The 1124933-nt window shown below is 43.3% G+C and overlaps 20 protein-coding genes, 5 long non-coding RNA genes, 2 other non-coding genes and 2 pseudogenes across 76 annotated transcripts; 14 read left to right on the forward strand and 15 right to left on the reverse strand.

Moving 5' to 3' along the window:
* Positions 1-26519: 26519 nt before the first annotated feature.
* PLB1 (phospholipase B1) lies at positions 26520-139351 on the reverse strand. Its single transcript, XM_036903586.2, has 58 exons — positions 139034-139351; positions 121790-121851; positions 120472-120544; positions 120225-120283; positions 117007-117047; positions 116409-116452; positions 113458-113545; positions 113085-113136; positions 111271-111357; positions 106365-106427; positions 105483-105562; positions 104589-104664; positions 103582-103686; positions 102528-102584; positions 98269-98340; positions 97596-97670; positions 96194-96257; positions 88849-88907; positions 87711-87784; positions 86168-86211; positions 81634-81742; positions 78892-78943; positions 78465-78545; positions 75531-75596; positions 75082-75182; positions 73044-73125; positions 70382-70486; positions 70167-70262; positions 69875-69946; positions 68797-68835; positions 68180-68240; positions 67456-67514; positions 66431-66504; positions 62310-62353; positions 61719-61827; positions 60582-60633; positions 60118-60198; positions 59538-59603; positions 58627-58727; positions 57590-57671; positions 56824-56928; positions 55740-55835; positions 55131-55202; positions 49121-49186; positions 45928-45988; positions 45342-45400; positions 43652-43719; positions 43380-43423; positions 43065-43164; positions 40431-40482; positions 39358-39438; positions 37900-37965; positions 37269-37363; positions 35980-36058; positions 34935-35039; positions 34365-34460; positions 28426-28500; positions 26520-26987 (listed from the first exon to the last, which is right to left on the reverse strand). The coding sequence occupies exons 1-58, from the start codon at positions 139083-139085 to the stop codon at positions 26784-26786; spliced, it is 4383 nt and encodes a 1460-aa protein (XP_036759481.2). The 5' UTR covers positions 139086-139351; the 3' UTR covers positions 26520-26783.
* LOC118921638 (uncharacterized) lies at positions 32491-41215 on the forward strand. 4 transcript variants are annotated; one of them, XR_008995898.1, is made up of 5 exons: positions 32491-33637; positions 34349-34440; positions 34812-35003; positions 37065-37122; positions 40613-41215. It is a non-coding gene; the product is annotated as an uncharacterized LOC118921638 (long non-coding RNA). The 4 variants fall into 4 exon arrangements; XR_005028438.2 differs by lacking the exon at positions 34812-35003 and having other exon boundaries at positions 34214-34440; XR_008995896.1 differs by lacking the exon at positions 34812-35003.
* Positions 139352-190185: 50834 nt separating the features above from the next.
* Positions 190186-196560, forward strand: LOC130682616 (uncharacterized). The gene is made up of 3 exons (XR_008995899.1): positions 190186-190593; positions 191685-191775; positions 196126-196560. It is a non-coding gene; the product is annotated as an uncharacterized LOC130682616 (long non-coding RNA).
* A 9613-nt stretch (positions 196561-206173) lies between these two features.
* On the reverse strand, positions 206174-228717 carry FOSL2 (FOS like 2, AP-1 transcription factor subunit). Of its 3 annotated transcripts, none has more exons than XM_057497314.1 (4): positions 227945-228717; positions 218212-218463; positions 213265-213372; positions 206174-210864 (listed from the first exon to the last, which is right to left on the reverse strand). In XM_057497314.1, the coding sequence occupies exons 1-4, from the start codon at positions 228047-228049 to the stop codon at positions 210346-210348; spliced, it is 984 nt and encodes a 327-aa protein (XP_057353297.1). In that variant the 5' UTR covers positions 228050-228717; the 3' UTR covers positions 206174-210345. The 3 variants fall into 3 exon arrangements, with proteins under 3 accessions (XP_057353297.1, XP_057353299.1, XP_036759480.2); XM_057497316.1 differs by having other exon boundaries at positions 218212-218460; positions 227945-228715; XM_036903585.2 differs by lacking the exon at positions 227945-228717 and adding an exon at positions 226052-226533.
* A 24845-nt stretch (positions 228718-253562) lies between these two features.
* Positions 253563-268146, reverse strand: LOC130682617 (uncharacterized). 2 transcript variants are annotated; one of them, XR_008995901.1, is made up of 5 exons: positions 267878-268146; positions 259174-267546; positions 258267-258415; positions 256154-256331; positions 253563-255600 (listed from the first exon to the last, which is right to left on the reverse strand). It is a non-coding gene; the product is annotated as an uncharacterized LOC130682617 (long non-coding RNA). The 2 variants fall into 2 exon arrangements; XR_008995900.1 differs by lacking the exon at positions 267878-268146 and having other exon boundaries at positions 253563-253924; positions 259174-267699.
* Positions 268147-269451: 1305 nt separating this feature from the next.
* LOC130682618 (uncharacterized) lies at positions 269452-316274 on the forward strand. The gene is made up of 3 exons (XR_008995902.1): positions 269452-272836; positions 304220-304346; positions 313242-316274. It is a non-coding gene; the product is annotated as an uncharacterized LOC130682618 (long non-coding RNA).
* Positions 279679-685278, reverse strand: BABAM2 (BRISC and BRCA1 A complex member 2). Of its 4 annotated transcripts, XM_036903562.2 has the most exons (13): positions 685126-685272; positions 683254-683321; positions 681647-681798; positions 643396-643472; positions 597807-597901; positions 562369-562563; positions 535699-535773; positions 463107-463216; positions 361007-361106; positions 357928-357998; positions 355344-355426; positions 310701-310854; positions 279679-279988 (listed from the first exon to the last, which is right to left on the reverse strand). In XM_036903562.2, exons 3-13 carry the CDS (start codon positions 681772-681774, stop codon positions 279925-279927), a joined length of 1152 nt encoding a protein of 383 aa, XP_036759457.1. In that variant the 5' UTR covers positions 681775-681798; positions 683254-683321; positions 685126-685272; the 3' UTR covers positions 279679-279924. The 4 variants fall into 4 exon arrangements, with proteins under 4 accessions (XP_036759457.1, XP_036759458.1, XP_036759461.1 ...); XM_036903563.2 differs by lacking the exon at positions 683254-683321 and having other exon boundaries at positions 685126-685278; XM_036903566.2 differs by lacking the exon at positions 310701-310854 and having other exon boundaries at positions 685126-685273.
* On the forward strand, positions 334418-341682 carry LOC130682619 (uncharacterized). Its single transcript, XR_008995903.1, has 2 exons — positions 334418-338748; positions 340021-341682. It is a non-coding gene; the product is annotated as an uncharacterized LOC130682619 (long non-coding RNA).
* LOC118921630 (vesicle-associated membrane protein-associated protein A-like) lies at positions 338745-339871 on the forward strand. The gene has a single exon (XM_036903576.2). It carries the CDS (start codon positions 338975-338977, stop codon positions 339701-339703), a length of 729 nt encoding a protein of 242 aa, XP_036759471.2. The 5' UTR covers positions 338745-338974; the 3' UTR covers positions 339704-339871.
* LOC118921669 (U6 spliceosomal RNA) lies at positions 603742-603850 on the forward strand. Its single transcript, XR_005028458.1, has one exon. It is a non-coding gene; the product is annotated as a U6 spliceosomal RNA (small nuclear RNA).
* Positions 685279-685401: 123 nt separating the features above from the next.
* RBKS (ribokinase) lies at positions 685402-795482 on the forward strand. Of its 6 annotated transcripts, none has more exons than XM_036903568.2 (8): positions 685412-685722; positions 721384-721516; positions 733163-733226; positions 734153-734215; positions 736716-736880; positions 744849-744940; positions 750306-750494; positions 793142-793463. In XM_036903568.2, the coding sequence occupies exons 1-8, from the start codon at positions 685634-685636 to the stop codon at positions 793361-793363; spliced, it is 1017 nt and encodes a 338-aa protein (XP_036759463.2). In that variant the 5' UTR covers positions 685412-685633; the 3' UTR covers positions 793364-793463. The 6 variants fall into 6 exon arrangements, with proteins under 6 accessions (XP_036759466.2, XP_036759463.2, XP_036759467.1 ...); XM_036903572.2 differs by lacking the exon at positions 793142-793463 and adding an exon at positions 795414-795482 and having other exon boundaries at positions 685419-685722; XM_036903569.2 differs by lacking the exon at positions 793142-793463 and adding an exon at positions 785131-785387 and having other exon boundaries at positions 685427-685722.
* LOC118921668 (U2 spliceosomal RNA) lies at positions 758175-758365 on the reverse strand. Its single transcript, XR_005028457.2, has one exon. It is a non-coding gene; the product is annotated as a U2 spliceosomal RNA (small nuclear RNA).
* Positions 793371-883810, reverse strand: SLC4A1AP (solute carrier family 4 member 1 adaptor protein). 3 transcript variants are annotated; one of them, XM_036903560.2, is made up of 18 exons: positions 883004-883810; positions 882606-882801; positions 881072-881194; positions 880226-880286; positions 879782-879921; positions 873623-873783; positions 866481-866550; positions 865916-866102; positions 861464-861575; positions 858820-859054; positions 856946-857032; positions 856174-856235; positions 854703-854772; positions 850572-853333; positions 842868-842918; positions 798989-799087; positions 795074-795092; positions 793371-793477 (listed from the first exon to the last, which is right to left on the reverse strand). In XM_036903560.2, the coding sequence occupies exons 1-14, from the start codon at positions 883661-883663 to the stop codon at positions 853284-853286; spliced, it is 2214 nt and encodes a 737-aa protein (XP_036759455.2). In that variant the 5' UTR covers positions 883664-883810; the 3' UTR covers positions 793371-793477; positions 795074-795092; positions 798989-799087; positions 842868-842918; positions 850572-853283. The 3 variants fall into 3 exon arrangements, with proteins under 3 accessions (XP_036759455.2, XP_057353300.1, XP_057353301.1); XM_057497317.1 differs by having other exon boundaries at positions 846008-853333; XM_057497318.1 differs by having other exon boundaries at positions 798985-799087; positions 846008-853333.
* Positions 883811-883948: 138 nt separating this feature from the next.
* On the forward strand, positions 883949-897596 carry SUPT7L (SPT7 like, STAGA complex subunit gamma). The gene is made up of 6 exons (XM_036903561.2): positions 883949-884109; positions 884967-885065; positions 885665-886263; positions 894207-894531; positions 895487-895724; positions 896909-897596. Exons 3-6 carry the CDS (start codon positions 885851-885853, stop codon positions 897169-897171), a joined length of 1239 nt encoding a protein of 412 aa, XP_036759456.1. The 5' UTR covers positions 883949-884109; positions 884967-885065; positions 885665-885850; the 3' UTR covers positions 897172-897596.
* A 1265-nt stretch (positions 897597-898861) lies between these two features.
* Positions 898862-916635, reverse strand: GPN1 (GPN-loop GTPase 1). 5 transcript variants are annotated; one of them, XM_036903555.2, is made up of 14 exons: positions 916484-916634; positions 915703-915796; positions 913812-913851; positions 912934-913000; positions 912201-912238; positions 910161-910239; positions 909868-909962; positions 908767-908812; positions 907981-908127; positions 907195-907277; positions 905936-905975; positions 905196-905286; positions 901799-901906; positions 898862-900565 (listed from the first exon to the last, which is right to left on the reverse strand). In XM_036903555.2, exons 1-14 carry the CDS (start codon positions 916592-916594, stop codon positions 900480-900482), a joined length of 1125 nt encoding a protein of 374 aa, XP_036759450.1. In that variant the 5' UTR covers positions 916595-916634; the 3' UTR covers positions 898862-900479. The 5 variants fall into 5 exon arrangements, with proteins under 5 accessions (XP_036759450.1, XP_036759454.1, XP_036759452.1 ...); XM_036903559.2 differs by lacking the exon at positions 916484-916634 and adding an exon at positions 916260-916460; XM_057497320.1 differs by lacking the exon at positions 898862-900565 and having other exon boundaries at positions 901822-904839; positions 916484-916635.
* A 19949-nt stretch (positions 916636-936584) lies between these two features.
* On the forward strand, positions 936585-952874 carry CCDC121 (coiled-coil domain containing 121). 4 transcript variants are annotated; one of them, XM_036903548.2, is made up of 5 exons: positions 936585-936744; positions 939232-939458; positions 940743-941004; positions 942200-942402; positions 949987-952874. In XM_036903548.2, the coding sequence occupies exons 3-5, from the start codon at positions 940816-940818 to the stop codon at positions 950936-950938; spliced, it is 1344 nt and encodes a 447-aa protein (XP_036759443.2). In that variant the 5' UTR covers positions 936585-936744; positions 939232-939458; positions 940743-940815; the 3' UTR covers positions 950939-952874. The 4 variants fall into 4 exon arrangements, with proteins under 4 accessions (XP_036759443.2, XP_036759444.2, XP_036759448.2 ...); XM_036903549.2 differs by lacking the exon at positions 939232-939458; XM_036903553.2 differs by lacking the exons at positions 939232-939458; positions 940743-941004 and having other exon boundaries at positions 936587-936744.
* Positions 952875-954956: 2082 nt separating this feature from the next.
* Positions 954957-984663, reverse strand: ZNF512 (zinc finger protein 512). Of its 6 annotated transcripts, XM_036903541.2 has the most exons (14): positions 984516-984663; positions 983948-984006; positions 971295-971482; positions 970519-970614; positions 970133-970216; positions 969341-969465; positions 968725-968811; positions 968228-968326; positions 967469-967636; positions 964886-965080; positions 962532-962633; positions 961565-961627; positions 960324-960422; positions 954957-956936 (listed from the first exon to the last, which is right to left on the reverse strand). In XM_036903541.2, exons 1-14 carry the CDS (start codon positions 984543-984545, stop codon positions 956628-956630), a joined length of 1704 nt encoding a protein of 567 aa, XP_036759436.1. In that variant the 5' UTR covers positions 984546-984663; the 3' UTR covers positions 954957-956627. The 6 variants fall into 6 exon arrangements, with proteins under 6 accessions (XP_036759436.1, XP_036759437.1, XP_036759440.1 ...); XM_036903542.2 differs by lacking the exon at positions 961565-961627; XM_036903545.2 differs by lacking the exon at positions 983948-984006 and having other exon boundaries at positions 984516-984640.
* A 9014-nt stretch (positions 984664-993677) lies between these two features.
* Positions 993678-994402, reverse strand: LOC130682685 (uncharacterized; annotated as a pseudogene).
* Positions 994399-995324, reverse strand: LOC130682621 (uncharacterized; annotated as a pseudogene).
* On the reverse strand, positions 995129-999073 carry LOC130682620 (uncharacterized). The gene is given in 1 exon segment (XM_057497323.1): positions 995129-999073. A coding segment is annotated over 1 exon segment (1971 nt). The 5' UTR covers positions 999011-999073; the 3' UTR covers positions 995129-997039.
* Positions 999074-1002939: 3866 nt separating this feature from the next.
* Positions 1002940-1021478, reverse strand: GCKR (glucokinase regulator). The gene is given in 20 exon segments (XM_057497551.1): positions 1002940-1003167; positions 1005551-1005591; positions 1005594-1005673; positions 1012058-1012169; positions 1012254-1012343; positions 1012539-1012639; positions 1012994-1013066; positions 1013380-1013427; positions 1013430-1013469; positions 1013699-1013786; positions 1014391-1014509; positions 1015665-1015690; positions 1015693-1015725; positions 1015728-1015765; positions 1017981-1018054; positions 1019290-1019353; positions 1020019-1020062; positions 1020764-1020814; positions 1020991-1021145; positions 1021421-1021478. Coding segments are annotated over 20 exon segments (1563 nt in total).
* Positions 1021479-1023141: 1663 nt separating this feature from the next.
* FNDC4 (fibronectin type III domain containing 4) lies at positions 1023142-1026064 on the forward strand. 3 transcript variants are annotated; one of them, XM_036903536.2, is made up of 7 exons: positions 1023142-1023496; positions 1023678-1023819; positions 1023906-1024021; positions 1024267-1024471; positions 1024925-1025014; positions 1025330-1025454; positions 1025606-1026064. In XM_036903536.2, exons 2-7 carry the CDS (start codon positions 1023699-1023701, stop codon positions 1025639-1025641), a joined length of 693 nt encoding a protein of 230 aa, XP_036759431.2. In that variant the 5' UTR covers positions 1023142-1023496; positions 1023678-1023698; the 3' UTR covers positions 1025642-1026064. The 3 variants fall into 3 exon arrangements, with proteins under 3 accessions (XP_036759431.2, XP_036759430.2, XP_036759432.2); XM_036903535.2 differs by having other exon boundaries at positions 1023144-1023496; positions 1023675-1023819; XM_036903537.2 differs by having other exon boundaries at positions 1023266-1023405; positions 1023675-1023819.
* Positions 1026065-1027736: 1672 nt separating this feature from the next.
* IFT172 (intraflagellar transport 172) lies at positions 1027737-1058660 on the forward strand. 3 transcript variants are annotated; one of them, XR_008995904.1, is made up of 48 exons: positions 1027737-1028170; positions 1030749-1030892; positions 1031114-1031226; positions 1031638-1031677; positions 1031980-1032045; positions 1032250-1032329; positions 1032528-1032615; positions 1033417-1033631; positions 1035027-1035150; positions 1035553-1035648; positions 1036565-1036726; positions 1037074-1037127; positions 1037354-1037457; positions 1037621-1037706; positions 1040522-1040634; positions 1041428-1041595; positions 1044052-1044188; positions 1044421-1044528; positions 1045897-1045981; positions 1046260-1046352; positions 1046859-1046936; positions 1047166-1047414; positions 1047559-1047637; positions 1047856-1047976; positions 1048158-1048302; positions 1048778-1048867; positions 1049409-1049506; positions 1049683-1049818; positions 1049901-1050017; positions 1050339-1050481; positions 1051191-1051284; positions 1051445-1051509; positions 1051693-1051873; positions 1052115-1052224; positions 1052333-1052462; positions 1054259-1054357; positions 1054560-1054669; positions 1054798-1054861; positions 1054979-1055065; positions 1055360-1055476; positions 1056042-1056152; positions 1056346-1056465; positions 1056996-1057091; positions 1057307-1057366; positions 1057451-1057549; positions 1057847-1058025; positions 1058222-1058313; positions 1058514-1058660. XR_008995904.1 is itself a non-coding variant. In XM_036903525.2 (48 exons), exons 1-48 carry the CDS (start codon positions 1028132-1028134, stop codon positions 1058601-1058603), a joined length of 5202 nt encoding a protein of 1733 aa, XP_036759420.2. In that variant the 5' UTR covers positions 1027817-1028131; the 3' UTR covers positions 1058604-1058660. The 3 variants fall into 3 exon arrangements, 2 of the variants coding, with proteins under 2 accessions (XP_036759420.2, XP_036759419.2); XM_036903525.2 differs by having other exon boundaries at positions 1027817-1028170; positions 1047166-1047366; positions 1057872-1058025; XM_036903524.2 differs by having other exon boundaries at positions 1027819-1028170; positions 1057872-1058025.
* KRTCAP3 (keratinocyte associated protein 3) lies at positions 1051273-1060513 on the reverse strand. Of its 8 annotated transcripts, XR_005028416.2 has the most exons (11): positions 1060264-1060513; positions 1059940-1060124; positions 1059803-1059862; positions 1059429-1059635; positions 1059168-1059302; positions 1058949-1059061; positions 1056088-1056149; positions 1053290-1053349; positions 1052409-1052629; positions 1052051-1052180; positions 1051273-1051438 (listed from the first exon to the last, which is right to left on the reverse strand). XR_005028416.2 is itself a non-coding variant. In XM_036903533.2 (7 exons), the coding sequence occupies exons 1-6, from the start codon at positions 1060511-1060513 to the stop codon at positions 1058954-1058956; spliced, it is 945 nt and encodes a 314-aa protein (XP_036759428.2). In that variant the 3' UTR covers positions 1055972-1056149; positions 1058949-1058953. The 8 variants fall into 8 exon arrangements, 4 of the variants coding, with proteins under 4 accessions (XP_036759428.2, XP_036759429.2, XP_036759427.2 ...); XR_005028417.2 differs by lacking the exon at positions 1053290-1053349; XR_008995906.1 differs by lacking the exons at positions 1051273-1051438; positions 1052051-1052180; positions 1052409-1052629; positions 1053290-1053349 and adding an exon at positions 1054870-1055011.
* NRBP1 (nuclear receptor binding protein 1) lies at positions 1060429-1070945 on the reverse strand. Of its 3 annotated transcripts, XR_008995905.1 has the most exons (19): positions 1070807-1070945; positions 1067869-1068107; positions 1067565-1067687; positions 1067265-1067366; positions 1066780-1066869; positions 1066590-1066630; positions 1066127-1066221; positions 1064606-1064689; positions 1064363-1064421; positions 1064113-1064211; positions 1062833-1062965; positions 1062212-1062317; positions 1062024-1062074; positions 1061788-1061923; positions 1061533-1061586; positions 1061377-1061440; positions 1061060-1061115; positions 1060795-1060977; positions 1060429-1060662 (listed from the first exon to the last, which is right to left on the reverse strand). XR_008995905.1 is itself a non-coding variant. In XM_057497325.1 (18 exons), the coding sequence occupies exons 2-18, from the start codon at positions 1068076-1068078 to the stop codon at positions 1060873-1060875; spliced, it is 1608 nt and encodes a 535-aa protein (XP_057353308.1). In that variant the 5' UTR covers positions 1068079-1068107; positions 1070807-1070945; the 3' UTR covers positions 1060429-1060872. The 3 variants fall into 3 exon arrangements, 2 of the variants coding, with proteins under 2 accessions (XP_057353308.1, XP_057353309.1); XM_057497325.1 differs by having other exon boundaries at positions 1060429-1060977; XM_057497326.1 differs by having other exon boundaries at positions 1060429-1060977; positions 1067869-1068103; positions 1070807-1070934.
* Positions 1070946-1093298: 22353 nt separating this feature from the next.
* On the forward strand, positions 1093299-1109746 carry PPM1G (protein phosphatase, Mg2+/Mn2+ dependent 1G). Of its 2 annotated transcripts, XM_036903523.2 has the most exons (11): positions 1093473-1093612; positions 1096005-1096119; positions 1104501-1104570; positions 1105048-1105133; positions 1105461-1105593; positions 1106279-1106691; positions 1107259-1107396; positions 1107744-1107978; positions 1108290-1108419; positions 1108715-1108817; positions 1109139-1109746. In XM_036903523.2, the coding sequence occupies exons 2-11, from the start codon at positions 1096063-1096065 to the stop codon at positions 1109340-1109342; spliced, it is 1569 nt and encodes a 522-aa protein (XP_036759418.1). In that variant the 5' UTR covers positions 1093473-1093612; positions 1096005-1096062; the 3' UTR covers positions 1109343-1109746. The 2 variants fall into 2 exon arrangements, with proteins under 2 accessions (XP_036759417.1, XP_036759418.1); XM_036903522.2 differs by lacking the exon at positions 1096005-1096119 and having other exon boundaries at positions 1093299-1093612.
* A 641-nt stretch (positions 1109747-1110387) lies between these two features.
* ZNF513 (zinc finger protein 513) lies at positions 1110388-1113790 on the forward strand. Its single transcript, XM_057497329.1, has 4 exons — positions 1110388-1110574; positions 1110812-1110967; positions 1111934-1112521; positions 1112612-1113790. Exons 1-4 carry the CDS (start codon positions 1110520-1110522, stop codon positions 1113436-1113438), a joined length of 1626 nt encoding a protein of 541 aa, XP_057353312.1. The 5' UTR covers positions 1110388-1110519; the 3' UTR covers positions 1113439-1113790.
* A 103-nt stretch (positions 1113791-1113893) lies between these two features.
* On the reverse strand, positions 1113894-1119574 carry SNX17 (sorting nexin 17). Of its 3 annotated transcripts, none has more exons than XM_036903521.2 (15): positions 1119323-1119574; positions 1118810-1118884; positions 1117710-1117827; positions 1117127-1117191; positions 1116744-1116854; positions 1116542-1116632; positions 1116297-1116384; positions 1115981-1116050; positions 1115620-1115712; positions 1115324-1115527; positions 1115133-1115183; positions 1114827-1114904; positions 1114605-1114679; positions 1114474-1114515; positions 1113894-1114391 (listed from the first exon to the last, which is right to left on the reverse strand). In XM_036903521.2, the coding sequence occupies exons 1-15, from the start codon at positions 1119383-1119385 to the stop codon at positions 1114278-1114280; spliced, it is 1338 nt and encodes a 445-aa protein (XP_036759416.1). In that variant the 5' UTR covers positions 1119386-1119574; the 3' UTR covers positions 1113894-1114277. The 3 variants fall into 3 exon arrangements, with proteins under 3 accessions (XP_036759416.1, XP_036759415.1, XP_057353313.1); XM_036903520.2 differs by having other exon boundaries at positions 1115058-1115183; XM_057497330.1 differs by lacking the exon at positions 1116744-1116854 and having other exon boundaries at positions 1115058-1115183.
* A 132-nt stretch (positions 1119575-1119706) lies between these two features.
* Positions 1119707-1124161, forward strand: EIF2B4 (eukaryotic translation initiation factor 2B subunit delta). 6 transcript variants are annotated; one of them, XM_036903513.2, is made up of 13 exons: positions 1119707-1119807; positions 1120189-1120232; positions 1120550-1120685; positions 1120868-1121071; positions 1121348-1121430; positions 1121624-1121715; positions 1121955-1122069; positions 1122268-1122344; positions 1122509-1122611; positions 1122833-1122960; positions 1123089-1123266; positions 1123596-1123776; positions 1123901-1124161. In XM_036903513.2, the coding sequence occupies exons 1-13, from the start codon at positions 1119777-1119779 to the stop codon at positions 1124098-1124100; spliced, it is 1572 nt and encodes a 523-aa protein (XP_036759408.2). In that variant the 5' UTR covers positions 1119707-1119776; the 3' UTR covers positions 1124101-1124161. The 6 variants fall into 6 exon arrangements, with proteins under 6 accessions (XP_036759408.2, XP_036759407.2, XP_036759409.2 ...); XM_036903514.2 differs by having other exon boundaries at positions 1119749-1119986; XM_036903512.2 differs by having other exon boundaries at positions 1119747-1120232.
* Positions 1124162-1124933: the final 772 nt, after the last annotated feature.

Genomic DNA, 1124933 nt, shown 5'->3' on the forward strand with positions numbered 1-1124933 from the left:
TACCTGCCTCGGGCACACGGTGTTGCCATCCAGCAGAAACTCTGTCCAAGCCCTGGTAGATTTATGACCAGCAACTGTCATTCCGTATTACCAAAAAATGAACTCTTTAGAAAAACATCTGAAAATTAACAACAAAATGCACTGAGAGCTAAGTTGGCATCTAAGGGAGAACAGGACATGGAACACGCAGGGGAGGGCCAGGAATGAATGCTTCTAGGGGAAAAGGCGCGGGTCCTGGCAACCAGCAGGTCCAAAGTCACACCCAGAGATAGCGTGTGTGGGCAGCAGCAGGCAGAGGGGTGCCGCCCTGCAGGCCAGGCTCAGGTCTGGAAGAGCAGGGGGAGGGAGGCAGGTCAGGCCCAGTGTCTGCGATTTAAGAACCCAGGCCCAGAATTCTGGAGGAAGAATGCCAAGGACACATGTCTGGCACAAACAGAGTCTGGGCAGAAAAAAGTGCTTAGGCAAGAGACCAAGAATACCAAGAATGGAGCCTGACACTAACTAGGGTTGCATAAAGCAGAGGCTGTTTTTAGACTTCCTGTCCAAGATAGAATGAGGCGTAAGTGTTTAGGTTGGTCTGAATCCACAGGAGAAAGGAGAGCAGGCCAGCAGACTGAACGGGGAGAAGAGGGAAGTGAAGAGTGAGGAAGTCCCTGACAGTTTCTGTAGAGCTGTTTCAAGCTGACATTCTGCAGAACACTGTTCCATACAAGGCTTCTGAATGCGTCAAGAAGGCAGGGTCTGTGCTCAATAAAGATGGGAGACACTGGATCCAGTGAAGTTAACAGGTTACTTTGTTACAGGGTTCTCAGCACCTTTAATATGCAAATATTCAATGTGAATTTCCAGGTGAGAGCTACTGAGAGCGGGTTTTCTAAACCTTTTCACTACCCCTTCAGGCTCCCCTCACCCTTTTTTTCCTTTTTTTCGGCCTTGGCACAAATATTAAATCTGGAACACAGTCTGGGAAATAGTCTGGTCCTCCCTCAGCTGGGTCAACAGCCACACCTGCAACACTTTCTGCTTCCTACACGGAGGCCTTGGCCTTTTGCTTCCTTCAGAGTGTTCTGGAAGGGAGGGGTGGTTAGGATCAGAAACTTGGACAAAACAGCATTGTTAAAATTAGCCCACCATTTCATCTCTAATTGGGGTGTTTCCTTCTAGTCTCTTTTGCTGTGTCTTTTTAAAGCTTGGTTATCACCATCTCATACATTTTAAACTAGCATTTGGTGTCTTGCACAGTGGGGCTGGCAGCCCATTGCAACCAATGTGTGAAGCTACACTGAAATTTAGAATAAAAGATCAATGAAGCCCAGGGACCCCAGCTTTTCTCTGACCTCTGGGATATAAGCTGCCCACCTTCTTCACCCAGACTATCAGGAACCAGAGGGGCAGAGTGGAACTGGGGGCAGCCAGACCCTGTTGCCTTTTTGGGTCAGTTGTCATCCACAGCCATTGGGCTGGACCTGGCAACACTCCCTGATTTTTCTGTCTGGAATCTGCTCCCTCCTGTTTCTCCTGCTTGGGCCTCAGCCCCTCTGTACTGGGGATGTCCTTAATGGTCATTGGTTTACTATAGCGGTTTTCCCACTTGTATGTGCATCAGAATTAACCAGAGGGTTTTTAAAACACAGATTACTATGTCCCACCCCTAGTGTTTCTGGGTCTGTGATGGAGCCTGAGAACTGGCATTCCTATTAAGTTTTATGTGATGCTGATGGTCAGAGGACTACACTTTGAGAACTGGTGTGTAGGTCCCAAACCTCTGTGTACTAGAATCTGCTGAGAAGCTTGGTAATAGGGAAATTCTTGAAGCTCACCGCAGCCCTACTGAATCAGAATTCCCAGGGGTCAATGTCTTGTCTGCCTCTCCCTGGCTTGGCCTCTGATGGCCTATTCCCTCTCTCCTGTGCTGAATGACTAGGGCTGCTGGCCTCTCCTGCAGTGACCTTTCTTAATTGTTCATTGCCACAGAAGCCCATTACCTCCAACATGGCTGAGAAAGTTGAAAAGAAGGGCTTGTATTTGCCATTTGGTTAGTTTTAGGAAGGTTTCTGTCTGGGCATATATATATTTCCTCTCTACAGTGGAAGTAAAATTTGTATGGCATTTTCAGTTTGTCAAATGTTGTTCCTAAGAAATTGGCTAATGACTCCAAGTTCCTTAATTTCCCCATTATTCAGTGCTGGAGAGGAAGCTCTCAGTGGGTGTAAGCACCCTGATTTGGAGTGTAAGCCCCTTCCCTCTCTACCTAGAGATGGGGACACAGAACAAACGACACTCCCTGATCCTGGGCACCATGGTGGTGAGCCCATGTGCATCAGGCTGCATCTGACTGCAGGTAATTTTTATACAAGGATATCTTACTAGGCTGTTAAATTAGAACTTCAGACAGATTAGTCTTCAGAATTGAAACTAACCAAATGAATGTGAAGTGGACCTAATTAGGTATGCTAAACAATTAAATTGAGCACATAGCTTTTGTTTTCACTTGCTACATTAAACTCCATTGTATGAATATTATGATTCTCATTTTAAAAATGAGGAAACTGGATTCAGTAAGATCAGGTGATTTATCCAAGGTGATGGAGTTACAAGAAGCAGAACTAGAATTTGAAGTCTGTGTGACTTCAAAACCGGTACTCTTGAAATTAAAAAGAGTAATGTGTTGGTGAGGATGTGGACAAAATGAAACCCTCATACACTGCTGGTGGACATACAAAATGGCACAGCCACTTTGGAAAAACAGCTTGGCAGTTTCTCCTAAAGTTAAATGTACCCTTATCAAACCCTTGTCTAGGATTACACAGCCATCAAGCTACCCTTTTCTTGTTCTCAAGCTGTCCCTCTTGACCTTACTCATTTTGCTGGCTTCCTCTTCTTTTTGGGGATCAGTCCACTTCCTTTGCTCAGAGTTTGAGCCTGGGCTTACTGCTTCCCTCTGCAAGTAATTCAATGCCCTGTAAGGTTGGCATCACCTAAACTTTTATGCCACTGTTACATATCTTTAACCTCACTTTATTTTCTTTCTTTTCTCACCTCCACTATCTCTCTCCAATCTCCTAATCCTCCTGCTTGCTCTCCTTAAACCCTCTCTTGCTTTCTTCTATTTTTTTTTTTCACTCTGTTTATACCACATCTCACTGCTTGAGTGGGAGCTCTCCGTCAGGGTGTGATTCTCACACAGACATTTTCTTGGGTGAGGGAATTTTATTATCTGCCCCTCCTAAGGTTGACAGATTTGGGATAGCAGGATGCCCAGTTACAATTGAATTTCTGATAAGCAATAAATAATTTTTTAAAAGTATAAGTATGATATTATTCAGCCATAAGAAGAAAACAAATCCTACCATTTGCAACAACATGGTGGAGCTAGAGGGTATTATGCTCAGTGAAATAAGCCAAGCGGAGAAAGAGAAATACCAAATGATTTCACTCATCTGTGGAGTATAAGAACAAAGGAAAAACTGAAGGAACAAAACAGCAGAATCACAGAACCCAAGAATGGACTAACAGGTACCAAAGGGAAAGGGACTAGGGAGGATGGGTGGGTAGGGAGGGATAAGGGGGGGGAAGGAGAAAGGGGATATTATGATTAGCATGCATATGGGGGGGTGGGAGAAAGGGGAGGGCTGTACAATACACAGAAGACAAGTAGTGATTATACAACATTTTGCTATGCTGATGGACAGTGACTGTAAGGGGGTTTGTGGGGGGGACCTGGTATAGGGAGAGCCTAGTAAACATAATGTTCTTCATGTAATTGTAGATTAATGATAAAAAAAAAAGAAGAAAGAAAAGGGGGAGTACTCACTGATAGGATAAAACTAACTGCAAATCACCGATTAATGCATGCTTTAAATATCCTTAATTTTGATCATTTAAAGGGTTTCAGATGATCAGCTATGGAAATACATATTTCTGATAATATTCCTTTTTCTTAAAAAAAAAAGAAAAAATGGCAGTTCCTGTGTGGTGATCTCCAATAGGTTCTTCACAATGGTATAAAGGGCATATCAAAGTGTGGGCAAAGAGTTTGTTTGTGTTTATACAGAGGATCGAAGCCTAATTTGGCTACCCAGAAAACAAATTAAGATACGATATGAAGAAGAACTTCCAACATCAACATCCTCTGGAAGAGTCATTCCAGAAGATGATCACCAAAAAACTTCAACAAAGATCCTGGTGCTGTTGCAGTTGTAGCTGCATTCATCCCACCGGTTCCTGGACTTGCCATTGGAATGAAGAAGGAGATGTCTAAGCTGGCCTGTGCATATAGTAAAACAACAAATTTGACTGAATCTATACTGTCTGAACTCAACGAAGAATTAGGAGAAGTGCAAGTTGCAGCGCTCCAAAATCTTGCGACTATAGACTATCTACTGTTAAAAGAACATAAGAGATGTGAACAGTTCCCAGGAATGTGTTGTTTTAATTTGTCTGATTTTTCTCAAACTATTCAAATTCAGTTAGACAATATCCATCATATCATTGATAAGTTTTCACAAATGCCTAGGGTGCCTAACTGGTTTTCTTGGTTTCACTGGATATGGCTGGTAATTGTAGGTCTGCTTTGGTTATGTAGCTGTATTCCTATTATGTTAATGTGTGTGCGCAATTTAATTAGTAGTTTGTTAAAACCTATACATGCTTATGTTACTCTACAAGAAGATATGTCAAAGGAATAATCAACCTTCCCATGTTTTCTTCCATCTGCTACTTCTATAGCTTTTCTTCTTCCTTCCTAATTACAACCCTTTAGTAGAATTCGTGCCTCATATTGAAAATTACCGAGTATCATAATTCTTTCAAGTGGTAAAGATATCTCAAGACAAATGCTGGGCATAGAAGCCACTGGGCATAAATCTGCAAAGAAGTAAAAAGCTAACCTTTTCAAAGAATATTGCTTCTCTCTCACTTACCAACTTTACATTTCCCTGTTTGGCCCCGGAAGATGACTGGTTAGCCAGAGACGGGTAAGATTCCTCAAGGGAGGAACAACCTAAGGCACAGTCGCAGGGGGGCCATCAGGTGAGAAATTGGGGATCAACAAAGGTGAGGCTTAGAACCTCACCCCCCGTTTTGAGAGAAATCTTCTGCATCCGTGGATGTTTTGTTGCCCTTGTCTAGCTTGGATTAATACTTAGTCTATAGGCACACACCTGATCACCTACATTTGCCCCCTTATAGCACTAAACTATGTTTTCTACCTTTATCTTGCATCTACCTACCACATCAGCATTTTATTTAAAAAAAAAATAATAATAAAAAGGTAGAAATGTGGGATTCACATATAAATCAAATATAAAAATCAAACGAATAATCATAATTGACCTGATTGTTTATAGTTCATGATGCGTGATCAAAACCGAAAGTTTCTGTGATGACTGCCTTGCACTGTTCACCATGTAAGAACTTATTAACTATGTAAGAACTTGTTCACCATGTGAGAACTTGTTCATTATGCTTCAGAAGATTGGAGACTGTTGAGAATTAAGCTTGGGGTTAATTAATGATTATGCATTGAGTCCCCTATACAGAATTTTATTGTTGTTAACAGCCATATGATCAATAAATATGAGAGATGCCCTCTCAAAAAAAAAAAGTATAAATATGTCCCAAATATTGCAGAAAAAACTTATATTATAACATTATTTGTTGCTTATCAGAAATTCATATTCAACTGGGTGTCTTATGTTATCCTGCAACTATAGCCTCCCTGACATGCCATCATTTTGTTAAGAAGGAACAGAGTCTTGACAAAACCTCCAAGAAGATGGTCTCCCTGGGAAGCAAAATAAGACTGGCCCTTCAGTGTTTTTCTACCCATGTGTTTACTACTCATGTGTGTCTTGCTTAAGCTCCCATCCCCAAGTGACTCCTGCTGGTTCCCTTACTCTTGCCCTGTCCATCTTCTGACCTCTGCACACCTTGGCTGTCTCTGGCTTACCCACTCACTGTTCTTGTCATGTTGCTTGATCCAGCTTTTCCAGCCTTTCCCTCATTGTCTCTTCTCGACTCCAAATTGCCTTTGCTCTGGGTACATACTCTGCCCTGTCTGGTCAGGCCTGGGACTCTACAGGATCAAAGCTACAGGTCTGGACCCAACAACACTTCCTGGTTTTTTTTGTCTGGAATCTGCTACATTCAAGACATCAGTGCATTCCAAACCCCAACTAGGGTCACAGCTGAAACACTGCCTTGGGGTATTCACTCTTCATCCATCTCTACCTATTACATGTAAATTATATAAGTAGATTCAAATTCATTGCCAGGGTTGAAATTGGGCAAGTCCCTGATTCAGTAGGCTGTTTTCATGTGTTTACTGGATAAAATGGATTAGAAATATATCCTCAGTTGACAAACAGAGTGCCTACGTTTAGTTTATGTCAACAAAATTCTGGTGATTGTTCCAGGAAACAAACAATGGACATTTTATGTTAAGCTGCCTGGTGATTTATTTTGTAATTCTTTCTATTTCCTTTAAGATTTTGAGTGGTTTGTAGCTAAACCACGTGGTCTATAGAAAACCAAATGAGAAGCTATCTGTGGGAGTGGTTGGTTGGTTGATTTATAGCTAAAGCATTTTATTTATTCAGATTTATTGAGATGTAATTGATAAAATTGTGAAATATTGAAAATGTACAGTGGGATTTGTTATACATGTACATTGTGAAAGGATTCCCCTCATTAGTCAGTTAATATATTATTCATCACCTCACATATTTACTTTTTCTTTTTTTGTGAGAACCTTTTGAATTCTACTCTCCTAGCAAATTTCAGTTATATGCCGTGTTATCACTATAGTTATCATGCTATACATTAAACCCTTGGACCTTATTCATCTTATAGCTGAAAGTCTATCTTTTATCAACTTCTTCCTGTTCTCCCCACTCCCAGCCCCTGGTAACCACTTTTCTACTCTGTTTCTATGAGTCTGACCTTTAATACAAAAATTATTTTTAAATTTACATGTAAGTGAAACCATACAGTATTTGTCTTTCTTGTCTGGCTTATTTCACTTAGCACAGTGCCCTCCAGTTTCCTCCCTGGTGTTGCAAAGGACAGGATTTCCTTCCTTGTTAAGGCTGAATAATATTCCTGTGTGGGTGTGGGTGTGTAAATGTGTGTTTCATTTTCTGGATCCATTCATCCATCAATGGACACTCAGGTTGTTTCCATACCTTGGCTGTTGTGAATAATGCTTCACTGAGTGTGGGAATACAGATACCTTTTTTTTTTGAGAGGGCATCTCTCATATTTATTGATCAAATGGTTGTTAACAACAATAAAATTCTGTATAGGGGACTCAATGCACAATCATTAATCAACCCCAAGCCTAATTCTCAACAGTCTCCAATCTTCTGAAGCATAACGAACAAGTTCTTACATGGTGAACAAGTTCTTACATAGTGAGTAAGTTCTTACATGGCAAACAGTGCAAGGGCAGTCATATCACAGAAACTTTCAGTTTTGATCATGCATCATGAACTATAAACAATCAAGTCAGATATGATTATTCGCTTGATTTTTATACTTGATTTATATGTGAATCCCACATTTCTCCCTTATTATTGTTATTATTATTTTTAATAAAATGCTGATGTGGTAGGTAGATGCAAGATAAAGGTAGAAAACATAATTTAGTGCTGTAAGGGGGCAAATATAGATGATCAGGTGTGTGCCTATAGACTAAGTATTAATCCAAGCTAGACAAGGGCAACAAAACATCCACGGATGCAGAAGATTTCTCTCAAAATGGGGGGTGAGGTTCTAAGCCTCACCTTTGTTGATCCCCAATTTCTCACCTGATGGCCCCCCTGCGACTGTGCCTTAGGTTGTTCCTCCCTTGAGGAATCTTACCCGTCTCTGGCTAACCAGTCATCTTCCGGGGCCAAACAGGGAAATGTAAAGTTGGTAAGTGAGAGAGAAGCAATATTCTTTGAAAAGGTTAGCTTTTTACTTCTTTGCAGATTTATGCCCAGTGGCTTCTATGCCCAGCATTTGTCTTGAGATATCTTTACCACTTGAAAGAATTATGATACTCGGTAATTTTCAATATGAGGCACGAATTCTACTAAAGGGTTGTAATTAGGAAGGAAGAAGAAAAGCTATAGAAGTAGCAGATGGAAGAAAACATGGGAAGGTTGATTATTCCTTTGACATATCTTCTTGTAGAGTAACATAAGCATGTATAGGTTTTAACAAACTACTAATTAAATTGCGCACACACATTAACATAATAGGAATACAGCTACATAACCAAAGCAGACCTACAATTACCAGCCATATCCAGTGAAACCAAGAAAACCAGTTAGGCACCCTAGGCATTTGTGAAAACTTATCAATGATATGATGGATATTGTCTAACTGAATTTGAATAGTTTGAGAAAAATCAGACAAATTAAAACAACACATTCCTGGGAACTGTTCACATCTCTTATGTTCTTTTAACAGTAGATAGTCTATAGTCGCAAGATTTTGGAGCGCTGCAACTTGCACTTCTCCTAATTCTTCGTTGAGTTCAGACAGTATAGATTCAGTCAAATTTGTTGTTTTACTATATGCACAGGCCAGCTTAGACATCTCCTTCTTCATTCCAATGGCAAGTCCAGGAACCGGTGGGATGAATGCAGCTACAACTGCAACAGCACCAGGATCTTTGTTGAAGTTTTTTGGTGATCATCTTCTGGAATGACTCTTCCAGAGGATGTTGATGTTGGAAGTTCTTCTTCATATCGTATCTTAATTTGTTTTCTGGGTAGCCAAATTAGGCTTCGATCCTCTGTATAAACACAAACAAACTCTTTGCCCACACTTTGATATGCCCTTTATACCATTGTGAAGAACCTATTGGAGATCACCACACAGGAACTGCCATTTTTTCTTTTTTTTTTAAGAAAAAGGAATATTATCAGAAATATGTATTTCCATAGCTGATTATCTGACACCCTTTAAAAGATCAAAATTAAGGATATGTAAAGCATGCATTAATCGTTGATTTTCAGTTGGTTTTATCCTGTCAGGAAGTAATCCCCCTTTCACTTTATTTTTTGTTATCATTAATCTACAATTACATGAAGAATATTATGTTTACTAGGCTCTCCCCTACACCAAGTCCCCCCAACAAACCCCATTACAGTCACTGTCCATCAGCATAGCAAAATGTTCTAGAATCACTACTTGTCTTCTCTGTGTTGCATACAGATACCTTTTTGAGATAATAGTTTCATTTCCTTTGGATATATACCCAGGAGTGGGACTGCTGGATCATATGGTATTTCTGTTTTTAATTTTTGAGGACCTGCCATACTGTTCTCCACAGTGACTCTATAAGTTTACATTCCCACCAACAGTGTACAACAATTCCTTTTTCCTCCACTTCCTTGCCAGCATTTACTATCTCTCGTCTTTTTTATCATAGCCATTCTAACAGGTGTGAGGTGATATCTCATTGTGGTTTTGATTTGCATTTCCCTGATGGTTGAGAGCCTTTTCATGTACCTGTTGGCCATTTGTATGTCTTCTTTGGAAAAAATGTCTATTCAGGTCCTTTGCCCATTTTGTAACTGGTTTTGTTTTGTTTTGCTCTTGAGTTGTATGAGTTTCTTGTATATTTTGGATATAAACCCTTTATCAGCTATGTGATTTGCAAATATCTTCTCCCCTTCAGTAGGTGACCTTTTCATTTTGTTGTTTGTTTCCTCTGGGTGAAGGAACCTTTAGCTTAAGGTATCCCACATGTTTGTTTTTCCTTTTGTTGCCTTGGCTTGTGTTGTCAAATACAAAAACTCATCGCCAAGATCAATGTTAAGAAGTTTACCACATATGTTTTCTTCTAAGAGTTTTGTGGTTTCAGTCTTACTTTCAAGTCTTTAATCCATTTTGAATCAATTTTTGTGTATGATATAAGAGAGTGGTCCAGTATCATTCTTTTGTACAGAGCTGTCTAGTTTTTACAACACCATTTATTGAGATATTGTCCTTTCCCCACTGTACATTCTTGGCTCCTTTGTTGAAAATTAATTGGACATATATGCATAGTTTTATTTCTGGGCTCTCTATTCTGTTCCATTGATCGATGTGTCTGTGTTTATGTCAATACCATATATTTCGATGACTTTAGCTTTGTAATATGGTTTAAAATCAGGACACATGATGCCTCCAGCTCTGTTCTTCTTTCTTAAGATTGCTTTAGCTATTCAGGGTCTTTTGTGGTTCCATGCAAATTTTAGGATGGCATTTGCCATTTATGTGAAAAAAGCCATTGGAATTTTATTAGTTGCATTGAAGCTGTAGATCATTTTGCATAGTATAGACATTTTAGTAATAATTCTTTCAATCTTTGTGCATGGAACATCTTTCCATTTATTTATATCTTTAATTTCTTCCATCACTGTCTTATAGCTTTCAGTGTACAGATCTTTCGCCTCCTGGTTTAATTTATTCCTAAGTGTTTTATTCTTTTTGATGATGTTGTAAACGGGATTGTTTTATTAATTTCTCTGACAGTTGGTGAATACAAACAACTGATTTTTGAATATTGATTTTTGCTGAATTCATTTTTTAGTTCTTATGTTTTTTTGTGTGGAGTCTTTAGGGTTTTCTGTATATATAATCATATTATCTACAGATAGAGACCATTTTACTTTTTCCTTTCCAATTTGGATGTCTTTTATTTCTTTTTCTTGCCTGATTGCTCTGGCTATGGCCCCCAGTACTATGCTGAATAAAAATGGTGAGAGTTATCATCATTGTCTCATTCCTGGTCTTAGAAGAAAAGCTTTTAGCTTTTCTCTGTTGAGTATGATCTTAGCTGTGGGCTTGTCATACATGACCTTTATAATGTTGAAGTACATTTTCTCTATACCCCATTTAAGAGTTTTTGTCCTGAAAGGATGATCAATTTTGTCAAATTCTTTTTCTTCATCTATTGAGATGATCTTATGATTTTTATTTTTTATTTTGTTAATGTGGTGTATCACATTGATTTTCAGGTATTGAACCGCCCTTCCTTCCCTGGAGTAAATCCCATTTGATCATGGTGAGTGATCTTTTTCATGTCCTGTTGAATTCAGTTTGCTAATATTTGGTTGAGGATTTTAAAATCCATGTTCATCAGGGATGTTATCCTATAATATCTTTTCCCCCTTGTAGTGTCCTTCTCTAGCTTTGGTATTAGGGTGATACCAGCCACATAAAATGAGATCGGAAGTATTCCCTCTTCTAATTTTTGGAAAAGTTTAAAAAGTATGAATTCTTTAAATGTTTGGTAGAATTCACTAGTGAAGCCATCTGGTCCTGGTAGACTTTTCTTTGTTAGGAGGTTTTTGATTAATGAATCAATTTCCTTATTAGAAATTGGTCTGTTCAGATTTTCTGTTTCTTCATGATTCAATCTTGGTGGGTTGTACATATCTAGGAATTTATCCATTCCTTCTAGGTCATTCAATTTGTTGGCATAGGCAGGTATCCCCTGCTTTTTGAAAGTTTGCATTATAGCACCTCACTTTTATGAAAGACCTACATTAGTGCCTATTTTCACTAACTAAAAGAAATCTGAAGAGGATTTTTGCTTTTATGAGAAAAGACAAAAAGTGAAAATAGCATGTGCCATTTTGGTTTATGAAAAGTTTTGTGGGAACCTTCTATTTTCAGATAGTGTGGGAAACCTGTAATTGGTCACAGTCTCTTATGATCCTTTGTATTTCTGTGGTTTGGTTATAGATTTTAGAGGGGACAAAGCATGGGATTTATTTTGGGCATTGGTCCAGAGGTAAAGGTGGGCTCAGTCAGTCCACCAATATATGATATATATCAATCAGTCCACCATTGCTCTGTGAGAACAGCAGTAGAAAACTGTCCTCTTGGAGACATTAGGGAAGATACACAAAGCAGTTAGTGAATAAGGCAATATCATATGCAGTATAATTAAACTGTTCATGTGCAGTCAAAGTAATAAGTGAATTCAGAGTCTGGAAAGGAAGCAATGGCCCAGCAGAGAAAGAAGTTTCAGAAGAAGTACTGGAGATGGTGTTACCTGAAGTTGCGTCCGGATGGCTGATAAGCTATTGGTTTCCAGAGAATGGAGGGTATGCCCTCCTCCTTTCTTCCAGAGGCCCTTCCCAAGTCCAGGAATTGCTCAGATGCTTAGAAGGAGGTTGGGGGGGCAGGCGACAACTTTGCTATTTTTCCTGGCTTGGATTCTCACTGGAAGATTTCTTGGCAGGGCCTGGGGAAGGGCAAGGTAGCACATCTCATTAGAGATGGCTGTCCTACCAGCCCAGTGTGAAATTTCTGGGGCACCCTGCCTTTCAGTTTTTCAGCACAGATAACAAGGAAAGCAAAGACAGCCTCTGATGCATGAGGGCTCAGGCTAAATAAAGGAATCAAACTTGGGCCTGACCAAGTATGATTTCCGTGCAAGATTACCGAGGGTTCTGCAGCCTCCTGGGCCTCCATCATAGATGTCAAAACATATCACACCATTCACTTGGCCTGTGGGTGGAGTATGTAACTTGGAGTAAAGTTAGGGAAAGAGAGGCAGTGTGGGTTAGCGGAAAGAGCACACAGTAAGTTCCCTCCCTCATGCCCTTTTTCCCTCAATACCCCTGCCCAGCCCAGGGATCCACTTAACTGCTCTTTGTCACTATAGATCTGTTTTGCTTTTCCTATACTTTCATATAAATGGAACCACAGAGTGTGCACTCTTTGCTATTTGGTTTCTTAAATGTTTTTGAGATCCATCGATGTTGTTGTGAGGGTCAGTAGTTCATTCTGTGTCACTGCTGACCAGGATTCCATGTATGGATACCGTACAATTTGTTTATCCCATTCACCTGTTATTGGACAGTTTGGTCGTTTCCAGTGTTGGCTATTATGAACAAAACTGCTACCAACATTTTTGTACAACTCTGTATGTAGATGTGTATTCTGTTTCTTTTGGGCAAATGCAGGAAGCTATTACTGAGTCATATGATAAGGGTACACTTAATCTTATGAGAAACTGTCAAGCTGTTTTCCAAGGTAACTGTGCTGTTTTGCATGCCCATCAACAGTATGTGAGGGTTCCAGTTCTTCCACATCCTTGCCAACACTTGTTGTCATCAGTCTTTTTAATTTCAAGGGCACAGGTTTTGAAGTCAGATTTCAAATCCCAGTTCTGCTACTTGCTAACCCCATAACCTTGGATAAGTCATCTGATTTTACAGAGTACAGCTTCCAGTCTCCTTTTAAAAAGGAGAATAATAATACCTTTTTCATGAAGTAGTTGCAAGGATCAAAATGTTAAAAGGTGAAGCACCTGGCCTTGACCACATGATTTATGCAAAAGTTGGGAACCAGGTAAAGAAGAGGGGTAGAAGTCTGGGAGAGGAAGAACTAGACCCTTTAATAACAACAGGCTAAAAGTTGAAAAAGGAATGAACACAAAATTTCAAGTTTACACCTAAGAATCATTTTAAGTAACTACCAGAAATGCTAAGATAGAAACATTATAATTGGCTGACACATTCTTGGTCTTACAAACCAACTGGTCTTACAAACCAATGACACAGTTACTTCATAAAACCAGTAATGCCCTTGTTCTTAATTTTTAATGTGTGCTTACTCATTTGGAGTGGAGATAAGGCAGTGGGATGATAACACAGGAAATAAAATTAACTGGAGAGTTTGTTGAAATACAGTTGTCTGTATGCATCCCTGGAAATTCTGACTCTTAAGATCTGGGGTGATGCCCAGCAATTTTCATTTTTTATGAGCTCTCCAGGTGATTCTGATGTCTGTGGAATGTAGACTGGATCTGAGCATATTCTCAAGAATGCTGTGGAAGTATCTAATCATGCCATGCCTCTACTTAAAAAAATCCTTCCTGACTGCCTGTAAGATACTGCCAAATACATTCTGGATTAAGTTCAACTCCTTATCGTGGCTTCTAAGTTCCTTTACAATTCCCCAGACTCAAGGACTAAGGAGGATAACACTAGGAAATGCCATTTCTCACCAAGGGGGAAGAAATACCTCCCATTCTCTTTTAAGAAAATACTGCTCAATGTTAATGTGAGGAGGGCACATCTTGGTCCTTAACAGAACCCAGTTTTCTCCTCCTGCTCCTTCTGATCTGCTCTGGATAGCAACATGTTCCCCAAACAGTTCACCATGTGTCCCATAGCTCTGTGTTACGGCCGATGCTGTGACCTCTACCCCATGTTCTTTCTCCCTCCCAGTGAAAGGCCACCCTTCTTTCAAAGCTTGCTCGAAGGTCCCATGACCTCTAGTGGGAAGTCTTCCAGAATTTCTCTTTATTTGGTCTCATGCAGGTCCTTGTGTGCCCTTTTATGATGGCGATCTCTACATTTATTTGGTGTGTTTCTCTGTCTAGCTCTGTAGTTCTGCTTGTGCCCATTACCCAGACTATAGCACACCTACCTTTCCTCCAAGGGACACCCCACGGTCATGCTGCACTAAGCAGGAGCCAGAGACTGGCTTTGACTTAGGACCATTCTCTCTGCCTTTGGAAGCACATTGGGTGGCAAGAGTGCTGGAGTGATGGAGAGCAGTGACTGACTGTGGCACTTCGATAAATCGCTCCTGGGGACCCATTTCAGTTGAGGACCTGTCTCCAGAGTGAAGTATGTAGGATGATCCATTTGGATGTGGGAAGAAAATATTACATTTTCTATGTATATGCATTTTTAATCTAAAGGAAGATACTAGCTTTCCTAATATTTCTTTTGTGATCGACCCTGGTGTCCTCACTCAAGTGTCACATATTGTATGGGTGGTTTGCTGAGGGTGGCGGGGGGAGGCGGGTGTACCCAGCACTGAGGGGTTGAAAGCATCCTTTTCTCAATCCTTCCCTTCAATGTGCTGGAACAACTGTCTTCCCAGGTCATAGAGTTAGCAAGACATAGAACCAGAATTGAAGTCTATCTGAAAACCAGCTGCCAGGCAACTTAAAACAATGGCAGACCACAATGACTGACAGCCCCTGACGGTAAGGGCTTCTCATGGCCACACCATGAAAAGCCAACAACAGTGATCTAATCAGACCTGACGAAGGATGGAACACTGAAATTGTCAAGAAGCCTGTATTGAATATGGAAAACAGATGCTTGGAATAATTGTTATGTGTGATTCTGTGGTTGGCAATGATGACCTTCAGCTATAAAAACTCCCATATCCATGTACATTAAAAAAAAAAAACCTAGGAAGTAAACTTTTTAAGCCTGTTTTTAAAATTTCATAATGGAGCGCATCAGTGGAATTTGAACCCATTTGTAAAAAACGAGACACCAGCCAATTAGTTTGTTGAAAATTCTCTGTAGTGATAATAAGCCCTCCGTAAGGGCATAGGGACTGTATGTGGTGCCTCCAGATACAGGCTGGTGATACGACGCCATGTGGATTAGGAGGACACTGTAAAAAGAAGCCCTCCGCACATGTTGACAAGCCACCACACTCTTTAAAAGCAACATTTAAAATCATGGATTCTGAATTCAGCACCTCCCAAAATTCACTAAACTTAATGATAAATGTTTAGAGGTTTTGTTTTTCTTTTTTCAGTTTTCTTAAGAACAGAGGCAAAGAGCCACATGCCACAATGATTAACATAAAACAAGGGAAGCCACACAGCACAAAAATAATAGGTACTTGTCTGCATACATTGTTGGAGGATGCAGATGAAACACTGCCAAGTGTTACAACAAATTATGAAGCACTGGGCATCTGGATAAAATGTAGATAAAAAAACCCCAACATGTCTTAGCTGATGGTGTTTGTTGGACTTTGTCAATTATGAGATATACATATAGTTGCTGTGTGTGTGTATGCCATTAAAAAAAGAGACCAGTAAAGATATATTCTCAACAGAAAACTACTTCTTTAGCAAAACAATGCTTGCAAAACCCATGGAAATGTCCTCACTAGTAGTGTTCCTGCTTTGACTGGAATAAAAAGATTTCTGGGTAAGAATACACAGCACCTTCAGGGAAATTCTTTATTGGTGAGTTATTGCAGCAAAGCCAGGAGCTCACAAAATGAGAAGGGATATTGCCCTTGTGGTAATTGTTACAGAAACAAGACTTCTAAGGTTAAGAGAATCCTTACAATATTTTGTAATGAGATGAGGAATCACCATGAAAATATTTTGGCAGCGTGCTTGGACGAGCCATCATGCTTGAAGAAGACCTTTGCTATGATGAGAACTGATTGTCAGTAATATGTCACCTAGCAGGTATTTTAGAAAAAAAACCTCCCTTCACAGAAAAGGAGAGGAAGTAATTGCTTTTTGAAAAATAATTTCAAAGGAAGGTGTACAGAGTTGTTTTTTAAAAACAAGGGTGGGGATGGGAGTTGGTTTTGAAAACAGATGCTTGGAAATATTGCTACTGTTATGTGTGATTCTGTGGCTGACAATGATGACCTTCAGCTATAAAAACTCCCACATCCATGTACATTAAAGAAAAAAAAACCTAGGAAGTAAACTTTTTAAGCCTGTTTTTAAAATTTCAAAATGGAGCGCATCAGTGGGATTTAAACCCATTTGTAAAAAATGAGACACCTGCCAATTAGTTTGTTGAAAAATAAGAAGATTGACATCAGGGAGGGAAGGGTATTTTATTAGTGAGATTGCAACAAAAATCTTGGTATAGTTGAATGAGAATCATGATTTAGCACAATCAGCAAGATGCATATTCTGTGTGCATATTCTATCTTTGCTAGGAATCTCTTTTCATCCCTGACAACCTTTAAAAGCAAGTTTAGTAGTAAAATTAGCCCCAAAGTAGGCCTATGAATAGTCGTATTACAAAACTTCAAATCAAGATTTTAAGAAGTAGTGAAACATCTTCAATCAAAATTCTCTCCCCTGAAATACTACTATTATTTTAGCAAGAACAAGTAGTACCTAATAAAAAATAGTGTGGTAATCCCCACAGCAGACTATAAAACTGTCAGAGGCCACCTGTGTCTTCCTCACTGATGGTGACTCATGCCCTACACAGGACACATGATAATGAGGCTCAGTTCCATAGCGCACTGGCTGGCTGACAGACTGCATGAATGAAAACGCCTGTTGGTAAGTGTCATAGAAACAACATAAATATCGACACAAAGGGGAGAAAGACTGAATAAACAAATAAGCATTTGGCCGAGCAACAAAGGCAATCAAGTAAAACATGAAAAGGGAGGAGCCTGGTATGAATCACACTCACAATGGCTAAATTTTATTGTGCTCCTTCTGTGCTTTATATCCAGGACTTCCCCAGATTATCCCATGAACCTATGAGATACTGTGCCAGCTCAGGGGCTGGTTTCAAAGGTACCTGTATGGCCTCCAGAAGGAGGACAGCCCTGGGGACAATTCAGGAAACTGCTTACATTCCTGGATCTCCCCAGGGGATTTCAGAGCCAGAGAGATCCCAATCATGTCCTCTGCTGTGTAAAATGAGTTGCAAAAATAGAATCGGAAAAAAAGGTCGAAATTGAGCCTCCATATATAATGACGTTATCATTGATCTGTTAGTCACAGGAGAGATGCTCTGAGCTATTTTTCCAGTGAGTGGAAAAAAACCAAGCTTCCTGTTGGCCTCCCTGTGCACAGGGCACCCTCGGCTCTGCCCCACAGCCCGGAGTACGGTCCTCCCTAGATGACTGACACCTCTTAGCCTCCTCCTTCCCCACAGACAGAGCGACAAGCCCTCAGCCGCAGGTCTCTCTGGCTTTTAAGAACACAGCACTAAGTGGTCTAGGCAGGGCCTGCTCTGTGGGTGGCTGACCTGTGAGCCATAAGGGCCCCAGGCTTGGTTTAATGCTGTTATTGCTGTCTTAAAATTCTTAATAATTTTTCAACAAGGGGCCTCATTTTAATTTTGCACTGGGCCCTGCAAATTATGTAGCTGGTCCTGTGACTAGGGTGGGATGGGGTATTCCTGGGGAGGGCATGGGGGACTAGTTCCAGCTGCAGTGGACCCTAGGCTCATTGAAACCTTTAAAATAAAGTTTTAGAAATAAACCTAACCTAAAACCAGACTTTGTTACATTACAGGGTCCCCTGGCAGAAAGGGCAGAGAAAGCACCTGCCTCCCAGGTGATGTGGGGACAGGTGACGAAAGCCCGCCCTCCCTTCTGTCCTGGACCCTGAGATGTTCCCAAGGTTAGAGTCCACCCGAGATCATAGCACTTGAAAGGAGGCTGCACCCTCAGCCTCCTCCACGGGCTTTTTGGAATACTGGTAAAGATAAACAATTCAAAATGGAATTTAATAATGCTCAGAAAGGACCAGTCAGAGGCAAGTGCTGTGCTGCCCTGCTCAGCTGCTGCTGCTCACCAAGGGAGGGGCCTCTGTTCAGGTACCAACGTGAGGCTGAGCCTCTGCTGTGGGCCAGTGATTTTATTCTCAGTTTCGATGGAAAATGTATGGAGAACGAGGGTGGGCCATGCCCTGCAGAAGGTGGGGTTGGTAGGACTCGTGAACATACCTTCTGGCCTGGTTGTGCACAGGAGACGAGAGTAATTACAGCCCCACCGCCTGCACGTTATCAAGCACCTCGTCTGCCAGACCCTTTTCCTACATTTTCTCATTTGATCTGCCAACAGCCTTTTAAGGCAGACATCATCACTGTGGCATTCGAGCTGGAGAATCAGAGTCATTTGTAATAATTCAGGATTAGAATTCCTCTTTGCCCCTGTCTGATCCCCAGTGCCCCGATTCCCTGGGCAAGGTGGATTCTTTAGTCACTGGGTCTGAGTGTGATAGGAAAGAAATTCAAATGGCTGAAATGCTGCCTGCGTGGAATATGTGTTTCCTCGCCTCCTCTACCCTCCTTACTTTCTTTTCCATACCTGCTCACCCAGCGCTGTGTGGACATATCCTGACTGGAGCAGGCTTGTTGCAGGACCCTGCAGCCAGGGCCCAGCAGGCGTAGACTTCAGGCCTCCCCAAGACAGCGTGCATTCCCTTGGCCCCTGTTATTAGTGCAGTGCCAGCTGCCGGAACAGTGGGACAAGCTTATAGTGACAGGTTGCCTAGACATCGCACAGAGATACAGCAGTGCCCACGTGGGTGGCCTCCTTTTGCTGAAGCCGCGTGACCTCTTGCTGCTCCCCATGAGTGCCTTGTTGTTAAGGAGCTGCCCAGACCCTCCTGCTTCTGGGGCCAGGGGATCTGGGGCCTGCCCTGAAGTGGGGTCTTTACCTCTTTGCTCAGGGCAGCTTTGATTTATGTTTAGTTCAACCTGGTGACTTTGTAATGAATACTCACCAAAGTTCTGTGTATGGGCCTTGGGAACAGCTTTTCTTCCTTGGCAGGAAAGAGGAGGTTTTTCTGGGCATATCTTCAGTCTAAAAAGAGCCCCCTTCAACTGGTCATTAAATAAATAAGCCACTTAATTTAGCTTGGTTCTTATATAAAACATCTTCCTCCTTAATTCTTTTAATTAAAAAATTATGATGAGATATGCATACAGAAAAAGTCTGAAATATATATACATTCAATTTAAAGAATAGTTATCTGGCAAGATCTTATGAAACCACCACCCACATTAAAGAATAGTAATTCCAGTATATCTGAAGTCCTCTACACATCCTTCCTCAATCTCAATCCTCTCCTCTCACAACTTCACTGATTTTTATGATAATTATTACACTGATTTTCTCTACTTTGTTCACTGCCTACCTCCATATTTAAATGGAGTCATATGTATTCTCTGTAAAACTTTCTTTTCAACATTATATGTGATATTCACCCAAGTTAATGTATAAAGATGTAGTGATTCATTTTTCACTGAGGCATAAATGTTCCACTGTATGAAATCATAAATTATTTTTTCCAATCCACTATTGATGGACTTTGATCTCATGGCTTCCAATTTTTTTATTATTATGAACAACACTGCCTGAACATTCTTGCACACATCTCCCTAGAGAGACACATTTGCAGATGTTTCTTTGGGAATTATCCCCGAGGGATGGAATTACTGAATTGTTGGTCCCCACTTGTTCAGTGTTACTAGGTTTTTATAATAGATCCTTAGGTTTTATGCATTTTCTTAAAATTTTTAAAAATGTTTCTCCTCAGTTATTTAAAAAATCATCTTAATTTTTAAAGAGTTGAAGACATGATTCTCATACAAATATAGGAAGAACAGATGTCAGAGACTTGAACTCAGTAATCAATGGGGGTGTCACAAAGGTGGTTAAGTCTGGTTCAAGGGAGAATTTGAGGAATGGAAATTTACATTTCCATTATGTAATGTTAGTTGGAATGCTGAAATGGAATGCTGAGATGATGTTGCTAACAGGTACAAAACTGGTTAATGTCCTACAGGCTGATAACACTGTAACCTCGAGGTTATCTTTGTTTTACCAGTCAGCAAACCACTAGTCGACATAAGTTCATAGTGTCTGGGCTCTAATCAAATAGTAAATAGCAAAGTCAAACACAGGTGTATTCTAGATAACTAAATATTTCTTAGATGAGCTTGTTAAACAGTGACATTGACAGACAAGAGGTCACTCTCTTGCCTCCTTTCCAAGTTGGAATATTTTTTCTTAACAATACTATGCTTTGTTTTCAAACCTGTGGTGAGGATCAGATGAGAATGCATGCAAATGATTTGTAAGCTCCTTACAAGGAGCCAAGTGTATTTTCATTATGGTGGTGGTTTTACAAATCCCCTTGAATATCTATTGGAATTAATACTGTTGTGGGAAGGGAGTTAATTATTAAATATCTATTTTTAATCTATTTTTATTTTTTATATTTAGTTTAAAATGTTTTTAAACTGTTGAGGTTTTTTTAATCTCACCTAATTCTTATAAAAAGACTGAAAACATACAGAATCTGCTTCTGTTTTTCTGTGAGATCAGGTTAATAGTAATGCCTACCTCACTAAGCTGTTTGGGAATTAATGAATACTACAGACTTACTGCTAAAACCAGTGACTTGCACATAGTAAATGAACAAGATACGTTGGGTCACTAAGTGTTTGATCTGTTATTTGAACACATCTGTTGAAGTTTTTTTTTTAATACCAATATATTTGATTTTAGAAGTTCTGTTTGGTTCAGAGTTCTTTCATAAATTTGTCTTGAAAAAACTGCCTGATTCTTTTCTCATGTTCTAAATTCCTTTAGTCTTTATTTTTCTAAACATACTTACGAATAGTGTGTCTTCAGTACTACTGTTAGTGAAATGTGGGTCCAATCTTGCTCTTTGTTGTGTCTACTGATTCTCACAGGGATTGTTTGGCCATTTATTTTCCTAATTAAGAGATTTTCTAGCTTAAGCAACTCCATATATACTCCAGCAAAATAAATCTCTGTCCCTATAGTTATTTTTTAAAAATAGATGATTACCAGGAGATGGCTGAATTCTTCTGACCAATTGAGATTACAAAAAACTCATGGTGCCACCATTGCCTAGTAGAGATAATATCTCCCGTTCCTAGATTTTGTTTTTATACTACATTAATTTGTAGTTTGGCCCCATTCACTGCTGGAATCATGTGTTTTATATTTTTGGATTATTCTTCTACCCTGGACAATAGTATTCATTTTGATGTATGTCACTATGTAATGAAAATATAACCCTGGGCCAGTTACCTCTTCTGAGTCTTGGTTTTCTCCTCTGTAAAAAGGAGATGATAATAGGGATGTGCAAAATTTAATTGTCATACACTGCATGCCTGTCACAGTAAGTACTCTATCAAAAGTTATTTTCTAATACAGGGTTTTTTCCCAGCATCTTCAAAAATATGGAGGTACATGCAATAAAATGCACAAATCTTAATGTACTGCTTAATGAATTTTGACATGTGTATATGTCATGTAACCATCACCCAGATCAAGATATCCGACATTCTCACCAATTTTTATTTCCCTTCACCTATTTCATCCATCACCCCCTCCCCCACCATGCTAACCACTAGTCTGTTCTGTGTTTATGAGTGTATTTCAATTTTGTTTGTTCTGTTTTTTAGATTACACATAAATGAAATCATATGCTATTTTTCATTATTTCACTTAGCATAACATGCTCTAGGTCCATCCATATTGTTGCAAACAGCAAGATTTGATTCATTTTTTATGACTGAGTAATATTTCATTGTATAAATATACCACATTTTTTTCATCTGTTCTTCTATCAACGGACATTTCATCTGTTCTTCTATCAATGGACATTTCCATATTTTGGCTATTGTAAATAATGCTGCATTAAAGAACATAAGAGTGCATATATCTTTTCAGATTAGTGATTTTTGTTTTCTTCAGGTAAATTCCCAGAAGTGGATGTTGTATGATATTGTGTGATATTTCTATTATTAATTTCTCCTCTTCCACATTTTATGTATATGTCTCCTTTACCACCTTTTATTGAGTGATTACCTTCACTAATTTTTAGAAGGAGTTGACCTAACTACTACTTTTTAACCTTCATTCTAGCTTTTAAGCGACTGGTCTACCACCTTTGCTATCTGTTTGCTTTAACCAGTGAATTTTTTTCTTTTCATAATTTTTTGCTTCTAGTTGTAGATTTTCTTTTCATTTTGAAGGAAATATCCCCTTAACATTTCTTATAAGGCTGGTTTAGTGGTGGTGAACTCCTTTAACCTGTGTTTATCTGAGAAGCTCTTTATCTCCCCTTTAATTCTGAATGGTAACCTTCCTGGGTAGAGTATTCTTTGTGGTCTTTTTCTTTTAGCACTTTGAATATATCATGCCACTCCCTTCTGGCCTGCAAAGTTTCTGCTGAAAAACCACCAGATAGCCTTTGAGCTTTCCCTTGTAGGTAACTCATTTCTTTTCTCTCACTGCTTTTAGGAGTCTATCTTTGCTCTCTGAGATCTTAACTATTATGTACCTCTGTGTGGACCTCCTAGGGTCCATCTTGTTTGGGAATCTCCTGGACTTGGATGTCTATTTCCTTCCCCTGGTTAGGGAAGTTTTCAGCTATTATTTCTTTAAATGAGTTTTCTATCCCTTCTTCTCCCTTCTCCTGGGACTTCTAGAAAGCAAATATTAGGATGTTTGATGTTGTCCTGCAACTCCCTTAGCCTGTCCTCATTTGTATTTATTCTTTTTTCTTTCTGCTGTTCAGTTTGAGCGATCTCTATTACTCTGTCTTCCAAATCACTGACCTGTTCTTTTGCATCCCCTAATCTGCTGTTAATTTTCTCTTGTGTATTTTTCATTTCATTTATTGTACTCTTCATTCCTGATTGGTTTGTTCTTATATTTTCTATCTCTTTGTAGAGTTTCTCACTGAGTTCATACACTCTTCTCTCAAGTCTGGTGAGCATCTTTACAATCATTACTTTAAACTTGTATCAGATAGATTACTTAACTCTGTTTCATTTAGTTCTTTTTCTGAAGTTTTTGTCTATTCTTTTGTTTCAAGCATATTCCTGTGTCTCATTTTGTTTGACTTTCTGTGTTGGTTTCCATAGGTTAGGCGAAGGAGCTGCCTCTCCCAGTCTTGAAGGCATGGCCATGTGTGGGAATGTCCCCTTGGGAGATTACATGTGCCTGCTAGTTTTGGCTGGTTGGCTGGAGACTGGTTTGGCAGGTCCAGGAGTCTCCAAGGTGGGTGCCAGCTGGGGTTGATGGGGTGGCTGAGGGTGGATGGGTACAGTCTGGAGGTCTCCCAGGTTGGTACTCCACTGGGGCCATGCAAACAGGATGGCAGGGAATGGAAGTGGTGTGGGCAGGGTAAACCATGTGAGTGTTGTGACAGTACCACCTTGGTGGGACTGCTGGATTTGGGATGGGTGTATCTGGGTGTATGCAGGGGCTGGGAGGCTGCCCCTGTCATGTCTGGAGCTGCTTTGTTCACCCTGACTCTGTTCTTGCCTGTCTGCACTGTTAATGTGCATGGGTCGAATGTAAGCATTGTTGCTTGCTCTGCTCCTGTTTGCACTGGCAGTGTCCAGGGAGAATGCAAACAATGGTGTTGACTAAAACCCCTGGTCCTGGAGAGAGTTCTGGCAGTTCCTTTGCTGTTAGATGGTCATATTTAAACCCTCCAAGTTGTGGTCTTTTTTTGTGCCCCAGGGTAGGCAAGTCTGCACTTAGGTAGCTCAGTGATATCTCTCCCTACTTAGGGCCACACTAGGCATAGGCTCCTTCAGTTACTGTGTCTCCATCATTCTTGCAGTTTTACATGTGGTCTTTTTATTCCTCATTGTGCAGAAGGTGTTCACTCAGGCCTCCATTTTTCTTGGGATGAAATGCTTTATGTGTAGGTTTGGTGAGTACAAAGGAAGAGGTGGGCTCAGGCTCTTTCTACAGTGCCAACTTGAACCCACCCCTCTGTCAACTTTTTTTGGTATTTTACTTTGTATTAATTTTTCCTCCTTAACATTTATGTTCCCAGATCAAATGTGGCCAGATATACAACCATAAAAATATAATCACTATTAACTTCTCACCCATGCCATAGTCCCCTAGTCCAACTGTATCTAGTTCATCACCCTCATTTTCTCTGGCTTTTTCGTTGTCCCCTATACATGCCATGATCATCTATCTCTCCACCTAGATGTGATTTTCTAAGTCTCAACAACTCTGTTCTTTTTGGCCTCTAACCAAATCATCTCTCCATCCTCCAGGGCTCAATTAAAGTTCTATGTCCTTTATGAAAACTTTTGGCCAAGTTTAATCCACACTCATCTATTTTTTTTTAATTTTAAAAGCCATATTGAAGAGTACCAGACTACAGCTTTCTCAGGATTTGGTGTCTTTGTTCATGGTGTGGCTGTGGGTATCAACTAGACGGAAGGCCTTCCTACAGGGAAAAGGGCATGGCATGTACCCAATGTACGTACCACCACATTCAAGCAGATACTCTCATGTATTTTTTAAATTTAGCTTTTTAGTATGTATTGGTGGGAATTTGGGGACTGGCTTCTGCTTGTGTCCTTCCAGAGAGGATTTCTCTTTGTTTCTGACTAACATTGTTACCAGAGTAGGGCCACTTTTTGGGGGTTAATTTTTCAGACTGGGAGCTCCTGGGTCACTCAAGCAGTGTAGATTCCAACCCCTAACCCAAATGAGGGCAGACTTGGTGGTAATGAATTCCATGATTCTCTGAGCTGGGAAATGGAAATTTGGGGACTAAAAAGGAGGTTGAACTCTTGGATTTAAGGGCTTATCTTTATTGTTATCTTGTGTCAAGCCAGGAACACAAGGTGAGGTGTGGTAGTTCTTTAGGACACGTGTGATTCACCCACTGTGTTTTTCGGTCCATAGAAGATGTGGGGGGGATGGTATGCTCTTCCCATTAAACAGAAATTGGAGCCCAGAAGAACACTACGACTGGAGCTAGGTTTTCTGGGGACTGTTCTGTTTTGTCAAAGAGTGACAACATGCTGAATCCCGAGAAGAAGGCAGGCAGCCTTCATCCATTTATTGCTGCCCATCTCTGAAACCCATCTCTGGACCTCTCCATTTCCCTGACAGCCAGGATCCTATCTCAACTCTCCACAGGGAAAAGAGCCCATTTTCACTTTCATGCATGTAGTGTCTTAGATTACAGAGCATGGTTGGTTTGTCCGTGGTTTGTCATTTTCCAGCAGTGCTGGAGGCAGGTGAAAGGGATACGTTCCAGTTTTACAGACGAGGGCTCTGAGAAACAGGATCAGGCTAGTGATGGGATTTGCTCCTAAGGCCACATATTCAAATGTACATCAGGGGTTCTAATTCACTTTTTTTTTTTTGCCATTCCAAAGCTAGGGATGACAGAGAGTTACTCAGAGCATAGATGATAATGGATTGCTTTTTTGTTGAGGTGAAATTCACATGACATACAATCAGCATTTAAGTGAACCATTCAGTGGCAGCTGGTACATTCACAGTGTTGTGCAACCACCACTTCTACTTTCACAACTTCTCTCTCCCCTGCTCCTCCCCCGCCCGGATTATTTTGTGCAGCATGAAAGAGAGATCTGTGTAAGACATCCAGCTCAGGGCCTTGCCCCTGGTAAGGGCTACGTGAATCCAGCCTGTGTTATCAGGCTCTCTAGCTTTCTCTTAGACACTTGATAATGTAGAAGGATGAATTCTTTCCTAAATTTAGCGCCCTGAAAAAATCAGGTTGAGGATATGTGACGTATTCACATCCCAATCCTTTTTTACTCTTTTGACATTTCAAAGTTGCTCTCTTCCAGGTAACTTTCCCCAGGGAACTCTCCTATTCTTGAGAGCAATTAGACACATTTACCTACAAATGCCCCAGTACTGAATTGCACACTGTCATGGAGCTTCTTGTTTTACGAGGAAGTTTGTCCCCCTGGCCAGGCCAGGACATGCACAGCCTTGGAGTTACCCCACTGCTCTGCATTGTCCTGGGGACAGAACAGGTGTATAACAGGTATGGGATTGTTTTGAATGCTGGCCAGAGTTTGAAATAGTGGGTTTGGTGACTGAGCATATGCTCATCGGGTGCTGGCTGGAGCCTGACGGGCTGGTCTGGGCTCTGGTTGCCCGTCGTTTGAGTAGCTCTGGCTGAGACAGGTAATGAAAGACTCCAGCTCCCGTACCTGTGCTGCTTGATAGATGGAAGGTGAGCGCTTCAGGCAGGCTAACCCAAGAACAGAACGGCTTTGACCTTTATTTAAATTTGCCAATTCCAGGATCATAGGCCCCGGACTCCAGAAGTCACGACTGTCCTTGTGGCATCCTGTTTCACCAGGTGTTGAAGCAAGTGCTCTCGGTGGTGGCGGGGGTGGCCAAGGTAGAGGGTGGAGAGGAACGATGCTGGGAATTTAGGATGAGCTCCTGCGCATGGCCTAGAAGCTCATGGTGTTCAGGCTCATTGCAGGATGTTCTCTCTGGCGACCCCTCATGGCCCTCCATGCCATCACTGCACCAATGCCACATGCAAGGCCACCTCCCGCCGCCACTGGCACAGCCCAGGAGAGCACCCCGGGGCCTGCATCAGCCTGGTCTTGGAGTGGCTGACTGTTCCCCAGGGTGTGGAGATAAGGGCTCTCCTGTGGAGGGGGAAAGGGTCAGGAGTTAAGGGCCTCTGAAAACTGCCCACCTGCCCATCTTAAGCTTGCTTAGTCCCCGTCCCGGAGGTGGTACAATCACCTTGCACATTTCCACAGCTCATCCCTGTTTGTGAAGCTTCTTTGTCTATACTGTGCCAAACCTTCTGGATGAAGATGGGCATCCCAAGGGGTCACCACCCAGGTATACCCCCTTTTGGTTTCTCACCAGCATCTCCCTTGCTGTCAACCCGATTTTGAAAGATTAGGAACTGACAGGCAGGTCGTGGGGATCTGGCGGAGCCCCCCACACCCATTTTCTCCAGGCAATTGCTTGACGACTACCCTCACCCCCCCATCCCAGGGAAGGTCAGTGTGAAAGGATGGTTGGCTCTGTAGTAGATTAGAGAACCAAAACTGAGAAAGGCCAGGAGAGGAGGTGTTTGTGGCTGCCTCCCCGGATCCTTTCCTCACTGTCAGTGACCACTGGGTGCCGTGTTCACTGGGTCACATCACGAAGGTGCCTGGGTCAGTGTCTTCTGAGAGGTGTAAACAGAAAGGAGAGACTGACAGTGCGTATCTGGGGGCAGGAACACTGTGTGGGGCAGAGGGAGGTGAGAGAGGAGGAATAGTAGGTCCGAGGGGGCAGAGTCTGGCCTTGAAGGGTGTGAGGATTTTCCACTGGCAGAGATGGGGGCTGAGGCTGCAGGAGGAGCAGAGGGCACGAGTGAGCCCAGTCGTGGGGCTTGGCTGGGAAGCTGATCCATGTTCCAGGAACACAGAGAGCGTGTCTAGGCGAGACAGGAACGATGGCCTCCCACCCTCTGGCCTCTCTTGAGCAGTGGGGACCAGGGGAGGGTTTCAAGCAGCCTTGACAGGACTGGAGTTCCTTTTCAGTTAGGCTACCCTGAGTCCGGTGGCTACTGTAGGAGGGACGGAGAAGGGAGAGAGGGGAGCTGGGGAGCAAGTGAGGGGTCTTGCCGGTGGTCTGGGTGAGGGCAGCAGGGGCCTGGAAGGCGGCAGTGGTGGAGACAGTGGAGGAGGACCGCGGGCTCCCAGAACAGACACGGGGTCTCATTTCTCCTTTCCCCCCAACCCCCAGCTCTAGAGGTGTGCCTGGCACGGGCGAGCTCCTTGGTGTGTGCTGAGGACAGAGGGTGCCCCAACCCCTTGGGGTAGTGGTGCCCCAGGGTTCTGGCCAGGGCCCATTTGTGATCCCTGAGTGCCTCTCCCCACTTCACTCAGACCTGCTGCTTCCTCCTGCCCTGTGCCCATGGCTAAGGCGCTGAGAAGTTTCAGGGACAGTAAGGGGATTGAGGGGAGATTTGAGAATGGTGGCAGTGAAGGGAGGTGCACAGTGATAGTGTCCCGGGGGACTCTTTTGTGACTCCCCCCGCCCCCAAGGCGTCTGTCCCACAGGACATGCAGGACGTTCACTCACAGGAGAGGGGCACTTGAGTTTGGTTCGGCTGTGGGTGAAGTTGTTGGAGGTCGTCTTTTGGCCCACGGGTTCCAGCTGAGGAGAGGAAAAGACAACCTTGGTTCCCTCCGAAGCTGGGAGGAGAACTGAACACCAGATACCCTCCCTCTGCGAGGGTGGGTTTAAGCCAGCAACAGAGGCAGCTGTGCAGCAGACACCAGCAGCCCTGGCGCCGCTGCTGGGCCTGACTTGACATGGTGACAGGTCAGAGTCCGTGTCCCAGATTTCCTGAGGAGGAGGTCGAGGCCCAGGGAGACTGACCTGTCCAGGGGCCACAGTGAGTGTGTGGAGGGGCTGGGCCCAGGGCCTCCACCTCCTGCTCCCCTGTGGGTGGCTGTAACCTCAGACACTCTGCATTTTCAATTTTATGAAATGGTGATAATCATATTTACCAACTTTTGAAGTGCATGGGGCTAGTCAGTTTCAGGAAGACTTTGAGAACAGATTGTTTACCATGGCATCGTTACTACTTTTGGCTCGTCAGAAATTGGAATTTCTCGTTTGAGCTACTTGGTATGTTTTTCACATAGATGAAAGTTTACTTGAAACATCTCTGGGAGCAACTGTATCCAGAGAGGTTCTGAGTACTTCTGATTCTGGCTCCTCTGAGAATGAGCTGAGCTGGAAGCTGCCACCCCCTCCCACATGGCAGCACCAAGAAGGATGGCCCCCTGGCACGCTTGCCTATCCAGGCTGTCCTGAATGTCTAGCCTCCTCGCCTCTTGTATTTCTGCTTGCCTGTCTGGTCCTGACCCCCAGAAACTGCCTCTGAGGTGAGAGAAAGGATGCTGTGCCAGCCAGTGACCATGCCTGGCCCGTGGCCATGCTTTTCCTTGTCCTGAAGTGTTTTGCACCTGTTCCTTAATAATACAGAGGAGCGAGAGTGGCTCTGGTCCTGGGAGAGACCACCGTGACTGGACAGAGCACAGTGGGCACCTCAGCTGGGGTCCTGGCTCTGCTGGTATTGAGCCATGTGATGCCAGGCAGGCTCTGGACCTGCCCCAGGATTAGAGGGGGGGCATTAATCCCTGCCAGACATTCCATGTTAGGTTGTTGTGAGCATCCAGTGAGAGGAAGAAGTGAAAGCACGTGAGAGTCGGAGGTGACGGACACGTGTCAGGCAGCAGTATTTATGCTTTTTTAGAGCTGAGAAAGCACCAGCCTCTTATAACAGAAGCACCTAGTAATGGGATAGATGCTAACGGTCAGGCTGGCTGGGTCCCAGTAGTATTCCAGGAACCTACAAACTGCCTGGCCATCTGTGTACAATCTATCTCCCAGCCTTTAGCCGCCCTCCCCTGATCCCCCTGCCCCAGCTGCCTTCACCATTGCTCCTCATAACCCTGGGGAGACTTGTGTGCAGTCCCTGGTCATACCTCCCACCCTCTCCACTGCCCACTGCAGTCAGTCTTTATCACTTGACGGAAGCTGTGGTCAAGGTCATAATCACCTCCATATTGCTAGATCCATTGTCATTTTTTTGCCTTCGTTTTGCTTGAGTTTTCAGCAGCATTTGTCAGAGCTGATGCCTTCCTCTCAGAGCGCTTCTCTTGGCTCCTGGGACGTGGTACTCTTTACTCCTGATTCTCTCCTGTCTGTTGCTGGTGTTGGACGTTGGATGAATGCCCACGGGCCCGGTAGTTGGCCCAACACCCTTTTCTACTGTTCTTTCTCCAGGAGCTCTCATCAGTCCCATGGTCTTTAATGCCATCCCCATGGCCAATGACTCCCACATTTTTTCCTAATTTCCATCCTAATCTCACTAGATTTAGGTCTAGGCTCATATATTTAACAGCTTACCTGATACCTCCAGGTAGATTTCTGGAAGGCAGATCACACTTCTACCATGTCCAAAACAGAACTTTTGATTTTTTCCCTCCCAAGCCCTTTTTCCTCTTTTGCCTCAGCCCTCCACCCAGTTTCCTGGGCTCCAAGCTGCGGAGTGATCCTGTGTTCCTCTTCTACCTCATCCATCTGTTAGCCTCCCCAAGACATGGCCCAAACCCAACTGCTTCTCTCCTTCTCCACTGCCACCCTGGTCCTGCCACTTTCATGCTGCTCAGACACTTCAAGTTCATTCCTGACTCCGGGCCCACACAGGCCCTATTTCCTCTGTGTGGAACATTCTGGCCCTAGTCTTCTGCAAGCCTGGCAGTCCTCAGGTCACATGCCAGTCTTGGGTGAGGCCTCTTTCTTCTCCTCCATTTCTCTGTCATGGTGCCCTGCTTTATTTTTTAAGCTTAAAAAATATAGTCAGGAGTCACCTTATCTGTCTTTTCTCCACTAGACCATCTAAGTTCCATGAGCGCTTGCTTTCCCCAGCACCCGTAATAGTACCCACCGCATAGTGCCACTCAAGAGATAGTTGTTGAGTGAAGAGACTGATGAAGAGAGGCGCAGAGACCTGAGTGGAGAAGCTCAGGGGCTGGCCGTGGGAACTGGGGCTGCTGTTCCCAGAACCCACCTTTCCAAAGCCAGACACCATGGATACCAGTGATGTGGCAAATGGTAGGACTGGGACAGGGCAGGGTGCAATGGGGCTGGGGCCTCTAGCCTGCTCTGGGGATTAGGGAAGGCGTCCTGTTGGAGCCGGCACCTGAGTCATGTGTAGAGGTAGGTAAGAGTTCACCAGGAGAAGAGGGGTACAAGGTAGTCCAAGACAAGGGGAGGAGCAAGGCAGGAGATGGCAGGGGTGGGGCAGGGAGCTTCACTCCTTCCTAGGCTTCCAGGTGCGAATCCAAGGGTGCGGAAGGTGGCTGCTGGAGAGGTTAATCTGGGCCAGTCCCACAAGGCCCTGTGTAAGGCTAGGGGACATGGCCTTTCTCCTGTGGGGAAGGGTGGGCTCTGCAAGTTGGAAAGCAGAAGCCTGACTTGGTCAGATTTTCATTTATGCAGATTACTGAAGTTGGCCTGTGGCAAATAGATCTAAGGTAGTGGTTAGTAAACCCTGGGCAATATTATCACCTGGCTGGGGAGCTTTTCAAACATATTAACTCAAGTTCCAACCCCAACTAAGTCAGAATTTGTAGGGATGAGGCCTAGGTCCTGTTTTTTTTTTTTTTTTTTTTTTAAGTAACATACATGTAGAATCAAGGACAAATCCTAAGTGAGCAGCTGACAAATTGTAATAAATGAACATACCATGTAACTGATCATTCAGATGAAGGAACAGGTATTAATTACCAGCTCTCAGAAGCCTCCCCAGCACCTTCCTCCAGTGCTACCCACCCCCCAGTAAGATCATTTATTAATTGCTTATTGAACTTTATAAAGTTGCATATACAGTGGTTGAAGTTTGCTATAAGATCTTCCACTGTATGAATGTGCCACAGTTTGTGGCCCCACTCTACTGTCAGTGGACGGTAGAACTTGGGGAGTTTCCTGTTTGGGGCTTATGAAGAGTGCTCCTAGGAAATTTTTCATATGCATCTTGTGGTTAACTTGTGTGCACCTTTCTGTTGGGGATACATGTATGAATGGTTGTTGTGTCACAGGAAATACGTATAGTCAAGCTTTAATAGATATAACAGTTTTCCGAAGTGGTTGGATGTATTATTTTTAAAAGTCCCCAGATGATTCTAATATGCAGCCAGAGCTGAGAATTGCTGGTGTAGTGGCTGTAAGCCTGGAGACAGGCATGCAACTTAGGAGGCTGGCACTGTCCCCCGGGGCCTGGGGAGAAGCAAACGTGAGCTGAAAGATTTCCACAGAAGAGGAATAGGTGTCAGAAAAAAGGAGGAAAAGCTGAAAGCCCTTCCCTAGTGCTGCTGGTTTCTGGCTTTGCAAAAGTCTCTGGAGGAGGAGGCACAACCTGTTGAGAGGCGGGGCAGGAGGGGGCTGTGTTTAGGGTGTCTGTTGTCCTAATAAGGTGTCCTGAGCATCAGCGAAGGCTGCGGACACTATGTCATAGCACTAATTATAAGACGTGAATTCACCACCTACACGGGTGCTTACCAGGTTGGCAAGTGAGAGGCCAGAGTGGTGCTGAGGCCAGGACACTAGGGGGATCATGGCTTCATGTCTCTGTATTTCAGTTACAGAGAATTCTGGCTCTGAGAGCCTTTCTAGTTCTAATGGCCTACTCATTTTATGTCACTCTAGGATTGAAAGTTCAGTGAGAAAATGATCTAAAAGTTGGCATGATGTGAGAGCTTTATCTGAGATGGTTATGGATGAAAACGCTGAACTCTGTAATTATTTCCCCAAATTATACAGCACAGGATAAGATACTCTTAGATTATTTTAGTTTTGTTTTTGGTGCTTTTTAATTTGGGCTATGGCTGGGAAGCCACAGATAGTCTTGCAGTGTGACCAACATGGTTCCATGGCAGTTCACCTTTTGTTTTCATATGGAAACCTCTCTCACTTGCCTTATTTATAAAAGCCTCTCACCTAGGTGAATCCTGAGCTGCTTTAGAAGAGAAGGCCAGGACTGCATTGTTAATTCATGTAAAAAGAGACCAATGGGCCCTAATATGTTTGAGAAGTCAGTGTGGCCATTGAGCCCTGCGAGGCTCCTGGCATAAGCATGCTCAGAATGCCCCCAGGTAGGAGATCCATACCCTGATGAAAATGCTGGGAAGGAAAGGCTAAGGCTTAGCATATGTAGCCCTTCTTGGAATCTGTGGGTTCCCCTGAGATGTCAGGAGACTCCATGGGGCTGTGCACAGATACTCATTCTTGGAGGGGATTTTAAGAGGAATGAAGTCCTATGATTCAGCCACTGAAGGACAACTAGACTTCAAAAGCAAAAATCTACAAAAAAACACAACTGCTCCCAGGAATTATATTGTGTAAAACTTTGCTTTAAAAAATGACGGTGGAGGTTGGGTGGGAGGGGACTCAGATATTTTGATTGTTGTCATGCTCTGTCAGCCCAGGACTCTGAATTGCAGTTGTAGGAGTGGGTAGATATGACGTCAACATGAGGAAAACATCAGGGAAACAAAAGTACAGGAAGGCCAGGTCTGCAATTAACTAGGCCAAGGATAAAATCTGATTGCATGCTGTTCTGGGGAGAGGAGGAGGTGGTGTGGCTAGGCGGAAAGGCAGTACTCCGAGTCAGCCACGTAAGATCCTGAACATGTTGGATGAGGTGACAGGTGTGGGAATATTTGCACAGTGGTGGTTGCCAGACACAGCGGGCCTGAAGCTGCAACAGGAGGAGCAGGAGGTAGATTGTTGGTCACCATGGGGGAACATGCAGGTAGGGGTGGGGATTGGGTTACCCGCTACCCGCTGAGCCTAGAGCAAAAGGAGCCATTGGATTGGAAAGGCATCTCATCTGCTCTGTGCAACAGGATACTACTGGGGTTATGGGTCAAGCTCCTGCCTATGCAGCTGACTATCCAGTAGTGAGCGGTGGGGCACAGGCCAGGTGTCCCTGTGGCCCCCGGGCTCTATGCTCATTGCATAAGGTTTCCTTTTTCTCCATTAGAAAGGACAGGAAGAGGTGGCAGCCTGCAAAAACAGGCTGGGTGGCTCTTTTCTCTGTGAGGTTTAAAGAAATAATAGTTGGGAATGTGTTGAGAGAGGAGGAATGGGGGCCGGCATTTATTAAATGCTAATTATTGTACTGTGCACATATTATGTCAATTTTCTGAGCTCTGAGTCATTTGCATTACTTTTACAGATATTGATAGAGAGGGCCAGAGAGAGATCATTTGCCCAAGGTCACACAGTAAGGGGTTGAAGCTGATATGTTCAAACTGTTGATCTGTTCACAATGTTATTCCCCCTACCTCTCTAGGGCACTGCCAAAAGAATCAAATCTGTCGGGGCAAATGGGTGTGCCAACACTCTGAGCTTTGGGGAGAAAGGGGCTATGTCAGCCAATAGGCTATTCACTGTGAGAGTTAGCCAACATTCTTGGGCTGCCCCCTAGGCTCTGGGGCACTCACCATGTTGTTCCAGAGGGCAATGGCCATCTCGGCGTGACCGCGCTCTGAGAAGTGGAAGCAGTCGTCGGAGAAGAAGGTGAGGTCAGCGCCCCCTCTCTGTGACCAAGGCAAGGCAGTTACCTTCCTGGGGAAAGGACACCTTTACCTGCCCCCTACCATCCCCGCAGGGGCCCTGTGCATTTCTCCTTTCAAGGCTGTTGCTGCCAGGCTAGATATTGATGGAAGAACTCCTCAATTTTGGAATTAAAAAAAAAACACAAAACCAAACAGACATGGATTGTAGTTACCCATACTCCATTCCTTTTCCTTCAACACCCCTATACTAATACTCAAAAATAATAATTTTAAGAAGCTTTCATTCTATCCTAATCCAGCAAGTAGCAGGGCTATGCCCAGGGAGCTTAGTCACTATACTATGTTCCAATTATAACCCCCACCCCCAAAAAGGAAAAGAGGCCTTGGAAGCCTGCTTGGAGAGAGATGATTAAAAGAAAAACCTACGTAGGGAAGTAAGTGCATCACCTAAGAGCAGCCTCTCCCATGCACCGCCCAGAAGCACCCCTGGCTTACGCTGTTCAGGGGGATGAGAGTGTTTTGGAAGAATGGCTGCAGCACCACGGCGAAGTCCTCACGCTGAAGGTACTGTTGCTGGTAGGTCAGCCGGGAGATGCCACTCTGTGGATGGGGACAGAGACTGCTCAAACCTCTGGCGAGGCTGGCCGGACAGGTCCCGGTCCTGCTGCCCTGGGCTGGTTGTGACGGGGGCCAGCCTCAAAGGGGCTACTCTAAGCTGTGTGCATTTAGTCTGTACTGCTGCCTGAGCACTGCCCCCATCCATGCTGAGTCTCTGTAAGGCTGACTCTGAGCTGCTGACCCGACTGCTTAGGCCAAAGGCCTCCTGCTCGGATGGTAAGCATCTCAACACCTGTAAACTTGGGGGATGAGTGTCCATGGTCATTGGCTTTATTAAGTGCCAGAATGTGGACTGTAAAAGGGGTAGATTAGATGTGCTTCTCCTCAAGAAGCATATAATCATCTGAAAAAATGAGGCCGGATGTAGAAAACATGAGAAGCATATAAGGCTTCAGGGTCAGTGACATGCAGGCTGAAGTTGCTATAGAGAGAGAGTTGAGGGTGAAGCGGAGGCAAAGGAGCTTCTTCGAGGTGGTAAGAGGACACACCCTGTGCGTGAGATGGATACGTGCACAGATGCTCAAGAGAGGGGACAGCATGAGCAGAGGTGGACAGGAGGAGGAATGTGTTGGGGAAGCAGACACCAGAGGGTGAGAACGGTGGAGGGTGGGAGACAGCAAGGCCGTGACCACAGGCTCCTCTCCTCTGAGGGGGAGGTGGGCCCATCACATGGTACCTGAGCGCTTTCACCGGCTCAGGGCTGGCCCCCGGCTGGGGTTCTCCCAACCTCCCTCTGAGATTTCTCACTCCCCCTGCTTCCCACCCAGGCCTTGGTGTCCAATTTGCCTGGATAAATATTTCAGGGACTGGAAGCATGGAGGGATGGGTGAAATAGGTGAAGAGGATAAAAAGGTATTAACTTCCAATTATAAAATAAGAAAAAGCTCAGGGGCTGTGATTGGCCTTCAGGGCACAGGCTCACCTGGAAGTTCCAGTTCACTTTCTTCAGTTCCTGCATCTCCCGGGAGCTCTGGGTGCGTCCGAGGCAAGCGCAGCTGCTCCTGCGAGATAAGGAGTCCTGTGGGGAGGCTCCAGGGGTGGCCTGACCCTGTGCCCCGGGAAGCTGACCCCCATGGAGGCAGTTGCTGCCCTTGGGGGCCTGGCTCCTGTGCTGCCTTGAACAGGAGGGTGGCAAAACGCAGGTGTCCCCACACTCAGCCTTGGCTGACTCTGGGACGCAGGTCCCAGAACATGACGTAACTCAGGAGCCAGAGGTCTAGCAGGTGCTTGTATAGAGAAGGCGGGAGGATTGGCTCCTGTTGGCCAGGCCTCCTGGTGAACAGGCTACCCATTCCCTGTGGCTCCTGGGGCCCCATGAGGGGAGGGAGGGGGTGAGAAGGGGCTGGAATTGTGGGAAGACTACCATGATAGCCCTTCTTTCTTATTCATGTTCCTGAAGTTTTCCAGCTCTACCTCTGGCTGCTTAGGACTTACCCTCAGAGCTCTAGGCTGGGGAGTCTTTTGAGAAGCTAGGGAGGGTCAACCAGCTTGAGGCACACTGACTAGATGGGGTGCAAGACCTGCAGACTCCGGAAGGTGCAAGACCCTCCAGCTATTGGCCAGGCACCCTAGGGGCCAGGTTCCTAGCAAACACAGGAACCAGCTGGTCACCTTCCCAGCAAATTCACTTGACCCCAGACAGGACTGCTTAGCTCAAAGGCTGGATTTCAAGCATATTTTAAAGCTACTGTTTCCAAGAGCCTGCCCCACAGGGACCAGGCACATTACTTGCATTTCCTCTAGACCTCACATCTGTGAGGTCTTTGCAAGGAGATTTTACAGGCGAGGAGAAAGAAGCCCAGAGCATGTGGTTTGTGTGAGGTTCCACAGCTCCGACATAGGCAGAGCCAGATTTGAGGCCAGATCTGCTACCTTGAAAGCTCATTGCCTTGCACTGCCTCTCAAACACAGAGCAACTTGCTCAACTTGGAATTCGGAATCATACATGATGTTGGGGGCCTTAAGGATCATTGGCCGATTGGCGTCATTGTGCCTCTTCCTTTACAGAAAAGCAGTGGGGGTCCAAAGCAATGAAGTGACTTGCATACTTCAGGCAGTCAATAAGGTAGAGGCATTTCCAGATGGTTTTCCAAGTCCCGGGCTCATTGCTGATGTCTGCCCTCTTGACAGGACTATCTGGCTCCGCCTGTAGTGGTCTTACCCTGGGAGCCTTGCTCTCCCCAGGTGCCCTCTCCCTGAGACTGTACTTACTGAGCCGCCACTTGCATGTCACATTTCCCGCCTTGGCCCTGGTGTAGGCCAGCCAGCTCCATGATCTCCACCACGTTGATGAAAGCCCTCGGAAGCTGTGAGGAGCAGAGGGATGGGTTTCATTGGCCCCCAGGCAGTTGTGAGGCACACTGGTTACTGTTGGAATGAGCCCAGGGGATCATTTGCAATTGAACATCCCCCTCCCCAACTTTACCAACAGAGAAACTGAGGCCCAAAGAGGGGATGTGACTTGTATTATCTCACTGAGTCTTCTTTATTGGCCCCACTCAATAGCTTGGGAAGCTGAGACACAGAAGTCACTTGCCCAGAGTCACATTGCTAGTAAGCCACAGTCCTGAGCTGTAAACAAGGTCAACTGGCTGCAGAGGCGAGCTCTCTGCCACCCAGCAATACGATCTGATCCACTTGGAGTTTCCCTGCAGAGGAGCTTGGTCGCTCCCACCCGCCCAGCCCATCCAGGTGCTCACTCACGGAGGGGCTCCGCCAGCATGCACCTCACTGAATACAACTTGCCTAGCTGCACCCAGGCAGCAACTCCCCCGTAAGGGAGCAGACAGACAGGTTGCTGGGAGGAAAAAGGACCCAGGAGAATGCAGCGGCTCTTCCCTACCTCCTCATAGAGGATGTCCAGGGCCCGCTGGATGTGCTGAACATACTCCTCAGCTGGTAGGGCCTCCTGTGAAGAACGAAGGAGGTTCTCCTTAGCCCCTGGGCTCCACTCTGTGAGGAGGAGGGGGTCTGATGCCCAGCACAAGAGGGCCCTAGGGCTGTGGGATGGTGGCAGAGTGGGTACTGACAGGCTTCAATGGCACTGGATGGGCTGGGAAGCTCAGCCCTTGTTTTTGTTGGACACAGAGTCTATTGTAAAAAGTCACCCCTTGGCCCCCACTGGACACCATGAACAATCTGCACCCCATGGTATCTCAGACCCAAAAACAGACCCTGACAGTGCTAGGCCCTGCCACTTCTCCAGTCCCATCTGCCACCAGCCTCGGCCTTCTCCGACCACGATGGTGCCCCTGGTGATCACACTCTCTGTCCTCTGGGCTTTGGCCCATGGCTGGCTCCACTGCCACCCCCTGATTTTTATCCCTTGTGACTCAGCTTAAGGGTCTCCTCCTCTGACGCATCTCCCGACTGGAGGCTAACTTAGCTCCTTCCTAAAATATGCCTGAGTTAACCCTGGTGGTGGCCTTCAGCTGTCTTTCACAAAAAGATGCTCTCAGTAGTATACACCTGACTGTTTGCAGGAGGGACAGGTATCCATGTCCAGTAGAGGCATTTTCCTGTACTGAGTGTCCATAGGCAGGTCTGGGTCTGGGTAGTAAGGGAGAGGTCAGAGGCGGCGAGGCTTGGGAAAGTGAACCCCTGTGTGGGGGGAGTGTAATTCTTATCAGCCTTTGGTGGCTGGTCTTTCTGAGCCAGAGGAATGATAAATGCTTTCTCCCCATGCCTGTGGCTGTCAGACATTCTGTCACCAGCTCTGAGTTCTGGCAGCTGTTTTTTTTCTGGCCAAATAAAATACAGAATGTTCCCCAACTTAGAACAAGACATATTCTAAAAGTCACAATTTCCAATTGTAAGTCTGGAAACAACAGGAGGAACGAGCTAGGTGCCCAGGCCAGCTTGCAGAGGGTGGTCAACCTGCAACTGCAACGTCCCTCAAGGGCAGCAAGCCATCCTATCAGGATTGGTTCAGTTTTATCCAACCCCCATACGACGTTGTTTTTTCTCAAGGAGGATGGCCAAAGCAAACAGGCGCAGGGACCCCAAGCAGGTGTGGGTGGGGCTTGGTAGTTACCCACTGGAAGCAGAGCGCAGTATTCGTGCGCACGGGAGCCCACCTCCTCGGCAGTGCCTGAAGACTGGGTGCTCCCAGACACTTGCGGGCTCCTCAGCCTTGGGAAAGGCCAGCCTCACCTGGCGTGTGTGGGCCAGGGGCCTGCGTGAGGGACCTGGGAGAGCAGGCCAATGGGACTCCCACAAGGCAAGCCGGGGCCCTAGGCGTGGGCAATGACAGGCCACAGCTCCTGTCTCAGGTGTCTGACAGGGCTGGTCTGGGGCCTACCAGATTCTCGCAGTAATGACACAAGTCGTTGCTCCCAATGAAGAGTGTGATCAGCTTCCAGTCTGTTTCTAGGTTGATTTCCTGAGGATTCAGAAGACCCTGGGTTTAGACTTTGATAGTGGAGTGGGGGGCGGTCACATGCAGGTGGTGATCACCAGGCCAGACAGCCCCCCACCCCCCTGCCCTGCCTGCCTGTCCCTGCTTTGTATCACAATGGAAAGGAGATGCCAGTGGAGCCTCCCTCCACTTGGTTCCAGGCGATGAGCTCCAGGGAGGGAGGAAGGCAGGTGTGTGTGTGTGTGTGTGTGTGTGTGTGTGTGCGTGCTCATGCACGTGTCTGCGTGTGTGTCCACTCACACAGTGGAGGACACTGCTTTCCCTTTGAAGTCCTCTTTAGAAAGCTGCAGTTCCTGGTAGAGTGGAGTATTAACACATCCCTAAATACTCCATCTAATGCCCTTCAAAGGAACCAAGGCAAAAGATGCCATGAGAAGCAAAAGCCCAGACCTGCCTCTCGGGAGGCTTCTTCGGGCTTCGGGCTTTGGTGCAGGAAGAGGGCCTGGGAGGGAGGTGGAGGAGGAGCCTGCTCTCTGCTCAGCCATCACAGCAGGGGTACTGCCAGGGGCTGAACTGCAACTCAGAAACACAGAGCACTTAAAAAAGTGCCAGTGAGAAGTTTTAGAGGGTCCTGGTGTATGGGAAGGAGGAAGGATTGGAATGAGGAGCCTATTTTTAGAACAGTGTTTGCATAATAGGGCTCTGAGATGCCAACTCTTGGGCAAAGTGGGAAACTGCCAGAGGCCAAGGATGCCGTCCTGGCCAGCTCTCTTCTCCGTCTCCTGCTCCTGTGCTCGACTTAGGGCCAGGGGTACCCGAGCCAGGGTCGGGAGAGAGTAGCAAAGAGGGTGCTTTGATGGTAAGCCCTGCTTCTTGGGGCTCTTCTGGCCTGTCTTACAGACAAGCCAAGGGCAGGAGGGCCAGTGGTGAGGAGGGGCTCTCTGAGGGCCGCTGTACCTGCCCCAGACAGCCGGATACTGAGCGCCTTTCAGGGTGGCCCGGGGCCCTGTACTCACCGGGCTCTTCTTCATTCGCTCCACCAGGTCCCGGGCCTGGGCTGGCATGTCCCTAGGCAGCGGGGAGAGAAGGGGTGTTAGCACTGGCTGAGGAGCCAGAACTCAGGCTGTAGGATTGGGCTTGGCAGGAGTGGTGCCTCAGGAAGAAAAACGTTAATATTATGTAAATTATACTCCTTCAGGATGTGTCCAAGGGCTTTCGATTCTCAAGAAATTGCAACCTAGTAAAAATCAAAGATCTGCCATGGACCTCAGAGCCACATGGATCAGGACCCTGCCGGGGGCTAATCTGTGTCCAGCCACCTCCTCCCACAGGCCCGGGCCTCTGGCCACGGCAGGTGGGATCCGCGCAGATTTCCCATCAGGGATGTTCCCTTGTATTTCATCCAGCTCTTTCACTGCAGGCTGACCCTGTTCAATTCTTATCCAGCTGCCTGTTTTAAAAATAACCTTTTGTATATTTGAAAAAGTCATGGCCCTAAATTATCCCTCAGCTTTCTCCTTTCCTGGCTTCCTGACTCCTTAACCTTTGCTTCTAAGGCCCACTCTCGGGTCCTTTAATCCTTTTGTTTTACTTCTGTGTAGTTACTTTGGATTTCTACACCATTCCCCATCTCCTCACTTTTTTTCCTCCCAACAAGACAGGATGGGGGAGACAAATAGGATTAGTTCTTCCTCCAGCTCCCTGTTGTCTGCCACTAATAAGGAAATGAATGTTTTTGGATGAGAGATATGTATATCAATGGGACACTACTCGGCAATAAAGTGGAATGAAACTATCGACACGCAAGGACATGAATGCCTCTTAGTTTTTCTGGGAAAAAGATAAGAAAAGAGTGCATAGTGTATGATTCCATTTATATAAAATTCTAGAAAATTAAAACTCATCTGCAGCAACAGAAAGCAGGTCAGTGGTTACCTGGGAACCAGGGAGTGGGATAGAGGCAGGAGGAGAGACTGATTACAAAGGGGCACCAGGAATTTTGGGGTGTGAGCTGGGCACATGGCTGAGCATACATGGTACCATCCCTGCCCACATTTCTCCTTTATACATCTTTATACTTTGATTCTTTTGTATCTGTTAGTAATAATCTTGGGGTTCTGGCCTTCAGAGGTGTTCAATGAATTCTTGCTTATTGATTGATGGAAGGGAAGTTAGACATTGAATAAAATTTTACTAAATATCGTAACAATGGAAAATCTCTTTTGGGGGCATACATATTATCTATTGTACTAAAGATTTTCCATGGGGTATTGATCTCATTTAATCCTTGTGACAACCCTGAGAAGTAGTACTATTATTATCTCCATTTACAGATGAGGAAACTAAGACTCAGAGATGCTAAGTGACTTGCCCAAGGTCACACAGCTAGCAAGTCTGGGAGCTGGGAGCTGGACACCGAGGGTCTGAGCCCAGGTCTCATTATCCTATTCGCTCTGCTGTGGTATCTGTCTTTCTAAGTGGACTCATCCTTATCCACACCATAATAAATGGCAGAGTGCCAATAAAGGAGAATCTCAGAACAGTTTTCCAACCTTGCTTACCTAGGTCAAGGCTTACTCTCTTTCCCCTATCACAGGACAGCAGAGAGACTCACAGGAAGCTGCATGGCTTGGTCCCCTCCCTGCCACAGACTTGTCCTGGGGGAGGGCCTAGCAGCAGTGAAGCAGAAAAGCAGTAAGAGCAGTGAAGCGAGGAGGGCTTGGATGGCAATAGACTGAGAAATCGCCTCCTGGTTATTGGAGCCTGTGCTGTAGAATAATTATAATGGTAATAAGCCCTGTGAAGCTCAGCTTTTTGCAGAAAAATAGGTTCTTCCTGCTCATGACGTTGAGGAGCTGACATGGCTTCCTGTGGCTCTGGAGGCTCAGCCCGAGTGGGGCCCCCTTACCCCGCCTGGAAGGAGTGCTCCTGTGAGCAGAGTGAGTCACGCCCGTGTGGTTTCCCTGGTGATGTGCACAGCAGGCCCTTCTACAAAGCAAATACCCAGCCCACCCTGCTGAAAATCAATGAACCCTGTCAGGCATTTCAGCTTTAATTATCTCAGTTGTCAACAACAGAAATCCAAGTGAAAACAAACAACTGCTTTGCTGTTTTAGGGGGGTCCTAACATCTAACTCCCTAGTGTCAAGATACAGCTCTTACAGAGTCGGGACTCCAGGTTCCCAGGAGCACAGGGGAGAGTGAAGGGCGGCTGTCCACAGGGTCGCGTGCAGGTGCCCCACACATTTGAACTGAGCCTCTGTGGGGCAGGGAGGCCAAAGGAGGCAGCAGGACAGCGCCCGGCTCAGCTCCCTGTCCCGCTGCCCTCAGTGCTTCGGCCAGGGCCCCAGGGGGCCGTGACAGCACTGTGCACGGGGAAGCCTGCTCTGGGCTGGCTTCTCTAACTTGCTCTGATAACTTGGGGCCATTCAGGAAACGTCCTAGGCCTCTGTGTCCTCCCACTGTAACCCAGCTCTAAGGGCATGAGGCTCATGAGGCAGTCCTCGCCAGGGCCAGCTCAGACTTGCAGTAGTGCTGTTATTGCCCGTCAGGGGCCAGGCACCCGTAGCACCATTCTCTCCTCCTCCCGTTTTCCTCTCTGATGGCTCAGCCTTGTCCTCTACTCCCTGTCCAGGCCCCCATCTACTCACCGAGCCCTGGCACCTTTCACTGCTACATTCAGGCCTGCTGTGCCCTCCTGTGTGCCGGTAGAGAACCCAAGGACGGAAGGGTTGAACTTCCTCAGGATGTCTTTTAAGAGGGAGGAAGCAGACAGCACAGGTGAGAGGGGAGGGCCGGGCAGTGTCAGGGCACAGAGAGAGGCAGGAGGGTTCTGGGCCTCTCGGGGCTGGCTGACTTCCCTCCTTGCAGGTAACCCTCTCGTCCCGCGCTCGGGGGCAAGGCCCTGGCCTCGGGGAGATGCTGTCCTGGCCATAGTGATGGTGCTCCTCCATGTTGCCACTTACTGGGCAGTGTGGTGTGGGTCTCCAAGGTGCCGTCCCCTCCGATGCTGGGGAAGGAAAGCACATTTGTTAAAGCCCACCCCGCCTGCTGCTCCACACGCTGTCCTGTCTCTAAGTCAGAACCGTTGCGTACGAGTCCTGTTGCCCTCAGGACTAGCGTGAGCACCAGGGGTCTCCTTGTGTCCATGCTCTGGGTCGTGGGGACCTGGTCTTATCTCTGGAGGATAACAGGAAACACACCACTCATGGCTCTTTGGAGTGGAGAATATCCTCACCTCCAGGAGAGTCCCCTCCAGGATGTGGGTAGGTCACCGAACTTGCCTGGATGGGCTCCCAACGCCGTCTGTGAAAGGCAGGGAGAAGGCTCCAGACCTGTGCGGGGCCCGTGTGGGCTGGGGGTGTGGGAAAAGGCCCCCCTCGCTGGCGTAGCCATGGGGCCTGGAGTGACCTTTTCTGAGAACAAGTAGTACCAGCTTTTCTCTAGGCCACTTAATCTCTTGAGTCGTCCTGACTCTGAAATCCTCTACATGCAACTGATAACCACGTCCTGGAAGCACCAAGATCCTTCCTTCCCCACCTGGCCAGCTCCCGCCCCTCGGCCACATTCCTAGCTGGGATTCTCATCTCCTCAGCATGGACCACACTCTGGCCTCCTACCTGACCCACAGTCTCTGGTGTTCCTTCCCTTCTCGCCAGGCTGCCCACGTGCCCTTCTGGCACACCTCTTTCCACACCTCCCCTGATCTCTGATCTTTTAGTGGGTCTCCCTTACCCGCAGGGTCAAATCCAAATCCCTTCACCAACATTCTGAGTGCACATAGTCCGGTTTCTCCTTCCCTTCCTTGGTCACTCCCTCCTTTCCTGTCCATGCAGATCTAAGCAAATGGACCCGAACCATGAAGGCCTGGGACCAGCCTGCCCCATTGCCACCCACTCAGCCAATCCCTTCGGGAATGCTATCTTCCCCTAATCTCCAGTTCCTTCAATAAGACCTTTGTCAGCTCCTACCTCTTCTAGAAAGCTTTCTCTAAATGCCTATCTTACAAAAAAAGAGAAATTCCTCTTCAGAACTTAAAAAAGTAATATATGTTCACCATAACTAGTGAAATGATACAAAGATTTGGAAAAACTTAGTAATCTACCCATGCTTTGATCATCTTGCCCCCTGCCATAGGTTGTGCATCCTCTCCTTGCCCCTTGCCCACATTTACACACCACCAGGGTAATTACTGGTTAAGAGCAGGTGTATATCCTTCCACTGCTTTCTGTGTTCTTACCAAAATTAAAACACATTCACACATGTGGAGAATTTGTTTCTACAGAAATGAAATCTCTACTTTAAAAGTCCTACATGTCACCTATATGATTATGTATCTCCTTCTGTATAAGTTTCTTGTTTTCCCAGCTGGACAAGTTTCTTGCGGATCACAACTGCCTCTCAGAACTGTGAGAAGAGTGCCTAGTACACAGCAACAGCTAACAAGCGGACACGTACAATTCATTCAGTGAAAGTGTGCTCGGTGCAGGAACTGGGCTCCTTCTGCCCCCAGAATCACATCTTTAAATGGGGTGGGGCTCTGGGCAGTGTGTGGGAAGACCCAGCACTCTGTGAGTCTGGGTAGATGGAAAGGAGTTCCCCGATAAAGGCAGGCAGACTTGGACGGGTACTGCAGCACACAGATGAAATGCATGAGGATGGTGGGTGAGGGGGCATGGATGGCTTCTGCCTGGCATGGGGGGAGGGGAGGGGGTTGAAGGGGGCTGTGCAGGGCAGAGAGCAGGGCACTCTAGATTGCTGGGTGACATTTTTTGGCTGCCTGGCTGCATTTCAGTGCCCGGCACAGGGCGGTTCTCAGGCATGTCAGCTACATGCTGAAGGCAGAGCCAAGGTGGAGGAAGCATTGGTTCTGTACAGGGCTTGGCTGGGCTCTTAGGTACCCATGCCTGGCTTAGCTCAGTACTCACGGTCAACGAGTCACCCAGGGCGGCCACCACTTTAATGTCTGCTGGTCGGAGCTTATGGACTAGGGGAGACAGGAGAAAGATGGGTGGTCAGGAGGAGATCTTCCTTTTTAAGTATAAACTTGACCAGGAGACTGAGATTCTGCTCTGGACCCACAGGTCCCCATTACACTTATTTCCAGCCTAAGGCTCTAGCAATTTGCCTCTTCCAACTGTTCAGAGCAACCGAGGCACTGAAGGTAATGGGCCTGATGCCTACTGTCCAGCCTGCGAGGAGCCCAATTCATGCTGGAATGGTTTGGGAACTTCCCAGCTGCAGGGGTCATGGGCAGATAGGCCCCCAGTTCCTGACTGTACCTCCTTTACAGGGAAGGGAGGCCTGAGCAGCTGCCCCTGGGACTAAGTGGAGATGAGAAGTGTAATTTGTGGTTTCAGGCCAGCTTTTTGTGGGCTGCCCAGGATCTAGGTCTGTACTGTACGGGAATCAGCAAGGCCTGCTCAAGGCTCCTAGGGGTGCTCGTAGGGTCTCCCAGCAACCTGGCACTTAGCAAGGCCCTTAATGGAAGGGCGCAATGAGGTTTTCACTCACCTGAGGTGGGGACACTGCTGGACGGATTCCACTCCATACACAGGAAGTCACTGCCCCAGTTCTAAACCCACAGGAGAAAAGACACACTGTCCAACACTCATTGTGCAGGCAGGATAGCTTCAGCCCAGAAGAACTAGCCAAGGAATCTTTGCTGGAAGCTGGAACTATGATACTGTACGGGATTGTGTGAGGGTAAGAACTGTTAGCTGCAGATGGACTGAGAGGAAAATTAGAGAGGAGACAACGGGTGTCTGTCTACATCTGTGCACAGAACACAGAATGCGTGGGCACACACCTACACACACAGTCTTTCCCATCTCAACTTATCTACATTCGTAAATGGAGCCAGCAGTCATATCAAAGCAGGGAAAAAACGGAAATCATGCTACAAGTGGTCTCCCAAAGGAACAGACATTTGGATGCCTAATAGGAGATAACACATTGGTGTCGTTAACATTAAGCTAATGGACGCTATTACAAGGATAGGATTGAAACAATAGTTTGTTGGAATATTTTTAGAAAATAATATGAGGTTTTTACAGTTGCAAAGTTCCTGGTTTCTGCATATCTTTTATATACATGTATATAACTTTTTGCATATTTAACTTAATAGCCAACCAACTCCTTGTATGTGTACAAATTAATGCCTATAGCCTGGATATCTTTAGTTAGATGCTCTTGTCTCTGGAATACAGATGCATTTTCAGGTGCTGGAGGAAGGGATGGGGTGAGAAGGAGAGGCCACAGAAATGACAAGTATCAGCAAGCTGGGGGAGAAACAGAGTCTCTTCCCCAGAGTCCCAAACACTTGCATGTCCCCAGGAGGGCCTAAGGGACAAGCCTAAGGCTGAGCGTATAGTAGAGATCCACAAATAGGCATTGACTAGTTGACTGGTTCATGGGGAGTGTGATTGCCAGAAGCTTTGGAAGCTCATCTCTTCTATTTGGTTAGATAATGATGAAGACAAGCTTTGTTAAACCATTCTTCTCATGAGGGAGCAAAAATGAAACTTCTTTTAAATATTGTTTGCTTAATCTGTTGTACTTTAGTTTATCCCAAGGGATTGCTTATTTTATCACGCTGATGGATTCATTCTTCTGTGTGGAAGTTCTACTGAAATCAAGAACATGCTTATGTGCAGATGACAAATATCTGGGGAAAATGCAATTTAGAAAAAAGATCTATAGCTGTGTGCCCTTTAAAAAATATCTCAAATAGCTGATGAGCCAGAAACAAGCACCTTCCATGTAGATTAAGAGACACCAGTAGCATCTGAGCGTGCTCCTCTGCCACAGGGGAAGAACATGTACTGCACCCTACAGCAGAGCACCTAACCCCAAGGGAGTCTTGTCAAATCAGATTCTGATGCGGCAGGATGGGCGGTGCAATTCTAACAAGTTCCCAGGTTGATGTTGCCCGGCTGGGGCTACTTTAAACAACAAGGAGTTAAAAAGAAAACACCACCACCTTCTAGGCCTGGGTTTTTAACTCTTTCATCAGCAGATGCAAAGAAACATGAGACTCTAAGATCCAAGAGGGCAGGTCCAGACTTTGCTCACTATTTTATACCCAGCACTTTCTGCAGTGCCTGCCCCATTTAGGCATCCACTAAGTAAATAATAAACGACTGAATGAATGAATGCCCAATTAGCAAAACACAGCTGACATTTCAATTACAGTGGGTTTGGTCCATGGTTTGCCTGGAACAAGCCTCTGTTGGGCTAATGTGGGCCTGGGAGAACCCAGAGAGGCTGGACCATGGCATTACCCCAGCCACGCCCCTGTCATGGCTTGCACCCCAGAGCTTAGCATCTGACAGTTCTTCAATAATTTCACATAGGTTAATCTCAGTGCTTTAATTGGCTTATAAAAGGTCTTCCCTCAATCAGCCCTGTTGCTCCCCTTTTCCCACTAATGAGAGAGATCTTTTAAAAAAGTAAACCAGGTTACGTCACCCTCTCCTGGAACATCCAAATGGCTTCTACATATCTCCACCTGAAGTCCAACCTCCTTACTCAGGGATTCAGATTCTACATGATCTGGCCCTGATCACCCTCCTGATCTCATCACCCTACTCTCCACCTCATCCACATGCCCATAGCCACTCTGACCTCCTTTCTCTTCCTCAAATACACCCAACTCAGCCCCACTCCTGAGACTTTGTGCTCCCTGGTCCTGCTGGGGACTTGGCTCTGGTTCTCCAGATAGCTGGCATCTTTCCATCATGTGTGTCCCAGCTCACAACTCCCCTCGTCAGAGAGGCCTGGCCTGCACACTTGTCAGAACTTGCTCCCCTCCCCTGCCCCATCATGCAGTCTTGCCTCACCTTCCTCAGAGCAGTCATCACTATTTGAAATGACTGTGTTAGCTGCTCTAGTAGACTGTAAATTCCATAAAGGGTGGGACCCACCTGTCTGGCCTACTGCTCTATCTCCCTGGAACAGTGCCCAGCACTTAGTAGATACTCGGTGTGGAACGACCCCTAATTCCCTAAGGGCAGGACCATGTTTGACACTTCTCGGAATTCCCTCTGGTCCCTACCATGCCATCAGTGATATGAGAACAGATGTACTATAGGTGCTCAACTGAAATTGGCAGTGGAGCCCCCATCCTCTTGGCAACAGACCCGATCTGGATCAGGCCTGTCCTGCAAGGCCTGGTGTTGTCTAGGGTCCTCCAGGCCATGTTTGGAGTAGCAGTCCCTAAAGCCACAGACAGAATCCTTTGGGTTCCTCAGAGCTAGAATAATGGTCTTGAACCAAATAAGCCCTGCGGAACCCACTTGGATGTGCGTCAGCTTCCTGTTGGGCCAGGCCCTTGGAATGGAGGTTCTTTTCATGCAGCTTCCACCTTCCAGGAAGTGATGGTGCATCATACCCACTGCCTCCCCCTCATTCTGTCTTAAAAGGCTGAGCTGCTTAATCAGAAATGATGTCTGTGCAAAGGTCAAAGAAAACTGATCCACAAGCACTTCCTCTAGTTGGCTGCTGACGTCAGGTAAGCACTTGAGAACATGTTAGGGCCATCCTGGGACTTTGTGGTTCAGGAGCCTTTTTTTACCTTTGCAATTTCCAGTATGTCAGAAAGGTACATCTTGGCTTAAGCCAACACTGAATCCTGCACCACACCCCAAGTCATTGGCGGGTGGAAATGGCTTGTCCCTGAGGGAGGCAGACGTGCATAAGGGATTACCTCAATGGCTGGTTTGGTGGAGTAAGTGTAGTTACTGTTCCCGGGCGTTCTCAGGAAGGGCTCATTCTAAGAGAAAAGAAGCCACAGGGAGAGGTTAACTGACGGCATTGAAGACTACCTAGGAAAGATCAAAATGATCCTACCCTCTAGATTTATTAACATGATTTTTCCAGATTTAAATAGAACTGTATAAGCATAATTTAATTAATTCCCTACAAGCTTTTGTTAAACACAATGGAAAAGCTTAAAAAGACTTCTATCAGGTTTCTATGCTTTTGTTTTCACTCTAGCTATTGAACATATCCCTAATTCTCAGAATGATCTGTTTTCTTCCCTATGTAATTTCTCTGACAGGAGATTCACATCACAGCATTTTTTTTCTTTTCCAAAAAGTATTATGATTACCTCTCTCTCTCTCTCTCTCTCTCTCTCTCTCTCTCTCTCTCTCTCTCTCATCTATCTATCTATCTATCTATCTATCTATCTATCTATCTATCTATCTATCTATCTATCTATCTACCTACCTATCTATCATCTATTTGCCTCTCTTGAAATATAGATCTTAGCCCCTTCAGATCAACTTCATATATTTTAGTCATGTTTTTTCTTCTGAAACAGCATTTCATTCCCTACCTGCCTATCTGTTTCCCCATCAGTATTCACAAAGCCCAGCCAAGAAGCCAAGTCTTCTCATTACGGGTGCTGGTCAGCCAAGGAAGGAAGAAGGGAGTAGGCAAAGGAGAAATGGGAAAAGCAAGGTAATGAGAAAGTGTAAAAATGGCTGTGAGCTGAGAACAAGTTAACAAGGCAGAGAACAGGAAATAACCAATGGCCCAGGGCTGTCAACACCATCACCAGAATGCTCAGTAGAGTAGACAGGCCATGGCCTGAAATAACAAGGAAAGCCCAGAATGTGGAGAAGGGGTCACTGGAGGTCATTCCAGGGGTTGGACAGGGACCGTCCTTGGGCTGGACACACTCAGGAGACATTTGGTTTTGATCTGGTTTATTCTGGCCTGAATGGCGTTAGGAGGAGTGCGGGGAGGAAGCCTTAATGCTTCCACTGGGGTGCGCCCTCTCCCATTCTGTCCCTGTGCTTCCTTTTGTCTCAGACCCGATCCCATTCACACAGTTGTGTTCCTGCCTGGCATTACACTTGGGTTTGCAACCCCGAAAACCGGATTTTATAGATAAAGAGCAACTGAGGCCCAGGGACCCATTCCAGGTAAAGACCAGTAGTGCAGGACTGGGACCTGGTCTGACCTGACCTTCCTGGTTCCAGTTCTTACACTGGAACCAGACCAGTGAAAAACCTGTTGGTCAGATGGAGAGGAAGAGGCAGGGAGGTTCTCTGCAGTCCCCTTGGAGGACAAAGTCTACAAGTGCAAAACTCCCAGCCTGGGCACAGATCCTGGCTCCCTGGGACACTACACATGTTTCTTCTTCCTTCTGAGTCCTGGCATTCGAACTGAAACATGGGCCAGGGGAGCGCTCAGGCCTAGGGGAGGAAGTGTGCCCTGGGCGGTCTGCAGCAGCATGAGGCCAAAGAGGCCTCGCAATGGCATGTTGCCATGGCTATCTAGGCTTTTCTCTGGCTGATGTTATTTAGCATCCCCAGAGCATTCAGCTTCAGACAAGGGCAATCTGGGAGCATTCTATAAATAACTGGCCCATGTTTGTTGAGCGCCCATGTGTTCAGAGCACTGTTCTAGGGGCTTGAATGAGGGGAGGACACAAAGAGGTTTACAACCCAGTCAGGCAGAGAGCATTCAAGGACGGTGTGTCTGGTAAGCGCAGTGATGGGTGCAAGATCTGGGGGTGTGGTCCTTAAGGACTAGACTCAGTGGAGGGGGTGCTGCTAATATCATTCTCCCCCACTTCAAGGGAGCCCTGACTGGGCACAGGGGCTGGGGCCTGGAGCCAGTCCCAGAATGTCCAGGACAGGAAGAACTAAGGGGCAAAGACTTCCCCTGCCCTTCTAGGAGTGTCTATTTGGTCATATAATCCAAGGATTAGGGAAGGGGCCAAAGAGGGGAGACTGAATCAAAAGGGTTAGAGGTCAGGGAGACACTGGAATGTGGTGGGGAGTGAGGCCAGAGCAGGGATAATGAAAACAGGTCTAAGGCAGAGGCAGATAGGCGGCCTGGGGTGCCCGGGCTTGTTTTATTGACCATCGACTGCACAGAGCATGCATGAGTCAGAGCGTTTTAAAGGCCTTGAGTTGAGCAGATTACTTGGAAGAGGGATTCCATTTAGTCTGCTGGCTCTCTTGGCTGGGTTTGTAACACTGATAAGTAGAAAGTGAAGCCGATTGAATGCCAGCACAAGGAAATGTTCTACCAGTTATAGCTGCGCAAAGACGGTGTGGCCTGCCTGGGGGTCAGAGCCTGACAGCCACCGGGTGTATTAGCAACATGAGTCAGTGGCTCCAGGAAAATCTTGGCTGTGTTACTAGGCATAAAGTTCCATAGTGAAGAATTGGTGGTTTCCTGCTGCGTGGACAAACTGGAGTGTACAGTTGGACCTGGGCACCAACCTGAAGAGGGACATGTGTACCTACTGCGTGAGACAGGACTCCGAAGGCTCACCTGCAGTAAATGGTTGAGCGACCTGAGAAGACTCATGGGAGGGAGGTGGTGGTAGGAGGACATACCAGGACTACATGGAATGTCCACTGACATTCTCCGCCCCGTGCAACACAGGCTGGTTCATGACCGAAGAGGCTGACTTTACAACCTGTTAATGGGGAGCTACCTGGCGGTGCAAAAAGCATGGCCTTGAGAGTGTGGGAGTTTAAGTGGAGGCTGGGGGGATGCCTCGGCGGGGAAGTGGTAGTGATTCAGTTACATGAGAGATCACAGCAGAGAGACCCCACGGCCTTCCCTGCTGAGATCCCGAGATTATATAGTGTTTTATGATGGGTAGGTAGGACCAGATAACCTTTAACACACCAAATGATGGGATCTGAACGGGGATGGAGGAGCAATCAGAACAGAAAGGGCAGGCAGTCGGGAGGGACACCAGGAAGAGTCCCAGCAGATGGGGCACCTCAGGTGTCACGCCTGCAGAACTGTGAAACCACATAACTTTGACACAGGGAAATCCTCCAGCTCAGAGAGTTTGGGAAGACAAATATTTAGCTCCTTTTTGACATTCCTTACACAAAAATTATCTTTGAATGAATGTTGAGGTCGAGGTAATGTGAGATCAGGGTGGGATTAGGAAATTTGGAAGTCCAAAGCATTCAAATGAGAACAGCATCCACATGTGATTCCAAACGGAAAACCACTGAACAGTGAAGTATGAGGGACCGACAAACTGCTGCTTTTTCTCACAATAAACTACTGGATGGCACATCACTTGAAATCATTTCAGTTTTTTTCTCTCTCTCTCTCATTCCCCGGCTTTGTTGACACCCTGATTATCCAATTTAAGCAGCCCTGTGGGTGACCTTACATTACATAGGGCATCCCAGGCGGGATGCATCTCAGGAGGTGGACATAGAGGGCAGGAAAAGAGTTTATAGAAATACAGCATTTGTAAAGAACAAATGAACACCAGAGCGGGGAGCCCCTGGTACAGAAATCTAACAGGAAGCCCTGAAAATGGACAAATCTCAGAGCAAGGGGCTGTAGAGAGGGAGAAAGAGAATTGGGGCTGAGACAGGAAAGTTGGACAATGTCCACATTTTCAAGGCTGGGAGAAGAAAGGAGGGTCCTTAAAAGAGACAAGAAGGGGCAGCAACTAGAAAACACATCAAGCAAGGTGGTTTTACAGCTGGAGGCACAGGACGGGAGGCCTTCCATGGAGGAGGTAGTTAACTGGCAAATGCCCAGAAAGGGCAAGAAGACTAAGAGCTGGAAGGGATGGTGCTGGGCTTTCAGCTGGTTTCTTAAAAGCCTGAGGAGGAGCCATGGTCAGACGCCCTGGGTTAGGGAAGGAGTGGGCTCAGAGGCCACGAAGCCAGCCGGGCCAGCAGTTATGTCCAGAGAATGGCTAATCGGAAGTTGGCTGTAAAGTCTCTCGACCTGAAACCCTAACAGAAATCCATGGAGTGCTGTGAAGTGCCCACTCTGGCTGGGCAGAATGCACTTGCAGTTGACTGGGGTGGGGACAGAGACGGGAGGAAACTGAGAAGGTCCCCAGTGCTCACATCCATCTAGGCTCCTGCTCCCCACCGGGTCCTGCCTGCTGCATCTATGTTTAACATAACTAGGATGGAAACATGTGCTGCCTGGGCCCTGTCAGCTCACACTGAGGTGCTGGTGGGCTTATAGCTCCCAGGTACACAGGAGGGAGCAGATGGGACCTGAGGAATGCAGAATGCTACGTTGCCTGGCGCCGTGAGGCTGGGCTGGCCAACAGACGGATCCTTTGGAATGGGTTCTGGGGTTGCCTAGCAACCACTCTCCCAGGCTGGGCTTCTAGGATCAGCTCTCCTCTGCTCACCAGTGAGTGGCTCAGACTGGCTCTGTCCAGAAGGAGGAGCAGAGTGTACTGTGCCTTGGGATGCTGGGTGGAGTGGTGCTCTTCTCGGGCTCCGTGTCTGGTCTGGAGCAGAGGGCAGCACAGGTCGCCTTGAGGCCCATGGTGACAGGGCTCTCTCCCTGACCAGTGCCTAGGCTCCAACCTGGTACTTAAGTGGGAGGAGGAAGAGCAAATGGTGGTGTCCTGGAATGGGGTTGTTACTTTTACTCCTGAAGGAAGGGCAACTGGCAGATTGGGGAAAGTTTTCTGTTGCTGATGTTCAGTTTGGCCATGTGGGCTCTTAAAATATTGAAATTCTTACCTCCAGTATGATTTACATCCCCTGTTCTGAGTCCCCAAATGCCCCCACTACCCAGATCGCCTGGCCTCTCCCCTAGAAACCCCTGGACATGATCAAGATCTAGCAATTTAACAGTTGACGCACGGCACAGTCACCATCCTGGAAGCCCTCGCCCCTGTCCAGAAGCCTGCATCTGACCATTTGGCCTGGAGGCATCCATGTCGTACTGGGTGTTACGTCATTTGACTATTACCTTTGCTCCAAGCACTGGACCCAGCAACTGAGCCCTCCGCTGTCAGTGCCACACTTCCCTAGCCCTTCCACCACTCTTGCTCTCCTGCTGAGGCTGAGGGTGCATAAGGCTGAGCCTGTGCCCGAGACTGAGGCGGGGGAGGCGGCAGACAGGGAGCGTGGGTCTAGGCAGGGCGCCCGCTCCCTCTGGAGCCCTGGCAGACACATGGGGGAGCTTCAGGTCTATTCCAGCTCAGCCAGGGGGCTGGGAGAGGGTGATGCAGCCCAACCGGGGAAACCCAGCCTCCCAGATTGGGTCAGGTCCTTTCGCTTTTACTGCTCCTGAGGGACCTCTGGCCTCAGCCTTATTAGGTCAAAAAAACATTAGATAGGGCCTTGAAAAGGGAGCAGAAAGCATCAGGAGCGTGGACCTGCCCCCACCCTAGGCCTGAAATCAAGTTTAACAACCACTTACATTTTCCTCCTTAAAAGGAGCCCCAAGCTGAGTCCTCGCCCCAGTTACTGCAAGGCCAGTCCTACTGGTCCCTCCCCCGCACAGCTCCCAGGCTTGCTCCAGCACCACGCTCCTCTTTGACCCTATCCCTGCTGGAAATTCCAGTCCCGGCCCCAGGACCACTAAGCACAGCTTCTGAGCCTGGCTGGCTTCTCGCTAGGCCTCCAGCCTGCAGTCTGATTTTCCCATTCACTCCTAGTGCTGTGGCTAAAATAAGCCTTCCCACCCTCTTTCTGGCTTCTTGACTCCTCTTTTCAAGAACCCACCTCTCTCTCACCCTGGTCCTCTCCCCTTGCTTCTCCTACTCCCAAAGAGATAAGGGCTACTGAGCCCTCCATCCCCCTCTCCATTCTCCCTGATATCCTTCCAGCCTCCCAAATCCTTCCACTCCTGGGCGAGGGGCAGGATGGGCAGCAAGGAGTCTGTGGCAAAGCATGAGGGTGGAAGGTCTGAGCTCTGGCTTCTGGGGAGGAACAAAGCAGGCCCTCCCTTCTTACCGGAGTGGGGCAGGAGAGGGGGATATCTGCCCTCAGGTTCAGGGTATCCGTTTTCCTTCCTAGTGGTTCAAGCTGATTGGGGAAGAAAAGAGAGACAGAGGTGTCAGAATTTCCTTTGAAGTGAACAGCCCCAGGCAGCATCCCGCAGTGGGGAAGCTCAGAGCATGATTTCAGGGGGGTGGCTTCCACTCCCTGCTTCCCGCTCTGCCAGTTGCTGGCTGTGGGATATTGGGCAAGTCTCTTAGTTTCTCTAGGATTCAGCTTCCTCATGGACTCATAATGCTTCTCCTGCAGGGATGTTGGGAAGCTCAGACTGCCTAGCACATTCCATGCTGGCACATACAAATGCTGAGTAAATGTGAGGGTTCTGCCTTGCATTCATGCAGAGCTCCTCATCAGGGTTCAAAGCACATAGGAGAGAGTGTAGTTGATTCTGGAATCTTAAGGACTCCATAGTTTCAATTCTACAGACTTCTACAGTTGTGCCAGTCACTGTTCCTCTATACCTTGCTTGTAAAGTGAAGCCAAGAACAAGCTCCATTCTATAGGTACTGGGGCTTTGATGTAGACTAGAACCTCAGAGGACCAGGGGCATCCCAGTTATTTTACCATATTGGCCCAAAGGGCTCTGGAGAGCTGGGAGTGGGATTTCTGACTTGGGTGGATGCAGTCTGGGGCAAAGAAGGTCATATCCAGGTGCCCGTCCTGAAAGAGAAAAATATACTTCCTCCAGATCCTCTTAGTGCAGAGGGAGGAAAGGGAGCCACAGCTGATTGGCCTGACCCCTGGGAGATCAAAGCAATGCCACCAATCAATAGCCTTGGGTAACCCTAAGCCCTCCTTTCTGGCCCCACAATTCCCCTTATTTAACCAAAAAAGTGCCATATCTATTTTTAGGCCCAGTTGTGCAATGCCCTAGCCCATGCCATGGTTGAGGCAATGAGATCCTAGTCCCTGGGGAAGTCTTGGCCGGCCAGCTGGGAAAAGCCCTTGGCCAACTGGGCCCAGTGGTCTTGGTGACGAGAAAGGGGCCAAGGCCTGGGCAAAGCCAATAGCAGGCCAGTGTGCCATCTCCCCTCTCTTAAGGCACTGGGGGAGGGGTGTGCTCAAAGCCTTTCCCAGCTTCCCTCCAATTAAGTGAGGTGCTTAGGATGGAGGCCCAGGGAACAGAACCAAGTGGCCACCCTGGTCCACTCACAGTGTCCTTCTGCTCAGACAGAAGTGTCGGGGTGGAAACAGATACCCAGCACCCTCTCTTATTGCTGCAGTGTTGTGGGTGTGGCAGAAAGTGAATAATCTGGAGTTGGGCACGTTAAAATCTTGCCTCTCTGTCCCTTATTTCCTATATGATTTTAAGAAGGCAACTCTTATCTCTGAGCCACTGGTATATGGGGTGATAAAACACCTCAAAAGGCAGTGTGTGAAGATTTTATGTGTGGCAAGCACAATGCCTGACACACAGTAGGCCTAGTTCCATGAAAAGGAGCTGCTGGCAGTAGTACTGAGGACACTCCACACCAGGCAGCCTCTGGGAATGCAGCTCAGATGTTCAAGGAGGCCGCACCCACCACCTCGGCCCCGGGAGAGCTTCCTGCGTCTTTCCCATTTTATTCACACTCCCTGGGAGCACTTGGCATCTCTGTCTTGAATTTCGTCTCTCTTCTAGGGTCACCAGGGAGGGCAGGGAGCGTACCGGCAGGATGGGCAGCTGGACATTGTGGAAGAATGGCTGTAGCACCACCGAGAAGTCTTCCCGCGTGTCGTAGCGGCCCGACTCCACCAGCTCACGCATGATGCTCTGGGGACACACGCAGGGGCACCTTCAGCACGAGGCCCCGGGTGGCCTGAGAGCCCAGAGGGCGCAGGGTGCGGGTGGCAGGCAGCCTCCGCTCCCTCAGCTCTCTAGCCAAGAAGCCAGCTCAGTTCTTCCCTTGAGGACACAGAGGCACTTGACTGCAAATCTCTTTCCAGATAATGGGAAACAGGTTGAAGTCTACCTTTTTGTTTTGCTGTAAGTGAACTACAAGCTCTGAAGGGCCAGGGAGGAAGTCCCACAAGGAATAAAACCCTGGGAAGAGTCCCCAGAGGGCCCCCGAGGTCAGGACCTACAATCTCTGTACTTGTGGCCTGTGTTGAGGATGGGGGCAGCTGGCCTGCAGGGAGCAACGAGGGTGGGCATGGGGCACCCGGGGCTACTGCCTCTTCAGGCCAAGAGTTGGTGGTGAGCCAGCAGGCGCAGCTGGCCCATGAGGGTTTGCCACCTGGATTCCGTTGGGATGACTCTACCCGGGGTGCTGGAGGCACTTCAGAAGTGGGCAGAGGCAGGGGCCCAGGTGGTGGTGCCAGCCCTCTAACCCTGAACAGCTCCTCCTTCCTGTGTGCCTCCCTAGGGCACTCTGCACTGCTGTGTTGACTGAGTCGGGGGACAGAACATAGAAGGGTGCTTTTCCTGGTCTCACCTGGTAGGCTTGGGTGATGGCCTCCAACCTGGCCAGCTCTTGGGAGCTGTCCCGAGGGGTCAGGACACAGTTACACAGAGCGCTGTGCAGAGAGAAGTCGGCGTGAGGGCCGGAGCCAAGGCTCTGCTGCATAGGGTGGCCCTGGTTCCGGAGCACGTGACACGAGGCTCTGACACACATGGTGAGGGGCGGGTTGCAGGCCTGCCCAGGACTCAAGTCCCAAGCACACCCTTTCATGTTAACGGAGTACAAGCACTGGGCTGCCAGCGCTGGGCCTGCAGCACTTGTGATGAACAAATGAATGTAGGCAATGAAAATTCAATGTTTACATTTTAAAAATAAAATAAAAATGCAACCTCTGATATTGGAGCTGGTGTTTGGGGGCCTCTGATGCTCATGCCCCCACACACCTCACACTGGTATCCTACTGTCCCCTTCTATTATGAATTATTTCATGCCCATAAAATATACATAAAGATATAAAAGATGTCATCCCTAAAGCACTCAGAACAGTGCCGAGTGTAAAGTAAGTTTGTACAAGTGTTTGTTAAATAAATAAATGTATATATATATGGTATGAAGAATAATAAAACACATACCCGAGTAACTGTCATCTAGTGTTTGGTTAAGAAACAAAATACTCCCAATCTGAAGTTCCCTTGTGTCCCTCCCTAATTTGCTTCTTCCCATAAAGTGAACTGAATCATGTGGGTCACTTCATATTTTGTTTCAGTTTGGCCATGTATGTATACATCCCTACGTGTTGCCCCTTCTCACAGGCTGGGCTACACTGTCTCTCAAACCCCGGCCTTTGTCCCCACCCTGATCTCTCCCCCTAGGACTCTCCCATATCACAGAGGTCCCTGCTGGTGCCCTGGAGTTGGGTAAGGGAGGGCATGGCTCCAATTTCCCAGCAGGCGGTGATCCTGGCACACACCCCCTTTATAGATTTGTGACAAGAGACACAGGAGTCACAGCTGCGTGAGCCAGACCAGGGGTGAGTGCGCCTCCTGCTGGGGTAGCTGGCCCCTGCCTACCTGGCCTGCTGCACCGGGCACTTGTCTGGGTTCCCCAGGAACACCTGCCGCATTATGCTGGGGTTCATGAAGTCCACGAGATTGACCAGGGCTCTGGGGACCTGAAGGCAAGGCTGGAGATGAGAGACGGGCCCCAGAGGGCATCTCCCTCGAGCTGCCTGAGGGTCCTGAGAAGTGGGGATCAGCCGTAGGATCCCTGTGGAACTCCAGCTCAGCTGGCTCTGAGTGGAGATCTGGGGAGGCGCCTACACAGGGCTACCACCACAGGACCCTACGGGCCATGCTGCCCACGCGGTGCCTCCTGGAGTGGGACAGCATGGCAGGCCTGTGTCTACATGCTGGGTGTTCTGTTCCATTTAGCCTTTAGTTAGGGAGCTTTAGATCTGGTGAGATAGCTGCCCTACTTAGCAGGATGTTATCTCCCAATCATTTCCTTTAAGCCCAACCTGGACACCATGGGGCAGCCCTGGGGTCTCAGCCACCAGGGAGGCAACTGGTGACCAGAGAGCTCCCTTCCAGGCAGCCAGGGTGGCCCGCCCGTGCCAGGGCAGGGAGAGAACACATTGCTGGGCACAGGACCAGAGACGGTCGCTCTAGACACACCCTTTGGCTCAGAGTCAGTGCCCAGCCTGGGAGCACTCATCTGCCACCAGGGAGTGCCCCAGGTGGGGGTGGGGGGGCAATGAGTGCACACTGCCTTCTCTTCTTCAAGTCTGGGATCCTTCTGGGCAACCCAAAGGGAATGAGGCTTCCATGGGGGTAGGCCCCAAACTCGGGGAAGAGAAGGAGCCCATGCCCTCGGCTGTCCCCTTCAGGGGAGGGGGCACTTTACCTTCGTTCCCCCACCCACCGTTCCCCCCACCATGCTTGAGCTGTGTCCAGCTTGAGGGAGTGCCCCCACCCCCACCAACCTCTCTATGCAGGATGTCCAAGGCATTGCGGAGACGGTCAAAGAAGTTGGCAGCAGAATACAGATTCTGGGAAGAGACGGGAGGGGGACAAGGAGGTGGTTAGAGGGAGAGGGCAGTGGGGCAGTTGCAGGCCCCCACCCTGGCTCACCCCAAAGACTTGTTCTCCTCTCTGGCCTCCTGTGGGACCAGCTTATCCTGTCGGAATCTGAGTTGACAATTGACTACCCTGTTGTTAAAGACGGGCCAGTCAGAAGACTCGAACCTTTGAGTCCTTCTTCCAGCTGCTTGGGTTTAGTTTCTTTTTCTGGATTCTCAGGAATTGTAAGAGAGGGGAGTAGGGACAACATATACCTGCTCCCTCACACCTGGGACGTGGAGGTAGAGCCAGAAGCTTGAGGGCCGCAGGGTAAGAAGCACGTGTACACACACACACACACACACACACACACACACACACACACACACACACGAGGCATTGTTGGAAAATCCTAGGATTGGTTCTAGGGACTGTGCTCAGAGATCTCCAAGGCCTAAAGGTCAAAGCCGGGAACAGTGAGTAAGCCTGGCCCGCCCGCATTACCGAGTCCGTGCAGAAGTCACACAAATCACTGCCTCCGATCAGCACTGTGATGACCTTCCAGTCCTCGTGGAAACGCATGCTCTACACAGAGGGGGGCAAATGCCGGACGGTCCCCAACCAACAAAAAGGTGCCATAGCTCTGGGAAACCCATTCAACCCTCTAAGACTTCCTTGCCCACTTGAAATAATAGAATCTCAGAGCTGAAATAATTTAAGAGGTTTATTTGTAGACCGTAAAACCTTAGCTTCAGGAGGGACTTTTGAGGTCACTGTGATCAGTAGCAGCCCCGTCCCAGTAGCAGCCCCGTCCCACTGTCCCACTGACATAATCCCCTCCGGAGGCTCTCTGTTAGGGGCTGCCTTCCACTGACAGGGGGCTCAGTGTTTCATGGCAGACCATTCCATGTGGGGACTTTGGTGGGTTAGAAAATCAGTGTTTAAAAATAACCATAAATCTGACTCACGTGATCATCTTTCATCCTCTGTACCAGGGTCTGGACTTGGCTTGTGAGTTCCCTGGGAAGGAGAGGAAATCAGTGCTGGTGAGAGACAGTATCTGGAGTTTTCCTCCTAAGGGGCTGACCTGGGGTTTCCATGGCATTATCCCCATTGTATGAACTGGCAGAGACCCTGAGGCTCAGGGGGGCAAGGAGCTGCTTGCCTGCTCTGGAGAAGGATTACAACAACCTTTTGAAAAGCCAATTGTGTGTTTGTCCTAGAGCTGTAGTCAAGGGTACTGCCAGTTATATCTGTTACCCATGCTCTCCTCTCCAGGAGTCTACCTGCAAAGAGTCTTTTAGGATCCCGTGCTAGGAAAGCATTTGTCCCCCTTGAGGGACAGGTGCAGACCCTGCAATCAGACCTGTGAAAGTTTTAGCATGCTTCCTCTTTTTTTCCCTGGCTGCCAGGAAGCTATGAGTTTGATGCTCAGGCACAACCATAAACATGCTCCTATTGACACAGTTGCTTCTTCCTCCCCTGCTTCACCAGTGACTGTGATTTTTCTCTCTTATGTATGTGCTATTTTGTTGTACACTTAGCTACTAAATTCTTCTTTTAGAAAGAGATGGGGAATATACACTGTCCATCCTGAGAGGCTGAACAGTTCTGCTTCGGCCGCCTCTGGCTTCCCCCCAGCATCTCCTATTAGCTCTATGGTAGGCCTAGGGACAGGACACGACTTGTTACCCCAGAAGCCTCTACATCTAGAGATTCTGGCTTGCCCATCCATTTAGTTGGCATGCTTTTGGGGAATCACCACTTCTGAGGCTTTGGAGAGAGTGAATCTCTCTATTACCATTAGGCCGTGGGAAGCTTCAAACATTGGATATGGTCGGGCAGTTAGCTGCATGATTAGAACATGCTGCCCGGGGAAGCAAAGTCAGGAGTTCAGCCTCCTGGGTCGTGGCTCCTGTCCGAGCTCCAGCCTCTCCAGCCTCCCCGCGGGGGCCTTAGGCACAGGGCAGCCAGGGAGGAGGGTGGCTGAGAGCCTCTGAGAGTCATTGAGTGTCCTCTTTGCATGTGGAGGTCAGTATTCCAATCTTAAGGGGAACTATGCACCTCCCACACTCTCCCCACAGGACCCTCCCCAAATGCCATACTCAGCCTTTGCTCGAGGAACAGCCTGATTGAGAAACGCATTTGTCTCACTGGCATCACCCGTGCCCACCGCGTAGCCTTTGAGATTTCTATTAAATTTCCGAAGGATATCTGGAAGAGGACAGAGAGAGCTTGGGATGGAAGGCCAGGATGTCTTCTCTGGCCCAGGGTCCCCAAGGGAGGAGGCAGGGAGGGGGTGTGTGGGCCTGACAGGAGTCGGGGCCTCTGTGAGTTGGCCTGATGACAAGGCCAAAGCAGCAAGAGCCTCTCAGTTTTTGTTTTTTCACAATTCACAGTGCAGTGAATACTCCCTGTCTCATTTGTTTCCACACCCTCTGGGCCAGCTGAGGAAACCTGAGGCTCAGAATGCTTGGTGATTGGCCCTCAGTCACCTGGCAAGCACACCGAAGGGCCGGGGCTGGAATCCAGGTCTCCTGCTCCAAGTAAGCATTTAGTCTACCCTCTTCAGCGACCTGCCCACAGACCTCTCCTCCCATCCCAGTGGGACTCTGTAAGGAAGACACTGCTTCCTCCTTGCTTAGCTGAAAGCACTCTCAGGAAGCCTGCTGCTCAGATGGAACCTCTTTACTCACTCGGTAAAGTGGTCACAGTCTCCAGGGAGCCATCCCCTCCTGAACTGTAGGGAGTGAGCAAATCAGTGAGGTGGGATCAGTACAGACGCTTTACAAGAGAGCCCCCACCTTTCTTAGTGCCCATATCAGCAGCACCTGTAAAATGTGTCAGACCCTTCTCGTGGTGTTTGGGAGATTCTCAGAAAATCTAAAGCCCCTAGTTGCCCCCAAATCCAGTATTTGAAGGCAAAAGAGAGCTGTTCCTCTTTTCCACCAAATCAGGAGGGAGAGCGCTAAGCTGAGTATATCTTATGTGCCCAGCCAGGAACAAGTCTCTACATTAATTATCCCACATGTCCAAACAAGCTTCTGATGCAGATGGGCTGATCTCCATTTTATAAAGTAGGAGGCTGTGGTGCATAGGGATTAATTCGCTTTCTAGAAGAAACTAAAAACCATAAAGACAACTAAAAGTCAGCTTGAGCTAGAAACCTTTAGAAAATGGATTAGCTCTTCTCACTCACTGGAGAGGCAAATTCTCCTGGGAAGTTCAGGGGACGGCCTCCCACTGCTTTTTCCAATGGCCAATCTGATTTTACCTATTCAAATCTAGTTTTATGGCTCACAATCTAACCTCAGAACACACTAAAAATTTCCTTTCCTTCCATGCATTTAAATTGAATACATGTGGGAGGCAAGGAGAGAGGTATTTCTATTTTAACGAAGTCCAGGGTTCATATGCACTGTATTTACTGTTATTTTTCTTCTGTGCCTCCCTCCTCAATCTCAGTATATTATTTCAAGCCAATAGATTTGAGAACAGCATTAGCATCCATCCCAGTGGTACAGATTTCCAAAGGACAGGCCATGAATCAAAGTCATGACTTTTCAAGTCAAGGAAATGCTTGGAGTGGAGTGACTGTTTCATACTAGCATGGTCAAGGGCCCGGTTAAGTCAAAGGCTCGGCTGCCCCAAGGGGTAGAGAGACAGAAGCCGGTGAGCCCTTCCCTTCTACCACACTCAGCTGTGCCTCTTCCACCTCCCATCAGATGTCTGAACCTAACTTGGCCGGTGGTTGGATGTTTTGTTTGCACTTCCAATTCTTTTCCAACTCTGCATGAAGCTGCTGCTTTAACTGCCTCCTGGTCCTCCTTTCTTTGGACTAAATACACTTAATAAGAGTTCTTTACACTTGGAAGGAAATTATAACTCCATATACCTCCTCCAATCACTGTGTTCTAACTGCCTCCTTTTCTCCTTTAATAAACATGAACACAAACGTAGAGACATACATGAGCACATACACATCAAATACTTTCTATTGTAATTGCTTGCCTGAAAGTATCTTTGTTCTAAAACAAGTGCGGTGATGATCGAGACCACAGAGATCTCTGAGTCCATTTTAGAGTGAACATTTCCAGGAGAAAAGGGAATTAAACAAATAATTATGAAGGAGCAAAAATATTTACGCCCTCACTTTGGCTAGAACTATGTGAAACATGAAAGAATCTCAATCCATATGAATCAGCTAGTGCATATGAGACCCTTCAGAGCAACATGATTTATTTTACACCATGAGCTCCAAGGCTGGGTGCTGTTCGTCCATTCTCACCCACAGTGCACAGAGAAATACAGAGTAGACGCTCAACACCCTTTGTTGAAAGAGTCTCAGTAATATGAGATTGAATTCCTAATTAATAAGTCAAACAAATGCATTTTTTGGCAAGCAAAGTTTATTTTAGTCTTTTGAATGATGCCAAACAAGCAAATTTATTTCAACTGAAGAAAAAGCAATGCTCTAAAGACCTCTGGGTCTGCTGCACTGTTAAAGTAGCCAAAGCTTGAATCTCTCACTGCTGTCTGCTTCTCACAGGTCAAGGGGCCTGGGAAATTGTCACCACCAAACCTAACTTCTGCACTTCCTGTTCATAGCCACACACCTCCCCCAAATTCCAGGTCCTCTGCCCTGTCCAAGTTTATGAGGTCTGCGTTGTCCGCTTTCTGTTTCCTAGAAGAGGCTCACATTGCAAATTTACCTAAAATTATTAATTCCATAGCATTCTTAATCCAGAAGCTTTAGTGGCTTCAAAAAATTGCTTTCCTCAGATTAGCCTCCTACATGGACATTTCCCAAGGAATGCCAATAGGTATTATGAACAAAGAAAGGATTCTGGGATAAAGGGAAACACTGGTGAGAACAGATGCAATTTAAACAGATTTCTTCATTGTAGAGTTTCTCAGAACTCTTAATATGCATGTGAAGTTGCCAGAGGAAGTTTATAGTAGATAATGTTTCCCCAAAAATGCAAATAATTTTGCCCTCTCAAGGAACCCATAGGGAGCTAGTGTTCCATGGAACACATTGGGAAACACTAGTGTATCTATTCTACCAAGTGTCTGACTGTCCCTCAGACTCTGGCCCAGCATCCCCATCTTTAACACATGTGCATCTTCACACACAGCTGGGTACTTGAAATATTTAGAGCACATAAAGAGTTTTAAGGGATAGCAGTCATTGAATATATGAGGTCTTGGAATTAGAACTGGAAGGTGGAAATATTAGGCCTTCCTGGACCTCACTTGGAGGAAGAAACAACAATGGCGGAATTTTCCTATTCTCAGAGAAACGTGTAGCAGGAAGTTGCCTGTTTGTGTCTGAATCCCAGGAATCTGCCCAGCTGAACTGTTGATGGGCAGATCACCTTGCTTCCCCAGGCAGAGCTCACCTATCATCTGCTGGCTGGTTTGTCTGCTTTGTTTTCTATTTTCCCACACTGGGATGTGAGGCCATTGCCTTCTCTGGCTAAGACTAAGTGCAGCTGCCACCACCTCACGCTTTTCCTGAATCGTAATAAAAATCCGCTTTCTTTCTTTCCCTCTGGCTTTCCTTTTTCTTGCAGCCTCTGAAGCACTGGGGCAGAGCCATCAGGAGGCGAGGCTGTTGTTCTGTGGCTGCTGTTAGAGACCCCCTCCCTGGCTGAGGGTAGGTGGAATGCGGGAGGACCTGGGTGCTGGAGGCCTTTACTCCCCTCTCGGAGGGTGAGGTCCTCATGCTGACCTGCCCCCATCCTCTCTGAGGGTGAGTGAGGACGCCTCTCCCACCCAGGAAAACCTTTCTCTCTGGGACTGTCCTCCCAGTTGTCCCAGTCCTAATCATCCCCACACTGCTCCCTCTCACTGTCTTGGAAGAAACACTTCATTTGAATGCACTCCGAAGGAAAAGGAGGCGGCATGCGTGTTTTGGGGCCGCCCAGCTTCTCATTAGCACTCTGCCCTCTTGTGGCTGGTTTTGTTCTAGTTGTGAATTCTGAGCTAATCGCCAGCTACCATGAAGCATACATAAACACGAACTTTATTAGGAAAGAAACTTCAGAATACCCATATTCAACTGCTCGCGACCCACTAGGACCTTCTATACTTCTGTGTCTGGGATGCCTTTTCTCATCCATCTCATTGCTAATCTGTCAAGACATAACTGGGGTACCACCTTCTCTGCCTGCTGGCAGGGTGAGTTACTCCCTCTCCTATATTCTTGTAGCACTCAGGCATCTTGTATCTGCAAACAGTACTTGCCAATTGAGCAGGAGTGTTTGCTTCTGCTTCCTGTACATTCCTCTCGCCCACCCCCCCCCCCCCCCCGCCTCAATGCCTCATATTGTGCAGACACATGGCAGGGGACAGCACACCTGTGGTTGTGGTTTTGTCTTGATCATTCTTCCTGAAGTGTGTGTTGCATTTCTGAATTTTCTGTACAGATGTGCACATATACATAAAGGCAGAGGTGTGACTACGAATGACATGAATAAATACATACAGACGGTAAACAGAGACATAGGAGCATCTACACAAGCACATATACACACAAAAAGGCAGGTGAAGACTCAGAGATTTGGTGCTTTTTGGGTGCATTTCATGCTGGATTTGTTGACCCAGGAGTCTGATAAGAACCCTAGTTTTCTTTTTCTGAATAACCAAGAAAGAAAAAACATATTGACAGTAAATATCCTCTCTACTTTTCATATGATCACATTTTCCTTCTGAAAGCCCCTTCCAGACCTGGTCCTTGCTCTTATTCATTTATGAGAGACGATCTCCCACCCAATCTCTGGGGGTGAGCATAGGTGGAAAGGGGTAACATTACCTATATGACAGCCCCCGATACTGAGTGGTGACATCAAGAAGGTCATCTGGTTTGGAGCCAATTCCATTGCCAGCCTTTGAAAAACACCAAATCCACAAGAGAATCAGCAAGTCACAGAAAAGGGAGGCTGTGTATGTACAGGTCTTACACAGGCAGTTCCCAAGGCACTCACAGTGGCGTGAGCAGAGCACCAGGTGCGGAGTCAGCAGACCAGGCTTGGGGGTTCTGCCAGACTCCTTCCCAGCTGTGTACCTTCCCTGAATCTCAGCTGCCTCCTTACTGAACCAAGGACATGCTCTGCTTGTATCACAGGACTGTTTTGATGGCCAGACTGGATCATAGTTGTAAAAACAGTTTTGAAAATTCTAAAGTGCTTTGCAAATGTGAGACACTGGTGTATCATTACCACCTGCGTCATGCTCTTAGATTCTTTATAAGCATGAAGAAAGAATCTATAGGCTTAAGTGAACTGCAGTAGACAGATTTTTCAGAAACTTCACATTTCTCCCCTTTTCCCTCTGGCATTCTCATGGCCTTAGAAGTGCTGCCAGGAAGCACCACCATCTGGGATGGTGAAATACCCCTGTTTCTTGGAACTTAAGAGCAGAAGTTTAGCCTCCACTGTGGTCTTTGCTGCTTTCTGTGCAAATGCAAAGAGGAATCAGATGTGAGGCTTTGAGCTGTGTGTAAAGCATAATCCAAAGGGAAAAGAGTACCCAAAGGTAGGTTTAGATTTTTTAAGCCAAAATGACATATTTTTTCAATTGTTAAAAAGTGTTGTTAGATGTTCAAAACCTCCACTGAGACAATTCAGTTCACTCCTGAAAAAGACTTCCCCTTGCACACCTGATTGAGAAAGTGGCTGCAAAATCCAACCACTGTCATGCTCGTGGACTGACAGAGCCAGGACAGAGGAGGAGGGTAATGCAGAGATCAGGAGGACAGGGCCTGGACTCAGGGGAACTGGGACCTGGAACTGACGCAGCCACCCCACCCCGCCCCGACCAGGGCCCAAGAGTCCTTACGGTCAGAGAATCTCCCAGAGCAGCCACAACTTGGATATCTGCGGGTCTCAGGGCATGCACTGGAAAGACAAGTGCACTTGTGTTTGTGGGAAGGAAGCTGTAGTCAGAGTCCAGTGCTTCTTGCTCTAAGCAAGATGAGAACCATGACCTGTGAGTGTGTTTGGGCCGTGCAAGACTGAGTATCCTTGGGGTCATGGGGCAGAGGTCCTAGGAAGCCAGTTTCCCCATAAGAAACACAATAAACCAACCCTGGACCTATGGGGTGAGGGAGTGAGTGCTGAGACGGGGAGGGAAGGATGAGGGGTGGCAGAGAAGGCAGATGGGATCCCACCACTAAGGGTCAGGGGTCACGTGGGACACCAACTGTGGTCTGAGTGCGCGACCAGATGTGCCCTGGCTCCCCCATGGGACTCTCTGGGCACCCATCCCCACCTTTGAGCCTCAGTGAGGTCACACCACAGGGTGGGCCGCTGAGGGGGAGCTCATGGCCTCCCTTTAGTGGGCTGACTTGGGAGAGCAGCAACTGGTTCCTGGCCTGGCCGCTGTGGGCCCGACAGGGTGGAGGGGCATAAAGCAGGGCCTTGTCCCAGGTGACTATCCAGACAGGGAGCAAGTACCAGGCATGAGTGTCATGTAGTTAAATATGAAAGTCTCATCAGAGCGCTCAGTGGCCGCTGACTCCTTGCGGGTGAACCCTGGGTCCTGGTGTGTGACAGAAGCTTACCTGAGGTGGGCGGTGAGGCAGAAGGCATCCTGTCCTCGCACAGTAGCTGGCTCCCATGACCCTAAGGGCGTTGAATGAATCCCAGAATCACAGTGTGGAAAGGGACCAGCGAGAATGGCTGGGCATCAGACTCACCCAGAGAGCTCTAACGCACACAGACTCTTGGGCCCCCTGGGAAGGGGCCTGGAGGGGCATTTGAAGAAGAGGCCTCCGTAGGTGCTTTGGAGTCTCAGCCAAGCTGGGATCCGCTGACCTAGTTCACACCCCTCCCCCATCCAGCGCGTGAACCGGGGCATCAGCCAAACAATGCGACCCCATCACACCCCAGCCCTGCTTCTGCAGCCGCTTTCTGAGGACAGTTATCTTCACTTCCACCTTTCAAGAGGCTGTGATTTAACTGGCTGGCCCCCTTTCCGGGCTGTTATCAGTGGAGCTTACTCTGCCCTCCACCCTGTCTGAACAGGTGTAGGTGGGTGGATTTCATAAAATAGTATTAAAGCCCCTTGGCTGTCCATCAGGAGCCCTCACCCACATCCCCACCTGCCCAGCTGAGCTAGTCCTGGCTCTGGGGCTGCCCCCTGCATTGGCTGGTGAGCAGAAAGGCAACAAGGGGTTACCTGCACGCTGTTCCTGTAGGTGCTCAGGAAGGGCCAGGCCTGTAAGAAGGGGAGGGGGGAGCCGCTGCAGTGTGTTCAGCTCGCCTCCTGCGCTGCTGTCCACTGCCAGCCTTCAAGAAGTGCCACCTCAGGCACAAGCACTTCCCACACTCTCAGCCTACCCCGCTCCACATTCTCAAGCCCCTCCCTGCCAAGCTGACTGCTGTGGGCCCCCTCCCAGGGTGCACTGGGGCTTTCTCTGTAGCCCAAATGGCAGGAACAGTTATAATGAGCCCTTCAGTGGCCCCCAGGAGTGAGCCCCTCTGCTCTCTGCCTCCTACCCAGCTGGTTGTGGAGGCTGGTCACCTCTTTCTCGACCTTTCTCCCTCCTAACAGAGCACCACTTTCTGCTACTACAAACCTGTGTCCCCTACTCCCTAGGTTCCCGCCCACCCCCCACCCCATGCCACTCCCACCCTGCAGCAGCCTGGCATCCTTCCTGCCCAGGCAAGAAGAGTCAGGTGCTTTGAGGTCCAAGAATTGGACAATTTATGAGTGAATTAGGGGGTCTTGTTCTGCTTTGCCTTCCCAGTTATTGTCTCCTTTCCTAGCTCCAGCTTCCAACTCCCACCCTCTGCCACCCCAAGCTCTGTCCTAGCAGCTACTATTCCAGGTCTCAGTTCCCTGCTCTTTCCATCCTGCCGTGGAGGCAGTGGCTACATGGAGACAGGGTGCCCTTCTGTCCCATCCTGCCCCTGACAATCTCTCCCATCCCTAGTCTTCAAAATGAGAGCCAGATGGTGCTGCCATGATCCCCTTCCTGGCTGGAAAGAGCTGCATGCAGGGGCTCCCTGCCCATGGAGGGGTGGAGCAGCACCCTAGGGCCTCCAAGATGCTGGGGACTGTTGTCCCTCACAGTCTAAGAAGATGGGGCATTGGGAATGCTTAAGTGGAGTCTGCAGTGGGCAGATAGGTAAACAGAGCTAGGGCTGGGGTGAGAATCTGGGATGAAATGCATGAGAAACCTTAATCAGAGATTTTAGAAGACAAGAAAAGATGCTTCAGGTGAATCCACCACAAAGATGAGCTTCCACTCTACCTGGTTGGGACACGTGATATTGATCTTGTTTTCAAAATTATGCCGAGTCGTCTTCTGGCCGACAGGTTGCAGCTAAACCAAGAAGCAGGAGATAGGGAGTGAGGAAGAGGGAAGGAGATGGGAAAGGCCAGGACGCAGGTCAGGGCTGGAGAAGGGAGCGAGAGACAGGGGGAAAGGGCCTTGTCATCACCGTTGGGTGGGGAGTCATGCCGCCTCAGGGGTCCCCCGAAAGCTTGCCTGAGACTTTCTCTTCTCAGAGGAGGAATCACTTGTCCCACTTGAGCCATCTTACCATGTTGTTCCAGAGGGCGCTGGCTGCGTGGGCATGAGCCTTGCTACTGAAGTGGAAGCAGTCGGGAGCGAAGAAGGAGCTGTCAGGCAACCCCTCCTGGTCACAGGGCAGAAAAAGGGGCCATGTTATGGAGACGCCAGATAACACAGGGGATGCTCAGAAACAGCTGCCCACTTCTGTGGTTCCCGTTTATCCATGAGGCCTGCTTTCTTTACCGAGGTCTTTGGCATGTCCACTTTTTCAAAGAATGGCTGTACGACCACAGTAAAATCTTCCCTTGTGTCATATCGCCCACTCTCAACCAGGTGATGAGTCCCCTCCTGCAGGAGGAAAGGGTGACAGGGGTCAGGGCCCTGTGTGCATCTGCTCCGTCTTTGTGTGGCCTCTTTCTCTGCCACAGAATTTAACGGTCTGACCTTTGTGTGAAATTAATCTGCAGCAAAATCTCATTTGATCAGGAGCCAACCATTTACTTTTTAGATCAGCCTTTGTCTCAACCCCTGCTGCTAGTCTCTGCTGCAGTTGCATATATTTGACCCAGGTTGTGAAAAAGGGAAGGGAAGGAAAAACCTAAGTGGATCAGCTTGATTCCCCTTTAAGGCTCCTGATAAAAGGCTGGAGGATGGGTGGGGAGAAGTAGGGACCAGGTACGTCTTTCAATAATTGACCTTTTTGGCTAATCCTTACATTTATTTCTTTCCTGCATTTTGTTTTAGAAAATCAAAAGTGAATCACCACTTAACGCCTCTGTGTATTGCTTGTGCATGGTGTGTGTGTGTGAGCACACACGCTCCTGTACAGCACAGTTCTTGGAGACGCTCAGATCTGTCTGGGAGGGTAACAGAGCTGTTACTCTCACAGCTTCCACTTGGGCTTGGTTCCAGAACGACCAGTTACCCGGGTTCTGGCACCCACTTCTGCCAGACTCTGCCATGCTACCACTTGCGAGGTTCCACCATTTGGGGCCAGCACCCTGGCTGGAGAGGGAAGCCAGGCTTACACACCCAGGAACATTAGTGCCATCACTTAAAAAACACCATGCATTTCTTTTCCAGGGTCAGCCAGAAAGACAGAGTCTGTGCTGAGGGATGCCACACCTCTGGCTTCCTGGGAGAGTCTCCTCCAGTTTCAGGCAGAGCCCTGAGGAAGGCAGCAGGGGCCATTCCACTAACTAACTAGCTGTGTGACTTTGGCAGGACACTTTCCCTCTCTGTTCCTCTATTTCCCCACCTGTAAATGTAGGATGTTTAGCAAGTTCTTTCAGTACTCCTTGTTACTCCGTGGGTCAGCCACAGTGGCTTAGAGTGGAACCACCACTACTTGGGAAATGAAGGAAATAGTGTCTAGAATGCCTGGCACATGGTGGTTATTAATAGCAATGATGGGACCCATAGCTTTTGCAGGAAGTAGGGAGTGAGAGGATTCTGCAAGATGGCATGATAGCCTCACGTGGCTGAGCTGTAAGCTTCTCTGGGACACTAGATCAGGCTCTCAGTGGCAACCAAGATCAGGCCTGGAAACAAGGGTTAATCTAGAGGGTCAGTGAAGGCAAGTATGGTCTAAAGTTCTTCTTTTTGTTGCCCAGCATTTGAACCTGCTAACTATGTTTGAAAACCACTGCAGCAAGAGCAGCCTGCTTCCCTCTGCAGAAGGAGAGAAAGACAAATGCTGGCTTTCCTAATGTCCCTGAAAACTACGTGGGCACATGCCCTAGGGTCCCCCATGGATGCCCCTGCCTTAAACTTTGGGTTGGAAGCTGGTGATAGAAAGTTGGCCAGCACACAATCCATTCTGCTGAGGGGGCAGCCACAACTGTTTCCTAGAAGCATCGGGACAGTAGTGTCCATGGTGTCTCTGGACTAGTTCCTTGGTCTGATTTTGATTCTTATGGCTCAGCCCCTAGACTTTTGTGATTCTGTGATTTCTGGTGGCTTTGCCTCTGACTCTAGCTTTCTAGCTCTTCTATATTGATTAATATATTCTGCTTAAATAATCAATCTGCTTAAATTAGCCAGAGTTGCATCTAGTTTTTGTCCTTTGTGCCCATGCACCTGAGCTGGGACAGCTTTGCTCCGCAGACATCCTCACCAGAGACTCACTGTGCCTGCTTATGGCAGAAGTGCAGCTGGGGAGTCACCCCGAGGGCTGGGTAATGGGGTCAGGGGCTGATAGAGGTCCATTCCCCTGAGACCTGACACCCCTGACAGGTGTGGCTGCCCTTAAAGAGTCTGCAGGGGGGTGGATCTGCTCCACGGAGTTAATGAACATGAAGGATGGATCCACCCTGGAAGCTGTTTGCAGCCCCCTCGAGAGGAGCTGAAGGCTCCCACTCTTCTCTTGAGTGGCTGGATGGTTACTTGGGGGAAAATTCAAGACAGTCGAGGGAGTCATCTTCTCTGGCCAAAGATTTGATGGGGAAAGGCCTAATGAACAACCCATAAGATGTTTGGAGCTAATCTGCTGACTCTTTCTCCCTGTGCTCTTCAAAAGCACCTGTTCCCTGGGAGGGGAGGGCCGAGGGGATGTGTTACCTCACTGAACCCTCCAGGTTCTCTCGGGCAGAAAGGGTTTCCCACCTGGGGGTGAGAAGGTCCTACACATTCTTCATGGACAATTATAATATTTGTTTTCCTGTAAGGCCAGGAACTGAGATTTGGTGAAGCGTGTTTAGGGACTTGATGCTATAGTTTGAATAGAATAAACCGAACCATGGTCCCTGCTGCCTCAAAGCATGCCTTTATAGCTGTGAACTTTATATCAGTAGTAACTGCACACCCACTGGGGGTCAAAATATGTAAACATGTACTCATTTTCCAAGCACAGCAATCAAGGCGCACAGCAGCTCCCATGCAGCCCTGGAGCCTGTTTGCAGCTCACCTGGTACTTCTTATTCACTTCGATGAGGGAGGCCAGTTCTGCTGAGTCATCATCAAACTTCAGGACACAGGGACACAGAGACCTGAAGCCCAAGCAGAAGAGATGCCTCACCCCACAAGAATCACATTCTGCATGCATGATGCAGAAACATGGGCTTGAGATGTGGAACATATTTAACTCGCAGGTATCAGAAGGCTGTGCTGATAGCTGGCTGGCTAACCTGTCAACTGTACCAGATGAAGCTAAAAGGATTTCCCAGGCCTGGATTTGCTTGTGAGAATGAAATCATTATGTCTTTCAACATCTGCAGGAATGACTTTCATGGAGCTGAGTTCTGTTAGGACAGTCTGAGGACAGTGCAGTACAGATAGAGCGCGCTTCCTTTGAAATAATAGTGATAACAATACTAATGGCGAACACATATTGACTGTTTGCTGAGTCAGGAGCTTTATGGGTATGAACTTGTTTAAGCATCTTAGCTATGCAAGAAGTTGTATTCTCATCCCCATTTTATAGATAAGAAAATTGATTAAGGCTCAAGGTCACATGGATGCTGAGTGTGAGAGCCAGGACCTGAGTTCATCATCCCTAGTTAATCTGCTTCTGTCCAGTCTGTACCTCTGCCCTGGCTGGTCAATCTGCAGATCTGGGCTTTTGGTCCAGGGGGATGAGGCTACAATAGTGTGGATTCTGTACCACCAAGGAAAGCCCAACCACTGAGACAGAACACAGGAGAGGCAGGGAGTGCAGAGGAGAGACAGAGCAGCGAGAGGCAGCAGGACAAGACGTCCCTGACGCTGCCTGATCTGACAGTCAGTGACTTGACCATCTCTGACCTGAGAGCAGACCTGGCAAATGCCAGCTCTGAACCTTTAGCTTTAATAGTTGAAAAACTCTGCAGTGATGGGTAGTAAGAGTTTTGGGGGAGCTGCTTTGAAATGGAATGACAGACTGAAACCTGTGCGGCCCAGTGACTGGAGGAAGCGGGAGCCAGGGGAAGAGTCAGCGGCTGACACCAGCTGTGTCTGGAGGTGTGTCATCCAGCAGCCGTCCTCCCTCTGCCCACAGTGACCTCAGGCCTTCCCGAGCAGACCCGTGCAATCTGGGGCCCCAGGTGAGGTTTGGCATGGATCTTCAGGGGAGTAGCCAAGATACCCTTAATTTCCAAGAGCAAATCTGACCCTTGTGAATTATTCATTCAGTCATTCAGCAAACAGCCAGGGAGTCCCCAAGCTGTGCTAGCAGTGGGGCTGTGCTCAGGGCTGTGGGGGTGAGGCCCATGAGTAAGTACCACATGATGTGCTCGGGGCTAGGAGAGGGGCCATAGGGAGCTACAGAGCTGTGGGGAGGAGGGTTATCAGCACGGTGACCTGGTCTGATGGTCCAGAGGAGGCCTGGTAGGAATGGGCTAGGAGGAGGTCTTCCTCCTGAGGCTCGTGGAGATGCATAATAGCGGAGAGGGAGCCACGTCTGTCTGCCTCTGGAGACTGAGGATGCAGGAGGCCTCCCAGGGACCTCCCAGGACCGGGACTCTGTGTTCTTGGGGGAAAACTATCCTCTAGACTGATTCTGATTTGATCACCCTCTTGTCTAGCAAGTGGCATCAGCCCTGCATTTGTGAAAGCCCAGCCTGGAGCACCCACACCAAAGTGAGGCTCCCTCTGTCATGGAGATGGGCCTCTGGGTGGGGTGGGCAGGGCAGGAAGCTCAGGGCGCCCTGGGAAGTAGGCCCAGCAGCGGCCAGGGAGCCGGGTGGCTCCACCCCTCAGGCTTGTCTCTTCTCGCCTGGAGGACTGAAAGGTGTCTGAGCTGCCACCACAACGGAAGTGGGCTGGGTTGTAGGGCACGCCCCAAGGGTAGCTAAGGCCACATTGGGGTTGCAGAAGCCCTGGGACATCCCCTCCACTTAGGCCTTGTCAGGTTAGAAAATGGGGTGGTCGCAGCATGCCTCACACCGTTAGGTCTCCTAGTGCATTGGTCACTTTCTGCTAGGGGCCCTGTGGCCCTTTGGAGAACAGCAGGGAAGCTTCCATCCCACCTGAGGATTATCCTCGGGCAGCTGACTTCCTTCTCCAGGTAGAGCTGCCTCAGGTTGATGATCTCCAGCACCTTCACCAGGTTCACAAATGCCCGAGGAACCTGAACAAAGGCAAGGTCACTCCCCACGCAGGTCAAAGCTGGGCAGTTCCCGTCTCTCTCCGGGGCCCAGGGCCAGCTCCTTCTGCGGATGTCAGGTCTGTGGCCCCTCATCTCATCTGGCCCCAGCCACTTCCTTCGTCCCAGCCTCCTCCCTCCCCTCCGTGCCCCATCAACACCTACGTGTTCAGATGCTGGGACCGGGCCTGACAGCATGGTCAGGGCGGGTCTCCAGGGAAAGGGGGCTTGGCAGGGAGGTCTCAGCAGGCAGCCGAGCTGCCTCCAGGCTATCTGAGGCCCCAGAAGAAGGACTGTGTGAGCTGCTCAGAGCCACGTGGCCCAGGCATGTACCTCAGCGTGGAGGATGTCCAGAGCCTTCCCAATGTTGTCCACAAAGTTCTGGGGAGAATAATGGACCTGTGGGAAGAGGAAATGTCTGACACCATTCATCACCCAGCCTCTCTGCAGACCAGGGCTGCTTCCTCTCTTGGGCCTCCTCCTTCCTGTGTTTCAGGTAGACTGGGCAGCACTGAAACATAGGTTTGCCTCGGGGGCCCCAGCCTCCATACCAACTCCACCATCCCTGGGCTGTGACCCTCAGGGAAACACTCTTTTCTTCTGCACGGAGCTATGGAAAGCCCTGAATCCACTTCACAGCAACTAGATAAAGGGCTTCGGCTAAAGCACGTCACACCTCTGGACCCCTCTAAGGTGGGGTGGTGGAGCAGCTGACCTTTTTGTGGTCCTAGGCCCTGACCTCCTCTGCCTAGGGCCCCCTGCACCTGGGCGCCCACAGCCCAATCAGATCACCTGAGGAGGTGAGAGAGCCTAAGAGGAAGGGGCAATCCCGTCCCTGAAGCCCAAACACATTTTAATGGTTATTTCTGCTGATCTTGATACTCGTGGTTCCTAAACTTTTTTAAAGCAAAAGAATCATTTCTCTGAATGAGATCTAACCAAGAACGCTGCTCTACCAAACCGATCAAAGCTGCAGCGCTCAAGAAGTGGGGTGAGGCCCGAGGTCCCACTTCCCTTCAGCCCTGTCCGGGCAGCCTGAGGCCCCACTGCGGGACGTTCATATCACAGCTTGGAAACCCCTGGCCCGGTGACTCTGATGCCAGGAAAGCAGGCTGTGAAGGGCCTGGGGGCAGGGTCGCTTCTTGGGGCAGGGACTGCAGGGCCACAGCAAGACTGACCACTTCCTAAACTTTGTTCTGTTGGTCTTTTTGCCTGACAAATGTCCTCATCTTGAAGCCCCAGCTGGAAAATCTCCTGCTCTGTGTAAACCTCTGGCACCCCCCATCTCCATGCCAAATTCCATGGCAGTTCTGACTTCTATGAGCTTCACTAGAGCCACATGGGGGTGTTTTCCATACTTGGTCTGTTCCTTGAGGACAGAGCCTATGTTTCATTCATCTCTTAGCTCCTAGTATAGTGCCTGGCATATAAGACATGCCCAGCAAATGATACTGGAAACAGACAACGTCCTGTTTATCAGAAAACACTGTAAACAGAATTAAATGGAAAACAACAAATAGGCAACATATTTGACAAAGGGGGAGTATGCTTAATAGAAGGGGTTTTTCCAAATCAGTCAGAAAAAAATAAATACCTTAATGGAAAATGGCCAATAAGCATAGTAAAGAATTTGTCTAAAGGCGAAATTTGCATGAGCATTAAGCAAGGGAAATAAAAGTTTATTACTACCTGGTAATCAAATAAATGCACATATGCAAAACAAGCAAAGTTTTTTCATTTCAGATTAGCAGCTACTAAATAACATACATTGCTGGTACAGTGGGGAACAGGCATAACTGGTACAGCTATCTTGGGAGCAATTTGGCAATATGTACTCAAAGCCTTAAAAATGTGCAATCCCCAAAAAATTAGATGGATGGATATATGTTAAAATTGCAAAATGTTAGCTGTAAAATCTAGGTGGCGGGAGTATGGGCCTTTCCTACACTATACCCTAAATATCTCAGTATGTTTGGAAATTTTCATTATAAAACACTGGGGGAAATGTACATATTGTTTTGCTTAAAAATCTTACTACTTAGAATATATACCAGGAAACAATTATACCTGTACGTAAAGATGGATGTTTACACTGGTGTTATTTATAATAGGCATAAGCAGATGTAATGTAAGCTTAGTATCTAATAACTGGGAATAATTAAGTAAATTCTGGCCAATCTATAATTGTAGGTTATATAGCATCATTAAGAATTATTTTGTAGAATAAATATTGGCATGGGCATATCCTCCCAATGTATCACTATTGAAAAAAGAAGGTTACCAAACTATTTTCTAATTGACACTATTTTCTCAACAATGACAAAGCAATGTTTCCATATTCACAGAAAATGTTAGAGAGATGTTTATCAAAATGATGCTAACCATAGCCTTTCTGGATGTTGTAATCATGGAGAATATTTTTTTCTCTTTCCTTGGTGTGTTTCCTGTGTGTATTGCTCATAAAGTAAAAAAAAAAACAACCCCAAACTATTATTTTCAAAGTCAGCTAAATTGAACATAGAAGAGGTACAGGCTTGCCCAGCACAGGCAAATGAGGCAGAAGCTCCAAGGAGGCTGATCTGGGCTTCAGACAAAGAAATACTACAAGACAAAACTTTGCACCTGCTCGTAATACTGAGTAGGGCTACCTAGCAAATTAAAGAGCTGCCTGTGGCTAAGAATGTTCAACTGCCACTGGCTTCTAGGGAAGACATTTCTGCTACTGGTGGGACTGTTCAGTATGGCTGGAGGGGTTTCTTCCAGATCAGAGATTCTGGAGTTCCAGGAGGAAGCCCTCTACCCACAGGGCAGAAAGCCTGGCTTTTGGATTTCCCATCAGCCCAGGAGGACTTGGCTCCAACTTTACCTAAATGCCTGCATTAGGAAATCAACTTTCCTGGACAAGTGACAGTGTTAAGGTGGAGACAGTAAGGCAGTTCAATCCTGGAGAAAGGTGCTGACTGATAAAGACCTGTAAAGATAAACCAGGTTTTTCTAGATCATTGGAATGTTATCTTTGTTTCTAGAATGATATGATCAGGCTCCCTTGATTGGAAACCTCATCAGACTCAATCTCATAACCAGTTCTGCTTGTCCTGTTGAATCTTTACCCGGAGGTGAATGCCCTCTGGGTCTTAGGGTTCATCCTAGGCTGGATCCATGCCAGATCACAAGCCCCCAAGTCCCCACCCAGTCACACAGCTCCAGTGACCTTGGGTGGAAATCCTTCCCTGGGAGGAATCTTGAGTTAAGGGCCTGGTGACTTACTGGATCATCGCAGAAATCGCAGAGGTCGTTGCCTCCTATAAACAGGGTTATTATCTTCCAATCTTCCTGGAAATTTATCTTCTAAAATGAAAATAGGAAACGAACAAGTAAATGCCTTGTCCCAGAGGCAAGTCAAGGAAAATACAGAGTGCTGAGTGTTGGCAGCGGTGTGTCCCCACATGCTGGAAGGTTTAGTGGGTGTTAGTATTTTCTGCTTTTTGGTTTTGGGGTCCTAAGTTCATAAGTCACAGGTAGTAGATGCTAAATCTTTCTTTTTTCTTAAGGAAGACTCTCTGGTCTTCCACATGGCCCTGTCCTCCCCACAAAGATGAGACCTCTCTATCTCCGTGGATTTCTCCTGCCCACTCCCTGTTCTGGGGAGTTCTACCCATCAAGTTGTCCCAGGTGGCACCTCCCCCAGACTTGCCATGTCATTCTTCATCAGATCCACCAGCTTTCTGGCCTGAACAGGTAAATCCCTGCGGGCACACACAAGAAGTCATGTGAGGGGCAGGAACAGTGGAGCTGGGGCAGGGAGCGGATCTCGCGGAGAGAGCAGGAATCAAATGTGGGCAGCAAAGTGCTGGACTGAAGACCACGGTCCTGTCACAAAGCTCCTTTCCATTCAGTCTCCACTGGGGGTGGGCTGGGGGTGGCTGTGCTCTGGGAAGGCCAGAGCACTCTGCATAGGAGGGGGGACTGTCACTGCAATGTTTCCTGATTGGTGGAGTTGATTACATACTTCTCTTTCTCTTCCAAGCCAGGTTCATTTAGAGCAAAGAGGCTGCAGGTGAGGGTCTCATGCCATGCATGGCTCAGCATGAGCTCATTTCTGCAGGTGCCATGACTTCAGCCTCAAGGTGACACAGTTGAGTCAGACATATCAGAGTTTCACATTTAGTTGCCTCTAGCTACCTATGGAATGTGACTTTAAGTCCTCAGTTCAAAAAAGACTGCAAACATGGAGATAAACCCCATCATAGAGGGTCATCAGGACCAGTCAATTAGAGGAGCAAAGCAACCCCATGGAGTGATGAAGAGGCATTACTGGTGCCAGACCGCATGGGTTGGAATCCTAGTTCCACCACTGACCAGCGGTGAGACCTTGGCAAAGTGTACTGAACCTTGCAGACTGTCGTGTTTTTTTCCTCTGTAGGTTAGGGATGGTAAGCATACCTTCCTTACAGAGTTTCTGGGTAGCTTACATCAGGTGCCCATAAGGAAGAGCACATGGTAAGCATCGTTATTAGCAATAACCTGCTGACTGATTCCTGCCACCATCACCAGCACTGTCACCACCACCACCATCACCTGGACAGTGCCTAGCAGGAAACATTAGTGGTCATCTCTTCCACTCTTAACTGTTAGTCGATCCGATCTAGTCTGAGTCATAGTAGACTAAGTAGACTACCTAACAGAGTATCAGAAAACCTAGGTGGGAATTTTAGGGTAAACCACTCAATTTCTTTGAGTTTAAGTTTTCTCATCTGCAAGTCTGAAGTTAGGTGGGCAGCTGTTCTTCCTATGGACCAGGGTGTAGGGATGATCACTCAAGCTCTCTGGGCCTCCTATCACCACGGAGAAAATGTGGGCAGGTGACCCTCTGCTCTGTCCATCTCACAGCCACTGTCCAGAACACAAGGATGGAAAAACATGAAGGTACTTTGTGGTTGTACCTGCTGTATGCGTATGAGGGGCTATTATAGGACCTGGGGTCAAGCCTACAGGGCACAAGCACACATGTTCGACGCATTGCTCAGGCCCCCGATTGTGCTACAGTTTCTTCACCTGTAATATGGGAATCACGAACCCTAGCTTTTCCCCACAATGCGGGATGTGCTTGAACAAATGGATTACTTATACAAAGGAGCCCCAAGGCCTCGGGGAAAGCTGGGAAGAAATCCAGGGCCGGATGAATCACACTGTGTTTGGTTGCGCTCATGCGCTTGACTAAGGTTTCACTCTTGGATGCCTTCCTGACCTAATCATGCTTAGAACTGCCTCTGCTCATACACCACGAGCTGACAGATGCTTGGAAACCAGCAAAATTATGGTTAGACTAAAGCAAGCCAACAATTTTAAGTAGTACGTCCGTAGCCTTTCACCTCTCCTCCACCAAAAGGAAAATGAAACCACAGAATTCATTATGAAATCGATCAGGTTTTGTAGGATCTCTGCTTTGGATGATTGATCAGCTTTCCTGTTGTGACTGAATGGGTTACTTGGGCGGCTCACGGATTCCAGAAGGTGTTGAGAGCTAGGAGAATGATGTCCAGGGATCTAGGAACCAACACACATGAATCCCTGGGAGCGGGTGGTGAAGTGAGGTTTGTGATTATTCTGGAAGGAAAACAGGGTTAAGAAACAGAAAGGATCTTTCCATTTCTTTTTCCTAGATTGAGCAAGGTATTCACTTGTTCTCTGACCAGGTAGTAAACCCGAGGGAGCACTCAGGGCCCTGGGACTGTGGGGAGAAATGGAGCAGCAGGACCCAGGAAAGCCAATCCTGCTCTCGGGAGCCTGGCACTCAGGACGGGTGTGGCCTTGCTCACTACGTGTTCTCCAGGTGGGTCCTGCAGCCCTGCTACTGGCGCCGCTCTCCTGACCCAGTATGTGTGCACCAGCCTTTCACGTTCAGCGTGGCCTTGGCCCTCACAGCCACCCCTTAGGGCAGGTCCCCAGTCAGCCGCATCCCTTAGAGGCTAAGCTTAGGGAGACAAGCAGGAAAGCCAGCCTGGGACTCAGGGTCCCCCCTTAGGCCTGGAGCTCTTCCATGCCCCAGGAAGTCTGCCCCCAAAGCAAGTCTGAGGAAGGGAGGGAGAAGGCAACACAAAAGGGCATTCAGAATGGTAAGAACTGGGACTCCAAGTGGGATCTTCTCACGGCCCACTCTCTTGGGTGGACATGAGATTGGCAGAGGAGGCAGGGAAATGTGCTCACTGCATATACCTGGCATTGGAGTCAACTGTGACTAGTAGGGCAGACTAGTAGGTTTCTGTGTCCCCCAGCAATGGACACCCCCCAGACAGCCCCCCCAGCCCAGTATTTGATCCTCAGACCCCTCCCCTGGGCCAGCTCCCCAGCCTTCAGCACACTCTCCAGTCTAGGCCAAGCCCCTGAGCAGGTCCCCAGAGGACCAGTGCGGTTCTCCCAAGGCTCCCCTGCTCACTCAGCTCGGTCTCCTGCCACGGCCTGGTTCAGGAAGGCTCCAGGGCTGTTTTGTGTCCCGGTGCCAACAGAGAAGCCTTTCAGGGAAGGGCTGAATTCCCGGAGGATGTCTGGAAATACAAGGAAGAGATGCACTTAGTCACATTCCTTCGATTAGTCCCAATGGGTGTTGGGAACAAAGCAGAGCCCCCACCCCAAAGCCCTGATCTTCCTGTGCACTCAGCACAGAAGGAACGTGTCCAGCAGGCCGAGGCTTAGCCACCTGGGCAGCAGACCAGGAGCTTACAGAATTATGTCAAATGACCGTGAGTCTGAGTTAGGTGCTTCTCTCACGCAGTTTTCTTTTTTTCTGAGTATATAATAGCTTTATTGAGATGTAATCTACATATTATAAATTCACCTATTTCAAGTACAGTGCAGTAGATGTTATGTATTCATACAGTTGTGCAACTGTGCAACCACAGGCAAATTTAGAACATTTTCATCATCCCAAAAAGCAGCCCCATCATCCCCTGGCCGTCACTCCCTGTGCCCTCCAACCCTCTGGCGAGTACGAACCTTTCTCTCCATACGTGTGCTTATTCTGGACATGTCATATAAATGGAATCATTTATATGATAACACAACAGTGTCTTTTCTCCCTGGCTTCTTTCACTTAGTTTCAGTTCAGTGTTTTCAGTGTTCATCCATGTTGTGGAATGTATCAGCACTTCATTCCTTTTTATAGCCAACTAATATCCCACTGTATGGATATACCACATTTTATTTCTCCATTCATCAGCTGAGGGACATTTGGATTGTTCCCACTTTTTTGAATTATTATGAATAATGCTGCTATGAACACTTAGGTTCCTAGAGCGACACCTAGGAGTGGAATTACTGGGTCATATGGTAACTCTGCTTAACCTTCTCAAAACTTACAGCCTTTTCTCCAAAGCAGCTGTACCACTGCACATTCCCATCACACTAGTGTATGACGGTTTCAACTTCTGCACATTCACACTAATACTTGTTCTTTGTCTTTTTTATTATAACCACTCTAGAGGATGTGACATCATTATATCATTGTGGTTTGATTTACATTCATGGTTACTGATACTGAGCATCTTTTCATGTATTTCTTGGTTATTTGTATATATTTGGAGAAATGTCTAGTCAGATTCTTTGCCCATTTTAAATTTTTAATTGGGTTATTTGTCGTAATAGAGTTGTAATAGTTCTTTGTATTTTCTAGATACAAGTTTCTATCAGATATATGATTTGCAGATATTTTCTCCCACTCTTTCGGTTGTCTTTTTACTTTCTTGATGGTATCCTTTGAAGCTCAAAAGTGTTTAATTTTGTCCAATTTACCTATTTTTTCTTTTGTCGCTTGTCTTTTGTGTCTTATCTATGAAGTCTTTTTTTTTTAACCCAAGGGCATTAAGATTTGCTTCTACATTTTCCTCTAAGTGTGAGTTTTTGCTCTTATATTTAGGTCTATGATACAATTTGGGATTAATTTTTGTATATGGTATGAGGTAGGGGTACAACTCATTCTTTTACATGTAGCTATCCAGTTATCCCAGCACTGTTTATTGAAAAGACTATTATCTCCCCATTGAATGGTCTTGGCACCCATGTTGAAAATGAGTTAACCGTAAATATGAGAGTTTATTTCTGGACTCTATTCTATTGATCTATATGGCTATCCTTATGTCAGTACCACACTACCTTGATTATTGTTGCTGGACTTGGTCTACTAGTATTTTGTTGATGATTTCTGAATATATATTCAAAAGAGATTCTGCTCTGTAGTTTTCTTTCCTTGTGATGTCTTTGCCTTATTCTGGTATAAGGTAATACTGGTCTCACTGATTGAACTGGGAAGTATTCCCTCTTCCATTTTTGGAGGAGAAGTTTGTGAAGAACTGATATTAATTATTTGCTAAGTGTCTGAGAGGATTCACCAGTAAAACCAGAAAAGCCTGGGCTTTCTTTGATGGGAAGTCTAAAAATTACTAATTCAATCTCTTTGCTTGTTATAAATCGATTTGGATTTTCTATTTCTTTTTTAATTAATTTCAGTAATTTGTGTCTTCTAGGTATCTGTCCATTTGATTTAAGTTATCTAATTTATTGGCATGCAGTTGTTCAAAGCAGTCTCTTAAAATCCTTTCTATTTCTGTAGTAATGTCTCCTCTTTCACTCCTGATTTTGAGGCTCTCTTCCTCCACCCCACCCTGGCCAGCCTAGCTAAAGTCTTGTTAACTTTGTTCACCTTTTCAATCTCATGCATTTTAATGCCTTTGCCACACTGGACTGTACTTGACCTTTCACTTTTCCATCAACCCAACTTGGCTGAGAACTCCTGAGAGAGGGTCTATATATACTTCAAAGCTTCATGTATGCTCAATAAATGTTTATGGACTGAAGTACGAATAACCCAAAGTTCAGAAAGGCTAGGACAGTTATTAAAGTCATATAGTTAGTGAGAATAGAATTTCAGGCTAGAACCCTGGTCTCTCAGCTCCAACACAGGGAACTTTCTCCTCTCCCATGATCTACGATGATGTGGGAAAGGAACTGGTTGGGTATCAGCCAAGTCTTTTGGGCATCATGCCATCCAGCACTGTGCTTTCTAGAACCAAACATTGCTGCAGGGCCTACGCAACAAAGATGGATTGAACTCATTCCTTGTGGTTTTGGGGACATTGTATCAATGGATGGAAATTGCTCTGATTTCTACTCAATAGAAGGGAGAGAAGTGAAATCACTAGAGCTATTTGAGAATGGAATGGATTGTCCTAGGCTCCCCATCACTGGAGGAATCCAGCACAGGCTAGCTAGCTACTTCTCAGGAAAGCCACAGAAAGGCACTTACCATTGGAAAGGGCGAAAACTTGTTGGTGACTGCAGTTATCTCTATGAGGAAATTTCCATCCCCTTTCCTTACATGAGGAATTCTAGTTCTTTAAGCTCCTTTTCAGAAGGTAGGGTTAACAGACTTCTTACATATTTTCAGCTGAACTCATACATGGCGATACTTATTGGTACATGTGTCTGTCTTTAGGGAGACATGTCCCCAAAGAGACTGGTGATATCACCAGGGCAGGGACATTGGCTCATTCTCCTATTTCCCAAGCACTTGGCACTGGAGAATTGCTGGATTGAATTGAATATGGAGTTGAGCTGAGATTCTGTTCTGACCCTCTGTTCCTGTAAGTTTTAAAACATTTCTATGTAGTTATTTCCTGGTGGATTATCCATCCCCTACAATCAAACTATCTTCACAACTCTAGTAAGGAAGAGTCTGAATAGCAATGTAACATTGCTGGGCTAAGTGTATTGGGGAGTCCATCTGAGGGGTGACACAGTCTCAGTCCTTTGTAAGTCACTTCAGTGAAAGATCTTGAGCCAGATGACTCCAATCACCTTCCCCACACTAATGGCATGGGAATCAGAGAGCTCAGTGAGCTGTTGTATGTGCTGGGCCAGCTCACTGCCCATCAGTCACACTCACAAAAGCAACCCAAACGAGCTCCTAGCAAATAGACAAGCTTATTTACAGCTCTTATGGGTAAACCTAGAAATAAGACAGGGAGTAGTTGGGCCACAGAACTGCACCTACTTAAATTCAACAGGATTTGCAAATAGCAAAACCAGATAACATACATGAAATCCAATTAGCTCTGCCCAGGTGGACATTAGGCCATCTCTATCATCAAAGTCTTGGTGATTTAAAGCCCAAATAATTTCTTAGCTTCTAAAGATATATTATACAAAGGGATAATTACAAAACAAGTAAATAAGAATTAGGACCAATTAAATTCCTTTCAGGCAAAATTCTTAGCCAGAAGACTTTAAGGTAAAAGAATCCAATTGTAACACTCTTTGCATGTGTACTTTTAGAACAAGCATTGTGATGTGTACACACTAAGGAAAGCAAAAAGATTAAGGCAAGGCCATTCAGAGAAAGTAGTCAGGCTTAAAAAAACATTTCTAACACGTTTTTGGTGAAGTAATTCAGGAAAATGTTGGGCCCCAAATACGGCTGTGCTTGCACAGCCTGAACAAAGTAACTCCATCTCTTTCTGCTGCAGCAGCAGCATTTCTCAAAACGACACACAGAAACCCAATGTCCTTGTATGCAATGGAGCCTAAAGCGGTCCAAGCCTCCATCAATGCCTCCGGGAAAGGTGCTCTGCTCAGAATGGCAGGCACAGCAGAGATGAAGTCCCTTTCCTTTCTTGAATCATTTCTTAATTATGACTTGCACTAAGATTTGGCCTGAGCTCTCTTTTCTTCTCTTACTCTCTTCCTGCCTTGGCCAAATACAGTTTCTCTTAAAATAAAAAAGAAATCTCCAAGGCTAATTTAATCACTCTCCAGAAGCAGAGCAAATCCACCGCCTCGGGGAAGCAGCGCCCCCTGCCGAACGTGGCCGTCTCCTGCCGCCGGTTCCCTGCCAAGCCCGCCGCCGCCGCCAGGGGGAGCTGCAGAAACGCGCAGCGCGCAGCGCGCCCGCCGAAGCCCCCGAGGGAGGGCGTACTCACTCGCCAGGGTGGTGACGCTGCTGAGGTTGTGATCGCCGCCGCCGCTGTTGTGGGAACGAAAAAGAAAACGAATGTTGAAAATGCCTGCGACTCCGAAACGCTACCTTTCTCTTGAGAAACACCCTAGGATCTTGGAGCTTGCCTTTTCCTTAATTAGTTCAGTAGAAAAACTGAAAAAGGAGCCAGAATACAGAAAGTCCTCTCCTCTGCCTCCACAAATCGGAGCATCCAAATAAGAAACTGATTTAAATGGTCACGGCTGACGTTGATGTTTAACCTGGAGCACCGACACTGGGGCAGGGGAACCGAGTGGGCGCTCTTCACCCTGCCTTCCAAGGGAAGGCGACCCTTCTCTGGACGCCCAGCCGGGCTTTGCCCAGGCGAGCCACTGCAGCTGTGCACTGTTAAGCTGAAAAACAGTGAAAAAAGCCTTGCCCTCGCCGTTCTCTTCCTCTGTGGCTTGGGAAAACCTGTTTTTAAAGGGTATCTTCTGGAGAACGACCCATCTTCCAAGCCACTTTTGAAATTCCAAGGAAATCAAAGTTGGATGGGTTTCTAGGCGTGAAAATATGCAACATTCCAAACTTTATTGGATTTCCTGCTTTTTCTTATCCCCTCACTTTCTGCCAAGTCCATCTGGGATCATTTAAAAGGTTCTCCGAATGTTTGGGGTTTAACTCTGCAGCATCGTGAGGGAGGGTTCAGCACCCAGCTTCAAGCTGGTGCCAGAGCTGCCAGATTCCAGGCTGAGCAAACAGCAGAGCTGCCCTCCTGTGCTGAGCGCAGGCTGGGTGTTCAGAGTAGAGGTAGTGCTGGGGTCCAGCCTGCTGCAGCTTGTGGCAGCCTGGACTTGACCACAGCCAGGGCAGGAACGAGCCGGCACGGAGCAACACAGGAGGAAAAATGCACCAGATTAGGGGGTCAGAAGCCATCTGCTCTACTTCTTGCTCTTTTACCATCTAGCTGTGTGGTTTTAGAAAGGTTAGCTGTCCCTTGTGAGCCTTGCTTTCTCATCTGTAAAACGAAGGCCCTTTAATAATGATGCTAGCTACCATTTATGCACACAGTGTGTCAGGCACTGTGCTGAGTGCTTAAAGTCTCTCTAATCCTCATAGTGGTGCTCAGACAGTATTACCCCTGCGTTAAAGATAAGGAGAGAAGCTCAGAGAGCTTAAGTAACTTGCCCAAGGTCACACAGAACTGGGCAACTAGGGTTCAGACACAAGTCTGGTTCCAAAGGACACTGCCTGCCTCTGAGATTACTTTCCAGAGGGAGAAATGGAAGCTAGAGAAGCTTTTCCAACCCAAGTGTTTACGTAGTTTCTCCCCCAGACTCCTCTTGCTCAAGTCTCAGCTCTTGTTTGGGGAAATGTAGTGGTTTTGGGAAGATGATAAATACCTTCCTCAAACTGAACAGCTGTTTCTCATGGAAAAGCTCTAGGTGGCTCACCCTGTGCTAGAGGAATTACTTCCTGCGATGCCCACGGGTCTCCCCCTCCTTGCAGTGAAGTGGTCTTCAGGCCCTTGCCATGCCCTCACTCACCTCCAGGACAGGCCTCGATACTGAGTCAAGACGTCCAAGACGTTCCCAGGCTTGGACCCGGCCCCATTACCGGCCTGCGAGGGAACAACAAGGGGATGAGTTTCCCTGCCTGCTGGCCAGAGGGTCCCTGTCCTTGTCCTGGCTGGGGAGTCCTGGGCATGCTCTGGAATCTGGAGCCTAGACGGCACCCCATCTTGATGTACCTCCTGACTTTTCAGAGATGAGTGAGATCCCCCACTGGGAATCCTGGCCTGGCCTCACCCTACGAAGCCCTGCTGGGACCAGGATCAGGTGTTACTAAGCTAGCAAGAGTGCTCTGGAAATTAGACTGCTGTGTCCATTTTTCAAAAGGACACATTTCAGGTTCCTGTTTTCCTCATTTTTAAAAAAGTTGTGAAATATATCATAAAAGGAAGCATATTGTAATCCTTTTATATCAATATATCTCACGTAGGTACAGTTGCCTAAAGCATGTTATTTCTGGGTGGGGCCGTTCCAAAGGTCATGCCAGTGGCTGGTCTCCCAGGCAGGCTGGGGGAGGGTTGACCCCCACGAGAGGACCCCCTACCCCGCCCCCACCAGGGCAGGATCCCTGCTTTCTGATGACAGTTCCGTGCTACCCGCCAGGTACTTTGCACTGAAAGGGCTGCCCCAGGAAGTCCTGAGCAGCCATGCAGATCCTCGATGGCTCATCCCAGCGCATCTTCAAGGAGACCAGAGGCTTGGCGTTGAGGGGTATGGGGCCACGCCCAGCAGGAAGGGGCTGGGCTAAGCCAAGAACCAGCCTGCCTGTTTTTCCAGAGGGTTAGGAGCAGTAGGGCCTTTGGGATGAAGGGACCCCTCCAGGGTCACGCACACTGACAGGCTGTGTGATTTGGGTAGGTCGCTGCCATCACAGAGGCTTCCTCTGGGGTTCCCCACTTCCTGCTCACTCCAGTGTTGGGAGAGGAATGCTGAGTTAGCATGGACATGGGAAAACATGACGGGTAAGGTGTGCTGGGGTCCACGGTGGCAATGGGGAGGGGAGGGCCCAGAGATCGGGTGGGAGATGGCGACGTTTTGAGAGCCAGGAGTGAGGTTCTCATATTAATCCAGGCCCCCCCTGCTGGCCCTCCCGCGTGCAGTCAGGGCGGCTCACCGTGAGAGAGTCCCCCAGGGCTCCGAGCACCTTGATGTCAGCCAGCTTCAGCCTGTGAACTGAGAATGCAAGAGGCAGTGAGTGGAAGCTTGGGGTTCCCACTCCCCTCAAAATAAATGAAGATCTTCCAGGAAAACCGAAAGTCCGTTTTAGACAGCAATTCCTGTTGGACAAACATTAAAATGCTGCCCTTACCCAGCTCAGCAGTAGCAGCCTAGAGCCTGCTGGCCAGTCGCCACCCTGGGCACCTGGAAGGCGGAGAAGCTCAGAGGCGAGTCTGCAGGCGGCTGCTGATGCCACAAGGTGAGCAGTTCCCCTCAGGGCAGGAAATAGCCCCAGGCAATGGGATCAGGGGGTAAGGAAGGAATATTGGTGGAGATGCAGCCAATACTTAATCTACTCTAGGATCTGCTGATATCTGGGATAAAATATATCATCCTGTTTTTAAAATCAAGGTAAAATTCACGTAACATAAAATTAACCATTTTTAAAGTCAACACTTCAGTGGCATTTAGTATATTTGCAGTGCTGCACAGCCATGACCTCTGTCTAGCTCCAAAACATTCTCACTGCCCTCAGAGGAGACCCATACCCATTAAGCAGCCCCTCCCCACTCCCCCCAGCCCTGATAACCAGTAATCTGCTTTCTGTCTATAGGTTTACCTGTTCCGGATATTTCCTATATATGCAATCACACAACATGGGAACTTTTGTGTCTGGCTTCTTCCACTTTGCATGTTTTCAGGGTTCACCTATGTTGCGGCACTGGCCATATTTCATTCCTTTTTATGGCAGAATAATATTCTGTTGTATGGCCATACCGATTTTGTTTATCCATTCATCTGCTGATGGACGTTTGGATTATTTCCATCTTTTGCTATTGTGAGTAGCGCTATGAACATTCCTGTACAAGTATGTATTCAAATGCCTGTTTCCAGTTATTTTGTGTATGTGCTGACTGAGTAGAATTGGTGGGTCATATGATGGATAACCTTATGTTTAACTTTCTGAGGAACCATCAAAGTGTTTTCCCAGCCTGCCTCTGTTTGGTCATCTCTGTAGTTTAAGCACCTACTACATAGCTGTTTACTCATATGACAAACGTATTGGCCACTGAACAGTGGCTGCATGCTCTGAGGTCTACGCAGTGATCAGAGATGGTGAGTGCCCTCAAGAAGCTCACAGGCTAAGGAGGAAATGAGAAACACCCATAGGCATAAAAATTCAAGCAGATAAACACTATGAGGGGGAGAAGCCGATGGGAAGTTCTGGAGCTGGAGGATTTACCCCTGGGGTTGGGGGGCAGCATGGCCGGTGGTTCAGAGGAGTCTTCATGGAGAAGGTCGTCTGAACTCAGTATGTGGTGAAATAAGAATGGGGAAAACAAGCATGGTGACAGAGAGAAAAGCATAGGGCAGATGCAGTGGGGCGAAGTGGTGATGTCTGTGAAGACTACATACTTGTACAGTTTGGCTTAAGTGAAGGATAAAAGAGGGACAAATAAGAAATAATGTCAGAAAGGTAGGTTAGGGCCACAGGCCTGGCTGACAGTGTAGGACGGCAACATGAATATTGCTATACACAAACAACTGCTTGCATGCATACGTCTGTAGTCTATCCACCCCGTCACCTGGTACACACATGACATGGATCCAGGTGCATTTTTAGGACAACACCTAAAATTCCTTATGCCAAATGTAGCTCTGTCCCTTCAAAACACAGGCTTGCCTCCCAGCTCCCCAATATCTCCCACCCCCGCCAGAGCACCTTGCTCCCAGAGCCACCCCAACTTTGCCATAGTGTCGTCTTCCCTTCAGGTGTGCCTTCCACTGTTCTCAGTCGTGCCATGTGGCACTACATTGTCAAAAGCTTTCACGCCTTGGAAGAGGTCTAAGATAGCTTATGCCAGGGGGTGACCCACTACCCCAGGGGCAAAGAAGCCCACCATCTCAGTGGGCCATTGTTTATGTTGGATCAAGGGAAACTTGTCTGCAAGGACACTTTCTTGACAATCCTTCTCTGCCAAGTCACTCACTAAAACATGCAGTGAAACAGAAAGAACAAGATGCTTTCAACTCAGTTGGACTATAAATAGTCCACCTCACCCATCAACATCCGAGTCGTGGTCCCTCCTGTGTGGGGAGCCGTGTTACTCCACAGAGGGAGCAGCGCCCAGAGGGATCTCTAGGTCCTGGCTCCTTCCATGGAGACATCTTGTCTTGTCTACCTGACTTCCATGCTCTCTGCAGATGCGGAACCGCCATTCTCACTGAGGATTTGCTCTCATTGGAAAAGTAAAAGTCCCTGCCCCTTCTTATGATAGCATGCGAGCTAAGACATCCATAGTTGTGAATGTGTGCATGCAAAATACATAGATTAGTAGTCCTCCAATTTGGGCATGCATCAGAATCATCTGGAGAGCTTGATAAAACACAGATGGTTGGCCCCCACCCTCAGAGTTTCTGCTTTAGTAGGTCTGGGGTGGGCCCAAGGATATGTGGTTAGAACAATAGCAAATCACAAAGCCAGCTGCACACATTAGCACACATCCACAGGGCTGCGCCTGAGAACTTAAAAATGACCTCTTCTCCAAGAAATCAGGCTATGAGTAAAAAAAGCAACAAAACAGAAAATAAGACCTCCTCCCCTCAACTCTAGAGGGTTTATTTTAGCTCCTGGTGATGAGAGCCAATCACCACATTTTTGTTACCATAATGTGTAATACAGTGAGTTCTGTGAACACTTGCCTTGGTGCAAAGGGTAGAGAGAATCTTTGGGGCCAGTAAAAAGTGGATGAGATGGATAGATTTGCTTCAGAAGCACATTACAGTTTGTAAAGAGGCAGTTGAAACTGGCCGTTCCTGTCTCCCAAATTTGCAGCAGACAGAAAGGAAAACACAGATATACATGCATGCATGCATGTCCACATCAGTGTGTGTGTATGTATGCGATGGTAGATTGATTTGGGGTGGGGTTGAGGTTCCCTTATCGGTCGTCCTGAAGGATTCCCTGCAAGAGATAATAAACCAAGTGAGCCAAGCCTACATGGGAGGCGTTTGACTCATCTGGGATTGTATTAAAATAGAGCCCATTGGTTTAATATTGCGTAGACCTTGATTTGAGCTTTGTTAATATCAGCACATATGACAAAGACACAGCCTGGAAACACAGCAAAGCACTTCAGCAATTGCTCTCCTTGGAGAAAGAACTATTTAGAGATAAGATTAAATTTATGTGAGCTGATTAGCTAAACTTTATCTGGTACAAACTGTCCACTACTTTGAAAGAAGTTGATAAATACATCATTAACTCATTAAGATTTCTACAAAGAGGCCTCTTATTGGAAGGCCACCCAAACTATGGTGAAATATCACGAAAAGTAAGGAAATGTAGACTATTGAATGGGGAGCTGCCCATTGTGCATGAAAAGTAACACACAGGAAGCAGACTTGACATTTTAGAGCTTGTCTCAAGTAACTCAACGATGTAAACCACCTGTGGCCGTGATCTGAAAGGCCAACTTTCTCTCAGTTGCCTATTAGGGCTGCCCGCTCGGTTTGCTCTCTGATTTTAGGGACTTATGTAAAGACATTTGCAGTGGTGGTAAACTGCTGGCACAAGGTTGGAACCTGGTGTCTGCCTTTGAAGTGCTTCAGTGTGTTTATATGAAGAAATTCATGCCTTGCACATAGTAGGAACTCAAGAAATGTGTACGAGGCTCTATATCAGACACTTTACAGCTCTCAAGCTTTAAGAATGGAAACTTTGGGGAGGGAAGTTCTCATTTATCCAAGCGCCTTGGGGTGAGTTTGAACTTAGTAGGCTGGCTCTGCCTAGGGACAAGCAGGCTGTTACTCCTTGTAGGGTGTATTTCCTAGTCACAGGCTCATTAAGTCACAAGATGCAGAAGCAGGTGGTAACTATAGAAAGAGCATCAGGGTCTACACTGGACATGGCGCTGTCAGCTCACGCTGACATGAAACCCTGATAATCACCCAGTGCTATAATTTGGCCATTTTTTTATACTAGCTTTTGAGTAGCTCATTTTAGTTAAATGGGTAAAATAAATGACATCAGGGACTAAGAAAGGAATCGATGGTTTAAAATAAATGAATGAACTGCTCTGATTCATACTGTTGGTGACAGTGGCATATAATTAGCTTTGTGGACCCTTATTTTCAAATACTATCAATTTTTCCCTCTGCATAGAATTAGCAGCTGGACTTCAAGACAACCAGCTTCAGGAGACAGCCAACAGCCGTGTTCCCTCTGGCTCCTTATTGCTACTTTCTTGTTTGCAAAATGCTACTCCTTTCTTCACCGGGGAAACCTTAAGTCAGCTACCTGGCCCAACGTATTTTTCTTAGTTTTCCCATCTATGTTCAGGATAGGGCCAGGGAGTAATAATATAAAATGAGGCAAGTATTTATGAAGTTAGAAAGCCCATAGGAGATAGTACTCAGAAAACTTCACTTACGCACTCACTGACCAGGGAGAAAAAACTGGAAACTTTTCTTTATTTACCTGCCAAATGCTAACTGGTTATAAAAAGTTACTTCCATTGACTCTATATATCTAAGCCCAAAGCCCCGTAGACAAGTGTCAGAGGCACATCACCTGTGGGCTACAGATGGAATGGGAGTGACACAGGCTGCCAGGGGCCACGGTCTGTGGATGAAGGCAGGGCTACTGCAAACATCACTTTTGATTAGCGAGGTGTATCTGTGCATTGGCATGAGAGAAGCACTAGAAAAGGAGACTACCACGAAGGTTTTGAAAATAACTCTGAAGGCAAAGCAGTTCTTTTAGAAGATAGTCTTTGTGAAAAATTGTTTTAACAGAAGGCACATTGGTCTCGTTGATCTAGGTCTTTTTCAAGCCTGGGAATTGTTGATTTGCTGAATTGGAAATACTCCATAACTAAGATTAGTTCCACAGACACTTACTGGGCTCCTACCTTGTGTTATTCATTGGGGGTATAAAGATAAAATGACCTGTTATTATAAGTACTGTTAAAAACAAAACAAAACAAAACAAACCACAGGCCCAAAGATGGAATCACTCCTGTTCATGGCCCTACATCAGCAAAACAAGACTTAATACCTAACTGTAGTTTCAGTGTCCCCCAGCAAGTAACCTTTAACTGGTCAACATGGAATTCCCTGGTCAGCACTTGGAAATTTAGACCCCTTCCATTCCCCTTAGGAGAGCAACCTGGCCTAAAACAGTAGGTTCTCTTTAATAATTTCCTTTATTCCATTCCCTTTCTATCTTTAAAAACCTTTCTTTTTCTGCAGCTCAACAGAGCTCCCTTCTAACTTGCTAAGTGGAGTGCTGCCCAATTCCTATTATTGATTAACAGAGCCAATTAGATCTTTCAGATTTACTTGGTTGAATTTTTGTTATTTAACAGTATGCCTCAGATGCCTTCATCTCAATGGGAAATTGCAAACATGACCTCCGGAAGAGTGAAGGATCTCACGAGCAATATGACACTTATCAAGGGAAAATAGTAACACGGCCCTGTACTGAGTCCTGTTGCCTACCCCAGTAGTCACGAGTACAGTTAAGATGTCCAACTTAGATAATGCCCAGGAATGTTTTTCATGATCCAGTGAGCCGTGGCTATTTTCCTAAATGGCGCTTTTCAGGTGGGACTCAGGAGGGCAGGCCCAGCATTCATCTGTGCTGTCACCCCATTGGAGAGAGTGAGAGTGTGGTTCCATGGGTGCTACGCTAGGTCAAGGAGGCCTAATCTATCCATCTGCTTACTCAGACGGCTCCTATCAACAAGTGTGTCAGATGTCAGGGTCTTGAGATTTCCTTGTGCTTACATCTTCTCGTGCCAATACACACAATAATCCTCAGGGTCAGGGAGTAAAGAAGAGGTTCACATTTTATCTGGTTTTTAGATGCTGAGATATGCTCTAATGGATTGCTTGGTTATCATTGTCATGATAGGAACATAATCTAGAGAGATTGCAAAATGCCTTATAAATCATCTTTTCAGAATGATAAGATTAAAAAGGGAATGGAGATCATTTTACTGTAAAGAGTATGGCTATTAAAACTTTGAAATTCTCCCTCTCCCTTTCTATACATCCATACCTATGTGTATACATATACACATATATCTTTGAGTTTTTGCCATAGGAGTGCCTGTAAGTGAAGCTAGTAATTTGTTTCTGCTGCTAAATTTCTGCTAGGGAATCAACCAATAGAAACGAGTTGTCACCAAGTACTTAGTCTAAAGACTAAATGTGTATTTGCGGGTGTATGTGTGCACACGATGTGTGATATCTTTATCACCTATTCCATTATTCTTCACCTTAGAACAAGAACCAGTTGTATACCAAGGTTTTGGTAAGAGGATTTTTAACTTACTTGCTGGTCATTTGGCTTAATTTGAGTGTGTAAAACTAGGACATGCATGAAGGGCAGGTTGACACTTGTTCTACTAACACTCAACAACAGGAAACAACCCAAGTGCAAAGAGTTCCATCCTGAGAGATTCCTGCTAGGCACTGTGACATCCTCAAACTTAATTTTCTATTCTTGGAAGACACATAGGAGGCATTCAACAATCATCTAATAAACCAATGAATGAGTGAAAAAAAATCAATGAACAAATGAGTCACCCTCCAGGACCAGCCATGGGAACCTAGCGCACTGTTGCAGAAATGCTCCTGGGCTGTTTTAAGTTATGAGGGTCATCAGATGACCCTCCCATGGCCACATACACATAACCATCACCCCCAGGCTGGCTCATCTGGAGGAAAAGGTTCAGCTCTTAGGCAGCCCCTTTGGGGAAGGTCTCTGTCTCAAATATTCTACAAATCTCATTTTTATGGCCCAGCAACAGTCATTCTGGAAATACTGAGAAGCAGTAAAAATAACACGTTTATAAGAGTGCATGCTTTCCTCTTCTGTAGTGTCTGTGCGCATCCTGCATAAGGCTCTGACACAGAGCAGGGACTGGTTAATTTTGCATCCTGCTTAGAGGTAGTTTTCTTTTTGGACAACAAATTTACCTCAGCAAAGCCTAAAGGGAGGGACAATGACATCAGCTCCCTCAGCTAATACTGGGCGCTCTGCAGAATATGCCCTGGCACACAGCTAATGTTCAATAAATGCTTTCTGATAACGAATGGCGTTATCATATTTTTATTACAGAATAATCCAACACAGGCATGAATTTACAAATACACCTCTAGAGCTATTTCTATTTGAAAAACCTCCCAGGTGAATCTCAGGTTGTGGGAAAGCCCATGTGATCTTACCATTGCTCTTATTTTGATATTTCAAGCCTTCAAGGAGTTTAAAAATCACTTGTCAAGCCACGTACCTGAGGTGGGAACCGTGTCAGAGGGATCCTTGTCAGGGCACCTGACTTCCACTCCATCCCTCGCCTGAAATGAGACAGGGAAGTGAGGAGAAATGGATCTTGCAACAGAGGAAATTGGGTGAGACATGGGGCCTCTATTTTGATAGAATCCTAAGTATCTTTTACGATTTACCCCTCTCCTTCAACACTCATATCCAAGTGTCTGCAACATCCTTTCCAAATGCCTCCAATCTCATCCCGTCTACTCAGCCTCACCCAGGCCTCTGTTCCTCCTCGCCTGAAATACTGCAGGAGCCACAGCGTCGGTGCCTCGGGTCCTGTGGGCCTCCCCCACAGTGGGTACATAGCAGGAGTCAGTAAATGTATCCTCAGGAAAGTACTGCTCCCACTTATCAGATGACAGATAATAATAGCAACACTTACATGGAAATTGTGGCATGCTGGATACTAACGCACATGCTTTATATTTACTAATTTATTGCAATTTAATAACTGTGAGACAAGACTGTGATTATCACCATTTCCCAAATTTAAAAAAAAACACGGCACAGAGAGGGTAAGCACCTTGCCCACTGACACAAAGTCAGTGGGTGGAAGAGGCTGGATTTGAACTCAGAGCCAGCTCGCACCTTACGGGGCCATGCTGCTTCTCAGGTGTGCTCATTGCTGAGACATTCCTTAGAAAGTGTGGGACATGTTGGTGGAGCAAGAGCCTGTCACACCGCATCTCTTGGGTTTTGCGGCAGGGGCTGAGGCCATCCGCTCTGCCTCCACCACCTGGAGGAAATCTCACCCTCTCTTACGCAATAGGGAGGCAGGGATGGCGTGAGGACCAAGTTGGTCTCAACCCATATTGGTGCTCCAGTCCTCTGAGAACAAGGACATCAACTATTAAGTGCTCCTTGGTTCCTCAGAGGAATGCAGGGCGCTATCTAATCCTGATAGCAAGCATCAGAGAAATGATCCCGAGATGAGCATAGTGCGAGGTGTTCCCTGCAGGTGGGGGCCAACTTCTGAGGCCCCCAGTCTCCCTGCTGTCAGGTTTCTGACTTCACCACATTGCTCTGCCTGTCCTTAACTTTCTTTTCAGATTAAGGGCTCAGACGAGTTTAAAAGGACTTGTCAAAATTTGAGGAAGGCCTGAAGAATCTTGTCTTTCATAAAAAATATGGGGGGGCAGGCAGTGCTGAGAAGATCAAAGCACCCAGTGAAGCCACAGGATGCTGGTTGCCAAGACTAGAGGCAGAGGCCAAAGGGACAGCCACACACTTGATCCTTCACCCTTCCCAGGCCTGCCCGGGGTGCTCCAGGACATAAAGAACCACGTGGAAGATTCCAAAGACTCAGGAAGGGATCCACCCTGGGTTCATGCACCTGTTTATCAATACCTCTCCATGCATACCTCAAGCTTCTCATGGGGTTTTGGCAACCTGAGCAGGTAATTGCTGTTCCTGTAGGTGAACAGATAGGGTTTCTCCTGCAGAGAAAGGCAATGCATTATAACCATAACCCAGAAATCTGTGTCCTTTATCATCAGGGTTTATCATCCTGCAATGCCTTTGGCAAATTTGAAGCATCATACCATCCTTTAAATGATGCAAAATCATTCTCTGGCATTCCTTCTCCATATGCCCACTAGTTCCCTGAAGGAGCTCATTAGTACTTTGAAATTTCCCATTTGCACTAGTCAGCATCTTTTGCTCTCCACTCAAGCTTCATGCTAATAAAGTACATATATTTCCATGAAAAGAGAACTTAATTTTTTTAAAGCTACCTGGCAGCCAAGGCAAAGAGGGAAACTGGGTGAATTGTACCATTCTTACACCCTAGTGACAAAAGCTTACCAATTCACTAAGAAAGCCAAAAATCTGACTAGCATCAGATAATAAAAGGAATGTAAACCTTAGGTGTGCTAAGTATGCAAAGCTGGGCCAGGCTCAGAAGAACAGTATCAAAACTCAAATGGGGCTAATGTCTCAGCCAGGTAGGACTTCACAGCAAAGCCCACTTCTTTGGGACCCCATCTCTCTCTCAACTCAGCAAGAGATTCCCTCCCCTGCCCAGTCCTTGCCTACCTGAGAGGGACATTTCACCAGCCTGCTCTCTTTTGCACTAAATGGTTCACCTTTCTGTCCTGCTGGCTCCATCTAGAAAAGAAGGTGATCTTTAAGAAAGTCTTGCACAGGTAGAAGCATCCTGGGGTGCCACCAAGAAAGAGTCATTAGTCCAGCGTTTCTTGGAGTGGGATCCTAAGCCAGCAGCATCAGCGTCACCTGGGGACACATGAGAAATGCTCATTTCCAGGCCCCTCCTCCACCTACTGAGTCAGAAGCTGGGGAGTGGGGGCCAGCGCTCTGCATTTTAACAAGTTCTCCAGGGGATTCTGACGCATGCTCCAGATGAAGCCCACTGCATGAGAGGAAAATGAAGGCAGCTCAAGAATGAGATGGGGAAGGGATTTTTTAAAAGTTGATTTTTAAATGTTCACTTATACATATGTCAACACTTAAAAATTCAGTGGCTTTGAGAGATGGCAGGTTTCCTTTACATGTGCTGTTTTCTACTGTTTGGGGACCTCATGTTCACTGTCAGCCCTGCTGCCCACAGGTGCTGGGCTCCTGTGGTAACTTTGTCCTTCACCTCCCCTTCCAAGGACCTTGACAGGGGACACGAGCAGGAGGCTGCAGGATGGAGTGCCCTGTGCGGCTCAGGCATGGGCCCTGCCAGCCTCCGTGAGGATTTTAGATTCTTCAGCAGTATCTTATCCCGGCACGTGTGCCGAGCAGAAGCAGCGAGGAAAGAACTTTAACCCTTCTTAGGATCCGCTCTTCTCTCAAGTGGACAGACTCAGATAATAGGGTGCAATTAACCTTTTGGGGAGTGTCATCTTTTAGTTCAAAGGCTGGAGGAGCAACCGGGTCCCCACCTTCTTTCAGTTTTATTCTCACGTGGACACTCCTAGAAACGGGAGCTTGCACCCAGATTGTCCAGGGCTGTTCTGAAAGGGGGCATTCAGGGGGCCTGGGTCAGCAGCCCAGGGCCAGTCTGGCTGCCTTCTCTTCTCTGATCTTCCAAGAATGTCCTCAGTAATAAAGTCTGGAGAGAAACACTGAGAGACCCACACATCTTAATGATTCTGGTAGAATGGATATAGCAGAGCCTGCTTTTTAAAGGACCTCAAAAAAGGGAAATTCATAGGTTTTCTCAGTAAATTTCCATTAGGAACCGTGTCCTAAATGTCCCTATTAGTCAGCTACTTCCCTTGCACCTGGTCTGGCCCTCTACCCTGCTGTCCTCAGAGTGGGAGGAGAGCACACACGCCCTCCTCAAATGACCCCTCGTGGGCCCCTCCCCCTGCCACTCTGTGCTGCACGCAGGCGGCCCCGCAGGCCCCAGGCTGCTCTGTGTGCGTTTTCTCCACTTCCTGGTCCTTTGCTCGCATCTCCTCTGCACAGCCTCTGGCTGCCCTGAAATTGTGGGGGTCTGGCCGTAGGCTCTCTGAGGAGAATTCCCACTCACCCGTGACCGCTTGCTGAACAGTCCCACCTGCCTGCAGCCCCAGGACCTTATGTCAGGGCCTGGCATAAGGTGGGGGTCACCGACTGCTGGACCAGTCTGGGCATTGAGATCTCCAAAGGCAGGTCTCTCTTCAAAACTACTGTTGTGTAAGAATTGTCGGAAGTTATTGAGGAGGAGGCAGAGAGGGCCTGGGAAAGGAATTCTGCCCCAAACAGAGCCCTCCTCGGCTCTGCAGCAGGAGCTCAGCTTTGGGCAGGGGGCTTCTTCTGCTGGGATGGTTCTGGGTGTTTCTCAAGCAGGGTCGCTCACAACCGCTGTGGGCAGGCCAGGGTTTTCTTTCCGAGGCCCTCAGAGCTCACACATACCCCAGGGCTTGGTCAGGGGCAGCAGATGCTGCAGTGGCCCTGCAGAGCTCCCCACTATTGTGTACTGGGGTGTGGTGCAGGACGCAAGTGGTGTAACAGGCCCCTTCGGTCACAGTGATTCTCCTGGCCCCTCTTGGCTCCCCATGCATGACGGTGGCCCTCATTCAGGGCTCTGTGTATCTGTGAATCTGGGCATGGCTTTCACCTCTGCGGTCTCGGTTAAGCCCATCACAGCAGGGACTCAAGGAGGTGGCGGCAGAGAGACTCCTGGCCTTGCTGTGTCCCCAAGAGGCTGAACCCTTCCAATGCTTTCCCATGGCCCTCTGACCTTTCCTAAGGTCATCATGCCCCTTTGGCAAGCAGAGAAAATGGAGACCCAGAAAAGCCACGTAAGTCACCTCGAGAGACAACTAGAGTAACAGCTGGAAGCAGACCCTGTTCTTGGCTCCTTACCCAGTGCCCTTTGCCCTAACCTGTTATGTTCCTATTTTTCTCACGGACCAGCTGGTGCCTGCAGGAGCCATCCATGTGGCCCACTCTGGAAACCATGGGATGGCCTAGCACTTGCCCCGTGAGGGAGCCGGGACAGATGGCTGGGCCCCTCCCTCCTCGCAGCCCTGCTGCAGGAACCTCGAGGACCCTCGCTGGGAAATGACTGGTGGTTGTTGGGACAGGTCTGGAGAGAGTGGGGTAACTGCCCACTCAGAAAAGCTGCCCCTGCTCCTCTGAGCTCTCATGACCCCTCCTGTGTCCTGTCTGTCCCCTCCGTGCCCCTGATCCTCCCATCCTCACCTTCAAGGTGGCTGTAACACACTGCATGCTGCATGCCTGTCCACACAGCGTGACACTCCGGCTCAGCAAAGGCCGTCTCACTGCTGCCAGTGCCACGGTGATAATCGACAAGCAGCAGGATGGAGGAAGAGGGGCCTTTTCCCAGGATCTGCCATCTCCAGCCTCTGGCACGCAGGGTGCCTCCCCTGTTCTTGGGGTCTCCTTATCCCCTCACTTCCTCTCCTATCAGCCCAGCATCCACTGCCCCTTGCTAATGCATTCGGCTCCTCCTTTTCACCATGCCCTTTGCTCACTGAGGTCCTCTTGCCTGGGAATGCCACCCTCACCTACTCTGACACATCCCACCAAGCCAGTGCCAATTCCGTCCTGCTGGGGCTCTCCCAGTCCTTCCATCACTGGCAGCTGCGTGCAAGTTTCCCCCTGTTCCTTTGGGTTGCCTGACCCTTCCAGCTACACCCTGAGCTTGGTGAGGGAAAAGGCCATTTGGTGTCTCCTGTGTCTTCCTTAGACCCAGCATAGGGCAGGGCACATTGTAGGTAACGGTTTATTGCCTGGGAGAAAGGTGATGGAGGAGGAGGAGAGAGGTCTGGCTGAGCTGGGATAAGCAGTCCCTCTCCCCCAGAGAAAGGGCAGAGGGAGGGCGGTGCCTACAGGAAGGGTCAGATTCCCGGCCTCAGCCCTTCCCTGGAGATCAGCAGCAAAGTGGTTTTCAGGGGGAAATATCCCACCCCAGGGTCAGGGTCCTTGTTCAGAGAGGTCAAATATCTTCTCCAAAGGACAGCGATTCCATTGACATGGACCCCTCCCCTCTGTCTTACTGGCTGATGCGTGCTGAGTGCAGTTGCTCATGGTGCTCAGCATAGCACGTTAGTAGAGGAGGTGGAGATCAAATTTAGCAATCCAGGAAGAGGGCAACCACGTTTCTATCACTGAAATTCTAAAAATAGGACAGCCAGGATGGGGGAAAAAATGCATGGCAAAATCAGGTCTCTGGTGCCCTGGACAGGTTCCAAGCTTTGACACTACATTCCATCCTCTGACTCAGCCCACATAGCCCCGGGGGACCTCTGAGGGACGGGGAAAGCCTGTCGGTCACAGTAAGGCTGCTGAGTACTCACTGCAGGCCAGGAGTGAGCCTCACACCGGACACGGACTGGGTCAGGGTTTATGGTCTGGGGTTTGCAGCAAGGCAGCTGAGACACACAGCTTGTGGGAGGTGGAATTAGGATTTGATCCCAGATCTCCATCCCTCTGAAGTCCATGCTCGTCCCCAGGCACCACCCTGGGCCTCTGGAGCCCCCCATCCAAGGGCATATGAGTGTTCAGTGAAGGGAGGCACCGTGGGAGCCAAGCCCTAGTGGCTGCTCCAGGTGAAAACACGGATTCTGAGGAAACATCCCTGCCGCCGGGATGGTGGGGGTTGCAGAGAGCCCCCTCATGGGGGGACGAGGAGGTCAGACTCCCAGGTGGTCAGAGCAGGGCTGCCACTGAGTGTGGGCCGGATCCCTGGTGGCCCAGAATCATTATCCTGGGACCCTGCTGGCATCCTACAGCCCCTCTGTCTGAGGAGAGGGTGTGGTGGTGGAGGCCCTGTCCTCCCTTCTGCTGGCCAAATGTCCAGGCTGGCACAGCAGCCTCCCGGACCCTGGGCCACTCACCATGCTGTTCCAGAGGCTCAAGGCAAGGGTGGTGGGATCCTCGAGTGGCCGCTGCCCCTGGAAGAGAAGCAGATAAGAACCCCTGCGTGCCTCCAAGGAGGGGGAGGCTCTGCCGTGCACTTCGGTGCCCTCCCTGCAGACGGGGTGGGCCTGACCTCTCCAGGCTCTCTCCCAGCCACAGCCCCATCAGGAGCTCACTGTCTGGGGCCAGGGCTCAGAGGCGAGGGCCCACAGGAGCACGGTAAACATCTGGCTGCCCTCATTATCATGGGGGTGTCCATGCTGAGTGGATCAGCAGCAGGAGCAGGTGACAGGGAAGGGGTTCGTTGTGGTCTGAGTAGGAGGGGGCAAGGGAGGTACTATTCTCCTCCTCTTAGACCAGTAAAGGTCACTGAAGTCCTAAAGGGGCACAGTGATGCCAACAGACAGGAACCAGGGGCCCTGAGGGAGGGATGGTCCCAGACACAAGGGGCTGAAGTCTCAGAGGCGTCAGAGGGACCTTGCTGAGCACATGTGGACCCATCACAGTGCAGTGGTCTGGGTGGCCCTGCTGGGGCAAGGAGATTTGCCCAGTGGGTGGGGGGGCACTCAAACTACCCTCCCTTCCAGGGATAGGCGTAGAGAGCGTGCAAGGGCGAGAGTGTGGTGTGGCGCCCTGGAAATTCTATGCTGAGGGTTTCCCAAGCCCCAGTGCTGCTCCAAGTTCTTCACATGGTCCAGACAACAGCCCTGCAGGGGGAGGAATATGAATAATGACCCTGATTTCACAGATGAGGAACCGAGGAGCAAACAACTTGCCCAAGGTCACACAGCTGACCCACTGCAGAGTTTGAGTCCATGCTCTTTACCTCTGGGCTGCTCTGCCTCTAAGAACCTGCCTCACAGGCTATCCAACCCTGTGGGGAAATTGTCAGGAAAGGTGAAGAGAATATTCCAGCACTTGCCGCCTGTGACTGCACAGCCCGGACCCCACGAAGACCATCTGGGCTGGGGCAGCGGCGAGGGTGGGAGACGGGAGAGGAAGGTCCGGCTGCTCACAGCCACAGTCACTCACCAAGAATGGTGACAGGGCTGGCTCGTAGAAGAACGGCTGGAAAACCACTGTGAAGGACTCCTGCTTGCTGTACTTGCTGGAGGCCAGGAGATGTTCCCAGCTGTCCTGAAAGGGGCAGAGAGATGTGTACCCAGGGGCAGGGGCAAGGCACAGCCTGCCCTGTGCCCCCACTAGGGAGCTCTCAGCAGCCCCCAGGGAAGGATCACCCACTGTGTGCTGATCTCAGTTAAATGCTATTCAGAAGCCCCCTTTTGTCTCACAGTTTGGGGTCCTGATGAACTAAGTCAGCTGTTTTAGGTACTCTGAAGCTCCAGAATCAGGTGATATCAGAGATAGAGCTGAAATACATTCTCTGGGAGCTCAAGGAGTACACACCAGCCCCGCAATGTCCAGGGCCCCCAAGCCCTCTTCAAAGGCTAAGTTCTGTAGAGCAATATTAACCACTCAAAAAAATGTCATTTCCAGACAGAGAGAAATGCCATACAACTTCATGTACGACTTTCTTCTTAAATGGAATCAGGCTAACACATGTCAGTAGGACTGCTGTTTGCTGATAGGGTTGATGGCTTCCACGGAGCCAGGCACACTCCCTTGGGTCTCTGCTCCAAACTGGAGTGCACGTCTCCCAGAGCCCTTGGCCTGGAGTCTGGGGTCTGAGCCCAGCGAGCGCAAAACAAGCTCACCGGCCACAGATGCAGCAGTACCGCAGGGGTGGTGCCCAAAGGCAATTCAGAAAGAATCTGTGAAGTTCTCCATGATCCTTTGCCTTAGGGAGCACCGTGTCCCCACCTCCTCCCCCGCCAGTGTTACAGCGCCCGCTCTGGGTACAGAAACACCAAATCACCCCCGGGAAGAGAACTGACAGTAGCTCTTTTGTTCCTCTTTGCCCTGAGTTCAGCTGGAGAAGTCCGTATCACAAACTTGCTTCCTAATTGTTCCTACCATCTCTGATCTCCATGACTGCTTGGCCCTGTGAGCTGGTAGCCAGCCTCCCAGAGTGGGCTCACCTGATAGGACCACTGTGTCACAACCTGGGACAGCCTCGATGTCTCCTCGGAGAGCCTGCAGCGCTCGGCTGTGGGGCTGGAGGTGAAAGCAAGCTGGATGTGAGAGCGTGGCTGTGTAGGGGCCATTCGGGCTGCCCCCTGGGCGAAGACGGTGAGGGCCTGGGAGGTGCTGAGGGAGTGGGGCAGGAGAAGTGGGGCATCCTGGGGGGTGCAGGAGGGAAGCAGAGGCTGTCCCTTCCTCAGGGTGGGCAAAGGGTGCGAGGACACGCTCTCTCTCACTCCATCTGCTACGTGCCACCTGCCCTCGCCGCTCCCCACAGCAGGGCCCCACCTCCAGTCCTTCCTTCCCCGGCTCTGGGCTCCTTCACATCTTTCCTCTTCAGAAGCCTTTCCTCTCTGCCCTGCTTCTCCTTCAGGTGCCCCCAGCTCCAGCTCTCCCTGCCCTGACCTCTTTCACGTGAACTACTTTTCTGGATGCAAAGCCAGAAATCTAATGAATTTGGTTGAACGTTTAAATTTCATGAAACATTTCAGAAATATATGGGAATTAAGTTTTGTGAAGACAAAATCCATTCATGCTCAATTTTTTTCTTTCCAGTTTCCAGAGGTGACACTTCTTGGCTTACAGACATTTTTTGCCAAAGCTGTTTTTTCAACTCTCAAATCATCCTGGTGGGGTGAGGCATCTGGCACCACACTGACCAGACGGGTATTCCGTCCCATAACGCAGTCCCCAGAACAGCACTTGGCGAAGGGGTGACTGCCCCCGCTGGCTGTGGATCTCGCGCACGTCACTGACTCTCCCTCAGCCTCCGTCTGTGGGATGGTCCTCACGGAGCAGCCCTTGTGGCAGCTGCTCAGTAGGTGCTGGTCCCATCCCACTTCCCCTTGTACCTGAGCCGAGTCCTTGGATGCCAGCGAGAGACCCTCAGAACCTCAGAGAGATCCACCAGGTTCACAAATGCTTTGGGGACCTAGGAGGGTACAGGGGAGATGAGCATTTGCAAGGTCACCCTTGCTGCCCAGGGGCTTCTCTGCAACCCCTGGTTTGAGCCCAGTTTGGCGTCTGGGTGAACACGATGGGGCTGTCCTTGGTTAAACACGCAGGCCCCTTTGGGAGATGTTTGGCTGGGGTCGGTCCAAAGCCACCGGCCCTGCCAGCTGCGCCGTTCCAGAAACGTGTCCTTTACTGTCCCTCAGGGATGGCAGGCCACCTCACTACCACAGCGTAACACGGAAGCAGGACACCTTCCCAGCAGGACGGTGGACTCTCTGATAGGAAAGATGACCCTCCCCCTGGCCCCGCAGGAAGCGAAGGGGGAGCTGAGAGCCACGGAGCTCCCCTGGATTCTGAGCATGCAGGTCTCACCCTGGTCGCTCTGGAAAGAGAAGCCTCCACGGTTCTCAAGACCCCTCCGTGCTGCCCCAGACCCTGAGAGCCCCAGGGAAGAGCAGTGTCCCCAAGACCCCACTGAGGAACTGCATCCTGTGCTTTCGTCCTCCCCGGAGTCTCTCTCAAAAGCATTCTTTCCAAGAGTAAAGAGCTCCTGACTTGCGTTTTCATCAAAAGGTGAGAAGACCGGCCCCTCCCGACTTCCCCCCAGGGTCTGCTCTCCGTCCAGGGAGTCCGTTTTCCCCATCCTAGCAGAGGCCATCCGAGAGTGAACCAGAACTGCCCACCAGCCCTCTGAAGGGCAGCTCCCTCGTAGCTGCCAGAGGCGCCCACAGAGAGCTGTGGTGTGTGGTCCCCGGAGCCGGGGGAGCTGCAAGCCTTACCTCCTGGTGCAGGTAGTCCAGGATTCTAGTTAGCTTGTCCATGCCTCCTGTCACGTGCCTTTGCTGTAAGAGGAGAGATGTGCTGAGCACAGGGAGGGGGGATGGTGGTGTGGGGCTGAGGATGCCCAGGCTGATGCTGGCCTGTTCCTTTCACTCCCCAAACCCCTGTCCTTGGCTGAGATGATAGTGACAAAGGCCCTATCTGGACCCAGTGTCCCATAAGTAAGTGGGGAGTTCCCAGCTTCCTAGGTTGTTATCTCTTCTCCGAACTTCTCAAGCCATTACTACCAGGGAACACCAAACAATCCCCCAAGTGAGACGTTCCGTGCCGGGAAGGGCAGTCAAGGCCAGGGCAATGCTAAAGCTCACCTGGAGGGCTGGGACATGGGACTTACTCCCAAAAGCTGATGTGACCACTTTTATCTGAAGAAAATCAGGTCCCAAAGGGGAACACAATTACCCCTGGATTTAAGGACCCAGATAGGCCTCTCAGCTTCTGCAAGGCACTTTTACCAGACCTCTCTGTGCCCCATCTGTCTCAAGTAAGAAAAGGGTTCACAAAGTCTGAGCAGGCTCTTCTCACTGCACATTGAAAGACATCTCCTACCCACCCAGTTCCTTGCAGGAAATGAAATGAAAATAAATAAACAAATGAGAGCACCTCAAAAATCAACCCTGGTTTACCTTTTCAGCAAACCCACCAAACAAAAATAAACTTTACATATGACAAACTCCTAAGCTGCCTGCAAACTGGCTGTCCCCTGGGGCGACTTGGCTCAGACAGGAAGACAAGGCAGGCAGAGAAGCTATTGTTTCCTGGGGGAACATAGCGTGCCCCTGGAGATAGCTGCCAATATCTGGCTGGGACTGCACAGTCCCCTGCAGCAAAGCCTGCCATCTTATTTTCTTTAGCCTAAGTGAGTCTGAAAATAACACTAAGCATCACACCTTCTTTCTCAAGAGTCTTGGGGACTCTGTCTAGAAAGGTCCTTGCCACCCACCTGTACCACACTCAGGGTATCCCTCTTCCCTAGGGAAACTGGGGGTCCCTGCATGGTTTTCTCCCAACTGCAAACCTTGTTTTAGGAACCCCTTTCTTAAGGTTGCAGAGTGAATGGGGGCCTACCCAGTCATTCCAGGTACTGAATAGCTGTCACTTGGGGCACCAATGGTCCCTGTTCCTTAGTGGGAGAAATTATGCCCTTATAAAATGTCCCTTGTCTATATGGCCACACATAACAAACTCTCTCTTGAGCCCAAAGTCTGGAAAAAGCTTATTTCTTCAAATGAACTTGCACATTTCCATTTATATCTTTTGCTCCCAGATTCAGAAGAAGGATCTATTATCAAACATGTGCCTGTGACCAGACTTAACTTTTCTAATAAACTCATTTCTTGGGGGTTATCTCAAGGAGCAGGATTATTCAGTCAAAAGATATAAGCACTCTTAGGTCTCTTGCACCATACTGCCCGTATACGCTCCATAATGTTATGCCTGCTCTAGAGGCACCTGCAACAAAAGTGTGTGTATTTTCTTGTAGTGTCACTGGCTTTGGGGGTTTTTTCCCCTTCACTTTTCTCTCTTCTTCAAACTGAGTTTTGGTCTTACTCATTAATAAAACTAGGCTTTAACTAGAGAGCAGTAAATATGAATTCAGACCCTCACATCATCTCTGTCACCACCACGAGCCTGGTTACCAGTTATCACTGAGGCATCTGCCCTTGAGCAGCTGGTCCCACGGTAGGAGCCCCAAGGAAGCGCTGTCACTGCCCAATTGAGGCTCGTCACTTTCCTTACTTTGGACTTTGGTCTTAAGAAACCTCTCAAGAACAAATGCAGACACAGGCCCTTGTCTATTCCCCACAAAAGGATCTCAAAAGCCTCTTAGGGGAAGAAAATTCCAGATCCTCAGTGGGCAGGACAGGAGTTTGAGATTTCTGGGAACACCTTTTTCTCAGATGAACTCTTTTGTGGAGGCAGAGCAGCTCTGTGAAGCCAGGTGGAGGCCTGGAGTCTTACCCTGGTCCTCAGAGGCTCCCCAGGGGCCCTGGGACTTGCAGGACAACCCCTGAGAGAGAGACTGTGCCTAGGATGTGCTTCAGGAATGCAAAGATGCCATGTAGGAGCTTCCCTGATGGAGAAGGAGGGGTTCTGCCACAGGGTTAACTTACAGAAGGAGCTGTGGCCCACTAGGAAGATTAGGAGGTGCGTGTGGGTCTGGGCAGCCCAGGTGTGACTGGAGGAGTGAGGGGAGTGCCAGCAGGCCCAGGCACAGAGGCCAGGAGAGCCAGACTAGGAGCCGTGAGGGCCTTTGGGGGAAATGGAAGTGGGGGAGGGGTTTATTCTAGCTCCAAAGCCTTGGTGGCCTTTGTGCAAAAGGAAAACCAACATGGAAGGAAAAAAATGCAATGAAGAGGGAACTTGAGTACATGCTAATAACATTGCTACAAAAAGGAGCTAAATCTATGGTGCTCCAGTTGCAGGTTTGCAGCCATTGAGGAACTAGTAATAAGGCATGATTACTTTTGTCATATGTTTGCAACCAGTTAAAAAGGTGAGGTTCTTACTATGAATAAACTTAACCCATATGTATTTATGTGACTAGATCTTGAGGGAATTTCACATATTGACAAAAATCATTAAGCTTGATACTGGTGTTGGAAAGACTGTCGGGAATAGGCAATCTCAGACACTGGAGGAATGTAAATATGTTCAGTTGGAGAGCAGCTAGGCAGTCCCTGTTAAAAGTTAAAGTGTTAAAATGTATGTATCTGATGACTGGCAATTCAATGTTTTAAAAATTTCCTCTAGATGCTTTTCTTCAAATTATTTTGGCCAGTGTGAGATATGTTTCTCACTGCCATCCAGAGTACCTACCTATGAGGAGAAGGAAGCAACAATCCTCATGAACCAACACTTGCCTTATTATATGCAATGAACTCTAGCATTCTGAAGTTTATTCTATTTCTATTTTTTGCAATTTTGGTTTCAATCTTTTAAACTGATTTTTTGACCCACTAATATGCTTCAATCCATACATATATTTAGGCAAATGAAGAAGATTCTTTGCAATAATGAAACACTAAAAACACCAAAATGACCATCAATAGAGAATTACTACAAAATAAAATGTAATAAATGCATACAATGGAATACTACTTGGCAAGTAATAGGAATAAATTTAATCCATATATATCAACATGACGAAATCTCAAAAAACACTTGGTTAGTGAAAAAAATGCACAATAGTACAATCTAACACTATGTTAGATCTCTCACACACACATACTTACAAACACACACATACACACATATATACATATGTAGGCAAAATAATATTAGGATTCATATGTGTGTGAAAGGTTTGGAAATAAAAGGAGGGAGAGGATTAGGGGGTAATTTTAGCTTTAACCGTATTGTTTTAGTTTTTTAAAAGGAGAAAGCATTTGTGTATTGCTTATATAACTAAAAATTAATGCACAAATGAACACATGCACACAAGGAATGCATCATGTAGTCAAGAATTCTTGAAGGCATAATACATGAATGAATACAAGAACTTACATAGGAATGCTTGAATTCAAGGTAGAGTGAATGGAAGAAATGAATGAGTATAAGCATCATGAATGCATTCAAACATTTAAAAAATTTTAAAAATGCTAGCATGAACAAATTCATCATAAATGACAAAAGCATGTGCCTACATTTAAGGAGAGAATGAGCTTTTGCATGAATAGATAACTTCTAGGTGGGTGGATGAGTAGGAATATAGAGGAATGCAGCAATACCTAAATGCTTGTTTGAGCATGTCAATGAATGCATGTGTAAATTCATGAATAAATGTTGTTAAGCATAATGACCAATTGTGGGAGGGGGGCAGAGAATAAACAGGGCATGTAAATTTCACTTGGCATTGGAGAAAAACAGAGAGTGAAGTAGAAAAATAATGCTTTAAGATCTATATGTTACAAACCCAGGAGATCTTCGGGAATATCATTCCATGAAAGCTGGACAGGAAGACAAGCTTCCATCAGCACTCCCCTAGGGCCCACCATCACTGAAGGAAGGGGGGCTTTGATGGTAATCCATGGGGCATTTGGAGGAAGGTAGAGGATATGTTGTGGGATAAGGCTCAGAAAAGGGGACAGCACCTCAAGGAACTTCCCCTGTCTGTGTCTGTGCCACAGCCTGGCACAGGCCTGCAAGGGTAGCCAAGAGGACAGTGGGAAGGTAATTTGTCTGCCATTAGTGGCAGGGCCAGCTTGGTGGCACCCAGGCTTCAGACTCAAGAAGAAGAGTTTGTGTGCCATTTATGCCACCATAACCTAGTTATCTAAGCTCCCCCTCACACTTTCCACTGATCCTAACTGGATAATCTTCAATAAAGACTTAAATCATAGAAAGCCAACTACAAAAGTAGGAAATGGAGCCACAAGTTTTATGTCCTGTTCCCAGGAATGCCAATGAGCCTGAAAAATACAGCCTACCTACATAAATAGTAGGCTTCCCATTACAACTAGAGTTCACAGGCCAAGAGGTAATAACAAGGGGACCCCATCTTGCTTTATTCCCTAAATTCAGTACTTGAATGAAATCAGAATTAAGAGAGGCAAAATGATTTTTAACTAGGAAGCTGATTTTCCTCAGTTGCAGAATAGTCATTGACTCAATGTATCTACAGCTCAATTTCCTTTTCGTGACATGAAGGATGGTTAGTTAAAAACACCTGTCCCAATTCTTTGAGCCCTTAGCTAAGTACATCCATTTATTTATCTATCGGTCTATTTGCCCTGATTCTGAAAGAGTTGCCATCAGGCCCAGCCTGACACTGTAGATCACTAGGTTTAGTTCATTCACTCTGCTCCCCACCTCCACATCTGCAACCCCTCCCAGCCAGAGGTTTACCTGTTGGGTGGAGGGACAAAGGTGACTCTGGCTTGTGTTACTGAAGAACACATTGATAAGCTTCCAGTCCTTTTGAAAGTCAAGTTCCTGCAGAAAAGGGCAACAGCATCAAAGAAAGAGAGTGGTAAGACCTGGTACTAAAAGAACTTTGTTTTCACTTCTTTCAATTTCATAATCCACTGCCATGAAATCACATGCATGGGTCTTTTCAGAAGTAGGAGCATATGGTAAGACTCTAAAGTTGTGCAACCACTGTAGAAGGCAATTTAGCAAAATCCATCAGAAACTTTTTTTAAAGGGCAGAGCCTTTGATCCAACAATTCCATTTCCTAAAATGTATTTTAAGGAAGCATGGTTATATGAAAGATTTAGCTGTAATGATGAAGCCTTGTTCATACGAATGAAAAATTGGTAACATAAGTGCCTAAAATAGCAGACTGCTGCATAAACTGTGGAACACTCAGAAGATGAAACACTACGTAGCTATTAAAATGATGCCGGAAAATGTAATTATTGTCATGGGAAATATTATACTGAGAATAACAGGGTATAAAAAGTATCTACATCTAGTAATAGCCATTTTATAAAAAATATATGTAGATATATGTGCTTAGAAAAAATATGGAAGGGAAAGTAATTTTCTCTGGGTATCAGGTTGAAGGATGGTTTTAATATTCTTTTTGTTTATCTGTGTTTTATGATTTTTCTACAATGAACATGTGTTACTTGTGGAACAAACACCAACTTTGGTTTTGTCATTTTTAAGAGGCAAGCATGGTGCCCTTGAGAAACATTGGACTGTATGAATCAGGCTCGTTAGCCTTTGGTTCTAGCTAACTGTGTGAACTTGAACAGGTCACATGCCTCCGTGGGACTTCAGTGTCTTCAACTGTAAAATCACAAGTTTGGATTCAGGACCTCCCAGCTAGTTTCCAGAATGTTATGATTATTCCAAAATCCTGGGATTCTCCTGGGAGAGGAAAACCACTTCTGTACAGCATAGCTCCTATGCTTGTCCCTGCCCCTTTATAACCAGGAACCGCCTAGCTTTAATCCCCGAACTCTGTAATGAATGAATGACTGGCCTAGACAGCGTCTTCCCTTGGTTCCAGCAGTTCAGGCCCGGTGCCTGGTCAGATCCAGCTGGGCAGCAAAGCTTGCCGTGATTGGAGACTTGCCCATAAGGACAGCACAGAGGGTCAGAGGCTGCTGATTACAAACCCACATGAGTTACCAAGTAAGGAGTATCTGAGTGCTAGGAGGGTGGGTACCACAGCCCCAGCACGTATGTCCCAGAGGCCTCCATCTGAGAACTAAAACAAATACGGTAACTACCAATAATGGCAATCTCCATTTCAACATCGATGGCTACAGGCTTTCACTGAACATTGTCTCTGTGCCAGGAGCACCCAGCTCCTCATTTAATGTTCCCTAAGACCTGTGCTGCAGGCTCTTTTTATCCCAATTTCATAAATGGGGAAACTAAGGCTTAGAGAGGTTAAGTGCCTTACCTGACTGCACACAGTTAATAGGTGGAAAACTCAGGGTTTGTGCTCAAGTCCCTCTAGAACCCAAGCTCTCAACCATCTCCCTCAGTGAGATGTCAGTCCATCAGATGACTTTCGGCAGGACCACATTGTGAGCATAGGAGGTGGCTTCAGAGAATCGCCACAGGAAGGGTTCATTCGGAGTGCCCAGATCACACTGGTTGCTGAGCTCAGGGCATGGTCTGGGGCCACCCTGCCTGGCGTGTTTGGTCTGATCGCCTTGCAGCAGACATGGGCAGCCCCAGCTGGAGTCAGATGGGTGCTTACCTGGTTCTCTTTCATGCTCCTCACCAGTTCTTTTGCCTGAATCTGTAAGTCCCTGCATAGAGGGAGGGAGTGGAGAGAAAGTCAGTTAAATATCACTTTGTTGAGGGTTGAAAGCTTGCCCCTCTCCCCAATGCCAGTGTCTGAGCCCGAGGCTGCACTGCACCACTCCTGGCTTCAGGAGGGCAGATATTAACCTCATTTTTGAAATCGCCCCATCAGGCAGACTGAAATCAGCACAGGAGCCGCCTTTGACTGGCTTAAAGCACACCTCTATTTTTAAGCCACTTTGACCATGCCAGCATCTCCAGCCCCCCGTCCTGGATGTCTGAGACTGGCAGGAGCTCACGCCTGGAGAGCCAGAGAGGGGACTTACTCAGCGCTAGCACCAGGCCTCACTGTTTTCCCAGCGTACTCAGGCCTCAGAAGAGAGGGACTGAAATGTCTGATGATATCTGAAAGGACTGAAGAGACAGTGGATTTGAGGCTGTGGCCCTGACAGCAGAGGTCACTTATAAAGACTGGTGCCCCTTTATGGGAGGTGCCAGGGTTGCTGCCTGTATTCAAAGGCTCGGCTTCCACACCCTGCCATGGGCTGCCAGGGCAACCTCAGAGCAGGTCCCTGGAAGCAAAGGGGGCTAACAACTAGCATCTGCAAAGGACTAGGTCAGGCCCAGTGCCTTACTTGTATGAAGCAGAAACTGAGGTTGAGAGACGCTAAGCAAGCTACCCATGGGCTCAGAGCCAAGTGGAGCTGCTGGGATTTGAACCAGAGCCCTTGGAAACCAGAGCTCTCCACCGTCTTGTGCTATCCATTCATCAGGGAAAGCATGCTAGGACAGGGACCGGGCAGGCTGCCCCCTGGGCTCAGGCCCCCTCCCTCCTCCTGAGAGTGACAGCAGGGCGGGAAAGCTCTGGGGAACACACATCCCAGCGCTGACAGCAGAGGACCGCTAAAAATAGTGCTGTCAGGAGCAGTTAACTTGTGTCTTGCTCTCAAGAGAGGAGAGAGCAGAGTGGGGAGAGTGCCGTGGGAGGTGGATACCTCTGCCCCCATCCCAGTCCCCTTTCGTTGTGTCCCCATCCAGAAGTGCCCGGGGCTTTGTGGGAGCAGAACCCAGCTGACACTGTGCAGGCAGCAGATGGGGGGTGAGGATCAGTGGGCGGCAAGTCAGGAGACCAGGTCCTCAGCCTTGTCAGCCTGGGTAGCCACCTGAGGTGTGTGTGACTCGATTGTCTTCATCCTCAACCCAAATTAATGTGCTTCCTTTCCCAAGCCCTGTCCAGCTCACAGGAGCCCGTCCCCACTTGTGGTGAGAAGCTGAGGCCAGTTGAAGGCTAGGGACAGTGTGTGCGTGCATATGTGTGTGCATGTGTGTGGGTGGGTGTGGGTGGGTGTGGGCAGGGGGAGGGGGCGGGGGAGAACGCTTTCCCTCCCTCACTTCAGGAGAGTCTGAGGGCAAATGACTAAACCTAAATGCCTGGTGCGAGGTCTCTGAAGGAGGATTGCTTTCCAGAGTAAATGCCTTTGTATTGTGTTACTTCTTTGCAATCAAACAGGACCTTGGATCTTCCCGCAAAAATCTGCCTCTCATTTTATTTTAAGGCTGCTGTGGTCCTGGTCTGTTCTTGCTGCCTCTCTCTGGGTTCAGGGGGGTCAGCACAAAGGGCAGAGGCTGTGGGGCTGGCCCATGGGGGTTTACAGGCACCCCTCCACACACTGAGCATGTGACCTTGGGCAAGTCAGTGTACCACCCCCAGCCCCGCCTCCCCAACTCTGTTTACCTCTCTGCAGAATGGTTGTGGTGGGTGGGGGTATGGCTAGATTTGAAGAGTCTAAGGTTCTGGTATAGAAGGATAGGTGGGCTGAGCCAGGTGGGCTTTGTGTGACCCTGCCACCCAGCTGCACCGGCCTGCATGTCCCTGGGGCACTGTCTCCTTAGAAGCCCCTGCTCCTCGGCTGGTCTGGCCCCCACCCCCTTCCCCCTGCTGGATTCACAGCAGCTCCTGGAGTCCTGCCTTTGAGGAGATTCAGGTATGAGATCTGCCCTCGCTGCCCTGCCTCTGCTGTACCTCTGCCAGGTGGGACTCCTGCTCTCTCTGTGCTAAAAGGGGGGCAGTCAGGACTTGTCACCAGGTGAGAGAGGAAAAAAAATGGAGACAAATTGAGAAATCAGGCAAAGCAGCAGCTGTGTTTGTGGTTTCAGGGTCTAAACTACATCCCATCTTCCCAGATACCCCAAATACACCACTTCTTCTTTTTTTCCTATCATTTACAGGCAAACAGCCAAACCCAGGCAGAGCTGACATTTACCAAGTCAGTAAGGCCTCCTCTTTAGGAACCCTGTGACCCTTTGCAGGGCGACCTTCCCACCACTGTGGCCACCAGTATCCCCTCACCTGTCAATCAGATCCTGGAAGTCAGACACCAAGTCGCAACCTTCCCGCTGGAGGCAGGACCCGTATCTTATTCATCCCTGTCCTTTGTGGGGAGCCTACTCACTCCCAGGCCCCTGGTGAAATACCTCGGCTGGCCTGGCAGGGCAGTAGCCGTGTCACGGCACCACGCTCTCTGGAGCTTCAGCGTTCCAGTCTGTCTTGCTCAAATCAGTGACAGGGGGCTTCCTTGTTCTTGAGTTGTGGGCCATGGACAGGGAACTCTAGCATCCCACTATGTGAATTCAGCTGGTGCTAAGGGACTCAGGGGCTCTAGAATGACTTAACAGAGTCATCAGGAACCTCTGGTATTTAGCGAAAAAACCAGGTTACAGATCTCATATTCATAAGCACATTTGTATGAAAAAAGGCCAAAATGTTAACAATGGTTATCTCTGGATAGTGGGATTATAACTTTTATTTTCTTAACTTATTTTCTGGCCCCAATGGATATACTTATTTGATAAGCAAGGAAGTGATTACAAAATGAATTAGACTGAAAATGAGACCTGGGTCTTCTCTTCGGGGTGAGGACAGTGAGCGGTGGACAGTTTTCTGAAACAAAATGCTACAAATCCAGGCGCCAGGTCCTGGGGCAGAAGAAGCCTCAGGAATGTGGCCCAGCCACCGCCTGGCCTCCCCAGGCCCCCTAACCTGACCCAGTGCCCCCTGACTTCTCTTTGCTTGGAGACCTTTGGGCATTTCTCACACCTTCCTTTCAGGGTATGTGACCTTTCATGCCCTGACTCCTTATCTGTCCCCCAGGATGCCTCCCCTTCTCCTCAGGCTCTGTGATGAAGTGGCCAGTGAGGTACATCCTCCAGTCAAATGCTGCTGTGTTGGGAGGGATGGGGACAACCCGAAGCCTGGCCACGAAAACACAGAACTCACCTGTCACCACTCCCGTGCACACCTGCTGTGACCATTTTTCAGCCCTACAAGCAGAAGCAAACAAGCAAGCATCAGACTGCACGTGTCACCCTCCAGCCCTCTCCCTCCATGCTGTGGTCCATTTCACAGCAGGCTTTGGCCCAGCCATGCTCCTGTTCTGGGATTTACCCTTCCTGGAGTCCGAGACACACCTCCGATGGCAATGGAGTCACCGAAATGGGGTAAACAGCTCTTCCTCGACCCTCCTCCCCACCCCTCCAGTGGGAAGGGGAAGCAGACCCTGGTGCAGAATGAGACGGACTCTGGTCCAGCCCCGCACACTGCCCCTGAGCAGACAAGGAGACTGGTGGTGGGCAGCACGAAGCCTGTGTTCAGCCTTGGCCACTTTTGCCCCCTTATTCACCCAGAGGAGGTACTGGAAGCACTGGACAGGGAGGCAGGAGCCGAGTTCTGGTCCCCACTCTGCCACCTGCTCATAAGGAGCAGGCCACCTCCTCCCTGGCCCTCAGGTCTCCCCACCAGTGAAGCAAGGAGACTGCAGCAGATCATCTCTGTGACCCCTCTCAGCAGAAGTGCTCTGTGGCTCCAGGACAGTTACCATTTGTGCATCTCCACATCGACCGTCCCTGAGTCTGGATGCTGGAAAAGATACGAGGTGTGAACAATCCCGCCAGGGGAGGCAGCACAGCCTGTCTTCAGGAAACCCCAGCTGACTGTCAGCACCCCCTCCCACCAACAAAAGGGAACCCCGGATCCAGAGAAAGGCGAAATCTGCCCACAAATGTCAAGCTCCCTCCAAGGCGTATTGGTCAGATCTCAGAGCACCAGAAGGTATGAATGTTTCCTTCAGAAAAGAAAACAGTAGCAAGAGAGCTGAGATGAACATAGAAATAAAAGGGGTAGTTTACTGTGACCGCCCATAATCTGAGATTTATTTTGCCTATTGTCCGTCTCCTCTGACTATAGACTTGTAAGGGCCACAAGGGCAGAGATTTGTGTCTGTTTGTTGGTGACTATATTCCTTGAACATACAACAGTGCCTGACACATTAGAAGTATTTAATAAAGGTTTGATAATTTTTTGGAATGAACAAAACAAAGTTTCTGATTTTCCTCTTGGTAAAGTCCTGGACAACACAGGTTACTCTCCACTGGAAAGGTTCCCTGGTTGTAGGGTTGAGGTGAGACCACAGTAACCCACCCGGGAACTGTGGCCTTTGCCAGGTCCTAGGGATGCCTGGGATGGTGCCCAGTAGATACCAAGTGCTGAGTGTGTATTAGCTCTTGTCAGTAGTATTATTTTCACAGGTTCTGACACAAATTCTTCCCTTCAAAATTCCTGGAGGACAGTGTCTCCAGGTGTGATGGTGACAGGTGACAGTCATACCCACACTACCTACAGCCCGCCTGCTGCAGCTTCCCTGAAAGAGCCCGCCTGTCCTTAACCACCCAGCAGATCAACAACCAGTCTACAAAACTGGGTCACCCCTCAGCAGCCCTCGTGGGAGGGCGGGCTGACCAGGACCTTCCTCTAACTGGGATGGAGTCCTTCACTCCTCACTGGAGGCCATCTGAAAGGCAAAACTTCCAGAGAAAGGTAACCAGGGAAACCAAAACCACACTAAGATGCAAGTCAGAGATCATAAACCAACAGGCCAGACAGACGCAGTCAGGAGGGAAGCAGGCCCCAGGGGCTGAGGCCAAGGGGACGGCCTGTGCCCAACCACAGGGGCCCTCATGGGGGCAGACAGAGCTCTTCCTCAGAGGGGCTTGATGGGGGCAGGGAGGGGGCGGACGGGGGCAAGAGGAACGGGGTGCTGGCAAAGAGCCCCACGGGAAGTCCTAGAAAGGGAGAGCCCCAGGAGCCCAGCAAACTGCCAGTCTCCATTTTGCCTGCCGCCCGTTTTCTCCCCACACTGGTCACTGGCCCGAGGGACTGTGCCCTGGAGACAAGAAGCTAAGACACAAGCTCTGACATCAAGGAATTTGATACAGTGCTTTGTAGCCTCCCTGGCATGGAAAATGTCTATGACTCGTAGTTAAGCAGCAAAGCAAGTCACAGATAGTACGCTGCAGGGGGGCCCTCCTAGGTCATATGCTCCACAGGCTCTCTCGCTCTGCATGTTGGGGGGAAGGGGGGTGAGGCAGGAGTATAGATGTGAATGGCATCTCCCATTTTTTAGACTAGATCCATGTGTCTTACGTGATTTTTTTCCTTATATTGAACACATATCACAAGTGTTAGTTTGCAAATAATTTTTATGAGCATTTATAAACCTGGTCTTTAAAGTTTTATGAGGAAAAGGGAATCCAGAGTAAAGTGCCAGTTACAATCATTGGTGATTCTGCCTTGGTTACCCAGAGCTCCAGGAACTCAAAGCAAAACCATTCCATTATGGACTTTTTTTCTCTTTTTAAACTATCTGTCTCCCATTATTTTTACCTGGCCTGATGTTTTTTTAATAAACCAGGCTAAGTTCATGAATGCCATCTCTCAGGCAGCCCTTCAGGAACTGAGGTTTTATCCTGAAGATTGTGGCGCCCATCGGTGCAATGACAACGACTCTGGGGTGGGGAGACCCTGGTGAGCTGCAGCCTATCCCAGCGCCAGGGGCCTCCAGCTCACGGGAAGGGGGGAGGGTGAGCTGAGTGACAGGCTGAGCCGGGCTCTGCATAACTCACGAGGGAGAGCTCTTTCGGGGCTGGGACCAAGGGGGGCAAGTCCTTGATGGGTTTAAGTTTAGAAACCTGATTTGGGGTAGAGACTTCCCTGCAGTGGGTGTCCCTGCTCATGGTGGAAGAATAGGAGATGAAGAGAGTCCTCCAGCAAGGGTCACACCTCCCGGGCTCTGGGATGTAACCATCAGTGCACAGAGCCGCCAGGGCTCAGCGAAGCCAAAGTGCAACCCCTGACATGTGTATCCCACCTCCTTCGCACATCCTTTCTGCCAGCAAAACCCCACCGTCACCCTCATCGACACACAGCCACTGGGCTTCTTTACCACCTCCATCACAGGTAGAATAAAACCGGGCAGGAAGCCCTGCCTGCCCGACCTCACGGGGCTTGCTGTGGTCAGTTCTCTAGCGGCACTGTGCACAGGGCAGGGGGCGGGGGCTGCAGCAGGGACAGGGGAGGGACGCTGGAAGTACACGGGTGGGTGGAGATGGGAGGAAGACACTGGAAAGGAAAGGAGGGGAATGACCTGGGTCCAGTGTGGAGGTCCAGCCGAGCTCTGGGACCCTTCCTAACACCAGGCAGGTGGGACTGGGGGAAGCCAGCACGGACTGGGGAATCTCACGGGCCTTCCTCTCTGTTCTCCCATCCCCTTCTCTCCAGACACTCCTCTTTCTGCTCATCCCGCTCTCTCCCCTCCTTTTCCATCTTTCTCTTCTTATATAAGACTTCCTTCCCCCTTTTCCTGACCATATAAAATATACCACTCAAAATTTACTAGCAAAGATGAGTGTATTTTTTTAAATTTACCAGATAGAGACTTTTTTTCTCATAAATATTTATCTCACAATTCCAAAATTTAAGAGATTACTTTTAAATTCTGTGTGATTTTTGACTATTTATCAATAGGTTTAATTTATTAATGAGAAACTCTAAAAGTTTTCTCACCCTCATGTAAAGGGAAGCATTCATTTGATTAAAAAAAAAAGAAGGATTCAAAACCCCTTAGATTTTAGGATTTCTCCAACTCAGAGAATGTTCCTCTTTCCCCAAATGAAACTTTCGGCCTGGTTATCAGCAGCTTATTCAGGGGTCACCAGCCCTGAACCCTGCCTCCCATCTCCACCTTCTTGAAATACTCACAATTTCCACATTGCCAATGGCTGCCACAAATTTAATGTTGGATGGTCTCAGAGAGTGGACTGTAAAGACAAGAACCCATGTAGGGTCAGATTTACATTCCCCACAAATGGGCCAAGGATGCCAAATGGAAGGGGCCGACCCACATCCCCCAAAGGGTGCAGGAAGAGTCAGGTTGGGGCCTCTGCCGGACACATCAGAGAGAGGCCAGCCTTCCCAGCTCACGGTTTCACTGCTCTTGGTCACATACCTGACGTAGAAGGCTCGCTGGATCCCAGCCTCTTTTGGTTGCATTGGAATGGAAAATTCTTCAGTGTCTGCAACTGAAACCAAACATCAGAAACATGAACTGCCATGTATGAGAAAACTTTAGGTCCTGAAAGCTTGGTACAGAAATCACCAGGTATTTGTGCTATCTAGGCTCAAAATCCAGAGGCAACCGTTGTCTATCACCATATTGCTCCAACCCTGTACCCAGTTCTTCTAGTGAAAGGGAACATGTGTCCATTGACCATGATTTTAGCAGGTGGCAGGTAAGGATGCCTCAGAATAGTGGGGAGAGAAGATGATAAAAAAGAAAAAAATCAGTTCTTGGGATAATAAGAAAGTTATGAGAGGGACAGTAGTGAAGGTTACACAACAGTGTGAATGTGCTCGATGCCACTGAATTATCCACTCACAAATGGTTATAATGGTCAGTTTTATGATATTTTTACCACAATAAAAATGAAATCATTAAGAAGAGACCCAGTACATTTAGACTAGAAAGTTAAAAAATCCATTCTATGCTATTTTATTTTTTATATCATCCACTTTGCCTCTTTAAACTTGATTATTTATACAAAAGCACATATAGGAAGTACGTTTATTTGCTGCTGGAAACTGGGAGACTCTTGCGCCCACTGAGTCAGCATGACCTGAGTCCAGAGGGGCTGCTGAGGGCAAAGGCAGGACTGGGAGGCCAGCGCTTGGGTCCTCAGGACCGTCTGGGCTCCTCACATGCTCTCACAAGCCCAGAGCAGCCTCTGCTTCTCAGAATCACATGGAGGGGTTTGGGAAGGGAGATTATATGTTTTCTCCCCAGAACTGAGAGTGCAAGGGAAATACTCCAACGGCAGAGCATGCACAATAAATGAGGTGCTCGACCACATCTTGCTATCGCAAGACACAAGTTAATTTCTCGTGAATCACTGATTTCAGTAAGACATACAGCATTTACTCTCAACTCTTATCTTGTGGATGTTCTGGGAAGACCTCGCTCAGATGACTTCAAATAACTCAGAGCATCTGCTTCAAGGGCCACAGAGATAACAAGCCCATTTATAACTCTTTCTGGACACTTCTGGGAACACGGCTCAGTCTGCAGGGATGATGAGCCCCAAATTCCAGGAGATAGTTATGCCACCTCTGTTGTGCCAGGCAGGCTGACTATTCCTGGGGTAACAGCTCCTCCATCTCATTCTGTCAAGGCCTCAGGGAGGGACCTGCTAACCTGATTGAAGAGTTGGATTCACCCACTAGAAAGGACCACCCGCCCCTCCGCCCCACCATAAGGACAAAGCCCTCACCTCTGGCCATAGCTGCTCTTCCAATGCATTCCCTCCAGCAGAGGTATGGGCCTGGGTGGTCCCTAAGAGAAAGCAAAAATAGTTCAGGTTATTTGGTTGGAATTAAATCCACCCAGATTTGCAGCTTCCGGCCCTACCTATGTGTCCACCTCAGTGGTACCTCTTGTGTTAGGAAAGTCCAGATTCCATTCCTCCAGCTATCACCTCCATTGTTTGGGACACTGTGCTTCCATTAATGCAGCCTGCTGAGGCAGGCTCCCCAGGTGGAAACACGGAACTGTTATCTGGGAGGGGTGTGTAATAACTTTATATCATGCATGGGCACATTATCACCAATTCCTTTAGGGGTTCCTTAGTAAAGGGTAGAACTCTTGGGGAAGGTAATGTCAGACAAATAGCTGCTTTCATTTGGGGAAAGCAGGGAAGGCAAAGGACACTCCAGAACAGTCTGAAGGGTGATGTGAACTTAGAAGAGCTAACCTAGAAGTTCTTCGAATTCTAGAAGAAGAAGGATTCTCAGTGGCCCTGACTGTACATAATGGCTGGACAGGGACTGTCTCAAGGATATCTAAATCAAGATAAAAAATGTATATGGTAGCCAAATGTGAGGTGAAAGGGAAGAAAGGGCAGGTAGGGAGACCACAAAGACATTATCTTCATCCCAGTTTACTCTGGGCCCTTCTTTTAAAACATTTACTTTTCATTTTGACTTGTTTAAGTATAATTTATGTACAATAAAAGCTTCATTTTAAGTGTACAAGCCAATGAGCTTTCCCATAAAATGTTTAGTTTAACTGTTGAAATAGTAGTATAGTATAATTCACAGCCCTCTAAATAAAGGAAGCAAAGAAAGAAAAAAATCACCCACAATGTCACTCCCCCGGCAGCCAAAAGTGATCTCATTTGTTCACACTCTTGTGCCTTTGAAGCTTCAGGCTCCTGACCAGGCACGCTTTCCGTTCTGCTGTAATCAATGTGGATGCGTTTTGCATCCTGCAGGCTCCCTTTAATGTTGTATCATGAGCATTTTTCATGCTTACATAATCTTGATGTTACCAGCTTCACGATCCCTTTATGATACTGATACGTAATCAGAGAGCTGGGTCCCTTGCACCCTCGGACTTCTCCCCACACAGTTCTCTGCCCAGGGTGCACACGCCTTGAAAGGGTATACTGTGTGAGAACCCCCACCCAGTCCTGGACAATGCCACAGGAGGGCTGACTTGGGGAGAGGGGTTGATTTCTTTTCCACCCCAGCCTTATTCTGTAGTTTTACTTTTTGACCCCGAAAAGAACTTATCTGGAGCTTCACGAGGAGTGAGGGTATATTTCCATTTCATGCCCACTGTGAGATCAAGGTACTGATTTCCACATTGCAACTCGTAACAAAGGAATGATGGTTGTGACCTGCCCCCAGATCTCAGTGACCTTAAATTCCCAGAAGAAAGCTTTCTGGGAAGAAAGAACCACATGACGGGAAGGCACAGAGCTGTGGACAAACACAGAGTGCTGGAAAAGGCTTGAGCACAGGGTTTGTAACTAAAGGGCAGGGTAGGTAAGGCTGCACAGACAGGAGCCGCCGGACTGTGGAGCTTCAAATGTCAGGCTACTCCATGAGCGACAGCAAGCCACAACTGGTCCTTGAAGAGACAGGATAAGGTGTATTTTTAGATGATTATCACTGTGGGAGTAGTGGAATAGATAAATTAGCAGGGCAGAGATTTGAGACTATTCTGGTAATATTCTTTCTAAGCCAGGTTAAAAAATGTATATGGAAGCCAACACTTACATGCAGCTTCTATGTGCTAGGCAGGCACCATTCTAAGCACTTAAACGAAGTAACTCATTTAATCCTTAGAAATCTCTGAGATAAATGCCATTACCGCCATTTTACAGATAAGGAACAGGCCCAGAAAAGTTAAAGTGATGGTTTCAAGGTGATACAGCTAGCAAATGGTGGTGGCGGATTGGAAAACAGGCAGCCTGGTTACCTGGGCTGTCCTTATACCCCACAGGCTAAGTGTATGTCACAGCCTAAGACCTAGACCAGATGTCGGCAAAGTTTTCTTATTTGAAGGGTCAGATAGTCAGTGTTTTAGGTTCTGCAGACCATACGGGCTCTGTCTTAACTGCTCGGCTCTGCTGTCGTAGCGTGAAAGCAGCCATACACAGTAGGTAAACAAATCAACTTTACGGAGACTAAAATCTGAATTTAGTCTTCAGGTGTCATGAAATACTCTTTTTCTTATTTTTCCCAACCATCTAAAAATGTAAAAGCCTTCGTGGATGTGAACAAACTGATTTTCAAGTTCCTATGGAGAGAGACAAGATCCAGAATAGCCAACAGAATGTCAAAGGAGAAGAACAAAGTCAGAAGACTGACACTATCCAGCTTCAAGACTTACTGTAAAGTTACTGCGTGGCATTGGCAGAAGAACACACAAAAGAGATCCACGGAACAGAATAAAGAGCCCAGAAATAGACCCAGGTAAATAGAGTCAACTGACTTTTGACAGAAGAGCACAAGCACCACAATGGAGAAAAATAGGCTAGATCTAGACATCCGCAAGAGAAAGAAAAAAGAATATAAAAACATAAAACTATTCTTAGCCCACAGGTCATAACAAAAGGGGCAGAGGATGGATTTGGCCCATGGGTCATTGTTTGCCATCCAATACCTGATCAAGGCTGCTACTGGAAGGAGGTCATCAAGGTGAAATGGGAGGATGGCATGTCGGGTAATCAGCCCTTTGCCCCAAGGATCCCAGATGGGAGCCTGCGATTGATCCCCGATTCTAGAATGGCTGCTGTGGCTACAACTCCATGTGGGCTTTACCTGGACCTTCACAGGTAGAGGTACCCGGGTGCTGGAACTCTTCCATGGTGCTTGAGAAATGTCCCATTGGGCACATCTCCTAATACTCCAGGCTCTATGCCTGAGAGATAGAACTGCTCCTTAAACAAAGCCTTTGGTCCCCTGCTGTAGGCTTTCTTTAAGGAGCAGTTCTATCTCTCAGGCATAGAGCCTGCACGAAGTATATACAGAAACATGTTAATTTTGACAAAAGTGCTATTTTTTCATTATCAAAACAATCCAGAGAGAGAGAGAGAGAGAGATCATTGTTAGTATAATTTTATAGCAACTAAAATTAAAATTTTTCTTTAGAGAGGCAGGGCTGGGTTAAGAGCTCCTCTCTGTTGACTCTAGCTCTAAAAGGTATTAAAGAGGCTCAAAGGAAGCTGTTTTTGAAGATAAAATATGGATTCCTACATGTCTTCTTACAACCATTATCGAATCTTCTGGACCTCATTTCTTCCCTCTGCTGACATTCTACTATGTATTTCCACATTCTGTGTGTGTGCATGTGAGTCATAAAGGCAGCGAGAACTTGAGGGGTCAAGGGCCAGAGAGAGAGCCCAACATCTCAGTATTTTTTATCCTTGAAGCATTTGCCAAATCATGGGCAACAAAAATCAGCAGATCAGAGGCTCATAGGTTGTACAAGCTCAGGCAATTCCATGGAGCTGGGGGAAAACACTGGAATTTAGTCCCATCATAGAGGGGCCCTGGGAAATGTCCAGGCTTTCAGCTGGGAACTTTGAAGAGCTTGACCTTTAGAGTAGGGATAAACTTGAAAGAGACCAGCCTCCAAAAAGCCCATCATTGAATCAGTTTGGTTTCTAATTAGATTAAAGTGATCTGCCCCTGCCTGCCTACCTGTCTGCCAAAACTATGGAAACGAGAGCACCATTCAGAACATGAAATTATCTTTCTAATATTTCATATACAATGCCTGTCTTTCATTAAAAAAATAACCAGGAGGCAACACCAAATAAAGAGAAACCAAGAGAGAAAACAAAATAGACAACAGACAGAAACAGATGGTGGACTAATGTGGGAATTTACAGGTAATATTCACAGCGTTCTTAGGCTGGTGTTTTGTTCCCAAGTGTGGCGAGAGGTGAACCAAATACGATAGTTACTGGGGCAACCCAGGAAATGAGCAGGGCTGAAATCGCTCTTCACAGAGTCCTGGCTGGAAATCTGTGTATGTGCGGGAAGATCTGAAAGTGCCCCATGTAAAACCGAAGTGAGGAGAAACTTGAGGACTGATTGCAACCTTGTGTTTACTCCACAACCTACACACAGACCGATAAACAGTGCCTACAAACCCCAGAGGTTTGAGTGCAGCCTCTGTCCCATCCCATCACAAAATCACCCACCCATCACGAAACTGAGCAAAGATCAGTGACTGCACACCACGAGGGAGATAGATTCTCTAGTTTAGGTCTAGGCAAGTTACTAAAAAAGAAAATAAAACAGATTCCAGAATTGCTAAATTATATGAAACACGTCCAGTTTTCAACCCAAAGTTACAAGACGTGCCATGAAACTGAAAAAGTGACTCCCGTGCTCAGGAAGAAAACAATAAAAGGAAACTGGTTCTGAGTGGGCCCACATGTTGGATTTTGCAGTCTTCAAAACAGCTATTATATATTTTTTTCAAAGAATTAAAGAAAAACATGAAAACTGAAGACTCAATAAATAGAAGTTATTTAAAAAAGAGGAAATTCCGGAGTTGAAAAATATAATAACTGAAGATTTACTAGCTGGGCTCAGCAATAGACTTGAGATGCCGAAAAAAGAATGTGCAAACTTAAATACAGATCAATAGAATGTACATTTCTGAAAACTAAAGAGGAAAAAAGATTGAAGGGAAATAAACACAGCCTCAGAGCCCTGTGGATGCTGTCAGTCATACAAACCTAAAGGTAATGAGTCCCTGAAGAAGCAGAGAGACAGAGGCAAAAAAAGATTTGAAGAGACAATGGCTGAAAACTTGCCACGTTTGATGAAAAATATTGAGCCACAGATCAAAGAACCTGGGATTTAAAAAAAATTTATTTTTAAACCCTGGGTAGGAAGAACTCAAAGAGAGTTTTACTTGGACATATCAGCTATAATAACTGATGTGTCTAGGGGTTCAGTTGGCCCTTGAACATCAGGGGTTGGGGCTCTGATACCCCATATAGTTGAAAATCCATGTGTAACTTTTGACTCCCCCCCAAACTGCTCTAGTAGTCTGCTGTTGACTAGAGCCTTATTGATAACACAAACAGCCAATTAACACATATTTTGGATGTTGTATTATACATTATATTCTTACAATAAAGTAAAGTGGAGAAAAAATATGTTTGCAATTGTCACAAATCTCCAAAAGAATTTTCCAATATATTAATTGAAAAAAATTCTGTGTATAAGTGGACCCATGCAGTTCTAACTTGTGTTGTTCAAGGGTCAGCTGTAGTTCTAACACCTTCTGGCCTCCATTTTCTGGTAAGCAGGTCCTCACTCTAGGTCTCTGCTTCCCACAAGAGAAATGGAAAGAAAAATTATTTCCCAACCCCACAGCACACCAAGGCATGGTGTAAAAGATGGTCAAAGCACTTTCGGCAAGATGGAACCTCAGTCAGGGAATCCTAAGGGAATTGTGCCCTTTCGGAAGGTTGTTTTAGCCTTAGCTCATGGATCTAGGAAGGACTTAGAGCTCCCTGGAAAGCTCCCACTTCAATAAGGTCAATAAGGGAAAAAATCATGTGATTTTCCACCCTGATGGCAATGAAAGAGAAAGACATCTGTGCGCACTCTGGGAAACAGGCGTGGCTGAGATCGGTCATCTACGTTGGACACTACTGTGGCCACTGGGGTCCTGGAACCAACAAAGGGCCACTGGAGTTCAGACCTTGGCTCGGTGAAGGTCACACACGACTCCCCTTTAGGGAAGCCCCTTCGGAGATAGTATTTTTCACCCATCATGTGCTGCCTAGCCCCCCATTCCACCAAAATAGAGACTCTGCCTTGATTGGTCTGGGGTGGGGCCTGGGGATGCTGGGCACCAGCAGTTTTTAAAAGCCTGTAAGTGATATTCACACGCCTCTGAGGTTGTGAACCCCAACTCTTCAAGGAAACCCAAAGTGTGTCAGCTCAACAGCAGCCAGGGGTAGATAGGGTGGTTTCAAAAACAAAGTTAAAACAGCTCCTGCTCTCTTGATTCATAGATTTCCTTTACGGTTTTCTGTGTATACTGTACCACAGTGCAGTTTTCCAGCACCATCCCTGTCTTGAGGACCTTGTCAAGCATTAATTTTTTGTGACCTTGGTCAAGCATTACTCTCTCTGAACCTTGACTTCCTTATCTATAAAATGGGTCAAGACTGGCTTCCTTGCTTTCTTCATGAGGCCGTTGTGAGGCTCAAACAGGTAAGTGCTGTGTGAACAGGAGAGGGTATCCCCGTGCCCCCGGGATGAAAGGGAGGCACTTGCCCTGGGCAGTGGGGAGGAGCTTCAAGGCCAACACAGGTGGACTTAAGGCCACTCTTCTGTGCACATAAAATTCTTGGGTTCCTTGAAAGTGTAATTTCCTCACAGCAACCCTAAAGGGTAAGTAGAGGCAGGAATAAAAACACTTTAACATTGTATACACTCAGAGAGGCTAGGTGACTTCCACCAGCTCGCCCAGACCCTGCCGAGAAGGCCTCACACCAGCACTGAGCAGTGAGCCGTCCTGGTGGCTGACGGCTGAGGATCCAGGGCAGCAGGGGTTTGCTCCCTCTGCTCTCCTGGATTGAAAGCAGGTCTTCTGGGCTTGATCTGTCACCTCGTACAGCCCCTCCTTCTCAGGCCTGTGGGTGCTGAGTCAGAAACCACCAGTCATGCCTGGCTGCTGCTCTGACACCAGAACTCCTAGTGCTCTGAGCAGCACAGGATGTCATTTTCCTTCTGCCAGTGTGGGCCCGGGCAGTCACATGCCAGTCAGTGGAAGGTGACGCCTAGGTGCCTAATAGAAAAGAATAGAACTTCTAGAACAGCTGAGGTGGGCAGACCTCTGAGATCATTTCAGTTAATACCTCAGGAGCCTAAGACCCAGAGAGGTCGGCAATTTGCCAAAGACCACTCAGCAGGTTCTCAAAGAGCCACGTGTGGGCCTTGATTCTCCTTCACCTACTCTGGTATGATTTCCTTGGGACCAAAGTCTTTTCAATGAAAGGTTATAAAAAGTCTTACTATGTGGGTTCTTCTAAAACACATAGACCTGAGTTGGCAGCACATGGGAAGTTTATTCTTTTTGCTATGTCTACAAGACTGGTATTTTCAACTGCCCTTACTCATCGGTCCTAGATTTATTATCAGGATGCTGAAGAATGATAGAGGATTAATACTGTAGCCACCTTTGGTAGGCTCACCTTCTAATGTGATGAAATTACAAAAAAAACCTTAGAGACGACTTGGAAAGTCCTAAACCACCAATCCACCGTTCTCTAAATCCTGTGTCCTGTGCTGACAGCCACAGGGAGATAGCAGCACCCACTACAGATTCCATTCCAGACCCACGTGTCCTCATCTCCTGATGCCCAGCCAGGTTCCAACCCAGGAAGAGGGTCCCCTGGAGAAGTGGCGCCTCTGCAATGGCCACTACCCCCGCCGCTCTGACCCTGCCACTACTAACACCCTCCACAGTCACTTCCAGCTCCTGCTGGGCCTCAGCCGCCGTGAGCCAGAAACTCAAAGGGGACCGGGGAACCCCGAAACTGGATGGGGACAGTAGCAATGATTAGTGATCTCCAACTGCGGGGGGCCCACACTCTACCCTATCAGGAAGGTCTCTGCTTAGAGACACCTGGGAGTTTCTGGTGTGAAGAAGGGCGCAGGGTCTGCAAACCACCATTTCTCACTGAGATTGCGAGACTGTAGAGGAAATGGTTGCCTAAGTCAGGAGAAAAGCACTTGGCCTTCCCAGAGCCCAGCAAACCCCTGCTTGGCCCCTTTCCAGGAGCCAGGCACACTGATTCACCAGCGTGTGGACTCTTTGATCTCATGACCTTTTACGTCTGAGGTTGACAGACTCATCTTGCCCAGCATATCACTTTCATGAGGGCATTCCCCTGCTGAAGAACCTTTAAGAGCCTCACACTTCCTGCTACAGCAAATTCAAATTCAAGGCTTGTTACATGACCTTGGGCCAGTCACTCAACCTCTGGAGGGTTCACTTTTTGTAAATGTAAAATAAAATATTTGGATTAGATCATTTTAGAAGTCTCTTAAAGTCAAAAGGCACTACGATAATCTCCACTGTTCTTCTTGTTTTAGGATTTCAAAATTCCACTTTTACTTGTCACATACCCCAACATCAACCCTGCGCTCCAGTTTAGCAGGCCTGCCCCCTGTCCCTCAAACCCGTCAGGCTGAGCGCCCCTTAGCCCTGGGAGTGCTGCTCCCCCGCTTGCAGGCCCTCTGTGCTTACCTGGATCCTACTCATCCTTCAGTGCCCGAGTTCACCTGCCACGTGAAACTTGTCCAGCCCACATCTGTGTCTTAGTTCTCCGAAGCCTGGTACTGTTATCACAGCTACTTGCACCTGTTTGGGTACTTCATTCTTCTCCAGTGATTTTATACAGATCAGTTCCCTCTCCCCAGACGGTTCCTTACACTGGAAGCCTCTGCCAGCCAGGCTAAGCCCAACACAGGTTCTTGGAAGATTGCTCAGTTAACTGACAGTAGCAAAAATGCAACTTGATGAAAATGGTGATTGACAATGAAGTCCTACAAATCCACAAGGCACAGATGACATCCCAGGAAAGCAGGACTCCTAAGCCTCCAGAGAAAATCCCATACCTGTGCTTGCTGCTCAGACGAAGAATTTGGAGGCAAGTCTGAGTTGGATGGGGGGTGGAGGATGAGGCGTCTGATATAGAGGAGACTGACACCAGAGTTCGAGACATGGCTCTGCCACCAACTACAAATGTGACTCAAGCAAGTCTCTTCCTCTCTCATCAATAATTGGATGGACTTGGACCGCCAGAAGTTCTCCAAGGTTGCTTCCTGCTTTTACTTGGAAAGACAGTACTTCTAGAAGGCTGGGCTTGAAATCTCCAGGAAGGACTCCAGGCCCGTGTGGCCCCAGTGCTGACTAGCTTTCCTTGTCCGTGACAGAGGTGCTCCTTTCCTCACATGTGAGTTCGCCCAGCTCTCGCTCTGTCTCTGCTGTGATGGTCCTGGCAGGGGTGTACTACCAAGGCAACAAGTTCTCATTCACAAGCATGACCGACTCCTGGTCAACTTCTGGCCTATTCCAGGAAAATGAAATTCTAGCAGAAGTTGCATTTTATTAGATAAAGTGACTTCTTGCCAACTTGTTTTTGCTGATTACAGTTTTGAGATAATGATGTTTCAGTTTTATAAACACAAATTTTCAGAGCAGAAGTGTGTTTTCATGTGTGTGGTTTGTTGATCCCGATTTAAGGCTTAAATAAAAGCCCAACTGTGATTCTTTCCTCCCTTTGGTTCAACTGTAATGCAGGGCAGTGAGTGTCCCTTGTTCCGGACTCAGACTCAGGACAGGATTCTGGCTCCTGTACTTATTAGCTGGATGACCTTGGGCAAGTTATTTAATTTCTGAGTCTCAGCTTTCCCATCTGTAAAGTGGGGATAATAGGACATCCCTCTTAAAATGAAGCTGTTATGTATGTATAGTGCTTAGCATTGACCTTGGTTGTTCTAGAGAACCTCATACCACGAGTTTAGTTTGAATTGCTCCTCAAATAGTACTGTCCCCAGTACCTGACAGAAGACATTTATATAATCTCTGAAGACAGGCATCTTCATTATAAACCTCAAAGGATCTCAATTTTTCAAGGAGTGTGAGCAGCACACAATAAAAAAGTCCAACGCCAGAAAGAAATAAAGTATCCAGGAGCAAGAATTAGCAGAAAAAATGAGCAGAAATAGACATAGAAGCAGATTTTGGATGCTGAAATTATCAGACAAAAATTATAAAACTGCTATATATTTTTTAAAAAAGACAGACTTGAAGTTATGTATAGGAACACAAAATCATTTTAAAAAGCAACATTGCAAATTTGGTAAAGGACTAAAAGGAAATTTGGGGAAAAAAAGCAATTTTCAAAATCTTTAATGATCAGGTTTAACAGCAAATTAAACACAACTGCAAGAATGACTAAACTAGGACATGTGTCATAATAACTTACTTAGAATGTAGTATAGAAAGTCAAAAAGATGGTAGTTATAAGAGAGGCTAAGAGACATGGTGTATAAAGTGAGAAAACCAAATATTAGATGGGCACTCTGAAAGGAAAGACAGAAGTAATAGAGTAGAGCAGAATCTCAAAATAGGAAACAAACATACAGTTTAGGCGGTGGTGTATTTTTCCCAAAGGTGGCCATGGCATTTTTCCTACCCTGCGTGTCCTTTTGCAATGTGACTTTTGCCACTCCTCCCTTCAAGAGGTAAAGTCTATTTCCTTCCCTTTAAATCTAGGCTGGCCTAAGCATTAAAAGACTTTGTAACTTCTATTTTTGCTCTTTTGGGGCCCCAAGTCACCAAGTAATGAAGCCCAGGCTGTCTGTATAGACAGAAAGGCCATGTGGAAAAACACTGAGACACCCCAATACCAGATCCCCAGACATGTCATTTTAGATCCTCCATGTCAGTCCCACACAACACTATTGCTAAAGTCTTCCCAAACTTCAGGTCCATTGAACTGTGAATAAATAAAACAGTTGCTCTTGTCAATAAGATTTAGGGTAATTTGCTATGAGCAATAGATAACTATAACATAAAAGATCAATACAGCCAAAAATTAGTTCTTTGAAAAGACTAATAAGGTAGATCTATGGCAAGATGAATAAAAGAGAAAGGGAGAAGTCACAAATAGCCAGTACTGGAAACAAGAAGAGAGGCATGACTACAGACATCAAAGAGGTAATAACAGAAAATCACAAATTTACCCAAAAATCTGGAAAATTCTTGAACTAGACATACTACTAGAAAAATAAAGCATTCCAAAACTTACCTACAAGAAATAAAAAATATGAATAATTCTATAATCATTTTAAAAATTGAGTCAATAGTCAAAAATCTACCAAAAAATAATATTCCAGGCCCAGATGGCATTACTGGTGAGTTCTACTACAAATTAAAAGAAAGGATAATTCCATTCTTATTAAAAACTATTCTAGTAAACAAAAAAATAGAAACATTCCTAAATATACTTTACGAGGATACATAACACAACACAGACATCAAAATCCAAGGCAGTGGGAAAAAAGAAGATTGCCAGTTCAATAGCATTCATGAACATGTAAGAAAAAAATCCTAAGTAAATGTTAGCAAACTAAAGCCTGCAGTATATAAAAACAACACACATCATGATCAATTTGATTTTATCCTAACAATGCATGGATAGCTCAATAGTAGCAAATTTATTAGTATAATTCAATATAATAATAAATATAAAGGAGAAAATATTTTCCCTAGATGCTGAAAAGCCTTCAACAAACTTTAACATTCATTCCTGACAAAAGTAAAAATACTCAAGCAAATAGAAATTTGTGGATGCTTCTTTAATGTGAACACACTCACACACACATGTAGGTATGCGTGCATATGTGATTCCCAAAGGCCGTCATCTAACTCATTAGGGAAACACTGTTCCTATTAAGGTCAGGAACAAGGTGAGAATCTCCACGATCACATTTGCTATTTAACATTGTATTGTAGTATTAGCCAATGTAATCAGAAAAAAGAAATAAAGGCAGAAGAACTATGAAAGAAGGAAAAATGTCTCTGAATGATTTGAAAATATACTTGAAAAACTATAGAATGACAAAACTAATTCAAACAATAAAATAACTTGGCAACATAGAAAATATACAATTAATATACAAAAAGTAAAAGCCTTCCTATACATTACTCTATGGGCTGACCCAGTTAGGAATATAGTGGAAGAGAAACATTTATAATACTTTCAAAAGATAAAATAACTTCTGAATAAGCCTAGTTCCCTTTAATTTACTAATGTATGGCAATTCCGATAAAAATATTTATACCATTTTTTTCTAAAAATAGGTGAATTGACTCTAAAGTTCATATAGAAAAGTAACCAGACAAAAATAGCTATGAGAACAATGGAAAAAAGAGCAATGAAAGTAGATGAAGTAGATTTTAAAAGCGCCACAAATTCTTCATATCCTGAAATGCACGTCACTTCACAATGTAACTTTACTGCTCTTTCCCCCAAGAGCTGATGTCTATTTCTCTACCCCTTAAACCTGGGCTTGGCCATATGAATTACTTTGCCAATAGACATTATCAAACATGTTGCAAGCAGAGACTTGGAACGTCCTGGTGTATTGGGACTTACCCTTTTTCATTGCTTTTTGGAAACTGAGACCACATGGTCTTTTAAAATATAAAAAGACACTCAACTTCCTTTGTAATCAGAAAAATGAATATTAAAATACTATTTCTCACCTGTGACATTTGCCAGAATTCTAAATCTTGACTATACACTCTATTGGCAAGCTGTGGAGAAGTAGGCATCTTCATATATATGATTGATGGGGACGTAAAATGGCACCATCCTTACGGGGGAAAATTTGGTAATGTCTAACAAAACAATATGTGTATTTACCCTTTGACACAGTCTCGGAATTTGTGCTAAGCTATACCTCCAACAACATGAAAAAGACATATGCACATGATTGTTTATGACAGCATTACTTGTAATTAGCAAAATATTGGAAAGAAATTAATGCCCACATTGGAAGACTGGTTAAATGTATATATGGCACATAATGAAATACCGTACAAGTGGCAAAAAAAGAAAAAGATCTCTGAGTGGATATTGTGTTGTTTCAGGATATATTGTTAAAAGGAAAAAATCAAGATGCAAAAAAGAGAAGGGTATAGTAGGTTATCCTGTGCAAGAAGGAAGAAAAATAAGGATATGTATCTGCAAAAAGAAACATAGGAAGGATATGAAAATAATGAAGCTGGTTACCTATAGGGGCGAGTGGAAATGGGGTAGAAGGGCTAGAGGAGGCTGGAGACTTCTCAGAGTATATTTTTTTGTATAATTTTGACTTTTGAACCATGTTACTGAGTTTTATGTATTCAAAAACAAAGTAAAATCAACAATGGGAGAAACCCTGTAACTGAACATGGAGACAGACTTCACCACATGTCAAACAGATAACATGCCCACACAGACAGAACAAAAGAAAAAGAATCAATATTTTGAACAAAGTATTTTGATTATATACCCTGAGTGGGATATATTCTAAGAACAAAAGAACAGCAAAGAAATGTGAACTTCATTTGTTGGTAGTGGTGTTATCATTTGTCCAATATTATGTGATACATAATATGCAATTGCAATGTGATGCTTATGTGTTATAAGGTTTGGCAAATAAATAATACATTAATTGATGTTTCTTTAACCTTGGTTTGCACTGTGGGAGAAGGACAATACAATCTGTGATGAAGGAAAGAGATAAAAGCCTAATTCTACCTAAAACTAGAGATTGCTGCTTGAATTCATTTTTTTTTTTTAAAGGAAACTGTATATCTTAGCTCTGTCCACTGAGAGGGTTTAAACATAATTTAGACACTCTAGCAGCAATGAACACCCTTAGGACCCAGACCTTGGCTCCTAAATAAAATCTCTTACCAACAGAAACCTTGAAGAAACAGCTAATTGCATGGCTGAGATGGGAAAATATAAGATTAGCCCAGAATAACTAGTTCTGTAAAGTTAAAATATGCTTAGAAATTGATGGGGATTCAGGAGTCAGCTCTAAGGGGACTTCACTGGCCAAATCCATAATAACTGGGGCATCAAAATGAATAAGAAGAGGACTGGATTATAACACACTGATTAATAAAAGAATCCATAAGTCCATTTTATATTAAAAAGATAAAACATGAAAAAAGTGGGGAGGAGAAGAAAATCTCTTTTTTAATGGAGGAATGCCAACTAACAATATTAGAAGGAATGAGAGTCATTTTAAAATCACCATTTATACTCACCATGGTAATAATCAATCCAGGCAAGAGTCCATGGATACTAAACTACTGGGTATAAGAATAGTCACATGATATCACAGAATCTCCCTACAGATAACCTATAAATCATGGGGGAAAATATAAAGAATGGGGGAAGTTACTCCTTATCAGGAAGAAATCTGGCAATGCCACCTTAGCCAAATTATCAAATTTAAGTTCACTAATCAGGGTATTTACCAACACAAATATACCCCTTAAAGTGACACATCAGGGACACAACATAATTTATGTTCTATTTCTGCCCAAAGAATTTAATCTGATTCTAGCAATAAAGAAGCAATTTGGACAAATCCAAATTAAAGTGCACACAGAAAAAGCCAGCCTAAATTTTTCAATGACACAGAAGAAAGAAATTTTTCAATGCACAAAAACCCAAGAAAAAGGCTAAAGAGCTGCTCCAGATTAACAGAGATTGAAGGGGCAGGACAAGTAAATGCAATGTGTGGTCTTTTGTAAATCTAGTTCACAATGAATGAGAAAATGAACAAAATAATAAAATGGTGATTCATTTACCACATTAGCAGATTAAAGGAGTAAGTAAACCATACAATCATCTCAATAAGTACAGAGAAAGTATTAGATAAAATTCAACATCCGCTCATGAGTTTTAAAAAACCTCTTAGCAAATTAAGAATAAAAAAGAACTTAGTCTCATAAGGAGTATCTACAGAGAAGCCTGCAGCAAACACCAGGTTTACTGATGAAACATTAAACACTTTCCTTTTGAACCTGGGAATAAGATAAGAATGCCTCCAACCATCACTTCTATGACAAATTGTAATGGAGGCACCAGCCAGCAGAGTAAGGCAAGAGAAAGAAAAGGTACACAGATTGGAAAGAGAGCCACAGGCTGTCATCATTGGCAGGACTGTGTATAGAGAAAGTCCAAAAGAATATACAGACAATTTATTTGTTAAAACTTTTAAGAGTTTAATTGGGTTCCAAATCAATATAAAACCAAAATAAAACTAATTTCTTTATATCAATAACAAATCTTTTTAAAATAGAATTTAAGAAAAATGCATTGATCATACAACAAAAACATCATATACCTAAGAATAAATTTAACAAAACATATAGTTTTCTCTGTTGAGGTCTTGCATAACACTTTGAGAGGCATTAAGGAAGGTCTAAATACATGCTCCTGGTCCGGAAGACTCAATATTGTAAGGATGTCTGTTTTCTCCAGTTTGATTTATAGAAGTCAAAGCAATTTCTATCAAAATCCCCACAGGGTTTTTTTGGTAGAAATTGACAAACTGATAGTAAAATTTATATGGAAGTTCAAAGCCAAGTTACTTCTAAAGAAGAAAAAAACAAAAAGACTTGTTTTACCAAATAATCAAACTTACTATCAAGCTCTGCAATGAAGACGTTGTGTTATTGGCACAAGATAAACAAATAGACTGAGAGTTTTGAAACAGACGCCAGCATCTATGTATGAACAGAGGTAACTCTTCATAAGGAAGCAACTGACTTTTCAATAAATGGTGGTGAGACAGCTAAGTATCTGCAGATACTAGACAGCTAAGAAAAAATATATGTAATATTGGGTTCCTCTCTTTACACTAGTCACAAATATCAATCCCAGATGCATTAAATACTCAAATGAGGTAAGTGAATTTATGAAGTTTTTAGAAGAAAATATAATATCTTCATGACCTTAAGGCAGAAGAGGTCTTAAGCAAGACACAAAGAACACAAACCAAAAAGGAAAAGATTAAAACTTTAGAAAGAGAGAGACTGAATATAGGGACAATGGCCAGACCATAGAAGACAATAGTACTGTGACCCACATGTCTGCAGCAATCTAATCCAGGAAACCTGACCAGCAATCAGCCTAAAACAGTCAGGACTTGGTCCATGGCTGCAGCTTCCCTACTTTAAGTCTTTGCTTCCAAGTCAGGACCAACCAGAGAAAGGCAAATATATTCCCCAAACAGATCGCTGAAGATGCCTCACCTCCTGGTACCCAGCCCCAGTTACCCCAGGGCAACGACCTCCAATCAGAGCAGACCTGAAGCCTCCCCCACTCCCAACCTCTCCCTCTGCCTGCCTGCTTGTACTCTCTGCCCAGCACAAAGGATGGGGGTGACCCCCTTGCTCTATCAGCCTCGGGATAAATAGCCTCCACTTGTTCTCATTTCAGGGGCCTTCATTTATTTCCCCCAAATTAAGAATTTTGCTCATCTAAAATCTCCATAAAGAGAGAAAGACAAGCTCCAGAGTAGGAGAAGATGCTTGACGTATAGATAACCAATAGGGAGCAAATGCTCAGCATGTGTGAAAAGCTCCTAAAAAGTCAATGGGAAGGACCAAGCCATGGAAAATGGGAAACATACTTGAACAGGTACTTCATAAAAGAGGAATTCAAATGGCCAATAAACATGAAAAATGAATAAATAAACCTATCTTCAGCCTCATTAGTAATCAGAAAACACAATCACCCTGTGCAGTAAGCATAGTGGGCACTGTCATTCTCCCCCATCTCGGGTCCCACCCCTGCACACACACACACACCCCGACTCAGAGAAGGTGACTGACTTGTCCCCGATAAGCAGCAAGACTGGCACCTGGTCCCCAGCCAGGCCTGGGCTTCTGTCCCAAACCTCCTTCTTTCCCTCAGGGGGCTTGAGGGCAAGAACTTTCCCACTCTGGGCCCCATCCTCCCATTTAAAGGTAAAAATCATCTTTAAAGCCCTTATCAGTTTAAAAACCTCTGTCTTTCTAAACAAAAGGGAGGACGGAAGAGCCAGGGGTCAGGAGAAGAGGGGCAGAGAGGGACTGTGACAGGGGCACAATCTTCCCCCAAACATAGGCACCAGGAGAAACCCAGAGCCCTGGCAGTTGCCCACTTCCTTCAATCAGGGCCGTTGCACTGAAGAATGTGGGCAACCCTTTTAGAATTTGTCATCCTGAAATCTGCCTTCCTCTTTTTACCAAAATCCAAACAAAGCCCATAAATAGTGCTTATCATTAGTAGTAGTAGTATTTCCATTTTAAGGGTGAGAAAAACCAAGTCCGGGGTGGTAGAACTTGCCCAAGGCCACTCAACAAAGAGCTAGAATCCAGGCCTGTGTGAGTCCCTGTACCCATGTCTTTTGCCCCACCACAGAGCTGCTGCCCACCTGCACTAAAGACCTGCCCTTGCCCCACAGTTCTGGGCACTTACAGCTCAGCATTCCAGCCTGCTTGGGTCTGAGCTCCACAGTGCGCACTCATGAAAACGGACACGTTCCTCTCCCAAGCTCCATGCCTAAGCACCGCGGACCTGTGGGACTGACCCACCGGTTGTCCTCTGAGCAGACGGCAGACTTACCTTGCCCCAGAAGCAGCAGTCCTAGGAGGAAAAAGCGTGGCCACAGCCCCATGGCAGAATCCTCCAGGCGTCCCGGGCTTGAGCGAATTGTTCGCGTGGACAGACAGGCTGCCACTCTTCCTCCTTTATGTTCCTCCGTTATCAGATAATGTCCCTGTCATAAATTTTCCTGTGTTCACCTTTGAAAGAGGGCAATGGCCGGCTGTAAATGATAAATATTAACATTTAGGCCGAAGATTTCTCGAGCCAAATGGACAGCATGTTCTAGACAAAGGCACCAAAGACGGGGACCACGCAGCCCCCTTCAGGTGGCCATCCAGGATGGTTGATGCCCAGAAATTGCCAGTGTTGGGGCCCTGGTCTGCTGGGAGGAGCGTGGGACTGGAAATGCAGAGCTGGGATCACAAATCGGCCATAACTGTGAGAATTTGGGCGCGTCCCTGAGCCTCACTTCTCAGCTGTACACTATGGAACTACAAGCCATGAAAGGAGAGAAATCTGTGACAACCGTAAACCACAAGGCCACCTTCAAATGTGAGATCTCTTAGCAAAATGGGTCACACGGTGTCTGGGGAGTGCGGCTGGGTTCCCCAGTCTGTGTGATACACAGAGATTTGTTTCTGCACCTGCCCTGCCCCCCACCCCTGCAAAACCATGGGTGGCTGGGAGGGTTGGACTGAAGTGCACACCACACATTTATTGTCTGCATGTTGAATCGAGAGATGCAAGCCAGGGAGATGAGCCATGGAACTCATTTGGCAGAATCAGCAGTTACCTTTGCACAACTAAGTTGGAGTGCTGGGCTGGGTCTAAACTGAGCAGAGCTGGAATTTAAAGCCTGGTAACATACACCCTTGAGGGTGAATTTTAATTCTTTTTTCTACAAATGTCAACGAACAATTGCCTTTGGTTAATATGAACAAATGTATTTAAACCATCCTTGAATTTGGCCACCCCTTTAGCAGCAAAGATGAGAGCCAGACTTTTGAGATCTAGCTAGGAGTTTGGTTTCTATTACCCAACCTCAGATCTTGATTGGCTGACATTTTTTTTTCATATGTTTAAAATCACAGTTACAGCTTGGTTGCCTTAAGTATCAAGTGAAGTCTAAATGGGGGGCTCCCTGACATTAAGATGTTAACTTCCTTTCTTACCTGTTCAGAAAATGTGACCTGTGGGTCACCACTGATATAATCATGCCAAAGGCTCAGCCTCGGGGCTGCACAGAGGTCTCGGGTCACACCAGGGGCGTGTGGGCACTGATCCAGCCTAGCCCAGCTGGCCTTCAGCTGCGTCCAGAGCCTAGCAGAGATGGCACCCACAGAGGAGGAAGAAAATAGACCCGCCCTGGTCTGCAGTAGCCGTTTGGGCATAGATGCTTCTGGACATCTGATACTTATTATCTTCACTAAACTTCCCACAAGCTCAAAAAGATACCCAAAGCTACCCTTCCACTACTAAGGATGTCATGAGTTCGCCCAGTTCCATGCCACCAGCAGCTTTGAGGAGCATTCCGGAAACCTGCTTGGAATGAGTGAGCGTTCGTAGGTTCCCATTCAGGATTAGGCCAGTTGGAGGTGGGATGGGAAGCACGACAGGAAAAGGGCAGCTTGTCTCCACAATCCATGCATTTGCTTGCGTTTTTACTGCTTCTCTGAGTAACCACCACAGCCCACCCGGGCTGGCACACATCCCAACCTCTAGCCTCTCTACATTTGGAAAAATTGTGAAGTGACTCAAAAATATTTGAACCTTTGTGAGGCATTTTGGTATAGATCAGACTGAATTCCCTCTTAGACATAAGAAATCTTTGAGGCTTATCAATGCATCAAGGCTGTGAGGCACTTGGGGAATAACATACTTTGGGCACTCTTATCAGGCATTGTCATGTGCTTTTTACTTGTGTTAGCTTCATTAGCACCTCTTACGTCTGTGACCCATTAGCAGCAGTGAAAATAAGGGGAAATTACCCGTCAAAAGTCAGAGACAAGTTCCATCACTTGCTTAAAAACATTTGTTCTCTGACATTTGTTGCTAAGATGTCCTAAGAGGTCATGTCCCAGAGGAGGGAAGCTATTCCATTTCAAATTTTAGCAACAGTCAGCAGATATTCCTTTTGGGAAAGCCACGGGCCCACCAATTCAACTCTTTCAAGGATGGCAGTCAATGACTCGTTCTGAAGGCAACTTAGGGACCGAACAGTGTTCACTGTTGTCCAAGAATCCACAAGGGGGTGCTAGACCAAGCCTCTGCCACTGGACCCAAGTGGATTAAAACAAAACTAGACTTAATAGAGTATTTCTCAAAGAGAGTGGGGGGGTTACAGCCCATTATTATCCCATGAATTTAATTGGGTGGATGACCAGCCCATTAAAAAAAAAAAACATAGAATATAAAGCATCTGAGGTCACTGCATATAGTAAGGTTTAAGTAATGTTTTGGGAAACTTGTTTCAGTTACATGTGGTGATGCAATATGTCTTCCTTGATATGGGTCACAGTAACACACACACACACACAAGAAAAGAAAAGAAAAACACTACCTCAGACAGTAGATCAGATCCACAAAGAAATCACTAGACTTTAATAAAAAAAAAAAAAAAGGTTTGTTTTTCCCTCTGGTTAAAGATATAGTTATACCAAATTCCCTGTGCCTAGAGCTCAAACAAGGCCTGTGACTGGCTGTGGGTCTTGGGGAGAAAGTACAAATCAAATGTTTAATGGTTGTGAGCAGAGAGTAAGTGAAATTGTCCTTGTCTTTCAACAAGGAAAACCTAGTCCCTGGCTCATGAGACGCCTCCACCAATGTGAAGGAAGTGTGTGCCAGCGGCCTGTCACCTAGGACTGGCACCTACTGGTGCCTATTTTATGGAAGACCCCCAGCTGGAAGGGGAAGGGGGCACCAGAACTGTGGGAGAGGTGGAGGCGGAGTGCTGTCTACCTCAGAACAATCTGCACCGATGCCTGCGGTGCCCTGAGAATTTCAGCTTTTCTCAGGCATCTATTGGCCCTTGCCATGACGGCCTAGTATCACTTACTCCTTCTGCATGTAAATGATCCTGCTGTGTTCCTGGTGGGCTTCCTGAGGGAGAGGCCGCCCCTTTCTCTTCCTGCCATGGCACTCCAGAAACCATCCCCCACCAGAGCACACGGCTCAGTGTCCTGCACACACAAGGCCCCTGACAGATCTTCGTTCACTGGTTGAATATTCTCCAGGGACAATGAGACAAGTGGTTTAACCAAGCTGTGTTCTCCAAGTCCCTCCCCAGTCACAGAAGTAAAGGAAGGCATCGATTAGCAATCTCCAAACCTGAGTGTTGTCCAGATGCCTGTGTTCCCGTGTATCCACACCACAAGACTTGTGTGTACACACGCATGTGCAAGACACTGTCCAATGCAAGCAACTGAGCTCATTTAGCTTCCTGGAGCAGAGGCTTTGCTGATAATCAATATACTAAAGATAAGCAGAGTTTAATTAAGGAGTGAAAAAGTCAGAGACAAAATGAAGAAGGGACCAGCAATGTATGTCTAGAAAAACACAGCTTTCAAATATCACAGCCTTATTAATAAAAAGCAAAAGGACAGGGCAAATCCCAGGAGACCGTACACTCCATGAGGGCCAGCCTTCTTGCTCTTCCTGTGTCCCCAGCAGTTAGCACGGTGCCTGTCGTAGCAGGCATTCATTAAACATTGGATGAATAAATAAATGAAAGGCAGAATAAAAGGAAAGAGACCAAGATGACTATAAAAAGATCAGCTCAACAGAACAGAAAAGGCAAAAGGAATATAAATCATGTTTTAGGATAGCAAACTGAGGAAAAGAGAGAGGCACCTGGCCCCGGTACCACAAAGCACGATGGGAAAAACCACAGAGAAGCAACACTGAGGCTCACGGCTCACAGCTCGGCCCCCAGGTCAAGCAGTTACTTTCCCACGTGGTAGTTCTCAGTCCTGGCAGCAGATTGGAATCATGGAGGGAGATTTAAGAAAAATACTTGTGCCTGGCTGCACCCTCAGACATTCTGAATTAATTAGAAAAGGGTGGGACTGGACATCAGCCCTTCCTAAAGCTCGCTGATGGATTCTGATGTGCAGGCAGGGCTGAGGACCCTTCCTGCAGTGGGGCCAGGCCTGCCCCATGCCCAGCACGGAGGGATGAAGGGGGCTGTATCTCTGCTGCCTCGGACAGGTCAAAGGTCCACAGGACATGGCCTGGTGCCAGAACAGGCTATTGACAACTGACAGAGTCAAACTGACCTGGCTGCTTATCCAGAGAGGAAACCTATGAGAGCATACTGGGTAAGGTACTGGGACTTAAGTCCCAGAGATCAGGGAGTGGTTGGGGAAAGGGACAGATTCTGGTGCCTGGAGAGCAACAGGATGTGTGGGCCAAAGTTCCAGATCCACCTAATGCCTATTATTACCTGCACTCATTTCCCCTTGCTTGGCTTCCTGATCTGTGAGGCTAACAGCATGAATTCCATTCTCTGATGAGCAGTGTGAGGAACAGGACCATGGTGGCTGGGAAAGGGGTGAGATGAACTGTCTACTACAGGCATACAGGGGACACCCCTACCCACACACACTCACCAGCCAAAACTGCTGGAGGGTCAAGTCTCTGGCTGACCGCCATTTACAGATGGGGAGCAGGAGGCCCCCACAGCCTGAGCCCTGAGTCCTCCAAGTCCACAGCTACTCTGCCCCTTCTCCCTCCCATCATCTCCAGACTCTGAGCCCCCAGCCTTCCCATCCTTTAAGCCTCCCAGCCCAGGGAAGATGTACAGCACACAGCGTGAGCAGACAGGGAGATTTCCAGTGTGAGATGACCTGCTGGGAGTCTTTGACAGCCCTAAGCCTCCCCAGCCCCCCAGCCCCCCGGGCTCAGGGGACCAGCTTCTTTGCCTTTCTGTACCCCTTTGTGCACCTACACCCAAGGGAAAAAGCATTTTTAGTACCTACTAGGTGCCAGACATTTTGCTAATCAAACTCATAAATGTTCTCTCATTTAATACTAGCTACATTCTTCAGGGGGTTTAATGTGTTGACCAAGGTCACAACTGGTGACTTATGAGAAGGAGGTTCTGATCCAGTTCTCTACCTCTACATCCATTCGTTTCTCCCCACATGACTGAGAGATGTGCCTGGTGGAATGGCCTAAAAAGCCCTTCCAGAGGGAAGCCCTGGCCCTGGATTCTGTGTTGGTGAAGGGCATTCTCCTGCTCCTGCACCCAGTTTGGCAGGAGAGTCTGGCAATGTGACAGCTCCCTCCTGGGCGCTGAGTAGGAGCGGATCACCCAGCCTGACTGCATGCAGCCGGGCCCTGGGGTGCTCACCTGCAGAGGAGGCGCTGCTTCTCCTGGCAGAAGCACCAGAGGCATTGTCCTCCGTGACACCACTTCAGAGGGACCAGAGAACCAACAGGGGTGCTCTGCTCCATCCTGGCTGGTGGATGCTCAGCTGTGACCTCCTTTCCCCTCAGAGGATCCTCCCCACAGGCAGGAAAGCAACAGGGACTAGGTCAGAGGGCACCTGGACCTTAATGGCCACCTAGTCAGTCCCTTCCACCCCCATGGTACAAAGAAGAAACTGAGGCAAAGAGGCATAGCCAGGCTGTGACCAAGGGTCTGAGCTAGGTTTGGGATTCCTTGATTCAAGTCCGTGGTCTTTCCCACTCATTATGTAGGACTGAATCATCCTGACCACTTGTAGCAATGGAATTTTTAGTCCAGTCTTAAGATAAGAAACAAAAAACCCAGAGAGGATTAGTAACTTGCCCAAGATTGTTCAGCTACTGAGGGTAGAGCCCAGAGCATTTGCCCTCTCCACCACCACTCAGGAGTGGTCAAGGTCAAGCCAGAGAGATAGCAAAGACCCTATACTAGCAGATAGCAAACAACGCCCAGGGCTCACATCTCCATTCCAGGAAGGGCAGCCCATGGAGTCAGGCCTGCCAGCCCTGCGGCATGGCCCGCAGGGGCAGCTCTTCCCTGGCCCTCCTAGAGCTTCATGCCCATGTGGCAGGGCTGGTGGAGGGCTCTGCCTACCAGGGGGATCCCAAGGAACTCCTGGTCTATGGCTAATCTCTCCCTTCCCCTACTCCCCTTGCATCCTGTCTATGAGAGCTGTCATCTGTTCCCCAAATCCAAGGGAATAACCAGTCTCCCAGTCTTTCTCGGGAATCTCACATGCTTCAGACCATGCTGGGAGGCTCCTGGCTCCACAGCTCCAACCATCATGCGCTGACCCCACCTGCCTCCCTGACCCACATTCAGAGCAGACCCCCTACCTGGGAAGGCTTCTCCTGGGCTAGGGGTCCAGGGAAGGAAGAGAGCCCCTCTACCACCAGCCAGGACAGCTTACCAGCTGGGGACGTCCCTCCATTCACACTGCCACTCCAGAATGAGGCCTCTGGGTCCGTGGCTGTGGAGCAGCGGAATGCTGTGGCATGGTGTCAGCCCCCATGCCCATGCACACACTGTGTGGGGCGTCAGTGGCTGTAGCAATGGTGATGATGCAGTGTGTCTGCTTGGCCAGCACCTGAGCAGGTCCACTGTTTACCTTTGATGGTCTACCTGGAGAGTGGGCGGGGAGAGGGTGGGGCTGGCCTGCGGTCCCAGGGCCCAGATGGGCCGGTGGGGCTGGGCTCCAGCCATCAGGACAGCCCGGCTAGATGGGGACAGTGCTGGGGAGCTTTGTCCCCTCAGGTTCTGTTTCCTGGCTACTCCATCCTCAGGGGCATCTGTGCGCCTCTGCCTGCGGGCACTACTGGTGGAGGTGGCCAGCCTATTGGTCCTTCTGTCCCTCATGGGTTCAGGAAGAGCCTTGTTCATAGCTGGAGGGCGAGCTCCCAGAAGAGAAAACCTTAGGTACTTTCAAATTCCACATTTTCTCCATTCTTATCCATGTATAATTTCACACTATATATTTCTGAACACAGATTCTGCCTGACAATCCACAGAAATGTTTAGAAACTTGCCCCAGATCACACAGAGAGCAGGTGGTGACACCAGAGTTTTGATATGTCCAAAACCAGTTTTCTTAACTTAAGACACAGCGATCCCTGACCTTTGTTCACTTCAGCTGCTCCTTAACTGACCCTCAGAGGCCTCCTGGGGCAAGTGTGACCAGGAACGTTCAGGGAGGGGCCTTCGCTGCGGGCTCTCCGCAGAGCGGCTGGAGTCTGGGTGTGGTCTCTGTGGGGACCCGGATGGCTCCTGCTACCTCCCCCTCACCTCCTTCTTGGCTTCTGGGAGCCACCTGGAGCCAAGTTCCCAACTGTTCTTCTCTGTTGGGTTTGAGATCCGTGATTGCTTAACTGCAGTGAGGCTCCAAGCATCTGAACATCAGTGTCTCTTACCTGGAGTCCTGCGCCAGTCCCTGCAGGCTGGCCACCCCAGGCTCCGCCATCCCCGGGGGGACCTTCCTCTCTCTCTTCCCCAACCCCCTTCCAAGGGGTGTCTGCTTCCACCGCTCTACCAGAAATGCTGCCAGGCCAACAATGTCTGCAATCCAATGGATGGGAAGTGCCTCAGACCTCACCTTACTTGACATCCCAGCAGTATTTGACAGCTGACTACTACCGCAGTCTTGGGCACTCTTTCCTTGGCCTCCGTGCTTCTAGTTTCTTGGGTTTTGCCCTCCAGCTATTCCTTTTCAGCTGCCTTGCCAGCTACTCTGCTGCTGGAGCTCCTGTGGCCCGCCTGGACCCTCCTCCACCTATCTCTCGGGGTGATCTCACATACCCCCATGGCTTCGTTTGAAATCTGTGGGTCAACGATTCCTGCATTTTAATTTCCAACTAGCCCTTTCTTCTGAACTTCAAACCCCATAAATTCATTCACTGATTCAACTTCTCCAATTTGATGTTTATAAGTACCTTAAACTCAAGGACTTAAGAATTGAATGTGTAATTATCCCCCAGTCCTTGGCACCCCTACAGGAAATGGCAACAGTGGTTGTAGACAGACCCAGGAATGATCCTTGGAGACTCCCTGCCCTGAGCCCACACAGTCCCGAGTCCCATCAGTGCTATACCCTCACCCACCTCGTGGAGCCGCTCACCATCCTCCCTCTTCATGCCCTGACCCGGCCCAGGTTGCCACCTGTGCTCCCTGAATGGCTGCAGTAGATGCACCCATGCCCACTCTTGGTTGCTCCATCTATTTCTTTGGTTTTTTACACACAGCAGTCTGTATGATCTTTTCAAAGTGCAAACTCAATGTCATACCCTTCTATAAAACCCTCCACAGCATCCCACCACCCTTTGGCCAAAGTCTAGCCATTTTGGCATAGTTCCTAAGGCCCTGCCTGTGTTCCGCCTCTCCAGCCTCCAGCCCCACTATCCCCTTCTTCTCTGACCTGGGCTTGCCAGGCTCCTTTGACTTCTTTGTACACGACATCTTTTTGGCCACCTCAGCACTGTAAACACATGCTCTTCCCTCTGCCTGAAACTCTCAGTTCATGCCAATCCCCTTCCTACTTCTTGGCCTCACTAACTCTCCTTCCTGGCTCAGAGTATTTCTTCCCAAAACGCCTTCCTAGCCTCAACGTGAGGCCCTGACTCCTGCCCCCCTGGCCTTTTGTGCATCTCCTCCACTGCTCAGCATGCTTGTAATGGCTTGTTCAGAATCTATCTAGTCTGTCTGACCATAAGCTCCAGGAGGGCAAGGACCGGATGGTGCACTGCTCTGTCCCCAGCACTTAGCATCAGCAAGGGTTCCACAACTGCTACCTGGACGAAAACACCCAGCCTTGCTCCCGTCGCTCCTCCAGGATCCCTGGTGAGCAGGACCAAGTCCTACCTCACAGTAGCTCCATTACATCACTTACTTCATCTTGTCTGGTATTGAAAAATTGGCCACTTGGAGCTGTCTCTTTTGCTGGAAAGGGTACAGCCCATGCTTCATTCACCTTTGAAACTGCCTGCACAGTCCCAAACACAGTGGCTTTGCACGGAGTAGGAAACTGTGTCCAAGAATTGCATCCTTGGGAACCAAGTACAACACATGGTTGCACAAAGGAAAGGGGTCCTGCTTGACCTCTGGCCCCTCTCCCTGCCCAAGATAAGAAAGCTCTTAAAGTCATTCTCCTCAAGAAACAGGAAAACCTGAAAATTTCCCAGTCTTGTCAATTTATGGATAGTGAACCAGTCAAACATACTTGAAGGTCAGTTAGAATCTCCCTGTTTCCAAAAATCTCCCCCTAATATAATGCTTGCAGAGACTATATTTCCTCTTTTTTTCTCTATAAAACCTCCTCTCCTTTCAGTCACCTTTAAACCCCTGCTGAAATGAAAGTGACTGCAGATGGTTCTACCATGGCTGCAAGTTTATAAATAAACAGTCTTGGCTAATTTTATCTTGGGTTTTGTTTGATTGACTAAAAACTTGGTGCTGTGACACAGATCCAGCCTGACCTGCTTGTTGCTGTGGACCTTGGCTCTTGTCCAGGTGTGCTGCCCACCAAGGCCCCTCGGGCCTCACTGCCCGTGGAACTTCATACACCTCAATGGGCAGGTCTGCACTGGACCTCAACTCCACTCTCTCTGCGTTGAGTTTCGTGACTGTTTTATTTCACTTGTCAGATCCTGGGTATTTATATTTGGTTAATGTTCTCCCATGGGGCTGTGTCCTTGGTGATTTGCTTCTGCCTGTCCCTGTGTTTTGTCCTGCATCTGTAAGTGTCATTTTGTCACAAGGAGGAAGATCATGGAGTGGAACACAGGCTGTCTGCTAAGCCAGCCTACAGGTTGGAGAGCTGGTGGTCTCTCCTGATCAGCACCCTCTTAGGACAAACTTTGCTGTGCATCATCAGTATAACCAGATGAGATTACCTTCCCATCCTGGCTGTTTGTCCTGAGAGCTTAGTTTTGATACACAGAGAGAATTTTCTCTCTCTGATCTATTCCGTCTGCAAGGGACTAAATTGTTGGGTCTGTATTTGGAGGTTGTTGACCATAGGTCAGAGGCCTAAGACACAAGGTCTTATGACTGACTGTAACTTTCAACCCACAATAACCAAGTGTCTTCTCAATCTAACCCGCGTCCCCCTCTGGGAAACACTGCTTCCCAAAGGTGCCTGCATTACCACCGTAACTCCTATACTTCTCTAAATGCCAGAACTTCATCAAGGATGACCTGGACCTTCACTGACACTTTGGTGAACACTTAATTCAATTAGAACTGCTCATTTGAGAGAGGCCTTGGGACAAAAATGGAATAGAAGTCCTCAGGTCCAATGAGTAGCATTTTTTGATTGTCACCCTGATGCTTTTAAACAGAATTCCAAGTCTAAGGTTCCAATTCTGTAAGGATTTTGTTTGTCAAGACTAAATAGGGAACTTGATGACCTGAAGTGTAAAAATGCCTCCCTCATTAAACCCCTGTCCTTGAGTACCTCCTCCTCTTCACCGTGCCCTGTCTTCTACTTCCGTGTGGATCTGATCCCCTTTTCCTCTTTCTTCCCCTTACCTGGATCTCTTGCCTTTTCTTAACAAGCTCCTTGACATTCCAAAAATCAGTTTCCCTTGAAAATACATCTCATTTGAGAATCACATGTGCTGTTACCACAGAGTTTAAAGCCTGGTCCAAGCAGAACTAAGAGTTGTTGTCCAAGATTTCCCCAAAACCTGCCTAAAACAGATATTGCTTTACTGAAGAATTCAGAATCTCCCAAGGGCCTATAATCCATACTTGCCAAATCTTTGCCAAGTAATTCATATATTAGTAAGACAATCAAAGCTAAAGTGTCAATGAAAAAGTTGAATAGGTTGATCCAGGGTCAGACTTAAGGGATTGCGGTGTGCATGCTAACCCAGCAGGCCTCAAGAAAGCTCAGAAAACAGGTCAAAATTTACTAAAAGTGATTTCTGGAGCCTTCCCTGTAAAAACTGATTGGACACAAGAGAATGAGAAGACAAGCCACAGACAGGGAGAAAATATTTGCAAAAGATATGTCTGATACAGGACTGTTACCAAAACAGACAAACAACTCTTAAAACTCAATGACAGAACAACCTGATCTAAAAATAGGCAAAAGACCTGAACAGACACCTCACCAAAGATGATAAACAGATGGCAAATATGCATATGAAAAGAGGCTCAACATCATAATGTTATTAGAGGAATGCAAATTAAAACAACAATGAGGTTACCACCGCATACCTATGAGGATGACCAAATCCAAAACACTGACAACACCAAATGCTAGTGAGGATGTAGAGCAACAGGAACTCTCTTTCATAGCTGGTGGGAATGCAAAATGATGCAGCCACTTTGGAAGACAGTTTGGTGGTTGCTTACAAAATTACACATACTCTTACCATATGATCCAGTAATCACACTCTTTGGTATTTACCCAAAAGAGTTGAAAACCTCTATCCACACAAGAACCTGTACATGGATGTTTAAAGCAGATTTGCTCATAATCACCTAAACTTGGAAGCAGCCAAGATGTCCTTTCATAATTGGATAAGGAAATAAACGGTAGTATATCCATACAATGGGATATTATTCAGTGCTAAGAAGAAATAAGTGATCAAGCCATGAAAGATGTGAAAGAACCTTAAAGGAACATTACAAAGTGAAAGAAGCCAATCTGAAAAGGCTACCTACTGTATGATTCCAACTACATGACGTTCTGGAAGAAGCAAAACTATGGAGACAGTAAAAAGAGCCGTAGTTGCCAAGAACTGGGGGAGGGAGGGATGAATAGGCTGAGCACAGAGGGTTTCTAGGGCAGTGAAACTACTCTGTATGATACTATAATGGTGCATATTTGTCATTATACATTTGCCCAAACCCATAGGATGTACAACACCAAGAGTGAGCCGGGTACAAACTATGGCTTTGGATGATAAGGACGTGTCAGCAGAGGCTCACCAATTGTAACAGATGTAGCACTCGGGTGGGGGTTTGATAGTGACGAGGCTGCGCATGTGGGGTTCCATGGGGCATATGGGAAATCTCTGCACTTTCCTCTCGATTTTGCTGTGAATCTGAAACTGCTCTAAAAATAAAGCCCATTAAAAAAAAAGTAAATAACATAAAAAATCTAGTCCTGACTCAGTCTTGCAAACAGAAAACAATAAAAAGATTTTTAGGGACAGACTAGAAATTACCTTCCAACAAGATTCAGGAGTCAGTCTCAAAGCTGGTGGAACAGCAGCCCTCTCATCTCATGTAAACAGGTTAAACGTGGAATCAGAGACTAGTCTGTAAGCAACAAGTAGGCTGGGCGATAGATAGCCCCACTATCTAAGCTGTACCATCGAGCCGAATACTTTGAAAAGATGTTAGAACAGAAACAATATAAAACGCAAACTGGTGACTTTGCAGATAAAACATTTAGGTGTTCCTAATTCTAACTGACCACCTATTGATAAAGATGCTTGTAAATATCGTAAACAGATAGGACCCTGGAAAAAAAGGCCAGGTTTCCCCTGTCTTGTTAGGGGAAGACAGACCTTTCCTCGTATTTGATGCAGTTGCCTAGAGGCAGGCCTCCTCCTAGATGAGAGCTTCCTGACCTGAATCCTTGCAGCCAGGTACAGGCAGCTTGATTGGAACCTGCTGCCTTCTCTTGGAAGCCCTTGGGCCAACTGTTGCCTAAATTATGGCCAAGACAGGAGCATCTGCCCTGGAGCTGGACATCACAAGCCCTGCCAATCCTCGGCCTGCTGTCTTCTGGGCTTGAGACACCCACAGCTGGACCTCCTCTACCTGCCCTGCGTAGTGGTGGGAAACCATTCTGTTTTGCCCCCAAGTTCTCAGGCACGCTCTGCATACCAGCTAGAGCTGGTTGAAGGTCAGCATGGAAATAGGGTGGCCAAAAAAGGCATTAGTAACAAGAGAGAACTCAGAGGATCTAGTCTTTCATTCAATGTATGGTCTAAGACCAGCACCACTGGCATCATCTGGGAGCTTGTTAGGAAGGTGAAATCTCAGGCTCACCAAGACCTAAAGCAGGAAGTGCAGTTTAGGGAGGATGCTGGGTATTTTGTGTGCAGATTAGAGTTTGAGAAGCCCTGGCCAACAACCAGGGTTCTCAAACCTTCCTGCATATTGGAATTGCCTTCGGCACTTAACAAAATGACAGATGGAAGAGCCTGTCCAGACCAATGGGATCAGAAGTTCTAGGAGTGCGGCCCGGGCACTGGTTTTGTCGTTGTTTATTTTTCATCTGTTTCATTCTTTAGAGTTCCCCAGATGATCCAGATGAGTAACCAGGGTTGAGAACTACTGTCATTCCAACACTTGTGTTTTAGAGAAGCAGGAACAGAAGCCCAGAGAAGGGATGCGAGCTTGCCCGCTGAGAGTCAGCACGAGGGCGCTCAAACCCCGGGCTCCTGCCTGCTGCTGCAGGCTGCCCCACCACCCTGACTGTGCCCTTCCCCTTCCCACAGGAGACTCATCAGAGCCCCTTTTGAGTATGGAGACCTGCCCATAGAGATTCCTGTAGCATTCAGTTCTCTTAAACAAAGCCTCTGTTGTTTGACATGTTGGAAATTCTTTGATTGTCCGTCCTTAGGGGAGTGGTTGAGTAAGTGGTAGCATGGCCACGCTATAGAATACTATACAGTAACAAAAAAGAATGGGGTGATCAACAACTACCAACAAAGGCTTTCAGGGTATAATGTTGAGCAGAGAAACTAAGAAGCCAAAAAAGCGTGTATACAGTGAGAGAAAACAAACGAAAAAACCCCATAAAATACTATATTACTACAGCGTTATATAATATGTAATATTATATATTCCTAGTACAATATATCCTTTATTCCTATGAGAAACTACTAATGTATATATATATGGGAGTGCATGTTTGGGTGGAATATAGGGGAAAAGGCCTATAGGGATATTTTTAAAGTTAGTTATCACATCAGCACTCCTTGAGGAATGGTGGTCAAAGGGGTCTGTAGTTTTATCACTGAAGTTTTATTACCTTTTTAACAGGAATATGTATCCCAATATTACTTGTGTAACTAGAAATTATTTTTAAGGGGGAAAGAGAACAATTGGGACCTTCTAAGCGATATATGACTTCAATTGTCACCCAAGTTCTGCTACTTACACTATGAGTCATTTGCCTTTGGGAGTTGCAGCTTTCCCATCTCATCTCTAAAACAGGAATAATATCCTCCCTCAGGGGTGGTGAAGGGCTCAACGAAATGAAATGAGAGGTAACTACCAGGCTAGTGTCTTCTCTGGGGATCCCATCCAGGCCTCTTCCCTTCCCATCTTCCATTTGTACTTTTCACCCTCTGGACCCCCTCCCTGAACGTGCCTTCCAATCCTGCCCCAAATTCTTTATGCATCCTTGCCTTCCAAGGCCCAAAGCACTTCAGCAGGTAGTAAACATGCTGCATTCTAACATGGGGGCTTCACCAGCCCTGCCATCTGAGTAAGAGTCTGTGAAACCAGCTGTGCCACCACCTGCTCAGGCCCCCCGTCCACTTCCTTGGGAGACTGGGAAGGCACGTCACCAGGCTCCCTCTGAAGGGAAGTTTTCTGTGTGCTGGGTGTTGTCCGCACCCTCTAGCTGAGGGTAGGAGATCTTGAAGACTTTAATAGGTGTCCCTGGGAATTTGAGGAGCCCAAGAACTGGTATATGACCCCTGAAAAGTCTCTGCATGAGAGTAGGTGACATTTGGAAGAAGGGCTGCTGCCTGGAAGGGCCTGATCTCCTAAGGTATTAGAACACCTCACCTCCCCCGTGTGTCTCCTTTATTCTCACACCACCGTCACATGACACTTCTGACACCAGATGTGTGGGGGGTTCCTCCACACCAAGCAATTCTACCAGCTGGGTGTCCCACAACCCAACTCAATTAGAACACTGTCTATTTGGAGATAGCATCAAATCCCACAGGTTAAGGCCTCAGCCCTACCCCCGCCCCAACCACTACCACACTTGAGATGCCAATCACAAGTTCAGTGTGTCACCTGTGCTTCTGACTCAAACAGACTGGTGGCTACAAGGACCCCCTCCCTGCATTCTATTAATTTGCTGGAGCAGCTCACAGAACTCACAGGAACATTTGACATACTAGATTACCCGTTTACTATAAACAGATAAAACTCAGGAACAGCCAGACGGAGGAGAGCCATAGGACAAGGTATGTGGGAAGGTGTGTAGAGCTTCCATGCCCTCTCTGGGCACACCAGGGTCCCCAAATCTCCAGGTGTTCACCAACCTGGAAGCTCGCTGAGCTCTGTCAGGTTTTTATGGAGGCTTCATTACAGGAGCATGATTGATTAAATCATCAGCCATTGCTCGTCAAAGCCAATCTCCCTTTCTCCTCCCACGAGGTGGGGATGGGGGTAGTCCTGAGAGTTCCAACCTACTGATCAGGCACTGGTCCCCCTGGCAACCAGCTCCCCCCTCAGTCTTCTGACTTGGGAGCTTTCTGGAAGTCACCTTATTACCATAACAAAACATACTTTTATTGCTTTCTACACTTAGGGAATGCCAAGGTGCTTAGGACCCCTGGGCCAGGAATGGGGGCAAAGATCGAATATATATTTGTTGTCCTGTATCACGCAGGGTTTGGGAGAGCCAGGATGCGAGTGGGGGCCGGTATGGACCCTGAAGGAAAGGACCCAAGGGGACATGGTGAGGACTGCTGGAGCCAGAGGTTATGTACGGCAGTGAGGAGGTATGGCCTGTGTCTGAAATCAGAGGAAAGAACCCCAGTGATGGGAGAGGCCCCAAAGTGACCATGGACACCCCTCAAGAGAATCTACCTGGGCTGGAGGTGCTGGGGCGGCACACAGCTGGAAAATGGCAAGCAGTCCCCTCCCCACCCCACCCCCAGAGCCAGGAGCAGCCTAGCTCTTCCAGACGGGGGAAAGGAGGTGGAGAGAGAGGTAGACTATTTCCTTTGCCCCTGCAACTTCCCCAGCCTGACTGGGTGGCGGGAGACATTTTTCAATGAACGAAGGTTGGAGCAGAACTTGGAGCTTGATATTCCATGGGGCTAAATGTTTCATTACATGAGAGTGACCAGAAGACCAATAGGAGTTGCCTAGGGTTTCCCTTCAGGGGAGAGTGGATCCAAAGAAAGTTTTCCTGAGGCTGAAAAGAGAGTAATTGGGGCAAATTCTGAGATGTCCTAAAATTAAGTGACATAAGGGCCAGAGCATGGGGCAGAGAAAGGGAAGGTCACAATCAATAGCTGCAGGCTGTAACCAACCAGAGACTCCGTGTTCCTGGATGCAGACCTTTCAACAATCCTCGAGAAGGTCCCCAGAACCACCCCAACCCCCTTGCATGTGACCAGTGCCTGACTAGCGTCAACAACCAATCTCCAAGTCTTCTCTGTGGACTAACCAGCTGTCTCTTTCCCCACTTGCACTCAGCATACCTTCCTTTTCCATAGCCAATGTAAATTTAAAGAACCTTCTTTCCTTGAGGCCCCTTATAAATGACCCCTGTTTCTTAAATCTGGTGGACAAGCTGTTTCTGTGAACCGGCCTTGCTGCTGGTGAGGCAGAAACTTTCTGTCCCAGGACTCAGTCCTTTTTCTGGCTAGCATCTGTAAAGTCTCACAAACCCTTTTATCAGGGATCTCTCCCTCTCTAGAATTCTTGATTCGTCCAGACAATAAAGGTGCTTTCTCCTTGTGCCATGTGTCCGGCTTGTCGGCAAAGCAGTCACCCGGGTCTCCCTCTGCTTACTTGAGCTAGTGGCCGACTGTTGCACAGATAAAGGGAGCCTCCTCCCCGTGTCAAGCCGGGCTTCTCTTCATCTCTTTTGGTTTCATGCTGCAGCCTGTCTGATCTGAAAATGTTCTCCACCCCACTTGAAGATTTCAGAACTCAGGTGTCAAGAAAGCTCTTCACCAGCACCCCAGATCTTCCAGGTGCCAGACCCAGTGGGCCATGTGGGCCACCCTCAGGAGCGCAGCCAGCCCAAGGGTCTCTGGAATAGGCTCTTGGTGACGTTTCCCTTCCCTGTGGGGGCTCAGAGCCCCTGCCCGCCCTGTGCTAAGCACAGCTGTCTCTCCTTAGCTCCTCTTGGCTCCTTCTGCCAGAATAGGCCACCTGCGGAAAGGATCCAAGGCTCCCTGGAATGTCCTAGTCTGCAGGTGACTTGAAGATGTGACTGAGTCCCCAGTGAGTGGGGATCATCTACAGAGAATGCAGGGGCTGTCCCCCTTGTGATAAAGGCTCAGAGTGGACTCCCCTTCCTCCTTTCTCATACTGCCAGGAAATAAAACAATTCTTCCCCCAATTCAAGGCCAAGTCCCTTGGCTATTGTCTCTTTCCTTTCCCTGTGACTCTCACTTCTCTGGAGCCTCATCTGCGCTCCTGCTCTGGACCCCCGTCCACTGCCCCGATGCTATACCCAAAAGCTCGCACCTTGCCCGGCCCAGGAACAACAGGAATCTGCCCTGCATGAGGCTAGGTCACTGGGACCCAGGAGCTTCATGCCTGAGAGAGGCCTAAGTGTCAACACATGTTTCCTGAGCTGCTTCTAGGTGTCCGCTGAGGCCCCTGACTTCATGGAGCTTACAGTCTAGGCAGGTAGAGACAAAAACGTTAGTTTCACAGATGAATGTAAAATGGAAATGCATACTGGGTGGCTTCTCCCAGGCTCATTGTAAGGCTCTGGGATTAGTGGGACCTTGGGAAATTCCAGAAAGGGGAAGGCCAGGGTGTCTGTAATGCAGAGTGAAGGGAGGCTGAGGCAGGGGAGGCAGGCAGGGGCCACCCGAGGCCTCGGTAACATTTGGGCCTTCATCCTAAGAGAGACAAGAAGCCAACAGCGGGCCGCCAAGTGGGGGCGTGACAGGATCCGCTTATGCTTTAGAAGAGTGACTGGCGGCTCTGCGGAGAATGGACGGTGGGAGATAGGGAAGGAATCTGGGAGACGGTCAGGGGGCCTTTTCCCTCTGGGCAGGGGACAGAGGCATCTCAGAGCAGGCTGGTCATGGTGGAGGTGGAGAGAAGTGGGTAGAGATGTTCAGGAAGGGAAACTGGTGGACTGTATGTAAGAAGGGACGATTATATGTAAGAATCCTCCAGATTCATCTCACCCCTCCATTTCTGGCCTATGCATGAGCGTGGACTGCAATGCACACTCTGAGGAGGGATCCCCGGGCTGGGAGGAGTGTTTGGAAGAAGGGTGGCGGGAGACATGCATTCAGGTTTGGACGCGTAGAGCGTGAGGGGCCTTTAGCACACATACTTAAGAGATGCCAAAGAGGCAGGAAAATAGAGGGAGGGAAAACTCAGGAGAGAATTCCAAGTTACAGAATGTGGGAGTCAGGGTGGTCGTTCCAGCTGTGGTGGGAGGAGTCTGCCAGGAAGAGAGGAGAGAGTGGAAGAGAAAAAATCCAGTGCCTGCAACCTGAGGATCTCTGATATAGAATGGCTGGATAGAGAAGAAGGAACCGACAAAGGAGACAAAGAAAAACTGCCAGAAAAGTAGTTTTGTGCCGTAGAGAGAAGAGTGTTTCTAAAACGGGATGCCGCTGAGCCAAGAATCTGAGGCCTGGAAACCTGGGTTTTAGCAAAGAGGGTCATTGCTGATTAGTGGTGTCTCAGGGCCTTGGCTCAGCTCTGTGCCCCTAGGTACCTATACCCAACCTAGGACTTGCATTTGCCCCTCAGTGAAATAAGAGGGCTGGATCATCACCGAGGTCCCTCCCAGCTGAGCAGCATTCCAGAGAGCCGTCATGGTGCAGCTGTGCCTCGACTCTTCCCAGGCACCCCCCACTCCACCAACCTGCATCCCACCACAGCCTCTGGGCATGTGGGGTCACACTCCTCGAGCCACAGGACCTGTGTGTGGGTGGCAGGGAATTCCCACTCATGCAACATTCTGTAAGGGTTTGGCCTTTTGTGAGCCAAGTTTGGGTGTTATGTGGCAAACAGAAAAGATATAAGATGCAATCCCTATCCTCAAAGACTTTATCTCTTTGGGGAGATAAGATAAACATACATGAAAGGTAAAGTCTAGAGACTGTAAGTAAGAGGAAAGAACAGACATGTGTCCACAAAGGTGCCAAGTAAAGAGCGAGGAGTGGGCCCATGAGGGAAAGCTCAGGGTAGCTGACCTTTGAGCCCAGTCTGAAGTGATGTGTGCTGATGAGAGGCTTAGCAAAGTCCTGGAGGTCAGCCATGAGCTGACAGCTGAGGGTTTGCTGGGCAGGTCTGACAGGCAGGGTGGGGAGTCCCAGAGACGGGGTGCTGTGGGCATCGCTACTTCAGTTTGGGTCAGGCAGGGCACAGCCCCGGCTCAGTGCATAGGCAGCCCCGGGTCCGATGCCCCATGGGAGACATCCTGTAGGAACCTGCTTCCCCAAGGGTCGCTCTCCTCCCCAGAGTGGTCGCTGCTCCCAGACTCCTCCCGGAGGTCTGCCTGCTGTACCTTCAGCCCAGGATGAGCTTCCCTGCGTGGCTGTCCTCCCAGACACGGCTGCTCACGTCCCAGCATGCCCTCCTTCCTCCGCAGCCTTGGGTCCTTCCTTCCTTCTCCGTCATCACTTCCTCTCTCCATCATTGGGCCTCTTCCCTCCGCTGCTGATTCTTTTGGCCTCTGGAAGGTGCACAAGCCCCTGGCCAGGCCCTCAGGGCCTTCCACAATGAGCCCAGACCTTCCCTCTGGCCTTACTCTCAAAGCCTCCCTGGGAGCTAAACCATGCATTTCTGGGACCACCCTGCCTCCACACCTCTGCTCAGGCTGCAGCTTCCTCCTGCCTTCATCCAACCAGTTCCTCCCCATTCTCCAGATTCATCTCAAACCCCATCTGTCTCATGTGGCAGCCAAGCCAAATGCATAGAAGTGTGCACGTTGGAGTCAGAGACAGCTGACCTTAATCTCTGCTTGGTGGCTTTCCAGCTCTGAGCCCCTGGGCAAGTGGCTTCATGTCTGAGCCTGTTTCCCAACCTGTAAACAGCAGGGATGATGCATACCTTAAGGAGGTGAGGATAAAATGAAATTGGGCATAAGGAGTGCCCAGCATGGCATCTGGCTCCTGACAGGGACTCAGGAATGCTTGTTTCCAGTGTCTCCCCACCAGCTGTGATCTCACCCTCCTTTGAAGCCCTAGAACATTTTGGGTCTCTCTGTCAGCACTCAAATTGGCCATCTCTTGTAGGCAGCAATCTCCTCTAGAGCAGGAGTTCCTTCTGCACCCCTTTTGGGTCTTATACACAAGGTATTTATGGAATGGAAATGGAAATTATTGATGGACCTGTGATGACCTATCCTGGGAAGAACAACATTTCCCTGTGGCTAGAGATGCCCTAAAGCCAACAAAGGCCAGTACCTGGCTTCTGAGCCCAAGGCCAGTTCACCATCTCTCCCCTACCTCATTTCAGTGCCCTGGATCACTCTGGCCACTTTCTGGTTCCTCCTGTCCCTCCAACACAATGATAGGCCCGGCTGAGCAGAGACGACCCCTAACAATAGCCCAAGAAGCAGCTGTGCCCGGATGGATCCTACCTCACCACCTTGGCCACTCAACATGGCCTCATCTCTTTTCCTGCTCAAGTTGAATGTCACATTCAGGGAGTTTCCCTCCCAAGGCCCCAGTGTTCTCTCCCACCAGCTGACCTCAGTGCTGCCGATGGTCCCCAGTGAGCAAGAGGCAGGCTCCCAAGGCAGCTCAGGACCACTGAACAACTAGCCACTTCCTCCCAGTAATGTTCAAGCTTGCCTGCAAAGGAATACGTACGGAGGATGGGCCATGCTGTCCTGTCACACCCGTCCTCACCTCAGAGCAACAGGAGTCTACTTGCAGATGTCCATACCACGCAAAGTAAAGAGAACCTGCTCAGGTGGGCAAAACAGGGTCTGGCCTTATTCAGCCTCCTTATGAGAGACCAAAGTGATCAGGCTGATTGGGGGTGTCATCCACACACAGACACAAGGGTGAGCTCTTGTCCAAAGGGACTGAACCTTAGCAGAAAGTTGAGTGGGAATGAATTAATCAGCAGGGTAGCAGCCTTTCCAGTCTACAAGATTCCTTAGACCCCCAAGATAAATTTCGATCTTTGCCCCTGAAAAACCACCCTGCCATTCCTCCTACCCTCGTAGGTGCCCCTCCTCTGGCCGGGCCCTGTGGCGTCTCGTGTCTCCCCTTGTAACAGCGCTTATTCAGAATCTTTGGCCCATCACACGTCTGCCTCGACATGGACACTGAGCTCCTGGAGGGGTCTGCCCCTTGATAGCCCCAATTGCCAGTAGGTACTGTCTCCTAGTACCTGCTCAATAAAAATGTGTGGAAATGAATGAAGCCATGAATTAGAATATAGATTAAGAGCTAGGATTAAGAGCCATTGATTCAAGGAAGAAGAAGAAGGGTCCTTATTCTGACATCCCAAACTCTCATCTCCATTCTGTCTTCCAGGGATCGCACTCAAAGCCTTCCTCCATGCCGTATTCCAGGCTCAATTACTCTTTCCATCTGCCCAGGAAACACTAGGGTGACCCTCAGGCAAATTTCCTCTGGCTGCTCAGAGAACATAGCTGTTTTCCCGCACCGGGGCCCGGCTACCGCAGTGACTTGGGAACTCTTTGGAGAGACTGGAGTAAGAGGTAGGTGGGCCAGTTACCAGGCTCCCCACAGCCCCAGCCCCAGCTCCGCAGGCAGAGAACAGTGGTCCGACAGGAGAACCAAGGGTCGCAGTGGTTTGGCTTGGCCTAGACACTGATGCCTCATACAGTATTTTATAAAAATTTACATTAGTTGACATTTTAAAATGGGATGATTCTGTATTTAAAACTTCATAGTTCTGGCTTTTTTTGAACATGTGGATGCTCTCAAAACATGAGGGCCACCTTCCTGCATGATAGTAATGGCTGGAGCAGAGTAAATGCTTCCTCCTTTAGATGGAGCAGGTGCCAGCAGCCTCTTCAGAACCCCACCACTCTCTCTCATCTCCTTGTAGCTGTTTGAGTGTGACGTATCTGCTATAGTCACTGGTATTTGCTCTCCCTGGGTAGGCCATCCATACTTCTGTGGACCTGATCCCTTCCAGGATGCCAGCCTGTTAATTTCCCTCAAGGGATGTGCTCTCTGGAGGGAGAGAAAGCCAACCTCCCACTCCTCCATTATTTGTGTTTGCAAGCCTCTCCCTGCTCTGATATGAGTTATTAATAATCTCGGGCAGCTTATTAACTGCCAAGCACTCAGGTCACGGGAGGTGAGAGTTAGTTCTCTACCCTGGTGCCCCACGTGAGCAGTTCAGTGTCCAATTCTGAAGGCCGGTATGCTGAGAGGAGCATCAGCCTGTTAGAGACCTGCCTGCATCAGGACCGTGAGCTGGATTTGAAGGGTCAGGAAGCCACACTATGCCGGGAAGGATCAAGGGAACTGGGGATGTTCAGCAGAGAAAAGAGAAGACCCAGCAATGAGATTCCCTTCTGTGAACATAGGAAGGGCACTCATGTGAGAAAAGGGTGAGATCAGTTACTACTGTTAATAACACGAACACAAGGACTACCACTAATGATAGTGAGAAATCTTTATTTAGTACTTACTACGTGCCAGGCATTGTTTCAAGACTCCATGTTGACTCACCAATTCTGACACAGAAACTGAAAGAGAAGGCATAGGGAGATGAATTTTGGTTTAATCATTGTTGTCCCAAGATGGGAAGGGCTGCCTCAGCAAGTCTCTGGAGGAATGCAGGCAGAAACTGGAGACTGAGGTGCACTGAATGGGGTGGTTGTGTTAAATGATCCTTAAGGTCTCTTTTACCCCTGACATTCTTTGAGGCAAATATTTTAATTTCAGGGACCCCCCACAGGGACTGAGTGGGGAAAGGTGGCGTGTTGGATGAAATAAATCAGAGAACAAAGGAATGAATTGGTAAGCTCGGCACTGCGGCTCTCAGGATGCAGAAAGTAAGTCTGTATGAGGGCAGGTCAGGGAGAATAAAGAGTACATTTACACAGGTGTGCTCTGAAGTTTGCATATTCTATGGGAATGGATAGTTTCAGGTAATAAGCTGTGAATGAGACTTTCTGGGACCCTTGTGTGGCTCATCACCCTGTGAGAGTCAGACAGACCAGAGCTGATCAACTTACATGGTTAGATTGGTGTTTTCCAAACTACTGGTTAGCACCCATTAGTGGGTTATGAATTCAGTCTGGTTGGTTGTAACTAACGTTAAAAACAAAACCAGAGGAAAATAGAGCATATCACATGTAATTAGAACAAACTATTTCACTAAAGTTTTGTTTTAATAATAGGTGAGTATATATATCATGTATGTGTGCACCATATTGTGATGTAAAATTGGTAAAGAAAAGTTTGAAAGTGACAGGTTAGAGACAGAGTGGGAGCACCCGTGTCCTGTGGATGTAATCGTGCCTCAGAATAATTTTACCTGGTCAGGCTCACAGCAAGATGGCATTCAGGTGTAGTTGTAATTGGAGCAAGGTGACAGCCAGGCCTGGGCCAGCCTGTGATGGGCTCTGTTCCTGACTGAGGCAGCTATGGCAGAACACACAGGCAGGTCCCAGATGCCTCTGGGAGATGCTGTCAATCTTCTCTAATGACATCGTTCCTCTGAGTGTCATGCCACTGACAGACATACCTCTCCGTGACAGCCACTATCTTGCCGCTTTCTAGTGATCACGCTCCTCCCCTCACTCCAGGATTAAGCCAGAAGCTTCTGCACCCATTGTGCCTCTGGAGACTTCCCCGTGACCAGATCTGCCCCCTTGACCCCCCATCCCAGCCCCTTGACATCTTTCACCTGAGTTATGGCAAGGAATTAGCTGCATAGCCCATCCCGCTCCCTCCAGTTTCCTGCATTACTAGACCTGATGAATAAGCTTATTTACTCTCAGCTGAGAGAGGAACTGACCAGAAGAACAATGGTGTGGCCTTTCCGGAGCTGTGCACTGCGCTGTTCTCCCTGCAGTGACTGCCTGCCAAGCAGGTGCCCTCCGGGTCCCTCTGGGAGAGAGATGGGCCGTCAGTATTTGTAGTACCCTGTCGTCGCTCACCTAAGGGTTAGATCAGGCTGTTCAGATACCTTTTTATAGGGACTGCTGCCCAGCCAGAGTTTGACAATGACTTTTGCCTGTCATGTTGGAGCTTGTTCTGTCCAAAGCCCATTTCTACCCATTCTGATTTACGGAGAGTGCCCTGAATGGGCCTGAAAACCTAGAAGGCTGTATGGCTTATATAGGTTGACCCTTAGATGGGTTTGTCTTAAAGTTAAATGTCAATAACAAAGCAGCAAATGCGTCAAAAATCCTTAAAATTTTCTACAGCTTTTTGGAATAGGTAATATGGGAACAGGAGGAATAAACTAGGCCCTTCTCACTGCCAGTAAAAGGCAGGTCTCCCTCCCTCTCTTTGCCCACTCAGCTGATCTCTCCCGTGCACTCACCACTGAGATCACAGCCATCAGTTCCTTAGGTGTCCCTCCAGAGACACTCAGAGCGTCCTACATATAATCTCAAATTAGTTTTCTCAGTTAAGTGAAGCAAAAGCAGCAATGGCCACAGTAGACTAGATAGTGTGTCTAAAGCTTATATGATATTGGAGTGGGAGACTCAGACCTGCAGTGTGCTGTGGGAAAACCTGGGTCCACAGTACATAGAGACAGGGGGCTGCCCTTTGTGTAGCTAGAGTAGATTACATTCTGGACTATTCCTAATGAATAAACAAATGTATTTCAAGCACCAGCAATATGCTAAAAGTAACCATGGCTGACATTTATTGAACACTTTCTAAGCTCTTATATATACTAGCATACTTAACCCTAATGATAACTTCATAGGTGAGTGTGGACTGACTTTCTCAGTCCCCGTCAAGTGGCCCATCCACTGCAGAGGCCAGAAAGTGGCTTGCAGCTGAGGCTCTGGATATGAATTAGGTCCCACCAATTAGAGGCACTTGCTTGAAATTTGGAATAGAGAGGGGAGGCAGAAGCTGGTTCTCTGCTGCTTTCTGCACTCTCACTGATACAAAATCTATGAAGTAGGTACTATTAATCTCTCTGCTTTACAGAGAAATTGAGGCACAGAGCGGCTGAGTAACTTGCCTGAGGTCTGAACCTGAGCGAGATGATGATTTTACTACATGCTGCTCGGTCCTTTGTAAACATTTTCCCCTTCTAATCTTGTTGGGTAGAATATGAATCACTATTATTTAGAAACGAGGACACCGAGGCTCAAATGAGTTTCTCATCCAAGGTGACATGGCCAAAAAATGGAAGAGCCGAAACAGCCCATGTTTTCTGTCCCCAGGTCTAGTTCCCACTCCACACTTCCACACACTGCTGGAGTAATTTCTTCAATAGAAGAGAGAGTTTTCAGGGAAAACAGCAGTCCTGATGCCTCCTGGTGACTTTGTTTAGCTAAAGACGCAGCCTTGTTGAGAAAGCTAAGAGGAGATGCTTCTGTGCTCTCCCCCCGTCACCCACGCTGGAGTGCTTATGGTGTCTCCATAGAGTCTCTGAAATAAAGCCTCAAAGTAGAAAATTCAACTTTCTGCTCATCAGAAATGAAGTTTACTCTGACTGTTTTCCTTGGCATCAGCAGTTTGGTTTCTGCTGAAATGATTTCACGAGGTGGAACAGTCTGGTTGACCCAGAGGAACCCCAGACGTGACTTTTTACGCCAAAAGGACGAACACTGTTTTGTTTTCCATGCGCAGGCTCTGGGTGATGCCAGACTTTCTGTGGAACAGGTTTTGACCTCCAGAGGTATTTGCTAGATTCAACTCCAATTTGTTTTTGTCTATTTCCAACACCAAATCCACTAACAAAAGACCATGATTTCTTGTCTTTGGAGGCATCCAAAGCATGTAACTCAGATTTTAAAAGCAATTTACAACCAAACAGAGTCCCAAGATATTTTGAGGTATGTCAGTATTCTTTGGGAATTTCCTAGAACTAACTGAAAAAAAATGGCAAATACCCATTTGGACTGAGCTCTTCTGGTCTAGTACAATGAAGGTTCTTTACTTTGTAGTCACTTATTATAAATGATAGTGCTCTAGTCTATGGCTATTCACCTGTGAAAGAGCTGTAACAACTATATTTATCATTTTGGATGTTTTCAGTTCTAAGCAACACAAAGTCCAATAAACTGGCTTAAGAAAAAAAGGCGATTCTTTTTTGGTCTGCTTCCTCTTTTGACTCCGCCCCCAGGCTATGGCCTCTCATGACAGTCCGCCTCACGCGCATCGCATCCAACGGCTTCTCTGCGGGCCTCCAGCTGCTGTGCACGAGCTGCCCCTGATCCTAAGGCAACAGTCCCCTTCTGCACAGGATCATGTCTTGTCTGGCTCGCTCGACGCACCAGTTTTCCCCACTTACCTAGTCCCTATGTTAGTGTACCAGCCCCAAATAATTTTGTCCAATGTTAAAAATCAAAACAAAACTTCTCTTGACTTCATGTCCCCCTCCAAGTTCAATCCCATTTTTCTTCTCTCTTTGATGGTAAACTTCCACCACACTCCTGGACTCCAATTCTTCACTTCCTTTCAGTGAGGTCTGATTCTGCCATTTGAACAAAACAGTTACTTTACTCTCAGTTTTACTAATGACCTTTATGCTGCTAAATCCATAGTCAGTTCTCAATCTTCATCTTAATTAACAGCAGCATTCGATACCGCTGACCACTCTGCCTTTTTTGGAAATACTTTCTTACTTGGACTTCCAAACCACACTCTCCAGGTGTTCCTCCCCTCACTGACCACTCTTTCTTGATCTGTTTTGCTCTTCTTACTCATCATGCTGATCTTTAAACACTGGAGTATACCTGGGTTTCGTTCTGGGCCTGTTTCTCTTCAGCAGGTGTACTCTCACACCGTGGTTTACCCACTGCCATGACTTTATACACTACCTATATCCTGTCAGATGTTAAATGATTTCTATCCACAACTCCAAGTGCACATCCAACCGACCAGTGAACATTTCTACTTGCATGTCTAACAGACATCTCAAACTTAATGTGTCCAAATCAAAGCAGTTCTGTTGATAGGGCAACTTACGAAGCTCCTACTGGACAAACCCCTGCAGATAACAATGGTGACCTCTGAACAAAATATGAAAACAACTACCTGAAGGCCCTGGAGCATGAACAAAAGTAGGCGATTTCTAGAAAGGAGTCAACAGTTGGAAAAAGTGAATGCATGGGATGAGTTTCTATGGCTTTTAGCCTGAAGACAGGCCACAGTAGGGTCACACAGGGCAGATAGAATGCTAGAAAAACCTCTGTCCTTCTGGCCTGAAGAATCAAAGGATAGACTTGGAGACAACCACAGCCTTTGGAAAGTAAGGGGAGAAATCCAGAAAAAGGTAGAACCAGAAAGGAAGAATCACATATTTGTATATAAACTCTGTGCAGATCCCTGGCCAGTTGCTGAACCGTTCATGCATAAGGCAAGCTTAAGTGGCCAGATAAAAGAACTAAGCTGAGATTTGAGCTGTGGCCAAGAGATAGTTTATAGTTTGATCCAACCAAGTTCATTATCTACTCAAACAAACACAAAAATCACTTTGGAGAGCTATATAATAGAATCCAGACTTAACAATCACAATGTTGAGAATATCCGAAATGACTCAGTATACAAAGAAATGAAATTTGTGACATTCTCAAGAGAAGACAATCAACAGAGACTGACCCCAAGATGACCCACATGTTAGAATTAGATCATAATTTTAAAGTAGCTACTATAACTATGCTTCATGAGGTAAGGGTTGTAGGCTTGTAATAAATGAAGAGATAGGAACCCCTAGCAGAGAAGTAAACTCTATTTTTAAAACACTAAATGGAAATTCTAGAACTGCAAAGGACAATATTTGAAATAAAAAATTTGCTGGATAGACTTTAACAACAGAATGAAAATAACAGAGGAAAGAGTCAAAGACCCTGAAATCAGATCAGTAGAAAATATTTAATCTGAAAGAGAAAAAATATTGGGGAAAAAAATGAACAGAGACTCAGAGGCCTAAGAAACAATACCAAAATGTCTAACATGTATATAACTGGATTCCCAGAAGGATCAGACAGTAAAAAATGTTGAAGCAATAATAGCCCAAATTTGGTGACATTTGAATTTGGCAAAATGTAAGCATGCACTTACAGATTCAAGAATCCCGGTATACCCCAAACAGCATAAACAGAAAGAAAATTTCCCTTAGGCACATTGTAATCAAACTGATGAAAACCAAAGATAAAAATAAAATCTTGAAGGTAGACAGAAAAAAAAAAAAAAGATACATTACAAATGGGGGTGGGGGAGAACAGCTCAAATGACTCCCAAGTTCTCATCAGAAACCATGGAGCCAATATCCAATAAAGGGTTAATGTCCAAAATATACAAGGAACTCATACAACTCAGGGGCAAAGAAAAAAACAGCCCAAATAACCCAATTAAAAATTGTCAAAGGGCCTGAATAGACAATTTCCAAAGAAGACAAACAGCCAACAGGTACATGAAAACAACATCACTAATCATCAGGGAAAGGCAAATCAAAACCACAGTGAGGTATCACCTCACACTTGTTAGAATGGCCATTATTAGAAAGACAAGAGAAAGATGCTAGTGAGGATGTGGAGAAGGGGGAAGCTTGTACATGATCGGTAGAAATGTCAGCTGGTGCAGCCGCTAGAGAAAACAGTATGGAGGTTCCTCAAAAATTTTAAAATAGAAGTACCATATGATCCAGCAATCCCACTTCAGGGGGATATATCCAAAAGAAATGAACCTATTATCACAAAGAGATATCTGCATTCCCATGTTCACTGTAGCATTATTCACAATAGCCAAGGTATGGAAAAACCTAAGTGTCTACAAATGAATGGATAGAGAAAGTGTGACGTATATGTATTATTCAGCCTTAAAAAGGAAATCTTGTTATTTGCAACAGTATGGATGAAACTGGAGGACATTACGCTAAGTGAAATAAGCCAGACAGAGAAAGACAAATATTGCATGGTATTACTTACATATGGAATTTTAAAAAATGAGCTCAGAAACAAAGTAGAAAGTGATTGCCAGGGGGCTGGAAGGTGGGGGAAATAGGTTGGTAAAAGAGTACAAACTTCAGCTATAAGATGATTAAAGTCTGAGAAATTAATATACAGCATGGTGACTATATTGATAGCCCTGTATTATATAACTGAAATTTTTCAAGAGAGTAGAATTTATATCTTCTTACCTCCCCCACCAAATGGTAAATATGTGAGGTGTTGGATTTGTTAGTTAACTCAATGGGGGGAATAATTTCACAATATATACATATATCAAATCATCAAGTTGTACACTTAAAATATCATACAGTTTTGTCAACTAAAGCTGAAAAGGAGAGAACAAGGAAGGTCAGAAACCAGTGAACCAACATCTCTGAAGTACTAAAAATAAAAACTTTCAACCCATAATTCTATATCCAGCAAAACTATCCTTCAAAAAATTAAGGTAAAATAAAGATATTTCCAGATTAAAAAAAAAAAACTAAAAGAAAAATCACCATTAGCAGATCTTCATATAAAACATGCAAAAGTTCTCAGACTGAGGGAAAATAATATAAGGGGGAAGTCAGGTCATTAGAAACAAATGAAGAGTATGGGAAATGGTAACTAGGTAAATACAAAACCAAATCTCTGGTTCCCACTCTGCCCCACCCAAACCTACTTTTCCATAGATAGGCTTATTTCACTGGGAAACAATTTTCACAGTGCCTCAGGCAACAACTTTAGCATTAGCTCATTCTCTCACACCCCAGCAAGTACTCTCGGCTCTACCTTCAAATCAGTATGTATTCAGAATCTGACTATTCTTTCTACCTGTTTGCCTTCCTGATTCAAGCCTCTATTCTTCCTCACCAGGATCACTGCCACAGCCTCCTAATCAATCTCTGTGTTTCTACCCTTCTACCATAGTTAATAGCATATGACACAGCAGCCAAAAAGGGTCCTTTTAAAACCTATGTCAGTTCTTTCACTCCTCTGGTCAACACTCTCCACTGACTTTCCATATCACCAAGAAACAAAAAGAGTCCTTGTCACAGTCTACATGATGCGGCCCCTGCTACTCCTCTTCTCTTACTCTTTCCCCCTCTTGCTCACTCAGATCTGGACACCTTGACTTCTTTGATGTTCCTCCAGGACACCAACAGTTCCTGCCTCAGGGACTTTGCTCATGCCCCATGATTGTCTCTGATATCTACAGGGCTCACTCCCTCATTTCTCTGCCTAAAAAATCTTGCCTTATCAGTGACGTCTTTCCTAACCGTCCTACATAAGCCAGCAGTACACACACATTCTCTTCCTCTCTTACTTTGCTTTAGTTTTCTTCATTATATATATTGACTTCATATTCAAATAAACATTTGTTGAATGAATGAATTTCACAAATACCTATAATGCAAGGCTGAAAGCTCAGATAAAGGGCTGTAAGAGTTCAAAGGAAGGAATGTATTATTTATTGAGCATCATCCATGTTCTTGCACTGTTGGTTATATCACTTAATCTTCATTACCATCTTGTTAAAATAATTTGTTGCCATTAATTTACAGGGAGAAGTTGAGGCTCAAAGAGGTTAAATGTTGACAAGGTCACATGCGTGCTAAATGATGGTAGAACCTAGGTCTTCATAATTTCATTAATGTTTTCATTGCATCACACAGCTCCCCAAACCCCATCTGGCTCAGGTGAGGGAAGAGGGTGGAAGTCTCTGGAAAGTCTTTCTGGAGGAGATGGTACCATAATTCCTGTGTGATAATAGAAAATATTTATATTGGTCTCTGCCCCCAGTTCTAGCACAGAGCCCCTAAAACCCTTGTAATTTCCTAAAGTTATAAGAGCACAGGAAACATCTTTCATTCTAATATTTGGTTTTTGACCCTGGTTCCTAACACAGTTCCTAAATCCCTTGGAATTTCCTAAGCAGTAGCAGTGTCTTTTGTTCTAATGAGGTGACTCTTGGCGGGATCCTAGATGGGGCTGGTCATCAGGAACACCACACCATGATTAGAGGCTTGGAAAATTCAGCCCCGACATCCCCCATTCTCCAGAGAGGGGAGAGGGGCTGGAAATGGAGTTAATGATCACTCATAGCCTATGGCTTTTGCTATAGTTTGCCTGCCCTGAATTGCAATTCCTATTATTCACAAATAAACCCATTTGCAGGTAAAATAAGCTATTCGACTTTTAAGGTTGACAGAATGATAATGCTAATGATCCTGTATGTGCATAGAGGGCTTTAGAATTTACAAAGTACTTTCACAAATATCACTTCATTATCCTGTGACAGCTCTGTAACTAGGAGATGCAAGTATTATGTCCCGCATTTTAGACGTGAGGAAGCTGAGGCACCAACCCAAGTCTTTCCACAGGAGGGTCCATGCTCTTTCAAGGCAGCAAGACCTTCATGCTTGAAGAATTTGGTAGAAGCTGTGGGACCCCATGTCAGACTGGTGTGTGTCGGTGGGGGACGGTGGTGAATAACAGTGAAAGAATAAGATGGGCTCTGTGGACTATACAATCTTGGTCCAATCATTTTTACAAAAAAGAATTTTTTGGTAGTAAAATATATACAAACATTCTTCACCTTATGATGGTTTGACTTAGGACTTTTTTGACTTTGCAACGGTGCAAAAGTGGTATGCATTCAATAGAAACCATACTTTGAATTTTCAATTTGGATCTTTTCCCGGGCTAGCGATATATAGTCCAATCCTCTCTTGTGATGCTGGACTGGGCAGCGAGTCACAGCTCCCATCAGCCATACAGTCATGAGGGTAAACACCCAATACTTTTACAAGCATTTTATACCAGACAACCATTCTGGATTCACTTTTAGTACAGCATTCAATGCATTCCATGAGATATTCAACACTTTGTTATCAAATAGACTTTGTATTAGATGATTTTGCCCACATACAGGCTAAAGGAAGTGTTCTGAGCACATTTAAGTAGGCTAGGCTAACCTATGATGTTAGGTAGGTTAGGTGAGTTAAATGCATCTTTTTACTTACAGTATTTTCAACTTAAAATGGGTTTATTAGGACCTAAAAATAATCAAGAAAGATCTGTATAACATAAATTTTACTATTTTAACCATTTTTATGTGTATAGTTCAGTGGCATTAAATACATCCACAATGTTGTACAACCATCACTATTGTCCATCTCAGAAAGTTTTCATCATCCCAAACTGAAGCTCTGTGCCCATTAAACAATAATTCCCACTCCTCCTCTCCCAAGCCACTGAACACCATCATCCTACTTTGTCTCCATGAATTTAACTGGTCCGGGTATCTCTTATAAGTGGAATCATACAATATTTGTCTTTTTGTGTCTGGCTTATTGCACTTGACAAAATGTTTTCAAGGTTCATTCATATTGTAGCATTTGTCAGAATTTCACTTCTTTTTAAAGCTGAATGATATTCCATTGTATGTACAGACCACATTTTGTGCATCCATTCATTGGTGCCATGGTTCAGTCTTGCTGACAAAAGCCTCCTTCCCCAGAAATATTTTTCCCTTTAGGGTGCCAACCCCTAGAGGAAAATATGCCAGCATCCTCTCTCCTTACCCCAGGGAGGCTCTCCCCACCCTAGTGGGGCCACTTGCGCAGAGAACTACCTACTTGGGATTAGGTCCCCTTGTCAGGACCAGACGTCCTGGAAGTTTCTGGCCTTCTAGAAGACAGTATTGTGCAAAGGCCAGGCACCCAAACTTCTCTTTCCTTGAAGAACAAAAGTGGCAAAACAGTCCAAGTCCTTTCCTGGTCCCAAACCAAGAAATGTAGTTCAGCTCCATGGGGGGTGGGGCTGGGGCAGAGGGAGAGGCAGGCAGCTCACAGGGGTTGGGGGGGCAGCCACTGTTGCTAAATTGCTCTCTCCCACAACCTCCCGACAGGACCCGCGCGGTCTTTGCCTCTACAAGCCAGCGGGAACAGGGTGGTGTGGCCACCTGTTGGGCATTGGGGACAGTGCAGCCTTGGGCCCCAGGGAGGCTGCACCCTTCTGAGCTAGGCCAGCACAGGCTCCTCGCAACGGTTCCTTCTCCACCCCATTGCGGGCGGGGATATTGAAAGGGCTTCAGGCAGAAACAGCTGCACAAACAGGTAGGTAAAAGCCCAGACAAAACAAAACAAAATAAAACAAAAGCAGCTCCTACATCCAGATAATGGGATTTTATTCAGTGCTGAGAAGAAATGAGCTACAAGCCATGAAAAGACACGGAGGAAACTTACATGCATATTACTGGGTGAAAGAAGTCAGTCTGAAAAGACCACATGTTGTATGATTCCAACTATATGACATTCTGGAAAAGGTAAACTCAGGAGACAGTAAGAAGATGAGTGATTGCCAGGGGTTAGCAGGGAGGGATACAGGGGAGGATGAATAGGTGGGGCACCGGGCATTTTTAGAGCAGTGAAAAGACTCTGTATGATATTATAAGGATGGAAACATGTCATTGTGCATCTGTCAAAACCTATAGAATCTACAACACCAAGAATGATGCCCAATGAAAACTGTGGACTCTGGGTGATGCTGTGTGAGTGTAGGTCATGTAACAGACGTCCCACTCTGGTGGGGGATGTCGATGGTGGGGCAGGCTATGGGGGGTGGCAGGGGACAGGGGGTATATGTGGGAGCAGGGGCCTACAGGAACTCTGTGCCTTCTGCTCAATTTTTCTATGAACCTAAAACTGCTCTAAAAGATAAAGTCTATTAAAAAAACAAAAGCAGCCACAGATACGGAGTTCTGTGTACCAAGGAGGGCCACCTTGTACCTCACACCACTTCCTCAGCTCTAGGTTCAGAGGCCCTGAGAAGGGCCCCATTCTCCCCCTGGATGAGGTTACTCCCCATGGAGTAGGGATGGGGAGGCACTCCTTTGCCTTTTTAGTGAAGTGTCAGAGGGGCTCTCTGGAGTCCCTCAAGTCCTCTGTTCTCAGCTTAAATGTCCCCTCCTCACCAGCCTCCCTGACCACCCCAGTACACCGTCACTGCCCCTCCCATTACCCTGCCTGGTTTTCTGTCCTGCGCTCATCATGACCTGGAAATGCTTCCCTGATTACACATGTCTTTTCCCGTCACCCCTCCTAACAGAATGTAAGGCCCACCAATGTGGGGACTCATCCCTAGTGTGCATAATGGTGGGTGGCACAGAATAGGAACCCAATTAATGTTTGTTGACTGAATGAACAGTTGTTACCTACTGGCCGCATAACCTAGGGCAGGGCAGTTCAACTTTTCCGGACCTCAATTTCCTCATCTGTAAAATGGGTGATTAGACTTAACAATTAAAGCTGCCTTCTTGGGTGGTGCTCTGTGTTCTGGCAAGTGATGAAGTGACCTTGTTTTTCCACCCAAGGGCTTCTGTCAGGCCATCAGGTGACTGTGAGGTACTTAGGGAGAGAATCCTAGAGGCCTAATGTTGCCTGACCTTTCAGGGTAGGTCTGTAGAGGCAGGAAAGAGGTCAGGATGGGCACTGGTAGATGGGGCCTGAGCGAGGTCCTCCCCTAGAAGGTAGACTCCAAGGCAGCAGAGAGTTGGTGTTGTATTTATTGTATCCCATGTGCCTAGAACAGTGCCTGGCATACCGGAGGCTCGGTGGATACTGAGTAAAGGAGCAGCTCCAGGCAGCTGAGCAGCGCCCGGCACTTGTGTTGTGTTGGCTGAGTGTTTTGTTTGGGTCGCAGATGGTACGAGAACAGCAGTCATGGTCCCTTCCACTGGCAGAGCCCTTTGGGAAGTGTTGGCTCCTGCATCATCTCATCTGATCCTCACAACAACCCCATGAGATAAGTGCCATTAAGTATTATTATCCCTAATTTACAGATGAGCTAACTGAGGTTTAAAGAGTTAGACCTGCCCAAGGCCTCCTAGCTGGTAAATGGCACAGCCTGATCTCAAACCCAGGTTTTTTGTTCCAAACCCAGTGTTCACGTCGCTGGTCATGCAGAGCTCTGTGCGTGAACAGGAGAAGGAAGCCATACATTTGAGCCCAGCCCTGAGGAGAGAAAAGGAGGAACAGAGAGAAAAGCTGCCTGCACCTTGCACCCACATGGGGCTGAGCCCCCAGCCTGCTCCTCTGGGTGGTCACTGCCACTCCAGCCGCCAGCTGGGGCAGGGGACTAAGCGAGCAGGAGGACAGGGGACAGAGCCAGACTCCCTCCTCTTCAGCACTGGCCGGTGGCCCTGCGGCAGGGGCCCTGGAGAGGCTGCGAGCCTCACGTAGGCACTGCCACCACTCAGGCCCAGACATGCACGGCCCCAAACAGGTCCTTCACAGGGCACAGATGCCAAGGTGTGGGCAAACTGGTTCACGAACACAAAACCCAACTCGGAGCTTCCTTCCTTTTCCTGCACGAGGCACCAGACCTGGCCCAACACCCCTGGACCAAGGAGAATTCCATATGGTGTTTGCCGAGCTCTCCAATCTCCCTGACTTTGTCAAAGTCATTAATATGTCTCCCCTGCCCCCTCAAACACACCTATACACCACACACACACACACACACACACACACACACACACACACACAGTGGAACCCCAGATTCCTCCCCCTGGGGTTCCCCAAGCTGAGCCCCATCATGCCCTCAGCCCACCTCCACCTGAGGAAGTCCCTGTGCCCATCCTGCCAAAGCTGCTCTGCTTTCTGGTCTGGAGGCACCCCACTCCGCTGCACTCCAAGGCCTGCTTCAGCCCCTCTGCCCTGGCTCTGACCCCTGGGGCTTTCCACTGGGTTGATTTGTATGTGTGATTGCTTCCCCTGCAACTGCTGACTCCCCAAGGTAAAACTCAGGTCCCCAGGCTGGGCGTCACCTGATGTGGGGGTCACAGATGCTGGCCATCTCGCATCAGCCCATGTTGGGGAGCCCTGGGGAGTCAGCAGTCATTCGGCCTCCCTGGAGCCTTGCCGCCAGAAGCCACAGGCAGCGATGAGGAAGTGGAGGGGCAGGCGGGTAGCGGCCTGGAGGGTGGCAGCCCACACACTTGCCTGTGTTAGTCATCGAGGCTGCCGACAGAGCGGAGGTCATCTCTAAGGCTGGCTGGTGCAGAGGGGCCGGGGGCAGAGGGAAGGCCCAACTGCAGGACCAGCGGAAGAGGTGCTTTGTCAAACTGTCCTTCTCTTGCTGGAAGGGCGGGTCTCCTTCTGGATTCCCAGCTAGGCCCCGAGTAGCAGGAGGAGGGGTGTCCTGGTTAATCACAGGCTGTTGTTCTGGGTTTGCTCTATAAGCCAACAAACGCCAAGCCCTGCGCCCCACCCTCCTGCTAGACCAGATGGTCACTACCACCAAGTGTAGCTAATAGTTGTTTATAGATCAGTCCTCACTGATGGGCTACTCTCCCAGGCCTCGTGCTAAGGACCTCACACGTGTTCTTATTTACTTAATGCTGTGGCTCCCAGAGATGGTTCTAGTGGCTACTGTGGGGAGGGAGTGCTTCTGACCTGAGTGGGGTGACCAGATGCTCTGATTTGCCTGGGACAGTCCCATTTTATGTCTGTTGTCCCCACAACATTGTCAACAGAGCCCCTTCTCACCCTCAGAAGTGTCCTGGTTTGGAAGACAAATGATAGGCTTGGGGGACCGTCCAAGGGAGCTGGTGCAGGGAAGCTATGCATGGAGCACACCATCTCTGAGAGGGGCAAAAAACTAGGCCTTGAAGGGCAGACACTAGAGGGCACCAGTGAGCTGTGCTCAGCTGGCCAGGGCCCGGCACCATGCCGCCTGGTAGCTGGGGGCAGCACCTGTCTGAGGAGAGCGAGCAGGCAAGGCCGGCCTGCGGGGTGAGCTGGGAGAGGGCCCAGCGGAGCCTGGCGAAGCCCTCTCCTGGCCTAGGCCCAGCCTGGCCCACGCTCACTCCCCCCATCCACCCAGCAGAGCCCCCAGGCAGGTGGGGCGCTCTGACCCAGGGACCTGGGGATCCTATGAGGGTCCCAGTCCTGCTCCCCTGTCCTCCATTTCAGCCTGGCCAGGCTGCTGCCAGCCTCCCCCAGGCTCTCAGGTGCTGCCTGGTCCACTCTGGGCTGGAGACCTCGGACCACCAGGCCTGCTCTCCTGGTGGGCGGCTGGGACTGGGCCACAGATGGTGGTTCTGGAAAGGCCAGGCCAGGCAGCACAGAAAGTCCATGGCCCTCCCAGGGGGGTGGGGGTGGGGAGGGCAGGAGGCAGGAGGTGGATCACTGACAGTGAGTGTGGGAGGACTCAGCACGTGCCCTCACCAGCCTTGAAGATGCAGGCACAGCACTGGTGGCTCAGGGTCCTTGCCAGGACAGAGGTGGGGCTTGGAGCCCACCAAGGGCCTGGGTCTCACCCTCCTGGCTGGCCACTGTCCTGTCAGGGACTCACCCCGCAATCAGACACGGGGTTGGTTTCCAGGGAACAAACTGCTCCCATTCAGAGAGTGCCCTGGCCCCAGCACCCAGTGACTCCTCTCCAGCTCTGGGTTGGCATTACTGGGTCACCGAGCACCAAGCAGGGCCTGCTTCCTTAACCAGGGTGCCCCAGGCCTTTGTTCTGAGTCCTCTCCTTGAGAGAAGGTAGGAGAAAAGGCAGGGATGGGGTCTATTAGATGCACTTTGGTGTTCCATAGACTTGACATGGGTTGCAGCTCTGATTTTGGTAGCTGTTAGACACTGGGCATGTTATTTAACATCTCTACACCTCGGGCGACTCATCTGCAAAAGGTAATAAGAGTATCTGTTTTGCAAGGCCAGCGTGAGCATTAAATGCCATAAAAAACATGAAGTACATAGCTTAGTGCCTGGCACTAAGTGCATGGCACTTGCCAGGGAGGATGCTCTGAGCAGTGCCAGCGGGGCCCTTCTGTCCCTGCCCAGCTCTTCCTTCTGCAGTGGGGGTACCTGCCTGCAGAAGAATAAGACAGACTTTAAAACGAATATGCAATGGTACGCACAGATAAAAGTTCTATTTGACAATGACATCAGGGATCTTGGAAGCCATGGATGCCTCAGTGCCAAAAGCCTCAACCTCCTAAAGATTCATTCATTCATGTATTCATGTGTTCATTCATTCATTCATGTATTCATCCATTCATTCATTCATCCCAGGTTACAACTGTTGTCCTGACTTAGTTATTCATTATTCATAGCCTCCTTTCACTTTTGAAGTACCCCAGTTTGGACGATAAATTATATGATTACCCTACCTTCTGTGCCAGCTCCTGTGCTGGGCACCGGGGACTGAGAAGGTGATACACACAGCCCCTGCCCTCAAGGGCTCACCATCTCTGAGGAATCAGAGATGATGGAGTGCAGTTGGAGATGCTGTGGAGAGGCCAACAGCGGCCCTCTGCCCTTAGGACCTACCGAGAAACATCCTTTGATTTATCTACCTCTCTTGGGTTTATTTACTTTTATTTATTCACAAACCAACCTTTTGGGGTCAATTCATGCCATATATTTTCCACTGGGTACACAAAGTAGCCACCCTTTTATTCATTAAAATACTGCCTTACTCCAGCCTCAGAAGCTGCCTTCTAGTCAGATATTTGTGGGGATTTTTTTTTAAGAGTTACAATTATCCCATCTGTTCTCTCTATGAGCCTATAAACATCAATTTTCCAGAAGCAAGGTCCTAATTTATTTTTTCATGCTCACGGAAAAGTACACAAAAAGAAAATGGCAATGATCTGGAAGCACATTCTGAATGGGCAGCTCCTCATAACTTATTCCAGAAACACATCCACGACATTTAATGAAATGAGGGGAGTCACTGGGAAAAGCAAAGGAGGAATAAAAGGAGGGAACATGAGATGAAAGAGGCAGTGATGCCCCCTGGAGCTGGCTGGGGCTCACAGCTACAAAGGTCACCTCAGGGCTTTTGAGCGTCATCTGTGTTGGGCTGAGGAGGATGACTGCCTCACCTCCCAACCCCCCACTCCACCCCCCAAACTAGGGATGCCTTGGAATGAGGAGGCTTGGAGAGGCCAGAACCTCCTGCCAGGCCCCCCACAGCCCGGACCCCTTCCCACTGAAGGAGGCCCTCTCAGTGAAACACCTCCTCCTTCCCCTACCCCTTCCTCCCAGGTCCCTACTCAGCTCCAGACCAGAGTCCCACACGTGCAGCAGTCTCCGTGTCTGTCCAGCCACAGGTGGCCCACGGGACTCGCTCCCATCACACCTCCCATCCAGGGCTGCATTGGTCGGTTCTGGCTCACCTTTGCACAGGAGGCATGACAATGCAGTAGCCCCAGGGGAGCACTGCCTTATTTAGATGTGCTGCCCCAGAGGAGGAAGGAGAGGAAGGAGGGGGAGGGGGTGAGAAGCAGATAGGCACGCAGGAGAAGAAAGAAGGAGGCATGGGAGATTCTGAGAATTCAGGGTAACCAGGGACCTCGTCGTGGGGAGTGTTTCACCAGGCCAGTGGGTGGGCGCAAGGCACAGCGACTCAGTGACTCGGGCCCGTGACTCATGTATGAGACTGGCCCCCACAGCCAGAAGTCATTCATTCAGTAAGTCATTAATTCTTTCAACACACGTTTACTTGGAGCTGTTATTCTGTTCAGACACTGGCTTAGGCACAAGGCAGGGAGAGGGGATGACAGGACCCTGGGAGTCCCTGGCCTAGAAGGGAAAGACAGAGTGTAGGTGTGCAGGGGGAGTGGGAGGTAAGGTTGGAAGTCTGGGTGCATGCCTCTGCTCAGAGGCAGTGGCAGGAAAGCCCGGCCCCCAGGAGGGCAGGGGTGGGTCTGTCTGGGACAAGTCGTGTGGGAGGAGCAGGCAGGGGCCAGACAAGGGAGGGGAAGGGAGTTCCAGGCAGAGGAAGGAGCAACGTGCTTGCAGACAGGGAGGTGGGGAGGGAGGGGGTTTGGGGAACTGTAAGTAGTTCCTGAGACGGTGCAGGCAGGGGCTGAAGAGGTAAGGGAAGCCAGATCCTAAAGGGGATGAGATGCTATTTCCAGAAAGTGAGGCCTCCTGAACCCAGAATCGCTGGTCAGACCCCCTTTTGGGAGAGGGGACACGTCATGTGAAGCAACAAATGACCGACAGATCTATGACTGGCTGGCCCCGGAGAAAGGCCTGGGTTTGGTATGTGGCTCTTACAGGGCTCTGGCCTGTGCTGGAGGTTTTATCATACATCCCCCGATGCCACCCTTAAGCAACACCCGGCTATCAGTCCAGTGTCCCCCTAAGGATGAAAAAGCTGAGGTGCAGGAGGCCGTGGTGATTCCTAGGCCCCTCAGTCAACAGGTGGCAGAGCCAGGGTCAGAAGCCAGGGCTGCCTGCGCTCTTAGCAGCTTCCAAACCTGACCACCCTGGGGCCTCCGTAGAACACCTGCATGAACTCACTTTCTGCAGTTTTTGCAGCTTCTCCTCCACCACGGCCAGTTTCACAGGATGCCCTTAAATACAGCCACGTTCCCTGTGATATGTGGCCCACCCAGCCTTGGCCTCTCTGCATGTCCTGTCTGACCCAACTGCAGGACCAGGAGCCCTGCCCCCTGAGTCAGAAGTTAGGGAGCTCCTAGCTTGTGCTTTCTCCCTGTCTCACCTCCACGTCTCCAGGGAGGCCCCGGGGATTCCCCCCTCTTGGGGGAATTGGAGCCAGGTCCTCCTGTGGGTCTGTGGGCCACAACCCTCCAAGATGACGAGGAAGCCAGGAGGGCCCCTCACCCCCGGAATTCTCTTTCACAAATAGGCACCCAGGTGAGAACCATGAGGCTGGGCTCGTGGATACCGAGACCACTTCTGCGTGAGCACCCAGGGCAGCGGCCTCCCAGGCCCACAGTGGCTGCTGTCCACACAGGAAGGAAAGATCGTGTCCACCTGGCCAGGTGCCAGCATTGCCAAGATTTCCCTCTGGCAGAAAGCTCCCAATATATTTTTGCTTCTCCCTCTAATGTTTAACCCTGGATATATTTCAAGGGAAATGCCACTCTGCTTGCTGCTGATTCATACCCGCTGAGCTCATCAAAACCAGAATTATTTGGTAATAGCTGCTGGGTTTACTGGATGTCCTCTGGGATCTGTAAAAATCTCTGTTCCTTAGAAACAGGAAGTTTCAACAGAAGGACAGAGGCTGGTTGCAAAAATCAAAATCTGAATTCTCTCTGCCTGTTGGAGAGGCATGGTGTTCGTGGTGCTTTCTTATCTCAGCCAGTCCACAAACAGATTTGGTGCCTCCTGTGTGCAGGGGATGGAGGATTTTTAAAAGGGGCTATGAAATTACTTGCTAGGACTGCCGTAACAAAACACCATAGGCTGGATGGCTTAAACACAGAGATGTATTTTCTCACAGTCCTGGAGGCGAGGAGGCTGAGAACAAGGGCTTCTGCGGGGTTGGGTCCTTGTGAAACCTCTCTCCCTGGCCTGCACACAGCCACCTTCTCGCCGTGTCCTCACGGGGTCTTCCTTCTGTGTCTGTGTCCTAATCTCCTATTCTTATAAGGGCACTAATCACATTGGATTAGGGCCCACCCTGATGGTCTCATTTTAACTTAATTACCTCCTAAAGACTATCTCCAGATTCAAATCACATTAGGACTTTAACAGATGCATTTGGAGGGACAAAAGTGAGCTGATAAGAGGCTTTGATTTCAAGAAGTCATTCTCCCATGACAACGCCTTCATCTTTGCTGGTGACCTGAGGTTGGCACCTGAGAGGAGCTGGCTGGGAATACATGTCCTGCGCTACTGTAGACCTTCTAAGTCAGGGTGATTCCATGGAAGGAGCTCTGAGCTGTCAGATTCAGATTCAGATTTTGCCTCCTTTACTTACTAGTTGAGCAATGCAGCCCAAGTTACAAAACCACTGAAGCCTCAGTTTCCTCATCAGTATCACGAGGACAATACTACCTGCCTCACAGGGAAGTGGTTTTTTTGCAAAGATCTAAAAAAATTATATGTGGAAAACACAGCATATGTCCAGGGACATAGTAGGCATTCACGAAACGGGAGTTCCTTTGCCAGGCATGTTTCCTGCAGCGTTTCCTCTTCTGAGGAACTAAGGAGGCATTCCGACCATTCTCTGGGGGAGGGCGGTTCCCAGAAACGTAAGAAACTCAGGCACAAGGTTAGGATGCTAGGTTCCTCGGTCAGTCCAGGGCTGCAATGCTTGACACTGTACTCAACATCTCAGGCTCAGACCAGAAGAAGCCTGGGTCACCTTGCCCAGCAGTGTGGACAGGCTGGCTCACCAACTCTCCATCCTGCGCATGGTCTCCTGGCTCCTCCACCTGTCACTGCCTTGGGAAAGGTTGTACCCTGAAGACAGCCAAGCTCCAGGACAGGAGGAGGGCAAAATGACCTGGAATTGAACCTCCCCAGGGGCACCCAGAGCTGGCATCTCTGAGAGTGTGTAGTATAGGAAAGAGAGGTGGTGGGGAGGGTGACCGCAGGGTCCTGGCTGAGTCCAGCTGTGAAAGGCTGATCTGACAAAGAAAACAAATTGAAAGCCTGGCAAAGCCCCCCTGGTCAGAGGAGAGCCTCACAAGTCCAGAGGAATAGGTGCTGAACTAGTCAGAGGACCTGGGTTCCAATCCAGCTCACCGTTCCCTGGTGGTGGGACATTAGTAGCTCATGTGACCTCTCTGAGCTTCCGTTCCCCTGGAAGGGACAAATAGGATAACGTGTTACACAAAGGTGAGCTCATGTTTTTTTAATAAGTCCAAAAGGTACCCTGCTGGCCTCCCTTCTCTGGGCTTCCACATCATCTCAGCTGCTTAGGAACAAAGGCGGAAGTTCTTGCTCTGCTTCCGGTTTCCTTAAACTGCCAGCATTCTACACACACACACCTGTGTGTGTGCACACATGGACATGCGTGCACACACAGAAATACACACACATGCACGCACACATACACATGCACACATATGTGTGCACACACACACACCACTTTGTAGCAGATTAAGTATGCCTCTGTCAAAAAGAGTAGCATTTCCAGCTTTGGAGTGAGAGGGTGGGGTCTCAATCTGGGCCACGTCGCCTCCTCCGTTCAGTCCCACCCCCACCCCGGAGTCCTCCCCCCTACCCCACCCTCCCTGAATTACTCAGACGCCTGGAAACATGACTGATGACTTCAGGATGAGTAAGAGGCCCATGAGCGTCATGGCCCGCCTGGGAGGGTAAATGAGTTCAGTGGTTCCTTGAGCAGGGCCACTTAGGCATGTGCCAGGAATCTGGGCTTGGGGAGGAGGCCACAGGACCCTAGAGAGGAACTAGGCTTTTTTTAGCCTGAGCTAGAAGTCCTTTGACCCAGTGCTCCCTCCTCTACCCCTGAGAGATGCTGGCCTTCTCAGTTGGGGTGACAGCCCCGACACCTTACTGGGCTGCACAGGCAGTGGGTGCAGAGGTGGTCACTGAGCTCTAGGACACTGTGTTCCTCTGAGCCAAGCACCCCTGGCCTCACCCCGGCACAGCCAGGCCTCACTTGGCAGCCTAGCCCCAGCGGCTTTGAAAGGGCCCTAATCCAGGGCCCATCCTGTGGGGTGCATGCGTGCAGTGGGTGCCTGTGTTTACGCTCTCCTACAAGCCCTAATCCATAGTGGAAGTCAAGCATATATTTTTGGTCTGATTTCTGTTTTCCATGTGTCCCATTTCTGAACACTTGATGGAAATGGAATCATGGCAAAGAGATGTATTAATTCAATGCATTTGGAATATCTATTATCTATTTTACTTTCTTGGAGTTCAGGTGTAAGCTGAACATGCTAATATAAGCAAAACAAAATGCAAACTAGACCATCCTGGCCCTTAATAAATAGGGCTGAAGCATTGGTTTCCCCATACCTAAAATGGGTGTAGGCAGGACATGGATGGCATGAAAAATAATGCCAAGACTGTGAAGCATGACACAGCCCCACCTCAATGTTCTCTGCAACCAGGACAAGACAGTGTCCTCCCTCTGATCCTCAGCTCCGCAGACAGTCTGTTCCATGCGGGAAGTGGGGCTCCCCCCCAACCCCAAGCTTTGCTCCATAAGGATTTTGAGGTGTTGCTTGGTACCCACCGTGATGTCCTTTGACTTGCTCAAGACAAGAGTGATGTATTCGATGGAAGGACTTTATTAAAGAGAAAAGTTCAGAATGAAGGAAGTAGAACTCAGGAGAACAGATGCAGATGGCTCGTTTGCTGGCATTCTGAGATCCGCAGCACGAACGGACTGGCCAGGGAATCCCCTGAGTCCCCCCTGCCAGCCCCGCTCCCATCCGAAGGGAGGGTCCTTCCCCCATGATCACCCTTCATTAACATTGGGCTTAGCTGTTTAAATGTAGTTTGTCAGGAGCTCCATATAAAGCCAGGACAAACCTTGAGCAATCAGCTCAGGTGTTCAGGAGATATCACTTTCTTTCCTGTAGCTCAGCTGGCACATCTTGCCACCAGAGCGGCAGAACATTAATCACAGTCAATTCATGATCCCCCTCCGCCTTTTCTTAGTGTCAGGACCGATTTTCTAGAGGTTTACAGAGAGCCAAGGCCCTGGGTGACTTTCCTTAGAGCCACCTGTCCTTGCTTCTGCTGAGATGGCCATCGTTCCGACCCACGGCCCCTTCAGGGCACAGCTCTCCCCAGGCCTCCGTGAGGGTCCAGGATTCATTCTGCTGCTCCCCGGCCATCAGAGAAAGGGGGAGTCTCTGCTAGGCTGCCACCTGCCCCCCTGAGGTCTCAATAGCTCCTGAGAGCCTGACCTCAGACATAGGGGTGCACAGTTGCTCTAATTCCTGCTACCCAGCCTAGGGGATTTTTATCTACTCTTAGAAGTGTTCTATTGACTGGAAGTGGAGCAAGGAGCTGATCTTTGTCATGATATTTTCCCCAAAATTTATGTCTGTATTCTCCTAAGGACTTGGGCTTTCAAAACCAAACCAGGAAGGCCCCCCTATTTTTCTGCCCTGCATCTTGGGACTGTGCTCACTTTCTCTTGGCAATCAGCTCAGAACTGCTTCAGTGGTAAAAAGGGCAAAGGATAAACACTGAGGGGAATGGCTTGTTATTCCAAAAACTTGCTCCTCGATGGAGGATTTTCACTACCTTATTTAGTATTTGCTGTAAAGCTACAGTAATCAAAACAGCACCATATTGGCATAAGAATAAACAATGGGATCAAAGGAACAGAGTCCAGAAGTAGACCCACACACATGCAGCTGTGTTTAATGGGTGTAGAGCTTCAGTTTTGCAAGATGAAAAATTCTGGAGATCAGTTTTACAACAGTGAGAATATACTTAGCACTACCTGGTTTTATTAATTGCAAAGATCTAAAACATTAATCTGTACTCTTAAAAATCGTTAAGATGGTAAATTCTATGTGCATTTTACCACAATTAAAACAAACAAAATATGCCACCATGTACAAACTAACAAAACTTATTCATGAGGATTCAAACACAAACAACTCAATTTCTTAATATATGTCATTTCTTGAAATAGAAGAGGCAAGGGAAATCATATGTTACGTATATTTTACCACAATACAATGTAATATAAAATAAACATGCAAGTACTGCTGTGGTCCTGTTCTCAGGGCACCGGTGCCCTGGCTCTGACTATTGGCAGGTAGTGTCTCTTAGCAGGGTCCTGACCTTCCCTGTCATACCACCACGCATCTTGAAGGGGAGAAGTTCTCAAATGCTGACATGGCTTGTGCTACTGGGAGAAAATTTCCAGGATGACTTCCCAGTGAATTCCACCTTGAAGAGTCTGGTTTCTTGTGTCCCCATGTTGAGTCTTTCCACCCTGGCTTCCCCCGACTCCTTGGACCCAGACACCACCTTACACAGTCAGTGAATGCTGGTCAAGGTGGTGGGGCCCCTCCCACACACCCCCTCCCTGGGTCCTGAAGACCTGGCAGAGTGGAAGGGCTAGGCTGTGGGGACCCTGAGCCCTGAAGCCCTTTGGTCTGTGCTTGCCATGTGAGCCTCCCCAACAAGGCCGCTGGGCCTGGCCTGGCCTTATCCTGCATGTCCAGCTATCCTGCCCACCATCTTGCTTACTTTGTAGACATGTAGGAGAAAATGGATTTGGAGGAGGAGGTCTTGAATTTTCCAGAGATTGACCTCACTCTCTACTTCAGCTGTTGCCATGCCTGTGCACTCAGCCTGCATCTTCTCTGCCCACCCCAGCCCAGGGTCACAGTGGTGACTTGCTAGGCAGCGGGTGTGGGAGGTGGTGCTGATGGCAGTGAGCACCAATGTGGAGATGAAGGCCTCTCTCTAGGCTGCCTGCTCCAGGGTGAGGAATGTTGTAGACCCTTTAAACTGCAGTCTCTGCCCAGCTTGGCTCCCCAGAACACAGGGATGGAGATGGAAGTGCAGGGGACCTCTCAAATGAACCCATTTTCTGAGAGCCTGGCCCCACAGATCCAGTCCAGCCAGTTCCCTGGAAGTTTGCACATACAAGGAGAAGAAGGCTCTGTGCAGCAGAGAACGTGAGAGGGGTGTGAATCCCCGGCCCTGGGAGGCCTCTGCCCGCTAGCCTGGACTCTGCAGATAACACCTGTGTGGCCTTTATTGAGTCTGTTCAAAAAGTAGGTTGAGGGGCTAGCTCAGGGCTCTCTACACTGAGTTCCTCGGCACTGGCTGGGACTCGGCTCTGGCTCTGCGGGGCCAGGAACCAGACTGGGGCCGGGCTGGGGGCCTGGTGGGGGCCCCACCCTTCAGGCGGCTGACATCTGAGCCTGCTGCGTGCTGAGGGGTGATGTGGGCGGCGGAATGAGGGTGGCAGCAGCTGTCGGCCCAGGGGGGAGGATGGCAGACAGAAAGGGCATCGCTGAGAAGTGGCCAGTCATGAGTCACGCTGTTCATTAACTCAGGCTAATTAACAGACGAGCGTGATGACCACGGTGCTGGGCGATCTGTGACCGCCCTGGTTTTCACAGTCCCATCACCTCTGCTGCTTAGGCCCTTACCTCCTCATGGGTCCTAAAAGTGTCCTGAGCCTGCATGCTCTGGGGGCACTCACAGACCTTCCTGGCCCTGGAGGGGACTGTTGCCCTGTGGAAAAGGAAAAGAGAGCTGGCGTTTATTAAACATCCCCTATACATCAGGTCTGTGTTAAAGTTTTCATAATGGTTTTATCATCTGGTCCTTACAATACCCTGAGAGGTGGGAGGCATCCTTCCAGTTTTGTAGAGGGGAAAATCAAGGCTCAGAGTGGGGGTGGACTTGCCCAGGGTCTGTTAAATTAGGCACAGCCACTGCCCCTTACCTCACTGTCTTCATCACAGTCTAGCACTGTCGCACTTGTAAGACTGAAGATATGCCTAAGCTTTCTCCCCTGACCCCCCACTTATGGCTGTCATCTGTCCCAACAGTGAACCTCCTGGTCTTCCCAACAAACCACTTCCTTTGCCCCGAAATGGAAACCCCCTCCACCAAGACAGCTTTTAAGGGCTTGGCTGAAGAATGCTTCCCAGGAGAGGGTAGGTGGGATTTTAATTTTTCTGAAATAAATTTGAAAAATAGAGGTAAGAATAGCAATTACAGCATGTTGCAGAGGAAGATGGAAGAACGAGCTTAGCATGTCCTAGAGCCGTGCGCCTGGAGCGCAGAGACTGAGATGGGCTGGCAGGCAGGGAAGAGGTCTGCTGAGGCCAAGATGGTGAGTGGTGTCAGGTGGGTAGATCGACAGGGTCTGGGGCTCAGAAGGGAGATCTGGGCTAACAGATGGGAAGTCATGCTGATGAGAACTCTCCCAAGGATCACTTGCTCCTTCTGGATCCACAGCGAAGTGCAGAACCGTTCAGTGAAGGACATGGCTGAGTCAACTTCAGCCAACGGCCCACAGTGGCCTGGGCGCTTAAGATGCTGGAAAGAGACTCTACAGGAACAGCCTCTATCCCGGGCAGACTGGTGATTCCAGATTCTCAGTCTGTGGTGCAGCCCCAATGTACCCGCCTGAGGTTCGGGAACACACGCTTACCATGGCAGTTTTCTTCTCAGGACCCCCTGGCCTCCTTGTCTCCATGGCTTTCCCATCAAGGTCTTTGATTCCAGCTCAGTTTCCAACTGGAAACCTCCTAGCTGACAGCCAGACTGGATGCAAGGCCCCAGGTGCACGTGGAACACCAGCAATGGTCTCGGCGGAGCCCCGCCCACAAACCAGCCCGACTGACCCCTGCTGAAGGGCAGGAGACTGTCTTGGAGAAAATGGAGAATGGCCCCCCAAGACGCCTAGTGGTAAATGGAAAACACCTTGCGCCCACCTGGTCATTACTTGGAGGACTGATTTGGTCCCAGACTCCATGAGCTGCCTGACATCTTAGATCACAACCCTAAGTGTGAAAAACAGCAGGCCAGGACCCCACCCTCCAGTGACAGTGACAGGAAAGGACAGCAGGCTGAGCTGTTGGAGAGCAGAGAGCAGGAAGCTCACCCTGCCAGGCAAGGAGGGTGGCCAGGGTGTGGGGCCCACCTGCCCTTGGTTCCCCAGTGATTACAGAAGGCTCCTCCCTTTGAAAATCATGGGGAAGGGGTGAGCTGAAAGAGACAAGAACCCAGTTACAGTTTGGGCATTCTATCCTCTTTGTAACTGGTGCAAATCTTACAAATTTACATCAGCTTTCCTAATACAATAGATTTGGGGGTTGAAAAAGTGTTCGGATGATATCTTTTAAATATTCAGAAATATTCCTCACTCTTACCACTGACAGTGAGTACTTTTTTATTTAAATAAACACTTGGCAAGGATACGCCTCAGTGCAGGTGACTGTTGTGCAAGCCGCCCACCCACCGGCCTTGGGTGGGGACCTGCCCACAGCTGTCACTCTGCTCCTAACAACTCCTGGGGGCACACCCTGCTTATTAGGCCCCGCCACGCCCAGCCGCCCAGACTCCCGGTTGAACCAGAATGCCCAGAGTGGGCGGTGGCGCTCTGAACCCTGAACAATGGGCTGGGAGGAGTTAATCCAGGCCCCAGGCAACTGGGTGCTGGGCCTCAGGAGCCCCCTCAGCCATGCCTAGGACGGGCCTATGGGTCCTGAATACTGGCCTGCTCCCATGCCTCCCTGGCAGCTGGGGAGCAGGGGCCCCCAGATGGAGCCAGGCAGAGCTCTAGGCAGTAAAATCAGACGTGTGTTAAGAGGCTGCCTCCCTCAGTGGAGGGCTGAGCCTGCAGACATTATCTCACTCCTGCTCAATGTCCCCGGGCAGGTAAGGGATGGGACTTGTTCCTGCTTTATAGCTGGGGAGCCCAAGCAGAGAGGATGGGCAGGCAGAGAGAGGAGGCAGCAGGCACGGCTCAGCACCTGCCTGGCATCTGGCCACGGCTGGGCAAACTGCCCTGCCAGCCTTGCTGCTGCCCCCTGGGATGGGGGCGGCCACCTTGGGGTGAGAATGTGCCCCTGCTGAAACAGTTGCTTGGCCCCCAGCCCCACCTCAGCCTACACCCCGCTGGTGATCCAGACCTCACTTCCCTCCTGGGGTGCTTTGCAGCTCTGCCACCCTCAGGGCACCGAGTGGCATGAGGAAGGATGGGGCAGCTCAGCATAGCCCCACCTGGGCAGTCCATCTCACAGGTGCTTCTGCTAACTCAGGATAAACCGGATTGGGGTTAGGCAGGTGGTGACATGCTGCTATTTATGGAGGCTCCTGGCCATTCTGCTCCCGTGACACTGGGAGGAGGAGAGGGAGACGGCCATCTCTGCCCAGTCATGGGACTCCGGCCTCCAGAAAGCCACAGTGGAGTCATGCGCTGGAGGCTGGAGGCACAGAATCTGCAGAGAGCCAAGGAGCTGCCAGGAAAGAGCCCTGGCTTGGGACACAGGAGACTCCAGTAGGGCAAGCCCAGCCTAGCTCCCCCATGGGCTGTGGTGGCCTTCCTCCCCCAGGCCTCACCTGTGCAAGACGGGCATTTGGTTAGACAAGACCCTCTCACCTCATACTTCCTCCACTGTTGTAAGGCTGGATTCCCCAGCTCCCACCTCTTCTATAATAAAACCTGCTCTAACTGGGGGCTGGAGTCCACCTCTGTCTAAATGAAAGGCTGGGCGGGGAGTGATGGTGGGTGTGATGGCACAGGCTAAGCAGAGGTGGATCTGGGCGGGCAGCCCTGGGCTCTCCTGAGAAGAGCAAAGAACCAGCTCAAATCCAGGGGTCCTGCCTTGTACCTCACTGGCCCACACCCCCCAGAAACACCTGACCTCATGTGGCTTACCCACTCTCTCTGAGTCTCCAAAGCCACAGCTAAGGTATTTGGGCCCAAGTCTTCCCCTGGAGATGTGGGCACCGAGACCCTGTGGGGGTCATGCAGGATGGGGGGCTGTGAGCCCCACAGTGGGGAGCCTCTCAGGGCACCAAGAACCAGCCAAGTCCTCTTAAAACCAACTCTGCTCCAGACGTTCACCACCAGGAAGGCCCAGACCAAAGCAGCTCTGAGTCCTGTAAGCCCCCCTACTTACCACTTGAATTAATTATTTGTAGAGCATGTTTTGGTTAATAGAGCATTTTCCCATATGTGATGTCATTTGGTCCCCACAACAACACAATAAGAGATTTCCCCATTTTATAGAGGAGAAAACCAAAGCTCAGAGTTTTAGCAACTTGCTTAACAATCCCAGTCAGGAAGTGGTAAAGTTAGGACTAGGCGCCTCGTGGCCACATCCAAGGACAGTACTCTCTCTCTCTAGGACACTATGTCCCTCCCTCCAGGCCTTAGGGACCCAGAAACACTCGAGCAGGACTCAGACAGCGGGCTGAGACCCTCCCAGCCATACTGTTGCCCTGGTCCCATGCGCAGGCCCGTCCACAGAGAAGAATGGTGCAGTAGAACCACTTGGTAGCAGGCCTGAAAGTCAGGGCACCCCTTCCTTGAGGTTCAAAGGGCTGGATTTCCTTCTTCCTGCTAGACTCATGATGTTCTGTTAGAGGAACAGACTCATTAGCTGCCCTCAAATCTGTGAAAAGCCATGAGGCGCACTGAATGGCCATCTTCTGCGGGCACCGTGGATGGAAGGAGCAAGGGAAGCAGGTGCACACGGCGTAAGGAACGATGAACCCTCCAGCTGTGCCCGGACGTTACCGGCTGCTTGGCCATAAGCTCCCCACCTCAGGAGGAGCTCAAGCAAACACTGGGTCACCATTCCACCCTGGGAATGTCATACAGGAAATCCAACCCCTAGAATGCTGAGTGCGAAGAATGGACTGCGTGGTTTTCTCACTTCACAGCAAAAGCCTACGATGAAGTGGGAAATATTTCATCTCCTACTCCTGCCCCGGGACCGCCCTCCGTGAGCGCCTACCGGATCCATACTGAGTTGCTGCTGAGTGCCTCCTGCTGTCACAGACTGGGATGGAGTGGAGGGAAGGGGATCAAGAAGCAGGGATGGTGGGGGGGGTAGCCCCCCAACTGCAGCAAGCTGAGGGTCTGAGGCGGGAAGTTCCTTCTGCAGCCCCATGCTCTGAGGGCTGAGCGCTTTGAGACCGTCACTATTCGCCATCCCGGAGAGGTAACTGGAGCACTCCCATTGGTTTAGGCCACCAGCCAGAGACCTGCCCGGGCCTCCGGGGCAGCTGTCCCCTTTGCCACAGTGACTGGAGGAGCTGTTGGACCAGATCAAGGCAGGCCCCGCCGCAGCAGGGGGTGTGGACCAGCCACCTGCGTCCGGGAGATGGCCGAGTTCCTGGCCTTCCCTTTGTGGAAGCTGCCCTGGATTTTCCATATCAAGTAAGCGCTCTCTTGGGACACCTGAGTACCTGGAATCTGGAATTGCAGGGAAAGGATCTGACGCTAGCACCCCATTTGCACCATCCCTGGGACAAAATATCTGCCACAAGTCCCTGAGGGTCAGGAGAAACCAGACTATCCCCCTCCTCCAGAAAGTCCCTCAGGATTGTGCTCAGTTGGTGAATACAGGGTGGCACCTTCCCTCCCCACCCCCCCACCCCTCAAGGCCACCCACCTCCAGCTTGGGCTTTGGTTTTCCCTGGGGGGCACTCACTGCCAACCTGGGGAGGTGGGCACATGACCAGACTTCAGGCTGGGCCCAGCCCGGCCCATGTTCTCTTAGGCATCCTGGGGCCTGTACCACCCATTCCTTCAACCAGCTGGTGCTTACTGACCATCCATGCACCTGCAAACCAAAAAAAATGGACAGTTAACCTCTACAGTTAGTTACAGTTCTGTAGGTCCAAAACCTCATTGGGCTACCATCAAGGTCTGCAGGGCTGCATTCCTTCTGGAAGCTCCAGGAAGAGCCAGTTTCTCTGGCTTTCCCAGCTTCCAGGGACTAGCTGCATTCTTTGGCTGTGGCCCTTTCCTTCTTCTTTACAGCAACAGCATAGCATCTTCAAGTCTATCTTTCTCTGGCCCTCCTGCCTCCCTATTATAAAGACCGTTACAGTTCCATCAGCGCCACACGATGATTCAAGATGATCTTCTCATCTCATCTCAAGATCCTTAACTGAATCACGTCTGCAAAGTCCATTTTGCCAAACAAGGACACACATTCACAGATTTGGGGGATTAGGACATGTACATCTTTGGGAGAAGGGGCATTGTTCTGCTGACCACACACAACATCTATTATTAACAGAAAAAAGCAAGCCATGGAATGGTGCAGAAAAGTTCATCTCATTTACGTGAAAGGATACTAAACCAGCTTACAGAGAGAGAAAGAAATTCACAGAACTATTAACCACGGTATTTTTCTTGGGAGGGAGTTGGAGCTTATACTTTTTGAGTATAGTCTTAATTTTTTTTACAGTATGCTCATATTCATGAATTATTTCTGTAACTTAAAACAATTTTTTTTAAAGTAACGCAAGGAGAACAAGAACAGAAGTGGACCCATCCTTATGGAGCTTGGTCTAGCGACATCAAACAGATCAACAGCATTGAGGGCTCTTGGTAAGTGTTCCAGAAGTTTGAGCAGAGAGCCCTGTGGCAGCTGGGTGGGGGCCCCTCCCTGCCTGAGGTGGGCTTCTGCTGGCTTCCAAAGGATAAGGAGTTTCCCAGGTAGAGGGGAGGGAGGGGACTGTTACTTTATCTGGTAGAAACAGGCCTAAAGGGGCAGGACTCAGCCAGGCCAGGAGAGGTGATGAGGAAAGGCAAGAGAAGCCCACAGTGTTCGAGCACCTACCTGCCAGGCCCTGTGCTGAGTAGTGTTGTAGGCATTTCCTTATTAGATGTAAGTAAACTGAGGCAGTGTGTTTTGATGGAAAGAAAGATGGTCTGGACTAGATGAGAAAGGGCATGAGAGAAGGTGGCCTGGGGCTTGGGGCGGCATCTGCTATTGGAGCAGCTGATGCAGATGAGGAGGGGTGATGAGGGAGGCAGGTAGGGACAGAGCTGGAGGAAATACCTCCCCTCACCCCACCCCACTTCTGGGCCTCTCCCAGCCCCATGTATAGTATATGCTCAGCCCCAAGCATGTGCCAGTTGCAGGACTAGGCCTCACACAGCCTCACCTTGGGCTGAGGGAGCTTCCAGGCCTGACCTGGACCTGCTCCCACCAGGTCTCCACGTGGTACCAAAGGCAGCTGGCCACGGACCTGGCTCAGGTAGTGCCAGCAACAAGGTGACCACACTGAACCATTTCTCTTAGTCCACTGGGGCTTCTGTAGCAAAAGGCCACAGACTGGGTGGTTTTTAACCATAGAATTTATTTCTCACAGTTCTGGAGGCTGCAAGTTCAAGATCAGGGTACCAGAATGGCCAAGTGAGGGCCCTCTTTGGGTTGCAGACAGCTGACTTCTCGCTGTGTCTTCATCTGGTAGAAAGAGGGTGAAGGGTCTCTGTGAGGCCACTTTTATAAGGGCACTAGTTCCGTTCATGACTTAATCATCTCCCGAAGGCCTCACTTCCTAATACTATCCCCTTGGGTGTTAGGCTTCGGCATACGAGTCTGGGAGGACACCGTCAGATCATAGCGCCCTTGAAGGGTTCCCAAGCTGGAGCGAGGCTGGGCCTGTAGGCAGGGGTCTTCCACCTGTAGCCATCCACCCTGTGTGCTTGTCCTAACTTGCAGACAGAGCACAGCCCTGTCTTGAGGATGAAACTGCAGACATCACAGAAAGCACCTGTCAGTGACAAAGGGAGAGGTGGTGGGGTGAGTGGGACTAGATTGGGGGTGGCCAGCTCCAGTGTCCCAGTGGCACACTGGCCCAGATGATGAGCTAAATCTCCACTCTGCCAGTTTCAAGTTGTGTGGCATTGGACAAGTCACTTAACCTCTCTGGTTCTCAGTTTCCCCATCTCTAAAGTAGGGGTAATGATAGTATCTGTCTCATAGGTCACTGTCTGTTAAATGCTGGGAACAGCTGGAACAGAGGGGGCCTGCTTAAATACTAGTGGTCATTCCTGTGGACCCTCCATGGTTTTCCAGTTGGGTCTGGCAGGCGAGAGCCCCCTCAGAGTCTCCAAGCAACATATCCCTACTAGCCTCAAATAGCTACCTGCTCACCTGATCTGGGGCCCATGGGGAGACAACAAGGCCATAGCACAGGGAAGGGGGAGATGAGCTGGCTAGGGTGTGATGGCTGTGGGGTGGGGCTCTGAGGTAGCAGCAGCCACCGCCCCTGGGGCAGGAGAAGGGGACAAGAATTAGCAGGAGTTCCACAGGAGCAGAGACAGCAGCGAGATCTGCCCAGGTCACTACATGCCTGGCTTTGGGATGTCAGTAACAGCTTACTGGAGCCAGAGCTCAGCTCTGTCTCACAGTGCCGACGTGTCTGTCCTCACCTCCAGGGCTGCTGTGAAATTGTCCAAATAGAATTATTTTTAGTTCATTTTAATTGTACAAAAAGATCTGTTTGCCAGGCAGCACTTTTGAGAAGGAGGGGTGAGGTGTCACAAAATCATAGAAATATTGATGAGGCTGGCTGGTCCGCACAGGAGAGGTGGGGTTGGGGCATCCGGGTACCAATGCTGCTGCATTATGAGAACGCTAGGGGATTCGGAATGCCAATGAGGCTCCCGGAGCAGGAGAGGGGTGCAGATCCTCAGGCGCCAGCTATCTTCCTCATTTTCCATGAAGGGGGGCAGAGCACTTGTACAGAGAAGCTCAACAAAATCACTCCAGTTTGCAAATTAGTGGAAGAGCTGTGAAATAGTAGCAGCCTGTGGTTTTCTAATTCCATTGCAAATGGGGGTAGTGGGCAGCCGATTAAGGTGGGAAATGCAGGCTATCAATTCATCCGATGGGTTAAAGATTCTCAGCAAAGGCCTGAGCAATGTAGACATAGAAATGATTGCAGGGGAAGCTCAGGCCTGACACAAGATAGCTGTGTAGCCTTGAACGACTTGCTTCCATGCTCTGAGGTTCCACCTCCCTGGTGTTGTAATAAGAAAGGAAGGCTGCATCGAGGCACCATTCATCACTATGCAGGGCTGACTATGTCTGAGTCACCTTCATACATCATTTCACATAGCCCTGACAACTACCCTACGGAGCTGGTATTTGAAACTTTATTTTGCAGATAAGAAAATGGAAGTTCAGGGAAGTTAACTTGCCCAAGGTCACTCAGCTAATGAGTGACCCGTGGGGATTTAAAACCTTGAAAGGCTGCAAATCTCATGCTGGATCCCTCAGCTCGCACGCCATCCTCCGCAGGAGAGCTCAAGAGGAGCCACCCAGGTTCCCTTGTGTTCCAGGCCCTGCTCCTTTGGGCTGGACCCTGGGCTGGAGGTGCAGGGAATGGGCCGGGCTGGACTCGGCTGCCACCCACGCCCTGGAGCACGTGGAGAGCAGGTGGACCCCTGGCACCTCCACAACCCACACACCCTCTCCTGTTCTCACAGGCCTGAGAAAGGCGATTGTCCTGAGTTTACCAAACTCTCCTTTCCAAGAGCTGGTTGCACATGTCGTTTACACAGCAACTTCCTACTCTTCCACTTAAGAAAATAATGACCTTTATGAGAACCTCTGCAAAGGACCTTTGCACCCAGGACTCATTTCATCCTCTCAGCCACCCAGGCAGGGGATGTTATCATCATTGTTATTTTGATGGTCAACTGAGGCAGAAAGGTGGCCAAGAGCAGGTGCTGCAGAATCACTGGTAGCTCTTCAGGGACTGGCAGGGTGGCCTCGGACAAGTCACCCATCTGCTGGAGCCTGAGCTTCCTCATCCATAAGCTGGGGAGGGGTGGAAGGTCTAGCCGTGGAGGAGATGTGCAATGCTCTGTGCTCGGCTGGTGCAGAGTAAGTGCTCACCAAAGACAGCTTTTGTTCTTGCCGGTCCCATTTTTTTAGTAGACTTTAATTTTTAGAACAGTTTTAGGTTCACTGGAAAATTGAGCATTAAGTACAGAATTCTCACAGGCCCCATGGCCTCCAAATGTACCTCCTGCCCAGCCCCCGACAGTCTCCCGCACCATCGATGTCCCCCACCAGAGCGGGACATCTGTTCCATGAGCCGACACTGACACATTATCCAGAGTCCACAGTTTACATGGGGATCCGCTCTTGGTGGTGTACATCCTGTGGGTTTGGACAAAATGTCTGCCATGTTTCCACCATCATGATATCATACAGATGAGTCTCACTGCCCTAGAAGCCCTGTGGGCTCCACTACTCATCACCCCTCACCCCCAACCCTTGGCAGCCATTGAACTTTATGCTATGTCCATAGCTTTGCTTTTTCCATAATGTCATGTAGATGGAATCATACAGTATGTAGCATTTCCAGATGGGTTTCTTTTATTTAGTAACATGCAGATTCCTCCACGTTTTTCCATGGATTGATTACTTATTTATTCTTAGCAATGAACTATATTCCATTGTCTAGATGTGCCATGGTTTACTTCTCCATCCACCTCCCTGGTTGCTTTCAAGTTTTGGCAATTGTGAATAAAGCTGCTATGAACATCCATGTGTTAGAACATCTATGTGCCATAAACTTGTGTGGACATAAATTTTAAACTCTCGGGGGTAAATACCTAGGAGCCCCATCGTAGGTTCATAAGCAGTATGTTTAGTTTTGTAAGGAACCGTCCAACTGTCTTCCAAAGTGGCTGTACTGTTTTGCATCCCCAGGAGCAGTGACTAGATTTTATTTTTATTCAGAAATGAAAAGTGAGCTGCTTGGGATTACATAGGCATTAGCTGACAGAGCAGGGACCCTGGCTTCCACACTTTGGGTGGTTTCCCTTTGACCACACTGTCAGCTAGACAAACCAGCCTCGTGCCTTCACAAACACATTCACACTTACTCACCACTGCTTTTGAGATCTAACTCACTTCTGCTCTGCCCCATCCAGGAAAGCCCCCCATCTAGTCCCGGCCTCTGGGAAGAGTGCGATGCTCTTGCACAGTGCCTGGGGGGCACACAGGGGCCAGGCGCCAGGTGCTCCGAGCTGACCTGTACCTGAAGAAGAGGTGGCGCCGGAAGGCCCTTCCTCCTGTCGGAGCAGGACGCAGACAGCCCTGGAGGCCAAGGAACCACTGTGACTTCACCAGGGACTGGCACAGGGGGAGAAACGACCTCCACACCCGCCCCTCACTCAGCTCCCAGTCCTTCCTCCCCTCCCTCCTTCCCTTCCTTCTTTCCATGTTCCCTCCCTCCCTCCCTTCCTTCCTTTCTCTCTTATTGAGGTGAAATTCACCTAACAAAACTAAATATTTTTAAAATGTACAATTCCATGCATTCACAATGTTGTGCGACCAGTACCTCTACCCAGTTCTAAACATTTTCATCATCCCAAAAGAAAACCCCAACCCCAGTAAGCTATCACTCCCCCTTCCTCCCTCTTCCCAGGCCCAAGCAACCCCCGACCTGCCTTCTGTCTCTCTGGGTTTACCTATTGCGGTGATGGAGTGAATACAGTCACACCGTATGTGACCTTTGTGTCTGCCTCCAAGCACATTGCTCAGACCACACTTTCTGTCACTCACTGAGGGAGGAGGAGGAGCAGGGGGCTCTTCCTCTGCCTTTACCTCTGTCCCCTTCCCCTTGTCCATATTGCCCTGTACCCCCTGTTCGCAGCATCTGTGGCCTAGTTCACCCATTCTAAGCCATTTCCTGTTTTAACTACCCTGAGCAGGGGGCTCTGATGGTTCATAGATTCATTCAAGAAAGAGCTCATGGGCTAGCCAGGGGGACAGACAGTCATTCCAAGCATGTGATAAGGCAATGCTGCGGGTTTTTCAGAGAGCTGGGATAATCCAGAGAAGAGACCCCTAGGCCAGCCTCAGGGTGAGCGTGGCCGGGGAAGATCGCCTAGACACGGGGCTCTGTGTTGCTCACCCTGTTTCCTCAGCACTCAGCACAGTTTCTGGCACACAGAACAGGATGAATGAACAAGCCAATCAACCAATCAATGCGGCTCTCGGCTAAGAGCTGACGGATGAATGAGTTAGCTGTATCGGGACCAGGCAGAGCATATCTGAAAACTTGTAGGCAAAGGTTCAGCCCCTTTGACACAATGAAGGACATTTCAGCCTAGACGCATGTGGAAGGGAAGGAAGAAACAGGTGAGAGGCCAGGGGGCTAGACCGTGCTGGGCCTTGGAGGCTGCCTGAAGAGCTCGGCTGTCACATGAGAGAAAAGAGGAAGGGCTCAAGCCGATCTGCATTTTAGAAACTCATCTTTCTAATCTAGATTAAAGATGACAACGACCTAAGGATGTGCCAGGCAAACACAGCAGACATCATTCTTGCTCTCCCGCAGCTGATAGTCCAGTGCAGAACAGAGGTACTTACTACATCATTTAAAGTAATCAGTTACATAGTCCCAAGGGTGCAAGGTGCTCTGAGGCCTGCCGTGGGTCAGGGGAATACTCCCCAAGACAGTGACCTTTAAACTGAGACCTGAGAAATTAACAGGAGCAGGTCAATTAAAGAGAGAGGCAAAAAGCTTTCCAGACTGTACTAAAGTTCTTAAGGCCCCGAGCAAAATGTGTTGAAAGAACGTAGAAAAGTCCAGTGCGGTGGTTGTGAAAAGTGTGAGACCAGCATTTTAATCAGGTGAGGCTGCAGCATAGGCAGAGGTCAGACCCCAAGGAATCCTCTGACACATTTTGGACTTAACCTCAGCAAAATAGGAAGTCTAATGATGTGAAATGGATCCTATTTTGAAAAGTAGGAGAACTGGCATTTCCTTTCTGCATTTCTGTGCATATGGCCTTCTTCCTAGCCGGTGTGTTTACTTGCTTGCCTTGGAAGTAGATTACCAAAGGGAAAAATGTGGAGAAGGAGGTAGGGAACTTTTAGCTTCTGAATTCCAAAATAAGATTTTTCAGGCAGATAGTAGTCTTGAAAGACAGTCTTCATTAAGAAATAGGATACTTTGGCGGTTTTAACTTCCTCTTTAAATACCAAGAAGCAAGCCTGACAGAATTGATCATAGAGCTTTACCCAAAGGCTAGAACAGAGGGGAAAGCCCGATCTTTGGTCTGGAGGATACTGGGGAGGAGACGGGGGAAAGCAGGGGTGGAAGGGAGTCAGGTGTGCATCCTAACTGGCCATTTTCTAGTCGACGTCCCAGGGCAAGAAGGTGTGTTGGAGGAAGGAAGGAGATGTGGCTCTTCTAGGCTCTGGGAGATTTGTTTACCTATCCGCCTGGAGGTCTTCACATCAAGGTACACTTTGGTGTGGTTAGGCACCAGGAAGGTTTGAATTTAACCTTCTCAAGCCACGCTGGGTTCCCCTGCCGTGTTAAAATGATAGCTGACTAGATCTGTAGCTGTGGGTTTTGTATAAGAAACTGCCCAGAAGCAGATAGATTTGAGAGCCTGCTAGTTTTTGTTTTTTTTTAATGCATTGAACAGCAACAGAAAGTATTGACTATGGCCTGTCATTTAACAGTTAGTTCCTAATACAATCCCTGGGCCCCAGAACCAGCACTAACAAGAAGCAGACTGTGAACACCCTGAAGCTCCCATGGGAGCCTACTTGCCTGTGCCCATTTCAAGCATAACTGTGGGGCATAATGGACCAAGAAGAACCTTCCAGAAAGAAAAGGCAAAAGACACAAACAATGAACAAAGGAATTCTTCCCAGGGAGCAGGGCAGGGGCTGTGAAATGGGCTAATGAAGAATTTTACTCCACTGTGCAAGAGGGGGTCTTCACTCCAGCCTATTAGCATTTGATCATTGCTATGAACCAGAGCCTGACAGGTTCCCACGCTCCCCTTTTCTGAGCAGGAGTCTTTACTGAAGTCATCCTGTTTCTGTCCTACCAGGTAGAGTGCGTAGGGCGGTCTTTATAGTTTGTGTTCAGACCACATAGAGCTACACCTGGAGCCTGGAGAGGCCTGCTCATCGCCTGATGATCCTGGACCCTGATCTGCATGAGGCTTTGGGGTTGTTTGGATGGGAAGAGGGGGACTTTTAGGTGACCAAAGGGCAGACTATGGCAGAAACTGCTAGATGCTTACTCCAGACCCATCCTTCCCTTCTTTCCTAACAGCACAACCCCCAGTGTTATTATGAAAGCTATATGTTACTAATGCCGTATGTAAGGTGACATTTCTCAGACTCCCTTGCAGCTAGCTCTGGCCTTAGGAGTAAGTTCTAGCTAATGAAACATAAACAGAAGTGCCATAAAGTTTTTCAGGGAAGGAGTTGAAATAATAAGAGGTGTTGGGGAGCCCCTCTCCCATTCCTCCATACTGCTTCTTGGAAAACAAATAGGATGGCTAGAGTTGCTAAAACTTGGATCAAGGAAATTAAGGCCACACCTTGAGAATGGACAAGAGAGAGAAGCTGGAGGACCCTTCCCCCGACACCTTCATGAAACCACTAGACCAGCCCTCAACCTCTGGCTCCAGACTTTTATAGGAGAGAATAAAACCCTGTGTGGCCAAGGTTCTGTTGGCTTGGGTTTTCTGTCACAGGCAGCTGAAAGCAGTCCTAATTGATACACTTTAATGGTGGGCTTTGAGCAGGAGGGTTAATGAGTTTGGTGGTTCACAGAACCTGTGAACATGCAAAGTCAATTTGGTGTTTGGGCTGCAGAGTAGGGATTGGAGGCAGCTGTCCAGGTGAGGGATGTTGGGGATAGCAGTTGGGGGGCTGGATAGAACATTAAGATTTGAAACATACTTAGGAGGTGAGACAGGACTTGGAGGTGGACTGCGTTGATACCAGGAGAGATGGGAAGAGATGGGGAGGTGAATCTCAGGACAGGAAGAGGATAGCAAAGAAAATGGCAAGTCAAAGAAGGGGCAGTTGTTCAGTGGCCAAGGAGATGCAAGCTGAGGGCGTGTAGGATTTGGTCACCAGGAAGTAGTCTCAGGGCAGTGGGGGTGGAAGCCAAACTTCAGTGGGTTGAGAGAAGGGTGGGGGTGAGGAAGTGGCCCAGCAAGTAAAGATAAGTCCTTGGGCTCTCAGCCGGGAAGTGGAACCAGGAGATGAGGTCAAGGGAGGATTGTTGTCCTTTTTAGGTTGGATGAGACTTGACCTTGTTTAATGCTGATGGGAAGGGGCCCTCGGAGAGGAAATAAGAAGAAAACGACAGAATAAGAGGAGGAGACTGAGAACAGTGGGGTGGCTGGGTGCAGGAATGAGCCTTGGGGAGCAGGACGACCATGTTAGAGCAGGCAAAGGGGGACATTGGGGACAGGCTGACAGATTTGGTGATTTGGTGACATCAAGGTGAGGAGATCCTCTCCTGATGGCCTCTGTTTTCTGTGAAGTAGGAGGTGACATCTGTGACAGTGAGGGTTTCGGAGAAGGTTTGAGGGGAAAGGCAGCAGCCGAGCCCACTTCTGGGGAAGAGAGCCAACCGGCCGCCAAGGGCTGAGGCGCAGGCCAGGGCGGCAAGGTGAACTGATGGCGGCTCCAGCGTCCGAGCTAGTGCGATCTTCCCCAGACGGACATTCCTGACCGGGGTCTCGGGCCCCACCCGCACCCCAGGCCCCAGGCCTGCCTTTGCCCCGCAGCAGAAGGTGCCCACCCGCGGATCCTGCAGGCACCGCTCATCAGTATGCAGACGGCTGAAGTCAGGACACGGCCTCCGCAGCCCACCAGCAACTCCTCCTGCCCCCAGTTCCCAGGCCTAGAACCCAACATCTTGGGCTCCCCAGGAGCACCTTCTTGCCCTTCCGACTCCACCACCAGCTGGGGCTCTGTCCTGGGCGGTGGGAGAGCCTCCTTCTGGACCCCTGCCCTGGCCTCCTTCCTGTCCCGCCCCACCTGCCCTCACCTGCGCACCTGCTGTGTTAATCCTCCCAGAGTGTGACTGGGGCTGTGTCACCCCCACCCCACGGATAACCCCTCTGCAGCTTCCAACACCTCAAAATAAAGCTCTCATTTCCAGTTACTTTCGGGGTTCTGGCTTAAATGCCAGTAGTTCTGGAACCCACCACCAGCCCCTGCCCCAGCTTAGAGAAAGTCCTAGTGGTACATTACTCACCATGACACCTATACAATCTCTTTGAGACTGAACTTGTAACTACAGTAGACCCTTGAACAGCATGGGTTTGAACTGCGAGGGTCCCCTTATATCTAGATTTTTTTCAATAAATATATTGGAAAACTTTCTGGAGATTTGCAACAATTTGAAAAAACATTTTCTTTTATTTATTGTAAGAATACAGTATGGAATACACAGAACATATAAAATATGTATTCATCAACTGTTTATATTACCTGTAAGGCTTCCAGTCAATGGTAGGCTATTAGTAGTTAAGTTTTGGGGGAGTCGAAAGTTACATGCAGGTTTTTGACTACACAGGGTGGGGTGGCAGTGCCCTTAACCCTCACACTGTTCAAGGGTCAGCTCTACTTGATCCTCTCTCCATTGGTGTGTGGGGGGGTGCGTGTTTGTATGCACACACACTTCCATATCACCTCTATCTCCCAGCCCAGAGGACAGTGCCTGACACAAAAAGTTACTACAGTTAGATGACTGCCTGACTAATGAAAAGACTAAGCCTGTCACTGTAGCCCTCAAGATCTCAGGTTGAATTCCTATCATCTCCTATGTCAGCCCGTGCTCCAGATACTGGGGACTCCTTTCCAGTCCCCAGAGCTGCTTTACACTTCCCTTCCACACTAGGTCTTGGCTCAGACTATTTTCTTTGCTGGATGCGCTCTGTACTCTGTCTTGTGCAGGCGTCCACTCCCTTCCACACCAGGGCCCCTTCCACTGTGGAATCTTCTCTGAAACCCCCCACCTGCCCCAGGCCAAACCACATAATGCCTCTGCCATAAATGTCTGTCTTCCCTGTCCTTTCTCTCCAAGACTGTAACTCCTTGAGGGCATCTCCTCTTCAGTAGTTAATTGATATTTCCAACAAAAGCATTTGGGAAGCAAAGAGACTCCCTATATAACACTTTTGTATAGTGTCTCACACAACTGTGCCCCGGAGTGCCTTTCCTGGTGTCATGCACTTAGTGGGGACACAAAAATATTTTTGCAGGAATATTTTCTCCCTCGGACCTGTAAAAATATGATGGTGACAGTCCCCATCTACACATTAATTTATGAAATTAAATGCAGATCTCCTATGTTTACAACATGAAAAAGGTGTCTGTTTTCATCAATGAACAAAGTCTGTCTTTTTTCAGGATTATTCCACCTTTACTTGAGAAATAAATGCATGCCTTATGCAGCAGATCAAGGGAGTGACTGTATTTGCCAGTGTACCAGACATGCTGCTGCGTAAGGGAAAAGGAATTTCTCCTGGAGCTGATAATTTCCAACACGTTCAGCAACATTTGTCTCTTGAGCTTCTGAACAAGACCATGTATGTGAAGGCATACAAAACCTATGAAGCACTAAAATAAGGAGGAAATTATATCACTATTCCTAGCTATTAATTTTCCATGCTAATGTTTCATGATTATTTTTTAGTTCAGAAAATAGTCATTGGGGCTTTCACAAATACTACCTGAACATAAATCCATAGAGACAGAAAGCAAGAGTGGTGGTTGCCAGGGCCTGGGGAGGGCAGATGGGGGGGCGACCATGTGATGGGTCAGGGCTTCCTTTTGGGGTGCTGAAGATGTTTTGGAACTAGATGGAAGTAATGGTTGCACAGCACTGCAAAGGTACTAAGTGCCACTGAATTGTTCAGTCTAAAATGATTTCTTATATGTTATGTGAATATCACCTCAAAAAGACTACCTATCACTTAAATAATACTGAGTACTTTCTAAATGTCCCACAGGACAAGGCACTGCTATATTCTAGAACAGCCCCAGATCACAAGTCCCACAGCACTTGAATAAGGAATAGGGTCCACCATGTATAAGCAGGGCCATGTCCCAAAATGTCCTCAGAGACACTCAGCTGAGCACCACTGCAAGCCAGCCAACCGTTGCTAAGTATTTGTATTTCGGCTTGTGTCTCCTTTGGCTGATACAAGGACTGGTCAAGGTGTTGAGTTTGATGAAGGGCCTTCTAGTTCCAGAGTGGAGCTTGAAGCAACTTTTATTTCTTCCTTTAAATGAGTGGAATTTTCCAGAGACAACCACCCGCAGGGTAGCCCATATATTTCCCTGGGCCATCTGTCCACCAGGGCCCAGTGGAGGAGAAGGAGGAGGATCCCACCCAGAGGGCAGAGTCATGGCCCCAGCTTCTCTCCATTCCGGACGGGTTCTGCAAAAGCAAAGGCTGACTGTAGAGAAGGTTGGGTGGATTTGTCCTAGCAGCTCACAGCTTCTCAGGAAACAGTTCTTTTGTTGTCTTGTCAGGGGAGGAACAGACTCTCTGTCAGCGAGATGAAGGGCAGGTGCAAGAGCAGCCCCCAATCAGGCGTGCGGCCGACCCACTGGGGCCAGCAGCCCATCCATCCTGTAACACATAGGGCCCAAAGGGAAATCACACCCTTCCATTTCAGACATGGCCGTACTATAGTCAAATTGCATCCGCCAGCACTACAACCAAAGTCTACGGGTCTTTACCACTTAAATTTCCTCCTTATTTTAGTACTTAGTACATTTTCATATCCTTTGCATACATCAACTCATTCAGTAGCCCAAGAGACAAACATTGCTGAATGTCTTGGAAAATACCACCTCTAGGAGGAGTCCCTTTTCCCTTACACGGTGGTGGTTCAATGAACAAAGAAAACCTGGGGACAGAGTGGTGTTCACATGGGGTTCTCTACATCCAGCAAAAGGGGTAACCCCAGGAATCCCACACCGAGACATCTGTCACCAGGGGAGAGAATTCTGCTTAATTCTTGAAATTACAACTTTGTTGGAAACAGAATTGATAGAGTTTACCATCAACCCAGGTCATCTAACAGGTTTGGACCAAGACAACCTCATCTTAGCAGTGACTGCAAAATTCCCTGACAGACAATGCGTTAGGTTTGGGAAACCAACAGGAGTGGTGGCCCTTGACTGTTTTTCTCAAGAAAAGACTGGAAAGCTGGATGCTTAGAAGTCTGGATGCTTTTATGGCATTTGCAATTGCTCAAAGAAGCAGGATTACTTATGACTCCATCTAATAAGTGCCTGGCAATCCCTGACCTCTCTAACTGCTATGTGCGTGCAGAAGTAGACATTTAAACAAGCCAGGCAGATTTCGAAGTGTTGCTGGAAAATGGAGAATGTTATGGAAGTGCCCAGGCATGAAAGGCAGGCACAGACACATGAGCACACACTTCTCTCTGGATGGCACCATCCCCAAAGCCTACAGAAGTCCGTGTGAATGTTCTGAGCACGTGCCCCTTGACATACTGTAAGAAGACACATCAGTTGCTCAGGAAAATACAGGTTCCGTTGAGCCACCCGACTCTGTATCCTCCACTCAGGCAGAAGAGCTCCCTGGGAGTCCTGGGTCTGAGGCTTCTGAGGGCTATGCCCTGAGAGCCCCAAACCCTCTCAAGAGAAAGGAGATCCTGCAATCCTTCTGATGTGGGCACTCCTAGAAAACGATCATCACCCTCCCCCTTTACCAGTGAGGAAACTAAGGCTCCGAGGTTAAATGGCTTTCTCCAGACCTCAACAGCCGACGAGCACAGGGAGCAGGTCTGGGATCCAGGGCCCCTCTCTTCAGAGACCGGAGAATGAAGCCTGCACGCTGAGCTTGTCTGAAGCAGATTGGGGCGAGTGGTGTAATTTCAGGGGCTAATTCTCAGCCAGATGCCAACCACTAGAGCATTAATGACACATTTGCCTCCCTACCATTTACACTGCAAGAAAAGAGTGCCCCAGAACAGATGTTCCCAGCTACCCCAGGTTTCCTGGTCGACAGGATGGTGGGGTCTGGGCTCACACTTTTCAGTGTCCCACACCCGAGAGCGTGCGTCTTTTCATAAAGGCAACCTGGAGCTGTGATCATCTACTTACTTGAATGCCTCAGGTGTTTGCAGTGCCCTTTGCAGCCTGTGATCTCATTTGACCACCTGGATCATCTTAGCAATACATTTAATTAGTTCTTTGAAGATTCTTGGGTTTCCATAGTCAACCTGTTCAAACAAAATACCCCCACAAAGGGACAGTACCTTTTATTGGCTCACACCTTGGCAGTAGTTGGCAGCTAGCTGAGAATCAGGCCGAGAAGTGGGAAACAGCATTGGGAGGGGTTGGCAGAAGCCCAAGAAAGGAGGTTGGCAAGCTCTAAGCCCCTCCCAGCAGCCCACCTCCCACTTTTTCAGGAAGAGGCTCTATGGAAGCCACTCCCTGCTTCCCCTACCCACTAGAGACTGACTCGACCCACGAGGCCGAAGGCAGAAACTAGAAGAGATGCAACCGGAGAGATAGGGGAAAAAAACATGGAATAAACCAACCATCAGAGGCTCTTCAATCTTAATTCATTTTATTCTACAAAATGCTATTCAATTGAAAGTGGAAAAGCTAACCAAAAAAAAAAAAAAAAAAAACCACAAAGAAAAAGTTTTAATATGTTCTTTCTTCCATAGCAGCAAGCTTTTTCTAACAAGCTTTCTTTAGTGCAAATACTGTAGGCTTGTATTACAGTAAAATAACAAAACAACAACAACAAAACACCACCAGAGATGCTTCAGAGCAGAGCTACTCCTCAATTTTCAAAACTATACAAAGATTTTTAAGCTCACAGTCCTGCCTGGAAAGGCCTATGTAGAAGCCTTTCCAATGGGACCATTTCACCAATTAAAAAAAAACAAAAAACAAGAAAAGGTGCTCAGGAAGGTCATTACGTTGCCCACAGAGCTCTAGGAATCTCATACAACTTGTTTGCCCCCAAGATCTTCTAGCAGACTTAACGCCACATCATTGACATCTCAAATACAGATGCACAAAGCATATGATTTTCCACTATATACCGAAATACTATATATACATTTCTCACTGCAGAAAGGACACCCTGATACCTACTTTACACAAAGGCGAATATCTTCTTCCTTGACATCAAGTAACCACAAACTAAAATAAATGGAATAAACTTTTAATCATACAGAGAAAATAATTTTTGAGGAACGGGGCAGGATCTTCCGTTGTGTTCTCTTACAATGTAGACTTCTCGGTGGTCACTGTCCCCGGAGGAATGACAGTCCATCTTTCAAAACAGAACCTTTTTACACAGTTTATACAGCACACATCACAAATCATTTTAGAAAACCAAAAAGCATCATTAGCCTAATTTTTTTTTAAGATGAAGCAGAGACGGAGAGAGGAACTGGGTATTTTAATGCTGTTTCTAATGAGGCTTGATACAACACAAAGATGTAAACATTTAAAATAAATAATAAAACAAATGTCGATTTCATTTCCTCTTCCCCTTCCCAAACCCCGCTCGAAATTTGACCCAGACCCTCCTGAACGTGTCCACATTGGAACATTAAGACCTTTCATCGATGTATGGTCAAAACACTAGAAGCATGAGAAGGTATCGAATTAGTAGTGGGATGACTAGGTTTCCTTTTTAAAAGCTGGAGGACATGGGCACACCTGGAAATGGACACACACACGTACACACATACACACCAACCTGTCAATAAATAGTGAGATGCTGGCTTTTCAGATGAATGCCAAGGAGACTCAACAAGCAGAAAGTAGCAAGGCCCTTTTACTTAACTTTTTAAAAGAAAGTTACATACACCATATATCTTATTCGTCCACAAATTCTATAAGGACTCAGTTTACCCCTCTAACCATCTGAGGAGTGCAGAGCACCTCACATCACAGAGTAGAGGGAAAAGAGGTTTAGAGGTGGGAGGATATTGTAGGGGGCGGTCTTTGGGAACAAACCTCAGACTGAAGGCAATCTTGCCTCTATGAAGAAAGACCTTCTCACCTCCAAGTGTTTCTGCTTATCCATTATGTGGGGGGCCTTTAATAAGGGATGTCCTCATCCCTTAGTCTCCTCTAAAAGAGGAGATCTATCTATATATATGTATGTGTATCTGCGCCCAACAAAATGCCTGGCACATAGTAGGTGCGTATTCTTTACTTTCTTAAAGGGGCCACGCGCACATCTGGTCAGGGAAGGAGATCAACGGTTCTGTGGTGAGATTGCAGGGAACACAGTTGGTCCATCAAGGAGAGGGAAGAAAAGTCCTAATGTGTCTACGACTGAGCCCACCCTGAAACTCGGAGCCAAGTGGGAGTGAGAGGAGACGCCTCTCCCCAAGGCCTAAGAGAGGGAAGCAGGAGCCTCTGATGGCTCTTAGCTGTGTGTGATGGCCACAGGGGACACACCTGGCCTTTCTCACAGGCAGGACAATGATTTCTTTCTGAAAACTTCCCCAGTGAATTCTCTGTGTAGAGTTGGCTCCTGCAAATTCCTAGGCTTCATCTGGGATCTCCTCTCTTTCCTGTGTCAGCAGCTGTCCCCATCCACGCAGGCAGGAAGAGGACTCTTCCCAGAGAGGCCAGCTGGGTGGCCGAGAGGACTGTGTTTCACACTAGCCTGTCAAGGAGTGTCTGCCCTATGCTGCCCCAGAGCTGCCTGCAGCTCACCCGGACTCCACGCCAGCTGCCTCGTGGCTGGGGACACAGGGGAGGCACAGCAGGTCCCAGCCACACTCAGAGGCACCCCCACTGCAGCTGTTCCCTTAGCTGGGGCCACGGAGGAGGAAGCAACAGGCCGGTGTCTGGCGATTCTGGAGCAAGGGTATGTGTACATGAACTTGGAGAACAAGCCAGAAGGAAATAACTGAAATTATGCTCATGCGTTGTGTGAATATTCAGCCATCCCCAAACAACCTCTGGCTTTGGAAAAGCCAAACCACCACCTAGAACAAAGCCAGAGGGGTCCTGAATGGCCACACAGCCTGGAGGCGCCTAACATCCCGTGGGGTGGCTGGGGTTTTGCCTTCTGCTGGTCCCAAAGCCAACACAGCTTGAAATCTGAACTAAAGCCAAAGTCTGTCTGAGGAATGTCCAGTCTGGCCCCAAGTCAGATTGTGACCTGCAATGGCAGTGCCAAGTGGGGGCTTTTAGAAATAAAACACCAGAAAGCAGTGCCATTTAAGTAATGTATATATATGCAAAAGAAGCAAATAGCTCCAGATCGGCCACAAAACCAGGGGAGATGATTAAGCTTCAGAGCTGCCAGCCTGCTTTTCTTTACCCTGCTTGTGCCACTCCTGGCTCACTTCTGCTTCTTTGATTAATCTGAAGCCAGAAAGCCAACTGCCTGATCTTACTAAGAGCACCCTCACCCGCCAGGCCTGCCCTCCCAGAACCTCTGGGAAAATGTGAGGGCAGCATCCCAGCCAAGGAATGTGGGAAATAACATTTTTTTTTTAAGTATTTTTGGACAAAACTCCTTTCCTTTTAAGCTCCTCTGTCTGTGCAGCCTATCCTTGCACACATCACTTCCAGTCATAGCGGGCTGTGTATTTTCAGCACTGGCTGTTCCCTCCTGTATCTAGTGCATGGTAAGGGGGTAATGGACATTAAATAATGGCCAGCGCTCGAGGCCTGGCTGTGTGAAGGGATCAGAGGAGCCCATGTGTCAAGTTCTCTCCTTTCCTCCCAAGTCTACCTTTGAAATTGAGCTCCCATTGGTTCTGATTTAAATAATATCTATATAGTTTAAATTATCATACAATGATCTCTAGAGCTGCATCACAACAGCGGGTCTCCCTCAGAGCACAGCAACACTGAGGCCAATTCTGGAAGATCAGCAGGAGCTGTGCCCTTGGGAGGAAAAGGATGGGGTTAGGGGAGGGCAGGGATCATGCAGAGCTATGCTGGGCTGTGCTCTTGCGGGAGGCCAGAAGGACCCCCAGCTCACCCCCTCCCTCTGGGAAGGGGGCAGCTCTCCTGCAGTGGGAAGCAACCGTCTTATCTGATTTCAGCAGCCCCCAGGGATGATGCATAAGCTGCAAGTCATAGCAAGTTCTGAGCCAGCTGTGCACGGCTGGCCGACCACACCGGAGGACACAGTGGGGAAGGGGCAGGGGAGCAGGAAAGAGAAAGCACTTGATCCATCCATCAGGCAATAGAAGACCAGAGGGTAGAAGAGGCCTGGGAGGCGAGACACCAGGTGCTGGAGATGCTGTGAGCTGAATCCCTCTCCGCCTGTCTCTCTCCCTCCCTTTTGCCTTTCCAACCTCCGCAAAGGTGCCTTTGAGGCTTGGGGAGGGGCCCGGCCCACGCTTATTAAATCTGTGGGTGGCGTCACCCTGACAGCAGGGACTTGGAGTGACGTGGGGTTCCTCGGGAGGGATGCCTCCCTGATCTGGAGAGAAGGGTCCGGGGCAGAATGGCGAGGCAGCAATTAAAGGAGACGTCCTGCTCAAGACACTGGGTGAAGGGAAGCTGCCTAGGACACCCATGTGGCTTGTTGGCACTACTCCTGGCCTGGTAATTAGGCATTTGGCAAACCCAACCTGTGCTCCGGCTGTCTCACTCACACCCTGTCTTCTGGCCAAGCCGCTCCTCCAAAAGCCGTGTCAGAGGGTGGGAAGGAAGGGCTCTCCAAGCCTCCCAGTGATGGCGGCACCTCGAGAGCTCAGGGGGCCCTGCTGGTGGTTCTGGAGATGGCGGTGCACTGGGAGGTGTCATGGGAGGAAAGGGTCTGTATTGCACATTGACTGTCCCTTTCTGGACAAACATCAGCCCCAGAAGTCACCTGCTGCCCCATCTCCGGAAAGGAAGAGCTTTAATATTTAGACCACCCAGATGAAATGTCATGGCAAACTGGATAAAAACCAAGAGGAAGTGAAATTGACACTTGGGGGGAGGAAGGGGCAAAGAGAGGGAAGGTGACACCAAAAGGCACAGAGCATGCTTGGCGGGGCGGGAAAGACACCATCACTCCAGAGACCTATCGTAATAAAGGGACAGGAACCGGCCACACCAGCTTCAGGCTCTTCAGGAGCCAGAGAGATGCCCAAGTCTACCAAACCAAGTTCTCCAAGGCTTTTCAAGACACAGGATTTGCTTTGCAAGATGAATGAGGGAGGAGGTCCCATCATCACTTCCAAGACATCATCCGAGTCCTCCAGCACCTCTCCACCGAATCCCACCTGGGTCCCCCCCAGAGCCAGGAGGCTCTCTGTCAGGGTCCCCTCTTGCCCTCACTTCCCTGGAGTGCTTGAAGGTGCTGGTCCCTGGAAAGAGGCAGTGACGAGGACCCCCTGGGAGCCGGGTTACAGAGCCAGCAGAGTGGGGGAGTTCAAGGAGTCTGAAGACTGGTCCCCACTGCTACTGCTTCTGCGGTGAGCCTTGGAGCAGGACTCAGAGGGCGACGCAGGTGACTCCTGCTCTAGGACACTGGGGTAGGTGAAGACGAGGTTCGAGGTGCCTGGAGTGATGGCAGGCGTGGAGGTCACCACGATGGGAGTGTGCAGGGGCTCCTCCCCGTAGAAGCCCCCAGCAATGCTGATGGGCTTGATGACAGAGCGCTGGCCCTTGTCCAGCCCCGCCGATGACGACGAGGGGCTGTCTTCTTCCAGCGGCTCCTGTTTCACCACCACGGCACCCACTCCGCCACTCCCACTGCGCAGGGGCTGCAGCCCCGTGGCCGGCGGCGAGCGGCGCTCCTCCGGGCTGATCTTGCACACGGGCCCGTGGGCCACCAACATGAACTCCAGCTTCTCCTTCTCCTTCTGCAGCTCAGCAATTTCTTTCTGCAGGCCCGACTTCTCCTCCTCCAGCTCCTCTGTCTCCTGCAGGGGAAAGAGAGGTGTGTGAGGGACAGCAACCTGCTGGGGACCTGCCGCGGGGCTCCAGAGATGGTTCGAATCCAGGCGAGAAAAGGAAAACCAGCAATGTCCTCAGAGAAGCAGCCAGCTCACACACCCGGCCGCAGACCCTCCTGGTCTAAGCGACCTGGAGGCTCAAGATTCCTTTTATTTCTAAAACTCCAGATTGAGAAAGGAGAACACTGGCTTAGAGAAAGGGTGAAACAACAATTGTAGCTGCTATGAGTGGGCACTTATTTTGTGCCAGGCACCATGTTAAGCATCTCATAGGCATTATCCCATTCAATCCTCTAACAACTTTTTGAAACAGGTATTACCATCAGCCCCTTCTGCAGATAAGGAAACTGAAGTTCAGAGAGGTTTAGTAGTCTGTCCAGTGTCAGAATAAGCAGGTAGGGGAGCCCAGATTTGACCCCAAGGCATCAGACTCCAGAGTCCATACACTACTGCGCTCTACTGCCGTGGTGGCAGGAGCACCTCACCCTGAGGGGGCAACAGTGATGTCTGGAGGAGGAAGGGGCACAGCATGCCATTCTGCCTCCTCTCCGCCTGTGGCCTCAGCCCCATCCAGCCTGCCTGCAGACACAAAACCACCAAACTCCAAGCTCCATGATGGAGGAGACTTGCCTGCACACACAAGCCTAGGACAGTGCCTGGCTGGTAGGAAATGCTCCATTAATCCCAGCTGGCTCATCACATCCCCACTTCCCTTTCTCGCTCTGATTTCTGAAACAAGTGTTTCAGGACTCGCAGAAGCCTGGGAGAACATTCAGTTCAGCCCCAGTGCTTCAGCAGCTGAGGAACCTGACAGCCTGAGCGGGTATGTGAGGATGACAGGGCCCCACTGCAAGGACCTCAGCCCCTCCTTTTTTACACAAAGCCAGAGAAGCAGCAAATGCACGTGGAGGGAGTCATTATGAAGATGAAAAGGTATGTCACCAGCTCCTCCCCACTATTTCCTTAACACAGATTCCTGTTCAAGAATGGGCTGATATGGGCCAAAGCGTCACTAAGCAGAGAACAGCGTATTCCGGGGTGAAAAAAAGTTTCCATCTGTCTCAAGGGTCTGACGTCATGAGCTTATGAGAGGTTTCCTGCGGAGGATGTGGCTCAGGGGCCTGGGGGCGGGGCAGGGTGGGGGCTGGGGAGTAGGGTGTGAGGATTCTTGGGGAGAATAGAGGAAAGCAGAGGGACCCTGGAGGGTGGGGCTGGTGGTGAGGAGTGCCCAGCGTAGACCACAGGGCCTGGCTCCTGGCAGGGTTCGTGGTGAGGAGGGCTCTTCTGGGGGAGTCTCCCCACGGAGCGCTGGTCACTGACGGATCCACCCCACCTGGCGCCGAAGACCTCCACTCCGCCCCGACTCTTTCTAACACCCCCATGGGACATCACTACAGGCATCACAAGGTGTATGTTCAACACCCAAGGGTGAGGGCTCCAGGCGGACAAAGGGAAGTTCAAGCGGGTGGATGCAACCTGGGCGGATGAAATAAAGTGATGGCATGTGCTGGGTGATCTCCCGGGCCCCACCCTGGCCGGCCACTGCAAGGATCACCAACAGAGTCTCCCAGACCTCTTCACTTTGAAAACATCCAACCCAGGGGACTCAGCCCTGGCTCTGGGCTTCCTCCACATGGCACGTGGCCCATCCCACAGGGCTACACTCCGGCGGGACTTACGTGATGTGGGTCAGGTCAAGATTTCCAGAGGGCAAGGCAGGGCATGGGTCCCCAGGTGTGGGCGATCTGGCATCAGGACAGAGTGACTCACAAGGGCAGGACAAGGTACCAAGGCGATGGCCTAAGGCTCATAGCCAAGGAAGGGGAGCCTCCTGCCCATGAAGGATACGAGAAAAACCACAAACAGAACAACTCGGCTGGCACGTGGCCCACCTCCACGAGACCCAGAGAGCCCTGAAGAGATGAAGGAGCCCACACGGCAGGCGTCCCCCTGCCCAAACTACGTCCCTCGAGTTGGCTGCCGGCCTGGGGGCAGCTGGAACCTGGAGAAGGAGCCCTGGAGGGCTGCAGGTGTGGGCCTGCCCTGCTCCTGGGCTCCACGATGCCGGCACTCTCGGCCATCCTGCGCTCAGGAGCCCCGGCAGGTCTGAGAGCAGGGGACGTTCAGGCACTGAGTGAGGAAGGGAGCTGGGCCTGAGAGCCTGTCCAGTTCTCTCTTTCTGGGCCTCCGTCCCCCTCTTTTCTTAATCAGGGCAACGCTAACCCATGTGCTCAAAGGGAGAACGACTTGTCACCACGAACTCATCTGCAGGCCAGTGGTGGGCAAGGAGAGGGTGGGGGAGCCAGGAGCCTTGCGGCCCTTGTCCCAGCCCACCCAGAGACGCCCCCGCCAACGCGGGCTCCTCACCGCCTGCAGCTTCTCCGTCAGCTCCCGGCGTCGGTTTCGGCACTTGGCTGCAGCCAGCTTGTTCCTCTCTCTCCGGATTCGGCGCTTCTCCTCCTCCTCAGGGGAGAGCTAAGGGCCAAGGTGGAGGATCATGATTAGGTTCGGGTAAACGGTTCACCAGCTTTCTCTTTTAAACTGCATTTTAAGTAGGGCGAGAAACTCTCCTGGGACTGGGGGAGAGAGAGGAAGGCACGGGGTGTGCAGCCAGGGTCAGGGGTCCCAGGGCACGCAGCTCTCTGCTGTGTGGCCAGCCCGGCGGGCGCTTAGAGCCGACCGCCCTGTGGAAGGTGATGTCCCATGTTTGAGGGAGAGCACGGCAGCAGTGGTCAGGGGCTCAGCAGCCCAGGCGCAAGGGCAGCATTTGTCGTGTCAGCCCTGATTCGGTGCCAAGGCCAGAGAGAAGGAGCTGGGACTGCTTCCCCCAGGGTCCCCTTGTGCCAGTCGGGCCTGGCTCTCACCCACTTAAGCAGCTCTGCCAAACCCTGGCTGATCACTTCCCCATCACGCTGCCTGCTCGGCAAGCCTCGTTATCCCCATTTCGTTAAGAAGCTGGGTCCAGAGAAGAACCAGCCTGGGGGGAACGTTCTGCTGCCAAAGCGAAGGCCGAGGATGCCGACCCCACTCCCGACTTCCTCTGCAGCCCTGGAGTGCCAGATGTTCAGTTCACCCTGAGGACTCAGGTGTGCCAGGCACACTAGGCCAGGACGGGCCCGACAGGCAGAAGGGAAAGGGACCGTCAGGCACATTCAGTCCTGCTGCCCACCACATCGGTCCATTCAACAAATGAGTGTCTCCTATGTGCTAGGATCGGTTTGAGGGGTCTGAGATTTACCAGAGAACCAAACGGACAAAACTCCCCCCGCAGAGCTTCCAATCCGGGTCACTACAACCAGGCTGGCTGGGGGCCTGTGACTCCTGCCTCAGGGCATGAGCTGTGCTCCACTACAAGGGGCTGAGGTTCTGTTTACATAGAGCCCTTCCGGGGCTGTGACCCCAGTGTCCCCTGCAGGCAGAGGTGACACAAGGAGACGGCTGTGGGCCAAGGCAGAAAGCAATTTAAAAAGGAAAGGCCAGCCCATTCAGTTATCAGACGTGCATGGCACAGGTACTAAGGGCCAAGTGCAGTACCAGGGGTTAGAAGATCCTGAGGGTCCTACCCTCAAGAGAAACAGCCAAAGCCACTTTTCAAGGGAGCAAGAGAGGCTTCCCCCACTGAGGGATGCTGCCTCCACTGCCAGCCACCCCACAACAGCAGGAGCCACTCTCCCGGCTGGGCCCAGGTCCGAGTCCCCAGCACACTCCCTGCAGCCCTGCAGCTCTGCTGTTGGGATGTTCTGAACAGCAAAGCAGGACACAGCATCAGAGAGGAACCCCAGCCCTGTCTATACCGAGGTAACCCAAAGTGGCAGAGCCCCACACCTCGTTCTCCAAACGCTGGCATGAAACATGCCAGTGACTGCTCAGACCGGAAGTCTCTCTGGAGCATCAGGCATTTGAGCAGAGAAGTTCATCACAGCTTCTCAACTTCCGAATCCTCCCCCAACAGTCAATATGCAAGGCCCAGAGGGAGGCAGGAAGCCTGGCAGGCTGGAGAAACCTGGGGCCCCCTGGCGGCTCAGGGCCCCCCTCCCAGGGCCTCCCCTGCGTGTGCTCCTGCCCATCCGCGCCCGCCTCAGGGACCTCCTTCACTCCAGCAGGCCCCGGCCGTGCTCCTTCACCTCCTCCGCTGCCCCCACCCCACCGGGATGAAGACCCAGGCCCAGCTTCCCTCTCACCAGTGCCCCCCTCAGCTGTGTCTCTCGCCCGCTGCAGGCACACCGAGCCCGCCCGTTGGTCATCTCTCTGTTAGTCTTCAGGTCCCTTCCAAAGACCTGGTCTTGGAGTCTCACATTCAAGTCCTGGTTGACTTCCCTCCTCAAGCCCTGTCCACCGTCCCAGCCTCTAAAATCCTCCCCCTCCCCAGGACAGCCAGTCTCCCTCCACATTCTCTCTTCTGAGAGGTATCAGGCCAACTGGGGACAGAACATAGAAAGAGTATTTCTGTGTGGCCTCAGGCGAATCACTGAACTGGGCCTCAGATTTCCCTTTATAAAACGGGGTTAAAAGGACTGTCCTGCCTCCCAAAGAGTTTCTGTGGTTATCAAATGAGGTGCATTGTGAGAGCGCTCTCCAAACTAGAAAGTGCTAGAAAGAAGATGCAATTCAGAAGTCTCCTCTGATGCTTCATCTGAGTCCTCAAAGAGTCCACATCAACTGGAGGCCCAGAGCCACCCTGCTGTGTGTGGGGGTCAGCTGCCTGGCAGACGTTGTGAGGCCACTTGGCTGAGACCCCGAGTACTTGCTGTTCATAAACCTGTCTCAACCTGAGCTCGGTAGTCAGCAAGAGAGCCTGATGGCCCAGCTGCAGGCCTGGGTTCAGGGCTCCCCACTGAAAGGGTTGCCAGGGCTCCCGTTGAGAGCCAGCTCAGCACCCCCATCACTGACAAGGGGCAGTTCGACCTCTCTTCCCGCTGGGCTGCTTCTGGACAACTTCTGGCCTTCCCACTGGCCTAGAAGTTTCTCCCTATGGGAGCTGTCAGCATAGGAAGCGTCATAGTGACAGTGAATGGCTACAGCTTGCATGTGTCAGTACCACCATGTACCCATCCACAAGCCACACACACTCCCTCCCCTCAGTGCCTCCTCAGTCACTGCCTGTGGCCTCGGGAGCCTTCGGGGCAGGCTCTGGAGGCCCCGGTGGGGCCCCAGACTGGCTCCTGCTAACAGGCTCCTCCCCTGGGAAGGCAGAGGTAGCTTCAGAGGGAAGACCCTCAGGCTAGGGAGCCCCAGAGCCAACAGGGTTCCAGGATGCCCCTACCAGGCTCCCTCTAAGCTGCCGGGTGACTGTCTGAACTAACTGACATGGGATAAAACGTTCCTGGCTCTCTCCCTCCCTCTCAAAAAAGGAAGGAAATTCTCCAGACAGATTGTCTTAGGGCCCGCCTAGGTGAAGTGGTGGAAAACCACAGGGCTGAAGGTCAAAGAAGATAGGTTCCAGTCCTGGCTCTGCTGCTAGCTCACCGTGTGACCCTAGACAGGGCCTTTCTCCTTTCTGGGCCTCAGTTTCCTCCTCTGTAAAATGGGTACAGAGGGAACATTAGAAAAGCTGGTCTCCAAAGTCCTTTCCAGATATCAACTTCTAAAGTGGGTGTGAGCTGGGCCCAGAAAAGAATGAGAAGTGTCCAGCACAGCTTGTTTTGTTGTCCTGCTAGTCTAATAGAGTCCCTCAGAAAACAGGCTCTCACTCGGGGATCACTTAATAGAGGGGGAATCCGGCTTACCAGTGGCTATAAAGCTCGGCACCTTGGACTTTCTGAAGGAAGCAGATTAATAAAGGACATTATGACCACTGCTACTGCAATATTTACAACTAGTTATGGAAAGCACAGTGCAGACATTAGCCACTGCCCCAGCAGAAGCCCATCTGCAACCCCAAGCTGCAGCTCTTACAGTATCTATTACACACACCTCCCCATGCTGCCCTGCACTGGGCCTGCATTAACGAAACATGAGAGCATGCAGCAGACATAAGGCCCAGCTTTGTCCTTGGGAACAGGACTCCTGCAAAAGCTTCCAGTTCCTCTGAGCAGCAATTCTTGTGACTCTCTGTATCTTGGGGACCACTGGCACTGGATCTATGATTACCCAGTGGGGACCATTTTGGAAAGTCCCTGAATTGGAACACTGTAGACCTGGGGATCCCGGAGTAGAGGGGGACAATGGTTGAAACGGGGATGTGTTCTGATGCTGGAACTGAGGCCATTCTCTGGGAGAACATTCATTGCAAAAGGGATTCCACTGCTCAAGCATTTTCCCTTCCCTGGACTCATGGTGGCGTAGTGCCGCAGACAGCAGAGCTGCACAGGGAGCCCATGGAACCGGGCTCTGACCCAGACTTCCCGCTCACCTTCTGAGTGGCCCCAGGCTGCTATGTCTGGGCCTTGGCCATGTGATCTGTGAAGGGGGACTCTTTGAAGGCACCTTCCCTCCTTCCTGGAATCACGCATGATTCTGATTTTGCTTTGGGGAATCGGGGCCCATCACTGCCCTGGGTCGCTGTTGAGACACGTGATCAGGTGATGGGCCTTTTGACTATGTGCAGATGCTTCTGGACAGCAGAGCCCCCCTCCACCGACTCTCTGGCATCCCTGCCCACCAGGTGGACTCCTTCTCAAAGCTGAGCCCCTCGAGGGAAAAAATGCTGACATCTACCCTCCTTCCCTCACAGTCAGCTAAAGCAGCTGAAGAGACTCCAGAGACCCCAGATGCACTTCCGCAAGATGCATTCCAGGCTCTGGAAACGGGCTCCTGCTTTGAGTTGGAGGCCTGGGACACTGAGGAGGACGGAAAGTACTGTGGGCAGTACCGGCCTAGTGCATGACCTCTTAGATCTGCTGCAAGTCTCATCGGCACCAGGTAAGAGCTAATCCAAGAAAGCTCCCAGCCAGGGATCGTTGGCTGCTTGTCCTGTGATCCCTCTGCCAAGGGTCAGAGAAGGAAACCGCAGCAGGCAGGTCCTAACTGTCCTTCCCACCTGCTGACACCTTGCCACTCACAGCATGCTTTCCCACGAGTGATCTCATGTAGTGGCAACAAGGCCTGGCTGGCAGGCACCATTATCCCCATTTCGCACAGAGGAAACGGAGACTCAGATTCTCAGGGACGTGGGCAGGATGACAGAGCCAGGCCTGACTCAGGTCTCCGGCTCTGCCTCCAGTGAGGGTCATGTGCCCCTGGCCCCTGGCTCCCTCTTCTCCCCAGGGTGCCCAGAACATTGACCTTGCTCCCACCAGTCTGCAGAAGAACAGTCTTTGCTACGAGGCCCTGAAAGCCACCAAGTTGGCTCCTTTACGCTGATCCGAGCTATACCTGTTCATCTCTCCTCCTGCGGCCCACAGTAGTGCCAATGGTCTTGATCACGCCGGGTCTTGGGAGGGCCATGTGCCCAGGGACAGAGGCCAGGCTCGGCAAGGGGCTGTAGGGGTGCGAGCGGGGGTACGGGTTGGACATGGAGGTGATCACGGTGGGCTGCACCATCCACTGCAGGTCCTGGCTGGTTGTGATGGCGTTGATGGTGGGGATGAAGGCGCTGCCTGAGCCAGGCATATCTACCCGGAACTTCTGAAATGAGGAGAAAAATAGCATTGAGCCAATAACCACCGAGCAGAACAGGACAAGCCAAGCAGGAAGCAAAAACTAGCAGAAAGCAGAGTCAGTGCTTAGGGGGCCAAGGTCAAGATACCAAGTGGGCTTCCCCAGACAAGTCCGGCAGGTCCTGCACACCCAAGAACAGGGCAACCTTTATTCCTGGGGCCCCACGTCAGATCTGCTCCCTGACTGAGCTCCTAGGAACTCCATCCCGGAGTGGCTTAGCAAGGATGTGGTCATATCCCAAATGACTTCTAGGATATGACTGCTGCTCACGCTCAGCAGGCCCTCTCTGTAGCTCCCCAGGCTAGCTGTGCCCACAGCAGCAGCAGGACCGGCCTCCCACTTCGGCCTCCTGAGCTCCTGGGTCACCTGCCATTTATTCCCCAGGGTACCAGCTCAGGACCCCTCAAGGAGATGTGCATACCAACAGCTCTAGAGTAACACAGACCACCAGGAAGCTTATGGTGTCTGCTTTTGTTACTTTCCAGACAGGTTCAGGATGGGGCTGGGATCCCACCATGGGGAGATCAGGCCCATGAAACAGTGTCCTCCAACCCCAGAGACTGGAAGTGGCAGCATTTGCTGCCCAGCTTCCCTTAGCGTCCTTGTCCTCCTCCCTCACCCCATCTCACCCAGGACAGATGCACTGTGTCTCTTTACTTATGTACGTATCCACCTATCTGCTCACAGATGTGCCTGTGGGAAACTTTGGTGCTGCTAGCTCCGAGTTGTGTCCCTGTCTCTTCATCTATGCCCAGACCACTTTGCAGAGCTCGCTGGAACGTGCTGCAGGAAGGATTCTGTTTAAATATAAGATGATGACAGAGTGCAAAAGCTGAAACAGGCCATGCTCCTCAGCAGTTGAACCTGACCTTTCTTCCCCGAATGGAACCCTCATCCTCAAAGGATTCTTATTTCCACAAAAAGGTCTGCAAATCCTTTCTTCCCTAACCTGGTGGGTGAAATGAATAACGAACACTTACTGAGAACTCCCCCAACAACAGGTACCACGGTAGCTTTAACTTCAATTAGCTCATTAATTCTCCCTTTGAGGTAAGAACTACAATTAACTCAATTTTAGAAGCAGAAATTTAGGCATGGAGAGATTATGTAATCTCAGGCCACATAGCTAATAAGCAGTGGGGTCAGGAGTCAAACCTAGGTCAGCTTGACAGAGAGACCATAGCTCTCAAACATGGTGCTATACAAGCTTCTGTAGCATTGCTTTCTTCCAAAATCCAGCCCCAAGTGCCAGCATCCACCCTCACTGCCCTCAGAACATCAGGTCAGCCCTGCCAAGGGTCCCTGCAGGCCTTCTCTCTCACCCAGGAGGCCCCACAGGTCTGTCTGATCTCAGATGAAATCCTGCCATCAGTAGCATGGATGCTACAGCCTCCCCTCTAAACTGGCCCAGTTGGACCAACCAGAAGTATGAGCAGCAATGGCAGCTGCCACCACTGTCTTTGCCCCTGGTGACGTCTGGGGTCCTACTGTGTAAGTGACGCTTGGAGCACCTCATTATAGCTGAGGGAGTGGGGGGCCCTTCCTTGCTCACTGCCCTGCAGCAGCCTGACCCCAGTCTGGGTGGTAGAATGGGGCTGCCTCACCTCCCAGACTGTCGGCCAAAGGCATTCAGTGAGGAGGGCTGCCCGGCACAGTGGGGTCTGAGTCACCTCAGAAGGCAGGCTACTGGGCTTTTTATCAGGAGCTGATTGAAAAGAAGCAGGTAGGTATACACGGCGTGTGTGGAGGGAAGGTGCAGTGAACGAGGAAGAAGCCGAGTGAGAAATGATTTTTAAGGGCTACAAGTGGGACAAACAGGGCTGGGCCGTGAGGAGGCAGAGTGCTGAGAAGGTGTGAGTGTGGCGCAACGCACACAGGAGCCCTGAGGCCCACACGGCTGTTTCTCCTGGGCTGCTTGCTGGGTGGGAGGCTGGGGGGAGTCAGCACTGTCCGGACGGGGGGCACAGATTTGAGGCCTTAGCAAATCACTGAGAACTCAGTCCCTCTGTCTGTAAAGGGGAATATAACGAAACTCACTGCACTGTCTTGAGGATTAAGTAAGTAGCTCCTTGTTAATCACAGGCTATAAAAACATACCAGTGGCTCTCAACCCTGCCTGCACATTATTTCAAGGAGCTTTTTAAAATTACCAAGGAGGGAGCCAGTCTCACCATTAGGGTTCTAAAATAACTGGTTTAGGGTGGGGTTCTGATAAGGCATTTTTAAAAAATGCCTGAGGAGATTCCAGTGAGCAGCCAGGGTTGAGAAACGCTGCTCCCAACAAATGGAAGGTGACATCGTCACCACTACCACCACCACCATCACCACGGTAAGGGTCTGTGCACTGTGCACGGGGTGGCTCCAGGGAGAACTGCTAGCTTCCCGCTCCTGGGAAGCACCCAACATTTTTATTCCATTTCTCTCCCCAAGTCAGCGTCTGAGTTTGAAGAATACCCAGGGCATCCAGCAATGGTTTGATGTGACCCTCCACCTCTTGGGAGAACTGTCAGGAAAGCACCCAGGAAATTTCACGCCTCACTCCAACAAACGAGAAAAAGCTCCCATTTCAGGATAGGGGAAGCAACAAAAAAACCTGAAGCAGAGCTTGGGGACCAAGATCCCACAGGAACAAGTGGATGACTCTCAGCCCTTCCCAGGGCCCTCCAGTCCACTTGCTCTGTGATGCCAGATCTACAGAACGCGCTCCCGGCCATCAGCCAGATTCCTTGCAGCAATGACTTGGTCTAGACAAAACAAGACAGCAATAAAAACAAGGCAGCAGGTAATGACTGCCTCTGAATGCATGTACAACTGGTTTCAGAGGGAGGTAAAGCCATCTGGATAACACACTGGCTCTAAACTGCAAGGAAAACAATGTCCCATCCCCAGAGGGGACTGGGGCTCTGATAAAGAAGGCTTTTGTCTCCAGGAGAAGCCTCTCAAGACACACACGCAAGTTGAAATTAGATCTGGCAGAGGTATCTTGTCTCAACTATGATGGTTATTCAGAAAGTGGCACTGTGGTAGGAGAGAAGTGAGCTAGGAGTTTGCGGTCCCAGAAGTCAGGCTGGTGTTCAGTGCCAACAGACGCAGAATCAGTCAAACGTCATGTTGGAGATAAACCACTGTTCTCGGTGAACAGGTTAACCCTGCGCAGAAACCAAGATAGAGTTTGCCGGATGTGGGGATTCCAGAGGTTTGGTACCTGCTGCAGTGCCAGGTGTGAGCTGGAAGTAGGAGCAGAGACGAGGTAACCCTGGACCTCACTTGACTCCCCTGGGACTCTCCAACCACCCCCACCCCCAGCCCAGAAGCTCCTCCTCTAGGGACAGGATAGAAGATGCTGGAGGCTATGTGGCATTCCAGCCTGGCAAAGCCTCTAAATGCTTATTTAACTGTGTCATCCTGTTGACTTCTGGGTGGGCAAGAATGCCTATAAAAGGACAAACTGGCGCCCACCAACCTCCTAGAGCTGAGTCTGGCAAAGTTCTTCTGAAAAAGGCCAGATAGTAAATATTTTAGGCTTTGTTGGCCATACAGTCTCTTTTGCAACTACTCAACTCTGCCACTGTAGCGTGAAGCAGTCAGACAACATGTAAACAAATTGGCATGCCTGACTTCCATTAAACTTTCTTTACAAAAATACACGGGCCATAGTTTGCGGAGCTCTGTTCTAGAGGATCATTCTCATCTCCTATGCTCGTGATGGGGGGAAAAAAATAAAGAGAGGAGGAGCAAACAAAAACTCAGAACTATTCCTCTGATCCGAGGGGTCACAGGATGGACTCTCTCCCATCAGATTCAGTCTCCAGACCTGAGGCCGAAGCTCGAGCCTTACAAGCCTTGCTGTGGGTCCTTGGGCACCAGAACCTCCTTTATCGTGCAGCACCCTGCATTTAAGGGTGCTGTTGGGCTGCTCAGTAAGTATGCATGTCCTCCTCCCACTGCCTATGCAAAAGACAACTCAGAACACAGGAGTCCCAAATTCATCGGGTCAGAGAGGTCCCTGCACCCCAGCAGTTGCTGATCTGGGAAATGATCTTTATGAACTCTACAGCAGGGCCTTGGATTCAGAAATGAGGGTCACAACCACGGCCTTCTGTAGAAGGGCCCAAGAAGTAGGGTTTGGGTTCCCTTTTCTTGCAGACATGGATTGCACAGGCTTATCCCAGAAACTCCTGAGCTGGGCAGAAATGGCATTTGAGATGGAAGCCAGGGTTGGTGTTCTTGGTCCATCCCCTCAAACAGGCATTTCTCTATCAGACTGATTTCCAACCAGGCCACCAAGCATTCCAGCCATGTACCCCATGCCTGTGACCTGTCTCAGCAGGCAGGCATGACTACACATGTCTAGGAAGGGTCTGGGTTCTTACTCTTAAGGAACCCCCCCTCTTTTTTAGATTCCCAGCATGGGAAAGAAAAATTCCAATATCCCAGGAGACTGGCTCAGGGGAAAAGGGGTAAGGGCAAACCCTGCCTCATTTGCCCCAGACTATCAGTTAAAGTCCAGTTTGACTCAAGCACTCTATATTTGTACTGAACTGGGATGTTCTCCTCAGCCTCCTATATGGAATTCTACCAGTCTTCATAGATTCTGCACTGGACAGCCCTTTGACCTTTCATTCCTATCTGAGGAAAGCCACTTATATCACAGTAAAAACTGGTTGTAATAATTCACGATTTCCCAAATTTTCACAGTATACACACACTATCGCAGGTGACCTGTCATCTTCCTCTCTTTCCCAGGTCCACTTGAAAGAACCATGCTATCCCCTCCTTCTAAATGTCAGGGAAAGAAAAGGAAAAGAAGTAAGTGGCTGATAGGGAGTCAACCCCAGGTTCCCCACTTGCTTTCCTCCAGGTTTCTGGTCAGAAACCCTGCCCCAAAGCTTGGGGGGATTCTCTCTACTAATCTGTTTGTGCCTTTTGTACCCCTACCAACCCTCAGCTCCGCACTCAATGGGAAGGGTATGTCACTTCATCTTCCCTAGAGCCACAGCAGGGCAAGCATGGCCAAGTCACTGCCACACAATGGGAGAGAGACAGCGCCAGGCAAGAGGACACTTACATCGCCCCTCTCCGGTCCGGTGACTCCAAGAGGCATAGGGTTACCAAGCTAGGCCGGGAACAGATACATTTTCCTCAATCAGGGCAGCTGCTGTCATTATGAAATGCTGCGGTCATCAAAAAAGACCACATACTACATGGATGAGACATATCCACAAAGTAACAACACTATTTTCTTTCTTTCTTTCAACAAATAGACCAGAAAGTTGGCTTCCTCAATTCCCTGAACCAGTGCTTTTGTTCCTGTTCAAAAGAGGAAAAAAAACCCTGATGGTATAGAAGGCAAAGGTGCCTGCTTTCTTGTGCCTTGTCTTGGTGACTGCTCTGCCAGGCTAACTCCTGAAATGGAGCAGCTAACTAGACGCGGGGTCAGACTCTGCTTTGGCCCAGCTGGATCACCCAGACCTTATATGTCAGACTAGGCTCCTGACAGACCAGATCTTTTGATAGCTTCCAAATATCAAATTCACCCTCAAAAGGACACAGATTTGTTAGCAGGAAGTATTTTCAAAAGCATTTGCTAAAGGCAGTTCCAAATGAAGGGCATTATAATGGGGCACACAGAGGGCATATGCAGACTTTCTGTGTCTAATAGCCATGGCATTCAGACAAGTATTTAGTCACTAGTCACCTCAAGGAACAATTATGCAGGGACAACAGTGATTTGGATGTGTAAGTCCTGGTGTGTTTGTACTAAGAAAAGTTTTTTAAAAATGAGCTTCCTAGATTTACGCTCACCTTGAATAATGATGCAGGCAGAAATAAAGTAATGGAAGCACACTCACACAATACATGACAGCTGTTTCACCCCACTCACTTTGATGAAAAAGTGATGCTGACTTCCACCATCAAGAATCAGTGGAATTAATTCCTGGGGTAACATTGTGTTTGATCCTAATCTACAACATCTGTAAGATCCAGGCCCAAAAAGAACAATAAAGCACCAAACCCTTAATATCCACTTCCCACCTTCCCACCAATTCTGACCACCACCTCCTGAAACAATTCCCAGCGTCCTAATACAAACACAGCAAAAAAACTAGCCTCGGGGATTCATAGACTGTGTTTGCTCCCTAATAAACGGACTGACATCAAAACAGGGAAAGAAAAAAGCACTCCTTTTCAACCAGTTTTATTTAGAACAGAAAAAAAATTAGAAGTCAAGCAGTTCCTAGTTAACCACTGTTAAATATATCGCATTTATCTGTCCTGAATTAAAAAGAAAAAATTCTAAGAATTCTGAAAATTCACCAAGTTACCATTCTCTGGGGCTGGAAAAATACATTCCCTGGATAGTTCTTCTCAGAGCGTCCCATAGGGGGCGATAGAGAGGCATGGTTGGGGCTGACTTAGGAATCACAGTCATTTCTGGTAAAAGTTCTTTGATGTGAGGAATGTCCCAGCCTGGTACAGTTGGCAAAAGTTCACTCCGGGGAATTCTGTGTGTGTGTGCGCGCGTGCACGCATGTTTCTTGGGAAAGGGTGGCTGCCAAAGGAGAGCAATAGTCTGGTATTCCTTGATTCCAAGAAGGAACTGTCCCTCTTGATTTATTTTCACAAGTTATCTGAGGAACAGACAAATGACAACCTTGGAAAAGTTCTGGGTCTTGTTTTTGTTTTGTTTTTTCATGAAAAGGGGGCCTAGCTGATGAAAACAAGTTATGAAATGACCTATGTTTGTGTAACTGGCTGGGTTGCGTAATGCTCAGGCCCTGAAACCGTAATAGTCGTCGAGCAGCCAGGCAGGGCATATATCTGGGAGGTGTTTTCCTAGGAAAGTTAGGAGACAGAGAAAACAACAATAAAAAGAAAAAGCCAGGAGGGGGAGGCGTGTGCCACTATTACTGATAAAACGAAATCACCAATGACCAACCTTTGAGATTAAAACTATAACTGGAACAGGAAATATTTTTCATGCTTCAAGTTCCTGCCATATACAAGAACAGAGGTTTCAACAAAGAGTTATCTGCTCCCCCACTACCCCCAGCACCCAAGTCACTGGAACTCATGGCCGTGTATTAAGATCAATCTTTATGAAGCTAAGGAGGAAAGTTCTGGGTTGAGTAAACAGCAGCAAACTTACCAGGGATGTTAGACCCCACAAACAAAGACATCAGGCAAAAATAATATTCACTTTGCCCGAGGAAAAGCCAGAGAACTCTCTTTCACTGACTGGTCCACTGAGACACCACAAAGGAGGAAGGCCCATCACTAACTGCCAGGAAAAGTCTCCCCATAAAGGAAGCTGAGAGACAGAAAGTGATTACAGGTTTCATCTGGTATGTAATAAAGTTACCTTGAGCCTGAGAGCGGGTGGGGTCATAGCATAGACTTGTGAAATAAAAAAAAGCCTCTCAAATCAGTCCTAGGACCATAGAACAGCTTTGCTCAAAGTTGGAGAGATGATGGAAAAACCCTTCCCTCTCCTCTTACCATCTCCCTCCCCTCGGAGTGAACAGACTGAGGAACTCTTCTAAAATGTTATTACCTTGCCAATCCTTGCGGTTTGAAAGGCGCTTCAGTGAGGCTGTTGGGCCAAGCAGTCAGGCATATATGCGAAAACCCCGTGCAGTAGTTACCACTAATTGCAAAATCCTCATGTGTTACAGCATGCTAGGAATTAGCCAACAGCTGCTTTTTGCTTCGGTAATGAGGCCCCATTACACTGCTGGACTGAGTTCTCTTCCTTCTTCCTAGCACTGGTTTCCTGTCTGATTTTCTTCCAAAACAGGGAATTGCCTCCACTCACATCCTGGGCTCAAAGCCCTAGTGACACAGATTATTCAACTGGGGCAACTGATGTCCGGTCTGACTTCCCATCTAGGCCCCGGAGTCTGAGCAAAGCCAGGAGGCAAGACTGTATATTTCAACGATGACTGCCCACAGAAACACAGCAGAAGAAACAAGGAATTAAAAGCTCTTTTGCTGATTTGGGGAGGAGGAGAGGAATGTTTCGGAGGCTGTTGAGTTGGTGAGGAAATAGGTATAAATAACTCTAACCCATTGCCTAATGATATTTGGGCTCAGTATGAACCACTGAAAGGGCTGGAGAACAAACAGTATCAAACACTTTTAGGACAAGATTTGAAACTCATCACGATGGTGCTTAGTACTAAGGGTGCACTGACTGCACCCTCAGTGCATCAACTGGGCTCTCTCAAGTGGGTGCTTGAGGACAGCAGGGGAGGTAAGGGAAGAAAGAAAAGCCATTTGGGGGACTCACTGGGTTTGGGAAGATGCTTTGGAAAAGGTATCCTTCTTTGGATCCCAGAGAGCTGTGTTTCCATTTTATTCCCCAGCAGGCGCCACCCCTCCCTGGAAGCCCACCCCAGCCCCTCTTTACTGGTTGGCTTCTAGAGGCCAAGGCCACTGCCTTACCAGGAGCAACTCTTGCTGCAGCCAACTTAGCTAGAGATTCCACCGATCCTGAACAGAGGCGGGCTTCAGGTTGTAGTGGTTTTGTTAAGGCCAGCTCCCTCATAAGCCAGGGGGTGGGTGGGTGGCTGCTGCAGAGGGCAGGCTCCCCACCACCACCCCACCAGCAGCACCTTTCTAGTATTTATAGACACACAAATCTCGTGGACAATTCCTCCGGTGCAAACCAGTCCGGCTGCTTTAGAAACAAGTTGTTTTTCTGCCTCCCGAACCATCCAGGAGCCTAAGAGGTCTCTTTCTCTGACTTCTCCCTGCAGGCATCCTTGCCCCTGATGCCCCCAGACCGTCAAAGCACCCCTTCTGGTGCCAGTGCAGGCTCCTACTCTGACCCTAACAGAAGATGGGTGGGCGCAGGGCACACAGGCGCAGCCTGAGACTGTAGAGGCTGCCCTCCTCCTTCCTGACCTTCACACCTGATTCCCAGAGGGACAACCCTCGCCCTCATTCCGGATTACTTGTAGGAACCCAACCATGTTTCTGAGTCCCCAGCCTCTTCCAGAAATTAACTAAGACTGTTGGAGAGAGAGCAAAGAAGAGAGGGAGACGGCTTTCCTGCAGGAAAAGCGTCCCTGGATTAGGAAGGGCCAGCGGGTGCAGAATTTTTTGGTCCACCACGGAGAGGGAAGGCGGTGGAGGAGGGTGGGGTGGGGGGTCCTGGGAGAGGGTCACAGGCTCCCGGGAAGGGGGCCTGCAGTTCCAGCAACCTGTCTGGATGAGATGTAGGGAGAAGGAAAGGGTTTGTTGGTTATCAGAGCTCACTCCCAGCTCTAGTTTTTAAAAAGTGGTGGCGGAGGTTGGTGTGGGGCAGGACAATACGAAGTCCAGAAATTACAGTGGGGCCCATAGGAATTTTCTCCCCAAGCAGAGAAAGGTAAAAGAGCAAAAGCGGCAGGGGGAGGCAAGGGTCCGCCCGCTCCGCCAGGTGCACCCGCGGCCCCGCACCTACCTGCTGGCCGCCGCCGCCGCCGCTGGAATAGGACTCGGCGTGCGCAGGAGAGCCGCTGCTGCCCCGGGACGAGGTGTCAAAGTTCCCGGGATAATCCTGGTACATGATCCGCGGTGGGGGCCCGAGAGAAAACAGGGTGTCTTTCTTCCCCAGCGCTCGCCGCGGCCGCGCACCGGCTGCTGCGCGCTGCTTGCCTGCGCGGCCCGGGAGGCGGCGACTCTCCGGGAACAGTGCCTCCGGGGCGCCGAGCGAGGCACTTCGTCCCTGCCCTCCGCGCGCCGCGGGCCCAGGGGTCCACCCGGCTCCTCCCTCTGAAAGTCCGCGCGGCGCCCGGCCCCCTCCCCGCCGCGCGCAGCCGGAGCCCGGGCAAAAACTGGAGATTAAAAAAGAAGAGGAGCCAGGAGAGGTCACACTGGCCAGGTCTGGGAGCCCCCTATTTCAAAGAGGGAAGAAAAAAAAACAAAAAAAAAAGCGAAAAGAAAGGCTGCCGCTTGGAGAAACTTCTGTTTCTTCCTTTTAGAAAAGGGGCTGAGAATAAACTTCCTGTGGCCGCCTCGCCGCCGGAGTTTCGGGGCGGCTCGGACACTGGACTGGCTGCAGGCGGCCTGCGCCCGCTCCGCAGGGCTCAAGCAGAGCCGGCCTGAGGGGCACGCGGCCCGCTCCCGGCGCCGCGCGTCCCGCGCCGGACCTGCGCCCCTCGCCTCGCCCGCCCGCGCCTCTCTCCCTCTCAGTCCCGCGGGCGCCGCTCACTTGCTCGCTGCTTCTCTCGGAGCCCCTGCGCTCTGCCCGAGATGAGTCACTACAATGGCACGAGTTCAACTCCACACTCTTTATTCTCCAGCCCCTGTACCATGTGGATTCACTCACGTCAACACCAGACTCCACCTTGCAGGGAGGAGCGCGCGGGGAGGCGGGGGGAGGCGGCCCGGGGGGCGGAGGAGGAGGAGGAAGAGACGGGCGCTGGAGGAGGCGGCGCTGCGCTCCCCTCTCCGTCCGGGCTCCGGGCCGCACTGAAGCCGGCCGCACACCCTGCGCGCGGAAGACCGGCGGTGGCGGGGCTGCGAGCGGACCCCCGGCGCGGTTTAGGAGACCTGATGCGGCTCTGGCCCTGCCTCCCCGCCCCCCTCCCCACCACCACCCTCCCCACCGGCCCAGCGCCCTTGGTCTGTTCCATTGGCGCACGTTGCCAAAGATGGTCATCTGCGTTAGAGGACGCGAATGCGGGTTCCCTAGCTTTCGGGTGACGTGGAGGGAGAGGGATTCCCTCGCCGGCGCCCGCGCAAGTCTCGGGCTCCCCCAATTCCAACGCCCGGGGAAGGGGCGCGGGGCGGGGCCCCGAGAGTGGCCCCGCGGGCCTCGGCGCCGGGTTTCACAAAAATATCGCAGTCCTGAAGAGCGAGACGGACGGCTCAGTGAGACGCCCCCGCGAGGCCGGGAGCCGGGCGCGCAGAGCCGCTCTCAGGGAGGGCGCGGACGCGCACGGTCCGCGGCGCCGCGCGGGGCAGCAGGCGCCCTGGGCGCGCAGGGTACCCGCGCCGCCGTGCGGCCGGGCCTTGGCGAGGTGCGACGCCGCCGGGCGGAGCCGCCCTGTTTTTCCCTCCGTGGCTGACTGCCCACTGCTTCCCCCCACCTTTTTTTTTTCTCCCCTGGTCCTACAATTAATTTGTTAGGAGTAGCCTTGAAGAAGAAATTAACCAGTCAAGACATTCCTGCCACCCTCCATGCGGGCAATTAGGACGCATCTAAAAGGAGTAATCGGGCATTATAAGCAAATTCAACTGTTACGAAGTTTTAAAAGGCGGGGGACGGGGGGAGGGTAAGGAAGGAGGCCCGGGAGAGGGTGTGCTCCAACGTTGTCTTCAGCTGTTTTGGAGTGAAGTTCAGGGAGTAGATAGCCGGACTTGTACCTGGGGAGGGCGGGGCGAGGTACGGGTTAAAGAGCACAGGCCCTACGAACGGCCAGGCGGTGCTATTTATGAGATGTGGGACCTGGGGCGAGTCCCTTAACCTCTCTGTGCTTCAGTTTCTTCCTATAAAATTAAGGAGTTAGGACTGATGACCTTCTAAGGCCCTTGACAGCTCTGGAACGTCAGTCTTTCTGCAGAGATGATCCAGAGGAGCAGAGTACTACAAGTCGAAGGACCTGGGGTCTGGTCCAAGCCGTGCCTTAGCCTCGGTTTACCAAACTCATATATGGCGCCATCTGTGCAACAGAGTCCTTGGAGGACCCACTACGAAGATGTGTGGAGACTGTGAAGCGCTGGGCACTATAACACATCATAGATCCAGTCCTCAGTTTCCTTGTCTGTGAAGTGGGGGTGTTTTAGGAAAGAAAAACAGAGCCGGGAACTCAAAAGCTTTCCCGGGGCTCTCTATAAAGCGCTGGCGTTTCCGGGACGGCTGGCTGCATCTGGCCGTCCCAACGGCCCTAAATACGGTAATCCCAAACAATACTCGGGGTCATTGTTTACAGCTATAAAACACATTCTGGACAGAACTCCATCCCCAAGGACGCGGGCGGCAAGGCGAGGCCGGTAGACGCCTCGCGCCTCGTCCGCGGCCGGCGCGGCAGAGTCCTCAGCTCCGCCGCCCCGCGAGAGGTGTGGGGCAGGTGGGTGCGCCCTCTGGCCGCGAGGGCTGGCGGATTTGTTGTTGATGGTTTTTTTTTTTTTCCATCCCCGCGTCCTGCCTGCCAGGGTGTTTACGCGCCTCTCCCAGCAGGACTGAGTAAATGCAGTCCTTTGACGCAAAACCGATCAGCCCTTTCCCCAGCGGCTGCAGCGAAACCCAGAAAACTGGGGGTGGGGACGGGGTCGGGCCGGGGTCGGGGGGAGCTCAGGAGAAGAAATCGTGACACCTTCTCACTCGCTTCTGCTCCGCTCCCGCGCCACACGGCCCCCCGGCCGCCTTAGCGAGTGCTGGCGGGGCAGCAAAGGGAGGGCAGCCCGAGCGCCCAGTGCCCTCCCGGGAGCAGCCGCTTGTCGAAACGGCGCGAACACACGCACTTTTGGTTTTCCTTCGAGCAGCAGCGACTGCCCAGCCCACACCCACCCCGCGCTCAGAAATCCGGGTGCTTCTGGGTCTCTCCCACACAGTCCTTCCAGTAATCGGGGAGAGGAAAGGAGAAGGGGGAGAGGGAGAGGGAGCTTCCTCTGCTGCCTCCGCCGTCCCGGGCGCGCCCAGGCCCGGGCAGGCGCCACCGGGAGCGCGCGGGCAGGCGAGCGCGCCCTCGCGCCCTCGCCCGCCCCCGTCCCCGCCCTGCCTGCTGCCTGGCCCTTTCCTTTCTTGTGGGTTCCCGTAAAGCCCAGACCCGAGACGTCTGCAGAGCATCACGGAATCTGTGCTGATGCAAGTCGCTAACCTCCCTTTGGTGCGCCCTGGCCTGCCTCGGAGCGCTTTGATCCTCGCCTTGCCGTGCTCCAGAACTGGTGTTGGCTCCCTCTGCCAGCCGGGAGGCCTGCGTTCCTCAGCCAGCCCTCACCTTTCGGCCCTCCCCGGAGCACGGGACACACAGAGCTGTGCTCTGGTGCTGGCGGACTGACCCGCTGGTCCAATTGGCACCTCCGCTGAACTGTGAATGCCAAACCGACAATTCGGCCTCCAAGCCCAGTTTATTGTCCCCTTCCTGGGGAATCATTCCAGGATCAGCCAGTTAGAAAGGGTCCTCTGGCTCCACGGACTAAAATACTAAGAATAGAGGCCAATCTTTATTGAGTGCTTCCCAAGAATCAGGCACCAGGCTTAATACTTCACAGGGATTGTGTCATGCAATCCTCCCAAGAAACGACTGAGATGGGTATCATTTCCTGGTTGCAAATCAAGAAAGTGAGATTAAGTAGGTTGTCCAGGATAATTGGTTATTGGGTTAGTGACCCAGTTGGAAGTGCAGCTGGTCCTCTATGACACCAGGCTCTTCCTCTTACCAGGACACTGCATGTCCTGCCTGCCTCCTACTGGAATTTTGTTTCTCTCTTACGAGCCTCCAGAAACCATGGACTTCATCTGGTTCATGACTCTGCCCTACACTTAGAGGTGCTTCTTAGTTCTCCGCTGAATAAATAAATAACCTAGCATTTTCACTCAGCATAAGAAAGGTCACTTCAGGTGAGGGAAGGGGAGGAGGTCAGAGAAGGGTGGTTTGGGGCTGTCTGCTCATGGCGTCTCTGGGCTGCTGGGACCTCCCTGCCCTGCAGAAGCCGGTTTCCTCCCTTGTCCAGTCCAGTGTTTGGGCCCCCACTTGAGTCCCAGAATGGTTGCCTGCTCTGGGCTGCCCTGGCCTACGCTTCTGAGTGCTGGACAGTTCATGAAGCCCTTTCACATACACAGCCTCCCTGCCAGGGATGTGACAGCAGTCTGGGCAACCCTGGATTGCCACAGAGGCAGGGGAACACAGTGGCGAGGCAGCCCACTGAGGATTTCCCAGCCTTTGGGGGTCAGAGCTGAACTCAAAAGCACCTCACGTGACTTTCCACCTGCTGCTCTGCTGGGTTACCCATGCTCCCAGCCTTGAAAGGTCAGCAGCCAACTCCACGTCTTGATGATAAACAGTTCTTGATCCATCATGCATGAGTGAATCTGCCATGGTTCTGCTATAGTAAGCCACACGTTTGATGTTTTAACATTTCTAAAAGCTGGGTACATCTTATAATCAATGACTGTTTAATATGGTAGCATTTCTGTTTGTCCAAAGATCTCTGGATCAGTCAAGCATCCATCAGGAAACAGACTTCAACCCAGATGGTTCAAAGGAAAAGGCATTAATGGAGAATCTCTCTCTAGAGGTGTGGGCAGGGCTAAGAGAACAACAAGGAATCCTGTGTGCTCGGAGCCCAATAACAGCCGGAAACCATGACCACCCCTAGGGCTGGAAGGGGGAGGAAATGATGTTCTTAGAGCCTAGTAGGACGGAGAGAAGCAGCCACTGCCAGAGAGAGTGCTGAAGGCGCCCGGAAGGCACACCAGACCCATCTCTCCGGTCTTCTCCCGCCATCTCTGGCCGAAGGCAGTGTGCTGAGGTCAGCCTCTCAGGGCACAGAGAAGGGCAGAGAAGGGTGAACAGTGGATCTGGTAAAGGGAAAGTGCACTTAACAAATGGGGTCTTAGCCAGCAGAGATGCTATTAACCTAGCTGTCTCTTCTCATTGGTGACATTTCTGGATAAGGGAGAAACAATCAGTGAGTCTCACACCTCAACCCAAGTGGAGGCAGACGTCAGAGTGCACGGCTTTTTCAAACTGTACCCCCATCCTCTTTAAATGTCACTGATACACTGAGCCACTAATCCTAAGGGAGTGTGTGGCATCCCTCAGGTGTGGGGGTAGAAAAGAGGTTGGGAACCACCAACCAAGAGATCAGCATCTGGGGGAAAGAGGTAAATGAGAATAAGCCAACTTCCTCCTCTGTGGCCTTAAGTGACCTCCTTTAAATTTCAAGGAGGACCCTCACAGCTGGGTGTTCTGAGATGTGACAAATACTTTCATCCACCATGATTCCCATTTCACGTGTGGGATATACACCAATAAGAAGAAATTAAAACAAGGAAGTTAAAAGACTGTGGTTCTAGAGGCAATTGTAATTGTAATATATTAAAACTGAATGTTCTCCATCTGGCTGCTGATTACATGTAAAAACTCATCAAGATCTACCCTAAGATTAGGTCATTTTATTTAATTTTACTGCATGTTACTTTCGATTTAAAAACAAACAACAAAACCTTTTTGTTGCCTTAGACCACATTTAGCATTATATTAAAGTTTGTGCAAGACTTCTCAGAAAGCATGCAAATGAGGCCTTTCTGGCCACCCACTTGCAGCCCCTGGGAGACTGAGTAGTCCTGCCCTAGAAGGTCTCCAGCAGGAAGAGGGTACTTCCCCCAGCTGTTTTTTTTTTGTTAAGCCGGATACAGTGCAGAGATAACAAGACCAGTGCTTTTATTCAGAAATATCTTTCTGAGTTAGAACTGAAGTTACCCCTGGTAGGAATGTTTATTGCGTCTGGAAAGGAGGAACAGGACAACTTCCCTCTCTTCTGAGTCTAGGATGTACGTAAGGTGAGGTGGCTCAGGTTTGACCCTGGGAAACTGAGGTCCCAAAATGGTTCTGCTATGGCCGGCTGTGTGACCTGGGCAAAGTTCCTTGACATTTCCAGACCTCTGCTTATTCATCTGCTAAGAGGCTAGACCAACATAGGGACTGTCAAAGGGCAAGGGAAGTACAGAAGTCCTTAAAGGAGAAACTCTTTCTCCACTATTCCTCCATCCAGGATGAGTCTCCTGCCAGGCATCTTCAAGTCCCACTTGCAAAATCACCTTTTCCATCATCCTGTTCTGAGGAACCGGAAGTCCAGGGAAAGCTCCCGAGCAGACCTGGTTCCGGGTGAGCTCCAGGCAGGCTCCACTGACTTCTAATCTGGTCAGATCCCAGGACCCTGCCAGGCTCTCACAGCCATCCATCATCTGACTCCAGGATTTGCCAAGCACATACCAGGGAAGGGGGAGCATAAGAAAAGCCTGAAGCTCATATGGGCCCCACCCCCAGGCAGTTTACAATCTAGCTGAGAAGAATAAAGAATAACACACACAGGGGGCAGGAAGCAATAACAATGGTACCTATAAAGACCTTTCATAGGGGTTACCTTGCACCAAACGGTGTAACTGAGTCATATATATTAACACAGTTGATAGTCGCAACAACTCTAAGAGGTAGTTACAGTTTTTATCCCCAGTCAACAGATGAGGAAGACTGAAGTCAGGAAAGGGAAACTCACCCAAGTTTCCAGAGCAAAAGAGAAACAGCTGGGATTTGAACACACGCATTCAGACCCCAGACTCTTGGTATGGAAGGTGTTAAAGAATCTTCCCATGGTGTTGAGCCATTACAAACCATCCCTACACATACAGACATGTCACCTGATTCTGTTTCATCTGATCCTGTCAACAGCCTATGCAGCAGACAGGGTCCACATTTCTGGCCTTATTTTCCAGATAAAGAAACTGAGGTTCAGGTAAGGTAAGTCATGGGCTCACAGTCCCACCAACCTCGTGTGCAGAGATGGGGTGTACCCAGGTCTCTTGATTCTCACATGCCAGGCCTTCTGCTTTTCCCCTTCACTCCAGGGCCCACAGGGGACACAGAGGTGCCCAGAGGAAGCCCAGGGGCAGGAGACCTAGTTGCTTCTTTTGGGCTCCTTCCAGCTCTAGTGATCTCTGTCCGTCATCTGGCCCAGCACCCACTCCCCTTTCTTCTGGTGAGAGCACTCTCATATTCCTTTGGGGAACCTCCACTTCCCCATTGCATATGCCATGGGTAGACCCTACCCTTGAGCTCTAGGCCAAACGGAGCCCCTGCCTTCCCTGGCTGCGGTTGGTGATTGGTTCAGGATTGTGCAGATGACCCAAGTCTGACCTTCAAGGGTCAGACCTGAGGCTTTGGCTGAAGCCTTGAGAAAAAGCACCCACTCTTCAACTGGGAAACTATACTTTTTACTACTTGAGGAGAGGCTACAAGGAACACGGCCAACTCAGAGGGAAGGAGGGCTAAGCGATGGAGAACAACACGTTTCTGATGACATTGCTTGATCACCTGAACCCCATTGTGCCTAAAGTGATTGTACTGTTGGACTTTCCATTATAATGCAAGAAATTCCCTTTTCCATTTAAGCCAGTGGGGTTGGGTATTTGCCACTTTCAACTAAAAGAGTCCTAACTAGCATGCCAGGGAGCTCATTTAGAGCACCTACTGTTAGCAGTTACTCTCTGCTGGACATTTCCAGAAAAGCAAGGCAGGTAAGGAAGTGGCTCTCTTCAAAGGATCTGGAATCTGGTGAAAGATGAGGAAAATTCTCAAATAACTTTAAGACCCGTCAGAGCACAATAAATCCCACAAGGCACCTGTCAGGTTCTCTGGTTAATGCAGAGTGAGAATGTATCAGATGGAACACATCATAAAAGGCCTCATGAAAATGGTGTCATTTTGGCCTCAGGAATTTGATGGGATGTTGACAGGTGAAGGTGGGGAAAGCTGCAGAGCAGAGAGCATTAGGAAGGGTCCAGATTCAGGTGGCTATGTGTATGTGGGGGTAAGAATAAATTAATGGGATTGACTGAGACCAGAGGAAAGGCCTAAAATTTACGGTCTGGGGGTGGGGGGTGATGAGCAAACGGTCATGAGCTGTCTCCATATATCTGAAGGCATTCCCTGTGGAAAAAGAGCTAGACCTATTTAGTATGGTCCCAGAGGACAAGGCTGGGGCTAAGGGTGGATGCTGGCACTGGGGAGGCAGAGTTAACATCTGCTTAAGGAACAGTACTGCCTGAAAATATCACTGGAAGGTGGGGGAGATGTTCACAAAGAAGCTGAGTCTTGGTGGGTGTTGTAAAGGGGATTCAGAAACCAGAAGGCAGTGTGAATCAGCTGACCCTGACCATCTGTGAGTTCTGTGCCAGACTTGGGGATCTCCTATGCCTGACCTGGAGGAGTTTGGGCTTCTTTTCCCAAAGGCGATGCAAAACACACTGACGTGAGGAAGGAGGGAAGGAGGCAGGAGCACTGAGGGGGTCAGAGCTTCACCTGTATCTGTGAAGTTCTTCTCGAATTCACAATTTGGGAATTTTTATATGGACTAGATAGTAGATGATGCCTGAGAATTTTTTTGTTTAATTTTTCTAGGTAGGATAATGGCATTCCTTGTGCTTATACACACAATATCCATATTTTTAGATGCACACTGAAGGACGTTGGGACCAAATGATATAATGTTGGGTTTTGATTTAAAATATTTCAGCAAGAAAAGGGGAGGAATTATATATGCATTTTTTTACACAACATATACGTGTATATGAATGTAAGTACAACTGTATGCATATACATATACATAGTTAGCAAATATAATGCGGAACAAAAGAAGCCAGATGCAAAATGGTACTTACTGTATTGTTTGGTTATACACATTTCTTTAGAAGGCGAAATGAACTATGAAGTTAGAAGTTGAGATAGTGGTGGCCCTTCCAGGGTCGGGCAGCCTGTGGGGGCCTGAGGGCCTCTGGCGCTGGCTGAGCTGTTTCCCGGCTGGGTCCAGCTGATACAGGTGTGTTACTTTGTGAAAACTCAGTGAGTCCTGCACACAATTTGTGCACTTTGCTGGATGTATGTTTTATTTTATACTTCAACAAATGTACACCCCCTACACACACACACACACATACACACACACACGTATGAAAGGGAGAGCACATGTGACTCACCTCCGCTGATAATTTCTTGAAAAGAGGGAGTAGACCTGATCTTGGGCTATGTTTTAAGCCTGAGTTTTCCAAACAATTCTGAATGTTACACTCAGGGAGGAGATTTTTGTTTCTCATGACGAAAGGGACACACATCAATTAGCTTGAATTTGAAATATCTAACTTTAAGCTGGTCACCCTGGTGCAGGGCAAATGGTGGAAGGGCCCAGAGTGGAGACTGAGAGCAGACAGGTAGGGTGGCCCACAGCAGGCCAGAGGCTGCAAAGGCGGAGTCCAGGTTCACTGCTCCCACCTGCTGCCCGGGATCTGCTCAGATGGAGAGGGCAGCCCTGCACAGACCCAGCCAGACACACTAAATACAACATGCACAGAATGGGGCCAAGTGCAGCCTGAACCCCTGCTGAGCACCCTCTCTGTGTCAGCACACCCTACCCCAGCACCCCACAGATCAGCTGCTGTGGGTCACCGGGCACATGGGCTGCTTTGTGGGACCCAAGTCTGCCAAGACACACAGAGCGCGGAATGGTAGCTCTGTTATGGGCCCAAGTAATCATGTCATGTGATTCCTGGCGGGACGCGGGAACACTTGGAAGGGTAGGGGATGTTCCTGGGAAGAAGGGAGTGAGGGAGGAAGGAAGGGAGGGTTGGGCCCCACTGGTTTTTCTTTTGCAGCAGCTGTGATGTTTCCAGAAAGAGCCCTAGGTTTGTAGGTAAAAGATGAGGTTTGGTTCCTAGATCTGCTACTCAGAGCTGCAAAACCTTGACAAAGTCATTCATCTCTACACACCTAATTCACTCATTTGCGAAGTGGGGCAGCTGATCTGTGCACTGCTCAGCGTGACAGGAAGAGCCATGGGCTTTGATCACAGGCCTGGGTTTGAATCTTAGTCCCGCTGCCTGGGAGCCAAGAGACCCCAGGCAATTACTAAATCCATCTGAGACTCACTTCCTCCCTTGTGATGTGGTAATGATAGTAACACCGAGGTGTCAGGGCCACGGTGAGGACTATGCATGTACATATTTATCTAAATAACCACCCACCGTCTGTTTATACTTTACCTTATTCCCAGAAGGATTCTGGTAGCCACGGGGAAGAGCCCATGACAGCACAGGAAGGGCCTGGCACACGGTCAATGCTGAAAGCATCACGCTGTGTCCTCTGCCTATCTCACAGGGCTGTGGGGAAGCTCAGATGGGATAATATTTCTGAAAATGTCTCACAAACTGGGAAAGTCCATACACAGAAGAGCTAGACAAAGTGGGAAGGAAAAGAAGGGCTCCGGGAAGCTGAGATAGGAATGGATGTCCAGCCACCTCACAGAGGAAAAGATTGGGTTCTTGGAGCTCTGAGTGCTTGCAGGTAGGGACCCACATGCCTAGAGCATAAGCAACTCTGGGAGGAGCTGTGGTTATAGGTCCTGTAATGTCAGAGCTGGAAGGAACACAAGAGATCATTTGTGCAAACCACCTCCCCATTTTCCAGATGTGGAAACTGAGGCTTAAAGAGGGAAACAGGGGTGCCTCAGATCACCAAGGGCAGAGGCAGAGCTGGGGGCAGACATGTTTTCTGATGCCAGGTGCAGGGCACCATTTCCATCGTTAACATGAACCCTGGAGCCTGAACTCTGGTCTGGGGCACCCCAAGGCAGGTCTGCAAGAGCCTCACTTCCGAGGGTGAGTTCTGGGAGCTTAAGGCAGGAAGGCTTGCTCCCCTCCCCCGTAAGTGTGCCTGGGGCCCCACCCTGGATGACGCGCCCAGGGGCTCCTGAGCAGTGACTCTAGCCAATGAATATAACCCACAGCCAAAAGCAAACACAGAGCCTTATTGTTAGGGACACTGATTACTGCACTGGGTTGGGCATTTATTTATTATCACATCTATTTCTTTCATTAACAGAAGGCAAACATTCCCCACCCCACTACCTGTACCAGAGGCTGGGGGATGTCTCTGGGCTGGGAGCAGATCCAGCCTACTTACATGGTCCTTCCAGCAGATAATACTCAAGAGAGACTCAGGTTAGACCTAAAGGAGAACTGCCCACACCACCAGGATCCAGTTACTAAATCTCTGCGTTACTAAATAGCATCCAAAGCTGTGGAGTGGGATTGGGAGCCAGACAGAGCTGCTCTTATTCCTTGATCAGCCTCTTGACTTCGGGCAAAATACAAAACCTCCCTGAGCTTCGGTGTCTTCACCTGTAAAATGTTAGAGGTTGTGAGGAAGATAAGTACAAAAGCAGCTAGCATACTGCCTAACGCATGGATACTCAATAAGCAGCCCAGTGAGCCTGTACCTGCAGATGAGGCTGTCAGGTGACAGGCGCTGTGTGAGGCCGACCTGAGCTGGGTGGCCCCTTCTGGGGGTCTGACCGACAGGAGAGGATAGTAAGTGGCCCAGGGGCAGTCCCACTTGGGGGCAGGGGAATACACTCGGTGTCCTTCTCAGTCTGCTCTATTCTCCTTATTTAGCTTTCATGTCAACATTTCCGTCTTCTCTTCAGTGCAGGCGTCCTCAGGCCCTCTCTCCTTTCCCTTTGGGACACACCCTGCAGGCCCTTCTCTTCCCACCAGCAGTGTCTTTCCCTCAGGATGTCCAGGTATTTTTCTTGTTCTCAGTTCATAAGCTACAACTTTCCTGAGATTTTCTTCCCCAGCAAAGGTAGGAAGATTTTAATTGGGGCCTTCAGCAAAAACTTTCAGAGGAGCCAGGTTCAGAGGCAGCGCTACCTGGGCAAGGGAGGGTGGAGCAGGTGGCCTCTGAGATTGGGGTGAGGCCTGGAACCCAGGGGGCGCGGGTCCTGCAAAAGGAGCAGCAGAAATGTTCCTTCCTCCCCTGGCTTCCTTCCACAGGCCCAGGTCTCTGCGGAGCCAGGCAGTGGCTGGAAAGGCCAGGGGGCCCCTGGGAGAAGGCCATCACCCACAGCCTCAGTCTGGCTGTCTGTGGCTCGAGGGAGGGGCTTCTTGGGTTCCAGATTCTTGACTCTCATCCTGTATTCCTGCTCACTGTTACCTCTAGCAAAATGCTTGGCAACAACTCTGGGAAGGAGAACCAAACACAATGAACTTAAACTCAAAGTTTGGTTTGATCTCAACAGATTGTGAATGCTAGAAAAAATGGCCAGACATCACAGAGACTATTTCCCAAAGCAGTGTGGAAGTTGTGCAGGGGATGAGGGAGATAGAGGTCAATAAAGGACTCTACGTTCATCCATGTGGGGAATACTGACTTACACGGGTTTCTCTAAGCAGGACTTCTCAGAGCCTTCAGTATGCCAGTGTGAATTATGAAAATCTGCGCTGCATTTCCCAAAAGCATCCTATGGCAACAGTGATACAGCCAGACCTTTGTAGTGCGCTGACAAAACTGAAGTACAAGTTCCTAGAGATGGAGCTGCCAGGGAGCCAAAGGCTCCTGCCCCCGGGGTCTGTGCACTGTTCCTGACATTAAGAATGAGCTGGGATCCTTTTTCTGATTTTGTTTTTGTGTGGTAACTGGGTAGTGGGAATTGAGAGTTTATGTATTTAGATGTACTTTATGTGCTCTGAAGGCCAGAACTAGGGCCAGTGGGTAGAGGTTCCTGCTGAGTAAAATTTCAACTCCACCCAAGTAAGAACTTTAAAATAATTAGACTTGTCTGAACATGAACTGAGCCAGCTCATGAGGTAGTGAGCCTCCCACCACTGGAGGTATGCAAGCCACAGCTGATGGACCACTGGGTGGTGGAGTGGCTTGAATGGTGCCCCCCCACCCCCACACTCACAAGAAATGTCCACATTTCAATTCCCGGAACCTGGGATTGTGGTGTTACTGGGAAAATAAGGTCTTTGCAGATGTAATGAGGTTAAGGCTCTCACTATGAGGTCATCCTCCATCATCTGGGTGGACCCTGGATCCAATGACAAGTGTCCTTATAAGAGTGAGATCATGCACACACAGAGGAGAAGGTGAAGTGAAGACAGGCCCACACCTTGATTTGGGGCTCTGGGGCTCCAGAACTGTGGAAGAACACATTTCTGCTGTTCTAGGCCACCACCTTTATGCCCATTTGTTGCAGCAGCCACAGGGATGGATAGAGGAGGGAAGTCTCAGGGCTGATGAGAGTAGGTGGCAGGGGGTGCCTCACTGAATGATCTTTAGGGCCCCTTCTGGCCCTTTGCCCACCAGTCCTCACCTGTCCCTCCCACCTGTGATCCAGTATCGGGGAAGCTGGGCCAGGACATCCCATCTGTCCCAGGAAAGCGAAGCCATCACCATGTAAGACCCAAGTTAGGGAAACCAAATGGAGGTGGCTTAGTGGCCAAACCCTAGCTAGTGCTTCTGGTGGCAGCCAGCAAACACACCCACTTTGGCCTCTGTAGCAGAGTGTCCCTGAAAGTCAAAGAACAAGCAGTTTGCAGACCCCCAGCAAGGGTCAGACCATCTCCACTAAGTGATCGGATGACCTGTCAGGCAGGACCTTGAGAGCAGCAAGCACTCTGGGGGCACCCTCTGCCCTCAGGTCCCCTGCCTCAGAGACAGGATCGGCCCATTCCCTCCTTCCCTCCCCTCCACACAGGGAAGGAGGGAGAGGCATGCACCCCCACGAACAGCCTGTTCCCTCACTCTGCCACACGTGCGCACGTTTACATGCACCAGGGGATCTGTCGCAACTGCCTCTCTGCCCCAAGACAAGTGATAACATGTCTGTTTGCCTGTCCCTTCCTGCCTTTCGCCCTGGCAGAGGAGGACCAGACCCTGGCTGCACGGCGAAGGGGGTGGACTGCCAGGGAGAGGAGAGGCTGTGGCTTGACTGTCTCAGCAGCAATCAGGGGAGACCTGGGGACATGAAGCAGAGGGGCTGAAGCCAACAACCCCCTCAAAGCTACTGACTGCCCCAATGCCCACTGCTGTTACCTCGTCCCTACAGCCGTGACCCCAACCAGCAGGGCACATCAGGGCTGGCTGCTGCCTTCCTCCCTGGGGAGCAGAATGAGCTTTGCCCACCTGGGCAAGGCAAGCTGGATGCTGGGAAGGAGCCCCAACCTGGGCATACAACCGGCTCAGGGAGAGCCCAGCTGGCCCTCAGGGGCAGGGAGGTTCCCACCTGCCCAGCTTCATGGCAGGACCCCCATGAGGCCCCCAGACACGCTGGAGAGCCTCAGGGGAGGCCCTGGTTCCCTCTTACCACTTTCCAAATTCTCCATAGACCCCAGCACCCACCCCAGACCAGCGTGCAGGGGCAAGGGAACACCACACTCTCCTCTTTCTCGGTTAGACGCACCTTGTGCCTGAGCCCTTGGGCTCTGTAAAGTTTGTTTTTTTGCTGGGGTTGTTTTGCTCTGCCCGGCAGGGTTGGGCTGAAGCCCCCTGTCCTGAATTGCCTTCTCCCCCTCCCTCCAGCCCCCTAATTTCAGGCTCAACTGTACACATTTAGGGCTTAATTAAACTCTCGTCTTGCTTTCAGAAGAGACATTTTCTGCCCCAGGGAGTTGCTACTGCACTTGGTGAGGAGGGCAGGTCTGAGCAGGCTCACAGCTGAAGATCTGCGGGGAGGGAGAAGACATCACCTCCTGGAAGTTACCTAGCAGCGGCCAAAGGGGAACCAGCAGGCAGGAGGCACGGAGGCCCCCAGCCTCTGCGGCAGCCAGCAAGGCTGCACAGGTCCAGAGGAGCCTCCCCGCCACAGCTGCCATTGCGTGCGGCGCTCCATTATCGCAGGTCACACTGTCCAGGTCACACTGTTCCCAGTGCCTGCCCCGCCCAGCCCTGCCCAGCCAGCAACAGCCTCCAGCACCTCCCATCCACAGCTGGGCACACCCAGGCTCCCCACCTGAGATGCCTCCTGGGGGGCCAGGCCCCCACCCCAGGGGGCCTCAGGAGGAGGAAGAGGGTGCATCAGATGGGCTCTGCACCCAGGTCCTCAACCTCCGGGGGGGTCCTGCCGCACCCTGGTTCCAGGGGGATCTCTGTGGTATGCTTTCAAGAGAAGCGAGTCTAAGAGAAAGACCTGGGCTGGGGGGCTGGGTTTGCCCCTTCCTACCTATGTGTCCTTAAGCAGGTTATTTCTCCTTCCTGAGCCTCAGTTTCCTCATCTGAAAATTGGGAGTGCTATACTTCTCCCGCCGGTGTGGTGGGGGTTGAAAGAGATAATATAGGAGACAAAGCATTTTGCTAACATAGGTAAAAGAGAACACAGATATTAGACAATATTTCCATGAAGATTAAGCAGGCTGTGAGCAAAAGCAGGAATGAAACATTCAGCATTTTCCCCCAAAGATCACTCCACCCTCCCCTTCCCACCCGTCAGCCTGCACCTGGCCTGTCTATTCTGTGAGCACGGTGTTCTTGGCAAGCTGTGTCCCCTCACCAAGACAGCTGATCTTGCCATCCCCTGCGTTTCTTCCCTTGGGCTTCAAACCCCCTCTCAGGAGCTCCTCCGCTGGTGTCCCCCACTGCTGCTTTTACCAACAGGGACACAGAGGCAAGGAGCAGGCAGGCCTGCTGTCTAGACCACAGCATGTTTAGGGCCATGTTTCTCCTGAAACCCTGCTCAGTCCCAAAGGTCCTGCCTCTGTCCTGGGATGGTCTGCTTTCTAATGAATTCTTTGAGCTCATGCAGGGGCAATCATTAAAAAAGAGACAAGATTCTGGGGAGTGTGGCTCTGAGTCAGGGTGTCAGGGGCTGTTAGAGCTGGGAGGGCGCCAGAGGTTTCCAAGGTAACTCCCTTGGGGACCTGGGCCCAGGAGCAGGGCAGTAGCTGCTCAGTCACGCGTGCAGGCCTCAGATTCTCCCTGCCCTGGACCAGGGAAAGGTGCCTCACTCAGTCCTTCCCAGGAAGCATGGCCCTCCCCAGAGAGGCCCCAGGCACGGCAGGCTGCCCCAGAGGCCTGGAGGGAAGGCCACAGGGCCACTGTCCCCAGGCGACCCCTGGTCAACCTAGGTGACCCTGCTGCTTCCATTCTTCTGGGAACTTCTCTGTGAGGTGAGCCCAGGACAGGAGGCTTTTCGTCTTCTCCTGGGAGGAACGGAGCCTCGGTCTCTAAGCACTTCAAAGTCCTTCCTGACAGATCTCACTCAGCCTTCCTTTCCCTCAGGGATGGGAGGGAGTCGGGCCTGGGGCACTCTGAGGACTGGAGGGGGGTGGAGAAGGGAGAGGTTGTTAAAGAACATGACTTATCCAAGGTCATACCCTTGAGCAAGTCAGTTTTCTTCCGTGTATCTGTTTCCACCCCCCCATCCCCTGTGTATCTCAGTTTCCCCATGTCTAAAATGATGGCTAACAGTACCCAATGCTTCCTGAATGACTTTCAGCCTGTATTAATGACAATGAAGGCAGTGATGGTTTGGTTCAGGCAGGTGAGAGTAAAAGGTGGCTTCTTCAACAAGCCAGGTTCCTCACCTGTGAAATGGGAACAGTATGTCCTACCTCACAGGTGGGATAAGACCACATGACAACACTGCCTTGTTCAGGGTCTTGACACATCCTGGGTACCCTGTGTAAGTTCTGTCCCCAAGTTGCTGGGCCAAGCCAGCCAAGCCCATGCCTATGGGCCTCTTCTTACCTTCTCAAGTCTCCCCAGAGCTCAGTGGCCCAGACTCCCCTTGCAGCCACTCTGGGGTCCCTGCAGGCTCGGAGGCTGTACCGTTGCTCCATAAGCCTCCTCACTGGGCTGAGCAGAAGCGCATGTTGTCTGAGACCAGGGGCTGTGAGTTCCAAACCCTGACAGGGCTGCCAGCTTATTGTGTGGCCTCAAGCCGATCTCCTGGCTTCTCTCAGTTTCCCCCACGAGTAAATAAGGCTAATGACCATCAGCCTCCTGCACTGGGGTGTTGTGAGAATTAATTAAGGTTTGTAAAAGGCTTTGAGATCCATGGATGAAAGGCCCTAGAGAAGGACAGAGTGTTATTATCTATTATTAGTACTGTTATACTCCATCCAAAGATCTCAAAGTCTCTTACAGACAGTAATTAGTACCTTGCAGGGGTGTTTTGAGGGTGATTAGTCCCACTTCACGTATGGGAAAATCAAGAGAGAAGTTAAGTCAGAGGAAGGCAGAAGGGGTGAGGGCTGGCCCGGGATTTCTAGAGTTATTGCCAACCTGGCCCTTGTACTCCCAGACCCAAGGTGCACTGGGGCATCTCCCTTTGGATCAGCCAGAGTCCACAGGGGGCTGGTGAGGGGCTCAGAGTCGGAACCTCACCACCTGTTTCCCTGATTCCTCCCTCGCCATCACACTGTCCCCAGGGAGTATACTCAGGGCAGCCCATGTCCAGCCTGGCTGAGCAGCAGAAGCTGGCACCACAGGGCCTGGAAAGGGGCAGCAGGAGGTGAAAGCAGAGGGCATGAAGGGGCCCAGAGAGTCAAGGCTCAGAGCAGCCCATTGCTCTGGGGCACTGGGCACAGATGCTCCCTTTCGCCCTTAGCTCCCCAAACTACTCCTGTCCCCTGGGGGTGGGATCGTGCTTAGGCTCGGGTGGACCTAGGCCAGGTCAGCCTTCCAAGCTATTTCTCCAGTGGCATTTAAGTGGGGAAGAAGCAGGAAGCTCCGAGACTGAGGAGGTAGGTAGTGCCAGGCAGCCCCACTGGAGGCTCAGTGGACAAGAGTCCTCTGACCTTTTTTTGGAGGCCCACTCGCTTCCTGGAGACAATCAGGAGCTCCTGGTGCCCTGCTATGTGGATACTGTGATTACTAAAATAACACAAAAATAAAATTGTCCCAGAGCTAGTAATTTAAAGATGGGCTGCAATTATTTACATAACAAGCCATGATTCCAAGTACATAAGGTAAAATCAAAGCATTCATGCAGCAAGCTGCAGAGGTATTCAACAGTGAACCCAGCCTCAGAGCATGAATCTCCGTCAGGGCTGCCATATAGTACAACTCCAGGTTCTTGTCCTGGTCCTCGACCCTATTCCCTAGGCCTGGGAGCCCTGAATGAGGGCACTGATATTCAGCAGTGTGCTGGTAAATGTTTAGTAACAAGCTCTCCAAAAATAAAACCAAAAAAGCTTGACATGTAGATTTGGCAATTTCCGTGTTGTAAATACTCTTACCATGGCTTATGGCCCGCTACCCATGTGACATTAACCAGCTCAACAGTCTTGGAACTGACAGTTGGCTCTCGTAAGCTGGTTCAAGCCAGCTCCTACATGTTGCTGTCCCCTAAGACCTATTTTGCAAGGAAAGAGGGGTACCTGGTACCATAGGGCAGGCACTGGGAAGTCCCTCTCACCCAAAGTAGTTCCTTCACTGGGCTTTTCTCAGTCACCAGAAATTCCTATGAAACCCTTGTTTCCAATAGAGCCTTGATAGGTGGGGAGAAGGGCTGAGGTCCTTGCTCTCAGGATTGTAACTGGAGGGGGTCCTTCCCTGGATGTTTCCTTGAGAAGTGGCAGCAGGTTGCTAAAGAAAGAGGCATAAGCCGAGTAGGTTTTGAAGAAGGGAAGGGAATATAAGGGGTACAGAGAACTGTCAAAGTGAGAGGCCTCAGGACAGTGGCTGAACCTGCCCCTGCCTCTGACTAACGAGAGAAAAAAAGTCTATGAAGGGAGCACAAGAAAACTTTTCAAAATGGCCTACAACATTCAGAGAAATGAGAGAAGTGACTGTAAGCATTGAACAAGAACAGGATGATATCAAAAAGGTGCCACTGGAAAATTTAAAAAGAGCTCTTTGAAATGCATGTGATAGAAAAGCTTTAAAAAAAATTGAAGAATTGAAAGATAAAGTTGAGAAATTTTCCCAGAAAATTGAAAAAGGCAACAAATTACAAAAGAAGAAAAACTAAAAAATAAGACAATTAGAGAATGAATCTTAAGAGTTCCAACATCTGCCCATAAGTAATTCCAGAAAAAGACAGTGGAGAAATTGTAGAAGAGAAATAATCAAAGACATAATAAATAACATGAGGAAAAATTCCCAGGACTAATGACATGAGGGAGCAATACGAAAGGACCCAACGAGTGCCTCACATAATAAATAAAAAAGAAGAACTATGCCAAGGAATATCACTGTGAAATTTGCAAATGGAGATAAAGAACCTAAAAACTTCCAGAGTGGAAAGAAAACAAGTCACATGCAAAGGGTCAGGGATTAAAATGAAATCAGACTTCTCAACGGGAAGGTTGAGAGCAAGAAGATAATGGAGCTATGTTTTTTAAATTATGAAGGAAAATGAGCTTCAATCTATACTTAGGCAAGCTAATAACTAAGTGTGAAGGTAGAAAAATATATACAAAATCTCAGATATGCAAAATCTTCAGACAGGCAAAGTTTCAAAAAAGTTATTTTCACCTTCTTTGAATCCTTCCACTGGAAGCTGTTATTTGGTGTCCTTCCCCCTAGACAAGGGGAAAATGGGAAGATCTAGGAAACCAGAATCTAAGCAGGTGAGTGGGAAGGGAAGTCTCAGGGACAGCTGTGTCCAAGTCATGAAGGGCAATCTATTTGGAGCCAAAAGATGGAGGCCTCCGGAGGGGCGTACCCATGGCTGATAAAGTCACGGCCTGACCGGTGCGCTGTGGTGAGGGGAGCTTCTCCCTCTGTCACAGGTTGGATGGGCCGTACTGCAGTGGGCTGAGGACAGAGGCGAAGGATGGATGTAGCAACAAGTTATGGGAACTTGGAGAGACCCTTCCTGATGGCCTACGATTTCTCTGAAGAATAGGGGTAGGTGTTCTGACAAGAGGGGCCAGAGAGAGAGAGACAGCTGCAGGGGTGCTCACCAGCAAACTCGGCCTCAGAGCGTGAAGCCCCATCAGTGAGATGCTAAAAGTTTGGACATTCTATCTGAGGGATGAAAGGGGCTGTTTACCAGAAGTTAAAGAACTATTGGCCCCTGGGCACCACACATTTGCAGTGGCACCTGTTGGCAGAACCCTATGAAAGCCAGGGAACCCAGGTGTTGGTTTATTCACTCATAGTTTATTTAGAAATAACTTCAAACTTATAAAATATTTCAAGGATAGTACAAAGAACTTCCGTATCCCCTGCACTCAGATTCTCTGTTAACATCTCACCACGTCTGTGCCACCTCACTCTCTTTGCGTCTGTTTCTTTCTATACATATGTAGATAAATCCTTTTTTCCCTGAACCATGAGAACAAGTTGTAGACCTAGGACACCTCACGAGCCCTAGATACTCCAGTTTGTATTTCCCCAAAACAACATCCTCTCCTCCAAATTAGGAACAACATCATTCAACCCTCCAAATTAGGAAACCAGAATTAGTTTAATGCCATCATCCAGTCCACAGACCCCAACCCAATTTCTCCAACAGTCTCCCATTTGCCTTTGTGGTCTAAGATCCAAGTCAGGATTCTGAGCTGCATGTAGTCGTCATGCTTTGTTAGTTTCTTTCAGTTTGGAACAAGTCTTCGCCCTTTTCCTGGCTTTCATGACCTTGGCAGTCTTAAAGGGTGCAAGCCGTTCGTCCTGTAGGCTGTCCCCCCACCTGGGTCTCTCCAGTGCGTCCTCGTGTCCCCTTTCAGGCTGTGCACTCTCGGAAGGAACACTACGGGCAGGAGGCTGTGCTCTCCTCAGGGTGCCATCTGGGCTTGCACTGCGGGCCTGTCCCACCAGGGTGAGGTTCACCTTGATCACCAGGTCAGTTGGGTGCCTGCCGGGTTTCTCCACCATGAATTCACCCTCTTTTCCTTTGTCTTTGGTAAGTGTGCAGTGGGGAGATACTCAAGACTACCCCAATATCCTGTTCCTCTTCAATTCTCCACCCGCCAGCCTTATCACCCTTTGATGACTCCTCACTCAACCACAACTGTGACGGCTGCCAAGTGGTGAATATCTATTTCCATAACTCATTCTACATTTATTAGTTGGCATTGTATAGTAAAGAAGAGTTTTCCTTTCTGTCATCCATTCACTCGTTTATATTAATGTGGACTCATGGACTCCTATTTTAATCAAAGCCTTGCAATCTGTTACCATAATTGTTTATTTTGATGCTCAAAGTGTCCCAGATTCAGCCTTCAGGCTGACTCCTGTGTCATTTTGACATGTGCACATTATTTTTTGACTTTCTGGCACAGATGTTTCAATCTCATCTTCTGTTTCCCCTGTTCTAGCCCTAGGGCCAGCCGTTCTTCCAAGGAGCTCTGGATCTTTTTAGTGGAGAATGGTTCTGAGCTCTTGATGCCCTATTGCTCCTGGGGTATCACTGCCTCTAGGCATTTGCTGCTAGCCAATAACACTGACTGTCTGTTCTAGAAAATAAATAGTAGCGGCAAACCCTGGCACACTTTACTTGTGCTTGACTTTAATAGCAATGTCCCTGGTATTTTAGTATCACACGTGATTCTGTTTATTGGTTTAGCATAGATATTTTCAAACCACTTTAAAGAAGGAGCCCCCTATTTCAATTTTACTCTATTTTAAGAGTTTATTTTTATAAAGCAGGTATGGATATTGAATTTTATAAAATACATTTTTTGGTATCCATCTAAATAGCCAGGTTGTTTTTCCTCTTTTGATATATTAATATGAGTTATAGTATAAAATTTAACAGTATTAAACCATATCACTTTTCCTGAATGAAATTCTATTTGACCAGCATGTACTTTTCATAACATAATGCTTGATTCAACCTGCTAATATTTTATTTAGAAATTGTGTATTGATATTCCTAAGTGTGAAGAGCCTGGCGCTTCTTCTTTTTAATTGTCTTGGTCGGTGCTGGTGGTGCAGGTGGGGAGGAGACAGAATGCAAGTGAGTGGCAACAGAAGGGAGGGGTCCTAGGGCCGCAAGGGGATGAAGGAGGGGATGTGGGAGGAAAGGAGGGAGAGGGCACCATCAGGGAGAGCAGGACGCCCAGCAAGTTGCAGTCTGACAGGGCATTTTAAAGAAAGGAGCACCCCCAGGTGCAGTGAGGGCTCAGATTTTTGCCACGGGGTGGCTTGCTGGAGAAAGGCTGAAAGTCATGGGGTTGGAAAGGTCAAGACAGTGTGAGGCAAGGATCTGGATAGACTGCCCGAAATCTCCCCAAGTGGAGGCCAAGAATCTGGCCAAGAGTCCATGCCAAGGCCAGACGGGGTCATGACCTAGAGACTGGCAGGGATTGTGAAAGTGGAGATGGGAGGTCTTGGGTGGCCTGGCTGGCTGAGAAGATCCCAAGAGGGGGGAGGACTTCCCTCTCTTTTTAATGAGGGTGGAATAGCCCAGCCCATCGAGCAGGTAGGAGCTGGTGCAGTGCTGCCCTGTCCTCTCCTGGGCTCAGGGGAGGAGGTGACCGCCGGACAAACTGAAGGTCCGGCTCAGGGAGGCCAGGGGTTGAGACCTGCGGCCATTGGAAAGGCCAGAACTGCTGCTGAGGGAGGGGCGGCCCTTCTACTCTCAACCCTGGGACCAGTTCAAGTCACAAGTCATGAGCTGTGCCTGGCACAAAGTAAGCCCAGCGGAAGCATGACTGTTATTATTATTTGGACTAAGTAATTAAATGTCCTTCAAGGGATGCTAAAAAGTATTTGCAGACCCTGCCACAGAAATGATTGACACATTCTGCTTATGGGCTGAGCTGGGAATCTTTCCCCTTCCTTCCTTTCCCTTTCTCATTTCCAGATCCTTCAGGCAGCCTTTGGCGTCAGCCCGTCCCCAGGCTCAGAGCCCAGCAGCCCACTGACAGCTGCATGGACTTGGGCCTCATCTATAAAATGGTAGCCATGTCGCCTGGAGTTGGAAAAGGGCGACAGGGCCAGAACCATGGGCCATCTGAGTCCTGCCAGCACCCCGAGCCCAGGCACTGCTCAGAGCTGCAGGCGTGGTGGCTGCTCAGGCTGAGAAGATCCCCAGAAAGAAGCGGGAAGAGGGAGGAGGTTCCAGCCAGGGCCTGGATTCCTGCAGCCCCGAGGAGCAGGAGGAAAATGGGGCTAGAGAGCAGGGTTTTCAGTCCTTACAGGCACTAGGCCTAAGATCCAAGAACACGATGCAGACACTAGGAACAGAGGAGCCTGGAGAGGCTGTGGCCGGTGGTCAGGCGGGTGGTGCCTGCAGTTCCTCACAAGCTGAAAACGGAGCACCCACGTGCCACCACCGCATGCCTCCGTCCCGCCCATTCCTGGCCACGGTCCTCATCTCAAAGGCCCCTCCTGAGTCCGGTGTGGCCAGGCCTCTCCCAGGGTCCTGCCCAAGCTGCCTCTCCCCCGGGGAGCACCCTCTCTGCTCTGGGGACCCAGCGATAGGGCAAAGCCAGGAAGAACCTGAAGGCTTGTCCTGAAAGTGCCTGCTGACAGGTCCCCGGGGGGGATGGAGAGGAGGGCGGCGGGGTCACGGGTCCCCCAGCAGGACAAGCCTTTCCCGGGGAAGGGCTTCCATCTGGGGCTCTGGTGGGAGAGTAATAATAATAAAATTAATACTCGGTCAGCCTCTAATATGTGCCTGGATCAGATCCCCCATTTTACAGGTGAGCAACTGAAGCTCATGAGGGTTTGACTCACCTAAAGTAACAGAGTTGGTCAGCGTCAGAGCTGGATTTGAACTCAGACCTAGGGAGCACCCTGCCTGTGTTGCCGAATGCTGTGCACAAGGATTTAGTGAGCGCTGGCGTGAGCACCCAGCCAGGGGAGGAGTCAGGCAGAGGGTGGTGCAGCTGGGTGGTAAGAAGCTGGACTCTGGGGCCACAGACTGGACTGCAATCCCAGTCCGACCTTAAACTGCAGGGTCCTTGTTTGAGTGACTCAACCTCTCTGGGCCCCATGAGCCTCTAGTGGAAAATGGGGATAATAACAGTTCCCACAGAGAGATGTGGAAAAGAGCAAATCAGAAAAAATAGGTGATAAAATAAAACAGAGTTGATGGTTTTATGTAAACCCAGGGAGGGGAGACTTTAGGGAGAACAGGACAACCCCTGAGTTCTAGCCCATTGACACCTCACCCAACGTGTGGCTTGACTTTTCAATCACCTGTGGCAGGGGAAGTGGGCAGGACAAAGCGGCCTCAGAGGGCCCTTCTGGCTGTGCCTCTGCTTCCCGGAGAAGCCCTGGTGGGAGGGGGCGACTACACATGCTGCCTGGAAGCCCTGTCCTTGGGAGGCTGTGCCCGGGGCACCATGTGCATGAAGCAGCTGCAGGCAGAGGGCCTGGAGGAGGGTGCCTTGAGCTGCGGTTTGCACTGCACAGGACGAAGGCCGAGGAGGAAGAAGTGGGTCCCACTTCCGGGCACAGCCACTGACTGTTACTTTGAACAGCTAGCTTCCTCTCTCTGAGTCCTGGTTTATCATCCTATAAGAAGGAATGCCTGGCTTCTCAGGAAGAGCTGGGCCAGGGGCTAGGCCAGCCAGGGTCCAGGAAAGCACAGATGACTCACTAGGCCCTGGGTCTGGGAAACCTGTGCAGGAGGCCCGTACTTGGGGCTTGGACATCACCATAGTTGTAGAAGAGCTGCCTGAGGAGGCAGAAGAGACTCAAGAAAAGAACCTTTAAAGGCCTAGCCAGCCTTCAGACTCCCCCCTGCACACAAAGAAATCAACATAAGAAAGGAAGAGAAATTGTATAGCCCCCAAGAGCCCAAAGTTCTCAAGAGAAGCAATTGAAATGTTGGCCGCTGCACCGATCAGCCACCAGTTTGTTCAGCACTGACTTGGACCTACTCCGGGCTGGCACTGGGCATGGCCATACCACCAATCTCAGGCACATCCAACAGGTACATCCCCTCTGGCCCTGTGTGGTGTTTCCATTAACCTCTGATCCCACCTCCGATTACCAAGTCTTCTCCTCCTGAAGGACTCCATCAATGCTTAACCAGCAGGCCCCTGACTTGCCCCATGCACCTTGGGTTTTGAGTGAATGAATGAATGAATGTTTTCAACAGTGACAAGTTATTGAGTGCTGGGCTGTGAGTCATGCCCTGCGGGTGGCGGGCACTGCAGTGGCCAGCCCAGTCCTTGGAAGAAGGGCTTGCTGCCCCAGCCACTGGAGGTGCTAGTCAGCTGGCTGCCACAGGGAGGGGCTCCCCGGGATCTCACCCTGTCCCAGAGCAGTGCAGATGCAGTGATAGGGACCCAAGAGTAAAAAGGCTGAGAGCAGAATGGCTCTGGAGAGCGGTTCCAGTTCCCAGACTGCCACGGGACACTGAGGCTGCCGCCGGCCATCCTTCTCAGCTCCCCATCTCGCTTCCTTGCTCCCCTTGTCCACGGGACTTGATCCCAAGACCACTGCCCTACATGCTCTCTCAGAGTCTGCATCCAGGGATCCCAGCCTGTGCCACAGACAGAAGAGTGGCTCCTGCTCTGGGGGTGTTCAGTCTAGTTGGGAATAGAAACAGCTGGGGTGACAGTAACGGCACAGGGCTTCCCATCAGTCAGGCCCATGCTACACGTGCACGCTCACCATCTCTGTATAGTCAGGCCTCTCTCAGTTGAAAGAGACAGAAACTCAGCTGAAACGGCGTTAGTAAAATACAGAGTATATTGGCTGATGTGACTGAGAAGTCCGGTAGACCTCTTGGTTCAGCCACTGCTGGATCCAGGCGTTGTCATGGTGCCAGGAATCCGGGGAGTCAGCCCTGATTTCCACAGTGCTGGCCTCAGGCACTCTCTCCATCAGGTGGCTACAGACGTTTCCTGCAGCTGCCCTAACAAATCGCCACAGACTTGGGTGGCTGCACACAGAAGGCTATTTATTCTCTTATAGCTGCGGAGGCCAGCAGTCTGAAATCTCAGCCTCGACAGTGCTGCTCGCCTCCGGAGGCTCTGGGTCCCACGCCTCTCTCCTAGCTTCTGGCGGCTCCTGGCAATCCTGGGTTCCTTGTCCTGCAGACACATCACTCCCGTCTCTGCCTCTGTTGCCATATGGCCTTGCCCCGGTGTGTCTCCATGTCCTGTTTTCCTCTTTGTACAAGGATGCTAGTCACTGGATCAGGGTCCACCCTAATTCAGTGTGGCTTTCTCTTCACTTGACTACAACTCCAAAGACGGTATTTCCAAATGAGATTACATTCAACGGGAGTTAGAGCTTGAACATATCTTTTGGGGGAACACAGTACTCCCAGCCAATTAACTATGATGGAAAGAAAGTCTTAGTAACCCCAAGTCCCAAGTGTAATTCCCACTAGCCTGATTTGAGTCTCATATCCATCTCTGGGCACCTATGTCCGTGGCCAGGGCAAGGGAATGTTCTCAATGGCCAGGCCTGGGTCATACACTCACACTAGAAACAGAAAGTAAGGTCAGCCCTACCTGGTCTCCCATACCCACCAGCAAACCCAGATGATATCATCAAAAGAAAGAGGAATGGACACTGGGAAGGCCAAAATAACAGATGCTATTCAGCATCCTGTACTCTCAAGGGTCCCACAGGGCAGGCCTTGTCCCATTTATTGAGTGGAAGATGGAAGCTCAGAAAGGTTAAGTGACTTGCAACTAGTTAATGGGACTGGAGCTGAGCCGGAAATTTAACCCAGGCCTGTCTTGCTCCAAAACTGGGCTCTTTCCCCAATAAATGAATGCCAAGAGTGCAGAGGGCCTGGAGGAGGAGGGTGCCTTAGGCTGCGGTTTGCACTGCACACAAGGAAGGCTGAGCAGGAAGAAGAGGGTCCCGCTTCCGGACACAACCATTCTCCACTGTGATAGGGTAGTCAGGCCAAGCCTCCTGGAGAGGCGGGACTTGGGCTGTGCCTTGAGGGGGGGAAAGGAGGAGGATTCCAGGGGAAGGTGGGGCCCAGAGCCAGAGGAGCCCAGGGCCTTTGGTTGAGACAGGGGGTTCTCTTAGGGACTGGGGAGCAGGGTGACTGAGGCCACTGCGAGGCCTGGAGTCTTCAGTTCCCACAGGTAATAGGGAGCCGCTGAAGATTTAAGAGCCAGGGAGAGGTGACCCTTGATCAGCTCAAAGAGCACAGTCTAAGGGTCCTTCAGGAAGCAGTCCCGCAAAGGTCGGGGGATCAGTTAGAGGGCGAGGCTTGGGCAGGGAGGCCCCTGAGGAAGGGATTGGCAAGGTCCGGGTATGAGGCGATAAGCACTGAGTGGGGCTGGAGAAAAGGGCCTGGCAACTCCACCCACCGCCCACCTAACTAGCCCCAAGTCCAAATCCAAAGCCGGCCCAACCCAACCCCTTACTCCCCTCCTGTACCGCTCATGATGCCAGCTTTATATGATGGGTCCAAGGACCGGCTGGGACTTCCCTCACACTCACGTCTGCCATCAGCCCTCAAAAACCCCTCTGGGCAAACTGTTCTCGTGACCGATGTACGGGTACACCTCGATGTGGGCGAATCATCACGTCCTGGATGGTTACCTCCCGCCACCAAAGACGTGTCCACAGCCAGCAGGGAAGGCTGCCAGGCCGGCTGCCAGGCCACCTTCTCTGCTTCCTCCTGCTGACTCGGATGAACAGGGACGGAGTGCTCGGGGGCAGCTGCAGCCCCGGGCGCCAGTGCACGGTGGCCCCAGGAGGGACCGCGCACTCCGCCGTGGGCTCCTCTGCCTGCTCTCTGCAGTGAGGAGCGCAAGCGGGGGGAGTCCTCCTGGCGCAAGAGGGCCCGGCTGGGGACAAGCCGGCTGGCTGTGGGAAAGCACCCTGGGAGCTGGATTAGGAAGGAGACTAAGGGGGGCGCTCAGGTGGAACCCCGAGCTAAAAGGTGGATGAAGTTGGGGGCTCTTTTGCAAGTGAGGCAGAACCTCACAGAACAGGAAAAAGATTCCCATCTCCTTGTGGAGAGCGTTTGCACGGGCTGTGGTGGGGGAAGAGGAGGGAGAGACGGGAGAGTGGGAGGCGTAAGGCCCCATTTCCTGGTGGTAAAGTCTGTGGAGATGGTCCCTGGCCACACCTGGACCATGCCCGCCTTCAGGAGTCCTGGAGGAGATGGAATGAGGCCTTTTCCCACTGGGTTCCATAACCCTTCCAGTGACAGTACAGAGCGCCTTTCTCACCTTTCCCCTTGCCTGCCAGAGGAATCCTTCTGGCATTTGAGAGAAGGGGAAGTGTGTGGGCAGCTGTGGGATTCCTCAGTGACCACTCCCAGGCCCCCTCCCGGGGGGACTTACTTGGGCTGCTGGGAAGGAACCCCTGGGAGGGGGCTCACTCCACATCAGAGGGAAGGCCCTTCACGTCTCAGTAGCTTGGCTTTTCCCCAGGAGCCGCCAGCTCCAGCTCTGCGGGACCACTGAGGGCTTTGCTTTGGAGCAGCAGCTCTGGTTCCCGGTCCCCAGGCCTCCTCGGGTCCTAGAGGTGGGCAGCGGGATGGAGAAGGAGGCACCCCCAAGGTTCTCAGGGGCTCACTCAAACGGTGGGGGACAAGGGGGTTTCTCCTGGTTGCAGAGCTTAATGTCATTTATAAAGGTTGACTTAGCAAATTCTTCTATTCTCCTGAGAAGTGATATGCTTCCTCTTATCAAAAAAGGAGAGCTTGATACCAACAGCATCACCTTTTGGCCAAGAGTGTCCGGAACTTATGTCAGATAACAGCCCGCTCGGCCCAACCTTCTGGGACAGCTCTTGCCTCCTCAATCCCAGGCTTGTTGTTTAAAAAAACCTTACTTTAAAGGCCTATTGTATCTGTGTTTTCCACCATGAGTCATTTCAAATTTTGGAGGAAGGGAAGAAGGGAGGAAGGAAGGAGGGAGGGAGGGAGGGAAGGAAGGAGGGAAGGAAGGAGGGAGGAGGGAGGGAAGGAAGGAGGGAAGGAAGGAGGGAGGAGGGAGGGAGGGAAGGAAGGAGGGAAGGAAGGAGGGAGGAGGGAGGAGGGAAGGAAGGAGGGAGGGAGGGAGGAGAGAGGGAGGGAAGGAAGGAGGGAGGGAGGGAGGGAAGGAGGGAAGGAAGGAGGGAGGGAGGGAGGGAAGGAGGGAAGGAAGGAGGGAGGAGGGAGGGAGGGAAGGAAGGAGGGAGGGAGGGAGGGAGGAGGGAAGGAAGGAGGGAGGAGGGAGGGAGGGAAGGAAGGAGGGAGGGAGGGAGGGAAGGAAGGAGGGAAGGAAGGAGGGAGGAGGGAGGGAGGGAAGGAAGGAGGGAGGGAGGGAAGGAAGGAAGGAGGGAGGGAGGGAGGGAGGGAGGGAAGGAAGGAGGGAGGGAGGGAGGGAGGGAAGGAAGGAGGGAGGGAGGGAGGGAAGGAAGGAGGGAGGGAGGGAGGGAAGGAAGGAGGGAGGAGGGAGGGAGGGAGGGAGGTAGGGAAGGAAGGAGGGAAGAGGGAAGGAGGGAGGAGGGAAGGAGGGAGGAGGGAGGGAGGGAAGGAAGGAGGGAGGGAGGGAGGAGGGAAGGAAGGAGGGAAGGAAGGAGGGAGGAGGGAGGGAGGGAAGGAAGGAGGGAGGGAGGGAGGGAGGGAGGGAGGGAAGGAGGGAAGGAAGGAGGGAGGAGGGAGGGAGGGAAGGAAGGAAGGAGGGAGGGAGGGAGGGAGGGAGGGAAGGAAGGAGGGAGGGAGGGAGGGAGGGAAGGAAGGAGGGAGGAGGGAGGAGGGAAGGAAGGAGGGAGGAGGGAGGGAGGGAGGGAGGGAGGGAAGGAAGGAGGGAGGAGGGAGGGAAGGAAGGAAGGAGGGAGGGAGGGAGGGAAGGAAGGAGGGAGGGAAGGAAGGAGGAGGGAGGGAGGGAGGGAGGGAGGGAAGGAAGGAGGGAGGAGGGAGGGAAGGAAGGAAGGAGGGAGGGAGGGAGGGAAGGAAGGAGGGAGGAGGGAGGGAGGGAGGGAGGGAGGGAAGGAAGGAGGGAGGAGGGAGGGAAGGAAGGAAGGAGGGAGGGAGGAGGGAAGGAAGGAGAGAAGGAAGGAGGGAGGAGGGAGGGAGGGAGGGAGGGAGGGAAGGAAGGAGGGAGGAGGGAGGGAAGGAAGGAGGGAGGGAGGGAGGGAGGGAAGGAAGGAGGGAGGGAAGGAAGGAAAGCATTTACCGCGCACTCATTACGCGCCAGTACCTACGTACTGACTCCTCGCACCAAGCCTGCAGGAAGGTGTCACAGCGCCCCATCTTGCAGCCCGGGACGAAGGCCCAGTGGGAGCAAAGACTCACCCTAGGCCGCACAGGCGCTTGGCTGGCAGCCGCCTTCTTCCTGGGCTCTGCAGCCTCGGAGAAAGTGTGAGTGAAAAGGCCTGGGACAGAGGAGGAAGAGGGGTGACAGGTGACGGCACCAGGCAGTCGGAACTGCCAGGGTTTAGGTGGAGGTGGGGCTGAGCAGGCCTCACCTGGGGGCCTCCCAACAGGCTCCTCCGGGCCTGCTGATGAGGTGGGAGCTCCCTTCTCGTGGCCTCCCTCCGCTCATTTGGGACCCATCAGTGGGCTTGGCTGGGGATTTGGGAGGCCTTCCAGCTTAGACACGCTGTGGCCCTCCCTTCTGATAGAGCACAAAGCAGAAGGTGACTCCAAGGGCTGGGGAGCCAGGCCCGGAGAGACCTGTAGGGCACGAGAAGTCAGTGGAGCGGCTCCAAGCTCTAGCGGTTCTTGTGGCCTGGAGTGTGGTATGGCCCAGCCCGAACCACCCCGTCCTCCCTGAGAACAGCCAGGGCAGAACCCAGCTTCGAAGAAACTCAGAGACCATGTGGTCTGACCTTCCATTTTATGAACAAGGAAACTGACCCAGGGAAGAACTGACTCTGAGAACCTCCAGGGCATGTGCAGGGCTGGACCTCAGCGGCCTGCTTCTCAGCCCGCCCTGCCCCCTGCCCACTGCGCTCTTTACTCAAAGTGCCAGCCATTAGGCAAGAGACTTCCAGACAAGAGAGCCCCAGAGCAGCTGGAGGGGCCACGGGACCTCCAGCTGGTCCTTCAAAGCTTTGTGTCTTCCTGGGCCATGACTCAGAAAAGCATCACTGTGAACAACCCAGTGAACTACAACTTTTGGGGTCAAACAGTTGCTTATGACTAATCCTCCCACATAAGGTGCTGAGTTGGCACTGGAAAGTGGCAAAAGAGGCAACATCTCTTTAGGGCCTCCCCTGGCCCTGGCCCCGGCGGCCCTCCCACAGCTCTGCACCCACACAGCAGTGCTCCTCAACCTTCAGCTCACCCTCTTGGAAAGGATCTGGTAGGTAATTCATATTAGGATAACAGCAGCAACAGAGGAAGGAAAACCCCCCGCGTGCGAGAGGCTACCTGGGTTCCTGCTCCTGCATGTCCGTCAGCTAATATGTGACCGCGGGCAGATCTTGTCCCCAGTATGGTCTCAGTTTTCTCATCTTATAATGAGAGGCTTGTGCTGGAAGTCTATATCCACTTGCACTGACGCAAGGTGCTGCCTCTCCCACAGGGTACCTGCGTTATCAGGAAAAGAACTGATGAGGATGGGCCTCAGCCCAGGCAGCTGTGACTCCAGTGGAGGAACGCTGGGCATCAGGAGGCCCCTGAAGAGGAGCTGGGCCAACTCCCTGTGTGGCGTCCTCTTGTCGGTCCCCTGTCTGAGACAGCAGTCCCTATAGGCCCTCAGAGCATGTCAGAGCCAGAGCTATGGCCCGCCCTGAGGTGGAGGGCCTGGGGTCTGGGCAGCACGTGTGCATGGACCGTCTTGGCTGCAGGATCAGGGACACTACCTACCCTGGTGGGCATCACGCCTACCCTTACACTCTCACTCATACACACCCAGACATACAGGGAACTTCCCTTAGGCGCCTGCCACCCCCAACTCATGCAGCTCTGGTTTCCTGAGAAAGTGAGGCTTCTCTGGATCTCCCCACACAGCTCTCCGCATTCAAGCTGTCCACACGAAGGGCATCCCCCTCCAGCCCCTCCCACTAGCCCACCAGAACCAGTGCCCCAGCCTACTCTTTAGAGCCAATTTCCCCAGAAAAACCTGCTCAGAGCATAGACAAAGTAATGAAATGAGACTGAAGGATAGGGTTCATCTTAGGAAATCTCTTAGCTGCAAGGCAGGACACTGGGCAGAGGAAAAAACAGAGGCATGCAGAGGGTAAGGGGCTTCCTCCAGGTCACAGTTAGCAGCTGGGGGTTAGGGCTTAACTCCAGGCCTCAGGGCAGGCAGACACCCAGCCTGCTGGCAAGTCAGCTTTGTAGTTGCAAGGTTGAGAGCACAGAGCAGAGGTCCACCAGCCTCATCTCCCCTCTGTGTCCACAGGATCATGCCAACCTCTTGGGTTCTGATCTCAGGGGGTTGCTGTTGAGGAGCTAACTGGGTAATGTGCCCACATAAGTGGTACCTATCATCGATATTATTATCACCCATTACGCCTACCATGGTAAATACAATCATCAGAACCTCAGGTACCAAGCACCTCGTGAGTGGCCACAAAGTCCACTTGACTGTCCCACAGCACCCGGAAGCCACCCTGCCTGGCCTCTGACGTTCATCTTTTCTGGGGCCCTCTCTTTTCTTGTGGTTCTGTGTTTGAAAATCTCCCTCTGTCTTCCCAGCCACTCTCTGACCAGAAAGGCCCAGGCAATGTGTCCCTCTGTGCACGAGTGACTCGCTGAAAAGCGAATATCACCGGGGTACCCGGCCTCGTGGTTTCAGGCTGTGTGGTTTACCTCGTGACGTCATCTTCCTTCCTCCAGATAAACCAGAAGAGACTACTGCTCAAACATGCAGCTGGTCCTGGGGGAAATGGTGCCTGCACCGACTGTTCATTTGAAGGTTCACAGAGGGCAGCTGGGTGGTGGACTGGCCAGGGAAGGTATCCCCAGGCCTGGCCCAGGGCCAAGGTGATCTGGGGGCTGAAGGGGTTTTTCTAGTACCTCTAGCCAGTCTTTGGTCAGCATAGGCTTGGACAGGGCCTTCTAAATGTAGGAATCAGACACTGGTCAGGGGCTGGGCCTCTGAGGTGAGGGGGGAAGGGCAGGTCTCCCCCTCGTCCCCAGGGATGGACCTCCTGGGCCCCAGGTGACAAAGCACAGGACCAAGGTGACCTGAGCCACTGTCCACAAGGGCAGGAAGACAGCAGCCTGAGCTTGGAAGGACCTCCCCTTCCTCAGACCAGGGCATGGCTCTCCCCAGGATCCTTTGCTACCAACCAGTTGAGGACAGGGGCTGCCAGGGCTGGTGGGTGGGGATGGGGAAGCTCGTGTCTGCTGAAACTACCCTTCCCCCCATCCCAGGCTCTGTGTTTTATTATCTCATTTAATGTTCCAAAAACTCTTTGAAGCCAGGAATTTATAGAGTGCTTAGTTGACAGATGACAGACCCAAGACTCAGAAAGGTATGGGACTTGCCTCAGGCCCCAGTTAGCAATAGGCTTGGCATGCAGTTAGTGTCGAGGAATGTTTGTTGCATAGGAAGGAGCCAGGGTGCCACCTCTCAGAGAAGCAAAGTGTCCAGGACCCACAGGTCATGTCCATTTCCACCCTGAGGGCAGCAGCACTCCTGGCAGGCGGGGCCCTGACTGAGCCCAGGCTCTGCAGAGGGAGCTTGGCCATCAGGCTGCAGCTGGGGTTGCAGCTCAGAGCAACACAGAGCCACTGGGTTCTATCCACGCACTGCCGGGAAACGCCATGGCCCTCCTGCCTTCCCCAGGGGACCCCACTGCCTTCCACTTGATCCAGATTTGAACAGGCCTCCACTCTGCGCCAGTCACACTCACCCTGCAGGGTTGGGCAGGCAGGGAGGGAATACAGAGACAAAAAGCCAGGGTTCCTGTCCTCAGGGAACCGGCACTCTTTGCAGGGATAATGACAGGAGCAATGGCCACCACCACCACAATGTGGCCACAATCACTGTATTTACCAGCGTTACTGTGAACCAAGGCCCACACAAAACATGTCACACATGTCTCATTTAATCCCTGTTAAAAAAACAACCTGTGAAGTGGCCATGATTCCCATTTTATAGATGAAGCAACTAAGCTTCTGTCTCTTGACCAAGGTCACCCAGGTGGGAAGTGGCAGAGCTGGGATTTGAATCTGGAACAGTCAGACTGTAGGCCCGTGTCCTGACCAGACCACGCCAACAGTGCAGCCCCGAGGGAGAAGGACCCACATTCCAGAAAGATCTGCTGAGTGTGCAGAGGAGCGGCTGCAGGGGGGCTGGGCCACGTGAAGGGACTCCCATGTGGAGGCCAGCATGAGCCAAGGTTCATGGAACATGTGTGAGCAGCAGCAGACAGTTCCCCTGGGACCGAGCCCAGGACCTGGGAAGGGGGCGGTTTTGGAAAGAAATCAAGGGCAGAGCAAGTGCTAGGTGGCAGCCCCCACCCGAGTTCAGGCTGGGGCTCCTCTCAGAAAGTGGTGTCCTCAAGGTCAAAGGCTAGCCCGGCAGGAGCCTCTCAGCCCTGTGCCACCTTACTCTGCTCTACTTAACCTCCTGCGTCCCTCCCTGTGGTCCAGTGTCTTCTCAGGCCAGCTGTTGGGACGAGGCAGTTCCAGAAAAGACGGCCAGAGCAACTTGGAGATTGTTGGGTTTTGTGTGCACAGCCAGAGAGCCGGAGAACAATCTGCGCTGATAGAGCCCATGTGGGTGGTCTCCCAGAGCCTGGGAGGGAACCAGCAGGGCCGCTCTGCCCTTGACCTGGGCTCCTGGAGCTCATTTGGAGCAGGCGTGACTATTCTGCAGGCTGGCCCAGCTGCAGAGCCTCCAGACCCCCTGGAAACTCTCCCCAAAGGCAATGCTGGTCATCACGAGTCACTCCTAGGGGGTCACAGCTGCCTGCCTGCCCACTCGGCCTGGCACTCCCGGCGTGGGTGGGGAGAGCTTCCCTGCACTCCTGGAGTTCATTCCACAGCCGGAGCCCCTGGCAGTGCCTCTCTGCCCCTGGCCTCTCCCACTTCTCTCATCAGCCTGCCCTTTGCTACTCCATCGTCAGGAGTTGGGCCTCCGCTAAATGGCTCTTTGGGGCCCCAGAGTGGAGGCAGGCAGGACCCTGAGCTGGACTGCCAGGCCTGAGGGTGACTAGGAAGTGGGGACGATGGCAGGGAGCCCCAAGCACAGGCTCAGAGGAGGGCTTCCGAGCCCAGCTGCCCCTGGCTCACCCTCCTGGCAGGAGGCCCCGGCTCCAGGCGGCCTCCCAGGCTGACTCTGCGTGACTGTGGAGCAGCCCCCTGGGCCCTGCTCCGGTGGGAGGGGCCTGGGAAAGTCAAGCCGCTGGGGCTTCGTGGCCCTGGGGGGCCTGCCCAGGCTGTGTGTGGCAGCTCAGGAGGCTCGGAAAAGCTGTTTTCTTCATTAAGCCTCTGGGTGGAGATGGGAGAGATCAGCAGGAATCAGCAGGAATGCCGCCCCGATTACCCGGCCAGGGCTGGCTGCCGGGCCCCACGGGGTAGGTCTGCCGCCCTCAGGCCTGGAGACTCGCCTTGCTCTCCCTCCTGCCATGGTAATTAACCAGGGCTGCTGTTGGCAGTGGGTAGTATTTCTCCACATTGCCACGCTGTCCGGCTGCCCAGCGATAGCCCCTGGCTCTGAAAGCTGGGAGGAGCAAGGTGTGCAGGTTATCGCTGCCGTCCCCACAATGGGCCAAGTGAGGCGCACTCTGGGCCAGTTCACAGGCCAAGCCCGGGTGACACAGAGGGCAGAGATGTGCCTCAGTAGGCCCTCAGACAACCTGAGGCCTCTCCCAACAGCCAGACAGTGATGGCCGGCACCAGTGACCAGCCCGTGGACTGCTCTGGAAGCCATCAACCCAGGGCTCTGTATCCAGCCAGGACCACTGCTCAAGATCTGCTCTCAGAGAGCATGGCAACCACGGGGGCCCCATCACTGGACGCCACTCTCTGCTTCACTGTGGGCGCCGGGGCTGGGGCCTGGCCGCTCACCTCAGCAGCCTCCAAAGCACCAAGCCCACAGGCAGGCCGAGTGTCCTCTTATTGGCCTGACTAGGCTAATTGTCCCTTCCTGCCAAATGCAGGCCTGGGATGGGCCGGGGCGGAGCAGGCAGTGCAAGGACTGAGGGGGCAGGAGGGCCCTGTGTGTGTGTGCGTTAAAACAATCACAGACGTCATACGTCATATATCTTTTACGCATAAATACTTAAGTTTTTCTCTCCAATAGATTGAGTTTGTTGGTTTTATATAACCACAACACAGAGTCATACTTGTTGATAAAGTTAATAATAATTTCTTAATATCATATAAGATCTGAGCCCAGTTCAGGCTCAGATTTCCCTGAGGGTCTCATCTTTCTAGGAGCAGCTGACGGACTTTTAGGACAGGGGAGATTGTGGCAGCACCTAGGGCAGCTTGGCTCAGCCACCTCTTACCAAAGTGCTCGGCTCTGCGCCAGGGACCGGTCTACACAGGTGACAGGAGCAGGACCTGACCCAGAGAAGACTGATGTGGAAATTGCTCAGGTAACTTCCACGTGGCCCCTGGCAAGAGTGGAGTCTTCCCGGACCAGCCTGGATCCAGGAAGACATGAAATCCTCTCCTGCCCACCCAGCATCCTTAGGATCAGCTCAGTGGAGCCAGGAGGCCCTTTCACAGGGCACGTGCCCACCTCCACCTGCTTCCTCACCACGATCCCTCTCTGCACATCAGCCTGCTAGGGGAATGAGCCTGTCCCCGGCCCGGAAGGGCCCTTGGTCCTCCTCCCTCCTGCTCCTCCCCTCCCGGACCAGCCCAGGGTTGCTCCTGTGTCCCCAGTACAAACCCCCTGCCCTGCTGCAGTGCCTGTTCTGTGTGACTGCAGCTTTCCAAGAGCAGGATTGTGCCCTAGTGTTTCATGTGGCCAGCCTTCCTCATCAGGGAGGTTCTGTACGCCCGCTGTATGACCACGAAAGGACAAACAGAGGAGTGAAGTTGCGGTAGAACAGGTCAGTGTAAAAACAGAAACTACCGGAACATGCAGGCATGAGGGAATGCTCTGAGTCCTCTGTCCGTCTTCAGAAACTGGAGGACAGATGGAGCCAGTGAGTGTTGGAGACACTTCTCTCCCAGCAGAGAAGGGGGTCTCCCATTCCTTCCCGTCAGCTGGAGCCCATCCTGTCCCTTGTCCTGGTCACTGGCCTCTCTGAGTCCCCAAGGCAGTTTCCCTCCCTAGGGGTAGGCTGGGAACAGGCATGGGGACCTCAGCGCACAGCCCAGCCCCTCGCCTGCTGGGGAGTGGGGCTGTGTGCACAGGGTCAGCTGGTTTTAATTCAGTGAAATCTGAAAACTTTCCACGGGAACTTATCCTATTTTTAAACTCCTCCTGATGGGTTGGACAAACTCAGCCTGAGCTGAGAGCTCCTGGGCAGCTCCTGGGGGACTCCAGGACCCAGGCTCGGCTCCCTGCGGACTCACTGATGGACCCTGAGCTGCCTCCTTTCGCCTCTGGGCCTCAGTCTCCCCACCTATACAGTGTAGTGCTCACAGTATGATTCAAACCCTGGCCCCACCCCTTAGTCAACTATGCGACTTTGGCAAGGTTACTGAACCTCCCAGGCTTCCATTGCATCTATAAAATGGAAATACGTTGACTTGCTGGATGACACGAGTCAATACTTGTGAAGTGCTTAAGCACGGTGTCTGGGACATTACAAGGCCTATACTGAGTGCTGGTTACTACAGATCTAGAATTTCTTATCTGAAAACTTTGGCCATTTGTCTTTCAGAGTTTATATGACTCTGTGGTTTTAGAAAGGTAATACTATGCACATTCCCATATCATATACAACCCGGTGAGGTCTGGATCAAACACATTAATACTTCTCAATAATATGAATACTCACCCAAAGTGGGAAACCTGAAGACCATAGGCAGCCTGATGTTTGATCAGGCCAGGTGTGGTTGCCAAATACATTACAAAAAACACTTCGAGCTTTCAGAGCTTTTGGGAGTTAGGATATGTGGGCAAGGGATTGGGGAGCCAGTATGTTTTTCATTATAATGACCTGTTGGGGAGGAGATGTTGAAATGTTTTCCATTGCTCTGGGGTGGCTCTGGAGCCAGGGGCAGAGGGGGCAAGGTAGCCCACTGTGGAGAGGGGTGGCTGGGCATCTCCTGCCCAACTGGGCTGCCCGTCCGTGGCCTGCTCTGGAAAGGCCTGCACCTAAACTCCTTTGTGTGAATTAGGATAAAGCGCCCCTCCCCACAAGGCTCAGCACCCATGGGGGTAAGGCTTGGCAAGCAGACCCTTGTGCACAGAAAAGGCATCCCTTCCTCTGGGCAGGCAGCACCACACCAGCAGATTATCCAGCCTAGCAGGGCGGCCCTGCAGCCGCTGGGCACTGGCGGGGCTGACATCACCCTCGTCCCATGTGGACAAGCTCTGGAGGCTTGCCTGTGTCCTAGTGGTCATGAATGACATAGCTGCCTGTGGTGTGAGGCGGTGGAAGGAGCCCCTTTGGGTCAGGCGACCTATCCGGGGACAACTGAGGCTGATTTCTGACCCATATGCCCCCGGCCAAGTCCACCCCCCACTCTGGTCACTTGGGCCAAGGGGCTCAGGCTCAGAGCTGGGTCGGGAGGAGGGGATGCGCTCCTTTCATCTTAGAACCTGAGTGAGAATGCTGGGCCGATGCTCCCACGGGGTCATCTTGTCCAACCCCCATTCTAGGGGTAGGGAGACGGTGCAACACCCTAGACATTTGCACACAGCTTCGGTGTTTACAGATCACTTTCACGACCTCTGATTTTGTATTCATGAGAGTCTTATCATCCCCATCATATTTCTCAATAAAGTCAGGCTTGGAGGCAAAGTTACTGGCCCAAGGTCACACAGCCAGGTGGCAAAGCCCACATGGCCTGCTTCCTCGTTTATGTGCGGCAACCCCCACCCCCACCCTGCTGCCTCTGGGTCCACCACCTCCCAGCTCATAGTGGCCTCCCAGGGACACCTTCCCTGCTTACTGCAGTGGGTGCTGGGGGCAAAGACCTGGCCAAAGGCAGGCACAGGAGAAGAAGAGCTGGGCACTGGCCAGGGGTGGGACCTGGCTCCGGGGTCCCAGGCACGTAGGCATGGGAGTCGCGCTCTGCCCGCCCCACCTCTGGCTTGGGGAATGTCCCCTTGCTGGATGCCTGAGGGTTAGACACAACACCTCAGCTAATAGTAAAATACAAGGAACAAACAGGACAACGGCTGGGTGGATAAAGGAGGTTAATGCTTATAAAAGTGCTTTGAGCCCCTGAAAGAAAGGAGACACCAAACAGAAAGCTTCATTCCCTAGCCTTCGGTCAATTTCAGGTGGCCAAGGAGGATCTGAGCCTCATAATGGAGGAGGGGAAGGACAGGAGGGTAGAGGAGCAGGGGGTCTAGGCCTGGCACACAGAAGATGGTCAGTCACCTCTCTCAGCCGTAGCTCATGGCACCCTGAGAGGAAGGGGGTGGGCAGTGCTCCGGGGCTCAAGGGGATGGGCTTGGGGGGACGGCCCCAGGGCCTGAACCAGCCTCTGGAAACAGCAGCCCCGTCTTGGCTCCCAGGTCACGGAGGAGGAGGGAGAAAGGCAGCCCAGGGCCAGGCCAGTGCCCTGGGTGCCAGGGCCCTCTCCTGCCCTCCCCCGGCAGAGGGGCCCTCCGACAGTCGGAGCTGCGGCCACGGCCCTGCCTGGCCAGGGAGCCGCCTCAGAACTGTGCAGCAGACTCAAATCAGGGCTGCAGGGTTTTTCCAACAGGGTCTGTGGGCAAATTGGAAAGAGGTGCCCCCTCTGGGCAGCTGCAGTCCCAGGCAGGTTTGCTGAGTACATGGGGGGCTGGGGCTGTGCACTGCCCCTGCCCCTTTCCTCACTGTACAAGGTGGCCCTGGCCTGGAAGGTCCCCTGCAGATCCAAGCACCCCTGCCTTCCATGGAGACCTCTGAGGTCTTCCTTCCCCCCTTCCCCCACACTGCTCCTGTGTGATGGGGCCCATCCTGCTTGGTCCCTGCCTTTCAGAGGCACTGCTGGGAGTCAGATCAGGTTTTATCCTCATTCTGGGTCCCTGCTCCCCTCTGGGCCTCACTTTGCCCACCTGTGTTAGAACTGACCAGATGGTGTGGATGGTCCTTAGAAGCCTGGACACTGGGCGACCCAGTGATGAATCCCAGAGTAAAGGTTTCCAATTGCCCTGCGCAAGGCTCCCTGCCACCGGCCTTCCGCACAGAATGGCAGAGGCCCAGGGACCCAGCCAGGAGAGACGCAGAGGGGGCTGAGGGTTCCGGGAGCACGGGCAGGCAGGCTGCAGACCTTTCCCCACTGCCCGGGGGTCCTTCGTGTCAGGGAGCTGCGTCAGAGAGGCACGCGGGGGAGACACCACGGCCCTTCCCAGAGGGGCCGACAACCCTAGAGGGCTGGGATGGGGCCGAAGACCTCCCAGCTCAACTCCTTTCCTTCCGACTCACGCCCTCTCCCCACCACCAGCTCCCCCCTCCCCCCTCAGCTCCCCCCTCCCCCCTCAGCTCCCCCTCCCCCCTCAGCTCCCCCCTCCTCCCTCAGCTCCCCCCTCCCCCCTCAGCTCCCCCCTCCCCCCTCCCCTCCACTCCCCCCTCCCCTCCCCTCCCCCCTCAGCTCCTCCCCCCTCAGCCCCTCCCCTCCCCCCTCAGCTCCCCCCTCCCCCCTCAGCTCCCCCCTCCCCCCTCAGCTCCCCCCTCCCCCCTCAGCTCCTCCCCTCCCCCCTCAGCTCCTCCCCTCCCCCCTCAGCTCCTCCCCTCCCCCCTCAGCTCCCCCCTCCCCCCTCAGCTCCCCTCCCCCTCCCATCCCCTCCCCCCTCAGCTCCTCCCCTCCCCCTCAACAGCTCCCCTCCCCCCTCACCTCCCCCCTCACCTCCCCTCCCCCCTCAGCTCCTCCCCTCCCCTCCCCCCTCCCCCCTCAGCTCCTCCCCTCCCCCCTCAGCTCCTCACCTCCCCCTCTCCTCCCCTCCCCCCCTCAGCTCCTCTCCCCCCTCCCCTCCCCTCCCCCCTCAGCTCCTCACCTCCCCCTCCCCTCCCCTCCCCCCTCAGCTCCTCCCTCCCCCCTCAGCTCCTCCCCTCCCCCCTCCCCTCCCCCCTCAGCTCCCCTCCCCCCTCAGCTCCTCCCCTCCCCCCTCAGCTCCTCCCCTCTACACTCAGCCCCCATTCCCCTCACACTCCCAACCTGCAGCCTGTGAGAGGGAGCAGGAATCATAAGTTTGTGGGCTGCCAGACCTAAGTTCCAGCCCTACTAATGCCTGTTATGAGCCATGTGGTTGCTCTCTGGTGCCTCCATTTTTTTGTCTGTAAAAAGGAGGAACACACTATTACCTCTAAGGGTCACTGTGAGAGGATGAAATCATCTGGGTAGGTGTCTGCCCCGGGGCCGGCCTCGAGTAGAGTGCCCAGCAAACGGGGATGTCACCATCCCGGGCTGAGCTGCGCAGCAGTCCTGTGCCCGCACGTGCCTCCATTTGGGATGCTCTTCTGGCTCCTGCCAGGCAAACCCGTGGGACAGACAGGTGCCCCCCCTCCCAAGTCACACTTTCTGATCCCCAAGCTGGACACTATCTCAAGAGCCCTTTTCCCTCTGCCCTAGTGTCTCCCGTGGCCAGAACTTCCTTGGAATGTAGTTGCTTCTTTCTGGGGCAGCCCAGATTTGCTACTTCTTGGAGGTGATTTCTCCCAGCTGAGCCTGGCACCTAGCAGGCATTCTAGAAGAGAGGGTGGAATGCCCCAGCCCTGGGGCCGATGGCCAGGCCTTCACAGGGAAGCTCAGGGAAACTGCAGCAACGTGCTGGGCTTGGGGATGGTGTCTTGACCCTGAGTGAGTCTGGCCAGCCCTGAGCTGCCACACATCCCCCTGCAGCACCCCCAGGCTGGCCAGGTACAAGTGGGCTAAAGTTGGGGGTGGGCTGCAGGCCCCCTGTAACAGTAATAATAGTAATGCAGCTCCCATGCACTGTCTGCTTATTATATCCTATGCATGTTATGCCATTATCCCCCCAATCAGCACGACCAGCCTGTTAGCTGGGTGGTATTTCATCCCGTTTTATAGACAAAGAAACTGAGGTTCAGAGAGGTAAGGTCAGGTGGCTTTGCCAGGATTTCCATCTCTTTGGGTCTAACCCTGACTGTTTGCTGCCTTCCCTCCAGCCTGGGGGGATCTGGACTGTGTTCAGGCCAAGACCCCTGGGCCTCCCGTCTGAGGCTGGCAGAGGGTATCCCCACCATTCTCTGAGGCTCTGAGGCCTTTCTCAGAGCTCCCTCTACCTTCTCATCCACACATGTCTGTACAGACCCAGGTTTCAGGGTACCCCCCAGGGCCCACCCAGGCCTGCCCCATGCCAGCTCCCCAGGCTGCTTCCATTCCCGGGGCAGGAGGCCAGGTGGACTGCAGGCTCCCACTGCTCCTGCTGCTCCTGCAGGAGAGCTGCCTTGGCATCAGGCTTGGTGCCCACTGGTCTCAAAGCTTGAGGAACTGTCTTCAAATATTTTCTCATTTCTATCTCCTCCTGTTCACTCCTTTCCAGGACCTCCCCGGAGCCGGGGTCCGCTGCCCCCACCCCACCTCAAGGTGTGATTCCTTCAGAAGTTGCAAGCCTAGGTTCCCTCTGCCCTTTGCTGGCTGACATCCAGCCACCACACTGACGAACCTTCCTTAAATATCACTTGGATCCTGTCCTTCCCCCGCACACAAGCTTTCAGAGGCTCCCTATTTCCTCCTGCAGCAAATAGACACCTCAGCCTTCCTGGAAAGGCCTTCATAAGCCAACCCTTTCAACAACCGTCTCGCTTCTCCCTGCCACCCTCAGCCCAGCCTGGGGGTGTAGCACCCTTCTTAATGTCTCACAGAAGGCACCTATCTTAGTGTTTCCTCCACCACCCGGAATCTTCTAGCACATTCTCCCATTTTTCCCTGCTCTGAAGTTGTGGAGGCATGAACTGGCCTCCACCACACTCCTTTTTCCCCACTGTTTGCCAATCAACCACCCTGTGTTAGTCTTGCCCAAGTGCCTTTCCTATGGTAGGTTTAAGTGATTTTTCATGGAAATATTTATAATAGGGAAAATCAAGAAATAATTCAAATGGCCAAAAATCAGGGAAATGGTATATGAACTATGGAGAAACATGAGGTAGATATTCCAAAGATGGTTGTGAAGCCTGCAGTGAGATGGCAAACACCTATGAAATAATGTTAGATAAGAAGGAAAACAGGATACAAAGTGGCTTTCTATTGTTTTTAAACATGTTGAAAATGAATAGGAAGAAAGACTGGAAGGAAACTCCTTCATTCCTCAGACCAAAGCTGGGATATAATTTCCTGCCACTGAATGAGTAGAAGTATTTGTTGCACTCTGTTAAATACCCCCAAGCTAAATGGGTTTATGTTAGGAGGATGGGTTAGGGGGTGGTCTTTGTCCTCTGCTCCTTTCATAATGGGAAGACATCAATCCTAAGTTTTGACGGGCATGAAGGAGGGTGGGAAGCATGCTGCTGGCTGTGACAGCTGTCCAGGCGCCCACCTTCCAGCTTAAACCTACCTCAGGCCCACCTAGGACTCCCAGGACTGGAGAAGCAGAGCTTTCGGGCCCCCCGGGGACCCTGTTTGCCCATCTTGGGTCCTCTAGGCCAGCCGAGGGCACAGCTGCTCCCTGTTCTGCCCTGCACCTCATAGGCCAGTGCAGGGGCAGCTCCGGCGGGGCCGAGGGCTGGGGAGTGCAGGCGGGGGTCCCTCGTTTCACCACATCCTCAGGTTATTTTAGAGACCGGGACTCCAAGCTCAGAGGAGTGAACACTGGGTATGGCCAGCAGGGACTCGGCCCCCTCTTCTTGCTTCACTGCTGTGCCTGCCACTTCTGTGTGTTCTAGATTCAGGCAATGACTCTGCTGGGTGGGCTTCCAGGGGACCCAACAGGAGCTCCTGCTGGGACCTGGGAATGGACCAGGTCCTGGGAGTTGGGGGAGGGCCCTGCCTGGTCCCTTTCAGGCCTTGGTTCAAATGTCACCTTCTCAGGGGGGCCTTCCCTGGCCACTCTGGTTGGCTATATTCCACCCCTCCCTGCTTTCTTTTTCTTTTCCACTCGTAGCTTCTAACATACAACACAACATACTAGGTATCTGGTTCGTGCTCTCTCCCTAGTGGGAATGGAAACTCATGCTTTGTTCACTGCTGTTCTTTCCAGGGTCTAGAACACCTGGCACCAAGTAGATGCTCAATGAATAGCTGAATGCCTGTGAACTAGGGATCATGTGCTCCTCAGCCCAATTGGAAAACCCACCAGGAAGCCAAATCACCACAATGAAGAAAAGAGATCAAATATTTTGGGGCCAAGAGATTGAATCTGTGCCTAGTGGCTCTTCCTCCAGGAAGTCCGCCCTGATTTGCCTGGACTGAAAGCAGGCAGTGTGGATCTGTTGAGCAACCACAGTGCTTACCACTGCCTCTCCCATCAGTGTCGGGGGTGTGTACAAGCCTTACTTTCCTGGCTCCTTGGGGCAGGGCTCACCTTATCTGTATAGTCCCAGTGCCAGGAGCACAGGGGGTGCTCAACAGATGTCTGTTGAATGCATAAATGAGATTCAATTCCTGCTTCTCCCTGGAAGTAACTCCCACCTCCCAGCACACTGAAAAGCGCTCAATAAACCTGTGTGGAATGGACAGAGGCCTGCTTGATGTGACATGGATTTTCTGTTCTACTTTACCTGAGTTTAGTCTACCCCAACTTGTGTGAGCCCGGACTCGTGGGCTTGCCTGTGTCCTGCTCGTACTAGGCCCATCTCAGTCAAGGCCTTTTGGCTCCAGGACGGCCCTGCCGCCTCTGCAGGCCTGGCTGCCCCTCCATGGGTGTGGGACACTCCTCGAAGTTTCTGGATGACGCTACCCTCGCCAGCCCTGGAAGCCTGCTTCTCACTCTCTGGGCTGCCTGTCAAGCCCAGCGTGGTGCACATGTGCGCATGTGGAAGAGCGGCGTGTGGAGAGGCAGCTACTCATCTCCCCACGGCTGTGGGTGGTTACGCTCTGTGATCATCCTGCTTCCCAGGTAAATCATGAGCACTCCGTGCCCTCAGCCCAGGGGCTGGCCCAGGCACACCAGGCTTTCCAACCTGGGGCCTGAAAAGCACTTAAGAGGGGCCCCTGACTGACAGTCAAGATTTTAAAGAGCTAGTGTTTGTTCTATGTTTACCAGAGAGAAGGCACCCCTGGCTAATAAAGCGTTGTAGTTTTGACTGGAAACATGCCCACTCAGTGAGGTAATTTCCAGTCTCTAGCGCTCACTGGAATCCCTAGCAAGCAAGTATATAAATTACGGGTTAAGAGAGGGGAAATAAATGATTACTTAATACATGCAATTGAATAAACAAAACCTTTTGAAACGAGGGGTCCGAGGAGCTTTACAGAACCCAGACCCGGGGGCCCCAGATCAAGCTGCTCAGCATAGGCTTACTGAGGGACCCAGGAGGAGCGGAGGGGCCCGGGCACATGAACGGCCCCGGGGCAGCGGGCTGGTGGGGCTGGTGGAGCCGTGACAGCTGGCGGCAGGAGTGTCGCACACACTCCAGGAGGGAGTGGTGTCTACATGACTCTAAGGCAAAAAAGGATTTTTTTGTAGTCAGTGGAAGCTTAAGAACAGGGATATGAAAGGAGAGGAAGCAGCAGAGACAAGGCAGAACCGGTGAAAAATCTAAATGGTACTAACAGGAAAGAGAGCCTTTTCTGAGTACTTGCTACATGCCAGCGTTGGTCTAAGGGCCCAGACGCACTGGCCCTTCTGCTGGCCTCATGACTTAGGCAGGAGCCCTATTTTGCACAGGAGGAAACTGAGGTCAAGTGGCTTGCTCAAGCTCACGCTTCTAGAAAGTGGCGGAGGCAGGATTCCACCCAGGCAGGCTGGCTCCAGAGCCTACGGGCCTCATCTCCAACAAACCAATTAGCCAAGGGCTTGGCTTCACTGAAGCAAGGCTCTGGTCTGGCTGGTTCTGTACAGGGGTTCCTCCCCCCTGGCTGCTGGAAGCCGGAGTGGGCACGTTTGGCTCTGGGTGTTTGGAGTGACAGCCAGTGACACAGAGGAGGTGCCCCAGAGGGCAGCCTGAGCTGTTGCTGTGGGCAGAGAGCAGGAGAGACAGGCGGAGGAAGCTGCCTGGGTTGTGCAAACCTCCAGTCTATGCAGGCTGAGAGCCTGGTGTGGATAGCGTGAGGAGTACCCCCCTACCTGAGCCTAGGCTTCAGTCCTGGGAGTGGGCACTGAGGCAGGTAAAGGGGCATCAGTCATCCAAAGTCCCCATGTGCGGGCGCTCTGCAAAGGAATGAGCCCTTGAGGGCAAGCTGGCCATGTGAGGCTCACCCTTGCCCCATCCCCAGGCACGACACCAGCCCCCAGCTGGACTATGAAATGAGTCCAACATAAAATCCCTCCACAAATGCATTTGAACTTATGCATCCAAATAGTACTGACTCCTTCAAAGTTGCACCCCAGGGAGGTGGCACTTTTATTCTGTGGATACTGCCATACTCAGACGATGTTTGGCTTACTCAGGAATTGCCATCAGAGCCCTGATGCCTCCCTTTGGTTCTGCAGTGGGGCTTTGTCCTAGTTCTCCAAAAGGTAAAGGTAAGAAGTCCAGGCAATGGACCTAGAACAGGGCCTGGAGCATCACGCTTGGTGCTGGAGGGGGTGTCACTATTGACACCCACTCACTACCTTATTTCTAGAGGACACCTGGTAAATCCCTAGCTTCTACTCTGTTGGCACCTGCCCAAACAGCTGATGTTTCTTGGGAGCTGGGAAATTCCATTTTGCAGCAAAAGTGTGACCAGAAATTTGCAAAGGCTGGATTTTCTTGGGTGGCTACTGAAGTGGCTCAAAGGGCATGTTGCAAAGGGAATCTTCAGAATGAGGAGACTTCTGTACGAGGGACTCTGCTCCCTCCGGGCTTTGAAGAGGGTGGCGGGCTCTGTTTTGGAGGAATGAGTGTCTGTCACTCCCTCCACAGCATTCGGCTCATCCCAAGGTGGTGCAAAGGCAGCTGACCCAGAGCAGGGTGGGTCATGCTGGGCACTCCCGGGTTGCTGCGGGGCTACTTTTATTGCCATGATTAGTCATGATTTACCATGACCCCAAGCATGGCCTCTCAGGCTTGTAAAGTGTGGCTCTTCCCAAGGGATCAGAAAATGAAGAAGCAAATATGGGAAGCCTGAAGAAGGAAAACATGAGTTATGTTAGGAAACAATCCTTAGTTATTTCATATCTAACATGGAATAGTTTATGGATCCTGTTGTCTTTGTAAGACCTTGGTAATTTTCCTTAATAATTGCAACACCTATTTTCATCTTGTTTTCCCAAGATATTAGGCCATTATTTCAACCAAGTGTGTTTTGGACCTTGACCTAAGAACAAGGCATAAGCTTTGAAAGTCAGGTTTTTTTCCAACTGTGGGCTGGCCCTGGTTCAGCCATCTGAAAGTCAGTTGGTATTTATATATATATAATGTAGCCGTTTAGATAGGCCTATCTGCATATACAAAGAGTGCTTCAAACTGTCCTTTCGCTGGGTACACAGACAGGCAGAACCCACAGTGGTGAGGTGTGGCCTTGGGACCAGCAGCCCTGGGTCTGACTCCTGTTTCCATCTGATGTTGGCCAGCCTCAACCACTCCGAGCGCCTCTCCTCCTGGGGGAAATGGCAAAAACAAGTATATGAATGTCTCAGACAGGGGCCTGTACACAGTAGATGCTCGATAAATATCTCTTCCATTTGGGGAACCTGGATAAACAAAGTGGAAAAGACCAGGGAGACCTGGGTTCACCTCCTTCACGCAGTAGGGAAGAAGGATGGATTGGGAGGGGAGGGGGAAGGGAGAGAAGGAGAAAGCGAGGGGGCGAAAGCAGAACGGAGGGATGAGTAAGGGAACACACAGCTTCCTGTCCTCGGTGTTACTTAACCTCTTTGAGACTCAAATTTCTTTACCTACAAAATGGGGATAATAACACCTACCTCATTTAGTTGTTTTGTGGATTAAAAAAGACAATGTGTAAGAAGTAGCTAGCATGGACTGTCATTCAGTGAAGGCGGCTGTCCCCATCGGGAGCCTGTCCCCATCAGGAGCCCCCACACTAGCTCTACTTGGCATCCGGTCTGCTCCCCTAGCTTTGACTCTCCTGGCATTGAACACGAGCGTGATAGACGCACACACAAAGAGGTGACGTTTCATCTCGTTTTCATTTTAAAAGCACCAGTGAATTACGATGCCGTTCACAGAATTAGACGACACCTTACCATTAGATGCTGTCCTTACCACTCACGTTCTGGAGACCGGTCAGGTCCCGTGAACTGGGGCAGGTTCTGGGGCAGCTGCTATTTATAGGCCCATGCAAGAGGCCCATGTGGTCATTTCTCTGCCAAGGCTGTGCCTCCAAAACAAGAGCGTGTAGCCATCAGGAACCGAAACTCAGGAACCAAAGTGACCTGAGCGGCTCTGATTTTCCCGCCTGTGGGAAAGCAGGGGCCGGGGCAAATAAGCAGGTCACGGGCTCGTTTGTCCTCAAGGGCTGCCCAGAGCCTGAGAGTTAAAGCAAGACCTGGGGTGTGGGTGGGAGTGCAGGGGGGGGGGGGACTCCCACAGATTCTTCTCATCTTTCATTCGTTAAAATCAAGATGACTCAGCATTTTGTCTTCCTTGCAATCCAGACAGGGTCACTCTTTCCAAAGGCCATACTCATTGGCAGGACTTCCTAACAGGGGCATTCTGACTTTTACCAGAAGGCCAAAGGCAACGTCAGAAAATCCTTTTTTCTGGTCTGCAATAATAGCCAATATTTAGTCAACGCTTCTGGGTGCCAAGCACTACACTTAGTGCTTTATGTACTTATGAATTCTCACAACCCTTGGTGGCCGGTATTATTTATTCCCAATTTACACATGAGGAAAACAAAACGCAGACTTAGCCAAGACCCACTCTGGAGCCTGCCCACCCCAGTGGAGGCTCCCTCAGTGACCCTCCTGCTCTTCTAAGTCTGCGTCCAGTGACCTCACATCAACAGACTGAAATTGGCCATGTGGAGTATTTATACCATGGGAACTGGCACACAGTACACATGAGGGCCCCCTTCTTTTTGAAAAATACATAAGAACTACTTGTTAAATATTTACCAGCCACTAAGAGGACAGAGCCAGGTTTCAAACACAGGTCTTTCTCTTCCTCATGCAGCTGAGCAGCTAGGAGAAGGCTGAACACTGGCTACCCTGGACCTCCTCCCTGGGATCCCCAGGAGATGGCCAGATCCCATCCACACAGTATTAGTAAACGCATCTGAGCCCTTTTCCTGGTCTGTGCTGACCTAAAGATTCAACTGAAATTGCAAGGGAGGAGTAAGCTGGAGACAGGATTTACGAGGTAATAATAATGGGCTCTCATATATGGCTGTTTTCATCTTCAAAGCATTTTATAGCCATTTACTAATTAGTCCTGGGCTGCACTCTGTGTGCAGGTACAATGCTCGATGACGGGCTGAACAAGCCAGAAATGTTTACAAATATACAGGTGACCATCACCCATTTACAAGCACAACTTGCTTCTGTTGCTGTTGGGGATAGAGATAAGATCTCATGAACGCTGGTTTTGAATCCCTGGGACTGGAAAAATGAAGTGGCTGTTGTCACTTTCTGTTGTCTGGTTCCCCCTAAGAAAAGCCCAAACCTTTCTCCTAGGGTAAGGGGAGCTGGAAGTCTTTAAAAATCACATAAACTCCATGCTCACAAACCTAGACATAGTACATCATCCTTTACTGGGAAAGAAAAAATCAGTCTGCTTGCTAGAGCTGTGGACATGTGTGAGCAGCAGTGCTGGGTCTGGCACCGTCAGGCTGGTGGCTGACGGGAACTCACTTAACCTCTCTGATCTCCTTCCTCATTGCTGGCACAGCGGCGACCCTACTCACTTCCCTGCACTTCCACGTTAGTCGCTGCCTGCTCTGCAGATGTGCATGGTAGCGGGGAGGGGTCACTCGTGATCTGGCCAGCCTGAGCCCCTGTGGAGCCCTAGAAGTTGGAGGGACAGGAGGGCCATGCCCAGATCACACTGCCCACTATTGGTCACTGTCACTACTGACTGGCAGAAATGACAAGGGTCTAGACCATGTGATCTCACCCCATCCTGTAAGTGCCAACCATCCTCTGTAAGAACTGGAACCCCTCCTGGGTCTGCAGCAAACCCTGACTCAGTCAGTTCTCAGCTCTGTGGGCAGCCAAGCCCTTCCATGCCCCTCTACTGGGGGAGGGTGGCCAGAGCAATCCTTAGTGACAGCATCATGGAGCACAGGGTGGAGCCTGGCACACAGCTGCCTTCGGGTAGAGTGGACAGTCAGCTCGCCAGAGTCAGGAGAGACTCCAGAGTGGTCAGCTGGCTGAGGGGGCCATGACCACTTGCTTAAAAGAATCACCTGGGGAGTTTTATCAAAATCCAGAGGCACAAGCCCCAGCGAGTGAGCTCTGATTCAGAACTGCAATAGGGCCCAGAGCAGCTCTTGAAAAAGCTCCCTAGGTGGTTCTGATAAGCCAAGTCCTAGTATTACACAGAGAAGGGGCTTACTCAGGGTCACACAGTCAGCTAACGGCAGAGCTGTGGTGTGGACAACAGGGCATGGGACTGTTCTCCGTCATGGGAATTCCCAAGGTTTCAGAGCAGGGGGCAAAGTGCCCACAGGGTGCGAGAACGCAGTGCCAGGCAGTCCTCCCAGCTGGCAGCCAGCTGGGAGGGCTGTTCAGGCTGTTCTCTGGCTCCCGAGAAGATTCCGGGGGCTAGAGAACACTGGAAGGCCAGGTACCCCTTACCAGTCCCTGTAAGGGCCCTGAGCTGCTTCCCTTCCAGGCGCACATGTTAAAACTAGGCTCCAAGAGCCATGAGGGGACCCGAGGCAGGAGTGAGAGGCCCTCCACGTGAGGCCGGGGCATCGCCTTCAGCAGGGAAGGCAGCTGGGTTTCAGCAGAGGACAGGCAGCACAGGCTGGCTGCTTGTTTCTCTCACCCTGTGCCCAGGCCCTACGTCCCTGTGCTGAAAGCCTTCAGGGTGGAACAGTGCTAAATTAAACCATAAGACTTGTGAAGTGGTCAAATTGGCTGGAGTCAACTTGTGCACGAGTTAAGGGCAGTCATGTGGTGGCGTGGAGAGGTCTGGCTCCCGACGCCCAGGGTTGCTCCTAAGTCGCTGAGTTTCTGTAGCTCTTGGGGCTCCTTGCTCCTCTGTTTACTGAAGGAAGTAGCAGGGGACAAGGACTGGGGGTGGGGACCAGATGACTTCTGAGACCCTGTCTGGCTTTGGTAATCTATATATTTAGGAAAAAAGGGAGCTTGCTCAGGTTATCTTCCCCAGCTCTGCTCTGGAATGGCTGCAGAGCTGCCAGGCCTGGGCCCGGATGTCACATCCCACAAGACCTGACCTTCGTCTTTTAGGTATAATTTGTGCAGTGCTGCATAAGTCCAAATACCTCCCATCAGCCCGGGGAAGGGTGACAGGAGAGAGGGGAGGACAGATTCATTGGCGCAGTCAGTAACCTTTAATGACAGCCTGCTGGGTCAGGATGGCCTGTGCACACGGTGCACACCCAGGAAGCTGGACAGGGAGGGGTTGGTGTTGAGCGCCAGCTGGGCCTGGCTGGGCAGAAACTGCACGGGTTGGTCAGATTCATGCAGGCCAGATTCCAATGGAGGACCACCCCAAAAGGGAAATGTTGGGGAGTAAAACACACACACACGTGACATGAGTTTCAGGGGAAAGAAAGCAAAGGGGGGGTTTAGTCTTAAAACTTAGAAGAGGTCTCATAGACAAAGACTTGGAATAAGGCTGTGTGCATTAGTGACATCTTACTTTCCCTGGAAAAATACCATGCTATGATCTGTGATTTTATTTCTTCCAACTAAGAAATATACTGAAAGAAACAAAGTGAGAGCAACCAGAGGTAGGGAGACTCTAGGATCCAGGTTACCGCCAGCCAGCTCAAGTTTGGGTTCCAGTCGGGGTGTGCAAAGCTGCTGGGTGAGCAAAACGCTGCCATGAAGACATTCCAAGTGGCTTCCAGGAAGCCACGCATGTGGACAGAGCTGTCTGGCTGGCCACCACTCAAGGCTGGTGCTTCCTAGAGCTTTCCATTGGCAAAGGCTGCCTCCTGGAACTGAGGGACAAAGGTTTTGAAATAAGCCCTGGTGGGAAAGAGGGGGAGAAAAAAAACTGTGGTTAGCACAAACATCTTGAAAAAAAAAGTGCAACTCAGAGCTTTCAAACTAACTCAGAACAGTTGTTATTTATCGTTCCTGCATCTTGGGTTGGATTTTCCTTCCCTGCTGATGCAAAGCCCTCTGGATTTTTCCAAGGGAGGTACACACAGCTCACTACTGTGCTCTCTCACACGGGTATTTCAAGGGCTGTACGCAAATCTTCCTGGCTGCTAATTCCTCTTACCCATGAGTACCCAGGTCCCTCTGCCCTTTCCCAGGTCAAAGACAGGGGCCTGATCTCAGCTACAGAGCAGAGAGTGACATGTCAACAGCCCCGTCATTTTCATGATCTGAAATGTCAAGAAGGTTGTACTTTTCACTTAATTGGATCTTTGACTTCATATAGACAAAGAGGATCTAACACAAAGGATTTCTAAGTGCTCCATGGCTTCCATTTCTTTCCAAACATATGTGCAGTTTGGCCTACTGGAAAGAAAATCAGGCTGGGTATCAAAAGAACCTTCCCCAGTCAGTCACAGACTAGTGATGGGACGTGGGGCAGACCATTTGGTCTTCCTGGCGATGGATCAGAATCTGTGGAAGCAGGCTCCACATTCTACATCAGGAGAGGCGCAGGTGCTGGGCCCACTCTCTGCCAGGCATTGCGTGAAGAGCCAGGGGCTGTGAGATGACCCAGATGTGGCACCTGCCATGTAGGAGACTGACACAGAAATAACACTGGCTGAGGTGGTAAGCGCGCTTACGGAGGTTCCAGGAGGCATGGGTTTGAGGCAATCAGGGAAGGCAGAAGTGGAATAGGCATTGAGGGTGTTCTAGAAAAAAGACACAGCAGGAGCACAGGCCTGGGCACATGGGATGGCTTGTTGTGAGCTAGAGGCTCTGTGGGAAGATAAAGGATGAGGCAGAACGTGGAGGGAGAGGCAGCTGGACAGGCTGGGGTGGGCACCCCGTGTCCCTGGTCACCCAGGTTTGCCTCCTAGTTCTTCCTCCTCTGCCCCCGACTCCTCTGAGATCGGAGCAGTCACACCTTATTATCTAGAAGTGGTTCGCCCAGAACTGTGACATGAACAGGAAGGGCCACTAAGACCTGTTACACTGGTACCACAAAGGTCTCAAATGGGAATCCTACAGTGTGGGGGCGAGCACCCCCCCCAACTCAGCAGGCCCTAGGGCCACACACTCCAGTACTGACGACACCTGGCTCCCTCCCCACTGTCCTGACACCAAGTCAACTGGTACGTCTTTCAAAGCCCACACTTTGCTCTGGTTTTCCCGGCCCCAGCTCCCCCAGCCCCTCTGCAACATGTCCATGTCGGCTCCTCTCTGGAGGCTCCCTTTCCCTGTGCCATGACACATCGCAGGTCTCCCACCCATCTCCTCCCTGCCCCCCACCCCCACCCAGATGAGCCCTCTCCGTGGGTCCCTTCCTGTCTCGCACTCTGCCCCCACATGCACAGCATGGCGATCCTTAGGCTCATGTCACCTTCAGCAGAGGACCACCCAATCTGGGTCTCCAGCCCTCATTCTGCCACACATCCAGTCTCACATATTTAGCCACCTGTGGGACATTCTGACCTGGATGCCTCTGTAATTGAATCCAGTGTGCCCCAAATGAAGTGTCCATCAATGTCACGTGCTTGGAAGTGCTTCGGCCCACTTGGACGTCTTTAACAGAACTGTTTCCACTTCTCCTTAAACCCCCATGGTGAATTCATCCTGCAGGTTCTTCCTCTTCAATGTCCCGCTGTCCTTTGTGACACCCCCGGCTCCTGGTCTTGTTACCTCTCAACAGAACTGCTGCAGAAGCCTGATTCTCCCTTGGGCACAAGCCTTGCTCTGCTTTTCTGCTGCACCTAGATACATTTTCTTAGAGCCGGGTCTCCATCACTACTTGAGCCAAGATCCCTCACGTCCTCCAGACTTGCAGCCTGGCATTCAATGATTTTCATGCTCTCAAACATGTTAGAAAGAATTATTTTGCCCTTTTCCTATATTACATTTTTGGGATCACGCCCCTTTCCCAGCCCCACCCTGCCACCCTTTGACAAGCTAAGAAGGCCATGGATCCTCTCCCAGAAAAACTGCAGGTTAAGTCCTCCCACTGCAACTGGGGGAGGTCACAGACCCCCGGAAGCTCATGCGTGGTTCAGGATGCAGCCGTCCCCATCCCTAATCCAGCTACTTGCTTTCCTCACACATGCCGTTTTCTGCCTTTTGGCTTTATTCATGCTCAGGCCAAATGCCCTTGCTTCCATTGTCTTCTCTGGTCACGACAAGGTTCTCTCCCTGAATGCAGACATTCTCTGTGCTTCTTCCAGGGCATATGTCACATGTGCCCGTCTTACTAGGCTGCCCTGAGGGCACTGGAAAGCAGGGAGCATGTCCTCTTCTGGATGACCCTACAGCGTGCCCATGGAGAGCGCTCAGGGAGCTTTCTTTGGCTGTAATTAAGGTAACTACTGATGGCCTCTGGTTTGTAAGAGGCAGCTAAAGTTTGTCCATTACACACTGTTTGAGAAAGTGAGAGAGAGCAACCCAGAAAGCAGGCAAATGAACACTTGGCAACTGAAGAAGGAAATGTAGTCCTCTCTCAAACTTCAAACTATGGCAACAATTAGTGAGAAAGAAAGAAGAAACACCTCCTCCATCCCCATCCTGCTCAATATGGTCCTGGGCTGGCTGAACACCACCTTCTCTGACACTGGTGGCCTCAAAGCCTTTACTGCACCCACTGCACCATCCACCTCCATCCCCCTGGGCAAGGGGGACTGCGAGGCCTGGCGTGAGGCTGGCAGGGCAAGGGAAGCCCTGAGCTTTGCTTCCCCAAGGGGCGGAGGGCGGATGAGCCCACCCTGATGAGACGCTCGTGTGGGACGTTTGGGTAGGGTCCTTGCCAACTGTCTGCCACCACGCAGGCGTGAGCATTCATTCCTTACCCTTGTTTACCTGCCACTATTCCCCAGCAGAATGTGTTTGCTGAAAGAGAGCCTGAGATTGCCAGCTGCTGGCGAACCCCAGTGCATTTTCTTTATTGCTCAAAGGATACTATGGAGTATCCCCACTGGGCAGGGGGGTGCCCACCCTCCCCCAGCCCCCACCTGCCCAGCAAGTTACGGGTGAGGGACAATAAGGGGAGAGGCTGTTGGCCCCGAGACAGGCTCCTGATGAGTGAATGGGGCTGGCTGCTGTTGGAACTGGCCCTGGGCACTGGGGGCAGGCAGCTCTCTCCCTCTCTCCATCTCCTCAGGCCCAGTCACACCAGGTCCTGCAGCAAATCTAATCAGCTCAGTTTTTCCTTGCAAACTTCTGGGTAAGGGCTGCAACAGCACATGCTCCTTAGACCAAAGGTCTTGGCAAGAGGGAGCATGCTTTACAGCAAACTCTTTCCTTGTTCAGAAAGTTCTAAAGTTTCCTGTTCTGTCCTGGGCTTTCCCTGCCAAGGCAAACTGCGTGACACCAAGGGGAAGCAGTGTGGAGAAGGGCTATTTAAAGGCATGATGCTACCAACTGTTGTGAGGGCTTCTCAGCTCAGGTCCTCATGAAGTTGGTTAAGGGAGGGGCAGGGGGAAGAAGAGGAAAATGACAACTGGCTCCCACCCATTTACAGATTTTTTTTTAAGTGCTATTTTCATTTATTTTGCTTTTTATCAGAGAAAATGGGAATGCTGCCCAGAGCATAGGCTGCCATGGGCATCAGTTATCTGTTACCCTTTAAAAAGCTCTTTGATCCAAATTATAGAATTAAGCTTTAAAGTGTAAGTGCATTACAGGGTCGGAGAGGGGTCTGCTCACCTCCTAGTTAACTGGTGGAGAGGACCTGTGAGAAGAGAGGCCCTGAGTCAGCCAAGCTCCTTACTCTGCTCTTGCTGGGAGGGAATTTATTATTATACAAGATTTAGAGTGATGTATGCCTTAGGACAAAAGAAGGTTCTGACCCTCCTCAGTGAGCACAGTCCCTTTGCTCTGGGCTTTATAAAATCACAACTCAGCCCCATCCCAGAGTCTCAGGTTGGGAGCCCAGAACTTAGAGAACTGACTCCAAGCCCAGGCCGGGAAGGTTTTCCATGAATTCTAAGCAGGAGTGGCTCAGCTCACAGCCATGACACGGAGGTAGCACTGACAGATCCCTTAGATCAGGAGTCAGGAAACTGGGGTGCTCAGCAGCTCTACCTTTCTGGGCCTCCGTCCAGGGGTAAATCTCTCCCCTTCTCTGGGTGTCAGGTGCTGGGAGCGGAGCCGGCTCATCCCCAAGGCCTGGTAGGCTGTGCAGGACAGGCAGTGTGCTGAGGGCTCCGGAGCCTGCCACTCCTGGGCTGCAGGCCTGACCCGGCTCCTGACCCGCTGTATTGCTTGGGCAAGTGACTCACCTCTTTGGCTTTAATTTCTTCAACTAAAAAAGGGGAATAATGCTTGCCTTGAAGGATTAAATGAGATGGGTACCTGGCACTAGGAGATAACCAACAGGTTCAACTGTTACCCTGGGGACCAAGCTCAGTCCCAGGGAGAGGCTCTGAGTCTGGGAACAGCCAGCACATGTATGGCTGCAGAGGAGGGAACCCCTGTGTGCAGAGAGAGGTCCTAGGGTCCCTGCCCTCCACTCATCCTTTCCCTTGAGGCTTTTTGGATCACTTCTCACTTATCATATCGAGCTGGCAGTTGGAGGCACAAAGATGGCCAGTCTCTGGGTTGGACACCCAGCCAAAGTCGTCAGAACACTGTGAGCATCGGTTGAAATCCAGTCCAGAGATGCTAGAGGCAAACCTGGGGTACCTAAGGATGAGTGTTACGGTGAGAGGCGCCTGCATGCGTGCTGTCTCCTGCCAGCCCTGCTGGGTGTGCTGCTGCGTGGCTCTGGTCAAAGGCTTGGTCAGCGAGAGGTCGCAGCTGAGGACTGGAGGTGTGGTTAAGAATCAAGGGGCTCTGGCTGCCCACGGTGGAGGATCACAGTTGGCCGGTTCTCAAGAAGATTTTTTTCTGCCCAAGGCATCGTAAACGGGAGTTAGTGGAGCAGGTGGAAAGAGCACTGAACTAGGAGGCAGGAGACACGGACAGGTTCTAGTCCAGGCCCTGGCTCGTTTTGGCATCTGGAACCAGAACTCAGTTTCCTCACCTGTAATAGGAAGATTTATACTGTAGGGTTCTGAGATATTCATATGACCTTGAGCAAGAAACTTAACGTCTTTGTCTTGATTCTTCATTTGTTAAACTAGGGCGGTCACCAAGTGCAGGAACCGTGGTGTCTGAAGCAATGGTGGTGCAGCCCGGGGCAGTGGTAGTTGTCTGGGAGGCTTTACCACAAACAGGGCAGGGTTAGCGCTGCACCCCACAGGGCTCGGAGCAGAGGCTCAGGAGCACCACAGGTGGTTCCTGAGAGGGACTAATGGCCAGTTCGTCTCAGCCATCCCTCTGCCCTCTGCCGAGGCGATGGCCATAATAAGCTGTCAGGGAAACAATGCTGGAAAATTCAATAATCCGTGTGTTCTGGGGAAGGGGCTCTGGGGCACGCGAGTCACAATCCACAGGGAAATCCTCAGAGACCTGGGCGTGAAGGCAGCTCAGAATCTCATCCACAGGGTTTCCCCCTACTGCAACTGCAGTTCATATTCATCCAGCGGATCTTTTCAAGAGAATAAAAGTCCATGAAATCAACATCTGAATGCCTGAATCAATATTGCTTTAAGAAAATGCAAACAAAAACAGGAAATAAAGCCCAAAGCAGTTGGGGGCTCTGTGGAAAGGGAAGGAATCTCAGAAAAAAGGTTTAATATTGCATGGTTGGCGCTCAGCGCTGTCGAGTGTGGCAGAAGTCACACTCCCATTTTGCAGGCGAGAAAACAGGAGCTTGGCGGATTTCAACACCTGCCCAATGTCTCCCTGATCTCAGTGCCACTGGAGCACATCTTCCCACCAGTGCTTTAACCCATGGAGGAGTGGTCTTCCTGCCTTTAGTCTCATTTACTTTTTATTTTGCAAGAGCCTCAACAAATTGCCTTTTTCCCAAACAAGACTCTGTAGTCTCTGGATTTGAGTTCTGGAATTAAAAAATATTTTTCTTTGGGCAATCATAAGATGCGCCTTATGATGTTTGCTAGAGCCAGGCTCACATGCTGGTGGGGACGGGTGGTGGGAGAAGTGGTTCAGGGACACGACCCTCATTGTCAGGAAATCAAGGAAATACAAATCAAGTCAGAATTCACTTTTGCAAATAGAGGCAAGTTCCAAAACACCTAAGGCTTTCTTTTTCCAGTTTTCTTCTGCTGCTGGGACTTCCACTGGCTCATGCTTTTAATCAGTCATATGAAAACCAACTGTGGTCTGAAAATCAAAGCCGTCCTGTAAGTGGTGCAAGACAAGTCCCACTAGTCACTCCTCGTGGTCGTGCCTTGTCCTCACTGTCCTTTATGGCCACTGTAAATACTGAGTCATTTGGGGTTACTCTCCTCGTGTCAAAGGGGTCATCCTTATCATAGGATCTCTACAAAGAGATCCAGTTCTACTCCAATGCCGCTCACCCCAAACCCTCCAGAGGCCACTGTGAACACTGCTCACCCAACTCTGGGCACCTTGGTGAGCAAGCGGCTGGCATGGGGGCAGCTTCTTTCTGGCTGTGCCCCAGGCAATGTCAGCTCGGCTCTTGGTGTGGGCTTCGAGAATAAGCAAGTGGGTGTCACTGGTTCACATACAGTCTCCCTCAGTGCGCCAGCCCAGAGCAGGCCTGGTTCATCTTTAGGGGGTCTGCATTTGTAAAACAAGAAAATTAACACACTTGAGATAGCAAGCAAAGGCTTGTATCACACTGAGGACACAGGAGGAGCACATGCTCACAGCTTTGGGCAGCGGCCCTGCTCTCAGCTGGTATCAGTCTCCCCTCTGCTGGATTCCGTGGCACATGGGGTCTCCGGCTCAGGCCCAGCCGTGGTCTGCACTGGTGTCCAGACTCTCTGTTACACTCAGGCCCCTCACCCATGACACTGTTGAGACGGTAGCTGCAGTATGTATGTGTTGAAGTAAATCAAATGCTGTTGCAGGAGGACTTTACCAACCAGCCAGCTGGGGCCCACTGCTAGACACCGAAGTATCAGGATGGACTCCGGCTCCTTCTCAATCACAGGGTATTTTTAAATGCTTAATGATCAAAATTTCCTAGTGGTTCTCTCTCCTTCTGAGGCTCTCTGAGAAGGGCTCTGGGGCCTGGCCAATTCCTCTGGGCTAGAGCAGCTTGCAGCCAGCTTCTGCAACTGCAGGCCTGAGCCTTGCTCGCAGGGGCTGTAGGCATCTCTGCTCCCTTGGCATCCCTGGTGCAGGGTATGAGCATGGGAGGAGGACAGGAGAGGGCTAGCTGGCCAAGTGAGAGGGAGGGAGAGGTGGTCCTCAGGGGCAGCCGAGCCTCCCCAGCCACAGGGCTGCCTTCTCCTCTGGGCTCCATCCCGTGTGCACGCATCTGCCCCAGTCCAGCTGTTCCCTGGCACCCCATTCTACGCTCCTTGGCAAGACCCATGGGTCATCCCATGTTGAGTACAGTGCCCAATACACAGCAGCTCAATAAATATTTCTCCAATGAATGGAAACATTTGGCTTATTCAAAGATGCACTTTAGAATCATGAAATTTTGTACAGAAAGAAACATCAGACACCACAAAGTCCAATCATTACAGTGAAGGGAAAACTGAGGGCCCGAGAAGCTGACCGTCCCTCGGACGGGCACATGGTCAGTCTGGCTGTTAGCAGAGGTCCTCTCTGTACGCCCGTGAGGGCAGAATTAGGAGATGGTTCTCCCCTAGTGCTCCTGGTGCCCACCCTCCTGAAGGCCTCACAGCAGGCGAATGAGTGAACGAAACGCCCCGAGGGGCTGACCCGAGGCCCTGGTAGGCAATCTGTGCCAGTCCCCACCTCCTCCTCACTGTCAGGCTGATGCTGTTTCCCTCGCTGAAGGAGGCGGTGTCAGTGTGGCCACTCGGGAAGGCTGGGCCCTGTGGTGGGAGGTCGGCTGAGCTGACGGGCCGCAGCTGGCTGGGCCGAGGCTGAGGCCAGACAGTGGGTGTGGGCATAAGGAATGTGGTGTTGCTGGGGCCTGGGACCCCAGAGCAGAGCCGCAGCCCCGTGCTCATCTTGTGCGCCCATCTGCGCCTGCCTGGTGTGCCTCAGATGGCACGTGCCTCGGCAGTGGGCACCTCAGGTTCTCTGCTCGCTCAGCACCGGCTCCTGCTGACAGCCACTGGATGCGCCAGGAGGAGGGTCACTCCTGCTGCCTGTCTGATGTCAGTGAGTCACTGCCAGGGTCACAGATCACCTTCCCCTTCTTAGTCAGCAAAAGGGGAGAGAGGGAAAAACCAAAGGAGGGGCTCAAAGTGCCTAGGGCACCAGGCGAGCTAACCATGTACACTGCGGGGTCCAGGCCCCAAGTCACACCCCAGCGGGCCATGTGCCCCTGCAAGGCCTCCACTGGCATGGGCACTGCTGGGCATCCGCCTCCACAGGAAAGTGGAGGACCCACAAAGAGGGAGAGGACACTGAGGAGATCAGCTCTTTGGGGAAAAAACAATCCTTTCCTCCCTGGGGGGCCTCTTTGGGGCTTTTCAGTGTTGTTTGCCTGGCTGTCAATTTGGTTTCTCCCTCTAGACTCTCAGCATCCAGAGGCCGCCCAGCTCAGGTCTTCCCCAGCTGCTCGGATCTCTGCCTGCTGCCCTTTGGGTGCACTCTGGTCACTCCAGCATTCTGGGCACTCACCCTCTTAGCTGCGTGTAGATAGCTCCCCTAGAAGATCTGGGGGAGGGCAGCAAGGATGGCACGGTCCCTGTTCTTTTCACTCAAATCTCGGCCTGGAAGCTGAAACAATACCGCCAGCGGCCTGGTTCTCAGGCTTACAGATGGAAAATGAGCAGTCCTAAGAAGAAACACTCAACGGGAAAGGATGCCAGAGGCCTCCCCTCCTGCTGGAGTGCAGTGGCCATAGCAGGAACTTCAGGAGGGCTATTCTGGACTGGGGGCACAGTGGTTCCATGGCAGGCTGGGGTGGGGGCAGATGGAGGGCCTTCTAGGCCCTCTCAATGCACTGAGGTGCACTAGACTGGGGGGCAGGAGCCCAGAAGGGGGCCCACTGGCCCTACGGTCTGCAGGTTCCATCCATACTGCCCAAGCCCAGGGCCCTGCACATGTGGTCGACAGGTAGCCCTGTGGCCCTGCATGCCAGTTAGAGAGAGGGAGGGCAGGAAGGAACGACTGAACACAAAGGAGGGACATACATACAACGTGGGTAAACGATATCACACACGGTACCAAACAGGCTGGCTCAAACAATGAGTGTCATCCATCTGGGGGTTGTGAGATCCATGTACTGGGTCCCACCCAGCATTAAAATAAAATGAAATAAAATCAGCGTGTATCACATGTGGCAAGGAGAGATTTTTTTGTGAAACTTTTGCTTCAGTTCTATGTACTGGATGAGGATATAAAATGTCTTCCTGTGGATGGAGGTAAAAGAGTCCGCAAGCCAGGAGGATAAAGGAAGGGAGGTGCTGACGACATGCTAGGCATTATGCTACTTGTTTTTATCTGTATTACTTTACTCCTTTTAATGGGCCTACTGCCAAGTAGGTATTACTCTCTGTTTTTGCCAATGAGAAACCTGCGATTCAGAGATGCAAAGTCACCTTTCTAAGGTCACACAGCTAATAGGTGGCAATGTTATTTATGATCCCAGAGCTGCTGACTCCTAAGCACACATTCTTTCCACGCCGCCATGATTCCAGTGGAAAGAGCGCTGGTGATCAAGGCAGGGGGCGGGGGTGTCAGGGCTCTTCCTCTGGATCTGCGTGTGACCCTGAATCACCCTGCCGTTTCCTCATCTGCACAGCGAGGTTGTGAGATAGATGATTTCTCAATTGCTTCGATTTGGTGACCCTCCCCATCCCAAATATCATTCTGGCTATATTTTCGGCTCCTCCGCTAAAACGCGATCACCAATAGCTCAGTAGTGGACCTCAAGAGCTACTACTGCCAACTCCTATTATACTTACATGCGTTCTTCTGAACTCTGCTAAATAGCCCTCCCTCTAGTCGGTCTGTGTGTCCAGAGGTGTTGACTGGTGGTGTCAGCCCTCATCCAAGGACCTACACTGGCTGGCTTTTCGGTAGAATTGTGACTGTGATAACAAGGGACAAAAGGGATAAACTTAACTTGACCTCCCTCGTGCTTGCCCATCTGGTTCCCCGAAGTGCCAATACCCCCTAATGGAGAGTGAGGCCTACTCTGAGTGTCTGGGAGAAGGAAGAGAGAGTGCAAGAGGGTGTGTGCAATCTACCCAGGAGCACAAAGGAGGCACCACAAACGTTCTCTAAGTCCTGAGCCCCATAAAGGCAAAGGGTACCCAGGAAATCCTTTACCACTATGGTCATTCGGCATCTTAAAACTCTCCAGGGGTGGTTGAGAAATACTATGTCTATAAGGGGCTGTGAAATGGGAAGTATTATTATTCCAACATAATCAGCTACATACTAGGAATGGGGAAGCTTGGTTTGCATTCCAGCTCTGCTTCTCACCTGCTATGCAACCTTGGATGAGCTATTTCACCTCCTTGTGCCCCAGATGCCTTGTCTGTAAAGTGAAGGGATGGCTTCTGAGTTCACTTCCAGGTCTAATATACTATTATCCATTACTGTTGTTGTTATTATTATTATTATTATTGCTTTGGTAGCAATCCAACACTTAAGCCAGAGACAGTTTCTTAAGTGGAAGTAGTAACTCATAAGTGACCCCTGCCTGTGCTTCGCTAGAGGGGTTCCCTCAAGAGCCCGTGCACTGTGCCTGTCTGAGGTTTCTATATATCTTCCCTGGCTTCCAGATAGGCCCTAGGACCCAAGAATAGATGGCCAACATCCACCCTGGCCATCTTTCTTCCATTCTTCCGACCAGTAATCAAACATTCACTTATCCTCAGACAGCTCCTGCTCTAGTAATGGGCTGGTTCCTGCAGGGATCAAGGAATGCATGTGAGCAGGGCCCTGGCCCTCAGAAGACACGCAGACACTTGACTCCCAGAGCAGCACGCTGCATGCTAACCCTGGTCAGGAGATGGGGGGGCTTCACTTCCACAGTCATGGACCAAGCCCTCCTTGGCCCACTCCTTCTTCCCGCTCTCACTCTGGAACAGCCAAAGCAGACTCAGTCTGCTTTCTTTTATGCTCAGGGCTATATGCCAGGGCATTATCCAGAAAGCAGATATCTAGCAACTTTAATGGTAATAATAATAATCTATGTTTATAGGAGGCCTTTCATCGGGGAATCTTACAGAATATCACAAACAATAATTAATTTCCTTTTGCAACTCGGGGAGCCCTATTGCTTTGCAAGGAAGGGCCCTTCTCTGAACCTGCAGCACGTTGCAGGCCTCTCCACCTACCCAAATCTACCCACTCTCAAGGCCTGGTGCAAGCATCAGCCCTCCACAGAGCCTGCGGCCACCAACTCAGTTGCAGCCATTTGTCACGCCTCTGACACCCCACAGCATGAACTGTTGAGCCGCTCAGTTGGTGCTCATCAGAGACACCCACAGTGGATGAGATCTTAGGATCCTGTCCAAGGCAGGACTAGCCTGGAGAGCCCTTCTGAGGGGCAATCCTCCAGCGCCTGCCTGGATACCTTTTGCCAGCGAGAGCTCATTGCTTAAAGGCATTTCAAATAGTTATGTTCTTTATTCTACACTGACATCTGTCCCCTGGGAAGCCCCACCCATGGGTCCTACTTTTGTCTTCTGGAATAAAACAGCCTTTCTGAATCGTCCAGGGATGCTGGCTGATGACTCCTGTATACAGGTCTACCTCTGATCACCTTTGAGTGTGGCATGGTTGCTCATAGCCGGCTGAGGTTCAGAGCGGCCTTGGGAATGCAATGGCGGGGCAGCTGAGGTCTCCGCCACGTGCTCTGGGCCCTGAGGCCAGGCTGCCTTACTGAGTGCTGCGGGCAGCGTTCCCCTCAGTGTTGCTGTCTCTGGGGCCCTGGGTCTGCCCAGCTTTAAATGCAGCTCTTTAGACGCGCCTGCTCTGGTGCAGACACTGAAGGCTTGTATGTTCATTTTTGGGTTCTGCACCCCAGTGACACAGACAGAGTCCAATTTTCTGTTGAATGATTGACTGACAGTGTCCTTCCTTCCTTCCTTAACATCCACCTCTGGATCTGCGTGTGACCCTGAATCACTCCTCTGTTTCCTCATCTGCACAGTGAGAGAGTGAGATAGATGATTTCTCTGTTGTTTTGATTTGGTGACCCTCCCCATCCCAAATATCATTTTAGCTATGTTTTTGGCTCCTCTATTAAAACTGAAATTACCAATAGCCCAGTAATGAGCTTCAAGAGCTACTACTGCCAACTCCTATTATACCTCCATTCATTCTTCTGAACCCCACTGGCCGGTTTGGGTGTCTCCACCTATTGGGCAATAGATGTCAACTGCAGGCCTGGTTTTTGGAGACCAAGGCAGACAAGAACCTGTTTATTACTTCTTATTTTCCTTTCCTTTCTTTTCTAGCCCCCTTTTTTTTTTGTTTATCAGAATAAATACCTGGTGCTAAGCTTGGGAAAAGGATGCAACAACTGCTGAGCTGGGACCTGACACAAGGACAAGAAACCACAATCTTCCTCCTGTCCAAGGAGTTAAGGCTGGGGGGCCTTGGGATTAGGGTGAAGGGTGGAGAAGCAAACAAAATCTTTTGATAAGTTTATTTCAAAAAGCTAGATCTTCTGGGGACACAACTCCCGCGAGTGACTTTTGGGTCCTTGATGGTAGCTTTATGCCTGAAAAGACAGCTGCCCTCCCTCCGCCAAGATTACAGGGCTGGGGTGAGATCTTTCTCACAGGGCCTTACCACGGCAGGAATGTTGAGCATGCACCGAAGGCTGTTGTTTTCCTAAAACCTACACCCTTGTGACCCTGAAGTTTGGCCTGTGGTGAGAGAGCCTCATTCTGCTTTGACTTTATACTCGTCCTACTTTCTGGCTTGGATTTGGCCTGGGTTGTTGACGATTGGGGGTGATTTGGGAAAAGAAAATGGGTAATTGTACGGCAAGGAGAGCACCCTGCAGTCATCTCTACCTGATGTAGAGGAAAGAACATGGATTTTGGACTCAGAGCTGAATTCAAATACGAATCTGCCACTTAGTGCCTGTGTGTCTCTAGGGAAGTTATGTAGCCTCCCTCAGTTCCAGTGTATTTCTGTCTAGTGGACCTGCAGGACTCAAGTGGTTGTTGTGAGGCAGCAGGGGCACACAGTAAAACTTAAACCATGCTGGTTTCTTTTTCTGCCACCTTCCACTTCCATCACATGGCTACATGAACATACTCTGAGGAACTCCTCTTTCGCTTTAATTCAATAAACATTTATTTAGCCTTTCTATGGGAGGGCCTGGAATACCTGAGGCCACTGCTTAAATTCTGCCTACAACTAGAAGGCATTCAATATTTATTGAATAAGGAAATGAACTAACTTGATACTTGGTATTTTAGTTTATAATAAGCTCATTTTAATCCAAGCAACTGTCATGTGTATGAGATAGATACTATTACTCTATTCCCATTGGATACATGAAGAAGGCGGCTTGGAGACAGTCAGTACCTTGCTCAAGGTCAAGTGTGTGATAAAGGCAGAATGGGGTCTGGGTATGAGCCAGTGCCCTGTGACAGCAAACTGCCAACCCTGGAGGTTCTTCTGTGCCTCCTGTGGCCACAGGCTTGGAGCAGAAAGGGCATGGCGCTGGGGCACCCACGGTCCACTGGAAGGGCCTGCTGAGCACTGCACCCAGCCCCACGTCTGGATGTGGCATCTGCAGCTAAAAGCGAGGGGCACCATCAAGAGCCTGGTGATGTGGAGTAAAAAAGTTTTTAAAATCAGAAATATTTGCTACCTTGGAAACTTCTGTACCCATGGAGAGTTCATAAAGGCCTTCTCAAAACCACTCTAACAACACACCCTGCAGAGCTGGTGTCCCAATGGAATGTCATCACTGCACACACTGGACAATGGGTAACCCAGCGCCTCGGGAGCTAAGTTAGTCCTCACCACTATGAGCTCTTCTATTCTGGACCTTGTAACATATTTATTTGTGCTGTGAGCGTATTACCTCTGAGATATAATGGCATGGAAAATCATGTGCATTCCTTAAGCTGAACCAGTTTTAGGTCAGAAGTTGGCAAAGCAGAGCCAGGACATAGATTGTCCTAAATAAGCACCTAAACTAGATTTGAGCCTAGAGTGCCTGCCTGCTGGGAGAGGACCAAGCCTCTGTGCTCTCAGCCTTGGGGTACCATCTTCCAGCCCCAAGACGCCAAGCCACCCCAGCACTGCCGCACTGCTGATGGGGACAGGCATTAATGCGCATGCCAAGCACCAGCCTAGACTGCCGTGGTCTTGAACTGAGGCCGAGCACAATTAAACTGCTGTTGGCCAGCAAGGCCCCTGCAAGAAGACCCGCAGTGCTCTAAACTGCCAGGCATCGGGAGTGGCTGCTGCCTTTGGGAGCGGAGCTTCTGTCCTGCACAAAGGTGTCCAGGCAAGGAAGCAAGTAGGGGCTGAAATCTAACCCTTGCTGCATTTGCTAAGCTGTGCGCTCTCTCAGGGCTATATGCCTAGAGAAAGGGAGACAGGTTTTCTTATCCAGAGCTGTTAGTCTTTTTTTCTAGTTTGTACAGAAGTTCTTTATGGGCCAGGGTAGCCCTGATAAGAGATCATTCAATCTGTGCTTTGGATGCCCTGCTATTCATCTGTAACATTGGTAGCGGACTCTTGTCATTGGGATGCAAATTTTACAAATTAGGATCTTGTTTGGCTGGCACTGGGGGAAGATTAAATACATTAGTTTTTTTCTAGTCTCTGCATCTTTTTAAGGCATCTTCAGGACCTATTCCTGTTTTTCTCACCAGCCACCAACCCACCCCACCATTTTGAGCTACACCTGCTCTGTCCCCTGCTCAAACTCGGAGACAAGGCAAATACAGACAGACCAGGGGTGGGGTGGGTCTGGGTAGCCACACAAGTTCTTTTAGCATTTAACTCCCTTTCCTGCTATGGGTATCAGGAAGAAGAATCGTTCTCTTCCAGGTGGGTACAAATGGGTGTCCTACTCTGCCCCATGGCACTAAATGCAACCGTACCTACACAGCTGGGGTGTCTCTTTTCCAAGACTGGAGGACACCATGGATGCCACAGCCATTAGACCAATAAGCAAATACAGACATACAGCAAAATAAACTCTGTAAAAATACAGTAAAATAAGTCCCCACCCTTTGTATATTTCAACAATGTCAAAACATGCTTTGGATTAACTGCTATGGAAGAGAGAGGCTCCCTTCTAGTGAGCCTCTTACTACTTACTTCTGGAGCTCTTGCCATAAAAGAATTGCCACAAGTTCAAAAGCCACTGGAGGCAGCTTTGAAAATCCTGAAGAGCGCCTAGCTCGGGGATCAACGAACTTTTCTGTGAAGGGCCCAGTAGTAACCATTCTCAGCTTTGCAGGCCTCGTACTCTGGTCTCTACAATTCAACTCTGCCCTTGTAGTGACAGCAACCATGGGCAATACATCAATGAACAGACGTGGCTGTGGTCCAGTAAAACTTTACTTATAAAAATAGGCAGCTGGCTCAGGCTATGGTTTGCCAATTCCTTATCTAGTCCAACCCTTCTATTTGTAGGGGGGGTGCAAAACGACTCCTTTACAGTCACAGGCCCCACCCTAGACCATCCCAGACCAAGACCTGCACGACTTGGCAGGAAGAACAGAGATACCACTGCCGACCTTAGAGCCACCAGTGTGGAAAGCTGAACTAGCCACTGGGATAACTGGAGATTCTGATATGCCTTCACCAGACAAGACCAAAATGCAAATGGAAAACCACAGGTTAAAATCTAATAGGATTGGGAAAGACAACACACATATCAAGCTTGTTTTCAGAGATGTAACCAGAGGATATATCCTCCTAAGAATATGTTGCTAATGTTCATTCATCAGTTAGACTCAGGCACAGTCTTAAAATGCCTCTGGTGAAGGGCTGGAAAGAAGGGAAACAAGGACCTGTAAAGCTACTGGCTTTGTGAACAGTATGAGAGGAAAACAGCAAGTTCACTTTTTCCAGTCAGCAGCTAGTCAAACATCTAACAGTACATAAATGGTCAGAGAGGACAAACCCCCTTGTCCAGGGTTGAGAACAGGTTGTTTTGGCTGTCAAGCATTTTCAAAACAAGTTTTCTTGGTCTCGTGACAGGTTGTGGCAAGAACAGGAAAACAGAAAGAGTGGAAGATCCCGATTTCTGCTCCAAGCACCCCCGTGGGCTGGCTGTGCCCGCAGTCAGGGCTTGCTTTCAGAGTGTGAGCATAAAGCCGGTCTTAGGGCTGATACCACCTTGCCAGTGACACCATTTAATCGAGTGATCCCTCTAAGAACTCTCTGGCAGCCAGATAATCACTCTAGTCTGGGAGGAGTAGGTCAAAGTCACTCTTAAGCCCAAGGGAGCTGTTGTGCTCAAACCTACGCCCTGCTTTGTGTTAATTTTCACCTCATGTTACGTGGACAAATTATACCTCTGAAACTGAGGTTAAAAGCTATCTGCTTTGAGGTGGATTTTTCCATCCTGACCACAGAGCACTTGGTCAGGGTGGGGCAAAGAGATCAGCAAGGAGGCACTAATGGGGAGGGAAAGGATCAAGCCAGTCTTTCGAAAGTGCCATTAACTCCCTACCAGTTCTCGCTCTTGGGGGCTTAACAAACTCTGCCTGAAGGAGGGGATGAGTCAAGCATAGAGCTGAGTGTGGCCACACTGCAGGACACAGTCAGGCAGAGACCTGGGGACTGCTGATATCAAGGAGTCCAGAGAAAAAGTCTAGAAATTAACCAAGCCAAGTGTGCTGGGAATTTTCAGATCCTCAAAATTCTTACTGAAGAACCCAAGGTAGCACACCGGGGCTAAAATTCAGACGCAAAATCTGAACAGTTAGTTGTGTGATCTTGGGCAAAGCCCTTCCCTTCTCTGGGTCTTATTTGTTTCACTTCCAAAGGGAGGCAGGTAGCTTGTCCTCCCAGCTCTATAGCGTGATCCTCAGGCTCTCCAGGTAGGGAGCATCTGGTCAGTCACTGTCACAACTGCTGTGGCCATCTCGCGGCACCCACAGCACAAGGGACAGCTCAAGTTCCTGCTTTGACCAATGTTTCTGGAAGAAACTGTGGTAGAGGGTTTGCTCTTTCCATGAGACAAGTTATCAGACCACAAAGGCTGTCTTCATTCTGCCAGTTGTCTGCAAGAATGTTCTGAAGAGGGCCAAGGACATGTGAAGACTGGTACAAGACACCCTTCCCTGCTTCACCCCTACTCTCATCCCCAAACACACACAGTGGGACCCATCGCATTTAACATCTCTACCCAGGAAGTGGTTTGAAGGCCCTGCCTAAAGCCTCCTGTGCGGAGCCGTCCTTACAGAGAGAAGCAGCCCGGAGGCTGAGGCATCCCCTCCCCCAGGCACACGGTTGTTCTGACTGGTTCTTGGGCTGTCCTTCCATACAGGATGCCCACTTAAACTTCAGTTTCGGATAAACAACAAAAAACTTTTTTAGTGTAAGTATGTCCTAACTATTGCATGGGATATATTTATACTAAATGATTTGCTGTTTATCTGAAACTCAAATTTAACTGGGTATATTGTATATTTAATTGCTAGAACTCGCAACCCTAACTCTGGGGAATAAGAGTGGGTATTTGGAAGCCCTGGGCATTCAAGTGGCAAAAAGGGGCAAAAAGGCCCAAGACAAACATTCCTTTAGTGTTCTTCCACAGGTGTGACCATGGAACTTAGTTTTTACTGCTTTTCTTAATATCTCAAAGTCCAAGAAGAATCTATTATGATTTATATGTACACTAAGGCAGATCATTGTACCAATATGTAATTTATTAATTTAAGGCAATCTCATTGCCTACAGAAAAGAAGGCCAATGTCTTAGCATGGCAGTAAATAACAACAGGTACCACTCAATGAACACCAACAATATACCAGGCATTTTACATCATTTCCCCACTTAACACTCACAAGCCCCTGAGAGAGAGGACTGTTATCCTCAGGTACAGATGAGAAAACGAACATTTACAGAGCTAACAAAATACAACTAGGAAGTTGCAGAACCACAGTATGAATTCTGGTTGGTCTGATTCCAGAGCACATGTTCCCTCCCCCCTTCAGAACTCTACTACTTGCCTCTTCTCCTTCCTTCTCTCCCGCCTCCATCACTGTTATCCTCTTCAGTGTATACTGGCTCCCTCTGGCAGGAATGCCCTCCATCCATCTCTGCACATTGAATTCCTACCCTTTCTCCAACATCAGCTTCCTTGATCTTAGGAAACAGCCATCATCTCCTTTCCTACTGTGTTTCACTTGTGTATTGTACATGTTGCTGCCTTACATGAGAGCTATTTATGTAGAATTTCCATCCTGCCTCTAGTGCAGTAAAGGAAGGGATGGTGTCCCACGCATCACTTAACAGAGTGCCTGATACCTATTTTGAACTCAACAAACAAACATTTGCTGAGTGACTGAATGAATGAATGGGATAAGTGCCGGTAATCTGGGGAAAACCTAGTAGAAATGTCTGCCACTACAAATCCACACTGGGGCACACCACAGCGGAGTGTCGACCAAAGCAGAGAGCCTGGAGACTCAGGTTCCACACTGACCGCTCAGCTCAGATGCCTGGCGAATGTGGGATAACTTGGGCAACAAACACACTGAAGACAGGCAGGGCAGTCTGGGAACAGAATGCAACCAAAATGTTGGGAAGCCTGAGTTGTATTCTCAGGTCCTACACTAAGTTCCTCTGTCATCTTGGGCAAGTTATTTCCATTTGCAGGTCCTTGGCTTCACAATCTGTAAAATAGTGTATTGGCAGTACCTGTCTCACAGGGTTGTTATGACAATTACAGGTTTTAAGTATAAAGCATTTAGTGCTGTGCTGGCACACTGTAGGTACTCAGTACAAATTCATCATTATCATCTATGAGATGATCAGGAGGGACTAGATAATCTACTATCATTTATTTTGAGAAAAACAACATAATCACAGCCTTTACATATATGTTTCACTGTTTGGGACAATTGGAATGATGACAGTTTAAAGATGATCTGATCCCCAAAATTATCAAAAATGGAAAATTTCAGGTGTCTAAATTTTAATTTTGATTTTCAGAAGAGCTACAGGGCTTCCTGCTTTGCAGTTCTGATTCATGCTCAGTGTACTAAATAGTCAATGCCATGGATGGCTCTGTTGTCAGGAAGGAATCTCAGCCAGTCATGGACTGTTCCAAGAATCAATCAGCAGGCTTTCTAGTTAGGCTCTCTAAAAGGAGTGGGTGAGGTTTAGACCTGGAGAGTAGAAACCCTGTGTGTGTATGTGTGGTCCCCTCTGCACATACTCTGTATAAAGTGTAGGAGGCTCTAAAATGTTTGCTGAACAAATTATTAGCAATAGCCGAACTGCAGAAATATTGTTATACTTGATTCTTATCACCACGGCTGTTCTAAAGCCTGTTTAAGTAGCCATGGCATCTCCACCTGGCCTCTCAGCGCTGACTGTCTGGGGTACACAGGAGGCAAAGTCCTTGTTCTCCTCAGCAGTGGCTCTGCACTGAGGGCTACCCTAGATCAGCCTCACTTCTGCTTTCCTGGTTTTCTTTTCCATTAAGCATGAGTAAGTGCTAGAGGTGCTGTCTGTCTGGGAAGAGAGGAGTCACTGGGATTTTTTGTCCTCTTCTCCATGTGCAGTCACCCTGCTGATTTGGAGGCAACCGTCAAGCAGTGTCTTTCCTCCGCCTGCTCCATCACAATGCTCCCTTTCTTCTTTTGCTCACTGATTCTAGTAGTAAGTTCGGCCACAGGAATGTTTACCTTCCCTTAGAGGTACTCAGTGCCAGGTCTTTATGCTCTCAGAGGAGGTATTTCTGCTCAAGAAAACCCTGGGCTTCCCCGTGGCTACAACAGTCCTCAGCCTCTCAGGTGAGCCACTAGGAAGAAGGGTCCCTGGCAGGCTACTCCATGGGGAGGTGGGCGGTACGTGCACGCAGATATGCTAACCTCCAGCCCCTGGCCCCACTGTGCTGCTCCAGTGAGCAAGGGAGGAAGAAACAGGCAGAGTAAAGGTGAGAGGTCAGAGGCGGCTTGGGCTGGGCCCTTGACCAGTGAGCAGGGCCTAGGATTCTAATCTTAGTACCGTATAGCTTTGAACAAGATTTTCCAGGAAATGAAAATGATTAATTGAATGTCAAGTCTATGTCAAACACTGTACTAAGGGTTTTATACCAATTACTTCATTTAATTCCTACCACACTGGTTAATGCTTACCATACTTAATCCTGGCTGTTCTAGATGACTGCTAAGGTTCCTTCCATGTTCCATGTCCTGAGACTGGTCCCCACTGTCACACTTACCTTTTTTAGATTCATTCTTGCTTGGACACCCAACTTAGCTCTGCCAATGGCTGTGCAGTTTGCAGACCACTGGAGTAGTGGTAACTGTGTCAGTATTTGCTCCTATTTTCTGCTCATCTCTATAAAGCTTCTATTTTAACAGGTCAGGAATCTAGTTCATTTTCACAGGTGGCCCCTGCGCTGAATGATCTGACAACAGACAAGACAGAGTCCCATTTCTGCAGAAGCAAGGCCTCTGCTTGTCATTAATGATGTGTACAGAATGAAAGTCCTGATTGTTCTTTGATGCCTCCATTTTTTCTAGAATTCATGTCTTAATGAGGAGCAATAGAAACAAGCAGCTTAGCCCTCCTGCCTTGGCTAGACTCCACATCACACATGACAGCCCTGAGCAGCCCTCGCGGCACCTGTCAGAAACCAACATGCCCATCTGAACAGTCAAGCCTAATTCCCAAGAAGCTGTTTTAACTTGACATCTGAAAATGTATTACATCTAGAATTATTTTCCTGGGTGTGTGTTCAGGGCATATGTGTGCACGTTCCGCGACTGAAGTGTTCTATAAATATCAGATACGGGTTGTACAAAAAAGAATCACGTACATAGTGTACTTAATTCCATTTAGTAATGTTTTCAATTTGTGTCTGACCTCTGGCAAGAGAGATGGAATTTTCTCCACATGAATAAAAAGTATGCTAAACTACCTTAAACATAATTTTCACTTAAAATCCCAGAAAAATATTAGACTTGGTGATCATCAGCTTAACTAGCCCAGTATTTTTTAGATGAGGCCCAGAAAGGTGCAGTGTCTGTGCCAAGATCACACAGGAAATTAATTATGGTGCCCAGATGAGAACCAGGTCTCCTAATACCAGACCACTATACTTTGCATTTTTTTCCTTACTGTAACATTTCTTCTTCCAATAGTTCAAAGGCAACTCTGACTCCATTAATAAGTAGTTTCTACTTCGCTATTATTAATTATTCAAAACCAAGTCCTCTACCCTTTGCTTTCTGACTCTGTAAGACATCTATCCATTTTTCTAAGAAAGAAAATTCATGATCATCGCTCACGGACAAGGAAGTAGCCGTACTTGGTGACAATGAACATTTTCCCAATGCCTAGCAGAGGGTCAAACCCAAGCCTGAGCACACAGTAGCTTTCACAACAGTACAACTAGGTTAATCTCCCCCAAAAAGATGTATTGATCTGCTAATTATTCTTTTCATGTGTGGCTTCTTTTGGTCTGCGTGACTGAGACCAGAAAGGAAACCCTTATCTTTTTTTCTGCTGAGGAAGTGGGTGGACAGGGGAGTGGAGTCCTCAAAGGGCCCTCAGAGTGGCCAAAGAGTGCAAAGGAAGCCAGGGATGCAGGCCTAGGGGTAGCACGGGGGGGAGCCTGCAGGGAGGGAGTGCTGTCCCCCTCTGTGCCCAGGCAGCCTGCTCTGCACAGGCAGGAAGGCTGCTAAGCAGTGGACTCCAGGAGGAGGGCTGTATTAGCAGTAATTGATGGCCAGGCTTTTTAACGGAGCTTATCATTTCACAGCAACAGATGTCAGTTCTAATAAATAACATGTTCTCTCTGACCTATGCAATTTGGAGAGGATGCCTGGATTGCAGGGTGATCTGGACTCCTCCAACCTCTGTTGCTCTCTCTTTGGAAAGGAAAACAAACCAAATCCCTTGAAGCTACTTTTCAAAATGATTATCTTGGAGAGTTCAAGGATCCAATAATTCCATGTTATTCATTTGCTTCATTTTTCTCTTCACAGCTTCTGTGTTTCTAAACCTCAGGGACAGAGGGGTGAGCTTGCCCATGCAGGAACCCAGGCATGTGGATGAGCGGGAGGCTCTGGCCAACTCAGCCTTCCCCAGTTTCTCGGTGGGCTCACCATCACTGCTCCTTTCCTATCTTCTCAGGGTACTTAGATCACCCAAGCTATGCCTGCCTGGGACTGGAAAACTCCCTCTTCTCTCCAGAGGGGAGTTCAGGAAGAGGTTGGGATTTTTTGTAAAGGGACTATTCCTAGGAAACTCAAGGCAAAACAAAAGATAAGGGAAAACCGATGAATCACAGCAGGAGTTGGGCCTGTAGGTCCTGTCACTAAGGTCTGACCCCAGAGGGGCCCCTTACAGCAGCACTTCCTGGGAGCCCGGCCCTGGCTGCCTTAGTGCTCTCCCCTCTGCCGATTACTCTTCCTGCCTGGAGTGGCCTTGCAGGGGGGATGTGGGGTGAGCAATTGCAGCTGGCGATTGGTGAGCAATTCTTACCCATGGGCACCTGATGGGAGCTCCAGAAATACAGTTATAAAGGAGAGGGATGGGGGTCAGGGGAAGAGAAAGGGGAGTCGTGGTCCAGGGAGAGGGAAAGGGTTGCAAAGTTCCGGCCAGGGTTTCCCCTAACACGGTGTCTGGACACCTGGCCTCCACAGCTGGTTCAGTCAGGGCTCCCTGAGGCCAGCTTGCCAAGCACAGGGACTGCACAGAGTGGCCTGACCCTGCAACTAAATCTCAACAGAAATAAAGCGTAATTTGAGCTGCCTTAAGGAGCTACCAACAAGGGAGCAAACAAGGGAGTGATTAATTTCTAGAGAGACAAACACATGAAAACAGGTTCACATTATAACCACGTATGCTGCATAAACACCCCTCCTCCAGCCCTACCCTAAATCCCCAAAGAATTCTCAGGCCTTAGGGCTCCTGGGGCCATATTGTGAAATACCCTCTAGAACTGGGATTCGCACACTGTGCTCAGGGCATCCAGAGGGGCCTCAGAAGCCACAGTAAGGGGCAGGGATGGGGAGAAATCAGGTGGGGACATCTAATGCCTTCTCTTGAATCAAGGAGAGGAGACCTATTTTTATCTGTTTTATTTAGAGGACTAATGCATAAGACTAGATTACAGCATTTGGCAGCTAATGGGAAGTCTGAAGAAAATAGTATCTTTGGGAATGCTAAGGTATTAACAAGGAAGAATAATTCAAATAGTCCTGAATGTACAGTTTTTTTGATTCTTTAAAGACAAAGTTATTCTGCAAAGACAAGTGGATGACAAATAATAAAAGTATGCATGATGAAGAGCAACATAAGGGAAATTATGGACTGCTTCGGGAACATTTGGGTACGTTTCTAAATAAGAAAATAACATCTTTCTGACCTTGAGGCAAGAAGGGAAACAACAAATGGTTTTAAGAGGTTCATGATGAATTACTCCCACGTGTTGACTGAGAAGCTATTTTTTGAAATTATTTAAGTAATCCCATTTATAAAACGATTTAATGCAGTAGGTGGTTTTGGGGTTAAATTCTATTCTAAGAACCTACTCAGGCCTCTACTACCAACCTGATGCTTTATATAATGAAGATCATGGAAAATTCACTCTATTCATAGATTTATTAGACTACAAAAGGTTATAAAACTCATGATTCTATCATCAAGACAGATCTAAAGCTACATACAAGATACCGAGGTAGGTAACTAGTGGATTCAGTGTTTTTTTTAAAGTGATAGCTGGTTTTATATAGATTAAACAACTGAAGGATGGATTTTTCTTCCCCACTTTTCAAACCGGCTGTGCTGGCACCAAGAAGATATTATTACAGGTGATGGCAACTTTGGATGGGCAGCCTAGAGCTTAAAAATCTCTGGCCAAGCTCCTGAGGTTCGGGATTGTTCAGTGGGATGCAAGTGAAGTGCAATGCTGACTTGGCCATCTTTTAATTAAACATCTCTTTTTTCCTCCAGGGATGATGACACTGACAGTTAACCCTATGAATGCTCACATGCCAGACACCATGCTGGACTATTCGCCTGCATTACTTCAAGGAGTAGACAGAATTCTAAGATGGCCCTTCTGATTCCTCACTCCCAGGTGTGCCTCTCCTGTATAACCCCCAGGACTTTGAAAATGATGATTTCATTCCTGTAATTGGATTATATTATATGGAAAGAATGGCTTTAAGAAAGAGAGATTAACTCATAGGTTGATCTAATCAAATGAATCCTAAAAATCTGCACCTACAAGTCAGTGACATGGAAGTCAGAGATTGGAAACATGAAGATTTATCTGATGGACGACTGCTGGCTTGATGATGGAGGGTCCCCTGTGGCAGGGAGTGGCATCCAGCTGACATCCAACAAGGAAACAGGGACCTTAGTCCTATAACCCCAAGGAACTGTCTGCCAACGATCTGAATGTGCTTGGAAGAGGACCTAAGCCTCAGATGAGATAGTCCAGCCAGCACCTTGACTTCAGTTGTCTGGGAAACTGAACAACCCAGGAAGGTTGTATTCAACTCATATGCCATGCAAAAAAAAGAACCTAAGAAAGCTGGTGCAACCAGTTTAATATCAGACAACACAGACCTGAAGGAGTATTACCAGAAGCAGAGAGTCATTTCACAATGAGAGAAGGGTCCATTTATCAAGAAGACAACTCTGACTATGTATTTATGTAAATAACAATTTAAAAGTAAATTAACAATGTAAACAACAATTCTAAATACATATATACTTAAATAACAACACTTCAAAATACAAAAAGCAAAAATTGACAGAAATAGAAGGAGAAATAAATAGACAAATCTAAAATCAGAGGTGAAAATTTTACCACTTCTTTTCAGTAACTGATATACTAATAAGTAAAAAAACAACAGTAAGGATAGGGAAGAGTTAAATAACACTAATTTCAAGTAAAACCAATGACCGAGGCTTCCATTCTAAGAAGCTTAAAAAAAAAACAAATTAAAGTGAAAAATAAGTAGAAGGAAGGAAATAATAAATGAAAAGCATAAATTAATAAAATAGAAAACAAACCATGGATAAAATCAACAGTCAAAAGAATTCCTTCTTTGAGGAGATTGGTAAAATTGATAAACCCCTAGCTAGACAGTTTTAAAAGAAGGGGAGAGAAAAAATCAGAGTGCTGTTATTAAAAAAAACAAATTTTTAATACAAGGAATAAAAGAGGTTTTATCACTATAACTCCTACAGATATTAAAAGGAAAATGAAGGAATACAATAAAGGTTCTCATGCTACTCAATTCTTAACAACTTAGACATGATGGGTAAATTCCTTTAAAAACATAAATATGCAAGTTGCTAAAACTTAACACAAAAAGAAAAAAAAATCGGAATATTGCTGAATTTAGTAAAGACATTGAATTTCTTTCCACAAATAAAACTCACTCAAACATTTAGAAAAAAATAGTCCCAAACCTACATAAACTCTTTCAGGAAACAGAGGAGGAAGGAGAACTTGCCAATTCATCTTATGAAGCCACTATAGTGCTGTTACTAAAATGTGACATGGACGTGCTGTTATTAATATCTGACATAGACAACACAAGAAATTTCAGACCAATCTCACTCATGAACACAGATGTAAAAATCTTAATACAGTTTTAGCAAATGAAATCTAGTAATATAAAGAAGGATAAACTATCATGACTAAGAAGAGGTTATTTATCCTTAGAATGCAAGGTTGGTCCAATACTAAAAAGTTAATATAATAGACCACGGTAATAGAATAAAGCAAAATCATAATATTATGTCCAGAGATGCATAAAGAGCACTCCATAGAATTCAGCACCCATTCATAATAAAAACTCTTAGCAAAGTAGGAATATAAAGGAATTCCTTCAATCTGATAAAGACATCCATGTAAAACCTACTGCTAACAGCAACTTAAATGTGGGAATGAATATAAGGCCAGATACCTGCTCTCACCACGTGTGTACAATACGGTACTGGAGATCCCAGTCAGTGCAAGTAAGACAAAGAAATTACAAAACATAAAGATTACAAAGATTGCAAAGAAATAAGTAAAGCTGTTAACAGACTATATGGCTTTATGTTTAAAAAACTCTAAGAAATCTACAAAAAAGCTACTAGACCTTAGTGGTAATAGTGAATTTGGCAATGTCTCAGGACACTAAGTAACAGAGAAACATCATTTGTACTCCTACATACTAGCAATAACCAGGAAGTAAAATCTAGAAAACTATCATTTACAATAAAAGCAAAAACATTAAAACAGATGCAAGAGTTCTACATTGAAATCTCAAAACATTACTGAAAGAAATTAAAGGCCTATAAAAAACCATGTTAATTGATTGGAAGACTCAATATTGCTAAAATGTCAATTCTTCCCTTGTAGATCTTGGCAAACCAGAATTGGCAAACTGATTCTAAAATTTACATGGAAATGCAAAGGCCTAGAATAGCCAAAATACCTTTTAAAAAGAACAAAGTTGGAGAATTTACATTTCCTGATTTTAAGAAATGTTGGTATTGGCATACAAATAGAAAGACAGATAGATGATTCGAAATGAGTATCCAGAAATAGACCCAGTCATACACGGTCAATTTGTTTTGACAAAGGCATGAAGGCAATTCAACCAGGAAGGAACAGATTTTTAAACAAATGTCACTGGAATACGTGAATATATATAAAGAAAATTAACTCCAGCTTCTACTTCAAGCCATACAGAAAAATTACTTTGAGGTGGATCACAGACCTGAATGTCAAACCAAAGCCAAAGCTTAGTAGCTAGAGAAAAAACACAGGAGAATCTCTTCACAACCTTGTGGTAGGCAAATAATTATGAGGATACAAAAAGTTGGGGGTGAGGAGAATAACTGGAAAGGGTAGCAGGTAATTTTGTCAAAACTCCATCAAAAGATATACTTAAATCTGTTCACTTCATTTTATGTAAATTATACTGCAATAAATACCTTTAAAAAGACACATAAGCAAAGCCCTTGCCTTCAAAGAACTCACAATTCAATTACAGAAATGAGATATATACACAGATGTGAAATATCAAAGAATAATACAAAAGGGATTTCAAAGCAGTACACATAGTCCCCAACTTACAATGAATGGTTTGACTTACCATAAAGATTTTTCAACTTTATGGTGGTGCGAAAGTGATAAGAATTCAGTAGCAACCATACTTCTGATTTTGAATTTGGACCTTTTCCTGGGCTAGCCGTCTGTGAGGTACTCTCTCGTGGTGCTGGGCAGCGGCAGCGATAATGAGAGTAGACAACTGACACACCGACAACCATTCTGCACCCAGACAACCATTCTGTTTTTCACTTTCTGTACAGCATTCAACACATTAATGAGGTATTCAACACTTCATCATAAAATATCTTTGTGTGAGATGATTTTGCCCACCTGTAGGCTAACAGAAGTGTTTGGGGCAAGTTTATGGGCAGCGAGGCTAAGCTGTGATGTTGGGTACATTAGGTATGTTAAGTGTATTTCCAACTTACAGTATTTTCAACTTACAATGGGTTTATAGGGATGCAACCCCATTCCTTGTAAGTCAGGGCAGATCTGTATATGACCAACAGTCAACTGAGACTAGAAAGAGGGGAAAGAGAGCTGCCTTCAAGTTAACCTGGACCAGGGAGACCCTACAGAAGAACCCTGAAGGAAGAGTGGATTTGAAGGGGCAGAAAGGAGGGGAGGAGAGGGACAAGCAAAAGGCACTGTGTGGGGCACAGCTGAGGCTAAACCCAGGGTCTTGTCTACATCCGTTCATTGACTGACTTTTCATATCAAGCCCATCCAACAGGGAGGAGTTCAGTCTCGTTTCATAGGATGAAGCTCAGAAGGTTAATAGCCCTGCCCAAGGCCATGGTGCTTACAGCATTAGAACTTGTGATAGGAACTGGAACATGTATGACCTCAAAGACTGGCTCACTTTATCTGTGAGGACAGAATTTGCTGGACAGCCATGAGCAACAAGAACATGCCACAGGAAAAGCCTGTTTAGTGCCAGAAAGTGTCCTGAGTTCACATGGTTAGAATTTTGTTCTACACAGGGAATAAACAGCTGAATCCACTCAAAAGGCTCTACTGCTGTTCAGAAACCGTGAGAGTGTTTATGTCATGGGCAGAGCTCTCCAAGTGAATTATAGCCTTTTACACACTGTGTACATACAGTATTTCCACAGGACAAAGAAACAGGGTGTGTAAGGAATGCAGCCGCTGACCTTTCTCTTTCTGTCCTTTCTTTCTCTCCGCGATTTCAACTGCAGGACAGTTCTCTGGTTGGGTTCATCCATTACCTGGCCTTCTGACAGCCCAGAGAAGTTACTCAGTTCAATTTCAGAAGGCAAAAGCTAGTTCTTTTTCTTAGCATGAGCTGCTGGCTTTTTCTTTTATTACATTTAAAATGGATCCATCTTCACTAACAGTAGAAAGCAGATTTTTTTAATGTTACTTCAGATGTTTTCTTTAGACTGGTGTTAACATAAAGCAAATGTCTCTTGCAACTCTGAAACAATCTGTTAAGATAAACAGGCTTCACTTACGATATTCCTGTACTGAAATCATAGGCTTATGGTCTGCAACTCTTTAAAGACTCAATTCATACATGCTAAAATGTCTAGTTAAGACAGACAGACAGACAGACAGACAGACAGACACACACACACACACACACACATACACATACACACACACAGATAGCTTTGCCATGGAAACCACGAAGGCATATCTGGTTCAGACTCCACAGCACATACCATGAATAACAGCCCATCTTCTAAGGGCAGATTCTGTGTATACACAGGGAAAGCCCAGAACATTAAACAACTGTAATACCTCAAGCATAAAACTTACTTTATAATCCCCCATTTCGAGTCTGTTTCAAAACATGTAAGTCTTGATCATTGTTATTGGTTACATTTGCATGTTTGTTTTTTCCCTTAAATAGAATGTCAGACTTGGGCATCACAGATAAAAAGGAAAATATAGGGAAAGGGGGTACACTGAAGTTTCAGATAACAGCTCTGGATTCCAGATACGAATCTGGGTGGTCTGGATTTCTAGAGAAAGCCACTCTGTCATTATTTAAAAGAGCCCTGATCCTGCTATAAGTAAGTTCTTGTGTAATAGGAAGTATAGGAGATGCCAGGAGGCACCCTGGGAGGGAAAGCATTCTCAGGTAGGAGAGGCGACAAAAAGAAGTCCTATAAGGCAAAAGCATTCTAGGTCTGGGAGGCCAGGTTCTGTTAGTAGGTACTTTAAAACTGTCAGAATTTTGTAAGTTAAAAAGTTTGCTCTCTCCTGCTGGGCTATACATCCCATGAAGATGTGGAAAATTTCTAATTTGTTCATCATTGTGCCCCCAGCATGGAGTACATTGCCTGGACATGGTAGGTGCTCAGTAAATACCAGATGAGTGAAAGAAGGGAATGCTTAATCTATATTGTTCATTTGTGTGATTCTTTGGTCTGATCATCCTTCAGCTGGGATCATAGGTGTGTGCATATGGCTGTGCAGAGGGATAAAGTAATAACTACCTGCACTCTATGAATTATTCTTGGAAATTATGATTTTGATCTGCTGTTCCTTCAGTCTGTGAGGTTGCGGCTCATGATGATTGGTGTTCCAGATACTAAAGTCTTACCTATAAAACACTCTGCATGCACATTTTTATATTTACCTGGTCTAATATGGCTAGAGAAAGCTTTCCACAGAGAGGTTTTCAAAACTCCAAACTCTAGCTAATGTGAACTTCTGTCAAATACCCAACCTACTTCCAAAGGGAGTATTAATTTCATTTAATAATTATAAGCTATTTGTGTAGCCATTTATTCAATCAAGGAAGATGCAGGCCCTACTTTGGGATGCAATGAGCTCTATGATTCCGTCTATTCCTTCAAAGACATTGCAGTTCCACGTGAAAAACCAGGTACTGGATCCATGTATTAACTACTAAGCAAAAATTCTATTTTTTTTACTGTCAGCTGAAACATCACCACCACCCCAAAAAAGAAGTGAGCTGCCAACATTTTCATCATAGGTACCATTTATCCACAACTCCAATTCCTATCTAGCACTTTTTCTCTAATATAACTATGGAGGTAGATTTCAGATCAGTTTTGTAAGCCAATAAATAAAAAAGCAATCTATATGACAGGCTAGATAAGGGGTTGGCAAACTCCTTTCTGTAAAAGGCTAAAGAGCAAATATTTTTGGCTTTCCAGGCCATATGTGGTCGGCTGCAACTACCACTCTGCCATTGTAGCATGAAAGCAACCACAGAAAATAAGTAAAGAAGTGGACATGGCTGTGTTTCGATAAAACTTCATTTACAAAAACAGGCAAGAGCAGGATTTAGTCTGCGGGAAGTGGCTTGCCAACCCCTGGACTAGATTAAAAAAAAAAAAGAAGTTCCTGTTTGTAGGAAATAATGGATTCACTTACTTTGCTCTTTTGGCCATTTCATTTCCATCCCATCTGGGGCTGTATGGATAATTTTTTTGGGCTTGGGAATAAAGCTGTCCACTGTTGGTAAAGTGATAGACAGATTGGAATGTAAGAGTTGGCTGGTCTCGAGGGAAAAACAGGGGCAGGTCAACTGCAAAGACAGGAGAAAGGAAAAGAAAGTTAGAGCTTAAATGCATCTTAATACACTTTTTTTGGGCTAAATTTGAATGTTGGGGATAAGACTCAATTTGAACCATACCTACTGGTTGACGCTTAGGGAACAGGTATGGTGAGATGGACCACAAAATACAAGGTACCTTTCCTGCCTTCAAGGAGTTTACAATCTTCTTTACAAGTAGAGAAGCCAATCACACATACATGAAAATTTAACCAAGGTGAGGCATGGTGTATAGGTGCTGAAAGAATGCTATGAAATGGTTGCAGAAGCTGGGTACCCCCAGCCGCCTGAACTTCTGCTGCACTGACCTTGTCCAGTATTCCATGGAGGAGTTAGTTGTACACCTGTTTCAAGTCTCTGTTATATCATAGACTCTTCAAAGGTTGGGCAGTGTCTTCCTCATCTAGGATTTGATGGAGGCGGGATGGAGGCTGCCCTTTAAGAATGGCTTTGGAAAGGGGATCGAGAGGGCAAGTGATAATCTATTTTATAGGCTACAGCAACTGGACCACCAGAAAAAATAAGTTTATCACTTTTCCAGTTCCAGTCAAGCAATGAATTCTGATAATCCTCAGCTTTATGTTTTCCACATACATCTCCTAACCAGTCGGAAATCCTTAATGGAATGTAACTAATCTGAGTACTACAGATAATCTACTGTTACAGTGCAGACTGATTGTAATATTTGTTGTTAACAAGTATTATATGTTTTATCTGTTCATTTTGGGGTTTTGTAAAATTTTAACAAATAAAAACACTTCTTGTTGTTAGCTGAGGCAAACCATCATTAAAGACACAGACTGTTTCAGTAGCTGATTCCTCAACGTGTATAATAATGTATATTTGTGTGAATGTTATTCACTTCAAGGATGAAGAAGAGGTACATTAACTAAAAAGAATTAACAAGGAAAAATGTGTGTAGAATTTTCTAGCTGTACAGAGTACTTTTACATACTTTCTTTGATAACATGACTCTGAAGCAGACATTGTTTTTACAATGTGCATTTAACAGATAAACAAACTTAAGATTCTGAGAGGTTTATTAACTTGATCATGCCACAGCTAGGCAGAGGCAGAACCCCAAGTCCCATGATTTAAAACCTAAGCTCCTTCTCTGGGCCATGTTGCCTCCAGCTCTAAAGGACTGGTATAATCTGCTCACAACACATTCACTATGTCATAATTACAATCTAGGAAGCTAAAATCTCTATTGTGACTTTGGATGAATAAGGTTCACCTTTTTGAGTACATGTGGCAAATACATGGGGGAAAAAAAAGCTTACTAGATATATCATTCACCAGGCCAGTTTAGGGTGACATTTGACTTGTATGAGGCCTTTTAAGCACTCAAAATGATTTCTGGAAGGAAGAGTTAGGTTTGTAGCAAATAGTTGAAAAAAATCAAGAAATAAAAAATTGTCCATTCGGTGGGGCCTTTTCGACCTCTGAGTGTTTCTGACTCTGACTCAGTGCTGCAGGGGGTTTCTACCAGTGAATCACACTGCAGCCAGAAAAAGTGGCAAGAGTTTGAATGCCCGCTCTTCAGTCACATTTTCCAAGTGCCTCAATACAGTTTCAATACACGTCTATTTATGCCAAGGCAGAGATTAAGTAACATATAGGAACAATACAAAATATAATTAATTCAATTCAGAAAACCCTTTTGAATCCCTTCATAATACAAAGCATGAGCTGTAACATCTCCAGTCATTCTGAATAAATATTACTTTCTAAAATTAATTTTAATCTTTTCTGATTACTCATTTCATTTCCACTGATTAATTTTAGAAAAAAATGCCTGTTCACATATATTTTAATTTGACATTAATTATCTTTACATTATATACAAGCCTCCACATATTAAATGAGACTAGATTAACCCCCAAAGCAATCACCAATAGCATTGGTGAAAAGTATTTAATAGGAAGTGTTCCTTCAAAAATGCAGTAATTTTAAATAAAAGAATTCAGTGGTGATAATTTATAAATTTAAAGCAAGTACAGTCACCACTCAGTATCAAAGTAATACAGGTATCTCCTCAGGCTTCATGATTCTCAAGCTACTAGCTTCTTTGGTCTTTGAAATGCATTATATTTTTTGTTCTTATTATTTTGTTTCATAGAAAATGAATTGCTGGTATTTTGAAATGCTGAAAAATGACTTTTCCACATAAGTCTGAACTATCAGCTCTGATCACCCCCCCAGCATGCCCAATTAAGATCAGAAACCATTCAAATGTGAATGCAAATTTATTTACTTATGTGAGTTGTGATTTTTTTAAAAAGTACCAGACAGCTATACGCTGCTATGTATGTACCATGTCCCAAAAAAGCATTGATTACATGATTATTTCTCCACAGATTCATCTTAAAAAAGTATAGTTGAGCAATATTAAAATTTGAACACAGTGCCTGGATCATCAGGGGAGCAGGAATGGTCAGAGTACTTCAGAGACAGGATCAGTAATCCACAGGTGAGAAGATAAAATCAGAAAAATATAAATATCTTGTTCATTTAACTAAGTGGTACCCTGTCTGTACCAGTCAGCAGTCAATAAAAGGATGGCTTCTTTAAAAATGTTCTATGCATAAGAAGGAGTTAATAACTGAAATATTTATGAGAAACACCTGGCATTTTTCATGTAAGAATGATTTGAATGGTATAAACTAGTCAGAATTTTTAAAAAAACACGTTTTCCTTATTTCCAAATGTTTCTGTCACTTAATGTTTGCCTATAGGCTAACTCAGGATTTCTGGAGCACAGTGAAATGACTTCAGGCCTTCAAACAGATGGCTTGACCTGAAGGAACTCCCAGGGTTCTAAACAGCCTGGGCTCAGAGTTTTAGCAAAATCAAAACTGAACGTTTTAACCATTTGCTTCCTTAGAAGCCAACCTGCCGACTAGCTCCAGTTTGATCCCTGGAGTAGAAGCACTCCATTTGGTTCAGTTACTCACTGTCAGTGTTATTTTGACAACTGCTTCCTATTTCCTTCTTCCTGTATCCAGTGACTGAATTTTGGTCAGCTCTCCATCCACAGAAGGGATGGTCCTCCCTGGTTTAGTATCATTTTAACACCCATTTCTGAAGCTGACATTTTTCAAGAACTTGCTGAAACAAGTCACACCCAAACAATTCTAATGCTGAACACCCTGGGCATCTCACAGGGCTCACTCCCAGGGCCCTGACGCCCTGGCGGGAGTGAGGGGTTGGGGGGGAGGGGTGCAGGGACAACTACACTCTGCCTCAGCTTGCCTCATGTGGGACAGGCACTGCAGTGACAGTTCCACTGGTCACAGTCCCAGGGCCAGTGGTGCTCTCCAGGCAGCCGCCAGCCATGGCGCTTTGAGGGGAGGGGGTGGTGATCAGCTCTGCTGCCACTCTAAACCATGCTGTGGTTCAGAGGGCAGACGCAGGTTTGCCTTCTCTGGTCAGCAAACTTAAATGTTCATTCTTGCACCATAAGAAGACTTCATTACATTTCTATCTAGATTCCCAAGTCTCTAGAAACTCGTCACTTCTCTACAACCCTCAACCCTCAACAAAGGCGGAATGACCCTGAACAGTCAAAAGAAATGCCACACTACATATCATCCGCAGGACAGCTATCAGATACTCAGAACATTGCAGGCATAGTTCTAACAAGTTTGATTCTGTGATTTTTCCACAAAATATCCTAATTATGGCAAGATCAGGACTAGGTAGATCAACAGCAAGTTGTGATAACTAGCAGTCTGGCACAAAGGCAGGTGAGAAAATAATAAAAGCAGACCTAGGAAACAAACACAAAAACCTTGGTCTGGAGCCATTGAGTGTAGGAACAAAAAGCTCAAGCACCCCTCAAGCTCTTACTGCACACTAAGAAGTGTTCACTCCTGACCTTGGTAATACACAGCGGACCCTCTTGGTTCCCACCCAACCGCCATCCTCCAGCCTTCTTTTCTCTGGGCAGAACCCTCTTCCCACTCCAGAGTCCCCAAGTGCTGGGTATTCCCTCTCAGTCTCTTATAGAACCAAAGGTTGGAAATGTGACTCAGTCTTGCCTATGGGATGTGAGGGGAAGTCAGCTAGGGGTCTTCTGAGAAATATTTTCCTCTCTGATTAAAACACATGTAAGGAGAAGCCCTGTTTCATTCTTGCCTGGACCTTATCATGTGAGTTCTTGAGGCTTGGAGCTGTGCACCCATCTTGTGACCATGAGGGGAAAGTCAGCCTGACATCACTGGGCTGCTAAATTCATTCTTTCTAAAAGCTGGAACTGCCCAGCTCTGGGTTTCTTGTATGTGAGACAATTACAGGTCATAACTTTTTAAACCTCTTTCAATCAGGTCTTCTCAAACTTGCAATCGAAGGCATCTAAGGAAATGTTATTTTGTGCAGCTTCAGTTCAAGAAAGCTGGATAATTGTATAATCTATTTCAGAAATAGTTGCACCAAGCATGGTTAAAAACATTCAAGGCACATGAATAGGAAAGTTTTAGTTGTAAGGAAAACTCAGTTATGTGGGATGGTTCAACCCTTGAAAATGCCAAACAAATGAGGGGTTAACCATAATTCTTCCCTGGGAGTCACATCATCAAATACTTTCATCATTATTCACAAGTCAGCCATTATTTCATTTCTCCAAACCTTCCAAACTATATATTCCTGTGTTCTTGGGTTTGTAGGGAAGATACTCATGGATTCACTTTGTGGTGGTTACGGTTGTGCTCCCATTTCCAGTCTTTCCAGGCCTCTTCAGTTCCTAAAAGCCTTGTTAGGAGATAGTTTTAACCCCATGTGGACTTGCTGTAAACCCCCCTCCAACGATGACTCCCTCTGAGGTCAATTTTTCCTAAAAGCAGTTTATACACATCTCATTACTGCCACAGTGGACGCACAACCAGTTAGGGAAGCCTGTCACTTATTTACTGGCCACCTCCAATCTTACTAACTACCCACTAAGCCCTTGAGATGCGCAGATTCTGCCCACTGGAAAGTTAACACCACATGTCCAAAACACTTGCCTACAAGAAATATAGAAGTAAAGTGTTCTAATTCAGAAGTATCATTACAAATCAAGGTGTCTTATTTTACCATCCCTGTCTTACATTTCAATGACAAGGGACACCAAAAATCAACCAGACTTTGTTAAACTGGTTTCAAATTTTCACTATCTTTTGTGTGATTTGATTATGTTAATAGGTTACCTTTGGGGTTTTCATATACCAAACTAAAGTCTGAAGTTTTCTGAATTTCACTGTAAATTCTAAAAATCCTAATATGGGGGTGACATCATGGTATGGTGGGAAAAGGCACAGCCTCTGGAGTCAGATAAAAAATGGGTTCAGTTCATAGGCCCACCATTTCTTACTGGTGAGACATAGTCCAAATATTTCAGCTCTTTGAATCTTGATTTGCTCATCTATAAAATGAGGATAATAATTCTTGTCTCATAGTAGCTGTTGAAAGGATTGAACAAAAACTGAGCAGGTACTAAATAAATATTCATTCCTTAAAAAACATTTTTTCATCTGACTGAAAAAAATACACTGCTCTGTATCTGTGAAATTTCTAACTATAGCATGAACTTTCACAGTGCTTAAATTTTCCTATTTTGATGGTACTCTTTCCAACTTCATATACCACATCTCAATAAATAAAATACACTGAAAATAATTTAGCCTTTTCTTGATGACAGAAAACACATGAAAAAAATCATTACAGGTGATGGCCTCAAGTGTTAAGAAAGACTTAGCTGCTCGTTCCAAACGCCCTCTCCTGAAGAGCCAGCCCTCACGCCACCCCGCCACCGACTGTCCCCTGGTAAGAGCTGATGTGCCTTTGCTGTGCTACACTGAGGTCCCCAGGGCTACTGGAGTGTGACACCCTGTTTGCCCCCTGACTACAAACGTCCTCTTTGTTTCCTTTTCCAAGCCAGCTCCTTCTCCCTTTGTCACTTCTCGCCAAGGCCAAGTCTTTGTCTCAATGCCATCCCTCTTTCTTGCCTCTTCTCTTCTCCTGTGCCTGTTTCACCCCACATGTGTCTTGGCTGCTGACGGGTGAGGCATAGCTGAGTATCCGTGCCCAGACCCGAGCCCGGCATGGAGCAGGTGCCCACTAATGGAACTGAAGTCATGCGGGCGCTGGGCTGCTTTCCGCAGGCACCGTTCAGTGACCGTCTCCTCCTCCTCCCCCTTTGTTGCTGCTGTTTGTTTCCTTCTGGGTTCACAGCTGTCCCAGATAGTTGAAGTTACAGGAAATCTGGCTTCTGCTTATATTTTGTTTAGCATTTGCTTTGCAGGTGCTTCACAGATACAAATTAATCATTCCAACACCCAATGAGACACTCACATAAAATGGTAAGAAGACTCTCAAGATGAAAGGGACACCATAGTGTTGGCCAGTGAAGAGCTAGGTTCGCTCACCCTGCCCACATGAACAAACCCAGACTGAATCAGCTACGCTTTCCTCCCACAAGATCAGAGGTTCTCAAATGGAAGCACGCATCAGCATCACACTGGAATTAACACTGCAGATACTTGAGCCCCACCTCAGAGCTCTGATTAATGAAAACCTGCCTTAAGTGATTCTGATATGCCTCCCCAGGTTGGAATCCCTGCAAAGACTGCGAGCGACGAAGGGCAGGGACCATGAGTTAGTTACTGTAATACCCCTAGCACTTGGCACAGTGCACGACACGGGAGAGACACTCAGTAAATGCTTTTGAACTAAAGGGAAGGAGCATTTAAGGGACATGCAAATCAAAACCTCAAGGAAATTTCATTTCATACCCATTAGATTGACAAAAATTTTAAAACCCAACAATACTCGTGCTATCAAGACTGTGGAACACTAGGAATTCTCATTCACTGAAGAGAATGTAATTTTCTGTAATCTCTTGTACAGCAGCAGTGAAGAGGTACATACTTCATAACTCAGCAATTTCACTCCTAAAATACTGCCACATCAGGGAGGTAGAAGGTGTGCTGAAGCACTGTTTGTGACAGCAAAAACTGGAGACATTAAATGTCCATCAACATGAGCTTGGGTCAGTACATTGTGGTATACTCTATAATGGATTACCTTAGAGCAGCTTAAATGAGTGAGCTCAGGCTACGTTATACATGTGTCACCATACACGAATTTCAAGAACACAAAAAAAGTGTTCACTGAAAAAACAAATTACAGCTGAACACTGTTTTGAGTAAGTTCTTAGGAAGTTTAAAAACACACATACATAATTACACACTGTTTATAAATATCTCTGTAGCCAAAGTATATAAAGGTGCATTGGAACAACAGTTATCAAATTAAGGACAGTAGTTACCTCTGGGGGTAACAGGGAAGGAGAGAGGGACAGGAATGCATAAAGGAGGGGCACTCAGGGGGCTTCAACCAAACTGATACTGTGCTATTTCCTAAAAACAAAACCCAGAAGCAATTACAGCAAAACATTAAGATTTGACTAAGGTGGATATATGGGTATTTGTTTTTGTACTCCTTATACACTTGCATAAGCTTTAAATATTAATAATTTAAAAAAGTTTTACGAAAGCAAGGACATTGATATTCAGAGCAGCAGAAAATAATCAGTATGATTCCATTTACGTAAAGTTCGAAAACAGAAAAAGAGACCATAGATTGTTTATGGATATATGGTAGGTGTAAAGCTATTAAGAAAATCAAGGGTATGGTTAACATAAAGTTCAGGGCAGGGGTTATTCCTGGGAGAGACATGCATAGGGCTTCTAAGATTCTGGCATTATGCCCTATTTCTGAAGTTGGGTGGTGTTCTTATTAGTCTTCGAAGTACATGGGTATGGTTTGTGTGATCTTTGTACTTACACATATATTTTTCAAATAAATATTACCTTTAAAAATCCCAACATTTATAAAACTAAGGTCAGGAGAGGTGAATGGTCTTCAGGGGAAAACATACCCAAGTTGTAAAGAAAAATGAAAAGCACAAAAGAAAAGATGCATAAAAACTGGAATGTAGTTTAGAGAGATACCTAAGCAGAAGTACATTCTCTCACGAGAACAACGTCAGGTTCACAAAATCAGCTGGTCAGCTGGGTTCCCCTTCTGTCCCTTCTTTTCCTCCCAAATTTACTAACTGGAAGATAGGATACTGAGAAGAATGAAAGTGTCCATGCCTTTGAGCTCATGGGCTATCAAGAGACCTGGAAAAGGGAAACATGCTATTACAGTTCAGTGGGTTAAGGTGATGCATGAAGCATGTATGCGGTATCCATGCAAAGCAAGGGGCATCAGCTTGTGTGAAAGCTCTGAAGAGGGGATGGACTTTGAGTTGGTTCTAGAAGGTTCAAGTTGAGTCAGAATTGGAGTCTAGGGAATATTGCATGAAGAGGAAAGAAGTCAATAAAACTTCAATACTGTGAAGACACAGCAAATTTCCTCTTTTTATTTGGCTCTTTTGGCATCTTCTATATTCAATTTGGAAAGCACTTCTTCAGGCCCAGCCCCTTGTTCAGTCCTTCCAACCTGCTCTTGCTTCTGTGACACGGTCCAACTCCCACCTTCTTCCTGGAAGCTTCTCTTGCCTGTCCTGTTCCTCAGTGACTCCTCCATCCATGTCCACATAATCCAGCCTTAGCTGGATTGCTAACAGTTAAGTGTACTTCTTATTATTTTACATCTTCCACATGTGTAACACTGGGCTAGACACTGAGCTAGTAGCTCGTCGATATATAACTAGTGACTGACTGGCATAGATCAAAAACGTGAGGGAATGCTCACCACACTAGACATGTGAAAAAGGAAACATGTTTTTATGAGCTGCAGGAGAAATCAAGCAAGAGAGAAAACCATATATAGCATTTAATAATGTCTTAACTTCTATCTTTAAAATAATTTAGTCACGATAAATAAACTTCTGGCCTAGGAGGATTAAAAAGGAAATCTGGCTAAATTAGGGAAGAATTTGATTAAGAGAATCCTTACATAAGTTAAAATATATTCAAATGCAAAATCCTTGACACTTAAAAACTGGGCAAGTCTGTACAGTCATAAGCTTTTAATTTCAAAAATTCATGGACAATGTACCAAGAATTAGATGACTAGAAGGAAAAGGGCAAATTTAAAACAGCTAAAGAAAGGGGACAGAAGCTGGTTGGTTTAAATTCCAGTCTTGAAAAATGAGAACACCCTATGAGGTACAAATTTGCAAATATTGTGACTCCTCCAGAGTGAAGGATGACTAACGTGGCTTTATGAAGAAAAAAGAACTCTGAAACCAATCTGTTTTTTTTTTTTCTAAAGGAGCTAGTTATACATTTTACATTCTAGAGAAAGCAGCAATAAGCACCCAGCTTGGCGAGCCAGCTCTGCGGGGGCCAAGCTGACTGGTCTGGTGCCCCTCCTGAGTGCCAGCATGCACTGGACCTTCGCTGTCCTCGGGAAGGGAGATGATGGTGAGGGTTACAGCAGGGGGAGTAACCACCGTGGGGACGGGTGCAACGATGATCCATCTAAGGGCTTCTAGAAGGCTCATTAGATGAGCAGGGCCTTGAAAGGCAACTAGGATCTTGACAGGCAGTTGCAGCAGGTGGTGGGTCATGACTGGGAGGGAAGGAGAAAGGTGAGGGAACTGCAGGCAGAGTCCCTGCAGAGAAGACTGAAGGAATGTGAGGGGGTGAGGGGAAGGGCATCCCGGCCAAGAGGACAGAATGCTCACGCAGAGGGGTTCCAGGTAAAGGCGTCAGCCTGTGGAGAGGTGGCAACACAAAGAAAAAGAGCATGGGCTTTTTCTATAAGCAGCGTCACCCTTGAACATTTCCAGGGGAAATATCCCCTACCACCCACGGTGTCACACTGTACCATCTGCCATTGGGTCAGTATTTCCCTACAATTTAAATACCCCCAGCACAGTATAACACACACATCAAAAATAAGTTATTACTTAGTATTAGAGGAGAGCAGTCACTCGCTTCTCAGTGTGGGAACTGAGTCCTCTTTACTAAACGTGTCTTAAGCCTTGTCAAGGGAGGCTCTGAGCGGAAAGCCTGATAATGGCTGTTAGCGGTTTACAGGAGCCCCCCCATTTTCTCACAAACAGCTCCAACTTCCTATGTGTGCAATCACAGGGCCTGAGATGTGGGACTGAATGTAACTTGTGGGATGTAGGATTGGGGGGGGACTTAGTTTAAGTCAAATATCTGGCAGTGCTTGAAAATCATGCCCCTCAAGAGTGATTATGTGTTTACTCACAAGACAGGGTTAGAAGCCCTGGCTGCATGTCATTTCCCAATGCAGAAACCTCCGTTAGCTTATTTTTGTGTGTATCATACTTCCCAAGCATTCTCCATTGTAGATTTATATGGTGCCGGGGTATTTGAACTATGGGAAACGTCTGACCTACTGGATTAGGTGGTGTGGGATATTTTCCCTAGAAATGTTCCAAGATAAGCCACTCCATTCTTTGGTGGCTTTAGGTTCAGTCCTGTCTGCTGAGACGGACAGGAAATAGCTTATCTAAGTAGAAGCTGAATGTTCAAGTGACGGAGGCATGTGCTTTGGCGGCAGTGACCTGGATTCCTACATGGTAGCTGAGTAACTCTGGCAGATTAACTGACCTCTCTGAGCCTCTTTTTTCATCCATGAAACTGGAAAAAAATGTAACTTGTGGGTTGAAAATAAAGCATGTGGTACAGTATTTGGTACATAGAAAGTGCTCGTAGATAAGAGGTGGAGCCTAAAGGAATGCAAGAATGGGACAGTATTGCGGGAAGAACATGACTTTTGGAAAGTGACAGATCTGGGCTTCATTCCTACTTTACCAGTTACTTCCTGGGTGACCCTCAAGCAATTTACTGAACTCCCTGGGCCTAGGTTTTCTAATCTTTAAAATGGGATAGTACCTGCCTTGCAAGGCAGTTGGTGGTTTACATGATACAATGAATACATGTAGAATACTGGGCACAAAGCAGATATCCATAAATGATACCTACAACTACTTACTTTTCTCTTAGAAGAAATTAAAAAAACAAATTTAAGTCCATACAATCTTTTCCCAACCTGGCTTCCAGCTGAGAAAATATTACATTGATTAAAAGGAGCCATGTTCTTTTAATTAAGCTTCCAACTTAGTTTTGCCTGTGTTTTTATTTGAGGAAAATTCAGAAGTCCTTAGGAACTCTTCACTTTTAATTCTACAATCTTCTTCCTTTGAAAAAAAAAAATCATAGTTCTGGAGAACCTAAGGTCAAATGGGGTTTTGCAGCAAAAGCTGACCACAGACCAGAAAACATGTGAACACAGAGGAAGCCTGATGAACACTTGGTCAGATAATTTTCTTTTGAGCTTGGATAATGCAACATTCTCCTCATTCCCATGGATGCTTCAAGAGAAACACTTTTTCTTTTTTTGCTAAACAACTTCTTTGTGAGGGGTTTTGTTCTTTAAAAAAAAGAAGACCAGAAATATAATCAATCTTTGTATATTCAGAGGTTACTACTATTTGGTCTGTAATGTATCCAGGTGTTTAGTTGTTACTGCTTTCTAACCAGCTCCTGGGTCATTATTCCTCCTGTGAGAATGGGCTCGGGCACACAGCAGGGGCATGGGAATTCATTCATGTTCTTCCTTGATGGCAATTCCAATTAGAAATTCCATTTGAGACTTAAGTATGCTTGCTGTCACAATGCTCTTTTTAAATGGTCATATTCTCCTATCTAACTAACTTGAATTAAAGAGAATAAACTGTATAAACATCAGGTGAACACGCTGAGGCAAGCCCTTAACTTAAAGATGTTGCTTGACTTGTACATCCAAATTGAAAGGAATAAGATAATTTTCAAGCAAAGATCAGCATTATACTAAGAAAAGCATATTACACCCATAAAGGTTTATCTTAGCAACTCCAAACTTGTCTTCTTTTTACTGCTTTTGATAGAAATCTTTCTAAAGTTGACTTCACATTTATTTCTCCCATATCCTTTTCTAAATGACTCTAAGTCAAGATTATAAATTTTAACTCTTAGAGGGGGCCATACGCTCATGACATTAGGGACAGAGGAGGAACGCCAGTCCACACACTAGGTGTCTCGCGTCTGCTGTCCGCAGTTTCTTGGTTCCTTGGACCCCTACCTCCCAGCCCAACCTATTAGGTTAGCATGCCTTCTGTGGGTGAAAAAGTCCCCTGTGTGAGGGACTTGGGAACTGGCACATCGGCTTATTAGAAAGTTTTAGAGTCAGGTCTGGAGGGCCCCCTGTGAGTGAAACACATAGACTTGTGACCCCCTTTATTGTTGATGCCTTCCTCTTGGTTGCCTTTGACAGGTGTGCTTATAGGGCAGAGCTGAGCTGCAGATAATTAAAATCTTGATGTCTTGTCACAACAGAGGGCACACTAGTTAAACCTCAAGTCTGAAAGGGGTCTTGGAAATCATCTACCCATTTAGTAACGGGGGAGCCTGTGGTACAGAGTGGTGAACTGTGGAGAGTTCCATCTTGTTCCCACCCCTTACCAATACTGTGGTACAGAGTGGTGAACTGCTTGGGCAGCCTCACCAAGAACCCTAGGGTCTTGACCTCCCCAGCCAGTGAGCTCCACTGGGCCACGCCACTTGTGACCCAGTAAATCCCCTGCAGGAGCCAAGTGACCACAGATACCATAGCTGCCTTTAAAGTAGAACTTGGAGTTCTGCACTGACCCAAATCTGAAAAACCTCTCACTATAGAAAACAGTTAGGCATGGTGGTTTTTCGCTTTGTGTTTTGTTCTAAGAAATGCTAAGAAAAAGGAAGGAAATCAGTATTTATCAAGTACCTACAATGTGCTGGGTGCTTTCTGCCACATGATTCTCTTACCCTTTTTTACTAGGAAGCAAGCCTGTCCCCCTGAGGCAAGCATGAGAATTTACTTGCAGCCATGAAGAGGAGATGGGGCCAGGATTAGCCCTGGCCCTTCTGGGTCTGGAGCCCATGTTCTTTCTACCACAAGTGCTACAAACTAGATTTGCTGATTGCTTTTGACTTTCTGGAAGGAGGTCTACCCAGGGGCATTTTGGTTCATCTACCATCTCAGCCAGGGGTTGCTATGGGCAAGCAAGTCTCTGGCCATTGATCAAGAAAGTGTGCAAAAGCCTGAGACTGGCACCCGCAGTCATAACAGACCGGGAGGAGAAATATGATGTTTGTCTTTCAGACCTTGTAAGTTATGCTCCAGGGTACAATGATCTCAGACTTTTAAGAATTTTTATTTTTGGTGTTTCAATTTCCTTGTTTCCTTCCCTCTGATTGGGAAAGTTATTTTATGGTCATTTCTACGGGGTTTTAATAGCATTTGACACTGTCGCTCACTTCTGTTATTCTCCCACGGTTTCCATAACACTGTATCGATCTGTTACTTCCTTTCCTTTTAAAATGTTTACTGTCTTTTCTCCATCTGCTTAACAGCCCTCCCTCCCAAAGCTCAGCTGAGAAACTTGTCAACACTGAAGTCTGGGCCCTTGGCATTCCTCATCTAGAAAGTTCCAGAAAGCCCCATCTATCAATACCCTCTGATGACTTCAAAATCTCTGTATCCTTCTCTGACTGCTCACCTGTGCTTCAGTCTGATAATCTCAGAGGCCTGGTGAATGTCATGACATAAATGTTATGGCTTAAATGATTTCATGTATATATGAGACAATACGGCCTATTACCCATTTACAGGTAAGAACCCTGAAACTCAGGAACATAAAGTACTTTGTTTAGCATTACAGTTGTATGAGGGAGCTGGACCTTGAATTCAGGTCTGCAGATTCAGAACCCAGTAGTTCTGATGCCATTCGGATGTTCTGCTATCAACTGGGGAAGAATCACACCATGTCTGAAATACAAGCCATGGCTTGTTGCCCATTCACCTGCACACAGATTGGGTCTAATACTCTGCTGAGCTCAAAACCAGGGAGTCACCTTTGACTCTTCACCCTGCTGTTTCCCTCTCTGGGAAGGCTCATGCTGACCGCAATCCTGGAGAGGACGGTCTACACGACAGTGTTCTACTGGGAGGGAACGTGGGCCTGGGGGGGCAGGGCACACTGACTTCTACCATGGATAAACAGAAGTGGGAATGTATTTTTTAAAAAATAGCAACATACTTTACACAGCTGAATATACTATTTGTCAGACCTAAGAACAATTCTTTCAGGTCTCCCACTCCTACCATTTCAGGTGAGCAACAAATACTAATCAGTTTACACCTGAAACAATTCAATTACATTTCCTCTGCCTTTTTTGTATCTGTCCTACACATGGACGCCAGTTTAATCACCAAATTGTACCTCTTGTTCTAGGTCATAGGGGGCTAACCAAGGTCTCCTGGGTAAAAACATAATTCTTGAATGCTGGTGGGGGCAGCCCAGGGCAGGCCTTTCCTTCTAAAGACTTGGTTCAGACTATTAGGCTACAGGAAAAACACTTTAAGTTTGAATACAGACCTTGAAGTTCATATACATAGAGCATTTAAGGACAGATGGAAAGAATCAGTTTCAGAATAAAGAAGAGAGGGAAGTTCCAAAGAGCTTTAAAACAAAGTACCTTAAACCTGGTCACACCTCAGCAGGGCCTGATGGACTCAACAGTTAACCCCTTCCCTGCGCATTCTGCCTGCCTGCTGCTCTGATAATACAAAGGCTATTCTCCCCTGCCCCATCTTGTTCCCACCCCTTACCAATACTCTCTATGATGGAAATCTCTGTTTCTATAACCTAAATGGTTCACTTTAGGTATAATATTAATAGGTTCCATGGAAAAACAGGTTTGATTCTTTAAATGTTCAACTTGCTAAGTCATCATTCAACTTCAGCTCATGGAAAAATTCAACTGAAATGTGCAAAGAAGTTTGTGAGCTTGCACCTGGCTGGGTCCAGAGCACAGTGCCGGAAGCTCAGGTCTAGAGGGAGGCTTTCCCAAGTGGTGCCGTATTTCACAGGTACACACACACCACACTGTTCTGTCTAGATACACATATGCATGTATGTGTAGGTATTCAGCTTAAGGAGCAGGGTAGTTTAAGGCAAAAAGAGAAGAGAGAGCTGCTGGTCTGAAACTCAAAGAGGGTGACCTTGAGCATCCCTGACCATGGGGCTTGTGTCTGGTGAGAGTTAAGGCAGCTTTTAGCACAGCATACTATGACCTTCGGGGTTTTAACTATCTGAAAATCAGTTATGATTTGGTATGAGAATAGTACCAAATGCATTATTATACACCAAATATGAAAAGAGTACGTGAGTTTGTGCATTTGTTTATTGAGCCTCTGAGCTGCCCTATCCACACTAACCCCTCTGCTAAGGGTAAAGGATTTTAAGATGAAGCAAAAATGAACTCTGCCCTAAAATGCTCATATTAGGGAAGGTCAGTAAACAAGATAATCACAGTGTAGTGTGAGAAGTCCAAAGGAGGAGGATGCATCACATGTCCTGGGGTTCAGAGGCAGAGAGACTGACCATCTGCTGCTCGGGCTCTGTGTTCTTTTTCTGTGTTTTGTAATGTGCTATTTTTCTTCAGTGGATAATAAAAAGGAGATAGCAATATCAGTGGCCTTGCTTTGCTGATATGCATCACTGCTGAATTGTCCTGAGGTTTCTGGCTGACGAAACCTTGGGTCCAAGGAATGCTACTCTGCCTCCCGAGCTGCATGTTCACCTGGCCACGGCAGAGAAGCGAAGTGCAGACTCCACGGGGACTTGGAGGGGCTGCTCAGGGCAGGACGCCAGCAGCCCCGGCTGAGTGCTAGATTCTCTATCATGTTTTGCTTGTGAAGGGCTGGACTCTACGGTCAAGAAATACTGTGGTTGACAGGCTGTGCTGGTCACTGGAACTGCAGGGCCAGAGCAGGGTGACAGGCCACTGGGCCTAATCCGCATCAGGGCCTCCGGCTGCAGTGGAAATGCTGTAGGACTGTGTTTCCTTAATTCTCTGAGGTGAAGGACAAGTTTTATTTTGTTTGTTTTAATTTCCAATCTGTTGTAGAGTGATTAAACAAAACAAAATGAAATAACTGAAAAAACATGTGCTTGGATGTCACAGCGGAGCCAAGTTGCTATGAAGTTTTCTACGGTTTCCTCTCAACGTCTGTGTGTGACTCTCCACAGTCAGGTAGTAAGCGGTGGTCGCAGCCCATGCTGGGAGCCTCCAGTCAGAGGAGCCATGAGATGTGCCCAGTGCATTTGCGAGCTGGGACAGTCCCGGCCTCTGGGGAAGCTGCCCTGGCACTCGTGCGCTCGTGGAGGGGGCCCACTGGGCAGTCCGACCAGCAGGCTAACCATGGCTCTGAGCGCCTGGCAGAGTTCCAAGCAGTGACAAGACCTCCACTACCACTTCCTGTGCTGCCCGGCTGCCCTCTTAGCCACCGCCCCCACGCAGCCCCCCAGCTGCCTTGCTCCTCGTCCACCTCCGCCCTAGCTCACCCACCATCCCTCTCAGTGAGGCCTGCCCTCTGTCCGCCTGACTCGTCCTAGTGCTCTCTGTCGCTCTGGGTCCTCTTAGGACAAGTCCCTGTTCTGCACCATGCTCCGGCCCCCTCTGCTCTACCCCAGGAGTCCTTCTTTCTTCTCAGAAGGTCTGCGGGGAAGCTGGCTTTCTCCCTTGGCCACCCCCTAGAGTAAAGTGACCAGGCAGGTTTTCCCAGACCTGTGTGCACACCCAGCCTTGCCCCCGAGACAGGCATCCCCACCTGAAGCTCTGACTTGGCCAGACCCCTGCTGTTCATCCTCTCTGCTGTCATCTGCCCAGCCTCCTGGCTGCACACTGACATCCCTGAGAACATCCATGCCTGCTTCAAGTCTTCCTCTCCGTTTGGACTTCTGCAATCATCTGGTGTAACTTCAGCATTTACAACGGCGACCTCTCCAGCACCCACTTCCCTGTGGCCACACCCTGAACCTTCCCATCATCTACTCATACTCCAGCTGTGAAATAGTGAGTTCTAAAATCCATCTCTTTGACCACAATTTAAAAATGTATTGATTCAGAGACATTTTTGAGTACTGACTGCTCAGACACTGTTAGGTGCTAGTAATAAAAAGATGAACTAAATCACTCCTAGTGTGTTGTGCTGGTTCATGTGACTACTCCAAACTTCTCATCTCTTTCAAAACCTTAACCACCCCCTGACACCTTCACTCAGGAGACAATCCTGCTTCCAACTACTTAGAGAAAAGGGATATATCTCCATTTCCTGGCCCTTCCTCCCTCCCCAGACCTCTTGCTTATCAATGTCTGTGCACCTTTTTCTTCGGTGTCAGAGGAGGTGGAACTCCTTGACTAAAGCTTATTCCTTGACCTGTATGTGAGGTTCTGAGAAGAAAGCCTCAAGGATTTTGTTCTTTCCATTCTCTTTCTCTCCTTTCCCCTCTAAATTTCATCCTCTCCTCCACTGGTACCTCCTCATCATGCTGAAGAACCTCTTATCCCCCAAAGTTCCCATCTTGACCCCCACCCCTTCTTGCTACTTCCCATTCCATCTTCCTTTAATTCTCCAAACCCTCTAAGAGGACAGGTATGACTTCTCCACTGTCACCGAGTTCTGTCACCCATCTGCACCTGGCTTCGGGCTCCCCACAAGGCACAGATGTGTCTCTGACTCCTCCATCGTGCACAGTGACCATTAATCACCAAAGCGGATGCTTGTCCTTCTCCTCTCACCTGCCGCCGGCCTCCCCAGTACCCCTTCCTCCTGTTCTTGTCTCACCTCTTTGCTGTTCACTGGTCTCCATCTGGGACTCTCCTGCCTGCCACCAGCTGCTGCCTTCCTGAGCTGCTTTCAGTCCTCTCGTGTTACCGACTTGTCCTGTGGCACCTCCCCCAGCCCCACGCTACGTGGTTCACAAGTCTGTATCACTCAGGGTGGCTCTTACAAGCTTCAGTCTGGCAGTTTGGGCCACTTACTATCTCCCCCTCCTTATCATATGAACACTCCAAACTCAGGAGAGTTAAACTCCCTGTCTTTCCCCCTAGTTCTGGTCCTCTTCTTAAGTGTCCACTCTCTGCACAGCTATTCCAGCTAGAATTACACAGTAGCCTGCACTTCCTTTCCCTTGCCCCTTATATAGGAGTGTTCACTGAGGCTGGCTGACTCTACCTCTGAAGCATTTCTAGATTCTCTCCTTTCCTCTCCCTCCCTACTCCCACTGTTTCCGGGCCTTGTATTATTTTGCCTGGACAAGTTATCTCAAATGGTTTTCTACCCCCAGCTTTTTCCCACTTGAATTCCACCCCCACTTTGCCATCAGACCAATAGTGTAATGGAGATAATGTCACATAGGCTCTCTATCCGTCAAAGGATATACTTTGAACTCCTTCCATACAGGACTCTTCATAATCAGGCACATTTCTTTGCTGCCTCATCTCTTATTACGTCCTTAACTCATGGACCCTAAAAATGTGATTTTATGAATTATTCCCAATCTTCTGACTGCACCACATCAGTCCACAAGCACACTGTTCTCTGTGCCTGGGACATCCTTTCCTTGTTATTTCCATAGCAAATTCTTATTAGCACTTTAAAGACCCAGTTCAGGACATTTCTGTAAAACCTCCCAGCAGGGGTTTTATGCACTTGTGTTGCACACCTGTATAACAGCGTTTCTCACATGGGAGTTGCATTACTGTATTTGTATATCTGCCTCCCTCACCGGACTGCAAATTCCTTAGTGCACCTGCCCTTTTCTGTGACCACAGGGCCTAACACAGGGCTCAGTCCATAGCAGATACTCAAATGTTTGCTGAGTTGACTTGTATGTACACAAGGCTTTTTCCCTTTGACCTTAGGACCAAGATTTTAACTTCTGCATGCCCTGACCTTCTCAGTCATTGTGCTATAGGCACAATAGGTGAGGAATGAAAGTTACAGAGGCAACTGCCAGTTGACAGAAGTGGTTAAACAGTGACTGTCAATGAGCAGGCGTGGGGCAGAGGACTTTTGCTCTTCATTATGTGTCTTTCTGGAGTATTTGCTTTTGTAACCATGCTCATGTTTCTTTGATAAAAATCATAAATATACATTTCTTTGTGGTTATGAATAATCTACTGATAGGTCTACAAACTTCAAAGAACCATTTTCTGTATATCTGAAAGGACAGGTCATGTTCTAAGGGTTTAACTCCAAACAGGTTGTGTGATCAGCATGTGCCAATGGAGAGGGGTGATCCTAGTGTAAGGCCAAAACCTGGGAATTCCAGGTCACCCTGGGCCTGAAACCAAGCAGCAGTCCTGCAGAGAGAACAATACATTTGCTTCAACAAGTCTGCTCACACAGAGATAATTCTATCAGTGTGACTGCACACAGGTGTATGGCTTTTTTAAAAGACATAAGAAAATTGTTTAAGAAAATTATTGTATTTCCTTTAATCCCTGGCATGGACACAGTGTGGAGGGGAGCAAGCCTCTCAAAGCTATTTCTGCCAGTTTATGAAAACTAGAATTTTTCACACACACACACATGCACTCGCACACGCACACACGGTTAAAGGAAGTGGGCCTGAATGCCAGACATCTAGTGCAGACAGAGGCTGAGATTCTGCTAAGGACAGTTGTGCACTTGGGTCAGGGACCCAAACACAAAGTAGGTGGCATTGCAATGGGCAGCAGCAGACTGAATGGGCACATCAGCCAGCACGGATTGCAAACAGATTCTTTCAGCGGTCAGAGATGAAGATAAATTAATCCTTGTTAAAAACACCTGATGGGTGTGCAGTACCAAGGCAAATTTTGCCTCAGTATATAATCTCCTCAGTACTTAGTTAGCTACAAAAGTGTATCAGAATTGAATTCTAGTTCTCTTCTAAATGGGAGCTGAGTCACAGGTACCTTGATGCTGTGTCTGCAGTCTAAAGGGGTGACTCACGTCTGTAAAATTCTGAAAGTACCAACCGACCCATTGCTTAGTCATCTTTTGCATGGATGCTGGGTTCATGAGCACTGTAAACTATAATGAGAGATCTAGCCTTTTACCATCTCTTTATTCTTTTCTAAACAGTATAAATTACATCTCTAAAAATAACTTCATCTTTGCAAGTGAGTCACTTTGACCCAACAAGCTTCCACAAGGTGCCCAGCTAATTTGTAATATTTACTTGTGAAGATACAAATCTTACCATCATATTAGAGCCCCCTGCCTGCCCGTTTTTGAGATAAAAATTTGGCAGATTTGGGGAAGAGAGGAGGGCTTCCTCAAACATTTTAATGAAAATAAAGTTCACTCCTAACTTTTGACAGGGACAGGGGTTTGAGGAATCGTTTGAAAGCTAACAGCTTATGAAAACTAGAATTTCAATACTTCAGGTTAAAGATCAATTAAAGACTGTACTTATCTTTTAGTGGGGAGTGCTTATTGAGTGTTGAAAGGGAAATATCAGTAATCTTATTTACTTTAAAATCCTGAACTGTGAATTTATATTTTTGACCAAAGACCCAGCCACGCTAATAAATGCATATGCATTAAATATTAATCTTTACTGTCCCCATGTCTGATTCCATTCACCACACCCTGGATTCTCCAGCCACACAACTAAGCTTTCGTACTCCACCCATTTGCTGGGTAGCTGCCCAGCCCTCAGGCTTGCCTGCTGGTCTTCGGCTTGCCTTTGTGGGCCTGGCATCACCAGCTCTCGCCAGCCCCACCTTGGGCTTGTCCCAGTTAGGCAATACGTACAATGAATTCAGTCGGAGGCAGGAGCAGGTTACCTGCATGGAGCTTATACCTTCATCAATCAGCCAGCAATAGTGAAATGCTAAAGCACTGTTAATCTGAGCTGCGGCTGAAGCCAGAAAAGACTGAAAGGATTTCTCATCAGTGTTTGCTCAGGATACGAGGCCTAGAAAGTTTCCACCGCCATTTCAGTTTCTCTTTTAAGAGATCAGACCACTTGGCCTCCATCAAATGGCCACATGAACAAGCTCTCCCAGGCACAGGGGTGCTTTAGAACATCAAGATGAAACCACTGGTCCATCTGAAAATTCCTCAGGAAATGGCCTGTAAAGCCCACTGCCTGGCTCTGACCATGACAGAGGCGGAGTCCCCTAATCTCTCCAGACTGTTCACTTGACTGGTTCCAAGGAGGCCGATGAAGTCACGCCTCAGCCCCAGGCCCCAGCCGCACCTGGGCACTGCCCGCAGGAGCCCAGCCTCACCTCTGCACCCCACCTGCAGTCTCTGCCACACACTGGCTCCCCTCCATTCCCACAAGACCGATGTTACTTAATTTCTCTATACCTCTCTTCTCTCACTTGCAGAACGGGGCAAATAACATCTGCTTCTCAGGGTTGCGCTAATGAAGAAACCCTATAAATGAAAGTGGGTGCGAGTGTGTGCTGCCCTCCCAGCACCCCCTGGCTGCTGAGCCCTTGCCCAGTGCCCAACACCTTGTGGAGCACTGTGCATAATAATATCATAGTTTACAACATCATTTAGACATAGTCTTGGACCTTGGTGAGCAAATTAACTAGAATCACGAGGCAAAAGGTCGAGTGAGAGGGAAGCGTGATAGGCAAGGTGAGCCTGTCTACTGAGAGACCAGCAGGCACTTCCCAGCGAAGAGAAACAAAAGGAAAGTGTTTTAATATAGTTAATTTGGTAGCAGGGTGCAGGGGGGACTCTCTGTCCACACAGGCCAACCATAAGTAATGCCCTTGACCGTAGGAGCCATCTCTAAAAGCTACTGTGTTCCTAGAACAAGATGAGTAATCATCAGCTGAAATTACTAAACATTACTGATTAGCATAAATATCATAAGCCAAGTGTAATTACCAAGCTTGAGCACACATCTATAAAACTTGAAAACCCATTTTAAACCTGCCATTTCAAGCTGATAAGCAGGGTCTTCCAATATTAATACTGTACAGTTAACCTGCATGGCTGGCGCTTTCTCTTTTAACTAATGGCTCTAGAAAGGGTGGATTTGAGGTGAAGCATGCTTTCTGTATTTATCTAAAATCCTTTCCAGTACCATGGGAGTGCCTCAGGTTCTATATGTCAATAGAATACTTGCTATAAAGGGCATGGGCATTACCATATTAACCAAAGTGATCTACAGATTCAGTGTAATTCCTATCAAGAGACCAATGGCATTCTTTACAGAGAGCTAAAAAAAAAAAACCCTAAAATTCATATGAAGCCATAAAAGAACCAGAACAGCCAAGACAATCTTGAGCAAGAACAACAAATCTGGGGGTAGTACACCATCCTGGCTTTAAAATATATCACGAAGCTATAGTAATCAAAAGAGTATGGTACTGGAAAAAACTAGACATGTACAGCAAAGAAACAGAGTAGAGAGCCCAGACATAAATCCATGCATTTATGATCAACTAATCTTTGACAAGGTTGCCAAGAACATACAGTGGTGAAATAATAGTCTCTTCAATCAACAGTGCTAGGGAAACTGAATATCCATATGCAGAAGAATGGAATTGGACCCTTATCCCACACTACATAAAAAACGAACTTAAAATTCATTAGACTTGAACATAAGACCTGAAACCATAAAACTACTAGAAGAAAACGTAGGGGAAAACCTTGTTATCGGTCTTGGCAATTATTTTTTGGATATGACACTAAAAGCATAGGTAACAAAAGCAAAACAGACAAGTGGGATTTCATCAGAATAAAAATCTACTGCACAGCAAAGAAAACAATCAACAGTAAAAAGGCAACCTTTGGAATAGAAAAAAATATTTGCAAGCCCTATTTGATAAGGAGGTCAATATCTAAAACATATAAAGAACTCATATGACTCAATAGAAAAAAAAACCTGATTAAAAAATGGGTAAACACCTGAATAGATATTTCTCAAAAGAAAGATACAGATGGCCAATAGATATGTGAAAAGATGCTCAACATCATTAATAATCAGGGAAGGAAATGAAAATCAAAACTACAATGAGGTATCACCTCACAACTGGTAGGATGGCTATTATCAAAAAGAAGAGGTAAGTGCTAGCAAAGAACTCCTGTGCACTATTGGTAGGAATGTAAATTGGTACAGCTTCTATGGAAAACAGTATGGAGGGGTCTTTAAAAAATTAAAAACAGCAACCTTACTTCTGGGTATATACCCAAAGGAAATGAAATCAGTATCTTTAAGAGATATCTGCACTCCCATAGGATAGGGAAATAATCTAAATATCTGTCAATGGATGAATGGATCAAGAAAATGTGGTGTAGTATATACACAATGAATATTATTCAGCCTTTACAAAGAAGGAAATCTTGCCATTTGTGACAAAATGGATGAACCTTGAGGACATTATGCTAAAGGAATAAGCCAGACACAGGAAAACAAACACTATAAGATCTCACTTACATGTGGGATCTCAAATTGTCAAACTCAAAGAGGCAGAGAGTAGAATGGTAGCTGTCAGGGGCTGGGTGAGTGGGGAGATGTTGGTCAAAGGGTACAAGTTTTCATTTATGTGAGATGAATAAGTTCTGGGGGTCTAATGTACAGCATGATGACTATAGTTAACAATACTGTACTGTACACTTGAAATTTGCTAAAAGGGTAGATTGTATTTTCACTACACATAACATATTCCACTACACATACATAAACCACACACAAAAGAAAAAATGGTAACTATGTGAGGTGATGGATATGTTAGCTTGAATGTGATCATTTCACAGTATATGTATATGTTGAAACATCAAATTGTATAACTTATATAAATTTCTATTTATTATACTTCAATCAAACAAGAAAAAAAAAGGCATGGACATTTAAAAAGCTTGTTTCCTCTTGACAGATTGATTTCTTGAAATTTCTTTCACTGAAAAAGAAAACCAGGAACTATTTGAAGGCTGTGGCCTGAGTCGGCTGTTGGAAGCACAGTCGTCCCTGAGAGGGCCTGTGCTGTAGGAGGGGAGGTCACGTTGGTTCACTCCCGGGGTGGGTGAGACCTTGAAGGAACAATCTCCTTGATGCAGCAGGAAGTGGCCCTGGTGGCAGGTGGTGGCTCTGGTCCAGATGAAGGCCCAACCAAATCAAACACACCTTGCATTAATAAAAACCTCCTCTACTTGGACTATGGGTGAAAATTCTAAGACCCTGGGCCTGTGTTCTTCTGAATTCCATACATGTGAAGCAGCTGCCTCCTTTTATCTCAAACAATGCCAGGCAAGTTAAATGTTCTCCTGAGACCTAGCTGTGGATGGCCATCTTTTAAATTAGGAAAACCAAGTAAGATGTTCCACATCCTTTTTTGCATCCAAGGCTCTGGAACATAATCTGTATATGTCAACTCAATGTTCATGCACCCCCTGCATACCTGACTCCAGGGAAACAGGGCAAGATCATATCACCGTAAGAGTCAAGAAACAATAGTATTACATCACTGTGTGAGTAAGATAAAGGAAGGCACAACGGGAAGACCTCAAGAGTTTGCACATTTGGGTTCGGATTGTTCTGCACTCGCCACCAGTGGAATCTTAGGCAAGTTACTAAACCTCTTGCTTTCTACCTTTACATCTGTAAAATGGCAATCGTGATTTTTATCTAGCAGGACTTTTTTGTAAGGATTACATGAGATAATGCACATAAAACCTCTAGCACACTGACTGACTCACAATGAGTGTTCCATGAATGAGAGCTATTACTGTGATTTGGACTGAGGATCGAGACACCTTCTCTTCCATAGGAAGAGCAGAAGATATCAACAGATTGGAGGAATAATCATGCCAGCTGGGTGAACATCAGGCTGATGCTTGGTTCAGGAGTGAGAAGACAAAGGTGGTATCTGGTTTAGGTACAAAACAATACATGACCAATAGCAGCAGTGGCCAAAATCCTCTCCATGGCAGAAAGTAGGTATCAAACACGACCACTTAAAGAGCTTGTTCCTAGATCTGGCCCTTTCTTAAGAGATAATTTTATTACTATTTTCTGGAACAGTGGGACATATTCATTTTTTTCGAATTTTATGTTCCATGAGGGAGGGACCATCCCTTATTCATGTACCCAATAGAGTGCCTGGCCAGGACAACGGTTCAAGAAATAATTTTTAATTGAAGTAAAATGGTGGACTTAACCCTGTTTTGCAAGGCAGAGTAATGGAAACTAGAAAACTTACTATAAATAATGCCATTGCAATATTGTTTCCAGCATTTTCACAATATGTAGAGTTAGCCAAGTACGGCTAAGTACTATTAGTCAAGTACCGTTAAGAACCTCTGTGGTGATCTTCACTGTAGAAAAAAATGACAAGAAGAACAAAATCCAAAATATCTTAAGACTATTTTTATTGAATAGCCTGGCTTTGTTTCTAATCTTTCCTCAGCCCATGTTCACATCTGTGGCCTCCCTTTTATGAGCTCTGGAGCTATAAATCTAAAAGAAGACAGATAAGGTAGGAACCATGTTAAACAAAATCCCCACCAAAATGACACTCACACAGGAGTGGCCCCCCTTTATCTCATCACTACTCTGTTTTGATGGAGTCTGTTTCCCTTTTACAAAGGGTTTGCCGTCTGAGAGGTGATCATTTTACCTGGGAGACCAAAAGTCACTCCCTGGCTAGGTATTTCCCAAAGGAGTTGTACTGCATGTCCCAGAGGGTGGCTGCTGGGCTAACTTAACCCTCTGGGTTGCTGTAAAACGCTTTGATTTTGATCTATGGTTGGACAGACTGGGCTCTTTGATAACCTCAATGCATTTCCCTGGAAATGTAAGTATGCATCCATATGCTGACTCATTCTGGGTGCAGTGAGCACAGAATCCCCTACAGAAGGTGGAGACTGCAGAGGCTAAAACTTCATTTGAAGACAAGGGGGAAGGGCGTGGGAAGGAGAAAACAACACTGCAGAGGATTGTTCTGGGTTGATTATTTACAGACACTTTGACAGCAGCCAGATAAGGGATGGGTCCCGGGCTGGTAACTATTTCTGTGGTGCTTCCTTTAGGCCTTTACATTTTATGATAAAGATGATTTGACATGTTTATTAAGTACTTTGGTTGCCCTGGAAGTTGGACATGTATCTGCTGGGACACCACATAGCAATTCCTCCTGTCTGCTACAAGCCTCAGCTTCCATTTGGCCAAAATGTTGGGTTTGGTTACATCTTTGTAGGTATGAGACACTTTCAAAGGGATAGTATTTACTAAATTTAGCTCCATAAAGCCTGCCTTTCATCGGAAAGGATCACAATGTAACTGCAGGTTTTTCTGCAGGGAATAATCTCTACAATAGACATCAAGTCACCCTGCACACTAAGAGTATGAAGATGATTAGTTTAATGGGTAAGGGTAACTGGCTTGATAGAAACTGCAGGGGAAACAAAGAAAACTGCAGGGGAACCAGATAGGATTCTGACCAGGGCACTGGGGCTCATCAGAACAACGGGCACCAGCAACATTTGTGATCTCAGCTAGAGCCAGCCCAAGCTGGGTTACTTTCACAGCATCAGAAACACCAATTAATAAGAAACCTTTTCAAGTGAGGAGTCTGTTCCTTGTCACATTCTTAGAACTAAGAAAGATTTTTACTACTGCTTATTTTAGTTTTCTAGTTCATTCTTTTAAAAATTACTTTGCAATATTTGATACATATCAAAGAATACTTGTAACACACACTTACGTTAGGGAAAAAAACAGAATCTGGGTGAATCTATACTCCCCTCCCAGAGCAGACATGACCTCTGTGTGCTGAAGTCCCGGTGGGCTCCCTCTCTCCAGTCAATTTCCCTGCCTCTCTCCCCAGAGAAATACTATTCTCAAATACCTGTTTATCATTCCTTTGTTTTTAAAAAATATGGTTTTAACACCTATTTCTGTATCTCTGAAGAAAATAGTGTCTGGTTTTGTTTGTTTTGAGCTTTTTATATAAAAATTCTATCATATTGTGTGTCTCCTGTGACATGCTTTTTTCCGTCAACATTAGGTTTCTAAGGTTTCGTCTTTATTGCGGGTAGATACAGCTTGTTATTTTCATAGCTGAATAATATTCCAGGGGTTGAGTTTAACACCATCTATCCATTCCCCTCACCAGTGAGCATTCGGGTGTTTTCTAGGTTTTACCATAGCTAACTTTTGTGCATGTGCTCTTCAAACTTCTCCTGCCATAGCCAATCAAATTTCTCAGCCTTCCTGCAGGGAGGTAGAGACAAATGACTGGATTCTGACCAATGGACTAGATGGGAGGAATAAATCCCCCTTGTAGACACAGCCCCTACAACTCCTGACATGCTGTCCTACGGCAGATGGTCAGTGAAGGATGCTAGGCCATAGCGGATGGCGCAGCCACTAGACAGAAGCAGCCAGGTCCCAGAAACCCGCATGAAGCAAGCCCCACCTACCCCAACTGAACTGACATTGCAAGAAATAAACCTTTATTGTGTTAGCCACAGAGACTGGGGTTGCTTATTACAGCTGTTAGGCCTTCCCCACTAGTACATTTCAAAATGCACTTGCGTGTGTGTGTGCGTGTGTGTGTGTGTGTGTGTGCATGTGTGTAGGATGAGTCAGGGCTGGGGGGTGGGAGGCAAGGGAGGTATGGCTTTAAAATGGTACCAGGAATCCTTGTAGTGATGGGGATGTTCTGAATCTTGACTATATCTTCAATATCCTAGTTATTGATATTGTACCAGAGTCATTCAAGACATTTCATCAGAAGAAACTGGATAAAGGGTACACAGGATCTCTCGGTATTATTTCTTAAACTTACATGTGACTATACAATTATCTCAAAATAAAGTTTTTAAAAACTATGAAAGACTATATGGTAAACATGGAGAAATATTACTAACAAAACTATGGAAGGCAGTTTTTCCTTTGTAATTTCCACAGGTAAGTGGAATTAGGTACAGAGGACAGTCCTTAGACCCAGATCTGTCACCCAACACAAACCCTTAAACCTTTGATTTTTCTCCCCTTAAAAAGAAGGACAGTAAGTGCGCGTGGCCGCGGCGGCTGGTGTGGGGTAGTCAGTTGTGAGGCCCGGGGCTGCTGACCCAGCGGGCGGCCCACCGACCGGGCAACACAGCGGCAGGCGTAGGGGTTCGGGAGCCGAGGTCTGGTCCCATCCAAGAGCTCGGCCCAGCGGGCGCCGCCGTCGTCCCCGCCCCCAGCCAGTAAACCGCCGCCGCGGGCGCGCCCCCGCTCTACGCTGTCTCTCCGATGGCGTCCGCCTCCGGGGCCATGGCGAAGCACGAGCAGATCCTGGTTCTCGACCCACCCACAGACCTGAAATTCAAAGGCCCCTTCACAGATGTAGTCACTACAAATCTTAAGTTGCGAAATCCATGGGATAGAAAAGTGTGTTTAAAAGTGAAGACTGCAGCACCTCGTCGGTACTGTGTGAGGCCCAACAGTGGAATTATTGACCCAGGGTTGACTGTGACTGTTTCAGTAATGCTACAGCCATTTGACTATGATCCCAATGAGAAGAGTAAACACAAGTTTATGGTACAGACAATTTTTGCTCCACCAAACACTTCTGACATGGAAGCTGTGTGGAAAGAGGCAAAACCTGATGAATTAATGGATTCTAAATTGAGATGTGTATTTGAAATGCCCAATGAAAATGATAAATTGAAAGCTGTTCCACTGAACGCATCCAAACAAGATGGACCCGTGCCAAAACCACATAGTGTTTCACGCAATGATACCGAGACAAGGAAACTCATGGAGGAATGTAAAAGACTACAGGGAGAAATAATGAAGCTATCAGAAGAAAACCGACACCTGAGAGATGAAGGCTTAAGGCTCAGAAAGGTAGCACATTCGGATAAACCTGGATCAACCTCAACTGCATCCTTCAGAGATAATGTCACCTGTCCTCTTTCTTCACTTCTTGTAATTGCAGCCATTTTCATTGGATTCTTTCTAGGGAAATTCATCTTGTAGAGTGAAGCATGCAGAGTGCTATTTCTTTTTTTTTTTTTTCTCTTGACCAGAAAAAGATTTGTTTACCTACCATTTCATTGGTAGTATGGCCCACAGTGACCATTTTTTTTGTGTGTACAGCGTCATACAGGCTTTGCCTTTAATGATCTCTTACAGTTAGAAAACACACACACAAAAAAACTGTTCGGCTACTAGACAAATTGTATATTACCAGATCATCACTAGCAGATGTCAGTTGCACATTCACTCCTTTATGAAATTCATAAATAAAGAATTGTTCTTTCTAAAAAAAAAAAAGAAGGACAAAAGGACAATAGCCACCCTACTACCTTCATGGGGTTTGGGGAGATTCAAATTAATGAGATGATAAAGGGGAAAGTACTTTGAAATATTATAAAATCTTATAGTGAATATTGAAGAGACAGTTCTAATAATTTGGGAATGATGGAAGCACAGTATAAATCCCACTAAATTTAGAACAGCTGGAAAGTTGCAGGTTCTGAGCTTTTGTGTCAACTCAGTAATCAGGATGGCAGGAAGTCAGGAATTGCACATCCATGGTGATAAGACGTCAAAGTACTTGTTCCCAATGCAGACAGGATATGTAATATGGTACTTGTCATGTAAGAGAGAAGAAAATTAAGAATATGTATTTATAATTTTTATTCACATAAAGAAACTGCAAGACAGAATTTTAAAAACTAGTAAAAGTGAAGAGAAGAGGAAGAGGGTGGATTGAGCAGGGGTAAGGGCGAGAGTGTTCATAGTATATATATGTTTTAAACTAGGTGAATATATTGCCTATTCAAACAATAAAATAAAAAATTTAAAAAGGAATATTCTTAGAGAGGGTCCCTATATTTTGTGTATGGGGGGTTGGGGGACAGTAATTTTTTGTTTTTCTCAAAGCCTCAGGTCTGGGAGTATGAAGTTGGTGGAGTTTTATCACTGAAGTGTGTGTGTGTCCGTGCGTGCATGCACGCATGTGCAAGAACAAGCCTGTACATGCCAGAGAATTTTGGTCAAATCCTACCTCTTCCTGTTCCCACAGAGTGGAAATACCCACGAGTCATGGAGGGGGAACCACCACAGCAGCTACCCCTGCTTCTCAACTTTCTGCTCCTTAGCTCACTTTAAGAACCACCATGGATTTAATTATATTATTACCTTTATATGGGGAAACTATACTCACTTGACAGGACAAAGTGAGATCAGAAGTAACAGCTGAGGTCTTTACTCCCACTTCTGCACTATAACCTCTAGTCAGTACCTTCTTGGATCACAAGTGGCTTAAAAAACTAATGCTCTCAGGGCAAAGATAAAACTGGGTTGTTTCAAAGGACTTTCTAGTTGTAAAAGAATCTGATTTAAAAAGTTGAAATCAAAAAGTAATTCTTTCTGATTGTGCTCATTTTCTGTAACCCGCATGATTTCTGGAATACTGGAAACCATGAATGATGTTGGAGTAAACTGTCTTTGAACATTAGGGTGTATAGTCTCTTTTTATTTACTCTCCATGAAGTCCCCTGAGCCTGCAATCTTGGGTAGTTCACCTCCCAGAAAAATGGGTCTTTGGAAGTATTCTGCCCTCTTAGGTGAAGGCCAACAGAGCATGTTTTCATCTTCTTGTAAATAGAGTGTGCAAGCACTGTCCCATCTTGCTGGATGGGAAATCGAAATGGGTTCGACCTTTCTCATCGACTGACAGCGGTGGAACAGTCTGAACTGAGGGTTTTGGCCAACTCCATTCTTCCGACATAAAATGAAGGCTGTGCCATTTGGAGATGCTTTGTTGAGACCACAGTTCATTTCTGAGGTCTCAGTCAAACAAGGGCATAAGGATAAACTTTGCAAATTCCTTTAATTTGTCTGACACAGGAAGACAGTTTGTAATACATATGAGGTTTCCAAGCTACAGCCAGAAGAAAAGTAAGAAATATTAGCATAGCCAAAGAGATTTTTTTCTTTCTTTCTTTTTTTTTTTTTAAAAAAGACAATGTTCATTGAGAAAAGTCTCAGGGAATCTGAGCATATTAGACTGAGTTTCTTCAGAGAAGGAACGTGTCCCATTCAGCCATGTATCTTTAGTGCAGTATGGTGGCTGACAGAAAGAATATGCTTGAATGTTCATGGAGTTAAATTCAGTTGATATCTGGGAGCCCACAAAAAGGCAAACCCCATTTCTACCAACATTCAGGCCTATAAAGCTAAATAAGACTCTATATCTAATCTGAGAGACTAACTGGAAAAATGCATGGAACTAAATTTATATCTTTCCTGGGAAACAAACCGAGTAGAGTCAGTGGTTTAGGTCAGAGACTGCTGAAATGTGAATATAGCTGCTAGACTATCACGCTGATAGAGTCCTTGTTGCAGTTTATCCTTATTAGGCTCACCGGTATGCAAAGTTTGCTGAACTATGGCAGGTACTATGGTTTCCCTGGAGACAGGGGATCCTTAATGCAGCTTTTCAGCACACAGGAGAGTTCAAAAGATTCAAAACACAAAGCAACAGATTAACAGGTGGGAGCACCTTGTAACACTGGGTAACTTTATAGGACCTCATTTGCAGAAGAGAACTGGGAATTAGGATACTTACCATCATATATACTGGGGTTGGAATCTCCTGGTCATACATATATCTAGGTCTTCTACATTGTTTTAGAAGAGGCAATACTGAAAAAATAGTATGATGTTATGGCACACTGGGAAAAAGGTGAGGCTAGCAGAGGTTACTGGCCACGGGGTCCAGTTCCACAAAGGACTGAAACCATCAGTAGCCTATCTGTAGCCTATCCCCAACCCAGGTGTGCCCCGTTATGTGGATCAGGAAGCACTGGTGAACTTCTGGGAACAAGAGTTCTGGAATCAACAGGTCTTAGTTCAAATGCCATTTGCTTCAGCTCCATGCTATGGAACTTCTGGCAAGTTATTCTATTTCTAGGTGCTCTAGTTTCCTCCACTATGAGACAGGGGTAAGTAGCCATCTTAGGGCATATAGGGCTACTGAGAGATTTATAAAGAATTACAAATGGAAAGTACTTAGCACATCATGAATACTCAATAAATAATAATATTTATATATAACCATGGCATTACTATTATTATGACCTATCACTAGAGGTCACTTCTTATCATCTCAGTAGCCTCTGATCGAGAATGGATGAGATAGAGAAAAAAACACCAGGCTGACTTGAGACTGAAGAAAGGTTGCCAGTAAGATGCCTGCTTATGGATGAATTGTATGAAAAATTTTATTTTTTCATTTTTTTATTGTAGTAAAATATACATTAACATAATGCGTTCAGTTCAGTGGCATTAAGTAAATCACTTTGTTGTGCAACTATCCCCACTATCCATTTCCAGAACATTTTTCGTTTTCCCAAACAGAAACTCTGTACCCATTAAACAACAACTCCCTACTCCCTGTCTCCCCAGCTCCCAGGAACCTCTGTTCTATTTTCTGTCTCTGTGACTTTGACTATTTCAGGGGCCTCACATGCTTGGAGTCATTCAGCATTTGCCCTTTTAGGAGATGAACTGCGTTCTGATGTTCCCTTCACCCTCACCTACCTAAAAGCAAGAGTTCAATTTAGCCAACAATCATTCTCAGTCCAGACGTCACTCCCCAAAGCCTCTTCCAGTACCACTTAGGTCAGGCCATCTCAAGAACCTGGACCACCTCTATGGGAGGAAAGGGGTATCAACAAGGTTTCAAGTTCCAAACCAGATCCCGTCCAGCGTGAAGTATGACTGAGTCCTTCTGTCAAGGGTTCAGTCAGGCCACATAGTTCTGAAACATCCAAACCCGGGATGACCACATATTTCTAGGTGGGAACGGGATCCAGCTTCATAAGCTGCTGAGAGTCTCCACCACACATTTGTTGTGAGGATGTCCACACATTTATTCTTCACTTGGACATTCAGTGGCTCCCAAACCTGGCTCAACATTTCCAAATCCGTCCCTCCTTCCACAATCCCTGCTTCAAATAATGGTATCATCAGCTATCTAGATGCTTAAGGAAGAGACCTGGGAATCACCCTAATTCTTTTTAGCCCTTCACCTACTTGGGATCAATCACTAAGTTTTCCCAGTTTCACTTCTAAAATATTTCTTAAAACATCTTCTTGCCCTCCAGCCCTATTATGACTGCTCTAGTTCTGGCCTAATCATCTTCTGCCTGAACTATGTTTTAGGTTTCCTGGTACCCATCATCTGGTTCCAAATCATCTTCTATGTAATATCAAAATAGTCTCTTTTTTAAAAAGCAAATATATACTACTTCTCTACTGAGCATTCTTCAGTAACTCCTCACTATCCTCCGAATGAAGTCCATATTCATCAGCCTGGTATGCAATGCTTTCTAAGTTCTGGGCTCTGACTGTCTCTTCAGCTCAATCTCTCACTGCTTCCCAGGATGCAATACACATTTGAGAAATTCTAAGCCACTATTTTCCTCCTCTGTTTCTTCCCTCAGTGTCTTTATTTATGTGAGCCCCTCTACTTGAGCTGCTCTTACAGACCTTCCGTTCTACTGGGTTGGGTGCCCCTTCTCTGTGTTCTCAGAACATCTGGTGTATGCCTAACATTGCACTTTAAATATTTCTTTGTTGTTTTTATACGTTCATTTTCCTCACTAGACTGTGAGCCATTTCAGAGCAGGTAGCATTCTACCTGGTATCCCTAGGGTCTTGACAGTGCATGAACCAGGGCAGGTGCTCAAAACATGGTGAATGAAGGACTAAATTAACAAACGAACAAATAAACTGTTGTATAGGTCGGTTCTGAGGCCACTGGAAGAAAGGAAGAAAGGAAGGAGGGAGGGAGGGAGGGAGGAACGGAGGAAAGTAGGAAATACATACATGTTGGAAATGAAGAAGTTAAACTGTATTCACATGAAATGATCATGAAGATATATGAAGATTTTCAGGAATTTAACCTCCTGATGGTCAATATTCAAAAATCATATACTTAGGGATTAATTTAACAAAAGATGTACAAGACCCGGTACTGAACACTATAAAACAATGTTATTTGTGAATTAAATGGAAGACTCAATGTTTCTAAGGTGGCAGTTCTCCCCAAATTAAGCTACAGATTCAATGCAATCCCAATCATGGTTTTTGTGAGAAACTGACAAGCTAATTCTAAAATGTATATAGAAAGGCAAAGGATGGAAACAGCCTGAACAATTCTGAAGAAAGAAATATAAGTTTAAAGGACATAAACTGTCTGATTTCAAGACTTATTACAAATGGAAGCATAGAAATGTAGATGAATGGAACATAAGAGAGGGTACAGAAGTAGATCTACACTTATATGGCCAATTCATTTTTTAAAAAGGTAGCAAGGAAATTCATTGGGGGAAAGGATTGTCTTTTCAACAAATGTTGCAAAAACAAATGGTCACTAGTATAGAAAAAAAAAGAACTATGCTCCTTACCTTACACCATATATAAAATTTAACTTGAAATGGGTCACAGACCTACATTTAAGAGCTAAAACCATAAAGTTTTAGAAGAAAATAACATAGAAATTCATTTTGAATTAGATTAGGCAAGAATTTCTTAAGCAGGACACAAAAAGCACAACTTATACATTTAAAAAGTGATAAAATAAACATCATCAAAATTAAACATTTTTGTTCTTTGAAAAAAACAGTTAAGAAAATGAAAAGCTAAGCTACACATTAAGGAAAAAAATTTGCAGAAAATATAACTGACAAAGGGCTTTTATGTAAAATATATAAAGAATTTGTAATTCAAAAATAAGACAATAATTAAAAATAGGAGAAAGCTTTGAATAGACATTTCACAAAATAACTTACTTTGCAGATAAACACATCAAAAGGTGCTCAGCATCACTAGTCGTTAGGGAACTGCCACAATGAGATACTATTACATACCCTCTAACAGCTAAGATTTTAAAAACTGATGATATCAGTGTTGAAGAGGTGTGGAAGAACTGGAGCCCTCAGATACTGTTAGTGAAAACCTAACAGCCCTTTGGCAACAGTATGGCAATATATTACTGAGTTAGACACACATTTACCATATGACCCAGTATTTCCATTACTAGGTTTTCACCTCATAGAAATAAAACATTATGTCCACACAAAGACTTGTATTTGAATTATTTTCACAGGAACATTATTCTTAATGGCCAGAAACTGGAAACAAATAAAATATCTATTACTTGGAAAATGGATAAACAATGGAATGGAAAAATGAAATACTATTCAGCAAATAAACAAGAATGAAATATTGACACACACACAACATGGATAGACATTGTTTTTTTATAGGCCATGGGTGATGTGAGTGAATTTCACTCCATATTTTCTTAACTAAATTATGGGTAAGGAAAATTGGTGATGACATCCATTATTTGTATCCACAGTTCTTTTCTAAGGAAAGATTTTCAAGATACTTGGGTCCTGACTTGTTTGGACCCTGATTTCAACAAGGCAACCGAAAAAAAAACATGTTTGAGACAGAAAGGGAAATTTGAACACAGACTGGGTATTAGGTGGTATTTAGAAATAAGATGTAATAATCTTATTTTAGATACAGCTTTTTAAAAAATAATTATCTGCTAGAGATACACACTGAAGTATTTATAGGTAAAATGATGTTTCACCCTGGCTTCAAAATATTCCAGAAAATGAAAAATTAAGTTAAAAAGGAGGGAGGGATTGATGAAACATGGTAGACAAAACTGCAACAGGAATGATGGGCACATGGGGGTTCATTATATTTTTCTCCCTACTTCTGTGTTTATTTGAAATTTTTATAATAAAAGTGTTTTTTTTTTTTTTAAAGACTCAGACCATCAGGACAGATCCAACTGACAGAAACGTTTGAATTATAGTCTGTTTTAAAAAAAAAATCAATCATGTAAAGGAGCCTGCAGTTTGCTGCAGTTCCTACCACTCCCTCTTATCTTACAACCTGCGTTACTCCCCCATCTACGTGGCCTATTTGGCTCAGGTAGCATTTGACTTTGTAGATTTGTATGGCCTTTGGATAATGAACCATTAAATTGACCACATTTCAGTATGTCTAAACAGGTTAAATATAGCTTTTGATAATTTGATAAAATTCAGTAATTGGTTAATTCTATAATTATGCCACTTAATTTTGCTTTCTATGGTCACATAGTGAAATCCTACTCAATGCCAGCATATTTATGCCACTGGGCAGGGGTTTACAGATGGACAACCTTTCCCACCACTGGAGGAAGGACACCAGCTTCATGCCTTGCTGCCTTCAGATCAGTAATGTCTTTGGTGGGATGTCTACTCATGTTCTTGAGAGATGAGACAGTCTACACACATCTCCAAGTGCACGGCTGGGATACTGTCCCTAGGCTTCTGTTCCTGAGGCATACAGGTTCTCTGTGAAGCCCCAAAGGCTTTCAAAACTCATCACATATTTGGGGATACTGCCAACAAGTTATCTGAATCAGTGTAATAATGCAGTTTAGCACATGAGCTCTGGAATCAGTTCCAGGATTTAAATCCTAGCTCTGTGCCACAGTTTTTTTCATTTGTAAAATGGGGTAATACTAGTAACTATCCTAAGAAGAATGTTGAGAGGATCAAATAACATAATATATACAAAGTACAAAAAATATATACAGAAATAACAAAATATACACTCCAGTATCTGGAGCATGGTACACATTGAATGCCTGGTAACTGTTGTTACCGTGACTATTATCTTCAACAACAGCAAAAGTTTTGTACCAAAATAATGTTTTACCAATATCAATAATACTTTTAAGTTAATTCTAAGAAAAAGTAATACTGAACTAGATCAATACTGTAAAAGCTACTCTTTGTAAACAGTGTTCTTTCTTTCATTGAGTTAGATACCTTGTTAGGTTACAATTTGTTCATTTCAAAAGCAGCTGCATAGATTTTCAAGTGAAAATCCTGAGTTTTAATGACCTTTCTTTGATCAGATAAACTCACTGTAGCAATTACTCTAATCCAATCATTACAGCTGAAAATCAGAATCATGTGACATACATAAGAGGGTACAGGGAAAAAATCTAGTTTACAACTTCCTTCCTTATAATAAGTCCTTCAAGGTCACTAGAAATGTGTCACATAAATCCAAGGTATTAGAATGAAGAGAATATTCCCAATGAAGATTAGTGAAATTCTCAAACCAGTGTCAGAAGTTATAAAAAAGATTTTCTGGAAGTAGATTCTAAAGACTAAAAGTTTCAATCTGAATCAACATAGTGACAGTGGTTGCTAAAGGTCTAGAGCTACTTGAGTTGTAAACTGTGAGTAGGGTTTGCTTGTGTGTGTAATCAAATGATGAAAACCACTGTGCCGAGCAGAGCTAACCACTTTCAAGGAAGTCCAGGATAAAGATTAACCGAAATGTTTTAAGTATCGAAAGTACCCAATAGTTCTCACATTTAAAGCAAAAAGGCATTTAGAAAGATTTTCTTTTACCTTTTTCTGTATTTTTTTATCATTTTGAACAATAAAGAGAACTGATTGGTTTCACTTTTTGTTCATAATCAATTTTAGTTTCTGTTGCTTTGAGTTATTATCACTACTACAAATGATAAAATTAAACCAGAAATCTTTATATATGCCTGATCCAAGGTAAACATAGTAATTCTAAAATAATATTACACTTTTTAAAGATATGGTTTGAAATATATTCTAATACCTAGCACTGTGGTTCCCAATTTTAATCACTTTACCAATTCTGATTTGCTCTTCCAATCTATTTATTTACATAAAATGTGATTTGTATCCAAAAGGTAAGCAAGTTTTGAGAAACCCCAAAGTTTTACTGAATTATCAAGTAGCCATCTTGTCCACTGCCATTAAATATTCTAGAGCATACTGTTTCTGTGGCAAGGAGATGAGTGCACACCACTTTGCTCAGGAACTGAGTGCCTGCTACTCCGATAGCTTTGCCTTTAAGTGGTGAAATGACACTTCAATGCTACATCAATGCAAATGCCTTCCTTGGTTATACTGGCAATTATGGGGCCTGACAAAATCAGAGCTTGGAAGGGGCATTTGTAGCAATAAACAGAAGCCTCTGATTTTTACTTAAATTTTGAAAAGCTGTCCTGATTTCTAACTTATTGGCCTTGATTACAGGCCTATGAGGAAAGAATTATTTAAGTGACTAGCAAAATTAGCCTGCAGTTGTTAATTTCGCCTATCTTAAAAAAAGTTCTACCAGAAGCTGAGCTCACTTGAAAAACAAAATGACTTTTTTCCTGGACTTAATATAAGCTTAAAACTAATGAATGAATGGATGGATGGCTGGAAAGACAGATAAAGACAAATACAGAAAGAAGAATATTAAGAAATCTGTGTGAAGTTTAATGATTTAAAATGGAAAAAAAAGTCAGAGTAAGAAACTTACTATTTGCTAGCCCCAAACCCCTACCGCCTCCTTCTGCATCCACTGTAACAACTCTGAAATGGAGGAACAGAGCAACCGAAGTCCTATAAAGACACACTGGAAATAAGGGACAGAGCAAAATACAAAGAGAATACTTTGTTCTCTTCTACTCTTTTAATTTCTTTTGAAAATTTAAGATTGTTTATAGCAATAATAAAAAAAGCTGTATTTTTGTGTTTACATTATAACACATACAGATTTAATATATATGACAATAATAGCATAAATGAAGGGGAGAAAAAGGAAGAGAATGTATATTTTACCAGAGTTAAGTCACTATTAATCTAAAGTAGTTTGTGTTAAAGATGCATATTACAACCTCTAGAACCACTAAGATAATAATTCAGAAAAATGTAGCTTAAAATATCAATAGAGGAATTAAAGTGGCATACTAAAAACATTTGTTTAACATAAAGTAAGATAGTGAAAGAGGAACAAACAAGGAATGAGGCAAGTAGAAAACAAATATCAAAATGGGAGGCCCAAATCCAACCATATCAATGATTATATCAAATGTCAATGGTTTAAACTATAATAAAACAGCAGAGATCATTAAAATGTATACAAAAGTGAGCCAACCATATGCAGTCTATAAGAAACACACTTTAAAGACACACACACACACAAAAATGGCTGAAAGCAGGATAGAAAAGATACGCCAAGCAAACATTAAACATAAAAGAGCTGGGATGGGTATATTAGCATCAGATAAAATAGACTTCAAGACATGAAATATCACTAGAGACAAAGAGGGAATTCCACAGTGATAAAAGGGTCACAACGTCAGGGAGATGCAACAACTGTAAATGTATATGTACCTAACAACAAAACTAACAGAACTGAAAAGAGAAATAGTCCTTCCTATGTTGCTACAGGTCAGCAGTAGATACATTCCTCTGCCCCCTATCCAGCTTCTGTCAGGAAATTCCTTCCTACAGCCACAGCCATAGCTCTTTCCATCTTCTGGTAAACATGCTCTCTTGCTCATGCAGGCCAAAGGGAGGTAATGATTCCCTGCTGCTGCTAACCATCCCCTTTGGTTTTAACTCTGACTGTATCTTTGAACATAGTCCTTCCATTGAATTCTCTCCAGTTACTCGTGTGATGAGCTGTTTTCCTGATGGGACCCTGACCTAGATAAAATCCAAACTCCTTGCTTTGGTTTGGAAGAGACTAGTAGGTGCTTACTAAATATCCTCTCTTTCTCATTCAAGTTAAAGAACTCCAATTTTCAGTTGGGCATTTGCTATTCTGGCTAAAGAACTATACTTTCCAAACCTGCCCTGGCTCACATGCTGAGGCCATATGAACTTCTAGAACAATGAGATGTATTTGAAAGTGGTTCATGAGACTCTTTGGAAGTTCCACTAAAAGGAAAGGATTGTACCATTCCATCTTTTTTTCTCTTCTGTTGCTTAGATTTGTGGATGTGATGGCTTGAACAGTGAGCAAGAAAGCCATACCTGAAGGATGGTGGAGTATAAAGCTGGAAGGAAACTGGATCCTATGGGACCTCTAGATCTCTCATTCCAGCTCTGGACTGCCTGCCTTTGGACTTCCTATACATGAGAGAGAATTAAACTTCTATCTTGCTTAAACTATTGTTTTTTGAGTATATGTTACTAATAGATTCTAACAGATAATTAAACCTAACAGATCTAAATGGCCTATGAAGCAAGCACTAGCTGATCTGACCTTGACTTTTCTTCTAAACTCATCTTATATGACTCTCCTACTTGCCATGCTCCAGCCACACAGCTCATGCAAAGCTCTTCACTGCCTTTTCCAGGTCTTTGCACAAGCTAACCTCTTTCTCTGGAATTTCGTCCCTTGACTGAATGGCTGCTCAGTAAGGTCTTAGCTGAAATGTCACCTCCTACGAGAGGTTTTTCTCTGACCATCCTAATAACAGCTCCCCTCTAAGTCTCCTTTAAAGACCTTTGCTTTATTCCATTATGGTATGTGCCACCATCTGAAATGTATATATTTGTTAGTTCCCCCACTGCCTAACAACCCTTTAAAAACAAAAACCATTTTTAGTTCAAGGGCTATATAAAAACAGGTTGAGGTACGATTTGGCTCACAGGCTGTAGTTTACCAACTCTTATGCTAGAATCTAAGTGTTTTAAGGTCAAACTTGAGTTATTTACTTATATCTCCTGGGACCTAGCATAGTATACTGAGCATACAGTAGGTTCTCAGTAAACTCAGAGCTCAGTTGAATTGGGTTAAACTGATTGGGTTATGGGGCAGAGAAGATTAAAAAAATGAAATCGAACAGCCAAAATAGTTAGAGTTGGTCTAACAGGTATTTTGCCAGGGAGCCATCATCCACGGTAGATGACCCAAAGGGTCACTTACCAAAGGTTTACGGGTAATGGGAAAAGAGAGCTTTTTCTTCAGTCACAGACTCTCTAACTTGCCTTGAAAGTCACAGACCTCAATACCCTCCCCTTCCAAGCAGCAGCCCTGCTACCTCAGGCAGCTGCCTCCTCTGGTATCTACTTACAGCACAGCTGATTGCGGGTCCATGAAAAAGAACTGATGTTCCCCCCCAGGGGTTGCTTTTGTTCCATGTTATTGTGCCTTGCCATATAGATCTTTTGTCACCCAGCACTCTGAAAAGCTGCTGGCTTAAAGATAACATCTATCTGCAGAGGTAGAAACAGCTTAGCAAATAGAAAATTACCTCCATAACCCCTACAAATAATTCTTATTTGATGATGGCCAGGAAACCTTCCTGAAAACAGTTTCTGGGTGGCATCAAGCCCCTGATCCTTTTGTGGTTCCAAGTCTTGCAAAACACTGATAATGGAAGAAGGAAGAAAGGAAAGAAGGAATAAATGGATGAAAAACTCCATGGTCATAAGCAAAGCCACAGTCCCCACTCCTGGAACTGCCAGAATGCCAGGAAGTTGCAGTACCTCCTGAGAGATTCCAGAGTATATACAATGTTTTCCCCTAGAGCATTCTTGCTTCCGCACACTCTGGCAAAGTCTGAGGTCAGAGCAGTCTGCCTCAAGAGAGGAGTGCCTCTTTCCTTTAGCATCGAAAATGCTCCAAATGATCACCAGCACCTGCCTTATGGATAGTCATCTTCTTGGGCCTGGGCAGTATACAGCAGAGGGAGAGCAAGGATATTATTTGGTGTCCTGCCAGGTCTTCAATCTCCACGGAGTAATGCAGCCAGCCACAGAAGACCGGCTCCGTCTCTAGGCATCTCTTTCTTCTTTTTTCATGCCCTTGAAATCTCAGAGTAATTCACTGTAATGTTCTATTAACATGTCTCTGCCACCCCATATTCGCCTTCCCATCTTCATGGAAAGAAAAAAAAGGAACAAGTGGTCCCTTGGGTATTGTACCAAGCAAGCAGATGCTTCCAAAGGAAGGTAAGTGTCAGATGCTTACCTGCATGACTGAATAAAATACCCTATCTAACCAAGCTTTAATCTGATGTAGCAAGTGCTATATTTAAGATATAAGAAAGAATCAAAAGGGTGGAAATAATTTATTTAAAGACAGGCAGCAAGTTAATGATGGAGCAGGAAACTTATCAGTCTCTTGATTCATAGAAGAGGTCTTATCTGCCAAACAGTCAAGAGTGCAGGCAGTGACGCTGAGAGACAAGGATTGAACAGCCTGGGGAGGAAGGAATAACAGCCCGAGGAGACACTTTGGAAAAAGTAAATTAAACGAATCCCAAGGTCCCTGTAGCTGTTCTAATGAGTGCCTAGGGGTTCTATGTTTCTGAAGAAGGTAATCAAAACTAAGTTAAAACATGACTTTGGGACTTAATTTTGCATGTCTGACTTAGAGAAGCTGTAAGACAGGAAGATGGAGAAGAGCTGTGAGAAATACTGTACACAGGATACCATGGGAAAACATTCTTTGGGAAATAGATCTTCCCAAGGAACAAGAAATACTAAAAAACACAGACTGCACTAATATGAGAGCTGGGGCAGAAGCCAAGGGGGGAGTGCTCCCCTGTCCCTGCACATCACTCTTGCTAGCTACCACCAGAACAGGGATTCCTGAGTTGCATGTGGAGAATACAAATTAGAATGAGTAATGCCAAGAATATCTTTTTTTTTCCTTATATTTGGTTTGATTTAACATTCAACTTTTTGAAAGTAGAACCATGGCTAGGAGACCAAATAAGCTTCAGAAAAGAGTTGAGATTTCATGCTTGTTCGGTTGAAGCATTAGCTTAATTTATGCTTGTAATTGTCCTTCTGTCTGTCCTTCCTTTGGTGTTCTCCCACAGTCACTGTGGGAGGTCTCTGGACTGCTGCCACCACCAGGTGAGGTAGGGCATAGGCCCCTCTTGCTGAGCCGGGCTGGGGGAATCACACCAGAGGAGTCACCCAGGCAACAGTCCAGGGCTGTGAAAGACAAACCAAGGACGCCATCAGGACCCAGGATCAGGTTAGCAGGCTCGAAACAGAATCACTGGGATCCACATTGTGCAGTGAAGTGGATGTGACAAATTTAGGAAATGAGATCTCACAAAGGACTTAAGACTCAGAATGGAAAACCAAAGCAGCAACAAGGTCAGAATCGAAGGAGTGGCTGGAAGTCTGAGTGGGGCCAGGGAGATGGTGAACAAAGAGGAGACTGCCAGGAGGCCTGGCCTGGGAGGGTTCCTCTTCCACCTGGCCCTGTATCACAGGTTAAGTTCCATATGCCGACATCTCCACAGGACTTGACAACCATATCTCCAGTGTACATAGGAGGAAACTAAAGCAGAGAGAGGCTTGTCCTGGTGATTAGAACAAGGTCATGTAATTTGTTGGAGGCCCACCCAAGATTAAAATCTTTACCTCTCCAATTCTCTGTTTATCTATGCACGTCATAAATACAAAGCAATATGCTTGCACGTTTCAGATGCATTTGAAAAGATGGTCCCTATGTATGACTAGCTATAGAGCAGGAATTCAGTATGAAGCACTGCATGACCTGTGGTTATCACCGGGAAACACCTAAGAGGCAGGGAGAACCAGCTCTTTAAAAGTGACCAACTCTCAGCTATCTCTCTGTGGATTATACCATAGCAAGGTTTTAATTAAAGGCTTTCTTCCCTCTGCCATTATGAATATTTTTAGGTTTCTTCCCTTACTGTGTGTTGCTATGAAATCTGGTAAGACTAATGAATTTAAGAACTATGTATTCTAAGCAAATCACAACCAAGGAGGTCAATCTGCTGGGGAAAAAATATCCTCCCAAGTCAGTAATATCTTTACACCGTCTGATGGCTTGACTAAATAGGGCCAAAGCTTCTCTTCCTGAAATAGTTTATTAAGGTCTCCCGTGGTTCTACCGAGTGAGTGAAGTCAACCCAAACCCACTGTTTTCTGTAACTTGACTTGGGAGAGATGGAACTTCTTTGTCTTTGTCTTGAGGACCAGGAATTTTGTATACTAAATTACTAAAGAATAAAGTTCTTGGTTGCTGACTGTTGAACCTTGGGTGCAACTTGAACCTGGCACCATGGGTCACTGGTTCTTATACAAGAAATAACACTTTAAATTAGCCAACACAAGAAAGCTGGACTGAAGTTTATCGACTGATGGATTAATGTAACACAGCAAACCTTTAAATATGCATATGACGTGGAATAAGGCTGGAAAGTGTCTACATTAAAACGCCAATGATATGTATGTATCAGTGATGTATGTATTATACATTATCAAAGTTGTAGTCTTTTCACTTCATAAGGATGACAACCAAATGATCAAAGCAAGTATGTCTTGAGTAATTCTGAGTTTTGAGACCTGATACTGGAAAGATACTTTGAAACAGAAACCTGTCTAGGGTTGAGTTTCTTAAATTTAGCACTACTGACATTTTGCACTTGGTGATCATGTTGTTCAGGGAGGCTGTCCCATGTATCATAGGTATAGCAATGTCTCTGACCTCTAGCTGCTCAATGCCAACAAGCACCTCCTACACCCCATTCCCCCATTAAAGATGATCAAAAATGTCTCCAGACTTTGCTGAATGTCCACTGAGAGGTAAATTACATCTGCTTGAGAACCCCTGGTCTACAGGCATTTTCTCTCTAAGACCACACAATAAATCTACTAAAGTAAAAGGAACCAAGGCAGGACACTAAAGATTCTCATACTCACTATTACATGTGGTTTAGTACATTTTCAAATGTATGCTAACATACAAATAGCAAAAGTATACTCACTGTGAACAAGAAAACAAAAATCTTTCCACATCAGCAGCAGAGTGAATTTTGTAAAGCCTTCTGCATCATATTCCACGACCCCTCTAGGTAATAAAAACACATACACACAATGAAAACCATCACAAACATAGGGTATAAAAGAAAAGGAACAAGTAAAGAACATATTCATAAAGTTCAGGTGATTGGATCCAAGATGCATTGAAGGTGAGTGAATATTACCACAGAAGCACATGGGGTTTGCAATGACAGCATCTAAATCTAAGATACAGCCTTGCCATTTACTATCTGTTATAACCCCAGGCAAACCATTTAAACTTTGGAGCTTCAATTTCCTCATTTGTAAAAAAAATGTGTTTTCAAGCTTCATTATAGGGTTGTGAAAAACAAGTAAGGTAAACCATAAAATGCTATGGAAATGTTCAGATACTAGTTATGAATAAAAGGACACACTAAGAAATCAGGTCAGCAAAAATGACACTACTGTCTGTAGAGTGGTTGTTAAGTTTCACTTTCACTTATGAGCAATGACAATATCACTGCGTTCAGGATTATGTTATTTTCTTCCAAAACACTTGGAAACCTTTCACTTGTGTCTCCTTGTCCTCTCCACTGAACTCTAGTCACAGTAGCTATGTTGGCTCGGGGGACACTGGTTATGGGAGATGCACATCTCTTGTGTCAAAGGAGCACAGCTTCTGACCACTGAAGGGCCCGGGCACAACTCTGATAGTCTCATCCCCTCACTTCCCTTGAGAGCTTAGTCCTTGGGGAATGTCCCCATAATGTGACAACATTAACCACCCACTAGGGACAGGAATAATATTCTCTCATCCATACGAGGAGGTCTGTGCAGACTTACAGATGTGTTCTTCCCAGCCGAGTCAGGCCATGCATACTGATGGCCTCTCAGTTTAGGGAGGAACGAACAGCTGAACCCATTGCAAAGGTAAAGAAACCAAGACACTGAAGGCCAAGTGATTTGCTCAAAGACTGGTGATATATCATTCAGGCCTTCTGACTTAGGGTCAGAACTCCCACTTACCTATTTGCCTTAGGTCACCAGTTTATATTTCTTTTCATGAATTTATAATTAACCCATTATGCTGCAACACTGATATCCAAACTTTTTAGATCTTACATTCCGTTAAGCAAAAACAAGCACAGAATCCTTTTCACTATGCATACTGGACAGTAATACAGTAATACTTGTATGTAATTTAGTGGTTGTATACAAGTACTACTAAATTATTGTATTTTCCTTATATGCCAGTAGAATGGGGACCTACTTTGGAGGTCATTGTGCTAGCTTCTTCACTTTTTAATTGTGTTACTGAAGATAACACAAAAATGAGGCGGCCAATGGTGTCATTTATTAACCACTGTCTGTATCGTAAGTACTTTCTCAAAATGTTCATAAATAAAGCTGAAAAAAAACTTAACTATTAAAGACTCATACAAGAGACAGTCATACTACGTAGATATTGAGAGTTCTATTTCGGAGGCATGAAAAATTCCACTATGGATAATATGAAAACTTCTTGAAAGTGTGTTGAAGAATCAGAAAGCTTGCTTATACTTGTGCCACAGTTTTTCAAATTGTATTCCAGGGATGGAATGGCCAACCTCATCCTTGCTTTCATCTTCTTCCTAGTCCCACTTGCCTTTTGCCCTAATTTCTTCATTTAGTCATTTAAAATTTTAATTTTGTTTTACTGTATATATCTTTATGCATGTATAAGCCTTCTCTGAAATATGGTGGGATACAACCAGACCACTAAAACCCATGGTGCCTGGTCTCCAGGATGGGCAGAACGTTCCACCTTTTAAAGAAGACAGAGGAAAATGCCTTCCCTCTCCCGCTGAGCTAAGCCCTGAGTAGGAGCTTGATCAGGGCTCTGACATAGTAAGGAAACAGATGCAGAGCAGCAGAGCCACGGGCGTCTTGGAGGAAGGGCGAGCGCATGGGGACAGCAGCGGGTGGAGATGCCCACCCCGTCACTGCAGTTACATAGCTCTTCTACAACTCCTACTCCTTCGTGTGAGTCACTGCTTTTGTGTCTAGTGAGATTTCCTTTCCAGATCTGCACGGCACTGTCGGGGGTGGGAGTCCTGTCAGGAGACTTAAGTCCAGAGAAGCAGTGATCCCACACTTGCTCTCTCTTCTGGGTGTGTGACTCCCATCAGCTTACTGCTCAAAGCTGCAAGGGTTTCTTCAGCAGAATGGGTCACTGATGCTGCCTGGTTCACCTCATGACTAATGTGAGCTGATAGAGGTGAATGTGATCTGCAAACCATAAAGAGCTCTGCACTGAGCTGGCAGGGCCGCCACTCTTACTGCTCTGTTTGGTGCTGCTCAGCCTGCTGTTCCAGGGAAGTTATTTGAGTCATTATTTAGCAAATAATGCTAAAAAACACGTCTTCCTAGGATATTTAGGTGAGCAACATACCAAAAAAGAATCAAAATGGCATTGAAAAGGAATCATATGCAAGAATGAACTGCAGTTTTCTTAATCAAGCCCTCACATTAGGGTCATCAGGAAGTGAGGGCCTCACTGGTATACAGTTTAAACAAGGAAGAACTTACGTGCCAAAGTGACTGAGGAAAGCAGCAATGTACTCTCTTCTTTTATGATATCCTTGAATCACATACTGTACCTGGAATAGGAACCCAGAGCTGATAAGTGAAATAGAACATTTTAAAATGCATTATTATGAAAACTTTAGATTCATAAAGGTAGAAAGAATAATAAAATAAATACACATATTCCCACTACCTATATTCAACAACAATGAATATTTTGTCTAGTTGCTTCATCCAGCCATCTATCTACCTGTTAACCTATCCATCAATCTTGCTGAAACATTTAAAGGAAATTAGAAACATCATGACAGTTTGCCCCTAAATGCTTCAGCATGTACATCCAAAAAAAAACAAGGACATTTTCCTACATAACTGCAATATCATTATTATACCCAACACATTTAGCAATCATTCTCTCAATTCATCTCATACCAGGTCCATTTTCAAAATTTCCCAGTTGTCCCACAAATGTTTATTTTGTTAAAACAGAGTATAATCAGGGATCAGGCATTTAGTCTAGAAATTCTTTTGATCTGGAACAGCACTTCCTAGGGCGTGTGTACATGTGCCTGTGTGTGTGTGCTTGCAAAGAGATCTTCAAAGAGATCAGGCTAGTTGTCCTGTAGATCATTCTGCATTCTAGATCCTTTGATTGTTTCCTTCCTATTCTCTCTATCCTCTTTATTTCCTATAAATTGGACATTAGAGCTAAAGTCAGGTTAAATACTTCTGCAAGAAAACTTCATAGGTGATACTGGGTTTGATCCTTGGTTATGGGATGACAGCAGACCCCTCCATTGTAAAGGATGTTCCCCCTTTATCATAGTGAATCACCCGTGAGTATAACTCTCCAAGCATGTGAGGATCAGTTCCCCATTAACCTTTCACCTAATGGTTTTAGTATCCATTAGAGATCCTTATCTGAATCAATTATTTCTTTAGGGCCTGAAAAATAGTGATTTTTGAATTCTTTCATTCCTTCTGTATTTACCAGCTGGAATTCTCTGTACAAAAAGAGTTTCCTTTCATCAAATGGGGTTATTTGATTATTCTAAACTATAACTCCCATTGAAAAGGCAGGATAATACTTAATTTTTTTCTTTTTAGATTCCTAATACTCAGAATAAGGAGTTACAATAGATTTTATTTTGTTTTTTGTATTTCCTTATTTTCACCAAATGAGTTTCTATTAAAAAAACTGTGAATTCATTCAGCTGCTCATCTAAAAGTTCATCACTTACCCATCAGCTTCTAACACAAAAACACATTCTGTATAACATCCTCATAATGGCTGAAAGAAACAGTGGGAGAAAAGAGACCCCCAAAATTGTTTATATTGGCTGGAGCCACAGTGAGTTTCTATGGCCAACAAAAGCTTGAGCTAAAGTGCTTGAAATAACCTTGACACAACTGGTACTGATAGGCATGTTGTATGTACCCTTTAAAAGTAAAACAATTCTATTTATATAATAGGGGTTTATGTCAATTTATAAAAACAGTGCTTACTTTGCAGGCTTAATGCAGGATCAGAAATGTTATTTTGGGAAAAGAAAAACAGATGATAAGTTTGCTTAAGTGGCTTTGTTTAAAAAGGGGATGAAAACAGTTCTGTATACTTGATTTTAAAAACAGAAAACCATTTTAACAGAAACCCACAACAAAACTAGCTATAAAGATAGATTCCAATGTAATTATGGAAATTCATTTGAAGAGATTGTTTCTAAAAGCAGCCCATACTGTCCTCATTTATAGCAAGCAGAAGAACATCAATTTTAAAAGACAAGTAAAATTAATGAAAGGGAACCAGATAAGAAAACTGACTGATTTTTGTATTTCTGGGAAAACAGTATTATAATTTTTTTTTGAGGAAAATGTATAACCAGAAATTAATCTCAATTGGAGGGCTTTAAAAAGGCTTTTTTTCTTGGTTCTGGAAGACCAAATATGCGTTTTTCTCTATAATACTGGGACACAGATTTGAAGGCAGTACAAAGTCCCACAACGTAAATAAGAATTCTGTTCCCCGATCAGTTTTGCAGGAGGGCAGAGGCTGGGGGAATTTGGTCCAATGAGAAGCAACCACTCCATGGGACTTAAATGCCCTGGAATCTATGCCAAGCCCACAGACTGCAGAGTTGCCAGATTTTAGTTTCTCTGACATTTAAAAAATAATGCTGAAGCCTTTGAAACATTATTGTATTTTAAGAGTATTTTCTATGTAGAGATGAGCTATCTTTTGAATGCAAGAGACAAAAGATTTATTTTCCAAGTCAATGTGAGCAAGTCAATAGGAGCAAGGGTAACAGCACTTTCTGGCTATTCAGCAAATTGTCAATCCACGTGAGGAAGAAAGTACTGCTTGTGGATTAATACACCCAGTTTGTAGCTAAATATACTCGCTGGACATTAACAAATATATGCTTATACTTTGTAGAAACACCTGGTTGTATTTAGAGACAACCGTAAACTCAGCTACTTGCCAATGTGACGGTTCATTAACGCAGCTGAGAGAAAGCTTTGGGTAATGTGAGATGCCTGCTCTGACACCAGCTGACTTAGAAAGCTTGCCCCAAGGAGCAGGACTCTGGCAGACTGCTCCTCCACAGCACAGCGAGAATCAAGAACTGACTATTAGAAAGTAGGCACAGAAAAGCGGAAAGAGAGAAAGGCAGTGCTACAGAACTACCCTGCTATTCACTCGTGGCAAACACACGTGTGCACACAAACTCACACACATCCACGCACCAGACGACTGTAAACGAAAGAGTTCATAAATTTTAGACCACAAGAAGGTACAAGATCTAGCAGAAACTTAGGGCATAAGAAAAATTCAAGGAAGGGGGGGAGACATAAATTAAAAAGATGCCAGTAAGACTGAAACAGGAGGTCAGAATCCTTAGAAAGGAAGAAGAGGTCAAAGAAATAGGGAGAAACCAGTGAATTATAATTCAAAGTCGGTGTCCCACGGAGGCTGAAACTAGGAGGCGGAGTGAAGAGGACGACGCCTGTGTGACGCTGCCGGGCAGGTACGACACTGGAGGGAGGAGCCTCGTGCAGCGGGGGTCAGGGGAATCACGTTTACCTTGTTGGTGAGCAGGTGGCAGACTTGAGGAACATAATCGATGAGACATCCTCCTCCTGGAAAAGCTGGGATGTGAAGAGCTGAGGAGCCTCCAAGAGCACTGAAAGACAGGAGAACGATGACACTTCTCTTAGGGCTCAGGCCTATGGGCTTCTAAGAAGTGACAGCCCCCCAACGGACGTGGCTTCTCGTATCAACGTCTGCCCACCAACCACCTACATTAATGATGACAGGAATACGGGCTTCACTTTCTGAGTACGTTTCTATAGTTTAACCCATTTTCTTACATCAGCATGTTCATGTCACCCATGACTAACAGCTAATGATTAATAACAACTAATGATCCTATCACACAACAGTACAAAGTAGCATATTTTGATGGGCACAGGTAAGTGGCTTACCCACATTAATGGGTTGTACCTATTACTAAAACAGAGACTTTTATACTCTACATTATGCCCAATTCAATGCTGGGCAAAGGTAAGTCTGTCATTAAACACCTTCACTGAGTTAAACCGACCTGAGGCAACACTGTCGCAGGAACCGGAGGACCAGCTCTGCAGTGTACCAGCTTTGTTGCCTGGGCAGCCTCCTTGGACTTCAGTTTCCTCTTTTTTAGTGTGAGGCAGATGGTCTAGAGTAGAGGTTGCAAACTCTAAGATCTACCCAGCACAGGCAGGTGGCTTTATGTACAGTGGGAAGGGCTCTCCACTGTTCAACTCCAGCTATCTCCAACATGTAGGGATGCAAAGCCTGGTTTTACCAGATTCTACTTTTTCAAGTGAAGCCAGAAATCCAGATGATTAATCTCTCAATTTTTCAATGATGGTAACTAATTAAACATTTTCTGAATACAGTGCTACCTAATCCCCTATATATGGGCTAAGATAGGTAGGAAGACTGCAACTAGTCCAAGTAAACATTGATATTCAATTAATCTAAACAAGAAGGTACAGCCAAAAATCACAGATTCAAGCACTAAGACACAATGTTGATCCAGAAATAGTCTCCAGTTTTTTCGTTGAGATTTCCTTTTCAATTAGCCAGCATATGGCTATTAAAGAACATTGTTCAGAACCTTACAGTATGCATTTCATATATCATCCTTCATTCCGATAAAATCTTCTTTCCTACTCTCACTTTGGTTGGCCCTAATTTGTTTTTATTTAAATTTTACTTAAATATGTATATTTCTGTAAGCCCCTTAAGCCTCTCTGTAATATGAGACATAAAAAGACCCTTAAAATCCTTCAATGATGTGGTTATTTATTACCAAGTTCCCACAGTTACAAGGGTATAATGGTAGCAAAATGTTTCACAATAATAGCCTAGAAAATCGTTCCTAAATAGTTCAGAGCAGACACTCATCAAGAGTTTGTGATACAGGGAACAATGCATATAATTGCTCTAAGGACTCCAGATCTAGCCTGTCTCTCTACTGACTACAGATATTCTGAGATTAATTTTTCTGGTAAACAATATGTTATGTTTACTTATTTATGGGAATGAAAAATTCACACAAAGTCCCAGGTGGCGTGAGGAAGTCAATATGGAGTGGAACTAGTCAGTGTTGACTTTTCCTACTCAGATGAAACCGAAAAGGCACAACAACTCTGACAACTGAGAAAATCATCAGACAGCATCTAAGTATGACATTAATGAATCATCACACCCTGCAACTGCACAGAATCAGCAGAACATCACTTACATTTGCTACTCTCAGAGTAGACACTGGATTAGATTTAGCCTAAACTCTGAAGAAGCCCAGGAAAATTCCTGTGACTTATGAACTGGTATTTTTTGGTCTCCTCTTTTGTATGCAGAAGTACACAGAGAGAACACATCTACCTAGAGGGCCCTAATGGTTCCATTAGGATGGAAAAAACCGATTAAGAAGAAAATTCTATAGTACAAGAAAAATAAGTCCAGTATTTATATCTTGTAGTTATTGGTGAAATAACTTTAAACAGAGAGTGTTCCAAGATCCAGGCAGCTCTTAGCTTACTGAGGAACAATTGTTACCATAACAAAATTCCAAAGAACAAAATAATCTGGACAGTTCCCTGGAAGTGACTGTAATAGGCTTTAATCTGTATTAAACACTCCAGGATAAATTCCTAATCATTCACTAAATTGAAGGCAAGGAGTGGAAATAGTCTGTGGGTAATCCTTTGAACTTGACATATTCTCTGCTTCTGAAATACAGCCCCTTAAACAAAAATACCTACAGTAGCAGAAAGAAGCAGAGATGTGGAGAAATCCAGAGGCCAACTGCTTCGCTCCCAGGCCCATGTCTCTGCACTCTGCTCCTGTGACTATCAAGAACTAATACTTGCTGTTAGCTTAGGTGCTTTTTCATTATCTAATTTAATCCTCCCTATAATTCAATGAGGTGGGAATTATCACTGTAATTTTACACGTGAAAAAACTGAGGCTCAGAGAGCAGAAGGAATTTCCTTGGGATCACGTAACAAAGCCAAGATCTGAACTCAAGTCTGCCTGTCACCAAAGTCCACGCTGTTCCTGCTGAATTAGGTGCCTCCCCGACAGCAGGGGGATTTTAACCTTGGAAGGCATACAGGGATGGGAAGAAAGAGTGGGTCTGGCTACCAGTGAGTGGGGCTAGGATTCCAGCGACGCTAAAGGGCAGACGATCATGCAAGCACTGTGGCATGCTGCTCACCTCCCTCTACAGCTCTCCACACTGCAGCAGAGCAAGCGCTCCTCTCAGTTATGCTCATGCCTCAGTACTCCCACCCCATCCACCCAACAGGCGGCTTCACGGGCTCTTGGATGTGAGGGACCAGCCACTCTGTCATGTGAATGACTTAGCTGTGCAGGGTAATTTGAATGTGTGAAGTACTTCAGGTACTCCAAAGGATAGGTCAAATGAGAGTTTATTTTTAAAAGGACACTGAATTCTCTATTTTACTCTGTAGTTTCTTAGCTTGTGAGGGTCCTGAACCTCCATGTGACTTCCAACGTCACAGGCTGATAAGTGCTGCTGATTCATGTATAAATATCCGCCTCATGGGTAAATATTTAACAGGCTTGCTATAGCCTGAATGCTGCCCTGTTCATGCTGAATAATCAAATGCCATGAAATAAAAGAGCTATTATGTTTTTAAAGATGCAAGATGGAGGTAGGGCCTTGTGATCTCCAATTATTTAATATTCATGAATCAAAAAATACTGGGCTGAGCATGCACAACAGAAAACTGACCCTGGGCAGAGATTCCAGGGCTCACTCAGCTATTCCCAGGAATGCAGGGCTGGCTGGAAAAAAGGCAAGGCCTGACTAACCAAATAGGTGGCTAGGGAAGGGGTGAGGAGGAGATGAAAGGGACAAATTGCTATTGATTCTTCTGATCTCCAGAGCGGTACAGTGAGAAAGTGGGGGTAAAAGGTGAGGAAAAGTAAGCTGGCATTGCAGGATCTCAGGCTGAACTTGGGAGGAGAAAAGGGGTGAAAAGGGCTATTTGGAACTCCTTATGGACTGAAGTGAAAGATGAAATCAGCTTATAATTCTTACAACTGAAACTGAATCTGTAGGATATAAACCAGAAGGACGAAGCCAGAGTCTGAGAAACCTCTCCAACAGTAGAGTTAAATAGACCACAAGGTAGCCAGAAAAACATTTGCAGTTACATGTCACTGACCCTAAAAGTCAAATATAAGAACTGTCTATGTTAAATGTATTAATACTGTTGTTTTCAATGCAAAAACAGCTAACAGAGCCCTTCTCAACAGTGCTCTGCCTGCAAAAGTCAGAGCTCCTGTAATATTGAAGACTTGACTCGGCTACAGGGCAACAACATAAAGGAAATATTTTTAAGTATTTTGACGTGGAAAAATCCAGAGAGTCAGCCTGTCTGAAGTTTGACGTGGGACAATGGGGTTTTGATTTTAACCCATTATGGACAGCAACTGCCTCCTCCACATGTAGGTTTTACCTCACTGGTCAAATAAAACGAGCAAAACATGATTTGGCACTGAAGAAAACAAGAAGAGCCAGTGACTTTCAATTACAATTCTTGCTTCTGATGAGTTTGCTCTCTGGTTCTACTCACCTTTCTTAGTGTAGTGAGGCTGGCATTACTCTCAAAATGACCCATCTATTTCTCAAGGGTAAAAGGGTTAAAGTTACAATTACAGGTACACTAATACTGAAATAGCACCAAGTACTCCAAGAGAGACTTTATTCCAGAATGCCTCTAGAGTGTTCTATGACCAAGGGTGAGGTTGGTCAAGGCACTGTTCAGAGATACCTGAATCAGCCTTAGCGTCCTGCTTTGCCTTTGAATTGGGTTCCGAGGGAGAGGAAGTTGACTTGGTTGCCTCCTTCCCAGTATGACTCAGGGGGTTATGGAGGATGAAGCATGGAAATGGGGAACTTCCAGGATGGTAGATGGACACCAGCGGCCACCAGCCCCCAAGCTAAGAAATCCTAAGGAAATGTGAGCTCAATTCAATTCAACAAACACTAACTGTATGCCTAACTCTGATTAAGGACTTGAGTTTCCCATCTGAATATGTGGCTAGGGCATGAGTGCCAGGGACCTCGAGAATCTGGGGCACTCTATAATGCCAGAGTATGTTTCCTGGTGGTCTGCAGGAGACCCATTACAGTAAAACAAAAGTCACTGTTCATTTATCTCTACTTTTGCCAGGCATTCTCCTAGGCATTTCATTACCTCTAAGTCCTACAACAACCCTGCCAGGTAGATAGACATAATTAGCCCAGTTTACAGATGAGGAAACTGAGGTTCTAAGAGTCTAAGTATCTTGTCAAGATCGCCCAGTAAGTGAGTTGCAGAGATGGGCCTGAATCCCAGTCTTTCTGGTTCCAAAGCCTATATCCTTTTTCATTAGAAATTCTTTTATAGAACGCCAGTAGGAAATTTTAAAAATGAATTCCCTTGTACACTGAAAGAGTGATAGAAGTGGCTGAAATGATCCTCAAAAAAGCTTTTATCCATAAAATTCATCAGCTTTCCATCTCACGTTTTCTTATCTTGAGGTACCATATATCACAAGTGGACTTGGTAGAATAAAAAAAAATCATACACTGTACAGGCTCTGAAAACCTAGAAGTACATAAGTTCTACATTAAGGAGAGACTGATGGTTGTTGTTTTTCACTTTCCTAACCCAATTTTCTCATCCAAGTAGAGCATTTTCCAAGCTGCTGTTGTTAGCCCTCACTCGTCTCATTTTACAGGTTCAACTTTGAGCCATCTCAAGGGCCTCTTAATCCTTCAGTTAAACAATAACAGTTTAATTCAAAATTGAAAATTTTCAGTGAGCATGACAGGAGAAGAAAACAAGAGATCAGAATGACAAATTAAGTTTACAAGTAGGAGAAAAACTGGGGAGTCACCTGGATAAGTCTAGCGAGGCATCAATGGAGGCCTGGCTGTATTACATTTGTGGCTGACCTAGTGCTCGCACTGAGGACACCCCACAGCATAAAGCAGGTCTTCATCAGAGTACTGTATTCCGTTTCTTGCTTTCCGTTTTCAGAGGGGCATATAAAAATGGAAATGTTCTGAGACAATGATAAATGTAATTGACCATTAAGGAAATGTTCCTCTGAAGCAAAGGTGAAAGAAGTTGAAACTGCTACGTTAAATTACTTAGAAGGTTATGGAATTACTAAATTAAGTAATTTAAAAATGTGCAGGCATACTATATGGATAATTTGAATCAGCTGTTCTCTGCTTGGGCACGGTATACACGAAGAGAGTGTAAAAAGCAGTACAAGGGATGTAGCCGGAGAACTGGATTCTCCACAGAATGGAGTGGTAACAGCTTCAGTTAGGAAGCACTGTGTATCAAGCACTACACTAAGTGCTTTTCCTACCATCTCTTCCTCTTTTCTAATAGCATCTCTTCCTCACAGCAGTGTATGAAAGAGGTGTTATCCCATTTTACAGATGAGAAGGCTGGAGCTTAGAGAAGCTACATAACCTCTCTAAGGTCACATAGGTGGTAAACAGCAGCGACATCTAATCCAGGTCTCACTGACCTAAATCTACCCCACTCTCAGGATGTCAGTTATCACTTCTGTGACTTTTGAATCCCTAATTGAAGGCCTGTTATCTCGTTCCACATGCATCAGATTCATCAGGCCCCTTCTGGTTTGGGTGTTTCAGGCAGATGCCTGGGCTGACAGAGTCCCTGAGGCTGTTTCCAAGAACACTTATTAAACTTATTTAGGTACCTGAACTGAAGTGATTAGGGCCTTTTTCGTTCTAGGCAAATGAACCCCTGGAAACATGGAAGAACTTTAAGAGCCAGAGGACTTCATGGACACTTTCCAGCTAAGAGGAGGTGAAATGCAAGCAAGGAAACTTTACTTCTGAAGAAACGAGAAAGATGGGAATGTTGTAATTGCAAACACAGTATGTTTAATGACATGAACATTAACCAAGTTTTTGTTCAGAAATGTGTTTTTTAAGTTTGTTAACATCTTTAAAAAGCCTTCAAGGGACCATAATCTTAACAGATGTCCACCATCAGGACTTTGTTAGCATGTGGAAAAGCATTTAAAGTTAAGCCCCCAAAACAACAATGAACTTAGCAGATGTTCTATTAAGATTTGGTATGAAGTACTCATAATGATGCCTGGCCATGCAAGACACGAACAGGCTAAGGGAGAGAAAAGCTTTTTTCCTCTTGTTGCACCTTGATCCCTGGTCTATTATCTGCAGTTGATTCCATCACAATTTCTTTAAGAAGTGGAACTGTTTTCAAATACCAGTTGTCAGGAAAGAGTGGATTTACTGAGTATGTAACAAATTTACAACTTTGAGGTTTTGATTCATGGCTTTACTGCTCTTCACTCCTCTTCATGTAGAGGTTACTTTTCCTATGAACTACCTTTAAACATACTTACTGAAAAAAGTCAATACGTATGTATATCAAGTCATCACATTTTATATTCTAATGTCTTATAATTTTGCCAATTATATGTCAATAAAGCTGGGGAAAAAATCAACGCATACAATAGCTACCCTAGACCAAATCCATAAGCATTTTTAAAATTCCCTCCTCCTCACTGCATATAGATTTTAAGGATGGTCAAAGGAAGATGCAGAGAATTAGAAAAAAGAAGTCCCTCTGCCCGACCAGGGCAGAGAAGGGTATCCACTAGATTCCTGTTTACTGGTATTTGTCAAGGGCTCAGGCACATGAACAGCATCAGGCAACGTCCATGCCCATGTTTTTACTGGTCTGCTGTGCTCAAAGAGTTGATCTATAGGTAGATGGAGCTTGGCTTGCACACACACAGAAATGAAAAGATACCAGAATGAGATTAGCCAGGGTACTCGTACATAGCACTTTACAAATTTCCAGAGGGCTTCTCATTTGGTTGCTTTACAACAGCTTTACAGAGTAGGGAACAAGTGTGAATACACTCACTGTACAGATGAGAAGACTGAGACTTGAGATGGATGACTTGCCTAAAGTCATAAAGCTGGAAAGAGTAAAACTGGGATTGTAATTTTTTCCTCTGCACTGGTAATTCTCATAACTATGTGAGAATAATGTGGGGAGCCTGTTAAAAATTCAGATACCCTGGCCCTACCCTAGAGAAGCTTATTAGGTTCAGAAGGTCTGAGATGGAACTTGGGAATCTGCTTTTTAACAGGTTCCCATGTGGACACGGGTGCAAGTGGTCCCCACACCACTGCTCTGTGCCTCCCTCTGAGGATGTACAACACGGACTGGGGATGGGGAAGGGGGTGGAAAAAGCAGATTTGCCTCCCATCCGTGGGACACTAGGTCACTATTTGAAAGGTACTATGGACAGCAAGCAGGTGAAGAGAACACACACATGCTCTTCAGGAGCTTAAGGCTGGGCATGGGAGAGAATATAAAATGTGATGATTTGATATACATATGTATTGACTTATGTAAATAAGTGGGAAAAAAGTGATTACCACTAAGTGCATATAAGGACAAAAGGAAGCATAGTTACATGGCAGGTAACTGAAAGGCAAGGCGACAGAGTAGATGGTCAAGCCTGGGGCTTGAAGTAAGGAAGACACAAAGGCTACTTAACAAGGCAGGGCCCTGGATCAAAGGCTAGGAACTCTGCGGACAGCGCACCAAAGGTTCCATTTCATGGCGATGAGCAGCTTTTGCCCCAATGAGAAAACTGTGTTTCATACTCAAGGGCATCTGCCCGGAGAGGGAGGAAGAGGATGTGATGGTAGATCCTGGTGCATGCCAACGGTGAACTGGGCAGGAAAGAAAACTGGAGGTTAAAAAAGAAGTTTTGTTTAGTCATCGCATGAGAGATATCTTGGAGATAAAGAAAAGTCTGGGGTTTGAGAGTGACTCTCAACCAGTCCCACTGCTTAACAAACCTCTTTTATACTGACAACTTCCAGATTTATACCCTAGCTTAGACCTTTCCTTAACTTGGGACTTGGATAGGCAACTGCCCTCTTAACAGCTTCACTTGGATGCCTACAATGCCCCTCAAACTCACCCTGCTCACCAGCAGACCCTGCCTGCACAAAACCTACTGTTCCCGCCCCCATCCCCCTTCAGCCAGGGCCAACTCCAGCCTATGGGTTCCTCAGACCAAAAAACTCCGTCATCCTTGACTCTGCTCTCTCACATTCCACATTCAGTCAGCCCAGGCTCATCCACCGTAACTTAGCCAGATTATTGCCTCCATGGATAAACTGGAGCTGCTCCCACCTCAGGGCACTAGCCCAGTTCTGCCATTCCCTCTGCCTAGAACTCTCTTCCAGCCATCTGCGGGCTCGCCTTCTCAGCTGTTTCAGGTCTTAGTCAAAAAGCAGCTTCTCAGCAAGGCTTCCTGAACAACCTATTAAAAAAAACCCACCTTTAACTCCAGTATTCCTTCTTCTTTTACTTTTTATGGCATGTATCTTCATTGTAATCCACTCTACATATGTATCTGTCTATTGTCTCCCCCCACCATCGTTCACTAGAACACAAACTCCTCCAGAATAGGGATCTCTGTTCACTGCTACACCACCAGAAACAAGAATATTGCCAAGTTCACAGTAGGCTCAGTAAGTATTTGTGGCATTAAAGCCAAATGAATATAGTCATTGTGAAAAGGTATGTTTTAAGGGTCTGTGGCAGAGGTCAGCAAACTTTTGGTAAAGGGCCAGGTAGTAAATATAGTTGGCTTGGCAGCTATACGGTCTCTGTTGCAACTATGCAATTTTGATGCTGCAGAATGAAAGCAGCCACAGACAATATGTAAACAAAGGAGCACGGCTATGCTCCAATAAACTTTTATTTATGGACACTGAAATGTGATTTCATATTTTTATGAGTCACAAAATATTATTCTCTAAATGTTTTTCTACCACTTAAAAAATGTAAAAATCAGCCTTAGCTGTGGGCCACATAAAGCAGGCTGCAGGCCAGACTGGACCAGTGGGCTCCAGTTTGCTGACTCTTGATCTAGGATTAGAGGATCATCTGACAGTTCTACAGATGCTTAAGGCTGGGGAAATAACCAGAAAAAAATAAAGGGAAAAAGACTTAGGTTAGGTTATAGCAAAATTGGAAAGCAGGCCCTTTGGTCAAACCTCTTTGAGACTATATTAACTCAGCACAGAAACCAGAAGGGTTAGCCTTATGCAGGCAAGGGTGAGGTGAACATTAGGCAACTGGTGGACTGTGGGAGTTCTCATGATGGTACTGGATTGGAACTGAGCAAGAGAGCTATTTATATGATTTCGAATGAAGCTTGAGGCATATTCTGGTGCTTTTTACTTGTATGCTAGGTGAAAAAGCTGCCTACGAAAGCCTTCCTCCCACCCAAAATACTAGCTGTTAGTTGGTGACTGAACCTCAGAAATATTAAGATGAATCATATATGCTCTTTTCACAGTGCAAAAAGAGATAATTTTAAAACTCAGAAAATGTCACTTTCGGGAGTCACAAACCATACAATTAGAAAAGCTGCCCAGCCTGAATATTGTAAATAAATAAAATGCTATTTCTGCATGGAAACATTTTTCCTCATTTAGATTCCACTGCTTCTCTTAGGACTTGCCTCCAAGGTTGGCTGGTGTTAAAACGTGTTTGGTCCCATAATCTGATGATGGAAGGCAGCCTTTGTTCTCCACCCCTCCTCCCTGGGGCCCTCCCTGGTTAACCCTGCTGTTGCTGGTGACGCAGGGCACTGAGCCCTGACTTTCTCAAGCTGCTGCTCTTCTCCCGTACAGGCAGCCTGTGGCCTCCCTGCCTACTGTCTCTGCCTGGGCGGGCCCGCAAGGCACCAGCTGAGAGCGGTCTCAGGCTTTACTCAAGGGCAGGAAAAGGAATCCTGTGTTTCTTCTTCCTGCTTGGGGAAGCACGTGTTTTTGTCTTTGACCCCTAAACTCTGTTTTCTTTCTGTTGTTACTAAACAGCTCACTCCTTCTCTCCTCCTGGCCCCTCCCTCGTCTTTTTTTTTGCAACTTCATCATTTTTCCACGTTGCACCATTTGGCACAGGAGAAGGAGGGAACCACATCAAATAAAGGAATGCAACCACAAAAGTTGCCTTGAGAAGCAAGGCCCCAGACTGCATGCATGCATGTGTGTGTGTGTGTGTGTGTGTGTGTGTGTGTGTGTGAGAGAGAGAGAGAGAGAGAGAGAGAGAGAGAATTTACCGTTTTTGGACTTGTTCTCCCATAATCAAATCCTATCATGTTAACAATGTGGTAGTGTGTCAATACATTGGAATTCTGCTTCAATCAGCAACCCAAACCTTAGTAGAAAATGAAACAACAAAATATTGGTCTTACTGCTAACCTTAGGCTAGGTCTGTCCTTAGAATGGGGATGTTGGCTTCTTGATGTTACATGGGCCAAAACATCAAAGTTTTGGAAGGGCTCAGGGTTGTCAGCAGAGGCCTAAAGTAGTGTCTTGAGTATTATTTAAGTGTGTTTCCACCCTCCCAAGGAAGACAATCATTTCAAGAACCTCAAATTTTAGTAGGCCAGAGAAAGTTTAAAATGAATTAATCTGCAGAAATTTAAAAGACACATTCAGCTTACTGACTGCAATTACTGGGTCTGGCTCTGTGACACTCAGGATGACTATAGATATTACAAAAGAGCATGTGGAAAGTGTTCTTTTAATTAAAAACATGTGTCTAACATATTAAACATTTAGGGATATCAAGAAAGGGCCACAATTCCAAAATCTTAGGAAGTCACTTTTCCATGTCAAGGACCATATGTGTTATAGTTAATATTTAACAACAGCTGGCTAATATTAATCATAAATGAAAACACCAGTTCAAAGTTAAGTACTTTTGATGTAGTGATTTTATCTTTTGTGATTACCTTCCATAAACTAAATTGTACCTAACATGAAGTTCAGCATTTCTGTTGTTGTTTTGGTTTGGTTCACATGGAGCAGTCATGTGCCATTTTGGCTAATGTTGGAAATGAAACCTGTTCAGAAACATTATCTAAGTATATATAAAGAGTCACCAGACCAGCCACTAGGCAGGGATTCTCCACCCTCATTGGCCCCAGCATACGCAAGTTATGTCCTCTCCCTCCAGAGATTGTCCTGGGGAGGAGGGAAGGGGTAGGAGAAGAAATCTCTCTTCTGTCCTGTTCTGGGGTAGCATATTAGAATCATAGGGTGGAAAAATATGTGATTTGAAAAAGAACAAAGACAAAAACAGAAAAACACTAGCTGGTTCTGATAGACTAACAGGATAGATTTTGAAATTGCCCCCAACCCAGCATAAGAATCACTAAGTCAAACATGCACAAGGGTCTTCTACCCTTAGGAGCCAAATAACTCAGCTAATAGGTGAAACAGCTGGTTTTCCAACTTTGACAACATTCAACCTGGCCCCAGCTCCACCTTTAAGAACCAGGTCACCCTTGTCATTTCAGATGCCACTCATCTACCTGCCACTTTTCCAGCTCCTCCCCCTCTCTGCTGCATCACCACGGCTGCCCAATAGGGCAGGGGGCATGGTAACATTATGGCAGGGGAGAATGAAGGGCAGTAAGGACTACAGACGGCTGCGGGGTTAGAGCCACCCCAGTGCCCAACATCCTGCTGCTAAGGCTGAGATGCCTGGCCTTGGGGCTGCTACTGCCCCAGGTCATGTCCACACCACAAGTACAGGATGTTACCGGGCCACCAAAGCCAGATGCAGACTCTGGAAGGGAATGCTGCGCCGCCTCCCACCCGACCCTGAACCACCACCTCGCGAGGCAGGCAGTGCACCTCAAACACCACCTGGGAAGCAGGAGAGGACACTTTCTGGAGCACAATGCACAGAAGGAATTGAGGAAAAGATGTTGAGGAGAAAGGACATCTGGGAATTTGAAGAAGTGAGGCATTGAGGAGGCTATAAGCATAGTCAGAATTTTAACAAAAATAACATGCAATCAGTAGATTCCCATCATTTAAAAAACATTTCATCTTACTAAATAAATTGTTTACTTACTGATGGAGGAAGTGGGCGTTCAGTTCTGTTAATACCCATCTGTGCAAAACTGGAGCCTGTTTCTGAATATCATAATTTATTTACCTGTATCATTTACTTTAAAAAATATCCATTGGTTTAAATACTATTTTTATCAAATTCTTTAAAATAGATGATTCAAAACAGATGCAATGATAAACAAGGGCCTACACACTCCCAGATGAGAACTGCAGGGCAGGCCTGAGGGGCAGCAGGGGGCCCAGGAGGAGCGCACTGGTCACTCAGAGAAACACTGCTGTTTGCTGGGACCTTGAAAACCCTGCAAGGAGATGCGTTTGCTTTCTTTAACCCAGTGGCACAGATGCCACACAAGGAGAAAGGCTTAGTCAGGAGGGGAACAGGTTCTGGCAAATGCAGACAAGGACAATGCCATTTAAGTGGCCAAATACAATTGAGTTAGGTCTGTTTGAAACTCACTTTCTTGGTTGCTACAGAATCCTAATTTTCTTAAGCTTTCAAAACTAGAACAAAGTTTACTAACAGAACAAGATTAATAGCCTAGCAGAGAATGTAAACACGACTTTATAAAAGTTGTATGGCTGAACCACAGTTCTTGAATCCTGACTCTGAAGTATATGAATGTATCAATATTGCATCTGCAACATCAACGGCCTAAAATAGTTTCACCCAGACTCCTATAGAAGGAGAACATGTTGAATGGTCTTCCTGGCATAAGGATTCCATTCAAGACACCCTTAGCTCTCAGGAATTCTGGTCCTCTCCCAAAAGAGCAAGCCCAGAGAAGTCTATGTGGATATTTATAGTCTTCAAAGTGAAAGGCAGGGAAGGATCCACAACTTCTGGGCCACCTGGTAAATCCTCAGTGTCAAAGCCCAGGGGCTCAGTGGTCCAGCTCAGAGCTTCCAGCTGCTCAGTAGGGGCCTGACCCACATGGCACCTCTCTGTTCCAATCAAACCAAGACTGTTTGTCAATATGGGCTGTGGTGACCTCAGGACAGCTCTTCTGGGTGCCTTCTTATTATTTCTCTACAAACTAAACAGGGATCAGGGTCACTCGAGTGGGGAGGCCCATCACACCCTCAAACTAGTAAGCTGCAGCTATGCTCATCTTCTGAGCAGCAACACATCAACTGTGTTTTAAACTCAACATATGGATGAGGCATATTCTGAGACTGGTGCCTTCTTAGAAGGGTGAGGACTGAAGCCAAATATATGCTAGAGAGAATAAATGACAAGTTCATATGGGTAGGACCAAATCACAAATATAAACAACAAATTTCAAATGACAGAAATACCTGTCCATTGAGGGGTTGAATACAATAGAGTGAAACTTTCCAATGCAGTACCAAGCAGCCACTAGAAAGAGTAACAATAACCAACAGGTCCTGACTTAGAAAAATGGCCATGACATATATATATACGGTTAGAAGAAAAAAGCAAGTTGCAGAATAGCATGTAAAATATCATATAAATTTTATGGCCAAATTAAAACAACAAAAACCCAAACTGAGCTTAACAGGAACAACATTGTGAAAATAGGAAATCTGTATTCTTTGCATTCTTCATTAAATTCTCTCTCTCCTCTGCATTTTCACTGAGGTGAAGCTTGAGGTTCATTGTCCTGAGAAAGAGGGTGATACCACACAGGTCAGAGACACCCCAGCATAGGCAGGAAGGACACAGCACTGGTGAGCACACCCCAGGCAAGAATGGAAAAAGGCAGAGGCAGAAAGGGGAGAAATTCAGAGAGAACCAGGTCTGCCTGGATGTCTCAGAGACCTTTCTGGGCCTCGGCGGGGAGAGAGGGGGAGAGAACAGTGGTGGTGAAAGGACAGAAGTTCTAGATTAACTGAGGGGAATCCAAATGGAGACAGGTTTTAATTCCACTTCCCACTTAGGGGGGAGGAGATCATGTTGTAGAGCAACTTCTGGAGTAAGGGGAACTACAGTAGGACAGAGCGATGACATTGTACCCTGTATACATTGTTCTCTGGTGGTTGTAACTGGCACATATTACCTTTGCAGTGTGTGTGTTGGGGTGGGGTGGGGGAACCAAGGTATAAAAATAAGTGACTGTAGAGACTGGACTTGGTGAGTGACGTTGATATGGGAAGGGCAATGACCCACGTGCTATACAGAATATTTCATAATTTGGCTCTGGGGTTGGGAAGCTAAAATTCCCAAGTACATTGGGACTCCATATTATTGATCTGCATTCTACTAGTCTTTAGAAGAACAGTAATAACAGCTACCACAGGAGCTGGGCATTGTATTGAAAGCTTTCATGTGCTAGCTTTATTTAATCCTTACAAAAGCCGTGCAAGGTTGATATTTTTTACAGATAAACTGTAAGGCATAGCAGGTTAAGTAACCGATTTACTTGACTCATCCAGTAAGTGATAGACACTGGATTGAATGAGGCCATTCAATTCCTGAAGCCACATATTTCACCACGGCTGCACACTCCGTCTCCCATCACAAACCATTTGGCTGTGGGGACTTTAGCAATCACTTAGCTCTTCTGGTGTCCAGTTTTTTTTATCTGCAGGATGGGAACAACTAACTCTCAAATTTCTTTTAGTTCTATCATTCTACTCTGGTCTAATGCAATAGTGTAGACAGGGCATGTAGCTATCTGGATTCAGAAAAGTAGGAGTATGTCCTATTAAAGAAAGCTTTAAAATAAATCCTATAACAACTGAAAGATCCAATCTTAAAGTACAAACCTCCCTGGCACAAAATTTAGAAAGTGACTAGCTGGTGAGAGCATATTATCCAGAAGAGAAATTCTAGGTGCTGTGAAAAGGGTAGGCACAAAACTCAGGAAACAGGTACACTGAGCCACAACTGTCAGAGATGATTTTTGTCACCAGCCCCGGGCGCATTAACTCCCTGCAGCCAGCAGCACCAGTTTCATTTTGCAATGGGGACACTTGCAAAATGAAAAATTAAGTCCTACATGCTCGCTTGTCTCCTCAACAGTTTGCCCGCCTTGCAGGCGCTGTTGCTAAAGCCTCGTTACTACTTCTCAGCTCCCACTTGTGATTACAAATCTATTCCTTTTAACTAAACACAAAACAATCTCCCACTGAACAATTCCTTTGCTTATAATCCTCCGTCTGACCTTTTCTTTGATTAAATGGAAGTAAGCTCCTTGCACAAGCCTTGAACAAGGGCAAGCATTTGTTATGGGCAGAATAAGTCTCCCCAAAGATGTCCAACCTTCATCACCAGAATAAGAATATATTACCTTACATGGCAGAAGACACTGCAGATGTAATAAAGGTTAAGGACCTTGACGTAATGATCCTGGATTATCTGGGTGGACCCAGTAGATGAGTCCTTCAAAGTAGAAGAAGAAGACAAGAGAGTAGGTAAGAGTTGTGACAGAAGAAGAGATGGAGAAGGTTCAAAGCATGAGAAGGACAGGCTATTGCTGGTCCTGAAGATGGAGGAAGATGGCCATGAGCCAAGGGATGCAGATGGCCTCTAGAAGCTAGGAAAAGCCCTCAGCCAATGTCCAGCAAGGACATGCATCTCAGTCCATGATTGCAAGGAACTAGATCCTTCCAAAAAGTGAACTTAGTGAAATAGACTCTTCTCTAGAGTTCTTACTGAACAAATGATTACTAACCTCCAACACTTTAAATATAGATGATTCCTCACACATGAAATGCCTTCTGGACATTATTTCCCCCTAACCATATGTATCATCTTTTCCAAATACTTATATAAGTATCAATCCATGGTGCCTTTCTTTTCTCTTCCTTTTTAATCACTTTATTTTCCTAAAAATACTTCAGCAATACATTTTTTTGGCTTTATTAGGGAACTATACAATAAACAAGGGATTTGTTATTAATCTATTAAAAATAGAGAAGGACAGCTTTTTAAAAAATTACGATATTTCAATTGCTGAGCACCACAGCTGATCCAAAGCCTTTCTTGACCACCAATCACTCTACTCCTCATTCATTCAAGAAATATGAAGAGACATGACAGGGAACAATACAAATACTATTCCTGCTCTCAAAGAATTTAAGTTTTAATAAGAGACAAACAATGAAACAATAAAATAATAATGATAAAGTAAATGAAGAGAACAGAAGCACTAAAAGGAAACAAAATACCATGATGTCAAAGAGTAGGACGACATCTATGGGAAGGTGGCAGGAGGCAACTTTAGGGCAACAAGGGAAAGCCTCTCTGGGGAGATACATTTAAACAGATCCAAATGATAAGATGGAGTCAAACAAGTAAACATTTGGGGAAAAATAATCTTTCTGGTACAGGGAACAGCAAGTGCAAAAGCCCAGGGGTGGTAATGAGCCTGGAGTTCTTGCAGCATGAGAAAAGGTCAATTTGGCCAAAGTGGAGGCCCACGAGGAGGGTAGCAGGATGAAGGTCCAGTGTGCTAGCACGGCTGGATCACGAAGGTCATGGTAAGTGTCTGGATTTTATTCTATGTCCAAGAGAGGGTCTTAATTTGTTTCTTTTCTTCTTACGATAGATATATCATGGGTTTATATAAGCTCTGCACACAATAGGTGCTTAATAAATGCTTGGTGGCATAAATTTAAAAAGACGCTGAGGAGAAATAGAGCCAATACTCTAAGATCCTGGATGATGGTTTTCCATCACCAACACACGCATGTGCTCCATCAACCTTAGCTTCAGGTCACTAGGTCTGTTATACTGCACAGAAACAGAGTTGTCATGACAACTCTAATTAGATGGTTTTCTTTCCAAGGAGGCTGAACCAAATACTGCACTTACAGGCTGGTTTGGTTCTCCAAATATCTGGAAGGACTGCAATCCTCTACAAGTTAGAACATTTAGTACTGGGAGTGTCCCATTTACCAACAAAGCGGGTTCCCAAAGTTAGCTTGTTTGTGAGGAGTTTAGGGAATGGATTTCCCTTTAGAAATAATGTTGCAAAGGAGCATATACTCTGAGACCAATCCACTAAAGCTTTTAAAAATTCACAAAGTGGCAGAAATTCTGTAAATTTGCATTGAGAAAATAACATAAATGAATTCTTTTGAAATGTAGCAATTAAACAAAAATTAAGTTGGAGCTTTTATCTTGATTCTGTTATTTGAGGGAAAAAAGGTTTAATTAGAAGAAATTAAGGAGGGAAGTGGAAAATTCTATTAAGGAATTCTCGGCACCACCAAGGCTTTTAGAGGTTAATGTCACTAATTTATTATTATTATTATTACTTTGGATTCAGGTGTCTCTCAGATAGCTTAGTCATGATTATGGTCACTTTTGCTCAGAAATAGGGGAGTAAACTGTGAAAAGGGACTGTCCTGAGGTTCTTTAAGAAAACAGAAGAGGCTAAGGTAAAAAGATGGCCTAAAATGTAATTAGGAAAATTATGAAAAACTGAAAAAGTAGGGTAAGGGGGAAAGGGAAAGAGGAAATTCCCATGAGAGCAGGCAAGAAAGGATGGGTGGAAGCTGGTTCACATAGCACAGCTTGACTGTTACCCACAAATAGGCTGGGGAGGAGGAGAGAGGGAAAAGAGGGGTACCAAGGCGGAGGACTGAAAAGTTAAGACCCAAGACTAGTGACTGGTCTTGAATGGGTAGAAGACAAGACAGTTTTCATTCACTTATGAAAACATAAACAATTAAAAAATTCAATGGCAGATTCTTCTAAGATTAAATCTGCACTTCATGTAACTCTGTCTCATCCCTGATGCCCAACACATTATTGGAGTGTATACGAGTTTAACAAGTTATTGTTAAATGTATGAATGCTGCAGCAGCAGCTAACACTTATTAGGGGGCTATTATGTATCAAGCATTTTATAAATATTATCTCATTTAATCTGCCAACAACATGAGATAGTTATCAGCTCCATTTTACAGATGAGGAAAATGAGGCTTAGACAGGTCAAGCAGTTTGCTTAAGAACATACATAGCAAACGATGAAGGCCACATCAGAACAAAGTCTGATTTAAAATGCATGCTCATAACTCTCTGCTCTATACCTGTCTCAATATGTATTACAACTATGCTAAGAAAGAAAAAGACCACAAAGCCAGAATTTCAACAACTATCTGATCAAATGTCTGATCAATTCCTCTTGACATTGATATAGAATTAATAATAATATGAATTCTTATGCTCTGGAACCTTCCTCTTCTTTAGATTACCATATTTTACCATTGGCAATATGCAGCTTGCAATGAGTACTTGAGGAAGTCAGCAGTTACAGGACAGACTTCATCTGCCAAAACACACAGGCATATCAAAAGATGCAGGAAAAAACATGTGACAAAATCCAACAATATTCATGATAAAAACTCTCAGTGGACTAGGAATAAAGGAGAACTTGATCAACCAGATAAAGAACATCTACAAAAATCCTATAGCAAACATTGTACTTAATGGTAAAAGACTGAATGCTTCCCCACCTAGGATCAGAAATGAGGCAAGAATGTCTGCTCTCACCACTCTTACTCAACATAGTACCAGAAGTCCTAGCCAATACAATAAGACAAGAAAAGACTTACAGATCAGAAAGGAAAAATAAAACTGTCTTTATGTGCAGACGGCCTGATTGTCTATGTAGAAAATCCCAAGGAATCTACAAAAAGTTCATAGAACTATTACACAAATTTAGTGAAGTTATGGGATACAAGATTACACAAAATTACAGAATACAAGATCACACAAAAATTAATCATATTACTACATACTAACAATGAACATATGAAAACCAACTTAAAAACACAGTACTATTAACAGGCACATGAAAAGATGCCCTACATTGCTAACCAACAGGGAAATGCAAATTAAAACCACAATGAGATATCATCTCACACCAGTGAGAATGGCCACTATTCAAAAGACAAGAAATAATAAATGCTGGCAATGATACAGAGTGATAGGAACCCTCCTACAGAGTTGGTGGGACAGCAAACTGGTGCAACCGCTGTGGAAAGCAGTATGGAGGTTCCTCAAAAGACTAAAAATAGAAATACCATTTGACCTAATAATTCCATTCCTAGGAATTTACCCAAAGAAAACAAAATCCAATTCAAAGAGATATATGCACCCCTGTGTTTATCACCATGCGTTTGCAATAGCCAAGATATAGAAGCAATCTAAGTGACCATCCATAGATGAATGGATAAGGAAGATGTGGTACATACACACAATGGAATATTATTCAGTCATACAAAGAAAAGAAATCTTGCCATTTGCAACAATGTGGATGGATCTAGAGGGTATTATGCTCAGTGAAATAAGCCAGGCAGAGAATGATAATACCATATGATTTCACTTATTTGTGGAATATAAAAACAGAAGGTACAAAATAGCATTAAGCTCATAGACACTGAGAAGTGACTAGTGGTTATGAAGGGGGAGGAGAGTGGGTGAGGGTGGGCAGCAGGGGGAGGAGGACTATTGAACCACTGTGATGCATGTTTGATAAAATAAAATTACATAAAGCTACACACACATGTGCATACAAATACACAGATGCATGATAAAAAGATGATGAAGAGAGACTAGCTGGATGAAGTATGACAAAATGTTATTAAATATCAAGGTGACTATCTGGTCCATTATATATTATGTTCTCTGGTTTTGTGTATGGTTGAAAATTTTCTTTAAGAAATTCCTTTAGCTCTTGGATCCTGCTTTGTTGGAGAGAGCTCTTATGTTTGGGGAACCAGAAAGCTCCCATATGCCACAGAGCCAGGCCCCAAGCTCCTCGAGGATAGAAGCTTCTTTATTTGGGGCCTCACTCTATGTATCTCTTCATCTGGCTGTTAACTTGTATTCTTTACGGTATCCTTTATGAAACTGGTAAATATTAAAACAAATTATTTTTAAGTCCCAATCTAACTCAACATATCCTGAAGTTTCCAAAACCAACCTTACTCTTCTCTTCGTTGGTGGCTGTAAGTCCGGGGACAGGAAATCCTGGGGCAAAATTCTGAAACTGAAATCAGTCAAAGGGAGAAATAAAGTTTAAAACCCATTTATTGCTTACAAACTGCAGTCCAGGGCTGTTTCTCTCTCCAGCTCCAGCAGATGCCTCTCGGTTTCAGATAAGCCCTCATTGCCCAGGTAATTACCCATTGATATGGAGATGAACTCTCTACCCCTGAGGAATGCCTATTGATATGCAGATGTAAAGCCATATTGCTCTCCACCCCTGAGGATGCAGTAAAGCCAGGCGAGATATTCTGGAAATATTACAATTTTACCCACTGGTAAAGACTGACAAGAAATCCAGATGCCATTAGAGTGAAATTCTGTAGTGCCCTCTGAAGGTTTTGGTTACTATTTGCTTAAGAAATGCAAACTCATTTTATTATTGGTCCAAGAAAAGTATCATGGTAAGCTTGGAGCACCAAATCATATAGATTATTCTGAAAACAGATTTAAAATATTTGACTTGTCTTTACCATTGTCCTTAATTTGCATAGAAATTAAAAGATATCACAGAGATGAAATCACTTTATATCTCTGTTTCAAAATCTTTATTAAGTGTTCTGCTTAAATGTTTAAAATGTTTTGTTTAGAAGAAATACAATCATTTAAAGAAATCTGCTCTGAGGAAGTACTTTTTTCCATCTTTTTGGAGATTCACTTCTAAGAGACTGGCCAAAAGTGTTCAATGACTAAGCTTTGCTGCTGTACTTCAGTTTCACGGAGAACCTGATCCAGGAGCTTCATCCGGCACTGACTTCAGGAGAACCGAAGCTTGCTTGCCCTTGCTTTTCCTTTCTCTTGCATTTTATATCTCTTTCTTAAAGGGCAAGACAGAAAATAATTCCTTTTTCGCTGAAAAAGGAGTCACTGGAGAACATGCTTTTAGCATCTTTCCCTTTTCTTGGGCTGTGAAGGGGCGGTGCTCTCTCCTGCTACCACCGTTACCACCTGGCAAACTCCAAGGCCTTCTTTGAATACCTAGCTCAACACCATCATACCTTGGTGAAACCCTTACTCTCTAGGCTTTCAGGAAGTTACTATCACCCTCATCTATTCTTCTCGTGTACTTTGCTTATGACACAAACACAGCACAGCAAAATTTACTATTTCCAATGTTGTACTCCCTCCCTAGACTGTGAGCAACTCAAGGGTAGAAACACATCCTTCTCATTTCTCATTATATCTAAAGGAACTGGCTCCATCCCAGGCACATAATAGGTACTGAATACATTATAAATTAATAAAAGACAGGAAAGCAGGAGAGAAGTACCAGAGAACAGAGGCTCTTCCCTACCCAGCTCTCCCTGCAAGCTTTTCCTTTTCAAGGAACTGAAGTTGAAGAGATGGAATGACATTATGGGAAGCTGGGGAGCCAATGAACCTTGTGTAAATCCAGGGATTTCTACATTTAAGGAAGTGCAGGGAAAGAATAGAGAGTTCCACTTTTAGACAGTGTGGAAACGGGGCCACAGGTTTAACAGTCAGAACAATCAAAGGTACGTGAATACATTACTCAGTTATGTATCTAGACTTCTGCTTTTAGATTTCTCTATATATCAATTACTTTTAACAGGTATCTAAGCTTTAGAGTTTAAGATAAGTTATTTTATGAAATAATTTTATTTCTAAAAAGGAAAATCATACTAGAGTCTCTGTCTCAGTTAAATCATGTCTCTATCTTAATCCCTAGGATAGGATTACATAGCATGACCCAAAAAATCACCACCTCCTAAAGGCAGGAAACCCTACCTACAAGCCAAAATGTCTTAGAAAAACAAACAGTCCTCAGAGCTGTCCCTGAGGAACAAGGAACCCTCGTGGGCTGGACGAGCATCTGACACATGGCCGTTCAGGGATGTATGTTGAATGAATGAGTAAGTAGTGACAAAAATAACAACACATTTACAGTGCACACATCATCTCCTACTAATCTGGCAGGGCTTCCCTCCTCTCTCTCTGTTGGCAGTGCTTATAATTCAATGTCTAGAAATGCAAATTTTTACTGTTCCTTATCAAGGTAACCCCTTCTCCCCCCCCCCCCCAGGCCACACCTTCTACAGGGAATCTGAAGATCAGGCTAAAGTCCAAAGTTTCTATTATTGGCAAAGTCCCCACCCTCCAATTTGTGGATGCCAATCCTAGCAGATTGCTCATAGGTAATCAAAACTTTCTCCACCCAGCACAGTTCCTGCAGAAAATAACACTGCCTTAGAGGTAAACCAAGTAATCATCACCCCAATGCCACCTCCACTCTGAGGAAGAATCAGGAGATGTTGACTTCCTGCTATGGACACACCCAGGCAGGACGCCCACTTTTAGCCAGTAAGGTATCTCTGAGCTATGGGAATGACAACTGTGACCAACTCAGCTGGCTTTGACTACCAAAGCTCGTTACTGCAAATAACTTATTAGAGACCCTCACATATAACTCAGCCTCACTGGACATTTCAGAAAGCCAAGACCCAGATACCTTAAAAGACTTGCCTGAGAACACAGAGCCAGTGAAGGCAGACTTCTAACTAGAACCACTTGCTGCAGGCATCCAGTCTCCCAGCAGACAAAGGGGAACAAGGAACAAAGAAGCGAGGAGTGAAACCTGCCATCAGTTCATGGGAAGCTGCTAGAGCTACATACACCTGATTAGAGGTTGCTGTCCCATCATCACACTTGTCAGCTCCATAGCTCTTGTTCACCTGGGTAGGTTTGCCGAATCCTTTGCCAATACTCAGAGCTACAATAAAGCTGTAGTAGGATGTAACTGCTTAGCAACTTATGTAATGGGATGAAGAACAGAAGAAAAAGCTGATCACTCAAGCAGGTATGCAAAGAAAAAAAAGAAAGAAAGAAAGAAACCAAAATAGTAGGAAACGTCCAAAAAAAGAAGAGTTTGTCTAGAAGGCAGCCCGAGGGGGCCCTTTTGGATATCGGAAAGACTGAGTAGGCAGACAGAATTGTACCAGACTGGTTCTAAGTTATGCAAACTGGGTTGGAAAAACAGGGATTTCTGCTAACTTAAAATTTTTAACAGGTCTCAAAACCACTGTCTCATAGTACTTATAAACCAAACAACAATTTAGCTTTTTTTTTTCTTCTAATAGTAACACCCAGTTAGGAAATGTTCTCCAAAAAATTAAGTGGCCTACAGCAGACACATCTCGAACTGGGCTCCCTCTTTCCTATCCTGAGTCTGTTCTGATCATAGCCAAGACATTCTGGAGCAGCATACACTCTGGAGAGCAGTACCCAGCGCTAACTACCTGCTGGCAGGTACTTTCTGATCACGGCTCAGTGAAATCTTCTGTAGGGGAACACAAACACACACACACACACACACACACACACACACACACACACACACGCTTCACACCTCCCCCTCTCACAATTCTTGATGAATTGCCTCAGGAAAAATGTATTCCCTTTGTTCCATTTGTGAAGCAAAGAAACAAACACAAAACAGAAATGAAAACAATGATAGCAGAGACTAGGGACCTAGATCACAGAGGAGAAGGCTACCAATAAGTAGCAGTGAAGTGAACTAGACATAAATTCATAGTATGAAAAAGAAAGCGAAATTAGACCTGATTAACAGTCTGCCTATGCCACCAAACTTCAACTCTCTTGGAAGTGTCCAAAAATCACCATCAGAATTTTCATAACAACCTTAATCTACATCGCAGTGTCCTCTATCCTTATTTTTTCTCCTCAAGTGCCAGAATTCAAGAGGGTTAAGTACAAATCAAGTTAAGCATTTATTGAGCATCTACCATGTAGTCCAGAGTACTGGACTAATACTATCCCCTGGTCAAGTTTGGTGCTTTGAAATGTGTTGGTGTTTTATTTGATTTCTAATGGTGCAGCAATTTTGTTTTCTGAGATATTTCTTCCCCAGGTATTCAGGGGAGATTCTAGTATGGTGGGTAAGACCTCAGATTTGGTGTCAGAAAGATAATCTTCAGTCCTCACCCTGCCACTTAGAGAGTTGGTTTAGTACCTACCTCACAGGGGGACTGTGAAGATCAAGTGAAATAATGCATGCACATCACTGAATACTATGTTTGGCACAAGCAAGCACTCAAGGAATGTCCAATGATATTCTTTCCCTTTTCCCGTCATAGTGGTAGTAGTTAGCAGAAGAGTGTTGTAAGAGTAGTAAGCAGAGGCAAAATCACATGTCGTTTGTAGTTTGGTAGCACTGGAGTCAAATCCTAACATTGTCACTTAACCAGGGCAGCTGCAGGCATATAAGGAATCTTTATGCAAATTATAAAAAAAGCGTACTCCCCTCTCCCCCAAAGATGAGTGACAAAAAAGATGCCTCTTCCTCTGGATTGAGGGATGTGCCAAAGGGAACTGGCTTGGCAAGAAGAGCAGTTGGGCAGGTGGAGCACTGGTGGAGTTTCAGGCCCCAGTTACCATCTCTTCGATCATAATCAGCAGCAGCAGCACCACCATCATCATCATTTTCAGCACCAGCACCACCACCACCACCATTACCACCATCCAGAACCCAGAAAATGACGACTCAGAGAAGATATCAACAATTTTGGCTACTCTCCACACCTGACCTTCCTAATATTCTTGAATTCCATCTGTCTAATGTAATCTTAGTCCCCAGCTCTAATCAGGTCATCCTGAGAGGAGACTCTTGGCTCTTTACTTCCAACTAAATTACATACATTCACGGTTGGCATTTATGGTTCCCTAAGGTAACCCTCTACCTCTGAGCTTATTTCCTTTATTGCTACCTGGCAGCTTTGCAAATATCTGCCCTGTTCCTTCCTACCTTTGCTAGAATACAAGCACCAGGAGGATGCACAATTTTGTTTTGAATTGCTCAACTATGTATCCCAAGCACCCAGAAGAATGCTATATAATGGGTGCTTAATACATCTTGGGAAATGAGTGCATTTGCTCACTGTTTGACCTAGAAACCCCTCCAGCCTTCAAAATTTTATCTTTCCTTCCATGTAATAATCTGAACAAACTTCCCAACTTGAGAAGAAAGTCAGCAGTACAATTTTTATAATTTTAAAAGCTGAAGTGTTGGTAAAAATATTTACTCCTCGAGAAGTAGCCAGATTATTCTAGTGCCCTTTAGGAGGAATTAAATTTATATTCATGTATTATAGCCATAAATCAGGTATGTATAAATACCGCAGATTGGTAATGTCTATTTAATTAAAACAAGCAAAGTTACTTAGCTTCACTCCATACCCTGTAAAAGGGTTGGGACACAGTTTAAATTTAAGATCACATTAGTTTCACAGGAAGAACTCACTGAAGCTAAGATGGTGACTCCAGAGTCAGACTTACTATGTGAGAAATAGGATTACCTCTGTGCCTTCTTCATCTGTAAAGTGGGAGACAATAACAGTACTAACTTTATTGGTTAGCATAGATTAGGCAATGCTGCCATAACAAATAATCCACGACTTGTCAGTGTCTCATCAGAGCAAAGTTTATGCAAAGTTGGTTGTCTGCATAAGTGACTGTCCTAGGCAGCTGTCTTCAGTTCAATGACTCAGTGATCCAGACTGGCTAAGGAAGAGAGTGACTAGAAATGCTAGTACAAAAAGAGGCTTTTTACCAACCCAACCTGGAAGTGGCACCTTCAACTCTGCTCATGTATGATCAATAAGATGTAGTTACATGATCTAAGCCAACTAACACAAAATCTTTATATTAAAATTTTTTGAACTGTGTAAACATTCAGACTGAGTTAGAATTTAATGACTGATCTCTCTGGACTTAATCTGGTGCACTTGAAATGGCCTTTGAAATGACCCTGTTCCTAAGTATGCTGAGAAAAGATATTCTAAAGAGCCAGTATGAGCCCCAAAGATGACTCAAGTCCTGGTGCATACTGTGGGTGATTGCCAAGCCCCCTGTGCTCATGCTTCCCTGAAAGTTCTAGGAAATACATTCTGCACACTGTTTCTGTCCCAGAGATCAGGCTGGTTCTTGAATTCTCTAAGGTCTTGGCCTAAATATCAAAGTTTTCATGACATCTACTGCCAATCTTGAGCTTGGTACAAATATAAAGTCATATTTTTCCCAGAAAGCTACAAAAATTTATGTGTGATACATAAGGATTTTTGTTCAAAGATGGACATAACAAACAAAATTAATAGGTAACTTACAGGGGGAAGATAGTGGCAAAAACAAGTGATTAATATAAATAATATATAAGGAACTCCAGCAAATCAACAAGATAAGAAATAATAAAAATGGGCAAAAAATATGGGTATTTCACAGAAGAGGAAAGTTAAATGGATAAAAACAAATAAAGTGATGATCAGCCTACTTGCAATCAGAGAAATAAAAATTCAAGCAAGATGCCACAAAGATTGGCAAAAAATGTAAGTTCATATAATACAAAGTGCTGGCAAGGATGTGGGAAAATGAGCATCCTTACACACTACTGATGAGATTCTAAGGCATCATGGCCTTTCTGGAGGGTAGACTGGCAGTGCTGTAAGAAGGCTCATGCAGTGCGCTGAGACATCTTAGCTGTTTATCATTCTGGGAATGAAAAGAAAAACGTGGCAGATGCCTGGTATAGAATCTCACAGAGCTATCAGGTCCAACAATCCAGCTATAAAAGGGAAGATCTTAAAAGCATAAAGCCAAAGAAATGTAAAGTGAAAAATGAAAACCTTATATGTCACCTATGTAAATGTTTCATCACTTACGTAAAGTCCACAAAACAACACTATACATTTTTTAAGGGCATATTAGGAACATTACTAGTGGGAATGGGAAGAGGATGGAGACTGAAAGTGAAGAAGTAAAAAACAAAGAAAGCAGAAGCAGGGCCTTTGCATAGACTGGTGGTGATGCTAATATGCTACGTAAACTAACAGTAGGATGAATTCAACTCTCCCCCAAAGTTCCACAGATACTCATACCCATACAAAAGAGTAGAAAATCATTGGCAGGAGTATGTTAATACTCATCCATTCCATGAAGCTCTTCCTAAAGCTACTGAATGATGTATGTAAGTAAATGGAATAAATTAGGCTATGGGGTGATGGGGATCTGAATAGAAAAGACTTTAAAGCAAATGAAAATACTGACATTGTTACTTGTTTTTTCACCACTAGAGCATTTCAAAATTGTTTCCCAGTGACCTTTAGAAGTGAGCCCTTTCCATATGGAATTGGTGGGTTAAAGTTTTGAAATGAGAAACCCAGATCCTAAAATACAAGGCAGACTAGTGGAACTTATTCAGAGACTTAAAAGAAGTGAATTAAGTGAATTTATCATAAAGGTCGAAGTATGACTTGTCACCTTAGCTCACTCTGACACTTGATTCTGACTTTCCTAATCAGGTACGTGTTAATTTTGGCACATCATTACCCTGTACATGAGACAGGATGTGTCCCACAGTGATTCATCAATAAGAATGTATTCTTTCTGTGGGGGTGTGTAAGGACACAGCTGAGGCTAAGGTACAAAATACATGCTGATACTTTGCCATAATCAATTGCAATAAAAAGCGGGAGGAATTTTTTCCCACACTAAAGGCATATGTACATGTGTCATGTGTTTAACAGGTTTATTTTGTATTATCTGTGAGGATTTTTATTATATTTAAGTCTGCTTTTTTTCTTTCTTTTTAAAAAAATTCTCTGCTTTCTCTTTTTCATTCCATCTTAAGAAAGGACAAGAGTTCTGATTACTTGTACTCTAGATTTAATTTTTTTTAATTTAAAGATATGTTATGGACAAGTTAAATAATGCCTGACCTACCCGTTCCCCAGCTGCATGCATTAAATTATCAAAAGCCCCTATTAAAATGCTCCCATCACATAAACTAGAACAACATTACTAAGTCCAACTTTAGCAAATCCAATTCACCCTGCTGTTTCTGAAGCAAGTAGATGCTGGAATTAAAGTAGAATTTTCTATCCTTTGAGGATCTTCTTTCTTAACATTGTAAGAATATAAGCAGTCCTTTATAAAGCCATTGAGAGAAATGTTACTTCTTAAATCAGAGGAGAAGAGAGAGGGGCCAGGAGTAGGAAGGAAAGGAAGGCAGGGGCACAAAAGGGGACCGGAGGCAACAGGAATGGGGGTGGGGCAGGCTTGGTGGGGGAGGGGACAGTCAGAGTTGAGGACTAACAGAGCAAGGCTGAGTAATCCAGGGTCAGGAACACAGTAAGCACCCTGGTCACGAATTATACCACATAAAACAGTACTTAACCAAATCTTCCTGGTATCTTTCTCCAGGATTTAGGTTCACTCTGACCCAAGAGTGCTTGTTCAGCTGACCTCACACTCCTTTATCAGAGTGGAGGTGTGAACTGCATCCAGAGATTGTTCTGAGACCTCTGAGCACTCAGTTCTAGAAAATTTCAATTTCCTCTGGCAAAGGATGCCCCTGGCCTGCTGTTCCCAATTGTTCCCTTGGCCAAGTGGTCGTGGTGGCTCACCCCACAGGACTCCCCAACTGGAAGAACATTCTGTCTCTGCATCTGTACGGTGACCACAGTGATCTTTCACCATATGCAGGGCTTCAGCTCCATTCTGTGGCCTGGCCTATCAGTCCTCCACGTCTTGCCAGAGGCTTTGTCTTCATTTTGCAACCTGTTCCTGCTGATGCACTGCAGTTTCTTGCCAGCATCTTTGTAAGTCTCAGTACTTGAGAAATCCCTGGCACAGAAGCTGCGCAGGATTAGTTGAGGCTACAAAATGGAGCTGAAACTCCTGATAGAGCCAAATCTTAAGAGTTCAGCTACACTTGTTCTTCATTTTTTGCCCTTCCCTTCATATTAAAAATCCACCTAAAAGAAGAGCTTTTAAGCAAAATTAACAATGGTCTCTAGTTCACAGCTAAAGCCACAAACCAAAGGCTGCTCCTTATGCACCCAGAGATTAGAGTGCCACTTAACACCTAGGCCAACATCACATGCTCTTTGAGTGGGCACTCCTCAAAAATATCATCTCTCTTGGCATCTTACTCGAAGCTCCATATATCAGAAAAGAAATATAAATGCAAATGTGTGTATAAGGCAGTAAACAAATGTTGAGGAGATTGGGTCCATATTAGCCATATGGTATTTTTGGGTAAAAACAATCATTATGTGATATTAGGACCAAAGAATATGAAATTCAAATTCATCTCTAAAATCTGGCATCCTGTTTATTTCTGCTATCATGTTGTATGCTAGGATTTCTTTCCTTACAGTTAAATCCTCAAGAACAAAGCAAAAATAGCACTTTCATCCAGTATACCATACTGCTTTTTTTTAATGGAACATAAGCATAGCTCCCTGGTTATTACTTAACTCTAACCCCCTCTAAAAAAAAAAAAGAAACACAAAACTTGGTCAACTTGTAAATAGCCTAGATTTTTTAGTAACAAAAGATAAACCTTGTATTGTAGTTTTAGTCTATTTTTGGAAAGGTCAATGATGCTATCTATTGTTTGAATTTGACTGGCTGTTTCAGTCAAGTGAGCAAGAAGAGGAAGTTATTTAAACTTTTATTTATAGATGACAAGGCCGATTAATTGCTTCGGCAAACTCCCAGCTGCCTACTAACAGTACGCACTTGACCCTCTGGCTAATTGACTGTGTGTCCAGTATGGTTACAAACAGATAGCTCATGGTCCTTCCTTCCATCTGAAATGATATACTGCTTTTATTAACAGGGAGTGAATATCTATAGATAACATTATATTTTACTCACTTCTCTAACAAATTAACCTTTTTAGCCTTCCATTAGTAGAGGGCAATAAGGTACAAACATATTCAACGGAGACACACTTGGATGTAGTGAGAGGCAAATGGCAGGCAAATGATGATCCGTGAAATATGAACAACCGAAGACTCAGCAGTGACTGATGGAGGAAAGAAATTTAGTGGAAAGATCCAATCTTTTGTCCAGTCTTTTCCTGTTAGAGTAGTTCACTGCCAGTAGCCTACTAGATAGAAATGTTGTTTGTAAAGCAGATTCTAAATCAACTAGGAAGCAGGTAAACAGAAGGGAACGTGTACCATATTTCCCTACAAGGCACATTCCACGCATTTTGAGAGAGAGCATACCAGTGCTAACGGGGATCAGCAGCTCATTTTTATGAACACATACAGAATGAACAGGAGTTTCCTAGCATTTATTTAATGAAAGAACAGTGTATTAGGAACTGCCCGGCTCCATCCATACTCTGCTTTGGTGTCAGTCTAGATAAGGAGCACTTACTTAGGTCTTACTGGCCAGGCTATTTTGTTTTATACGTACTGACAATGGCCCTCAGATCTTGGCCAGAAACTCAGCAGAGCACAGGCACTTACCAACTTCAGCTGCTGCAGACTGGTGCCTTCCTAGAACCAGCACACTAGCTGGTTCTCTACCGCACCTGCTTTCCTGCTAGCTAAGGGACAAGACAACTCCTGAACTCTTTTCCAGCCTTGGCTCAGGACACTAGATCCTCAGCTCCTGTGCTAACACCTAGTCTCAGTTTTATCTTCTGGACTTTAACTGCAGTCTATACAAAATAAAGATTTGTTCAAAAAAACATATTGAGTGCTTACTCTTTGCCAAGCACAAGTCTAGGAGTTGGGTGTACAGTAGTGAGCAAAGTCATTTGTGAAATTTCTAAATTTAGAAATAAAGACTGTAATCTGCTAGAAAAACCCATAGCTGCCCGAACGGCAAATGCAGGCTGGGGATAGGAAGAGCTGGGTGACACTTACCTGTGCCAGCCTAGCCAAGGATGCACACATAAAATATGCAACATGCTGCAAGCACATCATGAAAGAGCAGAGGCTGTGTGTTGGCCAAGAAGTCAATTCAGCATGTAATGTAACACATGCCACTTCGCTTCTGGGATTACACCAACTGGCACAATGCTTCCAAAATCAATTGTTTGCCCTCAGCGCTGACCCAGCAAAGGGATTAGTGCAGCATTATAAAAACAACCCAAGAGGCACAAACCAAGGAAAGCACTAAATGATACGCTGAGACAGAACCATGGTAACACACCGGAGCCAACAAACCCAAAATTCTACATTTAATAACCATGCCTGAACAGGGGGCGCTCCTGGGCCCCTCTTCCCGGGGTGCTTAGTGGGAGTGGCCCTGGGGGACCAGAAGGCCCAATTACCTGCTTTCTCCTTTGGCTGCCCTAGGCTCTCACGTGGGTCAGAACATTCCTCTCTCTCTGTCCTGCTGCCAAAATGACCACACTCTTAACCCCGCACTCCCTGGCCTCCACCCCTAAAGCCCGTACAAGGCCTGCTTCAGGGTTGTTTCCTGGGGGAGGGTTGTTATGGTAAGAATTGATTCTTAATACAGTTAGGGCATAAAAAAGTTCTCTTCCTCTCTCCCCCCACCTGCCCTTCCCACATGTATCTACAGGTCAAGACTGAAGACTGAGGACACCACAGAGGGTCTCTGCTCACCTAAAAGCCTGAGGTAAGACTGATACGAATGAAGACTATTTCAGCCTACTATAAACTCCACTGTCTGAAGGTTGAAAGAATTCCCAGTCTCAGGCTTTTCAGGTATTTAGTCACTAGAGCTAAAGATAAGGAGGTAAGGTGGGGCAGGGGCGGGGTGGGGGGGGCAGGTGCCTTGGATGTGGAGCAGAAAAGCAGCATGGGCATCAAAAATCCAAACTATGTTACAGAAAATTTTTTGGTTGAAGCTTTTCGGACCCCCTGATAGCACAAACCTGCCTGCAGGCTGCCTGTGGTGAATTCTCAGGGAGAGCTATTGTTTTCCTCCACCCAACACCAAGGTCAAGCAGGCATGTTTCCCTGCTGTCCCCTTGTGAAGTACAGATTTCATTCTCATTTAGCCTTACAAGGAGGGGATTGCACTCTGCGGTCCCACTTTCATATGGATCCCTCTTATTGGATGCCTCACCTTGGGCAAAACCTTGGCTATGGCTCTTGTCCCCTACGACCAGTAAGTTATCAGAACCTCAGTCCAAGGACAGCACAGTTAGGTTGATGTCTCTGGGCTGAAAGCTGGCTTTGGTGCTAACTTTACTCCACTGGATTTCTGCTTAAACATTATTTCGGGGCTTTGAGATTATGTTGTTTTCCATCTTTATTTTTACACCTCCTTTCAGTTCCAGAGTTTTTAATCAGAGAGTTGTTCAGGTACTTAATCGTACATACTGGGAGAATTTGGAACATACTATTTGTCTTCAGAAAGTTCCCCAAATGATCCTGACATGGAATTGTTTGGTTGCTAGTGCTCCAAACTATGGCTGCAGTAGACATAATTTTCTGATTCTAACAAAAACACCAATTATCTAGTTAATTTCTTTTATCCCATCTTCCCCTCCCATCTACATTTAAGGGTAGAACATGTAGATAACTGTAAAGAAGAAATGTTCCAAGCCAATGCACCATGCCCATTGTCCAGGGTGAGCATTTTGGTACTAGTAAAAGGGAGAGAAGCACATTTTGAGCACTTGCAAAGCACAAAGCCTGCTGTTCTGTGATTCCACATACTCTATTTCTCTTCTTCTTTCAACCTAGTTAAGTATTAGTTGTGTTTTTACAGATAAAGGAATAAGCTCAGAGATGCTAAATAAATTGCCAAGGACACATGTGCACTGAAGCTGCACTTTAAACCCAGAATCAGTGTGATTCAGAAGAAAGTTCCTTCTCTACCCATTCATAAAAGTATAAAACAGAGTCTCAGCTGTTAGAGTACAGTCCCCTCTCCTATTGGAGTTTACATCTTCAGAGATGAAGAAACTGAGGTTAAAAAAAAAAAAGTCAGTAACAAGTTTACAGATACAGGTACACTAAATGGCAGTGTGGGCAGAGTGAGAATGCTTAACCTTAAAAAACTAAAACTGTTTAGTGCAAGAGACCTAATGTGGATTAACCACGAACCACTGTGAGAAGCACAATGCTCACTGTGGCGGTAGCTGACACTTAAGAAGTATGGCAGCTCACGGTGTGCCATTCTCCAAGTTTTTAGGTACCAGTGACAGCCTCCAGTGCCTCTGGGACGCAGCACAGGATACTGTTTTCTGCTTTTGCTCAAACTAATATTTGACGTGTGCATTGGACTTGCCCAAAGCTACTTCCATAATAGGCCGACTTGAATTTTCAAGCATTTTGTGTGAAGAATGTGCTGTGTTCAACCTGGCACTCTCATTTCTGCTGGTAAGCTGACTAACAGCCTGCATCAAATATGCTGAGACCTTATGTCCGATGACAGTCACTTGTACACAGTCTATTCACATCTGAACAGAATATAGATATATTCCAAGTAGATATCAATATTTTGTTCAATAATGATTCACCAGTGTATCTGAAGACTCACAACTTTTTGATAGGCTTAGTCCCCTCAAAAGATGGAAACTGAGTCCCCTTAGTTGCTAATAGGTTCCATGCCCTCTGCCCTTTGGGATTCCCATGTCATAGAAATTTTTTCCCAGACGGAGATCTAAGTATAAGAAACAAACAATAAACTGTCTTGACTCCTGGGAAAAATTCTGTAAAGATTATATGTTATTGTTATCTATAAGAGGCCAAGGAATCTGAACAGCATAGTAAGAGATGGTGTCCAAAGAAATCGAGAGCTATAAACTAGAAAGATAAAGGAAGACCGACACAACTATACATAAGCAAAAAATTGCCACCACATTCTTAGCAGTATTCTTGCAGTCTGCAAAAACTAGCACATCTTCCTCAAAGTGTTTTAAAAATGCCAATGTTGACATTTGGGGAAAAAAGTAAATAAATTGACTATCGTACTATTAAAAATAACATGTCATTGCTCTATAGCATCTTACTACACTGATGGAGTGTGACTGTAATGGGGTATTTGGTGGGGACTTGAGAATGGGGGGAATCAAGTAACCACAATGTTGCTCATGTGATTGTTTATTACTGATAACAACAACAACAAAAAAAAACACCTGTCATTGTATTTTTGACCTCAGAGAGCTTCCCCGGTATTCAAATCTTTCTGGTCTTCTCCCCTAGAGCACAATTTTCTCTCTGGTATAGGACTAACATTTAAAATGTCTGTGTTGCAACCATACAAAAAATTGGGAGGGAAGCAGTGAAAAGTATGGTTTTATTAACCAGTTGTAAGTAATAGTCACTACATGGAGAGGTTTCTGTTTTCCTGACAAAAATAATGAGTTTCATCACCATAAGCTAAGTTCTATCCAAGAAAATCTTGCCTAGACAGAGGTTAGCAACCTTCTTAATCCTGAGGACCACCAACAGGACTTCACAAGAAAGCAAGCTTTGGGAGCTGTGAGCAGGAAGCCTACTGCAGAGACAGGGGAACTGGCGAACTGCTCATGCTTCCTCCCTCACGTGGCTCCCTGCTGCTCTTACCGAGGCTTACAAGGTCCCAACACGACCTGTCCCCGGAATACCTCCCCACACCATCTCTCGCCTACCTGTGTTCCACTGTCACCTCCAGTCATACTAAGCTCTCCTCTACACCTTTGCACATGCTGTTCCTTCTGGGGAATACTCTTTCCCAAGTAAGCGATCCTTACTTATCCTCAGGTCTCAATTTAGATGTCTCCTTCCCTTGACTCCCCAAATTTGCGCAGGGGTCCTCCCAGGTGCTCCAGAGCAGCCCCATTTTCCCTCTCAAAGCACTTATCAAACTACACCACAACCCCCCCGCTGGAATGTCAGCTTCTCCAAGGCAGTGACTCATCTGTTTTCTTCCTTGTTTTAATTCTATTGCCTATAGGACCTGATACCTGGCAAGTGCTTAGCAAATATCTATTGACTAAATGAATGAAGCAAAATGAGGAAGCAGAGGAGGGAAGAGAAAAAAGGGAAGAGGAAGAGAGAGAGAACTGCTTTTGAAGTGGCAGGGTGCAGTGTCCATGGCGATAGTGTCATACGTTTCAGTGACATCATCTGTTTCTACACCAAAGTTGTATCATGACATAACCTTCTTTTCCTTCTTGTAAATTACAAATATATTATGAGCAATGGATAAGCAGACAGTGAGGTCCCAGGCAAGGTAACAACACAAGGAACACTAACCCCTCGAATTTTTATGCCACTTTACAGCTTTTAAGGAGTAGTCATATAACTCTCATATCAATTCCGGGAGGCAGGCAGGACAAGAATGATTACTTTCATTGAGGAACCTAGGGCTCTGGGAAACATGACTTGCCAGTGTCATGCATTTATTAAGTTGCAAAGCCAGAGTCAGACTTAGAACTCTTTGTCAAAGACTGACTTGGGTCCACTCAGTGCAGTGCATAAATCCAGTACCTTGCTTAACACCTGAGCAGCAGGGGCTTGAGAGCAGAATTATTAGCCTCTATCTCAAACAAATTAAAATCTAATCAAATATAATTTTATAATGTGCCTAATGTATTCACCATAGGAACCATAAACAGAACTATTGCTCAAGGGCAGTTTCTTTGAAACCAATGCAAACACAAACTAGAAACTAGAAACCCAGTCAAGTGGCCAAGGACCCACAGATTGTGATTGCCTTAGCTGATCTACCTGGCTTCATGTCTAATCTCCCAGCCAACATCAGTGGGACACTGAGCTCTTACTGGAACTATCTCTTTCAGCAATGTCATCACTCAAGTGAAAATGACCATATTAAGCAATCAATATATATTTTTTTCACAGCTTTGAAGAATAACTGGCATACAGTAAACTGCACATTTTCAACTAGTACAATGTTAATGACTTTCGACCTAAGTATACAACCAAGGAACCATCACCATGACTAAGACAGTGAACATATCCATCATCCCCAAAAGTTTCTTCTTACATTTTGTAATCTCTCCCTCTCACAGCTACATCACTTCTATCCACAGGCAACCACTGATTTGCTTTCTTTCATTATAGATTAGTTGGCATTCTCTAGAATTTTATATAAATGGAATCATACAGTGTGTACTCTTGTCCAGTTTCTTTCACTCAGCAGGGTTATTCTGAGAGTCATGCATTGTTGTATGTATCAACAGTACATTCATTTTTATTGCTGAATAGTATTCCACTACATAGATATAACACCATTCATTTATCCAATCACCTACTGATGGACATTTGGGTTGTTTCCACATTTTGGCCATTATAAATGAAGCTTCTAGGAAAATTCATCTTCAAGTATTTGCGTGGACATATGCATTCATTTTTTTTTTGGCTAAGTGCCCAGGAGTAGAATGACTGAGTCACATGACAGGTTTTGTTTAAATCTGTAAGAAATTGCTGAACTGCTTTTCAAGGTAGATGTACTATTTTGTTTCTCCACTGAAGTTTCAATTCCTCTATATCCTTGCAAACACTTGGTTTGGTCAGTCTTTTAAACTTAAGCCGTTATCAGGAGAATACAGTGTTATTTCATTGTGGTTGTAATTTGCATTTCCCTGTGACTGCATATCTGTTCAAATCTTTTTTGCTTATACTTTATTGAGCTGTTTGTCTTTTTATCCTTAAGTTGTTAGAGTTCTTTATACATTCTGACTAAAAGTTATTTGTCAGATAGATGTTTTGAAAATTTTTTCTCTCCAGTCTGTTGGCTTGCCATTTTGTTTTCATAACAGTGCCTTTGAAGAGCAAACATTTTTATTTTGATGAAGTCCAATTTCTTCATTTTTCCTTTTATATATCTTTCATATGTGTGTGTGTGTGTGTGTGTGTGTGTGTGTGTGTGTGTGTGTGTGTGTGTATATCATAATTAAGAAATCTTTGCCAAGACCAAAGTCACTAAGATTTTGATTCCTAATCTTTTAGGAATAAGATTCCTTATGTTTTCTTCTAGATGTTTCCTGATCTTTTCTTCTAGTTATAGCTCTTACATTTAGGTTGATAATCTATTTTCAGTTAATTTTTTATATGGTATGGGAAAAGAACTGAGATTCATCGTTTTGTTTATGGCTATCCAATCATTCCATCATTTGTTGAAATGATTGCCCTTTCTCTATTGAATTACCTTATCAACTTTATAAAAAATAAGTTGTTCATATACATGCAGATCTATTTCTGGACTCAATCTTCTGTTCCATATATTTTTTATCCCTGTCAATAATACCATGCTGCTTTGATAACTATAACATTATTAAGTCTTGAAATCAGGTAATGCAATTCCTTCCTCCAACTATGCTCTTCTTTTTAAAAATTGTTCTGGCTGTTCTTGGTCGTATTTACATATACATTTTAGTGCCAGTTTGTCAATTCCTACATAAAAAGTCTGCTGAGATTTTGACTGAGAATGTCTTGAATCTATAGATCAATTTGGGAAGAAATGACATCTTAATATGGAACCTTATGATCAGTAGGTAATATATTTTCCACTTATTTAGGTCTTCTTTAATTTCTCTGTTATAGTTTCAGCATATAGGTTTTGTATCTCTCTTGTCAAATTTATCCCTGAGTACTTACCTTACTTTTGCTACTACCATAAATGGTAATTAATTTAACAAAACAATCTGTTTCAAAGGACAGATGTAAACTTTTCCTTCTATTTTGCCCATCTCTAATCCCCTGTCCTTCTGAAGACCCTGGCCCAGGCTCACCTCTCCTCTTCTGCTCTTACTGCCTGTAACACTTAATCATCAGCACATTTACTCTAATTGTATCATATAATTTGACGTTACTATATATGCTGCTGTGGTTTTTAATTGCTTCTTGTACGTGTCTTATCTACCCAACTAGATTGCAAGCCCCTCTGCAGTAAAAACTATAATTTATACTTATTTGTAAATCCACAATGCTTAGAAGATTGATAGGCAAACATGAAATAAATCTTTTTTTAGAGAAGGAACTCATAAAGTTCAGCAAGCAAAACTTGCTTGAAACTCTAGTCTATCTATATTTAATACTAACTTAGAATTAAGCACATAGAAAACAAATACTAAATATGTGCTTGTTGTGTTGAACCATAGCCTGGGGAGTAAGGGGTTCAAAGAACTGTGGATTTGACTTCTTGACCTTAGGGAGCTTACGAGGAAGGAAAGTACCCTCCCTTACAGATCTACAGGGCAGTCCTCAGGGCCCCAAGACCTATTGTTGGGGAAGCCTCTTTCCATGATGGCCTCTGTCCACTTTCCATTTTAGTCTCTGGTATGCGCAATTCCAACAAATAGCTGTTAACATCTGACTGAATCTGTTTACAAGATACAGGCAGCTGTGTATAAGACACAGGCCAAATTCTACTCTTGGATATCCAAGAAGTATTTTCAGTGATTTCAGGTCAATTTTGGATTCTGTATTCAGACCCTAACCATTTCTCAGTATAGTTTAAGATTGCAACCTATTTGTTTCCAAGCCCTTGACCTGTAGGGTTCTCCTTCTCACTCAACAGTAAATCAGTTTCAAGCTTATTCACAAAAAATACAAGACAGTTTAAGGAAGTCATCAACAGTGTTTTTTAAGTGGCAAGCCAGTTAGATGGTTGGGACATCATCCACTATCACACAGCTGGATGTGTAGGTAGAATGGAGAGAGTGACACATGCCCAGAAATGATAGCATGAGAGGTGTCAGGAGCAAATATATGAGGCAGGCATAGTGTTGTAGATCATAGAGTGGCATGTCTCAGGGTTCATCTATTCCAGGGATTAAAACATCAAACTTGCAAATAAGATATTTAGGAGCTAGTCTGTTTGCAATTTATCACTTTATGCAAGTGTCAACTTTTCTAAGTTTCTCCATGTCAACCATCTCAATTCACATTATAAACTGTAGGGAACCAAGACTGTGTAAGTGAATGGCTATGATAATCATATGCAACATTAATCTGACAGCTGCTTAACCAAAACTCAATACAGAGATTGTCAACAGTATCCCATCCATTATTCTCTTAAAAATGAAAATAGGAATAATTAGTAATAGGTATAAATGGGAAAAATAAACAGTGTCATTGCAGCACAGTTAATCAAGAAACATTAGTTCAAAACTCACCATGCCTCCTTATAATTTGTTGACATTTATGGACCCAAAGACATGAACAATCAATGGTGGATTTGCATTTGATTTCTGATACCAAGCAACCCTCAGGTTCAGGCCCAAAGAATTCATATGCAAATACTGCCCAGGTTGGAGGTAGCACAGGGGCAAGTCTGTCCTTTTAAATTACAAAAGTAGTACAGACCCATCTTTAAAAAAATAACCCCAATGGTCTCATTATAGAAGAATAGTGATAATTATAGTATGTGTGCATGTGTTTCAATTCTGTGGGTAAAAGCCAGAGGCCATTATCAATAATTTTTTTAGATTCAGATAGAAAATGAGATAGGATTGATAAAAAATATTTTACACTAAAAATATTTTGCGACTCCAAGCACAAAAAATCCCATGAACTGTGACTCTGCTTAATCTTTAGAGCACTGTGGGGGGGAACTGTACGTGAAAAGGGCTCCAGATTCCTCCTGCCTTTCTCAAGCGAGAGCTCTGCCAACGGCACTATCAGCCATTCAGCCAATATATGTCAGCCGCTGCGGAAGCCACAGCAGGGCTACACAGAACGGGTATGGCTCCTGCCCTCATGATGCTCAGTCTAGTGGCCATTCTCTACCGGCTCTGGGAGCTGAGTGTCCGGCCTCTGCCACCCTCCTGGGCAAGACTCAGGCTGAGTAGCCAAGCTGCTCATGAGAGACAGGGAGGTGCACTTGACAGAAAGTATCAGCAATCAAGGCTCACATACCACAGTACCACAGACACACACAACCAAAGCCCACCTCCCACTATTAAACATGTAGGATTCCTACGGCCCACGTACTCCCACCCTTCCTCACTGCTGTGCCAACTGGACTTGCCTCTCTCCTCTTCTCTCCTTATTTTCTCCTTTAGAATGTACTCCCCTCTCCCTTTTGCTCTCTGTGTGTGTGACAATAATGCCCCCTAAAATGTCCCCATAAAGATGAAAATTCTTACCACACATTTTGGGGTTTGTTTCAAAATAATCCAGTGGGGGAGCAGAGGTGGGGACTGGGAAGTGAGTGGGGTGCAAGAAATGACCACCAATGCAAGAAGCCAGGTGACGGGCATCTGAGGTTCATTATACTTTTCTACTTTTGTACATTTTTGAAGTTGCCCATTAAAAAAGTTCAAATAAAATAAATAACTTAAAACATTACCACATCAACATTTTGCCCTGAAAATATGGTGGGAGGATAAGGTAAGAACTACCATGGATTTGCAGACATGACAGATACACATTAACTTGCATTCAAAAGTCATTCTCTTTTAAAATAAGGAAGCCTGTCTCCAACTCTCTTTCACTCCTCTTCACCAGTCCCCACACTAAGCCCTACCTCTGGGTATTCACCAGCTTTTAAAGAAAGAAATCAGTAAGATTACTTTAAGATATTCCAGATAAGACCAACTAACTCTTTGAGCAAGCATTTTAAACTATCACATTTTAAAATAACTAAAACCTAATATATTTTCAATACAGCTGAAGCTTAATATTACAGGAGTCCAACTCATTTCCAAAACTGTGCCCAGCAATGTTTCTGGCAGACGTGCCCTCTGGATCATCCATGAGGCTATTCTAAATTGCTTGACATGTAACCATGACAGATTTTAAAGATCAAAACACAGGTGTGTGTCAGTGTTGCACAATTCTGCGGTTAAGGGCAGAGCATGAGATCATTCTACCTAGAAACAGACTCAAACACAAACACCCACCTAGGGTTCAGGTGTATGGCTCTGTTTGTAAGGCAGATGAATTTATCTCCATAATTCTGTTATAATATAATTATGTTCTAATGAGAAATGAGATTTTGATACATTAATATTACTCTCAACTGGGTGGGTCTTTTTAGTTGACAAGCACCTTATATACCTGCCTTTATGTTCCTTTCAAACTATTCAAAGACCCATTTCTTCAATAAATGGGTTACAGTCATCCATTATTTAAATAGTCTTATTTATTCTTTTAAGCCTCAATAAACATGAAAGAGTAGCACCAAAGTTCCAGGACAGTAGAGGTATAAATCTTTTCCATCTCATTATGAACTGAGAAAGATAAAATTATCAAGATAAAGTCTTAATAAAATAAATGACTTAATTAAAGCTACCCTGCAAAGTAGTGTGTGTACTTCATCCAATGACTTATTTAATATTAAATATCTCTTATATATAAGGCATTACACACTGTTACGTGAATTTTAAAACTACTTGGAATGAGACAGAGAGAGAGAGAGAGAGAGAGAGAGAGAGAGAGAGAGAGAGAGAGAGAGAGAGAGAGAGAGAGAGAGAGATAATTGAATAGAAGACAGACTTGGTAATCTTTTAAAGTCATGGCCATGGATTTTTGGTTAAGGTTCCCAGTAAGCCTTAGATTTACTTTGTTTACAAAAGAAGGCTAACAATAGTAAAGGAGTTGCTCATCCAGCTGAGCAAGCTACACTTACATCTTGTGCCCAAATACAAACTTTATTGCTCAACAGATCAGTTTAGTTTTGTGTGAATACGAGCATGAAGGAAAGAGTTATGTGTGCATCTCTGTGAGCAAATAACTCTATTGTGACTCTCTAGTGTTATTCCCAAGATAAATTCTTTCTTAAAAAAAAAAAAAACTATGGAAAAGAAAAACACAAAAACATACACAGTAGGTGCATTTTGTATACCACCACCATTTGGTTAGCAGATGTTGCCATCTGCCCCTCAGCTCTCACAAACAAATCAGTGTACTTTTGTATTTTGGGGTTGCATTTTCTATCCACAAGTAACATGAAAAGCGGTGTGCCTGGTTTGACAGTGTGTCTGCATTATAACGGAGTGAACACCCGCTGGGCTTGTTTAGATGCTGTCTAACCAGTGAGTGGCTCCATGAAAAGGTGGCTTCTAGGCGGGAGAAATGTTGAGTCTTTTCTAAAGTGAAACCAGGCTCAATCATTTGTCATAACGTGTCGCTCTTGCTTGCTCACTTCATGGCTCATTATTCTATGACCTTCACTTGAATGGAGGGGGAAAAGTGTACTTTGTGAAATTTCCTGATTCACAGGGATGTTTTGGATTAATGGGAGCTGTAAAGAACCAGACAGAATCCAGTCCCTCCTTTACATCTGACAGTCTCCATGACGGTGGCCAGGTGACTCTCCTGGATTTCAGCATCCTAGCCCATAAAAGTAGATGGGGATGTCGGATGAGATTCAGGTTTCCCAACCTTTTCAAGTGTGAGGGATATTTTAACACATCAAAACTTCTCTCAGACTGTGATATAATGATTCATTCAGATGACCAAATACGTATTTCACAGCTATATTTGGCCTTCATTAACAGTTCCTGAAAACATTTCAGAGCTATAAAGGCAAAATGGGTGTTTTGTTATTAACAAAGGTGACTTTTGGACACCACCCAAGGATGAGGGCTGGTTGCCAGGAGGATAAACCATGTGATTAAAATAAAAGATTGCTACAGTAATCAAGACAATTTGGTACTGGCACAAGAACAGATCCACAGATCAATGGAATAGAATAGAGAGTCCAGATATAAACCCACACATATATGGCCAATTAATATATGATAATGGAGCCATGGATATACAATGGGGAAATGACAATCTCTTCAATAGCTGGTGCTGGCAAAACTGGACAGCTACATGTAAGAGAATGAAACTGGATTACTGTCTAACTCCATACACAGAAGTAAACTCAAAATGGATCAAAGACCTGATTGAAAGTCATGGAACCATAAAACTCTTAGAAGAAAACATAGGCAAAAAACTCTTAAATATAAACATGAGCAACTTTTTCATGAACACATCTCCTCAGGCAACAGAAACAAAAGCAAAAATGAACAAATGGGATTACATCAAACTAAAAAGCTTCTGTGCAGCAAAGGACACCATCAGCAGAACAAAAAGGCATCTTACAGTATGGGAGAATATATTCGTAAATGATATTTGATAAGGGGTTATCATCCAAAATACATAAAGAGCTCACAAGCCTCAACACTTACAAAGCAAATAACCCAATTAAAAAATGGGCAGAGAATGTGAACAGACACTTCTCCAAAGGAGAAATTCAGATGGCCAACAGGCACATGAAAAGATGCTCCACATTGCTAATTATCAGGGAAATGTAAATTAAAACCACAATGAGATATCACCTCACACCAGTTAGGATGGCCACCATCCAAAACACAAGGAACAACAAATGCTAGTGAGGATGCAGAGAAAGGGGAACCCTCCTGCACTGCTGGTAGGAAAGTAAATTGGTTCAACCATTGTGGAAAGCAGTATGGAGGTTCCTCAAAATACTAAAAATAGAAATACCATCGACCCAGCAATTCCACTCCTAGGAATTTACCTGAAGAAAACAAGCAGCACTATGTACAACAGCCAAGATATGGAAGCAACCTAAGTGTCCATCAGTAGATGAATGGATAAAGAAGATGTGGTACATATACACAATGGAATATTATTCAGCCATAAAAAGAAAACAAACTCTACCATTTGCAACATGGATGGAACTAGAGGGTATTATGCTCAGTGAAATAAGCCAGGTAGGGAAAGACAAGTATCAAATGATTTCACTCATTTGTAGAGTATAACAACAAAGCAAAACTGAAGGAACAAAACAGCAGCAGACTCACAGACTCCAAGAAGGGACTAGAGGTTACCAAAGGGAAAGGGAGTGGGGAGGGCAAGTGGGGAGGGAGGGAGAAGGAGATTAAGGGGTATTATGATCAGCACACATAATGGAGGGGGGTCACAGGGAAGGCAGTATAGCACAGAGAAGACAAGCAGTGACTCTATAGCATCTTACTACACTGAGGGACAGTGACTACAATGGGGTAAATGGGGGGGACTTGATAATATCAGTGAATGTAGTGACCACAATGTTGTTCATGTGAAACCTTCATAAGAATGTATATCAATGATACCTTAATAAAAATAAAATAAAATAAAAGATTGGAACTTTAAATCCTACAACCTGACATCCCTGTCCTGGGAGAGAAGAGAGCTCTAACCTTTACATTAAGTCAGCCAGTGGCCAATGACTCAGTCAATCATGATTCTGCCATAAAAATCCAAGACAGCTTTTTGGTCCTTTTTTCAGAAAGCTCCCATGCTTGGGAGCCAGAACACTTTCACTGGGCCACCAAGCCAGGTCCCAAGCTCCAAGCGGAGAGAAGCTCCTTTTTGTCCAGGACCCAGCCCTGTATTTCTCTTCATCTGGCTGTTGATTCATGGTATACTTTATCATATCCTTTAACAAACTGGTAAACATAAATATTTACCTGAGTTCTGTGAGCCACTCTAGCAAATTAATCAAACCTAAGGATGAGATCCTTGGAACCTCATTGGTCAGAAGCACAGATAAAAGCCTGGGGCTTATATCTGGCATCTGAAGTTGGGGACAAGGGGTAGGACTGAACCCTTAACCTGTGGAGTCTGATACTATCTCAGGGTAGATAGTGGCAGAATTGAGTTGAATTCTCAGACATGCTTCAGGATGTCCGAGAATTGCTTGTTGGTGTGTGTAGGGGAACCCCCGCCTCCATGCTGGAATTTGATCTGAAACCCTAAAAGACAGACTTATCAAATGATAGCAGCTGTACTTTAAGAATTTGTGCAACTAGAAAATAAACAAGGATAAAAATGATACTTCTGGTGCAGTGACAGCTGAAATTAAATTCCAATTTATTAATCACAGAAGAGTCTGCACTCATTTTTAAAGTAATAGTATGCAGATGTTAGACATTATTTATTTAGTCTGCAAAGAACAGTTGGTGTACATACAAATTTGCAACAACCCCACAGCAGATTCCCCCCCCATACACACCAACTATTTGGTCTTCTGTTTAAAGGTTGGGAACCCTGAACTACATGCAGATCTAAATCCTTTCTGACACTGACCTTCATAATTCTAGTTCCACCACTGCCATCTACTATGTGTGTGACTCTAAACATGGGAAAGATGTTTCTGTTAAATAGTTTCCTCATCCTGGCATAAAGACAAGTGCTGGGATGTACCGAAGGCTAACAAATTATGGCCCATGGGCAAAATCCAGACTGCTGCCTGTTTTGTAAAGCTTTACTGGACACAGTCGTGTTCATTAGTTTATATTTTTTCTGTGGTTGCTTTTGTACTATACTGGCAGAGTTGAATAGTTGGCCTTCAAGGTATAAACTATTTAGTATGTGGTCCTTTCCAGAAAAAGTGTGCTGACCCCTGACCTAAACTCTCACTTTTGCTCTGGGCAGCTTCATGTCAGAACTCCAGAGCTCAGATTCGGTCTTCTCTTCTCCATCTTCCACTTGCTCACTAAGTGAGCTTATATATTTTCAAGACTTTAAATGCCACCTATCTCCCAACTGCTCTCAGAGATGTACCTCCTGCTCAGAACTCTCACTTGAGCTCCAGATTCATATATCCAGCTGTCTAACTGACGTATCCACTTGGAGATCTAGCAGACATCTCAAGCTCAATGCACCTAAAACCTAACTCCTGATCTTCTCCCCTCAGCCTGCTGTACCTGCGGCACTTTTGATTCCAGTAAAGGGCAACTCCATTCTTCTAGATGAGCCAATAAAGACCAAAGCCTTGCCATTACCCTAATTCTACCCTCACTCCACAACCGACCCCCTCAGGAAACCCTTCCCTGCCTCCAAATATTCAGAGACCTGCCAATCATTATTACTTCTACTGCTGTCACGCTGCTCAGAGCTACCATCCCCTCTCACCTGGATTCTTGTAGGAACCTCTTAACTGGTTTCCTGACTTCCACCTTTGTCCCTTTCATCTATTAGCACGACAGCAGTCAGAGTGATTTTGTTAAAATGATAGACACATCATCCATCATCCCCACGGCCACAACCCCAGACCCAAGCATTACACACTCTGCTTCCGCCACACTGGGATCCCCGCTGACCCTTGACCACGCCCAGTATACACCCACCCCAGGCCTTGGTGCTTGCTGCTTCTCTCCCCATAGCACTCCTCCCCCAGATATATGCGTGGCTCACTTGCACTTCCTTCTGCTCAAATGTCACTTTCTCAGTGAGACTTTTTCCCGACTACCCTATCCAAAAGAGCAACGTCATCATGCACCCCCACCCCCACACCCTATCTCCCTTCCCTGCTTTATTTTTCTCCATATCTCCTTTCAACTTCATTGTCAGTCTCCACCACCTACAGGGTCAAGTTCATGAGGATAGGAATTTTTGTCTGTTCTGTCCACTGCTGCATTCCCAGTGCCTAGAGCTGACCCTGGTACATAGTAAGTGCTTGATCAATGTTTAATTAATGAATGAACGCATGAATAGGTCTTCTCAAAGGTCTAGAACACAGTCTGATGGAAAACCGTATTTCTGGTTTTATTATAAAGATAAATGGGAAAATTGAAACTCCTTAGTGAGAAGCGCTTCACAGACAAATTGTCTGAAGGTATCTTTCTATGTTAAAGCAAGGGATCCTGTCCCTTAACAATTTGTTTTTGACTCAAATACCTGTAAACAGGGAGTTTAAATGATACTTCTGATGATACAAAGGAGTTTATGGTTAATCTTTTTCTTCATCCTCCTTATTCTCTTAACCTTTTAAAATCCTATTTCTCAATCTTCTCCTTGCTTTTTGCTTTCTCCTTAATTATATCCAAGGTTCACAAATCCAAAGGTCATGTACCAACCTGTACCACAGAATGCTTCCGGCTGCCAGAAATTTTCACTGGCAACACAGAGTTGTCGTTAGTTTCTTGGCAGCACACTGTCAGGGAATGCACTGATGAGTCAAACAGAAACGACAATATCACACCGATCCAACAACCAGACCTGACTGAGTTAAAAATCTAAGATCAGCAAGGTAAGATCAGGGATGCTGTGGCCCCAGCAAGAAGTCAGTCTGCACACATTAAAGCCACACTCGGTGTGATTCATAAGCTTTGGCCCCTGCTGCACTCAGCAAGCCAGGAGCCAGACCACTGGAGCTATGCTGGGCCACTGCGGTTGCCTTAATGACCTCAAGTACACCTTCCCAGTGCTTTGAACCCTAGCACATTCCAGATAGCTGATTTTAAAAATCCCCTCCTCACCCCTTCCCAGGGCTAATTGGATCTGTGGGTCTAGCAGCCTTCCTGGTCCTTACCTGAAGGTGTGAACTATGCAGTGAATTGTACACACCAAAGTGGGGGAAAAGTACATGGAGTCACTTATTCATATATCATCAGTCAGTTTTTGCTCAATTAGGGTCAAAAGTAAATGGCAACAGAGGCAACCTCACAAGGCTAACTCAAGCAAGAAATGAATGTCTGTGCCCCCTCAAATTCATGTTGAATGTGACAGTATTTGGAGATGGGGCCTTGAGGTGAGACAAAGTCATAGGGTAAGGCCCTGGTCTGATGTGATTAGTGCCCTCAAAGGAAGAGACCTGGAGGGCTTGCTCTCTCTGCATGTGAGGAAGACAGCAGGAAGGCAGCCATCTGTAAACCAGAAGGAGAGCCCTCACTAGAAACTGACCACACTGTACCTTGAACTTGGATCTCCCAGCCTCCAGAACTGTGAGAAATACATTTCTGCTGTTTAACTCACCCATTCTATGGATTTTGTTATGGCAGCCTGAGCCAACTGATATGTGAGGTTTTAGATTTTTTAAAGTTGCTGTATTTTAAATTGTCAAAGTCCCAGAAAGCATGTTTAGAATGGTCTGTTAAGGATACTCTAAACCTTGATTTCTTCTTCTACTCAACAAGAGAGCCCAGGAACCCTTGTCCGTCTGCATGATACACACACAGAGGGCTCTGAGAGCAGCCACACCTTGTTGAGACAAGGTTTTCTGTGCAGGGAAGTATAAGCTGATACAAAGAACAGCTCCCAGATGTCCAGAGAAAAAAGCCACATCAAAGCAGAGCCACAGCCCCAGACCTCTGGCCAGTCTGCTTCTAGTGCTCTTCTTGTCCAAAGGAGCCACCGAAACAGAGCAGGGGAGCAGATACATGCAGAGTATGTGTGTTGGGGCTAAAGCGGGGTATATGTGTGCACAAGATGCTGTAACATCTGCCCCCTGCTCTGTAACCATTAGGAGGAGATCCTCCAAACACCTTGTAAGGACCTGTTGTCTTTTTGATGAGAAAAATGAACATGAGTATCAGACAATTAGGAGGAGGGAGAACATGCATCTTATGCAGATTGGGTTCCTCAGAGGCCTGAACATCGCATCATGCTCTCAGCTGCCAGAAAAAAAAAGAGGTAGAGTCTATTAAGGATAGATAGTATGCGAGACAATGTAAGCACACATACACACCTCAAAACAAAACAAAGCAAAACACAGAGGAGGTAGGTAATCTTTAGCAGGGTTACAATAACTGAGTTTCTCTGGCTTTTCTATTCCCTTTGATCACATCCCTGAACTAAACTCTGAAGAGCACATAACATCTTAAGAAAGTTCTTTGTTCTAAAATTATACATACACATGTAGAAATCAAGTAGCCATTGTGGCTTAATGAGAAGAAAATGCAATTAATTTTAAAATCTGAAGAAAACAAGGTCCCAATTTATAACTTTCTTTGACATGTCTCTAAACACTGCAGATACTACATATACCCTAGAAGATCCAGCCCTGGTATCAATGACAAATTTTATTAATTAATATAGAATTGGGAGGTGCCCTCAGCAAGGGGTAAATGAAATTCTCAACCACAACAACCCAGTCCATTATTAGAAATGAGCATTGGGCATTAAACATGGAAAACAATGAGAACATAATGAGGCTTTTCTCTGTTCTTCCAGTCTTCAGTTAGTAAGAGTTAAGAAAACATCAACTTCGAAACACAATATGCCTTTACTGTGGGAAGACCTATTGGACAGGAAAGCAAGAATGGACTGCCTCACCTCTACACTCCCTACCAGAAGGCATCCCCAATCATTAAATGAGGAATTCTCTCCCCACAGCAACCTTGTAAATGTAACTGGTGGTTGACCACCTCCAGCACTAGAGAACTAACCATTCGTGAGGGCAAAACAAATGCGGCAAATAACGTAGTGTATGGGAAGAGCTTTGAAAACTAAAAGTACTATGCACATAGAAGAATCCCACCACCACCTCTCATCATCTGACAGGTGAGGCTGTTACTCCAGTACTGTTCAGCATGTACAGATATTCACTGTTAGTGACAGTAGCAAAAGACTGAAAACAAAAACAGAAAACTCTTACATCCAGCAACAAGGATTTGGTGAATACATTATGTTATAACCATCCAGTGAACCTACCTGGCTTAGTAAGAAGAAATATCCACGATGGACTCTTTTTTTTTTTGGAATGTTTTTCAGTTTTTGAATTTTGCTATCATTAATCTTCAATTACATGAGGAACACTATGTTTACTAGACACCCCCCATCACCAAGTTCCCCCCACATACCCCGTTACAGTCTCTGTCCATCAGTGTAGTAAGATGCTATACAGTCACTACTTGTCTACTCTGTGTTATAAAGCCCTCCCCATGCCCCCCGTCATTATACATGCTAATCATAATGCCCCCTTTCTTTTCATCCCCACCCCCTTATCCCTCCCTTCCCACGCATCCTCCCCAGTCCCTTTCCCTTTGGTAACTGTTAGTCCATTCTTGGGTTCTGTGAGTTCACTGTTATTTTGCTCCTTCAGTTTTTCCTTTGTTCTTATATTCCACAGATGAGTGAAATCATTTGGTACTTGTCTTTCTCTGCCTGGCTTATTTCACTGAGCATAATACCCTCTACTGCCATCCATGCTGTTGCAAATGGTAGGATTTGTTTTCTTCTTATGGCTGAATAATATTCCATTGTGTATTATATGTACCACATCTTCTTTATCCATTCATCTACTGATGGACACTTAGGTTGCTTCCATTTCTTGGCTATTGTAAATAGTGCTGCGATAAACATAGGGGTGCATATGTCTTTTTCAAACTGGAGTGCTGCATTCTTAGGGTAAATTCCTAGGAGTGCAATTCCTGGGTCAAATGGTATTTCTATTTTGAGCTTTTTGAGGAACCTCCATACTGCTTTCCACAGTGGTTGAACTAATTTACATTCCCATAAGCAATGTAGGAGGGTTCCCCTTTCTCTACAACCTTGCCAGCATTTGTTGTTGTTTGTCTTTTGGATGGTGGCCATCCTAACTGGTGTGAGGTGATATCTCATTGTGGTTTTAATTTGCATTTCTCTGATGACTAGCAATGTGGAGCATCTTTTCATGTTTCTGTTGACCATCTGAATTTCATCTTTGGAAAACTGTCTGTTCAGCTCCTCTGATCATTTTTTATTGGATTATTTGCTTTTTGTTTGTTGAGGTGAATGAGCTCTTTATATATTTTGGATGTCAACCCTTTATCAGATCTGTCATTTATGAATATATTCTCCCATACTGTAGGATGCCTTTTTGTTCTATTGGTGGTGTCCTTTGCTGTACAGAAGCTTTTCAGCTTGATATAGTCCCATTTGTTCATTTTTGCTTTTGTTTCCCTTGCCTGGGAAAATATGCTCATGAAGAAGTTGCTTATGTTTATGTCCAAGAGACTTTTGCCTATGTTTTTTTCTAAGAGTTTTATGGTTTCATGACTTACATTCAGGTCTTTGATCCATTTCAAATTTACTTTTGTGTATGGGGTTAAACAATTATCCAGTTTCATTCTCTTACATGTAGCTGTCCAGTTTTGCCAACACCAGCAATTGAAGAGGCTGTCATTTCCCCACTGTATGTCCATGGCTCCTTTATCATATATTAATTGACCATATATGTTTGGGTTAATATCTGGACTCCCTATCGTGTTCCACTAGTCGGTGGGTCTGTTCTTGTGCCAGTACCAAATTGTTTTGATTACTGTGGCTTTGTAGTAGAGTTTGAAGTTGGGAAGCGAGATCCCCCCTGCTTTATTCTCCCTTCTCAGGATTGCTTTGGCTATTCAGGGTCTTCTGTGGTTCTATATGAATTTAAAACTATTTGTTCCAGTTCTTTGAAGAATGCTGTTGGTATTTTGATAGGGATTACATTGAATCTGTATATTGCTTTAGGCAGGATGACCATTTTGACAATATTAATTCCTCCTAGCCAAGAGCATGGGATGAGTTTCCATTTGTTAGTGTCCTTTTTAATTTCTCTTAAGAGTGTCTTGTAGTTTTCAGGGTATAGGTCTTTCACTTCCTTGGTTAGGTTCATTTCTAGGTATTTTATTCTTTTTGATGCAATTGTGAATGGAATTTTTTTCCTGATTTCTCTTTCTGCTAGTTCTTCATTAGTGTATAGGAAAGCAACAGATTTCTGTGTATTAATTTTTTATTCTGCAACTTTGCTGAATTCAGATATTTGTTCTAGTAGTTTTGGAGTGGAGTCTTTAGGGTATTTTATATACAATATCATGTCATCTGCAAATAGTGACAGTTTAACTTCTTCTTTACCAATCTGGATGCCTTGTATTTCTTTGTTTTGTCTGACTGCCATGGCTAGGACCTTCAGAACTATGTTGAATAACAGTGGGGAGAGTGGGCATTCCTGTCTTGTTCCCAATCTTAGAGGAAAGGCTTTCAGGTTCTCGCTGTTAAGTATGATGTTGGCTGTGGATTTGTCATATATGGCCTTTATTATGTTAAGGAACTTACCCTCTATCCCCATTTTGTTGAGAGTTTTTATCATGAATGGATGTTGAATTTTGTAGAATGCTTTTTCAGCATCTATGGAGATGATCGTGTGGTTTTTGTCCTTCTTTTTGTTGATGTGGTGGATGATGTTGATGGATTTTCGAATGTTGTACCATCCTTGCATCCCTGAGATGAATCCCACTTGGTCATGGTGTATGATCTTCTTGATGTATTTTTGAATTTGGTTTGCTAATATTTTGTTGAGTATTTTTGCATCTATGTTCATCAGGGATATTGGTCTGTAATTTTATTTTTTGGTGGGGTTTTTGCCTGGTTTTGGTATTAGAGTGATGTTGGCTTCATAGAATGAGTTTGGAAGTATTCCTTCCTCTTCAATTTCTTGGAAAACTTTGAATGGGTATTATGTCTTCTCTGTATGTCTGATAAAATTCTGTGGTAAATCCATCTGGCCCGGGGGTTTTGTTCTTGGGTAGTTTTTTGATTACTGCTTCAATTTCATTGCTGGTAATTGCTCTGTTTAGATTTTCTGGTTCTTCCTTGGTCAGTCTTGGAAGGTTGTATTTTTCTAGGAAGTTGTCCATTTTGTCTAGGTTTCCCAGTTTGTTAGCATATAGATTTTCATAGTACTCTCTAATAATTCTTTGTATTTCTGTGGAGTCCATCATGATTTTTCCTTTCTCATTTCTAATTTTGTTTATGTGTGTAGATTCTCTTTTTCTCTTAATAAGTCTGGCTAGGGGCTTGTCTATTTTGTTTATTTTCTCAAAGAACCAGCTCTTGGTTTCATTAATTTTTTCTATTGTTTTATTCTTCTCAATTTTATTTATTTCTTCTCTGATCTTTATTATGTCCCTCTGTCTGCTGACTTTGGGCCTCACTGGTTCTTCTTTTTCCAACTTCGATAATTTTGACTTTAGACTATTCATTTGGGATTGTTCTTCCTTCTTTAAATAGGCCTGGATTGCTATATACTTTCCTCTTAAACACTGCTTTCGCTGCATCCTACAGAAGTTGGGGCTTTGTGTTGTTGTTGTCATTTGTTTCCATATATTGCTTGATCTCTATTTTAATTTGGTCATTGATCCGTTGATTATTTAGGAGCATGTTGTTAAGCCTCCATGTGTTTGTGAGAATTTTTGTTTTCTTTGTACAATTTATTTCTAATTTTATACCTTTGTGGTCTGTAAAGTTGGTTGGTAGAATTTCAATCTTTTGAATATACTGAGGCTCTTTTTATGGCCTAGTATGTGGTCTATTCTGGAGAATGTTCCATGTGCACTTGAGAAGAATGTGTATCCTATTGCTTTTGGATGTAGAGTTCTATAGATGTCTATTAGGTCCATCTGTTCTAGTGTGTTGTTCAGTGCCTCCGTGTCCTTACTTATTTTCTGTCTGGTGGATCTGTCCTTTGGAGTGAGTGGTGTGTTGAAGTCTCCTAAAATGAATGCATTGCATTCTATTTCCTTCTGTAATTCTGTTAGTATTTGTTTCACATATGCTGGTGCTCCTGTATTCGGTGCATATATATTTATAGTGGTTATATCCTCTTGTTGGACTGACCCCTTTATCATTACGTAATGTCCTTCTTGACCTCTTGTTACTTTCTTTGTTTTGAAGTCTATTTTGTCTGATACAAGTACTGTAACACCTGCTTTTTTCTCCCTGTTGTTTGCATGAAATATCTTTTTCCATCCCTTGACTTTTAGTCTGTGTGTATCTTTGGGTTTAAGATGATTCTCTTGTAAGGAGCATACAGATGGGGCATGCTTTTTTATCCATTCTATTAGGCTGTGTCTTTTGATTGGTGCATTCAGTCCATTTGCATTGAGGGTGCTTACTGAAAGATATGCCATTGCGGGCTTTAGATTCGTGGTTACCAAAGGTTCAAGGGTAGCTCCTTTACTATCTAATGGTCTAACTTAACTCGCTTGTTAAGCTATTATAAACACAGTCTGATGATTCTTTATGTCTCTCCCTTCTTATTCCTCCTCCTCCATTCTTTATATGGTAGGTGTTTTAATCTGTACTCTTTTATGTTTCCTTTGACTGCTTTTGTGCATGGTTGATTTTATTTTTTGCCTTTAGTTAGTATTTGGTTGGTCTGCTTTCTTTGCTGTGATTTTATTTTCTCTGATGACATCTACTTAGCCTTAGGAGTGCTCCCATCTAGAGAAGTCCCTTTAAAATATCCTGTAGAGGTGGTTTGTGGGAGGCAAATTCCCTCAACTTTTGCTTGTCTGTGACTTGTTTAACCCCTCGTTCATATTTGAATGATAATCGTGCTGGATACAGTATTCTTGGTTTAAGGCCCTTCTGTTTCATTGCTTTAAGTATATCATGCCATTGTCTTCTGGCCTGTAAGGTTTCTGTTGAGAAGTCTGATGATAGCCTGATGGGTTTTCCTTTGTAGGTGACCTTTTTTCTCTCAGGCTGCCTTTAATACTCTGTCCTTATCTTTGATCTTTGCCATTTTAATTATTATATGTCTGGCTGTTGTCCTCCTTGGGTCCCTTGTGTTGGGAGATCTGTGGGCTCTCATGGTCTGAGAGACTATTTCTTCCCCCAATTTAGGGAACTTCTTAGCAATTATTTCTTCAAATACACTTTCTATCCCTTTTTCTCTCTCTTCTTCTTCTAGTACCCCTATAATGTGAATATTGTTGCATTTGGATTGGTTACACAGTTCTCTTCATATTCTTTCATTCCTGGAGATCCTTTTATCTTCCTCTGCCTCAGCTTCTCTGTATTCTTTTTCTCTGATTTCTATTTCATTAACAGCCTCTTGCACCTCATCCAGTCTGCACTTAAGTCCTTCCAGAGATTGTTTCATTTCTGTATTCTCCCTCCCAACTTGATCCTTTAGCTCTTGCATATTTCTCTGCAGGTCCATCAGCATGGTTATGACCTTTATTTTGAATTCTTTTTTCAGGAAGACTGGTTAAATCTATCTCCCCCAGGTCCTCTCTCAGGGGTTGTCTGGGTGATTCTGGACTGGACGAAATTCTTCTGCCTTTTCATGGTGATAGAGGTAGTTGTTGGCAGGTAGCGCATGTGTTAGCTGGGAGAACAAAGTCCTTTCCTGCTTGCTGGTTGCCTTGCCCTTCTCCTCTGCCTGTGCCGGTTACCCGCATACTGGGAGCAGGCTCCAGGTTAATTTCCTGAGCCGCGGTGGGCGGGGCAGCCCAGAGCCCTGTGGGGAGAGGCAGGCATGCTGGGTGTGCTCTCCTGCAAGAATGGAGCCCCTTCGTGCCTCTGCCTGCGCCAGGCAGCTGCGCGCCAACACGGGCCCTGGGTCTGGCCCCGGTTTCTGTGCGCTGGGAGGAGGCTCTGGGTGGCTGCTGTGGGTGCGGCTGCTCCCAGGCTGCTCTGCCAGGGCCACATGGGAGGGGGAATGAACGGCAGGCTGTTTACTGCCATGAGGGGCTTCAGGGCTGCGTTGCCACCCAGAGGGTTATGGCGCCTTAAGTTCCCTGGGATTCCCAGCTGCTGGGCTGAGTGTGCCAGGATGATTCTGTCCAGCTGTGAGGCCCCTGTCCCTTTAAGACTTTCAAAAAGCATTTGCTTTTCTTTTGTCCCAGGGGAGCCGGCTGCGGGGACCTGCTCGCAGATTTTATTTTTCTGTTTCCCTAATATCCAGCACACCATGCAATGTGTGTCTGTGGTCCTGGTGCGGATCACTAGGGCTGGGTATTTAGCAGTCCTGTGCTTCCACTCCCTCCCCGCTCTGACCCCTCTCCTCCCTCTGGTGGGCTGGGGTGGGAGGAACGCTCGGGTCCTGCCAGGCCACGGCTTGTATCTTCCCCCCTTTGTGAGGTGCTGAGTTCTCGTAGGTGTAGATGTAGCCTGGGTGTTGTGCTGTATCCTCTGGTCTCTCTGTTGGGCGTAATTTTATTTGTTGTATTTTCAAAAGTATATATGGTTTTGGGAGAAGATTTCCACTGCCCTACTCATGCTGCCACCTTCCCCTCTCTCACAATGCACTCTTAAGTAAAAAAAAAAGCAGGACGCTGCAGCATACTGTGGGTTATATGATACCGTACGTGTGACAGAAAGGAGACAGTTGTGTACATGTGTATATCCATGAAGGACTCACAGACCCATGCCTGGAGATCTCTGGGGGTGGGAATTGGAAGTCTAGGGGATCAGGGGTTGTAGGAAATGTACTTTGCATTGTACATCCTTTTATATTGCTTTCTCAAAAAAATTTTTGGATATCCTTCTATGGATATACTGTTTGGTATTTCTTTTAAAAATATTTTAAAATTTGAGGGAGAAATGAACTTCTTGCAAAGTTAAATTCTTTATAGCTTCTACTTTATAACTTGTTCTCATGAATCTCTGTTTAATCTCTTAGAACTATAAAATATGAAACAATACTAACAAAAAGCCCTTTAACCTCTCTTTTAAAGTTCATGGTTCTGTTGAAGTTTATATGGTTCTATTGTAGTTCACAAACATTTAAAAATAACTTTTAAGAAATGTGATACTATCAGTCAAACATAAGGACATGGAGCATATAGCATTTAGTTATCTGAGAGGAATATTTCTTATATTTTAATTGTTTTTTATTTTTAGCATTAATAGCTAAGTTAACTACTTTAATGGGATTGGTAGATGGAGTTAATATTGCCTGCTTTTTACACATTCCAATTGCGATACTTCAGGTATCAGAGTAGTCAAAATATTGGCTCTATTCTTTAGAGTATTTGAATAACATCTTTCTGAATATAAGTATTGCATGTTCATTGCAGAAAGCTTGAAAAGTAGAGAATAACACAGAGGAAGATTAAAACAATTCATTATCCCACCACCCCACAGAAAACCACTATGAATTTTGATGTACAGCTTCCCTTTTTTATTTCCAATGCGTGCAAGTACATGTATTTTTTACACAATTGGAATCAAACTGCACATATTGCTTAAAAAGTCTGCTTTAATAAATTGTTACCTCTACTTATCTTTTGTTTTATAATTTTTGTACTTAAGATCATAAAACATACATTACTTGTAAAATCTCAGATAAACTTTTAATTTTGATTTTTTGTTTAGGACTGTCTGACAAAATGTTAACTGAAAGAAAACAATGAAAAATTATCCAAACTTTACGAAGTGAAATAAGCATAAAAGAGATTTAAATAATGAAAATTTCAAATAATGTTTTTGAAAATCTGAAACATTTATAACCCTAAAGTTCTTAAAGCTTAAAACAGCACCAAGATTTTCAGAATGCCCTGTATTATAAATATATTTCTATGCCATTAGTTATTTTTAAAAATGGCTCACAGGATTCTGTTATCCTGATAAGTCATAATATACTTATCTAACCCCCTATTGCTGGATATTTAGATTGTTTCTTTGAGGAGGTCATAAAGAACATAAAGATATGGAGGGGCGGAAGATGGCGGCGTGAGTAGAGCAGCGGAAATCTCCTCCCAAAACAACATATAGCTATGAAAATATAACAAAGACAATCCTTCCTAGAATAAAGACCAGAGGACACAGGACAATATCCAGACCACATCCACACCTGAGAGAACCCAGCGCCTCGCGAAGGGGGTAAGATACAAGCCCCGGCCCCGCGGGAGCCGAGCGCCCCTCCCCCCAACTCCCAGCGGGAGAAGAGCAGGCAGGGCGGGAGGGAGACGGAGCCCAGGACTGCCGAACACCCAGCCCCAGCCATCCGGGCCAGAGTGCAGGGCCCTCGATACTAGGAAAACAGGGCAGCAAGAACAGTGAGCAGGCACTGGAGGCTGGGCGACAGAGGACATAAGAAAAGCGCGCGACCATTTTTTTTTTTCTTTTTTGCTGTTTTGTTTTGGCGAGCCCTTTTTGGAAGTCTTAAACGGATAGGGACCCCAATACTAGGGAAACAGGGCAGAAAGACCGGTGAGCAGAGGCCTGAGGCTGGCACCGGAGAATAAAGAAAAACGAAGAACCACCTTTTTTTTTTTAATTAAAAAAAATTTTCTTTTTTTTTAATTAAAAAAATTTTTTTTCTTTTTTCTTTTTTTTTTTTGGTGGTCGTTGTTTTGTTTTGGCGGGTGCTTTTTGGAAGGCTTAAAGGGGCAGGGCGGGTCACTTAATCCAGAGGTAGGGAATCCGGGATCTCTGGGCACCCTAACCCCTGGGCTGCAGGGAGCAGGGAGGCCCCTTACGGAGATAAATAGCCTCCCAGCAGCTCCTGCTCCAACGCGACTCCACCACTTTGGAGTAGCTGCCCGAGCCAGGCCACGCCCACAGCAACAGCGGAGATTAACTCCATAGCAGCCGGGCAGGAAGCAGAAACCCTGTCTGTGCGCAGCTGCGCAGCACAAGCCACTAGAGGTCGCTGTTCTCCCAGGAGAGGAGTGCCACAAACCAACAAGAAAGGAAGTCCTTCCAGCCGTCACTCGTCCCAGTTCTGCAGACTATTCCTATCACCATGAAAAGGCAAAGCTACAGGCAAAGATCACAGAGACAACACCAGAGAAGGAGACAGACCTAACCAGTCTTCCTGACAAAGAATTCAAAATAAGAATCATAAACATGCTGACAGAGATGCAGAGAAATACGCAAGAGAAATGGGATGAAGTCCGGACGGAGATCACAGATGCCAGAAAGGAGATCGCAGAAATGAAACAAACTCTGGAAGGGTTTATAAGCAGAATGGATAGAATGCAAGAGGCCATTGATGGAATTGAAATCAGAGAACAGGAACGCATAGAAGCTGACATAGAGAGAGACAAAAGGATCTCCAGGAATGAAACAATATTAAGAGAACTGTGTGACCAATCCAAAAGGAACAATATCCGTATTATAGGGGTCCCAGAAGAAGAAGAGAGAGGAAAAGAGATGGAAAGTATCCTAGAAGAAATAATTGCTGAAAACTTCCCCACACTGGGGGAGGAAGTAATCGAACAGACCACGGAAATACACAGAACCCCCAACAGAAAGGATCCAAGAAGGGCAACACCAAGACACATAATAATTAAAATGGCAAAGATCAAGGACAAGGAAAGAGTGTTAAAGGCAGCTAGAGAGAAAAAGGTCACCTATAAAGGGAAACCCATCAGGCTAACGTCAGATTTCTCAACAGAAACCCTACAGGCCAGAAGAGAATGGCATGATATATTTAATACAATGAAACAGAAGGGCCTTGAACCAAGGATACTGTATCCAGCACGACTATCATTCAAATATGACGGTGGGATTAAACAATTCCCAGACAAACAAAAGCTGAGGGAATTTGCTTTCCACAAACCACCTCTACAGAACATCTTACAGGGACTGCTCTAGATGGGAGCACTCCTAGAAAGAGCACAGCACAAAACACCCAACATATGAAGAATCGAGGAGGAGGAACAAGAAGGGAGAGAAGAAGAGAATCTCCAGACAGTGTATATAACAGCTCAATAAGCGAGCTAAGTTAGGCAGTAAGATACTAAAGAGGCTAACCTTGAACCTTTGGTAACCACGAATTTAAAGCCTGCAATGGCAATAAGTACATATCTTTCAATAGTCACCCTAAATGTTAATGGGTTGAATGCACCAATCAAAAGACACAGAGTAACAGAATGGATAAAAAAGCAAGACCCATCTATATGCTGCTTACAAGAAACTCACCTCAAACCCAAAGACATGTACAGACTAAAAGTCAAGGGATGGAAAAACATATTTCAAGCAAACAACAGTGAGAAGAAAGCAGGGGTTGCAGTACTAATATCAGACAAAATAGACTTCAAAACAAAGAAAGTAACAAGAGATAAAGAAGGACACTACATAATGATAAAGGGCTCAGTCAAACAAGAGGATATAACCATTCTAAATATATATGCACCCAACACAGGAGCACCAGCATATGTGAAACAAATACTAACAGAACTAAAGGGGGATATAGACTGCAATGCATTCATTCTAGGAGACTTCAACACACTACTCACCCCAAAGGATAGATCCACTGGGCAGAAAATAAGTAAGGACACGGAAGCACTGAACAACACAGTAGAGCAGATGGACCTAATAGACATCTATAGAACTCTACATCCAAAAGCAGCGGGATATACATTCTTCTCAAGTGCACATGGAACATTCTCCAGAATAGACCACATACTAGGCCACAAGAAGAGCCTCAGAAAATTCCAAAACATTGAAATCCTACCAACCAACTTTTCAGACCACAAAGGCATAAAACTAGAAATAAACTGTACAAAGAAAGCAAAGAGGCTCACAAACACATGGAGGCTTAACAACACGCTCCTAAATAATCAATGGATCAATGACCAAATCAAAATGGAGATCCAGCAATATATGGAAACAAATGACAACAACAACACTAAGCCCCAACTTCTGTGGGACACAGCAAAAGTAGTCTTAAGAGGAAAGTATATAGCAATCCAACCATATTTAAAAAAGGAAGAGCAATCCCAAATGAATGGTCTAATGTCACAATTATCGAAATTGGAAAAAGAAGAACAGATGAGGCCTAAGGTCAGCAGAAGGAGGGACATAATAAAGATCAGAGAAGAAATAAATAAAATTGAGAAGAATAAAACAATAGCAAAAATCAATGAAACCAAGAGCTGGTTCTTTGAGAAAATAAACAAAATAGATAAGCCTCGAGCCAGACTTATTAAGAAGAAAAGAGAGTCAACACAAATCAACAGTATCAGAAACGAGAAAGGAAAAATCACGACGGACCCCACGGAAATGCAAAGAATTATTGGAGAATACTATGAAAACCTATATGCTAACAAGCTGGGAAACCTAGGAGAAATGGACAACTTCCTAGAAAAATATAGCCTTCCAAGACTGACCCAGGAAGAAACAGAAAATCTAAACAGACCAATTACCAGCAATGAAATTGAAGCGGTAATCAAAAAACTACCAAAGAACAAAACCCCCGGGCCAGATGGATTTACCTCGGAATTTTATCAGACATACAGGGAAGAAATAATACCCATTCTCCTTAAAGTTTTCCAAAAAATAGAGGAGGAGGGGATACTCCCAAACTCATTCTATGAAGCTAACATCACCCTAATACCAAAACCAGGCAAAGACCCCACCAAAAAAGAAAACTACAGACCAATATCCCTGATGAACGTAGATGCAAAAATACTCAACAAAATATTAGCAAACCGAATTCAAAAATACACCATGACCAAGTGGGATTTATCCCAGGGATGCAAGGATGGTACAACATTCAAAAGTCCATCAACATCATCCACCACATCAACAAAAAGAAAGACAAAAACCACATGATCATCTCCATAGATGCTGAAAAAGCATCTGACAAAGTTCAACATCCATTCATGTTAAAAACTCTCAGCAAAATGGGAATAGAGGGCAAGTACCGCAACATAATAAAGGCCATCTATGATAAACCCACAGCCAACATTATATTGAACAGCGAGAAGCTGAAAGCATTTCCTCTGAGATCGGGAACTAGACAGGGATGCCCACTCTCCCCACTGTTATTTAACATAGTACTGGAGGTCCTAGCCATGGCAATCAGACAAAATAAAGAAATACAAGGAATCCAGATTGGTAAAGAAGAAGTTAAACTGTCACTATTTGCAGATGAGTTAAACTGTCACTATTTGCAGATGACATGATACTGTACATAAAAAACCCTAAAGACTCCACCCCAAAACTACTAGAACTGATATCGGAATACAGCAAAGTTGCAGGATACAAAATCAACACACAGAAATCTGTGGCTTTGCTATATACTAACAATGAACCAACAGAAAGAGAAATCAGGAAAACAACTCCATTCACAATTGCATCAAAAAAAATAAAATACCTAGGAATAAACCTAACCAAGGAAGTGAAAGACTTATACTCTGAAAACTACAGTCACTCTTAAGAGAAATTAAAGGGGACACTAACAGATGGAAACTCATCCCATGCTCGTGGCTAGGAAGAATTAATATCGTCAAAATGGCCACCCTGCCCAAAGCAATATACAGATTTGATGCAATCCCTATGAAACTACCAGCAACATTCTTCAATGAACTGGAACAAATAATTCAAAGATTCATATGGAAACAACAAAGACCCCGAATAGCCAAAGCAATCCTGAGAAAGAAGAATAAAGTAGGGGGGATCTCACTCCCCAACTTCAAGCTCTCCTATAAAGCCATAGTAATCAAGACAATTTGGTACTGGCACAAGAGCAGAGCCACAGACCAATGGAACAGACTAGAGAATCCAGACATTAACCCAGACATATATGGTCAATTAATATTTGATAAAGGAGCCATGGACATACAATGGTGAAATGACAGTCTCTTCAACAGGTGGTGCTGGCAAAACTGGACAGCTACATGTAGGAGAATGAAACTGGACCATTGTCTAACCCCATATACAAAAGTAAACTCAAAATGGATCAAAGACCTGAATGTAAGCCATGAAACCATTAAACTCTTGGAAGAAAACATAGGCAAAAACCTCTTAGACATAAACATGAGTGACCTCTTCTTGAACATATCTCCCCGGGCAAGGAAAATAACAGCAAAAATGAGTAAGTGGGACTATATTAAGTTGAAAAGCTTCTGTACAGCAAAAGACACCATCAATAGAACAAGAAGGATCCCTACAGTATGGGAGAATATATTTGAAAATGACACATCCGATAAAGGCTTGACGTCCAGAATATATAAGGAGCTCACACGCCTCAACAAACAAAAAACAAATAACCCAATTAAAAAATGGGCAGAGGAACTGAACAGACAGTTCTCCAAAAAAGAAATACAGATGGCCAACAGACACATGAAAAGATGCTCCACATCGCTCATTATCAGAGAAATGCAAATTAAAACTACAATGAGGTATCACCTCACACCAGTAAGGATGGCTGCCATCCAAAAGACAAACAACAACAAATGTTGGCGAGGCTGTGGAGAAAGGGGAACCCTCCTACACTGCTGGTGGGAATGTAAGTTAGTTCAACCATTGTGGAAAGCAGTATGGAGGTACATCAAAATGCTCAAAACAGACTTACCATTTCACCCAGGAATTGCACTCCTAGGAATTTACCCTAAGAATGCAGCAATCAAGTATGAGAAAGATCAGTGCACCCCTATGTTTATTGCAGCACTATTTACAATAGCCAAGAATTGGAAGCAACCTAAATGTCCATCAATAGATGAATGGATAAAGAAGATGTGGTACATGTACACAATGGAATACTACTCAGCCATAAGAAAAGGCCAAATCCAATCATTTGCAGCAACATGGATGGAGCTGGAGGGTATTATGCTCAGTGAAACAAGCCAAGCGGAGAAAGAGAAATACCAAATGATTTCACTTATCTGTGGAATATAAGAACAAAGGAAAAACTGAAGGAACAAAACAGCAGCAGAATCACAGAACTCAAGAATGGACTAACAGGTACCAAAGGGAAAGGGACTGGGGAGGATGGGTGGGTAGGGAGGGATAAGGGGGGGAGAAGTAGGGGGGTATTAAGATTAACATGCATGGGGGGGTAGGAGAAAAGGGAGGGCTGTACAACACAGAGAAGACAAGTAGTGATTCTACAACATTTTGCTATGCTGATGGACAGTGACTGTAAAGGGGTTTATAGGGGAGACCTGGTATAGGGGAGAGCCTAGTAAACATAATATTCGTCATGTAAGTGTAGATTAGTGATACCAAAAACAAAGCAAAAAAAAAAAAAAAGGACAGTTCCTGTGTGGTAACCTCCAACGAGTTCTACACAAGGGTATAAAGGGCATATAAAAGTGTAGGCAAAGGGTCTGTTTGTGTTTATACAGAGGATCAAAGCCTAATTGGGCTACCCCGAAAATGAACTAAGATACGATATGAAAAAGAACTTCAAACATCTGCACTCTCTGGAAGACTCATGCCAGAAGATGATCATCAAAAAACCCCAACAAAGATCCACGCACTGCTACAGCTGTAAATGCACTCATCCCACCAGTTCCTGGACTTGCCATGGGAATGAGGAAGGATATATCTAAGCTGGCCTGTGCATACAGTAAAACAACAAATTTGACTGGATCTATACTGTTGGAACTCAACCAAGAATTTGGAGAAGTGCAAATTGTAGCGCTCCAAAGTCTTACAACTACAGACTATTTACTGTTAAAAGAACATATGGGATGTGAACATTCCCCAGGAATGGGTTGTTTTAATTTGTCTGATTTCTCTCAGACTGTTCAAGTTCAGCTGGACAATATCCACCATATCATAGATAAGTTTTCATAAATGCCTAAGGTGCCTAACTGGTTTTCTTGGTTTCACTGGAGATGGCTGTTAATTACAGATATGCTTTGGTTATGTAACTATACTCCTATTATGTTAATGTGTGTGCGCAATTTAAGTAGTAGCTTAAAACCTATACATGCTGAAGTTACTCTACAAGAAGATATGTCAAAGAAATAATCAATCTTCCCATGTTTTCTTCCGCCTGCTACTTCTATAGCTTTTCTTCTTCCTTCCTAATTACAACCCTTAAATAGAATTCGTGCCTCATATCAAATTTACCGAGTATCATAATTCTTCCAAGTGGTAAAGATACCTCAAGACAAATGCTGGGCATAGAAGCCACAGGGCATAAATATGCAAAGAAGTAAAAAGCTAACCTTTTCAAACAATAAGGCTTCCCTCTCACTTACCAACTTCACATTTCCCTGTATGGCCCCAGAAGATGACTGGTTAGCCAGAGACGGGTAAGATTCCTCAAGGGAGGAACAACCTAAGACAGGCACAGTCGCAGGGGGGCCATCAAGTGAGAAATTGGGGATCAACAGAGGTGAGGCTTAGAACCTCACCCCCCCTGTTCTGAGAGAAATCTTCTGCATACGTGGATGTTTTATTGCCCTTGTCTAGCTTGGATTAACACATAGTCTACAGGCACACACCTGATCATCTACATTTGCTCTCTTACAACACTAAACTATGTTTTCTACCTTTATCTTGTATCTACCTACCACTTCAGCATTTTATTAAAAATAATAATAATAAAGAGAGAAATGTGGTATCCACATATAAGTCAAGTATAAAAACCAAATGAGTATTCATATTTGAACTGACTGTTTAGAGTTCATAATGCATGAGCAAAACCGGAAGTTTCTGTGATGACTGCCCTTGTACTGTTCACTATGTAACTTATTCATTATGTAAGAATTTGTTCTACATGTAAGAACTTGTTTGTTATGCCTCAGAAGATTGGAGACTGACGAAAATTAGGCTTGGGGTGGATTAATGATTGTGCATTGAGCATTGACTCCCCTATACAGAATTTTATTGTCGTTAACAACCATTTGATCAATAAATATGAGAGATGCCCTCACAAAAAAAAAAAAAGGACAGACTTCCAATGGTAAAATAAATAATTAACTGGGATGTAATGTATAGCATAAGGAATATAGTCAAGATATTGTAACAGCTTGGTAGGGTGATAGCTGGAACCTAGAATTATGTATATAAATGTTCTACCACTGTGTTGTACACTTGAAACTAATGTAATGTAATACTGTGCGTCAACTACCCTTCAATAAAAAATAATTATTAAAAAAAAAAGAACATAAAGATAGGTGAACAAATGTTTGTAAGCCATAAAGTCCTCCCCCAGGTTAGAATTATATGAATATACTGAAATTCTGGAACAATACATATGTATCTATTTAAAAGTTTTAAAGACATATTGTCAAGTTATCTTCTAGAATAGACTACAAGGAACATTGCCATTGATATTGGGTCTACTTAGACTAAATAAAAACATTTTTTTCTGCCTTAACCAAAGACACCTACAACAAAAGTTAAAGTAGTATGTTTCAAGCTTACTTTGTTGCCACAATCTGAAATAAAAATTCAATACATGGCTCAGAACGGCTCCTAAAAACTGCCCCACAATCCTTACTGGTAATTAAAAAGAAGTGAAGTTTTAAATAAACCCATAATAAAATAGAGTTCACCAGGTCTTCAACTTTAGTAGTATGATAAGAAGAAGCCCATATTGGTGCTAAGCTAAATTTTTCAGCAGTTTGCTCAGGAGTCCCATCACCCCATGAAGAAAGAAGGAAGAGGCTATTAGTGTCGAACCAACACATACTGAGTAATAAAACTCAATGCCACTTACAGTGTCACTGTCTTTCCGAAAGTTTGGTTGAATTAACTGATTTGGGGACTGGAAGTGAGACTAAGTATCTTGGGATGTAAAGGGAGGCACTAGATCTGTGCCGAGAGAGAACATGGAGGAAAAAATGTGAGGTCACTAATACCTTCCTGTCTCCATTTCAGGTATGACTTGAAATCATTCAACTTTTAGGCAGGTCCTTCAAATCCATTTAAGATACAAGTTTCAGAGATTGGAAACTTGCTTAGAACTAAGCTTCTTGTCCTCTAAGAATCAAACTGATAATTTTCAACAACACATTGGACAAAAAGATGATAAAGACTTTGGGCCATAAACCATTTTATGTTTACATGCTCCTCAGCCACCTCCTACCCCCCATTGCCTTCAAGAGCTCAAGATGGGGGAGAATTTGGAATAAATGAAAGGGAAGAACTCAGCCACAGTGATCATTGCCTGTACAAAGCAGACTGGCAAACTTCCATGCTACCACACTAAGCCGCATGCAGACTTCCAGAAGTCGCAGGTCAATCCTTATAGAAGTACCAAACGTACTCTGGCTACACGATGCCAGCCTATGAGTGACGGCATTCCAAGAAAATCAGATTCTGGCTAAATTGTTTAATTTGGTACAAGGATACAACTTTTATACTAGCCAAAGATAGAAAGAATATATTTTATCCCTCCTACACAGACAATTCTGGCCCTTTATAATAAAATGGTTTCACTCCACGCCGGAACTTTTTAAAGGTATCTTCTGAGTCTAGACCACAGGGAACACCTTTTAGGGGAAAATGGGTTACATTGGCTTCCTGGAGTTCTTCTGTAACAAAAAGCCCTTGGATGGGGCCCAAGTCAGTCTTTCCACGTATTAATGAAAACCCTCATTTATTCAGATAAATAGAAGAATCTGACTCTGACTTACTAGCTCTGTGGTCTTGGGAAAAGTCATTTACTTCTCTAAGCTCTGTTTCATCATCAGTAATAAATAAGATAGTAATGATACCCACCTCAAGAGGTGGAACTGTAGAAATTCTTCTGAACATTACTATTTTCTAGATTTTATAAGCACTATAGGATAACTATTTTGGAACATACAGAGTAACTGAATCTCAGCCAACAAAGTGTAACCTACCAATGGGACTTAGCAAACTGCTTAAATAAATAGATAAAAATGACCTGTCATTAAATACATGGATTACTTATGAACAAACCTATTTCTAAAATCCTTAAGGATACTTAAAAATGTTTTCCTTTTTGTTAAGCTACTCAAACATTCTTTTGGAAACTTTTTCATCTGTCATTGGCTTAAACAACAGAACTTTATTTATTCACAGTTCTGGAGGCTATAAGGCCAAGATCAAGGTGTTGGCAGGGTTGGTTTTTTTCTGAGGCCTCTCTCCTTGGTTCCTAGATGGCCTTGTTCTCCTTGTTTCTTCACATGGTCTTCTTTCTGTGAGTGTCTGTGCCCGAAATTTGTCTTTTCATAAGGACTCCAGTCATATTGGATTAGAGCCCATTTCAATGGCCTCATTTTAACTTAATTACCTCTTTTAAAATGCCCTTTCCAAATAGAGTCACATTCTGACATGCTGGGGGTTAGCACCTAAATAAACAAATTTTGGAGGAACACCATTCAGCTTATAACACCAAGTATGTATTTTCTGTGCTTAAGAGCCTTCACTGTGCACAACTCAGCCACCATTTTCTATAAGACATACCCTAGATTTTTAAACATGGCATGCAAAATGATGTTAACAATCTGGCTACCCATCTTAATTTTCTGGCTTCATCTCCTACATCTCCTGTTTCTGCATCCTAAATACTGACCCCAAGAAAGCAACTATCATTTTCCAAACATACTGTTTCATACTTTCTTGTCTCTGGATATGCTGTTCTCTCTGTCTAAAACGTTCTCTCATGTCAGGTACTCTGTGAAGTCATTTTTGATGCCTGAGGCAGAGCCAATTCAACTCTCAAAGAACCCTGGACACCCTATTATTACAGCATGTATCCCCCTGAGTTGCACTTAATTCTTTACATTCTTTTCTTTTTCTCCCCCGCTATACTGCCAAGTCCTCAAAGGCTAGGACCATCTCTGGTTTTGCTCATTACTGATTCCTCTGCATTGGGCACAGACCTAGTGCACAGGTAGAAGCTAAGAAGATATTTCTGGAATGAAGGAAATCAATGAATAAATGAAAATATGAAAAAACCAATGAAAGAGAAAAGAGCTGAACTTCTCTTTCAATACCCAGTAAGAGGGATGGTACTCGCCGAACTCTGTGTGTGCTTATTGTTAAATGACTGCTGAACCACAGGAGCAAACCTGAAACACCGAGGGGACGTGGAGTTATTTACTGTAAGAAAAGTTATAGAAGTTGATCATCACTGGGGTAAGGAAGAAATGGATTTTTAAAAGCCTATAAACTTCAGGGAAGAAGTGCCAAGACACACGTGACAAGGCAATCTGAGCTCCACTCTGATCCAAGAACAAAGGGTGCCCGGTTTAAGCTATGGAAGGGCCTGTTCCAGAAAGCAGCTGGGCAGAGTTTCCTCACACGAACAGTTCTTAATGTATGGGGAAAAAGAAAGAGCAAAACAAAACAAAGGCAGCAAAAGGGAATAATTAGTATAAACAGCTTTTTTTTTTTAATGCACTGGACAAACCCCAAGAAGAAAAATGTTGTGGAATAAACATCTGTTCATTCGGAACATGACAGAGCCCTTGACAGGCTCTGCGGCCTGTGTGTCCTTATGTGCCCGAGGTTTATATTTGTGCTTCCACTGCTCCAACAGCCCAGAAAGTGTCCCAGCAAGAGGCTGATTCCAGGCCACGATGCACTCCACTATTTCCAGGTGGGGCTGTGAGGGCTAACTCTCACTTAGTTGTGTTTGACACAACAGAACCCACAAAGGAGCCAAGGGCAAACCCCAATAGCATGGACATGCACGCAGAACCAACTTGCCCTATTTGTACAGGTTTACACCAGCACTATATGCTGTATTCTTACCACCTACATTAAAGTGACCAGACAGGTCACGTTCAGAGTGACTGGCATTTGTTTTCCATCCCTGTGATCCCTGGTATCCAGATGGTAAGTAAAACAAGTTGAAAGAATCTGTATCATTGTGCCAGATGCACCCCTTGCGATCATCACTGAGTCTAGGGGTTTCTGTTTAGAAGAGATGGCCAAGGGAAAATTCTTCCCCAATCTCCAGTATCACCTGTTAGTTTCTGCCTCCCTGATTGAGTACAGGTGAAAAGTGTGGCCTGAGAGATGAAGCTAGATGAGAACAATCTAGCAGTTTTCAGTGGGCAGTACCCTGAGGGAAACACCCCCAATGGTGGGTGTTAATTCCCGTTCTCCTGACACCAGATCGCCTCACCTTAGAGTCTGGGCCTCGTGGGTCCACTTCTGAGCCCTCTGACCAGTTCCACCAGCCCCGCCCAGCTTACACAACTTTCACTCAGGAACACATTGGGTCAGGTTAGGGAACAGACTTTGCCTCACCCTTCATCTTTCTTTTTGGCTGTGGTCAAAATTTCTCTTGCTTTGCCATCCAATTTACTTCCCTTTTGTCTTCTTAAACAAAGCCCAGTGATCTGTTTTTCCTTATTCTCATGTCATTAGTATATGGAATATTGGGCAGGGTGACTGCCTTATGCTCTTTTCCTACACCTTTGCTTCTAGCACCATGTAATCTACACAAGTTATAATAACCATGGTGCTCTGATCATCTAAATCATGTGATTTTTCCCCCCCTAGATGTACATTTTCTGTGGTCTGCCTCAAGTACAGAAAAATCCTCTTTCTTTCTCATAGCATATAGCTTTCTACATCTCTAAAGCCTCCCATATAGCCAGCTACTAATTTACCCCATCAACACAAGAGGCCACACTTAATAGAATTATTTTGAGAGTGGCCAGTTGGGGCTGTTAAGAAAACTAATTATAAAACTTATCCTGGTCTACCTACTGAGTTGGCTGGAACCAGTACCAGCAATCAGAGCTTTACTTTCAGAAGAAGGTCACAGAGAAAGCAGAGTAGCTACTGGCTGAGAAGGCTTGCAGGGAAGAGCAAAGATTTCAGCAGGGGGAAATTGCCATAAAGTGACCAAAAAACACAATTCCAACATTTTTTCTTTAGGGCACCCCACTTCATCTGTCCACATACTCATGACTTAAAAAAAGGTTTATAAATAAAGATATTTGGTACCTGTTTTGATTTTCTATAGAATTGTAATTGAAAAACCAATTTATTCTTACAGATTATTAAATGGTTACTCCAGTTTAATTTTATCTGAAGGAGAAAAAAGCTGACATCTAGAATTTAAACAAGTCTTTGTCACCAGAGGCCTGTGACACAAATCTCAATGATATTTTATGGGAACATGTATAGCTTTCCTTCATTTGTGGCTATAATTGCTGCTGGAGAAGCCCCAACATGTAAAGGTTGATGCTTGTGAATGTGCTGAAAGATGCTGGAACTAAACCATGCAGTGACAGCTATCAAAATGTCACCAATGCAGTGTCACATTCAGTCAAGATGCTTAAAAATTCAAATGTTCAGCTAACACTGTTCTGGCCGTGGAAGGAAGAGGATTACCTGACTGGTTGGTAGGAAAAGGAAACGAGGTAATATGTGTAGCAGTGCTTCGGATGAGGCCGACCCAAGCAGGCCACGTGGTACGGGCTCTCAGGCACTGGCTGCATCCTCCATGTGTGTGCCAGCTACTGCGCTCAGGGCTGTACACGTTTTAACTCCATCCTTACAATTGTCTTTACGTCTGGTTCACAGGTGACAAAATTGATGCATAGAGAGGTTAAAGAACTTGCTTAATATTACACAAGTAGTAAGTATTGGAGGTGTGCCTCAAACCCATGTCTGTCTGCCCCTAGAATCTATATATTATGCGAGTTCTGGTTGCTCACAAGCATCCTTCTGCAGAAAGTACATTTTAGATACCCTTTACCTTTACTGCCTAGGTGTGAGTCATGCACTCAGAGCCCAAAAATGATACTTTCTTCATCTTGGCCTAAACACTTACTGGAGGGAGCATGAGAAAAAAGCAAAAGAATGACATTTCAAATTTTGAAATAATTTCTATTTAAACAACTGCAACTCCTAGCCACTTGATCATAAATTCAAAAGGCTTCCTTTGAAACCACTGGTGTTCATTTTAGGAATTGGTAGTTGGGCAGAAGATATGGTTGCAATAACTAAAATTTAAACTTATGCTAATGAAGGGTGCAGGAAACAGTATAATCTAGAGAAATTTGTTTGAAATTGAAAGCAAACAAAAGGATGTGCCACTGTTTGGTCCTAGATCTATCAGAGTCCATCTCTCGCTTTCAATCAAATAATTAAAGATCTCCTCCCTCAGTTTACCCTAATTGCAAAATGGAAATAGTACCTCACTCAACAGATGCGTGGCTAAATTAGCTGCAGCTGTCCTGGCTTGACATTGAGTAACTGCTGCGCAAGATTCTTTGACCGCAAAAGAACAAACTGGAGGAGGAGCGGTGCCAAAAAGGACACACCCTTTTGTGTTCCCTTTTATACTGAGAATGCAGGGCTCAGCACTGCCCATGGGGCTTCAGGATAAGATCCTGGACAGGTCTGCCTCTGAGCTCTGGCTAACCCTTGCTTGAAGAGTGGAAGGAAATTCTGGGTTCTAAGTAGTTCCAGAATAAAAGAAAGAAGGACCTTTGAACAAAGGCTCTGAAAACCGAAAAAATTAATTGGTGTGTCCTTCTCTAATCCATATCTAATTTCTGCTTTACACTGATTTCCAGCCCAACTCTAACCATCCCACACCCAAGCTCTGGAGTCTTTTGTAGTAGACACCTGCTCAAGCCCTGAGTGGACCCGTGGGTTCCTCCAGCACCAATCTAGACCTCTAGAGCCACCTCAAGGACCCTAGTGGTCACAGAGCAGCCCTGGGGTTCAGGAAACTCAAAACAAGAATATGCCAACTAGCACCCCTCCCCAAAAAAGGGCAGTGGTTGGACAGGTGCTCTTTGCCCCACAATGCCATATTTCTCATGCTTTATAAGCCACTTAAATAGAAAACTGCCTACCCAGAATTCCCTAAAGATGTCTAGATGGTTTAAACAATTCCTCAGTTATGAGATTTTCCTATAATAGTAATCTGTTGAAAAGCTGGCTCTTGACAACTGGAAAACTTGGGAACATCATGATTATAAACCACCACTAATAAACTCAAAGATAACCTCACCTAATAATTTTAACTTTGGAGTAGTCTCCAGAAATTTTACTAAATAACATTAAATTAAAAGAAAAAAAAAGCATAGACAGTAGAAATCTTTCATGTACCAGATTCTGACAACTCTTTGACCACAAGTTTCTATATTTCCAAACTTTCCTACTCACCACTGTCACTTTCTAACACCCACCAAATTACATCCTTTGCTCATTTGCCCACAGTCACTATTTCATTACAATGTACCACCTACTTCTCTCTTTTTTAACAATTTATTGTGTCCCTTTCCATGTTCACTTAGTTCAGTTTTCTGAATACATATGTCTGTAACACTTTAGTGTGTATGCTCTGCCCACCCCCAAAAGACACTAAGTATTTAGAAAGTGTCTCCCAGGGCTCACCTTGTATCAGAAATAGTGGAAGGGAAGACAAAGAAGTGCATCTGTGTGATTGTGGGAGGTGCACGGGCATGGGCTTCTTCAAATTGTTGCCACTGCAGCCCAGCACTGTGGCTGAGTGAACAGGAAAAATGCTGTCACCATAATGTGTGAAGAGAGAAGTGAACACAGCTGGCTAGGGAGCTGAGGGACCCAGAGGGGCATCGGCTAGACCCTAAACACACAACAAGCTCTGTGCATAGGGCCCAGCAAAAAAGAACATACTAAAAAACAAGAATTTTTTATTTTTTTGAGGATGTGAAATCCTTCTGGATCATTACCTCTTACCTAGCTAAATTCTGGCACATGACTGGGCTACAGCCAGGCTCACTCATGATTACACACCTACATTGGTCCTCTCATAGTGCCCACAAATGCCTTCTGCCTGATATGCCCGTCCTCTCCTTTACCTCCTGGAATCACTTTATTCTTCTTCCAATGTTCTAGTCAAAAGCCACCTCTTGTGTGAGTGCTTGGACCCTCTAGCAGACAGAGCTCTAGCTCTCTGGCCGGACTCCTATGGTTTCAGTGTGCACACTGCCAGCACAGAATTCATCAGACTATTCCAGTTAGTTACATCTGTTGCTTGTCTCTACCAGTAAACTGCATTTTTTTGAGAGTTGGACTTCTCCATCCTTATTCCACAACTCCCTACCCCAACTCAAACAGTGTTTTTTTAAGTAGAGTATCTGGCACTCAAAATATGTTGGTTGAATGAATAAACCTTTACCTTTTATCTTAACAAACAAAAACGTCATGAAATGCTCTGACATAGATCAAGTCCCTCAGAACACCAGAATTTCAGATCAAATGGAATTTCTCCCTCAGCCATTCGAGTGAAAAGAGAATCTTGCTGATGATGCTAAAGCTCCAAAAAATGTTTTCCATACCAGTAAAATTTTCAGGCATGAACTAACACAGAATTGAGGCTGCCAGACAGCATAAACCACAGGTGATAACTTGAAACAGAGAAGGGACAAAGGCATTAATGAAAATAAACAAAAATTTCCTACTCTGCCACTTTAAACTTTTTTTCTATTTAAAAAAACCTCCCACAATTCCAAGTAAAAACTCAAGTGTAAATCATGCAATAATAATTAACAATAATGCAGGCAAAAGCTGCAGCAGGCAGGTAGGATCAGGAAGTGAGGTAGAAGTCTCAAGCTATGTCAAGCTGTTTGTGAAGAGAAACTGTAAATGTAATGATTCTGATGATGTTGAAAAGAGCAAGAATTTAGCTTCCAAATAAAGAAGACGACTGAGAGCGGAGTCGTCCAAGAAAGGGAGAATAGAAATTTAAGTGCAAATGTTGCCAGCCCTAAGAAACTAGAACCTTTTCTGGGGTCAAAGAGTGGTAACACAATGACCCATAACAGTGACAGGGAGTCCCTTACCAGATGGTAACAAAATAGTTACCATCTATTTTGCTACCAATAGTTTGAGGGTCACTGTGAGGCATAAGTTGGGAGCTACCTTATTAAGAGAACTGTGTGTGTATCAGCATTTTCTAACCTTACTGTTACGATGACTGTTCTAAAAGCAGTTATTTTTCCTTTGGATCTCTGTCTTTTCCCCTGTTGTGAGCCTCTGCATTTAGAGTTTATATAGTTTCACTGTCCTGCTGATGTAACTCTGATGTAAGTACTGTGTTGTTTTTATTTTGAATTTTTGGATCACTAGGTGAGGGTGAACAGTATTCCACATTCATTAACTGCCTTGTTTCTTCTTTTGTGACCTGAATGACATTATTCTTTATTCTTTTACAAAGGACTCTTGTGTGTTCTTCCAAACAATTTATACAGAAAGGATTTTGATTTTTGTTATATTTGTGATAGGTATCTTGCCAGTTTGTTTGTTTTGTAATTGCTTCATGGTATTTCTGAAAAGCTCAGCTTGAATGGTTAAGCAAATTACTCATGAATGTATCAGCAGGTGGTATTCTGAGATTAGAACCCAGGCCTGTCTGATCCCACAGCCCACATCCTGAAATAATTTGCCGAATGAAATGAGTGAATTTTCATACAAACTCTATTGACGATGTGGAGCTATCCCTGAGGATGTCAGTTAGTATAGTTATTTTAGTTTTTCTCCTACTTTCTTTAGCTTTTGGCTGCTATCAATGCGTATCTATTCATAGCAGCCTACCTACCTTCTAATCTATTGTTTCATTCATACTAGGGGTATAAAAACAGGCTACCCAAGTTTGCTAGGTCAGTATAAAACAAAACAGCTGAGTACTTCTTTAAAAAAGGTTCTTTAGCTACTCAAACTTCCTTTCTCTGAGTACAGGGATCAAGGCTATTTTCCAGGGGGTTGCCTGGAGTCTCACCTCTGGATAAGTGTGAGCTTTCCCAAGGGACTGGTAATATGAGCTTCCCATAGTACTTGGTAAATGTTTGTTGACGATGATAAATACTTTTCTTTAGTTTTTTAAATTGCCCAGGAGAGACTTTTCCAGTCAAGATTAGAGAAATGGAAATTTTCCATACACAGGGAAATATTTAGAAGGAAAAAAAGTCTTACAGTTTTAAGTTAAAGAGCTTTACAATTTTCATTTTCACAGATGTCCAAAAATTATAGGTCAATACATTTGTTCTTTAAAGAGAAATACACAATTCAAAGGAAAGTTGGCTATGAAAAAGATTTCTATCAACTGAATTGAATGGGGTGAATCACATTTTCCCATTAAGTTCCACTTAAAATTTTATAATATAGAACCAGATTTGGCCTACTACTCAAAGACGTCCTTAAGCTACTTAAACTCATTTAAGGAAAATATAATGTTTTTCAATTAAAGTAATAAGAAAATACATTCGGAAAAGGCACAAAATTAAAATTCCAAGTAAGTCTTTAAATTCTATAACATCTGCTGCAGTGGGAGAAGACCTAAGATAAGCCTTATGTATTATATGGTCCTTGGAACTAATCCTATAACCTTTTCCCTCTTAAGATAAATACTTCTTTCTAAAAGTCTTCTAAAAAAAAATCAATTATTTGTAAGCTGATTCTTGATAACTTAGTTATAATCCTGGGGAAGACTGCTCAGTAAATATTAATAACTTAATACTCTTTAAATAGTCTATGAAAAATAAATTCATAAATATTTAAATAATTCACAAATATTTAAAACTTACTTTTTCAGTGACTAATACCTGACTAGTCTCAGTTCTGTACTCAGTGGTGGGTACAGAAATATAAATTATATATGGTCTTGAGAATTTTCAAATTAGTGGAAGAGATAGGTTAAAATTTTTTAAAATTCAGTGACCTGTTTTAGAGCATAAACAACCATGCGGGAGCATAAAAGAGAGCATTCTTAACTCTGCCTGGTAGGTCCCAAGAAATGTTTTGGAGAGAAGGTGATATTTGAGCTGAATCTTGAAGGAGCAGTAGAAATTAACTAGAAAGGCAAGATTATGGGCAGAAATAACTTCTAACTCTGGGTACATACACTCAGAAAAACATATCTGCACTTGCCCCAAAAATAAACTGGTAAGCATCCAAAAGGAAGAGCTAATAATAACTAGCATTACTTCATAAACAAATCTTATCAGATTACTCTAATTACTCCCTCTCAGATAGAGGGAGTAAAAACAGTAAAGTGACCTAGAGAGTATAGGCAAAAATTCTGCCCAACATGCAAGTACCTCATGTTATGGTACCCATATGTACAACCCGTTTAACATGCCTCCACTCCGTTACCCAATAGGAAGCCTACTGGAACAGCAACTGAGCTGCCTATGCCTGGCAGCCCCATCTGGTGGCTCACACGGGAAACTATGCAGTTAGTGTTTCTGTTTCTCTACTTTTCTTCCCTAGCAGGAAGAATGAATACACTATGTTCTCTCACTGTTTCTACCTTTCTCCTTACAGCTCAGTATCTCCAGTTACCTGGCCTTTCACACATAAATATTTGTTTTTTAAGTCCCCAATAAATATTTATAAAACTGAACTGTTTTGAGTTAGAAATCATTAATATACAAGGCTTTTTTGTATGGCCCTTTCCATTTTTCCCAAGCACTTTCACATTTACTGAAAACCTTTAGCTTGGTCAGCTTAGTATGAAGATGAAAAACACCATTGCATAAATCAGCAGGATTCTCATCAGCTTGTATGAAAATGCAGTGTACTCTATAAGGAGATGATCCTTCTCTATCAAATCAACTATTTGATGAATAAATGAATAAATTTCCTACCCTTTTCTCTTCAAATTCTTAATCTGTTATCTTAGGAACTACTCCTCATTTTATTCGTAAGGCAAAAGTCATCATAAATCATCCTTAAGCACAGTGCTAGTTACGTATATATTACAGCTGAGGAGGCTGAAGATTGAGATCATAAAGAATTATCTATTTCTACAGTTGTTGAATAGTTAAAAAACCAAACTGAATTATTTCGTAAGTCTCCCAGTACTTTTTCCATTTTCCTTTGTCCCTTAGTTAAGTCGGATTTTTCTAAAGTGTTGACCTTTTAGATTTCTAAAAAACATATTCAGTTTTATTTTTCTGGGAGATTTAATTACATAGGTTACAGCAGTATTAGCTCATAAAAGCAAAAGAGAGAGAAGTGAGAAGGCAGGAAGAATAAAGCAGCAGCAAATGGGAGAAAATTTAAAAGGTAGTGATAGCAAAGAAATACCATAGGATCAAAAGCTGAGGTTTAAAAAATAACGTAAGAGAAAGAAAAATAGGAAGAAAAGATGGTGAGAACTAAACAGGGTCTCTGAAAGACTTGAACTGGTTCTCAACTCTAAACTGTATTCATTTACTATATATGCCAGTTCATGTGAAAAAATATATATAATAAAATGTAAAAATATAGAAACTCTGGAAACAGAGTAGAAAAGTGATCGTCAGGGACTGAGGAATGGGAGCCATAAGGGGAGGTTAGTAACAGTGTATTCACTTTCAGCTATAGGAGGACTAGGGTCTGAGGCTCTAACACAAAACATGGTGACAACAGCTGATAAACTGCATCGCCTAATTGAAATTATCTAAGAAAATAGAATTTAAATGCTCCTATCTCCCATACCAAAACTTTCTGGGCCATACTGGGCCTTCTACTTGACCTTTTCTAGTCTCAATTATCTTGTCCTGTAAAACAAATGGTCCTGATGGTATGGATCTTTAAGGTTCCTTCTAGAAGGATTTTTTTGCCCTGAACATTCTGACTCTATAGATGATGAAAAAACAAAGAACGCCAGGGAAAGGAAAGGCAGAAGAATACAGGAATTATAAAATGAACAGAAACGCTAATAGGAAAAATGACGGTGTTTCCCAGCTAAACATGTCTAGTTATTAAAGGCATTAATTAAAGTAACCAAAAATGGTTGTTTTCACGCAGGATATACCATAGACTGCCAAAATAGCTACCATCCTACCACCATGACTCCCCAGTCACTCCAAAATCACAAATGTTTCCTTTGAAATACTTCCAGTTCTCCATGTGTTACTATCCAAGAGAAGGGTCTAAACTAAACTTTCACGTTCAACTTTAGGTTTTGAATCTATTAAAACAAGGAGCTTAACACTGACTTCTCTTACCAGGGTGTTGCATACGACATTTAATATGGCACTTTAAGGACCTCTGTTTAAACACACTTGAGAAATACGAAGTATCATTATGTTAATTACTATTATTATAAGGCTCCAGAGCTTAGACTAGCTTATAGTCTACTGTCTAATGCACTGAGTTGTCCTCTATGATCCAAGAGGTGATTTCCAGGCATCATGTGTAGGCCGGCTACCCCGGCACACCTACACAGCACCACACACAATAGGCCTCAGAGGGTCCAGTACTAACAATCTGATAGTATTGCTGGCAAAACCCAAGTCTAATCTTCTCTGTAACTCTGTTGAGTATCAGGTCAAATATGACCCTACCCCTCCCTAAGAATATTCTTCACAGAATCCAAATCAAAGACTGTAGGGAGGCCGAAACTCAATCATGTATGTCCTGGAGAAAATGAGGTAATAAATCCCAAATAAGTAAGTGGTGAGCCAACTTCAAGGCAGAAGTTCTCAAACTTTGTGTTCATACAACCACCTATGAAGCTTCGAAAACTGCAGACTTCTCAACTCTCAGAATTCTGATTTGGTTGGTCTGGGAAGGATTCAAGGAATCTGTGCTACTAACAAGTTCCAGCTGGTGCTGGTGGGCTGCTGGCCACACTAGGAGAAGCACTGCTTCGGTGCTTCAGAAAGCCATCTAATAAAACAACACAATTCTGATTCAACACGTTCAGCAGAGACTTAGAGGTCTCAAAGACAGCAACACCAGGTGGAATATATTCAATATCTTTAACACAGCTTCTATTAAACAGATGTAGGTGGGTAAGACCCTGACTACTCATTCTGAAATCTTGACCAAAAAGAAGCTAAATTCAGAAACTGTTCCCAAAATTCAAGATCCAAAAATCCATATGTATATGAACAGAATAAAGCAGAAGAAAACCTTTTAGATAGAAAAAGTAGTTGTTCTACACATGTATTTGCAAATCCACCAACTAGAAGAGGCTCAGGGAACAGGTGTGACAAACAATGGACTAGTTTAATGCTTTTTAAAGGAAAAAGTATGAGCAAAAAAAGCCATTTGTGAACAAGCCTCTGTAAAGAGGAGCATCCAAGAAACAGGATCCAAAATCCTAAAGTGTCTTTACATTCTTAAATGCTAAAGTCATGGGGGAGAAAAAAAACATCTCCAAGTGAAATGTTATGAGGTGTTAATGTATCAAAGTGTTACCCACTAAGAATAACACACAAAACTGCTCAAGTGATTACTGGAAGCTTTCATTACAAAGACAAGCAGGAGTAGAAGAGATGCAATGAATGCAGCAGAGGATGGCTTTGCAGAAAAACAAACTATCGACACAGCCCATCCCCCAACTAAATTACAGACTGAACTACTGGCATATAGACTTCCTGTAAAACTCCTGGGGTAGTCACCACCAGATCAACTGGATCTGTAATTAGGTCTCAGTGCCTAGTAACCACCGACTGTCCTCTAAGACTCAGCTCAAACCACACTTCTGTGAAGCCTTCCCTTTCCCCAGCCTTAACCCGCCAAGGGAAATTTACTAGTGATTGTAATACAGGGTCTTGTTATTCGAGTATCATACCATTTTTACAAACCAAATACTAGTATTTCTGCTGGTGTAAGAGCATGATGTGAGAGTGGGTGAGCAGTTTGTTTGACCTGGGCCTCTTGAGCTATTAAGTTCTCTCTGATTCTTCCTCTGCCCCTATTCATGCCTCCCAACCACTCAACCCCAGACATATTCAGTGGAAAGCAAATGAAGACGCCCAGCTCCTTACAACCCAGCTCCTGCAATTTCCCCTCCACTTCCCAAAAAGAAAACAGGCCCAGGCTAAACTTGGGGAGGAGGGAAGATCCACCGAAGCTGAGGGACCCCTTCCCCAGGAAGGGGCTGGCCTGCAGGGTAATCAAGGCTGGTATTAAGGCTGCTGGCCACCGCTGAGAAGCTGGCCAGTGTGGAGCAGGGGTCCTGAAAGCTGCCCTCAGGCAAGCATGTGACACGTGCCAAGAAAGCTCCAGAGCCCTGTTGAGTCTGGCTTGACAGTTCCAGGATGCCGGGGCAGAGGGGCTGGGGTCAAAGCCCTTATGGGCCTATGGACCTTCATTCCTGTTTAAAGAAAGAGTTTTAAGCCTTTAAGATGTAGGTTAGTAAATATAAATGTGGATCTTTTGAGCAAGCAGAGGAGTGATGGGGACACTATGTCTGCAGCTCTTTTCACTGACTCCACATGACCCTTGATGCCCAGTCTCTGCCTCCATGCTCCAGGCAGATGAGCTGCTGGGGCACAGTTTGTTAGAGCTGAAATGCCTCAGGAAAACATACCTACTATGAAAGTTTGCTCTCATATATTCTAACATAATGGAGTCATTTGGATTACTCCTTTTGAAATCATTCTTTTAAAATAAAAGCAGCCCTGATCCTGAGAAGGAAGAATAAAGTGGGGGGGATCTCACTCCCTAACTTCAAGCTCTACTACAAAGCCACAGTAATCAAGACAATTTGGTACTGGCATAAAAACAGAGCCACAGACCAGTGGAACAGACTAGAAACTCCAGACATTAACCCAAACATATATGGTCAACTAATATTCGATAAAGGGGCCATGGACATACATACAATGGGGAAATGACAGTCTCTTCAACAGATGGTGCTGGCAAAACTGGACAGCTACATGTAAGAGAATGAAACTGGATCACTGTCTAACCCCATACACAAAAGTAAATTCGAAATGGATCAAAGACTTGAATGGAAGTCATGAAACCATAAAACTCTTAGTAAAAAACATAGGCAAAAATCTCTTAGACATAAACATGAGTGACCTCTTCTTGAACATATCTTCCCGGGCAAGGGAAACAAACACAAAAATGAACAAGTGGGACTATATCAAGCTGAAAAGCTTCTGTACAGCAAAGGACACCACCAATAGAACAAAAAGGTATCCTACAGTATGGGAGAATACATTCGAAAATGACAGATCCGACAAAGGGTTGACATCCAAAATATATAAAGAGCTCACACACCTCAACAAACAAAAAGCAAATAATCCAATTAAAAAATGGGTAGAGGAGCTGAGCAGTTCTCTGAAGAAGAAATTCAGATGGCCAACAGACACATGAAAAGATGTTCCACATCGCTTGTCATCAGAGAAATGCAAATTAAAACCACAATGAGATATCATCTCACATCAGTAAGGATGGCTACCATCCAAAAGACAAACAACAACAAATGTTGGCGAGGTTGTGGAGAAAGAGGAACCCTCCTACACTGCTGGTGGGAATGTAAATTAGTTCAACCATTGTGGAAAGCAGTATGGACGTTCCTCAAAATGCTCAAAATAGAAATACCATTTGACCCAGGAATTCCACTTCTAGGAATTTACCCTAAGAATGCAGCACTCCAGTTTGAAAAAGACAGATACACCCCTATGTTTATCGCTGCACTATTTACAATAGCCAAGACATGGAAGCAACCTAAATGTCCATCAGTAGATGAATGAATAAAGAAGATGTGGTACATATACACAATGGAATATTACTCAGCCGTAAGAAAAAAACAAATCCTACCATTTGCAACAACATGGATGGAGCTAGAGGGTATTATGCTCAGTGAAATAAGCCAGGCGGAGAAAGACAAGTACCAAATGATTTCACTCATATGTGGAGTATAAGAACAAAAGAAAACTGAAGGAACAAAACAGCAGCAGAAGCACAGAACCCAAGAATGGACTAATAGTTACCAAAGGGAAAGGGACTGGGGAGGATGGGTGGGAAGGGAGGGATAAGGGCAGGAAGAAAAGAAAGGGGGCATTACGATTAGCATGTGTAGTGTTGGGGGGGCACGGGGAGGGCTGTGCAACACAGAGAAGACAAGTAGTGATTTTACAGCATCTTACTATGTTGAAGGACAGTGACTGTAAACTTGGTGACAAGTTGTGATTTTACAACATCTTACTATGTTGATGGACAGTGACTGTGAATGGGGATGTGGGGGGGACTTGGTGAAGGGGGGAGCCTAGTAAACACAATGTCCTTCATGTAATTGTACATTAATGATACCAAAATAAAAGAAAAAAGAATTCACTTTCAATCGTAAAAAAAATAAATAAATAAAATAAAATAAAAGCAGCCCTGGAAGGGTTGAGCTTATCACTTATTTATAGCGCTGTGTAAATAATCTAGTCGTCACTCCAGGCAAACCTGCCCACCCTCTGGTCAGGTGCTCAGTGCTCAGGAGAAGTGAGGAAGATCTGGTTTGAAGACCACCAACACCAAGAGGAGCATGATGTCCCTGGAAAGGCCTGGGAGCTCTCCACTCTAAGAAAAGACTTAAACTGTATTTCCTACTAGGGAAATCCAGATGTAGATTAAGTAGCAGACGTTAAAAACTTCAGTTTATTAGGAAGGGAGCAAACTGTATCCAAGTATTTTGATCTTGTTCTAAATTACAGTTTTCTCACATTTATTATATAAATATTAGTAATTAGTATTAGTTTTAGCTCACTATTTAAGAACACTGTAGGAAAATATTGACTGTATAGTGGAAAAGAATGCCGTTATCTTTCCTTCTTAGTTACTCCATGCCTCACGAGCAGCTGATCTGCAGGGAGCACAGAGGCACAGACCAGGCAGGCATCACTAGTCATCTGGGGTCAGTGAAGAGAGCTGCAGACATAGTGTCCCCAAGAAACTGCAGAACCTCACATATGATTACTTTAAAGCCTACAAAGTAAACCCAAGACGCACAGGTACCTTTAAAGACCCTCAACCCTATTCACCAATCATTAACTAGTTAATAACTATGGTACTTACAAATCTGAATAGAACACTACCTTCAGTGGTTCCCTATTTTCCTTAAAAGTGTCAGACTTCTAACTAGGAGCTGTTAACACTCAGTTCCCTTTCAAAACCATAATTGGCAAGGACACTGAGCAGCAAGAGGATTTTCATCATTCTCACAGCCTTGTTTTCTAAAGATTCTTTTCCTATTAACATGACAGAGAAATTTCTATGGATGACAGTAAAACTGCAGTTGCTGGGAGGGTCATCCAGTCCAGCTTCCATGTTTTACATGTGAAGGAACTGGATGACAACATAGGGTGACATGGCTAGAGTTATGGGCCAAGACATGGGTTGGTTCTGACTTCCAGGCTCGTTCTCTTTGCCCCAGACTCAGTGCCTTCCCAGGAGAGAAGCAACGCTCTTCCCAAGCAGTTTACTAACTGCTCAGCATAGTCGATGCCTATAAACGGGCCCTCCTTTAACAGCTGCTAAACACTTAACACATTCCTCCTGGGTAGTTTAACTTAGGTCAACTGAGTTACAAGTTGAAACTTACTCCAGCACATTTGCCAACAGATACATGATTTAGAGGAGAGAGAAAGGAGAGAGCTATCGTGCTTTCTGGTGGCTGTCAGGGAAAAAATGGCTATATTCCAGTTTTCCTCTTTCCCCACTCTGTCGCCATGTGTCCAAGGAATTTTTTGTTTGTTACTATAAGTCCTGCAAATGGCACTCTTTGCCCAAGAAGAAGGTGTGGGTGATGGTAGATAGAATATGAGCCTTGAGATCAGCAAAAGTAGATTTTAATATTCCCTCTACTTTTCATTTGCAGTGTTAAGTACCCAGCTTGTCTGAACTACAGTTTCTTCATCTGTAAAATATAAAACATTACCTACCTCATAGGAGTTTTGCAAGGATGAAATGAGATCATATATTTAAAGCACCTAGTACATTGTCTGGTTCACATGGTCTCCTCAAAGAAATAAATTTCCTTCTCCCCTCTTCTGCTATTATTGTTAAGATTTTAGACAGGTAATTTAACTAGTTAACCTCCCCTGTATAATGGAAGATAATATATGCTTCTGATGAAAAGACACTATATAAAACAAAATATGATTATTAACCATCCAGATGAATACCTGAAGGCATTAATTCACTTTATGAAATACGCAAAGGTACCAATTCACTAATAAATATGCTGTGGCAGGAGCTGGTCCTAAGGTGCCAATTTGCTGAAGTAAGAGTTATGCTAGGGCCGAAGTGCCAAGAATACTGACTTCAGCCGCCAGAGTGGGAAGCTTAGTTCTCTACTAGAGATGTTTAGCAGTGAAGTAAAAATCCAAAGAGAGCAGCCCTGCGTGCTAGCTGCAGACCTGCCGTGGGAGGTTGTAATAGCTGGGCCAGTTCTTTAAGGTATCTGAGTACGGATTTTAACTCTGGAAAACTGTGAGGGCAGTACCTGCCCTGCCTAGCTTGCAAAGGTAATAGTGGAGAATGTGCTTCTAAGGTAGGAAGTGCAACATATCCGTAAAGTTAAATTATTGTTACTAAGCCAGCATACAAAGATAGGAAATAAACAGCTAAAGCAAGAAAGCCCCAAAGGTTGATGATGAGACAGGAGGACTGAAGGCGACACCAGGGGAAGATTCCAAGGATGTAACACCAAGGAGCTGAGTGCTAGGCCTGTGCACCCACACTCGGCCTGATTTTAAAAGACAATAAAAACATGACAACAGAGATGGTTACCATTCCTGTCCTGAGAACAGTACAATGGGCCCAGTGTTGTGGTCTCAATTCCTATCTTCACTATAATCTGTGACATATAACAGAAATGCCATGTGGTTAATACTCATGATCCTAGATCACAGGGTCATAAGCTTTTCTGGACAGGCCCCCTATCCAGTTTGAGCTGGTCAGCTTTCTCTGGGTGACACAGGTTCCACACAGACGACTTACAGAGATGATTATTATTGCAAGGACACTTGAAATTGTAAGGAAGAAAGGAAAGTACTCCACTGCTCTGTACTCACCTACTCTAGCTGCAGCTCTCCCGACGTCAGGATGCAGAGACTGCATAGACAATAAGGGAAGGTTGCTTAGCACTGTTCCAGGTAACAATCCACAACAGAGTGGCAGCTCAGCTGTGGTCTGCCCTGCACTTACACTTCGTGGAGAGAAGATACACCTAGGCGTTGGGGGCCTCTTGTGTATGGACGTCTGTCGGGTGAGCTGAGCCTGCCCAATCTGCTGTGCCTGAGTCCTGCTGGCTCCCGACCATGCCAGCAAGGCCAGCTGCACAACTGAGAGCCACTGAAGGGAAAGAAAAGCAGTTGGGTTCTGTACCTCAAAATGTGGTGATATACAAGGCAGGCACTCTTCTTGATGGACTCCTTCAGTACATCCAGTTTCCTTGGTAACCTAACTATATACTGAGTGGTTTCCATGGCAAAACACGTCCCAGAGTCCAAATAATCAACATACGCATACAATTTGAAATGTAATTTATTAGTGGGAGGCTGCCCACATGTGAAAAAAATTAGTACACTTAAAAAGGTCCTGGTAACCTTACTACAGCACCAAGGCAGATGTTTCTGTGCAGCCTGATTTGAAGGGCACTATGTCAGGAAAGGACCAAGGGGAGAGGCAGACCCACAGTGTGTCAGCCTGGGCCATGTGATGCTGTTCCTGAGGTACACGCTCCAAGAGACGAGGCCCTGATCTGAAGGTAACAGGCCCAACAACCACGGAATAAGAATAAAATACTTCGGGATTCCTAGAATCTCTTCTGAGATAATAGAAATGAGATCCTCAAATAACTGAACTGAACCTGGTGTTCAGTTTATAACCCAGAACTCAAAGAAAAAGGAGTTACTACTTCTTGCTCAGTTGGGGTGACAGTACCCCCTTAGGAGGCACATGGAAATGTAAGGGGATCTAGTAAGTGATCCCCTTCACGCAGCAGGCAGTGATAGAGGATGCTAAATGTCCTACTCTGCACAGGGCAGTACACACAACAAGATGAGTTTAATACACATGTTGGAAAATGTGTCATATTACCAAAGGAATTTCCTAAGGGGAAAAGGTATAAATTTTTAATACATTTCTTGCCACTTGTCTTTTCTTTTTGAAAAAAAAAAAAAAGACAGGAAGGGGCCAAGAAAAATTCTAAGTAATATTTTTAAAGTTCTTAATCTGTTTAATGAGGATGTTGTATCACAGAGATGTGAACTGAAGCAAATGATGTGAAAGTTAAAAACAATTTTTTAAAAGGAAGAAGGAAGCAACTTTAATTTCTAAGAAAGGATAGTGCACCAAAAAGCAGGTGGGAGTAGAAGTTCCGACTTGGGTGGGCACACCTGCCCTGGGCCCATCTGTAATCAGTTCAGAACCCTTTGGCCCAAGGTCAGGGTCTACACAGTACAGGTCCTCTTTTCACTCTGCAATGAACTGAGACTTTCTATTGTCTTGCTGTGAGTAGTTAATGATTATGTAAAGGACAGTCATTAAGTGAAAATTCCTCCTTTCAGACCTCCAGAAAAGCTCCAAATGTTTCTGTCTGGGATGAGCAGATCCCCCAGATACTACCTTATTCTGCTCCCAGTCCAGTTTTGGGTCTAAGAAAATCTACTGAAATCGGACTTCCTGAGATCTAGGACTCCCTTCCTGAGCACCTTTAAATCTGGACTGAATTAAAGAGCCCAAACTGGCTTTTCTTTATATTCTTAAATGCTTAGAATTTAGTACATGTAAGAGTTCTTAAGATTAAGGTCCAAGCCAGATCAGAATGGATTCAGTAGGGGCTTGAGGACTTCCTAAGTCTTTTAATTCTGATTACAAGCCCAGGTCAGCCTTAAGATCTCAGAAGCTGAGCAGTGCCTCAATAGTTCAGCCACTCAATAGTCTATAGCAGCCCACTGATGGGGTATCTCTTCATATTTTATTAATCATTCATGTTTCCTTGCCTGTAAAACACCTGTTTATGCTTTTTGCCCATTTTTCTAAAGGTGGTTTTTGTGTTCTGTTTTTTTACCATTTTCTGGTTAATCTTAAGGAACTCTTTATTGTGGAAATAAATCCTATATCAGTTATTTTAGGTTTGTAGTTTATATATTTAAATTTATGAAATGAAGAAGAAATTGCAGTTTGGGTCTTCAATCAAGGACATAAATGATCTAATGTAGGAAACGATGAATATGCACATGGGAAAACTTTATGATTATATACAGTAGGAAGTAGATAAAAATACCCGTCAAAAGGAACTTCAACAGTGGTTAACTTCAAAGGATACCGAGAAAGTGAAAAGACAACCCATGGAATGGGAGAAAATATTTGCAAATCATTCATCTGATAAGGGTCTAGGATCCAGAAAATACAAAGAACACTTACAACTCAATAATAAAAAGAAGAACTCAGTTAAAAAATGGGCAAAAGATCTGAGTAGACATTCCTCCCAAGGGAATTGAAAACATGTCCACACAAAAACTTGTAACATGAATTTCTGTAGCAGCATTATTCATAATACATAAAAGTGAAAACAATCCACATGTCCACTCACTGATGAATGGATAAATAAAATGTGGCATATTCATACAATGGAGCATTATTCATCAATAAAAAGGGAGGAAGTTCCGGTACACAATAAAACGCAGATGAACTTTGAAAACAACATACTAAATGAGAGAAATCTGTGACAAAAGACCAAATATTATATGACTCCATTTATATGAAATGTCCAGAATAGGCGAATCCCAAGTCAGAAAGTAGATGAGTGGTTGCTGGGGACTAAGAGGACATGGACAGTAATTGCGAGTGAGTATGGAATTTCTTTTCAAGGAATGAAAACATTCTAAAGTTGTGGTGACAGTTGCACAGCTCTGTGAATATACTCAAGAACAGTGAATTGTAACACAACCTGGAAGAGGCAGTGAAAGTCAGGAAGAGAAAGGTAGAATTGGAAGCCATATTCCAGCAAGGGAAAAGTTGGACAAAATTAACTGAGAAAATAAAATGGTCTAGATTAAAACTGCAAGGGCTGAGATAAAGCATGAGCAGTATGTATTTAAAGATAAGAGCACCTGCACGGACACTCTTAGCTCTTCCTGCCTGCCCTGCATCTTCCTTCTTTGTTTCAGTTCTGTCCAAAACAGTCTACAAACCTTATCACATTAGGATGAGCCAGGGACTCTCAGACGTTTACCACCTGGTAGTTGCTAAAAGCACAGGTTCCTGACCCACTCCCAGACCTTAGATTCTGAATGTGGATGGCCTCAAGAATCCAATTTTAACCAGCTCCCAAGCTCATGCTGATGCATGTAGTCTGAGTCCGACACTGAAGCACAGCACTGCCCTCACCATCTACGGTCCCCTCCAGTGAAGCACTACGTAGCACATAAGAGCAAAGGCTCTGGAAGGTGACGGATCTGGGCTGGAATCCTGTTGCTGCCACAGACTCACTTGAGCCTTTGACAGTTAACCCCTCTGTGCCTCAATATCCCCACACGTAACTGAGAGCCCGTAATCCCCGCAGAGTCTCTGTCATGGCCAGTCCTCGGTGACTGCTCGATTGCTCTTGCCTGTGATTCTTGTTCTTGGCTGGTTTACCCACTGCAGTGGCCAGTGGACATCTCACTGGTATCTCAGTAGGAAACTTTAGAGAAGGGGTTAGTAATTCAGGGTCAGTGGCCCCCTAAATGGTCTGGGACTATGTATAAGAAAGTCTGAATCCTCTGAAGAATAGGCAAAATTATCTGGTGTAGATGTGCTATGGGTTTCCATAGTTATCATGAAATTCTCGTTTGGAGTGGGGCTGTGACCCAAAAGAACTCAAGAGCTGCCCCCATATAGAAATTTTCACTTCATTTCTGTCCCTTACCTTCAGATGTCTGCTCTTACATTTTCCCACCGGCTTACCCTATATGAATCAGGGGACTGGTAATCACTGGAAGTCCTGGTATATAGCACCTGGAGTAGAATTCCCAAAACTGAGGTCCCTGAACATTTCAAGAGGGGAGGAAGATGATGGTGATGATGGTGATGACAGTAATAATAATAAATAGAGCACCTTACCACACCTCTGGTGCTCACCATGTGCCAGGCACTGTGCTAAAAACTTTATACACATTCTCTCATTGAATCCTGGCAAAAACTCTACGAGGATTATAGGTGAAGAAACTGAGTTAGAGGTTAAGTCATTTACACTAGGTTTACATAACCAGAGAGTAGCAGGCCTCCATTCTAAAGCTGTTTGACTGCAAAGCAGTACTCTCACGGGGTGCCTGCCCACCTTTCACCAAAGACTTAATCTCGATGGGAAGGATGGGAGCAGGTTAAAGTGTAAAGTGGCTCTTGAGAGCAGAGGTGAAGATTCTCACCTCTCAATGAACTACAATTTCCCTCCCCCAAGGACTGAGAATTTGGGCAAAAGGCAGACTTTGTGACAAGTTAGTCTTTGGAACTAAAATGCTGGGGAACCCTTATAAGGGCCCTTTAATAAGGCTATAAAAATCAGCCCAAAAATGTAAACATGCAAAACTACTCTGATCAACAAAGTCTGCAAGGAAACTGAGAACTCACTAGGAAATATTTGTCTGTGTATTGAACAGTAGAAAGATCAAAGATACAAATGTAGAAACATGGTTTAAACATGGTACTAAGTAGAAAGCTGTGGCTTTCCTTCCTGAGATTAAGGGAGGGTGGGAGGTAAACAGCGAATTGCAGAGACTCTAAAAGCCAGCTGGCTGCACAGCACACATGGCATACGTTAATACTAGAGGCTTTGAGTTTAGGTGAAAGACAGAAATAGGGTAACAACTGGAAAGTACTAAAGGGTCCATGTATTTCTAATTTCTATTCTAATTGTTGTGCATGACCTACACATGACAACCTTTATATGTATTAAAGTAAAAGAGTTTAGTGGTGTGAATCAAAGATATTTCTAAAGCTTAGCATAGGTCCAAATAGGCTCTTGAAAGTTCCTGAAGGACGATGATAGTAGACTTGTGGTTTTCACCTGGAAAAGATTTCGTCCCCCACCACTGTTTGCCCAGGGGACACTATAGACATTGTTGATCGTTAAGATTAGGGGGCTGATGGGTGCTACTGACATCTAGGGTACAGGGTTCAATGATGCTGCTAAACATCTTTTGATGAACGAGAGTGCACCTCCACAGAAAACAGTCATCCAGCCAAAACTGTCAATAGTGCCAAGGTTGAGAAACCCTGGCAGATGAGAGGGATTATAGCATAGTACTTCAGACAATTACTAAATGTTCAGAAGCCCCACAAAAAATACCATTGATTATATGCAGAACACAGGTTCTGCTGAAAAGTATGCAAGTCATCAAATATCCAGGAAATTCCTTCCAATCTAATCTTTTCAGTTTTTTATGAATTAATTTTAATTTCATAATTAAAATGCCTAGAGTCACCCTGAAAAAAATAAAAACATTACCAATAGTTCCCTTTGATCTCTACCCTCAGTCCTGTTAGATTCAAATGGTGGTACCAAGAGTTGCTCGGTACGTGACTCAGGCAAGTTTCTAACCCTCTCTCAATTTTAGTTTCATCATCTATAAAATGCGGATAATAGTAATAACTAACAACCATTATAAGGCTGTTGTGAGGAACAAGCTAATGGGTATAGTGTACTTAAAATATGTGACATAAGTGCTCATTAAATGTTAACTATTATTAGTGTCCAGTACACGCATACATACTCACATACATACAAACTCCTTTGTAGAAAATAATTACTCTGGTTTGGATGTTTAGCTTTTTTTTAACATAAAAAGAATGTATGATTCTGTTCATATTTCTGATATTTACTTTTTCTTCAATTCAGAAATCTTTCCATGTGAGTACAAAGAAGTCTACCTAGTTATTTAATGCCTTGTTCTATGCCAAAGTATTTTAAGTCATTTCCCTATTGATGACCATTTCCCTTGTTTCCACCATTTGGACTCTCAATATTAAATTCTCCGCTGACCAAGACCAAACAAAGCCAAGTTTATCTGTATTTTTAAGGAAGAGTATGCAAGAAATAAATACACAGTCACTGGTGAACAACCCTAACAGAGAGGAAGTAATAAAGGCCAATCACCAACATAAATAATATCTATAATCAAATATTTTGAAGGGTTTCCTTACTATATGAACAGGAAAATGTAAAATTTTTAAGTAATATGTTTACAGTCTGTTTTGTTCATGGAATCATATATGACATTATAGTTAACAAATCCTTAAAAGCTTTTAAAGTAATTTTCTTTGTAACACACAAATTGGTAATGTTGCAGTTCAACAAAGGTGAAGTTAGGAAAAAAGTACTGGTCAGCAGGGGAAATGAAAACATGGAAGTGTTATCATCATTTGGTCATAAACTCCTTTTCTCAGAGAAATATGGCTATAAAAATCTGTTCCAGGATGAAAACTTGGCACAAAACAACCCAGTCTTACATCATATTTTTTAAAGATTGCAGAGCACAGAGGGGAGGGATCTTTGGATGTAGGGGGAAAAAAGTCAGTAAAATAAAATTTCCACTGATGTACAATTACTTCAAATTAATCATTTGGTTAAACTGAAATTTGCAAGGTAGCATATTTTAGTCTTTTTCAAGAGTGACCTCTATTTGTTGAAGCTTTCTATAAAAGCTGATGTTCACAGACAGGATGTTCATTCCCTGTTATGGTCCTATTTACAGTGTCAGGTTAACTCACCATTTGTTTTGTGTTAAAGTAAAGGCTCCACCATTCATTAAAGTCATTACTGCTGCCAGTGAAAGACAGCGTGTCTGAATTTTAACAAGTACAGAAAACTCCAATATAATTATTAGCCCTGTATTATGGGAATCAAAATCATACATACCAGGATCAAATTACATGTTCTTTAATAAAACTTCACACGGTAAAATCTGACAGCATTGGTGTCAGACCTTTCCTCTAACAACAGTGAAAGGGGTCCCACTTTATATATGAATTTTATATATTAAGAGTCTTAGTCATTACCTACTTAAACCAAACAGTAGTAATCAAGAACCATGCTATTACTTTTGGTACTAAATAATTATCCTTTGAAACCATATTGTGAACACAACAAACCATATACTTTTTTTAGGGAGAAAATGAGGTAACACAAATTTATTTTTAAAACCCAACTGACATATTCCCTCCCCCGTCCACATCTACACTCTTCTCTGACAACTAAGTAAAAGATTTTATGTTAACCTAATAGACCAAGGCACAGATCACCATGTAGAGAGAAACACACTGTGGGAGAGAACTCTGGGCTATCCAGGACCGGGGGACCCTGGGAAAAGAATGCTACGGCCCATGTGGGCTCCCAGGGGGTGAAGGCCCAAACACAGGAGAAAGCAGCCACCTGTCGGTTTCACGGCCCTGGAGCCTTGCTCCTTCTGGAGTTCCTCTGTCCCCACCATGGGCTAAATTAAGACACCCAGGTGTTTGTGCTGGGCAAAGGAATGAGTAATGAGTGTGACAGGGCTCTTCATGGGTCTGTCATTCCACTATGAGACAAAACAATAAGGTTAAAAACTGCTTCCTAACATGCCAATTACGTTAGCTATTTTGAGAGCAAGACGAAGTTCAAATGTGCTCTTATTGAAGCAAATATCAATACCTTTGAACAACAAAATTTTTAGAAAAATGTTCATTCATTAAATACCCCTATAACAATGTTCCCAATCTGTTGGCTTTGTGACACTCTGAGACCTTAAACTTAATATAACAGGTTGGCTAATTTATTGGACACCAAGCATCTTGCAGAGCAAATAAATGTTGTGTTGTGATATATCACTTACACAAAAATACATATACGTATATGCATATGCATATACACACCTACATACAATGTACATGTATGATAGAGATCCATAAACACACATACAGCACATTCAAGTGCACATATGTTTCCATTTTTCAAATATATATACATATGCACTCATGTGATTAATAAAAATACAAGTTCATTTAAAAGGCATTTAACTCACCACTTATTAACATGAAATACTAAGTATTACTTCTATCTGTACAGATCTGTGGAATGTTTTACCAACATTAAAATTCACTTTCTGTGATGCCTGGCTCTAGGAATTTTGACAAATGTGCAGTTATATATGCACCACCACAATCATAATACAGAATAATCCCATCATCGTAAAGGATTACCCTGCGCTGCCTTTTTGTAGGCAAGTCCTCCTTCCACCCACATGGAAAAGGCTTTGACATTAAAAATTGGTTCTCACACTTAGAAGGAATCAAAATAACTGCCTCATGGCATTGATGGCCATTTTTCATAATTTTATGCCACCTTTTTTACACACATATCTCTAATTCCATCCAGTGTTTGACAAAGAGAGATAAGGGAAGGTAACTCAAAGAAGAGAATAGGAGGAAATAAAAGTCTTGGAGGAGTTCAGACCTTAAGATAGTATGAAGAAAACAATGCTAGAACTTGATGGCTAGACATAGGTAGTATTAAAAAAAAAAAAGAAAACGATTCCTGGGACATACAGGGAAAAGCACTGAGTTGGATAAAGCTGATGGCTGAACATTTATAAGGAAGGTAAAGGACTTTGTTTTTTTTTTTTTTAAAGAATGATGTGATCTGATTTGTTTGAGGAAGCCTATTCTGCCTGTAGTTTGGCAACTAGTTAGAAGCAAGGAAAGAGTGGATTTGGAAAACCAGTTAAAGGAGATTTCAGTGGTCCAGTGCAGAGATGAAAGTAGCTCAGATGAGTTTTCTCAAAGAGTGGATGACATGGATTGAGCTCCGCTTTCAAAAGAATAATCTGGCAAAGAGTAAGATACATAGAGGCTTGCAATAGGGGAAAGGGTGAGGAGGTGACGGTGAGATACCATGGAGGCAAAATCAAGTGGCAATAGTTTAGATATGGGAAACAATGGCAAGAGGAAGGTCAAAAATAGGATGCCTAGGTTTCACTGGCTGGGGTCACTAGAAGGACAGTAAAAACATTAATGAAAATAAAGAACAGAGAAGTGTTGATTTTAGGGGCGGGGGGGTTGGATAGTGTTGGACGATAATTTACCCTTTAGATATTAAATTTGAAGCTTCAACGATTATTCTAGCATGAAATAGTATAGAAGACATTAAAATGCAGAACTGAAATCTAGAACAAAGATCTTTAAATGAGGTTTATGATTTGGCTTCAGGGGCAGGTATATCACTCTCAAAACTGAATTTAAACTTTCTGTTTCTTAACATTTTTCTGGGGAAAAGTCCTTGGCTCCCATCAGATTTTCAAAAGGGTCTGTGCCAGTCCTTTAAACATGATGTGTCAACTTTGGATACTTTCTAATCTTAGGTGCTCTGCAGTTTCAGATGATGTATCTAGGTGTCAATTTCTTTTTATTTAGCTTGTTTGAGATTCCTTGTACTCCCTCTGAGGACTGGTGTCTTCCATCTAGGAACATTCTGGAACATTCTAGGCCATTTTCTCTTTCACTTTCTAATTTCCCTGCTCCTACCTATAACACAACCTAATATTTTCATTAACTACCACTCTTTATCTCTAACCTTCAACTGAGGAATGTTTTCCTACTTGTAAATATATATAAATGAACGCTGTGCATAAAACAGGACAGAGCTTCTCTACTGAGATAGAGTGTTAACCTGAAAATCATGAATTTTTAATCTTCATTACAGAAAAGACTGCACAAAACCCTTGAAACGCTTACCAGAAAGATGCTAGGCCTGACTTTAAGTGAAGACAGTGTATCTTACAGTTTTAAGCTAATCATTATGTTGTAGTGAAGACAATAACATTTGAGAGAAACATGGCACAGAACTACCCAAAGACACACACTAGCTCTAAGATGGAGCTTAAAGGGTCAAACAAGTTTAAGAAACATGTACCAGTGAGATTTGAGTTATCCCAGACATACATAGATCTTCTTTCTAAATGTATATTTTCTGCCTAAAAAGAAAGCTAGATGAAAACATTGATATATCACTAAGTTGGGCAGCTGGAGAGGTGGGAGTTCTACACCAGAATGTTTCCAAAAATATGATATTTTAGGGCTGATTGATTTTCTTCCCCAACTAAACTCCACTCTGGTTCATTTTTTTGTAATGCTTCAAAGTGCAGGCTGAGCTCTTGATCTTTTGGGAGGCACAGGCAACACAAAAGGCCAAACTCACTAATGAAAACTTGCTGAACTTACTTTTCAGAATTCCATTCTCAGTCACGAAGAACCCTCTTGGCCCTGCTCCCAGACTAGTGAAATGAACATCTCAAGTCCCTAGAGGCTAAGGTAGCTTGCTCCACTAAAATCAAATACACATCTTCTCCTGACAGCTGGTTGTCTTAGCATATTCAAGACTATATATTTATCAAAGGAAGAAGAAAAAAAAAACTCCAGGAGCACAATATTTATTACAGGATTATCTCAATGACTCAAGTAAACATGAGTAAGGCTAAATCAAACCATGTTTACTATGATGTTCTATTACTTAAACCCTGACACAAAATCACCCCAAGAGCTTTGGGATCTCATTATTGAGACAACTGATGTGGGTTCAAAAAAAAGAGGCAAGAATTATCTTTTTTTTCAAATCCGTGTTTAGCTATATAATTTTTCCAACTATTCTAATAAGACTTTTGAGGATCTAAAACAAAAATTTTCCATCCTGTTAAGATGTTGAATTCAGTATTAAATTTAAATAAAACCACAAAATAATGAATTTGCTCAATGCTTTAAAAAAAAGTATTTTACCTGATTTATCTGAATTTAATATCCATAATCTTCACGAAATCATATCTATAATTCTAAGCAGTATTCTTCTAGTTTTCAGCTTCCCCAACCCTTTCCCTAGGCCCTTCAGTCAGTTCTCAGTTTATCACAGCCTTCGTGGATTACAGGCTACCATGTAAATCTCCACCTGACCATGTCTGTGGCCAGGCACACTGAGGGGGTAAAGGCAGGGAAAGGGAGGCTGGACAGGCCACAGCAGGAACAGATAACAGGTTACATAAGGTCAAAGGTGTATTTACCACTCAGGATTCAGCTGAGAAACCACTCCTAGGAATTAAAGCTCCACCTCCAGGAACTTGACCAGGCGTCCATAAGGGAAACAACCCTGCTGGCTAGCCACAAGTCACGACAGTGAGAAACGCCTATGGAGACAAGACCACTTGCCTTTGCAGCACAGGAATCCTACAGGTTCAAAGCTTTCTGCCCTGCCAGGGAGTCTAATCAGGCAGGGCCCACGGGCAGGAAGATGGCTGTGGCTCACCAGCCCTCAACTGATGGAAACAGAGGCCCACCCTTAAGGAGATTATAGTCCAGGGAAACAATAGGACAGCACAGACACCAACACAGGAGGGGAAAGTGCGACCCTGCTTGGGAAGCAGGTGGTGGTGGTAAGAAAAAGCTCCATGAGGGGGTGGTGACTGAGAAGATATAAAAGGACAGACAGAACTCTGACAGACCCTATGGGAGAGAGAAATAAATAAATTAAAGAAATTCAGTGTTCTAGTATAAGAAGCAGCCCAAACAAAGATAAGAAAGTGAATAAATATAAGGTGTGTTCACTGGTAATCACATAAAAACCAGTTTGGCTGAACAACAGGACATATATGGAACCCAAATTAGGGTTAGAAAGGTCAGCTGGGACTACACAGAAAATACTTTGGATGTCAGTTTGTGAGATGTACACTTATTCAGTTGTTAACAGAGAAGCACTGATGGTGTTGAGCAGGAAGGGATTTTACATGACCAGAACTTTCTTCAGGAAGACAGTGACAATTCTGTGCTGGATAAACTTAAGTAGGAAGAAAAACTAAAAGGCCATCCAGAGACATGGCAACTGAAGGGCCAAACTAGGAACTGACAGCAGGAATGCCAAGAATGAGAGCTACTGTAGAGAGAGGATGTCCAGTGCAAAAAAACAGGTTGGCTAATGCCTTGGAGATGTGGCACCTGGGCACCTACGAAAATGAGAGTCCTGAGTAGGGGGTGAAAAGAAACATGGTGAGTTCGGTTCCAGACACTGTGAATTTGCAATGCCAACTAAACACACAGACATGCCTATCATGTGGCTACAGAAGAAGATCTGTAAACAGGGGGAAAAGCTGGGATAAGAAATGGAGATCTGAGGGGCATCCACAAAGAGCTAAGGCCACAAAAGAGATCTAGGGATGGGATCACAGGAAACATAATTTTGCCCAACTAAATGAGTTGAAAAAGGATAAGACAGCAAAGGAGCCTAGGAAGGGTATAAGAACTCCAGGTTATAGAGGAAAAAAAGAGGTACATAAGACACATACTGGAAGTACTATCATGAGGACCAGATAGGATGGTAAAGTGAAAAGCAGGTGGAACATTTTCAAGTATTAAACACATTTTTATTGTTACAGTAGTACATGTTTGAGCTCTAGAAAAGCCACATTACATTGAAGAGCCAGGCTTCCCCAAATCTTCCAAAATCCCCTTTCTACCAAGTCAAATGTAAATGTGATCTCCTGACTTGTATGCTAACAGTACTTAATAAATCTTTTCTTAGGTATTTATACAACACAAGAAGCACCTACTGAGCATCAACCACGTGCCCAACAATACAGAAGATGCTTTCATAGAGATCCCCCGGGAAGCAGATGCAACTGAACCTAAAGATTGGTGCCCCTTTACAGAAGACGAAACGAGGCTTTTGGTCTAAAGTTTGCCAGCTATTAAGTGGAAGAACAGAATGCTTCTGATGCCAAGTCTTATCATGCCTTCCCTACTAAAACACAAGTTGGAAATTGCCATTATTTATTCTTATTCCACTTTACTAGCTTATAAACAAATTAAGCACACAGGTCATATCTCATTTCTTTTGACATCTTCTGAAGCACCTAGCAAAGGGCCCTACACTTGTCAGCTTCTCATTGTGTTTTTGTTGCCTTTGAACAAGAAATGCCTATCCATTTGCAGGCACACAGGCCTCATTAATGGTGAACGTTTGTGGACTGGTAAACTTTGAGTACTTATTTCTAAGGCGGACTGTAACTTAACAAAAAGTTCTAAAAACAAATTCTGTTCTTGTGAAAGATGCCACCTGGTCTGCCTCAGGGGCTGAAATCCTCTTTTTATGCACCGAGTGGGAACAGCACAGAGAGGGATGAGCTGGTTTTCTTCAAACCACTCCCACCAACAGGCTCAAGCCAAGAAAAAGGCCCACACCTTTCCTGGAAGAAAAATGTGCCTGTCTGCTGCCCATTTAACCTCTGGTGTCACGGCTGGAACGGTGTGGGCAGGAGGGAAAGGTAGAGCACGTTTAGGCCAGCTCTGGTGATGTAAACTTTCCACTCCAGCTTTTCTGCCAGGAAAAAGGCACCTGGTTTGGAAACTGGTTCCGCCCTGACCCCGGCCCAATGATCAGCCAAAGCCTATTTTGCATAACTGACCACTTGCTTTTTTTTTTTCTTTACTTTAATGAACAATACTCAGTGTTCAATTCAACTCACTGGTTGGGTTCCTTGGAAAACAAATGTATAGAACCAGCAATATGTGCATTTCATCAACATCCCTTGTGGGAGAAGAACATGAAGTTCTCAGAAGCGTTTACTTTGCAAGCCATATACATGCCCAGTGGGAGACCATGCGTCTGAACACCATGAAGGCACGCAGTCATGCTCCAGTGCCGCCAGGAGCACAGACTACCATGCCAGGACCCTGGGCAAATGGCAGCCCTCTGAAGTGGGACGGCATTGAAGAAATTCATAAATTATAACACACTTGGGAGTTTTTTCCACCCAGTGCCTCTGATGGATGTTCCCTTTTGTGGGGATTTTCTAATCTTGGGACATTTGGCATCCATGTCCCTAGAATTCTTTAGGATACAACAAATTAGTCTCTTTCCTACATGTGATGACAAGACCCTGAAGCCTGTTGTTATTTCTGAGGCTAGTGACATGGAATATCCTTGCTCACTGCTTGGACAAGCAGGGAGAGATATTAACTGGACTGAAATGGGGTATCTCAAGATCAGTCTTTCCAGGCCCATGAGGAGCAGATGGTGTGAGTACAAGCCTTTGCTTGCCAATTTTTACCTAAGGTGGATCCAGTTATTGGTCTCACTTGGGTCTGTCAGACACACTACATAGAGCCTGGGACTTCCTAGAAAGAGCCACAGAGGAAGCCAGAAAGAGTACAAGCCTCAGCTTAGGGCAAGCGCCTGGCTTTGGCTTGGGGCAGGTCCACGTGGGATGCTTCTCCCATGACTCCTGAAAGAATGATCCAAGTCTGAGTCTATAGTCAATGCCTAGATAGCTAAGAGTTGACAGGACAGAATGAAACACAGAGAACAAATGAGAGCTTCACATAATATCAAAGATAGTGCCAGCCCCTCTGCAGGGAGTTCTTAAAATCTAACCATAACCATGGCCTTAACTGAAATGACATTACTGTGTTCTATATTCTGAACTCTTCAAGAGTTAACCAAAGATATTCACAACTTTAATATGTAAGCCCATAAAAAGTTATTCTACAACTTGACCATTTTCCATTTTAACCTTTCTCTAAAGTCCCATTTTTAAGACCTCTACTTAAGAATGCAAGAATTCTTGGTCATTTTCTTTAGTGTACAAATATGGTCTACTAAGTGAGGCCTCTCACTGCAACCTTTTTACATTTTCTTGTGAGAATTATTTATTGACCTCGAATACTGTGAATTAGGCTATTGTTTACTATGCACTGCATTTGTGCAAGGCCTAAAGGAATAAAAAGACATGCTCCTTGTCCTTGAGTACCTTGCGGTTTAGTAAAAGATGAAAACAAGAAACGCATCGTGAACTAAATGTATGGTGAGCAGATGGTAAGAGTGATACCAATTCTGCATTATATGAGCTCAAGGGAAAGCTAGGCTAATGTGAGAGAATGGCTGGTAGTGACAGCATTTGAATAAGGTCCTAGAAAATGCATATTTCAACAAACAGAAGGCATTTTCTATGGAGGTAAGAGTGTTAGCAAAGGCGCAGAGGCAACGGAATATAGGTTAATGAAGAAAATTTCTAGTAATAGAGTCTGCTTGAAGGACAGGCTATAGGAGGGGAAATAATAAGATACCGATCTCTAAAGGTAAGCTGTGGACGGTTCTTAATATTAAACGATGGGGTATGGGAGAATGTAGAAAGCTAGATTTTAAAAATAGTAAATAGTTTTAAAAATATATCCTTCCTTAGTAATTTTTCACATCATATCTTAGATTTCTAGAGGGAGGAATATTTTATTAGCAAGTTTATTTGCAAAGTAGTAGCAGTAACTTCAAAGAAAAATAACGTGGGTGCTGGAAAAATTGTTTTTCCAAGCTGGCAAATTCTTGGCTATAGCTCAACTAATATATTCTTATTATCTACATCTTGTGATTGTTTCATAAATATCTCTTTTCTCATCATCAAAATACTTTCTTAATTTAACTCATTACGTATAGTTTCTCTAGGACTAGCATTTGCTCACTTATTTACCCAACCTCTCCTTTTCTGCCCCAACTTGTCCTGTTCACCACTCACTCACTAATTCTTCTTCTATGAACTATTATCAATAATAATACATTAATAGCTACTATCTGCTACACTGTCAGACACTGCAATTAATAATTTATGCATAGCACATAGCATAATCCTCAAAATAACGCTATGAAATAGGTATTATTATCCCTATTTTACAGATGAAGAAACAAGTTCAAAGATGTTAAATATTTTGCCAACTCATAGGTGGCAGAACCCACGTTTAAAACAGGTATGTTTGACCTCAGAGCCCTTGCCTGTTACCACTTCACTGTCCTGCCTCCAGCATCCTTTGACCTCTTACTGGTATTGGTTAGTATTTTCAATCAAAAATTAAAACATTCACATGGGGAAGACATTGTAGCACAGAGAAGACAGGTCGTGACTCTGTGGCATCTTACTATGCTGATGGACAGTGATTGCAATGGGGTGTGGGGGGGACTTGATAATATGGGTGAATGCAGTAACCACAAGGTTGCTCATGTGAAACCTTTGTAAGATTGTATATCAATGATATCTTAATAAAAAAATATTTGGTAGAACTTGGAAAAAAATTAAAACATTCATTGAGTGCCTTCTACTATCAGAGGTACATCAGTAAGTGAAAGAATGACTGTAGATTATTGATGCTCATAATATCCATATGTGAGTATAAACAGCTATGTCTTGTATCAGTGTGGAAGACGGTATGTTTGTGATTCATGTATTAGAGGAACTAAGGTCGGAAGGGGTGAAAATGGCTGAGTACCAGAGTTGAATGATCACATCTCACAGACGGAAATCAGCCAACCTTGACTAAATGACTTCCAGAGAATTTTAATAATATATTTCAATCAGTGTCTGTAAAAACTCTCTGCTGGATGAAAAATCTATCCTGTCAGAGGTTCCCAACCAAATCTGCTTACAATCTATTTTCAATAAACCTCAGCTTCTTTTGAAGTAGAATAAGCTACTAAAGCATTTTAGCCAACAATAGGCACATTGTGAGGTTACTCCTTATAAAATTCATTACCGATGAATATAGTTATTTGGATAAAACACAAATGTGGTCTCAAACTACTTATACCATGTAGCCTTAATGTTGTGTAAAATTATATAGAGCTGTTTAGACATAGAAAAATAATTCAAACACGTCATCTTTTTAGCTATCTGCCTTAATGTTACCTTTACTAACTTCTGAACAAGTTTTTGCTTAGTATTTTCAGGAAATAAGTTACATTTTGACAAGTAACTGTACTGGTTACAACTATATAACAAACTGGGTAGGATGCTGTTCAGCAGTCCTCTTTAGGCTATGACCACATGTACCCAGGGAACATTTGGAAGCAGGCACAATTTCAGATTCAGTCTGCCTACTCATCTCTCTACAAAGGTAGAGTATTCATATCACAAACTGCACAACTAAGACTCATCCAGAGATTGCAGTGGCAAATACTGACTGCATTTACTCCACAATCTAAACTCCTGGCACAATTCATTTTTCAGAAAACAAAAGTCAATCAAGAGAAATCATTATAAGAGTTCAAGAATGGCAAAAGAATTAGCAAGACACATTTGGTTAACAAGGAGAAGTACCAGGCTACATAAAACTAATGGCACTGATACTTACTGTTCAATTCGGGGTGACAAGTAGAGCTTAGGGTACACCTGGGTGGCTTCAGTGTCCTCAAAACTGACGGAAAGGAGAGCCACATCTTCTCCAGGGTCTTCATTTACGTCCTTAAATAGAATTAAAAACCATAATGTCATCAGTACCTACTCTCCTAACATCTTTTTGGTGATGAGCCACCATTTTTGTGGCTAGGTGGTATGAATTTCCTGGATTCGAATTTAGCAGTTCCACACATCCTTTGTTATATGCCTTCACTCCCCTAGAGTGAAGGTTTCCAAACTTTCTGACCAAAACCCACCTCAGTAAGGAAAAGACCCCCATCCATCTCACTTGTTCCCACATTTCAAGTGGGGAAAAGTGAATCTGGTGATTTAAAAAAATTAGATAAAAACAGTTAACAAATTACAGTAAACAGGCTGCTTGCATTTTTGTATGTGTGTATGTATGTGTGTGTCTACAAGTAAAAGTATATATATATTATATATAAATGGCTTATAATTTACTTTTTATAGGAAGAATATAAGTTATAAATATGATTTATAACACAAGACAGCAACAGAATCTTTAAATGCCTGGTAATTTTATTATATCTACCTTGATAGTATGCTTTAAGTTATTTAAATAGCAAAAATGCCAAAGAAACATGTCACTGTGAAGTGTGCCACTACACAAGCAAATGACAGGGGGACTTACATACACATCTACTTTAACAAAATGATCATGGATGAGTCATACATGACCCATAAGACATACATATCTTAATCTAGTTATAAGAATACTGTAAGACGAAAACATTGTTGAAACATATATCAAGAAACATTGAGAAGTTAACGAAACACAATAAACTAAACTGATAATGATAAAACTTACTGTAATTTAAAATTAAAAAGCAAAAGTAGTAGTAATCAAATGCCACAACCAATTCAAGCCAACACTGATGATAAACTGATGAAGTGTCCTGAATCAAAATTGTGAGATTCATACCTTTACGATTATTGCTAACCATTGAGTGCTTGCTATTCTTCTGAATAAAATACTGAATGAGAATAAATTCTAGTAGTATGTTGATTTTAACTTGTAGATACCAATTTTCGTCACCTTAATAATTTGTCTTTGATTGGTAGGGGCTCCTAGTCAAATTTAATTTTTTTAAAAACTTTAATAGAATCATACATCTTCTACCCATCAGGACTGGTAAGAAGTGACTTAGATTTCTAGATTCGTTCATAGGACCTTAGGAGGGCTCAGCAGCCATCCTAGAAGGGTCCTAACCCAGAAATTAAGAATTGCTGCCTGCGAGCAGTGAGAACCTCAGGTACAGTGTCCTTCCTTCTGTCTGAAATGAGCCTCACCCCTGCTTTTCCTGCACCCTGAGAAACTGAGCACCACACTCATCCTAATTAGCTCTAACACTGTCCATCTCCTTGCTCTCCCTTCTACTGTACCTATAGGATGCCCATGTGGCACAAAGAATAAGGACCAGAAGTCTCACCCATCTTAAAAAATAAACATTTAAAAAAGAAAGAAAATTATCATGCTGGTCTCTACACAGTCCTTTGGGTTTTTCTCACCTCCCCTCTCCTTCACAGACTGCTGGCAGGACCTGTTACACTGTCTCTGTTCTCTTCCCTCCCACCTGTCCCCTCCCCCACCAGAAGAGCCAGCCCTCTAACCCAAGTTCAAGATTGCTCCCACCAAAGGCATCATCACTCAACACAGCAAATGCTTCTGTCCTTAATGGCCCTGGGTTTCTAAAGAGTATTTGACGTGGGTGATCTCCCTCTTCTGGAAAATCTCTCTTTTCCTGCTTCTCAAAAACTATGCCCTCCCGGTCTTCTCCCATCTTTTTGGCCACTTTTCCCTCTCTCGCTTTCTATTCTTTGTTTTTTAACTCCTCGATTATTTTTTAGTTTTACGTTACCAAACTTAGCTTGTTGTAACAAGTCAGATCATACAGAAGTTTATAAAGGAAAAGATCTTCCACCCTCACTTTTCAGGATGCAGCCAATATTGGTTGAGTATGTAGCCTCAAAAAGCTTTTTCTATGCTCATAAAAACATACACACAACAGACACACACCTGCATACAAACAGCTCTTTAACCTTCTGTTTTGTTTTCCCTAATGGAATCATATTATACGTATCACTCCACCAACTGCTTTCTAAATAGCCACATAATGTTCCACAGCATGGATTTATTTTTTATTAGGCCATTTTCCTAACAACAGAGATTGAGGCTGTTTGTAGTCTAAGGCCACTTGATAGTGCTATATAGATACCCTGGGATATATAGGTCCTTCACTAGTCGGACTTATATATTTAACAGATAACTAAAAATGAGCTTGTTGGGTCAAAGGTTATGAACGTTTTACATTTTAAAAGTTTAATAGATTACTTTTCTAAAAATGTTGCAACAATTCACATTTGGACCCATGATTTTGCATAAGTAGGAGAGAGAGCTTGCTTCTGCTTATCCTAGATAACTGGATAACACTGACTGTTGTCACTTTAAAATTTTAAGTTGGCAATCTGATAGCTGGAAAAAATGACATCTCAATTTAGATTCAATGAATGAAGATGAGCAACTTTTTTCTTACTGGTCTCTTAACATTTCTTCTATAAATTTTCTGATCAAATCCTTTGCCCATTTTTTTTAAAGGTCCTTAGATTTTTTTGTCATTGTTGTTTATCAGATCTATGAACTGTTGTCTATCACATGTGTTATAAATATTTTCTCTCCATCTAGCTTTGGATGTTTTACTTTAGGGACTCTTCTGACATCTCAGAAAATTTAGATTTCTATAGAGTTAAAAATCTGGTCAGTAACTCTGCGGTTATTTAACTATTTCCCCAGTTTTTCATCTAACATTGTTATAATTTTATTTTTACATGTGGGTTTGTAATGCCTCGGGAATATATTTTTACGTGGTGTGACATAGGAAATATGTAAGAGAAGGACCTTAGTACAGTGCCTCGAACATAGAAACCACTCGACATTTGCTGAATTAGTGTTAATTCCTAACCTTTATTCTCCACACCTAGTGATTTTCAGGAACCTGCTTTATACAGTTGCTGTCTCCAGGGACAATCTGTAGACTAAGAACTGACTCCTTCCTTGTTCTTGCCCCACCACCCCGTCACACACAAGCTCCCCGAGCCAAGATTGGGAATCGGAGTTTATTTATCACCTGTTGCTCTTTTAAAGATGATAAAGCATTCAGCTTTTAATATTTCTTTCTATAAAAGGAGGATGAAAAATTTTTTAAATACGTAGTCTCAACAAATAGAAACAATGTAATCATATGAAGGAGTCCTCTTTAGAGTCAGATTGGTCACCTGAGAAAAGACAATAAAAAAAAAAGAACATCGCCTTCAAGATACCTTCCCCCAGTGACTGAAGCTCCTTATTAAAGGTCAAGGCTCTGACTACAACTCAAGAGAACCCAGTAAAAAACACTGCAAAAAAGTAGGGGCCACTGAAAACCTTTTTAATTAACAGCTTCCTTCCATATGCCTATGGATAATTTATAACTATTTTCCTTTCCTACTTTTTAACTTCTCATTTCACTACTAATTTAAGCAAAGAACAAAAATGTTCAGAGACAGTCCTCCCAACAAATGGAATGACCTTGGTTTACATAATCAACATTGATAATCTGGCATCCTGAAAAGAGTACACAAAACATTCATCTGAATATGAAAACCACTGTTTCCAGGACTTTCTTTTATGAACTACTTCAGTACGAATTATTCCCCTTAGTGGGGCACATGAGTTTTCCCTGAATTGGTATTTGATTCCTAATGGATACCTAAGTTTGACTTTGAGTGCTTAAATAAGCCCTGAGAGTTCCAAAAATACAAATCCACATAGCGCTGGTTCCAGTTTCTGCAACTCTTACAGGCTCGTACATGTGTTCCTTCCCATCTGGGAAATTATAAAAGAAGCTCTTGTACCCTGGTTCTTAGAAGCTAACATTTCAGATGATTATTATAACCACTAATGGCAGCATTTGGAAAACAGGGGGTGGTTACAGTGTAGTAGGGGACATTTAAAAATGTACAAGTGTACATTTTCAGGGCTTCCTATTTGTACCATTTGAAATGCAGCAGGCTAAAATGGGGGGTAAGATGCCAAATCTACTTAAGCTAAAAGAGTATTGCCTCCTACCTTTATAAAAGCACGTCAGGCACTGACATACATATGGTAAAGCAGTAATGGCCACGGTATTTTTCTGAGATTTCACAATGGATTTAGCACAGCACTTGGCTATAGCAGAAGGGGGTCTCCATGGCTTATAGTGAATATTCACTAGAGGGTGAGCTCCTTGCAGGCTGGGGCTTTCCTTGTTCATTTTTACATCCTCAGTGTAGGGAACACAACACATACATAGCAAATTGGTTAAAAAATAACTGAATTAAGGCAGGAATAACTTTAAGAATGAGTAAATGATAGAGCTAAATAGAAATTGCTTTCAGTTAGAAAGGTTCTCAATGTTTCTCTCTCTAATTCCTTAAATCTATGACTACATATGATTCTATTAAAGAAAACTCAAATCTGAACCACATATAAGCAAAGGATACACCTACTAATAAGAGTTGACATTCTGTTTAAGTCATAATGATTTATTTACATAACTATTTTCAATTGAGGCTCTTGGCAAATATCAAAAGCGTGTAGAAAAAAACAATTATCCTTGAAAATGAAAGTAAACACAAGAATAATTTATCATTATGCAGTACCCGTTTGATATGCTAATTTTCCAAGTGAAGATAGCAGCCATTAAACAAGCCCCTATAGGTTGAGTTGTCAATACAGGTACAAACTACCAACTAATTGCTGACAGACATGAGCTGAACAATAAATATTACAAACCATAGGTCATATAGGAAGACTGTAAAAAAGCCATTGTACTTCTCAATTCAAAAAGGCTTACAACAAAGTTTTAACCATTACTAGCAAAACCAGTTTGTGGATTTAAGGTCTATAAAGAAGATACTATACAGTATTTAAAAAATCAAGTAAGAACTATTCTGAGTTACATTTATGTGGTATTACACTAGACTGAGGATTAATCATGATTCCTAGGAAGACTGAAAACTAGGTCTGGGTAAGCACCTCATTATATAAAAACCATGAGTTTTTGAAGAGCTGTAAGCAAATTAAGGATTTCCAAACCAGAATCTTATTTCAAAATATACTAAGTGAGGTTTGTACTTTAGAAGCCCCAATATTTTAATAATATAGACTCATTATCAAATCACATATGTTTAGAATTTTCAAAGTGAAGTTTTTCAGTCAGAGGGTCAGATTCTAATGGTGCTACCTTTCATTCATGCATTTAACAAAGGAAATGAAATATATGGTATGTTACAAATGTTAAGGAAAAAATTAAGGCAGGGAAAGGGGCCAAGGAGTAAGGAGGGAATGGAAGTTTAAAGGGGGTGATCAAAGAAGGTTTATGGAGACTCAGCAGTAGCTTCTCATTATTAAAGACAGGAGATTTAGGATAAGAAGTCCTCTTGACTAACTGTGATATATAATCAACCCCAATAAATGTGATTCTGGATTCTGCTGGCATTAAGACATAACAATGAATATGCTAGGAACAGAATATTAAATCTAAGCAAAAGACATACTGAAGAACAAGGGAAATGATGTATATAAGGTCAGGACCTTGATCTCATTGCTAAGGGGTCTCTGTCTAATAAAGATACGGATCATTTTGGAAATCAGGTCATTTCCTCTTCATCAAAATACTGGGAAATGTACACATACCAGGGAAAGCAGGATAGTCAGAATGCAAAACAGATCCAAGAGTAAGGAAGCTGAGCAAAGGGATGAGGAAGAGGGACAAATGGGTGCCTGGTCCAGTCTCTGCCTGTTGGTGTGGCTCCCAACCCTGAGCCTTTCCATGCAGCAGGGGGTTGCAGCCCTGGGCTAGGGTTCCTGAGGGCCTAGTTACAGTCTATCTCCACCACACACTGACTTCTTAGCTAAAAAGTCCTTTGCTATTTTTATCTCTCTTATGATGACAGCATTTAAAAGAGTTACTTCTGATTTGTTTTCCCAATGGAAACGGGAGTAACAAGATTCTCCTTGCATAGTCTGGACAAATTGGGTCACTCCCCATATATTTTATTAGATCTTGATTAGCGCTTGTACACTTGCCTTTATCAAAAAGCTCATTCTCTCCTTGCGTTAATTGGTGTGGCTTTAATTTCTTTAATTCTGTAAATTCACTTGCTCTATTATGATTTCTTTCAACTGCAGTGCCATCTCTGTCAGCTCCTGGTAGTTTTCACCATGTTGCTCCCCGAATTCCCCATGCTGCTTAAGCAGTCTATATTTTATATTCCAAGTAGACTGTAAATTTCCTGAGGACAGGGTAGAGCTCTAGTTCCTATTATGTCAAAAATAACAGCTGACATTTACTCAGTGTTTCTTCAATAGTCACTTTGTTTAATGCTTTATAGCTGTTACCTCGTACAATCACCATAACAACCTTGTAAGGCAGGTACTATATTACACATCTGCAGATGAAGAGACTGAGAGAGATTAAATGAAGATGAGGTTTGAACCCATGTATGGTGACTGAGAACCTGAACTCAACCACTATGCTATCCCCCTAGCACACTACTGGGCACAAAGAGGAGACTCAGTATCAATGCTCAGAGAAAGGTATAAAACACCTGGAAACCCACATGCAGAAAAGATATGAGATTTACTCTATATTTACTACTTCTCCATTTAGTGCCGAAATACTGTATGCTCCTAAAGACCATGAGCATCTTAAGGAACCATTTTTTATTTCCTTTTTAGCCAAACAGATTATCCTACCTGCACCAGGCACATAATGGGCATTCAAAACAAATTAAGAGGTATATGCTTTATGTATTTTAATGTTTACTATTATAAACTATGGAGCAAGAAATTAAAATTCTTTAGAGTATAAAAACTAAAAGCTATAAAGGTCACTATACCAAACAGAATGTATTCCTCTGACATCTTTACACAGACTCAGTTAAGGACAGAGGGTGGCTTCTCTAAAGGCATTGATGAGGACTGTGGAGAAAAGCCATAGTATCAACCTTCTTCAGTATGGATGGCTAGGCACATCCTATGATTAACTAACTACACTCAGTGAAAACAAGAAGAGCTGGTTGTGAGGTCAGGCAGGGGATTTACAATGTTCTTGAAATAACCAGCTCTTCAAGGGGAGTCCAGGATATGAGGATAGGGCTATTGTCACCTACCCATGTTTTCCAAAAGTGACATCTTGAGTTCATTACTGCTGGAGGTCATCATACAGCCTGGGTTAGGGATTTTTTATTTATATCTTGCCTATTATTTTCATAAACAAAGATCATTTCATTGCTCTCATTTATGCAGGAATCTGTGGGACTGTACTGACTCTTCATATGTTGGATATAGCTTGTTTACAAAGCTAAACTGAAACACATGTTACACAAATAAACTTTGGGGGAAAAACCCCGACTCTTTTAAAATAATAATGATCAAGATTGCATTGGTCAAATACTGTCCCAGTGGTTATTACACCTAACAGACATAGCCTTGAGAATCACCAACTTTCTTTGAATAGTTACAACATTAGTTATCATGGTGAGTATTTTGTAATGCATATAAATGTTGAGTCACTATGTTGTACACTGGCAACTATATAACATTATGTCAACTATACCTCAATAAAAAAATAAGATAAAACAAAATGTGTGTGAAATGGAACCTTTGCAATACAGCCAGGGTCCTTGCTTCCACCACCTTCTCTACTCACGTGTGTTTTCAGAGAAAGAATCTGGAGTGTGGGGTTTCCTCTGTTGCCCTAAAAATTGTGTTCTTAATCCAGGAAGAATCTGAGTTTATTCACATAAACACTTATTTTTGCAGCTGTTTTACAAATCACACTGAACCACACCTTCAGACATTTCTGAGTTGTGATTTTATGCACCCCTCCTTACACAAACCTTGTGCCAGACTCTTCCCCAAGAGCCCAATAAAATAGGTTAAAACAATAGTGAGTTTTATGTAAGCACATATGGAACAAATATGAACATCATTTACCAAATCCTTAATATGTCCCCATAACTTAAAGAAAAGGTAGCTACAGCTCGTACATAAATAGTTCACATAGCTCTTTGTAAGGGAGAGAAAAACACAGATTTAAAGTGGTGTTTGATACAACGGACATCTGTGTTATTACTTGCTTGACACCCCCTGTTCTCCTGGGAAGCCCCTCTCTCTTCTAGTCCCCATCTCTAGGCCCGGATCCTCATAGCTCCGTACTGTGCTGCACGTTCCTACCCCCAGGAAGAGCTGAGAGGCAGGTCATTTCTTCAAGATTTGGGAACCTGGAAGCCAACCTGCAGAGGCAAAAGAAACTGGGAGAGGCCAGGCTGTCGTTTGAGAGAGCAAAGCCAACACACCGAGAGAAGCAGAGAGGGGAGAGAGGAGAGTCCTGGTAGCAATCACAGCCTCAGTTCCCAGGGTTCTTGGTCCGGCGGTGTCCTGCTCCTACTGTGGTTTGGCTTTTCAACCTTCTCCTGGCTTTGGAAGGCTAACAAATTGTCCTATCTGCTTAAGGTGGTTTGAAGTGGTTTTCTTTCACTTATAACTAACATATTCTCTTGTAAATCATTAAACTGACTAATACAGATGATAACCATAGCAAATCAAACTCTATGGAATTCAGTGCTAAAAAAAGACTTTCATCCCTCAGTATTTGAATATTTGCTACTTACTACAGAATGCCAGACCCTAATCAGAACCCAGACAGGGCTTTTAGGACAAAGATGAACTGTGTGGCTCCACACACGCCAGGAGAAAGTTTTGCCGGAGCAGTCTATTGTGCAGCACCAGTCTCTGGCTGCAGCCAGGCTATTTCCCTGGACTTACTGCCTCTCATCCTGAGGACTTGAAGCAACACAGTAATCCATCCGGGGCTCCGGATGGAACACCTGGCACTTCCTGCTCTAAAACCCCCCCTCAAACCTCACCCAATGAATGGAAAGGTATTAGAGGTACCAATGCTAAAGGGGAAAATCCATAGCAGCATGCCAGTTGGAAACAAATGTTTTTGCAAGTTTGTCTTGCAACTTAAGAACTGCACAAAAACAGTGCTCTTTTAGCTACAGAAATAAAACCTTTTTGCAGAGAGGCTACATATTTTTGTTTTTTTCCATATGACACACTGAGTGAGTTGTTATGGGAAGCAACAGGTTTGTCCGGCTTTGGCAAATGTATGTGGAAGTGCCAAGCACAGAACTAGGAATGAAGAAGGAGGTTGCTAAATATTAGTTTCCCTTCTCTTACTCCTTCCAGACTCTTGGTCTGACATCATTTCCATTACCATGCATTCTTTGTACTATTAAAGCTACATCTTATCCTTCCCTCTCTAGATTGTTTTGAGTTGTGAGGTTTAGAGAGTCTTCCCAGGTTGGTTCTGTGTGTGAGGACAGAGGTGAAGTGCACCCCAGATGCACACAGCATCTTTGCATCCACCCACCAAGTCACTTGGGTCAAACTGTCTAGTGCCCATGGCAACTAGGCAACTGGTTACTTCCAGGTTATTTCAGCCACCTGGCACCACACCCTCATTAAGCAGAGAAAATCACAAACCGCAGGTGTGGAAACAGAATGAAGCCTACTGGAGACTCTCACCTTGAAGTAATCAGAGATCTTTTGATTTGCATGCTGATGTTATCTGCCGAACGGAAAGGACAGCCAGGAGTTCTGATAAAAATGAGAGGCTTGGAGCTATTTCCCTCTGGAACTGGCTGGAGGAATGGCTCCCATGTAGAAAATGAGCTGAGCAGCAGAGTAAAAACTGCACCTTTCTGACAGAAAAAAGCCCTCCCCTGTCTACAGTGGCCTCCTTTTCCCAGGATACCCGAGCTGCAGCAGGCGCCCACACTCCATCCTGTCTCTACTTTGCGGCTCAAACCTGAGTGCCTTCTTCCAGCCCTGCATCCCCCAACCACAAATCTCCCAGTTCTACCTATTCATTAAAGTCCCATTCAGATGCCACATCTTCTCAGAAGACTTCCATGGTCACCCTCTGGTGTAATGGTTTTTCCTCTGAAATCCTACGGGGACATTAGCCATACCCTTTATATGGTAACATTTCATTCTTTCTTTTGTGTTTTAAAGTTATTTACGTATGTGCTCTTATTTACCTGATTGAATTCCTTAAGAGCAGTAACTGTATTTGATTCATTTGTCCTTCCCAGTGCCTAGCATGTTGCCTACAGCAAAAACAGACACCCAGTAAATACTCAATGAACAATTGTATGAGTATGTGTATGAAAGAATGACTACACACGCTTACCAGCAAGCTACTGATCCAAAAATGGATTCCACAAGTAGACTGCCCCAGTAGGAAAAGCAGAGGTGTATGTAAATTATTAAGTTGACTTTCCAACATAAATCAGTAGGTGTACCCCCTGGGTTCAGAACATGCCCTGTAATAAGAGGAAAATTCAAGTTGAAACACTTAACTGGGAGATCAAACTGTACAGTACAGAAAGGCAAGAGCAACCATTTTGCTATTTCTAATAAACTTCCAAACAAACATCACATGCTATCACTAAGTCAGTACTTATTTGTGATTCACCTACCATGCACAAGACACTTTGATAAACACAATAAGGAGAAAAGAATTGCAAGTGTCAATATCCCAACTCAAAGAGGCAGATATAAGTACATGATGATGAGAAAAGCTTTTTTTCCTCCTTCAATAAGCGATCCTGTAAGATTGTATTTTGAATCGTTAAAAGACCTATAAGGAAAGGCTGGGAAACTCATCAGTTGTTTTCTGTGTATTAAGAATGAACTCATCAGACTGTTTTCTGGCATTAGGCTCTTACAAGACAGGAGATGAAGAGAGCAGGAGAGTAATGGGTAAACCTAGAGGAAAGATGTACAACTCCTAAAAGTGGTAAAAGGTGGGGAAGGAGGCTCTGGCTTTCCCAGCCTGCATGTTTTTAAATACCAAGCTTCAGATGTTTTTCAATGAAGACAGTTCTATTTCTTCCATACTTCAGACTATCTAGTTCAAAATGTGTAAAGACCAAGGCCCAGCACCAGACCGGAACTGCAGATGCGGCACAGCACTGATGAAGGGCAGGCAGCTGAAGCCTGTATGAATGCAGCCTTGCTGCTCAGACCATCAGCGTCAGCTTCTCCTCGGGGCTACTTAACAAATTCCTAGGTCATCTTTACTGAATATTAAAGTTTGAGAAGCACTGGCTTAGAGAACTGCCACTTTAAGGCAAAGAAAATGGGTCCAAAGCTGAAAAGAAAAAGAAAAAGCAACAGACTGAGAAATCCATCCTGTGATCAAACAGGAGAACAAAGATAAACTGTGATGTTTCTACTGGGTGAGGAGGGTAGAAAGTATCTTGGACAAAGTTTAGAATTTAAAAATAAGTATCTCTGGAATAGTCCAAAAACTCAGAGTTAAGTGGAGGGAAGAATCATAGTGAAAGCTGAAAAGTATAATAAGATACTTCTCAAATATTCTTTTAACTGGCTATATCCATAGGCTATGGAGGAGCCCAAGAAAGGGACAAGTGTTGAGAGCTGGCATTGCTCAAACTACCACCTTGGGGTTAATGATACTGGTGAATATGTGCCATAGGTACAATGACATGAATGAAGGGTCAATAAAATCAGAGAATGTTCAAGGTAATGAGGACCTTAGAGATATGATGCAGTGATGGTGGCCCTGTGTTCTGAGGAGAACTAGGAATCATGTGTACCTTAAAAGTATATGTCTTAAGAGCAGCTACTATTCTGTTTTGTATACTGGGCACTGGGAAAAAGATTTCATTTGTAAAAAGGTTTCTAGTATATTAAAAATAAAGTTTGTAACCACTGATTCCAACACCCACTCTTCACACAGATTTACAGATGGAGAAACCGAGATAAGAGAAGTGATTTGTCTCATGTGCAGAGCTAATTAGTCACAGGGCTGAGACCAAAACCCATGACTGCTGATTCCTGCATTTTTTCACTACATCATTCTGCTGTGTCCAAATGTGCTTTGAAAACTCTCTGTCACTTACTAAATGAGGTCTGTGTGAATCAAAAAGGAAAGGCAAGATCCCAAAAAGGGGGGAGTTATGAAGAGTAGAAAGATTCATCTGAGGAAGGACATATTGTATTAAAAGCTCAACAAATGAAAACTATAAATGTTGGATTTAGCGTAACTATTGAGTAGGTGGCTTTATTAGAACTTCACTAATTATAGACGTGCCGGTGACCAGATTTAGAAGAACTATAAATTGAGTTAGACTTTATCACTGGCTTGGGTTAGGGAAGTATACTGCTTTAATTTCTAAGCTAATAACAGGCTTAAGATAGATCAATTGACGAACATTTGCAGTTTTGTGCTTATGAACAGAAATTGTGACATTTCACGATGCATAAATGATGATGAAAGTATTGAAGCAGCCTAGCAAGCTGCAATTCTCCAGGGGAGCTATTAACAGGTTAACATTTCTAGCTCACATTGGAATGTAGATTCAACTTACTGAAAAAAGTTTATACTAAATAAGCACAAAAGAATACAATTAAGACAGCAGACGAGGTTGAGCCATTGAGCTTCTTGGGTTTCTTGGGTCTCTTACTGAATCAAATACTGGTAAATGTACAAGAAACCTGTGTAACAATCCCAAACACGTTTCACAAACTATGTTAAAAACAATACAAGAGCAAAAAGCCTCCCTAATGCCTCAACAAACTAAACAGGGCTTTTCCCCCAGATAAACCATGGCTGGACTTGCTGTCGCCTAGGAAGCCTGGGCAACATATGTTGCAGATTTCAAAATTTTCTTCAGTCTTCAATTACTTCTATTTTCCTACTATTTTGAACATACCTTTGGGGCTGACCTCGGGATTCATTCATTCATTCAATCCACAAACATGTATTAATGCCCCTCTGTGAGTTAGGCACCACCTAGAAGGCACTATGCCACATACCCTCAAAACTTCCACCGTCAAGTGGAAACAAAAAAACAAGCAAACTGACCATGTCATCTAAGCTGCTACATAAAGGTGCACTGTGAGAGAGGAGTGTGCCTACGGCAGGACAAATGAGGGGTGCCGACAAGAGGCTGAAACTGCTTGTCACATAGGCTTTCCAAGGAGACAATGTTTTGAGTTAGAAAGAACCCAAGTGATCCAGAGGATACAAAGTAAAGGTGCACATGGCACATTCAGGGCACTGCTCAGGAAGGCTGAGATATAGTGGGTATTAGTGAGCAGTGGTGAAAAATGAAGCTGGACAAGTTTAGGGGCCTGATCATAAACCTCCCTGATGCATTCAAACTACGCAGCTTGTTTTATTTTAAAGGCAACATGAAAAGGGATCACGAACAGGGTGATGACACAGATTGTTTTAGAAAGATTATTTTAACAGCTGGGAAGGATGGATTGAAGAGGGCAAGCCTGAGTGTGGGGTGGGGCAGGGAGGTCTACAGTGGTTCAGAACAGAGTGAGAAGAATGTTCCCATGGAAAGGCAACTTGCGGCAGGGTGTCAGAGTCTGAGCAGAGGGAGGAGGGTGCCCACCCAGGGTAGACAGCAGCAACGGTAGGAGACTGGTGACATAAGAGGGATGGATATAATATCTTTATTGTATAACATTATAATATATGTAACATATGTGATATAGTAATATATTAAGGGTAATGGGAGGAGAAAAAAGTTACAAACATAAGCAAAGAGAAAAACACAACAAGCCCAGTGTACTGAATTAGAATTGGAGGTATCAGTATGAACAGAGTTGTTCAACAAACACAGATACAGAAATACGATTGAGCATCAAGATTAATAATGATAGTAACTGACTATAATCCATTAAATAAAATGGGAAATCATGAGTTCATACTGCTATAAAAAAGGAAATTTAAAGTTTGATGAAAAATGGGACATTTGTATAGTTTCAAAGACCTCACCACAAAATACCAATCACAAAGAAGGAAAAAAAGTAACTTTACAGTGGAAAGCCTTATGGCCACCACCTTAAACAAGTGATCAATGTGAACACATCATCACTAGTGAGTCAGACTGGTAGGGTGTGCCACTTGAAAGAGGGCAGTGAGACAACATACAGCATCGCTCCTATGATATTCCTGCCAGAGATGCACACACGGAATCCAATCATGATGTAACATCAGATAAACCCAAATTGGGAGACACTGTATAAAACAACTGGCCTATAATCTTCAAAAATGTTGTAAATGTCAAGGAAAAACTGAGGCACTATTAGAGATCAAAGAGACATAACAACGGAGTGTAACACATGCTCCTAAATGGAATTCTTTAAATGTATGGGAAATTTAATTGTAAAACGAAATCACTGAAACTATTGGTGCAATTTGAATGGGGTCTTAGAATTGGATAGAACTACTCTACCACTGTTACTTTCCTTATTTTTATGACTACACTGTAATTATGTTGGAGAATATTCTTATTCACAAGAAATTCACAGTAAATTTGGAGGTCAAGGGCATGATGTCAGCAACTTACTCACAAATGGTTTAAAAAAAAAGTGCTTTGTACTATTCCTTCATTCCTATTACATACATTTGAGATTGTTTCAAAACTAAAAACAAAAAATACAAGAATCAGAAGATTATAAAATCCAGACCTGACCATATCAAAGCACTATATTCTTTTAGTTGGGAATAAAAGGGAAAAGAAAAGCTAGAATTTTTAAACTAAAAACCCATAAACATATTTCAAAGTTTTTTGGTAGATATTCATACTTAGTTGCATGATAAAATATATATAATTCTCAAATCATAATGTGGATTTGGTAATTCCCCCAAATATTTATTTTTCTCCAAATTAAAGAATCTTGCAAGGTTTGGTTATATTGACCAACCTGGAATTCCTGGCCTCCACTTGATCCTGGAGTCAAGACTCAATAGCTAAATTAGTCAAACTCAGGTTAGAAATGCTTCTCAGAAAATGGCTTAATAAAAAAATCAGGCTTATTTATGTCTGAGTGCTATATCTAAACTTTTATCACCAACGGTGCTTTTAGATAGATACCGTGGCCATCTTTATTTTCAGATTTAAAGATTTCTCAAAGAGATTAAGCAAGATGTCCTGAGTCTCCAACTAGTGAATGAGGCATCAGAAAACACATTCAGTCTCCTCTGACTCTCTGACTCACAGCCCGTGCTTTTCCCAGTGCAATCCAGCAGCTCCCCTGGGCGCAAGATACCATGCCGTTCACTGGGGGAGAGACAAAGATCAGTGAGGTACACTGTCGCAGAACTAACCATTTCTGCTTGCTCCCCTTGATGCCCTAGTCAGAATCTCCTGCCTCTTCCCTCTTGCCATGACTCTCCCCACAGTCCGGTTTTCATCACAACTGAATGTAATACGATCAATTCAGTGACAATATTTAGTCTACCTTTTCCCTCACTGAAAAGATCCTCTTGATATACTGTGTATAGTAAGTTTCTTGAGTGTATAATGGCCACTTAACAGCTAAAAATGGAAAGAAATGACACAGAAGGAATATAAAAAAGATAGCACTACCTCCAAACAATATGATGTTGGATTAGGAAGCCAAAGACTAATCCAGGAAATGTTAGGAGTTCTGGACAAGTGAATTGTTTAATCCCAAATTTTTAATGTTTCACTGGATGGAACAGATCACCTAAGAAGCTCTCAGGAATCAGAGCCAGGCCCCTGACTAGAAGAACAGGGACTGATACTCTCTGAAGAAGCAAAGGGCCCCTGAATTCGGCAATTATCTCTCTGAAGATTATGGTAATCTTCTCAACTTCAGTAACGGTTAACAAGGAACTCACCACTACAGAAAAGCAATGGGAGGAGATGAGAGAATCCACTAGTCAATAGTGGATTCTCTCAACCAAGCTCATAATACTCATAATACAAAATATGATGTCTTTAATAGCATTTCTGTAATTTTGATTTATCCATCTAGAACACTGGATATAAGGTCTTGGCATAATTTTGAGACACTTAAATGTATTGAGCAAATTTTTCCGTAAGACACCTATTTTAAAATTAAAGATATCATATAAGGCACCATATAATTACTTTCAAAGTTTTGTGGAATAGGAAAAAGGAAATCCTCCCCACAAAACAAAATCAAACTCTAGACTGGTTTCTAGATTATTCAAATTAACATAATTTAGAAATGATTTTAACATAGGAACTTATATGAAAACTCTATGCAGTTCTGTTTCTCACTGTCAGGCCTATGTCTGGGAGGGCAGTGGCTTTGGTTTACCTCCAATGGTCTCCCTTAAAAACTGACTAGTCTATTCCTGGAATTGCTCTAACCTCCTCTCGTAGTTCATTCTTTCACACACAGTAATGCACGGGGAACAGCGGCAATATGTGAAACAAGTTCAAAGATCCTAAAGTAGAAGATATTGTTTTCCTGCATCCTACCTACTGTAACTGAAAACTGCGAATTTACTGGAATTGAGGATTTATTATGAGTCAGATGGTTGATAGCCTTTCCAACCAAAACATCTGCTCTACAAAGGCCCAACTGCTACAGTCCATTTCCTCTTGGATCTGGAGAATGACCAAGTGGCAGCTTAGCCCTTTCCTTAAAGACACAGAGACTTGAAATGAGAAATGAAATAAAAGTAGATCTCTACATCACGTTCCATCTTCCACTACTTTCTTTGATTATATTAAAATTACAAAAAAAATCTGAGACTATACTTTTAGAACTTTAAAAAAACTGCAGTCAGCTCAGTGGAATAGCCAAGGACTTTGTAAGGTTATTCAAATTTACAGCAGCACACCGGAAACCAATTCTTTCTTTGGTATTTAAGGAAAGATGTGACATGTGTTACCCAAACACAGTGGGAAAAGGGTTTCGTTATTCACTCATTCAATTAATTCAACAAGATTTAATGAGCACTCCTATGTGTCAGGCATGATTCTAGGAACAAGTGATGAACAGCTAGATAATGGCCCTTCTCTTGGAGTTAACGAGTAACATTTCAACCAGGGACAACAAACAAACAAGTAAGCCAACTCATAGTCTTCAAGGCACTACAGGATTCCAACAGGCTATCTGTAACAATTGGCACCAAGATTTTTTCCAGCAATTACAAGCAATAAGAGTTTTTAGGGATCATACCCTAAAGCAGTGGTTCAAATTCTGGCACTTGCTTAAAAACACATTCCTGGACCCTGCCCCTGGAGATTATGATTCAGTAATCTTCACTTAAAAGCTATCTCCATGAACTGTTGTAGTAATATATTATGAACATCATAAAACATGCACCAACAGTAGAAATTCTAAGAGGGTGAGATAAAAATAAATATAAACAAGTACTTTTCCCCAACCTAGGTGGCTGCCTGCAAAGGCTCTAGCTTATTACATAAGGTGCCCCAGGAGGGGCGTGGACCAGAGAGTAGGACAACTAGAGATTTGGCCCTTCAAGTCATAGCCTGGGAAGAAAGACCATCTCAACCCTCACTCAGCTCCATAAACTCACAAAAATATCACTTCTAGCACAAGTGAGAGAATCAGCCAGAGGAGCATCAAAATTACAATCACCTTAGTGACAGGAATTTGGGAGACCTTGCCTCCCTCTACCTGCCAACATATACCTGCCAGTTCTTGTTAACATACAATAAGTGTAGAGAAACTAGATCTGAGAAACACAACATCAGTCCTACATTCAGCCTCTGTAACACTGTTGTGTCAGTCATGTGATCCCTGTGTGAATGTTTGCTCCCAGGCAACGTGGTATAGTAGAAAGATCAGAGGCTTTGGAGTTAGACTAGTGAGACTGAGGCTGACTGCTTACTTGCTATGTCAACTTGGCTGGGTAAGTTATTTAACACCTGGATGAGCCTGCTTCCTCGACTGTGCAATGGAAAGAGTTATAAAACTGTTGTGTCAGTAACAACATGTGTAAAGAGGAGCACCATCCTGGTCACTATTATTCCAGATCACTTTGGAAGACTTACTTGTTTCCTGCTATCTGTGCACAATGAGCCTGGCCCATTTCCCTAGAAATGATCCCTATTCTGTTGCTCTCTGTAAACTTTTTGTTGGTAAATCCTGGCTAATCTGTGCAGAACCCGTTTCTTGTTTGGTCCCTCCTGACTGTGATGAGGAAGGCATTGCAACCGCTGCCTCCCGAGGACCCCGCTGCATGGCCAGGCCTATACACAGCCCCTTCACTTTGAATTCAGTCTTACCCCTCACGTACCAGCAGCTTTCAGCTGCTCCTTCACCTGGCAACTAGCTTCCTCGGCGTTTTCTCTCTGCTGGCACAAAATATCAACGGGTCATAGCTTCCCTCATCTAGTCACCGTCTCCTCTCCAGTGTCTTCTTGGTGGTGCTTTCTGCTATTAGTATCAAAGAGTTACATGTAATGAACTCATTTGAGTTTGAAGATGAGAAGGCAGTACTCAAATGACCTATTCACAACTGCAGGAATGACTACACACCTACCTCCATATGGAGAGTATTTCAACTAACAGGACTTTAAAAAGTCAGGCAGCCATCTTAAGGAAAATCAGGCCTCTTAAAAGATTTTCCAGCTGTCTAGACTAAGGAAAGAAAAACAATCAAGACTCTATCTAAAAGAATTGAGAGAAAGAGCAAAGAAGCAATATCAAACTAAAGTTAGAAAAGGGAAAAAATAATACTAAATACTAAACACAGAAAAACCTAATGAATTCTGCAATCAATCCAAAAGAGAGATAAATTCCTATTATTAAATCAATAGTAGTTAGAAAACTGTTTCTTGATCAGGGCATTATAAATTTTAGTTCTATGTTGAAAGATTTGGAAATCAAATAGAAATGGATTAAAGTTCAAAATTACACGAGGATAAGAAAGAGGTATTAGGAAATAGCAAACGTGAATGGACATTTCAGAACAATGAAAAGAAGTGCTATTATGAATTACTGTTTTAAAGGATGTCTGGAGCCAATGAGTTTGTTGTGGAATGTTTTTAAACTTTCTAAAAACAAATAAGAATGTTATTCTCTTCAGGGTACTTAATAAGGCAGATAGAGTTTTATTTTCTATAAACAGACAAGATATTCACAATGGCTTTTTTATGAGTATGGCTCTAATACTAAATAAAGATCTTACTAAATAAAATACAAGACCACATTAAAATAATTTTCCACTATGAACAGGTAGAATTCACACTTGGACTACATGACTGGACACAAGAAAAATAATACAGTCCATCACATGAAGAGAGGAAGTAGTAAGAATCATATCATAATTGCGGTAAGTGCTCATGAGAAACTAAAACGTCTATGCTGCACCCTTTGGCAATGCAAACACTACAACCAGGTTGTCAGGCTCTCTCCAGGAGGCCTCAGGAGTGCAGTTTGTATTTTTGGTGAGTCTTCTGGGTTCAAAAACTCAAATTCTGTTTTTCACCAACTGCAGGAGCCATTGCTCAAGGATAGGTGACATACAAGCAGAATGCTAACTCACTGGCTTACTCTGGGAAACTAATTAGGCATTACAATATTCTAAGTTCATATTGTTAGCACATTCTATCCCCATAATGTCAGTCTATTACTTTGTAATGATAAATGACAGTCACAGGAGTACTCCCAGCCCCTAAGATCAGTGCATTCTCTTCCTAAGAGGAGACCCATGTGGGTTGCTAGGTGAGCAAGGGGTCAGAAGGAGATTTAGAGGAAGCATGTTTTTATAAAGGCTGATATGGCAATCGTACCCTAGGGATAACCGTGTCAGTGTGACCAATGGGACACCAAGAGTGCTTAAGTCTGTGAGCTTCATTCATTCTCCTGCCTCTCTCTCCACATTCAGATTATTCAAAATTCACTGGCTATCTATTCTTTACTTTGGATAATGCCGGAGTAGTTACTGCCAAACTTTGCCTCTACAACATTCTTTTTTCCTATTATTTCCCTTGCTTTGGTTTGATACATTCTTAAGATATATGAACAGGTCCAATATTGCTCACCTGGGATCCATTTCATCTCCCAAAGTGAATATCACATGTTAATATCTTTATCCATTCATGTGTTAGCTGCAACTTTCACAGGGTAATCTGATTCCTTTATTTCATTAGTTCTTAGGGAAGCAGGGGTAGTTAGTTACATCACTGAGTGAGCGATTAGGCATTACAGAGGGAAAGAAAAAGTACAAACACAAGAAGGAAAAAATATATATGTATGGACATGTATGTTCATATATAAAATGTAGTTTTATGTATAGATATAGAACATACAGTTCTACATCATCAAGTTAATAGTCATATGAGTATGTGTCTTGCCAATGGGTTTCAGCCCCAGGCAAGTTTGCTATGGATTCAGTGTGACCAAAGAAATTGACAGCAAAACGTTCTTTGGTGTGAAAGGGTTATACCCAACTTTATTTCCAGGTGGCAGGTCAGTCATTAGAATCCATTCACTCAGAGCGAGTCTGTATGCAACAAGCCAGTCTCTGCTTCTGGGTCCCTCTGTCCACACAGCTGTCCTCAGGGCTTCTCTGCACAGCCGTCCCACACAGCCGTCCTCTGGGCCTCTCTGCACAGTCATCCCGCACAGTCATCCTCTGGGCTTCTGTCCTCAGTGCTGCCACCACTCCAGCCTCTGCTCTGCTCCCCTGTAGCCTTGCAGCCTTGCAGCCCTGCCACCGTGTCATGCACAGAGCACTGGGCAGAACTCTTTTTATAGAGTCAACAGCCATGTATTGCCCACAGGTGTGCAGTGAGCCAGTCAACCAGGGCCAGGTGAGAATCCTGGCCACAGGAACTCTCATTTTATCCACAGTATATAACTCAATAATAGCAATTTAAAATAACTAGTGTTCACAAATGACTTCAGCAAAGTTGCAGGATGAAAAGCCAGTTTAAACTACTACAATCCCATGCACTATATGGGCCACAGTTAGAAAATGCAGTGGAAGATAGCCCATTTATAATGCTGACAAAAAAATTCATAAGTGGGTATTAATTAATTATTTATTTATTTTTTAAGTGGGTATTAATTTAAATCAGAAAATTAGAGACTTACTCAAAGATGACAAAGTCTGATGACAGAATTAAAGAAAGATGGTGAAATATAATTGGCTTCATGCTGGGAAAACTAAATACAGTAAAGATGACAACATTCCCTAAATTATTACATAGACTAAATTAGATACTGCTTTTACAGAACTTGATATTGGTTTTCATTGAGAAACACAAATGACGTACTTTCGCATTTGAATGCTGATCAGTAGAGTCTGTCCAACAGAAACAGTTAAAGAGGCCTTCAAAACCTCAGAGATATTGGAAGGGGAAAGAGCTGTCACCACCACCATGATGACGAGCATCAAATGCACCCTTACACTAGTCTCAAAGGTTCCTCGGTGAAGTATGATGGCAGTGAGGACCAGCACTGGCTCCTCGTTGGTACACATGACAGGCCAGAAGCAATCCTACTACAGAGGAAGAAGTGCTAGTGAGCAGCTGAAGAGTGAACAGAAGTACAAAGAACTATGTTAGAGCCCTAAGCTCACACCATACACACAGGCTAATGAGGGAAAATATATAGAGAAGAAAACAGAACAGCATATTTATTCCAACTATGAAAGAAAGAGAACTTTATAACTGCCAAAAAAAAGTAAAATATTATCACAGACATTTTCAAATATAAATAAATTCTAACCCCCCAAACATAACAAACATGACAGAAATCCAATTAGGCCAAGTTTAGAGTACACAAAGCTTTGCCTCCAGTTCCCTTATCCCATCCATCTCCCCAGCTAGTCCAAGATTTTCTGGTTATATTATGGGTCTTGCTGGGTTATCTATGGTCAAAAACTTACTTTCTATGCATTTGAGTAAATAAATCTAAGGTTTATTTTCCTGTCCCCAGGCACTTTGCTGCCAGGCATCACAGATTTCATACAATTATGGTCCCACCTTACTCTTGCCCATGCTCTTAGGGACTGGAATAAAATATCAATCATTAATTACTGTGATCAGTCTCTCTCTCTGCCAGCTTGAGTGCCTTGCCATTATCTGGTCCTGTTACCTTCCTATATTAACCACCCTCCCCAATGGATCAGCTTAATTTTCCAAGGCAGGGTTCCAGGCCTGACCCATCCCAAAGAAAACAGTCTTAATTAATCATGAAGATAATTTTCACATTGCAGGGAATACTATAAATCAGTCGAACCTTCCCTGAATGCAACCTGGAAATATGTAACAAACTGTGCTTATCCTTTGACCTAATAATTCTATTTGGGGGAATTATTCCAAGGAAATAATCCAAAAGAAAATAACAGGAATTAGTACAAGATGTTCATAGAAGAACTTTAAGAAATAAGAGAATGTGAGGAAAGAAAGAAGGGAGGAAGGAAAGAGAATTGAAATATCAAATGATATGAGAATGGACGTTACAACTGTGAAATATTAACACAATGGAATATTCTATTAACTATTTAAAATGGCAACTATGTAGACCATACATTCATGGAAACAGTAGGGGGGACAGTTCAGTGATAACAGAAGTGAAAAAATTGGGGAATTATTTGCCTGAATCTCCATGCTCACCTCAAAGCCTAGACTTTCTCTCTCCACCCCAACCCCCAACCCACCAAGGAAAAGATTTTCCTTTATTTTTTTTCCACCAGAGCTTAATTTTTTTTTCAGATTCACAATACCTAAAAATTGTTATAACTTCCCTGCTTCTGAATGTCTAAATATATGTAACAGATTTCCAAGCTTTGTATAACTCATGCATAGTTCAATTATTAAAACAATGGCATTTTGACAGGTGTCAGCCATTCAACCTTTGAGTTGTCTAAATACTTTCCTGTTAGGCCTCACTTACCGTACTCACCAGCTGTAAGGACTACTACTAGGTTCAAACTCATCCAGGCCCTAAAGCCATGGGATCTCCCTTCCCAATTAGTGAACAATATAGGGAGAGGCCTTGACTGCAGCCAGTAAGAGGGCAGAATAGTTTGAATTCAATCTGGTTTGACTCCAACCAAACTCCAGTACTTAATGTCTGACTCTAACAAATTATTTAAGTTTCTTGATCCTAAAAAAAAAAAAATTTACAGATTTCTCATCTATTAAAGGGGGACACTGTTATCTACTTCTTTGGACTTCTGGGAGCATTAAATGCCTAGCTCACTAAGTGATACTATTTCTTAATTACTGCTTTTATTATTTGCATCCAGTATTAATATAGATTTAGCCCTTGAACTATCCACATGGGCATCAGACAACACTTTTACTCTATGCAACCTTTACCATATGTGGCCAAGAGTATGACTGGTTCTCAAACTAGTTACCTACTGAAACTAAAACCTAGTTTTAGTCACTTGACAAGGATTCTGAATTTCTCACTCACAGGACCTGACCCTATCTCCAGCATGTCTCACATTTCCTCAGAAGCTATTTCCTGACATTGTAGCCACTGGTGGGGACTCCTCAGAATTCAACAATAGCGTGCTTCTAGTGTTTTCTCCCTGGAAAAGAGATAGCTCTCAGGAAGGGTACAGACCTTGTGTTAGCTGGGCTCGTTCCCACTGCACAAGTCTTCACTTGCTTTATCCTTCTCATCAAGAGAATCCAAAAGAACAAACCATTTAAGACATTTCACGAAACAGGGTGTTCACTTTTGAACTCAATTACATTAAGTTAAAATCTGAAATTTGTAAGTTTGACTTAATAGTTCCAGTTCTCCCTTCTGAAACTACAGAAAAAAAAATCCTGTTCTATAAGAAGCCTTTCAAATATCTAAAAATAGAGTGTCATCCTTAAGGTGTCTCTTTTCCTACACAATTTGTTATAAAGCCCTGGTTCTTAAACGTACTTGACAGAAATTTCGATTCCTCACTATCCTAATCACTTTCCGCTGTTAGTCGTCTTCTTCACCTACATGCCTGTTAGCAAGCAGCACCCAGAATTCTAAAGCTTAAAACCCCAGAGACAGCTTTTGAACTATCACCTCCTTTGTTCTGGAAACAGCATTTCCATTAATGAAGTCTTACATATTTTTGACAGCTGATTCCCAAACTCTTTTCATGTGAATCCTAAATACCTTAAATCTTTTCCACATAATAGTTTCAAATATATTATATATTTTCTTTCCTTGAATATAATATATATATATTTATACGAAGAAATTCTGGAAGTATATGTAAGAAATATAAACCTGCATTTATATGTATAGCTGATGTATTTTTTTAAGTTGAGTGTAAGTGTGAAATGGAATATAATGATCACTGGACTATGAATCAAAAGATCTAAATTGTTTTCATTTGTTCATTCATTCATTCATTCAGCAACTATATTGGGCACCCACTCTGTATCAGACCTTGTACCAGATATTAGAGCTATAACACACACACAGGAAGACAGGTTAATAAATCAACAATTATAATACATGTGGTAATGGTTTTGTTAGGGCTGATAAAGGGTGTTACAGGAGCGTGGAGATAATGTACTTGACCTAACTTTGTCTGGGAAGGCCTCCTAGAAGTATGCCCTCACTTGGCCACTTTAGTGGGTGACCTAACTCCCAAAGCCTCAATTTCCTCATCTATAAAATGAGAGGACTACTATGGAGGAAACTTGGCAATGCCCATCATAATTACAAATGCATTATCCTTTGACCTGGCAATCCTACTTCTGGGAATTTTTCCTACAAATACACCAGCAAACACAGGAAATAATGCATATTCAAGGTTATTCACTTGCAGCATTATTTGTAATAGCCAAAGCTTGGAAAAAACCCAAGTGTCCACAGAGAATAAAGAAGCTATGACACATCCACATAACAGACTATGTAGGCATTTGTGAAAAAAATAGAAAAGAGCTATATGATGGCATGAAAAGATTATCAAGTGCATTTGTTAAGTAAAAAAACCAAAATGCAGAGTAGTATAAAAGATTATCAAGTGCATTTGTTAAGTAAAAAAACCAAAATGCAGAGTAGTATATATGTGTACAGTATGCCACTTTCTGTATAAGAGGATAAATAAGCATGTATACACACACACATACATACATACACATATATTGATACGAAGAAATCCTAAAAGTATATGTAAGAAAGCAAGTAGCCTATAGGGGACTGGAATGGGAATGGGTACATGGAATTGAGATGGAAGTAAGTTTTTTCCAATGTATACCTGTTTATATATTTCAATTTTCGAGTCCTATAAATGTATTACCTACTCACTCACATTAATTTTAAGGTTGGCCTAGATGATTTCTAAAGCTCCTCTACTTTAATAGTCTATAATTACATGATTTAACCTACATTTAACTTGTAATAATAGAGCCAAATATTCTTCAGATTCTTTGTTTACTTGTAAGTTAATAATTTTTAAAAATGGAGCTTAGGTCAACCCAGCGTGAGTATCTTCAAGCACCATATTCTGTGGCTTACAAAATCTTCTCTAACTATATGTAAAATTTTAAATGCCAATACATTTAATGAAACTTAATAAGGATTTATTGAGCACTTACTCTGGTCCAGGCACAGCCATGAACAAGACCAAAAAGGTCTCTGAGTTAATGAAGTATTTATTGTAGTATTTATTGACCATAAACCATCATTACAGATATTAATACTGAATTTAAACATAATTTTATCACCTCTTTCTCTACATATAAATAGTTGTGTTATTTTTAATGTTTTTATAGAAAACTTTCTCGAATCAGATTTAGAACATTTAAGTTAAATTTTAGAAGGGGCCAGTCCATTGTTCTGATAACCCAACCCAGGCCCTCCCTGAACAGGCTAGAAAATACCCATGGCTATTTCAATGTGTCTCTCAACCCAGCTCAGGACAAAAAGCAATTTGGTTAACATTTCATAAATTAACCTCCCAGACCCCTGGATTCCCTCACGCTACCAATTTCTCACATCAGTCTTAATGTTTGATTCTCATATTGGGTTCAAATATTTTACAATGTAGTCTGCACTTTTGTCTTCACTATTATAATAACTGGTTTCTAATCTGCTTCCCCACTGTGAGCACTTTGAGGGCTCAAGCCCAAGTCTTATTCAGTACCTGAAATACATCATCAATGGTCAATAAACATTTCCTGGATGGATAAAAGAATGAACAGGTGAACAAATCAATGAATGATTAAATCACAACAAAACTAAATTGAGGCTAAATTAAAAATTGAAAAGGAGCCAAGAAAGCACAAGGAACTTAATATTCCAAATATCCATTACTGGTATACATAATAGTTGGCTCTGGGTCCCAAAGGCAGGGTATGGCTATACAGAGAATAGAGGTAGGAGAGTTCCGGCACTACGCTGATGACATGGTCTCTTATTCAAAAGAGAAGCAAATGTCTCAGCTAAGATGATAGTGAGTGGTGTGGTGCGGTACGGAAAATGTGTTTGAAATAACAATACATGGGTTCAGGCCCCAGCTTTACTACTTACTAGCTGTGAGACCCTGAGTAAGTTGCTTAACCTTTCTCCTTTGAGAAAGTAAAAATAATGTCTGTCCTGTCTACCATATGGAATTGTTGGGATGAACATATAAAACACTCTTCACGAGAATTCTGTGATGGTAAAGTGGTATACAAATTTAAAGGACAGGAATGGTTACTCTTCAAATCTGGATCAAAATAATTCAAAGATTTGTTAATGACTAAAACTCAATGAGACTCAATGTAATAGGGAAAAATTACATCTTAACTAAAGTGCCAAGTTCCCCAAAAGTTACCTTTATTTTTTAAGGGTAACCATAATGACCTGAAGATAGTACCAGTGAAAGGGCAGTGATCCTACACAGTCCTCTTAGTGCCCTTGTGCCAGAAACTATGCCAGATATTGAGAATATAAATACAAAGAAGACATTATCCTATGATTCTGACCCTGTAAGGATCCTGACATTATCCTATGATCCTGACCCACCTTCCATGGTCAGTCCAGTGAGGGTGGCAGAAATACACAAGTGATTAGTGTACTTCATGTGTATGTGTGGCGTGTTTGTGTGTGCATGTGTGAAAGAAAAGGAAGGAAGAACAAAAGGAGAGAGAGAGAGAGACTGGATATAATCATTAAAACTGATTGGTTAGGTACAATGTACTGTGGAAAAATTAAGAACCCATTCTACCCTATTCTTTAACCTGGCCCTGTTTCAAGGCACCCTGAGAGTATTTTTAAGATTCCTCGGCCCCACCTTCATAGTATATCTTTCCATTTATTTAGGCCTATAATTTCTCTCAGTAATATTTCGTAGATTGCAGTGTAGAGAACTTCCACATCTTTCATTAAATTTATTCCTAACTATTTTATGGTTTTTGATGCTATTTTAAATGGTACTGTCTAAAATTACATTTCCTAGTTCTTTCAGTATATAAAAAGTATGAAATTCTTTCTAATACTAACCTTTGTATCCTGTGCCCTTAGTAAATTCATCCTTTGTTCTAGTAGCCTTTTGTAGATTTCATTGGATTTTTCTATATACACAATTATAATGTCTGCAAAGACAGTTGAACTTCTTCCTTTCCAGTCATTACATCTTTTATTTAGTTTTCTTGTCTTATTTCACTGGTTAGCACATCCAGTACAATGCTGAATACAAGTGGTAAGAGCAGACATCCTTGCCTTTTTCCTGATCTTAGGGAGAGCATGTTCAACATTTCATCATTAAGTATTATGTTTAGGTTTACTAAAAGGTTACTACAGATGCCCTTAATCAGATTGAAGACATCCCCCACCTCTATTCAGTTTGCTGAAAGGTTTCCTTTTCTTTTATTATGAATGGGTACTGAATTTTGTTAATGCTTTTCCTGTTTCTACCAAGGAAACTATATGATTTTTCTTCTTTATTAATATAGTTAATTGCATTGGTTTTTGAAATTACACCAACTTTATGCTCCAGGAAAGAACTCTACTTTGTTATGTTTTACTATTGCCTTTTTAATAATACTCAATTTCATTTGCTAATATTTATTAAAGCTTTCTGTATGTATGTTCAAACAGGAAAAATGGTTTGTAACTTTCTATTCTTGCACTGTCTGAGATAGGTTTCAGTATTAGAGTTACTCTGACCTCATAATAACCAGTTCTATTGAACTACCCTGGTGGGCTGAAATTTATAGCTGAATATAATAATGTGTAGACTAAAAATGCCAAACCCAGAGAACTGTTGCTAAATTTTATGTGTATGACAATTAAAGAAACTATCATATAAGGACATTATATATGAAGTATTCATTGATAAAATATTAATTTCCCAAGTTAGCATAAGGAGAAAACTCAGCCATATTTCACTTTAACTCCATCCCCTGTTCTAATCATTTACCTTTTAGTCACAAGAAGGTAATTTTGGATGGTGTTGAATGAATATCAAAGGTTTGCATTTATATATTTTATATCTTTATACTTCCCTGACTATGAGAAAGAAAACTGCTCCAAGTTTATTTTTATTTTCAGTTCAATTACAATTCTCCCACCTTCCCTTGATATTCAGTCACAGACTCACCTTAGTCTAAAGCTGAAAGGAACTTCAGAGATCATCAGTTTCGCTGTCTTCAGTTTTTTAAAGATGAGTAAATAGGCCCAGAAGTGAGAAACAACTATTATGACATTATCCAGGCCATTTACAACACAGTTAGAGATGGAACTGGGACGTCTACTCCTTTTTATCCCTACAATCATCCAAATACTCTACTGCCACCCTCATCCCTACCAAGAAGGACACCCTGCTGTCTTATGCAAGTTCAACCGAAACACTATGAAACCCTGAGCCAGTAACAACCAAATGTCATGTATCTATTTGGTTAAAAGACTCCCTATTAAAGGAGCTAGTATTTTTTCACATAATTTTTAATCAAAGCAAGGTGCTGACTGACAAGGCTCCATTTTAATTGTTTACTGTTGGAAAACGAGATTTTGACAGATATTGGAGCTGATGTGAAAACAAATTGACTTTCCTTTCTTTATAGAAAGTCTGAAATCAAGAAATTAAAGTTACAAAGGTAGTATAACAAGGGGAAAAACATATTATTAAGGCTCAGGAATTAAGAAAAAATAACACTATCCTCATGAAAAACAATATCCATTACTTATATAGCACCCGACAGTTGAAAATGTGTTTTACATATGTCTCATTTGATTCTTCCAAAACCCAGGAAAATGGAAAGATTAAGTTGTACCATCCTGGTTCTCATGGTCAGAAAATAGGTTCAGAACCTAAGTAACTTTCAAGGTTACACTAACAGCAAATGGCATATCTGGATTATAATCCTTGTCCTCTAATTCTAGATAACAAAATCATTCTACTCTGCAATGGACCTTTTGGTTGGCTATACATAAAATTTACACATGGATCTGTCCAGAGGTAAACCAGAAGACAAATCTACTTAAAGAATAGAGATCTTAAAGAAGCATAATCCACTTGGAGTGACCCTGAACTAGAATCATACCTATTTCAAGTTCAAAATTAAAAATTCTGATAGGCGATACCTACAGGAAAGACAATGAGGACATGAAAACAACAGCTAGAATAGAAACTACAAGAGGTAATTTACTTTTCTCAGGGATCTAAGTTCTTTGTGCCACATATTGGCACTCTGTCATTTGGCCATCTCTTGATTACAACCTTTTACTCACATACTGGGAGTTAGGAAATTGTTAAGTATAATTACTGTTAACAATAACAGGTAAAAATTATTATCTGAACACTGGAGACTGAAAAATGTGTAATATCTGTGGCTTTGCCAACTCATCTGAGGGCACCTTCAAATCCCCATATCTGTCTATAAAATAATATAACACACAAACCAACAAAACAAAAATAACACCACAGAGCTTAACAATGGTAACTGCTGGGTAATATCAGAATAAGTATTTATGGCATTAAAGCTAATTTTTTGTGATTAACTCTTCTAACAGTATTTAATTTTATTGCACTAAGTACAAAATCAATCCAACCTGCCATTATATAACAAGAGGAATATTAAGCCTTCTTACTCATAAGATGCTAAGTCAGGGGACCTAGACTGAACTCGCAGCTGAGCTACTACTGCTTATGAGTCTGGGCAAGTTACTCAAAGTGCACCAAAAGTGTTTCCTTGTCTGTAAGATAAGGATAATTAATATAACTATTCATTATTTTCTCATCAGGTTGTTTACTATAAACCTCAAATGTCATTATGGATTTCATCATCTCTTATAATACCTAGAAATCTATCATTTGGGCTCTGGCCCAAAATCTGATTGTGGAATGAAAATCAGGCCCTAATGTTGTGTTTTAAAATTATTTGGCAATATCAGGGGATTTGTTAAACTCACATCAGGGCCTCCTGCATTCAGAACAGTGACTGGAAGATAGAGATGGCCAAGACGTATGTGTTAAGTAGAAAATGAATCTGGTTCACAGTGATTTTTCACTTTCATATTGAAATGTTTTTATCTCCATAGGTTGAGTCTCCAAACCTTTTTCCTTCCTAAGCACAATGCCTGAGGTGTGGGTCTGATTACAGCCATCACAGCCCTGTGCAAATCATGGGTATTCATTATACCCATGTTGCAGGAATGAAGGTGAGGTCTTTCCTCATAAATCCCAAACACTTGGGGTTGACAGAGTTCTTAAAAATCAAGGAATGTAGAGCTATGCTTTGATAACAGTCTTTGCCTTTTTAGTTAAAAAGAAAAAAGAAAGATGAATTCATTAACTTTAATTAGGGCTAGTAGTTTTGATAACATATTAGGACAGGGACTATTCTAGACACTTGGGATACAAGGACTGACAGAAGAAAGGGACTGCCTTTCTTCTAGTGCTTGAGATTTGTGAGATCAAGTCACATCAAAGCAGATATGTACACACACACACATGAGAGCATGGCCTGTTATTCAAAGAGTGTGGTGAAGTGGCTATAGAATCCCACAAGGTGTGTACTGAGATTACAGTGAGTACCTAGATTCTTTTTCTAGGTTGGCTTTGAAGATCCACAGGGCTACTTAGAAATGAGAACATTTAATTTGTCCATTAGGGCACTGACTCACAGTGTTAACTGTGCATTGAAATCATCTGGAGAGTTTTTAAAATTATAGATGCCTGGGTTCCCTCCCCAGAGATTCTGATTTAATTGATCTGGTGTGCAACCTAAGCACTGGGAGTTTTTAAAGCTCCCAAGGTGTGGCAAAGGTTGAGCACTGCTGGCAAAGATTGGCTCAGAATTTCCTGGGAATTAAATGACCACTCTGTCCTATAAAAGTATCCACAGCTGGGAGAACAGAATAATTGCAGAAGTCCAAGAGCCATCTTCATCCACATCTGCAGCTCCAGAGCAGCCCAGGGTTAGGTGGGGAATCCTAACAGCAAGCTTAAATCCATCACTGAGGTCCTGCTATAAAGAACTACTGCAGTCACCACCGTGAGGACCCACATAATGAAGCCACTAGAAATAATTCAAGAAATTATGTTGGAATCAAGAAAGATGCATTCACTGAAGATTTACAGAAGCAGTTTTGTTTTTATCAGAAGAACTGTTTTGGACTTATTAACTTAAAGAAAATTATACCTTAAATAAGCTCTTATATTGCTATTTCTAAGTAAAGTTTTATAGTTGTTAAATAATAGAATCATAGGACTAGAAAACCAGATGATTCCTTGAAAACATATTTTGACATTCTCCTTCTTTGAGGCAAAGAATACTTCCATCAGCCACAAAAGTAACTATATGCCATGTTAGTTTTCCCTTTCATTTTAGCCCTGACACAGATGTCCACATACATTAAACAAGAATTTATCAACTTGTCCATCTGTAAAGTAAAAACTGTAAATTCCGCCAAGATGGAAGCATGTTAACTTTGGGGTCTAAATGCACTGTGGTTAATAAATAACAATATTAATATAATTAATAAGAAAAGAAGACTGTTCTATGAACTCAAAAGGGTATTTGTTTTTTAAAGACCAAGTCAAGTTTCTCCCTATATTTGGGGGCCATGTCAATGTCTTAGTATACTGGGTTATATGCAAATCGGCCTATTCTTGGATACATGGTTTAAACAGATATATTCAAAAATCTTTCTTCTATTTGTCAAAGCTCTAAATCATGGGGGTTTTTTGCACTTGGGCATATCCCATCTACAATTTACAGATGTACAAGTTCATTTGAAAATTGACTAATTAAAATATATAGATCATAAAATATGTACTGTTATCCTTTTTCTTTAACACATCCTAAAGCTAATCTTAGTTGAAAATGTATATGTGCTTTCCCTTGCACAGCATAAGACAAGAATATAATTCAATGAAACCTTTACAAAATGTCAGATTAATTACATTTTTTCAGTGCAGATGGATTTAAGGAAATGATCTCTGAAAACAGTACTTCATTTAAAGTAAAATAAAGACATAATCTTCCCTGATAAGTCAGTGTGTAGGAGATGCCAAAATATTAAAACTGTCACATATGAAAGATGCTATGATATGAATTTTTAAAGTAAATACAAGTAGTCTGTGATGACCCTGAGGCAATGTCCCAGAAACACTAAGGTTCTCTTTGTGTAGCTCAACAGGGAAGATCAATAACATGATACACAAGAAATAAACTTTCAGTCACTGGGGCTAAAAAAAATCTCGAATTATAGAAGGATCATTAATACATAACTCAAGTAATATGTTAAATATCCATTCATTTAACAAATATAAACATTTACTGAATATCTGCGCATGCAAGTGTTCACTAATATCTGTAACTCTGAAAGTCAAGTTGGTATGAAGATTGTTCTTACAGAATGGAGTATAATAGTACTACTATTGATCACATAGGCAAATTTCACCTCTCCCTCAACATAGGTCAGTTCGACATTTCTCTAAAATTACTTCTTCATGAAGTTTAGAAATTCAGTGCCATATAAGTCAGATGCCTAAATCCCTCCTGTGGAATACATTTACAATGTACCATGCATTGTGCAATGACTCATGTTTTGGTGGACTTAAAAGATGTACTTGAGTTACACATAAAGATGTTACTTGAGTTAAACATTAACAGAGACAAAATATTTATTTCTCTTTGCCCAATAAAGCTTTATAATCACCTTGAAACAATTTATATTTATGTATTTAATAACACAAGGAATGTTTCATTCATCCCAAACTGAAATTTGGCATTTAAAACATTTTCTATGTTTTGTCTGACCATAAGTGACATTTAAAAGCAGTATTCAAGTTAGGAAATGCACAAAGTAGAGTGTGCCATTTCTTGTAAAAACAGATTGATAATGCTTTGGTTTGACTGTTTCTAGTAGTACTATTATACTCCATTCTATAAGAACAATCTTCTTTTTAATTTTTTTATATAAAAATAAAGAAGAAATTAGTTTTATTTGCTTCAAACCCTACATCAAGTAAAATGACACTGGCAGTGCCTGAATACACATTTCAGTCTTTTTAAATAAATTACACAGGATTGGGAGAGTGTCAAAAATAGGGACACTTAAGGTTACCTTAGGTTTCTCTTTTTCCCATGGCTTCCTAACAGACAATGAGAAGGAAGAAGAGCTTCTCAGGCCAAGTTTTCATGAATATGAAACATGGCTCTTAAACTACTGTTCAGAGTCCATGAAGTCATGGACTCTCTGGCTCCCTGGATTCCTCCAGTGCATCAAATCTCTAGGATTACAGCCACAGACTAAAATGAACACGATCTCTTCTGGAAACTACCCAAAATGAAGACACCCAGATGCTTGTTATCATGCACTTTCATGATGGAAGTCTTTCCTTCCACATACCCCTCGGTTCTAGAAAGGAGAGGAATTGCCTGAGCTATAGACCCCACCTAAGATCTACTTCCAAATACGATTTAACACACACAAAATATTGATGGGCAAATTCCCCCTATAAGCTTCTACAACAGTTTACATTTACATTTCACTCTGCAGAAATGGCCAATCTGCCCTCATCTCTCAGCAGAGTCAGGGCGTGCTCTCAGGCTGTTCCAGAAAAGATCGTCACTCACACGCCTGAGATGTCCTTCGTGCACTGCCTCAAGTGACGCCTCGCCCTTCCATGCCTGGCTCTGATTTCCCTCTTAACTCACCCTACAGAGGCCCTTCCAGGCCCATCACTCTGATCATTTTCATAGTTCTACTACTTTCCTGCCTTTACACTCTCTCCAAGTCTTTAGCACATGAGTAAAATTCTGTATTGTTCCTACTATATCTCTACCATGCATGTGTGTACCAACAGCTATCACAGCCCCGTGTAGAAGGAAAAGACAGCTGTCCTGCCCATCATGTGGCAGACTGCTCCAGCCTGCAGCACAAGAAAGGGTGGGACACCTTTAAGGTACCCGAATTTATAGTTAGAACCACATGCATAAAAATAAAGTTTTACTTAAGTTAAGTAGGCTTGTCTCCCTCCTTGTCAACTCAGAGAAAGGGAAGGTAGGCTACGTGTTTTACTCTTTCTAATTTTTCTTACTACATACCTAACACAGGATACAGTACTCAATAAACACATACCACCAAATGACCGAACATATACACACAAGTAAAAAAACACAATCTATTTCAAAGATGGTCACTTCCTAAAACTAGGACCAATGCAAGAGTTAGAATCCTGGTTAATTAAAGGCTCAATCAGACCTCAGAGACACAATGCTGCTGTGTAATACTGTTCATCAATTTCTCAGGGACAATGAGAGTCCATGCAAAAAACATCAATAATCTCAGTGAAATAAGAGGCAAGATCATCTCCCAAGAGAAAGGGTGGGTGAGTAAGGACTGGAAGCATCAGGAGAATGGAAAATACTTATTAGTCATTCAAGAAAATGTGCTGAAGAATTGGTAAGAAATTACTGTTAGGCCATAATAAGGGTATCTAAAATGCAATTAGAATCATAAATTTGTAGTAGACCAAATCAGTATGGTTCTTAGAATTTCTTCTAAAATGTTCTAGCGTCAAATCACTAAAAGGGAGAAAAAAGCAGGCAGCGACTTATCACAGTGGGCCAAGCCTGTAGTTGGGAGGGCCACGGAAGTGGTACTGGAGTGGCAGGGACAGGCAGGGCAGGGATCAGCAGTGTCTAGGAGTCAACCAAGACAAAGGTCCAGCTCCACAGATCTGGATGAAAGAGGCAGCAGTTCAGGGCTTTGCAAACACAGGAGGGTACTGAGATCTTAGAAGCAGAGCATTGATGAAAAAGTACAAGGTACACCCAAAAGGGGAGGGAGGAGTAGAGACTACAAGTGGAAAGAGTCTAGCAGGCTGAAGAATAATGAATGGATCATCATCTCAGCTGCTAAATTTGGTAAGGAGGATGGGAGAGGAAGGTGAAAAGATGTAACCCAGGTACTGAGGCTGTCTAGCAAAGTGGGAATGAGTCCTAGCAGGCAGAGAACAATAGCTGCTTGAAGATGAGGTGTATGTGGATAAATGAATATGTTTTAACACTTCCTCAACAAATCAGAAGTGGGAAAAAGTGAGGCCTCCACAGAAGACCAAATTTTCATTTAGGAAAAGAACAGAAGCTGTATAAAGAAGCAAAGAAACGACTTCAGGATGAGAAGCTATGTCTCCAGATGAAAGAACATTTCTAGTCACTGTGACGTTGACTGTAATAATCAAACTGAAAGTCTATTAGTAAAATACTCTGAAAGCCTTGACTAAGGTACCATAAAAATAACAACTATCAAATACCTCAACTGCTACTCTATGAAGCGGCACATGCATTATTTCATTTCATCTTTACAACTTCACTATGATATAGGTATTACACTATAGTGAGAAAGAGAATACAAAGGTGTAAGCAAGCTGAGTAACTTGCCCAAGGTCAGAGTCAGTGACAAAGCTGGGACTGAACTCAGGGGTGACTGGACAGCCATTGCTGTTCTTCACCACTAACAGAATTCAGATGCTATGAAGTGTTTCCTCTTCCCATATTTCTGGCTCTTCATTTTTTTATCTTTAAAACATTTCTTTTAAAGCCATGCAATACCAATTCTCAACCACATCAGAAAATTAACACCACATATTTATCCTCATTGTACTGAGAATGCACTGTATACTAACACCAGCGTGAATGGCTTGGGTTTTCTTCCACTCAGCAATATGCCATGGTCACATCGAGAAATCTTAGGCAGCTATTGTTTAGTCTCGATATTTGTTTCTGTACTTCCAAAGAGAATAAAAAGTTCTAGGTTGTCTTCACTTGGTTTCTATTAACCCATTACCAAAGAACACAAAACATACGTATTAGTACCTTAATTCTTATACATAGTATGGGCTTGTTTAAAAAAATAAACTGTATGTAAAAACATCTTTAGAAATGCACTTAATAAAACATATTCCCTGCTTTTTCAGTGGCTGCATCATTTCCACACTGAGAATGAAGCAGGTGTGGTCTACTGAAAGGTGATGAAGCTGAAACAAACTAAAGAAATTGTGGGTCTTTTTTTTTAATTTGGCTTTTAAAGAAATTCATGGCCACTTCTGTTCACAACCTAAATTTTTTAGGGATGAAATGAGTGAAATGGTAGGAAAAGAGGTGAATGTAGCATAGCATCAAAACTGTAAGAAGGGCCCAATGTGAATTGCTTGGTAGAAAACATGGGCTCTTACAATGTGCTAAAAAGTGTGGTAACCACTTGAAGCTGTTCTCAAATCCACAGTGTGGGTGCATCCATCTTCTTTTGTGGGGTTGGACTGCAATGTGTAAGCCACCACTGCATACACTGAAAGCAACATTTTCTATACTGAGTAGTCACCTCACAGAAAACATCTCAACACCGTAGATACCTCTCTGGTGTTAGCCACAGATTGGCAGTTAGGGAAGTGTGCCTGTAGCCTGTCTTCACCAGTTATCGGCACCACAGACTTCGACAAGTTCCTCTCCTAGAAGAGAGGAAGCTCCACTTGTCCTGCCTGTCTTAATCGGCTATGGGGGGAAGCATATAAAGGCACTGTGCCCAGGGAAATGCTGTGCAGACAGGTCTGCAGGAGCAACCCAGGCTGGAACCAGGGGCTTCACGAACAGCCCCCAAGTCCATGTGACTGCCCTGCGTTTCCCGACCTTCCTCTCCCACCACTATATAAGATTGTTTTTTAGACTCATTATTGCTTCACACACTGCTAGGAAGGAAATATTTCTATGCAATAAAAATTCTTTTGGTGTTTTTTACTCCCTTCTCATCCATGCAAAACAGGAAAGCATGACACATTGCCTTTTATGGTTACAAAAGATCCAGACTGAGGTTCTCAATGTTCTTAGACCATTGTACTCACCATATTACCACAACACTTTCCTAACCTACCCCGCTTGAAGAGGAAAAGATGCCTTATATGCTCCAAGCTTACGTCTACAGGGAAGACATAGCCTGACCTGTAATCAAATGGGGAGCTCAATGAAGTAACAAAATTAATATGCTTGTAGAGGGCTACTTAAAATGAGAACGCTAAGGTAATTTTAAGTGGTTTTAAAAGCAATTTTCTTTCTATTTGAACCATACTCTCAACAATGTGGTCTATAGAGCAATGAAAACCTAAGGGCACAGAATGGTCTCTCATAACATGATTACTTGTTTTATTCACCATTATTCAACAACCATCACCACAAAAAAATGCTGGGGAAACTGGACATTCACATGCACAAAATGAATTTGGAGTCTCATCTAACAAATATATACAAAAATTCACTCATAATGGCTCAAGGACCTAAATGTTAAGACTTACAACAAAACTCTTTGAAGAAAACAGAACAAAAGTTTCATGACATTAGATTTGGCAATGACTTCTTAAATATGGTACCAAAGGCACAAGTAACAACAACAACAAAAAGATAATACTGAGTATCACAAAAATTTTTTTAAATTAATGCATCAAAAGATAATGTTCAACTGAGTAAAAAAGCAACCCATAGAATGGGAGAAAATATTTACAAATCATACATCTGATAAGGGATAAATGCTAAGAATATATAGAGAACTAAAACTCAACAACAAAAAAACAACCCAATTCAAAAATGGGCAATGGACTTGAATAGATGTATCTCTGAAGAAGATATATGAATGGCCAAGAAGCACATGAAAAGATGTTCAACATCACTCGTCATTAGGGAAATGCAAATCAAAACAATGTGATATCATCTCACACCTGTTCGGATGGCTACTATCCAAGAAAAAACAAAACAATAACAACAACCAGAAAACAAGTGTTGGTGAGGATGTGGAGAAACTGGAATCCTGTGCACTGCTGGTAGGAATGTAAAATGGTAAAACACCATGGAAAACAGTATGATGGTTCCTCAAAAACTTAAAAATAAAATTACCATAAGATCCAGCAACTCCACTTTTGGGTATATACCCAAAAGAACTGAAAGCAGGGTCTTACAGAGACATATGTACACCTTATGTTCATAGCAGCATAATTCACAATAGCTAAATCATGGCAGCAACCCAAGTAGCCACTGACAGATGAATGGATAAGCAAAATGTGATAGATACACACAATGGAACAGTATTCAGCCTTAAAAAATGAAGAAACTCTTGTAATAAGCTGCAACAGGGATGAACCTCATGGACATTATGCCAAATGAAATAAGTTAGTCACAAAAGGACAAGTATTATATGATTTCACTTATATGAGGTGCTAGAGTAGTGAAAATCATACAGACAGAAAGTATAATTGTGGTTTCCAGGTTCTGGGGGGAGGGGGCAATGGGGAGTTACTGTTTAATGGGCAAAGAGTTTCAGTTTTACTGGGTGAAGATGGATAGTGGTGGGAGTTGCACCATGTGAATGTATTTACCCACTGAACTGTATACTTAAAAATGGTGAGGATGGAAAATTTTAGGTTGTATGTATTTTACCACACACACACACACACAAATCAGCTGATAGCTCAAAGTAGTAACATCTCTCCCACTGACCCTGGAGGTTTTTCCCCTTGGATTGAGGCAGGTGGTCTATGCATTCTTCTGCCTCATCCGGGTAGTCTGCCCAATAGCCAAATCCACGTTACTGAGATCAAATCTACTCTTTTTTTTTCAATGTTCTAATACTGCTTTCATTAAAGGATACACAAGCTCTTAATAATTCTTTTAAAAGGCAGCATGGTATATGTATTTTTAAAGTGAGCATCACAGAATTTTAAAGCTGAACTTCAGAGATTACCTAGTCTAACTGCGAAATTAAAGACAAGAAGGTAAAACTCAGAGAGGGTTCTTAACTTGCCCAGAGTCATGCCATTAATTAAGGACAAATATAATAAAAGGTACCCAATATTAATACTTGAAAAAATCTAACCTAAAATTTGAACTTATAAAACATTGTTCATTTTACAAAGAATTGGCTAAAGAGTTTCATAAATAATAAGCTCCTACAGTTTCTTTTTAAGAATTCACTCTGCAAAATAAATGTACACTAAATTTGTAAAAATATACAGTATAAAATTAACTCTGAGCCTACATTCCTACTTCATTTTTAGGTAGCATATTTGTAAAAAAGTATAAAATAATTTACTGTTTATGCCCTTACCAATAAAACATTAGGATAACTCTGCCTTCTTCAAGAAGGGTCCATTTGAGAACGAAAAGGTAAACAGTTTACCTTCTAATGTTTTTGACACTGTTTCAATAAAAAAAAATGAAATCAACCCACCTCACTTCAAATTAAACATACTACTTACATTTACAAAAAATTACATTCTTTAAAAAGCACTGTAATTTCAAATAATGTAATGTAATGAGACCGAATTTCCCATGACAAGAATTATGAAGGAAGGCCACCTGACCAAGGGCCTAGATCCCCAAATTTTATTTAAAAACAATGGTCATACTTTATCAACAGTAAGAAAATATTTACTATATAAAGTTTATATAATAAAATATTACAACTCAATAATTAATGATAATAGTGCACATGGTGTGTGTGGGGGTCACAGAGAAGACAGTGTAGCACAGAAGACAAGTAGGGACTCTGCCATCTTACTACAGTGATGGACAGTGACTGCAATGGGGTGTGGGGGGGACTCGATAGTAAAGGTGAATGTAGTAACCACATTGCTTTTCTTGTAAAACCTTCATAAGAGTGTATATCAATGATACCTTAATAAAAATAATAATAATCATCATAAAATTTTAGTGAGTTACATTTCCTAATAAGGAAGCAAAGACAAAGTGCTTTTATTTTACTTCTTTCTAATTCCTGCCTATTGTTTTGTGTGTTTTTTATTTTTATTTTTATTTAAGTATGATTGAACCCTACAGTATATTATGTAGGGTTCAGGTGTACAATAGCAATTCAACAGTTACTTACTTTATTAAATGCTTACTTGTACTACAACAAAAAGAAAGTGAAGAAAGACTGTCACTGGAGCTATCAAGTTCTGGAGACTTCCTCTAGAGATATATGTAAGAGGTTTTTATTTTAATGAAATAGTCCAGACAGATATGATTAATCCCAATCTATCCGCCATGCAAATAAAGAAATACATCAAATACAAAGGAATTGCCCGTGTATTCCCTACCCCCTTTTATCCCCTCTCCTGTCACCTTTCCTAGTTATCCACCATCCTGAAATTTCTGTTTTGAGACTACTTTGGCACAATTGATAGCTTTTTGAGAAATGTTTTTATTGTCATTTTTCTCCTCTCTGTTTCTCTTACTTAGAATGTCAGTTGCTAGAAAAATTGAGATCACTATTCTCCAATTTATTTGAGAGTACATGTTAATTTGTATGTTCAATTGACATAAAAATAAGATGAAAAATTGGTTCATGTTACAAATATGAATAACTTTAAGATCCAACTTGAGAACCACTTGTTTAATGAATAGCTAATAAATTAGAACAAAAGAATAAAATGAAGAACAAGCAAAGCTAGCCACCATCCTTCTAACACTCTTTACCTCTCGGTCAGTGCTCAACAGTGTCAGTCACAGCTGACCATGCTCTCTTCCGGAACATCTCTCTCTTGGCTTTTCTACCATTTCAATAAACATCCTTACCAGTCTCTTCTACTGACTGCTTCCCCTTTACATGACCTTTAAATAGAATGTGGGGTTCTTTGCTCTCTCATTTGCTGTCACCTTCTCCTCAGGTGACCTCAGGCATCCCAATGGATATAGGTAATGTCTTCCTGCTAACCACTTCCAACTCAACTTCTCTTCTGATCACCACACTTACATATCCCATCTACTGGTCATTTCCAGCTAGACGCCAACTAGACAGCAACAAATTAACATGTCCAAACTGGAATTCTTGATCAACCTCTCAACCTGCTCACCCCACCCCAAACGTGTATCCCTCTCCAGTCGCTATCTTCTCCATCTAAGTAAATGGCACCACAACCTACCCAATTATTCAAGCCAGAAACCTAGTGGTCATCCTTGACTTTTGTTAATATTTCATTTTCTTGACATAATAATGGATCTCATGAAAGTTACACTTCACATTGTCCCACCTTCCCAAGATACTGGCACTCTGGAGAACTAGACAAAGGAAGTCTGGCAACATGCTATGCTGCCTTTCTTGTATTTCCTGAGCATTTTCTTTGGGGTAGGGTTGAGGGGGTGGGTGGGAGGTTAGGAAAGGAACTGATGCAATATGATCATGTAAGGTATTGCCAGACGTTCTGGGTGGTCATAACAAACCAGATGGAAGAATATTTGTTCACCAAAACCAAAGACAATTGTCCTTAAAAATAATGTTTCTCTGGAATGATATTTATTTAGGTTTAAAGTACCTCAAAAAGAACAGCCTTTTCTCCCAGAATGTAAGTTCTAGAATCTTAGGTGAAATTTTTTTGTGAGATAAACAGCTCTTCTGTATCCTACCTCTTCTGAAGTCTGTAATCAAGGATAATTATACTACAGAATAAAAAGCCAAAAGTTACTACAATTTTAATAGCATTTTATATACTCTATAAAAGTATTTTAAATTCATAAAACACATAGAACAAAGAGCAGCAGTATTTTCTTAAAACTTTAGTCCTTAAAGAGGAAAAATTTACTTACATATGCTGTAAGAAGATATTCAAATACAGAGGTTGTGCTTTGGTGTTGCAAACATTTAGGTACTTTTGTAACTAACCAGGCTCTCCATCCCCATTAATTATATTTAATTCTACTGTCAATAGGCAAAACTCTAGGTTTAGTGTTCGTCTCTAAAACCTAAAGGCGGAAAAGTCTGCTCAGCCTCTTAAAATGGAAGATGATAGCATTTGAGAGAATATTTGAGATTTTGTAAGTCATTTACTCCCACTGCCGATTCCTAATGAATGACAGAACATGTTAAGCTCACAAACATTGCTGATCACCCATATCAGGTGTTGATGCTATGATATGAATTAGGCACTGAGTCTAACTGAAGTCTCTGAAGAGCTCATAGTACAGAAACACCTTCATACAAAGTAAGAAAAAAAACCTGAAATGATAAAATTCTCTATAAATAACTTTTAGGCGGTCACCTAGGATTTAAATGATCTCAAGTAAACCTTATGTTAAATTACTGAAACCAGAGTTATTTCCACAAACATTTTTAATCTAAAACTTCACAAAAACATGGATGAAATTTTCTACCTTAAAACAATTAAATCTAATAATCGACATTATACAATTAATACAACATAAAATTTATACAATAAATAAAGAAAAATACATGAGACAATATGGAAGTAGAGTCTTAGGCAAACAAAGTGAAAATATGATTCTATTAGAGATACAGGAACTGTAAATGCTAAAGAACTGGGTGAGCTGCCTACTACAGACAGTGACTTCTAAAGTACAAACAGCAAACATATACTGCATTTGAAAAATTAGTTAAAATGATTTTCCATACCTGTCAAAAACTGTAGAACACTGAGATTTGTATGGTAAACAAAAGCAGGTGATGGCCCCTAAAAAGATACCTTGCTTCTGCACGACTTCTGTACACACATACACACAGAGTCTTTGTTTTTATAGCTGCTATAATTTGAAATCGTAATGGGAAGGTAAAATGCTCTTTTAAATATAACTTCACTTTTATGCTTTAACTAAGCACAAATTTTCCTTGCCTAGAAGGGAACACCATTATGTATTTGGGAGACATTGTTTATTACAGGGGTGGGGCCCTACGGTTCTACAGCTCCATCAACTTGTTAGGAGCTTGAAGGCCAAGTTATTCTGCATTTAAAAACAAAACAAAACAAAACAAAACAGCCCTCTCAGCTATTAAGCAGAGGTGTGATCCAATCCGATAATCAAGTGTCCCAGCATACTCTGCTAGATCCAGTTTCCACTGTGACCAAGAAGAAGGCTTACTTGCTTGAGCTTGTATTAGCTGTATTGGGTGCACTTTGTATTAAAGATGGAGGCAAGCAAAAGCAAGAGCTGCCTTCATAGTGGTATGGAAAATTTTCAGGGTTCAGTGCAGATGTGGTCCCAATGGTCCATGAACTGGGAAAATCTGTGACTGCCTTAGGCATATCCTAGGCGTGTCCTAGGGGGCTTCTTCAAAAACTGCCCTCCTTTTTCCTGGTCTGTATCAAACCTCCCATTCCCAAAAATCTTGGCAGAGGCATGGCCACAAATATCTGTTTAGTTAAATGTACACTTAAAGTATAAATCAAGTTACTATTCGCAAGGAAAATACATTTCAAACAAGAGCTTGAAATTCCAAATTCAGCCAAATCAATTGAGAGGTCACAGGTGGTGAACAGGCACCTTCCACTGGTCACTGCCTGCTTGAGTAAAACTGACAAAATGCAATCTGCTCTCACAACATTCAAATTCTAATCTGATCAGCTTCACCAGTTTCAACTGCAGTGGAAACACTACATACACAATTTTTAGCTGAAATAAAATTCCAATGAATTTTTTAAATGTTTTTCATTTTAAATTTAAAATTCTGAGTTCGTTTGTGACTTAGAGGACTATGGGGAAAAGGGCATTAAACTCTTAGGTGAAATCATGCCCAATAAAGTAGCAGCAAAGGGCCATCCCTACTGGAGTAAAACTGGGGATCTGTAGAGGCCCTGAAAAAAACAAAAAGAGGACCACAGACTCTGGAGCCAGCACCCCACACCCCACAGTCTACACAGCAAGATCAGACCACATGGAAACGTGTTAGGTTGAGCGACTGACACTGAACAAAATATGCTGTGTTTCATAAACAAGTTTTCAGTATACCCCATTTCTCACAAATTCTCTTTATTGTTGAAGGAATAAGGCAAGACACCTAGTTTACCAAAGGAACTGAACCTAGACTGTTTTTCCCCTCAAACTACTGGAATGTATAAGAGAATATACTTCGTTAACTACTCTACAGAAATTTAGTTATTATGTAAATTGGTATGCCGAAAGTATGAATTACATTTACAAAACAGATTTGAGTTACAGGAACAAAAACAGGAGGAAAATTTCAATGGTTTCCAGCCTGGGGCAATTTTGTCCTTCAAGGATTATTTGACAATGTCTAGAAATATTTTCGGTCATCACAACTTGGCAGGAGGAAGGTTCACTGGAATCTAGTGGGCAGAGGCCAGGGATGCTACTAAAATCTTACAATGCTCTGGACAGCCCTTCACAACAAAGAATTATCAGACAAAAATGTCAGTAGTGCTGGGGTTGAAAATTCCAGTTGAATGGCAATCTGTCGCAGGTAAATCCATGTCTACTCTTTATGAAATTGTCCACCATCCCAACTCCTAATGGTCCCAGCAATTTGCTCCCAAGTATAACCAGCCATAGAGCACCAATCATAAAAATGATACAATCTTCTGAAAGAAAAATATGTATACATGTATAATTTTATACATTACATAGATTGAAGAGAGAGAGAGAAATACAATATACAACTGTATCTACAAGATGTATCTGGTATATTCCCTAACCCAGCTATACCACTTCTAAAACTTTTCTGTAAATTAGCAGTTACATATACTCATGTGTGTTCAGAGATTTTCACTGTGGCACTGAGAGCACCCTGCCCTGAAAAAAAAAAATCAAAATAATCTTAATATCTAGCACTAGGACATTAGTTGAATTATGACACATTCATTTAATAGAACCCTAAATCCTATACAATCTTTTTCTTTTTTTAAGGTTAAGGTTGGCCCACAACTCCATTGAAGCTCCCTTGAAGAAACCAATTAAGAAAATTACAAAGACTGTCTGAATTGACAGATATCATCTTATTAATAGTAGTGACTTCTATACAGTGGTATTTCACAGTTCTTTCCCTTTCTCTTTTATGTACATGTATACTCTTGCATTTTTTTATGAGAACATATTTGTAATAAGCAAAAAAGTTAAGATTTGTTTGAAAAAAGAAAAATGATAAGGGTGTAAGAAACACTGGAGATAGTCTACAACAGCCCCTCACTCCAGAGATGAGAGGATGGATGATTAGAGCTTAAGCCCCACCTGCTAAGTGGGAGAGGCAGGTCTGTAACAGAGGACTCAACTCCACAGTGAAGGGAAAGACAGACAGAAGACAGCACTAAAAACCAAACATGCACTAAAGTACTCATAAGTAAAATTATATGATGTATTAAATTTACCTCAAAATAATCAAGTTTTGGGGGATAGGAAAGTAGGAGGTAAGAATTAGATCAGACAGTGTTTATATTTACTGAAACCAGGTAATAGGTTATATGATGATGTAATATAGTTTCTCTCTACCTTTGTATACATTCAAAAGTTTTCATAACAGCAGTTTCTTAAACATGTTGGATATGTATTTCCTAGCTCTCTACCATGAAAAGGCCTAGAAAGTATCATCAACTGAGCAGCAATGAACATCCCAAGAGCCTAAAGTATGAAACTGAAACATTTCCCATTGAAAGAAACCAGGGTTTCTTAGAAAAATGGTTGGCTTCAGATCTGGGTCAGGAAATACACAAGATGAGTTTCAAACATCTTGTCAGACCAGGCATCAATGACTTGCTATGGTTATGTCAAAAGGATCCAGGAACCAACTTGAAAAAGTTCCCACTAGGCAAAGACAGAAAAATTTCAACTTCAACCCATTAAATATACTAAAGTCATGAGTTTAAAATAAATTTGAATACATAAATAATTCATTAGTCAGTTTCTAAGGGGAACAGACCAGTTCATTATCTTGAAAACTGAACAAATAACAGGAAAGAATCAAGCATTTACCATGCCTTTCCTATATGAACCTTACCCCCAGATAACCAAATAGATGGAAGAAAGCCTCTTCCTTATAAAATTATTACAGCTAATAAATAATGATAAAGTTATAATATCACCATTTTGCAACATCCAATGAAGTAATGGATCTAAACACTAACCACCAGGGGCAGCTAACATCACAGTGTGACAGCCATACATTACATGCCTCTTGACAAACACACCACCACCTGTGTCTTACCAAAAGCACTGAACCCAAGTCAGATTAAGCTTTCCTCAGCTGTCAGTTTGTAGGAAGTACACAGGAACATGCTGAAGGGCACAATGAGTCTGCAGTCAGCAAAATCTAGACCATGGGAAACTCTACAGGTAAACGACCTGGGTTCTTCAACAAGCATTGTAAGGATAAGAAAGGAATCAAGGAGGAACCTGCAGATGAAAGGAGACCTAGAAAACACATCAGATTTAAAGCCACAGGTTAAGTCTCAGCTGTTGTTGAGAGACACATTTGAGTGATTAGACCACAAAGAATCTCAGGGTTTCTTAAACTCAGGTGGTGTTAATTTGGGGGAAAGAAGAAGATTGTGATTGGGATGGGGTACATGCAGTCAAGAAAGAACTCTCTAACAAGGTGACATTTGGAACAGGTATTATTCTCATTTTATAATTCAAGAAACTGAGGCTTAGGGGGTTTGAGTAGCTTGGCTACACAGTAAGTGGAGGGTGTTTCAAGTTCAACTTGAGCTTGAACTCTTGCCCAGGGCTTAACTGAAACTTAAAACATTTTTCTTTCATGGTATAACTTACAAAAACTATAGTGCACAAATCTTGAATATAACTTTACTTGAGAGTAAAGTTTAATGAACTTTATACATGAAAGATTGTTTTGTTCTGATGGTTTTAAATGGCCATATAAAGACAGGAATGCATAATCTCTTTAAGAAAACATCTTTGCCAGTGTAAAGCCAAGTTGTTGACAAGTTGTGATTGATAAGGAAGGTACTTGCAGTAAAAAGGGAGCTTTTCCTGGAACTGGAGAAAGATCAGACAGGAATGGTGCTGCCCATGTGAGCCAATGTTTTAGTTGTTTTTTTTTACTGATCAAAACTAAAACTTCCCTGAGGGTTTTTGAAAAGAGCCCATGGATGGACCCTGGAGGTGAGAGATTGCAAACTAGCTTCTCAGCAAAGAAAAAGAGACATAGGACATCAGAATGGGAGCTCCCATAGGTAAAAACTTGTCAGGTAAGCTAACAAAGGGGAAAGTTTTCCCAGCACCCCACAGCAGGCAGAAAAGATACTAGAAGGCCCTGTGCAAATTAGAAGATTTTCTTAAAGCAATAAGAATTTGATTACAGTTAGGTTTCATTAAGTTATTTGAAACTGTGCCTTAAAGCAGGTCTGACTCTTAAGTTTATTCCATGTCACATCTAGGCTTGTATTTGTTGTGTAAATCATGACAATCAGTAATAGTAAACAACAAATATCTGTTCTGTTATTTTAAGAATTAATTCTTATAACAGTCATATTAACAGGAATAATAAGAGTGTCCTGTGGTAGTCAACAAAATAACCAGATACACATACTAACTCATTCAATCTTTACAGCCCCTCTCAAAAGCAGGTAGCTCTACCCTCATTCTCTTTTTCAGATGCCGAAACCAAGGCACACATCTAGGAAGAAGCAGAGCTGGAATACTGACATTTGTGTGTTTGCATTTACCCACTGCTTGGCAGTAAGTTGGCAGTTAATCTTCCTGTTGGGCCAATCCTGCTGTAAATTAGCACTACAGTTCCTATGGTGGTAGGGAAACCTTAATGGAATTTAGGAGAAACCAAGAGTTCTCTAGCAGAAATGCCTACCTGAACCAGTTCCATCGCAGGGAAAAAAAATACTACAAGTAGACTTGACCTATAAACTTCACTGGCTGAAACTCTTTGACTCACTATACTCCAAAGATACCTGGAAATGTATCACAGAGACGTCAGTCCAGAAACTACAGGTTTGTCTAGTACAGTGCTTGGCACATAGTTGGCACTCAATAGTTACTAAATGAAAGTGAAAATGAATACAAGAGATAACAATCATGGGGCATTCAGATATATCCTAAATCTGCCTAACACCAGGGAAGTAAACCAGATAATCTCTAGTGGCCCCTTTTCTTTGTAGTAGTGGGTGAAAAGTTTACCCAAAGAAAAGCAGTATGTAGCTGAGAGGACCAATAATGAGGGTAACAGGTGATATGATGGTGGCAATTTTCTCCCTAATGTATAAATTTACATGGATATTTATCTTTATTTTTAGATTGCTAGGAGTCTCACCCTGTAAGGAGAAAATACCATTAAGATGTATCCCTTCATCACTCATACACAGACACATACACACTTAGTCCATTAAAAACATAGTCTGAAATAAAAGTGAAAAAATATCAGAGCAGAATTTTTTAAATTCACGCATTCATTTTTTTGGTTTTTATCAACCCAGTTATTTTGAGTTGCTAGTCACTAAAAACTAAGATATGTCAGTGTCAGGGCCATATGTTGAAAGTCAACAGGATTCTTTTTCTTCTAGCATTCTCTCTTTTATTGGCAGGTTTTCTTAGCAAGATCTGTCATCTGGAAGAGCTCATTCGGCACAGTTGATGATTTTCCATAGGTTATGTTTTCAGGCTGAATCATAATCTTTTGTAGCCATAATCTGCTGAAATTCTCATCACATTCATATAATATTTGAAACATTTTGTTTTTTTCAAAATGTAATATGCAAGTTTCCCCCATCTTCACAATTAAACTAGTGTCAAAATGTCTTGGAAGAATTAATTATGCGGTGGGGTGATTAAATTTTAGAACTCAAAACCCCAAATCTACCACAGAGTTGTAAGTTTAGTATTTTGTGTATTTTTAACAAAGGTTGTGTGTATCAGCCAAGCAACTTCACAAATGCTACATTGCGTGACTTGATTCTGATTTATGGTTAAGATTGTTAGAACTTGTATTTTGTGCCCTTGCTACACATGTACATTGTAAATATTGCATCAGAAAATTGGAATGCAATAGCCATAAAAATAATTACAGGCTATTACATAATCAGAAGTCTGTTTCTATTCTTTATGAGGCTAGCCTCATCATACCAAGTGAAATATATGTACTGAATAAAAATAGAATGAGTTTTAGAATTATATTTCCTTTTGTTTTTAGATTTAAGATTTTAATTGCTATAATTGTGGATCATGTTTCTTTTTTAAAAAAACAGTAGGAAAAGTGAGGTTCACTTGAATAATATAAGAACTCATCTACATTATCATTAAATTATTTTAAACATACTATATACACATCCATACATACATTTTTTTTCTGAATAATATACTGTGTTCAGGATATTATGCAACGAAATACACAGATGAATTAGACTAATCCTGCCATAAGGAGCTTGAACTCTTACAAACATCAGCCCTTCCTTTCCATTTGCGCTGCCACCAGGGTGTCACTTGACTTCTAGGCTGCTGCAGCCTGCCTCTGCTGATGCTCCCTGCCTCCACACGCCATCCCCAGGGAAATCTTAAGGCAGCACTTTGAATCTTGCCTCTGTTTTAAAACCTTAAAAGAATTTTCAGTATGTACTAAATGAAGTTCAAACCGTTTAATCTGGCATGCTAACTCAACATTCTTGTTTTTCCTTGAACTGAATTAAAACTTGTCCACTTCCAGGCCTTTCCTCAAGCTTTCACTCCTCCTGGAGGTGACAGTGGCATAAGGCCACATCTGATGGGTAAGATTTCAACAGGTAGAAATTATAATGTAAAGTATTCCAGATTCTGGGAGACACAAAACCAAGAAAGTACAACATGTTCAGGCTATTTTTTAGTATGGTTGGAATGTAAGGTTGACATAAGTTAAGCAGAAGGATACAGGGCTAATACAATGTTCATGAGCTTTTAGATCCTAGAATCTGTCTATCTTTCTATCCCTCTACCTATTTCCCTACTTACTATCTGTGGTTGTTTAAAAATAGGTCCACAAATTCTTTAATACCCCTGCCTTTAAGAGGTAGAGCCTAATTCTCTCTCCCTTAAGTGTGGGCTGGATTTAGGCCACTTCTGAGGAAATGACAGTGTGCGACTTGAGACACTAGTCATAAAAGGCACGGCAGCTTCCTCCTGACTCTCTCTTCCAGCCTGCTTGTGTGGGAGGAAGTCAGTGCCCTGTTGTGACGGCAGTCAAGCAGCCTACAAAGAGCCCATGTGATGAGGAATTAAGCCCTCCTGCCAACAGCCATGTGAGAGAGCCATCTTGGAAGCAGATCCTCCAGCCCCAGTCAAACCTTCAGATGACTACAGTCACCGGCAAACATCCTGAGAGCAACCTCACAAGAAACTCTACGACAAACCTCTCAGCTGAGTTGTTCCAAATTCCTAACCCAGAGAAATTATGACAAAAGAATATTTATTGTTTTAAACCTATAAGCTTTGGAGCAAATTATCATGCAGCAGTCGATAACTACCATACTTCTTATTGATAAATGTCTACCAAGAAGAATGTCAATGGCTTCAGATATAAATACAAATCTTCATGACAACACTCCCAAATGGTATACTAAAGAATAAACAGCCTGTTAACTTGTGATATTACTGACATGATTAAAAAGTACAGGAAGGACACAGATCACATCCATCATATTTTCCACTGCATATATCCTTAGCATCAAGTATAGTGCCTGACTCACAGGAATAATTCAATAAATATTTGTTGAATGGAGGAATGGACCCCCTTCAAAGGGTGGCTCTGAAGATTTTCTTACAATATTATAGATCTCCAGCCTTAGATTTCTTAGTAAAAGATGAGACAAGGCAGAGCAAATGAAGAGAAAATCTGACTGTTCAAAACTCCCTACACTCAATGTATTGTTTTTGTTTTCATTATTTTACCTTTCTTATTAAGAAATACAAATAAAGAAATCTACACAAAAAATATCTGTAGCTTAGTGAATCATCAAAAGACACCCGTTGAAAAAACCACCCATGACAAGAAACAGAAGTTTGCCAGTGATCCTGAAAGCCCCTCCAAAGTGGGTATGTATGTAGATGCAGTTTTCTTTCCTACATACTACATCTAAAGAAGGAAAATTCCAGACTAATTAAGTTTAGAAAATGGAGGAGATTAAAGGAGAACCAGATCCAAGGGGTGACTCCTGTCATGGCCAGCATCTCATGGGCTGAGTTTCTACCATCTGTAGTGACTGTGGGTGAGAAGCGACAGCACTATGACAGGATCATGGATGGAAACACTCTCAATGTGAATCTATTTATTATCTTTTTTTTTTTCAGTGCCTGGCATACCAGAGGCATGACGGAATTTGTGAGTGAGTGATGTGATGATGGTGGCAGGCTCAGACCTCATGCTTGTAAACAAGACAGCCCTCTTGTTTTATAGATTTTGATTTGGGGTAGCTTTATGCTACACTGCCCACTGAGGCTAACCTGCCTTGAATTGTTATGTTATTGTCTAATAATGAAACATCTGAAAGTGTGCTAATGAGGTAAATAAGTTGAACTTTTAGCTGATTTTTTACTGCAATTATGAATTGCTGGGCATTGTCCTAGCATATAACTTCATAAAAGTCTTCTTCGTGTTAATTCTCAGCATATGGGTCTATGACAATTTGCTAAAATGGATCAACTATCAACTGAACATAGTATTGTAATCATTCAAAAGGATGAATCTGAAGAACAAAAAAGAATAGTCTCATGCTGATGTCCAGTTTTTTGTAACATGAGTTATAGCAGCTAGAAAAGACTGAATCATTATAAAATTATTATGAAGAGTTGCTTAACTTTATTCAGGGTGGAAAACAATCTTACACAGCCTTAGCAAGACTCATAAATCTTGCTCTTTAATGATGTAATTGCTTAGAGGTGCTAATAAAGTTTCCTGGACAGGCTACAATATATTTCCAATGAAACAAGACTGGATTACTCCACCAACCTACAAGACAGCATATATATGACCACATGATATGCAGCACTGAGGTAGGTTCCATTTACTGCCAAGTGACTTGCTGAAGTCACTTTTTAGAAAAGGGTGGAGGTGGAATGTGTTGAGAGGACTACTCTGCAGCCCCACCAAAAAGTGTTTGTCAAAAAAAGCAGTATTCTTGTGATTCCATTATATCAGAGACTAGAATGAACTAGGCTGGGCATTAAACAAGTAAGAATAAAGTTCCTTTTGCAGAGCAGGGGCCTGCTCCACAACCAGTTTCCAAAGCAATCTTCTTGTGGTGGAAGGAACATGGGCTTTGGGTGCGACCAACCTGGATGACACCTGTGCCCTGCCACATGCAGTTAAGATAACCCTGGGTGACCCATATAACTCCTCTCATCTTAAATTTCCTCATTAAAAAAAAAGGAAACAATAATGCCTTCCTGTATGAGTCAAGACTTTGCTGATTATGACAGAAACCCAAGTCATACTCACTAAAGCGAAAAAGATTATTTATTGTAAAACTATGGGAGAGGCTCAAAGAATCTCTCATGGACAGCTCACTACTGGAGTGAAAGCCAAGACAAGCTCCTCAAACCTTAAGGAATGAAATCCAAAACCTCACCACTGACTGTACTCTTTCTCTCTACATCTCCCTCTCTCATCTTTACTTTTACTTCCACATTGGCTTTCTTCATTCCCACTGTTTAGAGCTACACTGTCCAATATGGTAGCCATTAACCAAATGTGGCCACTGAGCATCTGGAGTATGAGAAGTCTGAATTGAGAGGTGGTGAAGAATAAAATACACACCAGGTTTCAAAGTATAATATATCTCATTAATAATTTTAATTTTGATTACATATTGAAACAATATTTTGAATATAATGGGTTAAATAAAACACACTATTAAAGCTAATTTCACCTGTTTCTTCATAGTCTTCTTAATGTGGCTACAAGAAATTATAAATGTGGCTCACATTATATTTCTACCAGGCAGTGGTGATCTAGAGGCTTCTCCCACATGTGATGAATATGACCACCTATATAGTCCTGGACTCAATTCATCCCAGCTTCTAAATATCATAACAAAGAAAAAGTTTTCTCCTCCTACTTGAATTTTCAAATGTTCTAGGAAAGATGCTGACTAGGCTGACTTGGCTGACTGGGCCAGCTTGGCTGACTGTGTCCAGCCCTTGGACTAATCCCTTCCATGCAGAACTGCAATGCACAACCCTACCAGAATCGCAAGGATGGTGTAGGGAAAAAAAGATGGACATGGAATATAATTACAAGAAGATTGGAAAGAGAGATGCTAGACAAAAACAATATATACCCATTATGCCCCCTTAAAGGTAGCTGTGAGTATATAGCACTGACTGTCAATCAATGGCAAGATTACAACCAAAATCCCTCTCTAAATGCTAACTATGACATTAAAGCATACACTCTTTGAATAAATAGGTGGCTGTGAGTCATAACACAGGCAGACACAGAAACCCAAAGGGACAAGCACTTTAGATTTCTATACTTGAATATCAAATGCACCTAACTCAATACTTTTCCTAAACTCTAGACACTGGCAGCTTATGGGTAGGGTTGACTTTAAAGATCAATTTGTGAAGATCTCATATTTACTCTACATTGATAAACTGATAATACTTTTTTAATATAGTTATCATGACTGATAATGCAGAAGTTGTTTTATTATGCATTTTATAATCCTGGACATGTTTATAGTCTGCTATAAATCCACCAGGAAATGTAACAGGCCATAAAGTCTGCAGCAGCAGCTCTTAAGCATTTTGCTCTCAGGACCCCTTTTTCACAACTATTGAAAACTCCAAAGAGCTCTTATTTTTGTGTGCAATCTATGTTGATATATAGCGTATTAGAAATTAAAACTGACTTTTTTCTCAAAGAAAACAGCTTTACTGCAGTTTTATCATATGTCTTCTTCTATAAATTTTGGAGTTTTAACAGTTTTACATTTAAGTTGATGTAATTTGAGTTAAATTTTGTATGGCTCAAAGGGTGTGAACTAGTTCCTCTTTGGTATAGCTATCCAATTGCTCTAGTACCATTTGTTGTAAAGATCATACTTTCTCTTCTGAATTCCACATTTGTCAAAAATAAACTGTCCATGTGTGAGTCTATTTCTTGATACTCTATTGTTTCACTGATCTATACTGATCTATTTGTCTTTTTAAGACCATTACCACATTGTCTTAATTACTTACATTAAGCTTTATAATAAATCTTTATAGTAAGTATCTTTATAGTAAGTCTTGAAATCAGGGAGCATTCAGCTCTCCAATCTTATTCATTTTTTTCAAAATTACTTTGGCTATTGTAGGCCCATGTTATTTCAAAATAAATTTTAGAATCAGATTGTCAATCTCTACAAAAAAACCTGGCTGGGTTTTGACCTGTTAGGATTGAGTCAGATTTATATATCCATTTGGAAAGAACTGGTATCTTACAATATTGAGTCTTCTGCCATATGAACATGATATATCTATTAGTTTAGATGTTCTTTTACTTCCCTCAGCAATGTTTTACAGTTTCTGGCATACAGGTCTTTCATCTTTTGTTAGGTTTACCTCTAATAATTTTATATTTTTGATACTATTATAAATGGCATTTCTAAAATTTCAATTTCAGATTATTTGTTGTTAGGATATAGAATTGTAGAAATGCAATTGATTTTTATATATTGACCTTATTCCCTGCAATATTACAAAATTCATTTATTAGTTACAGAAGCTTTTTTATAGATTTGTTAGGCTTTTCTGTATAAATAATGATATAACTTGTGAAAAAGATAATTTTGTTTCTTCCCATCTACTCTGTGACTTTTATTCCTTTTTCTTGCCTTATTGCACTAGCTAGAACCTTCAGTATTAAATATAATTGGTGGGAGTAAACATTTTTGCCTTGCTCTAACCTTAGGGAAAAAGTACTTGGTCTTCACCATTAAGTATGATATTAGCTATAGGTTTTTCATAGATGTGCTTTATCAGGTTGAGGAAGTCCCTTTCCATTCCTACTTTGCTGAGAGTTTTTTTAATCAGGAATGATGTTTGGTTTCGTTGCTGATATGGTGAATCATAATGTTCATTTTTAAATATTCAGCCTAACTTGCATCCTTGGGATAAACCCCACTTGGTCATGATGTATCATTCTTTTTGTATATTAACATTGAATTTGTTAAATTTTGTTTTGAATTTTACATCTATATTCATGAGAAAGATTCATTTGTAGTTTTCTTACAATATTTTTGTCTGATTTTATTATAAAGTAATACTGTCCTCATACAATCAGTCAGAAAGTATTCCCTCCTTTGTAATTTTCCAAAAGAATGAGTATACAACTTGTGTATTATTCCTTAAACGATTGGTAAAACTTATCAGCAAAGTCATCTGTTCCTGGAGTTTTCTTTATGGGAAGTTGTTTAACTATTTAACTGTGATAGACATAATACTATTTAAGTTATCCATTCTTCTTGAATATGCTTTGGTAAAACCTGAGAAATTTTTAAACTATAAGAACACACAAGAAAACATGCCATTGGCCATTAAAGTGATGATGACATGCTAACACACCATGTAGTCTCTGAAAAACTCCACTACTAATTTATGAAGTAAATAAATTCTTAATTTTATTTTGAAAACAGTTTTTACTTTGTGGACCCTCTAAAAGGGCCTTAGGAATACCAGGACCACATTTTGTGACATGATGGTCTATGGAATAAAAACTGGAAATACCATCATCATCAATATCCCAGGATCTTATGCTAAAGAGCATATATTCATGAGAGACCCACATATTGAACAGACATTCAGGGCATTTTAGACTACTTTCAGAATTAGCACAAAGCTTGAAAAACCTAAATCATTGTCTCACCCTGCTTCAGGAGAACTCTGGAACAAAGAATGGTATCAACTTTATTTCTGGTATTACCCAGTCCAACAATATGGTCATCATGTAAAAGCAAAACTTCAGTAAATAGATTCATGAAAGGAAACAGATTTTCAAAAAAATGAGAGAAAGAGGGTGGGTATCACAGTGACACTATTTTGTAATTAAACTAGATCAAAATATAACTGTGCTGTTAAAATTTGTTTTAAAATACTTTATAAAAGAAAAAAAATCCCTCTCTTTCACTTCTATATTAAATGCTTTCCTAATCAAGGACTGTAGGTTCCTTCTCCTACTTCAAATCCTAGGGATTCATTTTTGAAGAAAAAAATAGAAGGGGGATAGTGGTTAACAGTGAATACAAAACCCAGCTCAGCAAAAAGAACAAAACTAAAAAACCCAAGAATACTTAAAAGATTGTTCTGTCTTAGGCAGCCAGGAACAATAGAAGGCAAAGTGTAGGCTAGGTCAGTGCTCCTCAAACTGTCGACAGGGAAGGAGCAGTTGTTTGTTTTGTTTTGCTTTTCCTAATCTTGCCCAGATTGATAACTTAATAAAATACATTAAAATGAGTTTATTAGAATGAGAAAAAAATTTTTTAAACATCAAAATGCAAACCCAATGTTTTTTACCATAACAGTCAACAGATACACAATTGTTCTATGAAACAGCTTTAAATGTTTCTGAAGACTCTCAATTCAGAACTTCTCTCATTGTGAACCCAAACTGATATACTTTGGGTAGCACTGACTAAAAAGTTCAGACTGCACCATCCCCTCTCTCCCTCATGCTCTCAGGTTGATCACTGAGCTAAGTGAGCAACTACCTCAGTTTCATGTGTGAAAACTTCAGCAAGTCTGACACATGGGTCACCTGGGGCCTTAAATATTCAGTGTTCATCCCTTGAGCCCTGACTATCAGCTTCATGTCCCCCCTCCTTTCCCCAGTCATTGTATTGTTTCCCCATATTGTTTCCTGGCAGATTTTCCTCCTAAATACAACCCCAATCATAGTACTACTCAAAACTATCACTCAAAACAATCACTAAACCCCTTAGTTAAGTACCTAAGTCTCTATGTGTATCTTTATAATCTTAAAATGTTCTTTCTTATCTCCCACTACTTTGTACACCTGTTCTATGTATTAGGCAAGCTGGACTGCTGTACTCTTCTTTAAATGTTCTACTGTTGCCACCTAAAAATCACACCCATTCTTTTTCTCTAGCTTCTCTATCAATACCAAGTCTCTGTGGGCCCATCTCAAATATTAACCATTTCATAAAGATCTTCCTTAACCAGATGCAATCTTTTGCCAGCTCACTAAAGAACTTTCTACTTCTCTTTTGGCACTCAAATTACTGTGAGTTGCATTACTATTGTCTGTGTAGTAGTCTTATGCCCCTATTTTATTTGAATTGTAGGTCTGCTGATTGATGAAAATGGTTTAACAGTAACAGATGATAGTGAGGAACTGACACCTGCCCTGTCAGGTGCCAGGTGGTGCCTTTATGATGTGGGTGGAGACAATGTCACCATAGAGAAAAGAAGCTCCAGATAAAAAAAAGGTCACCTGCAATGATCACATCCCTTAATTCTTATTACCTTCACTGTGCTACTTGGTTCCGATCCATATGGAGCTAGAGGGTATTATGCTCAGTGAAATAAGCCAGGCAAAGAAAGACAAGTACCAAATGATTTCACTCATCTGTGGAGTAAAAGAACAAAGAAAAAACTGAAGGAACAAAACAGCAACAGACTCACAGAACCGGAGAATGGACTAACAGTTACCAAAGGGAAAGGGACTGGGGAGGATGGGTGGGAAGGGAGGGATAAGGGCAAAAAGGGGCATTACGATTAGCACACATAATGAGGTGGGGGTGGGGGCACAAGGAAGGCAGTATAACACAGAGAAGATACGTAGTGACTCTATATAGCACCTTACTACGCTGATGGACAGTGACTGTAATGGGGTATGTGGTGGGGACTTGATAATGGAGGGAATCTAGTAACCACAATGTTGTTCATGTAATTGTATATTAATGATACCAAAAACAAGAAAACAAAAAAAAACTGCACAAAACAGGATTAGTAAGACAGTAAGGTTTGGTTTTTTCACAAGTTCAAAAAATACTAATTAATGGTAAAGTTCAGAATTCTAATGAACTGATCAGTCCTATCTGAAATTTCATGCTTATTTCTGGGTACTACAGTTTAAGAGAGACACTGGCAATCTGGAATACTTCCTGAGGAGAAAAGTATGAGGATAGAGAAGGATTTTATAATTTATGACATATATTGAAAGTGTAAAAGACCAAGGATGCCTAGCTTATGAAAGAAGAGACTCTCTAGTTGTTTGAAAATACAAATGTCTGATATATAATGGGAAGAATGCTGTAATGCTGTAATGTGAGACAGGCATTCTTTTCAAAGAAATTGCATTCAAGTAAATTACACATTAAGAATGAGAGGCTTATGAAAAAAAAAATGGTTAGGCCAGATCTTATACAACTTTGTAACCACAGAATTAACAAAAACCTAAGTAATTCCAGTAAAAATACTAACATACTTAAAGTGACATATATATTCTAATAAATAATTATTATAGTAAATATAAACCTTTTAAAAAGGAAAAGATAACTTAGTGGAAGGGGCTACAAAGAAAGACTTAAACTTCTGAGATATGGAAAAGAGTTGAGGGACATTACCATCAGAAATTACAGTGGAGAAGCAGGTTTTATACAAAATGTAATGATGCCAGAGGGATTGCTCTGGCTTGCTGTCTTATGTTGGTTTATTTCCCACAAAGATAGGGAGAGAACATGCAATAAATACTTAAATACAGAGTGTGTGGCAAACTGAGCCAAGCAGAAGAATATGGAGTGAATGGGCATTGTGTGCAATACAATATACCTCCCCAGTTTGTTACATTCATCCATATTAGTATAGTTTACATTCAGTTGCTATTATTTAGTGGTCAAATATTAATGTGCAAAGAAAATCAACTAGAAACCATGGCAACTTTTGCATTATATTGACATGCTTCTCCCTTTTGCCAATCATGCATGGACCAATTCATGTTACTAAAGTATGCTCGGGAGTGGAACAGATTGTATTTGAAGGACTATCACTATATACAGGGACAAGGTAGCAAAGCAAGTCAACTGGTAATCACTTGAGATACGTTACATAAAAGCAGACCATAAAAAATTTAAGCAAATTAAAACAACAGACAAACCAGAGCAGACAGTTCACAGAAACTACCTGGAACTGTTCTTCATTTATAATAGGAAAATATACTATCATCAGAATCACCATCATTAAATCTGGAAATTTGGAGCAAGTGAAATTTGGCGTTTGAATTCTAAATGAGGAAAACCAGGAAAAAGGAAAAGAGAAATAGTACATATAAGTCTATCTTAATTTCAATGAAATACTTTCTTCCAAGTCCACAAGTTTAACATTTTGAAATGCAAACTAAATGACTCAATAAAATCAAACTATTCTGTATCTACAAGTTCAGAGGTGTGCTAAGTACCATATCCTATTTATTATCTCATTAGTATTCCCAGCAATCCAGTGTGGTATGCATAGCCTGACCACATTTTAAATTAGGGAAACTAAGACTTGGAAGATAATCTAGTAAATTATATGTTATTAATAGACTATTTTAAAATGAGAGAGAAGATAGAGTAAAGGAAGGGAAGAAAAAGAGGAAAGGTCAACCACTCTGAAGGTGTTAGTAAAATATAAACTAAGACTATGGCATTACAAACCATCCATACTCAGGATGGCTAACATCCAAAAGACAAACAACAACAAATGTTGGCGAGGTTGTGGAGAAAGGGGAACCCTCCTACACTGCTGGTGGGAATGTAAATTAGTTCAACCATTATGGAAAGCAGTATGGAGGTTCCTCAAAATGCTCAAAATAGAAATACCATTTGACCCAGGAATTCCACTTCTAGGAATTTACCCTAAGAATGCAGCACTCCAGTTTGAAAAAGACAGATGCACCCCTATGTTTATCGCTGCACTATTTACAATAGCCAAGGTATGGAAGCAACCTAAATGTCCATCAGTAGATGAATGAATAAAGAAGATGTGGTACATATACACAATGGAATATTACGCAGCCCTAAGAAAAAAACAAATCCTACCATTTGCAACAACATGGATGGAGCTAGAGGGCATTATGCTCAGTGAAATAAGCCAGGCAGAGAAAGACAAGTACCAAATGATCTCACTCATATGTGGAGTACAAGAACAAAAGAAAACTGAAGGAACAAAACAGCAGCAGAATCACAGAACCCAAGAATGGACTAATAGTTACCAAAGGGAAAGGGACTGGGGAGGACAGGTGGGAAGGGAGGGATAAGGGTGGGAAGAAAAGAAAGGGGGCATTATGATTAGCATGTATAGTGTTGGGGGGGGCACGGGGAGAGCTGTGCAACACAGAGAAGACAAGTAGTGATTCTACAGCATCTTACTATGTTGAAGGACAGTGACTGTGAACTTGGTGACAAGTAGTGATTTTACAGCATCTTACTATGTTGATGGACAGTGACTGTGAACGGGGATGTGGGGGGGGACTTGGTGAAGGGGGGAGCCTAGTAAACATAATGTCCTTCATGTAATTGTAGATTAATGATACCAAAATAAAATAAAATAAAATAAATAAAAAATAAAAAACCATCCATACTCACTGAACAAAATCCCTCTGCTTATCTTTCTTTCTATGATAGCTCAGGTGCCTTTGTGAAGAAATAGTCTAGAAAAGGGATGGTCAAACAACTCCCCACAGGTCAAATCCAGCCCAATGCCTGTTTTTGCAAATAAAGTTTTACTGGAACCCAGCCACACTTGTTCATCCACATACTGTCTGTAGCTGTTTTCAGGCTGAGACAACAGAGTTGAGTAGTTGTGACAGAGACCACATAGCCTGCAAGCCTAAATTTACTATCTCACCCTTTCGAGAAGACACTGGGGTGCCTGAGCTGGGGTGTGTTTTCTCTAAGCCCTCCTTCTCTCTCTAGAGACAGGAGGTGGGACAAGGGCAGTGAAGGGGAAGCAGCCATGGGCCCTCTACTTAGTGAAGGAATAAAGAGGAGTTTCCTGCAGAGTGAGTTTTCAGACCATCTCATTACTTTCTTTGTGATTAAGTCTCAAATGCAAATTTTGACTCAAATTTAGCAATGATAAATCAAACTTATTACAGAATCAACAACACCCTCCTTTGATGGCACTTTCTTCCAGGTACACATTCCTATTTTTATAAAAGTATGCCCACTCCTATTTCATTAGACAGAAACTATTTGCTTTAAGATAAGATGAGGGTTCCCTGTGAATTCTTTATGGGCTTTCAAATACCAGACAACTATTTTGCTTTAAAACCAGATTTCACAAGAGTGAGCTAAAGCAGTCTTTATTTCTAAAAGCTGCTTATTAAGCATGATTTTATTGGACACACAAAATTCCCTAAGCTAAAAGGTCTCAGATTCTGAGACATCATTTAATCTGTGGTTTAGAGAATCTTTGTGAGGTCAGCCTTTGGATTTATAGTCATTTGCTAGTATCAGAAGACTTTTTAAATGTTTGCTATCTTATGCTTGCTGAGAAACAACTATAATCAATACATATGACCCTAACAAACTTGTTGGATTTTAATAAAGAAAATATTTGGGGGAATATATCAGTTTACTTCCTAGCAAATACATTAAAGTTAAATGGGCTTTCAAAGAATTCCAAGTGATAGAGGACAATGTAAGAATTCATCCAAAAAATTTAAAAAATTCCAAGGAGATTAATCAGCCTACTTCTCTTCTTTTTGGTGCACAGAATTCAAAATCCTTCCCTGTTACTAAGGAAAGGTAAGAAGAATGAGAAATTTTAAAACTGCAAATTTACTATACTCAATCTTCACTGACAAGTCATACACATACCTTTTTTTAACATTCATGCTTATTACCTATTTTCTCTAACTATATGAAAGAATGAATGCTAGGCCCCGCTTGAAATGGGTTTTCCCAGCAACATTCCATTAAGCTTTTCAAAGAGAGAGCATCAATAAGATTACTACACTCAAGTCTATCATGAATTAAAATTATTTCTTAAAAAGTCTTCTCTCTGATTCTTTTGGCCAGCATGCTTTCATTTCAGTTGTTTCTTCTTAACAATTTTCTTTTTTTTTTCAGTTTTTCAAATTTCTATCCCATTTCCACAGCTCATTTTGTCATTTCCTACTCAGTCACTTTCTCATTAACACCAACAATCTGGTCTCTATTCTGACCATGATACTGAGGTGTTCTCTACTCCCACCATCCCTTGGCCTTAGCCAAATAAAATGTCTCTTCTTATGTCTATTCTTGCTCATTCAATGGCATTTGAGCATTCCCGTCCTCATTAACATTTTAAAACCTCTGATACAACTCTGGGCTCCTGTAGTACTTCTGTCTAGGTGACAATTCTCTCCCACTGGACCCTCCAAGTTCAGGCCTTGGCTTTCCCATAGATGTATATTACATTTCCTCCTTCAAAAGGTTGACTTTATGTTCACGATCCCCTTCTCCACCTTGGTCTCTTGGCTCCTCTCTAGTCCCAGCTGTCAATACCGAAGACTAGATAGTCTGTCAACAGCTCCAAATAAACACCTACGGTCTTGGGCAAATAACGTGAACTGCTTTAGGCTTCACTTTTTTCTGATGTCAATTAAGTAAATTCTCTAGGAAAACATGAAAGAGTAGGGGCTTCAGAGCTGAGGGAGAGCACGAGCAGAGTGACAGCACCGGGAATTCTCACAGTACCGGCAGGACAGGATGAAGAGCCGCCACTTCAGATTGACCGTGTAGGTTGGGAAACTGTAAAATAGCACTGCATGTACGGGTAGGCTCTGGAAGCAGGATCCAAGAGGAAGCCATTTATTTCAAGAGAGGATGAAAGTAGACTCCTCTAGAAGTAATACAGCAGAGAGGTTGGGCATGGGAGGGAACAAGGCAAAGGAAATAAAATAGGAAGCTATTATCATGATAACCCAGGTATAAGGAGATTAAGGCCACCTGCTTCAGGACAGCTGAAATCATTCTCCAAGCATTCAAGATCTTTTCAACTCATCTTTCCAGCTTTGTGTCTCTCTTCCAGCCTAGATGATTACCTGCTTCCTAAATCTAGTAATGCCCAGACAGTCCCACCACTAATCACCATCATATCATCTACACCTGAACTGTCCCTCTTCCCTGGCCAGTCATCAAAAGCTTTCTCTCTCCAGAGGCCTCGTTTCTACCTAAACTGAGTCACCAAGGTTTCTCTACTAACCATTCCAATCCATAACAATGTTTATACTTTTAAAGGCCTACTATATATGTAGTATACAAATATATGCTTAACTATTTTTTATTTAATGTTTGTTAACCACATTTGGTCAACTATAAAGTATTTGGGGACAGTGATTATCCTTGTATTTCTCTTTTTTGCTTGTCTTATCCTCTACAGACTCAACTACCACTTGAAGTCAAAATCAACCCTTCGGGACACTGCCCAGTACAGCACTCAAGAAGCAAGCCCAGCCCATCCTGGGCTCTCTGTTGCAGTTGTTATAAGCAGTTCAGGACACTGGACAGGGGTAAGCTGTTATCCCAGGTCAAGGTTCTCCTCCTGTCATCCACTGCATCACATCAAGACTCCCCTGAATAACACTCTACAATGTAAATCAAGGAAAGAGAAGGGCCTGGATCCCACTTTCCACCTCAGCCTCCAACTTCTCCAGTGGCAAGCATTTCCATTCCCCAGCCTGCCTGACTGCCTCACTTTAGTTAAAACAAAGTGATTTCACATATTAATACAATTAAATTTTCCTGGAGTGTCAGGAGTTTCAGCATCACTGCAGATCAGCACAGTTTCATATTTCTAGCTGTCTTAACTCAGAATTTAAAACCACAAAAGGCTATACCCCCAATGCCGACGCCTCCTTCTTTCACTTCGTTCCCATTTTCACCAGTTGACTCCTCTTCTTCCTGACTCTTTTCTCTCTCCTTGGTTCTGTCCCCAGAATGCTGGCACTGCGTCTTCCACTTTCTCTGATTCAGCAGCATCCACAACACCTTTCTCCTTTGCCCACCTATTTCAGGGTTCACAGAGCCCACCTGCATCTCACCTCTGAAAAGCTCCCAGACAGACTTCTACCGGAACACAGACCGCTGCAGCCTTCAGGTTAGGGTCTTTCCTCAAACCCAGCTATTCCTCTTACTTTACGACAGACCTAGGAGTCTGGACTTCCCCTTTTGACCACTAAAGTTAAAATAACCTAGTCATACAGAGTTTTAATGTTGCAATATGATCACTGACTTTGGAGTCAGGGAGCTCTGCATCCAAACTCCACTTCCACAAAGTGCTACCTGGACCACGTATACAATGGAGCCTCTAGAGTCCTTATCTATCTAAAAACAAAACAAAACAAAACAGGAGGAGCAACATTTACCTCACAGGGTTATTGAGAACATAAAAGAAGATAATGTGTATGAAGCCCCTAGTCCGGTTCCTACAAACATTCTTCAATCAGCTCTCTTCCCTCAGTCCCACCCGCATGGCTGCCAGTGCTCGCTGTGAGGCTAGACGCACCGAGGAAGCTGCAGTTCACGCCATCATTGTGCTGACAAACCCATTCACATCTGAGCTTACGAAACCCAAGCAGAAATCCTTAGCTTCTACTCACAGCAGGAGTTCTGAACCCTGGCTGCACATGAGAAGTGCCTGGGGAACTCTTAAAATATAAGGGCACTTGGGCCTCACTTTCAGAGATGCCAATTTCCCGGACCTGAGGTGGAGCAAGGTATCCGTGCAGCCCAGGTTGTGAACCACTGACTTAAAATTAACTGGGATCATTCAGTGTTAAGTGATACCAATCCTGAGGCACTTGGAACTTCTTGCTCACTTTTCTGAGTTTCCCTAGACAAGGCTACACAAAACAGATGCAATCCTCCCGAATTTACCTTAGTTCCATAGACTCCTTAAGTTATCTCAGGGAACCAAGCCATTCAGATGGATCTCTATCACTTACGCAGTATGACAGCAATCAAGGTGGAAAAGTGTCCAGCAAGCATCCAATAGAATCCTGATGTGTTGTATACCACAATGAAAAACCTGAGAACACACATCTTAGGAGATAATTTTAAAATATACTTTCTATGCTCTGGAATACCTGAAATCTAGGTCTCCACTGTGCTCTATTAAGTAGGCATTTCAGTTAGGGCCTCCAGTCACAAAGTCAGCAGCCTTATGAACACAATGTGTGATGGTTAATTCTATGTGTCAATTTGACAGGGCTAGCGGATGCCCCGATATGTGGTAAAACATTTCTGGGTGTGTCTGTGAGGGTGTTTCAAGAGGAGATCAGTATTTGAATCAGTACACTGACTAAAGAGGACCCACCGCCACCTACTGGGGTGAGCGTCACCCAATCCCAGAGAGCCCAAACAGAACAAAAAGGCTGAGCAAGGGTATTTTCTGCACCCTCGAGCTGGGATGTCCACCTCTGCCCTTGAACATCGGAACTCCCAGTTCTCTGGCCTTCAGACTCCATGCCCCACACCTGTCCTGTTCTCAGGCCTTGGACTGAATTATATCACCAGACCCCCTGGTTCTCTTAGGCAGATGGCATTCTGTGGTACTTTTCAGCCTCTAAGAATATGAACCCATTCTTACAATAAATCTCCTCTACTATACATCCTATCAGTTCTATTTCTATGAAGAACCCTAACTAATACAGAATGGTTCCCTAGTTCAGATTCAGTGTCTGAACTATGGTGTCAATCCATCTACTGCTGTCATATTCCAGCAATCAGTGATCACCCTGTGCTATGGTGAGGTGTACCTTATCTACCTGAGATGCTCTTCAGAACACCCTTCTGCAACTCACCAGGCTATCAGACTGCCATGGCCAACACACAGACATATTCTGTTTAGCCTACAGGGTTTTAAAAAAAATATTTACCCATTGTGATCATTTCAAAAGCAGACATTTTTCATATTAAAAAATAAAACCCTGAGATTCTGGACTCCTGTTAATAACATCTGCATTATCTGGCAACATGAAGCTCATACTCTCATAGGAAAACAACTCTGTAGCTGAATAATAGCTGCTGCCTTCACTGAAGCACACACTCGCTGGTTTACTACAGTTCTCACTATTTCCCCTGTATGGTATCAAGCCAGATTCACTCCTTTTCAGAACCTGTTTGGCCCTGTGGGTATCTGTGTGTGCTAACCTGGGCTTGATAGAAAGCAGACTGAACTATCACATGAGCCTGCTAGTCAATGTCAGGTTGAGGAGGCCGCTCCTACACAGCACAGCCTCAGCACACAACATTAGTGACCTTCTCAGGCCACGTCGGACTCCAATCTGCTTATCTCCCTAAGACTCTCACCTGTTCTAGGCCCCTGAACCTGCCTTCATAACCTGACCTTAATTCTAGCTTTCTGCCTCTGCCTGATACAGCAACCTGTGTCCCACTATCCCGCACTGAGTGTGCCCTGACTGTTCAACACAGCCACAGTAGCTTCTGAAGGAGGAGGAGAACCTCATCTCCTGACACCAGTGGCCTATTTCAGCTTTCTCCCTCATTCATCCCCATATGGTGTCATGATTCAGATACCATCATGGGACTAAACTGCAGCAAGGATGCAACCATCAGGATGAATGAGCTCACCATGTGATGTTAAATGATGCCAGTAAGGTTACTGTAGAGGTAGAAATCAAAGCACTTCAGTCAAGGTAAGTTGGTTACAGTCCTCCTTCTAGGCTGGACCAGTGCTCAACGGTACCTGGTTGAGAGACACTGCAGCAATCATTTAGACCATTGCTATGGACTCAATGTTTAGAGTCCTCTCCCAAATTCTTATGTTGATGTTTAATCCCCAACATGATGGTATTTGGAGCAGGTGCCTTTGGGAGGTAGTCAGGTCATGTGAGTGGAGTCTCCATGAATGGGACTAGTGGCCTTATAAGCAGCAGCAGCAGGGAGAAGATTTCTCTCTTGGCCATGTGGGGATAAAGCAAGAAGATGTCTGTCTCAACCCAAGAAGCAGGCCCTTACCAGACAATGGATCTGCTGGGGGCTCGATCTTAGACTTCTCTGCCTCAAGAAATGCAAAAAGGAAGTATCTTGTTTAAGCCACCCAGTCTATGGTTTTTGTTGTAGTAGCCCAAACTAAGACAACTATATAAACAATTATGGTATTACTAAACAGAGAAGTTAACATTGGTTTTTTTTTTGAAATGTTATGTTTGTTACATCCACTATCAGCAGGAAATAATTACTATGTTACCTTCTAACTCAGTGAGATACAGCAATGTTTCTAGATATTTCTGTGTGATGCTGCTGAAGGGGGTCCTAACTATAGGATTTTAACTTCACTGTATTCTGAATAAAACTGGCTCATTATTGTAAGGGGCTAATTCAAACATTTATCATGTTTACAAGGAAGCATCTCCCCTTCCCAAAACACTATATTCTTTGTTTCTGAGTACTTCTTGTTCAGATGATAAATATTTTAGTAGACAACTGGACTCTTTCCTTAGTTAATTTCACTATGGAGTTTTCAAGGAAAAAAAGAAAAAGCTTACTTAGCATCACATACTTGAGTGTACTAATTCTCAGAACAAGAATAAAGACAGCAATTTTCATCCATCTAAAAAAACATTAAGAGCAGTATATTCTAATGATTAGCTCTTCCTTAAGAGAAACTATATAAGTATAAACCAGTTTTTCTTTGGCTGAATCTGAATCTCACACTTTTATCATTTCAGTAATATCCTCTCTATTTGGGGACCATGATTTCTTCCCATAAACACACCAGTTAAGTTCAGGGGTGCACATCTGGGCCCAAGTGGGACACACATGGGAAAACTGGTCTAAGCTACCCAAAGTGGGATGGGGACTCCAGAAGCAGAAGGTTTGTACTACATTTCCCATTTGATTTATACTAGTTTTTGGTGGATTTTCTACCATCCACCAAGAAGACTGCTAATTAATACAGAAGTACTTTTTTACTGACAGTTTTTATGTAAATGATTTATCTAACCTTTTGACTTACCTCAGCCAAGAATAAAATTCAGATGCTGAAATGTCTTGCCAAGGGGTTTCAGTCCTGGGCAAGTTCGCTATGGTTTCAATGTGACCAAAGAAAATGACAGCAAAACGTTCTTGGCGGTGAAATGGTTATACCCAACTTTATTTCCAGGTGGCAGGTCAGTCACTAGAATCCCATCCACTCAGAAGAAGTCTGTATGCAGCAAGCCAGTCTCTGCCTCTGGGCCCTCTATCCTCACAGCCATCCTCTGGGCCTCTGTCCTCGGCACTACCACCACTCCAGCCTCTGTTCTGCTCTCCTGCAGCCTTGCAGCCCTGCCACCGTGTCGTGTCCAGAGCACTGGGCAGAGCTCTTCATATAGAGTCAACAGCCAGGTATTGCCCACAGGTGTGCAGAGAGCTAGTGAACCACGGCCTGGCCACAGGAACTCTTTTTATTCACACTCCACCTCTCCAGGATTCTCTCCTCTCAGTCTATGGGCCCTTAGTCCTCTGCAACGGTCCCTATGCAAGGAAGCTCGAACATTGTTCGCCAGTCTCTCCAGCAAAAAGTCTTGCAGACACACAGGCCCGACGCGTGGCTCTGTCTCTGACCTCCGCCTCTTTGGTCTTAATGGCTGGAACTGCTGCTCTGGTTTCAGTTGTTGCCATAGCTCTAGTAAGATCCTTTTTCGCTTCCCATCTAATTTCCTTCCATCTACTCCTGCCCATATCAAATCAACCCACATCTGGGTCCTCATAACCCTCACGAGGCCCCTCAAATTCCTCCTGTGAGTAACAGGTCTTATTTCTTTCCAAGTTCTCATTGCTTTAGCTACTGTACATGTCACCTCGCATTTTATAATTGCTGCCTCAAGGCAGGCTGCACTGTCAGGGAAGACAGCTTTCCCATGTCTGATCCCGACAGAACAATTCCATCCACCCCTAAGTCCCACAGCAACTGGCTCAGCCTGAGTATAGGGGCGGACCATAGGGTGCTCCACGACCCGGGGAGGGGGCTGCTCCTCTCCTTGGGGAACTTTCAGCTGCTGGATCTTTATTTTCTTTACAACCACTGGGCGTGCTTTCAATACCCGAGGGGCCAGTGCCTCCGGCACCACTCCTTCATCCTTCCCAGCTCCTCCATTTCTGGGTCTGATGGCACCTTTCTCTCCACTCCCCCAAGTGCCTCCTCTGCTACAGTGCCTCACAACTGTGCCAGCTCAGTCTTCAGAAGGTCTCTTACCTTCAGCTCAATGCTTCGCAGCTGACATTCTCGTGCCACCTCCACCCGTGCTTCCCTCAGGAGTTTGTCTTTTCCTTGATGGCCTCTTCCTCCTTCAGAGCACCTGGCAGCGCTGCCGTCTCATCTCCAATGGCACCTCACTGCCGGTGCTCTCGTGCTGCCTCCTCCCGCATCAAGGCCACCTCCTTCCTCAGAGCATCCACAGGAGTCTGCAGCTCCCGATCTCGTGCCGGCATTTCTTGGGTCTTCTCTGTAGACTTTTTTAATACTGTGAGAAGCAGCCACCCCACAGTCCCCACTGCCTCATGGGCACTCTGCTTCTCAAAGGATCTGCTTACTATACCAAGGGCCACCCCTACTGCCTCAGGTGTCACCTCCACTTGCCTCCAGTCCTGGGGTGGGGCCCAGTCCTCTAGGAGGCAAGCCACCTCAGACCACATACCCAATGGGGGACAATCCACTGTCTCCCCATTCACAGGGGCAGCCCGCTGAAGCACCCCTCCCATAAGGGCAGCTTGTCTTTTCGTTGGTCAACAATGAACCCTGCCGACTTTCACCAATTGTCTTGCCAATGGGTTTTAGCCCCGGGCAAGTTCGCTATGGATTCAATGTGACCAAAGAAAATGACAGCAAAACGTTCTTGGCGGTGAAATGGTTATACCCAACTTTATTTCCAGGTGGCAGGTCAGTCACTAGAATCCCATTCACTCAGAAGTCTGTATGCAGCAAGCCAGTCTCTGCCTCTGGGCCCCTCTGTCCGCACAGCCGTCCTCTGGGCCTCTGTCCTCAGCACTGCCACCACTCCAGCCTCTGTTCTGCTCTCCTGCAGCCTTGCAGCCCTGCCACCGTGTCGTGTCCAGAGCACTGGGCAGAGCTCTTCATATAGAGTCAACAGCCATGTATTGCCCACAGGTGTGCAGTGAGCTAGTCAACCAGGGCCAGGTGAGAATCCTGGCCACAGGAACTCTCATTTTATCCACATGAAGTCAGGACTCATTTTCAGAATAAATTCATTCCATCCCATGTCATAAGCATATATACTTAGAGAATAATACTAAGTAATATCGTATCACTGAATATGTAATGGCTTTTTCATTCTAACATCAAAATACTCTGTTAGTGTATAAAATTCCAAGGTACAGGGGAATATAAACGTGGATGGCTTGATGATTAACATAATGAAATCACTAACAAATCAGTAGCGTATGTAATCAAACTCCATGCTTTCTCAAAAGCTAAAAGTTCTACCTTATCTTTCACTTCTTTGGAATGGTGAGGCAAAACTACATTGATGCTGGTGAAGAGTAACCCAAAGAACCTGGGAGTTTACTTTAAGATTTAGACTATCAGATAGCAGCCTAGTAATCAGATTAGGAGCACTCCAACACAAATGATACGTAAAGCAATTCTTAATGCAAACTTAGTTTTAAGAGTAGGATGGCCAAATCTTCCAAGGTTATGAGATAGCAACTTCTGGAACTTACTGCTTAAAACCCTCAACAGGTGTTCTGGATTACTTCTGGTATGCAGGCAGGTGTTCTTCTGCTGTTGTTTTATGTATACAGGAGTCTTTTTTTGACCTTGCTGTTTTACTCTCTTTGCAGAAGGAGCATTAGTGCTGCTATATAGGCATTTATTTCATCTATATAGAAAAATCACTTCATATTCCTTTTGGGGCCAGGAGGAAGGAAGCGCTCCTCCTTTACCAAGTACTTTCCATCTTATGGCTAGCAAGGAAAGTAAGGGCATAATAATATAAAGTTAGGACCCTTAGAATAGAAAATATGGAAATTTGATTTTTCAGGAAAAATATTAGATAGGCTATCTAATTTTTTAGAGGCATTTTTTTCCCCTTTGACCCTCAAGACCATGAGCAGAGGCAACATTAAGTTCAAATAAATGGGACAATCATTCAAAATGATAAGGCCCAACAAATCAAAACAAAGATACTGTAATGTAAATTATGGATTAAAGTGATTATATGAATAATGTACTCTTATAGTCTATTAAATTTGGTTTTAAATGAACTGAAGTAGAGTTTTAACTGGAATATGTGGAAGTCAATGAGTCTGTGATCTAAGAGTTTCCAAGGAGACTGCTTGTTATTCTAACAGAGTACAGTAATTGCTGAAACCAAACTAATTAGGCTTGTTAATCACAAATCTAATATGTATATTTTCCACAAGAGGAGTGTGGTGAAACTAATATAATTGCTGACTTCCATTCTCACTTGGACTTCACAACACTTGGATACACAATGGAAAACTAGTCAACTAGAAATTAAAAATTAAAGTTTGATGAGGTACAAAATTTCATGCTTTACTTAGGGATAAAGAAAATCATATCCCTCCTTGGGTGGAATGTATGAAAAACAAGCGTTCCCTAATCTTTTCTATGGTCTATAGTTTATATTCCACCAGATCATACTTCAATCATTATCAAGATTAATATCTTATTTTATGACTACTACAATATGCAGGAAAACTTGTGCAAGGAGTCTGTCTTCTAGAATTCTATACTGTTATAAATACCATTAACTCACTGAACAATGTCAAATTAGGAAGGCAGAAATTTCCCTTAATTTAGACTAAGGCTATATAACCACAGGTTGAATACGGCACTGAGGGCAGCCAGCCATACCTTAAATCACAATCAGAAACCTCATCTGTGATGAACCTAGGCCTCTGTCTTAAGGATTCCTGTTCAGAACGTGCTCCCTGGTACCTTCAGTGTCTTTCACAGTAACCACAGCCTAGTCACTTGATTCCACCCTTTCTTTGCAAAGCATCTGCAGATCCTTCCCCTGTAGGTGCCCCCCAAGCCACACCTTGCCTGCATCACATTTTAAAGAACGCCATAATTTGGCCTAACTCAGTTCTGGGTCTCTTCAGGACAGTGCAATTTTGAAGGCACCTGAGATCAACTGCTGACATAAATAAATAAAATTAAATGTCCTTCACACAATATAGTTAATATGCAATCTTACAGAATGCTTATTAGACAATTTCTATGTGAGTCTTTCACCCCAATAATATTAACTAAAGGTGAATTTTTTCCCCAATATTTAACTTATACTATTTTTACCTTATAAAGAAAATTCATTTTAAAATTACTTTTAGGGCTACTGTTTTAACTTTTATATAACAAAGTAACTCAGTGGATCTTCATGCAATAAATATTTTTAATAAACTTCATCAGCTGAACAAAATTCTGGCAAATCAGTCATACAAGAATTCAGAGTTAAATAACTACTTAAAAAGCTCACTTATAGTCTCATATTGAAAATCATGTATTTTTACCTTGAGAAGATATGTGGGAATATTGCTGAAATCCACCGGCAACTTCAAAAGGAAACGAGCTGAAAATTCACCAGTCTGTAGAAAAAAGGTATTATAATAATAAGATTAAAATCAAAAATAGATTGTGAAGTGACAATTAAAGCCAAGGCCACAAGTTCAACCTCTTCAAACTGCAGGCATCTTCAATTTGGGTTTCTTAACATCAAGCAAGAAAAGGTGGTTGGAAAAGTAGGGGAGGATCAGAAAGAATTTTTAAATTATTAGTTACTAAAAAGCACAATTAGAATTTTTAAATCTGCATTTTAAGTGTGCAATAAAATTATAATGCAGCAGTATTCCCTTTTTTGTTTTCTAAAGTATAAAAAGAATACATGAATGTATGATTTTTTTAAAAAATCCAAACAATAGAGACAGACGTGCCCCTTCAATTCATTTGTTTTTACTAAAGCATTCAGACTACTTCACTAATATTTATAACCCACAGGCTAATGACATAGATCATCATTCTTTATCTAAGTGTTTCTGGGAGTGCATACAAAGGTCACACTTCTACCCACATAAAGCAGTACATCAGTGGACTCCCCAAATAAGACCCTAATCTCCTGAATCTTTTAACATTATTATCATCAACTAATATTTATCAGTAATTCTATGAGCTAGTCTCTATAGGAAAGATGGGCAGACATTTGGAGATTTAGAACATTTAATTAAGCTTAAATAATAGAATCTTTTTTTTTAAAGAGAAAACTCATATAAAAGAAAAATGTTTCCTCTCAGTTTTTGATGATAGGGAATCATCATAAATTGCTTTTGTTTTTATGATGGCAAAGCCTATGGAATCATATTTTCGGAAATTCTTTGTCATAGTCTAGAGGAGGGGTTTTCCAATTGGGCGATGCAGACACCTGGGGGTTCCAAGGAACCTCTACAAAGGCAAGAAAGAAGGACGCTGAACTGGTGGGGTCCTGGGTCTTCCACCCTCTCTCATTGCAGGCCTGCAGTTCAGCTTGGATTTTGACATACTGGGTTTCACTGTGACATGTTGTTTGAACAGAGAACTCCAGGGATGATCTAGAACTACTCTATGGAACAGATCTCTGTCCTTTTCATACTGTGACCACTGAAGAGCTCCCAGCGTCTCCACTGCCTTCCCCATTAAAAAAACAAAGAAGCACTTCAATTCCCTAAAATACATCTTTAAACATAGCGTTTACAAGTATATTTTAAGGATGGGTGGATGAACATGCATAAGCACACATGCCCACCTCTTACAGAAGATCCCACAACAGTCAGCACTCCTTTCTCCAACCACCTGAGCAACTGGCTTCAAGGTCCTCACCTAATTTTAAAGTCTGACTTAGAATCATGAAAATGTAAGGAGAAACAGAAACCTTGAGCTCAAAAGACAAAAATGGTAACTACACATTTGTTACACAGTTGTTACTGCTTACAACACTGTTTAACTTACATCAACCTCCGGCTAAGGCCAGAACACTTCTTCACAGCCACAAGCCTAACCCCCTGACAGAAAAGGCATATATAAGAGAAACAAATGACAGAACAAAAGGTGAGGCAACTCCGAGTCATACAAGCCACTGTGCCACCAGGAATGCCTTTGGTGAGAAACAGGACTAATCCTCAGAGCTGGGCAGCTGTCCCTGGTATGGAACACCAATCTGTGAGGGCTACTACAACTCAACGCTTGAGAGAATAGTTCAGAGACACCGAGGGATCTACAAACAGCTCACCATGGCGGGTGGGAGAAGAAGGTTCACGGAAGATCCTAGTAATATTCTTACCTTCTGTTACAGTCCAACATGGCTAGAAAGGTATGGTTTTGGTATTACATTGAACTCCTAAAAGACTACAAAACTAACATATCTTTGTAAACCTGATTCTCTGGACATAAAGTACATGGGCTCATACTTTGGAAGGGTAAGTATAGGGACAACACACAACAGTAGAGAGTGATATGGGAGCTTATTAGAGAGGCATCCAGCCCTGCAGGAGTTTGGGAGTGAGAAAAGGAGCAGAGAAGTCTTCCTTAGGGCTGCATACAGCACTACAGAGGAAGGAACATTCATCAGAGCATATGTGTTCCCAACAATTGTCCCTGCTCCCTTTCCCCTATATAATCAATGTTTCCTCTTTACCCACTCACTCCCATCAGCATGCAAACATCATTTAAAAAGTCTTTCATAACTTCACTTCTCTCTCAGGTCCAATCTTGTATTTCTGTTCTACTTTACAAAAGTAGAATTATAATCTCCTGTAAAGAATTAGTCTGTGTTTGAGGTCTGCATTTCCTCTTTTATTATTCTCTCTTGAACCTTCTCCAGTCAGCTTTTCTCCCCATCATTCTAACAAAACAGTTCATCCAGGTCACCAATGACCTCCCCTTTGCCCAAACCAATGGTTACTTCTCAATCATTACTTGTTCTATCAGCAGCATTTTGAAATAACTGATGACTCCTTCTCTGGAACATTCTTCACTTGGTTTCCAGGATCCCACTCTCTCTTGGTTCTTCTCTACTTCACTGGCCCTCCCTCTGGTGTCCCCAACCTCTGGACACTGAAGCACACTGCCACTACCATAGCCTTCCCCCAAGACCTTGTTCCTTTATCCACACTCCCCAGGTGATCTCAGCCAGGCTCATGACTTTAAATGCTGATAATCCCCAAATGTCATACCTCCATCCCAGACATTTTCCTAATTCATTCTATTTATACAACCACCATGAATAAAACAAGACCAAACTGCTGATTTTGTGCTTTTCCTTTGAAATTTATTCCTCATTTCAGTCAATAAATAAATTCCATTCTTTGAGTCTCTCAGGCCAAAAACCTCAGAATCATCTTGTCCTATCTTTCTCTCTCATCCCACACTCAAATTGGCAGCTAATTCTGTTGACTCTACCTTCGGAATGTACCCACAGCCCAACCACTCCTCACCACCTCCACAACCACCTGACGTAAGTGGATATTATCTCTAGCCTAAATAACTGCAATCACCCCTATCTGCTTCAACCCTTGTTCCCATCACCACAGGTTATTCCCATCACCACAGGCAGTGATACTTTTAATACATTAGTCAGATTATGATCCTCTTTTGCTCCAAACTCTCAAATAGTAGGAATTCTGTTCTTTATAGATTTTTATGTAATCTGACAAGGTAACAATTGAGCAGAGATGGCAAAAGAGGTGAGAAACAAATCATATGTAATGTGGAGAAAAAGCATCCCAGGCCAGAGAATAGAAAGAACAAGGGGTGACACAGGAATAGACCTGGGTGTTCCAAAGAGAGCAAGTCGGTGCTTTTAAACCCCTTGAGGATGAGCAATAACCATTCATAGAGTTACTGAACACTACCATGGCTAGTTCATCTATGCTGAGCATTTGTTAAGTCATTCCTGCGGAGACTGAGACAGAATTTTTTAAAGTACCATGGGATTAGAAGGGAGTTGGTTGGACAGACAATAATAAATCAAACTCAATTTACTTCATCTTCAACTTAGAGAAGCAAAGCATCTACCAATTAATAAATAGCCATTTCTACCTACAAGTATAAAATGTCCATCTGTAGAACACTCTACCCAAAAGCAACAGGATACACATTCTTTGCAAGTGCACATGGAACATTTTCAAGAATAGATCATATACTAGGCCACAAAAAGAGCCTCAGTAAATTCAAAAAGATTGAAATTGTACCAACCAGCTTCTCAGACCACAAAGGTATGAAACTAGAAATAAATTATAGTTCACTCTTGCAGAAATTGAGATTGGGATTTAGCTATATAGTATATGAAAGATATAAAATACAAAGCCCCCAGAACCCTCCTACACTGCTGGTGGAATGTAAGCTAGTTCAACCACTGTGAAAAACAATATGGAGGTTCCTTAAAAAACTAAAGAAAGAAATACCATTTGACCCCAGAATTCCACTTGTAGGAATTTACCCAAAGTAAGCATGATCTCAGATTCAAAAACACATATGCGCGTCCCTATGTTTATTGCAGCACTATTTACAATAGCCAAGATATGGGAGCAATCTAAGTGTCCATCAGTAGATGAATGGATAAAGAAGATGTGGTACATATACACAATGGAATACTATTTAGCCATGAGAAGAAAACAAATTCTACCATTTGCAACAACATGGATGGATCTAGAGGATATTATGCTCAGTGAAATAAGCCAGGCGGAGAAACAGAGGTACCAAACAATTTCCCTCATTTGTGGAGCATAACAAAGAAGCAAAGCTGAAGGAGCAAAACAGCAGCAGACTCACAAACTTCAAGAAGGGACTAACAGTTACCAAAGGGGAGGGGTGGGGGAGAGTGGGTGGGGAGGGAGGGAGAAGGGCATTGAGGGGTATTATGATTGGTACACATGGTGTGGAGAGGGGCGTCATGGGGAAGACAGTGTAGCACAGAGGAGACAAGTAGTGACTCTGTGGCATCTTACTACACTGATGGACAGTGACTTCAGTGGGGTATGGGGGGGGACTTGATAATATGGGTGAATGTAGTAACCACAATGTTTTTCATGTGAAACCTTCATAAGAGTATATATCAATGATACCTTAATAATAAATAAATAAATATAAATGTCCATCTGTAGGATAAAATTGCAATCTCAAATTTTTATTTGGTCAGACTCAACAGCTCTTACATATTTTCTGGAAACAATAACAAAAGGAGTGAATGTAGGATTTTAAAAATTAAAAGAAATCTTGTACATATAAGGTAAGAGGAAACATAATTACATATTTAGCACTTGGACTCATTTGAACTGCTAGCTATTTTAGTCCACGCACTGAATTTTAGCTCTTTTGCCCTATTTAGTTTGTACAATATATTTTTATTCTACCAGTTATTTTGGACTAACATTCTTTTTAAAAAGCTTAGGCAATCCCTACTTTGTTCCTTCTCAAAATGTTGATCCTGCAACTAATAAAAAATTTATGTTTATTGGCAACAGACTGATTTACACAACTAAATCCATAATAAAAGACGTGTTGTCCAGGACTAATATAAACTTGTGTTTATCAGCAACAGGCTGATTTACACAACTAAATTCATAATAAAAGAAAGTTAAGACTGTGAAAAGAATTTGGTCCCCTGGAAACCACAGAAAGTCCTTTTTGATCTCCAACTTTCAAGCCTACCATGCACTCTTTATTTTACCCCTGAGAGAATAAAGAAATCTTAGCACTTGTTTCTAACAGCACTGAAAATGTTGGAAATAAGACTCAAGAATTCAGTTTACAGTTCTGCTACTGATCTTGCTTATGACCTGTGAGGTAATCTTCCGGTGTGAAATCAAGTAAATGATGATGCAAAACATATCATAATGTGAAATCTGAGCCATAAACATTATATGAGAAGCAAAACACAAGTGAAAAATCCATTCTCAGTTCTGCCTCAGACAATAGCTTTTCCTGTGTTTTTTTTACTTGAAGTTTCAACGGTTATTCAAGCAATTTACGGTCATTCTGTTGTAACATAGAAGAGTGCTTCCATAGCATCTTTCCTGTAAGCTGAAAATGAGACATTTAGAAACAGCCAAGTGAACAGAATAATTTAATTTTCTGTCAATCGTTGGTCAAATCTTCTCTTGGATAGATAAAGAAAATTATATGACCTATGACTGTTAAAATGTCAGCCATTCTGCCAGCTGCCTCAATGGCAACTTCCCCAGCATTAGCAATAAATATGTGCATCCTTCTCTTTTTCAAGTTACAGTACATTGGCAAGTAACTTAAACTTACAAGACTCTGGGTTTTGGCAATTTATTTGGTCTAAGCTTTTCTTCTGGCAATAGCAGCTCTTTTCCTTTTTGGAAGTGACTGGTAGACATCTCGTGCAGAATGGATTCCAAACCCAGGTTGCTCTACAAAGGGAAATTTTACTTCTTTCCTTAGAGACTATTCCCTTGTCAATACAATAAAATAAAATGAACACGCTGTGATCTGAAATTGACTGCTCTTACTGCTTAGACAGCTAAAAGTAAGACACACTCAGGAATGACTATACCTCTAACAGGTTCACAAATCTGGTGAGGGTGATTCTTCATAAGGGCTCTGACAACCAAGAGTCCACGTCAGGACATTGCTCCTTGGCAAATATATAATTATCCATCACGTGTGAAAGCAAAAGTCAAAATTAGTCTAATTAAAATTTTATAACATCTCGTATTTTACAAAGTTTGTCTATAATATTTAATTATTCCAAAACCCTGTTTAGTAGGTGTAATTCACTTGTATCTATTTTAGAAATGAGGAAAATGAGGGGTAGAATAGGTAAGAAACTGGGTTGTGGTCACTAAGACACTAGTAAAGAGTCAGAGCCCAACCTCAATGATCAAGCTTTATTCATCCATTCATTACTACAAATTAAGAGCCAAAAATGTGTCAGCCCTATACAGGTACAGCAAATAAAAGCAAAAGAAATATGACCCCTGCCCTTCTGGAACTTATAGTCTAGTGAGTGAGTCAGACATTAATCAAAATCATACTCCTATAAATGATAACCTGTGAAAAAATCTATCAAAGAAAGGGCAGTGTGCTCTGGGAGCATATTTCAGGGAGACTTAACCAGTCTAGGCTTTGGTGCTCATTCCTTTGAGGGAACCCTTAAAAAGCTGAGTTATAAGAGCATGTGGCAAAATAAACAATTAATACCATCTAGGAAAACTTTGAAGAAGAAAAGCTATGAGAGGAAACAAGAGACACCAGATGGTAGAGCATAATATAAAGACACAATAATTGCAGCAGACTAGTTAATGGTGTTACATCAACAAAGAGAATAATGGAATAGAAATTAGTTCCAGAAATAAGCCCAAATACACTCAGTGTACAACTGATGGTGTGGAACAACTGGGTAACCATGTAGGAATAAATAAAAGTTAGATCCATATTTCACATCATACATGAGCATAAAGGCCAAGTAGATGAAGGATTTCAGTGTAAAAACTCAAACCATAAAGAAGAAGACATTGACAAAGGTCTTTATAACCCTGCAGCAGAGAAGGCCTTTCTAACATGGCTCCAAATTCAGAAGCCATAAAGGAAAAGAAGATAAACTTGACCACCCAAACATAAAAATTCTGTGGTTGGCAAAAAACCATCAGCAAAGTCGAAAGACAATGGACAAACTAAGGAAAACGTGCGATTCTGTCACAAAGAGCTGGTGACCTTAATGAAAACAAGATGAAAAACCCACAAGAGAAACAGGCAAACGATATACACAAAAGAAATACAAATGACTCTTAAACATATGAAAAATTCCTGAACTTCATTCATAACACAGGGAAAACAAATTAAAATTTTCTCCAGATTAGCAGAAAACTATCAGCATTTTAAAGCTACCACTGCACTGTCTTCCTACCTCCATTGTGTTTAATGAACAGTCGGTGTTGACTCATATAATTGGATACCTATAAATAAAGTGTCATTTTTCTGTCATCGCTTAAAATCTTCTCCTTATGTTTGATTTTCAGTATTTTGACTATGATGTGCCTTTTTGGTTTTTTCTTGCATTTGTCTTGGTTAGGGTTTGTTGAGATTCTTGAATCTGTAAATTTATGTCTTTCACCATATTTGAAAATATCTGTGCATTATTTCATCAAATATTTTCCTACTCTCTCTTTTTCTCCTCTCTCCTTCTAGGACTCCATTATCATGGATACTAGATGTTTTGATTTTGTGCCACAAGCTCTGCTTTCCCCATCCAGTGTCTGACCGCCTTTAATCACTCCCCAGAGCTTTGGGCGCATGGCTTTATATTCTGTCCAGAGCTTACAGTTGTTACTGTGGAAGTGTTAGTCCAACCGGAGCTACCTGGCCATTATGCAAAGTGGAACTTGACAGAAACACACAAATGTTAATATACTATTGACAGTACTGTGGAGAAATAACCACTCTCATATACTACTGCTGGGTTAATAACTGGCATAAACTTTATGGAGAGCATTTTGGTGGTAAAATTATAAGCACGTATAATCTTTGATAAAGCAATTCCACCTCTAGGAATTTACCTCACAGACATACTTGAACACATGCAAAATGACGTGTACAAGATTATTTATTACAGTATTATGTGTAATAACAAGTGATTTAAAACAACCTTAATGTGCAACAATAGAGTACAGGTTTTTAAAAATTATGGCTCAATTATACAATGTTTAAAAATTTTTTAAAGAATGAAGGACTTCTCTAGTGCTTTTTTGGGAAAAAAATCTCTGGAGCTAAATTAAGTCAAAAGCAAGGTGCAAAACATAGTTTCTAATACGTTACCATTTGCATAAAAAAGGGGGGAAATACATATATATTTGCGTTTATATGTATAAAGAAACTGAAAAGCTATACTAGGAAGAAGGTTATCCCAAGTGCTTACCTGGATTGGGAGAAGGGAAGGAAGGTGGTTATGATTTGGGTGAACACAGGACAATGATGGGAGGCAGACTTTGTACTATACATCTTTTGGGAGACTTTGATTTTTGAACAACATGAATATATTATCCATTCAAAAAAAATTTTTAAGGAATTTTCAAATTAAGGCATTCATAATGAGATACTCATAAGTCATGCATTCACTCATTCATTCATTCAACAAACATTTACTGAATATCTACTATGCCAAGTATGAGGCTAAGTAACGGAAAGCTTAAGACAAACAAAATATAGTTCTCATGGAGCTTAAAGGCTATTTTAACTAGACAGACAAAATATTACAATGATGTTTGACAGAGCTATTCTCAGGATGTTTTGTAAGTAACTGAGTTAAGACTCTTAGTTTCAGGTAACAGGATTGCAATTCAAACTAACCTGAGCAAATAAAAGATAATGTATTAAAGGATATGAGGAGTCTCATGGACTCTAAGATCAGAAAACAGGGCCCAGCCTCAGTTCAAAGGACTGTAATACCCTCAGAATTTTGTCTTTATCTCTTATCTTTGCTCTCTCTGTGCTTCATTCTACTTTCTATTTACGACTTTCTGATTCTTTTGATTAGATAATATGAGGAAAAAAAGCTCCCAGATTTATACGACAGACCAGTTACTCATAAGGAGACCAACCTCACTCTCAGCTCCAACTCCTAATTCTGAGGCAAGAACTCAGTTTGGCTTAATGTGCCTCCTGAACTAACCAACACTATTTCCACAGTTCTTTACAGTGAAAAGTTAATGGTTAGTTGTGAAAATAAGTAAAAAGCTACAGAAGAGCAATAAAAAAAAAAATCTGAGGGGTTTTCTTATAGATCACTTGAAATCCAGGATTCTTCATCATTTTCCTTTTACTACATGAAGAGAAAGCTTTTAAAACTCAAGTCAGCTGGTCCTTTGAAGACACTCCTTGATTCTGTTTACACTGAGAAAACGGTGCAAAGGGTGCTCCCTACATCTAAATGGCCATCTAGGAAATGAGGCAAAGCACCCAAGATTTCAGAACAAACAAGTAACCTCACAAATACAAGTAGATGGCACAATTCTTGTCCTTCCTCACACGCTGCTCTGTGAGGTATGGGTAAAGGAAGTGGAGAGGATTTCCTTTGTGCTTCATATGCTTCCGTAAAACAAGGTCTTTTCCATTAATGCATCCTGCTGCTAAAGGAAACTGCAACTTTCTACTGACACTTCTATTATTTTAAAAACAGTAATAAAATTCCTTGTAAGTCTCAGTAAGATTGAAAAAGCTATCATTCTCACTTTTAATGTCTTTAGGTATAAAGTAACTTAGGTACACAGACATACTACCTGTTATGAATAAAGTAAAAACCTGAGGTATAAACTGTTGACAGCAAGAGCCTAAGTACTCCTACTGATATATGAGTCAAAATTCAATGGAACAAAGTCCATTACAGAAACAATAAAAATGTGTGCCCCTCTCATGGGTTTATTTATTTTAAATAACGTTCAACTCATAATAGTTCCATCTGGTCAAAACAAAAACAAAGCTGGTCAGTTCCTAGAAATGTGCTACATCACAGCTGACTACCACACAACACACTTTTCAAAGGAGCAACCACAAGTGTATCCCTGCCTACAAGTCAAATGCTATTAGGGGATAACTCCCAAAGGTGTAAATTAAAGGGAGATGATGAGAGAAGCCCCCTGTATCCCCTACTACATATGCTGGCTGGCATCACCATTCTCACAGCCAGTGGTGAGAATACTGTCTACTTCCACGTCCTGCAGATACTCTGGTCCCTCTCCTAGCACTCTCCCACCTCTCCTGCCATTCCAGACCAGTGCTGTCCAAGGGAAAGATAATGTAGCACATCAATGTGACCACATACATGTAACTTAAGATGATTTAACATTTTCTAAAAGCCACATTTAAAAAGTTAAGAGGAACAGGTGAAGTTAGTTTTAGTAATACATCCAAAGTATTCTCATGTCTACGTTGATCAATATAAAAATTATTAGTGAGATCATTTTTACTACGTGTTTCAGCAGCCATGTATGTATGGTAGCAACTCCTGTACTGGACAGCACAGTTCTACACATTTTTCCATTAACATTGATCCTCACATCCAGTGAGATGCTCTCTGTCACAAATACCTGAAGACCTACCTGAGCTACCAAATACCATGAGCCTGGAACACTCCTGACAGCAAGGTTGATAGACGTCACCTGGTTAATGGGAATGACCATGACACCCGACTGCCTCTTCCAGATAATACGTTTTTTCTTTCTTCCTCCAAACACTGTCTAAACCTACCATTTTTACTTTACTTTCTCCTCCTCCATTCCTCTTAGCTGGCATTCTAGTCTCCCATCCTCCGAACACCTTCAGAACTCCTCCTGCAAAGATAAGCAACATGCTTTCTCTTACTAAGTAACTTTCCCTTTCACTGTGCTTTCCATTCTTTATCTGCATGTTGGTGATACCTTCTACTGGTCCACATAATGGCACTTTATGAATAACAGCATTTTCAGAGATAAATAAAAGGAAGAATTGCTGAACTAGAATTAATTGGCAGACCTACTATAATAATTCCTTCAAGTATATACAAAAAGCTAATAATAATAATAATAATAATACTTTGTGTTATGTAACTCCATGTTTGCTTAATTCCAGTTGCTTCACACACATGGGATCTAACATATCTTTTGTGTCAAGGCTGGGGTAAGAGACTAGGTATCTCCAGGAAAGTGACTCCTGGAAAACCTATAGTCACACAAACAAAGCCAATGTCAAAACTAGAATCTGAAGTTTCTACCTCCAGATCACTCTCTCCCCAACATATTTCCAAGTGGCCTCTGCCCTAAAGGAGCTTACACTCGAACACACAGTTCTGTAAGAGTAATCAAGAGGCCATTAGGCTGTGATGGCTCTAATGCCTTGGTACCCAAACTAAGTAAAACAAAACCTCAGCCGGTTAATTCCTATAAATGCCTTAAGGTTGATAACAAACAACCACAAACAGGCAACTAGGCTTTCCCCAAATGATGCAATCATTTGAGCTCTAGCCAATCAAGTAGGTTCCTTGCTTCGCTTCCCATCTTCTCTATAAAAACCTTGCCCAGAACTTGCAGGTAGAATGCTCTGAACTACTCTGAATCAATGTTTGCTCAAATAAACATTTAAATGCCTCAGTTCATCTTTTAACACTGCACATATACATGTCCTTCAAATGTAACATCACAGCAAGATGAGATGACAGAAGCGTAAGTTATTAACTCAAATGAGAAGCTATTATGAGATGGTTCTTTACTTTTTCATATGATATTTTTATATGTTGCCAGAGCTTAATTTATAAGCCATCAATTCTTTTTTTTTTTTTTTTTTTTTTAATAATTATTTTTTATTGAAGGGTAGTTGACACACAGTATTACATTACATGAGTTTCAAGGGTACAACACAGTGGTAGAACATTTATATACATAATTCTAGGTTCCAGCTATCACCCTACCAGGCTGTTACAATATCTTGACTATATTCCTTATGCTATACATTACATCCCGGTTACTAATTTATATTACCATTGGAAGTCTGTCCTTTTTTTTTTTTTTTTTTTTTTTTTTTTGGTGAGGGCATCTCTCATATTTATTGATCAAATGGTTGTTAACGACAATAAAATTCTGTATAGGGGAGTCAATGCTCAATGCACAATCATTATTCCACCCCAAGCCTAATTTTTGTCAGTCTCCAATCTTCTGAGGCATAACAAACAAGTTTTTACATGTAGAACAAATTCTTACATAATGAATAAGTTACATAGTGAACAGTACAAGGGCAGTCATCACAGAAACTTTCGGTTTTGCTCATGCATTATCAACTATAAACAGTCAGTTCAAATATGAATACTCATTTGGTTTTTATACTTGATTTATATGTGGATACCACATTTCTCTCTTTATTATTATTATTTTTAATAAAATGCTGAAGTGGTAGGTAGATACAAGATAAAGGTAGAAAACATAGTTTAGTGTTGTAAGAGAGCACATGTAGATGATCAGGTGTGTGCCTGTAGACTATGTGTTAATCCAAGCTAGACCAGGGCAATAAAACATCCACGTATGCAGAAGATTTCTCTCAGAACGGGGGGGTGAGGTTCTAAGCCTCACCTCTGTTGATCCCCAATTTCTCACCTGATGGCCCCCCTGCGACTGTGCCTGTCTTAGGTTGTTCCTCCCTTGAGGAATCTTACCCGTCTCTGGCTAACCAGTCATCTTCCGGGGCCATACAGGGAAATGTGAAGTTGGTAAGTGAGAGAGAAGCCTTATTGTTTGAAAAAGTTAGCTTTTTACTTCTTTGCATATTTATGCCCTGTGGCTTCTATGCCCAGCATTTGTCTTGAGGTATCTTTACCACTTGGAAGAATTATGATACTCGGTAAATTTGATATGAGGCACGAATTCTATTTAAGGGTTGTAATTAGGAAGGAAGAAGAAAAGCTATAGAAGTAGCAGGCGGAAGAAAACATGGGAAGATTGATTATTTCTTTGATATATCTTCTTGTAGAGTAACTTCAGCATGTATAGGTTTTAAGCTACTACTTAAATTGCACACACACATTAACATAATAGGAGTATAGTTACATAACCAAAGCATATCTGTAATTACCAGCCATCTGCAGTGAAACCAAGAAAACCAGTTAGGCACCTTAGGCATTTGTGAAAACTTATCTATGATATGGTGGATATTGTCCAAATGAACTTGAACAGTCTGAGAGAAATCAGACAAATTAAAACAACCCATTCCTGGGGACTGTTCACATGCCATATGTTCTTTTAACAATAAATAGTTTGTAGTTGTAAGACTTTGGAGCGCTACAATTTGCACTTCTCCAAATTCTTGGTTGAGTTCCAACAGTATAGATCGAGTCCAATTTTGTTGTTTTACTGTATGCACAGGCCAGCTTAGATATCTCCTTCCTCATTCCCATGGCAGGTCCAGGAACTGGTGGGATGAGTGCATCTACAGCTGTAGCAGTGCGTGGATCTTTGTTGGGGTTTTTTGATGATCATCTTCTGGCATGAGTCTTCCAGAGGGTGCAGATGTTGGAAGTTCTTTTTCATATCGTATCTTAGTTCATTTTCGGGGTAGCCCAATTAGGCTTTGATCCTCTGTATAAACACAAACAGACCCTTTGCCTACACTTTTATATGCCCTTTATACCCTTGTGTAGAACTCGTTGGAGGTTACCACACAGGAACTGCCCTTTTTTTTTTTTTTTTTTTTTTTTGCTATCACTAATCTACACTTACATGACGAATATTATGTTTACTAGGCTCTCCCCTATACCAGGTCTCCCCTATAAACCCCTTTACAGTCACTGTCCATCAGCATAGCAAAATGTTGTAGAATCACTACTTGCCTTCTCTGTGTTGTACAGCTCTCCCTTTTCTCCTACCCCCCATGCATGTTAATCTTAATACCCCCCTACTTCTCCCCCCCTTATCCCTCCCTACCCACCCATCCTCCCCAGTCCCTTTCCCTTTGGTACCTGTTAGTCCATTCTTGAGTTCTGTGATTCTGCTGCTGTTTTGTTCCTTCAGTTTTTCCTTTGTTCTTATATTCCACAGATAAGTGAAATCATTTGGTATTTCTCTTTCTCCGCTTGGCTTGTTTCACTGAGCATAATACCCTCCAGCTCCATCCATGTTGCTGCAAATGATTGGATTTGCCCTTTTCTTATAGCTGAGTAGTATTCCATTGTGTATATGTACCACATCTTCTTTATCCATTCATCTATTGATGGACATTTAGGTTGCTTCCAATTCTTGGCTATTGTAAATAGTGCTGCAATAAACATAGGGGTGCATCTGTCTTTCTCAAACTTGATTGCTGCATTCTTAGGGTAAATTCCTAGGAGTGGAATTCCTGGGTCAAATGGTAAGTCTGTTTTGAGCATTTTGATGTACCTCCATACTGCTTTCCACAATGGTTGAACTAACTTACATTCCCACCAGCAGTGCAGGAGGGTTCCCCTTTCTCCACAGCCTCGCCAACATTTGTTGTTGTTTGTCTTTTGGATGGCAGCCATCCTTACTGGTGTGAGGTGATACCTCATTGTAGTTTTAATTTGCATTTCTCTGATAATTAGCGATGTGGAGCATCTTTTCATGTGTCTGTTGGCCATCTGTATTTCTTTTTTGGAGAACTGTCTGTTCAGTTCCTCTGCCCATTTTTTAATTGGGTTATTTGTTTTTTGTTTGTTGAGGCGTGAGAGCTCCTTATATATTCTGGACGTCAAGCCTTTATCGGATGTGTCATTTTCAAATATATTCTCCCATACTGTAGGGATCCTTCTTGTTCTATTGATGGTGTCTTTTGCTGTACAGAAGCTTTTCAGCTTAATATAGTCCCACTTACTCATTTTTGCTGTTGTTTTCCTTGCCCAGGGAGATATGTTCAAGAAGAGGTCACTCATGTTTATGTCTAAGAGGTTTTCGCCTATGTTTTCTTCCAAGAGTTTAATGGTTTCATGGCTTACATTCAGGTCTTTGATCCATTTTGAGTTTACTTTTGTATATGGGGTTAGACGATGGTCCAGTTTCATTCTCCTACATGTAGCTGTCCAGTTTTGCCAGCACCACCTGTTGAAGAGACTGTCATTTCGCCATTGTATGTCCATGGCTCCTTTATCAAATATTAATTGACCATATATGTCTGGGTTAATGTCTGGATTCTCTAGTCTGTTCCATTGGTCTGTGGCTCTGCTCTTGTGCCAGTACCAAATTGTCTTGATTACTATGGCTTTATAGTAGAGCTTGAAGTTGGGGAGTGAGATCCCCCCTACTTTATTCTTCTTTCTCAGGATTGCTTTGGCTATTCGGGGTCTTTTGTGTTTACATATGAATTTTTGAATTATTTGTTCCAGTTCATTGAAGAATGTTGCTGGTAGTTTCATAGGGATTGCATCAAATCTGTATATTGCTTTGGGCAGGATGGCCATTTTAACGATATTAATTCTTCCTAGCCACGAGCATGGGATGAGTTTCCATCTGTTAGTGTCCCCTTTAATTTCTCTTAAGAGTGACTTGTAGTTTTCAGAGTATAAGTCTTTCACTTCTTTGGTTAGGTTTATTCCTAGGTATTTTATTTTTTTTGATGCAATTGTGAATGGAGTTGTTTTCCTGATTTCTCTCTCTGTTGGTTCATTGTTAGTATATAGGAAAGCCACAGATTTCTGTGTGTTGATTTTGTATCCTGCAACTTTGCTGTATTCCGATATCAGTTCTAGTAGTTTTGGGGTGGAGTCTTTAGGGTTTTTTATGTACAGTATCATGTCATCTGCAAATAGTGACAGTTTAACTTCTTCTTTACCAATCTGGATTCCTTGTATTTCTTTATTTTGTCTGATTGCCGTGGCTAGGACATCCAGTACTATGCTAAATAACAGTGGGGAGAGTGGGCATCCCTGTCTAGTTCCCGATCTCAGAGGAAATGCTTTCAGCTTCTCGCTGTTCAATATAATGTTGGCTGTGGGTTTATCATAGATGGCCTTTATTATGTTGAGGTACTTGCCCTCTATTCCCATTTTGCTGAGAGTTTTTAACATGAATGGATGTTGAACTTTGTCAAATGCTTTTTCAGCATCTATGGAGATGATCATGTGGTTTTTGTCTTTCTTTTTGTTGATGTGGTGGATGATGTTGATGGACTTTCGAATGTTGTACCATCCTTGCATCCCTGGAATGAATCCCACTTGGTCATGGTGTATGATCCTTTTGATGTATTTTTGAATTCGGTTTGCTAATATTTTGTTGAGTATTTTTGCATCTACGTTCATCAGGGATATTGGTCTGTAGTTTTCTTTTTTGGTGGGGTCTTTGCCTGGTTTTGGTATTAGGGTGATGTTAGCTTCATTGAATGAGCTTCATTGAATGGGAGTATCCCCTCCTCCTCTATTTTTTGGAAAACTTTAAGGAGAATGGGTATTATGTCTTCCCTGTATGTCTGATAAAATTCCGAGGTAAATCCATCTGGCCCGGGGGTTTTGTTCTTTGGTAGTTTTTTGATTACCTCTTCAATTTCGTTGCTGGTAATTGGTCTGTTTAGATTTTCTGTTTCTTCCTGGGTCAATCTTGGAAGGTTATATTTTTCTAGGAAGTTGTCCATTTCTCCTAGGTTTCCCAGCTTGTTAGCATATAGGTTTTCATAGTATTCTCCAATAATTCTTTGCATTTCCGTGGGGTCCGTCGTGATTTTTCCTTTCTCGTTTCTGATACTGTTGATTTGTGTTGACTCTCTTTTCTTCTTAATAAGTCTGGCTAGAGGCTTATCTATTTTGTTTATTTTCTCGAAGAACCAGCTCTTGGTTTCATTGATTTTTGCTATTGTTTTATTCTTCTCAATTTTATTTATTTCTTCTCTGATCTTTATTATGTCCCTCCTTCTGCTGACCTTAGGCCTCATCTGTTCTTCTTTTTCCAATTTCGATAATTGTGACATTAGACCATTCATTTGGGATTGCTCTTCCTTTTTTAAATATGCTTGGATTGCTATATACTTTCCTCTTAAGACTGCTTTTGCTGTGTCCCACAGAAGTTGGGGCTTAGTGTTGTTGTTGTCATTTGTTTCCATATATTGCTGGATCTCCATTTTGATTTGGTCATTGATCCATTGATTATTTAGGAGCGTGTTGTTAAGCCTCCATGTGTTCGTGAGCCTCTTTGCTTTCTTTGTACAGTTTATTTCTAGTTTTATGCCTTTGTGGTCTGAAAAGTTGGTTGGTAGGATTTCAATCTTTTGGAATTTTCTGAGGCTCTTTTTGTGGCCTAGTATGTGGTCTATTCTGGAGAATGTTCCATGTGCACTTGAGAAGAATGTATATCCCGCTGCTTTTGGATGTAGAGTTCTATAGATGTCTATTAGGTCCATCTGCTCTACTGTGTTGTTCAGTGCTTCCGTGTCCTTACTTATTTTCTGCCCAGTGGATCTATCCTTTGGGGTGAGTGGTGTGTTGAAGTCTCCTAGAATGAATGCATTGCAGTCTATATCCCCCTTTAGTTCTGTTAGTATTTGTTTCACATATGCTGGTGCTCCTGTGTTGGGTGCATATATATTTAGAATGGTTATATCCTCTTGTTTGACTGAGCCCTTTATCATTATGTAGTGTCCTTCTTTATCTCTTGTTACTTTCTTTGTTTTGAAGTCTATTTTGTCTGATATTAGTACTGCAACCCCTGCTTTCTTCTCACTGTTGTTTGCTTGAAATATGTTTTTCCATCCCTTGACTTTTAGTCTGTACATGTCTTTGGGTTTGAGGTGAGTTTCTTGTAAGCAGCATATAGATGGGTCTTGCTTTTTTATCCATTCTGTTACTCTGTGTCTTTTGATTGGTGCATTCAACCCATTAACATTTAGGGTGACTATTGAAAGATATGTACTTATTGCCATTGCAGGCTTTAAATTCGTGGTTACCAAAGGTTCAAGGTTAGCCTCTTTAGTATCTTACTGCCTAACTTAGCTCGCTTATTGAGCTGTTATATACACTGTCTGGAGATTCTTTTCTTCTCTCCCTTCTTGTTCCTCCTCCTCGATTCTTCATATGTTGGGTGTTTTGTGCTGTGCTCTTTCTAGGAGTGCTCCCATCTAGAGCAGTCCCTGTAAGATGTTCTGTAGATGTGGTTTGTGGAAAGCAAATTCCCTCAGCTTTTGTTTGTCTGGGAATTGTTTAATCCCACCGTCATATTTGAATGATAGTCGTGCTGGATACAGTATCCTTGGTTCAAGGCCCTTCTGTTTCATTGTATTAAATATATCATGCCATTCTCTTCTGGCCTGTAGGGTTTCTGTTGAGAAATCTGACGTTAGCCTGATGGGTTTCCCTTTATAGGTGACCTTTTTCTCTCTAGCTGCCTTTAACACTCTTTCCTTGTCCTTGATCTTTGCCATTTTAATTATTATGTGTCTTGGTGTTGCCCTTCTTGGATCCTTTCTGTTGGGGGTTCTGTGTATTTCCATGGTCTGTTTGATTACTTCCTCCCCCAGTGTGGGGAAGTTTTCAGCAATTATTTCTTCTAAGATACTTTCCATCTCTTTGCCTCTCTCTTCTTCTTCTGGGACCCCTATAATACGGATATTGCTCCTTTTAGATTGGTCACACAGTTCTCTTAATATTGTTTCATTCCTGGAGATCCTTTTGTCTCTCTCTATGTCAGCTTCTATGCGTTCCTGTTCTCTGATTTCAATTCCATCAATGGCCTCTTGCATTCTATCCATTCTGCTTATAAACCCTTCCAGAGTTTGTTTCATTTCTGCGATCTCCTTTCTGGCATCTGTGATCTCCTTCCGGACTTCATCCCATTTCTCTTGCGTATTTCTCTGCATCTCTGTCAGCATGTTTATGATTCTTATTTTGAATTCTTTGTCAGGAAGACTGGTTAGGTCTGTCTCCTTCTCTGGTGTTGTCTCTGTGATCTTTGTCTGCCTGTAGCTTTGCCTTTTCATGGTGATAGGAATAGTCTGCAGAACTGGGACGAGTGACGGCTGGAAGGACTTCCTTTCTTGTTGGTTTGTGGCCCTCCTCTCCTGGGAGAACAGCGGCCTCTAGTGGCTTGTGCTGCGCAGCTGCGCGCAGACAGGGTTTCTGCTTCCTGCCCGGCTGCTATGGAGTTAATCTCCGCTGTTGCTGTGGGCGTGGCCTGGCTCGGGCAGCTACTCCAAAATGGTGGAGTCGCGTTGGAGCAGGAGCTGCTGGGAGGCTATTTATCTCCGTAAGGGGCCTCCCTGCTCCCTGCAGCCCAGGGGTTAGGGTGCCCAGAGATCCAGGATTCCCTACCTTTGGATTAAGTGGCCCGCCCTGCCCCTTTAAGACTTCCAAAAAGCACCCGCCAAAACAAAACAACGACCACAAAAAAAAACAAGAAAAAAAAATTTTTTTAATTAAAAAAAAAAAATTTTTTTTAATTAAAAAAAAAAGGTGGTCGTTCGTTTTTCTTTATTCTCCGGTGCCAGCCTCAGGCCTCTGCTCACCGGTCTTTCTGCCCTGGTTCCCTAATATTGGGGTCCCTGTCCCTTTAAGACTTCCAAAAAGCGCTCGCCAAAACAAAGCAGCAAAAAAGCAAAAAAAAAAAAAAAATGGTCGCGCGCTTTTCTTATGTCCTCTGTCGCCCAGCCTCCAGTGCCTGCTCACTGTTCTTGCTGCCCTGTTTTCCCAGTATCGAGGGCCCTGCACTCTGGCCCGGATGGCTGGGGCTGGGTGTTCGGCAGCCCTGGGCTCCGTCTCCCTCCCGCTCTGCCTGCTCTTCTCCCGCCGGGAGCTGGGGGGAGGGGCGCTCGGCTCCCGCGGGGCCGGGGCTTGTATCTTACCCCCTTCGCGAGGCGCTGGGTTCTCTCAGGTGTGGATGTGGTCTGGATATTGTCCTGTGTCCTCTGGTCTTTATTCTAGGAAGGGTTGTCTTTGTTATATTTTCATAGATATATGTTGTTTTGGGAGGAGATTTCCGCTGCTCTACTCACGCCGCCATCTTCCGCCCCCTAAATCAAGCCATCAATTCTTAAAATCTCACTGGGATTTGGAGTCAAATACAACAATAAAAAAGGTAATTGCTTCAGATTCTCTGGTACTTAAGTATATATTGCTATGAAGAAAATACCCACAAAAGGAAAAAATATGTTGCTAAAAAACTGTTTTACCTCACAGATCACCCACCAGTGATCCTTAATATGTAAAATATGTGAAAATATGTGGTTTTATGACATCTCAAAACATTCATTTCATAGCAGGAAAGAAAAATGCCTTTGATCAAAATATTAGGTATGATGAACTAACTTTGAGTTCTGGGAATTCAAACAAAAGCCAAAGAAAAATTCATAAATGTGTTTTCTGTGGTTTGTTACAATTAACAAACATTAGTTCTTTAGATACAACAGACCCCTGCCTGCAGGAAATGCTGACATGGCAGTGGATAGATATAATATACAATGAGGCCTTAGTCTTTACCGACTGAGAAAACTTACAATGTACCAAAGCAGTATATATGATTTTAATACCTGTGGCTTATACTGTAGCATTCATCAAAATAAAAATTCTACTCTTAAAATTAACTCTGCTCAAAGAGATAGCAGGGAGGAGATCTTTGTGGTGATGGAATAGTTCTGCATCTTGATTGCCGTGGTGATTACAGGAAATTATGCATGTGATAAAATGGCATACACATACACTGCACCATGTCAATTCCTTAGTTTCCACACTACAGTTGTATAAAATGTAACCACTGTGAGAAACTGAGGGAAGGGTATGCAAGACCCCTTTGAAACTATTTTGCAACTTCTTGTTTCAATTTGTAATTATATCAATATAAAAATATTTTTAAAAAATAAATATACTTAAAAACAAAAGCTCTGATCACACAGACACTTAAGTGTCATCCTTGGAAACATATAAGCCTGCATCCCAATGTATCGTGTTTTCTCCTGATTAAAAACTTTAATGTTAATAAATATTAAAATAAAAAATAATCATAATAATAAAATTAAATTAAAAATTAAAAAAAAACTTTAATGTTTACTAAAAATTGCAATACCAGCATAGATAAAGAATGCAGTGTTCAAAATTCATATCTACTCATTAAAGGAGATGCACAAAGCAGTGAGAGAATGTCTTCCTAAGACAAAGGCAAATAACTCATAAAGAGGGTTTCTTTTAATGTTTACCTTCAAATGTGTACTTGCTAAAACCCTCTAAATGGAGTTGGGAGGAAAAGAAGTGTCTCTGTGCGGTGGCAAGGAGGGAACACTGTATCTCCAATTAACAGGCTTGTAAGGATCTCAGAGCCCTCTCCCTCTTCTATAGGGCTTTCACAATTTTCCTTTTGCCAACTGACAGTAAAATGGAAGAGGCATCTCAGGTTTTTTAGAGCCTCATACCTTTAGAGAAGAAATGCAAGATTAAGAATAGAAAAACATGGCACAAAGAAAAATTCAATGATGACAAAGGCGAAGACAAGTGGTCACCATCCTCTCAAATTAATACAGGATTCTGTAATACAAAGATCTTAAATAATTATGCACAGTCTTGGGTTCATTACAGGAAGTATTTATCAGATGGACTAGTCAGATCGGGAGAACCAAAATACATGGACTTACATTTAGACCAGGGAAAACATATTGATTCTTACGGTGCTTTATTTAGAGAGTATATTAATTTTAATATTTTAATTAATAAACATCCATTTATTTCATATAAAAATGTCTTCATGCTTCAAATTCTAATTACATAGAGTATATGTGATTTGCTGATCAGTAAACCAGTCATATGTGTCCTTACAATTCTTGTTCCCCATATATGCCATGCCCCTAAGATTTTTCTCCAAAGATAAAACCCACTGACCTCTACCGGTTGTGCTATGCCACCCTCCTTTAGGGCCTAGATCAGTTCCAGTTCATCAGTGAAGGCTTTCCTTAGTCACTCCATTCCCTGTGATTGGATCTTCTGAATTCTTATACAAGCTATACTTGCCTTTGAGACTTAATCCCTCCAGCATTGCTTTTTCATTTTTTACAAGTAAGTATTGAGTCTTCTCAACTGGATTTTAACTCCCTCAAGAGCAAAGCCATGTCTGGTATATGGCTTTTTTTTAAATCCAAAACCTGTCATAGTAGACTTTACACAGATCCTCATCAGTCCAAAACTGACTTAGCCCTACTAAATCCCCTCTTGTGGGTTTGGTGCAGCATTCCAGTGCTTTTATATTTTATTTTATATTTTATAAAAACATAGAAATCCTTTTAAATAGATTCTATAATCTTTCATATAACTCTTTTCAGGCACTGTGTTATCAGAAAAACTAAAAAGCATGCCTTTCAACACCCTAATAAAACAGCAGAACAGGCCAGGGTTAAAAGAAAAGCCCTGTGACATTCCACAACACCCCTGATGGCTCCAAGGGTCATAGCCAGTGTTTCAGATGCAGCTCTTCCACAGGTTTCAGCAACTAAGAAAGGAGCATTACAGTCAATAGAACACTAAGGAGAATGACCAAATGTTTTGATGAAACCGAGATAACCTAAGTCAATGATATCCACCTTCCTTTAAAGAGAAGACAGTTTGCCATCTTGCTTACCCAACAGTTGTTCCAACTGACAACTGCATTCTTATTTAAATGTTTGCAAATCATCCACTTGAAGACCTGAATGTAATTTCTTTAAAAAAAATCTCCAAAATGTTTTTACCTTCTACAGTCTTCTGGGATCTTTCCGCTTCTCCACAATTTTTCAAGGATGATTTCTCTGAGAGCACATCTGCCAGTTTCTCCAGCACCCTGAGTCAGTCCCCTGTGTCCTCCACAGGGACACTGGAATTTTAGCCCCAGGAGACCCATTTCAGACTTCTGGCCTCCATAACATGATGAATTTATGTTGTTTAAGCCTCCACATTTGTGGTAATTTTTTACAGCAACAGGAGGAAACTAATACAGTCCGTGTTTCAAAAAATCTTGGCTGAAAGTCAAGCTCCTTTATTTTTGCCAAAGTCCTGTGTTTATCATCTAGATTCTTGGTCTGGGTTTGGATTCCATTAGCAGGCTGTCCTTTAGCATTTTCCTGAACCAGCATGCCAAGTTCTAATGTGTTTCATCCCTCAAGACTCACCTTTATATCCTGTTCCTTGACTAACTAGCTCACATGTCTACAGTTTTACTTATATAGTCTCAGCTCCAGCTTCTACTAGGCCCTTGGTAGGCCAGGTGTGCTATAAGTTTAACCTTTATTTGTCCAACATGCCTTGTTATGGAGATTCTCAAATTCCTTACTTCCCCTGAATCCACACTCATTGTCCTAATGTTTACAAATTACTTGACAGTAAATCAAAATAAACTGGGCTAAGTATAGCAGTAGCAAGTTTTACAAGTAAAAAAAGGAGAATCAATAACATTAAATAGAAAGTTTCAAAAATACTATAAATTCAAACTGTCTAGCTGTGTTAAATAAATGATTTAAACTTTGACACTTAGATGAACTATATAACTCAAGTATTAACTGAGCCAATGAATATAATTTCAAAAATTCTTAGATCAGAAAAGGTGGCACAAAACTGGATATATTTAAATTCAGCCTTAATATTCAAAAGAGGAATTAAGTAGAAAGGAAAATCCTAAAAACTAAAGACCAATTAGCCTGACAGTGATTCCCATTTTCAAATTAGTCTAACAGCACTAAAGACAACCCTGGCTCACCAAGAAGTCGAGCCAAATTAACCAAACCTCAAACCTCTTTTTTTGAGGGGTCAGTTAAGTTGATGATTTAATAAGGGAAATGTTGGGGCTTGAGAATAAACTAAGTTCAACAAAGTTTTCCTTACTTTGTTCTTATTATCCATGTGGCCAGATTAAAGTTTAAAACCTTGAACTCTGCCCTGTTGGTGAAAATGTAAACTGGTGCAGCCATTAGGGAAGACAATGTGGAGGTTCCTCAAAAATTAAAAGCAGAATTAGCAATCCCACTCTTAGGGATATATTCAAAAGAATTTAAGCAGGATCTCAAAGACATGTTAGCACACCCATGTACAGTGCAGGATTATTCACAATAAGCAAGTGGTGGAAGCAACCCAAACGTCCACTGATACATGAATCAATAGACAAATTGTGCCACACACATATAAAGGAATACTCTGTAGCCTTAAAAATGGAGGAAGTGTCACACACTACAACATGGATGAACCTCAAAGGCATTATAACAAGCGAAATAAGTCAGTCATAAAAGACAAACACTGTACAATTCTGCTTGAATGACATATCTAAAGGAGTCAAAAATCATAGAATCAGAAAGTAGAAAGGTAGGTGCCAAGGGCTGGAAGGAAGGGGAATTAGTATTTAATGGGTATAGAGTTCCAATTTTGCAAGATGAAAGAGTTCTAGAGATGTGTTATAAGGCAACATGAATATACTCAACACTACTGAGCTATATACTTAGAAGTGGTTAAGATGGCAAAATTAATTACCACAATAAACTAAATAAATTTGTTTTTTAAAAAAACATGAACTGAACAATCAAGATGATTTGTAACAAGAGTAAAATTTAGTCCTATTGATTTAAAGGAATTAATCATGTATAAAACCTTGGAAACCTAAAAGAATTAACATTTAAAGGGAACTTCTGTGCTTAACTAGACTTGAGTTTATTAATTAATTCATTCAACAAATGTTAATGGAGTATCAACAATGCGGCAGGCATTGCTCTAGGTGTTTATTACCTATCAGTGAACAGAACAAAGATCCCTGCTGTCGTGGAATTTTACATTCCAGTGGGAAGAGACAGACAATAAACATAGTAAGTAAGTGTGGTAAGCCACTTCTAAGTAGCTCCCAATGATCTCAGTACTCATACTCTTGTAATTCCTCCCCTGTGCATGGACTGGATTTAACAAATAGAAAACAGCAATAGCGGTGACATGTCACTTCTGAAATTAAGTTATTAAGACTGTGACTTCTGCCTTGTTCACACACTCTCGCTCTGCCCTGCTTGCTCGCTCTGGTGAAGCCGGCTCCCATCTTGTGAGCTGCTCCTTGGAGAGGCCCTATAAGAGGTAAGGGTCTGAGGGGGTCCCAGGCCACAGCACTGAACTAGGACTCTCAGTCCGACAGCCCACAAGGAACTAAATGGTACCGACAACCACATGAGTGAACTTAGAATAGATCCATCTCCGGCTTAGTCCTGAGGTGACTAAAGCCCAGGCCAACACCTTGAGTGGAGCATGTGAGAGATACTGAAGCAGAGGGTGAACACAGATTTCTGACAAACAAAAAGTATAATAAACGTTGTGTTTTAAGTCACTAAATTCTGGAATGATTATTTTATGCAGCAACATATATTAATATATGTTAAATTATATGGTATATTAAAAAAAGAGATGCAAAAAAAAAAAGGTAAAGGTGTGTCTGTGTGTGTGTATGAGTTATGATTTTTAAAAAGAAGAGTTACAAAGACTTGCACGTGAATGCTCACAGTAGCATTGTTCCTAACAGTCAAAAAGTGGAAACACCCCAAACATCCATCAATTGGTGAATGGATAAACCAAATGTTATATGTCTATAGAGCAGAATATTATTCAGCCACAAAAAGGAATGAAGTACTGATAACACACTACAACATGGATGAACCTCAAACATCATGCTAAGTGCAAGAAGCCAGTCACACAAGACCATATATTGTATGGTTCCATTATAAGAAACGACATTTATATAGACAGAAAGTAGTCTAGTGGTTGCCTGGAGCTCTGGGTGGGGGAAAGGGCTGGATTAACTGTAAATTGGCAGGAGGGATCTTACTGCCATGACAGACCATTCTAAAACTGGATTATGGTGGCAGTTGCTCAACTCAGCAAAGGTATTAAAAATCATTGAATACACTCGATGCAATGAAAAGGGGAGTATTTATGGTATATAAATTATACCTCAAAAAAGCTGTTGAAAAAAATTGAGGATATTAACATGGGCACTGCTGAGAATATACCGTATGAAACTTTAAGGAGGAAGGAAGGGTATTAGCCATGGTAATATCTAGGAGAAATAAGCCAGACAAAGAGAAAGCTACACCAAGAGCCCACGGCAGGAGTACACCTGGTGTGTTTGCAGCATGGCAAGGGTGCTAGTATGGCCAAGGCTGAATATTCTGAGACAGGAAGTGAGAGAAGGAATGATGGAGGGTGGTGATGATGGGACTCACGTAGAGCTTTTTAATGCTCTGGAAGGGCTTTGGCTTTTACCGTGAGAAGGAGAGGCATAGCAGTCCTGGGCAGAGGAGTGATAGGGTCTGACCTGCATTTTAAAGGATCCTACAATGGAAATAAATTATCAAAGGCTCCACATAAGTCAGCCACCTCCAGAGTTACTGAGCTCTCTGACTGACTGAGATACTGGAGCAGTTTTACACGGACAAGAAGGGGTACTTGTCTGTGAGCCACCTACTCCAGAACCTAGATGGGGGCTTATTATACGTGCAGGTCCTCCCGCTCCACCCCTGACTTCTGATCACCTGGGGCTGGGGATGTGAGACCAAATTTTACCAACTTCATGGTACCAGACACCTCTGAGAAACACAATGAACCAGATAAACACTACAGTCCCTTCAAACTCTAAATTATAAGAAAGTATACAAGCAACCTAAACCACATTTACCTAAGGAAATGGCTAGAGTTTATTACAAATGGACATATGAGATGATTATTTTATTACAGATGAAGTGACTTTTTTTCCCATTCTCGAAAACCTTACCCAGTTGTTTTTCTTCCCGGCATAAATTTCCATGTTCTCTCCATACTGTGGCTCTTCCAGTAATGTCTGGTATTCAAACATGAGGCGGGAGCTCTCACGAAGGCGACTGCATTGAAACTGGTGATACTGTTGCACAAGTTCCTTCACCACAAGTAAGAGACATTCAGGATTTGAAGGATTCCAGGAGGCAAGGTTCTGTAGAAGCCATAAATAAAAGATCAGTTATGAGGAATTTTCATACAAATCCAGTATCACATTAGCATATCAATACAGAAGACAAGAATGATTAAAATCTGAGAAACAGACTACTCTTAATTAGAATAAACTCAGAGCTGAAGTTAGAAGGGTCTTTTGAGCTCGGAGATTTCTTCTGCCTTCTAAAACTCCTTGCAGAAAATCAAGGAAGAATTCCATCATAAGCAGGGTGAAAAAGTGAAGTGTAAAACAGAGTAGTAACAAACAAAAGACCTAAATACCCTAGAAGACCACAATTTTAGCCCTGGAAGATTTCATTTATTTCTTATTCTTTTTAGTTTTAATTTTTTCAATCTGCACCTACATTCAGCATTATACGCTGATGTCATTCAAGTCAGATCAACAGGTCATCTGCATCTGTAATACCAGATATAAACAGATGCTCTGTAAACACTAGAACCCCATAGAAACATGAGCACAATGGTGATGGCTCAGCCTGAAAAAGACAGGAATGGAGAAGAGAAGAGAGAAAATACAATTAGGAAATGCAAGGTTCGAAGAAAAAGAGGAAGGAAATGGCTGTGGTAACTAATAACCAGGAAAGAAGCTACCCAATTAGCATATAGTGGTCGTTAGACTCACATTCGTTCATTCAACAAACAGTTATTGAGTGCCTGTTAAGTATCAGCCACTGTTCTAGGCCATAAAGAAAACAAGCCAAGCCCATGGTCTCCAAGAGTTTACATTTTAGTGGGCCAAAATAAACAATAAACAAGCAATGAAATATATCAGGAGGTCATTAGTTCTACTCAGAAAAATACAGCGTGCATCCATCCCAGAAGCCTGGTGAAGGAAGTGCCTCAAAGAGAAAGAAGTGATCGAGCTGTGTCAAATGGTGTTGATGAGATGAGTACACGGAGACCTAAGAATTGACTGCTGGACCTAAGGCCAGCCACACAGGTCAGGAGTATTCTCAACAAGGGCTATTTTGGTGAAGTAAAGCTTGACTGTTGAGGGTTCAAGAGAATGGAGAGAAAGAAATTACACACAGCTAGCAGACAGTTCAAACTGATAACTGGAGGGGAATGTGGGGTGAAGGGTAAGTTCTGCTCAGATGTTTGTGGGCTAATGGAATGTCCATGCAGAGAGGGAGGAAATACGATGATGTGGAGCTGTGGGCCGAATTCTAGGAGCAAAGATAACAAATAGGTAGAGAGGGATGGGATCTCCAAGAGGGTAGGCTTTAGAAGTGAACACAGAGAGTACCTCCCCAGGAAGAGGGGGAAAGGCCAACTAGCCAGTCCAAGCGCAGATAGGTTGCTCCGTGTGATGAGAGGAGCTCATGGTGGCTCTCTCCTGAGCACTTATATTTCCTCTCTGAAATAGGAAGGCAAGTCATCAGCTGAGGAAGATGGGAGGGGATATTGGAAGTCTGAGAAGAAACCATCTAATAGTCATTTGGAAGAGTCATTTAGAACCCTAAAAGAACTGGGGAAATGTAGAAGGAATTCCAGATAGCACTAAAAAGCATCACTGAGGATAGAAGTACAGTTTTTAAGTGAGACCAATTAGCATGGATTCCATTGCCTGGGTGCAAATGTGGAGTGGGAGGAATATGGATTCAACACAGAATGGGATTTTGCCAGAAAAACACAACACAAAGAAAGGGGGACAAGCAATCTTAGAGGCTTTGCAAAAGAATGATTTTAATTATGGACCACACACTTTAAGCCAGGAAAAAAGACAAGTTCATAAGAGAACTGAGAGTTAGTGAAGAGGTGGTAGGCTAACGGTCCTGGTGAGCTGGAATGATTGTTGGAGATGAGATACTAAAAAAATAAACTGGAAAGACAGGAGGTGTGCTCAGCTGATAGAGGTGATCTTAACTGGTAGAATGGAGGATGAGATCACTGGAGTAAAGGAAGTCAGGGACTGAGCAGTCAGGGCTTTGGAAGAATCATTTATATGAACATTAACTCACCTGGAATCATGACAAAAGCAGTAATGATGAAAGATTAACAACTAGCCATGTGCTAAAATCTTCAAAGAATGACAGTCTCAGATAACAAGAACAAGGAGGGAGTGGTGGGTCCTACAGTCTGATGGCCTGAGTTTCAAAGCTGGGGATGGGGGATCAGGGAAAAGGAAATGACAGTGTCCTTGGTGGCAGCACTGAAATGCAAGGAGACCACCTATGACAGCGTTGGGCATAGTGGTGCAAGGGGTGTGAGTGAGAGATCGGCTACAATTTAGTTGAGAACATGGAGGAATAGATAGAATCTCAGGGCAGAGGGTCCAGCTTCGGAGTAAGTTATTAATCTTCAAAATGGAATCACCTAGAAAGCTTTAGGAACACTCATGGTTGGACCCTACCCACCCCGCCTCCGGATTCTGGTTTAATTGGGTCAGTCTGAGTGGGTCTTGGGTACTGGGGAGTTTTTTCATCTAAAGCTCCCCTAGTGATTCTAATGTTAAACAAAGGTTGAGAATCAGTGACTTGGAGGAAAAAGGATTAGAGAAGAGGTTGAGGAGCATGTTAATACCCCCAAAACACCCAATCTCTAGGAATCTAGAAAGTTAGTATCTATAAAGGAAAACACAAATACATTACAAATGTTCAACAGGCAGTTAATTATATAGGTTGTTGAGTACTCTATAAGTTAAGAACTTTTCATATATTTAAGTTAATCCTTATGACAACCTTATAAATTATATTATCATACCTTTCACAGATGAGGAAATTGAAGCAAAAAGTAGTTCAATATATTGTCCAAGGTCACAGAGCTTTCAAACAATAAAGCAACTTGACTCCAAGTCCCTGCTTAATCGCTATACCAGAGATTCTTAAAAAATTTGGTCTTGGGAACCTTTTACACTCTTAAAAAGTGTAAGGACAAAAGCTCCTCCACATATGAATTATATGGATTAAATTTACTAAATTAAAAATGAAAACAGACATTTTAAAAATATTATGTTATTTAAAAATAAATGCACTGTTAACATAAAAATATTTTTATTGAAATAACTATTTTCCAAAAAATAGAAGCATGGTATTGTTTTATATTCTTGCAGATCTCTTTAATGCCTAGTTTAATAAAAGAGCTTGATTCTCATACTTCTACATTCAATGTTGCAGTATATTGTTTTAGCTAGTATACGAAAATCCAACCTCAATGAAGTATGTACTTTGAAAAGACAGGAGTATTTTACTAGTCTTTTCAAATAGTTCTGGATAGTCTTCTCTGATAGTACACCAAAACTCACTAAGTTTTAGTTTCTTTACAGCTAGTTGCAATGTGGAATCTGCAACTACATCAACAAACATTTCACTCTTACATTAATTCCATTTGTCTAACCTACACTTAAAATTGATATTTTATTCATGTATGATTTTGTACTACCACGCATTGGTCATTTAGAAAATGCTGATTCACTGAGTTATGCAGACCTTCAAAACATTTCATTTACATAATATCAAAAAAAATCACATTCATTAATATCATGACCAATATCACCAGAAAAGCCTTCTATCAAACAAACAAAAAGTAAAAAAATAAATGCTTCCTTTAAAAGAATAGTAATTGCTATGCTCTATTGAGTGGGTTGATTTACAGGTACCAAATGACAATGGGGAAACAACTGAATGCTATTATATTTATAGGAAAGGTAGGTATTGAGGGATTTGCAAACAAAGACTCAAACAGAGTCTAGGAACCAGAAACAGAGTCAGGAAAAAGTATGAGCTTCAGCATCATACAGTGAATGAAAGATACTCCTAGCTAGGAAGTCATTTGGTAGAATGTGAAGTCCTCACTGGCAAACCTCTTGACCTAAAGAGCCTAAAAATTCCTTTTGGGCTACTCAAAACCACAACGCATCAACAGGATATAACACCACAGGTTAGAACTAAAAATGTTCTTTCTGTAGCTTGCTATGCATTGCCCTCAGACATCAATGTTAAACATTAATAAACAGAAAAAATACACAATCTTCCATTTCTTGGTCAAGTGTTCCTTTCAAGTCCTTGTTCCAGTACAAAAAGAAAAGGTTTCAGTTGCCTCAATTTATACTTTAAAATTTTATCACTTCTCTTTAGCTATTTGTCAGGTTACAAGCCTATATCTATACAACAAGAACAAAATGAAAGCATATAAGCGGGCAAACATCTTTTACCAATTTGAATTCATTTCAATTGATTCAACGTAATTGTTAAATGCATAGTACATATGCCAACCAGTCCCTTCCCTTTGAAATACAATCTCCCAATAAATGGAAATACATCTCATCTTTTTGAGCATTCAATGTACACTTCACTAAGAAATAACTTAGCTGAAAAACACGCTCCATCAAAGGAGGTACAGATATGTTCAGCAAGGTAAAAATTTCTCTATTGTGACATGACCACTTTTACTTAGTAGGTATTTTACAGTTTGAATCATTTTTTGCTTAAGGGGGAGAACACACAGATACATAAGATTTTAGTCCTTTCCTACGAGTAGGACATATTTTACAAACAGGAATAGAAATGCAGGACATTAGAGCTTTCTATTCTCAAGCAGGAAAGAGATAAAAATGCCCAAAGCCTCTTCAGGGGGTTAACTAGGACTTTTTACAAAAAAAAAAAAAAAAGATATTTCTCTATTCACAAAGTTCTTATTCTACTTATTGTTGATAATATATGAAAGAAGAAATCTGAAATGAGTTTGGCCATTTAGAATAGGGATAGGACACATAATACATTAACAAAGAAAAGAGAATAGAGAGATTTCAAAATGAGCAATGAAAAGCGCATTAGAAGAAAGACATAAAATACAATTTAAAAAACATACAAAAGCAAAAGAATTAACTACTATTACGAAGCTGTATTCATTCTCAGTAAACACCTATCAAGCAGTTCAGGGGAGGTATTATACCAGTTCTTTTTAAAAGACTGGTTAACTAAAGAAGTTGAGTAACTCCACTGACACTCAAATGTGGCCAAGTAAGTATAGAATGTAAATCTGCCAATGACTTCCCTACTCAGTTCACCAAAATATCAGTTTCCAACCAAAGATTAACACCTGCCTCCTTGAGGTCACAACCTAGCTCATATCAAGTGGTAGTTCTGGGTTCCCTGCTTTGGTCCTCTGTCCAGGCTGCCTGATGTGTGTGTGGGATTCTCCTGCTTGTATGACCCTCAACCTTCCCACATCTCTCATCAATACACTCCACCACACATTACACTTCCAGACCAGTGGTCCCCCAGACCTGAACAATCCCAACCAATCCTCACCTTCTTATCTGAGCTCCCTAATGTCAGAAACCTAGTGAAGGAACATTTTCAGAGACATGGCTCACCCCCAGTTCTTCTCTCTTACTGAAAACATGGATTCTCAGCCATACCGAAGCAAAGTTAGACATGCACAGAACACCAACAACTGAAAAAAATTGGAGAAACAATGTGCTAGGTTGATATCTTTGGGAAGATGAAGGAGGAAAAGAAGCAAATTAGCAAATGAGCCCTGGGACCATCACTGTCTAATAATGGAGGGAAAAAATCTTCTAAGGGAAAAAAAAAATTCTTCTAAAAAGCACATCTTATAATAAAGATATTCAATCAATAGCAGGATAAAGTACAGAAACAAATTAGAAATATTATCAAAAAATTATCTGAAACTTCATAGTACAAAATTTTATACGACCGTCTGGCATTTAGATAAATCAAAACTGATTAACAATATATGAGTATTGCAATCTCATTAAAAATCAAAGAACTGTAAGCTTTCTGGTTTCTTCTTTTTCAGAAGCTAATTTTCATTGAAAAAGTAATATATATAAATAGTAAAAGAAACAGCAATTTTTCCAATAGCTTAAAAGAGTATAAAGAACAAAAGTTAAGTCTCCTTCATAACCTATACTATCAGATCCCCTTACTTCCCAAAAGACTATCTTATCTCCAGAAGGAGCCACAGTAGGATCATGTAAGGCACCAACATTTGACCCTTCTTGATTGTTCCTACAGATCACCTCTGGCTTTGCTCACTCTGCACTGTCTCCCCTGGGCCATACCCTGGCTCCCATGGCTCAACTAGCCCCTCTTGAATCATGTCTTAGTTTGAACTACTTAGCCTAATTTTTATTCCAAGACAGAGCCTTAGCCCACAAACTGCTTCTTGCTCTCCTGGGCCTCATCGATTTGTCCAGCTCCTCACCCAGCAGCCCCACAAGAGAAGAAAATTGGGCAGTAATTATGAGAAACAAAATTTATATCTTAAATTAGCCAAATTCTTTTTTTAAGTAAATAACTAATACTGGTGAGAATGTAGTTCAGTGGAAATTTTTATACACTAGAGTGAAAATTGGTATAAGCAGTTTATATATTTTTGTTCACTCTCAGTACCTCTAGAAATCCTACTTTTGGAATTCTAAGAAAACAACAAAAATAAGGGGAGAAAATGCTTCATAGACAAAAAATGTATATGGAGTCATTTATAGTATCATGAAACTACAAATAACCTAAAGGCCTGACAATAAGAAATAGTTGAAAAATTGTGATAGTCATTCAAAGGAATAATATGCAGCCAAATGTTTACAAATACTTGTGAAAATACTTTTGTTTAAAATATTAAATGAAAAGATAAAAAACTACACATAAATTATACATCACAACTTTGATTATCCCCATCCCCTCCCAACATTCCAGAGCAAAAATCACCTATGCATAGAAAACTTACTAGAAGAAATGTTAAAAACTGATGCATCTAGCTAGGAGCTATTTTGGTTTTTATTCCTTCTTCCTAATTTTCTGTCTTTTCCAAACTTTCTGATTTTATTTTTATACATATGTATGCGCCATACATAACACATGTACATACTTTCACAATGGAAAAAATACTAGCATACTTCGGATATTTCATTTCAAACTGTTTTTCAATCTCAAAGTTTAAGAAATTCCACTTGCTATTTACACATTTTTATGAGGTCAACTTCAACTGAACGCTAGCCAGTTCCATAGCCTTCTGGAGAACAAATCTCGCATCACTTAGCCCTACATAAATATGCTTTAGCAACCTTGAACTGACTGTTTCTTAAATTCCAAGCCTCACAGAACATTTCCAGAAAGTTAACACAATATGCTATAATGTAATGGTCACAACTATAGTAATTTATTATGCTTCTCTCAACCAAAACTCCTTTGTGTTACATTCCTCTGAATGGAAGTCTTAGGAAATGATCAATGACATTTTACATTTCTAATAGAACTGTAAGTGGACAGTATGAATTTTTAAAATGTCATTCCACCTAGAGAATACAAAAGATGACAAAAATAAATTTGCTACCTGACCTACTTGTATGAGAATGAAGAATTATCAAAAATCAAAGTCTACACCATATATTAGGACAGAATTGTGTATGTGCAACTCCTCTAATATATCATCTAATATAACTTAAGTGAAATTATTTTAAATATCTTTTTTCATACATCCTTAAAATATAACCTCTTAACTTCTTAAAGTAGAGTTAACATAACATGTAATTTGGGGGTCGATGAGAGGGAGGTTGGATTAGAGGAACTAACTCTGGGATGACACAGCGAGTCCACTCCCATTTCCATATACTACCCTTCACATAGCTATAGCCATATGGCTAAAAGAAGATAACACAGCACTTCCAGTATGTCCTGACAGTTATAGTTAACTTGTAGCTAATGTTTTGAGATTATATTTTTGAGAAAATTCACCTGTTAAGAACAACATGGGATGTATGGAAGGGGAGAGAACATCATGGTTGTATTTTGCTCCACTAAGGTCTGTAGGGTACTCATAGAAATTAGTATTAGGGAAGCAAAAACTTAAATAGGGTCATTTTGTAATCTTCAGTGGCTTTATTTTCAAATAGTCCAATAATTTTCTTCATTCTTATGAGCAGAGCCTATTGAGTCTGAAATTTCAGATTGATGCCATGATGCCTGAAGTTGTTTAATTACAGTCTTTGAAAACTCAGTGGTTTGTGGGAAGCATGGAAGCTAAATAGAAAGAAACAAATCTCTGACATCCAAATGAATACCTAAGGAGACAACCAATGTTAAGGTCATTACTGGAATTAATATGCCTTAGTAAAGGTATTCCTAGGAGTACTTAGGTTAAATCCTCACACCTGCTTAGGCACTGTGTCTGACAAGTAAACTGACTGTACTCTGGTCAAACGTGATTTGCGCCTGTGTTCAGTGGCTACTGCTGGAGCCAGGAGTAATCCAAGTAGAAGGCGCTCCAGACCCCTTAAGCCCTGCTTTAACCAGAACACCTCTGCCATTCTGTTTCCATTTTGGTTTGATTTGGGTTGGGTTTGGGTCTGGTTTTGGTGAAGTTTTACCTAAGATATCATTTGAAAAAAAAAGTTTTTTTTGGAAAAATGGATCTAGTCTAATACGTAGTGAATGCTTCAGTAAAACCTTATGCTCATACTTCCTTTCCTATTTGTGACCACCTTCATCCTGATACAATAAGCCCTGCTAAGAGGAATCCAGAATCATAAAATGGCCTGGAGGATCTTTAAGATGTGTTGTAGAAAAGCATTTTCTCTAGTTTTTAAGACTTTAGCCTCACACCACCAAATCAGTCTACAAATACGCAACTCATGCTTGGAGCAAAAGGGATTTGTCTCCTTAAGTCATACATATCTTAACAGTAAGCAAAATGGAAATGGCATTTCAAAAAAAAAAAATTTCAACTGTTTGGAGCCAGCCATGGAAGTTTCTGACTGTGGATCTGCCCCAGCTTTCTCTAGAGCTCTCCAAGGTTCTGACCTGCCTCTCAACCAAAAACCAACTTCCCTGGATTTTTCTCTTTTTTAAAATTTTTTGTGACCTCGATCTTTCTAAAAGGACTTTTTATTACCTTACAGGATAAAATACAGCAGTCCTTTCCTTGGCTTACAGTATGTAAAATCTTATGAGGTTCTGATTCTATGTCAATACAAAACATGACAGTTTCATATCCTTGAGAAGGAAAAAGGTAACGTCTTGGACAAAATACACAAATTCCTTAGTAGCTGAAAAATCAATCTGCCATGTGATTTTCCCAGTGAAAGAACTGACAGACTTAGAGAAAAAGCAAAATGAGGAACCTTAAATCTGAACTTTATGAAATGCATTAACTAGGCAGCTTCACCCACAGTTGCTAGGTAAGCAAAACTTCAAATTAAACATAGAAGTTCTAGGGAATCTTCAGATATCTACCAAGGGATGACCTACTGGTGTATTACACCAAAATTTCTCTATCATCCCAATTTTGTGCTATTGGAAACTGGTATGTTTTATACTTCTTTAGTTTCTTCCAAAGGTAGGCATGTTTTTAATCTAAAATATACCAAAGTTCACAAAATTATAACTTTGGCTCCATTTTGAAAATTCAAGAAATTGTAAGATCCCTTTTGCCCATCAGAAGTTGCTGTAAGATTAATTACCTTTCAATTCTTCTTAAAAAGGGACCAGCACACAGCTCCACACCACATTGAATTGCCACTTCAAATAGATCTCGTAGATCATCCAGCACACTTCTAAGTTCTGTTTCTTTCCTTGGAGGTAGACAGATGGGAGGAAACACAGGTGGGAGGAAGCAGGGAAAGGAAGAAATCCCAATCCACATCCCTTGGTCCAGCCACCTTGTTTATTAAGAGGAAGAAAGGAGAGAGCAGATTCCTGTCTATGTTGGAAATCCCCTCAAGAAAGGCTGAAAAGAAAGAGTACAGTCCACAGAACCTTTACTAGCCTTTCTTCTCTTAACATTATAGCCACTTAGAGGACAGGGATGGTGTCTTTTCCACAACATGTATAAAGGAACTAAGCCTGGGAACACTTGACTCACTAAATAGAAGCACTCTTAAGACTGCTAGATTGAATAATAATTAAGTCCATTCTATTTCTTCTGTAAGATCTTGTCTGTATCCACAAAACTTTAAGATGCTATCTTTTAAATACAAAATAAAATCTATTTTGGGCCAAAATGCTCAAGCTTTATTTCTACTGTTTCTTAAGAAGTATGAGTAAATAATATTATTATTAAGTTCAGTTTTGGATAAAATGCCAGTATAGACTAAAATTTTATTAATGAACCCTAAACATTAAAAATCCCTTTGTGTGGCCAACAAAGTGTTTTAAAGAAATTTAAATGTAAATTCCTTTGAGCTGAGCATGGATCCAGTTCACCAAGACCCCAACAATTACTAAAACAAAAAAATCTTTTGCGACCCAGATTGGCTGCACCTTTGAAATGAATGTTGCTATTTACCTGAGTCACTGACGTCACACACCTTCTCAATCAATGCTCCTCAGACACAGAATAAAAAGCAACAGTGCAATGGCAGAAACGGAATTAACAAATATGATTTCTAACTTAATCCAAATTGTTTTTCCTGGGGATGTGTTTAAATTGTCCAGGTTGCTCGAATATCATCCAGGGATGTGATTCTGAAGGAGACAGCTTGTTACTGGCTTTCCTGGCTGCACTACAAGAAACAACAGTGCGAGCTTATTTTAAGTTAATGTGTGCTTCTGTGTTTCTTTACAAGAAATTAACTGCCATCATTTAAAGCAAACACTTTGTTAGGGTTTCTTTCGCTTTTCATTAGAAAATGTCATCTGAAGTGCCTTTAAACTTAAAAGATTAAGAACCCAATTTCTGCCCATAGATTTTAAGCTTGGAGCAGATTATTTAAATCACAGTGAAGAATCCTTCAAGCTTATTGATCCTTTACAGGTAGTGAATGTTTTATAGTCACAGATGAGTTACAACATCACAGAGTCCCTGTATCAAGACAGGAACTCTTCCTGCCTCAGACAGGACCTTTCGGACCTCAGGATCCATTCTCATCTCTTCTTGACTTCGATAATCACAAAGAGACACACAGGAATGGATAGTATGGAACAACACAGAGAACAAACAGCTTCAACCAAGTTGTTATTTTTAACCTGAAAAACACCAACAGGCTCTGACACCTGATTTCTGACACCTGCCCTAGATGATTTCCCTAGCTAGACTTGGCCTCTGGGCTACAATGATTTATATTATACAACTGTTTCTTCTCACCCTAGCTGAGCTCCCTGGACTTAATTCCAGACCTGCAGTATTTGCCAGACTCCTCCTGTTAGTCAAAATCCCATTCTCGGGCCTGCCTGGCCAGCGGTCTTAAAGCCACCAACATCCTAGGAACACAGTTTGTGTGTGAATAATTATAGAAAACTCCTGCTGAAAAGAAGTCTACCTCAGCTTTTCCTGTCATACCAGCCACATGCAGCTCTAAGAGCAAGAAAAAAAAGCAATGCAAGTGGGCCATCAACTAAAGGAAAAAATTTCCACAAATATAATATATGGGGTAGGAACAGCTTTCACTGTCTTTATCCTTCTCCTTAAAAATTCTACCTTCCAGCCCCAGGTCCATATATTGTCTGTGGTCGAAACCCACATTTAGCAGATCTATTGTTTGATGTCCAACATCTACTTCCCTCCTTCTGATAACACAAAACCAAATTTCCTGTGGAAAACCATCCCTCCCCATTCACAGGCCTGAGTTCTGAGCAAGAAACTCCACTTGAAGCTCCAGAGGTCCTGACTGACTAACCCCATACACATTTCCTGTGCACCTACCACCACCGATTGATTCAACTATAGACACATAGCCAATCAAACCCAATGCAATAAATAAAGACAGCAGCTGGAACTTCGGACAAGTAAAAGCATTCTTTCTTTCCATGGTAGGAGAATATACAGTCTGAAATGGAGCATCAGTTTGTATTCAGAAGGGAAGGGACTGGGCTTCTGGGTGGATATGGAGACTGAGAACAAAGTCAACATAGTGGAAGGCAGAACAAAGAAGAAAAGAAATAGAAAGAAATTAGGTCCTTAAATGAGATTATTGTGGTCACTGGACCAAGTCTTATCTGAAGCCCACCTCTGGTCTTTTAAGTTCTATAAGCCAATGAATTCCCTTTATAAACTAAGCCAGTCTGAATCAGATTTTCTGTCACTTAAAAAAAGAAGAAATAAGAGTGCTGATACACCGTAACACAATATCACCATTTGCTTCCTCTAGGAGAAAGAACAGGAGAGGGACATGAACTAATAGGTGGCCATGTAACTGTTAAAGAGCCCTTTAATCTGAAGTATAAATTGGGTTTGGGTCCTTGTGTTTCCTGCCACAGTAAAAAGTTAAGTCGCGTTATACATTTTCTGCAACAAAATCCACATAGAGGATCAATCTATTTCTACTAACCCAATAAGGATTATAATCATTTCTGTTAAGGAAAAAGTAAATAAAAAGGAAGGAAGGAAAGATGAGAGATTCTACACTTGTATAATACAACTTATTCCATGAAAAATTAAAATGGATCTGAAATAAGTACCTGAAGTATTTCCCAAAAGCTCAGAGCTTTTCAAACACCAGTAAGGCATTTGATTCAGTTGGTAATAATAAAGCAGCAGAACTCTGAAAAAGCCAATAGTTCTGTGGAAAGATGTAAAGGAAAAAAGTGAACAACCATTCCAGCGCACAGAAGGGACACTTGGTTACTGACATGTGTTTTGGGCTGATTACTACAAGCAGCAGTCCAGCCCTTCATTAGCACTAAGCTTAGAAGGTCTTCACTGGCTACATGATCCTGTAAACAGTAGATATTTGTACCTTTCCTCCACTTGACCGAAACACAATCAGCACGTACAAACTGTGCTATGGTGTCTTATGAATACTGGCTCCATGCCAAGCTTGAAATGTGTACCTTTGACAAGTAAAACTTTACACCTTTTGCACACATTCTCTCTCCAGAGAGACTATGCACCTACCACAAAGCAGTCACAGTGACTGCCTTTGAACCATTTGTCAATTTAGCAATCCATAGTGATTACTCAGTTTCATCAGTTTTCACTCCCTTAAACTCACCATCCTTTGCCAACCCCCAAAGCTATTCCTCATTAGTTCTTTCAAATCAGGGGTGCCCATCACAGCCAACTAAAGAAAAGCATCTGTTTCTAATTGTGCCATCCAAACAGCTATCCCTCAGCCCCTCAATAATCATGAATGCCTACCCTTCCAATGAAATGCCTCAAGAACCTTAAAACCCTTACATACTGACTGAACTGCCAATTTCTATTGCCCTTAACTCACTATCATCACATAGAATGGGGTTCCTTTATCAATAAACATCACTTTTTAAAAATCCCTCAACAGAGGGCTATCAGTACACTATCTTCTTTGACCAGAGAAGCCTGAAATCTTCCAGCGAGTATATGAAACCTCTTCTACCTACAGCTGTAGTTCCCATCCTGGATATCATCAGAATGCAACTGTGGATGCATCTTAAAGAGAGATTCTCAGTTTCTACCCATTGAGATACTGAGTCAGTAGGCCTAGAGGGATACATATTCCTTGGCCCTACAGGATCTGTTTTGTGATTTTTGGAGTCACATTCAGGCATTCTGCTAGTGAGGCAGAAACCCAGAAAATTTGATCATCTTTCTGATGAATTTTCTCATTGTAATCAAAGACCTAAATAATTTCACATAAATTCATTAGGCCTTCACATAGATCCACTAGAGCTTTCCACTAAAGATGCCCACATTTCCCAGGAAGTAACATAATGCATCTCCAGACCTCTAACCTACTTCTAACAATAATTAACACCTAGAATCAAGGGCTCTCCATAACCAGAAAAAAAAATCTTCAGTGATGGAAAGCCAACATCATTGCTAATTCCTATTTCTCCTACAGTAGTGGATTCTCCCAGACATGATCCCCTCATCTGCCTACATTGGTATCTTCCACCCATCTCCTGGGATCCCATCATTCCTAACTTAATATCACCTATGCCTGAGAAAAAAAAGGACCAAACAGCTTACTAAATGGTGTGATCATCCTTAAATTGGATGTATTTATTTGTGTTTAACTTTAAATCACCATCTTTTCTCTCAAATGGTTTTGTGATGGTTTCATTAACATCAAGAAATTACAGAGGGGCTACAAATTGGCAACCTTAGCCTACAGACATGCTTTCTTTGACCCATAGAAATTTTTTATTTGAACATCTTTAGACAAAGCATACACACTTCGGTAGGTCACAATCCCCAGCAATTACAACTGTTTTATACCTCTCTTTTTCACTTATTTGTATTACTTGGCTGATTCCTTTAGGCATCTGAGTTTGCAACACCTGAGTTAAGATTTTAGGGCATTTCCTAAAAATATTTTTTAGTTCCTTCCATGGTTCCTTCATTTCTGTAGATATGTAAGATGTTCACTGATGTCAGTAAGCAAAATGCAACAGAACAAATAACTAAATTTCTCAGAAACTGAAAATTAAAGATAAAAAGAAAGTTCTCCTATTCAGTGCACTCATTAATGCTCATAAAAAGTGAGTGATTATCTGGGTGATATAGTTACTTGATATTACCTTCCCTCTATTAGACTATAAACCACCTGAGAACTGACAGTATTTCATTCATCTTTGTACAAGGGCTGTGCTAAATATCATGCTATTCACCAAATATCAAGTTATTTATCAAACAAATAATCACTACTATTCAATTCATTATAAAGTAAGTTAAATATATAAAGGATCCAAAATTTTTCCAGGGTCAAAAAAGATACTGGCTACTGGAAGCCAAGCTAAGCTGTGGTTTGAGCAGAAGTAGACAAAAGAAAACTGAACAACAATTCTGAAAATACAATATTGCAATATGACTAATTATAGTCATCAATCATTTAAAGTTTGAATAGTCTAAAAAATATTACCTTAAAAGCATTTCAAGATATAAGTTCTTTCCAAAGGCTAACACACTTAAATTAAGGATGTTGAAAAAAAATTTTTTTAAACATAATCAAATCACCGTGGTTCAATAGACAAGGTCTAAAGGGTACAAAATAGCACATTAAGTCAGTTCCCAGTTTAAAAAACTGCATGAGATGTTGATCTTCCTGTTTTTCATAAACGTTGTAACTGTGCTTCCAGAAAACTACCAAGCATCTGCCTCTATGTAGCTAATTCTTTTAATCTTGGAGCTCTCACAAGGAAATAGAGAGTATACTGTGCCAGGATCACTATCTTCTCCAGCCAAAATCATTGTGCCTTGGAGCCAATTTCCTCTCGGTAAATTTTGATCAAATTCCTTCAATTTGCAGCTTCCTTAGGATTGCTAATGGCTGCACATGTCACAAGTTGGTATATATGTGTATGTGTTATTTTATATTATAAATTTAACAATAATATGTACACATGTGCATGCAAGTAAACATATGTCTATGTATGCAGCCACACATATATATCCATACATACTTGTTCCTCTAAGTCTCTTTATTGGTTGCTCTGTGAATACCACAGTCACAAAGCCCATTTGGGCTTTCTTAATCCAGTAATAATTCTCTGATAACTAACATTACTTTGGAAATCTGCATTCATCAACTCTACTATGCAGATACAATATAATGATAAACAAGTTAATAATAATAATTCTGATGATGTAAACAGTCCCTTAAAAGCTTCCAAATCATCAAAGAAAAATCAAATTATGTTCTACTGTCAGTGTAAAGGGTATTTTATGAAAATTCAATTATTTTAAAAGTCAGTGATCCATATATGGCTTACATAGTAAATTTTTAATAAGTCTAAATATTTGATTAACCAGTATACCTTACTTCCCAGTTATTCTTGATAAAGTGGAATTTCTGTAATTTTTAATGTATGACTCACATTCAATATGTACATATTACAAACATTATTAATAGAGATTGCAGATAAATCACACCACCATATTTTGCAACTATGACATATAATGTTTCAGTCCTTGCAGTGCCAAACTGTTGACTCTCTAGTTGTTGTTATTCTTTAAAATAAGCCATGTTAAATATAATTCACTTTTTCTGATGAATCAGAGTCATTAGATTATACTGCCACCTTTTTAAAAAGGTGGTATCGCTAGAGGAGTTTTCAGGTAGGAGGGCTGGCTCTCTACTCCTGCAAACAACTGACTCCATGATACTCTACTTCCATAATCCATCTGTTGTTTTTGATAGTTCTTTTCTACTTATCATATAGACATTTGTCTCATTTTGCTATAACCAGTGTCATTGTGAATCCTATCTTCAGTTACGCATTCTATGTAACTGTCAAAATAAAAACTAAAGATGCCTCTGTATCTCATGTATAAAATAAAGCACATAGTCCCTATGACAGCTCTTACAAAATTCAGCACTTCTTTTTTGGAGGGGCAGGGGTTGTTCTGGAACATAATATCCACCTACCAATTCATAGGAAATGCAGAGGAACAAAGAAACATGTTAAACTATGCCATGGGGACACAATCAACAAAATTCAGTCTCTGTTCACTTTGCAGCACAAATAACACTGCTTCTTCAACCATAAATTGCAGATGGGGGAAAAAGAGAAAAAATTTATAAGGTAAAAGAAACTTAAAGGACATTTGCATAGACTTTGATTCATGCAATTTAAAATTTGAACTGACTGGTTACTTGGGGAATTACTGGTAAGGTTTTTAGACAAGATAATGGTATTTTGATTATGCTTTTTAAAAGATTCCTTATATTTTTGAGTAACATACCAAATATTTACAGATGAAATGACATAATCTATACGATTTGCTTGAAAATGATATGCTGGGGGAGAGTAGATACGGGTATAGATGAAACAAGATTGATTATGAATTGCCAGTTCTTGGAGATGGGTGTAGACCCATGAAGATATACAATACTTTCTACTGCTATACATATCTGAAATTATTCATAAGACAAAGTTTTTAAAAATGAGGCAATTCTGTAGTTATCATTTTTGATTTCTAAAAATTATATCTAAGAATTATGTGTAGATTTCTAAAAATGGCTACTTACAAATTTACAGTCATGAGATGATGCTGTAAGAAGCTATATCATTAAATTAATCTTAATTTTTTAATATAGCTATAAGAATTTTTTAATTTCCAAAACCATCATTAATCCTTTATCTCAAATGTTATAAACACCTTATACTCAATTATTTTCTTAGAAAACAAAAATTCTCACAGGGCAGGCTGTAAAATAGCACAAAAGTTTATATTACAATTTTAATAGTTATAAATGAAAAAGTCCAAAAACATATTAACAAAAATAAGAAATGGTTCCTAGGCTCTCTGTAGGAAGTTAAAGTCATTAGGCTAATGGATAATATTTCAATTGTTTATTTTTAGTCTTAACAGTTTGAAGATTATCACTATTACAGATTTTCTTACTCAGGAAATTATCACACTGCCTATAATTTACTCACTATGAACTAAAAAAGATACATTTATACCATAAACAGCTAACCCCAAAATTATTTCTATTCATATATCAATGAAAACTCAAATGTTTGAAATAGTTGTTTGATCTTTCCCCAATGCTAAAATGTTTCAATTTGAGTGCATTTAGTGAATTTGGATTTTGGAGTGGTACCTACATAGGATTGAAAGTAACACAAATGATTGCCACTTTTAAAATAATAAATGAGTTTTTAAATTAATATCAAGCTTCAGTGGGACAAATTTTGCATTTTTAAAATGATTCCTATAGGAGCTAACTGAGCCAAAGTTCATGTTGACCTTGCAAACATCTCTAAATAAATACATCCTTTCAAAATGTACCTTTAAACACACAAATAATACATAGTTATCATATTAATCACTACCTTTATCAATTCATTTTTTCAAATCTCCTAAATGACAACTTTCATTTAAAAATGTGAGTGATCATCTCTGGCAGATTATTTTAGATACTATAAGTAATTAGCTGCTCTTCTTTTAAAAAGTCTGCAATAATCCAGACTTTTTACTGTTCAATCTGGCTTCTTCACAAAAGTTCTTGAAACATATTCAAGAAACTGCATTAAGTGTGTTTTGCTTATAATAATAATGTTGTACTTCTACGGTATTTTCATAATCCCAAGAACTTAAAAACATTTTTAAATGTATACAAGGTCTACTGAGTCACTATGAATTCAAGGCTACAGACCATTCTGTGGTTAAATGATTACATCAGACCAGCGTAAGGGTTGAGCTGGCACTTTACTTTGCAGGTTTCGGTATCTTGGCTCTCCAAAGCTTGTGTGGGGGCTGCAGTTTGGCATAAAATTCTTAGCCGGATACAGATAATTTCTCTGAAAAATGTTTTTAAATGGCTACGGTTTTCTGTTTCTTTTTAAAATGTTAGAGAAAGCATTCATTAGAGAGATCAAAATTTGTAAGACACTTTTTCTTTTTAATGTTCCTATCCCCATAGATAGCCCAAATATAGCAAAATAATCACAAACCTAAAGGCTTTCAACAAGTACAACACCTCACATCTATGAGTTTATATGTCAGGATAAGTAATTTCAAATTATAAAGGGAAACTAGAGGAGTTCTTTGAAAATACAGACATTTGCTATGTCCTGTGTAGTTGTGCTTTTATGTTGCCCTTGGAAATTTTGACCTCCATACCTCCAGTTCTATTTCCATTTTCCATTCAAATGTTACTTTCTTTTACTCCTCACAACAGCCTTGGGAGATAGGCTTTTATTTATTTGCAGTTTTCTTAGTAAATAAATGCATAGATGCTAAATACCTTGGCCAGCATAATCCACCTTGCAATCAACGAGCGGACACCAGTATTCAGATCTGTCTCACCCATATTATCATTTCCATACCTGTGGTTCTCAGCCTGGTAATGCACTAGAATTGGCCTTCTAAAGCCACTGATACCCAAGCTCTACCCCAGACTAAATAACTGCTTAGAATCCTTGGGAGATAGGACCCAGGCTCAGTATACTTCCAGTTGTCTCCATGAAAGAACCACAGCATTACCCAAGCAACAGAAGTAGATTAGAAAGAAGGATGGTAGATATGGTTAATATAAAATCGCAAAGTCAAGTTTTAATGGCATATTATTTTTTCACCCTATAGTCACCCACACTTCCCTACTCCCCAATCAGTACACACCAAGAAAAGTTACTTGATTTTAATATTTTAATTATTATTAATTTTAATATTTGCCTACATGAAGTGTATTGGGAACATATATCCTAACACCCACCAAAATGTATAAGACAACTAGTCTAGTTAAAACACCCTCTAGATGATTTACAATTTGTTACCCTCTTAACTGCTATCTCCCTTTGTTACTTGTTATTCCTTTCTGCTTCTCTAACCTTCCAAGAAAGTTTTTTTCTACTCCTTGAAGAATTAGTAAAGGTTTACTGACAATGAATGCTCTGCTTTTACTTACCTGAAAATGCATTTACTTCTCAAATTATTGAAGGATATTTTTGCTAGATACAGAATATCAAGTGATCATTTCCTTTCATAGCATTAATGATAAACTGTCTTCTATCTTCCTTTGCTCTAAAAAGTCAGCTAACCTGCTTAACAGTTGCTCCTTTGTTTTCTCTGGCTGTTCTTCAATTTTTCTTATTGTTTTTGGTTTTCTGTAATTTTTCCATGATGTGTCTAGAAGTGGATTTCTTTATATATACCTGCTTAGGATTAAGTGTACTTTGAATCTGAAGAACTATATTGATTAGTTTTATAGGCTGAATATATTCAGTTCTTTAAAAAATGTGTATTATAAAATATAACAAATATATAGACAGGTTCACAAAACAAAAATAGATAGCCCAATTAATAATCACAAAACTAACATCTGTGAAAGGGATGGAGAACACATACAAAGCTAAATCAACAGCACGTTCTATCCTGCAGAGCTGTAATGTCACGCCCCAAGCTATCTTTACCCTTGGTCTTTTCTGCTATATGAACCAATAAATTCTCTTTTTACTTGAGCCATTTTGGTTACATTTTCTGTCACTTGAATGCTATCAGGTTCTAACTGCTATAATTCATTATGTGATTTCCCTTCCTCAAGTATTTCTCCTTCAAATGAATTTTGTTATTACCTTTCTTTTCTACTTTGTATCAGTTATATTCTGCCTTATATCATAATTATCTCTAGCCAGATATCCTCCACAAACTAGACTGTGCTTGACATGAGAGGTATTCAATAAACATGTATAGAAGAAACCATGACTACATCAATCAATCATTCATCATTGTATCCCTACCACCTAGGACAAAGGCATACATATTATACAGATTCAATACATGTTTGTAGAAGGAATTAACTAACAAGCAAATGGGAATAATACCACAAACTAGCAGACTCAGGACATACACAAATGAGATCTTAAAATAACCCTTTCCAGAGGCTAGAGTGATCCCTGTGTTAGTGGATTAGAGTTGAAGACATCAGTATAACCTCATGCTTTCCTAAATATAGATACACATGGTTAATACATACAAATATATATACATATGTGTATTTCCTGAGAGGACCTAAGAGGCCTGACACCTCAGTTGTAACAAGCACACTTATTTGGCACTCAGGTCTTGGTTTCTAATACCTTTCACCTATTAAATAAAAAGAACCAAGGCTTCTTGGAGAAATGGCTGATTCTGGAACTGGAGCAGGAAATATACCAGATGAGCCTAGAGCATCTTATAGTGCCCGTAAAGTTAAAAACTGCTCTAAAAACAAACAAACAAAAAAACTGCCATGATGGAAGCATAGCAAAGGAATATAGGACTGAAGAGCTTCCAAAGGCCAAAGTTGAAAACATTTGAGTAATAAATTAAATAACGTAGTATTGGATAGTAACCCAAGGTATAAAATAAGTATCTTTAAGTCCATACTGACATAAATAAATGGTTGAATAAATAAATAATGGGAGAGAACATACATATCTTCCATACAGAAGAGTTCCAAATAATTTATGTAGATACTTTGCCCTCAAAAAGGCAGAGCATACAGTGAAATAAGTCAGGCAGAGAAAGACAAATACCAAATGATTTCTCTCATTTGTGGAGTATAACAACGAAGCAAAACTGGAGGAACAAAATAGCAGCAGACTCACAGACTCCAAGAAGGAACTGGTGGTTACCAAAAGGGAGTAGTGGGAGAGGGCAGGTGGGGAGGGAGGGAGAAGGGGATTGAGGGGTATCATGATTAGTTCACATGGTGTGGGGGTCATGGGGAAGACAGTGTAGCTCAGAGAAGACAAATAGGGACTCTGTGGCATCTTACTAGACAGTGACTGCAATGGGGTAGTGGGCAGGGGGACACGATAATAAGGGTGAATGTAATAACCACATTGTTTTTCTTGTGAACCTTCGTAAGAGTGTATATCAATTATACCTTAAAAAAAAAAAGGGGCAGAGAATAACTCCCCACTCCTTAGGTATGGACTGCACATAGTGACTCCCTTACAAAGAGGACAGTATGGAAAGGGGGGAAAGAGTAACTGTACAGTACAGAAACCTGACAAACACTCCCTCAAACCAAGTGATCAAGGTTAATATCAATAGTGATAAGTTATATTGATAATATGCATATACCCTTTATATGATTCTGATGAAAAATGGTACTTTATACCTCTGAGTTCTTCCTACCAAAAACCTGTAACAGCAGTCTAACCATAAGAAAAACACTAGGCAAATCCCAATTTAGCAACATTCTATATAATAACTGCTTACTACTCCTCAAAAGTGTGTGGGTCATCAAAAACAAGGAAAGTCTGAGAAACTGTCATAACCTACAGGAGCCTAAACAGACATGTGTAGGACCTAAATGCGTTGTGTCTTGGATGGGATCCTGGACAAAAAAAAAAGGGATGTTAGGGAGAAACTAAGGAAATCCGAATAAGGTATGGACTTATGGATTTCAGTTAATAATAATGTATCAATATTAGCTCACCAATAATTACAGATGTATCATAGTAATATAAGATGTTAACACTGGGGGAAACAGAGTGGGGTATGCAGGAATTTTTTACTATCTTTGCAATAACTCTGTAACTCTAAAGCTGAAAGCTCTGAAAGTTGGAAGTTTAAAAGTTTATTAAGAAATAATCCTTCACTTGTAAGGCCCTATATATCAAAAGCATACAAAATAAGCTAGTTTGGAACAAGGGGAGAATTGAAATACTAAATTGAGAGATTCTGTGGGAATATAATCAACAGTCAACTGCACATTTTTCTTTAAAAACTTATAATGAAAATTCGACATTTCTGAAAAACTAATGTATACACATGAAGTTCATAACTATTTCCTGAAGTCTACTTAACAGCAGGTAGCTAAAAGTAAAGGCATCAAAAATTTCTGAAATCCTCAATACCATAGGGGAAAAAAATATTACCTTCAGATCACGAACATCTCCAAAAAAGCTTTAATTCTCTGGCAAACCAAATTTTGAAAAAAAAGAGAAAAAAAACAAAAACAGAACCTAAAGCTGCAGTAGTTTCTTAACATAACAGTGTAAACTACTAATAAACAATCTTTAGCTTTGTGTTCTAAACCCCTTATACTTTTGTCTCAATCTACCTCTGTAACTGTACTTTCTATCTGCCTATGTAAACTCTCCTCTGAGAAAACTGATTTGCTCAGTGCTTCCAATGTGTCATCCTTGGTTTATGAGGCTTCTCTGGAGCTTTGTCTCCCTGCCTATAGCGCCAACCCCTGTGTTCATTTTCTAAATCCTACCCTTTTCTTAGACCCAGTTAAATCCTTGCTCTACCAGAAAACCTCAGATCACCACAGGCTCATAATCACTACTTCACCAGTGCTTAATGTGGTAATCAGTATATTCATTCATTTAAAAAAAAACACCCCTTCATTTGTACTTACTATACGTATATACCAGAAATAAGAAGTGTTAAGGAAATTAAAGATAAGTAAGATATGGTCTCTGTCTTCATGGTGCTCTCAGAATGGTAGAGAAGACAAACTGTAAACAAACAATTAGGGATCATGTGCTATGATAACACACTGCAATTTCCTACAATACTTCTCTTTTTAAATTTAGGTCCTGTTTCTTCAATTAAACCAAAGTCCTCTTGAAAGGTAGAGTTCTTCATCTCCTCAGTGCTTTGTGTATGTTAGTGAAAAACAATTTTGATGTTGTTTTACTAAAATTTCATTTCAGCCTTATTTTCTTAAGAGAAATGTGGGCAGAATCCCTGTTCATAGACATTAGACTTTCAGTGATGAATTAATAGACTTTTTTAGTAAGTTACAAACCATAACCAACTATTAGTTATTAAGAATTCACAAATTACCACTTCACTTACTTAACTGCCTTAAGTGGGGCTCTTTTTTTTTTAGAAACAAATTTAAAAATAAAGAAAAGGCATTGATTTGAGCTACACATCTTTTATTTTCCTGGCACTCATCAGGGACATATCAGAAGAACAGAAGCCAATTGTATTGTGTTTTATTTTTCTGAAACTCCAACCTATAACACTTTTATTTTCCCAATACATAGTCAGTTTTACAATAATTCTACCAACGCTATTAAAAACAATACAATAACTGAAAATAATTTAAAATCTTATGTTTATATTATTTTTATTTTATTTTGTGCTATTCTTTTTCTTCTTAGGTCAACTCTCTTTAGGGATATACTATCTACTGGTTTGTTTGTTTTTTTCTGATTTGAAATCCTTAACCTATTTTATAGAATTCTTTTTTAATTGAGTACATATAATAAATCTTAGTGTACAGCTCAGTGAATTCTGACGTGGTATACACTCAGGTAACCATCACCCAGATCAAGATATTAAACATTCCCATTAATTTTTTCCCTTTCACCTATTTTACTCATCCCTCCACTCTAGGGTGATGGTTATATGGGTGTATACACATGTCAAAACTCATCAAGCTGTACACTAAGAAGCCAATTTTAAAAGATGTTACAGCTGAATTTGCAATGTCATAGGAGAAATGCTTATGATAATATATAAAATAAATATGTATATATATTGAAAACTGTAGAGGACATATGTGCCTATGACAAACAGAAAAACACTGGGAGTAAAGACACTAACATGTCAATAATACTCATCTCTTCATTGTGTGGGATTATAGGCTTGTTTTTCTTGGTACTTATCTGTATTTTATGTTATTAATAATAAAGATACATTATCATAATTTAAAAACCCAACTCTTTCAGGAGAATGCTAGAGAGGATAAGAGGCGATAAAAAGAGGATGACAAAGAGAGACAACCAACCAAAGACAATGAATAATCTGCAAAACTGATCATTAAATAACACCCCAAGCAGATTCTTGAGCTGAAATGCTTCACACTCAACTCAGTACCTCATTTTCCCAAAAGCATTTTTACAAATTCAATCAAGTAAATCAAAACTGGCAACATCTGCTGTTGTATTTGCCATTGGATTTCAAAAAAAAACTTGATTTGCCTTTTTTTCATTTGTCTTATGAGAGTGAACATTTTTAATTTGCCATGTTTGTACTTTCAAGATGTTCTGTTTTTCTACAATTATGCTTTTAAAGCCTTGTTTATAACACATGCCTTCAAATCCTATGTGTGTATGCATGTGTGTTTATTAGTACTCTTCTCCTTTATCCACAATCGGTTATCATAGCAACACCTTTGAAAAAACAGATGAAAATCATGAATCATCATTTTTAAACCAGAAGCCTTACACTGTCTCCCCTTAGGAAGTACATTTTATAAAGAATGACTTCAACATTCTTCCTACCTTATAAATGTTTTCATAGCTGATAAGTAAACAGATAATGAGGAAGTACAATTAGAGTTTTTAATTCATCAGCACATACACTAATTCTGTAACAAAATTTTTAGTATTTTCTCATAATCACTTGGATCATACACTGATGCATCTCTGAATACCAGCTGCATTTCACTCAAAAAAACCAGAGATGCCACCTCTAAATTCACCCTTATTTCTACCTTTGGAAATATAGTGGAATTTAAAATCTATGTTTTCATAAAAGAAGAAGTTTTGAACATTTTATTAATGTTATAGAACATTTTTATTAACATTTTTATTAATTTTAATTATTTTTATTAATCCTGTATTCTTGCCAACAAGATGAGTGGTATTTTAAGGTCCACAAAAGTTTCTGTATCTTTGCTTGGAAAGGAAAGGGTAAAATTCTATGTTCACAAAATGTAAGACAACTGACTTCTTTTACCTCAGGGACATTTGCAAATTCCAGGCACATGAGGGAGGCTGAAAATCCAGACTTTGCACAGTCACAAAGCTGCTGCTAGAATCAGAAAAATCATTAGAACCTTTGGCAGAGTCTTGGGAAACCTCAAACATGTAGTCAGGTCCCTTCAAAACATCTGATGTATTCTGGGGCAGCCCAGGGACAAGAAACTAAAACTAAGAAACTACCTCTGAACAACAAAACAGAGCTGTCAGCATTCCGACATGACAAATTTAGGGTCTGGGATCCCTCGGACAAAATCCATGCTGTTGGGTATTTCAATATTTGATAAATGGCATGACATAGTATTTTAAAATATTTTATAGGCCAAGGTACATAGAAGTGTCTAGCAACACTGTCCAGCTCCAGACTCTCAGATAGAAACCCTAAAGAGCTCTGCCTTAGGAACAGTAGTAAACCAGAGATAAAAAGGCCCATATCAAAGACATACACCAGCCTCAACGCAGCACAGTTCCCATCTGGATTAAGGTGACCAATCAACATCTATTTGCTTATGAGAGGGAATAATGAACCCTTTCTCTGGAAGACGGCATCATCTGGAGTCTCTACAGTTTTTCAACTGGAATGTCTGACATTCACTCAAAACTAGTAGAAACACCAAATACAGAACAACATGATTGATAACCAAAGAAAAAAGCCAAAGTAAATAGTCCCAAGGATATTCCAGATATGAGAATTAGTTCATATGGGCTTGAAAATAAATATGATTAGACTGTGCATGAAAATGGAGAAAACTATAGATGAAAAGATAAATCCACCAAAGAATTTATATAAAAGAATCAAATAGAACTGTAGAACAGAATGTATCACCGAAAATTAAGAACATATTGCATGGGTTTAACAGCCAATTAGACATAATAAAAGTCAATAAACTGGAAGATAAGTCTGGCATTATCGAATTGAGCTAGTTATCCACATACTGCCTCTCTGCTCCACAATCTACTCTTCTCTGTCCTATAAACATTCTTCCTTTGCCAGATGGTGTAAGATTTAGCTTGTCAATGCAAAGTGGTGTAGGGACAGTCCAAGGCATCACAGAGGGAGGAGCTTCTTATCCTGGTTCTCATGTACTTTTCACAGCTGCTCCCATGGCCAGCTGTCAGAAGTATGCAGAAGGTCCTGAAGTGCTCATCCTTCAGCCTGTTTAACTGCACCCTGCATCCCTCCCCCCCCATTTCTACCCACCAGCCCTGGCCCACCAGCACCAACTAGCCACACACCACTTCTGGCCTTCAGTATCGCCAACTAAAGGTCCCCATCATCCAGTGGGCTGCAGCCACATCCTCTCCAACAAGGAAGTCAGTCTCAGCCTCACGAGGTGGGAGGGAGACATGGGAAGTGTTCCAAGGTTGATCCTCCTTGGCTATTCTCTCTCCACACCAGAGTTGCTGCTCTTTACAACTGCTATTCCTGCATTCTTTAGAGTGCTCTAATAGTTCTTTAAGTAGTTAATAATTCAGAATATTCAATTTTCCCTATTCGAAGTACTGGTATGGTTTCTGTCTCCTGACTAAACACCAACTGATAAATGGGTTAAGTTTCATTTTAAGTGCACTTTGCACTTTCAAGATGTTCTGTTTTTCTACAACTGTGCTTTTAAAGCCTTGTTTAAAACACGAGTTCAAAATTACATGTGTATATACATATGTACGTATACTATTTCTCTACTTAGCCCTAAGTTACAATTTCTGTAACATGTGGCCCAGCAAGTCCACCTTCAGTATATACCCATTTGAAATACACACATATATTCAACGAGACACATATGAGAAAAGTCATAGTAGCACTATTTACATCAACAAAAAACTGAAAATAGTCCAAATGTCAATCAAAAGTAGAATGGATAAATCAACTGTGGTATGTTTATACAATGGAATACTATGAGCAATAAGCATATACAATAACCACAAACTATATGGGTGAAGCTCACAAAAAAATGTTGAGTGAAAGAAGTCAAACACACAAGCACATGCTATTTGATTCCATTTGTAGAAAGATCTAAAAGAGGCAAAATTAACAGTGGTGATATAATCAACCTATTGTTTACTCTTGGACAAGGTGGTCCCAGGGCTGGGAGGGGGCATGAGTGGAGCTGCTATAAACTGGAAACACTGTTTCCTGATCTAGGTCAGAAATTCACAATATAATACACTTGTGATTTTTAAATTCTTCTGTATGTACATGATACTTTAATATAAGTTAAATACAAATGTAGACTATATATTTATAAACAACCAAGTAATATGTTTGTAAGTTCCTAACACTTAGTATACATGATTCTGGTAAACTGCTCTTCTATGTCCCCACTGTGCTCTGTGCATATACCTCTATTTCTACATGTGTCACTTGAGGCTGCAATTCTGTTCACTTACCTGTTTGGAGGACTGTGTCCAGTTATAGGGCTAAAAATGAGGCTTTTATAGGTTTCAAATGAGACATTTAAATAGATAACTTGAAGAATGACAAAGCATTCTATTCTAAAATATGTTGGGAGGCCTTGGCACATGGAAGTGTCAAAGAATAGGAGCGCCACACATCTGGACAGCATTTTTCAGTCGAGGGCCATGCAGTCCATCTCAGTTTAGTGCAATCTCCATATATATTTCATGTACATGGGGGATGGGCACTATTTTGCAAGGACCCGTTCAAAAGATGTCTTTCTGTAGGCAGCACAGTGAACAGCAAGGGAGAAGTGACAAGGCATTATTAGTACAATACTTCTTTCTAGTATGTTCTGCATGAACATGTAGAATTCCTGTGAAGGAATTATACAACCAGTGGGTAGCACCTGCAAGAGCAGTAGGTTTCCTACCCTGAAGATGCTTGTTCCAAACACAAATGCAAAATCACCATTACCTTCTTCAAAGGAGGAAGTCAGATAGGCGTGGTTTCCAATCTTGCTCTAATGGCAACATGTTCTCATTTAAATCTATGATCCACCCTTCCTCCTTTATGCAATTTTATTTTAAATTAAAGTGAATTATCATTATTACTTTTGGGGGAAGAATTTCACAATACCCTTTGAGGTAGCCAAATATACCACAAGGTGTTGCAAAACCATGACTGAAAATCACTGTTTCACAGATTCTATTAACTTTGTTATCCCCCAATTTCTCTAAAACTTTATCTTTTTCTTCTATTTTGAATTTTTCAACCTAAAACATTATTTTCTAGTCTTGGAAATGAACAAGTCCCTTAAAGAATACAGAGCTTTCAAGGAAACCTCTTCATCTAACCAACATGTCTTGTGCACCTCTATGCACTGAGTCTTCCAGGTACTAGAGTGAACAAAACAAATTCCATTCTCTCACGAAGCTTCCATTCCAGTGAAGAAACAAGGGTGACCCTCTTTCCCAGTCTGCCTGGGACTGTCATGTTTTAGCACTGAAGGTACTACATCCCAGGAAACCCCTCAGCCCCAGGCAAAACAGGGCAGTGGGTCACCCTAGCAGAGAGATACCAAACAAACAAGCAACCAAAAACTTATCAAATGGTGATAAGTGCAAGGAAGAAAATAAAGCATGATAAAGATAAGAAAGTAACAGGGAGGGTATAACTACCATTTTGTATAGGGATTATCAGGGAAGGCCTCTCTGATGCAATGACATTTGAAGAGAGCAATGACATTGGAGAGAGCAAGCCATTTCGATAAATGGGCAGAGAGAGTTCCAGGCAGAAGGAATGAAAATGGTGAATAGCAAATAAAAAGGTCCTAAGGTGGGAGTGTGCTTAGAATATCTGAGGAATAGCAAGCAGGCCTCAGACTGTGGCTGGAGAGTGAGCAAGAACAGAATGGAAGGAGAGGAGGTTAGAGAAGCCGTTTGAGTGATAGCTAGAGCATAACAGCTATGGCATATCCACCACCGGGTCCAGCACAAGTCCCAACTTCTTCGGGATGATTTCAATCCTGCAGTTCCAACCTATAGCAATTTTCCTTTTACAATATAATGGACCATCTCTCTTACTTGGCTGATTATCCTCTCATGTTATTTATGTGAAAACTCTGTGTATCTATCCCATAACTCCTTTGTATCAAATTATTTTAATATTTAATTACATACTATGTCTATTTGTTTTCATGCATCTACGTCTCCCTAAAATTTAGCCTCCTTGAGGTCAAGTTCCATATTGTACAGTGTTGGGGACACAGTACACAATCAATAAATTACCCACAGACAGGATTTTCCTCAATTTGTCTTTTGTTGATTTTTATGCTTTTTCATTAGTAAAGGAGGACTGGTGTATAAGCACCATATCCATCATATGACACATGACACAGTATGGCAAATACATAGAATAGAATATAGTTAAAGTACAGAAACCAACATATTAACTTACACTGCAGGGATGGCTCTTTAATTAGCAAACACTTAGGACTTGAGGCTCAGAGCAAAAATGCAAACAAACAAGATGTTCTACAAATAACAACCTCTGAAATTAATTATCAGCTCTTCTAAGTATCACTGAAAACTACTTCTGTTTTATCTTCTGATTATCTTCATGACTACCACATTACTGTATAAAAACTTTCCATAACTACCACCAAACCAAATTAACTGCTCCCTCAGCTATGTGCAATCTTGTGTTTACATGATCTTTTCATACTGTAAATTAAAAAAGCTTCAAGTCTGTCTCCCTAACTAGCCAGGAAAACATCTTGAGCAGAACTCAGGCTTTATCTCCACTCTCTAGGCCCTAGGTCATAACATTCAATTAATGTTGACTTAAATGGCTTGGTGAATGAATTATTAACATATATAATGTAGAGTTATGAGGCAAATTTTTAACAAATCTATTCAAATTTATGAGTATTCACCTTAAAAGTAGCTTCCAGAAATACTATAAGCTTATTTTAAGTTCTACAGGCTTTTTGCTTCCATCTCTATCTTAGGAAATACTTTAAGTACAGTTTATAAGATCAAAGGAAAAGCAATGTCCCTATTTTATAATCATATCTCAGTATCAAAATATGTAATCATCCAGCTTCCACAATAAATTAATTTACCTCAAAAAAAGCAGAAAAAGATAATGAACATAAATAAGTCTATAAAGAGATTTTTGCTGAGTAGAAAGAAAAGTTTTATATTAAAGTCAGAGCTGTAAGGTTGCAGGATACAAGTCAATATACAAAATATAAACATCAATTGTATTTCTATTCAGTGACAATATATGTGAAATGTGAAACTGAAATGAATAAGCAATTCCATTTACAACAGCATCAAAAAGAAAGAAATAAGGAATAAATTTAACAAAAGAAGTACAAAATTTATACTCTGAAAATTATAAAACATTATTGAATTTAGATTTCCACTAAATAAATGGAAAGACATTTCATGTTCCTGGATGGAAAGACTTAGTATTGCTAAGATGGCAATAATATCTAGGGAATGCACAGATTCAACACAATCCCTCTCAGAATCCCAGCTGGATTCTAAGCAGAAATTAACAAACTGGTCCTAGGATATGCAAGGGACCCATAATAATCAAAGTAATCTTCAAAGTCACAGCAATTAAGACAGAGTAGTACTGGTATAAAGTTAAAATATAGATCAATGTAAACAACTGACAGTCTATAAACACACCTTCACATTAACAGTCAACTGAATTTCAATAAGAATGTCAAGACGATTCAGTAAGGAAAAAAACAGTCTTTCCAATAAACTCCATTAGCCATCAGGAAAATGCAAAGCAAAATCACAGTAAGATACCACCAGTTCATAGGTCATCTGGGTCTCCACTTGTAAAACAATGAAGCAGGGCCCCTACCTCACATCATATATAAAAATTAACTCAAAATGAATCGATAACCTAAATGTAAGAGCAAAAATTATAAAACTTTTCAAGGAAAACAGAAGAGTAAGACTTCATAACCATGAACCAGGCAATGGTTTCTAAGATAGGAAATCAGAGCTACAAGCAACAAAAGAAAAAATAGATAAGTTGGACTTCCCCAAAATTTAGAACTTTGTCCTTCTAACAGTACTATCTAGAAAGTGAAATAACAGTTCACAGAATGAAAGAAAATTTTGGCAAGTCATATAATAAGGACTTGTACCCAGAATATACAAAGAACCCTTAAACCTCAAAAATAAAAAAGTAAATACCCAATTTTAAAATGGGCAAGGGATTTGGATAAACATTTCTCCAAAGAAGAAATACAAATGCCAATAAGCAGATAAAAAGATGAAAAATATCATTAGCCATCAGGAAAATGCAAAATCACAGTAAGATACCAGTTCATAGGCTATAATAAGAAAGACAGATAATAACAGTAAGTGTTGATAGGATGTAGAGAAACTGGAACACTTACAGTCTGTAGGTGGGGATGTGAAATGGTACAGCCCCTGTTGAAAACATGGAATTCCTCAAAAAGCTAAATACAGAGTCACCATTTGAACCTGTAATTCCACATCGAGGGAATCTAAGGAAAATTAAAAATATGCCCACACAATGGCAGTTTTTATAATAGTCCAAACATGGAAACAGCCCAAACTGTCCCATCAACTGACAGTGGATAAATAAAATGTGGTATTTGCAGACAAGGGAGTACTTTTTAGCAATAAAAAATGAAGTAGTGATACATGCTACACTGAAAACAGTATGCTACTTGAAAGAAGTCAGTCACAAAGGACCACATGTTGTATGATTCCACTTACACGAAATGTCCAGAATAGGCAAGTCAACAGAGACAGAATGTAGATTAGTTATTGCCTAGAGTGGTATGGGGAGGGGTGGGTAGGATAGGGAGGTGACTACTAATGGGACAGGGGCTTCTTTTTGGGGTGATAACAATGTTCTAATTATACAAACACTGAATCATCATTCTGTATACTTGGAACTAATACAATGTATGCCAGCTATACCACAATAAAAAAATATTTTAAACTGTACTGTGCTGATCATTGCAAAATTCTGTAAACATACTAAAAACCACAGAATTATATATTTTAAATGGGTAGATTGTATGGCATATAAATTATGCCTCAATAAAGCTGTCATTAAAAAAGATTAGAACTGTCCCTGAAATAGAAAATGATACCTCACTGAAAATAATGTTGAGCAAAGGCAAATAACCTTCTCTTGGAGATGTTACTGTAAAAGATGGATTCAATTAGTTATTCCCAATAGTTCACAGACTAATATATAAAAATCAACCAGGGAATTTAATGATTCTTCAGCTCTCTTAAAGGGTCTAATTCAGTATGTCCAGTGGGATCCAGGAATCTGTATTTTTAACAGGTGTCCTAAATTATTCTAATGTACAGCAAGAAGTGGGAACCACTGGACAACTAAGACCTTAACTCAATGATTTTATGATTCTCTGGTATCTATGAGATACCTATGTCTAGATCTGGTATTTCTCTAGTATTTTCCACTCATATGAGGATCTCAAAGTCCATATGGTACTCACCTTCCTGAACAAAAAATTTTAATTTAGAAAGACGTGGATTCATCTGATTAATTAGAGCATTTCACATTATTATTAACCTTAAATGTGTATCCTTTATTTAAGCTATTTCAAATCTTTTTTGGAAAAGAGCAGGCTTAAATAAATTGAATAGACAAAAGATTACATACATTCTCAAAAACTATTTCTCAAACTGGTATACATTAGAGTCCACTTTTTCTCAAATATTTATAATTTAATATATTTTGTATTAAAAAATACAGGGATAATATACAATCAAATAAAAAATGTTCATAAATTTTAAAGATAAAACTCAGAAACTTCAAGGGAATTCGTATTTACAACCTGAACTACTCTGAACTACACTTTGAGAGTTAAGGGTAAATATTCACTCCCGTTAGCAATTTGTACTTCAGTGGAAAAATCCAAGCAGTCTAGGCATTCTGTTTTCCACTCCATGGATGATGAAATATGTAATCCTCCTCATTCAGAACCATATTTAGACAAATCAAGATATTAGTGACTGTGTTCTATGCACATCAAGAAGGGAGGGAAAAAGCCTGAACTGAATCTAAGAATTAAAGCATTAACTTGTTAAGAGCTGACTGAAAAATCCTTCAGAGGTACACTGTGTTCAGGAAAATGTCTGCTGAGGATCAGGCCTTGTAGTTCATCCTGTTCTAGTGTTTCAGCCAGATGATAAGGAATCTCTAGGGCACCTCCAGAGATCTGTGGACCTCGTCCAGCTAGTGGAAGGTGTACCCTGGCTGCTTACCTAGGCTAGTCTCGCCCACTGGTCTATGAGAAGCCCAGGCAGCCTGCCTGAGGCCCTGCAGACTATCCCTAAAAAGAAGGTGTTCCCCTAGACTCGTAATCTTTTTCTTAATATATAGAGCTTTCATTTTTTTTGGCTGTTCTTTTTCAGCTGGTTTCTCAAAAACATTCTGCGATAACCCCACTCAGGAACTAAATATCGGAAGGGTGGAATTATAGTATCAACTCCAACAATTATATAAATATAGGTCAGTTTCTTAATACTATACAGAAAAATGGAATAAACTGAACCTTAAGGCCCTTACTAGATTTTAAATTCTATTCTCTCACAATGCTTATCAATATTAAATGTACACTTAGCAAATTTTAAAGGCAATTCCAAAAAGACATACAAACATGGATTTCTTATGCTTTCCATCATAGTGTTCCCTCTTGTATCATCCTTGCTCAAAGCCCCTTCTTTCACCCTGGATTTCTACAACAGTCCTTAGTTCTGGTCCTTAATCTCTCCTTAATCCATTATACTGGTCACATTTCCTTCATTTCCTTCAATAGTTCTTAACCTAGCATTTAATGCACTCCACAATCTTATGCCAATTTATCTGTCTAGCCTTTTCTAGCCCTTCTTTATATTAACTTACATTTCAGCAAACCTGTCAATACCTTCTTCAATATATTCTAATATGTGTTTATGCCAGTCCCCCTACTTGAAATTATCTCCGCCATACTTCCCACTTTTGTGTTCTGTTCTTCAAGAAAGGATACATGTCTCGTATCCACTACAAGGCCTTTTCTGACAACCTTTTCTAAATTTCTGGAGCACTTAGTTTGTAACTCATCTTTTGCCTTTAGCGTATGTTACCCTTCGCTGGGCACATTTAATACAAGAAAGGTCTGTAAGGATATTTGTGCCTCAGTATCTCCAGGCAGGTCCCCCAGATTCAATATAGGCTAAATATGTAACACATAAAAGGGACCATTAACACATCTAAAGGGGCCATACTTAACCATAACTTTTTTATATCAACTAAGGTAACAGTTTATATGTAATCACTAGAAATTCTGCAAACTCTTGCCAACTATATTTTTATAGCTGGGTTTTTAAATTTAAGACAATTCTTCAGGTTTGGGTTAATACTTGCTGTTTAATACTCCCCTTTTCAAAAAGGAAGGGGGAGCAAGATTTCAAAGTAAGTCATCAAAACTTTTCATTACAAAACTTGCATGACACAAAAGAATTTCCAAAAACAAAACCAAGAACATAATTTTGAACAATAAAACCTCTCATATTAATTATAGACATTTTAGCAAAATTGAACTTAAGAATGGAAAGAGACATTTTGTCTCATCAGACCTTTTAAGCAAAATGGCACGTTTTCTCCACCAGCAATGCAAAACACACAATTTTTCGTATAAACCGCATGCTCTGACAAGTACAATCACCTTTTTCCTGCTTTAAATCCAGAAATACTTTATTCTAACTACGAAGTTTTCAGTCTTACTTAATAAAGGACACTTAATCTGGTCTCTACCATTCTGATAATAATACAGGGATAATGTGGATACAAGTCCAAATTTGCCACTTTCACTTCTATACAAAAAAGGCCTCTTGAAGAGCCAAGAAACACTCCCCTAACAAGCCCTGTGATGAAGTGTTAGTAAACATTAGAAAATTGATTGCAGGCATGAAATATTAAGTTAAAATAAAGAAAATGTTTTCAACATGTCTCTTTAAGCTGAAGTAAAAGTATTTCAACCAATATGCTAGGGACTCACTCATTCATTCAAAATGGTCTGAAAGTAAAGCTGCAATGAAAAAAATCTCCTGTTTAAACTATTTTGGCACAAAAGGAGTTGCATTTATTTCAGAGGATGAGGGAAAAAAAATGGGTGGCAAATTTATCTGTCAAGCACTTGTCAAAAACAAATTTTGTTCTTCTTTCAACAAATAAAGATCATCTGAACAAGCCTGTAGTACTCACAAGCAGAGCCGAGGGGTCTGGCAGGAATTCAGCATCTTCTCCAAAGATAAAATCAGGCGGCAGCTCTGGGTACTGGGCATTGAAAATGATATCCCCTGAAACAAAAGAAAACATCAGGCCTTTCTTACTTCCTTGCTAATGTATGAATGCTCTGAGGAATGCATCAGAAAAACTTCTGAAAATTTTATATTTAACAAAAAAATTTGAAAATCACTTTCTGATGATTAATTCTTCACACAAACATGCAGTCAAAAAAGTCTCATCTCCTGACACACTATAAATATAAATACCCAAAAAAGTAGAAACAGCCACATCCAAAGGACATGCAGACTTTTATTGGAAATGTAATGTTACTGTCCAATAACTGCTTGCTATTTAATAAGCCTTTACGACAGACTAATTCTCTAGAGATAAGATTCTTGCCTTGAAGAAATTAAACATACAAACCTTTGGTATAAAGAAAAGAACATTTGGCTTGGAGTCAAAAAGTCAGATTTATATCCATAAGGTCTCCTAATCATTTATTAGCTCAAGTCATTTTGGACAAGTTTTAAATTCTTTAGACTTCAGTTTCTTCATCAGTAAAAGGAGGATAAAACAGTAGTGACATCACAGATTTGATGTGAGGATAAAGAGACAGCATACCTGGCACAGCGTTTGGCCATAGTAAGCACTCAATAAATGATACAGGAGTGCTCCTATTGTTACTACTAGTATCACTTTGAAACATAAGACAAATTACCAAGTCTCCTTAGCAAATTTGTGCTATAATTGTTAATCTCTGTTCCTTTCCTGTCTCCTTCTTTAGCTCCCTTTTATTCCTCTGATCATACCAAAAATCAGGATCCATCATTCTAATATAAACAGGCAGAAAGGTGCATCTACCAGCTAACACACATATTGAGTTCTAGAATGTAGGAGTGTGTATACTTGTGTACATGCACACAACCTATGCACCCACATACACACATACAGTTGTACCATCGTTTTTATTGTTCAAACAGTATCTTCATAGTGATATCAAAATTTAAACACTCAGACTTCAGTTCCCACTTGAGCCTTTCTATCTCTATGAATTATGTATCAGTGTCAAACTCGGCAAGTCTAAAAACATTTTCATGACTATCCCTTTGCTCACTCCTCTCTTCCCCTCGATGACTTCCCTATTTCTAGGGATGGCTCTCCTATCTTTTAGTCACCTATGCTGAAATGTCAGCATGATCTTTGACCTTACCCATACCATTTATAATCCTAGAAAATAAATCATTTCAATTTCTCTTCCAAAATGTTTCTCATATGGATATTTCCTACTGCTAACAGCTCTATCCAGGTCCAGATGACCTAGTCCATGCACTCATACATCCAGGTTCAAATGTTTGAACCCTGCTCTCGGCACTATGTTAGCCTCTAAAGATCAAAGAACTCTGCTCTTCAACAGTCACTGGACTAAAAGAATTCAGTTATTACCATATCAAATCTTCTTAAATTACTCCTTTGCCCCTAACCATCCTACCTCAAAAAATTTCAATGATTCTTTAAAATCAAACAGGATCTTCATAATGATATCAAACTATGTGAGGGCAAACTTTTCAAACTTTTTTAAGGCCTCCAAAATACGATGTTCCTACTTACTTATCAAACCCTCTCTCTACTTACAATCCAATACGAATCTTCTGTGCCAGTCGATATGATCCACTTGCCAACCTGCAAACCATGACACCTGGTTGAAATGCTCCTCCTCCTTGCTCAGTTCTTACCCGTCCTTCATGAAATCACTTAATTACCTTCCCTTGCATGAAGATTTCCCTAATAAATCGAGCACACACTAATCATGATTACTTCTGAAAGTCAACAATACTGATTGGTTATGCCATTCACTTGAATATTTAATTGTCATATTACATTGTTTTTGTTGTTCTATTAATTTTAAAAATTCATAATAAGCACATGGTACATGTGAGGCACTATGATACACACTGTGGGGATACAAAGATGGTTATCCTCAAGGAGCTTACATATAGTGAGGAAGACAGTACATAACATAGAACCCCAAATACATGGCAGTACAAGTTAAATACATAGACTTGATCTTCCTAAAAATCTTGTAAGCATTCAGAGAATAAACATGCTCTTGTATTTATTTCATGTCTCCAAAAAGTTGAAGTATAACATATACAGAATATATTTAAGAAATGCTCAATATATGTAAGAAATTCTTTGAATCAGATATCCAAGTACTGACAAGATCTACAGTAAAGAATAAGGCATATGGGAGATTTACTTCCACCACTTTCTGTGGGGAATAAAAGACAAGAAAATACATTCTCCAGAAGTTGGGTATAGAATTAAATTATCAAAAGTAGTACAATCACTACCTCTCCTTCACCCTACCCACTATCATTATCTCTGGTTTTCAAACTATCTATTGCAAATTATAAAATTTCTTCAAATGTGCTAACAAACCAAGACTAAGTGTAGCACTAATAGAGACATTATGAATATCCTGATTACTCACTCTTAATCAACTATACCCAGCACATACAGTTCCTCAGGACATATACATTAGAGATGTGTTTTTAAACATCTCTACTTCAGTGATTTTTAGAAAAAAAATTATAAAGCTAATAAAGCAGGGGCATCAAAGTTTTGGAAAAAGCTAAGCTAGAATCTATTATGCCTTGATGTTCAAAAAATAAACAGCATGCTAAATTCCAACAGAAGAAATTTTATTACTTTTGTTACTCCAAGGGGATACAAAGCAGTATTTTCAAGTTCTCAAAGGAGCACTGTCAGTAAAACATATTTCCAAACCACTAAACACTGAAGTTCTGATCCAACGATATTCACTCTTGCCAATTCTACTTAGCATTTTTCTATAGATGCTAGCAAGAGAAAGAAATGAATAGCATCTGGATTAGAAAGAAAAATTAAAATTATCTCTACCTACAGAGGACATGATCTTGTATACAGAAAATCCTAAGGAATCCACCCCAAAAAACAATGAGAATAAACAAGGTCAGCAAGGTTGCAAGATACAAAATAAATGTATAAAATTAAATGCATTTCTATACTCTACCAATGAACAATCCACAAATGAAAATAGGAAAACAATCCCATTTACAATAGCATCAAAAAGAATTAAATATTTAGGAATAAATTTAATGAAAGAAGTGTTAAGACTTGTACCCTGAAAATTACAAAACATTGTTGAAAGACATTAAAGAAAGCCTACATAAATTGGAAGACATCTCATGTTCATGGATCAGAAGATTTAATATTGTCAAGATGGCAATACTACCTAAATTAATCTATAGATTTCATGCAATCCCTATCAAAAGCTCTGCTGGCTGTTTTTGCAGAAATTGACAAGCCAATCCTAAAAATCATATGGAAATGTGAGGGATCCAACATGGCCAAAAAGCAAGCTTGAAAGAGTGAAGTTAGAAGGGACTCACACTTTCCAATTTCAAAACTTACTACAAAGCCACAGTAACTAAGACAGTGTGCGATTGCCACAAAGGATAGACATACAGATCAATGGCATTGAATTCAAAGTCTGGAAATAAACATTCACATTTATAGTCAACTGATTTTTGACAAGGGTGCCGAGACAATTCAATGGAGCAAAAGAAGTCTTTTCACTATACACCCGTTAAGATGCCTACAATGAAAAAGAGAAAGAGAAACAGAGTATTGGCAAGGCTGTGGAGAAATTGGAACTCCTGTGTACCACTGGTGGGAATGTAAAGTGGTAGAGCTGCTATGGAAAACAATGGTGGCAGCTGAAATTGTTTAAATAGAATTACCATATGATCCAGCAATTCCATTCTGGGTGGAAGTGAAATCAGTGTTTCAAAGGGATATTTGTACACTATGTTCACAGCAGCAATATTTACAACAGACTAATGGAAACAACCCAAGTGTCCATCTACAGACAACTGGATAACCAAAATGTGGTATACACATACAATGGGATTATAATTCAACCTTAAAAAAGGACATTCTAACACATGCTATAATACGGATAAAACTTGAGGACATTATGGTAAGTGAAATAAGCCAGTCACAAAAAGGCAAATACTGTATGAGCCCACTTATTTGAGGTAGTAGAGTAGTCAACAAAGTAGTCAAACTTATATAGACAGGAAGAAGAATGATGATTGGCAGGCGCTAGGGGGAGAAGAGAATGGGGAGTTGTTTAAAGGATATGGAGTTTCACTTTTACAAGATGAAAAGAGTTATGGAGATTGGCTGCACAACAATGTGAATGCACCTTACACTGTAGAAATGTACACTTAAAAATTAAGATGAAATTTTATGTTGCATATGTTTTACCACAATTTTTTTAATTTTTAAATAACAGAGTCTGCTATAGACTGTTTATGCCCCCTTAAAATTCATATGTTGAAACCTAATCCCCAATGTGACAGCATTTGGAGGTAGGGCTTTTGGTAGGTGATTAGGTCATAAGGGCAGAGCCTTCATAAATGAGATTAGTGCCCTTATAAAAGAAGCCAGAGAGCTCCCTTTCCCCCACTGCCATGTGAGGTTACAGCAAAAAAACAGTCCATCTCTGAACCAGGAATCAGACCCTCACACTGAATCTGCTAGCACCTTGATATCTGACATCAGCCTCCACAACTGTGAAAAATAAACACTTGCAGTTTAAGCCACCCAGTGTATGGTAATTTGTTATAGCAGCTGAAATGGACTAAGACAGAGTCTTTTCAACAAATGGTGCTGGAAAAATTAGATAAACCACATGCAATGAATAAAGCTGAGTCCCTAACTCATACCATATACAAAAATCAACTCACAATGGATCAAATACCTAGGTGTAAGAGCAAAAGCTATTAACTCTATGAGGAAAACATAAGAGTAAATCTTCATAACTAGGCAATGTTTTTTTAGATATGAAATCAAAAGCACAAGCAACAGAAAAAAAACTAGATAAACTGGGCTTCATAAAAATTTTTAACTTTTGTCCTTCAAAGGGCAGTATCTAGAAAGTGAAAAGACAACCCACAGAATGGGAGAAAATAAGGGATTTAGCAAATCATATATCATCTGATAAAGAACTTGTACCCAGAAAATATAAAGAATTCTTATATCTCAACAATAAAAAGACAAATAGCCCAACTTTAAAATGGACAAAGGATTTGAATAGACATGTCTCCAAAGAAGATACAGAAATGGCCAATATGCATATGAAAAGATACTCAATGTCACTGGTCATTAAGGAGATAAAAATCAAAACCACAATGATATATTACTTCATACCCACTACGATGGCCACAACCAAAAAGACAAATAATGACAAGTGTTGGTAAGGATGTGGAGAAATTGGAACCTTGGAACACCACTGCTGGGAATACAAAATGGTGCCATCACTTTGGAAAACATTTGGCCATTCCTCAGAAATGTTAAAAATAGAGTTATCTTATGACCCATCAATTCTACTCCTAAGAATAGACCCAAGAAAAATGAAAACATATATCCACACAAAAACTTGTACATGAAAGTTTGTAACAGCATTATTCACAATAGCCAAAAAGTAGAAACAACCCAATGTCCATCAACTGATGAATGGATAAATGTGGTATATACATACAATGGAATATTATTCAGCACTCAAAAAGGAATTGGTACTGACACATGCCACAACGTGGATGAAACTTGAAAACCTATGCTAAATGAAAATAGCCAGATACAAAAGGACATATATTGTATAATTACTGTATAATTCCATTTCTATGAAATGTCCAGAATATACAAATTCATAGAGATGGAAAGTAGATTAATGGCTGCCAGGGGCCAGGGAACAGGGGAATGGAGAGTGACTGCTAACAAGTACAGAGTAACTTTTTGTTGTGATGAAAATATTCTAGGGTTAGTGTTGATGGTTGTGCAACTTTGTGAATGTATTAAAAACACTGTGGTACCCGCTTCGGCAGCACATTTACTAAAATTGGAATGATACAGAGAAGATTAGCAGGGCCCCTGCACAAGGATGACATGCAGTTCATGAAACATTCCATATTTTTTAAGAATGCAGAAGCCCAGTTTGAAAAAGACATGTGCACCCCTATGTTTATCACAGCACTATTTACAATAGCCAAGAAATGGAAGCAACCTAAGTGTCCACCAGTAGATGAATGGATAAAGAAGATGTGCTACATATACACAATGGAATATTATTCAGCCATAAGAAGAAAACAAATCCTATCATTTGCAACAACAACATGAATGGAGCTAGAGGGTATTATGCTCAGTGAAATAAGCCAGGCAGAGAAAGACAAGTATCAACTGATTTCACTCATCTGTGGAGTATAAGAACAAAGAAAAAACTGAAGGAGCGAAACAGCAGCAGACTCACAGAACCCAAGAAAGGACTAACAGTTACCAAAGGGAAAGGGACTGGGGAGGATGGGTGGGAAGGGAGGGAGAAGGGGGAAAAAGAGGCATTACGATTAGCACACATAATGTGGGGGTGGGGAACATGGGAAAGGCAGTATATACAGAGAAGACAAGTAATGATTCTATAGCATCTTACTATGCTGATGGACAGTGACTGTAATGGGGTATGTGGTGGGGACTTAATAATAGGGGGAGTCTAGTAACCATAATGTTGTTCAAGTAATTGTACATTAAGATACCAAAATAAAAATAATAAAATAATTAAAAATTAAATTAAATTAAAATTGAAAAAAACCTACTGTGTTATGTACTTCAAAGACTGAACTGCATAGTATATGAATTATATCTCAATAAGGCTGTTGTTTTTATCAGTTTAGATGTAAAAATTTGACCCAGTTTAATCTGAACTGAAACACAAATAAATTAGAAAATGTTTATTCTTTTTGTTCTAAGCGGTTATTTTTTTTATTAAGGTATCATTGATATACACTCTTATGAAGGTTTCACATGAAAAACAATGTGGTTACTACATTCACCCATATTATTGAGTCCCCCCAACAGCCCACTGCAGTCACTGTCCATCAGTGTAGTAAGATGCCACAGAGTCACTACTTGTCTCCTCTGTGCTACACTGTCTTCCCCATGATGCCCCCCACACCATGTATACTAATCATAATACCCCTCAATCCCCTTCTCCCTCCCTCCCTCCCCACCTACCCTCCTAACCCCTCCCCTTTGGTAACTGCCAGTCCCTTCTTGGAGTTTGTGAGTCTGCTGCTGTTTTGTTCCTTCAGTTTTGCTTCATTGTTATACTCTACAAATGAGGGAGATCATTTGGCATTTGTCTTTCTCTATCTGATTTAGTAAATTCATTTTTTATAAATACAATCATCTTAAAAATCCAACTAGGGAGTTCTCCATTTACTTAATTCTGCAATGAGCCCTTTTCAAAAGCAAAGAATATTTTTATAAGATGAATACTTACAAAGATCTTTATTTTTCAACAAGTTCTGTAAATATGTCCTTTTTAAGGAGAATACTGGGGAATGTTCTTTTTTTTAATTTTTTAGTTGATTTTTAAAAACTTTTAAAACAGCCAAAAACATTTGAATGTACAATAATTTTTAAACAGAAACTATATATAACAAATTACCACACCCTCAACTTTTTTAGAGAGATTATTACTATATTGTATACAGTAAAAACATTAATAGGAATATTTTTCAAAACAAATAAGTAAATTTAAATATTTTTCATACTTACATCTCAGAATTTCCCTCTTACCTTCTACCTCAAAGAACTCCTGAAATACTATTCCTCAAAACTCTCTAGCTTCTTTGGACTAAAATGTGGCATTGTTTCCTTGCTATGGAGAAGTCAGTAAATCAGTCAAAAACGTTTATTAGAAACCCACCATGCACAGATGCACATATTGGACACCTGGGGAGTTACACAGGAAGTAGGAAACATAGTATCTGACCTCAAGGCAGGGAGGGTGGGGAAAAGACCAACACAAATCATATAGAGGAGCAATAACACTGCATTTCTCTTTATTTTACCCTGGAGAAGATGTTATGAACACAGAGTACAGATTACTTGGATACTGCTTACTTCAACTTTTCATAAAAAGGAAGAGTAGGCAAGAGAACAAAGAAATAAAAATAGGATCAGAGGTGATATAAGGTGAGACTTAAAAAAAAAAGAGAAAGTAAGAAACAAAACACCTAGAATGGATAGCAGTGTCACAATTACCTAACAACAAATGGTAGTCTTATTTTCCACGACTCCCTGAAAATTGCCAGGCTACAAAAGCGGGACCAATGGGACACAAGTTCCTCTCTTTGAAAATACACATCGACCATGCCTCATAATATGACACATACATCAGTGACAGAAGTTCCATGTGCAAGACGGTTTTTACTTACATGTCTGTGCCTTGGCAGCTGACAGTCTTTAGAAGATGCCAGCATCATCTCAGGAAGGCCCAATCACCTGAACTGCAGAGAGGACCCTGTGTCCTGCTCCCCAGTTACAAAAAGAACACAGCTTGTCCACAGGCTCCTCTCCTTATTCTTACCAGTGAAACAGTACCATTTTATTTTTTCTATTTAAAATTTAAGTAACTGCCAGGAAAACACAACTGCAAAAAAACAATTCAAATGGTAAATAACTGGAGTTTTGCCAGTGATGAAAGAATTATTCCTTTCAATTGGTACGTAAAAGGATTATTTACTGAGAGTCCAAGGGTGGGAAGTAAAAGTCAGACAAGAGTCTGTGGAAGCGCTAGGCTGAAGGAGATTTTCAGTGGAAAGGTAGTTTGAGACAATAGTCTTAACAAAAGACTTTGGAGAGGTGAATCATTTCCAGGACTTAGTTCTAACTGCTGGTAGTGCTTCCTTAACTGAAATTTATACTCTCTGAACATTTCATCCACTGGTTCTTAAAAATTTATGGAACAATTCTGGTTTCACTTTAATATCATAGCCCTTCAATTATTTTCAGGCAATTCTTGTGACCTCTGTTTCAACCACACCATGAGTCACTTCTTGACCAGACAAAATATCCCAGTTTCCTTCACTATTCCTCGTATAACGCAGTCTCAATTTCCTTTATCATCCTCTTCTCTCTCTTCTCTGCATGTATACCAGTTTATCTACAGCTGTCCCAAAGGATAATATCCAGAACTAGACAAAAGGTTCCAGGTGTGTTCTAAACAGCACAGACTCAAGTAAAAAAAAAAATCCATGCCTTCATTTTAGATATAAACTTCTACTAATAAATACCATTACAAATTGAAATAGCTTTTTTGGCAGCCCTACCAATTTGACTCCACTATGCTTCCTATCAACTAAAAGCCCCAGAACTTTTATATGTACACTACTGCTAAACCACATTCTTAATCTGGACAGCTGAATTAGAGAATTTTAAATTTACCCCTATTAACATTTCAATCTTGTTCAATTTACCTCTCTATTTACAGCCTATCATAATATTCTTAGATTTTATTCCAACTTTGGATTGGCACCCCCTGTTACAAGTATTCACAGATTGGCTGAGCATGCTTCTGAAAAACTCCCTCCACGACAGCCACAGTTCAATTAGTCAGTACCTCTCCAGTGCAATCATTTAAACAATGATATTTACCCAATACTACTACGAACCTGAACATTCATCACAAGGATATCACAAAGAAATTGATCAAGTTCCTCAAAGATACATTCTGTTTTCCCTACAAATTCAGAGATACTGCCCATGATTCCACTGTATACCACATTTATTTGTCTTGAGAGGTAGAACTTCTTTTGCTATATCAAGGAAAAGGGACTACGAATAATTATATCTAAGAGCTGGCATAATCTGCATGAAACAGGCCCTCCAAAAATACCTGTAGAAGAAAGGATGGAAGTTTAAATTTAGGTCATTTCAACTGCCCTCCTTTCCTTAGAAGACATCCTTCTATCAGATCCCTACCTCTAGACTGAGACCACATCTAATCCTCTGCATTTCTACTACCTAAAGTTATGTTGTGCAGTAGAAATATAAGCCATATGTATAATCTTAAACTTACTGGTAGCCACATGAAAAAAGTAAAAAAGATGAAATTTAATTTTTTTAAATTTTTATATAAAGTAAAATTTACCTCTTTTGTGTACAGTCATGAGTTTTATCACAAGCATAGATTCACATGCATAGATTTGTGTAAACACTACCAAAATTAGGATGCAGAACAATTTTATCACATTTCAAAATTTCCTCGTGCTATCCCTTTGTAGTTAAACTTTCTCACCATTTCTCATCCCTAGCAACCTCTGATCTGTTCTCTGTCCCTTCAGTTTCACATTTCCCAAAATGTTATACAAATGGAATTATATAGTATACAACCTTTTGAAACTGCCTTCTTTCATTTAATATAAGGTGTTTGAGATTTAACTAACTGTACTGATACATTTAAGTGTATGTATCAATAATTTGTTCCTTTTTATAGCTGACTAGCATTCCATGTACCACAGTTGGTTTATCCATTTATCCATTGAGGGGCATTTCTGTTAGTTCCAGTTTTTGATGATCATGAATAATGCTGCTACAAACATCCATGCACAGGTTTTTATGTGAACATAAAATTTCCATTTCTAAAGAAATTACCATTTCTAGATACATACTTAGGAATGGAATTGCTAGGTCATATAAAAACATTTATCTTTAACCTTAAAACAAACTGCCAAACTGTCTTCCAGCAGAAGAAGGGCTGTTCATTTAGGAGTCACACAAGCAATGCGTTAGAGTTCCAATTGCTAAACGTTCTCACTGACACCTGATGTGGCCAGTTTGTTGTCGTCATTGTCCTTGTTGTTTTCAGTCCTTCTAATAGATGTATCATTGCATGTCATATTACTGATCTAACTTACATTTTTCTAATGACTAAAGAAATTGAGCATTGTTTCATGTGCTTATTTGCTATGTGTATATCTTCTCTGGTGGCATGTCTGTTTCAATTTACTGCCCATTGTTTCTTATTCAATTGTTTGTTTTCTTATCATTGACTTTTGAGAGCTCTTTATATGTTCTAGAAATTTGTCCTCCCTCAGTCATACGATTTGCAAATATTTTCTCCCACTGTTTTATTTTCACTCTCTTAACAGTATTCTCAGCAGAACAAAAGGTTTTAATTGTGGTGAAATCCAATTTGTCAACTTCTTTCTTTTAAGGGTAGTGGTTTTGATGTATCTAAGAACTCACTGTCTAGCTCAAGTCATAAAGACTTCTATGTTCTCCTCACAGAGTTTTATTGTTTGAAATTTACATTTCAGAATGTGATTCGCTTGAGTTATTTTGTGGTTGAAGATACCACAGGTCAAGATCCTTTTAAAAAATTTTTTGGCATATGGATGCCCAATTGTTATAGCACCATTTCTCAAGAAGACTATACTTTTTCTATTAAAGTGCTTTTGCACAACTGTGAAAAACCAATTGACCATGTTTATATGGTTCTATTACAGTACTTTCTATCCAGTTTTACTGATCTGCATGTATTCCTTTTTTTATTTTTTTAGTATCATTAATCTGCAATTACATGAGGAGCATTATGTTCACTAGACTCCCCCCTTCACCAAGTCCCCCCCACATACCCCATTGTAGTATCTGTACATCAGCGTAGTAAGATGCTGTACAGTCACTACTTGTCTTCTCTGTGTTGCACAGCCCTCCCCATGCCCCCCACACACACATTATACATACTAATTGTAATGCCGCCTTTCTTTTCTCCCCCCCTTATCCCTCCCTTCCCACCCATCCTCCCCAGTCCCTTTCCCTTTGGTAACTGTTAGTCCATTCTTGGGTTCTGTGAGTCTGCTGCTGTTTTGTTCCTTCAGTTTTTTCTTTGTTCTTATACTCCACAGATGAGTGAAATCATTTGATACTTGTCTTTCTCTGCCTGGCTTATTTCACTGAGCATAATACCCTCTAGCTCCATCCATGTTGTTGCAAATGGTAGGATTTGTTTTCTTCTTATGGCTGAATAATATTCCATTACGTATATGCAGCACATCTTCTTTATCCATTCATCTACTGGTGGACACTTAGGTTGCTTCCATTTCTTGGCTATTGTAAATAGTGCTGCGATAAACATAAGGGTGCATATGTCTTTTTCAAACTGGGCTGCTGCATTCTTAGGGTAAATTCCTAGGAGTGGAATTCCTGGGTCAAATGTTATTTCTATTTTTGCTGTTTTGAGGAACCTCCATATTGCTTTCTACAATGGCTGAACTAATTTACATTTCCACCAGCAGTGTAGGAGGGTTCCCCTTTCTTCACAACCTCACCAACATTTGTTGCTGTTTGTCTTTTGGATGGTGGCAATCCTTACTGGTGTGAGGTGGTACCTCATTGCGGTTTTAATTTGCATTTCTCTGATGACTAGCAATGTGGAGCATCTTTTCATGTGTCTGTTGGCCATCTGAATTTCATCTTTGCAAAACTGTCTGTTCAGCTCCTCTGACCATTTTTTAATTAGATTATTTGCTTTTTGTTTGTTGAGGTGCATGAGCTCTTTGTACATTTTGGATATCAACCCCTTATCGGATATGTCATTTATGAATACATTCTCCCATACTGTAGGATGCCTTTTTGTTCTATTGATGGTGTCCTTTGCTGTACAGAAGCTTTTCAGCTTGATATGGTCCCACTTGTTCATTTTTGCTTTTGTTTCCCTTGCCCGGGGAGATATGTTCATGAAGAAGTTGCTCATGTTTATGTCCAAGAGATTTTTGCCTATGTTTTTTTCTAAAAGTTTTATGGTTTCATGACTTATATTCAGGTCTTTGATCCATTTCGAATTTTCTTTTGTGTATGGGGTTAGACAATAATCCAGTTTCATTCTCTTACATGTAGCTGTCCAGTTTTGCCAGCACCAGCTGTTGAAGAAGCTGTTATTTTCCCATTGTATGTCCATGGCTCCTTTATTGCATATTAATTGACCATATATGTTTGGGTTAATATCTGGAGTCTCTGTTCTGTTCCATTGGTCTGTGAGCCTGTTCTTGTGCCAGTACCAAATTGTCTTAATTACTGTGGCTTTGTAGTAGAGCTTGAAGTCGGGAAGTGAGATCCCCCCTGCTTTATTCTTCCTTCTCAGGATTGCTTTGGCTATTCGGGGTCTTTTGCGGTTCCATATGAATTTTAACACTATTTGTTCCAGTTCATTGATACCCTATTGGTATTTTGATAGGGATTGCATTGAATCTGTACATTGTTTTAGGCAGGACAGCCATTTTGACAATATTAATTCTTCCTAGACAAGAGCATGGGATGAGTTTCCATTTGTTAGTGTCCTCTTTAATTTCTCTTAAGAGTGTCTTGTAGTTTTAAGGATATAGGTCTTTCACTTCCTTGGTTAGGTTTATTCCTAGGTATTTTATTCTTTTTGATACAATTGTGAATGGAATTGTTTTCCTGATTTCTCTTTCTGCTAGTTCATTGTTAGTGTAAAGGAGTGCAACAGATTTCTGTGTATTAATTTTGTATCCTGCAACTTTGCTGAATTCAGATATTAGTTCTAGTAGTTTTGAAGTGGAGTCTTTAGGGTTTTTTATGTACAATATCATGTCATCTGCAAATAGTGACAGTTTGACTTCTTTACCAATCTGGATGCCTTGTATTTCTTTGTTTTGTCTGATTTTGTCATGGCTAGGACCTCCAGTACTATGCTGAATAACAGTGGGGAGAGTGGCTGTATGTATTCTTTTGCCAATAACCATACTACCCCATACTAAGTCTTAAAATTTAGTAGTCTGACTGCTTTAACTTTGCTCTTCTTTTCAAAAATATTTTAATTATTCTAATTCATTTGCCGTTTCCAAATAAATTTTAAAATCACCTTGCCAACATCTACAAAACCCTCCTGTGATATTGATGAATATTGCACTAGAGCTGCAGATTAATTTAGGGAAAACTGTCTTAACTAAATTGAGTCTTCCAATCCATGATATGCAATGTCTTTTCATTTACTGAGATCTTTGATTCCTTTCATCTACATATAGATCCTGAACATATCTTTCTAGATTTATAATAAGCATTTCTTTTTTTTTTTTGGAAGGTAACTATTATAATGGCACTATATTTTTATTTTGTTTCCAATTGTTCTTGTTAGTATAAAGGAATGTGATTGCTTCTCCTATGTTGACTTGTTACCATGCAACTTTGGAAACTCACTTATTAGTTCTAGGAGTTTTTTAGAAATTCTCTGGGACTTTCTATCATATCATATCATATGCAAATAGGGACAACTTTCTCTCTTCCTTTCCAATCTGTATGCCTTTTATTTCTTTATCATGCCTTACTATATTGTCTACAACTTCCACCGTAATGTTATATAGGAGTTGTGAAAGTGAACATTCATGCCTTATCCTCAGTCTTGGGAGGAAAACATTTAGTCTTTTACCATGTATGATGTTACTTGTAGGTTTTGTGTAGATGTCCTTTATCAGCTTCAAGATGAGAAAATTCTTTTCTATTCCTAGTCTGCTAAGAGTTTTTATCATGAACAGATTTTTAGTTTTTTTCAATGTTTTTTCTGATTTTATTGATAAGACCAAATGGTTTTCTTGTATTAGTCTATAAATATGGAGAATAAGATTTACTGATTTTCAAATGTTGATCCTGCCATTCATTTCGAGGATAAAACCTGCTGGGTCATGATGCATTACACACAATTTTTTTTTCTGCTGGATTCAACTTGCAAGTACTTTTTGAAGAGTCTGTTTATCTCTTCAAATGAAGGGCATTGATTTATAGTTTGTTTCCTTTTTCTTGTAATTCCTTTGATTGCTTTTGATGTCAGAACTGCTGGCCTTATAAAATGAGTTGGGAAATTCAGTGTCTACTTCAACTTCTGAATAGATTGTATAGACCTGGTACTATCTCTTCTTTCAATGTTTCAGAGAATTAACTTGAGAAAATCTGGGCCTGGAGTTTTATTTTTGAAAGATTTTTTAAAACTACTAATTCAGTTGTTTTAACAGATATAAGACTATTCACATTAACTATTTCTCAAGTTTCAGTAGCTTCAATAAATTTCAATAGTTTGTATCTTTTAAAGAATTTGTCTTTTCATTTAAGCTGCAAATTAACTGGCATAAAGTTAGGTTCAGACTGAAAGTACTGAACCATCTTCTGTAGACTTCAATGTCAGTACAGTTTTCAAATGTCAGTGTCATTTTCAAAGCCTTTTAATGCTATTCTGGTTTTCCCCTAGTGTGTATTATCCAGAGATCTGGGATCTGGGCACTGGTCTACACCACAGATCAATTCTCAGTCTTTTCTATATTGATTCTGACCAGTTTCATTCATGTGCAGCTTAAGGCTAAAGCTGAGAATTCATGTACAAATTAAAGGATTTTTTTATCCAGCCCCCTTCTCTCTGTGATTTTTCCCCTGTACTGTCTTGCTCCCAGGACACCTCTTACTGGTGCTCTGGCTAGAAAGACAGAGTTTTAGCCTCCCCGTGTTCTTGTGTACTTCCCACGTCCACCTGGAGGTGAAGCACCAAAGAAAAGAATCTGTGAGACTGCTGGCATCAGCTCCATCACTGGAGCATGTCTGAGTTAGGGCAAAAAGAGTTTTAAAAGGCTCCATCCTAAAGGGCCCCTTCTTTTTGGACTTCTGACCCAAAAAAGAAGGTTTTCATTGGAACTTTTTCTGTCCAGGCCCACTGAATAGTTCCAGAATCCAGGATACCCTAGCGTCTAAGCCAGGAGACACAAAAGAAAGAAAGGGCTGGGGGGCTGGGGGTGCACACAAGAAATTAACCTCTTTTTGGGTCATTCTTTGAGTTTTGGTTTTTCTTCTGAGTATGTCTTAGAATCCTCGGGTAGATGCTGTATATTATTCTTTAGGTACTCTAGGATTTTTAATAATAACCAGTGAGAGAGATAGGGTAGAGTGTGTTTACTCCTCCTTATCTGGAATAGGTCATTAATCTTTATAAATAAATATTTTATAAATAATCACAAATATAATAACTATGTTAATTAATCTTAATATATGTATTCAGCCAAAAGGTACTAAATAAAATAATTTCAACATGTATTCAGTATAAGAGTAATTAATGAGATATTTTACACTATTTTTAGTGCTAAGATTTCAGAATCTGATGTGTCATACTCACAGTGCATCTCAATTTAGACTAGCCTTATTTCCAGTACTCCATCGCCACGTGTGGCTAGTATCAACTATGTTAGGCAGCACAAATCTACAGAACAAAGGAAATGAAGGGACGGCAGGAAGGAAAGGTCATCCAACCTTCCATGACCAGTTCCAGGTAAAATGTGCTCACTCCTTAATTAGGCAGCACATTCTGTTGCTGGGCTTAGTTGATAGAAAACGTTCTTTCTTATATTGAAAAAATACATATATCTACAAATCACTTTTACCTATTAATGGTAGCCCTACTGTAAGTATTATTCTACATGGCCATGCCTAAATCATTACAAATGATCTCTTCTTTTAGTCTTCTCCAAGTTAAACATGCCCAGTTATTTCAATGGTTTATAATAGACGACAGATCTCAGGAAATGAAGCTATATGATTCCAGGTATATCAGAGGGAATTTGCTATGTTGCTGATTCCAAGAAACTTAGACTAATTAGGAAAGGGGTAAAATTCCCCATCTTAGATTTTATGTTTTAAATGAACCTTTAACCTTGGATTTTTATATACTGATTTCTGTGCATAAAATAACAATATTTTAAGATAAATGCTATGAATTAGCATTACATTATTGAGTAATAAATATTCTATTGCAGAAAATTTTAGTCTTAATAATTTTCTAATGCATATTCACAAACTGTTTCATTAATAAAATTTATCGTCAATTTTTTAATGACTGTAATGTATCTGACACCATAAAAAATTAGGAAGTAACTTTCTCAGCCTTTCTATTTTTCATAGTCTTATAAAGTAGTTAGGATAAATATAATTTTAAAACAAATCAGTAATAATGACTGTCATAAAATAGTGAAAAACTGAGAGAACAATAATAAGCTTGGTTTTTATACACACACACCATTAATTTAGATGTAGCCTCTAGGTAAAGCCTCTAGCCTCTAAATGTAAATACATGTATTTACATTTCATTTTCTGTGGACTAAGTATGACTGTGAGATGGATAAATAAAGGGTTGGTTTAAATGTACAGAGTAAGTAGCTTTGCATTTACACAGAAGAAAAAGAGACATTGCCATTTGGAGGATGCTATGGAAATAATCCCTAAGGGTGAAGTAATACAAAAAATAGTAACTGATTATTCTATACTTGAGGAAGTTTAAGAAAAAGAGTACATGGCTATAAATATTTGGGCTAAACTGGTAGGATAAAAGACTTTTTTTCTCATTTTCTAGAGAGATAATCTTTACTAACTCATTCGATACCTCAAAAAATACTAAGCATACAATACTCTACATAGTGTCACTAACAGAAAAAGAACTAAGAGACTCTGCCCCCAATAAAGCTTGCAACCTAGGAGATAAGACCTTAGAGGTAAGACATTTATAAAAATAACTATAAACACTAATAAATTATTGATTCAGGATAGGATTGGGCAAGAGGTTGTCAGGGAGCAGGATGCAGTCTCAAAGTATCACCCCACGGGTTACTACTAAATTGCCATAGGAAAAAAAGTATTTTTAAATGGAGAAATCTGGCAGATTATCACCCTAATTTAACCATGTGGTCAAACTTCACAGCACCAACAATGAAACAGAAGGACATCACAGACCTTGTGTCGACGGCACTGAGAAGGAACTAACATCACTATTTAGAAGACTCAACAAAAATGTTTACCTAAATACAATCTTGAAGAGATAGTCAGACAAACCAAATTGTTGGGTATTCTGGAAAAAAAAAAAACATAAGAGAATTATTCTAGATTAAAGAAGATTAAAGATATGTGAGCAGCAAACAGTGCACTATCCTTCACCAGGTCAAAAGGTAGGGGGAAAAGCTAAAAGGATATTAATGTACAACTATGGAAACATAAATACAGACTATCTATTACATAATATGCAGTATACTACAATATATGATAATATTATACTACTGTACCAGTGTCAAATATCTTGAGTGTGACAACGACACTGAGAGTCTACAGAAGACAAATGTCCTTCTCTTGTGAGATAATACTGAAGTATTAGATGTGAAGTATCAAAATGTTTGCAACTTACTTTAAAATTGTTCAGCAAAAAGATTTAGATATATAGATATAAATATATACATCTATATCTGTATATATATGCACATATGTGTGTGACTACAGAGAGAGAGAAATATGGCAAACTATTAACAACTGATAAATTAGACAGAATTTACAGATGCTCATTATACAATCCTTTTGAAATTGTTATAGGATAGATGTTATTTTTTAAAATAACAATTTGAGAGAAAAAATAGTACAAGTTAAAAATTAGTGTCACAAAAAAGAGACAAATAACATGCATGTAAACTCTGAAAATGGAGTAATTAGTAAGGAATATAAGAGATGATTTCATCAAAGAAGGGCATTCAAACTGGGTGTCAGATGACAAAACAACTCTAAAAGAAAAAAATTTTATGAAATACAGTAATACACAATATAGGACATATACAAAAAAAATAATGAAAAACAGAAAAGAAAAAAACCAAGTGTCTATTCCATCCTTCTAAAGGAATTGTACTCAGGATGACCAAATAGTCGGTCAGGAAAAACTTCTCTTTATGGAAGTATTTCAGCTAATAAACAAAGAGGAAATGATGAACTATCACCATCTTGGAATCCTTATATTAAAGGCTGCTATATCCAAACACAACCAGACATTACAGGCCTCCTGATGGAAGAATATATTACCCTGTGAAATATTCTTACCAAAAACAAAAACAAAAAACCTGAATCTGATTAAGCCTCTAGATCAAACAACCAATTCACACCAGATACACAGGAGCAAAGGTGTCATGTTAAACAACCCCACAGGGCCAAAGTCAACAACATTCAGACTGGGCAAAACACTATAAGACAAATGGCCCAGTTTCTCCACAAATAAATTGAAAACAAAGAAGAGGAGGAAGAAAAAAAAAGAATGAAGAAGGAGGAAGAGGTGAAAGGAGAACAGGAAGAAAAGAATATGAGGGGGGGGAAAAGGAAGAAGAGAAGTAGAAAGAAGAGTAAAAAGGAAAAACAGAAGAAAGAAGTAGGGGGCAGAGGATGACACAATGTAAACACAAGACCTAAATAACATGGCAACCTATTTCATGTGTACACTATCTGTATCCAAACTGTAAAGCATGCACATGCGTGTGCACACGCGCACACACACACACACACACACACTCTCTCATCATGTTTCATATACTATGTGTGTAATATGTGTCTGTGAATATATATCACCAGGGAAATTTGAATACTGACTGGTAATGAAAGATCTAAGAATTAGTGTTGACTTTTGAAAGTGACAATGATATAAGCTATGTTTAAAAGAAGAGTCACTATCTTGTAGTGATACATGCTGAAATATTTATGGATGTTATGACACTTTGGATTTGCTTCAAAACTATCTGGGAAAATGTTGATGCAGCACAAGTAAAACATGACTGACCATGAGTTGATAATTGTGAAGTGGAATTCATTATACCATTTTCCTTAACTTTTGTGTTTGAAATTTTCTATTAAAAAAATGTAGGTGACTTTCTCAAAGACTCCACATTTTGCCACCAGAACTTGATCTCAGATGGCAAATCAATATAATTTGTGTGAAATTTTCATTCAGCAGACTTAATAAGAGTTGGAAAAGATCTTGTATTAAAGGCAATCATTTAATTTATCATCCAAACTGGGACACCCTACAGTGGGAAAGAGGGCACTGTTAATAATTACCCAAAACAAGAGACATGTGGTTGATTGCCCTCCACATATGATATCCAGCTCTGTTTCTGACGGCTCAGAATTATCCGTTAAAACATACAATATCTCCAATAAAGAAGTTAGGCGCACACACATATCTATTTCAGTTCTTCCAGTAATGAACTCCTTATTTCCCAAAGCAATTCCTTATATTAAAGGACAACACCAATTATTAGAAACTCCTGTGAAGAGTCAAAATCCACTTCCTAGTAACTTCTCCCTTGGTACTATTAGTTTTACTTTCTGGAAGAACAAAACGTGATGAATTTAAAGACCCCTGAACCAGTAGTAGAGAACTGCATCTGCCTTTAACTAATGATACCATCTTGGACAAATTACTTAACCTCTCTGAGCCTCCATTTCCAGTGCTTTCTATCTTTAAAATCTAGCATTCCTAGTTTCTTCAAGCATTGCCTGTGTGTCAAGCACACACTAGCTGGATAACGTTTCTCCTATACCACAGCACCCAAATGTCAACACGGCACTCAGGCACGATATGCGATGGCACAGGCACAGCAGGAGAGCCTCACTCCAAGCTACGGACCCTCTGTTTCTATTAATACAGCACAAGACTGTCAGCTTTTTCTGTAGTCCCATCGCATTATTAATTCATCTCTATACCCCAGATCTTTTTTTCATGTAACTGCTTTCCTCTATCTATATGAGTAATTATTGAAATCTAAGTAAGGGACCTTACACTTATCCCTGTTAAATTTCATCTGTTGTTGGTGATCCAACATACTAGACTACTGGGTAAATTTAAATTTTGTTGGTCACCTATCACAGTATCAGTCTCTTAAAACTTGTGTTACTCCACAAGTTGAACAAATATGCCTGTATCATTCACAAAAATGTTGAACAAAACAATGAAAAATATGACCCTAGAGTATTTCCTTAGAGACTTTCCAATGATTGGTCAATCTCCTGCAAAGCTATTTAATCATTTTTATGGTTCAAAACATAAAATATCCAGAAAGACACAAAGGGAAATGGTCAAATTTTCTGCTGAAATGATTTGCTATGTCAGCTGATCTTCCATCAGAAAAGAAAAAAAGTTCGTTTGGCATAACTTGCTTCTAAGTAAACCTGTGTTGGCTACTAAAGATAACATCATGTTTTAAATGCTTTCAAGCCATTTGTTTAATAATCAGATCTTGAATCTTACCCAACATCAATAAAAAAAATTAAACTATGATTTCAAGAATATCTCACCCTCCTTTTCTTTCAATATTGGAAACTTGTTTCTGTTTTTTCCTTTTTTTCTTCTGTAGTCTGCTGCCATTATCCACAATTTCTTGACCCTGCTGGTTATTTGGTAATTTTAGTATTTTCATTTTTCAAAAAGATCACCACTATAAAAACCATACTGGTGTGGCTAATTAATTTGAACAAGAATTCTGCTGCACTCTCCTTTCAGTACCACCAACTGTCATGCAGATAAGGAAATAAAGTTCTTTGGTTTCGAGGGCAAAAATATATTTTAATGAGCATTACAATGTTGTCTGATGAATAATAAGATGCTATTAATGATAATAGCTATATATCCACTTACCAAGGACATTACCAAAGCAATTGCTACACTAGATAGTAGATTAGATGACATCAAAGGGTCTTTAGCTCTAAAGATAGTTCTTTCACTTCAGTTAATAATTAGAATAACATAAGTACTGACAAATCCGTGTCCCTTATGAGGATCTGTAGCAAGACTTAACAAGTTGAGGGGAGAATATTATATTTTAATTAAATTTGTTTTGATCATATCTAACTTCTTTCAGATCCCTTCTGTTTCATAAAACTAGGTACTTAATATTTAAAGCATAGGCTAAGGTTATCTTTTGATAATTTCACTCCTAAATACACCTTAAGTACATTTAAAATGAAAACCCAATTTTCTCACTCAGAAATACCCAAAGAGTTTAGCAATACTGGTCCATCTTATTACCTTAACCTTTAAATTTTTTTCCCCTCATCTTTCCTATATTATAGAAAAATCATCCAAGTGATTTTGGAAAGTGGTTCAAAACTCTTATTTAATTTACAATCTGATTACAAATTAAACAACAGTTTTTATTATATCAAAAAGATATAATTAAGACAATTAAAGATGTGTAAGGCCAGATAACAGAGGTGAATCATAAAGCATGTCTCTAGGCCAGGGCCTACAAGATAACTTAAGATCATGAACTAACTAGTCTTAAAGAAACACACAGTAAAATAAAACATTTTAAGACTATTCTCTACATCTCAAAACTGAAACTGAGCCTTTTATCTCATAAACCTGATTGACTTCTCACACTATTTTTACCAACATCGTGTTATGAATTTTGCCTCAGCAACAAAAAAAATAAAACAAAAATAACCAACTGGAAGTTGTTACTCCTAAAGTGTCCAAGAGAAATCCACCAAGTGCAAATCTGTCAGTTAATTTCCCAATCAGGTATCAGTGAACTGCCCACCCCTTTCCCAGCTGATGGATAGCAAAAGGTATCAGCATCTGATGTTGTGTTTACCTCCTATCATCAATGCCAATGCTTGTTCTTATCTCCTGCATAACTTTCTCATCCCAAGCAGCTGATTATTCGCATTAATTTGCTCTCATGTGCTTCTACTAGAAGCAGATTGTTACTGTATGGTAATAAAGACGATGTTTATTTCCCAGCATGTTACAGTGGGGAAAGCACTGGGCTTGTACTTGGAAATCTTAGATTTAAGTTCAGGGTCCCTGACTTCCCAGCTATGTGACCTCAGGCTGGTCACTTAGACTGTGAGACCTCCCTTATATATAAAGCAGGGTAACTGACCCTCAGAAAGTTGTTGGGAGATTAGAATGAGGTCATCTATGTAAAAATCCTTTGGAAAATATGGAATGCTATACAATTGTAAATTTCTTCCTAATTCTTAGCTGTATTATACAAAGCAGAAATTTAGGCTGATGTGGCATAGCTTGACACAGACAAGCAACACTTGCCAAAAAATCAGAAGAAATAACCACAGAATGCTACATGGGGGGGAGAAAAACCACACCGATGTTTCTTTCAGTTCTGAGTTCACTGTTCAGCAATGTGACTTTTGCTGGGTGCTTCCATAGCAGGGAACAGAGAGCCAGCAGCAGAACCCGACCAGCACACAAAGAGCAGTCTCGGATGGGGCGCTGTACTTCAGCTGCCACAAAACAGTGCTGGGAGATCATGCAAAAGCCCACTCAGAAACTCTGTGAAAACCAAGCCTTCGCCTGTGGAATTCATGAAAAAAAAAAACAAAACTGCATAATACTTCCTACTGTCAACTAATTCTGAAATGCCCAGCAGCTGGACCAAAAAAGATGTACAAAAACAGTATGAAGGACCCTTTGAGTTCACACATGACAGAGCTAAACAAGTCTAACAATGAACAAATGCAAGTCCCATAATCCACAGAAGCTAAAGTAGGGGAAAATCTACTTTATGAAAAATTAGGATGCTGAAAAATAAGGATGACTAAATTAAAATTCTCCAGGAGTAAATAGAAGAAAAAAATAATGCTGTTCAGCAACAATGAATGAAAAAATAAAAGAAATAAAACTACTACCATAGTAGAAACAGTTAAGGAACATAAACTCTAACCAACACTCACTGAAAATATAAAAAAACAAAAAAAAACAAAAAAAAAAACAAAAAAAAAATCAAAAGTTAGCAACAGAATACAAGCAGTTTTTTAAAGGCAGTATTATCACAGTGACCATTTTTCTGTTTGATAATTTAAGTTTTAGTTGATAATAACAAAAAGATAGAGACAGTCATGCTCCCGTCAGGAAAATTATGCAAGTCAGAAAGAAACAAATCAAGTAGGGTCTGTAAGAGCGAGTTATCTACATGTACAATTTTCAGGGAAGGGGTGAAAAATAAGCAAAACACAAGTCACAACATCTCAGAAGGGACAAGGTCGCTCTAACACAGGAGAAAAAAAATAAAACATTAAGAAATGATTAAATAAAAGCATCTAATAGAGACCAACTGAAACATAGCACAATCCCTTAAAACATAAGGGCAAATTCTATCTTCTGACTGTAATACATGAAGTTTTTGATATACCATGGTTACCCTGTCATGAACATAGTGTGCTTTTAATGAGTATTTCAACAAGGCTCTACAGCATCTCTCTTTTCATACAACATTAATTAAACAATTTCAACAATAAATTAAATATTTTACTAAAGGGAAAACCATCTTAAACTTAAAGGATTCCCAGACTCCTAAAAGTACATTTGGGCATGGAGAATGTAATCCTTCACAAAAACAAACTGACTTGCACGTGGCTGGTGGCCAGACTGCTGGACACTACAGGAAACAAGTCTTTTACACAAGCAGTTCCACCATTCAATTAGCAACACTTGCTGAGCCCTCAATGTGGATAAAAAGTGAAGCTCCATAACTAAAACTGTAGATTTGTTCCCCTCTCCTCTCAAGCTGCTGCTTAAATCAAATTCCCCATATTAAAGGCAGGATCCCTTCCATTTCCCAAAACCACAAACAACTCTGAGTTACTGGAAATCCTAGAGAGTCACGTTGATGTTCAGAACACAGAGGCCACAGTGGCCCAAGGCACTCCCCTGCAGCCAGTCCACCGTGCTTCTTCTGAAGGGCTCAAAGTACTTCACACTGACAATATAAACTATGCACAAATCTCTCTTGAGGAGGGCAGACCATAATGATGAAATGCGAAGCCTCTGTCTTTCCTCCCAGAAGTATCTGTTAAAGGCAAGGAGCTGAAGACCAATCGTCTATGCTGTCTTCAAGACGCTCCACCAGGCAACCAGACCTTCCACCTCTTGGTAGGTAACCTCAACACCCACTTCATCCAAATGTAAATACATAATGTCTACATTCAAATAAACAAATAATACACAAGCACACACATAATAATAGTAGGTCATCAGTGTGCATTCCCTACCCTTTCTCGTCCTCAAAATTTACCCATTTCTTTGTAATCTTTTGTCTTTTCCTCCTCCCTCTGGGGACCATCTCTGTATCTCTGCTCCTAGTACCATCTCTTCTACCTTCCTACAGGCTCTTGTTCTGCTCCTGTTCTTCAATGTCTATTTCTAATTCTAATTACTAATGCTACTTAACAAAATACCCCAAAACTCACAAATGCTTAAAACCACCACCATTATAGGATGCTCACAGATTCTGTGGGACAGAAATATGGGCAGAATGCAGACAGGTGATTCTTTTGCTCCTCTCAGTGTCGACTGAGATCACTCAGGGGTATTCAGCTGGTGAGCATGCTAGTTTGAAGGGTCCCATACGGGTTCCACTCACATGCCCAGTGCCTGGGCTGGCACAGATAAGAACTGCTAAGTGCAGTGCCTACATGTGGCCTCTCCATGTGGTGTGGCCCCCTGACAACACGGAAACCTCAAAGCGCTCAGACTTCACACACAGTGGCTCAGGGCCCCAAGCACAAACACTGCTGCTAATAAGACGGAAGCTGTCTTGCCTTTTATGACCCAGCCTCAGAAGTCATACAGCATTATTTGCATCATGCTCTATTAGTCAAAACAGACACAAGCCCATTCAGATTCAAGGGGATGAAAATTATACTCCAACTATTGAAAGAGTGACAAAGTCACACACAGTATGCAAGAGCATGTGGGACAAGAGATACTGTTGTGACCATCTTTGGGCAACCGCCAGAATCTCCTACTTCACTGACCACTTCCTTTCAGTCTCAACTCATGCTCAGTCAAATCAATTCTTCTTAAAAATGTCTAGACTTAGTGCTGTCCACAGGAGTCTTAGATAAACAAAGAAATATGAGACGGTGTTACAGGCAGGGGTAAAAGAATTAGCAAAGCTTAGGGAGTAGAAAATTAGGCACCCAAGGAATTATGAGTAGACTACACTGGCAGGAACAAGATGTTCAGAAGGGAAAGCAGCGCAGAGTTGAAAATGAAGGTTAGCGACAGACTGTCACAGTAATCTGGTTGAGTGGAGAATGGGGTAAAGAGAAAAGAGAATGCTGGAAAGGTTACGATATTTGCCGAACATGGGAGGCCCTGAAATCCCCTGCCTCAGAATTTGCCCTGAGTAGGTGCTCAATAATGACCACACAGATTGATGAAAGTGCTTTCATAGATAGATGCTTTTCTTTCCTTTCTACAGGAGATGGCCCACTGTGCTCAAGCAGGCAAAAATCTAGTGTTTGAGTGTGATTGCCTGAAACTTGTCTTAACCAAGTATAATGAAAATAGACTTAGAAAAATAGAGAAGGGAGAAATAGGAAGATGAGAACAATTTTTTAAAATTAACTGGAGAAGAAACAACTGCTCTATATCTTAATTGCTTTGTATTCAGATAACCAAATTCTGATGTCAACATTAAGTAGCATTCATTCTTTGTCATGACAGTCTTTGGGCATACTGTCGTCAACAAATTCTATGCCTGACAATCATTTCATGACGTGCTTAGTAGATCCATCTCAAGACAGAATCAAAAGCCCTGCTACTCTCAAGATAAATTCCATGTATTCTTTTCTTCCCAATATATGTACTCATCATTCTACAATAAGAGATTAATCTATTCAGAGTTGTTCTTTACAAGTAAAACTGGTAAGTCCTATTCTAATCCAAGTGCTGGTACACTACTTTTGTGAGTCTTTTTCTGGGTTCCTTATACTCTACCATCTTCCCCACCCACCTCCAATGGTTTCTTTCTAAATATGCATGTCAACCTGGTAGATCACTATAACCTTTCATAGTTCTCTTTCCCTTTCTTCAATGCAGAAACTATGCTGCTCTTTCTCAGACTTTTAGATACCTCCTTGCCCAACTGAACTGCCCAAAAATTAGTCTCCTTCCAATTAACACTTCCCACAAAAGAAATACTCATTTAGTTCCCCAGTTTCATTCATTAACTAACAAGCATTTCCTGACCAGCTACTATGTGGGTCATATAGATCTTAGAGATTACAAGGTTCCACCCCTAGAATTTAACCATCTATTATTTCAGGAACTTCAGATTTGCAATAATCTAAATATTAAATTCTCCTGTGTCTTGAATCCAAACTTCTGCCTTCATGCTATCCTTAGCACAATATCAGGATTTGGGTTGTTTCTAAGATGATACTGCCTGATGTTCATAAACCTCACATAAAATCCACATTCATGAAGCTCACTTTTTTTCCTATAGAACAGCACAATTTATCTTTCCTTTCTCTTCATTCATCTTAAGAACCAGAACACAAAGGAAACCAACAGCTACATTAATGATGTTGAACCTTACAGGAAATGGAGTTTTTATAAAGATGAAAAGAAGAATCAGAAGGAATAGTCTATGCCACAATAGACTGTTAAAGACGCCACTTGAAGAAACTCTTTATGAACAGGTTCTTCTCTTAGACGAACTGGGATAAAGGTAATTCCTATTCTACATAAATAAAATCAAGCTGCCAAAATGTGACTTCTGAGTCATAAGAAAGGAGGACAGTTGCTCACTTTTCTAAATTCCACAATATGGTTCAACCTCTACAGTGTGATAAATTGGAACAATTGAAATAATACTTTTAACATTAAATAGTGAAAATATATGCTTTACAGGGATCTCTGTGTTCCATACAGTTTGAAAAACCCAGTTCAAATACTCAAAGTGAATAGCTTTAATGGGTACTGGTTAAAGAGTAGAAAAATCCCACCACACAGGGAAAGAAACAGAGAAGAAATAACTGGGCAACGACAAGGCCTAAATAATAAGACTGCTCTTGAAAATCAAAGCCCAGAACAAAACAAAACATCTTGATGGGACTCTGAAGACCTAAGCATGACATCATTTCCATGGGGGAAATTTCCACTCATGCACGTACCTATGCTATGGAAAAATGAGACAAGATTTACAAATGATGTCAAAGACCGCTCAAGCTTTTGGCCTACACCAACAAAATGGAAAGGGTAATTTCAAACTTCTACACAGCACTTTTACAATGTGCCAGAGTTTGAAGATTTTTGTTCTTTCAAAGGAAAAAAACAGTGACAAATAACAATAGTGCACTTCCTGGCCTTAGGAAGAGGGAGACAGGAGCTCTCCAGCTGCACTTCCTAGAGAAGTATGCCAGCTGCCTTCTGCAAACTGAGATCAAACTGCCAAGAATTTGCAGGATAGCACTTATGATAGATGACCTAAAATACTGATCTGTTGCAAAGAGGATGTAGTGCAAACCACACAGGAACTGACAGGAAATCAGCCCTCGGGCTGGCACTCACACATTCAAGAAGACTTGGAATCCTGGACCTTTGACAGCCAAATTTCATCATCTTCCTTTGTAGGAAGAGTTACCCTTCAGAGAGAACAGTCAGAAAAATTTTGTACAAAGTGTTTTGGTGCCCATTCCTACTTTATAGCACTGCCCCCTGCCTGAACCAGTTGTTTTCTCAAATGTGTTAAAAATCCATGTAGGTCCTACTGTACTACTTGACCAAAAATCACATGTTTGCTGGTACACACTTTCATCCTCTCAGCCATGAGCCGACTGAATGCCATAAATGATTCACAAGCTGTGATGATGGTAAGAAGAAAAACTAATATTTGGAGTTCACCAAATAATGAGTCATACTCCTGGAAGAAAAGAAATCCTGACAATTGGCAGCACTATGGGATGAAATTTTAAAGATTGTTTTTAACATTAATTCCATACAAGTTGGCAAAAAGAAATTGACTGAGAAACCTGTGATATTTGGTTTACTTCTGCCTTAGAAAAGTCCAGTTCATGCTCCAAGAAAAAGAATGAGTAGGATATCTATTACCTATTCCTAGACTTGCCTTCTGGACTCACTGCTGCCAAGTTACTCATTCTCCCACACAACACTTTCCATACTAATTTTGACCCTTAAGAATCAAAAAGAAGTCTTGCCTTCTTTGTACCCAAATGCCAAAATGGAATCTTTTAGTATTTCACCTTTATAAAGGGAATGTTTGAAAACAGGCCTCTTTGGCTGTGACATCAGTGAGTTCCTGAGGCCTCCAAGGGCCGGAGGAAGCATTCCCAGTCCCTCGCAGTGTTGCTATACTCCTACGGTGCAATCTGGCAATGGCCGCGGACCAAGTCTTTAAAGCTGTTTTATGGTATTTAACATATGGTCATAAATTGCTCAGTGCTCTCAAGAGGGGCTAAATTTGCCACCCCTATTGATGAGAAATGTTCTTATTTATTTAAATTTAGTAGCAAATTGGCACTTCTCCAGATGGAGAGGTTTAGGCATAAGTACAAAAGAAGAACTAACTAGAGATGAGTTGTAACTTTTCTGTTCACTGAATGCAGCCACATCAACGTCGGCTATAGCACCACCAGTTTATCATACAGAAGGAAAATAATGTGAGAAGATCCTAATTTCTAAGGCCCAAGGAAGGGGAAAACATGGGTTTTATTCAGACTGCATGAGATTTTTAATTCCTTTCTCTTTCTCCTCAAGCTAACTCAATTCCCATTTATCTCTCTCCTCCCTTGGTCCTTCATTCCCCCCACAAATCAGATGTACCTGGTCTTTATCTGAATTCCCGTACCTACAAAATTCCCTGGAACTTCGTAAATCCTCTAGCATCCACTGTCTTATTTTGCCGTATTTACGGTTAAGCTGTTTAATTTTTTAATGGCTCCAATTCCCTATCACTAAAGACATAATCCTACTAAAACATTTTGTTCCCTTCCTTTTACAACCTAACCTGTAGCCAAAGAAAGAAGCAAAACAAGGATTTTTTAGGGGGGTGGAGGGGTGAAGGGGTGAGGGTTGTTACTAATTGTATTCATATGAATGGTATCAAGAGGGAAATGTGACGGGTAAAGCCACTACTGGTTTTCTTTTTTATGTTTTTTCAAATATGCAATAGATTATTAACTACAGTCACAATGCTCTACATTACATCCCATGACTTATTTATTTTATAGCTGGAAGTTAGTACCTTCTGATGCCAAAACCAAGAAAAGAACTAGAAGAAAAATACAGAAATACAGCATCAAATATAGATGCAAACATCCTTAAAAAAATATGAATGAATCAAATCCAGCAATATTTAAAAAGGATAATATATAATGATCAAGTGGGATTAATCCCAGGAATGCAAAATTAGTTCAACATTTAAAAATCAGTTTATCATTTTAGCAGAATAAAAGAAACAATGTGATCATCCCAATAGACAGAAAAAAAAAACACTTAACATATTAACACATTCTTTTCATAATAAAAACTCTCCATAAATTCAACTAGATGCGGACTTTCTCAAACTCATAAAGGGAAACTACAGTTGACAATTATACTTAATGGTGAAACACTAAACACCTTCCCCTTTAGACTGGAACAAGGCAAGGATGTATGATCTCCTCACTTTGACTCAACATTGTACTGGAGCCCATTCAGTGCAATAAAGCAAGAATAAGAAATATGAATCATACAGATTGGAAAGGAAGTAGCAAAACTGTCTTTTTCACAAGTGATATGATTGTTTTTGAAGAAAATACCTAAGGAATCTGCAAAAACAGTTACTAGTACTGAGGTAGAGCACGGACATGGGCCAAACATCATGATTACTTTTTCCTGCCTATGATGAAAATGCCAAGATATAAACAGTATAGCAAGAACAGGAGGGACTCCATCTTTGGGCTAAGATCCCATTTTAAAACCCAGGGGGTTAGGAGGTAAAATTCCAAACATATTTCATGGTGATTATCCAACAATCGACCCTGTCCTAAGTTAGGGCGAGTAGTCCTAAATGTTATGTCCCCACTGCTTGAGGGTAACCACTATCTTGGAGAAGAACAGGATCAGTAAATTCCTACACATCTCCCCCACCCACCCACCTTTTGTACCATTCTTGAAAGCCTTCAAAGACAGAATCCTAAACCTTTAGGTGTGCCTCCTCTTTAAGCAAGGTTGCCTGCACAATCCTTTCCTCAAGTGTGTGTACTTTTTGCCTTAAATAAAACCTTCTCACTGCTCACCTTACTGCATTTTTTCTCTGCACCCCTCCAGTGGTAAGCATCTTTGTTACTTCACTATTTCATTCTATTTTCTAGACTTAAGAACAAGTCTTCACTCTCTCTGTCTTACTTCAGACAAGTAGGGACGAGCTACTGAGATCTCTGACTTGGGCTTGCAAGTTCCAGTCACCCTGGTGACCCGGGCAGGACAAAAGCTGTACAGTCACGCTCTTTAGTAGCCTGCCCACAATCTCCTTCCTTTGCTTTGGGAAGTTCCCAGAATATAATCTCACTCCATCCAGTACTCTGAAGCTCCCCCAAAATCCTGGGGTGGTAAGGGCTTAGTTCCCATGCCATGCAGATTCAAGACAACACTGGACACCAGGTCAGAGTTGGCAAGGGATCTGCCCTATGCCAACCAGGAGTTCAGTGAACTTCCCTTTCTTCCCTCTGCTCTTCCTTGCACTCTGCTGCCTGCACAGCTGCTGTCATTCGCTGCGACTCTCACTTTAACGAATTCATTTATTACCTACACTCATCTACTTGTTCAAGAATTCTCTCAGTCAGAGTTAAGAACCCTCCCTGATCCAGGCTGAGGTTTCTCCTAGTACGCAGGGATAGACTTCCCCAGATGCAGCTTCCCAACAACAGAACTGTAAGTGAATTTAAGGACATAGAGACATAAAAGGTCAATATATCAAAGTCAATTGTATTTCAATAGATTAGCAACAAAGAATTAGAAAAAATTCAAAAAAAACCTTACTTATAGTATAAATTAGCCTCAAAAATATATGAAATATTTAGATAAATTTAACAAAATTTGTTCAAGAAGAACTGTTCACTAAATCTACAAAATATGAAAAGAAGACCTATATAAATGGAGAGGTTACCGTTTTCATCTATTGGAAGGCTTGATGTTATTAAACTCTGTAATTGGTCTCCAGATTCACTGCAATCCCAGCAGGATTTCTGTAGACATTTGACAAGCTGATGCTAAAATTTCTATGGAAATACAAAGGATCTAAAATAGAGAGAAGCTGTAGAACTTACACTACCTGACTTAAAGACTTAAGTATAAAGCTACAGTAATCAAGGAAGTGTTGTATTCACGTAAGGATAGCTGTGTCAGTGGAATACAGTGTAAAGTTCAAAAATGAATCCACACTTAAATGGTTAATGTATACATGATTAAAATTAACTCAAAGTGGATCACAGATCAAATATCAAAAGTAAAACTACAGAACTCCTAGGAGAAAATTTCATGACCTTCAGGTAAACAAAGATTTGTTAAGAAGCCAAAAGCATAAATGATTAAAGAAAAAAACTGTTAAATTGGACTTCATTAATATTAAAAACTTCTGCTCATGCAAAGACACCATTAAGAAAGAAAAAAGGAAGCCACAGACTGGGAGAAAATATTGACAAACAAAAAACTTCTTTCTAGACTACATTAAGAACACATAACTCAATAAAAAGACCAAAAACCCAATCAAAACATTGAACAAAAGATTTGAACACATAATTCACGATACAAGATATATGAATAGCCAATAAGCACATGAAAATGCAAATTAAAACTACAATGAGATACCACACATATCCACTAGAATGGATGTAATTAAAAAGACCAATAATATCAAATGTTAGTGAGAATATATAGTAACTAGACTGCTCATGAAGTGCTAGGAGGAATGTAAAATAGTATGACCACTTTGGAAAACATTTCAGCCATTACTTACTAAGTTAAATATATACTTAGCTTAAAAGCAACAATACCTCTAGGTATTTATCCAAGAAAATGAAAACATATGCACACACAAAAAAACCAAAAATGTAGTATCAGCTTTTATTCATAATAGGCCAAAAACTGAAAACAACTCAATAGATGTGTGAGGTGAATGTGATAACGACTACACTATGGAAACTAGTCTGGAAACAACTCAATAGATGAATAGATTTTATAAAGAAAAAAAAAAGCCCTGTGGTATATATCCTTACAATGTTACACTATTCAGCAATAAAAGGAACAAAGTAATGAGACAAAGTATAATACAGATGAATCTCAAAAACATTTTGCTGAATAAAAGAAGTCATATGCCAAAAACAACATACTATAAGATTAATTTATATAAAATTCTATAACAGGCAAAACTGTTTTATAGTTTGAGATGATTAGGCTCATGAGTTCAGGGAATGGTGGTAGAAGGGACTGACTTGTGGAGGGAAGGAAATGTTCTTATCTTTGGAGGATGGAAATGTTCTATATCCTGACTGTGGTATATAGTTACACAGGTGCTTACAACTGCCAAAATGTATGGAATGATACACTTAAAATGGATACATGCTATTATACGTAAATTATACCTCAATAAAGTTCATATTAAAAAAAGCCAGTGCTCAACTTAGTTTAGCAATTGTATCTATCAGTCGGTTTTTAATAAACTATAATCAGCATAAAGCCAGATTATATAGTTATCTATTAACTAAACTGACTTCACAAAGTTAAGTCAATAATATTAGTAGCTATTCTTACATTTTTCCTAGGATTCCATGAATTCCAAGAAAATAAAACATTCGGAAATACCAGGACAAAGGAGTCCTCAAAATCTAAGAGAGAGAGAATGTGTAATCCACAAAATTAGCACTTCTTGCTTGCCTTTCAATGACGATTTTTAGAGCATTCACTAAATGAAAGGTGACCTGCCTCCCTAATTAGCCTCTAAAAATACCTTGAATGCTAGATAATAATAATCTTTAAGTAAATGAATCTTTTAAAAAGATAAAAATAAAAGTAAAAGGAGCTATGCTACCAAGGAAAATTATAATGCCTCTCAGCACGATGCAAAATACTAAGTTACTGGACACAGTGTCCAACTTTTTACTTAGTTCAATTGTTATAAGTCACAGTAAAAATGATTAACTCCTACTCCTCTTGCAGGTGATCTTGGAAACTAGAAGAGAACTGGCCAAGGAGCTTTATGGAGAGCACATCCTTTAGAGGGGCAAATTTGTTAGTGAAACGAAGAACCAAATATGCCACAGAACATTCAGGCTATTTAATGGTTTCCTTGATCTATCCCACTGAAGCCAAAAACAGTGTGAACAAAAGCAGAAACACGAAAGGCAGGGTATTTGAGAAGTACAATAAGCAAATCAGGTGTGTAGGCTTTCAACTTGACTTGCTGTCAGCTAAGCCCCAAAGGGGGAGAAGGAGCCTGGCCGGCTGGAATGGCCAACTGAAATGAAATGGCCTTGAATGCTAGGCTGAGGGATTCAGTTACTAAAATACTAAACTTGGGGGGAAGGGTTGAAGCATAAAGATTACTCAATTATTTTCCAAGCAGATTATTTAATTTACACAAGAAATTTTATATAAAATAAATGCCATCCCAACAAAACCGCCACTGCTACAGCCACTGCAGCCAGCCTTTGAACCCACTGACCAAAGTTCAAAATATAAGGTATAATAACAAACCAAAGTGCAAAATTCTTTTACATAAGATTAAATCAACAGAACCTTCAGCTGATGCAACAACCATCCCCTCAACACCACTGGGTCCTTCAGGTGCTACCAGTTTGGTGTCTAGTTTCTGTGCCAAGCCCCTGAGTGTCTACACAGTGCTGCACGAGAAAGACCCTAGGACAAAGAGCATTCTGAGCTTAGAATATGGCCAGCTAAAACAAAGTAATCTGTGATAGACCAGAGATGCAAGAAGTACTGTACCTATGCGCACATATGCACACACACACACACGCACATGCACACGGAGCAGTCAAATTACTTAAGGAGATGGGATCCAAATGAACTTGAATTACAAGATTCAGTAAAGGAGAAGTTCTGAAACACTATTAGCAAGGTGTCTGTAAAAAATCTTTGTATGTGTTTGGCCACCATTTATTAAAATGGTGCATTCCATTTAAAAGAGCAGTTCTGAGATTGGTTTCATTTTGTTGTAATCACTCTCCCAAAAACACAAATTTAGTGACGTAGTATCGAAGCCTTGGAGATGAACAGGAATTTTACACTGCTCCTATGAGGACATGGGAGACGATGTATTACTCAAATTATAATAGTTTTTTTTTTTTTTTACTTTTTCCTCTGAAAAAAATACTTTTCCTCTGGGAAAGTCTTTCAACTTCAAAACCTTTGGAGATAGTTTTTGGCATGACATCTTCAGTTTGTTGCAAATGGCTTTGAAATATTCATCGTTCTTCTCACATGATAAACAATAGTATTACTTCTATTGTTAAAAATGAAGGGCAAATGTCTATAATTTCATTTGGAAGCTCTTTAGAAAGAATTCCTGACATGGTGTAATAGATACCTCTCTGGGTACCTGCCCAGCCCATGCTTATCATTTGCTAAAACTGGTCTCTAGTAACCAAGCTGAAAATACATGACCCAGAACTACTGACCATATGACTGGATCACAAGTGGACATGCAGTCCCTGCTGCCAATCAGATCCTCTCCCCCAGGAATTTAGATTCAAAGATCATAGGCTATCTCTTGGTGGCCTTGCAATGAGTCACCATGTAGGGGCCTCAGCCACTTCTACTCTGTTTGAGGAGAAACAGAGAAATTGGTGGGGGAATACAGTAACAATAGAATATGTTGCAGGAGACAGACACAAACAAGGATACAGAAGCTGACTGGCTACTATGGTGTCACCATCCTTCCCAACACTGGTTCTAGACCCTCTGTAGCCTGGCTATTCTTCCTGCCCTTGGGCACCATGGAATTCATTTAATCCCTTACAAAGACAAACTCTAATTTATATTTGTTCCAATGGGTTTCTCATAACCAAACAGTCTCTGATTAACATAAATTGTTAGTATGAAAAATAGAAATTTGAAACAAAAATAATTTTAAATTTGAAAACAATGTTAGCAGACCACTTGATTTACTGGCACAGGCTTGCTTGACATAACTTAAAATATTTCAATAATTCCTCTTTACAGTTACGTAACTAGCACTATTCAACAAACTTGCAAAATTGAAAATACTTCAGAGTTCTGTTATTTCCTTACCAAACTTTATCATTGGCAGGTCCAGAGAATGACCATGGTTCATTCATCTCACTAACATTTATTGAGTCCCTCTAAATGCCAGGTAATAAGCTAGAGACTGGAAATAGAAGAGCAAAACAGTCTCACTCTCTGCCCTATTTAAACAGGATCCACAAAAACATCAACACAATAATTTCTTCAAGAGGTAAGTACTATAGAGCATGACTAGCATGGATATTTTAACAAATATGTATTTATATGAAGTTTATTGATCCTCCTCTGTGAATTTAACTAGTAGATTTCACTCATTTTAGTGGCACCATCCTAAACCATAACATGCATTTTATTTAAATAATCTTCATTGCTGAAGATTCACTTTTCCAATAATGTTTAAGTAAGTACCAGTTGTCTCTTCTATATGGGTGAAATTCAAGTACTTTTCTTTAATTCAGATATCCTTTTATATCTTCCATTAGAATCTTATACAGACTGGCAACTGTTTTACTGCTAAGCACTTGTCCCTTAACATTAAAAAAACTGAGGGAACAATAACATCATTCCTCATATACTGTAATCTTCTAGATTTTATTTCAATTATTTAATTTTGAATCTATTCTGTAGGAATCAATTCACAAATTCATGGGTAGAAATATGCCCTGTCTCCCGTTCTCATTAACTGCACAGTTTCCTTTATTCATAGGTGAAACATTTATAGAAGAACTGTTTTCTAACATATAAAATATTCTGAAATATAAATTTTAGTTACATGTTATTTTCATTAATATGCTTTGCAATGGCAAGGTAAAATATATAAATAGAAAATTGATACAGACTCCAAACATGGAAGTACTATTTTCTTCCTGCTTTCTGCATCGTGAAGAGCAATGTTTCAATTATAAATCCCTTGTATAATAAATAACTTCTTTTGAAGCAAAAGACTGATACAAGTAACAGAATGCCACATGCTTTAGAACACTATACTGCAACCAACAAAAATCTGAACACTTAAGATTCATTGATTCATACATACATTCATTCTGTTCCTTCAACAATGTTTGAGTATTTTCATGTGCTAGGCACTAAAGATATAGTTTAATAAACCAAGCAGTTTCTATCACTAACTTCACTGAGCTTAAAGTTACAAAATAAAATTACTATAAGCGCCAAATACTGTGATTCAGCCTCAGTTAAAATTATAGTTTATACCACACGCCACAAGTTTTCAATGGCCTTTAATGAGTAATTTTAGATTTAAAAAGGTTGTTTATATAAACAGTTTTGAGATTGTAAAGCACTGAGTTAGCCATTATGTTCTGCTTAGAAAGATAAAAGAGAATATTTACCTAGCAGTTACCATAGAACAGAACTTAAATCTACACTTACTCAGCTCTTGTTATCATAAAATTAGATTTCATTCTAAGCGTTTCTTAAATAGGGCAAAGAACTTTTCTGTTTGCTATCACAGTTATTTTCTAAGGACTGTTAAGCTATATATACTTTCAATTATGTATGTTTCAGAAAACTACATTTGCTAAAATGTTGGTTATAGAGAATAACCATAATTTATCTAAAGATCAGTATTATGTTAACTGTAGGAGCTTGAACTCAACCACAAATCTTGTCATAATAAACTACTGTGACTTGATCAATATTGGATACAATAGAATTAAAATTATAAAAATTGATGGGTATGTAAAACTCTTCAGCTTTGCAAGGTTTTTTTAAGTAAAATAATGGAGTGGAAAAAAAAAGAAGAAAATGGAGTGAGTCTAACAATTTAAAAGCAATGCAAAATTTACTATTCTCTCAGAGGGAAAAACAGACTTACAAATTCATGATTTGCCATGAATGAATTACTCTTTTACAATTTATTTGGTTGACACAGTAAGTTATCTACTTCCAGTAACTTCAAACTATGCAGAGTTAACCCTATACTAATTATTGGGGTTAATAAAATATCTGAGTGTTCTACATTACTACTACTATCAATACATCATGATTCAACAAACTCTTTTAGAAACATTTATGAAAAACTGGAGACAATTTTGAAATAATTTTAAAATAAGAAAAAAAAATTACTTTTAAATAACTATGGCCTAAACATCATAAAAATTAAGGAAAGAAAATAACCTTGCTAATAATCACTGACATGAACAAAATTATATGGGTTGATTCATAAAACACCAGTCCAGTCAAGATGGTTCAACTGATCTTCTCTTGAGTTGTAACTATATGTTCACAGGGTTTATTTGTTTTGATTTTCTTTATGAAAATATTTCAATTTCTACACTGTCAGGGAAAAGTGACTTATGTTTCATAATTTATATAGTTGATATAATTATCTTTGATGATTCTATCACATTTTCACATATATTGAAAAACAATCTCCATTTGGAAACTTAAAGGGGTTATAGTTTGGTCTCCATTTTGAAGCACTGGAGTACCTCACCAGGCACCACTTTGAGAGTTTTTCAGATAATTCTTTAAAGAAAGAGCAAAATGGCACCTTAAACATTATACTTTCTCAAAGCCTGGACAGAATTTGTACATTAACACCACTTTGCTCTAGTCTATTAAATCAGATCTTTTCCTACCTCTGTACCTGAAAGGAAAGGCGCGACACACAGCAGCAATTCACCGGAGAATTCCGCTTTATTAGGGAAAGGTGCTGGGTTATATAGGAAGGGGCATGGGGTGATTGTGGTGTCACTTCTACGGGGCTGGTGGCTATTGGCTAGGTGCTGGGATTAGGGGGGCGAGGGGTGATTGGGCTTCAGGTGGCGCCGGCGGGAACTGAGGACCTGGAAGAGAAGCAGGAGGTTCGCCATCTTATGGGTGGGGGCCCTTCATTCCCCCCTTTCTCCTCTATGGGGTTGTGGACGTTGCTTTCTCTCTGACTGCTTCCTGCTGAACGGGGGCGGAGAAGGGAGTGAGGGCTTGAGAACTGGGAGGAAAGGGTTGATAGGACTCCCCACAGTAAGGACGAGTAGATGTGGACTTCTTCAGGTTGGAAATCAATGAAGGTTCCCTGTAACCATAGGTCGAGGACTTGTTGATTCTAATGGTGCCAAGAGGATATGGGTGTCAGGAGCCAGGCGTCTGCGGCCATTGTTTCCAGGAACAGTTTCCAGCGGAGAGGGGTCCATCTCAGCGTGTGGTGAGGAGGTTATGTAAGGGTGAGGGATCTTCTGTGGCTAAAAGCTGGTAGTTCCTGAGTAAAAGCTGGTTGAAAGTTTGATTAGAGATTTTACCAACTTGGGATTTGATAAACTTTACAAGGCAAGAAGAGACAGGCGAGGAGAATGATTATTATAGGGCCTGCAATGGGCCAAAGCCAGGTAAGGAAGGGGTTTGTTAGTATTGAAGAGAACGGGTTGGAGGAGTAATACTGTGGGTACCGGGAGTTACCCATGTAGTGAATGATGCAAGACTTGTAGGGACATTCTTGGCAGGTGTCTGGCCATCGCCTGCAACAGGCTTGTTTTTGGTCATAGAGGAAGCAGAGGTAGGGAGAATAAAGGTAGCTGCTAGTGAACAGTTCGGTGGAGGGAGGAAAGTGGAGGTACAAAGGCTCGGAGCAGCCTTTCAGAGGGCAGTCTGATGTGGCAATGAGGGCAGTAATTTTTGTTTGATGCTGTGTGTAAGTCTGTCTGACTTTGAATCGCCATACAAAGGAGGCTGGGGTGGCGGGGAAGACAATAGGAATGAGGAAAAAAAGTGAGAGAGAGCGAGGGAGCAGTAAAGGAGGAAAAAGTCATGATTCGGGTCTGGATGGCAAAGGGGGTGAACTGGATTTTGGAGGAAAGAGGACAGTAAGGTCAGGAGTCTGGAGGGAGGGAGAGTCTGTAAACTTTTGTAGGTTAAGAGATCCTTTAGGTGATGTGGGGACAGAATGGTAAGGGGCGCCCCAAATGTCAGTTTATGAGCTTCCTTCTGCAAGAGCTGTCCAGCGGCTAATGCCCGTAGGCAGGGGGCCCATCCCCGAACTGTGGGGTCTAATTGCTTGGAAAGATAAGCTACTGGGGCAAAGGATGGGCCATAATGTTGGCCTAGGACTCCTAGAGCTTGACTGGACCTCTCATGAATGTATAGTGAGAAGGGCTTCCACAAATCAGGAAGATGGAGAGCTGGGGCTTCCACAAGGGCTCCACGGAGCTTAATGAAGGAGTGTCGGGGTGAGGAGGATAATGGTTCTTCAGGGGGGCCCTTGCTGAGGTCGTATAGGGGTCTTGCCAACAGGGAGAAGTTAGGGATCCACGCTCTAAAATACCCAGCCAGGCCTAGAAAGGAAAGGATTTCTGTCTTGGTTTTGGGAACGGGCAGGTCAGAGAGGAGCCGTTTTCTGTCTAAGAACTCGGAGGGAGTTTCCTCCCTCCTTTGAATTACGTCTTGGAGCTTTTGAAAATTGACTACTTTACGAGCTGCCTTTTTCAGACGTGCTATTAAGCAGGAGGCGAAAATATCTTGAGAGCGGAGACCCACGGCGGTGTTATAATCCCAGTGTGGGTCTTGTTCGGGGACAGCAGTGGGGCCAGGGGGATAGGTGGGGTCAGTCCTGTGGGTTTCGGTGGCGTGCGTTTGGGCAAAGTCCCAAACTCATCTACGCTCTTCAGGAAGGAGGGTATTAGCCAGGAGCATGAAAATGTCATGATGTGTGAGGCTGTATGACTGGAGGGTCCATTGAAACTCCCTGATATATGTCGTGGGATCAGTGGAAAAGGAACCTAGGCGTTTCTCAAATTGGGTTAAATCTCCTAAGGAGGAAGGGACGTGAACGCACACGATGCCTTCAGATCTTGCTACCTCCCAGAGGGAGGCGATAATTTTGGGAGGCCCTCAGGACCCAGTCTGAGGGGGACTGAAGGATTCAGGCTCAGTCTGTGGGGGAGAAACAGGTGATGGGGGCAAAGACGGAGGAGGCTCCTGGAACTTAGTTAGAGGGGGGCTGAAAGGCTCAGGCTTGAACTGCAAGGGGGGTGAGGTGGGGGAGGAGATGGTGGTGGAGGAAGGGGGAAGGGCTGTTGTAGGAGAGGAGGGGGAAGGGAGTGAACGGGAGGCTTCTGCGGGGGAGACGGCTTGCAGGCTAGGAGAACTTGGGGGGAGGGGGGGAGGCGGCGGTGGCGAGGGGGGCGGGGGGAGGAGGCGGAAAGCTTCCGTATAGGGAATCTCCTTCCATTTTTTCAGGCGCTGGCAGTAGTTAAAGAGATCGCGAGTGATGTTAGGATCAAGAGTTCCCCCTGCGGGCCGTTGGTTGTTATTGTCTAGGGGGCATGTCGGCCAATCTTGGGAGCAGTGTCTACGGAGAAGTTTTGGTTTTATATCAGGCGTCAGGGAGAGGGTGGCTAGATGCTTGGGCAGGCATTCAAGAGGTGAGCTTCCAGGGAGGGATGAGGAGGCTCCCGTGGCTAAAGGACAGAGAAGGAGACAAACAGGGGAAGACGAACGGAGATCCTCGGACTGGGAGCAGACCGCAAGGAGACAAAGGGCGTCCCCGATGATCCTTGGGGGTCTGCGGAAACTCGTATACGAGTCGGTTTCTTAGGAGGTGTGGGTCGTCACCCAGACTTCTCTAAGAAGGGAGAGTGCCGGAGTCTGAGGAACCTAGTACTAGGAGTTTTCGGGGGAAGGAATTTTCGGCGGAAGGAACGTAAGGGGGGGGAGGAAGGGAGTGTTTTCATCCGCAAAGGAGTCACCTCGTGTATGGCTGTTGGAGGGGGGCCTGAGGGTCCCCCGCAGCCGTGAAGGCCTAAGGCGGGGAGAGTTCCCTCCTCGTCCCCGAGCGTCAGGGCCTTGCCGGACGATCACGGTCAATGGTGCTGCGATAGCTCGGGGAAGAGCGGCCCACTCCGGGGGAAAACTTACCCAAAGGCCAGAGAGGAGTGGGGAGTGTGAGGAGCCAGCGCCGGAAAAAGAGGACGAGGGCAAGCTGCTGCTGGTGTCGGGGGAAGACGGGGCCCAGTTGGGGTGTCCCGTCTCCCGGGTTTCGGTCCAATGAAAGGAAAGGAGTGACACACAGCAGCAATTCACCGGAGAATTCCGCTTTATTAGGGAAAGGTGCTGGGTTATATAGGAAGGGGCATGGGGTGATTGTGGTGTCACTTCTACGGGGCTGGTGGCTATTGGCTAGGTGCTGGGATTAGGGGGGGGGGCGAGGGGTGATTGGGCTTCAGGTGGCGCCGGTGGGAACCAAGGACCCGGAAGAGAAGCAGAAGGTTCACCATCTTATGGGTGGGGGCCCTTCAGTACCCAGTGCCATACCCTGGCTCTACCACTAAATTTAATCATTATATGGCCAACATCCTTCAGAAAGCCTTCCTAAGTAATGCCAAGAATTTCAGAAGGAAAAAAAAATCTCATTCTTCCAATTCAATGAACTTATAGTTTCCATAATCAATTGCCGTTTCCTTTTATGTGACTGTGGGCTGCTTAAGGCTAGGATCTTGACTTACTTTAATGTGCAAGAACCTCAGTATATAAAGTTTATTTATTATTCAATGGTTATAGAGCATTCTATGGCCTAAATTAAGTCCCTAGTACAAAATGATTATATTGAGCAATAGCTTGATAGGACATAATTAACTTACACAGTGAATACCAGTCCAAATACCCTAATCACCAATGTTATAAGAGGTTTCCTATGAAAATCTTAGTAATGAGACAACGTAGAATATTAGTAAATGCTTTCTAACATAAACACTTGGAGCTGAAAAGTTCCTTGTGAAGTCAAAAGCTAATCCTTGTCTCAAGGCTGTGGACTGACCACACACATTTACTTTTCCCTTTTAAGACCCATCCTCCCATTAAATGATAGTGAACAAACAGAAAGATAAAAAGCCAAACAACAGGAGGGTAAAGAGGAAGGGAAGAGAATAGTAGTCAATAGATGAGCAATTTCAACAAATTCCTGGAAGCAGAATACAAACGGAGGCATAATACTTGATGAGAGAGGGCAGAGAAAGCTTTGGCTGCAATAATAAAAAGAAGAGGCTACTGATGAGGAAGAAGCCATCTGTCCGAGGAAGCCCATTAAAACCTGTAGCCATCCAGTTTAAAGAGAGGCCAGAATGAGAAATCTCTCTAAGCACAAGAATTTAACTAATACTCCACAGGAAATAGTCTATAGACTCACCCCCCAAAGATGGCATATTGGCCAGATGTGTATTCCAAGGAAAAAACACAGGGCATTTTCTAAAGAAATAGAACTATTTGGGGGAAAGCTAGAACAGTTGAACTCCAATGTATGATACACAGAGGCTCCTCATACTAACAGCTAGCCCACCATGAACCCACACACTCAATAAGCCCTGCTCAGAAATCCAGAGTTTCATTTTTTATTGTCTGTCTTAAATATAAATGGACAACCAAAAACCACTTTTTATTTGAGGAGAAACTATGGAATAACAGAGGGAGAAAAAAGATGATAAACAAAAATATAACTCCTGGAAAAAATTTAAGTAATTCAGAAAAAGAGAAGAAAACTTAAAAAAAAAACCTCTAAATTCTTTAAAAAGCTTTGAAGATACTATATTCATAAATTAGGAACAAGAAGTTGTGAGAGAGGAACAGAGAGCAAGAGCAAGAAAGAGCTCTTAGAAATTAAGATACTTAATTATACTGTGGTAATAAAAAATTCTCAGAAGGGCTCCAGGTAAGGTAAAAGGAGTGGCATGTGAGCAAGCCATCTGACTGAGTCCCAGCAAGATAATCATTTCTTGTTTATCAAGAAGTAAAAAATCCAAAAGAACAATAAAGGTAGATCCCACAGTGGTAACTGCAGGAACAAGCCTGCCGAGCAATCATTCAAGTCATCTATAGACAAAGCACAGAAGACAGCTAAAGATTTCGAAGAGACCTAAGTTATCAATCTTGACAATGCAAAAGGAAACTAACACAAGACAAAAGTTTGGAAGTGAAGGAAGAAGAATGGAAGGAAGGGCAGGAGCTAATTATCTTCATTTTATAAGGTAAGGAGTCAAAAGGCACTATCTATGATTAATGGGAAACTAAATAAAAGTATACGCAATGCTCATTATTATTGCCTAGATGTTGTGTTTAAATAATCACAGTGCTGTGTGCCACGCACTTACTAAGAATTTTTAGGGGCTGTTCATTTAATTGTGCAATACAATGCTTAAAGTAACCCTTAAAAAATTACGAAAAATTTTAAAGCTACAGGATAACCAACAGAGGAACCAAGAGTAGGGATATGACTTCATTACTGGGGAGAAGAGAGAAACAGTGCAATGAAAATAGGCTGATGCCTTATGTATCAGAGCAGGAAGCCAGAAGATAATATCTAAACTTGATAGAGGCATGAGCGTATTATTTAGATATATGGAGATCATCCACACAAAAACTAAACACTGAAACAAATTACTTTTAAGTGGTTCCCTTGGGAAACAGGACTAGGATTAGGGAGATGTGGGACAGAGGGCTAGTGCTTTCATATATAAAAAATTTCTGAACTATGTATTTTTAACGTTGAAAATGATTTACTTTGATCATTTCTTTTATATTTAGTTAATTTTTTTTCAAAAACAGTAGCAATGTACTCTGTCTCACTACCTCAGGTAGGTGAAATTCTTATGTATTTTAGTGGTTTCCAGAGAATGTTCTAATAATGCAAGGTTAACAAATCAGCATGTCATAATTTTTCACTTAGTGCTGCATTTGGTAAATTAATATAAAGCAATTCTACAGAATACCAAGGTGTGGGCCCTCCTGGCCTATAATGACAAAGCACACAGTCCATGGTCTGAAAGGCACTGTTAACTCTTCTGTCCCATCTTTAGCATCTATGTTCTTTACTCCTCTTTTTAAGAATGAAACACTTTAACACTCCGTTCACTACAAGGACAAGTTCAAGGGAGAAAATTCTTGATGAGATTGATGCTAACCAATCAAAGCTTCCATCATTTCCCTACTAGACTATAGCTTCAGCACTGGTCATAGGAGCAGAGAAGCATGGACACAACCTAAGCTGTGGTAGATGGTGGACTAAATTCACAGCAGACTTTGCATACTCTTCATCAAGGTCACAAACCAGTGAACCAAGAGCTCAAGCCCACCCCCAAACATACTTGGTTAGGCCTATGTTTTGTTTTTAAATTTGAAAAAGTAACCAACATCTAAAACTGACAGAATTCATATCAAAGTTCAGATTTCCACCTTCTCCCAGTAAATCAGTAGAAGCAGTCCCCTCAAGACAAGGTACCCCAATTTGCCACACCTAGTCCACTTCGCTCATTTATGTTACCAGTCTGGCCCTTGTAGCCATTTGCATTTCTGACCCTATTTATAAAAGAGAGAAGAACAATGTTGACACTCCTAACCTGAGCCAAGAATCTTTGAGGCAGGACTCCTATACCCAGGTGGCAATCAGGAGTACATCAGTGACAATGATTCCTGGCAGCAGTGGTTCCAGAAGGGAATTAGCGAGAGTGGTGGACAGCAGCCATTCCTACCTAAAAACTGTTCCTAAATAGTCAGGAATTTTAAAGCAGAGCACTCTCTTTATTGAGCACACTCATGTAAGATCTGCCAATGGAGGAAGAAAAAAAATACAAGAATTACTGCACATGCCTAAAAGTTAAGAATTTCAGTGCATGCCTACTTGACCAAAACTTACTCTCTGCCAACTGCCTTACTTTGAATAGAACCAAGATTGAAAGACAAATTTTTAAAAAGTGGTAAATCCTAGTAATAGCATCTAAAATCCAGAAATAAAAACAAAAGCATAAAGTCCAGTAACTAGCACTATAATCTACATTTTTAGTAAAGCAGTCATCATTTACTTACATTTTAATGTTTCTCCAGCATATGGTATATGAAGTTTAAATCGGTCACAGTTGGGTCCAGGAGTCAATGATGTGCAGCTTTAAAAAAAAGAAAGGGAAGAGGAGATTTTTTTAAAGCCCCACATAATCATATTTAGTGAAATAAATAAAATGTGATCCTTACAAATAAAAGATTAAAGCATTGGCTTATAGAATAAAATAAAAGCCCTTAATGGTCATGGGGCCAAGACAATAACACTTGCCCTAAAATAACTCATTCATCTCACAATAAAACTTACATGCATTCTGACCACAAACACCAACACGGCTTTGACTTTTCTCTCAAAGAAGTACATCTCGACCTTTCAAATAGGTATCATCCAAAAACAAGTTTGTAGTCTTTGATGCCAAGAATTTAAGAGTAGCTTTATGGTCATATTTTCAATATAGATTCTTAGCTTTTGCTCAGTTAGTACTAAAAAGAGCCCACTTTGGGCCTTTTTCTGGTACCAGGTGGTTTTCTTTCTTTCCCCAAAGGTGAGGCACTTCCTCTAGATTTGGCACCCGTAACTTACATCTGCAGGAAGGCACGATGCACTGGGCTGCTTCAGATAAAATGCAAATTTACAAGGGGGTAAGTTAGTCACCCAGTTCTCAACAGCTTGGTTTTTTTTTTTTAATCTATTACTTCACAGAGTTATACAATGTTCTTTGTTCATTACCCAGATTAACTTTACAAGCCATTTTTCATGATCTAGCAAGTCGTAACTTCAACTGCATAACAGCACTATTGGCTTCAGAAATTAATAAAATATTAATAGGAGTCAACTGAGAAAGTTACATGTCTTCAATTAGTTAAAAAAAAAAGTGAGAGTTTTCATTTGTAAAGTAAAACACAAAGGCTAATTTTCTTTTACAATTCCAAAACTGGCTATGAAGCATTTCCAAAAAAGTAGTTTAAGGAATGGGAGCATTGTTGGATAAATGTACAACTTCCCAAAAATGGCCTTTGAAGGGCAACAGTCATTTAAAAATAAATTTAAGGAGTACTGGCTTTAAAAATGTAACACAGACCTCATATTAGATTTACTATACTTTTTCCCAAAACTATTCGAATGAAAGAGAAAAGAACCAGACAGAAACTTGAACTCAGATGTATTTAACATAAATCACTAGGCTAATTTCCTTTTATCTTTAGGGGCCAATCAAAACACCAGTTTATAAACAAAACAACAAAGTTGCACTAATAATTGGCATAGTAACCTATTTTAATTTCTCACAGGTTTTAAGAAACCATCTCCTTTACCTTTCAATATAAAAAATTCTTCAGGCCACATTTTATTAAAGGTACTTTTAAATTATTTCCCCTATCATATAATCTTTTCTAGCCCACAGCAGTTATTTGAAAACACTCTAGGAAAACACATTACAAAATATAATCTAAGAATGGTTTCTTTCATATTATATTCAACTAGTGATGGTTTAAAAAAAAAACACCATTCACAATGAAGTGTCTCTTTGGGGCTTGAAAATCAAATTATGTATCTTACATAGTTTAACCACTGAAGTTATTAATAGAACAGGAAATCCTCAGGACTAATCTGTTTCTAGCTTGTTTGAGTAACTTAGGCCTTCTTCAGTGTGAAATTATATTCTTAATTATTATGTTTACTGTTAGGCCACATTTTATATTATTTACTTAATGCTTTAACCAGGACTAGGAAAATGCATTTGTGCTTGTCCCTTCACCTTCCTCCCTTACTATGTGAATGGCTGGTACTGGCCATCTCAGGGTATTAAAAAGTACATTTCTCCATCTGAGCAATTCATTCACTGAATTTTTTCACTGAGATAAGATTTATTGAGCATTTTTCTATGTGTTAGAATTACAGGGTAGACAAGACAGACAAGATGTACAGTCTCACGGAAACTTAAATTCTGGTGAGGAAAAAAGAAATGATAAACAAGAGACATATAAAGAAGGTCTAAGATTGCTGAATGTTATAAAGACAGTAAAACAGAGTGCTGCAATGAAACAGGAGTTACTTTATTCTGGAAGATGGGGGGAAGACCTCTGGAGGAGGTGAAACCTGAACCCTGACAACGGGAAGGGGCCCCACCACACAAAGTTTTGGGAAAGAGCATTCCAGGCAGAGGAGGCAGCTGGTGCAAAGGCGTGAAGGCAGGAACAAGTTTAATGTATCTGGGGGAAGGAATCTTGATAAGCCCAGCCAATGTGGCTAGGGCAGCTGAATGAGGGAGAGAAAAGCAAAAGATAAGAACGAAGGCTTAGCAAGGAACAGATCACACAGAGCCTACAGGCAGTGGCAATTAATTTGGGTTTTATTCCTAGCACAAAAGAGGATTTTAAGAAGAGTAATATTATCTGATTCTACGCTTTTAAAAGATCACCCTGTCCACTGTATGCGAAAAGAAATTGTAAAGAGGTAAAACAGCAGTAGGGAGGCCAGGCAGGAGCCTATTTCAGGCAAGAAAGATGATGGTTACTTGGGACAGGGGAGCAGCAGGGGCAATGGAGTAAAATGGGTTTACTCAACAGAGATGCCTAGGAGAGGAGAAAGTGTAAGAAGAGGGGATATCAAGGGTGTTACGTGTGAGATGATAGCCAAATCTTAACTGGAAAATAGAAACAGAGCCAGATTAATGGGTGGGCTAGCCAATCTGTAAGGGCCACAAAACATCACAGAGAAGATAGAAGAAAAATTTACCAAAACTCACCTTCAAAATGCTGTATGGTGTTGTAAAGATCTCTTAGTTGGAGTGGGGATGGAGGTGGGGGTAATACCCCCCAAAGAGCATACCCAAGAACATAATCTCCAGTTAACTGCAGAGCTTCTGTTTTGCTGAGAAGAATATACAAATTTGGGGCCAAGAAGTGAACTGTTCAAAGCAACAGAGGAAAAGCTAAGCTGCCATCAATAAACAGGCCTCTCTCCTAAACAGCCCTCAGCTTCTCCCACCAGAAAGGGTAAGCAAATTTTTTTAAACTTCTATTAAAGCTCTACCTTCCATATTACCAATTAGATTTACAGGAACAAGCCAATACCTAAAGGTTCTTTTAAGATTCATCTAAAATGTTTCCCCTTCTTAAATTACCCTTGTCTAAAACTGACTTTGTCATGTTATTTAATTTACTGTGAAATTTCAAATGACACTCAAGGAGGGTATTAGCTTTTCTACTAATCAAAAAGGGCATGGGTTAAAAATGATTGAAAAACATATATGAATAGCATGACTCTACATATGGAAAAGATGGATTGATATGTGTGTGTGTATCTATGTGCAGAAAACAGATTTCTGAAGAGTCACCAAAATATGGCAGGATTTGGCGGGATTTTTACAACTTTCTTCAATTACCTTTCTGCATTGGTCTCATTTTTATAATAAACATATACAGCTTTACACTTACATAAATATTTTAAGGCTAAACACACCCCTTTTACATCTGAGTATGAAAACTTGGCTATGATGGTTTCATGTATTTTTTTCTTCTCAAGTGGTTCGCTCTAAAGGTTTCACTTCCTTTTCAGAAGTGAAGAATGCAGGGCAATTTACTGAAGAACAGTCTTCGAGTAAAGTATATGAAAGTCTTTATATTTGTGGTATCACAAAACATCACATATCTAACATTTATTATCTCTTACAATTTTGTTGTGACAGAATTTGGGAACTGCGTGGCTGGGCAGTGCCGGTGAAAGGTCCCCCACGAGGATCAGCTGGATATCAGTATCACAGATAACTAACAGAGTGAGAAAGATCATTCACCTACAAAGTCCTTTCCTTACACAAACATGAAAAAGCTCCTAAATAAAATGCTTATTGGATTCATTTAAATTATATTTATATAATGGCAACTTGCCCTAAATTAGATTTAAACCTTAAGTTAGATTAAGGTTTCAAAACACCAGTATTCCAAATTGAGTATCTTTTAAGGATAAAATAATTTTAAATGATTTAAAAATTGCTGGCAATTAAAATGCAATTAAATTCAAATTTGTCCCTCAACTCCACTCTGTGCCAGCTGCTGAGAATACAGTGGTGAGCAGGACAAAAACGACATCTTGACATTATATTACAAAAAAGGTTTCTAGATAAAGAACTATGTTCTAAAAATATATCTTTTACTAAATTAATGATCTCAATATACTGGAAGTGCACTATTTTAAAGTTTAACATGTGGGAGAACAAAGGAAGTTAAAACTACCACAATCTGCCAATTATACAAGAGGGAATTAGCAAGTGAGAATTCTTGGTAGCATCTAATCAGTTTGGTGCTTTGTAACAGAAATTGCAGATAACCACTGACACAGTGAAATGCTAAGCATAATAACGCTCACATACTCTCATTTCTATGATCTCTTAGTTTGCCTCTAATCACGTGACTTCCAATATTATTATTTATCTATTTTCTAATTGCGGCTTGTTTTCCAAACCGGGTTATAAGATTTGTGGTGCCTAGAACTGTTCTACACCTTTTTTAGTGTTCTGGTATCACATCCAGCAAAACACTAAGCACCCAGCAATGACGTGACTTTAGCACACACTTACGATCCTAAACTAAACTCAAAAACTGTCATTTTACAGATGACAACAGTGAAGGACAGAGGGTGTCACAGGCATTCAGTGGGACCACTGGGATTGGAAACCACTTCCAGGCACTCTGGCCACATCTTAGCCTGGCCCAGGCATCTCTAAATCAGCTTGAGATCTCCAGCATCCAGCATTGGTATTCAGGAAATGGGATACTCCAACAACTAGGTATGGCGATAAAGCTTTGCTAAATGAACACACAAACCTAACTCCCAATCTTGTGCTCTTTTCATGACAAAAACTGATGAATTAACTGGAATTGGAAGGATTCTCTTATCCTTGCCTCTGAGAAAGATAAAAGTGTGATTATTTTGGAAGGTCCTCCCTTTGAAGAGCTGACATGTGACCCAGATTTTAAATTTAAAGCCCTTCCTAAAATTATTCTATTTTCAAAATAAATAATAATAATAATAACACAAGGTAACATTTGTTGGGCATTTGCTAATAAGTAGCAGGTACTATTCCAATTTCTTTAATTAAACTATTTAAACCCGCAGCAACCTTCAGAGATAGGGGCTATTATTACTTCTGTTTACAGATGAAGAAACAGAGGCACATAGAAGATATGTATCTTGCTAGTAAGTGACTTGAGTTGGGATTCAAACCCAGGATGTCTGGCTCCAGGACCCATTTTCTTAATCACTACACTAAATCATCTCTCAATAAAGGGAAAACCATCAGAATTAGTGAAAAATGTGAATTATAATTTTTTTCAATAAAAGTTACTTTATTAAATATCTATAATAATGAAGTAGAAGCCAACTAAACGTTGCCAAAATGAGTGCTCCATCACACTTGCTTTAATGGAAATGATTTATCAGTAATAAGAACTGGATACATATAAACCAGTAATGCAAAAGAAGGAACAAGGCTCTCATAACTTGATTAAATAGGCTCTACAATGTTGACACTATTGATTTATTTAGCAAACTCTGAATAAATAGTGAAAGGCAAATTTGGATTTTAATCCTCTTTAAATTATTACTTGTTCCTAGTACAGAGATCTGACTCAAATTATTAAAGTATCATTATAAAGAGGAAAACTTGGCAATTTCACAATGCTTTATATGATTTTAGGGACAGCCAAGAATTAATCTGGATTAATAAAGTTATATGAAGATATTCTACAACCTTTAAGATATTAGCATTTTTAAAACAATGTAACATATAAGCAAATACATGCTTTCTAATTTGATGTTAAACCTATTACTTGATATACTTTCTGGAAAAAAATTATTTAAACCATTTATATTCTTCAAGCTACCTAAAAAGAACAAAGTAGATGAGTCCAGGGTTCCTTCCCTGAGTCCACGTCAGTTTCCTTTACCCTGACTATTAATTTACCATTTGGCATGTTCTCCTACATAGCTTCCTGTTTTCTTGATAATGACGTTTGTGCTTAACCAACAATATTCAACATCAGCTGAGAAGGAAGTCTTCAGTTTTGACAACCTAAAATAACAGGTGACTATGAAATAAAATAGGGTTAAAGACCAATAACTGCCTGCTACATAACTATTAAGTCACAAATTAGAGTGAATTACTGTTAGCTAATGATCACCACTTTTTTACTTTACAGAATTAGTTTATTTTCTCTGAATTAACTCATCATCAATGATTCCACTCAGACAAAATTAGTTTCAAAATTATCATGGTTTCTAGGCTGACAAGCAGCTACCTGAACAGCTACTTAAATAACCTATAAAATTGGCATTTTCTCTGCAAAGTCATTTAAACTTCTGATTCACAAATCTTACACCCTTAGCCAAGGGAGTTAGGGCCCATCGAGTTGACTACATCACAATCCACTAGATCAAATTTAGGCTTTTCTACAGGGAGACTCATAAATCAAAAATTGGTAAAAGAAAGCAGGAAAATCACACTGACATATATTTCCAAGAGAATAAAACTATCTACTTGATGACATGTGATGTTCCAGATACACCAAATATATCCTCTACATCTCTAAAGCCTGAAATCTATTTCTAGGCCCTACTAGAAAGTGACGGATTCAATTCCTAGCAGAGGATTCTAAAATGTCATTATAAAAATAAGAGAGTCATCCCAGAATGTTTTAAAAATTATGAAATTAAAATATCCCAAAAAAATGTGTTTGCCAGTTTATGTGGCATCAACTGTTGTTATTCCCAGTTTCTATGCTATATCTCCATTTATAAATAATAGATTTCAACTCTTGAGTAGGAAAGTATTTTTAAATGCTAGTAGGTGTTCTGTAACAAAAATGTGGTCTAAATTACAATATGATTTCAGCAGGAATGATGGTCTCATCTATTTTTAACAGTTAACTAGGAAGGGGAAAATCTTTTAAGTTTTTTGAGATGCTTAGCTCATTAACATTCAACTTTCTTCTTATCTAATTTGTGCATTTAATTCACTCTATTAACAGAATGAAAGAAAATTAATAGAATTATCTCAGTAAGTACAGGATAGGTGCTTGATAAAATTGAACATCCATTCATGATTTTAAAACTTCCTTGCAAATGAGGATAAAAAAGGAACTTTTGTCACATAATGGCCATCTATAAGAAACCTACAGCAAAATCATACTTCATAACAATTTGTTAAATTTTCCCTTTGAGATAGAAAATGAGAAAAGTATACAATGCTCTTACCACTTTGATTCAACAGTAAACCAGAGGTCCTGGCAAGTGCAAAGCAGCATGGGGAAATAAAGGTGTAAACATTGGAGAATAAGAAATAAAACTGCTTATCTGCAGATCATATGATGTTGCATATATAAAACTTTTTCAATCTTCATATGCATTGTTAGAAATAATGTGAGTTTAGCAAAGTTGCTAAACAGAAAATACACAAAAATCAACTGTACACTGTATACCTGTATTCCAACAACTGTTAAAAAATAAAAACTTTTAGAAAGATGCCATCAAAAATAACATCAAATGATCAAATACATAGAAATGAATGTCACAAAAGATATGCAGTATCTCTAGGCAGAAAGCTATTAAGAAGAAAATAAATGAATGCAGGTATGTTGTTCATAGATTAAAAGACACATAATGAAAAGATGTCAGTTCTTAAAATCGATCTGGAACATGAAAGGCTGATTCTAAAATGTAAATGGCATGCTAAGAACCAAGAATAGACCAGATTCTCTTGAAGAATTAAAACTTATTAGGATTTTTCACTATAGCCAAAAGGTAGAAGCAACCCAAGTATCAACTGACTGATGAATGAATAAACATGTAGACTATACATATGATGGAATATTATTCAACAACCTTGAAAAGGAAGGAAATTTTGACACATGCTACAACAGGGATAAACCTTTGCTATGCAAAATAAGCCAGTCACAAAAGGACACTGTATGATTCCATTTACATGAGGGGCCTGGAGTTGTCAAATTCAGAGACATGAAGTAGAATGGTGGTTGCGGAGGGCTAAAGGAGAGGGGGGAACAGAATTTAATGGGTACCACACTTCTGTCTCACAAGACAAAAAAGTTATGGAGATGGATGGTATTTTTAGAAGATAATCTGGGTGTTGGGGGGGGAAGTAACTAAATAGTGTATCTTCAAGAACTTGGGGTGAATATTAAGGAAAAGATGGATAAATTGTATTACATTAACATTAGTTCTGTTCATCAAAAAACACCATCAGAGAGTGAAAAGACAAGCCACAGAGGAAAAGATATTTGCAAAAATTTTATTAAAGACTTATATCGAAAATATAAAAATAACTACAAATTGATATGAAAAAGACAACTAAGTGGACAGGAAGAAGCACTTTTAAAAAGGGGATTCAAATGGTCAATAAACATATGAAAAAGTGCTTACCCTAATTAGCCACTGAAAAATGCAATTTAAATCTGCAGTGAGGTATCACAACACACCAATCAGTGGTTTAAATTAAGCTGACAATAGCAAGCGTAGCCAAGGATGAAGAGGAATGGGAACTCTTCTATACTGTTGGTATACATAAAATTGGTATAAGCATTCTGGAAAACCACTGGACAGTATTTATTAAAGCTAAATATATGCATACACTATGACCTAGTAATTTTACTCCTAAAATAACCCCAATTGATATGTGCACATATGATCACCAAAGATCCATAAAAAATGTTATAACAGCAGCATTCTTTGAAATACCTCCAAACTGAACAATTAAAATGTAATTTCAAACTGAATATCCAAATGCCTATCAGCCATAGGATAGGAAAATAAACTAGGATATAATCTGAAAATAAATATATAGTGATGAATAAACTGTACCAACATGTAACAATACAGATGAATCCCACAAAAACACTGATGAATAAAAGAATACATAATGTATGATCCCATTTATTTGAAGTTCAAAACTCAAAAAAACTTTTGTTTGTGTTCTGATAAAAATATTATAGAGAAGCAGGGAAGTGCTGACTATAAAATACAGAATAGTGGTTTATCTATGGGGAAGAAGGCAGTGGTGACTGCGAAAAGGCACACGGGACTCCTGGGCACTGCTAACATTATATCTAGATCTGGATAGTGATAACACAGATGTCCATGTTTTAATATTCATTAAAGTGCAAGAATATGTATTATGCTATCTGTGCATGAACCACTTTAATAGCTCTCCAGGTGACTCTGAGGCACACTCAAGTTTAAGACCACTGCTTTGCCTTGGCTTAGTAATAACACAGTAATTTGAATTGGATTTTCTATTGACAATAGACCAACACAGCCACCTGCACATGAGAGTTCATATTTTCCTTTCCCATGATGATATGAAATCATTTTGAAACAGCTTGTGTTCATGATTTTCCTTTCTTATTTAATAGAATTCTTTTTTTTTTTTTTTTTGAACTTCAAAGGGTTAGTATTTTGGGGTATTTTTTTGCAGTACAAGTCATACTCTTCATTTTGGTATCATTAATATACAATTACATGAGCAACATTATGGTTACTAGATTCCCCCCATTATCAAGTTCCCACAACATACCTCATTACAGTCACTGTCCATCAGCATAGTAAGATGCTATAGAATCACTACTTATCTTCTCTGTGCTATACTGCCTTCCTGGGGCCCCAACCCCCACATTATGCGTGCTAATCGTAATGCCCCTTTTTCCTCCTTATGCCTTCCTTCCCACCCATCCTCCCCAGTCCCTTTCCATTTGGTAACTGTTAGTCCATTCTTGGTTTCTGTGAGTCTGCTGCTGTTTTGTTCCTTCAGTTTTTCATTTGTTCTTATACTCCACAGATGAGTGAAATCATTTGATACTTGCCTTAATCTTCCTGGCTTATTTCATTGAGCATAACACCCTCTAGCTCCATCCATGTTGCAAATGGTAGGATTTGTTTTCTTCTTATGGCTGAATAATATTCCAGTGTGTATATGCACCACATCTTCTTTATTTATTCATCTACTGATAGACACTTAGGTTGCTTCCATTTCTTGGCTATTGTAAATAGTGCTGCGATAAACATAGGGGTGCATATGTCTTTTTCAAACTGGGCTCCTGCATTCACAGGGTAAATTCCTAGGAGTGGAATTCCTGGGTCAAATGGTATTTCTATTTTTAGTTTTTTGAGGAACCTCCATACTGCTTTCCACAATGGTTGAACAAATTTACATCCCCTCCAGCAGTGTAGGCGGGTTCACCTTTCTCCACATCCTCACCAACAATTCTTGTTGTTTGTCTTTTGGACGTTGGCCATCCTAACTGGTGCGAGGTAATATCTCATTGTGGTTTTAATTTGCATTTCTCTGATGATTAGCGATGTGGAGCATCTTTTCATGTGCATGTTGGTCATCTGAATTTCTTCTTTGGAGAAGTGTCTGTCCAGATCCTCTGCCCATATTTTAATTGCATTATATGCTTTTTGTTAGTTGAGGTGCATGAGCTCTTTGTACATTTTGGATGTCAACCCCTTATCGGATATGTCATTTATGAATATATTATCCCATACTATAGGATGCCTTTTTGTTCTCCTGATGGTGACCTTTGCTGCATAGAATGTTTTTAGTTTGATATAGTCCCACTTGTTCATTTTTGTTTTGTTTCCCTTGCCCGTGGAGATATGTTCATGAAGAAGTTGTTCATGTTCATATTCGAGAGACTTTTGCCTATGTTTTCTTCAAAGAGTTTTATGGTTTTATGAGTTACATTCAAGTCTTTGATCCATTTCGAGTTTACTCTTGTGTTTGGAGTTAGACAGAAATCCAGTTTCATTCTCTTACATGTAGCTGTCCAGTTTTGCAAGCACCAGTTGTTAAAGAGGCTGTCATTTCCCCATTGTATCTCCATGGCTCCTTTATTGTATATTAATTGGCCATATATGTTTGGGTTAATATCTGGACTCTCTATTCTATTCCACTGGTCTATGGGTCTCTTCTTGTGCCAGTACCAAATTGTCTTGATTACTGTGGTTTTATAGTAGAGCTTGAAGTTGGGAAGCAAAATCCCCCCTGCTTTATTCTTCCTTCTCAGAATTGCTTTGGCTATTTGGGATCTTTTGTGATTCCATATGAATTTTAGAATTATTTGTTCCAGTTTGTTGAAGAATGCTGTTGGTATTTTGATAGGGATTGCACTGAATCTGTAGATTGTTTTAGGCAGGTTGGCCATTTTGACAATATTAATTCTTCCTAGACAAGAGCATGGGATGAGTTTCCATTCATTAGTGTCCTCTTTAACTTCTCTTCAGAGTGTCTTATAGTTTTCAGGGTATAGGTCTTTCACTTTCTTGGTTAGGTTTATTCCTAGGTATTTTATTCTTTTTGATGCAATTGTGAATGGAATTGTTTCCCTGATTTCTCTTTCTGCTAGTTCATCATTAGTGTATAGAAATTCAACAGATTTCTGTGTATTAATTTTGTATCCTGAAACTTTGCTGAATTCAGATATTAGTTCTAGTAGTTTTGGAGTGGATTCTTCATGGTTTTTAATGTACAATATCATGTCATCTGCAAACAGGGACAATTTTACTTCTTCCTTAGCAATCTGGATGCCTTTTATTTCTCTGTATTGTCTGACTGCTGTGGCTAGGACCTCCAGTACTATGTTGAATAAAAGTGGAGAAAGTGGGCATCCTTCTCTTGTTACCAATCTTAGAGGAAAAGCTTTCAGCTTCTCGCTGTTAAGTATGATGTTGGCTGTGGGTTTGTCATATATGGCCTTTATTATGTTGAGGTACTTGCCCTCTATACCCATTGTGTTGAGAGTTTGTATCATGAATGGATGTTGAATTTTGTTGAATGATTTTTCAGTATCTATGGACATGATCATATGCTTTATGTCCCTCTTTTTTGTTGATGTGGTGGATGATGGTAATGGATTTTAGAATGTTGTACCATCCTTGCATCCTTGAGATGAATCCCACGTGATCATGATGCATGATCCTCTTGATGTATTTTTGAATTCAGTTTGCTAATATTTTGTTGAGTATTTTTGCATCTTGGTTTATCCGGGATATTGGTCTGTAGTTTTCTTTTTTTGTGGTGTCTGCCTGGTTTTGGTATTAGAGTGAGGCTGGCTTCATAGAATAAGTTTGGAAGTATTCCCTACTCTTCTATTTTTTGGGAAACTTTAAGGAGAATGGGTATTGTCTTCTCTAAATGATAAAATTCAGCAGTAAATCCACCTGGTCCAGGGGTTTTGTTCTTGGGGAGTTTTTTGATTACCTATTCAATTTCATTGCTGGTAACCGGTCTGTTTAGATTTTCTGTTTCTTCCTGAGTCAGTCTTGGAAGGTTGACTTTTCTAGAAAGTTGTCCATTTCTTCTAGGTTATCCAGTTTGTTAGCATATAGATTTTCATAGTATTCTCTAATAATTCTTTGTATTTCTGTGGTGTGTGTCGTGATTTTTCCTTTCTGTTTCTGCATTTAGTTAGTATTTGGTTGGTCTACTTTCTTTGCTGTGGTTTTATTTTCTCTTGTGACATCTGTTTAGCCTTAGGAGCACTTCCATCTAGACCAGTCCCTTTAATATACCCTGTAGAGATGGTTTGTGGAAGGTAAATTCCCTCAACTTTTGCTTATCTGGGAATTGTTTAATCCCTCCTTCAAATTTAAATGATAATCTTGCTGGATATAGTATTCTTGGTTTGAGGGCCTTCTGTTTCATTGCATTGAATATATCATGCCATTCCCTTTTGGCCTGTAAGGTTTCTGCTGAGAAATCTGATGGTAGCCTGATGGGTATTCCTTTGTAGGTGATCTTTTTTCTCTCTCTGGCTGCTTTTTATACTCTGTCCTTGTCTTTGATCTTTGCCATTTTAATTATTATATGTCTTGGTGTTGTCCTCCTTGGATGCCTTGTGTTGGGAGATCTGTGGACTTCCATGGTCTGACAGACTATTTCCTTCCCGAGTTTGGGGAAGGTTTCAGCAATTATTTCTTCAAAGACACTTTCTAACCCTTTTTCTGTCTCTTCTTCTTCAGGTACCCCTATAATGCGAATATTGTTCTGTTTGGATTGGTCACACAGTTCTCTTAATATTTTTTCATTCCTAGAGATCCTTTTATCTCTCTCTGCCACAGCTTCTCTGTATTCCTGTTCTCTGATTTCTATTCCACTAACAGTCTCTTCCACCTCATCCAGTCTGCTCTTAAATCCTTCCATTGTTTCATTTGTCATCTCCCTCCTGAATTCATCCCTTAGGTCTTGAATATTTCTCTATAGCTCCATTAACGTGCTTATGACTTTTATTCTGAATTCTTTTATAGGAAGATTGGTGATTTCAGACTCACCATGGCCTCTCTCTGGTGTTTGAGGGATTTTGGACTGACAAGATTCTTCTGCCTCTTCATGGCGATGGGAGTGGTCGCCACCGAGTGGTGCATGTGTCAGCTGGGAGAACAAAGTTCCTTCCTGCTTGCCAGTCGCCATGCCTTTCTCCACCATCTGTGCCAGTAATTGCACATAAGGAGCAGCCTCTGGGTTAATCCCCTAAACTGCCATGGGCAGGGTGGCCTATCAGATAGCCTAGGGCAATGCCAGGGGTCACAGGCCAGCAGCGCATGTTCTGCCTCAAGAGCAAAGCCCCTTTGTGCTTTCTGGTCTCTGCCTCCATCTCTGCAGTCTGTGCCAGTCAACTGCATGCAGGGAGCAGCCTCTGAGTTAATCTCCTGAGCTGCCACAGGCCAGGTGGCCCTTGGTATGGCCTAGGGCACTGGCAGGGGTTGCAGGCCAGTGGCATGTGTTCTGCCATGAGAACAAAATCCCTTTGTTCCTCCCAGACTCTGCACCAGTCTCCACTGTCTGTGCCAGTTAACTGAGCACAGGGAGCAGCCTCTGGGTCTGCGCCAGTGAGCCACATGCAGGGAGAAGCCTCTGTGCTAAGCTGTGTGGTTGCTGTAGGTGGGGCTGCTCCCCAGATGTTCTGCAGCATGGTGGGTCAGCCGGTTTGCTTGTAGTGCCAGCAGTGGGGAAGGAACATCAGGCTGCTGCTTATCATGAAGGGGTTCGGAGCTATGTTGCCACCCAGGGGGTTAGGTTGCCTGAAGTTCCTTAAAGTTCCCAGCCTGCTGGGCTGAGTGTGCCAGGACCATTTTGTCCACCTGTTAAACTCTTGTCCCTTTAAGACTTTTAAAGCGCCCGCTTTTCTTTTGTCCCAGGGCAGCTGGCTGTGGGAACCTGTTCGCAGTCTCAATCTCGGACCTTGCTTTTCCACTCCTCCAATATCCAGTGCACCTGGATCTGTGCTCCTAGGGCACACCACCAGGGCTGGTTATTTAGCAATCCTGTGCTTTCACTCCCTCCCCACTCTGATTCCCTTCCTCTCGCCTGGTGAGCTGGGGTTGGGGGAATGCTCGGGTCCCGCCAGTCACAGCTTTGTATCCTACCCTTTTCCATGAGATGTTAGGCTCTCCCAGATACAGCCTGGTTCATGTAATGTATCTTCTGGCCACTCTTTTAGGAATAGTTGTATTTGCTGTATTTTCAAAATATATATGGTTTTGGGGGGAGATTTCCACCACCCTACTCTTGCCGCCATCTTAAGAAATCCTATAATAGAATTCTTTTTAACTCTTATAGAGCAAGAGAGTCTTCCAGAAATTTGTGATTTGAACATTGCTACACATAACAGTTAAATGGTCTGCCTTCAAGTGAGTGTGTGAAACAATCCACTGGGGCCCAGGAAGAGAATGAACGTGTGTGTGTGTATTATGTGTGTGTGTGTGTGTGTGTGTGTGTGTGTGTGTGTGTGTATACATATACATATAGAGAGAGAGAAGGAGAGAGAGAGAGAGAGAGAGAAACAAATCCTTACTAATATATAATCTACACATTGACCCTACCACCCTCTTTTGGTTCTCACACAGTTGTTCAAGTGTTCTGAGGGGTTGATGGTGGTACTTTCAGTTATTTAGTTGACTTTAGCATACTGCAATATGCTTCATAGATATAAGGAATCCACTATTTTAACTATACTAAAAGCCTTAAGAAATAGGCAAGTGTCTCAAACTAATTTTTGCAAAGAATCTGTGGCTAGAAAATAATACCAATAATGCAAGCACAGGCAAATTTTCAACAAAATCTTTCACACAACTGGTGGATACTAGTCTTATGGCATAGTATGTGTATAAAACACTGTATTTCTTCCATTGGTATATACATATTTTTTCAGATTTCTTTTTCAGGCATGATGGGTGAAAATACTACATCATATATAAATAATAAAAATCACTTTTATAAAATACTTGTTACATCATATCATTCTTTTTAATTTCTATTTTTACAGATGTTTTCTAATATGTAAATATATTTTATAACTAAATAAACATGCATGTATTGGGGATTCATGATCAAATTACATAAAAGTGTATAATGAGAAAAGCTTGGAGACTGCTGTTACAAGAGTAACTGAAGGGAGTCCCTATTCTCAAGAACCTCCAACTGTAATCGGAAGACAAAAATCAAACTATGAAAGTCAAACAAGACACAATTTAAATAACAAGTCAAGACAACAATAGATACAAGTCACACAGCAATTAACATGATTAATTACCAAACTAGTGGTTATAGAAAAAAAGCACAATGGAAGTTGAGAGAGCAGAGGAAGCACTGTTAGCTGGAGTAATCAAGGAACGTTCACTGGAATACTACTGGCCTCTAAGAAAGGGCTGGTTCCCTTCAAGCAAGGGAAAGAAAAAGATTTACCAACACTTGTCCTTAAATAGAGGCAAAGCCAAGAAGACAGATACCCTGCTACACTGAAAGCTCTACAATGAAACAGACTGTATTAAACCTGGGGCCCCCTAGTGCCCAGCAGCATACCCGATGGCACACAGGAGGCACCTGATAAACTACTGTATAAACAATGCAAGTGAGCAAGTGGGGCTTGGAAGGATAAGCACAATCCAAGGTCATGTCAAAGCCAAAACAAGTTACATAAATGTCCTGGGTTGATTCCTATGTTAACTGTGGGGATGCAGGTAATTCTTCCAGTAATAAATACTATAATCCCCAGGGACAAGACCAACTGATATGACATATTCTATATACTTAATATACAGCAAATTTTATAAAAAGTAATTTTTATACTGAACACTTTAATTTGTTCAAGAAAAATATTCCTGCAATGTTTTTAGGCACCATTTTCACTCCATGACCTAAAACATTCCTAAATAGATGTATTCCCTAGTCTCTGAATTCTGGGGCTTTGTATTTATTTATATATTTATTTTTATTAAGGTATCATTGATATACACTCTTATGAAGGTTTCACATGAAAAACATTGTGGTTGCTACATTCACCCATATAGTCCCCGCCATACCCCATTGAAGTCACTGTCCATCAGTGTAGTAAGATGCCACAGAGTCACTATTTGTCTTCTCTGTGCTGTCATCCCTGTGACGCCCCCCTACACCACCTGTACCAATCATAATACTCCTCAATCCCCTTCTCCCTCCCTCCCTCCCCACTCATCCTCTCCCACCCCTCCCCTTTGGTAACTGCCAGTCCCTTCCTGGAGTCTGTGAATCTGTTGCTGTTTTGTTCCTTCAGTTTTGCTTCCTTGTTATACTCCACAAATGAGGGAAATCATTTGGTAATTGTCTTTCTCAACCTGGCTTATTTCACTGAGCATAATACCCTCTAGCTCCATCCATGTTGTAAATGGTAGGATTTGTTTTCTTCTTATGGCTGAATAATATTCCATTGTGTATATGTACCACATCTTCTTTATCCATTCATCTACTGATGGACTCTTAGGTTGCTTCCATATCTTGGCTATTATAAATAGTGCTGCAATAAACACAGGGGTGCATATGTCTTTTTGAATCTGAGAACTTAGTTTTTTTGGGTAAACTCCTAAAAGTGGAATTCTGGGGTCAAATGGTATTTCTATTTTTAGTTTTTTGAGGAACCTCCATATTGCTTTCCACAATGGTTGTACTAGTTTACATTCCCACCAGCAGTGTAAGAGGGTTCTGGGGGCTTTGTATTTCACATCTTTCATATAGTATATAGCCAAAACCCAATCTCAGTTTCTGCAAGAGTGATCTATAGTGGAAACAGAAGAGAAGGTGAAAGTACAAAATGGAGAATGACAGAAAAAATGAAGAGTGGAGAAGGTACAAGGGAGAATTAATACATTCTAAGCATCATTAAAGGATTCCCTTTCCTGTTGGTGAAAGTTGCTTTCTAAAGATGGAAGAAAAGTTATCTTAATCCTCAAATTGTTCTATTTAAATGATTATGAAAAGACTTAATATCTGCTTTCTGAGCATATCTGGAACTAAATGATAATGGGATAAATGTGCCATTCATGTATTTTTGGTCACTGGGTAGTTTTGTGGAGGATTTCTTTTTTTAGATTGCTGCTTCGGATGCTTTTGTTATACACTATGAATTTTAAAGCCTTTTGCAAATTAAATATTCTGTCTCTTCCTGGGTCTCCTCATGTAAAATGGGGACAGTAGTCATATTCCATGGAGGTGGTATGAGGATCCACTGACTTGGTATCTATAAAGTATTTACAACAGTGCCTAACACATAGCATTTAATATCATAGGTATTCAAAGGCAAAAATTGCGAAGTCAAAAATACGGAGCAAGAGTGTCTATCTCAAACACTATTTTCATTAAACCCTTAGATTAACTTGGGCAGTAATTTTCAGAATTTAAAAAACAAAGGCAAAACTTAAATTGGCCCCCCTCACCTCATTATTATGCCCTCGTCGAGCCACAGACAAAAATTCTCAGAGGGGAGCCAACCATGAAGAGACTGAACCAGCAGTAAAATAATTGTCCTAGTTCCTAAAGCAAATCTAAAGTAGCCGTGATGCCTCTCCTGCTGCACAGCAGACCTACAGGGAAACAATGAGAAGGATATCAAGATGGGATATGGAAGTGACAGGCAGAGCAAGAAGAGACTGGAAGGAGTTGTCGGAGAAAACAGGGAGGTGAAGTCTCCAGTCTACTGGCCAAGAGGCTTTAAACTTTTTGACACACAATAAGAAACTTTCTAATCAACATTTCATAGCACCGCTCAGTACACATATATGTACTGAGTATGTATGTACACGTACATGTATTTGTGTATATATGTATATTTGTTTCAATTTAGAAGCAAATTTTTTGTGTAACAATATTAGTTTTATTACATGAAATAAACCAGTATTTTTTGTTCAGCTCTATTCTATTTTGCATCTCTTTTAAATGTAAATTAAGATCCACTAAAATGATTTCATCACACAAGTGGTCACAACCTACCGATGGGGAAGGACAGACAAGTCACCCTTAGATCTGAATCACATATTTTCCTTCTATTTAGCAGGGAGGTTTTGTGATGATGAGTTGGCATGAACCTTATTATTCTTTAAAACAATACTCTCAATTTAATTCATTCTCACAATTTTCTATAAAATATGTGGAATTCTAGATATTTTTTGCATGCAATGGAAAATGTTCTTTTTTCCTTTTTTCTAAAAATTTATACATTAGCCTGCTATTTACTTTTCTGAATATTGAAATTTCTCTAAGCAAATCATATAGATCCTTTCTTTTTTATTTATTTATTTTTTTTCTTTTCACTTCATTTAGTCACAGGTATTACACTTTAAGAAGAATAGAGACTTAACTGGATCATATTCAGAAGCCAGAGAGGATGGTGAAAAGACATGGTACAAACAAAGGATACATGTCAGCCTGCAGAAGACAAAGTTACAAAATATGACAGTTATCTTCATTTATTTGAAGTGTTGTCACATGGAGGAGTGACTAAATTTGTTCTATATTGTGACACAAAGAAGGGTTTCAGGTCAACACAGGAAAACACTGTCTAGTATCAGCTGCACAGTGAGAAGTGTTGGGCCTCAAGGAGTTTCCTTGTGGCCAGAGAGACTCAGGGACAGCCTGGACAGTCACTTGGCAGAAAGCCTGGAAGGGGCTCATGTATCACATGGTGGTCATTAGAGTTTATCCAATCCTCAAATTCTATAACTCTAGACTAGATTTAGACAGTATTATACTATAATATGACTTCTAAAGCCAATACTAGTTCTCCATTCAGTTTTTTAAAAGAAGTGAATTCTACCATAAGCTCCATTAAACAAACTTGAAATGGCAAATGATAATATTTTAACAGAAACAATGTAATAAAAATGGACTTAGTGTGCCTGACACAAGTCATTAAAAATCTTCATCAATTACAATTACAGAAAAACTGAAATGCCACCCAAGTCACTGACATAGTGTTAAGATATTCATCAACTTAGGAAATATAAAGCTTTAACAAGCAAATAACAAAAAACCTAGGATCTTTAAAATGTGCAGGAGTAAAGGAAGAGTGTTTGCAAAAACACAAACAGTGCTGTAAACATTCCTTCCTTACTCAAAAGTCATGCTTCTTTGGTATTGATGCAGAATATATATATAATGATGCTCTCTTTTGAGTTTTTTAGTGACCCAACTAACTGAAAATTTTAGTAATTTTGAAAGAAGTCTTCTTTCTTACGATCATCTTACAACCACACTGTCCTACCACATTCGTTTAAAAAGAAAAAAAAAGCAGTATCTCAGATTATTCAATGTGTAGTTAGGAATTATTTATTACTAATGTACTATAGTCTCACTGCTGAGACAGACTTCTAAAAAGGCCAACTCCTGGACCAATAGAATGCAGAAACCCTTCTAAATCAGTGCTATTCAAAGCAGGAGGGGGTGTCAATGACCAGTGCTTGTTTATAAACTATTAACTAATCCAAGATGAGATAAGCACAGAAATAGAGAGTAAGAATTTAGAAACTTATATTACAACTTATAAGAGTATAAGTCTGACGAATCTACCATAAAAAAAGCCCAGCATTTTTCATATCTTCCTTATTTCACTTTTCTAGTAACTCATTTTTATTATATTTTACAAAAGTTATCAGTTGATGACAGACTAGAAAATTTTTTTAAACTTTGGTCTTTCACCAAAGACAGTTTGAGAGACGCTTCTCTCAAGATCCTTTATATGCTAAATGTCCTTGGATATGAAGATAAACTGCTTTACTTTGATGTCCCCCCATCTCTCTATTTACCTTGGTTTCCCCACTATGGTAACAAACACTACTGATTTCTTTTCAAGTGTTCTGCTGGTAGCTCTACTAAATTGTCAATAACATCAAAATAGTTCACTACTTAAAATTTCTCATCAGCTTATTTGGCTGTTCAGAATTTGTAACACTACTTCATTTGCATCCAAATGTAACTCTAACATATTCTTGGATTCGTTCCTTATAAGAAGATATTAACTAATTTGATAATCTACTTTAGAGGGGTCACCCTATCTTGCAACATGACTGCTGGCATAATCCGTGGCAATCATAATTTTTTAGAAGGACTAAAGAGAGTGTAGCTCAATTTAAAATCCCAGGCCACCACCCCTAAAGTAATGACCTGCTACCCTCAACTCATGCTTGAATACTGGTTATCACTGCACTTCCACCATTTTACCTAGACTCTCAATTCTCCATTTGACCTATTTTGGTCCCCAGAATCCTTTTCTGACTTACGCATCCTTTTATTTCTTATATACATATGTACGAAAATGGATTTAATAAATATATTTACAAAAACTTCTTAATAACAAACTATTCCTTATTAATATAAAAAATTAATACATAGCAATTTATTACATAAAAATATGATGAGTACTATTTTTAGGCAAAATTAAATACACAGTGCTGTGCTATAGGAAATTATTCCACAATGCCAAGAATTACATATTTTAGTTACAATTTGCAACATTAATCAAGCTTCCAACTCCTTAATAACTTAAACAATGGGAAAAAAACAAAAACAAAAAAAAATGAAGAAGTCTGAGAATTTAGGTTAAAGAGTCAGTGTCAGACAATAAAATAACTACATATATTTAATTTCTGCCCCAGCACAAGTATGAAATTGTATTCCCTCCCATAGTCTTTAATTTATAGACAGCTACAAACTCTTATCAAATTATCTATTACCCAGAAACCTAGCACATTGCTATTTTAGACAGCTATTTTTTTCTGAATGAGTTCTAACCTTGACTTTTTCCTGATGTTTAAGTTTTAGTGTCAATCACCTAACAAATTTCTATCTGAATTCTAGACAGTAATTAGGGTCTTTTTTCATGTTCATATCTAAAGATGTTTCACAAATGTAGATGGCTGGAAAACCCATTCCACAGTATACTATATTAATAAGTAATTCCTATCTTTTCCTGGCCAATACTTTCTTGAAAGCAAAACACATAACATCTGCTAGAAAAGACCTGGAATCTAGTCCTGGCCTCCACTACTTATCAGCCAAGTAACCCTGAATAAGTTTCTTAACCTCTTTGAGACTTACGTTCTTGAGTGTTTAAAAGAGTTTTTCAAGGGAGGGTTTATGAAAACATTCTTCAGACTCACTGAGGGCAAAGAGAGCCTATGAAAAAGGAGCTTTATACTATTCACAAATGTTAAATTCGTTTACTACTCATTTCTTTAAAGAAAAAAATTCATGTAACACATTGTCTATTTAGAGATCTGACTCCACTGTTGGCCTTAGTGTTCAATATCTGATTCACAGTAAAATCAATTTTATATTCTTTCAAGCAATGTTATTGAAAGATCTACCATTTCTACAATATACATTATATACTCACACAAAGAATCCTGATGATAAACCTACACTGGGAAGGGCACAAAGAAGTGACAAAGATGCTTCGCATTGAATTTCATCTTTCCTCTGGTCCATTTCTTCTGTTATCTACCCCAGTGTATGTCTTTTCTCCCAATATAAATTCCCCTTCTGCTGTCTCACCCCATTGGGCTCCTATAGCCATATTCACCTTTTTTTTTTTTTTACAAATTTCACAGGTAAAAATTTTTCACTGTAGAAAATGCTCATAAATAGAAACGGAAGTACCTAGTACCCCTTCACCGTTCATACCTCTCCCATCTCCTGTGTTACCCACTGTACTGAGTTTAATAGCCTTCCCAGTCTTTCTCTGTGCATTTAGATTTACACGTGTATAATATATAGAAGATTTTTTCACACAAACACAATCATACAACACCTGCTAATCTATAGACTGACCCTTTACCTACCTACCATTCAGTCGTGATCAATACTACTCTAGTTTTTCACTTTGCAAGCCCAGCCAATACTGCCAAGTGACAGGCACTCATAACATTCCATTCAGCACATTTTCCTAGAGCTTCAGCAAGTCCTCACTGAGTGCTTTGTGCCACCTACAGGGTGTACCGTGTTGAACAAAACAGGCATCATACCTGTCCTGACTGAGCTAAAAGTCTAGTGTAAGACACATTAAATAATCAGTTGTAAACATAATTTCAAACTGTAGTAAATGCTAAAATATAGAATGGTACAAGAGAACACAGGAGGGAGAGCTAATTTAGATAGGGGTTAAAGGAGTCCTCTGAAACTCTGAAAAAGTTACATTCAAGCTAAATCTAAGACATTGTGGAAATCAGGAAATAGATAACAGGAGGGGGAAAATGCTCCAGAAAAAGGAAGAAAGTGAGCAAAAACCCCAACCTGGAAAAGGGCTTGGGCTCCTGGGAATGCAGAAAAGTCGGGGAGGCTATAAGAAAGCATACCATGGGATAAGGCTGAATAGGGGAGAGGAGCCCAATCATGCAGCACATAAGGAAGCATTTGGGGATTCTAGGACCAAAGGGGAGCCATTCGATGATTCTGAACAAGTCACATGATCTGAATTACTTTATTTAAATTTATTAGACTTACTAAAAATAATGTAAGTGGCTGCTGGGTGGAAAACAGATTAGAGAAGAGCTAGAACACTTGTGAAGAGACCAGTGAGGACTAGTTTATGTATAAATTGGTGGTGCTGGCACTGCAAATAGAGGGAAATGGATGGACTGGGGGCCAAAGAGCCTTGAGAGGGTGTGATGAGGCTCAAAGCAGAGATGTGTGTTTCAAGAAGGAATAACACCTTGACGTCCGTATTCAAGATTGGGACAAGGCTTCAGATTCAATATCTCACTTTACGTAGGTGCCCCACTCAGCGGCTGTGTACTTGTTCCATGTTTCCTCACCCTTTCTTCTTGACATTCTTTTCCTCTCTCCTGATGTTTTCTCTACCTAATGTTGTCCTTCTGCCTACCTTCTATGCCTCCCTGACTACCCCCCTTTTCTTTCTTCCCTCCCTTAACCTTCTCCCTTACTGAGATACAATATGGAACTGAAATAATTTTTAAATATTTACTCTACTTAATGAATAGTTCTTAATTCAAAATCCCGAAGGCCCAGACATGTATATATACATTCACCAAAAGCCATGTTGTAGAATGCACACAGCAGCCCTATTCACAGCAGACAAAAACTAGGAACTACCCAAGTGCCCTTCAAGAGCAGAACAGATAAACTGGTATGTTCACATAATGGAACACTCCTTGCTCAGCCAGGAGAATGAATATATCTGCAACAATACAGAATCTCACAAACATAATGCTGAAGAAAAGAAGCCAGTCACAGAATGTCATTTTATGGAATATAAATTCTACTTATATTAAGGGGAAAAAAGGCAAAACTAACCTATGCTTTTAGAAGGCAGGACAGTAGTTATCGTTGTGTGTGCTGGGTGAGGGAGAGCACAAGGAGGGTGCATGAGGAGCTGCAATGTCCTGTTTGGGGGATGCTGATTACACAATGTATTATTCCATCTGTGAAAATTCACTGAGTTACATATATGTATATATATAATACAGTTATATTAATATACAGTTATATATAATACATAGTTATATATAATATGTATATTATCTATAGCTATATATAATTATATATATAATTAAGTACACTTTTCTGAATGTATACTATACTTCAATAAAAACTTTCTAAAAATCAGTGAGTTTAAACCTTCATGTCCAGGGGAAGGCAGTAGTAACAACTAACCACTTTTTTGTTTCCCTGATACCCTCTAATGATTTCTTTACCCCAGGAGACAACTGTGATACAGCCCTAAATGGAACCATGAAATCTGTGTACTTACTGTGCTTATCCCCAGCTTTGTACTTATTGTGCTTCTACAATGTGCCAGGTTCTATGCTAAGCACTGAGGCTACAGCTGTGATGATGCCGTCTTTGAGGCAACAAACAAATAAATACAGAAACAGATAAATAAAAGCTTGAGACTGGCAAGAGAACAGATCCTCAGATGGAAAAAAATGGGAGACCCATTTTTGCTTTAATGGTCTAGCTAGGCAAGTCATTTCAGTTGTTTGAGTTTCAGTTACCCAATCTGTCTTAAGGGATTATTATAAGGAGTAAATGTGATAGTATCTTTCAAAGCAGTTATAATACAATGATAGCATTATTAATGATAACAGCTCTTATTATTGCCCTTACTGCTCAATATAGAGTTGCTTGAATTAACCAATGTCAGCATGGTCTATGCACTAACATAGTAATAATAACAATGAATAATATTTTATGGGTCATTAATTCTCAATTAAAAGACTTCTACTCTGAGTAGAAGCAGGTGTATCAGTAAAAGGGGGCTGATGATACAAAGGCCTTGTTCAATTTCAACACAACCCTTTCCAGTCTTAAGAGAAGCAAGCACAGAAAGACAGTGCTAAGAGAGGGGCTAGCTAGAGGAGTGAGATCAGTTTCTCACTGATCAAATTAACCAACTGAAAAATATATATAATGTACCTTTGCTTATTATATGGCCAGTGCATTTTTGGTACCACAATGAGTAAAATGTTCATGGTTAAAGGAGCTGAAGATATGGTTGAAGAATTAAAATCAAACAAAGACATAGCCAAAGCAATACTGAGAAAGAACAAAGCTGGGGGGATTACACTCTCTGACTTCAAGCTCTACAAAGCTAAAGTAATCAAAACTGGTACTGATAAAAGAACAGACCCACAGATCAATGGAACAGAATAGAGAGCCCAGATATAAACACATGCATATACGGTCAGTTAACACACAACAAAGGAGTCATAAATATACAAATGGGGAAAAGACAGCCTCTTCAACAACTGGTGTTGGCAAAACTGGACAGCTACATGTAAGAGAATGAAACTGGATTATTGTCTAATTCCATATACAAAAGTAAACTCAAAATCGATTAAATACATGAATGTAAGTCTTGAAACCATAAAACTCTTAGAAGAAAACATAGGCAAAAATCTCTTCAACATAAGTATGAGCAATTTTTTCCTGGACACATCAAGCAAGAGAAACAAAATAAAAAATGAACAAGTGGAACTACATCAAACCAAAAAGCTGTACAGCAAAAGACACTATCAGCAGAACAGAAAGGCATCCTACAGTATGGGAAAATATATTCATAAATTACTCATCTGATAAGGGGTTAACATCCAAAATATATAAAGAAAACATACACCTCAACACCCAAAAAACAAGTAACCTGATTAAAAAATGGGTGGAGGACCTGAACAGACATTTCTCCAAAGAGGAAATACAAATGACCAACAAGCACACAAAAAGATGCTCCACATCACTAATCATCAGGGAAATACAAAATAAAACCACAATAAGATATCACCTCACACCAGTCAGACTGGCCACTATCCAAAAAACAAATGTTGGCAAGGATACAGAGAAATGGGAACCCTCCTACACTGTTGGTGGGAAGGTAAATTGGTACAACCGCTGTAGAAAGCAATATGGAGGTTCCTCAAAAAACTAAAAATAGAAATACTATTTGATCCAGTAATTCCACTTCTAGAAATTTACCCAAAGAAAACAAAATCCCTGACTCAAGTGCCCTTCAATATGCACCCCTATGTTTATCACTGCACTATTTGCAATAGCCAAGATATGGAGGTAATTTAAGTGTCCATCAATAGATGAATGCATAAAGATGTGGTACATATATACAATGGGATATTATTCAGCCATAAAAGAAAAGAAATCCTGCCATCTGCAACAACATGGATGGATCTAGAGGATATTATGCTCAGTGAAATAAACCAGGTGGAGAAAGATAAATACCATGTGATTTCACTTATTCATGGAATATAAAAACAAAGCAAAACAGAAGGAACAAAGCAGCATTAGACTCATACACTCATAGACACTAAGAAGTGACTAGTGGTTACCAAGGGGGAGGTTGGACATTATCTTATACCATATACAAAAAAAAAAATTCAAAATGGATAAACACCTAACCATAATAGCTAAAATGAAAAAGCTCTTAGAAGAAAATATAGAAGAAGAGCTCTCCACACTGGCTCTCTACCCTCCAACAGAGCTTACCGAACAGCCTGTACACCATTTTCTGAGGCCTTGGAAGGCAGGCTTCTTCAGTGCTCTGTCGAGAAATGTTGCATGACTCTGCTCAAGACAAGCACTGTTCAACCTCTAGTAACTATCAAAAACTAAGAGGTTCTATTTGATAAAAAAGTTGACATCTCCATGTCAATTCATTCTTCAACCTAATCAAATACTCCAAATTATATCCACCTGCAGGGTCTAAGTTATCTACACTGATGGGTTTTGGCACTGGATTTGGCAATCATTTCTTGAATATCACACCAAAAGAGCAGTCAATAAAAGAAATAACAGATATGCTGGACTTCATCAAAATTGTTCATCAAAGAAAATTATCGACAGAGTAAAAAGGCAATTCACAGAATAGGAGAAGATATTTGCAAATCATAGATCTGATAAGGGATTGATATCCAGAATATATAAAGAGCTCCCACATCTCAACAACAAATAATAGCAAATGGGCAAAAGACTTGAAGAGACATTTTTCTAAAGATATATAAATGACCAATAAGCACATGAAAAGATGCTCAACATCACTAGTCGTTAGGGAAATGCATATCAAAACAACCATGAGATACCACTTCACACCCACTAAGATGACTATTATCGAAAAAACAAAAATTAAGCCAAGAAAAATTTCAAAAACAATAAGGGTTGTTAAGGATGCAGCAACACTTGTGCATTGCTGGTGGCTATGTAAAATGGTGCAGCCACTGTGGAAAACAGTATGGTGATTCTTCAAACAATTAAATATAGAATTATCATATGATCCAGCCATTCCACTTCTGCATATATACCCAAAAGAACTGACAACAGGGACTCAAACAGATACTTGTACACCCATGTCTATAGCAGAATTCTTCACAATTGCCAAAAGGTAGAAGAAACCCAAGTGTCCATCAATGGATGAATGGATAAACAAAATGTGGTTTACACATGCAATGGAATATTATTAAGCCTTAAGAAAGAAGGAAATTTTAACACGTATTACAACATGGATGAACCCTGAAGACATTATTCTAAGTGAAATAAGCCATTCACAAAAGGACAAATACTACATAGTTCCACTGTTATGAGAGGCCTAGTAGTCAGATTCATAAACAGAACATAAAATGGCCATTGCCAGGAGCTGGGAGAAGGGAGGAATGGGGTGTTATTGTTTAATGGGCACAGAGTTTCAGTTTTGCAAGATTAAAGAGGTTCTAGAGATGGATGGTGGTGATGGCTACATAACAACATGAATGCATTAATGTCACTGAACTCTACACTTAAAAAGAGTAAAAATGGTAAATTCCTTATGTATATTTTATCACATTAATAAAAACAAAACTGACATGCAATAATTTACTGAACCACAAAAATTTAGAAGTAATATTTTTTAAATGGGAAAGTCTTAGGAGTCCATACATGAAAAAAACAGTTGTTCGGAGAGCATTATACCTACTTGACAGTGGAACATCAAAATGTTCTCCGAAACTTCCTCTGGATTCAAGATCTCTTATGAATATGTTGGCGAAAGCAAAGGCTGAGGTAAAAACCTTTTCAGAAAACAAAAAGGATTCATTTTTCAAAAAGTCAAGATAAGCAAGGTCAATGGGAAAAACAACTTTCATAAAATGCCATTAGAAAGATAACCAAATTGCTCAGGAAACGTGGCCCTGAAAGGAAAATTACAAAATAATTTCTTAACAGCATGGCACCAAAAAGCAAGGTTATTCAAGCAACATGGGGCTGTTCCACACCGGCATACAAAGTCCTCTAACATATAAATGATGGTGCAGGAATAGTTCATTTAAAGCCTTAAAACAAAGTTATGTGCCTATTAACATGTACTAAAAGAACCTTGCTTATCTTCTAATCTTGAAGAAATCTGCAAATTTGTCATTCTAAAGAAACAAAAACTAGTCATAAAATACAACCTTAAAATTGCACAAAAGAGAAGGGACAAAAGATAACAGTAGGAGTGATTTTTTTGTTCCCTTGAACAATGCAAAGTAGAGCTAGGAATAGACTTAGTGAATCTTCTACCCCTTTCCTTTACACATTGGAGAGGCTAGCTCCCTGCACCTCCTCCCCTATCCCAACTTCCGCATCAAATGAAGTCACCCAGAAATGAAGTCACCATAGGACATGAAAAGCCCAAGATTTACAACCATCTAACACTCCAGATCCAGATTTATCCTGGCACATTACCCTACTCTCTGTGAGAAGACTGTGGAATCCTAGCAAAAGTTCCCAAGGTCAGTCATTTCAGACTTCACTGGGTCAAGGCCACTAGGACCACTTTGATTTTTTCCCCAAAAATCCTAAGTACTAAATATAAAATAAGTGGCAGCTCTAATGTTAAAAAAAAACATTAGCTACTTTATATTACCATATTATAATCAGAAGAAGGTTGGACGGGCAGCTAACCAAGCTAAAATCCAAAAGAAGAAAGGAGTATGAGCTGACACACAGTGAGTGGGGGAATCTGTTTCTTCTGGTTAAAAAACCCAACGAGTAATTCCTGGAAGACAACTAGGATGCAGTAGTAGCACTCAAAATATCAACATCATGCACCACTGGGTTTCTAGATTCTCTGGTACCTAGATAAGCATCCTGACCCTAGCCAAATTCTGCCCTAACATCCACAACCCCACCCATCCACAGCCCACACAAGCTCTCCAACAGAGCTCCCTAGTCTAGTCTAGTCTGTACCATCTTCTGAGGCCTTGGCAGGCAGGCTTCTTCAACACTCTGCTAAGAAATCGTTGCATGTGTCTGCTCAAGACAACCAGTGTTGAGTCTCTAATAATTGTTGAAATTATTAGGTTCTATCTGCTAAAAAAAAGTTGACATCTCCATGTTCATTCATTCTTAACTTAACCAAATACTCCAAATTATATCCACCTGCAACGTCTAAGCCACTCTGATATTTTTTTCCTGCCTCCATGGATCTCCAAAAACCAACAAGGATAGAAAGTTGCTCTAGAAACAAAAGTCTCTGGCTCTCCTGTCCTTTTCTGCTCTATGATTTCTGACTTTTGCTATACATATGTGAGCTCTTACTTTGCTCTGCTTGCCTGGGTTTTATTAGATAGCCACCTAATACCACTTGCATGGCACTTATTCTTATGAAGTCCCTGATTCTGAAATGTCAATGTGCTTTTAACAATTGCTTAACAACAAAAATAACAAAGTGAAATAGTAATGATATATATAGTAATATATTAATAATTTATGTAAACATTTTTATCATATATAATAACAATGTAAAAGCATCTACTGTTTATTGAGCGCTATGACCAAGCTCTTTTCAGTGCTTTATATAAGTTATCTCATTTCATCTCCAAAGCTATTCAATGAAATTATTAATATTATCCATATTTAAGAGAAATCTGAGACACAGAAAGCGTATATAACTTGCCAAAGGTCATTAAGCTATTAAGTGGCAAAATCAGGATTCAAACTCAGACCTCACTGACTGAAAAACCTACTTGCTTAGCACTATATTATGCTGCCACCCATCACCTCTAAAGACAGCTCACTGGGTTCCAGCCCCTGTCCACCTTGACCACTGGCTTGTATCTACCCCAGCCCCTCTCGCCAGTCTTCAGGTCCTATTTTTCCTTCCCAAACTCAACTTTAGTCTTAAGTGTTCTGATACGGGTTATTGAATTATTGAATGTTCCAGTACTTCTGATTCTACTTCAGTCTAAGTTCCATATTAGCTCTCAACTATGCCAATAAACCACCAAGAACTTCTACACAATAGCAGCCAAAGAATGAAACACCTAAGAATAAAATTAACAGTAAATGTGCAGGAACAAAATGAAGAAAACAAAAACTTCTATTTACAGACATAAAAGTGGACATGAATAGGAGAGATTGACCATATTCCTGAATAGGTGTACTCAGTATTATAAAACAGGCATACTCAATATTGTAAAGCAAGGATCCAAGGGCCACTCACCTATTTTTGTAAATAAGGTTTTCTTGGGACATAGCCACGCGTATTCGTTTATGTGTTGTCATAGATTCTGTGCTACAATGGCAGAGCTGCGTAATTGCAGCACATACCATAAGGCTCACATGCCTAAAATATTTACTAGCTGACCCTTTAAAGAAAGTTTTCTGACTCTTGTTGTAAAGATGTCCATACTCTCCAGATAAATAAAAAGGCTTTGTCCAATGACAGGCAAACTCCCAGCAGGTGACACCACAAGTATTCAAGCATATTATAAAGCTGTAGTAATTGAAAAGCTGTGCAATTGCACATGGCAATAGAGACATTATTGAAAAGAGAGTTAGAAATAAATGTAAGAATGTAGCATACAGGATGGCACTTCAAAACAAATAAGAATTTACTATATAAATTATACTAGACCAACAGGATGACTATTTGGAAAAGTAATTAAATCCCATTCTTACATTCTATCATACACCAAAATAAATTCCAGATTAATTTTGAGGAAGAATGAAATTACAACAAAAGAAAATATAGGTGGTATCAAAGTAGAAAATTAATTATCCATTAATTATGCAAAATGTTAAAAGAAACCATGAAGGAAATAGATTTGATAGCAATATAAAAAGTAAACGTTTGGGCATATCTAAGATAAATGCAAAAGGAGATATTTTACAACCCCATGTTACATAGGAAATTCACATTTAGTGTCTCACCCTTTAATAAACATGGACAGCCAAGAATCATCAGCTTGAGGAAATCCACCAACATGAAAGAAAGCAAAACAGAGATAATGCAAAGTATAGAAGTGTTCTTTAAAACTGTAATTAGTCAATAACACCTGAGTGAAAACTACATAAACTTCCATTTAAAAATACAATTAATAGCCTAATGGAAAAGTACTATATCCATGAAACTACGATAATAGGTGTGTTGGGAGTCCCAAGGTTACATACAGATCAAGGCCTCCAAAACTGGAAGGGAAGGTAATTTGTAACCTAGACTTCTGTACCTACCCAATTTACCAATCAAGTTTAAAAGTAGAAAAAAGACATTTTCAGACTTATAGTAACTCAAAAAATTAACCTCCTCTTCTCCCTTTCTTGGGATGTTTTTGGAGGGCATGCTCCAACAAAGCAAGAAGGTAAAAGAAGAAATAGAAAGTAAGATAGGAGATTCAACACAGGAAGAGGCAAAGGGAAATCTACAATGACAGCTGCATGGCAGACCTAGACAATAGTCAATCCAGATTAGAGCAATTAGTTCCTCCACCAATCTTGTCCATCTCAGCAGATGCCAAGACTATCTACTCCCTCACACAAGCTAAGAAAGAGGAAGTCATTCTTGATTCTCTCTCAAATCCCAAATTCAACATCCTCATGTTTTTACATGCTAAATAGTGTATCATCTATTCATTTCTTCCCAGCTCCACTGCGAGCACCATATTCTAAAAGTCCATCATCTCTGACCTGGTCTATTCTAATGGACAGCTAATCCTGCACAAGCCATTTTCCATATAACAACCAGTGATTTTTTTTAAAAGAAGTAAGATCATGTCGCTCTACTTAAAATCCTTCAATAGCTTCTCTGTATGGTTATTCTATCCAGAATAAAACCCAAGTTTCCAAATATAGCCCACCAAGCTCTGCATAACCCAGCCCCTGACTATTGCTAGAATCTCATCTCACTTCCCTCTCCCTACATTCTACCCACAGTGGCCTTGCAGATCCTTGTACATGTGAAGCTTTCTCCTGCCTCTGCACATGGTACTCCCTTTTCACATCAAATTCCGCAGCTCTTCACACTGAATTATTCTCATCTTTCATGATTCATCTTAAATTGTCATTTCCTCAAAGAGCTTTCCTTGACCACAATTCTCAATTAGCACCTCACCAGGTCAGTTTCCCTTCATTTCCTTTTCTCAGTGAGTTAAAAGGAGGGGGCTTTTGCTAACAGAACAGGATGCAACTCTAAAATTTACACAGTGTGCAACTATTTTAAACTAGTTCTCAAAAAGTATTTATCATATATGGTTACACAGACAACATTTAAGAATTAGAATAAGATGAATGAGGAGAATGTTCCTACCAGCTATCATGAAATACTGTAAAGTTGTAATATTTAAGACAGTGTGGAACTGGCATAAGGAGAATGAGGCTGACACATAAGGGCAGAAACCCTAGAAACAGATCAATGTGTGATGTAAACTTGACATAATAATCAGGGTAATATTGGAGGTCCACAGGCAAAGGATGACCTTTTCAATTAATGATGCTGGGACAACCAATTATCCATGCAGGGGGCAAAAAACTGTATCCCTATCTCACAACGTATTTTACAGAAAAATTAAATTTCTATTTAAAGGCCAAAAAAGGAAAAGGAAAACTTTAAAATTCTCAAAAGAAGGTGTATAAAATTTAGGAAAAGCAGAATTTCTTGAAATGCTCTCTTTCTCTTACACACACACACACACAAAGGGCACAAATCTAAAAAGGAAAACACTAATGAATTTAACTTCAGTAAAATTAAAACTTCTGGACATCAGTAGCACCAAATTAAGAATATAAACCACAGACTGAATGCAGGTATTAGTAATACATGTAACTGACAGAAGATCAGTATCCAAAATACATAAAGAACGTCTTTAAATCTATACAAAAATACAAACAATCCACCTACAAGATATACAAAGGCTATTCCCAAAAGAAGAAATCTGAATTGGCAATAAGGACATGAAAAGATTCTTCACTACCCTAGTTATCAGGGAAATACAAATTAAAACCCTAAGGAGATACCATGTCACACACATCAGCTTAGCAAAAACTCAAGTCTGACAACAAAGTACTGTTGAGACCATATAAACTCTCATTTCCTATAGAAGGAAATTGATAAAATCTGGCAGTATCTAACAAAATAGAAGATGCATATACCCTATGAGCCACCAATTCTATTCTTAGGAAATACCCCAGAGGGACAGCTTTAAAATTTTTTTGATCATCACATACATGTTTTATACTGTGATCCAGTACACATAAACTTACTTATTTAACTGAAATGAAATTAACAAAACAATGTTTATTCCTATTATGTGTGATTCAGTCTGTTAGTCTCCATTCTATTCTCATTCATTTTTTAAATGTTAGGGTGATTCACTCATTGATTTTACAACCACAAGTGAGTAAACATACCAGTTCAAAAAATTCTGCCCCAGAAAACATTCTCATATGTATCTTCTTGCACAAAGGTGGAAGAATGTTCATTATAGCATTCTTTGTCACAAGAAATTCAAAACAACATAAAAGTCATCAGTGGAAGAATGGTAAAACTGGAGGCATATTCATACAATGGAATATAATATAGCAGTGCAAATGGAAGAACAAAAGCTGTTAAGTTTAAAATAGATAAATCAATGGACTTAATACTAAAAACAAGCAAGCTGCAGAAGACTGCATTTAGTATGATATCATTTGTATGAATTTAAACATGCAAAATAATACTACATATCATTTAGGGATACATTTATACATAATTAACATAAAGTATAAAGGTATTCACACAGGGAAAAGGGGAAAAGATCACAGACCTCTACAGAAAAGAAAGTGATATGGAAAAGCCACATGGACAACTATGTATTAAACTGTTAAAAGGTACCCAACTTCAAAAATTAAACTATTGCCTCTCAGGGCAGCAGCTTCCTTCCAGGCACAGGCTAATGAAGAACGGTTCAGCCTGCCAGCTAGAGACACTAATATATCCAAGCTGAGATCAGTCATCAAAGCTTACAGCATTCATCATTTAAAACTGTTCTATTTAGTAATGAAGTACACGGAGTATCTATTTTTAACTAAGTAATGAAATTCAGAACATGGACAAAAAAATGCAACAGGTAGTTGTGGGCGGATGAGATGTCACAGCAGATGCCCCAAACACAGCCATGTGCCAGTGAGGTTGAGTCACTGTGATATGCTGAAAAAAGATAGTAAGGCACAGTGCCATGGGTTGCAGTGAGCCCTTTCTGCTTTCCTCTCTGTTATATTTGCCAGGCATCATTCCAGAATGCTGAACACTTAAGACATTTTCAAGATTAGTAAATCACTAAAAATGATAAAATATGGCATCTTCCAAACAGCACATGCTTGTGATCACATTAACACAGAGCAGAGAGCTAATAAACATAAAGTAGACTCATGGAATAATTCCTTAAAATTAAAAATTTGGTCCCTCTACTTCTCAACATATATTCAACCTAGAGGAGTAAATCTAATACTGTAATACACTCCACAGTACTTTCAAAAATATCAATTCATTTGTCATGGAATGCCATTTAAAAGGATTATGTGTAACAGAATTTAAGCAATAAACTACCAGACCAATAAACATGCTTCCAAGTACAAGTCCAAACTACTCTATACCCAAACTAAGCAACTTGTCTAGGAAAATATCTAACCCATTTATTCATTTAACCCTTACTACACTACATGTAAAAGGTACCATGGTAGACCTTAAAGAGATATAAAAATAAATTAAACAAGAACCCTGTCCTTAATACACTGACAGCCCAGCAACAGAGTTCAGAAACTTACATTATCATAGATAAGGTAAAAAGATGTAGGTGCTGTAAGAGAAATAAAAATAGATTGCTGTTTTTAAAAAGATCTTACTTTGAAATAGATTCTTGCCTATCTGTTCCTCCTGTGAGCCAAATCTAGATTACAGATACTTAGACCTCATCTCTTCAAAAGCAGGTAGGTATATATAGTAACAAAACTGGTTCTTGTGACCTCTCAAAATCAGTCTCCGCATTTTATACCTCCCCTGTACACACTGTTCTACAGGGTATGCCCCTGTGAGTTAACAGAAATGGCAAATGTGGATCCCAATTCTCATAACCGTGAATACTGCTGGTCTAAATGAAGGGAAGGCCAACAAAGACACACCAAAAAGAAGCTGTTCCTTTCCCTAACTCAGCCACTGTGTGTGAATAAAAACTTGCAGAATTACACTTGGGCTGATGAAAGAGGACTGAAGAAAGAATTGTTAGTGAGCCTCTCAAGAACTTTCACAAATCTTTCAGACAAGTACTAATAAAAGGCATGGATACCTAAGAATGCAGCAGCCCAGTTTGAAAAAGACATATGCACCTCTATGTTTATCGCAGCACTATTTACAATAGCCAAGAAATGGAAGCAACCTAAGTGTCCATCAGTAGATGAATGGATAAAGAAGATGTGGTACATATACACAATGGAATATTATTCAGCCATAAGAAGAAAACAAATCCTACCATTTGCAGCAACATAGATGGAGCTAGAGGGTATTATGCTCAGTGAAATATGCCAGGCAGAGAAAGACAAGTACCAAATGATTTCACTCATATATGGAGTATAAGAACAAAGGAAAAACCAAAGGAACAAAACAGCAGCAGAATCACAGAATCCAAGAATGGACTAACAGCTACCAAAGGGAAAGGAACTGGGGAGGATGGGTGGGAAGGGAGGGATAAGGGGGAAAATGGGGCATTACGATTAGCACACATAATGTAGGATGGGGGGACACGGGAAAGGCAGTATATACAGAGAAGACAAGTAATGATTCTATAGCATCTTACTACGCTGATGGACAGTGACTGTAATGGAGTATGTGGGGAGGACTTGATAAAAGGGGGAGTCTCATAAGCATAATGTTGTTCAAGTAATTGTACATTAACGATATCAAAATAAAATTTTTTTTAAAAAGGCATGGATAATACACTGGACTAGCAAGCCTTTTGCATATTACTTTATTTGTAGCAACTTTGTTAATGTAGGTAGAAGTATTTTTATTCCTTTTTTAAATATAAAGAAAGTAAAGTCCACAAATACTAAATGTCATTAAATGCCATTCTGAATATTTTTCAGGGACAGTCCAGACAGTCAGGTCTAGTGGATTCTTTTCAAATTTATCATTAGATCTACTATTTTCACTTAACACTCAACTAAACATTCAGGGATTTGGGGGCACTGAAGAGGGAGTCTGCAGAAAAGAAGTGACTTCATGGTGATGAGCTCAGCTGCTCTCTCAGGACACTGAAAAAGGGAGTGGCAAGTTCAGGTTTGTATCGTCTCACATAAACCAGTCCCCAGTCCTCTGGGCATCAGTCCCCTGTCATGTCTTCAGCATCTCTGAAAAGAATGCTTGAAACAAACTAAAGAAGAAAGCTACTTCTATGTCCTATACATTCAGACCAGTAAACATCCCTGGTTCACAGATTTGGTTTTTTAATGACAGTTTTACTAAGATATAATTTACATACCATAAAATGCACCCTTATAAGGACACAAGTCAGTCATTTTTAATATATTTACAGAGTTGTGTAACCATCACCACTAATGTTTGAATACTTTCATCACCTCCGAAAAAAACCCATATTCATTTACTAATTAAACTGAAGGTAATAACAGATCCTTCAAAAAGCACCCTACTATCCCAATGAAGTATCCAACTAACTTACTCTTCTTTATCTTATTACTAAAGGATGTCAGTCTATATCCTCATACCAAGTCTTCAGTTTAGTTAAAACAAATTGCAAGAGGTGTAGAAGGCAAAAGGCAAAAGAGCCTAAAAATAGAATCAAGAATGAAACATTTCTAGTAAGAGAGTTCTTTTAAAATGAACGAGATACGTCAAAAGGACACAAAAGCCAATGTGACAGAGGTACCAACGACAAATGTCAGAACAAGTCAGCAACAAAATCAATAAAGACAATATGTGTATTCTAACCCACAGAATAAAATAAGTACCTAAAAATTCATCCAGAATAACTGAATACATAAATAACTGGAAGGGAAGGGAGAGCACCTCTTTACAGTAGAATTCAAATAAATAAATGTGGGAGGACCAAGGGAATACTGACAGACAAGCACTACAGTATTACCAGAGGAGGCAAGAACCATCAATGGTGCTGAAATCATCGGACAAAAGCATGATGAGAAACAACATGTGCACCATCTCAACACATCTCTCCACAAGACACTTGACAAAGTACAAAGGGAAAATCAGGTAACTGGACTGTGGAGAAACCTGGCAGCACATCTTAACCAAGTAGACAAAGTTAACATACCAGTAATAGGACATATAAACATCATGTACTCCCTGATGCGATGCACTGAAAACATCACTTCCATAGTATTCTTGGGAAAAATCCATTTCTCACCCTATGAAAGGGAAAACATTAAACAATCCCATGTTGAGCGACATTTTACAAAATGACTAACCAGTGCTATCTTTAAAAGTGTCAGAATCACAAAAGACGAAGAAAGACAAGGAACTGTCATAGGTGGAGAAGACTAAAGACATGCCAACTAGATGTAATTTGTATCCTGGATTGGATCCTGGACCAAAAATCATGGGAAAACACAAAATTCAAATAAGGCTTGTAGAACAATTAACTGTACTGTAACAATGTTAATTTGCTGTAGTATTTTTGCAACTTCCCTGTAAATCTAAATGTATTTCAAAATAAAAAGTTGGATTTTTTTTTTAATGTAACATTTCTAGGCCTGAGATCTTACTGTTTGATCCACATTGTGAAAAATGACTCATTTTGGCTAGCTATTATAATTTTCCTACTAGGAGAAATTATCAGGTGATGTCAGATTCAGAATTTCGAATTCTAACTCTTTTAACTACTAGATTGCAGATGACATATGAAAACAAATCAATGAATGAAAAACTTGCTAAAAACCACATCACACTGTTAACAAAGAGATATGGAAAAAAAAAAAAAAAAGACATGAACATTATCATCATAAAGCAATGACCCAAAACACAAATAAAACAACTTGAAACATAAAATGTAAAGAACTGGACAAAGCCAACTGAACCAACATTATAACTCATTCACTCAACATGATGAATTTCTGTGGTGTTCAACTTTCATGAGTCTAATGAGAAAGATTTATTATTATGGTAAAGGTCGAACCGGATCTGTTACATAAGTTGAATGAGGTCTGGTACGTACCCAGATTTCAAGTCAGTTATCCTCAAACAGTTTGTAGCATCCAGTCCCACTTTTCCATTGCGGATCACACTCGATATGAATGGGGAGAGCACAGGCGAAATTCGGTTCAAGGCCACTTCAGGAGACATTTTACCTTCACTTGCAAATCACCACTAAAAGAAGGAAAGAATGGTGATCAGAGTATCCAAAGGAACTAGATATAACAAGCGGCCTGAAAACTGGCACAGCACACCCAAGTTTCTCTTGCAATGACTAAATTCCTCATTTCCTGTCTTATAGCAGACTCTTCTGAGGACCCTCCAGAAGAAACCATACCATTCCTACTGCTCACCTACTCAGGACATATGCTCCACCACTACTTTTCAGGAACAGCAGCAGCCCTCAAATCCAATTCCTCCCTTCCCAAGCTGGCTTCTACACTGCCTCATTCTCCTGAAGGCTGCCCCACTGGATCTTACCATTGGCTGGTTCTATTTTAGTTGAGGCCTTAGAAAGCCTTTCCTAACAATCCTCTCCCCCTAACAACTAAACACACACACACCACTAAATTAGGAATCCCTTCCTTTGTGTTGCCAAAAGAAGGAACTTTACTGATAATACTGTATAAAATTCAAGAATAAGCATAATTGGCTTGCAATTGTTACTTACTAGAAATTATTTATTTCTGATAAACATCTCTTAAAACTGTCCCTCCACAGTGCGTGATAACTTCTTGCTTAGCAATCTCCCCCCTCAGGGACTATGTCTGGAATTCCTAGTGCTCAACAAAAGTACCTGGCACCCAGTAAAAATCTTCCAACAAATAAATGAATATGGAGACAAAAGCTAGATAAATATTTAGGTGTAGAGAAAGGGTAACATGTCCTTTAAAAATATGGGAGAAGATAGTGTATTTGAGGAACAGCTGTAGCAAAGATCTACTTAACAATTAAAGCATGCAAACACACACCTATCCAGATATTAAGCAACACAAACTAACATGGATCTAAAAGTATTTTACTTTAAAACACTAAGAGGTTCTTACACTTGAAAATACAAAAGTAAAACCAATAAATCATATCTAAATTACTTGGAAACCCATGGGGCTCAGGGAGGGAGTACGTGAATTCCTCTTAATAGATCTCTAAATGAAAGCCTCTACTTTCAGAGGTGAATAAGTCAATTTAAATGATGATTTTCTTTCTCAACCTGAAAGGATAATCCCACATCAAAAGCAAATTAATTTCCTGCAAGTTACAAGTAGATGTTCTGGTTCTAGTTTTCTAGTTTTCACATATTATATACCACATGAGGATTTAAAGGTCACTGCCCAAATAAATGTTGAAAAATAGTTACCTGTTTTAATCATTTCAGATAATAAAGGCAAGGACTGCAGTGATCTTTCAAAAAATAGTAAAATTGTGACCCTATGTAGTGATGACCCAGAAGTACCTCTGAGGCAGTAAATGTTTATACTTTAATATTCAAGTCATCCTTTCTGCAAATATAAAACAAGCTCCTCTTCTAACCACTTAACAGATTATCTCCCTCTACCATTCCAATATGTCATCACAAAGTGAAAATAAACATCTAATGATCTGTATCATCAATCACAAAAAATCATGTACCTTTTTATAACACTTCATCACTTATCAAAGAGCTTCCACATACATTACTGTAATGGATCTTCACAATCCTGGACAGTAAGACAGATATGAATTCTCACTTTAAGGATGATATAGACAACATTTACAATTTGTCTTTGAACATTATACTAATCCATACTATCATTTTGAAGCTTACTTTTTCTCTATTTTGCAACATTTCCACTTTTATTTCTACCCACTGCTGTCACAGTTTTTGAAAGGATGCTTATCCAGAACATATGCAAAACACAAAAATACTCACCTGAAAAAAAAGCAAAAGGATCTAACCCACACTACAAAATTATTGTTCCAGGCTTTTCCCCATAGTACCTAGTATTATTTTACCTCTCATTTCTATGAAAAAAGAACCAACACATTCTGAAAATTTACTGAGTATAAGTATTTCCCACCTCTATCTGTAATTTCATTCACCAACCCCTCGCCCAACCACAACACTGTTCTCTGGTTAATACTATTGTTCCCATTTCAGATAAGAAAATTAAAGCAAGACTAAGTAATTTGTTCAAAGTCACAAACCTAGCAAGCAGAAGGAACAGAATTCAAATCCAGATCCCTCCGAGTCTACTACACCCATCTTCCTCTCGAATAAATATTTAGAACTTCAATCACCCAGGAGAAAAGTCTCAAAGTAAATTTTTTGTTTAAAGTATACACCTTGTAAAATTTTAACCAAAAGCCATGAATTTAAACTAACGGTTGCTTGACAACGAGAAACAAATTAGACTACTGCTGGCCTACTGCTGAAGCTGGCAGAAGTGATTCACTAGTCAAATGCTAAAGGTAACAAACCTGCTCCACAAGCCACATTATACTTAAGGTGACAACCCATTCCAACGCAGCAACTGTCATGACCTTAGAATGACACCTGAAGGAATGAATTTCTTTATTTTCAGAACACCCATAATACTAGTTTTTGACAGTGCAAGCTTTCATGCAGCATTAAAGTCTGTTTCAAACGTAGGTGTTGTGAATGCTCGAAAGGAAAGGGAAAAAAATACTGACTCCAAAATCAGAGGTCACCAAACAGCAAAAGATAATGGTTCTTTGGTGAGGTTCTTTTGAGCCATGGATATACATGGGGGATTATACCCAAGAAGTAGCTTTTACACATTGCAGCACTACAGTAGATCCCACATAGGCAAAAATTTACAGTGGCCAGCCTCTCTTGAATGCTAATTGTGCAATTTATATTTCCTGATTTTGACATACTACAGAAGGAAAATGCAGAAATACAGTTTTTAGAGGGGTCGGTTGCCCCACAACAGTCACATAAGGTCTTTTGACGGGCAGCGCGGGGAGTACAAAGACGTCTAAAGCATCGTCCACTTTCTTGTAATTAAGCTGAGATGATAAACACGGAAGCAGGTGCCCTGCTGACGTCATGGAACGGAAAGGGGTGGCGTCCTGCTGCGTCATATCTACGTCATGAGGCGCATGAGGGAAGTTACATTGGGGAAGCAATTTCTCCAAGGGTCAACGTTCAAGAAAAACAAATCGGCTTAAACACAAAGAATGACCACCCCACTCTACGGGACATCTGAAAGGGGACGCTTTCTCTTTTCCCGAATTGCATGATCCCCTCATCGGGCAGGGAGGAAGCAGTCAGAGCTTAATGAGGGACCAGGGGGCGAGCTAGATATCGAGAAAGAGCAGCCTTTGGCCTTGGGGGGTTGTTCTTGAGGAGACCAGCGTGATGGGGTGAGCAGGGCATCTTTGGAACGGGGGCCTTCTCTATAGGAAGAGGAGAGCCCTGGGCTTATTTAAACCACTGTCCTCAGCGCCACCTGTGCGACTCGGGATACAACCTCCCCGCACCAGCCCCAGTCCAGGTACCTGGAACTTAGTCCGATCGGTAACCGGCGACTACGTGGGGTACAGGTTACCCGAGCGCGCCCCCGACCGACGCGCCGACCTGCGCGCGCACCGCGGGCCGGGTGCGTGCGCGCCCCTGGACGTCCCGCCCCGCCCCCTCTGTGGCCCAGAAGGAGGGCGGCGTGCGCGCTCCCGGCCGCGCCAAGCCGGCGGGCGCTCGGCGAGGCGTCTCCGCGGTGCCTGAAAGTTCCTTCGCCGGCGCCCCCCCCCGGTGGATGGCGAGCAGCGCGGAGTTCGGAGCTTTCTGAAGGGCGCTGTAACTAGAGGCGATGCAGGGAGACAATTCCTGGAAGCACGCAGGGAAGTTGGTGGGCGGGGTTGTTTCGGGCATTCGGATGGGCGACCCGCAGAGGCGTCTGGAAGGCCCGCGTCTTTAGGGAGCCGGGAGCGTAGGAGCGGCGTCTCTGGTTACAGGGTCGGGCAAAGGGCAAAGGTCGGCCTCCAGTTTGGCGAGTCCCTCCTTCAGAGAATGGCTGCGTCTGGGGGATCCGGCAGGCAGTGGCAGGAGGAGGTGGCGGCGGTGGTAGTGGTGGGTTCCTGCATGACCGACCTCGTCAGGTTAGTCCGGGGCGGTGCGCAGTCTGCGGCCCGTGGGAGGGGGCGGACTCCACTCTTCTCGCCGCCTTGGCACTGAGGATATTGGGGATGGAGAATGTTCGCGTTTGGTGGGAGTTTCCCCAGCCCGCAGCCTGCCTTCCTGGCACGGAAGAGGCAGAATTTGAGTTTGTAAAGGTAACTGTCAAGTGAGGAAGCATAGAGGCCAGGCTGTAGTGAAAGCCCTAGTGTTACTAGAAGCCTCCAAAGACCTGCTGTTGTCTTGACCAGGCTGCCGAGCCTCTCCCCTGAGTACCCTAAGTAACTTTGATCAAGTCAGTTACCTCTGAGCGTGAGCCTACCTCACAGGGTTGTTGTGAGGACTAAATGAAGTAAAGTGCTTTGTGAACCGTAACACTATCCAGGTTGGGTATTATTCGTCCGAACTTGTATAAAATGAGTGGAGCAGAGGGCACAACGGGATCACTCACCTTTCACCATATTGATTGCTGGCATTCCTAAAATATAACTACAACTTATTATTAGAGTAACCAGGGGTTACCTTATGGCAACCCATGAGTCAAAAGAAAATCCAGTAAACACAATTTTCACAACCATTAAAAAACTGATGAAATAATGAAAGAAAATATGCAAAATGAATATAGTTGAGTTAGGTCAATGAGGTTGGATGGTGAGATACCTCCAATTTATTTTCTCTTTTTAAAATGAAAATGGCTTTTCTAATTTTAAAAATAATATATATTCATTATGAAAAATAAATCACATATTGCAAGAGGATCCTACCATTCAGATTGTTTCATTGTAATATTTTGGAATAGCTTTTCAGGTATAATGTTACTTTTACATGATAAAGGTTCAAAATGATCACACATACTGCAGTAAGACCTCATCTGTCCTGCAATCTTGCTTTTCCAAAGAATAGCAGATTTAACCTGGAAATAAATAAAAAGGCCTTGGACAATGATAAGTCACCAAAGCTCTGCACCACCTGTGTTTTACTTAGAAAAGACTTCTACGGTTTTCATGTAACAGATTTAACCTTACATTGCCTAAAATGTTTATAAACTACATTATCAAATATCCAGACCCAGATTAGTTAGATGGAGAGTAGAAGGGGAGAAAATGCCAAGGGCAGGTATAGTGGTTGCCAAAAACCTGAAAGTGAGTAGGTGAGTGCAACAAGCAACAAAAGAATTTTAAGTGCCAATAGCCTTTATTTTTCCACAAATATTTGAGCTACGTGTTCAGACACTGTGCTTCTTTTAGTGACAGAGCATCAAGTTCAGTCTAATTGTGGACATTTGGTGAAGAGGCCTACACATCTTTTTCTAGAGCAAGAGTCATTAAACTTTTCTATAAAGGGCTGGAGAGTAAATATTTTAGGCTTTTCAGGCAACATATGGTCTAGGTCACTTTTTTTTTTAACAACCCTTTAAAAATGTAAAAATTATTCTTACTTACCAAACTTTACCCAAAAACAGCCTGCAGGCCGCAGTTTGCTGACCACTGTCTTAGCACCACACCCCTATGATAATTGCTTTTGCTAGGGATGACTCTTTTCAAGAAAAGGTAATATGATACTTGTTAAATTTTATATAAAAATAGGACATGTGATTCATTTTAGAAATAGTATCAAATATTGTAAAGTTTAGTTACATGAAAGAATAAATCTTCAGTAAACCTTCAGATGTCAAAAATATTTCATTCCTTAGAAAATCCATCTAGCTGCATTTTTAACCATACTTTCATAAGTGGAGACGAGTGAGAAAGCTGAACAATTTTTCCATACACCCTACCTGAACGAGATGGCAGGGTTCGAATTCAGAACCACTTTCTTGTTAAACTAAGTCAGAGCTTTCTTGAAGCTTGACCATCAAACACCAGAGATAATTATAGTACTTTCTAAAATGAACACTCTCCAAACGTTGGGGAGGCTGGGGTGTCAGAGGCCCATGTTAGCATCTCTCAGGATTTTAAAATCTCATTTAAGTGCCAGAGGAATTTACACATTATTTATCCCAGCCCTTCAGTTTATAGATGAGTAAACTGAGGTCAAGAGAAGTACGAAACTCTTAACATTGTGGATAATCTTTCTAATTTGTCTTGTCTTGCCATTTTCTTTCCTTCATAAAATATCCAGGCTTCTATTCTTCACATGGATCACTAGTAAAGATTTTATTCTCCCTGTAGACTGCCACAACTTTTCTACAAATTTGTCATGGTTTCTGATTACTTCTGCCTCTGAAGATCTTTACAAACTACCTGAGTACAGGATTTTAATATAAAATTCTGCATCTGTGATAAACGTGAATCCAACTTAGCTAATTACAGTGTATATCATGATTGTATTAGTTTCCTATTGCTGCTCTAACAAATTACCACAAATTTAATGGCTTAAACAATACCAACTGAATATTTACAGTTCTGGAGGTCAGAAGTCTGCCACAGGTCTCACTAGGCTAAAATCAAGGTGTCTGTAGAGCTGCATTCCTTCTAGAGACTTTAGAGGAAATAGGTTTTCTTGTCTTTTCCATCTTCTTGAGGCTGCCCACATTCCTTGGCTCATGGCTCCTTCCTCCTCCTTCAAAGCCAGCAATGGGCAGCCAGGTCTTTCTCACACAGCATCATTCTGACACTCCCTCTTCTACATTATAAGAACCCTTATGATTATATTGGGCCCACATGGATAATTCAGGATAATCCCCTTACTTCAAGGTAATCTATTAGCAACCGTAATTTCCCTTTGCTGTGTAACATAATATATTCACAAATTCCAGGAACAAGCAGGTGGACCTTTGGGGCAGGGCTTGGGATGGGGAGGCAGCTGTATTCTGCCACCACACTGATTAAGCTCAAAAGTTAAAATTAAAAAACCTTACGATGCTTAGAACTTAGAGAATCATTGAAGCCTGTCAGTCCATCCTCCACATTTTCCAGATGAAGTAACTAAAAGTAAATGACTTACCCCAAATCACACAGCCAGTGGCACAGTGAAAGCTAGACCCTTGGTTTCCTGCCATTATCTTCCCATTATGTTCATAGTTTTGTCTGGCTAGTAGTATTTCTCGCTCTTTTCATCTGTAGTTCATTTGAGAGCTTATAGTCTATGCATTCATTGTTTACCTTATAAACTGATGAGAAATAATAACTAAGGATTTATAATTTTCAGGTCTAAAGATAGTATCTTCATTACTGTTATGTACTTTATTTCTAAGTTTAACTGTAATCAGCCTGGTCACCCATGCCTGTACTGTAGATCCCTTTAAAAATAAAACTACCTCAGTAATTAAACCCTCTTGGACAGCATCCAAGTCCAACTCACTTTATATATTACATTACTGTGTGCTAGATACTGTTAATTCCATCAGTGAGCTATTTTTTTCACTTCTAATTCAGTCTACTATGAACTCTATATACTATATATTAGTAAGCTCTATATACTAATAATTTTAAAAAATCATTAGCTTGTCGAACATAGCAAACAATGAACATTATTTAATACCCAACCATATTTATCACTATTCTCTCCTTCTTGAATAATTGTCTCTAAAGTTCCACATTGTAAAGATAAATCAAGCCTGTTCTTGTGGAAAATTAAGTCAAAGTTCCTCTGAAGACATTTCCATGAAAAAAACCCTACAACAAATGAACTTTCTTAGACATTATGCTCATAGACCTTCATTAATCATGCTTTCCCTGGTAACCTTTATTGTCACATGTATCGCCAATTTTTTTTCAATTATTTATTTAACAAATATTTACTGATTTTATACTGTTTGCTAGGCACTTCCTAGGTGCAGAAGATACAGCAATGAAAACACAGCCAAAAATGCCCACCTCATGGAGTTTACATTCTAGTGGAATAGACAAACAGAAGTAGAAATAAGTAAAATGGATAGTATGTTAGATAACTGCTAAGGAAAATAAAGCATGAAAGTGAGATTAGTAATAATTTTAGATCATTGTAGTAATTTTAGATCTTTGTCCACAGAAAGCCTCCCTGAGAAGGTGGTTTTGAGGAAAGACCTAAAGTAGGAAAAGAAACAAGCCATACAGATACCCAGAAAGAATGTAAGCCAGGCAGAGCATATGCGAAGGCGCTGAGGTGGGAGCATGCCTCTTATGATGAGTGAACAGGGAATCCAGTGTGGCTGGAAAAAAAGAAACAGAGCGGGAGCAATTGATGATTAAAGGACATTGGGTGATACCCTGAATGAGATGAAAAGCCATTGGAGCATTTGAGCAAAAGAGTGACATAATCTAACTTAGATTTTTCTTTTTGGTATCATTAATATAAATTACATGAGCAACATTGTGGTTACTAGATTCCCCCCATTATCAAGTCCCCACACACATACCCCATTACAGTCACTGTCCATCTTACTCTATAGTAAGATGCTGTAGAGTCACTACTTGTCTTCTCTATGCTATACTGCTTTCTCTGTGCCCCCCCGTACATTATCTGTGCTAATTGTAATGCCCCTTATTCCCCTTCTCCCTCCCTTCCCACCCCTCCAAGTCCCACCCCACCCCCAAGTCCATTTCCCTTTGGCAATTGTTAGTCCATTCTTGGGTTCTGTGAGTCTGCTGCTGTTTTGTTCCTTCAGTTTTTGCTTTGTTCTTATACTCCACAGATGAGTGAAATCATTTGGTACTTGTCTTTCTCCACCTGGCTTATTTCACTGAGCATAATACCCTCTAGCTCCATCCATGTCGTTGCAAATGGGTAGTTGACACACAGTATTACATTAGTTTCAGGTGTACAACACAGTGATTCAACATTTATATACATGATAATTCTAGGTACCAGCTATCACAATACCAAGTTGTTACAATATTTTGACTATATTCCTTATGCTATACATTACATCCCGGTTACTTATTTATTGTACAATTGGAAGTGTGCACTTTTTTTTTTTTTCTTGTGAGGGCCTCTCTCACATTTATTGATCAAATGGTTGTTAACAACAATAAAATTCTGTATAGGGGAGTCACTGCTCAATGCACAATCATTAATCCACCCCAAGCCTAATTTTCATCAGTCTCCAATCTTCTGAAGCATAACGAACAAGTTCTTACATAGAGAACAAATTCTTACATAGTGAATAAGTTACATGGTGAACAGTACAAGGGCAGTCATCACAGAAACTTTCAGTTTTGCTCATGCATTATGAACTATAAACAGTCAGTTCAAATATGAATACTCATTTGATTTTTATACTTGATTTATATGTGGATACCACATTTCTCTCTATATTACTATTTTTTTAAATAAAATGCTGAAGTGGTAGGTAGATACAAGATAAAGGTAGAAAACATAGTTTAGTGTTGTAAGAGAGCAAATGTAGATGATCAGGTGTGTGCCTGTAGACTATGTGTTAATCCAAGCTAGACAAGGCAATAAAACATCCACGTACGCAGATTTCTCTCAGAACAGGGGTGGTGAGGTTCTAAGCCTCACCTCTGTTGACCCCAATTTCTCACCTGATGGCCCCCCCTGCGATTGTGCCTGTCTTAGGTTGTTCCTCCCTTGAGGAATCTTACCCGTCTCTGGCTAACCAGTCATCTTCCGGGGCCATACAGGGAAATGTAAAGTTGGTAAGTGAGAGAGAAGCCTTATTGTTTGAAAAGGTTAGCTTTTTACTTCTTTGCATATTAATGCCCTGTGGCTTCTATGCCCAGCATTTGTCTTGAGGTATCTCTACCACTTGGAAGAATTATGATACTCGGTAAATTGGATATGAGGCACGAATTCTATTTAAGGGTTGTAATTAGGAAGGAAGAAGAAAAGCTATAGAAGTAGCAGGTGGAAGAAAACATGGGAAGACTGATTATTTCTTTAACATATCTTCTTGTAGAGTAACTTCAGCATGTATAGGTTTTAAACTACTAATTAAATTGCGCACACACATTAACATAACATAATTATGTAACATAATTACATAACCAAAGCATACCTGTAATTACCAGCCATCTCCAGTGAAACCAAGAAAACCAGTTAGGCACCTTAGGCATTTGTGAAAACTTATCTGTGATATGGTGGATATTGTCCAACTGAGCTTGACCAGTCTGAGAGAAATCAGACAAATTAAAACAACCCATTCCTGGGGACTGTTCACATCCCATATGTTCTTTTAACAGTAAATAGTCTGTAGTTGTAAGATTTTGGAGCGCTACAATTTGCACTTCTCCTAATTCTTGGTTGAGTTCCAACAGTATAGATCCAGTCAACTTTGTGGTTTTACTGTACGCACAGGCCAGCTTAGATATCTCCTTCTTCATTCCCATGGCAAGTCCAGGAACTGGTGGGATGAGTGCATCTACACCTGTAGCAGTGTGTGGATCTTTGTTGGGGTTTTTTGATGATCATCTTCTGGCATGAGTCTTCCAGAGAGTGCTGATGTTGGAAGTTCTTTTTCATATCGTATCTTAGTTCATTTTCGGGATAGCCAAATTAGGCTTTGATCTTCTGTATAAACACAAACAGACCCTTTGCCTACACTTTTATATGCCCTTTATACCCTTGTGTAGAACTCATTGGAGGTCACCACACAGGAACTGCCTTTTTTTTTTTATTGGTATCATTAATCTACACTTACATGATGAATATTATGTTTACTAGGCTCTCCCCTATACCAGGTCCCCCCTATAAACCCCTTTACAGTCACTGTCCATCAGCATAGCAAAATGTTGTAGAATCACTACTTGCCTTTTCTGTGTTGTACAGCCCTCCCCTTTCTCCCACCCCCCATGCATGCTAATCTTAATATCCCCCTTCTTCTTCCCCCCGCTTATCCCTCCCCACCCACCCACCCTCCCCAGTCCCTTTCCCTTTGGTACCTGTTAGTCCATTCTTGAGTTCTGTGATTCTGCTGCTGTTTTGTTCCTTCAGTTTTTCCTTTGTTCTTATATTCCATAGATGAGTGAAATCATTTGGTATTTCTCTTTCTCCGCTTGGCTTGTTTCACTGAGCATAATACCTTCCAGCTCCATCCATATTGCCGCAAATGGTAGGATTTGCCCTTTTCTTATCGCTGAGTAGTATTCCATTGTGTATATGTACCACACCTTCTTTATCCATTCATCTATCAATGGACATTTAGGTTGCTTCCAGTTCTTGGCTATTGTAAATAGTGCTGCAATAAACATAGGGGTGCATTGGTCTTTCTCAAACTTGATTGCTGCATTCTTAGGGTAAATTCCTAGGAGTGGAATTCCTGGGTCAAATGGTAAGTCTGGTTTGAGCATTTTGATGTACCTCCATACTGCTTTCCACATTGGTTGAACTAACTTACATTCCCACCAGCAGTGTAGGAGGGTTCCCCTTTCTCCACAGCCTCGCCAACATTTGTTGTTGTTTGTCTTTTGGATGGCAGCCATCCTTACTGGTGTGAGGTGATACCTCATTGTAGTTTTAATTTGCATTTCTCTGATAATTAGTGATGTGGAGCATCTTTTCATGTGTCTGTTGGCCATCTGTATTTCTGTTTTGGAGAACTGTCTGTTCAGTTCCTCTGCCCATTTTTTAATTGGGTTATTTGTTTTTTGTTTGTTGAGGCGTGTGAGCGCTTTATATATTCTGGATGTCAAGCCTTTATTGGATGTGTCATTTTCAAATATATTCTCCCATACTGTAGGGTTCCTTTTTGTTCTATTGATGGTGTCTTTTGCTGTACAGAAGCTTTTCAGCTTAATATAGTCCCACTTGTTCATTTTTGCTGTTGTTTTCCTTGCCCGGGGAGATATGTTCAAGAAGAGGTCACTCATGTTTATGTCTAAGAGGTTTTTGCCTATGTTTTCTTCCAAGAGTTTAATGGTTTCAAGACTTACATTCAGGTCTTTGATCCATTTTGAGTTTACTTTTGTATATGGGGTTAGACAATGGTCCAGTTTCATTCTCCTACATGTAGCTGTCCAGTTTTGCCAGCACCATCTGTTGAAGAGACTGTCATTTCGCCATTGTATGTCCATGGCTCCTTTATCAAATATTAATTGACCATATATGTCTGGGTTAATGTCTGGATTCTCTAGTCTGTTCCATTGGTCTGTGGCTCTGCTCTTGTGCCAGTACCAAATTGTCTTGATTACTATGGCTTTATAGTAGAGCTTGAAGTTGGGGAGTGAGATCCCCCCTACTTTATTCTTCTTTCTCAGGATTGCTTTGGCTATTCAGGGTCTTTGGTGTTTCCATATGAATTTTTGAATTATTTGTTCCAGTTCATTGAAGAATGTTGCTGGTAGTTTCATAGGGATTGCATCAAATCTGTATATTGCTTTGGGCAGGATGGCCATTTTGACGATATTAATTCTTCCTAGCCACAAGCATGGGATGAGTTTCCATCTGTTAGTGTCCCCTTTAATTTCTCTTAAGAGTGACTTGTAGTTTTCAGAGTATAAGTCTTTCACTTCTTTGGTTAGGTTTATTCCTAGGTATTTTTTTTTTTTATGCAATTGTGAATGGAGTTGTTTTCCTGATTTCTCTTTCTGTTGGTTCATTGTTAGTGTATAGGAAAGCTACAGATTTCTGTGTGTTGATTTTGTATCCTGCATCTTTGCTGTATTCCGATATCAGTTCTCGTAGTTTTGGGGTGGAGTCTTTAGGGTTTTTTATGTACAGTATCATGTCATCTGCAAATAGTGACAGTTTAACTTCTTCTTTACCAGTCTGGATTCCTTGTATGTTTTTGCTTTGTCTGATTGCCATGGCTAGGACATTCAGTATTGTGCTAAATAACAGTGGGGAGAGTGGGCATCCCTGTCTAGTTCCCGATCTCAGAGGAAATGCTTTCAGCCCTTCGCTATTCAATATAATGTTGGCTGTGGGTTTATCATAGATGGCCTTTATTATGTTGAGGTACTTGCCCTCTATTCCCATTTTGCTGGAGAGTTTTTATCATGAATGGATGTTGAACTTTGTCAAATGCTTTTTCAGCATCTATGGAGATGATCATGTGGTTTTTGTCTTTCTTTTTGTTGATGTGGTGGATGATGTTGATGGACTTTCGAATGTTGTACCATCCTTGCATCCCTGGGATGAATCCCACTTGGTCATGGTGTATGATCCTTTTGATGTGTTTTTGAATTCGGTTTGCTAATATTTTGTTGAATATTTTTGCATCTACGTTCATCAGGGATATTGGTCTGTAGTTTTCTTTTTTGGTGGGGTCTTTGCCTGGTTTTGGTATTAGGGTGATGTTAGCTTCATTGAATGAGCTTCATTGAATGGGAGTATCCCCTCCTCCTCTATTTTTTGGAAAACATTAAGGAGAATGGGTATTATGTCTTCCCTGTGTGTCTGATAAAATTCTGAGGTAAATCCATCTGGCCCAGGGGTTTTGTTCTTGGGTAGTTTTTTGATTACCGCTTCAATTTTGTTGCTAGTAATTGGTCTGTTTAGATTTTCTGTTTCTTTCTGGGTCAGTCTTGGAAGGTTGTATTTTTCTAGGAAGTTGTCCATTTCTCCTAGGTTTCCCAGCTTGTTAGCATATAGGTTTTCATAGTATTCTCTAATAATTCTTTGTATTTCTGTGGGGTCCGTCATGATTTTTCCTTTCTAGTTTCTGATACTGTTGATTTGTGTGGACTCTCTTTTCCTCTTAATAAGTCTGGCTAGAGGCTTATCTATTTTGTTCATTTTCTCGAAGAACCAGCTCTTGGTTTCATTGATTTTTGCTATTGTTTTATTCTTCTCAATTTTATTTCTTTCTTCTCTGATCTTTATTATGTCCCTCCTTCTGCTGACCTTAGACCTCATTTGTTCTTCTTTCTCCAATTTCGATAATTGTGACATTAGACCATTCATTTGGGATTGTTCTTCCTTTTTTAAATACACTTGGATTGCTATATACTTTCCTCTTAAGACTGCTTTTGCTTTGTCCCACAGAAGTTGGGGCTTAGTGTTGTTGTTGTCATTTGTTTCCATATATTGCTGGATCTCCATTTTGATTTGGTCATTGATCCATTGATTATTTAGGAGCGTGTTGTTAAGCCTCCATGTGTTTGTGAGCCTCTTTGCTTTCTTTGTACAGTTTATTTCTAGTTTTATGCCTTTGTGGTCTGAAAAGTTGGTTGGTAGGATTTCAATCTTTTGTAATTTACTGAGGCTCTTTTTGTGGCCTAGTATGTGGTCTATTCTGGAGAATGTTCCATGTGCACTTGAGAAGAATGTGTATCCTGTTGCTTTTGGATGTAGAGTTCTGTAGATGTCTATTAGGTCCATCTGCTCTACTGTGTTGTTCAGTGCTTCCGTGTCCTTACTTATTTTCTGCCCAGTGGATCTATCCTTTGGGGTGAGTGGTGTGTTGAAGTCTCCTAGAATGAATGCATTGCAGTCTATTTCCCTCTTTAGTTCTGTTAGTATTTGTTTCACATATGCTGGTGCTCCTGTGTTGGGTGCATATATATTTAGAATGGTTATATCCTCTTGTTGGACTGAGCCCTTTATCATTATGTAGTGTCCTTCTTTATCTCTTGTTACTTTCTTTGTTTTGAAGTCTATTTTGTCTGATATTAGTACTGCAGCCCCTGCTTTCTTCTCGCTGTTGTTTGCCTGAAATACGTTTTTCCATCCCTTGACTTTTAGTCTGTACATGTCTTTGGGTTTGAGGTGAGTTTCTTGTAAGCAGCATATAGATGGGTCTTGCTTTTTTATCCATTCTATTACTCTGTGTCTTTTGATTGGTGCATTCAGTCCATTAACATTTAGGGTGACTATTGAAAGATATGTACTTATTGCCATTGCAGGCTTTAAATTCGTGGTTACCAAAGGTTCAAGGTTAGCCTCTTTAGTATCTTACTGCCTAACTTAGCTCGCTTATTGAGCTGTTATATACACTGTCTGGAGATTCTTTTCTTCTCTCCCTTCTTATTCCTCCTCCTCCATTCTTCCTATGTTGGGTGTTTTGTTCTGTGCTCTTTCTAGGAGTGCTCCCATCTAGAGCAGTCCCTGTAAGATGTCCTGTAGAGGTGGTTTGTGGGAAGCAAATTCCCTCAGCTTTTGTTTGTCTGGGAATTGTTTAATCCCACCGTCATATTTGAATGATAGTCGTGCTGGATACAGTATCCTTGGTTCAAGGCCCTTCTGTTTCATTGCATTAAATATATCATGCCATTCTCTTCTGGCCTGTAGGGTTTCTGTTGAGAAGTCTGATGTTAGCCTGATGGGTTTTCCTTTATAGGTGACCTTTTTCTCTCTAGCTGCCTTTAAAATTCTTTCCTTGTCCTTGATCTTTGCCACTTTAATTATTATGTGTCTTGGTGTTGTCCTCCTTGGATCCTTTCTGTTGGGGGTTCTGTGTATTTCCGTGGTCTGTTCGATTATTTCCTCCCCCAGTTTGGGGAAGTTTTCAGCAATTATTTCTTCCAAGATACTTTCCATCCGTTTTCCTCTCTCTTCTTCTTCTGGTACCCCTATAATACGGATATTGTTCCTTTTGGATTGGTCACACAGTTCTCTTAATATTGTTTCATTCCTGTAGATCCTTTTATCTCTCTCTTTGTCAGCTTCTATGCGTTCCTGTTCTCTGGTTTCAATTCCATCAATGGCCTCTTGCATCCTATCCATTCTGCTTATAAACCCTTCCAGAGTTTGTTTCATTTCTATAATCTCCTTTCTGGCAACTGTGATCTCCCTCCGGACTTCATCCCATATCTCTTGCGTATTTCTCTGCATCTCCATCAGCATGTTTATGGTTTTTATTTTGAATTCTTTTTCAGGAAGACTGGTTAGGTCTGTCTCCTTCTCTGGTGTTGTCTCTGTGATCTTTGTCTGCCTGTAGCTTTGCCTTTTCATGGTGATAGGAATAGTCTGCAGAACTGGGACGAGTGACGGCGGGAAGGACTTCCTTTCTTGTTGGTTTGTGGCCCTCCTGTCCTGGGAGAACAGCGACCTCTAGTGGCTTGTGCTGGGCAGCTGCCGGCAGACAGGGCTTCTGCTTCCTGCCCAGCTGCTATGGAGTTTATCTCTGCTGTTGCTGTGGGCGTGGCCTGGCTCGGGCAGCTGCTCCAAAGTGGTGGAGTCGCGTTGGAGCAGGAGCGGCCAGGAGGCTATTTATCTCCATAAGGGGCCTCCCTGCTCCCTGCAGCCCAGGGGTTAGAGTGCCCAGATATCCCCGGATTCCATACCTCTGGATTAAGTGTCCCGCCCTGCCCCTTTAAGACTTCCAAAAAGCACCCGCCAAAACAAAACAACCACAAAAAAAAAAAAATTTTTTTTTAATTTAAAAAATAAATTAAAAATGGCCGCTCGTTTTTCTTTATTCTCCAGCGCCAGCCTCAGGCATCTGCTCACCAGTATTGCTGCCCTGTTTCCCTAGTATTGGGGTCCCTATCCCTTTAAGACTTCCAAAAAGCGCTCACCAAAACAAAACAGAAAAAAAAAAAATGGCCGCTCGCTTTTCTTATGTCCTCCGGCGCCAGGCCTCCGGTACCCTCTCACAGTTCTTGCTGCCCTGTTTCCCTAGTATCCAGGGCCCCACGCACACACTGTGTCTTCACTCTGGTCTGGATGGCAGGGTCTGGGTGTTCAGCAGTCCTGGGCTCTGTCTCCCTCCCGCTCTGCCTACTCTTTTCCCGCCGGGAGCTGGGGGGAGGGGCGCTCGGGTCCCGCTGCGCTGGGGTTTGTATCTTATCCCCTTTACGAGGCACTGGGTTCTCACAGGTGTGGATGTGGTCTGGATGTTGTTCTGTGTCCTCTGGTCTTTATTCTAGGAAGAGTTGTCTTTGTTATATTTTCATAGATATATGTGGTTTTGGGAGGAGATTTCTGCTGCTCTACTTACGCCGCCATCTTGGCTCCACCCCCAGGATTTGTTTTCTTATGGCTGAATAATACTCCATTGTGTATGTACCACATCTTCTTTATCCATTCATCTACTGATGGACACTTAGGTTGCTTCAATTTCTTGGCTATTGTAAATAGTGCTGCGATAAACATAGGGGTGCATATGTCTTTTTGAAACTGGGAAACTGCATTCTTAGGGTAAATCTATCTAACTTATATTTTAATATGACTACTCTTGGAGCTATGTGAGAATAGACTGAAGGAAGGCATGGGCAGAAATGGGGAGATCATTCAGAGTCAGTCACAGTAATCCAGGCAAGAAATGATGGTAGCTTGAAAGCAGTCCAAGTGGGGAGAAGTGAGCATCTTTTGATTATATTTTGAAGGCAGAGCTGACAGGATTTGCTGAGGAGTATAAGCTAGGTCAAGGATTACTCCCAAGTTGTATGGCCTCTGCAGGTGGAAGGGGAAGTTGACTTTTGCTGACATGCAAGATTATGAACAAAGCAAGCTGGGTAGGGAGAGAACCATATCAGGAGCTCAGAGTGGGCATGTGAGCTGTGAGGCCCCTACCAGACATCCAACTAAAGTGGTCAAGAAGACAAATACATGAGTTTGGAGTTCAGAGGAAAGGTCCAGCTGGAGATATAAATTAGAGTTATCAGTGTATAGATGATATTTAAAGCCCTGAGGCAGGATGAGATCACTAAAGGTCTGAGCTCCTAGGGCACTCCAACATTTAGAAGATACATTTTTTACATAATTTATATCCTATCTCCCAGTCTCTCCATATCCCTAAAACTTGCTTTGAGACAAGCTTTATACAAACCCATGTTTACATTTCCATGGCAACAAACTATGATGTCAACTTAAACCCAGTGTTATCCTTTTACATGCTCCAGTTAAAAGTGATGGCTTGAGAGATGAGGTTCATGTTCCACCAAGCACGTAAATTTAATTCTTGGCAAGTCAGAAAATGATTAATTCTCAAAAGACTTAATTGGATGGTGGAATAAGTGAACCTAGAAGCTTTAACATCCAAAGTGGATGAAACATTGGATCTAGATTATTTTTTTAAGAGCCACAATTCCATACAATAGAAAAAGGTTAAATGTGTTTGACATATTGCAGTACCTTCTAAGCTGTACTACACCAACGCCTCTTAAATTGTTTTTTAGAAAAGAAAATCTCTTTTGCAATAACATTTTCAGGAAAGTAAAAGTCAGGGATTGTGGTCCAAGAAGTATCATGCATTGCCAGTGTTGGAGGAATATATTATCCTTCCTTCTTTCTGCTCCTTAAATTGGTCTTGAAAGTTGATCAGTTACCAATTAATTTTTTACTTAGTATTTTGTTCACATGTACCTGTTAGCTGAATTCCCTGTCAAAAGAAGTCATTCATGGGAAATTTGCCAATTTTGGTCCCTTCAAAGAGAACATATATTAAAAATAACATGACAAAGAAAGAGCACCTACTGTGTGTGATATTTCCAAGCAGTCCCTTTAATAATCCATTCCTTTGCCAGTTCCTGGTGCTCTGGTGTCCACATCCAGGGAGAGCAAGTTAAGGTGGGCTGTGTGATGAGTGTTTGCTTCAGCATTTTGATTACCTTAATTTAATACTGAAATCCTGGTACCATACTAAGTTCTAGAGATATTGCAATTGGTAAAACATATTCATGCTCATAAGGAACTTTCAGTCCTAAGGAAGAAGGCAGCCACAAAGACAGATCACTGGAGTGTGGTGTGGTAAGTGCCCGCAGGTTCTGTGGGAGCTCAGGGAAAAGTTCCTGATGGGAGCTTCCTGAGCCAGGTCTTGAAAAATAAGTAGTGCTACCCAGAAAAAAAAGAGAAAGGATCACATCCAGGTGAGCTAGGTGAACACATAGGAGCACAGTCCCAGATGTGGGTATGCGTGGGCTGTACCCGGGACAGCAACCACTGAGTCTGGACAGTGTTAGATGCAATTGTGAATGGAATTGTTTTCCTGATTTCTCTTTCTACTATTTCATCAGTGTATAGGAATGCAACAGATTTCGGTGTATTAATTTTGTATCCCACAACTTTGCTGAATTCAGATATTACAGCTAATAGTTTTGGAATGGATTCTCTAGGGTTTTATAAGTACAATATCATGTCATCTGCAAATGGACAGTTTAACTTCTTCCTTGCCAATCTGGATGCCTTTTATTTCTTTGTGTTGTCTGATTGCCCTGGCTAGGACCTCCAGTACTATGTTGAATAGAAGTGGGGAGAGTGGGCATCCTTGTTTTGTTCCCAATCTTAAAAGAAAAGTTTTCAGCTTCTCGCTGTTAAGTATGATGTTGGCTGTGGGTTTGTCATATATGGCCTTTATTATCTTGAGGTACTTGCCCTCTATATGCATTCTGTTGAGAGTTTTTATCATGAATGGATGTTGAATTTTATTGAGTGCTTTTTCAGCATCTTTGGAGATGGTCATGTGGTTTTTTGTCCTTTTTGTTGATGTGGTGGATGATATTGATGGATTTTCTAATGTTGTACCATCCTTGCATCCCTGGAATAAATCATACTTGATCATGATGGATGATCTTTTTAATGTATTTTTGAATTCGGTTTGCTAATATTTTGTTGAGTATTTTTGTATCTATGTTCATCAGGGATATTGGTCTGTAATTTTCTTTTGTTGTAGTGTCTTTGCCTGGTTTTGGTATTAGAGTTGATGCTGGCCTCATAGAATGACTTTGGAAGTATTCCCTCCTCTTCTACTCTTTGGAAAACTTGAAGGAGGATGGTCCTCACTAAAGGTTTGATAAAATTCATCAGTGAAGCTATCTGGTCCAGGGGTTTTGTTCTTAGGTAGGTTTTTGATTACCAGTTCAATTTTGTTGCTGGTAATTGGTCTGTTCAGATTTTCTGTGTCTTTCTGGGTCAGCCTTGGAAGGTTGTATTTTTCTAGAAAGTTGTCCATTTCTTCTAGGTTATCCAATTTGTTGGCATATAATTTTTCATAGTATTCTCTAATAATTCTTTGTATTTCTGTGGTGTCCGTAGTGATTTTTTCCTTTCTCATTTCTGATTCTGTTTATGTGTGTAGACTCTTTTATTCTTGATAAGTCTGGCTAGGGGTTTATCTATTTTGTTTATTTTCTCAAAGAACCAGCTCTTGCTTTCATTGATTCTTTCTATTGTTTTATTCTTCTCGATTTTATTTATTTATGCTCTAATCTTTATTATGTCACTACTTCTACTGACTTTGGGCCTCATTTGTTCTTCTTTTTCTAGTTTCATTAATTATGAGTTTAGACTGCTCATATGGGATTGTTTTTCTTTCCTGAGGTAGGCCTGTATTGCAATATACTTTCCTCTTAGCACAGCCTTGGCTACGTCCCATAGATTTTTGCGGTGTTGAATTATTGTCATCTGTCTCCATATATTGCTTGATCTTTGTTTTTATTTGGTCGTTGATCCATGGGTTATTTAGGAGCATGTTGTGAAGCCTCCATGTGTTTGTGGGATTTTTCATTTTCTTTGCATAATTTATTTCTAGTTTCATACCTTTGTGGTTGAGGAAATGGTTGTTACAATTTCTTTTTGAATTTACTGAGGCTCTTTTTGTCACCCAGTATATGATCTATTCTTGAAAATGTTCCATGTGCACTTGAGAAGAATGTGTATTCTGCTGCTTTTGGGTGTAGAGTTCTGTAGATGTCTGTTAAGTCCATCTGTTCTAGTGTGTTGTTCAGTGCCTCTGTCTCCTTACTTATTTTCTGTCTGGTTGATCTGTCCTTCAGAATGAGTGGAGTGTTGAAGTCCTCTAGAATGAATGCATTGCATTCTATTTCCCCTTTTAATTCTGTTAGTATTTGTTTCACATCTGTAGGTGCTCCTGTGTTGGGCACATAGATATTTATAATGGTTATATCTTCTTGTTGGATTGACCCCTTAATCATTATGTAATGTCCTTCTTTGTCTCTTGTGACTTTCTTTGTTTTGACATCTGTTTTGTCTGATACAAGTACTGCAACTACTGCTTTTTTCTCCCTATTAGTTGCCTGACATGTCTTTTTCCATCCCTTCACTTTTAGTCTGTCTATGTCTCTGGGTTTGAAGTGAGTCTCTTGTAAGCAGCATATAGATGGGTCATGTTTTTTTATCCATTCAGTGACTCTATGTCTTTTGATTGATGCATTCATTCCATTTACATTTAGGGTGATTATCGATAGGTATGTACTTATTGCCATTGCAGGCTTTAGATCGTGGTTACCAAAGGTTCAAGGTTAATTTTCTTACTATCTAAGAGTTTAACTTAACTCACTTAAGATACTGTTACAAATACAATCTAAAGGTTCTTTTCTGTTTTTCTTCCTTTTTATTCCTCCTCCATTCTTTATGTTTTAGGTATCATATTCTGTACTTTTTGTCTATCCCTTGATTGACTTTGGGGATAGTTAATTTAATTTTGCATTTGCTTAGTAATTAAAGCTGTTCTACTTTCTTTACTGTGGTTTTATTACCTCTGGTGACAGCTATTCAAACTTAGGAACACTTCCATCTATAGCAATCCCTCCAAAATAGACTGTAGAGATGGTTTGTGGGAGGTAAATTCTCTCAGCTTTTGCTTATCTGGAAATTGTTTAATCCCTCTTTCATATTTAAATGATAATCTTGTTGGATAAAGTATTCTTGGTTCGAGGCCCTTCTACTTCATTGCATTAAATACATCATGCCACTCCCTTCTGGCATGTAAGGTTTCTGCTGAGAAGTCTGATGATAGCCTGATGGGCTTTCCTTTGCATGTGATCTTATTTCTCTCTCTGGCTGCTTTTAATAGTCTGTCCTTATCCTCGATCTTTGCCATTTTAATTGCCATATGTCTTGGTGTTGTCTTCCTTGGGTCCCTTGTGTTGGGAGATCTCTGCACCTCCATGGCCTGAGAGACTATCTCCTTCCCCAGATTGGGGAAGTTTTCAGCAATTACCTTGTCAAAGACACTTTCTATCCCTTTTTCTCTCTCTTCTTCTTCTGGTACCCCAATAATGCAATTATTGTTCCGTTTGGATTGGTCACACAGTTCTTTCAATATTCTTTCATTCTTAGAGATCCTTTTTACTCTCTGCGCCTCAGCTTCTTTGTATTCCTCTTCTCTAATTTTGGTTTCATTTATCATCTCCTCTATCATATCTAATCTGCTTTTAAAATCCTTCATTGTGCTCTTCAATGATTGGATCTCTGACTGGAATTCATTCCTGAGTTCTTGAATATTTTTCTGTACCTCCATGAGCATGTTAATGATTTTTATTTAGAAATCCCTTTCAGGAAGAGTAATGAGGTTCATGTCATTTAAATCTCTCGGGAGTTATATTAATAATCTTACCTTGATCCAGGTTCCTTTGGCATTTCATATTTGTATATGGCACACTCTAGTGTCCAGAAGCTCTACTCTCTGGAGCTGCTCAGCCCCTGAAGCAATGTCAGGGGTCACAGGGGAGTGGTATTGGTGCCTGGGAAGAGGAAAGAGCTGTTTCCTGCTTCCTGGCTGCTATGCCTGCCTCCACTGCCAGAACCAGTGGGCCAAGCACACAGGTATAAGCCTCTATGCTTTGTGTTTGTAGTTGCTGTAGATGGGGCTTCCCTCTGGCTGGCCAACACCAGGGTAGGGTTTGACGGTTTGCGAGCCAGGTGGGGCTGGCCAGGAGAAAGGCGCAGTAGGCTGTGTATCACGGCAGGGATCCTTTGAGCTGTGTAGCTAGCCAGGGAGCTGGAGCACCTGAAGATCAAGAAAGTTCCCAACCTGCTGGGCAGAGTGCACCCGAACAATTCTGTCTACCTGTCCTTTCTCCTGAGCAGTAAGCTCTGTATAATCCTTGCCCCTTTAGCAGCCCTCTTGCTGTTAGGAAGTCTCTCAGACTGCCCACCTTTCTTTCATCCCAGAGCAGCCGGTTATGGATCCCTGCTTTCCACAAGTGGCTGGAATCTCAGTCTCTCCAGGTATTCTGCCTGTCTTAGCTTTCCAACCCCCTACTCACGAGAGTACCATGAAAGCACCATGAAATGTAGGTTTGTGCTCCCAGAACAGATCTCCAGAGTTAGGTATTCAGCAATCCAAGGCCTCCACTCCCTCCCTGCTCTGTTTCTCTTCCTCCCGCTGATGAGCTGGTGTTGGGTAAGGGCTTGGGTCCAGCCAGGTCACAGCTTTGGTACATTTTACCCTGTTCCATGAAGTTTATTCTTTTCTCCAGGTGTATGCAGTTTGGCGCAGCCCTCTTTCCTGTTGCTCTTTCAGGATTAGTTGTATTAATTACATTTTTGTATTATATGTGGTTTTAGGAGGAAGCCTCTGTCTCACCTCTCATGCCGCCATCTTTAATCCATTCTCCAGAACTTTTTTCATCTTCCCAAACTGAAGCTGCTTAAACAAAAACACAACTCTCCCTCCTCTCTCCTCCCACCCCCTTGCAACCACCATTCTACTTTCTCTCTGAATTTGACAACTCCAGGTGCCTCGTGTAAGTGCAGTCATGCAGTATTTGGCCTTTTGTAACTGGCTTATTTCACTTAACATAATGTCCTCAAGGTTTATCCATGTCATATCATGTGTCAGGATTTCCTCCATTTTTCAGCTGAATAACATTCCATTGTGTGTATATATATATATACCACATATTCTTTATTCATCTGTCCATGGACACTTGGGTTGCTTCCACCTTTAGGCTATCGTAAATAGTGCTGCTGTAAACATGGGTGTACAAATATCCATCAAGTCCCTGTTTTCACTTCTTTTAGGTATATTTTCAAAAGTGGAATTGCTGAATCACATGCTACATTTAATTTTTGAAGACCTGTTTCCCAGAGCCATATATATAAAATAGAATGCTAATTTTCCTTTCCATCTCTTGAATTCCTTTTTAAACTTCCTCCTCTTCACCTTTTCCATTTAAGCCTCCTTTTCCTATTCTAGTGTATCATGTGACTTTCTTGTTTTGTCTTATTTTTAGCTCCTGGTACTAGCCCCTTTTTATGTTCTTTTAGGTTATTAGTTATCCCCGTGTGCATGTTATACATGTTGTATCTTAAGTGTTGGTGGGGGGGGTAGGGAAGGGCCTGTGCAGGGGTCGAGCTCAGTAAACCTCACACTTTCCTGCATAGGTGGGGGTAAACTACCCCCACAAACTCAGCAATAGCATTTTTGTCACCCCTTAATATTCTATTACTTGGAGATAACAAAATGTATTGATTCTGTGCCCTAAATTTATACCTTTAAATTGATTCCATTTGCTGTGATGAACTTCTTTGAACATTGATCTTTTGGACCCCTGTCTAAGGAAATTTTTAGAGGTGAAATTTCTAGGTCAAAGGAAATAACACTTTTTAAACTTCTGAAATATTTTCTCAATTTGTCTTCATAGAAAGTGTTCAGAAATACACCCCCACTAGCAAAGTGTGAAAAGCCTATTTCCTAGAATCCTAACCACCACATTGCCAGTTCAAAAGGTGATAAATGTTTCTCTCATGCTTTACAACTAGTGAGATTGAATTTTTTTTCAGATGTTTGTTGGTTGGTTGTATTTCTTCTTTGGTGAATTGCCTATCCATGGGTCCTTTGTCCATTTTTCTGTTGGCCACCCCTTATGATTTTAAGGAGCGTTCAGAGAAAAAAATTACAAAGAGCCTAATATAAAAGAGTTAGTTCTGCAAAAAGGAACCAATAGTATAAGAGTGAAAGTAGAGCCGTAAAATTGAGTCTTAAGACTCCAGCCGGTATAAAGCATTATGGAAGTGAGGAAGAGAGAAAGATCTAAAACCTGACTGCCAGTTAGAATCAGTTAAACCAGACTTGGGATAGTACTCAAGCATCAATATATTTTAAACTCCCCCATAAATTTTAATGTGCCACCAAGGAAGAGAACAAGTGATTTATCAGTAAAAGCGGAGCTATGAAGTACTGTGAAATGTGGCAAAATTCCGTGGTAACTGGGAGAAATTAACCTTTGAGATCATGGGGTTATTATGACCATGGGAAATCATAGTTGGCACAGATGAGCACATCAGCCTAGAAGTAGCACCATACCTGGTTTTACAGTCTCTCAGCTGTGATAATACAAAGTCTTTAACTGTTAACAGATTGTGTCACATGACACTACCCAGTGGATATTAGTTCTCATGTGAGTTCTGCTCAGGATAGTTGCCTCCAGGTGGCTGGATCCTCCTCTGTTTTGTCAGTGAACGTGTTATGTTCACACTAGACTGTAAGGTTAATGAGGACAGGGCCTGGTATCCCCAAACCTCAACAAAGCCTAGAATGTAGTAAACGTAATAAATGTGTGCCAACAGTAGAATGGGTATCCCAAAAAGGATCTGAGATGATTCCAATGTATTTCCTTCATATTATACAAAATCAAAATTTACCTCATTATATTCACAGTTTTTCAAACTTTTAGTATTTTCTACATAGTATTGAGTTAATCATTTGTTGTATGATCTTCAAGGACAGGATTTCTTTGCATTGTGCAGTTCTTAGGACAGCTGATTGAAGACACTTCTTTGTGGTCTTGAAGTCTTCATATAAACATTTAAAATATTTCCATCTAACCCTACTTTACTTTCTTCACAATTTTTATATTACTAGCTTAACTTGGGGCATTTCTTGTATATCTGCAGAAGGCAGCTATAAATTATCTTTGTATATATATATAGTTGACTTGTTTTCTAAATAAAACTTGGGGGTTTAGTTTCCATTTGGGGTTGGGCTATTTTGTTTTGGAGTGTTTTGTTTGGTTTTTGGTTTGTTTCCCACATACATCACATATCAAATACTGGCTTTTCTTCTATGGTTGAAATATTTCTAATGCAATTCTTGCATAGTATTGCTGAAGGTAATTTGTGCAACAGGTTTTAAGTGCACTGTACATACTATATTTTACATCTGGATTTTTTCCCACTGGTTTACAATGTAATAATTCATCGACTGTGATAGCAATAATACCTATTTTTGCCTGAATTAAAGTCTTTATTTTAAAGTAAGAAATACAGGTCTAAATTTTCAATTACCTAAATTTTCAGCCAAGTACTCTGCCAAAAAATCTTACAAAAACTCAACTTTAAAGTCTTTCAGGTTATCTTGATAAAACTCATAAGCAGTTCTTTGGTATTATATCAAAGCCATAAATAAGAGAATATTATCTAAAATAATTAAGGATAATTAGAAAAGTAGTATCCTATTTGTACTTACCAGGATTAAGCATTTATTTATTTTAATCCTTTCAAAATATCACAGTACCTTGCTCAAGACAATGAAGTAAATGAAGGAATGGTTGCCCAAGACAAGAAGCTGTAAAATGTCTGACAGCACCATAGCTTCACTTTAAACCCTGATGACAGCTCCGGCCAGGCTGCAGTGCACTGCTTAACTGGTTAGTTCTTTGGGTTGTAATGAACAGTGATTCATTTACATTCCCTCAGGTAGTGAGTACTTTCTTGGTAAGATGACCCAGAAATAACTGAACATCTCAGGAAGAACATGAACCCAAGGAGTGTCTTCCTAGGGAATCCATAGTTGTTGAATTTTTACTCTATTGCTCCATCATTACCTCTTCACTCAGCCACTCTCCACATGTCTACTTGTCTCTGTTTAAAGGCTCTCTGGTAGGCAGTACCTGCTCTCTCCCAGCCCTGCCAGTGTGGTGTTACCCTTATTAGCTTCCTTTATCCGCCCTGGCATCTGTTAAGCCACAGCTTCCACCACAATTGCTTCCTTCTCTCCATTTTTCCTAGCCCAGGCTCCCAATAGAAAGAATGTTATGAGGCCAGCTTATCTTTTAGATGCAATCCCTGAAGGTAAATCACTGCTTTTGGGTCAGCTACCAGGGTACAATCACTATAACTTAAGGAGTTCAGGGTTCTGTGCCCCATAGCATTGGCCTTTTCTGCAGGCATCATAAACTAGACAGTACCCTGAGAAAGGGAAAATGAAAATGGCCAGCAATCAGAGGCTTACTATATATGTTTAAGTTAACAAATGCCACCAAATGTTGATATAAGCATTAAGTTAACTTACTTATTAAAATTTTATTTGGGTTGACAAATGATTATTTCATCCATACTGGAATAAATAAAACCATTATTCATTAGCCTATCTTGCTTTCCAGCTGTAGACATTTGCATAGGAGTGGTCTGTAAACATAAGGGGTTTTTTTTCTAATTTTTTTTTTCATTTTAATTTTTTCTTTAATTCTCAAAGTTAATGAGCTAAGAAAATGCACAGCATCTCAGAAAGAACAATAGAATGTTTACTGGCACAAAACTTGTGGTATTAATTGCACTTCTCAAGATTAGGACCCACAGATTAGCTTCTGTAAGTGATTTATTTATTCTGATTGGTGTTCAAGACAGATCCCTAGAGACTGAAATTGTTTGTAAGGTACAAAATAAAAATTTGGGCAATGGCTTACTGGCCTATATCCTTAACCTCTTCCTAGGTCAGAGCATTAAATAAGTTAGTAATTGTGCTTGCTCTTGATTTTTAATATTTTTATGGTAGAATATGTCATGAAAACAAGTGTGGATATGATACACATGTACGCTTTGAAGAATAATAGAAAAAATAAAACGAACACCCTTGCACTACTCCTACCCATCTTGGACTGGACAATCACCAGGGCCTCTGAAGCCCACTCAGGTTCCCACCCAATCATGTAACCTCCCTACCCTCAGAAATAAGTACTCTCCAGGGTTTTCTGTTAATGTTTGCTTTTTCTTTATACTTATACTACATACTCTAAGTACATTATTTAGCCTAGCTCATTTTTTATCTTTATATAAATGGAGTGGTACTGTGAAGCTTTTTTTTTTTTTGCTTAGCAATATTTTTGAAATCCTCCCCAATATTTGATATTATCATCTTAATTGTTTCCAACTTGATGCTTGTGAAATTATTTCTCCAAGACTGATTACAAAATTTTGTGCAAGTGACAAAAAAAAAAAAACCTTCCAGACACATGCAGCAAGAACAAAGACCAGGTAACGATGCCTTGAGTAGGTGCCCCAGTGCAAGAATGATCTATCTGCACTACCAAATTTGGCAATCTTGGTTATCTCCAATATTGAATTTTTAATTGCTTTTTTTTTAATACTAAAGAAGTTAACATTGAGTCAGACTTGCAAGCTTTAGTTGTCTCCTCTTCTGTGAAATATGCATTCATGCCATGTGCCCATTTTTCTATTGTTTGAATATTTCTTCTTGATCCAAGTGGTTTTTTAACAGCTTAACTGAGATGTAATTCATATGCCATATAATTCACCCATTCAATGTGTATAATCAATTGGCTTTTAGTATATTCACAAAATTGACAACCATCAATTTTAGATCAATGTTAGAACATTTTCATCACCCCCCAAAAGAAACTTGCACCCCTTAGCCATCACCTCCAACTCTCCCCTCCCCACAGTCTCTCCTAGCCCTGCACAACCACTAGTCTACTGTCTGTCTCTATAGAGTTGCCTTTTTGGAACATTTCTTAAAAATGTCATCATACAATTTGTCAATTTCTTATGGCTATGTTTTTTTTTTTTCTTGAGACTCTTTTATTAGTTGTATTTTATTACTTGTATTAGAATTGCTACCTTTTCCTGCTCAATTTACCCTTTTGTTTGAAGGGAGTGACCATCTTTAGCTCTTTTTGTTCTAAGCTTTTACTTTGGCTGATACTGAAAAGCCATCCAAGTTTCTTTTAGATTATATGTCTGGTATATCTTTTCCCATCTTTTTATTTTAAACTTTCTCTGTCTTTTTGTTTTAGGTGTGTCTCTTATATACAGCACACAGCTGGATTTTTGTCCTTTTGTTGGTTTCTTTTTCATGACTATGATATTTTTTGTTTTTTATCTGGAGAATGTAATCCATTCACTTTTAATGTGAGTTCTGATGTATCTGTATTCATTTCAAATATTATTTTACAGTGAACTACTCTCTAGAAAACTTTCTCAAACTTATTAAGGTTGTAAAGCACAAATAAGTGTCATACAAAATTTTGTGCAAATGACAAAAAAAAAACCTTCCAGACATGCAGCAAGAGGAACAAAGACCATGGTGATTGTAGCCTAAGTTAACTGCATGCATATTTCACATGAAATTACATTTTCTCTTCTGTTAAGTTGTAGTTCACACAAAAAATATTATACCCAAGGGTTTAAAAAGAAAAGTTAAATGAGAACATTCTGTCCATCAACTTAATTCCTTCTGAACTCTAGGGAAAGAAGCACCATTATTTGGTCTTTCTATCTTAGTTCAGCTTGCAAAACTCCAGTGTTCTTCAGAAGCATAGTTACCAGAAATTACACTAGAAATTATAAGAATGTTAAATATAAACAGGTCCAAGGAGTTTTAAGTACACTTGTGGATAATATCTTGTAATGGGTTTTGCAGTCAGACCAACTTTGGTTTGAGTCCTGTCTCTACCATCTTCTAATGGGTGAACTTGGGTTATATTTTTTAACTAATCCTCATTCTCCTTATCTGTGAAATGGAGATAAAAATAAGTTTCTCATGGAGTTATTATAAGGATTAAGTGATTTAGTGGTCATAAAATGCTTAGTGCAATATTTATCTTATGGCGAGCACTCAAGAAATGGTATCTGACACTATTAATGTACTATATATTTTAACAAATGTTTACTGGACACATGGTGTGTATAGACACAGAAGTGTATGTGATAGAAACAGACATAGGCTGTTGGACATCAGAGGCAGGGTAACTAACCATAGCTAAGTTAGGACTCTTAAAGGAAGTAATATCTGAGGTGAATTTTAAAGGATGCATATGGAGAGCATATGCATCTGAGAGAAAAAATATCAAACATACATAAAGAACTCATACAGCTCAATAGCAAAACAAAAACAAAAATTCAATTTAAAAATGGACAGATGATCTAAATAGACATTTTTCCAAAGAAGACATACACATGGCCAACAGGTACATGAAAAGATGCTCAACATCACTAATCATCCGGAAAATGCAAATCAAAACCACAATGAGATATCAACTCATACCTGTTAGAATGGTTATTCTCAAAAAAAAAAAAAAGAAAGAAATACCAAGTATTGGTGTGGATGTGGAGAAAAGAGAACCCTTGTGCACTGTTGGTGGGATTGTAAATTGGTGTAGCCACTATGGAAAACAGTACGGAAGTTCCTCAAAAAATTAAAAATAGAACTACCATATGATCCAGCAGTTCTACTCTGTGTATTGATCCAAATCAAAAAAAACACTAACTCAGATACATGCAGCCTCATGTTCAGTGCAGCACTATTTACAGTAGCCAAGATATGGGAGCAACCTAAGTGTCCATCGATGGGTGAGTGGATAAAAAAGTCATATTTATACATACATACATACATACATACATACATACACGCAATGGAATATTATACAGCCATTAAAAAGGAGGAACCCAGCCATTTGTGACACCATAGATGGACCCTGAGGGCATTTTGCGAAGTGAAATAAGTCAGACAAAGGAAGACATAGCTAATCAAAGAAGTACCATATGATCTTATTTATTTGTGGAATCTAAAAAAAATAACCAAGCTCATAGATCTAGAGAACAGATTGATTGTTGTCAGAGGCAGGGGATGGGGGTGAGTGAAAGGAATTGAGGGTCAAAAGGCACAAATTTCCAGTTATAAAATAAGTAAATCATGGGGATATAATGTACACTGGGGTGACTATGGTTAATGCTATATTGTGTATTTGAAAGTTGCTAAGAGTGTAGATCTTAAAAGTTCTCATAGAAAAAATATTGAGAGAAAGCTGGTTGTCAAAGAAAGCACAGTATGGTTTAAAAGCCTTACGAATGGAATCATAAGACCTGAATTAAAATTTAGGCTCAACCATCTAACCATGTGCATTTTTAGGCCATTATTTTTTTTTTGAATTCTTACTCTCTCCCTAAAGCAGAGATGATGATATGCCTACCAGAACCCATCTTACAAATGTATCATGAAGTTCAAATACAATATAATCAGTTCTTGATTATTCATCATGGTGGGAGTGGGAAAGAAGCATGAACACCAGAAACCCAAATAGTAAATTAGAATGTTTAGTAACTGATTACAGAATACATTTTTTATATGTTGATTTATCCTTTTAATTATATTTTGCTTAGGATAAAATTAATTCTGTTTGTATTTCTTTAACCTACACCAGCAGATGGCAGGAAGAACTAGCCTAGATAATTACAATGTGGTGACAGAAGTCATTTTGGAATTAAAATTTACTATAATTAATTGACAAAATAGAAAACAAAATATTGATTTTGTAGTTATTTGTCACTATTCGTATTTTGCTTGTGTTCTTCAATGAATTAAAAAGTTTATCAGGAAGTGAGATAAATCCTCAGTTCCCTTTCTGCTCTATTTTTCTGCATGCTGATTTTCCCACAAACCTTAAGCCATCCTATAGTTGTCCAATGCCCACACACCAATCCCCCATACACACTACATTTCTCCTGCCCTCTCGTTTGCAGCTTCTTGTTCCAAAATTAGGTTATTCTGTACCTCCTTATCTAAGTTTCTGTTCTTTCTCCTTTACTTTTCTCAGCTGGGAATAAGAAGGTATTCACATAATTATTCAAAAAGATTAGCTGACATTAGACAGTATTTGTTTTTAATATATTTTTGATATTTAACCTATGTGCCTCTCCCAGCATCTTCTGCACTCAGTCCTCTATCCCACATTGGAAGAATGAAGAAGCATGTGGCCCCTTTTTGTCCCCATTATTCTGACCACATTGCTGTTTAATAATTGATTTACTTTTCTCCTTGGACTACAGTCATAACAGCACATTTGCCCTGCTCTCACTTCATTGTATGATTTATTATGTACATAGGCATCTGTCATCCCAATTATCTATATAAGTGTCTTTAAAGTATAGACCATTCATTCAAAATACTACTTTTGACCCTGTTGGATTAACTAATACCTTCCCACCATAAACAACTATAAAATGTGACAAAATATATGAAGTAGCTGTTTCAGATATCAGACAACAGGAGTGTTATCCAGAAGAGAAAGCAAACAAAAAAGGAAAGTCCTGGAGCCACATTTCTGACCGTGGCACAGAGAGCAGGAAGTCAAGGAAAGCATGGCAGTCAGTGAGTTGAGGAAACTGGGTTCATAGTTTAGGGAGACTGAGATGGTTAGAATATGTGGGAATATGTATTGGAGAGGAAGGAACTAATCAAAGAAAGGCCCAGAAATCTGCATAGGAGTCCCCTTGAATCAATTGCTAAATACTAAGTAGACACACATAGAGAGAAACTCCACAAAGCTGGGCAACTACTGGAGAGCTCTAAGCTGAAGGCTTCCCAAAAATTAGACAAGAATGGGCAGTGTCGAGTTCTGTCCCACCAGAGATACTGTTGACCCCTAGAGCATTTGGTAGAGATCCCAGACAGACCACCACTTAGTAGAAGGGGTAAACATGCCCTAAAATAAGATGACTCTAAACTCACCCTAACAGATCTCAAAAACAGTCCTCAAAAAAATCAAACAGATCCACAAATTACTTAACTACCTGGACAAACAAAGTTCAGCCCATTTGGATAAACACAACAAAATTAAGATGCTGAACAATGTAACATCTGCAATATTCAGCATCCAATCAAAAATCATCAGTCATGCAAAGTATCAGGAAAATGTGATCTGTGACCAAGAAAAAAATAAATCAAAAACAACTCATAAATAACAGGGACTGTGGAATTAGCAAAGAGGGATTTTAAAAGAACCAATACATATGCCCTGTGATTTAAAGAAAAACATGAAGAGATCCCACCTTATCCAGTTTTGTTTCCAGCAGTTTCAATTACCCAACTATGGTCCAGAAGCAGGTGAGCCTCCTGACTTAACGTCAGAAAGTCAACAGTAGGCTAAAGCTATGTCACAAAGCCTACTACTTCATTCACCTCACTTTGTCTCAGCATGTAGGCGTTCTTCACCTCACATCATCACAGATGAGTGAGTACAGTAAGATTTTGAGAGACCACATTCATGTAACTTTTATTACAGTAAATTGTTCTATTTTATTATTATTGTTAATCTCTTACTGTGCCTAATTTATAGTGAAGCTTAACACAGGTGCATATGTTTAGGAGAAAACATACTTTATATAGAGTTAAGTACTGCCTGCAGTTTCAGACATCCACTGCAGGTCTCAGATCATATCTGCCACAGATAAGGTGGAACTATTATGTAGTGAGGAGAAAGTGAGAGATATATAAAAGAACCAAGCAGATTTAAGAAATGAAAAAATGCAATATCTGACCTGAAAAATTTACTTGATGGCCAATCAGCAGAGTAGACATTATAGAAGACATTATATCAACAGAGTACTTATCAACAGAGTAGACATTATAGAAGACGGCACTTGAAAACAGTAGTAGAGATTATCTAAATTGAAGCACAGAGGGAGGAAAATGGCTGAACAAAATGCACAGAGCCAGTGATGTGAGACGAGCAGTCTATAGAAAGAATAGAAGTTGAGACAGAAAAGAACAGCTGAGAGTTTGTCCAGAAACTCGCACTACAGTGAATACTGAAAGGAAGTTCTTTAGGTGGAATGAAAATAACTAGATGGAAACTCAGATCTATCAAAGGAATGAAGAGCCCCAGAAATGGAAAATATATGGGTAAACACAAAGACATTTTTTTCTTCATTCCTTAATTCCCTTAAAAGGCTATTGACCGTATAAATAAAAATAATAACACAGTGTTCTAAGGTTTATATCACATAGAAGTAAAATGTGTGACAATAATAGCACAAAGGTTAGGGAGGTGAAATGGAAGAAAGGTATTGTAAATTACATTTATATACAAAATGGCATCATAATGTTGGAAAATAAACAGATAAGGTAAAAGATGCTTATCATAAACCCAAAATCAATCAATTTTAAAAAATAGAAAAAAGAGGTAGAGTTAATAACACCAGTAGTGAAGAAAAATTGGGATGCAGTTAATCCAAAAGAAGCTATGGAAAGAGGAAAGAACTGAGTATCATAATGTTGGGTAGGGATATTGTTATGAAGAAAATTGTGGAGAAGCAATGCTTCATGAATGTTTTCACATTTCTGCATGATCAGGACTTTCTGAGCAAGATTACTAGCACCTGCATTAAAGAATGTTTGAATGGCAAGAAAACCTTGAAAGTCAGAGACCTCTGGAGAGATTTAGAGACTTCTTACTTGTAGGGGTTTATGTACATCATAAATCTAGAGCCCTGCCCTGATCCCTGAGGGAGGATTTGTATATATTACAAAGCAAAGGTCAGTAAGTCTTGTTCCTTCTCCCTCCCTTATCCCACCCGAGGGAGGAGGAGCAGCAGCCGTGTCAGCTGTCCTACATCAACTCCAAAAACGCACTATTTGGGGGTTTCTCTCATGTCACCCTAAGGGGGACTGAGATGCAATTAGGAATAATTAAAAGACTGTCTCTGCTCCCAAAAACTAGTGTGTCTTACCAGAATGAATGAATAAACAAAAATTAAGTTAGGAAGGGGCTGTCTCCTGTAAAGTGGTCTGGGAAGGCCTCTCTGAGGAGCTAACATTTGAGCAGAGATGTGAATGAAGTAAGCCTTGTAAGACCATAACATACTCATCATTATCAGCTCTCCCAGTACCTAACACATTTTTTTCTCACATAAGCAAAATTTAAATAAATAAGGGTCAAGGATATGATACTTTGGCCAGAGTATTGTTTATTCTGCAAATTAAAGAATAGCTGAATCTTCTAACAAAATTACTTTATAACCACAGACTTACTGGCCAGGAAAAGATAAGGGTTGGAAATCAAAATCAGTTAAGAACTGTTTAAAGCATAATTCATGTTTCATTCCCTTAAATCATATGTATGTCTGCAAATTTAGGGTTAGGAACCACAGAATCAAGTTTCAGTTGGGAGGCTAAGTTCTTTTTAGAGCTAGAAATAGATATCACTAACTTGGTTTGGAAATTACTCTCATCCTTGTAAATGTGACATGCACAAATGCTCAGAGGATGGATTTGGTTGAAGAATACAGGCAGTAGGACTAATAGATGAGCATAATGAATTTTAATTGAATAATAACTAATAGTAAAATGCCCTGTTACAGAGGCACACAGCGAGTCAGAAGTTTGCAGCCAGAAGAAGAAAGGATGGCATGCAAAAACCAAAAAACAATATATTCCTTGACTCTTGGCTAGAGCGTGTATTAGTATGACCTCTTCGTTTGAACGACTTATCCCTGTTTAACCAGATCATTCCATCCTTTGGTATGAATCATCTATGAGAATCTGTAATAAGCACATCATTGTCAAGACGTTAAAAGCAATTGATAAGTTGTTCTGATAACGCCTGTCAGTGAAACAACTCAGAGCACAGAACCCAGGCATTGAAGGAGTTGACAAGTATTATTAAACCTATTTTGCAAGAGAAAAAGCTGGTTCAAGGAGGGAAAAGCTGTCAAGGGTAATATAATCAGTAAGTAGTTCAGGCCTCCTGCCTTGCACAACCAGGCTTTAACCACAACAGGGCTTCATGGCCCTTCATCTGTGAATGTTTTATCAGTGTTTCCTTCTGTCCAGTTTAAAATGTGTGACATTTTTAACACTACAAATTTCTTTTAAATTCAGATAGGTTTCTTGTGATTGGTTTTCTCTGGATTTTCTTCCTCGTTCAGAAATTTACACTATTTTTAATTTTTAAATGGTAGCAAGAGTATTTCTATAAGTACTCCTTCCTCTTTTTTTCTTGCAACACTTTAATTTCTTTGGCACCCTGCTAAACTTCATGTTTGAATTGGGGTGAATCATAGCAATGCTTTCATTGAGGAGATGACGCTCTGTGCAGGTCCTTTCATGAACTCTTGATTTCGTGATTTTAATAAGGAAAAAGATAGGAAAGCCTGATTCAAAGTAAATCAGGATTTTTAATTTGGAAATGCTCCTGCCTGTTTGTAACTAACTTCCTAGTGGATCTCCACTTCTACTTTCTGCTGTCTGATTCATTTACTTTAAAAAAATAAATAAGCAGTAAACTGTCTTTGTCTGGGTTCAAAAAAAAGAGCGTAAGACAAAGACTTCAGTGCACCTCTTCTATGCAAGACTGTAATGCATGGAGTAAGAGCAAGGGTCAGGGAGGAGGCTGAAGCAGGGAGGCAGCAAGAGCCTGTGCAAGAGATACTTGGCATGTTCAGTTGGTTGCTCAATCCTGCAGGACAGCCTGAAGAACCATAACCAAGGAACAGGAACTCAAGTAAGAAGAGCGGCATCGGGCAAGGCTCTGTTAGGTCACACCTTCAAGAAGCCAGCTGAAGCCCAGGAAGAACTAGTGGCTGGAAAAAGATATGAGGGAGGCCAGATGTCTGCAGTTGTAACAAGTGGCTTCCCATAATATATAAATATACTCCTGTTGCCTAGACTTCCATGCATAATTAAATAAAATAAAATGTGAACTTCTACTCCTGCCACCCTTCTCATAGAGACTTGTCATTAATATTTCATTTCCTGTGCATTTACACATCATATAAGGACACATACATATCTTTTTTCCTTTTAAAGAAACATGAATTGGATCATACTAATCTCCTGTTCTACGATGTGTTTTTCACTCATGTATGACTTTCATCAGGGTTAGGTTTTATCACATTGTCACCGAATTGATTTGCCCTGTAGGAAGTACACCGGAAACACTGATTTAATGTTTGTTGAATTAATGCACAAATGAAGGAATGACAGTATGAGTTCTAGTACAGTTCTTGCTTATAGAAGAGGAATGCTGCTCATGTTGGGAATGCGGTGGGCAAGGTCTGGCGAAACATGCCATTGCTATTGCCGGACAAGGGAGCAGTTATCCCTGCCAGTCTCCTCCCCATTCAACACCTCACATCTTCAGTTTAGAAGAATGGATGCTATGGAAGGGAGACACAGAAAAGAGATGTAGGAAACAATGTTTCACTCTACCCTTCTGAGTTCTTGGCTGAGACTTCTGTAATAAAAGACATATTAACAAGAGAAAAACAAACAGAAGCGTATTAACTATATCCCAGAGAAAATGAGTGACCTCCCAAAGTGACTTAGAATTCAGGATTAAATACCATCTGAATAGGGAAAAGGAGGGATAGAGGTCAGCCTCTTTGGGGAGAGTAAATGACTTTTAGGGAAGATGAATGGGTCCTTAGAGTAGATGGGAGGTATATGACATCTTGTGACAAGGTCTGTCTGGATGTGGTGTTGACTTCTAGTCTCTTCCAAGAGTCAAACCTCTCTGGTTGAGGAAACTCCCGGGGGTAGGGGGCTTATGGCACATGAGTTCCTCTTGAAGGATCTGTCTTCAGGCAGAGGAAGGGAGTTCAGAGAAAGCCTCTCCCTGTATCTGCTGTTTTTCAAGTGCCTACAGCTCAAAATAATCAATGTTCCAAAGTGACATATTTTGGAGTGGCATGTCCTAGACCCCTACAGCTCATATTTTGGGGTAGTATATTCTGCAGCCCTTCATAGACAAGGGGAGACTTTTAAAAAGATTCAGTCAGCAAAAATGTTAACCCCATGCTAAGTGCTAGGCACTGTGGATGAAATGGAGAACACCATTTGGTCCCTGTCCTAATACAGGGAAAGTCTACAACTGAGAGAAAAAGGAGGTAAGAATAGGGCAAAGACATAGAAGATAACAAAAAAGAAAGAAAATAGAAGTCCAAAGGAGTGAGGAATTTCAATGATGGCTACTTTAGTACAGTGCTTGTGTTAATACAAGTTGTTGAGAAATGAGTTTAAATCCCATCCATCTGCTGTCACATCAAACACGTACACATGGTAGCCCTGATTTCACTCCTCCCCCACCTACATGTACATCCCAATAGTAATCTGGTAATATATTTTTCATTATTTCCCACCACTGATGGTAAAAAAAATATGCCTAATTCAAACTGATGAACTGTGACCCAGATCTAAGTATAAATATAGTATGTGGGCGTCATAAGTTTCTTTAGTGATAGTCTTACTAATGAAGTTATTCGGCCAGTTTTTAGCCACATTGGATATTTTTTTCTTTTTAGGGTTGTTATGAATATTGTTTGTAGCAGCATCAATAAGCCAAGAATTCACACAGTTACTCAATCACACAGATTACTCATCATTGCCTGTTCATAACAGAATCCTAAAATGTTTAAGATTTCTGATGCAAATCAAAATCTCATCATCACTTGTCATTGCTAAGTTAAATGACAGGATAATAACATTGCATTAAAACCATTTTTCTCTTGATTGAGTACCTTTTTCAGAAGTGAACCTTGTAAATGTATATTTTTTTCATCAGTACTATAAATGCATTTAGAATCTGAGATAAAAATAGAATTGAAAAGGGGAGGAGTGGAATGGGATGTTTTCAGATTAGTGGTGGGTCTCTTGAAGCTCAAATAACCATATTTGAGAGTGAACTGCTAGGGAATAGAGTAGTTGAGCCCGACTTACTGAGACTTTTAGAGGTCTCGGTACATAAAGAAGGTTCACAGGTCAAACTTCGCCTTTACTGACACAATCATGTGTTCTTGGTTATCAGTCATGTCATCCTGTTGCAAACAGACTGTTAATGACCTGTGGGAGCTGGCATTGTTCTGTTACCTTAGTATAGTAAGATAATGGTTTCAGGTAGATCACAGCCTACGTGGGAAAGGAACATAAATTCCTAATCTGCTTAAACAGTAGTTCTCAGTCGACTTTCTATTGAGAACTTCTCCCTTGGCCTTTTTCCTGCCTAAAGCTTCTTATCCTTTTTGGTCATACCTGTCCTCTCTCCAATTGCTCCAGCTGGCCTTTGGCCCATTTCTTTGTGGCCAGTCAGCCGGTCCTTATGCCACTTGAGCCAGTTTCTTCACTTGGCCCTATACCCAGAACTCCTTTTCCATTTGAAAGTCTTCTGTCCTTCAAAGATTTTGTTTCCTCACTTCTTCCACCTTTAATGTTATGAAAATCATACCCTGGAGCAAAGCATTTACTCTTTCTTTTTTGCCTCATTTAATACTATCCTCATTAGGCTGTATGTAGCATGTTGGTTAAAATCCTTAGCTCTTAGAGAAGTCAATGATGGTATAGACTGAAACAAGATTAGCCGAGTTGATAACAGTTGAATCTGAGTGATGGGTGCATGGGAGTAGGGGAAGTCAATATACTAGTTACTCTTATATGTTTCGAATTTTCTATAGTAAAAAATTTAAACTAAACTAAGCTCTTTAGAATCCCTTTTTTTAAAACAGATGCCCTCGTGAGTCCTATAAAATGGGTGGTATACAAGATGAACTAGGGTTAAAACCTGATCCTCCCATCTAAATACCCCACCCCCAAGGAAACAAAGAAGATTCTTTAGTGCCTGGAATTTTAACTTATCTCTTTTTAGGTCCTGAGCATGACTACCAGAACTCTCTATGCTTCCTGCTTCTTGTTAAAGTAACCAGCTAAACTGGTACAGAAACACACATTAATTTGGTCCCATTTATTAAGTCCCACTGTGAATAAAGCTCTATACTGGGCATTGGGAAGGGGGAATATGAAGTTGCTTCCCTCCAAAAAATCTCCTAGATGGAAAACAGGCTCCTGTGAGCACCCCTGATTCAGTACAGACACTAGGCTGTCTTGGGAAGTTGAGCTACAGTAGTGTGGCTGTGGGGCAGTGGGGAGAGAGAGGAATTCTGTCAAGCAGATGCCTTCTCTGTAGAGAGGCAGACTACTGAATGTAATCTTCAAGGTAATCTTCCCTGCTTCTGCTTGTAGTTCTGGTTGCTGAGACTAGAGCTCCATCAGATAAACTTCCCTTTCTCTTTCAAACAACTTGATTGCAGTTACCAATGTGCTTTTTTTCCCTTCTCTTTTTAAATTATGATAGTCTTACTTCTCGTTTGCCAAAAACTGGAGAAACCATCCATGGATATAAGTTTTTTATTGGCTTTGGAGGAAAAGGTGCCAACCAGTGTGTCCAAGCTGCTAGGCTTGGAGCAAAGACATCTATGGTGTGCAAGGTAAGTGTAAAGTACCATAGAGAGGATTCTAGAAGCAAGAATCTAGTTCTAAGACTTGAGTTGTTTTTATTTTTCTCAACAATTTTAAATTGAATAATTCAATGGCTTTGTATATGCACAGTTTTGTAAAACCTCCATTTTTATCTAGTTCCAGAACATTTCCATCATTCCAGAGTAAAACTTCTTACCATTAAGCAGTTCCTCCCCATGTCCCCTCTCCCTGAGCCCCTGGCAACCACCAATCTGTGTTTTCTAGGATTTATCTATTCTGGACATTTCCTATAAATGGAATCATATGGTATGTGACATTTTGTGTCTGGCTTCTTTCGCTTAGCACAGTGTTCTCAAGATTTATCCACCTTATAGCGTATATCAGTATTTGATTCCTTTTGTGGCTGAATAATATTCCATTTTATATACCACAGTTTATCTGTTTATCTGTTGGTGGACACTTGGGCTGTTCCCACCCTTGGGCTTTTGTGAACACTGCTGCTATAAACATGCATGCACATATACTTGTTCCAGGACCTATTATCAATTCTTTTAGAAGTTCATTGTTTTTAAAGATTTAAATAGAAGAGAGTAATCTTCTCTGTCCTTTTATTGGTTTCCACCTCATTGAAGCCTCTGGGAAGTAGCAGTCTTCAAATAACTTACTGCTGCATTCCCTGAATTTAATGAGTTTATAACCAGAGTGTGAGAAATGAGGAACTCAGCTACTCCAGTAGGTTTCTGTAGTCCGGCTTCTAAACAACAGCATGAGTCATCCTGTGTTTAGCAGGTTTCACTGCAGCAACATAGCTTTTGGAAATTTGGTCTAATAACTGGTGATTTATTTACCTCTAAGCTATTTTCTTCTAATGCTATATCGTAGATCAGAAAGGAATCTAAGCCTTAATGAATGACACATAACAGACCTTTAGGCATGGTTCTGTCTTTAGAAATCACATGTAAAATGCAGTAATCCTATCTCTCTCCATCCTACTGAAATTATTTTAAAAGAAATCAAAATTGGCTGCATTGGCTCAATTTTTGCATCTTTAACAAAATTTTAAGGTACTTGCATTACCGGTATAACAGGAAAGATAGTTTAGTTTAGGAAAGCTAGATTGGGTCTGCACAGTAGAGGATAAGAAAAATATGAGGAGTGTACAAGAACGAGCTTTCTCCTGTGAGCTGGGTAGATTTTACCAAAATATCTCTGGAATGTCATTCCCCATTGTGTACAGCACCTTTTTCTCCATGGGAGTCTTTAAATGATATATAAACTATACAATTAGCACTTCATTTGCTAATGAACTGTAACTTTATTTCTAATTTATGATTAACATGATAGAATTCTCATCTGGCTATTTAGTCAAAAACATCACATGAAGCACAGGTTTCAAAGTAAGAAACCCTCATTTGCTAAAGTTGAGCCCTTGATAGATTTTAAATGTCAATCAACTAATCAGCAAGTAATTATTGATTACCTATTATGTACTAGGAATTATGAGGCTGGGAGGAGGAGCTGATTACAAATGTCAGGCCTGACCCATCCTGTGCTGGATCAGGAATGAAAGATTTGGGGCGTAATCAGATGGTGCTAACTTAAGGAGGCATGACAACTGGAAAAAGGGATGATATTTCCTGGCTGGGAAAACCGGGACAGAGAATTGGAGCAAAGTGCCAAAATGGCTGCCTGGGGAAAGGGGAGGTCCCAAGAGCTGGACGTACCCCTCTTACAAGAGAACCCCTCTTGGGAGCTTTATAAAAGCTATTCATGTCGCCATTAAGGTCAAAACTGGATGTACTGTGGGATCTCACCCAACTTGAAGCTTTTGAGATTGGTTTTATTTTAGCTCTGTTGAATTTGAGGCAAAGAGAGAAAGGGCAATAAAAATAAGTCTATTTGAATTGTGGAACCAAACTGGGGGAATGAATCATAAAACCTCAGGAGTGAATGTGAGAGGAATAGAAGGCAGAGGGCTGTACTTAAGGAAATGTTCTGATGAGGAGGTTGACTAAATGAAGGTGCTTCTTGTTTCATTCTGGTCTGGGGATGATGGTTTATGTTAGCGCCTGTACAATTTTGAAAGATCTTTATATCTACTGTGCCCTGGGTTTGGTTGTCTAATGTTAAGCCCCATAGTGGTGTGTAGCCTGAGTATCTGTACAGAGAGGATAAGAAAATATGGCATCTGCTAAAACCTACACAGGGTTACTTTGCCTAGATAAGCAGGGACCTTTAGACATGGATTTATTTAAGTTTAAACAAATTTCACAATATTCTTCAGCTTCTTAAAGAGAAAATATCTTTTATAATAGCAATTGTTATTATCCATTAATCATATTTCTTTCCATTGTGAAGTGTATTTTTATTAGGCAAATTAGCCAAGCTGCTTTATAGCATTTGTAAAAGATTACAAATTTCAAGTACAAACCAGTATCATGAAATTACTGAAGACAAAAATGAACAGATGAAGCAAAAGAAAAACAGGTAGAAATTTTCCTGGTTTTCTTAGCAACATTAACTTACCTTCTACTGCCCTGCAACAAACTCAGATCAAGCTCTGATGAAGTAAGACTGTTTGATGTTAAGTGCAAAACATCTTATATTGAGCTAAAGAGAAGTCTTTGTCAAGGTACTCTGACAAGGACTATTAAGCACGAATCAATCCATATGCATACAGAGAAACATGTATAATGAAACACTTCACGTAGTTAAGAATTGTGTAGTCAGTACTCAAGTGAGTCATGGGCCAGCCAAGGCTACAGTCCAAGGATAATTAGAGATTTATATCTTGTGATTAAAAATCCAAGCAGATATCATAGAAATTAAGTCTTCTTGGCAGGGCAAAGAGCCTATCTGGACACCTTTCATGGGACTTACCCTGATTGTTTAAATATTTCCTCTCCCTCCATTCTATTGAAGCCAAATGTTGGAGATGAGGAAGTTATTTCTAAACACCAAACACTGGCAGCTTGGGAGGACCTGGTAGAATAAAGAGCTCAAGATCCAGTGGCCCCTTATGAGCCCAGAGATCCTGCTTTCTGTGCAGTGGAAGGAAACCAGGAGTGAGCATGAACCCAAGTGACCCCGACTGGGGATCAGGACCTTCAAGAAATTACCTGGTCTTGCTTCCTTCAAATTGAGACTGTATAAATTCTAATATAAGAACCTATCCATTTTCCTTTCAGAATGGTCAGTTACGAAGTTCTGTGACAGAAGCAGTATGTTAAAGCAGTTCTACACTAAGTCTGGTCCTCAGGCCCAGGTTGCAAACTATCACTGGTCTAGACAGTACAGAAACAAGAGTTAGCAGTTAGAAACATTGATAGCAATTTGACAGAGTAATCTTACAGTTGTTGAATGTAATAGTAATAATAAACTATGCCTTGACCCCTCAAAAAGCTAAAAATAGAAATACCATACAACCCAGTAATTCTACTTTTGGGTATTTACCTGAAGAAAACAAAAGCACTAACTTGAAAAAACATATGCACCCCTATGTTTACTGCAATATTATTTACAGTAGTCAAGATAAAGAAGAAACCAAAGGGTCCATCAATAGATGAATGAATAAAGAAGATAGACACAATGGAATATGTGGTACATAGACACAATGGAATATTACTCAGCCATAAAAAAGAATGAAATCTTGCCATTTGTGACAACACAGATGGACATAGAGAGTATTATGCTAAGTGAAATGAATCAGAAAGACAAATACCATATGATTTCACTTACATGCAAAATCTAAAAAAAAATGAACCAACTAGAAATATACCCATAATTACAGAGAGCTGATGGTTGCCATAGGGTAGGCTAGAGGACGGGCAAAATATGTGAAGGGGATAGAGTACAAACTTCCAATTATAAAATAAGTAATGGGGATGAAAAGTATCCCACAGGGAATATAATCAGTAATACTGTAATAACTTTGTATGGTGACAGATGGTAACTACACTCCAATTGTGGTAAGCATTTCATATAATTGTCAAATCACTGTTTTGTACACCTGGAGCTAATATAATACTGTATGCTAACTATACTTCAGTAAGAGAATCTGAAAATCTAAAATAAAACATTTTGAAAAGTAAAAATAAAGTAGTCATAAATTAGGCCTTGTATTTTGTATGACTCTTTTGCTTTTATTTCATTGTTATTATATTTCACAAAATTATTAGTCCACGATGGATTGGAAATGAAAACAGGGAAAATACACAGCCTTCACCATAGAAAGCTTGAAAAGCAGTGTATTAGAGTACCCGTCATCTTAACCAAAAAGGTACCTTCTATGTTAGATTACTGTAGGACAATTAACTGATTCTACATTAAGATTTAATTTTCAAAGATTGAAAATTAGTCACCAGGCCTTTCCAGATAATATATAATGAAGTGAAATCTGTCCTTTCCTGACCTCTGTCGAAAGATGACTGGCTAAACCTAGTTGGCTATTTTAACCGGAATGCCTGGCCACATGTCCAAACACAGGGTATCTTGTGATTCTAACCAAATAAATAATATATGCCTAATATAGGAAGAATGGAAGAAATAACTGGATTACCATAAACCCACCACCACTCTCAGATAAGCAGACCTGATAATGGTGATTGTAACATTAACTTTGTATATTAAAGGCCATTATCAAGGTAAGCGCCCATTTCTCTAGCATTTAAACAACCAACCAGCTTGTACAACTGGAATTTTATGTGTTTGTCTTTCATTTTTTATGATAAAGCCAGAAATGACAAGTTAAAAATTAATGTGAGGTATTTATCCAAAAAAGCAACTGCTGGGTTTTATCATATAACACCAAATGCAGTTTAGTCTCCTAAGTCTGCTGTTCATGACCCTCAGGCACTGAGAAGTCACAAAATGTCCTGAATCACAAAGATTAAATTACATTCAGCTTGGTTTAAGTGTTAATTATATTTTCATGTATTTTAACTTTGAAAATTGGTAACCTATTTTAATATGTGATAACTTTTTTAACAGAATCTTCTATTTCACATGACCTTGGGTAAGCTATCTGGACCCTCTGTTTTATTTACATCAAATATATGTTGATGGGTAAACTTACTAGATGTTTTCTGCCATTTAAGGATTCCAAGCAGCTCATCACTCAACCATTCTGAAATATAGAAGTTTAGTATATAATAGCACTAACTGATGTCACCTCCTCAGCAGTAGGTCTTGTGTGGAAGCCACTGACTGGCTCAGTGCAGAGAACCTTCCCAGTGGTAAGAGTGAAGGAGGTACCTCAGTCCCTGCAGCTGGAGGAAATGCTCTTGCTCCTGATAAGCCCATCCCCGATGTTTTCCATGATCCTAATTCACATTTCTCTGCAGTTGCATTATCCAATATAGTAGCCACTAGCCACCTGTGACTACTTAGATATAAATGTAATGTAAACTGAGTTCTTCAATCACAATAGCTGCATTTCAAGTGTCTGGGCAGCACAGATACAAAGCATTTTATCACTCCCAAAAGTTCTACTCAGTATACTGCTGCTCTACAGTATATAGGGTAGAGCTGAGCCCAGGATTTCCCGAAGAGCAACTGGACTTCTGTGAGCTGCCTTAGCTTAAGTGTGAGTGGTTGACCAGGATTGCTGATGACCTGGCCTCGTTCACCTGGAAAAGGCTCGTGCAGGCTAGCTCAGATGATACGGTTTTCCCAGAATCTTCCTGCCCAAAAGTATTTCCCTGCCACAATCAGAAGAGTCTAAGAGTGCCTTCAAGAGGACTATTAGAAGCAAAAACTTGTACAGAACCTTTCTGCAGCCGTAACTAGAATAGTCCCCATGCCTGTAGTTGTGTCGCTTTAAGAATAAGCTAGGCCCAAGGAAAATGGGCAGGCAACTAAGAAGATCAGTTACTTACATTACACTTCTAATGTGCAGGGCTTGGGAAGAGAGAAATATATGCTAAGCTAGAGTCTCCAGTGAGCTTTTCAGAAGATTGTTTAGGCAAACAACATAAGAGAGTATTCAGTTAAATGTTACTACCTGGTATCTATTAGAAATGCCACAGAAATTCTGGAAACGAGAGGAATAACAAGGGTTAGAAAGGGGAGATAGACCTTAAGTTGACGCTTGGAAAGCAGGTGAGGTGCTTAGGTGGAGAAAGGAAAGGACTTCTAAGTTCTCACAAGTAAAGGCAAGGAAATAGACATGAATATGTTGTACTCATATTGTCTTTTAACACTGTCAAATGATAATATGAACTTAGTAATACTTTTCTACAAACCATTCTGTAAAACAGAGAAATCCAACTCTTTTTGCCAAATAGGAGTTTTAGAAAGAAGGGGAAGCAAGCCTGGGATACATCAAAATGAGACTAGAGTCAGCAAACACAAAGCCAAGGAAATCTTTCTAGCTTTACAGTATCTTGATCCCTGTATAATGGGTTCCTTGTCCCCAGCAGATTCAACAGGTCATGCTTCGCAGTCCCTTGTAGCTGACTTACCAACATAGTACCAGCAGGACTGTGCTCTACCTCTTCACTTCTACCCAGGCAGCTTTACTCTCCCAGCTTCAATCCTGAAATCCATTGGTCCTCCACTGGAGGCCATACATTGTAAACACGTGGGGAACTTCCAGTCTCACCTGCAGAGGGTCTGACTTAATTGGTCCGGGGTGTAACCTGGCATCAGGATGTTTATAAGCTCCTCAGGAAATACTAATGTGCAGCCAAGGTTGAGAGCTATTGGTTTTCTAACCTGCCAGAGACAACACACCAGTCGCACCCTACAGCCTGGCTCAGATGAAACAATCTGCAGCCAAATATAAAAAATTTTAGTTAGTTTGTGTCTTGCCAATGGGTTTCAGCCCCGGGCAAGTTCGCTATGGATTCAGTGTGACCAAAGAAATTGACAGCAAAACATTCTTGGGGTGAAGGGGTTATACCCAGGGTTATTTCCAGGTGTCAGGTCAGTCACTAGAATCCCATTCACTCAGAGCGAGTCTGCAGGCAGCAAGCCAGTCTCTGCCTCTAGGGCCCCTCTGTCTGCACAGCCATCCTCTGGGCCTCCGTCCTCGGTGCCGCCACCACTCCAGCCTCTGCTCTGCTCTCCTGCAGCCTTGCAGCCCTGCCACTGTGTTGTGCCCAGAGCACTGGGCGGAGCTCCTTTTATAGAGTCAAATTGCCCACAGATGTGCAGTGGGCTAGTCAACCAGGGCCAGGTGAGAATCCTGGCCACAGGAACTCTCATTTTATCCACAGTTTGATAATGGCAGAACTGAAAATTCAGTTCCAAGTTTCCTGACTCCTGTATGTACCATTCTGCCTCATGGCCAAGATACTTACAGTTCTCTTATCAGTTTGATAGGCAAAAGTGTGCCAGGAAAAGAGGGAAGCCTCCAAAGGTACTATGAAGGTCCTTTATAATAGTATTTCAAGGAGCTCCTATTTGTACTGTTCACTGTGATTTTCACTCAGCTCAGTAGCAGGCAAGGGATGATATCCTTGCTTGGGTTCTACTCCTCTGACTTCTGGTCATCAATTCCCAAGTACTGGAGAAGAGGCTTACGGCTGAGGCAGAAGTAAACATGGGACTGGAAGGCAGTCACTTCTCAGCCTTTCTTAAAGTAAGTCCAGAAGAATAAATGAATGTGTAAGAGATATGAAAGGGGAAACAGACAAAATGGCATTCTTTAAGTATAGCATTGCACAAGTCATCTGTGCAAATCTGTAAAGCAGAAAGAAGAGGAGGACCATTTTACATAGGATTCACATCTCCTTTGCTTTTGTCCACATTTTTATATAAATTTGTATGCACAAGGCATAGATATGCTCCCAGTTGGCTATCTTAATCTCATGAAAGTAACAGGATGTGTGGTTACATTCAATAGCACTAGCTACAGCAAACCATTAATGGAGATGTTATGTTTTTATTAGAATAATAATAGTAATATAATCTCATTTTTAAAATTCACTGCACCCACATGCTTCCATGATCAAGGGCTCTTCTGTTTGATGATAGGGAGTAAGAGGAATAGGAAGCATCAAGGAGAACCAAGGAGAACCAGCCGGACAGGAAAGCGGTTTATGAGATTGAATCCAGGCAGCAGTAGCCCCACCCCTTCCCCCCAAAGAAGCAGCCATAGTAGCAGCATTACAGGGGTGATGGGTAATGATGGTGATGGCACCAAACTGTTGCTTGATCCTTTACAGTGTTTAATGTGCTGTCATGCATATGATTTTATTTTATCCTTGAAGCAAACCTATGACTTTACAGATAAGGAAACTGAGGCCCAGAAACAGTTAAAGGAGCTTGTCCAAAAATCACACAGGTGGAACAAAGAGGCTTCCAACTTCTGTAACACAAATTAACATGCTGTCTTCCTTCTCTTAGACATCTTACCACTTTTCCTACTTTGTAATGTTTCATATGACCTAGTGCAAAGTTAATGGAGCTACTTCTCTTAATCCTCACCAGTGTTGTCCCCTTTCATTATTTTTAGTTACCAAATTTTTATTTTTGACAAGAGACTATCAAAGAAGGCAAGAGCAGAGTATTTTGTTACACCTCTCACACAGTTCAGAAAGCCAGCCAACAGATTTGCCCGGAAATCACTATTAGAAGAAATCTAGAACCATAGCCATCACTAAGAGATGTAGCGAATCAGGTAATTCTCTGAGCAGGAAGGAGATGGGCAGCTACTGCAGCCTGTCAAGCACAACTGCAGCAAGCCTGCAAAATGCAGTTACCCTGAGCTCAGAGTTCCCTCTTCATTATGCCTCTGACACGCATCATATTCCACCTGCTGTTGGAGTTGCCTCTCTGTCTTACTTTCCCTCTGATGTTAACCATTTCCTGAGAGCAAAGCTGCATGTTTTTTTGGTGTCCTTCTTCCCCTCCAACAAGTCTTCCTAATCCCCGCATTTCCTAATGTTTGTATATCACCATCATTTATCAAGCCTGCCCTTGATACTCACCTGAAACACATTTCACCTATTTAAAACTGACAGAAAAGGGGAAGAAGGTTCTTTGCTCTAATTGTATCAGACCCCACAGGCCTATGGATGGCCTTAATCCCTACAACATTCTTACAATGATACTTTCCCAATTATATGACACCTTGATTGTCCATGGGAGAGAGTTAAATGATGTTTTTTTAAAAAAATGAGAAAGCATTGTTTTGGTGTGAACCTTTGACCTAAGAAATAGGATACTTTAGCACTCCTACCTGGTAGGTGAAGGGCAAGCCTCCCAGAAGGAAACCTTTGATAGATAACTTTCCACAGGGGAGCCCTCCCACAGCAACATTTCCTAGTGGATGCTCTTCACTATAGACATAGAAATTCTGCTAATGAGAAATGATTATACATTGTTTGAGGTATTGGCTAATCAGCAGTTCCACCAGAAATGGAGCACAAGGAAAAGTGTTTGTCTTGCCAGTGGGTTTCAGCCCCAGACAAGTTCAATATGGATTCAATGAGACCAGAAAATGACAGTGGAACGTTCTTGGGGTGAAAGGGTTTATACCCAACTTTATTCCCACAGTGGCAGGTCAGTCACTAGAAACCCGTCCACTCAGAGCAAGTCTGCATGCAGCAAGCCGGTCTCTGTCTCTGGGCCTCTCTGCCCCTGCAGCCGTCTCAGTCTCTGTCCTCAGCACTGCCACCACTCCAGTCTCATCTCTGCTCTCCTGCAGCCTTGCAGCTGTGCAGCAGTATTGCGGCCAGGCCACCGTGTTGCTGAGAGCACTGGGTGGAGCTCTTTATTTATATAGCATCAATAGCAACCTATTACCCACACATATGTAGTGAGCTAGCCAACCAGGGCCAGGTGAGAATCCTGGCCGTAGGAACCTTCACTTTATCCACAGCGTTCCTTGAGAAAGAAGGTATCAGAGGTGGCATTGAAATCAGGGATGGCAAACTTCAGCCCATTAGGCAAATCTTGCCTACCATGAAGTTTTGTAAATACAGTGTTATTGGAACACAGCCGCATTCATTTACAGGTTCTCTCTTGACTGTTTTCACACTACAACAGCATAGCTGGATAGTGGTAAAAGGGACCATTTGTTTGGCATTGTCTAAAATATGACCTATCTGGCCCTTAACAGGAAAAAAAAACTTTCCTACTCTTGATCTAAACAATCCAAAATCTTACCAGGAAATTTTATTTTCTCTCATTGAGGGATCCTGCTCCAAATAAACTTCAAAGTTTCTTTCTGTTGATATCCAGAGAGGAACAATTTTCTGTGGAGGAGCAGAGCACTCCAGAAGTGGCTGAGACCTGGACAAACTCATTATCCATTGACGCAGTGCTCCCCGGCAGGACAGAAAAGTGGAAGGATAGCTCAGGAGGGGCGAGCCTAAAAGCCTCCAGGGGCCAAGCAAGTAGCATCAATTGCAATAGGTCAGGTGGGGGCTGTGGTGAACTAGACAGCACATGCTCACCTTTGGGACAGTTCCAGTTCTTGCAGGAATGGGGGGCCCAGTATGCCCAGAACCTCTGCATTTTCCAGACCTCCTGGAAGTTTGTTTTCATAAACTCTCCCAATATTTAAGTGGTGACAGCTAATTAAAAATAGAAATAGGAGGGTATCCACACAAAAACCTGCACATGGATGTTTATAGCAGCTTAATTAATTAATTACCAAAACTTGGAAGCAGCCAAGAGTCCTTCAGTGGGTGACTGGATAAATAAACTACAGTACACCCATACCATGGAACATTTTTCAGCACTAAAATGAAATGGGTGATCAAGCCACAAAAAGACAGGAAGGAACCTAAGATGCACCTTACTAAGTGAAAGAAGCCAATCTGAAAAGGCTACACGGTGTATCATTCCAACTATATGACATTCTGAAGAAGATAAAACATGGCAACAGTAAAAAGATCAGTAGTTGCCAGGGGCCAGGGGGAGGGAGGGATGAACAGAGCACAGAAGATTTTTAGGCCAGTGGAGTTAATTCTGTATGATACTCTAATGGTGGATCTATGTCTGTACGTTTGTCAAAACCCATAGAATGTACACCACCAGAGTGAACCTTAATGTAAACTATGGAATTTGGGTGATAATGATGTGTCAGTATAAGTTCACTGATTGTAACAAATCTGCCACCCTAATCTTGTTGTTTATGAATGGGAGAGGAGTGGATGTCCAAAGGGAAAACTATAAAGTATCGTTACCAGAATGGATGCAAGGATGCAAAACCAAGAGAATTCCACTATAACCTGTTACCCAGGTTAGCTAGGGCTTTTTAAATTCTCTCCTCTTTGACCCTCATGTCAGGGTCAGGGGAAAAGGTGAGATTCTAAAACACCAGGCAAGTCTTTACAAAGATACCCTCATTTATAGTGAAGTACAAACAACTGAAATTCTTCATAAATATTGAGGATTGTTGATGGTGGACTTCTCCATTTCAATGGGAGTTTCCATATGAACAGATCAAAATGAGAGTGAAGCTGTAGAACTTGTGTCATTCAGTGCTTCACATTTTAGGTAGGATGTTAAGTGGAACATTAATACATAACAACTCCTTGGGCTGAATCAAGTCTAGCATCTTACATTAAGAAGATTAATTAGTTAATGTTTATAAAGTACTGTGCAGATATGCCCTTTTAAAATGCTATGTATTCTAAAAACTACATTGTAGCATTTTACTAAATTTAAACAATCTAACATTCATCTTTTCTTTGGTACAGGTTGGCAAAGATTCTTTTGGCAATGATTATATAGAAAACTTAAAACAGAATGATATTTCTACAGGTAAAATTTCATCTTTTTTATAGTTTTTATAACTTTTTCTGGAATCTCATTATTACAAGAAAAACTGAGTATAGAATAGAATTATTAGATCCTCCCCTAGTGGACAGAGAATTTTTATGCATAGCTTTGTCTAGTCTTTCTTAAATGTTGTTTGACTAATTCTTTCATGTACATTCCTCCAGATGGGAAATAAAATGGCAGGAAGTTACAGACCTTCATCTCATAAAAGTATTTCAAAAGCAGGTGATAAGATAAAACAGGTGCCACATTCACAAAAGATAGTTTAAGAAAAATCACTGAATGTCATAGCTGGCAATGATTTTTAAACCATTGAGGCTGATACCACCATTTTGAAGGCCAGATTGGTTCTGAATTTGTCCAAGAGCACACAGCTAGTTGGAGCTAGAGCCAGGACAAGAATGAAGATCTCTGGCTGCAGTTCAAGGCTCTTTGCTGCTCCCAAAGGCCGCCTGATCAGCATTTCCATTTACACACCAGACCCTAATTCTTGATGAGATGCAAAGCTTATGAGAGAGAAGAAATGCAAACAAGTTCATTTTAGAGGGTTAACCTTTAATCTTTCATCTCAAGTCTGTCTTTTCTTCCAGTGAAGGAAAGAAATATGGTGGTCTAGAAGAATACATATGTATGCAACTATGAATAATTTGAGGGAACTGGCAGTGGGGGTGGTTTGCTGGGTTGTTACTGATATAGGGAAAAGGTGCAACTAAGTGTAAAGACTTCTATTTTCCTCATTTTATAGGTGATGGGTATAAATTAGCACTGATTACTTATTTCTTTTTTATCATTCCAGATGGCTAAAGGTTAAAAAGAGTTTCCAAGGATTAGTGGCGCATTGAAATTGTTAAAATAGATTATCCATGCCAGGCTATATATATGTGATTGTAATTTCTTTTTTCTTTTAGAATTTACATATCAGACTAAAGATGCTGCGACAGGAACTGCTTCTATAATTGTCAATAGTGAAGGTATGTGCTTCGCATATTGGAGTGTCATCTCATAAAACAGCTCCTGTCCAGAACTGGAGCAGAAGCATCAATTTTTTCCCTAATCCTATGGTTCTCTTACCATACCTACCACTCTAAGGCCTAAATGAAATCCGGTAACATCCCATTACCCTTAGCATGAACTCAGAATAGATACTTGTCTTTAAAAGCAGTTAAGTATTCATCTGTCATTTCAGTTACACTAGGTAAATGTAAATAGGTGCAAAAGTAAGTTGATGAATCATATTTATAGAATATTTACTGAGCAAATGGCAGCAACTAATTACTTCCAACTTATCATTAGTGTTCAATTTTATCTACTCTTTAAACAGCAGTCAAATCTCAAAAGTCTGTATATACAACTATGTCTGTCGCAAGGCCTTGCAATAACTGAAATATTTATCTTTAAAAACAGTAACTTTCCTTTACCCTCTAAGTTTTCATAATTTCTTCCAACTGTTTTAAGTTTAAAAACATCTATGTAAGATTCTTAAAATCAGAATTAATATCTGAAAGATCAACCATTTCATGGGGTACCTAAGACAGAACTTAGTCACTGTGGGCAGTAAGTGTGCATTGTGTTAAATTAAGCTTTGTTACAATATGTCTTTTATTTATATAATACAGTTTCACAAGGTCATTTCTCACATAAAGTATTTTTAGCTCTACTTTAATGATCCCAAAGCTACAATAAAACAACAACAAAATGTATTCCACTCAAAGAGAGTAGATAAAAGTTTTCATGGTAATAGGCATTCTGTGTTCATTACTTTAATCTTCATCTGAATTTATTATTGCTGCCAATCCTTGTCTTCAATCTCTCTTTTGTGTTATGGGGCTATCTTCAAGCTCTGTTTCTTCCTTATCTGTGTAACAAATATGGCATTTTCCACACAAAGATATAATTTAATATTGTGTATCTGAGTGCCTATTATATGGTAGACTTTGTCTGGGCAATACCCTCAAAAGTATAGATTGAGTATAGACAGAGAAAGGGCAGTCAGCTCCTTTGAAAGCAAGGTAAAGGAAGGAGTTCAGCTTTGACAGGTAACTTTGAGGCATGAATGAGCTAACCACATGGCAATGTCCACCAGACAGCTGTAGTCTTGGGCTTGTTTCTCATCAGCCAAGGCCAGGCCAGAAATACAGATCTGGAGTTGGCAGCACAGAAGCAGCAGGTTGACTCTACCTGACGAAGGAGGTCACTGAAGGAGAAAAGGGAAGAGGAATGCTGTCTTCCAGTGTGTGGCTATTTTGAATTTTTCCAGTACTAAAGTTGGGTTTATACTGAACCATCCCCACTTTATTAAGTCTTCCCTGTGGCCAACAAACACATCTGTGGCAAGATGATAGGCTAGCATGTGCTTTGTGTTCAGAGGTCATTTTAGGTCATGTCTATACAAGATCAACATGAGCAGCCTGGAACACAAAGCAAAGACACGAGTGCTGCAACTCATCCCTCCGGATCAGTGCTGTGCAGCAGAGATATAATGCAAGCCAGGTATCTAATTTTAAATTTTCTATTAGCCACAATTTAAAAAGTAAAGAGAAACAGATAAAATTTATCTTAACATATTCACTTATATCTAGAATATCATCCTTCTAATATGTAATATAAATATTCTTAAAATTTACTGAGATATTTTACCTTCTTTGTTTTGTACTCAGCCTTTGAAATCTGCTATGTATTGTACCAGTAAAGCCCATCTTAATTTTGACTAGACATATTTCAAGTGCTCAATAGCCACATGTGACTTGTGCTCATGACTATCATATTGGACAGCACAGCCCTTAAGAGTTCACCTGATGGATAAAATGCACCACCACCCTTCCCTCACTTAGGTGGGATTGTAGAGAGGAGGTCCAAGTGATAAGTTTATAAGATTCCTTAGTCCTGCTTCTGTCTGGTCTGGTACTGTATAGGTCAAATATCCGTCTCTCCACCTTAAGTTATCTAGTACAATTTTCCATCTGTTAGATTCTATAAAATGTGTTTTGATTTATAAGGTCACTTTGCAGAATACCCTAGGGGATACACACAAGCTGATTGTATACCACAGAGTATTAGCTTTTAGCATTAGGCAAGTTTATTCCTATTTATACTCATCATTATGACATCTGTCATTTAGGATTCAGAATCTTTACCACATACATTGTACCAGCCATTTCCCACAGAAGAAACTGTAAAGTATGTTATGTATCATTTCTCAGCTAATAGTCTTTGTATGTAAGAATACTGAAAAGGAAATCTTTTTTTAAGATTTTGCTCAAAATGATCAGAATACTATGAATCTTACAGAGTTAGTGTAATAGAAGATACACTAGGATTACAAAACTCAATCTGAATGGTCTAGGAATAGTAAAACTAACATTACAAAACATTTTGTATAACAACTTTGTGAGGGTGACTGTAACTTTGTAAAATATCATTGCTTGGCTTTGCTTGTGATTTTTAATATAAATATGTAGAAATTCTTTATAGGCCAGAATATCATCGTTATAGTGGCTGGAGCAAATTTACTTTTGAATACTCAAGACCTGAGGGAAGCAGCCAGCGCCATTGGCAGAGCCAAAGTAATGATCTGCCAGCTAGAAGTAACTCCAACGACTTCTTTAGAAGCCCTGACAATGGCCCACAGCAATGGAGGTAAATTCACATATTTGTCACTCTTTCTATAAAAGCTTTTACCACTATCTTAATGAAAGTTCACCTTTCAAGTTAAGCAAAGCCATACTTTTTCTGTAGTAAAATAAGCTTTCTACCATCTGTGAGATTCACTGTCTTCCTGTAGTTCTCGATAACATTAGAAAACCTTACAAACAGGGCAAAAATAACATGAGTAGCATTTCTGATAGCCCACAATATAAATCTTCAATATAGTGAGCAGAAATGATACAACAAATAATACAGTACAAATAGAACCTCTGAAGCAGCCCATTGTCCACGATACATTCCCAAGTAGTAGAACGATTTCCTTTCTGAAAAGCAAAGGTTATAATAAGCTGCATGTCATGTGTAGTCACTGCCCAGATACATTTTGATAAACATCTCTAAGAACTGAAGATTAGTTCCTGCTCATATTTTGTAAAACTTTTACCATCTTTTCTATAAACAACAAAAAACGATTTAAGTGTGAAACTTTCTATTTGTTAGTGTCTTTTCAACAGGTCTTTTGTTTTGTTTGCCCTTTGATCTTGCAAATTTTCCAACATACAGAAGCAAGCAGAATTGTAGCATGAACCCATCATCAGCTTCAGCAGTTACCAGCCTGTGGCTGACCTTGATCCAGCTGTTCTTCCACCCACGCCCTGTCTTGAACTCCCAGCGAATAACGAACTTTTTAAAAATCTGGATAGTTTCTTCCTGTTTGCTTCTTTTTCACCACTGACTAGTGGGAAAAGCATCTTAACTTTCCAGATACAACTTTATCATCAAGGTACAAAACTTAAAAAAAAAAGAAAAGAACAGTAAGTGTGTGTGTGTGTGTTTGTATAAGTGATTTCTCCCAAAGGGCATAGCATTCTACAAAGCAATAAATGGAGAATAAGTTACTGAAATAATTTTGTGGAGAATTTTAAAATGTATGTCCTGATTTAACAAATTTTCCTCTTGGCAAAAACAACATGCCGTGGCAAATTTTCACTGACATTTAATGTGTTTTTAATGGACTCGAAGCTGTCAGAAAGAATTCTAAGCCAAAACCCATTTGGTTAAATTTTCTCAGGGTGTCATAGATAAAGTCAGATGCGTATGGTAAGCATTCTTTGCACTGCACTCATCTTAAATGGCTGATGAGAATACAGCCTGCCACTTCATTCATGCTCCTGTCTTCCCTTATATATGTCAAAGCATATTCACATGTATGACTTTCTCTTTTTTTCCTACCATCCCTTGCTCCTCAGCGTTCACTGTTTCCTCTGTCCTAGTGTACTTACCTATTACTTACTCAGCTTGCAGAAGAGAGAAAGACACAGCAGCCACACTTGAGGAGCTAACCTTCCACAGGTGAGGCTAGAGTTATCTGAATGGACAGGCAACCTGACCTCGGCTGTCATTTGGGGTGGGGGCCAGACATGCTTCCTCCACCACCTCTGGCAGTTCTTCCAGTGGAGAAGCTGGAGGACCTGGGGCATCGGGCACAGGCAGGGCAGGTGATGGTGGGCCAAAGACTATGTAGCCTACTTCACATTTTTACTACAAGCCAGCATGCTTAAGTATTAACTCTGCATGATCTTCCTTATATAGGAGTATTAAAGTATTGTATTTATATGTATGTTGCAGCTTATAAAGCACTTTCACATAAGTCTGGTCCTCAGAAAAACCTTATGACAAAGATACGGCAGGCATTGTTCTCCCAGATTGTAGGTGAGCAGACAGACTCAGAGAGGTTAAGTAATTAGCTCAACCCAAGGTCAGTGTAGAAAACCAGGATTTCAGACTCCAAGACCCAACCTGTGTCCTTGACCACGCTTTTTAAATAGCAACTGCCACAACCCATTGATTTCAAGGAACTGAGCCTTATGAAGAGTATCTAGAAAAGTAAAATCCATTAGTTGTAATACTGTCCAATATGTAGCCTCAGCTTTGAGTGGTTCTGCTGCTCACGTCACAGAGGTGAAACTAGAATGTTTTCAGCAATGTGTCCCACCCCCATGAAACACACACACACACAGACACACACACATACACACACACACACACACTTCTCTGTCCAGAATTCAGCTGGTGCCCATTTGGTAGTTACCAGCCAGAAGCAACATGGATTCTGTATACTGTGTGTGTGTGTGTGTGTATGTGTGTGTGTGTGTGTGTGTGTGTGTGTGTGTGTGTGTGTGTGTGTGTGTGTGTATTCAGTGTAGCCATTCTCACATGAGAGAAGCGTGGTACAATGAAAGTGACTGCTTTGGGAGTCATGGAATATGACTTTGAATTCAGAATCACTCACTCAGCAAATGGCAGACTTCATACAAGTCAGGCAGTCCTTGCTCTGGGCCTCAGAGTTCTCACAGTTTTTTAATGTCATGATGTGAGCAGACAAAACTTAAATCAGTATTATTCCACCTACAAAAAGGATGGTAAAATCATCATTATCATCTGTGGGTTTATTATCACAGCACCCTTATCTGTATTATTTATAAGTAGTGAAGTTCAAATGAAACACATCATATAACTAGATTATATATTAGTTGTTAAAATACAGAGGAAAAAGACCCCACCCTCCATCTTTGAATACACTGTGTAAGAAATCTGTCTTGACCAAAATGAAAGGATTAGTTTTAAACAGCACCTGCAGCATCAAACATGAAGCAGTAGCCTCCTTACATGCCCTTCCTCTCTAGGTCATGATGCCGTGAGGTAGGCCCATGGGCAGAGCTGCTCCTACAGCTGCTGGTGACAAAAGTATGCATGTTGGTTCTGTTCTTTATATCCATTTCAAGGCAAATGGAATATTACAGGAACAATTATAAATAACTGTGATTGTAAGATCACCAAGATTAAATTCTAAGTAGGATACAAAATATCTTTTAATGCCACTTTCATCCTTTTCCATTTGGCAAACAAACCTTCTTGGCTGGCTACCTTGAGTTCCACAATAGCGTTGTCCAGCACACAGCCGAAGCTTTGAGTATTCGTGCTGCTCAGGTCACAGAAAAGAACCCCTGGAGTGAGAGATGGCCAAGCAGTGTTTTGGTTACCTCAGCCTTCCTTTTGGGTTCTCTATTTAGGATGATTTTCTTCCCCTGTTTCTTAAGCTAGTTATCAGGACCCTCTTTGCTGTCCAGCCCCTGCCTCCCATGGGGACATCATTAAGAGCTTCCACCTCATTTTCCTGTCTTTGTGCCTGTACCTCACCAGTTCCTCACTGCCATTATTGTGCCGGCCACTGACATGCTGTTAAGACAACCAGGAGTTTAGTCCTCCTTACATTGTGATGAATAATAATTACTGTTGGGTGCTATCAGTCACCTCTAGAGCTCCATGTCACTCCATGGGATATCCTATGTTCTCTAGCTTTGCATGGTTCCAGAATGACATCATTTCTTTTCCCATCTTTTCCATTACAACTTTGCATTCCTCTTTGATTAATCACATTCTACCAATTCTTCATTTTTTTCCCCATCTTGGTAAAATACTTTACTTTATGGCATTTTCACTTTTCCCCTAAACTCAGTTACCAGTAAGACTCTAAGCCTATGTATCCAGTTACTATTGGTAAGAAAGCTTTCCCTCCGTAAAATACAGGCAAGTAAGATCTGAATGATTTTTATACAACATTTATGGTCAAATTAAATTGTAGAATTCCTCATTCCAGCAATTGTTGCTTAAAATTCAATGTGACTGTTTCTTTACAATTTGTTTTTATTGTGAAAAACTTCAAATATTTATGGGTATGTAGAGAATAGTATGGTAAATCCACCTGTGCTATCATTTAGCTTGAACAATTATCAACACATGGCCAATCTTGTTCCAGCTACACCCCAGCTCATTTCTCCCCACCCTCAACTGTGAATCTGGATTATTTTGAAGGAAAATCCAGAAATTATTTCATTCACAGTATACTTGTTTTTTGATGTAAGATATTATATATGTTTTATGAATGATGTCTTTGCATGGTGTACAGCAGACAATCTGTGGTCAGATTTATTCCCATCACCTTTTATAACTAATCACTTATTAATTTAGTGAGTACCTCTTAGACTTTTTTCTCATCTATGTAACTGTACAAATGTAAATACACATGTAGTTATGTTTTAATTGTTTTGTTAAAAAAAGGGATCATACAATAGGTTTTATTACAAAACTGCCCTTTTTTTTTTACTAATAAATAAATGATAAAAATTCTTCTGTGACAAAACAGATCTGCTTCATTCTTTCTAACAGCAGAGTACCTCACTGGATGTATATGTCATAATTTTTTTAAGCAGTCCTCTCCGAGATACTTGGGTTTCTTTCTTGTTTTGTTTCATTTTTTTCTGTTAAAACCAGAGTTGAGTGGACAGCACTGTCATCACCTTATGTTTGCATGCATAGGTATTTCTGTCGGATAGGTTTAGAAAAGGAATTGCTAGGTCAGAGATCTTTTGCGATAAAAGGGAACATTTGTAAGAATGACTATCCTGTTGTTCCATACTGGTAGCTTGCTCTTGCCTGTGCCCAAATGCTCCCAGGTGCAGATCTGAAGATCATACTAGTGGAGCAGTGGTGTTGCTATTTAATGTTTGAGGAAAATAGGGAACAATATATTTGTTCTGAAAATCTAAAAAGCAAATAGGTGTGTTGGAATGCTGGGCAATGAGGGCTTTTATGCATAACTGACATCTCAGAGACCTTGCACAAGCAGGAAAACCAATGAGAGAGAATGTTGCCAGGCTACAAACTCCAATAGAAGGCAGAATAGATGGGTGGACAGGTGGGGGTATCAGGCTGGAAAGGACAATATAATAACAGTAATAATCCCTTACATTGATACACACTTTACAGTTTACACAGGGCTTTTCCATCCACTTTCTAATTTAAGCTACAGAATAACCCTGTGTAAAAATATATATGCCAAAAATATACTGTAGAATTTCTGTGGGTGGACATTCTGGATTCTAAAACAATGAAAATGTGAGAAGAATGTTAGCCTATAAACCACAAGATCCACTGACCAACCAAAATGTTCAGACCAAGGACGGTACAGAAGCAAACTAGATAGTCTCACCAGGCAGAAGCAGTGGACAGTCTCCATTAGCCACATGCTGATTAGCATCTCCCCTAGAATGTGCAATAGATCAGTGCCAAGATAGCTACGAAAGAGCATTTGGAGAACTTGTAAATGGGTACATTCCCTGATCTTACCCCAAGAGTTTCTGATTCAGGGGGCTTGAGGTGGATCCCAGAAATCATGCATTTTAACAAGCTCCCCTAGTGACGCTGAGGTACAACCAAGTTTGTGAACCACTGTTCTAGAAGAGTCTCTGACAGTGGCAGCTAGAGTATTTTACTCTATAGTCTGTAGTAAACTGGAGTTACAAAACACGTGAGCTGGTAAACCTGAAGAGAGGAAAGGAAGACCAACCCATCCAGTTGGGTACTCTGATGTTCTGACAAAGGGGGAGCTTCCTGTGAATGTAATTTCTAAAGACTTCTAAAAATATATATTTACCAAGTTCCACACCAAAGGCTACTTTAAAATATTTTGAATTGGGATTAGGGGCTTGGGGCTTGCGTTGCTATGAACAGAGTCCTGGCCAAAAGAGGCAACTATTTTAGAGACAGCCAAATCCTGGACTCCCCAGGTAGGGACCCAGCTTAACAGTGTCCCGGTATATGCCTAGACTGTGACTTCATTTCTCTGGGACTCTTCATTCTCTGAAAAATGCACTTCTTTTGACATGTAATGGCTGTAACATTCTCATTTTCCCTGTTTCCACCATCCCATCCATTCCTCTGCTATAGTCTCCTGGTCTGAGCTAGCTCTCAGTCTCTGATTAAATTTCTCCTCCTATCTCAATTTTTCCTTTACATTCCCAGATTGCTCACAGTAGCCAAGAATGTAAGCTTTTGTATAAGTGCATATGTTTGCATAAGTAATCATGATATATTTAGAACACATATATAGGTGTTCAAAATACATATATGTACATGAACTTTCTAGTTACTGGTCTTATCAGGGAAATGTTGAGATCTTCATTATTTCTTTTCCATCATCTCTTTTTTCTTTCCTGGAAAATGGATTTATGAATGAGCCTTCCAACTAAGCATTTAAAGTAACCCACAAAAATGTTTACCAGCCTGAATGTTCACATTCATACATGTCCTTTCATGTCACATTTAAAATTTTCTTTAATATTCTTCCCTTGGCCATAACTTTGTGATCACCTTGGTTGTAAATACTGATGCTTGCTCTTGAAGCTGAAATGTTAAAAAGTGAAAACTAGAGCAAATGGAAACAAGGAGTTGGTTCAAACTATACTGCAAAGCTATAGTAATCAAAACAGCATGGTACAGGCACAAAAACAGACACACAGATCAATGGAATAGAATACAGAGCCCAGAAATAAGCCCACACATATATGGTCAAATAATCTATGACAAAGGAGGCAAGAATATACAGTAGGTAAAAGAGTCTCTTCAATAAGTGGTGCTGGGAAAACTGGACAGCTATATGCAAAAGAATGAAACTGGACCCCTCTCTTACACCATACACAAAAATAAAATCAAAATGGCTTAAACACTTGAATGTAAAACCTGAAACCATAAGACTCCTAGAAGAAAACACAGGCAGTAAGTTCTCTGACAGCAGTCTTAGCAATGTTTTTGCAAAAAATGTTGCTCAATCTCCTCAAGCAAGGCAACAAAAGTTAAAATAAACAAATGGAATTACATCAAGCTAAAAGCTTTTGCATAGTAAAGGAAACCATCAACAAAATGAAAAGCCAACATTTGCAAATCATACATCCAATAAGGGGTTAAAATCCAAAATATATAAAGAACTTACACAACTTAATATAAAGAAAATTTTAAATGGGCAGAGGACTTGAATAGACATTTTTTCCAAAGAAAATATACAAATGGCCAACAGGCACAAGAAAACATGCTCAATATCACTAATCTTCAGAGAAATGCAAACCAAAACCACAATGAGATATAACTTCACACCAGTCAGATTAGGTACTATCAAAAAGAGAAAAAACAACAAGTATTAGCAAGAATGTGGAAAAAGGAACACTATCCACTGTTGGTTGTACAATGTAAATCAGTGCAGCCACGATGGAAAATAGCATGGAGTTCCTCAAAAAATTAAAAATAAGAGTGACCATATGGTCCAACAGTTCTACACTAGGTATTTATCCAAAGAGAACAAAAACACTAACTCAGAAAGGTATGTGCAGCCTCATGTTCACTGCAGCATTATTTACAGTAGCCAAGATAGGCAACCTAAGTCCCTCAATGGGTGAATAGATAAAGAAGCTATGGTATATATACACAATGGAATATTGCTCAGCCATAAAAAGAATGAAACCTTCCCATTTGCAACAACGTGGATGGACCTAGAGCATATTATGCTAAGTGAAATAAGTCAGACAGAAAATAAGCACCATATGATTTCACTTATATGTGGAACCTAAAAAAATAAATAAAACAGAAACAGACTAGTTGGTACAAGAAAGAACCTGCTGGTTACCAGAGTGAGGAGGGGCTTGGGGGGCAGGTGAAATGGGTGAAGGGGATTAAGAGGTACAAACATCTGATTATAAAATAAGTAAGTTATAATAATGTAATGTACAGCATAGGGGATATAGTCAATATTATAATAATTAACTGCATGGTGACATACAGTAACTAGACTTATTGTGGGGATCATTTTGTAATGTACAAAAATACCAAATCACTATGGTATACATCTGAAATTAATAGGATATTGTATGTCAGTTATACTTCAATTTTAAAAAAAGAGTTGGTAGTAACCTATGATGGAGATTGGAATTTCAGACTTTTCTGTATCTGTATCTAAGGTGATTTTTAATCTTAGGGGGAAAATGGTTACACTTGGAGATTTCCCTTACTGAATGTCTGTAATGCACCATGTTAAAAATGATAACCACTGATTTTTCCATTCCTTTGTAGTGAAAACATTGTTCAATCCAGCCCCTGCCATTGCTGACCTGGACCCCCGGTTCTACACCCTCTCAGATGTGTTCTGCTGCAATGAAAGTGAGGTGAGGTTGGAAGGTTTGTTTATCGCATGAGAACCAAAGACTTTAATGTAAGCAAATGAAAAGGCAAGAATAACCATGTCAGTTTGATTGCATGCGAATCCTTGGGCCCAGTGAAAACAGATTTTTCAGTTGACTGGGGTCATGGAGAAAAGGAAATTAGTGAGTCCAAGATTTAAAAAAAAGGATTCCCTGAGCCATCTCCATAATCTGGCACTTATCAAACCACAGCTAATTTTAGTTTTCCTTCCTCCTCTCAATTATTGATGTTTTGTTTCCTTTTTTAATTATTTTGTTTTTATGGCCCAATTAGGATTTGAGTTGCAAGATTTAGCAAATAAAAATATAGGATGCACAGTTAATTTTGAATTTCAGATAAACAAGTAATATACTATAAAATTATTTGTTGTTTATCTGAAATTCAAGTTTAACTGGGCATCCTGTATTTTATCTAGCAACCCTAATTAATATACAACCCCAGGAGCCTTTCCTCATTCTAATGTGAAGATTGTAACTACATTGGGATACAGACATAGGTTCTCCATTGAGGCCATGGGAAATACCTCAGGGGCCACTCCCTTAGCAGGGCACCCACCAGTCAATCTCAGTGCCATAATGTATAGACCTGAATAAAATATTGATCAATATATTCATGTTCTGCCATTCATTTGAAGATTTTAGGAAGAAAATTTCAATATTCTCCCTTTTGTAGTCCACACAGTCTTAGAAATGAGCTCTCTCCTAACACTGGGAGGTAGGACATGGTATAAAATGAAAACATGCAGAAAGAGAAAGTTATTAATGACCAATAATAGTAATTTTCCATTTGGTTTGAAGGCTGAATGAAGGTTTCTAGGATTTCCTGACTTGCCTTTTTGTTAAGATTTCTCAGAACACAAAGTAAACAAGAAAGAAGACTGCCACAAGGAAACTAATTTTAACAAATCACAATAGGTTTTGCAATATATTTGAGCAGTAATCATGGCCAGGCATTGTGCTAGGAAAAAGGAATTGTGGGAGATAGTGACCATTTCACCGAGAGGTTATATTACCCTCAGCTGCCAAACTGGCTTAGATTTCCCCGCTGGGAGCTCTGTATTTATTCTTCAAAATTCATCACAGCTCAGATGACTTGTTCAGTACTTCTATCTTCTCATTAAATCACTAGTCCTGTGAGGACAGGGGCACCTGCCTTATAAATTATTGTATCCTCAATGGCTATCCTTATGTGTGTAGTTATCTATTGCTGAATAATAAATTATTCCAAAAGTTTGGCATCTCATAACAATAATTATTTATTAACCCTCACAGTTTCTGTGTACCAGGAACTAAGGGCACAGCACAGCTTGTCTCTCCTCCACAATATCTGGGTTCTGAAAGACTAAGAGGCCAAGGGCTGGAATCATCTAAAGTCTACTTCACTCACATGCTTGCTATATGATGCTGGCTCTTGACCAGAACACTTACACATGGCCTCTTTTTATGGCCTGGGCTTCCTTACAACATGGAAGCTGGTTCCAAGATCCAGTATCAAGAAAGAGAGAGGGAAATAGAGAGAGACAGAGAGAACAGGAGAACCAGGCAGAAGACATGTTGGCTTTTATGACTTAGCAATGGAAGTTACACAGTATCTCTTCTGGCCCATTGTATTGATTAAGGCAGAAAAGACCACCTTGGTAAGCCACCTCTCAGTAGATGATTGTCACTATCAGAATGTGGAAAGAGAATGTATTATGTGGTATATATGAATACAGTTATCTTTGGAAATTACCATCTGTTATTCTGTATCTGCTACATAGTTGGCATATAGTAAATGTTTAATGAATAAATAAATGAACTAACAAATGAACAAATTTGCCTTAAAGAAAACTGATAACAAATGAACAAACTCTGGTCTTTAAGAAAATTGACCTCTAAAACTTAATAGAAAAAAAAAAAACTTGAAAAGTTTAATGTCTTATGGATGGCTTCTAATAATAATAAGGTAAATTCATGCTTTAAGACAATCCCTCTGCTCCACACACAAACCACTGATATAGAAATAGAAAAAGAGAAAAGGGAAAGATACTCACAAGATCAAAAACAAGGTAACTCCACCAACCAAGAGTGGAACAGAACCACAGAGCATTCAGCCTGGGTGGGCTATACTCAGTCCCACAAGCAGACATAGGCGGTAGGAAATTTTCCTCCTACGGGTAATGGCACTAAAAGTGTGCCGCTCAGGAGAGCTTGGGGCAGTGCCCACTGCTAGAAACCAGAGATGCTGGACTAGGCTCCCCTGCTAATGAAAAAAGGTGGAGGAAGCTGCTACACTTACTCTGCGAGACGACAGCACATCTAAGGTTCCCTACAGGAGGATACTGCCTCTGATCAGGAAGGAACCAACCAGCTGCTCACTTAGTGACTGGATTGGCAACATCACCAGTAACACGGCACAGGGAGCCCATACTGCCTATGTAGCACCTGGTTTAGAGACCTCAGGGGCCTGATGGATGGAACTATTAGCCACTGGACAGACAGGCCTAGCCTGGTGGGAGCTGAAGTGTGAAGACTCTCCAACTCAGTGAAGAAGCATAAGGCTGCAAGAGTTCTCCCACATCAACAACCTAAAGATGAACTGGCCCAAGATGAAATTCACATAATACAGTGAGGCGAAAAGGCCTTTAAAATAAGTGTGATTAAGATTCTCATTCATTAAAAAAGAAGAAATTATGAAAGAAAAACAGAATCAAAGACATGTGAATATGAAAATCAGTCAATTAGAGGTCATGAAAATGAAAAATAGCCATTAAGGTGGCTTTTTTTAAGCACTCATTAGAAAGACAAACATCAGACTGCAATGAAGAATTAATGAGTTGAAAGAGAATCTTAATCAATTCACCCAGAAGTGGAAAACTCAATTCATCCAGAAAGCAGCACAGAAAAAAAATAAAATATTAAAGAGGAATTTAGAGAAATGAATGACAGCTTGAGAAACTCCAACATACATCTAATTAGAGTGAACAAAGAAGAGAATGGAGGGGACTGAAGAGAAGCAGTATTAGAGGAAAAACTGCAAAGTGTTTTCTAGAATTGAAAAAAGGCATGCATCCTCGTGTTTTAAACATACCACGTGAGAGAAATAGTTATAACTCCCTAATAACATACATTTTATGTGAAACTGCATAAAATCCAGGGTAAATACAAAAGTTTTTGTAAACAGCCAGAGGAAAAATTATCCTATAAGATTACATATAAATGATTAGAATATTCAATAATCCATTGCTTATAATAGGGGAAAATGGAAAAACCAAAAGTGTTCACAAAAAGGAGGACAGATTTTGTAAATAGAGCATATTTGCAGTATATTGAATACTGTGCAATTTTTTTAAAAGAGCTACATATAGCAACACGAATTAAACAATGTTAAGGGAAAAGAGCACATTGCTATATAATAACCTGTGGAAGATATATATCATGTACTGTCTTTAAAGAAAAATACCTGAAGCAAATCAAGTAAAATGTTAAGATTTGTTAAAGGTAGATGGTAGGTGCATGGGTTCTGGTTGCGTTATTTTTTATGTTCAAGATTTTTCATTAAAGAATTGTTTTTTAAAAGGTTGGTAGAAACCACAAGAAATCAGTGTCTCTGAAAGTAGACCATCCCACTCAACAGATACTGTGATCCCAATAATAAAATCAGTGAAAAACATGAGAAGAGAATGTGGCCTCAAAGTATAACCAACCCAGACTGAAAGGGTCCGTGGAAACAATGTTAAGGGAGGACACGTGCTCAAGTCCACAAAACCTGTGCTGCTGTGAAAACCAGAGCCCAGAACAAGCAGACCCTGTGGGCTGACTTACAGGCAACAAAAAGATTCATCTGGGCAATTCCAGAGCAAGCCCAGGAAGGGACAGACCTGCTCTTAGGAAGAGATCATATGTGGTTAAACTGTAACACAGAAAGGACAGAATCTGATTATAAACTTTTTGAATCCAGAAGTATCATATCATTCATCTAGTCCAGTGATTTTTCAGCCACCTATTTCAGAACCATAGAGGTTCATGCTGGAGATGTGCATAGGGGTGAGGATGCAGGGCTGCAGCCCTTCACCCCCATTTCAGCCAGAAACCTTTTTACATTCTGGGAGAGAACTACTGATCCTGTGCAAGCTCCTCATTTTTTACAGGTTGTATGTGACTTGGGAAAGGTCAGAGGGAAGGTTAGTAGTGGAGGCGGTCTGCGTGTCTTCACACTGCTTTTTCTGCTGTGTAACAGTGCCTCCCCTACTCTGCTTCCATCTTCTCTAGCAAAAGCAACAAAACAAATGGTGGTGTGCCAACATGGAAAGCTATAACTAGTACCATGAGAAAGGCAGGGTGGCCCGAGAGACATCTAAAAAATTACATCCTGAGGTGTGAAATGTACAGGTATGATTTATATCAAATCATTGGTAGTGGCCCTTTCCTTTCTCCTTTACTCCCTCCCACCTTCCTTTCTTTCTTTTGTGGAATTCTCTCTGTTCCCATTAACTCTTTATTATGAAAATTATCATACATACACACAAAATGCTGAAAGAGCGATGCAATGAATACTCATATACTCTCTGCCTAAACAGTTAAGATTTTGCTATATAGCTTTTCCTCTCACCTCTGTGTATTTATTTTTGTTTTTGTTGAATCCTCTGAAAATAAGTTGCAAAATACTTCATCCTGCATTTCCTAAAAGCAGCCACAATACCACCATACACCTAAGAAAGGTATCAATACTATACTGTCATCGAAGATCCAGGTCACAGTCAGATTTCCCCAGTTGTCCCAAGAATGTCTTTTCTGGCTAGTTTTTGTTGCCATTGTTTTGGGTTTTTAATTTATTTTCCTGAGCCAGTATCCATCATCATTCCCCATTGCATTGGTTGTTATGCAGAAGAAGGAAGACATTTTCTACAAAGACAAATCTAAAAACAAAACAAAAGGAATGAAACAGCAGTAGACTCATAGACACTGAGAAGTGACTGGTGATTACCATTGGGAAGGGGTTGGGGTGGGTGGGTGGAGTGAGTGAGGGGTTAAAGAGGCACAAGTATGTCAATCATAATATAAGCTGGTCACAGGGATGAAGTGCAGCCTGGAGAATACAGTCAATGGACCTGTAACATCTTCCCATGTTGACAGACTGTAACTGCACTAGTCGGTATAAGGATTTAATAAAGTGTATAACTGATGAATCACTGTGTTGTATACATGAAACCAATATAATAAATATTGTATATGAACTATACTTCAATTTTTAAAAAGCCATTAAATAACAAAAAAAGTCTAATGTGGAATTGGACCCAGGTTACTTTTCTCACCGCTGTCTTCCTTCATGTTTGTTTGTATATTCCAGGCTGAGATTCTAACCAGCCTCACAGTCAGCAGCCCTGCAGATGCCGGGAAGGCTGCGCTGGTGCTCATGGAGAGGGGCTGCCAGGTCGTGGTCATCACCTTAGGTGCTGAGGGCTGTGTGGTGGTGTCACAGACAGAACCTGCCCCAAAGCACATTCCCACCAACAAAGTCAAAGCTGTGGATACCACGGTAGGTTTTAAAATTCCAAATCGTTTTGGCCCTTGAAAACATCAATATAGTGAGCCTGAATTTTGAATCTTTATCTCAGAGATAAAGGCCCAAGAGGTAATACGGTGGGAGAGAAGAACAACCAGACAGGAGAACTGTGTTTCATCCTTCTCTAACCTATAGAAGTTTGTACAAGTCACTTAACCTCTTGAGCCTCAGTTTACTCATTCAGAATACTGGGATTTTCTGTAGCAGTAAAATTATATTAGTAATTTTATACCAGTCAGTAAAATTATACCTGTATTACCTATATTCATTCATTGATTCACTCACTCACTAAATAAGTACTTATTGAATACCTGTTATATGCCAGTCATATCTTAGGTGCTGGGCTATAGTGATGATCAAGACAAAATCTGCCCTCGTGGGGCTTAGATTTTAGACAGTAACCAAATCACCAAGGTTTACAGGCCTCTCCTCTAGAATGAAATAGCAAGGAGCACTGGTTCACAGAGCTCATTCTTTTATGCAACAAATAATGACAACTAACATTTACTACATGCTTACTGTGTCTCCTTTGCATACATCTCATGTAATCTTTTTAACAATTATATGAAGTAGGTGGTATTATCCTCACTTTTCAGATTTAGAGTCTTGCTCAGGATCATGAAGCTAGGAAGTAACCGAGTTGGGCTTTCAAAATGAGGCCTGCGGACTCCACAGGTGCATCTTGTGTAAGGCGCTGTGCTAAAGACAAGCAGGTTAAATGGACAAGAGCAGAGATGAAAAGGAAACAAGTTAGAAAAAAAGGCTCAGGGTTCCTCTAGAGCTGAGGAAACAAAAATTATTTCTTTATGGCCTAGAATTCAGAAGAGCTGGTTACAAAACTAAGTAAACATCAGGAATGTGTAACTAGAGTTGAGGAAAAATAAAAAATGTAGGGTTTTGATTTATAAGAAGCTGATATGTAGTTCTTTATAAAATACATTTTGATTTTTATGCTTAGAAAAGACTTTAAGATGTGGGTCTAAGTTTATTAAAAAAGAAGCCCAAGAGGATCTGATGAAGTTTTGAATATGAATATGCTTCAAAAAATAGATGGGTGTAAGGAATGCCTTTATAATGGGAAATTACATCCTGGTTGCCTTTCAAAATGTGCTTTATCGGGTATTTGATAAATTGTACTTGGTGGTGTTATTCTTTTCATATAGAGTCATTTCTGAAGCCATTAGTTTTTTTCTGTTTTGTCGAGGACAGTAACCTGAGTTGAGAGGTAGCTTACTAGTTCTAAAATCAATCCTGAATTAGACTAAAACTGTTGCAGATACTGAACTAAAGCAGAAGAATTTATTCTTCTCTTGCTAAAAATGAAACAAAGGGTCTTCATAAAGATGTTGGACCCTGTGATCACCGAGAAATGGCTCATCCTCTGCTTCCAGCATCTGTGTCAGTCACAGCTCCTCTTGCTGTAAGCACCAGAAGCACGGTGCAAATGAGCTTACAGAGAAAAGGAGTTTCTTTGGTGCACATAACTGGGAAGTTCAAAGTATGGCAGAATACAAAGGCTAACCCATGTCAAGACTCATTTGTTCACTCTCCCCACCACCTCTGCTTGCCTTATAGTGGGCATTGAGCTCAGGTGGGCCCCCTCCTGGTGGTGGTCCCTGGCAGCTCCCTGCCTACACTGTGTCCCACATTATATTCCCACCCATCATGTCCAGTGAAAATCAAAGAACTCTTACCAGAGGATGATAAGTGGATGCTGGTCAGACTAGAACAACCCATGCCCACCACAGAATATTCATGTAGAAATGCAGTGCTTGGACATGGTACTAAATGAAGAAACTAGCCTTGGGCATGTTTAAATTCGAATCAGTAGAAATACTCCTCAAGAGTAATTTCACGTTGAAGGACTGGATTTCATAGAACATGACAGATTACAACTTTGAGCATCTTAAATACAGCAATGGGTATCAAGGAGGTTTTCACACTTCGTTGATACTGTTTTGTGTCCCTTCATTTGGTTTCTTAGCACTTGCAGTTCATTTTTAGGTTTCAGGAAAGGAAAAACACAATGAGAGTTCAGAGGAGGAACAGATTACTTGATGCTTAGAGACAGGAGATGGAGAATGGGATCAGGAAGATCAGAGCACAGGAAAGCTGCAGGCTTCATGGGCCATATGCATACATGTTCTGTCACAACTAGACCAGGGTAGCATGGAAGCATTCATAAACAACTACTGAATTAAACTGGTATTAATCTAGACTATTTTACATTAAGGCATTAATTGAAATAACCAGTGCAATCACGATGAACAGAACTCAAAAAAAAAAAACTTAAAGAAACAAGGGAATTAAAATGGTACACTAGAAAATATCTAACACAAAAATGGTAGTAATGGAGGAATAGAAAAACAAAGAAGCTACTAGAAGATCAGCTATTGCAAACTGAGGGATAAAAAACTAAGATGCAGATATGGGATTCAGGAAACAGATGGTACAACATAGGAGAGAAGTCAGGGAGATGAAGGAAAGTTCCAGGATAATACCTCTGCAGCAAGTCTATAATCAGTTAGCCCAGATGAGAGCAGGAGAGTAGAGGCATCTGGGAGGAATGTCTCCCAGTAATTTTTTTAAAAAAAGGAAAAAGAAAGCAATCGTTGAATATCTATGTATTTGAATATGCCCAGAGGTTTTGTTGACTTGCAGAATTTGAGGATGAAGTAGTAATTAATCTATAGAAAACTGAGGGAATGGGAGAAAAAATGAGGCAAATTTTTTCCTCTAGGTCTTCTGAGTTTCAGGGTAAAAGTATGACTAAAGTAAATATAATCTTTGTATGCCACACAGCTGTGAATCCATAGTCAAAACAATGTAAAAGTTGATCATTGATTGAACCCAAAATGGAGATTATAATCATATTGTAAAAAGGCAGGTTAAAGTGAGTGTGTAGTTGTGTGCACATGGGGGAAGGTAAAAGAATTAAATGCTCATTTTCCATAATTAGAAGTCAAGAAGTAATATCTAAAACTGATAGTAAAAAGAACAGCAGTATAAGCATATTACCAGAAATAGAAGATAAATTCCAGAACAAAATGCTAAAAGAATTTAAAATACTTGCCTCATGGAAATGGAAGTAGAGAGAGATGGGACATTTACACTTTAAGCCTATCTTTTTAAACTATGTATTTGGGTGGCTTTTTTTTTAATGACAAAACACAACAAGCCACTAAAATGGCTATAATCAAAAACAGATAATAACAAGTGTTGATGAGGATGTGGAGGAACTAGAATCCTCAGACATTCATGGGAAGAATGTAAGATGTTGTAACCACTTTGGAAAACAGTTTATAAGTGCTTCAAAAGGATCAATTTAGAAATACAATATGACCCAGCAATTCTATTTCTAGGTATATACCCAGAAAAAATAGAAAACATATGTCCACAGAAAAACTTGTACATGAGTGTTCATAGCAGCATTACTCATAATAGCCCAAAATTAGAAACAGCCCAAATTTTCAACAGCAGATGATTGGATAAACAAATTGTGGTATATACATATAATAGAATATTATTCAGCCACAAAAAGGAATAGTGATACAAGCTATAGCATGGGTGAACATCCAATACATACTAAGTGAAAGAAGTCAGACATGAAAGGCCACATATTATATGCTTCCATTGATATGAAATAATCAGAGTAGGTAAATCTATAGAAACAGAAAGTAGATAAATGGTTGCCAGCAGCTGGGGAGAGGGGAGTAGATGGGGAGTGACTGCTAATAGGTATGGGGTTCCTCTTTGGGGTGATGAAAATGACCTGGAATTAGATAGTGGTGATGGTTGGACAACTTTGTGGATACACTAAAAACCACTGAATTGTACACTTGTAAAGGGTGAATTTATGTGAATTATATCTCAATTTAGAAAACAAAGGTCAAACAACAATAACAAAATAATCCATCTAGGCACTTCACTGATGAATGGATCCCCTTATGACAAAGAACCTTCCACTTAATTGCTCTACTGAATCTACTGAATGGGCGAATCTACTGAATGGGCTCTCACTGTCCCCCGAATGGGGTGGAGGTGACATAGGAAACAAGGGTAGTTATTTTCTGGATGTAGAATCTCCCTCAGCGTTTTTATGCTCTTTGTCTTCTTGTCCAGCACATCCATTACTAAAATTCTTGCCTGTTCTGTACACAACCGTTCAGCCTCTTCAGAGGTCCAATAAAGAGGAGATAGTTCACATGGTGAGGTGACGGACTCCCAGGGAGGCATTTTCTTCTGAACAAACGGCCTCCTTCCCTTTCCTGTCGGGCAGGTATTACTTGGTCTGTTAGTTTGTAACCTTCTCACTTTACCACTACTCCTAACCCCTTAACAATGTGCACCTTTTGGGAAAAAAAACCTGTTTTGCAAACTAAATATATACAATTTTCATTTGTCAATCACACCTCAAGAAAGCTGGGAAAATAAATAAATTAATCAGGGATGGCAATGGATGGGGGAAAACATCTTGAGTTACTTGGGACAGACAGCCTGCTCTGGAGGAGCCGTTTCCCATTATCCGGCGGTGCTTCTGCAGGCTGCTATATTCAATTTTGCCTCAGTGTTAATAGTTGGATGTATCACTTCTATTTTTACATCCGTTTTTCCCGTTGTACTAGAGTGAGATGGTGGCAGTAGCTGCAGATGTCCTCAGCTCAGTTTGGAAGACATGACAGATGTGTCTCTTTTCCCATCTCAGTGTGTTATCTGAATCTCAGCCTGAAAATGCCAGAGCGCTCATGTCCTCGCTCCAGTCCTTCCAACCTGAAGGTTAGGGGCTCTGCCTTCGTGTTCATGATTGCACTGAACAATCACTTCATAGAGTCACACGTGTTTAAGGATGGTAATATTTTAGGACTGTTGTGCTAGTGTGATATATTATATTAGCTGTCCTTGGCCTATAAGCTCTAAAATTCTCAACATATAAATTATTTTTCTACATGTAAATGGTTAAGTCTTAGAATCTACATTGACACTACAATTTTAAGAATAAATCAGTCTTCTAAAGAATCAGTCACTTTATAATAAATCTTCCTAATCCAGAGTATATTAAGTAAGCTGGGAGTAATCAAAAGTCAGGGGCATGCGGGATTCTCTTTAACCCCCTTTCTTTCCATTATATTTGAGTCCTCTAGATTTCATAGTTGCTAGTGAGGCGCTAGGCAGCGTCAGCCCAGCTGCATGGATGCCCCCAAGGGACAGCTCAGGGCTCGAGAGCCAGCTGTAAATAAGAGACAGCAACAACGGGAAGCGGAGATCATGTCTGTTAAAGTTTGCGTGGAAGCACTCCGTGCGGGGCGGGGCAGAGGTGTGCTTGCCGGGGCGGCTCGGGCGCCCAAAGCTTTCCCAGGTAACCTCTCCTAGGATATTCCCCCCATCTTGGGGTCTGGCCTTCAGGCATCCATGCTGCTCTCAAGGACAGGCTCCCACTAATCCACCTCTGAGGTACCATCCAGAATGACGACAGTTCAGTCTTTGAAAACGCAGCATGTGAGGGGCCATTATTCCCATCTTGGTATGACCTTTTCCCCAAACCTGCACCCTCTTCCCATCCCCAACTGCCTGGCCTGTGGAAAGCCAAACTATTATTGCCAGATGTAATTACAACCAGTAAGCTTAGGTGCTCTTAAGAGATGTTTCTGAGCTCAGGCAAGCCAAGGTGCTGTTTCCTTTTCAGCCACAGTCCTGCTGAGAGGACCAAATGCTCACCAGCTCTTGCTCGGGCACCGCCAGTGTTCGTCTGTGTGATGACCCTTAAACTGCTTCCCCAGCAAACCACTCTCCTCCTGCCACCTTCTTTCTGATGAACACATGCATTCTTTGCATTTGTTGACAGTGAATAGAGTTTCTGAGGAGTCTTTCTAGTTCAGAAGCCAGTTTGTCCTTAAATAGAGCCTTTGCACATTTCTGTCCAGAAACTTATGTTATAGCCAAGATGCTTGAGTGCCCCTCACTGTTGATTGCCATTACTTGAAAAAGGACGGGGAGAGTAAAATACTGTAGGCAAAGAGTGATAGAATCTTGGGTGCTAAAGAGGTAATTCTAAAATAATAAAACTAATTTGTACTGCCATATCAATTTATTATCCAAGAAGTAACTACTGTTTCCTTCAAATTTTGACCTGAGGAGAATTCAGTGTATCTATTGATAATGCCACTATTGAAAGTACCTTGGGAAATCCTCTTTTAGAATTGCCTTGAGAGCCCTATCACCTTTCTCCCACTAAAGGTTTGTTTTCTTTCTACTCATAAAATTAGTACACGCTTAGTGTTCAAGTGGAGAAAAAAGCAGACAACACAAAAAAGGTATAAAGGGCAAAGTCAAATACCTGTAATCCTACACTTAGATTATCCTTTTACTGTAATCCTTTAGTGTAAGTCTTTCCAGATTTTTTTCCATGCACATTCATGCACTCTGAATATCTATTAACAGAAAATTTAAGTATTTTCAACAGTAGAGATTAATGTAATTATGGGAAGCCTCTACAGTTCAAAAAAACCAAACAATTCTCTAGAATAATACAAATAGCAATTCACTGAGTATAAAAATTACAAAATGAGACAATGTTCAACTTCACAAGAAATCATGAATATGCAAATCAAAGTAACAGTGAGATCCCCTTTATTGCCCACCAGATCAGCCACAAAAAAAAAAAATTTATGATGTCAAAGTCCAAATAAATTGGAAAACTCATGCTCTCATATAATTCTGGGGAGAACATAAATTCATACAATGTTTTCAAGGGCAATTTGACAGTACCAGTTTTTTAACTATGCTTTTCCTTTGATCTAGTATGTATCTCCTTCTAAGAGTCTATCCTATAGAAGTGCTCATACATACAAATATCTGTACAAGAATGTTTATTTCAGTTTGGTTTGTAATAATCAAAAATGATCAGACAGGTCTACATAATGATCAGTAGGAGAAAGTCAAATTATAATAGTATGGCACCATGTATTTAAAAATAATTCTAGCTACCTATAAGTAGAAGGCGTATTTTAAAATCTAGAAAAAACTCCACCAGACTTATTACCATCATTACTCACTGGAAATGAGAATAGGATAGAAGTTATTGGAAAGGACTTCTGTATTCTACTCCATATTATTCTGAATTCTTTGAGTTTCTGTAATCCTGTATTTTACATGTACTATTTTGAAATCTGGAGGAAATAAGACTCTCGGACAAAAATGATTTGGAAAACAATTGGAACCACATCTAGCAAGATAGGTGACATCATTTCTCAAAAGGTGTACTGGCATTAGCGTCACAAAGGAGCCAGTGACTGGCCACAGTTCACTCTTTGGTCTCATAATGAACCTCTCAAGCATCCCAAAATCTCTATTTAAGTAAGCTAAGTGTCCCTTTGACTTAGGATGACTTCTGAGGGGACAGATTCCTAGTACTGAAGAAATAGATCCACATTACCTTCAGACCCAGGGCATGGGAGCCTCCTTAAGTCTTGGATATTTCACTACACACTTCTGATAGGCTTTTTTTCCTTAGTCTTTCTAAAGAAACGATTTCTCTGCAAAACATGTTATTTTATACAGCGTCCCTTGGAAATATCAGAATAAATGTCAAAGCTGCACTGTTTCTGTTCATCACTCAAAAGCACAGCAGATCTTTTTTTTTTTACTCCCCCCTGGAGGGGGTGTACTGTTCCCGGAAGTACTGCAATACCATGTCGATGCATGGAGTGGACGGAGCAAGCTCCTCTTCCATATCCCTGCTCCAAAAATCCATTTAATATATTGTCCTCAGATAGAGGACGTATCAGATATTAAACTGATAAGAACAGATACTACACTTGATCTTAGCCAAAAGGCCGAGAAGCAACAGCACAACAGATCTTCAGAGAAACTTTCTTCATGTTCAAGTTTTCTTTCTGAATGGGTCTGCCCACATATCTCAGTTTAACTCTTCAAACCTCATTCTCCCATTAATAATATGTTGAATGACCCAGACTTTGCTTTTGCCACATCATATTATGACTGAAGACCTGGAGGAGCTGTAAAAGGGGCCAGGCCACAGGTGATGCCTCCTGTTTAAGTGCTTTGTGGTTCACACACTTCCTTACTCACATACCTCCTATTTGAACAGACGTGAGTGGAATGGCTCATGACAGATGTAGCAGTCCTTTGGACTGAATTGTGTCCCCTCCAAAATTCCTATGTTGAGGCCCTAACTCCCAATGTAACTGTATTTAGAGATAGGGCCTATAATGGTGTGAAGTTAAGTGAGGTCATAAGGATGGAGCCTTGAGCCCATAGGATTAATGTCCTTCTAAGAAGTGAGACTAGAGAGCTCATTCTCTCTCCATGCACACTCAAAGAAGAGGTTGTGTGAGCACACAGCAAGATGTGGCCATCTGCAAGCCAGGAGAAGAGGCCTCAGAATGAAACCTACCTTGCCAACACCTTGATCTTGGACTTTTAGCTTCCAGAACTGAGAGAAACAAATATCTGTTGTTTAAATAAGCCACCCAGTCTGTGATGTTTTGTTATGGTGGCCCAAGCAGATTAACACACGTAAGAAAGCAAATGAACATGCTTTAGAAGTGACCTCCAGTGAATACTGAAAAATCAGCTGTTCTGTGAGGAGAAAATAATCAGAAGTGAACAAACAGGATCAGCCTAAATCACCTTTCTGGTGAAATATCTCAAAAGTTTTACATATGGTTTAACTGTAATCATCAGTCCCAGTGGGTAAGGGCAGATGATGACCTGAGTTCTAGTCCTGATTTAGCTATTAACCAGCAGCTGCTTTGGGCAAATGGGTCATTATGTTTGGGGCTCAGGCTATACACCCAAACATGATATGTCTGGAGTGCATGATCTCTGAGGCATCTTCAATCTGAAATTCCTTGATTCTTACAGATTCTTGGGAACGTGAGAATTCTATGGCTAAAGTTGAAAAAAAAGGCACTACTCTATACCAGGCATTGTGCTGGACTCGTTGTGCACTATCTCACATGCTAGAACAACCCTGTAAGAGCGTGCCCCTTTTAGAGAGGAAGAAATTATATAAACAACCTTCTCAGAATCATTTTGGCTGGTAAATTGGCAGAGCCAGGAATTGACTCTAGGTCCGTCTGTCTGCCTGACTCTAACATCTGTGCACTCTCCATTATACCACTCTGCCTGTTGATTTGGTCGCAGTTTGCCTAGCCTAGGCTCTCTCCTTTTTGGCTTTTCAGCACTGACTTTCCTTGTCACTTGTCATGACAAACAGGCTTCTGTAATTGCTCCAGTTCGCTAGGCCTTCAGAAGTTGCAAAATCTTGCAAAGGCACTGCCTACTTTGTGAAGCACCATACAGTCCCACTTAAATACAATAACCCATGTGCAGGTAGGCCTCCTGCTATTGCACTCCACTTTCTTGTACTTTGCAGATATTGCATTTTTTTTTTACAAACTGAAAGTTTGTGGCAATCCTGTGTCAAGCTGATTGACACCATTTTCCTAGCAACATTTGCTCACTTCATGTCTGTGTCACATTTTGGTAATTCTCACAGTATTACAAATTTTTCATTATTATTATATCTTTGATTGTGATCTGTGATCAGTGATCTTTGATGTTACTGTCATAACTGTTTTAGGGTTCCATAAACCACGTCCATATAAAATGGCAAACGTAATCAATGAATGTGTGTGTGTGCTGACTGCTCCACCATCCAACCATTCTCCTGTCTCTCACTCTCTCCTCGGGCCTCCCTATTCCCTGAGACACAATAATATTGAAATTAGGCCAGTTAATTACCCTACAGTGGCCTCTAAATATTCAAGTGAAAGGAGGAGGCACATATCTCTCACTTTAAATAAAAAACTAGAAATGATTAAGCTTAGTGAAGAAGGTGTATCCAAAGCCGAGATAGCCAAAGGCTAGGCTTCTTGCACCAGCAAGCCAAGTTGTGAATGCAAAAGAAAGTTTTTGAAAGAAATTAAAAGTACTACTCCAGTGAACACATGAATGATAAGAAAGTGAAACAGCATTATTGCTGATACGGAGAAAGTTTGAGTGGTCTGGATAGAAGACCAAACCAGCCACAACATTCCAACGTAACCCAAAGGCTAAATAAACCAGAGCAAGGCCCTAACTCTTCAATTCTGTGAAGGCTCAGAGAGGTGAAGAAGCTGCAGAAGAAAAGTTGGAAGCGAACAGGTTTGTTCATGAGGTTTAATGAACGAACCATCTTCATAACATATAAAATGTAAGGGGAAGCAGCAAGTGCTTATGTAAGTTACCCAGAAGGTCTGGCTTAAGATAATTCCTGAAGGTGGCTACAATAAACAACAGATTTTCAGTGTAGATGAAACAGCCTTCTATTGGAAGAAGATGACTTCTAGGACTTTGATAACTAGAGATAAGTTAATATCTGTCTTCAAAGCTTCAAAAGACAGGCTGACTCTCTTGTTAGGGGCTAATGCAGCTGGTGACTTTAAGTTGGAGCCAGTGCTCATATACTATTCCAAAAATCCTAGGGCCCTTAAGAATTTGGCTAAATCAACTCTGCCTATGCTCTATATAGAACAACAGAGCTGGGATGACAGCACATCTGTTTATAACATAGTTTATTGAATATTTTAAGCCCACTGTTGAGACCTACTGCTCAGAAAAGAAGATTCCTTTCAAAATATTACTGCTCACTGACAGTGCACCTGGCCACCCAAGAGCTCTGATGGAGATGCACAATGAGATTAATGTTGTTTACCTATGCCTCTTAACACATCATCCATTTTGTAGCCCATAGATCAAGCAATCAATTCAACCTATGAGTCATATTATTTAAGAAACATATTTCATAAAACAGTAGCTGCCATAGATAGTGATTCCTATGATGGGTGTGGGCAAACTAAATTGAAGATCTTCTGGAAAAGTTTCACCATTCTAGATGCCGTTAAGAACATTCATGATTCATGAGAAGAGGTCAAAAAGTCAATATTAACAGAACTTTGGAAGAAGTTGATTCCAGCTCTAATGGGTGACTTTAAGGGGTTCAAGACTTCTGTGGAGGAAATCACTGCAGATATGGCAGAAATAACAGGAGAACAGAATTATAAGAATTGGTGCAATCCTAGGATAAAATTTTAATGTATGAGCAAAGTGGTTTCTTGAGAAGAAATCTTCTCCTGGTAAAGATGCTGTGAAGGGTGTTGAAATGATAACAAAGGATTTAGAATATTACATGAACTTAGTTGGTAAAGCAACACCCGAGCTTAAGAGGATTGACTCCAATTTTGAAAGAAGTTCTTCTGTGGATAAAATGCTATCAAACATCATCACATGCTACAGAAAAACTGTTCCTTAAAGAAAGAGTCCACCAATGTGGCAAACTTCATTGTTATCTTATTAAGAAATTGCCAGCCACTTTAACTTTCAATCACCACCCTGATCAGTCAGCAACCAATAACTTAGAGGCAGGACCCTCCACCAGCAAAAAGATTATGACTCGCTGAAAGCTCAGATGATAGTTACCATTTTTAGGAATTAATTATTTTTAATTAAGGTATACACATTGTTTGTTTAGACATAATACTATCGCACACTTAATAGACTACAGTATAGTGTAAACATAGATTTTATATGCAGTAGGAAACCAAAAATTTCATCTAACTCACTTTATTACATATTCACTTTCTTGCAGTGGTCTGGAACCAAACCCACAATATCTCTAGGGTATGACATATAGCCCTAAAAACAGTGCCTGGCACATGTAAGCACTCAATGCATCTTGGCACTCATTAGTAGGTCCCTATGTGTCTGTTTACCTGAACTGGACAGTTTGGGGGTACCAGGTAGCATGTACCAGGAGTTTGCATCACTCACCATTATGCAGAGTAGGCATGACCTTGGCTGTGTACACTACTGGAAAGAAACCCGGATCCCACTGCCATTCAACTCCAGCATCTTCCCATACAGGGCAAGGAGCTTGACTGCAATGGACAGTCTAGTCCAGATAGCAAAAGTTCATGCACAGATCACTTTGATCCATTCTTGTCATTGAACGACCAAACCACTCCTAGAGACCATGACCAAATCGTCTGTTCACTTAACTTCTTTAAATAGGGGCCTGAACTGCTAACTAGAGAGGCTAGGACAAATATAATTCCCCTTTTTTAACATCCTCAAACTAGCCCTCTAGTTTAAGGAGAGAAAAAACACTCCTCCTTCCCTGCCTAACAAACTGCTACACATCCTCAAGGTCCAGCTCAAGAGTTCTTTTGTGGCAACCCCAATGCTTGCTGCAATGCTTGGCATATAATAAAAGGCTGTCCTGAAACAAGGAAGGAGCCCTAGTTTGTTCTGGGAAGGTAACTAGTGTGTATGGAAGAGTCACTTAACCTCCTTGAGCCCTAGAGTTCTCAGGAAACTAGAGGGTTTACAGGATTGCTTATATTCCTTAAGTTCTACACTGAATATGCCAAGAGAAAGGATAAATCTCAGATACAAATGCTCTTTTTTAATTATTTGAAAAGAAAAATTACCTAGTTTCCTATGTTGAAAAGTATCCTTAGATTGTTTTACCTGAAGTCATAGAAAGGCCAGGCCAAAAAATATTAGTTAGGAGAGGTACGTGACATCTCTGAAATTGGCATCATAGAATAAAGAGAACCAAAATGAGGCTCTGAAATAGCCATATTAACCTTAGGAATGATATCAATAAGTGGATATGATAGCTGTGCAAACTCTGCTGACTCCGGCCAGAGAGAAAATGAAGATGACAAAAAGTTCACTGACTATAAAGAAAGGATAGAGGACAAGGTAATTGCTAAAGAGACTGATCAGCAAGGCACAAGACATCTGTCATGCCCATGGGGGGCCGTATTAGCTCTATTATATTACTTCCACATCAGCAGACCACCTCATTTACTAGCTAATCAGGCAGAAGTAAGTATTTTAAATTATCTTTCTTAATCCTGCATATGATCAGTTGAAAACCCAGGGCTCTAAAAATCTAATTGTAACTGCTTACCAGAAATGTCATCTTCACTTTGAGGAACTGAACCAAGGCCAAATACAAGACTGTTTTTTCCATTTTCCTGAGGTATTGGACATGCCTGTCAGAACTGGACATGCATGTTCATATGCCTAGTACTAGAAAATACAGGGGTTCCCAAGGGGACTTGGGGTCCCTGACTCTGTTTCAGAACTCAAATATGGCCAGAGACTAAAAAGGAGCAGTGGTCCTGGAGACAAGGGGCATGGAGGTAGAAAAGAAAATCTAAGTCTAGATTTAGAGTGTTCTGTGGGCCTAATTGAGGGACAGGAATTATTAGTCCCTCTCCCAATAAGAAGGGATGGTATGAGGTTCTGTGTCGATGATATATGCTCTGTGTGAATAAACTGTTAGTGGCATGAATGCCAAGTGTTTATCTGTGTAAGTAAAAGCTCCTACAGTGGGACAGAATTTAAAGGGGCAACTAGTCACTCTCACCTTCCTCCTCCTATTTCCACTCCTTTAAAAACTAAAGGAGTGCTGTATACTATGGTACAACCCCTGAAAAAGCTATGTGATTTGGGGAGAGCGGGTCCAGAGGTTAGGTGAATTATATCTCCTCTGAAAGATTCTCTAAAAACTGAAAGTTTTATATTCTTTTCCTTCCTTGGTCAAAACAAACCAAAATTGGGACTAAAAAGAACATGGTTATATTTGTTAGGTGATTGCCCCATGACCATCTGTTCTCAGGTATGAACATAGTTTTAGTCTACCTGTCTGCTTACTCTGCTCTTTAGCTTCTAGTTTTAGCATGTGGGAGTCTACTTATGCAAATTATGTTGTAAGTGAACATAATTTGCATCAAATACATTTACGACTTACCTCAGTAGTCCCGAGGCCAATCAGATTTCCTTCCTTCCTCCCTTCTTTATAAATTAAGAAATATTTCAGTTATACTGAAAAGCATAGAGAATGGTATCATGAACCCATATTCATGGACCCACTACCCAACTTAGTTCTTAAGAGTTTGTTCTTTCAGGTAGTTTTTAAGAAATAAAACATTACAAACACAGTGTCACCTCTTGGCTTAAGATGTCTGTGCTATGAAAATTCAACTGTAGCTTTTAGAAACACATTTGAATAGAAGAATAGTATTATTCTGTAAGAATTTCTCTTGATGTTTGCCATTCTGCAGTTTTACTACAGTGAGTCCAGATTGAAATTTATTTTTATTTATACTGCTCATGACTCTGTTCTTCCTGAATTTTAGTATATGTGTTTTTCAGAATCAATTCTGAAAAATTTTCAACATTCTCTTTTATTATCACCTCTCTGCTATTTTCTCAATCATTCCTTCTGGAATCCCCATAAAGCATATATTAGACCTTCTCTTTTTATTCTTCATGTCTTTTAAAACTGCTAGAGTGAAGGTTACTAGGGTTTTTCCCCACCAAATAACAAGAGAATAAGAAAGGAAGATAGGAATAGAGAGGAACTACAAAAATAACCAGAAAATAAATAATAAAATGGCAATAAATACATATCTGTCAATAACTACATTAAATGTAAATGCACCAAGCAAATGACATAGAGTGGCATAATGGATAAAGAAACAAGACACATCTATATGCTGCCTACAAGAAAGTCATTACAGACCTAAAGACATACATAGATAGACTGAAAGTGACAGGATAGAAAAAGATATTTCATGCAAATAATAGGGAAAAAATAAGGAGTAGAAGTACTTAGATCAGACAGAATAGACTTAAAACAAAGAAAGTAACAAAAGACATAGAAGGACATTATATAATGATAGAGGGGATATCCAACAAGAGGATATAACAATTATAAATATCCATGCACCCAACATAGGAGTACCTAGATAGGTAAAACAAATATTAACAGAACTAAAGGGGGAAATAGATGGCAATTCGTTCATATTAGGGGACTTTAACATGACACTTACATCAATAGATCAACCAGACAGAAAATAAATCAGGAAACAGAGGCACTGAACAACACATTAGATCAGATGGACTAAACAGACATCTACAGAACATTCCATCCAAAAGCAACAGGATACACATTTTTCTCAGGTGTACATGGAATGTTCTCCAGAATAGATCATATACTAGGCCACAAAAAGAGCTCAAGAAATTTAAAAAGATTGAAATTGTATCAAGCAACTACTCAGTATGAAAATGGAAATAAATGGTATGAAAGTAGAAATAAATCACATGAAGAACACAAAAAACCCACAAACACATGCATGCTAAACAACATGCTTCTAAATAATCAATGGATCAATGAACAAATCAAGTACAAATCAAGTAATACATGGAGAAGAATGAAAACAAAAATACAACAGTTCAAAACCTGTGGGATGCTGCAAAAGATTCATATGGAACCACAAAAGACCCCAAACAGCCAAAGCAATCCTGAGAAATAAGAACAAAACTGGGGATATTACCCTCCCTGACTTCAAGCCATACTATAAAGCTACAGTAATCAAAATAGTATGGTACTGACACAAGAACAGACCCATAGATCAGTGGAACAGAAGAGAGAACCCAAATGTAAACCCATACATACCTGGTCAATCAATATACAATAAAAGAGCCATGAAATACATTGGGGAAAAGACAGCTTTTTCAATAACTGGTGTTAGGGAAACTGGACAGCTACATGCAAGAGAATGAAACTGGATTACTGTCTGACTCCATACATAAAAGTAAACTCAAAATGGATCAAAGACCTGAATGTAAATCATAAAACCATAAAACTCTTAGAAGGAAACAGGCAAAAATCTCTTGAACATAAGCATAACCAATTTTTTCCTGAACACATCTCAGGCAAGGGAAACAAAAATGAACAAGTGGGACTACATCAAACTAAAAAGCTTCTATACAGCAAAGGACACCATCAGCAGAACAAAAAGGCAGCCTACAGCATGGAAAAATATATTTTGTAAACTATCTGACAAGGGGTTAACATCCAAAGTATATAAAGAACTCATAAAACTCAACACCAAAAAGACAAATTAATGGGATTTAAAAATGGGTAGAGGCCATGAATAGGCATTTTTCCAAAGAAAAAATAGAGATGGCCAACAGGCATATGCAAAGATGCTCCACCTCACTAATCATCAGGGAAATAAAAGTCAAAACTACAATGAGATATGATCTCACACAGTCAGAATGGCCACTAGAAATAACAAGTGTTGGTGAAGATGTGGAGAAAAGGGAACCCTCCTACACTGTTGGTGGGAATGTAAATTGGTGCAGCCACTGTGGAAAGCAATATGGAGGTTCCTCAAAAACTAAAAATAGAAATACCATACAACTCAGTAATTCCACTTCTAGGAATTTACCCAAAGAAAACAAAATCCCTGATTCAAAAAGATATATGCACCTTATGTTTATTGCCGCTTTATTTACAATAACCAAGATATGGAAGCAACCAAAGTGTCCATCAATAGATGAATGGATAAATAAGGCATGGTACATATACACAATGGAATATTATTCAGCCATAAAAAATCCTGCCATTTGCAACATGGATGGACCTAGAAGGTATTATGCTAAGCAAAATAAGCCAGTCAAAGAAAGACAAATACCATATGATTTCATTTATTTGTGGAATATTAAAACAAAACAGGACAGGATGAACAGGATAGCAGTAGACTCAAAGACACTGAGAAGTGACTGATGGCTCTCATGAGGGAGGGGTTAGAGTGAGTGGGTGAGGATGGTGAGAAAAAAGGGGCACAAAAATTCTCAAATAGAAGTTGGTCATAAGGATGGTAGTACAGCATGGAGAGTATAGCCAATCATTCTGTAACATATTCCTATGTTGACAGATAGTAACTGCACTAGTGGGGGTAAGGATTTAATAATATGGGTAACTGGTGAACCACTGTGTTGTATACTTGAAACCAATATAAGATTATGTATCAACCATACTTCACTAAAAAAATTGCTGTATATTTTGAAAAATTGAAATTAAAATTAAATAAATAGGGTTTTTTCAGAGTCAGGATCCTGAGGCCGTGTGTCACCTTTTTCTTGGAGCATCCTGGTAGTTCCAGGGTTGAAAGAAAAACGACCTCTAGAATTAGAACAGTCCTTTAAGAAATGGAAAAGACCCCTGTAGGAAATGATGGCAAAACAGGGGCACGGTGGTGTAATAAGACAGTCCCTGGCCACAGAGAGCTCAAGTCTAGAAGACTGTGTAGCCCCACCATGAGAAGCACTGTGATGGGGGTGCATCTGAGGTGCTGTGGAGGGCAGCTCAGGGGCCTACTGACTCGGGGAGCCCAGGGACCTTCTCTGAGAGGGCAGGGGAAGGTGGTGAGCTGCAGGGTAAGTCAGCATGGTGACCTGGAGACAGGCACATCCATTTTGGGAAATGACTGATCTACGTGACAGAGAAGCATTTGGAGCACAAATATATCCTTCATCTAAAGTAAATAACATTTGAAGGAAGCTCTTTTGCAACATAATGCTAGTTCAGATATCTACCCTGTCACCTGGGCCTTAGACACTAACTTACTCCTGATAGACATATAGCCTTCATTTAACTAGACACTCTCCCCCTGATGACGTGACAGATCAGCCAGTATGTGATAAATTTGGGTTATGGGGACCCAGATTACTAGGTAGTCCAGCCAAGACATACACAGTTGGTTGTGAATCATCCACACAACAGCCTTCAGCACTTAGACTCACAGCACAATTGCTCAGTTCCTTCCTTCATTTTCTCACTGTGGACCTGGCCCAACACCCAGGAGTAAAGCAGCGACCGTAAGGAAGCAGAAACATAAATAACCCAGAGAACCCTTTTACAGCAGTGCCTGCCTACTGATTCTGTGGCCTAACAGCTCAAGCAAAGAAGATATAAATACAATATTGTGCAATGACTAATTACTCAAAATTTTGTGCATCAGCACAAGTGGAACCTGTGGTTGGTGCTAATATTATCAAATGCCTTTGCTGTTTAATAATCTGGTAACTCTGTATTATTTAACATGCAATTTTCACAGAGAACAATGATTTTATTTCAAGTACCTTTCACTGAAATAAAAAAGCAGCTGTTAGAAGATGAACATTTGGCAGAAAATGTTGTAGCAGAATCTTTTGTGAGATACTAAGTCATACTGGATTAACTGTTTTCTGTCTAGAATAATGGAATTACAGAGAAAAAAGACTGCTGACCACAGAAGGCAAGGCCAGTCTTTAGAACCCAGTGAATCACTAACAGACATTTTAGTTTTAAGCACCATTTATTCATCAATATATAAAGTTATTTATACACAAAGCTTCCATTAATATTGCCTGAAGAATGGGCCTTTTTTATTTCAGTTTTAGCTCATACTTAGGAGTCTACTTCTCTTTCATTAATAATAGAATTCTTTAAATCATAAAATAAACTAATCGACCACAGACATTTTGGCCAGAATACAGCTTTTAACTAGTTTTAAGTCTCCACAGCCCAGTGTCTGTGGCCGGCCAGACAGGAGAGCAATGAGGGCTGTGACTGAGAGCGGCGCCTGCTGAGCACATGCCAGCCTTGCCCCTGAACCTGAAGAAGGGCTGGGGCAGCCCACTGGGCTCCTGGCCTCATGGCCACAATAGGCACTGTCATGTTCTTCAGGCTGGCCAACCACTGGTCGAACCTGGACGGTACTAGAGAGGAAGTGACATCATGGCATGGCAGCTGGGCACAGCCACTTCCAGCCAGAGAACATTATGACCTACGGTCAGGCTGCTTCCATGCGGCCATACTGAGTCAGGAACATTTGTCACATTGAATTATAACTGAAACACAGAACTGTCCTTTTTTCTAAGCTATCAAACAATGTACAAAGCAAAGAGCTTTACCTTAACCCCAGTTCCCGTTCCCAGAGTGAAGTGAGTGATGGGTAAAGATTAAAAATGGAGGGTTTTCAGAGATAGCTGAGGATTGCTTATAGGTTAAGCCCAGGCTTGAGCTGAGGGTGGAATGAGATGCAGAAAAACCATGGGGTCAGATGTCTGTTCTGTATTTTAGTTGCTAATATGAGACATATGTCTACATTTTTTACATGGGTATCTTGATGGAAGTGCTAGCTCAAAAAAGCTTCAAAATGCCGTTTCAATCCTGGTGTTAACCATCTAGCCCAGAACCCATCAAAACCCACAAGCTGAGAATAAACCCTGAGGCACTGAGTTGGGTCCCAGATGGAGCCTGCAGATGACCTCTGTCAGTATGGACCATTGGCTGAGTTGGACCAGGAGCCATTTGTGACCAGTAATGGAGCCAAATCAGTCCCTGTGCTGTGCACAGCCGTGTCCATTCACGTGGGAAGGTTGGGATGAGGATCAGGCTGGTGATTTCTTTTGCCTTTGCCTGAATTTTAGATCAAATTGAAGTGATACGTGTACTATGATCATCTGTACTCTTATATCCTACAAGTGGTTACTACATACTTACAGGGTACCAATAAATGAAGATTCTGGCAGTTCTGGGATGAAGGTTAGTAGAGCTTTTATGTTCTCTAGCAGATGAATTTTAATCAACATGTTGAAAACTGTAAGACCAGTATCATTTTCTAATACCACTTATAGTCTTTTTGGGCAGTGAAATGCCGCCTTGAACATGTATCGGCCTCGGCTTAGTTTGTTTTGCAGTCGACCCCTCCCCCCATCGATCCCTCTCTGTTTTCATCCATCTAAATCCAAGGAAGCTTTAGCACAATAAACCTCATTTCAGATGGAAATGCATAGTTCAAGAGAAATACTGATGTCAAAGAAGAGAAGGCACACCAATTTGTGTCAGCAGTTGCTGTAAATTAAAGAATGGAAGGAGAGTTGAAAATAAAATTAGAACCAATATTCAGACAGTCCCCCGCTTCTTTTTTTCCCTGCTGTGACATGAAGGATTGACTCCCAGCTTACGTACCTAATGTAGTTCGGGTTTTTTTCTGCTAGAGTTCTTTTCTCCATAAAATGTTACATGCTTATCTTTGGCATCCAAAATTAGATCTTTGCACCTTTTCCATTCTAAACTTAACAGAAAAGTCAGGATAGGAAAAGGCAAAGTTTTCCCCTCATCTTCCACACCCATCATGTTTGCAGAATAGAAAGGACTCACTCCTGCTATACCAGACTGACTAGTTCAGCTGCTGTAAATAGCTGTGAATTCTTCCTAAACACTGATTCTCTCTAACCTGGGTGTTACCTCTAGGGTTTCTTTTCTTTTTCTAAAGCTGGAAAATAAAAGGTTGATAATGAACATCTCACACGTGTTCTGTTGTGCAGGGTGTTCCTGAACAGTCATGAGAAGAATTCTTTAATGCACATCCAAAAGAGTGTTCTCCCCTTTAAAGTAGTGACACTGGGAAGCTTCATCCAATCAAACTGCCATTATCCAGAACCTTCCTGGAGCTCTTTATGTGAATTTCCCTCAGAGCTGGTACTGTTCTTGATAGCTGTCCACTGTTTTTGGCCCATGGTGGAATTCCCTATCTTGATCCCCGACCTTAGTCACTAGGCTTGGTTTTAAATGATTCACTCTTAGCAGAAATAAATTCCTTAGAATAGTGGTCCTCAAAGTGTGGCCTTGGACTGGCAATGTCAGCATCACTGGGGAACCAGAAGCACAAATCCTGAGCCTCACCCCGGATTTAATGGATCAGAAGTTCTGGGGTTGGAGCCGAGCAATCTGCATTTGAACAAGGTATCCAAGGCAATTCTGACACATGTTCTAGTTTGAGAACCACTGAATCAGAGATGAAAAACTGCCTTCATTGAGGATATTTGAAGATGTGCTTAAGATTTTGGAAAATATTCCAAAGAAGAAATTTCAGAATCTTTTTGAGCCAAGTTGAAGTAAATGGATGGCCTCTCCAGAGGACAGCTTTAATGAAGAGTGGCCTGCAGCTGAGGCACCCATTTCTGCCACCAAGCCATTTGACTTCCAACAACTTCTCACACTTGGTTTCAGGAAAAAGAAAGACCTACCCTACCTACCTCCCAGGATTGTAATGAGATTCAAAGTGAATCACATCTACAAACATGCTCCATAAACCAGAAAGTACTGTGAAAAAGTAGAAGGCAGGTCATTCTACAGACATGATTCTGGTAGTCTGAGTATTATGTCAGGGCAAAGAGTTGGAAAAAGGCCTTATTTATCATTTCTTTTGCCAGACCCACCTTTTGGTCTATATAATGACTAATATATAGTCATTGGTGGTTGTGTCTTAGATTCTGCCTTTTCAGTCCACCAATTTATCAGGTGTTAAGAGAGGAGGAAAACCATTGCCTGATAGATGGCTATGAGAGGCTGGAAAAATAAATCCATTTCCAGACATACTGTTTTCTGTGGCAAGCTTTGTAATGATCAGTAAGGACCATCTGTGCATGTGGGCACTGAAGCTCACACACTAGCTGTGAAAGGTCTGTAGTGAAACCATTCATTTCAGCCTTGTACAAGGAAGTCACGACCTTCAAGCAGGGAGCTAAGTGCCACTGCCACATAGTAATCACTGCAGAGAAGAGCAAAAAGGAAATCCCTCAAGCAAACCAAGTCTACAGAAACCAAGATTTAAAAACTAGACCAGTTAAGGTGTCTGTGCTTGAGAAGAATGTGGGTGGATTCTTACCTTAGAGGTTAGCCTTCACAAACAACTTCACCATAGGGATTCTTAAAGAGCAAGCTCCTGGTGCATTTATAATTTAATTTAAAAACTTTACAGACTGTTAAGTGAACCTATGTGGGCAGGAAGGAAGCTAAATCTGTTGCCTTAGTGCTCATGGGGAATGCAGTTTTAGTAATAAAGAACAGTTCCCACTAGGCTACCTTCAACTTCACTTTTCACACAAAGTGCCAGCTAAAATCAAGATATTAGGTATGACTCTAATTGGCTAATTATGATTAAATTATTGGTTAATTATAGAATTAGAAAGTGAAATGATTTTGCTAAAAAACATGTACTTGTTTAACTAATAATCTACAGAAAGTAGGTAAGTGGTTCCTAAGCCTGGGGGTAGTGGGGAGAAATGTGGAGTGACTGTTAACAGGTACAAGGTTTCTTTAACGGGGGGTGAAATTTCCTAAAATTAAACAGTGGCGAGGATGCTCAATCCAGTGAATATACTAAAGAATATTGGATTGTATACTTTGGTGGACAGATCACATGGTATGTAAATTATATCTCAACAACGTGGGGGTTTTTTTAATCAGATAGGTAATAAATTGTAGAGCCAGGAAAAACATAGTGTCTATTCTAGACAGAAATAAAAACCACATCACAACTTTGCTGCATGCAGTTTCATATTTGATTAATATGAAATAGTAGTCATTTAAAAGACATTAAGATGGAAAATATTTGCTCTTTCTTTTAATCACAGAGTATTTAAAAGCAGACTATCCTAGGCTAATAATTGAGATTCAAATGTAATAAATTAAGGTGGCTAAAAGTTGAAGCCAATGTAATGGACACTTACGACATAATGATTTGCCCATATTCCCCACAGATTTATTCAGAATAAACATCAGCAGCACTTACATAGTAATGATAAGGAAACTGGATTCTCACTGTCCGTCCTGGTGTTTCTAAACTGATCTGGTTAGGGAAGGCTGGAAGGAGGATGAGATTGGAAAGGATGTGATCTCACCCTGATGATGTAAATATGTGCTGATAAGAGGGGACAGAAATATTCAGATTTGACCTATGAAACAGGACTCTTGTAAGCAGCACCCTACCTCACGGTATGTTTATCAGACAGACCACTCAGTCTTGTCTGCCTGAGAAAACCTTCCTGCCTTTGGAAGACAGGCCATGCCATGTTAGTTCTAATCTCCTTGTTCAAGTCCCCCTCCCAGGGCTTGGGGCTCACTGGTGGCCACGGAGACCGCAGATGGAGGTAAATGGGAGAGGAACTGCCTGGTAGATGTAGGAATTTCTGGCTCAGTGGAAAGAAAACAAGGATCTACCAACACCTGCCTCGCTACCAACACTTGCACTTTGGAGATTGCTGGTTGGAGCTTCCTAAATGTGCTGGAAGATCCTGACTGGGCCACTGGAAATTCTTTGGTACAAGAGGCTTGTCAACCTTTTCCTCATTAGCCACCCATCCACCCGAGGAGGCTTTTAAGATACTTTTTTCCTAATTGCCCTCTTCTTCCATGAAATTATAATACCACAGATATTCTTGCTCTCTCTCTTTTTCTCTGCTCACACTTTGAGTGTGGTGGGTCAGTCACATGGATAAGATGGATCAGGTGGCCCAGTGTTCATCGCTAACCAGGATAGGACCTGACTTCAGGCTCCAGCATGGCTGGAGGAATGTCCTCCGAAAGCATGTCCCCACACCGTCTGTTCAGCTTGCCTGCTGTCCTCTAGGCTTTGCCACCACCGCCTCCTCATGGGCAGCTGCCCTCGCCCAGCGGCTGGCTTGCTGTGGGGGAAAACAGCCCTCCGTCAAAGCAGCAGGGCAGGTGTTGTGTGTGTGTGCAGCTTTCCCTGCCAGCAGGTCACGCTCTTCCCATTTTGCCTCTTAGCCCAGCCCAGCTCTAAGCTTCTCTCAGAAGCCCCATTCATTGTTCTCCCTCAGTTCCTTCAACCCAAATGAAAGCGTAAGATTTACCAGGTTTCCCCAGCCGTGCACTGGCTAGAAGGATCTTTATACTCGTCTCTTACATTTCTCTAACCTCCTACTCACAGCCTCTTTTAAGGTCTCATAAAGTATCTCCCCCGCCCTCTCAGAGGGATAGGTTTCAGAGCCCCCTGGCCCCTGCTAGAGCTCTCTGCAGCCTGGCCGCCTTTGTAATCACGAGCTACAGGACACTGGCTTCTCCCTCGCCTGCCTCTCCCTGGCTGTGAGAGAGCTCCCAGTGCCTCACCCTTCCACTCTTAGCTGGGAGCAGAAAGCCAGTCTCAGCACAAACCCCCAAGGTAGGACCCCCAGGACCATGCCCAGGGACCCAGACCCTCGTCCGGCCCCCTGATCTAGGCCATGGGCTTTCATTTGCAAAAACCTTAGCAAATTAAGGGGCCTCTGCGAGGATACCATCTAGTCTGCCGCACCTTTGATGGGTGCCTGCTCTGCTCTGGGCTCTGGGCGAGGCCTTTCACACGCATTATCTAACACAGTTTACAATATCCCTCCCTATTAGGTAGGTTCCCATTTTATAGAGAAATAGACACACAGAGGTTGAGTAACTTGTCAGGGTGGCAAAATCAGGACTTAAACTCAGGTCCATCTAACTCCAAACCATTTACTACATTGTCCCAGGTGAGAAAAACATTGTTCCCAGCTATATACAGGGAGGCCTCACTGTAGGTATAAAGATAATGAATTTGCCCTTCTAGAAAGATGACAGCTAACAAAAAGGGGAGAAGGCAGGATTTAAAACCAGGTTTGTTCCCTCTGTGCTGCTTCCTCAAGGTTCATGACGCTGTGTCTCCTGTCAGTTCATGATTAGCCCTTTAAGGACAAAGAATGACTTTTACTCTCCCAGGCCCAAGCAGATGTTCACCCCCTCAAGCTCCTACAAACAGGGACCATTCGTAGAACCTGGAAGCAAGAGCAAGCAAGACCTGCCACCAAGCCTGCATGGGGGTGGAAAGTAACAGGGACCCTGGCCACTTCCCAGTTTTCTCTCCCCTCCCTGAACCCCTTGCAATATTCTTTTTTATGAAGAAGAAATAGTGCGCTGACTTGGAATTTAGTCATGTTTCATCCCATTTGCCTTTTCCCTGGTCTCTAAAACCACAAGCCTGGTGGAGGAATTCTGGCCCACAGTGTAGGCTTTGAATAGCTTTGTGTAGGGAGAGGTTTGAAAAGAAAGGAAAGTGGTATCTGCTCATCAGATGGAATGCATTAAGGCATCGCAGAGGAATGCAGGAGCTTTAACTGTTAGGGTCCCCCGGCAGTTTGGGTGGTGAATCATCCAGCGTGGGTACAGATTCCTGACAAATGAAGCCCGTGATGACATCATTCTTGCAAGATTGTCTGGGATCTGTTGTAGCCGCCTGACAAGCTCTTACCTTAGGGATTTTTCATCACATGGGTTTTTCCCAACCACACTCAGTATCCATCATGCCTTCCAACCCACCCACTTTTCTGTCACTTGGAATTTGCAGACTAGGGCTTTCACAGGCCTGTCCCACCTCTTCCCTCCTACAGAGCACTCGTGGGACAGTGTGTGCCCTCAGCTGGTCACTCAGCACCCGTCCACCTGACGGTCCTCCCTTCAGTCAGCACGTATTTGAGCCGTGAGCCTGGCATCATGTCAGTCTGAAGGGGAAGTGATGGAGACCACAGAGGAAGGCAAGGCCGTCTAGGAGCATGTCTGATCAGGACACTCATGGGACTGGGGAAAACACAGTACGTTGAGTACAGTCCCAGTCAATAAATAAGTGATTTTGCAGGGAATACCTGAGTTGAGTCTTAGAAGGTAAGAGTTAGTCTAAGGAAGAGTCCAAGCTGAGGTATCTCCATGAATGAAGACCCTAAGTTCCATTCTGAACAGGAAGAAATAGGAGGTGAACCCAGGAAGATGGGCTAGGGAGCCTCATGTGCCTCGCTAAGGAGCTAACATTTTATCCTAAGATTAGAAATGTTCAAAGGGCATTAGGTGCGAAGGGAGGTGGCCAGATTTCCAGCAGTGGAGAAGACGGAAGGGGCACACTGGATGCAGGAAGACGAGTTAGGAAGTTTAGGGGGTCCTCTAGAAGCAGGGTGGGCATGAAGTGGGGTGGTGGGAGTAGGGATGGAGAGAGAGAGCAGATCTGAGAACTATCTAGGATTTGAACTTGGCAGCTACTGATATCTGGAAGATGCCCAGATTTTCAGCGTAGAGGTGCCACATACTGAGAAGATAAGTGATCCATGTTCATGCAGAGCTGTGAGTTCACTTTGGGCCTATTGAGTTGGAGTTGCCTCAAGAGACACGAGGCTGGTTGAACAGACTCGCAAAGCATTCAGATATATGAACCCGAAGATAGAGGAGAATCTGGGCTAAAGATATTGACTTAGGACTCATCACTTTTATAGCAATTGAAACTATACCTGCACAGTAGTTGGGACACTCAGTAAATCATGCAGAATGAGAAGGGCAGCGGGCGTAGGACAGAACCCAAGGGAATACTCACCATCAGTGGTGTGGGAGGAGGAAGAGGGACACGTGAGGGACACAGAAGGAGGGCTAGAGACAGAGAGACACAGGGACCCAGGGAAGTCCCTTACTGCTCCATGCTCCTCTCCCTCCTGAACCTGCCACCTGAGCCCTCCGGCCGTCCTGTTCCTCCTGGGCTCCTCTGCACCCAGCTCCCCGTACGGGCCTTGCAGGGGAAAGCCGCTCCTGATCCCAGAGCCCATTTACTGCAGCTTCCAGCCACCCCTCTTGGACCCTCCTGCAGAGATTCCTACATCTTTGAGGCTCATGCAATTCAGCTATCAAGCCTTGCCCTCCTTTCCTGAGCATTCTCTGTTTATCTAAGACTAGAGCATCTACATGACCATATTTCTCTCCACCCAATGCTTCAGTGCCACGAGGATAAACCAAGTCTCACAGTTCCCAGGTGCTGCCCCTCTGCTCCGTCTCCCACTCCCATGGCGACCCCAAGAAATGGTTAACACCTACACTGCTGCAGGCCTGTGGGGATCAGTCTTGCATCCTATTCTCTGACCACACCAGTTCTCTCACCTCCTGTATGCTTGTTCTCACTTTCTTGGTTCTCTCCATTTTCTTCCGACCTGCTGACCCCCTCCTGACTGATCTTCCTTCCTTAGCCAAGTTAGACTCTCTGGTGTTTCACCTGAAGTATTCTTTCCTGAAACCTCTTCATCCCCGCTCTTCCCCCACAACCTGCCCAGGGCAACTCTAGAACACATTCTCTTCTCTGCTCCTGCCCCCAGGACACGGAGGAAAATGGAACCCCACGCAGAGGGACATCATTAGAGAGCCACGGTCTTCACTCTCTCATCCCTGTCATTCTTTGTCACTACAGAAAACATAAGCCCTTCTCATGGGGAGACAGGAAATCTGAGCAGCAGCCAAAATCCCAATCCCTCTCTTAGAATAGTTCCTCGCCTGTACTATTGCTGGATTTACACATAGATGTCCTCGGTACCACTCTTGACTGCCATTCACCACCTTTATTTTTACCTTGGGCAACTTACTTAACCTCTTTAAATCCTAGTTTCCTCACTTTAAAATAGGGGTCCCCCAGGGCTACTGCCAGCCTCTATGGCACTTTGTGCAAATTAGAAGAAGGTGCCCCTCTGGATGGCCACAGAGTGGTGGCTGAGCATGGCCCGCACACCCACTGTCACCCCTCACCTGGGCACCCTTGTGCAGTGCCACCTGGCATAAGCATGCACTGCAGCCCCAGCTACACCGACCTCCACAGGGTTCTTGTGACATAAAGGCAGTAACACACCCAGCACCCAGCAGACTGCTCCGACTCTGAGCAGAACCGCAGGCAAGAGAGCTAACGTAGAGCCCTGGGACTGGGTTACCATGCAGGCATACTCTGCTGGGGTGGCGCCTGCAGCCACATCTAAGCATAAACTGCCACTTCCCCACGGTTTATCAGTTTGCTCCTGTCTCTCACCAGAGAGCAGAGCCCTGAGACTGAGATGTAAGCTAGAAAGTTCAGTGAGAGAGCAGGAATGTGATCCCAGTCAGGGGCTGCAGGCAGGCAAGGGGCATAGGAGGGAACAGAGAATGGGGCAGTAGGACAGAGAGGACGGCCGGAAAGAGAGAAGAGAAACCAGTAACCAGCCTCCCAGGGCAACACTGTCTCCGGCCCTAGGAGCAGAAGCTGCCCACCCCACACCCCTCCCCTGCTCTGGGGTGCTGCCCCTAGGAGTTCCCAGCTCTCAGATTCTCCGCATGAGGTCACCTCCCGGTTGCTCATTAGTGCCAGCCCTGCCCCACCAGCCCTGCCGAGGGCCTAGACCCCTCCACCCACAGGCCACACCAGAAGGCTCTGCCATTCCGTACGGCAAGGTCTCCCCATTTCTCTGCACTGATGCTCCAGCTGCCTCCAGGGGTTCCACAGACCGGAACTTCGTGGAACCTGGGAGTGTGAAGGCCCTCAGCAGAGCAGGAATTTCTGAATGCCAATTCCATTCTGAGCAGCTCTTCCTTAAAAGGAAATCACTGTGAGAAGGCAAGGAATAGTAGCCCATGGATATTTTTACTGAAGAAAGAGGAGTTATGCCATCTTCCCTTTTAGCACAAAAATAATTTTCAGCAAAAGGTTAGAACCATCCTTTTGTATCAATGAGAACTATTCCATTATTCCAAGAATGTCTGATTGGAAAGTACTTTACTTACAGGAAAGTCACGGTGATACAATAATACAGCTTCCACTTTGAAAGCACTTTCCCTTAAAAAAAATCATACCAATGTAAAAATAGTTATACTGAAGATGTAAATCAAAAGCCAAGTGGTTTATTGGCATTGAAAGTGTGGTATAGATAGATTCAACGAGAGTATCAAGAGACTGGGCTGTGGCAATCTAACCTCCATTTTCACTGGCATAAAAGAAAGTCCCTTGTAGTTCGGGCCACCGTGGAAGAGAAGAACACAGTGGAACTAGGACCAGGTCATTTCAACTCAAAGCACTGTAGGCAAGGCAGTAGGAGAGACAGCGGGGACAGAGATGTGGTCTCTCCCTCAAAAAGTTATCAGATTGTCCCAGACTGTATGTAGGTCTATCCACAAAATAGTCAGTACAGTGTCCTAAGTTCCTAAGAGAATTGCAAAGGAATATGAGATATCAAAAGGGAGATTCTTTATAACTTGGTCATTTCCTTCTCTCCTCCCTGCTTGCCTGCCTGCCTGCCACATTTACTGTGAGGTGTAATGTGAACAGAACATGGAATCAACTCGGTCTGCATGCAAATTGCAGCTCTGTGACCCTGGACAAATTATTTAGCATCTTCAAGACTCAGTTCCCTCAAGTGTGGTGGGAGTCATTGTAAAGATGAAATGAGGTCAGTCTGTGTGTGTATAAAAAGCACTCAACTTTGCCGCTTCCTGACGCAGAACAAAGAATAAAAGTTCCCTCCCTGCCTTGCCCTTCCACTCCTCTGTGAAGGTTAAGTAGTACTTTTCCATTCCTTTCATGCTTAAATTCCAAAGAGTTTTTCCATCCTTAGATGTAACAGTGACTTTTAAGTAGTAGTTACTGGTCTTCACATCTTTGAGTTGATGGCCCCTGTCAGCCAGGAACCCTCCTACTTTGTGCTTTGGCCTTGGAGGCCTGACTGCTACCCACTTTTTAAAGAACATGGAAACCACCCCTCCTGCCATCTCACTTCTGGCAAGAAAGTGGAGTCTGGGGCAGCCGAGAGGTGGTCCATTCATTGAGCACATACTACCTTTGAGGATTGTGTAACTCTGCGAAGTCACCAAGGAAAGAACCAGACAAGATTTCTGAACTCTTGTAAGACTAAGGTGTGGGGACTGCCTCCGTCAGGGTTTATGGTTGAAAATAGAGCTCAGTTGTGACGCTGGCATGGGGCACTGGATGCCATTACAACACTGCTGCCACTGACATCCATGACTGTTTTTCTGCAGTTACTGTCACAGCCAGAGAATGTGTGTCCCAGTCCCCTTGGGTTTTAGGTGGGGGTCTCTGCCTAATCCCTAGTGGCAAAGGGAACTGCCTCGATGAGATGGGGTATTCCCAGAAGCAAGAAGGAGCTTCTCTCGATTCAGTTCACCCTGGCTTGCAGATGTCCACTTACTTGAATTAAGAAAAGGTGAGAAATTATTCAGAGGCTGAAATTGACTTATTTGCAGATTCACAGTGACTGATGTTGATTTTTAAACCTTGAGTAAAATGTATTTCATATAAACTCTTAATGAAATGTTTATTTTTTAAGTGTAACTTAAAGAAATGTTGCGTTATTCCCATATTCCCTTCACAGTTTCACCAATTACTAGCATTTTGCCACATCTGTTTTATTGCTCTCTCTCCAAAAGTATAAATTTCCTTTGTTTCAATGAACCTTTGGAGAATAAGTTGCAGACATCATGACTCTTCACCTCTTAATACTTTGGGGTAAATCTGAGAACAGGACATAACAAAACTACAGTATAATTATCAAATTCAGGAAATGCAACACTGAAATAATCTTATATGCACAGTCCAATCATGTCCCAATAGTGTTCTTCATACTTTTCTTTATCCAGGAACCAATCCAGACTACATATCACATTCAATTGTCATGTTGCTGTAGTCTCCTTTAATATGAAAGAGGTCCTCAACCATTTTATCTTTCATGATACTAACGCTGGAAAAGCACAAGCTCATTGTTTTGTAGAATTTTTCTCAATTTAGGTTTGTCTGATGCTTCCCCATGATCCAGGTTAGGTTATGCATTTTGGGCAAGAATACTACGCAAGTGACGTTACGTCCTTGTCAAGGCCCACATCGGAGAGCATGGGATGTCAGTCTGTCTCATCGTTGGTATGTTGGGCACTTGGTCAAGGTGCTGTCCATCAAGCTTCTCCACGGTACGGTTACTCTTCTCCCCTTTGTAATTAATAGGTAATCTGTGGGGAGATACTTTGAAACCTATAAATATCTGACCTAATCAAACCTTTATCCCACAGTTTTAATGCATCCATGATGATCTTGCCTGAATCAGTTATTAGCATAATGGTTGCAAAGTGGTGGTTTTTCACACTTCTGTATTTAGTAATTGCTCTTCTACCTTAAGAGTTTTCCCTTCTTCATTATTTTTTTTCATTTATTACTTTTTTTTTTACTTCTTTATTTATGTCTCCTAAGATATCTAACAGGGTTACAAAGATTTTCTCCTGTATTTTCCTCTATTCCAAATCTGCTGAATTTCTATTATAAATGGATGCAGAATTTTGTCAAATGCTTTTTCTATGTATATTGAAATTATCAAAAGGTTTTTAATATAGTGGGTTACATTGATTTTTTTTTTAAGATTAAATCAATCTTCTTTTTCTGGGATAAACCCTATTGGTCATGATATATATATATATATATATACACACATACACAATTTGCTAAAATGTTTTCAGGCTTTTACATCTATACTCATGAACACTATTGATCTGGTTTGTTGTTTTTCCTGTAATGTCATCCTCTGGTTTTGTTATCACAGTAAAGCTGACCCTACAAAATGACTTAGACAGTGTTTCATTGACTCTTCTATTTTCTGAAAGAATTTGGGTAAAATTAGTATTATTTCTTACTTAAACATTTGCTAGAGTTCTGCAGTGAAGCCACCCAGCTTAGAGTTTTCTTTGTGGGGGATCCCCTATTTTCAATACATGACCGACTTACTTTGTGGTCTCTACCAACAGGTGTGCAGCACTAAGAATAAGGAAATGAAGTTGTGAAAATCATTGTTACCTAGAGTCTAACACACAGTTCTACCAAGCATTGTGTTTCCCTGGCTTTGGCTGTAATGGGAAGGAATTTAAGTGATTTCAACAGATACAATGGTACAGTTGTACAATAGGTACAATGCTTTGTAAACTTGCATAGAAATCTCGTCTTCAGGCAAACACTCCACGAGCCAATGGGAGTATATAAAACTGGTTTCTGTCAGTGATGCTAGAATGTTTCCCCACAGCCTTGTGCCTTTGCTCTCTGGTCAGGCTGCAAGTTAAAGGTAAGGGAGGCACAGAAGCATGGCTTACCTATTCCTGAAATATTTTTATTCTCTTAGATTTTTTTTAGAAAAAGATTACAAGCTCATAACAATAAGCTTTAACAATAATACAGAAACACATAAAGGAAAAAAAGAATGTTGCCCCCATTCCTTGCAGATAAGAAAACCAAACATACTCATATACATAGGTGGCTTTTTCTCCCTCTCTTTTTTATTCCCAAATGGGTTGATGCTGCTGGAACCTCCTTTTTGACTTAACTAATGGACATTTCTGTGGGTATGTGCATATATTTCAAGCCTTTTCTTGTTAATAGCTGCATACTTTTCCATGATAAGAATGTACCAAAGTTGATTCATCCTTTCTCCTATTTACAAGGTAATGTCATCACCAGTGTTTTGCCTTTAGAAACAATGCAACATTAAGCATCTTTAAATATATATCCCAGTTTTGTGGGAGCTTTACTTCTATAGATTTCCAGAAGCAGGATTGCTGCTTCAAAAGACATATGCATTTTTAACAAATATTGCGTTACTCTTCCACATCTCTGATGCTATTTTAATATGCATTTTCTTGGACTGCTAAAATTGAGCACCTTTTCATGTTGTTTATTGACTATTTACGTTTCCTCTGCTGATATTGCAGACCTGTATCTTTTGTCTATTTTTTTCCTGGATTTATCTCTTCCCTAGCAGTTTGAATGTGTTCTTTGAATATTAGGAATATGTCGTATGTATTGCAAAAATTCTCATCAAATCTGTGCTTTTTCATCTGCCTTTATTTATAATATTTTTGGACATACAATTTTTTTTAATTTATAAAATTAAAATCTGTTCTTTTCTCATTATACCTTTGGAGTTTACTGACTTGCTTGTGGTTTCCTTGCTTGGGATTATATAAATATTCACCTTAATTTTCATCTGACTATGCTGTTTTATTTTTCACATTCAAGCCTTTAATCTACATGGAATTTCATGTTGTATATGATGTGAGGAGGAATCAAGACGGAATCCTAGAGTTTGCCATAACTCTTCATATCCTGTGGCATTTTCCATGTTTTTATTTCACTCTCCTCCCAGCTCTTAATTTTCCTAGTTTCAGACCTTTCTTGTCCCGCTGCCATGCTATAAACGGACAGAGGGCAGGAACCATGTGTATCTCTGTTTCCATTGTTTCCATCAGGAAAGACTGACAAATGATTGCAAAGCACCTAACATAGCGCCTGACACATTTTAGACACTCAGAAAAATTTATGGGAGGAAGGAAAGTGTTGGATTCACACCTGTGTTACCACGACTTCTTGGCAAGTTTAGTGGTGACTGCTTGATCCGTGTAAACAAGGGGAAATATCACCTCCTTAGAGCCACTCACTGTCTCATGAGCTCACTCTGTTCCTTCCTCCTCCTGTGTCCTTGTTCTCTGAGGTCTTCCTTCTCCCTATAAATTTGTCTCCTCCTACAAGACTCCTTTCTTCAGCAAGACTTTCTTCAAACACTTTCTTAAAATCCAACATTTATAGACTCTGCCACACTACTTCACATTTAATCCACAAAGGATTTTACTCCTTTTCTAGTGTCATTAAATATTTCAGCTGTAACTGAAACAATCTTGCATGCCAGGACTCTTATAAAGGCTGAAGTATAGCCTCAAGATTTATTATGAAAGCTCTTGGGTCTAAGGAACCAGCAACTGGGAAAACTGGAGAATGACCCCCAAAACTGTTAAATACAATAATGATTTTGCAAGTGAGATTGTATAATCACATTTAAAATATTCTAAATACATTTCGTAAATGAACACGCGACTAGGTATTGCGTGAATGAAGGCAGAGGTTAATGGACTTCCTTTGGTGTTTTCTATTTCCTTGCGTCCCTATCTGGCCTTTGCCAACTTGGACTTTTGGAGCTTCAGGAAAAATGGAATCTGAAACCTGTTTGGCCCCATATTTCATTTGAATGTAACATCTGAATGGCTCTCACCATTTCCTGCATGCATTTTGAATGGAAAAATGGGTAATTCTAGAGCTAGAGCAGAGAATATACAAGATGAGCCAGGAGCATCTTATAATGTCAGAAAGTCAAAAAGCACTCAAAAAAAAAAAAATGATGGGGGTATGTCAAAGGGACACAAAAGGCAACTAAAAGGACTCCCAGCTGCCAAAGCTAGGACAATTTGAGCAACAAAGTAAATGCTGTAGCATTGGATTATAGCCCAAAGAATAAAATAAATGTCTATGAGTTCATACTGATATAAGTAAGTGGCTGAATGAGGGAGACAAATGTCCCTTAAAGAAACCCAAATAATTCATGTAGATAGTCCCCCTCAGGAGGGACAGCCTAACTCTCCACCCCTGAATTGTGGACTACACTTAGTGACTTACATCCAAAGAGTACAGGAGGAAAAGAGGGACAAAATTAACTTTACAGTGGAGAACTTGGCAAGACTACCTGAGCCAAGTGATTGAGATTAACATCGCTGACAAGTCATGTTGATGGGCAATGTGATGAGAATGACATTCACCTCTTACTCCCCAAAAACATAACCACAGTCTGACCATGAGAAAAACAAATTCCAATTGAGGCACATTCTACAAAATACCTGACCAGTCCTCAAACTATCAAGGGCATCAAAAACAAAGACTGTCTAAGAATCTGTCACAGCCTACAGGAGTTTAAGGAGACATGACAACTAAACATAATTTGGTATCCTGGGTGAGAGCCTGGAACAGAAAAAGGATAGTAAGCAAAACTAGTGAAAACCAGATAAGGTATGTAGTTCAGTAAATAATTATCACTATTATTCCATTAGTTGTGACAAACGTACCATGGTAATTTAAGATGTTCACAGAACTGGGTGTAGGATATATGGAAACCCTGCTAGCCTTGTGCCTTCTCTGTAAATCTAAAAGTATCCTAAAATTAAAAGTATATTTAAATATTTTTTATAATACAGTTTGGGCAAGAGATGAATACACTTATCTCATGTACTGATGAGTTGTGCTTGTAATTACAGGGTGCTGGTGACAGTTTTGTGGGAGCTTTGGCCTTCTACCTGGCTTACTACCCAAATCTGTCCTTGGAAGAAATGCTCAAGAGATCCAATTTCATCGCGGCGGTCAGTGTTCAGGCTGCAGGAACACAGGCATCTTACCCATATAAAAAGGACCTGCTCCTCGATCTGTTTTGATTGCCATTAACCCTAAACTGTATCTGGAAATAAAATATACTTGGGGGTGTGTGGCCACTCTGAGCTAGCAGCTTCCTACAAAATTCTCCTTTGCAATTATGTTCATTTACTAAGTCACCCTCGAGCTTTATTTCTTTAGAATGGTGATTTCTTTGCTTTTCATGCAAGAGCCAACCAGAATTAAGGATTCCAGGACCAGGACCTGTACAAACATTACTTTTCAGGAACCAGCCAACTCTCACTAAAGATCACGAATACTGTAGGTCCCCCATACGGTAGAGGCTATGGACAATAGCATCTGTAGTCAGAGCAGAGAATGTTAAATAAGGGAAGGGGGCATATGAGCTGGACCACTCTATGCAGTTCCTAAGAGGGGCAGCTGATACTCAGCTTTGGCTGTCGTGCTGTTAAAACGTCTAGTTTTGCAAAAGAAGCCAGAAGTTTGGATATGTATTAAAATCTGTCATTGTTTAAGTATCAGCAACTTAAATGTAAAAACACCACCTGTGGGCCACAATTCAGCCTATGTGCTAAACAGATGAATCTTTTGTTAAGCCAGATTTAAAATTTTTTTGTTTGTTGTTTTTTTAAAGGCAATTCATGCATGTCCAAACCCTTTACACTGGGCTTAGCCAGGATCAGGTGAAGGATTTTTCTTGTAACCCAAGACCATCATGTATAGGGTCAATCTAAAAATAGCCCAGATCTCACCTATTATTGCTTCGAACCAGAGTTTTAACAAAAGATACCAGAAAATCGCTGACTATATAACACCACAGACCTCTAAACCGCGCTGTCTCCGTGTGACTCCATCTCCAGAGAGCTGCTCTCGCCTTCCCCCCAGAGATAAAGACCGGGCCGCGGGCGGGGAGCGCCTGTTGTCTGGAACAGCGCTGGTGTCTGAACGCTTGTGGTCACGGTGGGCACTGTCATTCTCCCATAGACATGCTTTAAATGAGGAAGGATATGAACCAGCAGAGCTCAAAATAGGAGCTGACTCTTACCTTCAGCCAGAAATTTGACAAATAAAGGGAAAAAGCGGCAATTCTGAAAACCTATAGGAAACAATAATAGCTTGAGTGAGAAAGTATATAGATCTGGGAAGGGCAGGCGTCCTTATCTGAACGTGAGGGTACGATCGGTGGAACTGCCAAGCTAGCTGTGTGACACCACCATACCCTAGAAGCCTTATGGAATTAGCACCTCTTATTTTTAAAAAATACAACCTAGGAGATAAAGAAGTCTGAAGCGGTCCTAGAAAATCCTAAATACTGCTGTGGTGACCTGAGTTTGAGGATATGGACCAATGGCATTTATCCTAATTATATAACCACAAATCAAAAATAGAAGTTCTCATGGTTTGTGTTACAAGGCTGGTTCCCTTATCATTCCTGCTCACCCCTGCCATCTCTGTTATTATATGGGAGTTTTGTCAAGAGCACTCTGGAGCGTGACTCTGCCTTTTCTATGAAGTACCAGAAGGAACAGACTGGAAACTCTTGCACAAGTATCATTATGGAAAATTTTCATTAACTCTATGAGACAATGGTTATTTTTTAGTAATGTAGTTGTTTTTTTATTTCAAGGAGTGGGGGAAAACATCACTAACAGACAATGGCATAGGCTATTTTAATGTTTTTTATTAAGGGCTATAAAAATATCCAGAAAGATAAATAAATGTGATGCAATAATATGTCCTAATATGAAGAACTTTCTTTCACTGCATTGTTCCTTTCACAATGGCCTTCAAATCACAGGAGGCAGTGATTCCGTGCCATTTCCTCTTCTTTTATTACACGCTGCAGAATTTCTGAATCAGTATCCCGCCCTCAGTCTTCTCATTTATTAATCAAATTCACTTCAATCCATTGTTCAGAGGGAGCGTATTTTTTTCTGTTCTACAAAGAGAACTTTTTTTTTCACTGTAGGAGGAGAAAAAGGATTGTGGCAGAAAACTGAAAAGCATCTTCACCATTTTTTAATAAAAATACTAATCAGACCATAAGCCCTTTCTCTTATTTTATTTTCCTTTGATGTGACGATGGAGCTGACTTACAAACTCAGCTCCTCAATCCCAGAAGACAGAGAAGACTCAACAAAATGGGTTGAGGGAAACGAGGGGAGGTTCACCACCAATGGGCGGCACCCCCGGGACCACACAAGGTCACATGTCAACCAGTGTGAAATACTCAAATTAAAAAAGAAAGTTACAAGCAGAAAATGGACAACAGTCTGTGTCTGCAGCCCGCTGATGCCCACTCCTGCAGGGCCCGGCAAGGACAGCCTGGGAGCTAGAGTCCAGAAATAGAGCAGTAAGAATGAAGCAGATCCCAGAAGAAAATGTGGCCTGGCTGAAAGAGTGAATATACATTAAATCTTGTACTTTCTAGAAAAGATTTCATACACCCAAATAAGGATTTTCTTCCTGGTAAGAGAATACTATAATCAAGATCTCACATTGTAAATGTAACAGTACAGTTCCATGAAACAAAAACAAATATTAACTGTCTGGAGACTGGAGACTAGATGCTAGGTGATAAGGTTCTCATAGTTCCTAATGCCCTAGAGCTAGTACTCCATTAACTTCCCTCATTTCCCCCCACTGCCCCCCTTCCCTCTGTCTCTCTCACACACCCACCACACACACATGTACCACCTAATTCTTCTATGCCAAAAAAACCATAAACAACAACACACAAGGAAGATCCAGGAACTCAAAGGACTGACATAATTCATTTGTCCTTTACAAAGAGGTTTTAGCTTTTCTTCTTCTTCTACTATAATCAATATACATACTCTGTATATTAGATTCCCAAACTGTCTGTGGTTAAGAATTAGCTGGGGAGCTTATTTAAATACATTCCCACTTCTTATGTCACCCCTACCCTAATTCTGGTTCAGTAGATCTAGAGGGGGGCTGGAAGCCTACATTTTTAAAAACCCTCAGATGACTCTGAAGGGCACCTGGATTTAAAAACCATTAGCCAGTCATAGAATTGTATCTATAATAGTAATAAAAATAGTATGTATGCTACATTGTTCATAGGGATATTTTTAATAACTTCAAATCATCTAATATTAAATATAAATAGGACTGATGCTCCTTCAAAGTCTAAGGACTACAAAACATTATAAAATGGTAGTAAAAAAACAAAGTAAGTTTCCCATCAACAAGGTTATTCATTATAAGAAATATTTCCATGTTTTTCTAGGGAACTAAAATAATGGGTTTAAGAAAGCAACTTGTCTCAATTTATAACCAATCAGAAGACTATTTAAATGACCCTGAACAGGAGTTACTTAAGATTATTGAAGCAAGGCTTTATTCATGAAAATGTTTTGATTCATTCACTGTATTCATTTCCTTAATTCAAAGAAAAAATTTTTAATTCACAGAACTGTGCTAGGCAATGTGGAGTTCATGAAAGTATAAGAGTCCCTACAGAAAAAGATGAGTATCAAATGATTTCACTCATCTGTGGAGTATAAGAACCAAGAAAAAAACTGAAGGAACAAAACAGCAGCAGACTCACAGAACCCAAGAATGGACTAACAGTTACAAAAAGGAAAGGGACTGGGTAGGATGGGCGGGAAGGGAGGGACAAGGGGGAAAAGGGGGCATTACGATTAGCACACATAATGTAGGGGGGGCACGGGGAGGGCTGTACAACACAGAGAAGACAAGTAGTGATTCTACAGCATCTTACTATGCTGATGGGCAGGGACAGTGACTGTAATGCAGGGGAGACTTGGTGATGGGGGGAGTCTAGGAAACATAATGCTGCTCATGTAATTGTAGATTAATGATACCAAAAATAAAAAATAATAATAATTATGTCAGGATACTTAGCGTAAGCAAGGACTGTCCTGGGCAAACTGGGACAAGTCTGGAGTTCAGGGGAGAGTGGTGGCTGGAGATAGAAATTTGGCCATCAGCAGCAGATAGATGGTAGGGTCTTTACCTGGGACAGAGAACTGGCCTCCCTCCCTACTTAAGCAAGGGAAGAGTGATTTGTTCATTAAAACTCAGAGCTGGTCCACCTAAGTTAGTATTTTTCTTAGTATTAATACAATCATCATGTATTGGGGAAAAAAAAGTGTAAGAGTCCCTGATTTAATACATCAGTGTATCATGAGGTGCCTGTATGAATATCCAGGAAACCTCATGGGAATCTAGAGACTGAAAGGGACTGGGACGGTAAAGGAGCACCTCAGGGAGAGGGTAAAGCCTGACCCCTGACGGCGGAGCGGCCTCCGGCTGACCTCAAGTGGGAATGGGCGTCCAGGGTGCAGGACGGTGCTCGGAGGCAGGCATGACACTGCGGCTCCACGGCCTGGACTGGTACGCTGACCACAGAGGAGGGTCCTGATTAAAAAGAAAGGGAAAATACTCTTCCTTTATTTTTAGGAAGATGAATTTGGCTCAATGTAAGAGAAAGAATAGGGGACCTGGAGCCAGAAAGGTCGGGTTCAAACCTTGGCTCCCTCGATTATCTGCTGTGAATCCCTGGGCAAATCTCTCAAAATTCTCTGCCTTCAGTTTTCTTCCCTGTGAGAAGGCAGCTCCACCTCCCTCACAAGGTTGTTGCCGGATACACAGTGAACACTCAGTACATGCTGAGTCGAAATGACACACTGCTATCCACAATCATAAACAAAAATTAATTATGTCAAAATATTTGCTGCCTAATTCATAGAAGAATGAATGTGTCAAATTCTTTCCCTACATCTAACCTAAATCTATTCTGCTTCAATTAAAGTCTATATTGTCCTGTTTAGTCATCCAAGGAATTAAAACTGACATGTTTTCATTTTTCTTTATGATAAACCTTCATATATTTAACAAAGTTTAATAAGCTTATGTCTTAGCCTTTAATCCTTCCTCCTCAGAAATTTGGATCTAGTTTCATGAGGAAAAGGAATTTGAAAGGAGAGGCTAGTTCTAGTCAGAGTATACTATGAATTGCTCAAATACTTGGGAATTTTTCCATGTTTCCTTAGCTGATTTCCTTTATAAAGGAGACAAATAAAACATTACCCTTAAACTAGCCCTGTACTCATTGCAATAAAATATGCGGGCAGAACTGCCAAGCTATTTGGTGCCCTGGGCAGTGGGGCAGGCCCCCAAGGCGAACATTATCTCTAAGTGCAGGGCACTCAGTACGGGGCAGAAAGCCAGGCATCTGCTATCCCAGAATAGTTTCTTCTCCAGAAGAGACAAAGTTGTGCTGTCAAGGCTCAGACCATTCCTTACCAGAAAAGTTCTAATCTTCTGTTTGAAATTTATACGTGAATCTTTTCTCTTACATCCCTGGAAAAATGGTGAATGGGACTCACTTGCACGCACGGAAGTAACACTAGGCTCTAAGCTTCTCATAAGCAGCTTTTTAGAAGCCTCTTGGTAGAAATCTCCTTTCAACTTTCAACTTATGGTCATAACTCTTTATAGCTGTATCCTTTTCCCAATCTCAAAACTTAAAATCAATCTGACAATAAGTTTCAAATTCCTTGGTACCTAAGGATGAAAATTCCGTTTTTCCTACTTAAAATATCATAGGTTATTCAATCAACATTAATGTTGTGCAAGTTCCTAAAAAACTTTGTAAAATGCTAACAATTTGTTGTAAAGTTCATCACTTTGAGTTTTCACCAGCTGATGCAAAGAAATCAGAGAGAGAAAAGCACCCCACCAATCCAGCACCATACTGCTATGGTCTGAGTGTTTGTGTCCCCCTGCACCAAAATTCATGTTGAAATTCCAGCCCCCAAAGCTGATGGTGTTGGGAGGTGGGGCCTCTGGGAAGTGCTTTGGTCATGAGGGTGGAGCCATCACCAAGGGGATCACTGCTGTTATAAACAAGACCCCACAAAGCTTGCTTGCCCCTCCACCACGGGAGGGCACAGCGAGAGAGCACAGACTTTGAACCAGGAAGAGGGCCCTCCCCAGAGATAACCATGCTGGCACACTGATCTTGGACTTCCCAAGCCCCAGAACTCTGGGAAATAAATTTCTGTCGTTTACAAGAACCCACTCTGTGGTATTTTATTACAGCGACCCATACAGAGTAAGACACATACCATATCATTCTAATAATTTTTCTACCATATGAGGTAGCATCCTGAAATTCAGACTCCTAATCATCAGAGCCAAAGTGTGAATTCCCTTTTTATTATGACAAAGAATGACCAGAAATTTTAACACCATAAAAACACCAAAGAATTTTATTTCTGTTAATGAACAGAACTCATGCAATTTTAAGGTGACAACCGTGCTGCTCAGGGCCTTTTTTATATGCCTCCTCACACTGGTACAGCCCTTTTTCTGTTTTTGAAGGTGATATTATTTTTCTTTTTCTTAGACATTGACGAATGCAGCAAAATGGTGGGTGTGAGACCTCCGGTACAAACTCTGAAGGCAGTTATGAATATAGCTGTCATCCAGGACTCACACTAATGCGAGACCAGAGGTCATGTACCAGTAAGTGGGTTTTAGCCTCCTGTGAAATCTTTCAATACCAGGTCCCCATGTAGAGTAGTTCAGGGCCTGGGCTTCGGAGTCAGACAGTCCTGAGGTCAAATATTTGTTTTGTCATGTAGTTTAGTTATGTGTCCTTGATTAAGATCCTTGGCATCAGAGTCCTCATCTATAAAATGGGTTCAGACTGCACTCAGTGACAGGTGCTTGTGTTATGATGGATTCACGGCATGTGAAGACATGAAGACTGAGGTAGGTAGGCAGAAAGACAGGACTGTCCATTTGGTCTGGTTACTCAAAAGCACTAGTTGTCGCCTTTTTCTCGGGGATCACTGCCACTTGCTGCCTATGTTGTCCTTTTGTTGTTTCAAATGGGAAGATAAATTCAATCCTTATTGCTCCATCCAGAAGTAAGAGTCTATGAGCTCTTGTTCTTAGTTAATGAAAAGGCTGATTACGAGGTTAAGTGCCTGTCTTTCATTATACGATGGATTGATTTTGGGAAATAAGATTCTGGTACCAATTCCAGTTCTGATCACTGACTGGTTGTCTTACAATCAACTTAATTCTGACACTGTCTACCTGGAGATAGTAACTCAGGAAGCCAGATGCAAATGATGCACAGGGAAGGTATGAGGAAGGGGCAAGGAGCTTCCATGCTCTCTCCGAGCACGCCACTGTCCCAGAACCTCCATGTGCTCACCAATCCAGTAGAGCCCTTTTTAAGCAGTTATAAAGGGGCTCTTTTGAACAGCACAAAAATGAAATGAATGGCCTAGAGTTTTAAAATAATTTGTTTGCCAGTTTATTTTGCATAAATCTGCTCCTGAAATCCGAAAACAGGGTGGGCTCCCACCAAGAGCAATCAGGTGCTAACCCTTCCGTTTGTCAGCAGGCAGTCGGGCCTTAGGAACACTTGTCTCTCTGGACAAATACTATCTACTGAGACCATTTAAAGTTACTATTTACGATGGCATTTTAGCAGATGGAACAAAACAGAAAATAAAATTTCCGAATATACAGACACCACTCTCTGTCACTCAAATCTGATCCTAATTACTTGCTACTGGTGGGCAGATAATCCCAGGAGAAATTCCCTCCCCTTTTCAAGACACTCTTCAATTTCTGTTTCCAGAACAATACTACGTGATTCTCTTCACCTGGCTGGTTTCTCACCTTCCTATCCCTGGCCAACTACCTCCTCCTAGAGAGATGTGCCCTGAGCTAGCGTATCTGAAGGGAGGATACAAATGGAATCTGTCTCGCCCACATTTATGCTATAGCTCAGCATACTGCTTGTTTCTCTCATAGTAGTTAGCATAATTTGTCATTTTTTCTTTTTTCCCCTCCCTTCCACACCAGAATGTGAGTGCCAAGAGCGCGGGGACTAAGTGTGCCTTGCATTCTAGTACATCCAGCACCTGGGAGAGTCACCGAGCCATGGTAAACGTTCAACACGTACTTGCTGAGCAAATGCTACAGTGTCAAAAGGACCGCAAAACTGCCAGAGATGCTCAGCAGGAGTCTGGAAAGGGCAACAGGTCCTTGGAAGCATCTGAATTTATTGTAGAGCATCTTCCCTGAGTCTTACCAATTGGATCAAAATGCAACAGCATCAGTTTCTCCTGTAGTCGGTTTCTCTTAGCGTTGAAGCAGAACCCTGTCCCAGCTTGGCTCAGCATTTTCACCAGAATGGTTCTAAAATTTAAAAAGCAAGCTGTTACTAGCTGAGGAAATAGCCGACGATCAGTCACGGAGGCATGGCATGTGTTGAGAACACTATACAGTAATATTAGTTGTGGAACATCAGTTGGCCTTAAGGAGGTTCAGTTTGAAGATGGCCTACATTTTCCACAGATCTCCACTTCAGTGGTTTTGATTCCTAAGGTCTGTGTCATTACAGAGTGCCTTGCTAATGACCTAAACAAAGCAACTAGAACAATCAGACCACATTGTGGGGATAAACTCAGATACCCACCTCTCAGAAGGAGTAGAAGTCAGGAGGACAGAAAATACAAAAGTACTGGTAACCCTACCTGGCCAGTCAGGACATCATAAACATGGCTGTTTCAAAAGAGCCCTATCTTCCAGGGTTGAGAAATAAGAATAAAATCAAGAAGGAACAAAATTAAGGGTTTGGAACATTACACTGCAAACGTGGGAAACCTTGTTCCCTCCATATTTCATTTAAGTTACAGTTATCCAAACCACAAAGTTCACGTTTTGCTCACTGGCCTAAGCATCTGAGATATATTACACACCTTTGCATCCCTTTCAATGTTCAGCACAGTACCTCAGACATAAGAAGCACACAATATTTGTTGATTAAGATAGACAATAATTAGTCAATCATTCAAAAAAATTTAGCAAATCTCCATTAAGCACTTCACTTTAGGAAATGCAATGCTCCATAAGACTGCATCTGTGCCCTCGAGGAACTAACAACACAGTATGGAAATGAGTTGGGTGCACGTGTATAAGGTAAAGCATATATGACAAATGTCACAAGGAGGATGCAAAGAACATGACAGGCAGGCGTAAGAATTCCTACAGAACCGGGGTGAGAAATTATAACAGAAATGACTGTGAGACAAGCTATAGGAATCATTAAAAGATACTGGAGGGAAAACATTAACAGACATGTTTTTCATTAACTTTAATCCAAAAAAACAAGTTTAAAATTTTGTGATGTGTCTGGGTTGTAGGCAAAGCCTGCTTCAGAATTTCCCTATTTTGAACAAAAAAAAAATCTAATTTCAGTTATTGTCTCCAAAATGTATTTTGAGATACCAGTTTGGTATTTACAGTCTCTCTGGTACAGCATAGAATTTTTAATCTTTGCTATTTTTGAAATGCTTATACCATGAATGCAAATTATTACAAAACTCATTAAAATAGGCTGCATGGTTTAATCATACCACAGCTTGTTCTGCTAGATTCCTGTAGTGGGCTCCAGATAAATGGCCCTTGGGGGGTCCTCAATTTGGAGGAAACAAATACGGTGGTAGTCCAAAGAGAGCATGTGAACCCTGTTTAGGATCAAGGCAGCAAGAGCTCCTTTAAGTAAATTATTTGAATGCTTTGCTCACTTAAATAGGTCAGCTGGGCAGGAGAGAAAATATTTTTCTGAAAGAGTTCAAAAAGCCAAAATAATTAATCAAATGTAATCCTAACACCAACTTTTATAAAATTGAGACCATATGCTTAGTTTAATATATGGATGTACTGGCAGCAGCTAGACTAATCAATCTAACATAAACAAGTAAAGTTTAAAAAATAAAAACTTTTACTTACTTTGACTTGCTCTTGGCAACTTTTTTGTAGAGAGGGAAGATTGGAAGAGAAAAGAAAAATATCAATTTATTATCTTTCTTATGCAAAGTTCTTACATCAGTAACAACCAAAAGTACTTGGGTCGTGAAGTATGCAAAGGGTTGTTACTCAAGTAACTACTCCCTAGCTGTTAGGGATCCCATTAGGATTTTATAGGAGGAAGATAAAAAGATCCAATCAGACCAACACAATTCTGGATGTAATGCCTTGCTCAGTCTCTTTTCTAAAGTTAAGATCTGCTCTATTTGTTCCTCTTCTAAGGGGCAAAAATTTGCCCTGGAACAAGTCTCTTGTTTGACAGGTTAACCTACGCAAACTCCAGCAACCATCACATCACGTGGAGAAGAGAAACTAAACCTAATCGGGAAGTCAGCCTGCTGCAGGGAAGAGCACTGTCTTGGGAGCCAGAGGGCTTCTTTCCCAGCCCAGCTGTATGACCTGCGGTAAATCACTGACCCCTCCGAAAACCGTTTTCTCATCGTTAAAGTTCGAAACGTGTGGACCACAAATTCTGAGGATTTTTTCCCAGCTCGGACGTCCAGTTAACTGCTGACATATCCCTATAGAGGGCGGGCGGAGGAATGGGCCCAGCCCTGCTGACCAAACTCCACAGTCCCTGAGAACCGCAACTGGATCCAGAACCAGCACCGCAGACCCCCAACGCCCGGCAGCCCGGCCGGGAGGCGCGGCGCGGGGCATGCTGGACGTCGTAGTCCGGCCGGCCCGGGAGGGCGCAGGGGCAGTTTCCCGGCCGGCGCCCGCACCCCGGCCCTCCTCGTCCCGGGGCCTGCCTGTCACGGCCTCCCGCCCTCGTCTCCGGCCCCACTTACAGGTGACCGCGGACAGGAGCATGGCTACGGAAAACCCGGCAGTCTCCACAGCTGCCCGAATTCCCTCAACAAACAATTGCTTCCGGGGCACAGCGTGTTCCGGAAGAGGATGGGCGGAGGTTACCCGAAGCCACGCCCTAGGTCCCTAACCTTCTACTATTTATGCTGCTTTCCTGTAATTTGGACCCGGCAGGTGTTTTGCTTTCGTGGTGATGAAGGTTAGAGTCCTCTTACCCCCTGGAGAGTGACTTTCTTAGCGCTAAGGGCTTGCATCTCGGGCCCTCATTCTTACTTCTGAGTCAGAATTAGTTCTTTATATACTTTTTTCATTAATCGCAACCACCTACGTTAAAACCACAGGAACTGTGTATTCTTCAGCCACCCCTCAAGCTAGATAAAATACTGCCCTCTTTTGCTTCCCAACTAAAAATAAATTAATAACAGTTTCCTAATGTGTAATCCATCTTCATAGTCTCTTCAGAGTTAGGAAACCCACTTGAATATCCTCCATTCCTTAATTACCTGTTGGATTTCCTGGAGGTCAGGACCGTGGGCATCTCGCTAACTGCTGACCCCGAGCACCTAGCCCAGTGCCTGGTAATAGGGCCCAAATATCTGAGATTTGGAGCACTCACATAACTTGCCTAGTGTCACAGAACTAGTCAGTGGCAGAGACAGAATTCGAACCCAGATCTTGTCTGACTGCGAAGACTCATGCCTTTCCCACTGGACATTGGGACATAATATTTTGCCATTTTCAACTTTTCATGTCTCTCTGCAAGAAATCTGGGCTTCTTCAACATCTGGAACTTCATCTGTAACCTCATTTCCCAACTAACAATCAGGACTTTGGGATTTTTTCTAATGTATGATTTTATATATATATTAAATCCTACAGATGTATGAAGTAAGATTCAAATTCATAATTACTGGCACTGAAAATAAGATTATTTAAAAGAGAAAAATCAACTCTCCAATACAATACTGTTCAATTATTTCAACTAGAACTGTCCTCGCCCTTAGTACCTCTAATAGTTTTTTTCCTCTCTAATAATTTTGATCCCCAGCTTCCTATAACCTGACTCCCAACAACTGAGCACCCTCTAGGTGCCCAAATTCCTCCTTATTGGGTGCAGTTCATCTGCTGACAAAGAGCTTTAGGTGTTCAAGAGGGTTAAGGGTTTCTTATCTAGGAAATTCCTTAAGAGGATGTATAAAAAAGAACACAGGACTGGAAGCCAAGGAACATGAGTTTTAGTCATTGCTCTGTCCTTTATAGTCTTTCAGCTCTTCAGACCTCAGCTTCACGGCCAATGTGAGCACTCAATCACTGATTCTTACCACTGATGATATATTAGAGTTACCTGTGGTCTTTTACAAGACCCCAATGCCAAGGGTGAGGCCCAGGGTCTGTATAGTATTTTTCCTCAATTATCTATAAAGAAGCATTCAAACACATGAATAAGTTGAAAATATAGTACAATGAACAAACCATATACCCAATTCAACAAATGTAAACATTCTTCTATGTATATTGAGTAAATGTATATGCTTATTATATATATATGGTTTTTTGCTAATCTGTGTGAAAGTAAATTGCAGACATCATAACCCTTCACCCCTAAATATTTAAGTATATATCCCTCAAGAATAACTACAGCACTATGTCCATGCCTAAAAATAAATTAATAACAGTTTCCTAATGTGTAATCCATATGCAGATTGTCTTCTATAACTGATCTCTTCAAAAACAATATCATACCAATTTTCATACATTACCCTTAGTTGTCATAAGTCTTTCAATCTCTTTCAAATCTAAAACAAAACCCCTCATTTATTTCATGACACTGGATTTTTAAATGGATTGAACGAGTTTCTTTTGAAGTGTCTCATATTTGGGATTTCTCTGTTTTCTTAGGGTGTTATTTGTTCCTCTGTTTCCTGTATTTCCTGTAAACTGGAAGGTAGTTCTAAAGGCTTGAGCAGATGCCACTTGAGACATTTTTGATGAGAGGATGTCATAGGCAATGCATTCAACTTCATATTGCGATATTTCAGGGGATCCAGAATGTCAGGTTGCCCACCACTGGTGCTAAGCTGGATGACCTCTAGATCTCCCCATGACAAAAGTACACCTTTTTTTTTCTCTTTGTAGTTTTCTCTGGGGTGATACTTTGGCATATGAGAATATCCTGTTCCCCAACACTCTTTCACATCATGGTTTTAGCATCCATTGATGATCCTTTTCTGACCAACAATTACATGTAGGGGTACACAATGTGATTTTCTAATTTATATAAGTCCTTCTCCATTTATCAGCTAGTTGTTTTCTTTTTCCTGTAAAGAACTTCCTGTCATCAACTGAGACTGAACTATAGTCCTTCCTTAAAAAGTAGAGTAAATGTTAATTTTTTCTTTTTAATTACCAATATTCAGAACAAGAAATTGGCATTAAGAGTCACTTCCAATGGTGACAAAGAGGTTTTTTCCCTTTCTGTAATTTTCTTTAATTTTTTAGCATCACTATAATGGATTTTTTATCATTGTTTTATAATCAACCATAATCATCATTATTTTCAAGGGACACATTTTCCCAGCTTTGACCTTTGGAAGCCCCTTCAGGCTGGTCCAGTGTTCTTTGGACGTGCTCCCTTCCTTGCTGTCTGTGACCAGCTGTGACAGGTTAACCTTGTGCTTTCCCTAACCCAGACTTGGAATCAGCCATTTCTCTAGGGCACTCTAGTTCCTTTTTATTGGGGGTGACGTCTTGAAGCCACAATATGACAGACATGGAGCTAGCTTTCAGTGGATTTCAAGCTTTTAAACTATAGAACTGTTTACATGAAATCTGTCTCAGTAGCTCACAGTGTAAAAATGAAGTTTCATCTCTTGAGAGATATCCTCAGAACCTTGCACTACACAGATCACAGAAGTTCTGGACTAAGGAATGGCCACCTTCTTCTCCATCCCCATTGCTCTGGATTCTAGTTTTAGGTTTCAGACCCACCCACAGAGCCCTGGAACCTCCTGCTAGGCACTTACTGACCATGCAGACACCTGGTCCGAGCAGGAGAGAGCCTTGTAGCCACCTTCTCAGCAGCAGCAGGATCAGCTAGAGCACAGGACCGCTTGGTACCTGGGCTGCCTGAAAGACAGGAATCAGCAGTTCAGAACAGATTCAGGACCAAGGTGATAGAGACCATCTGCCTTAGGCTATTTGTGTCCCCTGCCCCTCCAAATTCATATTTCATTTTGAAACCTAATCCCCAGTGTGATGATATTTGTAAGTATCTTTGGGAAGTGATTAGGTCATGAGGACAGAGCCCTCATAAATGGAATTAATGTCCTCTTAAAAGAAACCCCTCACCCCTTCGGCTGTATGAGGATACAAGAAGTCAGCAGTCTGCAGCCTGGGAAAGGGCTCTCACCAGAACCTGAACGTGCTGGCGCCCTGCTCACAGACTTCCAGAACTGTGAGAAACAAATCCCTGTTGTTTATAAGCCACCCAGTTCGTGGTATTTGGTTATAATAGCCCAAAAGCACTACGATGATCTCTCTCTGAGAGACTGTCATCAAGCTTTTACCTCCTTCCCTCCCTCCTCTGCACAGAATCTACTCTGGAGAGAGCCCCCAGGGACCTGCACGAAAGCGAACCCCGTGCTCAGTTCTCAGGCCTCGTTCTCAGGAGTCCACTCTCCTGGCGCTCCTCCTTCCTCACCATCAATTCTTTCTCCATTTTCACCTCACCCACCCCTCACTGGAGGCGTGCCCAGGCACAATCCTTGGGTCTCATCTTTTCTCTGTCCACACTCATTCCTTTGATGGGCACACTTACTTTTGGTTTTAAAAAATCTATGAGCTGAAGACTTACAAATGTACATCTTCAGTTCCAGCCTTCCTCTGAACTCAAGATCATTGTATTTAACTGCCTGCCTGACATTACATATCCAAAAACAATCCCCGAACTTGCCCTGTATCCCCCAGGGTTCCCCACATCAGTATGTGGCAATTCCATTTCTGCAGTTGCTCAAATGAAAAACCTGGGACCACCTTTCTCCTCTCATCCTGTATCTAATCCATCAGTAAATCCTGTCACTCAAATGCCACCTAACTGGTAAGGCTTTCCCTCTCCTCCCTTTGTAAAAAAAGCACATGCACACATGCACGCACACACACACTCCTTACTCTCCTTACCCCGTTTTTTATTTTCTATAGCACTTATCACCATTTAATATTTTGTGTGTACTTATGGATTTCCTTATTGTCTGTCTTTGTCCATCCGAATGTAAACGTCTTAATATCAGCAGCTTTGTCTTACTTTTCTCTGCTGTTTCCTGGTGCCTAGAATAATGCCTGCACATCTGTGCAATATCTGCTGAATGCATCTGCAGTGAGCAGCCCCATACAAATGTTAAATCATCAATAAATATGTATGTTTAAATGGTAAGCAATGATAAGTATTTGTGTATTGTTGATAGTTTCAGGGTTCAGGGGGATTTATAAGCTTGCTTTTAAAAAGACATAGCATCTGAACTGTCTTGAAATTTTTGAATGGAGTAGAAAGGAAGCATGGTTTTCTAGTCTCATTATTTCAACCTGAATCCACCTGTTATTTACACCTAACACAGTTGGCAGTTTGTAAGTGTTAATTAAAATGTTTATTAATACAGATGTAATTCATGACTGGCGGTGGAGGGTGGCCTGAATTTACATAATGAGCCCTCTGTGCCTTATTAAAGTGCAAAACCATTGGCAGCCCAAGCGGAAGGGTGAGGTCCTTTTGCAGGGAGAAATGCTGTAGAGAGGAAAAGGCACAGCTGCTTACCCTGGATTCTCAGCCCAGGAAAGTAGATGGAGGAAGAACTTCTCTTCATGCAGGGCTTTAGACCCAGTGTCTGTGCTCCATTGGTCAACACTGCCTTAGCCCTCTGGGTTCAAACCTGAGGATCTGGAGGCTGCAGTGCGCAGAGGCCCCTGATTGCCCATTGTCCCCCCACTGTCACACGTAAGTCCCACCTGACTTATGGTTGGGAAGTACAGCCATAACAGTACTGTTCTTATCTACTGAGTCAGTGATCCTGGCCCCCTGACCTGTCCCAGGGAACTGGGGCCATGGCAGTGGGGGAAGGGAGACTCTACAGGAGAAGGCTGGGGCTCCCTGCAGAAAGCTGTCATCTTCACAAGCTCAGACACCTCCAGATGGGACATTTTCAAAATTAGGTCCTATGCCTCAACACCTAGTATTAGAGCAAAGACTTCCTGAGGGGCAAGACCTGGGAGCACCAACTGGGTTCAATCTGTGCATGGTAGGTCTTCAGGTTGGCATTCAATGCCCTCCACAATCTAGCCTCAGCCTCCCAATTCAGTCCCATCTCTCTTCACGGAGGCCTGCTGAGTATCAGTCCCTTTCTGTACGAAGTCTCTCCAGACCCACCACTCCTCATCCCACCCCCAACTTCCCTCCACACATTCCTCGCAGAGCACCTATTACACTTCCCTGTGCTCCTCAGATGCCTGGACTGTCTCCCCAGCCACCACCCCACATGACTCCCTTGAGAGCCAGAGGTTCTGAATGTCTGTATATCATACCCTCCTCCCCAAGGCAGGAACTTCTAATCCAAAGTAGCTGCCCCCTCACTTTAACAAATGGGAACTGAGCCCTTCTATACTCCAGGAAGCCTGCCTCCAGTCTTACTTCCCTGTCCAGGTCCACCCAAGACAGACAAAACAAGAGAACCTGGGTGTCTTGCCAATGGGTTTCAGCCCCAGACAAGTTCACAATGGATTCAGTGAGACTGAGAAATGACAATGGAATGTTCTTGGTGAAAGGGTTTATACCCAACTTTATTCCCACAGTGGCAGGTCAGTCACTAGAATCCCGTCCACTCAGAGCGAGTCTGCGTGCAGCAAGCCGGTCTCTGCCTCTGGGCCTCTCTGCCCCCGCAGCCGTCTCACTCTCTGCCCTCAGCTCTGCCACCACTCCAGTCTCTGCTCTCCTGCAGCTGTGCCACTATGTCACCCAGAGCACTGGGCAGAGCTCTTTATGTCGAGCCAGTAGCAATGTATTGCCCACACGTGTGTAGTGAGCTAGCCGACCAGGGCCAGGTGAGAATCCTGGCCACAGGAACCTCCCCTTTATCCACACTGGGAGAAAAGTGGAGGCAAAGAGGTGTCAACAAACTGGACAGACAGCACCCTCCTGGGACCGCAGTGCGTGAAGAAGTGCAGGAAAGGAGTTAGGTTACGAAGGAACCGTACAGTGGTAACCATACAGATGTTACAGTTGAGAAGTAGGCAGTGGGGGAGTCAAGTGATACTATCAGATCTCGATGGTGGCAGCATCTGAAATTACAGCATTTTCTTGGCTAATTGGGAGAGTGGTAGGGACTCTTATATCCCACCAAACATAACATTCCCAAGGTCCTCTTCACTTCTGAAGCAACAATAGATACTTTCTCAGCTCTGCATGTTAATGGCTATTTATCTAGTTAACACACATATTTGGTTTCTCCTTAATAATTGGTAAGTTACTCCTGCTTACTTATTATCCTAGACCAGTCACTGAGCCTTTTTTGAGGGGGAGGAAGGGAAGGAGGACCTTATCACAGAACCTGCCAACAGCATGACTTAGCTTTTGCAGAAAATGCACATATGCGCATCCAGAAAGAATTTGATAAGGACTTTCCAATGGCCCTCAACCTTGGCTGCACATTAGAATCACCTAAAGGGCTTAATAAACTACTGGTGCCTACTTCCCACACTCAGTTTTTAATTTAATTGATCTGAGTACAGTCCAGACATTGGGTTTTTTAACTCTTTAGAAGATTCTAACGTACAATCAAGACTGAAAAGTGCAGGGCTGGGGATGTGTAGGTTCCAAGACCCAGAGCTTAGACTCCAGGTGTGTCCACTTAACTCTGAATAGTGAGCAGCACCTCCCTGGGTCAGGAGGAGGGAAAGTGGCCAATGGGAAAGAATGAGGAAGTCTTAAGGCTGTAAGTGAAGAGAGGAAGTGCTTACACACATTCCGGAAGGCTGCAAAACGCTTAGCAAAAAAGGTCCTGAAACAAAAGACAAGAACAGGAGGGATTGCTTTCCTGAAAGATGGGTGCAAGTCCAGCAGACGACACCCTCCCTGCCCACGTACTTCACTGGTCCCAAGAAGAGCTGCAGACATTATCAAAAGGCTGACAGCATCAGTCTTGGGGGAAAGTCAACCAATTAAACATGTGGTTTGGTTGGTGTGTGACGTGGTGGGGAGAGGATGGCATCCGTGGGTGCCCAAGGAAAGCTGTCGTGAGGGTGTGGAGGAGGGAGGGATTTGGGTAATGGCCAAGGAGAGGCCTTCCTTGGTGGGCAGGAAGCTGGGCTGCACTGCAGCAGAGAGGCTTCCCTGGTGAAATGCCCGTGTACTCAAGGCCAGACCCCACCATTCCCTAACCATGTGACCCTGGACAAGAAGCTGGCCTCTGTTTCTTATCTGGGACTTGCGTGAGGATAACATCAGAGGAGCACACGATCTCAGATGATTACCAGATCACCTCTAAGGCTCCCCGGTGAAATTCCACAGATCTCAAAAAATGTCCTCCAAAAATGCTCTCTGAGGTTTTCAACCTGGTATCCCGGGGGACCCACCGCCCTCCAATAAATCTCAGCAGGTGGAGAGTGGAGCCCACAGTATTTGTAATTGTCACCTGGTACTTCTGATGTTGCGTCCTTGTTTCTCAGCTCTTGGGGATCTTGTGAAAGGGCAGATTCTGAAGGCTAGGTCGGAAGTGAGGCCTGAGACTCGGGCTTCCACTGCTGGCCAAGCATCCTTGCCCTCAGAGCCCAATCTAGGCAACACCCCCAACACCAGTATTATTTGGCACCTTGTCAGAAATGCAGACTCTCAGGCCCCACCCACACCTACCAAGTCAGAATCTGCATTTTAACAAGAGCCCCAGGAGATTTGTATGCACGTTAAAGCTTGAAAAACTTGCTCTAGAAGAAGTGACTTACTGCTTAGGGAGCCAAAATTGAAACTTGGGAATGGGAGACCCTGACTCAGTTTCTTAAAAGAGCAGAAGCTAGAGAAGATTTCCACCTGTTTTAGTTATTGCTGTATTTGTGGACCTAGCACATAGTAGGTGCTCAATACATATTTTTCAAGTGACTGGACAAAGTAAGAGTCTACTTTCTGGAGCCAGGACATGAAGCCAGAGTGGATCCAGTAACCACCATGACATGATACTAACTACTAGGGCCAAGGTCTTTCTAGCCCTCCGCCCAGGGCAAGACTGGTCCTGATGCTGGCACAGAGCAGAACTCAGGGCCATGGAAGGCAGGAGCATGTTCAGCTGTCTCATCTGTGAAGATTAATAGGATATATGAAGATGCCACCAAGCAAATACCTGGTATTCTCAGGTAGGTCTGCTACAAGAATCAGGGACAGAGCTAAGCAGTGGGGAGGTGGTAGCCAAGGAAGCCCCAGGTCCAGAAATAACTCCTCTGGTCTATCGGACTGATTCCATGAAGCTTCCTCAAACATGTTTATAATGGGTAGAATCTAATACACTTGGCATACATTCTAGTACTCCCCTCCTTCCCCCAGGCAGTAAGACCTATCCCAGGTCAGAGACAACCAGTATGGCTCTTGTGGGTTAAGCCCAAACCCCATGGGCTACAAGTAGGTCGGGCAAATGTTAAACCCTACAAAGAACAAACAGCTTTTGTTATTAACTAGCCTTGGAGGTCTGGATCAATAACTCATATTTGAAGTGATTATTATTCTTAGTCTTCAGGGGTGCCGGTCTAGAAAAGAAAGCATATCTGTTGTTTTTCCTGTGTTTAGCATTATCCAGATTTTTGGGATAACTCTGAGAGTAGAAGTTGGGGTTTCAGGCAAGATAAATCCATTCTCATCCTCCCATTGGGCTGAAGATTTCTGACAGATTCTTCAAAATGCCAGGCCCTTTTTCCTAGTAATGATTTTAAATATACCGTGAACCTGAGAGAATGCCTTTGAAAGCACTGTGGTTCTTCTCTGGCAGTTTCAGTTGCTTGAGTCCCACAGGTGAGCTGGGTAAACGGTAACTGTGCATTCTGACGCCTCATCTGCCCCCGCCTTGGGCTGGACCCCACATCTAAAGTGAAATGAAATAACTGTGTTAATGGCCATACCAGTCATGGCAAATTCCCATGAATAACTATTTTCAGAGGAATAATAATTTTCCATCACTGCTTCTTCCCCACTAAGCTGATCCTCAGCCAAATTTCTAACTGTCCCAGGGAGCCTGGTCCCACAGAGGGACAATGCTGTGTCTCTGCAACTTCTCCGTCTTTGAAAGACGGTTCGTGCCCAGCACACAGCCCCACAGATTGCTAGGTGCATTAAGAGGGGAGAACAAGAAATCAGATACTGCACTCATTGGCTACCAGACAAGTGGTTTAAACTCCTGGACTCAACCGTCCTGCTATAAACTGGTGTGAATGTACCACCACACCTTTCCTGGCTTGTGAAACGGATTTGCTAGTTAACTTTCTCAGTTGGTTTGAAATAGTATTCAATGGCAAGTCGCCATAGCCACACAAATTCTCACTCTCTTAAAGCCATTTCTGAGTGGGTCTATGTTTCTTTGTTGCCAGAGAGACAGCAAGTTGTCTTGTGCATAAGGAGGACCTAACTTGAGCTTCTGTGGTCAGGGACCCTGCCCGCTGATGTTTCTCCCTGTTTTGCCTCCAAGGCAGGAGCCTGCATCTCACAGCCAGGAGACTGTGGTTAGTCTTCTGGCCTCCGACTGAGGTGGGGGACACACCTGCATCCCTGAGGGAGGGCCAACCTGCGGAGGGAGGGTCCGTGAGGCCAGGGCTGAGTCATTCAGCCAGCAGACATGCCAAACGGCATCAGAACGTCAGTTTGGCACTTCTGGAGCAAGAAACAACACAAAAAAATTCTTCCGTATGTTGACAATCTAGTCCACTTACACACTAAAGCAAGAAAAGAAATTGAAGTTTGGTGTCACCTTACTCCAGCACTGAGGTTTGCTCTTCATGTGAAATCACCCCCAAAGATATATTCAGCTTCACCCACAAATCCAAGGGAGGTGAAAGGCCCTCACCTGGTAATATTTCATCCCACAGGCCCCTCTCTTCGACTCCCTACACTTCACAGTCCCATTCCAAACCACGCAAATTCAGAAAACCACACTGAAAGTCATGGCCTTCGATTTTTCTACCCAAATCACTTTCCTCTGAGAACATTATTTGAAGTGTAACTTGAATAAACCTGAGCCTTCTTCCTCTCTTAAAGGTCCATCTTCACATGGTGTCCTATTTGAAAGAAATATAACTTGAACTCCAAATGCCTTAAAAATAATGCAAATACTTACTTTTTCCTGAAGAAGTCATCATTTTTCTCGCCCGAAGTCCCACTCAACAGCCACACCCAGTCCATCTCTCTCCAGAGAGTAGCTTTTTCTTATGTGAATTAATTCAGTCAGTTCAATTTCAAACTTATTCCATCCCGGCCACCACCTTAATCCAGCCACAAGAACCGGGGAAAGCAGCAGCTCGGAATTGTCCCACGGAAGGCTGGAGGGGAGGAAAGGCTCTAAGCACCGGTGCCTCGTGGTCTTGCTCCCAGAAGTGGGAACAGGGACAGGGACGCAGAAGGGTGCCTTAGGAAGCGGTAAGGAGTGTTCTGAGAGCCTGAGAGGCCGTCTCCATGCTCAAGACGGCAGCCTCCTCAACAGGGCTGGCCTCCCACGGGGCTGCCCTGATGTTCTCCGGCAGGCGGAAGGCCGGCAGCAAGAATCTCAGGACCCTCCACAGGGTTCTGGGGCAACTTTGCACAATCACGGATAATCACAGCAGTCTGCATACGTTTGTTTCTCTGTGAAGCAAGAGCTTTTGAAGGATTCGAATGGTTTTAGGTAATAAGGTGTGTGGCCAAAAGAGAAAATCCGGGTCCACATCAAGTTTGATTTTCACTCTAGTAAATCATTTCAAATGAAGGAGGCAAAGCTTTTCAAAAGATGTCTTCTATCGTTTGGTATAATTGGGTCTAGTTTAATTTGGTGCATGATGAAGTCGAAGAGCTATGTGACTACTTCAAGTGTGTTTTGCGGTTGGTTCCCCAAGTCACTAATTATCTCCCCAACATAAAGGTTAATGAGAGAAAACATCTATAAACCATGCTGATGCCAGATTCAAGAAGAAAGCCCCCAACTCCTGCTCTACTCATGGTAACACTATAATTTCACTCTTTCAGGCTATCCATTTGATTGATTTTAATTATATGTGAATATATACAAATATATAAATATAAAATTCATACTTAAATTATGAACCACCTTGCCCAAAACTCTTTTCTAAATTTACTTTTTCAATACCCATAAAAATAAGTCAGCAATTAACCAGTAACAAAATTAATCATATCAGAATGAACTGATTTGATAAAAGGCTTAGGAGCGACTCTTCTTGAAGAGCAAAAGTCCTTATGTTACAGGCAAAAAATAGGTTTCTTAAAAGTTGGGTATAAAACAAACTCCAGAAAATAAAATTATGGATTTTATTGACTCAGGTTAGAGGGGAATTCGGGACTTAGAGAACTTTCTGATGAATCCTTTTGTAATTTGAAGTATTTTAACCCACTTAAGTTCTCTATTTGTATATGTGAGTTTTTCAGATGGTTATGAGAAGAGAAAAAAAAATCAGGGGAACCAGGTTAACATCTCTTCTCTACCTCTTACTAGCTCTGTGTCCTTGGGTAAGTTACTTAAACTTCTCTGCCTCGGTTTCCGCATCTGTAAAATGGGAATAATAGCCTCTCATAGAGTTTTTATGAGGCCAAAATGTGACCATTCATGTAAATCATTTAGCACAGACCCTGGCACATAGTAAGTACAAAGTAAATTATGATAATTATGAGTGACATGCGGCCTAAGACTTTCCTTCTTGACCCTTTTGCAGGGAATGTGCAGCCTTGAAGCATGAATTTAGTAAGACAAAATTCTTTAAAACTTATGGTAGAGATACAGTTACTCTTCAAGCTAGTTTGAGTGCGATATTGAGCACCTTGCCTTTTGTCAAGGACTTGGTGTACCTCCCACCCCTCACCCCCTCTATTTTTTAACTTTAAAGATTAAAAGTTATTGTATTGGAGGCATCCAGATCCCTGGAAGATAGGGAAGTAGCCCAGAGTCTCACTTATATTTGACTGAGGGGCCTTGAATAGAAAAGGCATTCCCCAGGGCATATTTTGAGGCTTTGGTCATACAGGGGAAATTTCCTGATCTTCTGACATTCTCTGATCCTTCTAATTAAATCCACCTCATCCTGGAAGAGTTTGTTGGAGATACGGTCCACTGAGAGCAGATTCTCAGAACTATGCCCTTTCTGGGTGTCCCCGCTGTGTGTGTGTGTGTGTGTGTGTGTGTGTGTGTGTGTGTGTGTGTGAGAGTGTGTGTGTGTGTGTGAGTGAGTGTGTGTGTGTGTTTGTGTGTGTGTGAGTGTGTGTGTGATTGTGTGTGTGTGTGTGTGAGTGTGTGTGTGTGTGTGAGTGTGTGTGTGTGTGTGTGTGAGTGTGTGTGTGTGTGTGTGAGTGTGTGTGTGTGTGTTTGTGTGTGTGTGTGTGAGTGTGTGTGTGATTGTGTGTGTGTGTGTGTGTGAGTGTGTGTGTGTGTGTGTGTGTGTGTGTGTGTGTGTGTTTATGCACATGTGTCTGCCTAGCAGGCACCTTTTGCCACTGGTTAGAGAGCACCACAAGTGAATGGATATAAGTAAATCCTAACACAAAGTGTCAACTATTGGCTGGATGACCACAGCAAACCCCATTTAGGTTAAAGGGAAACAGAACCAAGGAGAGAAAAGGAAGGTGAAACTGCAGAGAGCACAGCCTTGCAGCTGCTGCCAAGGGTGGCCCAGCCCAGCTGACCTTTGCTTAGTCTTCGAAGAACAACACAGGCTTGCGTCTGCCGATTGCATCAGCGCTACCATCTGCCCTTCCCTTCCCCACCCTGGGAAGTGGTAAGGAGGGTTAGGTAATAGCCTGTGAGGCAACCACTCAGGCAGGGAAAGTCTGGGGATGGCTGCCTCATTTCTCCCAGCCAAGCCCCACCCAACAGGTGCTCCCTAAATCTAAGTTCATGAACGGAAAATACTTGTCTGGCCCAGAGCCTGTCCCACTGTCCTGACACGGCATGTACTCACTTCTACCTCCTCTGGAGCATGTGTGCGGTGATTGGCAGGACCCTCTGTTCTGGTCAGGGTAGGCTCCAGGAGCTCAGAATGTTAAAGCTGGGAAAGCTCACAGGACATCCAGAAGCAGCATTCATTCCCCTTTGCAGATGATAAAATTGAGGCCCAGAAAAGTAAAATGACATGCTGAAGGGTCCACAGCTAGAGAACGTCAGCTTGTTTGGACAACAGCCCACATCTCCCTCCTGCACAACCCCCAGAACAGCTGAAGAACCAAAATGTCCAGACTCAGCTAGTCCTTAGATGGAGGAAGCACCAGGAATGAGTGTACAGTGGTCTGTGAAGTCCCGTGAGCGGAAGAGGAGGCTGCCAAGGAGACTCTAAGGAGGGAGGCTGCAATATGCGCTGAGCACTTGCAGCAGAATCCCTCAATCCAAGTCTTGCGGGAGAGCAGGCCAGTTTCAGGCTGAGCTGGCACAGGGGCTGACTGTGGGGGAGGAGAGAGAGACATTCTGGAGCAGTCCCAGGAAGCCTAACCTATGCCTGGGTCTCCCCCTACCTTCAAGGCCCCTGGTTCCCGGGAAATCCGCCGAGGCAGGCTGGCAAGTTCCAGGTTGCAATCAACTAGCAGGCCCACTCTGGGGGCTCCGAATGAGCAAAGCACAAAGTGAGCAGCCATCAGCAGGACGTGTTAACTCCAGGGAACTCCAGGGGCCTGGGTTGATTTGAGATCAACAATGACTGGCAATGCATGTTGATTAAGAAGGATATATCAGAAGCTATAACTGCACACACTTAAAAAAATCATCTTATTGAGGTATGATTGACATATAAAAAGCTGAAAATATTTCATGTGTTCAACTTGAAGAGTTTGGAGTACATACATATTCTTTATTACCGTGTAATTCCACTGATGCTCAGCCTAGGAAGCAGCCAGCTTCCCTGGGTCTTTTGAAGCTGAGAAGTGCAGCCTCAGTGAGCTTCAGCTGATGAAGGGTCAACACTGGCTCCTGCTCTTCCGGGGGCCTTGTTTAATAAACATCTTTGGCTTTTAACCCAAGGGCTGCCAGCAACACCTGACATCCTGCATTTTAGGCTTTTCCTGAACTCTGGAAACCTCATGCTGAAAGTCTCTCTCTAGGCATGATACTGATTTGACAGACACTTGGGCTGTTTATCTGGCACGTGTGGCTTTGCTGAAAGTGACATATTATTTGACTGACTGCTAAAATCTCCCACATTCTCATCTCCCCTCCAGACTTGAGAGCTTAGCCCTGTGCTCTTGCTGACACCCAGTTCCTGATTATGATTCTTCTACCCCTTCTGATTCAGGATTCTACTTTTACAATGCAATTAGTTGTCCTGAATTTTCATAATTATCTGAAAGGGACGAGAAGCATTCTTCTTTTTTAGCATGCTATAGACAGGTTTACCAGCAGCCACCTAATTTCTGGGCCCCACTAGATACCGTATGGACACAGCCCACTCATTATGGGATGGCCCTCAGGTACACATGAAAACAGCAGGGCTTCAGTGTGTCTGTATCTCCCCCATCAGGCCACCGAGCCCCTGGTGCACCTGGTAAGTCACCCTAACACATCCCTCCTCACTCTTCCTCAGTTAAGCAAGAGCCTGTGAACTGGGCCACCCCATGAAGAGGAGCAGGGGAAGAACATGAGCTCACAGGAAGGACAGGGAGGGGTCCTGTGAGCAAGAGAGTGTGGCAGTCACAGCGGGGAAGCAGGTGACAGGAGAGGGATCAGGGGAGAGGCCCACGTGGAGGAGCCCCTGCCCACTGAGTGGGTTCAAACCAGTACCATCAGATGGTTTTCTATTTTTTGCCTAACAAAATTTCATGAGTAAACCTAAATGTTTGTTCTCACTTTCTGCCCCTGAGGAAGAAGGCAGAGGACAGCTGGTCCAAGGATTTCGAATCTGGGGCAGTTAATTTCCAAATATGGGAAAAATCCATAAAAAATGGGCACTCATACCCTGCCTTCAACCAGCTCCTGGCATAGAGAACATATTATTCCAAAAGAGAGCTGAATAATAGAATGTAAACAGAAATTAGGGATGAGATCATTTAGCCAACATCCTCATTTTACAGATGAGAAAACCGAGACCCAGAGAGGTGCTCAAAGTCAATCATTAACTGCAGAACTGGTGGGACTAGAACTCTGTCTCCTATCTTCTGGTCCAAGCATGTCCTTCCCTTCTACCGGGCCTGCTACCCCTTCCCAACCTCCAGTTCTGTCTGGGACTGAAAGTTTGCCTTGGAGCGCCCTCCTCCGGCTCCAGGCAGCCTGCGGCGTGGTCATGGTGCAGGCTACAGCACTCAGACTCAAGCCCGCATCAGAATCACCTGCAGGGCTAGTTAAAGCACAGATTTCTGATTCCATCTGTCTTGGGTAGGGCCCAGTAATTTGCATTTCTTACAAGTTCCCAGGTGATGCAGACCTGCTGACTCAGCGACCACTTATTGAAAATCTCTGGTGCAGGCAGAGAGCTTGTGGATCTTGTAGCCAAAATACCTGGGTTCAAGGCCCAGCTTTGCCACACATGTACTGTAACCTTGAAAATAGTGTTGCTATTCTCTTGGTATTTCAGTCTCTTCATCTTATGATAGCAACTAAAATAACCAGCCACAGGATTAATGAATAAAAGAAATAAACTAGATGTAAAATTACCTGAGGAGTGCTGTCATTATGCTGTGTGAATACACAGATTCACAAATATATGACCCTTGCCTGGAAAGATGGCACTGTGGGCCAGGGAATGTCCATGATAACAGAAGCATTCTCTTAATAATACTCAAAAATGCCACAGATCTGGCAGAAATGGTGTTCATTCTGACACAAATATTGCCTGAGGAATTATTAGGGCCTGGCACCGGGTTTACAAACGTGAATAGTACAGTCTCTGCCCTGGAGGAGCAACCAGAAGGAAGATAAACATGCAAATCCTAATAATTATCCTACTGGGTGATGAGCCAGGGAAAGAACCCTATACCTTGAAGTACAGAGCAACCAACCTTGTCAGGAGAGTCAAGCAAGTCTTTGAAGAGGCATCTGACTTTCCCGTAGGGTCCTGAAGGATGAATAGGAGTTCTTTAAGAAGAGAAGTGCCAGGGACACTCCAGGCACAGAAAACAGCATATGCATGATAGTCACGGAAGCTTGGAAATGCATAACATGTTCTGGAGAAGGTATAGTAGTAGTCCTATGTAGCTAGAGCTCAGTGGGTCTTGGAAGAGATGGCAAAAGGGATTGGCAAAGGATGAGGCAAGATTCTGCAGAATCTTGGAAGCCATGCTAGGTTTGGACCTGATCGTCAATCTGGTGGGAAGCCACTGGAAGACACCCATCTCCCCGCTGGAGGATTCCTTGAAAAAAGAAAAATCCCTAATGAATCCCCAATATGGAGATTTTTGAGCCAAGATTTATAGAGCACCCTCCTCTGCCCCCATATCCCCAAGTGCCTTTGAGCCTGCCCTACCAGGAAGCCAAGCCCAGAAATGCCTCCTGAATCAGGCGGGGGCCTTTGGGAACTTGCTCCCCTGGAAGGCACTGGAGGGCAGAACAGCCTCTTACCTCTCACCTTCATCAGATAGGCAGCACTTCCCTACAGGTTTCCTCATTCCCTCACCCCAGGACTGGGGAGTCATGGGGAGAACAAAAGGCTGTTATCTTAAACTAAGAAGCTTTGGGAGGGGGAGGAGAAGGGTGTGGGCGCCTGTGGAGGTGGGAGAATGAACGCTCCCGTGGCGCTGATGTAATCCGGAAAGAGGCCATGGAAACCTGTCCTGGGAGAGCACCCTTGCCTCCCTGACCTCACTGAGGCGGTGGGTGGCGGTGGGTGGGGGTGGGTGGGGTGGGGCCCTGTAGAGAGGAGAGGTCATCTACTCCAGGCACCTCCTCTAAGCTGAAATGATGAACACTCAGAGTGGATCCAGGTGAACTACCCCGCCTACAGGGGGCTGACGCCTGTCCGTCTCCCTCCCCACATCTGAGTCCCAGAGGTAAACTCCCAGTCTAGGGGAACCTGGTCATTTCTGTGTCCACCTCCCTCCTCTCGAGTGTCTCCCCAAAGTCCCCTGCAGCTGAGTCCCTGCCCCTCTTGCAGACTCTGTTATTTCCAAATAGGTGCATAGGGCCTGGCAGAAAGGGAGCTCCACTATTTTTAAAAACTGCAATGGGAGACAAGGGGACAATATGCTATGCTAAACTGCACAGGTTTGGGTTTTTAGCCCAGTTCCTCTATCTCCCGTGGAGGTGGAGGCAAATTGCTCTTGTGGGAACAATCTGTTTTGTTTTTAGGAAAATATTTTCATAGGACTTTCAGTGATGCAAGGATAAAACTCAAACCTATTCTGGAAAAGAGACAAAGTAGTTCAGAACAACGTGAAGCTACAGGCCCTGCGTTATAATGAGAAAGGGTGGTTTTCTTTGCGAAAAAAAGGGCATCTCTTCAGAGTTCAGGCAGATTTTATTAAATGCTACTGCCTGCACTTAGCTGAGCCTTGGGGAGTGGAGGGAGGGGGCTGGGTCCGCTGAGGGAGAGAGCAGGATTGAGCTGGTGACCGGCAGGGAGGGCACCCGGTCTGTGCAGAATTCCCAGGAGTCCTCAGTCACTGGAGGGGGGAGCCCAGAAAGGGGCTGGGCTGGGCTGGACTGTGAGCTGTTCGCCTCCCAGGCAGGGCTACCAAGAGCAACACAGCCAGTCCAAACCCACTGAGCTCTTCTGGAAAAGACTACCGAGTCAGGCAATGCTGGCCCATCCAGCACTAGGTCCGCCGCCACAGCACATCTGGAGTAAGAGCGCCTCCAGGAGGACAGAACCTCACCCTGCTCCCACTCTGTTCTGGGAGAGCCCTAAGATCTGGTGACACAAGGACAAAACCAGTAGAACCTCTAAGTTCCTCAGTGTTTTACTCTGAAAAATTTATTTTTCCTAGATACTCTACTTTGAAAAGGTCAAATACTCTATTTTGAAAAAGTTGTTTTAGGAGACTGGATCATCCTGGGATCAAGGCTGCATGTCCTGCTAGGCACAGGGCACTGAGGGAGGCAGAAACCAAAGGACGGAATAAATGGCATTTGGGAGCTAAAGCACTTCTGCCTTATTTTAGTATAAAAATTACAATGATCTATTATTTATATAAGGATAGATTCTAAATATATTATAAATATATTGCTATATCAATTACTTCATAACAAAGATACTGTAAAATAATTTAAAGCAATAATTTTAACAGGAAAATCTGTTAATGTAATAACTGCTTTATAGAAAAGATAAATAGTGTAAATGTGTAAAAACTATAAATATCACCAATTATCCTACCACCAAAAATTAGTTGATGTTAACATTTTGGTATACTTCCTTCCGATCTTCCTTTATGCATATAACAAAAAAATTAACAAACAAACAAATAGCTCTAAGTTGAACAGCCACCCACACTTATTTTACAGCCCCAACAGAAAGAGAACATGCTTCTTTTTCCATAATTCTATCAACAGTCTCAGGGCCAACTCTCACTGGCCCAGCTTGGGTCATGTGCCTATCTCTGAGTCTAGAACCCACAAAAAGCCAATTTCCTACAACACAGTTTAAGTGAACTAAATATACTTTTTTTTTTAGTTGTTATACCTAATGAATAAATGAGACCATGCATGTGGAAGTTCTTTGTAAATGTAAGTAATTAGTAAAATCACTAATTATAAACATTATTATTAATATCATCACCATCCTTTCCCCCTTGTCCTTCTTCCTCTTCTTTCCTTGCTTTATCTCCTTTTCTACTTTCTCCTCTTCCCACCAAGTCCCATCATGTCTGGGTCAGATGAGGGCTGTGGGTGGGTCAGATGAGAAACCAAGACTATGTATAGCAGTGTCCCCTTGGGCAATGTGGTGTGTGGTGACGTGGGAACGCACCGTTTAAGGGGTACTTCTATCTCTCATTGCAGCCAAAGTGGCTTCTGATAACTTGGTCTTCAGTGAGGAAAAATGTGGAGAACACATTCGTCTCTCCCAGGAAATGCAAGCCTTGCCTTTTACACTGTCTGGTCAACAACTGAGGGCATAGATTTTGGTAGAACAAGAGTCTGTCACTCAGGGAGTGCCTGGGATTAATGCATTTGTTGTCAGTGGAACTCCAGAAGGACATTTCAACTGGAGAGAGGCCAGAGAAAAACAACCAAGATGACCCAAAGCCTGGGGAGGATGTTGATGTAAGAATTGCCATTTTAGTTTAGTAAACCGAAGGTTGGGACTTTATGGATAGAGTGACATAAAGACCTTTATGGAATTTAGGACACTTTAAAAAGTAGTTGGGAGCAGTTAAAATGAATTCCTATTTTAAAAAGCGTGTGGATGACAATACATGTATACTGGAATTAAATAAGTAAATGGATGGCAGATGTTAGGAGCCAGATTTCTTATTATTGGAGTATATATTACGGACAAACAACCCTTTGTAACATCTAGGAGGCTAGAATAATACATGTGTTAATGAATTAGAGTTGAAGACATTAGTAGGAACTTATGCTTAACTTAATATAGATACATATGGAAATATTTATAGATATGTGTACTTACACGGGTTAGTATACACATATCTATTTCTTTGCTGTGTCAGCTGAGAACACCTAGAAGCAATGACATCCCAGTAGCAACAAGCATACCCAGCACCCAGATCTTGGTTCCTAATACCATTCCCCAATAAAAGGACTAGGTCACCTTGGAGAAATGGTTGATACTAGGAGTGGGGCAGGAAATACACAGGATGATCCAGGAGCATCTAATAGTGCCCGGAAGTAAGACAATGCTTAAAAACTCCATGATGATGGGTGGGGGCAGTGGAGGGAGGCAACAGATACACGAAAGGATGCAGGAACCAACTGAAAGAGCTCCCAGTGGCCAAAGCTGGAACAATTTAAGCAACAGAATAAAGGAGTATTATAATAATTCCAAAGTATAACATAAATATCCACAGCCATACTGATACAAATAACTAGGTAAATAGAAAAATGAGGGAGAATGAATATAAATCTCCCATGCAAAAGAATTCCAAGTAACTTACATAGTTACGTAGCACAACTCTCCACTCCTTCAGTGTGAGCTCCCCATAGTGACTTGCTTGAAAAGAGTAAGGTTTGGAAAGGAATAGGGGGTAAGTAACTTTACAATGCAGAAACCTACCAAATACTACCTTAACCAGTGATTAAAGCCAACATCAACAGTAGTAAGTCAAGTGGACAGTGTGTACCCTTGATACGAAGTGATGAGAATGGCACCTCACCTCTGTGAATGACACAACCCAAGTGTAATTATGAGGAAAACATCAAATAAATCCCAGTTGAGGAGCATTCTATAAAATATCTGACCAGCTTTCCTCCAAACTGTTACAATCATCAAAAACAGGAAAGTCCGAGAAACTGTCACAGCCAAGAGGAGCCTGAGGAGACTTAGCAAGTAAAGAGCATAGTGCCCTGGATGTGGTCCTGCAACAGAAAAAGGACGTGAGGGAAAAACTAAGGAAATCTGAATAAAGCTTGCATTTGGTTAATGATGATGTACCAATACTGGCTCCTTAATTGTGATAAATATGCCATACTAATGTAAGATGTTAATAACAGGAGAAACTGGGTATGGAATATATGAGAACTCTATAGCACTAATGTGATTTTTCTGTAAATCAAAAACAGTTCTAAAATAAAAGTTTTTTTTTTTAAGTGGGTGGTCGTATCATAGACCAAAACATATCAGTTGATTATTTCTGAGGGGTAGGATCATGACTGTTTGCTTTAATGTACTGCTCAAAGCTGGAAACTTTTTTTTTGTAGGTAGGTAAGTATGGATTTCTGGCTGGAGATAACAAAGTGATGGTGTGCCTTTATCTCCTCTCCCTCCACAGACTGTACAAAAAAATTTTAATAGTACAGACCTATGAGAATACAGAGAATGGAAGTGCGAACATCAGTGGACAAGAGAGTTCAGTAATTTTTGGATGATTGACAGTGGCTGGAGGGGTGGTAACTGAATTGGTCAAGTAGAGAAAACTACTGTGGAAGGGCCTGGAGAGGGAGCTGAGGGTGAGGAGTGAGCAGATTCTCCCCACAGAGCCCAGAGCAGTGGGAAACCTGGAGCAGCTAGTTCTTCAGGAAGTGGGTGTGAGGCATGGGTTAAACTCAAGGGAACTGGCTAAAAGAGGTATATGGAGAAACTACAACTCTAAATCCCTTCCCAATCCCACATAGTCAGGCAACTATGTTCCCGCAAGAGACTTGAGATTTTTTTCTGTACAGTAATTGAACCAGAACACCTCCAAATTCAGCTATTCTAGCAACAGTAGGGGGCAGCTGTCTGGTTGAAAATAGGGAGGTTAAATGTAAATCCACATGTTAAGAGTAAGGCCCTCTGCCAGACTCCTTACCTTACCTGATTCCCAGAAAGGGATTATCAGAGATATGTCTCCCAGGTAGAAAATCAGAGGATTCTTCACTGGAAAAAAATTTACTAGCTCCAAAGAGAAATCCTCTAATGATTGAGTTTTCATGGTCTCCCAGTGAAATGGTGGAGAATGAGGCCTTCCAGTCAAATCCCTGCCCTGCCCCTCCCCACCCCACCCCACCGCACCCCAAATCCCAAAGCCCTAATCACCAACAATTTGCAGAAAGTATCCCACATGAAAGAAAGAGACCAAAGCAAAGAAACATTAACAAAGAAAATAAGCTCAGAGGAAACAGAGATAATATAAGGAGAAGAAAAAAATTTAATATATACTTTTAATTAATAGACTTAGATCAAAAAGAAGATGCACATCTATGAAAAAGAACAGGATGGTGTAAAAAAGGAATAAGCGGAGGATGAGAAAGAGCAAACAGGAATCTAAAATGTGGTAGCTAAACTAAAAGATTCAACAAAAAATGTAGGAAAATAAAGTTGAAGAAATCTCCCAGAAAGCAGAATAAAAAGATAGATGAAAAGTAGGAAAGAAAAGAGTTTTAGATGATTATTCAAGGAGTTCCAACTTCTATATTGTTCCAGAAAACAGAGAAAACAAAGGACAGGAAAATATTTTTTTTAAATAACAATCATGTAAGAAAATTTTTCAGACATGAAGGACATAAATCTCCAAAGTGAAAGTACCCACTAAAAGTTCAATAGAATGGAGGGAAAATACCAAGGCAATAATTTTGAAATTCAGAATGCCAGGATAAAAAATGTAACCTAATAGCTTCTAGAGAGAAAGATCACATCATGTGTGAAAGAGTAAGAAGCTGTGATATCAGACAGCTCAACAGCAGAACGGCACGCCAGAGGACAGGACTACTGGGCATCCAGAGTTCTAAGTGAAAATTATTTTTATCCTAGAATTCTATACTTATCCAAATAAAGGACAAGCATGGAATAAAGGTATTTTCAGACATGTAAGAAATAAAAATTTTTACCTCCCACACACTTTTTCTTAGGAAGATAGTGAGGGACCTGATTCAGTGAAATGAAAGACTAAGCCCAAAACAAGGAACAAAAGGACTCCAGGAGACAAGGAGCAATCCAAAGAGGCAACTGAGCTCCAGTTACAGAGGTAGCAACCCCTCCAAACTGAAGTAAGATACAAGGCGGTACACCAGGAAGGCCTCCAGGGGTAGAGGGCAAGGAAGGTAGTGATAGATTATTTGATACATTTGGAAAAAACATCACTAGATGTTTAATAGATAGAGAACATTTTGAAAATATGAGCAACCATTATTAAAAAGAAACTAAGCGAAAGAAACACTATAGCAACTGCTAACTGCAGGAAAAACACAAAGTTGGAGGCAATATAGCTACACAATACCATTGTACAGCAGTAAACACTATTTACAGCCACAAATTCTGTTCCTATGACTTTGACTACTTTAGATACCTCATGTAAGTGGAATCACACCACACTTGTCTTTTTGAGACTGGCTTATTTGACTTAAAATAATGTCCTCAAATTTCACCCATGTTGTAGCATATGACAGGACTTTATTCCATTTTAAGGCTGAACAATATTCCTTTGTATGTATATATCACATTTTGTTTATCCATTCATCCATTAAAATGGACATTTCTGTTGCCTCCACTTTTTGGTTATTGTTTCACACTTAAAATTTTTTAACAGTACTTACTTATCAATATCAAATATCAAATTGCATTTGTTTTATCTTTTAAGTCTCATTTAACTTTAGGGTCTCTCCCTTTTATTCTTTACATATATTTATATAGTTGGTGTATATTAAATATATATTTTAAAATACAGTTCTACATTTTAAATGTATATGAAACTGTCATTTTTTGTAGAACTGCCCATGGCCTGGATACATACATACATATGTTCTCCACTCCACTTTTTCATCTGAACCATATATGCCAGAAATGGAGATGTCCTCATTCCTTTTTAAAACTGTATAGTACTCCATTGTATAGACATACCAATTTGATTCTACTAGTCTTTCATTGATGGCCAAAATAAAATAGAATTTAAGGTAAAGAGCATTATAAGGGTCAAAGTGGGACACTTCCTACTGATAAAAGGAACTATTCACCAAGAAGATAAAATATCTGGGAATCTGAGTGTACTTAACAATGCAGCCTTGAGATAACATAAAGCAAAATCCAAAGAAGTTACATAGAGATTTTACAAACTCGTAAAGATATTTTGTTCATTTGTCTTATAACCTATGGTTAGTATAAACTTCCTAGTCAGGGAATCAAAAAAAAAGTTAGTGATATCTCACCTAGGGTCTCACAATACATTTTGGATGGAGCCATTACATACCTGACCTTCCTACTTCCAGTCTTACCCTGTCCAGTGTTCTCTGAAATGCACTTTGGACAGTACTTAGAAGCTGCAGTGATTCTAGAAGGCGCTAAAAGGCCATTGCTGCTCTGGCCCCAACTTTGTCTCCAGTCACCTTTCTCACCACCCTGCTCTCACTGTCTTGAGGGCAGTCACACTGCACTGGTTTGTAGATTCTCAGGAAGAACCTGAGGCTTTGCATATGCTATTTCCTCTAACTGGAACACTGCTCATAAGTTTCTTCTCCTTCTCTTTCTCCTCCTCCTCTTTCCTCTTTTTTTTTAAAACAACTCCTTCTAACCATTTAGGACTCAGCTCAGGCATCACTTCCTCCAGGAAGCCTTTCCTGGCTCCTCCCTCAACTCCAGGACATTCCCTAACACAGCATGTATGGCCTGCTGGCCTCAGGCCTTTTCCTTCTCCACTCCAGACTGAGTTGTGCCCCTGAAGGGCCAGGATTATGGTGGTTGTTTTTTTTTCACTGTACCTCCAGTCCCTAGCACATGCCTGATACATAAAAAGGCTCAATAAATGTTTATTAAACAAATGAACAGTGAGCAGAGGTAGGAATTTTATCACCTTTATGTCACAGGGGAATCAAAGAGACCCAAGGATGATGGTCAAGAAACAAGTCAAAATCAGATGGAGGTCAACTCCCTAAACTTCTGGCCTCTTAGCCGGGGCTCTGGCCTCAGGGTCTCATGAAACCATAACTGCCCATGTCCCTCACATGTAAAAAACAGATGATCTTTGGGAGTTTTATAAACAAAGCAGTGCAAATGGGAGCTTCTCAGAGATCTTCATCTAGGAGTGTCAGTCAGAGCTGGGCTGGGTGGCCAAAAGCATGTAGGGTAGTGGGAGATAAGTGTGCCACTGACACCAGCCCTTCCCTCCTGGGCTTCTGCCCAAAACTTCACACTCAGCGTGTACCCAGGTGACCCTGGAAAGGGATCTGTGCTCCCAATTCCTCTCCACTATGCACTACAGAGCTAAAACCAGCTTTTTGGAACAGAAAGCTCTTGGGGCGGGGGAGGGCATTGAGGGAAGGGGACAGTGCAGAAGGGCAGGGGGATAAAGATGAGGCTAAATTAATTTTGGAAACCATTAAATCTTTGAAAAGAGAGTGTGTTTTCAGCAGGGACAGTGAATCACTGTGATTTGCAGAAACAGGCACAAAGTAATTAGCCATCTGGATGCTGTGGCTTCCAGCCCCCGGGCGGAAACTTCAAGTGAGCGGAAGGCTGGTCATTACCCGACCCAGGCCCAGCTCTCCAGGCCCCACAGATAAGTTTGTGCCTCCAGCCAGCTGGGAGCCCAGAGGCCTAGGACAAAGGGCAACTTGGCAAGAGACACAGAAAAATGGGCAGGAAACACAACGCCAGCCAGAGGGAGCCAGTACTACTTCCTTCTTCCTTTTGAGCTCTCCTCCAAAGCCATCATGATTGAGTGAGCAGTTCATTCACTCAACAAGCATTTATTAGTCACCTACTATCTCCCCAGCCTTGTGCTAGTACAGAATCACGTCATTTAATCTCATGACACGCTTATGAGGAGTTCCACCCAGTGCACAATTCCAAGGGCACCCATCACATGATATTTGATGCAAATAGCACTGCCTAGAGGTACAAAGCCATGGCCTTGCCTGGGAAAGATAATATTTTTTAATCAATAAGGAAATAAAAGCTAAAAAAAGATCAAAGTAAGTAGCAGGATTGAGGATGGAACTCAGAATTCCATGCCCTTCCCTAGATGATCCCTATTTGCCAATTGCTGCTCTGTCTGGCTCATAACATTGTAAAAACCAAATGGATATGAAAGGACTTTATAAACTGGGTAGTGCCAAACACAGCTAAGCTAGTCTTGTAACTCAGACACCCCATGACCCCAAGGTGCCCCCCCTCCATTCCTAGAAACTGCTAGGGAGTAGTGGACAGGCCATCCAGGTAAAGGGCCAGCAAGCCTTTCCAGGAGGAGAATGTACAACTGACCAGAAAGAGCGCTTTGCCTAAGGAAGCCTGACTGCTGTGACTTATAGACCACAAGGGTTCTGGCCCTATTACACCATCAGTTTGCACCATGTATGGCAGAAGGGCCAAATGGCGCAAAATGCTGCCAGGAGGAGCCTGCTCCCAGCGAAAGGAGAGAAGCCAGGAAGGGAGACACCACACAGCCTGTGGCCAGAGGTCAGGGCCCCCACATCAAGGAGCCAAGTGCTTCGCCTGCCTGAGTTTGCCATTGACCTACTGCTTCCTGCCGCTCCATGCTTTGGAAAAATGGTACCCCTCCAGAGCCTCAGCCAAGGGCTATTTAGCCTAGCTCCGGACTCTGCTGGGGCCCAGGAGGGTTTCCATTTGCTGCCTGTATCTGCAGTCCATCCAAGGGCTGCTGGGAGTACCAGCTCCGGCCAGGAAGCAGCTGAGGCGTCATAAAGAGCAGAGCGTCGGAGGCAGATGGCCTGGGCGAGAGCCCCAGCTCAGCGCGAGGCTGTTGACCTCTCCCCTTGCTTTACATGTTCAAAGCGGGACTAATGTTCCTGGCCTCACAGGGCGGCAGTGAGGCCTGAATGAGATCTCAGGTGCCCTTGGGGAGCAGACTGGTAATGTAAGAGGTGGGGTGAGCTTCAACAATATGCTTTCCTGACTTAGCCATGGCTGCCATGTGGAACACAGGCTCAGGGTTGCCAGATCTTTTGATTGGTCGAAAAAAATCAGAACCTGGATTTTTAGAGCATGTCCAATTTTTAAAAGCCTGTGAGGAGTGTGAACTTGGGGGACAGTGATGGTCCTGCCTGTCCCTTGGCACACTACAGCGCCAAGTACCGGTTTTCTTGCTGGTCTCCCTGTTATACTCCCTTCTACTGGCTCCCAAGGGCTCTGCCTTTCCCCTGGTGGTGTATGTCACACACAGTATAAACTGGGCTGGGGTAGCTCAGTCCCAAGGCCCCGGGGCTGAGGGAGGGCAGGTCTTCCGGCACTGTGAAGCGGGGGCACAGGACTGCCACCAGGAAGCTCCACACAAAATGAATGAATGAATGAATGAACTAACGAGCCACTGACGCCTCAGGCAGAGCTTTGCTTAGCAGCCGTGGGGCAGGACTGAAGATTCTGCTCTGCTCAGTATGTTGCCAGAGCTCCTAGAAGGCCTCTTGCAAAGGCTGGTGGTGCCTTTGGCTGGGAGTCCTTGAGGAGCAAACAGGCTCAGGGCGGAGTGAAGCAAGACGCCTTGCAGCTGCCAATCTCTTTCACACGTCTCTGATTAGAATCAGGCAGGAATCTCCTCCCTCAGTGCCTTCCAGAGAATCTGGCTGGGGCTGCCGGATGTAGGAGTGCGGGGCAGGAGGGAGGGGGAGAACGGATGTGCTCTTGCATCAAAGTCCTTCCCAGAAAGGGGCAGCTCTTCCTAGCACTTGGCAGGCTGGTCTCCCCCGCCTAGCCTTTCCCAGACATCCCAGTGTCTTTCACTGCAGCCTTTCCCGGGCAGGGCTCAGCCTAGCCCACTCTCAGGGTCCCTCAGTGAAGCCACTGTGGGCAGCACTTGTTCTGAGCCACACCCTCTCTCTCATCTGTCCCTGGGAAAGGGTGTGGAAGAAGGCGCTACGGGGTCTCTTTCGTTCTCTTGACACTTCCCAGGAAACCCTCCAGGAGAGGAATTTTCCACAGCCGTTCCCACTCCCTGGGGCCAGGTCTGACTTGGTTCCTCCAGCCACAAGGCATGCCCCTTGGCCCTCCCAGGAATGTAAAGGATTGTGTTTGTGCCCAGCCACGTCTACCTCAGCCTGCAGCTGCAGGGTTGGACCTCAGTGCCTACCAAATGATCAATAGAAACTCATCCACCCAAACATCAGATAAACCTAAACAAAAGGGCATTTTACAAAGTGACAAAGAGATGAAGAAGGCTGGGAGCTGTCCCAGACTGGGAGAGACTAAAGAGAATGATAACTAAATGCAAAGCATGGTCCTGGACTACATCTTGGATCAGGAAAAATATTGCCATAAAGGACATAATTGGCAAAATTTAAATATGAACTGTATAATAGTAATATTGTGTCAATATTAAATTTCCCAAATTCAACCATTGAAATGTGGTTATGAAAAATAATGTCCTTTCTTTGTTTTCTCTGAAATACTTAGTGACAAAGGGACATATCTGCAACTTATTCTCAAATGGTTCAGAAATAATGAGAATAATATGTAATTATCATTCCTCAAACAGTTAAGCATACAGTTATATGACCCAGCAATTCCACTTGTAGGTACATGCCCAAGAGTTATGAAAACATATGTCCACACAAAAACTTATGCACAAATGTTCATAACAGCATTCTTCATAATAGCCAAAATGTAGAAACAACTCAAATGTCCATCAACTGATGAATGGATAAATAAAGTGGAGTATATAGCTATATACTGAATGTTATCTGCCTATAAACAGGAATAAAGTACTGATACATGCTACAATATGGATGAATCTTGAAAACATTATGCTAAGTGAAAGAAGCGAGTCACAAAAATGATATGATTACATTCACATGCAATGTCCAGAATGGGCAAATCCCTAGAGACAGAGAGTAGATTTATGGTTCCTAGGATTGGAGTGACTGGAGCTTCATGGGGAGATGGCTTGTTTTTGAGGCAATGAGAATGTTCTAAAATTGTGGTGATGGTTGTGTGTATCTGTGAATGCACTAAAAACCACTGAATTGTACACCTTCAACAGGTGAATTGTATGGAATATGAATTATACCTCAAGTAAGCTGTTGTAAAAATAATAATATGTATATATGGAGAGAGTGAGAAGTGAAATGATCAAGCAAATGGGGCAGAACATTAATGACTAAAACATCTGAGAGAATATCCAGAAGTTCATTGTCCTCTTCTTGCATCTGTTTTGACTTTGAAATTATTTCAAAATACAAGGCTGATTTTTTTCAAAAGAGAAAAATTTACCCATCTACCCATCTTCCATCTAGAGGCTTGCTGCAGATGGCCAAGCTGGGCTCCAAGTTCAACTCCACTGTTTACAAGTTGTGTCACATTGAGTGAGTTATTTGACCTCTCTGGACCTCATTTTCCCCATCTGTAAAATGGTAATCCTGCCATTAGCACTTCCAAAGAAGATATTGTGAGGATTAGAGACAGTACACATAAAGCTCTTAGTTTTTTATGTGGTAAGTGCTCAATAAATATTAGCTATTAATTTTCATTCAAAAATAATTTTTAATCATTTAATTTTCCTTTTGTATTATAAAAGTAATACATGTCCATTATGAAAATTTGGGAAAATACAGATATACAAAGAAATAAAAATTATGTGTATCCCCCAAATTTTGTGAAAATCATTGTTAACATTTTGGGGTATATCTGGGTTGTGACATATTAACAGTATATATAATACAATATTTAGCATATTGTACACATTATTTTGTAAGATGCTTTGTTCATTGCACATAACAGATATCTGATGAGTATTTACCACATATTAGGTGCTGGGTTTAGTACTGAGGATTCTGAAATGAGTAAGACTAAGGGAGTGAAATATAGAAGCAAGACTTGTTGACCAGTATTGGAGGACAATTTGATAAGAGCCACAACTGGAAAAAAAAAAAGAAGGGGCTGCCAGCAGCATACAGATGTTGGAAAGGCTTTTCAGAGGTGCTCTGTGGATAGAGACATTGTAGACAGAAATGGGGAAATGCTGTCTGGGCAGAGGAAACAGTGTGTGTGACCAGCAGGGAGGGTGAGGGGCATGTCCATGGGCTGCTCCAGAAGTGGATCATGGTAAAAGGCAGAGACGAATAGCAGGGTCAGCTGGGGCCTTGAATGCCATGCCAATGTTTCTGGACTACAGCACAGCCTTCAAAGGTGACAGTAGATCTCCAACATTCTGACTCTTCCTCTTATAACACAGTATTCAGAGTCCCAATTTAGGAAGCAGATTGGCTGAGTTCAAATCCTGACTTTGCAGCTTACCAGCTGTGTGACCTTGAGCAAGTTACTTCATCTCTCTGAACCTTGACTTCTCGTGTAGACAATGGGAACAAAAAATAGAGCCAAACTCATAAGTTGTTGTAAGGATTACATGAATCTAGAGCAATGTCTCCACATAGTAAGCACTAGTATTTGTGGTTCTTTTTCACCTAATATCACCTCAATAGGCAGCTGGATCTTCATAATTTAACTCCAATTTAGTATGATAAAGAGCAAGGCAGATAGAGGCCCTGGGCATCACAGGAGCAGCCTGTTTGCCAGAGATAGGGCCGGAAGCCCCTTTCAGCCAAACCCTGACAGTGGCGGGAGGTCAGGAAGTTGTTCCCTGGTGCTGGAGCTGGGGCAGGTCCTTTGAGAGGAAAGCTGTGATGGGAACACTGTTCTCTAGGGAGGAAATGGGCAGGGAATGATATCTGTGTCCCCACCAGTATGCAAATCATCTTGTGAGACAAATGAGTTTGCAGGAAAACATGTACTATTCCCTCCAGAAAATTTCCCTGCATGTCTGGGGGGAACCAGTTGGGGTGGTAGGGTCAGAGTACTGTCCAGGTTGCCCCTGTTCCTGGTCTGCCTCCCCGAGGAGCCAGATAGGTAGTGGGGAAGGGAGGGCTGTAGGCTGGGCAGCCTCAGGCTTGGCAGCAGAAATGGGAACTGGCCCAGGTCCCCTCTCCAGCCAGTTTCCCCCAGACAACAGGGAAGGGAGAGGAGGCCTGGTAGAACATATCTGGGGAGCTCGCAGCAAGGGCTGGCTCAGCCCCTAACGGGCTGTGCAACCTCAGACAAGTCATTTCTCTCTCTAGGTCTGAGTTTCCTGATCTACAAAATGAGAGGGTTAAATTGGATCAAGCTTTTATGACTTGAGAAATATAAACCCTTAAATAATAAATGGCCTTCAGGAGACTGGTGCTGCTCTCAACTGTATGCAAATTTCTGTGCATGTGTGTCTGGGGAGGTGTACAAAGTCATCAGTTCACAGGGGTCTATTACGCAGATGAAAGTTCTGGTGATTTCTGTGGTCCCTGGAACTGGTTGCTGGATAGAAAGGAGTGTCTCAAAGACAAGGATGTGTTTTATAACACCAGCATAGCATAGTATCTGGCATACTGTAGATGCTCAATAAATATTTGTTGAATTAACAAATGACACTCGTCAAATGCTGGGTAATGACCAAGCAAGGATGGGGGCGTGTGGTGGTTGTCAGTGCAGAATCTCAGCTGCGAGCATCAAGGTGGCCAGTGATGACAGGGCTGAGACTGGGACGGGCCACTGTGGAGCGAAGGAAAGATGTTTGAAAAACTGCCCAGTTCGTGGGCCGTGTGGCTGAGCACACACATCTCTAGCTCCCCTCGGTTCCTTATGGGAGACTCAGCCAAGCCCCACTCAGCTCAAGGTTCAGCAACTAAATCAGTTTGGGTGAAACAATGAAAATTCTTCGGTTTCTCCAACCAGAAAATCCACCAAACCTGAAGAATGAACTCACTGTCAAGTCCCTGGGGGTCAACGGAGCTGGTGCAGGAGTGAGAGTGAAAGAAGGGGGCAGTCGGTCCCCTCATTCAGGACACCTCCAGCCCTAACGGTCCCTGCACCCTCCCTGTGGGACTGGCTAAACTCTGCCACCCATCGCTCCTTTGAACTCCCTCTCCACTCACACCTTCTTTTTTGCTTACACATGTACACTGTTTTCTACACTGGTCTTTCCTGGCCTTGGTGAAAATGTCTTCACAGGCTTTTTATGACCTGGAAAAATGCTTATGATTTGAAATTACATGAAAAAAGAGAGAGCAATACAAACTTGTATTTCCACAGTAAGGTTTCAACCCCAAACTATAATACATATGGAAATATGTATATGTTGTACTATTTATATAGTATATGTTTATGCAATATTCTAATACTTAATGTTTGCTCTGTCTTAAGACCATCCTATTTCTCCATTCAGGAAATGTGCTCAGGTGAGAGGCATTCTGGGAAATCAGCAGTAGAAGAGGCACAGGACTGGGATGTCTGCACACCGGGGCAGACCCGTGAGGATAATCACTTCGTCCAAGACACAGAGGCCCTGGAGCAGATGACACAGTCCAGACCTGGCCAAAGGAAGCTCATGCTACCGCCAGCCCAGGGAAGCCAGGCCTGGGAAAAAAGGTTCCAGCTGGACAGGCCCATCCAGCAGGACCTCAGCCCACTGGGAGTAGGGACGTGGAGTGGGTACAGGACCCAGCAGGGTCCAGTTCACTTACAGAGGGGATGACAAGGGCTGGGGTCCGCTGCAGCTTGGGACCGAGCCTTCCACACCTGGAGACCTGGAGCAGACCAGCTCCTCCCACAGGCAGAGGCCAGCACCTGGGAGGGACAGGAAAGAGGCAAATGACTGCTCCGTCTTCCCACAGCTCACCCCAAGGGCTAGATACGGCTGGAACAGTCAAGGACGGGGGAGATGCCTTCCCTCTGGGAGCCTTTCCCCCCTTCCCCTCTGCAGGCTGTTTTCTGGAACCATTCTCCTTCCAGAGTTCCAGAGGCCTCCTTCCAACAGTACCAGGCAAGACTGCCCATCCTTCCTTCCTCAACCTTCTGCATCATTGGCTTCCCTGTCCTCAAGCTCCTGGTTGTTCTTCCCCTGAGACCACCCCTTCTCCCTTCACTGCGCCCCTTATAAGCCCTTCCTTCCCTGCCAGGGGTACCCCACAATGTTCAGTCCTTGGGACTCTGCACTTCTTTTTCCATGATGGGCTCCCTCAGAAAAATGAGCCCTCTCAGGGTTTCAGCTGATATCGCTACAGTTATAACACAGTGCGTAGTGGAGGAACTGTTCACCACTGGGAGAGGGACAGATTCTTTAAGAAATCATTTTCACTTTGCAGATAAGGAAGGGACTCAGAAGACTTAGATGACTCCCCAAGGGTCCCACCCTAGGTGATCTGGCCCTTTTTGCCACCTTCTCTCCATTGTGGCCCCATCTTCCACAACAGATCTGCAAGGCAATCACACAGGCTAAGGGAACGTTTGCCAACTCTGAGTAGCCTGGAAGGGAAGCACCACTTAATTATAAGAGGTGAGTGACTGGGCTGAAGACACTGCCCCAGCCCAACTTAATATTTTATCAAGTTCTCTTAGGGGTTTATGTCAGTACATATTTCATTCTTTTTAAGTTTCCACATTTTCAGAGTATATACCATGGTTTAAAGATGGACACTGAAGTTATTTCTAATTTCGATCTACAAACAACGCTTCAAATAACATCCTTGCCTATATTTCCTCATGCACGTGTGTGAATTACTGATTTGTATTTTTGAGAAGAGCATAATCAGACCAATAGTATCCACATTTAAAATCATAGCAGACAGTGCCAAATTTCCTTCCAAAGTGGTTGGGACAATTTACAACCCCAACCCTCAGTCACGCCCCAGAGCGTTAAGGTCCACATTTTCCCACCCATTCCTTCACCAATAGTTAAGATCATCAAAGTTTAACATTTTTGAAATCTCATGACTGAAACATGGTATGTTGCTGTTTGCCAAAGCCCTCTAACTGAGCCTGGTGGAAGGTGCTCTCTTCTCTGTGGCAGAGCCCCAAGAGCTGGGGATGAACCAACACCCAAGAGGGGAGGGTGGGTCCCGAGGGTGTCTACTCCCTGAACCCAGCTATTCCCTCTCTGCTGTCCCTCCCCACAGTCAGTTTATGGGAGCCAACACCATCCCCTTTGAGGTTCAAGCTAATTCAAGTTGTGTTTTTGCTACTTTCTGCCAAAAGTTGAACTCCTCATGGAAATGTATAAGTTTGTCTGCCATCCTTGTCTCAGAGTTCACAGGGAACTGATTCTCTAGTCTCTCTCATTGTTTTTTTTCTCTTTTCTTCTTTCCTCTTTTTATTGCTCTCCCCATTCACACGTCTCTTGCCCGAGGCACCATCTTCAGGGGTCCAGATCACTCAGGAGGCCCTTTTGGAGGAAGGAAGGGCAGGGCAGTGAGTAAAGCCCCTGGGAACAGCGGAGGGTGGGGCATTTGCCTGATTGCTCCCTGAGAGTCTTCACAGAGCCAACGCAGACACTTTCAGAATGCGGTTTCTCACTTTGGCTGTGTCAGAGGTGGCCAAGGTCACTGTTAACAGACAGAACATCTCTGTTTTAAGGGAGAGAGAAAAGCAAGAGAAAGAAACAATGAAAAGACACAGCAAAGACGGTGGCATGAGAGGTTAGACAGAAACCTCCTCCCAAAACCACACATAATATGAAAATATAGCAAATACAACTAATCCCAAAAGAACAACAGGAAAGAAGCTGTGGCAGACTGCCTACACCTGGGGAGAAGAGCAGACCTCATGGAAAAGGGTAAAGTGCCAAAGCCATGATCCGGTGGAACCCAAGCCCTTCCCCCACCCCAGCTCACTGATGGAAGGAAGAGAAACAGAGCAGGGAGGGGGTGGAGGCCTAGGACTGCTGAAAACCCAGCCCTGGAGATCTGCTCTGGGAGCACAAACCTAAGTTACATGGTGCTCTGGAGATTAATGGGGTTGGAAAGCTATGACAGGAGGAATACTTGGAGAGACTGAGATTCCAGCTGCATCCAGAGAACGGGTACCCACAACTGGCTGTTCTGGGACAAAAGAAAGACGGGCACTCTGAGAGACTTCCCAACAGCAAGAGGGCTGCTAAAGGGGCAAGGACTGCACAGAGCTTGCTGCACAGGAGAAAGGACAGGTGGACAAAATTGTCCCTGTGCACTCAGTCCAGCAGGTTGGGAACTTTCACGAGCTTCAAGTGCTCCATCCCCCTAGCTGGCAATGCAGGTCCTAGGCCCTCCACTGCAATATGCAGCCTGCCATTCCTTCCTCTGGGCTGGCACCAGCTCACAAACTGGCTGCCCCCGCCATTGTGCCAGGCCAGCCAGAGGGTGGCCCCACCTATGGCAGCTACAAATGCATAGCATAGAGGCTCCTCCCTGCATACTGGGCCCACTGACCCTGGCACTGGAGGCAGGCACTGTAGCTGGGAAGCAAGAAAGAATTCTTTCCTCCCAGCAGGCACCAGCACCACTCACCTGCAACCCTCGCCATCACTCCAGGGGCTGAGCAGCTTCCGAGAGTAGAGCTTCTGGGCACTAGAGGGCACCACCTATACCAAGTTATTTTTACAAACATGAAACATCAAAAGAACCTGGTACAAACCAAAATCCCACAAACACCTGAAAGAGAGCCAAGCAAAACTGAACTCATCAATCTTCCTGAAAAAGATTACAAAATAAAAATCATAAACATGCTCATGGGCTACAGAAAAATATTCAAGACCTCAGAGAGGAATTCAAGAAAGAGATAGAGACTTTGAAAACTACAGTATCCAAAATGAAACATACAATGGAGGGATTTAAAAGCAGATTAGATGATGTAGAGGAGAAGGTAAATGAAATAGAAATTAGAGAACCAGAATACAAAGAAGCTGAGGCACAGAGAGAAAAAAGGATCTCTAGGAATGAAATAATATTAAGAGAACTGTGTGACCAATCCAAATGGAACAATATTCACATTATAGGGGTACCAGAAGAAGAAGAGAAAGGGGATAGAAAGTGTCTTTGAGGAGGTAATTGCTGAAAACTTCCCCAGTCTGGGGAAGGAGATAATCTCTCAGGCCATGTACGTACACAGATCTCCCAACACAAGGGACCCAAGGAAGACAATACCAAGACATAGAATAATTAAAATGGCAAAGATAAGGATAAGGACAGACTATTAGAAGCAGCCAGAGAGAGAAAAAAGATCACATTCAAAGGAAAACCCATCAGGCTATCATCAGACTTCTCAACAGAAACCTTACAGATCAGAAGGGAGTGGCATGATATATTTAATGCGATGAAACATAAGGGCCTTGAACCAAGCATACTCTATCCGGCAAGATTATCGTTTAAATTTGAAGGAGGGATTAAACGATTTCCAGATAAGGAAAAGCTGAGAGAGTTTACCTCCCACAAACTGTCTCTACAGTGTAATTTGGAGGGCTACTATAGATGGAAGTGTTCCTAAGGCTAAATATCTGTCACCAGAAAAAATAAAACCACAGTAAAGGAAGTAGACCAATTAATTACTAATCAAAAGCAAAATTAAATCAACTACCTGCAAAGTCAGTCAAGGGATACACAAAGAGTACAGAATATGATACCTAACATATAAAGAATGGAGGAGGAAGAAAAAGGAGGGGAAAAAAACCCTTTAAATTGTGTTTGTAATAACATACTGAGTTAAGTTAGAAAGGCACAGCAGAAGAATCTGCCCTCCCTTTTTGTTTTAATTATTATAGCCCGTAACGCAGAGTGAAAACTTCGTGAAGAATCTACATTGCAGTTGCAGCTTCTTAAGAAACAGACGCAACATAAACACATAAACACAGGCTGTCAGTGTTCTTTTGATGGTACTTGTGTTCATTGTTTTGTTTTATTAACAAAAGAATGAGAACAAGGTGCTAACTTATGTCCAATCTAAAAATAAAAGGAAAAAAGCTCGACCTTTACTCTATAGGAACATCATCTTCTGAGTTTGTTGAACACTAGGGCCCCACCTTCCCTGGGCTGATCTAACACTGAAGCAAGATGTTGTCAAGCATTCCTCTGGTTGACATGACCTGTGATGCTAGAGATCTGAGGGAAAGTCTTTTCAGATATGAGCTCATTGCACTTTGGATTAATTCTGAGAAATAGAAATGGAATAGAGAAAACATCCTTATGTCAGAAAGCAGGGGCCCTGCACAAAGAGACTGTGTCCTTAAAGGCCAAACAGGGAGAGAGGAATGAGACAAACGACTTCCCTCCCTAGATTGGAGGACTGTGAGAAAATGGCTGGAAAAAGGCTGGCCAGGCTGGGAGCATAGGGACAGGAGGTGGAGGGAGGGAGGTGTGCCCCCAGGACAGCTGCAGGGCCAATGGCAAACTTGGGAGAAGGGCTCACAGAGAGGCTGTGGGAGAAGCGAATGGCTTCTCATCATGTCCCAGGAAATTGTCAGTAAAATTAGCCCCATCCTCCCACCTCCTACCCCATTTAGAAAAGGATTTTTTTCTGGAAGCTGGTAAAGGGGCTGAGTTTTACATTACATTTGTTGGGGTCAAAATAGTCAACAGCAAACAAGAGAGGACAATCTGTGAAGCATCTGTGCAAGCTTGTTGGTCTATCCTGCAGTAGTCCCACTATCTAGAATGGTGTCTGGCATGTAGCAGATGCTCAGAAAATATCTGTGGAATAAATACATACAGCTTTTCATATACGCAATTTCAGCCATACACACTGCTGTGTCATCCTCCTTCAAAGTCTGGTTCAATGTTCACCAAGACTCTGCTGTGACTGACCTAGATCCTCACTCTCAGCCTCGGTACCCTGTCCTGCTTCCCTGGGAGGTCCTCTCAAGGTTTCCACTTTCCACTCTGTGTCTGGGAAGGGGCAGAGATAAGATGCATCCTGGGAGAGTGCTCTAAGCTCACCAGTGAGAGCTGCTGGTCCATCTTTTTTGCCCATGGCCAGGGTACGGTTGTGGACTTGTCCACCTGGTTCTCAAATCAAGGCCTCAGGTCCACCCCGTACTGTGGGAATGGGGTAACGTCATCCTAGGCATCAAACCATCCACCCTTGGTCACTTTGCTTTATGCAAGGGTGAAGTCTCGCTGTCATATGTGTCAGGATATGTGACTCTGTGCAAAGATTAACCTCTCCCAGCCCAGTCTGTTCACCTACGAAGGAGGGAGCAGCTGCAAATACCCTCCCTGCTCTTCTGACAACGACATGGTGAGGGTCAAATGAGGTCAGGCATGTGAAAACACCAAGAACTCTGCAAGCCAGGCCAGGTATGGCACTGCTGATCTCAGTTAGTAGGTCTCTGAACACACACACACACACCCTCTGGCCCACCAACTACTTTCATTCCCTAGACCCAAGGCCGAGACCCTAGACACTTCCCTTTGCCTCCAGTCTCCTGGCTCCAGGCCCCTCAGTGAAAGCTAATGGCTGGCTGAGGTCTGTGGGCTGCTGGACTACTGACAGGGCTTGGATGCAACACCCTAGCAGATGCTTCTGGCCAGAGGAGGTGAGCCCTGGTCCCCTCATTTGTTAGATCTCACAATCACAGGCAGCAGGTGGTCTGATCAGGAGGGGAGACTTTGGCACATGGAAGGCCAAGTAGCTTGTGTTAGATGCCTGTTGGGCTGACCCAGAAGCCTGGAAGACCATCAGGGACAAAGCTGGTCTCCCCTCCCCAAGACAGAGTCCCAGGTGAGGTCCCACGGCAGGCTGAGCGATGTAGAGGCTAGTCTCAACATGGTCTCAGACAAAGGAAAATCTCCAAGGCCTGGTGTGCAGCGGCAGTGAGGCATACCCATGGATTGCCAAATTTAGCAAATAAAAATATATGACAGATACCCAGTTACACTTGAATTTCAGATAAGAATCAAATAGTTTTAAAATATAAATATGTCCCATGATTATGTTTGGGATATACTTATGCTTTATTTGTTATTCATCTGAAATTCAAATTTAACTGGGTGTCTGTCATGTATTTTATCTGGAATCACCTCCCCTCTGAAATCCCCAGGGCTAGAGGGGTTTAGGGGGTCCAACGCCTTCCCAGAGCCTGCAGACCCCGCCCATTGGAGGTTCCAGGAACTCTTCTGAGAAGCTACTCCCTGCCGCCTGCCAAGGCTGTGCCTGCAGTTGCTGGGTGGTGATCTGTACAGCCCAGCACTGGGTGGAAGGAGGAAAGCGACCACAACAAACAGGAGAACCAGGGGGCCCCTCAGGTCATTTCACCCTTGAACCTCTGTGAGATGAGAGTAACCGTCTCCTTCACAGGGCCTTGTGCGCATCAGTGGAGGTCATGGGTGGGCAGGTGCCTTAGCATGTCCTCCTCCTCTGAGGGTGTTTTGCAAGGGTCACACTTGCCTTTGCTCAGCTCTTATGTATTTGTGTCCCGAAGTGGCCAGCACTGCCCCTCCTCCCAGCCCACTGCCCAACCAACCGCCTTGCAGCTGCCCTGACAGCTCCGCCCTTCCCACCCGGCTCTCAGTGCCCTTCCTAAATCCCTTTACTACTTCCTTCACTTCTCTGACCCTCTGCGTCCTTCCCTGTAGAATAGTGATGTTCACGACCTTGCTGGGCTTCCTGGGCTCTCAGAGAGAATGAGGTGGGAAAAGAGGTATAAAACTATGTTGTAAACTGGGAAGTTTTGTTAGAGGTAAATAAAGAATAGAATGGCAGCTGGGCAGTCCAGGAAAGCTTTCTGAGCCTCCTTACTGGCTGACTTCAGATGCCCACAAGAAGCACCAGCGACAACCAACTGAACGGACCAGGGCAATTACAGCAGTTGAAGGAGGGAGATGTGGGTGGCGGGGTGGCACCTGAGTGGGGACCTTTAGAGGAGCAGCCATAAACTAAGAATGAGGTCTGGGCTGCATGGGAACCCTGGGGAGGCAGGGGCAGTGATGGGCGGGGTAGTGGGGCTTCGGCCCTTTCCTTCGAGCTCAGCAGAGTGAGTCATCTGGAGCAGCCAACCTAAATCTCACCCTCACCCTCCTGCACTCCAAGCTGAGCTGAAATGGTACAGAGGCTGTGCCCAGAGCACAGAGACAGAAATACAGAGAGTGAGTCACGGAGCTGAGTCAGAGCCCAGTCAGCCCTTTTCAGGGCTCTGATGAAGGCTGTGCCAGCAGAGAGGCATTCTTCCAGCCTTGCCCCCCTCGCCCGCCACACACACACTCCTCCACCTCAATGAACTCACAACAGGCTTCCCTTGACTGCTAGCCTCACTCATTTTCCCAGGTTCACTGAAATCCTCCCATGTAATGGGCTTTCTTCACTCTCTCACTCACTCACTCATTCATAGCTCAGATATCAGGGATAAAAACCAGTCTTTGTCTTCAAGCTCTCCACCCAGCAGGAGAAAGAAACAGTTTCCATCCAAGCCCAGCACTGCAGAGGACTGGCTGTGGGAGAGCGGCACACACCACCAGCAACCCAGCTGGTAGGAGGGGGACTAAGGGAGCAGTCTAGACACAGCCCTTCAATGTTGGGATGGGCAGGAAGTCACTGCCCACCCAGTCTGAGGACTCCAAGTTGGGGCCCTCTACCTGCCAGCAGGAACACTTAGCCTAAAGGTGCATCTACACAGATTCACACAACATTCTCTTTTCTTCTCAGAATTAATATGGAAACTTTGACACATGTGAGCATAGCCTGAGCTAATGGTTACAATACAGTTTCTAGTCTGATCCGCCCATTTCCAGCATGAAGACTGGTTTTTGGCTTTGAATATGTAACATAAAGAACCATCTGTTTGTATCAGAGAATATAAAATACCAGAACTGGGATGACTTAGAAGACATCTACTAGTCTAGTCTAACCACTTCTTTTATGGAAGTAGAAACTCAAATCCAGACAGGAGAAAGGAAGCAGAGTCCTTTGATAATTCCCATCTATTTTCCAGTCTTTAAACAAATATAATTTTTACTACAAATATAAATCTCAATGCAGAGAGAATAAAAAAGAAAAACCACATAAATCCTAACACTCTAATATAACCATTGATATCATTTTTCTACCATTTCTTTATAAAGTTTCTCTTTACACAATTGTAATCATATGTGCATATAACTTTGTATGTTATTTTTTTCATTCAACTTTATGTTCTACGCATTTCCACTATGCTACTAGTCTTTATAACCACCATTTTTAATAATTACATAGTATTCCAGAAAAGAGATGATCATACTTTTTTCATGACTTATTTAACCATTCCTTTAATGAAGGACATTTAAGTTATGCCCAAATTTGGTTATCATAACACTAAATATTACTTTTTTTAAATTTACTTCCATGGGTCAGACAGACTCTAACTCTGTAAGTGGAATTGTTCTAAAGTAAAAAGTGTGAACATTTTTAAGTCTTTTGATGTATGTTAACAAATTGCTTTATCTAAGCTTGTACTAATTAAACTGTCACCAGCAATACAAGGGCCTATTTTCATTGCATCTTTACCCTTTATTATATACCATGACTTAAAATAAAATAGTAACTTGTCCATTTCAGTGAGTGACCAGAATGTGTTTATACCTTCTGACCCACCAATTCGCCTGCTAGAATTTTGGAAATAATCATCAACTGTGTACTCCCACATGCCAAAATGTCCACTGAAGAGTGTGATCTTTTATCTTGAAATGCATGTATGTCTATGTAGAGGGGCCTTAGAGGTAAGGTCTTCTATATTTCACTTTATACTTCTGTGTTGCTTTAATTATTCCCAGTGAGCATGTATTGCATTTATAATAGATGACAAAGATATTTCCATATCAGAGAAAAAGAACTTGCAGAAACCAGCACCCCCTTTTCCTCTACAGTTGAAGTGCTGGCTCAGTACATCAGATCCCCAGCCCTAAAACACCACCTCAAGGTTTCTATCAAATGGTGATGATATTAAGAACATAGGGTTCTTATGTCACTTCAATGAAATCATCCAATAAAATGCTTAACACAAAGCCTTGCATTTAGTAAGTATTAATAAATGTTAACTATATTGTTACTTCATTCTGACACTTCTTTTAGCTCCCTACACAAAACCTTAGCCACTATTTCTTACCCCTTATTCCAATAACTCCCAGCTTCCAGGGAACAGAGCCTGTGTGAAGCTGCATTAACCACGTACCTTTCTTGAGAATGCTGTTTGGCAAATTGTAAGCCATTAACCACAGAGCCACATAAAGGCAGGATGCAGGACGGAACCAGCGGTGCAGTGTGTGTGGGCAGCGCACTTGAGCACGAATAATCGCCCATTCCATTCCAGATGGTGAGGGAGATGCACAGCATTTGCCACCCACAAAAATGAGAGCACTTGTTTTCAGGAGAGCAACAGCTGGGGTGGGGGAGACACCCAGAGATGCAAAACTAAGAATATCTGTTTTTTTTAAATCTGAAAGCTCCAAGCATCCATAATGCTTAGGATCTCAAGTATCTTTTGCTCATTTTCATAAAAAAAACAAAATCAAACAAAAATCATGTTTAGAAAGGAAAGCTGAGCAGTGGGACACCAAGCTGAGAAGCAAGGGCATGTGACTAATTCTGTGAACATGGCCAAGTTAACTCATCTTTTTGTGTCTCAATTTCTTTATCTGTGAAATGGAGATAACTAAAACACCTACTCTGGGGTTTGTTGTGAGGATTAAGTGAGTTAAGATGTACATAAAAATGCTCTGTCAATGCTGGCCAGTTACTACCGTGTGTAGGGTGGCAAACCTCACAGCCAGGGGGAACATCTTGAGGGCCCTCCTAGTGGACATGGCCATGGAAGAAGGGCAGCCCAGGTGTGCAAGCAGAGCTTTTGCTTCTTCTCAGCCCCTCTGGAGGCAGGGCTCAGGGGAGGGAATCCCTGCCCTGCTGGGCTTCCCTCAGGCACCAGACACTGGCAGTCTGACTGCAGTGGGTTGCTGGGGGCCGTGGAGGGGTCATGCAGTCCGCAGAGGGAGGCTGACCTTGAGGGCTGCCGCTCCTAGAATGACCCCTGACTGGAGTGCCTTTGAAGGCACCAGGGCCTCCAGGCAGCTTCCTGACTGAAGGCCAAGGTGTTTGCAATCCAGAGGCCTGGAGGGGATGGGGCAGAGCCTGGGGGCGGGGCAGAAATGGGGGGAGGGCTGGTGTGGGAAAAACGGAGGGGTAGGGGAGGAAGAAAGAAGTAAGAGTTATAGACAAGGTAGGGGCCTAGCGGGAGGCCAGAAGCAGTGGGGAAGGCGGGAGACCAAAGTGGGAGAGGCAGGAGCCGGAAGGCCGTTGGGGGAAGGGAAGGGAGGCTGTTGTGTGAGTGGGCAGAGAGGGGGCAGGGCAAAGGAGACCGGCAGGCCCCCGGCCAGAACGGCAGCCCCTCCTTCCCCTCCGAATGTGGCTGTTTACTGGGCAACACCCTTCCTCCACAGAAATGCAGCGCTGGCCTTTCTGGCCTCTGGCCTTTTCTAGCCGGGTTGCAGCCACACGCCTCCGATGCGCTCTCGACAGGCAGCCGCTGGGGAGGACTCAGCAGGAGCCTCAAATGCCACCTACTCCCCGGCCTCTTTCCCAGTTTATGCTTCTATTTTAGGCACCACATTATTTCCTGCTGTGATTTTTTCAGCCTTCTAATTCGGGCTCTGAGGTAAGCGGTGACATCCGCTCCGGCTCCCGCAGCTTCCCTCTCCCGCCCCTGGAAGCGGCACTCGACCCTTCCCGGCAGCTCCAGGGATTCACTCAGCCACAGCGGGCCAGCAGGTGGCTTTAGGAGGAGGGACATCTCCCAGCCTCCCCACCCCATGCAGGATGAAAAGTCTAGCTAGAATATATTTGCAGGCAAGAATTTAGGAAAAATGACAGAGACCTGGTGTAAGTGATACCATTGTGTACCCTTCTAGGAGGCTGTAGATGCTTCCCTATCAGTGGTCTTCAGCCCTTTTTTGGAGGAGGGCGCCTTTGAGAGTCTGGTGAAAGCTGTGCACCCTCTGTCAGATAGTGTCCACATGCAACCATGCCCAACCCTCCACAGACACTGCAATTCTGCTTATAATGTCAGGGTTGTGCACGGGACCCTAGGGGTCCAAGGACCCCAGCTCAAAGGTCCTGAGTATCCTGTAGGTGGGTCTCCTCTTGCAGGTGTCCTCACAGCCAGATTCAGACCATTCTTCCTTTCCTCCCCTCCCCTGTGACTGGCCTCATTATATTTAATGAGTGCGCTTTCAAACGTGTCTTGTCTGTGCAAGGATTTCACCCAGAAATAGGCTAGCAGAGCTTAACTGTAAACTGCTTCACTGGGGTGGTGGGTGTGCCCCGGGGCCTCCAGTCTAGCTGGTTACCTGCATCCTGCCTGACTGGTGTTAAAGGACACCACACTTGGATTTGGGTAGACTTGGGTCGGAATTCAGCACTTAGGAGATTTGGCACTGTGACCCCTTGAGCCTCCATCTCACTTGCACAATGGGAACCTGAATAATACAGCTTTCCTGGCAGGACTCAGTGAGGCGGCACCACAAAGGGAGGCTGCTTTCAAAGGTGCTTCTCTGTCAAGGAAAGGGCCAGCTTACTTCTGAATCACTCAGACCTTATCTATTATCCCTCAGAATAGGCAGCACCCAATAAGTTTGGGTTTTTTTAGGCAGATAGACAAAATGGGTCCCAAACAAGGAAGTGATTTGAGATATCTCCAGAACAATGAGCGAGAAGTCAAGAGCCCATTCCCAGAGCCAGAGCAGCTAGCACAGAAATCTGGCTGATCTTCATTCAGGATCTCCTGTTTCCCCACAGGTGCTAAAAGGGGACTCTCCATCCCTTCCTCTTCACTGACACCTTCCTTACCACTTACAGACACGCCTTTCTCGTACCTTTCATGCTCTCTGGGGTGCCCTCTGCTTATTATTCTAGGTTTTCCTCCCACCCGTGAGATGTCTCTCCAGTGCCCATGTCTCCTCCACTTCCCCTGTGTGCGTTCTCAGCGTGGTGCCCGCCTAACTGCCCGGTTCAGGGACCTTTCCTTAGTCTCCTCGCTCCTAACTTCTGGGAGACGCTTCCTGACCCTGCGGAGGGCTCTCCTCAACCTGTCCTCTGCCTAGCTCCTGCAGCCGCACCCCAGCTTGGCTCTCCTCCTGCCCCTCTGACTGCTCCTTCTCTGTTGTTGGCTCCTCCTCCTTCTCTGCACCCAGGGTCCTCCGTCCTCTGCCCATGGGGAGGGGGCCTCACTGACTCTGGGGGCTTCAGCTATCTCTTCTACAAAGCCAGCTCTGACCTCGCTTGAGTTCCAGTCCCAGCTTCAACTGCCCATTGGACACCCTAAATGTAAGACCTGTTGTCACCTCAAACTCAACATATCTAGAAATGAATTCTTCATCTTCCCCCCAGCTTTCCCTCCTGGCTTCCCTTTTCTGTTTGGAGCACGGCATTCTGCTGGTCACCCAGGCACAAAAGCTCCATCAACCCCGACTCTTCTCCCCCTCACCTCCCACCTCCGTGCAGGTACCAAAGCCTGTCCATCCCTGCTTTGGTACCTCTCTCTGGCTTCCATCTCTTCCTTGCCTTTTCCACTTCCAAGCACCTAACCCTAGCTCTCAGCTCGGATGGCCGCAGAAGCTTCCTGGCTGGTTTTTCTGCCCATCTTCTCTCCATCCTTGAAAATAGGTTAACTACTGAGTCAAGACCCACCTCCATTATAACTTCCTCAGTCATCTGAACTCCTCTAGCACATCTTGACTGTTCCATTCACTTTGCCAGAGCATCTTGTCTTACCAAGTGATAGCTCTCCTATGTTATATAGCTTTCCACATTTTTTACCTAAATGGGAAGCTCCATATTTTTACCTAAGTGAGAATTCTTTCTCAGCCACCAATCTGAGCTTGTCTGGGGCCAGCCTAGACCCCTGGCACTGCACCCTGACTTTTAAAATAAGTGATTCCGACTCCTCATTGTCTCTATTATTTTTCTGTCTGGCTCACTTCAGCCCTTTTTAATTAACCAAAGAGTGCCATTCGCCAGAAAGCAGAGAACCCAAATTCCAATGCCTCCAGGGACCAGCAAGCAGGTCACAAAATGGGTAAGGCAGGCCAAGTATGTGACGACAGGGAGTGACAGGACATGGCATCTAGAGCCCATGTCCCCCATCTTGAGAGTTTGCTGCTCCTGGGCCCCCCTTCATTGCCACTGGGCCCAGTATGGCCAGATCCTACAGCTTTCAAGAGAAACACTGCATATGGATTTCTACGGGAAATTTCTCAACCTTTAAAGCACTGCACAGGCCAAACAAAACATGGCTGCAACCTAAACTCAGCCTGCAGGTAACCCTGGACAGAACATTTCCTGCTTTTTAAATATTCTTTTTATCACCCTGCCCCCTTTGTAAATATTCTTGATGTTGCAGAAAGCACTTTGGACTGGGAGTTTCTAGTTACAATTACGTCTTACAATGAGCTGTGTAACCTTAGGTAATTATATCCCTTCTCTGGGCCTCACTTTCCTCATCTGTATGGAAGGATCCTATTAAATGATCCTCAAAGCCTTTTCAGCTTGGCAATTCTGTGGTTCTATGGCTATCCTAAATGGTAGGGGAAATGCTGCTTAATTGAATTGAGATTTACCATAAATATACACTGAACACAGATTACTACATTTCAGAGAAGGAGAATACAGTAAGGCATTGGTTAACTGAAATTCTCCAGGGCTAACTGGAAAATCCCCTTTTAAGCAAGCTTATTGTTGAAAGACTTTCTAAAACACCGGAGCTCAGTTTCCTGCCTTTCTAAGCACAGGAGATGCAGCAATGCCTGGCGAGAGGAACTGATGAGTCAATGTCTGGGGATGGCTCTGCCCCTGGGGTTACAGGGGGCAGAAGCAGAGCAGGGCGGGGAGGTCCTCTCAGGCCACTCCCAGTCAGGGGGCTGCGCATTGTCAAGGACCACCTGACTGGCGCCAGAAGGTAACTCTACTGGGGCCTCTCTGGTCTTTTGCAGGACTCAGAACCCAGGGTTTAACATCTGCTTTGGTAACCACTCATAAACTGGGCATTAGTTGAAAACTGGCACTGCCCAGATTGTCATAGCAACCCAGAATTCCTTCCCACTGAAAAGAGTAAGTGCTTTGGAGCCCAGCAGATCTTAGTTGGAATCCAGACCCTTCTACTTCCTAGCTGTGTGACTTTAGGCAAATGCCTTAACCTTTCTGAGTCTTAGTTTCCTTATCTATAAAGTAGAGAGAACAATGCTCTCTCATAGAGTTGTATGAATAGTATCTGCAGAATGGTTCCTGTGGTGGCATTTGGGGTTTAGTAAGTGCTAGGTAAGTGGAAATCATTATTCCATTAGGAAATAACATTTTATCATTTAAAATCCAGTCTGATTCTCCAGTCCTTTTCTTAGTAGGGTTAAAAGTCAATACCAGTCACCTTTCACTTTCCACATTTGAGGAACCAACTACTTACAAATTAGATGTTGTCTCTTGCTCCTGCCTCCCTTCTGTCTTCCCTGTCATCCTGAAATAGAGATATCAGCCTTAAAATCAAAACCAAGATCTCGATTTTGCAACCATCATATTAATCATTGATTCATCAATGGATGGAAAAGTTTGATGAGAGCAGAGTATTTATAGGCTTAAAGTATCTCCCTTAAGTTACTTATTAATTACAAAGGGAAAAAACAGTAACTTTTCAGTGGAGAAAGCTGGTAGACACCTCCTTTACCAAGTGTTCGAAATTAACATCACCAACACTGAGAAAAAGTCATCATGGCCCCTGATGGGATGCATTGAGAAGGACACAGCATTACTTCTGTGATATTCTTGCCCAAAATGCCTAACCTGAACCTAACTCAGAAGCATCAGACCAACACAAGTTGAGGGCCATTCTCTACAAAACAACTGACTTATAATCTTGTCATATCAAAGTCATGAAAAAGAAAGAAAACAGTTCTAAATGAAAAACTAAGGAGATATGACAGGTAAGTGGAATGTATGATCCTGGATTGGATCCTAAATTAGGAAAAAAATAATTCTAAAGAACATTACTAGAACAATTGGATAAATTTTAATATGAATTGCACATTAAATAATAGTATTATATCAATGGTAAATTCCCTGCTTCTGGTTTCTATGAAAGTATGTTCTTGTTTTTGAGAAATTCACACTGCTATATTTAAGAGTAATGAGGTATAATGTCTGCAGCTTACTCTAAAATAGTTTAAAAGAAAAGAAATATAAACATGGAAAAACACAGGCAAGGAGAAAAAGAATATTAAAACACATGTAGCAAAATGTTAACATGTGGTGAACTTGAGTGAAGAGTACACAGGAGTTCTTTGTACTGGTCCTGCCACTTTCTGGTAAATTGAAATTATTTCAAAATTAAAAGTAAAATGAAAAAAAAGTCAAAGCCAGGGATGTTCATGTCATTTGCCCCTGCAGTGTGGCAAAGAGGAAAGAGCCCTGACTTGATGTGGGGTTCAAACCCAATCCTACCAACCGCAGGATACTTAACATCCCTAGACTTGTCTCTTCACTCCAAAATGTAGATAATAAGAGCACCCCTCTCTCAGGGTCATCAAGAGGACTAAATGAGAGTCTATGGAAAAAATCTGGCACAACCAATATATTATTCACATATTCTACAAGTATATGCTGCTAAGGGTCCAGAAGTGATAAATATAAACAGGATTCTTGCCCTCACATAGCTTGCACTCTGGTCAAAAAGATGGAAGATAAATGACTAAATGAACAGGCAGACATATAATTGGAAACTGCCATAAAGTGTATGGGGGTAATGGAGTGTAGCAGGAGAGATGGGAAACCTACCACATGCAGGGTGGTCAGGGAAAGTCTTACCGAGGAAATGACATTTAAGGTGAGAATGAATGAGGAGGGAGAGATTAGCAATCTAGATGGTGGGAACAGCAAGAGCAAAGGCCCCTGAAGTGGTCAAGAACTAGGTGCCTGCAATGAATTGCGACATTCTCTTCTCTACTAGAGCACTTACAACTCCCTGTAGTCTCCTTGAGGCATGAGAGACGGGGTAGCACAGCACCCAGCACAGACTGGACACTCAGTGAGCAAGGGAGTGGGGATGTGCCACAGGGAGATCCCCTTTCTTCTAGCCCTTAGCTGTACCATGTGATGGAAAAGGCTTCTTCTGAACTGGCAAGTCTGGAATTTTCCCCTCTGTGGGCAACTTGCTTAGATCACAGAGCTGCAAGGGACCCCCAAAATCCCATGCTCCCACCTTTCATTTCAAAGGAAGAGCAGAGGCCTGAACTCAGGACAGACTTGCTGGAACCCACAGCCCTGGTTGGGGGCCCAGGTCTGGTGCTTTCCCCAGCCACACAGCCTGCCTTGTTTATTTGTTCAAAAGTTTGTTTCAGTGATGGCACAGCCTGTTCTGACCCTGGAACATTTATGAGATGAGCCAAAAAATCACAGAAAAATGGCTTGCTCTTGGAGCTAAGGGGTGGGGCAGCCAGAGTGGGAGACAGGTTTCAAGCCAGCTCTGGGGTAGAATTTTGGCTTGTTCTTTGCTGTCTTTTTCCCTTCTGCCCTTGGGAACCAAAGGGACTCCAATGGGATTTCCTGCCTTGGTTTCTTAAGGACAATGATGTGTAAAGATGAACATTCAATGATAAAATTTCCGGTTCTCATCTCCACCCTCATTAGCTCCATTTCAAACCCCAGCGCCCACCTACCTAGCTCAAGCCCCAACCTCATCCACTTGGTCAGCCCAGGGAGGGAGGTGTTGAGCGTAGCACCAGGAGTATCTGCTTCCTTCTGCCTACAGCATCCTTTTTCTCGCTGCTTGCAAACTCTTGCTCATCCTTCAAAACCCCGTGGTTATGCCATCACCTATAAAACCTTGAATTCCCTATGTAGTCAGCTACTTTAAAAAACCCACTCAGTATAAACAGGATAGCTAAAATGTTGAATTTCTTTGCTTTTGTGCGATTGGATACTAACTCAGTATAACAATGCTAGTTATTATCTGATATTGATCAGAAGCACCTATTTGCAGTTATATAAATATTTGATTATAAAAAACTTATAAATGAATAATTAATAAGTATAATTTGTTCAGCCAGCAAAATAATTTACTCAAACCTCTATTAAGTCTGGGGTGGTAGAGGGGATGGGGTAAGGATGACAAAAGGAACCCGGACTCTAAAGGATCTTTGAGACACATGGCTATCTCATTTCCCAAGAAGGCCTGGTGTATAGTTGGTACTCAAAGTATTCGTGGGATATATGAGTGTGTGAGGATGATGCCACTCCCTGGCTCCTGGGGTCACTGAAGCCTCTGTCAACCCTAGTTGGCTGTTCCATGGGGACCAGGCTAAAAACTGATTCAAGAGCTGTCCTGACCTCAGGCTCTTTTCCCCTAACCGGGCAACATGCTCATCCTTAGGGCTCACCCAAGTAGCACTACGATTGGTGAGAACCTGGGCCCCTTCAGCAGGCAGGAGCAACAGCCTGGACTCTGATGCCCATTGCAGCGCCCTCTGCCCCTGGATCCAGGCAGCCACCCAAGAAGCAGTCTGGCCAGCTGTGGGAGGTGCTGTTCCCTTCACTTCCAAGATTAGCTCAGACCTTAAAACTCACAGCACAGCGCCTGCTCCTCTCACGCCAAGGAAAACAGTAGACGTCAGAAGCCTCCTTAGGTATCTGGAAGAGAACAGCTCCTCCTGCTCCCTCCCTTCCTTGCATGAGGTCATTGAATCAGGATGACAAAGCAAACAGTGACATGTGTTGGGACTTGCTCCTGCACTGATTTCAGGCTTCTCCAGCCCCTCCTTCCTCCCCATCCTCAAACTGTGGATGTGGACAACAAACTGAACTGGACTTGTTCCTTGGGATCCTGGGTAGCCAATGTCTGGGAGGCATTCTCTGCAGCAGTAAGTAGAACGTCCTAGTTAGACCTTGGTGAACAAGGAATGGAATGGGACAATTGCAGTGGACATTCGCACAGAGGTTTCCCAGGCTCCAGCAGGCTCTGATTTATTTTCATTTGAGTTTAGGAGGGCAGGAATTCTTTTCTAACTTTACAGATAAGAAAACTGAGGCTCATTTAAGTTCGGCAACTTAGTCAGGGTTACATGGCCTCAGTGTCACAGAGTCAGACTTGAAATTAGTTTAATAACTCTGGTTACAACTCTTCCCACCTCACCACAGTTCCCTGAACTTCAGTCATTGGTACATCAGTTCCATGTTTTTGATTTGTTCCTTACTATAGCATACTATCATTTATTTAATGTTTTACTTTAAATAAACTCACTCAAAAAACTGACCGCATTCTAAGCAACAATACATACATGTGTATGTATATAAATAATATATATGTATGTATTTATACATGCAACTGTTAAAATGAAACATTTTCATCCTCATCCTTGAAAGTCAACTCTTATAACAGCAGGGTTATTAGTGCTCATCTTGAGAAACTGTCCAACTGTGCTACACCCACCCTGCAGTACAAGAATGGATCTTCACAGGCTGGCAGCCAAGTGGCTGCCCTTGTGGAAATGCCCAACCAACAGGGTAACTTAGGGCTGGGCCTCAAAAATCACAGAATTACTGATCGTGGAGGAAAATAGAGAGATTATGGAATCCAGTTCCTAAGGGGCAAAGCTTTTATACAACATATCCAGTCACAGTCCTAACGATTAAGGGGACATCATTCAGAGACATAAAGATAAATCAGTTGTAGTCCTTGCTCTTAAAAACTCACAAAGCTTGTACACATCAACAACTGAAAACAAAAAGGAATAAACAAAGGATCTATAATCAGAGAATCTCTAGATTTGGTTCCACCATGAACTTGGCATACCTTTGAGTAAGTCACTTCATGTTTCTGAGCCTCAATTTCCTTAAACAGAGATGATAATATCTCTTCTTTTAACCTTTTAAGACTGATAGGAGATTCAGATGCTTTTATTTAAGTATAGTTGATATACAGTATTACATTGGTTTCAGGAATATAACATAGTGTTTGACAATTACATATATTACTAAATGCTCACCATAGTAAGTACAGTTAGCATCTCTCACCATACAGTTATTACCATATTATTGACTATATTCCCCATGCTTTGCATTTCATCCCCGTGACTTCAGATTTTAAAAACGGGTGTGGTATACCAAAATGTCAAGTTTTTGTGCCCCTTAATTATATATTATGTTTATTTGCCAGTTATATCTCAATAAAGATGGGGGAAAATTGGTGTGAAAAAAATCCTCCATAGAAAACTATAAAGCTGTAATATGGCATGTAAATACTAAACAGGTGGTGCTACAAACTCCTCCATGGGTTATCTGCATCATCAATGGACAATAACTTTCTCAAACGAAACTAAGCACCGGAAACAACAGGTTGCAAAGAGATTTGCGGAGCACCATTTGGGCCTGACCAGTGTCCCTAACTTGCTGCTTCCAGGTCTCGGGTCCAGGAAGATATTGGTGACTCGAACCAGCTTGCTGCCCCTAACTCTTCCAGAATCCAGCTTTTCTTCTCTGATTCTTAATCTTTCTTCACTTTGAAACACGTCTTGCAGCTTTCAGCCCCATAGTCAAATTGACTGCTTAGTAACGGATCTTTACTGCCCTCTCGTGGTTCCTCCCTGCCCCAGTGGCCTTGACTTTAGAAGGCGTGTGCGTGCAAGCCTAAGGAAACCAGAGCCAACCCTCAAGATCAAGATTTTCCAGGGCCAGCAGAAGACTTAGAAGTCCAAATTAAATCCAGCTGTGGGAATCTCAAGCTCCTTGACGGGAAGAGGTAGTTCTTCCTGGTTTTGCCCCAAGTAGGACAGGAATCCAGGCCTCTGTCTGCACTAACCCTACTAAAACAGTCAGTTCTTATCCAGCTTGTTTAGAGCAAGGTCCTGGAAATGAAGACAGCCCTGAAGCATACCCTCTCTGCCTACAAGACCCAAGGAAAGGAAGGGCCAGGACTAGAACCTACCCTCCAAGCCCCACCTATTTAAAGCAACAGTTAACTGAACACCTATTTTGTGAACTCTTAGGTGCTACAGAGTGAGGGTAGGGCACAAAATAAGACATATAATTCCTGTCTTCAAGAACTCAAAAAGCTTACAAGCATAAATAACCCAAGTACACATGTAATTAACAGACATCAGGCCACTGGCGTAAGGGCTATCAAAGAAGTAAAAATAAAGTGCTACAAGGGCTTGACAACCATAGGGATCAGGGTTTTCCGAAGGTAGTAAGATTCATGATGTACTTTTTAAAAATGAGCAGAACCTTACTCAGCAGGCATAAACAAGGGAAACCACAATGATACTAACAGAACTACATTTTGGGGTAATTGGTTATGTATTAAGCATGGCTAGGGATTTTACAGACCTCTCAGTTATTCAATCCCTACAACAATACTGTCAGGGATTGTCTGTATTTTCTCTCTTGAATAGATGATAGAGGTCTGAGGTTCAAGGCTGTGGACAGCAAGTCTTGATAGAAAATACAGGAATAAAAGCAAATGGTGTGTTTGGGGCAAGTTATCTATTATTACTAGAGTATCAGGTGGTGAGAAAAGAAGGAACAAGGGCATACAGGGAGTGTTATGAGGATCAAAGAGTACAGGGACCTGTGATAAGGGATTTGGAAGCTTCAGATGGATTTCAACCTTACCCTTTGGATAATGGAGAACATTTTAAGATTTCAGAGGAAAGACTTCTACTCAGGGTGCCTTTTAGGATAACTCAGATAAGTGAAGGAGAGTTTAATGAGGCAGAGACAAGCAGAAGGGAGATCTATGGAGTCATGAGTTATGGCCAAGTGAACTGCCATTGGTGGGAGCCCCTGTTCCCTCATGTGCTGAGCCCTCTGACCTGCCTCATCAATACCAGGCCTGTGGAGGGAGGAGACCTCCCATGGAATGGCAATCATAGTCCCACCCTACACCACAGCTGTGCCAAACCTCTAAAACCAAAGCAGAACAAAGTCTGCTCAGAGACCAAAGAAGAAATCTTGAACATTGTCCTCAATGGCCACATCAAGTGAGGAATCTCAGGATCAAAGAGTGGCCTGTCACAAGAAAAGACCATACTAGTTTGATGCCATGACTCACCCCCAAAAGGTCAGTGAGAGTTTTATACCATTTCCCAGCAGGCCATCAAACCTGGATTTGTCCAAACAGAAATGAACTAAACCCTCTCTGGGAACTCAGCCCCCTCCAGGGGCTTGGATTCCTGCTTTTGATTGCCACAGGGCTGGCAGGCTTCCCTCTGGCTCCCACTCTCAGGAAGCCTTCCACAGCTGCTGGCTACTTGTTACACCCTATCCGGGAGGTGGCAGCATTTCAGTGGTAAAGCAATAGATCCCCAGGCTGCACCTAACAAAAATTTGCTTCAAAATTTGTTGAGAATTGTGTCACTTCCCAAAAGAGCTAACTCCATCCAGTTCCAAGTAGTAAGGGGTAAAGTCTTGGGCTACAAGGAGGCAGTGGGGCTTTGTACCTCCTACCCTAAGTTGGGACAATTCCAGGGAAAATATTTATAGCAGGCACTCAATAAGCATTTGAATGTTATCAGGAACTGTGCAAAATCCTTAGACATGACCCAAAGTGGACAAAGAGACTTGTTTTGATGTTAAATACATACTCCACTTTCTCTCCAGAATGCTGCTCACTGTGGCACTTACTTTACACCCCCACCCCCCACTGGCAACCAATAAATGAGTACCCATAACCAAGAAAAACCTTGTTCCATTACCAAAGATAGAGAGATCAGCTGTCCAAGACAGGTCTGCCTGCAAAATTCCTGCCTGTCACCTGGTCTTTAACCCCACCTGCTGGTGCCCCCTGACTTGGGTTCACCTGGTGGAAGATGGCAACTGTTCTCCTAGCCCTCTCTCCTGAGATCCAGACCTCTGTATCCAACTGCTTTCTTGACATCTTTATTAGATGTCTCAAAGGGACATCAAGCTTGACTTGTCCAAAATTGAATTTATAATTCCTCCACCTCCACCCCATCCTCCTCCAGCATCCCCTCATCTCAGTGAAAGACGCCAGCCCCCATTCAGATGTACAAGCCAGCAAACTAGGAATCACCCTCCACCCTTCCTTCCCCTTCACTCCCAGACATTCAGTCACTCAGTCACAGCCATTCTACTTTTTAAAATATTGCTAGGGCCCATTTACCTCTTTGCATCTTGATCTCCACTTAATACAGCATGCCATAGAGCAGACTCCATACTGGCCTCCCAGCATTCTCTTGCCCTCTTCCATCCCCCCTCCACATTGTAGCTGGAGTGTTTTTCTAAAAATCCAAATCCGATCATTTCACCATTGCTAATGTTCCACAGGCTTCCCCTTGCCCTTTAAACATGGAGGCAGATATGATATGATACAGAACTTGGGAGGTGGCCAGGACAGCTGACTAAGAATACCTTGCTTTTAATTAACCTACTGTGTTCCTGCTGTAACAGTATTTTGTAATGACTAATAACCTTATTTTTGTTTCTGTGAAAAGGAGATGGGATTACTTTGATTGGATAATCATAAAACTGTAACCCATATATAGTTCAGGGGGGGATAATTAGCCTTTTGAATAGAAACTTTCCAAATATCCATGAACTGGGACACGCATTACTTCCTAAACATATCTTATACAGAACATCTTGACCCAGATGATACCTTGAAGATGAAAATTACCTAGAGCAGGCTTTGGCCAACTATAGCCCACAGGCCAAATCTGACCTGCCACCTACTTTTGTAAATAAATATTTGTTGGCACACAGCCACACTCATTCATGTATTGTCTATGCCATTTGCACCCCTGCAGCAGAGCTGAGTAGTGTGGCACAGATTGTATGGCTTGCAAAGCCCAAAATACCTAGCCGTTAACAGAAAAGTTTTGTCAACCATGCTCTAGAGGTTCCCCATGACAGGCTACACATTAAATCACCTGGAGTGCTTTTAAAAGGGATCATCTCAGGGATTCTTATTAAACTGATGAGGTGGGATCCCAACTTTGGAATTAAAAACCTAAGTATTTTCCCTAGATGATCCTAATATGCAGCCACAGTTGCGAATCACTTGTCTGACCCAATCTCCTCTCTCACAGATGAGGAGTTGGCCCAGATGCCAGGACATGTCTCCTTCTTGTAATGAAAGACAACTACTAGTATCTACAAAGCCCTGTAAAGCACATCCATCTACATTATCTCATTTGATCCTTAGAAAAAATCAATCTCTGCTTCACACATGACAGAACTGATGTTCAGAGAATTTAAGTCATATCCCCCAACTCTCTTATTTAGTAAAGGGGAGCTAAGACTCATGTGCAAGTCTCTTGAATCAAGCCCATGGACCACTGATGTTAATTATACAAGCTACAAATTTATATTTTATTTTGGCATATGGAGTCCTATTTCAGGGTCTCTAGACATGGGACCATATCTGCCATCCCCAGAACATTTAGCAATCTGCCTTCCTAAAGCCAACTATGCTCTGTGGAGCCCTTAGAATTCCTTGGGGTCACTGAAAGTAGTGAGGAGAGGATGTGTGCATGTGGGTGTGTGTGTGTGTGTGTAGATCCAATCTCCGTGTTCTCACTTCAACCACAGCAGGTATATTTTTACCTTTTCAAGTATTAGGATCCCATATACAATTCTGTTTGAATAAAGTTTCAGTTTGAAGACCACTGACCTGGCTCAGAGCTTTGTCTACTGTTATAGTCCAAGATGGCACAGCCATTCTGCCCCCATATTCCTGTCACTTCTTACATCATCATCAGGTTCTTCTCTGTTGGTCTAAATGAAGTCCAAAATAACAGTTTCTCATAATGCTAACAGGTTTTTTTGTCTCATGAAATGAAGACTTATCACTTTCAGCAGACCAGACTTCCCACATCTGTCAGGGAAACTGGAGTTTCTCGTGACCACTTCTGGCGTGCCTCGCATATACAGTATAATCCATACTAGGGACGCATCATCCTCATCAGCCTTTTTGCTGATCCTTACCTCCAGCAGATCCACAAGCTCTCTCCCCTGCCTCCCCTCTTAGGCTTTCCTTTCTTGTGGAAGTGAGGTATTAATAACTGGGGGGTGGGGAGGTGTGCAGTAAGATACCTTCTTGCATTTCTTCATGTTTGCAGAGAGAAAGGAACTTTAATTCCCCTCCCCATACAGGTGAGGAGTCCCACAGAGAAGTCCCAGCCTTTCATTTTATGACCTCATTTGCACCTTTCCACAAGAGGAAGAGTGACCAATCCGACTGGTCAGATCTTCGGAGAGCTGAGTTTTTATCAGGAATAGTGCCTGAGTGCACGAGGTGTGCTGCAGTCCCGAATTGTGTGCTGGTAAGTAAGGGTCTGTTCTCAAACCTGACAGGAGCATTATAGTGGGAGGGAATAGGAAGCCCCCTCTGTGTATCTATTTTTAGTCCCAAGAATGACAGGGACAACAAGGGTCACAGCCATGACATGATCTCATATTTCAACACTTATCTAGGAGGCAACATCAGTGAACACTACAGACTAACTCCCAGAAGTACCCTATTGCTCAGGAAAAGCATAGACCCCAAAGCTTAATGAAAAACATTGTGGCCTTAAATAAACATGAGACATTTTCACCTTCTCATTTTAATAGAGTCATGTCTCTAACTTTACCAGTTCTCAAAATATATGGTTACTTTTTTACACACATACACAAACACTTTTAAACATAAATACCAAATTCAAGAGAATCAGATGGGTAGATAAATTTAGGAAGCCAAGGGCATAGAAGAAAAGGCAGTCACCAGATTTTACAAATGATCATCTGAACTCCTCTGGACATTCAACTTGGTATATTGTCCTAGATATCCCATGTCACATGGTCCACAAGGTCTTCCTTTAGGATTCTGAAGAAATCAATAGCCATATTTGTCATTAAGATGGGTCCTGCCATCTCCACTTTGGCCTAGATCAGGGTAGAAAGAAAGAAAGAAATACATTCACTTTTCCAAAGTTAGGAGGAAAAAGATGTCCAGACAGCAGTAGGCCAAAAAGTGAAACAGACGAAGAGGTTTCTTCTCTGACAGAAATCTGACTTACTGTATATAATGTCAAAAGATGGTCCTCTTTTCAGTTCTACCCTAACATTTATTAGCAGATAAAAAGCAACTAAATTCTATTTACTACTAGTATATTAGAAACCAAATCCATAGAAAAGCAACCTGTGATGAGCATATGGGGAAACAAGTATGTCATATATTGCCATAAGGGTTCATGTATGAACATAAACTGGTATAATCTCTATAAAATGCAATATAGAATATCCTAAAAATGTTCATAGCCTCTGATACAACATGTTACTTTCTATGAATTTTTTTCTACACATGCACCTCCACACTTGCAAAATTACATATGTTAGAGGTTATTTATTTATTTATTGCAGAGTTGTTCATGATGGCAAAAGACTACAAACACAGAAATATTCATTGAAGGAAGGACCTGGTTAAATAAGTGAAGATATATCCATACCATAAAAAAACAGTATGCTATCATAAAAAACAAACAAGAAATCTAATAATAGCTATGGAAGAATCTCCATATAATGGGAAGTATAAAACAGCAATGTAGAGAATATGCTTCCATTTGTATAAAACAGTGGTGAAATTTTAGGTATTTTTTCCTAGCATAGGCATTTTATATAATATATGTAAGAAGTCATAAGAAACCAATATTTGGTTGTCTTTTCAGGGAAAAAACTGAGTAGCTAAGGCAAAGCCAAAAGATTTTTTTTCTCACTGTAAAGAAAATTTTAAATATATGCAAAAGTAAAGAGAAAAATACAATGAACTTCCATACACCCATCACATAGCTCTAACAATTATCAAGATGTGGCAAATCCTACTTTATCTATTACCACTCCCCTACCTTCCCTTATCCACCCCTGGATTATTTTAAGGCAAATCCAAGATACCATTCCATTCATTAACACTTCTGTACATATTCTTAGAAGATAAGGACTTTTCCTAAAAATGTAACTCAACAGCATTCATACTTTAAAAAAAACTAACATTAATTTCCTAGCATCATCAAATGTCTAGCTAGTGTTAAAAATTATCTGACTGGCTTATCATTTTTTTAACAGTTGTTTGTTTGAATAAGAGTCCACAAATTATAGTTGACTGGTACTTCTCTTTAGATCTTTTAATTTCTACCTGTTCCCCAGAAGGGAGACTTTCAATACTCTTTCAATTTTCTTCTTTTGAACCTTAAATGTGTGTTACCTAGTCAGAAATATAAACAAATCCTGGAAGGAAAGAAAAGTAAAAACAATCTACCTTCAGGAGGCACCCACACACAGTAGTCTGGGTCATCGTCTGGATATTTGGAGGAAAGTATTGGCGGAAGCTGCAGAGAAAAGATAGGTTATTTTATTCCAAAGAATTTTAATTCTAACAATTATTGGCCCTATGGTTGTCAACAAACAGAAACTAAGAGAACAGTTTCCATTACTGATCTTGATGTAAGTAAACAAAAAACGGGGGAACATTCTCTCTCTGAACCTTGATTTTTTTTCCATAAAACCTAAACAAGTTGATTTGCAGCCAGTGAGAATGACGTTTTTTAAAAGGGACAATTAACACAGGTATGAATTCTAAATGCGTAACTGCCGTGGAGGGAAATCTGGCATTTGCCTTTTGATCTAGGTGCAGAAGAGCTAACACAGCAGGCCTGACTGCTATCTTCTGAAAGGCCCATTTGCAAGGTTGGCCCTTGACTGGCATCTGGGAACTTGGATTACAGGAAGGCTCCCACTACTCTACCTGGTAAGAGTGGCTCGCTGTGCCTAAACTTTTGTTTGTAAAAACAATGTGGTTTATGCTGAATATCTGCTTTTTTTCTTGGAGAATGGAATTTGGGTACATGCCAGGTAGGGAGTGACTATGTGATCAGTCCTTAAAAATCCTGGGCACTAATGAGTCTCTAATGAGTGTTCCTAGTTGCAAGCAACATTTCACAAGTTGTTGTAACTTGTTGCCAGAGGAACTGAGCACATGTTGCGTGAGTTCCTTCCCACTGGAAGCTTATACCTGGTTTCCTCAAAAACCACCCCATGTGCCTTTTCCCTCTGCTGACTGTGCTTGGTATCCTCTTGCTGTAGTAAACCACAGCTGTGGGTACAACAACATGCTGAGTCCTTTGAGGCCTCTAGTGAATTATTAGCCTGAAGGTGATTTTAGGGATCTCCTGACACAACCCAGCCATCTCTCTTATTGTACCCATACAAAATTATGTATACACATGGTTATTCATTATAGCACTGTTATAATGAAAGAATAGAAACAACTCAAGTGTTCATCTATAGTGAACAGGCCAAATATGTCCATACAGTAAGAAGCTCTTAGGGTATTGATATACAATGATTTCCATGATGGGTAAAAAAAAATCAAGATGTGGAATGCAGTACTTACATTCTACCTTCTATATAATAAAAAGAGGAAAATAAGAATATATTATTCAAATGTCTTTGTATGGTGTACTAGGATATGACAAAAGATTCAGAAATTAATGAGAGGTATATGAACAGCTGTAGGGAATAGGGTAGATGGAGACAAGAAAAGAGCATTCAAAAAGTAAAAATTCAAAAACAGAAATAAAAAAAGAGTTTAGACTTCTAGAAGAGGGAGTATAAGGCAGCTGGGAACTCTGCTAAGACAGTCCCTAGAGATTCACTCTTCTTGATGTGGTTCATGACAGGGGATCCATTTTTACTCCCAGAGAAGTGAAGATTATGACTGAAGTACTTACTCTGCCTGGACCAAGAGCTTTCTTTTTCTTCAGTTCATCTCTGCTTTTCTCCTGTTCATTCTCTGATAATAATTTAAGAACAAGGAAAAAAAGAGGCAATAGCTATTTCAGAATAAATAAAATAGAAAGGAAAAAGTCCTCCTAAGAGAGCCTTATAATTATCAAAGAAAACTTATAACAATCAAATTCTCAAAAGTTCCTTGTATTGCTGTAAAGACTATGTTAGGAGAGAATTTTCCCTTTGCTAATAACCATAGTTTTCAAATCCTAAGGCTATTCTACAAGCTTGAATATAATCACACCATTTGAAAACATAGAGGAAAATGGGGCTGACTCTACTATCCTAGTTTAACCATGACAGTTAAAAGCAGTAGAAAAACAGAAAGGGAAAAAAAACAGTCCTTTTAATAGGCTAACCTTTCAACCAATTTTCTTTAATAGTTTTGGAATCACTTCCATGATAGGCACATATTCAGCTCTGGGAGATGTAAAACTGTGAAGGGTTATGCAACGGCCAGAGAAACGCGTGAACACATCAGGTACTTTGTGGGTCAGGGAAAGGGAACCCTGAAGGTGGGAGTCAAGAGAGGCAAATGGGATGGCACCAAACATAAACCTCTCATGTTCCAATTCTGCCCAGGGCCCTGGCAGCATCTACCCAGTGCTGATGGGCCATTCTCGTGCTGTTTGAGGTCAGCGGCCAGCCCCTCCTCTACGACACCCGCTGGCTGCAGGGGTGCAGAGCAGCCCCAGAGTCAGCTGTACTACTTGCCTGAGGGTTCCTCACATGATGCGGTTGTCTCGTTAACCTCTTGATAATCTTTATTCTGCTCTACTAGGCTGAGTTGAGATATGTTTTCTATAAAAGAAAGAACCAAAGCATATTTTTATTATTTAATTTGTGGCCAGGAACCAAGAAAACAAACAACAACAACAAAAAAAAAATACAAGAAAAGTAAAGTACATACATAATCATCCAGTTTTACTATCATTAGCTTCAACCAACCTTAATTAGGTTTTCAATAAAAGTACCTCCAGATGTCTAACAGAGAATCACCAATTTTCCACTTTAAAAACTGGCCAACTCTGAGGTAAAACTTTTTTAACAATACTTACCAAAGGCTTAATTAAATATGTACATATTCCTTGGCTTAGCAGTTCTACTTGCAGAACATACTCAAAGAAAATAATCAGAGATGAGCACCAAAATTATATATAAACACACTTAAAATAGCAAAAATTAACAAACAACTCACATGTATAACAATAGGGAGTTGATTAAGTAAATAACAGCACATGCATGTGATGGACAGCTGTGCCTCTTATTAAAACTACATTTTAAAAGATTATTTTAAGACAGAAAAAAAAGGCTATGAAATAGTACATACAATACAATCCCAGTATTATTTTTTTTAAAAAAAGGCCTGGAGTAATCCCTAATCAGCTACAGATTAACCAACGTATCTTATCAACCCTATTTTAAAATCTGCTATTTTTACACAAACATTTACTTTGGTCCCTTAAACAAAGAAATACAATACTTACTGTTCCCCTTCCTGCCAATATGCTTCTTTACTACCTTTACAATGTGTGGATCAAAGAACCAAAGTCAGAGAAAAGGGATGCATAAGTACCTCTTGTGAAAATAGGTACTTATTCCTATAAGTACTTCGCCAATAACTAAACAAAAGGGGATGCAAAAACAAAAGATTTCCCTCTCACAGATGAGGAAACTAACTTTTCTGTTTCTCACACAACTGAGGCGATGCAAGAGAAGGTCTACAGGCCAGGCCGGGTGTTTTGATGTAGACAAGCCTGGTTTTTTTGGAAGTAGACACGTACACATTCCCGTACACATGTAATGCCAGTTTGTTCATTTTTCCTCATGCTCTGTATTTTCTGTGTAGTCTTAATGTGGCTAAGCAGTTTGGCTAACCTGCAGGAAAATAGCTCTTGCAGTTGACAAGGAATAAGAGGACACTAAAAAAGATAAACAAGGGTCTATGGGGGTGGGATTGTGGAAGAATTCTCTTTCCTTCTTTGAATTTTTCTATATAGTTTCAAGTTTCTAAAATGAACATATATTTCTTTTATAATCAGAAGAGAATACATTTATAAACCAATCAATGCCCTCATTCATCGTTTTCATCAAACTTTTGCTGAGGTGGGTGAATACTATGTGCCAGGTTCTTTGCTAGGTACCATGGACAAAAAGATGAATAAGGCATGATGCTTCCTGAGCAGTATGTCCAGTGGGTACAATTATGCTTCTGCTGTAGAGATGGGGGATAAAAATGAGTAAAGAGAAGCTTATCATAGGGCCCCCTGATCAGGCCCCATCTCCTGCCCTATTCCACCACCCTCCAATCATACAGTGGCAGCAGCTCAAGGTTGTTCCACAGCTTTCAATTTTCTATAATTCTGGAATAGACTGGAAATGACTGCCCTTATTTTGCCATGAGGATAAATGACTGGCAGGCAAAGAAAGAACAAGACAGTATGTACCCATAGTCAGCTATGTCACTTATCACAAAGTATCACAAAGTTAAAATGCACAGGCAAGAACTGGCTTTCCTTTTTCAAACCTACCCACAGTTAATGCAAATGTCCCACTGAATAACACAGGAAGGAAGGGAAACATATTACCATGGTTTTTTGCTTCTTTAGGACATGAGAGATCTGTGAGAAGACTCATTTCCGGCGCTGCTTCTGGCCCTGTCTCCTGCTGCAGCCTACTGCTCCCGGCCTCCAGTTTTTCCTTTTCATGTTCCTCCTTTGCTTTCTCTTCTTCCTCTTCCTCTTCCTCCTCCTCTTCTACTTCAGGCTCTTCCTTCATTCTCATTAGAGTTGGAGGGAGTTCTGGACGCTTGGGAGGTAACTTCTATGAGGGAAAAAAAAACATGAACAAGTAGTTCTACATAATGATAAAGAGATCGAGCTCTTCCAGGGGTTAAGCTACACGTACAGAATATCTAACCTCTCTAGGTTGATATATCCTGCACAAGTTTGCTGGAAATAGGATTTTCACAGAAAATTTTATCCACCTATGGACCCTTAACAAGTATCTTTATTAGTTTCTAGGGTCAAAAGAATGTTAAGTATGAAACACTTGAAGCTTGTAGGGAACTAAAACATTTATTCCATGTGAGTACCAGTTGCAGAAATTCTGTCCTATTACCCCCTCCTCATGATGTTAAAGGATCTTAATTCACTATAAAATCTTCTAGGAGATCAGACACACACTTCTAAGAAATAAACTATTTGTGCAGCCTTTTCATTTTAGATTTAACACAATTTCAAGGAAACAAGACATGTATATCAGGAAAACAAATCCTGAAGAAAAGAAAGACATTGCTTGAAGAATAAGGCCAATACTCTAATCAAGACCTCCCAATAAAAGTAATTATTAGAAAAGTTGATCACAGCTTAAGGAATAGAAAGAAGGTTACCAAAGTATATGTGTATAATTTTTAATATAATTTTTAAATATAGGATTTAGCTCAGTAATCCTCTAAGAAGAGCTTTTTCATAAAGAGTTTTTCTCCTAACATAAGTAATCCCACCCTCCTACCATCACAGAAAAGCCCCATTTCGGGTAAACTACATACTTACTCAGAACATAGGGCTGGGACTTCAAACCTCTGCCACCGGAGGGCAGTTTACCCTAATTGAAGATGTGGGCTGAAATGTGTCTCCTCAATTCATATGTTGAAGTCCCAACCAACTCAGAATGTAACCGTATTTGAAGATAAAGTTTTTAAAGAGGTGATTAAGTTCAGATAAAACTCTTAGGGTGGGGCCCTAATCCAATTATTCTTGTCCTTATAAGAGGGAGAGACATCAGGGGATGCAAGTGTCCAGAGGGGTACCCATGTGAAGAGGCAGCAAGAAGGCAGCCATCCCCAAGCCAAGGAAAGAGGCCTCAGAGGAGAGCATCCCTGCTGGCACGTGGATCTTGGGCTCCGAGCCTCCAGAACTGTGAGAAAATACATTTCTGTGGTTTAAGCCAGTCTGTAGTATTTTGTTTTGGCAGCTCTAGCACACTAATACACAAGGTTCGACTCCTTAGGATGATGAAAACCTTTTAAAAGCTGAATCTTTAATAGGGATGTACAGAAAGCAAAAGCATTAATCAGTGAAGTCTTAGAGGATAGCTGAAAGATCACAAAATTCAAGAGACAGAAGACCTGGATTTGATTACCAGTCTAGTTATTTAATGATGGTATGATCTTTTATCTGAGGTCTTTGACCCCATTTCCTCACCTGTGAGAGGTATTGACTGCCCATATATAAGGTGTTGGAAGGATTAAATGAAGTAAGGAAAACCACATAGCAGAGCCAGGTGCATTAGACTGTTACTAACAAATACCAGTTGAGGGAATATTACATCTATCTACCAGGAAAAAAGGATTTAAGGCAGGACACCCTTTTTTATATGCAACATTCACCACCAATTAACAAAATGGTGTTCTAATTTACAAGTCATTTACATGCAAATTGATTGGCATGAATTGATTCATCAATTCTTTTTCTTTTTGAGCGGGCATCTCTCATGTTTATTGATCATGTGGTTGTTAACAACAATAAAATTCTGTATAGGGGGCTCAATGCACAATCATTAATCAACCCCATACCTAATTCTCAACAGTCTCCAATCTTCTGAAGCATGATGAACAAGTTTTTACATGGTGAACAAGTTCTTACATAGTGAATAAGTTCTTACATGATGAACAGTGCAAGGGCAGTCATCACAGAAACTTTCGGTTTTGATCACACATCATGAACTATAAACAATCAGGTCAATTATTATTCGTTTGATTTTTATGTGAATCCCACATTTCTCCCTTATTATTATTATTATTTTTAATAAAATGCTGAAGTGGTAGGTAGATGCAAGATAAAGGTAGAAAACATAGTTTAGTGCTGTAAGAGGGCAAATGTAGATGATCAGGTGTGTGCCTACAGACTAAGTATTAATCCAAGCTAGACAAGGGCAACAAAACATCCACGGATGCAGAAGATTTCTCTCAATACAGGGGGGGTGAGGTTCTAAGCCTCACCTCTGTTGATCCCCAATTTCTCACCTGATGACCCCCATTGATTCATCAATTCTTGATAATCCTAAACTGAGAAAAACCCAAGAACTGAGTCCTGGGAAACATGCGACCCCACCAAGCCCACACAGCTTTTTCATATTCCTACAGAATGAGTCGTTTGAGCTTTGACTAGAGTAAAATTAGCTCAAAATAACTCAAGGGCTAAAAGTTTAACAACTTGACCCACAACTTACCCCTACTGTTCCAGTTTTTAATTTGAATTTGCTTCCTCCTTTCATGGCACCAAAGAGAGGCAATGTAAGCTTTTTAGCTTTGTTTTCTGCATCTGTAGCCTGACTTTCAGTCCTAGGAAGAAAGAATAATTATACATATCTATTCCAGTGAGGCCAAGTTTTATCTAAAAACATCATGGCACTGATAAGGAAACTTTTGGCAAAACAAAAATTTCCACAAAATGAGCATCTAAGCATACACCAAGAAAAAAGAGGTGTTCAGGCTAGCAGAGTTTGAATGGAAGACAACATGCTGAACATCACAGAGCTATTATGGGCAAGATGAGGTGGCTACCTCAGTCTAGCAACCTACAACGTGCTACGTGACTTCACATTCATAAACTGAACCTTCCAGTACAAAGGTCATTGGCAAAAGAATATGTATGCATGACACCCATTCCCACTAAGCGACAGAATATAGATCGACGGTGAAAAGCCCTATTATCCACCAACTTCTGAAGAGGACTCACAGTGCCTAACTTACCTGGAGGCCACACTTACTGTAACCACACACAACAGCCCTGAGCACAGAAGTTAAAAAAAGTGTGTGGCAGGGGCAAGAAGCAGGACACCCCGTGTAGTGAGAAATGAGGAAGACATGAGAGACTGTACAATTGGTGAGCTTGTCAACATTCTCACTGGCTGGACAGTTACAAAAGCCAAGCCCACGAGGGCAAAGCTGAGGAGAACAGAACGAGATTGTGGAAGTTAGAAAAGAGGAATAGAAAAGGAAAAAAGAACAGAGCAAAAAAAAAGGGTGGCAGCTGAGTTGACAAGACCTTTAGAGAGTAAGCAAAGGTGACAATGATTAGATGACGTGAGGAGACAAAGGAAAAAAGTCCTATGCTCTCTTCACACTGACCACAGGACAGCCCTACATGCTGGAATGTAAGCACAGCACCGGCCCTCCTGACTACAGTGACCCACACAAGACACTGACTACCCTGCTCCGCCCGGAAGCCTCATTTGCCACTACTGCCTGCTTTTATCTAAGCCTTACTCCCTCAGCAGTGCTCTTGGGCCTAGCCTCACTCCCTTCTCTCTTCCAGGGACAGACCATTGCCTTGCTAAGGCCACCAGAGGAATCCTGCCTGCCTGGTCTTAAAGACCCTTTGCCAAATCATTATCCTCCACAGCCCCTCCCCGCAGGCCTCAGAATGGTTCTGGCACAGAAAGACAAAGGCAAGAGCAACAGATATTTTTCAGCTCCATTACATAGCCTGGCTGGCATGAAGGACATGCAAAGACACCCAAAGGAAATGAAGAAGCAGAAGATGGAGTCACAGTCAAGAGTTGCCTGTTGGGAATGGGGATGGAGTTAGGTAGGAAGTTTGGACATTCAACCCTCAAGTAAGACGAGGAGAGAAAAGACACACAGCATCTGAAAGCCAGTATCTAAAGTAGGAAAGGGAGGAGAAACTAGGCAGGCACACAGTCAGCAGGAGGGGCAGCTCTGGAGGAAGCTGATATACATCTTCTAGCTCAGAACAACTTGTAATTTTTAGCTTGACAAGTCGGCCCTGCAGAGCTGGAAGTAAAACAGTTCAGTTGTTTCCCCTGGACTATGCCTCCTGAGTTTTTACCTTTCTCCACAAAAATGGTGTTACAAATAGTTGCTAGGAATAACAGAAATGGGAAAACTTATGACGATGATGACAACAATGACAGGTACGTGTCAGCACTTGGGGAAGTGCTGTCCATTTAACCCTTGTGACATCATTACCTCTAATTTACAGATGAGGAAAGCGAAGATCAGAGAAGGTACATAACTTGACTCAAAATGCCCAAAAGTAACTGATACAGCTGAGAAGGAAACCCCGGAAGTCTAACTCTGCTAACCTGCCTCCTCACTGCTGGTAACTCAAAAATGATTTGGACTGATCTATGAGTTACGGTATTAAATATCCAAACTACACAAAATCTTTAAACAAAACTCGTAATTTGGGGATAAATCTTCTGAACAAACCCAGTAATTCTGGCGATAAATGATCAAGGGCTCCTAAAATATTTTCTCTCTACATCTCAGTGTGAGGAGGTAGGCCTCAGTATCTAGATAGTGCTCTGGGCAGTGCCCCCAGCATCAAGTCACAGGTTTTGTACACAGTGGTGAGGGGCTGAATAAATGCTTCCTGACTATCTGAAGTGGTGCTGCCCAACAGAACTTTCTGCAAAGATGGAAATATCCTAGGCCTGCACTGTCCAATACAGTGACCACTAGCCACATGTGGCTACTGAGCACTTGATATGTGGTTAGTGTGACTGAGGAACTGAATTTTTTATTTTGTTTAATTTCAATACCATATGTGACTATACTAGACAGCACAGATCTAAAGAAAACAAGAAACTTTCTACAGTTAACTACCTTCACAGGTGATTGCGCCCATCTAGGCAGTACCACTTTTTGAGATGCCCATCTGGATTATGCTCCTTGGGGGCTGCTTGTTTCTACAACAAACAACTCAACATTTTCAAAGCCTGTTGAGACCACATAGAACAAAACTTTTAAATATTGTCAAGTTGAAAGATTGGATCTCTCTTCCACACACACACCCAACACTGGCCAACCCACACACCCACGCCCACACGCACTAATAAATACTAGCCAAGTCCACGGGCAAATTATTATCAAAATCTTGTGTATGAATTACTCAAAAATCCTCTAGATGTCTGCAAATGGATTTGGTTTAACCTCTTTCAGTAACTTCCCCAAAACCAAAGTTAACAAAATCAACTTCAGGGGATTATGGTTTTTCCCCTTTTAAAGGAAGAAATTCCACTTTAAAAAAAAGTATTAAAATATATTAAGCAATTGTCAACTGGTTCTTAAGAGTGACAGATACAGGCATTAAAATGACACTCTCAAATCTTTTCATTTGTGGTTTTAAAATAATAGATAAAAGATGGTATTACATTTTAGTATTTCTATTTCTCTTATTACAAGTGAGGTTGAGCACCTTTTTACATAGTTAAGAGCTATGTGTTTCTTTTTCAGCAGCCTGTTAGTTTTTACCCTTTGCCCATTTTTCTCTTTGGTGGATCGTTGTGTACTTATCATTCATACATCTTTATACATTAGAGAAATTAGCCTTTTGTGCATGCAACTCTTTAGGAGGTCTACTTGGTCCTAAAAGATGATATAAAAAGTTCAGAGCCTTCCAATGAAATAGGAATCAATACATTTTTCTTTAAAAATCCTGTAGCAGCTGGGCATAGAAGCCACAGGGCATAAATATGCAAAGAAGTAAAAAGCTAACCTTTTCAAACAATAAGGCTTCTCTCTCACTTACCAACTTCACATTTCCCTGTATGGCCCCGGAAGATGACTGGTTAGCCAGAGACGGGTAAGATTCCTCAAGGGAGGAACAACCTAAGACAGGCACAGTCGCAGGGGGGCCATCAGGTGAGAAATTGGGGATCAACAGAGGTGAGGCTTAGAACCTCACCCCCCCGTTCTGAGAGAAATCTTCTGCATACGTGGATGTTTTATTGCCCTGGTCTAGCTTGGATTAACACATAGTCTACAGGCACACACCTGATCATCTACATGTGCTCTCTTACAACACTAAACTATGTTTTCTACCTTTATCTTGTATCTACCTACCACTTCAGCATTTTATTAAAAATAATAATAATAAAGAGAGAAATGTGGTATCCACATATAAATCAAGTGTAGAAACCAAATGAGTATTCATATTTGAACTGACTGTTTAGAGTTCATAATGCATGAGCAAAACCGAAAGTTTCTGTGATGACTGCCCTTGTACTGTTCACTATGTAACTTATTCATTATGTAAGAATTTGTCCTACATGTAAGAACTTGTTTGTTATGCCTCAGAAGATTGGAGACTGATGAAAATTAGGCTTGGGGTGGATTAATGATTGTGCATTGAGCATTGACTCCCCTATACAGAATTTTATTGTCGTTAACAACCATTTGATCAATAAATATGAGAGATGCCCTCACAAAAAAAAAAAAAAAAAAAAGGACAGACTTCCAATGGTAAAATAAATAAGTAACCGGGATGTAATGTATAGCATAAGGAATATAGTCAAGATATTGTAACAGCTTGGTAGGGTGATAGCTGGAACCTAGAATTATGTATCTAAATGTTCTACCACTGTGTTGTACACTTGAAACTAATGTAATGTAATACTGTGCGTCAACTACCCTTCAATAAAAAATAATTATTTAAAAAAAAAAAAAAATCCTGTAGCAGCAAAAAAAAAAAATCCTGTAGCCAGCTACATTTCACCAATGACATAGGTTACTCAATGAAACCACTGCCTTCTGTAAAGGGCTTTTTATATTTTATTTCTATTCTGTAGTGATTATCTAAGAAAATAAAGCTATAATTCAAAATGTTATCTATGCAAAGATGTTTATTTAAAATTTCAAGTATAACTGAGACTTACTTTTTCAGTTCTGGAATCTCTGCTGGCTTTACAATTTTTATCAACCCTTTAAGTCTCTGTTGTTCTTTTCTCAGTTCAAAAGTTCTCAGGTGAAGTTTCTTCCGAGACACGCCATCTAATGTACTGCCTGATTTAATTTCTGACATGAACGCATCTAAAGAGTCCTGAGATGGCGACTCTGAGAGAGCTGTCCAAGAAAGGAATAATACATGTTAAGAAAGATGGCCCTAAAAATTTTTTAATTCAGCCAAAGTTTCCATAGAAAACTCACTAATATAAAACTGGACAGAGGACATTACTGATATTAGGAAAATGGAAACAGGTTATAGCTGGAAGACTTGGGATATTGCTTTGCCTCAATGGGTTTCATTCCCCTCATCTATTAAATAAAGAGGTTAAATCAAATAATTTATAATGTTCTTTCTATTTTTTAAATGCTATGCTCCTCCTTAGAAAGGCTGAATATTCTGTATGATATATCTTATTAACCAGTGGAGCCTCCGGGCCTAGCAGTGCACTACATATGGCAGAGGCTCCATGGATATTTAATGAGATATTACCTTACCTTTGCTTGAGGCTTTCAGTCTCTCAGAAATTTCAGTGAGTTCCCTTTCAGCATCATTTAATTTTGCAACCTGTAACATCCACATTCACAGAGTGAGTAAATGTTTTTCTTCTTTCAAAATATGGCAGCTTTGCTTATCTTCCTCCTCATATTTTCACTATCTACAACTTTTAAGAGGGTTAATTCAAATATCAAGTTAAATGTGCTCCTTATGAAGTGAACATTTTCCATTTGTGTATTTAATTCTAACTGAATTGATTTCTGAATTAAAGAACTCAGTATTTAGGATCAGATTAAAGATGACAGATTAGGAAGGCAAGACAGAAACCTCCTCCCAAAAACACATAAAAGAGGAAAATACAGCATACATAACTAGACCTGCAAAGGACCTGAAGACTGCAGAACAGACTCCAACACATGAGGCAGAAGAGAGGACCATGCAGGAAAGGGTGAGGCAGCAAAGCCAAGATCAAGCAGGACCCAAGCCCTCCCCACACACCAACCTACAGGTGGGAGAAAGAGGAACGGAGCAGGGAGGGGTAGGAAACCAGGAGCGCTGCACACCTGGCCTGGAGATCTGCTCTGGGAGCACAAGCCTCCATTACACTGGGTTCTGGTGATTATCAGGACTGGACACCAAGGGCAGATGGAACACCCTGGGAGGCTGAGACTCTAGCCAGTGTGGAGGGAAAACATGCTCCACCAGCCCTGGGACCCAAAGCAGAGGCAGAAGTTTGAAAGACTTTCCAGCAGTGGGAGGGGTACCAGAAATGAGGGTTGGACAGAACTCTCTCCTTAGGACAAAGGGCAGGTGGAGGACACCTCCCCAACCCTTCCTCTGCCCAACAGATCGGGAACTCTCAGGAGCTCCAGACGCTCCATCCCCCTTGCTGGCAACACAGCCCCGAGACACCTCTGTGAGTGCTGCCAGAAACCAACCCATTTGGCCCAGCAGCAGAATCATACTTTGCTGCCCATCAGGTAGAGGGAGACTCTCATAGCTTGCTTGGCTCCACTTCAGCCCAACCAGAGAGGTGCCTGGAGGAGCCAGGCCCAACAGCTTCTTCCTCCCTGATGCTGTCCAAACTTGGTGATGTGTGTCCAGCTGGGGAACAGCATATCGGTCTGCCCACCCTATTAATCCTGCAGCCCTGCCATTGCTGCAGGCCAGGCAGAGGGCAGCCCCACCCACAGAGAGCTCTACAGAGATTCCTGAGCTGATCAGGAAGACAGCATCTCAAGTAAACTTCCCACCCAGCCTTAGATCACTACCGAAGCCAGGCAGAAAGGTGCCCTGCCCACAGCATGCCAACCACTGGGGCCCCTGTAAAAGAGAACCAGGCACTAGACAGTAAAGAATCTTGAGCTCTGGGCACCAAGCAAATCTTCTTCATAAAGCTATTACTCTATAGGCCAGAAAGCATAGCAGAGACATCTAATACAAAGGAAGAAACACAGAATCCCTGACAAAATGAGCAGGCAGAGGGATTTGATCCAATCAAAACTACAAGAGAGAACCCCAGAAAGACTGACAAATGAAACAGAGATCATCAATCTTCTTGATAAAGATTTCAAAATTAAAGTCATAAACATGCTCACAGGTTTACAGAAGAGTATTCACAATCTCAGGGAGGACATCAACAAAGAGATAGAAAACCTGAAAAAGAGCCATCCAGAGCTGAAGAATACAGTATCTGAAATGAAACATACAATGGAGGGATTTAAAATCAGATTAGATCATGTAAAGGAGATGGTAAATTAAATAGAAATTAGAGAACAGGAAAACAAGCTGAGAAACAGAGAGTAAAAAAGATCTCTAGGAATGAAAGAATAATAAGAGAGCTATATGTCCAATCCAAATGAAACTATATTCACATACTAGGATTATCAGAAGGAGAAGAGAATGATAAAGGGGTAGAAAGTATCTTTAAGATAGTAATTGTTGAAAACTTTCCCAATCTGGGAAGGAAATAGACATTCACATCATGGAAGCACAGAGATCCCCTAACAAAAGGACCCCCAACAAGACAACACCAAGACATATAATAATTAAAATAGCAAAGATCAAGGATAAGGGGAGAGTGTTGAAAGCAGCCAGAGAAAAAAGATTACCTATAAAGGAAATCCCATCAAACTATCAGCAGACTTCTCAACAGAAACTCTACAGACCAGAGGGAGTGGCATGCTATATTTAATGTACTGAAACAAAAGGGCCTCCAACCAAGAATCCTCCACCTGACTAAGATTATCTTTTAAATTTGAAGCAAGGACTAAACGATTTCCAGATAAACAAAGTTGAAGGAAGTCACCACCACTAAGCCAGTCTTACATGATATGTTAAAGGAATTGCTGTAGATGGAAATACCCTAACACTAAATAGCTTTCACCAGTGAAAATAAACACACAGTAAAAGTAGACCAACTAATTACTAAGTGAGTACAAAATTAAAACAAAAGAAGCAAAATCAACTATACACAAAATCAGTCAAGGGAAAGATAAAAAATGCAGATTATGACACCTAATACAAAAAAATGTGGAGGAGGAAGAAGAAGAAGGAAAAAAGAGTACCTTTAGATTGTGATTGAAATAGAGTAATCAACAATTTAAGATAGACTATTATATACTAAAGAAGCTATCCTTGAACCTTTGGTAACCATAAAACTAAAGCCTACAATAAATACACAAAAATAAGTAAATAAAATTTAAAAACAGAGAGAAATCCATTACAACACTAAAGAAAACCATCAGTAACAAGAGAAGAATATAAGAGATGAAAAAAAGAACAGAGAGGAGATATAAAAAACAACAGAAAACAATTAATAAAATGGCAAGAAGAACATATCTATCAATAATCACCTTAAATGTAAATGGAATGAATGCACCAATCACAAGACACAGAGTGACAGAACGGATAAGGAAACAAGACTCATCTATATGCTGCCTACAAAAGACTCACCTCAAACCCAAAGACATACACAGACTAAAAGTGAAGGGATGGAAAAAGATATTCCATACAAGTAATAGGGAGAAAAAAAGCAGGAGTCAGTAGTAATTAAATCAGACAAAACTGATTTTCAAAACAAAGGAAGTAACAAGAGACATAATGATAAAGGGATCAGTCCAACAAGAGGATATAACCACTATAAGTATCTATGCACCCAACAGAGGAGCACCTAAGTACGTAAAACAAATACTAACCAAATTAAAGGAGGAAATAGATTGCAACACATTCATTTTAGGAGACTTTAACACACCACTCACATCAATAGACAGATCAACCTGACAGAAAATAAATAAAGAAACCAAGGCACTGAACAATATATTAGATCAATTGTTTACAGAACACTCCAACCAAAAACAGCAGGATACACATTTTCCTCAAGTGTACATGGAATATTCCCCAGAACAGATCATATACTAGGCCACAAGAAAAGCCTCAATAAATTCAAAAAGATTGAACTTGTATCAAGCAGCTTCTCAGACCACAATGGTATGAAACTAGAAATAAATTACACAAAGAAAAAAAAAAGACTTACAAACACGTGGAGGCTAAACAACATGCTTTCAAATAATTAATGGGTCAATGAAAAAATTAAAATAGAAATCAAGTAATACATGGAGACAAATGAAAACAAAAACACAACAGCCCAAAATCTGTGGGACGTGGCAAAGGCAGTTCTAAGAGGAAAGTACATAGCAATACAGGCTTACCTCAAGAAATAAGAACAATCCCAAATAAACAGTCTAAAATCACAATTAAAGAAACTAGCAAAAGAAGAATAAATGAAACCCAAAGTCAGTAAAAGGAGGGACATAATAAAGATCAGACCAGAAATAGATAGAGAAGAATAAAACAATAGAAAAAAAAATCAATGAAACCAGGAGCTGGTTCTTTGATAAAATAAACAAAATAGATAAACCCCTAGCCAGACTTACCAAGAAAAAAAAAAGAGTGCACACACAAACAGAATCAGAATGAAGAAGGAGTAATGTATACCACAGAAATACAAAAAATTATTAAAGAATACTATGAAAAATTATATGCCAATGAATTGGATAACTTAGAAGAAATGGACAACTTCCTAGAAAAATACAATCTTCCAAGACTGACCCAGCAAGAAACAGAAAATCTGAACAAACCAATTAACAGCAATGAAATCAAACTAGTAATCAAAAAACCTCCCAAAAACAAAATTCCAGGTACAGATGGTTCACAGCCAAATTCCACAAAACATTTAAAGAGCTAGTACCCATCCTTCTTAAATCATTCCAAAAAGTTGAGGAGGGAATACTTCCAAACTCATTCTATGAAGCCACCATCACTCTAATACCAAAACCAGATGAAGACACCACAAAAAAAGAAAATTACAGACCAATATCCCAGATGAACATAGATGCAAAAATACTCAACAAAATATTAGCAAGCCAAATCCAAAAATACATCAAAAAGATCATCCATCATAACCTAGTGGGATTTATTCCAGGGTTGCAAGGATGGTGTATTATTTATAAATCCATCAACATCATACACATTAACAAAAAGAAGGATAAAAATAACATGATCATCTCAATAGATGCTGAAAAAGCATTTGACAAAATTCAACATCCATTCATGATAAAAATTCTCAACAAAATGGGTATAGAGGGTATGTACCTCAACATAGTAAAGGCCATGTATAATTAACTCACAGCCAACATTATACTTAATAGCAAAGAAAAGGCTGAAAGCTTTTCCTCTAAGATTGAGAACAAGACAAGGATGCCCACTCTCCCCACTTTTATTCAACATAGTACTAGAGGTCCTAGCCATGGCAATCAGACAATACAAAGAGATAAAAGACATCCAAACTGATAAGGAAGATGTTAAACTCTCACTATTTACAGATGACATATTATACATAGAAAACCCTAAAGAATCCACCAAAAAACTACTTGAACTAATAACTGGATTCAGCAAAGTTGTAGGATACAAAATTAATATACAGAAATCTGTTGCATTCCTGTACACTAACAATGAACTAGCAGAAAGAGAAATCACAAAAACAACTCCATTTACAATTGCATCAAAAAGAATAAAATGCCAAAGATAAACCTAAGCAAGGAGGTGAAAGACCTATACTCTGAAAACTACAAGACACTCATGAGAGAAATTAAAAACACCAAAAAATGGAAATAGATCCTGTGCTCATGGATAGGAAGAATTAATATTGTTAAAATGGCCATCCTACCCAAAGCAATCTAGAGATTCAATGCAATTCCTATCAAAATTCCAACAGCATTCTTCTACTAGAACAAATAGTTCTAAAATTTATATGGAACCACAAAAGACCCCAAATAGCCAAGCAATCCTGAGAAAGAACAAACCTGAGAGGATTATGCTCCCTGACTTCAACTCTACTACAAAGCTACAGTAATCAAAACAATATGGTACTGGCACAAGAACAGACCCATAGATCAATGGAACAGAATAGAGAGCCCAGATTAAACCCATGCATCTATGATCAATTGATATATGATAAAGGAGCCATGAATATACAATGGGGAAAAGACAGACTCTTCAACAACTGGTGCTGGGAAAACAGAACAGCTGCGTATAAGAGAATGAAACTGGATTACTGTCTAACTCCATACACAAAAGTAAACTTAAAATGGATCAAAGACCTGAGTGTAAGTCATGAAACCATAAAACTCACAGAAGAAAACACAGATAAAAATCTCTTGAATATAAACATGAGCAACGTTTTCCTGAACACATCTCCTCAGGCAAAGGAAACAAAATAAAAAATGAACAAGTGGGACTACATCAAACTAAAAAGCTTCTGTACAGCAAAGGACAACATCAGCAGAACAAAAAGGCCTCCTATAGTATGGGAGACTATATTCGTAAATGACTCATCTGATAAGGGGTTAATATCCAAAACATATAAAGAACTCATGCACCTCAACACCCAAAAAACAAATAACCCGATCAAAAAATGGGCAGAGGACCTGAACAGACACTTCTCCAAAGAAGAAATTTGGATGGCCAACAGGCACAGGAAAAGATGCTCCACATCACTAATCATCTGGGAAATGCTAAAACCACAATGAGATATCATCGCTCACCAGTTAGAATGGCCACTATCCAAAAGACAAGAAAAAAATGCTGGGGAGGATGTGGGGAAATAGGAACCGTCCTACACTGTTGGTGGGACTGGAAATTGGTACAACCACTGTGGAAGTCCCTCAAAAAGCTAAAAGTAGAAACACCATTTGACCCAGTAATTCCACTCCTAGGAATTTATCCAAAGAAAACAAAATCCCTAATTCAAAAAGATGTATGCACTCCTATGTTTATTGCTGCACTGTTTGCAAAAGCCAAGATATGGGAGCAACCTAAGTGTCCATCAACAGATGACTGGATAAAGTAGATGTGGTACATACACACAATGGAATATTATTCAGCCATAAAAAGAAAAGAAATCCAGCCATTTGCAACAACATTGATGGATCTAGAGCATATTATGCTCAGTGAAATAAGCTAGGTGGAAAAACACAAATAACATATGATTTCACTTACTTGTGGAATATAAAAACAAAGCAAAGCAGAAGGAACAAAACAGCATTAGACTCACAGACACTGAGAAGTGACTGTTCAACCACTGTGATGTACATTTGATAAAATAAAAAAATAAAATAAAATAAAAAGAACTCAGAATTAAACAGAATAAATGTAAGGAATACAGACTTTATTTCACTCAAAAGAAAGACCTCAAGACATTTTTTTCATTGATGGATCAAAAAGGTAGATGTTGACTAATGTTTTAAGTGTTGAATATTACTCAATACAGTGAAAACACAAGCCACGTTAAATGATAATTTCATGAAGGATATACTGTTTAAGACTATTACCAAACTATACTCCTCAAAATTCCTTTCATGATTCTTGACAGCCAAAAGCTTAAGTCAATTTCACCTCAGAATTTCCCAATTTGGAACTTTTTCTTGTCTTTTTGGGGGGGCAACATCCTATCTGAAGAATGCTCATTAATATCCACCTAGAGGTGGAGATGCTGCTGTTTTAAAAATTATAAAACAAATTTAGATAATACATTATTTTATTATTAAAAACCACCATAGCTACTCCTATAAATAAAACTTGCCAGTGATTCAAAGGTCTCTGGTTTCTCATCAATCTTCCCAGCCTTCTTCATGCGGTTCAGACGCTTCTTTTCAACCAAGCCAGTCCGATCAAGAAACGTGTCATCATCACTATCATAAAAGTCTTCATCTTCCCAGTTCTTGGCTTTCCTTTTCCGAGATACTAGAGGTAGATAAAATAAATGATAATGACATAAGTTAAAATAAATAAAAGAAAAAGAAGGTAAGTAGGCAAGCAGCTTAGAATATCACCCTTAATTACTGAAACAGGATTCAACAAGCTTCCAAATTACATATAAAAATAAAGGGCTAAACCTAAGTGGAAAAAGCCAAAAACAAAAGGACACATATTGCATAATTAGACTTATCTGAGGTCCCTAGAGTAGTCAAATTCATAGAGACAGAAAGTAGAACAGTGGTTACCAGGGGCTGGGGGAAGGAGAATGGGAAGTTCGTGTTGAATGGGTACAGTTTCAGTATGGGATGATTAAAAAGTTCTAAAATGGATAGTTGTGATGGTTGTACAATGTAAATACACTTAATGCCCCTGAACTGTACACTTAAAAATGCCTAAAATGATAAACTTTTATGTATATTTTACCATAATAAAAAGTTAAAACAAAGGGCTAATTTAATAAGGAAAAAAGGAAAAAGATAAGGAAAAGGCCAATAATCCAAAAGAAAGTTTAAAAAATAATAATACAAGCAGCTCACAGAAAAAGAAATACAAATGTCTAACAAATATCTGAAAAGATGTTAAACTTTTTAATAATTAAAATAATACAAATTAAAACAAGACAATACCTCTCACCTTCTAGACTAGAATAAACACAGAAAGATTAATAATGCCCTACTTGGCAAAGGTATGGGGAAGTGGACCCTCAAACAGTTGGTGGGAGTATATATAAATTGATACAATCTTTTGATGGTCAATCTTACAACATCTGTCAGTATTAAAAATGCAATTGACCCAGCAATTCCTCTTATAGGAATTTATCCTATTGATGTTAATGCAACATTGTCTGTCCAGCGAAAATCTGGAGAGCCCATCAACAAGAGACTGTAGTAGCTATTAAATTTTTGTCTACCCTACACTGTCTTACTACCCTTTTTCTGGGAAAAGTACCCCCTTTCTTCAAGAAAACTCCTCCCTGAGGCCATCTGGATTAGGAGTAGTCATATAACCAAAGCCAGATTAATAAGAATTCCTTTCTCACATTTATATATAGATAGAGGGGAAAAGAGGTTCTCTTTCCATTGAGGTTATTAAAGGTGGAAGACAAAAATCTAGGGCTGTAAGCAGCCAGTTTTCCACATGACCCAGATTCCTTAAGAATCTGTCTGCAAAATAAAGCCATGTACTCATGAGACAGACTAACTCACAGACACACGTACAGTCTCCATATGTCCTGGTGATACTGAGTTCTGGTTTGGAAGCACTAAGTTCTAGTTCCAGAACTTACGGTCCTGGTTCATGCAGTTCTTCCTTCAATCCTATGAGCTACACTTGGCAGCTTTTGGAGCCAAAAAATTTCCCCCTAAGCTAGTGTGAACTGGTTTTCTATTATTGCAACCAAAATAGTCCTTATTAATATAAACCTGATCATTTCTAGGTTAAGATGGTACACTGAACATACATCGTGAACTTCACTCCGCCCCCATACCCCACTAAAACTGCAGTAAAGAGCTCTTTTTTTTTAAAGACACTAATCTACAAAGACAGGGAGAACAAGAGAGGAGACACCAACATGAAATTTTTGGAAATGAGAAAGCAGTCAGATGAGTGGAAACTAACAGCAGAACTAAAAAGAGGAATTCTTAACCAACAGTGGGGAAAGCTGAGAACCAATTTGATGACACTTCAGATCATCAAAAGGATCTGGACCTAGGGATGGACAGCAATGTAAAAATAAGGAGAACTGAGCAAAAGCTGGTTGAGAAACAGACCCTTCACCCTCCCTTCTCACCTCCTTCCCACACTCAGAAAAATTTCTAGAAAGGGTAAGACAGACAGTCTGTGGAATGTAGGTTAACTAGTTCAGTTAAAGGCATTGATACTATATTCTAAAAATAGTACTGTCCTGAAAAATAGCTGAATGTTGAGAATTCACTCATCCATCTACCACCACTTTGCTCTAGGAATGCTGGCAGCCAGTCCTCTCCTTCCATGCCCCCGACCAGAAGAGCACTCTATGGGGAATCTCACCAGCAGAAGGGGAAAAACCTAAGGCTACTTATATGAGGAGATCCCCAAAAAAAGGCCCACCCACATCATTCCATAGTGTTGCTCAAAGTTAACAAGTCACACCTATATTTTCCAAGTTGCCAATCACTTTTTTATCCCCAAATAAGAATCTAACAACAAAGGACCACCATGACACCTGAGCAAAATCTCTAACACGCAGGATAGAAACTAAACAAAAAGGAAAAGCAACCTGGAGAAAATAGATTAGCAAAGAGATGAGATATTTACAAACCAGGAAACAACACAATGTTACATTTTTAAAATAAATATTCAATGAAGAAAATAAGCTTTTTTAGAAATTGAAATCTTGACAGCAAAATAAGCACAGAAAGATAAAGTTGCAGAAATCTCCTAGAAAAAAAAACAAAAATAATAGAGATAGAAAAGAAACAAAAACAAAAACAAAAAACTTAGATGGTCAGCTGAAGAGGTTCAATATCTAAGTAACAAAGTTCCAAATAGGACAGAGAAAACAGAGGGATGAAATGATCAATGGCATAAATCCAGAAATGTTCCTGAATTCTCAAGACTTCCAGATCAAAAGGACTCAATAAGTACCCATAAAAATGGATAAAAACAAGATCCACAGAAGGGTACATCACAGTTAAGTTTCATAACTTTGAGAGCAAAGGGAAACTCTTACAAACTTCTTAGTGACAGGGAGAAGAAAGACAACATACAGTAAATCAGGAATCTGAACAGTTTAGGACTTTAATAGCAACACTGTATATAAGATGATAAGAACAATGCCTTCAAAGTTGTGAAGGAAAATAGGTTCCAACCTAGAATTCTATTCCCAGCCAAACTATTAACCAAGAGTAAAGCTACAATAATTATATTTTCAGAATGGAGGGTTTGATAAAATTTAATTACTGTACAGCTTTTCTCAGGAATCCACTAGGGAATATCCGCCAAAATGAGAGAGCAGACCAAGAAAAATGAAAAAGGTGAAATCCACTGAAGACTATCATTATCCATGTCTTCAATTACTGTACTAGTTGTTTAACCTGCTAAAACTACTGAAAGACCTGCTCCACTAAAGTAAGGGGATAAACCAAGAAATATGAGAATCTGAGAATCAAGAAACAGAAAATCCAACCCTGAAGAAAAACAAAGGAAATCTCAAGGATGTCAGCAAAGTGAAGTCCCAAATGACAGTTCTGCAGCAGATCTAGAAAGCTTTTTTTTTTTTAAAGAATAACAAACACTTATTCAGAAATGGATAAGTAACACACAGAGTCCTCCATCCCTTAATGCTTCTTCCTCTCCTTTTTGACCAAAAGAGACACAGATGCAGAATGTAGGAGAGAGGGACTCAAGGATTAGCCCACCATCTTCTCTTCCGTTTCCCACAATGACATCCTGCAGAGCAGGGGAGGCAAACAGGCTCCACCCTGCAGTGTACCAATAGCTATCCGGAAGACAGTGATGGCCAGGTGGCTACAGCCAGGCTCAGTGAAACTCCGTGATAACCAGAGCAGCCTGGCGTGGGACTGGAGGGGAACACTGAAAGGAGAAGAGTGCTATTCAGAAGAAATGTCTCCAAAAAAAACCAGAACTGATAAATTATTTAATGTGATTGATCATATGGAAAAACATTTAAAGGACAAAGAAAAGAGTGGGAAGAATGAACAAGAGGTACAAAAAAATAGCCAAACACATGAAAAACAACCATAATTATTAACTTTAGGATGAAAATAAATAAAACTGCTCAGTTGTGACTAATGTTTACACAAACATAATCATGTAAATACTAATTTAGCAGAGTCAATAGATAATGTTTAAAATAAATGACTCAAAATAAAACAGCATGCTCTTGTGTTTTAGAAATATGGATATTTTTAAATGCCAGAAGAAATCATTGAAAGAGTTAAAAGCCTTCCAGAGATGAAGACTGGTGATGGGCAGAGCAAGGAATAGGTATAGTTTGCTATAATCCTCTGGTAATTTTGAACTATACATAAGTTACTTTGTAATAATAAAAATTAATTTTAGAATAAACAAAAATAAAAGCCTTATTAATAAATGGTGGTATAGCCAGTTTTTCTTTCTGTTGGGGGTTCTGTGTATTTCCGTGGTCTGTTCGATTACTTCCTCCCCCAGTGTGGGGAAGTTTTCAGCAATTATTTCTTCTAAGATACTTTCCATCTCTTTTCCTCTCTCTTCTTCTTCTGGGACCCCTATAATACGGATATTGTTCCTTTTGGATTGGTCACACAGTTCTCTTAATATTGTTTCATTCCTGGAGATCCTTTTGTCTCTCTCTATGTCAGCTTCTATGCGTTCCTGTTCTCTGGTTTCAATTCCGTCAATGGCCTCTTGCATCCTATCCATTCTGCTTATAAACCCTTCCAGAGTTTGTTTCATTTCTGCGATCTCCTTTCTGGCATCTGTGATCTCCTTCCGGACTTCATCCCATTTCTCTTGCGTATTTCTCTGCATCTCTGTCAGCATGTTTATGATTCTTATTTTGAATTCTTTTTCAGGGAGACTGGTTAGGTCTGTCTCCTTCTCTGGTGTTGTCTCTGTGATCTTTGTCTGCCTGTAGCTTTGCCTTTTCATGGTGATAGGAATAGTCTGCAGAACTGGGACGAGTGACGGCTGGAAGGACTTCCTTTCTTGTTGGTTTGTGGCCCTCCTCTCCTGGGAGAACAGCGACCTCTAGTGGCTTGTGCTGCGCAGGTGCATGCAGACAGGGTTTCTGCTTCCTGCCCGGCTGCTATGGAGTTAATCTCCGCTGTTGCTGTGGGCGTGGCCTGGCTCGGGCAGCTACTCCAAATTGGTGGAGTCGCGTTGGAGCAGGAGCTGCTGGGAGGCTATTTATCTCCGTAAGGGGCCTCCCTGCTCCCTGCAGCCCAGGGGTTAGGGTGCCCAGAGATCCCGGATTCCCTACCTCTGGATTAAGTGACCCGCCCTGCCCCTTTAAGACTTCCAAAAAAGCACCCGCCAAAACAAAACAATGCCCACCAAAAAAAAAAAGAAAAAAAAATTTTTTAATTAAAAAAAAAAAAAAAAAAGGTGGTCGTTCGTTTTTCTTTATTCTCCGGTGCCAGCCTCAGGCCTCTGCTCACCGGTCTTTCTGCCCTGTTTCCCTAGTATTGGGGTCCCTGTCCCTTTAAGACTTCCAAAAAGCGCTCGCCAAAACAAAGCAGCAAAAAAGCAAAAAAAAAAATGGTCGCGCGCTTTTCTTATGTCCTCTGTCGCCCAGCCTCCAGTGCCTGCTCACTGTTCTTGCTGCCCTGTTTTCCTAGTATCGAGCGCCCTGCACTCTGGCCCGGATGGCGAGGGCTGGGTGTTCGGCAGTCCTGGGCTCCGTCTCCCTCCCGCTCTGCCTGCTCTTCTCCCGCCGGGAGCTGGGGGGAGGGGCGCTCGGCTCCCGCGGGGCCGGGGCTTGTATCTTACCCCCTTTGGGAGGCGCTGGGTTCTCGCAGGTGTGGATGTGGTCTGGATGTTGTCCTGTGTCCTCTGGTCTTTATTCTAGGAAGAGTTGTCTTTGTTATATTTTCATAGATATATGTGGTTTTGGGAGGAGATTTCCGCTGCTCTACTCACGCCGCCATCTTCCGCCCCTCTTGAGTTTTTTTTAATAAAGTAAATTTAATGCAATGATATAGATAATATCCATGATCCACTCTTGTTAAAAAAGTCACAAGAGAGTATACATAATACAAATGCATTTGTGTATGAGTATTTGTTTTTGTTAAAGGATCTTATTCTGAACACACATGCATATGCATAGAAAATATCTGGGAGAATATAAATAAACAATGGCTATTCCCTATAAAAATACTGAACTTTTTATTTCACTTCATAGCATTCTGTACAATTTACATTTCCCCTAAAAAGAGGTTTTATTACTTTTTGTGTTAAATTTTCCTTTTTTTTGTTTTTGAAGGAAAAAAGTGCTCCCACATACCTGCCTCCTGCCGCAACAATCCCAAAGTATCAAGGATTCGACAAGCTTCCAGTGAGCATTGGATCATCGCTTCTTTTTTCTTTCCAGAGTGAATGGCTTCAGCCACCAGTTGTTTTCCAGTTGAATCATCCACAGGCAATCTGCATTGGAGGAATTACAGCATAGCCCTAAGCTCCAATACTCATGAAAAAAAGCAATATGCTGTGATAATAGTTATGTTCTTTCAAAAGGCTTTTTAATCTCTCAGTTCATTTTGTTCTGTCTTGCCAAGGCTGGACTTCAAATATTTTCCCTTCACCTCTTACCCATCCTACCCCAACCCCCAATAACACGTGTTAAAAGGCCCAAAGTTAGGAATAGACTAAAGTTACTCTTTTAGTTGTTGTCTGTAACCATAAATTAAACCACTTTCCAGAAATGGATGTTAATAAGAAAAGAACATACCTCACCCTGCAAAGCCAAGTGCTATGTCCCTGTTCATCAAATTCATATTCTAATTCTTCTCCTGTGGGAGGAAAAAAGGCAAAATAATTTTAACAGCATCTGAAAATTACTAGTTGCTGCAAAGGAAAAGAGAGTGAAAGTTAAATAAGAATATCAAGTTTACATACTACACTGAATATGAAGTTTCAAACATTTCACTTCTCATTCCTAGGGATTATCATCTGATAAGAAAATAAGGATGTGCTTGAGGCAGAAAAAAGCACACTCAGACCAAAACCATCAACTCTCCATACATAGGTTTGTCCACTGCATAGTAGCGTTCACACTTACACTAAGTTGTAGACTTAATTTGTTAATATGTCACAGTTGCCTGGTTTTTAGAAACATAAATATTAAGTACAGAATCCAACCAGTTCATACCCATATATTCACACATAAACACACACACGCAGATTTCTCTCAAAGCATCTCTACTGTAACAATCGTCTGTGGAAACATCCTTTAGATCATATGACGTGAAAATTCATGTTAAATATTACAAAAGATAAAGTGAATTAGAAACAAAAAATTACAAGAAATTGGGTCAATCTTCCAACATGCAAATCCAGGATCTTTTGAGAAGAAAGAAAGGAGGCAGGAAAAATTATTTCCTTTTTTCTAAGATGGGAAGAAAGACCACCAAGATTTCTGTATTTTCAAAATAAAACTGAAGCAACTGACCACAAGAGCAAGAACTGACCAAGAAGGACAGTGGATAAAATAGAGCATTTCTAAGAACCTGAAGATGTAGAAAACAACACTGCTGTGGATACATTTTACTTGCAGGATCAGAGTCTGTTTACCTACCTTCTCGGTCAAAAAAACCTTGGAGAGCCTTCTTTGGATCTTTTATATAAAAGGCCTCCCTTTCCTGCTGGAACTCTAAGACAATGGGGTTCTCTTCAGCTTCATCCTCTACAGCATCTTCTCCTACAGGGTATGGGAAAGAAAGCAGACAGGAGAAGAAACAACTGCATGACACCTATTATCCTTTCAGGCTCATAAAGATACAGTAGTTAGTGATGAAAAGAAAAGTGTGTTGGAGGAGTACAACCACAAAACCGCAAGCATGAACATCTCCAGGTTTTCAAAATTGTGTGAAAAGTTAAAACTTGTTTTCATGGTCACCTTTTTTTTCCCCATCATAATATTTAAAAAGCAAAATTAGCTACCACATTGTCTATGGGAAAAAATCTAAACTCTTCAACTTGGCATTCTCATTCTTTCACACTCAGGTCTAACACTTTGTCTCCAATATAATCTCCTAATACTCATCATGTCTGCCAAATAGACTAGTCTACTCATTACTCCCTTAAAATCATCAATCCCTGCCCTGAAAACCACTTCCAATGCTCAGCTTCCTAAGGGCTCCTCTTCCTTTCCCTCAGGCCCCAGTTCAAAACCTTTCTATTTATAAACTTAAAAACTTTACCATTGATCTAAGCCAGTGCTGCCCAACAGAAATATAATGAAAGCCACATACGTGTAGTAGCCACATTAAAAAAGAGAAACAGGTGTAATTATCATGTAATATGTAATATTAAGAATGAGATATTTTGAATTCCTTTTTCACACTAAGTCTTCGAAATCCAGTGGGTATTTTACATTTACAGCACATGTCAGTTTAGACTAGCCACACTGTAAGTGCTCAATAACCACATGTGGCCAGTGGCTACCATATCAGACAATGCAGCTCTAGGTCCTCGGTGATTGCTCCCTTCTCTAAACCCTTACTCTAGTATACTTATGGTTTCCAGCTTTTGTTTGGCACTTAACACAAATAACTGCATAATATTTATCCTGTCTTCCCAATAATGTGTTAAAAAGTCCATCTTCTATCTTTTCATATTCCTAGTTCCTGAATACCCATCCTCCCAAGTGTCTGGTATTATGGAAAACTCTATTTATTCCTTTGATTATGGGATCAACTTTCTCTGATTAGATATTTCACATTTCAGGGTAGATCCTAAAAATTTGAGGGAATATCCTACATTAATATTCCACTTTATTTGATTGAATGTAGCTCTATACTCTCCAGTGATAATCAAGGTTGGTACTTTTTTACAAATATTTATTTTTAAATGGTAAAAACAATGAGAAAGTTTGAACAAGGGCGTGCATCATAAAGTACATTAAAAGAAATTCATAGTGCCCATAATTCGAATTTTTGACATCAGAAAAGTTAAGGAATCTGTCTGGGTTTTGGTAACTTCATATGCAAATTGTATTTGTCCTATTTGTCTCAAGGAGTCATAAAAAGCTGTATGATTAAAAACATTTAAGGGTGCCACTAATAATGAATTTAAAATATTACCCGCTGGAAGCAGCTTTAATTTCTTACCCATTCCCCAGGTGCAGCCCACTTCTTCATCTTGGCTACTAGTATTTCCCTTTCTTTCAGCGGGATCCATTTCCTCTTCTTCATCTGAGTCTTCTCCTATCATCTTCTTCTCCAACATCATTTGTTGCTGCTTGCGCAATTCCTTCAACTGCGTTACTGTCAACTCGGATTCCGCCTCTCGGTCTTCCTCTGGTCCCTGACCAACCAAGGTAAGGAATTAATTTAGAGTTCGGGCCTGTTTTAGTCACTTTTGGAAATTTGGCAGTGTGTACAGAGGTCTGGATGTGACGGAACAGATTCTTCCACTTCTGTAGTCACTGAATGGAAGAAGCTCCTTCCTCAGACAAAGAACCCAGCCCGGTGCCCTCCAGGTTTCAGTTCTAGGTTTTTCTACTTACCTGAAGAAGAAAGAGCCGGGTGCTGCCTCCAAAGCGAAGTACGTGCCCGACGTGGACTCGACAGTAAGTGCGGGGTGGGATGCGGGTTTTGTTAAGAAAAGTGCCGTGGGTGCTTCCTAGATCGTAGAGGTAGAAGCCCGGCCCACGGCCATCGCATTCTCCATCGGCGCCGGACGCCCTGTGCTGCAGCACTGCGTGGAACCGAGACACCGAAGGGTGCTCCAGGCACACGTCGCAACCGGACAGCCTCCCGAAAAGGCAGTAACTCGTCCCTTCTAAGCTACGGGTGCCGAGGACGGTGCCGCCCTTCAGAGTCTCTAGGCTGTAGGGGGCAGTAGCGGGGCCGCCCCACGGCGGCTCTTGGTAAGGGGGAGCCCAGGCCGCGCCTCCAGGGGAAGGAGCCGCTGTTTGGGGCCGCGGCTGCTCCTCCGGTGGACTCCTGATCTCCCCGCTGTCCGGCCGGGCCGGCGGGACGTCAGGCTCCCTGGAGTCGGGGTCCAGCAGTGCCAGCAGCTTTTCTTTCTTCACCTCCTCAGGGTTTGAAGGATTGGTGGCCGGGGCCTTGCCCCGCACCACTGGGGGGACCTGCAGGGTTGGCTTCTTGAAGTCATTGAGTTCTTGAGAAGACAGGGGCTCCGACTGAGATGAACTGTCAGCCATCCTCAGTCGGTGCAGTCTGGATATCTGGTCCTGGGAAACCTCCCCCTCGGTCTCTACGTTCCTCTCCACGCCTCTCTCTCTCCCCACTCCCAGCAGCTTCCTCTGGGCAGCAGTGGTGGAATTGCTCCTTCACACCCAGAGCGTTGTGTGTATCACAGGGAGGCCATAATAGAAAAACCCAAAAAGGCGGGGTGGGCAGGAGTGCTCTCAGAACGGGGACATCTTGAGCGGTTGCAACCTGATTGTAGCGACTTCCTGTTGCATAGCCTGATTGAGAAGAAGCGCTTCCGGCAGCTGGGACCACTAAGCAGCCTTCCCCGCCTGACGGGCCCCTCGCCTCCGGCCCTTCGGAGTCCTGCGACCGCCCAGCCTAACCCAGTTCCTGCGGCGCTTCTCTGCCCTGTTCCGTGTCCAGGCTTCCCCGGCTGCCCATCCCCGGGCATCAGGTGATCCCAAGACCCTGTGATTGGCACCTGCTGACGGTGACCGAGGAGCCCCCGAAGGATCTGGGCGTTCCTTGGGCATGGTCCCTGTTCTTCGTGCTTCTTTTGGTGAAGTTAAGAAAAAGGGCAATTTCTTTGTTCCTCCGTTTATTAATTTATTCGTCCACTCATTTCTTCTTTACAAAACCACCTAATGTGGGAGCATAGCGTAGTGCTTAAGAGTGCGGACTCAGGAGGCTGTCTTGATTCTCCCCTTCGGGCATTTATGACATTGGGCGAGTCAGTGGGCTTCCACATCAGAAAAATGGGATAACAACAATATCTAATTCATAATGTAGTTGGGAAATTTGAATTAAACCATAAAGACAAAGCCTGGCATATAGTAAGCACTCAATAAATGTCATACATTATTGTGTGCCAGACATTCTGTTAAGATCATGGTCATCAGGGACAGATGGGAGAGTAAAATCGATTGAGATGAGTTCTAGTTTAATAGTTTATCCTTGGAGTAAACTAGTTGTGTTGGAGACGTGCAGACTGCTCTGAGAATATAATGAAAGGAGAGAGATTGAGAGGTGATGGAGAGTGACTTAAGCTATACATTAAGAATACAAGTTGTCCAGAGATGTGGTAGGTGGCAGGACATTTCTGACGGAGAGCATAGCTTTAAGGGTCAATTAGGCAAATACATGACATTCTCAAGAAACTGAGTAGTATAATATTGTTCATATGATATTGAGCTTCCTCCAGGAAACTCCCCCTTTGTGCTTCCACTGAGCTAGAACTGTGCCTCTGGAACAGCACACTTAATCACATACTTTCATACTGAAATATTCTGTTGTTTCTCATCCTTACCTCAGGTCAGGAATCTTGCATCTGTCTTTGCCTCCTCCCATAATGCCTTGCATTCAATAAATGTTTGTTGAACTTGAAGAGACATGGGCAGTGAATCTGGAAAGGTGGGTTCAAGCTAGATTTTGAATTTCACTGAATGGTAGAACAAACACTTATGACTTTTTTCCAATAGTAATAGGAAACCATTACATCTGAGTTCTAAAAAAGATTAAGCCTAGCAGCACTGGAGAATAAATTAGATACAAGGAGAGAGTGCCAATTAGAAGGCAGCAGAAATTACTGATTCTTTCTTATATATGTCAGAAGTTGAATACATAAGACCATTTAGATTATTGGTCAATATGTTTCCACCAGGACCAGGTGAAAAGTTTTCATGCCTTAATCTGTGATACATGCAGAATAAGAACCACCTCTTCCTAACTTTACTCCCGTTCTCCTGCTGATCTAGGACAGATGTGTCAAGATACTCTGAGAAATATATTGGGTCTCACATAAGTATCTTGCCTTGCAGATCATTTAGGACTGTGCATGACAATAGTTCTAGTAATGAGTTAGTGGGATGAGATGGAAAGTGTGGACAAAAGAGCCCCAGACACTATTGCAGCTATTAGTCTAATCCACCCTGTGGTTCCATCCAGTAGGAACTGTTATTGTGTGTGGTACTGATGACTGGCATCTAACAGTTTTCTCTTAATTTCTTCAGGGAGAATATCTTTGAACCTAGAGTGTAGCTGACACCGACATTTTTCTAAGTGGCCTTGAACAGACTACTTTTTAGGTAAATAACTGGCTAGACTACATATTTTTCACTATAAAAGCCTATAAACTACAGTTGTCAGATTTAAGGATATCATCTACAATTAACTTGAAAGCTCTTGCTTATTCCAAAATGTTGAGATACTGGGGAGAGATACCAATCTCATCAAGCCAGACTAACCGAAGTTCCTTTGATTTGCTCCCACGGGAGTTCCGTCTGGTGGAAGTCCATGACCCACCTCTGCACCAACCCTCAGCCAACAAGCCCAAGCCCCCCACTATGTTAGACATTCCCTCAGAGCCATGCAGCCTCACCATCCATACCATTCAGCTGATCCAGCACAACCGACGTCTGCGCAGCCTCATTGCTACAGCTCAGGCCCAGAATCAGCAACAGACAGAAGGTGTGAAGACTGAAGACAGTGAACCTCTTCCTTCCTGCCCTGGGTCACCTCCTCTTCCTGATGACCTCCTGCCTTTAGATTGTAAGAATCCCAATGCACCATTCCAGATCCGGCACAGTGACCCAGAGAGTGACTTTTATCGGTAAGGCCAGGCTTTGCTATATCTTACTTTTCTCAAAAAAGTCTTCCCAACAACCCTGTTAGGCATATAATAACATTTCCATGAGGAAACTGAAGACACAAGTAACTGACTTCACCAAATTGCTCAGGTAGTTAGTGGAAAGTCTAAGACTTGAATCCTGATCTTCCAAACCCAGAGCCTGTATTTTTTAATTTTCTGATAAAACAAATATTGAGTGCTAACTATGTGCCAAGCACTATACTAGAAGCAAGATACTACGCTGGTATATAAAATAGGCCATGGCCTCATAGTCCTCAAAGTCTAGTCTTTCTAGTTCATTTAAAATGTACATTATGGGTTTAGCTCAGTGTCCTCAAATTGAGATTCATGGACTTCACTCTCTTGTTATTAGGAATCTACAAGCTATATACAAGAATTTTTTGTCTGTTTTCATTTTGATAACATAGTTGAAGCAGCAGTAATATAACAATGTTCTTGATCCTTGCTGTCAAAATCAGTCCAACACCACATCAACACCACTTAGGGGCTTGTTAGAAAAGCAGAGTCTCAGGCACCCAGACCTGCAGAATCGGGCTTCATTTTAACAAGCTCTCCAGTGGACTCATGTGTGCATTTAGGTTTGAGAAGCTTCAGATCCTCTGAATTACTGCTTTATAACCTAGTACTACTACTAGTTTCAATGTATGTTTCCATTTGGTGCCAAATAACTACTTTTTTCTTTTCATTTTGAAATTTGTCAGACCTACAGAAAAGTTTAAATAATAGTAAAACAAACACCCAAATATCTTTCACCTGGATTCAGCAGTTGGTAACATTTTGCCACATTTACTTTTTCACTCTCACATTTGCATAAGTCTGTAAACACATATATATATAAACAAACACCCAAACATTTTGACACACACTTACACACTTTTTCACCAAATATTTTAAAGTTGTAGATATTGCAGCATTTCACCCCTAAATCTAAACATTCTTTCACCTCTGAATTCTTCACTTAGTATCCTAAGAATAAGGAAATTGTCTTTTTTTTTTTTTTTTGGTATCATTAATATACAATTACATGAGCAACATTGTGGTTACTAGACTCCCTCCATTATCAAGTCCCCACCACATATCCCATTACAGTCACTGTCCATCAGCATAAGATGCTATAGAATAACTACTTGTCTTCTCTGTGCTATATTGCCTTCCCCGTGCCTCCCCACACACACTATGTGTGCTGATTGTAATGCCCCTTTTTCCCCTTATCCCTCCCTTCCCACCCATCCTCCCCAGTCTCTTTCCCTTTGGTAACTGTTAGTCCATTCTTGACTTCTGTGAGTTGGCTGCTGTTTTGTTGCTTCAGTTTTTCTTTGTTCTTCTCCACAGATGAGTGAAATCATTTAATACTTGTCTTTCTCCACCTGGCTTATTTCACTAAGCATAATACCCTCTAGCTCCATCCATATTGTTGTAAATGATAGGATTTGTTTTCTTCTTATGACTGAATAATATTCCATTGTGTATATGTACCACATCTTCTTTATCCATTCATCTACTGATGGACACTTAGGTTGCTTCCATTTCTTGGCTATTGTAAATAGTGCTGCGATAAACATAGGGGTGCATATGTCTTTTTTAAACTGGGCTCCTGCACACTTAAGGTAAATTCCTAGGAGTGGAATTCCTGGGTCAAATGGTATTTCTATTTTTAGATTTTTGAGGAACGTCCATACTGCTTTCCACAATGGTTGAACTAATTCACATTCCCACCAGCAGTGTAAGAGGGTTCCCCTTTCTCCACATCCTCACCAACATTTGTTGTTGTTTGTCTTTTGGATGGTGGCCATCATGACTGGTGTCAGGTTACATCTCATTGTGGTTTTAATTTACATTTCTCTGATGATTAGGGATGTGGAGCATCTTTTCATGTGCCTGCTGGCCATCTGAATTTCTTCTATGGAGAAGTGTCTGTTCAGATCCTCTGCCCATTTTGTAATTGGATTATTTGCGTTTTGTTTGTTGAGCGTGAGCTCTTTGTATATTTTGGATATCAACCCCTTATCAGATATGTCATTTACAAATATATTCTCCCATGCTATAGGATGCCTTTTTAGTCTACTGATGGTGTTCTTTGCAGTACAGAAGCTTTTTAGTTTGATATAGTCTCACTTGTTCACTTTTGCTTTTGTTTCTCTTGCCCATGGAGATATGTTCATGAAGAAGTTGTTCATGTTTATATTCAACAGAGTTTTGACTATGTTTTCTTTTAAGAGTTTTATGGTTTTATGACTTACATTCAGGTCTTTAATCTATTTTGAGTTTACTTTTGTGTATGGAGTTAGACAGTAATCCAGTTTCATTCTCTTGCATGTAGCTATCCAGTTTTGCCAGCATCAGGTGTTGAAGAGCCTGTCATTGCCCCACTGTATATCCATGGTTCCTTTATCATATATTAATTGACCATATATGCTTGGGTTAATATCTGGACTCTCTTCTGTTCCACTGGTCTCTGGGTCTGTTCTTGTGCCAGTACCAAACTGTCTTGATTACTGTGGCTTTGTAGTAGAGCTTGAAGTTGGGGAGCGAGATCCCCCGCCCTGCTTTATTCTTCCTTGTCATGATTACTTTGGCTATTCAGGGTCTTTCTTGGTTCCATATGAATTTTAGAACTATTTGTTCCAGTTTGTTGAAGAATGCTGTTGGTATTTTGATAGGGATTGCATTGAATCTGTAGATTGCTTTAGGCAGGATGGCCATTTTGACAATATTAATTCTTCCTAGCCAAGAGCATGTGATGAATTTCCATTTGTTAGTGTGCTCTTTAATTTCTCTTAAGAGTGTCTTGTAGTTATCACAGTATAGATCTTTCACTTCCTTGGTTAGGTTTATTCCTAGGTATTTTATTGTTTTTGATGCAATTGTGAATGGAACTGCTTTCCTGATTTCTCTTTCTGCTAGTTCATCGTTAGTGTATCGGAATGCAACAGATTTCTCTGTATTAATTTTGTATGCTGCAACTTTGCTGAATTCAGATACTAGTTCTAGTAGTTTTAGACTGGATTCTTTAGGGTTTTTTATGTCCAATATCATGTCATCTGCAAACAGTGACAGTTTGGCTTCTTCCTTACCAATCTGGATGCCTTGTGTTTCTTTGTGTTGTCTGATTGCCATGGCTTGGACCTCCAGTACTATGTTGAAAAAAAGTGGGGAGAGTGTATGGTCTATTCTGGAAAATGTTCCAAGTGCACTTGAGAAAAATGTGTATCCTACTGCTTTTGAGTGTAGAGTTCTGTAGATGTCTGTTAGGTCCATCTGTTCTAGTGTGTTGTTCAGTGCCTCCGTGTCCTAACTTATTTTCTGTCTGGTTGATCTGTCCTTTGGAGTGAGTGGTGTGTTGAAGTCTCCTAAAATGAATGCATTGCATTCTATTTCCTCCTTTAGTTCTGTTAGTATTTGTTTCACATATGTAGGTGCTCCTGTGTTAGGTGCATAGATATTTATAACGGTTATATCCTCTTGTTGGACTGAGTCCTTTATCATTATGTAATGTCCTTTATCTCTTGTTACTTTGTTTTGGAGTCTATTTTGTTGATACAAGTACTGCAACACCTGCTTTTTTCTCCCTATTGTTTGCATGAAATATCTTTTTCCATCCCTTCACTTTTAGTCTGTGTATGTCTTTGGGTTTAAAGTGAGTCTCTTGTAAGCAGCATATAGATGGGTCTTGCTTTTTTATCCCTTCTATTACTCTGTCTTTTGATTGGTACATTCAGTCCATTTACACTTAGGGTGATTATCAATTGATATGTATGTATTGCCATTGCAGGCTTTAGATTCGTGCAAAGGTTCAAGGGCAGCTTCTTTACTGTCTAACCACCTAACTTAACTCACTTATTACGCTATTATAAAGTCTGAAGATTCTTTATTTCTCTCCCTTTTTTTCCTTCCTCCTCCACTCTTTATATGTTAGGTGTTTTATTATGTACTCTGTGTTTCCCGTGACTGATTTTGTGGATAGCTGATTTTATTTTGCATTTAGTTAGTAGTTTGTTGGTCTACTTTCTTTGCTGTGGTTTTATTTTCTCTGATGGCAGCTATTTAGCCTTAGGCATACTTCCATCTAGAGCAGTCCCTTTAAAATACACTTTAGAGATGGTTTGTGGGGGGTGAATTCCCTCAACTTTTGCTTCTCTTGAGAATTGTTTAATCCCTCCTTCCAATTTAAATGATAATCATGCTGGATACAGTATTCTTGGTTCAAGGCCCTTCTGTTTCATTGCATTGAATATATCATGCCATTCTCTTCTGGCCTGTAAGGTTTCTGCTGAGAAGTCTGATGATAGCCTGATGGGTATTCCTTTGTAGGTGATCTTTTTTCTCTCTCTAGCTGCTTTTAATCATCTGTCCTTGTCTTTAATCTTTGCCATTTTAATTATTATATGTCTTGGTGTTGTGCTCCTTGGGTCCCTTGTGTTGGGAAATCTGTGGACTTCCATATTCTGAGAGACTATTTCCTTTCCCAGATTGAGGAAGTTTTCAGCAATTATTTCTTCAAAGACACTTTCTATCCCTTATTCTCTCTTCTTCTTCTGCTACACTTATAATGCAAATATTGTTCCATTTGGATTGGTCACACAGTTCTCTTAATATTCTTTCATTCCTGGAGATCCTTTTCTCTTTGCCTCAGCTTCTCTGTATTCCTGTTCTCTCATTTCTATTCCATTAACAGTCTCTTCCACCTCATCCAGTCTGCTTAAATCCTTCCATTGTTTCATTTCTGTTATCTTCTTCCTGAATTCATCCCTTAGGTCTTGAATATTTCTCTGTAGCTCCATCAGCATGCTTATGACTTTTATTTTGAATTCTTTTTCAGGAAGATTGGTGATTTCAGTCTCACCAAGGCTTCTCTCTGGTGTTTGAGGGATTTTTGGACTTAACAAGGTTCTTCCACCTTTTCATGGCAATGGGAGTGTTCACAGGCGAGTGACGCATGTGTCAGCAGGGAGAACAAAGTCCTTTCCTGCTTGCTGGTCGCCTTGCCTGTCTCCACTGTCTGTGCCAGTTAACCGCACACAGGGAGCAGCCTCTGGGTTAATCCCCTGAGCTGTCATGGGCGAGGCAGCCCTCATGATGGCCTAAGGCACTGGCGGGGGTCGCAGGCAGGCAGTGTGTGTTCTGTCGCAAAAACAAAGCACCTTTGTGTCTCGTGATCTCTGTGCCAGTGTCTACTGTCTGTGCCAGTCAATGGCGTGCAGGGAGCAGCCTCTGGGTCTGGGCCAGTTAGCCACACGCAAGGAGAAGCCTTTGGGTTAAGCTGTGTGGTTGCTGTAGGTGGGGCTGCTCCCCAGCTGTTCTGCAGCAATGGCAGGTCAGCTGGTTTGCTTGCAGTGCTTGCAGGGGGAAGGAACGGCAGGCTGCTTATTACCGTGAGGGGGTTCAGAGCTGCGTTGCCACCCAGGGGGTTAGGTTGCCTGAAGTTCCTTAAAGTTCCCAGCGTCCTGGGCTGAGTGTGCCAGGATGATTTTGTCCACCTGTTAAACCCTTGTCCCTTTCAGACTTTTAAGGTGCCAGCTTTTCTTTTGTCCCAGCGCAGCCGGGTGTCGGAACCTGTTCACAGTCTTAATCTCAGATTTTGCCTTTCCACTCCTCTAATATCCAGTGCACCATACAATGTGTGTCTGTGCTCCCAGGGCAGATCACTAGGGCTGGTTATTTAGCAATCCTGTGCTTCCACTCCCTCCCCACCCCGATTCCCTTCCTCCCGCCTGGTAAGCTGGGATGGGGGGGGTGCTCGGGTCATGGCTTTGTATCTGACCCTTTTCTGTGAGATGTTGGGTTCTCGCAGATGTAGCCTGGCTCGTGTACTGTATCTTCTGATCACTCTTTTAGGAGTAGTTGTATTTGCTATATTTTCAAGATATATATAGTTTTGGGAGGATATTTCCACCACCCTACTCATGCCGCCATCTTGAGAATCCCAATTTTCTTATACATAATCCCAGTGTCATCATCACACCAAAGTAAATGAACACTATCATTTAGTATGTCCATATTCTGATTTCAATTTTCTCCAAAATCTTTTGTGGATGTATTTTCCCCAATTCAGAGCCTAACAAAAACTCATGCATTCCATTTGGTTGTTATGCCTTGTTAGTATATTTTAAATAGAATAGCTTCCTTTTTAAAAAACATGATATTACTCTTTTAAGAGTTCAGGTCACTTGGTTTATAGAATGTCCCACATACTGAGTTTGCTGAATATTTTCCCAAGATTATGTTGAGGTTAAATAGGTTTGACAAAAATACTACGTAAGTAATATATCACTTATTGTGTCTGCCTGTTAATGATAATAGTTACTATTGTTTTTAATTGTCTGGAAGTAATGAGGAAAGAACAGAAATAAACTTAATATTAAGGGCTGCAGTTGGGCCAGATGAAGGCCAGGTGATATCATGGTGCATCGTTTAACTGGAGGTTCCCAAATCTTTGGAATTGAAAAGGAGAGGGATCACTTCTTTACGTGCATGGCACATGTCAGTATAGGCAGATCCAGCTTCAGAAAACTTGCTGTGTATTAATTAGTACCATATTTACACATTGAGGACAATTTAATAAAAGTTATCATCCATCATATTAAATTGATGCTGTTATTTAGAATTTTGTAGTTTTATTGTCAAATTTCTAATTTTAATTATTATGTAGAGCTATGAACATCCGAAAGTTTATACTTACTTTATTTATATACATTTAAGAAACTGCGTAACAAAAATTTCAAAGGCTCCAGGAGTGATTGAAAGAATTATTTTCCATTGAAATAGGTCCATATATGACTCAAGTAAAGCAATACTGGTTTAGTGCTATTTATTAAGCGTTTCTGAGGCCTTTAGCCTTTGACCCAGAGACTGCCTGTGGGACGTGATGGAAGTAGGAAATGAAAAGTTGTTTGGCGATTGGTTTTCTTATTTTCCAGCTGCTATGTGGATTGCAAGAGTAGCTACTGTGCGATAATAGTGAAATGGGTGCGTAGTTCCTCAAGTGCTCCTATGTAGCACATGGTAACACAGGCCAAGTAAGGACCAAAGAAGAGTAATTTTCTGTACCCAGTTTTATCTGTTTACTTCCTTTGTCAGAGAGAGGCAGAAGACAGGAAATGTCACGAAACAGGAAAATTATTAGAAGCTTGTTAGAAGTTATTTTTAGGAGATCAAACTTTTTCAAATTTTTTTCCTAGAAAGATTTAGATTTCTATAGCAGTTATTAGGGGCAAAATAGTGTACTATAAAGAACATGGGTTCTGGAGTTGGAATCTCCACCACTTAATACCAAAAAACCTGGCAAGTCAGCCCCTCTGAACCTCACCTTCCAGAAGGGATAATATGAACCCTACTCATTTCATAGCATAGGATAGGATAAAAAAATGCTTTGTAAGCTGTATGTTTTAAATTGCTTTTATAAAATTGAGTCGCTTTCCCTATTTTACAAAAGGTCAGTTGCAGTTATGTAAGGATCTCCTAATTGAAACTGAATTTCTGATGGTCAGTATACTGCCCAGCATGTGAGGCAACTATGGAAACTACGTTGTGGTGAAATAGAGCACCCTTGAGCAGTATCTCAGCTATACAACTATTAAAAGTAATCATATCCCAAAAGTGATCAAAATTGAGCAGTTGGTAAAAGGAGAAGGAAACTTCCTTTTCATGAGTATCCTTTTATATTGTTTAGTAGAGATACGTATTAACCTATTCAAACTTTGTGTAACTGGCGAAGCTCAGCAGTATGACTGTGGGTTGAGGCGCACCCTGACAGCAGCAGGATGAAACTGAACTTTGGAACCTGAATAGAATTCCCCAGGAAAGCTGGGCCAGGGGTTTGACTTGAACTGCAAAACTCCTAGGAAGACAGGATAGGTAACCCCTCTGCAAGAGGACTCGTAACACCGCCATGTCTCCACTTTCAGTGGGAAAGGGGAACCTGTGACTGAACTCAGCTGGCACTCCTGCCGACAGCTCCTCTACCAGGCAGTGGCCACAATCCTGGCCCATGCAGGCTTTGAGTGTGCTAATGAGAGCGTCCTGGAGACCCTAACCGACGTGGCGCATGAGTACTGCCTTAAGTTCACCAAGCTGCTGCGCTTCGCTGTGGACCGGGAGGCCCGGCTGGGGCAGACTCCCTTTCCTGACGTGATGGAACAGGTATTCCATGAAGTGGGCATTGGCAGTGTGCTTTCCCTCCAGAAGTTCTGGCAGCACCGCATCAAGGACTATCACAGTTACATGCTGCAGGTGAGCTGACCCTGGGGGAAAGTGGGTGAAGCTGTGTAATCTAGGGGTGTTCAGCAGGACCTCACGCTTGCTCTAGAGAGCAGAGCACAGTCTTGGAATGGAGTGGATTTAACCCGCTTTTCTTGTGGCCCTGTGTTTCACTGGCCTTCTCACTGACCTGGCCAGACCTGGGGCCTCCTTTCGTCAATTATTGGCCCCATTTATTGATAATACACACTCTGGAATAAACTATAGACAGGTAGATGTATGGAAGCTAAGAGAAGGTGATTAGCATGACTTATTCAACAGATGTTTATTTAAGTACCTATTGTGAGTCAGGCGCTGTGGGATATAGCAGTTAACAAGACAAGTTCCTTGAGCTTTCTCAAGAGGAAACAAAAAAAAAGTAATCAAATGATCAAAACAATTTCAGACGGCATTAAGTGCTATGAAAAACAAAACAGAGTGGCATGATACTACCCTGGGCAGAGGTGAGGGAGAGAGGTTAAAACCAGAAATATATCTTCAGCTCCCAAAACCTTAAGCAAGTCATTTGTTCACTGTTTTGATTTCCCCAAATCTAAAATATAAGGAATTTTTTTGACACCCAACAAAAAGTCTTTGCTGAGTGATCCAGATTTCCTATATCATTCATTATGCATCTAGGGTACATAGTCAGCTGTTAGTTTTTATGGCCAAAATGTGATCTTTTGTCCCTGTTCTGATATGTCTTTAACATAATCTCATTTTCACCTTTATGTAACTTAATGACACACATGCTCTGCCAAACAAGCTTTCTTTACATGTGTGTATCCTTTACAAATGCAAACTCAACACCTCAAATAAATTCCCTCCATTAGCAGTGAATGCTTTATTCATATCCGTATTTTGTTGGCTTTTCCATGGGAGGCCACAAGCTGACTATCCAGCTTGCTTTTAACATTTCCTTGGAAAACTGACTCTTGCTTGCCAACAGATTAGTAAACAACTGTCTGAAGAGTATGAAAAGATTGTCAATCCTGAGAAGGCCACAGAGGACACTAAACCTGTAAAGATCAAGGAGGAACCTGTGAGCGACATCACCTTCCCTGTCAGTGAGGAACTGGAGGCTGACCTTGCTTCTGGAGACCAGTCACTGCCCATGGGTGTCCTCGGAGCTCAGAATGAGCGCTTCCCATCTAACCTGGAAGTTGAAGCTTCACCACAGACTTCAAGTAAGAGAGGTCAACTTACTTTGCTTCTGCGACAACCACCAAGCTCAGTAATTTTGCATTTGGAATCAAACTCTAGAAATGGAAGAACAGATGTTGTGGCAGAATAGAAAGTTAAAAACAAATATGGCCTCACTGATCTACATACACCAACATTCTTCACTTTTTAACTAGTGAAGGGAGAACTAGCACAGCTTTATAAGCATTCTTTAAAATAATTCCTAGCTAGGAAGCAGATGTCATCCCGTTGACTGCCAGTTAATTCAGCTGACCCAAGTGTCTCCTTCCGTAGAATCCTGTATCAGTCTTTCCTGATGCTTGTATTCAGTTGATTAAGACAAATTCCACATAGATGAAAGAGTGGTAGTTGCTCAACAATGTTTGAGTAGGGTGGGCTTCCTTGGAGTACCCCCAACAAATTGGACCTAAATGGGATTGAAATAGGCCCACCCAATTAGAGGCAGCTGGCCTCTTCCAGATAGTGAAGCCTCTTCTTTCCTCTGTGATCACCTTAGAAACCAGGATGGCTTGATCCTAAATCATTTAGATTACAATTAGTTTAGACAGTTTTTTACAAATATGAATTGTCATTTCATCAGTGCATAGATGACACAAATAGCAAATCCTCTCGTGTGACCTAACAGAATTAGACCACATTTTTAAGTGTTAGGCAGAGAGCCTTTCACTATGGAAGAACTAATAACCACAGAACAGTATTGCTAGAACACACAGACTGGAGGGCCAAAAAGAAATTGTTACAGAATTGGGGGCCATGTCTCTCTTCAGCAGTCTGAGAACTGCTGCCAGCATTTTATAGTGATCACTAACTTTTCATAATGTGAGAGGACCAGGGACCCAAACAAAGGGCAGAAAAACACAACCCCATAAAAAAGAAAGGAAGGAAGGACAGGCAAACTTCACACCTGACCAGGAGCCTGTGGTTGTGCCTGCCATTGCCATGAGACAGGCAATCTTCCCACCTGTGTAGAAAATGGGGGTGGGTGAGGGTTCTGTAAAAGAGTGAAGTAGAAACTTTTTAAAGTAGAGAGTAACCACCATATTCTTCAGCCAAGTAGAGTGTCAAAGTGAACAGAGTTCAAAGGCTATCTGTCTTTCCTGGGTAGTATGTTCATTCTACTTTGTTCCACTCTTGGCACACCACTAATTGTATGTTGGTCCATTTCTAGGTACAGAGGTTAATGCTTCCCCACTTTGGAATCTGGCTCATGTGAAAATGGAGCCTCAAGAGAGCGAAGAAGGCACTGTCTCTGGGCATGGTGTGCTGGGCAGTGATGTCTTTGAGGAGCCCATGTCAGGCATGAGTGAAGCTGGGATCCCCCAAAGCCCTGAAGACTCAGACAGCAGCTATGGTTCCCATTCCACTGATAGCCTCATGGGGTCTTCCCCTGTTTTCAACCAGCGCTGCAAGAAGAGGATGAGGAAAATATAGAAGGACAATAAGGAGATTTTCTGTCCAGACTTAAAAGACCCAACATCAAACCTTAGAAGTATTCAAATTTGTTTCTGAATAGCTATTTAACTCTTTCAGAGTGGTTTTTCCTGATTTCAGTAGAACTGCACTTCACCAAACAAGTTTTTCATTTTACTTTTGCATCCAGATTTTGTAGTTTTTCCACAACAGCCACACCCCCTTTCACAGACAGATGTGGACACCGAGATGGTAATCAGAACAAAGCACTGCCCCTGTTGTCTTTACTATGTGACTAGATAACTTACTTAGCTTCTGCAGAGCCATTTCTCTTGCACAACTGAGCTTTGACCTGCCTTGCAGGAATGTTGTGAAGACCGAGATGTTATTAAACCTCAAAGCTGTGCTTAAACAGACTCACAAATAAAATATATCCTGGTATCAGATGTCATTTTTCTCATTTAACTTGCTTCTCTTTGGGTTCAAGTCATTGGGAATCCAATACTGATACCTAACTGGAAATAGTAGCTAAACACTGCACATCTATCACTAGTCTTTTTAAACAGTTCTTGCTGCTCATGAAATCTCCTGTAAGGTCTGTGGTAACACAGCCTTTTTACTTATTAAGATAGCCGTCTCCTAGCTCATCTGCATATTTTCTTCTTCCATAGATCATTCCATCTATCCTCATCCTTTTTATTTTTTCCTTATTTCCACTCAGATTTTTTAAATACTTCCACCATGTCCATTTTTTAAATTTCTCATTTTCCCCTTTGTAAATGAAACAAACAGAACCTGTCCACAGACAGACTTGTGCTTATTTCCTTTACTGCATCTATTCGGCCATCAGAGGACAGTGGTCCAGTCCTTTGCCCGAGTTCTGTCTACATCTGCATATTGTGCTTCCGGATGGGCCACCTCTAAAAGGATAACAATACACACCTTTCTATTTCGCTGTCAGATCCTCAGCAACTCTACTGCTTGTTACCCAACACAGTAGTTGTCCTGCTTGGCATCTGATAGTCTCAATCAATATTTACTAGGCAAATGATGTCACAGTGGAACAATTAGGAGTAATTTAGCAAATGTGAGCCTTATGCCTTGATAATGGAGGCCAGCATGTTAAATACTGCTCAAGTTTGGTTTTGGGTGCAAAACATAAGTCTTGTGAAATTTATATTCCTTTACTAGAGACCAGAAGTCAAGGTACAGCTTTAATTAGTACATTACTGAGTGCCTTAAATGTCTTAGGCATAAAAAATACAAATGCAATAGCAATAAAATGAGGTAACAACTTAAACTGTTACCAGATTGTTTCTAAATGTGCTAATTGTACATCTTTACCAAACTTATCTAAACCTTTCCTGTTCCAGGCTTAGCTTCATTTTGCCATTTTTATGAAAGTAGACATCAGGCAGTCAGTTTCCATAAATAGCCAGCTATCTGGTATTTAATTCATTCAGTTAGCAAACATTTACTGATTACCTACTATGTGCTAGTCCTGTGCAAAGAATACAAAGATGAGTAAGACTTTGTCCCTGCCGTTATGGAGCTTACAGGGCAGGCCAGATAAGCTGTCTTTGTGGAAGAAGTACTTGAAGGCACTGAGGGGAAAAACCCAGCATGTTCGGACTTTAGCTTTGCAAATGGTTTCCTCTGGAACAGGGTCAAATTTTTAGAACAATAGTTACAGAATGTTGAAATTAATACCTCATGGTAAAATACTTTTATTTTTAGAATGCTTAAATTGGAGAATAGGCACCAGACGATCAAGATGAGGGTACTCTGATAAAGCAGGCTGTGCTGAGGATGCCTGAGATTCACCTCACCTAGAACTGTCAACAGGCTTTGAGTTAGAGCAGTTCTCAAGTTTAGCCTCTATCAGAATCTCCTAAAGGGCTTATTAAAACATTGCTGGGCCTGATTCCTAGTTTCTGATTAGCTCTTGAGTGTCCTGTTTAGCAATTTTCCAGGTGATCTGTTGCTTCGGGTCCTGATTCCTACTGAACTGTAACATAGTTTAGGCAGGGATAAAATTCTTTGAGAAATGTACTGTTTTTAAGATACTGTGAAGAACGTGGAGGTACGGCAAACCATTACCATGGCTGTAATGTATGGACTGTGCACCTGCCCCAAATCCAGGGCCTCTGAGTAAGCCACCAAGGATACTTTGTGTTAAGTTCAAAGTACAATACAAAAAGGGCTGTGGATAAAGTGAAGGTTCCTGTGGCCAGGATTCTCACCTGGCCCTGGTCAGCTAGCGGCTCACTACACACATGCGGCAATACGTTGTTATTGACTCTATATAAAGAGCTCTTCCCAGTGCTCTGGGCAACATGGTGGCATGGCTGCAAGGCTGCAGGAGAGCAGAGACAAGACTGGAGTGGTGGCAGCGCCGAGGACAGAGACTGAGACAGCTGTGGGGGTAGAGAGGCCCAGAGGCAGAGACCAGCTTGCTTCATACAGACTTGCTCTGAGTAGATGGGATTCTAGTGACTGACCTGCCACCATGGAAATCAAGTTGGGTAAAACCCTTTCACCCCAAGAACGTTCTACTATCATTTCTTTGGTCTCACTGAAATTCATAGTGAACTTGTCCAAGGCTGAAACCCATTGGCAAGACAAGGGCCCAGTTCTAAACCTCCTTACAAGGTATGTACATGAGAAACTTTAGTAAACATCACCTTCTTACTGAAACCAGTTTGGACATGTGGTTTTAATCTTTCTACTAAACAGAAGTGAACCTATTTACACCTGTGTAATTTTCTTAGTAGAAATTATGACAGGCTTACAACAAAGTTGCAATTAAAAACTCTTTAAGTCACCATCCAAAGCAGGATTCTTATTCATTAACCATACGTTTTGCTCACCTTCTTCAATGAACCTGGTCCTATCAGTGAGCTACCGACTCTGCTATCACACCAACGTTGACTGGTTGCCAAGAAGACTCCACTGCCACTCTGGACAAGCTCTTACTTCCTCTCTCCCTTTCTGCTAAAAGGAGGGAAACCCAGATGCTGGGAGAGCAGACAGTACAGATCCAGCCTAATAACAGAGATTTGAAGTGAATGGTAAGTACGTTCTCTGTTCCATCCATCAGCAGCAAAAGTACAAATAATAAAACTTGAAGTTTTAAGCTTGAAGGGATACCAGCATCCAAAAACAAAGTTGGCATCTACTCGCTGGGTCCAAAGGTCTTCTATCCCTGGCTTCATCTGAGTCAAATTTCCCCAGAAAGAGAAATTCTGCTACCCGGAAGAAAATTGTCCTTTATAGTAGCCCCCAATCCGAGGTCAGGATAGGGTTCCAAAATTTTTGACTTCTTGAAACTACTTGTTGTTTCTCTTCCAGTACTGTGACATAGATTCTTGCATAAAATTCTGGAATGCTGGCTCTTCATGGCTTTCCTCTGTAACTGCAATGGAAAAAGGTCAATTCTTTTTAACTCTCCAATTAGGTAGATTAGAGCTGCTGTCACCCATCTATCAGAAATGATACTCTATTTCTAAGAAAGTGTTCACTTCTCCCAATAAGGAAGTATCTCTCAGAAGCATGCTTCAATTATCTCACTGCCCAAAATATACTATTTCTTTCAACTGTAAGTGGGGAGAATACATCCCTCAAAGTAACTACAATGAGGTCTCACTCCTAGGTATTTTTAACCAAGAGAAATGAAAACATGTCCACATAAAGATCTATTTACAAACCATTATAGCAGCTTTATTTATAACAGCTAAAATCTGGAAGCCCAAATGTCAGCTAGTAAATGAATAAACAAATTGTGAACATCCACATAATGGAGTATTACTCAGTAATAAACATACTATTGATCCATGCAACAACATGGATGGATCATAAAAGCATATTACACTGACTATAAATGTCAAACACAAAAATCTAAATACTCTGAATCCAATTATACAACATTCTAGAAAAGGCAAAATTAGAGATACAGAAATCACATTAGTGATTGCCAGAAATTAGGTGTGCAGGAAGGGAACTGAATAAAAACAAGGAGCTTTTGGGGGTGATGGAAGTGTTCTGTATCTTGATTATGATGATTACAAAACTGCACATATTTACTAGAACTCATAAAAGTAGGTTTTACTGTTTGTAAATTATACCTCAATAAATCTGACTATATGAGGCAGTTTACATGTTAGCATCCAGCAGGCAAGTAAAGAGAGGTTTGTTCTTGCTCACAGCTTGGGCCTAAAAGCAGTGTTTCAAGAAATAGATTCTGTTCACAGTTCATAAAACTATGCCAAGTGGAACCCTTTTGGGTTTCCAGAGGTGTTCTATCCTCCATGTTACAGCCCCTTCTGGCTGGTTTTGGTCTGCAGAGCACTCCTTATATATTCTTAAAACAATGATTACAAACAAGTCCTGGCACTCCTCAAATTGAATTGAGGTTAGAAGACACAAAACTAATAAAATGCCTGCAATCAGCTCATTGTTAACCGTTCAGTAGGAAGGCCAGGAACTCTCAAAAGAACCCTTTTCTGGTGCTGTATCTGTGACTGTCTCTTCTCTCCCGTCTCATTGGCTGCATGCTTAAGGTCTTCTCTCAGCAGCAAGAAGCTGCTAAGCCAACAGTGCAAGGATAAGCAGCGATTCCATTTCATGAGCCACCTCAGCCACCTCTCACCTCTGTGATCAATATCATCAGTATCACTATCTGCTTCCTCATCCTCTTCATCCAAGGTTCCCCGAGACAGGATCAAATCAGAGGGGTCCCGCATAGGAGATAAGGTTTCTACAGAGAAAACACCTATCAGTAGCACGTCATGAAGTATGCTTCCTCAAAGAGGTGATTTGAATCAATAAGTAATTATTATTATAAACTGGCAGTATAAAAGTGGTCATAAAATAAATGCAGAATCTTACCTCTTCTAAATGTTTTATTAATACCACTTAACATTTTTACAGTAGTATAGTTCACAAAGTGCTTTCATGATCCCAATAACCCAAAAGACCCAATTTTTAAGCTGAGGAAAAGAATTCTCAAGTAGCTTGTCTTGGTACTAACATCATTCATTTCTGGCAGCTCACAGCTTGGAAGAGGCTGTTTTTCCTACGAAGGCCGAAGACATTTGAGCAGATCCAGTACACTGATGTGTCAGGGTAAAGATGTGGACTGCTAAAGAAAATTCTGGGTGGAAACTTAAGTTCAGAGAGGGTCTGAAGAGAATAGAGGGTGAAATCCTAGTGAGTAGAGGAGCCAGTGTATTACACAAGAAAAAGCGGGAGGGGGATAAAATGGAAAATCGAATATACTAACAAAGGTAAATCCCCTGAATAAGGGCTGAGCTCCAATTATCAGGAAAAAGTCTAATCTAGTAATTCCAGGGCAAGGGATTCAGCCTGTCAGGCTTGGGCTCTAATGAAAACCTAAAAGCCAAAGGACATGACCACTCTCTTCAGGAGCCTAAGGGGTCTGAGAGAGCTCAGCGGGGGAATAAGGGTGGTCAAAAGCAGCAACTTCAAGGGGCACAAATCTCAAGGGGCCAGTCACTCCAAAAGAGGATGACATGGTGTGCTGACAGTCATGCTTCCCTCTGCGCCCAACTAAAAATTATACAACTATGATTTTTCTCAAAGAATTTAAACTCTCCCAACCTTTAACAGTTATCTGAGTACAGAAGACCCTTTGTGGCAGATTTTACATTTGCCACTTCACATATTCATAAGGGATTCCAAAGGACCACAGCACACAGAAATTTATGTTGCTGGGGTGTGCGAAAAGGATGGCAGGGGCAAGTACACTCAACAGGTAAACCCAGCCAGTTTCTGGCATCTCCGTCTCCAAGTGGCTTTGCTGTTTTCTACTAAATGTACAGAAATAGCTTTCATGAACAGAACTTCACTCCTTTAAAAGCCAGTCCATTAATAAGCATGTCTGGGTAGGGATGTGTATATTCAAATAAAAGCAGCAGCCTAGAAACCCCTAAGTATCAATAACAAAGTTAACGTAATTAAAAATTCCAGTGAAATGACAGGATAAAAAGACTAATACAAACAAATTAAAAGCCTTCATATACACAAACATAACCAGTTAGAAAATATAATGGTTCTCAATAATCCCATTTTCAACACTAAAATAACTGGAATGAATTTAACAAGAAAAACGCAAAACCCACATGCATAAAGACCTGAAAGACACAAAAGCAGACTTGACAAATAAATGCACGTTCTTGTCCTTGTTTAGGAAGACTCTACATAGAGTTGTCAGTTCTCCCTAAATTAATGAACATAACATAACCCCAATTAAAAACACCAAAAAGCTTTCTTAGCAAGCTAAGTAAGTTGATAGTAAAGTTCATGTGAGAAAATATACATGTAAGAAAATCCAGGGAAACACTAAAAAGGAAAAGTATGAGGGACATTAGGTGTAGCACACATTAGAACATATAATAAAGGCTCTACATTATTTTAACAGCATGGTACAAGCACGTAATGGTCCAGAAGAATAAAACAGGAAGTTCAGACATAGAGTCAAGTACACATGGAACTTTAGTACATGATACAGGTAACACCTCAGATCAGTGAGGCAAAGGAACAGTAAAACTATTTATGAGAAAGGTAACATAGACCTATACCTCACACCATACCTGGCAATAAACTCTAAAGGATCAGGGATCTAAACGTAGAAAAGGAAACCATACAAGTACTACAGTGAAACACAAGTGAATTGCTCTTTAATGTAAGTATATGCAACAGATTCCCAACTATGACTCAAAACCCAGCTGTAATAAAAGAGGAGATAAATTTGACTACCTCAAAAGAAAACAAAAACTTCTGCATGGCAAATACCATGAACAAAGTCAAAAAAAAAAAAAATTCACAAACAGGGAGAAAATATTTGCAACATATATCATGGGACAATGGACACTGTCCCTATTATAATAATGGATATTAAAATTGGTGGGTAAACATTTAAAAATTCAAAGGATATTCATATAGTCTCAAAGCATCACCCCACAAAATACTTATTATGAAGTGAAAAATAACTTTACAATGAAAAAACCCAGAAGACATCTTTTTAAGTCATCAAAATATCACCAGTAATGAGACAAATGACCACCATGTGCCTCCTGATATTATGAATGGAAAAAACACAACTTTATCTGTAAAGTTCTGCCAAAAATGAGATACCTGAATCAAATCGTGAGGAAAATTCTATAAAATGTTCTGTACACTTGTCAACCATGTCATGAAATAGAAAGAAAGACTAAGGAACATTCCAGTTTAAAGGAGAATAAGAGACATGACAACTAAATGCAATGGGAGAGCCAAGATTTTTCTCCTGCTATAGAAGGCAAATAGCTACATCTAAGTAAGGACTCTACATTAGATAACTGTAATGTGTCAATGTTAATTTCCTAATTTTTGATAACTATAATTAGGCTATATAAAATAATATCCTTGTTTTTAGGAAATATGCACTGAAGTATTTAAGGTAAAGGAGCATCATGTCTGCAACTTACTCTTAAATGATTCAGAAAAAACAGAATATATACCATATGAATATTTTATATTTCTAAATATATATATTTATATAAAGCCATACATATATATGAGAACATCAGAGAAAGAATAAGGTAAATGTGATATGATGTTAACATTTTGGGAATCTGGTTAAAAGGCATATTGTAATTCTTATACTAGTCATGCAACTTTTCTGTTAATCTGAAATTAGGTCAAAATTAAGTTTAAAAAAATGGAGGAAGTAAAAAGTATTTTAAAAAATAACAAAGTAAAGTAAAAATTACCTAAAGAGGAAGAACCCAAAGAAGTATAGTTTATACAACTTCCAGGGGATTGCCTTTCTAATTATATATATAGTATACATAAAAATTATATTCTTATGTGTGTGTATATATACATAGAAATATAAATACGGATAAAGTAAATGTGGTACAACACACTTCTCTCTCTTACTCTTTCTCTCTCTCTAATGCTTTCTCTTAAATCTAAGTATCTTCCTGCTGACAGAAAATAAGGGGAGCCTCCTTTTAGTTCCTAACACTAAGACCCTCCCATACCTGCAGCAGTCCCTGTGCCCAAGGCTACAGAACCCATATCTTTCTGAAGGCGTTCCAGTTGTTCTTTCTGCTGCTGGCTCTGTGCACTGGCCTGTACATAAAAAGGAAAATATCATATTAAAAAAGTAGCCTCAAGTCAGAGGCCAGACTTCTAACAGATGATGACCAATTATACAGAAATACTAGAGGTTACTTAGACATTGAGGCAGATAGGGAATGGCTGGTATCAAGACAGAAACACCTAGAAGAGTGGGCCCAGATTAGCAGAAGTTCAGACTGAAGGGCTCTGCACACTGAATTAAGAGGTTTCAGAAACTAGACACAAAAAGCATATCAAAAGAACCTTCAAGTACACATAGCAAGTAGGCTCAGTGATGAGGAGCAGTGCACTGAGAGCGGCAGGCCACCTCATCATTAGGAATAACTTGTGACCCGCCTCTCTGTTGTTAAAACAAAATTCTACAAGCAGTCTTTAAGTGGAACTTAGAGTAGGGTGCAAGATGGGTTTAACATATATTAACAGGAAAAACTGATTTTTAAAAATTCAAATTAAGAGAAGAAAAATAGTCAAGGGGCCTGATTCCAGACAACATTCACACAAATTTACAATTTTAAAATAGCAAATATCTAAGAGATACATTTTTGTTTTGATAGTCAAAACAAAAGCATTTATGTCAGGAGGCAGTACATGGTCTGAGTTGTATTTAGTAGCCTTAAAATAACACAACCTCGTCTCTTACCAGTGATTTCTTCAGACGTTCATATTCAGGACGATACTCTCTGGAAAGAGAAACACTTTCTAAAAATTCCTTTGCTTAGTATCTGTCCTACCTGCCCTCACATCACTTCTATTTTCCTAGGACTGTGACAATAACAGAACATCTTATTTCACTGAACATCAGCTGTATCAAGTCTCAGTCACTGAGATGCTAGCTCTATGGATGCCTGCCCCACCCTGCAATCAGCCAAGAGACAAAAGACAGCCTGCTGGCTGGGCTGGAAAGATGGACTCTGGGACCATGACAGATACACTCTTCATTCATTTGGATGAATACCTGAGATGAGTCAAACCAACTAGGCCTGATGGGCTCAGGAAGCCCAATATATAATTATGTGGTTTACATGGGCCACAATGAAAGGATACAGGAAAGAATCTATCCTTTTTGTTTTGATAACACTCACCAAAAAACCCCTTGCCTGATGAAACAAAATCAAAATAATGTGTCTGAAAACCATACTGTTGTTGGGATCTTGCTAAGTATGAAGCCAAAGGAGCAGGAAAGGAGATAGGTGCTCTGATTCTACTTCCGTTTAGGAAAATGGAATTCTACTACTAACCATGACAACAGTTACAAGCATTTTACTAGACAGTGTGCTTACTGTGTGTCAGCAATTGCACGAGGTGCTTCAAACACATTTTTCTCAAGCAACCCCCCTTACAGCAACCTTAGCAATAAATGCTATTATCCTGATCTCACAAATGATAAAAACTTGCTAAGGTCACTCATTTATTAAGTAAAGGAAACAAATCCAACCCATGCTTTTCTGATAACATCTACATTCTTAATCAAGGAACAACCAATGTGGCAAACATGCCAAATACAGCCTGCTGCTTATTTTTGCAAATAAAGTTTTACTGGAACAGAGCCACACCCAATCCATCTACAGATGGTCTATGGGTGTTTGTGCTCTACAATGACAGAGAGTTGAGCAGTTGCAACAGAGATCGTATGGGCCACAAAGCCTAAAATATTTACTATACAGCTTTTTACAAAAAAAGTCTGATGACTCCTGCTCTTAGTTACTCAGTATAGTGGAGATTTTCTACTGGTTTTTGTTTTTTTTTTAAACACTTTTTACCCAAGTGTGTCAGATCCAGTACATACATGTATGGCAACTACAGTACATACACTGCGAAAACCAAAATGCTCTGCCTGGCAAAACTGCAGAATGGTGGGTCACTAAGAATGTCATCAGTAGGATTTTCCTTTATCCTCACCTCTCATATTCTTCTGCAGCACTGGTGACTTGCACAAAGAGTTCATCTAAGCCTGTACCCAGAACAGCAGACACACCCACCACCTGCCAAGAACATTAATGCCACAGAGGAAACTGAGTATTTTTAATTGGTGTGTATATTATCTTGTTCAAACATCATACGATCTTCACACACAAAAAGTTTAGACATTTCCACAAGTCTCTGGCAAAGAGTGAAGCTAAAGTAAAACAAAACAGCAGGCCTACTCAAAAGTCACGGAAGCAGGTCTGTGGAAATAGAGAACTGAAAAGATAACAACTAAGCTAATAGTAGACTTTTTATTTAGTCTCTATCAAATCAAATGACTGTTCTCTACAAAAATTAGTTTCCCAATACCTTTATTTGGGCAATTACCATTCACCCTACCACCCATACCCACCCACTTTTGCTCTACAAATCTCACCCTTCCTTCGAAGCATACCTTTAATGCTCTATTCTCCAAAATCCCTTCTTTCAAAAGTGATCTGTCCCCTCACCAACAGGCCCAACTTCCAATCTTTCTTAAGGTACTTACCACAATATATGTTTCAATTCTGTGTGTAGCCTTCTCTTCTAACTAGACCACAGCCTGAGGGTAGGGTCTTTATCTCATTTATCTTTCAAACTTCCAGTTTTTAAAAAGTAATACTTCAGTAGTTACTTTTCAGAAGGTAATGAATTTCTTTTCTAAGATAAGTTCAAAGCCAGCCCTACGAATTAAAAGGTTATCTAGAGAGACTGTCAATATGAGCAGAAGAGAAAATTTACCCTAAGTGAGCTGTAAAACTCATCTAAAACCAGGCTCATTGAACGAGTCAGGTTACTGACATATGTAGTCTCCTGATTCAAGGCATCTTGGAAAGCCTCAAAATCTTGCATCCATTCCACTGCAAAGCTGTGATCAATGATGTCAGTCTATACCAGAGAGAAGTCAACCAGAGATGAGTTAAGACATCAAACAAGAACAACAAAAAAATTTTTGACAAAGTGGTGACTGCAGAGAGCAAATCATATATATTTTTTCTGCTTTCCTCACTTCCTCCCCACTGCAACAAGCCACAAAGAGCAAAACTGTTGTGTAAATAATTAAATGAAGATACACATTCTCTTGGTTGAAGCAGACCCTTTGCTACCAATTGCCAAGTGATCGCAGCCAAGGTGGATGCAGTACATCCAGCCTCTGAAGTCAAGTAGTCTCTTGCATTCTAGCCATCAACCAACAACAGGGAAGTCTTGTTTTTGTTTAATTGCCACTTCCAAGAGACTAGCAGTCCTTCCCTGACTTACAGTCCCAATGCTGAGGGATAGCCTACATGCTATAGTTGAGGCACTACTCCATGTAGCCTAAAAGAACTTTGGATGAGACTCAGTGATGAATATTCATTCAATTTCATTGAATCTTTTGCCTAGAAGTGCTCATGACTTTGCTTCAATTAAGCTTCAATCTGCTCTGCAGCATCTGAAATAAAATCCTTCCCACCTACCCAAACCTGCCAATAACACAAGGTTCTGATAAAAAGAAATAATGAATCAAAAAAGGAAGGCTCCACTTACTTTGTTCATGACCACAATGAAAGGAAGCTTGGTTTTATACAAGATGCTGAAAATCAAACATCAAGACATTATTAGTAAAAGCCCTAAGGCTCTTGCTTACCTGGTGTGAGCCTGCTGGAACTGAGTAAACAGAGAACAGGTTCAGACCCTAACCAGAGGCATCCATTCTAACACAGCTCTTGCATGTTCTCTCCCATGAGGAAAACCACTGCCACCATCAAGCCAATCACACATACATACTCTCTCTTTCTTGGACTAATAATGCTTTGATAATGATCCTGTTTGTGTGTGTGTTATTTGATTGTTTTTACTAAATAATTATTTTGAGTAATTAACATAAAAATGAAAAAATGCTGTCAGTCATCAGATTTCTATCTGAACTAGGATTTCTTGCATCTAACAAGAAGCAACATCCCTCATCGTATCAGAAGGGAGAAATGATGATGGTGTTTGTGTACCCCCTAAATCAAATTATCTCAGCTATTCTAATAGTCTGCCTTGTTCCTAGGTCTAATGCACTAACATACCCCAGGGAGGCATGTCCTTCCTCTCTTAATGTCCTCTCTTTGGGCAAACCTGTGCATTTTAGAATTATGGATAAATCTTTTTATTCATAATTTCTCATGTTAAAACTTCACTATACCTATCGTAACGCAGAAAAGGAGCATTTAGACCAGAGGGCTGTCTTCTATTTAGATTTGGGTTTCATTCAACTGGGAGCAACTATCAAGAAGGTTCATATTCACATTCCACCTATTTCTGTAACAAGCAAGGGAGGAAGATGAGAAATTGCTGGCAGAAAATGCCAGTAAGACATGCCTCTTCTCCCCTCTGACTTCCACCCACTTTACAATGAATATTCATTCAACTTCATTGAATCTTTTCCCTAGAAGTGCTCATGACTTTGCTTCAATTAAGCTTCAATCTGCTCTCCAGCATTTGAAATAATCCTTCCCACCTACCCAAACCTGCCAATAACACTATACTGTGGCAAACCAGAATGAGCAAAAATCTAGGTGGAAGCACTCAGGGCTCAAAAACAAAAGAGAAGACGAGGCCTCATACCTTGAAGCAATACCAAGCCTCCCAATAATCAGTTACCTGCAAGCATAGAGCATATTGGACATGAAGGTCACTGGGCTGGTACTTCTTGATGTATCCATTACATAAATGACAATCGTTGGAAATGAGGATGCCTAAAGCCACAAAATATTAAAGCCTTAGCCAAGAGTGCTCACGACTGTCCCCAAACTCCTTTAGCAAGGAAGAACCTCTTTAAGAAAAGTGCAGAGAGCTTCTATAACTCCCTTCCATATAAGACCCCAGGCAATGAAAAGATACTTATCCAGTGTAGCTCTCTAGTCACTTTCAGTAACAAGTCCTAGAGTACTTACCAGGGCCTCAGTGATGATTGTCCCAGAAGCTGACCAGGTGAACACCTCAATCTGTCCAGGTGTGTCAATCAAGACATATCTGTGTCAAGAAAGACAGTTAAAGACATATTACACTTGTGTAATGCTGAACGATATTCCATCACACAAAACACTAAACATCTGGTTATCTAAGACTGGGACAACCTCCTCACACTGCCAAGTCTAAGTTCCTCCCGCTGCCCTTAAAACGCATACCACATTTCCCCAGGCTTTGTTCAATGCCCAAAATTCATGCTAATGGACAGAAGCAGAGTCCATATATTATTGAAAATGATCACAGAAGAAACTGTGATAGTTTAGAAACACAATGCATTAAAAACTAGAGACAAGCAAACCCAGAATGTAAATCTCCTGGGAAATCATCCTGTTGCTTGGATGTAGGGTTGAGGAAGGTGGAGGGAAAGGAAGAAAAGAGTAACGGAGGAATAGGGAGTGATAGCCAAAGAATACGGGGTTTCTCCTTGAGGTGATCAAATGCTCCACAACTGTGGTAATGGTTCACAATTCTGTGAATGAACTAAAAGCCAATGAATTATACACTTTAAATGGGCAATATGTCAACTTCAATTGTATGGCATACGAATTAGTCTCAATAAAACTTTCTAAAAATGAGCTAATAATTCAAATAGACATTCTCCAAATATATACCAATGGCCAATAAAAATATGAAAGGATGCTCAACATCATTAATCACTGAGGAAACATATCAAAACCACAATGTGATCTCTCTTCATATCCACTGTGATGGCTATGGTCAACAACAAAGACAATAACAAGTACGGGTGAGGATGAGCAGAAACCAGAAGCCTCCTACACTGCTGATGGGAATATAACACGGTGCAGCCATGAGGAGCTGGGGGTAAGGGGGACTAAACAGTGACTCCCAGTGAGTATGGGATTTCTTTTTGGAATGAAGAAATGTTCTGAAATTAGATACTGGTGATCAATGCACAAGTTTGTAAATACACTAAAAACTACTAAATTACTAAACTGTATACTTTAAAAGACTGTACTTTACAGCATGTGAATTTATATCTCAATAAAGCTATTTTTTTTTAACTATATCTGGTATGATCCCATTTCTGTAAAAACACCTTATCCATCCATCTTTCTATGTATATATGCATGGAAAAAAGTAGAATGATAGTCACTGACAGTAATAATAATGATAGCTATTTCTAGTGACAATTATGGTGATAGTTTCATTTTTAAAGTATTATGTATGGCTTGAATTATTTAAAATTAATATATATCCCTTTTTTTACAAAAATACTGAATTCTTTTTGTAAAAAGAAAATTTATTAAAAATTTAACAAGTTTACTGTATTTGAAAAAGCAGACCTATTAAAACCTTAACAACAGTTTACAGTGGTTAATTATAATAAAAACAAATGTTGTATTTTGATGCAGTTTAAATTGATAAATATAAATGATTATATTCATTTAAACAAGAGTTAGAAAGGTGTTTCAGTTATTCATAAGGAGCCCTATTTATTCTTATTCCAGGTAAACCATGAGATTTTAAAAATAAAAGGTGTTTCAGAGACTTCAATGCCAATACACAGTTTCCCAAGAGAAGGCAGGCAGACAACTCAATTTGGACAAAGTCTCAAAGTATCTCCTGAGAAACCATGGGCATATACCAAAGTGATGGAGGGTGGGTGTCTATTAAACTTAGTTCTACAGCATATAGAATTCTTTTTTTTTTATATTATTAATGTACAATTACATGAACAACACTGTGGTTACTAGACTCCCCCCACCACCAAGTCCCCTCCACATACCCCATTACAGTCACTGTCCATCAGTGTAGTAAGATGCTATAGAATCATTACTTGTCTTCTCTGTTATAGCATATAGTATTCCAATGATTGTTTTTGCCCTTTCATTTTCAGTGGTTTCACCTCAATCTACACCCTTTCAGAGCTTGATGGCATATTGAAATCCTAGAAATGTGCCAAATACAGAGTTATAAGAAGATGTTAAACTGAAATCACTTACTTAGACATGTTCTGGGCTTTCTCAATAAATTTCATCACCTAAAAGGAACAGATGCTAATTACAACAGGATCCTTTTCAACACAAATCACAAGGCCCACCTCCCAGTCACCATCAACTACTGAATCTCTATGTTCTCAATCTTAGGACATCCACTAACAGACTCAGTGAACTGAAGAAGGAAGAGCCACATCAGCAGCACTGCAACAGCCTGGAGCAGAGTGCAAGGATGAGAAGCTGAGCACGATCTGCCAGGTCATCTCTCTTGGTGCTTCAGTAAAACGTTAGTAACCTGTCTCATGGACTGGTATCAGGATTAAAAATTAATAACTACAAAATATGCTTACCAAAGTAGAAGGTGATACAAAAAACCTATGTGATAACTATCTATCATAAGTAAAAGGCCTCAATATCTTTCCTTTCCATGCCTGCTAGCCAATCTCACTCCCGATCCCTCTACTCCATCCTCTTAACACTGCAAGCCAATTATAAAACATAGGAAGAACCCAGGTCTCTTGGATTTTTGTTTTACTAGCTGTTGCAAATGGTAAATGTGCAATGTCTCACAACTTTGATCATCCTCTCATAGCCTACCCTCTGTCTACCAAAATGTCTATTTGCTTTATACATTTATATCCAGGTTTATTGCTCTTCTTTTCCAATGTGGTCAAGTGAAGGCATTCAAGAGTCACACGTTTTTATACAATCATATCTAGGTAAGTAAAGACAGACATACCTGATCAAATCTGGTAGCAAAGAGATTGAGTGAGGTCACTATGCCACCATTGGGCCCAAGTCCATACCTAAACACTAAGTTGAGGATATAAATTACTTATAAATCAAATTAGATAATGAAGTTCACAGCTAGTATATCATTCACACAAAGAGCATTATAACATTAGTGTTCCATTAATGGATGCTGGCAAGCTAATCCTCAACTATTATGTATGTACCACACAATCTTAACCTCATAAGAAGACATTCATTATCAAGGTCTTCCTCATTCATTTATCATCTAGGGATGGACAGGCAAACTCAAGAAACTAAAGTGACCGATACATAATAGATGCATTAGGCAGTGACAGCCTGCTGCCATTACCCATTAACATCATCTGTGTAACATTCCCTGTTCTGATCCTCACTAATCAAGCAGTCTGATCATAATTAGTCTTCCTACCTATATTCATCTATAGGGCAAGTACACATTTTCAAACAGCAATGTACTAAGAGATGACCCTACTAAACCTACTCATTTCTTAGTTTCCCAGTCTGAAGAGGTAGTGACCAGTGGGTGTGTCTTCCAAGGAAATACTAGCTTGTACGACCCAGGCATGGCACAAGCTAGCCACTCATTCTCTGTGCTAATTAGAATTTGCAGTCTGGGAAGATGATAAGAAAACTGAAATTACAAGCTGAAATAATATTTTCAGTCCTAAAATACCTCTCTTTACATTCATCTTCCATCCTCCCAATAAAACAAGTTTAAAGTAATCAAATGCTTTTTGCTAGTGTATTTAACAAGTAATACAAAAATACTCTTTCAAAGCCACAACATACACAGACAGTAATTAGCCAGGGATGAGCCAACACCAAAGTAGATGTGGAAAAGGATACTGTTTCATTACTTCTTTATACTTCACAGTGTCACGAATATCTGAGGGGAAAAAAAAGAATTAACTGGAATTCAGTAAATAAGAAACAATATAATTTGAGACCCTTCATCTATGACATCCAAGTCAACAGGTCTCTCACATCATCTCCTTTCTCTGAGGAAAAAATTAAAGTTTCTCTCTTGGCATCTGAGTTATTTTTCAAATCTGCTTTCTAAATATTTAAGCTAAGATCACTGAGTTGTGAGAGGAAAAGAAGCAAAACTATGAAAACAGAAGGGCAAAAGGCAGCCTGTAAGTACCTTTTCTACAAGCAAGAAACTGAAACTAGCCTTTTAGGTTTTTCTTGCCAGCATTATCTTCTACTAATTTCCCCAGCTTCACACTGGTGTCCTTCCTTACAAAGGGTAACTGCAAGTAACCCACGAAGAATGTTAGGCTAGGAGTTTTCAAATTATGGCAGAGATGAAATGATTTGACATAAGGAAAAAAGTTTTATACAACTTAAAATACATTTTCAGTGACCATATGCATAGAAAAAGGGCACTACCTCAAGAAAAAAGGGTTTATTTCTTATTAATCGCCTACTGATCACAAAGATAATGCAGACATGGTTTTTAAAAAGCAGTTAATCAATCCAGTAATATCTAACTAAACCTACCTCACCAAACTGTAGACCTACCCCATCAACTATCAGAATTCCATTTTTTAAACTGAATTATCATATAATACTCTATTATTTCAGGTGTATATCATAGTGACTTGATGTTTTTATTACAAAATGATCCCCACGATTTGTCACCATACAAACCTATAATGAACGTATATATTTTATAACTGGAAATTGTACCTCTTAATTCCCTTCACCTATTTTGCCCATCCCCAACCTCTCCCTTCTCTGGTAGCAGTTTGTTTCCTTATCTATGAATCTGTTTCTGTTTGTTTACTTGTTTTTTGTTTTTTTAGATTTCACATATAAGTGAAATCATACGGTGTTTCTCTTCTTCCTCTGACTTATTTCACTCAGCATTAATACCCTCTAGGTCTAAGATTTCATTCTTCTTTATAGCTGAGTAATAGTCCATTATATGTGTAGATATATAGATAGATCCCTATCTTCTTTACCCATTCACCTATCAATGGACAGAACTCTATACTTTAAGTGAGAATATGGGCAATTTTTTTCTGGAACTCTTCTCAAAATGATCTCTGATTCTTAATACATGATTTTCCTTAATTAGTGGGGTACAAGCAGCTTAACAGATTAAGAAGAGACAAGGAGGAAGAGGACTAGCACACAATGATAACCTGGAAATCAGGAAGCCTAGATACTATCACGAATCATGACAGTGGGTCACATTCATTCTTAATCTTTTTTTATAGTTGCAGATGCCTCTTAAAGTCTAATGATAACTGAAAACCTCTCCCCAAAACAATGTATATACACACATATACACACATTGTCTCATGTAACTTTGGAGAAGGTTCCTAAGGATCAGTAAGTGAACTACCACACAGGAACCCTTATACTCTAAACTCTGAGAAAAGAAACTAAAGTTTAAAAGGTCTGTGTATCAGAGCCTTCGAAGGATTTATGGCCTGGTACTGAGAGGACTTTCTGTCACTTCATTATCCCAAGTGACAATAGCCTGATATCCTAGGGTAAGCAAAAGGGGAGAGAGAACAGTGAATGGTAAGGAAACAAATTTAGGAAAGGGAAAGTAGTAAACAAAGATAATGTGAATAAGGAAAAAGCCTGTTTAGGGATTCTAGCAAACCCAAAGGAAATCAAAGATAGCTTGAAAAAAGTGAAAAATGAAAAGCACTGAAGACTGGCAGGCTGGAAGCTTCCCATTGTCTGAGGCACTTCACACAGTTTGGTACAATTTACTCACCAATATTGGCAGGAAAGGGGACTTCATGCACAGCTGGGTCCAGATTGATCACATAAGGTGGAGAGCCTTGGCTATGCAGGTGCCCGGTGAGCCTCTGCAGAGATATGGGGAGAGCGATGGAGTGAGACAAAGAGGGCATGATAACGGGACAAGAGAGAGTATTCCTTTACCGACCATATTTGAAGACCCCTGCACTTAGATATCCCTCTACATATCCCTAAAACATCTGCCCCAACATTCAACTCCCAGGAAATGCTATCTTTATCGCTCAACTAACAGAGTCTCTCTCCCCTACTCTCGATCACTTATTTGTTTTGTGTGGGGTTTTTCCTATCACCCCCACTATAACATTAGCTCCATGAAAGCATGAACCTTGTCTACCTCACTTTCGCTGTATACCCCGTGCCCGAAGCGTGACAAATGCTCAAGATAGAATTCTTTAGCAATCTACACCGAAAGCCTTGTGTGCTAGCCCTGTAATAATCGCCAGTTACTTGCAAGCCTCTCCAGGAGTTGGCAATTAATTCCAAACAGCAGTACAACGTGATAAGTCGTACCAAGTATGCGCTGGGGGTGAGCAGAAGAGAACTTTGATTAATCCGGGCTAGGCTCCGAGAAGGCTTCGCGGAGGAAGGAACCAAGGTTGCGGGCAAGTCCCCGAGAGCCAGGAGCCGGTCCCTTCCAACTCCCCAGAGAGACCTCCCTCGCGATCTCCGTGGCCTGCCGCCCGCCACAGACAACCTCGCGCGAGCACCGACTACACCTGCGCCGTGTACGTCACCTGAACAAAGGTGGTTTTCCCAGATCCCGCCATTCCCAACACCAGCAAACACACTGCGGGCCGAGGACTCCCCGAAGCCTGCGGTGCAGAGGTAGCTGCGGCCGCCGCCATCTTCCCCCTAGCTCCGCCCACTCTACCATAGAGACTCGTGTGGCTAGAAAGGCTTCCGCGCCTAAGGCTAGCGCCCATCAGGCCGGAAAGGGAAGGGCGAGGGGCGGGGCGGGCGCCAGAGCACCGCCCCCCCCGCGTCCCGCCCCTCAGAGGGCTGGCTAACGACGGTGGCGGGCAGGCGGGAGGGGCTGGAGGAGGCCTGGTGAAGGGGCGCACACCGTCTTAGGGTAGGACCCGGGAGGGGCAAAGCTCTGGTCCCCAGGAGAGCGAGGCGAGGTGGGATCCCTAGGGCAGGGCTCCCACAGAACGAAAATGAAGACAGCGCCTTTCACTTTCGACCCCCAAAAAGCAGGGAACGAAACCACGGGAGAACCGGCTGCAAGAGCTTATTCGGCAGGCGAGGAGATTAAGCAACTCCGGGCCAAAACCGCCCAGAGCGACCCAGAGGGTTGCTGGGCAGCCCCGAGACCCACTGAGCACAGAACAGAGGAACTGCGAAAACTTTGCCCACCGGGACGCAGTTTCTGTGTGTCAGGCCCCTGACCCTAGCGCTCGCTCCTTGGCGGGCACCCTCAGTGAACTACACCAGGACCTTGAAGATGAACGCCTGGATTCCTCGAAGGGGCGCCTCCCTGCACGGAAACGTCCTTGGAAGCCGGGAAGGCGGTGGAGAGACCTTTATTCCTACTCCTAAACACCCAGTCTGTACCCTTAGCTCTTTGTAGCTACTGTAGGGTTGAGTAAATCATAAAATCTGGGTTCACACCCAGGTTCTGTCACTTGCTAGCGATGTAAATTGTGGTCAAGTCAAATACACAACCTGTTTTCTCCTCCTTAAAACTGAGATAATACCCCTCAGGGTTGTAGTGACGCATAATGTAAATTGTAAACTACACTTCCTCATCTTTACCCCTAGCTGTTAGCTCCCTCCACGAGGATATGGCCTGCACTGCTGGTGTCCCTTCCCAGCTGAGTATAGGCAGCCAGGTGTGTCTAATGGGGGGGGCATGAGGGGAGGGAGGTGACTGGGCAGGACCCAGGAAGGGCCCACGCCTTCTCTCAGGCCTCGGCCACCTGTCCGGAGCCCTACAGCTTTAAAACAGTAGAGGACGGTGTGACCGCCCAGGTGCAGCTGGCCGGCTATAGTTAGATTCTGCCCATCTTGCCCCATTCCTCACGCACAGACGCTGCAGTGTCCTTAAACCTGGCACCATGATGCCCAGTGTGCATCTGGTGACGACTTGCATGCCCACAGTCACCGTCTGTGACCTTGCCTGAAAGGTCACACAGGATGTCACCACCCAGTCCTTACGCTGAGACAGACTTGCCTGGCTTTCTGAACAAGTCCTTTGGTAGACACGTGGACCTCTCCGGGACCCCACAGGGCTCATGTGGGGTGAGGCTGCCATGCCCCAAAGGTCCCTACCTTTGATTGTCAGAGGGACCAGGGCATCTCCCTCACACTAGATTTCTTTGTGTGGATGTCTTAATAGAAAAAGGTTTATTCAGCTTTTCTATTTCATCTTGTGTCTGTTTTCATAAGTTTTACTTTTCCCAAAAATGTGAATGTTTCATCTAAATTGTCAGATTTCTCGAAATACAGTTGCTTGCACTGTGTCCTGTGTTATTGTCCGTGGGACCACCCTCCGTGGGACCACCTGCCATGGGCCTGCCCACGTCCGAGTTATCACTTTGCTTAATGAATCATTTGCACTGCAAAATTGTAGTGATTTTCTGTCTCTGCTTTTTTTTTTTTAATGTCTGCTTTCATTTTTACTATTTCTTTTTGTTCACTTTGGGTTTACTTTGCTCTTCTACCTTCTTCAGTGGACACTTAGGTCACAGATTTTAGACCCTTTTCTTACTATATTTAAAGCCACAAGTTTCCCTCTAAGCAGATGCACCACACAGATGTGCACATCCATGGCTCACACACCAGCTGTGGGCACCTGCACATCACACACAGGTGCATGGGGAGGGGACTCCCTTGCCCTCACCATCTCCCAGCTCAGAGGGAAGGGTGTCTCCCAGGAATCTGGCATTCAGTCTGTGCCCTGACCAGGCCCCACTCGTTTGCAGTGGTCCAAGTGGAGTAGACAAGCAGGGGCCCAGGGGACATTAGCCACCAGCCACCTCTCAGCTGCCCATCCTTGTACTCATTCATCTTGTCTTGGTTTGCAGGTGACGTCTGGGCCGGAGAGTGCCAGCCCTGGTGGGGGTGGGATGGGGGCGTTGGGGGGCAGAGAGCCTGCCTACTGCGTGGAGCAGTGGTTCACACCACGAGAAAGTGCAAGCCAAGCCAGCCCTCCCCTGGGGCCCTGAGACAAGGCTTACAGGTGCCATGTCACCAGGGCAGGTCCCGAGCCAGGCAGGGCTGATCTGGCCCAGCCAGGTGGGCACACATGGGCTGTCACCAGGCATCAGCATGGAGGGGCTGGTAGGGCAGCTACTGTGCTTCCCTGTGGCTTCATAGGCACCGCCAGCCTTACCCCCTCCCTCACACCTGGCGGGTGTTTCTCAGTTCCTGTTGACAGCCACTCCAGCCCACGCCCTGTGGCTCCCTCCTGTACAGACCCCGCCAGTAAGCTTTGGCAGCCACCACGGCCAAGCCCTCTGCCTCCCCAGCTCCATGCAGCCTCTGACCTGGCCAACCTCCCCCATCTCCATGTCCCTGAACATGTCTGGTCCAGGAGCTGAGCACAGGACAGTTGGTCCTGTGTGCACTGAGCAGAGCTGCCCCACTTTCACGTCCCTGTGTCTGGTGGGACACGGTGGGGTTTCCAAAGTCCCACATCACCCCCATAGCTTGTCTTATCGCAGCCACAAAGATGGGAAGCCGCTGGACAGTCCCGTAGGCAACCCGTCCTGAGATTCTCCAGTGGCCCCAAAACATGCTTTACCAGGTCCTGTTAACCCAGGGGTCCAAGCTCACACTTTGCAGGTGGTGCTGGGGTCTGGGTCTCTGGCCCAGCATGGTGCTCACCTACCTCTAGTTAGGCAGCTTTTGTGATTTTTCTTGACCGCAGTGGCTTCCAGGCATCTGCCAGTGTCATGCCCTCTGGTCTGGCACTGCCGAGGGCCACAGGGTCCCTCGCCAAGGCAAGGAATACCTGACTACCATCGTCCGAATGTGCACTTAGCTGGAGCCTGTGAAGTGTGGGAAATCTTCCAACTTTGCTGCCCTCCTGTGTTGTCCGGCTGCTGTGAAGGGCATCCCCTTGGTGGCACTGTGAAGCTGTTCTGCATGAGCTTCCCAGGCTGCCCAAAGAGCCACAGTCCTCTCTCAGACCGGGCCAGAAATGGAGGTGTGGGCTGGGAGGCTCCAGGGAGGACTGACCCAGGCCTGTCCCAACTCTGATGGCCTCGGGTGTCCCTGCACGTTGACAGCAGTGCCTCTGTGTCCGCTTGTAGTCATCCCTCTGCATGTCTGCATCCTGAGCTTACAAGCACATGAGTCCCACAGGGTTGGCCAGTCTAATGACCTCAGAGACACATGTGGAGCCTGGGCTTGGTCCCACTCCACCTAGGAGAGCCTGTCCTGAGCAGGAAACGCAGGTCCTAGCCCCTCGCGCACATCCACAACCCCAGCAAGCCTGTGGACATCCGGCCACAGCTCAGTCCAGTGCCCGCATGTGACCCCGCTGTCCTGACTCCCCACATCCCTGCTGTACTGGGCCCACCTCTGCAGGGACTCCAAGGCTGCAGGTCTCAGCAGAGCGATTGGAAACTAATTGGCACCATAGCGTGCACAGACTGACTTCCCGCGGGCCTGGGCTCTGTTCTGGATGGAGCCACTACAGTATCTGTGGCCTTGCATAAGCTGACAAACCTCCCCGAGTCCCTACCTCTGCAGAGGGAGATAAGGGGATGTTAGATTCTACTTCCCAGAGTGGGTGCACGTGAAGACCTCAGGAGGCATCCCAGGCATGGCAGCATCTGGCCTCCCAAACCCCACAACAAACACACACAACTTACTTGGACCCTGATGCACAGAACTGCATAATCTTTTTTTTTTTTTCAGTTACAAATATTTCAAATGTATTTATCTTGAAATATATAATGGAAATCAGTAATTATTTTACATACATGTATCCATCTTGGAAACTGTCACCTATTTCTATGCTGACATTTTAAATGCTTGATCTTAATTTTGAGGTCCTCAGAATAATAAAATATAATCTGAATTCTGTTTTGTCAAATGCACATGCATTACATATTACATTGATATATGTAATGAGTTCTGATAAAAGTCATGTCTCCTGATCTTTTTTTATTTTATTTTATTTTTTGTGTGTGTGAGGGCATCTCTCATATTTATTGATCAAATGGTTGTTAACAACAATAAAATTCTGTATAGGGGGGTCAATGCTCAATGCACAATCATTAATCCACCCCAAGCCTAATTTTCGTCAGTCTCCAATCTTCTGAGGCATAACAAACAAGTTCTTACATGGAGAACAAATTCTTACATAGTGAATAAGTTACATGGTGAACAGTACAAGGGCAGTCATCACAGAAACTTTCGGTTTTGCTTATGCATTATGAACTATAAACAGTCAGTTCAAACATGAATACTCATTTGGTTTTTATACTTGATTTATATGTGGATACCACATTTCTCTCTTTATTATTATTATTTTTAATAAAATGCTGAAGTGGTAGGTAGATACAAGATAAAGGTAGAAAACATAGTTTAGTGTTGAAGAACTGCATAATCTTAACTCTTGGCGGGGGCGCTGGCCCATCACTGATCTATGCTGGGCCTGCCTTTGCTTATTTATTTTTGATGACAGGAGCATGACCACCCCAAACAAGGCCAGGTCCTGATGTGGTCTGCTTCTGCCTAGGTGGCCCCCACCCCAGTTGTTGAACCACACCCATGTTCCTCACTCTCTCATTCTCCTTTATTGTAGTGTTTTAGGTCACACACATTCCTAAAAAGGACAGACACTCAATGTGTTGTTCACTTTTCATTTTGTAGAAAGGGCATTGTGTGTGTGTGATGGCTGGTATCTGTGGTCAGTGCCGAGTCGCTGAGACGTGTGAGTGACTGTGGCTCTGGGCATGGGTGCAGCCCCTCTGGCTCCATGACTCTTGCTTCCCGTGCACGTTTATTTGTCCTCTGCTTCTCTGTATATTTTTTAGTCATCGACTTAGTGGTTGCCTTGGGGATCACAATCAGCATCTTAAACTTACAGCGATATAGTTTGAACAGCTCCAACTTGGTCTCATTAGTGTGCAAACACCCCCCTGCCCTTCTCCACCCCGTCTTTTATATTATAATGTCACAGATCAGCACTTTGTATGCCGTGTACCCATTAACAGATACATAGTTATTGTTTTATGAATCTGTCTTAAATCATATGGAAAAAAAGGAGTTACAGACCAGAAGTGCAGCCATGCTGGCTCCCCCATTAGTCAGGTGGCTACCTTACCAGCCTTCTGTTTGTTCGTATTTCAGCCTGAAGAGCTCCCGTTAGCACTTCTGTGGGGAAGGGCTTCCCTCCGCTTTAGTCTAAGAATGTCTTAATTTCTCCTGCATTCTTAGAAGATGGGTTTGTTGGGTTTAGGATCCTTGGCTGGCAGGATTTCTTTCCTCCCAGGACTGTAAACATGTGCCCCTGCTGCCTGCGGTTCTGATGAGGAACCAGCTGTACGTGCTGCCAGGAGCCCGTGGGGATCAGCCGCTCCTCTTGCTCTTGTCAGGCCCCTTAGGTCCTGAGCATCCAGGAGCCAAGGCCGTGTCTTGCGGGACCTTCGTGGGTTTGTCTGCCTTGGGTCTCCCCGGCTTCTGGGGCGTGTAGATTCCCCTCTCTCATTAGACCGGAGAGTCTTCAGCCATTATTTCCTGAGACGCTTTCTCTGCTTCTCCTGGGACCCTGTGCCTGCAGTCATGCCCCCGGAGGTGCCTGATGGACACGGCGCCCGTCCCTCCCTTCCTCCTCTCTGTGGCTCAGCCCGGGCCTCGCGGTCCTCCTCGGGTCCGTGGGTCCCTCCTGCCCAAATCGGTTGAGCTCCTCTAATGAAGTTCTCACTTCACCTCGTACCTTCAGCTCCAGGATTCCTGCACGGCTCCTTTTGCTGATTTCTGCTCTTTGCTGATGTCCCTTCACTCATACCTTACCCTGGCCTCCTGTCGGTCTTCCCTGTGATCCCCTTTGGCTCACTGAGCATATTTAAGACAGCTCACTTATATCTGGGCTTCCTTAGGAAAATTCTGTCAAATTTTTGCTCTCCTTTGAATGGGCCATGTTTTCCTGTTCGTTTGTTCTGTAATTTTTTGTTGCAAACTGGACCTTCTGAATATTAAAATGCAGTGACTCTGGAAGTCAGACCCTCTCACTCCTCAGGATTGTGGATTTTTGCTTGTTGAGGCCTGGAACTGTCTGCGACTTTTCCAAACTACTTTTGCAAAATGTGTTTCTTGTTGCAGAAGTTTCTCTTCCTTTATCTGTGGCCAACCAGACAGATTTCCTTAAATGTCTGGCTGCACATGGGGGAGGCCCTGCCTCTTTAAATCTCCAAGTAGATGCCACTGAGGGGATCTGCAGCCAGCAAGGGCCCCAAACCAGGCGAGCACCTGCACCAGTCCCTCAGGCAGGACTGTCTGCAGCACATAGCCGTAGTTTCGGAGATCACAAACCTCCACCGCCCTGGCATAGCTGGTGCCCCAGGAGTGAGGCTGCCCTCCCCAGAGCTACAGCAGGACTGAGAACAGGGCAGCAGTGGTGCACACGTGTCCCCTTGTGGAGCTCAGTCCCCTCCCTTCCCCACACCCTCCTGGCCATTACCAGCCTGATCAGGTCCTTGGTTCTGATTGTTCTTTGCACATAACGGTTTCTCAGGTAGAGGACTACCCCTGGTGCATCCTACTCCCCAGCCTCGCCTGCAGGTAAACTGCCCTGTATTTGTGATACACACACAAGAGACAGCCATCAGCTGCCTCCTCCCCACACACTGCATCCCACAGTCCTCCAGGGACTGTGCTGCTCACCTGCTGGGCTCTGTCAACTTTATTTTCATCCAAACTAATATTCTACTTCCCCCGTTCCAGTAACTCTCCGTGGGTGTGGTAATGCTTCTCGCCTGTACTTTCCGACTCCTGGCACCTCCCGTGTGCGCACTGTGCTGCTCCACTGACCTCACTGGGTGCCCACTTCGCTGGGAGGCACACCTGCTGTTGCCTGTGGAGTCAGGAGGTTCTGCTCAGCCTGCAGGACCCCTGCTCGTTAGCCCACCTGGGCACCCGCCGTCCTCTGGGGTGGGTCCCTGAGGGCCTCTGCCTCATGCAGCAGAGCGGCTCCTCTGACCTTGTCTTCTGCTCCCGCTTGCTTCTCCTCTTCAGGGAGCTGCCATTTCTGATCCAGCGAGGGTTTTCCTTCTTGTGTTCCTTGACATTATGTCTCTACTCATTTATGTATCTGTTTATATCTTGACTATGATTGTAAGGCTTGGATCAGGAAAGAGAGGCTGTTTTGATATAGAAGCTTCCTAATGGCATTTTCAAAATGATCTTTCCCAGGGTTCACAGAAAGCCTTGCCCAGCCCCTCTGGAGTTCACGCCATGTTTGGCACTGGGGTCACAGTGAACGCCATCCCCAGCCTTTGGCAGGTCTCAGCATGGCCGTGGCCACAACTCCTACCTACTGGCCAGCACACGGGACAATTAAGCCACCAGTCGGCTGGGCCAGGGTAGCACCAGGGAAAGTAACAAAACACCAGTATTCGAGATGAGGGTAAAAACACAGGCTCCCCAGTACCAGGACCCCACCGTCAGGCAGAATTGTGTGGAGACGGTGCAAGGCAAGAGGAGGCCTGTCATTGCCCCACATCCCCTCCTCATGCCAGGATGCCAAGGCCACCTTGGCTGCCACAACCCTGTAGTGACCACCATCCTTCACCCGGCACAGCCCACATACAGGCCCACGTGCAAACGAATGCTCAGACATGTGAGAGGGCCTGCTGCATCCCAAGGCTCCTCTGTGGGAGGGTTGGCTTTGTCTGCGCCCCCGAGATGTACTCATGTTGCTGCATTTGTCTCCTGTGGCCATATAACAAATACTACATCAGATATTCTTGCTGTTTCTGCAGGCTGCAAAGCCTCCACAAGAAACCAGGCTGCGGGAGGAGCCGGCGCTGAAAGCGAAGGCTTAGCTTCAGATAAGGCACTTTGCAACTTGGGTCATGTCGTGATCTACCCAAGTTGATTCTCTAGATAGTTAAATACTTGCTAAAGGAAAAAAGAGAAAAATCACCAGTGGAAAGGCAAGGGCTAGGGCACTTGTCTCCATGATACAGAGGACAGCTGGGTTCATATGGCATCTGCAAACGGCCCCTGGCATCCGGTATGCTCACCCATCACCCTGTGTGTGTGTGCCCAAAAGGAGCAGGTCCAAGTGGGGCAGAGCCTGCAGCTGAAGCATCAGCTGGCCGACCATCCATCATCCTTCCATGTGGCCGCCAGTCCAAGCTGAAGATCTCCTGTGGGCAGTGGCAGCCAACTTAGTAGTGGGTGAGAGTGGGCATGGGAGACTGACTCGTGTCTGGTACACAAGGTCTGATGCATCCTGTGGAAGCTCGGACTTGGCCGGCACATCCTGCTGCTGAAGCTTCATGAGATCTTAGAGTCTTTGTTATCTGCATGTCTTAATCCTTCCCAAGTACTTTTGAAATGGTTATCTATCACCTCCTTTCTAAAATAATCATCACTCTGCTTTTAAGCAACTAAAGAGTCTCCTGATCATGCATCCCTTAGGGCTACCGAGCACACACTGAGTTTGACGACCCTTTCCCGGTGTATGGGACTCTGACCTCTGCTTCTAGAAAAGGAGATGGAGACTGACAGGGTTACTTAGATTTTTCCATGATTCCAGAAAGGATTTAAGGTGGGTTTAAGGGATCATAAAATACATAGATGACATAAATGGAAAGGGGATGGGAAAAATGATTTGTAAAATGGAGCCTGAGCTGGCACATTCTGGTCCATGGCAGGTTGATTCCTAGGATGGACTGACACTGCACAGTGGGCACCACAGAGTTCAGGCACATGTGGGTGTGCTTGTGCATGCATGCATGTGTGCACACACAGATTTAAGTATTCTTAAGTGTTCCTGAATTGACAGTATGGGCTTCTCAGACCAGGAACTGGGGCAGAGAAAGCTAAGGATTGTCCTGTGAGCACCACAGCCTTTGCTCCAGGGGCACCTGCCGGCCCTGGTGAAATTGATCTCACAGCTTTCCAGGAGGTGGAAAGAGAAGTCAAAGCTCAGCACAGTCCACAGGGAGGCCAGCAAGACCTCCCATGGGGTGGGGACCCAAAGGGCCAGCCCCTCACTGTGGTGCTGCTCCACGGGCCCTGTTCTCCCCAAAGGGCTCAGGGATAATGAGCCATCTCAAACCTTGCCGCTGAAAAGAGGGAGGCCCTGCTGGCTGTTTGGAACAAACAGTGGGTGACCCAGAGCACCTGCAGGCTCAGCCATTGTGGAGGGTCCAGGAGTCGTTCCCTCCAGGCAGGCAGATTTCCCCACTGGAGAACTGACCTTCATTCCTGCTTCTTCAGCAAAGGCTTTTCACAAAATAATACTTGAAAGAAAATGAGCGGCTCTCAGTGATAAGGACTGACCACACACAGAAACTTGCTCTGAGGGGCAAGGGCAGAAACCTTAGCAGACTCAGGCAGAAACACACACACAATGATCTTCAGAGAAATAAGAGACAGAATTTTAAATATCTGAAGAAGACAGAAAACTATTTTAAAAATTACCAAGCACATTTGAAAAAGAGTCAAATAAAACTTAGAGAAATGCAGGAAATATCACTGAAATTACATTGACCGATGCAGTTAAAAACATACTAGTTACAGTTGAAAGTGACTTAGCTAGAAACTGAAGCTGAAGGAATTACACAGGATAAAGAAATGCAAAATATGGAGGAAGGGAAATGAAGACAGAGTTTGATGTCTATGATATGTGTTATCAGAGACCCAGAAAGAGAAGAGAAACTTGGGAGGAGGCAATATTCAGAGACATAATGTCTGAGAATTTGCTAACACTGTCACAAGATACCAAGTCAGAGTCACAGAGTCCAGTGAATCTAAGAATGGTAACTAAATTCTAGATACATCATAAGTAGCCTGACAAACACCTGAGACAAAGAAAATACACATTTTTAAATATCCAAAGGAGTTAACTTAACTAGCTTCATTTGTACTAATGGAAGAAAGAACAAAGTTGAATCATGTCTTTAACATGAGGGGAGGCCAATCTAGGATTCTATGCCTAGCTAATGTATCTGTTAGGATGAAGATGTACTAATTTCTACATATTAGTAAGAAATGTTGAAAATGAAAACTAAACATTGACAATAGCATTTTTCAAACATGAGGTTGCTAAGAATAAATCTCACAAAAGATGTGCAAGACTTAAAATTATAAAACTTAAAAGAGAGACACTCAAAAAGATGTAAAAAATGAAGAGGTATATAATGTTCATAGGCTGTAAGTTATATTGTAAAGATACTAAATGTCCCAGGTCAATGCAACCATAATCAAAACCCCAACAGTGCATGTGTGTGTGTGTGTGTGTGTGTGTGTGTGTGTAACTGATCCTAAAATGTACATGGAATCTAGGAGGCTCAAGAACAGCCCAGGTACATTTGAAGGAAACACTTAGTGCAAGAGGGCATGTATTTAAGGACAGTGTGGTCTTTGTGCTGGAAGACACAGGCTGGCGAGGTGGGTCCGACCAGGAGAGAGCCATGGGCACATGGACAGTTTTCAGCAGAGTGTGATTGATGAGGAGGAATAGATGGATTTTTAATAAATGCTGCTGGGGAGATGTGGGTAGAGTCAGACCCTACCTTGCACTGTTCACAGCAGTCAGTCCACACAGACAAGAGGCACAGATGCAAAGGAAAACTGTAAGAACTTTTGGGAGATAGTGTCAGGTAATATCTTTATGTCCTTACGGTATGTAAGGATTTGTTAAGGTACTAATTATAAAGGAAGATAAAACTTAAATTAGGCTACAACAACATTAAGAACTGGAGACTGGTCTGCCAGTTTCTCTTACTCTTTAAATGTATGTGAATTCTTATCTGCCTGCAAACCTGACACCTTGACAGAAAGAACAGAAACTAACTCACATGGACACATTCATCCCCAAGCTTTGGCAGCCCATGCTCACGGCTGGGGATGTGCCAGGGGAGCCTTGCTGGGGAGGAGGGTTCTCCCCAAGACCCAGTGGCACTGAGCTGTTTGTAAACCCAGATGCTCCCCAGGAACCCGCAGGAGGGCAGGGCCACAGGGTCAGTGGCACCTCGCCTCAGTCACTGTGTGCAGGCCAGGCACTGGCCAGGGTGCCAGGGCTGGGCAAATGCTCATGATTATTTTGCTCTGCAGAAGCCAAGGGGCCCATACAGGCTGTGTGCCCAGGCCAGGAGCCCAGCGCTTCTGAGGTCTTGACTGGCAAGTTGGCCCTGAAACACCTCTTGCTCCAGGACTTGCTGGACTGCAGCAACCAGGACACCTACCTACCCAGGGAGCCAGCAGGCCCTGAGCATGGTGGCCACCATCCATGTGGCTGCAAGCAGGCACAGGGGCACACCTCCCAGGAGCTGTGCTGTCTCCAGCATAACCAACCTCCAGACCCCATGCCTGGGGTGGCTGTGGGTGGGCCTGTCCATCCAGCTTAGGGAGAGCCCAGATTCACCCTGTGCCCCATCCTCCACAGGGTGTATGGCTGCCCCTCCGGGGAGCCCACTGAGCCTGGAGCAGATGCTCCTCCACAGTCACAGTGATCATGATGCCAAGCAATTCAGAGCTCTGGGAGGGCTTGCTGGGCGTTCAGGAGCCTGAGCATCTTTTTTTTTTTTTGTATCGCTAATGTACACTTACATGAGCAACATTGTGGTTACTAGATTCCCCCCATTATCAAGTCCCCACCACATACCCCATTATAGTCACTGTCCATCAGCATAGTAAGGTGCTATAGAGGCACTACTTGCTTTCTATGTGCTATACTGCCTTCCCCGTGCCCCCCACTACATTATGTCTGCTAATCGTAATGCCCCTTATTCCCCTTCTCCCTCCCTTCCCACCCACTGCCCCCAGTCCCTTTCCCTTTGGCAACTGTTAGTCCATTCTTGGGTTCTGTGAGTCTGCTGCTGTTTTGTTCCTTGCTTTGTTCTTATGCTCCACAGATGAGTGAAATCATTTGGTACTTGTCTTTCTCTGCCTGGCTTATTTCACTGAGCATAATACCCTCTAGCTCCATCCATGTTGTTGCAAATGGTAGGATTTGTTTTCTTCTTATGACTGAATAATATTCCATTGTGTATATGTACCACATCTTCTTTATCCATTCATCTACTGATGGACACTTAGGTTGCTTCCATTTCTTGGTTACTGTAAATAGTAGGAGCCTGAGCATCTTGAGGTCTCTGGACACCCACTCCCTGCACAGACCCCAGCGAAGGAGGAGTGTGGCAATGAGACCAGGTGGCCTCTCCCTCCCTGCAGAGGTCAAGTGAGGAGGCAACCAAAGCTTCTCCCATTTCTGGCAATGTGGGACCTTAGGGGACTCTGCATTTTACTCAGTCTGGAAGCCACATTGTAATGGGACATTCATTTTCTAAGCAATATTTATTACTCCAAGAGGAAAGCAGATTCAAAATGGACTTGATGTGATGTCCTCACTTTGGGTGATTAGTGATGCTGTTAACTATGTGAATTTAAGTGGCCATTAAGGAAATGCTTCAGAATTCCTTAGGAAGTTTTATGGGAAATAATAAAGATTACTTTAATGTCAATCATCTTGAACTCAGTCTTGGTAAATTTTAAACCCTTGGCTTTTGGGTGGCCTTTTCAATGGAGAGCTGGCAGTGTATCATGGTGGGACCCCTCTCCTCCCCACCCCAAATTGCTGGGCACTGGGCTCTGAAGTCTGGTGTGAATGGGGCCTGGGTCTGGAGACTGGCTACCAACCCGTCCCCAGGTGGGAGAGGGGCTCCACCTTCTACCATCACTCTCCACCTCCCAGGCTGTCCAAGGCTGAGCCTGAATTGGACCCTCTGCACACAGCAACCTCTGTGGCCCACGCGACATCTGGGAGCAAACTGCTGCTGCCCCAGTCCTACAGGTTGCCCTGCCCTGCACACCTCGGAGAGCTTCCTGGAGGAGGTGTGCCCTAGGGCAATTACTGAACCTTCCCAACCTCCAGGAGCCATAAGAAGACACGGTCCCTTCCCAGAGGACTTCCCATGCTGTCTTTCCCTCCAGGTCCACCTGTGTGGACCACTTGGGTGACCACGTGTGTCAGCTCACACCACATGAGGAAGTCCACCTGTTACCACTGCCATCTGTGCTCCCCACTGTACCACCCTCCCTCCCCATCCTCACCCACCCTTCTCCCAGTCCCTTCCTAGCTCTCCAAGACCATTTTCACCCCTCCTCTTGACAGAACATGTTCTCCCTCAGGAGACCACTGAGAAGACCCCACACACCCTAGGAGCCTCTCCACGGTGAGCCAGCCCTCCTGCAGGGGCTCCCCCCAGGCCCCATCCCACCCAGCAACCCCACTGACACTGTGAGCCATGCCTTCAAGAAGCTGCCACACCCTCCTGCCCAGCAGGAAGCCTAGAGTCACCTTCTGTCCTGGATGGGACAGTCCCTCTGGGCACCTGCTCCCAGACCCCCAGGCCTGGTGCACCCTGATCCTGCCTCTGGAACTACTGTCTCCCCAGTAACTTGGAACTGGATTGTGGAACCCACACAGTGGCTGCTCTGGCCTCACGGCATGATAGGCTTCAAGTCACTGCAGGCCTGTGGAGCCCCAGTTGCTTACCTGACCTCAGCCTTCAAGAGAACATGAGCTTCTGGCTTTCAGAGAAGAGGTGGTCTCTGTCTCACACCCAAACTCATAAACCAGAAGATTTCTCAGAGAACTGGTTCAGAGGCAGGGTGGCTAAAAAGTTTTGACAAAAGGACTGACATGTGCTACATGCTGGGCACTGAGCTTGGTATGGATACAATTTGGGGCTGTGTGAGTCATGAACATGGAACAAGACACACAGAGAGGGTTCTAGGCTACATGGTGAACTTCCACCAGAATACAATTAGTGCTACATAAAAATATAGTTTTACTGCATCCTGGATTTATAGAAAGTTAGCAAATCCTTAAGAAACTGGAGAAAGAAAGAATGTTCAGGGACAGTGGTAAGCACACAGGAAGTGGGATGGCTTCTCGGAAACAGGACTTGAGCCCAAAGTGAAGAGCAGAGCTGAGTGAAAGATCCCAGGAGAAATGCAGGGACTCTAAAAGAAATAAACTGAAGTGGCCTAAATTAAACCATAAAATTTTTAGACTTTAAGATAAATCAAAATAAGCTCATAATGAAAGATCACAAAGAAAGCCATCATGAGAGTCAGCAGAAACAATAAAAATTGGATTTAGACCCCCAAAACTTCAAATTTGGAATTAGAAATTCACCGTATTAAATAGGATGCAGGATATATTTAAATACATATGAGATAGAGTCACAAAAATAGCCAACAACAGTATTTCCTAAATGACCAGGAAGACATGTAAAGATCCAAATAGAATTTCTAGAAGTAAAAAATACATTTGTTAAAAACTTAGCAGTTAAGTTGACATCAAATTAAACATAGCTGAAGAGAGGATTATTAAACTGGAAAATAATATGAAGAAATTACTCCGAATGCAGATGCAGCTGAGGGGCTGAGAGGGACATTGTGACAGGAAGTTTGACAAAGTTGAGGAGGGATGAGATCTCAGCCATGTCCAATTGGAGTTCAGGAAGACAAGGATCCAGGGTGAGTAAGAAGGGAGGTGTCATAGGAGATATTGTTAGGGTTTCCCAGAACTAACCAAGACGTGAACCCATAGGTGCAGGAGGCCTCATTTACAACAAGCTGCATAAATCAAAATCCACACCCAGACATCTTGTAAAGAAAGACAGACACCAAAGACAATTTGATCTTAAAAACAGCAGAAAGAAACAACAGATGGAATGCAGAGGAAAAGAAGTCAGGCACAGACTTCTGGATGGGAACAATACAACACAGGGAAATATTATCTACAAAGTGCAACAGAAAACAGCTGTTAGCCCAGAATCGTGAACCCAGAAACACTGTATTTAGGAAAAAGATTAAAAAGCACACTTTTAAATGAATAAAAATGGAGTTTACCACCAACAAACTTACACCAAAGGGACTTACAATGATATAAATAAGAAAAATGCTTAAAGGGAACACTAACAGAACCTACAGGGAACAAAAGAGAAAGGCACCATTGGTGGGCGTGTCCAACACAACTCTCAATTGCTGTCAGGGCACCAGATTTTAAAGAGTAAAAATATGGATTTGGACAACGTGATTAACAAGCCTGGTTGATGGGATATCTACAGGACCCCCGACTGTTTTTTAAAGAAATCTGTGTTCTCTGGCAAGCAGGGATTCCTCCCTGCTCAGAGCCTGTGCTAGCCTGAGCAGAGCCTGTGCTAGCCTGAGCAAGCATCACATCTTGGGTGTGTGGGACCAGCAGGCATTGTCTCCATCCGTCTCTGCGGCCTCCCTGACTGCTGAGGTTTCCTGTCTGTTGCTGGAGCTGAGCAATTGGATTCTGAACCATGTTGGGTTTTCTTTGTGGCTCTAGTGCTTGTTGTCCATTGGGCTTTCTGAATCTGCGGGTTTATAGTTAACATCAAGTTTGAAAACATTCTGGCCATTATTTCTTCTAACATTTTTTCTGCACTCCCAGTATTTCCTCCTCTTCTTCAAGGACCTCAGTTGAACATGGATTAGGTGCTTGAAGTTCTACCAGTCACCCATGATCTGGTTTTGCCTTTTTAGCTATCTTTTCTTGCTGCTTCAGTCTGAATAACTGGTATCCCTATGCTTCAGTGTCCAATCTGCCATTACTTCTGACCAGCATATTTCTCATCTCACACGTGGCAGATTGAATCTGGAGTGGTGTTATATCTCCCACATGTCCACTTTTGGGACATGTGGGGCCCAGATGAAGACTGTTCTCATGCCTGAGTGTCAGGTCTGGGTCAGTATCAGTTGGTATCTTCTCAGTATGGGTCTCATTTTCCTGCTTTGTGCACCAATAGCTCTAATTGAATGCCAGAAATCACTAAGTTTACCTTCTTAGGCACTGAGTATTTCTTATGATTAGTCTTGAAGTTTATTCTGAGATGCAGTTATATAAAAACTGTTTGATCTCTGTGCCTTGAGGCTCAAATTTGTAGGCAGGACCTGGGTGGTGCTCAGATGGGGGCCACTCACTCCCCACTGAAGGGGCATTTCCATGCACAGCCTGGCACCCCATGAATGTGAGGTCTTCCCATCAGCTAGTACAGGCTCTGCTGCCAGGGGCTCTTTTCCAGCAGCTGGTTTCCTTGCCTGCATGAGCTGACCAGTTATCAGCCACATACTTGAGGGTCCTCAGATCTCTGCATCCTCTGGTGGCTCTCCTGTCACACCCTGTTTTGTGTGTTCTACCCACTTTGGTCTCCTGATGCACAGATGATCAGGCTCTGCCCAGCTGCCCTCCCTGCACCATGCTTGGACACCATCCAGGCAATCAGGGGCGGTTTCCTATCACTCAGGGGGCACTGTCCTCTGTTGCCTGATGTTCAGTATCTTGCAAACCATTGCTTCACATAGTTGCTGCAGTTTGGGGTCATTTCACGTTAGAGGGGAATCTGATCATATCACTCCGTTGCCTGGAGACAGAAGTCACATGACAGCATGATGTCCATTAGATGTTGCTTTGTGGAGGTCCATTTTCATTGCAAATCCAGGACATGCAGTCATGCAAGAGGGACTAACTGAGCCTAAAAAGGCTCGGGTTGCTGCTGTGTCATGAGGCGGTGGAGGAGCACCTGGACCCAGGGTGTCACGAGCCAGACCCAGCAGCCCAGGCATCGGGCCTCGGGCCCTAGGGAAGAGCAGGATGGAGGGGCAACACTTCCTGAGAGCAGGGGCTGTTCAGACGACATGGGGAGAGGTTGTGAGGGCAGGGTAGCTGCTGCCTTCACCAAACTGGGATCGTTGGTGGGAAAGAATGTCAGCCTAAGTTAATTTGGTAAAGATGGGCATGTCCTAAAGGGCAGATTTTGCTGCCATGTAAGAGCTGACCCCTGACGTGGGCTCCCCAGGAGCCTGTCCCCAGGATCCTTTCTGCAGGGTGAGACTGTTTAGGAGATGGCAAGTGACTTGTTTGCCACCTGGAGCCCCCTCCAGGGCTCCTCCGCATGAACTGTCTTCTTACAGCTTGTGCACAGACCCTCACAGAGGACCCTCCTCAAAATGGCCTGATTTTGAGGTGTTAAATTGGGTTTCAATTTTTATAACTTTATAACTTGTTGACACACTCCACATCCTCTCAAAGGGACTAGACAGGCTCCTTGTCCATGCGCACCTCAGACTCTGCACTTTGTAAGGACTCCCCATCGTGACTCCACTGGGCAGCACCATCCCTCCCTGGAGCCGGAGCATTCCAGAGCTGAACAAGCAGATGGCAGCACAGTCAGAAAACAAGTGCACCTGTGCAGTCACCATACACCTGTGTCATCGTGACGTCGGGGAGGGAAGAGCCACAGTCAGGATGCCTCAGGTGGGCACACGAGACACCATGCCCCACCTGTGAGTGCAGCAATGGCAGCCGCCAGGCCCTAGGGAAACCTCAGGGTCACTGTGTTCGGAGCCCCTGCTTAATCTTTAAACAAAGCCCATGTTTTCATTATGAGCAGGTCCTGCACGAGGCTGGCCCTGACCGCAACACCCACTCCAAGATAAGGAGGTCCCCAGACCTGCTGCCATGCTGGTCACTGTGAGAGGACGTTTCCTTCCTCAAGCCAGGCCCAGCAGGGCAGAGGGAGGTCCTCAGGGTCTCCTCAGTGGCCCAGTTGCCTGGGCTGCAATGGCAGCCCCAGCTGCAGGCCTCTGACTCCTGAGCCAGGGTGCAACGTGCACTTCCATTGTGGAGGGGACTTCCCAGCCTGGTGAGACCCTGTCCACTATTTTTGGTGGTTTTGTAGAGGCCTGAGCAGCACGCTGTGCACACCAGCTTTCATCATAGCTTTGGGACCCTGCACACAGCAGCCCAGCTCCCACCCCCGTCGGGTCCAGAGGCAGAACGCCAGGCCACCCGGAAGGCAGGGTCACCTCCCTCCCTGCCAGGCAGGTGTGCCAGGCTACCCTGTCTTCCATGCCCTACCTTGGCTTCCCAGGGACCCATCCCACTGTCTTCTGATTCTGGAGCCTGGTGCTCATGGCCTGTGGCAATTTTACCACCAGCAAGATCAGCAAGCTCGCGTGGGAGGTCCTGAGAAGTGGGCAGAACAGTCACCTTTGGGAAGTATGGCAATGGGAGCATAATGAGTAATATTTCCATGACTTCATTTGCATTGTTAATAACGACTGCCAGGCTGTGGAGCCTGGGCCATGTGGGACAGGAGAGGGTGCAATCCAGCTTGAGCTTCCAAGAAACAGTCCTGAGCCCTGGAGGACTTCCTGCCTTCCCACTGGAGTGTTTGGACTTGCCTGGTCTCCAGAGAGTGTGACTTTCAGGGGAATGAGATTAGACAGAAGCCCCCCTTCAGCCAGTTTTGAGCACAAGTAGAAACCGGGGGGCTTGACAGGAAGCATGGGCCCCAAGACCCCCATGGGCTTTGGGAGGGGCTGAGCTGCCAATGGCCTGCCTGCGCCCAGCTGCCCATGGACAACCACCCCCTGGTTGTGGACTCACCCCTGTGAACACACCCCAAGCCCTGACCTCCCGTCCTGACTGCAGACACCCCCATCCCCCAGTAAACACACAGTCCTTTGCTGGACTCCCCAACCTGGCTGGAACCCCAGGTGAAGCCTGAAGGCGGCCCTCACCTGAGACTCCCCTCTTGTATGAAATGCTCAGACCATCAGAGCCCAGAAGGGGGATGTTCATGGGGGGTGAGGGGTGGGGTCCACAGCCAGAAGGGGTCAGAGCCTGGAGTGTGTTTATTGAGGGGCGAGCAGCCTGTAGCCAGGTGGGGAGGTCAGAGCATGGGGTGTGTTCATGCGGGTGGGCCCACAGCGAGGTGGGGTCAGAGTGTGGGGTGGGCAGGGGTTTCTTGACCTGCACCAGTGGAACCACAGCAGTGAAGCTAAAAGCAACCTACAGGCCACCTCCCCCTTCCACCCAAGACTGGTCCTCTCAACAGCCTCAGGAGACCTCCTCCCTCCAGGGACTCCTGGAGGGCAGACAGAGGAGCCCCTGCACGCAAGCCCCAGCACTCAGCGCTGAACGGGGCCCAGACCTTAGCTAAGCAGCCCGCCCTGCTTCCGAACCCGCGTGTCCCACCGTAGGGCCGGCCTGGGAGGGAGGGGCAGCAGGTGTGCCCCAGGAAACCCAGCGAGGCCCAGACCGAACGCGGGAAGCAGGAAGGCCCCAAACTGGAGTGAGGGCCGGGGTGGGGTGCAGCCACTGCGCCTCCCCGGGAAAGGCTGTCCAGTGCGCGCGGTGCCCGGTGCCGGAACGGACGTGCCGCCCACCTCAGGCCAAGCCCCAGCTCTTGGGCCCGCTAGGTGCTCGCCACACGCTCACCCTGCCTCCCAAACTCTAGGCGCCCCAATCCCCGACCCCGACCTGCGCCCCTTGTCGGCGCGAGAATCTCCGAGGACAGGCCAGCGCCCCGGGCGCACCACGCGGGGAGGCCTGTCCGCGCGCCCATTCATCCTCCCGGTGCTGCCGCGCTCGTCCACCCGCGGGGCGCGGGGTTCGGGCCGCCCGGGGGTCCGGGAGCCAGGTGCGACTGCACCGGCGACGGCCCCGCAGGGTTCCCACGGCGGTACGCAGAGACAGCCTTGTAAGGCAGAGGCGGCGCTCAGACAGTCCTCTGTGCGCCCCGCGCGCTCCCCGGGCGGGGCGGGGCCGGAGGGCGGGGCGCCGAGGAGCGCGCGAGGCGGCCCCGGGGCCGGGACGGGCCACTGAGCGCGCGGGATAGGCCAGTGGGCGCGCGGGGCGGGAGGGGGCGGTGCAGGTGCGCGCCGGACACCGGGTCTCGCGCGGCCGAGTTGCGGAGGCGCTGCCGGGATTCCATGATCCCGTTTCTGGTACCGCTCCCGGTGCAGTCGCTGCGTCTTGGAGGTAAGAATCCGCAGGGCTAGATCCCAGGGCGCGGAGCGTCGGTACCCGGCCCGCTCCTCCCGCCACCTGCTCCCGCGGGCCCGGGGTGGGACCCCGCTCCGGGCGCCCGCCGAGCCCCTCCCGGACCTGCCCGCACGTCCGTGCGCCCCGGGGCTGCCAGACGGTCGGGCTGCGTCTGGGGCGCGGGTATGAGGACGCGGAAGGCACAGGCGGGAAGGAGCCGCGGTGCAAAGGACACGGTGGCTAATAAGTGGACCCTAACTGTGGCCTTTCGTCGCATCACTGCCTAACGCGACAAAGGACGCCCCTTAGCCCCTTCCCCGGCGCCGCCGCCCCCGCCTCTCCATGTCCCCCTACACACACATTGGTTCCCCACATATTGGGGGCCGCAGCCGGCGAGGCGGAAGGATTTGGGATGCAGCTGCTGCCCTTCCGCAGGGATTTCGGGTGACCCACGGCCGCAGAAAGAGCTCAGAATGAGCGCGGTACTTTGGCGAGGGATCCCAAGCCCCTCTGGCCGGGCGTTAACATCCCATTATCAGCCATGTGAGGGTGTCGCACCTCCACTATGCAAATCCAGAAGCTTTCCCGAAGGGTGTTGCTTTCTTATCGCATCTGAATATAGAACTTGGCAAGATAAAAGATGTTCGCTGCCAGTGTGATTTCTCCGCACGCCTCTAGGGAGCAGCACCCTGCCTTTGAAGGAGGACCCTTAATCCTGGGGTGCACTCATGTAAATGAAGCCTGTTAATGCGGTGGCGAGAAAACCGTTTCTTGCTCCCCCTCCCCCTGACTACTATTTTGATGGGCGGTTCGTGCTCTCTGAAGATCAGGCACCTTTCAGGATAAGCTGGCTATGCTGTCATCCATCTGCGTGTTTACTGGTTAATTCGCTTGACATTTATTGGATACTTGCAGAGTCACTGGGGAACGCTGGTAAAAGGACCCAGCTTCTGGGGCCCCGGCCACCTGCCTCCCGGGGCTCCCCATGGCCAACCTCTGAGGGGGAATGCTTGTGGGGCGGCTCCCCGGAGCCCAGGCCAGTCCCTGGCCCCTAGGGGATGATCGGGAAACGCTGACCTGATTCTCAAGTGCACTGGGGCCCCACAGGGGATGCAGCAATGGGGCAGAGGGCTGGAACAGGCAGGAAATGGGGGGAGGGGGCAGTGGGACAGAGGGCTTCCTGGATGCCTTAAACTGGATTCCATGATCCCGTTTCTTGTACCAGCCGCTGTTCCCATCACAGGGCCCGATCACAGGGCTTGGTGGTGGGTGACCGGAGAGGGAGCTGATGAACTCACCCGAGCTTCTGCAGAATGCCATATGGGGTGTGTGCGTTTCCCTGGGGAAAGTGTTTGCGGCTATCATGATTTCCAAAGGATCTGAAACTCAGAAAGGTACCATAATGTAAGCGCTACATTAAAGAATACCTCTCATCTGCACGGAGTGATCCGATGGAGAAGAGAAGCTGCTCTATCTCTCTGGCTGTGTTTGGCCGATCTTCCCGAATCCTTTGAAGTTGCAATAAATTACTGTTTTAACTATATACAGGCTTACAGTATTTACTGGGGAAAATGTACAAGTCACAGGAGAATTTCATAAAGAAAATTAAAATCACTCATCACTGATTGAGGTTTCCGAGAAATCTTTGAGCAGCCAGATGGTCCTCAGGGGCAGCCTCGGTGTGGCTTTCTTCCCTGGTGGGCAGTTGAGCGGCTCCCAGCAAGAGAGGCTGAGAATTAAAGGCTTTCTCTGGGAGCCAGGCCTATTTATAGCTAGTGAGGTTGCTGGTGAGGCAGGAGGAGCATGTAACAAGGACTGCCATCCAGGGTCTTGGGGCTGTGAGGTCTGTGCACTGAGCCCAGCCTGGTACTGCCCAGCAGCCGTGCTGGACCAGGGTGCTGGGCACAGTGCCGAGTCCTCCCGAGGTCACTAACTCTGGACCAGGCAGATGTGGGATTAGGCAGGGGAATCAGCAATGCCCCTCTCCTGCACCTACAAGTAACAGGTGTTTACTGTGAAGGAAGGGGTGGGGCCCACACGTGGTCTCTAGCTCCCCACGTGGACCCACCCTATGGTTCAGCCCCACCTGCGGAGACCAGCTTCCCCACCTGGTGGGGAGGTAGCCCCAGTATCACAACCAGCAACGACCCTGACCCACAGCCTCCCTGCTCAGCAGCTTCTTTCAGAGAGGGGCGCCTCCTCTGCAGCACCTACATGCCAGCTCCTGGGAATGACTTTAATTGGCCCCACCAGAGTCCCTGGGGAGGGTGCCTGCTTTGGGATGCCAGCCCCCAAGAACCACTGTGGGGGGAGGGCAGTTCCCCAGGGGAGCATGCTGCCTCCAAATCTCCTTCCCTAAGATGGGACTTAAGACTTGCCAGGCTCCACGCTTCCCTTTTAACTGTGGGGCACACGCAGTGGCATGCAGCAGCAGCAGCAGGTCAGGTGCAAGCTGTCGTGTGATGTCCTATTGTCCAAATGCAGGCCCTTTGGTGAGGACGTGGAAGTGTCACGGAGTAGAAGCCAAGGACGGTTTTCTGACTTTGCGCCGCCATGTTGTCTGCCGTCCCAACACCACGCTTGGTGGCCTGTGCGGCTCTGCCGCCCGTGGGGCGCCATCCCTCCTAAGAGCACGTTCAGCCACCGTTGTCTCTTTTCAGTTGTACTGTGAAAGGGAAGGATGAGTCCTTACCTTACTCCAGGCCTGACAGGTAAAAGCTCCTGGACCCCTTTCCTGCTCCTCTACTTTCCACTCCCACATGTCCCTGGTGCGTCCTTGATCTCTGGTTTTCTTGCCAGGAGAAGTGGGGCGCTCCGTGTGGGCTCCTTGTGACCTCCTCCGCCCTGGGCCACGGTTCTCAAGACCTCATCCTGTCACACCTGTTTATTCAACAAATGTCTACTAAGCACCTGCCAGGCGCCATGTGAGCAGCATGGCCTCTGCCCTGGGAAGCTCTCATGCCAGCGGGGATGTCACCAAACAGCCAACATCCTCTGGGTGGGGTGTGGATATGGGCTTCAAACCCAGGTGCCTGGGTGGACCACCCATAAGGAAGGGCATTTTAAACCATTCTGTGTGCGCCTCACTGTCGCTGTCCATGTGACCTTTAGCCCCACGCTGCCCCTCCCCCACTCAGGTCACCTAATGCTGTGCAGCAGGCCCTTCCAAAACCAGGGGCTTAAGACAGTGACAGCACTGGCTTTGCGCACGAATCCGCCCTCGGCAGGTGTGGGCATGGACAGCTGGTCTCCATTCCCCCTGCCTGGGCTGGGCAGTCTGTCCCAGCCTCCTCTACTCATGGCAAGTGTGACTGGCTGGCATGGGAGCTCCTGTCTCTGTGTGGGGTCTCTCCACTGTCGGCGTCAGCTGCCAGCTCACCTGTCAGCTCAGGTCCTGAGAGAGAGCCAGGAGAGAGAAGTGCTGCCCCTCAGGGTCTGACTTGAGGAGTCAGCAGCTTCACTCCCACTGTGGCCCTGGTCGAGGTTTGGGAAGACCCCCCAGGTTGGGGGCACATGGGTGGAAGGCGAGTCGGGGTGACCGAAGCTGGAAATGCAGGCCTGCCTTCCTCTTGATGCTTCTGGGGACCCTTTGTGCCAGACCAGGTAGTCCCTGATGTGAGGCCTAAGCCTTCGGCAGCGGCTGGTGGCCTGCTCACCCCTGCACCTCCAGCCCTGTCCTCTGTGCTGCGGTGGCCAGCCATCCACTTGTCCCTCCTGGCTCTGGCCTTCCCCGGACGGCTGCTGTCTCCCCTGGCACAGGCCCGCCTGGGGAGATGGCCCATTGGCCACCACCTGCTCCACACTCACCCGGTCCTGATTCACAGAGCCCACCAGGCCCCGCTCTCATGTGCTTCTGTGCAGGACACCCATCTCCCTGTCACTGCAGTGCAGGGGGAGCGATGGGGAGTGGCTGGCCGGTGCCTCTCCCCGCAGGGCCCCCACCCTGGCTGTTTGCTCCATGAACCTTCTTTGCTTTGACCCCAATTGTATCACAGACGTAAGCATCATTCAGGACACAGATTACTGTCCCTAAAGGAGGATGATCTCAAGTGGCACCAGAATGAAGTCATGAGCTTCTGTTCATCAGAAAGATCACTCAGAGCGTGGAAGGGCAGCAGGGCAAAAGGCAGCGTGAGTGGGCTTGTCTCCAGAATGCCTCCTGCCCACCCAGGGCCCTGGCTGTCCACCCGCACGGCAACGACCTCCCTTTCCTCCTGCCCCCAGCGCCAGATGCTTGTCGTGGTTTTACCACCTAAGGTTAGTGTCCAGACCGACGTCTGTGAAACCAGTGAGTCCACGCTGCATGAGTCCGGCAGCTGGTTGAGCCCCGCCCACCACCAGCCCCCTGGCATGGGAGCTGATGGCTGTTCAGTTGCTTCCATTTCTGCTGGTTTGAGTGCAGGTCTGGGGCTTCCTGGGGGTGCTCGTGCACCCGGTCAGGTAAAGCCCAGAAGGGGATGTGAGGCCCTGGCCATGTCTGTCTTCAGGCCAGTTCTCCCTGAGGCCATCACCCCACAGCCGGGCATGTGCAGGTTGTCGTGTTCTGGGGGCAAGGCCACCTTGCCTCATGCGGGTCTGGGCGCTGGCTTGTACGCTCGTGGCAGCGCCTTCTCCAGCACTCAGCCTGTTTGTCTTCACCTTCCAGTTGATCTGCAGGGTCTCTGCCTGAGGCCTCATTACTCTGCCTTCCCTACTTTTCAACTCATCTGTGCTGAACAGATGGCCTGAAGGGTCCATTTTCTTCTGTTTTTGTTTAATTTTCCAACTGTCTGTTCAATTGGCTTATCCCCACTTGCTGAAAACATGCTCCTCCCCTGATGCTTTGGACCACCTTTGTCACAGGCAGGCAGCGCATTCGTGTGCCTCGTGGCCTCTGGCACCAGCACACACCATGCTGCCCTCTTGTCTCAAGCTTCCTATCAAGTCTAGTGTCCTGGGAGCAAATCTCCAAGATGGCTTGTTCGTTCAACGCCCTTTGCCTTTATATATATTTTTTAGATTCAGCTTTACTAGATAACCATATGTAAAAATTGTTGGAATTTTTATTTGGATTAAAGTTGTGGATGAATTTAGGGATAATTGACATCTTTGTAGATTCAGAGTTAAGTCCATGTTTGTAACAAACGATTCAGACCTTTTATTTCTTTCAATAATGCTTCAGTTTGCACGTCAGTGGCCTTGCACATTTTCATTAGATTTATTCCTAGGTAACTGATGTTTCTTCCTGATACTTCAAATGGCACATTTCTGAGTATTTCTGAGTGGTCTGTTGTCTGTTTCTGCTGCTACACAGAAATAAAATGGATTTTTACATGGCGACCATGTATCTAGAAACAAAGCTAAACTTACTGATTCTCATAATTTTCCTGAGATTCCTCTGGGTTTTGTACACACGCAATCATAGAAATCTCCAGTAAGGACGGTTTCATTTCTCCCTTCCCTATTCTCACAGCTTCATTCCCTCCTCTTGTCTTGCTGGACTGATGGTGAAGATAGGGCCGAGTACAGCCCAGCCTCTTGGTCTTACTCATTTGAGAAGAAAAGTGTTCAACATTCCAACTGCGAGGAGGTTAGCCTGGCGGCCTTTACTGTAGTTGGAGCAGAGGCCAAGCCACACCACAGCTGCGGGGTTGCAGTTCCGTGGTCTCCATTCCTGTGAGCCTGGCACTTCCCGGGAAGCAGGGCAGGGGGAGGAGGTGGGGTGCAGGAGAGGAGGTGGGGTACAGGGGGAGGAGGTGGGGTGCAGGGAGGAGGAGGTGGGGTGCAGGAGAGCAGGAGGAGGGGTGCAGGCTGGAGAGCAGCTTTGAGGGGGTGGTTTGTAGCCTGAGGAGGGGGCTCCAGCTCAGGACCAGGTGGAGGCCTGCCCCAGGTCCCAGGGAAGGGTCCTGCTGGCCAGTCTGGGCCCAGGCCCCCAGACCCCCTTGGCAATGTCAGGGCCCAGTTGGTCCTGTCCTTGTCAGACTCCATGTTGGACCCCAGTGGGCACCTCCATCCCTCAGGGCCACAGTCAGCCTTCTGGCTACAGAGCAAAGGGCCTTGGTCCTGAACCAGGGCTCTCGCTGGGAGTGACCCTGCCTTGGCAAGGCGTCTCCATGGGCAGCTGGGCTGGAATGTCACCCCTGCCCCCCGTGAGAGGCTAAGGAGTCCACAGCTGGGACGAGCCTGTGGGGACAGAGCTGCCTCCGGCCCTGCTACTGGCTAGGGGCTGGGGTCCCACCCCAGTCCATGCATCTCAGACCTCGGTTTCCCTGTGGAGTTCAGCTGTCTGAGGTCTTGGGTGTGCTTTGTCATGCCACCCCCAGCTGGCTCTCCACCTGCTCACTGACCTGCTGGACCCTGACCTGCGTTCCGTGCCCCCTCCTCACAGTGGGTCCCCACCCTATTTTCCCAGGGGCTTCTCATCCTCCTTCAGCTACAAGCTGCTCCCTGGAGGAGGAGAGCCATTCACTGCCCAGCTAAGGCTGAGTGACACCAGAGTCACCCCTACAGAGCAGGGTCAGAGGTCACAGGAATATCTGGGAGGCATGGCCAGGCAGAGACTCAGGGTCAGGGATGTTCCCGGGACAGTGTAGAGACACTGTGGAGCGCAGAAGGTGCTGGAATGTTCTCAGACATGCCCACTGGGGAGTCTGGGGCGGGTGTGTGTTATGGTTCTTTGCCGTGTGTCTCTGAGCAGGGAGGCTTCTCCACATCAGTCTGCAGGGCTCCATCCTCTGTGGCCCCACCTGCAGGTCTGTGTGGACTTGGGGGTGGGGCTGGGGGTGGACGGCTTCAGCCACAGGGCCCGGTCCAGCCCCAGGTCCTGGGTGCAGCTGCTTCCCGGGCCCGAGGCCAAGCTGCATGAGTGGCCACCGTGCACTCACTCGGCCCACTGATGCCATGAGAAATGGGGACTGCCCTGGGCACGGGTGCCAGGGACATCCGGCAGCCAGTCCACGCCCATGGCACCGCTGTGGGCTGACGCAGATGGTGGGCGGGAGCCTGCGGCCGTGTCAAAAAACACTGCTGGTGCAGAACAGGCTTAAGGGGCAGATGCGCTGTGCACACCAACCCAGAGACGGAAGCGGGGCGGTGTTCACCACGTGCGTGTGGAGACCAGTGGACCAATGAGGGGACGGGGTCCTGAGCGGGGATGGGGTGGGGGCAGGACCCCAACCAGGCCCAGCACAGCCCCCCAGCTCAGCCCCAGGTATGTCCACCAGTGTGTCCAGACCCAGGAGCGGAGGAGCCCCAAGACCAGTGTCCCCTGGGGAAAGTTCCAGAAGAGCTAGGAGGGAGGCAGGGAGAAGTGGTATGTCCAGAGGTGAGTCACCCCACGGGGAGTGCCCCAGGCTCCCACAGCCGGCGCTGGCCCAGACCTTGGTGCCGGAGCCACATGGTGGCTTCCTTTCCTGCCCTCTATCCCAGCTGCAGGGGTTGCCTTCAAGCTATGGCATGTAGGCATGTGCACACAAATGCACACAGGGCCCACACACGTGTGCAGACATGCATGTGCCCACATGCACACACCCAGGCAGGCTCAGCCAGTCCACATAGCTGGTGGTCAGGAGGTGGCATGTATGGTCGGCTCATCCCCAGGACTGATGCTCTGGGTGAGCCCTGGAGACCCCGTGTACAGGAGCCCTACCCCCACCCCACCCCATGGGGGCACATGAGTCCTTCCTGCTCTGGCACCACACACGTGGGCACTGGGAAGAGAGTCCCATCAGGTCTTGGCCCCTGTCCCAGGAGGCAGGTCCCCAGCAGCCTGGCCATTCAGGGGCTGAGGCTTGGCCTTGGCACCCAGGCAGGGCAGCCCCCCTCCCCCTACTAAAGAGCCCAGGGCTGCTCAGGGACTCCCAGTATCTCTACCTTAGCTCTCTGTGGGGGTACATGGTCTGTGAGGGGGACAGCTGTGGCCCCACCCAGCCCAATGAAGGGTAGTGGTCATGACACAGTCAAGACCAGCTATGGTGGCTGAAGTGGTCAGTGTTGTGGCCTCTAGAAGGGTGCAGGCTCAGGCCCCATGTGGGGGTGGGGGGCCCTGGCTGGGACCCATGAGGGGTAGGTAGGTGGTGGGGGCTTACACCCTTGTCCCTGGGAAGGCAGAAGCAGACAGCACCTGCCCCTGGCAGGGTCAGAGGGGAGCAGCACCCCCCCAGGAAGGATCTTGGGAGTTCAGTGCCCTGGGTGGGGTTTTTGTGGGGGGGTGTCAGTGTCCCTGGCCGGGTCCTGGTGTCCTACAGGACGGGCTGGAAGACTAGGGGGCCACTGAGGGACCCTGGGGGCCAGGTCTGAGGAGGCTGCTGGGGTTCCTGTTTGGAATCGGGAGGAGTGTGTGTTGGGCCGCGCGCGCCCCGGCGTGCGGGACGCCCTGGCGCATGGCATCTCCGGAAGGCCGCTCAGCAGCCGCCTGGCAGAAACGCCTTCGCCTGGTGGAAGATGCGTGGCAGAACCGCAAAGCTCTGACTGAGAAGAGCCATTATTTCTGTTTGCGGCCGGTTGCCAAGGCTCCGCGGGCGGCCGTGCCCGGTATCTGCAGCCGCTGTTTCGGTCCCGTCGCCACGGCAGCGCGCCTGTTGGTTTGGAAGTTACCAAGCGCTAAGCTTTCGGTGCGTCTCTGCAGCTCTGAGCAGGTCGGAGGAAGGCCTGCTATCGAGACGGGCACCCGCGGCCGGTCTGAGACACTGGCCACTCTCGACCTTGTGCGCACGGGCGGAGCTTGGGGGCCGTGGACGGTAACTTCCCCTCCCACCCTGCCTGCTTGTCTTGCGTGTCCGGCCTGGGCAATGGAGCCCCCACCGCACAGGTGAGGGGCCAGGCCCCAGGGACATAGGAGGGTGGGGTCTTCGCTGAGCCCCCCTAGTGGCCCATGCACAAGCATTCTTTGCAACTCCGCTGCACGGGGTTAGGAGGTGGCAGGTCAGCGGGCTGGGCTCTGGGTAGCAAAGCTGCTCCCTTGACACTCAGGCCAAGACACAGTGGGAACCGTGCAGCAAGGCGTTCAGGCTGTCGGCAGAGGGTCGCCAGCCATGAGCCATCGGCGTGTGCCGCGTGCCCTGGAAACAGCAGACGGGGCCCAATTGCCAGCCAGCGCACGGGAGTGGCAGGGGAGCCGCTGAGCCCGGATCAGAGCGACTGTGGGGTGGGTGGGCACCAGCAGGAGGGGCCGTGGGGCCGTCAGAGCTCCGCGAGTGATTGATGTCTGAGACGCTGGCCAGGGACACAGCAACCCCGCGGGCCTGTCTGAATGCCCCAGGGCTCCCCCACCCCCGCGCTGGACCTTAACTGCCCTGGCCTCCCTCCGGGCTGGTGGGCGAGGGCGGAGCGCGGGTCCCGAGGGTGAGCTCAGGCTGCGGGGTCAGGGCGGCTGCGCAGGCGCTCGCCTCTGCAGGGTCTTCTGGTGGCCGTCCTCGGAAGTGCAGGCCTTCCTGCGGCAAAGCCAGGGCCTCCGTGGGAGCCGGTGGTGCGTCTGCGGCTGAGGGTCAAAGCTTGGCAGCGTGGGAGTCGGGGATCCTTCGCCCATTGGCTCCCCGTCGAGTGGACGTGGGTATCAGGTAACAACGCACGCAGGTCTTTAAAGAGGATGGCTTGGCTCAAACCCTGCAGAGGCCACACCAGCCCCAGGCCACTCAGCCCTGCAAGAGGCAGACTCCACGTCAGGAGGAATGTCTTCCCACTCAGGGGACGCACTCAGTGTTGGGTCACAGCTGCCGGGCTGTCAGCAGTCCCCACTTCGGTCCTCAGCCTCGTCGTGGTCACTGGGCCTGGGCCAGGTCTGCAGCCATGCCAGCAGCCCTGGGCGCAAGCAAATCTGGAGTCTGCCAGAGGAGCCCGACCACACAGCTGGGCCCTCTGTGAGCCTAGCTGGAAATCAGGGGCTGCGACCCCACCAGGCAGGGCTCCCCCACATCCACCCCCACTGGCCCAGGGGCTGATGGAGATTTCCAGGAGGCTCTTCCTTCTCTGACCCTCATCTATGCTGTGTGTGGCCCCTTGACATCCTGCTTCCTGCCCACACCCGTGTCCTGGCCAGCCAGGCTGCTCTCTGGACAGGTCCCCTGGGTCCCAGCTTCTGCTGGTTGGGGAGCCTCCCACCCAGTTTTCTCTGACCCAGAGTGGTAGGTCGTCTTGAGATGCCCTAGTAGGCTGGCTACTGCCTGTGGGTGCAGGGCCTCCGGGAGTGCCACCACTCACTGACCAAGAAGGTTCTGGTAAAGAGGTTGGGGCCCCATGCTCCATCCTAGGACACATGGGCCCAAAGGCCAGGAGCCTCATGGTGCTGGCCCTGGAGGCGCATGCACACAGCTGTCCTCGGAGGACTGTGCTGGCATCTACCCCTGGCCAGCCCATGGTGTGGCTGGGTGACCTTTGGGAGTGACAGTGTCCAGCCCCCAGCCTGTCCTGAGCTGGGCCTGGAGGCACGGGGGACACAGGACTCCAGAGGTAAGGTGAAACCCCAGGTCATGGGCCTTGTTACTGCCAGGCTGGCTTTTTAGCAGAATAACAGCGATGAGCAGGTGCTGCCGGCCCCGGAACAGGGAACCCTCCAGTTCTGTGGACTCTGGAGAACAGGCTCGCTCTGTGTCCTGAGAGTGTAAGGTGACCAGCTGTGCCTGGGGAAGAGACTGGCATTGTCATTCTGGAACTCACTGGGGGCGCAGCAGCAGAGAGCCAGGTGCCCTGGGGAGAGCTCCCCGCTGGCACAGATGCCTTGAGACCAGTGCACAATGGGGACACTTGGAGACACCTAGTCCGGCCAGGTGCAGCAAGCGAGTCAGGACCCTAGGCTGCGTGTCCACGAGATCTGGATGTGGCACCCACCCCACCACCTGAGTGACTCATGCTGGTGGTGCCAGGTGCTGCCATGCCCAGGGAGGGCTGCATGCTTTGGTGGCCACCCCGGGCTGGCCATCAGGCCTGGTGTCCACAAGCCACCTGGGCAGGGTGTGAACAGGAGACAGGAGTGCCTTTGATGGCCCAGGAGACATGGTCCAAGGGTTGAGGGGTTATGACCCTGACAGCACCCAGAGGAAGGAAAGAGGCCGTGTCACACCGCCCCAGGCACTGCTGGGTTCCCCACACATGGCAGCTGCCACGTGACCCACGCCCCAGTGGCCTGGCATCCCACCAGTTCACCCAGCCCAGCAGCACAGGGCTCATGCTATTTGTGGATATTGAGGTGGAGAGCTTTGAGGGCAGAAACCTCCACACACAGGGCCTGCGAGGCCTGGCATCCACCCAGTCGCCCAGCCCAGCATGTGGTGGGTGGGACAGCTGTGTGGGTACTGGGTAGATGTGCGCAGCTGCCAAGGCCTCTGCTTCCCACTCCCTGGGCTCTGGGTCCGGGCTGCAGCCCTGAGGGTGCTGTGTCCTCCACTCCCTTCCTGACTGGGGGTGCTGGTCAGCATGCCCACATCTTCAGACCTGTGTAAAGTGATGATACATCCCCAGGTGTGCATTTCCCCAAAGGGCACCTGGTGGACATGTGTGACGGTGAATAGAACACATTCTTGTGGAAGCTAAAGTCATCATTTGTCTCGGGTGAGAACCCAGCAGTGGGGTTGCGCTGTGTGACCTTTGTAAGAAAGTGCCTGACTGCTCTCCGAGTGGATGCCCACAGCCCCGCCCCCTCCACCAGGCCTTGTCATTTATTCACTTTGGCTGCGCGGCCTTCCCGTGGCATGGTGAGGCCTCCTCTGGGTTTGGTCTGCACCCTCCGGCAAAGGACGTCTGACCATGTCTGGCTCAAGCACTCTGTCCAGCTCTTTACATCAGGTTTTTACTGTGAGTTTTTGAGAATTCTTTGTACAGTTCACATCAAGTCCTTTTTCAGGTACTTGTCAAGCATTTTTATCTGTGGTTTTTCTTTTAATTTTCTGAAGTGTTTTTCAAAGAGCATGATTTTTAAAGTTGGAGGGAAATCCAACTTACCAAAATTTTTCCTTTTATAGATGGCTTTTGGGTGTCACTTCTAAGAAATCTTTGCTTAGCCTAAGGTCACAAAGATTTTCTTAGGTGTTCTTCCAGAAGTTTATAGTTTGGGGGGCTGTGGTAACAGGAATGTGACCCACTTATGTCAGCTTCTGTCTGTGGTCCAATCCACACCATTTGTTGCAAAGGCAGCCCTTGACCCCTCCTTCTTGGCCCCTTGGGCCACCTCCTGTGGGGCTGTGTCCGCCTGGGCTGCTGCTGGTCTGTGGGCTCTAATGTATCTGAGGTGGGGGTGGCCTCTGTCCTCACTTTTCAGATTGCCCTTGCTGTTCTGGACCCTCTGCTCACTAGCCCCACAGAGCACCTGTCTGCCAGGTGTCCCTTGAACCACTGACGCTCAGGATTGTGTTGTGAATGGCTGGCAGGTGGCAGCCCTTCTGTAGCTGTTCTGATAGGGCATCCATGCTGCACAGGACCCAGCCCAACACTTCTAATTTTAAAACACTGCAAACTCCCTCAGGGGACTGGCTGGGGAAGATGTGGCCAAAGTGGAAATCACTCTTCAGTTAAAATCACAAGCTGGACAGCCCACTGAGAACCTTGCCCACGGCTGGGTGTGTGAATGGCCTGCGCAGTGGAGTCCATCTACAACTGAAGCACAGGGCCCACCCCCAGCCCCGCTGCTGTGGAGGGTCTGCAGGCCAGGCCCCCAAGGCCTTGGGCACCAGACTCCCCAGGGAGGGCAGGGGTGTGTCCAAGCCTCAGGGCTGGGTGGGGCTGACTGGACCCTGGGCCCGCCTTGCTGGGCACACAGGCACACAGGTCCTGTCCCTGTGTGGTAACAATGGACTGACGGGCGGCGGGCCAAGGTGGGACACAGCCTCCTTCAGGCAGCGGGGTCTGAATAGCTTCCCACTGCCCTCCCCTTCAAAGTCCTCCAGGTGGAAGCCACTTGCCCTTCAGAGCCAGACAACAGTGCATTTCCATGCCCACCCAGTTCATAAAGATGTGGTTACTTTAAGCTTTTTTTCCAAGTTTATATTTGCTGTCGTTGCTGATGGCAACCAACTGTTGGTTGTAAACACTGCAGACCAGGGTGGGGGGAGGGGCACATTCTGTATTTTAATGTTAGACTTGCTTTTGGTTGTGACCTCATTGGATTCCAGGCAGGGTGGGTCCCCCACCATCACCGGGTCCCATGCCTTGCCCAGTGTCAGTAACACAACAGGTGCTCAAAAATATTTTCTTGTATGAACTAAACTACAATCATGCGTTTAAATTTTTTCGTTAACTGATTGGGGAATGTCTCACTTGTTCTTCCTTCAGGTTTGCTGAGAACTCCAGTAGTTCCTCTCCACCATACCTTAGTTTAATAAATAATTTCTTCAAGCCAGAGAAGCTAACAAAGGAAGGGATGAGGTTTGAAGAAAAGACAGTGATGGAAATAATGAAGCTGAATAAGCAAATAAAGCAAGCTCAAATCCAACAAGAACCGCTAATGGAGGAAGCCAGGCAGTTATACAGCGAGAAGTTCCTTGTCCAGGCTGAAAACAAATTCTTTCTGGAATACCTGACCAACAAAACTGAGGAGTGCAGAAGGCAACCTGAGAAGCTGTGGAACCACCATTTACAAAAAAGTAGGGAAATTGAGCAAAGCAGAAAAGAATCAGCCTCCAAATATGCGAAACAAACTTCAGTGTTTCAAACAGAGCTCTTGCAGAAGGAAAAGATCCAATCCAATCTGAAGCAGCAGTTGCAAGCAATGAGGCACATTTCCCTATTAAAGGAGGAACAGGAGAGAGAAATGCAGACATTACAGGAGGAGAAAAGGCAAGTCCAAGCTGACACGGCTGCCAAGAAGGAGGAAGTCCAGGTTCAGTTCCTCCAGGAAAAAGCATTACTGGAGAAACAACTGAGTGAGCCAGACATGAGGCAGTTGGGAAAGAGAGAAAGAAAGGAGCTTAACAGGAAGTCCCAGGCCTTGGAGTTAGCAGCAAAGCAATGTAATTTTGAGTTCTGCTGTGGCGTCAACAGAGAGAACCAGCAGTTACAGAAGGAATTACTACGGCTGATTCAGCAGTGCCAGGAGTTGCAGACTGCTCAAAGTCAGTTAAAAAATCAGCAGCAGCAGCTGCAGCAGGAACACTGGTATGTGGAGTGCTTAATCCAAGGGAGGGAACTACTGCAAAGAAGGCATAATTGGTGCCTGGAAGGACCAGGTGCTCCAAAGACAATAACCACTTCCCTAGGCACCAAACCAAGGATTAATCCAAAGTAAGTCCTAGAATAACACTGATTAAATAAATATTGGAGCAAGTTTGTTAGGTGCTGCATAAACCTGTTGGGAAGGCTTTTGGGTCTGATTGCTACAGTAAAATATCACATGTTCTTGTGCAGGATTACATGGTTCCTAGCAGTACTGCCAGATGTTTGTGACTGGCTTCCCTTAATTAGGTTTTTCTTTAATTAGCTCTTGTAAGACGTTCCTCAAACCGCCAGATAACCTATTACCATTTGCCAAACACTCATAGATTAAACTAGCCCAAGAAAACCACCTTGAGGAAGTAAGAGGAAAATAGTTGTGTGATTTATTTCATTTGGCTGTATTAGAGTTCTTTATAGAAAGAGCACCTTGAATAGCATTTCAGATTGACTTTATGTGCTTTCTGCTGTGTAAACAACCAGTATGTTTATCCACTTGCCTCATCAACTCCCACACACGTAGTCTGAAGCTTTTTAAATATGGTTTTCTCATTAGTGAAAAGGTACTCTAACGCAAGTTCAATAAGCTCAAAGCAAAAAAAAGTACTAGGCATAAGGCCTTTCGTCTGATGCTCAACCCCTCACAATTTTAGCTGTGAGCAAACTAAGATAAAGGGGACATAACAATAGGCCAATTTTTACTTTTGAAAATGTTTTCTTTGAAGAAAATCTCTGGCATTAATGAGGTGACCAAATGCCTCTGCTTGTTTCAGTAAAATATATCAAAAGAAGTATTTTTAAATATTTGGGCAACTTTAGAGTCTTGTGCCATCTATTTCCCTAGCAACATTTTCAATTCTAAGACAAGATTACTTAAATACAGTAACTTAGTTTTAGGTCATTTATTATATTTTCTTACTATATGTGTACTTAATAGTATGAGATTACAGAAAATTAATATGTGCCATATATTTATGCCTGTTTAGAGTGGGAGTGGTATTTTAAGTAAGTATAGACTTTTCGTGTAGTTTCTTTTTGCACTAATGACATATTGTTGGTTAGATCCATGATTTAATGCTGAATCCTAGTAAAATAATATAAACCTTTATTCTAACATTGTTCCTCTATGGGAAAATATAATCAACTTTGTTTTCCAGAAATTGTCAGTGATGAAAAATTTCAAAATAACTTCCCTGAACTTTGTTTTATTCATATGTAAAATGAATTCCTTTAAAATTAGATTAAAAGGGATTATCCCTCAATGTGCCTTAACTTCTAGCTTTGATAATTTTTCTGTCAATTGTGTACTTACTAACTTTTTGTTAAAATAAAAACCTTGGGACTATAATTTATCCACTTTTATTATTATTCCAATGTGTTTTCTACTCTTATTACCGTTTCTGCATCTTATTGACATTAGTATGCACATCATAAAACTGAAGTTTTAATGCAAAAAGTAGAACTTTAGATACCATGCAGGTACCTTAACTTGAATTTTTTGTGAGTTTCAAAAATACAGAAGGAATTAACTTGAGAAATACAGTATCCAAGACAAATTTAAAGCCCTATTCTCTGGATGCAAAAACCATGAAAAGATGTACACCTAAGGCTGAAAAGGAGTTGGAAAGTCGGAGAGATCTACAGCATTATTTTGCTGTTAATTACCCCCCTGGCCATTGCTGTCTCAATTATCTAATTCAGGAGTGGGTAAGTTCCATCTTGTCTCGGTTTATTTTTAATTCCTGTCATCCCAGATAATGGATCTGGTGTACTGCTTGTGGCTGCCCCTTTCAGAGTGAGGCATCTGAGGGCTTGAGACTTTAAAGGGTAAATAAATCACCTGACAAAGGTACTTTGAAATCCATGTCTGCAAGTGCACTGAAGTTTGACCAACCAAGATCTCAATCTACTTCTGTTTTGCTATGAAGATTAAACAGAGTAATGTTACAGCAAGTGTGTTTAGATGGAAAAGACCTCTGACGTTAAACTTAGAATTTAAATGATAAAATGAGGCCTACAGTGCAAAAACTGAGGAAGAAACCATTCCAGACAGAGGGAATAGTAAATGCAAAGACCCTAAGATGGAAACGAGCTTGGTAGGTTCAAGAACCAGAAAGAGCAACAGGGCTCAAGTAGCTGAGGAATGGCCAGACGACTCGGGTAGAGCAGAGGAAGATGAGGCTAAACAGGCTCAGCAGCAGAACAGAGGGCCTGGTAGGACAAGGCAACGGGAGTGACGTTTATTCTAAGTGCACTGGAAACCATTAGACTTTTAGCAGGTGAACGAGGTCTGACAATTTTTAAAAGTCACTACAATTGTTATGCGGGTGTACCCAAGCCAATAATAAGCAGCAGACCAATTAGGATGCTATTATAGTCTGGGTAAGAGGAGGTGATGGTTGGACTGGGATGGCTGAAATACAAAGTAGTGAACAAAAGACATGAAGGGGAGCAAACTGGGGTGGAGGGAAAATGAAAAGTTAAGACGAAGAATAAGACCAAGGTGAGCAGAACACTTTGTGTGAACTGATCTTTAAAATGAAGTATTTCAGACATACAAAAGATTATAGAAAACTAACAAATTCACTGTCCACCCTAAGAAATAACTTAAAAATTCACTTGTAGTCGCTCTGGATCCCAGAAGCACTATCCTAAATTTGATGTTTATCATTCCTGTGCATGTTTTCATGCTTTTACATATATTAAAATATGAATATATAATATGTAAACATTTTATGTACATGAACAATATAGAGCATTGTTTTAGCATGTTTTTAAACCTTGTGTAAATGATACACTTGATTTATTTTGTAACTTGCTTTTTCTAGACATTATTTTTGAGATTTGTTCCTATGGATACAGAAAGCCCTAATTACATAGCTGTAGAGAACTCCACTGCATGACTACATCACAATTTATCCCTTTTCCTGATGGACAATTAAGTCATGTACTAGGCTGACAAAGGACCCAAATGTGTATAATGTCTCAAACAACAGACATTTATATTTTGCTCATATATCTGTTTCTAGTTGTCAAGTAGTCCTTGGGGTGACTCAGGAAACCAAGTACCTTCCATTTTGAGCTCTATCATCCCTCAGGGTCGCTAGTCAGCTGCCCCTTCACTACACGGGAAGGGGTTGGAGGGCTGGGAAATGTGGTCTGGCCATCTGTCCCATAATCCTGTAACTGTGCCAGGTGAAAGCAGGCTTTGGTGGTTTCCAGTATCTCTCCATTATAAACTGTATTGCTGACTCTTGAATGCTGGTGTTAGGAACACCAACAGCCCCCGCCAAAGTACAGTCAAAAATCTGCATACAACTTTTGACTCCCCCAAACCTTTAACTATTAATAGCCTATTATTGACCTTACCAACAACATAAACAGTCAATTCACATATAGTCTGTATATGTTTTAAAACTGCATTTTACAGTAAGCTAGAGAAAAATTTTCAAATTGTTACAAATCTCCAAAAAAATGTCCAATGTAGTTATTGAAAACAATTTGCGTTTAAGTGGACCAGCACAGTTCAAGCCCATGTTGTTCAAGGAACAACAGTATTGCAATCTCATTATTTTACATCTCCTGGTATACCTGGGCAAGATGACTTTTTCTGTAGGCAAGAAACTGCTGAGTCTTAGGGCATATCTTTAACTTTACTAAATACTGCCAAATCGTTTTCAAAGTGATTGTAGTAATGTATATTCCAAACCATGCATCAGTGTTCACATTGCTCCACAACCTAACTATATCTGATATTATCAAACTTGTTTGTTATTCCAATAAAAAATTTTTTTTAACTTAACTCAATAGTATGACTAAGATAATCTGTACTGAGTCCTGCTGATCCCTGGCTTCAGGAAGGAAAAGTAAATGGAGTGCCTGCAAGGGGCCTGGATGAGATGAGGCACATTTCCTCTATTCACTTTAAAGCAACTTATTTATTTAACCAGCAGATTTCAGGAACTAAAGAACTATAGGGACAACAGCATTTTGTAATTATTTCAAACTCATTCCCATCTCTAGCCATTTTCTTACTCACAAACACTGAGTCAGCAAGGAGTCAAGTAGCAGGTAGGAGTCAATGAACAACTGGAAACATTCTAACCGAGTCATTTATTTCTTTTGTCGTTGCCAAACATTCCCCAAGTCTTACTCACCAGAAATCATTACAGCTTCTTCATTTCTCCTCCCTGACAAACCTCATCTACTGAAAGGGTTTTAAGGGCACAACTGCCAATGAAAATGTTGAGTGGATATACCACAGCCTTCCCTTGTTTCCCAACTCCCTGTTCTGACAGTATCCAAACCTGGTTTCAATGCTCCCTTGTTTGAAAGTGGTCTTCACAAAAGCCCACATTTTAAAGCTATACTGAGGAGCACAGAGAAGAGTTAAAGAGTGGTAACAGCCTTTCAGAATTTGAAAAGGTAGTGTTTGTCCATATCAGGGTTAAGGGTCCTTTGCTTTTTATGTGGCATATGCCACAAAAACTGTCAAGAATATGTAAGACTGGTATTTATGGAAGAGGATAAGAGGATGCGGAACACAAGAGAGCTGCTCTAACCAATGCTCCAGAGAGAGCCAACCTCAAAGAGAATTAGACCATTAGACATTACCAGGTAGGCATGAGGTACAGAAAAAGAATTTTTCTTTCTACCAGATAAATATCTGTATCTGGTGTCAAAGTCTCAAGATATGAAGAGAATAGAATTCCACATATAAAAGAGGACAGAGGACAGTATTCTCAGAAAAATCAGAGACAAAGGTAGGCTAAAGGGAGGAATAAGGATTTAGTGGGCTATACACTAACAAGTGAGGTCAAGGCCAGAGAAAGGGGAATGTGTACCTTGGCTACCAATCTTAGGGGCATTACCAGGAACACTGGGATTCTGTGCCAGAACATCAGGGGCAATGTGGTATTTCTGTCTTCAACACAGAGGGGGCAAAACAAGCATCAGGAGGGCACTGATCACAGCAACCAAGGAGGCCTTAAGCACCAGGAAAGTGGAGACAGCATTTACTGCTGCTTCTATTTTTCTTTCCAATCATTTTGGCATTTGGGACACATTACTCCTCAGGCTGCTTTTCATGCCTGTGGGTCTAGTTAGTCTGCTACCTGGGACAAAGTATTTCTTAGGAAAACCAGTGTAGGGAGGTTCTAGCTTTTTCATCCTAAATCTGTTTTCTGACTTTCAATACCAAAACCATACTGAGAGAACATACAGCTTCCATAAAGTTTGTTTCCCATCATTGGGAAACGTTATTACAGGAGTGACAAGCTTCTAGGCTTGTTGTATCACAAATACAAAATAGCAAATCAGTATGGTTTTTAAAAATTAGTTTGGAATCATTTTATAAGCTAGATGATGAAGTGACTACTAAATCAGTGGAGCTTCCAAAAACATTCTACACCCCAGGAAGGAAAGGAAAACCCAACAGTTTTCTTAATCTTGAAAAGGGCAAGACGGGCCTATAGTTGGCCTTAAGAGGGAGCGCTTTGGGCAAGATAAGAGAAAAACAAGAGGACTCCAACGAGGCATAGCAGGAAAACCTACCAAAAGGGGTTACGGGTAGGATCAAAGTGAGTAAGTAGGGAAAAGAGTGAAATTTACACAGGAGGAAGGAGCTGAGAAAGTCACAGCCTTACACAAACAGCCAAAAGGAAATTTCTCTTCCCTCGGCCCCCAAGACTCAGTCCTCCCAGCACAGGTCCCCACGACAATAAGCATCACACCCACTCTCCTAGGAGCACTTGCACACTGACTGCCTATTTCCTTCCTCGTTTATGGTTAGTCTTTGGGGGCTTTACTTTCTGGAACTGCGTGGGCACTGGCTCCTGCTCTGGTTGCTTACAGGAGGTCGACACTAGCAGGTCCTCACTGTTCCTCCTCTGCTCCTTCCCTACTCTAAGGCTCAGCTCTGCCTCAGGGAGCTCAAGGCCGGGCTGCTGCCGCCTTCTCAGAGACCTTCTGCCCCGATGCTGCTGCCTCCGCTTTTCTTCTTCTTGCTGCCGCTGCTTTATCTTCATCAGCTTTTCAAAGCTTTTGGTTGTTGTCGGGTTTACAACAAACCAATCCTACACAGGCAAAACAGAAACATCAATTCAGTCAAAACATAGTGAAGAGCATAAAGAAAGGGAGTGGGGAGAGTTTTTAAAAGGCATGGTGAGGTCAGAATACAGTAAGATGGCAACAGCTATGGAACCACAGATTAGAACTCTATGTTGAACTTGAGAAATTCAGTACAAAGCAATCATTATGAGCATTTATTGTGTAAACATGATTTAGGGTATTTCAGTAAGTGATCTACAAAGTCTGTTTACTTAGCATCATCCCCCCTCCCCCATTTATCTCCTTTGTAAAAATCTCCTGACATGTAAAGCACTGGGACATAGGGGATTTTTATTTCACTACAGTGCAGTGGTTAAGTATGAATTTTGCAGGCAGACTGCCTGGGCACAAATTCCAGCTGTTTCTACCTTTGTGACCATGGGACAACCACTTAACCTCTCTGAGCCTCAATTTTAAAAATCAAGGGTTAGGGGAGGATATGGAATCCAAATTATAAAGTATTCTTGCAAAAAAAACCAAAAAAGTACTTCAATCTGAATTAAGTGATTTGATCAGTCTTCTAGGTCTAACTACTAATTTATAGTAAATACCCAGGATCAGAGGACCACTACCACGGAAATACAATGAGTAAAATCCAGACCATGGGTAAAAATACAGTTTCTTCAAATAAATGTAAAAAAAAGAGGTAGGGGGACTTCTAGACCTTCACTGTCCAATAAGATAATTACTAGCCACATGTGACCACTAAACTCTTAGTTACTAGAAATGTGGCTAATCGAAACTGATATGCTTTATGCAAAATATACACTGAATTTCAAAGACTTAGTATGAAAAAATATAAAGTATCTCAGTAGTTTCTTATTGACTTCATGTTAAGAAGATATTTTTAGATAAACTGGGTTAAATAAAATATATTGTTAAAGTTAATTTCACCTGTTTTATTGTTTAAGTGTGGTTAATAAAAAATTTTAAATTACATACATGGCTCACATTATATTTTTATTGGAGAGCACTACTCAAGATTAAAACAGACAAACACAGCAGATGAACTTTTTTTTAGATCCTGATTTGAATAAACCAACTGAAAAAAATTATGAGACAATTAGGGAAATTTAAATAATGACTAGACATATGACATTAAAGAATCATTGTTAATTTTTTTCATTTTTTTAAACTGGAATAAAAATATACAGTATTGGTTTCAGATGTACAACATAGTGACTCAATACTTATATACATTACTAAGATGCTTGCCATGATAAATGTAGTTACCCTATTACCACACCAAAATATTATATTATTGGTTATATTCTCTACATTGTTAATTTTTTTAGATTTAACAATGGTTATAGTTATATATTTCTAAAAGGCTTTTATATTTTTAGACACATTGAAAAAAGCATTTAAGCTGACATGGTATATGGAATTTGCTTTAAAATAAATCTTAAAGGACAAGTAAGTGTGGTTGTGAACAAAACAGGACTGGCCACACACTGGTGACTGTTCCTGCCGTTCGTTATACTGTTGTCCATTGTCATGTGTATGAAATTTTCTGTTTAAAAACAGTAATGTAAGAAAATGTAAAGCAGAGAGGAAGGAACAGGGTAAAGATGTTTCCATCACATATATTCAAAAATACAGGCACAAATCATTGAGCAAATGCTTGAGGAGCAAGCCCCAAACTGAGTGAACTTTTGGTTCCAACTTTATAAGAAGTAACTAGAGAAATAAGTAAACTACATAAAAGCCAGATTTTGTCATGAGATAATTATCTTTCAAATACTTCCTGAAGCAAAAAAGGTACACTATTATTATAAAAAAGATATGACTGCCTTACAGAAGAAATCTCAGATGGAAAGAGCTTCCTGGAACTTAAACCAGTCACGCAACAGGAATCACAGCAGATGACACTAACTAAAGCACACACAGAACTGTCCATTCTGAGGGCAGAGAACAGCGAAGATGCTCACTATTTTTCCTCATCAGGCAACAACAGTTTCTGCAGTAAGATATTTCAAGAGAATGTACACTCTACTCCCTGAGTGTCTGAAATAAAGATATTTAATTATAAAAAAAGTGTTCATCTGTACAACTAAAAACCTTTCCTCAAGAGAAAACTCTTGGACTTCTGAAGTTTAAAACAATTTTTATACAGCATCTTATTTTTTAACTTTGAAAATGTACAAACCTTCAGAAAAGTTACAACAGTTCAGTGAATACCTAGATGTACCACTGTTACTCTCTTTCCTTTCTTTCTTTCTTCTTTCCTCCTTCCTTATGCTGAACCATTTGCAAGTTAGTGGCAGGCATCAAACTTCACCCTTAAGTACTTCAGTATAAATCTGCCTAAGAACAAAGGCATTGTCCTGCATAACCATAATAAAATCATCACGTTTGGGGATGTTAACATTGACACTTGACTACTATTTAAAATAGGAGTATTCACAGTGACTGCAATGTGGTATGGGGGGGGGCCTCGATAATAAGGGTGAATGTAATAACCACATTGTTTTTCTTGTGAAACCTTCATAAGAGTGTATATTAATGATATCTTAATTAAAAAAAAAGGGAACAAAAAATAAATAAATAAAATAGTAGTATTCAAAGCAACCTAAGTGTCCATCAATAGATGACTGGATAAAGCAGATGTGGTACATATATACAATGGAATATTATTCAGCCATAAAAAGAAAAGAAATCCTGCCATTTGCAACAATATGGATGAAGCTAGAGGGTATTAAGCTCAGTGAAATAAGCCAGGCAGAGAAAGACAAATACCACATGATTTCACTTATTTGTGGAATGTAAATACAAAGCAAAACAGAAAGAAAACAGCATTAGACTCACAGACACTGAGAAATAACTAGTAGTTACCAAGGGGGAGGGAAGACGGTGGGGAAAGGGCAAAGGGGGAAGGGGACAGTTGAACCACTGTGAGGTACGTTTGATAAAAAAAAAAAAAATAGTGGTATTCAAATTTCCCCAAATGTCTCAATAGTGTCCTTTATAGTTGTTTCTATGCAATATTTTAATAGCATTTATAAACAGGTTGCTCAAAGACATCAGACTACCAGAAAACAAAGCATAGATAGAGAGTGCTGTGAAACAAGAATTCCAAAGGTGTCAAAGTCAGCCTGGTTCCCAAATGCTTGATTTAAGTGGATTTAGAAGAATTAGAAGAGCTCAGGAATGCTCACACTCAGTGATTTCAAATGCTTACATAGAAAAATACAATTATGCATCTAAGTATTTTAACTCTAACATCTCTAGTAACCACTTCAGAGTTGCTTGACAGTCCCAGCCCATAAAAACAGGCATGAAATCCACCTCTTCTGTGGCTTGTATTTGGGGTCCACAGGATTACAAAAACACTGGGAAAGCAGGGACCTCACCTCAGCATGGACAGAGTTGATGTGATACTTGACACCACTCTCTGACACAAATTCCTTTTGACATAGAAGACACTTGTATTTTCCAGCCACAAAGTTTCCCTGTTTTCAAGAGAGAAAGAAAAGAAAATTATGAGTAAATTCAGGACCACACACCTGGGCCATGCAGGGATGGTTAGAGATGGAAAGAATCAGTTAGAGTCAGAAAAGGTAAGAAGAAAGAAAATCCAAAACAGCAATGTATTTACAAAAGCCAGGTTGGGCACATATCATAAATCTATCCTAATGCAATTCTATACTAAACACTCACTACCCCTGCCCCATTCAATACAACCTGAAGTTTTCCTACATTTTAAGTAACATCATGTTTTTCTATCTCCACTTGTTTCTTTCACTTCACTTCCAGGTTCTCTTGGTTTCTCCCAAAGTGATCAAACTCCTGACATTCACCAGAGGCACAAATGTGCAATATTCTTCCCACCATAAGCCACTACAGCAGAAAGTGCCTTAGAAATCCAGAATTCAAAGAGTACTATCCTATTACCTAGTATGGACTCAGAAACCAAGATCAAGATGACAAACTCCTAAGCGTTCCTGAATAGACCTGGTTTGGATGCCTACAAATCCCGTTGCCTTGAACTGAGACTTCGCTCCCCTCCTGAAGCTTCGGGTTTCCGTGGTACTCATTTTGTATGAAGAGTTAATTCTGAATAGGACTGGAAAGTGGCAGCAACCCCCATGGCTGGTAGGTTGTAGGGCATGTAGATCAACATGGAAGAGACTCAGTGAGGTGAATAGCCATTAGCCTGACACCTGGGATCCCCTCTATCATCCCCGGAGGCCACTATAGTTCAGATAGGTTTAGAGGATCTTCAGCAGTCCAGATAAGTACATGCATGTTGATTCTAGAAAGCTTAAGGCCCAATAAAACAGGGCAGAGCCAGTGTTGGAGAGGCTCAGGTGAAAAAAATTAAATCACTGGTGGGAACTAAGAACTAATATATTTCTCTCTGAATTCTTTCATTGCTATGACTCATGGCTATTGATGGCCTCTTCTCAATTTTGGACATGCCCTGGTATCCCACCTAATAACAGACCAAACGTCTTTGGTGCATAAAAAACTAAACCACCCTCTGAAGGTAGCAGCAAACAGGACAGCTAGCTGTTTACCTAAACCGAATTCTCTTCCATGTCAGATTATTTTACAGGTCATGTTAAGATAAATAGTTCAGGAGGTTACAAACCAATGTACAAGAGCCCAGGTGAGCTTTAAGGCCAGATACACTACTGTAGACAGCCTCACAACCCTGAAAGAGAAGAGAAGAGAGAACGTGAGGACTACACCAGACAGCATCCTTCTTTCAGCAACCTGGCTATTTATACCGACCAACTCTGCATTTGGAGGACAAAGTCCAATAAAACTGCATCACAAACCAAACAGAAGAAGATTTCACAGACAAGCCATAAAAGTAAGAAGGAAAACCAAAGGAAAGTAAAAGAAAAATAGGTAAACAAGTTGTTCAGAAGAGCTTAAGACATTCCCTTCCCTGGTCCTTTTTCTGACACTTAGAGAAACACAAAAAATTGTAAGATTAGGTGGCTTTTTTCATTTTTAGTGCAAATGTGTGCCCCATTTCTTGTATATCTACTCCTCCCCAAATACTGCATATACACCTGTGGTAAATTCAAGATGGCTGGAAATTCTCTGCCACTCTTTCCATCAAGAAGTGGAGTTTATTTACCCTCCTTTTGAATCTGGGTTAGTCCTGGGATTCCTCTAACCAATAGAGTGCCATGGGAACGATGAAGAATAAAATCTGAAGTTAGACCTTAAGAGACTGGCAGCTCCCACTTTCCTGGTCTTAGTACACTCTCTGAGAAGTCAGCCACCATGTACCCTGCTGGTAATCCAACTGCTGTGCTTGAGAGGGTGGCCACGTGGAGACCCTCTGGGCTGACCATATGCTGCAACAGCTACATCCGAGGTCCCGGCAGAGCTCCCTGCTGAGTACAACCCATGAGTGATCCCAGCCAAAGCCATGAAGAACAGAACTGCCCCCTGAGCCCTGACAGGATTGGTGATTTACAGAACAGTAAACAAATAAAATAACTGCCACTAAGAGTCAGGTGCTGTGTCACCAGAATAAATAACTGAAACAATAGCAGTTGCTTGATAAGCATTAACTGAATAAATGAATGAGGAAGAACCACCTGGTTAGGACATGGAATGCGATGATACTTCTTGATGTCTGACTTCCACTTGTGTAGTACTTCCTGGCTGAAGGTAGGCAGCCCAGGGCGAGTGTATTTCAACTGTAAGACAAGAAACGCTTTATTGGAGGACTCCAACTCCCAACCAAAATATCCCAGAAGTTTCACACCAGCTCTTCTGGTTATGTAATTAATTCTGGAGTTCCACAAATTAATTTTATACAAAAAATATTGTAACATGTAAGACTTTTTAAAGTCCCTGAAACTGGTAAATACAACTCTCTATTGTAGTCTTAGAATAGTTTGATTTTTTAACAGAGAGCAGGACATGTCCAGATATAACACATCATCTAAAGTAAAATAAAAGCCAAGGACAGAGCACTGTACAGTTAAAATAGTTGTTACAAAAAAGAGAGGCGTACATATATCCACTTTATGTAATATGTTATATGCATACGTATTATACACAGGGTACATATACACACAAATGTAATATATTCAATAGAAATACAGATGGGTAAGAAGCTAAAAGGCTATACAAAATGTTAACAGTAGTATTCGTTGATAGGATTTTGAGTGGTTTTAGTGTTTTTTCCCTGCTTATCTGCATCTCATTTTTCTTCAATGGTATTATGTTAAATTTCGATACTCTAAAAATTCAAATACAAAAATTTAAGGTACAATCTTAAGCAAGGACAGATTTTTAAGTGCAATGAAGCAAAGTACAAGAAAGCATCTATAGTAAGAAAGAATGGGATATAAGAAAACATGCATGTATATGATCATCCATTCCATAAAAATACAGGAAGGATAAACCAAAAACTACTCAATTTGGTTATCTTTGTGGGTAGCAGGGTGGGAACAGGGTAGAAATAAAAGGGGACTGAACAGGATAGCTGGAAAGAGGGGCAGTGACATTTCCCTGAGAAGCCTTTTTATATAGGTGTCACTTTAGAACCTATATAATTTATTAATGGACCTACATATTTAGTAATGTTTCACATACTCCCAAAATAAATTGTTTAAATTAAACAGGATGTAGGGGGAACCTAAAAACATAGTAAGAGTAACATGTGAACCTAATTATTAAAAATGAGAGACATAATGAAGGGGGTGGGGAGAAAAGCCAACCTAAGTAACTTTGGAAAATGGTACTTCAACTATATACTTTAAGGCTAAAATGAACTAATCATCTACAAATACTGTTCTCTCGTTATTAAATTTGTTCTTTACAAGGATAAGGGTTAACAATTCTGAAACTGTATTATACTAAGTAAGACTACCAAACCCTTTCAATGAGTCACAAACTTCATTTCAAATGCCCTACCATATACCACCATATACCATGCACACAAAAGCAACCAGACTGCAATATCACAAGCTATGCATTACTCCACAAAATTCATATTTAAACTACATTTGGACAGCTATGTACTTTAGCCTGTGGCAGGAGAAAAGTAACAGTAAGTCCCAAACAAGAAAGCATGCTCGGATATTTAATATAGGATGCAAATCCTTAGACACCAGGGGGACTGGTTTTTTAGGCCAAATAAGACTTAAGTGTTAACTTCTAGGATTTGACCTATTTTCTTATAACACATAATACTTTTCTCACATGAGTCAGAGACCTAGAAAATATCTAAACTATTCTTCTTCATACCCTGGAGGGTAACAGGCCTTAGCTCTGATCTTAGTTCTTACAGTATGTCCCCACAACCCTTTCCCGTGACTACCCCACAGTCAAATGTCTTTTGTCTCCTCTTGGCCATATAATGCTCCTTTCTCCTTAAGATCTATTACAAACCAAAGGCTTCCAAGCTAGGTTCTGAACCTGGGGCCATGGAAGGGAATGATAAATGTGTCATACAGGGGAAGGCCAAGGAGACAAGGCTTTGGGTTCACGACCCCCAGTTACTCAGAGCAACTCATTTTTAGTTCTAGTATATACTAGTGTTTTGCATAAAGTTTTATACGGAAAAAAAAAGAGTGGGTGGGGAAAACAGTTCTGTTGCTACAAAAACTAACTGAAAGCATTTACCAAATCTACTATAGAAGAACTAACAAAGTGGAAACACTGGGCAAAGACTAAGCAAAAAACGAATCTGCAGCTTGCAGATTAGGTGTCTGCTGGAAATAGTTCAAAATTGAGGGGTCTTTAAAGAACTTCTGAAACAAATTATCTCTCTAGGACCTATGTGAATCCATACACTGACCCTAGAGCAGACATACTCCATCTCCAAGGAAAAAGCAGCAAAACATTGTTTATCATGTACACACTCAAGCGCATTTACTTTTCTGCATGCAGTAAGAACCGCATCGGGCATGTTCAAAATCACTATCAGTTTCTACCTTACCTTCCGATCATCAGGTACCAGATCCTGAAGCACCTTCCTTTTAGGCCATTCCTTGGCCAGTTCAGCAGAGGCCAGTTCCTGCAGGTGGTACACCGCTATTTTGGCAGAACGTCTCTGAACTCTGCCCCCACTCTTCGGCTCCAGGCTCATCTCCTTTAAGCACTCAGGCTGCCCTGACTCTGGAAAGAAGGAGATCTGCAGGAATAAGACACAGCAAAACACAGGCCTGAGAAGTGGCTTCCATCAGAGCCAGGGAAGGGACTAAACACTGCCCTTCGTGTTTTAAGTATCAAAAAAGCTATTTACCAGCTTGCAACCACTAGAATCAAGTCCACCCATCTTAATTCTCATTTCACTGATGAAAAAGTCTTATTAGCAGGATGAAACCTGTTCTTCTGTAATAAGTGGAAGTGGTCAAAAGACAAGACATATCCATCTGCAAAGAAGTGAACCCCAATCCGAAGTTCATACTATATACAAAAATTAACTCAAAACAAACCAGAGCCCTAAATGTAAAACATAAAAGTAAAACTTCTAGAAGAAACCAAGGGAGAAATTTTTTTATCCCAGGTGTGATGATTTTATCATGTGTCAACTTGGCTTGGCTATCAGTTATTCAGTCAAACGCTAATCCAGGTGCTGATGTGAAGGTATTGCATAGATCTAATTAAAGTCCATAATCAGTTGACTCTGAGTAAGCAAGAGGTGACATAAGAAGGGGCAGGAGGGATTCAAAGTATGAAACAGTGAAGGTGAAGGGGACAAGCCAGGAATGCAGGGGGTCTTTAGAAGCTGAGAACAACTTCCAGCCTATAGCAAGCAAGGAAATAAAGTCCTACAACAGGAAACAGATTCTCCCCTTAAGATTCCAGAAAAGAAAAAACAAAAAACAACAACAAAAAAACAAACAAACAAACAAACAAAAAAACTCCAGAAAAGTATGGCTCTACTGACATTCTGATTCCAGCCTGGTGAGGCTCTATGCAGGGAAGCCAGCTCTGTTGCACTATACCTGAATTTATGGCCTAATGTACTATAAAATAATACCGTTGTGTGTGTAAGCCATTAATTTTGTGGTGATGTTTTATAGCAGCAATAAGTAATTATATGCTGGGTTGGACAATGATATCTTAGATACAACAAAAGCATTATCCATAAAGGGGAAAAAAAGGTAAATTGACCTTTACCAAAATTAGAAACTCTGCTCTTTGAAAATCACTATTTAAAACTGAAAACACAAGGTACAGTCTGGGAGAAAGTATCTGCAAAACATGTATCTGATAAAGGACTTGTGTCCAGAATATATAAAAAGAGTCAAGATACATTCAAAACTTAACAGCAAGACAACAAAAACTCCAATAACAAAATGAACAAAGGATTTCAAAAGACACTTTACTAAAAAAGACACTTCACAAAAGATTGACATTGCAAATAAACACATGTAAAGATGGTCAGCCTCACTGTCATCATTAGTCATTAGGGAAATGCAAATTTACCCACAGTAGAATATCACTACATACCTATTAGAACGAACTGAAAAAAATGAAACTGACAATAGCAAGTGCTGCCGAGGCAAAGCAACTGGAATTCTCATACTTGGATGGCAGGAAGGTAAAATGGCACAGCTACTTTGGAAAACAGTTTGGCAGTTTCTTATAAAGCTACACATACATTTATCATATACCTAGCAGTCCCACTCCTAAGTATTTACCCAAGGGAAATTAAAGCTTATTTTTACACAAAAACCCTATGTGAATGTTTATAGCAATTTTATTCATAATTGCCAAAAAATGGAAATAACCCAAATGTTCTTCAACTGGTGAATGGATAAACCATTTATGCTGTGGAACATCCATACAAAGGAATTCTAGACAGAAACAAAGAGTAAGTCAATGAAACATGAAATACGTGGATTAATCTCAAATGTATTACGCTAAATAAAAGCCAGACTCAAAAGGCTATCTACTTACTGTATGATTCCATTTATATGACATTCTGAAAAACTACAGGGACAGAAAATAGATCAGTGATTGGCCAGGGGCTGGGGGTTACTGGGGGCTGAAGAAGAGCTGACTACAAAGTGACACAAGAGAATTTGGGGGCAATGATCAAATTGTTATTCATCTTCACTGTGGTGGTGGTTACATGACTGGGTATATTTGTATTTATCACTAAAGGGGATGAATATTAACTATCACATGTAAATTATACCTTGAAACTTAACTCTTAAAAAAACATGGGTGGGGAAAGCCTAGAAATATGGTCAGGAAAAAAGTCGAGACAAAAAAGTTGAAATAGTTAAACCAGCTGCACAGATTCCCACAAAATCTCTACAAGAGGGTCTTAAGCTTTAAAAATGTAATAATGAGTTTACTTCTGCCCAGACTATTCACTGATTCTCTAACTTAGTTCTGTTCAAAAGGCAGAAATAAGAGAACAAAGGAAGAACAAAGAAGAGAGAACAAAAGCAAAGACTGAAAGGGGATACAAACGCGGAACCGAGAATGTATGCGAAGATGTAAAGGTAAGCAGTCACCACAAAATTGGTCCCTAAACAGGATCTGGAAAATAATCGGTACTTACAGGCCCATGCTCTGACCTCAGATGGTATGCAAGTCCAGCCTTTGATTTATATGGCTTTCCACAATGGTGACATTTCAGGGTCATCTTCTCCAGCTCTGCGGCCCCTTTGCCACATTTTCTGACATGGTACAGATATCCCATGATGCTGGTGAAGCTACTAGAGCAACTCTGAACACAAGAGAGATTACACCTTTTGACATGATCTCCAAATTTCTAAACAGCCACAAAGCACTCAACTACCACATCATACAAATAGACCCCCTAACTTCACTAGATCCTCTCCAGCATTTCCCACTGACACAACCCTTCCTAATCCCTGGCCCATCTACCATGGTAGCTAGGACATCTGCCACCAAGCATGACATTCAGTCAGTTTAGCTGGCATTCAATAAACTGCAACTGTGCAGAGCTTCCTTCTTGGTCTGTGATTCAACTCCACCCCCCAATAAAATACCCAACAGTACCAAAGGTCTTCACAGTAAGGTTACTCTTACTAGGATCCTCTTCAATCATTCTAATGAAAGGATGGTAAAGAAACCCTTTCAAACAAAGGGAAAGGGGAGAAAAATTAATTTTTGGAAATAAAATAAAGAACTATTAATGAGTTCAGGAGGCCTGGAAAAGCAGGAGCCACTCTTATGCTGGCAGATGACACAGAACCAGGTCTACAAGGGAGGAGGAGAAGAAATGGAAGAAAGTAAGAGAAAGACACTGACCCAAGTCTTCAGGCAGAAGGCGTTGCTGTCTGTGGTCTCTTACCTCACGCATACAGCGGAGCTTTCCCAGTCTCTTCAGAACTGTACGGAGCCGTTCCCTCTCACTTGGCTCATCCATTTCATCACCACCCTTCAAAATGGGCTAGAAAGCAAGAGAAGCAAATAAGTAGATGCATCATGGAAAAGACAGATACAGAAAAAAACCACAGGAGAATCACGGACTGGACTAGCATCTAAGCTAATGCCTAAGTTATCTGACTCCTGGCTTTCTCCATCTCTCCTAGAAAGATAAGGAAGAGAATGTAATGGAAATAAGAGGACAAAGCCTCTACCTCCCACAATTTGAACCTTTGGGGCTAACCTAAAAACACAAATACCTATATATCAACAACAAAGGTTTTACTGGGTGTGACCCTCCAAAAGTGTCTTCTTATCACACACTGTAAAGTCCCAGAGCCTTGCCACCTCCACTGAGTTATCTACTCTCATCTAAGTAGACATCCAAAACCACATGGGCTCTTATAGGACAGATACTCTTACCAAGCTATTGTGATTTGCCATGACGTGATACTTCATCCCTGCCAGCGAACGAAGCTGTTTCCCACAATGATGACAAGTAAACATTTCCTACAAGGAAAAAATACTGTTCAGTGCCAGGCTGTTCAACAGAGAAACAGGACGGCACAAAGTCCTACTCAGATGCTCTCAGCTGTATCTCCTTTATTTCCCAAACTCAACAGTCAGTGAGTATAAAAATTCTACAAGCTTCTTATCACATCTTTCAAGAGCAAAGATGTAAAGGCAACTCATTTTTCAACTAATAACTACCACCATGTACTGAGTGTCAGTATTTGTCAAGTAATGGGGTAGACACTTGGCATCATTCTTTCTTTCTTATCCTCTCATGGACTACACAAGCTAGTCATTATATTATCTCTATTTTACAAAGGAGAAAACTGAGGTCCACACATAAAAAGCTAAATGACACATCAGTAAAGTGGCACTGAGTAAAGATTCAAATCTAAAGCCCATGTTTTCCCGAGGCCACAATGCTGCCTCTTCTCCACAGTAACCAGCATATCCACCACAGTACCAGACATCTAAAGTTTGCATAACAGAGCACAAACAGTTAGGAAGTGTCACAAAATATCTTCACCTGTTTGCAGTTTTCCATGTGCTTCTTTAAGCCCTCTATGGTCTTCCTCCCCACTGCCTGGCAGGTAGGACAGGAGACACTTCCTTTATCCACGATTTCTAAGTACCACTGCTCCTCCAAACTACCTACAAAGGAGAGAAAGGAATGCTTTATAATGAACAGTATTCTCCAGAAAGAAAAAGCACAATCCCAAAACTTTCAAAAAGTTTTGGTAGTTTAGCAAAAAGGAGATTCTTACTGTACAGAACTTCTAGAAGTAATTTTGTTCTGTGAGGAGTTTCTGAAAACTCTTAGTCAATTCTCCATGATAAAAAACATCTGAGAAACACTCCAAAGGCCAGTGGCTTGAAGAACTGGTCAACTTATGTTCTTCCAGCTTTACTAAGATATAACTGACAATGGGCAGCATTTTTCATTGCCGCAAATAATAATAGGATATTCATACTGAGATATGTAACAGCCAGGCGACTGTTTGCTATGTGCCTGAGGTTTTGATAAATGTTTTTATCCCGTTTAATTTTACAACAATTACGACTGCCTTCATTATCCCTATTCAGAGATAGGAAACTGAAGTTTGCCTAAGTTAACTAAATGGAGGCAGATCAGAAAATTAGTGAAGAGCCGAATCTTGAACAAGGATCTGACTGACCTCCAAACCCATGCCCTTGATTTAATAGCTGCCTCCTCAAAGAAACGCTCTGGTACATCATTCCTTTACCACCACCACCACCAAAAACAACAAAAAAAGAGTGAGAGAGCCAGACACCACAAAGCTTCTGACAGAAAGAGTACCTGCTGCATAAGCTGGTGGCTCCTTCCGAATACGCCGAGCCTGGGATTTGGGATTAGGCTGAGTTTTAGGCCGTTGCTTCCTCCCTGACACAAAACAGAAACTTGAAGCCCAACATATCACCTTTGCTAACCCCTCTCTACTACTAAAATCTCTTCCCTCCACTTCTCCACACCCTGTGTCCCACTCCCTCAACCAACTGACTCAGCTAAGCCATGACAGAAGCAAAGGGTTAAAACAAAGCAGGACAGAGGCCATTCCTTGCCAAAAAGATCAAAGGACTCAACTGTGCTTAAAGGGCCAAAATCTAAGGTCCCTCGCCCTTCTACTCTCAAAGGATAATGCTCAGGCTCCCAGAGAAAAAGAATCAGCAAAGTTACTCCCTTACCATAAAGCTTATGCTTCTTCTGAGGAAATTCTCGATAGTCTTCATCTTCTTCCTGCCTGGGTTTCCTTTTTCCTTTGGCTGATACTCCACCTGACCCTGAAATACCATACCCAAAAAAAAAAAAAAAAAAAGCACCCACTTCAGTATGGTTTAGAATGAACATCTAGTTCTGCCCAAAACATCATTCACAAGAAATCAAAGGGAAAGATCGTCAGTGAGCACAGGCCTTACAGAAGAGTTTGTAGCACTGTTAGGGAAGTTAGTCAAACTTTTCATTAACTGACTCAACTACCTCTTTTCTTTATGTGTTGTTCGTCATCCCCAGTGATCAACTCTTCCCTATGAATATCAAAGGCCTTCTGACAGTGAGCTTTGCTTGATCTTGATTTCAGGCTAACACTGCAACACAACAACTGTTCAAGACAAAGAGCTACTAAGGACCCTTTGAGACTATGATCACCAAGCAAATTCTATGCAGAATAACCATTACATCAGCCTCTAAACCCTCAACAGAACATCAGTCTAGAATATGGGGAAAAGTTCAAGTCATACGAAGAGGAAAGTCTGATACTACTAAAACTGAGAGGGGTAAAATCAGCAGAATTTTGCTCTGTAAAATAGAGGGACAGTTCACAAAGCTAAAAATAAGTGACTGCCTAATACAAATGTAAAAAACATGTATGTGGTACTTAATACTCTTAAGAGCCATTAACAACAGCCACACCTCAAAATATAACTTTAGAGGGAGCTCCGTCTTCAGAATGAGATACTGATACCTTCGACATGGGAAGCAGCAGCTGGCCTGATCCTTCTCATCTTCATCCAGTAGGTAGATTTTCGGAAGGATGCTGGAAAATCAGTCACTGGTTCACACGAAGAGGCAGATGAAGAGCCGCTTAAGGAGTCATCGTGAGGGATAGTGTACTGGAAGCTGTTATCCTTTATGGAGCACTGGGTCCTGCTACTAATATGACACAAAGATATACACCACAAAGGAGCATCTGGAGTAAAGCTCTTACTATTGAATTGATTTGCACAAGTTGGTTACCTGTGCAAAAACTAAGAAGCTTGATGATAAAAACAGATTTCAATTGTAATCTAACAATTACAATGGTTAATCTAACACAACATATACAATTATTAATTACTTCATTGAAATCTGAAATAGTAAGCAGTCCATGTAATGATCACTCTGCAGTCCAAGTAGACATTCTTTCCTGGATTCATCAAAGAAAAGTAGTCAAAGCAAACAGGGTGTTCTGTGACCCTTCAGAAGATCCCCTGTACTGTAACCAGGAATGTCTGGGTCTCCCTATTTCTCTGACAGAGAGTCAGTAACTAAATAGTATCCCTGAGAATAAAGAAAGAAAAGAACAGTTTGTAGGGCCCTAGTCTGATCAATCTTCCTTCCTCCTTAGCTTCTTCCTTAAACCCTGGTGTCGGGGCTGGCTGTCTTACTTAGGCAACATGATACTCAGGTCCCATAGCTAAAGGAAGAGTGCTATCTTGTCTGAGTTAAGCTGGCCAGATAAGTCTGGTATAGAGCTGGATCCAAATTCTCAAATCTAAGACCAGTCAGTATGCAGCTAAAAAACATTACTGAAGCAGCAGCTAGGGTCTCCACCTGTAGAGGGGGAAATGAGTCAGGGACCATGGGCTTAGACAGAGGAGGGTGAGAGCCTCTGGAAAAAACAAAGTAAAATAATCCATGTGGGATTTGCTTTAGCCTGCTGGGGGGCCCAGCTTGTTTTTCTGACTTTACCCAGGTACTGCTTTTCTTCCTCCAGCTCTAAACAAATGATTTGCAACCTGGGAATGTAGCAAGCAAGCCCAAAACAACGTAGTAAAAACAGGAAGGATTCCATCTTGAAAATAAAATTGCATTTTCAAACCTAATTAATTAAAAAGTAAGTTTCTTAACATACTCTTTAACAAGACAGTAACTCAGCCCACCTTGAGAGCAAAGTAGGCAGTCTTAAGTGATATGCTCCCAGACCAGAAAGCTGCTATCCTGAGAGGAAATAAGAGCAGTAAAATTCTTGTAAATAACCAGGAAGACTAATAAGAAACTTAGGTGTTTCTTCAAAGGTAAACATTTTGGGACCACTTAGCAGGTGTACATCCCTAGCCCTCTGTCTCTCAACCGCCCATAAAACCCCTAGACAACAATGCACCACCACAGGGCTCTCTTGTCCCCTCTTGTCCCCTCCTGGCCTGAGCCAGGAGCCACGTCCTTTTGCTTTATCTCTAAATAAGAGCCTCTGCTTTGCTCTCATAAAAAAAAAAAAAATTACTGAGTAACTAAAAAGTATTTTCTAGGTGGCTTGGGATGTGGTACAGTAATAGTTCTCAAAGTGTGGTCCAAGGAGCTCTGAGACATCTCTTTTCCACCTAAATATCTGTGGATATTTTTGCTTTTCCACCTAATTTCCACCTAAATTAGGTTTATGGTTTAGAAAGGTCACTCTGGATGCTGGATGCATGATGACCCATGGAAGAGGAGTGAATGAAGGGAGAAGAGTTAGTAGCTTGTTGTAGTATGAATAAGAGATGATAAGGGCTTGAATTAAGGTTTTGTAGCAGAGGTAAGCTGAAGATAACACTTTAGAAGTAGAGATGATAAGAATTACACATAGTCAGGAAAACAATTACATTCACAATTGCATCAAAAAGAATAAAATACCTAGGAATAAACCTAACCAAGGAAGTGAAAGACCTATACCCTGAAAACTATAAGACACTCTTAGGAGAAATTAAAGAGGACACTAACAAATGGAAACTCATCCCATGCTCTTGGCTAGGAAGAATTAATATTGTCAAAATGGCCATCCTGCCCAAAGCAATATACAGATTTGATGCAATCCCTATCAAATTACCAACAGCATTCTTCAACGAACAGGAAAAAAGAATTCAAAAATTCATATGGAAACACCAAAGACCCCTAATAATCAAAGCAATCCTGATAAGGAAGAATAAAGTGGGGGGGATCTCACTCCCCAACTTCAAGCTCTACTACAAAGCCACAGTAATCAAGACAATTTGGTACTGGCACAAGAACAGGGCTACAGACCAGTGGAACAGAATAAAGACTCCAGACATTAACCCAAACATATATGGTCAATTAATATACAATAAAGGAGCCATGGACATACAATGAGGAAATGACAGTCTCTTCAACAGATGGTGCTGGCAAAACTGGACAGCTACATGTAAGAGAATGAAACTGGATCACTGTCTAACTCCATATACAAAAGTAAATTTGAAATGGATCACAGACCTGAATGTAAGTCATGAAACCATAAAACTCTTAGAAAAAAACATAGGCAAAAATCTCTTGGACATAAACATGAGCAACTTCTTCATGAACATATCTCCCCGGGCAAGGGAAACAAAAGCAAAAATGAACAAGTGGGACTATATCAAGCTGAAAAGCTTCTGTACAGCAAAGGATACCATCAATAGAACAAAAAGGTACCCTACAGTATGGGAGAATACATTCATAAATGACAGATCCGATGAAGGGTTGACATCCAAAATATATAAAGAGCTCATGCACCTCAACAAACAAAAAGCAAATAATCCAATTAAAAAATGGGCAGAGGAGCTGAACAGACAGTTCTCCAAAGAAGAAATTCAGATGACCAACAGGCACATGAAATGATGCTCCACATCGCTAGTCATCAGAGAAGTGCAAATTAAAACCACAATGACATAATCACCTCACACCAGTAAGGATTGCCACCATCCAAAAGTCAAACAACAACAAATGTTGATGAGGTTGTGAAGAAAGGGGAACCCTCCTACACTGCTAGTGGGAATGTAAATTAGTTCAACCATTCTGGAAAGCAGTATGGAGGTTCCTCAAAAAACTCAAAATAGAAATACCATTTGACCCAAGAATTCCACTTCTAGGAATTTACCCTAAGAATGCAGCAGCCCAGTTTGAAAAAGACAGATGCACCCCTATGTTTATCACAGCACTTTTTACAATAGCCAAGACATGGAAGCAACCTAAGTGTCCATCAGTAGATGAATGGATAAAGAAGATGAGGTACATATACACAATGGAATTTTATTCAGCCATAAGAAGAAAACAAATCCAACCATTTGCAACAATATGCATGGAGCTAGAGGGTATTATGCTCAGTGAAATAAGCCAGGCAGAGAAAGACAAGTACCAAATTATTTCACTCATATGTGGAGTATAAGAACAAAGAAAAACTGAAAGAACAAAACAGCAGCAGACTCACAGAACCCAAGAATGGACTAACAGTTACCAAAGGGAAAGGGACTGGGGAGGATGGGTGGTAAGGGAGGGATAAGGGCAGGGAAAAAGAAAGGGGGCATTACGATTAGCATGTATAATGTGTGGGGGGGCATGGGGAGGGCTGTACAACAGAGAAGACAAGTAGTGATTCTACAGCATCTTACTACACTGATGGACAGTGACTGTAATGGGGTTTGTTGGGGGGACTTGGTGAAAGGGGAAGCCTAGTAAACATAATGTTCTTCACGTAACTGTAGATTAATGATAACAAAAGAAAAAGAATTACACATAGAGATTCATGATAGCAGTGAGTTGGAAGTAACACAGGTGACCATTATAAGGAAAATACGTAAGTAAAATATGATAGAAGCATACCAAGGAATATTATGTGGTTGTTAGAAGCAATAAACCATTTCTACACACATAGACAGGAATATAATTGAAAAGCACACTTGAATGAAAAGAGAAACAGGACAAGAACTATAGTACAATGTCAATTAAGTAAACTAAAAACAACCACACATTAAACAGTGCTGGCTATTTTACAAGAATTCATACATATTTAAGAACAAATGTCAAACTTGTTAACATGGTTGTCTCTGGGAGGAAAGGGATAGAAATGGGGAAAGGGAAAACAAAAAAAATCACAGGGACTGATGATGTCAATATGTAACAAATAGGGAAGTATGATTTCAGCTCTCTGTACATGAGGTCCAATATTACAAATTTAATACAGAGCAGTCCTGGTTTGGGCATGGCAGCATAAATCCACTATAGTCCATCCTTCCTGAGGATTGTAACAAAAAATTCTGTACTGAAAAGTAAATAAAAGCAAGTGGATTTTGCAGAGGAGTCAAACCTGGGAGAAGTGACACACAGGGTCTATTTTCCAGTTTTTCCCCCACACGTGTCTTTGCAATAAGGGTGGACTGACTTGCAGAGCAGCATGGACAGTTAAATTCCAATAGAAACTCCATTTTTCTAGCCAGAGAAACCAGGAAAAGAGGTTACAATAGATTAGAGAATGTAGGTGAATTTGGAGAAGAGACTGGCAAAGAAGGTGATCCCATAATTTTGTGTATGAATCCACAAAAGTCACACCTTAACCTGAGCTATGTATGCATGGAGTATAACCAAACTAGCTTAGTAAAGGTTTTGAAAAGTGAAATAAGATTTGAACAAACTGTGCAAGTCTCAAACTCACCCCTGAGTTACTAGTGTGAGAAAGGCCCAAAACAATGTATGAAAAGCTTGGAGAACTGAACCAAGATTTGAAATACCTGAAAAAAGTCTCAGACTAACCTCTGATCTATTTCCTATACAAGACAGACCTAAACCATCATAGCAAAGACTAAAAGAATAGAACTGAGATTGAATGAATGCTCTCAAGAGGCAGGAGAACACGTGGTCTGAACCTAAACAGGTAAAAACAGAAGATTCTAAAAAGACCCTGAGTCTATACAAAGAGCATTCACAATCCTCAGATTAAATTCCAAAATTATGCATTACATTAAGACCCAGGAAAATGTGAACAGTTTTCAAAGGATTCTGACCATGATAAACAGATGTCAGCCTCAAGGTCGATCCCGATGTTATCAAAGACTTTAAAACAGCTATTATAACTATGCTCCACCAAATACAGGAAAACCCACTTGAAATGAAGGAAAGGTAGAAATTATCTGTAAAAAATTGTAACAATAAAAAAGAACCAAAAGAAATTCCAGAACTGAAAAATACAGTATTGGGGGGAAAAAAATCACTGGATAGTTTCAGTAATAGAATGGAGATGACCAAGGCAAGTCTATGAACTCAAAGACAGATCGACAAAAATTATTCAAGCTGAGGAGCAAAGAGGAAAAAAAGATTGAAAAACATTCAACAGAGCCCCAACAAACTGTGGATCAATATCAAAAGGTTTAACTTAAGTGTATTTGTAATCCCAGGAGAGGAGAAAGAGACTGAGACAGAAAAATACATTAAAAAATAATAATGGTGGAAAATCCTCCAAATTTAATGAAAGACACAAATTTACATATTCAAATACCTCAACACTCAATAGCATAAACTCAAAGAAAAACACACCTAGACACATCTTAACAAAACTGTTTAAAAGCAAAGATTTTTTTTAATCTAAAAAATAACTAGAAAACAGTGACATATTATATAAAAGGAATGATTCAAATGATAATGGGTTTTTCAAAAGAAACCAAGGAAGACAGAAGACAGTGCAATGCTTTTTAAATGTTGAAACAAAAGACCATCCTGCCCAAAGCAGTCCATAGACTCAATGCAATCCTTATTGAAATACCACTGTCATTTTTCACTGACTAGAGAAAATAATTATAAAAGTTTACGGAACAACAAAAGAACCCAAATAGCCAAACCAATCTTCCAAAAGAACAAACCTGGAACTATTCACTCCCTAATTTCAAGCTGTCCTACAAAGCTACAGTAATCAAAACATTATTATATGGCACAAGAACAGGTACACAGACCAATGCAACAAAATACAGAGCCCAGAAATAAACCCACACCTATATGGTCAATTAATATATGATAAAGGAGGCAAAAATATGCAATGAGGAAAAGATAGTCTCTTCATTAAATGGTTTTGAGAAAACTGGACAGGTATATGCAAAACAATAAACTGAATCACTATCTTATAGATACACAAAAATAAACTCAATATGGATTCCAGACCTAAATATAAGACCTGAAACCATGAAACTCCTAGAACACCGACAGTGCAATATGATGAGTTATAAGAAATACATATTTGGTCATTCAGATGACCAAATATATATTTCCCAGGTATATCTGGTCTTCATCCACAGTTCTGAAACACTTCAGAGCTTTAAAGGTTAAACAGATGTCTTGTTCTGTTGATGAGAGACTTTTGGACCCCACCCAAGGGCCTGAAGCTGAATTTAGCCAATGGTCAGTGATTTAGTCAATCATGACTGGGCAATGAAGCCCTCACAAAACCCCAGAAGAGCATTTCTCTTGCTTGCATTGTGCTTCTCTTGTCAGAGAGAGCTTCTAGGCTGGGGAACCAGAAAGCTTCCATTCACGACTAAGCCAGGCCCCAAGCTCCATGAGGATAAAAGCTCCTTTATTTGGGAACTTGCCCTATGTATCAATCTCTTCATCTGGCTGTTAACTTGTATCCTTTATGATATTCTCTATTAAACTTGTAACAAAAGTGTTTTCCTGAGTTCTGAGCCACTCTAGCAAATTAATCAAACCTAAGAGGGAGGTCATGGGAACCTTCCATCAGTAGACGGTTGGTCAAAAGCACAGGGAACAACCTGGGGCTTTTGACTGGCATCTGGAGTGAGGGGTGGAGGGCAGTCTTATAGGACAGAGCCCTCAACCTGGGGAATCTGGTGCTCTCTCTGGGCAGATAGCATCAGAATTGAGTTCTTAGGCACCCTGTGGGTGTTCCAGAATTGCTTCGTGTGTTTTGAGGGGAAGACCCATTCATACACATACATACACACATTGAAACTGGTCCAGGATCCTGAAAGGATTTATACTGCTGTGTGGAAAAATATTGTTTTATACAATACACAAAAATAAACTCAAAATGGATTCTAGACCTACATATAAGACCTGAAACTGTAAGTCTCTTAGAAGAAAACATAGGCAGTAAACTCTTTAACATCAACACCAGAAATTTTTTTTCTGTGTATGTCTCCCCAGGCAAAGAAACAAAAGCAAAAATAAATAACCGGTACTACATCAAACTATAAACCTTCTGCACAGCAAAGGAAACCACCTACAAAACAAAAAGGCACCCTACTATATAGGAGAATATGTTTGCAAATGATATATTTGATAAGGGGCTAATATCCAAAATGCATGAAGTACTCATACAACTCAACACCAAAAATACAAATAATTGGACTAAAAAATGGGCAGAACACCTGAATAGACATTTTCCAAAGGAGACATACAGATGGCCAGTAGGCACATGAAAAGATGCTCCAGAAATACAAATCAGAACTACAGTGAGGTGTGACCTCACTAGTTAGAATGGCTAGTATCATGAAGACAAGAAATAACAAGTGTTGGTGAGGATGTGAAGAAAAGGAAACCCTTGCATACTGCTGATGGAGTTGCAAATTGGTGCAGCCACTATGGAAAGCGGCTTTATGTAAGTGTGGAAATTTCTCAAAACACTAAAAATGAAAGTAACATATGACCCAGAAATTCCACTTTCAGGAATCTACCCAAAGAAAATGATATCATTAATTCAAAAAGATATATGGACCCCTATGTTTACTGCAGCTTTATTTACAATAGCCACAATATGGAAGCACCCAAAGTGTCCATTACAGACAAATGGAAAAAGGAGATATGGTACATATATACAATGGACTATTACTGAGCCATTAAAAAAAAAAAGGAAATTTGGTCATGTGCAGCAACATGGATAGACCTAGAGGGTATTACGCTAAGTGAAATAAGTCAGAGAAAAATGAATACCGTATGGATTGACTTATATGTGGAATCCAAAAACTAAAACAAACAAAACAGAAATAGAGCCTTAAACACAGATAGTGAACATTTGGTTACCATGGTTGGCGCAGGGCAGTGGGTGGGGGAAGCAGATGAAATAGGTGAAGGGGATAAAGAGGTATGAACTTCAAATTATAATTTAGTTACAGGGATGGAAGTACAGCATAGGGAATATAGCTCATAACATTGTAATATCTTTGTATGGTGACAGATGGTAACTGCACTTACGGTAAGCATTTAATAATGTATGTGATTGATGAATCACTAAGTTACACATATGAAACCAAATATAAACTGTATTCAACTGAAAAATAATTTTAAAAAGATCTAAAATCACTGACTTAAGATACCTTAAAAAAGCAAAATAAATCCAAATAGAAGAAAAAATATAATAAAGTAGAAATACAAAGGATACATGACATTAATGAATCAGAAAACAGGCAATAAGTAAAAGTGACAACCCTATAGACAGACTGATGAAGAAAAAAAAATACCACAAATAACCAATGTCAAAAATGAAAGAGTGGTTTTATCACAGATCATACATTTAAAATAAGAGAATACTTTGAACAACTTTATGCCAATAAGTTGACCAATTAGGATGAACAAATTTCTAGAAAAACACAACTGACACAAGAAGAAACTAGAAATCTGAAAAGCTCAGTATCCATTAAAATAACTGAACTTGTTATCAAAATCTTCTCAAAAAGAAAACTCCAGGCCAAGAGGGTTCCACTGTTGAATACCATTGCAATAAAGTTTTTTTTAAGGGTGTGGCATAAAGATCAAAAGGAAAAAAGTAAAACTGCCCCTACTTGCAAGATTATGTTTACAAAGACAATCTCACATAACAATTAGAACTAAAATGAAATTAGCAAGTGGCATGATAAAAAATTAACAAAAATCAACTGTATTCTTAGGTACTAGCAACAAGCAACCAGAAAAGGAACTTATAAAAATACCATTTACAGTAACATAAAAACACATAAATTACCTAGGAACCAATCAAAAAAGGACACCCAAGACTTTTATAATGGAAAAGTTCAACACATTGATGAGAGAAATTAAAGAACACCTAAAGAAATGGAAAAATATAATATGTTCATAGATCAGAAAACTCAATATTGGTAAAACAGAAATTCTCCCCAAAATGATCTATAAATCCAATATATCAATCAATACTCCACAGCATGCTTTTTATGGAAATTGGAAAACTGATTCTAGAATTTATATAAAAAGGCAAAGAACCTAGAATTGCTGGAACAATTTTGAAAAGAAGAAAGCTAGATGCATTACCATATCTGATTTCAAGATTTACTCTAATGCTACAGCATCAAGACTGTTCAGTAATGACAAAAAGATAGATATATACATCACTGGACCAGAATAAGGAGGGTCCAGAAACAGACCCACATATATATATGTTCAATTGATTTTGACAAAGTGCTAAGGCAACTGAATAGGGAAAGTAAAGACTTTTCAACAACTGCATATACAAATGGGAAAAAATTAATATTAACCCTCACAACACATTATGCATAATAAGCCATAAACCTCAATGTACAACCTAGAAATTTCCAGAAGAAAACAGAAAATCTTTACAATCAGAGATGGCAACATTTTCTTAAATAGAATACAAAAAGCATGAAAAAAAAAAAGTAAAAAATAATGAAAATTTTTTATCATTTTAATGATAAATTTAAAGCTTCAGCTCTGCAAAAGACACCATTGAGAAAGTAAAATGGACACCACAGACTGGGAGGAAATAATCAAGGCACTTATATCAGACAAAATAACAGTATTCAGAATATATTTTTAAAGTATACTACAATTCCATAGTAAGACAATTCAATTTTTTTTAATGGGCAAAAGATATGAACAGACACGTCACCAAAGATATACAAATGGCCAATACAAACATGAACCACAGTTCTACATCATTATTCACCAGGAAAATGAAAATAAACACCATAATGAAACACCACTATACACCCCTTAAATTAGCTAAAATTGAAGACTGATTTTCATACCCTACCGGTAAGAATGGAACATAATACCACCAATTTGGAAAATAGTTTCTTGAAAAGTTAAATATACTATTTGACATAAGGCTCCAAACAACCTACTACGGTAAATACCATCGTAATAGAAAATACCATCTTAGGTATTTATCAAGAGAAATGAAAACATTTTTCCACACAGAGATTTGTATATGAATATTCACAGCAGCTTTACTGAAATACCCCCAGATGGAAAATAACCCAAATGACCATCAAGGTAGATAGCTAAGTATACATTATAATATATCCATAATGGAATTCTGTTCAGCAATAAAAACTATTTTTCATTCAAAATCATTATTCTAAGTGAAAAAAATCATGCAAAAAGAGAATATACTGTATGATTTCATTTACATAAAATCCTAAAACGTGCAAACCACTGTTCAGTAACAGAAAACAGGTCAGTGGTATCTGGATGCAGAGGCAGGAGGAAGAATAGATTGTGAAGAGAAACGAAAAAACCTCAGGAGACATAGAAATGTAATCTTGATTGTGGTGACAGTTTCATGGTTACTTAATATATGTCAAAGCTGATCTTATTGTATCCTTTGTGTACTATAAATATGCAGTCTATTGTACTTCATTTATACCCCAAAAAAGTTTTTAATGGGAATGGGAGATCTTCTCAGGCCAAAACTCACCATCCCAAACAATGGGAACAATCTCTACTAGGAAGACTTGATAGTTCCAACAGGCCAATTAATAGGAGGCAAGTCCCATGTGACTCCTTTTAGGAAATGGTCCTCAAGGGAATTTCTTTACTGTCAGTGTGGGAGTCAGAAACACTCATATCCCCTCTCATGAATAGGCATGAGCATAGCAAAATATAATCAGTAATTCATATGATAAGCATGATTAACATCTTGAGGATTTAAGTCAAGGTGGCTAGGGAATCCCTCTCTCCAGGTCTCTTATTTTTAAAAGACTCAACAAAAACAATTCCTACCTATTGTATCGGGGCATTTGATTATTTGTAAAAAAAACAGATGAATTCCAAACTTCCCTTCCTATAAATTCAAGAAAAAGCTTTTGGTTCAAACAATGACTATCGTAACTGTAGTGACTTTTTAATTTGTTGTCTGCGCCACTCACTACCTTAAAGCTTCAGCTTCTGATCACAAAGATGAAAAGTTTAAGCTACTTTCAACTTTCCAATCTAATAAGAATTTTTAAGAGACCCTAGTTCATTCTTTAGGTGGAAATACTTAGATTTCATTAGAAAAGTATTTTAGTTCATTTGAGGATCCTTTGTAGCCTTCTTTTATTCTGTCCAATCCATAAAGGCTGACGTTCTCCATAGTTTTACCCACTACTCTCTTCTAGTCTCACATCTCACCAGTGGTTCTCAAACCTCACAATCTCCTAGGAAGCCAGTTGAAAATAAGGACTCCTATGCCCTAACCCCAATAATTCTGATTCAGATTAACAGAGGAGAACCATTAATCTTTGTTTTTTATCCTTTATTTTTTTCATTTCGGTATCATTAATATACAATCACATGAGCAACCTTGTGGTTACTAGATGCCCCCCATTATCAAGTCCCCACCACATACCCCATTACAGTCACTGTCATCAGCAGAGTAAGATGCTATAGAGTCCCTACTTGTCTTCTCTGTGCTATACTGCCTTCCCTGAGCACCCTCCCCACGTTATGTATGCTAATCGTAATGCTCCTTATTCCCCTAATCTTTGTATTTTTTAACAATTAACCTCTTGCTACCCCATTAACTTATTTCACCTGCTCACAATGCTTTATCTGAAAAAATACCCCTTCCTTCTGGCTGTCTACATTATTCCTTGACTTTCAAGTCCGTTGAGGAGTGACTTGTTTTGGCAATCCTTCCCTTCCAAACTATCACTCTCCTTCCCCAAAGGCTATATTAAATTCCCCTTCAAAAACATTTAATTACAGTATATTGTGTTCATCTATTTACGTCTCCCCTTGTAGACGGTTCTCTTTTTCATGTCTGTATCCCTAACCTACTACACAGCGGCACAAAGCAGATTATATTTAGTAAATGTTATCTGAATAAATTAATCCCTTCCAATGAGTATTTGTTTAACAAGAATCTTTTCTGTATTAATATGGAGAAGCTTAGCACATCTAGTATACAAAATAACAGACCAGTCTTGCAGCCAAGTAGTTTGAAAATACAAAGACTTCTCACAGCTATTTTCATCAGTCCTTCCCACGTACAACAATGTATTCATAAGTGCATATTTGGTTTCTGAAGAAATGCGGAGCTACACTGAGTCATACAATCCATTTTCATTATAATTCATACTTTTTTCTTTCACAAGCTAGGTTTTTCTCCCCCACGCTAGGTTTAGACCTGCATTGTCTAACCAGGTAGACACTAGCTACTGTTGGTTATTTAAATCAAAAGCAATTAAAATTAAATGCTATTTAAAATTCAGTTTCTCAATCACACTAGCCACATTTCAAGTGCTCCGAAACCCTATGTGACTAGTGGCTACGCTACTGGACTATGTGAATACAGAACGTTTTCATTATCATAGGAACTTACAAGGATAGCGCTGGCGACACAATTATAAACGGACCTGAGAAAACCTCACTTACTTCTTAGCTCCCACGATCCTCGTGCTCCTCTGCTGCTTAAAGGATGTGGGTCCCGGGTTCTAGTAAATCACAAGCACATGAGTGAATGCTAGGGACCTCTGAACCTTGGCCACAAAAAGACGAATCCCTCGAAGCCCCCAGAGAAATTCCTCTCTCCCGGGCAACTACCTCAAACATAAGAAGGCAAGGATTTTTTGGAAGAGTGTGCGATCCTCTCTTTCTACAGTCAAGGCAGGTGGCAACACCGGAGCCCTCATCTCCCCCATTCTCAAAAGCCTCTCCCAGAGGCTCTAAAAGGAAGGCGAAGAAAGAGGACAATGGATATAGGAGGCAATGAGCATGTGAAAAGAATAGAAACTAATGGTAATCTGGCCAAGAGCTAAGTCCAGGGAGGTGGTAACAAACAGGGCAAGTGGGGGGAAAGGGACGGAAGGATCTGACCTAGAAGGGTGGGGCCTATGAGGGGCTGTGCTAAGCCCAACTCTGATCATGGGACAAAAGCGAGGGACCGCTTGTTGCGGGCTCCAAAGCGCTACCCCTTAAGCGTAAGTCAAACCGAGAAACTCACAGCGGGTACTGCACCGAATCTGGAAGACATCACTCCCTCTCCACGCCTAACAAATTCACCCAAGGGCTCCGGCCAGACCAACGCCACTTCCGCTCTCCTCTCCCGGATGTGGAGTCTGCGCTGCGGGGCCCGTTCTGAACATCTACTTCCGCCTAGCGGGCTCTGAGGGGGCTGGGCAGGGGCGGGTCACGTGAGGAGCCCCACCGGCTCAACTGAGACCCCGCCCCAGGATCGCTCTAGGGACGCGGGAGCCTGGGGGCGGGGTCTAGACCCTAACCTGGCCGCAGAACCCCGCCCTCTCCTATCTTGTGTTTGCGAGACACTTAACTATGCCTCCACCCTCCATTCTGCACCCAGCACCAGGACAAGTATCTGGATGCATTCGGAGGTCAATTATTCCCCTTTATTTATTGGAGAAATTACAGACCCATCCCACTCTCCATTCCCCACGCCAGGTGGAGAGACACAGACGCTGTTTAATTGCTGAGGGCACAGGAATTGAAAGCAGTGGCTGAGCAGGAAACAAGCCAGGAAAGGGTCACTTGGTGAAGACTTAAGTCAATGAAAAACGGGGCGGATCTCTTCTCATCTACTAGCTTCAGGCGCCAAATGTGCCCTCCTCTTGGGTTCTTTTGTGTGGTCGCATAGGAAACATGTTTGAGTAACTCTTGAAATCTTTAGACAAACTATGTCTGGGCCTCTCCCTCAGGGAGCTGTGCTTGAGTCTCTCCTGAGGGGCGCTGTAACAGGTTGAGTTGGGATAGGTTTTCTCTGACTGTGTTTACCCCTCCAAAGGTGACTGTCTGCCCCTCTCAGACTGTCTGCCCCTTTCAGATTGACTGTCCCCTCCTCTCAGAGTTACTGTGTCTGCCCCTCTTCTCAGAGGGCCTGTGACCAGTTTTCTCAGTGAAACTGTGATTGCTCCTCTCAAGACTCTGAGGGCTTCTCCCAGAGGGACTAGGATGGCTCCTCTCAGAAGGACTTCGGTAGCTCCTTTTGGAGAGACTGGGATGGCTCCTCTGAGAATGACTTCAGTGGCTCCTTTCAGAGAAACTGCGACATCAGAGGAACTTCAATGGCTCCTGTTGGAGTGATTGGGATGATTGGGATGGCTCCTCTCAGAGGGACTGTATTGGGTCCTCTCAGAGGGACTGAACAGGCTCCTTTCAGAGGAATTACATGGGTTCTTTCCCTACAGAAGCTGTGGTTGTTTGCCTTTAAGGTGACTGTGTGAGGCTCTGCTCAGGGGAGCCATGTGGGATTCCCCTCGGGCCTGAACTCTGGTTCCTGTTTTGGAGTCCGTGGCCTCTCGGCTAGAAATTTCATTTGTGTTTTTCTTAGCTCTATTGCTACTTTCATTTTGAACAGTACCCAAGGGCTGTCTGCTTGAGGTGGTTTTGAGAGTGGTATTTCTTTGGGGAACCTTGGGCTTGGGCAGTTGGGTAGGGATGGGTTCAGAATAGCTGTCTCTTTGGTTGTTGAGCTGATCTGAATTGGTCTGTTTCTCCCCTGAACTGGTCTGTTTCTCCCACACTATGCTCTCCTGCTTTGAGGTTGGATCAGTTGTCCTTAGCTTGACAGTTGGCATCCTATCTCTTTGCTATCTCTTGATAGACAATAGTCTCTCTTTGTTTTGAATGGCAGTTTTTGCTTGACCACAAGTGGTCTAGCCTTATCCTGTCCTCAGACTTCTGCCCAGCAAAAGTCACTCTGTGGGCTGTTTGAAGTGCCTGCTTTGGGCCCTGAAAAAGCCGTTGAATAAAGTTGGGTCGGGAGGATTTTTTACTTTGTCTTTTTTAAGAGGCTGTAGTTGTCTAAGGTGCTCCATTCCTTTTCCTTCTTAACTGGGTTGATAGTTCCCTACAGGAACTCGGTGTTACAGGTAGAACTTTGTATTTTGTGCAGTAATTTTCTTGGTAATTCTTTTCATTAGACATTTTGAATCATGGGTCTTTTTGGCTTTCACTCTAGCTCACTTTTCATCCAGCCCATTGCTTTCAGAGTGACTCCCTTGTAAAGAGTGAATTTGAGTAGATGCACAGTGCCCAGGCTCAACAGTGTTTGTCTCTCCTATCCTACTAGGTCAGGGCAGCTCTATTCCTTTTGCTTGATGTGGACTTGTACAGGAGCCTGGGAAGAAGTAGGACTTCTTCTGAATGGGTAGAAGTAGGACTCTTGGAAGCTCAAGTATAGATTTTAGCTTTCCTTAGTGATGGTGATACAGGGTTCCTTGGTGTGATGGGTCTGTCAGTTCTATGGTAACTTGGGACTTGGAGACTTTTCCCAGTTTGTAACCAAAAGCCAAGATGCATCCTATCTCTCCTTGGCCTTCAGGAGTGCTTACCAGGTGGAGCTGTGGATAGATAAGAAGGTCAGGCCCAAAAGTGGCCCGTAATTTATGACCACAATTAAATTGTAAACACCAGCAGACAGTATATTTTAGGACACCTGAATCTATAGGTGGAGGCACATTGGGGTGAACTTCTTGCCAGTTTTGCTGCTATTTTTAGTTGCAGATGTTGTAGCAGCTGAACTCTCCTGAGAAGTCAGTCTTGGCCTGGGAAAGATAACATAGCTTGAGAGAGTGTTGGGTCTCAGAAGTCCTTGTCTGTGAATCACTATGTGAGTTCTCACTCTCTGCCACTGGTACAGGATCTTCCATAGTGAGAAATACGTTGAAAGGACACTGACTTTTCTGGGGCAGGAAGATGGTTCCCAGTACATGAAACGGACATGCCCTGAATAACTTCCTCGGATACATCACTGATCTTTGAGTTCATTTTCTGTATTCTCACTCTAGTCCCAGAGTGTTGCTATATTGTGAAAGACATGGAGCAACATGTCCACATCCTTAAAACCATTGCTGGTTTATGACTATAACATAAACTGCATCTCTAAATGTAATTTTTGACCACTGAGGGCCAAAACATTGTATAGAGACCTTTCTCTAGCACTTTCTGGGAAATTTCCATCAGGTCAGCTGGAATCCCAAATAAATTTTCAATAGACTGACAAGTATCTGCTGTGGCTCTTTAATGATGATTTAGAACAAAGCTTCCTTTCCGTAGTGGTTCCCCAGTATTTGTATATTGGAGAGATATTTCTTAAGTAATCTCTGCCTCAGGAGTGACTCTCCCAGGCATTCTGTCATGTGCCCAGGGCAAACCAGCCGCTTGGAGCCCCTAACCCTGCCTGCAAGGGCCTAGATGGTGAGCTCCAGCTTTGTTGGGGAGGTTGGGAAAGGCCCTGGAGTGAGTTCTTTAGCTCTCCCACCTGCTTCCCCTTCATCCACTCCTTAGATGGGCCATTCCAATTCCGGCATCTCAAAATACTGGGTTTCTACAGTGTAAGCTATCTTGTCGAAGGGTTGGTTATGAAAGGACAAGGGAAGGGTTGAAGATTGTATCATAGAAGCATCTATAAAGGACTCTGCTGGCTGCAAAATATCTGTCCCAAGGTTTTTTATATCCGAGACTCTTGGTACTAGCATCTCAGAACCCCAAAGCCTTCCTAATTCAGATTTATTGACAGAGCTTGAGACGAGTGAGTTTGAAGAGTTGTCTACAAAGCTAGAGGAATAATGATGAACTTGTAACTCTTCTCCTGATGTTAATTCCTCAGATTCTCTACTCTGACAGGGCTGTCTTAGATTCAATTCCTCAGACTCCATGAATTGAGGAGGCCCTGTTTTTATCCCTTTAGATTTCACACCCTGAAGCGCTTGTTCATGAGTCAACACTAGGTTCCTCAAATGGAAATATATCTGGTAGGTCAATTCTGCAGATTTCACTTCAGTATTTGGCCTTGAAGATAATTCCACTGGTTGTACAAGTTTTTGAACATGTGCTCTTTGGAAGTAATCTAAAAAAATCCGTGATTTCAATCCATGATTTTAAGCTACTCCTTTGGTTCTACAACCTGAGGAATTGGTCCTGGTGCTAATTTATCAGATTTTACAATCTGAAGTAGCAGCCCTGGGATTAACAGTCTTTACAATTTGAACTCCTGTCAACTGTTATTTCCAAAATTTGGTGTGTTGGCTCTGTGCTTAATTTCTTAATATTTCATGTTTTGCAACCATAACCGTGAGGTTAACCCTCACGTTCTCCCATCTTGCAGTTTGAGGGTCAACACCACACAGTCTGCCATTTGAGAGGTTGGCCCTGGTATTGTCACAGACTTCACAACTGGAAGCAGCGGCCTGGCAGTCACTTCCACAGACTTAGCGACTTCCGGGGAGGCTGCTGGGGTAGCCTCTATCGACCGAATGGTTTGAAGCTGTGTCTTTGTAGCTTCTATGACTTGATTTTGTGTCTTTGACTAATCCCCGTAAATGTTGTAATTTGACCCCATGAGGCTGTCTCTGAATATTTAGACTTTGATTCTGTACTTGTGTTAGCTCCACTGATCCCTCCCCTTGCTGCAGTGTCTCAGAGGTGTGCTCTACAGACTCTTCACATCCTGCAACCTGACCTGTTCACTTGGGGACAACTCTGAAGATTCCTCCCTTTGAAGCCATGGCTTAGAGGTCCAACCCACAGATTCTCAGACAGATCCTAACCCCAAAATTATCTCTGAAGACCCCACAAGATGCCATGACTTTGGGGTCAATTCCATAGGATCCACCACATGCAACCCTGTCTCAGAAGTCAACTCCATAGATTCAGGAATTTGGTATCCAGCCCTAGTGCCATCTCTGAAGATTCTGTGACATGACTTATGATTTTGTAAACAATACTATGTCTTCTTCCGTTTGCAGTCTTTTCTCAGAGATTGCCTCCATAGATTCTAGGAATTGAGAATAGGGCCTAGGAGAGCTCTCTGCATATCTAGTAGTTTTATTTATTGGGTTTGGGATCATTCCAGGGAATTCCTCCTCTTTTACCCTGTCCGTGGAGGTCAACCCCATAGTTTCTCTTATCTGACGCATGAGCTCTGGAGTCATTCCTTCAGATGCTACAACTTGCTGCAGCGGCCTTGTATATAACTCCCCCAAACCTTTAACTTGAGGCCATAAGTGAGATTAACTAGAGTTTCTGGGATTTGGTAGCTTTTCTCTGGGTAATTCTAAGGATTTTGAGCCTTTACCCCATAGCTATAGAGTCAGATCAATAAATTCTGTTACTTGAAGATCTAGCTCCAGATGCATCCCTCAAGATTCCATGGCTTTACCTGTTGGCCTTGAGGTCAACCCCTCTAATTTCTTTACAGTTTCTGTGCCTTGATGAGCCAACTCTTGTGCAATTTCTAAAGATTCTGTGACTTGAGAAATTGGTATTGAAGGCAAATTCACAGAGTTAAGGACTTGATGCCTTGGCTTTGGTGTCATCTCTTCATATTCTACAGATTGATGCTCTGGTTTCTGGATTATCTCAGAGGAGTCTGTGTGTTCAGAGCTTGTTCTTGGAGTTAGCTCCTCAGATGTTCCTCTTTGAAGCAGTGCACTGGTGCTAATTCCACAGATTTTATAGCTTGCTGAAAAGACACTGAAGATAGTTTCACATGTTTTACTCTTTGCCAACTTTTGTTCTGGAGTAAATTCCAAAGATTTCAGACCTTGTTGCTGCGATTCTGGAGACAAATTTAAAAATTTCACACTAGTCAACATTGGTCCTGGTATAAAATTCACAGTTGGCTCTGGTGCCAACAACACTGATTTCACACCTTGCCATCCTGAAGTCAGCTCTTGGCAATTCTTACCTTGCTGTTGGGTCCCTGATGTCAACACTACAGACTTCACATCATGAAAATATTGTCCTGGTGCAGAGGCCACAGATTTAACACACTGTGGCCTGAAGGATGGTAACACCCCTAAAGATTTCAAACTTTCAGATTATAGTAATCAGTTTGACTTCATAGATTTCACATCTTGACAATATGGTTCTGATACAAACACCATAGATTTCTGCTTGTGGCAAGAAATCAACTTCTTAGAATTCACATCCTGAGGTTGTAGCCCTGCTTTCAACTCCAATGATTTCACATCTTGAAAACATGGCTGTGGGGCAAACACCACGGATCTCAAACTAGACTGCCTGAGGCATGAGGGCAGTTCCTCAGAATTCATACCTTGAGGATATGGCCCTGGATTTAACTCCACAGATTTCACTTTTTGGAAACATGGTTCTAGTGAAAACACCTCTCATTTCAAGTCCTGCATCTCAGAGCCTGACATCAATTTCACAGAATTTGCACTGCAAAGCAATAGATCCCTTGTCCATCTATCCAGACTTTACATCTTCAAGCCATGGCTCTTGTAGAAATAACATCGATTTCACACCATTTAACTGAGGGCCCCAAGTGAACACAGGTTGCACAACTTGTTCCTCTGCCCCAAGGTGGTTCTCCAAAAAGTAGACGTCTGGAAACTTTATCACTAGAGTTAACTGAGAAGATTTTATACCTTGCAAATATGGTACAGGGCTGAGCCACATAGATTTTTTACCTCGAGATTCTGGTCCAGGGTTCAGTTCAGATGGTTTCATGCCATTTCATCTGTGGCCCTGGATTAGACTTTGTAGAATGCATGCATTGATGTTCTGACCCTAAATTCAGCTCAGAAGAATTCACACCTCACTAGGGGCCAGAGTTGAATTCCATTGACATTATACCTTGAAACACTGTGCCCAGAGTTAATTCACATTTTACATCTTGTATGTTTTGTACAGGGTTAAACAGAACAGATTTTATACCTTTAAGTTCTAGCCCCCGGTTCAAATCTCATACCTTGAAATTTTGTCCCTGAAGCCAACTCCAAAGAGTTTACACCTTGCAAGGGTGGCCCAAGTTTGCACTCCACAGAATTTACATGTTGTAATTTTGGCCCTGGATTCAACTCAGAATAATTTACACACTGCATCTATGGCCCAGGGTTGCATCTCATAGATGCTACACTTAGAAACTTTGACTCTGGGTTTCAGACATTGCAGATGTGATCCAGGGTTGAAGACCATAGATGTCTCACTTTGAATCTCTGTCCCTGGATTCATCTCAGAAGACTTCATGCCTTGAAATTTTGAAACTGAAGTTAATTCAGAAGTTTACACCTTGCAAGGGTGATCCAGGGTTGCAGCCAATAGAATTTACACTCTGAAATTTTGGTCCTAAACTGAACACAGAAAGGTTCATACTTTGCAAGTGTAGCCTAAGGCAGAACAGCTTAGATTTTATACTTTGAAGCTCTGGACCACAACTTAACTCAGAAGACTTTATTCCTTGCAACTGTGGCCTAGTGTGGAACGCAGTAAAATTTATACACTGAGGCTGTGGCCCTGGATTCAGTTCAGACGACTGCCTACCTTGAAATTTAGGCTCATGCTTGAATTCCATAATTTGCTCATCTGGAAGCTTTACTTCTATGCTCAATTCAGATTTTATCTCTTACAACTGTGGCCCAGGATGATGCTGTGAAGATTGCATACCTTGAGGCCTCATTCCCAGGCACAATCAGATTTTTCATCCTGCCACTGTTGCTCAGGATTGAATCCCATAGATTTCACATCTTGAAGCTTGTCCCTTTGTATAATTCTGAAGATTTTACATGTTACAAGTGTGGCCCAGGATTGAACACCGTAAACTTTACACTCTGTTCTCTCTGGCCATGGATTCAACTTAGAAGATTTCTCATCTTTCCACTGCTTTCCAGCACTGAACTCAGAAGATGTCACACTGTGAACCTTTGACTCCAAGACTGACTCAGATGGTTTTGCAGCCTGAAATTCTGTGTCATGGCTGACCTCTGTGAAGTACATTATATGAAACTATTTCATTTCAGAAGACTCTATACCTTGAAAATTTGCCCCAGGGTTGAATTCCATAGATTTCACACCTTGAAGGTGTGCCCCTGGTGTCAACATAGACAATTCCTTATCTTGTAACTGTGGACTAAGTTGAACCCCAAAGATTTCACATCTTGCATCTTTGTAGCTACACTAACTTCAGAAGATATCCTATCTTGCCACACTGGCCTGGTGATGAACTCCACAGATTCTCCCCTTTGAAGCTTTGTCTCCGATGTTAACTCAGACGGTGTCACACCTGGTGACTGTGGGATAGGTTTTAACTCAAGTGACTTCAAATCTTGAACCCTCCACTCTAGTGTCCAGTCAGATATCTCACCTTGTCTCTGTGGTCTATAGTTGAACTCCATAGATTTCACACATTGAAACTTCCTGCTCTGGAGTCCAAACTTGTAATTTTGGACTAGGATTGAACTCTTTAAGAATTGCACATCAGGAAGGTTTATCCCTTTAATCAGTGCAGAAGCTTTTTTACTTTTTATCTGGGGTCCAGCGTTGAGCACTGGTTTTGTTAGGGGAGCATTGTGTATTTTCCTCAGTTCTTGTCCACACCACAACAAAGAATTGAAGGGCAGAGACACAGTAGTGAAACAGAGTAAAAGTTTTATTTAAAGTTATATACTTAAAGAGAGAAAAAGTGCTGGCAACCTCAGGGAAGAGAGGTGCCCTGAAAGGTTTAAGTTCTTTTTCAAGAGAGAAAGTGCACACTCAGAGAAAGGGGAATGTGAGCTGCCTCATAGAAGAGGTGCTGAAAGATTGGGAAAGTTTTACTAAAGTTATGTACTTAGAAAGTGCGGGTGACCTCAGAGAGAGGAGCATGCCTAGTGGTTTAAGGTCTGGGGTTCTAAAGGCAGTTGAGGATTTTTAGGAAAACAACAAAGGGCTAGGTGCAGACCTGCCAAATTGTTCCAGAATGTTTTCATTTTTTGACAAGACATTAAATTTCTTCTTTTAATTTAACACAAGAAATTTACTGTTTTGATTCCCTTCCAGGATATCCATTTCTGTCTGGAAGCATATCGATCAAGACTATCTGCCCTGCTTCCAAGGTGGGCTGAGTTATTGTCTGTTTGGTTAAAATGCCATTTTAGCTTTAAGACAGAGTTCTTTCTGAATAAGCTGGGCCTTTGAGCAGGATACAGTAAATCTAACAATGATACGTTCTAATTGATACAGTGAAAACATAGGCTATGCTGAGATACTTTTCTTTATCTGGGGAGTATTCAACATTCCAAGTCAAGCTGCTCCTGGTCTTCTGAGCTTTCTATTTTTAACTGGTTAACTCGTTCAGTCTCTTCTAGTGGGCTTTACTGGCTTTATTCTCTTTCCACCCCACTCATATCTGTTTTCCTGCCTAACAGTTTCACTTCTTGAAGCTTTGTCCCTGGGTCACTTCAGAAGATTTCATACCTTGAAAGTACGGTCTACAACTGGATCCTGTGGATTTCACATCTGGAAGCTTTATATCCATGGTTAGCTCAGAGCATTTCCTATCTTGTAACTGTGGGCCTGAGTCCAACTGTGCAGATTTCACACCTGGACACTTTCTCCCCAGCATGAAATCAGATGATTTCTTACCTTGTAGCTTTGGACTAGGTTTTAGTTCTACGGATGTCACACCTTGACGCTTTTCCCTTGAGATACTTTGGATTCACACCCTGCAACGGTGGTTGAGTCCCAAAATTCATAGATTTTAGATCTTGAAGCTTTATACCCATGATCAACCTAGAAGATTTCAAAGATTTCTTGCAACTCTGAGCCAGAGGTGAATTCCACTCATTTCACTTTTTGAAGTTTTTTCCCCAGTATCAATTTAGATGATTTCACACCTTGCAGCTGTGGCCCAGGTTTGAACTTCACAGATTCCACTTCTTGAAACTTTGTGTCTGAGATTGATTTAGAAGAGCTCCTCCCTTGTAATTCTGGCTCAGGGTTGAATAGCAATTTCGTATTTTGAAGCTTTGATCCCAGGATTAGCTCAGAGGATTTCACAACTTGCAAGTGGGAATGGTCTCTAAATTCTTTGTGTTTTACATCTGGAAGCTGTGCCTTTGAGGTCCCGTCAGAAAATTTCACACCTTGGAGTAACAGCCTAGTGTTGACATCTGTAGGTTGGCCACCTGAATCCCTGTTCCTATGGTCATTTCAGAAAACGTTATACCTTGCAACTGTGAGCTGGAATTAACTCAGTAAATGTCCTATCTTGGGACTGTGTCTCAAGTAGCAACTTAGAAGATTTTTGACCTTGCCACTGTGACCCCGAATTGAAATCCTTATTTTGTGTGTTGAAGCTTTGTCTGAAAACTCAACTCAGATGACTTCATCCTCTTCATCCTTTTCAAGTGTAGTGGGAAGTTCAACTCCGTAGTTTTATCCCTTTCTTCTTGTGACCCTTGGCTTAACACCTCAGATTTCTCCTCAGGAAGCTGTGGCTTTTGTGTAAGCACAAGAGACTTCCTACCTTGATGCTGTGTCCCTGGGGTTGACTGTGACAGTTTCACTTCTTGAAGCCTAGGAGATTTCCCATCATGCAAGTGAAGCCTAGATCCGACCGTCATAGATTTTATCTCACAGAGCTTTGACCTCAAAGTCAGATCACATGATTTTGTACTTCTAAAATGTGGTGAAGGTTTCACATCAAAGCCCTGAGGCTGACGTTCTTGGAGAGATGCCGAAGACTGTAGCCCTCGGAGCTTTGGACTTAGAGTCAACACAGATGACTGCATATCTCTTTAGTGTATCAAAGGTTTCAACTCTGCTGGTTTGGCCCATTGTGACTGTAGCCCAACATTTGGCAGAGATTTCACACCTTGAAACTCTGATGCAGGCCTCCACCGAATAGATCTCATACCTCCAAGCTGTGACCCTTGATTCCTCTCCACAGTTTTCCTACCTTAAAGCTGTGGCTCTGAGGTGATGGCAAAAATTTCCCTTTTTTCAACTGTGGTCCTCAGGAGAACTTAGGGGTTTTCACACTTGCAGCTGTGACCCAAGGCTGAACTTCATACATGTTGTACCCCTAGAGTCAGTTCAGATGACTTCACATCTCTTAAATGTAACAGTAATTTCAGCTGTGCAGATTGGACAACTTGAAGTTGTGACCCAATGTGTATCGATGTAACACTTTGGGACTCAGGTCCTGGTCTCCACTGAACACATCTCTTACTTTCAAGCTGTGGCTCTGAAGTTTACTTCAGGGGTGTGTCTCTTGGTGCAGCTGTGGTCCTGATACCAATTTGGGAGACCTGATGCTTTGCATTTGTGGTTCACATTTGAACTCTTTAGGTTTTACACCTTCTATGTTTGATTCTGGAGCCAATTCAGATGACTTCACATCTTTTGACTGTAACTCAAAGTTGAGGTTTGCTGTTTCCTCCTTTAAATTTTCTCCCTGGAATTAACTCCAAAGACTTCCCATCTTCTGATTTAGACCCTCTCTGTGATTGCTCTGTATTCACGCATTGCTGATCTGGTGAGATTACAGATCTCTCGCCACCCTGTTCTGGCCCAGGAGTTAAATTCACCAGTGCCACCTCTTGAAACTGTTGCCTTGGGGCAAATTCCACAGATTTTCTTCCCTGAGACTTTTGTCTTCTGGGTCCATTCAGAGATTTTACCCCCTGCTTCACAGATTGTGCACACTGCAGCTTGGGGGGATCTGGGGTCTCCTCGGCAGATCCCAAACTTTGGAGCTTTAAGCATGGGACAATCCCCATAAATTTCATATCTTGCATTTGTGGCTCTGAAGTCAGTTCTTCAGGTTTCACACCTCACAGCTGAGGCCCTTGGAGCAATGGCCCTGGTGCAGAAGGCCCAGAATCCTCACCTTGCCTCTTTGGCCCAAGTTTCAGTGTCCCAGCTTTGACTTCTTGCTGTTGTGTTCCTGGAACCAGCTCCACAGTTTTCAGTTCTGGGGTTCTTGAACACAGAGTCAAATCAACAGATTTCACAGCTCGTGGCTTGGAATCTGGGGTGATTTTCACATATTTGACTTCTCTCCGTGGCCGTGAGGTTATCTCCACATGTTTCTCACCTTGTAGACATGGGGTTAGCCACACAGATTTCATTTGTCTTAGACGCTGTCTTCGATTTCCTATCTTTCAGCTCTGACCCTGAGATCAACTGAGATTTCAAATTATGAAATTTTGAGCAAGGGGTCAACTCCACCTGTTTCATACCTCCTACCTATGGCCCATGGGTTAACATCACAGATTTGATACCTCCCAGTTGTGGCTTTGGTATCAAGTGCATAGATTTTCTACCTCCCATATGTAGTGGTGGGGTTAACTCAACAGATTTCCTATTTCCCAGCTGTGACCCTGGGATTTGCACCTCATATTTTATACCTTGAAACTTTGCAACTGGGGCACACTCCACAAGTTTTACATCTTCTAAGGGTGATCCTTGGAATAATTCAGAAGATTTCATATGTTGTAACCATGGTCTGGTCAACTCAGAATAGTTTATACTCGGGAACTGTCACCCAGGAGGCAGTGCCATAGATTTTGCATCTGGTATCTGTGGCTCTGAGATTACTCTGTAGGAAATGTCACTTTCCAAGCTTGGCATTTGTTCTGCTGCTAAACATTTTACACCTTGAAACAGTGGTTCTGGTAGTAACATGTCAGGCTTAATCCCTTGCTGTTCAGGTCCTGGGGTCAACTCCATAGGCATTTTTGGATCTGGGGTCAACTCTGAAGATTTCACATGTTGAGCTTGAGTTCTTCATGTCAGATCACAAGATTTGACATCTTGTAGCCATGGCCCTGCACATGCCTGTTTCATACCTTGAAGTCCCAGAGACACTTTTGATACTTCAGACTCTTGAAGCCCTAACGTTGGAGTCATCTCCATGGAATTCACACCATGCAACATCGATGCTGGTGTTTGCTCCCCAAACTTGACACCTTGAAGCTTTGGCCCTGATGTGAATTCAGAAAACTTGACATCTTGCTGCCCTGGCAGTAGGTTCAGTTCCTCCTCAGACTTCACACCTTGAAACTGTAGCTCTGAAGTCAGTTTCACAGATGTTGTGCTGTGACACTGTGGTCCCACAGTGGACAAAACAGATTTCATATTTTCAACCGGGAGCCCTTGGTTTGGTTTTGGTGTTAATGCCACTTGGACGTAAGCATCAGAAGACAGCGTCATATTTTCTGTGTCTTGATAGCCTGGCCCAGGAGTCACCTCTGAAAATTTTTGAAAATGTGGCTTGTGCTTTATGACTTGATGATCCAACGTGTTGATTTTCACTGACTCACAGACTTGGTATTGTGGTCTTGGGGTCATTCCCACTGATTCTCTATAAAGATGTAGTTTTTCAATGATCCCCATAGAATCCATGACTTGAAGCAATGCTTCAGGAGTTACTGTCACGTTACCTTTGACCTGGTTTGGTGGTACTGGGGTCATCGTCTTTAATTGCATAACTTGTTGCTGAAGCCATGGGGTGGCCTCCACTGATTCTGTGACTTGGTGTGATAGTTGTGGACTCACCCTCACTTTTTCCATGGCTCCCATTGGTTTCACAAGTTCATTTGGTGGCTGTGGGAACAAACCCACTGGTTCTGTCACTTCTGAGTGTGACTCTGGGATGATCCCCATTGAATCCACGGCTTTACTCAGTGCCAGTGGAGTTACCTGTCTGCCGCCTGTAACTTGGTATGGTCGCCTTGGGGTCAACTCCACATCAGTCACTTGGCCCGTAGGCTGTTGTGTCTTTTCCTCTGGAAGACCTGTGGCCCCCTGCTCTGTACTAAGCTCTAGCCTATGTTTTGGATCCTTCTGCCGGAAAGTGACTTCCTCTTTAATTATGTGAACTCCTAAATCTTTGGGCGATGGAGCGCCCACTGATGTAACCACGGGCCTGAATCCAAGGATTTGGGGGCCCTCCCCAGGTTGTGACACATTACCCAGGATGAGTGACTGGGAAAGTTTTGTTTCTGTGCCACGTAATCCAGATTCCGCTCTGATATGCTCATGGAGATGAAGTGATGGAAGGTCTGGGGACCTATTGTTTATACTTTGCTCAGTGCTTTGATGCATGGACATCAGTAGCAAGAGTGGGGGTTTCTCCGGCTCAGGGACTCCTCCTTATACCTCAGTGAGATCATAAACCATCGCCCATGATTTCCTCACTTGCAGAGGCACAGTTTGTTTCTGCAAAGTATAAACTTTCCAAGTCATGTGTTCCTCTAACTCCCTCCTAGCAAAAGGAGAGAACCTATTCAGAGCCCATCGTGGGAATTGTGGCCTGTCCTTGGAAATAGAACTTTGCCCATGATCTGATATCAAATGAACCTTGCTCCTTCTCTCACCCCTTGATTTCTGTTGTTTGCAGAGATTTTGGGATTCAAAAGCAGTTTTGATAAAAGTGCGTTGAGGTCTTGAGGGTGAAAGAGCTTCCATAGCCTGAAGGAGTTTTGATTTCCCAAGCTCTGAGTGCTGAGAAGAAGGCAGGGATGTGCCCTGGCTCCTGAACCCAGGAGGTTGCTTTTGGGGCAGAATCGAGATCTGGCTCTGGAGTGGCCAGCTTGTCCCCTCAGACGAGACAGGAAGGTGAGACAAGCTGGAGTTGTTTCCTGACGATCCAGAGGAGAAGCTGTGGTCAGGGAAATGTTGTGCCTTCTGACAGTCACAGCAGGGTAGAACAGGCTCCTGAGCCCCAAAAAGATCGGAGGCAGAGGAAGAAGTCATACCCTGTGGTTCATGTGAATACAGTTCCTGAAGACTCCATCTAAGAAGTAAAGAGAAAAGTTTCCATTTGCTTTGAAGTAGAAAAGGGAAGCAAAGGAGAAGGTACCAGCTATTTCCAATGCAAACTAGTTTGGCCTGAGAGAGAATGACAACAAAAAAGGTGGCCTCCACCAGGACAAAGGAGGACTTTTGTCTCCACTCCAATCATACCCTTGAGCCCGGAACTTTCCCCAGCTGCCCAAATTAGCTACCTCTCCTCTCCTCCCTCTCTCTCTCTCTCTCTCTCTCTCTCTCTCACTCTCGCTCTCGCTCTTGCTCTCACTCACTCTCTCTCCCTCCCCACTCTATTCCCTTCCTCCCTCCTCCTTCACTCCATTCCTTTCTCCTCCTTCAAAGCTCTGACATTTTCAATCCACACCCAGTAACTGCATTCCCTGACCTTGCACTTTCCAGGTGTCTGATGATTTGTTGAAGGCTCCTTTCCATTGACCACAGTGTATATCCTTGATCCCATCTCATAGGGAGTCCTGAGGAGCTGGGTGCAAAGGAGAATGTCAGTGTAACTGAAGTGCTCTTAAAGTACTGGTAAGGAAACCAGCAAGAACAGAGACTGAACTCAGAGACAGTTATTAGAGTGAGGGAAGTAAAACAGAGTGCCAGGTATCTTAGGCCTAACTTTAAAGAGCTTATCAGTAGGACAGACTAAACAGACTGTGAATAGACACAATGAAGATCAGTTTTACTGACTCTGTCAGGTTAGCTGAGTTCATTACAGTTGAGCACCCTGGCTGCACTGGTGGTTCTGGCTTCCAGGCAGTTTTAAAGTGTTTTTATGCTTAGTCATATATTATTGAATTTGTGCCCATGATGGGCCATGGATTAAAAACAAGGAGCAAAAGGGAAACTGATGGTAAAATACAGGTTAATACATTTACAAATGATCTTCCTATATATTTACCTCAAATTCTCTCTACATATCATGGATATCAATCTCCCATTACAAAACATGTGGAAATGCTGAATAAAACACAACATACATCCTTTTAAATGCAAATATGAGCTCCTTCTAAAAGAAGAAGAAAAATCTCCAGGCCAAAAATAATGAGAGAAGTGAAAAAAAGTAGAAAGCCAGCTGTTAACTTCAGTTCCCTGGGTCATTTCCAGTGTCACTGGGGGCCCAGGGTTAACACAAGGCCAGGACAAACAACAATGCCTGTGTAAAGTGGGTATTTAGAACTGAGACCCCTGGGGAAAAAAGCCAGGATTCTCAAATTGCTACATAATCAGTAAAAAGGTGGCTAGAAAGACAGTTTTCCAAGCACACAAGAAAGCTTGAGCTCTGGGTAGGGAAACAAAAAAGCCTTCACTGAGAAATTTAACCAAGAGTCTATCCTCATAGTGGTGTGAAATTCTAATTTATATTCATATAGCCAGAAACCCTCAAACTGAAAATAAAAGTGGTCTTGAATGGTTGTTCAGTATGGAAAATACAGTCAATGATTCTGTAACATCTTTCTATGTTGATAGACAGTAATGGCACTAGAGGGGGTGAGGATTTAATAAGATGAGTAACTGTTGAACCACTGTGTTGTACACTTGAAACCAGTATAAGATTGTGTATCAATGATACTTTAATTTTAAAAAGGTGGTGTTAGAGTGGTAATTGTAAGATAAATTTTAGCCGAAATAAGCAGGCGAAGAGAGGCAACAAAGGGCCAGGTAGTTTGAGTGCAACTCCCGGGTGATGTTCCGCGGTCTGGGTATTACAGGCTGGGGAAGTCACACCCAGTCAGGGAGGTGGGGGCTTATAAGGGGTTAGGAGGGGGAGGAGTGGGCAAGCTATCCTAGGGGGCGTGGAGAGGTATGATTGGCTAAAGGTGACGTAATAGACAACTAGAAACTTTTTTCCTTCCAAGAGGGAGGAGGCTGACATCCGGGTCTTAGTTGGCACATCAGAAGGATGGAATTCAGGAAGAGCTGTCCCCTTTCCATATAAGGCACGGACCTTGGGGTCTGGTCTGTTCTCCCCCTATGGCATCTCTCTGTTCTGTTTGCATGTCCTTGTTTTTCCTTCCTCCAGCCTAACAGTAATGTCCTTAGATAATATATATATTCAATAAGGGATTAACATTGAAATATATTTTAAAAACTCATAAGATTCAACATTAAAAAGACAATCCAATATGGCACAAGAACAGACCCATAGACCAATGAAACAGAATAGAGAGCCCAGATATAAATCCAAGCATATATAGTCAATTAATATAATGATAAAGGAGCCATGGATATACAATGGGGAAATGACAGCTTCTTCAACAGCTGGTGTTGGCAGAACTGGACAGCTACATGTAAGAGAATGAAACTGCATCACTGTCTAACCCTATACACAAAAGTAAACTCAAAATGGATCAAAGAACTAAATGTAAGTCATGAAACCATAAAACTCTTAGAAAAAAATATAGGAAAAATCTCTTGGACATAAACATGAGCAACTTCTTCATGAACATATCTCCCTGGGGAAGGGAAACAAAAGCAAAAATGAACAAGTGGGACTGTGTCAATCTAAAAAGCTTCTGTACAGCAAAGGACACCATCAGTAGAACAAAAAGACATCCTACAGTATGGGAGAATATATTCATAAATGACATATCGGATAAGGGGTTGACATCCAAATTATATAAAAAGCTACACACCTCAACAAACAAAAAGCAAATAAGCCAATTAAAAAATGGGCACAGGATCTGAACAGACTCTTCTCCAAAGAAGAAATTCAGATGGCCAACAGGCACATGAAAAGATGCTCCACATCGCTAGTCGTCAGAGAAATGCAAATTAAAACCACAATGGGATATTATCTCACACCAGTTAGGATGGCCAACATCCAAAAGGCAAACAACAAATGTTGGCAAGGATGTGGAGAAAGGGGAACCCTCCTACACTGCTGGTGGGAATGTAAACTAGTTTAATCATTGTGGAAAGCAGTATGGACGTTCCTCAAAAAACTCAAAATAGAAATATCACTTGACCCAGGAATTCCACTCCTAGGAATTTACCCTAAGAATGCAGGAGCCAAATTTGAAAAAGACATATGCACCCCTATGTTTATCGCAGCACTATTTATAATAGCCAAGAAATGGATGCAACCTAAGTGTCCATCAGGTAGATGAATGGATAAAGAAGATGTGGTACATATACACAATGGAATATTATTCAGCCATAAGAAGAAAACAGATCCTACCATTTGCAACAACATGGATGGAGCCAGAGGGTATATGCTCAGTGAAATAAGCCAGGTGGAGAAAGACAAGTATCAAATGACTTCACTCATCTGTGGAGTATAAGAACAAAGAAAAGACGGAAGGAACAAAACAGCAGCAGACTCACAGAACCCAAGAATGGACTAACAGTTACCAAAGGGAAAGGGACTGGGGAGGGTGGATAGGAAGGGAGGGAGAAGGGGAATAAGGGGCATTATGATTAGCACACATAAAGTAGTGGGGGCACAGAGAAGGCAGTAAAGCACAGAGAAGACAAGTAGTGACTCTATAGCATCTTACCATGCTGATGGACAGTGAATGTAATGGGATATGTGGTGGGGACTTGATAATGGGGGGAATCTAGTAACCACAATGTTGCCCATGTGATTTTATATTAATGATACCAAAGAAAAAGAATAGACGGGAGATAGTAAGACCAGAAATTTTAACAAGGTGGTCATAAGCAGAAAGATGCCTTCACTCTGACCCAGAAAACTCCAACTTATCCTTCAAGACCCAATTCAAAGATCCTTTCTTCTCTTTCCTGACTCCCCTCCAAGGCAGAAATGAAGACCCCTTTTCTGCCCTCCTGTGGTACCTTGTTCATGTCTTTGTGACCACTTGTCACAATCATGCCTCCCCCATGGACACAGAGCTCCTTGGCAGAGCTCACTAAGCTTTGTAAATCCAGTGCCAAGCAGAGTTCCCAACACACTGAGAGCACTCGGTATGCGTTTGCTGAATGACTAGGAGTCGGCAGGATACCTGTTCCTTCTCCTGTGCAACATGGATGTGGGAGAAGACGGGAGCAGCCCGAATATCATCCGACCGTAGCTGTGGGAAGTGGATCACCTGGAGGAGGCTCTTGGTGCGTCAAGCGTGGGGCTGTCCAGAGAACCACTGGGGAAGAAGAGGTGAGGTCGGGGTTGAGCTAGAAGGTAGGAGGGCTGAGAGTGAGGTCAAGGGAGGAGAAAGAAGCCAGAGAGTGGGTAGCTGGGGTCCCGAAGATTGGCTGTCCAGGCTGTAAAGTATTTGTCCCTGTAGGTAATCCCAAACTCACAATCCCCAAGGGTAAAGAAAAATTGGAGTAAAGGGTTGGCAGTGGGCCTTGACTGGCTGGGTTAAACAGGAGGATTAATGGCAAAAACTGTTCACATTTTCAGCTATGTCTCACCAACCCCACAGGTTGGTAATCTTAAACTTGAACTCACTCCCTTCAACTTCCTCCCTAACCATAGCCATTTACACTGTGGCCGAGACTGCTCCTCTGCAAATGGCGCTTCTGTTTTGTCCCCACCCTTCCCTCTGTCTTGCTCAGCAAGTAGACATATAATGTGTCCAGGAGACATATAATGTGAGCCACTATGTGATTTAACATTTCCTAACACTGCATTAAAGGAGAAACAGGTGAAATAGATTTTAATCATGTTTTATCAAATCCAATATATCTAAAATATTATTCCTACATGTAAACAATATTAAAAATTATTAGTGAGATATTTTACAATATTTTGTACTATGTTTTTGAAATCCAGTGTGTATTTTACAATTACAGCACATCTCCATTCAGGTGCTGAATTTCAATGTAAAGTGAAATACAGTTCTAGCAAAACAAGTTTCATTTAATGAAAGAAATTACATGGCTTCAGTTTCTTAGATAAAATTGAAAGTTCAGTTCCTCAGTCACACCAGCCACATTTCAAGGGCTCAATAGCCACAGGTGGCTGGTAACTACCATTTGGACAGTACAGGCTACGCTTGGTAAGTCTAAATTCTTGTCTGGCTTCCAGTCTACAATCGCTCCTCTTCCCGCTCCCTCATAATCCCACACTACTCTGTAAAGTGACTCTCCAGTGAGGTCAGATCTGTGTGCCCCGCAAATCATGCCTCGTCCACCTTCTGGGCCTTTGCTAAAGTTCATCCTGACAAGAATGCCCTTCTGTCCTTCACCTATCCACATCATGATCACTAGCCTAGCTCAAATATCACCTCTTTCACAGAGCCTTCGGTTTTGCTATAGTACATATGGACCCTACCTTCTCTGAAGTTCTACTGGCCTTCAGAAAGGATCATGCTGTTTGACACTTAATCCCCTGTTTTAAGTGTTAGTTTTGTATCTCCTCCATTAGATAAGCCGGTCTGGGATGGCACAGCCTGGGTCACACATGTCTCTGGCTCCCTGTTCCTATCCCAGCCCCAGGAACTAGGCGAGCAGCAAGCATGTTTTTCCTGACTGGTTGGTCCTACTCATTTGAGAAGCTGTTAAGGGACCTGGAGGTGCTGACTAAATACTTATTGATTGATTCCTTTTACATAAGGTTGCTTTGCAAGATTTAGCAAATAAAAATACAGGACATCCAGTTAAATAGAAATTTCAGGTGAATAATGAAAAATATATATGTCTCAAATATTGCAAAGGGCATACTTACCCTAAAAAAACTATTTCTTGAAATTCAAATTTAACTGGTGTCCTGTATTTTGATTTGTGAAATCATAGCAACCCCTACTTTCACGACGACCTGACATGCTATCTGCTCAGCATCCATTCCTCCCCCTTCCGGTACCAACGCCCTGCTTTTCCTCTGGAGAAATCGCTGCCCCATTCAGGCCATGCTGTTTGATTGAGACGCCTTCCTACCCCTTCCTCTGCTTCCTTCCAGAGGGGATAGAGTACGTGCACCAGCCCTGGGCGGAGCAGGGCTTTCCCTAAAGAATAGTGATTGGCTCAGGGATGGGCATGTGAACCAAGTCAAGCCAATGAGAGCCCTTCCCAGGGATTTGCAGAACTCACAGTGACAGATCCACTCTCTTTCCTCTCAGGCTGCTGACTGGGTAGGATGCTAGGCTGGCACTGCTGGGTGGCCAATTCGCCACCTACGGAGAACACCTGCCGGAGAATGAGAGCAGCATAGAGGAAAGAGGGCTAAGAGCTCACATTCTGGAGCTCGTTGTTTTGAATATCAGGAACTAGCTACCCTACGGTAACTGTTCAGTTGTATGAGCCCGTCATTTGCCTTGTTTGGCTGAAACCAGAACGAACAGGATTTCTTTAGTCATATATTTGTAACTGAAGGAATTTTGCCTAGTTATAATTTCACAAATACACACCCATGCATGCACACATACTCCTTAGAGGAGGGGATGACCCTGACAGGAGAAGGAGAGGCGCAGGAGAAAAGTCAGTCCTCACCCCCACTCATCTGAATACTCTGTAAAATACCCTCCTGTGACAGCCTGGGCATTGAGGCCAGGCCCCGCCCAGCCCCGAGCCATTATGTCCTACCTGCAGCAAGGCCAGTGTCCTCCAGAAGAGCTTGGAGCTGCCAAACGGACGTCCAGCAAGTGGTTTTGAATGATCTTCCCAAGAGCCACGTGGGCCCGTGTACTGGGTTCCGTGCTGGAACGCCTAAATAAGGCAGACATACAGGGGTATCAAAACTTAGAGGACGGTAGAGCAGCACGGTGCACGGGGCCGTGTTTTGATCCAGGGATCAAAAATCAGGAACCAAAACGCAGACAGAATTAATTTGACCAGCCCAGGGTTTAAGTATTAGGACAGTGGTTGTAAACCAGTACCGTCCCAGGCAAACCTGATGGCTTCACACATTTGTGCTTTTGACATCTGGTAAGCAGATATCCTCCCTGACTCCTTCCTTAGTAGGGTTTTGCTCTTACCAGAACTTTCCTTTTGCTTCCTAGGTACCAAACAGGAGGAGCTGGAGGTCCTGGATTCATCCCACTAAACCAATGTCTCCTTGAGAGCAGAGATGGTGTCTTATTCTACTCCAGAGCCAGTCTTTTTGATAATGGCTGACACATGGTTACTGATCAATACACGTCCTTGGAAAAATGAATTCAATTCCATCCTTATAACAACCCTATGAAATAGGTTTCTCTATCCCCTTTCTACCTGTGTGGAAACTAGAGGTCAGAAGTTGATAACTTGAATAAGCTAATGTGATAGTGAAATACAGAATCAGGACCTAAAACCAGGTCTTCTGATTCAATCATGGGGGGATCTCCTGTCATGTCACAGTCATCTCCTGGATGAATGAGAGACCGTATGTGGAGGCACATCAAAAACTAAAACGTTGTACGAACACATGGCACTGTGACTCTAACTACCGCTCCTTATCCCTCATGTCTTGCACCTATAACATCTATTACTGCACTTTGAGGGCAACAGGAGTCTAGTAAAGGAATTGAGAAGATTAATTACTTGCTCCTAGCCAGACTGAGGAAAGAGGCTGCTGTTATGTCTACCTCCTTATTCTGGACTCTAGAAATAATTGACCATACCCACCCTGGCAGTGGGTATATTAAAAATACTTAGTAAGTGACAGACAAGGACACTGGGTGCTGAGTTAGAACGGAAATCTGACCAGTTTGAGTGGAGCTGGCTAGTATGCAGTACTGATGCCATAGGCTGCATGTCAGACTGCCCTGTGGCAGAGATCAGTCAAAGTTAGGTGTATCGCTGTCACTAACCACTTACATCGTTACCTACCATTACCACAAAAACATTTTTACATTTACATAATTTGAAGCTAGACACATTCATTTTAAAGTTCACATGGAAAAAAAGGCAGCAATTTTACTGGGGAAAATCCTTAAGTACCATATTAGATGCCATAAAGCCTCTATATTTAAACAGGATAGTGCCAACACATCAATATACAGACCAGTGGAACAGAACACAAAGTCCAGAAATAAACCAATGCACATGAGGCCTGAGTATCTGACACAGGTAGCATCTCTAATCACTCAGGAAAGATGAACTCTAAAAAGGTATCGGGACATTGGATAGTCTTTTAGAAAAATATAAAATTGGATTCATACCTCACTCCATGCACAAAAATAAACTTTAACGAATTGAAGATCTAAGTGTAAGGAAAGAAGGAAAAGAAAGAGAAAGAGGAAGAAAAGAACAAGAAACAAAGAAGAGAGAAAAAATAATTTTTACTAGAACAAAACATGTATTAGGAGAAAACAGGGTTCTTACAAACTGGGGGTGATGTAAAGCTTTCTGGGACTCAAGATCCAGGTTCAATGAAAGATAGATTGATAAGTTCTACCCTAGAAAAATTAAAACAATGACTTTCCCATGGTTAAAACCCAAAGAAAATATTTATGGAAGGACTAATATCTCATTTATGAAGAACTCAAATCAAGGGGTCATAAAGACCACAATTTCATTAGAAAATGAGTGTGTTTCACTTATTTACAGGAATACACAGTTCACAAATAAAAAGCTTTACTAAGGACTCTTAAGCATGTGCAAAGGTGCTCAACTTCATAATAAATGGAATATAAATGAAAAACTACATGGAAATAGAAATTCTCATCTATCAAACTGGCAAAAATTCACAAGTTTGACAATACTCTTAGAGACTGTAGGGAAGTCAGCATTCTCATAAATTACTGCTACAGAAAGCAAAATGGTACAACCCTTATGGGGGGATCTTTTGCAATATCTTACAAAATTACATATATATTTATCCTTTGGCCCAGCTCTAGGAATTTACCCCAAAGACATATTCTAACATTACAAAACTATATTCATATTCATTGCACCGTTATTGGTGATAACAAAACATTGGAAACAACCAAATGCCCTACATAAGAGACTGCCCAAATAACTCTTGCACGTGTATGAGCACACGCACGTGAAAAATAATGAGGAGGAGCTCTATAAGCCAAAGTGGAGTTCTTTGAGGATATTCTGTTAAAGTGCAAAAGAGTATATATATCACTGCCTCTTATATAAAAAATAAGTGCACAGTATATACGCACACACACTTCTTTGCAAAAAGAAACACAGGAGGGTAAGTCAGTAACTAATGAAATTAGTTATCTGGAGGGATGAGTGGAAATGGAAGAACAGGGAAAGGAATGTGACATCTTTTTATACAGTTTTGACTTTTAAACCACATTATGTTTCGCCTATTCAAAAGATAAAATTAGATCAGAAACTGAAAAATTCTAAAATTGAAAACAAATAAAAATAAATGGACCTAATGATATTATCTTGATAACATAACCATCAGAGAGAAAAAAATTTAATCCAAATGGCTTTTGAACACTTTAACTATGTATCTTCAGCGGGATGTGATCAAAGGGCAAAAAGACCTGCAAAGAAGTCTTGACCCTTTTTGCTAAATTTGTTGATGATCGTGGTATTAGAATAGCAATTCCAAAACCAGTATTTGCTGTAGGACTGAGCAAAGGGGTAAGTATATTGATGATGTTGGAAACCAACGTTTCCCTAGGGGCGAACAGGAAGGAGAGAGAGAACATATAAACATACATATTTGTGTAATATATGTACGTGTGTGAAAAATACATATATATTTCCTGGTTCTTTGTACTGAAAGGGCTTAGGGGTAAAGACACACCAGGGGCAGTGTGCACACCTAGCACCTAGGCTTCTCAATACAGCAGCCCCCACCTCACCCCCAGGGAATGTGTTCTGAGACTCCCAGCGGATGCTTGAAATTGTGGATAGTACTGAACCCTGTATAGACTATGTTTTTTTCCTATACAGACTAACCGATGATAAAGTGTAATTTATAAGCTAGGCACAGTTAGAGATGAACAATAACTAATAATAAAACAGAACAATTATAACAATATGCTGTAATAAAAGGTGAATGTGGTCTCTCTCAAATTATCTTATTATTCTGTACTCACTCTTCTTTTTTTTTGTGATGATACAAGATGATAAAATGCCTGCGTGATGCAATGACTAGTAAGTGAGACCCGCGTGAATGATGTAGGCATTGTGATACAGCGTTAGGCCATTACTGACCTTAGGACACTATGTCAGAAGGAGGATCTTCTGCTTCTGGGAGGCAATTGCGAGTGAGTAACTCAAGCCTTGGAAAGTGAAACCACGGATAAGGGGGACTACTGTACCAATCCCCACTAACACAACCAGAGCTCCCTGGAAAATGACTGAGTCTAGGGCTGGAGTCAGGGAAAGTACAAAGTGAACCTGGGGCAACATTTTTGCTCTCCTGCGTAGGAGATGACTGTTGTACATACACATACACATAAACCATAATGAAGAAGAGATTTATAAACTGAAATGGAGTGATTTTTCAGGATATCTTGTTAAGCAAAAATTCAAGGTACAAGAGTGTAGTATGCTCCTTTTGTGTAAGAGATAAAGGGTTTTTTGGGTTTTTTTTGCAAAAAGAAACACAGCAGAGAGTGTTCAAATACTAATGTGGATATGTCCCAGGGATACAAGGTGACAGCTTGATGAGCTTTCCTTTTGAGGATTAAAATGAATAATGACTTCTAAAATATCAATACCAGTATGACAGACATGAAAACAGTGGAGGAATTCATCTCGATTAAAGGAGACCAGGAAGACCTGATAACTAAATGCAGTGCATTATTCTTGACTGGACCACAGATCTGGAAAATAAAAACAATTCAAGGATAATTGGGGAAATTTGGACATGGTCTATATATTAGATAACAATATTGCAATCATTGCTATTTTCCTGAGTGTGATAATTATGTTGTAGTTATGAAGGCAAATGTCCTTGCTTTTAGAGGGACACAGTAATTTGTGTCAAGTGTCATGGTATCTCCAATTACCTCTCAAATGATTCAGGGGAAAAGAGAGATGAAGCAGATGTGGCAAAATGTGAATAACTGGTGAATCCAGGGAAAAGCACATGGGTATTTATTGTATTCTTCTTACAATTTTTTTGTAGGTTTGAAATTTTAAGTAGAAGTGTGGGAGGAGTTTACATTTAAAAATTTCTAAAACTAAAGATATACAAGCCCTAATGAAAGCCCCCTTATTTTAAGTAATTTCAATACATTTAGAAAGATAAAAACTGGAATCAATCAAAAGACAAAACCACACACACACACACACACACACACAATATTGATAGATTTGACTACATTAAAGTGTAAATAAAAGGTCTGTACATCAAAACCATAGAGATAAAAGGTAATAAGCTGGGGGAAATTACAGACCAGGAAAAAAAAAAGCTACTGTCATTTCTATATACATTTCCTCTCACAAATCAGTAAGAAAAAAAAAACACCCCAAAAAAGAATGGGTGACTATCCCCAAGATATGAAAAAGCAGAACAATAAAGGAAAAATAATTCAATGGCTAATACATATCTTGAAGTAGCTAATCTCCATAGTAGTTAAAGAAACGTAAATTAAAACATCAAAATGCCTTTGTTTTGGTTTGCCTCTTTTACTTTGCTGATTAGTGAAGATTAAAAACAATTCTACCCAGGATTTTAAGGTTGTGGGGGCACAAGCAATTTCACACTTTGTCTGCTTTATAAATCTCTCTGGGAGTCAGTATGACCATATGTATCAAAAAGTCTTTAAAATTTCACACATTCTTTGACCAGATGATTCCACTTGTGGAGGTTTATTCTGGGGCTTATATTAATTAAATAGTCAAATGTGTGTAAGAAAGTACAGTGCAGCCCTTTAATAGAAGCCATAGTATTGAAACTGTCTACAATGTCTGTCAGTTGGGGGTAAACAAGCCATGCTCTGCCCAGTGGAATACTACATTGACATGAGAAATAATGATGGAGAACTATTAATACAGAAAGGTGTTCATAATTTTAAATGAAGAGAAGCAAGTTAAGTTAAAAAGGAAGTCCAGAGGGCCATTTTACAAAATTTGTTGAAGAGCAGCTTTTTTGAAGAAGATGGATAATGGATGATTGCTTTTTTCCTTCTTTTGATTTCTGTCTTTTCTGAAGTTTTTACAATAAAAATACATGGCAATTATGGAGACATTAAACATAAATCCATAGGAGATTGTTATGTAATGAGATAATATATATGAAATATTTTGTATAGTATAAAGGCCTGTATGTATATTGGCTACTGTGACTGTAATGAGGCCCTGTAAATTTGGAGAAGTAAATGAGGACAAAGAAGAAGCTGTATGATGTGGGTTTAATTGGAGAGGACTTCTTAGAAGATGTAAGATCGCTAAGGAGATGATGAATGGGGAAAGCATGCCAAGAAGAAGGGGTGTGACCAGTGAACACCAAGACAGAGATACACGTTGGAAGGAGCATGGACCCTCTGCTTGGGGGACAGGGACTTCCTTTGCATTCTGAGTGTGGGTAAGGCAGCATGTCAGCTATTGTCTGGCCAAATTGGGAAGCTTCCTGGAGGAGGTGGTTTGAATGATGGATAAGACCACATCTCTCCAGGGCAACCCTTTGGGGCCCTGGTTCTGCTCCATGGATGGTGGGCATGAGTCATGTGAGAAAACAGCACCAGAAAGAAAAACTGCCTCTTGGGTCTCAAAACAGAGCTGTCTTAGCACCTCAGTGTCCAGCTTCCTCTCCAAACTCCAAACTGCACCCAAACTGATTATTATTTCTATGATTATTACCAGGGCTTGTACTGGATTATAATTTCATTAGTAAACAGAGACTGTATCAGTGTAATATTTTCTACAGTGAATTCAGCATAGAACTTGCCAAAAATACGCACATATCTTAAAGACTTTAGATAGTGAGGATGACTCTACTATAAATAATTAACCTGTGACAAAAGACAAATGAGTATGCATCAGGTGGCCAGTGGCCTGCCCTGTACGTTTTGCACATTCCTAAAGAGAACTGAGTGCAGTAGCCCATTGCCTTGGAAACTAATGATTTGGTAACACAAGAGTTTGCCCAGCTGGTTTTGTGGAAGAATGACAAAGCTTTCTAACCCTCCAGCCTTGGGTTTTCTTCTTTCCAGGAATCCCTCCTTCTCTGAGCCCCTCATTGCATACAGTACCTTCTCACTCCCTTCGATGAAGTTCCCTTCGTACTTGAAGAAAAGCAGTGGCCATATGATGCTGATGATGGAGGGAAAGAGCTCTTTAGAAAAAGCTTCTATAGGATCTGAAGAGAGAACGGGGAAAGGAGTGGCATCTCCAGGAGGCCTTGCTGTAACGGCCTCTCAGGGTCCTCTCCGCTAGGCTGGACCCTTCCCCACAGTGCTGTGGGCCATGGCCCGGATGTCGGCAGTCTTCCCTTTCACCTGCTCCACCAGCATCTGCACCTCCATCAGGTTGTCTAAGGGAGGGACAGGCCATCGGACTTGCAAGCCTGGCTGCTCAGCCGTTCTTCCTGCTACCTTGGGGTCAGTCAGGACATGCAACCCATCCTTTCCTCTGAGCAGGTGCTCTACCACCCAGAAAAATGACAGTTGCTCTGAGTCACTCTATTGCCTCCATTCCCTCACCCCACTGCTCCTATCTTCCCTCTCACCATCCAGGGTGAAATTGAAGACCATAGTGTCCATTTCCATCAGGGATGGCAGGATGGAAGTCAGGAAGGCCTCCTAGGAGAAGGTGAACTGGGGGTCTTGGGGCAGAAGATGAGAGTCCCCGCCAGGAAAAACCCCATGCGTAGACTTGGACACTGAGGGCCGTAGGGGATATGTAATACAGCACGCTGTCTACAAACAAAACACCTGCGATCTCAGCAGGCGAAGCGCTTTGCGCAAGATGGTGCAGCCGGGTGATGGAAGGGCACTGGCTAGAGCAGCTTTGGGGGTGAACCCAGAGCCTTCTGCACTCCCCGTGCTGCCTGAGAGCCTCACGAGCTCTAACCCATCCTCCTTCTCCAGACTGCTCCACTACAGTCCACGCCCTTCCCCTTTCCTCCCGCCCTCTGCACACCAGCCATCTTTACAACTTCCCCAAGTCCTGTAGTCCACCTGCTTGTGGAGCTCGGCCTTCTGGTTAAACATGTCACTGTGATCACCAATGAGAAAGTCACAGACATCTCGGAAATCTGGAAGTTTTAAGGACAGGAAGAGAGGCTTGGCAGGAAAGGTTCTAGGCTTGGGGAATATCAATGGCACTGGAGGAAGGGGCAATGGGGTGTAGGCTGCAGAGTAACACACACACAAGGCTGAGAGTGGGGGGACCAGGACTGAGCGGTTTTTCAAAGAATGGAGCACTTGACAGAAATGCCTATTTAGATAGGGCAGAATGGACACAGAAGGAGGAACCCCCATGGGGTGGGAGTAGGAAAGCATTAGGGCAGCAGGCCCATTGGTTTGGATCAGGAAGAATCAGGAAGAAAATCAGTACTGGGGTCCCACCAGCACCAAAGGTGCTACTCTACTCCACCATGATGGCCATGGTGCCAGGGTTTGCCAGCCAACCAGGTCCACCCAGCCTTTTTCTGCAGGCTGAGAGTGGGTCAGAGGTCAAGATACGAGAGATTACAGTGAAAACAGGCCAGAAATCAGAGAAAGATCCCGGTGGAAGAGCACAGGAATAAACCAACAAAAAGCCCACCAAGACTCTTAATATGCAGCCCATTCGCCCACATGCTAACATGTCCTGTAGAGTCTCAGGACATTCCCCATCCAGGGCATGTGTCCCCTCAGAACACATCTGCACACACCTGGCACTGACTTGCTTTATCAAGGCAGTGATCTTGGGGCTTTGATGACAGATCTCCTGATGAGCCCTCTCAGATGTCCACAGGACTCCCAGAAGGTATCTGGGGGAAAGGCCACCGGCTCCCTGGCTGGGACCAGTGCCCCCTCAGAAAGCTTGGGTAACCCCTGCCGCAGGGAAGTCACAATTCCCTTAAAACTAAGTTTACGGGGAAGCTGGTAGAGGTGCAGTGAGTGGAGCCAGACTGTTCGTGAAGGGCAGAAGCCAAAGAGCAGACGGAACAGTAAGGCATCAAGAGAGTGTTGGGAGTAGGATGGGATCCCACTTGATGAGGCAGTGACAGTCTGAACACTGGGCTAGGGACCTTGGTACGGGAAGCAGGCCCACAGCAGGATGGGCCTGCTCTGCATGGCCTGGGCCATCCCCACACTGAAGGCTCTTGGAAGCTATGTTAGCTTTGAATGTCCCAGGTGGGCTCAGGTTAGGTCTGGAGCTGAAGAACCCAGGGTCCCCTGGAAACCGTCCAGACTGTGACCCTGTGCTGGCAACAGCGGTGTCCCCATGCCAGCTCCTTTCCCAGGGCAGAAACGATGGGTCCTCAGGGTTTCTGCCACCAGCCCACAGTTTGGATCTGGACTTGCCATTCCTCCACGCACACCATCCCACCCCCTGCCTGACTCTGATCTCTCTCGTTTCATCCTCCCTACCTCCGAGATGCTGCAATGCCCTGGTTCACAGCCTTATGGGCTGCCGGCATCAGGGATTCCAGCAGGATCTTGGTGGCACTTCCACCTCTCTTCCAGGAAGAGCCACTGAGGCCCTCGGGCTGAGAAGGTGATGACACCCGGAGGAACTGGGGAAGGAAGGAGGCTCCTCGAATTCACTGCTTAGTAACCACCAACAGAGGGCACCCTCTCTGGTCAGTGACCGCTGGGAAGCACTGGTGGTCCCCAGTGTGCTGTGAGGGAGTGCTGGGTTGAGGGCTCAACTGAAAGAAAGAGAATGGAGAGGTCATTCCTCCCTCTGGTCATTTCTATGGTGCATTCAGGACTCTGGGGAGGAAGCCACAGCAAGTGGGTCTCCTGTCAGCTGGGGATAAGGGTTTTTCAGAAAGGTTTTTTTTTCCCCAAGAACTTTCTCCCTACCCCAACCCCTATTTTTAATTGCAGTTTGTCGATCTAAACAGCACATTTCATGTTCTTTGGACAGACCAGTAAAGCAGCTGTTACAATGGTACAGATGTGTAACACAACAAGCCAAACAGATAAAGAGGCTACAGCAAAAAGAATGGTAAAAGCAGTGTCTGCGAATCGGAGATTGAAAGTAAACAATTACAGAGAGGAGGAGAGATGGGTATCTGGGAGATGAAAGATAAGGAACTGGCGTGTAATATGGGAATTCTGCCTTCTGGTCTCACAAAAGGAAGGTCAAGGAGAATATCACAGATATGCCCATGGCCAGCAGAGGCATGGCAGGGGTCTGGTTAAGGCTTTTGTAGAGTCAAAGGAAGGGCAGATGACACCAGCAAGATGCATCCACAATCCACACAAAATTTCACACATTCTCAGGAGTATCGAGGCTTAAAAGGCTCACCTCAACTTTGGAGAGGATTAGAATGGCAGAGTGAAACCATCCCATTGTTTTGGAAGTCCATATTTGAAATTTAAACATATAAAAGAGACATTAAGCAATTCACCATTCTATTCAATATTTTCTACACACAGATACAAAAGAGCTCTTTCAACAGAAACTGCCCTAGACCATTTAGATGTTTGGTGATCACTGATTTAAGAGACAGGGTCAGGGTGGAAATAAAACATCTAGAAGTGAAAAAGGAAATGAGGAAACAGGATTTGATCTGCAATCTTTTAGTTGACACACAATCCAGGAATCTAGACCAGATGTAACAGAATCTGAAAGCAGAGGCCCTCAGGAAGCGACAAGCAATCCCAAGGGGGCGGGGTGGGAGGGGGAATCCTACACCAATTGCAGGATTGAGCACAAAGCTTCCTGTTTCTCTTGTAGTTTCTGCATTTGCTCTGTTGTCAAAATGTTGTACTCCAGTCTTCAATGAGGTCATTTCTGAAGCCACAGAGAGACAGACATGGGGGGATTGTCTGCGAGGACCTAAAGGAAGGGCCTTAGGTGGGAGTCGGGATCAAAGACCACGTTGGAACTGGGGTCAGAGGTCGACAGCTTCTTGGAAAGATGTGCTTTGGAGTGCATAGGGGCACTGTATCCCTGAATCCCAAAGGCAAGAGTTAATAAAACATTCAGCAATTTAACCCCAGAGCAAAGCCAACACTCAAGTTTGAATTTGCAGCCTGAGACCTGAAATCTCTTGGATCTTTGTTCTTGCACATCTTGCATCCACTGCCTTGGCCACACTAGCCACACCCTCTGCAGGCCCATGGAGGAATGCCTTCAAGCAAATGTCAAAACTGCCACCTTATTTTCAGTCTTGGGTTTCATCAGAAGCCCTTCACATTCCTGGAAATATATTCTGAAAATCTCCCCAAACAGGGAACCCCTCACTACCTGAACGAGGGATAACAGTTCCTACTGAGGCAACCACGCTCTTAAGGTATGAAGCATCACACCTAAGAGCTGACAAACATTCCTTGAATAAATTAATCAGAAACAAAACAATGTGTTAATGAGACATGAGAGTGACAGGCTTGTTATGTGCTTAGGTGCAAGCATGGTATCTCAAAAAATGGGAATCTTCTGTAGTTGACCTCTACTGGCTTTGCTAGGAGATAATCTGTGAATTACCCATTGTGGCAGGACCTCAAAAAGTTACCTCTGTACATGGCCTAAATTCCCCTTGTCATTCCATCCCTGCAAAATTTCCATCCCTTCTTGAAACATTCTTATATTTTTCATCTCCATTACTCCTAGAACAAACAAGTTTTACATGTTACATACCCATTTTGTAAAGTGTTTCCTATATTTTTGTCCTCAAACTACTTTCTGAAACTCCTTAGAGACCTAAGGCAGAGGAGACAGGGTTTATTGTATGGTTTAAAATCGAGATTTCCAAACTTGGCTGGTCATCAGAATCACCTGGAGAGAGTTTTGTATTTTAAAAACTGCCATTGCTGGGTACCATGCCCACCCCAAGAGTCAGCTTCAGTAGCTCTGGAGTGGAGCCCAAAAATCTGTATTTTTAAAATGCTTCCCAGACAACTCTGAAGATCAGCCAAGTTTGGGAGCCACCAATTTAAGGAACAACTGGAAATCTCCACACCTACATCGTTTGAAATCTTTCATTTCACTGAGTCACAGTGCCTGAAATTAGCATCCACTGCAGCAGATACATTTTTGGTGAAGGAGAGTCATCCATTAAAAGGATCAGGGTTAAGAGTATCTCAGACTCATTTATACCTTTGCATGAATTACACTACAAGCCTGGAATCTGGGAGTTGAAAAAGTACCTCAGAAAGAGCCCAGCTGCTGTCTCCCCAGGACCACCACTAAATGCACAAGGCTGCTGGAATTCTTCGATGACAGGAAGCCCCCTGCTTCGTTCAGTGGCCCACTCCAATGCCTTATTCAGCAGAGTTCCCCAAACCTGGCTGTACATCAGAATCTTTCAAAACATGGATGGACCAGGGCCTTATCCAAAATCTACATCAGAGCTGTTACACACAGAGCCAAGAATCTGCTTTCTTATTTTTGTGACACTCCCAAGGCAGCTGCTCACCCACCTGACTATACTGGTTTAACAGGCTGACCTTGGAGATCAAAATGGCCATTTAGATAAAGAATAAGAGGGAGATGATTTGGAGCAACGGCTATAGGGTGGGGGATTTGAGTGACTGGAGAGGACCAAAGAGATGCCTAGAATGACAAAAAATAAGGCACTAAATAAGTGGAGGCCTATTATGGGCAACGAAGAGCAGGAGGCCATTCAGCACCCACTACTCCTCTGAGAAGTGCTCGGGGCCCACCTCAAATGAAAGTTCAGATCTTGGAGGGATGCTTTTTCCTGACCCCATTCCATCCTCTGGCCCTTGTTTCCCTTGCCTCTTCACTCCCTGTTTGAATGCTTTCGTGTATTTTATGCATCCTTTGTGAGCTGCCTTTAATCTTTCCTGAAACAAGAGAATAAGTAGACCACCCAACAATAACAGCCAAGCTCGTAAGCTGAGGAATACTCATACTGACTCTGTATACTGAGATTTAGTGAGCAAGACAACACCACCCTGCTCCTTGTGACTACAGATTCAGATGTTTCCTCCCAGCGCCTCCCACGGATCTGGCCAGTCACCACCTTTCATAAAAGAAGGCTCACCTGGCCATGCTTACTGGCTTGAAATCAACCAGGCCTGGCAAGAAGAAGGCTGGGTTATCCATGCAGGAGTCCTTCTGGCCTGATGGTAGGAAAGAAGGAGGGCACGACGACTGGGGTTACTCTAGTGTGGCCCAAGGCTGTGTGCATCAGAATCCTCCAGAATCCTTGTTAGAAATGCAGGTCCTGGGCCCAGTTAAGATATGTTGGATCTGACTTTGAAGGCGAGAGCCCATAGACCTACACTTTTAACAAGTTCTCCCAAAGAAATCTTCTGGGTGGTAAAGTTTGAAAATGACTGAACTAAATTGTGAGCTCCTTGAGGTCAGTGTCCTGCTCTCCTTGGGTGCCTCCTTCTACATCTAACATTGCTGGAATCTACTTTCTGCTCAGTGAATTCTTAGAGCAGAGAGCTACAGAGTTGAGAGGAAACTTGGGGTCACCTAGTCCAGTGCTTCTCAAAAAACCTGCCTGGAAATCTTACTAAGATGCACGTTAAGACACAGGAGGTGTGGAGTGCAACCTGAGATTCTGCACGTCTAACAAATCCCAGGTGAAACTGATGTTACTGATGCAAGGACCACACTTTAAGTAGCAAACGACTGTTCCAGGAGTCTGCTTTTTTCTGAAAAAGAGGCAGAGAGTGAATATTTTAAGCTTTGTGGGTCCTATGATCTCTGCGAACTATTTAACTTACTGTTGTAGTGTGAAAGTGGCCATGGGCATTATATAAATACAAATGTCTGTGTTCCAATAAAACTTGACTTACAAAAACAGGCAGTGGCTGGACTGACCTGCCCGTGTAGTTTGCTGTCCCCTGGACTAGGCGATCTATGTGAGTTGTTGAATGGAGTGATACACAGTTATTCTGAGAGACGATTCTTTCCCCCCTCTTGCCACATTCATACAGCTGGATCCTAATTAATGAGAGTAAAAGAAAAATTCCCTGTGCAAACCCTTTGTTTGACAGCACCCGCCTCGCTGATCTATCTTCCATGCTACTCCACTGCCATCTGCTTTCCTCCCAGTGAAGCTGACCCACTGGCCTGGTCCTCATGCTCACAGAGAGCCCCACCAGAATGCAAATGATGAGCACCCTTTTTTCTCTGCAGCCACCTAGGACAGAAGGATGGGGGAGGTAGTGTCACCAGGAGGATTCTAGGGTGCAAACCTATTGTTTGGGGAGATTTCCAGAATATATAGGGTCAGGGCGAGGGGCAGGAATGGTGTTAACTGGATGTTGGGGCTTTTGTGTCCTCAGGAAAAAGAACAGACAGAGATCTCTAGCTGAGTGTCAGTGGAAAACACAGACCTTCAGTTCCTCCATCCCCTGAATGGCACTATCTTCTGTCCCCTCCCTAGAGGCCACCGCAGACCTAAGAGGACAGACTCATGGTCAGTGGCACACCTGGGAAGCGGAAGCCTATGGTTTACTAGGGCAGGTTGCTCTGATAGAAGGGAATAAAGGGAAACCATCACTGAAAGAGTCCATGATAGATACTCTGTAGGGTTGAAAAACTCAAGGCTAGTCAGGCAACATGAGGATGTCAAGTGGGCCAAGTGTAAGGTGTTAAGGCATGGTGGAGACCAGGGCAAACCTGACAGAGTCTCTGTCTAACAGTGCTAAAATTCAATTTCTAAAAAGCACTATTCAGGCCAAACAAAATATACACACAGCAACTTGGCTTACCTGTCAACTCCTGCAATGCAGTAGATGTTCTAGACCTTTCATCAGCTGGTTAAAGGAGACCTGTCAAGAGGGAGAGAGCATGAAGTAGTAACGATAATGAAGCAACAATTCCCTTGGATTTTTAGCACTGAGAGGGTAGAGGCTGTGTAATGATTCTGTTGGGCCAGTGCCTAAGCCAGTACTGCTTGGAATCTGGCACTTAAAGATGCTACTTGGAGATGAGTGATTGGGGTACATGGGATGTAGAGACATTGGCAACAAACTGGTGGACTCAGATGGAGTCAGAAGAAATGGGACTCCATGGTGAGATCTAGCCTTTTGGAGAAGCAAGGCAGAGCGGGAGGGGCCCACCTAGGAGCAAAGCCATGCTGAGCTGTGCGGTGCTGACAGTCAACCTGAGGAGGAAGGAGGGCGGGATCAGAGTGCTCCCTCCACTCAGCACCGCCAGCCCGGCCCCAGGCTCCTGACAAAGGAAAGAGGCCTAGATGGCCAAGGCCCACTCAGGTTGGGGGAGTCTGCTTTCCTTTGTTAGGAACAGAGGAGGAACTGGGGAGACTCCTGAACCCTCCTCTTACCACAAAAGCAAAAAGAACAGTGTGGTATAGCCGAAAGAACACTGGATTTGAAAAAGAAACTGCAGTCTGACTTCCAACTCTGGCCTAGCTGCATATTCAAACTCTTATTTGTTCCAGAAAGGACTGAAAGCAGCTTTGTCATCAATCAATCAATCAATAGGTAAGTAAGTAAGCAAATAAATAAATAAAAGCCACTTTACCCAGCAATTATTAGCTGGGTTTTTGACAAGCTACTACGATTTCCCTAAGTTTTTGTTTTCACATCAGAAAACATGGAGACAGAAACACCAAACTTCACAGGATTTTGTGAAGATTATGGGTATGAAAGTGTGCTGTTAATTATAATGTATTATGCAGACAATGGTTATTATAATGACTTGAATAAGATGACAATAAGGATACAAGAGGGAGAAAGGAGAACTGAGATCTATAAAAGTGAGAAGTGGAGTCCTAGAAAAGAGAAAAGTAGAGGAAACACAATTTGAGGCAGGGAACAGATGGAGAGAGAGTACCCTCAGTACTCTCCTAGCCCCTTGTACCACAGTGGTCAGATCTGATGTGCTATAGAGTCACTGTAGGGAACTGGCAGGAATGAGAAGCCAAGAAAAGGGACAGTGGATTGGGGGTGAGGGATGAGATGGAGGAGCTCTCAGGGTTTCAAAAATTAGAGAACATGGTCTGAGATGGTGAAGGTTGGGGTGGGGGTGGGGTTGGCATCTTTATCTGCAGTGTCCAGGGACTGGGACACCTGGTGTGTGGGCATGGTTTGCCCCACCTCCTAGAAGATCTCAGTATCACATTGCCCTAGCAATCGAACGGTTTGCTCAGCATCTTTGTCCAGGTCCTTGGTCAGTGGTTTTGACTTCTCTGTGATTGGCAGGGCTGCCTGCTGCCCAGACAACTAGAGGGAAGGGAGGACAAGGATACAGGCAGGAAGCCAAAGCTTCACCATGCCTGCTAAACTGGAGGTGGGAGTGGCAACAGGCACAGTGCTGGACTCACACACACACACGCACACACACACATACCCCTGCACCAGGGATTTAGCTTGCCCTTGGTACTCTGGGTCTATCAGGAAGCAAGATGGGAAGGAGGGAGAGAGCCAAAACCCAGAGAACAGGGAAGTCCAGATGAGAAATGATTCTAGAAATCAGTGCAGAAAGTCAACATGGAGGAGTCTTATCTCTCACTTGCTGGGGTCTCAGTCATGTGTTGAAACTGTTTTGTGCCCAGCATAGTCCCACGCTGTGGACACACTGTTGTGCCTGACTTTTCAGGCACACAAACCCTTTTGTCACACTGACTCTGCTTCCCACTGGAAGGGCCTTTTCTGAGCCACGTGATGATTAACCCAAGTCCCCTGACCTCTTTGAGCACTACCCCCTCTGAGTACCTCTTCTGCACTCTTTCCTTGCCCTCAGCCCTCTGGTCACCTCAGGGGAACCCCTGGGTCCCCCCTTTACATGCACCCAGATCCCCCAGACTCTGATTTGCCCCTCAAAAGGAAGACCTGAGTTTCATTCCTCTTGCCCTTCAGACACAATGCCCTCTTTTCTGGAGGGTCTGGAGCCTGGAAGTGGAGGACAATACCAGGCACAGTCCTAGTGCAGCAAGAATCCCTGGGCAAGGGTGCTCTGGGACCAGGATGTATCCGGAAGCTGGAGATCTGGATCCTCGGGGCCAGCAGAGGTCACAGGACCTGGGCCATGCCTTGATCTCCTGCTCAGCACGCACAGTTCTCCCTGTCCCACTAGCCCCATTTCACTGTCTCATCTCAGGAGAAAGGTAACAGAAGCTTCTACATCCCCAGGGGTGTATATACTGAACTGGATATTACAAGGGAATGTGCCACAGAAATAGAAATACTGCAGTGAGAATTAGAAGCCAAAGCACCTGCCCTAAATACACCCGTTAGCCAATATTTATTTCCACAGAACAATGCACTTTTCACTTTTCAATGTATAGAACCTCACCAGATACATTAACACTAAGATGATATTGACCCCCTCGTGTTTCAGATGATGAAACTGAGGCTCAGAGAAGTTAAGTCGGTTGCCGAAGATCACACAGCTGACAGAACTGGGACTCATCCGAGTTCTCAGTCCAGTTCTCACGCTCAGCCAAAGCATGAAATAACTTCAGGATTTACAAATTTATTGAATGAATGAAGTTACTAACCAACTGGTGCAAATGTATAATCTCTCATTCACAGAGTGTTATAAGATTTATAAAGGTCGTTCCCCAACATTGTCTCATTTGATCCTCACAGCAGCCCTGTGAGGTTTGGACGCTCTGATTTAAGGTGGGAACTCGGAGACTTCGATAACCAGGTAAATCGCAGAGCTATGACGAGAAACACAGGTCGTTGCTCTTTAAACTCCACTTTATAAACCCGGCACTCGAATCTCTATCTGTGGCTCTCAATTGCCAGACACATAGGAGATGCTCAATAAATGTTTGTTTAATAAGTGTAAGAATGAATGAGAGCGTGAAGGGGATCAATATCAGATTATGAATGGGGAAAAGACTTAAAAGCTGACGCAGTCTACAAGTAGGAGATTGTTAAAACAATTATTATCTCGATCCCCTCCCCAGCACCGGAGGTGAACTCCTACCCCCACTCGACTTGGCTAATTCCATCCGGGGAGGGAGGGGGCCCCCAGGGTCACGAGACCCTCGCACCAGCGCCTCTCCCGACGCCCCCGCGGGCTCACGGGATCCTGCCGGGATCTGAAAGGATCCCGAGGCCGCCAATGGGAAGGTCGGAGGAGGAGCCGGGAGAGAACGGGGTCGACCGGGCTGGGGGGGAGGGAGAGAGCGGATGACGGTGGCGAGAACCCCGGCGGGGCGGGGCGGGTCAGCACGTCCCGGCAGGGCTGCGGCGGAGCGAGCGGGGCCAGCTCTGCAGAAGGCGGCGGCTGCTCGCCCGGACGGTCACATCCCGCTGCAGGGGCCGGCGGAGGCCGCTGCACTACCGCCCGCACCGAGGACCGCGGCCGGCGGCCGGGCCGCGCGGCACCGCCCCCCGCTCGCGGACGGACCACTCGGCGGGTCCGAGCTCTGGGGGTCCCGCAGCCCCGCGGCCAGCGCCCGCTGCGCCTCCGCCCTCCGCCCGCAGCTCGGGCCCGCGCTGCCCGCCTCGCCGGGCCCGCGCCGGAATGGGGTAGGGGCAGCACCGCGGAGTCGGGCGATGGGCCGCCCTCTGGGCACCGAGCAGCCTCCCTAGGCCTGACCGACCGCAGGGACCGGCGGAGGTGGGTGTGGGCAGGGCAGGGCCGCGCGCTGGGGGCGCCCGGGAGATGCGGAGGCGGGGAAGGCGTGGGGAAAGGGGGGCTCTGGGGCTGCTTTGCGCTGTGGGGAGCCCAGGATTGCTGCTGCCCATTCGAGCGTTCTGGACAGCCCTTGACCCCCCGCAACTCCGGCCACCTCCAGTAGCGCCGCCTGGATGTCAATCGGATGCCCCAGCGCTTCCCAGCGGACTCAGCAGGGACCATGGCTTCGCTGGTGCCCCTCTCCCCATATTTAAGCCCCACGGTCCTCCTGCTGGTCAGTTGTGACCTAGGATTTGTGCGAGCAGGTGAGTAAAGAGGAAAGGCGTGGGGGTTAACCAGAGCTAGTCTGTGGGTGGAACCTGCTATCCTGCTAACACACTGGCACCCACAGACCGGCCTCCGTCTCCTGTGAATGTGACAGTCACTCACCTTAGAGCCAACTCCGCCACTGTGTCCTGGGACGTCCCAGAAGGCAACATCGTCATTGGATACTCCATTTCCCAGCAAGTATGAATCACGCTTCTGCTCCCCCAACTTCTGCCCTTGGCTCTCTGAACATTCCTTTGGTTAACTCCCTCCCCCGACATAAGCTCCCCGCCAGCGGTGGGAGGATCTGGGACCTGGTGTTCCTGTCCCAGGCAGCCCCTTTCACCCCACTCCCTTGGAGTGCTCGGATGTTCAGGAGCCCTGGTTTGAGCCTTGTGCCCTGGGACTGGGTTGAGGTTGTCTTGTCTCCCATCATCTCCCTGCAGCGACAGAATGGCCCTGGGCAGCGTGTGATCCGGGAGGTGAACACCACCACTCGGGCCTGTGCCCTCTGGGGCCTGGCTGAAGACAGTGACTACACGGTGCAGGTCAGGAGCATTGGCCTTCGGGGAGAGAGCCCACCTGGACCCCGGGTGCACTTCCGAACTCTCAAGGGTTCTGACCGGCTACCCTCCAACAGCTCAAGCCCAGGTGAGGGTCTCAGCTAGTCCCCACTCCTGGAATGCTTTGCATTCTCTGGCCTTTTACCTGCCTTTAGCCTCTTGTTTGCTTCCCAAAGCAAGCATCAGGCTAGCTTAGATGAGTTAATTCATTGCACTGCCAGGAAAGGAAAGAAAACGGGTTGGCAGAGGACTGGGTATAGACCAGCTGGTAATGGATCATTTGGGGGAAGGACTTCCGAACTTCCTTTTACCCAACCTCAGTTCACAGCAGCTGCAGCCTGCCTGAGTACCTGACCTGCAGCCCTTCTGCTCTTTGGTCTCTAACCATCTGTCCACCAATAGCTTCTCAGAGAGAGGCTACCAAGGGCAACCCGGGGATGGGTCTATCCTGACTCGGATCCCCAACATCTCCATCCTTCACTGTCTGCATAAATGTAGAGCGCTCTAGCCGCTCCTCCTGGAGTCTGTCCTTCCTCCTCAGGTGACATCACAGTGGAGGGTCTGGATGGAGAGCGACCATTGCAGACAGGGGAAGTGGTCATCATTGTGGTGGTGTTGCTCATGTGGGCCGGTGAGTAAGCAGCTGGATGGGGAACTAGGGACTTGAGGGAGCGGGGCTCAGTGGAAGTGGCAAAAGTTGTTGGGAGAAGAGGGGGTGAGATAAATGGAGTTGGAGATGCTCAGTTGAGGAGGATGAGTAGAAGTTTGAAGAGAGGGAAAGAGGAGGCCCAGAGAGGAAGATTAGGAGGGTGGTGCTTGCGCCTGGGTGCCAGTAATTCGAGGATTTTCTTCTCGTATTTTCTAGAAATTGTGGGTATCTCACTGCCCTTCGAGGCTGCAAGTGGGAGGTTGAGACCAAGGCTCAGATGGTAATGTTGTGTTTCAGCTGTAATTGGGCTCTTCTGCCGTCAGTACGACATCATCAAGGACAACGACTCCAACAATAATCCAAAGGAGAAGGGCAAGGGCCCAGAACAGAGTCCACGGGCAAGGCTGGCGGGAGCCAGACAGGTGAGGAACCAGTGAGGGAGGGGAGAGTGATGTGCCCCTAGGAGCAGCCAAGGAGAGGAGAGGGCCAAAGGGGGCAGGAAAAGAGGGAGAGTGAAATTTGGGGTGGCAGAGACTGCCTGAAATTAGAGACTCAAGCCATTTTCTTTCACAGAAAAAGTCACCATCCATCAACACCATTGACGTATGAGTGAAGAAACAAAACCAGAAGACAGATACACTAACAACCTGGGGATGGAGATGGGGATGGGGATGGGGTCAGGGAGAGCTTAACATGGTTATCTGCCCAAGACTGAAGGATCCCACAGACACCCAGAAGGTAATGACACTCCCACAATCTCAGGCATGGTACCCATCCTCTTTCCACTGTGAGCAGGGCCAAAGGTAGGTCTGTCAGGGTGTGTTTCCCTGGACCTGGGGAGTGGATATCAGATGGGATGTTTCCTTCCATCCCCCAGGTCCAGGGGAGAGTCATCTGTTCAACCCTAGCCCATTAAGTCCCAATTGGGGCCCTGTTTCAACCTGCATCAGGACTCTTGGCATCCCCAGCTGCCCTCACATCTTGCCTCTGGGTCTCAAAGAGGGATGTTTCTTTGGGTACGGCCCCATCCCCCAGCAAATAAAAGGAATGGTCTGCGCCTGGAGGCAGATGCTGCACTGCACTACTCCAATGTCTTCCATGGAGCCTCAGGTGCCCCCCCCCCCCTCACCTCGCAGCCCCTCCAGCTGCTGGTGATCTCACCCCTTGGACATTTTTCCAATAAAGGTTCTTGGACAAACTGGAGCTGACTGTATGGTATACTGTATAGTATGCTGAAGACATTTCTCTCTAACTACAGGGCCCCTCACACCACCACCAACTTGACAAGAGCAGACTCTTGTTTTAAAGTGCTTGCTTTAATTTTCCAGCCTGGAATGGGTGGAGAGGAGTCAGAAAAGGTTATAGAAAACTAGAGTGAGAAGAGGGAAAAGGAAAAGAAGAGGATATGAACTCTTTTTCTTCCTGTACCAGTGGACATTAAGGTCATGTCACATGGGATGGCCAATAGCCTTTTTGTCTTCACTGCCCACAGTAGCAGCACACAGCTCCTCACCATGAATTTTCAGCTAATTTTCCAGAAAGGTCTAAAGGGTGTCTTGGGACAAACAAAAGAGCAGCTACCCTAATGGATCCCTTGGTCCCACATGTTCCTGTCCTGTGCATTCCTGTGCCTGTTCCTCCCTGTCCCTGCTTTCTCTTTTGTCTCTGTCTCTGTTTATTTGGTCAAAGCCAATATAATTGTAAAGCATAAATGAGTTTATACTAGGTTCTGGGAATCCAGAACCAGAGGAGGATTCTGGGGAAAAAAACTGAGGGTTAGAACTCCCCTGTCAAAATAAGTATAATTTGGGCTATGGGGCCTACTTTGTTGTGAAAATAGGAGCTGCCCTCTACCCTTTCCTAAGTTCCAAGGAGGGGTTAGTGCCTGTGAGAGAAATACCTGCAGACATTTGCAACCCCTATGGGGGAAAGGCTTTAGAACCTAGAATCTGTCTGGACAGTATGTGCTATACTTTCTGAGCGTTATAGGTCTTCTCAACTTCAGATTTTTTCAGAAGATGCTTATGAGTAACTCTTCTATATCTCCATCTCTCTGGTATAAGAAATTAGAACCAATAATTCTGAAAGGGACCCCAATCGAAACAAAGATCAAGAAGAAATTATCTTTTCTTCTTTACCAAACTCCAACCCTCAGTGTCTTAACCTTAACCAATCAGGTGGGGCAAGCTTTAGTTTGCCGTCTGTCCTGGACCGGAAAAGCATCCTGATCTAAGCAGCAGTCTTTAATCCATGTTATCAGATTCTTAAGTAGGATTTGGCCACTGGTACCAAAAACACGCATTTCTCACACTCTGGACACACCATCATTTCTTGGAATGGGAATGTCACAGGGTATTGTAGCATAGCAGGGAGACGGAGCTAGGAGCTGAGAAGGAATATAAAGGGTGTTTAAATGCACCTGCCTGGGCTCAATTCCAGTTCGGTCCTTGACTGTTAGCTTGGGCAAGTGACCTCTCTAATCCTGAGTCTCCTGTTACGCAAAATAGGACTGATAATGCTACCCCCTTCAAGAGGTGAACTGGAGATTAAATGAGATGATGAATGTACAACATTGCACTTTACCTGGCAGACAAATACTGAGTAGTCACTGTTAGCTATCATTATTTACCTTGTGATCCCGTTCAAGTTATATGACTTATTTGGGTTAAATTCCGTCAACTGTAAAAAGCCTGTGATAGCAACTGTCCTGCTTCTCTCCAGGTTATGAGGATTAAAAGAACGCACTCAACCACGCGTACGTACATCGAAGAGAGAAAGCAGTTACGAAGAACGCGGAGTTTGCGGAAGGCTGGTGGGCGCGGCTTGAGTTTGGTTTGCATGCAGCAATGGGATTGGTCGAGGAGAGAGTTCGTCAAGTCTTCTCGGGGCGCGGGGTCGGGGTGTGGGTGAAGTCCCACCCTAGATCTCACTGCGCCTGCGCACGTTCTGTTTGCTACGCCGCCAACCTACGTGATGACCTTGCGAAGTAGGTTGCGCTGTGGTTGCGTTTACGTCAGTGGCTGTCGCTGCGGCTGCGTGGCGGGTTGTCCAGGTAACCGCGAGAGTTGATGTCTGGTGGCGTCTAGACCGGAGCTCGTCATGCAACTGAAGCACCTGAAGACCCTGCTGAACCCTCAGGTGAGGAGTTGCGTGCCTCTTCCCTCCCCCGCCTGCCTTAACGTTCCAAGCAAAGTGAGGAAACTGAAGTTTAATGATGTTGATGCTGAGCGCCTGCTGTGTGCAAAAGACTGAAGGCTGTAGCAATGATTCCGAATGTGCTTTATCCATACAGTGTTCAGTAGGCAAGATGGACCGCTAACCATCGTGGTTTCCATTCAGTCTCATTTAACATAAGTTGTGTACCAGGCCCGGTGCTGGGGCTCTGAGGGACCCAGTTACTGGCCCTGCCTTAAAGAGGCTCATACTAGAGGGAGAGGCGCACGTGTAAACAATGAACAGACGTCTACACCGAATTAAATAAGCGCTTTAGGTGCAAGCCCCAGAGGGGGAGTGCGGAATACTGCACCATTTGTCCTGATAGTGAAGGTCTCAGATCCAGAAGAGGCTGGCACTGGGGAGGAACCCTTAAAGAAGGTAAAGAAAGGTGGGTTTGGAAGTTAGGAGACCAAAATTTGAGTCCTAGCGTCACCATTACTTTAAATAAATGGCCTGATCCCTCTGACTTTAGCTTTTATACAATCTCTCTGAGCATTCACCCAACTTCATTTGGAAAACGGGAGTAATATTAATAGTAACCTTAGGGGATTTGGGGGGATAATTAGAGGAAGTAATACATAAAGGCCATTTGTAAACTGAAAAGCAGTGTAAAAAGTGGTAGACAAGAGAGAACGACATTCAAAATTCAAAGGACAAAAGAATACAAAGCTAATAAAAATAATGTCTGCCATAACTGAATGTTTAATAGGTACCAAGACAGCATGAGTAAATGAAGATTGTAGTTTATGGAGTCAGACATACAGGGATTTAAATCTTGGTTCTGCCACTTATAAACTGTGTATGTAAACTTAAGCAAAATACTTAACCTTTTTTGTGCCTCTGTTTCCCCACCTGTGAAAGATGCATAATAATAGCATCTACCTCAGACCTATGAGATAAAACAAGATAATGCATCTCAAGCACTTACCAAGATGCCTGGTCCATCATTAAGTGCTTGTTAAGAGTTAGCTATTAGTGTTCTCTTCCCTACCTCATTTCATCCTCACAACAGTCCTGTGAGGTACATATTGCCAAGAAAGAATTGATTTATTATGGGAATCAGAAAGGCTTAAGGAGAATGTGGCATTAAGAGAATAGAAGAAAATTAGAACAAAAGAGAGATGTGCTCATTGCTCATTAAACTGCCCCCTGAATCTGCAATTTAGAAATTTCCTTACCCTAATGGAATAATTGGAAGTGAAATCTTCCTTTGGGCTTCCAAAATTAGATGTCATGATGCAGGAAAGGGCTGAATGCCCAGGCTTGGGCAATGTGATGAAGGAAGATAAGCTACAACCCCCTCAGCCCTTTAACTTAAGTTAATCAGGAGTTAGAGCATGATAAAGGTGATGGTGGACTGGCTATTTTCTGACTTTGGTTTGAGAATTTTGTTGGGGGGGATAAAAAACCTCTTCTATATTTAACTTTGCAAGTAGGTGGATAGAGTGAAAAGGAACAGTGGTTTAGCCAGAGTTCTAGAGCCCATGTAATTTAATCAAACAGTTGGAACTGAAGCTAAATTTTGTATTTCACAGAGGGAAATCCTTAGTGCAGAACCACAGAGGACCAGGCCTGGTGGCATAAAGGGAAAGACATGGCAAGAGTAATTCACTGGGAGATGAGCACTTCTAACTTGAGCTTCTGTGAAATGGATAATTAAGTGGGGGGGGGGGGGACCAAACAAGGTGGCATTGTTCATCCGAAGTCTCAACTAATTATTTGACTGCCCATTCCAGAACTTTCACTGTGTTTCCCTTTCCTATCAAATAAACCCAAAATCCTCAGCCTAGCTTCAGAGACCCTTCTTGAAATGGCCTCAGTCTGTTTTTCCTGCCTTACCTCCTCTATTCTGCTATTTACAAGATCCTTTCAGCCAAGTTAAATGACTGTTTCTTGACCAGAACTTGCCTCTGCTCATGCCATTCCTTCCACCTCAGATAATTTCCCCACTCAACTGCATCCATTCTGAAAAGCTTAGTGTTGATCAGTTAAAAAGTAATTTCTGTCTTTTCCAGACTATTACTGTACTTTGCACGTGCCTCTCTTATGAGACTTTTCCTGTTTTTGCACCATCTTATTAGTCTGGGGTAGGGACCATGTTTTGCTCTTTGTCTTCCTCTCAGCCCTGGGCCAAGTGCCTTTCTCAATGAGGTACTCCAAAAATATCAGTTGAATGAATGGCTAAAGACCAAAACTTGTCAGACCAGTTGAATTTATTCAGACCTGGGGTATGAGGGAACAAGGAGACCATTGTAGGGACTCAGTGGTTGATTTAGCATGCCACTTCTTAGTGCATTTGCCTTATGGGTTACTAGAAGCACCTGGTTCTCACAGTCCTCGGTTTTATAGCTTTGGAGACCAGATGGATTGTGGACATCTCTTTGCTTTAAGTACTGTGATAGGAGGAAAATTGACCAAAGTCACACTAGAACTAATGGAACTAGAAATGTTTTGACAGTCTAGACCCCGAGTTTATTTTTGCCCCCCATTGCCCCTGCAGGATGGAGCTGCCAAGGTGACCTGCATGGCTTGGTCCCAGAATAATGCCAAGTTTGCTGTCTGCACAGTGGACCGAGTAGTGCTGCTATATGATGAGCATGGGGAGCGGAGAGATAAATTCTCCACCAAGCCAGCTGACATGAAGGTGAAGGGAGTATTGATGTGTACCTTAACTTGTCAAGGGGGGGTTTTATGAAGCTTGGGAAGGTCCTAACCCACTTTCTAGTCATAGGCATAGGAAATGGCCTGCACCTCCTTTTCTCAGTATAAATCTCTCAAGCTTGTTACAGTGAAACATGCAACCTTTTCTTCTTTTTTCTTGTTCATATGACTCATTTCTTTTTCTTTTCATTTTTGAACTCTTAGTATGGCAGGAAGAGCTATATGGTGAAGGGCATGGCTTTTTCTCCTGATTCCACTAAAATTGCCATAGGACAGACTGACAACATCATCTATGTCTACAAGATTGGAGAAGATTGGTGAGGATAGACCTTGGGAGATGGGGTGGCTCCGAAAAGAAGAGGAAGGCAGGAAGAAGTGCTCACTGGGGAGGGAAATAAAGAGGCTGAGGAGCCAAGCTGGGGCATGGAAGGTGGAGGCTTTCCGGGTCTGATTTTGCTCCCTATCTTTGCCCCACGTGTTCTGCGATCCTATCCCTGGAGGAATCCAACCAGGGTCACATGGAGGCCCTGTGAGATCCTGGGGAGCCCCAGGTGATGTAGCATCTTTGTCATCATTCCAAAGATACTCAGGTTCCTCCATGTGCCTCCTTTCAGGGCTCCTGCACAATAGTAGGAAACACTAGTTGGCTAGGGAAGGTATCTGCTCTTTCTTTCCAATTTACTTATGGAAGTGATTTTTAATATACTTTCCCTCCTTTTATTTGGCAGGGGTGACAAGAAAGTCATCTGTAACAAGTTCATCCAGACGGTAAAGTTCTGACCAGTGCCTGGGAGAGTAGGATGTACAAACATGTGTCAGTATATCTGCTTGTAAATGCAACCACGAGCTGCATTTTTTAATGTCTGAATTTTGTTTTCCTTCTGCAAGGATGGTGCCACCTGGCTGCTCATCCTCATCCACTCTTCCTCTTAAGAGCCAGTTGTGTCCACCCTATAGGCAGCTGGGGTGGTGGCGTGTGGTGGGGCATTCAGGTTGTTCAGATTCAGGTTGTTATAAATGTGCTAGCCTACATGGACAGCATTTTCTTTTTCATTATTTCTTTCTTTCAGAGTGCTGTTACTTGTCTACAGTGGCCAGCAGAGCACATGATTGTCTTTGGACTGGCTGAAGGGAAGGTAAAGGAAGGACGAGAAACACAAGAAAGGTTTAAGTGGGGATAATCGTTTTGGAGAGAGGAATATGGTTCATCTTCTCCCTTAGAGTCAAGCTGTGTACTGGGGGAGAATAAATAGAGACCAGTTTTTTCTTTTTCTTTCCTTAGGACCTGGGTGAAATTGAAAGTAGCCTAACCAGATTTATGTCCATTCTCCCATTTTCAGGTTCGTTTAGCAAATACTAAAACTAATAAATCATCCACCATCTATGGGACAGATTCTTACGTGGTGTCACTGACAACAAAGTGAGTAAGGAAGCATGTCATCCCAAGGACTCGGACATGGTGGGAGAAGCTGTGGGGATGTCTGGACCGGGAGGTCATCGTGTGGGAGGTGGGGAGGACTGGTGGCAGGTAGGGTAGTGCATGACAGAGAAAGGGCACTTCCTTGGTGAGACAGAATAATCTCTTCCTATATCTCTCTACTTTTTTTCCCTTTTTTAGTTGCTCTGGGAAAGGAATTCTCTCTGGTCATGCAGATGGCACCATTGTTAGGTATTTCTTTGATGATGAAGGCTCTGGAGAGTCACAGGTGTGGATAAAGGACGCTCTGGGATAGTAGAGAAGCAAGTCCGAGGGCCACCATTGGGGAGGGTGGGTATTAAGGACTTAGATTGAGGTGCTGGTGGAGCGAGACGCAGGGAGAGAGAGAGCTACATGTGGCCACAGGGGAGTTGGGAGACCAGAGCGCACTATTTATTGGAAAGAGTGAATCAGTTTGAAGGCACATTGAGAGGCAAGTAAAGACTAAGAGTAGCAAAAAGTGGAAATTATTTTCACTTGTGTAAAACACATTTATATAAATTTATTGAAAAAGAAGGTTGTTTACTCTTGAAAGGGAAAAGGGGAAAGATGGGTGATAAAAGGAACATTCACATTTTCCTCTATATCATTCTCTATTGTTTGAATCATTTACATTAAGAATTACTTGTGTAATAACTTAATTACATTTATCCCTACTCAAAAAAAAAAAAAAAAGAAAGAGAGCCATATGCTTTCTCCCTGTGTGTCTACACAGCATTGGTTAACGTGTAGGACACCTCCTTTTGGGGGGCCTTATTAAATGCATATTAAAGTCTTTTGAGATTTCCTCTTGAGCACAAGGTCAATAAGTGGGTATAGATGTCATATGTACGTGTGTGAGTGTAAGACAGAAAGAGAGACCATTTGTGAAGTCTTCTAGATTAGGATGTGTTGGGGTGGGAAAATGTTGGAATAAAAATTCCTGCGGAGTAGGATGATCAGAGAAACTGTGCTGGGTGCTAGGAATGAGAAATCACCAGGGTGAAGTCCTCAGAGTCAGAGTAATTGAAACCCTCTACTTCTGTTTTAGGGGAAATTGGTTAACCACCCGTGCCCACCCTATGCCTTGGCTTGGGCAACCAACAGCATTGTGGCTGCAGGCTGTGATCGGAGGATTGTGGCCTATGGGAAGGAAGGCCATGTGCTACAAACTTTTGATTATAGCCGGGATCCTCAGGAGCGGGAGTTCACCACAGCTGTAGCGAGTCCTGGGGGCCAATCTGTTGTGCTGGGAAGTTATGACAGGTGGGTCCCCTTTCCAGTTGCATCTTCTTCCTACTTTACCTGTGTACACTCTTTGCTTCAACCCAGTTATTCTCAACCAGAGTTAACACTGGATCAGAATCAAGTGTATGCTGAAAGAGGTTCTCAGGGTTTAATTCATCCATTTGCCTCTTCCTGTCCTCACCATCCATTGGCACACTGGCAGTTCCAAAATGCACCATGCTCTGTGTCTCTGGGATTCCACAGAAGACTTCATCTCCACTTCCTTTGTGTTCCTGTTGCCCCTTTTCAGCCCACTGGCTTAGTGTTTATTACATTGTATTATTCTTTGGTGTTTGTATCTGACTTAATTGAAGAGCCTTGGAGAAGAGGACCACCTGTTCATGTTTTTATCTCCAGTGCCTGATTAGCATCTAGTACAAGATATATGTGCAAACATTTGGGTGAATATATGATGGAACAGTAGATAAATAGCTAGGGTCTGAGGCCCAGCATGTCCTTGGAGCACTTTTAGCCCCAGCTTTGTCAGTCTTGTCTTTCTGTCCCCTTCAGTCTCATACGTGTCTCTTCCTTACTTTCTTCTCTGTTTCCTACCATTCGTCTTTTCTTTATCCTTATTTCTCCATTTCTATCAACTCATTTTTCTCACTAACCATAATCTCCTTTTGTTCTCGCCATTCCCATCACTCTTAACTGCACTTGACTTTTGATTTGATTTTCCCAACTTTCTTCCTTTGAATTTTTCTGTCCTGTCCCACAAGACTCCCTAGCTTGTCTGTTCTCTTTTCCTTTCTTCTCTGACATAACAAGACTAATTTCCTTCAGTTTCCAGCTTTCACTCTTTTGCTCAGTTTCAGTTTCACAGTTTTCACTTTTTTGCTCAGCCTCCATGTCTTCTTTTTTTAAATTTTTATTAAGGTATTATTGATATACACTCTTATGAAGGTTTCACATGCAAAAACAATGTGGCTACTACATTTACCCATATTATCAAGTCCCCACCCATACCCCAATGCAGTCACTGTCCATCAGTGCAGCAAGATGCCACAGATCCACTATGTGCCTTCTCTGTGCTACACTGTTCTCCCCGTGACCCCCCACACCATGTGTACTGAACATAATACCCCTCCATCCCCTCCTCCCTCCCTCCCACCCACCCTCCCACACCCCTCCCCTTTGGTAACCACTAGTTCCTTCTTGGAGTCTCTGAGTCTGCTGCTATTGTGTTCCTTCAGTTTTGCTTCATTGTTATACTCCACAAATGAGGGAAATCATTTGCCACTTGTCTTTCTCCACCTGGCTTATTTCACTGAGCATAATACCCTTTAGTTCCATCCATGTTGTTGCAAATGGTAGGATTTGTTTCTTTCTTATGTCAGCCTCCATGTCTTCTAAAAGCCACATACTTAATTTCAGACTTCGGGTGCTTAACTGGAGCCCTCGAAGAAGCATCTGGGAAGAGGCAAAGCCCAAGGAGATTGCCAACTTATACACTGTCACTGCCTTGGCCTGGAAGCGGGATGGCTCACGACTGTGTGCGGTGTGTTACTAACAACCCTGTTCTGCATTGGTGACTTTCTCCACACTAGGAAGAATCCTGCCTTATCGTAAAGCACTCTCTCCTGACACTAGAGAATCTCTTCTTATCTTTTGACCCCAGCCTAAGAATCTGATATTAAAGGAAGGGAAGAGAAATTCATACTTTATTGGAGACCAAAAGGGTCAGAGTTGCGTAGGCATGCCTCACTTCCCCTTACACTATGTGATGCCCTTGAGTCCTGTGACTGCCGCCTCTTCCTTTCTGGTACTTCCCAAAACTACTAGCACCTTTACTGCCAGCTCTGCTCTGGAGTTTAGGACTAGGTTTTGAGAGTGTCTTTACATACTATGCCCATGCCTGTGACTATGCACGTTACCCTTTATTCTGCCACTTCCCTCCTAGGGCACACTCTGTGGTGGAGTGGAACAGTTTGACTGCTGCCTCCGAAGGAGCATTTACAGAAACAAGTTTGAGGTGACATATGTGGGACCTAGCCAGGTAAGCAGCTGATAGCCTGCTGCACCAAGGTCTTGCCATGGCTCCTTCAACCTTGCAGTATCTCCGTTCCTTCTGGGCACAGCCACGGTGTCAGACTTAACTTCTGGCAGAGCTGTTCCAGGGAGCAGAATGTGTCAGGGCAGCTCTCTGGCAGCAGCTTCCCTGCCGCAGCTCTCCCAGCTTATTACGAGAAAGGGTTTTAACACCAAACCTAAGGAGAACAGAGTGTGCCACTACATCTTCCCTGTTTAAAACTTCTCTACCTATCTGCTGTCACCTGGGGAAGTTGACAAATAAGATTACAAGGATGAATTCTGTCATTTTAGGGCTCCTGAACTCTTTATGTATAATACTAATTTTAGTTCTTCAGCCTACTTTTCTCTTTTCTCTACCTCTATCCTCTTTTCCTTCCAAATGTTATTAATTGGTTCCTTCATTCTTTCATTTTCTGTAGCAACATTTATCCATTATCTATGTGTCAGCTCTATTAGGCATAAAGAATACAAAGATAATTATCTGTAATACATTATCTTTTAATTGAGGGGGTCATTCTAGCAAAAGAGAGAGACATATCAAAAAATAACATAGTACACTGTGGTAAAAGTTATCATAAAGGTTTGTACAAAGGAACATAGGGAGACTGATCATTTTTAGCCCATGGAACCTGCCAGGCTATATTGGTACAGCAATGTAGAATCATGATTGTGAGCATCAAAAGAGATAATACATGAAAGCATTTCATAAATAGTAAAGCACTACCTAAATGTGAGGTGCCATTATTACCAACAGTATCCTAGGCCAGGTGAAGAAACTTGGGTAGCTTTGTTTAGCACTGTGGAGGTGGGCAAAGGGCATAGCACATTCACCCCTCCTTTGCGGGGGAAGCCTGGGATGCTCAGATTTGTCCCTTACCAAGGTGATTGTGAAGAACCTGTCATCGGGCACCCGAGTGGTACTCAAGTCACACTACGGCTATGAGGTGGAAGAGGTGAAAATCCTGGGAAAGGAGCGTTACCTGGTGGCCCACACATCAGACACACTGCTGCTAGGGGACCTGAATACTAATCGCCTCAGCGAGGTAGGAACCAAAGTGAAGGGGTGGGGAATGAGGCCCCTTGAGTTGCTAATTCAGGAAAGCCTGGGTCCCCGGGGGAAAGATCTCCATGGGAAGTTCCACCATTCTGGTGCTGGGGACCTGGTTTCAGGGAGTGAGACCCAGGAGGTTTAGATCCCTGGAAGATGAATAACTGTGGTTGGACTGATTGTATACCATCTCTCAGAAACACAGGGACTAGGGCAGTGTCTGACACAGTATCTCTTTTGTGCAGTGTCCAGCCTTCCCAAACTCAGCCTCCCTCCCACCCTGTCATTCGTTCAGTGGATAGTGATCCATGTTGTTCCTTATGTCTGCTCCTCTCTTTATAGGTAGCTTGGCAGGGATCCGGTGGCAATGAGAAGTATTTCTTTGAAAATGAAAATGTGAGTAGAGCTTGATTCACTGTCTTGAGAAGCTGCTAGTTCCTTATCAGAAGGATGGCAAGTAGCAAGGGTTAGAGGAGACAGCATATAAATGGGGAGGGTGAAACAGGCAGAGGAACAGAGTGAAGAGAACGGTGGGAGTCACACTGAACTGAGTATGCCTACCTCTACTGTTTTTCTCTTTCTTCACGCAACCTTTCCACCATATAATCCCATTCATCCCCAGGTATGCATGATCTTCAATGCTGGAGAGCTAACCCTGGTGGAATATGGAAGTAATGATACCCTGGGTTCTGTACGTACTGAATTCATGAACCCCCACCTCATCAGGTAACCCCACAAGGTTCTCTAAATTTTTGAATCCAGAAGAATTTTCTTTTTGACTACTCATGCCTGTGTCCTCAGGTTAATCTAAAAACTTCATCCTGTGTGGTACTTCAAAGCCCTTGATAAACTTCCCACCTGCCTAAGCCCATTTTGCTTTGTGTTTCAGTGTCCGTATTAATGAGAGACATCAGCAAGGAATGGAAGATAATAAGAAATTGGCTTATCTTGTTGACATTAAGACTATTGCTATAGGTAAGACTCTCTCATAATTTTAATAACAAAATAGACATTTATAGTGTACTTCCATATCACAGAATTGTGTCCATTGAAGAATCCAGGGCTCTCAGATACTCCAGGTAAATGTGTGACCCCACTCTTAAACAGTAGAGATGTGAAATGTCAAGATCTGTATGTGTGTGTTTCTATGTCTAGATGTCCAGTTATAGATACATGGGTGCATATATAGGTTTGCCCATAAAATTATTCATGTTCTCTAGACATGGACCTTAGGACTGGAGAATTGTGAATTGTAGAGAAGAACCATTAGCAAATTTATGGATTTTCCTGTTTAGACTTTACAGGATCATAGACTCTTAGAACTGGAAGCAGCCTTATTTTCTGTATAGTTTGTCATTAGTAATTAGTAATGACAAATTTCATATACATTTCACAAATGTTTGCATTTGTAAATCTTTATATACTAATAGTTAATCTTTTATCATAAAATGTTTCAAACATAGGAAAAATGTATAGAATATAACATAGTATTCTCTACAAAGTATAGAGAAAAACATATTCATATAGCATACTTGTTAAGAACAAGGCTCTGGAATCTAACCTCCCCACTTCCCTATGTAGTACCTGTGTGATCTTAGGAAGTTACTTAACCTTTCTTTTTGTATCTCAATTTACTCATCCACAAAATGGGCATTAAAAATAGCACCTACCTCATATGAAAAGCACCTAGACCAGTGCCTGGCACATAACAAATGCTTAATAAATGTTAGCTATTAATAATAATGCTAATATTATTATTACTTGTGTACCCATAGTCCAGTTCTGTCAGATCCTACTATTTCATTATATTTACCTTGGATCTTTTATCTCTTCTCTTATTCTCTGACATTTAAGTTGGTTTTACACTGTATAGTGTTTCAATTCTGTAGTACTTATATCTAGAATGGAATTGCTAAATCATAGAAGAGGTATGTCTCCAATTTCACTAAATATTTCCAAATTGCTCTCCAAAGAGGTTGTACCAATTTGCATTCCTCCTGGCAGTTGCAGTTCCTGTTGTTCTACATCCTCTCCAACGCTTGGAATTGTGTGACTTTATAAGTTGGCTCAATCTGATGTATGTGAAACATCTCATTGTATTAATTTTGTTGTTGTTCGTTCATTTGTTTTGTTGGCCGTTTGGACTTCTGCGAGTTGCCAGTGCTTATCCCTTGCCCATTTTTAAAATCAGGTTTTCTCTATCCTGTTGACTTGAAGGAGTTCTCTGCATGTGCACATACAGACTTTGATGGCCATTTGCATTGCAGATATTTCCTTGGTCTGTGGCTTATCTTTTCTCTGCTTTTCAGCATCTTTAAGTGTTCAGACATTTTTAATTTTAATGTCGTCCATTTTATCACTTTTTAAGAAATAGTTTGTGATTTCTGAGGTCTTATTTAAGAAATTATTTCCTACTCCCTCCCTCCTGTATTTTAACATTTTTAAATTTTGCTTTTCACCTGGGATTTATTTTTATGTATAATATAGGTAGGGATCTAATTTTATTTTTTTCCATATGTTTAACCATTTATTGGAAGTCTATTTATTCTTGACCCGCTGATTTGTAATGTCATCTCATAAGTCAAGTTTCCATATACATATAGGTCTGTTCTTAAGATATTTTTACATTCTATGAATTTCATATTTCACATCAGATTGCTGAGCTCAGAAATCTGTCTGTAATGGAAAAAGTAACAGTCCAAAGGCCTCAGTTCCAGTGGCAGTAATGAGCTGTGAGACTTTGGGCAAGTCACCTTACTTTTTAGGTCTTATCTTCAGTGTATATAAAACAAACTGAGTTCCTTTTTAGAACTAACCCCTTTGAATATCTAATGAAAATCATAGATCCTTTCCCAGAAAAAATATATATACTCACAATTTTGTATATACTCTCAGGTGCTCACAGAAATAGGGTCCCCACAGTTCTAGCATTCTATGAATCTGCTTATAATTGGGACATTAAGACAGCTTTGTCATTTTGCTTGTGTGAAATAAAATTTCATTTTTAAGTTATCTTTCCAGTTGTACACATTAGCTAGCATTTGGCCTTTAGCTTCAGCATATCTAACAAAGGCAGGACATTGCTTATTAATAATTCATATCAATAAGAGTTGTAGATGGGCTTTGTTTCAGAGACTCCCTGAAAGCTTCCTAGCCAACCCTGAGTGGTCTGTGATCATTTCTTATATTGTCTGCAAAATTCAAACCAGCCTATAATATTTATTTTCTTACTGACCAGCCTAATTTTAGTCAGAGGTTCTTCCTATTTTGTCTGTGTTCCATCACCACCATTTGCCCCTCAGTGCTCTTACATTATAGGCACCAAACACACGGGTAAGTCCTTGGAGCAAACGTGATCATCAGGGTAATTTCATCAATCAGCTTTCTTTCACTGTGTGCTGTAATTGGGGCTCATCCTTGATGTGCTCTGTGCTGCCTTGCAGAGGATTTCATGAGTAATATAAGACAGTTGCTCTGTAGTTCTGATCTGCTATGAGACAACTCAGAGAGTCCCAGACAGGAATCATGTTTCTTGATGAGTCTGTACCTTCTGAGTTAACTACAGTGTTAAACAAAACCTCTACAATTTCAGAAGAAACCCAGTATCTTAAGCATCCTAGCAAAATTAGGTTGTATTAGCCATTTGCATTCCTCAGTGACATACTCCAAACTGATGCAACATTCTTAAAGGCCAACATGATTGTAAAGCCAGACTTTTGCAGTCTATCTCAATCCCTGTATATGGTTATGAGGAATCTCTCTTCTTAACCCTGTCTCCTTTACTTTGTAGTGGATCTGATTGGTGGCTACAACATTGGCACCATCAGCCATGAGAGCCGGGTGGATTGGCTGGAACTTAATGAGACTGGACACAAGCTTCTCTTCAGAGACCGGAAACTTCGCGTGAGGAGGGTTACTGAAGCCTTAGCCATTTCAAGGATTAGTCCATAGAGGATGTGGGAGGCAGGATGACGTAATTTCTTGGTGTATGCCATTAGCATGGCAGAACACACAAGAACAATCAATATTCTGTGTCTGATATCACCACCCATCCTATATTACCTTGAGATTGTTTCACAGTGGCACCAAAGTCAAGAGGGTGAATCTTGGAATTGGTTTCTCTCCTACTGTACATACGTCTGTGCCCTTGTGAAACCTCCTTACCCTGCATTCTTTCTCATGCCTGGCTGACCTTTACCCATTCCTACGGCTCCAGTATTCTTCAGCCACACTTAGCTGACAACACTGAAGCTCTCTTGAGGACAGTATTCCCTGGCCCCTTATTGATTCTGACCTACTGTGGTATCACCAAAGAGTTCAACTTCAGAGGCAAAGGGACTCTCTGGAGGTTTTTCATTGCATTTTCATTGTGATATGAAAACCACATCACAAATTTCCAGACCATTTAATTTGTCTGGTGGCCTTACTTCTGTAATCCAGTCTGATAACTCTGGCCCAGAGTTCTTCTAAGAATGAAAGTCTGACCTTCACCTGAAATAATTGCCTTTATTTAGCCAGAGTCAGGATATATCAACTTAGCATAAATTTCAAGGGTTGCAGACCAATAAGCTTTGAAATTCAGCATGCACCTGACTGGTGGGTTAGCTTACCACATTTCACCGTTAGGGAAATGGTCAGGATTAGAGTATTCCCCATGTCACTTTCTTATTGTGCTATCTACCTCTTTCTTCTTCAGTTGCAACTATATGATATTGAAAGCTGCTCTAAGACAATGATCCTCAACTTCTGCTCCTACGTGCAGTGGGTCCCTGGAAGTGATGTGCTGGTAGCTCAGAATCAAAACAACTTGTGTGTGTGGTACAACATTGAGGCACCTGAGAGGGTCACCATGTCCTCTATCAGGGTATGTCAACACCAGGGCATCTTAGACATAGGGTTGATTAATTCAAGCTGATTGAGTCCTGAGGAGACGCTAAAGGTTATTTGGTGTTCTCTGTCCACCACCCATAGTCTCTCTGATGGAGATGGCAAGTAAAGCTTTAGACTCCTTCCCCACAGTGGACCAGGCCCCCAAACCATACTTGTTGAGATTCCTGACATTTTTTCAGACTCTTGGAGTATGGGTTTCTATTACAGTGGCCTGGAAATTCACCAAGTCATAATGAGGTGTTCCCTTAGGCTGGAAGATCCCCAATAAGAGGGGCCATTCTTTCACTTCCTGTATGCTGATTCTGTTATAAAACATTCAGAGTTCCTTTTTTCTCAGATCGCAGATTGGACCCTCTCTCTTGTCCCACCACATCACACACATTCAAATAATCTTCCAAACTCTGGGAGGAGCCTATGAAAATAGAGAAGAGAGGCTCCCACGAAGCCTAGAATTACTGGCGTGGTGTGGATAGAGCACCTGGTACTTTTCTTTTTGTTCTTCTATATCACTTTTTTTTCACTTTTTTGCTTGGAAGTTATACATTCTATTTCTGTAGCAGTTACCCTTATAAATTTACCATGTACTTAAATTAATAAAGTCAGCCTCTCACCCACCATGCCCCACAAACGGTACAAGGATCTTATCTTTGATTAACCTCCCCTTTGCCATTGTTGTCCAGTATTTTAATTCTCTTTTGTTATCCCGAGAGTTAGACGTTATATCTTTATACAGACAGAATTTGTTCAGGTTTACCATCAAGGTGCCAAATGGTACCTTTGTACCTTTTCTCCTTGCATGACAGCCTTCCTTCTGGAGTTACTCTTACTCTTCCTGAAAGAGTCTTTGGATGATAAACACTCAGTTTTTGATTATCTGAAAGTATTTTTATTTAACCTGTTCTTGAAAGATATTTGGACTCATTTCTAGATTCTAGATTGACAGTTAAATTTTTTTAGCCTTTTGCAAGTACTGTCCCATTGACTGACTTCCTTTGTTATTCTGAGGAGTTCGTTAGCAACCTTTTCAGTACAGGTAATGTCTTTTCTCTCTGGCTGCTTTTAAAATCTTTTTCTCATGTGTTTTGTCTCAATATAAATTTCCTTTTATATAGTGGTTGGTATATATTGTGCTCTGGTATTTGTGAGCACACATATTTTCATCAGTATTGAAAATTCCCCAGCCACTGACTCCTCAGACATTGCTTCTTCGCATGCATTCTTTAGTCTCTCCAACAGAACCCTTATTAGGCGTATGTTGGGTTTCTGGTCCTGTCTTTTATGTCTTTTTAGTTTCTTTTGTATTTCCTTTCTCCTTCCCGCTCCATGCTTTATTCTGGGTAATTTCTTAAGATACATCTTTCAGTTCATTAATTCACTTTCATCCTTGTCTAATCTGCTATTTAAATAAACCACCATTGAGCTTTTTACTTCAAAAATTAAGTTTGTCATAGGTTTTATTTATTCCTTTCTCCAGTCTTCCTGGCCATTTTCAATAGTCTCTTGTTCCTTGCTTAATTTTTCATTTCATTTTTAGGTCCTCAAATGTTTCATACATAATTATTTTATATCCGTACCTGCTTTTTCTCATAACTATCATTTTTAATATCTGAAATCCCTAGAGGTCGAAAATTGCTGTTTGTAGTAATTGTTCACTCCTTTAGAGTGGTTTGTTAACTTGTATTTTGGTATTTTTTTTATTGTGAGAATTTTTTTATTTTTCACATGTTATGGTGAATGTAATCTTTTGGAATCCTGGGGACCTAAAATGGGCATGTTTTCTTCCAGAGATGACTTGTGTTTTCATCTGTAGGAATCAGGCATATTAACGACTTTTGTTCCCTTTACTGAAGAGAGGATCCCAGGTGTGAGGGGTCCGCAGATTCGGCCTCCCCATCCTCCCGGAGGACCCAAAGCCTATTCCCCTTGGAGACTGTGTTTGCCCACAGCTCCCTGGCCACTTGTTCACCTTCCATTTTTTTCCTGCTTAGGTTTTTAGCTTAGGGGCATTTTTCTTTTTCTTTGAGCAGGGAGGGTAAGTGAGGGAGTAGGAAGTATTCCTGGTGATTTCTTCAGGTGAACTTAGCAGTGCATTAAAAAGCATGTCCCATGTTTAAGTTGTATTTTAATAAGAGGACCCTTAGGAATACCTAGTCCCAGTACTGCTGGAAGCAAAAGTGGATGCCAAGCTTTGTTAGCTCTCCTCCAGTTGTTAGTATCTTCTTAGCCCTGAGTATACTTTAACCCAAGGATATTACCATTGATAAGGAAGTTTTATCTACTTGCCAGAAGCTAAATGTTAGGAGAACAAGGGCCACTGTAATTCCCTCAGTGTGAGCACTAGGGTTAGGTGAGGGTAGGTCTGTTCTGCAAATGAGTCAGTGGAAACCACTAACCGGAATTTGGGTGGGGTGGTGGGACTGAATTTTACAGGGGGATGTTGTAGGTCTGGAGCGGGGCAGTGGAAAGACCGAGGTGATGGTGACCGAAGGTGTGAGTACAGTTGCCTACACACTGGACGAGGGCCTTATTGAGTTCGGCACAGCCATCGATGACGGCGACTACACTCGGTGAGGGGCCAGGCTGATAACTGGTGAGGTGGGGCAGTCTGGTTCTGAGAGGAGGACCTGAGATGGGGTTGTAAAACTGGCCATATCTGAAAAGGACAAGGGAGGAGATGAGATGAGACAAAAAGGGCAGATAATTGCCTAGCCCTCCTCTCCGCCTACCCACTGCCAGTATTCCTCCGTGTCTTCCTGACCCCAGAAGCATTCCTTGCGCTTTGCTGTCTCCCCTCTCCAGGGCGACAGCCTTCCTGGAGACTCTGGAAATGACCCCAGAAACAGAGGCAATGTGGAAGACCTTGAGTAAACTGGCACTAGAGGCAAGACAGCTACACATTGCTGAGAGGTGAGGTAGACTGTGGAACTGCGGTGCCAGGCAGCTAGGAGGGAGGACCAAGTGGATAGTTTCCCTGTGCGCTGCTCCCAGCCAGTGCTCAGGCCCTGCTTCCTTCCCGTGCTGGCAGATGTCCTAGAACCCTGCCACTGTCCAGTTCCTTCAGACATCCTCCCACCCTAAGGCCTAAGAGTTTTGCCTTGCATTGACTTTGCTTCCCCTTCTTGTAACTAGGTGCCCCTTCAGAGTTTTTAACATTGATATGGATATTCTGAGTATGGTAGAAGAAGGTACTTAATAAATAATTCCTAGAGTTCAAATCTTTTACCAGCTTGTGTAACCTTAGAGAGGTTAACTTAACCTTTCAAAGCCTTGGTTTCTCGATTTTCTCTATGCAAATGGGGATCATAATAGAATTTACCCTGTAGGGTGGTAAGGAAGAATGGTAGTGGTGGTGAACACATGAGAGAATCTGTGCAAAGAGTACACATGTTACATGGTTAGTCAATGTCAACTGCTGCTGTTTGGGCTAGAAGTCATCCTCGATCCCTTTTTTCCCTTGCCCCCCACAGCTAGACTATCAGCAAATCCTAGAGACCCTGTTACAGGTTCTTCAAAACATATCCTGAATCTCTTATTTGTCCAGCTCCACCATTTCCACCCTAGAGACAATCACCACCACCTCCAACCTGAAGTGCTGCAATAGCCTCTAAATTATTCTCACTGATACTGTCCTTACACCCCTACAATCCATTCATCCCATAGCAGCTGAGAGAATTTTTTTAACAAGTAAATTAGATTATGTCATCTTCTTGCCTGGAACCTGCCAGTAGTTTACTATGTGTGTTTAGTATAAAACCTAAACTCCTTGCCTTGTCCTGAGGCCCTATAGTATTTGGCCTCTGCTTCCTTCTCCTACCAGACACCTACTTGCCCAGCAGTCTGCAGCCACAATGGTGTCCTTTGACTCTTGGAGCATGCCAGGCACACCCCTGCCATCGGCTCTTTACACTAGCTCTTCCCTCTGCCTGGGATAATTTTCCTCCCTCTTGTCATGACTGACTCTTTCTAATATTCAAGTGTCAGCTCTCCAGACAGGCTTTCTCTGATTACCAACTTAAATAGTCCCCTCAGTTACTGCCTGTACTATCACAGTATTTTCTTTTCTTTTTCATTCTCTGAAATTATCTTTGTTGATATGTTTCCACTAGAATGTAAGCTCCCCGAGAGCAAGGCCCTGTTGTCTTATCCCCTTTGTGTCTCCAATGGCAAGAACAATGCCTGGCACATAAGAGATGCTCAGTATGTTTCTGCTGAATCAATGACTTAATGATGAGCCTATAATAATATTACTAGTACTATTATTGCTTCACATCGTAGGTGCTTTTCTGCTTTGGGCCACGTAGCAAAAGCTCGATTCCTACATGAAACCAATGAGATTGCAGACCAAGTGTCTCGGGAATATGCAAGTATTATCCTCCTGAATCATTCTTTTGCACTCAGCCCCATGATTCCTAGCTTTCCAGTCATGGCTAATTTCCTCTCCCCTGCCCAGCCCACTTCCACCCTCAAGCCAAACCATTCTGGAATTCCTTGCCAAGCCTCAAGCCTTTAAGCCCCATGGAACTTTGTATCTCCCGAAGTCTTTCAGTTTCTTTGTCTCTCTGGCCTTGTCTTAGCCCGCAGTGACAGAATAGCTCTTGTGGCACCGACAGAACAACCAGAACCTCCTTTGTCCCTCAGGGTGGAGAAGGAACAGACTTTTATCAGGTCCGTGCACGTCTAGCCATGCTGGAGAAGAACTACAAGCTGGCTGAAATGATCTTCTTGGAACAGGTAATGGGAGAAGAGGCACCTGATAGAAGAGAGGATCAGAGGGAAGAAAATGCAACTCAAACTTGGGGAGGAAAGTGCACTGGTCAGTTGGGCTTCCACAGGTTTGGGGAGAATTTTTAGAAAGGTTTATACAGTTCATTTCTTGCTTGCTTAATCTCTTCCACATTAGTCTTGACTTGCTTCTTTCTTTAATGAGCAGTCTGCTGTCTCCCTGTGGGCTCCAGAGCCTATCTGCAATTCTCGTGCATGGAGGTAGATACAGGGTTTGTGGGGCCTGAAGCTTATACAATTTGAGGAGTCGTCTTTAAGAAAAATTGCTTTGGAAGGGACCTGTGCAAATAAGGTGCCCTGAAGCTTCTTTTAGTTTCACAACAAATCCACCTCTGCTTGTGCATAAATAAAGGATGAGGCTTTTAGTCCACATGGGCTGGCATCTTAACTGGCTGAGGAGAGCCTACTGGTTTCTGACCCTGGTGTCCCTCCTTCCTCTGCCTGCATTCCCCTAGAACGCTGTTGAGGAGGCCATGGACATGTACCAGGAGCTACACCGTTGGGACGAGTGTATTGCTGTGGCTCAGGCCAAGGTACCAGTTCTGTCCTTTTCATAGTTGTACAGAACTCAGTTCCACCAACATCAGAAACTTCCTTTTGTCAAGGAGGCTGTAGGAGCTGGACTGGGCGCCAGGACCTTCCATGGGGAGGGGAGGACCCAGGTGGTCAGGAGGCCTGCCACTGTTACTGTGGGACTGGAGAAGCAGGGGAAGTGGCAGGGCAGGGGAATGGGATGTTAACCCTTCTCTGTTGTGTGTCCAGGGGCACCCCGCCCTGGAGAAGCTGCGCCGGGGTTACTACCAGTGGCTGATGGACACACAGCAAGAGGAACGAGCAGGTGAACTGCAGGAGAGCCAAGGGGATGGGCTGGCAGCCATCAGTCTCTACCTCAAAGCTGGGCTCCCTGCCAAAGCTGCTCGGCTGGCACTGACCCGAGAGGAACTGCTGGCCAACACAGAGCTGGTAGAACACATCACCACAGCCCTTATCAAGGGGGAGCTGTACGAAAGGGTATGGCTGGCTTCCTGCTCCTGTCCCTCATTGCCAGGGCTCAGTGCGCCTCTCCTACCCAGTGCCTGACCCTCCCATGGGGAATGCTGGTACTTGATTCTGTGCCTAGTAGGGTATCACTGTATAAATGGTTTGTGTTAACAGGCAGGGGATCTTTTTGAGAAGATTCGAAACCCACAGCAGGCCCTGGAATGCTACTGCAAAGGCAGCGCATTCATGAAAGGTACTAGCCGCCCACGACTCACTAACCCACCCTTCCCTGTTGTACGCTCTTGTCCAAACAGTCCCCCAGCACCTGTTTCGTGCATCTATTCAGCTTAACTCTCTCCAGTTCTCCAACATGCCTCCACTTCTCACCTATTTTCCATGCCTCGTTTCCCTGTCTTCTCCTGAGGCCCATCCCTGGAAGTCTGAGCTCAGTGCCCTCTTTATCTCTGGCAGCGGTGGAGCTGGCTCGATTGGCATTCCCAATAGAGGTGGTGAGACTAGAGGAGGCATGGGGGGACCACTTGGTGCAGCAGAAGCAGCTGGATGCAGCCATTAATCACTACATTGAAGCCAGGTACAGTGGCATGGGGTGCAAAGGAGATGGGGAGTGAGGTGAGAGGTCATGGGGCAAGTAAGGGCACCAAGGCCTAAAAGAAGAGATCTGGAAATGTAGGTTAGAGTATGCTCAAGGTGGCCATTCACCTCCAGCCATCCTCCTCTCTCATACATATTTATGGCTTTCCCACCTATGCTAGGTGCTCCATTAAAGCAATTGAGGCTGCCCTGGGTGCCCGCCAGTGGAAGAAGGCAATTTATATATTAGATCTACAGGACCGGAACATTGCGTCTAAATACTATCCTCGTGTGGCCCAACATTATGCGTCTCTGCAGGAGTATGAGGTGAGGAAGAGCCCCTTTTTGCAGCCTGACACAATGCAGTACAGGATGACAGGGAGAGAACGCAGAACAGAAATGGGGTCCGCCTCACTAGATCCTTCTTTCTGGGGCCAACTGCATCAACCACCCTGAATGGGAAGAAGGACGGTTTACTTTCTCCACTTCCTTCCAGCATGTCACAGATCCCTCTCCCAGATATATAAAATGAATCTCTAGTTCCCTTCCTGTGCTAACAGAGGACTCTTCATGAGTACCTCTGTCACAGTTACAGTCTAGAATTGCCTCACGTTCCAGAAACGTGAGGTCCTTTTAAACTCCCACTGTGTGGTTCTCCTAGTTTGGGACTGGTCTTTTTTAAAATGGTAGGCCTGACACGTGCATACAGGCTCAATTCCATCCCAGCTGAGACCTGTTCTTTCCTAAGGCTGCTTCAACTCTGTTGCTCTTGACTTTCTGTATCTACCTCTCTCAACCACAGATGGCTGAGGAGCTCTATGCTAAGGGGGACCGGACAAAAGATGCAATAGACATGTACACCCAGGCTGGCCGCTGGGAGCAAGCCCACAAGGTAAAGAATGGGATAGAGTTCCTGATAAAAGAATTCCAGCTTTGTGGCTGTGTTGCCACTTTTCCTTATTTCTGATCTTCCCCCGCCACTGGGTTCCCTGAAAGGTGCAAGTGTCACAATTTCATCTGGGTAATTGATCTCTAATCACAGGGACAGGCAAGGATGAAGAGAAGCCCTTGTTCCCAGACCTCTCCCAGAAGGGAGCAGGTGGGCTTGGGAGCTGGGAAATCTGAAATCCCACATCAGTAACCTCGTTGGCACTCATGCTCCCAGAACCTGGGGGCTGCGGCAGGAACATGGGGATGGGGATGTACACACCCGGCACAGGGCGTATCTGGGCCTGCTGCTCTAATGGAATGCATTTCTTACTTTGCTCCTATGTACTTGGAATTCCCTGAACTGACTAGGAGAGTGGCAGTGACCAAACACCTGTGGTTGTTGGGAAAGTGCAGAGTTTCTGAGCAGTTTCCCTTGAAGCCCCGCTTCCCTGTCCACTCTCCTTGGGAACTGGCACCTGAGGCTGCCCTGTGTGTCTGCACAGCTGGCAATGAAGTGCATGAGGCCAGAAGATGTGTCAGTGCTGTACATCACCCAGGCCCAGGAGATGGAGAAGCAGGGCAAGTACCGGGAGGCTGAAAGGTGAGCTGTGGCCTGAGAGGAGGTGTGGAGGAAGGTGAGGTTTCAGGGATGGAGAAAGGGATGGGGTCTGAGGATATGTACCCTCTGCCCAGAAGGCAGTGACAGGATCTCTTAGGAATGACTGTAGCAGTAGGAATCTGGGTCTAGGAGGGCCCAGGTCTATCTCCCATCTCCAGGCTCTATGTGACAGTTGAAGAGCCGGATCTTGCCATCACTATGTTCAAAAAGCACAAGTTGTATGATGATATGATCCGTCTGGTAGGGAAGCACCACCCAGATCTCCTTAGTGACACACACCTACATCTGGGCAAGGTGAGCCCATGTCCTGCCCCTGTGCATCCCTTCCCCAAGAGGCTCCATCGCCCCCTCTCCATCCTGACCCACCTTTCCCTAGGAGCTGGAGGCTGAAGGCCGATTACAGGAGGCTGAGTATCACTACCTTGAGGCTCAGGAGTGGAAAGCAACAATAAACATGTACCGGTCCAATGGGCTTTGGGAAGAGGCCTACCGGGTAAGGAGTCTGGCCACACTGTGGGAACATCCGTTCCTCCTTCCCACTCTCAAGGGACTCTTACTGTAAACTGGTCGTGGGTATCTTTAAAAAATGTCCACCCCCCTACACAAAATTTCACATATAATTTTAAGGGTTTGTGGATTCCCTGAGATCCATCCTGGGCCCCTAAGCAAGTTAATAGACCCTGACACTTAGGCTTTTTCCTGTTGTTCTACAACAGGCACCTGATCCTTGTCAAAGCTGAGGTCAGGTCAGAGATGAGAAGGGAGCAGCCATGTACTCCTGCTTTGAGGACTGCCAAGTGGCTTTGCTTTACAGGTGGCCAAGGTGCACGGAGGAGCTAATGCCCACAAGCATGTGGCCTATTTGTGGGCAAAGAGCCTGGGAGGAGAGGCTGCAGTTAGACTGCTCAATAAGCTGGGGCTCCTAGAAGCTGCCATCGACCACGCTGCCGACAACTGGTGAGGCCCTGAGCTTTCTCTCCACTCGCTCCATTCCAGACAGGGCCTCTATGTAGAGAAGGAAAATTGATGTACACCTGCAAAGCATTTCTAAACGCTGAGGCAAGAGTGAAGAGATGTCATAGGGAGAGATCCTTGGAAGACCTTGATAGAAACAAGAATGAAGTAGTAACTCTGCTCCTATTCCCTGGGGGCTCAGAACAGTGTTTAATCTTTGGCTGTTTTAAGGGGAAGGCTGAGCAAGAACAGCTTTCAAAGCTGAGATGCACTAAGCCAGTAACTTACTTCTGAGTAATGGAAGTGTGATTCCATTAAAGGCAAAATGAGCTTTTCTTAAGCAAGTGTTCTGATGCCAGTAGTACCTGCGTGGAGTCAGAGTGCTGAGAGACCACTCTGCTAACGCAGGTGCAGCTCAGGTGTTGGGAGCCCTGGGAGCCCTTCCTCCTCTGCTGGCCTAGTGCTGTAAGGCTTACTCCTCTCGGCCCCTCTGCCCATCCTGCTCCATCTTACCAGCTTCTCCAAGTGTCTCTGATGCACATCTTCCTTTGTACCTCTATGCTTCCCTGTTACTTCATATTGTCTTTCTCAGTCTGTCTCTTTTTCTCCCTCAATCCTTACACTTTCTGTTTTCTCTTCCCCTTTGTTTCTCTTTTCATCTTATAAAAGGAACTGTTGAGTAGGCAAACCTTATCCATACTTTCCATTTCAGCTCTTTTGACTTTGCTTTTGAACTCTCACGGCTGGCCCTCAAGCACAAAACCCCTGAGATTCATCTCAGATATGCTGTGTACCTGGAGGATGAGGTAAGGATGTGGTCCTTTTCCATTGCTTTTGACTCTGACACACAACCCTGCTTTCTACCCCATAGTCCACTGCTGCCAGGTCTTCCAACCTCCTGTCCCACGGCTGCCTGTGAGGCTTGTGTCCTTCTTTTCATATATGGCTTTCTTTTTCTCCCTGTAGGGTAAATTTGAAGAGGCCGAAGCTGAATTCATCAGGGCTGGTAAACCCAAGGAAGCAGTCCTCATGTGAGTCAGCCCATAAATCCCGAATCCTGTCCTCCCAGGTACAGCCCCAGGATTTTTCGTTGTCACCTTCACCTCTAACCCTAGTGACAATAAACTTCATACCCCTCAGCGACATGGTTGTTTGCCTCCCACTGTTAGGGGTCAGTCCTACTTAGCCTCTCCTATGTCTCCATCTGGGAGCAGGTTTGTCCATAACCAGGACTGGGAAGCAGCTCAGCGTGTGGCTGAGGCCCACGACCCTGACAGCATTGCTGAGGTGCTGGTGAGGCAGGCCCGGGGGGCCTTGGAGGAGAAGGACTTTCAGAAAGCAGAAGGGCTGCTGCTTCGGGCCCAGAGACCGGGACTGGCCCTCAGTTATTATAAGGTGGGGCACTGGGTCAAGGGCTCTGAGGAGAGGGTGAGAGTATGAGAGCCCATGGAGCCCATCACCGACCCCTGGTACCGAGAAAGATCCAGCAGGTTAGCTTTGGGGACGGGGAAGGAGAGACAGGAGGAAGGAGGAGAGAAGTCCAAGGACCCAGGGATCAGTGGGCTATAGCACCTGTGTGGCAGTGGAAAGCTGTCCTGCCTGCCTCTGTCCTTCTGATACTTGGAACTCTGAGCAGGAGGCTGGATTATGGAGCGATGCCCTGCGGATCTGCAAGGACTATGTGCCCAGCCAGCTGGAGGCTCTGCAGGAAGAGTATGAGCGGGAAGCTACCAAGAAGGGGGGCAGGTATGAAGCCAGGGGGCCAGGAAGTGTTCGCAGAGCTGGAGGGTGGGACACAAGGGGTGCATGGCTGCCTCTCCCTGTTTCTGGTCCCAAGCACTCCCATCTCCATAGGGGTATAGAGGGACTCGTGGAACGAGCCCGACAGTGGGAGCAGGCTGGAGAGTACAGCCGCGCAGTTGACTGTTACCTCAAAGTGCAGGACTCAGGAAGCAGCGGCCTGGTGGAAAAGTGCTGGATGAAGGTGAGGCCTGCTGCACCCTTCCTGGCCCTCTGACCCCAGGGCCTCCATTCACACACAGCGTTCCTTCTCAGATAAATTGTCTTTTTCCTCCTGTGCCTTTTGTTTCCAGTCAGGTAGCAGGGATCTCCTAAGTGCTTGCTGGACGCTACAGCCAGAACCTATGGCGGCTGTAAAAGGAGAGAAAAGTCAGAGCCCTGACAGCCAGAAATTGGGACATATTAGACTAACACATGGCTCAATTAATTACTATTGTATCTCAGTGCAGACTGACGTGTGTGATTCAAAGTGGAGTTCAGAGAAGGGTGAGGGCTCTCTGGGCAGGAAGGGTCAGGGAGGCTTTGTGAGGGAGGAGGTAGGCCTGGAGGGCAAATCCAGCTCTTGGAGCTGGGGCCAGAGGGAGGCCATGAAAAAAGCAGAGGCTTCTCTACCCAGCAGCTCCTGAAAAGAAGCCCCTAGCAGATTAAGCCAAGCCAATATGTTTCATCAATGCTAAGACATATATATATAATCACATTTTCATCTTTTAAGTCAGGATGCATGTATAGTTTAAATGATGTGCCTTATATTCAGGGAAATTTGGTTTTAGGAGTTATTGATTCATCAGCCCCCTTTAATGAAGTGCTGATGTGATAATGCCAATTCTACAAAATTCCCTTTAGATGTCAAGGTATTTGAATAGCCCTTAGAAGTTGGAGGGGAAGGAAGTAGAAAGAAGGACTGATGATTGGCTATACAAGTTGAGCAGATTTTAATCAGCAAGTAATTATCAAGCATCTGCTGTGTCTTAGTCTGGGGTATTATTCACTTGGGTCTGTGCACAACTATACCTTCTTCAGATCAGTCAGAGGTTGGCTTCCTGGATAGGGACACTTTAAGATTTGAAGGATCTGAAAGGCAAAGAAAGAGAGGCAAAAATAGGTGGAGGAAAGATCAGGAGGATTAGCATAGACCATAGTTAAACTGGACCATGTGCAAATTAAAATCCGGTGAGAGTGTCAGCATCACAGTGGAAACAGAAGAAACTAGAACACTTGGGTGTATAGAATTACTGAGTTTTAGGTTTGGTAGGTATTTCCAAGATCTAGACCAGCACTGTCCAATAGAATTATAATGCAAGTCACAAAGGTAAGTCACCATGTAAATTTACAATTCACAATTTTCTAGTAGCCACATTCAAATAAAAGAAACACATGAAAATAACTATTTTATTTAACTCAATATATCTAAACTATCATTTCGACATGTAATCAATATAAAAATTTATTGAGATAGTTCATATTCCTTTTTTTACACTAGTCTTTGAAATCCATTGGGCTTACTCACACCTCAGTTGGGACTGGTCAAGTAACTAGCGGCTTCTGTTCTGGACAGTACAAATCTAGACTAGCCATCACTCTTATTAATGTATGAAAAAACAAAGGCTCAGAAAAACCCAAAACAAATAGTTACAAAGTGCTCTAGAGCTTAGGGGTTCTTTCTCTATACCATGCTACCAAGATTCTGTCTGTGATAAAGAACTAGAGAAACCAGTTTGTCAGTGGGGACAGAACCAAGTACAGTGACCTCAGACAGCAAAGAGAGTGTCTGGAAGAGGATGAGCTGAGAGGAACAGATAGCTAGGTCCACAGATGGTCATGTAGGGCTCTGATGGACTGTGAGGCCAGCATGGCCCAGGCGGCAGAAGACGAGGGAGAGTGCAAGAAAGTGGGCGACTGGAGGGAAAAAGACATCAGGCTGAGGAACCCCAGCAGTATTTGTCTCTCCTACCCATTTCCATCTTCTGTTCAACCACTCAGGCAGCTGAACTCGCCATCAAGTTTCTGCCTCCCCAACGAAGTCTGGAAGTAGTTCGGGCCGTAGGACCCCAACTGATTGGAATTGGAAAGCACAGTGCAGTAAGTAGGGTACTGGGACTGAAAAGAAACAGATTCCACAAGGAAGTGTGGGATGGTGCCAAGCACACCTAGGAGGGGGTGTGAGGTGAGCCTCTTGGCAGATGTGCCACACAGTTCTGGTCAGGAGGGCTGTGTTCACAGAGGGGAGTCTAGGCAGTAGAGGGGAGAGATGGTCTCCAGCCCCTGATTTACCACTGTGCAGGCTGCAGAGCTCTATCTGAACCTGGACTTAGTCAAGGAAGCGATCGATGCTTTCATTGAGGGTGAGGAGTGGAACAAGGCCAAGCGTGTTGCCAAAGAGTTAGATCCCCGGTAAGCTCCTGATGCCTCCTTGCGGAGAACTTCTGTACTTACTTTTGTAAAGACTGGGAGGAAGTTGTCATGGGAAGTTGTGTGCATCTTGGGACTGTGAAGTGCAAGATCTTGGCACATCTTCACAGGTATGAAGTCTACGTGGACCAGCATTATAAAGAGTTCCTCAAGAACCAGGGCAAAGTGGACTCGGTGAGACTTGGAGAGTTAGCAGGAAGCAGAACGCATGGAGAAACTCAAGAAGAGTCTCAACTCTTCTCCCTGCTCCTGTCATCTCTCTCTTCATGTAAAACTGTCTTTTAACCATAGCTGGTGGGTGTGGATGTGGTGGCTGCTTTGGACCTGTATGTGGAGCAGGGCCAGTGGGACAAGTGCATTGAAACAGCTACCAAGCAGGTACTGCTTTCTTCCTCCCATTCCCCACTCTTCTCCACAGGTCCCTTCATTCCCACCTGCCCCCGAGCTGGGTCTATTTTACTTCCTCCACAGCCCAAACCCCAAAGGTCCCTCATCAGCATGAGACCCCAGTCTTCCACACTCTGAAACTGGGGTCAGAGGCCTAGCTGGGCCTAGACTGCATATGCCCTTTTCATCTTAAATAAATCCATGGCCTCAAACCATTACCTGACCTCACTGCCTGGTATTATTGATGCCAACATCCTCCATCCTTTTCCTCCATCTCCGGGACAGAACTACAAGATCCTGCACAAGTATGTGGCTTTGTATGCAACGCACCTGATCCAAGAGGGTGGCTGTGCCCAGGCACTGGCCCTGTATGTGCAGCATGGAGCCCCTGCTAACCCCCAGGTACCAGCATGCTCCTTGGGGTGAATGTTTTCTTAGGGAAATTCTTGCCTTCTCAAGAACCACCCATCCCCTCAGGAACTATCTTCTTAAAGGATTCTTTCATTAGAGAGCATCATGCCCAGACACGCCACACAGCCTCTTCTGAAATGAACAGCATCCCTGGAGGACTTGCCCACTGATCAACCACCCATGCTCTTAGCTAACACACAGGGAACAGTCTACCCGGGAGGAATCGTGCACACACCTCTAGGATCTTATTAACTCCCTCCGGAAAATAAACCCTGCTCTGGTCTGAGCATCCCAGCTCTCTGCATTATTAACCCATTAACATTGTGACTGTGCATTCACCTTCACACATCTACCCACACTCAAAGCACTGATTAGTAAGAAAGGTATTTTCTTACTCTTCTTTTTCTTTCCTAAAAATAATCGACACACTGTCATTGTGCCTGGGCTCCTCCACACACGTTTACAGCCTGTTTCCCTTGCTTTGTCCCCGCTTCCACTGACTTTGTCTTCCAGTCGCCCCCTTCTCACTCAGCTCTCCCTTCCTCTCAACCTCCAGAACTTCAACATCTATAAAAGGATCTTCATGGACATGGTGAGCTCACCTGGGACAAACAGCGCTGAAGCCTATCACAGCTGGGCTGATCTCCGGGATGTCCTTTTCAACCTGGTGAGGAAGTTGGGTTGACAACGAAGTGAAAAGCCTTCTCCACCCATCTGCCCTGTCTCTTCTTTCATGCACATAAACCTTTACTCCCAGATGTGTTGTGTCTCCCTCTGCCCAGGTGGCCGTCAGTTGACTACTCTGTGGCCCTGGCACTCTTCTGACCCCAAACCCAGGCTGTGCTCTCTTCCTGCTCTAGTGTGAAAACCTGGTGAAGTCCAGTGAGGCAAACTCTCCAGCCCATGAGGAGTTTGAGACGATGCTGCTGATTGCTCATTACTATTCCACTCGCTCTGCAGCCCAGAGCGTTCAACAGCTGGTGAGAAGGAGGGGGAGGAGCACTCGGCCTTACAGACACGCCTCGAAATGTTTGGAAGCTGAATGAATTCAAGTTCTGAATTCTCAAGCTTGGCCCCCTTTTCTCCTAGCTTCTCTTCTGTTTAAATAAATCTTTAACTGTTGCTGAATGATCTTTTTCCCGTGCTACTTTGACTTTCTTAGGGCTCTGCGTTCATACAGCTCCAGCTTCATTAGGCTTAAATACACAAATCTGAATTCCGGTATTGACCTATTCTACACATACCGTTGGCTTATTCATGATAGTGTATTGTATATTTATTACATGTACTTGAATGATGGATTTCTAGAAATGGAAGGAAATTTAGAAATAATCTAGGCCCAGTTCTCTCGTACAGATGAAAACTAAGACCCAGAGCACTTGAGATCCAAAGCAATTTAATACTGATTGTTAGTTTTCTGGTTCTGTGGGTGCCTTAGTTATAAGATCACTGGTCTGGTAGCTCAGTCACTATAATGCCAGGATCATAATACTTCGACTTTAATTCATAGGAAACCGTAGCTGCCAGGCTTTCTGTTTCCCTCTTACGCCACACCCAGCTACTACCTGCAGACAAGGCTTTCTATGAAGCAGGCATTGCTGCCAAGGTGAGCTGGGGCAAGGGAGGGTGGGGCTGATGAGATAAGGAAATCAAGTTGGAAGGAGGAATATCCTATCTGCTTATGTAGAGCAAAGCTGAGCATGGAGCTAATGTTATGCAGGATTTCCTTTTCCTGTATCTTCCTGGATTCTTCCCCCTGCATCCTAGAACAGCATCCAAGCCCCATTGCTCACTCCCACTTGCAACTATTCTTTGTTGCAGGCAGTTGGTTGGGAGAACATGGCATTCATCTTCCTCAACCGCTTTTTAGATCTGACTGACGTGAGTAGGGAAGCTGTGCCCAGATGTTGGGAGGTTTGGCCTGTCACAAGCTGTGCTATCTCATGGCTGCCCACTCTTCCGCAGGCAATTGAAGAAGGGACTCTGGATGCCCTCGACCACTCTGACTTTCAGGACACAGACATTCCCGTTGAGGTGCCACTCCCAGCCACACAGCACATACCGGTAAGGGCACAGGATTGGAGAACAGGCGGTCTCACCAGTGTGAGTACACTGAGGAGGGAGGACACGTCATGTTGCTCCTCCCAAGCCCGTGTAATGGGTATCAGTCAGCAATGCCTTTGGAAGGGCCTGTTTCTTTCACTATTGCTTCAGTGGGAGTAGAAGCAGAGGAAAAAACTAAGGCTGTGCCCAGACCCCCCAGTCCAAGGAGGATCATTTATAGGTGAAAGGTAGTATGTAGGATGACGCCTTAGCAAACTCCCCTGCTCACCACCCTCCACTTGCCCTGCCCTGCCTGAGGCTGCTGCTCCCTCGGTCCTCCCAGGAGGCCCAGAGAGAAGAAGTTCGAGACTGGGTGCTCACAGTCTCCATGGACCAGCGGCTGGAGCAAGTTCTGCCTCGGGATGAGCGTGGTGTCTATGAGGCTTCCCTGGTGGCAGCAAGCACTGGAGTTCGGGCACTACCCTGCCTCATTACAGGTACAGAACCTACAGCACCCCATATTCTATGGTGGGTGGGAAAGGGGGAAACAACAGGATCAAGAAACTATTTTACCATGATTCAGGAAAGGATGCCAAAGTCAAGAACATTTTACTTTTTACACCTAAATTCCTCTTTGGTCCCCCCTCCTCAATCCCTCTCAAGCTCCAGTTCATCTTTTTTCTTCCCCCACAGGATACCCCATTCTGAGAAACAAAATTGAATTTAAGCGGCCAGGGAAGGCAGCTAACAAGGACAACTGGAATAAGTTCCTTATGGCCATCAAGGTCAGAGAGGGAGACTTAAAGGTGGGGGTAGGGAGAGCAGCACTGAAGGAAAACCGACCACTAGAGGGGCGGGTAGTGTCAAGAGGTAGGTGCAGGCCTGAGCCCCATTCCCATACTTAGATGGAGCTGATTTTCTTTATATGAGAATTACTTTTCTTCAACACTGATGAATTCCTCTCACTTTCTTTCTTTGTCCACAGACCTCTCACAGCCCAGTGTGCCAGGATGTGCTGAAATTCATCAGTCAGTGGTGTGGGGGGCTACCCAGCACCAGCTTTTCCTTTCAATAGCTGGTAAAGTCAGGGAATGGTTATAGGTTCTTCCCCTCATTAAAGTCTTGTAAGTAACTGAGTCCCCTATATTCATTGATGGTCACCCTGACACCAGGCCAGTGCCCCTTCTCCCAAAAAAAATCGTAATCAAGTTTAAGATAAGTCCCTTTATTACAACTGTTTATATCATTCTGGGGGTCAGTGGGAAGCCTTTGTGGACTGAGCCTCTGGATCACCACCTACTTGGTAGAAGGGAGAGCCTGGGTCAGAAGGCAAGCAGCACAGCAAGGGACTCAACCCAGTTTTGATAGGTTTCCTGCCCCTTCCCTTTCCCAGGCACAATCCTCATGGCCCATTCATTACCTGTCCTAAACCCAACTTTTCTGTGATTTCTTGATTTCTTGATTTTGATCCAGTAGCTGCTCATTTTCCTTCCTTTTACATTTGGGAAGTTCAAGCTCTGTCAGTTCCTCCAGCTGCAGAAGAGGGTGGAGTTGGTACTCCAGCCCTGAATTATGGTTCAGCATCTTTTCAACATAGGCAGTCTATGTTGAATGAACCCTTCCTGCTCATCTTCCTTACCTCCTCCTGTAGCCCTTCCTTCCTGCAGGGCCCAACCCCAAGTAGGGTGAGTGCAGCTACACAGCAGTGACCAGAAAGAGCAGCCTCTACTGCAGACATGAGCAAAGAGGGGATCCAGAGAGCCAAGGCTGTATCCTAAAAGACAATGAGGAAAGGGTTGGGGACAAGGAGGGAGCAGCAGGGCAGGAGTGACGAGTAGGAGTGATTAAAAGGGCAGGACCAAGGCCGTGTGGACTGCAGAAAGGCTGAGAGAACACTCACATAGATTCTGGTGGGGTCAAAGGGGCAGTCTGAGTGTCCAGGCCCCTGGTCCAGCGGTAGCAAAGGATCCAGTAGTCCAGGGTGGCAGTCAGCAATAAGGCGGCGGCCACCATTGGCCACGGTGAGTGACACAGCAAGGAGGAGACCCAGGGAGCAGGCAGCAGACAAGAGCAGGTTCACCAGAGCTAGTGCCAGCAGGGCCCAGTGCTGGCAGGGGCAGAGGATCGTGGTGAGCAGCCCAGGGGTGGCAAGACTCGCCCACTGACTAGACCTCAGTGTCTCTGCTGGAAGCGCTTCTCCGCTTAAAGATCAAGCGAGCCCCCACTTTCCTGACTCGAGGCCGCCTCATTAAAGCTCCAGAAATCCCCTCTCACCAGTTGTGGGCGAAGGAGGTTCCTGGATGCCAAGAGGGCCACAAGCCCCACGGAAGCACTCTGGAAAACACAAAGCCTGAGGCCCGCGCCGCGCCGCCCCGCCCGCGGCACCGCGCCGCCCCACACCCGCAGCTCACCAGCAGCCCGGAGCCCACGGAGATGACATTGGCGGTGGTGTACTCCGAAGTGACGGCGCCACGGGGATTGGCCACGTGCCGTAGCACGGTGCCGTGCAGCACGGCCCCCAGCAGCAGGTTCAGGTGGCCCACCAGGATCAAAGCGAGGCCCATGCGCATAAGCCGCCGGGGGCCCCGGGCCGCGTCTGCAAAGCACCGGAGAGGGGCAGGCCTGAGCCAGCAGAAAAGCGGGGAGGCCATCGCGGTCGCCCCAAGCTGACCAGCGGCTGTGGCAGGAGTTAAGGGTGGGCGCAGGGAAAGGAGACCCGAGGGGCCGGAAATTACCGAAACTGCACCGGCGGCACCTCATGCCTTCCCTCTGCGCCCGCCTTCGGGCAGCCCCACCTGGCTCCTGGCCCCGCCCTCGCGCTGGCGGCCGGTTCCGCCCGGTTGCCACCAGAAGGCCCAACCTCCGCTCCCTGGGCGGGGAAGCGCACACACACAGGACGCTTTTAGCAAAAAGTAGACTTTTATTACAGCAGCAACTGAGGCGAATCCAACGGCCCCCCAGGGCCACCACTGCAGCACCACCCATCTCTCCCGCCCTGACCGCCCCAGCGGGATTGTAGAATTCGGCTCTCCCAGCGCCCACGGGCCTCCTCTCCACACAGGCTGGGCGGAGCCGGCAGATCAGCTACTAGCCCCCAACTAGAAGGTAGCTGCTGAGAAGGCCCAGGCCCACATCTGTGCAAAACAAGTAAACAAAGTGCAGAGGGGAAGAAGGAAGGGGAGGGAGAAGGGTGATGCTCAGAACCAGGGAGCCCAAGCCCTCCTGAATAATAAAGGAGAGAAGGGGCCTCACAGGGTAATACTGACTGGGGGGGAAGGGGCAGAAGGCCGCAGCACGTCTAGACACAGCCACAGCTCAGATTAGGGGCCTGGCCCGAGTGAGCTCTACGAGGAGACGGTGACGGCGGCTGGGTTGAGGGTGCTGTTCCTGGCGAAATTGAACTTGTTCAGGGTCTCCTCTAGCAGAGAAGTCAGTCGGCTCTGGTCGGCCTGCAGGAGAAGAACTCTGTGAGACATGCTGAGAGAAGAGAAGAATGGAGGCAGCCAGGGCAGCTGAAGGCAGAAGCCTCACCTCACTAATGAAGCCCAGCTGCACCAGCTCAGCCGCCAGCTCAGGGATGTTCTCATCTGACAGAGAAACAGGACAGGGTGAGTGCAGTGTGGGAGCGAGGGGCAACGAGCCCTTTCAACAGATCCTGCTGGGTTACCCTGGCTGGGAAAGAATAATACAAGCAAAATTGCCAGATCTACCCTCCAATTTTAGGGGCTAAGATACTCATTCTGTATGAGGCAGTGTGTTACAGCTTCGTCATCTTCCCCACCCAGAATATGTCCCTCACAGATAAGGCTCACAGACTGCCCATCCTCTGAGCGAAAGGAGAAACTCACTTGGCATCAGGTCACAGCTCAGGTGCCGGTTCAGTTTGTCCTCCAGCTTCAGCAGAAGGGTTAGCTGGAGAACAGGACAATCAGAAAATGAGGCTCTTCTTCCCCAACTTCTGGCCACCCAGCCCTATCCTATGCAGCCCTGGGCCTGAGCCTTACGTGGTGTTTGACTCCCTCCTCCACCGACTCAATGTTGCACTGCATCAGCACCACCTGGGGAGAGGGGCCAGCAAGGGTCACTAGGGTGGGGACCAGCCAGTAAAACCCCAACAGCTGGAAGCCTTTCCAGTCCAAAGAACATGGTTGCCACAGAGCAGAAACACATTCTTTTCCCTAAAGGACAAAGCCTTACTTGAGATGTCCTCTCTCCCTTCCACCATGACCACAGAGACATCCACACCCACAAAGCCCCACCTTTCGTGTTTCCACCTCAGCTGGTTCAGGTGTTGGAGTCTTGACAGATGGGGGCACCACAGGTGACGTCACCTCCTCCTGCTGTGGCTGCTGGGGCCGAGGCAGCCCAAAAGCTGTCAGGGGGTAGATCCCATTCCTGGAGGGAGATTAGATAGGTCACTGGGGCTCTGTGAACACCTTACAGCACCCCCGCCCCCTGCTTCCTCAAGGAAGCCTTCTTCTCACTCTTCTCTCACCTGACATCTTCAAGGAATTTATCCAGTTCCAGAGCCGGAGACTGAGAGTACCTAGAAAAGAGAAAGCAGATAGAAGAAAACAAGCAAAATAGCAGATTCAACCACTCTCAGAGAAGGGGCAGTACACAGAACCCTCAGGGTAGTAGTGGCCAATCTGTCCCTTTCAGGCCTCTCAGTTAGTTACTCACAAAGTCTGAACTGGTTCTCTTCCTGGTCCTGCAGGGATTTCAGCCAGTACAGCACTGGTGTCCATGTTTTTGGTGATCTCCTCCAAGGCATTCTCTGGGATCATATCTGGAGGGTGTGAGGGAATGGGATGTTATGGAAGGATAGTCAGATTCTCATGGAAATCAAAGGGGTCCAGCAGATTAAAGAATCCCTTTGGAGTATAAAAACAAAGTGAAACAGAAGGAACAAAAAAGCAGTAGACTCACAAACACTGAGAAGGAACTGGTGGCTACCAAAGGGGAAGGGTTGGGAAGGGAGAGGGGATTAAGGGGCACTATACTTCACAGTCACAACACAGGTAGGTCACTGGTATGGTACTACAGCAGGAAGAATACAATTAGTGACTCTCTAACATCTTACTACATTGACAGGTGGTGACCGCAATGGAGGGGTGAGGGCTTGATAATATGGTAAATGCTGAAGCACTGTTTTGTGTATATGAAACCATCATAAGGTTGTATATCAATGATTCTTTAATTAAAAAAAAAAAAGAATCCCTTTGGAAGTAGGAAAGGAGAGAGCACACTAGCCACAGCAACAAGGCTCCAGACTGGAAAACTAGCAGGGCCAAGAGGACTCACGTTGGTGTCCCACAATGCAGTGGGCAGCAAGGAGTTTAAGTGAGGGCACTTCAAACAGTGCTGGGTGGAACAGGAGTTCTCTGGCTGTTGGTCTGCAAGCAGGCTCCGACTGCAGGCACTTCTGAATGAACTCCTAGACAAGGGAACAAGTAGAGTGGGCATCTGGCAAGCAGCGCACTGTGACCCTCTTTATCTCTCGTTATATTTAGCATGAAGCTTTGCATGTACTAAGTGCTCAGCACTGGTTAAGGGAGCCAACCGCTAAATGCATTTGAAAGGACTTTGAAAACTATAGGGTATTATATGAAAGGTATAATTCACTGTCTTTCTGGTTTTATTTCTCTGCTCTCCAACCACAATTTTCTCTTTCTTTTATGTTCAAACTTATTATTTTTCCTTATTTACTACTGCTCTGCTCTGTTAGCCCACTCCCTGCTGCCCTTCTTTGCCACCTCTCACCAGTGACTTTCTCTCTTCCCAAGCTTACTCACTGTGGTAACATTCACCATCTTTTATTTCCCAAGCCTAGTACAGCTATTTCCTTTATCCACTACAATTTATTAAATTCACTCATTTCCCCATGCTTCTTCCACAACCCCCCTTTTCTACCTCTCCTAGGTCCCATCATAATTAACCTGCTTTCCTCCTTTTGATCTTGAAGGCCAGCAAGGTCATATACCTAATCTCTCACTTGAACACCCCACCCTAACACTGAACTGGAAACTATTCCATACGAGCCTTAAGATTTCCCACTAGTCTTCCTTTTCTCTCCTGGTCCCTCTTATACTTACCTAATGAGTTACAAGCCATCCTTGCTTGGACCTTCCTGTCTAGCCTCTACTCACTATAGTCTATCTACTGATTTATAACCTTACATCCTTTAAATTTTAGCTCATTATTTCTGAATACTTTCCTAACTGAAACTATATAAATATAAAATTCCAATGACTGATTTAGTTTGAACTAAATGATTTAAAAATGTTAAGATGGTTGAGAGTATATACCAATTACCTGAGGTAACCATATTAGTTTACCTCCATGTAGATACAACCTAAATTTTAACACACAAACCTTTAACTTCAGCACTGCACCATCTTAAACCCCTAACCTCTGTGTGCATATACAGAAAACTTAGGAAAATGTTCACTGTTTTACCTGTCCTTTCTGCTTTATATTCTCTTGCTCTTATAACACAGCATATTCCCAGCTAGTAGAAAAGAAGAAAAACCCTAAGACAACTCAAAGTCTGTTGAGGAGGGAGTGAATCTGAAGATTCCTACCCTCTGTAATGGGTCTTCTAGAAGGTGGATGGCACTGCTGATGGCTTCCTGTGGCACATATGAGGATTCTCCATTGGCCTGAATCTCCAGCACTGCCATCTTCAGTGAAGAGGGTAAAAAAAAGTAGAGACCTAAGAACCTTAGTGTTCCACAATCACTGCCTAAAGAACAATACCTTACTTGTCCTTCCTCCCTCCATTTCCCCCTTCCATCTTCTAACTTTCCACCAGTCCCCTTGTGATTTCCTCACCTCCAGTGCACACATGCCAAAGGAATAGATGTCCACTGCTGTTGTCACATTAGTGACTTCTAGGGAAAACAGAGATGGCTTTGGTGAACCAGAGGATGGGGGGACAGGGGACAACAAAAATGCCTTAAATACATTTTGTATGCCAGTAGAGGACTAGAAGTTAGTTATGTTACCTCTCTCCCTCAGGTTATAAGGTAGAAACTTAGGGGATGGGGGAGGGGCAGAAAAACTAGGATGCCTCACCTCCATACTCTGGTGCAAAGAAGTGTAGATTCTTCTGCTCTTCCCGACAAGTCTTCACATGATTGTTGATAGTGTCAGGAGCCACTGGGAGTAGGGGAGATACCCACAATCTGACCACCACCAACAAAGCACATAGTCTCACTCGAGAGAGAGGCCCCTCAACAGGAGCAAATTTATCCCCTTTCCCATGATGAACTAAACATGGGCACCAGCCACCTCCCCTTTCAAGAGTTTACCGCTTCTCATCTAAGGTCCCTAATTCCATAGCAACAAACACTACACAGTAAACTAACAGGTGCATGGGGGCTTTGGGCTAGTCAAAGAGCAACACAGGTTAAGGAAAAACTTGTGACCTGTACATTGCCCATCTACAGCGGTACATCTAATCCCTGGTCACATGAAAATGTTTGGTCTATTTCTTTCATCCACCTGGCAAATAACATAAAAACACAGGCAGCCTGTCCTAATCTGGGACAATTAGAGGCCTTAGAAACTTGGATAAAGAAGAATAAGAAGGATTAACATAAAACCAAGGAGATAGCCTCCTTCGTACCCACTTCTGCTAACTGAAACTCAAATACAGCTCAAAATTGAACCAAGACCCTTAAAGCAGTTTCACTTTTAATCCACCAAAATTTTTAGACCCTTACTCTACCTCCTTATTTCTTAACACTGCCTGCCACAGGGCTGAACAAGGCTAGGCCCAATTTGGACTCAGATCATGAACAATGACTACAAATCACAGAGTCTGGGAGCACAGTATGACTTAGGGAACCAGCCTGATGATGAGGGGATTAAGAATCCAGGACAAAAGTGGCCAGCCACACAGAATTCACAGGAAACAAGCAGGTTATGGAAGGGCAAGCAGGTGGAGGGCTGATAGGGCAAAAGCCAAGCAGGCATAATTAGGGAGGAGAAGTAGGGGGGCAGCACTTGCTCCCACGACTGCATGCACTGGGCAGCCGCATAGGGGAGCAGAAGGAGCACAAATGAGCCCCAACTGGGGCAGAGGGAGCTCTCACCATTAGCAAAAATCCTATGAAAGACTGTTGGGAACAGAGCAGCCCGTAAGCGGGAGGGAGGAAAACAGAGAAAAGTTGTGAGCGATGGAGCAGCCAAGCCCCAGACAAATGGACAAACGACACACAGACACAGCACACGGAATGTTACACACTGCACACAGATACTCAGCAAATGAAAAGACTCACAGCAGGCACAGCCTGGAACCTCCTTGATCGGGTCTGGCCCCAGGGGCTCAAGTCAGACCTTATACCCATCTCTTGCCCAACATCCTATCAAGACCTCTGTATCAACCCACTTCCCTCCAAAACAGTACAAAATTAGATCCTACTCCCTCTCCACTTATTAACTGGCCTCTCCCTACAAATTACCCCTAACAAGGTCCTTTCTTTTATCACCAGCCCACACCTCAAAATTGTGCTCTCCCCATTCCTTTCATCTTACCCCCATGGTTCCCAAAGTCCCGAGGCATCCCTGCCCAGAACCTCTCCCTCCCCTCACCAGAGCCAATCTTGATGAGTCCGTTGTGCTGGATGAAGATGGTGTCACAGGTCAGGTTCCCATGGATGATGGGGGGGTCACAGGAGTGCAGGTAGCTGTGGGGGCACTGGGCTGTTAGAGGGGCCACTGGGAAATTAAGGGCAGGGGGAACCCAAGGGTTAAGAGGAGCAAGGGCCTGGTCTCCTGCTGGTCACCACAAAGATAATCCCCATACTCTGAATCTCCATTATGCCTGATGAGCTAAATAGCTGGATAAGCACTAGGAGAAAGAGGTGGGAGATAGTATCGTGGTTAGGCCATTAGGATGGACCCTTTAAAAGACACACAGGGGCCTAATCTTGATAGTATATGACTCAAAGAAAGTGGGGAGAAGCAGAAAAGAGCAGTAGAGTTATACCCTGAAATTTGTTTCGAGGAACCAAATCAGGAAATATGGGAAAGACACTAACCCAATCCCACTTACCTAAGGGCAGAGAGGATTTGTGTACACCAGCGCTTCCAAGCCTGGAATAGTTTGATCAAGGATCAGCAATAATCCTCTCTCTTAACCCTCCAACCAGTTTCCTTCATCCCTTCCTGATCAGCTTTAATAATTAACAATCTTTTTTAAACCCCCAAACCAGCCTAAAGCTTTGTCTGTTCCCCCTCCATACCTTTTCATTCATAGTCTTGTGGTTCTTTTTGGTCTTCTTCAGAAATTGCTTAAGACTTCCAGATGACATGTATTCTGTGATAAAAATGACCTGCAGAATCAAAGCACACATTAACGCCTTATAGTAGAAGTGACCCCCTACCTGGTAACATATATACCAGATATATACATATTAAATTTGGAAGCTTGTTTTGTTGTTGTTGTTAAGTTTCTCTCTTGTTATGTTAACACCACTCCCTTAGATTTAACAGGACCACGAAAACTACTGAACAATAAGAGCTGTGGGAAAGAAACAAAAGTTCATTCATTTCTGCCCCATCTATTAACTAGGCAAAAGGCATAGGTGATAGTCAAAGCTCTACTCTTATCTCCACAGCAGCTTATTCCAGTTCTGTTTCAAAACTATCTTCTTTTAATTTCTGAATGTAAAAGGGACAATAAATAAATGCAGCTAGTCTCTGCAGTAAGCTAGGAAAAAGTTCTTACCCTAGCCTTGTTCTCTTTAATGTCAGCCCAATACTTGTGAAACTTAACAATGTTGAGATGTTCCAACTGAATCAGATTATCAAACACAGCACGGACCTTTTCCTGGAACAGATGAGGGAGTGGGTTAACAGGATAACAGGGTTCAGAAATCACTGTAATTCTGAAAAGCCATTCCCTGACCCTCCCCAGAAATGATCTAACCCCCAAATACTCTCCTCCTAGTCAGCTTCCCAACACCAATTCCTCTTTAACACCAGCATTCCAATATCTGACAGGCTGCATCCTTTCACCACTACCTACCTCCTGCAGCTTGTAGTTCTTGCGCTCAGAGAACTGTACCTCATTCCACACAACCTCTACACCTTCCTCTGTATCCATGGCCAGGTATGCACTGTCAATACCTGGTACATTCCGCTGATTCACCTGAAGAAATTCAAATGAAAGGGAATTAAAGTTCCTTCATGAACCCACGATTTTAATACTCTACATGCTCATCTCTCCTAGGCTCTGACCTATTGAAGTTTGGTCTGCCCCTTTGAGACTTTAACACCTACACTTCTCACCTCTTAGAATTCAGTCTCTAGCGATACCACCACCACTTTACCTCTTCTCGCCTCTTCTGCCAGCGCCCACAGGGTGACTCTTCCAAGATCTCAGACTCATCTTCACTTTCTTCTTCTTCCTCTGGAGAAGCAGCTGAGGTCGTGGAGGTCACAGGAGGTGACACTGATGTCAGGCCAGGAGCTGAGGATGAGGATTCTACCTTTGGGTCTGAGCCACTGCTGACTGCTGTCTGAGACTCCCCCTCCGACATGCTGGAACAAACACTCAGGCCCGAACTGGCTAGGGCAAGGATGGAGGGAGAAGACAATGAGGGTCAGAACACATCTATAAAGATTAATCCTAATAACCTCATCTGGGGTTAAAAAGAAATTCAAACATATACCTCCCTTGTTTCTTTTAAATCCAAAATCAGAATTAGTCCTGTCTGAACACTGAAATACTAACTACTCTCCTAGCCTACAGAAGAGAAGCTATCTTAGTTGAATATCATCCACCCACGAATGGCAAACACAAGATTTAAGTCAGTGTAACCCCTCTTAGGGGTCCAAATGAGCAGCAAAATCAGGGATTCCGTTCCTTCTCAACAAAACTCAATAGCCTTCTCTTTGAATCCTTACCTGCCCACCATTCACTGTGCTCAAGAACTAAGCTATGTAGGCACTATTCAGAACAAATGACTGCAGACCCCAACATGTTCCACTGATCCAGACCAAAGGCTGGACCTGTAGCACACTCTTGTTCAGTTTATCCAGATGAAACCCTCACCTGATTTATTTTATTAGAACTAACCTTGGCATTCACTATCCATCCCTCCCATACACAGAATAAGCCTGCCAGTTCATGCTGAGGCTACCCTTTGGCAAGGTGACTGGCAGTGTTTACTGACTTCATCCCTGATGACCTCACCTTCCCTGTGATGTGAGTGTGGCAAACAAGTGTTGGTTAGCAACATTTTTTTTTTCATTCACTGATTCAACAAATGTTTATTAAACAATTATTGTGGGCCAAACACTGGGCTAGGTGCTTGAGATACAGCAGTGAACAAAATAAATGAGATGCCCACTCATGGAGCCACAAATTTAAGCTTCTAGCTTTCATTTCATTCACATGAGTCAAGGTTCCATCCTCTGGAGGACTGGATCTGACATAGGTATTCTTTTCAATTATAAATGACTCAAGATACAGCCATTACAGAAAAAAGTACTATATAGCATAGTATTTTTTCAGGGACATGGCCACTTGAAGAAAAAGAATTCTCAAAAGCTAAATGTCACTAACTTGTCCAGAGAGTCACAGGACAACCACCAATGTTATTCCATATATCTAAGAACAAAGGCTATGAAGGAGTTGGAACCTGTGTGTGCTAGGCTCAAGGGAGTGCTCTCCAGTATGAAAGTAACATCCTGGAAAGTAGATATACACCTCTAAGTCAGTTCAGAATACAGAAGCCTCTCATCAACACCAATCTTTTGAAAAACCCTCATTACTTTTTAGAACTCTCAGATGCCCCTTTCCACCCATCTCAGCTCCCAACCTATACTATGTTTCCCAGAGTCAGGAGGTTTTTATTAAATGGCATTCTAGTAAATACCAGAAGGTAACAAAGCACTACAAAGAAAACCTGGCAAGATATTATTTCCCTATGTTATTTTCTAGGTCCTTGCCTGCCATAGATTTTATTCATCCAGCCAGGAAAGCTACTACCTGCATGTCTTAGTAATCCACCAGAAAGTAAGCTATTGATCATTTTCCTTCTTCTTCCCCTGAAATATAGCTGAGCAAATGGTACAAAATTTCATATGGGTTACTTTCTAGAGCAGCTATATTTATTGAATGCACCTTGCCTCTGAAGAGCTAAGTAAAATTTCCAGCAATTAGAAATGCCCGTGGAATTCTAATACAGGGCGCCTGCAGCCAATGTGCTCTAAGAAACCTCTGGACCCAGGGCACATAAAATTAATGCATAGAAGGGCATCACAAGAGAAGACAAACTTTCATCCGTCAGAGAGATGCCCTTGGAATGTGTTTGTTTCTCTCCCTCTCCAATCTTTCTCCATGAGGCAAAATGAAAGCAATACCCAAAATCCCTCAGCATTTTCCCTGCTGATGAAGAAAGCTTTGCAACACTGGGAGTTTTGCCTCAGGGTCGTTCAGAGATTTAAATGAGACCACATAAGGAAAAAGCCATTTATGCCCCTGAAGACAATCTCCTTCGCTGCCTCCAGCCACCCCAAGAAGCACGGCGTGTTCACTTCTGAGCAATAGGGAGAGCATCCTGCAAAGTTTTCCTCTGAGACTTGCATTTATTGGACTGCGGGCCCTCTGCATTTCAACTCCTCAGTAACAGCTCGCAGGCCACAACACTCCTGTGTGCTCTCACCCTGACAGGACCAAAGAGGGCCTCTAAGACCTATAGGACTATCCGATCAGATATAAAGCAAGCTCTGGGGAGAAATTTCACACTCCAACAGGTCGCCGTGCCGGGCATCCGCTCCAGAGAGCCAGTGGTGCAGGCCCGAGAGCGAGCCGCAGCCACCTTACCAAAGGCCAACCCCGCGGCGCCGACAGGGGCACAGGCCACGCCCCCGCGCAGTCGGCGCGCCGGGCCCCGCGAGCAGGCGCGGCCGCGACACTGCGCTTCCGCAGGCCGCTGGGCCCGCGGCCGCCGCCCCCACCCCCGCCCCCGCCGTGGCCCCGCCTCTCGTCAGCCCCAGTTCTATACGAACACTAGGGCCTCGAGCTCCTCGCCGGCATAATTCCGGGCCGTCGCCACTCAGGGGACGTCGGGAGGGTCCCAGGCAGGGGCTGCGGGGCCGAGGCAGCCCCTCGGCTCCGGCGGGCCCGGCCTGGACCACCGAGTGAGCACGGCCTCCTCCTGACACCCGCCTGACGGAGTGCCACCGTCCCGGGCCACGGAGGCCGATCTTTCCGCCCTCTCGCCGAACCCCTCCCTCTCTCTCATCCCCCTCGGCTCTCACTTCCCGACTCCGCTCTCCGCAGCCTGCGCTTCAGCTCCAGCTTGGGTTCCGGGACCACCGATGAGGTTCCCTCACAGCTGCGCTCCGTAGCGCAACCGAACTGCGGGCCCCGCCCTCGCAGCGTCCCGACCAACAGATGGGCGGTGCCGCACTGCCACTGGGTTTCCATTGGACAATGCGGCCAGGGTGGGCGGTGCCCCGGATAGACTGTAGCTTGCAGACACGGTCTTCAACTCTGTCTCCTCCTCTTCAGCCTGTCCAGCCGATACCTCTCGGAGGGTTTGAGATTTCTCGGTCCCAACTGGGGCTCGTCTCTGTGTCCACCCCTCCGTCCAGTCCAGATGCCCCCAGTAATTCTGCTAGGCGAAAGGAAGGCCTTCCCCTTCTTCTTGAAGGCGCCATGACAGTTCTAGTCCAACTAAAAGACAAAAGGAGGGAAAAACGTAGTAGCCTCAATCCGAGAGGAGCACCCACCCACTTGATTTGGGGCGAGTGTGCACAGGACGCCAGTTCTTCAGAAAGCTTTTAAAAATTACATAACACGTTAACACTGAAAATTAATAGTTAACGCTTCATGATTGCAGAGCACTATCTGCCAAAAATCGATGAGGTTTTCACAAATGTTCTCTCATTTGATCCGCATAAGAAGTTGAAATTAATCATTCATTGATAGTTGACAAATGCATAAAACTAAATCAGAGGCATTAAGCGTTTCACCAAAAGTTGGGAAGAGCCAAATCTAGAATCCGAAACAGTAAGATTCGTAGAAGACATACTTGAAAATATGTTTAGAAAGAATTTAGATAGACTGCGAGGAGGTGGAAAGGTGATAGATTCTGAGTGAGCCCATTGATCGTCAACACTAAACGCGGAGCCTGAGGAACAGAAGTTCGTTCACTCAGCCAATAGATACGTATTACGGAGGGAGGAGGATAAATCAATCACAAAAACTTCGGAATATCAGTCACAAAATTTCACTGTCCCTTAAAGAGAATTTCTAATCCTACATAATTGATACGAAGAAGGATACTGCACCTGGCAAAAGCCCTCTCTCATTTTCTTCTCGCTTCACCTCAAAATAATTATCTTTAAAACCAGTCTTTCATCCTTCAACCTTTGAAAAAGAAGTCTCAAACTTTCAGAAATCTGATGAAAGTTCTGGACTTTGTTTGGTATATTTTAAAAATGCATTTGGCCTCCAAATTCAGCATATAATTTCAGGGTGTCCAGGTTAAGAATCTCCCTTCTAACCTTCAAAGGACAGGTGTGTCCTTCCGCCTCCTCAGATTAACCTTTTCTCCTCGTCGAATCCAAAGCAACTGGAACACCTCACCATGGTAAACATTCATTAAGTATCAGCTGATATTATATTTTCCATTTTCTTCTGCCAGGGGTTAGCATTATCAATCTTTCCCTTTCAACTAGCTCCTTCTTTCAAATATACTTAGAGGATCCATTGGCATCCTCAAAATCTCATTGTAACATTTCATTCATGTTTACAATGCTCAAATACTGCCCGCATTTTCACCACCTCATTTATTTTTTCCTGCTTAAAAAAATATGCTCATGCTTACTGAAAAATCAAAATATTTCAAAATATTTAATATAGTATGACATATTTATACAGTAGCTACTATGTGCTACTTATGATCATTTTAATTGCCTTATGACATATTAACTCATTTCATCCTCACAACATCCCTGTGAATATTTGAATTAACATTGCTATAGAAAATGAAATTCTCTTATAATTCTACTTCATCAAAATAATTAAGATTTTAATATATATTTCTCCATGGTTTTCTACTATGTATGTATTAACATGTGTATATAATTTAAAATAACAGCTAGCTTATACTACATAATCTTTTTCAATTTACTCTTTTCATTATTTTTCCATGGCTGCACATATAGCACTTTTTAAATTTTTTAACACTATAGAGTAGCCCTTTGTCCAAGTGTGCCAATGTTTAATTAGTAACTACCAGGAGATAATGGGGTTATTTCCAACATTTACTATCATAAAAAAGCTGTAATGAACATCCTCCTACACACCTTTGCCTACTTGTGAAAATGATTTTTATACATTCTTAAAAGTGGAATTGCCAAATCAAAAGCTAAGAACAATTTAATTTGGGTAGATATTGCTAAGTTGCTCTTCAAAAAGATATCAAATAACACTAACCACCCAGAGTATATTAGTGTCCCTGCTTCCCAACATCCTTACCAACATTGGGTATTACCAATCCTTTCAACTTTGGTGATATTTTAAGGGGGAAAAAAAAAAAAAGATACCCTGATATGAAAATTTACATATATCTAATTAGGAGTAAAGTTAAACATCTTTTTTTTTTAAAGAATTTTTTAGAGCAGTTTTCAGTTTCCAACAAAATTGAGAAGGTACAGAGATTTCCCATATAGTCCCTGCCCCCACATATGCACAGCCTCCCCATTATCAACATCACTCAACAGATGGTATCCATTTTTATTAAGGACAAACCTACACTGACCCCAAACCTGAAGTTCTCCTTAAGGTTCACTCTTGGTGTTGTATATTCTATGGGTTTGGACAAACATATATTGTCATATATCCATCATTATAATATCATACAGAGTGTTTTTACTACCCTAAAAATCCTGTGCTCTGCCTATCCATCCCTGGCAACCGTTAATCTTGTCTCCAGTTTTGCCTTTTCCAGAATGTCATGCATAAGGAAATCATACAGTGGGAATCATACATTATGTAGTCTTTTCATATTGGCTCCTTTCACTTAGCAATATTCATTTAAGATTCCTCTATGTCTTTTCATGGCATGATAGGTCATTTCATTTTAGCACCAAATAATATTCCACTGCCTGGATGTATCAGTTTATTTATCCATTCACCTACTGAAGGACATCTTGGATTCCTCCAAGTTTTGGCAATTATAAATAAAACTCCTATAAACATCAATGTGCAGGTCTTTGTGTGGACATAAGTTTTCAACTTCTTTGGGTAAATATCATGAAGTGCAATTTCTGGATTGTATGTTAAGAGTATGTTTAGTTTTATAAGAAACCATCAATGTTCCAAGTGGTTGTACCATTCTGTATTCCCACTAGCAATGTATGAGAGTTCCTGTTGCTCCACATTCTCATCAACATTTGGTGTTGTTAGTGTTATTGGATTGTGTAGTGGTTTCTCATTGTTTTAATTTTCATTCCCCTGATGATGTATGATGTGAAGCATCTTTTCATATGCTTATTTGCCAGCTATATATTTTCTTTGGTGAGGTGTCTGTTAAGGTCTTTGGCCCATTTTTAAATCAGATTGTTTTCTTACTGTTGAGATTTAAGAGTTCTCCATGTATTTTGGATTACAGTCATTTAACATGTGTGTCTTTTGCAACTATTTTCTCCCAGTTTGTGGCTTGTCTTCTAATTCTCTTGATATTGTCTTTAGCAGAGCAGACATTATTACTTTTACTGAAGTCCAGTTTATCAATTCTTTCTTTCATGGATCATGTCTTTGGTGTTGTATCTAAAAAGGCATCACTATACCTGAGATCATCTAGGTTTTCTTCTATGTTATATTGCTGGAGTTTTATAGTTTTGCATTTTGCATTTAGGTCTATGATCCCTTTGAGTTAATTTTTGTGAAGAGTGTAAGATTTGTGTCCAGATTCATTATTTTTGCATTTGGATGTCCAGTTGTTGCAGCACCATTGTTTTCAGATGTTTATTCCTCAAATGCATTTCCTTTTTAGTGTATTTCCTGTTTCATGTTCTTTCTGTATTTTTTACTGGGTTGATCATCTTTTTCTTATTGGTCTGTAAGAGCTCTTTGCATATTAGGAAAATCCCATTGTTTTTCCAATCTCCTAGAATGTGAATCCTATCCTCTTTCTCTACTGAATCTTTACTCTCAGTTTATTATAAATATCTACTCCAAAAGCTCTTTCTCATTCCTCATTCTGAATGACCTCTTTAGCATTTGGGACCACTGAACTGCACATTCTTAAAACTCTTACTTTCATAATACTGATTTATTTCATTTCTCTCTCAACTTCTTATCCTAATTTTTTCTTCTCTATCTTTACTTTCTATTCTTCCCACCTAACTATTAATGTACCCAGTTATATTCTTTATTCTCTCTACACCATCCTTTAGAAAATATATCCATTGATGAGTATCCAATGTGTTGTCTGAATGATATTTATATTTACCTCTAGCACTTCTTGCCCAAGTTCCAAGATAATACTGGATGCTCCATTGTCACTTCAAGTTTTATTTGCCTAAAGATTTCCACTTCAAGTCAGTAATCTATCTCAAGAACCAATTATTGGGAATAGAAACCAGATAGCTAGGTGACAGGGAAGAAAGGAGACTTCTTTTTTTTTTTTTTTTTTGAGAGGGCATCTCTCATATTTATCGATCAAATGGTTGTTAACAACAATAAAATTCTGTATAGGGGACTCAATGCACAATCATTAATCAACCCCAAGCCTAATTCTTAACAGTCAAAAGGAGACATCTTATATACCAATTTATGTTCTTTGAATTTTGTACCTTAAGTACATATTTTTTATTCAAAAAAAGAAACAATATTTAACAAATAATTTATCAAATAATTGTAGAATAAATAAAAGTAGTGCCTTGAGACTACTCATATCTATTTGCCTAATTTTAAACTCTTCAAGTGACTTGATGACCTCATCTCCCAAGTATAGCTTGCATTTTGACATGCTGGTTACAGTAGTCTATAAATTTATTAAAAATCATTGAATTCACAGTGAGTGTATTTTGTGGTGTGAAAATCATACCTCAGTAAAATTATTCAGATTCTTTCACGATCTTGGTTTCCACAGATCAGGGCAATTGGAAAATCTATTGAGTTTCTGCTCTAAGCTTTCTTCCTCAGTGTGAGACTCACTAGTCTGTCTCCAATCTGATCATTCCTCAAGGAATGTAATGTGGAACCTTTCTTCCAAAAGAGCCTCTCTTTTCAAGCTGAAGACATAATGAACAAAAATGCTGCTTTGCCTCAAGGTTGGCATTTACATTACTGCAGGGCTTCAAACTAAAAGAAGCCTAATAATTGTGAATTATCTGAGGTGCTTTAAAACATACATATTCCCAGGACCCTCCCTGGAACAACTGAGTCTGAATATGGGGGGAGGAGAAGGACCTGGGGTATCTGCATGTCTAAGAATTGTCCCAGGTAATTCTGATGCAGGTAGCCTGGCCTGTCATTAGGCTGAAAGGTGGTAGCCATCACTCTAGTTCACAACTTATCCCTGTCTAGGAATGATTCCTTGGGATGTTGTCTCAGAACTTAGGCCTCTGAGCTTCATTCATTAAGTGGGGAAATTATTTAGCTCTATACCTCTATGTCATGTCATAAGAAATTGAGTCAACTTCTAAGATAAGCATAATAGATAAATAGGGACCCTGGGGAACAACAACAAAAAAACATTCCATCTAAGTTAAGGATTCACCCGAGATTATTTGATTTCCCCAGTTGTATTCAATTATGTTCAAATCAAATTCATTTATTATTTGTTTTGCTCAATATTTCACTGGCATAAAGGTAATACCTGTCATATTTCACAGGGGTGTTGTGAATTTAAAATAATTGTCAGGTCATTCCACAGCTTTTTCTGGGTTAAAAAGCCTACTGTAAACCTTTTCTATTTGTTTTCATATACTTAAATTTACCTTTGTTGTAGTAATATAGACAACTTCCCCAAATCTAAAATCATTTTCTATAAAAACATAGATTCAGTCTATTAGGAAAGGCCTTGGGAGATTCCTTTTAACACTAGTTAAAAGGACTAGTCTGAGAGTCCACTATTTCACAGCTCAGAGCATACTGCCAAGCTTGAATCACAGAGCAAAATACAATTCAATTAAGCAAGTATTTAATTAGGGCTGACTATGTGCCAGGCACCCATGTTAGGCTGTAGGGTAACAAATGAATAAGACAAAGGTCCTGTCCTCAAAGAGCTCATATTTATTTGGAAGGATAGTTGTGTAAACAAAAAGTTAACAATACTTAAGTGCTACAACAGAAGTATGTATAAAACTCCATACACTGAATAGAGAAGGACTTGATTGACTTCACAGAAGAAAGATAACCTGAGATGTGGTAGGCTGAATAAAGGCCACCAAAGAAATCCATGTCCTGATCCCTGGAATGTGAATCTCACTTCATATGGCAAAAGGGACTTTGCAGATGTGATTGTGATTTTGCAACGATGAGATTATCTTGTATTATCAGGATATGCACTCAACATAATTATCACAAGTGTCCATAAAAGAGGAAGGCAGAGGGAGATTTGACTACAGAAGGAAAAGAAATGTAAGCAGGGAAGCAAGAGGTTGGAGTGATGCCAAGGAATGCAGAGAGCCTCCAGAAGCTAGAAAAGTCAAGGAAATGAATTCTTCCTTACATTCTCCAGCAGGAACCAGGACTACCCAACACCTTAATTTTAAATTAATGAAACTAATTTCAGATATCTGGCATCCAGAACTGTAGAGAATAAAGTTGTGGCACTGTAAGCCACCAAGTCTGTGATAATTTGTTACACCAGCTATAGGAAGCTAATACATAAGGTTTCCCAGAGAACAAGGCTGATGCCTATCTGGCTTGGGTTTTAAAGGATTAGTAGGAATTCAACTATTAGTTAAGGGAGGCAAGAACAGTCCAGAGTAGACTGAAAACTCCTTTTTTTCTGACTCTTCAGTTTCAGAAGAAATTGTACCATAAAACCTAGGATTTTCCACTCCAAAGTTTGTGTCATATCCCTCACTTTTTTTGTTTTTTATATTTTGTGGGGTACAGACCATATGTATGTGGTGGTTGGTGTAGCCAGGAGATGGTACTGTCAGCAACTTATATTTCACAACTGAAAGCTCACTCTTGGTAAACTCTGAAAGCTCTGTTCTGTTCACTGCAGTTGTAGGCCCTCATCTCCCAGGAAGTTAGGAGAGGAAGTTGTTAGCAAGGGAGCCAGGTGACCTCTGGCGCTCTCTCCAGTAGCTATGCTGTCTCCCTGGCTAGAGATAAATGTAATGCCTTCAGCTCATGCATTTTATTTTATATATTTATTTTATTAAGGTATCATTGATATACAATCTTATGAAGGTTTCACAAGAAAAACAATGTGGTTACTACATTCACCCTTATTACCTAGTCCCCCCCATTCTCCATTGCAGTCACTGTCCAGCAGTGTAGTAAGATGCCACAGAGCCCCTACTTGTCTTTGTGCTACACTGCTTCCCCATGACCGCCCCCCTACACCATGAGCACTAATCATTATACCCCTCAATCCCCTTCTCCCTGCCTCCCCACCCATCCTCCCCCACCCCTCTCCTTTGGTAACCGCTAGTCCCTTCTTGGAGTCTGTGAGTCTGCTGCTATTTCCTTCCTTCAGTTTTGCTTCATTGTTATACTCCACAAATGAGGGAAATCATTTGGTATTTCTCTTTCTCTGCCTGACTTATTTCATTGAGCATAATTCCCTCTAGCTCCATCCATGTTGTTGCAAATGGTAGGGTTTGTTTCTTTCTTATGGCTGAATAGTATCAATTGTGTATATGTACCACATCTTCTCTATCCATTCATCTACTGATGGACACTTAGGTTGCTTCTGTATCTTGACTACTGTAAATAGCGCTGCAATAAACATAGGGGTACAGATGTCTTTTTGAATCTGAGAACTTGTTTTCTTTGGGTAAATTCCCAGGAGTGGAATTCCTGGGGCAAATGGTGTTTCTATTTTTAGTTTTTTGAGGAACCTCAATGTTGCTTACCACAATGGTTTAACTAGTTTACATTCCCACCAGCAGTGTAGGAGGGTTCCCCTTTCTCTGCATCCTCGCCAGCATTTGTTATTCTTAGTCTTTTCGATGTTAACCATCCTAACTGGTGTGAGGTGATATCTCATTGTGGTTTTAATTTGCATTTCCCTGATAGCGATGTGGAGCATCTTTTCATGTGCTGTTGGCCATCTGAATTTGTCTTTGGAGAAGTGTCTGTTCATATCCTCCGCCTATTTTTTAATAGGGTTATTTGCCTTTTGGGTGTTGAGGCATGTGAGTTCTTTATATATTTTGGACATCTGCCTCACTTTTTAACAGCAAGAGTTGAAGATTCTAGCATAAGTGTTATTTTTCTTCTCTTAATCTTAACTCTAGCTGTTCACTTTGAAATTTAATCCTTGTTTTTACAAAGTTTCTTACATCTGGGAGAGAAAAGACTCTACAAGGAGAACATTCTTAAGAGAGTGAAAACACTAGAGAAAGAATCTGATAAGGGCACTTGCTTATTATGGGAGCAAGCTTGGCCAAGAGAGTGACAAAAGCCTTTTCCAAAAACAAATAAAGGAACTCCTTGCTTGATTTTTTTGTGACAAAGAGTAACAAAATAGTGAAAATTAAAAGTTAGTAAGAGCTCTAAACTGGTATAATGAAAGGGAGAATAAATTAGCTCACCCAGAAATGCATCCCAGAGACTTAGAACATACAGAGTTAAGAGAAAAGATAGACTGAGGGCCTAAATATATATAATGAGATTTCAAGAAAAATAGAGAGAGAATAATGGTGAAATAGTGTTTGAAATCATAAGAAATTTAAGTGTTGATGCACAACATTAGTCTTCAAATTTTAAAAATAAGCTTTTAGTACTAATAAAATAAACATATGCTGAGGCATATCATAGCGACATTTACATAACATCAAGATAAAGGGAAAATTGTAAGAGCTACCAGACATGGGAGAAAAAAACAGGTTACCTACAGAACAACAGTAAGACTGACAAGACTTCCCAATAAATGTAGAATTTTATCCCCAGCCAAACTATCATTAAGGAATCAGGGCAAAATACATTTTGATACCAGAAACAATTAAGGGACTTTTTTTTTAAAACCACTCACACAATCTCACTGAAACACCTATTTATAAATAACGATTTATAAAACTGCTTGGGAGGGGTGGAGCCAAGATGGCGGCGTGAGTAGAGCAGCGGAAATCTCCTCCCAAAACCACATATATCTATGAAAATATAACAAAGACAACTCTTCCTAGAATAAAGACCAGAGGACACAGGACAACATCCAGACCACATCCACACCTGCGAGAACCCAGTGCCTCGTAAAGGGGGTAAGATACAAGCCCCAGCGTGGCGGGACCCGAGCGCCCCTCCCCCCAGCTCTCGGCAGGAGAAGAGAAGGCAGAGCGGGAGGGAGACGGAGCCCAGAACTGCTGAACACCCAGACCCCGCCATCCAGACCAGAGTGAAGACACAGTGCGTGCGCGGGGCCCTGGATACTAGGGAAACAGGGCAGCAAGAATGGTGAGAGGGTACCAGAGGCCTGGCATGGGAGGACATAAGAAAAGCGAGTGGCCATTTTTTTTTTTTTGCTGTTTTGTTTTGGCGAGCGCTTTTTGGAAGTCTTAAAGGGACAGGGAACCCAATACTAGGGAAACAGGGCAGCAAGACCGGCAAGCGGGTATCAGAGGCTGGTGCCGGAGAACAAAAGTGAGCAGCCAATTTTTTTTTTTTCCTGTTTTGTTTTGGCGAGTGCTTGTTGGAAGTCTTAAAGGGATAGGGACCCCAATACTAGGGAAACAGGGCAGCAAGACCAGTGAGCAGATGCCTGAGGCTGGCACTGGAGAATAAAGACAAACGAGCGGCCATTTTTAATTTTTCTTTAAAAAAAATTTTTTTTTTTTTGTGGTCGTTGTTTTGTTTTGGTGGGTGCTTTTTGGAAGTCTTAAAGGGGCAGGGCAGGACACTTAATCCAGAGGTAGGGAATCCGGGGATCTCTGGGCACCCTAATCCCCTGGGCTGCAGGGAGCATGGAAGCCCCTTACAGAGATAAATAGCCTCCCAGCCGCTCCTGCTCCAACGCGACTCCACCATTTTGGAGCAGCTGCCCGAGCCAGGCCACGCCCACAGCAACAGCGGAGATTAACTCCATAGCAGCCGGGCAGGAAGCAGAAACCCTGTCTGCACGCAGCTGCGCAGCACAAGCCACTAGAGGCCGCTGTTCTCCCAGGAGAGGAGGGCCACAAACCAACAAGAAGGGAAGTCCTTCCAGCCGTCACTCGTCCCAGCTCTGCAAACTATTCCTATCACCGTGAAAAGGCAAAACTACAGGCAGACAAAGATCACAGAGACAACACCAGAGAAGGAGACAGAACTAACCAGTCTTCCTGACAAAGAATTCAAAATAAAAATCATAAACATGCTGACAGAGATGCAGAGAAATACACAAGAGATATGGGATGAAGTCTGGAGGGAGATCACAGATGCCAGAAAGGAGATTACAGAAATGAAACAAACTCTGGAAGGGTTTATAAGCAGAATGGATAGGATGCAAGAGGCCATTGGTGGAATTGAAACCAGAGAACAGGAACACATAGAAGCTGACATAGAGAGAGACAAAAGGATCTCCAGGAATGAAACAATATTAAGAGAACTGTGTGACCAATCCAAAAGGAACAATATTGGTATTATAGGGGTACCAGAAGAAGAAGAGAGAGGAAAAGGGATGGAAAGTATCTTGGAAGAAATAATTGCTGAAAACTTCCCCAAACTGGGGGAGGAAATAATCGAACAGACCATGGAAATACACAGAACCCCCAACAGAAAGGATCCAAGGAGGACAACACCAAGACACATAATAATTAAAATGGCAAAGATCAAGGACAAGGAAAGACTTTTACAGGCAGCTAGAGAGAAAAAGGTCACCTATAAAGGAAAACCCATCAGGCTAACGTCAGACTTCTCAACAGAAACCCTACAGGCCAGAAGAGAATGGCATGATATATTTAATGCAATGAAACAGAAGGGCCTTGAACCAAGGATACTGTATCCAGCACGACTATCATTTAAATATGGTGGTGGGATTAAACAATTCCCAGACAAAAAAAGCTGAGGGAATTTGCTTCCCACAAACCACCTCTACAGGACATCTTACAGGGACTGCCTAGATGGGAGCACCCCTAGAAAGAGCACAGAACAAAACACCCAACATAGGAAGAATGGAGGAGGAGGAATAAGAAGGGAGAGAAGAAAAGAATCTCCAGACAGTGTATATAACAGCTCAATAAGCGAGCTAAGTTAGGCAGTAAGATACTAAAGAGGCTAACCTTGAACCTTTGGTAACCACGAATTTAAAGCCTGCAATGGCAATAAGTACATATCTTTCAATAGTCACCCTAAATGTAAATGGACTGAATGCACCAATCAAAAGACACAGAGTAATAGAATGGATAAAAAAGTAAGACCCATCTATATGCTGCTTACAAGAAACTCACCTCAAACCCAAAGACATGTACAGACTAAAAGTCAAGGGATGGAAATACATATTTCAGGCAAACAACAGCGAGAAGAAAGCAGGGGTTGCAGTACTAATATCAGACAAAATAGACTTCAAAACAAAGAAAGTAACAAGAGATAAAGAAGGACACTACATAATGATAAAGGGCTCAGTCCAACAAGAGGATATAACCATTCTAAATATATATGCACCCAACACAGGAGCACCAGCATATGTGAAACAAATACTAACAGAACTAAAGGGGGAAATAGACTGCAATGCATTCATTCTAGGAGACTTCAACACACCACTCACCCCAAAGGATAGATCCACCGGGCAGAAAATAAGTAAGGACATGGAAGCACTGAACAACACAGTAGAGCAGATGGACCTAATAGATATCTATAGAACTCTACATCCAAAAGCAACAGGATACACATTCTTCTCAAGTGCACATGGAACATTCTCCAGAATAGACCACATACTAGGCCACATAAAGAGCCTCAGTAAATTCCAAAAGATTGAAATCCTACCAACCAACTTTTCAGACCACAAAGGCATAAAACTAGAAATAAACCGTACAAAGAAAGCAAAAAGGCTCACAAACACATGGAGGCTTAACAACACGCTCCTAAATAATCAATGGATCAATGACCAAATCAAAATGGAGATCCAGCAATATATGGAAACAAATGACAACAACAACACTAAGCCCCAACTTCTGTGGGACGCAGCAAAAGCAGTCTTAAGAGGAAAGTATATAGCAATCCAAGCATATTTTAAAAAGGAAGAACAATCTCAAATGAATGGTTTAATCTCACAATTACCGAAATTGGAAAAAGAAGAACAAATGAGGCCTAAGGTCAGCAGAAGGAGGGACATAATAAAGATCAGAGAAGAAATAAATAAAATTGAGAAGTATAAAACAATAGCCAAAATCAATGAAACCAAGAGCTGGTTCTTCAAGAAAATAAACAAAATAGATAAGCCTCTAGCCAGACTTATTAAGAAGAAAAGAGAGTCAACACAAATCAACAGTATCAGAAACGAGAAAGGAAAAATCATGATGGATCCCACAGAAATACAAAGAATTATTATAGAATACTATGAAAACCTATATGCTAACAAGCTGGGAAACCTAGGAGAAATGGACAACTTCCTAGAAAAATACAACCTTCCAAGACTGACCCAGAAAGAAACAGAAAATCTAAACAGACCAATTACCAGCAACGAAATTGAAGCGGTAATCAAAAAACTACCCAAGAACAAAACCCCCGGGCCAGATGGATTTACCTCGGAATTTTATCAGACACACAGGGAAGACATAATACCCATTCACCTTAAAGTTTTCCAAAAAATAGAGGAGGAGGGGATACTCCCAAACTCATTCTATGAAGCTAACATCACCCTAATGCCAAAACCAGGCAAAGACCCCACCAAAGAAGAAAACTACAGACCAATATCCCTGATGAACGTAGATGCAAAAATACTCAACAAAATATTAGCAAACCGAATTCAAAAATACATCAAAAGGATCATACACCATGACCAAGTGGGATTCATCCCAGGGATGCAAGGATGGTACAACATTCTAAAGTCCATCAACATCATCCACCACATCAACAAAAAGAAAGACAAAAAACCACATGATCATCTCCATAGATGCTGAAAAAGCATTTGACAAAGTTCAACATCCATTCATGATAAAAACTCCCAGTAAAATGGGAATAGAGGGCAAGTACCTCAACATAATAAAAGCCATCTGTTATATACCCACAGCCAACATTATATTGAACAGCAAGAAGCTGAAAGCATTTCCTCTGAGATCGGGAAGTAGACATGGATGCCCACTCTCCCCACTGTTATTTAACATAGTACTGGAGGTCCTAGCCACGGCAATCAGACAAAACAAAGAAATACAAGGAATCCAGATTGGTAAAGAAGAAGTTAAACTGTCACTATTTGCAGATGACATGATACTGTACATAAAAAACCCTAAAGACTCCACCCCAAAACTACTAGAACTGATATCGGAATACAGCAAAGTTGCGGGATACAAAATCAACACACAGAAATCTGTAGCTTTCCTATACACTAACAATGAACCAACAGAAAGAGAAATCAGGAAAACAACTCCATTCACAATTGCATCAAAAAAAATAAAATACCTAGGAATAAACCTAACCAAAGAAGTGAAAGACTTATACTCTGAAAACTACAAGTCACTCTTAAGAGAAATTAAAGGGGACACTAACAGATGGAGACTCATCCCATGCTCTTGGCTAGGAAGAATTAATATCGTCAAAATGGCCATCCTGCCCAAAGCAATATACAGATTTGATGCAATCCCTATGAAACTACCAGCAACATTCTTCAATGAACTGGAACAAATAATTCAAAAATTCATATGGAAACTCCAAAGTCCCCAAATAGCCAAAGCAATCCTGAGAAAGAAGAATAAAGTAGGGGGATCTCACTCCCCAACTTCAAGCTCTATTATAAAGCCATGGTAATCAAGACAATTTAGTACTGGCACAAGAACAGAGCCACAGACCAATGGAACAGACTAGAGAATCCAGACATTAACCCAGACATATATGGTCAATTAATATTTGATAAAGTAGCCATGGACATACAATGGCGAAATGACAGTTTCTTCAACAGATGGTGCTGGCAAAACTGGACAGCTACATGTAGGAGAATGAAACTGGACCACTGTCTAACCCCATATACAAAAGTAAACTCAAAATGGATCAAAGACCTGAATGTAAGTCATGAAACCTTTAAACTCTTGGAAGAAAACACAGGCAAAAACCTCTTAGACATAAACATGAGTGACCTCTTCTTGAACATATCTCCCCGGGCAAGGAAAACAACAGCAAAAATGAAAAAGTGGGACTATATTAAGCTGAAAAGCTTCTGTACAGCAAAAGACACCATCAATAGAACAGAAAGGAACCCTACAGTATGGGAGAATATATTTGAAAATGACACATCCGATAAAGGCTTGACGTCCAGAATATATAAAGAGCTCACATGCCTCAACAAACAAAAAACAAATAACCCAATTAAAAAATGGGCAGAGGAACTGAACAGACAGTTCTCCAAAAAAGAAATACAGATGGCCAACAGACACATGAAAAGATGCTCCACATCGCTAATTATCAGAGAAATGCAAATTAAAACTACAATGAGGTATCACCTCACACCAGTAAGGATGGCTGCCATCCAAAAGACAAACAACAACAAATGTTGGCGAGGCTGTGGAGAAAGGGGAACCCTCCTACACTGCTGGTGGGAATTTAAATTAGTTCAACCATTGTGGAAAGCAGTATGAAGGTACATCAAAATGCTCAAAACAGACTTACCATTTGACCCAGGAATTGCACTCCTAGGAATTTCCCCTAAGAATGCAGCAATCAAGTTTGAGAAAGACCAATGCACCCCTATGTTTATCGCAGCACTATTTACAATAGCCAAGAATTGGAAGCAACCTAAATGTCCTATCGATAGATGAATGGATAAAGAAGATGTGGTAAATATACACAATGGAATACTACTCAGCCATAAGAAAAGGGCAAATCCTACCATTTGCAGCCACATGGATGGAGCTGGAGAGTATTATGCTCAGTGAAACAAGCCAAGCAGAGAAAGAGAAATACCAAATGATTTCACTCATCTGTGGAATATAAGAACAAAGGAAAAACTGAAGGAACAAAACAGCAGCAGAATCACAGAACTCAAGAATGGACTAACAGGTACCAAAGGGAAAGGGACTGGGGAGGATGGGTGGGTAGGGAGGGATAAGGGAGGGGAAGAAGAAGGGGGATATTAAGATTAGCATGCATGAGGTGGTGGGAGAAAGGGGAGGGCTGTACAACACAGAAAAGGCAAGTAGTGATTCTACATTTTGCTATGCTGATGGACAGTGACTGTAAAGAGGTTTATAGGGGGGACCTGGTATAGGGGAGAGCCTAGTAAACATAATATTTGTCATGTAAGTGTAGATTAATGATACCAAAAAAAAAAAAAGGCAGTTCCTGTGTGGTGACCTCCAATGAGTTCTACACAAGGGTATAAAGGGCATATAAAAGTGTAGGCAAAGGGTCTGTTTGTGTTTATACAGAGGATCAAAGCCTAATTTGGCTACCCTGAAAATGAACTAAGATACAATATGAAAAAGAACTTCCAACATCAGCACTCTCTGGAAGACTCATGCCAGAAGATGATCATCAAAAAACCCCAACAAAGATCCACACACTACTACAGGTGTAGTAGATGCACTCATCCCACCAGCTCCTGGACTTGCCATGGGAATGAAGAAGGAGATACTAAGCTGGCCTGTGCATACAGTAAAACAACAAATTTGACTGGATCTATACTGTTGGAACTCAACCAAGAATTAGGAGAAGTGCAAATTGTAGTGCTCCAAAGTCTTACAACTACAGACTATTTACTGTTAAAAGAACATATGGGATGTGAACAGTCCCCAGGAATGGGTTGTTTTAATTTGTCTGATTTCTCTCAGACTGTTCAAGTTCAGTTGGACAATATCCACCATATCATAGGTAAGTTTTCACAAATGCCTAAGGTGTCTAACTGGTTTTCTTGGTTTCACTGGAGATGGCTGGTAATTACAGGTATGCTTTGGTTATGTAACTATACTCCTATTATGTTAATGTGTGTGCACAATTTAATTAGTAGTTTAAAACCTATACATGCTGAAGTTACTCTACAAGAAGATATGTCAAAGAAATAATCAATCTTCCCATGTTTTCTTCTGCCTGCTACTTCTATAGCTTTTCTTCTTCCTTCCTAATTACAACCCTTAAATAGAATTCGTGCCTCATATCAAATTTACCGAGTATCATAATTCTTCCAAGTGGTAAAGATACCTCAAGACAAATGCTGGGCATAGAAGCCACAGGGCATAAATATGCAAAGAAGTAAAAAGCTAACCTTTTCAAACAATAAGGCTTCTCTCTCACTTACCAACTTTACATTTCCCTGTATGGCCCCGGAAGATGACTGGTTAGCCAGAGACGGGTAAGATTCCTCAAGGGAGGAACAACCTAAGACAGGCACAGTCGCAGGGGGGCCATCAGGTGAGAAATTGGGGATCAACAGAGGTGAGGCTTAGAACCTCACCCCCCCTGTTCTGAGAGAAATCTTCTGCATATGTGGATGTTTTATTGCCCTTGTGTAGCTTGGATTAACACATAGTCTACAGGCACACACCTGATCATCTACATTTGCTCTCTTACAACACTAAACTATGTTTTATACCTTTATCTTGTATCTACCTACCACTTCAGCATTTTATTAAAAATAATAATAATATAGAGAGAAATGTGGTATCCACATATAAATCAAGTATAAAAATCAAATGAGTATTCATATTTGAACTGACTGTTTATAGTTCATAATACATGAGCAAAGTTTCTGTGATGACTGCCCTTGTACTGTTCACCATGTAACTTATTCACTATGTAAGAATTTGTTCTCCATGTAAGAACTTGTTCGTTATGCTTCAGAAGATTGGAGACTGACGAAAATTAGGCTTGGGGTGGATTAATGATTGTGCATTGAGCATTGACTCCCCTATACAGAATTTTATTGTTGTTAACAACCATTTGATCAATAAATATGAGAGATGCCCTCACGAAAAAAAAAAAAAAGTGCACACTTCCAATTGTAAAATAAGTAAGTAACCAGGATGTAATGTATAGCATAAGGAATATAGTCAAAATATTTTAACAGCTTGGTATGGTGATAGCTGGTACCTAGAATTATCATGTATATAAATGTTGAATCACTGTGTTGTACACCTGAAACTAATGTAATACTGTGTGTCAACTACCCTTCAATAAATTATCTACAAAAAAAAAAAAAAAAACTACTTGGGAAAACTCCCACTTGTGGCCATAATAGTATAACAGGGACCATATTTACCCTCCTGCCTCAATCATCTAGAAAACTAAAACATATGAAGCAAGAGTTTTCAGACAATGCAAGATATAGTGATCCCTGAGAGAAGCAAAACATATGAAGTGAATCCTCAGAGTTCCCCCCTGCCCCCACCTCACTGCCTAGAAGAGGTTTTCAGGCTACTTTGTACAGACAGGAAACCCAAACAGAGCCTGACAATCTCACCACATTGAGAAGACTGAGTGTGGAGTTCAGGGAGGCCAAGATGGCTAAAATTTGGGGGGCAGAGTGTCAGAAAGGACAGTGCTCTACAGAGAAATAACTACCAGGCTCTGCAGAAGGATCATCTCTAGGTTTACCTGCATAATAAGCTAAACATACATGTGAATAAACTTTCAAGGTTGAGGAAAGAACCATTTGAGAGGAGTAGGTAGAACAATCTTCCAGAGAAGAAAAAGCCATTTTGGTGGACAGGATAGTAGGAGTCCTACTGGCAGGTTTCCTGTTACTATTGTTTATCCCTAGCAAATTGTAGAGCCAAGCAATTACCAATGTGAGTTATTCATTACTCTGAATGTGAACCTCAGTTAAGAACTTTTGCCCTCATGATTATGAGAAGCAGCAGGATTTTTCTAACACTGTGGTTCTCTGGGGTCAATCTGTCAGACTCAGCTTGCTGAGTGTTCTCACTTCGCAGCTGCCAATACAGCAAAGTAAATTAAAGCAAAGTAAAAAAATCTCATACTAAAGGATTCTGAGGAATCCCTAAGTAAGGGTAAGTGTGCCACAGATCGTCCCTGGAAATTACTATCACTTGCCAGCTGCCTATACTCCAAACTCGGCTGCTCTTAAACTTGACACCACCTCTTTCAGGTTCTCCACATGGCCCCATCCACTGGATATAGAGCTACTCACTTTACTCCCCAAAGATCAGTTCAGTCCAGGCTATTTAATAAGACACAGAGGCAAAGACATTAAAAAAAAAAAAAAAAAAGCAGCTCACCACTGCCACTAGAGGTGTCTATTCTTCAGACTCCTGATAAACCAAAGCCGGCATAGCTGGCCCACTTTCCTATCAGGAATCTCTAAACTGTGCTACATCTTGGAATCCTAATGCCAGCAACAGGCATGGGTCCAAAGAGAATCTTTCTTTTCCAGTTCAAGACCTGCTTATTTCCACTCTAGAATGACTGAGGAAAAAACTTACCTTCCACCTTGGCCTGCTTTAGAGTTTAGAGGAAAAAACTTACCTTCCACCTTGGCCTGCTTGATGCATTTCCAAGAGTCGCTGATGCTTTTCAGTCTTTGGATAATCTGCCTTTACATAACACCATTTTGTGAGCTACCAGTGGTTCAGGCCAGTCTGTTGTCTTATATAAGGCGTGAAGGTAAGACTGGCATACTCCTCAGGGAAGCTCCAGTTTTGTGATCACCTGTGAGCAAACACTTGGATAAAAACATATATAATTTCTTAAGAACAAATAAGGATTTAAAGAGGTATTCCAGTCTATGTTCTTATTTTGGGGGGAAAAAACATCTTTCTTTGCAAGGGCACATATTGTGAAGCATTTTAATTACTAATAAATAAATTAACCCCAGCATCTCAGTCTGAAACATCTGAATTTTGTTTAATGGTCATTTCACGGTTTTCTTTAGAATAAAAGTGGGTATTTCTGTAAATATGTGTTAAGTGCCCATTCTGGTGATTTCCTTGAATAATAGCAAACTGCTTCAAGATGAATTTATGTCTTAACTTCTAGAAATATAAAACTGGAACTGTGAAATAAAACATTTTTCTGTCTTTTGAGAAGTTTCTTATGAAGAGTATGGGCTAGCCCAGAACCTCAGAACAGGACTTTTTCTCATCATTTTTCTAGTAACTTCAAATTTCTGTATTCCTTCTTCCTTAGCCCCCACACTTTTTTGCCTTCCCTGGACCAATCTTTTACCTCTAATCACACAGAGGAAGGAATACAGCATCAAACTGCTGAACTTCAAAGGTAATATTTTATGAATAGCATAATATCATCAGGAACAAGATATGAAGGAAGCAAATGAAGGCTCAAAAACAAAATATGGAACCCAAGGAAAAGCCTAGGCTGGGGGTGAGGGGATGGGGTAGGAGGTTTTGGGGGAGTGGAGGATGGGAAGCCTAGAAGGACCTATTTCCCAATTTATTGCCTTTTTCTCAAGCTCTCTTCACTTTTTATCTTCCATATGCAGGTCAGATTTCTTAATCTGTGGTCTGTTACCTTCTGGGGGGTCTTGTATTTCCAAGGCACTATGAATCTTCTATGAGAATTTTAAAACTTTGTGCTCTAAGTTTTATAATATAAACATAGCATATTTGGGATCATCTGGATTAACACTTTATATTTTTGAGTGATTCTGAGTTTACATTTAAGTTAATAATTGAACTGGCTTCACATTATACTCTGAAGTTAGCATTTAAATTTTAAGGCAACGTTGCCTGGCCTGGGGTACCTTGAATCTTTTGGGACTGCAGAAGTAGTCTCAATGGTTCACAATTTCTCCTGTTTGAAAAACACTTTAAACCACTTTCTTTGCTTTTCTCATTTTTTTCATGAGAGGTAGCTGGAAAGAGGCTCATGAGAGGCTAATAGTAACACACAAAAAAGCTTTTAAAAATGGTTAGTATTTTGTCAGTTTATCTTCAGTATTTGACCATTTGATAAAAAAATATAAGCAACCTAGTGATCTTTTCAATAAAGCAAAGGTGATACTAAGATATATAATTGTGAATATCGGAATTGCCAAATGCTTAGAATTATTATCTGTCCACAACTAACCAATTCCATGTCTTTATCCCTTCTGAATGAACTTGGTATATATTTTAGAACCCCTAAAGTACATGTTCATTCAGGCCAGCCCTGAAAGTATGTGTTCAGGAGGTACATCTGTCATCATGTTTGATTAGTCAGATTTTTGAGCCTCATACTTTAAAGACAGACTCAGGAAAATCAATCAGTGAATGTAATAGTTTTTTTTAATCAAAAAAAGGTTTTTTTTGCATCCTATTAAAGCATGAAACCTGGTGTCCTTGGAAGTGTACTGTAGTAGTTTTGGGCAAAGTGGGGATGGAGTAGGGAGAACATAATCTTCATTTTCTTTGTCTCTTTTCCCAACTTTCTATGAGCCTGCTTACTATCTCCATTCTCCCTCTTTAAGACATCACTGCCCTCCCAGTCCTTATTTTTAGCTTGAGTCATACTTTCCACTTTTTCTTAGTCCATTTTTCTTTCATTTTGTTTCAGGCCATCTCCTATTTTTGTGAACATAATTTAAAATAACAATGTTATTTCTATCCCATATTTAGCATATGTATGTGAATATTTAATAAATGGTAGTCTTTTGGTTGAATAATAATACATTTATGCAAACTTGGCACTTTATATTCAGCTGCTCTTATCCTTAAAGCAATCTGGGGAAGCAGATATTGTCTGCTTTACACATGAGGAACTGTGCCTGAGAGAGACTAAGTAACTTGTGAAAGACCACATATCTAATATATGTCAAAACTCATGCTTTTTTCACAATGTCACATTCCATTCTTTAAAAAAAAAGAGGCTGAGTAATTTCATATTCCCTTTACACTGTCCGTCAGAGATCTCATCCAGATTCATGATGACCTACAAGCCTAATTAACACCTTCTGCTACCCTCATAGCCTAACTTCAGTATTTTCAATGTTTGTATATCTAGTTGTGACCTTAAACTGAACCCATTTTCTTCCCAACCTAACATACCCTACCAATCGCACCAGAACTTTTCGGGGTTTTTTTTGTTATTCAGGGTCAAAACCTTGGTGTTATTCATTCATTCAACAAACATTCAAATACTATTGAGCACATTCAAGAATTGTCCTAGGAATGCTGGGGTATACATTGAATGGTAAGTTGGATGCAGTTTGTCTTCATAAAGGCATATAATCTATCAGCAAAGAGAAACAAACAAGTAGGGGATCCAAACTAGCCTAGAGATATTAGAGAAGACTTCCTGGAGGAAGTGATGATGAAGGGGGTGGGTGTGGAGGTGTGTTCCATGGGTGAATGTCTAGGAAGAGGAAAGCATGGCTTTGCAGGAACTCAAAGACATGCTGCTGAAGCACTGAATTGCATTGGAATGGAAAGTGGCAGACATGCTAGAATTAGTTCAAGCATGAAGGGTCTGGTAAACTATGCTAAGGTATTTGAACTATCTGAAAAGAGGAAGCCATGATTTGTATTGTAAAAGAATCAATCTAGTCATAAATTGGAGAATTTCTCTTTTCCCTTCCATCCCCGGAATCCAGTCTGTTACTAAATCCTGTCAATTTCTTGACTAATTTGTTCCTTCATCTGTATTCCCACTGCCACCACCGCCTTAGTCCCAGCCCTTCTCTTCTCATGCTTAGATTATGAGCCCTTTAACCAAGTCTCCAGACTTTCTCCAATCCACAGGGCTCACAAAGACTAGAACGACAGTTCCAAAATGCCACACCAGGTTAACTGTGAGCTCCAACTCACCCATCTTGGCACTTACCATCTCTAACCTGTCATTATAATATTACCACTTAAAATCACTTTCCAACAAGGCCAGCCAGCTTCCTCGGAAATCCTCCCCCTAACAGTTCACATTCTCTCTCCTCACCCCTGCAACCTTGTAACATTATTCCCTTCTCCGCGGGCCTAATGCAGCCGTGGGGCATCCTGAGGACTTAAACCAACAGCTTCTTCCTCCTTTTTTATTGCTTCTCCCCCAGCAAAGACTGTACCAAACCTTTCTGCATCGTATTGAGGCAAACGTCACAGGTTGAGGTTTTCATTTTGTCTCTCAGATTCTACTCGTATAGGCCTCACCAGGCCTGGCGAGGTACTTCGTGAGCTCAGAACAAATGCTAGCCAACTTTAATAGAACCGAATAGGGAGAGGTTTGTGGAATGAGCGCGCGGCGGGGAGGGAGGGGGGCTGACACACTGGAGGATGGACCGGAAGCGCCGGGTCTCACACAAAAGACCTTCAGACAAACACTCGAGCGGTCGAGTTTGAGGTGCGAAAAGCTGCAGACAGCCACAGGTGACAAGATATCAGCGCGCCAGCGGGTGGCCAGTTGCGGCCGTTAGTGGGCGTGGCCGAGCTAGTCTCGCGGGAACGGCGTTTGGGCGGGCCGTTGGCCCCTCAGGAGCGGTGAGTTGCTAAGGAAATGACTGCCCGCCCTGCTGCGCCGCGCCGCGCGAGCTGGGCGGAGTCTGGAGCGGCGCCGTTTCCGCTTCCGCTCCACTCTGCTCCCGGCCCGTTACCGCCTCCTGGCCGGCCTCGCGCCTTTCACCGGTAACTTGCGTCTGCTGCGTAGCCGGGGGGTTGCTGCCACGAGCGCCCTGGGGCTCCGGCGCCGGCGCCGGCAAGCGTCGTGCCCCGCTCTCCTGCCCCTGAGGCCGCCGGCCAGTTGCCGTCATGGGTGCCTACCTCTCCCAGCCCAACACAGTGAAGTGCTCCGGAGATGGGGTTGGTGCTTCGCGCCTGCCGCTGCCGTACGGCTTCTCCGCCATGCAAGGCTGGCGCGTCTCCATGGAGGTGAGGCGGCAGAGGCCCATAGGCTGGCTGCTTGCTGTAGGGCGGGAACCCGACGGAGAAAGGGAGCGGGGGAATGGGGTCACCCCCGGGGAAGGGTCAGAATCTGGAGCCTGTGGCCGCAGCGGCAGTTTGGGGGGCGGCAACTAGAGCGGGCCTGAGGCCGAGAGGGAGCTGCCCGGTGCTTGGGGACTGTGTGCTCGTGGGCAGCTTGGTGGCGAGGGCTCGGCCATGTGCGGAGAGGTATCTGCTGCCACCGACCGCCCTCTCCCCGTGCCTTCGCGCCGTCCTCGTGCCATCCGAGCACTTCAGGCTCGTAAATAGTGTGAGGTTTAATGTGGGAGTAAAGTTGAAAAGTGGGACAGTGATTTTTGAGGGGAGACAATGATTTCATTTACTTTCGTGAGGTAGAGGCAGCTATATGTGAATTACTACTTTTTAAAAATAGGTGATGTGATAGGCCTCTTTGGGCGAGGAGTTTGACAGTTAAAGGAAGTCTGGGCAAATAGTATGTTTCAAATTCTTAGCACCTAGTTGCCTGGCTTTGGGCACTGCATGTTAATTTCAGAGACTCAACCTGACCTCCAAGAATTGTCACTCATTTGTATTCTCGTCAGGGCCTTTTACAGCTTTGGAAAACTTAAATCGTGTCAACCAGTATCATTCCTTTTTTATTATGTTTTTTTCCTTGGGATTTTTCTAAAACTTAATAATTGTCATTTGCTGTGCTTGTAGTTTATAGTTTCCTTGATTTTGCAATCATTTCATCAGGGTTTTTTTTTGTGTGTGTGTGTGTCTTAACTTACAGAGAACTGATTTTTCTAGAAAATTTCGCTTTGGATAAAGGGGAAAATGGAAACATTCTGGATAAAAAGGAGTAGCATTGGGCAAAATGGATGTGAAAGTACAAAGGAGAACAGGGAAAACTCAAGGAACTAAAGAAAAAGAGAAAAAAATAAGAAAGAGAGAGACATGTAATACATTGTCTTTGTGAAGAGTGTTACGAGATCTAGGCAGAGGGGCCAGGGAAATGCTCTAATTATTTATGGGATTGAGAATTTTTGCACTTAATAGGTGGGCTTCAAGTTAACAGCCAAATCCTGTCTCCCTTGGGTATTTCTTCTAATACCTCGCTCCTCCCTGTGGTTAGCTCTGGAATGACAGTGTAAACTTAAATCATTTGTTAAACTTAAATTTTGCATCCATGCTAGACTTTAAATGGTTCTATAATTTGGTGTAAAATTTCAAGAATGCAGGGGACCCTATAGTTCATCTCATCTAGCTTGGGTGCCACATTTTATAGCTGAGAAATTGAGGCCCAGAAAGGTTAGGATACCTGTGCCTTAGTGGAAGGGATCTGTAGAATGAAATCGACACTTAACTAGGCACTGTTAACCATCTGTGTCAACCTGAAGTAGGCATTCATCTTTCACAGTGGTGCACAGTATTGGGTTTATAGGGTGCTTGGTAAAAGTAGTCCGGGTGTTAGAAATATTTGCTATAGTTTCAAAAGGAAAACCTTTAACGTAAGGATGGGGTTTGGGTCAGTAGGTAATTTAAAGGTCCATTTCTATGGAACTTACTGGTAATGTTGTAAGATTTGAAGTGACAGTCTCACCTCACAGCGTGGATTTTCCTTCCAGGTTTCTCATTCCACATTTTCCACTTTCCTCTCTGCTGCGGTTTTTCCATTTCCTTGGTACTCAGCTTTCTAGTTTTCTTATGAATTGAATTGCTTGGGTATTTAGTTTTCCAAGCCATTTGCCCAGTGATTCTGTGCTGTTTGCTGCTTCTCTGCAGGGCATTTCTCTTTATTCTTGGTTTCTCCTCTGGTAAATGACTTTTTCATCTGTGGCTGTTGGGTTTGTAAGGATCTTGCTAGACTATTTCTTAGATTCTAATCTTCCTCCTGAGAGGTAATCACAAATCTTCCTATTATGGTTCATATTATAATTTAACCTTTGTTTGAATAGTTAAATAAACCTAATCAAACCCTCTTAAAGCCCTGTTTGGGATCCTGTTCTGCTGCACTCATATTTTTCCTTCTGGCTTTGCTTACTTTCCCCCCAAAGTATAACATAGTGTCTGTGTTATGGCAAGAAAATAACTATGAATTCTAGCCTCTTGAGTGAATCTTATTCTCAGAAAGTATACACCTGTTCCTCTTAACTTTTAGGGCTTAATTCCACCAGTTTATTAAGTCTATTGACCTTATTTACTTGGCCCTAATGGTTCAGTTGAGGTAAGTGTATCATATCAATACACATTATAGAGGTTGCTAAAATCCTGATTGATGCATAGATTCCGTGTGAGAGAGTACTATTTTACCCCTTCTCTTGAGGCAAGGATGGCAATTATCAATAGCTGGCATTTTATACTTTCTGCCTCTCTCCAGCCCCTCTTGCTGTGGAACCAGGGTGTTTTGAGGAGGGGTAATCAAAATACCACAGTTGATGTTCCCTTCCCTTCTTCCTTCTCCATGGTTTGGAGGGATCCTCAAGCTTGTTGAGGTATGTATTTTGGGGGTTTAAAAGGTAGGTTGTGGAAGGGTGCCTGAGAAATATATATGGAAAACCTCTGAGTTTTTTAGTGGCTAATGAGAAGTCCAGTCAAAATAGTTTTAGTTCATGTAGACTTACAGGGACAAGGATACTATTAGTGTTTGGTTGTGAGGTTCTCTGGAAGAGATGAAATTGCTTTCTTTGGGAAGTTAGGCTTTTTTTTTTTGTATTCTATGAATTATATTTTTCTTTTAAAAGAAGGTAGTATCAATACCTGGAGTATAATTTTGAGTAGGCTGTTTACTGCCATACAGAAGCTGGCTTATTAGTGGTCATAGAGGGTCACCTAAAATTGAATGTAGATAACGTTGAGCAGAAAATTATTAAGGTACTTGCATGAAATTGTCATTATATTTATGGGAAAAAATGTGAAATGGGATGCCACAGGCATGCCATGGGGTTCCACTTGTAGGAGAGTATCTGAAGCTGAAGAGCATTATTGTCTGATCCTCAGATTAGTGCCTCGTTTCTGTAGCCTAAAACACTTTTTTCTTACTGAACCAGATCAGATCCTTTGTCTAGGAAACAGTTAAGCAACTCTTATGAAAGGGCATTCTTTTCATTTGATTAGCATGCAGTACCTATTCACAATTCAAAGGTAGTATGAAATGTTATCAAATCTGTGCTCCATGAATGTAGAAACACTGTTTTTGCCATGTTATTCCTTTACAAGTTCTCAGTGACTGGAAGTTACAATCAAAACTTACTCCTTGAGGTTTCAAAAATATTTTACATAAATTATTTCTATTGCCCAATTTCCTAGAAGTTGTTATTACTACTATTATTTCTATTGCCCAATTTCCTGGAAGTTGTTATTACTACTTCTCCACCCCTAACCCTCTGTTTGGTTATCATCTTGGAATTGTACTGTGAGACAAGGTAAGGGCTTGAATTTGAGTGTAGAAATTTAACAGATCTGAACAGTAGATCAGTAACAGATCTGATCATTTCATGTTGAAAGCTGCTATTAAAATTACACTCCCTGGAAGCACAATCTTTAGAACTGAAAACTTAAAGCATCACTGATTTTTTTGTAGTAAGATATCATTGATATACAATCTTATGAAGGTTTCACATGAGCAACATTGTGGTTACAACATTCACCCATATTGTCAAGTCCCCCCCACACACACCCTTGCAGTCACTGTCCACATCAGCTTAGTAAGAAAAGCATCACTGATACGTAACAACATGATAAACACTGAGTACTGATTCCAGTGAAGTTATTTGCTGTTTCCCTCTAGATCTAGTTCAAAGATGGAGTATATCAAGTTTTAATTATATACGGTACTTGAAAATCATTAATCATTATAAAGACCCCTTTTTAAACAACTTTATTGAGGTATAATTCACTACCATATCCATTGAAAGTGTATGTTTCAATAGTTAATATATTCACAGAGTTTTGCAGCTGTCCATCACCACTGTCACTTTTAGAACATTTTCATCATCCCAGTAAGATAATTGTAACCATTACCAGTCACTTCCTATCCCCCTCTCCTCCAACCCCTGGCAACCACTAATTTACATTATGTCTCTGGATTTGCCTTTTCTGAACATTTCATGTAAATGGAATCATAAATATGTCACCTTTTATGTGTGGCTTCTTTTACTAAAAATAGTATTTTTAAGGGTCATCCATGTGGTATCATGAATCAATCAGTACTTCGTTTCTTTTTATGGCTGAATAATCCATTGTATGGACGTTTTGTTTATCCATCAGTTGATAGATGTTTGGATTTCCACATCTTGGCTATTATGAATAATGATGCTATGAACATTCAAGTACAAGCTTTTGTGTGGAAACAAGTTTTTATTTCTCATGTGTATATACCTGGGAGTGCTATTGCTGGGTCATATAGTAACTCCACTTTTAACAGTCTGAGCAACTATCTAACAGGTTTTTAAGTGGTTGCACCATTTTACATTCCTGTGTGAGGGTGTCAGTTTCTCTACATCTTCCCTACACTTTTTATCATCTGTCTTTATTATAGCCATTTTAGTGGGTGAGAAATGGTATCTCATTGTGGTTTTGATTGTATTTACCTGATAGCTAATGAGTAGGCATGAATAGACATTTCATGAATAGTCATACCACATGGATGACCTTTAAAAATACCATTTTTGGTAAAGAAGCCACCCATAAAAGGTGATATACTTATGATTCTGTAAATGTTTATTCATGTCTATTCAGATCCTTTGTCCATTTTAATTGGGTTTTTTATTGAGATGTAAGAGTTCTTTATATATTCTGGATACAAGTTCCTTATCAGATACGATTTGCAAATGTTTTCTCCCATTCTGTGGGCTACCTTTTTGCTTTCTTGTTGGTGTCCTTTGAAGCATAAGCGTTTTTAATTTTGATAAAGTCTAGTTTATTAAGAGTTTTATAGTTTAAAAAAACTCTTACATTTAGGTCTGTGAGTGATTTTGAGTTGATTTGTGTTGTATGGTATAAGGAAGAGGTCCAACTTCATACCTTTGCATGTGGATATCTAGTTGTCCCAAGCACCATTTGTTAAAAAATCTGTTTTTTCCCCTCATTGAATTATTGTGACATCATTGTTGAAAATCAGTTGACCATAAATATGAGGGCTTATTTCTGGACTCTTAATTCCATTGCGTTGATCTACATACTTAATGTTATGCCAGTACCACACTGTCTTGGTTACTATAACTTTGTGGCAAGTTTTAAAGTTGGGAAGTGTGATTCTTTCTACTTTGTTCCTTTCTTATTTCTTCTTTTCTGGGTCCCTTTCATTTTCATATGAACTTTAGGATCAGCTTGTCAGTTTCTGTACTAAAGGAACCTGGAATTTTGATGAAGATTGTGCTGAATCTGTAGATCAGTTCAGTATTCCTACCTTAACAATATTGTCATAGTTTTCTTGTGATATCTGTCTGGTTATGGTATCAGGATAATACTGGCCTTATAGAAAGAGTTGTAAAGTGTTGCCTCCTCTTCTGTATTTTGGAGAGTTTTTGTAGAATCGGTATTACTTCTGATTTGGCTATTTGGTAGAATTTACCAGTGAAGCCATCTGAGGTTGGGCTTTTCTTTGTGGGAAGTTTTTTTTCAGTATTATTTTATTTTTAATTGTGGTAAAATACACATGACATAAAATTTACCATCTTAACCATTTTAACATGTACTGTTCAGTAGTGTTAAGTTTATTCACACTGTTGTGCAACCAAGCTCCAGAATTCTTTTCATCTTGCAAAACTGAATCTCTTTATCCTTTAAACAGCTCCCCATTTCCCTCCCCCCAAACCATGGCAACCATGTTCTACTTTCTGTCTCTATGAGTTTAACTATTCTAGGTGCCTCATCTACAGTCAGATTTGTCTTTTTGTGACTGGCTTATTTTACTTAGCATAATGTCCTCAAGGTTCATCCGTGTTTTAGCATGTGCCAGAGCTACCTTCCTTTTTAAGGCTGAATAATATTCCATGGTATGTATATACCACATTTTACTTATTCATCCATCTACCTTTTGGCTATTGTGAATAGGGCTGCTGGGAACATGAGTATACAAATAATATCCTCAAGGTCCTGTTGAGAAGTCCAAGATGAAGGTGGGTATCTGGTGGCCCACTCCCAGGTTCATAGATAGATGGCCATCTTCTGGCTGTGTCCTCACGAGGCAAGGGAGCTGTCTGATCTCTTTTATAAGGGCACTAATTCATTCAGGAGGCCTCTTCCTTCATGACCTAATTACTTCCTAGAGGCCCTGTCTCCAACCAAATACTGTCACATTGGGATTATGTTTCAACATAAGAATTTTATAGGGACACAAAGCATTCAGAAAATGGCAAGTGGTCATACATGCATATAATTTTTAAAGTCAGATAGTAATACATGACTTTTTTTTTATAAATGATTTTTTAAATTAGGGTATCATTGATACACACTGTTATGAAGGTTTCACATGAAAAGCAATATGGTTACTACATTCATGTATATTATTAAGTCCCCCCATACCCCATTGAAGTCACTGTCCATCAATGTAGTAAGATGCTACAGTCACTACTTGTCTGCTCTGTGCTACACTGCCTTCCCCATGACCCCCACACACACCATGTGTACTAATAATACCCCTCAATCCCCTTTTCCCTCCCTCCCCACCCACCCTTCCCCATACCTCCCCTTTGGTAACTGCTAGTCCCTTCTTGGAGTCTGAGTCTGCTGCTGTTTTGTTCCTTCAGTTTTGCTTCATTGTTATACTCCACAAATGAGGGAAATAATTTGGTACTTGTCTTTCTCTGCCTGGCTTATTTCACTGAGCATAATACCCTTTAGTTCCATCCATGTTGTTGCAAATGGTAGGATTTGTTTCTGGTTGAATAGTATTCCATTGTAGTAATACATGACTTTTTAAACCAAAAATGTAGTTCCTTTCCCAACCATCTTAAAATTTTTTATTTTGATTTGTAAAGATTTAAATAGATTTACTCATCACAAGTCTAAATGGTTGATCCAGTAACAAAGGAACATCTGTGGATTATTTATAACCTTAGGAGATTGACATCAGGAAGGATAACCAGGCTTCTCAGTACAGACCAATGGTTGTCTAGAATGGATTCTAGTAGGGTAAGGCCTAAGAGTCCTGACTTGACTTAAGTGACCTGTGTATTCTGAGTCATCTCCTCCAGACCATCTCAATGGGAAAATTGTTAGGATACATCTCTAGGTTTAGGGTAGGAAGTGAAAGGGGAGGTGTCTTTAAGGTATTTGTCCTGAGGCATCTGGGAACTCACTGTAAGCAAATACAGAAGTCCTGCTATGTTGCAGAACATAAGTTTTAGGCCTCAGAGTTCTAAAGAAATTTAAGACAGTCTTTGCTTTCATGCTGGTTTACAATCTAGTTTTGGACCTAGGATACCCTTTTTCCCCATGGAATGTTGGATAACAATACAAGATAGCATAAGCTGAGTGTCAAATTATTGGTAGAGACAATAAGTATTAAAAAGCATTTAGATGGAAGAATGATCGTAGAGTATTGGTGTGATTGAGATAGATCTTTTGGAATTGGTGAGACTAGCTGGACCTTAGGAGAAAGTATAAATGGGGACAAACAGGGAGGAGAAAAGTGGGGAAGAAAAAGAGGCAGGCATGCCACTACTTTGTTGGGGTGGGGTGATCAGTGTCAAGAGTGGAGTAGTTTCTTTTGGGATGAAAGTTAAGAGAGGTTATAGAGATGGGTAGGAATGATTATTGAGTGTCTTAAATTGCAGGTTGTATGGAATTAATCTTATATGCAGTAGAATCCATTGAAGGGTCTAGTAATAAAATGTTATATTAAGAAGATTAATCTGGCAGCTGGATGTATGTAGGCTGGATTACAGGGGGCAGAGAGTAGAGACAGGAGTTAAAATACTATTAGGAGTAATGTAATCCAGGGACAAATTTATGTAGGAAAGCTCAGCAGGACTCAGTGATGGATGGTGGGAGACAGCCAGGAAGTTAAGGAGGACTGGCATATGGTGTTGCGCGAGAGGAAGATTCCATCGGCAGAAATAAAGCCTATAGGGGAAGCTCTGATTTGTTTTGGAGATTGCTGGAGTTCCTGTTTTACATATGTTTATGTAAGATGGAGAAGCCCAAATCCTTATGGCAACAGGCAGTTGGAGGTATAGAACTACAATTCTTTGCAGAACCAAAGAGAACTTTCAAGAAAGCTGACATGGTTTTATACTATTTAATTATATACAACAGTTGGAGAGACTGAAGCCTGCAAAATGGCTACTAGGATTGCTGTTAATGTCTATTGCCTGCTCTGTGAATAAAATCTTGAAGAAGTGTTTGTGATTAAGAGTTTAAGGGGAGTGTTAATCTAGAAAGAGAGGAAAAGCAGAAGTGGAGAGGTTAGGGTAAAGCTACTGAGAAATTCTGAGGTAGAATAGGGAGGATGAGATAGTTCGTGAAATATGACCTTGATCTAAGTAAAGCAAGAGGTTAGGTTAGCTCATCTGCTAAGAGTGAAAGGAGAACAGCATTGAGAACTTGAGCAGTGTGAGAACTTGTGACTGGCTGTGGTTGATGTATTTAAGAGTCAATGTAGGATACAGGGGAAAAAGTGCTGAATGGAAGTAGTGACCACAATCAACATGATTTTATGACTAGCCATACTTCGTGGCTTTGATTCAGGGGTAAAGAGTAGTTGGTCAGGTTATATGAGGTTGGATGAGTTTTCTAGATTGTTAAGAGACTATGTTGAAATACTTGGCTCTGGCTCAGAAAGGGACAGAGAGAAGGAAACATAAGGGTAAAGGTAGTGAGGCTGTGATCAGAGATATAAAGAGGGAAATTGAAGTGCTTAGAGAAGATAGAGCATTTCCAAGTATACATTTATCCAGAGGCTCACCGAAGAGTAGGGGAGAAAGTAATGTGGAGTAGTTCCAAAAACTCTGGCCTCAAGACATAAAACAGATCTTTATGGTGGGCATTCCTCTTTGAGAATGAGGATAGAGGAAAAAAAATGTGAACCAGGAGCTAAATTTCAGAGTGGAATATATATATATGCTAAATTCTACTTACAAAGGATTTTTACATGTTTTTCATTATCCTCACACTAGTCCTCTGATGATATGGGTAAGGTAGATACTCTTATTCCACATTATAGAGGATAAAATCGAGGCACTGCAAGAGTTAGTTGGCCAGAGATCATGCAGTATATGGCAGCATGACAATTCAGGGGCAATTCGTAAGTTTGTTTTGTTGTTACTATTGCTTATTGTGCAAAAATTTTAAATGTAGAAAAGTAGAAAATACTTAGTACCCAACTCTCTTTCTTCACTAAGTTTAATATGTGGTCTTCCAGACTTCTGAGACATATATACAGGGACTTTTTGTGTGTGTGTGCTTTTTATCACTTAATATATTGGGAACTCATTTCCAAATGAGCACATATTATTTCTGTAAGCATATATTTCATTGGAGGGATGTACTATTTATATAATCTAATCTATTCACGGAAATGTAGATGTTATCATTGTCTTTTTATTATAAATAATGCTGTCATGAACATTCTTAAGCATATCTGTACTCTTACTGTTTCCATAAAATAAACTTTTAGAAGTCGAATTACTAGTCAAAGGGAATGCATATTTGAAATTTTGATACATATTACCAAATTGCCTTCCAGGAAAGTTGTACTAATTTATATTCCTGTTGGTCAGGTATGAGAATGTGTTCTTACTTTAATCATATTACCATAGGATATTAATCTTTTTCATCCTAATTTGCACAAAAGGATATTTCCTTGTTTTTAATGTTCATTTTTTTATTGCTGTTGAGATTAAGTGCTTTTTAATAATGTTCACTGATGCTAGATTTTCTGCTTCAAGATCACATGGTCTTGTGAGGAACAGTTGAGGAGGTCAAAAAGATGGTTTGAATAGAACAGTGGATTCAAAAGAGATGGTACATCTGTGATCGAGAGTGGCATTGAAGGACAGAGAAAGACCAGTTGATTCTCTTGTTCCACTGGGGAGGGCTGGAAATAAGACTGCTCCTCCTTCCCCTACTAAGAAAGTAGAATTAGTTGGACCAGTTTCTCAAATTTTAGAAATACACTGGGTCTTTTAAAAACATTGTAAATTCCAATTACCAAGTACTGTATAAAGATAATGTAGTTTAATTATGTTACTTGTTGGGAAGATATTCTTTTCTAAATATATCTTCCACCTAGCCTGATGGTAATTTACCGAGTTAAACTTTGAGAGATGAGAGGAATAATTTGTTTAGATGGTGCTTATTTTGGGGGGCAGTATATTGTATATAGCTTTACAAATTTCTAGTGCTTTCACTTAGGCTGTCTAGGATTTGAGTTGGTAAAGCTCTTTGGTCTCTTTTTTCTGTCTCCTCTAATATTTCTTCCTTGAAGTTCACTCATTCACAGAAATAGGTCTGGAAGTGACTTTAAAGATACTTTATTCTAGTTCTTCCTGTAGTTGCCACATATCCAGAAAGGTCAGGTCTAGAGTTCTAGCAGCCAGACATTCTGCCATCTGGACTGAGATCTCCTAGGCTGAGGCTACTAGAGTGCAGAGGTAGTGACCTGATTCGTTTCTCTCTTCCTTCATCCCTCTCTCCTTCCTTTCCTTTTTTCTTTCTCCCTTCCCTCCCTTGCCCTCTTTCCTTTCTCCCTCTCTTCTACATTTTTTCTTATTTTTCTCATCCCATTTTCCTTTCTTTTTTCTAAGTCATGTATGTCAGCCAGGGAAGGGTTAGTAGATTAAGGTGTGAAGGTGATCTCATGACCTGAGGTGCACAAGGAAGAATATCCTTTGATCCTAAGGAGTGCTAATTATGCTCTTCTTTTTCCTAGGATGCTCACAACTGTATCCCTGAACTGGACAGTGAGACAGCCATGTTTTCTGTCTATGATGGACATGGAGGTAACTTCAGCAGATCATGTTGGTGACATTCTAGGACCCCAATTTCAGACTTCAGAGGGAAAGAACAGGTCCTTTATTCTTTCACTTTCCAAAATTCTGGTCTTTGGATACCATTTCCTGCCCAGTGCTGTTTTTCTCTATTCTGCCATTATTCCTCCCCAATAGGATACTGTATTGGTTCATAATCTCACCAGGCCTTTTTTTAATCCAAGAAACATTTATCTTTTTTTTTTCCACTAAGAACTTAATATACAGGTGAGAAAAGACAAGGGATATATTAATATAGCTCTGACAAAGGTAATGGTGAAGTCCATTTTTGGGTCAGAACTTCCCAAACATTGTGTTTCAAATAGGTTCATTTATGCTAAGACATTTAATTCCTCAGTTTTGGGGGTTCATGCCAGTCTGTCATGTAAATAGAATACCACTTTGTATATGTGGGAATTAGTACTCTGGGTGACCTTACCTTTCTTCTAGGGGAGGAAGTTGCCGTGTACTGTGCCAAATATCTTCCTGATATCATCAAAGATCAGAAGGCCTACAAAGAAGGCAAACTACAGAAGGTCTGTCTTCCCACAGCATTCATTCTCCATTTCTATAGGCTTTTCCTTATTTTCAAGTTCTTGACTTTCCTTTCTCATTGCCACCAGCTTCTTCTTACTGCATTTCTTCTTAAGAAATTCTGTGCCTACAATGAGTATGTTGCTAATGTGGACCTTTTTATTCTCAGATCTCTGGACTGTTTTTTATTTATATGTGAATCTTTCTTAGTGTGGCAGCTCACATTCTAATTTGTATCCCATCATGCTCAGGATTGTATATAGGCAGTTCATTTTATACCCACTATATTTTTAACTGTACTTGCCTCATACTATTTTGTTTATATTTAGGCTTTGGAAGATGCCTTCTTGGCTATTGATGCCAAACTGACCACTGAGGAAGTTATTAAGGAGCTGGCACAGATTGCAGGGCGACCCACTGAGGATGAAGATGAAAAAGAAAAAGTAGCTGATGAAGATGATGGTGAGTGTGGCATCCCTTGTTTAAGAGAAAATCAGCATTTAAGAAAGTATTATTTAATATATATTATTTATGTATCAGTTCTAAGAGAAGATGACTTCCTAGGAGCTTGGGGAGTCTTCATATTAAAGAACACTATGTTCTCCTCCACTAAATGTGGTTATGAAAAAGAGAATTAACTTTTGTTGAGTGCCCAGTGTCATAGTTGTAAGCATTTTTATATACATTATCTTCTGCCATTGTGATGGGGTCTTTTGGGTTCCTATTAATGTTTATGTGGCCTTTTTTTTTTTTTTCCAAGCTGAGTTATATCATTGGCTGCAGCTGCCAGTCATTAAGCCTGGACCTTGGGCCTGGACTAGCAGTGTGGACTTCATGGGTCCTCAGCCAGAATAGGGTTTCCAGATACCAATAAAAAATGATAAGTGATGAGGGAAAATATAGCAACTAGTGTTACTTAGACTAAGAAGTGGGTGAAAAAAAAAGACCAAAGGAAGTCTGTGGAGGCAGTGTTAACCTGAGAAGGAAGCAAAGAGGTGTTCTTCTGAAACGTATGTGAGAGCAGGCTTAGGAGTAGGAGGTGGTGGGCAAGTTGGAACTCAGGCTGCAAGTGCTGTAGAGGCAGTAAGAGGGACTGATCCCATGAAGAGTCTGGCATGGGGTGCTGATTTTAGCCTCTTCTGTGCAGTGGACAATGAGGAGGCTGCACTGCTGCATGAAGAGGCTACCATGACTATTGAAGAGCTGCTGACACGCTATGGGCAGAACTGTCACAAGGGTGCTCCCCACAGCAAATCTGGAGCTGGGACAGGCGAGGAGCCGGGGTCCCAGGGCCTCAATGGGGAGGCAGGATCTGATGACCCATCTAGGGAAACTTCAGAAGAAAATGGCCCTATAGCCAAGGCCCACAGAGGCCTTTCCTCCAACTCAGAACGTGGGACTGAGGCAGGCCCTGGGGGTGAGCCTGGCACTCCCACTGGTGAGGCTGGGCCTTCCTGCTCTTCAGCCTCTGACAAGCTGCCTCGAGTTGCTAAGTCCAAGTTCTTTGAGGACAGTGAAGATGAGTCAGATGAGGCGGAGGAGGAAGAGGAAGACAGTGAGGTAAGGGCCTGTGGGAGCTAGACAGAGATGATGAATCTGTGGAGAAGGCCTGTTTGGTCACCATGCGTAGCTTTCAACTCTTTTCTTTCTCCTATTTTTACATCATCCCTCAAGCTTTTCTTGAATTCATTACCTCTACCAACACAGGTACCATTAGCCTTCTTATCTCCTCCTATCTTAATGTTATAATAGATAGATCTAGTTCATGCCTTTCTAGAATCTGTCTTCTAGAGAGAGAACAAGATGGTTGTTGTTACTTTGGACTGGCTGTTTCCTTCTCTGGCCAACTTATTTTTGGCTATGTTGCCTGGAAGGTGTTTTTGGCTGACAACCCTGGCCTTCTTCAGGGCTTCCTGCTGGTGACTGCTGAGCCCAGTTCAGGATACCAGTTATACCCATCCTAGCTCTCCCCTCCACCACATTTCCCCATCATGATCATTGAATTGCATCTTTCAGTGTTTTGAGGACCTGTGTTCAGTCAGGGCCTCTTGGTTCTGAGTATGATTTGGGTGAAGGGGGGCAGGGGGTCATCCCAGCCTCAGCAGCCTGGGATCATCCCTCTGGCAGGAATGCAGTGAGGAGGAGGATGGCTACAGCAGTGAAGAGGCAGAGAATGAGGAAGATGAGGATGACACTGAGGAGGCTGAAGAGGATGAGGAAGAAGAAGAGGAGATGATGGTGCCTGGCATGGAAGGCAAAGAGGAGGTGTGTGGGGAAGGGAAGCAGTGAGTTTGGGTAAGCCAGGAGGTAGTTGTGAATCCCCCGATTTTGATAACGGGGACAGGGAAGCTCTTTGCTATCTTAGTACTGAAGTTATGGACATGGGGGAATTAATTCTACAAGGGAAACTAGATCTTTTTGGTAGAATTATTTCAGAGAAGGGAGGGAGCATGCTGTAGTCTCTGAAAAGGTTAAATCTGTGCTTTGCCTATTTGTTAAAGCTCTTTTGGTGGTCCTAGGGAGAGGACAAAATATAAGTGAATGGTCAGGAGAGCACCAATAAGGAGCTTGTGTTCAAAAGTTCCTGTGATGCTCCCTTTCTTCTTCTTAAGCCCGGCTCTGACAGTGGTACAACAGCAGTGGTGGCTCTGATACGAGGGAAGCAGTTGATTGTAGCCAATGCAGGAGACTCTCGCTGTGTGGTGTCTGAGGCTGGCAAAGCTTTAGACATGTCCTATGACCACAAACCGGAGGATGAAGTGGAGCTAGCGCGCATCAAGAATGCTGGTGGCAAGGTCACCATGGATGGGCGAGTCAACGGGGGCCTTAATCTCTCCAGAGCCATTGGTAAGGGACAGAAAACTACGGGAAAGACTTCTAGTGTCATATTCTCTGTTCCTGACTACCTAGGAGCAAACTTTAATCTCCATAGCCCTCGTACCATTCCAAGTAATCTTATCCTACCTCCTCTGTCCTTAAATATCTCTATGAGATAGGAAAGATAGGTATCATTTTTGGATGACGAAAATGGCTAGTGACTTAACTAAGGTTCAACAACCTGAAGACAGGGCTGAAACTAGAAAAACTAGTTCTCTATTCCCTTAGATTATGTGGGAAGTGCCCAAACTACTCATCGACTAACCATTTCTTTACCTCAGGAGACCACTTCTACAAGAGGAACAAGAACTTGCCACCTGAGGAACAGATGATTTCAGCCCTTCCTGACATCAAGGTGCTGACTCTCACCGACGACCATGAATTCATGGTCATTGCCTGTGATGGCATCTGGTGAGCACCAGCGGAATGCCCTAAAATTCCCTTTTTTTTCCCTGCAGTGTTACTTCTCTTGTAGGGCTCTGAGCTGCTTTGGCTTTATCATCCCTCTAATGGCTGCATTCAGCACCTTTTCTCAAGATGCTCTAGGATTAGAGCCTAGGCAGACATCTTGGTGTCAAGACCCCCAAGCCTAAGGCAGAGCTGAGGACAATCTCTGTAGGTGTTTATTGGCCTTGGAGGCTATCACCTCTGTCCATACTCCTCTCTCTGCCTTGGTGGAACTAAAGACTATTGTTTCTAACCCCAGGAATGTGATGAGCAGCCAGGAAGTTATAGACTTTATTCAATCAAAGATCAGCCAGCGTGATGAAAATGGGGAACTTCGGTTATTGTCATCCATCGTGGAAGAGGTGAGTCCCAGGGTGGAGTTGAAAGGGTATCTGGTCTGCCAGCCAAGGTTTTGTCTTTTGACCTGAGCTAAGACCAGAGCTGGGGAGTATCATTAATTATTAACATGTCAAACTCTTGATTAGAAAGTTCCACCTTCTCTCACTTCCTTGACTTATCCTTATTCCTCATTCAGTAGCAAGTTGTCTGTTTTGTGATAAAACTGTTGCCCATTCCCCTCTTTTTGCCATATTGTCTTGGAAACGGGGCCAGCCTTCTTGTGGGACTTTAAGTTCCCAGGAAGGTGTTCAGCTCTGAAGCTGAGCTACCTTGTCCTTTTGTAGCTGCTGGATCAGTGCCTGGCACCAGACACCTCTGGGGACGGTACAGGATGTGACAACATGACCTGCATCATCATTTGCTTCAAGCCCCGAAGCACAGCAGAGCTTCAGCCAGAGAGTGGCAAGCGGAAATTAGAGGATGTGCTGTCTATTGAGGGGGCTGAAGAAAATGGCAACAGTGACAATAAGAAGGCCAAGCGGGACTAGCGGTTGTCCAGACCCCTGCCCATCTAGACTGTTTTCTGAGCCCTTCGGACTTGGGACTGAGTTTTGTCTTTTTCCTTTAGCCTTAGTGGTTATGAGGTGTGCAGGGGGAGCTGGGTGGCTTTCCTCAGCCCATTCCAAGGAGGGCGCTCCCTCCGCACAGCAGCCTGGGAGCCTCTGCCGTCGTCCCCAGCTTCCTCCTTGCTCCTTGGGGCTCACCACCGGTTCTGTGCCTGTGCTCTGTTGTGTTGAAGGGAAGACCGGAGGTTCTGGTTTTTACTCTGTGAACTTTATTTAAGGACATTCTTTTTTATTGGCGGCTCCATGGCCCCCAGCCGTTTGCACCCGCTCTCTGTTGTATACTTTCAATCAACACTTTTTCAGACTAAAAGCCAAACCTAATCGTGCCCGTGGTGTCCTTTTTTTCTCTTCTGCCGTCCTGTCCTGGTCACCCAGGGTGCTCTGGTGCCGTTCTTACCCCCATCGGTAGCTTCCATCGAGCCCTTCCCTGCGTGCGTGCGTGCGTGCGTGCGTGCGTGCGTGCGTGCGTGTGTGTGTGTGTGTGTTTGTGGGGCGGGGGGGTGGGCACGTGTGTAGAGGAGAGGGCCCTTGGGTATTGTAACCCCCAGCTGCTTGGGGGGCTGGGCAGGTGTCGCAATTCTCACCCCCTCCTGGAGTCACTAGGAAGAATTCCTAGTCCCTCCAGGGAGGGGTCAGGACCTGCAGGACGGCTCCAGAGGATGAGGAACAGATGATTTCTCTGTGACGGGGCTTTTCCTGCCCCCCGTCTGTAGTCCTGTTTCTATTTGATACTCTGATTGGTTAGTCTGCTTCCTTTCGATACAATTACTTCCTGGTCATGCTGTGGAAGGTTTTGCAGCTTGCGCTCTCCACGGACTACGCGTCCCGTGTGGCTCTGCGGCAGCGGAAGCGGAAGCGAGTACGGAGGTACCAGCTGGTCTCCGTAGGCGGGGGGAGGGGGCTCCATGAATGGACGCGGCGGCGGCGGCGGGAGCGGCCTGAGCTGGGCGCCGGGGCCAGGGCCGGGGGCTGCCCGGGGCCCGCGCCGCTGCATGGGGGCGGCTCGCGGGCCCTAAGAGGAAGGGCGGGCGGGCCGAATTGGGAGGGGTGGGGTTGGGCGGCCGCAGGCCGGAGGCGCGTCGGGCTGGAGCCGGTCACGATGCCCCGAAGGAAGCAAAGCCACCCACAGCCCGTGAAATGCGAGGGGGTCAAAGGTCAGGGGTCGCGGTGGGGGGGGGCCGGGGGTGGGGTCAGCGAGTGGGTTCAAGTTTGGGTGGAGGGGGCTCCGGATTGGGGTGGGTGATCTGGACAGTAGGCTTCCCACTCAGGTACTAGGGGAACCTGATGGGGTCGAAGTACGGGAAGTAGGGTCTACGAGGACTGTCTCCCTGGTTGCGGATGATGGGCACGGCTCCTTGAGGGAGACTCTACAAGCCCCTTCCCCTCTTCAGTTGATGCCGAAGACTCCCTCGACGAAGGACCCGGGTCCCTGGTATTGGAGAGTGATTTGCTACTAGGCCAGGATCTGGAGTTTGAGGAGGAAGAGGAAGAGGAGGAAGGTGACGGCAGCAGCGACCAGCTCATGGGCTTCGAGAGAGACTCTGAAGGTGGGTTGGAGGGACTTGGTTAAGAATTAGTTATGGCTGTGACCCCAGCCCTTAAAGAAGCAGGTTAGGGTTTAGTGCCAGGGAGCAAAACACCGTTTCCTAGTTTAGTTTAGATTTAAGCTAGGTTTCTTCATATGCCTAATGGCTCAGTCAGCTCCATCACTTTGTTGAGGTGAAATTCTAGGGCCTGGTCCAAACGTGGTATGACTAGGATAGTGGACAAATCGCATGGAGCAACTGGTTAAAAGGAAATGCCCCTTTAATAACCTTCTCCTCTTCCCCAACCCATACCTTATGTGAGTTTTAAGAGGTTTAGTGAAGCAACTTGTCATTCAAGCTGGTGCTTATATCTAATCTCTGTCCCTTTCCTCTGCAGTATAAGCTCCTTTTGTATTGAAGTTTTAGTTTTTACCCTCAAGTATTCTTCCACATTACTCTTCCCTTTGATCTTAGCGTATCCCCATCCTAATTTGCTGCACTGTCTACCCACTAATGCCACCTATGAAGGGTGTTTATGAAGATCATTGAGGAGTCTTCCATGTAAAGAGAATCCATCCTTTAAAGTGGTATTACATGCATTACTTTGTTTCTACTCTTCAAATTTGGCCTCCCTCTTGAGATAGTTATTTTATAATCAACTTACTACTAAAGGGGACTTTACTAATATAGAACTTAGAATAAGGTTTCAGGCCTTTGCCTTTAGTATTTTTACTTCCTTATCCCAAGAATCAGCTAATTCCGTTATTTGATGCATTTCAGGTTGTAGTTCACTATGAACCCTCGATCTTTTTCTGTTCTGTGGAACTAAGTACATTTGTCATCACTTGGTTAGCTCAGGCTCAGAGATTTTGGGGATCACTGAAGCACAAAGGGTGGGGCCAAGCCATTAGGGACACAAGTGAGCAAGAGAGTTTGGAGCCTGGTCCTACCCCATGTTGATGTCTCTTCTCATATCTATCTTACCAGGAGACTCTCTGGGGGCCAGGCCTGGGCTTCCCTATGGGCTGAGCGACGACGAGTCTGGGGGCGGCCGGGCACTAAGTGCCGAGAGTGAAGTTGAGGAGCCAACCAGGGGTCCAGGGGAGGCCAGGGGTGAGAGGCCAGGCCCAGCCTGCCAGCTGTGTGGGGGGCCGACAGGTGAGGGGCCGTGTTGTGGGGCAGGAGGGCCGGGTGGGGGGCCCCCGCTGCCCCCACGGCTACTGTACTCATGCCGCCTCTGCGCCTTCGTGTCCCACTACTCGAGCCACCTGAAGCGGCACATGCAGACACACAGCGGGGAGAAGCCGTTCCGCTGTGGCCGCTGCCCCTACGCCTCAGCCCAGCTCGTCAACCTGACGCGACATACCCGCACCCACACTGGCGAGAAGCCCTACCGCTGTCCCCACTGCCCCTTTGCCTGCAGCAGCCTGGGCAACCTGAGGCGGCATCAACGCACCCATGCGGGGCCCCCCACTCCTCCCTGCCCGACCTGTGGCTTTCGCTGCTGTGCTCCACGTCCAAACCGGCCTCCCAGCCCCACAGAGCAGGAGGGAGCAGTGCCCCGGCGACCTGAAGGTAAAAAGCTGGAGACCAAAGAACCCAGAATACAGGTGGGTGGCCCTGGCGATACTTGGATTCATAGCCCAGCTCTCATTGTGCCCACAGATGCTCTGCTGCTCCCAGATTTGAGCCTCCATGTGCCACCGGGCAGTGCCAGTTTCCTTCCAGACTGTGGGCAGCTGCGGGGTGAAGGAGAGGGCCTGTGTGGGACTGGATCAGAACCACTGCCAGAGCTGCTATTCCCTTGGACCTGCCGGAACTGTGGACAAGAGCTGGAGGAGGGAGAGGGTACTCGGCTGGGTGCTGCCACCTGTGGGCGTTGCATGCGAGGAGAGGCTGGAGGGGGTGCCAGTGGGGGACCCCAGGGCCCCAGTGACAAAGGCTTTGCCTGTAGCCTCTGCCCGTTTGCTACTCACTATCCCAACCACCTGGCCCGGCACATGAAGACACACAGCGGTGAGAAGCCCTTCCGCTGCGCTCGATGTCCCTATGCCTCTGCTCATCTGGATAACCTGAAACGGCACCAGCGTGTCCACACAGGAGAGAAGCCCTACAAGTGCCCCCTCTGCCCCTATGCCTGTGGTAACCTGGCCAACCTCAAGCGTCATGGTCGCATCCACTCTGGGGACAAACCTTTTAGGTGTAGCCTTTGCAACTACAGCTGCAATCAGAGCATGAACCTCAAACGCCACATGCTACGGCACACAGGCGAGAAGCCCTTCCGCTGTGCCACCTGCGCATACACCACAGGCCACTGGGACAACTATAAACGCCACCAGAAGGTGCATGGCCATGGTGGGGCAGGAGGGCCTGGCCTCTCTGCCTCTGAGGGCTGGGCCCCACCTCACAGCTCCCCTTCCGTTTTGGGTGCTCGGGGTCCAGCGGCTCTGGGTGCCACTGGTAGCCGGGCTCTCCATACAGACTCCCCCTGAGCTAGGTTCTTCCTCAGGGCCCTATGGATTAGCCCTGACCCTCCGTGTGTTTTATACAGATGGACCAGAAGCCACCTTCTTTTTCTTCCCCCGCTGGCCAGGGGCTCCACAGACTGACCTAGGCACTATATGGACCAGCCCAAACAAGGGGGGGTGGGTGCAGGGGGCCAGGAGCCCATATGGACCAGGGGCCTTGCCTTTACTGACGCATTTCATGAGCTCAGTGAGAAGGGTCCTGTATTTACCTCCATGCTCCCAGGGGCAGTGGAGGAACTGGCTGGAGGACTGCCCAGACTCCCACCTGGTTATTTAACTTATTTCAGTGCTTTATAATAAAGGAAACACTAACAAAGCCATGTCTATGCTGAATTGGCGTGGCAAACACAGCTCGACCTCACCCTTAGCACAGCAGTCCATGCTGAGATGGGGGAGTGGGGCAGTGAGGGAACCAGAGGTAGGCAGCAGTCAGGCTGAGTTTAATGATGGGGAGCTGGGCCAGACCACACACAGACCTCTGCCTATCCCCTTGGCCCATGGCCCCGATAGGCCAGAAGGAGCCCAGGGGAAGCTAAGGTACCTCCCCAAGGCAGACAGCCATGGTCCCTTCGATTTTGTGCAAAAAACTAAATGCTAATTTGGCTTTGAGGGCCAGCTCTGAAAAGGGGACAATCCTTTGTGCAGCCAACCCTTGGGGAGAGAAAGTGGGTTAGGAGGCCCCTGGCCAAGAGGAGAAAAGGGGAAGGTAAGAAGGAAAAGACCCCCTGGCTTGGGGGTACAGGCACAGGGCAAGTTTCTGAACATTCCTCCAGGGGAGAGGGCAGACATCTGAGCACCAGAGATCACAGATCCTCATCTCCAATGCCCTCAAAGGCGAAATTGCCATGGACATCACTGGCACTGGCATCTGTGCTGGGACTGCTGATCCCCCGCAAGCTCACAGCACTCAGCTTGCTCTGTAAGAAAGGCAGGGTCGGTGGTCAGAGGCTGGAGCCTTCTTAGAATCCCCTGCAAACACCAACTTCATGGGTAACTCACTGAGAGTTTGACCATGGATTCCCGGCTGGCATCAGGTGACTCCTGGAAGAGGAGGTAGAGGTGTCAGAGACCTCTCAGGGAAGGTGAGGCAAGGCTGAGGGCCAGGGTACTGACCAGGGAGTAATACTTACAAGCAGTGGTGGGGACTTCACTACTTGCTGGCTGTCTGAGCGTCTTAGGGGGCCGCCTACCCGCCGGCGCAGCATCTGTGGATGGAGACATGAGGTGCCATTAAGACAAGTTCTCTCCCTTTGGAATCCCTATCACTTCCTGGCCCTGTCAGAAGCCCTGCATCTGGGACAAAAGTCAGGAAAAATAGAACAACTCAGCCCCTTGGCCCGTTTGCTGCTTACCTTCCTGATACTGCCACCGGATTTCTTCACCATCAGTTCATCCACCATGGACTGCAAGCAGATGCTCATCATGATAGCCTGAAGGCAAGAGAGCTCAGCCTGAGAAGATGGTCATCCTGAGCCCACCAACCCTGAGACAAGGGCTCCCACTCATGTGGAGTCCTGGAAGCCCTAGACTTGGGTATCTAAGATGGTGCAATGGGCTCCCAAGGCCTGAGGGTGGGCTCACACCTGGGGGCTGGTGATGGTGACCCACTGTAGCCGGTCCTTGCTCATGAGGTATTCAAAAGCCAGTTCTAGGCGTACCTCACCACGGCCACGGCCTGGGCTGCTTGTGCCTCCACTGGGCAAAGGCACCTGGAAAAGGAAGGGGAATGGGACTGAGTTCACTCCAACCAGTCTCCCTCCCTCCCTGACCCACTGTAGCCCATTCCCGAAGTTCAAGGCTTGCCAGGTTGCCATCCCAAAGGCCTTCCCCACCCCACACCCCAACTCACAGAGGAGGTGACCCGCCAGCACCGCATGCGGGTGACCCGGAAGGAGCCTTCCCGGAGTTGCTGGCCAGGTAGGCGGAGCTGGAGGCTGAGCTCACTGTTGCCTGCGCTCACCACCACGGGACAGTCCTTCTCTGGGAAGTCGGCCACACAGGCATCGAAGCGCAAGTAGCCATAGTGCCGCAGCGTCTGAGCCAACCGCAGGAACTGAAACCCAGGCACCATGTGAGGCAGGTCAGGAGGGGAAGCAGGGTAGCTCAAGAAAGCAACCCCTTGGGAGGGAGACAGGCAGGGCTCACCTCCTTCTTAGAGACCTTCTCTTGCAGAGATTTGAGCTGCCGGTGCTGCTCCTTGGTGACCAGGATCCACCCACGCTCAATGTCTGATACTGTCTACAGTGGAGACGATGGGTAGGAGGTTCAGGGCTCCTAGTCCAGTGCCAGCCTGAACCCTAGCCCCACACTTGAGCGACCTCTTGCAATAAGTCCTTCACCATATCAACTTACAAAACAGGGAGAATAGAGCTTGTGCCAGGTACCCTGATAGTATTCTAGAACTTCCCCATGAACTGACAGTAAAGTCATGAACAGAGTTTTCTTGGCAGAGTGGGACACGAGAGTCATTTTCAGGGGAAAGGTTCTGAGACAGCTCCAAGCTCACCTGAGCATAAAGCAGGTTTAGGCCAACCCGGTTCTCCATGACATCATCATCATAGGCAGAGTCCCAGTAACTGTGAAGCCAAGAGGTGGAAAGGGGTAATGGGGCTAAGCCAGGGTTAAAGCAAGAGATAGGAAAATAGGACAAAACAGGAGCAATCTGGGACTGTTAGATTAACGGTGGTATAGTGGGTGGGGGGAAGCTTGGGAGGTCTGGAAGAAACACCCAGTGCTACCTCCTTGTCCAGATTATTCTGTCTCAATACATGGCCCAGTAATTCAATCCAGCACCCATCCCCTCCTCCAAGCCCAGCCCTGACCTCTTCCTTAGCACAATCTTATACTCTTGACTCCGAAGACTGGTAACAGACACATAGGGCAGCTCAAATTCTTGCAACTTGCGTACAACTATAGGTTTAAAAAAAAAAAAGGGAGAATGTCATGATACTCAAGGAGAGGGAAATCAAAAGAGAAGCCCTGAGGAAATGCCACATTCTAGGGGGAGAAAGGGTGGCAAATTCACCACTAGAAGCACAAGGAAGCAGTAAAGACCAGAGACACTCACAAGAAAAGGTTCCATCCTCTTTTTCTCGAACTAGAAAGAGACTAAAGTATCCAATCAGGTCATCTGGAAGATCCAGCTTTGCAGCCACAGCCTGGGGATAGGGAAAGAAGTACAGCTCATCACACTGGCTGGTTCCAATCACCCCCACAGCTTGGGAGCCTGGAGTAGAGGGAGGAAGGGCAAGACAGAACAATGGCCTCACCTCCAGGACATCCTCAGTCTGATCTGAAGTTAGCACATTGACCAGAACCTTCTGCCCATTGCTGAGCAGCACTTCCAAGGAGACCTCCTCTGTAGGAACCTGCTGTGTCTCCTGGTTGCGAGCATATATGGGAATAGGAGGCACAGCCTTGTTATACCTGTCTAGTATCCAGCTCTGACCCACTCCCAACTCTCAATTTCTAGCTCCATCTGGTATATTTAGTCTCAGCATGCTTAATTACAGGTTGGTTTTCCTTTTCATTGGTACAGCAGAAGCTGCATTCCATAAAAAGTGCCAGGATGACTCCTCTGTAGCCACCTCATTAAAATGATGTATTCCTACAGGAAAGTTTCCTTAAATCCAGGGCCCACACAAAGCCTTACCTGCTGTGCCCGACGCAGGAAACTGTTGAAAGTCTCACTGCTTCCAAGTAGGGGGTCTTGCCGAACTGTGAGGACAAGAAAATGATGTTCCAGTAATTTAGGATTTCTTTTTGGCTCGCCTAGTTCTCTCCTTGGTAGGTTCCCTCCTACCCCATTTCCTGGGCTGATGGTGGCTTGTCACATCCCCTAGCTGGCTTCACCTCACTCACTGCATAAATTCTTCACCTGCCCCACCCTTGGCTGCCATCTAGTTGAGTCCAGTCTATCGAACTAGGGAAATAACAGTGATGTTAATCTAAAGCATATCAAATAAAAATTAAATTCTCCCCACCTATCTAAAATTGCTTTAAGACCATTTAGTGTTATATTAATATTTCTCATAGATATTAGTCCCAAATTGCTCTGCGAGTTAAGTACCCAGAGCATTCTTGCATGCTATTTATTTTTGATAATTAAGTAACAGATCAAACGAGACCTCCCAGATCTACAAATAAATTTAGGACCTTTTACAGAACCTATGGCTGTTTTGAGAGTCTCCCCATAGTCCTCAACACAAGTCAGTCTAAAGCTCCCTCCAACTCACCAGCTTGCATGTACTTCTCTAACTGTTCTCTTCTTTGTTCTACCTCAGCTGGTGTCAGAGAGAAAAGCTTCTTTGGGGGAAATGAAGGAAGCACATTGGCCCCATACTCCTTCCGAAGCTGTTTGGAGAGAGAGAGACAACCTTTATATAAACAAAGCAAGTGAGGTAATCCACACTCACAATGTTCTTCTGGGCTCCCCTTTCCCTGCCTCAGTCCCTGTTCCTCTATCTACCCTGATTATCCAGGAAATAATTCCTTTGGCAGAGGCTGAATCCCAAGGGAGCCATTCTTCTGTCCTAGATATAAGTTCTTTCCTATCTTGCTATGTACAAGTCAGCCCCTTCACTGTGGAGGGGGTTTGTGAGGGGCTAGAGCCTAGGGAGCCCCTTGACTATCTTGCAAGACTGTTCACTGAACCTTCGCAGGAAGCAAAGGCCTTGTAAGGAAAATTTAAGTGCGCCCATAGTTAAGTAATAGTTAAGTAAGTTCACAAAGTATCTTAGGACTTAAAGTGACTTTGCATATCAACGAATCCATTTTTAGTTCTAGAAACGGAGGCCCAAAGAAATTAGGTAATTTGGGGTTGTACTACTTATTGGTAGAAAGACTGTACTGAGTTAAATACAGAGTTCACATTCTGGTGACGAGAACAGAGAAACATTGCATCACAGATACGTAAGGATAACTGGAACAACAAGGTGCAGAGATGAGCCAAAAAACACAAATAAATCGGTGAATGATTTCTATGAGCAGGGAGAAGAATTTCAAGTTGCAGCTCAAATAACAGAAGGAATGTGCTTTGGCAGCGGATGGGGAATAGGTCGGTTTTTCAATGCACAGGGAAAGGCTGAAGACGGGACGGAGAAGCAGAAAGGAGGATGTGAGTATAGAAGGAACAGTCACAGAAACAGACATTAAGCTTCATAGGGAGTTCCCCGGAAATGTCAGACGATAAGATAAAGCAACAGATCCTCCCTGTGGCAGTGATTCAAGGGGAATTACAGCCGACGGGAAAACGACCAAGAGGAATAGGGAGCCACTGATGCCCAGGTGTAGGAAAGGGCTTGAAGCTGCCTCAAGGTAGAGATGCAAGTCCCACCTGCTCGTGTAGCCCCAGGAGCTGGCTGTAGCGCACCCGACAGTGCAGGACTCCATTCACGTGAATGTTATAGGCCTGAGGGCACAAAAGCACACAAGCATTTTAGGGTCAGAATCTGGAAGACCCCCTTGGGGACCCTGGCCGAAAGTTGCCTGGTGCCGAGAACTTAAGAAGGTTTAGTCTGTTTTCCCCAGAGCCAGGTCCCAAAACAGAAGGAAGAGTCCGGGGGAAACTCGGGGGCTTGTGCCGCAGTCTCCCTCCCTCAGAGGCCAGTGACGCCCACCAGAGCAGCCGCGGCCCTGCCAGGGGAGGCGACGCAGCCGAGCACAAGAGCCCGGGTGACCTTTGGACGGATCTGAGACGTGATATAAGCTACCAACAAGGCCGTCGGGAGCCGGCGGCCTGGGACCAGGCCCGAAGAGTGGCGGCCAGGCCTCGGAGGCTGCTCCAAGAGGGCTCCGGCCCGTTATCCCCGCCCCTGCCCTGCCCGGCCCGGCTCCTGCCGCTCCTCACCACATAGGCGGAGCCGCCGCTGTCCCCGCTGCGGGACTCGGTTTCAGGAATGGAAAAGTGCATGTTCCCTGCGGCGGCCCCAGTCGGGCTCCGGACGTGGAGGGCCGCAGCGGCTTTGCACGCTAGCCTCCGCTGCTCAGCAAGTACCCGCAGCCTCACTCGCCATTTTTGAGGGGGGGGCCAGAGATCCGAGGTGGGAAGGGCTGTGGGACGTCTGCTCTGGGGCGCAGCCCTTCGGGCATGCTGGGAACCGTAGTCTACAGGGCAAGAAGACACTGCCAGGACCTGGATCCGAGGTTGGGATGGCCCTCGTCTCCACCCGTAGCCCGGGGCGGGGCCCGCCCCAGTGCAGCGCGGAGTCTGTAGTCCGCTTAGGGCTGCGTGTCGCGGGTGTAGACCCAGGGGTCGCTGTAGTCCCAACTAGCGCTGAGGGTGGAGCCTAGGACGGAGGGTGATGGCTGCCGCGGCTGTGGCTGTTCGCGAGGGTGAGTGGAAGTGCTGGGGCGCACAGACAGGTACGCTAGCGGACGGGCCCCGGACGGCTACTGCTAGGCCCTGAGCCCCTTTGTGCTCTGTCGTTCCGTTCGGGCGCCACGCCGGACTCTGGTCTGCACTTCCTCGGGCACAGCCCCGCTCGGCGTACCGGCTGGTTCCTGTGAAAAGGGTGGGTACCCCCTTCTTTGCCCTCCCCCGCCTTCCCTTTGATCCTGCCGCGCACTGCGTCTGCACGCGGATCCTTGGCTCGCCCCCGCCTCGCGGCGGATTCTTGGTCATGCCGACCCAGCAGCCAGCCGCGCCGAGTACGAGTCTCCCCAAACCCTGTTGGAGCCTCTCCGGCTCACTCTGTGACCTGTTTTCTGATGCAGACTCGGGAACTGGGATGAAGGCAGAGCTTTCTACTCGGCCTGGGGTAAGTGCGGCTGCCCTCCCAAGCTGTACGCAGGAGGCTGTCAGCTTCATTCCGCCCCAACCTCCATCTCCGTTTTACTTAATTTTTCCGTAAAGCCAGGAGATTGTTTGCAGAGTTCTTTCACCCCTGACGGTATGTGACTCTGATCCTGGAGGAGAAGCTTTGATTCCTGTGGGATGTAAGCTGGTAACAGGTAGCTGGTGAGAGAGTTAGGTAGACGATTAGAGACTTTACCTTGTGGGACTCTTGTAAGCGTCTAGGGGTGTTTTATTTACCTTCGGAATTGTTAGGAAAGAGCAGTGTTCTCTGTGTCTCAGGCAGGGGGTAGGGAGATGACCCAAGAAGAAAAGCTGCAGCTTCGGAAGGAAAAGAAACAGCAGAAGAAGAAACGGAAGGAGGAAAAGGGAGCAGAACCAGAAACTGGCTCTGCTGCACCTGCAGTCCAATGTCAAGGTGCGGGGGCTTTTTTAAAGGGCTTGGGGTGTGGAGCTGATAGAGGGATGTATGGGAGACAGGACAAAGTTGATTTGAGCAAGGGAAGAGCAAAGTTGTTTAGATAAAACAGGGAGAGGTTTGGTTGGGCATACATATTACCTGTCTAGGGCTTGCGCACCTCTTCCTTCTGCCTTTTGTAGGCCCAACCAAAGAAGTGCCAGGACCGGGCAGGCAATTGGGCACTGCTGGGGAGAAAGTTCCACCTGGTCGGAGTAAAGCTGAACTTCGTGCGGAAAGACGGGCCAAGCAGGAGGCGGAGCGGGCCCTGAAACAGGCAAGGAAAGGGGAACAAGGAGGGCCACCTCCTCAGGCCTGCCCCAGCACAGCTGCAGAAGCCCTTTCAGGTATCTGCCCTTCTTTTCAAGACCTCTGTTGATTCTAATTCTTGTGTTAGCTCAGGCTTCCCCACAGTCAAACAGGTCTACCCTCCCGTTTTTTGCTTTGGGACCCAGAGTTCAAAATTCTCCCTTCAACCTCATCCTACCTCTGTTTCTTCTTTTACTCTTTTCTGTTTTTTCCCTCTCCTCCTGCCAGTTTTTCTTGATGTCCCTATGCCTTAAAGAAAAAAAATGCTCATTAAAACCTACAGTGTCTTAAAAAGATGATCATTTATTTTTTAGGAGTGAAGCGTGTCCCTGAGCACACTCAGGCTGATGACCTCACACTTCTGAGGCGGCTTGTTAAGAAACCAGAGCGACAACAGGTACGAAGTAGGTTTGGTGTGCAGCCAGCAAGAGCCTAGGGAGATGGGGTAGAGGGAGGAAGGGTGTCCAGGGCAAAGTGAGATCCTGGAGAAGAACTGGTACTTGGGTTAAAGTAGTCTCATTGTTTCCTTGCCAGCTTCATCCCATAAATTTTAAACTCTGGCCATTGTCCTATTCCTCTGTTTTGTCAAGGTTCCTACACGAAAGGATTATGGATCCAAAGTCATTCTCTTCTCCCACCTACCCCAGTACAGCAGACAAAACTCTCTAACACAGTATATGAGGTAGGGGCCTAAAAAATTGTCATAATTTTTAAAGTCCAAGGAATTTTAGTAGCTTGGTATTGAAAGTGAGTGGAAATTTGAAATTACATCTGTGGGAAAACTCAAGGAAAACACAAGGCAAAACTCTGGAGGAAATGGGGGTGTCTGTGCTAGTGAAGGAAGTTCCTTTTCATCAGGAGCAGGTGGGCAGTAGGTGCTCAAGCTCCCTTGCAAAGTGTGTGACACCGCCATCCCATCAGCATCCCATCCTCTGTGATCCACCCAGCCATGGTGCGACTCGGCCTGCAGTACTCCCAGGGCCTGGTCAGTGGCTCCACTGCCCGCTGTATTGCCCTGCTTCGTGCCCTGCAGCAGGTATGCCCCATCCTCCTCCCTCTGTGATCCAACCCCTCATTCCCCAATGCCACCCAGCTTCTTTTACCCAAAGTAGTCTCTGGGGGAAAGAGGGAGTGATTCCATCCCTGAACACTTTCCTCAGTGAAGCTTACCCCACCCCACTTGCAGACATCTTTATTAGTAAGCATTTTACTGATCGACTTGTGTACACTATAGGTGATTCAGGATTACACGACGCCTCCTAGTGAAGAACTCTCAAGGGACCTAGTGAATAAACTGAAGCCCTACTTCAGGTGAGACCAACCAAATCCATCCCCACCTCAGCAGTCCTTGTGTCCTTCCCTTGCTCTTTTACCTCTATTTTCCCTTTTCTGTTCTGTCTTCTTTTTAAAGAATTTGTTTTAATCAGGAAAACTTTGTAAGTCTAGAGTCACACTAACACAAGGTATTGTTGTAGCTTTCTGACTCAGTGTCGCCCCCTGTCAGCGAGCATGTACAACGCCATCAAGTTCCTCAACAAGGAGATCACTGGTGTGAGCAGCTCCAAGCGGGAAGAGGAGGTGATGAGTATGAGGAATGAGCAAGGCATGCACCTCAGGGTAGAGCTCAGAAACATGCTCAGGGGTCCCAGGAGGGACAACATGGCCATTCTGCCCTGGTCAGTTAAGGAAGTGGTTGTGCTGTCTTGTGCCACCTTTGGGCCCCTGTTAGGCATCTAGCATAATAATCAGAGGAAGAAATGTGTTCATTTCTTGGTCCCTAATCATCTTACTCCATTTAGGCCAAGTCAGAGCTTCATGCAGCCATTAATCGGTATGTGCAAGAGAAGATTGTGCTCGCAGCTCAGGCAATTTCACGCTTTGCTTATAAGAAGATCAGTAATGGAGATGTGATCCTGGTATATGGATGGTATGGTCCAGACCCTGTGATTAAGAAAATTGGGGGGTAAAATGATCTGAAGAAGGGACTTTGCCCTTTAGGAGTGAGCCATCAGTTAGTGTCATTTATAACTGAATCCTCCTCTCCATTCACTCCAGCTCATCTCTTGTATCACGAACTCTTCAGGAGGCTTGGGCTAAGGGCCGGCGGTTTCGGGTGGTAGTGGTGGACAGCCGGCCATGGCTGGAGGGAAGGCACACGCTACGTTCTCTGGTCCATGCTGGGGTCCCTGCCTCCTACCTGCTGATTCCTGCAGCTTCCTATGTACTCCCAGAGGTGAGGGCAGAGGAAAGAGAGTCCAAAGTTAAAAGGGAGAGTAGTATAGACATAATCCCACCCTCCCAAGGTTACAGTTATTTAGAAGTATCAGAATTAAATAACCCTGTTTATATTTAATAGGAAAAAAATATCTACAGCATGTAATAGCATTTCTAGTTTATTTTTCCCGTGGGAGGTGTGGGCCAATGGTCAGGTGTGTTCCCAAAGGAGCCAACATTAAGATTTATAATTCTGTGTCTTACTGTCCTGGGCAGGAGTGGGGAACGTTATTCTGTATTGATCATGTATCACATTTTCTTCCCCTTCTCACCCTCCAAAACAAATAGGTCTCTAAGGTGCTATTAGGGGCTCATGCGCTCCTGGCCAATGGGTCCGTGATGTCACAGGTTGGGACAGCACAGCTGGCCTTGGTGGCACGAGCCCATAATGTGCCAGTGCTGGTCTGCTGTGAAACATACAAGTTCTGTGAGCGTGTGCAGACTGATGCCTTTGTCTCCAATGAGCTAGGTAAGGAGCCCAGGTGGGCAGAAAAGGAGATTCCAGGGATATGAGAAAATTTAGGAGGGAGAGGGGAGGTTGAACTACAACTTGTTTTCTAAAAGGACATAAATGGCTACACCTCCCATTGCAGATGACCCTGATGATCTGCTGTGTGAGCGAGGAGAACACGTGGCCCTGGCTAACTGGCAGAGCTACTCTTCCCTACGATTGTTAAATCTGGTCTATGATGTGACTCCCCCAGAACTGGTGGATCTGGTGATCACAGAGCTGGGGATGATCCCTTGCAGTTCTGTACCTGTTGTCCTACGAGTCAAGAGTAGTGACCAGTGAGTGGGGGAACACAGGGCCAATAAATGACATAGGTCAATAAATGACATACTCCCTACATGTAGCAACTCTGCTGCCTCTCTTTTAGTATCACCACCACTTAGTTTAGGAGCCCAGAGTCATCAACCCCATTTTAGCACCTGCTACCAATCTCAGACCTTTATGAAGATCTCAGGTGACCAGCTCCATGTCAGTATTTTGGGGTCAAAGTGAAGGTCAGTATGGACACCAAAAACTATCCAAGTCATCAACTGTTTATCAAGTATCTACTACATACCAGACACTGAGCTAGATAACGAGGAGTAATGTAAGAACAAGTCAAGAGTCCTATCCTTAGTATTTTAATATTATTACATTAATACTTATAATACTAGTATATTAGTATTTAGTATCCTTAATGTTGAATACTTATGTGTCAGAAACTGTTCTAACCCCTTATCTAGGAAGAGCTCTATGAAATGAAATTTTACAGATGAGAAAACCAGGGCACAGAGAGGTTACGTTACTTGCCCAAGGTAACAGTCTGTAACTAAACCAGCTGTGATCTCAGGCATTTTGAATCCAGAGACTGTGCCCTTAACTTTTATGCTATCTGCTGTTAAGCACTCATCCGGGTGGAGGAAGACAGACAATATCTACAGTAGGAGATAAATTATATTAGCAGTATGAACACAGTACCTTGGAAGCTAGAAGCAACCAAGGATGGTATCAGGAGATCTAACAAGATTGGAGAAGACTTCACAGGCAACATCTGACCAAGTTCTTGAAGGATAAGGAGTTTCCCAGTTGGAAAAAAATAGGAAGGCAGATCAGCAGAGGAAATGGCTTGAACACTA

This window comes from Manis pentadactyla, chromosome 2, assembly GCF_030020395.1.
Source record: "Manis pentadactyla isolate mManPen7 chromosome 2, mManPen7.hap1, whole genome shotgun sequence".
NCBI classification, from domain to species: domain Eukaryota; kingdom Metazoa; phylum Chordata; class Mammalia; order Pholidota; family Manidae; genus Manis; species Manis pentadactyla.

Coding starts and splice junctions, on each gene's coding strand:
- PLB1 (XM_036903586.2), bottom strand. CDS start 139,085: ATGGGGCTGTGGCCACGCTTTTTCCTCCTAGGACTGCTGCTTCTGGGG. Junction 60,199..60,581: donor AGAGGATGAAAGATGATCAC/GTGAGTCAGATT, acceptor CCCTCTGTGTAG/AGCATGCGTTTCCACGAGGA. Junction 56,929..57,589: donor CCATCACCCAAGCCTACCAG/GTGAGACCAGGA, acceptor GTGTGTCCCCAG/AGCATCATGCGTGAGCTGGT.
- BABAM2 (XM_036903563.2), bottom strand. CDS start 681,774: ATGTCTCCTGAAGTGGCCTTGAACCGAATTTCGCCTGTGCTCTCCCCA. Junction 562,564..597,806: donor CAGACCCCTCGGCTCTGCTT/GTGAGTACTACA, acceptor TGGCTTCTACAG/AACCTTGCCTCCTGGAATCC. Junction 463,217..535,698: donor TTCCCACATATCTTCTCAAG/GTAAAAATACAT, acceptor ATTCTATTTAAG/GACGTAAATGAAGACCCTGG.
- KRTCAP3 (XM_036903533.2), bottom strand. CDS start 1,060,513: ATGGGTGGTGCTGCAGTGGTGGCCCTGGGGGGCCGTTGGATTCGCCTC. Junction 1,060,125..1,060,263: donor GTGCCGCCGGTGCAGTTTCG/GTAATTTCCGGC, acceptor GGTGCTTTGCAG/ACGCGGCCCGGGGCCCCCGG. Junction 1,059,303..1,059,428: donor TTGACCCCACCAGAATCTAT/GTGAGTGTTCTC, acceptor ATTGTCTTTTAG/GATACAGCCTTGGCTCTCTG.
- LOC118921630 (XM_036903576.2), top strand. CDS start 338,975: ATGGCGTCCGCCTCCGGGGCCATGGCGAAGCACGAGCAGATCCTGGTT.
- EIF2B4 (XM_036903512.2), top strand. CDS start 1,120,095: ATGCCGACCCAGCAGCCAGCCGCGCCGAGTACGAGTCTCCCCAAACCC. Junction 1,120,686..1,120,867: donor ACCTGCAGTCCAATGTCAAG/GTGCGGGGGCTT, acceptor TGCCTTTTGTAG/GCCCAACCAAAGAAGTGCCA. Junction 1,122,961..1,123,088: donor GTGATCCTGGTATATGGATG/GTATGGTCCAGA, acceptor CATTCACTCCAG/CTCATCTCTTGTATCACGAA.
- ZNF513 (XM_057497329.1), top strand. CDS start 1,110,520: ATGCCCCGAAGGAAGCAAAGCCACCCACAGCCCGTGAAATGCGAGGGG. Junction 1,110,575..1,110,811: donor GAAATGCGAGGGGGTCAAAG/GTCAGGGGTCGC, acceptor TCCCCTCTTCAG/TTGATGCCGAAGACTCCCTC. Junction 1,112,522..1,112,611: donor AGTGCCCCGGCGACCTGAAG/GTAAAAAGCTGG, acceptor TTGTGCCCACAG/ATGCTCTGCTGCTCCCAGAT.
- IFT172 (XM_036903524.2), top strand. CDS start 1,028,132: ATGCAACTGAAGCACCTGAAGACCCTGCTGAACCCTCAG. Junction 1,033,632..1,035,026: donor GTGCTGGGAAGTTATGACAG/GTGGGTCCCCTT, acceptor ACTTAATTTCAG/ACTTCGGGTGCTTAACTGGA. Junction 1,057,367..1,057,450: donor GCTTTTTAGATCTGACTGAC/GTGAGTAGGGAA, acceptor ACTCTTCCGCAG/GCAATTGAAGAAGGGACTCT.
- FNDC4 (XM_036903536.2), top strand. CDS start 1,023,699: ATGCCCCAGCGCTTCCCAGCGGACTCAGCAGGGACCATGGCTTCGCTG. Junction 1,023,820..1,023,905: donor CCTAGGATTTGTGCGAGCAG/GTGAGTAAAGAG, acceptor TGGCACCCACAG/ACCGGCCTCCGTCTCCTGTG. Junction 1,024,472..1,024,924: donor CTCCAACAGCTCAAGCCCAG/GTGAGGGTCTCA, acceptor CTTCCTCCTCAG/GTGACATCACAGTGGAGGGT.
- ZNF512 (XM_036903541.2), bottom strand. CDS start 984,545: ATGTCTTCCAGATTCGGTGCAGTACCCGCT. Junction 967,637..968,227: donor AGCTCCGCTGTATGCGTGAG/GTAAGAGACCAC, acceptor TCTTGTGTTCAG/AGTTGCTCTAGTAGCTTCAC. Junction 962,634..964,885: donor TGGTACCTGATGATCGGAAG/GTAAGGTAGAAA, acceptor CTTGTCTTACAG/TTGAAATACACTCGCCCTGG.
- NRBP1 (XM_057497325.1), bottom strand. CDS start 1,068,078: ATGTCGGAGGGGGAGTCTCAGACAGCAGTCAGCAGTGGCTCAGACCCA. Junction 1,064,212..1,064,362: donor TTGGCATGTGTGCACTGGAG/GTGAGGAAATCA, acceptor TCTTCACTGAAG/ATGGCAGTGCTGGAGATTCA. Junction 1,061,441..1,061,532: donor AGGAGGGAGTCAAACACCAC/GTAAGGCTCAGG, acceptor CCTGTTCTCCAG/CTAACCCTTCTGCTGAAGCT.
- RBKS (XM_036903568.2), top strand. CDS start 685,634: ATGGCTGCGTCTGGGGGATCCGGCAGGCAGTGGCAGGAGGAGGTGGCG. Junction 734,216..736,715: donor TATAATTGTCAATAGTGAAG/GTATGTGCTTCG, acceptor AATTCTTTATAG/GCCAGAATATCATCGTTATA. Junction 744,941..750,305: donor TCTGCTGCAATGAAAGTGAG/GTGAGGTTGGAA, acceptor TGTATATTCCAG/GCTGAGATTCTAACCAGCCT.
- FOSL2 (XM_057497314.1), bottom strand. CDS start 228,049: ATGTACCAGGATTATCCCGGGAACTTTGACACCTCGTCCCGGGGCAGC. Junction 218,464..227,944: donor GCGGCGGCGGCGGCCAGCAG/GTAGGTGCGGGG, acceptor TCCTCATTTCAG/AAGTTCCGGGTAGATATGCC. Junction 213,373..218,211: donor GCAGGAGGAGAGATGAACAG/GTATAGCTCGGA, acceptor CTTGGCCCTTAG/CTCTCCCCTGAGGAGGAGGA.
- SNX17 (XM_036903520.2), bottom strand. CDS start 1,119,385: ATGCACTTTTCCATTCCTGAAACCGAGTCCCGCAGCGGGGACAGCGGC. Junction 1,115,528..1,115,619: donor AGAAGGTCTCTAAGAAGGAG/GTGAGCCCTGCC, acceptor CCTGGGTTTCAG/TTCCTGCGGTTGGCTCAGAC. Junction 1,115,184..1,115,323: donor GCTGGCGGGTCACCTCCTCT/GTGAGTTGGGGT, acceptor TTCCTTTTCCAG/GTGCCTTTGCCCAGTGGAGG.
- SUPT7L (XM_036903561.2), top strand. CDS start 885,851: ATGTTGAGATACTGGGGAGAGATACCAATCTCATCAAGCCAGACTAAC. Junction 886,264..894,206: donor CCAGAGAGTGACTTTTATCG/GTAAGGCCAGGC, acceptor CTCCACTTTCAG/TGGGAAAGGGGAACCTGTGA. Junction 894,532..895,486: donor ATCACAGTTACATGCTGCAG/GTGAGCTGACCC, acceptor GCTTGCCAACAG/ATTAGTAAACAACTGTCTGA.
- GPN1 (XM_036903555.2), bottom strand. CDS start 916,594: ATGGCGGCGGCCGCAGCTACCTCTGCACCGCAGGCTTCGGGGAGTCCT. Junction 908,813..909,867: donor AATATGCTCTATGCTTGCAG/GTAACTGATTAT, acceptor TTTGATTTTCAG/CATCTTGTATAAAACCAAGC. Junction 908,128..908,766: donor TCATTGTGGTCATGAACAAA/GTAAGTGGAGCC, acceptor TCTCTGGTATAG/ACTGACATCATTGATCACAG.
- CCDC121 (XM_036903548.2), top strand. CDS start 940,816: ATGAGCTTCTGTTCATCAGAAAGATCACTCAGAGCGTGGAAGGGCAGC. Junction 941,005..942,199: donor TCGTGGTTTTACCACCTAAG/GTTAGTGTCCAG, acceptor CTATTCTCACAG/CTTCATTCCCTCCTCTTGTC. Junction 942,403..949,986: donor GTTCCGTGGTCTCCATTCCT/GTGAGCCTGGCA, acceptor TTCTTCCTTCAG/GTTTGCTGAGAACTCCAGTA.
- SLC4A1AP (XM_036903560.2), bottom strand. CDS start 883,663: ATGGCTGACAGTTCATCTCAGTCGGAGCCCCTGTCTTCTCAAGAACTC. Junction 873,784..879,781: donor ATTGTTGCGGCAGGAGGCAG/GTATGTGGGAGC, acceptor ATCTACCTCTAG/TATCTCGGAAAAGGAAAGCC. Junction 859,055..861,463: donor TAAAAACTGGAACAGTAGGG/GTAAGTTGTGGG, acceptor TTTCCCTCATAG/AAGTTACCTCCCAAGCGTCC.
- PPM1G (XM_036903522.2), top strand. CDS start 1,093,493: ATGGGTGCCTACCTCTCCCAGCCCAACACAGTGAAGTGCTCCGGAGAT. Junction 1,108,420..1,108,714: donor ATTGCCTGTGATGGCATCTG/GTGAGCACCAGC, acceptor TTCTAACCCCAG/GAATGTGATGAGCAGCCAGG. Junction 1,108,818..1,109,138: donor TGTCATCCATCGTGGAAGAG/GTGAGTCCCAGG, acceptor GTCCTTTTGTAG/CTGCTGGATCAGTGCCTGGC.